The sequence below is a fragment of the Diabrotica virgifera genome, chromosome 1, assembly GCF_917563875.1.
Source record: "Diabrotica virgifera virgifera chromosome 1, PGI_DIABVI_V3a".
NCBI lineage: Eukaryota > Metazoa > Arthropoda > Insecta > Coleoptera > Chrysomelidae > Diabrotica > Diabrotica virgifera.
The window spans coordinates 23,915,025-25,025,046 of record NC_065443.1 but is presented as its reverse complement, the minus strand read 5'-3'; the positions used below and the strand labels follow the sequence as shown (position 1 = coordinate 25,025,046).

The 1,110,022-nt window shown below is 32.6% G+C and overlaps 5 protein-coding genes across 9 annotated transcripts; 2 read left to right on the top strand and 3 right to left on the bottom strand.

Moving 5' to 3' along the window:
- Positions 1 to 9,429: 9,429 nt before the first annotated feature.
- LOC114324176 (putative defense protein 1) lies at positions 9,430 to 42,845 on the top strand. 2 transcript variants are annotated; one of them, XM_028271927.1, is made up of 4 exons: positions 9,430 to 9,569; positions 27,682 to 27,991; positions 40,078 to 40,166; positions 42,714 to 42,845. In XM_028271927.1, exons 2-4 carry the CDS (start codon positions 27,683 to 27,685, stop codon positions 42,781 to 42,783), a joined length of 468 nt encoding a protein of 155 aa, XP_028127728.1. In that variant the 5' UTR covers positions 9,430 to 9,569; position 27,682; the 3' UTR covers positions 42,784 to 42,845. The 2 variants fall into 2 exon arrangements, with proteins under 2 accessions (XP_028127728.1, XP_028127729.1); XM_028271928.2 differs by lacking the exon at positions 9,430 to 9,569 and adding an exon at positions 14,292 to 14,368.
- Positions 42,846 to 51,807: 8,962 nt separating this feature from the next.
- On the bottom strand, positions 51,808 to 53,266 carry LOC114324177 (pyridine nucleotide-disulfide oxidoreductase domain-containing protein 1). The gene has a single exon (XM_028271929.2). The coding sequence runs from the start codon at positions 53,264 to 53,266 to the stop codon at positions 51,875 to 51,877; it is 1,392 nt and encodes a 463-aa protein (XP_028127730.1). The 3' UTR covers positions 51,808 to 51,874.
- Positions 53,006 to 53,882, bottom strand: LOC114324178 (28S ribosomal protein S18b, mitochondrial). The gene has a single exon (XM_028271931.2). The coding sequence runs from the start codon at positions 53,819 to 53,821 to the stop codon at positions 53,270 to 53,272; it is 552 nt and encodes a 183-aa protein (XP_028127732.1). The 5' UTR covers positions 53,822 to 53,882; the 3' UTR covers positions 53,006 to 53,269.
- Positions 53,883 to 58,198: 4,316 nt separating this feature from the next.
- Positions 58,199 to 105,424, top strand: LOC114324179 (glycerophosphocholine phosphodiesterase GPCPD1). Of its 2 annotated transcripts, XM_028271933.2 has the most exons (5): positions 58,199 to 58,582; positions 58,653 to 59,129; positions 64,994 to 65,868; positions 75,441 to 75,908; positions 99,751 to 105,424. In XM_028271933.2, exons 2-5 carry the CDS (start codon positions 58,667 to 58,669, stop codon positions 100,120 to 100,122), a joined length of 2,178 nt encoding a protein of 725 aa, XP_028127734.1. In that variant the 5' UTR covers positions 58,199 to 58,582; positions 58,653 to 58,666; the 3' UTR covers positions 100,123 to 105,424. The 2 variants fall into 2 exon arrangements, with proteins under 2 accessions (XP_028127734.1, XP_028127733.1); XM_028271932.2 differs by having other exon boundaries at positions 58,199 to 59,129.
- Positions 105,425 to 153,608: 48,184 nt separating this feature from the next.
- On the bottom strand, positions 153,609 to 893,853 carry LOC114324182 (neural-cadherin-like). 3 transcript variants are annotated; one of them, XM_028271940.2, is made up of 12 exons: positions 893,678 to 893,853; positions 561,808 to 561,951; positions 386,425 to 386,540; positions 343,321 to 343,485; positions 261,188 to 261,325; positions 243,376 to 244,699; positions 221,221 to 223,503; positions 218,961 to 219,150; positions 194,899 to 195,140; positions 173,365 to 173,568; positions 171,480 to 171,641; positions 153,609 to 167,320 (listed from the first exon to the last, which is right to left on the bottom strand). In XM_028271940.2, the coding sequence occupies exons 1-12, from the start codon at positions 893,727 to 893,729 to the stop codon at positions 167,208 to 167,210; spliced, it is 5,133 nt and encodes a 1,710-aa protein (XP_028127741.1). In that variant the 5' UTR covers positions 893,730 to 893,853; the 3' UTR covers positions 153,609 to 167,207. The 3 variants fall into 3 exon arrangements, with proteins under 3 accessions (XP_028127741.1, XP_050511262.1, XP_050511258.1); XM_050655305.1 differs by lacking the exon at positions 194,899 to 195,140 and adding an exon at positions 179,137 to 179,375; XM_050655301.1 differs by lacking the exon at positions 343,321 to 343,485 and adding an exon at positions 337,561 to 337,725.
- Positions 893,854 to 1,110,022: the final 216,169 nt, after the last annotated feature.

The following is a 1,110,022-nucleotide window of genomic DNA, read 5'->3' as shown; positions in this document are numbered from 1 at the left end:
CAAACAATATTGTATTTGTTTTGTTCAGTTCAACTGCATCCAATGTATAATAAAATGTAAATATAAATAGAGAAAACATTGCTTATGGGATTTATTCTTTTCGATAGTGCTACCTTCTTTAAAATCAGAAACAAATAATTCAAAGATGACGTCCCACGGTTTTCCTTTGAATGCCCTATAAATATGCCCTCGGGTTCTTGTATCACATATATCCGGTCTGTTTTGCACTTCAATCAAAAACCGTTCCGAATCGAAATTCATTTTAGGTGCTCACCCTATAAATTCTCGTGGTAAGAAACCAGATCGGACGTAGATCTTCAAAACTATATGGTCGCCAAAAAGGAAGCGAAAGTAGCAGCAGCAAAAGCTAAAGCAGAAGCGTATTCAAACCTATATGATCAACTTGATACCAGGGAAGGCGAAGCAAAGATATATAAAATAGCCAAACAGAGAGCAAAGAAAGCAAGAGATTTTAATCAGATTAGATGTATCCGAGGTGAAAATAATAAAATACTAAGGATGTCAAAAAGAGATGGAGAAATTATTTTGACAGTCTATTAAATGAAGAATTTGACAGACAGCCTGTGGAGTTAACGGAGACAGTAACAGCAATGGTTACCAGAATAACAAACGAGGAAGTGGCTCAAGCGCTTCAAAAAATAAAGAAAGGAAAAGCAGTCGGACCAGATGATATTCCTGGGGAAGTATGGAGAGCATTGGAAGAGACAGGAACAAGTTGGCTAGCAGGTCTATTTAATAGAATTATGGAAGTTGGACAAATGCCAGACGAATGGAGAAGCAGTATATTAGTACCTGTCTACAAAAACAAGGGAGACATACAACAATGCACAAACTACAGGGCTATAAAACTACTTAGCCACTCCATGAAAATATGGGCGAGTGGGCGAAAACAGTGGAGAAAAGCTCTGAAGGAAAAAGGTTTAAAACTTAGTAGGACAAAAACAGAGTATTTGGAATGTTCATTTAAAGATGGAGTTACTACAAATAAAATGGTATCTTTGGATGGTGAAATGATTGTGAAAAGTAATAGTTTTAAGTACCTAGGATCGGTATTACAGAGTAATGGAGAAATATATGGAGATGCATGCAGTAGAATTAGGGCTGGATGGATGAAGTGGAAAGAAGCGAGTGGTGTTTTATGTGACAGAAAAATTCCAATGAAGCTGAAGGGAAAATTCTATAAAACAGCCATAAGACCGGCTATGATGCACGGAACTGAATGTTGGGCAGTGAAAAAGAAAGAGGAACAACGAATGCATGTGGCGGAAATGAGAATGCTTAGATGGATGAGTGGAGTGATAAAGAAGGATAAAATTAGAAATGAGTATATTAGGGGAAGTCTAGCTGTGGCACGTCGAGACGTTAATCATCCAATACGAAGAATAGCTGAAGTGCAGATTCCTGGAAGGAGTAGGAGAGGAAGACCAAAGTAGACCTGGGGGGAGACGATAAGGCAGGACATGTTGGTAAAGGGGATTAAAATTGATATGACCCAAGATAGAATTGTGTGGAGAAATGCAATTAGGGAAGCCGACCCCGCATAGGGATAAGGCAAAGAGAATGATGATGATGACCCTATAAATTCTCGTAAACATCTGCTGCAGCTACAAAAGTGTTCCGTTTGAATGGCGTTTGCCACTAGTGGACGCCACTAGCAGTGAGGCTCGGCGACTGTGGCTGGCCACAGTCGCTCGTCTGGGGTGCGACGTCCACTTCACATAAGAACCCACGGTCAATCATCGGAAGCTGCTTTGTGGATCCACAGAGTAGCGCTGCAGAGTGGCTCGTCTGGTTTGGGCCTAGAGTGGCGGCCAAAGGCAACAAGCTAAGTCGTGGAAGACCACCTACCAGATGGATGGACGACATTAAAAGAATAGCGACAAACTGGATTGCAGCTGTGCAGTACAGAGAAGAGTGGAGACATCTTGAGGAGGCCTATGTCCGACAATGGACAAATTTAGCAGTGTGATGATGATGATGGCCAAACTTAAAAGTCTTTAGTCGTTTAGTAAGTTCAAAAAAAAATGAATAAAGAACCAAATTCTAAGGTGATATGACTGAAATTATACCAAATTTTATTAAAAAAAGTTATAGTGGGTGTTCGAATTTCTATATCACTTAGTAATCTGAAAGAAGAGTTAATTTCTATTGTTATTCTCACATTGAGAATTGTATATTAAATAAAAATAGGTACATAATTTTCACCTTGATGTGTAAGGATATTTTTTAAACGCTGGTATATACTTAAATTATATCTGCTTACTTTTACCATTGAGTAACAAATCATTTAATTACTGGTAGGTAATGTTAGAAACTGATCTTCCTGTAATTTATCTACAGAGGCTATACAATGTTCTAGGTTAATAATAATTAATTCACTTTTATGCATTTAGATTTAAGTACATAAATTGTAAAATACAGTAAGTATAAAAGTACAAAACCAGTGTGGACCTATGGTATCCAACTTTGGGGGAGAGCCAGTCAAACAAACATAGAAATACTGCACAGATTCCAGAACAAAGTCCTTAGAACAATGCTGAATGCCCCTTGGTACGTGCCAAACTATGTGATAGAGCAAGACCTCAATGTACCATCCATAAAAACAGTAATAACAGAATATACAGAATATACAGTTTGCGACGGCCAGATGCGTACGAAAATTTCTGGGAGATACACCTGCATTCCAAGTCACCTAGGGCTCGATAACACGGAAAGAGTCCCACCAGAGCTCAATCCTTTTGATACCGTAGGTATCTGGGATGAGTCAATTTTCCCCTTAGAGGGAGTGTGAGCCGTATGGCTAAATCTGGACAGAATATTACAAAAAATATACCAAGAGACTAGAATCTCATCCAAATGAGTTAGCCAGCAACCTCATTGATGACCATAATGATGTACGACGCCTGAAGAGATTCAAAGTAGTGGACCTAGCAAGAAGATTCGAATAATCTGTGATAATTAAACTTATTTTAACTTGTTTTAATTATAGTATAATATGTAAAGAGGGTGATCACTGGATCTCCCTCTACAGGTCAAATTTTTAATTTTTGTCAAATAATTTACCTATTGTTCTCAGTTAAGGACAGATTGTAAATAGAACATTTAAAAAAAAATCGTAATATGACTGTTGATGGAATAGACATTGAGCAGAATGCGTCGTATAAATACTTCTTCTTCTTCCTCTTGATAAGAAATTCGGCTTGTTCATTGGCGGATTGATACCTCTGAGGAATGTTGTCACTTGACACTCTATCTTTTGCGCGATCGTCCGATACTTCTTTAGCCGATTGGTGATTTATCTCTTGCCATTTTGACAACACGGGTTTCCCCCATTCTGCTGATGTGGTTATTTCATTTATATTTAATATTTGGTGTCCGTTCGATTAATTATACATTATATGTTACAGTTTCTTCCATGCATCAGACCTGTTATGACCTATGGCACTGAATCAAGAGAAGACACCAATAAAACCAAAAGCATGCTACGAACAGCCGAAATGTAGACACTAAGAGCAATATCAGGGAAGACAAGAAGAGATGGAATACGAAACAACATCATCAGGGAACAATATGGCGTGCAAGATGTAGTAAGATGGGGTCGACAAAGACGAAGAGAATGGTTCGGTCATGTAAAAAGAATGAAGGAGCACAGACTACCAAGAATTGTGCTAGAAGGAAAACCAGCAGGCAAGCGTCCACCTGGGAGGCCACCAAAAAGATGGAGAGACAGCTGGCAATCTACCTCTCAAGAAATATTTCAACGCCGGAATTAACAGATCGACAGATCTACAACAAGTATAAGAAGAAGATGTTTCTTCCAATGTCTCGAAACACACACTAAGAATTTTGAACGCACGATGGTTGAAATCTACATAGTGGCTCGAGGAATCATATGGAATCTTTCTCCCTTCACCGAACGTTTCAAGCGGTGAATGTAGAAAGATTCCATATGATTGCTCGAGCCACTATGTAAATTTCAACCATCGCACGGTCAAAATTCTTAGTGTGTGAAACAAGCGAATAATCTCTTCACCCCTCTTTCGATCTCACGATCTCTCAGCGTATTTCTTGTAATTCTTCTCAGTACTCTCATCTCTGCGTTTCCAGTAGTCTTGTGTTGTGGCTATATCGGGTCTTGTTCCTGATGCTTATGTCATTATTCTATGTACCTACTAACAGGTGGGATAAAAAGTTCGTAGGCTAACACATATGTAGATTGCACTACTAGTATTAAATCCATATGATTTTTAGTCAGCCCTAAACTTGAAAAGATGCGTATATAAATTTGACAGATGTCGAACTATTAGTTTATGAGATATAGTGAAGCAACTAGTGTTAGTTTAAAAAAAATTGATTAAAACAAATTTCGTGTCTGCATTTTGAGTGAAACAACTTGTGTTAGTTTAAAAAAAATTGATTAAAACAAATCTCGTTAATTTTGTGTCTTGATTTTTGGCGAAAAAAAAAACTGTTGAAGCCAAAGCTTGGCTTGATAAACGTTATACAGACTCTGCACCAGGAAAATCAACCATTGAGAAATGGTTTGCTAAGCTTAAAGAAGGCTAAATGAGCACCGCGGACAATGCATGCAGTTGACGCCCCAAAGAGGCTGTTACCGACGAAAACATCAAAAAAATCCACAAAATAATTTTGGACGATCATGAAGTAAAGTTGCTCGAGATAGCTGAGACTCTAAAGATATCAACGGAACATGTTGGATATATTGTGCATGAATATTTGGGTTTGCGAAAGCTGTGTGCAAAGAGGGTGCCGCGAGAGCTCACAATCTTCAAGAACACAACGACTTGATGATTCTGAGAAGTGTTTGACTCTTCAACGGTAATAAAATCGAATTTTTGCATCGATATATTATAATGGATGAAACATGGCGCCATCATTTCACACCTGAGTCCAATAGACAGTCTGCTGAGTGGTGGTCTGCACGTGATGAACCGACTCCAAAGCGTGGAAAGACGCAATAATCGGCTGGCAAGGTTATGGCATCAGTATTTTGGGATGCGCATGGTATAATATTCATCGACTATCTTTAAAAGGGAAAAACCATTAACAGCGACTATTACATTGCGTTATTGGAGCGTTTGAAGGAAGAAATATCGAAGATCTTGTAAAAACCTACAAAATTTTTTTACCAAACTTTCTAAAATAAGAAATAAAAAAGTTACCGTTAAAAAATCAATATATTTTTTTGAAAAAACAAAGCAATCCAATTGGAAGCATAATAATGTAAGTTAGCGGTGTTTTTAGTCATTGGCCTTATTCATTCTTCTTTATTTATGTACTATTACTAGATTCTAGAAGTTTGAGTGGCTTAAAATGATTAGTTTTTATAAAACGAGAGTTAAAAGCGAATAACGAATTTTTGTAGTTTAGTAAAAAATGCCATTTTTTTCAGAATAGAAAGATTAGCATCAGAGATACGAAAAAATGTTTAAATATGAAATTGTAGGCTATTTAATTCCCAAAAACTTCGTTTGAAACAATTCCTACTGCAAAAATTGAGTGAATCGTAAATGAGTATAATTGGTAAAACATTCATTTTTTCGATATAAAACTAACACTTCCCCTAGCGAATAAATGAAAACCATTAATTTTATCAAAAAAATGTATAGAACATTTTTTGCTTAGAATGAACGTTTTTATCAAGTTTTGTAGCCAAAATCTAATAAAAAATTTGCACCCGAGATGGGGTGGCAACCACCCCCATGGTAAAAGCGCCTTTCGGCATCATATAGATTTTGATCCTTGGACTATCCATACCACAGAATAATTAACCATACAGGTTAGTTATTCTGTGTCCATACTTATTCTCAAATTTTCAAGTAAATCGATTCATTCTGTAAAAATTGCGAGGTGAAAAGCTTCGGTTCCTGGGCTACATAGAACTTGTGGAAAGATATGTGTATTTGGTCCGCGAAATAAGATTACCTAACGCGAGACAACCAAACATGTGAGCTACTCAGAAGACTAAGTTTAGGTCAGGTTGAATTCTAAAAAGAAGAGACACGTCTAAAACAAATGTCCCTATCCATTCAAAACAAAAGATTTCAACCAGTGCGTTCTACAAGTCCTACACGTACGGAGCAGAAACCTTAAGGTACTTAAGCTTCAGAACAACTTAAGGTACTATTACACTTTAGAAGACCAAAAATAAGCATTTTTTCAACATTTTTTTCTCAGAACCTTTATTAAAAATGAATATAAAACTTTTTACATATTAATATCTAACCCTTAGAGAATACAAAAAATATATCTTTTTCATTTATGCATTTGCACTAATATTGTAAAGGGCGCCAAAGTCGAGGCCTCGAAAAAAAGTAGTTCCGATGGCGGACAGTTAATCTCAGGATTGGGATATTTGAAACAAAAAAATTGTACTGTATTTGAAAAAGGAAGGTTTCATACGTGACAATTTACTACAATTAGTGAAAAATTCTACAAAAAAAAAAAAGATTTTACGGAAATTTGAAAAATTTTTCTGAAAAAATCGCCAGTTTTTCTTCAGTTTTTCATGGTTAAAAAATATTTATTTTTTATTTTTTGGTCAAATTGTGGTAGATTGTCACGTAAGAAACCTGCTTCCTCTTTCAAATGCAGTACGATTTTTTTGTTTCAGATATCCCAATCCTGAGATTAACTGTTCGCCATCATTTTTCGAGGCCTCGACTTTTGCGCCCCCTACAATATTAGTGTACGTGCATAAATCAAAAAAGATATATTTTTTGTACTCTCTAAGAGTTAGGTATTAATATGTAAAAAGTTCTATGTTAATTTTTATTAAAGGTTCTGAGAAAAAAATTCTTGAAAAAAATGACTATTTTTGGTCTTCTAAAGTGTACTATTACCTTAACTCTGATAAAAACACCAGCGGAAAAATTGAGAAGGGCACAACCTAAAATGGAGAGATCAATGCTTGGAAAAAGCTTGAGAAACATACTAAGAAGCGAGGAAGTTCGTAGAACCAGAGTGGAGACATTATCGAACGAATTTTCTTTTTTTTGTCATTTATTTTCCATCCAATCCTGAATTTAGGTCTCTCTCAGTTACTTCCATCTTTCTCTATTTTGCATCAGTCTCGGCTCTTATGTCATCTACCCATCTCTTATGAGGTGTTCCCATGCTTCTGGTTGTCCCCCTTGGTCTCCATTTTAGGATTCTCTGTGTCCAACAGTTATCATCATATCTGGCTATTACAAGGGCATTGAATCCATTGCAATCTTCCCGTTTCTTGAAGAGGTTTCAAAAAGCCTAAACTAACATTTTCACATCCAAGAAAGACTAAATTAATCAAGGTCTTGATCGACTATAACGTGCAGCTTTATTTGATGTATATGTTATAGTCAAAGCCCGAATTTCAGGCACTCCTAGGTTTGACTAGGCAATCCTCAGGTCTGACTGACGGCCTTAGTCAAAGCCCGAAATAAATTACAGTTTCGGCCTTTGACTAGTCAAACCTAGGAGAGACTAAGTTGGTCAGGCAAAGGTCGAAATTGAATTTTATGAAATCGGGGTTTGACTAGTCAAACCCCGATCAGCTATTAAAGTGTCGTAATTTGTTAGATTAGATTTAATAAAACGTAATTTTTTGATTTTGATGTTTATTATTTTTGTATTGTCGTAATTAAAATACTAAAATTAGTGTTTATTCTCACATGTTGAGGTATTATGGTGTTTAGAGTTGCACAATTCGTTAGACCTTTTATACTTACATAATTTTGAAGAGCATTTCTTATTGCAGTAGCATTTTATAAAGTCTTGTCCTCCAAATCTAGAATCTTCTGTACCAATTTCTCTTAGAGACAGCTTAACGTTTGGAACATCTTCGAAATTAAGAAAATTCTCTTTGCACTCTCTGATTTGATTTCTTAAAAAAGGTGTGTTTATTGATCCGTATTTCGTACCAACTCTATATAAACCGTCAATTATTTTATCTTGTATGATACTCAAAATATTTGGAGCATCTCCTTTGGCTCTGTCAAAGCTGGGGATAGGTATTGTTACAGTTTTTCCGATTAAATTGGAGGAAATTTTTTTTTACTTCATTTTTTCATAACATTAGCCTGGGCATGAAGACCTTCAATAGCTTTTCCTTTATTTATTTTTATCTTTTCTGTCTGTGCACAACGCATGTATGTAACTTTTCTTTCAAAAACTTCATAGTATGCACCAAGTGTGCTGTCAGGGCACACAACTTGTACCACCTGATTTTAAATTATGCACGTGTGTGCGTCGGAGCTCTCTTTTTGGCAAATACAACAAACCACATCTGAAGAAGTAATCTGAATTGTTTGACAATTTTCTTCCTCTCCTAGTGACGACGGTCCTGGGGCTTCGTCAGTATTATGGTGATCCTTAGTTTTTCTCCGATTGCAATATCTTCTTTCACAGTTGACGATGACATTCCCATTCCATGTGTTTGCGCTAAACACACTTTTTTCAAGAAATCAAATAAGAGAATGCAAAGATAATTTTCATAATTTCCAACATGTTCCAGAGGTTAAGCGGTCTCTAATGCTGGCCACTCACTTACGGATATCGAAGAGACCATGGCATGCAGGCCAGGACTGAAGGCCTTTATTTGAGTAGTTAAGTTAATGAACTGCAGTTGAGACGCCACACACATGCAGTTTTGTGATCGAGCGTGCCAACGCCTTTACAAAAACTGCGTGTATGTGGTGATTTTGGCTTCAATTAACCGCCTGTCAGTCGCTCGGCCTCTTCGATATCTGTAAGTGAGTGGCCAGCATAAGAGAAATTAGTACAAAAGATTCTAAAATTGGAGGAAAAGGCTTTATAAAATGCTACTGCAATAAGAAATGCTCTTCAAAATTATGTAAGTGTAAAAGGTCTAACGTATTGTGCAACTCTAAATGCCATAATGCCTCAAAATGTGAGAATAAACACTATTTTTAGTATTTTAATTACGACAATACACAAATAATAAACATTAAAATTGATAAATCACGTTTTATTAAACCTAATCTAACAAATTACGACATTTTAATAGCTGATCGGGGTTTGACTAGTCAAACCCCAATTTCATAAAATTAAATTTCGACCTTTGCCTGACCAACTTGGTCTCTCCTAGGTTTGACTAGTCAAAGGTCGAAACTGTAAATTTATTTCGGGCTTTGACTAAGACCGTCAGTCAGACCTGAGGATTGCCTAGTCAAACTAGGAGTGCCTGAATTTCGGGCTTTGACTATAACATATAGATTGTATTAACGCCCTTTCTGAATATATCTACACATCATGCATGCTGTAATTAATGGCAATTGCAAGTAAATTGTTAGATCTAGAAAGTCTCAATAAATGTTGTTGATCCGTTGGTCGGAATAATAAACATTTCTCGTTTTCAGTATAATCGCTACTCATTATTAAAACGATATTATTAAGAAATACGTTAATAAGTCCTTCAAACGAATATCCCTACCAAAAACGAATGAAAGTAAAATAACTTATCTGGGACATCAATTCTTCATTCAGTATCAAAGACGTTGGTGCTAAAACAATTCGGTTGAAAATAACAGGTAGGTTTATATTAAATGTGTATTACATTTTTTTATATTATCCACAATTAATTATATATTTTTAAAATATAATTGGTTGCTTAGATAAGTTTTTGCACCAAGTTTTACTAAAAATTATAAAATATTAGAATTGTTTAAAAGCCACACAATATTTCGACGCTTTTTCTTTTTTTCAGCGGCAAATGAAAATATTTTAGAAAATAACAACATTCTCCTTTTACCTAAAACACTAATTTTATTTTTATTAAATAAAATACACTTAATGTTTCATTGATTTTGCATAAATGCACTTCCTTCCATTGATTTTTCTGAGTTCTTTGTGAGTTTTCATCTACGTCCATCTCTTTTTTGGTCTATCTGTTCTTCCTTTTTGTATTAAATGCCGCGAGAGTACCATTTTCGTCATTCTTTACTCTCCCATTCTTTTAAAGTGTCCTTAAAAGGGCGTAGGCGCAAAATTTCGCGCCAATGTGTTTTAAATGCATTCATTTTTTTCGAATCCTGAGAAAACTAATAATAGTCCGCTCTTTAACGGTAAAATATTGCAAAACCTCTAAATTTTAAAGAACCGCTTGGATTGACATGAAATTTGACATACACATAGCTAACAAGTCAAACAAAAAAAGTGATATTGTGCCGATATGTGCTTTTGCCCTGGAGGTGGTGTTCACCCCCTCTTGGGGGTGAAAAAATATTCGTCCAAAGAAAGTCAGGAAATGGATAAACTGGATAATTTTAAGTAACTTTTGTTTTATAGAGTTTTTTCACTGAGTCAATACTTTTCGAGTTATTTGGCAGTGAATATGTTCATTTTTGCAACAAAATATCCACGCATTTAGACAGTTTTTCGCAAATAACTCAAATAGTAAGTATTTTGTCGAAAAAACATTCTTAGAAAAAATATAGCCTGTAAAAAATTTTAAAAAATGGTGTATACATCAGGTCTCTACACCTAGTAGAAGCAGAGTTATAGCTAATGAAAAATAGGTTCATATTCGTCAAATTCCAAATGGAATACTTTAACGTGAAATAACCAAAAATGAAGCACATTTCGGGGAAACTCATTACAACTTATTTAAAGTGTTTAAAAAAAGCTTCATTTTTGTTTTATAAAAAAAATTCTTGCATCAAAATTAAACAAGTTACGCTCAAAATAAAGTTAGTCCCTTTTGGTTTTGGTAAAAAAATCGAGAAAATCACCCCCTAATTAGTATCTTAAATGAACTTAATCGTTACGACTTCACAAGTTTCTTGACTCGTGTATATATTGTTTATATGATCTGTAAGTTTCATCGGTTCAAAGTCCTTATTATTGAAAGAGTTGTAGTTAAAAGGGGTTGAACGAGTCACTGATCACGAATGTATGCAAATTTAGAAACACCAAATCTTAATAAATTTTTGTCTAACAGAAACACAAAAAAATACATGATATTCAGAAAAGCAAGTCAGACTTTTTTTGTTTTTCGAGATTTTTGGTATCTCTAACAATTTTTAAGTTATTTTGAAAAAAAAAGCATATTTTTCAAAATTTAAATTTTTAAAAATTTTACTTTGAAACCAATTTTTTAAAATAAAAAGCACTTTGAATAGATGAAACTTACAGATCATATAAACACAACATAAGTATAATAATTTGTGGAGCGGTAACGAATAATTTCATTTAAGTTGCTAATTAGGGGTTGGTCTTCCCGATTTTTTTTTGCAAAAACAAAAGGGACCAACTTTATATTGAGCGTAACTTGCTTAAATTTAATGCTAGAAACTTTTTATAAAAACAGAAATAAATATTTTTTAAATCACTTTAAAAAAGTTATAAACGGTTTTCCCCAAAAAGTGCTTAATTTTTTGGATATTCCACGTCGAAATATTCTATTTGAAATTTGGTGAATATGAATCTATTTTTCATTGTCTATAACTCTGGTTCTACAAGATCCAGAGACCTAACGCGTACACCATTTTTTTAACTTTCTTATAAGCTATATTTTTGCTAAGAACGTTTTTTTTTTCGAAAAAATACATACTTTTTGAGTTATTTGCGAAAAACCGTCTAAAAATGTGGTTATTTTGTTGAAAAATGAACATATTCACTCGCAAATAACTCGAAAAGTGTTGACTTGGCGAAAAAGCTCTATAGAACAAAAGTTACTGAAAATTAGTCAGTTTACCCATTTCCGGACTTATTTTGGACATATATTTTTTCACCCACAAGAGGGGGTGAAAGTCACCCCCAGGGCAAAAGCACACATCGGCACAATATCACTTTTTTTCTTTGAGATGTAAGCTATACGCATGCCAAATTTGATGTCAATCCAAGCGGTTCTTTAAAATTTAGAGCAAAAACCGTGAAAGAATGGACTATAAGTATTTTTGAAAAATTTAAACGCAGAATGAAAGATTGCATTATTACCGAGGGTCGAAAGTCCCTAAAAACTTCTCTAAAGTTTATTTTAATAAGTTACAAAGGTGAAAAAAAGAAAGAAAATATAGTGTGATTTTTAATTTCAAATATCTCATTTAAAAGAAACTTTCTGGTTATTCTAAGGGACTTTCGGCCCTCGGTAAAAATGTAATCTTTCATTTTGCGTTTAAATTTTTCAAAAATACTTATTAGTTTTCTCAGGATTCGAAAGAAATTAACACATTTAAAACACATTGGAGTAAAATTTTCCGCCTACGCTCTTAATATCGTATGCTCTGTGCTTTGATTACTGTCATTATTTTTAGCTCTTTACATAATTCTTCAAATTCTTTATTATTTATTCTCTATTTTTACACATCCGTATGTCGCTCTTTGAATTTTCCTCTTCCATCTTTCTAAATGGTCTATTTTTGATTTCTTAAGCACCCATATTTCGCATGCATATGTAGTTGGAGGTCTGATAATAGTTTTGTAAATTCTAATTTTTGTTTTTCTTAAGACTTATTTGAATGCCATTATCATACTTTTTGTTATTTACTTTCTACATCTACGTGAAGTAGATTATCTTCTCGTTCATTCTCGTTCTATTATCAAAAACGGTTCTCGTTTAAAATCAAGATGGTGGCTAACGCAACGGCGGAATTCAGTCGAGATTTTAAATTTATACTAATATTGACCCTCCCTAAAGATTAGAAAAATAAAATTTGGGGCAGCTCCTAATGCAAGGTCAAATGCTATCCCGACTGGGCTATTATCATGACAGGTATTTTGTCTTTTCCCTATTTATTATAAACCCTAATGTTTTTGCCCATTTTATTATACAATTCATTAACCTTTTCAGTTCTTTGTTATTTGTCGTTAATAGTGTTAGATCGACTGCGAATGCTATATATTAATGGTCAATTTTAAATATTGTTTTCTGCATATTTATTTTGCCTTTTCTAATTATTCTGTCGTAGGCCTGCTTAAAGTGGTTAAATCTGAACATATCCTATTGTTTTATCTTCGTAGCACATATTCTTAGTTTCATTTAGGTAAAATCTTTAATCTGTCGTCGACTTATTGTTTCTAAAGCCTGCTTGATATTCGCTCAATATTATTTCCGTATATTCATTTAGCTTTTTCCTTAAGCTTTGTGTCAAGATTTTGTAAACTACTTCTAGCAAAGTAATGCCTTTATATCGGGTATATCGTTGCTATGACCCACTCTCTTGATATTTTTTTGTTAGCCATAATATGCTTTTTATCAGTCTTCTCTTTATCATTTCAGCCAATATTTCTCTTACTTATTTCTGGACTTTTATTGTTTTTAGTCCCTTTATGTCATTTTTATTTCTTTCTCTGTAGATATTTCCATTACTATGTGGCCATTTTCAATTTTTGGATTTATTCCAGTTCTGCCTCGTGTTTGTCTAACAGTTGTGTAAAAGAAGTTTACACCAATTTCTCATTATTGTACGTGGTCCATTTCATAATATCTATAGTATAGGTTATTTTTCGGATATCTTCTTTTTTCATTTTTCTTATTTCCCGATAAAAGGATCTTATTTCCTTTATTTGGAATTTTTCTTCAATCTCTTTGAGCTTATTCTCGTTGTGTTTTCTTTTTTGTTTCTGCATGTGCTCTTCATAATTTACCTCAATTCTCTGTATTCTTGTCTGCTGTCACTATTATTTGTAGATTTTTATTTCTAATTTTCTAATTGATTCTGCTACTTTTTGCATTCCTCATTATACCATTGCTTTGTTTCATGTTATATATTAGTTCTGATTACGGTTACTTTATTCGTGGTTAAATTGCTTCTTCTGTACTTTCATAACATCATCAGTGGTAGGTACATGGACATTTGCAAACAGTTGGTTTTACAATTCGGCTTAAAACCTTTAGTTTACACTTATAATGAAACTTAAAAAATAATGACATAATGTCATATCATAAAAGATAAAAATGCTAAAAATTCTGCTAGCTACAATTTTAAAATAAACTAATAAGCGAATACTAAGTATATCTATGCATAAGAATATCTACTTAAAAAAATTTAATAGTTCTGAGGTGTTAATTAATGTAGCAGAACAAAAATTAACTTGTGCACAGAAATACTCAAAAAATTTCCTCTAATGTGTTAATTAATTTACCAGACGTACAAACAAAAATGTGTTTGTCAAGAATATAGACTTGTCAATAAAAAAAATGAATATCGATAAATTAAATATTATTAGACGTGTGAGAAAATGAGGGGATGTGTAAATATTTAAACCATCGGACTATATAAATTATTGCAAAAAATTATATTGTGATATTAGCATTGTTATGCAAAAAGTTTCCATGCAAAATCCTCGAAAATAGTGTCTAAAAGCTTTGTTGTGTATTTATTTAAAAGTAAGTGCTCTTTTTTAAGTACATCTGTAGTGCCTAGTTTGTTTTCTATGAAACATTAAAAGTTGGTTTATTGATATTTTTGGTGTAAATATATGTATTATTTATAGGAGACCTCCAATTGCGAAATCCTCCTTGTTCTTCCTGTTGTTTATTTATAGTATCTTTTTCCTAAATTCTAGAATAAATTCTCTTACCATTGGTATTACAGTTTGTCAAATGTAGGAAAGAGTTCTGTAGAAAATCTCACAATCGCCACAACGCCGCATGGTGATTGTAAGATTTTCAAACTCTCCTACGTTTGACAAACTATACCACTATGCCTTTTTGTGGATAGGCGAAATATAAGACTATCTCCATTCTTGTTGAACATCCTCCTAGTTTAGGCATCTTTCGAAATGATTTTGGAGCATGTCGAGTAATTTTACTGAGCAAAACCGTACTAGCTCTGGATTTTTTTCTCCTGGATCTAAATAGTTCCGCAGTTTTGTTTCTTTTATAGCTCTTTCTACCTGTTTCAAGCATAAATTCAGCCTTCACCTGTTGAATATTCTGCTCATTCTCCAGAAATTTTTCTCGCGTTTTTGTCAATAATTTAGTAAAGTATTCCCTCCACTGTTTGTCAAATGTGCTACTTAAAAGTATTTACTTTTGCTTTTATCATTCGTCCGTATGCCTTTCCAGGTCTTCCTGGGTTTGACAATTTGACAGATATGCTACTTATAAGTACTGTGTGTTTATCATTCATCCGTATGCTTTTTCATTCGTCTTCCAGGTTTCAGAGCTTTAGTACTTCCAATATGATTATCTATATACTTAGTTACATTTATTTTACTAAGCACTGTTCTCCATACTATTAAACTGTTTATCTTTTTATCCACTTTAGCATTAAGGTATCTTCTTTCAATTATCAGCTCGTGGGTATTTGGGATTTTGTGCTTGGCTACTATTGATGTATCGCCTGCATAAAGCTAATCATTGTGCTTCATGTTCAGGAGCATCGCCTATATGTTATACAGTAGAGGAGACAGAACAGCTCCCTGTGGTACTGTTGCCTCCGGAATTCTGACTTTCGGTTTGCGAGGTACTAGGAGGGTAGCTCTGTCATGGCTTTGTTCATCATCATTATCATCACGTAGCGCTGCAACCCTGGGTGGGTCCTAGCTGACTGTACAACTTTCTTCCAATTTGTTCGGTCTTCCATCAACCTAGGGTCAAATGGGATGTTCATTTTTCGGAGATCTGCTTGGATGTTATCTCTCCATCGTTTTCTGGGACGTCCGAGTGGTCTTTTGCCTGTAGGAATCTCTTCCCATACCAGTCTTACAAGTCTCTCGTTATGAAGTCTGCGCACGTGGCCTGCCCGTCTTAGTTAGTAGAGTTCTGTTAATTCGAAGTTGGTTCTGATCCTATACTGGTTTGTGTTAATGTCGTGGTGAGGTCCGAAATTTTTTTAAAGTATTTTTCGTTCAAAACGTCTGAGCCTTTCTTCGTTTGATTTGGTCATGGTCCACGTTTCGCAACCATATGTTAGTACAGGTCTGACGATGGATTTATAGATTTTGATCTTGGAACTTCTTGTAAGATTTTTTGATTTTACAAGCTTATCCAATGCGAATAGACAGCGATTTCTTCAGTAACATCGTTGTCAGCTGTGATTACGGCCCCCAGATACTTAAAACGTTGTACTCTTTCGAAATTGAAAGTGTTGACAGTCACATTTTGTCCTATCCTGTCTCTTCGTGTCGTATTTCTCCACCATATTTTAGAAATTCTGCTGGTATCTCGTCCGTATCCGGCGCTTTGTGATTTTTCAGCTTATTTAAGGCCTTTCGGGTTTCTTCAAAAGAGGGATTTTCGACGGGCATGGCTGCTGTTATATAGATCTTTTCTTTGTGCTGTTCTTCCTGTATGATGGTTAGAAGGTCCCTGAAATATCCTTTCCATTCTTCTGTTAGTTCTGTATCGTCGATTATCATATTGATTGTCTCTCAGTGTATAGATATAATTGGTTCTATGTCCTCTTTTCTCAGTGGAGATTGCTTTATAGAATTCTGGAGCCTGGTTTGGGTCGGTCTCTCTCCATAGCTTCATATTTTTGTTGTTTATAGTTTATTTTCTTTGTGCGTATCATTTTTCTTGTTTCTTTTCGGCAGTCGTCGTTTTCTTTTTTGCTTTTGTCTGTTTGTAGTTGTATCCATGTCTTCCTTACTGTTGGCATTGTTGTATCTATAGTTTTTCATTTTGTAGATCATTCCTTTCTGCCAAACTCTGTCGAATGCTTTGCTTGGCGTTTACTAAGGCTACTCCAGTATACTGTCTATCGTTGAAGCCCGATGCGTTGTATTCTGTGAATATGAGTACCTGGTGTTCGCTTGGATATTTGTCTCTATATCCGAATTGGCCTTCTGGCAAGACCTTTAATATTTCCGTTTCCTCTTCGATTCTTGCGAGTATCACTCTTTCAGCAATTTTGCTGATTTCTTGCAGTAAGCTTATAGCTTATTAGTCTGTAGTTACGTACAAAAATGTTGTTTGATTCCCTAGCCATTCGTTAAGAAACAATAGATATTTCTTGGAGTTTTAACATGATCTGGATATCAGCAAGCCATCTCATCTCTAAGACCCTTTACCAATCACGTTTTTTAAATTTTACTCCTTTCTTAAAAACTTCGTTACTTCTTAATGATAATGTTTTATGCTTTTCAGAGAAGAAAATTAGAAACACTTTTGAAATTTTTCAATATTTTTGTATCAGTGGTGTCAACTGAGTTCCATAATGTTCAAACGGAGTATAAGAATTTTTAAAATAATGTTTTAATTTTGTTATGTTATGTCATCGAGTTATGTGTTATGTAGACGTTATTAAATATAGGTCTGGATCCCGCGTATGAAAAAAAAGTTGATTAATAGCAAGCTGAAAATTTGTTAATAGTTTAAGGGTGTCTAGTCGGATAACCTTTGATATATGGGAACACTGGAACAGGGGTAGTTTTAATTGTGGAACAGATTAAAAATTTGGAACGGTCAGACCACGAAAACGGCACATTTATTTTGTCCGACAGAATAGACTTAAACTCTCCGAACAGAGATTAACCTCTCATGCAAAAATCAGACTGCTATTTATCACCTGTCATAATCCCTGTCATTTGACATATTCTACATGTTCCACTCATTAAAACGCCCATTTGGTGATAAATAGCAGTCTGATTTTTGCATGAGAGTTTAATCTCTGTTCGGAGAGTTTAAGTCTATTCTGTCGGACAAAATAAATGTGCCGTTTTCGTGGTCTGACCGTTCCAAATTTTTAATCTGTTCCACAATTAAAACTACCCCTGTTCCAGTGTTCCCATATATCAAAGTTTGTCCGACTAGACACCCTTAAGCTATTAACAAATTTTCAGCTTGCTATTAATCAACTTTTTTTTCATACGCGGGATCCAGACCTAATATCAATTAAAGATCATTTATGTATATCGCATAGGATTAGTAATAGCTCCCAGAAAAAAATTATGTAGGTAATTTTTAATGCATTGCGGTGTTAAAAGATAATTTGTTAATGATTGTTGAACTTATTATTTATCTTTTTAGTTGCTTCAAGGATAATTAAATTAATATTTAAATGCTGTCATTAAGATGTGTTAAAAAGAACAAAGAAGTGGAAATAATTAATTTTTCATATTCGGTTCCAGCTAACACGATTGCTATCTTAATTATTTGTAATTAATTATTTTCAAGCAAATAAGCAAATTAATTATAATAATCAACATACATTTTTTCGTTGAAGACATTGAATTATTTCATTGACTATAAATGATAGCAATTAAAACACCGAGTACATTGCTGCTACTGTTTAAATCATCTGGTAATTGAAATAAAAGGTTTAACCTATAAAACAAATCAATTATAGTATAATTCAGTGTTCTTGACATATGACTGCAGTACCAAAGTTCACTCAAGATCCAAATTTCCTGACGTAAATAATAGCATTCGAATATGAAAGCCATTTAACGAAACCTTGGAAGAGCAACGTGGAGTTCGAATTGGGGAAGAAACTATCAACAACATCAGATATGCAGATGACACAGCGATCATACCTGAAAGTATCGTAGATTTCAATTCCTTATAGCCCGATCAAAGAACAATCTGACCCAAAAAAATAAAGCAAGGATGAAAATTTGGGAATATGTAGTTGAAATTGTCTATTATTATATAAGAAAAAGTTTACAATTCTACAAATATTTTACAAAAATGGAGGGGAATACCCCTTCTCGGGGGTGAAAAAATATACATTCAAAAAAAGTCCGGAATTAGATAAAATGACTAATTATAAGCAACTTTTGTTCTATAGAGCTTTTTTACTAAGTCAATACTTTTCGAGTTATTTGCGAGTGAATATATTGATTTTTAACAACAAAAAACATATTTTTCGATGGTTTTTCGCAAGTAACGCAAAAAGTAAGTATTTTATCGAAAAAAATATTCTTAGTAAAAATATAGCTTATAAAAAAGTGAAAAGAATGGTGTACGCATGAAGTCTGTATACCCAGTAGAAGCGGAGTTGTGGCTAATGAAAAGTAGGTTTTTATTCGTCCAATTCCAAATCGAATATTTCAAAGTGAAATAACCAAAAAACGGAGCACTTTCCGGGAAATACTCATTTCAACTTTTTTAAAGTGTTTAAAAAAGGTTTATTTTCGTTTTTTAAAATACCTTCTAACCTTAAAAGTAAGTGAGTTACGCTCAAAATATTGTGGCTCCCCTTTAAATTTTGGTAAAAGAATCGCGAAAATCACCCCCTAATTAGCATCCCAAATAAAATTAATCGTTACCGCTTCACAAGTTACTTTGCTTATGTATTCTTTATAATGATGTATAAGTTTCATTGGTTCAAATTGAAGTATTGTATTCAGTATTGAAAAAAATTGGTTTTCAATTTTTTCTGATTTTGAAAAAAATTCCTTTATTTTATCAAAATAACTTAAAAATTACTAGTAATACCAAAAATCTCAAGGAGTAATAAAATGTACGTTTTGCTTTTCTGATTATTTTGGATTTTTTTGTTTTCCTGGTAGATAAAAATTATTTATGCTAGGACTGTTCAAAATTCGCACACGCTCGTGGTTAGTGACTTGTTCAAGCCATTTTAACTACAGCCTTAAAAAAAGCACTTTGAACCGATAAAACTTACAAATCATATAAAGAATACATAAGAAAAGTAAAGTGTGAAGCGGTAACGATAAAATTTATTTGGGATGCTAATTAGGGGGTGATTTTTTTACCAAAAAAAATAAAAGGTATTAACAATATTTTGAGTGTAACTCACTTACTTTTAATGTTAGAAGTTCTTTTAAAAAACAAAAATAAACCTTTTTTTAAAAAGTTATAATTAGTTTTCTCTGAAAAGTGCTGCGTTTTTTTTTGGTTATTTCACGTCGAAATATTCGATTTGAAATTTGACGAAGAAGAACCTACTCCTCATTAGCTACAACTCTGCTTCTACTGGGTCAACAGACTTCATGCGTACACCATTTTTTCACTTTTTATAAGCTATATTTTCGCTAAGATTACTTTTTTCGATACAATACTTACTTTTTGAGTTATTTGCGGCAAACCGTCCAAAACCATGGTTTTTTTGTTAAAAATGAACATAATCACTCGCAAATAACTCTAAAAGTATTGACTTAGTGAAAAAACTCTATAGAACAAAAGTTGCTTAAAATTAGTTATTTTATCCAATTCCGGACTTATTTTGAATGTATATTTTCACCTCCGAGAAGGGGGCATTTCCCTCCATTTTTATAAAATGGAGTAGATGTAGAATTGTAAACTTTTTCTTATATAATAATAGACAATTTCAACTACCTATTTCCAAATTTTCATCCTTCATTTATTTTTTTGGAGGTTTTCGTAAAGTTTTGTGTTCCTTGATCGGGCTATTATAGATCGAGTCACTAGAGAATGCTCCAATAACGGACTTAGCATAAATACATCAAAGACAAAGTTACTTGTGGTTAGTAAACAAGATGTCAGCCCTATGCAACTAATTCTCAACAATAAACCGATTACAAAAGGTAACCATTTTAACGACCTAGGATGTTGGATAAACGAGACACTAAATCCAGATTTACTCATACATTTAAACTCAGATGGAAATTTCAAGAGGAATATTTATAAAACCTAGATCTATACTTAGCAATTCTCAGATGAATTTTCAACTGAGAATCTAGTTCAAAATGTTATGTGTAGCCTGTATTACTATATGGATATGTAACCTGGATCTTGAAAATTCTGTATATTTATCTGTAGAGTAGGGAGTGTGAGTCAAGTCCCACAGCACTTAGGCCACAATTGACCCATTGTACATCCTCCCAGGGGGTTGTCGTTCTTAGTTCATTATCCATCCTGCCATTTCCAGGAAGGCGGACAAATCACCAGGTGACATCTCCCCTATATCGGCAGGTGTAGGCCAAGGCTCGCCGAACGCATACTCTCGTATTCACGATAACTCCGGACATTCACATAGGACATGATCGACAGTTTCGCCATCTCGTTCACACCTCCTGCATAGAGGTGTGTCTACTAGCCCCAGTGTGTGGAGGTGTTTTCTTAGTTGACAATGGCCAGTTAAAAAACCAACTGTCAAGGGTAGGTTTTTCCTGGTCATTCTCAAGTACTTTTCTGATGCTGACTTCCCAAGGTTCCTTAGTGTTACCTTGGCAAGTCTACATCCTGGCCCTTCTTCCCATCTTTTCACGGTTTGCGTGTGGGAGTGACATTTGATAATTTTCGCAATTGTTGCAGTTGACCAGCCAAAAAGATCACCAGGTCCTAAGAGTCTTAGGCCTGCTGCCTTCCTAGCTAGCTAACCAGCAATGCGGTTGCCTTCATTTCCGTTATGTCCTTTACCCAGTGGCGTGCTGGCCATATAAATGAATCGGTGCAATCACCGAGAGGCTGCGGCCTCTTGAGGCCGGTCAAATAAGATTTTTTCCCAAAAAATTTTAGATGTAACAAGATTTTTTTTTTAATTTCTAATCGATTGATATTAACAATACATTTCAAAAACATTTTGTTTTTTGAATGTCACTGATATCTTTAGAAACAAAGAACATAGACGGTTTTATTCTTTAACTTGTGTTTTAACTGAAACAAAAGTTTGACACCCTGTGTAGGAAGGAAAACGTACAAAAGTGGGTATACATCGAAATTATGTTGTAGTCCCATATTTTGTGAACATTTTATTTTTTTAGTTTCTCTGATATCTATCTTTAATAACAAAGAAACTAGAACGGTTTTACTCTTTAATATGTGTTTTAACTGATGACATGCGATACGTCAGGATATTATGTCTTATCATACACTAACGTGAAATTATTTTCTATATACAGGGTGTCCAGAAACGCTACCGACAAACGAGGACAAGAGATTTCTCAGATAATTTTAAGACAATTTAACCCAATTCATCTAGTCCGAAAATGCTTCCTAAAGGAGCTAGAGCTATTTGAATTGAAGATGGCGTCTGGTAATTAGTTTTTCTTAAATATCTCCAGAACGCTTCTATCTAGAAAAACGAAAATTGGTACAATTATTTATTTTCCAGAGATAAATCGATTCCATCCATTGCAAATTTTTACTACCGGTCATAGGCGTCCGTTTTGGGTAGGGCAAGAGTTATATTATCGCATAACTTTTTTGTTTTTAATTTTTAGGTATTTTTGAATCTGGATTATTAAAATGTAAGGTATTATATTACTAAAAGGAACTCTTACTGTAAGTCGATACAATACACCGTTTTCTAGAAAAATCGATTTGAAAATCTTTCGTTTTTTGAATATCAAAAAAAAAAAATAAAAAAAAAACTATTTAGAAAAACAAAAACTGGTAGGTACATTTATTTATATTCCGGAGATGAATCGATTTCATTAATTGCAAATTTCTAATACCGGTCATATGTATACGTCCGTTTTGGGTAGGGCAACGGTTATTTTATCGCATAACTTTTTTGTCGTTAATTTTTAAGAATTTTTGACACTAGATTATTAAATTATGAGGTATTCTAGTACTAAAAGTTACTCTTGCTCAAAGCTGGTAAAATACACCGTTTTTTTTTTGAAAAATTTTTTCAGTTTTTTTTTCAAATTTAGGAAACAAAAAATTTTCAAATCGATTTTTCTAGAAAACTGTGTGTCCTACCGACTTAAAGCAAGCGTAACTTTTAATACTAGAATATCTCAAAATTTAATAATCCAGTATTAAAAATGCTTAAAAGTTAAAGTCAAAAAAGTTATGCTATAAAATAACCGTTGCCCCACTCAAAACGGACGCCTATGACTGGTACTAGAAATTCTCAATGGATGGAATCGATTTATCTCTGGAAGATAAATACGTGTACCAATTTTCATTTTTCTAACTAGAAGAGTTCTGGAGGTATTTAAGAAAAACTAATTACAAGATGCCATCTTCAAAGAACTCTAGCTCCCTTAGGAAGCATTTTCGGACTAGGTGAATTTGGTTAAATTGTCTTAAAATTATCTGAGGAATCTCCTGTCTTCGTTTGTCGGTAGAGTTTCTGGACACCCTGTATAGTGGGAAAGGAACAAAGTGTTCAAAGAAAGAAAATCTGTGCAATGTACCTCTCGCTATTTAAAGATCCTCTACGTAGACACCAAATCCGTACTCACGCCCCGAAAGTCCACCCCAAAACATCACAGTGTCTCTATTAAACAATCTAGTCTCTCTTTATGTTGCACTGTGCATATCACTCACTTGGTTGACAAATATATCTTAAGGTGTCGACCAGAATTGTTAACGTTATTGTGCCTTTCTGTTTTTAAAGGTTTGTTAGCTGATATTTTTTATTGTTAATTTAGTTTTATTTCAGTTAAAATATGGAATAAAACCGTCCATTTTCTTTGTTTCTAAAGATATCAGAGACATTCAAGAAACAAAATGTTTACAGAACATAAGACTACAATACGATTTCGATGTATATCCACACTTATACCTTGTCCTCCCTAGAGGGTATCTCAAACTTAACATCAGAAAAACATATCTTTTCTTCCACCCGGTGTAAGTTAACAAAAGTTTGAGTAAACCTTTGCCCAACTGAAAAATACCAAAGAAAAATCTAAAATTGTAAAACAAAATAGCGGAATCCGTTAATCTGTTCACGAAAAAATCTACTATGACAATGATCATAATTTTAGGTAATGCATAACTTTTGAAACTATGTGTATTTTATTCAGGAAATTATGGTTTTGCCTTACTCATACAACACTGTCATACATATGATAGTATTTATTATTTGTAAGATTGCTTATTTCTGAATAAAAAATATAGCAAATTTAAAAAAATTTCATTGAATTCAGAGTTTTATGTTTGATTTAAAAATAATGTATATTTTTGTATTTTTGTTTTAAAAATAACGAATAAAAAATCCTGATAATAGAAGGTAAAATGAGGATGGGAGGCCGCTTTTCTATAAAATCACCGGGTCGTTTGAAAAATTCCAGCACGCCACTGCCTTTACCCACCTCAGAATGATGTTGTTACCATCCGAAACTTGGGCTAGTGATTCATGATAATCCATTACTAGCCCTGATATGATACGTAGTCTGTTCAGGGTTAGTAGCGCTTGTCTGCTGTCTGTGCAGAATATTATAGTTTTGCCGGCTATACCTTTCCGGATTAGCTCTTTTGCGGCTGTGGAGATACCAGCCAGTTCAGTCTGAACTCCGCTGGCATTTTTGCCCATACCACATTTTATACTACGGTTCAGTGATCTGAAGTATATTTTCCGTATGTTTTGGAGCCATCGGTGTAGATACAATATGCATTTGCCACGTTTGACTCCCTATGTTGTCTTGTTGACTCCCTATGTTCATGAAGGTTAATATGATAAACAAATTAGAAGCCTTTGAGACGTAGTCATATCGTAGAATGCTCAAAATATCATTGGTTCAACGCATTTCAAACATAGAAGTCTTACAAAGAATAGGCCAAGGCGAAGGTGACTTAATGAAGATGATAAAAAAGAGAAAACTCGAACAGCTGGGGCATATAAGGAGAGGCAGCAGATACGGGATACTGCAGTAGTTAATACTTAAACGAAATATCGACGGAAAAAAAGGAATTGGTAGAAAGAAATATTCATGGCTTCGAAACCTTAGTCAATGGACTGGTTTATCAGTAGATGAATTGTATAAATGCCGAACAAGATCGAGAACGATATCGGTAAATTGTCATGGAAGCTTCCCATGCCTAATATTTGGGCACGATACTCAAAAAAGAAGAAGAAGATGAAAGCCAAATGTAATAGATGTGTACAGAGTTATTTTATCAAATAGCCTTTCATTTCAATGTAATAGGACTTATATTAAAGGCAGAACTTAAAAAAACTATTATCAATTGTGTCCTTACTGCAACTGTTCGCAAAGAAGATAATTGAAAAATATCAGTGTGGCGTCTGCAGGCAAAGGTCTACAACACTCCAAATTTTTTTATATTACGACTAATTTTAGAGAATTGAATGGTGAAATTCATCAACTACTTGCAGATTTCTGCACTGCATTTGTTAGTATAATTTGATATGCTATATCGTAATATGGTATATAGAGTAATGGTAAGCTTTGGAATATCAAAGAAATTGGTAGAACTAGCCATAGAACTAAAAAATTTTAAATACAGAATTTAGACTGAAAGTCCTAATCTGACGGCTTTCTATTGACAAATTCGTTTGATTTGTCTTCTTGATTGAGACAATATCGTAATACACTAAGGGCCGGTTGTTCGAACGTTAATCAAAAATGATCATTATCAAATATTGAATTACTGTCACAACTGTCAATGTCAACTTTGATTTTGTTGCTGAAAACATAATTATTGAGTACAATTATGAAATTAGTTAATCAATTATGTTAATAATTGTTATGTTAATTAATAAACTAATCTCATAATTATAATCAACTATGTTTTCAGCAACCCAACCAAAGTTGACATTGACAGTTGTGACAGTAATTAAATATTTGATAGTGATCATTGTTGATTAGCGTTCGAACAACCGGCCCTAAGGGCCGGTTGCTCGAACGCTAATCAACAATGATCATTATCAAATATTTAATTACTGTCACCAAAACTGTCAATGTCAACTTTGTTTGGGTTGCTGAAAACATAATTAATTACAATTATGAGATTTATTATTAATTATGTTAATAATTATTGTTATATTAATTGATTATAGACTCCACAGACTTTTTAACAACCCAAACAAAGTTGACATTGACAGTAATTAATTATTTGATAATGATCATTGTTGATTAGCGTTCGAACAACCGGCCCTCAGGGCCGGTTGTTCGAACGCTAATCCACAATGATCATTATCAAATATTTAATTACTGTCACCAAACTGTCAATGTCAACTTTGTTTGGGTTGCTGAAAACATAATTAATTACAATTATGAGATTTATTATCAATTATGTTAATAATTATTGTTATATTAATTGATTATAGTCTCAGAATTGTAATCAATTATGTTTTTAGCAACCCAAACAAAGTTGACATTGACAGTTGGTGACAGTAATTAATTATTTGATAATGATCATTGTTGATTAGCGTTCGAACAACCGGCCCTTAGGGCACAACTGTCAATGTCAACTTTGGTTGGGTTGCTGAAAACATAGTTAATTATTATTATGAGATTAGTTAGTCAATTAACATAACAATTATTAACATAATTGATTAACTAATTTCATAATGGTCATCAATAATTATGTTTTCGGCAACCCAACCAAAGTTGACATTGACAATTGTGACAGTAATTAAGTATTTGATAGTGATCAATGTTGATTAGCGTTCGAACAACCGGCCCTAAGGGCCGGTTGTTCGAACGCTAATCAACAATGATCACTATCAAATATTTAATTATTGTCACCAACTGTCAATGTCAACTTTGATTGGGTTGCTGAAAACATAGTTGATTATATTTATGAGATTAGTTAATCAATTAACATAACAATTATTAACATAATTGATTAACTAATTTCATAATTCTAATCAATAATTATGTTTTCAGCAACCCAATCACAGTTGACATTGACAGTTGGTGACAGTAATTAAATATTTGATAATGATCATTTTTTATTAGCGTTCGAACAACCGGCCCTAAGCATCAAAATTAACGCACCACCTTAAAAATGGGACATTTTTGATGTCTTGTATTTCCTAAACCGGTTGTCCGATTTTAGTTATTTTTTTAATATGTTATAGCTTTATTCTTCAAAAATATCGATGTTATAATATTGTTACTAAATAGATAAGTGTAATTGTATACCGGGTGTAACAATGATAGTCTGTTTTTCCTCAAAGTTTGGAACACTTGGGTGTTTCTAAATAAGTGCGACAAACTTTAAGGAGTAATTCTGCATGAAAAAATAATGACCGTTTGCTTTATAAACATATGTCCGCAAATACTTCGGTACCGAAATACGGGATGTTGAATTTTTTCTTAAAAACTGACGATATATTTATTGCTCTAAAACCGGTTGAGATATGCAAATGAAATTTGGTATGCACGATTGGCGTGCATACGGGTAATATGACCGGGTAATATGACCCGTATGCACGCCAATGGTGAATAGAAAATTCTTAATTGTATGTCAAAAAATGCGCAATGACTACCTTTTAAAACCTACTAAATTTTATTTGCATATCTCAACTGGTTTTAGAGCAATAAATAAATCGTCAGTTTGTAAGAAAAAATTCAACATCTCATATCTCGGAAACGAAGCATTTGCGTACATATGTTTATAAAGCAAATGGTCATTATTTTTTCATGCAGAATTAGCCCTTAAAGTTTGTCGCACTTATTTAGAAACACCTTGTATTGATGAATAACATGGCTAGTTGTTAAAGTACCTAACTTTAAGCAAATACATCCCACATAAGCAAATGAATCGAAAAGCAAAATGTTAAGAAAGTCTTAGGCTACAATTGAGTTTTAATTTCAATATTTTATATAAGCTAGAATATTCCACAGGGTGTTCCAAAGTTTGAGGAAAAAACACACTATCATTGTTACCCCCGGTATACAATGACACTTTCTGTTTAGCAATAATATTATTACATCGATATTCTTGAAGAATAAAGCTATAATATACTAAAAAAATCACTCAAATCGGACAACAGGTTTAGGATATAAGAGACATCAAAAATGTCCCATTTTTAAGGTGGTGCGTTAATTTTGATGCTTAGTGTATTTGGCCTTCATTTATTTGTTTAGACTAGAAGAGGTATTTTCATTATGTATTGTTCACAGAATGTTCAAACTACTAGTCCTCCTCTCTGTAGTCTACTACACCCATGCGTACTCCACTGGAGCGCCCGTAGAAGTATGTGATGACATGACACCAAAGCATCCCTATAACCCACAGGCCTCAGAAATCCCATACAAGTTCGGTTTGAGCAAAAATGAAGTAAAAGGAGGAGAACAAGTAGAAATCGCCATCACTGGTACATTTAAAGGATTGTTGTTGGAAGTTAGGGAAGGAGACAAAGCTGTTGGTGAGTGGGTTGTTGCAGCCAACGATCCAGACTTCCAAACTATTGACTGCCACGGCAATAAGCACGTAAGTTCCAAACAAATTATCATCAAATTAATCTAGTATCGTAGGTGAAACAAGTTTTATGTGAGCATTTGAAGCAAAACCCATACTCATGAAGTCTAAAGTTTAATAATGGATGATGATGGAATTATTATTACCTATAACCATTTTTTATGAAAGCTATATGTTAATAACAGGTCTTCCTGCAGCCAGTTGGCTTACTGTACATCTTCCTTCGTGATCCTCATTTCACTCTGCAACTTAAGTTCCTATGACACAGCCAAATTATATGCAGGTGTCACTTGACTGGTGCTGGTGCATGTCTAGTAATTAAATCTCTTGTGGCTCTGAACTGATTCCATCGTTTTCATGGTCTCTCCACTGATAGAGTTCCTATTGGGAAATGATCTGTTCTTCTCTCGCCATCTTTACTACTATATTTGTTGTCATTCGGCTTATGTGATGGTTACATTCTACTCTTCTCTTTCTGTTCTGATGTTTCTGGAATCCAAAACATAAGTATTGGTGGGAAAGAAATAGGACCCGTAGATATAAATACCTGGGACATGAAACTACGATTGGCAGGGATAACCAGACTCATGAACTGAAGAGAACAATCGGTCCTGGGTGGGCAGCATTTGGAAAACTGAGAGAAACTTTTAAAAGTAAGTTGCCGACATGCCTAAAGAGAAAGGTATTTGATCAGTGCGTTCTCCCAGTCTTGACGTAACGGATCAGAAACACTTACCTTAGCTAAAGCCTCGGCTACCAAACTAAGAGTCACGCAGAGAAGAATGGAGCGGTCAATGTTAGGAATAACTCTGCGAGACAAAACCAAAAACGAAGAAATCAGGAGAAGCACAAAGGTGACTGACGTCATCGAAAGGATAGCCAGGTTGAAATGGAGATGGGCAGCACACATAGCCAGAATGACAGATGGGCGATGGACAAAGAGGTTATTGGAATGGAGGCCAAGAGAAGACAAGAGAAACGTCGGTCGACCGCCTACAAGATGGACTGACGACTTAAGAAAGCTAAATAAAACTGGATGAGAGCGGCACAGAATAGACGGTGTTGGAAACGAGGAAAGGAGACCTATGTTCAGCAGTGGACTTTTGAGGCTGGATGATGTACTCTTCCCTTTTATGCCCATTCCTCGATGTTCCCCACTTTCAATCTCCTTCGTATATCTGTCCTTCTAGTTCTGCCCCATAGTGTTTTACCATCGATTTTTCTAAGGGTTTTATCTCCGCTGTTTCTAACATTCGTCTCTTTTTCAGGTCATGTTTCTGCCACTCATGTCATTATTAGTTTGATGACTGTTTTGTAAATAATTCTGCTTTTTATTTCTTCCTCGGTATTTTTATTTCCCCAAATTGTTTCAGTCTGGAATTCTCCTGCTGTCTTGATCTATTAACTGACCCTACAGCTCCAATTTACATTTTAGTAAATTTGCTAGTATAACCATGCATTTTTTTTTGGAAATTAACATATTTAAATTGTTTTGAGGATATACTGTATATTGGTTCATCATACATATTGCATCGTTTGCATAACAGATTATTTTAAATTGTTTTTCTCCGATTTGGACATACACCTTCCCCAAATCTTTTCATATCTGTCTGTCTTTGGCTGCGCTTTTCCAGTTAGTTTCTTCAGCTTTTACAATATCGTCCTTGCATCGCATCTGAGGTCTTCCTCTGCCTCTTCTTCCTGTCCACGGTCTCCAGTTTTGTATTTCAGCATTCCATCTTTTGTCTTCCTGTCTCGCATTGTGGCCCGCAACTCTCCACTTTAACCCTGTTATATGTTCAGTTCCATATTTTACTTTTGTTTTCTCTCTTATCCATTTGTTAGATTTTCTGTCTTGCAGTTTTATTCCCAGCATGGATCTTTCCATTTTTCTCCGAGTTATTTCTATTTTGTTTATGTTGGCCTTTGTTAATGTCAATGTTTCTGAGCCATAAGTCAGAACGGGAAAGAAAGGATGCACTGGTCAAATACACGGGTTTTTATGTATTGTTGTATTTTTGTGCTTTTTAGTATCCATCTTAACTTTCCAAACGCCGTCCACGCCAGTCTGATTCTTCTTTGTACTTCCATTGTTTGTTTCTCTTTACTAGCTTTGATTATTTGACCCAGATGTAGTCGTCAACAATCTCAATATTTACGTTATTTATATTTATACTGTCATTTGTATTTGTCACGATTTTTGTTTTACTTATGTTCATTTTTAATCCTATCTTCTCTGCACTCAAAAAAATTTAGTTCGTAAGATTGATTAACAGTGATTACTGAATAGTATTTCGTTGTCACAACAATTTAATTTGTTGTTTCAACGAACTTTTAGACATTGACGAATGTATTTGGTTATTGTCACAATGATTGAATAATAATTGTGAGAATAACTAGAGTACATTAATCAATAACACTCAATTTATTCAGCCAATAACTTAGTTTCGTATATTTAATAAATACTGTTAATTCTGGCAGAAAGACACGTTCTTGATTTCGTAGATGACAAGCAATTACCTTGGTTTATCATGACAACGTAAAGATTTCATTAAAACAATGTACAAATGTTGTTAATATAGAGTAATATATGATTATTGAATAGATGTAAATTGATTGTTGTGACAACGAATGCATTAATCAATATACTACTGCATTTAATACCCACAATCAATGAGTTCATTGCGGCAATAATCGTAGTTGTTGAGACAATAAATGTTTTGCTTGACCATTTGAAAGTTAATGGCTTTTCCTTATCGTGATACCCCTAGCTTCTCTGTGTTACCGAAGTGCCGAATAATAATTGCATTTCGTTTTCAAGTGTAGTCCGTAGTAGAAGGAAGTTCTTGTGTGTCTATTATCGTGAAATTTCGGTCGAATTCTTTTTAAATGTATTCATTTTTTTCGAATCCTGAGAAAACTAATTATTATTTTTGAAAATTTAAGTGCAAAATAAAATATTACAGTATTATCGAGTGTCTGAAGCCCATGAAAACCTCTATAATGATTATTTTAATAAGTCACAGTGGTGAAAAAGAGAAAATTTAGTATGATATTTAATTTCAAATAGGCATACCATTCAACAAAATCTTTTTGTTTATTCTAAGGGACTTTCTGCCCTCGTTAATAATGTAATATTTTATTCTGCGTTTAAATTTTTCAAAAATACCTACTTATTAGTTTTCTCAGAATTCAAAAAAAATTAATGCGTTTAAAAAGAATTCGATCGAAATTTTGCACCTACGCTCTCAAAAAGGGTTAAAGTGTTATACATTTTTGGAATCACTATTTCAAACGCTTTTAAATAAGCTGTCACATGACGTACTTTCCCATTAAAAAAATTAAAGTTACGCCGCGTCTGTCACCTGAAGAGGGATCGTGTAAAGTTCGAAACATTGATGTTATAATATACTTTGATTATTTTAAAAATCGACCTGACCGAGTGTTTTGCTTATGTGCTAAAAATAAATAAGTTAATAAGGGGTGGGGGAGTGTAACACTTATTCCAGTACCCTGTATAAGTGAAATCATATGAAAAAACACACAGTGTAAACAGAGGCGGCTTTAGCCCATGTAGCGCCCGTGTGCAGTCGATGCCCTGGCGCCCTTTGGTTGAAGCGCAGTCAAAATGGAATAGTCGAATAGGTACCTATAATACCTGTACTGATAGTACATAGAGTATTAGAGGGTATAAGATACGCTTATAATGTAAACAAAAATCCAGATGCAAATAGTGCAATATTAAACTATGTCGGGAGCCAACAGGTATTCACGGCGTCAGAACAACCTACCCAAATCTGTTAAAAATATTTAATTAAAAATGAACTTTTTTATCTATGAGGTATACATAGGTTTGAGTACACGAGTAAATAGTACTTTTAGGAAGGACTTGGTTAGATGAATAAAAAAGAACAACTTTGTGATTATTTAAAAAAATAATAATTTATTAACGAATTATTACAGGACTCACATAGGCACTTACTACAACATATAATTATTATAAAAAAGACGTGCTTTTCGTGCTTCACCTACTTCAATTTTTATTTCATGTTCAATACTTACTAGTGATAAATTTGTCAATCGACTTTGTGACAATGTTGACCTTAGATCTTTTTTAATTATATTCAATTTAGAAAATGATCTTTCACTGTGCGCTACTGTCACTGGCAATGTGAGGTAAATTCTAAGAGCAGTGAACAGAATTCAGTGAGCAGAAGATGCAATTTATTTGTATACAAGTAATCTAAAATGAAGCTGGACCTGTGAATGCAGCATCAATGAAAAACTAGAATCATTCGAGATGTGGGTGTACAGAACAATTCTGTAGATATCGTGGACAGAACACGTCACAAACAAAGAGGTTCTGAGAAAGATGAATTAAAAAAATGGAAATCTTAAATACCATCAAAACAAGAAAATTTGAATATCTCGGACATATTACACGTGGAAAGAGATACAGCTTACTCCAATTGATTATCCACGGAAAGATTCAAGGAAAAAGAAGCAAAAGGAGACGCAGAATATAATGGCTGCGCAACCTGAGAGAATGGTACGGATGTACATCAAATGAACTTCTCAAAGCAGCCGTCTCTAAAATCCGAATGGCTATGATTGTTGCCGATCTCCGTCGCGGAGCTGGTACTTAAAGAAGCAGAATTTAAAATATCCAAAGATGTAGTGTAGTAGAATTATCGATAAAGATTGGTAATAATTTTATTTCATTAAAGAGCTCAAACCTATCTACGTCTGAAGAGCCAACATGACACAATTTATTTTCTAAATTAGAACAATATGCTCTTTTCTAAATCCATCCAGTGTTTTAATTGTCGAAGGAACGAAAAAGTGTCATTATTTTGCTTTTATAGTTCGAAACGTTCGTCAAACTTAGTAATTGAGGTATCTAATAGGTAATAATAAAAGTTTCTGATTCATGTAACAAAGATTCTGTTGAAACAAAGTAAAGGATCCGCCCTTTGGCGCTTGGCGCCCCCAACATCCCGGCGCCCGTGTGCACCGCACACCCTGCACAATAGGTAAAGCCGCCCCTGAGTGTAAAGTCCTTTAGGTTGAGGACAAAAAAGGGGGATTTAAAAAATTATTATTAATCAATTAATATCATACATTGGGCTATTGCATTCAGTAATTATTAATATAAAATACGTTCATAGTAGAAATGAACGAAACTGATTGTAAGAATGAATAGAATTGCTTGTAAGAAAAACCGTATTTATTGTGACAATGAACGGAATTAATTGTAACAATAAACGGAAATAATTGTAGAAATAAACGAAATACGTTTGGAGAAATAACACTGTTATTGACACAACGAATAGTCTTCGTCGGTCAATTAACGACGTTGTTGTTTCAATAAATAGTGTTCGTTGACTCAGTGAACAGAGTTCGTAATATCAATAAATAGTGTTCGTTGACTCAGTGAACAGAGTTCGTAATACCAATAAAGTGATATTATGGTATACATAATGAATGTTCATCCATTCAATAAACGTAATACATTGGCTCAACGAACGAAAATAATGAATTGATGAACATCGTTTTGTTGTCCCAATAAAACCAAGAATTGGACAAATTTTAAGTATTGCGTTTGTTGTCTGAATTAACATTTTTATTGATATTACGTACCTTTTTCGTTGAGTGTGATGCTCGGGCTAGTTGAGTCAGCATTGTGGCTAGTTCTTCTTGGTGGGTTGTAATAAGAACAACATCATCGCAATATCTGAGGTGATTGAGTTTCTTTCCGTTTATATTGATACCCATGTCTTCCCATTCCAGCTCTTTAAAGACGTCTTCCAGAGCTAAGGTGAAGAGTTTTGGGGATATTACATCTCCTTGTCTTACGCCTCTACGGATTGCTATGGGATTAGTTTTGTTTGTTTTATTTTCCCATTCGACTGCCATAGTTGCTGTTTTATATATGTTATTGTACCTGGAGTCTATTCTGCTGTTATTTAGAGCTTTTTCTATCGCCCATATCTCGACACTATCGAACGCTTTTTCATAGTCTACAAAGGCTAAACATAAATCTAGGTTATATTCTTTTGCCTTCTCTATCAATATTTTTATAGTGAGGAGATGATCTATGGTACTAAACCCTTTTCTGAGACCTGCTTGTTCAACTGGCTGATAGTTTATTTGTTATCTCCTTGGACTGCAAAAGTCTCAAACGAACAAGTGTTAAGACGAATTGGACATAACAGAAAGCTTATGAACACAATTAAAATAAGAAAAATATATCATATCTGGGCCACATACTTTAAAACGATAAATAATACTCTCTGCTAATACACGTCATCATGCAAGGAAGAGTAGAGGGGAAAAATGCTTGGGAAAAAAGAAAAAATCCTATCTGAGGAATATCAGAGATTGGACTAAACTCAGTGTTGAACATATATTTCACGTTGCAAAATATAGAGAAACGTTTAAAGAATAAGATCGCCAAAAGATGGCACAAGAATAAGATTTGTTATCGCTTTGGTTGTTAATTATTTAGCTTTAACGTTTACACTATTCAAAAGTATTAACTTGTTTTTATGTTCCTTAAACATATCTTTCATGATTTCATTAATCTTTTGGTCTCATTAACAAAGATAATCTAAAGAATGAAGTATGAGAGCGTTGTGCCATTTGTCATACGACCCCCTAAGGCAATGTATTAATAGATATATCACATCTATTCTCATTAAATTATCATCTTTCATTTACTGCATAATACATGGCTAAATTTAATAAATATAGTACATAAATTAGCATTTTAAAAATATTCCTTTGCATTCGTGATTTTCAAGGTAAACTCTTCGTCTTCAACTTTAATTTAGAAAGTTTTAATCAAATAAAAAAAATCAATTTGACCAAATGCTTAATATTGAAATTGACACAGACAGAACCGTATTCCCCAAATTAAACAAACCTAAAAATATTGACTGAGTCACACACTTATTTCATCCATTTAGGAGTTCGCTATCTATTTGACAAAAATGCTTTTTCTGTCATCCTCTGATAAACTTATTGTTTTCTTATTTATTCTGTGCTAAAAGATTAACGCCCGGTTTCATAATCAACTTAAAGTGAACATTAACTAAAGTTCACTTTAAAGTTGACATTTACCCATATGAATTGCATTGATAAAGGTACCAACTTAAAATTTAAAGTCCACTTTAACTGATTATGAAACCGAGTGTAAATTTTTTTCCTAAATACCAGTTTTTCTTTATTTTAGCATTTTTCTTCTTTTTTATTTATGTGAATTTTTAAGTCAATCTACTATTTAGATGACTTTTAAGTATTTCATTCTCTCATTTTTTCCATGTCCTCCTTTTTGCCCTTTTGCACTATGTTTATTTTCTAGAGCTTTTCTTGGTAATCTGTTGTGGCCCGTATTCAGCAAATAATCAACTCATCGAAGTCCTGACGGTTAAGGAACTCTGAGATGGGTGTGATTGTGTGATGGGGTCAAAATATAAGTGGATCCAAAAGACATCCTGAAACCATTACTTTGACTTTACGATTTATCATTCATCTTATACTTACCAAAAAAATATTCCTCATTTTAACTACAATTATAATAAAAAAAAAATATGAAAAAAATTAAGAAACGCTTTTCTTTAGCAGAAAGAACTGAGAGAACGGTTGAGTGAAGGAATACAGTGAAAACTATGAAAATCATTAGTATCTAGTTTCTTCTTTCACTCCTTGATATAAAACTGGTAGTATTATTTCTTTTATAGTGAATTTAACAAGTTGTTTTCAATTGTTTTATGCTGCTAATTGCACTGCCAGGTAGATTTTGCAATCTCCATAAAATCAACCACATTTCAAAAGCAAATACAAGTACGTTGCTGATATCGCTACTTTATTTTTTGCAAGGTCACTCTTAGGTACCTACTTTTAAAGACAATAATGTTTTAAAGGAAAACAATAAATTATGGTGATTAACTGGTTAGATTATATCTTATGAACTCTATGTCCATATCATGAGGTAACCTAAAAAACCAGTTTTATATAAAAAAATGACAAGCCATTCAACTGAAATGGACGGTATAATTTAGGAATACTAAATAAGTCAAACATTGAAAACTGGTAGTTAGATATGTAAATAAAGATTTTTTAATTATTTCTTGTAATGCTGATTAGTGATTATGCAATTATATTATTTAAATTTTTGAATAGGTAAGCCACAATTTTTCTTTAAAATAGTTTATTTCTTTTCGATTTCCACTTCGGAAATCGTTATAAACAAAATACAAAACATGCTGCTTCATAAACTACTCAGAATATTAAAAAAAAGTAAATGTATAATTTAAATAAACTATTTTTAATGTGAAATAAGCCACAATTTTACCAAAAAAATGATTTTATTAACGTTTCGAAGCCCAAATCGGGTTTCGTTGTCAAAATACAAAATACTACTAAAATAAACAAAAATGTTGTTGCTAAGTAAAAAAATTCTTCTAATAATTTATTTAATTTGACTCATTTATATTGGCAATTCAGACAAATTAAAGACAAACCTATTGTTGACTGCTAATATATATAATACAGTAGCTGCAGGTCTATATATTTCCCTGTTGTGTCACTTATTCTGCTTAAGTATTTCTCGTTACCTCAGGACAGTGCCGGTTTAACCTCACTTCGGGCCCTGGGCACTAAAGATTTAGGAGCCCCCTTCATTGCTATTCGTTGTCAATTTTTTTAACACAAAAACACATGCATTAACCTGCATTAACTATAAACGTTTATTGTAAAACCCATACATTTTTAATAATTTAAAAAAAGATTTTTAAAACAACCGAGAAAAATAGCAAACGTAAAAAATATTCCAAAAAATACATTTAAAAGTATAAAAAAAAAAGGATGTGTGTGTACTTTGTACGCACGTAAGAAGTTATACTTCTATTATATGATTTAAACGAAATTAATATACTTTTTATTTATATTTTATTTAAATATTAAACTAATTTATACTTACTACTTCTCAAACATTTTTATTAAAACAGTGCCAAAAATTAAAATAATAAAAGAATAAAACACACACAAACACATTAAAAATGCCACAAATGATTTCTGAACATTAATTGTCGGAAAATTTTTTAACTAAATACGTATTTTCTGAAAATAAAATTATATAATAAATATACTTACAATCATAAAATGTATAAAAAAAATAAAAAAATAAAAGTTTTTATTGGGATTTGAACCAGCTATCAGCGCGGTTGGTATATTGGGGTTCATTCGCCTTAAACGCTTCGCCACGGAGGCAATGTGTCATTATGTGCGAAGATCGACTAACTAAACGGATTAAGCTTTTGACATTTTTGAATTAAATTAAATTATTTTGATTTTGAATTGAAATGATTTAGAATTGAAAAAATACTACAAAATATAGAGTAAGAAAACAATGTATTAGGTGAACATTGATAGAAATTTTGATGGTAATCAAATTATGTAAATAAAAGTATTACATACTATGTATTTTGGTAGGTTCAAATAGGTAGGTACCTATGATACAATTACAATTATTACGTACCTGTTGCTTTTAAAAACTATTTAAATGTCACTACAATTATAAACTTTTTTGTTTTTGTCCTCACAACAATAAAACTAATATATTATACATTTGTTTACCTTCGTATTGAACAATTATTTATTATTGACAGATCATTTCAACACCCAATCAGAGCCTGTATAACGACTAATACCATACTGTCGGTGTGCGCATGCGCGCAGATCAATATAAATTCACCCTCAATCTCAATCGCGCCTAAAGAAGTATAACTTCAAAAACAGAAAGTTCTACAGAACAACCCACGACAAACAATAAAACATATTCTAAAAAATATATAACACAAAAATTAGGTCACTTTTTTTCTTGGCTAGCATTAGCAAACTACCTTATTCATAATAAGTACATACTATCAAAATTCAGTTGCTTCACTTCTTCATTTTTTATAATAAGATAGTGATAATGCGTCTAGGTATAGGAAAATAATTTGCACGGGTAACAATAAACAGCTTTAACACTTCTCTTTGCCTCCATTGGGTTTTACTCTATAAGAGTTGCTTTCATTTAATTTTCTATAATAAGCTTCGTTTCCAGCTTCATACATTTTTTTACAATTTTCTAAGAAATCGCTCTTTGGTTTAAAAGTTGTCACAGTTCTTATTTATCAGCCTTAAAATCAGACCATATCGAAATCGCACGTATTTCGTAATCTTTTTCTCTATTTAAAAAAATATGGTCCTCGATTATTTAGCGGACTTTAATTTGTTATTAATAAAAGGAAGGGTCCCTACGGGCCCCTGGGCGCCCGCCCCAAGCGCCCAATGGATAAAACGACACTGCCTCAGGAATTAGGTAATGGTTGTCTTGGTTGAACAAAATTTGCTGAATCTTTTCACGGGCGTTCCTTCGGGAATTCAGCATTAGTTTAGGCAATAGTCAATTTTCATCCATTATGTTTATCCTCTTCTTCTTATCTTATTCTTCCTCTATCAAATTTGTAGAGCTAATAAAAAATGAGTCTAGTTAGGACAGTAGTTATCCTCATAGGATATAGACAACAATATGTTCCCGAGATATTCAGGGAGTCGCTATAACGAATGAGAACATACGGGAACTAACGAGAGACCCTCTACGTATCTGACCCTTTTATTCAAGAAACGGTTGACTGTGGAGCAGCCCTACTCCAACAGCTGAGTCAAGCCAGAAAGGAAAAGTTGATCGAAACCCTCGAAAAAATGGGCATGACACATAGTAGCAAAATAACATGGAACTTTTCATAAAGAACATAAACCACCTTGCAAGGTTGCAGCAAACCAAGAACCGATATAAAGACCCAAACACTAAAAGAAGACTGAATCAGGAAACAAACCACCTAGGAACTTCTTTTACACTAAAAACGGTATGAACAGGTTAAAAAATAGGAAAACTGCAGGTGTGGATGATATATGCAGTGAACAAATAAGGTATATTATAAATATATGCCAAGGTGTAAAAATCCTAAAAATGGATCTTGCAACCCTATAACACGTGATGTAAAGCCTACGAAATTCCAAATCCAAAATCATCGCAAAAATCTAAAGTAATAGCCTTTTTTTTGAAAAATGGCTTTGGCAGAGCCAATTAGCCAGACTTGTTTGTGATTGATTGCAGATTCATAGTCATAAATTTCTTATTTCATAACATAAGTACATACTACAATATTATTTTTAGATACATAGGTACATTGTGTTGCTTTTTTTATTTTGTTTTTTTTTTTAATTATTTTACTGTGTTTTTTAATATAGATATATTTTAATTTTTGCTTAACACTTTTTTTTACTTTCTTTTTTTTATTTTTCTTTTCTTTTTTATTTTTGTTTCATTTTTTTTATTTTTTTGTTATTATTATTTTACTATGTGTTTTTTATATATTTTTTTTTTCTTTTTTTTTTATTTTTTTAAAACCACATTAACAAATTATGCCTAGTTAGTAGGTATATATTACATTTACAACTTGTATTTACATAATTTAACATGTTTATAAATGAGATGAAGAATTTCCATATCATAAGTAATAGCCTTATTAAACCCAGAAAAAGAGTCAGATAGTACCAGTAGCTATAGGTCTATTTCCTTGTTGAGTCACTTTTTCAAACTATACGAGGGACATCCTGGCCAAAATAGAAATAAATGCCGACAAGCAATTCATCCCACAAGGAGGATTCAGACCCGGCAAATCTATTGTCTAAAAGATGAAATCAAGCAGCATAAAATATGTGAAAACTATGGGGTTTCCCAGGAAAATCTGTGCAAAAAATTTAATTTTCTTTTTTGAAGAAAATAGCATTATATGCTGCAACGATTTTCTCGCTTATGCCATTTTACGAATCGATAGAAACCTGTGTATTATGATTATTATGTTCTTTCAATTATGTTTTGTATTCTTTTCTTTTTTAATTGATCGAAGAGATCAATGAGGAAACAAAAAAATTGCAGTTATTTCAGTTCTTTAATATTTAGGTCGATTAGTTTTTAATATTCATTTATTTGAATTTAAATAGTGGTATCAAGGTTTATACTAATTATGGATTTTTATTTTCAGAGCGCTATTACCCACAAAAATGCTAGTGACAAGTCTAATGTTAAGTTAGTATGGAAAGCACCCAGCAAAGTAGGAAAATATGTTTTATAGTAAGTATTTTTATTGTTCATTTTAAATATACAATATTCAGATTTTAAAATTTTATACTTTGTGGATCACACAGAAACCATAAACTCTCAACAGCTGGAAGACGTATTATTTGACAAATGGAAAAATATACCTACTTTAACATATTTGAAGGCTTACATAACTCTTTTTTTAAACAAATATGACAACAGAGACAAGACAGTTTTAATAAACTGAACAAAAGCAGAAAATAATTCAAACCGAGAAGAATGATGTGCAGAGATAAGGAGGGTGATAATATATTCTATTGATAGAACAACAAAAAATGCTAAGAAAATGGACAGAACATTTTAAAACAAAGCTTGAGGGAGATAGAAGAGAGGCGAACTCTGATATACCATTAGACCAAGGACCAAGCAGACAACAACAAAAAAAAAAGAGTGCACCAACAATAGCCAAGATTAGAATAGCAGTAGACAAATTCTTCTTCTTACGGTTTTACGGAATTATTTAGGGTAAATGAGTCCCTGCTTGCTACATTTATTACCTTCATTATTATTCTCTTTGCGTATATGCGGGGTCGGCTTTCCTAATTACATTTCTCCATAAGTTTAGATCTTGGCTTATACCAATATCAATCCCCTTTACTGACACGTCCCCTCTAAGCGACTTCTCCGAGGACTTCTCTGGCTTTCCTCATATATATTGGGTGATTAACTTTTCGACGTTGAACATGCCCGAAATATCTCGCTCAACTCTAGACTTCCCTAAAATACTCCCTAAAATACTCATTCTTAATTTTACCCTATTTTTTCACTCCGCACTCATCCATCTAAGCATTATCTATTTCCGCCACACGCGTTCGTTTTTTCTCTTTCTCCTCTTAGGTAACTGCTCAACATTCAGCTCCGTACATTATAGCTGGTATTATGGCAGTTTTATAGAATCTTCCCTTCAGTTTCATTGGAAACCTTCTGCCACACAACACACTACTCGCTTCCTTTCACCACATCCCCTTCATAAGGTGCCATGTCCGTATTCATACTTTGACCCTCATCATGTTTACAATTTTTTGAAACCATTGTCTATCGAATCACACTATTGCATAATATTACGCAGCCATGAAAATTTCAGATATGTTTGGCAGATAACCAAAGCAAACCACTGTTAAGTGTGGAAGAAAAACTAGACACGTGGAAGAAATATGTGGAAGTAACTTTTGCAGATGAAAGGCAGAATACCATTGAAGACACTGAATGCCAAACAGGATCCCCGATTACCATTGAAGAAGTCACGTCAGCCATTAAAACAACTAAAGATACAACAGATAAAGAACAAGGAATAAAATGGATAACAACTGTATTCAACAAAAAATACGTAACTGGAAAAATACCCCAAAGCTGGTTAAAGTCGACCTTCGTAACTTTACCCAAAAAAGTAAATGCCAAAACATGTGAAGACTACAGAACAATTAGCCTAATGAGCCACTTACTCAAAACGTTTCTGAAAGTGATACACGGCAGAATATATAAAAAATGCGAAGAACAGGTATCATGGACGCAGTTTGGATTCCGCGATGCCTTAGGCACCCGAGAGGCTCTATTCGCTGTCCAAGTGCTTATGCAAAGATGCAGGGATGTTAACTGTGACGTGTATATTTGTTTTATCTACTAAAAAAAGGCGTTTGATAGAGTAAAACATGATAAACTCATAAACATCTTAAAAGAGGCGGGAGTAGATGATAGAGACTTGAGAATCATATATAACTTGTATTACAACCAAACTGCCAATATTAAAGTGGATGACCAATTGACAGAGGCAGTCTCCATAGATAGAGGAGTGCCAAGATGAAAATTTCTTTCGGCCAATCCATCTCTTTCCCTCCCCTTTTTCTTGTATTAAAAGGCGCAGTAGATGGTTTTTAGACCTTTTAATTATATCGTCGAAATATTGTGTTTTTCTCTTCTTTACGATGTTTATGAGCAGACCCCCTGAATTTAACATTTTAAGAACGTCTTCACTCATCAGTGAAAGTATGCGAATCCTACGATATTTTTAGGTTCCTTTGATGGCACCACCATTCAAATGCTTCTAATTTATTTAGCATTGTATTTTTTAATGTCCATGTCTCACAATTATATAATAGAATAAATAACACATAACATTGCTGGACTTACTTACGTATAGGCATCGACAGATTTCTGTTACCTACATAAAAAAGGTTTCCGCGTCATAAAAATATTACGTATTTCGATCCTGGATTTTATCTCTTCATCAGAGTGACAATTAACATTTTTAACCAGCTGCCAAGGTATCTAAAATGGTGTAATTATTATATCTGTACATAGTATCTGTTCTCCATTGAGAAAGCAGACCTTGATCTATATTAATCTTTGAAACTGCCATCCACTTTGGCAATGGAGACAGCAAGCGAACAATATTTAGAATGTCGCCACACTTTGACAAGGGCTCAAGGAATGAGAAGGAGGAGAGGTTTAAATATTAAGCTGTTAATTTTGTTGTACCTAACTGCACTTAAATCTTATATTTACTTATCTTATCTTTTTTAGTGCCACCGTTGCAGAAACTGGAGAAAGATTCTGGGCACGAAAACCTACCGAAGTCATTAATGTTTTCTAAACAAAATTGTGTTAAAAATATTTAATTTTTATTAAAAACTATTCAGATGTGATATACTTTAATACTGTGTATTTTATTAAAACCCCTCCTTAGAGATATTTGATATTGTCAATCACGATTTACCGTATTGAAAAGAAGATATAGTTAAGAAAGGCGGTATGTGGAAGACCTTCTTATTTTTCTTCCTGCTTCCTTAATAGGCTTGCGCCTGTTCCATCTTCAGATGCCTCCTCATTAGATATCCATGATGTCAATCCATCTCTTCCTTGGCCTTCCTATACTCCTTCAGCCGTTTGGTGATCTGTCTCGTAATATCTTTACCAGTCTTCTCCCATTCTGCTTATATGGCTATACCATTCTTTTTACTTTATCGTAGTACATACGTAGTATAATAGATAAAGTTATAGGATCGTGCAAAAAATTTTTTCAGATTTCACTTTTTTTCGACGTTTTGAGTCCCCCTGAGTCTAAAAAGCAAATAAAAAAAACATATCGGAAATATGTACGTACGTATGTCGCCACCGCCCAGCAAAAACTACTGGACCGATTTCGATGAAATTCGGTATGAGTAAGTTTAAGAGAATTTTGTCGAGAAACTAAGCTTAAAAAAAACTTCTCAAAGGGGGCCGAAATAGGGGGGTTATTTGGGGCCCATTTTTGCAAATTTTGACCGAAACGAATGAAAATAAATGCAAAGTTAGCTCATAGATAGGTAAATAGAAATACGGAATTTGACATTTCCAAATTCAAAATGGCGGCCAACATGGCCGACCGCCCACCCGATACATTTCCTTACCTATCTAAAAACTTGTTTAAGATAAGTTTAATTTGAAAAAGTTGTTATATAGCCTAAAGATGGGGCTATAAGAAGAATATTATCGTTTTTCAGAAAAAGTTATGGGTTGCCTATATTTAAGGGGTCACAATTTGACATAACTTTGAACTAGATTTTCTCAAAAATGGCTCCAAGGAATTTGTTAATTTTTTGATATATTTTTGATATCCTATCGGTAAATTGAATGACATTAGTCAGATTTTTTAACTTCCCATAGGAGGGGTGTTGAATTTTTTATAAAAACATATTCGAGTGCCCGTAACTTCCTCTGTAATAGAAACTGAAATTTGAAATTTGGCAGACTTATATGGTACTTTATTATCTATTATCACAATAAATTTTAGCCAAAATATGGCTTCCGGTTGAACCGGAAATGAAAAAAAAAAATCTTAATCTTTTAGATCCGTCCTATATATTTTTACATATTTTGAAATAATGCAAAACTACCTTTCCAATGGCATAAAACTCGTTGCTGTAGCTCAAAAACTCGAAAAGTTACAGTAAATACAAATTTTGCTATAATCTTGTGTGTGTCCTCTCTCACGCGATCATAGCAGAGCATCATTATGAGGCAGTCAATGAGGGTATTTGGCTCCGAATTCCATCCTACTACATCGATGTACTTGATATTTTCACAGTAAGTAGGGAATAGCTCAAGAAACAAAATCTACCCTATATACTATGGCGCTTTTATCTTGGGGCGGTTTCCACCTCTTCAAGGGGGTGGAAAATTTGTTGGTCAAAATAACCACGGAAGTGGTTAGAGAACCTATTTCTAAGCAAAAACTAGTCTATACTTATTTTTTGAGAACTCAATACATTTTGAGTTATGCGTAGTTGAAAACTGGCCATTTTCATTGAAAAATGACACCTTTTCGGACGGTTTTTTGTGAATACCTTAAAAACTATGCATCGAACGAAAAACACTATATCAAACATTTTTTAGATTATAAATAACAAAGAGATTCGTTCCTTCGTAAATCTTCTATTTATAGGTCTGGATCCCGCGTATGAAAAAAAAGTTGATTAATAGCAAGCTGAAAATTTGTTATTAGCTTAAGGGTGTCTAGTCGGACAAACATTAATATATGGGAACACTGGAACAGGGGAAGTTTTAACTGTGGAACAGGTTAAAAATTTGGAACGGCCAGAACACGAAAATGGCACATTTATTTTGTCCGACAGAACAGACATAAACTCTCCGAACAGAGATTAAACTCTCATGCAAAAATCAGACTGCTATTTATCACCTGTCATAATTCCTGTCATTTGACATATTCTACATGTTCCACTCATTAAAACGCCAATTTGGTGATAAATAGCAGTCTGATTTTTGCATGAGAGTTTAATCTCTGTTCGGAGAGTTTAAGTCTGTTCTGTCGGACAAAATACATGTGCCGTTTTCGTGGTCTGACCGTTCCAAATTTTTAACCTGTTCCACAGTTAAAACTTCCCCTGTTCCAGTGTTCCCATATATTAATGTTTGTCCGACTAGACACCCTTAAGCTAATAACAAATTTTCAGCTTGCTATTAATCAACTTTTTTTTCATACGCGGGATCCAGACGTATTATAATACTTTCTTTCTTTCTCCTCTTCCTTATACCCTTTCAGGTGTCGGATTTGGGTTTAGTTTAGCTAAATATTGACCCATCTCTTCCATTCTTTTCTGTCTTGTGCTATTAGTTTCTTTTCTTTCAGCGTTTTCTGTTTAATTTTTCCCGCTTCTACTATTTGCTGTATCCAATTTTTTCTTCGGTCTGCCTTTTTTCATTTTTGTAATATTCCTTGTTTCGTGAATTTTCCTTGTTAGTCTACTAGGTTTCATTCTCATCAGATGTCCATACCAGTTTAATTGTCTCTTTATTATTTTATTCATTATTGGTTCCTGTTTATAGTTATCCCTCTTATTACCTCATTTCTTATTCTATATCCCATTTGGTCTTTCCGGCTATAGCTCGTAGATGTCTCATCTCAATTGCATTTATCCTACTATTATGCTTTTTCTGTAAAGTCCAATTTTCGCTCGTATACAGTATCGTCGGTATCACAATCGTATTATATATTTTAATTTTTGTTTCGCGGGACAATTCTTTTTTCCTCAGAACTGGCGCTAGTGCGTAGTACAGTTTGTTTGATTTTTTAGTTCTGTTTGTTATTCCGAGGTCTATTTTCCCATCATTGGTAATTATACTTCCAAGATAATCATATGCGGTAACTATTTCCAGTTGAGTATTTTTGCATTTTATATTTACTTAATTTTCTTCCTTTTCGCCGATGACCATTATTTTACTTTTCTCGATGTTTATTTCCATTTTTAATTTCTCTATTTCTTCTGTCCATATGTTCATAAGTTTTTGCATGTTTGTCACGGAATCTGCTATAAGGACTATGTCATCCGCATACAATAAGGCTTCTATTTTTATTGGCTGTAATCTTTGGTATACTATTGTTGTCTGTATTTGGTTCATTCTTTCTCCAGTATTTCTAGTCAATTCATCCATGACTATTATGAATAGTAGCGGACTAAGACTGTCTTCTTGTTTGATACCTCTTTCCCAATTGAATTCTTCAGATCATTCTCCTGCTATCTGTAGGTACACGTCCTTTTACTATTCTGTATACACTTTCAATTATTTTTATCAGTGTAATTGGTACTTTCATGTTCTGCAAGCATTTCCATATAATTTTTCTTTCTATAGAGTCGAATGCTGCCGTTAGATCTATGAATACCTAGAATGAGCTTTCCCCCCGAATCAATACTTCTTTCTATTATATTTCTAATTATGTAAATGTTATCGTTTGTCTGTCTTTCTGGTCTAAACGCTGATTGTTCTTCTCCCAGTTCTTTTTCTACCTCTTGTCTTAGCCTCTTCTCTACTATTTTCGTGTATACCTATTTTAAAACATACCGATGACAAACATATTGCTCTATAATTTTCGCAGTTGACGTGTTCTCCCTTTTTGTATATTAGCACTATAAGGTTACTTTGCCAGTCTTTTGGGATTTGCTCAGTGGTGTCATGGCAAAATTAGCAGTGCCGGAACGCACTGCTAATTTTTGTTTACAAAACCTAAATTCTCTATTTATTTTTTTTTTCTTTTCTTAACCAGTGTGGGAACGGCGTTCCCGCACCATGACACCACTGGATTTGCTGCTATTTATTATAAGGTTACTTTGCCAGTCTTTTGGGATTTTGCTGCTATTTATAATACAAAAAGAGATATGGTAGGTGAAAAGAGTTTGTTTTTTGGTGCATGCTCAAATTGGTCTATTCAACTTGAAATAACAGAGAAACGGTAGGTTTTAGGTGTATAATGCTACCAACGCCTTTTGTAGTGCTTGAAAAGGCCTTTAAAACGAGCACCGTTAAATGTCGGTTACATTCAAACTAAGCGAGGTATGGTGCAAAAAAAAAAATATATGACTAATGTGTTTTAAGGAAAAATACGTACATACATAATTTTTTTTATTTATTTATTTATTTATTAACGGGATAAACCCAATACATACAAAATACAATAAAGCAGAGCTTTTGTCATAATAATGAAAATATAAAATTTAGATACATGTAAAACTACAACTATTATAAAACACAAACATAAAAAAGAATATAAATTATTTGTAAATGATGAAAACAACTGAATTAACTATAACAGTTAAATCTATTTAATTTTTTAAATTCAAAATTCAAGACGCCCGAGTTCTTGTTTAATAGAGGAAACTGAAGAACCAAACAGATCTATTACATGACTAAACTTGTTTCCATACAGGGCCAATCTACTAATTGGTGCATATTGACCATAATTTGTAGCATGTCGTTGTTCCTTGAATATTTGTGGATTTCGTGTCAATCTAGCAGGTATATTAAAGTATACAAGACTTATCAATTCTTCGGAGTTAATAACACCAGAGATAATTTTGCGAAGACAACAAATATCCAACATGACTCTTCTGCGTTCAAGAGTTTGTAAATTTAATCTCTTTAATATATTATCATAAGTATAATTTCTAACTGTTAAACCCATCTTAAAAGCTGCGAAATGTAAAAATTTGTTTTGAACCTTTTCAATATTTAGGATTTGATATGCATAACTAGGTGACCAGATAATAGAACCATATTCAATAATTGATCTCACGATACTGCAATATAAGATTTTTATTGTGTGAATTGACAAATCTTTTGATGAACGCAATACAAAACCCAACATCTTAAATGCTTTCGAAACAGTATGGTCAATGTGAGAGTAAAATGTTAATTTACAATCAAATATTATACCCAAATCCCGAATTTCGTTCACACGTGTGACAGGAGTATTATTAATAAAATATTGATGGTGAATAGGCGAATGGGATCTAGCAAAAGTTATTAAAAAGCATTTATTAATATTAAGTTCCATATCATTTCTACCACACCACTCATAAAAATCATTTACTTGTGACTGAAGCTGAAAAATGTTATCCTCATTATTGACAGTCTTATATATTTTAACATCATCAGCAAACATTAAAAAGTTAACTTCCTTAAAAATAGAGTGAACATCATTCAAGAACAGATTAAATAGAAGGGGGCCACAGTGGGAACCTTGCGGTACTCCAGATGTAGCTGTAAAAGCATTAGAAAGAAAACATCCTATTTTTACACTTAAACTTCGATTAGTCAGGTAACTTTGCATCCAATCAAAGAGACTTCCAGAAACACCGTATGCTGTAAGTTTTGCAAGTAAGATATTATGATTGACCTTATCGAATGCTTTAGAAAAATAAGTATAGATGGAATCTACTTGTAATTTGTTCTCCAAAGCAATAACAATGTCATTCTGATAAAGAAGTAAATTAGTTACTGTAGATTTACCCTGTACAAAACCGTGTTGTTCATTCACCAGAATACTGCTGAATTCACAAGTAAGCTGCTTAGTAACTAAATAATCTAATAATTTTGGAATTGCTGATATAGTACAAACTGCTCTGTAGTTTTCCACATTTGACTTTGAACCAGATTTAAATATAGGTTTTACGTAACTTCGTTTCCAGCAATCAGGGAAAACCCCTTCTTGCAAAGATTTATTAAAGAGTATACACAATGGCTTAGATATAGTACAAACACGTTGTTTTAATAGATAGTTAGGAATGCCATCAGGGCCAAAATTTAGTTTAGGAGCCAAATTGTGAATACTCTCAAAAATAGTATTTATGTTAAAAGAGAATGAACTCATGTTACCAGCATTTTCAAATTGATATTGTGGGGGGGGGGGGGGTAGTATTATGGTCAGTGAACACTGTAGAAAAAAATTTGGCAAATAAATTCACAGCTTCCTCCCCAGAACTACTTTGATCATCTCCTAAATATAAATGGCAAGGTACATCATAATTTTTTTTGTGACTGTTTATATATTTCCAAAAAGTGCCTGGGTCATTATTAATTCTAAATTCAGAATCTCTAACATAAAATTATAACAATCTTTACTCAGTGTACCTACTACATTCAGATCGTAAGCTATGAAAAATAATAAAATCATCATAATTGTTGAACATCTTATACTTTTTATGATATTTTTTCTTTTCTATTATTAGTCGTTTTAACTCCGGGCTAAACCAAATTGGAAATGTACTTGTCTTACATACTTTTTTAGGAACATAAGAATTTATTGCATGATTGACAATATCGTAAAATTTAGACACAGCGTCTTCAATATTCAAAGCCTTTAGTGAATCCTAATTTATTTCCGACAAGAAAAAGTTCATACCAATATAATCACCGTTTTTAAAATCATAATATGACTCTGCGTACTTTAAAGGATCACTGTTATTTATTATATTAACATCAAATGTTACACAATTGTGGTTAAGGGAGTTAGGAAAAATTAAATCAGCAGCATTTACAACACTCAACTCGTTACAATTAGAAAAGATTAAGTCTAAAATTACATTTCTACTATTGGACACAAAATTATTTTGAAAAAGGTTGTAAAAACTATAGCAATTGACCATATGTAAAGCTGGTGAATTTGGTGGATAGTTCAATAAACTAACTCCTAAATTATCGTTTGTCCACGTAACATTCGGAAGATTAAAGTCACCAGAAATAAAAACCTTAGAGTAGTTATTGTTCATTAATATAAAATCAAGGACATTACAATGATCTTCGTATATTTCATGATCAGACCGTGGTGGTATGTACAGAGAGCCAAAAATAACTTTCTCTGTTCCAATATTAACTAGTACAAAAATTTGTTCAACTTTAGTATGAGGTATATATAATAAGTACATATATTTATGACGTATATATAATAAGTACATATATTTAACCCCGCATCCACCAGAATTTAAATGCATCGTTTTTCTTCTGTAATACCTTTTAATATAGTGTTATTTCTACTTTCAAAAAGTTGGACGGGTTTAAAATGGGTTTTTGAAAAAAATAAGATCAAATTATAGAGCGCATTTTTAAATTTTCTTAAAAATCCATTTTCTCCATGTAATTCGAAAATAAAAATGTTCCACTCACGAGAAGGGGTGGGAACCGAGCCCATGATAAAAGCGCCATAGTATATAGGATAGACTTTGAATTAGAAGATTGGGCTACTCCCAAAATTTCATTAAAATCGATGCAGTAGGATAGAATTCGGAGGTAATATCTTGCTCTTACTCTCGCGCATTGACTGGCGTAATAGAAATAGAATGAAAATGCAAATATTGTAAACTATTAATTTCTCTGAAAAATGAACTAATTTGAAATGAAAGTATGACTAATATTCTATTGATTTATGCAATAATCTATAGTATGTCCCCGAAATATGGCATCGAACATTTTCTCAAATGCAGGAATTAATGATGCGTACAACCATAAAATATTTTCAAATATACAAGGTGTCTCTAAAATATCAAAATAACGAGTAACTTTATGTTTAACTTTGTTATCTAGTACGATAACGATAATAGATCGGTAGGATAAAGTTCTCGGGCGGCCCTTCCGTCCAGCATTTTTTTCTTTTCAGTGCCGTCATTTATGTTCTCAGCTTTGCCTGGGTCTGTGCTACGTTGTCCGTTCCATAAGAATTTCCCTGTAATATCTCGGACTATTTTCATTTCACACGTTTCCGTCAGTCTTTTTGTCCTTGTAGTGTCAGGTCTTGTTTCCGCAGTGTAAGTCATAATCGGCCTGACTACTGTCTGTAAATCTTGGCCTTTGTTTCTGTCCGTAGATGTGTGTTGCGCCAGATAGTGTGTTTATAAGACATCCTGCTATTCTGTTCACTTTGTTTATTTGTTGGGCAACTTCCGTTTCTGTATGTCCATAACTGTGCATTAGTACTTCCAGGTAGCTGATACTTCTTTCTTGCTGGATTATTTTGCTGTCCATTTTCAGCTTGCACCTTATTAGATCTTTAGAGATTATCATACTTTTTGTTTTATTTGATGATATTATCATGTGGAACTTTCTTGCTGTTCAAGAACAGAGAGGAAACATAAGACAGACAAAATAAGAACAGAGGGAATATGAAACAGAATTTAAGTAGAATGCTCAATAACAAAGAGATTGGAAAACAGCCATGCAGTGGCAAAGCATGTATAAAGAATGCTAGAGCACAATTGGCCAAAAATAGGTGACTGAAAGAAAAAAAAGTGCTGAAGAGGACAAAAACGGCGATTTCATAATGGAAAAACGCCAAAGAAAAAGGAATATCATCTGTTTGTATGTGAGTCCATCCCATAAATTAGGGATACGGAATTCGCTCTGCCGAGATTCACTTTGACACATTCGGAATAGGAAACATACATCACAAAAATTCCTACCTCACACTATTAACTGCTCAAATCAACTTAATCTTTCATTAAAAAAAGAAGAATTAATAGAAATAGTGGGAGTGTATACTAATGTCTACAAAATATTTTTATTTTGTACAATAAACAATTTTCTCAAACGACTCGTGTACTTGGCGAATAATCGTCACTTGTGTATACTGTCAATGCTGTGTGAGTGGGTTACTAGTACAATTATTGTACTATTTGTCAAACACTAATAATAATAATGTTAATACTACTATTAATTGACAAAGAATTGTACTAGTAACCCTCCCAAAAGACACAGTAAGTAACGCAAGTAACGATTATTCGACAAATACACTAGTCGTTTGGGCCCAGCTTTACATTTCACCTACAAGATATTGTTAAAGTAAAAAAACAACTAAGAATTCCTATTTATTTTATTAATGCTACTGTACAAAATTAGATTAAAATGCAAAACAGTACCTTTCAATCAAAATAATCTTCAATGTCTATATCAGGATTTAAAATATCATCCCCATAAGGTGACAAATCTATTTGATTTAGTATAAGATTTTCAGCCATTTCCTCCAAGTCTGTATCACCAATTAGAACAGCACCTTGTAATTTATTATCTTCCAAAACGAATTTTATATACTCATGACCTTTTGTCATTCTAATAAGGATTTCGTAGTTTCTTCCCAATTTTTGTCCATTGAATAATCCAAGAAGAATAACCTTATATCCAAATAGTTTTGTTGAATGAGCAAACATTTCAAAACAAAAATCTTGCAAGACCTCTTCCTTGTTTAAGTGTCCAACAATGGATTTGGCTGCATACGACCCCATCTGTCTTGCTTGTGTCCACAGCTTCATTTGAAACCAATGTTTTGCTAGGTCCCAATTGGCACTACAGACATCACCAGCTGCATATATATTTGGAAGATTGGTTTGCATATATTGATTCACTTTTATTTCACCATTTTCTGATAATTCAAGTGAATTAAGTGACTTAAAAGACATTCTTGGAGTTACACCAGTGGCAGAAATAATTAAATCACAATCAAGTTTCTCACCATTGGATAAAGTTACTTCCAAAGCATGTTTAGCGTCTTTCGATCTCTCAACTAGTGTTATTTCAGTTTCGTAATGGACTTTTACAGTAGATGGCATACTTAAACCCCCAGCCCCTTGTATAATAAGATTTTTGTACCAATCAGGACCTAACGCAGCACCAGATTTATGGAAATCTTCTTCTTGGTACCTCATTCTCTTACTAACAGGTTCTTGTTTAACATCATCTTGACTTAAAGAGGGAAGGAAAAACTCGGCTGCACCTGGTTCAACAAAAGTAGCAGAAATGTGACGATCCTTAATTACCCAATGCACCTGCATGTTTTTTATTTTGTAAACCAGTTCAGAAGCAATACCACCATTACCCACAACTATGACATTAGTGGCTTTACTTATTTTTTTCAAAAACGTATCTACGGAATCTGTATCTCTTATACCAAGGATTTCTTCAAACTGTTGAGCTTGTGGTATAAGCTTGGGCTTAGCTCCAGTACACAAACATAAATATTGATACTTAATCATTTTATTTTCTGTAGTTATGATGTATTTCTCACTGTCATGGATTTCAGCAAGAGTATCATGAATAACTTTAATATTTGGATGCTTTGACGAAAATTCAGAAGACGCCATCTCTTGAATATTAAACTCAGTTAATGTTCTTGTAATAGCATGAAGATTAATCACTGTCTTAATTAAGGATGATTCACTAAGAAGTACAATAGATTTTTCTGGTTCGAAGAAAGCTAAAGTCTCTGCGCAACTAACACCAGCTATCCCTCCTCCTACAATAACAAATGTGGCCTCCATTATTTACTTTTCTGAATAATACTCTGAGTAATCGTATTTTCTGAAAGGCACATCAAATGTAAGGAGACCTCTGTCATACGCTCTTGTAATAGCAACTATTAACTGTTGATGTTTCTTCTGACACAATCCAGTTTTACTATAACTTAAAATACTTCCTGTCTGGGGTGAAACAAACTGCTTTAACAGGTCCACATTTTGTTCATGTAATATCAGATATTCATCTCTACAGATTGGACATGGGTTACCTGTGGAAATTTGGCCACCTCTTACGCACGTTTTCCTTGTCTTTCTAGGAGGGAAAAGTCCTTTGTGATTTCTTCTGTATAAAACCCACACTGGTTGCCCTTCGTAGGTTTGTTGGTATGCCGCACTTTTAAGATATCTGATGCTAGTTTCTACTGGAATTTGCTGGGTACGGTCTTTAGTGATTTCTCTGGTCTCTATAACTCGTTGATCTTCCTTTGATTGTTGATAAACGACTGATGTAAATAAATTTCGAGGTAAATTTGATTTCGTTAAACTTAAATTCTGTCGCAAAAAGGGAATAGAAAACATTTTCCAGCTCTAACCTATTTTCCACTTCCTTCCACCATTGAAATTTGACATTAGACAATGACATCACCTGACTTTTCTGACAATGACTTTTAATGACAAATCTACTTTTCGATTCAACTGACAGTTGACACAGAACAAAAGCATTCCAAACTCAGATATTTCGATTTCTACAAGATCGGAATATTGAAATTTAGCAACAGTGAAAGAGGTCCTATTGTCCTATAAAAAATATCTGTGTATGTTGTGTTTGTGTTATTTTGAAATTTTAAATAGGGGTGGTTTAACTATTAAACTATTCCGTCAATGTTGACTGTGAAAATTACTACCATAGTTCATAATATAATGCCAGGACTGATTTCTAAATACTTTGAGAAAAATAATTGTTTTAAATATTTAATATCACCAGTTAATTTTAATTAAAATCGTCAATTGTTTAAATAAGAATAAAGATGAAATTTATTTTAGAGATATAATGTGGTATAATCTTGGGCTTAGCCATAGCCACCTTTACTTAACAAGCCATGAAGTTGAAACTTGGCAACATCTATTGGTAGACCGATTAATTCTGACAGTTCTCATTTGTTTTTAAATAATTTTCACTGTATTTACAGAGAAACTGAAATATTTTACAATATTTCGTGCTCCAAATTATAAAGAACATTAAAAGGTATGTTTTAAGATAATTTTAGTTCAATATAATATATTTTTATATAAACTTGCGTGCATATAGAAATCCGTCCACTTAAAAATTTTGTCATTTTTAATGTCTCATATTTCCTAAACCTGTTGGCAGATTTAAGTGATTTTTATAATATGTTATAGCCTAATTCTTTAACAATGCCGCTGTAATAATATTGTTGGTAAACAGTTAAATTTTTATGGTGTACCGGGCATTTAAAACATACTGAAATTTAAACCCAACTATAGACTCCGGTTTTCTTAACATTCTGTTTTTTTGATTAATTTGCTTATGTTTAACAACTAGATTTGTTCTTTATCAATTCAGGGTGTTTCTAAATAAGTGCGACAAACTTTAAGGGGAAAGGAACAAAATGAAAAATTTTGACGCCTGTATTTTAAAGGTTTTTTTTTTATTTATTTATAGTACTATACAAATGACCTGGCCTCTTGTGACTAATCCAGGTCGTTTCCTGATGGGATTACAGTAGTTTATCTTTACATTATTATTATTTTAAGAATTTTCTATATTTGACTAATTAACAATAGCCCTAATCTACTACTAATTATGAAAACTACAAATTGTAAACAATTCTAATAAATAATTCTAATGAACAAATAATAACAAATAAACAAAAACCAATAAACAAAATATAAATTATTAATTTTTTTTTGAACATATAATTTTTATAAAAGTGCTCCCATTTCTCATTCTCAGATGAGAAATGCCAGCATTCTTCATCTAAAAATAGTCACGAATAATTTTAAGTGCAGGTCTAATCGACTTTATGATATTCTTAATGGTATTTCGGTGAGCCTCAGACCATTGAGTTTTAAAATTTCAGGCTTTTAGTTTATTTTTTTTTGTTTGATTAATAATTTTTTTATTTTTGATTTATTTTATTTTATATTTGATATTAATTTTTAATTTTTTATTATATAAATATTTATTTAATTATTCCAATATTTTATTTTATATTTTTATAGGTAATTTTAATTTTTTTTTGTATAATTTCTTATTTAAATTCAAAGAGGTTGGATATTATTTACTTGATTTCTTCTTCGTCTAATATTATATAATTCTAATTGTTTCTTTGATATTATGTCCGCTAAATTGTTTAATGTATTAAATAATTCTTCATTTTGTATTATATTTTCTATATTTATGCCAAGAAGGTCTCTTCTCATTCTTTGTAGTTCTTGTGTATTTGTTTGTCTTTCGCAAATAAATACTATGTGTTCTGGTGTGCCTATTTCTCCACATTCACAATATTCATTGTCTTTTAAGTTAAATCTATGTAGGTGTGTAGGGTACGGACCGTGCCCTGTAAGAAAATGTATTAATCCTTTTTTTGGGTTAAAATAATTTGGTATATTATTTAAATTTGGAATGAAATTATAGAGACGTCTTGCTTTAGGTGAATTATTCCATTCGTTTTGCCATTTTCTATTTAATATTTCTTCTAATTGTCTTTTTGTTCTGATTTCTATTCCCATTAATTGCATTATTTTTTCATAATTTTCTTTTCTTTGCCAATATCTACATGCACGTTTTTGTGCTTCCAAGTGCATGGGCATTACACCAGTCAAGACTGTTAAAGCTGATGTTGCTGTAGTACTGAAGGCTCCTGTCATTCTAACAAGGAAACCTCTTTGTGCTTTATTCAGTTTTTCAATATTTGTATTATTTGTTAGTCTGTGTGCCCATACACTTGCACCGTACCCTACAATTGAGGCAAGTATCGTACTCAGGTAATTTTAAAGGTAATCATTTTTTTCGAATTCTGAGAAAACTAATAAGTATTTTTGAAAAATTTAAATGCAGAATAAAAGATAACTTTATTACCGAGGGCCAAAAGTCCCTTAGAATGAATAAAAAGTTTTTTTTAATGACATATTTGAAACTAAAAATCACACTAAATTTTCTTAGTTTTTCACCCCTGTAACTTATTAAAATAAACATAGAAGTTTTCAGGGAATTTGAGTCCTTGGTCCTAACGTAATCTTTCACTTTGCGTTTAAATTTTTGAAAAATACTTATTAGTTTTCTTAGGATTCGAAAAAAATGAATCCCGTTTATATTCTTGTTATTGTTTTTTTTTTGTATAATAAACGTTACTTACAAGGAATTACTTTTAATATTATTTTGTACAAACTTCCAATTAATAATATTTTCTTGTTCGACTCAAAAAATACTATAAATTTTACCAGAATTTGTACTTTAAAATCGTAGTTACGAAAGCGGTAGTCCGAAAGTCAGACTACGGACGTCATCAATTGCGACGTTGCCTTTTTCTCTTCATGGCTTGTAAAGTAAAGGTGGCTATGGCTTAGCTCCAGTACGTGTTGGGAGAATCAAGGACGGCGCAATCCAGAAAACGAGGGAGTGAAGAATAAAAGGTTAGTCAAATCATTTGTCGGAATTGAGAAAATTTATTTATATCAAAACCATATTTGTTTATTTGTTTATTGAACAATTTTTTAACGCAGTCATTTCAAATTTGAGAAGTCAATTCAAAAGAAGAAAAGTAAAATTCATTCAATTTAGTATGAGTAAATAAGAAACTAATCAAATAAATATTTTGTCAAAACAAGAAGATATCAGAGTTAAGGCCCCGTCTCACCATCAAATAATTTGATCAAACTTGACAGTTAGTGACACAAAGTGACAGTTAGTGACGTCACATCCTGAGTGTTCATTGTGGATAATAATGAAAATTTTTAATTTTAAATAAAGTACAAACAAGTTAGACAACTCAATACAAAAAATTTGATCAAACTAGACTGATAGTGAGAGCACAGATTTTTAGAATTTCAAAAAAACTGCAATTGTGACGTCACTTTGACGTACTTCCTCAAGTACGTCAAGTTTGCTCAAACTGTTTGATCAAATTATTTGATGGTGAGACGCGGCCTTAAGAGTTTAATTTATTAAGTTAGAGATCGTTGCAACAAAGTTAAATTTTAGTATTTTTTGAATCTTATGTACACGGCTTATTTGATAAAAACAATAGATTACATTTTATGTATGTATATGATTTTGAGTGTTTTCAATTTCCCTGTTTCTACCCTGGAAGAAGTAAGCAACCAGAAATACTAGAAGCCACAGATCACAGGTATTGTATCAAATACAAGATATTACCCCTGAGAATAAAATTGATTGGAAAATTTAATTGGAATTTAGTTATGTTTTTACATAGGCAAGAAATGAAATAATTGAATAATCAATTAAATTGAGAATTTGCTAATTAATCTAAATAAATAGAAAAAGTAGAGCACAACAATACATACTTTTATTTTATAAAATATTTTTAAAGTATTTTGTTTACTAAAGACTGTGTCTATTATCTCAGTGAAATAAATAATATTTTGGGTCAATTTTGGGTTAATTTGATCAAATAAAACTCTTTTTAAAATTATATTCTTTATAATTATCAATAGGCCCTCTATTTGCCAGCTTGACAGTATTGCCACATCTAATGCAACGGATAAAAACGGTCATGGCCTGTCTGTTCATGACCGTAAATTCTACAAAAATTCAATAATATTAATTAGTACTTTATTCTTCAAATCATCATATAAAATAGAATATTCTCATAATTTTTTAACTTCTCTAAATCGTCTCCAAACTATTTCGAACATACTAAATTATCGATATTATTGATTTCGATAATCAATTTCGATTTTTGAAATACCTTCAACGTCAGTGGATTATGCATGTATTACGCAAATTTCTTTTAAATTAGTTCAAAAAATATATAAATAGGGGGCAAATCCTCCAGCTTGATTGGCATTGGCCGTATTTTAATTTTTTAATAGTCAGTGCGTTTTGATTCGTCCCCCTGTCATAGATATTTGTTCGAAGTTCAAAGTGTCAAGTAACGGAAGAGACAGAAAATATTTGTGTTCAATTTAGTAAAATAATAGAGTAAAGAGTAATTATTTTAATTTTATGACGTGTGAACATAAGTATTTCTTTGTTCAAAATTGTGTTGTGATAAATAAGTTCAGTGCAAACCAATTTTACTCATTTCCAGCTCTAGTCATGTCTTATATCCAGTTATCTGCATCTGAACTGAAAGTGTAAGTTATTAGATAGTCAGTATTGTTAAACAATCAAAAGTTTATGCTGTTTTAATTGAAGCTTTATTAGCTAATCAAATCAATATGCAGCGCTGGTTTTTCTTAGAGGATCCAAGTTCTTCCGAAATTCGCAATGGTAAGCCCGAAACCAGAGTTTCAAGTACCTCACTAAAGTCAGCTGAGTACACTCCTAAAAAATGGTTATTCCGTGTCAGAGTACCTGAAGTATTAAGAGGTGATGAACATGTTTGTGTTTGTGGGGACCTGCCAGAGCTGGGCTCTTGGCAGCCCGAAAAATGTGTACCCTTAATAAGGGAAGAAGATTCAGACATTTGGTCTGCGATTATCGAAATACCTGAAAAGAAGAAGGTTGAGTTTCGGTACTGTGTTTGTATACTGGTGGAACTTGGTATACAAGTAATAGTGAGGAGCTGGGAGACAAACCTTCAGGCTAGATCTGTTGATTCCATTTCTGGTAATTCTCCTACGTTAGATGAGGAGCCTCATGAATATGGATGTTACGGTGATTCTGAACATATTGATAGGGGTAAGTTTAAACATAATATTCCTTCTTTCTTAATAATAATCTTCAAAACAATGAGGACTGTTTAATATGAAATCCATTTATCGAGCCATTTATGTACCAGGTTTGCGATCTGTTCATTATGCCTTTTAGGTACAGTGGAACATCGATTATCCGTCAGGGCACCGGACCAAGGGTATGACGGATAATCGAAAAGACGGTTAACAGAACATTAAAAAAAAATAAAAGGTCAGAGTACAACTCTTAAATTTTATTTGTATTTTTTGTTTCACAATATAAGAAGGATTTGTGTATGGGCAATCGAATAAATTTGGTTTAAAATATTCTAAAATCTTTGTTTGTTTTACTGTTGCTTCACATTTTGCAACATCTGAATTTCTTAATCGGAGTAAGATCATGCAATCTCTTTTATTGGTTTCTCCTTGTTGAGAATACCACTCGATGAATTGTTGTATGTGCTATGCAGTTTTTCTAGATTATTTAATCAAATTTAGCTTCTTCAAATCTTTGTCAGTTGCAATAGTATCATCGACATTGCCACCGTCAAATTCCAAGTCTGTATCAGCTTCTGAATCTGTTTCGTCCGCCTCTGTTGCCATTTCATTGATTTCATCATCTGTCAGCATTTGATAGCTGTTTGCATCCACATCACAAATTAACCATTCGTTTGGCTTATCTCAATGCTCAAACAAAATGAATTAATGACTCAATTTTTGCTTATGTAGTCAATCAAACTTATGTACAGACCCTGACGGTTAACAGAGGTGACGGTTAATGGAGAGACGGATAATCGAGGTTCCACTGTATATACATTATTAACAAAATATGTAACTTTCACATGATTTCTTAAATTTTATTTATTATTGCCAATGCAGGTTTATCCTTTGTTTTTTCCTTTCCTTACCAACTTCTCTTTATCTCTTATGGTGCTACAGCCAAGTTAGGCCCCGGCCTCCCTCAGCATCTGCCTCTAAGTATCTCTGTCCCTGGCTGCTCTCCTCCAGTTATAGGGTCAGTCAGGGTAATTGGAAACAGGGGTGATTGGAAACAGTACTCCCTACCTCTAGAAATGAAATATTGCAATAATATCACATACACAGAATTACAATTCCATCTTTGTTTATTGTGTGGTATGTTATTCATTTGTTTACAAACCAAGTGAATGTCCATTCTGTGCAATTTAAATTTGATTGTTTTTAAACATATAAATCGATTTAGAACAGTGCCAATATTTTACAAATTTTATCTCACTGTATTGGGTACGTATAGTGATTATATTTATAATTTATAGCTACTACAAGAATATTTATATTGCCTACAATGTTAATTTGAATGTTATTTACTACAAGAAGTCAGTACAGTAAGTGTTCACAATTACCCCCTTGAATCATGAGCATGGGGTAAATGAAAACACCTGTTAGGGGTAAATGGAAACAATGTGAGGTAAATGGAAATCAATTTTTTATGTTAAGGTTACAGGTCTTGCCATTTTTAAAATGTTGAGGAAGTACATACCGAAGAGAGAACCAACGAAATACTCTTTAAACGATTTAAAAATGAGGTGTCAGATGTTAAAACAAAAAAAATAACATATAGGGAGGCTGCTGCTTACTACAGTATTCCACATTACATTATTTACAACTGCATAAAGGGTAGAAATATACCAACTGATAAGATGGAACTAGTGTGCCTACTGCATGGTCAGTCAAAATTGAACACCACATTGTTACATGTTTGTAAGCCTGAGATTGTTGTTTACTTTTACCCCATTTTTTAGTTTTTTCTTAAAATTTCTGGGGTAAATGGAAACTTTGAATATCTTATTTTTTTGTGACTTTTTCTTTCTAGTTTTTAAGACATTCTACTGTAGACTTATCGTATAATAGCCAAAAGCTTTTATTTTATTATAATATAAAACAGTATATTTTTTAATATATTTTAAATGCTTAGATGTCATGATATTTCAAATAGTGTTTCCAATTACCCTGACTGACCCTACACCCTCAATATCTCTTTAGGATCAGTTCTCACTTCACCTATCCACCTTTTCCTTGGTCTTTTTACTGGATGATATCCCATCATAGTTCCACTAAGCGTTCTACTAGGTGTTCTGTTATTCATTATCCATTCATATAAGCCCAGTGCAATCTTTGTATTTTTGCATAATTTGCCATACAGGGTACTTTGTAATATTAGTTTAACTTGTGATTGAACCTTATTTTCCTTATACCATTGTCGTAAATGGGTTCCAATATCCTCTTTAATTTATTTCTTTCAAAAGTAAGATTTATTGTCTTTTCTGTCATGATCCATGTTTCTATGCCATGTTGCTATTGATTGTATGATGGTTTTATATAGTCGGTTCGCTAAACTCAGACACAACTGGCTAGTGATTTTAGTAAGTAGTTTTGCCAATTTAGTAAAATTGGCAAAAAAAAAAAATTACTAAATAGTTAATAATTACTAAATAGTTAGTAATATTGCCAATTTTGGCAAAATTGGCCCAAAACAAAAAACTTACCTACTAAAATCACTAGCCAGTTATGTCTGAGTTTAGAGAACCAGCTATATATTTTGAACTTTACTTCCCTATGGACATCTTTGAATCCAAACACCTGCGACAGAGAGAAGTATGCTTTGTAAGCAAGCATTATCCTTTTCAGTATTTCCTTCTCCTTACTGCCATCCTCAGTTATCTGTATACCCAGGTATGTGAGCTGTCTTACTACTTCAATGTTAACACATCGTCTGTTGTCAAATTATCACTTTAGTAAGATGTGGCCCATCTGGAAGAAATATCAGTTGAAATTCCGCTGTAGCATACAGCTAACATTAGCTAACAAAACAATTATTTTGTATTCTTTTAGGGCTGTTATTTTCACCTCTAGAGGAAACTAAAATGATTGATTCTCTCTCAAATATTATATTCTCGCACTAAGTTCATAAACAGTATACTCTTTAATTTCATTAAAGAAATCTAAATCTTCTAATACAGGATCCATGTGTTTCAAACATAATAAACACTAAAAAACAGTATTTAGGTTATATTTTTACTTTTGTGATGACCTACAACATATAGCAAACTACAATAAACACAATTTATCTTCCAGATAACTTCTTATTCAGTACTTTATTTAAAAATAAATATTTACCATTTTGTCTGTCAGATAAGTTTATTCGCTACTGAAAAGACACTACTTTTTTATCTGTCAGACAAACCTCCAGATAAATGGTTAACCCAGATAAATGCTTAACGGGAGGGGAAAAGACTGGTCCTTAATCGGTAAACCTATACCTATATAATACCTATAACATATTTGTAGGGTTAGCTTAATTGTTTGATTCCATGTCATAATTCACTACAACACTTACAATAAGTAAAAGTTACTTATAATGTACTAGATTTATATTGAGTCCTTTCCTATAATTATTATTGTGTTGTTTCTCTGATTTTTCTTTTCCATGCTGCATTATATTGTACCAAATGTTTGATCTTGTTCCATTCTAATCTGTCTTGTTTAATTTGCTCATCTCATCTTAATCATGATGAACCAATGTTTTTTTGTCAGTTCCTGACTTCATATACCTTTATGCTAGTGTTTTGTCATTCATTTTATCAATATGACATAGCTGTTGTAGTTGGCAGTCACTTATATTTTGGTAGGGGAGCCCAAGCGGGGATTTTTGCAGTTACTCGAGCGCGTCAGATTATCATATGGGGAGAAACCTGGTACCCTGCAGATGTACCTCTACTATATATTGGCATTTAACACAGGGGAGTTCGTTAAGGGGGGCCCGAAAATAAAAATATATCCTAAAAAAAACTCGAAATTGTCAGATTAAGATAAGGTAAGTTAAGTATATGCAAAAGAGTGTATATTTCAAAAATCTGACGATTTGAGCCGGGCGTAAGGAAATGGGTGAGTCCCAAAGTTTCACAAGAAAAAGGAGAATATTTCGCGAAACAAATGACTGATCGAAAAACTAAAAAATATGTGCTCAATATTTTTTAAAAATCTATCGAATGATACCAAACATGACTACCCACGGAGAGGGGTGGGGGTCAAACTTAATATTTTAAATACGAATCCCACGATATTTCGCGAAATGAACATCAGATCGAAAAACTGTAAAATATACTTATTCAATATTTTTGAAAAATCTATTGAATGACACCAAACACGACCCCCAACGGAGGTGGGGTGGGGGGTTACTTTAAAATCTTAAATAGGAGCCCTAATTTTTTATTGCAGATTTGGATTCCTTACGTAAAAATAACTAACTTTTATTCGAAACATTTTTTCGAATTATGGATAGATGGCGTTATAATCGGAATAAACGATTGTTGGAAATGGAAAATTAAATTAAAAATGACAAGCGCCCACTAAAATGGAAAACTTTACTTAACTTTTTTTGGTTTTAGGACCTACTCTTCACAACCCAATAGGTCCCCATAACGCTCGAGTGACTGCACATTTAGCATACTTTGCTCCCCTACCATTTGTTTCTGTTGGTTCACCTCCAAATTTCCTTTTATTTTCATATATTTTATTATTCTCATATTTTTTTTTTATTGTAAATGGCTTTGGCATAAACCAATTAGCCAGACTTATTTTTTATTTATAAAATATAAAAAGAGCATTTTTTTTTATCCAATATAAATAAATTGATTGTTCAAATTCTCACACCCTAGGATAAATGTTATTTATGTTAGTAAAATTTGTGTGTTTTTGTTTAGTGCATTTTTTATATGTATATTTTTTTATTTTTTTTAATTACATTTTTTTGGTTTTTTTAATGCTTTATTTAAGTACTCTTTTGTTTAGTTTAATTCCTTTTTTTCTTTGTTTTTTTTGTTTTTTTTATTTGTTTATCATTATTTTACTTTTTTAACATATTTGTTTTAAACTTTTTTTTTAATTTTATTTATTTTTTTCTGTTAATTTTTTCGTGAACACACTTACAATAATATTTTGTATCCCAGAATTGCTTCCAATGGTGTTAGTTTTTTACAATTTCATTTTGCAACGCATTAAATGATTATACAAACATTGATATAAGTTAATATTACTTATTACTAAAAATTATACAATTTAGATTGGTTGGCAAACAGAATTTGAGCTTTACCATATCTTCGAAAAATGATTCAATGCTCTTCTTATTTCTTGAACATTCTAGGATTTCATGGTTCATATCACCAACTTCTCCGCATAGACAATATTCTCATATTGGTAATATCTTATGTGGACAGAGTTACGAATGAAGAAGTTTTACGAAAACTCTCAGTAGAAACATTACTGAATAATGAAATCAAGATACGAAAACTACAATACCTTGGCCAAGTGATGAGAGGAACAAAATGCCAGCTTCTGCAGAGAATCATATTATAGTGAAAGATTTTAGGAAAGCGTAGCTTTGGAATGAGATGAATGTCATGGCTCTGTAATCTCAGAGAGTGGTTGAATTGTTTATTTAACCAGCTTTTTTGAGCAGCTGTAAACAGAATACAGATACTCATGATGCTCGCCAACCTTTGAAAGAAGACAACATCTTAAGAAGAAAGATCCACATTCTAGACCATCACAGTTGTTCACTTAACTTCATGGTATCAGTGCCATCCGAACAAACATATCAAGATGGCTAAGATTGCCTGAACTAGACAAACTTATCTGGCAGTGTCATTTAAGAGTTTTTAAACATATTCTTTATTATTAAAATAATTTCTTCCATTTCAAATTTCAATCCCTGTAAAAAATATAATATTCGCCTTGTATACCTGTATTGCTACAGGACAATTATTTCAAATGTTTATACTTATAACAATTTTTATAAATTTCCTATTTATGGGTACTATTTGTCTCTTTCAGGTTGGCTAAGCAAAGAAACTGTCATTCAATTGAAACTGTGCAATAACCCCTTAGTACTCTTTAGGCCGAAATATCAAAATAGGAATATAAATATTAAAGTCACTCCCGTAAACCTAACACGCTCTAACACTGGCTTTGCCAAGACTATGTCCGAAGCTTTAGAAGAATCTTTAAGTGCAGATACTCAGGATTCAGTCGAGGCTCCCAGACACGCTTTCACAGAAGTAGCTAGCTTAAATGCAGAGGATCCTAGTTTTCATCCTCAAAACCAATTCGGCAATGAGTTGATTAAAGATGATATGTTAATTTTCCAATCTACAGTGTTGTTTCCCTCTACTATTGCTTTCTTAATTGATCTCTACATCTACAGCTCTCGTTCTGGAGAGGGAGAGCCACCATACCATGCGGGTTTTAGTTACCTCCTACCTTCAGTATTGCAAGGATCTGAAGGTAATTATGTATTACCAGTGACAAGTACAAAACACCGTCCGTTAGGTGAAATTAGGATAGGATATTTAGTGATTGGTCCGATGCCTAACTTCAAATGTGATATGTTTATTTCTTATGCAAGGCATTGGAAAAAAACCAGATCTGGCCTTGATGTTGGTCATAGAGGCTCTGGTTCTAGTTTTAAAACGAAAGTACAAAATTGCGCAGAGGTTAGAGAAAATACCATAGCTAGTTTGAAGAATGCCATCGAGCATGGAGCTGATTTTGTAGAGTTTGATGTACAGTTGAGTAAAGATTTAGTGCCTATAATTTATCATGATTTTCATGTTTGTATATCCATGAAGAGGAAAAAGGAATTAGCTGAAACTGATATGCTGGAGATACCGTTGAAAGAGCTGACGTTGGATCAGTTGAGGTTGTTAAAGGTTTGTCTTTTTTAATTTTATGATCCTTTAAAGATTTACTTATGAACATAGAAGTTCTGCTTTCAGATTCTGCTTTCAGTTTTATTTTTTTTAAATATCTGCCTATCTCTATTATTATTTGAATATTTAAAAATAAAAGACCAAAATAAAAAAAAATAGAACTATATCATGAGCTATGTTATTTATTCATAAAATTTGACATGATTGATTATTAAATTATTACAATAATATACATATTTGACATGACAAGTGCATTACCTATTATTGCGTCATTTTATTATAATACAGTGATGAGCACGCTAATAGCCGACAAAATAAAGCAAAAGGTGGAAAACATAATACTTTGTGAAATCAAAAAAAGACGAAACTAGTAGAGCTGGGAAATTATCAATAGAGACCTATAAATTTATACTATAGTGATAGGTTCTCACCTTTAGACGTATCGGAGGAGTTTGGCAACTGCCACTGTCACAGTGACAGTGGCAATCTGTGCCAGTTTGACTCCGATACATCTAAAGGTGGGAAACTATGAATATAATGAAAATTTATAGGTTTCTATTGACAATTTCCCACCTCTACAAGTTTCATCTCTTTTTATTTCACAACGTATTATGTTTTCCATCTTTTGCGTCATTTTGCCGGTTATTAGCGCGCTCAGCACTGTATAATCAGCTGGATGATAAAAAAAAATCATGGACTCTTATTTCTTTCCACATTTTATGTTTAAAGCTAAGGTCTTTATCATCATCATCATCATCATCCAGCTTTCTGCGCCCAAAGTTAAACATAAGCCTCCTTTAGTTTCTTTGAGTTCTATCGGTCTTGAGCTATTCTTTTTCTCATGATCATCTTTCAGTGCGTCACAGTTTTTCGATTTCTTTCTAACGCATTAAATTGTATGTGACAGAAAAAAGGCACGTCTGTGATTACAACATTTATTCTAGTTATTCTTTTTACAATATTACAAATATAATCTGTATAATTTAAATACTATACAAATCAAAGAAAATACCATTTTATAAATGCAAGAAACACATTTGATTTGTTTTTATTCCAAATTGAAAATAAAATGTAACAACTGTCAGATTTAACTAAAATGTCATGTTAGAATAAATGTCATAAATGTGTATTATCACGGACTTACCCTTTTTCCTATCATTTATTACGCACTGAAAAATGCTCATGAAAAGGACAATACCTGCAACCAATTCATTCAACCTTAGTAATATTTGTTTACTTTTATACTTTCGTTTATTTGTCCTAATAGATTTTTATATTTTTTTATGGATATCTCTAACTTCATGGTGTTCTTTGCTTTTATTACTTTGCAGTTTTCTCCTCTCTTCCATTAATGCTTGTGTTCGTTATATGATTTCTCTTCGCATTGTATCTTCTGACTTTCCTCTATCAATTCCTGGATCCTCCATCATGACAACATGCACTTTGTCAAGGACTATTTGGCCAAAAATCTGATCACAATCATGGAACAGCCGTATTCACAAGATTTAGCAACCAGCAACTTTTTCCTGTGCCTATAAATCAAATCCTGCTTGAAAGGAACCCGCCACGAGTCATTAGAGGACATAAAATTATTAGTAAAACCAAAATTGGTGCAGCTATATAACAACCTGGGGGAAAATGACCTGCAGCACTGCTTCACACAGTGGGAGGTTCACATGGATCGGTGTAGGGATGCGGAAGGAGATTATATAGAAAGAGAAAATGAAACATTAAAAAAAAATCCTAAATCAGTATGTTACCCCAACAGTGTTGGAGCTTAATTGCCTCGTAGTGCAGGAAGTATGTAGCCTTGATGCTCTCCTTTTTTTTATTGACATGTCTGTTTTCAGATGATCTTCTATTTCGATTCAGGGCCACATTTTAAAAGTCTATTGTCTATGTCTATACCATAATGTGTTAGGGTTTCGATCAGTCTATGTGTTTTGCTCGATCAAACGCTCGTTGTCTCCATCGATAAAGAAAAGAAACACGTTGTTGCGTTGACCTCGCACATGTGTACCAGTATTTAACGGCCAAACTATATCTTTCTTAGCTCATCCCTGTTTGCTTCTTTTTTCCTTTGTCACCTGTCGTCTACTTTTATTTCCCCCCATTCGCTAATTATTAATTATACCGGGTGGTGAATTGGAAAACGGGCCATAGGAAACTCAATGTAAAATTCTAAACTGTTGATTTCCTGCTTCCCTAATTATTTTACATCAAAAGACATTCGAAACTATTTGTAGAGGATTGAAATCTGTATTGAAAACAACTGTTAAAATTGTTCTACGAATTAAACATATTCCAAAATTTTGTAAAAATGTAATACATTTTTCCGTTTTTCAGCCCAAAATTAGGCCACACACAGTGCAATAATGTGTCACAATGAAGTTATTATTTTCACATTTTTGAACTGTCAATGTTTTTATTTTATCATTTATTGTTTAAAAACAATACAGTTGATAATAGGTCTGGATACCGCGTATGAAAAAAAAGTTGATTAATAGCAAGCTGAAAATTTGTTAATAGCTTAAGGGTGTCTAGTCGGATAAACTTTGATATATGGGAACACTGTAACGGGGGCAGTTTTAGTTGTGGAACAGGTTAAAAATTTGGAACGGTCAGAACACAAAAACGGCACATTTATTTTGTCCGACAGAACAGACTTAAACTCTCCGAACAGAGATTAAACTCTCATGCAAAAATCAGACTGCCATTTATCACCTGTCATAATTCCTGTCATTTGACATATTTTTCATTAAAGCCAAGCATCCACAGACCCTCATCGTACGCATCGTACGCAACGGATTTTAGTTTGCCTTACAATTATTGCCGATAATGCGATCCGTACGATGCGGATAAGTGGACGCGGTTACATAAGTATCTTCTTCTTCTTTAAGTACCGTGCCCAAATTTTTAGGCGTGGGTAGCTTCCATAACAATTTGCCGATATCGTTCTCGATCTTGTGCGGCATGTAACAATTGATCTGCTGATAAGCCAGTCCATTGACGAAGGTTTCGGAGCCATGAATATTTCTTTCGACCAATTCCTCTTTTTCCGTCGATCTTTCCATTGAGTATTAACTGCAGCATCCTGTATCTGCTACCTCTCATTATATGCCCCAGATATTCAAGTTTTCTCTTTTTTATCATCTTCATTAAGTCACCTTCGCCTTGACCTACTCTGTTTAAGACTTCTCTGTTTGAAATGCGTTGAACCCAAGATATTCTGAGCATTCTACGATACGACCACATCTCAAAGGCTTCTAATTTGTTCATCATGTTAACCTTCATGATCCAGGTTTCACATCCATATAGTAATACAGGATACACACAACATTTTAGGAACTTGATTCTTAGTTGTAAATTCAGCTGAGAGTTGCTCAGAATAGATCTAAGTTTCATAAATGCTCCTCTTGCAATTTCTATACGAGTTTTAATTTCTTCATCCGGATTTAGTGTCTCGTTTATCCAACATCCTAGGTATTTAAAATGGTTAACTTTTGTTATTGATTCATCACTGACAATTAGTTGCATAGGGCCGACGTCTTGTTTACTAACCACAAGTAACTTTGTATTTGTTGCATTTATGTTAAGTCCGTTATTGGAGCATTCTCTAGTGACTCGATCAATAAGGAATTGAAGATCTTCGATATTTTCAGCCATGATCGCGGTATCGTCTGCATATCTGATGTTGTTAATAGTTTCTCCCCCGATTCGAACTCCACATTGTCCTTCCAAGGCTTCATTAAAAATTATTTCTGAGTATACGTTAAACAAAGTTGGGGATAACACACAACCCTGTCTGACACCTCTTTGAATGCAAATTTGAATGCGTTTCTGTACAAGGCGAATAAGTTTCTGTACAAGGCAAACTAAAATCCATTGCGTACGATGCGGGTCTGTGGACGCTTGTCTTCAAACGCCCATTTGGTGATAAATAGCAGTCTGATTTTTACATGAGAGTTTAATCTCTGTTCGGAGAGTTTAAGTCTGTTCTGTCGGACAAAATACATGTGCCGTTTTCGTGGTCTGACCGTTCCAAATTTTTAACCTGTTCCAAAGTTAAAACTTTCCCTGTTCCAGTGTTCCCATATATCAAAGTTTGTCCGACTAGACACCCTTAAGCTATTAACAAATTTTCAGCTTGCTATTAATCAACTTTTTTTTATACGCGGGATCCAGACCTATAAGATACTCTCAGTTGCGGAGAAAGTATTAATAATAAAGATTTTTTATTCAGTCAATGGTGTGAGCACTGTCAGTTAAATAGTAACGTGTGGCCTAACTTTTACACACATACCTACTGTGGCAAATGAATTATATTTTTCAAAATTTTGGAATGCGTTTAAATCGTAGAACAATTTTAACTTTTGATTTTAATACAGATTTCAATTCTCTACAAATTAATATTCTCTCATGACTTTTGATGTAAACTAATTAGGGAAGCAGGAATTCAACAGTTTAGAATTTTACATTGAGTTTCCTAAGGCCCGTTTTACGATTCACCACCCTGTATATTATTAAAATATTTCCCCATTGTTTCATTCTTTTAAATTTGTTTTGCTACTGTTTAATCTGTTTAAGTTTAATTTGTTTGCCAACAAAATGTGGTATTTATTTCGCCAAAAATATTTGGCCAGCTTGCAAATTCATTGCAGTTTTTTATTGCTGATACCTAGCCCCACACGTGTAGTCTTATTCGTAGTACATCTTTGTTCTAATTTAATTGTTTTTTACATGTAACGTACATTATACTGTCTTTTCCAATATATTTTTTAATATTCTCAAATTATTCTCCCGGTGTATTACATACAAGAACTATTGTACACAATAGATTGCTTAGTTTCTTTGTGGTTTGAATACCTTCCAAACGTCAAAACGGTTTGCCAAAACACTACGTATAATAATGCACTCACAGATATTTAAAAATATAATCTTAATATTTGTACTACAATTTGCATTTTAGATATTTACATAAACTGAATACAAAGTACAATACATTTTACATGTCTAAATTCCATTGGTTTTTATTGTTCCTTTAGCTCTCTCTCTGCTATCATTATTTCTAATATTGCCCTTTTGGGATATTCTCAAGAATCGGCTAAACAAATCCATCTCTGTCACAACTTACTTCTGTTGTTTTTCGTATTTCCCCACGTCTCTGCACCATACGTTAGACTACTTTTGACAAATATTTCATAGATGTTATACTTATCGATAATGACTATGTCCGAACCATCTTAATAGTACGAGATCGCACCGCAGAATCACTACATTCATAAGTTAGTTATTAAAATTACATTTTTATATAAATTTAAGAATAGGAGAATATATTGATAACAGGTTTTCAGTCAAAAAGTGCCCGGAAATAGTTTTAACTAAATTAATAGTAATTCATTTTTGAAAAAAAAATTGTTTAAGACGTAGATGCATGTTTTTCAATCAAATTAAAGCTAATTTTTTCTAATACGATAATTTATTTATTTTATTTATTTATTTATTTACGGGTTTCCCCAATTTCATAAAAAATATACATATATAAACAATAAGTAGAAGTAAAAGTAGTAGTAGTAAAGTCCAGTAAAACAGTAAAAAAAAAACAAAAAATTAAAATTAAATGAAAGTGTGACAGCATAAAACTGTAGTAAGTACATTACAATAAAACTAAATTTAACATACACACAATCCACGTTATGCAGTGACAATACATAATAATAATATAATATAAACCGACATTAATCAACTAACTACAGACAATAAAAAAATAATAAATTACATAATACAAAAGCATTATCCATGGCAAAAATGAACAAATCTACTGAAAATATAATAGGTTTGTTCTAGCAAACAGTCAAACTAGTCAGAAACCGTCAGCAAACAGTTGGTCAGTGAGAGAACATAATACAGTCACCAGTGCTATCCCCTTTACTCGCGCTGGTCGACTATTCGCTGATGGTTTCAAACCGTTTGAAACTGATGCTAGAACAAACCTATTATTAAACATTAAACATAAGTGCTGACCGGAAAAATTGATTTTAGTCGGTTTTTAAATACTCTACTGGAAGAAGAGAATAAATCGATGTCCAAATCATTCAGGCGACTTAAAGTTCTATCTATTGGTGAGTTAAGACCATAGTTTGTTGAATGATGGGGTACATGGAACAAGTTATTATTTCTCAGATCATGGTTTGGAATATTAAAGTTTATTAATTTTAATAAATCAGGGCAATTGATTTCACTAATTAATAGTTTATAAGTAAAAGGTAGATCATTTATAATTCTACGGTCTTTTAAGGAGTGCAAATTGAGATCACTACGGATGATGGTATAGTTGTGGTTGATTTCAATAACATTATATCCCAATCTGCACGCTGCAAATCTTAAAAACTTATTTTTAACTCTCTCGAGACAACATGAACATTATAAAATGGTGACCAGACAATAGAGGAGAATTCTAATAAAGATATAACCAATGATGAGTAAACAGCCTTTATTGTATTAAGGGAAAGATCAGCACAACTACGAAGTATATAACCCAATACCTTTGAAGCCTTTGCTGTCACATAGTTAATGTGATCCACAAACGTTAAGTTTTCATCGAATATTACTCCTAAATCCTTTACTGTTTTAACATAAGAGAGCGCTTTACTGTCGATGACATATGATGATTGATATTTTTTCGCAACTTTGTGGAAGCTAATGAAATGACATTTATTAACGTTTAAAAAGAGTCTGTTTTTGTTATACCACTCAACTAAATTATTGAGATCGTTTTGAAGGAGACTACAATCTTCATGATCTTTGATAGATCTGTACATCTTTAAATCATCAGCAAATAGCAAGTACTTAGAGTGATTAAAACATTCACCTATGTCGTTAATAAATAGATTGAACAGAAGGGGCGAGCAATGAGCACCTTGTGGACCTCCAGATTTTATTTGTATTGCATCTGACATAGATGAACTCAGTTTGACTTTTTGTGTGCGACCTATTAAATAGCTAGCAAACCACTTTAAAAGCTGACCGCTGAAACCATATGCCTTAAGTTTATGTAACAGTAAGTAGTGGTCAATCCTATCAAAGGCTTTTGAAAAGTCTGTATATACACAATCTACCTGACATCTTCTTTCCAGATCTCTGATAATAGATGTTTCATAAGATAGTAAGTTTGTAGTTGTAGATTTCTTGTGCATAAAGCCATGTTGATAATTATTTATTAATTGTGGACAAGTAAAACTAATATGGTTATAAATCAACTTATCAAGTAGTTTAGGAATGGTCGATTGTTTAGAGATATACCTCTGTAATTTTCTATATTTTCTCTTTCGCCAGATTTAAAAATTGGAATTAAATGGCTAGTTTTCCATTTATCAGGAAGAATGCCTAATTTCAATGATAAGTTATATAGAACAAACAATGGTTGAGTTAGACTGTAAGCACAGTTTTTCAAGAAAAAATCGGGAAGTCCATCCGGTCCAGCTGTTACATTATTAGAAAGTTTTGACAAACCGTCATAAATACGAGTATTTGGACTATTAGGAGGAATATACACACCACCAATGATAAAATTAGAATTTGAAACAGAACAAGATATAAATAACTGCTCCACTGAATTGTTTATGTGGCTCATTCTAAAAGCTTTTATTTTTCTATGAATAAGTATCAAAATCCCCCCACCTCTACTTTTAGTACTGGAAATAATAGTATATAATAATATAAGATTGCCTGTGAAAATTACCGTAAATTAGGGTTGCCAGCATGCCAGCTGTTAAAAACGCGAGGTATCAGATTTACAGTGAAAGAAAGCTAGCGCGCAACGCCACTAGTTAGACAAAACGACTGCTTTAACAACTCGCATTCGCTATCAAACATTGTCAACCTTTTATCATTTCTGTGTCAGCTCCTTTTTTCTGTGCTTTAGTCAACACCACATACACATTTAATTTTTGTAATTTCAGGGCGATGTTTTTCTATTTTTATTATGTACTACTCTCTGTTAATTCTGTGTGCCAATGTTCATAGTTCTTTTGCGTAGCCTTTGTCGTTTATAGTGTGATCCGTTCGAAATATAGAGATACTTTTAGGCTTTCTGAAATCTTAATTTTTTTTATAAGTGCCAGGGGGCCGGCCTGACGCCTCAACCTCCTTCATGAAGGATAATGTCATTTTTTTTTCAACGGTTTTTTGTTTAGATTGTTTGGTTTTATGAACTTCGGGAGCAATATCCCACAAATTTCTGTATTTATCCCTAAAAAAGGAATGCCACTTGCGCCGAATTCGTCTTCATCATCCTTATGGTCTTCCTCCGTATCCCTTAACCCTCCGTTAGTCGCATCGGTGTCACACACCGACGACAGAATTATTCATTTGGGATTTATAAAATAACTGGTTGTTTCTATCGCCACTTTCTGTACCTCTTCCTATCAACTAACCTCGTGTTAGTTTACATTCTTACCTACTTGGGTACAGTTGTGCGAGTTTTATAGCTATTTTCGGTGCAAGACTCCGTAGCGACTAACGGTGTGGTTATTACTTTATTGGCATAACTTGCAGTTCAGGTAAAGATTTAGCATCTTATTATTGCATTTTATCGGTAAGTTTTGGTCAAATCTTATTTATATATGTCCTTTGAAACCGAACAAAAACGTTTGTTGGAATTATGGGAAATGGTTCCTAGCGAATATTTTTATATTACAAATAACAATATGTATATTGTTATACTAGGCTTTTTCATTTTATATCTGTTGTTTTTCAATAAAACATTTAGAAAAATATTTTTCAGTCATTCCTATACACAATATAAAATATTTGTATGAATTTTATAGCAATAACTATTTTTTTTTAAATTGTCGGTCTCTGACACCGTAGCGACTCTTGATGCTCCGTTTATCCTAGCGATTAACGGAGGGTTAACAAAGGAAAGGATCCTAATCAGGTGCTGGCTTTCAAGCTTCTCGAATCTACGAAGGGGTTGATTCACTTACACTTATAGGACTGTTCCCGAGAAATTCGTGAGGTTTTTAAGAAGCTCCTACACGTACCTGTTTTACAATATTCCACAAAGAAAAAAGTTTTGCCCGATGTAATGAAATGTATTCGAAATAAAGAAGCCTGTGTTGTTAGACAAAGAAAGACGACGTACAGAAATGTTAATATATTACAGATAATCTGTAACATTATTTCATTCATTCATTCATTGTTATCTGTAATTTCTATCGAAAATTTGTAAAATTCTGTACATTTATTGATCAAAGACACTACTGTCCTTTCGGTCTGTTTTGAGGAGGGAAAAAATACCTTTCCTCTCTTTTTCGTTTAATCGTGCTTCATCACTGTTAACCATTACTTTCTTTTAAGTGTATTATTACTTTTAATGCATTCGCAACATTATTTAATACAGCTTTTGTTCAGATGCTGTTAAGCGAGTCTTTTTTTTGTATGAATATGTTTGAGTTTAATATAACTCTTAGCATTCATGTTTAATTCATTTTGAAGAAAAAATCGTTCTTAACTTGATTTATGAATATATGTAGGTACAAATAAACCAAACCAAATTGTTATATTTCCAGGTTTACCACTTGACAGAAGGTAAATCTAAAAACCAAAGGTTCTTCGACGAGGAACTAGATGATCACCAACCGTTTCCCACCCTTCAACAATGCTTGGAGACTCTGGATAGCCATACTGGTTTCAACATCGAAATCAAATGGACCATGCAACTCAACGACGGATCCTACGAACTCTACCACCCAACTGATCTCAATCTGTACCTGGATACGATACTCGATGTAGTACTTCGATACGGTGGTGACAGGAGGATAATATTTTCCTGTTTCAACCCGGATATCTGCCAAGTGATCAGGCTGAAGCAGAATAAATATCCTGTGATGTTCCTAACCGTCGGGGAAAGCCAGATTCATGCTAAGTATAGAGATCCAAGGTGTTGGTCCATACCGGCTGCAGCACAATATGCGAAGATGATCGAGATTCTGGGTATTAATGTACATACGGAAGACCTGTTGAGAGATTCTAGTCTGGTAAGTTCCTACTTTGTTACAATTTTGATCAGAACATTATTTTTGATATTGGCAACAGGAATAACACTATTTCATAACAGGCTGTCTTTTTACAAGGCAGGTTGTTGGCCTTCCTATTAACTCTCATCCTTTGTCCTGGTTTGGGATCGGCAAGAAACACTGTTTATCTACTCGATCCACCCGACAGTCATTTTAGGCGGAGTTCCAAAAAAGCTAGTCTGAGGGTCAATGAAGAGAAAACCAAATATGTGTACAATAACAGACAAACGAGACGAGATAAAATTGGGAAATGTCAATTTTATTACAATACTGTCAATGATCGGTGGCGCCCAAAATACCGACAGCCAAAATCCCGACAACTAAAAACCCGACAGCCAAAAACCCGACGGCCAAAACACCGACACGCCAGAATCCCGACACGCCAGAATCGCAACAGGCCAAAATCCCGACATGCAACAATCCTCGCATAAGTAAAAAATCCGACCACTACATTTTGAATGTTTATTGTTTTCTTTTCAAATGCAATACCAAATCATATTATACGCTGTGAGCTCGTACGTAGAGGGGATATTTATAAATTCGCGAGCGCCAGTAGTGGCAAGTCTGTAAAGGTTTACCGGAAATTTGACATAAATGTCAAAGTGATTAATTTAAAATTAAAATTAAAAACATTAATTATAAAAAATATTAGTTGGTCAAAGCTGTGGTATATATTTTTACCTTAAATATACTTACGTTTTAAATACTGAATTTACGTTTTTTTAATGTTCCGTAATATGTAATTATAAATTCTTAGCGCCATCTATACGATAATTTTGAAAGTATCCGAAGTAAGAAATTAATATTTCATCAATAGAACGTCAAATTGATTAGCAAAATCTTAAAAAAATCTATTACAACTTAATTACTTTTTAGCGTTGTAAATATTAAGCTATAACAATTAAATAATAAATTTAAAAATTACCGGTGAAAGTTGAATTAGTAATCCGCCAGGAGCGACACCAGCGAAGCTCAGAGCGTATAGAGTATTGAAATTGAAAAATTATTACTTACTAATAAGTACGAGTACTGATTATTATGTATTTTAAAAGAAAAAAATTATTTAAACACTTCATTTTATAATATAAAAGCTATACTTACTTTACTGAAATGAAAGGTTGTAAGTGACATGATAATATCTATTCTACACTGACCGGCACGAAAAACGGGCACCCCAAAAAATGAGTCATTTTTGATGTCTCGTAGCTCCTAAACCTGTTGTCCGATTTAAGTAATTCTTTTAACATTTTATAGCCTTATTCTTTAACAATATCGCTGTAGTAATATTTTTGCTAGACAGGTATTTTCTTGTATACCGGGTGAACCAATCAAACTGGGTTTTTTCCCAATTTTCACAACACCCTGTGGAATATTCTAGCCTTTATAAAATATTGAAATTAAATCCCAACTATAGCCCCAGATTTTCTTAACATTCTGTTTTTTTATTCATTAGCTTATGTTGGATAATAAAAAGTTAGGAACTTTAACAACTATGTAGCCATGTTCTTTATCAATACAGGGTGTTTCTAAATAAGTGCGACAATCTTTAAGGAGTAATTCTGCATAAAAAATAATGACCGTTTGCTTAATAAACCTATGTCCGCAAATGCTTCGTTTCCGATATACGGGATGTTGAATTTATTCTTACAAACTGACGATTTATTTATTGCTCTTGAAGCGGTTGAGATATGCAAATTAAATTTGGTAGGTTTTAAGAGGTGGTTATTGCGCGTTTTTTGACATACAATTAAAAATTGTATATTCACCATTGGCGTGCATGCGGGTAATATGATAGGGTAATATGACCCGTATGCACGCCAATGGTGAATAGAAAATTCTTAATTGTATGTCAAAAAATGCGCAATATCTACCACTTAAAACCTACCAAATTTCATTTGCATATCTCAACCGGTTTTAGAGCAATAAATAAATCGTCAGTTTGTAAGAAAAAATTCAACATCCCGTATCTCGGAAACGAAGCATTTGCGGACATAGGTTTGTCAAGCAAAGGGTCATTATTTTTTCATGTAGAATTACCCCTTAAAGTTTGTCGCACTTATTTAGAAACACCCTGTATTGATAAAGAACATGGCTAGTTGTTAAAGTTCCTAACTTTTTTATTATCCAACACAAACGAATGAATAAAAAAACAGAATGTTAAGAAAACCTAGGGCTATAGTTGGGTTTTAATTTCAATATTTTATAAAGGCTAGAATATTCCACAGGGTGTTGTGAAAATTAAGAAAAAAACCCAGTTTGATTGGTACACTCGGTATACAATGAAAATTTACCTGTCTAGCAACAATATTATTACACCGATATTGCTAAAGAATAAGGCTATAATATATTAAAACAATTGTTTAAATCGGATAACAGCTTAGGAGATACGAGACATCAAAAATGGCCCATTTTTGGGGTGCCCGTTTTTCGTGCCGGTGAGTGTATTTTATGAAAGTAAACTTGAATTCAGGATTTGATTATACATATATTATTGGACTATATATCGACAAAAAAAAATAATTTAATTTATATACCCATGTTAGAAATTTTATTTAGAAAATTAGTTCATATTAAATGGTAAATACTTTTGTTTAATAACAAAAAATAAAAAACAGATGACCATAAACAAAAAACAAGAAATAAATGTAATTATATTTTAAAAAGAAACTTATCAAACCTGTCGGGATTCTGGCCCGTCGGGATTTTGGCCTGTCGGGATTCTGGCGTGTCGGGATTTTGGCCGTCGGGATTGTGGCTGTCGGGATTTTGGCTGTCGGGATTTTGGCTATCGGGATTTTGGGGTAGACCCGTCAATGATGTATACAAGAGATCTGTGACGCCATCACGGACCCTGTGACGTAATTAAAATGGAAAAAAGTGAATGGATCAGTAGGGGTGAGAGTTAGGTCAAATGAAAGGGTTTTTTTATCCCATATTTAACTGTGTACCACAATTAGGGCATTCATTTAAATAACTACGCTAAGTTTTCAATTTAATGTTTATTTTCAACAATAATCAATGATATATCAGGGTACAGACTTGTCTAATTTTAGTTTTTTATTGTCTACATCTGTAGGTTTCTCGTTATAAACGATTGAGTCAAAAAACAAGATAAGGACAGGTAAAAAGATTAGGAAAGGGAGATAAAAATTTCCACAGAGAAAAGCCTGGTAACAAGTTTATTTGCTGTTAAGAGAAACAAACTCTTAGAGACTAGTGTTATTAATAACATGACGGATAATAATATAACCACCGGATTTTTGTTATCAAATATAATATTTTGAACACAAGTATTTAATTGATAAAAAGCGATTTTTCAATCCACGTGTATATTTGTATATACTAACACAAGTGGTTCTAAATTAAGTCAAGATTGTGCCTTTATCTTTTATGTAAAGAGTTTTGTTTTTAATGTTATTTAATTTGTAAATTATATTTATTTAGATGTTCTCATATTTACAATCTACTCAAAAATATATAGAAAAATAAAAGGTTAAAAAAATGGTGGTAATCAAATCGTGCTTACGAGATTACCTGTATTTTGATAAGTGTATCTCTAACCAGATCTTTTGCTGATTTTTCCTTAATTTTGAATTTTGTGTTTGTATGAGATTGACCACAGTTGTTTGTAATGACTGTACTCGATTATTCAACATGATTTTATTTAATAATGTTATGGCTTTTCATTTTCTCAGATAGCCCTACCTCCTTGGCAATGTTAGTTGTAGCCTTGCGATATGCGGGTCTTCTAACAATATGACCAAAAATGGTAACATTGCTCCTGTAGTGAACCTTTTACAAGTTAACATACAACTTTTTTAACTTGCTACACTATACTGATGAGGTTCAATTAGTCCGAAACACGTGTATATAGTTGCCCATATAGTTGTCAGAAATGTATGGAATGATGACCCTTCATCATTTTATATATTTCCATTTAAATTCACATTCACTTTACGAGAATTAGCCAATAATTTTGCTTATAAAGTTATGTTTGTACCATCACAATTAAATTTTTACATAAAAAGATTTGAAATTTCGATTTCCTCTCCGGAAATCGTTTAAAAAAATATTAAAAAATAGTGTTTAAAACGTTGGCTGCCATAATGTTAAAAACAGTGGGTCCCTACTGCCACGAGTCTCCCGTTTCTTGGCTTTTGAGGCAACTACGGTGTGTCACGCGGCTGTTATCAACAACAACATGAGACACAACATTTGTGTCTCAGCGCAGCCGACCGACGTGTTAAAGAGTGTATAACCGTCAAGTTGTTGAGGAGGATATGAACCATCCAAATTATTAAGAAGGTACTGGGAGGGGCAAACTAAGGAAAAGCTGCACAGGTGTTCGACTTATTTTGTTTCGGGATTTATATTTTTTCTTTTACTTTTTAACATAAACAATGTTTAGATGTCGTTGGTCTAAATTTTGCAATTGTATTTTGACTTTACTTGTATTTTAGCTTGGAGATAGGTAGAAACAATTTTAATGGTATAATATAAATCGGTGCAAATTGATACATTATTAAATACGGACATAAAAAGGATGTAATAAACGTTTATTGGATGGAGTGTAATGTATATCACTATTTTAAATAAGGTTTGATGGAATGATTTAAATAATATTATATACATTGTCTCATTGAGTCTCATTGTCCCCTAACGCCTCGTTAACATGGCAATGCCCTGCAATTTTTTTACAGTAAGTATTCTATGTTGTCGGTAAAGTAGGGCACGTAGGCTTATATAGAACCGTGCACATGAGGGTTGTGCTACAAAAAAACGGGCCCAGCTAAGTTCGTTGAACAAATATACTTAGCGAACTTTCCAAGCAAATTTAATAATTATCTGTAACGTGTTAGGTTTGCAGAACCGAAATATTATAAAACCTCTAAGCTTAACATAAAAATTCACAAAGTGAATTTTGCTGCCGATGTAGTTATAAACAGGTGTAAGACTTCTTCTTCTTCAAATGCAAATCCACTAATGGATGTTAGCGATCACATTTTCCATTAACTCTGTTTTTTTTGCAATGCGTATCAGATATTGTATGTCGTTAATCCCTGTCCATTGCCTTATGTTTCGGAGCCAGGACATTTTCTTGCGTCCTATTCCTCTCTTGCCTTCAATTTTACCGTGGATTATAAGTTGAAGGAACTGGTATTTTTCGTTTCGGATGATGTGACCCAAATACGCCGTTTTTCTTTTCTTGATGTTATAGAAAAGCTGGCGTTCTTGGTTGATTCTTTTAAGGACATCTATATTTGTGACTTTCGCCGTTCATGGTATCTTTAGAATACGGCGATAAAGCCATATTTCGAAGGCTTCTAATCTGTTTATATCCCTCGTTTTGAGTGTTCAGCCCTCTATGCCATATAGCAGCACCGATCACACGTAGCATTTAGTGAACCTTAGTCTCAGTGTAAGGTCGAACTCTGAGCAGGTCAGTACCTTCCTGAATTTTACGAAAGCTTGTCTAGCTTGCTCAATGCGACATTTTACTTCCCTGTCCGATGCCCAGTCTTCAAAAAGCCCAGGTTCTACGTTCTACGGTCCCAGGTATTTAAATTTACTCACTCTTTCAATGGACTTAGTATTCAGTGTTATGATGGTGGAGTTTTCAAATGCATCCAAGTTTCTGGAGATGATCATAAATTTGGTCTTTTTGGTGTTAATCTCTAATCCCATTCGCTTACTGTATTCTCCGATTATAGTGACAAGTTGTTGAAGATCTGCTATGTTGTCACAAATTAAGACAGCATCATCAGCATATCGTATGTTGTTGATCAATACTCCATTCACTTTAATTCCCATCTTTGCATCTTCCAAAGACTCTTGAAATATGGCCTCAGAGTAAATGTTAAATAAAAGAGGGGAAAGCACACATCCCTGCCGAACACCCCTTCTTATATGTATGGGTTTAGATGTAGAATTGCCTATTTTTAATTGTGCTGCCTGATACCAGTACAAGTTTTCAATGCATTTTATGTCTTTTTGGTCTATATCAAGCTTCTTGAGGATCTGCATTAACTTTCTTGTGATGTGGGACACGATCAAACGCTTTCTCGTAATCTAAAAAGCACAGGAATACGTCCTTCCTCTGATCGTAACAATTTTGGATCAACACCTGTGTTGCTACTATTGCTTCTCTTGTCCCTAAACCTTGCCTAAACCCAAACTGAGAATCACTGATGTCCCATTCACATTTTTTGTATAATCTTTGATGTAGTATTTTCAAGAATATTTTTAAAGTGTGACTCATCAGGCTAATGAGTCTGTGATCCTCACATCTTTTTGCATTGACTTTTTTGGCTAGGGGAATAAATGTAGAGAGCAACCACTGTTGAGGATAGCAACCAGTTTCATAAATAAAATTAAATATTTTATGTAGTGCTGAAATTTCCCTTTCATCCAGTAGTTTGAGTATTTCTGAAGGGATTTCATCTGGTCCAGGTGCCTTATTGTTTTTTGAATATAATATTGCCTTTTCTATTTCCTCTTTGGTGATTAAAGGTCCAGTCAGCTGGTCATCTGTATAAACTTCACTCATGGGTCTTTCGTCATGAAAGAGCTCCTGGATATAGTTTTCCCATATATGAATTTTCTCTTTTTTACCTAGCACTATCTGGTTATCCTGATTAACTATGGTAGTTGGTCTTCGTTTTCTGTATATTCCAGCAGTCTGCTTAAGCTTTTTATGTAAATTCCGGTCGTCGTGCTGTCGTTGTAAATGTTCTAGATCGATACATTGTTGCTTACGCCATTCATTTTTTGCTATTCTTATCTTTGCTTTTATTTGCCTGTTAATGTTTTTATACATATTGCTGCCATCTGGGTCATTCTTGTGTCGTCGTAGTTCATCCATTAGTAATAGTATTTCTTCTGTCATCCATTTTTGCTTCTTGTTCTTTGGTTTGTACCCCAAGTTGTTTTTCATGATGTTTGTTACAGCACTTGTAATCGTATTCCATGTTGGTGTTAGATCTTCGGTCTAAGATCTTAGATCTTAGGTGTAAGACAGGGTTGTACAATATAGATACTGTCCCCACTGTTGTAATTTATATTCAGATATAATATTTAAAGAAGCGCTGCATAATTTGGAATGGGGCGTGAAAGTTAATGGAATTTTGATAAATACAATCAGATGTGCAGACGATACAGTTATTTTAAGTGATGACATGAGTGGATTACAATGCCTTTTAAATGTCATTGTTTAGTCGTTTGCCACATCAAGATTTCAAAGTTATATGTTCATGGTCATATAATTCAAAGAGTTTTAATTATCTTGGTTGCCTTATTACTGGACAACTAGATCCAGATAAAGAGATAAAATGTAGAATCGAAATAGCCCGCACATTTTAAAAAATGAGGTAATCGTTCTGTAATGATAACTTGCAACTTCAACTTCGAAAGCGCATGATTAAATGTTACATTTGGTCAGTCCTCTTATATGGTGTCGAAGCATGGACATTAAAAATATCCACCATTAATCGTTTGGAGTCATATGCTGACAAATGTAGCAGTCCTTAACCTTCGGATGACCAAGCGGGAGAAATTGTGACCCCAGGGTATGTTTTTCTTTAATAAATTCAAAAGTATTTTCAATTTTTAACTCATTATTTTTTTATTTGACTTTAACATCATTCTAGATATCCTCATATTCTGAAATAAAAAAAATTCCCTATATTTTATGAATAAAAAATATATTCTGAAGTTGATGTTTAGTAAAATACCGTCTATTATGTGTAATTCCAAGTAGTTTTACGCTAATGACGTCGACTTTGCAAAGTAACAAGACACTTACTCAACATACACACTACACATGACACTAATACTCATGTTGTGACTGGCTGAATGACAAAAAGTCCATGCCATAAAATAAACTTCATTTTTTGTTAATTGTCATTTTTGACATTTTTTACCTGGGGTCATTCCCCCCCCCCCCCCCCCTTGGTCATCCGTGTAACAAAAAAAGGTTGGTCATCGGAAGGTTAAGAGAGAAATGCTGCTCGCGAGCTGCTTGATAACATCAAACACTCGAGTTTCGACTCGTAGAGGAGTGGGGACAATTATTCTCAAGTCAATCGGCCAATGGCAAAATCGCCAAGCGTCAAAATGTGAGGTAGATTTTGTACGCACTGTATTTACCATGTACAATGATTATGATTAGTGTGATTTAAATTTAACCAAACTTTAAAACTTAAACCTTTGATCTGTTTTCAAAGTGTGCAAAAATGTTTACTTATTAATATTATTGATAATATTTCCTCCTTATAGTCATAAATCTAACGAGCACCTAGAAAAATGTCTAGTTCACCATGATCAACTTGTTTATATTGAGAGATTTTTGACCTATTAGAAAAATATATACCACTGTTTGCAGTATACTCGTAACTGTTTTGAAGTATGCACTTTGTACTGTGTTTAATTTACAATTAAAATATTAAATCGTTTAGTCATGCAAAATATCGGAAATTATATAAAGTAGTAGTAAGTTTTCAATCAATAACTATTATTAATATTAATCACATAATCAATGTGTTTTTTTTGGTCAACGTTTCGTAATGTAGCAAATCAAACGGAATAATGTTTCAGTTTCATGAAAAAATAGTAAATGTACAATGTATAAGTACGAGCAATCTACCAATGAAATTTCGAGATTGTTGGTATAACGCCTTTATTTAACAATTTTTTTATGATCTTTCATTGTTTTTGTTCAATAAACCTAATGTACACCTGGTTCCAAAAAAAACTGATACGACTCTTGAAGCGTATTTTGTAGAAAATTGAGCAGTGTATTTTTAAGGATAAATACTTAATATTTACATACTGTCAATGTCACTGCCAAATATTAAAATTTGTCAGATAGCTTATTCTGTTCCACGGTTATTATTATTATTAATCTTTATTATTAATACTTTCTCCGCAACTGAGGGTATCTTATCAACTGTATTGTTTTTAAATAATAGATGATAAAATAAAAATATTGACAGTTTAAAAATGTGAACATTATTGCATTGTGTGTAGCCTAAGTTTGGGCTGAAAACTGAAATATATTACATTTTTACAAAATTTTGGAATATGTTTACTTACGTAGACCAATTTTAACAGTTGTTTTCAATACAGATTTCAATCCTCTACAAATAGTTTCTAATGTCTTTTGATGTCAAATAATTAGGGAAGCTGGAATTCAACAGTTTAGAATTTTACATTGAGTTAATGCAAAATTGTGACGCATGTCAAAATTCTCAATGTATTTTAATTGTATTAATTTTTTTCGAATCCTGAGAAAACGAATAAATATTTTTGAAAAATTTAAACTCAGAATGAAAGACTACATTATTACCGAGGGCTGAAAGTCCCTGAAAACTTCTATAATATTTATTTTAATAAGTTACAGGGCTGAATTGAATATTAATTTGTTTTGTTGTATAATCCACGTTTACAATAATTATGTGATCTATTTGATGTAAAAACTATCATTTATATACTCTTTATAAAATACAGGAATTCAAAATAATATAAAAATTTAGACCTTAATAATTAGTACAATTTATGAATTAACATAATATGTAATCAGTTGTTTGTTGTTTGTTTATTTTATTATTTGTCTGTCATAATAAATATAATGTCAGATCAATCAAATACACTGCTCAACATGATCAAATCTTACTAAGAGTCGTATCAGTTTTTTTAGGAACCGGCTGTACACTACTTCAGCATCGCTTCACCGATCCATGCGCATCAACGCACTGTATTGCAGGTAATCTCCCGTGACGCTGATGACTGGCTGCACCGGTTTAATTTTTGGAGACAGGTAGAAGTCGCAGGGTGCTAAATCTTGCAAATAGGGCGGATGCTCCATGCCTGTGACCTCGTTTTTAGTCAAATAGATCTTACAGAATGCGCATTGTCGTGATAAAGCATGAATGATTTATCTATCCACATTTTATAGACTAGCGGGAGATACCCCTAAAATGACCAGGTACTGACCACGGAGAGGTGAATGGCTAATTTTATTCATACTTTATATTTTTGAAGGTGCTGAAAACGAAAATGAGGTTTATTTTGAATTTTATGTGGGGCAAAATTGTCAAAATCGCAATTTTAACCTAAAAATAAAAAAGAAATCACGTTTTCTTGCGTTTACCTCGCTACAACTCTGTTCCCTTTTAATATTTTTTTCTGAAATTTTTACAGTATATATTTCTCACCTTTCTTAAGAAAATTGTACTTACTTCAAGCTTTCAGTCTTATTCTAATAAAAGTTATGAATTTTTTAAAGTGAAAGGTGCAGATTTCTGAATTGCAAAGTTTAATCTCAAAAGTTGAGCGACGAAGTTTGAAATTTAGCTTTTTAATCACGTGTATGTTAAAGTATAGAGTACAAAGAAGTTTTTTGGAAAGTTTTCGATCAAAATGTGTTATAGAACAAAAAATAGTGCAACTTTTATTATCGGCATTAGAAATCCCCAATATAACGGTTATTTTTCGAGATACTGACCATGGGTGGTGAATGGCTAATTTTGGTCTTAGATTATGTTTCTGACGGCACTGAAAACGAAAATGAAATTTATTTTAAATTTTAGGTGGGGGAATATTGTCAAAATCGCAATTTTCGCATAAAAATAGAAAAAAGTGAAATCACGATTTTTTGCGTTTAACTCGCTTCGGGTCGATTTTAATATTTTTTTCTAAGGTTTGTACACTATATGTTGCTACTTTTTTGAAGACAAGGGTATCTGTTTTAAGATTTTAGTCTTATTCTAGTAAAAGTTATGAATTTTTTAAAGTACAAGGTGCAGATTCGTGAATTGCAAAGTTTCATCGCAAAAGTTGAGAGGTAAAATTAAATGCTTATCTTATTAATCACGTTTATGTTAAAACATAGAGTACAAAGAAGTTTCTGGAAAGTTTTAGTTACAAATGTTTATTAGAAAAAAAAATGGCTAACTTTTAATATAGACGTTATACATTCCCAAAATAACACTTATTTTTCGATATACTGACCATGGGAGGTGAATGGCTAATTTTGGTCTTATTTTATGTTTTCGATGGTGCTGACAATGAAAAAGTGGTTTATTTTGAATTTTATGTGAGGAACCATTGTCAAAATCGCAATTTTAACCTAAAAATGAAAAAAAAAAAAGTGAAGTCACGAATTTTTACGTTTAACTCACTACAACTCTGTTTCATTTTAATATTTTTTTCTAAAATTTCTACAGCATATATTTCTCACCTTTGTAAAGACTATGAAAGTAACTGTAGTCTTTCAGTCATTTTTTATAAATGTTATGAATTAAAAAAAAAATAAAAGGTACAGATTCGTGAATTGCAAAGTTAAATCGCAAAAATTAAGTGACAAAATTTAAAATTTATCTATTTGATTTCGTTCATGTTAAACCATAGAGTTCAAAGAAGTTTTATGGGGAGTTTTAGGTCTAGATGTGTTATAGAAAAAATATGGTGCAACTTTTAATTTTAAGAAAAACGTGGTTTTAACTTTTTTTTACTTTTAGAGCAAAATTGCGATTTTGACAATGTTCTCCCACCGAAAATTCAAAATAAACTTGATTTTCGTTTTCAACACCATCAAAAACATAAAGTCCCAAGTAGCACAATAAAAACATTTTAGTTTTATTTCAGGTTTATAAAGGTTTTATTGTGGCAAATAAGAAGATAATATTTTTAAAGTTACCGTGTGAATAAATTTCTTAAAAGCAATTTCAAAAACGTGGTGGGGAGCAGATGTTGAAACATCATTACTTTTCTACAAAGCTTATATACGATCAATCATAGATTATGATTGTGTACTCTATGGCTCTGCATCTGATCGGGTCCTAAGCAGAATCGACGTAACACAAAATACAGTTCTGAGGATTTGTTTAGGTGCTATGAAATCAACTCCAATTAATGCGTTACATGTCGAAGCTTTAGAGATGTCACTGAAATATAGAAGAAAATATCTAAGTAAAAAATTTATTATGAAATTACAACATAAAGATCCTTCCCTTCATATAAAAATAAGCAAATTGAATGAAGCTGATTTGATGAATAAATATTAGAAACACAAGAATTCACCTCCACTTTGTGAAGCTTTTCGCAGTATGTCAAACTTTGATGTTACTTCAAATCCAGACGAAATCTTAGACTTTGAAGATTTTCCTTCTTTATTACATTTGGTAAAAGTAATTAAGCCAAGTTATCATGAAAATGCAGCTATCAGTCATAACATCTTAAGAAGTATCTTGGACGTTTTTTCGGAGTCTATAATTATCTACACAGATGCGTCGAAGTCAACGTTTGGCACTGGATGTGCCTTTTATGTCCCATCAAACAATACAGAAAAAATGTATAAAATAAATAATGCTTTCTCAATATTCAGCGCTGAAGCAATTGCAATTTATGAAGCTTTATTATATTTTATGAATACAGAAAATAAGTCTACAGTAATTGTTTCTGACTCACTTTCCGTACTGACAGCTATTCAGACAATAATATTTCCAAGTCATAATTTAAACAACTATATCTTCCAAATTAAAAAAATACTTATGAAATCTATAAAAAACGAAGAGAAGTGCATTTCCTATGGGTTAAAGCACACATAGGTATCACTTGTAATGAACATGTTGATTTATTAGCAAAAAAAGCCATCACACATGGATCGTTAACTGGACATAAACCTTCTAACAGATATATTATGTGCAATTGTTAAAAATGAAGTTAACGAACAATGGAGACGAACATGGAACGAATCTAGCAAACATAGTTCCTCTCAATATGCGATGATTCAACCTAAAGTGCCTACTGAGTACTGGTTTAAAAATTATTCCGTTCCCCGCAGATATATAACTTCCATTATTAGAATAAAATTTGGGCACGCCTGTTATCCTTTTCATTTGGCGAAAATTAACATTTTATCTTCAAATCTATGTCTAGACTGTCAAAAAGAGGGAGACTTAAATCATATATTTTTTGAGTGCTCAAAGTATACTCAACAATCTAATAAACTAATTGAAAATTTATTAAAATAAAATATATTTTCACCTTATAATTTATGTTACCTACTTTCTCTAAACAGGAAAAAATATATGACTGTATAATGGAATTTATTTGTAAAAGTAAAATCAACCTTTAAGCATTATCCACAAATGATTATTCACCTTTGTTTTATCCCATATGTATTTACCTCCTATCCGCGACCTAATCTAGTTATGTCTAAACGAAATGTCTTAAAAGGTCCCTAGACGAGAAGAAGCAAGTGATCCTGTCTTATTCCTACCTTAACTCCTCAATACAATAATTGTAATATTAACAACCACCTTTACGGTAACGTTTCCTTGTCTTTCTTATTTTTGTCTATAATATGTTTTTGTTATAATAACCAAAATAATTATGATACACTGATCAAACTTTGAAATCTTATAAAGGTAAGATGCCTATTTAATATTTTGTCGACAAAATATAAATTTTTAATTTTTTTGAATAATTTTTAAATGTTAACAAAAAATAGTTATAAACAATTTAACGTTTCTCAGAAAGTTTTTACTACAGTCTAATTTTAAAAAATAGGTAAAATGCGTATTTCAAAGATCTTGAAAACGAATGCTTTAAAACTTTTTTGCAACCATTTGCAAAAAAGTTATGAAACAGCAAAGTAAATATATGATTACTACGTTGTTTATATATTTTTTAATTCTTTCAAAGCGTAAAAGTGAGTTTAAAGTACAAGCTAATTACTTACAAAAAATATCGATTATTAGTTATATTTTATTATGGTTATATTTTAATTAAAGATTATAAATATTGTTTTTGTAATTTACACGTGCGAAAGTAGACTAATACAGTACCGTAGCTAAAATTTTCAGTCGAAGCAACGACCGCCGCGCGACGTATAGTAGTTAATAAATAAAATTATGTATGTATTATAACCCGTCCACATACACAACTCGCGCGAGTTTAAAGCGTGTCAGTCGCTTCGAGTGAACATTTTAGCTCCGGCTCTGTATCAAGCCTACTTTCGCGCTAAAAATTACAAAAAAAAACATTTTTTATCTTTGATTAAAATATAACCATTGAACTAATGTTTGATATTTTTTGAGAGTAATTAGTTTGTACCATAAACTCACTTTTAAGCTTTGAAACAATTAAAACAAATTATAAACAACGGAGTAATCGTATGTTTACTTTGCTGTTTCATAACTTTTTTGCAAATGGTTGGAAAATTTTTTTAAAGCATTCATTTTTAAGACCTTTGAAATACGCATTTTAAGTATTTTTTAAAATTATAATATAATAAACAATTTCTGAGAAATGCTAATTTGTTTATAACTATTTTTTTAAACATTTAAAGATTATGCAAAAAATGAAAAATTTATAAAACAAAGTAAAGAAGAAGCAAAATAAAGAAATTGAGAATGTTTATACATTTTTGAAAAATTGATATTTTGTTTTACATGGATATCGACCGCGACCTCCACCTCCACCTCGACCCACTTGTTCTGTTCTTACCCTAAGGGAATGATTTGAATGCAGTACTGTAGAATTATTTAGAGCGGCAGTCAACAGGGTCCGAATCCGAATAGCCACGATGATTTCCAACCTTCATTACAAGATAGAACTTGAAGAAGGAAACAAGCCCTACATACTAACTTTTCAAATACTAATTATTTCTAGTTTCTCTAAAACGTCTAATTAGAAATCTCTCAAAAAATCACTGTAGAATATTTTACTGTTTGTGTTTAATGTGCCTTCTCTCCATTTAGTCGCAACGTATTTTAACGCTATTTCTTTACCATTAAAGGCCATTTATCTATCATATAAATATGTACTGTGTTAAAATAATTATCCATTAGTGTTTTGGGTTTTCTATGAAAAATTAAACTTAATGGTCTGATAAGATCCATGTGTTCCAAGTACAAAAACATTTAACGATACGGTTTTAAAGTCATTAAATAACAAGGTCAATGATATCAACACAGCATGGCGTTTGTTTCACTTTTATGTCTCACTTTGATCTTTTTACACTAAAAAACGAATTATTGTTATCAAATTTATAACACGGAATTTATAAATAATTTTTATTATTATTTAATAATAAAACCTATTTAGTAAAATTACCCATAAGACACTAATTTAAAAATAATATCATAGACATTATGAAGAAACATAACAATGTTTTAAAAAGTGTGGATGTTCAAGTACTCATAATATTGCTAACTTAGCTGTAGAAAATCTGAAAACGAAAGTTTCTGCCATGCTCCAGGAAGAAAAATCTTTCCTGAAAAAATTCGAGAACTGCCATCAAATGAATGAGGAAACTGGAAAAAAATGTTTTCTTGAGAATGATTTTGATGAAATCGATATTCAATCTAGAGCTTTTACCAATCCAAGACAAGAATGTATTATTAGTTGAAATATTAGACAATATACAGGGTGTCCCGAAAAGATTGGTCATAAATTAAATCATAGATTCTGGGGTCAAAAATATGTTGATTGAACCTAACTTACCTTAGTACAATTGTGCACATAAAAAATGTTATAGCCCTTTAAAGTTACAAAATGAAAATCAATTTTTTCCAATATTTCGAAAACTATTAGATATTTTGTATTGAAAATAAGCATGTGGCATTCTTATAGCAGGAACATCTTAACAAAAAATTATAGTGAAACTTGTGCACCTCATAAAAAATTTATGGGGTTTTGTTCCCTTAAACCCCTCCCAAACTTTTGTGTAAGTTCCAATTAAATTATTATTGTGGTACCAATAGTTAGACACAATATTTTTAAAACTTTTTGCCTCTTAGGCTTTTTTCGATAAACCAGTTTTTATCGAGATGCGGCTTCTTTTTTAATATGTTTACATAAAAATGTATGGGGGTTCGTTCCTGTAAACCCCCAAATGTTTGTGTACGTTCCAATTAAACTTTTATTGCGGTACCATTAGTTAAACACAGTGTTTTTAAAACTTTTTTGCCTCTTAGTATATTTTCATATTATAAAAATGTAAATTATAGATTTTTCATATTATTACCAGGTCTCTATAATCGTACCTACTTAATCATATACAAATAGGTGGTGGATTTACCAAATATTCAAAATATCTCTATAAAAACTGGCTTTTCGAGAAAGTATTGAGAGGCAAAAAGGTTTTAAAAACACCGTGTTTAGTCCTGTCGCCAGGGGGGGTACAACGGCCTCCTTAATTCAGATGGACTTACCCAAGTTTTTTTTATATATTTTGACCCGTAGAATACGAATTTTTTGGGTAACAGTTGATCCGGATGTCGATAAGATTGTTATAGACAAAGAACTTGAGGAATTACATAACAGCGATTTCTCGCAAAACAAAACATCTTTTGGTATTTTTGGGTCATTTTAAGCAAAAAATATTCCTACAAGTTTTTTCGTAGAATGCATAGTTTTCGAGATAACCGCGGTTGAACTTTCAAAAAATCGAAAAATTGCAATTTTTGAACCGGAATAACTTTGACTAAAAAATAAAGTAGCAATTCTGCTTACCGCATTTGAAAGTCGGTTTTGATTATTTACATTGCTAAAAATTAATTTTTTTATTGTTAAACAAAGCTATAAACACATAGTGTTTCCCGTGCCTAATACATGCGTTTTAACGCATGCTACGTAGAAATTGCATCGCTTGCACTTGTAGCTACTCTACCTACTCGTTCGATTTTAAATGAGAAATCATTGAAAACATCACTCACGCACTAGGTGTTTATAGCTTTGTTTAACGATAAAATAATAAATTTTTAGCAATGCAAATAATCAAAACCGATATATTTTGACTTAAACTTTCAAATGCGGTAAGCAGAATTGCTACTTTATTTTTTAATCAAAAGTTATTCGGGTTCAAAAATTGCAACTTTTCGATTTTTTGAAAGTTCAACCGCGGTTATCTCGAAAACTATGCATCCTACGAAAAAACTTGTCAGAGCATTTTTTGCCTAGAATGACCCATAAAATACAAAAAGATGTTTTGTTTTGCGAGAAATCACTGTTTTGTAATTCCTCAAGTTCTTTGTCTATAACAATCTTATCGACATCCGGATCAACTGTTACCCAAAAAATTCGTATTCTGCGGGTCAAAATATATAAAAAAAACTTGGGTAAATCCATCTGAATTAAGGAGGCCGTTGTACCCCCCCTGGCGACAGGACTAGTTTAACTAATAATACTTTAACAATAATTTAATACGAACATACACAAAAGTTTAGGGGGTTTTTCGATATATTGGAAAAAATTGATTTTCATTTTGTAACTTCAAGGGGCTATAACTTTTTTTATGTGCACATTTGTACTAAGGTAAGTTAGGTTCAATCAACATATTTTTGACCCCAGTATCTGTGGTATAATTTATGACCAATCTTTTCGGGACACCCTGTATAAAAGAACCGGAAATATGAACCTTTGGTGGAAACAGGAAGGAGATTTATCCCTATTAAAGCCAAGTCTAGCCAATCAAAGACTTCCTGAAATTTATGTGCCTTGTGACCAATATTTTCCAAAGATGGCCAAATAGCACCAGAAAAAAGAAGTAGATTAAAAAGTTAACAAATTAGCCAAATTTTATTTCTTACTGGAAATTTATTACCTTTGTATTGCATTTATTGTTATTTTTTGTTTAAACATTATATGCCCTTTTTATTGTTATACAGGTTGTGTCATAAGTAGCAGGATGATCGAATATTTCGCGAAATGAACATCTGATCGAAAAACTGAAAAATACAAAAGATTTTTCAAAAATCTATTGAATGACACTAAACACGACTCCACACTCCCCCCTGGAGGTGGAGTGAGTGTAACTTTAAAATCTTAAATAGGAACCCCCATGTGCATAAGGAATCCAAAGATTTGGATTCCTTATGCACAAAAATCTTCTTCTTCAGATGCAAATCCACTAATGGATGTTAACGATCACATTTTCCATTAACTTTTATGGAACTGGTATTTTTCGTTTCGCATGATGTGACCCAAATACGCCGTTTTCCTTTTCTTGATGGTTTCGAAAAGTTGGCATTCTTGGTCGATTCTCTTAAGGACATCTACATTTGTGACTTTCGCCGTCCATGGTATCTTTAGGATACCTCTACGCCATATAGCAGCATCGACGATACTGCAGTAGACCGTAAAACGAACTTAAGGTTCCGCGGAACGGAATAGGAATAGCCGAACTGAACCGACTACGCACAAGTCCTGTAGACGGTTCAGTTCGACTATTCCTATTCCGTTCCGCGGAACCTTAAATTCGTTTTACGGCTACTGCTAGCGTAAATTTGTCGCCCGTGGAGCCTTAGCCTTAGTAAACCTAAGTCTCAGTTGAAAATAGAACTTTGAGCAGGTCAGTAGCTTCCTGAATTTTACGAAAGCTTGTCCAGCTTGCTCAATGCGACATTTTACTTTCCTGTCAGATGCCCAGTCTTCAAAACGCCACGTTTTCACACAAAAATACGTAACTTTTATTCGAGACATTTTTTCGAATTGTTGATAAATGGCGCTATAATTGGAAAAAACTATTTATGATTATACCTTAAGGGGATGGGTACGTATTTTCGGCTGCAATGCTATTCAAATGGGGATTCATTTTTTTCGAATCCAGAGAAAACTAATAAGTATTTTTGAAAAATTTAAACGCAGAATGAAAAATTACGTTCTTACCGAGGGCCGAAAGTCCCTGAAAACTTCTATTATGTTTTTAATAAATTACAGGGGTGAAAAACTAAGAGAAAATGTAGTGTGATTTTTAATTTCAAATATCTCATTCAAAAGAAACTTTTTATTTATTCTAAGGGACTTTCGGCCCTCGATAATAATTTAGTCTTTCATTCTGCGTTTACATTTTTTAAAAATATTTATTAGTTTTTTCAGGATTTGAAAACAATGGACACCATGTCCGTAGTGATATTTTCCAAATCGAACATTCGCTATCTTTGTCATACAACGCACTGAGTCAAATAGAATATGATGACAAGACAGTGACAGTTTCAAATATTTGACATGGCATCGGGAATATTTTGAGTTGTTGATTAAATAATATTGATAGTGTATTTGATAAATAATTGATTTATGACGTGAACTTATAATATATAATAGTTATTTATGTACCAAGTAAGTAAAGAGTATTTACTGACGTGGTGCATACAAAATTTTATCGCCAATCATAAAAAACATTAACACTTACTTAACACTTACTTAATTATATCCTTCTAATGAAAAAAGAGTGTGTGTACTTAGTCCTTATAATAGTCTATGTCAATAACCATTAATATTAAACAAAAAAGTTTTCCTTACGGGGGATTCGAACCAAGTACTTACACGTCCGTAGCTAGGTACACATACCGCTAGCCTACGCAACCACTTGCTAGACCCGGCCGATAATAGGTATAAAAAGAACAAATAGGCAAGTAAAAAATGTAAAAAAAAATAATTGACATCAAATGAAAAGACATTATACATAAATCATGGTAGATTCAAGGATATGAAAAAGAACTTTACGTACAATATAATGTATAATAGTAATTTTATTTTTGTTGAATTACCTTCATCATTAAAAATAATCGTTATCAGGTGCATTTAATAAGAAATTTAGCACTTCTTCTTGCGGCAGGGTTTTTGATTTTTTGGGAATGTAATTCCTTCCTTTTTGTTTCAAAAAAGCTGTAAGTTTTTTATAATTGCTTATATCTATGTCTTTATTTGTGGTCAAAGTTGCCTTTAACATTGAATAATAGGACCACATAGTCGATGGAGCATATTCTTTAGGCAATTCAGAGAAATATGCTAGTAAAACACTTTCACTATAATTTGTAATACAATTTTTTTCACGCCATGCTTCAAATATGTCATATTGCCTATTGTATTTTTCGATGGATTTTGCTGGGAGAAGCTCTGAAACTGCCTCTAACGATTTCTTGCGTATTTCAGGTGGCGTTCATGTAATTTCTTCCATTTACAGAGCAGCACTACTGTACTATAATTTGATATTCGTTTTAACACTTTTATTACAATAAATACAATTTTCAATTTAAATTTTTTAAATATGACAGTGATGACAGGTGACTTCTGCATGCCGCTTTCGATTTTTAATCGATAGATAGTTATCAATATTAAATAATTACTAAATTGGTAAAATTTTGATTAATTTTATATGAATATAATTGCAAAATACTACAGAATTTCACTTTTTGGCATAAATTTAATTAATAATAACGTAAATTGTGTACAATATTTTCAATAATTAAAGTAAATAAATTTTAAGTTCACTCAAATAAATAATCGATTACTGCCATCCACCACTTACATTCAATCTCGGTTAATTTGATTAATCGCGGCAGGTAAAGTAAAATTCTTCTTTCAGTACAATAAAGTGTTACTTTACTGCCGCTAATGGCGGCAAATGAGTACAATAATGAATGATTTTAGTGACGGTTGGCGATAAAAGTTATTTATTGTTTATTATTTATGGAAGATCCAAGCAGATAATGCATCAGAATATATTCTGTGATCCAAGTATTTTTTTGTTAAAGATGTTAAAAATTGTAAACGTTCCATAGTAACAATATATTATTAAAAAATCACTTTAACACTTTTCCTCTTTTCTCGATTGAGTATTCGTTTTTGTTGTACATATAAATTATTACAATTACTGAATACATAGTTAGTGAAAAAATTATCACATTTATTAACTGAATTAATAATTTGCAATTATACAAATAACAATTATCCAAGAACATTCAAAAGCCATTTCTTTAAAGTTAATGATGGCATTGTCAAGTAGAATGACATTCTAGTAATGTTTACATATCCATACCAGTGTGAATTTTACTACACGTAATTTGCCGTGTAAAGACAGAAAAAGTAGGGATAGCCGTAAAATATTTGAGAATTATGTACCGATGGCCTTAAGGTAAATTATAGAAACGTCTAAGATCTCAAGTAATACACTTCCAAATGAAAAACCAAAACACATATTTAATATTTTTTTAAAAATCTATCAAATGGCCCCAAACACGACTCCACACTTTCACTCTTTAGAAGTAAGCGGGAGACAGCTTTGTAATTTTAAATGGACAACCACATTTTTCATTTGTTGATTAGGATTCTACGTCAAAAAGTGAGCAAGTGTTATTATCCGATTTTTTTTTTGATTCGTGATAGATGACGATGTAATCACAGAAAACCTATATACACTCTGGACCAAAATTAACCGGCCACCTTAAAAATGGGCTATTTTTGATGTCTTATATCTCCTAAACCTGTTTTCCGATTTAAGTGATTTTTTAATATGTTATAGCCTTATTCCTTGACAATATCGTTATAATAATATTGTTGCTATACAGGTAAATTTTCATTGTATACCGGGTTGTACGAATCAAACTGTGTTTTTTTCTTAAAGTTTGCATCACCCTGTGGAATATTCTAGCATTTGTAGAAAACTGAAATTAAAACCTAACTATAGCCTCATGCTTTCTCAACATTTTGTTGTTTGATTGATTCGCTTCTGTTGGATAATAAAAAAGTTAGGTGCTTTAACAATTAGACATGTTGTTTATCAATACAGGGTGTTTTTAAAAATATTTGGCAAAGTTTAAGGGGTAATTCTGCATAAAAAAATAATGATAGTTTGCTTTATAAACTTAGGTCCGCAAATGCTTAGTTTCCAAAATAGGGGGTGTTGAAATTTTTCTGACAAACTGACGATTTATTTATTGCTTTAAAACCGGTTGAGATATGCAAATGCAATTTGGTGGGTTTTATGACGCAGTTATTGCATATTTTTTGACATACAATTTAGAATTTAATATTCACCATTGGCGCGCATACGGGTAATATGAGCCATCATATTACCCGTATGCGCGCCAATGGTGAATATGAAATGCTTAATTGTATGCCAAAAAAATGTGCAATAACTACGTATTAAAACTCACTAAATTTCATGGGCATGTCTCAACCGGTTTTAAAGTAATAAATAAATCATCAGTTTATCAGAAAAATTTCAACACCCCCTATCTCGGAAACAAAGCATTTTCGGATATAAGTTTATAAAGCAAACTGTCATTATTTTTTCATGCAGAATTACCCCTTAAAGTTTGTCGCACTTATTTAAAAACACCGTGTATTGATGAAGAACATGTCTAGTTGTTGAAGTAACTAACTTTTTTATTATCCAACATAACCGAATCAATCAAACAATAAAATGTTGAGAAAGCATGAGGCTATAGTTAGGTTTTAATTTCAGTATTCTACAAATGCTAGAATATTCCACAGGGTGATGGAAACTTTAAGAAAAAAACACAGTTTGATTCGTACACCCGGTATACAATCAAAATGTATGTGTTTAGCAACAATATTATTATAACGATATTGTCAAGGAATAAGGCTATAACATATTAAAAAAATCACTTAAATCGGACAACAGGTTTAGGAGATATAAGACATCAAAAATAACCCATTTTTAAGGTGGTCGGTTAATTTTGGTCCAGAGTGTAGATCCGAAGTCTGCAAACTAATGTTTAAGTTATGGAATACATACATTTTAAGAATGTTTTGTAGAACAAGAATCTGCAATAAAAAATTAGGGTTCTTATTCCACGCGTTTTTCAGTATTTCAGTATACGGCTTTGTTTGCAGAAAAAATAAATGGACTCAGGCTAAACAAACTTGGCATATGTGTAGGATTCGTTAAAGACAATCGTAATAAAAGTCCGTATGAGTCTTAACAGTTCAATAAAATAGACAAATAAATTATAGATACTATTAAGTTGACGAAATGTATTTGGAAATAATTGCGTCTAATGAATATTATAACCGGCTTGTCATAATACCCGTCTTAAAGCGTCTCCAAGTTGCGTCTTTTTCGATTATCCCAAATAACACGTCCGTCGAGGTCCTGATGTTAAAATTGACTACCTATCGAACCCCCACGCTAAATAAAAATCTTACAGATAATCTCCCTCTTCTCATGGTTTAATTCGCTTTCCTCTGAGAACTAACCTATTAAGATTCAAAGGGCTCTAATGTTATTTTTATGTCTTAAGGGCGATTCAAAATAAACACAATCATCTCACCGCCACCCGTCGATTGGTTCCACCCATCTGTCCCTGTGGGCGTCGACGGACGCTCGTTTCGTGTTCGTAATAATAATCAAGAAAAATTATATTGGGACCGTGCAAGTTCGGAAAAACGACACCTGGTTTCATAGCTCGGCAACTTTTTTCGCACTTTTAATTATATTGGCCAATCATATTGGTCCTGGTTGCTGGATAATTATCAAGGCCGTAGCCCAAAAAAAATTATAAGAAAAAGCAAGATTTAGGTTATGTTATTAAAAGGTAAACAATTGTATGTACTAAATAAAATTAGTTATTAAAATTCGGTACTGCAAGCAAAATACAATTAATTAAATATACTTTTATATAATAATTGCATATCATATCAATATTGTGAGCAACATATAATTTTTCTTCTTCAATGACAGTAGGTATGAAATATACGTCAATTTGACAATTTCAATTGACAATATGAATTATTTAAGAAAGTTGCAAGATTTCTCCGCTATTCGCGCACGATCGTTTCTCGTATCCCTTCCAAGAACTTGCAAACCGCGAATACAGGAGACTTAAAAATATAAGATAAAATATTTACACTTCTACACTGTATTTCAGTACCTATACGGCTTTGTTTGCAGACAAAATAAATGGATTCAGGCTAAACAAACTTGGCATATGCCTACTTATTTTATTTTATTTGACATGCAATACAATAATAGTCTAACATTATATTATTTTAGGTTAAACATGGTGCTGGCCTTATACTCTTCTGTTGGGGCGACCAAAACGCAGACCCTGCCACCATCAAGTTCCTCAAACAGCTCGGCCTTCACGGAGTCATCTACGATAAAATCCACGAGTACAACAACACGGACAAAAAGGAAAGCATCTTCATGGTGGAAGCGAGAGAGTCGCAAAAAGAACTAATTCGTCTTGCTGCTGCAACGTCAGAAGCGCCGCAAAGTCCACCCCCACAAGCCATCATCAAAGAACCTGTACTGGATTTCCATATGGTGAAAGGACAGTTGGGCGATAAGATATCGACGGCCACTTCTCTGGAGTCTCTAGAGAGTCGTCTTTCTGAACAAGACGAGATCAAAAAGTTGGGTTAGGCTACAAGAAGAAACAAATACCCAAAACAAAAAAAATTAAATGCAAATATGTCAATGAAAAGGAAAAATCTAGCTAATATTAAACGTTGAATTTGATGAATTAAGTTTACTTACAAAATTTTATCATTGCATTTCAAGTTGGATTACCAGAACAAACGTACTAAACTCAAGGTAATGAGCTTTAATGTATTTTGATTAATTCAACTACTTTTATTCTATAGTCCGTCCCACCTTGACTTTAGAGTATAGGGAACATAGGCAATGCAGTCCTTATGAGAGTTTTTAGAGCGGTGATGCCGATTTTATCAAAAAGAATTTGTAATTGAACATTAGAGAGATTAAATTAAAACTGTTTTAGGCTGTGAAAAACAATCTAAAATTTTAGGATTCATATGCGTAATAATAATAGTAAATCAAATAAACTTAAAGGCATACGAATCCTGAAATTATAGATTGTCTTTCTAAAACAGTTTTAATTTAATCTCGTAATGTTCAATTACAAATTCTTTTTGATAAAATCGGCATCACCGCGCTAAAAATGCGGTGTTGTTCCCTATACCACACTATACTGTAAAGTTAAGGTGGGACGGACTATAGTATACTCGGTTTATTTATATTTGGGATTGATCATTAAGTTAGCGTATGCTATATCGTCGGCTCTATGTTGTATGATACCATTATATGTCATATCTCTGCTGACGATATGATCCTCCAAAAAATATCTGTTCTTCTTTTTTCGGTGCCCAACGTGCTGTCAAAATGAAGTCAATATGGCGGCTGGGCGGCAAACATAAATGGTAGTCTGTTCTTAATGTGCTGTAGATCATTTTAGTTACGTTTCTTTGTAATTTTATTTTGTACAAGGATTAATTTAACATTTTCACTGGAAGCATTAATTTCAAAAGATAATATGCCTCATTCCTGTTGTGTATTGAAAAAGTTCAGTTTTATTGGTTACCCTCAATTCTACATTTTAAGTTTCCTCTTCTTTTTGTGTAGACATGACTCTGTTTTCCAATGTGCCTCCAGTAAGTTGTTATTCCATCGTTTTCGTGGTCTTCCCACTGATCGTCTTCCTATTGGGGAACCGTCTCTCGTCGTCCTTACTACTCTATACATTTTAAGCATAACACTAAACTAAATAAGTTATCATCCGAGAGACAAAAACAATGGTTAAATGTTATAAAATGTCCTATATAAATGCTAAATAACTAACTGTGTCCATGTTACTTACGCTTGGAATCTTGCTCCACCGTAGGTTAAATCAGACTCATTGCAGGAAAATGAATCTATATTATTTATTTTGCCAATCTTTTGCTTGTAACCAGCAACATGCATATTGTCTACCAACAACTTATTCAGGTTTACTTATTCACTGCTTAGAACTAAATCAAGTCGTTCAAGTACTTTCACAACTAAGAACTACATAAAATCAACAACAAAATGTTCGGAAAAAACAACTAAAAAACTATTAAAGGTAAAAAACTTAAAAAACACAATGTGGTACAAATATAAACAAGCACAATGTTTGACAGTTTGGCTCTCAGCGGTATCATAAACGTCAAAGTCTTGGAAAACCCTATTAGGTCCGGCTAACGTTAACAATTAATTAGCCAGTCGGTCCTAGTCTTCAGCTAATCAGAATAGTTGTTCGACACTGCGTATTCTTCTTATTCTTCTATGAAAAATGCTAATAAAAATGTTTAATGTGTGATCAAACATCAAACTAGTTAACCTGTAAACTAAAAGAAAAGAAAAGATGGTTCAGATTCGATTACAGTACAGAGCCTCTACTATGTGCTTATACGTATTTCGGAATAACCGTTTCCGGGTAATTATCCTTTCATCCTTTCCGGGTAATTATCAAAATAATTACCAAAGATGCTACTAGCACCGTCTATGAATCAAAAGTCTAATAAGTCAGGAAATAAAATTCGAAATTATTTATCCTTTCAGCTTTTTAAGTTGGAAAAATAAAGCATAACAGTATGTCGAGTATTTCGCCACTCTGTTATGCTTTATTTTTCCAACTTAAAAAGCTCAGAGGATAAATAATGTCGAATTTTATTTCCTGGCTTATTAGACTTTTGATTCATAGATGGTGCTAGTAGCATCTTTGGTAATTATTTTGATAATTACCCGGAAAAGATGAAAGGATTTGATTTCAGTTCAGTGCCTCTACCCAGGTGCTCCGATGAGGAAACGATTATTCCGAAATACGTGTAAGCACATAGTAGAGGCTCTGTACTGTAGTTGTATCTGAACCATCTTTTCTTTTCTTTTGGTTTATACTTTATTCACCTTTGGTGGATATTAAAGGAAATAGTTCGCTAAAATTATTATCACGGTGAATGACAGGACGTGAAATGCAATTTAGATTTCCCTTGTCGAGTATTTCGCCACTCTGCTATGCATTATTTTTCCAACTTAAAAAGCTCAGATGATACATAATTTCGAATTTTATTTCCTGACTTATAAGACTTTTAGTTAATCTGTCTTCGTCGCATCTTTTTGCCCGTTGCTTCATCGGAATTGCTATGAAAACATAGTTAAGCCATTCCTCACGTATTTCATTAATAGTATACACGTCATTAAAAAGCTTAACCCATTCGCTGCCGATTAAAGAGGATGGAACTCTGTTAGGAACCGTTTTGTAGAACGGCACCTAACTGAAGCAACCGTATCACTCGCTGGCGCGTGAACGGTACCTGACTGAAGTAACCACATCACGCGAATGGGTTAACAAGAGCATTAATGTGATCCTTTTGTCATTTTTAAGAGTTCAGCTGACATGTTGTCTGGTCCAGTTGCTTTTTTGGTTTTGGATGATCTTATTGCATGAACCTTAGACAAGGAAAGAGAGAGGACGAGTAATCCTATGACCAAAAGTGAAGCCAAACCGCCACCAGAGATTTTAATCAGCGACGTATCTTTGGGGTATTGTGATGGATCGAGTATTTAAAATGATAAAATGAAATGTATTTAAAATGAAAAATTTGTGTACGGTAAATGTTTATTAAGTTGCTCATATTAAAATTTTTAAAAATAATACGTACAGTCACAATCACTGAATAGTTTGCACCCTTTAATATCCAGTGGCCAATTTTTTGAATTTTTACCTCGTTTAAACGCACCTTCTACATCAAAGTGACGTTACCAGTGGCGGACCCAGAATAGGTTGATTAAAATTAAAAAATCAAAATCAAATAAATCTATTTTACAAAATTTAACAAAACGGAAAGTATAGAAACGGCATTTTTTTTTAAATAAAATTGAGTTTGGCAATTACTTTTGGTTTTGCGCGTGATATAAACGGCATTTTGGACGCTTTTAATAGCTTCTTATTTTATCTAACAATAAAAAACTGAAAACGTTTGTTTTCTATACTTCCACAAAATTTATTATATCTAAGTGACTACAGCTGTTTCGGCGGAGTGCCTTTCGGCGGAGTGCTTCTTATTTTATTTTTCAATACGCACTAAAATTTTTTACAAGCAATTTGACATTTAGTAAATCCGTACGACACTGCGATTTTACAGTATTACAATATAAAAATAAAGGTGTAAACTATTCAGTGATTGTGACTGTACATATGTTTTTATTACGAATTTTAGATGAGGATAAATTTGAAATACATCCTAAGAGGATCTATAATTTCTGATATTCGTTGTGTACTAAAATAAATTCTAACATTCAAATATTTTAAAATTTTAGATTCTATTACAAAGTAGATATATGATTTATTGATCACGTTAAAAAACATGGTCTTTAAGATTTATAATGCAACTGAATGCATTCAAAGACAATTTTATTTTTTGTAATTGAACAATTTTAGTTGTATTTAAAGAAGTTTCATATAATTTTATAAAATTGTTTTGAAACTCGACAAAATTTCTATTAACCTTGTCACCATATGGATCCACGAGGGTGAATTTTTACATTGCCTGGCGCATGCGCACACCGACGGTATAGTATTAGTTGCTACATATTTTAGGTTATGTATCGCAAATAAGGTGTGCGCGAAAAGAATAAATATATTATTAGTGTTTTTAGTAAATATATTTATTATAATTTTTATGTCTGTGGATCTGTCTTCCTCCTTATTATTGAAAATGTCTATTTTCAATTAATGTATCTGTCACCGTGATTGTAATTCTGTCCGAGAAATGATCGACTAAATACAAAAGCGGTGGTAGCTGATCGGTAGTGCATTCGTCTAGGGATCGAGAGGTCCCCTGTTCGAATCCTGACAAAGTCATATCCTTTTTTTTTAATATTTGGTATTCTTTTTGTTCTTTCTAAAATTAGTTTAATATTTAAATACAATACAAAAAGAACTGTTAGTAGATAGGTATATTGATTTCGTTGAAATCATAATATGAAGTTAGGGTATATTATAATAGAAGTATAACTTCTTACGTGCGTAGAAAGTACACACACATTCTTTTTTTATGACATTTTAACCCTCAACGAACACCCACCACTGGCAACCCATTGTTATATTTGATGTGACCGCCATGTTTTTGGTGGCAAACAAACTCCAAACTGGCTTCACTTTTTGAACGTCTATTAAATGAGTGTTACCCGTCCTCTCTCTTTCCTTGTCTAAGGCATGAACAATGAAGGAATTAGCGAATGAAAATTGTTTGCGCATCTTATGGTTGCGACGTCTAGTCTACTCTCCAAATCTCGCACCACCTATCGACAAGTTTTAGGTGATTTTTAGCTTGCCTTTGTGTTTAATAATGAAACATTAATAATTATCGCTTATAAGAAATTACACTGATGCTTAGAATCCCCAATAGTAATAGTCAAAGCCAGCCGCTGCTTGCTTATGCTTATATAATCAGAACGAACTGTAAGTCAGTTCGTTGAGTATTTTGGAGGTGGAGAGACTTCTGGACTTTGTAGGACTTCTGGAGAATACTAGAGAAGACTCTAGGAGAGACTTCTGGACTCTCTGATGCACAGGGCCGCAATTAGGGGTATGCGACTCACAACAATATTATAGCGAATTAATTTCGTAGATCACAGCCGAGTTTTATCGAAAGTTACATGCGGCAAGCAGAAACTTGTCAATATGAAGAATCAGTGTTGCAAAATATTTAGACATTTTCAACGTGTGTCAATATAACATACAGTCGACGATATAATTGACTTTTTCCCACACATCGACGTTTTATAATATCTAAATTTTTTCTTGTACATTTAAAGTATTTTAGAAATATTTAAAGAGTTATAATGTTGTTCAAGATATTTATACAAAGCAAACAGTGATATTAATTAAAGATTATTGAGGGAGTATTAACTTTTATTACAAATTCTATTCTATCTATTCTCTTTTCATTCATGAAAAGTATAGAGTTATATATGGGGTATTTGGTAACGAATGGGCCATAGCTTAACCTTAGATTTCCCGAGCTCTAAATAGGTCGATTTAAGTTAACTTACTTTAGTACGAAAGTTGATTATGAGCGCGTGAAAGACGTATGTGGCGCCCTCTGGGTAATACATACTTTTTGGTGGCGAATTTAGATTTATTGTCCCAAAAAACGCCCGCTTACCATATTTTGTGTTGTTATCCTATGCCTGTCATGAAATATTCAAAAATAAATAAAATAAAAGTTTAACTTTGACACCCTGTATATTTCGGTTATCAACTTTCGTACTAAAGTAAGTTAGCTAAATCGACCTATTTTAGCCTCAGGAATCTAATAAGGTATGGCCAATTCGTTACCAAATACCCTGTATAAATAGGTACATTACAGGACGAGAAAATAGTTTCCTGATAATATATTTTATGCTTTTAGTATTTTATGCATTTCCTGGTATTACATAGTTTATTAATGTAGGTATTTAAACTCTAAAGAGTGTGAAGAATAGATGAGAAATGATAAGATGCGAAGAGGACACATGAATAAGAAGATATAGAGTGTAGTCCATTTGAGCGTGGAAAAAGTTCAGATCCATACATAGGCGTCATTTCACGAATTTCATTGGAGTGGCAAAACCTACCGGGGAGTTTGGGGGAAAATTTTTGTAAATTTTGATGCAAAATAGAAGGGTTTAATGCAATTTATACACTATTTTTTTTATAACTATACACACTAGCTGTACACATCCTGATTTTAGATTTTTTTTTACAATATCTGCCCCAATCTTGTGTATCAACCTAGGATTCTACTGGATACAGGTCTACTATATCTTTTAAATTCAATACAATAATTCAAATCTTTTATTTACAATAGTATTTTAGTAAGATAAGAGTAACAATGTGTGTTTTAGAGGTGATGGATTCAAATCTAACTTAAATGAAGTCTCCTTTTCCGGATACTGAATACATCAATGACACTTTCAATATCGACTGGGATTTTCCTTTTAATGGCTAAAAGCCCCAATGCAGACATTTTTTCCTGGCCGCTAACGTTTCTGGTGTAGGTTTTTAATCTTCTCAAGCATGAAAAGGTCCTTTCACACCCAGCCGAGTTTAGTGGTATCGTGAAAAATAGCCTGAATATTTCAAACGTCATGGGCAAGACATTTTTTACAGCCTTGTCCACAAAAACTAACGATTTTTCTTCAACTGTTTTGTTTCTCATTTCTTTCATGTTATGAAAAATTTCCATTTCGCAGAAAAGTAACTCCTCATCCAAAGAGTAGTATTTTGAAACAAACTTGATGCTTTCCTCCACTACTTCATGTCTTCCCAACAATTGGCTCAGTTGGTTAAGTACATCCACATTGTTTTCCTGCAGCCTATTTTCAATTTCCTGTTCCAAAGTGTCAAGGAGTGGGGAAAAAAACGGTAGCTTTTAGGTGCTCTTTATCTGTTTCAAATGGAGCTTTAGAGCCTCCGCCAAGTTTAGCTGGGATTTTTCCTCTCCTTGGGAGCTCCGCTGGACGAAACCCACATCCCTCAGTACTCAGCACCACAGCAAAAATCCTGAAACTTTGATTTTTATACATAATCTATATATATATAAAATTCTCTTTCGCAGGCTTTGTTGCCAAACTCCTCCGAAACCACTTGACCGATTTTCATGAAATTTGGCAGGTACACTCGACCGGACAGGGAGTAGGTTGTTATCTATATTTCATAGCCGTACGTTATAAGGGGGCTTTGCCCCCCCTAAAATTTTTTTTTACTTTTCGACAAACCGATTTTTCTTAATTGTATATGATTCAGAAGCAAAAGATACATACAATCCTAAATTTTCACTTTTCTGTCTTTAACCGTTATTTTTTTAAAAAAATTTCGTGGTTTAACATCTATATATATAAAATTCTAATTCGCAGGTTTTGTTACCGTACTCCTCCGAAACCGCTTGACCGATTTTCATGAAATTTCGCAGGTGGACTCGACCGGACAGGGAGTAGGTTGTTATCTATATTTCATAGCCGTACGTTATAAGGGGGCTTTGCCCCCCTATTTTTTTTTTATTTTTCGACAAACCGAGTTTTCTTAATTGTATATGATTCAGAAGCGAAAGATACATACAATCCTAAATTTTCACTTTTCTATCTTTAACCGTTATTTTTTTTTAAAATTTCGTGGTTTAACATCTATATATATATATATATATATATATATATATATATATATATATATATATATATATATATATATATATATATATTGATACATGTATCCATGTAACTTCCAAAGTAGATACTCGTAATACGTTGTCACTTCATATATACCGTTATGACTTCCGATTTCGGAAGTCACAACGTTTTGCCTAAATTTTTACGAATTTGGCTACTAGATGGTATTAGAAGGCTTATATCAAAAATTTCACTAGAAGTCACATCGTATCTAATATACTCATAAGATCAGATTTTAGTACGAAAGTATATCATCAGCGCTAGTGTCGCTCCCGTACGAGAATACACGTGATATACACAACGCGTAGGGACTTCCGTATACCACACCGCTCGTTGTGACTTCCGTTATTTGGCAACGCTGTGTAAACGTTCCCAGACGCCAGACATTTCATTGTTATAGATTTGCGGTCGTAGTATTTTGTGCAGCTGATATTTAAATATGAGTAATAGCAGATCTGCTTTACTTTCATAGTTAGCGTTAAATTAAATATATTATCTCTATAATTAGTATATTATACATGTACAAAATTCAAAGTGTCCATTAAATAATATAAATTATTTTTTAATAACCTTATTAAAAAATAAATTTAGGTAAATATTTTCATTTCACGAAATTGCCGAAAATCGCGTATAGGTATTTTGGACCTAGGCTGAAAAGTCAATTTTAGTGATTGTTACTTCGGAAGTAAGTAAAACACACAAAAAAATAGAAACAATGAATTAAAAGTGATAAATAGCTCTAATAAAGTAATAAATTCTAGTAATAATATGAAATACAGTAAACTCTCTCTTAACAGACACCTCCCTTTGCCGGGCACCTCCTCTATATGGACGGTTTTTCAAACAAAAATAATTCGGCGATATATGAACCTGTACCCTTCAACTGACAACTGACACTCAACACCGAAAGTTGACAGTAAAAATGATGTGTAAATGCGGATCTTCTTCTTCTTCTTATGCCGTCTTCTAACCAAGGTTGGCGATCACCTTTTTAAACGCTTCTCTGTCTTTTGCAAAGTGAAATGTCTGTTCAACACTGAGGTTAGTCCAATCTCTAATATTCCTCAGCCAAGATTTCTTCTTTCTTCCCAAACCTTTTTCCCCGCTACTCTTCCTTGCACGATGACGTGTAGCAGAGAGTATTTATAGTTACGAAGTATGTGGCCCAGATACGATGTTTTTCTTATTTTAATTGTGTTCATAAACTTCCTGCCATGTCCAATTCTTCTTAACACTTCTTCGTTTGAGACTTTTGCAGTCCAAGGAATTTTCAGAATACGCCTATAGAGCCACATCTCGAATGCCTCCATTTTTTTTACGGATTGTGCTTTTAGAGTCCAAGCTTCTACCCCATATAGTAGTTGCGACCAAACATAACATTCGACGAACCTCAATCTAATGTCCATACTCAATTTCTTATTTGTAAACATTAACTTGAATTTTATAAATCCTTTTTGAGCTATTTCTATTCTCACCTTTATTTCCTCATCTTGATCTAATTGTGAGTTTATAATTGCTCCTAGGTATTTATACCTCTCGATTCTTTCTATCGGTTTACCTCCAATGTCAGATGTATGTTGTCAACAGGGTTTTTTGAGATCACCATTAATGTGGTTTTATTTATATTCATTGTTAGTCCCATCTTTTTGCTTTCTCTGTTAATGATATATAGGAGAATTTGTAAATTGTCTATATTCTCTGCCATGATTGCGGTATCGTCTGCAAATCTTATGTTATTAATGATGCTCCCTCCAATCCTTACACCTTCAATTCTTTCCCATAGTGCCTCCTGAAATATTACTTGGGAGTACACATTGAATAATTGTGGCGACAGTACCCATCCGTGCACGACAGCACGTATCCGCAAATGTGGATAGTAAATATAAAATGAAGAACTTTTTCCAAATATTTTACGATATAAAACTACATTTTTTATTATGTATTAAGCTTAATATTCCTTGTTGGCCTAGGAATAAAACGTTTACATTTCTGATTACATTTTATTTTAGTCTTATAAATTTTATATAATTACAATTCAGTCCATTTATACAATCTTTCACCACCTACTTCCCTCTCCTTCAGTTCAATGCTAGTTGTTTCCATCTCTCAATGTTACTTTTCTTCAGGTCTTCGTACACACTGTCCTCCCATCTTTCTCTTGGCCTGCCTTTCCTTCTCTTTTGTTATGGTCTACGTAAGAGTACCATTTTGGCATTCTTTTACTTCTCATTCTTTCGATTTGCCCCAAATATTATTCTCTGTGCTTTGATCGTCATCGTTATCGTTGGCTCTTTATACAGTTCTTCCAGTTCTTTATTGGTTCTTCTCCTCCACTGATCTATTTTCGCACCTCCATATTATATTGCTCTTAGCATTTTTCTCTGCAATCTTTCTAAAAGGTCTGTTTCTGACTTTTCAGCACCCATGTTTCGCATGCTTTGCGTATGATACTGTAGGTCATTTTTTATCGTTTCAAATTGATACATAGCCCGATCAAAGAACAATCTGACCCAAAAAAAATAAAGGAAGGATGAAAATTTGGGAATAGGTAGTTGAAATTGTCTATTATTATATAAGAAAAAGTTAACTACTCTACACACCCTCCATTTTACAAGAATGGAGGGGAATACCCCTTCTCGGAGGTGAAAAATATAGAGTTATTTGCGAGTGAATATATTCGTTTTTAACAATAAAAAACATGTTTTAGACGGTTTTTCGCAAATAACTCAAAAAGTAAGTATTTTATCGAGGAAGATATTCTTAGTAAAAATATATCTTATAAATAGTGAAAAGAATGGAGTACGCATGAAATCTGTATACCCAGTAGAAGCGGAGTTGTAACTAATGAAAAGTAAGTTCTTATTCGTCCAATTCCAAATCGAATATTTTAAAGTGAAATAACCAAAAAACGGAGAACTTTCCGGGGAAAACTTATTAAAATTTTTTTTAAAGTGTTTAAAAACAGGTTTATTTTTGTTTTTTTTTTAACTTCTAACATTAAAAGTAAGTGAGTTACGCTCAAAATATTTTTGCTCCCTTTTATATTTTGGTAAAAACAATCGCGAAAATCACCCCCTAATTAGCATCCCAAATAAAATGAATCGTTACTGCTTCACAAGGTATTTTGTTTATATATACACCATATCTATATACCATATATACGGCAGACACCCCAACTGAACCCAGATCGTTGCTAAGTCTATACGCAGATGATACAGCGATAGCTTTTAGCAGTACCCACCCAGATTTTGCAACAAGACATCTACAAAGAGCTCTTGACGAACTACAAGAATGGTGTGTGCAGTGGAAAATAGCTGTCAATCCTGACAAAACACAGGCCGTTATGTACCAAAAAAGAAGAGGCAGACCAAATGAGGTACTATCCCTATTTGATACCCAAATTGAATGGTCAAATCAAGCCAAATACCTAGGCGTAATGTTGGACAAAAGGCTGACCTTTACAGAACACGTAAAACAAACGGTCAACAAAGCTAAAGCCCTTAGGAGTCAACTGTCATCGCTAATAGGTCGAAAGAGTAAACTGAGATTTAAGACAAAGATTAGGATGGCAAATTGTATAATTTTGCCAACTCTAACATACGCCTCAGCCGCATGGGGGCACACATGTAAAACCAATAAGAAAAAAATACAAACCATCCAAAACCACATGATCAGGGAAGCTCTGAATATACCTACATATGTCCCATTAAGATATGTATTTGGACATACGCAACAAAAGAAAGTCCTGAGAATGATAGACGAAAGAGCACATGAAATATTTAACAATATCAGACACCATCCTAGCAGATTATTAAGAGAATTGACTAACTACGACGAAAACCAAAGAACGGTACATAGACGGCCTAGACAGCAGTTAGCTGGATATAGAGGAAACCCTTAAGAATGAAAAATTGAGATAACCACAGAATATCGAAACACAAATGTCGCCCTTCAGGCACTAAGTACCCTTCAGGTAGGTCAAATGGACCATAGCCGCGGAATGTGAGCATCAAGGTCACGTACCGACAGACGTGGGCTTGATGGCCACACCTTTCGGGCGCTCAGCCGTCGAGGAGAACAAAATTTATTTTGCCAATTCGCCGGCTGAGTGACCGAGCACACACGGTCTGGACAGCAAGACACCGATTTAGATTGGTGCCTTGATGTCCGGAACACATTTTTTTAGGACTCAAGTCCAAAGTAAAGTAAAAAATTAACTTAGTCATTAATAGGGAGAAAAGCTCTTCTAGCTACCCCTAAAACCAGGTGGCTTAACCACATGAAGTAATACAAAGGGTGTCCCATTACCCAGGGCATCCAAAGTAACATTAAGATCAACGCCTCCCCATTCGGTATGTCCTTCGATGGGGAGGGGTGGAGGTATAGCTTGGGGGTCAGATAGGTACCACTCCATTACGGGGTGTGACCGGTTTGATCTTCGGACATGTGGGTTCCACTTTTCCATTGGAACACACATGTTCCCCGGGGCTGGGGTTGATACGAGCATGTGTGTGTGTGTGTGAGGTATTTTGTTTATGTATTCTTTATAATGATCTATAAGTTTTATTGGTTCAAACTGTTCAATTTTGAAAAAAATTGGTTTTAAAATAAAAAAAAATTTCTGATTTTGAAAAAAATTCCTTTTTTTTCAAAATAACTGAAAAATTATTAGTAATACCAAAAACCTCAAACAGTAATAAAATGTACGTTTTGAGTTCTGATTATTTTGGATTTTTTGTTTTCCTGGTAGACAAAAATTGGTTATGCTAAGACTGTTCAAAATTTGCATACACTCGTGATTAGTGACTTGTTCAAGCCATTTTAACTAAAGCCATTTCAAAAAGAAGCACTTTGAACCGATGAAACTTACAGATCATATAAAGAATACATAAGAAAAGTAAAGTGTGAAGCGGTAACGATTAAATTTATTTGAGATGCTAATTAGGGGGTGATTTTCGCGATTTTTATACCAAAAAATAAAAAGGGTTGAGCCCTTTTATTTGCGTAACAATATTTTCAGAGTAACTCACTTACTTTTAACGTTAAAAGTTCTTTTAAAAAACAAAAATAAACCTTTTTTTTAAACACTTTAAAAAAGTTGTAATTAATTTTCCCTGAAAAGTGCTCCGTTTTTTGGTTATTTCACGTCGAAACATTTGATTTGAAATTTGACGAAGAAGGACCTACTCCTCATCTCATTAGCTACAACTCTGCTTCTACTGGTTCAACAGACTTCATATGTACACCATTTGTTTCACTTTTTTATAAGCTATATTTTTGCTAAGAATACATTTTTCGATAAAATACTTACTTTTTGAGTTACTTGCGAAGAACCGTTCATAAGCATAAAAATGAACATATTCACTTGCAAATAACTCGAAAAGTATTGACTTAGTGAAAAAACTCTATAGAACAAAAGGTGCTTAAAATTAGTTATTTTATCCAATTCCGGACTAATTTTGAATGTATATTTACAACCCCAAGAAGGGTGTATTCCCCTCCATTTTTGTAAAATGGAGGAGATGTAGAATTGTAAACATTTTCTTATATAATAATAGATAATTTCAACTACCTATTCCCAAATTTTCATCCTTTATTTATTTTTTGGAGGTTTTCGATAAGTTTTGTATTCCTTGATCGGGCTAACAGATCTTTACACGAGTGATATTTGATATTAGGTATGAATACTGTTTACGCTATATTAATTATGTAATACAAATCTGTTCACATCTTTTAACTGTTAGCAACGCAAGCAAAATTTTAATGTGTATGTCGATCCATGAAAGAATTGCTGACCCCATTATTACTCTGATAATAAATACCTTGATAAATTTTTGTGTTTTGACTGAAATATGAATCTTAACTTAATTGTCGAATGAAGATATTTGGGTTCAATAGACGTCATTGTATTAATTTGTAGGTCTTAGCGTTTTGGTTAAAATTTCGTAAATTATTTTCGGATTAAATTTCACAATAAATTTTGTGCATGATCTGAGCCATCAACGTGGTCGAAACGTTAATGAAATAATTTTTTTTAGTAAAATTGTGGCTTATTTCTCATTAAAAATAATTAATTATATCATATTTATTTTTCCCTTAAACGGACACCTGCCTTAAACGGACAGATTATGCGGATCAACTACTGTCCATCCAAGGGAGAGTTCACTCTATAATAGAATAATTGTATCTAATTATTAAAAGTTTTTTGCTTTAAACGTGTGCAGAAATACATCATATTAACAGAGCTCGGAAAATAAGCACTTAAAAATTCTAAAAATGTTTTAAACAAATTATTACAGTTGCTATTTTTGTGCCGTAAAAAAATTTTTGGATCACTGTTACTGTTAAAAAAAACTGACACTGACACTGACACTGACTTTGGATCACTGACAAACTCCCTGACCGTTTTTTGCAATTATAGGATTTGCAACATTTTGTTTTTTATTTGTTACTAAGCTCGATTTTCTTGGCCGGAGTGTATCTACCTTTATATTGTTCATTTTATTATTCAATATTATATTATTAAATTTAAAATGTCGTTAGTAAACTCCAACTCCAACAATAACCTGGAGCTAAAATAAAATCACTAAAAATATTTGTTAAAATTACTATTACCTAGCATCATTTTATTCATTATATTCATTTATTCTTCTTCTTCATCTTTTTGTGTAGACATAACTCTGTCTGTTTTTCAATGTGACTCCAGTAAGTTGTCATTCCATCGTTTTCGTGGTCTTCCCACTGATCGCCTTGCTATTGGGGAACCGTCTCTCGCCGTCCTTACTACTCTGTTTATTGTCATTCGGCTTTTGTGGTCATTCCACCATTCTACTCTTCTGTTTTTCACCCAGTTATTAATGTTGTCCACCTTGCATCTCTGTCGTATACGTATATCTGCACTTCTGGCTCTATCACATAGTGTCTTACCATCGATTTTTCGAAGTGTTTTCATCTCTGCTGTTACTAGCATTCTTTTTGTCCTTTCTGTATCAGGTTGTGTTTCTGTCGCGTATGTCATTATTAGTCTGAGGACTCTTTTGTAAATTCTGCCTTCCATTTCTTTTCCGATATTTTTATTTCTCCATATTGTGTCATTCAGGCAGCCTGCGGCTCTGTTTACTTTATTCACCTGAGCTTGTACTTCGGTTTCGAGCTTTCCGTAGATAGAGCTAGATAGTGTGATGCCTAGATATTTAAATTCTATGACTTGTGCTATTATCTGACCGTCCAGCTCTAATTTACAACTAGATTTGTTGTTATAACCATGCATTTAGTCTTTTTTGGGGAAATCAACATGTTAAATTTTCTAGCGGTTATATTAAATTGGTGCAGCATACGTTGTAAATCATCTTCACTTTGAGAGATTAGTATTGCGTCGTCTGCATAGCAGATTATTTTAAGTTGTTTTTCTCCCATTTGGTATCTTTTTTTGTTCTTACTTTTTTTTATTATTTCATCCATGATCAGGTTGAACAATAGAGAACAAGACAGGGAGTCTCCCTGTCTTATCCCATTGCCAGCTTCAATTGGGTCAGTTAGTTCTTTATCTACTTTTACTCTGATCGTGTTGTTCTGATAGATATTTTCGATCGTTTTAATTATTCCTAGAGGTTTTCCTCTTGCGTAAAATAAATGGATAACGTCTTTACTTTTTGACTCTGTCAAATTCCTTTTTAAAATCGACGAAACATAAGTATGCCGGTTTGTTGTATTCTACTGATTTCTCTTGAATCTGCCTCATTATAAATATAGCGTCGGTACATGATCTTCCCGACCTAAAACCTTGTTGTTCTTCTGCTAATCTTATAATTGTATTCAGTGTGTTTGTTATCACTTAGTGTTGTGTTTAATAAATTAATTCCTCTGTAATTCTCCGGGGGTCCGAATTACAGACTCATATTCATTCACAGAATTATGTTCATTAATAGTTGTAATTGACTAATGCATAGTTTTAATTATTGTAACAATTATTATTACAGTTAAACTATATAATATTAATGATATTTTATATATAGAATTAAGCCGTTTAACCAATTAACCAATTAAGCCAATTAACCAATTTCGATTTCCAATGCGAAAATGACATGTAATGAGAAATCAAGAACGTTACCGACTTCTCCAACGGATTTTTCAAGGGAAGGTAAGTGGTAAAAGAGGACGTGGTAAAAGTGGTAAACTTTACGAACGTGGTATAACATGACTACCACTGAACTGTCCCGCGCTGCGGTAAACAAAGTCAAGATAGCCATGATGATCGCCAACATCCGGAACGGGTAGGCACTTTAAAAAGAAGACATTCTTATTGGAACGCTAGATACCAATGAATTCAACTGCCAAGTGTGAGACTCTAAGATAACAGATCACGCTCAAACTACGAGGTAAATTTGGCAGAAGAGACGTTGTGACTTCCAAAAACATGACAACATCGCTGGAAGTGACAACGCGACTTGAACTACCCTATTTACAGAAGCCACAACGTATTATGTCCGCTTCCGTATATACCTATATATATACAACATTTATTATGATAAATCCTTTCCCCTCAATATGTAGATCTATCGTAGCACCCCCCCTCTTATCAAATATACAATTTTTAAAAAATAATCCCAAGTAGAAAAGGTGGAAGCCAGACAGCCTCTTCTGTATACCGGAAGTCACAACTTAACGTGCATCAATATATATATATATATATATATATATATATATATATATATATATATATATATATATATATATATATATATATAATTCTAATTCGCAGGCTTTGTTACCGTACTCCTCCGAAACCGCTTGACCGATTTTCATGAAATTTGGCAGGTGGAATCCTTGCTTAATTGCGAAAAAAACGGTGTATAAATCGTCTCTCTAGCTCAATTAGTTTCCGAGATAGCAAAACGAGGCCCTAGGACAATACGAGAGCACGAGAGACGACACTAAGCACACGAGAAGAACAAGCGAAAATTGTACTAAAATCAGTGAAAATATGAAGTTTTAACTTTACGATTACTATTTTTAATGTACCAAAAAATATTTCAAAATTTTGCCGAAGGACCATATCTCTGGTATAATAATCAAAATTTTGGCGGAGGCGCATATCTGGCATATCTGGTCAATGACCAACAACACCAACAGATAAATAGAGTATTTACGTCTGATTCATTCCTGCGTTTAGCATTCAAGTATGAGCCAAATATTGAATATTATACTCATTCAAAAGTAACAATTGGTGCTATGGATAAAGAATGCCCGCATTGCCCTCAAATTTGAAAATGAGCCAGCCGGAATGTGTTGCGCATCAGGAAAGGTGAAACTTCCTGAAATTGAAACACCGCCTGAACCATTAAACGGTATACTAACTGGTACAGATCCGGATTCTAATCTGTTCCTGAAGACAATTCGAACATTTAAATCATGTTTCCAAATGTCATCAACGCCATGGAGTTGGATAGAATTCTTTTTTGTGGTTCTAGCGACATCTATTGGCTTTTTTGAACTTTTTGAAGTTATACTTCTTTAGGCGCGATTTGGAGTGAATTTTTATTTTACTGGGCGCATGCGCACACCGACAGTATGGTATTAGTCGTTATACAGGCTCTGATTGGGTGTTAAAATGATCTGTCAATAATTGTTCAATATGGAGGTTATCGGTAAACAAAAATGTTGTATATTATAATAGTTTTTATTGTCGTGAGGACAGAAATAAAATCAAATTTACAATTGTAGTGACTTTCTAAATAGTTTTGAAAAGCCACAGATACGTAATTCTAAATGTTTCAGTTGTATTGCAATAAAAACTTATCTTCATACCTATTTGGAAAATCTAAAAAAAAATAATGTACTTACCTATTAGTAGGCAATGCTTTAATTTACATAATCTGATTACGAACAAACTTTCTACAAATCTTCATCTAATATATCGTTTTCTCACTCTATATTTTGTTGTATTTTAATATTTTAATTCGACAAAAATCAAACTAATAATTTATAAATAAACATATAAATAAACACAATGTCAAAAAGTTTATGGTGTAAACGTTCAGTTGGTGTACATTTCCACATGACATATACTTTGTCGCTTTGACTTTCGAGCGGCGGGATCGACGGGAAGCGGGTTCGAGCCCCAATGCAAGTTATTATTTTTTTATTGTTTTATACATTTTATGATTGTAAGTATATTATTATATAATTTTTTCCAGGAAATACGTATTTAATTAAAATTTTTGGCAACAATTATTGTTCAGAAATCATTTCTTTGTGGCATTTTTCAATGTGTTTGTGTGTGTTTTATTCTTTTATTTTTTTAATTTTTGGAAAGTAGTAAGTATTAAAATTAGTTTAATATTTTAATTAAATATAAATAAACTATTTAAAGTATATTGATTTCGTTACAATCATATAATAAAAGTATAACTTCTTACGTGCGTAAAAAGTACACTCTTTCTTTTTTTACCTTGCTATGCATACGTACCATAAATATTAATCAGATGGCGCAAAAAATCTCATTTTTGCTTATTCTGGGACTTAGGCACTTTTCATATGAGGCCGAAAATATTGTCATCGATACAGCTCAGTTGCCACAATTATCTCAAAATAATACAATGTATGTATTTACGTATCTAAATATATATTATATTGTATGTTCCCTATGTCCAGCTGAACGATTTACGTACTGTATACGTGGAATATCATATAATTTGTCATATTAAATGTATCTTTATTATGTACCTACAAACTTTGCATTATTATGAATGAATATTTGGACATATAATTTTCTTTTTTTTTTCGAGCAATTTGTATTTCAATCAATTTTTATGTCGAACAATTCATTTTCGAGTGGTTAATTTTGAGTAATTGATCTCTAGCAATTGCGTTCAAGCAATTGATCTAGAATCAAAATATGACACATTATCTAATTCTGACACACTATCTAAGGTGCAACGAAGTTCACCGGGTCATCTAGTTTATTTATAAAATTTAGTTTTATGGGTCAATCTTTGGGGTGGCAAAATAGGAGGGTACAAATATTTGGTGTGGCAGCTGTCACCTCCGAATTACGCCTATGGATCCATAGTCCATTATAATAATCCCTTTCAAGGGGTGTCAGGTGTGAAGGTGATCTAGTTTATATACAGAATGTAGTGAGAATGCCGTTTCTTTTAATTTTCTCGTGGACGTTAGAGACATTGGTTCGGCCATTTTTTAATTTAATGCACCATTGACGCACTCCACCTTCAGTGATCATATTGTTCCCATAAACAGCACAAATTCGCGATAAATTTCAATTGGTTTGTTGTTTTTAGCCAACAGGAACCGTATTACAGATCGCACCTCACAACTGGCGGGGTTTTTAAACAACAGTTGTTTTAAAATAACGAGAAGAAAAAACAACTTCGCGCTAGCTCCGCACCTAGCGGCTACAGATCAAAACCTAACGAAATTTCTAGATAGCCTGCGTATAACAATAAAATTAAATAAAAAAATAATGCATATAACGTTAACAATCTAGGAATGACCTAATCATTATTCTTATCAGGGTAGAGATTTTCAAAAAAAAATGTTAATGTCAATATCATATTTAAATTCATATGGGATTATAGTAGTTGCTAGGCCAAGTTTTAGAATGTAATATAATTAAAACTTGTGGTGTAAGTGTTACCTAAAAGGAGATTATATACGTGGAAATCTCCAACAGATACCCCCAATAATATCGTAAGAAACCAAATTGACTACATAACCATCAGTGAGCGTTACAGAAATGCAGTAAAGTCTGTAAAAACCTATCCTGGCGCCGATGTGCCATCTGATCACAATCTATTTTTAGCCGAAATAAAATTAAAACTTAAACGGATAAAACAACAACGATCCTCTAACAAACTGGATACCGATTTTATTAGAAACAACAGTCAGGGGATTTCAAACAATTTAGAGAGCAATTTTGAGAATAGCGAACAACAAGAATCCATCGAGGATCATTGGAACCAAATCAAAACGATTATAAGCAACTCAACTCCAAACTTCAAAGAGAAAAATCAAAAGAAGCAACAGTGGATGAACGACGAGATTTTGAATTTGATGGAAAAAGACGCAAATTTAAGAATCAAAACATCGAAATGTATAAACGCATTAATAAAGAGATAAGGACTAATATACGAGCGGCAAAAGAAACATACTTTGAAAAAAAATGTTTAGAAATTGAAGAGTTGCAGAGAAAACATGATTCATTTAATATGTGTAAAAAAATAAAAGAACTCACCGGTCAGAACAAAAAACATGCAAATAACATCGTTGATAGAGACGGAAAACTGATTATCACTGATTTGGATAAAATAGACAGATGGAAAGAATACATTGAGGAACTGTTTAATGATGAAAGGCCCGAGCTTGAAATTAACGAAGTAGTTACAGGACCTGACATAACTATGGACGAAATTGAACAAGCAATAAGATTAGCAAAGACCAGAAAAGCGACGGGACCAGACGAAATACCGAATGAAATAATAAAGCTCTTCGAAAATTCTGGTAAAAGATCTCTCCTTCATCTTTTTAATAAAGTTTATCAAACTGCCTATATACCAACGGATTGGCTGCTGTCGACTTTTGTGACGATACCTAAAAAAGCAAACGCGAAAAGATGTAGTGACTACCGAACCATTAGCTTGATGAGTCATGTTTTAAAGATATTTCTACGAATTTTGCACTCTAGGATGTACCAAAAAATAGAAGAACAGCTTGGTGATACACAGTTTGGATTCCGCAATAACCTTGGGACCAGCGAAGCACTGTTTAGTATTCAGGTTATGGTACAGAGATGCAGAGATGTCGGACATCCGGTTTATATGTGTTTCATTGATTTTGAGAAGGCCTTTGATCGGGTAAAACATACGGAAATGATTGCTATTCTTCAGAAAGCATTATCAAAAATCTTTACTGGCATCAACGTGCAAACATCAGGATTGGCTGGGACACGTCTGAAGAACTTCAAATACGAAGAGGAGTAAGGCAGGGCTGCATTTTGTCCCCACTAATATTTAACATCTATTCTGAGTTTGTTTTCAATAAAGCAGTGGATAATGCTCAATGTGGTATCAAAATGAATGGCGTCAATATTAATAATTTGAGATATGCGGATGACACGGTGTTAATTGCGAGCAATTATGAAGAACTTCAACATCTGATTAATAGGATTACCACAACGTGTGATGAATATGGACTCAAGCTAAACACCGCAAAGACCAAGGTGATGGTTGTCAGTAAGACGCCAATACAACCGGAAGTAGTAACAGCTTATGGTGAACAATTAGAGAGAACTAACAGTATCACCTACCTTGGTTGTAATAAAAATCAGAACTGGGACATGAGCAAAGAAATTAGAATACGTGTAGAGAAGGCCAGAGCTGCATTCTTTAAGATAAAGAAACTTTTATGTGGAAACAACATTACTTTGAATCTTAAAATTAGATTAGTGAGATGTTATGTGTTCTTTACTCTTTTGTACGGTGTCGAAGGTTGGACTTTAACAGATACTCTTCTCAAGAAATTGGAAGCCTTTGAAATTTGGGTATACCGAAGAATCCTACGAATAAGTTGGGTGGATAGAGTTCGTAACGAAGTTGTTTTGCACCGGATGGGAAAAGTCACAGAAGTCGTCAGAACAGTTAAAAATCGAAAACTTGAATATTTTGGCCATGTTATGCGACACCCAGAGAGATATAATATACTCCATTTAATAATACAAGGCAAGGTAGACGGAAGAAGAGGGCCAGGTCGAAGAAGAACGTCATGGCTTAAAAACCTGAGAGAATGGTATAACAGATCCTCTGCATCCCTTTTCCGAGCTGCCGTTAACAAAATTGCTATAGCCAATTTGATAGCCAACGTTCGATAATCGAGCACGGCACATGAAGAAGAAGAAGGTGTAAGTGTAAAACACGAAATAGGCTTTTATCTAAGTGAAGGTCAAGTGTTTTCAAAGATGAAAGACTTCAAAGGTTCAAAGTAAACAACAAAAGATAAATTTGAAGCGCTAACTAAAGGGTAGTAAGTACGTATATTGTATCTAAAACTAAGTAAAAAAGTATTTTAGTTTTGGTTTGTTTGAATTATTGAAGAAACCAAGACAAATATGTACGGAATTGTTTGCTTCAAAATTTTAAACATGTTTTGACCATGTTTTTCTCTTAATCAGAATGTAAATATTTTTATCATGTAATGAAATTTATTGTTGAGGGATCTTCTTCTTCTTCACGTGCCATATCAGAATTATCCGACGTTGCGAAGGCTTCTCGATCTTCTGCAATATGGAATAATTGTCCTGCATTTGATATCTGAGTCCATTCACGAATGTTTTTTAACCAAGAAACCTGTTTTCTTCCTACACCTCTACGGCCCTCTATTTTGCCTTTATGGATTAGTTGTAATATTTTATATCGACTTCCCCTCATAATATGTCCCAGATAAGTCATTTTTTGATGTTTAACAGTCTTTATCAGTTCTCTATCTTTGTTGATCCTCCTTAGTACTTCTTCATTAGTTTTCCTTGTTGTCCAATGTATCTTCAGCATTCGTCTATGAATCCACATTTCCAGTGCTTCAATTCTGTTCATGATCGATACTTTTAGCGTCCACACTTCTGCACTATACAAAAGTAGGGACGAAACATAGCACTTAACCATTCTTTTTCTTAGTTCTAAACTAAGATGATTATTGCAAAGAAATGACTTCATTTTCGTAAAAGTAGTTTTAGTCATTGCTATTCTACGTTTTATTTCTGGATTGTCTGGATCTAGTTGGTCCGTCATCACAGTTCCCAAATATGTCATTTTGTGAACTTTCTCTACTTGGACTCCGTTTAATTGAAGCTTTGCATCGGGATGTGGGACACGACTAAACACTAATACCCTTACTAATAAAACACTCGTATTCTAAGGTTATTCCGTATTTATATCTAGAATAGTTATCCTAGGTATAAGGTAGATATAATACGAAAATAATTTGTTACCAATAAACTCTGTATAAGTTAGTTATAAGTATTCCCACTTTATTCCGAAATAATAGTTTGGCAACGGCGCAATCTTCTACACAATTGCATAAAACAACGATATATTCGGTGAAATATGTCAATTTTGACTTTTATCTATAACTGACAAGCCAAATTCCGTCATTTTTCGTACTTTGTATTTTCTGCTATATTTTAATAAATCGTTATTTCGTATGTTGTATGTTTAGTTTGAGTATTTTATAAAATGGCTTCAAATAAAAGAGAACGTTGCATTATGGAAAAGTGAAGAAAAAGTAAACAAATTGATTTATTTTACTTATAAATGCAATGTAAATATGTTAATTTCAGCATATTGTGAAGAATATTGTGAGAGATGTTCTACATATTATAGAAAATAAAGACCTTATTTTTCTTGTATATTGGAGGATAAGCCTCCGTTTGTTTGCAATAAGTGAATCACCTACTATTTTTTCTAAAAACCGTACATCATCTTTAGGAAACCGGAATTTTATTCTGCATTCTTTGAAAAGAAATTTATGCTTTCTTTGAAAGTTTTCCTTTTTCGTGTATTTTACATCATGTTAATTAAATTATCAACTTCCTCATTAGCCGCAATACCTCTTAAACACATTTTTTTATTATATGTCTACTCAAAAGACAAATCAAAAAATAATAAATTTTTGTCTGTGATGACTTTGACATTCGTAAAATAGGTTATACCAGACTTAAACAAGGGTGTGGGTCGGTATAAACTTGGACTAAATTCTTATACCAAGTATAATCTATACCGAAGTTATTCCATGTTTATTGGTAGTGATTTTGCCTATACTTGATTTATTCTCAGTATAACTTTTATACTTGGTTTATTAGTAACAGTGTTAAAATTTGCTACTTGCTATACTTGCTACTACTTTGTACTAATACTTCTACCATACAGGGTAGCGAGAAAGTATGGAAACACGGTGATTTCTCGGAAACCGGTCGAACGATTTTTATAATAAATTTTGGTGGGTAGGGGTGTCCTAATGCGGCCGATATTATATTGTTTTAATTACATTGTTGTCAAATCTTCCGTTTTTCTGGAAATCTAATGAACTTTCTTAATTTAAATGGAACACCCTGTATATTTTTTGCGTTTTGAAGTCCTTAAGAAATACTGATTAATTTTCATGTCATGTTCTCTATACCTAAATGTCATAATTTCTGAGTTATTGCTACATTTATTAAAAAAAAATTAACAATTTATAAAAATCATTAAAAAGGGTTCAAGGCAGGTTTTGTTTATATTCGATTCAGAGTTGGACTACCATCTCCATATAGCAACTATTTCAGCATCCTTATGCATCATCAGTGAAGATTATGCAGTCACAACTCTGAAGGGAATATAAACATTCTGCCTCTTTTAAGGCAAAACATCGCGATGCAATGAACCCACCTTTTGAGACGCAAATCAGCGACATCTCTCGTATTACGAGGAAAACAACGAAAAGCCCCAGATACAAAGTTTACTACTTTTTAAACAATTAGAATAATTGAAATAAAAATATAATAAACAATATTTTAAATCTAAGACTTTTCGTTAATAAACTGCTTTCTGGCCGCATCCCATATCTCCGGATTTTACAATATATAATCACGTAGAGACGACGAAAATAGGAGAAAGCAAATAGAGGACACTTAGGCCACGCATTTACCTTCTCTTCGTCTAGGAAAAGGACCGAAAGACAGTTTCTAAATACTCAAAAACTGAGTAAAATGAAAAAGATTAAAAAGGGTTCAAGGCAGGTTTTGTTTATATTCGATTCATTTTACTCAGTTTTTGAGTATTTAGAAACTGTCTTTCGGTCCTTTTCCTAGACGAAGAGAAGGTAAATACGTGGCCTAAGTGTCCTCTATTTGCTTTCTCCTATTTTCGTCGTCTCTACGTGATTATATATTGTAAAATCCGGAGATATGGGATGCAGCCAGAAAGCAGTTTATTAACGAAAAGTCTTAGATTTAAAATATTGTTTATTATATTTTTATTTCAATTATTCTAATTGTTTAAAAAGTAGTAAACTTTGTATCTGGGGCTTTTCGTTGTTTTTCTCGTAATACGAGAGATGTCGCTGATTTGCGTCTCAAAAGGTGGGTTCATTGCATCGCGATGTTTTGCCTTAAAAGAGGCAGAATGTTTATATTCCCTTCAGAGTTGTGACTGCATAATCTTCACTGATGATGCATAAGGATGCTGAAATAGTTGCTATATGGAGATGGTAGTCCAACTCTGAATCGAATATAAACAAAACCTGCCTTGAACCCTTTTTAATCTTTTTCATTTTACTCAGTTTTTGAGTATTTAGAAACTGTCTTTCGGTCCTTTTCCTAGACGAAGAGAAGGTAAATGCGTGGCCTAAGTGTCCTCTATTTGCTTTCTCCTATTTTCGTCGTCTCTACGTGATTATATATTGTAAAATCCGGAGATATGGGATGCAGCCAGAAAGCAGTTTATTAACGAAAAGTCTTAGATTTAAAATATTGTTTATTATATTTTTATTTCAATTATTCTAATTGTTTAAAAAGTAGTAAACTTTGTATCTGGGGCTTTTCGTTGTTTTCCTCGTTATAAAAATCAATTTTTTCGGCCCAGGTAGTCATTATTTTAGGTTCTATGGATCATTGGGAACAAAAAAGGTCTTTTGTAATTTTCCTCAGAAGTTATTCGTTTCCGAGTTACACACAATTTAAAACTGAAAAAAATCGAAAAATGACGATTTTCAAGGTTCAAAAACACAAGTAAAAAAAAGAATGTGTGTTTACTTTGTACGCCCGTAAGAAGTTATACTTCTATTATATGATTTCAACGAAATAAGTATACTTTCAACAGGTTATTTGTATTTAAAGATTAAACTAATTTTTATTTACTACTTTCCAAAAATGTTTTACTAAAATAATAGTAAAAATAAAAAAAAGTTAGGTAACACACGGAATTGAACCAGGGCCTCTCGATCTCCGGTCGAACACGCTACCACCGAGCCAAACTCCCTTTGCTTTGACAGCTTACAATAATTCTCATACACACTGACCAATTCAATAGACCAAGTTTAGTAAGGTATAAATACTTTAAAATTTAAAGTAAATATACTTACTATTATTATAAAATATTTGCGCTGATACATACATAATTTGAAAGATTAGCAACGCACTACATACCTTCTATCTGCGCATGCGCCAGGCAAGTATAACATTTCACCCTCGATCGTAAAGAAGTAAATCATTTTTAAAATTACGAAGTACCTAAATTCAAGCTTAAACCTTTTTCTATCAGATCTCTATAAGAATTTTTGGCATATTTTATTCTAAAATATTCTAAAATATATAAAGCTCATATGAGAGGACGGGCTATCGGGCTGTATTAACAACTAAAAAATAATGTTTTAGAATGAAATAAGGCCAAATCACTTATCGTCTCTGATAAAATAAGATTTGAATTCGAATTTAGGCACATCATAGTTTCAAAAATAATATTTTTTCCTTATGTTTTTTTACCCAGAAAATCGTCATTTTTCGATTTCTTTCAGTTTGAAATTGTTTATAACTCGGAAACGATTAACTTTTGAGGAAAATTACAAAAGTCCTTTTTGTTCCCAATGACCCAAATAACCCAAAATAATATCTACCCGGTCCAAAAATTAATTTGTATAATTTGTTAAAATTTTTTTTTAATAAATGTAGCAATAACTCCGATATTATGGCATTTAGGTATAGGGAACATCAGATGAAAAACAATCAGTATTTCTTAAGTACTTCAAAACGCAAAAAATATACAGGGTGTTCCATTTAAAATAAGAAAGTGCATTATATTTCCAGAAAAACGGAAGATTTGACAACAGTGTAATTACCACTATAAAATCAGCCGGTTTCCGAGAAATTACCGTGTTTTCATACTTTCTCGCTACCCTGTATAATTAGTCATGATGTGAATAAGTCAAATTCGAGCTCAATGGTACCTAGAGCATGAAACATTGGAGATTTTAAACGTCCATGTTTAATTTCACATTTTGAATCTATGTTACTATGACGGATCAATTGTAAAGGGTTTTTACCCACATATTTTTTATTTTGGTGGTTAGCATGTTAAATTCACGTAAACACTGATGATGATCGGTCATCCGAACGTCAAAACTAGTTCTATTCTGTGATGTAGCCCTTTTTAGGGATTTTAACAAATATACCTTTTATAAAGGATTTTATCGTTTTTTACTAAAAATTTGGTTTGGTTTGAGTTTATTTTAATGCCCATTTCCTCTCCTATCTCGTGAATACGATCAAGCAGGATTTGGAGACCTTCAATATTATCTGAATTACTGTATCGTCTGCATATCTAATCACATTAGTAGTTCCCCGTTGATTTTTATTCCATATGGCTGTCTCTCAAGTGTCTTTTTAAATAACTGGTCCGAGTAAACATTAAATAATGTTGGCGACAAAATGCAACCTTGTCTGACTCCTCGTTGTATGAAGATTTCATCGGTGTAATTATCTCAAATTTTTACGATAGCAGTTTGATAATGACACGAATATCCTTGTCTTCTATTCCGATATTTTTCAGTATTTGCATTAATTTTACATGCTGTACTTAACGAATGCCTTTTGGAAGTCCACGAAACATGCAAATACATATTTTCTTTGGTCACTGCATTTTTGTAATAGGATGTTAAGCGCAAAAAGTGACTCCCTGGTTCCCATAGCATTTTTAAAACCAAATTGGGTATCTTCGAGATCTTCGCATTTGCGTCTAATTCTGTTATGAAGTATTCTTAGGAAAATCTTTAGAGTGTGGCTCATTAGGCTAATTAATAGGTCTGGATCCTGCGTATAAAAAAAAGTTAATTAATAGCAAGCTGAAAATTTGTTAATAGCTTAAGGGTGTGTAGTCGGACAAACTTTGATATATGGGAACACTGGAACAGGGGAAGTTTTAATTGAGGAACAGGTTCAAAATTTGGAACGGTCAGACCACGAAAACGGCACATGTATTTTGTCCGACAGAACAGACTTAAACTCTCCGAACAGAGATTAAACTCTCATGCAAAAATCAGACTGCTATTTATCACCAAATGGGCGTTTTAATGAGTGGAACATGTAGAATATGTCAAATGACAGGAATTATGACAGGTGATAAATAGCAGTCTGATTTTTGCATGAGAGTTTAATCTCTGTTCGGAGAGTTTAAGTCTATTCTGTCAGACAAAATAAATGTGCCGTTTTCGTGGTCTGACCGTTCCAAATTTTTAACCTGTTCCACAATTAAAACTGCCCCTGTTTTCCAGTGTCCCCATATATCAAAGTTTTTCCGACTAGACACTGTTAAACTATTAACAAATTTTCAGCTTGCTTTAATCAACTTTTTTTCATACGCGGGATCCAGACCTATAATCGATATTTCTATAATTCGAGCATTTTCTCGCATTGTGTTTTTAGGTATTGCGACAAAGATGGATTTGAGCAAACCGGTGGGAATCACTCCGGTGTTATATATTGAATTAAAAAGTCTTACTACTACTTTTATGTTATCATCCTCTATTAGTTTTAGCAACTCAGTTGGTGTATCATCTGGACCACAAGCATTTCTAATTTTAGCAGTATTTATAGCGTGTTCTACCCAGGGCCGTGCCGTGCTATGATGCGGTGAGGCAGCCGCATCAGGCGGCATCACAAGGGGGGCGGCATAATCAGTAAAATCTAATATAATTAGATAATTAGATAATTATAGATGATTCAACATTATCGGAGAGAAGTTTTGAAAAGAATTAGACTTTTGGCCTCACAATGTTTAACTTTTCGTGGAACAACTGATCATTTGTTTCTACCTAATAATGGAAACTTTTTAAAGTTAGTACAATTGCTCTCTGAGTTTGATCCAGTAATGGAAGAACATATTAGGATAGTTCAAAGAGAGTCTGATACATGGTTTCGGACTTATTTAAGCAACAGTAGGCAAGATGAATTGATAAGTTTAATGGGTAATATTATCTTAAACAAAATTGTCGAAATAACAAAAATCGCCAAATATTTTTCGATAATCGCCGATTGTACCCCAGACGTAAGTCATATTGAACAGCTCGCATTGACGATAAGAGTTGTCGCTTTTAATTCTTGTCAGAACAAATACCTATAATATCGAAGGATTTTTTATTGTTTTTTTTTTAAGCTAGTGATTCAACAGTGAAGGTTTAACGGAACTTATTTTGACAAATTGGGAAAAGTTAGGTCTTGAGTTAGAATGGCTTAGAGGACAAGGCTATGATAACGGGACCGACATGACAGGAATAAGAAAGGGTGTGCAAAATAGAATACCTACTTGAAAAATATCCGAGGCGCTTTAGGTGCCCTGCGCTTGCCACTCTTTAAAATTAGTCATAATTGACGCAGCGTCTTCTTCTATAGAAACAACAACTTTTTTGTATTATACAAGAACTGTAGGTGCACTTTTTTTCTGGTTCTACAAAGCGTTGGGAAGTTCTGAAAAAACATGTTTCAAACTAACTCTAAAACCGTTGAGTGTTACTAGATGGTCAAGTCGAATAGATGCAGTGAAATCTTTAAGATTGAAATTTTGTAAAATATAATTATTATTATTAATATTCGAAACAATAGAAGATATCAACAAAGATCCAGAAACTAAAGTCAAAGCACAAGGATTAGCAAAAACTACTTATTAAAAATTATAAATTTATATGCGGTGTTGTTTTTTGGCATTTAGCTATTTCATATAAATTCAGTCTCGAAGATGCTATAACATGTAACTATAAATTTGTCAAATTGTGTAAAAATGTTGCCAGAAACTACAGAAAAACTGAAAAGTTACAGACAATCTGGCTAAGACCAAATGAAAATTGTTGTCAATGGAATTGCAGAAAATCTTGATATAAATTCCGAATTTCCAGCTGAAATGAAATTCGCGCCAGAAGAAAAAATCGCAAAGTTGATTACGAAAAATCTGTGGATGAGTTCTTAGCGGAGGAAGATAAATTTAAAATAAATAATGTTTCATCTATATTTTAGATATTGCCATTAATTCTTTGAATGGCCGATTTTCGCTTCTAGAAACTCATAATAAAAATTTTAAATTTTTATATGATATTTTTAATGGAGGAAAATAGATGATAAAACACTAGAAAAATATTGTATGAATCTTCATTCGATACTTTCAATAGAAAAAGAATAAGAATCATACACTCAAAAAAATTTAGTTGGTAATATTGATTAACAGTGATTACTGAATAGTATTTCGTTGTCACAACAATTTAATTTGTTGTTTCAACGAACTTTTAGACATTGACGAATGTATTTGGTTATTGTCATAATGATTGAATAATAATTGTGAGAATAACTAGAGTACATTAATCAATAACACTCAATTTATTCAGCCAATAACTTAGTTTCGTATATTTAATAAATACTGTTAATTCTGGCATCAACTCACGTTCTTGATTTCGTAGATGACAAGCAGTTACCTTGGTTTATCGTGACAACTTACAGATTTCATTAAAACAATGTACAAATGTTGTTAATATAGAGTAATATATGATTATTGAATAGATGTAAATTGATTGTTGTGACAACGAATGCATTAATCAATCTACTACTGCATTTAATACCCACAAACAATGCGTTCATTGTGACAATAATCGTAGTTGTTGAGACAATAAATGTTTTGCTTGACCATTTGAAAGTTAATTGCTTTTCCTTATCGTGATACCCCTAGCTTCTCTGTGTTACCGAAGTGCCGAATAATAATTGCATTTCGTTTTCAAGTGTAGTCCGTAGTAGAAGGAAGTTTTTGTGTGTCTATTATCGTGAAATTTCGGTTGAATTCTTTTTAAATGTATTCATTTTTTTTCGAATCCTGAAAAAAACTAATTATTATTTTTGAAAATTTAAATGCACAATAAAATATTACAGTATTATCGAGGGTCTGAAGTCCCTGAGAACCTCTATAATAATTATTTTAATAAGTCACAGGGGTGAAAAAGAGAAAATTTAGTATGATTTTTAATTTCAAATAGGCATACCATTCAACAGAAACTTTTTGTTTATTCTAAGGGACTTTCTGCCCTCGGTAATAATGTAATATTTTATTCTGCGTTTAAATTTTTCAAAAATACTTAGGTAATAGTTTTCTCAGAATTTAAAAAAAAATGAATGCGTTTAAAAAGACTTCGATCGAAATTTTGTACCTGCGCTCTCAAAAAGGATTAAAGTGTTATACATTTTTGGAATCACTATTTCAAACGCTTTTAAATAAGCTGTCACATGACGTACTTTCCCATTAAAAAAATCAAAGTTACGCCGCGCCTGTCACCTGAAGAGGGATCGTGTAAAGTTCGAAACGTTGATGTTATAATATACTTTCATTATTTTAAAAATCGACCTGTCCGAGTGTTTTGCTTATGTGCTAAAAATAAATAAGTTAATAAGGGGGTGGGGGGAGTGTAACACTTATTCCGGTACACTGTATAAGTGAAATCATATGAAAAATCACACAGTGTAAAGTCCTTTAGGTTAAGGACAAAAAAGGGAGATTTAAAAAATTATTATTAATTAATATCATACATTGGGCTATTGCCTTCAGTAATTATTAATATAAAATACGTTCATAGTAGGAACGAACGAAACTGACTGTAAGAATAAATAGAATTGCTTGTAAGAAAAACCGTATTTATTGTGGGAATGAACGGAATTAATTGTAACAATAAACGGAAATAATTGTAGAAATAAACGAAATACGTTAGGAGAAATAACACTGTTATTGACACAACGAATAGTCTTTGTCGGTAAATTAACGACGTTGTTGTTTCAATAAATAGTGTTCGTTGACTCAGTGAACTGAATTCGTAATATCAATAAATAGTGTTCGTTGACTCAGTGAACAGAGTTCGTAATACCAATAAAGTGATATTATGGTATACATAATGAATGTTCATCCATTCAATAAACGTAATACATTGGCTCAACGAACGAAAATAATGAATTGATGAACATCGTTTTGTTGTCCCAATAAAACCAAGAATTGGACAAATTTTAAGTACTTATTGCGTTTGTTGTCTGAATTAACATTTTTATTGATATTACGTACCTTTTTCGTTGAGTGTATATAGAGTCAAATGATATTATAGAAAAATTGCGTGATATATCTCTAATGATACCATACTCCATGAAAACTTTTTTTAAGGTTTGGAGATTTTGAACTGTTTGTGCCAAAATAACCTAATTTCTTTATACCCAAATATAGTTGTACCACTAAGAATTTTATTAACACTCCCTGTCTCGGTAGCTAGTGGGTAAAGAAGTTTTTCAAAGTTAAAAATTATTAAAAACTATTTACTAAAGTCCATAAGACAAACAAAACAAAAAAATATAGCACTCATTTCAATAGAGTCCTCACTAGCTGCTACTTTAACCAATGTGATTGACAAGTTTGCCAAAATTAAAGTCAGTAAAGAAGGGCAAAATTGTAATTTTTGTAAATGTTATTTAATGTTAATACATATTTCATTTAATTTAAAGTAGGTTTGTCTTTAAAATAAAAGTTGTCCTTCATTTTGTGTAGGTTCATTTAATAAAAATTAAAGTTAGTTTCAATCATACTTAAGGGGCGGCATTTAGAAGACTTGCATCATATTGAAAAGATCTACCGCACGGCTCTGGTTCTACCTCGCGTGTAGAGGGATACAGCTGATTAATTAGTCCCAACCACACAAATGCACATACAGTATCTTTAATCCTTCGCGTTAAGAATCCTAACTCGATCTTTTAATCCAATCCCAACCACACATAAATCAGGCAATCACATTTACATACTAGTGAAATGCTGCGGCAGAAAAAATAATGAACATATCCATTAAAAAAAGCACTTTTTTGCCAGAATCTTTGACAACCCTCTGTACATAACTAGTACTACAAAAATTACCGTTGGGTAATTTAAAATAATAAAATACCAGGATTGGAATGTCGGAATTTAAATGGAGTTTAATAATCGTTGCGTATTTCATTAGAGGTTTAGAAATTATATTAACTTTTTAAATGATAAAATAAAGCATAGTGTTCTTTCTAGTATGGTTTAGGAAGAGACATTTAAAATGTGGGTGGCTACTGTTATTTTTGAAATATTGTTATTCTGTTACGCTGATTCGAAATTGGACATTGATTACTCAGAATCACTCACAAATCAATCATCTCTAAATAAATGCTTGGCAGTTCATCTCAGCGCTAAATTTTATAAAAGCATAATTTTCATATATGAAAATGCATTCAGGTTTTTTGAGTTAAGACAATCTATGTGGAAAGAATTACTGGATCACCAAAAACATACTTATATGATAATATCATCGAAAAAAGACATTTTGTTTTCTAAAAACCAGCTCAAATCTTTTAAAAGTGTAGTTGTAGAATTTACAGTATTAAAAGAATTAAGAAAAACTATTTTAAACATTAAGCGGTTTCTTTTTGTGGACGAAAGAACGTCTGTTTTCGTCTTCTCTACCGAAGCGGTCAAACACCCTAAAAAAATTGCAGATAAAGTATTTCAGCTACTTTTAGAAGAGTGGATCAAATATACTATAGTGCTGTTAGTAGATGAAGAACAATTAAGTAGCTTTAGAATTTATTCTTATTCCTTTTTCTTCGACTCTTTATTATTGAAGTATTCGTGTGAAAATGGAAAAACTTCAAATAGGGCAATCGTCCTGTACGATGGAGTATCTGCTGCAATTAAAGAGAGGTACACTATCCAAACAAGGTTCCAGCCAATACCGCCATTCATAATAACGGACAATAACACTGTAAATCCTGATAATCCTGGAATGGAAATGCTTCTTATGAATACTTTAGCTGAACAATTAAACCTTAAAATCAATCATACCTCAATCAGCCATTCATCGGTCATCTCTACGAATAAACTTGTTAACATAGGCAACGTTTATCCAAACGGTACAGCAACCAGAGAATTTAAGGAACTCTCTGACAAAAAAATTGATATAATCTTTGGTAGTTTTTTTCAAACTTATGAAAGAATGTTGTACTTTTCTTCTAGCAATTCCTTTTTCCAACACCAGTTAGTGTGGTGCGTTCCTAGAAAAGTGGATCAGCAAAGCTTTCCAAAAATACAAATAGAAGTATTGGTGCTTTTCTTATTATGCTTTCTAATATTAATATTGTTGATATGGTTGGTAAATCGTCGAGAGAAGCATAGTAGAAAATATCAAAACTTTTTACACTACATAATTTATTCTTCGGTGTCCATTTTTTTCGCCGTATCTATCACAAAACAACCAAAAACTGCTTTTTTAAGATATTTGATAGCATTACTAATTATTTTTTCTCTTCTTTGCAATAACATTTTCACCAGCAGCATCACCAGTTTTTTGATATCCAAAAAATCGAAATTGAAATACGACACAATGAAAAAAATCTATGACCATAATTTAACAACTTATTTCACCTTAAACAAATTTGATGATATTGATGGCGTTCCAAAGGCACTCATTGAGCAAAGAAGAATAATGTGTCGTGATTATGTCAGTTGTTTCAAGCATGTAGCTCAAGGAGATTCAGCTTTTTTAACTCTAAAAATTTTTACCCAATATTTCGCTCCCAGAATAGATCTCTCCGCTATTTATTGTTTTGACTTTTTAAATAGCATACCCATTGGGCTGGTAACAAGGAAGGAGTTTTTATTTTCGGAAAAGTTCAACAAAAAAATTCAAGAGATTGTATCTGCTGGTTTGATACAAAAATGGACGAGAGATCTTACTACAGCAACAAATTGGACATTGGCATGTAAAGAACGACGGTTGTCAATTGGAGAGTTTAAATACCTATTTCAGATGACTCTTTGTGGATACTTACTTTCATTCTTAGTATTTTTGTATGAGGTTGGATTATTTTCAAAATTATTGAAATACATTCTGCGTAGTAACTCTAAAAGGAGCTTATTCTAATAAAAAAATTGATTCTTCTTAATTTCCAGGACTTGTCCATGGTAGGATATCTTGTCGGCTACCGTATTCGCTATCGTGACTTTATTGACAGCAGCTCTCAATAATGATGTAGTCGATTTTCCTTACCCTTGCCTTAAATTTTTCAGCATATGTTCTTCTACCAGAACCACGTTTATCTTTGATACTTTCCTGATAGTCTAGTCGGGTTAGGGTTAGACGAATAATATGCCTAACCTTGCATGCCGAGCTGCCCCAAATTTTATTTTTCTAATCTTAAGGGGGGGGGGAGGGGTAAATAGTAGTGTAAATTTAAAATCTCGACTGAATTCCACCGTTGCGTTAGCCGCTATCTTGATGTTAAACGAGAACTGTTTTTGCTCAATATCTCCGCCATTTTCAGCTTTTCGACAAAAAGTGTAAGAACTAAAATTGTTAAAAATGCGATTTTTTATAATTTCGTTTATTATATTTTTTCCGTGCGGTCGATATTTTCCAAGTTATGGGGGAAAATAGTGACAGTTAGAGTATCGTTATTGAATTATCTCGTTTATTATTAGTTTTACGACAAAAATGTACCAATATAAAAATAGAGAGAATTAATTTAAATAGTAGTATTTTGTATTTTGACAACGAAACCCGATTTGGGCTTCGAAACGTTAATAATATTATTTTTTCAACTTAATTGTGGCTTATTTCCCATCTAAATAGTTAATCATAAAAATGCCACAAGGAAATAGCTTCAGAACAACAGAGATAATTAAATTTTACACAATTTTGATATCTTTCATTTTTTTTGCCAAAATCAATATTTAAGGTAGTAGGTCTGGATCCCGCGTATGAAAAAAAAGGTGATTAATAGCAAGCTGAAAATTTTTTAATAGCTCAAGGGTGTCTAGTCGGACAAACTTTAATGTATGGGAGCACTGGAACAGGGGAAGTTTTAATTGTGGAACATGTTAAAAATTTGGAACATCAGACTACGAAAACGTCCCATATATTTTCTCGGACAGAACTTCCAATTAATTTGTTACACTTTTATTAAACTGTCCTGCAAAAATCAGACTGCTATTTATCACCAACTGGGCATTTTAATGAGTGGAACGCTTAGAACATGTCAAATGACAGGAATTATGACAGGTGACAAATAGCAGTCTGATTTTTGCATGAAAGTTTAATGAAAGGGTAACAAATCAATTGGAAGTTCTGTCCGACAAAATACATGGGCCGTTTTCGTGGTCTGACGTTCCAAATTTTTAACCTGTTCCACAATTAAAACTTCCCCTGTTCCAGTGTTCCCATACATTAAAGTTTGTCCGACTAGACACCCTTAAGCTATTAACAAGTTTTTAGCTTGCTATTAATAAACTTTTTTTTCATACGCGGGAAACAGACCTATAGTACGTCTGCGGTAAAGGCTCGAGCGTAAGACCTGATTGATTTTATAGCAATTGTTTTTGTTCAATATCTACGCAATTTTCAGCTTTTGAAAAAAAAATTAGGTGGAATAGAACTATTTTTGGTCCCAGAAAATGTGATTTAATTTATGACCTGCCTGTTTGTTACACCCTGTATATTCTGGTAGCAACCAATTTAATTTTTGGTTACTTAGTTACGGTAAAATAATTCGATACATCAGCTAAATTGCAGTCCAACATTCCAGCTGATAAAATACAGAACATATCCATTTAAAAAGTACCCTGGGGATTAAATAATAAAATACTAGGATTGGAATGTTGGAATGTAAATGGAGTTAATAATCTTTTATGAATTTAATTAGAGCTTTATAAATTCTATTAATTTTTTAATTGATAAAACAAAGCTTAGTGTTCTTTCTAATATGATTTAGGAAGAGATACGTAAAATGTTGGTGGCTACTGTTATTTTTGAAATATTGATATTCCGTTACGCTGATTCGAAATGGGACATTGATTACTCAGAATCACTCACGAATCAATCACCGCTAAATAAATGCTTGGCATTTATTCTCAGGCATGAATTTTATGAAAGCCTAACTTTCGTATATGCAAAGGAGTTCAGGTTTTTTCAATTAATACAAACACTGGGCTATCAAAACCACACTTATGTGATCATATCATCGAACAAAAGAATCTTGTTTTATACAGACCAGCTCAAAGCTTTTAAAACTGTAGTTATAGAATTTACAGTATTAAAGGAATTGAGAAAAACTATTTCAAACACCAAGCGGTTTCTTTACTGGAATATAAGACCTAAGGTTTTCGTCTTCTCTACCGAAGCGGTTAAAGACCCCCAAAAAATTGCTGATAAAATATTTCAGCTATTTGTAGAAGAGGGTTTCATAAAAATTCGAGTGCTGTTACTAGATGAAAAACATTTAAGTCGGTTTAAAGTTTACTATTATACGTTTATTAAAGCCGATGCCTTTCCCAATTACCAAGTGAAGTATTCTTGTGAAAACGGCAAAATTTCAAAACCTCGTTACGAGTACGATGAAATATCTGAAACAATGAAAAAGGAGTTCACAATCCAAACAAAGTTCGAGCCAATACCACCATTTATAATAATGGAAAATAACACTGTAAATCCTGGTAATCCTGGAATGGAAATGCTTCTTGTGAACACTTTAGCTGAACAATTAAACCTTAAAATAAATCATACTGCAATCAGCCACCCATCGGTCATCTCTGCGAACACAGATATTGACACAGGCGACGTTTTTCCAAACGGAACAGTAACTGGAGAATTTAAGGAACTCTATGACAAAAAAATTCATATAATCTTTGGCAGTTTTTTTCAAACTTATGAAAGAATGTTGTATTTATCTCCTAGCTATTCTTTTTACCAACACCAGTTAGTGTGGTGCGTTCCTAGAAAAGAAGATCAGCAAAGCTTTCCAGAAATACAAACAGAAGTATTGGTGCTTTTTTTGTTATGTTTTTTAATATTAATATTGTTGATATGGTTGGTAAATCGTCGACAGAAACATAGTAGAGAGTATCGAGACTTTTTACACTACATAATTTATTCTTCGGTGTCCATTTTTTTCGCCGTATCTATCACAAAGCAACCAAAAACTGTTTTTTTAAGATATTTGATAGCATTACTAATTATTTTTTCTCTTCTTTGTAATAACATTTTCACCAGCAGCATCACCAGTTTTTTGATAACCAAAAAGTCGAAATTGAAATACGACACCATGAAAAAAATCTATGACCATAATTTAACAACTTATTTCACATTTAACAAATTCTTTACACAAAATGAAGTTGATGGCGTTCCAAAAGCACTTATTGAGCAAAGAAGAATAATGTGTCATGATTATGTCAGTTGTTTCAAGCATGTAGCTCAAGGAGATTCGGCCTTTTTTACTTTTAAAATTTTTACCCAATATTTCGCTTCCAGAATAGATATCTCCGCTATTTATTGTTTTGACTTTCTAAATAGCGTACCCATCGGCCTCGTAATGAGTAAGGAGTTTGTATTTTTGGAAAAGTTCAACGAAAAAATTCAAGAGATTGTAGCTGCTGGTTTGATACAAAAATGGACGAGAGATCTTACTACAGCAACAAATTGGACATTGTCATCTAAAGAACGGCGCTTGTCAATTGGAGAGTTTAAATACCTATTTCAGATGGCTCTTTGTGGCTACTTGCTTTCTTTCTTAGTATTTTTGTATGAGATTGGATTATTTTCAAAATTATTAAAATACATTCTGCGCATTAACTCTAAAAGGAGCTCAAACGAGATATGACTTTTCTAATAAAAAATTGATTCTTCTTCATTTTCATGACCGTTGTCGATAGTTGGATATGTTGTTGGCTACCATATTCGCTATCGTCATTTTTTAACAGTAACTCTGAATAATTTTGTGTAGTAGATATTCCCTACCATTGCCTTAGGTTTTTCTGCACAAATGTTCTTCTACATGGAACACATTTACCTTAGTTCTTCGCAGATGCAAAGGTTCCTATTTTTAAAGGTGTCTCATAATGTGACCTAAGTATTCTAGCTTGCGTCTCTTTATTATATTGACCAGTTGTGTATTTTGGTTCAGCCGTCTAAGGTCTATTTCATTTCTAACTCTGTCGGCCCAGCTTCTTCTTAGTAATCATCTGTATACCCACAAATCAAAAGATTTCAAGCGTTTAAGCATGGTCTCACGTAGAGTCCACACTTCTACTTCATACCTAGGACTAAAAAGATACAGCAATATGTCATTGAATCGCTATGGTCAAGATCTTAAAAACATGACTCATCAGACTTATTGTCTGCAGGGTCATAAATTCTGTTAAAAAGACTGTAGGTACGGTGTTTTAATTTCATTTTTTCCCAAAAATGTTAGTATTATAGCACTTATATCATGGGGGCCAAGTGCTTTTCCATCTTTTTCCGTTTTGTGTTCCCCATGTAACTCAGTTTCTGCTAGATACGGACTTAATATAGCAATCGATGTACAGTTTTCTACTCTTCCATCTTCAAATAATTCAGAAATGTAGTTTTTCCGTTTTTTTAACTATTCAATGATATTTTTAATAGTCTATTTCTGTTTTTTTCTTCGTAACTTTGGGATTATTATTGTTTCCGTGTGTTTAACATCTTGTGCAGATGAAATGCATCGTGTTTCTTTTCATATTGTTCAAATTCATTACATTCTTTACTATGAAATTGTGTTTTCGTATGTCTTATCTTCTGCCTGATTATTACGTGGATCATCTTATATTAGTTTTTATCTTATTTCTGACATCTCTTCTATTCTCTTCTCTTGGTCCATGAGTCTCAGTATTTTTTCTGTCATCCACTCTTATTTTCTTCTTGATTTTCTGTACTACTGTACTTAATCTTATTTCTTAAACGGTCTTTAATATATATATTTTTTTTATTAGAAATAACCCGCATCAACCACAAAAGGTTATTAGCGGTGGTACAATGGTACATATTAATTTGATACAAAATATAAACTATTTTACAAAGTTTTTTTTTACAGAGTTTTTACAAAGTTGATTTTAATTTATGGTTGTTCTGAAACGTAGTACTCATATTTGGTTATATAATTTAGTTTCATGGTAGTCCAGTCCAGCTTGTCTTTGCAGATGATATAATGGACAGTCTATAACAATGTGACCTACAGTTATATTGGCGTCACAGGCGTAGCACATTTATTGATTTTTTTTAATTGAGGTATTCTTGGGAAACATCTGTATCTTCGGAGTTATCACCTTCAGTTTTATCTAGATTTAGTTGACGACGCATTTTCTTCCTTATTCGTGTAATTCTAGATTTAATGCGTCTGTCTTCGAGTTTGGGGTAGATTTCTGTTACATTGTCAATAGTCCTGTTATGTTTTTCGTGTATTCTTGTGTGATACTTAATGGATTGGGAGAACCGTGTGCATCATCCAGAAAGCTGACTATCTCTGTATAGTTTAATCCAAACAGGGTTGAAGCTTTATCAATAAATTCCTTTGCTGGTTGGATAAGTGATTCAGTAGAAACTGTTTCTCCAGTTTTTGTATCATATTTAGTGATTCTTGGCTTTTTTGTTGATCTTGCTTTAGGTTTTGTAAAATCTATTTCTGTGTTTTCTACCGGTGGTGTATCAAGTGGAGACGATATTTCAGAATGAGAACGTTTCGGTATAGTAATTTCTGTAGGGAGTTCTTGGGAGTCCATTACTTCACCAGTGTTTTCTGTTTGATTCTGGACAGAGTGATTTTTGTCTTCAAGCTGTTGCATTACAGGAAGAAATAGAGTCTTGGTCAGTTTGGGATGTAGGTATGGACGGGTTTGACTGGATGGCCATATAGGTACATGTTGAGGCGATATGACCAGATTGATGACAGAGATAGCAAGTGAGTCCATCAGAAAGAAAGATTCGGTAAGATGTATTATCGAAGTCAATGAGAATTGATTCAGGAATAACAAGATTGTCGGCAGGTGTATAGTACACCTGCCTACGAAAGCTTAATACGTGACTATATTGAGGATCTTGAATTCCCGCTCTTAAGAAAGACATCGGTGAAAGAAGATGAAAGCCCTTCTCGGCAAGATATTTTTCGAGAATGTGATGAGGAATAGACGGACAGACACTAGACAGCAGTAACCTTTTAGCAGGAGTGACTAGTCTTCTTGCTATGATAACATTATCTCCTATTTTTATACCTCCGTAGTCTGTTATAAAAGTGTCAACAACTTCTTTGCTGGAAAGATAGATGCAGATTCTGCCGTTAGAAATTCGTGATGAAAAAAGTACATTTTTGGGTTGTACTGGTGATCCTATTGCTGTAACGTAGTCTTCTAATTTTAGTGTGTCTACTGCTGGGATAATAACGGCTTGTAGTTTCGAAGGGAATGTAGCTGCTTTCTGTTGGGTAATTGTAGAGTAAGATGGTGTTTGTTGATCGGGTAACATTGGAGGACCCCTGTAGTCAGAAGTACCAGCCATCGGATAAAATTGTTAAATACTTTTTATTTTAATTTTCTTATTTCGTTTCATTATATTGTAATTGGGTCAGTACGACTCTGCCAATTACAAAGTATTTAACTTATCGAAGATAAGCCAAAAAACAAGTTTTTGTTAAACACCTTTGACTTTACAAAACTGTATGACTGGATTGAAATTCTATAAGATTTTGATGAAACCGTAAATATATTGATAAAAGTACTTACGGCAATCAAATCACAACTAATAACTAAACTACTGGTTATGTTTCTTATAATTAATTTAAAGATTTACTATGGTAAAGCGATGAAAATCTTCGAGACTAAATTTAGGTGTACTTAATCAACTAGGTTCAGGACCGCACTCCCTCTTTAATATATCTTTAGTTCTCGTCCAGTTTTCTTCATTACTTTCCTCTTTGCTTGATGCCAAATTTATTTTCTGTTATGCCAAATTGTAGATATAATAATGGCTGATAGTAGTGCACGAAAAAAGCTGTTCATTTCATAGAATAATATAGTCCGTCTAGAAAGTATCCGGAATTTTATATTTTTCCTAATTTTAATAGATTTCCTTTTTGTAACATTTTAAGACAAAAGTAATGCATCAAGTAAGTTGTGACGATAGTAGGTTATGGACAAAATCGCATGACAACACCATCTGCCAAATATTGTTGTTTGTAAACAGACTTAAGATTTGTGAAATAATAATGTCGCAAGTAAAAAAAAAGAAAAGTGGTGGAATATTTGTATAGAAAGCGGGCCGGAAACGTTAAAAAATTAGTGCAATTGACTGAACTCGGAGAAAGTGCAGTGTATGAGACAATAAAGAGGATAAAAAATGGCATAGATATAAGACATAGACCAGTTTCGGGTAGACCGCGTAAGATTCGCGAAAACAATTTAAATGCTTTAGTGGCGTTAGGACGACAAAATCCGCATCTAGGGTTTCGAAAATTAGCGAATAGATTTGGAAATAAACGAAGAATAAAAGTGTGCCCAGAAACTGTCCGCATGTCACTGAAAATGCAAAGCTACATATCAAGGAATAAAAAAAATCCCTACAATGACACCTCTGCAAAGGCAACGAAGAATAGATTTTTGTCAACGTTTTCGAGAAGATAATTTTAATAATATCTTTATATCTGATGAAAGTTGTTTCCAGCTTGGTGCAAATGATCTAAAAGTCCTATCAAGAGAAAATGTTACCGTTCAAATTTCCAAATTTCCCACTAAAATAATGGTTTCGGGAGCAATATCTCAGCGTGGTTCTACACCTCTCTGTATAGTTAATGGTACTGTTGATAATGCGAAATATTGTAACATCCTAAATGGTTTTCTTCTTGAAACGGCTCATGTTTTATATCCAGAGGGGTGGCCTTTTCAGTAAGGTAATGCAAGATGCCTTACTTCTGCTTATACTCAAGCTTGGATGCAGGAACACGAATTGGCAACAGTTCCGTGGCAGCAGCATCTCCAGATCTTAGCCCCATTGAAAACATATGGGGACTGATGAAGATTGAAGTGAACGAGCAGCGCCACGAGACAAAGAAGGTTTGATTCGGTCAGTTTTACAGGCCTGGAACACCATTACCGAAAATTATGGCCTTGACCTAGTTTCGGGTGTACCTGGACGTTTAGTTAAGTGTTTAGATTTAAATGGAGGTTGTATAAGTAAATGAGATGAATTATTTGTTGAAACTTTATGTTTCAAGTGATAGAAATAAATACTGTAAAATTATAATTCTGTTTTCTTTTTTCCGGATACTTTCTAGACGGACTGTACTATGTACCTCCTAATGTAATGATTTATTAATTTTTGTTCTATTTAATTCTATACCAATAAAGATGAAAATATAAGTTATAAACAGTACATTAATACACTGACACATAAGTTTTTGTTACTCAAGTCACATTTAGTAAATTTCTATAGGGAGCCTCATTTCCAATTCTGCGGAGGGGCCCCCCAATATGGGCATTGCCACCAGTATATAGGGTGTAACAAAAAGGCACATCATAAATTAAATCATTTATTCTGTGACCAAACATATTTCTTTTGAACCTAACTTACCTACCATAGTATAAATGTGCACAAAAAAGTTACAGTCCTGTAAAGTTACAAAATGAAAATATATTTTTCCAATGAGAGATTTTTCCAACTATGAGAGATTTTGTATTGAAAATGTACATGCAGCATTCTAATGGCAGGAACATCTTAAAAAAAATAACAGTGAAATTCGTGCATACCATAAAAATTTTATGTGGGTTTTGTTCCCTCGATCCCTCCCAAATGTTTGTGTATTTTCGAATTAAATTATTATCAGTAGTAATTGCACAAGAGCTCTGAAATTATTGAATTTTTCCCGAGTGACACTTTGACTGTTTTAATTTCACGAACCGAAGGCGAGTGAAATTATGTCAAAAGTGTCACGAGAGCAAAAATTCTATATTCGACTATACTTAACGACGGGAGATTATCAAAAATTATCGATTTAATTCAGATTTATGTAGCTTTCTATTGGTCAGAATCTCCTATGAATGAAATAATCATGGTAATATATTATGTTTCATATCATACCATGGCTGGTTTGGGATTAAGCGATTATTCGTGCGTCTCAAACAGTTGTTGCTTTAAAATTTAATTCCACGTCACTTGATCATCATCATTTGGCAATACAGTGGAACCTCGATAAGTTGGATTAATCGGGACAACGGCCCATCCGGGTTAGCCAGAGAATATGGTAAAAATTGATAAAATACGGTACACTTACAGATAAATTCCATTATAATTGCAAAAACATTAAATACATATATGCACAGTACATCTAAATTACGTACAGTTGTATACCGTATTGTTTATTTCTTGGTAAAAAACTTGGTCAAAGTGAAAAAATGTTTGTTTTGTCTGATCAAAATCTGTCCGGGTTAGCCGGACTTCCGGCTTATCGGAGGCCGACTTATCGGGGTTACACTGTACAACTCTATGTGAGTCTTGGCCGCGTTTACTAATTCCCTCCATTGTTGTAGATCCTGAGCAGCTATTTCCCATTGCTGTACTCCCATTTTGCGTAGATCTCTGGCGACTGCATCCTTCTATCTCTTTCTTGGGCGACCAACTGACCTTTTACCATCGGGCCTTTCCCAAAATGTGGCGTTCAGAAGTCTTTCGTCACTCGATCTTAGCACGTGTCCCGCCCATCTTATTCGGTTTGCTTTAATGTAGCGTATTATGTTTTCATCTTCATAATATGCTGTCTGTAGTTATTCAATATCTTTTTTGTGAGTGTTAATGTTTTCATAAGTGAGTACAGGCAACATACACTGGTCAAATATTTTCCTTTTCAGGCATATGGGTGTCCGATTTAAATGCATTGGTTACCCCTTCCTAACCGAATGTCATGTCCCAAGTACTTATAAGGTGCAGTCTGCTCAATATCCATTCCATCAACAACAATATTACAATTTAGCACAAGATTAGTCATTATTTGCGTCTTGTTGATGTTAGTCTTTAGTCCGACCTCTAAGGAAGCGTCATATATCTGAGTGAAGAATAGTTATTATATGCGAGTAGAATTCTATCCTTTGTTTACGACAGTCAAATAAATGTAACTCAATTCTTATCAATACTCATAGGTCCATCAAATTTTACTCCTTTTCATCTTGTCTTGAGTGAACTGTCTTAATCTTTCCTACTAGCCTCCCTTGGCTAACTCTTGTTTCTTCCGACCCCGAATGGCCATTAGGTTTCCGGGTCACTATTATTATATTTCCTTCTACGAGTACTACACACTCTAAATAGGGCTTTTCATTCACAGTCATTTGTTTCGAGCTTCTGTCATGTGTCACATAATTTTAATATATCTACGTCACACGTTATTGCTATATACCAATGATACAAACCAAAGACATATGGCGTAGATATATTAATATTATGTGACACATGACAGAAGCTCGAAACAAATGACAATCGATGAAAAGCCCTATAGGAAGGCATCGGGAAACCACCAGAGATATGTCAACAATAGATCAGGCTAGGGATATGCCACTCAATGCATCGGGGTGTAACGCCAATATCAAGTACAGTGGTCTAGCTATCTTTGTCTGTCGTGCGAGTTTGAGCGTATCTACCAAGAGGTGGGAGTAATGGAACGACAGTGACACAGAGGCGGCAGCCATCATATGCTAGAGAGAGAAAGCTAAGCACCGGTAGAGAGAGATAGATAGACCACCGACCAGAACTGCTCCGCGTTACGCTATTTTTCGGACCTGCCCTAATCTATTGTGTTATTATATCTATGGAAACCACCCACCTATACTTTGTTTCACGTTAAGAACTGAACATTGCGATTATGGAGATCAGTGTTGCCAAACGTTTCGGGCACGGATGATGGCTACTCGACTGCCGATATACCATTGTAATCAGTACGGCGTGGCATCAGCGCGCTTTTAAAAGTCCATAAGAAATTCATTGGCCTATCTAAGCAATGTTCTATTCTTAACGTGAAACGCTGTATAGAGCCTAATTTTTACAAGAAACAATCATGGAAATGGCTGATAAATACGAAGGCCTCAAGTAGGGGCGCTCCTTAAATGGAGCAGAAGTGCAAGGAATCTCCCGATCAGTAAAAGCATGAATACATTTTCTGAAGAAAGACGAATAGGTATATGGAATGTAAGAAGCATGTGTGAAACAGGAAAAGTTCACATCATAAAACAAATGAATCGACTCAATATAAGTATCATTGGAATAAGTGCAAAGTTATACTTAGTCTAGAATCTAGAAAAGTAATTATCACATTGTATACTATTTAGGATAAGACTGTTTAAGACACAAAAATATTGTAGCAATAATTGTGACGAAAGAAACAGATAAAGGTGTCAAAAACGTCTTCCCATTATCAAACAGAACGGTAATGTTGCAAATACAAACAACAATAAATGTGAATAGGTATACTACAAGCATAGGCAAACACACGACTATGAAGAATTAGAAAATCAAAAATTCTATCAAGATTTAGAAAAGGTATAAGTATCTACAAATAAGCACGAGTTCAATATTATAATGGGAGATTTTAATGCGAAGATTAGAGAAGGAGAACAGGAAGATGTCATAGCAAAACATGGTCTGGTAATACGAAATAAAAGATGAGATATGTTGGGATCTTTTTGTATTCGCTCCGTGCATGACTGACGCGACACATAGCGTAGTCGCCTGAAATTTTTGGCGAACACAATTTGACGTTAAACATATGATACACATATCACATATTTGACGTTAATGTAATATTTATTTACCATTTTTGATAAAAGTTATTACACAAACAATAAGTTCGAGTGTCAAATAAACGTCAAAAAGTCAAAAATAATATTTTAAGGGTTTTTCTTCACTTTTTCGTTATAGTTTAGTTGTCGGTGTTAACATTAATTAAGTGTACATCGAAAGCAATTACGCAGTGTAAATTATTAGTACCAGATTTTAACATTAGCTGGGTCTATTGAACTATTCATTTTGTGGTGTATGTGTAACACAAAATGGAAATATATGACCATAGGAATATACCACCAGATCGGGGAAGGAAAGTCAGTCGGGCGCTGGCATAGTTTCGTGTATCGCACCACGGTAACGCACGGAGCGAATAGAAAAGCAACACACACAATTTTCAAACTTCCCACGGGTTTTTAAACTAAATAGACTGAGTCTACTCCGAGCTACCTTTGTAAAAATGAAACTTGCAGGCACGATCTTAATATTAACCTTCGCGTTCAAATGACATATTGCTATATAGGGGAGTGCATATAGATTTTCATTTCGGAAAAAATCAAACAAGATAGAACTTTTTGTAATTTTATTAAGAAATGTTTAATAGACAACATATCAAAAAGTTCTACTCAAGAAGAGGGTGCTTCATTTTTTATTAAACAAATGAACTGCAAAAATAGATGTTTTTTAAATATCTCCGAAAATATAAATTTTAGAAAAAAAAACTGACGTGACCATTGAAACATTCAGAAAATTTTACAAAAAAACCTTGTATAAAGATTTTTCTAAAATTAAATCTGTAGCTTCTATAATTTTTTATTTATAACGCTAAAGTCACCCTTCTCACAAACATTGGCGCACTGTAAACTAGCGTACGGCGAAGTGCACGGTTGAGTTATTTTAATGTAATTCTTTATCTAATCGATTCAATGAAATTTTACAAATTGAACATCAAAGAAGAATAATTAAGCTATCTTTATTCTAAAAGTTATTCTTTATAAAATACTCTGCATCTTATATAATCTAAGATTCAACCATCAAATATAAAATTTTATTAATTTTATACGAGGTATGTCAAAAAATATGAATTTAACTCAAGAGTAAAGTACCTTTATATTTCACAATATCGAAATTTGTTATAAAGAAAAGTTGTTTAGAATCAAAAAATAAGTTTCAGTGTTCAACTACATCCTACTAATTAAAATATTGTGAATAATAAAGGAACTTGACTCTTAAGAAAAACTCATATTTTTTACATACCTCGTATAAAACTGAAAAAGTTTTATGAAGAATAACTTTTTTTCGTAAAATTGATAATAAAATAGTTATAAAATAATTGTAATAAAATGATGGGTATCCGTAATTTGAGAAAAAATTGAAATTTTTTTTTGATTAGAATAATGTATTAAAACATAGTTTTTAATTTCAAACAACTTTAGCTTTTTTTGATATTCTGGAATAAAAAGGTACTTTACTCTTTAAAGAAATTCATATTTTTGACATAACTCGTATAAAATTGATAAAATTTGATATCTGATGGTTGAGTTTTAGATTTTTGACTATCCAGAGCATTTTATTAAGAATAACTTTTTTTCGTAAAATTGATCATAAAAAAGTTTTCCATGTGGTTCCTAGCTTCGCAAACATACTGTATAAGAGCTTCTGTATAAGAATTTTCAAATTGTAATGTCATATTCGGATTCCGCATAACCAAAAACAAAATTGAAACATATTTGATCAAAGTAAAATGATGAATTTAACGATATTTTTAAAATTATTTATACAAAACAATTGTTATTGTTTAAACAATTAATAAACAATTAGCGACCAAATCTGCGAGTAGAACTTTTTACTTTAACATCTATGTAAACTAATGTAACTTGTATGTAAAACATTGTACGTAAACTAACAAAAAAAGTTTTAGAAAAATATAAGCTTGTTTTCGTTCTAATTGCACTCCCCTAATATCTTTCCAGTCCTACTATGTGGAGTGGAAGCGTGTACTCTAAGTAAGACTATGCTTAAACATGTGGGTAGACACATGATTACTAAGAATAAGCTGGGTCGGCAGAGTTAGAAAAGAGAAGGTCCTTAAGCGGCTGAACCAAACAACACAACTGGTTAATATAATAAAGAGAGGCAAACTGGAATAAGTCGGTTACATTATGAGACACCCTGAAAAATATAACTTTTTCAGATGATCATTCAGGAAAAGATCCGACGTAAACGTGGAAGAATGCACCTACTAGAAGAAATGTGGACTGAAAAACCTAAGTCAATGGTACGGAACATCGACTACATATTATTATTCAAAGCATATTGCTTTCAATAAAGTCGCGATAGCGAATATGGTAGCCAACATGATATCTAACGATCATGAAACTATAAGATGAATCAATTTTTATTAAAAAAGGTCCTTTGAGCTGCTTTTAGAGTTGAGAATGTATTTAAATAATTTTGAAAATAATCCAATCTCATACAAAAATACTAAGAAAGAAAACAAGTATCCACAAAGAGCCATCTGAAAGAGGTATTTAAACTCTCCAATTGACAAGCGCCGTTCTTTAGATACCAATGTCCAATTTGTTACTGTAGTAAGATCTCTCATCCATTTTTGTATCAAACCAGCAGCTACAATCTCTTGAATTTTTTCGTTGAACTTTTCCAAAAATACAAACTCCTTCCTTGTTATCAGACCAATGGGTATGCTATTTAAAAAGTCAAAACAATAAATAGAGGATGTATCTATTCTGGGAGCGAAATATTCGGTAAAAATTTTAAAAGTAAAAAAGGCGGAATCTCCTTGAGCTACATGCTTGAAACAACTGACATAATCACGACACATTATTCTTCTTTGCTCAATGAGTGCCTTTGGAACGCCATCAATTTCATCTTGTGTAAAAAAATTGTTTAATGTGAAAAAAGTTGTTAAATTATGGTCATAGATTTTTTTCATGGTGTCGTATTTCAATTTCGATTTTTTGGTTATCAAAAAACTGGTGATGCTGCTGGTGAAAATGTTATTACAAAGAAGAGAAAAAATAATTAGTAATGCTATCAAATATCTTAAAAAAGCAGTTTTCGGTTGTTTTGTGATAGATACGGCGAAAAAAATCGACACCGAAGAATAAATTATGTAATGTAAAAAGTTTCGATATTTTCTACTATGCTTCTGTCGACGATTTACCAACCAGATCAACAATATTAATATTAAAAAACATAATAAGAAAAGCACCAATATTTCTATTTGTATTTTTGGAAAGCTTTGCTGATTCTCTTTTCTAGGAACGCACCACACTAACTGGTGTTGGTAAAAAGAATAACTAGAAGAAAAGTATAACATTCTTTCATAAGTTTGAAAAAAACTGCCAAAGATTATATCAATTTTTTTGTCATAAAGTTCCTTAAATCCTCCAGTTGCTGTCCCATTTAGAAAAACGTTGCCACGCCCAGGTGAATTCGTAGAGGTTACCAATGGATGGCTGATTGCAGCATGATTGATTTTAAGTTTGAATTGTTCAGCTAAAGTATTCATAAGAAGCATTTCCATTCCAGGATTATCAGGATTTACAGTGTTATTTTCCATTATTATAAATGGCGGTATCGGCTGGAACCTTGTTTGGATCGTGTACCTCTCTCTAATTGCAGCAGATACTCCATCGTACAGAAGGATTGTCGTATTTGAAGTTTTGCCATTTTCACACGAATACTCCATTGAAGAAGAGTCATTGGGTCTAAAAAAGGAATAGCAATAAAGTCTAAAACTATTTAAATGTTCTTCATCTATTAACAGCACTCTAGTATATCTGATCCCTACTTCTAGAAATAGCTGAAATATTTTATCAGCAATTTTTTTTGGGTGTTTGACGGCTTCGGTAGAGAAAACTAAAACATACTGTCGTCTTTCGTTCCCAAAAAGAAACCGCTTGATGTTTAAAACAGTTTTTCTTAATTCTTTTAATACTGTAAATTCTATAACTAGAAATTTAAAATCTTTAAGCTGGTTGTTAAAAAACAAAATTTCTTTGTTCGATGATACGATCATGTAAGTATGTTTTTGATGATCCAGTAATTCTTTCCACATAGATTGTCTTAATTCAAAAAACCTGAAAGCATTTTCATATATGAAAGTTATGCTTTTATAAAATTTAGCGCCGAGATGAAATGCCAAGCATTTATTTAGAGATGATTGATTCGTGAGTGATTCTGAGTAATCAATGTATAGTTTCGAATCAGCGTAACAGACTAACAATACTTCAAAAATAACAGCAACCACGAACATTTTAGATATCTCTTCCTAAACCATACTAGAAAGAACACTATGCTTTATTTTATCATTTAAAAAGCTAATATAATATAAGCTTTTAAAAGCTTTTAAAGCTCTAATGAAATACATAACGATTAGATCCATTTACATTCCAACATTCCAATCCAGGTATTTTATTATTAAATTACCCAACGGTAATTTTTGTCGTATACCCTATTCCACGAACATACGCCTGTTTTGGATTACTTTGACAACGAATATTTTACTGTGCAAAATAAGAAGAACGAAAGTAAATTGCAAATTACATTGTTGTTTATTGGAATAATTATTACCGCCATTTACTTTCGTACTTCTTATGTTGCACAGTAAAATATTCGTTGTCGAAGTAATCCAAAACAGGCGTATGTTTGTGAAATGGCCCATATTCGTTATTTACACAGGGTTAACAAAAATTCTGGCAACAAAATGCGTTTTTAATGGATAAGTTCATTATTTTATATGCTGGATTATTGGACTGCATTTTAGATGATCTACGGGGTTCTTCTTCTTCTTCGTCTAGCCTTTCACGTCCACATCTGAACATAAGCCCCTTCAAGTCTTCCTTTCCATTGTTTTTTATTGTACGCTACTTGTAGCCAATTTTTCCCGGCAGTTCGTTTCAGATCATCTGTCCATCTCATAGGAGGTCTGCCTCTGGGTCTTTTGTGTTGGTATGGTCTCCAGGTTTGGAATGTTCTGTGCCATCTGTTTAGATCGCTCCTAGCTACATGTCCAGCGTATTCCCATTTCAATTTTAATGATTTGTACCAAATCGGTGACTTTGGTTTTCTGTCTTATCCATGTATTTGTTTTCCTGTCCTTATGTGATATGCCTAGCATTGCTCATTCCATCGCGTGTTGAGTGACTCTGAGTATATTCATATTCTTTTTTATGATTGTCCATGTTTGTGCCCCATATGTTAATATCGGAATAATGCATGCATCAAAAACTTTAGATCTAAGATGTAGCTGAATTTGTTGATTTCTGAGTATACAGTCGAGTCCCTGAATCTTTACCCGTACGTCATCATTTATTAAAGCATACGAAATAAGTCGATGATACGTCGGAAATTGAAATTTACTAAACGCAACAGCAACTGTCACTTGCTGTTGCGTTTAGTAAATTTCAATTTCCGACTTATCATCGACTTATTTCGTATGCTTTAAATGATGACGCACGGGTAAAGATTCAGGGACTCAACTGTATGTATAGTAACTGATTATAGACACGTGTCTATAATCAATGGTATAGTTCAGTTTGCCGAATGCTGCCCATACTAACTTTCTTCTTCTTTTTATTTCTTCCGTTTGGATTTCCCTATTTAGTATTATTTTTTGTCCTAAGTATATATATTCTTCAACTTTTTCTATAAGTACCCTTTCAGACTAAGACACTGGTGTCTGACACCGGTGTCCGCTACGGGTGCGGGTGTTCAATTGCAGCTAAGCATTGTTGAGCCACTAAAAACAGCCAGACACTCAAAGTAGCTCGTCTGTAGTCATTCATTTAAAACAATGCTTTGCTGCCGGTGGCAGCCACCGGTGCCAGCCACCGGTGTCAGACACCAGTGTCTTAGTCTGAAAGGGTACTTATAGTCTCTTATAGCGCGGTGGCGCCCAAAACACCGACACACCAGAATCCCGACATGTCAGAATCCCGACAGGCCAAAATCCCGACATGCAACAATCCTAGCATAAGTAAAAATTCCGACCACTACATTTTGAATATTTATTGTTTCCTTTTCAAATGCAATACCAAATCATATTACAGAGTATTGAAATTGAAAAATTATTACTTACTAATAAGTACGGGTACTAATTATTATGTCTTTTAAAAGAAAAAATTATTTAAACACTTCATTTTATAATATACGAGCTATACTTACTGAAATGGAAGGTTGTAAGTGACATGATAATATCTATTATATTAAAGTAAACTTGAATTCAGGATTTGATTATACATATATTATTGGACTATATATTGGCAAAAAAATTATTTAATTCCTTTTATTTAGAAAATTAGTTCTTATTAAATGGTAAATACTATTGTTTAGTAGGCAACAAAAAATAAAAAACAGATGGCCATAAACAAAAAACAAGAAATAAATGTAATTATATGTTAAAAAGAAACTTATCAAACCTGTCGGGATTCTGGCCTGTCGGGATTTTGGCCTGTCGGGATTTTGGCCTGTCGGGATTCTGGCGTGTCGGGATTTTGGTCGTCGGGATTGTGGCTGTCGGGATTTTGGCTGTCGGGATTTTGGGGTAGACCCTTTATAATGTAATATAAAAATAAAAACAGCGTTTACTTTACTATAGAATTTTATTTCAATAAAATTTTAAATTATAATTTTCATGTACAAAAAAAGACAAAACATTTCTACAAAGTTATTGACACAAACTAATATTTAAGTAAATTATTTAAAAATCACTCAAGTCAAAACTAACCACTGTATGGATATCAAGCAAATAGTTGCTTTAATGTGCTTTTCAGAACAATATTCCAAAAAATTGTTTAGTTCTGGTTAAAAAACTTAATTGTTTTTCAAAGGTCTTAAAAAGAAATGCACATTAAAGTTACTTAGTGGAGTACTAACTCATGACGTCATATGAGGTGATTTTTTTACAAAGAAGCTACTAATAATTACGCAGAGAAACTCAAAAGTCCTATTTCATTTCCACTTCACGTTTAAATAGTAACCATAGTAACGTATTTACTTCAAAGATTCCTAATAATTTTTAGCTAATACAAACAAAATACCTGTTGTTTCCGAGATGTTTTTGAGACGGGTCTGAAGTTAGCTATAGAAATCACAAATTCACTTATTATAGGGCTCATAGAGTTATATATTAGCATAGAGAGAGTGTCATTCAGAGCGAAGTGACGACACCATCTTTTTTATTTGGATTAGTGCTGTTTCACTCTTACGCATAGTAAAGCTGCTACAGTTGTCCTCCTCTTCCGCGCCTATATTCACACTGAATGTAATCATAGATTTTCGATACAATGTGTTAGAAAGAGATGCAGCAAACCAGTCCATGAGATCTTGTCGTCAGGAAGCGCGGAAGGTAGGCTCCCTCTATGTTAATATATACCTCTATGATAGGGCTCTATTCATCGTACACATGACATATGACGTACCATAATATGCGCCATACGTCATGGTATACCTATACCAATTATTATTCAGTGATGAGTGCGATAATAACCAGCAAAAAATGCAAAAGACGGAAAACATAATATGTTGTGATATAAAAAAATGAAACTAGTAGAGGTGGGAAATTATCAATGGAAACCTATAAATTTACAATATATCGAGTTTTCCACCTTTAGACATATCGGAGCCAAACTGTCACAGGATAATTTTATAAAATTTTATAAAATTCTCCTGTCACAGTGGCTATTGCCAAACTCCTTCGATACGTCTAAAGGTGGAAAACTATCAATACATATAATGGAAATTTATGGGTTTCTATTGATAATTTACAACCTCTACTAGTTTCCTCTCTTTATTTCACAACATTTTGCGTCTTTTACGTTATTTTGCCGGTTTTTAGCGTACTCATCACTGTATATACCAAAGACGTATCACGTATAATATATTGGGTCTATTGAATAAAAAGAAGTCTTTGCTTTTATTTCCTCGTATTTAAGTATTTACTTAATTGTAATTGAACAAAGCATTAAAGAAATGACTTCATTCAATTAGTATTAAGTAAATACTTAAATACTTGTAAGTAAAAGCAAATACTTCTTTTTATTCAATAGACCCAATGTACGTTACATGTTAAGTTGAAGATAAACATGGCGGCGACGAATAGTGCTATTAACAGCTGGAACTAGATTCTAACTGATTTCGATACATTTCTCATTTCGGCTAAAAAAGACACAGCGAGGAAGATACAAATACTTTTTATCACTGCAGAAGCCCATATTAAGGATCTTCTACACAACATTTAAGAATAAGTTGAAATTAAATATGTTATAGACTTTTACGTGTTATTAGAAGTTTCTTTGAAGAGTTTCGAAGCTTCACTATTAGTTCGACGTCAGATTTAGTATCCTTTACCGATACAATAATGACGAATGAATTATGGACAAATGATCACGAATTTTAGGTAATACAGTGCGATTTCATAAGAATATTAAGTATACATTTCAAATAATACACAAGTGCAAACACATATTATAATTGGTACACAGCATTCAGAATTTATTACATATATAGGTTATAATTGGCACTGACTCTCTTTGCATTCATACGATCGCTTTCTCCCGTGAACTATATATACATAACTACAACATAAAGGTTTTTCTAGTGAGCATTAATAAATTATTACAAAATGTCCGATAATAAAACTTATGGCAACATTGTATATAATACGAGTGCTATATAAAAACGATGTGAAGTCGATGCTCTATATACAGTTAAAACACACTCTTCCATTCAATATACCGGCTACAAGGGATTTAAAAACGCACAGTATAGTATTTCTTTAGTATTCATTTGTATTTCCTATCTTCTATCTGTCATTTGTCTCTTCTATATCATATATTCTTCTTATAATATTTTGTTGGGCCGATTTTAGCAACTTTCAGTCTTAGTTCTTTTTAAAATTGCTTTGATAGTTGGAAAATATTTAATTTCACGTAAGTATGACAAAACGGATCTATGTAATTTTGAGTGGTTGTATATTTTAAGTTTGTAAGAGAACAAACCAACATGTGAATCAGCACCGAAGAATTTTTGATACAAATCATTGTTAGGTTTAACAAAAAATAATGTTAAAAGGTTAGTTTAGGTTAGGTTTACTCATAGACATTTCATTACCTACCTAGACTGCACTCTGCATTCAAAAACTGTTTCCCATGTGCGACAGAGAAAAAAGATTGCGAGTCGTCCTTGCGTCTCATTCTAATGAGCAGGATTTATCGACCACGTGACATCCCCACAGTCGACCTTCAACAACTTGTCACTATAATCGGAGAATACAGTAAGCGAATGGGATCAGATATCAATACCAAAAAGACCAAATTCATGATCATCTCGAGAAACTTGGATGCACTTGAAAACTCCACCATAACACTGAATATCAAGTCCATTGAAAGAGTGAGTAAATTTAAATACCTGGGAATTTAGCTTTTTGAAGACTGGGTATCGAACAGGGAAGTAGAATGTCGCATTGAGCAAGCTCGACCAGCTTTCGTAAAATTCAGCAAGGTACTGACCTGTTCAGAGTTTGATCTTCAACTGAGACTAAATTTACTAAGTACTACGTATGGTCGGTGCTGCTATATGTAGGTGTTCTTAAAAAAGAATCAACCAAGAACGCCAACTTTTCGAAACCATCAAGAAAAAGAAAACGACGTATCTAGGCCACATCATACGAAATGAAAAACCAGTTCCTTCAACTTATAATCGGGAGTAAAATTGAATTCAATAGAGGACTGGGACGCAAGAAAATGTCCTGGCTCCGAAACATAAAGCAATGGACATGAATTAACGACATACAATATCTGATACATGTGGCGACACGCTTTAATTACTATTTTTGCTAATTTTAATTTTTAATAACTTTTATCAAAACGAAATAATATGGGTCATATAAAATTCACATTTAATATACAAACCAGATGTTAAGAAGGGCACGGTTTTACGAAACGAAATGTATCCCTAACCATATGTTTTTGGTGTGTTCAGTTTAACAAATATACCCCATAAATTAATTACCTTATCAGACCTTATGCCAATAACTCACTTTGGAGATGCATTTGAAGACGTTTCTTAAAACTGCAGAAATGTTTCAACTTTTAAACGCCAGATCTAAATAATTTATCGCCTTTCTGGTCAGATGGTAGAAACACGAACATATTAGCGTTTGTGAATTTTTTCAGCTACGGCAATCGATTCACAACCTCCCAGCGGGCGTCGGGATAGGTCAACAACACACCCTTACGAGATATAAGCAAAACACGTCTTTTTACCGATTAAAATAAATATATTATTGACAGTTTGTTGTGTTTACATTTATTTTAATTTCAGTTAATCGTTCCCAAACCATTCGGAACATACATATTGCAAGAAACAGAGAGTTAATGGAAAATGTGATTGCTAACATCCATTAATGGACTTTAATCTGAAGAAGAAGTGGCATTCCATGTAGGGATTGTTTGGTAGCCAGAAGATCACTTTGTCGATAAACCCCGCTCATTAGAAAGAGATACAAGGACTGCTCGCATCTTTTTTCTCTGTCGCACATGGGGACTGGGATTATACTGCAGCACGCAGTCTAGGTATGATATGTCTATGGGTTAACCATTTTCGTTAACCTAAAAATACAAACCTGACGTCACCCCATGATGGACTTTACACATTATTATATCTTTCAGTTTCTGTCTACTTTTTTCTGTATGTAAGACCACGGTTTGAATGTGATCTAGAGATGACCAAATCTTTGTCTAATATGTTTTGGTAGTCTATCTCGTTGTCTTTTTTAGTCTACTCTTCTATATTTTCCCAATTTTGACAATCTATTGCGATAAATTCAAACAATCTGTACCATCATCCTATTGCACTGTTTTATAATTCTTATTTAGTTGTCTCTAGTAGGTTTTCGTCTGTGGATCTAAAAATGTTCATCTTACACATATGTTTAACACTCTTTTGAACTGATTCGTCAGTTGTATCCTTGCTTAAGCTTCAAGTCTTAGATTTGCCTTTATGTATATCAGTTCTCTCTTGTTTCCCGTATGATGTTGCTGCTTTTTTTACGTATCTACTTGACTTACGGTTTCTTTTTCGCTTTCATCGTGGTGTTGAAATGCATCAAGTTGCCCATTTAATTTCCTAAATCTCTTGTAGCCAACCGCACACATAACTTCCGCAGATAAATCTATTCTAAACCTGTAATTTGACCTAAAGTTTAGTGACTGTCCCGCAAACATTTGCAGGAATACTGGCTCTTAACAGAGGACAAGAGTATTCATATCTTAGGTAATTTCAATACAGTCCCACAATGTTCCACTTATATAAACACAAGACATTACAGTATTAAAATGCTTTCGTATTCTAAAGAGAGCTTTAAAATATGTTTATATTTTAAATTTAGTAATTTCGTTTGCCTAGAATCAACTTATCCATACCTAGAGGTCTTTCCTGTCTTTAGTTTTCAGAAATATTTCTTTATCAAACTCTCCTACATTTGGGTATGAAACAGCATATATGAGGTGGCATTAATATATTTAAAATATCTCAAATACTTACTGTATTAATTGACAAAGTTCTGGCTAAATCATATAAAAAAAGGAGAAGAAAATTTCGTTAATAAAGTGACAAAACGCTTTAAAAACTCAAAATTGTATGATTATTTGTATAATTAGTAAAATGTTAAAAAAAATAAGAAACTTCGAAACGTTAATAAAATCATTTTTTTTGGTAAAATTATGGCTTATTTCCCATTAAAAATAGTTAATTGCAAAAATGCCACAAGAAAATAGCTTCAGAACAACAGTAAAATGTTTATATTAAAAATAAAGATATACTCATATTATGTTTCAAAATAACATAAATACTGATCAAGCAATTACTTACATAAAACCTGTCTGTATATTAAAACTAACATAAACAAAATGAAAATCTATAACAACATAGAATGGACAGTAAAATAACTGCAGATGAAAAGCAACTACAAGAAATGGAGGAATTTAGTATTGTGTGCCTATTTTTGTAAAATGAATGATTACTTACAGCCAGGTTCAGACATAAGTTTTCGAGATTTTTTAAAGGAAAACCCATTTTCCATATATACCCATATATTCACCCAAATATATCGCTTTTCATACGCCAATAAAAAAATTAAATACGGCGCGCCACTTACAACAACTAATGGTAACAAACTTAAAACGAAATATTCTAACTACTGATTGTTCACATTTTTTACATTCTTTTAGTCGAATTTCGTAAATTTATTTAGAAAAAATATTTAAACATATCGCGTTAGAATAAGAGCCTACAGATACCGTATAAATTCACAAAAAATTGTCGAAAAAATATTTTTTTAGGTAATGTTAGGTTAGGAATTTTGACAAATGTATTAATTAATACATTTCCAAAATAATAAGTCATATTATAGAAGCCTCTACACACCTCTTAATACGTTTGTCTAAGCTGTTAGAGAAAATTACTACAAAAATATTGACATTAAAATTAAATATTCAACTTCTCATGGAATAAACCAATGCCAGAAAATGATAACTACTTAAATATTGTAGAGATATTCACCAGGACAAAGACAGACACTTCATTATAGAACATTCACCAAACATTTACAGCAGACCTAATAAGTAAAGACAGGAAAACAGTCAAAGCCCTAGTAGGTTTGTTAACAGGGTACTGTAAGCTAAATGGGCCGTTAAAGATGATGGGGTTGGCAGGTGATGACCTATGCAGATTCTGTCACCTAAAAGAAAAACAATAGAGGACATTTTGTGTCAGTGCGACAGTCTGACAAATGTGCGGTTCTTTACATTAGGCGAATAAAAGCTTACTTGAAAAACCTTCCCAGAACAGCTCGATTTAAGATGGGAAACACATTCTTTTAGAGTCGTTTGCTACGCTGACGATGCTGTCCTTATCGCCGATTCGGAAGACAATCTCCAAGGGCTACTGCCCTTAGTATTAAATGCATTTAATACTAAAGCCAAAGAACTAAATATGCTCATCAACATCGAGAAGACTAAGTGATTAGTAATTTTCAAAGAACCGATAAGATGCAAATTAGAAATTGACTTCAAAACTGTGGAACAAGTGAATCACTTTAAATATCTTGGTGCGGAAATAGCTATGTAAATCTCTCAAAGGAGGTCAGAGAATAAACAATGAAAGCAGCCAGAATCTCGGGATGCCTGAAAGAAATCGTATGGAAGAACAAATATCTAAATACTGAAAGCAAAGTCAAAATATATAAAACAACAATAAGACCTATTATAACATATGGGACAGAAACAAGACCAGACACAAAAAGAACGTTACAAATGATGAGAACAGTTGAAATGAGAACACTAAGAATTATACAAGGCAAAACTCTACGTGACAGAATAAGAAGTGAAGACGCCAGACAAAACTATGGAATACAGGACATAGGAAGGCGGTTCAGAGAGAGAGAGAGAGAGAGACGAAGATATTGGAACAAACATATAATGATAATGGATGACAGCAGACGCGTTAAAAGCACAAAAATGAATAACCCAGTAGGTAAAAGACCACAGGGTAGACCACCAAAACGATGGCGAGAATGCTGAACCTCATCGTCCGGGGAAGACTTGATGGCAATGAACAGGTAGTAGCATAGTAGCATGATCGATCATGCTAGAAAGAAGAAGAATAAAAGCCACCGGTAAAAAGCTACATGGAGGGTTTAGTCTCGAAGCTATTAGACGTTTTAAAAAGTGTCAGGCTAGAGAATGTAATCTAGGATTAGAAGACCATAATAAATCTGAAAAGGTCTCAGTAGAATAGGTCCAAAGAATCTAAGATACATTTAGATAACCTACAATAAAAGCTTTAAAGCTGAAGCTTAATTGGTGCAGGAAATGCACAATATGCAAAGAAAAATCTCATCCAATGCAGAAAACTGACTTGTTAGCCAGTCACAGCATGACCAAGGACAAACACGATTAGCATAGGTACACTAACAGAAGCATGTTAACATCCAGGAGTGGAGGTTAGAGGCTCCTTAAAGAAGATAAGTTTCTAAAAAAACAAGTTTAATATATTAGAGACATTAAAATCCCATTTAAAACATTATTCTGTACAATTATGACCTCTATAGCAGTTACAAAAGGAATTAAAAGATACAAAAAGTAAATCTTATTGAAAGTAAGCTCATGAAAGAGAAGGAACCTATTTACTAATAACTTCTTTGTCTCTTACTACTTAGTAATAAATTAAACTTTTAAGCAAGATCATCAGTTCTACTAGACTACAATCTTAAACAGTGCAATCAAAAATAATCCTTCTGTATGATACACTTAACTCGTATTATATATACCAACATATTTATTCTTTAAATATTTTTTCAAATAATTAAGTTAAACCTTGTTTATTTTAAGTCGGTTGTGACGTCATTACTTACAAAGAAGCAATGTTGCCAAGTTTTTCAAGAAAAAAATTTGGCAACACTGTGCCAAAACTTTTTTGTGACGTCATCACCTATTGATAAAATAAAACAGGGTATAAAGGAAGAATACAGGCAAACTCGTACCGTGGAGTTGTATTAAAGTCCTATTAACTTCGTGCCGTAGGTAGGTAGGTACAATAAAACTCATGCAACTTTTCTGCATCAACCTTGCAAAGTTCTGCATAAACGGGACGATAGAAATATCAATTTCTGAGGGGACAATCAACATTGAGACGTGGCAGTGGGGAAAGAATAATTTTTGGTGTGGTATCCATTGAGATTTTTCCAATCAACACCCCAACGTACTATCAGTCAATATAAATATTATTAAGATTAACAACATTTCACTACTTAACATCTACATAATCAAAGTCTATAATCTCAATCGAAACAATATCGATAAAAAGATGAATGGTTTTTATCGCCTGTACAGTAAGTCAACTAAAATCGTTTTTAGAAGGTACATCCACAAAAATTGTTCTTATACATTCATACGCAGTTTGAGAAATACAATGTAACCTTTAGTTACTTTCAGTTTATTTTCTTCAGTTCAATTGTTAATTTTAATCAAAGGTGACACATTAAGTTGTTTTTTGCAAATTTTTAAATATTTCAATATTTTTCAATATTGACTGCCTTCACATGTGAGTCTATTTCAATGTAGGTAAAAGAAATACGTAAATAAAATACTTGCCAACAATCAATCTATTCTACCTAGGACGACGGTTTCGCATGCTACAATTCGCTATTAGACAAGGCGAAAACGGCGGGTTTGTTGGGAAAAATATTCCCATGAGATTTTTTTTGCATAATTACATTCGTGAGACATCCCAGAATAAGGTTCAAGAAGTCGCCCACGTGAAAAGTGGGCCAAATTTTTTTTTTCAATTTGTTTTTAATCAAATTGCAAAAATCAATATTTTTGGCCAGGACAATTCTTTTGTAGGTTTTTTGGACCATTCTGGATAAAAAAGGTCTCTTATAATTTTTCTCTAAAGTTGATCGTTTTCGAGTTATAAGCAATTTAAAATTGAAAAAAACGAAAAATGGCGATTTTCAAGGCTTAATAACTCGGTTAAAAGTTATTATTTAATTAAATTTCTTCGAGATCTTGTAGGGGGGGCATTAAACTTTGATTTAGTCACTTTCTGACTTTCATAATAATAACTTTTAACCGAGTTATTAAGCCTTGAAAATCGCCATTTTTCGTTATTTTCAATTTTAAATTGCTTATAACTCGAAAACGATCAACTTTAGAGAAAAATTATAAGAGACCTTTTTTATCCAGAATGGTCCAAAAAACCTACAAAAAATTGTCCGGGCCAAAAATATTGATTTTTGCAATTTGATTAAAAAAAATTGTTAAAAAAATTTTTGGCCCACTTTTCGCGTGGGCGACTTCTTCAACCTTATTCTGGGATGTCTCACGAATGTAATTATACAAAAAAATCTCATGGGAATATTTTCCCAACGAACCCGCCGTTTTCGCCTTGTCTATATGCGTCTGCAGATCTCCGAGAAGGTAACTAAATGCTAAAATTATAAATTGCCAATGTTAGGGTACTGTGTCCTACAGGTAAAATTAAAGTGAACAGAGGAGTTCAACAGGGGGCATCAACTCCTCTAAACTTTTTACAGCTGTCATTGAATACGCAATGAAATTATTAGGTAGCCTGGGATCATAGAGGCATTAATATTGATGGCGGAAGATTGACCCACCTTAGATTCGCAGATGACATCGTTCTGATCACGGATAACATCGGCGAGGTAAAGCATATGCTTGAAGAAATGGCATTACCTGTATCAGCAGTAGGTTTCCGAATAAACGTAAGCAAAACTCAAATAATGACAAGTTTAGTGCTTGCACAAAATATCAGAATAGATGACGCCGACATAACAGAAACACATGTGTATAAATATCTTGGACATAAGATACAAATTGGAAACAACCACCAAACGCACGAGATACAGCGCAGAATAAGTTTGAGCAGAATAGGTGCGTATTGTCGGTGATAACATACGGAGCAGAGACCTTAACATTAACGCAAATGTCAGTAGAAAATCTAAGAGTGGCCCAGAGGGCCATGGAGAGAGCCATGCTAGGAGTCACAAGGAGGGACAGGATACTAAATAATGCCATCAGACAAAGAACAAAAATCAAAGACGTAGTAGAACATGTAGCAAAAAAGAAATGGAGATGGGCATGTCATGTGGTAAGAACACCGACCGACAGATGCACTAGAAGATTATTGGAATGGCGACCATGGATACACAAACGAAGCAAATGTCGACCATTAACGCGCTGGAGTGGCGATATAAAGAGAACTGCCGAGAACTGGATGATGATAGTTCAAGAAAGGGAGACGTGGAGAAACTAGAGGAGGCCTATGTTCAGCAGTGGACGATAACGGCTAGATGATGATGAGGGTACTTTCAAGTACATAAATATAAATTATGCCAATATTATGTCTGCACAGTTTTTAAGTTATACAATTTTAAGATTATATGAATGTTACTTACATACCGATACAAGGAATGCTGTTATATTTAAGGTCGCGGCATGTTATCCTCCAGCACGTAGCGTATCCTCCGAAAAACCTGATTTTACAAAGAGGTGTCTGATACGATACGCTCCGGACAGTATGAATTGTTCATATTTAAAACCATTAAAATCAATACTTTTCGGAAACTGCTTTATGTGGAACATACTTAAAGTTCCGTGGTAGCTGGCTGGTGTTTGATGGTCATCGGATTTACTGCACTTAGAATTTTCTATATTCCTATGTTCATAATCATGTTACATTCCTATATTTGTCTAAGGGCAGTAAAGCCGATATCCATCAAACACCAACTAACCATTTAACGGAATTTTAGTTTTCTTGTTTCGTTGTTGAATATAACAACATTCCTTATATCGCCATGTAAGTAACATTTATATAAAATTGTGGAACGTAAAACTGTGCACAATATATTGTGCGTAGTTTATATTTTTGTACCTGACAATACCTGCACATTGGCAATTTATAATTTTAGCATTTAGTTATAGTCCGTCCGCTATAACTTTTCCCATGCGGTACGATTCATTTTCAATCAAATTAAGTCAAAACAGAAAGTGAAACGTACGCCGATGTGTGTAGTATATAGTATACAAAATGTATATACACATCGACGTTCGTTTCAATTTATGTTTTGGCTTAATTTGATTGAAAATGAATCGTACCGCATGGGAAAAGTTATAGCGGATGGACTATACTTTCCCAGAGAGTTGAAAATGCATAGAAAATTGTGGTGTGCGAAACTGGTCGTCCTAGGTAGAATATATTGATTGTAAGTCCTTTATTTAGTTCTTTTACTTAATATATTAATCTTTAATATATTTTCACAGACACAAAGTGTTTATTAAATAGAAATACTACTAAATACAATCCTTTTTGTTTAAAAATGCATATCTATATAAGTTAAAACTAGTAACAAACGTAATAGTTGGCGTATGAATGCAAGATATTCTCTTTGAAGTGAATTAAATGACCTACAGGAATCCATGGCAATTACTTTGAAAATTTAGTGTAAATTACGGTTCACCGATAAACGCCAATTACCATACACCGCATTGGGCTAAATTTTCCAATAGGTGTAAATAATTTTAGTGAAATTGATCCTATGAATTCAATGTATCATGTGTTATTTGCCTTTTGACCATTTTGCTTAAATTGCACCTGTGGTTTTATCGTAATTGGATGAACGGACTCTACAATTTACAGCCCATCGTTAAGTCCTCAATTAAGGTTAGGTACGTACTTAACCACTAATAAAGAAATATTACAGTTGTTATAGGTTATCAAACAACATCAATAATTTAAGTACATATTTTTTTTTCTATTTATACCCATTGACATGAACTCAAATTTGCAAAAAAATCATAAATTTCCCAAAAATTGGACGGTATTCAGTAAGTAGAAAGAAAAAACAAGTCCCTGCTACAGAACTTTGAATGCTTAAATGGATGGCATAATGAATATGAATAGAGAAGGATTCGTAATAGAAAAAGTCGTTTTGTATCAGTTAGCTGGAACAAATTTATGAAAGAGATTGATATCATCCCAGTGAAATCATTATTAAAGTGAAAGCATTAAGCATTATTAAAACCATTTGAAAATATTCAACATAATGGACTACATACACATCAAGATCATTGTATCTCCAGTTAGTTCATCACAAAAGAAAAAGTTGCTAATGAAATACATCTGCCAGAAACAGACGAAGCAAGAGACTCTGACGAACTGAAAGACGAAATACTGGTATGAGGCAATTGTCCTAACAAAAGTCTACAAACTGAAATAGGGAAAGGCGAATGACCTCATTTGTACATCAAGTATATTCAATACCGTACGATAAGCTCAAATAGTCACGCCCTGAAGACATTTTTATGCAAAATTTAAGGACCTAGGAGCGAGAAATTAGCAATATAAAATCTGGTTTTAGAAATGGTCCATCCGTTATTTGGCATTCAAATAATTTACTGATATATTGGGATCTTATGGTCCTTCTCAGAGGCACTTTTCAGTACGTCACAAGTGACCGAGAAAAAGGTAAGTCCGTGATAATATACATTTATAACATTTATTCTAACATGACATTTAAGTTAAATGTGACAGTTGTCAGAATCGTAATCAGCCAAATATGAAAAGGGTATTGCAGTATAACCCTTTTATTTGCAATTTGGTATAAAAACAAATCAATTGTGTTTATTGCAATTATAAAATTGTATTTTCTTTGATTTGTATAGTCTTATAAATTCTACAAATTATAGTCGTATATATAATTCGTAAATCATCTTTTGTTCGATTATAGCGCCATCTATCTACAACTAGAATAAATGTTATAAATGACTGTGATCACGGACGTACCTTTTTTTCTGTTACTTCCAACTTAGTGCGTTAAAAAGAAATCGAAAAACTGTGACGCAATGAAAGATGCCTCTGAGAAAGAGTATACCATGATCCATGTATGTGCTCAACTGACTTTGAAAATTAACAATTGATAATTGACTGAAATAGAAATGATTGATATATTTCATCAAATGTACTAAAATGTATATTGGTTAAAAATGCTAAAAATTGTTTTTACTGAATATGATTTCATGAGCTTCGTTGTCTCCATATTTTTTTATAATGAGATATATTAATGTAAGAGTGTCATTAACAGCGTTACACTAACAATATAAACCATCAAACACCTTTTTTGTCGATATTTGTCTCAAGCAAATACGTAGAAGAGGAGATAGATCTGCAAACAATATGCATTAGGCCTTATATTTTTTATAATTTTAAAGAAGTAGCTTTACAAATCTGTTAACGAGGATCTCTACTGCGTATCTCATGGAATTGAAGACAGAGGAAGACATTTCGCTGGATTGACGATGTTGAAGAAGATTAGAGGAAGCTGGGAGTTAGAAGACTACAAACAGAGATTGCGGCTCAATCTGTTTGATGATGTTGCGATCGCTTTTCTTCACCTTAAACAATCTATTATTTTACGTACAACTAGAACGTAAATTTCACATAATTTTTTATATGAAGTTATTTACTTGCGCGAATAATTCTATTCCACGATTATACAAATCACGTAAAAAACACCACACACATCTTATAAAAAATGTAATGCCACTCAAATGAAATTAAATTTACATAAATAGATTCGTCTAGAAATTAAAATAATTTCATATTGTTGCGTCAATTCTGAACTTCGGTTAATAACGGCGTAAATTGTAATCAAAGTTTACGGAAATCACATTTTTGAAGTTCATAAAACGGTCATATTTATAAATATTATTAGTCTTGTCACTATTGAAAACAGCTTAATCAAAATTCAGAGTTGGCGCAATGATATGAAATGACTGTGATTTCGAGACGAATCTGGTCACACAAATTTTATTTCATTTGAGTGTCGTTACATTTTCCATAAAATGTGTGCGATGCCCTTTGCCTTTGAGTGGAAAACTCGGACAGTATTAAATAATTCATTTGGTAACTCACATTTACTTAATGTACGTAACAAAAATTTACAATTATGCGATAAAATTTGATAAATCTCCTTTTCTAAGGTACTTGCCGCAAAAGCTCTATCAGTAATAAATCGAACATACAAACAACTTGGAAAAGATCTCAATGGCGTTTATGCAGACCTTCGTATACAAGGGTGCATCATAAATTGTCTAGAATTATTTAAATAGCAGTACAACTGCAAAAAAACAGTCTTATTGAACACGCGTGGAGGCCGCGTGAAAGCATTTTGAGATGGAGGAATGTTTATTTTTGTTCACTTTTAGTTTTAACATTTATTCTTCTTCCTGTTCAGTCTCTTCTCCTGGGCCGTACATGTTTGCTAGTTTATCGAATCGAGGTCCCCAGGCGCCCAGGTATTCGTATTCTTGAACTTCGTCGTCTGTGCCTGAAAATCAATAAATTTTATTAATTTTTGGATAAAGATTCATGAACTGTTGGTCAAATATATGAACAAGGTAGAGATTTTTGTCTGCAAGTGCATAGAAAGGGTGATACATCATTTGGAGGAACGTTTTCTCTTTAATTCAATTAATTAGGGAACTTGCATAAATTTTTAAATTCGAAAAAAATGTTATAAATCACAACACAACATAATTTAAAACATGTATCAAAGATAAAAAAGTTTTGTTTGTCTTTCGTTTGGCCCCTAAAGACGATTAAAAATTCAAATTAAAACAGGTGGTCCAAAACGCTTCGTGACGTCACTTGGTTTTACATTTACATTTTTCCAATAAAGTAAACAGAATTTTAAATTAGACGTTATAAACGTCAGTAGAAAATACATTTATGTGATGTTACAAGTGTTTTTGATCGTTTGAACTATTCATAGAAAAATTCGTACTTTTACAAAATGGTTTTATTTTCAATAGTAAACCTTCGTTCCTTTCCTTCGAAAACAGTATAAAACTACAATTTTAACAAACTGGTATATATTATTACAATGACATACGATAAATGTCATTAGAATATAAATATTTTTGACTTATTCCACGACGATGAGCTTGCCAAATACCCAAGTAGGTGGAGGCCAATAAACTAAAGAAGGAGAAGAAGAATATACCTAAATATAAGGTTGTGTCTAGGTATACGTTACCGTGTACGCAAATAAAAAAGTTAGAGTGTCAGTGATTTCTTATTTTTTATTTGTTTAGTGTTTGTTTTTAAATTAACTACGGGGTGTGGACAATTATTTAGTTCTTTTAATGAGTTTAAGAACATTTTAAAACAGTACGAAAAAGATAAGAGACTATAAATTAATATATATTTTTTTTAGTTATAAATGAAATAGTATGTAAGTATTACCGTAAAAGATTAAAATAAAAAGAAGACCTAAAGCTTTCACAATAATAATTAACTTGTTCTGAAGCTATTTTCCTTGTGGCATTTTTGTAATCAACTATTCTAAATGGGAACTAAGCCACAATTTAACCAAAAAATGATTTTATTAACGTTTCGACGTCTAAATCGGACGTCGTCGTCAAAATACAAAATATTAAATTAAACAAAAATGGTGTTGCTTAGTAAAAATTTTTTCTAATAATTTATTTAATCTGACTAATTTTTGTATTTTGACAATGACATCCGATTTGGACGTCGAAACGTTAATAAAATCATTTTTTTAGTTAAATTGTGGCTTATTTCCCATTTAGAATAGTTGATTATAATAATTAACTTACGTATAAAAATTATTTTAACAGTATTTTTTACGTGTTATGTCAACTAAATACATCTATTTATTTTGCTAACAATATATACTTTAATATATACATTGATTTATTACAATTAAGTTTGAAACATCTGAATAATTCTGCTTCCCTTCCTTTAACAAATATTTTTCTATCAAACACACGCTAAACATATCAAAATAGCATGTACCAAAATATACAGTCACTGCGCACGCTAAATAATAACGTCACTGGCTTGATGAAGTTTAATTCGCGTGTACATGCCTAACTTTTTTATTTGCGTACACGTTAGCGTGTACCTAGACACAGCGAAATATAACCATAATAATAACTAATGTAAAACTATGTGACGTCACGGGTCGTTTGAACTATTTTATACCGCTGAAGACTTTAAATACGTATTTCTAAGTTATTACGAGTTTTTGAACCGTGAAATTTTGGAAATCTCATTTTTAAACAAAACTGAACATTATTATGTAATAAAAAAAATTGTGCAAGTTCCCTATTATACATTACCAGAGAACGGCAGTTCTCGCCAGTGGCGCATACCCACACCCCCCTATACGCGACACTATATGTATATACACGAAATTTTTGATTTTCTAAATCTGACTGAATTGAAAATTGGGCCAACTTCCATCTTAAAGTTCAGGAAAAGACTCACCCATTCATATGTCAACCATTCATTTTGGTCCAAGTGTGTGGATTTTACGGATCTTCCTATTTAGGGTCTGTTTTCGTTCTCGTCCACAAAACTCCCAAAAACTTAAAAAATTGAAGTCCGACCTTTGCGGCTTCTAATAGTACTGATCATTACCTTTCCAACGCATGTCTAATTTTGAAAATCGGTTATACCATTCAAAAGTTACCGAGCTCAGAAATATGGCATCTATTCCCTATGGGAAAAACGGTTTCTCAAGCTCAATAATTCCTGTAATAGCTTTAGTTATCATACTTATTAGATCCATCAGATACTACTGATCAATACGTTTCAAACTCATGTTAATTGATCAAAATCGGTTAAGCCGCTTAGAAGTTATTAAGCTACAAAAGTATAATCCAATTAACGATTATTCCCGAAATGGTTTATGTAGTTGTAGCGGTATGACGCTAAATTTGATCTGGCAACGGGCAATCCGAGTTCATTTACCGGCCATCTCAATATTTTTTTTCAATCTATTTCGAAGAGAAAAATTCTAGTGTACATTCGATGGACACTCGATCATTTGGGCGATAATGCAATAAAGGTGACAACATACAATATTCCAGCTACAAAAGATCTGATATGAATATTACGTGGCGCAAAACAAAATTCTAGTTTTATTTTAAAAGAGTTTTCCATCATATTTGCTAAATTTGAAGTAAACAAAAGAGTTTCAAAATTCAAACTGTATCAAAGTTACTCTTTTGTGGAGCGCTTACTTCAAATTTAGCAAATATTATGGAAAATTCTTTTAAAATAAAACTAGAATTTTGTTTTGCATCAAAATGAAAATACATTTTCGCGCCACGTAATATTCATATCAGATCTTTTGTAGCTGGAATATTGTATGCGCCACTCATTTTTACGGCGTTTAGCGGTTTATTATTCTTGTATAAACTACACGTAATAGGATAATTAACTTCCTTTGAAATCAAAACCATGTTTTTCAGCACCCCTAAATGAGGAAACAGTGGAGCAAATATGGTGGAACTTTAAGGACATATTGAATGTAAATCTGCAACAACTGCAATCGAAACCATTGGGATGAAAAAAAAAAGAAAACAAAAAATGGATAACCCCAGACACATTACAACTAATAGCAAAATGAAAAAAAAAATAAAGAAGAAATGCTATAAAAGGAAGCAACCGAAGAAGGAAAAGCGCTTGAAAGAAAATACAAAGAAGAAATATAGCTGTTAAAAGCAAGCAAGAAGATATAAAAGAAAGTACGTAAATTATTACTTAAAACGTCAGAAAGAGCTAGGAAAGAAAACGACCTGAGAACACCGTAAACCATCATACGGAATATGACGGGGAAAATAATAAAAAGTAGTAAACAACTCAAGTAAATAATACAAAGATAGAAATAAGACTTAGAAGAAATATACTACGAAGAAATATAAACATACAAAAAATGGCAACGTATCTGGTGACAAAGTGAAAACCTCCTGATAGATTTAATAAAGACCGACACAAACGAGTCAGTAGAAATGTTACACAAACTGTTTAACAATATATGAGCCAACAATGAGCAACAAAAGGAATGGAACGAAAATATAATCTACTAATTATCTTGGAACAAGCTAGTGATGACAAAGAAATATACTTATAATGTTTATTGACTTCAAAAAAGCCTATAAATAATATAAGCAATAAAGACCGACACAAACGAGTCAGTAGAAATGTTACACAAACTGTTTAACAATATATGAGCCAACAATGAGCAACAAAAGGAATGGAACGAAGATATAATCTACGAATTATCTTGGAACAAGCTAATGATGACAAAGAAATATACTTATAATGTTTATTGACTTCAAAAAAGCCTTCGATAGTATAAACGGAAAACAAATGTGGAAGATTCTGGAGCTATATGTCTAACGATGAAATACATCAACCTAATCAAATTATTCTACAAGGGATACAGAGCTTTTGCCGTTTCGATTTCTGAAGAGGAAACCTCACTTCAGAAATCGAAACTTCAAATAAACTTTATTTAAAATAAAATTGTGCTTCTATCCAACAAAAATAGTAAATTGCATTAAGATGCTATAAGAAAATAACTTCAGAACAATATTTAATAAGTAGTTATCTGCTATTCACTGAAGAATAATAAATAACTTCCCATCGACATTTAGTATGTGGTAATCACTTACCTGAAGCCAAAGAACTCAATGATCCAGCCGTGCTGCCACCTCCTTCATAAGCATAATTCCTCAAGTCGTCGAAAGGTGGAGCATTAGGATCGCTATCAGCTCGTTTCTTGTGTTCCTCGATGAAGACTCCTACGTTAGGCTCTTGACCAACGCCCATGATAACTGCAATGCAAAATATAGAAGTATTAAGTTAAATAAATACAGAAACAAATTGTCACGGATATTATCATAAGTTATGTGTCTTATGGCTTATTCATGAAGGGGCGCAAGGGAATAAACGAGCAGATCTATTAACAAAACAAGGCTTGAAAGAAACTTTTGTAGGCCCAGGTTCAGAAGTGGCTGATAAGGAATCATCATCAAAGGAAATGCCACTCAAGTGCAAATGCAGACTAAATAATCAAGAATATTGATAAAAAACTGTCGAACAATTTTTGATGAACCTCAATAAACAAGACATCAAAACGGTCACTGAAATGGTTACTGGACATTGCCGTTTAAGAAACCACCTATACAAACTAGGTAAGGTGAATAAACCATGGTATAGAAAATGCGAAATGGAAGAATATACTCCTATACACATCCTACGCCATTGCAATGTGCTAAGTGATGCGAGGTAGGAATTTACTGGTCAACTGAGGTTTGAACCAGATGAGATCCTAAAACTAGTTTAAGGAAAAAAATGATGGGAGTATTCCAAAACAATGTATGGAATCGCAGCCCCTTAAATGTAGAAAGCGAGGAAGACCAAAAGCCAGTTGGACGGCCTGCATCCACAAAGCGATAAACGCAGGACACCTCAGTGACGACTTGTGGCAGAATAGGAAGATATGGTTTTCATGTACAAAGATAAATGGAAAACCAACACAGTTTTATACCAGTATAAAGTGGAGTCAGATAAGGCGACTCGTTAAGCCCACTGCTGTTTAATATAATAATGGACGAAATAATAGAAGCAGTATGTATGTGTGTTTAGATGTATGACCTTGATTTTTGAACCAATTGGCCAGTAGAAGCAGTACGTAAAGGTAATGGTTACAGTATGGGGAACAAAGAAATCCAAATATTATTTTATGCAGACGACGCCGCATTAATCGCCGAGACAGAAGACGATCTCCAAAGATTAACACACATCTTCAATACAACAGCCAAGAAATACAATGTGATAATACCAGCAGAAAAAACCAAATGTATGACAACATTTAAATACACAATACGATGTAAAATCGAAATTGATGGGAAAATAATAAAGCAGGAAGCAAGGTTTAGATATCTGGGAATATATATATCCAGTTACGGAAAAGTTGAAGAGGAAGTACGACAACGAAGCTTAAAAGTGAGTAAAGCGGCGGGGTCTCTTAATGACACAATCTGGAAGAACAAACACCTAAGACAAGACACAAAAGCAAGAATCTATAAAGCAGTAATATACCTATATTGACATACACGGCGGAGACAAGACCTGACACATCTAAAACGAGACAACTTCTAGAAACAACAAAGATGAAAATATTTCGACGAATATCAGGGAAAAGTCTGTTGGATATAGAAAGAAGCGAAAACATAAGAAGATCATGCAATGTAGAAGACATAAATGGATGGGTAACAAAACGGAAACAGGAGTGGAAGGAACACATTAGTAGAATTTCAGTGGATAGGATAGTACGAATAGCACGAGATAAGTCACCAAATGGACGGAGAAGTATTGGCAGACCAAGAAAAATTTAATATATAATAATAATAATTTTAACAATATAGGAGGCTAATATTGAAGAAGAAACAGGCTTTAAAGCCTACATACAAGAAGGAAGAAGAAGAAGGTTTTTATGGATCGGACATCGTCGGTCGACATTTTAAACTGATTATACATTATGCTCATACTTACATCCGATTTTTGGTGGTCCTAAATCAGGTAGAGGTCCTCCGATTGGAATTTGTAGAGGAGTAATATCGAAGGCAGTCATATCATCTTCACCGCCTCCTTCATCGTCGTAGTTAATAATGTTTTCCCTGACATCATCATCGGGGCCGGGGTATTTGATGTGAGCTTCTCTTCGTCTGTTGTACACGACGAATACGAGCACTAAGACTGGAACATTAGAAAACAAGTTAATATCGGTTAGGTGAGATTTGGTGCGAATATAAGTATTATTAGAAATGTTTAAGGTTTTTGAAATACAATTGAATCTAACGGTTATCAAAACAATAATAATTAATGTAGTAATGAAACACAGACTTACTCACAATCATTTAATAATACTTTGACGACCGGTTTCGATCTCTACACTATTCAGATCATCTTCAGGTCGGCGTTACAAGTAGTTAAATGTGTTTCATTACTACATTTAATATGGACTCACATATGCAACCCATTCAATATTTGAATAATATTAAAGTTACTAATATGGTAACTGTAAAAAGTTCTTGCAATTTTTTATTTGCTAGTTTGTTCTTTTTTTCTTAAAAAGTCATTTAATTCTTGATTGAATGCGTTGTTAGCACTTTATGTGGCATCCATATATTTCAAGAAATCATTCGATACAATGGAAACATGGACATTAACAAAGTTGCTAAAAAGAAGGCGAATAGACGGTCGATATATTGAGATCATTCAGGTTGAAATAACAAGAGGCTTTAGACAATAATAATAATAATATCGTATGGCATTTTTGCCAGGGAGATCCTTTCGGATAGTTCCAGCGCCAATTACATCTTTAACCCTGTTTCAAGTAACTAGTGTCGATGTACACTAGCCCAGGGAGACCGACGGCTTAACGTACTCTCCGAGGCACGGTGAGACGGCTCGTGTCATTATTGGAAATGAAAATGGTTTGTCTTTGGCAGGGATCGAACCCACGTCTACTGGCGTATGAGGCCAGCGTTTATGCCGGTACCCACGGCCGCTCACACAAAGAGCTTTAGACAAAGAAACGTATTACCCTACAGTTAGGCCTGTCAAAAAGTGGCAAAATTAAGGAGTGCTTGCCAAAAAACTCTATATGATAAAACTGAGATTTGTCAAAACTGAACAAGTCAAAAGGAAAGTAGTAGATTTGAGCTGGGTACCGAAAAAAAGCAAAAAGAAAACATTTTTTTAGTGGCATGGACTTTATGTCATTCAGCCAGTCACAATATGAGGTACTTAGTGTCATGTGTAGTGTGTGTGTTGAGTAAGTGTCTTGTTACTTTGCAAAGTCGACGTCCAAAAAGAAAACATAGAAAGTACAAGAGCAACATATAGACAGGACATAACAAAAGCTGGCGGAATACATTCGATAATTGGATGAGCAATTGCATGATTAGAGCATGACAACTGGAAAGATCTTAGGAAGGCATATATATTTTCAGAAATGAAGCATTGACAACCTGGAAAATAATCTTTCACGTGGAGCATCTATGACGGTTAGTAAATGACCAAAAAGTTATAAATTCTCAGGTCTCTCCTTTGGTGTACTCGATAGAGATTCAGGTAACAGCCTCTTTATTTTTCAGTTGCTTTTCAGTTCAATACTAATTGATGAAGATCATTTACCACGAAACTTATCCTAGTATGACTGAATCTTAAATTTTGTTAACATATATGGCAGAAATTCAGCTCTTTTATTAATATATGTCCATAATTTTTATTAAGTTTGGTAGATTTTGTAAATTTATATTAAAAACCCTAAACATTCTGATAATATTATTGTAAATAACTACAGTTATTTTGTACATGAACTAATAGGTGTGAACATGAACATCCAATCTATGAATCAGTGCTGTGAACAGTATAGTAAAAGTGAAGACCAGTTTTATAAGTATAAAAGCTTAACTGACAGGTTGTCACTTTTACCGAGGAATAGTTAAAACTATGTATATCTTTAAAATTTGTGCGTTTTGTAATATTCACTTCTATTTTTACATGCAATTTAACAGTTATCAAAATTAAAATCATTTGAAATTTTTCAACTTGTAAGTATACAAAATAACAGCATTTATCATAATTCAATTATTTGTAAATAACTTTCAAATGAATTTATTTTTAGAGTTTGATATACCTATATTAAATTTATTTTATATTTTTCATCTAATATACAAGTGTTATATAATAGTTTACAGAGAAAAACCAGAAAGCTATACACTAGCATATTATGTCAAATTGTATGATGTGGTAAGAGTACATATTAAATTTTTTATATATTGTTACGCCAGCCCTCATGCTACGCCCCTGTTCGAAAATTTCGGCTTTCGAGCGAGATGTACCTACAGCTGTCAAGACACTTCCACTGAAGAATGAAGCGGCTGTATATAAGAGAAATTAAAATTTAAGTAAGTATAAAATATAAATTTGCACGGTTAAATAAATAAATGTACTGCAAATAAATTATGAGATACGAGTGCTAAGTTGAAACTCATAGTACATTCTTTCACGGTTTTTGCTGTAAATTTTAAAGAACCGTTTGGATTGACATGAAATTTGGCATACGCATAGTTATGTCAAAGAAAAAAGTGATATGGTGCCGATGTGTGCGTTTGCTCTGGGGGTAAGTTTCACCCCATCTCGGGGGTGAAAAAATATATGTCCAAGATAAGTCCCGAAATGGATAAACTGACTAATTTTAAGTAACTTTTGTTCTATAGAGTTTTTTCACCAAATCAATACTTTTCGAGTTATTTGCAAGGGAATATGTTCATTTTTCAACAAAATAACCACTTTATTAGACGGTTTTCGCAAATAACTCAAAACGTAAGCATTCTGTCGAAAAAAATATTCTTAGCCAAACTATAGCCTATAAAAAAGTGAAAAAAACGGTGTATATATTAAGTCTATATACCTAGTAAAAGCAGAGTTATAGCTAATGAAAAATAGGTTCATATTGGAAAAATTCCAAATAGAATAATTCAATGTGAAATATCCAAATAATGAAGCATTCTTGGGAAAAACACATTACAACTTTTTTAAAGTGTATAAAAAAAGCTTTATTTCTGTTTTTATAAAAAAAATTTCTAGCATCAAATGTAAGCAAGTTACGCTCAAAATAAAGTTGGTCCCTTTTGTTTTGGCAAAAAAAATCAGGAAGATCACCCCCCAATTAGCAACTTAAAAGAAATTAATCGTTACCGCTTCAGAAGTTACTTTACTTATGTTGTGTTTATAATATGATCTGTAAGTTTCATCGATTCAAAGTGCTTATTTTTGAAAACATTTGGTTTTAAACTAAAATTTTTAAAAATTTTAATTTTGAAAAAAATGCTTTTTTTCAAAATAACTTAAAAATTGTTAGACATAACAAAAATCTTAACAATAAAAAAAATTCCGAATATTTTGTATTTTTTTGTTTTTCTGTAAGATAAAAATTTGTTAACATTCGACGTTTCTAAATTTGCATACACTCGTGATAAGTGACTCGTTCAAGCCCTTTTAACTACAGCTCTTTCAAAAATAAGGACTTTGAACCGATGAAACTTACAGATCATTTATGATCAATACATACTCGAGTAAAAAACTTGTGAAGTGGTAACAATTAATTTCATTTGAAATGCTAATTAGGGGGTGATTTTCCCGATTTCTTACCAAAAAAAAGGACCAACTTTATTTTGAGCGTAACTTGTTTACTTTTGATACAAAATTTTTTTTTTTAAACAAAAATAAGGATTATTTAAATACTTTAAAAAAATTAAAATGAGTTTTCCCCAAAAAAGTGCTTCGTTTCTTGGTTATGGTAGGTTAAAATATTCGATTTGGAATTTGACGAATATGAACCTATTTTTCATTAGCTATAAGCTAGCTATAAGCTATATTTCATCTGCTTCTACTAGGTATAGTGACCTAATATGTACACAATGCTTTTCACATTTTTACGTGCTATATTTTTAATAAGATTTTTTTTTCGACCAAATACTTACTTTTTAAGTTATTTGCGAAAAACCGCCTGAAAACGTGGTTATTTTGTAGAAAAATTAACATATTCTCTCGCAAATAACTCGAAAAGTACTAACTTGGCGAAAAACCTTTACAGAACAAAAGTTGCTTAGAATTATGTCATTTTGTCCATTTCCGGACTTATTTCGAACATATATTTTTCACCCCCAAAAGGGGGTGAAACTCACCCCTAGGACAAAAGCACACATCGGCACAATATCACTTTTTTTCTTTGACTTGTTAGCTATGTGTGTATGCCACATTTCACGTCTATCCAAGCGGTTCTTTAAAATTTATAGGTTTTGCAATAATTTGCCTTTAAAGATCGTATTATCAAGTGTGATTCCAAGAATGCACTTCTACATTCGATTAAAAAAGAGAATTAAAGAAATAGAGTAAACCGGAGTCCAGTTCAGTAAAGATTGGTTGTTTATTCTCCCTTGGCTATTTAACATTGCAAAGAACCCACCAGCGACCGGATCTTTCGAATGAATCAGTTTTTAAATAAGTTTTTTTAATTTTTTAACAATCCGAAAAAGCTTTTTACCTAAAAAAAACTACACCAGATAAAAAAACTAAAACTTACTAATATTCGGATAAAAACAAATTATTATGTAGTGTGAATTATTGACATATGCTTAATATAAAACTTTCTGTAATATTTAAGGTATTAGCTTAAAACTGTAGGTCAAACTTTTAAGATGTTTAATATTTCATTTCCTATTTTTATTTATTTTTGATTTTTTTATGATTTATTATTTGCTCTTATTTATAAAATAAGAGCAACAGAGATGAAATTCCTAAGGAGAAGCTGCAGAGTAACAAGGAGAGATAGAATAAATAACATAGAGATTAAGAGAAGAATGGGAGTGAACTCAGACATAATAGACTACATCGAACAGAAGAGATTAACCTGGTACGGACATGTCAGAAGAGCAGACCAAAATCGGTGGAGAAACCGAATAACAGAGTGGAGCCCGATAGGAAAAAGGGAGAGAGGCAGACCCCGAAGATACTTGAGATCAAGTAGACGAAGCAATGGAGAGAAGAAATCTACAGGAAGGGGACTGGCAAGACAGAAAGAGCTGGAGAGAAAGGTTGAGTGAAAACTGTGGAAATCCTTAGTAAATATATAATATTTCATTTCAAAATCATTTAGAAAATTTTAGGCAAATTAGTATTTTTAATTTTAATTAAGCCCAACAGCGCCAAGAAAGCATAACAATACATGGAGAACAAATTAAAAAATTTGCAAAATATAAATGAGCGATCACTCTGTAAATCACGGTGTCGAGTCCTGGACTGTCAATAAAATCGATCTAAATCGCCTTTCGAAATGTCGTGATATAGAAGAATTTTAAAAGTTACCTGGGTGGAGAAGATTCGAAACTCCACAATACTAGAACGTCTCAGCAAGACTACTGAGATCATAAAAAGCATCAAGCAGAGAAAGCTGGAGTATTTCGGACATGTAATGAGAGGTCCCAAGATCACTCTGTGATCGAAAAATTAGCGAAGAACTGAAAGGTAAGCTATAAAAGAGTGTGGAAAGGCCTGCGCTGACATACGATGATGAAATGTGCCTGTAAAGAGAGCCCAAGAAAAGAAGATGGAGGTAACTGAAACTAAACTAAAGTATCAAGATTTTTAAAATGAATTTCGGTTCAAAATGAAATATCAAGATAATATATCTAATAACGAATTATAACAAACATCTTAATAGTTTTTCGTTCTCTTTAATAAGTAAAGACTTACCTAGTAGTACTAACAAGCACACGATTACGGCTAAAATAAAATCGGTCGACGGCATTATAGCCCCAGCAGACGCCAATTCTAACTCGCAATGCCCTCCCGTGTATCCCGATGGGCACAGACATTCGTATCTTAAAGGTGGGTCATAGTCTCTACAGATACCACCGTTTACACATGGTAGCCACATGCATTCGTTTTCATTGATACAGGTACTTTCATGGAACTTGTAACCTTGCGGGCATCTAAATTAGGTGACATATAAACGTGATTAAAAGCTAGGTACTTACTCAACAGTCGAAGATTAGTCTCCCTTGCTTTGGCACTGAATCGTTTTTGTCAAATTCGATGTGATATAATCGTGCTTGAGGATACAGGAAGCTTTATACGTAAAGAATTAAATTATGACATTTTATATTATTAGCATGACTTCTAGGAAGTTATACGAACTTTTTGTTAGTGGCCAAAATTGAATAAAATAAATAAAAATAAAAGTTTTTTATATAATGAAAGAAAGAGTCAGAACAATCAATATTTAGTCCAGAAAGCTACTGCGTATCCGCTAGGAAAAATATTCCGATTCGCATTTTTTGCACAATGTTACTCAAAAAGGACCCCTTTCAATAAATTTGCATGTTGCCAGGATAGTCCTGTCGCCAGGGGGGTACAACGGCCTCCTTAATTCAGATGGACTTACCCAAGTTTTTTTTATATATTTTGACCCGTAAAATACGAATTTTTTGGGTAACAGTTGATCCGGATGTCGATAAGATTGTTATAGACAAAGAACTTGAGGAATTACATAACAGTGATTTCTCGCAAAACAAAACATCTTTTTGTATTATTTGGGTCATTCTAGGCAAAAAATGCTCTGAAGTTTTTTCGTAGGATGCATAATTTTCGAGATAACCGCGGTTGAACTTTCAAAAAATCGAAAAATTTCAATTTTTGAACCCGAATTTGATTAAAAAATAAAGTAGCGATTCTGCTTAACGCATTTGAAAGTTTAAGTCAAATTATATCGGTTTTGATTATTTGCATTGCTAAAAATTTATTATTTTATTGGTAAACAAAGCTATAAACACCTAGTGCGTGAGTGATGTTTTCAATGATTTCTCATTTAAAATCGAACGAGTAGGTAGAGTAGCTACAAGTGCAAGCGAGGCAATTTCTACGTAGCATGCGTTAAAACGCATGTATAAGCACGGGAAACACTACATGTTTATAGCTTTATTTAGCAATAAAAAAATTAATTTTTAGCAATGCAAATAATCAAAACCGATATAATTTGACTTAAACTTTCAAATGCGGTAAGCAGAATTGCTACTTTATTTTTTAATCAAAAGTTATTCGGGTTCAAAAATTGCAATTTTTCGATTTTTTGAAAGTTCAACCGCGGTTATCTCGAAAACTATGCATTCTACAAAAAAACTTGTAGGAATATTTTTTGCTTAAAATGACCCAAAAAATACAAAAAGATGTTTTGTTTTGCGAGAAATCGCTGTTATGTAATTCCTCAAGTTCTTTGTCTATAACAATCTTATCGACATCCGGATCAACTGTTACCCAAAAAATTCGTATTCTACGGGTCAAAATATACAAAAAAAACGTGGGTAAGTCCATCTGAATTAAGGAGGCCGTTGTACCCCCCCTGGCGACAGGACTAGGACCAAAAGTGGATCAAACATTTTTTAATCGTTTTTTTTCCTAAAATTATTTTTTTTGCATGGAACAAAGTTTTTTTAGGTTTTTTGGATCATTCCAAACAGAAAAGGTCTTTAGTGACTTTTCTCTAAAGTTGATAGTTTTTGACATATTAGCGATTAAAAATTGAAAAATTGCGAAATCGGCCATTTTTAACCCTCAAAAACTATGTGGAAAACTGAAAACTTGAATGTTGCCAAGGTAGATAGATATTCTTTAAACATCGATTGATGAAATCCCGAAGAGTTTTTTGCAATACAATTAATATTCGAAACTACTTTGTTTTTTAATTGCTAATCAAGCGTGCGCCACACTATGTTCCACCGTTGCATGTGTATACAGTATGGTGCAAATGAAAGGAATAAATTCGTTATTTCGTAAACCGTCGACTTTAAGGAAAAATCCCGAAACAGGTCGATTTTTATTTTTAAGTTATGATATTGTGGCATATATGGTATACTAGTGACGTGCTCCATCTGGGCGTGATGACGTAATCGATGATTTTTTTAAATGAGAATAGGGGTCGTGTGCTAGCTCATTTGAAAGGTTCTTCAATTTTCTATTCGGTAATATAAACATTTACATAATTAATTATACGGGATGTCCAAAAAAAGTTTTTAATTAAATTATATGAAAAAAAAGAAGAACGTATGTAATTTATTTAATTCAAAATACATTTTACTGTTACCCGAAAACTAAAAAATGTTTATTTCACAAATAAACATTGCTTTTCGATTAAATTCACTGTTCAAGCCAGTTTCCGCCAGCCACCTGCCTCTTGAACGTTTGAACATTTAATTTATAATTTATAATTATTAAGCGAAAAGCAATGTTTATTTGTGAAATAAACTTTGTTTTCTGATTTGTGAAAGCAGTAAATTGTATTTTGAATTAAATAAATTACACACATTCTTCAAATAATTTAATTTAATAAATATTTTTTGGACACCCTGTATAAATAATTATGTAAATGTTTATATTTCTGAATAGAGAATTGAAGAACCGTTCAAATGAGCTAGCACACGACCCCTGTTCTCATTGAAAAAATCATCGATAACGTCATCACGCCCAGATGGATGACGTCACTAGTATACTATATATGCCACAATATCATAACTTAAAAATAAAAATCGACCTGTTTCGGGATTTTTCCTTAAAGTCGCCGGTTTACGAAATAACGAATTTATTCCTTTCATTTGCACCATACTGTATACACATGCAACGATGGAAAATAGTGTCGCGCACGCTTGATTAGCAATTAAAAAACAAAGGGAGTTTTGAATATTGCATTGCAAAAAACTCTTCGGGATTTAATCAATCAATGTTTAAAGAATAAACCTACCTTGGCAACATTCAAATTTTCAGTTTTTCACATAGTTTTTGAGGGTTAAAAATGGCCGATTTCGCAATTTTTCAATTTTTAATCGCTTATATTTTAAAAACTATTAACTTTAGAGAAAAGTCACTAAAGACCTTTTCTGTTTGGAATGATCCAAAGAATCTAAAAAAAACTTTAGTTCCATGCAAAAAAATAATTTTAGGAAAAAAACATAAAAAAACGTTTAAAAATTTTTTGACCCACTTTTGTTCCTGGCAACATGCAAATTTGTTAAAAGGGTCCTTTTTGAGTAAGATTGTGCAAAAAATCCGAATAGGAATATTTTTCCTAGCGGATGCGCAGTGGCTTTCTGCACTAATTCATTTTGATTCGTTGTAGACCACTCAATCCAGTTAAATAAAAGGTTTGGACATGTCGCATTTTAAAAACTGAAAAAAATAGAGGAAAAAACGACAAAATAGGAAGGAGTCGGGAGCAATTAGAGGGAGACACGATAAAATTGGAGGGAGCCATAAAAAATTGGAGAGAGCCAGAAAAATAGTTGGTAGTCAGAAATAATCGGAGAAGTCAGAAAACATTAAAGGGAGTCAAAAACTGGAGGGTGTCAAAAAATTGGAAAGAGTCAGAAAAAATTGAAAGGAGATACGTTAAAATAGGAGTAGGTCAGAAAAAATTAGAACGTCAGAATTTTGATCAGGATGTACGGCATAATTGGAATTTTGGTACCGTTTCTAGACATACAGGTCTCCTAATTAGTAGAAACCACCAGGAAAAAAAAACTGGCGAAGTAGCCCAGAACATTCGCCAAAATTTAAAGCAGACCTAATAAGCAAAGACAGGAAAACAGACTAAGCCATAGTAGGCCTGTTAACAAGGAACAGTAAGCTGAATAGGCAGGTGAAGCTAATGGGATTGGCAGATGATGACTTTTGCAGACTCTGCCACCTAGAGGAAGAAACAGCTGAGCCCATTCTGCACATTGAGCATCAGTGCGACATCCTGGCAAATTTATGGTTCTTTATATTAGGCAAAGAAAAGCCACCGGAAAATAGCTACATGGAAGGTTCAGTCTTAGAGCTATTAGACCTTTTCAAAAGGCTCAGGTTAGAAAATGTAATCCAGGATAAGAATATCACAATAGATCTAACAAGGTTGCATTTAAATAGACGAAAAGCTACCTCATGGAATCTATCTATCTATTAGAGTATTTTACGGAGAAGTACGATGGTTTTGAATTTTTTGTATATTTATAGTGTAGGAAACAAAGGTTGAACCTTGCAAAATGGACACAAGTCCGGTTTTATTTTTTTTCTGGTATATCAAGGGGTGCTTATTATAAGACTAACTTTTTCTGAAAAAATTTCGCCCCGGAACCTCCCTTTTCACCCCTTTAAAGGGGGTAATTTGTGGTTTTTGCGGAACGTAGCCCTTCCTGTAACTTTTACAAAAAAATTCTTTTATAGAAATATGAAGAGGACTATATTTTCTACGATTTATTTCCAACACCATCTCTCTATCATCCACCGTTTAGCGGGGGTGGTGCCCTAAAGTTGACAAGTTTTTAAAAAAGATGTTTTTAAAAAAAATATATTTTTCCCTAACTATAACGGAAATTAAGAAGAAATCCTGCGGCAATTATTCACAAATAATTGACTGATTTTTTGGTATAGGTTTTACTTAAGGATAATTGCCCTTTTTTTAATTACAGGGTGTTACATTTTAAAAAACCTCTTTTTATACCATCTGAACCGTTTATGCTAGAGTAAAAAGGCTTTCAGCGATTACCCATGTACTGGTGCTATTTACAAATTTGTATAATGCACCCCCATTTTTCCCCGGAACCACCCCAAAAAAAAGAAGAATTAATAAATAAATTGATTTTCTTGGAATCCTTCACACACAATGCCCTTTATTAATATGCTTCATACATCATTTTGTGGACGTTATTATTACCCATGCATGGACACCAAAAGCAATTTCCTAGTGCAACCCCTTAAGCAAAAAAAAATAAATAAAATGGGGGGTTGAAAATTTTTTTTGTTTTTTGCTTTTTGATCCATATGGGCATATGCTTCATCAATAGTGCTTTTCAAAAATATATATGGTTATTGCAACATCTCTGCGAAAACCACCCCTATCCTTGAAAATGTACTGCAGAAACTACCCCTATCCCTTGGCGAGCATGTTTTTACGATTTTCTCATTACCTATGTATTATTTTTAAACAAAACTTATACAAGGTTAAAGACCACTATTTACTCTAAAAATTATGTCCTATTCATTTTTTCGTATAAGCAACGGTTACGGCACAGTGGCGCCGTAAACCTCATATATGCTTTGGCGGGCTCCAGTTTTTGTTTTTTTTTCGTCATCTGTTCGTTTTATTGATAAAGTACTTATGCAAAATAAAACAACACAGTGTAACCTACAAATTATGACTTATGCACATTTTACATTCTTTGCTCCCCAAAGCCACAGTGGTGGCCCAAAATAAATTTTTGCATATTTTCGCCACCTACATGCATTTTATTGCATTAATGCTACCTTAACAGCACAATATTTACCCTTAGGTGGTCGCTACGCAGTGGCGGATCCAGGGAGGGGTGATGGGGGTGAACACCTCCCCCCCCTCTCAAACCAAGTCATATTATATTCAAAGATTATAAAAATATTCATTTATTTTTATAGAAATTTAACCAATTGGCACCCCCCTCTTAACGATGCTGGATCCGCTACTGTCGCTAAAGTATAAAAAGTCATTCTTATAAAAATAATATTAATATTATATAAGTATTTCTATAAAAAACAATGAATATTTTTATAATCTTCAAATATAATATCACTTGGTTTGAGAGGGGTGGGGGTGATCGCCCCCATCACCCCTCCCTGGATCCGCCACTGCTTAGCGACCACTTAGGGGTGAATAATGTGCTATTAAGGTAGCATTAACGCAATAAAATGCGTGTAGGTGGCGAAAATATGGAAAAATTTATTTTGGGCCACCACTGTAGCTTTGGGGAGCAAAGAATGTAAAATGTGCATAGGTCATGATTTGTAGGTTACACTGTGTTGTTTTATTTTACATAAGTACTTTATCAATAAAACAAACAGATGACGAAAAAATAAACAAAAACTGGAGCCCGTCAAAGCATATATGAGGTTTACGGCGCCACTGTGCCGTAACGGTTGCTTAAACGAAAAAAATGAATAGGACCTAATTTTTAGAGTAAATAGTGGTCTTTAACCTTGTATAAGTTTTGTTTAAAAAAAATGAATAGGTAATGAGAAAATCGTAAAAACATGCTGGATAAGGTATAGGGGTAGTTTCTGCAGTATATTTTCAAGGATAGGGGCGGTTTGCGCAGGGATGTTGCAATAACCATATATATTTTTGAAAAGCACTATTGATGAAGCATATGCCCATATGGATCAAAAAGCAAAAAACAAAAAAAAAATTTTAACCCCCCATTTTATTTATTGTTTTTGGCTACAAGGGTTGCACTAGGAAATCGCGTTTGGTGTCCATGCATGGGTAATAATAACTTGCACAAAATGATATATGAAGCATATTAATGAAGGGCATTGTGTGTGAAGGATTCCAAGAAAATCACTTTATTTATTAATTCTTCTTCTTTTTTGGGTGGTTCCGGGGAAAAATGGGGGTGCATTATACAAATTTGTAAATAACACCAGTACATGGGTAATCGCTGAAAGTCTTTTTACTCTAGCATAAACGGTTCAGATGGTATAAAAAGGGGTTTTTTAAAATGTAACACCCTGTAATTAAGAAAAGGGCAATTATCCTTAAGTGAAACCTATACGAAAAAATCAATCATATATTTGTGAATAATCTCCGTAGCATTTCTTTTTAATTTCCGTTACAGTTAGCGAAAAATATATTTTTTCTAAAAACATCTTTTTTAAAAACTTGTCAACTTTGGGGCGCCACCCTTGCTAAACGGTGGATGATAGAGAGATGCTGTCGGAAATAAATCGTAGAAAATATAGTCCTCTTCATATTTCTATAAAAGAAATTTTTTGTAAAAGGTACAGGAAGGGCTACGTTCTGCAAAAACCATAAATTACCCCCTTTAAAGGGGTGAAAAGGGGGGTTCCGGGGCGAAATTTTTTCAGAAAAAGTTAGTCTGATAATAAGCACCCCTTGATATGCCAGAAAAAAAATAAAACCGGACTTGTGTCCATTTTGCAAGGTTCAACCTCTGTTTCCTACACTATTATAGGTTTAAGTGATTGTCATACTGACTCTGAACAAGATTTAAATAATTTTCCTTCACATAAAGGTATAACAAATTAAACAAAACCTCAATTTAATACTTTTTTAAAAACTTCCTGTATATGTGTGTACTTTTAATGACGCATACAAGATGCCTTTAGCTATAACGTTAACAAGCAGTTGGATGTTTGCATGACGTAAACAATTTGACGTAACAAATCGTACATATGTACAAGTTTTAAACTTCGTTAACACTGTAACCTTTTACCAATGACATAATTATACGTCATTGCCTTTTACATCACTTACATCAACTTACGTCACGAAAACATTTTTAAAACTAAAATACGTGCAAATTAACCTAGATGTGGTACATTTAAGGTACATATCAGTGCTAAGCAAATGATGGTATTTGAGTTACTTTTCTTTTGGCTGAAATTACATAAATCTGATACTGATTGTATCAGATGGTATTGATATAAAAATACTGTTGAATCCCGTCAACAGACTTTATTTCAAAACGAGGTTGTCAGATATATTTTCTAAAATTCCTAAGCTTACTATGAAAATGTTCTCTTTACTTCAGTACTAAGATGCTACTCAATGGCACTCTTAAAAAATTCCGACGGAGCGTGCTTTGCATGGTAGACAAATATAGCAGAAAAGATAAAAACTGAAGACGGAAATCAATGCAACGTGAAATAGCGAAATTTCTCTCAAAATTTGTTATTTATAATCCTTAAGCTAATACCGAACCCTAATTTATGGTCTCTGTGGAGTGGTGCATTTTTCCCGTGAATTGTTGGTAAAATCACATGGTTCAAACGGAGCAACGATCAATGCCGTGGCAGTTTTACTATGTAGTGGTCTAACCACGTTGTGTTAAGATTATTATTGTATGAGTTAACCAACTTAATAAAATATCTACTGCCCACACTGGTGAAGTACCGCCCTTATTCTAGATCCAACCGATGTTATCAAAAAATAAATATTTATTACTTGTACAGTAACAATTTGGGTTGCAACGTTCTCTTTCCTTTGCACTATTATATTTTTTCTATCTCTCTTTTCAGACGATAAATTGGTAAATTGTTTATGCGCGCCTCAACACGCGTCGTTGGTCCAAACCTTTAGAAAGATACAACCAGGGTCGGCACTAGGATTTTGAGCGCCTCGGTAAAACAAAATTTAGCGCCCTTTCATACGAGAATATACAAAGGGCGTAGCAGGGTAAGATGATGAAAAGTGCCCCCAACTCGATTCGAATTCCATATAGGTCACCGTTTAGCATATGTAGTGAAATTCACTTTCTGAAATTTTTAGCCCCTAGGTGGTCATGTGACCCACCTAGAGCCTAATTAGGGTTTTTATGTTTTTATTTTTTATCTCAGCCGCATCGAGAACTAGCGAAAAACTTTGAATAAAGAAGTTGTAAGATTTAAAAAGTTATGTCCGAAAAACATTTTTTTTTAATTTTTTGGCGGGAAATTTAAATTTTAGAACGATTTTAAAATTTTAAATGAGAATAAAAAATAACTAAGACATTCGTTTTCACGAAAAAAATATATAACGTGTATTTTCGCATAATGTTTCGCCCTGAATTTTTTAAAATTTTTAAAATTGGCGAAACGCACCTTTAAAAATAAAAAGCGCATTTTTTCGTTTTTTTTTTTCGTTTTTTGATACAATTTTATACATATTTTTCAAAGAAGGTAACACCGTCACCAGAATAGGTAAAATACTTAAAAAGTAATTGGGGTTTGCTTAATAAACATTTTTTGTAACGCCATCCATTTTCAAGATACAGGGCGTTGAAGAAAACAAAATTTTACACATTTTTTACGATTTTGCCGAAAGTAGTCGCAACATTGTTATAAAGCTTGGTGGGTTTTAAGAGGTAGTTATTGTGCATGTTTTGACATACAATTAAGGATTTGATATTCATCATTGGCGCGCCTAGGGGTAATGGTCTGAACTTTTCAAAGAAAAAAAGATAATACCTCACTGATATATTTCAAATTAACAATCATTTTTGAATTCCTCGTTCAATTTGCGATAAAAAACTATCTTCTCATTTTTTCATACGACGCGCCGTTTTGCTGTAAAAAATAAAATATCTTAACGCTTCCAAAGTATTCGAATTAGTTTTTATACTTCTTAATGGATGTACGAGTTTATGTAGATGTAGAAACTGCTAGAAGTTCGAATACTTTGTAAGGGTTAAGATGTTTTATTTTTTGAATAAAAACGGCGCGTCGTATGAAAAAATAGGAAGATAGATTTTTTGTCACAAATTGAACGAAGAATTTAAAAACGATTGGTAATTTGAAATATGTCAGTGGCGTACTATCTTTTGTCCTTAAAAAGTTCAGACCATTACCCATATGCGCGCCAATAACAAATATAAAATTCTTAATTGTATGTCAAAGAATGCACAACAACTACCTCTTAAATTTTGCCAAACTTTATTACAATGTTGCCAGTAGTTTCGGCAAAATCGTAAAAAATGTGTAAAATTTTGTTTTCTTCAACGCCCTGTATCTTGAAAATGGATGGCACTACCAAAATTTTTTATAAAACAAACCCCAATTATTTTTCAGTTTTTTACCTATTCTAGTGACGGTGTTACCTATTTTGGAAAATATGTATAAAATTGTATCAAAAAGCGAAAAAAAAAAACCGATAAAATGCGGTTTTTTATTTTTAAAGGTGCGTTTCACCAATTTTAAAAAATTGAAAAAATTCAGGGTAAAATAATATGCAAAAATACACGTTATATATTTTTTTCGTGAAAACGAATGTCTTAGTTATTTTTTTATACTCATTTAAAATTTTAAAATCGTTCTAAAACTTAAATTTCCCGCCAAAAAATTAAAAAAAAAAATTTTAGACATAACTTTTTAAACCTTAGAACTTTTTTATTTAAAGTTTTTCGCTGGTTCTCGATGCGGCTGAGATAAAAAATAAAAACCTAAAAACCCTAATTAGGCTCTAGGTGGGTCACATGACCACCTAGGGGGCTAAAAATTTCAGAAAGTGAATTTCACTACATATCCTAAACGGTGACCTATATGGAATTCGAATCGAGTTGGGGGCAGTTTTCATCATCTTACCCGGCTAGGCCCTTTATTGCAAATTAAAAAAAAAATAGTAAAAATAGCAAAAAATCAAAATTACACATTAAAGAACTGTGCAAAAATTCAGTTTTAATTTCAGTTTCGCATAAGGGGTTTAAAAGATAAAGTCACATTGTCAGCTAAAATTTTCCAACGTCCTAAGTAAGCAGAAAAAAATGTGTACCAACGTACAATACCAAAAAAAGATGTTGATTCATGTGCAAGATGACTAAATTGAGGAACTGGAATCTATATGGCATACAAAAATCAAGAAGATATTCTTTACATATACGAGCTTGAACACCTTTATTTTCTTTTTTCATGTTAGAGCCGTTGTCATATCCTTGGCCTCTACAATCATCTAAGATCAATTAAAAGCTATTCATTAATTATTGTTTTATTATCTTATATAACGAGTGGCCTGTTGATTCTTCAATTTCTTGGTAGCTAAGAAAATGCTCCTTGATTTTTGAATCGCTGCCATTAATGTCTATAAAACTATAATACTCAACAATATCTACAAAGTAGTCAGTTCCAGATTTTATTCAGGTTGTTGGTTGTCCAGATTTGAGGTTCAGGCTCTTTTTTCGAAACCAGATGAGCCTGAAGCCTGCGCTGTTGGTGACAGAGGCAAAGGGGCGTGAAGGGAGGTATGAGCTAGTTAAAATTGAATCCTTTCATTAATTGTTTATTGCAAATTACTCATAACGGTTGAAAATCGAGTCGATTGAAATAAATAAAAGTATTTGCATTGAAATCGTTAACTTGCATTTTGTTTACATCATGTCGAATCAAAACAAGCATACATATGTAATCGCCTGTAAACACTATGACAGAAATGTTCGAAAACAAATATTGAAAATCAGTAAAATTAAATTAAACGTATGCCGGACGCGTTGATTGTAAATATAGCTTGTGATTATTTGTCTGTACGATATAATTTTAATTGGTCTGTACAATATAATTTTAATTGGTATACTCAATTACACAAGCTATAAAAACAAACATCAAAAATATGACGTAAAACTTGCCACCTATTCATTTTTTACATTTCTCTACTATCCTAAACATTGAGTTTTTGCAGGTGCCCTTTTAAGCACAAAAGTAAAAAAAGATTATTGTTATTCAAAAATGAATAACCATTTTCAGTTTCGTTGAAAAACGAAAACACAGCCGAACCATATTCTAGTCCAATCAGAGAGTGCTGCAAGAACCCCTACCGGTTTCGAAACTTATTAGTCTCTCATCAGGAGGCACTTATGCTGCTCTCCCTGATCCAACCAACCTGATCCATGATCCAACCAACACTTATTATTGTTATTATAAATTGTCTGATCCATTTATTAAGTCTAATTGCAAGGTAGCTTCGTTCATCATCTTTCTCTTCTTCTTAACCTTCTATCGTCCATTTATGGACATAGGCTTCTTCCAACTCCTTCCACCGGTCTCTATCATGAGCAACATATTTCCATCATTTTCTTAGCATAGCGTTTATCCCTATGCGGGGTTGGCTTCCCTAATTACATTTCTCCATAATAGTAGGGGAGGAAAATATGCTAAATTTGCAGTTACTCGAGCGTTATGGGGACCTATTGGGTTGTGAAGATTAGGTTCTAAAATTAAAAAAAGTTAAGTAGAGTTTTCCATTTAAGTGAGGACTTTCCATTTTTTAATTTAATCCGAAATAATTTCCATAATTCAAAAAAATGTCTTAATAAAATTTACTTATTTTTACGTAAAAAATCCAAATCTGCAATAAAAAAAAATAAAAAATAGGGGCTCCCATTTATGATTTTAAAGTAACCCCCCACCCCACTTCCGTGTGGGGTCGTGTTGGGTGTCATTCGATAGATTTTTGAAAAATATTGAGCACGTATTTTTTAGTTTTTCGATCTGTCATTCATTTCGCGAAATATTCGCTTTTTTCTTGTGAAACTTTGTGACTCACCCATTTCCTTACGCCCCGCTCAAACCGTCAGATTTTTGAAATATACACTGTTCTGCATGTACTTAACTTGCCTTATCTTAACCTGACGGTTTCGAGCTTTTCTAAGGATATATTTTTTTTGGGCCCCCCTTAACGAGCTCCCCTGTATTAAGATCCAATATATGATAGGGATGCACGTATGGTTGCAGCTCAAGGCAACTGTTCAGAGAAGCTGTCTCGAAGGTCAAAATAGCCATGATGCTTGCCAACCTTCGTCGCGGAAATGGCACTTAGAGAAGAAGATATGGTAAGGGTACATTTAAAGGGTACAAGGTTTATCCCTATGGGATAATCTGACGCGCTCGAGTAACTGCAAAAATCCCCGCTTGGGCTCCCCTACCATGATAATGCGTTTATATCTAGGGGCATACCATCACTTTCTTTCAGATATTTCCTGTCTAAGTATCTCCCACAGGTTGATTAGCATCTCAACGTTGGACATACTCTAATCGTCTTAACTCACGCTTGCTCATTTTAGCATCCATTGGTGTCACCTCTAGACCACCGTAATATATCTATTCTTAATTTTATCATTTTTTCACTCGAATCACTCATCCAAGAATTTTTATTTCGTAGCAAGCTTGAGTTGTTTCTCTTTCTTTTTAACTGCCAACAATTTTGACCGTAATTAACCTAGGCAAAAAGTTTTTTTTTTTAAATTCGTGTAAAAACACCAGTTTTCCAAATCCCACTGTAATTTTAGCATACAGTCAATTTTAACAAAGTTATTCAAATTGTTTATAAGTCAAAAATGACTCTATGTTAGTAAAACGTTTTCGGAGTGATAAAAATGACTTTTTAATAATTTTTTTAAATAATATGACAATTCTTCTTTCATGTGGTTTCCACAGAATTGCTATATTATTATCATTTTCTGAACAATAACATTGCGAAAAAAAGCTCTTTGGGATAAACAAATTGAATAAAATTTCAACTAATTGACGAATTGTCTTACAATATTTTGTGCATTATACGGACTGTTTGATTCAACTTTTCGTGCAATATGAAAGTCTTAAATTCATTTTCGAAAAAGTTGTAGCAATTTTTTTATTTTAGAAATTTTAGTCTTATTTTGCAATTTTCGAAGTAACAAATGATCGGATCAAAATTCAAAAACTGCCATTTTAAACCTTGTCTCATCTGCTAAAAGAAAAATACTATAAATACGATATTTAATTACCCTACTTTTACCTGTAGCGATTTAAACGAAAAAACTGCCATTTTTGACCCTTATTTGTTAATAACTAAATTTCTCGTCCGAACTGTGATGGGAATTTTTGTATTTATAATGAATTAGGTATATACACTGGGGTGCAAAATTAACAGGACACCTTAAAAATGGATAATTTTTGGTATCTCGAATTTTTTAAACCTGTTGTCCGATTTAAGTGATTTTTTATTATGTTATAGTCTTTTTCTTTAACAATATAGCTGTAATAATATTAATGCTAAACAGGTAAATTTTCATTGTATACCGGATGTATTAATGTAACTGTGTTTTTTGCTCAAACTTCGCATCAACCTGTGGAATATTCTAGCATTTATAAAATACTCAAATTAAAATCCAACTATAGCCTCATGTTTTCATAACATTCTGTTTGTTGATTCATGCGCTTATGTTGGACCGTAAAAAAGTTAGGTACTTTAACAAATAGCCATGTTTTTCATCAATACAGGGTGTTTTTCAAAAAGTATGGCAAACTTCAAGGGGTAATTCTGCATGAAAAAATCATGACAGTTTGCTTTATAAACCTGTGTCCGCAAATGCTTCGTTTCTGAGATAGAGGGTGTTGAAATTTCTCTTACAAACTGAAGATTTATTTATTGCTTTAAAACCGGTTGAGATATGCAAATGAAATTTGGTGGGTTTTAAGACTTAGTTATTGTACATTTTTTGGCATACAAGCAGGAATTTACTATTCACCAATGGCGCGCATTCGGGTAATATGACGGCTCATATTACCCGTATGGGCGCCAATGGTGAATATTAATTTCTTACTTGTATGTCAAAAAATGTACAATAACTACGTCTTAAAACCCTCCAAATTTCATTTGCATATCTCAACCGGTTTTAAAGCAATAAATAAATCTTCAGTTTGTAAGACAAATTTCAACACCCTCTATCTCAGAAACGAAGCATTTGCGGACATACAGTTTATAAGGCAAACTGTCATTATTTTTTCATGCAGAATTACCCCTAAAAGTTTGCCATACTTATTTAAAAACACCCTGTATTGATGAAAAACATGGCTAGTTATTAAAGCACCTAACGTTTTTATGGTCTAATGTAAGCGAATGAATCAAAAAACAAAATGTTGAGAAAACATGAAGCTATAGTTGGATTTTAATTTCAGTATTTTATAAATACTAGAATATTCCACAGGGTGATGCGAACTTTGAGAAAAAAACACAGTTTGATTGGTACACCCGGTATACAATGAAAATTTAACTGTTTAGCAACAATACTCTTACAACGATATTGTTAAAGAATAAGGCTATAATATATTAAAAATCACTTAAATCGGACAACAGGTTCAAGAAATTCGAGACATCAAAAATGACCCATTTTTAAGATGTCCGGTTAATTTTGCACCCCAGTGTAGTACCCAAAAAGCCCATTTGCAACTTGGCTGCTCAAGTGTCCCGAACATGGTATATTTTTGCCTTATTTCCCTGGCGTAAAATGAGAAGTAACAATGTAAGTCTGCTTTATAGATTTTGAGACGGCATTTGATAGGGTCCAACATTATAATATAATGTTTGAGTATCTAGAGATAGATAGATGCGGGAACAATATGCCTGTTGCGTAAAAATGATGATGAACTTTTGGAAAAACGGCAGCACATGATTCGGCAACATATTTTTTGAGAGACTTAAACTCATTACAAAAACCTAATTTGTAACTGTCTTGTTCCTTGTATTTTTTGCTGTTTACATGACTCTATAACCGCTGTTTTGAAAATGTGTCATTTAATTATTACAAAAACTTATTCTGGAGATGTGGTGTTTGTTCTTCGTCGATATCTTATAACCTAGGTGAATTATAAGAGGTTTACATATTGTCATTGATGTTTTGTTTCAGTCGCTCTATCGTTTCTTTATACTTGAATTTTACTTACAATTTGTTATTTCAATAATTGTAATAATGATAATCATACTGCTAAAATTGAGCTTTGAATAAACAAATTATACATCAGTAAAGAGTATATTATAATTATTTATGCAACATATAAAGACAATTGAAGCAAACGTCTAAATATTGAATCATATTTTATACAAATATCTATGAGAATATTCATCCCATGAAGGTGTAAAAGTACCAATTAAAAAAAAACAACTCAAATACCATTCATTTGTTAGTAATTGCATAGAGCGGATATTGCGCTCACTTAATATGATGAGCAGGCAGACCAAGATCGCCGCCAGCGCCCCCATGCTGAGTTTAAGAGTTTGACCTTCTTGGATCAATTCGCAATTCTCGCCCCAGAATCCGTCCGGACAATTACAACGGTACCGGAACCTCGGTTCCAGGTTGATGCAAGTACCGCCGTTCAAACAAGGTAAATCGAGGCATTCGTCTTTATCCATGCAGTCTTTGCCATCGGACGACATTACGCGTCCCTCGCCACAACTACATCAATTGTGAAATTTTAAAATACTTATACTTTAACATTCAAAATTGGAAAACAATTTATAAAATACGCTACAAATTTGAGTGGCGAGATGGAGCAATTTGAAATTTTGATTTTACGCATCACTAAAAGTAGAATTTTTGTTACACCATTTTTAAGCTATCTTAAAAGGTATTTACCGTGAAAATATCAGGTTTCATTGGACATATTTTAAAATAAATGGTAGTTGTGTATGTAAAGATTGTGTTGCTTGTATTTTTTTAGAGGTATATAAACTTCGGTTGGCTAGATCACACCGCTCATTAACATACAGATCCTACTGTGAAAAAACCAAAAGAAGGTAGGTGCGCAACATCTTTTTAAGGAAACTTAGCTATAGTAAATCGGTTACCAAACCCACAGTACTAAGATCAACAGCGCAGGAGATACTCTTCTCAACGGCGGCATACGCATACCTAGTATGGAACAGATCTGCTCAGTCCACGAAAGTAAGTGGCAGTCTGAACGAAACTAGTATACTCTTTACTGGCTGTATAAGACCAACCCCTCTGGATCAACTGTATAAAGCTTCAGGCCTTTCCGATTCTGACTCCCGTATAATGGTCCAAGAATTCACCGAAAGATCCAAACAAACCTTTGACAACCGCTATCTCCTTTTTGTCACAAACCGTATCCTGTATACAGGGTGTCCAGAAACTCTACCGACAAACGAAGACGGGAGATTCCTCAGATAATTTTAAGACAATTTAACCAAATTTGCCTAGTCCGAAAATGCTTCCTAAGGGAGCTAGAGCTCTTTGAAGATGGCGTCTTCTAATTAGTTTTTCTTAAATACCCCCAGAAAGCTTCTAGTTAGAAAAACGAAAATTGGTACACATATTTATCTTCCAGAGATAAATCGATTCCATCTATTGTGAATTTCTAGTACCAGTCATAGGTGCCCGTTTTGGGTGGGGCAACGGCTGTTTCATCGCGTAACTTTTTGATCTTTAACTTTTAAGCATTTTTTATACTGGATTATTAAATTGTGAGGTATACTAGTACTAAAAGGAACTCTTGCTTTAAGTCGGTAGGACACACCGTTTTCTAGAAAAATCGATTTGAAAATTTTTCGTTTCTTGAATTTGAAAAAAAGATTGAAAAAAATTTCAAAAAAAAGGCTGTATTTTACCAACTTAAAGCAAGAGTAACTTTTAGTACTAGAACACCTCATAATTTAATAATCTAGTGTGAAAAATTCTTAAGAATTAAAGACAAAAAATTATGCGATAAAATAACCGTTGACCTACCCAAAACGGACGCGTATGACCGGTACTAGAAATTTGCAATTATAGAATTCGAGTCATCTCTGGAATATAAGTAAACGTACCAGTTTTCGTTTTTCTAAATAGTTTTTTTTTGAAATTTTTTTTTGATGTTCAAAAAAACAAAAAATTTTCAAATGGATTTTTCTAGAAAACGGTGTATCCTATCGACTTAAAGTGAGAGTACCTTTTAGTACTATGATTCCTTACATTTTAATAATCCAGACTTAAAAATGCTTAAAAATTAAACACAAAAAAGTTATGCGATAACATAACTGTTGCCCTACCCAAAACGGACGCCTATGGCCGGTACTAAAAATTTGCAATAGATGGAATCGTTTTATCTCTAAAAGATAAATAAGTGTAACAATTTTCGTTTTTCTAACTAGAAGCGTTCTGGAGATATTTAAGAAAAACTAATTACCAGACGCCATCTTCAAATAGCTCTAGCTCCTTTAGGAAGCATTTTCGGACAAGATGAATTGGGTTAAATTGTCTTAAAATTATCTGAGGAATCTCCTGTCTTCGTTTGTCGGTAGAGTTTCTGGACACCCTGTATACACCGTTATTAGGCGTCAACGCCCTTCGGTAGGGATCTATGGAGGAGTATCACCAAGCCGCAAGCCCTTATCTCTTGCCGTACCGCTTCTCCATAGGCCAATCAGACGCCAGTTATTCCAAACCAAGTTGAGTTTGAGTTTTATAGTATTGAGTTTTATACTACCGACGTTGGCCTTTTATTAATTTCATGACCTGGCTGAGGCTCGAACCGTCGATAGCAAATCCACTAAACTTGTCGATCGACTGCGCCTCTTCCAACTGAGCCGTCGTGATCGACACAAAACCGTATCCTGCCAGACTTAAATCAAGAAAACGTTTGCTTAGCGCCTTGCTAGACGAACCACTAGCCAGTTATCCACTAACAGAAACTCCACAAGGGGGGATTGCAAGCTAGTGGTCGATATGACGTATGCTAAACCGTTTAAGAACCGGCGTAGCAGCACTGACCAAGTCACCCCTTATTAAATAGGATCTACTGAATGGGAATGACGACAAGTGTGACTGCGGAGCAATAAAGAACGTGGAACAGCTACTAGCCTGCCCAAACTGCCCGCTATCGATGACTTATGGATGGGCAACCAACTAGCATTGGGCACAGCCCAATACTGGGCTCGGAAACTATAGTTTTGCGGATACGAAAAAGAAAACTTCTAAAAAGAGTTTGACAGCTGTCACGTGATTTATATTTAGCTGGATTGACAGAACAGCGCCTGAACAACGCTTTTAAGTTGTTGCCATTTCGAAAATTATAGTCCACAAATTCGTATATCAGAGCAATTAATTCGATTAACGATAGAACTTCATATCGACTTTATCGATAGACTAACTTTACTCTGAAGGATAATACGAATCCACAGAGAATCCAGAAGAAGTTAGTGCTGCTGTAGACCTGAATGCTGAAGGTAGACCTGAATGAGGTCTATCCCCCATCGGGCACAAGAATTGGAGCTGTGTTCACCCACTTTATAGAAGATGCTGCGAGAAGATCTAGTATTGTGTGCTTAGAAATCCTACTCTTTCAAGAATTGAAGCCATACGATCGCTGAGCAAGGCTTAGATTCTGTGAATGGACCTAAAATGAGATTGCTGTCGGTCCTGATGGTAAATAAGACCTGGCCTGCCAATAAACCAAACCGCCATATTTGTAGTTAAAATAGTCCCCAAGACGATTTGAAAGAATTGTTAAGACACCGTTACATCCAGAAAAATTACTGTTCGGTGTACTTTATGGGCTGATGGAATCTTTGGTCTTAGACAAGGCGAGAACGGCGGGTTCTTTGGAGAAAATATTCCCATGAGATTTTTTTGCATAATCACATTCGTGAGACATTCCAGAAGTCGCCCACGCCAAAAGTGGTCCAAATTTTTTTTAACAATTTTTTTTAATCAAATTGCAAAAATCAATATTTTTGGCCGGAACAATTTTTTAGGTTTTTTGGACCATTCTGGATAAAAAAGGTCTCTTATAATTTTTCTCTGCAGTTTTCGAGTTAAAAGCAATTTAAAATTAAAAAAAAAAACGAAAAATGGTGATTTTCAAAGCTTAATAACTCGGTTAAAAGTTTTTACTATGAAAGTCAGAAAGTAACTAAATCAAAGTTTAAAGCCCCCCCTACAAGATCTTGAAGAAATTTTTGTCATTATTTGATTACTAATCTGTTATTTTTAAATAAAAATAATGAGCGCCAAGCACGTATTATGCGGCCGTCCATGATGAGTGCGAAAGAGATGCCATTCAGGCAGTCCAATGGAGCATCTCACTCGCACTTACATTTACAGCCGCGTCAATACGATCTTACCACTCATTATTAATAATTAAAAATAACAGCTTAGTAATAAATTAATGACACAAATTTCTTCAGGATCATAAAGGGGGGGGGGCTTTAAATTTGATTTAGTCACTTTTTGACTTTCATAATAATAATTTTTAACCGAGTTATCAAGTCTTAAAAATGGCCATTTTCGCGTTTTTCAAATTTTAAAATTGCTTATAACTCGAACACGACCAACTTTAGAGAAAAATTATAACAGACCTTTTCTGTCCGGAATGGTCCGAAAAATCTAAAAAAAAATTCTCCGGGCCGAAAATATTGATTTTTGTAATTTGATTAAAAAAAATTGTTAAAAAAATTGGACCACTTTTCACGTGGGCGACTTCTTGATTGAACCTTATTCTGGGTTGTCTCACGAATGTGATTATGCAAAAGAATCTCGTGGGAATATTTTTTCCAACGAACCCGCCGTTTTCGGCTTGTCTATCTTTACTTTTTCCAAAACGACTGGCCAGAACGTAATAATCAATGGCTATCGCTATAGATCTGTGATCACTTACTAGTTCGTTTCCAAATTAAGTAAAATGTCCCACAGGTTGTAATATAATCGACACGGGCAGCTCTGCTAGCAAATCCTATTCTTAGCTCCTCGTTATTGCTGGTTGGGTAACTCTAACGAAAACCGGTGAAAGATGACTTACTTGCGCCATTAAACAACAAAACCGTCGACTAACGGAGCACATCCTAACAGAAAAGCCTTTTAAATAAAAGCTTGCCTGCCTTGGAAAATACGATGACTAATAAACCCAACAGGTGGATGGGGATATTGTTTCATCATCACCAAATGGTTTGAATTATTTTGGAAAAAATAATAAACAATATATTGGTGTACTCCAACCCAAACTGTTATTGTATAAACACAATATGGGAGGAGTTGGTAAGCTTAATTTTTTGCTTAGTGTATATAGATAATACGTTTGCTCTAGAAAATGGACTCTCCGCCTGAGTATACACCCCATTGACATGGAACTGGTTAATTCATGGTTACAAAATAAAACATAAGATGAATGTCTCGAAATACCTAAACTGCATACTCGATCTCTGGAAATTTTGACAAACTATTGCAGAATATTTGATCCAGCATAGAGAACCATCAAAACGAGGACGCCCCTCAAACGAAAATGGAGAATCCGTCCACGGAGACTAGGTATGATATGATGGATATATGAATTTGCCTATTTTTGATAACAATAAATATGGTCCAAGAGCTGTGAGACATTTTTGAGTAGGTATTTTAGGCAACCTGAAAATTTTTCAGGTGACTCTTCCATGATAGCCTAATACAAAAATGCCGGTCTGGCTGGAGGGTAGCGGTTATTTTCCCCAAAAATCCCCCCTAAAGTTTAAAAAAAGGGTAAAAATTTTTATTACAAAAAACATCATTGACGTGACTTTAAAGTAAATTTAAATATTCAAATATAAAGAAAATAAACAGGCCAGGCGATTTGAGGGCGATTTTAACTCTGCAAGATACTTGCATGGGCGCCCCAGGATTATTTTCAGGGGATGCATCTGAACTTTAGAAAATTTCATCTGAATCTGTATATACTATTAACGAGTATAAAATATACAACTATACATGCAAAGCTATGTACATTCCTTCCGGACAGGGAAGTACAATGATTATTTTGACAGGGTATTTTTTAATATTAAAAATAAATATTCTAAAAAAACAAGTTTTTTTTTGGTGAAATTTTCCAGCTGCCATGTGATCAAACAAATTACGCGTACATATAAATGAAAAGCGCTATAGGTAAGCAGCAGTGTGAGACAGAGCGTATACCGATATCTGTTTGCGTCCTCTGTTGTACCTGAGCGAGTCCGTTCGCTCGAGAAAAATCACGTGACCTGGCGATCCCATGTTGTTGTGCCTCGAAACGTTAGAGTTATTATTATATATTATAGTTTTTTAAGTAACTTTTTCTTAATTAAAGGAAAATAATACGTACTATGCAATAGATTTTGCAAATATGATAGAAAAAAACAGATTTATTATTATAAATATATAGGTAGAAAAGTGTAAAAGTATAAACTAAATTAATTCTGTGTCCGAATCTTGTACTTCTTCTTTAAACTCCTCATTTGAGCTTAAATATTCACTGTCTTCTTCTTCGTCAGACTCCCCTCGAGACTCAGATTCCTCTTCTACATGATCTGTAAATAGTTGTAATATGGGTTTAGAATTAATTAAAAATTAATTAGCAATAATTTAATTGAATTACTACGTATTCCCTGTCCTTTTATACGGAGTCGAAGCCTGGACAATCACGGGCGCATCTGAAGAAAGACTTGCCATTGTTGAGATGTGCTGTTATTGAATAATGTAAAAAATATCATGAACACAACACGTAACAAACACGGAAACATTAAGAAAGATGAAAAAGGCAAAAGAAATACTCAACACTATAAAGGAAAGAAAAATGAGCCAAAATAAATATTCATTCTCTTCTTCTTCGTCAGACTCCCCTCGAGACTCAGATTCCTCTTCTACCTGATCTGTAAATAGTTGTAAATATGTATTTAGAATTAATTAAAAATTAATTAGTGATTAATTAATTGAGTTGCTACGTATTCTTACTTATATAACTAATACTTAATACTTTTACTTATATATAAATTATATCACGTTTTTATTTCTTAGTATGTGACCAAAGTAACTCATTTTTCTTTCCTTCATAGTGTTGAGTATTTGTTTTGCCTTTTTTATCTCTCGTAAGAGGGGGGGGGGTATGGTTTGAAATATTTAATTTTTTTTATTATTTCAGATAAAAGTGCATACTTTCAACAATGGTCTCTGAAATTTTCAAAATAATCGGAGTAAAATTACCAGAGACACAGGGTGTTGAATATCCCTACCTTCGACTCGCGTTGCCGCGGCTTCGCGCCAACACGCTTGAGCGTAGTGAGAAACGTTAAACAAGTGTTCGCCTTCTCTTTTGTAGATTACTCCGCAATTCAAAAAACATATTCCAATGTTCATCACTTTACGATTTGGCAGACAAATCGGAAGATGAAGATGCAGTTGTCAAAACTTAAAACGCATTTTTCTCAAAACTGCTTTTTCAAATGCGGTGGACATTGTAACTGAAAAACTACTTGACCGATCTACCTGAAATTTTGCATAGATTTTCTTTAGACATTTCGTGAGGTAACAACGTCGAGATATTTTTCGTTTTGTGCTTATTTTTTGTTCAACAATATTAAATCTGTTTGTTTCCACAAAATTTTTATCAAAAATTTAGTATTTTTGACTTCTGAGTATAAAAATACTCGACGTTGTTACCTTGTGAAACTCATAAGCTAATTAATAAATATTTTTGAATTTTTTGTTTCGTATGATCCAGTGATGAGTTCTGATGTCCACCGCAAAATTAATTTTTTTTTAGCTGCCTGCCAAAATTTGTCGCCAATGGCTTATTTTTCAATATTTTGGATTGAATTTTTTCTTAAATATTCTTTGAATTGTACTTAATATGTTTATTTAATTTAAAAATAAAATAATTCTACCATAGCTTCGAAAAAAATCACAAAAATGTGCTTGGTATGTTGATTTCAAATCATACCCCCCCCTCCTTAATGTTTCCGTGTTTGTTACGTGTTGCGTCCATGATATTTTTTACATTATTCGATAACACCACATCTCAACAATGGCAAGTCTATCTTCAGATGCGACCGTGATTGTCCAGGCTTCGAATCCGTACAAAAGGACAGAGAATACGTAGCAACTCAACTAATTAATCAGTAATTAATTTTTAATTAATTCTAAATACATATTACAACTATTTACAGATCACGAAAAAGAGGAATCTGAGTCTCGAGGGGAGTCTGACGAAGAAGAAGACAGTGAATATTTAAGCTCAGATGAGGAGTTTGAAGAAGAAGTACAAGATTTGGACACAGAATTAATTTAGTTTATACTTTTATACTTTTCTACCTATATCTTTATAATAATAAATCTGTCTTTTTCTATCATATTTGCAAAATCTATTGTATAGTACGTATTATTTTCCTTTAATTAAGAAAAAGTTACTTAAAAAACTATAATATATAATAATTACTATGACGTTTCGAGGCACAACAACATGGGATCGCCAGGTCACGTGATTTTTCTCGAGCGAACGGACTCCCCCAGGTACAACAGAGGACGCAAACAGCTATCGGTATACGCTCTTTCTCACACTCCTGTTTACCTATAGCGCTTTTCATTTATATGCACGCGTAATTTGTTCGATCACATGGCAGTTGGAAAATTTCACCAAAAAAAACCTGTCTTTTTAGAATATTTATTTTTAATATAAAAAAATACCTTGTCAAAATAATAATTGTACTTCCCTGTCCGGAAGGAATGTACATAACTTTGCATGTATAGCTGTATATTTTATACTCGTTAATAGTATGTACAGATTCAGATGAAATCTTCTGAAGTGCAGATGCATCCCCTGAAAATAATCCTGGGGCGCCCATGCAAGTAACTTGCAGAGTTAAAATCGCCCTCAAATCGCCTGGCCTGTTTATTTTCTTTATATTTGAATATTTAAATTTACTTTAAAGTCACGTCAATGATATTTTTTGTAATAACAATTTTTACCCTTTTTTAACTTTGGGGGGGATTTTTGGGGAAAATAACCGCTACCCTCCAGCCAGACCGGCATTTTTGTATTAGGCTATCATGTAAGAGTCACCTGAAAAATTTTCAGGTTGCCTAAAATACCTACTCAAAAATGTCTCACAGCTCTTAGACGCAAAATGGAAAAATGCTCAAAAAAATGTAAGCTACATCTTTAAATGTTTAAGAAAAGGAACTGTTTTCGGCTTTCATAATCTTTTTGTGACAATCAATATATTTCAGTTTTTAACCTTATTCCTACCGTTTTACTGTGACTAACTAACTTTGTCCTTGTAGAAGGACCTTCAATCAATAGAACAGAAGTGGTGTTTAGGCAATACGTAAAGTATCCTTAACAATAGTAACCTATACTTATTGTACGGTTATAGAGTATATTCCCATAGGTAAGCTGGTTAAGAGTAGATAACGATTTTTCATATGTAATTTAAAGTATTATCTGCATAAATGGCACAAAGAATATTTGCTACGAGAGGTATATGGTTCAAAATGCATACAGTATCACGACTAATAAGTTATGTTCACATACATGTAGAGTACTTACAGTTTTATTCCTTGATGACGTGTCACATCAGAGCTCTGATTGAATTCCATAATCCATTTGGTTCATTTGTAAGGCACTCACTAATACGCTAAATAAATCATCGTCGATAATACTGAGCAGATTGAATTATCTGAGCGGTATAAAACGATAGCAAAAAAAGCCGGTAAAATGCGGCCTTTTTACGAATAGCGGGAGCGTCGATAGATTAGAGATGATTCTCGTTAGGAAGCTTTTGACGATCTGCCCCGGCGAGGGGTTCAAATGCGAGTCTCAACAATAACCTGGAGTTTCCAGAAAGGTTACATAAATACTACTTGAATTTTAAGTAATCAGTAGTACAGGGGCGTAACTAATTATTTTAGTGAGCCGTGTATAATATATTTATTGTACATATTGCCGGGGGCGACAGGCGAGAGAGATGGCCTATATCACCTCGAAGAGAGGGGATTGGCAAAGATGTGCACAACGATAAGAAATGTTTGAAGAAATTAGAGTTTATATACACAAGGGGTAACAACGATAAAATGGAGGAAAACGATAAGTTTTCCCCCTAGGGATAGATTTTAATCTTCCAGGGGAATCACAGCGATTTTCGTAATACCACGAAGAAAATCACCGTGAGTAGTGTGAATCTTGACAGTACGAACTAGACCATCCTTACCAGGCAATACATCTATTACCCTGGCAGTTGGCCATAAGAGTGGAGGAGTACCATCCTCCTTCAACAGAACCAAATCCCCGATCTTGACAGGGTCAGTAGGGTCGGTCCATTTATTTCTTTGCTGCAGGAGGCAAAGATAGTCTTTTTTCCACAATTTCCAAAATTGCTGTTGAATTTTACTAATACGCTGAAAAAGATTCAACCTATTTTCAGGTATCTCTGAAACACTTGGTTCAGGGGGCGCGGTTAAACTTCTTTGAACTAAGAAGTGAGCTGGAGATAGGAAAGCGAAGTCATTGGCGTCAGACGACATCCTAGTGATGGGTCTCGAATTTAGAATAGCCTCGATTTGGCATAATACTGTGTTAAACACTTCAAAGGTGAAGTGGGAATTTCCTATAATTCGATAGAGGTGATACTTCACACTCTTTATTCCTACCTCATGGAGGCCGAATTGATGGGGGTTGCGGGGAACACCCATCTTGAAAGTTATGGAGTTTTGAGTACAGAATTCCTTAATCTGTTCCGAATTATTTTGATTTAAGAAAAAATCATAGAATTCGCGCATTTCATTTTTTGCCCCATGGAAATTTGTGGCATTGTCGCTCCAAATAATACTGGGCGTGGATCTTCTGGCAATAAACCTTTTCAGAGTAAGAATATAGGCTTCTGCGCTTAATCCTGTGACGAGTTCGATATGAACACATTTAGTGCTCATGCAAATGAAATAGGCTACGTATGCTTTGTAAAGCGGTGCCTTCCTCAAATGTGAGGACTTAATTAAGAAGAACCCCCCATAGTCCACTGAGACGACTTGGAAGGGTCTAGTGGGGAGTACACGATCGGGATGCATATCTGCCATCTGTTGAACAGAATTGGGTGTCATGAATCGGAAACAGTTTACACACTTACGAATTAAGCGTTTAATCTGTCTTAATCCGTCAATTGGCCAGTACTTCATTTTGACATACGAAAGTACTGTTTGCGCGCCTGAATGTAATAACTTATGATGAGCTTGAGTCAAGATTAGTTCTACAACTCGACATTTAGAAGGAAGTAGAATGGGGTGTTTTTGATTATACGATATGGGGGCGTGTCGGAGACGTCCTCCCACACGAATCAGCCCATCATTATGTTGTAGGAAGGGGTTGAGTTTACGAATGGCTTTATTGGTCACGAGTTTAGCATTTTTCAATTCAAGAATCTCTTTTTTAAAGTAGATACTTTGGATATACCTGATGATCGCGTGATCAGCGATCTCCATTTCGGGTGGCGTCAATATATCCGTATCTCGTGGAGAGTTATTTATTTTCTTTTTAATATTACTGATGAATCTAAAAAGATAAGCGACAATTCTTTGAATTTTACGAAAAGAAGAAGATTTAGCGAATAGATTTTCAAAGGTGTCGTTGAGTTCGTGATTTGTTGCTATGTTTGAGACAACTAACTTCCTTAATTCAGGAAGATCATCCTGAAAATGAGGAATTTGATGAAGAGAAAAATCGATGGGATTGTCTCTAATAAAGCTAGGTCCGCATAACCAGTCTTCGGTGGTCTGGGGATTATCAAAGACATTTATCCCTCTGGAAGCGGGGTCAGCGATGTTTTCGTGACTTCTGACGAAATGGAAATCACAAGGAAAGGTTTCCAACAAGGAATTGACCTTTTGAATTCTGTTTTGTACAAAAATGTTCCAAATGTGTTTTTTAGAAAGTATCCAAGACAAGGCAATTGTAGAGTCAGCAAAGAGATGAGATGAAGATATACTCAAATTTTTCTTGAAGATGTGAAAAAGTCTATGAGCCAGAGTGACTCCCAACACTATTCCACAAAGTTCCAATTTGGGGATGGTGAGTTTATTTTTTAGCGGAGAAATTTTGTTTTTAGAAGCGATAAGCCGCGACGATACAGAAAAGTCTGAGTATGTCGCTTTGAGATACACACAAGTGCTGTATATTTTTTCCGATGCGTCGGTGAAAATAATTAATTGAACATCAACAACTTTCTTTTGTAAAAGTAAGCATCGAGGTACCTTGACCTCTTCTATAGTTTTGAATGTCGATAAGAGGTTTTGCCAATTTTTCATAATGATGGGTGAGTCAATGGGTTGATCCCAGTCCAATTTCTGGGACCATATTTCCTGTATCAAGAGCTTAGCGTTCACAAGGACAGGGGATAACCATCCTAGCGGGTCATACAAAGTAGCAATGTAGGAGAGAATAGTACGTTTAGTAACAACATTAGCCAATTTGAAGATAGGAGTTTTAAACGAAAAGTGGTCGCGTTCTGAATCCCAGAATATGCCTAAGACTTTATCAGATCCCGTGAAGTTAAGACTGACTTCAGAGACGGGATTTAAATTGTGTTGAGACAGAAATTCTGAAGAACTGCAGTTCCACTTGTGGAGGAGGAAACCATGGGTTTCTAGCAAAGAAGTTAATTGTTCGAAAAGACAACTTAATTCATGAAGACTGTCAGCACCGCTGATCAGGTCATCCATATAGATAGATTCTTGCAGAACACTAGTAGCAAGTTCGTGGGTATGTTTGTTGTTGTCAGCGATGTGCTTGATAACTCTTTGAGCGATAAATGGGCTACTTGGGAGCCCGAAGGGTAATCTTTGAAATTGATAGCACCGTAAAGGCTGCTGAATATTGTCCCTAAAGAGAAAATTTAACAGAAATGTTTCAGTGGGACAAATGGCGATTTGTAGGAACATAGCCTTGATGTCGCCTACTAGTGCGAATTTAAACTGACGAAACTTAGCGAGAATGTCAAAAAGTTCATGTTGGACGACATAACCTTTGTCTATGACGTCACTGAGGGAGATTCCCGTAGACGATTTATTGTTTGGATCGAAAACTATACGAGTGGAAGTAGTAGAGTTGGATTTGAAAACGGGAAAGTGAGGGAGAAAGTAATTAGGTTTACCTGAGTCATTTAGCATTTTTAACGGCACTTGAATTATTTGTCCGTTATTGAGATATTCCGATATAATGTCCTGATATTTTTCCAATAAATCAGGGTTGAGTTGAAAACGTTTCTCGAGACTGAGAAAACGTCTTTTTGCCGAGAGAAACGAATTTCCCATGTCTATATCTTCGATAGGGAGTTTGAGATTGAGTGTGGACTCATATCGTCCATTGGGGAGAACATTAACATGTTTTACAAAATTAATTTCAGCGGGGTGATCATTAATGAGATCGGTGTTCTGAGGAGCGGCTTCTTCCAGCTCCCAGAATTTTTGTAAATGATCGGATAGTTCCTCGTTGGACACTACCGGCTCATTTACGGCGGAAGGAGTGTTATGAGAACAACAAGTAACGAGAGAGTTTGAATAAAATTCCAAAGCCTTTTTAGTATTTTTCGACTTAAGAGCAAAGTCTGGAACTGACCCTGATATCGTGTACCCGAGTAGAGTGCGTTGAAGAACGGGAAGACCTTTTCCCAAACGAATTATTTCAGGTTGAATGATATCGTTATACAGGTCTGCACCGAGCAGGATACCAATTGGGGATGTTACATGGAACATCGGATCACCTAATGGTATCTCTGAGGGTATGTTTAGTTTGCTCGCCGAAATAGAAATTTGAGGAAGCGGATTTGTTATCTTTGGGAGTACAGAGCACGAGATGTCAAAAGGAACGTCGTTAGCGACAGCGAAAATTGTTGTATCTACAATAGATTGAGACGAGGATGAGGTGGAGTTAATTCCATTGATCCGTAATTTTCCATCTCTAGTGGTGAGTGACAGTTCCTTTACGAGGTCAGCACTAATAAATGAAACCTGTGAGGCCGAGTCTAAAAGTGCCTTTGCGAAGACCCTCTTGCCGCTAGGAGCGACAAGATAGACCTGGAGTGTGCTTAATAACACCAAATGATTATCAAGCGAGGCTGCAGATAGAGCCATTGAATGTGGAGTCGAATTTTGAAGATTAACTTCCGTTTCAGGAGCTCTAACATGTGAGGGCCCCTGTTGTGAATTACCCTGTGTATGGGAGTTATTTGAGATAGCGGTTTTATTATGATTATTTGAGTTGTGTTGGCCAACAGCCGCGGAAGGGTTACTATGACCCGTTTTGTCGAAATGGAGCAACGTGTGATGACGAGATTTACAAACTATGCAAGAGAATTTGGATTTACACTGATCGAGCATGTGAGACCCAAGACAATTAATACAAAATTTATTTTGTTTGACAAAACTAAAACGTTCTTTAGAATTCAACTGCTTGAACTGAGGACAAGAGTAGATCGAGTGAGAGTCGTTGCAATAGGAACATTTCTTAGGACCTAAGCGAGGCGAAAGGTTACTGGTAGAAGTGTCTGAGGCTAGGTGTAAAGAGTGTCTGGAAGTAGTAGTCGATTTTGGTTTTGATTGAGATTGAATATTCTCAAGATGAACAACGCGTGTCTCGATTTCCCCTAGAAAATGGACAAAATCAGGGGTAGCTTGGCTACCACCGGATTGGAACTCAAGAGCCCTAATGGTAGGTGCGTCGAGTTTCTGAGTAGCGATATGTATGAGAAGTAAATGCAAGAGATCTGAAGGGGGCCTATTCAAGTTCAATAGGGCCTTGAAATTATTTGACATGACCGTATGAAAATTTCTTAATTGTGAGTGATTTGCGTTTCCAGAAATAGGAGGCGCATCAAGAATTTGAGAGATGAGAGTTTTGATAAGCGATTTAGAGTTGGCGTACCTTTGTGTCAGGTTATCCCGGGCTATTTTGTAATTGTCACCTGTGAGTGGGATATGCTCGAGAAGCGTCAAAGGCTCGGAAGTTAGAAAACTTTTGAGGTAAATGAGTTTTTCCAGATCACTTAATGTAGTATCAGATCCTATTATTGTATCAAAGGTCTCAATGAATGAATTGTATTCAGTAACTAAGCCACTAAATGGTTTTAACTGAATACGAGGGAGGTTTACTGTTCGTTGCCTAGCCATAGACTGTGAGGTTAGAGAAGAATTAGGGTCAAATTGGAGGGAGGGGGTAGCAGTCACATTAGAACTTTCAATGACCTCTAACCTTTCTTCCAATAGAGAAATTGTATCCAAATATTTATCAAAAACCACAGAGGAATCAGTAGAGGGGGTAGGTTCCTCGGGGATCGTCTCCAGCACATTTTGAGCATCGCGGAAAAGTCCGTAAGAATGTTTGAGTTGTGAAATTATTTCACGAATTTTATATTTGTTTAGAGAATTAAGAGTTGTGGGAACCGAATCAGCCAACTTGGTTATATCAAGTTTTGCGGTGAGCCTCTGTCGGTTATATTTTGATCGGTCAGCCATGTTGCGAGAATGTGAGATTAGATAGATTATTTGCAAATGTCTAAACCTATAAATCGATGCGAAAATGAGAGAATATGTACAATATATTATATATTACACGTTTAATAGTGTGAGATTGGCTTAATAGTATCACCCTGTATGAGCGCAGATTAGTATATGAAATGCAAAACTATAAAATTTCAAAATATATGCAATTTTCCAAAATGGGTATTTTTCAGCAAGTGTGAGACACCCTTAACAAGTATTTAAATTAATTAAATTGAAGGAAAAAACAATTATTTATTTTCTATAGTTTTCTAGAAGTGTAAAATGAGCTTAAGCGAAGCTAAATGTAGCAAAAACTTACAATTTATGCAAGAAAACAAAATTATTTTTAATAATTTTTGTAACCTGTGAACCAGGCTTAATCGGATTCAAAATTATAAATTTAATTTAAATCAAAAGGTTGAACAAACAATGTTAAAATTATAACACCCGTACTATCAGCCAAGAAATGAGTACACTTTTTGTATACTATAAACAGAAAAATATATTTACGAAAATAAAATAATGTAATATATGCAAATATTTTTTCATACAAACAAAACGACTCCTTTATTTGAACAAAGCAAGTAGTTTCTGAAATTGCACGTGTAGACCGGGCTTAACAACCTACCAGCTATTGTAGAGACGTGCTGGGTTAAATACTGAGAATTTGAGTGCAGAAAGAGAGGAATATTTTATTTTTGTGCCGGGGCGGCGTGGCTTGGAAATTTCCAAATGCAACAGAAAGACACTATAAATGAAAAACCGTTATTCTCAGAATAGAGATTATCAAAATATGCAAATACGAAGGACCTTGAGGATTTAATTAATAAATAATTAATATGATACGGCTCGATGGAACAGAAATGTTTAGGCAATACGTAAAGTATCCTTAACAATAGTAACCTATACTTATTGTACGGTTATAGAGTATATTCCCATAGGTAAGCTGGTTAAGAGTAGATAACGATTTTTCATATGTAATTTAAAGTATTATCTGCATAAATGGCACAAAGAATATTTGCTACGAGAGGTATATGGTTCAAAATGCATACAGTATCACGACTAATAAGTTATGTTCACATACATGTAGAGTACTTACAGTTTTATTCCTTGATGACGTGTCACATCAGAGCTCTGATTGAATTCCATAATCCATTTGGTTCATTTGTAAGGCACTCACTAATACGCTAAATAAATCATCGTCGATAATACTGAGCAGATTGAATTATCTGAGCGGTATAAAACGATAGCAAAAAAAGCCGGTAAAATGCGGCCTTTTTACGAATAGCGGGAGCGTCGATAGATTAGAGATGATTCTCGTTAGGAAGCTTTTGACGATCTGCCCCGGCGAGGGGTTCAAATGCGAGTCTCAACAATAACCTGGAGTTTCCAGAAAGGTTACATAAATACTACTTGAATTTTAAGTAATCAGTAGTACAGGGGCGTAACTAATTATTTTAGTGAGCCGTGTATAATATATTTATTGTACAAGTGGCTATAGCCAAATCCTACTTTTAAAAAAATCTTTTCAAAATAATAATAGATAAAAACTGGCAAGTTTCAGATTTTTATTTGTACTATTTCTTGGAGTGTGACTGAAAGGGTTAAAATGCTCTTGATTTTTAATTAAAATCATTTCTGAAGCGTTAAAATTCTTTGAAAACTTCTTTGTCAACGATATTAATTAAAATAACCAACAAATTTTTCTTTTCACAATCTATTTGAATTATATTTTTACTTAAAACCAATGATATTTCCACAGTAAATGCTTTTTAATTGATCAGTAAAAAATAATCCGAAATATTATAATAGTTTAACGTTTCCCGAATAATAGTATAAAACAGATCCTAATATTACAAGTTTTTATTTATTTCTCTTTGCATTGTAATAAATATAATCCTTACATTAACCAATACTATTATTTAAATGTAAATAATTTGGTATAAACTAGGTCAGCTAGACAACACACAGTTTGGATTTAGAGGTTGAATGCGAACAAGAGAGGCATTTTGCACAATGATGTACTATCACAAAAATGCAGGCAATATAATAAAAAGGTATTCATGTGCTATATAGATTTCCAGAAAGCGTTTGACAGAGTCCAACATGGTAAACTCATACATGCATTGAAACACATACACCTAGATCCCAATGATATAATAATCAAAAATCGATATAGTCCTGTCGCCAGTGGGGGTACAACGGCCTCCTAAATTCAGATCGACTTACCCAAGTTTTTTTTATGTATTTTGACCCGTAGAACATGAATTTTTTGGGTAACAGTTGATTCGGATGTCGATAAGATTGTTATAAACAAAGAACTTGAGGAATCACATAACGGCCATTTTTCGCAAAACAAAACATTTTTTTGTATTTCTGTAGGCGCGCATACAGAAATTTCTACGTAGATTACGTACATTAATACGCATGCATTGGGCACGGGAAACACTATGTGTTTATAGCTGTGTTTAACAATAAAAAAATTAATTTTTAGCAATGTAAATAATCAAAACCGATAGAATTTGACTTGATCTCTCAAATGCAGAAAGCGGAATTGCTATTTTATTTTTTAATCAAAAGTTATTCGGGTTCAAAAATTGCACTTTTTCGATTTTTTGAAAGTTCAACCGCGTTTATCTCGAAAACTATGCATCCTACGAAAAAACTTGTAAGACCATTTGTTGGTAAAACAACTGTTTTACCAACTGTTGTTTTGTAAACAACAAGCTGTTATGTAATTCCTCAAGTTCTTTGTTTATAACAATCTTATAGACATCCGGATCAACTGTTGCCTAAAAAATTCGTATTCTACGGGTCAAAATACATAAAAAAACTTGGGTAAGTCCATCTGAATTAAGGAGGCCGTTGTACCCCCCTGGCGACAGGACTAATACTACAATCAAACAGCGTTCGTACAAGTGGAAGATAGAGAGAGACAAACCAAGTGGAAATTCAAAGAGGAGTCAGACAGGGATGCGTGCTGTCGCCACAATTATTTAATGTGTACTCCCAACTAATATTTCAGGAGGCATTATGGGAAAGAGCTGAAGGTATAAGGATTGGAGGGAGCATCGTTAATAACATAAGATTTGCAGATGGTACCGCAATCATGGCAGAGAATACAACGATTTATAAATTCTTCTAGAAATCATTAAAGAGAAAGCAAAAGATGTCACTATCAACAAATATAGATAAAACCAAATACATAGTGATTTCGATAACCCCTGTTGACAATATACATCTGATATTGAAGGGTAAACTGTTAGAGTCGCGAAATACGTATATCTCAGAGCAATTATAAACTCACAGTTAGATCAAGATGCGGAGATAATGGTCCGAATAGAAATCGCTCTAAAAAGATTTACAAAATACAAGTGAATATTTACAAATAAGAAATTGAGTATGGCTATCAGATTGAGGTTCGTCGAATGTTATGTTTACTCGCAGCTTCTGTATGGGGTAGAAGCTTGGACTCTGAAAGCCCAATCCCTAAAAAATTGGAGACATTCGTAATGTGGCTATACAGGCGTATTCTGAAAATTTCTTGGACTGCAAAAGTCTTCAACGAAGAGGTGTTAAGACGAATTGGACATGTCAGAAAGCTTATAAACACAATTAAAACAAGAAAAACGTCGTATTTGGGACATATATTTCGAAACGATAAGTACTATATGCTAAACGTCACCATGCAAGAAAGAGTAGAGGAAAGAAAAGGCTTAGTAAGAAAGAAGAAATCTTGGCTGAGGAATATCAGAGATTGGACTAACCTCAATGTTGAACAGATATTTCACGCTGCAAAAAATAGGGAAGAGTTTAAAGCAGTGATCGCCAAGCTTCGTTAGAAGACGTCAAAATAAGAAAGAAGAAGGCCAGTCGATCTAGGATGTTCTAGAAAACCACACATGGAGAAAAATATACAAAGTAACGATCACAAGCACAATATAACGTTAATATGTAAGTTGTATTAACAAGCCGTATAGAAAAGATCTGAATAATGTATATAAGTAATAATAATAATAATAATATAAGGTAGACACATATACAAACGAACACGTACACCATGCTCAGTTAGCAAATCTCCTACAGCCGCATCACAATCAACTCATCATATTATAGTGAGATTTGGGCTGGCACTTCTGTGCTTCCTAATTCTAAGGAGTGAAACCATCACGTAAAGAATATACAAGAGTGTTGGAGAATTTTCTGGGATTATAGCATTAGAACGGTGCCTTAAAACAGTAAAAATACTTCGAGATAATACCACAAATCCCCCTCAACAAACAGAGAACGAGCAGACTAGGTCCGAGAACAACGTCACAAAAGTATTCAAGATGGCAATATTCCATGTAAGCTTAAATCATCTTGATAGTCAACTGGATCAGGCTCAAGCAGCCCAGATCCTAATAGACCAATTCACTGCAATTTAATAAAACGACATTTAGCGTAGACTCCCTGTGTCTAGTTAATCTTGATATTTATACCAAAAATTCATGAAGCAAACTTTGTAATATTTGAATACGTTTTATCAATTTAATTTGCGTATTGTTAGTAAACTACGTTTTGTTAGATACACACCAAAAACCCAATAACTACCAAAAACTGCATCGCGAAAAATTCAACAAAATAATACAAACAAAATAAATCAGTGCCTTCGCAAAATGAAACTCACGTTGTGTTGGTACTAAACTATTCGGCCCTGTTTAAAAAGTGTTTAAAGTAAAATAAAGATGAAATAAATATCAAACGAGGTATAGTTATGTACCAAAAACAAATAAATAGTTAAAGGGTAACAATTAAATATAATTAATTAGATTAAAAATGAATGCACCATTGGCTTATATTCTGTAACTACATATACCACAATTGAAACAAAATAACTGATATTGATTGAGTCCGGTCTATGCATCATTTGAACCAGACATTATCATTATTAGTTGGTAATTAGTAATTAAAAAATAATAAATTTATTGAAAATTTCGATGTATCATTACAGGGTACCCCGTCAAAATAGCCCCGCCGAAAAAGCTCCGACAAAATAGCCCCGACATAATATCCCGCACACAATGCAGTCCGACAAAATAGCCTGCAGACAAAATAGCCGCGAAACAATAGCTCGCCCACAAAATAGTCCCGACAAAAAAGCCCCCTTCAGAACTTATCATTAAATAATCCCTTAAAAATACATTTTTTCGGAAATGGTAATTATCCTCTATTCAGATGTTTATCTTAACTACATTAAATAAAAATGGTTTTTTCAAAGAACTCGAACCCTGTGTCTTCTGTTAGGAAAAACCAGGAAAAAAAATAAAGTCGTCCCAGGAAGGCAACTCATAAATATTGGCAATATCATTTTAAAGTCTTCTACTTTAAAATGTATAATATATTGTCTGAATTGCCCATAGGAATGAGTCAGATTAAATTAAATTATTAGAAGAATTTTTTTACTAAGCAACAACATTTTTGTTTAATTTATTTATATTTCGTATTTTGACAACGACGTCCGAAGTGGAAGTCGAAACGTTAATAAAATCATTTTTTTAAGTTAAATTGTGGCTTATTTCCCAATTAGAATAGTGATTTAAAATAAATGGTACTCTGTTAAAAGGTAAAACTTTTTATTGGGGGTGTTTTCGGCGGGGGTGTTTTCGCCGGGGCTGTTTTCGCCGGGGCTGTTTTAGCCGGGGCTGTCTTGACCGGGGCTATTTTGTGTGTGATCTATTTTGTCGGGGCTATTTTGGTTATGGGCTATTTTGTCGAGGCTATTTTGTATCCGGGCTATTTTGACGGGGCTGTTTTGATGGGGGTATTTTGACGGGTCACGATCATTACAGTTACAGTTATAACAATAATTGAATTATAGAGTCAAGAAAGGGCAAGTATCACTCGTTTCAATAATGTGTGTTGCCACCAAGGTTCTGGATGATACTCGTTATTCGATTTAGCATAGAAATGATCATGTTTTGGATGTCCCTTTGGAAAAAATTGGCCCATTTCTCAATGAGAGCAATTCAAAGCTCGTCACATATTGTTGGAGCAGGTATACAACGTCTTACATACCTTTTGATAAAGCTACATATATAATCAATAGGATAAGGGTCAGGACTTTGACCAGACCAGTCAATTTTTGAAATCATCTTCAAGATACTGTATTACAATTCTTGCCATATGTTGTCTCGCATTAGCAGCAAATCATTGCCAAAAAATCCAGCATGGTACACATGATGTTGTAGAATCTCCGTTATGTAACTCTGTGTTGTTAATGCTCCCCTCTCAATCAAGACGAGATTCGTGTGTGCCTCAAAGGAAATCCTTGTCAAACACCACCACATCCCTGAACCACCACCAAAGGCAACCCGGTGTAAAACCCATACCAGGTCGCTGTTGATGAAATCTGGTATCAAGAAATTGTAGGTAAGTTCTCCCTCAGTTGAACGACTAACATTCGATTGTCTTGCTACATCCATTTGACTTGCCCTTTGTACTTGGCAACTTTCTCGTTCTATTTGTAAAAGACATTTTGACATATAATTTTGGCCCATATTCTTGAAGTTAACAATATTAATTAATTATTTCAATTATTAATTAAGTAAATTATTAAAATTATTAAGAAATAAGGTGGCAGATAATTATGAAAGAAAACAATTGTACGCATTATATAACAATAAAACACTGAATACGTTTGTTTTCTATACTTCCACAAAATTTATTATTTACAACTATGTGACTACAGCTGTTTCGGCAGAGTGCCTTTATCAAGTGATATATGGTTTGCCTTTGGGTTTGTCTTTTTAAAGTCTTTAACTGAAGAGGTTGAGGAGTGGGGAGCTGTTTGTCTCGAGTTGGTCATTCAGTATTATATGTGTATTTTTCAATTTATTAATTTCCATAGATTCTAATAAAGATAGCTTAAGGCCTTTATTTTGAATATGCGGAACTTGAAGCTGTTCATTAAAGGAATGATTATGATCTAGAAGGTAAAGTGCGTATGTAGAAGTGTCTGTTTTTTCATTGTTGAAAGCCCGTTTGGGTTCTGTTATCCGTTTGTCAAAGGTTCTGCCAGTTTGACCGATGTAAGTTTTCGGACAGTCACCACAAGTTAGTTTGTAAACACCACTCTGTAGTTGTTTTCTCTTTCGGCTCTGATTGTTCTTAATATACATATTTGCTTAAGTTGTTGTTAGTTCTGAAAGCTGGTGTTATTCCTTTCTTTTTTATGTATCTGGCTATTTTTATTGTTATCTTGCCAGTATACGTGATAGAGCAGAATGTACTGTGCTCTTTCTGTGGTGGTGGATAGACTAATTTCAGGGCTTTCTTATGGAGTTTTTGGTTTAAAATTTTGTTAATTGTTTGTTCGTTATAGCCATTGCTTACTGCTATTTGTTTAATGATGTTCAGTTCTATCTCGAAGTTAATTTTTGACATGAGAATTTCCTTCAGTCTATGTATCATGCTATGGTAGGCTGCTAATTTGTGTTGTGTAGGATGGGATGATGAATTGTGTATAGTTGTGTCAGTATGGGTAGGTTTATGATAGACGGAGAACTCATGTTTGTTGTGTAGTCTGGTAATTGTTACGTCTAGAAAGTTTATGGACTTATTTTGTTCTGTTTCTATTGTAAACTCAATATTACTATGAAGTGAATTAATGTATGATAGAAATTGGACAAGTTGCCTGTTAGTTCCTGTAAAGCATACTAGTATATCATCCACGTATCTCCAACTATATAAGAACTGTTTTTGTTTACGGGATGTTTTCCAATCATACATTTCTTGAATACCAATTTCTATCATACATTAATTCACTTCATAGTAATATTGAGTTTACAATAGAAACAGAACAGAATAAGTCCATAAACTTTCTAGACGTAACAATTACCAGACTACACAACAAACATGAGTTCTCCGTCTATCATAAACCTACCCATACTGACACAACTATACACAATTCATCATCCCATCCTACACAACACAAATTAGCAGCCTACCATAGCATGATACATAGACTGACAGAAATTCCCATGCCAAAAAATAACTTCGAGATAGAACTGAACATCATTAAACAAATAGCAGTAAACAATGGCTATAACGAACAAACAATTAACAAAATTTTAAAACAAAAACTCCATAAGAAAGCCCTGAAATTAGTCTATCCACCACCACAGAAAGAACCCAGTACATTCTGCTCTATCACGTATACTGGCAAGATAACAATAAAAATAGCCAGATACATAAAAAAGAAAGGAATAACACCAGCTTTCAGAACTAACAACAACTTAAGCAAATACATTAAGAACAATAAGAACCGAAAGAGAAAACAACTACAGAGTGGTGTTTACAAACTAACTTGTGGGGACTGTCCGAAAACTTACATCGGTCAAACTGGCAGAACCTTTGACAAACGGATAGCAGAACACAAACGGGCTTTCAACAATAGAAAAACAGACACTTCTACATACGTACTTCACCTTCTACATCATAACCATTCTTTTAATGAACAGTTTCAAATTCTGCATATTCAAAATAAAGACCTTAAGCTATCTTTATTAGAATCTATGGAAATTAATAAATTGAAAAATAAGATATAATTCATATATTCAGATATAACTCTGAATGACCAACTCGAGACAAACAGCTCCCCACTCCTCAACCTCTTCAGTTAAAGACTTTAAAAAGGCAAACCCATAGTAATCTAAATCACTTGAGAAAGGCACTCTGCTGAAACAGCTGTAGTCACATAGTTGTAATAAATTTTGTGGAAGTATAGAAAACAAACGTTTTCAGTGTTTTATTGTTATATAAAATGAACTTCCATCAAGTAACGGTCGAATCCATCAATTAATTGTATGCATTAATTAAATCATTTGCACAAAAACATTTTTTATTACCGGTGCATTAATTTTTAATTTAAAACATTTAAAAATAGAACCTAGACTAGTTTAAAATATAGTTAAAGTCTTTTGAAAAGGTACTTACGTGCATTCATAATCATTCCACAGATCAACACACTCGAACGGATCAGGACAGATGACATTTGCACAGGGTTTGTTGGATGGACAATCCTTTTCTAAATTTCTAGCCATAGTCGCCTGCCCCCACTGTGTTCCGTTCATAGCTGGTGGAAGGGGTAGGTGTTTGCCTTCCAAGCGAATGTCATCCAAACAACCTGGACAATAAAATTATTTATCAATTTAAAAATGATCGTTATACAAGCCAAAAAATACAACATCTTAAAAGTAAAAGATCTACTATGCAAACAAGGAATTGGAATTCGTAAATACTAGGTTTTTACCCAATTTGACCGGAAGTATAACCGGAAGTTGATACTTGAACTCTGCATGTAACTTTGCGTCGATTAATATATGATTCCACTCATTTTGAATGAGTTATTTTTGCCAAACGTCCGGTCATTTTGACGTGAACCGGATCAAAGCCGGAACAAAATTTTCGAGTTTAACTTTAATTTGCGTCAATTGATAAATCACACCTTGACATTTATTGTTACAATCTTTTAAACGGAAGTGATGTTAAAACCAGAAGTACTTATATATTTGTTTTTGTCTCACTAAGGCGCGACGAATAATATATCGCTCGTACTATTTCGCCAACTTTAAAATGGTACTTCTGGTTGCCGCTCTGGAATAGGAAGTCAAGGTCAAATTTCTTACCTTTAATAGTATCTTTGGATTATGAACTTTCATTCGACACCTCATTTATCATTGTATCTATTCTAATAAAAGAGGAGTTGTGTTTACGTACGGACATATGGACGGACAGATACGCATTAATAATACAGTGAAGACGTTTGAGTTGGAATAAATTCTATTTCTCGAGAATGGGCGACTGAGATAAATCCCGAAACAGGTCGATTTTTATTTTTTAATTATTTTTTGGCATATATATCATACTAGTGACGTCATCCATCTGGGCGTGATCACGTAATCGATGATTTTTTTAATGAGAATAGGGGTCGTGTGATAGCTCATATGAAAGGTTATTCAATGCTCCATTAACTAATATAAACATTAACATAATTATTTACACAGGGTGCCCATTTTTTTTAATTAAATTAATTGAGACAAAAAGAAGAATGCACACATTTTATTTAATCGAAATACATTTTACTGCTGTCCGAAAACAGGAAAAATGTTTATTTGATAAATCAAAAATATTGCTTTCGCTTAAATTCAATTTTAGCTGCCACCCACCTGCCTCTTAGCAGTTTGAACATTTAATTTAAGCAAAAAGCAATGTTTTTTTTTTCAAATTAACATTTTTTTCTGTTTTCTGACAGTAGTAAAATGTATTTTGCATTAAATAAATTTCATACAATTTTAAACCTGTATAAATATTTATGTTAATGTATATATTAGTGAATAGAGAATTGAATAACCTTTCGAATGCGCTATCACACTACCCCTATTCTCATTTAAAAAAATCATCGATTACGACATCGCTCCCAGATGGATGACGTCACAAGTATGATATATATGCCAAAAAATTATAATTTAAAAATAAAAATCGACCTGTTTCAAGATTTATCTCCAGAGTCTCCTATTCTTGAGAAAATAAATTTATTCCGACTCAAACGTCCTCACTGTATACTGTGGAAATTAAAAATAGTCTTTTGTTTTACGTTTTATCCTTATTATTAAGCCTCAAAATTACTCCTGGAGGTAGAAAAAGTTAAATATCATATCTAAAACTGAACAAAATACTTTGGGTCTATATTCCACTATCAATACCAATCTCCCCCAAATTGCTTCTCCCTGTACGGTATTTTTTTCGTGAAATTAATTTTTGGAACTCATAATATAATACGTCTTTTTTCATTACATGTACCTCGAAAATTACTTTTTTTATCAAAAAAGGCCCACATATGATGTACCTAAAAGATGGATTGTGAAGTTTACTGTTGATTGATGATCAAATGTTATATGATATTTTGTAAACTCTCTATATAGAAAAAAAAACACTTTTGTAAATGGTGGAATACTATACAAAAAAGTAGATAATATGGTTAAAAATTAACCAAAATAAAAGATACTAGCAGGAGAGAAAGAAACAGACACAGAGGAAATTCAAAAGAATAAATATTTGATTAGAAGACATTTTTACGAAAAATGCAGATTTTGTTATTACAAAAGTAAATCATATTTACATTTCATAAACATGCAATTTTTTTAACTTCTTTGAAAAATTTGTTATATTGTAACTAAAGTATAACAAAACGTACCTTTCTGATAATCCGCATAAACCTCGAAAGTCCGGACGCCAGTGTATTCTGCTTTTCCTCCAGCATACACTCCTTCTTGTTTATCCACGAGCAACCACTGGTGCCCAATGAAGTTGAATGTTTCGTTGTATCGTCTACCTTCTCCACCATCCAGTTCTAACGTAGCAGCTGAACCATATCTGCTTACTCTTGCCACGTGCCACTGACCATCATCCACCGGAACGGCACTAAGCCAAATATCTCGTTCTTCGGTTCTGAGGGAGTTTAAGTTATATCTGAAGTAGAGTCTTGCATCTTTTATTTCTAGTATCGCATATTCACGATTGTGCTGATCGGATATTCTGAATAGCTCACCGTGTTCTTCTCTTGTTCTAAATCTCAGTTGCATTTGCGTTGAAAAACGATCTGGTTCAAAACTAAGAGCGTACTTAACGTATGACTGAGGCTTGAAAGAAGTTGGCGTTGTTTTTGAAGTACATGATGGTCCAGTAAATCCTGGATGACAGTGACATTTAGCTTCGTTGAAACTTCCCACACATGTACCGTGCTCCCAACATCTAGCTGTATTTTCCGATCTACCACACACTTCTTCTGTTTGAGGACAACCAGGTACACTATGTCTGGAAAGACCAGGATGGGCCAGATCATATAATTTGGAGTTGTGGAAGAGATTTCGAATGCAACCGTCAAAAGATTTGCCTACAGGCATATATTGCCAGTGGTAGTGAGTTGGATCGAACTGTTCTACATACAAACCTCCAAGCTGTAGAGGAGCATTGACGTTTAGATATTCATTGAATGGAGGAATTGTGCCTTGAGCTTGACAGCTACTGTCGTCGAACTCGGGTGGACTTCCATCTTCCATTTCAGCAATATCAGCTGATTTACAATAATCAACAACCATTCTTACGTTTTCTGTATCCCAGAATACGTCTAATCTATGCCATTCGCCATCATCTAACGTCTTTTTGGTTTTAACTCTAAGTTCTAGCGTTCCTGAACCAAAATCTAGAAGTAAACGTGGATATCCTCTTTCTAGTTCAACAGCTATATAATCTGATACCATGATTTCGTCTTTTTCAGGTGGTACAATGGGTCCATTATAAAGCAGTAATCCATCCGGTTTGCGGGTAATAAACTCAAAGTGAAGATGTGACGTGTCGCACATTTCTAGAGCTGGATACCATGCCCAACCGTTACCTCTGAAACTTCTTGAAGTTTGTTGACATCTTGGTCCGTTATATCCCGCTGGACAAGAACAAGACAACGAATAACGGGTCTCAATACATCTTCCACCATTATAACAAGGAGTATTTCGGCAATTTTCTTCTTTACTGAAGTTTCTAGCGCCGCAGGTACATTCAGCTAAAACGTCAACTCTAACCCCTACTAAAGCAGTTTTATTAGCATTCACCATGTACGGTAAGGCACTTATGTCTAAAGTGTTGGTACAAGATCCTTCACACATCTGATTTTCATACAAACACTCGTCAATTCCAACCATGGTTATGTTAATACCAACAGCTCTTTCGATTTCTTCTCTATGCATTAAGACTATGCCATTAAGTCTAACTGGCTTATAGTAAGGTGAGCCATGAGCCGAGAATCTCACGTCTGTTACTGGAGGATGTTTTCTTCGTAATTGGACACTGAACACATCCACGTTTTCTCGGTTTATGTTCAAAAGATCAGCTATTTTATCTCTGAACTTCTCAGCCATACTTTTCGATAAACTTTGAGAGTGATAATCCCATATTCTGATAAATTCTTCGTCTGTTATATCTGCTATTCGAACCGATCCAGAGTTAACTACTGCTTCATGAGGAATTTCTTTAACAGTGACCGTTACATTGGCTGCTACATCTGTCTGCGTATGTTTACGATCGTAAACTTTGAATCGTAAGTAGTATATGCCGTCTCGAGTTCCAGACTTCATGGAAATCATACCAGTATCTTCATTTAGTTTGAATCGTGGATGTTCTGGTCCTTCCCAGTAGAACTTTTTATCTGGCAGATCCCAGTCGTCTAAATCATAGACATAAACTCTTCCAATCTCTGTTTCGGGAGCCTGACCTTGATAGTTATATACAAATATTTCTTTGGAGCCTGGTTGCATTTTGTTGTCGTTGACATCACCAATGACTACAGTTAAGGTACTGGTGCCGGTCATCGCAGGATTGCCATGGTCTTTAATAACAATCGGAATGTAGTATTCTTTCTGTTGTTCTCTGTCGAATGATCGAAGAGACGTAATGATAGCCATACCGTCACCATTTGCGCCCTCTGAAAAAGAGGAGAGCATTAATATGTTGAATTGTAATGTTGAATAGAAAATATTATTATATATTAAAAAATTGTACTTATAAAACTTATAAAAAAACAGATTAGGTGCTGTAAATGGGTATAATTTAAAAATTGTGTAGCGAATGTTGAGATAGGTATTTACGGTATGCGGCAAAATAAACAGTACTGAAATTTGTATGCCTCAAAGTTGTATGTGTCAGGAGCCGAAACGTACTGAATGGTTTCCGAACGTCGATATAACGTATGTGAATGTCGTGATAATGTTAGGTGCTTCAGAATGGCTCTCAGTTTTGCAGAAAATTTTTTTATGGTGGAGTACTATTTTCCGTGAAACGGAAAAGGTCACGAGAACGGTTCAAGCTTAAAATCAACAATTTCAACGGTTTCAGCAGGACGGAACAACCTGTCACACTGCCAGGAAGTCTCTTCGAATACTGCGCGATCATTTTGAGAGTTGCCACTCACCAGAACTAACGCCACCAGATACGTACATATTATGGGGAATGCTGAAGTAGTCAGACAGATACATCGCATGCCATTTCGGAATTGTGGACTAGAATTAAAGGTTTTTTCGCGACAGAGTTTGCCTGATCTAGAAATTTGCCTTGGGAGGGGAAATTTGCATTATGGGAGAACTTCCAATGAAAACCAACCAAAAAGACATAAAAAAGATAAACTCAGATTACATAAAAGACAAATAATAACTTATAAGCGTTAAGTTCTCTTAATTCTCCTAACTAGCGTGATTATTGGGTTAAATTTTGTCTTTCTGTGGTTTCGGCTTCATGTCAGCTAGTATATTTTTATGTTTGAACAATTTTTTTCTTTAATTTTGGACCTTGTTAGGAAGGAAATTTCCCAATTTTCCCTCCCCGTAGATCCGCCACTGGCCAGAAGGCATCTTTAACATCTGTTTTATCGTGAATGTGCGTCGTCGTGAATAATGTTTGCAAGGCTATATCATGTATATTAGATATATAAATAGTCATAAACATTTCAATATTCATTTCAGTACCTACTGTTTATTTTGCAGCATACTGTACTTTTAAAACGCAGTTATTAAATTTTTTGACAAAGCATATGGGAACAATAAGGTTAGTATAGCCTCCATGATACAACTGATAAAAATACTTAGCCTACTGAAGCCTACTAATACACTTAGCTGCGGGCAAGGGAATGATCATAGGCTCAAATTTTTTCCAACGAATGGTCAAACAACCAACCACATAGATGCTAATAGACATAGGCGTAACCAGGATGATCCTAAGCGGGGGTTAAAACTACCTGAAAGGGGGGGTTAAAACTACCTGAAAGGGGGGGTTAAAACTACTGGAAGGCCTCTGAGGGCTATGGTGTTAAGCGTATAGAGCTCAAAGTACACATCCCAATGGGGGGGGGTTATAACCCCCAAAACCCCCCACTGGTTCTGCCTATGCTAATAGACAGTAGAACGGCAACAAATGTAAACGTAAAGGCAGACAAAATATGCAGAAGAAAGAAGAGAAGATACCAAAACGACCCAGTACTAAAAATAAAGGAAGATTTCAGTCAGGGTGATACTAGAGGAGGATATAAATTCCTGAACAACTCAGATAGGATAAACCAAGCACTAATCATTTTACAAAAAATATTGAAGAACAAATTATCATTGATGATGCAGTAATAAAAGCAGGCTGGAAAATCTATTTCGAGAGTCTCTTAACAGACTAACTACAAACAAACAAACAAACAAATACAGCCCATGCAGTAATGAATTTAGAGATAGAAGATTCGAACCAGAGTAATAAATATATTTATATCTAGTAACGGTCATTGCAGTGAATAGTAAAAAAGATAAAAAATACTGGCAAATCTTGCAAAAAGGAAAAAAAATAGCAAGGCGATCTATTTGTGGCAAGGGTATTAGAAAACTCTGAGTTTTTAGAGCAACAACTCCCAAATCCACGTAGGAAGCTACAGCTACCTGAGGAAAGGAATTTTAAACATATAAAACGTTTAAAACAAATAGTAAGGTTACTGCGAGCGAATATTAAAGAAGTTAATAATTATTTTCATATTTAGCAATACAGAAAAAACAATTTCTTGTCACCCTTTCTGTATTTTAATATTTTTATATTTTAATATTTTATATTTTAATATAATATTTTAATATTTTTCTATATTTTAAATACCCTTTCTGTATTTAGTCATAATATTTTTATGGTAATCCAATATCTTGTGCTATATTTGATCCGTATAAATACAGTATGTCCCTGTAAGTTGTATCCATATGGAAAACTTTTTTATTATTAATTTTACGAAAAAAAGTTATTCTTTATAAAAAGCTCTGCATGGTCCAAAACCTAAGATTTAACCATCAAATATAAATTTTTTTTGAATATTATACGAGGTATGTCAAAAAGTTTGAATTTCACTCAAGAGTAAAGTAGCTTTATTTTTCACAATATTGAAAATTGCTATTATGAAAAGTGGTGTGGAATTAAAAACTGTATTCTAGTATGCAATTACATCCTTCTAATTGAAAAATTTTTTATTTGAAAAATTATGGATAACTACAGTTATTTTAATTCAGATAACTCTTTTATTATTAATTTTACGAAAAAAAGTGATTCTTAATAAAAAGGTATGCATGGTCTAAAATCTAAAATACAATCATCTTATGTCAAATTTTATCAATTTTATACGAGGTATGTCAAAAAATATGAATTTCGCTCAAGAGTAAAATACTTATATTTTTCACAATATCGAAAATTGTTATTATGAAAAGTTATTTAGAATTAAAAACTATGTTTTAGTATGTAATTACATCCTTCTAATTGAAATATTCTGAACTATAAAGGTACTTTACTTTTGATTTAAATTTATCTTTTTTGACATACCTCGTATAAAATTGATAAAATTTGATATAAGATGGTTGTATTTTAAGTTTTAGACCATCCAGAACTTTTTATTAAGAATCACTTTTTTTCGTAAAATTAATAATAAAAGAGTTATCGGAATTGAAATAACTGAAAAAATAATGAGTTATCCATAATTTTTCAAATTTTTTTTTTTTTTCAATTAGAAGGATGTAATTGCATATTAGAATATAGTTTTTAATTCCAAACAACTTTTCATAATAGCAATTTCCAATATTACGAAAAATAAAGCTACTTTAACCTTGAGTGAAATTCAAACTTTTTGACATACCTCGTATAATATTTAAAAAAATTGATATTTGTTGGTTAAATCGTAGGTTTTGGACCATGCAGAGCTTTTTATAAAGAATAACTTTTTTTCGTAAAATTAATAATAAAAAAGTTTTCCATATGGATACAACTTACAGGGACATACTGTATAACTGATTTATCTCCATCTGCAAACGCTACTCGCAAAAACAAAACCTTATACCTTAAAGATAAACGAGTATTTGATACCGAGACGTCTTATTCATAAATTGCTAATCCATGTAGTTTTCGCCGAAGAACTTTTCTGAGTGTTTGCCAACTTTATAAACACTTTCAAGGAGACCAAAAATATGTTTCCTTCCAAAAGTCGCAAACATCATCAGGGGACTCCAACACACGTGTTAAAGTAGTACATAAGTACGCTGACAACAAACAAACATTGACACCATTATATATCGTTTTAGAGAAATGAAACGCGGGGTGAAAAATATTGGCAAACATCGAAAGGGGTCGTTTGATTTACTTTTCTTTTCCTTTGTAATTCTTGTTTTTCTATTGACGATCGTTGTGTGCATTTAGGAAAAATGTTTACAGCGAACTTCCTCGCATTTTGTGCCAACTCACTGTGTTCAAGGACTCTTTTGGAAGAAATATGGATATAAAATTGTTGTTTTTTTTAAAGGAGTATCTATTTTATTGAAACAAACACTAACAGATAGTTCAGAAAAATAAGGAAAACAACATCATGTTGGTGACACAACCCCCTCCAGGCCGAAACGAAATTTTTTGAGTAGTATGGACATTATAATAATAACCTATATATTTCCTGCAGCCGATTTTGATGATATACATAGTTCTAAACAAATGAAGATCAAGAAACGGTAAATTTTCGCTTTTTTCGTCTATTACCAAAAAGTTAAGCATTTTAAACAAATTTGAGAGCAAGAAACTCATAAATCGTATAAAAAAAACTTCAATATGGCGTTCGCTGAATATGTCTATCCTTATTGGTTGGTTAAAAAATTGCAAAATAAATCATAAATTTTGAGTTTTTATAAATATTCATAACTTATGTAAAAATTAACTTAGAACCTTCTTATTACACGGAATCATATTACACGAAATCATACCTTAAATTTCAAAGCAATTGGTCAAATAGTTTAAAAGTTATTTAATTTGTTTATCCCAAATTAATCTTTTTACAACACTATAAGTCAGAAAATGATGAAGTTACAGTAATACTTTGGATAGTTTATGAGAGAAGAAGATTAACACTATTAATTTAATTAAAAAAAATTAAAAAAAACAAAAAATAATTCTAAATATTGCAAAATTATTTTGCAAGAACATGTGAAAAAAAAAAGGGGGAGGCTAACTTCGTCCCTAATTGTGCTAGGGCAATTGTTTTTCTTCCTAAACGTGTATAACAATTCAGTCTTTCTAAATATGAAAAAATAGTTTTTCTACGGGTAACGGTTAAAAAGTTATTCTAATTGTTTATAAGTAAGCAAAAAATCGACATGATCTTGCAAAATAATTTTACAGTGTTTAAAATTACTTTTTGTCATTTTTTTTAAATTAAGTTAATAGTATAAATGTTCTTCTTTCATAAACTGTCCGAAGTATTACTGTAACCTCATAATTTTTTGACTTATAGTGTTGCGAAAAAATGAATTTGGGATAAACAAATTAAATAACTTTTAAACTATTTGACCGATTGCTTTAAAATTTAAAATATAATTTAAGCACAAGAAGTGTATAATATTAGAAATAATGCCAGAGACAGTTATTATAGTTCTTTATTAATTGTTGAACAACCATGATGCCACACAAGAATGAGTAGACAAGCGAGTGACATAAGGCAGTGACTAATCATCCGCCGGACGGTATACAGTATCGGATATGTTCCGAATACCAACATTATAATACATCTCCCCTTTTAAATTACAAAGGTCTTTAACATTAGGAGTAAAATAAAACTGGTTTTAATTCACACTGGTTTTACTTCCTTGTTTACATTATCTTTTAAAGGTTGAGCAAACGGTGTGGGAGACAGGATGTTTTGCTCTGGGGATCTATTTATTATAGGTAACGTCTTGGGTGGATTGTTATCAGAAGAAATATCATCTCTTTCAAATTCTTCATTCAAAATGGGGTTCTCCACCCTGAATGTATTGGGTGATGGTCGAAGATCCACACGATTTCTTCTAACAACATTCCCCTCTTTATTTTCTACCAAGAATGACCTAGGTGAATCATGCTTTGCTACAACCCTGCCTGGTTCCCAACATTTCTTTACATGGTTATAAACCGTAATATTATTATCAATATCTAACTCTTTTAAGTCTCTCACATGTTGATTATAATAATCTAAATTCTTTCTTTGCTTAGCGATCAATTTCTCTTTAATATTTTCACATAAACTTGGACGTAGCAACACATTGGAAACCGGCAATTTTGTTTTGCAAACACGGCTCATAAGGCTGCGATGGAGAGTAGTCCATATACTTAAGTGGTGTGTTTCTATACTGAAGTAACGCAATATGTATGTCAGTGCCATCATTAAGGCACTTTTTTATCATATTCTTTGCAATGGATACCGCTTTTTCCGCTAATCCATTGGCACGTGGATAATTTGGACTTCTTGTCACAATGATAAAATTCCATTCCTGACCAAAGCTTCGAAAACAAGAGCTATTAACTCTATTTACATTATTCTTTTCAACTATGACAAGAGGGTTTAACCATTTAGTGGGCTTATCAACTTTCGAAATGACACCTTGATCTTCTAATTCTATTAATTTTGATCTAACTCTAGCATATAAAACTCTAGGAACCCTCCTTACACGTTGAACCACTGGTACAACATTTTCTTTTAAAGTTATATGATGTTGACCTGGAAACTTGCCCAACTTTCCATCAAAAACAGTTGGATAAGCCTTAATAACATCATTAAACGTTTTAAAATTAGCACCCTTATTTTCATAAACCTGTGTACTATTAATTCTTTTAATTAAATTCAAGGTTACACAAGCTTCCAGGCCTAACAGAGGTATCTGATCATTGGCTTTTACAACTTCAAATGTCAAAACATGACCTACATTATTTTTATTATAACAGTTTAATGCAACTTTACCAAGAGATCTAGTTTTAAAATCAATACTACCATATGAAACTAGAGTCACTTTTGACTTAAGCAAACAAGCATCTGGGCACACCCGATTCAGTACATTTAATGGCATTACGCTTACCTCAGCACCAGTGTCTAGTTTGAACTTGATTTTCCGCTCATTTACCTGGAGCTCCTCTGTCCACATGCGGTTGCTGCCCTCATGAACCGCCCCAACATGCCTGCCTAATGAGCTTACATAAAACTCTTCACCTTCGCTGTCAGTCTGTTCATGTTCTTCGACATGATGTACCCTTCGTTTGGACCCACTTGCCTCGTCCGATCCAAGTTTTCCCTTACTTTTGCAAACATTAGCAAAATGATGTCTCCCTTGGCACTTGGCACACGTTTTGTTATACGCCGGACACTTTCTTGGAGGGTGAGAGTACCCGCAAAACCTGCATGATTCTCTGTTACCTGAGCTGTTACTGCTACCACTACCACTATCTGCTTGCTTAGATGGTTTGCGGTCAATCTTCTTAACCACATTCAACTGTACTACCTCCTGCATCTCTTTTGATAAATTTTTGCTGGTTTCTGAAGCACGACAAATGTTTATTGCTTTTTGTAGAGTTAGAGACGTTTCTCTAAGCAATCGTTCTTGGGTGCCCTTTTCAAAAATGCCCATGACTATCCTGTCTCTTAACATGTTATCTTGATCCAGGTACTCTGTGGTTTTTATGGCTTTACGAAGTTCCGTCACGAATGAGTCAAAAGACTGACCCTCTTTCTGCACAACACTATTGAACAAGAATCTTTCAAATATTACATTTTTCTTGGGTGCACAATATGCATCAAACTTGTCCTTTAATTTTTCAAGAGTCAAATCACCTTCAATGGTAAATGTATTGTACAACTCCAATCCATCATCTCCTACAAGACTTAAATAACAAGCAACTTTCTTTTTCTCAGTTTTCTCGGCTAATCCAGAAGCCTCCAAATAAATTTCAAATTTCTGCCAGAATTTTTTCCAGTTGGCCGAAACATTGCCATCCAAGCTTAGAGGCTCAGGTGGTCTAAAAACAAGATTTTCCATTTTCTTCTTAATTGGTCACTTTACCTTTAATCACATGAACACCTGACACCATGTATAATATTAGAAATAATGCCAGAGACAGTTATTATAGTTCTTTATTAATTGTTGAACAACCATGATGCCACACAAGAATGAGTAGACAAGCGAGTGACATAAGGCAGTGACTTTACATCCGCCGGACGGTATACAGTATCGGATATGTTCCGAATACCAACATTATAATACAAGAAGTTAGTATCAGCATTCCGTGTAATAAGAAGATTCTAACTTAATTTTTACATATAATCTCAAAATTAATGACTTATTTTGCAATTTTCTAGGCAACAAATAAGGATAGACATATTCAGCGAACGCCATGTTGAAGTTTTTTTATATGATTTATGAGTTTCTTATTCTAAAATTTGTTTAGAATGCTTCACTTTTTAGTAATAGACCAAAAAAGCTTCATTTGTGAATATCATCAAAATCGGCTGCAGGAAACATATATGTTATTAATATAGATGTTCATACTACTCAAAAAATTTGGTTTCGGCCTGAAGGGGGTGTGTCACGAGAAAAATCTTATTTCTCTGGACTAAAATAAATACAAATTACGAAGTGATTTTAAGCATGGCTATAGATACTAACTTTGCTTGCTGCTATTGGAAATAGTGCGGTTGTCGATGTATTGAACCACTTTGTCAAGTTTTGAAGCCAAGATATTCTAACATCAAACTTAATCAACATAATATCACGTTGATAGTAATATATCAGAAAATATTGAAGACGAGCTCCATATATGGTCCTGCAGGGACAGTGTGACAAACGAATGGAGGAGCAGATACAACCATGAATTAGAGACTTTTTTTTATTTTGATTTATAATATATAGATACTCACACTGATATCAATAACCATAATTTAAGATGTTTCAACATTTACGAGATTGTTTATTATGAATTTATCTAGACAAAAGATACGCCTACTAAGTTTGTTTTTTTACTTAACATCTTTCTCAAGAATATTAGTTACTCAAAAAATAGTCCCACTAACTTAGAGCGCTATATTTGGAAAACATCATTAATAAAAGAAAGTATGACCGTCAAGTGCAATTAACAAATTAAACAATATCGTTTGACCTACATATTAAAACGTCAGACTAATCAGAAATTCAATTAATTTTATGGTCGTCAAGTTCACGGAAGCCCCTAAAACCTATTTAAACTTCAAGAAAACTTTGGTTAAAGGTAAAAAGTTCCAGCAAGAGGTTTAAGTAAAGTAGACAATGGCACATTAACTGGTAATTATTCTGTCTAGTGAATATTAACAAGAACTTCTTAGGCTTCTCTAATTGAGATTCAGGAAATTAAGTTCTTTCGGTATTAATGTAATTATTATTATTATTTGTAAAAGAAGAGATACTGATCCTTGCCAGTAGCATAGATAAATTACAACAGGCGATGGGAAGGGTTAATTTAGTTAGTGAGGAATACGGCCTGAGCTTCAACTTCAAGCAGACAAAATGGATGCTGATAAGCAAAAAGCGACAACCTGCTTGACAGTTACGGATAAACAACATACTAGTTGAATATGTAGAATCTTATGTATACCTTGGTACTATTGTAAATGCAAAATTGGAACAGGCCACAGAAATTACTGCGAGAATAGAACGAGCTAGAGCAGCATTTGATGAAAGGAAGAAGCACTTCATAAGCAAGGACTTGTCTCTTCCCCTAAAACTGCGTCTAGTTAAATATTACATTTTTCCGATCTTACTATATGGTGTGGAGGCCTGGACGCTGACAGAGACGCTCACGAACAAACTAGAAGCATTCGAAATGTGGGTGTACCGACCAGTGGCGGCTCGTGGCTTTAAGGACAGGGTCGGCAAGGTTTTGTCTCCTCAGATAGGTATGCCATATAATTAAAAGGCTTCAATTTCATAAAAGATTTTTGGTTTTTGTATTTTTTTTATTTTTTTTAAATCTTTTTTTTTTGTTTTTTTTGTTTTTTCCTATAAATTTAGAACCTAAACCTGTTTATAAATTAACTTTAAAATTTATTATTGTTTTGGAGAGGTTTTAAAAGTTTTTTTCTATTGACATTTGAGACAAGTTTGATATTGTCTCTTGTTTCATGGTGTTTCGACAATACGTTTTGACTCTTTTGAGACAAGAGAAATCCCGTTCATTTGAGGCAGAATTTGCCCACATTTGAGCACAATAATTTATTAATTTCGGGAACAGTTTGTTATACCTAATGAATTGCAGTATATAAAATTAAACATATTTTGTAATTTATTCCACCTTCCGAAAATATTTAGATCAGCATATAAAACTGTTAATCAATTTTCTTATTTTATTTGATTAAAGAATGATGGATAATTTTTAATGAACTTGTCTAATAGATATTTTGAAAATTCTTTGAAAATAATAAATGAGTTATCCTTCCACTCAAAAAGGTCCGGAACATTGTTTAAATAATCAAAATGTCAAAAAATGAAGAAAGACTTCGATTTTTTTCTTCGTTTTTTGATTTTAACTTTCAAAGTATTCACTTCTGAGAAAAGTTACACTGACATAATAGTTGCGTAATTAAATTTCCTACAATATAGGATTGGTTAAAAATTTTAAAAAGTGTCATCCTTGTTGCAAAACAGCAATAATTGCGAAAAAAACATAAAAAATAAGTCTTCGCATTTTACGTTTTTCAACCATTTATGCTACACCTACCACCTTCATATTTTAACCAGAAAACCTTTATGATATAATAAAACAATACTGTAAATTTCATTAAGATCGATTCAATACATTTTGCAAAATAAATTTTGCAATCCAGTTTTTGCAAAAAAAATTAATTTTTTCAAAATGTTGCAGTACTGACAATAAAGCAGATAGCAAGTTGAATTTTTTTTACATATAGAAGAAAGGTACAGTATTTTTCTATACTTAAAAATAAATTCAACTTGCTGTCTGCTTTATTTTCAGTTATGCAACATTTTGAAAAAATGAATTTTTTTGCGAAAGCTGGATTGTAAAATCTATTGAACCGATCTTAACGAAATTCACAGTATTGTTTTATTATATGATATAGTTTTTCTGGGTCAAATTATGAAGGTCCTCAGTGTAGCATAAACGGTTGAAAAACGTAAAATGCGAATACTTGTTTTTTATGATTTTTTCGCAATTATTGCTATTTTGCAACAAGGGTGACAATTTTTAAAATTTTTAACTAATCCTATATTGTAGGAAATTTAATTACGCAACTTTTATGTCAGTGCAACTTGTTTAAAGTTATAATCACAAAATGAAAAAAAAATTGAATTTTTCCTTCATTTTTTGATATTTTGATTATTTAAACGTTTCGGACCTTTTTGAGTGGGAGGATAACTCAAATATTATTATATGAGTTATTTTGAAGCAATTTCTGCAAACAAATATGTCACCTCTCAACGTCCAAATTAATGTTACTAATATTTTTACAGATGCGCCTGGTCTATAGGTATGTGACTTGTTGCCGTTTGCAGATCACCGCTCGGCAGATTGTTGATCTGCCGTACTTGCCATTCAAATAAATACGGGGAATGTATAATTGGTTGCCTATCGGCTAATATTCCATAGCTTCTTAGTACAAGCAAATGGTCAATCTGGGGACGGCTTGCCGAAGCGGGCTTTGAATTCACACAATCGCAATCGGGTGTATGGCTAGGATCATTAATTTGAAAAGTCTGTTACGCACAGCGCACAGGGATCACTTAACGTATCGGATCGATCGAATTCTTTTAAAAAACAATGAATAAAATATAGTCTGCATTATCTCACAGATATTTTTTTTATTTCACAGAAACGAATATCATCAACTCTGATTAACTTATACATATATTTAAAAAATCTATAATGTGTCCATAAATGTGTGGGTCGGCACTGCCGACCCTGACCAGCCGCCACTGGTACCGACGCATTATTTCTATATCCTTTACCGAACATGTCACCAATATAGAGGTAATCTACAGAATCGGAAAAGAGAAAGAAATCCTGAGAACAATTAAACAAAGAAAATTTGAACATCTAGGCCACATATTGAGACACGATAAGTACCGTCTACCGCAATTGATTATCCAGGGATAAATAGACAGTAATCGAAGGCCTGGTAGGAGAAGACACTCGTGGCTCCAAAGTTTGTGGAAGTGGTTCGGGATCACATCGATCAAACCATTCAGAAGTGCCGTAAGCAAGATCAGAATTGCCATGTTAATAGCTCTAATAAAAGGTTCACAACGGACAGAGCACTTGAAGAAGAAGAAGAAGAAGAAGAAGAAGAAGAAGAAGAAGAAGAAGAGTCCGACAGATGCAGCAGAAAATAATGAGTCACAAAACTATTAAGAACAGTTTTGTGAATAAGTTGAATTTTTGACCATGAGTACTATAAAGCTCGCACTATAAAGCTCGTAAGTTCTTTAATACTGTTATTATTCTCTCTACTATTATACTTAAAACCAACAAACTCCACCAGCAGTGCTGTTTGATAGACCGAGTAGCTTAACAGTACCTACTGTTTCTTCGAATCGATATGTGGAACGTGAAATCAATAATCACAAACTAACAAGAAATAACCAAAAGAACTTTGAGTAACATATTGATATCAGAATCTATACCTACCCTTCAAGAGACAAAGCAAAAGGAAAAAGGTCAAGTTATGTAAGAAAACTACTTACTAGATAAGAAACACAGAAATAGATGATTAGATTATAGTCCAGAAAGCCACTGCGCATCCGCTAGGAAAAATATTCTAATTCGGATTTTTTGCACAATCTTACTCAAAAAGGACTCCTTTTAACAAATTTGCATGTTGCCAGGACCAAAAGGTGGTCAAAAATTTTTTAAACGTTTTTTTTTTTGTTTTTTTCCTAAAATTATTTTTTTTGCATGGAAAAAAGTTTTTTTTAGGTTTTTTGGATCATTACACACAGAAAAGATCTTTAGTAACTTTTCTCTAAAAATGATAGTTTTTGACATATAAGCGATTAAAAGTTGAAAAATTGCGAAGTCGGCCATTTTTAACCCTCAAAAACTATGTGAAAACCTGAAAATTTGAATGTTGCCAAGATAGGTAGATATTCTTTAAACATCGATTGATGAAATCCCGAAGAGTTTTTTGCAATACAATATTCAAAACTCCTTTGTTTTTTAATTGCTAATCAAGCGTGCGCGACACTATTTTCCACCGACAGTATGTTGCAAATGAAAGGAATAAATTCGTTATTTCGTAAACTGGCGACTTTAAGGAAAAATCCCGAAACAGGTCGATTTTTATTTTTAAGTTATGATATTGTGGCATATATGGTATACTAGTGACGTCATCCGTCTGGGCGTGATGACGTAATCGATGATTTTTTTAAATGAGAATAGGGGTCGTGTGGTAGCTAATTTGAAAGGTTTTTCAATTCTCTATTCAGTAATGTAACCATTTACATAATTATTTATACAGGGTGTCCTTCTACTTCTTTTTTTGTCAAATAATTTAATTTAATAAAATTTTTTTGGACACCCTGTATAAATAATTATGTAAATGTTGATATTACTGAATATAGAATTGAAGAACCTTTCAAATGAACTAGCACATGACCCCTATTCTCATTGAAAAAAATCATCGATTACGTCATCAAGTCCAGATGGATGACGTCACTAGTATACCATATATGCCACAATATCATAACTTAAAAATAAAAATCGACCTGTTTCGGGATTTTTTCTTAAGTCGCCGGTTTACGAAATAACGAATTTATTCCTTTCATTTGCACCATACTGTCGGTGGAAAATAGTGTCGCGCACACTTGATTAGCAATTAAAAAACAAAGGAGTTTTGAATACTGTATTGCAAGAAACTCTTCGGGATTTCATCAATCGATGTTTAAAGAATATCTATCTACCTTGGCAACATTCAAAGTTTCAGTTTTTCACATAGTTTTTGAGGGTTAAAAATGTCCGATTTCGCAATTTTTCAATTTTTAATCGCTTATATGTCAAAAACTATCATTTTTAGAGAAAAGTCACTAAAGTACTTTTCTGTTTGGAATGACCCAAAAAACCTAAAAAAACTTTTCTCCATGTAAAAAAAATAATTTTAGGATAAAAACAAAAAAAAAACGTTTAAAAAATTTTTGACCACCTTTTGGTCCTGGCAACATGCAAATTTGTTAAAAAGGAGTCCTTTTTGAGTAAGATTGTGCAAAAAATCCGAATTAGAATATTTTTCCTAGCGGATGCGCAGTGGCTTTCTGGACTATTCGGATGTGAGAAGCATTACAAGTTTATTAGCCTAATAAAATAAAAAATAAATCAAAATGTAATTCCGTACAGGTTGGAACAAATTGTATATCAAAGTTTAGGTGAATACAAAAGATATTTTTAAAAAAGTACCCAAATGATATAAGGGATCATTGTCTAAATAATTAAAAAGGGGTCATTTTTGCACAATATTTACTTTTTTAACTGCTGAGATAATTTACATTTCAATGAAGGCATTTAGGATTTTTTGTTGTCATGCTGAAGGATAAATCTTTCACCTAAAACTTACTAAATTCAATTTGACCCCCTATTTATTTAAATAATTATATATAAAATTTAAAAATCAAATTTACAAAATATTATTTTTTGCGTTTTAAATAATCACTATAAATTATTTTATTTAATAGGGAAGGCTGCGCAATGTTACCAGTATTAAGTAAAAAAAAAATGGTTAAAAAATATTTAATAATTTATGAGATATTTAATTTGTTTAGTAAATGTTACTATATTTTCAATTGCAAAAACGCGGTTGTTGACAAAAGAATATAAATCTGAGTGAGGTCTCATTACTTTTATTTTTATGTATATTTTCGATAAATATATTGATAAATTCAATTTTCAATTTAACTCCCCTCTAAAATGACATTTAAAAATTGTTCTTTGTTTTTTTTTCTAATAACGTCGCGGAGATTAAACATTTTGAAATGCCGTTTCGATAATCGGGTTCCTGGGAATTTTTCACTAATTAACAAATTTTTTTGTCGTTTTTTCTTCTTCTTTTTTTTCCTTATAGTAAAAAATATAGTTTTGCTTATAAAGGTTGTTTCATTAAGAATGTCCAATCTTTGAGTCAAATTATAGACCTCAAAATATTAAGATTTAGCTAAAATCACTCAAATAAAATATGGCTCCTTATTGAGTTACAGAGTGTTTTATTTAAAAATTAAAAAAATATTTTTGCACAGTATTTTAAAACTATTCGACGTATCCTTTCCATACTTGGTAGAAAGTATAATACCATACACGCTATGAAATTATGTTAAATACACGTTTCCGGCAATTACCAGAGGCGTACGACAGGGGACAGTACATGGTTGAATCTTCCCAAATTCTACGACACTGGTGAAATTGCCATTTTAGCACAATTTTTACATTTTTCAATACTATCTATGTAAATAACATCCTCTTTACTCGAATTAGTCATTAGTTTTCGAGATATTTGAAGTTAAACATGTAACTGCACAGTTATTTTGATTAATGTATTTTGCCGCTTAATTTTTAGTTTCAAATTTCTCGAAAACTAATGATTTTATCGTTAAGAATGAATAATAATATACTCTTCAGTCTAAATGATAAAATCATTAATTTTCGAGATATCTGAAATTAAAAATTAAGCAGCACAAAACATTAATCAAAATAACTGTGCCGTTACAAGTTCAACTTAAAATATCTCGAAAACTAATGACTTTATCGTTACGAGTGAAAAATATGTTATTTATATAGAGACTATTGAAGAATCTAAGAATTCCGCTAAAATGGCAATTTCGCCAATAACGTAGAATTTGGGAAGGGTCAACCCTTTGCTGTCCGCTTTCGTACGCCTGTGGTAATAGCTGGAAACGTGTAGTTAACGTATTTACATAGGGTGTACAGTGCCTACACTTTCTACCAAGTATGAAAAGGAAACGTCGAATAGTATTAAAATACTGAGCAAAAATATTTTTTAAATTTTTAAATAAAACACCCTGTAACTCAATAAGGAGCCAATAACTGATTTTCGCTAAATACTGATATCATTGCGCAACTTCTCCTATAAAACAAAATAATTTATAGTACTTATTTAAAACGCAAATAATATTTTTTTGCAAATTGATTTTTAAATTTTGTATATAATAATTTAAATAAATAGGGAGTCAAATTAAATTTAGTAAGTCTTAGGTGAAAGATTTATCATTCAGCTTTGCAGAAAAAAATCCTAAAGACCTTCATTAAAATGTAAATTACCTCAGAATTTAAAATAGTAAATATTGTGCAAAAATAATCCCTTTTTAATTATTTAAATAATGATTCCCTTATATGATTTGGATACTTTCTTGACAATATCTTTTGTACCAACCTAAACTTTGATATAAAATTTGTTTCAACCTGTACGAATTTACATTTTGATTTACATGTAGTGTAATCTTATTTTACTAGACTATATACGAATATTACGAGTAGACTAGCTATAATCTAAAGAGATACCTATATGAAGAGGAGTACGATAAGGATGTGTACTATCCCTATTAACAGAACCGAAACATATCGAAAGGATGTATGGATTGACTATCTAAGGAAGTTATATATATACAGTGGAATAACAAATGACATTGCAACCACAAACACCAAAAATTATTATAAACGAAGTACGTGTACAAAAAACTCTTGAAAACTAAAGAACAGAAAAGCTGTAGGTAATATACAAATAATCACCCTGTACAAATCGGCATATTTTCCAAGCCTGGAGAATATCATTGACTACATTTTTTCTGAATAACTTTTTGGATATTTGTACTATAATGGAATTATCGCTCTAAAATTCACCATGTACTTGTCATACATTTTGCTTTATATTAACAGTAACAGTGTAAATATTTACCACTCACACTATAACAGAAATTGCTTAGATAAACAACTTTGTTGCAAGTGTAGCATGACAAAATAAACATCATGCCAAGTCGGTGATTTTAAAACAATATAACAATGTTACAAACTGCGACAAATCCCAAGTCTTGGCAAAGATATTCCCAATAAAAGTTAGCATAAAATTTAAAGTCTTTTATTGACGACTCCTGTTGAATAAACTTGCCAACTCCGTTTCATTGGACAAACATGCACTGAATAAATTCTTAATTTGCTCTGATCTACTATGCTTAAAGAGCCTCACTGTGTGAAGGACTTTACAGTTTAGTATCGGTAAAACTCAATAAACTTACTTTGATCTTGCTCGACTTTAAAAGATGCTCTCACGATGTCGCATGGGGTCAAGCATGAACTGGAGTTTTAGATATGATGATCATGGTAGTAGGTATTGTTGTATATAATTTGAATTCGTTATGATTCACGTTATAGACGGAGAGGCAGCGCTGAAAAATCTATTTGAATTTACGAAAGCTAGATTTTTCAAAGTTGATTACTGTGAGAGTGTAGAGAAACATACTGCGGTCGGTCAAGCGAAACGTAGAACAGGGGTTACTGAGAGGGTATCAAAGTTGCTTTCCTACGAAGGTAATTATTTCCATTTACTAAGGCTGAAAATCAGTACACACATTCTAAATTAAATATAAATAAAAGTTATTATAGTCGGTCAGCTGTATGACGGGACAGAGCCGGTCGGTCAGCCCCAATAGTCGATTAAGGAAATGAAGCATTTTGGCTCGCAATTTTTTCGTCCAGCATGGATTTACTTGAAATTTTCACAGAAGGTAGGGAATAGACCAAGGATCATTTTCTATATCATGCCGCTATCATACGCTAAAACCTTGGGGGTGGTTGCCACCCCATCTCGGGGGTGGGAATTTTTTGTTACATTTTAACCATGTAATTCGATGGAAAAAGTGATTCTAAGAAAAAAATGTTTTTTACATTTTCTTCGTAAAACTAATATTTTTCGAGTTATTCGCGCTTGAAAATAACAGTTTTTCGACGAAAAAATTGACTTTTTTAGAGGGTTTTTTGAGAATTCCTCGAAAAATGTGCATTTAATCAAAAAAACTGTAGAAATCAAAAATTGTATCGTTTAGTAACACACACCAAATTGTTTTCCAATAATATCTTTAAGACCAATACAAACCGAGATACGGCATGTTAAAGATTAGCTTTTTTCGTCAAATTCATAATTTGAAATATTCAAAGCCAAATAATGCGAAAAATTTGCATTTTTCGAGTAAAAATTTAAATAATCTTTTTTCAAGTATATAATTAGACCTTTCAAAAAAAAAATAATAAAAAGTCTCTAGCATGAAAATTAAGCGACATATAATCAAAGAAATGTCGGTACCTGCTTTTGTCTACGAAAAAATCAGTGAATACAACCCCCTAACCACCTTCCCAATTCAAAATTGGTCCTCACCTTTCTGTAGTTCCTTTTATATTTATATTATCAATACACTCAAGGAGTTTGACCTATATAAAATGCCTAATTTTGGAAAAATATTATATCTCACTGTGTACTGATTTTCAGCCTTAGTAAATGGAAATAATTACCTTCGTAGGAAAGCAACTTTGATACCCTCTCAGTAACCCCTCTTCTACGTTTCACTTGACCGACCGCAGTATGTTTTTCTACACACTCACAGTAATCAACTGTGAAAAATCTAGCTTTAGTAAATTCAAATAGATTTTTCAGCGCTGCCTCTTGATCTATTAGTCAGTAGCATGGTATTTTTAATGCAAAAACGTGAAAAAATCTAAGGTTTATTTTGATTATTTTTTGAGCTTTTTGTGGTGAGAATCAAATGGCTCATCGGATCGTGGCGTAGGAGGGCTCGTTATAAAAGGGAGGGGATGGTGAAATGCAAGAACATAGAAAAGTTAAACATGGAGGCAGTGATAAACGGGCACTATTTTGTATCTCCGCTATTATTGGTCTGATTACTACGTTTGAGGCGTTCAATGAAAGGGGAAAGGATTAGAATACGTAGAGACAAAAAAAAAACAATCACAATGGCATTGCCAAAAGGGGACTATATCGTTCCTTCGTTGTTATTGTTACAATTTTTACGTACAAGACGTTAATCAAAGGAGGAGGGAGTAGCTAATATGCAGAGACAAAAAAACACAACTACGTTGCCAAAAGGGCACTAGTATCATAAAAAAACAAACATGACAACATTGCTACAACAAATATGGTATTATGTACATTTCCCTTATAGCCTATCGTATGGAAGATGCAATAATAATGTAGAAAAAATTATACCACGCTTCCTTAGAGGTCGCACTAGAGATTAACATGAAAGATGCAAATAATGACTAATCTAGTGCTAAATCGTAATACTGTGGTTGATGGACGGGATATTGAGGTACTCAATGTAGGTTTCGTGGGAGGATAAAGGATTACTTTATTTGGAAGGATTTCCTTGAGTTGTCCCTGTTTAGGATTTTGTCCTCTTCAGGGTATGCGTTGAATTTTGTTAGTATGGCAGAAAAAGCAAACAGTCCGAGAAAACACTGGGGCAAGGTGTGGTGGGCCTGAGTGTTGCCAGACGGTGGTGGTTCAGCCGACTATCAGAGATCAGAGAAGAAAGTTTGATATAATTGGTGTTGGTTTCATTGACAAATGTGTGTACTGTCCGTGCTTTGCCCTCGACCAAGCTCCTTAGAAACCATTGTACAATGGACAGGCAAGCCTGCATTCTGCGTCGGCGGTCAGGAGGTGGTCTTAGACATTGCATGGACAGTGAATGTTCAAGTGGTAGAAAATAGTTGCGGCTATTTTCTTAGGGCGAACAGGTATAATTGTGCAATGAAGTTGAGAAACCGCAGAAAACCAACTTCTCCCTGTTCAGGGTAGGGAAGAGGAGTTGGAAGAGCAGGGTACGGTAGGCTAGCGGGGTAGCCTCAAGGATTTCTTCGTATTCTGCTGGGAGTTCGTCAATGCATGTTTGCATTAGAGCGGACGGTGGGGAATCTTTTACCGTTTGGGCTTTCGGTGGCAGAATACGTGGCCGAGAGAAGAACAGGAACATTTTAGAGGTTGTAAATATTGAGCAGACTGCATCTTATAAGTACTTGAAACATGAGATTTGGTTGAGCACAGATAACCAGACAAGTGAGCTCGTACGTCGCATAGGATTAGCCTGGGCAGCGTTTGGTAAATTACACTATTTATTAAACTATGTATTAATCGCGTCACTTAAGTGAAATTGGGCAGAAAACGTCGCCATATTATCAGACAACCGATGAAAAAAACGTATTGTCGAGTGGAGGCTACGATAAGAAGCACTACGGAGCAGAGGACGCTCACCAACCAGATGGACTGACGAACTGGATGCACGCCGCACAAGACAGAGCCAGGTGAAGAGAGCTGAGGGAGACCTATGTCCAGCAGTGGACGCACAGAGGTTGATAATGTTGAATTAGTTCATTTTATGATTATGTTTTATAAAAATACCCTAGGTTTTAACGGCCTGTTGTACGTATAAAATAAAATAATATAAAAACCCAATAAACTTACTTTGATCTTGCTCGACTTTAAAAGATGCTCTCACGATGTCGCTCGCACTGGGGTCAAGCCTGAACTGGAAAGGAGGGCCGTTGCTCTTAGATCTGTCGTCATCGTCGGTAGCCAACAACTCCACGACTTTTCTGGGAGGAACATGTTCAGGAACAACTGGCCGGTAATCCTTAAGGAAGGTCGGGGCGTTGTCGTTAATATCCTGGACGATGACGGTCAAAGTTGCAGTGGCTGTCTTTGGAGGAATTCCGTCGTCAATGGCGAGAATTTTAACTTGATGTCTCGGAGTGTCTTCTCTGTCTAGAGATCGTTGTATGCTCACTGTACCTTCCTGATTGATGGAAAATTGCCGTTTTCTGTCGGAACTTCTGTCAATAGCGTACGAAACTTTACTCTTTCCACCCTGATCGGGATCGGTAGCTTTAAACGTTTCGAGACTTTTACCAACTTCAGCGTTTTCAAAGACAGATACTTCGATGTTCGGTCGTTCAAACTGGGGTTTGTTATCGTTAATATCTCTCAGTCTTACCACGACCCATGAATAAGCTACGTGGTATTTATCGTTGTCGTTGTCCTCTCCTTTGTCGTTCACCTGTATTCTAAATCTAAATCCATTGCTTTGTAACAGATCCTCGTAGTCTAAAGGTTGCACGATTTTTAGAGAGCCTGTACCGTCATTGTTGCGCACCATTGTAAATTTGTCCGCACCGTAGCCACTGTTCTCAATCACCTTATATTGGAATTTATTGGTTTCATCTTCGTCGTGCACGGTTACTGTAAGAATGGGCATTTCCGGAAGTGTCGCGCCATCTGTTTCATCTACTTCCGTGAACCACTCATCCTTCGTAAATTGTGGCGGCATATCGTTGATATCTTTTACGCGTATAGACGCCGTTCCCGTCCCTTTCAGCCCCCCGCCGTCCATCGCTACCACTTGTATCGAATAATCGGGAGTCCTTTCGCGATCGAGACAACAGACTGCGGTTTTTATAACGCCCGTTTCCGATTCAATTTCGAATATTGGAGAGCCCGTCTCTTCTTCTATCACGTTCTTTTCGATGGAGTACACCAGGCGGGCATTTGTGCCTTCCGAGGGGTCGTCGTAGTCGACAGCCGTCATTGTCATTACTACCATTCCTGCCGTTCCGTTTTCGGTTACGTTTCCGAAATAAACTCCTTGCGGGAATATGGGCGCGTTGTCGTTGATATCTTTTAGATTAACTTGGACGTCGGCGTAACCCACGAGCCCTTCTCCTCCTTCGTCCTGAGCAAACACGGTGAACCGCCATTGAGGTCTGCCGTTCGGTTGGTCCCGGTCCAGGGGCTGCAATTAAACAAAATTATGATTAATATATTTATAAAATGGTAATCATACTATCAATTTACTTAATAACCTTTGGGTTAAGGTATATAAAATGCTTATACGGAATGAAATAAAGTGATGAGGGCGCTAATAACCAGCAAAATAACCCAAAAGATGGAAAATAGATAAAGTTATGAGATAAACAGAAATGAAACTAGTGGAGGTGGGAAATTTAGCGATAAGAACCTATAAATGTACATTCTTTTTATTGTTTCCCACCTTTAGACGTATCGGACGAGTTTGGCAACTGCCACTGTGACTGTGACAGTAACAGTTTTAGTTAACGTACTCCTCTGATACGTCTAAACATGCGAAACGATAAATAGAATGTAAATTTATATGTTTTTATCGTTAAATTTTCCACCTCCACTGGTTTCATTTCAACAACCAATACAATGTAAATTTATAGGTTTTTATCGCTAAATTTCACACCTCCACTAGTTTCATCTCTTTTTATCTCACAACTTAATATGTTTTCCATCTTTTGCGTTATTTTGCCGGTTATTGGCGCGCTCATCACTGCATAATTTAACTGTCTTCCAGAATACGGCATACAGTGATAAGCACGCTAATAACAGGCAAAATAACACAAAAGATGGAAAATATATTAAGTTGTGAGATAAAAAGAAATGAAACTAGTGAAGGTGGGAAATTTAGCAATAAAAACCTATAAATTTGAATTCTTTTTATTGTTTCCCACTTTTAGACGCATCAGGAGTATGTCAACTAAAACTGTCACTGTCACAATGGTAGTTGCCAAACTCGTCCGATGCGTGTAAAGATGGGAAGCAATAAATAACGTAAATTTATAGGTTTTTATCGCTAAATTTCCCACCCACCTCCATTAGTTTCATTTCTTTTTATCTCACAACATAATATATGTTTTCCATCTTTTGCGTTATTTTGCCGGTTATTAGCGTTCTCATCCCTGTATGATATAGATCAGCGGTTCTCAATCTTTTTGTGTCATGTACCACCAAATACTTTTTATTATTTTTGGTACCACCTAACTGAAATACATATCTAACCAGGTAATCTAATTAACTATAATAGTGGTGCTGATTTTGGCTGTTTTTGCGTTTTGTGTACCACCTCAAAAAATGAAATGTACCACCAGTGGTACATGTACCACAGATTGAGAACCGCTGATATAGATTATGCAGTTTAATATAAAAATATTATTCAATGTTACATGTATGGCAAATTCAGCTAAATTAATACAACACTCTATGTGATTATATAATAATAATAATATAGAGTTTATTTATAGCAAAACAAAATTTTACAATACAAAAAATATATAAAATATAAATAAACCCAGTGTCTCACAGAAGTTGTGAGCCACATGGACTACAACTTATACGTGAGGTTTGGATTTTTTTTTGTTCTTTTTAACACTGTTTTTTTATATATAAAATTACAAATTGCAACACTTTTTACAACAATTTTAAAACTTTAAAATGCAAATATGGAAACTTTTGACAAATTAAAATTAAAATTAGTGGAAAAAAAGAATTATTTATTTATATAACATTTCAGTTCCTTACTTTTTTTACTTTTACTTTTTACAACATACAACAATTACAAATTTCAACAATTTTACAACTTTAAAATAGAAATATGGAAACTTTTGACAGATTAAAACTAGCAAAACACAAAATTATTTATCTACCATTTCAGTTCATTACTACCTATTCATTAATTCATGTAATGTATGTCTGTTACCATGGATCCACTTTTTTTAACTCTTTTTTAAATTCTTTATAATTGTGTTTTACTTTAATGGTAAAAGGTAGATTATTGAAAATTTTTGGTCCCAAAAAATCAACGCAACGTTGGCCGATTGTTTTTTCTTTTTTTGGTACTAATGTCGTTAAATTTCTATTTCTGGTTACATTATCACATTGTAAATTGTATTAATGGTAGGGGAGCACAAGCGGGGATTTTTGCAGTTACTCGAGCGCGTCAGATTATAACATGCAGAGAAACCTTGTACCCTGTAAATAAACCTCTACCATATATTGGCTCTTAATACAGGGGAATTCGTTAAGGGGGGTCCACAAAGAAATCGATCCTTAGAAAAACTCAAAATCTTCAGATTAAGATAAGGTACGTTAAGTACATGCACAAGAGTGTATATTTAAAAAAATCTGACGATTTGAACTGGTCGTAAGGAAATGGACAAGTCACAAAGTTTCACACAAAAAAAGCGAATATTTCGCGAAATGAACGTCAGACGTTAGATCGAAAAGCTAAAAAATACGTGTTCAATTTTTTTCAAAAATCTATCGAATGATACCAAACACAACCCCCCATGGAGGTAAATTTTAAATAAGAACCCCGCGATATTTCGCGAAATGAACATAAGGTCGAAAAACTGCAACATATTCAATATTTTTGAAAAATCTATCGAATAGCACTAAACATGGCTCTCCACGGAGGTGGGGTGGGGGTTAGTCCCCAATTTTTATTACATTTTTGGATTCTCTACGTAAATGGATAGATGGCGCTATAATCGGAAAACACAATTGTTGAAAATGGAGAATTAAATTTAAAATTGGAATTCTCTTCACCCAATAGGTCCTATAACGGTCGAGTAACTGCAAATTTAGCATACTTTCCTCCCCTACTATAATGACAGTATCTTGTCTAAGTATATTGTATGTGTTATTAATAAGTTGTACATAACCAAGACATACTTGCTTCTATTGTTAAAGCTTACAAATTAGGAAATATTTAAATATTTAAAAATGAACGGAAATAGGTATAGGAAACCCTAATAGTGATTGTAAGCTAAGTAAATTTTCCACATGATAGACACGATAAGTTTCATTTAAAATAAGTACGTTATTACAGGATGAATTTCTTAATAGAACAATCTAATATTTTGACCACCTTGTACAACATTTTGCTACAATAAACATCTATTTAAATAATATGCTGAGTAGTCTATTATTAAGATCCAAGAAAAAAATTGTTATCGATCCTTAGATTCGTAGATATTTTTTTTTCTAAATTATTACATTTCTATAAAAATCGAAGTAAATCAAAACACCCTGTATTTAGGTATAACACCCCTTATAAAAGCATATGTAGCTTATTTTTTAAGGGAAATTCAAAAATATCATCAGATATAGTGTGTTCCACAAGAAAAATATAACTTTGATATACCATTGTGTTTTCTAGCACCCTGTATAATTCACATTATTTTTAGATTGTAATGTTAATCGTTCTGTATCTTTCTGTGAAGAATTTTTTTTAAATCTTATGTCGTTATGAAAAAGATGAACCACCCTGTATATAATATATCAATTGTAGCTTTTTCAAGGAAAAGGAATAACTAACAATGGAGTTGATTTATAAATATCACAATAATGCTCTTTTAAAAAATATTTGGTATATGCTTATATTTCCTTTATCCTTTTATGTATTCTCGGTAATGGATTGGGAAAAAGCAAATCAATAAAATGTACTAATGCCGCACATTATTTTAATGTAAGTCTGCCGTAAATCCCATAATGCTCTTTAACTGAGTGGGAATAAAAAATGTAAAAATCCACATGATACATTCGTTTACTGTTGCCGTTGGCTGTTCAGAATACTACTAATGATATTTTGATATTCATCACATTACATGGCAAATTAGGCCAAAGTAATAAGACAAAAATATACCCTGTTCGTGACACTTCAGCAGCCAGGGTACTGAAGCGTTTTTTCGACAGGTAATACCTATAGGAACAAATTATAACTATTTCCTGCGTAGGATCTGGCGGCCATTTTTATTTATAAACAATTAACTCTCACAAATGGCATTTTCTCCTTTTTTTTTTATCAAATCAACGGAAAACAGTGAAACTTATGATTTTTTTAGTACAAATATCTTCGAGATTATGAAAAAAGCTTTAAAATGACGTATTACCAATTTTGATATACTCATTTATTGTTAATATAATTGCGAAAAAAGGTCGGAATTGAAAAAAATATTTTCTCAATAACTGTTGTAAAACTTAGTGTACAGCTTTGAAATTTTTGTCAAACGAGGGTTCTTTGGTGCTTAATATGTGATAAAAATTTTAAAGCGATTCATTCAATTGTTTAAATTTTATTCAAATTGTTTATCCCAGAGAGCATTTTTTTTGCAATAACATAAGTCAGAAAAAAATGACCTTAGAACCATTCCACAGGTGCCAAACGAAAGAGCATGAGCTTCATTTTCAACATGGTTTAAAAAAGTGGATAAAAAATGCATTTATTAGTAATACATAATTATGCAAAAGTATCGTCAATTTTTCTTTTTAAACTTTTTGAATAACTTTAAAAAAAATTTACTTTTTTACCCTGTTTTAAGTGCACAACTACCAAGTAATGTTATCTATATCATAATTGATAAAAAATTGTAATAAATATGTATAATTTCTTATATAACAAAATAAAAAGTTTATAAGGAAAGATTTACGATACGTTTGCATAATTATTTATTACTAATAAATGCATTTTTATTCACTTTTTTTAAACCAAGTTGAAAATATAGCTCATGCTCTTTTATTTGACACCTTTGGAATAGTTCTAACGTCATTTTCTTCTGACTTATGTTCTTGCAAAAAAATGCTCTCTGGGATAAACAATTTGAATAAAATTTAAACGATTGAATGAATCGCTTTGAAATTTGTATCACATATTGACAAAAATTTTAAAGCTGTACACTAATATTTACAACAGTTGTTGCGAAAATAATTTATTTTGTAATTCCGACCTTTTTTCGCAATTATATTAACAATAAATGAGTATATCAAACTTTGTAATACGTCAATTTAAAGCTTTTTCCATAATCTTGAAGATATTTGTACTAAAAAAACCATAAGTTTCCCTGTTGTCCATTGATTTGAAAAAAAAGTGAAAACTGCCTTTTTTTGACACTTAATTGTTTATAAATAAAAATGGCCGCCAGATCCTACGCAGGAAATAGTTACAATTTGCTCTTATAGGTATTACCTGCCGAAAAAACGTTTCAGTACCCTGGCTGTTCAAGTGTCATGGAAAAAACCTGGACTAAATATGTAAGTATTTACTTTATATATGGGAAATTTCAATATTTCAATGCATATAGTATAAAGATCAATTTTTAAAAACTATGTGTGTATGCCAATATTCAAATGGTAGGGGAGCCCAAGCGGGGATTTTTGCAGTTACTCGAGCGCGTCAGATTTTTACATGGGGAGAAACCTTGTACCCTGAAAATGTACCTCTACCATTGGCTCTTAATGCAGGAAAGTTCGTTAATGGGGGGCCGAAAAAAAATCTATCCTTAGAAAGACTCGAAATCGTCAGATTAAGATAAGGTAAGTTAAGTACATGCAAAACAGTGTATATTTCAAAAATCTGACGATTTGAGTGGGGCGTAAGACAATGGGTGAGTCCCAATTTCGCGAAATGAATGACAGATCGAAAAACTAAAAAATAAGTGCTCATTATTTTTCAAACATCTATCGAATGATACCAAACACGACTTCCCACGGAGAGGGGTGGGGGTGAATTTAAAATTTTAACCTTTAACTACCCGCGCATCAAGTTATAACATAACTACACGCGTGGCGTACTTTGTACGCCACAAGAAAATACTCTTAAAAACAGCGGATTTGTTTAATTCTTTTTGAAAAAATACACTTAGTTGTTTGTTATAAACCTTATTCGGCATCAGTGAATACTTGGAGTTCCTTTTCAGTAAACCAATTGGGATTTATAACTGAAATCATGGAATAACCATTCCATGATAAATAAAATTACTAATAAAAAATTTTTTTAAATGTGATTTTTTACAGGAGAAAAAGTATTGTTTACAAAGAAAAATATATTTTTTGTCATAATGACTAAAAAAGAATTAAAATATGTACTTATATTACGACTTACAGTAATATAATCCTGAGGTATATTGTCCACCACCGGAAACAACAAATAATAAAATGTAAATTACGATCTTTCCAGAACGCCGATTATAACGAAACTAAAACCAAATTGTAAAGCACATTCCAGTGATAGGTTAGAAAAATAAGCAAGGTCAAAAATTAAATTTTTAAATATATTTCCAGTAGAATTCTTATATCTGGCGTACAAAGTACGCCAGCGCGTGTAGTTAAAGGTTAAATAAGAATCCCGCGATATTTCGCGAAATGAACATCAGATCGAAAAACTGAAAAAACACTTATTCAATGTTTTTGAAAAATTTATCGAATTGCACCAAACACGACCCCCACGAAGGTGGTGTGGGGGGGGAGGGTTACTTAAAATATTAAATGGGAGCCCCCATTTTTTATTGCAGATTTGGATTTCTTACGTAAAAATAAGTAACTTTTATTCGAGACATTTTTTCGAATTATGGATAGATGGCGCTATAATCTGAAAAAACGATTGTTGGAAATGGGAAATTAAATTAAAAATGGAAAGTCCATACTAAAATGGAAAACTTTACTTAACTTTTTTTGGTTTTAGGACCTACTCTTCACAACGTAATAGGTCCCCATAACGCTCGAGTGACAGCTCATTTAGCACACTTTGCTCCCCTACCAAAAGGAAAATTAACTTTTAATAAAACCCTTAAAAAATAGAGATACAATTAAGCGGGCGCACCGTTTATTTCTTTTGAGCGGGCGCTTGTACATTTTATGCCTTCTTATAATGTTTCCTTTAAACAAATGTTAGGGTATTTTTACAAGGATATCAAAAATTATGGTTTACGTTATTTTAAACTATAATTTTTTATTTTTGTCTACAGGCAAACCAAAGAACACTTTAAGGGCATAGGCGCCAAATGTCGCTTGTCAAAATGTTCCATGTGTTTTAAAGGTTTTCATTTTTTTCGAATCCTGAGAAAACTAATAAGTATTTTTGAAAAATTTAAATGCTGAATGAAATATTACATTATTACTGAGGGCTGAAGTACCTGAAAACTTCTATAATGTTTATTTATTAAGCTACATGGGTAAAAAAAGAGAAAATTTAATGTGACTTTTAATTTCAAATATCTCATTCGAAAGAAACTTTCTGGTTATTTTAAGGGACTTTCGGCCCTCGGTAACAATGCAATCTTTCATTTCGCGTTTAAATTTTTCAAAAATACTTATTAGTTTTCTTAGGATTCGAAAGAAATGAATACATTTAAAACACATTGAACATTTTGACAGGCGACATTTTGCGCCTGTGCCCTTAAAAGTGTAATACTTTAGAAGGATTTGACTATTGGTCAGAATCAACATTCTCATCCTTACTATTAAAAACCACCTTAATGACAGAATGATTCCTGCATATAAATAACTGACAAGGGCAACACTTCATTGAAGCTGAGGATTTCTTCTTCGTCATTACATATTTCCAGCACACACCGTGCTTTAGAATGTTTCTATTTGGTTGCTCTTCGGTAGGTTAAAACTACCGACCATAAGTCATCTTGAGGAAAGCACTTAGATATCATCATCAACCCGTACGCGTCCACTGCTGGACATAGGTCTCCCTCAGCTCTTTCCATTCATCTCTATTTTGTGCGGCTTGCATCCAGTTACCGACAACATGTTTCAAATCATCGGCCCATCTGGTTAGTGGGCGTCCTCTGCTCCGTAGTGCTTCTTCTCGCGGCCTCCACTCGACTATACGTTTTGTCCATCGGTTGTCTGGCAATCTGGCGACGTGTCCTGCCCAATTCCACTTAAGCGACGCGATTTTTTCGACAGCGTCTGTTGTTTTTGTTCTACGGCGTATTTCTTCGTTTGGGATTCGGTCTCTCAGGGAGACACCCAACATCTGGCGCTCCATAGCCCTCTGAGTTACGCGAATCTTGTTCACTACCTTTTTTGTTAGTGTTAATGTTTCGGCTCCATAAGTGAGTACAGGCAACACACATTGGTCAAAGATTTTCCTTTTGAGGCATATGGGCAAGTCCGATTTAAATACATAGTTAAGTTTACCAAACGCTGCCCAGGCTAATCCTATGCGACGTGGGAGTTCGCACGTCTGGTTATCTCGTCCCAACCGAATTTCATGTCCTAAGTACTTATAAGATGCAGTCTGCTCAATATCCATTCCATCAACAACAATATTACGATTTAGCACTTAGATATATCTTGAGGTAAATGTCTGAAGGTCGATATGAAGATGCTCTTCTATTACGCCAGTCAATGGGAGCAAGAATAGGATATTACCTCCAAATTCTATCCTACTGCATGGCTTTTAATGAAATTTTTGGAATAACCTCTACTTATCTGCTAATTCAAAGTCTACCCTATGCCGATGTGTGCTTTTATTTATTATTTTTTATTTATTATTACATGCTCAAATTGGTGTATTCAACTTAAAATAACAGGGAAACGGTCGATTTTATGTGTATAATGCTACCAATAGTTTTTGTAGTGCTTGAAAAGACCTCTAAAATGAGCAATATTAAAGGTAAATTACATTCAAACTAAGCGGGGTATCTTGCAAACAAAATTGATAACTAATATTTTTTAAGAAAAAATGAGAAGTAATTTTAACCCCCATCCACCAGGATGTAAATGCATCATTTTCCGTCTACAATACCTTTTAATATAGTGTTATTTCTATGTTCAAAAAGTTGGACGAGTTTAAAATGAATGGTTTTTGAAAAAAATAAGATCAAATTATAGAGCGCAGGGGTATCTTGCAAACAAAATTGATAACTAATATTTTTTAAGAAAAAATGAGAAGTAATTTTAACCCCCATCCACCAGGATGTAAATGCATCATTTTCCGTCTACAATACCTTTTAATATAGTGTTATTTCTATGTTCAAAAAGTTGGACGAGTTTAAAATGAATGGTTTTTGAAAAAAATAAGATCAAATTATAGAGCGCATTTTTAAATTTTGTTAAAAATCTTCCTTTTTCTCCATGTAACTTGAAAATGATAACGGATACAGTATTGAAAAATAAAAACAAAATTGTTATCTAAAAACTCTACATTTTTGTATCATATCTTTTTTTCGTATCTTTATCATTTTCGAGTTACATGGAGAAAAAGGAAGATTTTTAAGGAAATTTAAAAATGTGCTCTATAATTCGATCTTACTTTTTTCAAAAATCCTTCATTTTAAACCAGTCCAACTTTTTAAACATAGAAATAACACTATGATAAAAAGTATTTTAGAAGGAAAACGATGTATTTAAATTCTGATGGATGAGCGGTTAAATATACTTCTCATTTCTTCTTAAAATAAATTAGTCATCATTTTTTTGCAGCATATTTCGCTCAGTTTAAATGTAATCGACATTTAATAATGCTCATTTTAAAGGCCTTTTCAAGCACTACCAAAGCTATTAGCACCATTATACACCGAAAATCAACCGTTTCTCTCTTATTTCAATTTTAATACACCGATTTGAGCATGCACCAAAAAACAAACTCTTCTCACCTACCATACCCCTTTTTGTATTATAACTAGAAGATTTATGAAGGAATGAATCTCTTTTTTTTATAAGCTACAAAAATATTGTATATATATTTTTTTGTTAGATGCATAGTTTTTAAGTTATTCGGAAAAATCCATCCGAAAGGGTATCATTTTTCAACGAAAATGGTCAATTTTCAACCACGAATAACTCAAAAAGTGTTGAGTTTTCAAAAAATAATTATGGAACAGTTTTTGCCTAGAATTAAACTCTCTAGCCTCTTCCGTGGCTATTTAATTCAAAAAAAATTGCACCCCCGAGAAGGGGTGAGAACCACCCCCAAGATAAAAGCACACATCGGCATGGGGTAGACTTTGTTTCTTGAGCTATTCCCTAATTACTGTGAAAATATCAAGTAAATAGATGTAGTAGGATGGAATTCGGAGCCAAATACCCTCATTGACTGCCCTTTATTAGGCTTAATGCCAAATTTTTCAGAAAAACTCTTCGATCTTTATGAGTCTCGCTGGACAGGCTAATTTTTATAAAATTTGAGCATTTATGCAGCCAATATTTATCAGACTTGTAGGAAATTACACACGGCCATCTCGTTGTTATTCTAGAGGACTTTTCTCCTTCAACTTGAAAATATCGATCGCACAAAAAAATTGTAAAAAAGAAATTGTAAGAAATCGCATTTGCAACAATTGAAAACAAAAAATTGAATTTTTTGTATTGCTAACTTTTAAGTACAAATACTCAAAGAAAATACGAAAACTATACTTCACAACGGTGTTAAAACGGATAAACTTTTATCCCGTAACTTTTTACATCGAATGTTTTAGATCCAGCATTTTAAAGTAGCTAAAAGATAAAGTTTATATATGGAATACTTTCTATAACTCACTCCGAGACTTTTAAACTTAAAATCGCCATTTTAAAGTTAAAGGTTAGAGCTTTAACGACTGTCATCTTCAATTTAAAAAGTAAGCATTTGGAGAATTAAAAACCATATTTGCAGGCAGTATCAAATCATTTATAACGGTCTATTTATTTGCTCGGAATCCGCAAAGACGGTGGTTTAGAGCTTAGAGCTAAGGCTTCGGTAGCTATAATTTGCTCCTTAATACCACATAATTTACTGCCAGCAAATAAGGGACATGCAAAGAACTTACGGTGGTTTAAATTGGATACACTTAGTTGAGTTTTCATATTTGAAGTTGTTTATTACAAATGTAGAATAAAAAAAGGTTGTTTTGGATATAGTCCAGGGCGCATCTGTTTTGAGATGGACGTTGAGAGGTGACTCAAATTTTTTTGCAGAAATTGCTTGAAAATAACTCAAATAATAATATTTGAGTTATCCTCCCACTCAAAATGGTCCAGAACATTGTTTAAATAATCAAAATGTCAAAATATAACGGAGAAATTCGTTTCTTTTATTGGTTTTTTGATTATAACTTTAAAACTATTCATTTCTGAGAGAAGTTGTACTAACACAAAAGTTGCGTAATTAAATTTCCTACAATATAGAATTGGTTAAAAATTTAAAAAATAGTCACCCTTGTTGCAAAATAGCAATAATTGCGAAAAAACCCATACAAAACCAAGTATGCGAATTTTACGTTTTTCAACCATTTATGCTACACTTAGGACCTTCATATTTTACCCAGAATAACTTTATGATATAGTAAAACAACACTGTAAATTTCATTAAGATCGGTTTAATAGATTTCGCAAAATAAATTTTGCAATCCAGCTTTCGCAAAAAATTCATTTTTTTAAAATGTTGCAGTACTGAAAATAAAGCAGATAGCAAGTTGATCCTTTTTTGCTTATAGAAGTGTACTGTACCTTTCATTTGCAATTTGCAAAATTAAAATCGATTAATTATCACGGCGTCAGGAAATTTTTTAAATAAACATAAATTTTTGGTGCTACGCGCAGGACAGCGGTGTTCAATTCACACAAGTTGATTTCCACCAAAATTTCTTCCAATCTTTATCTAATATATTATTTTCTTACTCTATATTTTGTTGTATTTTAATATTTTAATTCCACAAAAATCAAACTAATTTTATTATTGTTTGTGAAATATTGTTTAAACAATTGCTTATGTTTAAAAATAATACATTTTTATTCTCTAAGTTAAAATATATGAACAAAGAAAGTTTTTGCTAAAAAAAGAGTTATTTCAAAGGATAGAGTATGTGTTTTTATTTTGCAATAAACAAATTTATTTATTTATATCGAAATGTAATAAAAATTAAAATGTATCAATCATTATCAAAGGTCATTGGAATGCCCAATCAGAGCAAACTATCCGCTCTCCTGAGCGTAGCACCAATAATTAATGTTTATTTAAAAAAATTCCTGACGCCGTGGTAGTTAATCGATTTTGATTGCAAAATGTTTTTTGCAAAATCTATTAAACCGATCTTAATGAAATTTACAGTATTGTTTTAATGTATCATACAGTTTTTCTGGGTGAAATATGAAGGTCCTAAGTGTAGCATAAATGGTTAAAAAACGTAAAATGGGAATGCTTGTTTTTGTATGGTTTTGTCGCAATTATTGCCATTTTGCAACAAGGGTGACTATTTTTTAAATTTCTAACCAATTCTATATTGTAGGAAATTTAATTACGCAACTTTTATATCCGTCCAACTTTTCTCGGAAATGAACACTTTTAACGTTATAATCAAAAAACGAAGAAAAAATCGAATTTTTCCTTCATTTTTTGACATTTTGATTATTTAAACAATGTTGTTCTGAAGCTATTTTTTGTTTACCTGGTTTTCCCTCGTGATTTACTATGAGATCTCTAACGCGAGAATTTTAATGTCACCGTTGCATGTGGTTGTCTTTTTAAAGACAGATCACATGCTATGATTTTTTTGTGACGGATATTCTTGAATTGGGGTTGATTTCATGTAATCGAATGAACTATCTTTCAGTAAAGTCGTCCCAGGAACGCAACTCATAAATATTGGCAATATCATTTTAAAGTCTTCTACTTTAAAATGTATCTATCATATGTATCTGAATTGCCGATATAAATGAGTCAAATTAAATAAATTATTAGAAGAATTTTTTTACTAAGCAACAACATTTTTGTTTATGTTAATAGTATTTTGTATTTTGACAACGGCACCCGATTTGGGCGTCGAAACGTTAATAAAAATAATTTTTTAATAATATTGTGGCTTATTTCCCATTATAAACAGTTAAAAATATTTAAACAATGTTCCGGACCTTTTTGAGAGGGAGGATAACTTAAATATTATTATTTGAGTTATTTTCAAGCAATTTCTGCAAGCAAAGGACATCGCACACATCTTATGGAAAATATAATGTCACTCAAATTCAATAAAATTTATACCAATAGATTCGTTTTAAATTAACGATCAAATCTTATCATTGCGCCAACTCTCTATTTTCAAAAATAAGAGCAGAAATTGATATAAATAAATCTGAAATCAAATGGGTAGGTACATAAGTTAGAGAGAGAAAAAATATTTTAAAATACCCAGATTTTCGGTACTCCATAAATCAGCGGATTAGTTTCACTAATCCGCTTAGGCCCAGCGGGATTTAAGCTGTTATGAATAGCACTCAGAGCAATAATGATTGTAAACTAACATTTTATGGACTCCAAAAATGTGATTTCGATAAACTTTAATTGCAATTTGCGCCGTAATTAATCATAATTAAGAGTTGGCGCAATGATAAGAATTGATCGTTATATTAAAGCGAATCTAATCGTATAAATTTTATTGAATTTGAGTGACATTATATTTTCCATAAGATGTGTGCGATGTCCTTTGAGTCACCTCTCAACGTCCAAATGTACTAATATTTTTGCAGATGCGCCCTGGTCTAATATGGAACAAAATAATTCAAACAAGATCTAAAAATACCCCACGTTATCGAAAGTATTTATCTCGACCTCCTGATTTATTCGATGTGTTTGCTGGAAAAATGCATAGTTTTTTAAGTACTCTTGGTTAAAATTCCACTTTTGGGAGTTGGGACAGTTCTGTTTTGAAGTAATTCACTAGTGGTATTTGACTTTTCTAATTAGTACACTGAGAATTAAACGGATTGGATGACACAGGAAATTATGGTTCTAATGGATATACAACGAGAATATAAAAATAGGTACAATAGAAAACACTATACAGTCAACCAACTGATGAAAAGAAAAATTAAACAAGGAAAACCTTTTACCACACTCAAGTGAAAATATATAATAATTATGCATGTTCAAAAAAGGAGACAAAGAAGCAGTGGTGTGCGGTGACTTTTTAGAAAGGGGAAGCGATTCAATAAGGATATAAAAATATTTTCTTAAGGGTCGAGGGTCGAGCAACTTTCCACCTGATAACACTCTGATGCGCAGGGGCTCTCTATCAGCAAAGTACTTAATTATGTGAGACGTCCTGCGTACAAGGACTCACACACTAAATCCGTGACGCGTGAATGCGTGAGGCACTCTATTCCCGCTATTTCTAGTGACTAGTGACCTATCATTGATCTGTATTGCTAGCTCGGGCCTTGAGTCCTCGCGCCGGGCTTGGTTTTCTAAAGAAGAATCATATTTAAAAAAAAATATACTCCGAGGCATTTTCCACAACACACAACTTTCACTAAAATGACACTTATTTATACTCGAGGTCTATTCTCCTATCAACTTCTGATAATTGTTGAATGCAGTATTTTTTAATGGATAATAGGCCTAACTTTTAAAGTCTGTCTTCGCTTGTTGAATTTCTTTTAAACTCTTAATTTGAAACTTTTAATGCATCTTAATACTGCAAAACTTCGTTCAACTGATGCACTTGTGGCTGGGATAGTTAGTAGTACTAATTCACACAACTTGACCACTTCACACAGCGACTTGTTTAAACCAGTAGTTATAAAAAAATCCCAGATTTCTGGGTATTTCTTTATCATTCATGTCAGTTGTTTCATAAATGATACTTAACTGAGAATGCAAAGCTGGGATATCAAAAAATTTTCATTATTTAATCGTAATGACATAAATTCCTCTGTGGGAAATTTTGATGAATTATAATTAGAAATATTAAGATTATATATAATTCTACTAATTTTAAATCGTTAAAATTTTGAAAGCTAGAATTCATTTGTTGTAGAATATTCTCAAAAGGTCTCTTTGTTTCCTCTGTTTTCTCTGTCTCTCTGTCTCCGAAATTATCAATCTTCATTATTTTTCTTTCATGTTCAAACCCCATATGTTCAGTTTTATCCCAAATATTTTTAAACTGCTCTCGTTTTTTTAATTATCGTATTAATAAAGTCATCAATTTGTCTTATACAAAATGCAATACCATTTGATTTCTGTAAAATGTCAAATAAAAGATCAGTAAAAGGAAATATCTCTGCAAAAAATTTAAATCGAAATATTCTTTAAGCGAATGTATGTAATACATACTAAGCACCCCTTAGCAGCAGTAACAGTCGGAGCATCTCACTTTCGGGAAGGCGATACGACGAGCGCTTCCATGGCATACCAAAATTCGCGCGTCTAGTGGCTGCGGTCATTGAACCCTGACCAATTTTAAAAGGGACAACTGCATGACAAGCGGCGATTTTGAGATGCGCTTCTGCCAGGAGTGGACCAAATAGTTGAATTGTGTGCATATTGAGTTCGTTCGTACGCGATTAATTTTTAATATTTTTCAATGCCTATTGGCTAGGTAATATGTAGATTATTTGGATTAGGGAAAAAATTTTATTATTAAATATTAATTAATAATATATTTTCTTATATCGACGAATAAATAGGGAAGCGGCGCTTCCCCCGCTTCCATGGACCGCATGCCTCTGCAAAGTAGACTCCAACAATTAACTTCTTCAAGTGCCATCTCCACGACGAACGTCGGCAATCATCATAACTATTTGGACTTTAGAGTCGGTTTCTCTGAAAAGTTCATTTGATCTAAATCCGTACCATTCTCTCTCAGGTTACGCAGCCATGATATCCTACGTGTCCCTAAGCTTATTTTTCCTTAAATCTTTTCCTGCATAATGAGTTGAAGCAAGTTGTATCTCTCTCTACGTGTCACATGTCAGGGACATAGGGGTATGTCCACATGTAATAAGTACCTATGTATATAGGGGGTTGTCCAACAACTAGGCGCATCAATCTACTGAACACTGCACTCAAGCTTACTACAAAAGACAAAAAACAGACACCATGTTTGTAATTGGACATATCATAGAAAAGGTCATTGAATATACATTAGGTTCCCTTGTGTCTCGTAGAGTGGCGCTTAATGTACCTATAATAAACCGGCATATTTATGCTTTGTAGACTTAACAATTGTTTTTGATTTCATCTAAGTTGGAGATGTCTTACATCTATTATACAGGGTGTCTAGAAACTCTCCCAACAAACGAAGACTGGAGATTCCTCAGATAATTTTAAGACAACTTAACCAATTCATCTAGTCCGAAAATGCTTTCAAATGGAGCTATAGCTCTTTGGAGATGGCTTCTTGTACTTGGTTTTTTTCATACCTCCAGAATACTTCTATTTTGAAAGACGAAAACTGGTACGCCTATTTATCTTCCAGAAATAAATCGATTCCACCAATTGCGAATTTTTATTACGGGTCATAGGCGTCCGTTTTGAGTAGGACAATGGTTATTTTATCGCATAACTTTTTTATCTTTAACTTATCAACATTTTTGAGACTGGATTATTAAATTGTGAGCTAATCTAGTACTAAAAGGTACTCTTGCTTTAAGTCGGTAGAATACACCGTTTTCTAGAAAAATCGGTTTGAAAAGTTTTCGTTTTTAATTTTTCGATAAAAACTATTCATTTCCTTTATTCATTTCCTTTAAAAACTATTTGTCTATGTACAATTATGTGTATGTATTCAGGTTAAAAAAATCAAAGACGTTATTATTGTCCTTCATTTTTTGGATTCCTTATCAAGAAAGTTAAGTTGATCATACTAGCTTGGGAATGTGAAATATATACCACAAAAAATAATAAAAAAATTTTGACATTAATCAGCTTACTTACCTTTAATACGAATATTTCCCCAGTGGTCCTGTTGATGTCGAATTTGCTGTTAGCAGGATTATCGGGATCGATTCCTTGGCCTGTCAGGAAATATACAATATTCTGAGGTCTGTCCTTATCTCCGTCAGTAGCAGTTACCTGAAGAATAAAAAAATTAAGTAAGATTTGGTGCGGATGACATAAAGCAGGTCTGTATATACTGGGTAATAAAATGTATTAAAATAGTTATTAATACATTTATTATTAAAGTTTTATAATAGCACTCATTAAAAAAATAAAAAAATTGCATATCATAAATTCAAAACAGTTTAAGAATTATAAAAAAGCTTATTGTATTTCCAAATCTCTTATTAATCGTAATAAAATCAAAATACAGATGCAATATTCGTCATAAAGTAAATTAGTGAGAAATCACTAGAGCATAATAGGCCAGCACTTCTATGTATCTCTGATTTGCTCGAAGAAAGCATGTGACAGAATAAGACTCAAAGATGTAATCTATCTTCTGCATAATAGAGAGGTTCCCCTAGATATCGTAAAAACTATTGAAAACATTTTTTACCAAAACAACAGAATGGAAGTCAGAATAAATAGATGGAAAACTTACAGAAGTCATAGACATAGGCAGCGGAGCAAGGCAGGAGGACTCATGGAGCCCTGATATCAAATCATCAATTTCATCATGGATGAAATCATCAAAAGCGTTAACAAAGGAAGAAGATACAGAATGGAAAACATAATGAAAGTAAAAATACTCTGTTACGCAGACGACGATGATATTGATTGATTGATAGCCCAAGATGAAGATAGCCTGAAAAGATTAGTAAACATATTGAACATAAGAGAAAAAAACTAAAAACAATAGTAATCAACTATTCTAAATGGGAAATAAGCCACAATTTAACAAAAAAATGATTTTATTAACGTTTCGACGTCCAAATCGGAAAATGCCACAAGGAAAAAGCTTCAGAACAACATTGAAATAGTAATCAGCAAAGAACCATTCAAATTTACAATAGCAATTAATGGTAAAAGTATTGAACAAATAATGGAAATAAAACACCTTGGAATTGCAATGTCCAGCTATGGAGGCCTGGACAAGGAAGTGAGAAATCAAGTACAAAGAGCAAATGTGGTCTCGTGTGGTCAAAATCGCAAAAGATAAATCACCCATCTGTAGAAAAAGTATCGGCTAACGACACAAAAATATGGAGCGACAACCATCCATAGAGATCTCATTCCGCCAATAAACAAGCAGAATTGCTTATGAAAAGGAAAAGGAAAAAGTAGAAAATCAAAGGAAAGGAAGAACAAACAAGGGTAGGATACTCGCTTAAATGGAGAAGACGAACAACATAATTAATCAGTTTTTATTCTTATCATTACTGAACATCTGTCAACGGCTAGCGTGCTCACGAACGTTTAAGCATATTTTTTAAATTTTGCGGTTATGTTGGCTGATATATTTCTAGTGGCATTAGAAAATCTAATCCTATATTCTCGCTATATTAAACCACCATATATACAGATCCTTTTACTGTAGAGGTATAGATAAACATGTAACTTATACATCAAATATGAAAGAATAACCACTAAAAGCACAACTAGGTACACAAAGCAGTATTCTACTTATCATGCAAAAGCTGTTACCTACTTTCCAAGAAAGTTCACTTTGTAGTTACCTAAAGTTAAAAAGTTATAAAAGAGTTTCAGGCGTGGTTTGAGTCAACGCGAACCGCACTGTTGGAGTTTATTTGTTAGTATAACATACAGATAAGTAATAAAAGTAGCAGGAAAGAGGGCAAATGTGGAGCTAATTGTCTGGAACATGGAACTGTAAACGATACTGTAATGACAGTGCGATGTTGTAAATTTTAACTTTAAGGCGAATCTAATGGACTATTTTAAACGCGGAAGATTTTGTGAATTGTTGTTTCACAACATAGCGAATTTTTAACGTGAATTAACTATAATTTAAGTTGAAAATACTTTTATTTTGATGTTCCATTTTCTATTTCGGAAATATTTTTTAATAGAATTTTTTTTTATTTGGGGGTATGAGTGACGATGAGATAGGTAAAGGTAGGATAATTATTTTAGATAATGATTTTGTAGGTGAGGGAGAGCAGCTATTGATAGAAGAATCAGCTAGAGAGATTGTAAACTGGATTGAATGAATTACTTGATGTAGAGTAGGGTTGGCAACCATCTAAGTCTCTGTGTTCCGATTTTGTGTGTTATTTTGAAATCAAAGAAAAGGAAAAACAACATCTTTATTAGCTCCTGGTTTGTTCTTCTTCATGATTCCCCGTTATAGCATTCTTTATACCACCTAACACTTTTCTCAAGATTTTCCTCTCTCAAATCTATAGCTTTTTTCTTCCTGATTCATTGTACAATTTTACATGCTAACAACACCGTTGGTCTCATAATTGTTTCATAACTTAGAAGCTTGGCTACACTGGACACGTTTTCTGTCTTTAACAGTGCGTTTAATGATACTACTGCTTTGATACCTTTCGACAACCGTTTATCTATTTCTGTCTCTTCGTCTTCTCTATTTGTAAGTGTTACTTCAAGGTACTCACATTCTGTTATTCTTCTTAAATTTATACTCTCATTTGTACGTCGAATGATCTATTTATTTTATTCTGCATTTCCCCTCTCATTTTTAAAAATGCTCAGGCGTTTTTTCATATTATTATAAGTTGCGCTATCTTTAGCTGCAGTATACTCCTCCTACTTTTAATATTTGTGTTGGCATTTCTACTTTCTCCCGCACTTTTAATATTTTATAGGTCTCTTATTACTTCTATTACCTCCTTCTATGTCGGTTATTGTGTTTGTTGTTCTGTTTCTTGTGTTGTATTTCTGTTTCTGTTTAGCCTTTATTGTTACAAATTCCTCTAAATACTTACCCATCTGTTTAATTTTTCTGTCTTGCCTCCTAGTCATATACCATTTTTATTTCTGAAAAACATTATGCGTTTATTTTGTGTCAACTACTTTTTGGATATAATTGTCTTCTAGTATTTGTAGTCGTACTTGTTTTTGCAGTAATTTTCTCTTCTTATTCCTGCATAATCATTCTTCTGCGCTAGGATCCTTTTTCAGTCCTTATCAAACCAGTGTTCTCTTTTTTCTCTTTCTGTTTTCCCAATGGTAAGCTCTGCGCAGCTCGTATCATGGCCGTTTGTATTAGGTTCCATTCTTCCTCTATGTTCTTCGTCGTGATTCTTCCAAATATTTTATTTATTTCTTCCTCTTTTCCGTTTGCTGCCTCTTTTTCTTGGAGCTGCTCTACTTGGTATTTTTGCCGTTGCTTTCTTTTTCTTGTTGTTTAAGAATTTTTTGCTTAAGTTTGATTATTGTCAATATATTCCAATATATTTGTCATATGTTTCTGTGTAACTTCCACAATCAGTCACGGATTTATTGTGTTTTACTGTAATGAGAACATGATGTATTTGGTTTCTCGTTTTCCCATCAGGATAGATCCAGGTATCACGAGATATATGAATAGATTCTGAGAGACAGAAGCGGTTCATTGGCTTCGCAGTGAACGTTTTGAGTTTTGTGTGCTTCTTCCAAATGTCCCTGCATATCTCTTTGTTTTAGTCTTGATCTGTAAATATATGTAATACGCCCGATACTTTCCAATTACTGAACTTTTAAGGTAAAAAAGATCAAGGCAGGTTTTGTTTATATTTGATTCAGAGTTGGACCACCATCTCCATATAGCTATTTCAGTATCCTTATGCCTCATCGGTGAAGCTCAGAAGTCTCAACTCTGAAGGAAATACAAACAATTCTGCCAATTTAAGGCAAACCATCGCAATGCAATGAACCCACCTCTGAGACGCAATTCAGCGACATCTCTCGTATTACGAGGAAAACAACGAAAAGCCCCAGATGCAAAGTTTACTACCTTTTAAACAATTAGAATAATTGAAATAAAAATATAATAAACAATATTTTAAATCCAAGACTTTTCGCTAATAAACTGCTTTCTGGCTGCATCCCATATCTCCGGATTTTACAATATATAATCACAAGAGACTTTTAACTTTGAACTTTTAACTTATTGATTTCATTGACATTATCCTCTCCTGCTTGGTATTACCTTTTTTTATTGTCTAGAGTCTCACAAGCAGATCTTTTAATACATGTTATAAAATATTTTATTCATCATTTATATCTTGTTTCGAAATTTGGCTTAGTTGTATTTTATACTCGTAAAAAACACCAAGAATCTGTTTACCAAAACTAAAAACAAAAGCTGTTACCAAAAACAATTTCTATGACTGCAAACATCTTTTAGGTCACAACAATATTTGAAAATATAGATTGAAGTGTAAAATTGGAAAAAGCAATATACATATTGACAATACGCGTTTTTGATAGTGAAAATATTCTAAAGGACTCTTTATCTACTAAATGTTTTGCCTGTCAATCAAGTTTGAAGTTATTTTAACAACTGTCAGGAAAAGTGAATTTAATTTAGTGGTAGTGGTAGTACAAATACAACCTGTATTTGTATGCAATTTTAACCTGGGACGAAGTTTGATTATGTTTCCATTCAAGGTGAGTGAGGTGCCATGAACAGTTAAGTAAACTTTTTATGGTAGACAACTGGTTTAAAACAGTTCGCAGAGCGGATATGAAATAGCTATTTCTATAACAAGGGAGGAAAGTGCTACTTTTCCTCCCGAGAATGAAGTTTACTCCCGAGAATGAGTAATCATTCAAGGGAGGAAAAGGCACTTTACTCCCATGTTATACATATGGTTTTTCCACCTTCCTCAAATAACAAGTCATTTTTTCATTTTCACTTAATTTATTTATGTAACTAACCAACAAAATTTATTAGAACTAAAACTAACAAGTACGTACAATATAACTGTCAACTGTCAAATATAAGTCAAATTAATAATGTAAACATTGTTAAATCAAAATAACAATTTACTGTTTTTTACCATTCTGCAAAATATAGAGTGTTTTATAAATAAACGTTAAAATGTATAGAAACTTACGTAATAGAAAATATATATTGTACAGGGCGTCAATAAGTTACATTTCATGAATGAAATACCATGACGTCACTTTTACTTTTCCTCCCTACAATCAGGTCCGGAAAAGTATACTTTCGGTAGAGGTAGGTGGAAAAATAAGTTTATAATTCGAAAACTCACTGTACTTATAGACTAGGGGGATCTGTGAAAAACAACTATATTACTCTGGGCTAATTAGCAAAATTCATGGAAAAGTTATTTACCAGCAATTTTATTGCTGGAATCGAATTATATGATCCTATATATTAATAATATAGGTATGCAAACTCCGCAGATAGTGTGCTATTTTTTTTATAAACAAAATGGCGCCGACAAATCGTATTTTTTTCAATTATAGCTCTATAACTCCGAAGATTATAACTTTACAACCAAAACACCTTAATAAAATTCACCGCAATTAAATTCTGCATAGAGATATGTTTTTCACGATTTCCTCCGACGAAAATTTTCCTCGGAAAATGCGGGTTTTCCTAACAAAAACTCTAATTTTCAAATAAAGTTTTAGGTAAGTAATTATTAATCAATAATTAAATAACTTAGTAACATCAAAGCTTTCTTGGTATAGATTGTAATTCCAGAAGCCGGTGAAAATTAAACGAATATTTTAGCAACAATTCAATTGTTAATTAACAAATTACGATCCCAATAATAACCAAAATAATCATGATACATTGATCAAACTTATAAAGAGTATAAAGATGAGATGCTTATTTAATATTTTATCGACAAAATATAAATTTTTCTTTTTTTTGCATAATCTTTAAATTTTGAAAAAAAAATAGTTATAATACGCTGATCTAATTAGTAAAGTACAAAGAAAGGTTATTTACCAGCAATTTTATTGCTGGAATCGAATTATAAGATCCTGTATATTATTAATATAGGTATGCAAAGTCCGCATATAGTGTGCTACTTTTTTTATAAACAAAATGGCGCCGACAAATCGTATTTTTTTCAATTATTGCTCTATAACTCCGAAGATTTTAACTTTACACCAAAAACACTCAAATAAAAATTCACCCCAATTTAATTCTGCATAGAGTCATGTTTTTCCCGATTTGCTCCGACGAAAATTTTCCTCGGAAAATGTGGGTTTTCCCAACAAAATCTCGAATATTCAAATAAATTTTTTGGGCCAGTAATTATTTATCAATAATTATATAGCTTGGTGAAATAAAAGCTTTCTTGTTATAGATTATAAATTCAGAAGCCGGTGAAAATGAAACGAATATTTTAGCAACAATTCAATTGTTAATTAACAATTTACAGTCGCAATAACAACCAAAATAATCATGAGACATTGATCAAACTTAGAGAGATTATAAAGGTGTGATGACTATTTAATATTTTGTCGACAAAATATAAATTTTTTATTTTTTTGCATAATCTTTAAATGTTTAAAAAAAATTGTTATAAACAAATTAACATTTCTCAGAAATTGTTTATTAAATTCTAATTTAAAAAAATACTTAAAATGCGTATTTCATAGGTCTTGAAAATGAATGCTTTAAAAAAATTTTCCAATCATTTGCAAAAAAGTTATGAAACAGCAAAGTAAATATACCAAATCTCCGTTGTTTATAATTTGTTTTAATTGTTTCAAAGCTTAAAAGTTAGTCTATGGTACAACCTAATTACTCACAAAGAATGTCGAAAATTAGTGCAATGGTTATATTTTAATCAAAGATTAAAAATACTTTTTTTTGTAATTTTTAGCGCAAACGTAGGCCTGATACAGAGTCGGAGCTAAAATGTTCACTCGAAGCGACTGACACGCAGCATGCATTATTTATTAAAAGTGTACATCACGCGGCCGGCCGTCGCTCCGAGTGAAAATTTTAGCTACAGTACTGTGTTACTCTACTTTCGCGCGTGTAAATTACAAAAAAATATATTTATAATCTTTAATTAAAATGTAACTATTAAACTGATAATCGATATTTTTTGTAAATAATTAGCTTGTACTTTAAACTCACTTCTACGCTTTGAAAGAATTAAAAAAAATTAAAAACACAGTAGTAATCGTATGTTTACTTTGCTGTTTCATAACTTTTTTACAAATGGTTGCAAAAAAGTTTTAAAGCATTTATTTTAAAGATATTTAAAATGCGCATTTTAGCTATTTTTTAAAATTATAATATAATAAAAACTTTCTGAGAAACGTTAATTTGTTTATAACTATTTTTTTAAAAACATTTAGGGATTATGCAAAAAAATAAAAAATTCATATTTTGTCGACAAAATATTAAATAGGCATCTCATCTTTATAAGATTTCAAAGCTTGATCAGTGTATCATAATTATTTTGGTTATTATTGCGACAGTAAATTATTAATTAACAATTGAATTGTTGCTAAAATATTCGTTTAATTTTCATCAGCTTCTGTAGCTATAATCTAAACCAAAAAGGCTTTTAAGTCACCAAATTATTTAATTATTGGTAGATAATTACTTACCTAAAACTTTATTTGAAAATTAAAGATTTTGTTGGGAAAACCCGCATTTTCCGAAGAAAATTTTCGTCGGAGCAGATCGGGAGAAACGAGTCTCTATGCATAATTTAATCACGGTCAATTTTTATTTTAGTGTTTTTGTTGTAAAGTTAAAATCTTTGGAGTTATAGAGCAATAATTGAAAAAAACACGATTTTCGTGCGCCATTTTGTTTATAAAAAAAGTACCACACTATCTGAGGACTTTGCATACCTATATTATTAATATATAGGATCTTATAATTCGATTCCAACAATAAAATTGCTGGTAAATAACTTTTCCCAAAAATGGCCTATTCTCCGATAATCAGCCCAGACTATATTTGAATGTGATATGTTTATATACTTTCGTTGCAAATGCCGATAAACTTTGACCTATCGTGTCTCAGGAAGATTTCAAGACAACCTAGAGGACGACTTAAAATTTATTGGAGCTAGAGCATGGAGATGAGTTGCCAGAGACAGGGATGAATGGAGGATTGCTCTGAAGAAGACTTTGGCTCATAGCGAGCTGTGATTTCAACGATAATGATGATTTCAAGAATTGGTACTTGTAATTCAATTTAAAAAAAAGCATCTTACTGAGTCTTTGCCAACGCCGTTTTCTGAATTTAATTTAAACTAATAGCTATCGAGATATTTTAATTGTTTATTTTTATTCCAAAAAATTGTTTACAATTTTAAAAATTGCGGAGGCCGTCCAAATAATCGAAATTTAATTCTTTAAAGTGCGTTGGATAGATGGTGCGTCTTTTATCTGAAAGAAAAATGGCAAAACTTCTATAAGGTTTGTATAAGGACAGATTACTTGAAAAATATTGAATAAGAAGATATTTGTTTTCCCACCTATTTTTGTATTTATTGTCATTTTTCATTAAGGGTTATAAATTTAATCATTTTTAACCAGTCGTATCTTACGAGAAAATTCAATTGTCTCTATTCATTTCATTACGACTCTGCTCCGAAATCAATCGTTTTGGCTATAAGCAAGGAAAGTAGAAAAATACGATGCTTTTTAATCATTTTTAAATATTTTAACTTTTTTGAATTGACAGCACCCTGAGAAAGACGTACAAAGCAACCAAAGATGCAATAAATAGCCGAAAACGATATGAGCTCTGTATTTTGGGACTCATAAGGAATTTTTTTTATTTACCATTTGAAACGTAGAGAAACAATCAACAGCGACTATTATATTGGTTTATTGCAGCGTTTGACCCAAATCGCAAAGAAAATTCCTCATTTTTGGAAGAACAAATTGTTGTTTCATTAAGACAATGCATAGTCTCACAATTTAATAAAAACGATGAAAAAAATGCAATAATTGGGCTTTTAATCGCTTCCGCACCCACCCTATAGTCCAGATCTGACCACCATAAAGTGCTTTTTCGATGTTAAATCAAACTAAGGGGGATAATAAATATGTTAAATCTAACTAATTACAGTGTGTTTGGGATATAAAAAGTTTTTTAAAACTTCGTGAAAAATTTTTATTTGTGAAGATAAAATTACAAAACCAAAGAGGGTTAGGTATATGAATTTTTCGCATATATTTTGAGGTTATGTGAAAAAGGTGTAAATACAAAAGATTTGCCATTAATACAGTTTTGCAATTAAACTTTTTCACACAGGACTTATAGACGAGAGGCAGGCACCCCAAAATGACCAGGTAGGTACTGACCACGGAGCGGTGAATGGCCAATTTCAGCCATTCTCTCCAAACCAGGAGAGGTTTATTTTGAATTTTATGTGGGGGAACATTGTCAAAATTGCAATTTTACCCTAAAAATAAAAATAGGAAATCAAGTTTTTTTTTACGTTTAACTCATTAGAACTCTGTTCCATTTTAATATTTTTTTATTTTTTTAATATTATATTTAATATTATATTATATAATTTTTAATATTTTTTTAATATTTTTTAAAGCCGATGTTAAAAGTTTCTTTTCTTTTCTATAAAACATTTTGATCTAAAACTTTCCAGAAAACTTCTTTGTACTCTACGTTTTAACAGAAATATAATTATAAATCTAAATTTAAAATTTTGTCAGTCACCTTTTGTGATTAAACTTTGCAATTCACGAGTCTGCACCTTTTACTTGAAAAAACTCATAACTTTTATTATAATACAAGACTAAATTTGAAACAGGTACCATTGTCTTTATAAGGGTGGGCAACATATACTGTACAATGTTTAGAAAAAAATATTAAAATTGAGCAGATTTGTAGCGAGCTAAACGCAAAAAACGTGGTTTAATTATTTTATTTTTAAGGTAAAATTGCGATTTTGACAATATTCTCCCACCTAAAATTTAAAATAAATTTCACTTTCGTTTTCAACACCGTCAAAAACATAATATAAAACCAAAATAAGCCATTCACCACCCATGGTCAGTATCTCGAAAAATGAGCATTATTTTGGGGATTTATAATGTCGATATTAAAAGTTGCACTATTTTTTTTGCAATAAAATATTTTGATCTAAAACTTTCCAGAAAACTTCGTTGTACTCCATGTTTTAATATAAACGTGATTAAAAAGCTAAATTTCAAATTTTGTCACTCAACTTTTGCGATTAAACTTTGCAATTCAGGAATCTGCACCTTTTACTCTAAAAAAAATTCATAACTTTTATTATAATAAGACTAAATTTGAAACAGGTACCATTGTCTTTAGAAAAGTGAGTAACATGTATGTACTGTACAATGTTTAGAAAAGAATATTAAAATGGAGCAGAGTTGTAGCGAGCTAAACGCAAAAAACTTGATTTAATTTTTTTATTCTTAGGGTAAAATTGCGATTTGGACAATGTTCCCCCACATAAAATTCAAAATAAACCAAATTTTCGTTTTCATCACCATCAAAAACATACAGTATGACTAAAATTGGCCATTCACCTCTCCGTGGTCAGTATCTCGAGAAATAAGCGTTTTTTTGGGGTGTGCCGCTCGTCTATTATAGTCTTGCCGGAAATCGTGATAAATGATTTTTTATACCCACTTACTTAAAAACTCACCCCCTTTCACTTCCCGACCTCAGTTTGTCGGTAAATTATTTTTCTTTTAATTTCTTCCTTTCCAATGGTTTCTATCATGTTACTAGTTTTTTTGGTCACAAAAATGAAAAATTTTATGATCTGGTATATTATTGATAAACGAAAATGGCGATTTAAAGGAAAATTTAAGCTATAAATTACAAAAATCTCACGATAAACACCGATTTGTAAAACCGACAGGCGGTAACCAATAGATCATCAAAAATAAATGTATATAGTGAACAGTATTGTGTTTAGTGTATTAAAGTAATTTTTTAAAGTCACTTTGTCAATGTGTTTCATATCCTAAGATACGGGCAAGGAGAATGATAAATGGCCGTAACGTCTAATGTCATAATAGATTGAAAGCATACACGAACAATAATAACAGACGGCGCACCACTTTGTTCTCAAATTAATGTTCTGAAAGATCTAAGCATTATAAGCGAACAAGACCGTATTGTGTACCGTATTGTTCTATTGTGAAATTGCACTTAACTCTTTCGAGTAATAGGGCGCGATGTACAACAAACTTGACAAAAATAAATACAAACAGAATGTTTGATTAACCGCCGATGTTATACAGGAGGCGTCTATGTTAAATACCACATTTCAAACTTGTTTGTGTTCTTGCTTGAGTGTAGAGCTTTATTTCTTGAGGGTGAAACAGATGGAATAAAGGTAAACGGAGTTCCCATTAACAACATTAGATTTGCGGATGACACTGTAATCTTGCCGAAAATATTGAAGATCTTTAGAGACTGGTAAACAGAACAGCCATGTATAGCCAAGAATACGGTCTAACAATGAACATCAAGAAGACAAAATTTATGAAAATATCTAAAACGCAAAGAAATAACGAGAAACTCCTTATAAACGCAACCAATGTCGAACGAATAGACAATGCATATCTTGGAACAATAATCAACTCCACAAATGACTACTTCGAGGCAATTAAAATTAGAATAGAAAAGGCTAACGCGAATTTTAACAAAATGTGAAAAGTGCTCTGCACAAGAGATCTGAAATTATAGTCTAAGAGCTAGAGCCGAATAACCATCGTCATAAGTAATATGGAGTTTGGCATGTGAAATGTGTCTATTGGATATTGATATTTATCACCCCTTTCAGGCTGACACCTCAGTGGATACAGAGAGTAGCAATAAGTGATGAAAGGGGAAAGTTAGTGCAGTCATTAAAGGTTTTCACCTCCTATTTTGTTAAACCTCCATAGGTTTGCATGAAAATTGGTGACTAGTTAGAACATACCTCAAGAAACAAAACTGATTTGTGCCAACTTCCAATTTTACCCTGGGGGTGAATACCACCCCTTCTCGGGGGTGGTGAATACCACCTCTTCTCGGGGTTACAAATTTTACGTAAAATTTGTTATATCATGTTATTAAAATAAATCAATACTTTTTGAGTTATTAAAAATCAAAGATTTGAATTTTTCGTGAAAATATGCATGGTGTGAAACGGTTTTTCATAAATAACTCAAAAACCACCGTCTCAATCTGAGCTGTACCAACATCTTTTACGAGCACGATGTATTGCAAATATTTGGTTGAACGCCTATAAAAAAGCGTATATATAAGTATATAATTGCACATTAAAACATAATTTTTAATTCTAAACAACTTTTCATAATAGCAATTTTCCATATTAGGAATTTAAATACATAAATAAACAAAGTTTTCGTTATAATATTGTTCGCATTTTTAGCTTGTTATATTTGAATTGTAATAAAACAAACTTGATAATTTAATTAATAAATTATAATCCTCATTTCATTCCCGAAATTCCTTTGAAAATTATTCTGTTAACTAATTTCAAACTAAATATATAAATAGCGTATGTCTTAGTTTTCACATTTTCCTAAAAAAATCGAAAGGGTTCTCGTATTTTCATCATCACTTGCTTTGAGGTTATCAACTTCATCTGGAGCTCACTTGACAGGTATTCTTGAGTACTTTGACAAGTGTTTAGTAAGTATATTTTATAAAATGCATCGTTTTCCCGTTATTTAAGCTTGAATACTTAGATTTGAGTGCTATCCGAAAAAAAGAATGTGTGTGTACTTTTTACGCACGTAAGAAGATATTCTTCTATTATATAATAGGTAATTTAAACGAAGTAAATATACTTAAAAGGTTATTTGTATTTTATTTAAAAATCAAACTTTCTTATCTAACACTTTCAAAAAATTTTTATTAAAACAACCAAAAATAAAAAAAAATATGAATCGCCCAGGAATTGAACTCGCAACCTTCCAATCTCAGTGCTAACGCATTTCCCACTACTCCAGCGAAGCCCTAGAAATACACATGTAAGTTTCGGATATAATTACACAACACGGCGACATATAGTGTAAAAATGTTATGCTTACATAATATTTTATTATTTTACTACAGCGAAACACAAATCCAAAAACACAAGAATTTTAATAAATAGTACATTTCCTAAAACCATTAATATATTCTTTTAATGACTTATTTGCACGGTTACAGATACATACATACCTATCTTGAAAGATTAGCAATGAACTACATACTGTCAGAACTACATACTGTCAGTGTGCGCAGGCGCGCGGATCATGTACAATTTTACCCTCAATCGATTCGCCGCTAAAGAAGAATATCTTCAAAAAATATATATTCAATCAACTATACCTAACTCACTTTTAATTAATTCTAAAAGGTCTTTCACGTAAAGAATCTATTCGATTTTTTATTATCTTCAATTTTGGTAATCATAACTATTTTAAATAAAATTAACATGAAGTAAAACTCCCTAGTGTAGTTGGTATATTTAATAAAAATTCTAAAAAATTTTAAAAATCCAAACGGATTACGTTCAAAACGTTTTCGGACTTATCAGTCCATCATCAGTGAACCTAAAAGTAAATAATCTCACTTAGTAAAATTGAAAAGGGTGAAATTTTGAATGTTAAAAATTGAAAAGTGTGGTTACGATTACTTACTCTCTGTCCTTGCTAAATAGCCACAATGCCAAACACTGGTCAAGATGTATGTTCTAACTACATGGTAAAATTTGTTAAACAATTTGGCTTACATTGGATGCCAACGGATTAGTACTAGGTACATGATGCTCTACTCCATTAATTAAGAGATTTTTTATTATAAATAGGTCTACATTGAACTACGTTTAGTCTGTCAATGATTTAGAAGGAAGTTGAAATACTTCAAATGTCAGTAAAATTGACATCCAGGAAAGGGAATTTTTAAGGTATTAACCAAGGTCAAGATCCAATGTGGTTACGGAAATTTAAGTTTAAGATTGTGTTGGAATTTTAATTTTTAATATTAGAATTTAAATTTACTATTTTTTAAAAAATATTACAACCATTACTATAAACTTGACTACTAAATTAAATTTGATCGAAATTATTGTCATAATAAAATATGGTAATGAAAAAAAAATGTAAGATTGAATTATTGGTTAATGAAAGTTAAAAATTTTTGTATATAGCCTTGGGGGTGAACTATTTCAACTTCCTTCTAAATCATTGACAGACTAAACGTAGTTCAATGTTGACCTATTCATAATAAAAAATCTCTTAATTAATCGAGTAGAGCATCATGTACCTAGTACTAATCCGTTGGCATCCAATGTAAGCCAAATTGTTTAACAAATTTTACCATGTAGTTAGAACATACATCTTGACCAGTGTTTGGCATTGTGGCTATTTAGCAAGGACAGAGAGTAAGTAATCGTAACCACACTTTTCAATTTTTAACATTCAAAATTTCACCCTTTTCAATTTTACTAAGTGAGATTACTTACTTTTAGGTTCACTGATGATGGACTGATAAGTCCGAAAACGTTTTGAACGTAATCCGTTTGGATTTTTAAAAATTTTTAGAATTTTTATTAAATATACCAACTACACTAGGGAGTTTTACTTCATGTTAATTTTATTTAACTAGATGGTATACTGCCAACCTTTTATTTTTCATAACTATTTTGTTAAAACCTACAGTTTTTGAATTATTTATAAAAAACCGCTTTACACAATGCATTTGTTTCACGAAAAATTTAAATCTTTGATCTTTAATAACTCAAAAATTATTGATTTATTTTAATAACTTGATATAATATGCTTAGAATTTGTCCCTCTATCGATTAGTGGTTTTTTTTTGTCCCCGAGAAGGGGTGGCATCCACCCTCAGGGTAAAAGCGCAAGTTGGCACCAAATCAGTTTTGTTTCTTGAGGTATTCTCTAACTAGTCACCAATTTTCATGTAAATCGATGGAGGTTTAACAAAATAGGAGGTGAAAACCTTTAATGACTGCATTAACTTTCCCCTTTCATCCCTTACTGCTACTTCCTGTATCCACTGAGGTGTCAGCCTGAAAGAGGTCATAATTATCAATATACAATAGACACATTTCATATGCCAAACTCTATATTACTTATGACGATGATTTTTCGGCTCTAGCTCTCCGTCTATTAGAGCTACGAGTAAGGTTGGCTAGAATAGTATGGTATAGTTAGACCCAAACCCAGACATCCAAAGTGAAAGTTATCCTCCAACACCAAATTGTTCTATATGGTCCACATAATGTTCAGAAAAAAGTCACACCATTTTGAGCGTCGGGTTTGGGGGCGAGAGGGGGGAGAAAACTGCAAATTCGTAGTTTTTTACGTTTTTCGTCAATATTTCTAAAACTAAGCGGTTTAGCATGAACAACCTTCTACACAAAATTGTTCTACATTAAATTTGAAATAAAAAAGGCCCTATGCATAACCCTTCTAAAATCAACGGTTCCAAAGTTACGGAGGTAGTATAGTATAATTGGTCCAAAAAAGGCCTAACCCAGACATCCAAAGTAAAAGTTTTCCTTCAACACCAAATTGTTCTATATGGTCCACATATTTTTTAGTAAAAAGTTACACCATTTTGAGCGTCCGGTTTGGGGGGGAGATGGGGGAGAAGTCGGTAAATTAGTAGTTTTTTTACGTTTTTCGTCAATATTTCTAAAACTATGCTTTAGCGTAAGGAATGTTCTATAGAAGAATGTTCTACATAAAATTTAAAATAAAAAAGGTTCTATACATAATTGTTATAAAATCAACGGTTCCAGAGTTACGGAGGGTGAAAAGTGGAGGTTTTCGATACTTTTTATATATACCGATTTCTCCCCCCTCTCCCCCCAAACCCGACGCTAAAAATGGTGTAACTTTTTTCTGAACATTATGTGGACCATATAGAACAATTTGGTGTTAGAGGATAACTTTCACTTTGGATGTCTGGGTTTTTGGTATAGTTATATCATAAATATTGTCCAAAAATATAAAAAGTATCGAAAACCTCGACTTTTCACCCTCCATAACTCTGGAACCGTTAATTTTATAACAATTATGTATAGAACATTTTTTGTTTTAAAGTTCATGTAGAACATTTTTGTATATAACATTGTTTACGCTAAAGCATAGTTTTAGAAATAATGACGAAAAACGTAAAAACAAAACTACTAATTTACCGGCTTCTCTTCCATCTTCCTCTCAAACCGGACGCTCAAAATGGTGTAACTTTTTACTGAACAATATGTGGACCATATAGAACATTTTGGTGTTGGAGGAAAACTTTTACTTTGGATGTTTGGGTTAGGCCTTTTTTGGAGCAGTTATACTATACTACCTCCGTAATTTTGGAACCATTCATTTTAGAAAGATTATGCATAGGGCCTTTTTTATTTCAAATTTAATGTAGAACAATTTTGTATAGTGGGTTGTTCATGCTAAACCGCATAGTTTTAGAAATATTGGCGAAAAACTTAAAAAAACTACGAATTTACCGATTTCTCCCCCTCTCCCCCCAAACCCGACGCTCAAAATGGTGTGACTTTTTTCTGGACATTGTGTGGACCATATAGAACAATTTGGTGTTGAGGGATAACTTTCACTTTGGATGTCTGGGTTATGCCATCTTTTGGATCAACTATACTATACTAGAAGCTACGTTTTCTCGACTTTGTGGCATCAATGAAAAAACTGGAATCATTCGAGTTGTGGTTCATAACAAGGAGGTTCTGAGAAAGATGAATAAATAAATGGAAGTATTAAATACCAGAAAATTGGAATATCACGGACATAATACACGTGGAGAGAGATACAAAGAGATACAACTTGCTCCAACTTATTATGCAGAGAAAGATTCAAGGAAAAAGAAACATAGGGAGACGCAGAATATCGTGACTGCGGAACCTGAGAGAATGGTACGGATGTACACCAAATGAACTTTTCAGAGCAGTCGTTTCTAAAGTCCGAATAGCTATGATGATTGCCGACCTCCGTCGCAGAGATGGTGCTTGAAGAAGAAGATTTGCCAATAAAGTTTTTCTTAATCAAAGATGAGAGCAATGATAAAGATGATGAGTGAATAAATTGAACAAATGCTAAGCAAAAATACGTCACAAAAATTACTCAAATATTAATAAACAGTCAATCTAGATAGTTAAAAACATTCTACATTCCAAATTTTATCAATGGAGACTCCTAGTATTTTCATAAAACAGTATTTTCGTAAAAAACCAAAAAATCAATAATGGAGTCGAATGTAAGCTGCATAATTCTAATAACCAAAAGATGTAGGCTAATTACGATATCATGGCATTAAATATCCACACGAATTGTCCATAAATCCATGAAGTTCTCGTAATTACGGAAAATTTCAACTCCTAATCAAATCGGCAGCCATTCGTTACACAAAAATAATAATCGGTATGTGACAGCAGAACCAATTGGGAAAAATAATAATTAGTATGTGACACCAGAACCAATTAGGGGAATAAAAACAAAATTTATGGTCTCAACATTTTGATTGGAAAAGGTATATCTGTCGCGTACTCTCATTTTCGTTATAGACCAGTCATATCAAAATATTTTTGCGATATCTAATTGGAAAGAGGTAGACTTTTATTTTAATCCATAATTCCAAATTGTTTATAAATTTCAAGTACCTACTCTATATTGCCTTTTGAATGAAATCATTCATTCTCACCAACCTAGTTCATAGGACACCTTCTTTGTTACCTTCACCTTCTTTCTCGCTCTGACGCTTGACGGCCATCATCTCTGTCGGTCATATGAGTAATTCCCGTCCAGCGTGTTAGCAGGGTTCAGCATCTCTTGCTTTAGACCTAGTAATTGGCTTCAGATAGGGATTTAGTTTCGAGGTGTATTACAAAGTCCCCTTGCCCAGGGATATCGTTGAAGATCACAACGATGATGATGATGAAGGTGAAGAATATATTATTCGGTATTCCGAATGTAACGGAAGTGGCAACCATGATTCTAGGGATGGTATAGGTAGAAACAACCTGTTAAACAGCTTCCCTATTAGAATATTGCACGTAAGACTGAAACAGAAGGCAAAGGGACTGATATGCGGAAAGCAACTAGCAAACTAACGCATTGTATTCCTCAGAACATCCGTCAGCAGATTTTTGTTGTCATGTTAGAAGAACCAAAACAAATGTTGTTCTGAAGCTATTTCCTTGTGGCATTTTTATGATTAATTATTTATATGGGAAATAAGCCACAATTAAAATGAAAAAAAATAATTTTATTAACGTTTCGACGCCCAAATCGGGTGCCGTTGTCAAAATACAAAATATTACTAAAATAAACTAAAGTGTTGTTGCTAAGCAAAAAAATTCTTCTAATAATTTATTTAATCTCACTCATTTATATTGGCAATTCAGAAAGAGTTTATAAATTTACAATTCTTTTTAAAGACATATCACATGCTATAATTTTTTATGACGGATATTCTTGAGTTGGGGTTAATTTCATGTAATCGAATGAACTATCTTTCAGTAAGTCGTCCCAGGAACGCAACTCATAAATATTGGCAATATCATTTTAAAGTCTTCTACTTTAAAATGTATAATATATGTCTGAATTGCCAATATAAATGAGTGAGATTAAATAAATTATTAGAAGAATTTTTTTGCTTAGCAACAACACTTTAGTTTATTTTAGTAATATTTTGTATTTTGACAACGGCACCCGATTTGGGCGTCGAAACGTTAATAAAATTATTTTTTTTCATTTTAATTGTGGCTTATTTCCCATATAAATAATTAACCAAAACAAAGGCCGATAGTCCAGGAAATAGTCATTGGATGCAAAAAATCTCCCTGGTTTAGCTTTGGTGGGAAAAGCTTATTTTCAGCAGAAAAACTACAAAATCTAATTCAGGCAATGAACAGAATTAACATCGATATTTTTGGCATAAGCGAATTGCGATGGGAAGTCACAGGATGAAAGGAATAATCGGTACTAGTGGAAAAACCCTCGACTCTTCATGCGGTGATAGCACATATCCTAACTTAGTAGTTCCTATGTTTGTATTTTATTATGTTGTATGTTCAATTTGCAATTTATATTAATTTTCCAATATACTGGTTTTCTTTTTTGCTTTACTTTATTAACTTAATTAATACAAATACAATACAAATACAAAAAGTTTATTTTGCCAAAAAAAACAGAATATTACAATATACAACAGAGAATATACAAAACGTTTTTAGACAAAAAAGGATCTTCTCACGATTATAAAACCGATTACAAAAAGTCCACCACAAAGGTAGACCTTTGCGAAAAGACCCCAATGAGAAGTAATATTTAATATAAGACAAAAGAAAAAATTAATAAACTAAACCAAAACTGAACTGTGTTGAAGGAGAAGGGCATTAACAAATCAAATACGATAATATTTATAATATAACTTCTAGACCCAACGAAAAAGTGCCAAGGACGAGAAGCCGGACAGTGTGCAGATTCTCGACAGCTGGATAGATGGTAGAAAAATAGTTGTTAATAATTTAATTTAGTTAAGTTGTTCTTGTAATAACATGTTTCTTATATACTTTCTAAATTTAACCAGAGACAAGTTTTTTGTTCTTTTTGACAGCCCGTTCCACATTTTGACAGCTAGATAAGAAAATGATTTTTGGAAAGCCGCAGTTCTATGACGCGGAAGAAGAAATGTTCCAGTGTTCCGTGTAGTATGTATTCTAGACAAATCTGAAAATTTTTCATTTAAATATGGAGGTTTCCCAGTCTTAACAATTTTGTATATAAAATTATACATATGTTGCCTCCTTCGATAAACCATTTTGAGGATGCTATGTTGATTAAGGTAAGGTGTTATATGGCGATTATACGGAATTCTATATGAAAATCTTACACAACTATTTTGGATTTTTTGGATTGACTTTTTAAGTAATCAAGATATAGAGTCGCCGTAAACAACGTCACCATAATCAAACAGGGACAAGACAAGAGTATTGCAAAGATAATATTTTTGTTTAGATGTTAAGTATTTTTTTATTTTATATAAATTTTTTAATCTGAGATATCCTGCAGTTAACTTTTTCTTTACATGTTTTTGGAAAGAAAGTTCATTATCAAAGATAATACCCAAATTTTTTGCATGTTTTACAATGGGGATTGGATTGTTATTAATGTTAATTTGTAATGTATTTTCGATAAGCTCTCTGGCATTTTTATTTTTATTTATAATTATTATTTGCGATTTGGATGCATTTAATTGTAAATTGTGATTTTCTGCATATGAAGATATACATTTAAGGTCCGCATTTAATTTATTTTGAGTGTCTATTATAGTGTGTCTATTTATAGGTATTTTTAACTGGGAGTCATCAGAAAACTGCTTAAATTTGCAGAATTTAATGCAGTTTTTCATGTCAGCAACATAAATGGAAAATAACAGAGGTGAAATTACCGAACCTTGTGGGACGCCATTTTTAACTAATTTAAATTCTGACTTATCAACACTTGAGTCTTTTTTAACAAGAACACAACTAAATCTATTCGTCAGTAGGTTTTGCATGAGATTGACTGCACTGTTGGAAAAGCCAAAGTAATGAAGTTTGGCCAACAGCATCTCGTGACCAATAGTATCAAATGCTTTACTAAAATCCAAAAGGGTCATGCAAGTACTATTTTGTTTTTCTTCATTTTCTCTGATGTCATTCAAAATGCTGACAAGTGTTGTAGTGGTACTAAAATTTTTCCGGAAACCCGACTGGCAATCAGGTATTATTTTGTTAATTTCAACAAATGACTCAATTTGATTATATAAGTGCTTTTCAAAAATTTTAGATAAGACAGGAAGTATACTTATTGGTCTCAGATCTTTCAGCTCCTTTGGTTCAGGTATTTTAGGTAATGGTTTAATTATAGCTTTTTTCCAGCCAGATGGATAGAATGAATTCAAAATACACGAATTAATTATATTCAATAATGCATCTGCACAAAAAGGGTAGCATAATTTTATATCTTTTATTGTTAACCCATCATCACCAGCTGCATTAGACGATATTTTGGAGACGATTTTATTTAAATTTTCCCTGTCCAATAGTGTAAAATTAAACTCGTCAGTGTTGTCTGTAAGCCTGTTGCTTTTATAAAATTCTATCAAATCTGTAGAAACTGTGTTGTTTTTGTTATCGATTTCTGAAAAAAAGTTGTGTGTATTTGTCGCATTGTTAAGATTATCTGGTATATAGAATTGATTTTCGTTATAAGTAAGATTGAGTTTTTTTGCTGTTTTCCAAAATTCCCTCCCTTTACTCTGTCCAAATGTATTAAAAAATGTGATTTTTTCCCGTATTATAGCATGTTTGGTAAAATTCCTCAATTGTCTGTAGTACTGTAGAGACCCTTCCGTTTTTGTTCTCATATATTTTTTATGTGCTTTATCTCTAAGCTTAATCAACTGCTTTATGTTGGTAGTTATCCATGGCAAATAAGGTTTTTCGGAAATTTTCCTGGTTTTCACTGGAGCATGCTTATTTAAAATTTTATTTATGTGAGACGTGAAAATCTCCACTTTTTCTTCAATACTATCAGTCACGAAAAGCTGCTGCCAATCGAGCATTCTTCCTTCTTCCATTAATAAATCATAAATGATGTTACTGTAGTCTCGGTATGTTACAGTTTTTTTGTGGCAGGTTATTTTAGGTAGATTCAGTATTGTATAGACCAGGTTATGATCCGTCACACATTGAGATATTGCCAATGATCCTGATTTTATGCATTGTATGTTTTGACTAGTAATAATTATATCGATTAAACTAGATGTGTTATTTGTAAAATTAAACCTCGTGGGCTCTTTAATATGTTGATCAAATTGTAAAGTTTGTAACAAGTTTTTTAGTCTGTTTGGATATGTTGTATTACTTAAAAAGTTGATATTTAAATCGCCGACAATAATAATGTTGTTATGTGCAACGGTTACATAACCCAGTAAATCCTCAAACTGGTCTAGAAAAACAGATTCGCTTACAGAAGGTGGCCTGTAAATATTAATAAGTATATAGTTTATATTTTTTACAGTGAATTCTATGGCAATGTGTTCAAAAAAGGGAAAGTTTAAATCAATCAAAGAAAATTTTATATTATTTTTAATATAAAGTGCAACGCCACCCCCTCTTGCTAATCTGTCCTTTCTTACAAACCTATATCCCGGAAGTCTGTAGGTGAAACTTGGCATGTCGGAGTTTAGCCAAGTCTCAGTCAACCCCAACATGTCAATGTCCAATTCCATCATATAGTTTGTAAACTCGTCAAAACCAGTATTTAAAGATCGTACATTTAAATGGCCTACTGAAAAATTACTCAAATTGCTTATTAAAAACTCGTCGTTATTATTTTCCAACTGTCGAGTGCCCAAATAATTAGCCATATCCCATAATAGCTCCTCTCCCCAATGTAGGTCAAATTACCTCTTCCCAGATTACACAGTTCAGTTTTGCCCAAAAGATTATTTAAAAAAGTTTTAATAACTAAAAAAAGTGCCCTAACTAAATATTTCATATTTTTCAATTTTATCTCACAACCCGCCTATTTAACTTTATCTAAGTAGTTACTAATGTCCCGGAAAAAAAGAAAGAAAAAAAATATATACAAAAAAGAAAATCTACTAATAGATAATAACATTTTTTAAAGAGTTTCTGTTTGTTTTGTTATTGTTTACAATTTTACAAAGTAAGTATGCGTATACATATACATAAATTTTTCGACTTTTTGAATAAGATGGAACGATAAGCCTACCCATTATTATATTATTATAATGTAAGTTTGCTACTAGGCTATTAATATTAGTTAACGAAAAGTTTTGATATTTTTTGATATCGATTCGGAAGAAAAAAAATAATAAAAAATGAAGACATGAATAATAAACAGTATAGAAAAGAGCCAGTTTTTAAATGTTAGAAAGGTACCTAGTCTTATAATGTAATAAGTTTATTATTAAATATTGTATTATTATAGACAAATATCACTTATCTACACAAACAATCAACATAAAACACAGCATACAAGGTTACCTTCAGCAAAGAAGAGATGTAAATAACTTTAATCCATACCATAATTCGGTGTTTTATTAATTCATAGCATAGTGGTTAGTTTCCATGATAAATTTTTTCCAATTCGGGCTCACTGTGAATTCGAAAAACTTTGTTAATTTTATTTTTCACGAAAACATTGCCGTTAAGCACCCACGCACTATTTTTTGAGAAAAGCTGTATGGCCTTCCTAAACAAACTAAGACGTAATTTTGTTAAATCTTCTTTGATTTACACTCCCGAATTTTTGAGATTTTTTCGGTTTCTCAAAATCGACTCTCTCACTTGGCACGTCGTAAACCTGACTAAAATTCCGCTTGGCAAATTGTTATCATTTTGGTTTTTATTAGGTATACGATGGCATTTTAATAGTTCACTTTTTTCCACGTTTATTTTCAATTTATTTTTAAACAGGCTTAAAACTTTTGCTTCAAGGTTTTCTTCATTTTCACTATTTAGACCGAAGATTCTGATGTTTTGATTTCTCGATGTTTGTTCATGGTCGTCAGACATTTTCAGGAGTCGTTTGTTTTCTTCAACCAATGTGTTTACTTGGGATTGAAGGGCATCAATTGCCGCCGACTGCTGATTAAGCCTTTCCTCCAGCTTGCTCGCTACAATTCCTGCTACTTTTTCAGCGATTTCTTGCAAGTATTTATCATTAAAAATACTTATTATGGCACCTTTGATTTCGCGCATGTCTGTCGTTGATATTACCATAATGGCGACTGAACCACTTTAGATTTTGTAATATTCACCAAATTTTGCAAACAAATAATAGCGAATCTCACTGAAAATGTATTGTAAACACAAAACAATAGTTTATACTACACTTTATACTAACTTTTGTAATTAAAAACTGTATGCAATTAACTATATCGGGAAAAATTTGAAGAGCGGTTGCAAAACTACAACGTACTACTCGTGCGCCATCTACCCCCCCCGCCATCTACCCCCCCCTTAATTGTTTTTTATATTGACGATTTATCTAATTTGAGAAAATTATATTTGTTATTTTTATTTATTTTTTGACTCAGTGTTTAGCTTTGTCCATAAAATTGTATAATTTTCAGTGACAATAAAGCATATTTTTTCTATGACTACAGACATGAGCGTCTCTGTGAAAAACTTTGTTCCGATCTCCGAAAGAACAGCTAGACAAGCCTTAAAGGTGACTAAGAATTACGAAACGAAATTAACATCGTATTAGGAGATTTTAACGCAAAAGTTGGAGAAGGAACCATAGATCGCGTAGTGGGAAAATTTGGTCGTAGTAGGAGAAAAGATAGAGGGGATAGATTGATAAAGTACTGCCAAGACAAAGAAATAGTCATAACGAATGCTGGGTATAAGTTACCACCCAGACAGATTTACACATTAAGGTAGTCCTTTTCGAGTCATCAGTGTAGAGACACATGCGGTTAAAAATGGATGTACTTGTTCAAACAGTAATATTATGTCGCCTTCGAAGAAGGAGAATGAGGCAACGAGGTAAACTAGTTTTGGTTCATCACGTAAATACTAGATCTGTCTTTGGGTCATTCAGTCATATGTATTCAGTCACAAGCACAAAATTCGCTTTGCGCATTATATACAAATGGACATGCTCCGTTGAGTACCTTTAGGACAGAAGGTACGACTCTACGATTCCACTTCCGGGCTTCAACGGTGAAACTACTCCGAATTCCGAACCTTTCGTGATTTTTGACGGTACCGTCCCATGTGCATCGCGAATTCCATTAAAAAGGAGCGGTGATGAATTAAGTAGTCACCCTTGTGTCTGCAAGTTTACCAAATCCTAAAGAACACCAATTTTAAGGTAAGCGAGTTTGCGTATAGCTTGTGGAACCATATTATTTTAAAATCAATTTATTTCTCAAGTTAGTTTTCATATTTTCTGCAGTTTTCATACAGAGCATATATTTACTTTTTTATTCTCTCAACTAATATCAGTTTTTAAATATCTATTCACCAATTTCAACATCCAATGTTAAATATAAACACCGTGCAGTGACTGAACAAGACTGATGTAAAAATTTCGACGGGTGAAATCATGAAGAGTTTTGACTCGACGCGACTCGACTCGACTGGATGTGATTGGTAGGGATGGCGGTTTTTGACAAAACACCGGTTTTCGGTTATACCGTTTTTTTTGCTTACGGTTTAACCTGTCAGTGATAACCGGCCAAAAAAACCGGTTTTTCCAAAAACCGGTTTTTGGTTTTTTTAATCCAATAGGTTACAATTACAATGCACTTTAGTTTGCGATACCTACTCCACTCGACTCGATACTCGATATCAATATGATCAAAATTAGTACTATCGAAAGAATATCAATATCAATATAAATAAAACAAAACTGTTAATAAAACCATTTTATTCTATTAATTATTATAGTTATTTATTATTTTAATATTATTATGTATTTATTGATTACTATTAAATATAATATACCGTAAGACTAATATATACATATTGCAATAATATACAATTTAACCCAACTATTTCAACTTATAAAATTTCCCAGACTCAAATGGGATTAAAAAAAAAATAATATCAACATAAATATTTTACTTAAAAATAAATTGGATATTGCAACTTATCTTTTATTTTTATTACTAGGGAGCGGATTTATATGCTATCAATTTTGATGAAATATGCGCATATATATGCGATAAAAAATTACGAAATATGCGCCAGATATGCACAAAAATTCAAAAAATGTGCATTTCGAGAAACCACAAATTTTCTGTTTTATTCTATTCTAGGGGGTTCTTTTATAAGGGGAGCAGCAATCTTATTAATCATCTTTCAAATAAAATCATTTTTTTATATATGCAATTTATTCACATATTTTACAAAAACTGCTACCAATAGTTATCTATTTAAAATAAAACAACAATATCACTATAAATATATCTTCGATTATAATTCACTACAATGTGTTTTTCCAAATTCTTTACGAGGAAACATATTGATCAGATAAAATATTTTTATAACTTGTTAATTTCCGTTAGAAAATCATAAAACTATGGTTAAATTGTAAATTCTCTTAACAATAGAGGATTTAAAAGAATCACCAGAATTATAGGTACCTACTAAATATAATAAAAGTTAGTAAAATTCGGATTTCCGGGTAAACCATCCTTCATCACTTTAACGTCCTACAATCATTTTATAACGGCGTACTATAAGCACTATAAGTACTTTGTGTAAAGATCGGGTATTTTCTTCTTCTTCTTCTTCTTGTATAGACATGAATCTGTCTGTTATTTCAATGTGCCTCTAGTAAGTTGTCGTTCCATCGTTTTCGTGGTCTTCCCACTGATCGTCTTCCTATTGGGGAGCCGTCTCTCGCTGTCCTGACTACCCTATTTGTTGTCATTCGGCTTATGTGGTAATTCCATTCTATTCTTCTGTTTCTTACCCAGTTATTAATGTTATCCATCTTGCATCTCCGTCGTATATCTGTACTTCTAGCTCTGTCCCATAGAGTCTTACCATCGATTTTTCGAAGGGTTTTCATCTCCGCTGTTTCGAGCAATCTTTTTGTCCTCTCTGTGTCGAGTCGTGTTTCTGCCGCGTATGTCATTATTGGTCTGATGACTGTTTTGTAAATTCTGCCTTTCATTTCTTTTCAGTTATTTTTATTTCTCCATATTGTGTCATTCAGGCAACCTGCGGCTCTGTTTGCTCTATTCACTTGATCTTCCACTTCTGTTTCGAGCCTTCCGTAGCTAGATAGTGTGATGCCTAGATATTTAAACTCCATCACTTGTTCTATTATCTGACCTTCAAGCTCCAATTTACATCTTATTGGATCTGCTGTTATAACCATGCATTTTGTCTTTTTTGAGGAAATTAACATGTTAAATTTTCTGGCGATTATGTTGAATTGGTGCAGCATACGTTGTAAATCATCTTCACTTTGAGAGATTAGTATTGCATCGTCCTTTGTACTGCTTGCTACTACTTGCAAAGTACTTTGTGTAAAGATCGGGTATTTTCTAAGAAAAAATGAAAGGCAGTGAATGAGCCGTCTCTCTTCAGGTAGTTTTCGAATTGATAGATACGACAGCCTGTGCGGGGAAATATTTTGTGTCGAATTAAACAATTTAAAAATTTTTTTGGACTTAAATGTTTTTAAATAGGCACAAAATATGCATGTTTCTTTAAAAATATGCAAAATTGAGTAAAGTTCTCAAATCTGCGAAATATGCATGCAATATGCATTTAGCATAAAATCCGCTCCCTATTTATTACCATCAAAAAAAATTTATCATGTATTTCTTTTAACGAGTTTGTATATTTGTATATTAGGTACATTTTAACTCATTTAATAATTTCTGTATGAGTGTATCGTTTTTAAAACGTAGGGAAATTCTTAGAGATTCGTATTCGTAATCGGTAATTCGATATTCATACTTAGTCACAACATTATTTTTGGTAATCAGAAAAAGTCATTCACCCACTTTCAATGTCAAGAGTCAAGTGTGAAAGATAGATGATGTTTGCGTCTACTTCAACCAGATCACTTCTTACGTAAATATTATGATTACAAATACCTTTTCAACGAAATATTATAATAAAACTTAATTGTTTCTGGCTGATGCGTCTACTTCAACCAGATCACTTCTTACGTAAATATTATGATTACAAATACCTTTTCAACGAAATATTATAATAAAACTTAATTGTTTCTGGCTGATGTGAGTTTGCACTTTCAGTTTGCTTCTGTATTTATAAAATAAAATTTGAATTATGATTTTGTTTGGAATAATTACTTGAGAATAATAATTATGATTGGGATTCAAAATAATACCTAACCTAATCCTAATCACCGTAAAAACCTAATAACCGTTTTTACTTTAAAAAGAAAAAACCGGTTATAACTGGGACAAAAAACAACCGGTAAAACCGGTTATTGCGAAGTAAAAAAACCGGTTTTAGGCTAAAACCGCTAGATTTTTCCCATCCCTAGTGATTGGTTAAGTGTGAAAGTAAAGAGAAGCATTTACTTTATTTTCGTATTCACAGCTGGACGAATCTTGGAACGTCTGACTGGAAAGGACGTGACTGGACTGGACTCACTTGGTGCGAAATGAGCCTTAGTCGCAAATACTAAATTAAGACTCGCTACAACCAAAATAAAGAACCAGAAGTCATCATTAAACATTAGAAAACTTTTTAAAAAAGTAAGAACACTGCATATTTAGGGCATATATTGCGAGGAGAACGATACACGCAAAAGGAAAGATAGAGGACAAGAGAGGTCTAGGACGTAAAAAATGTCCATGGCTACGTAATATTCGCAAATGGATAGAAATCCACAGTAATGAATTGCTTCCGTAATGCTGCTAAAAATAGAGAAATTTAATCCTGACAAGATAATGTACGGTGGACGTCTCCATGCCTCCAAGAATTTTCCCCTTTTAGTTTTCTGAACAAATTCTTGTCATCTTTTTAACATTTTTCTTCTCTTTCAGAAATGCTTCCGCTTTACTAATTAGGTATTTTTTTTGTGAACCGTAACGATCCTTTACCAAAGGTTAATTGAGAATACTTGTAAGGTTTTTCTATACATCCTGCTGTAACTGGATTAATTCTAATCTCCGTAGATTTATAATCAGAGCTAAATTTAATTGGTATGCACGTACATGATGTCGTTTAATGCGTATTCGATTGAACAATCAACGATGCTGATGACGCTATTGAGTGTGCAATTTACATCCTTATACCATTTTCGTTTGGAATTTTGGTTTCCGCTTCTTTGTGTTTTGCTCGATTTTGAATTTATGCACTCTACGGGGACATTATAATACATAGCTGTCACTATCGTGAATAAGAAACGGATAATGGTATTCAGTTGATTTATATTCTTCGTTTGTGGTAAACAAATTTTCCATTATTGATTGGACAGGAACGTTCAAAAAAGCATAATGAATTTTAAATACAACGACAAGCAGTAATGGAAACAAAATTTAAATGATATCTGATACGTCTCATTTTAATATATAAAATTCGTAACAATTTTTGTAGAAATGTTTAAATCGTATTACTTTGGTCTTATGTATTTATGGTGATTTTTCGCCTTTTAACTACGAATTCCTTGGACCGACCATAGAACAAATAATTCAATTTTAAGAGAGCTAAAAGTTAGCCAACGACTCTCCAGTAAAGTCCACCTCCAACAATTAAAATACTTTGGACATGTTACGAGAGCAAACACAGAAAACATGGAAAGATCATTCATTATACAATAGACCAGTAAGGATCTGTTTTTAGGTGGATGTGAGAGGTGGCATTCAGATTTTTGCGGATAAAGTTAGGTGATAACTTCGTTAATAATAATTGATTTATGCTCCTTCTCAAATATGCCCGGAACAATAATAAAAAAAATAAAATATTTAAAAATTTCAAAAAATTTCGTTTTTTTTTTCTATTTTTTTGCTTATAACTTTAAAACTATTCATTTTAGAACAAAGTGCTATAGGAATAAAACAAAGATAATTACATTTTCTATCAGATGCGATTGGTTAAAAATGTCTTAATTTATCAACCTTGCTTTAAATAGCAATAAATATAAAATAAGGGGGCAAAACAAGCCTGTCTTTATTCAATGATTTTCCATCACTTAGGTTACATTTGGAACCTTCCTAATTCGCTTAGAGAATTTTTGTAATGTGCTAAAACTGTACACCAAATTTCATTAAAATTGACTTACTAGATTTTGCATAATAATATTGCAATCTAAACTTTTTTTAAAAAATTAAAATTTTTTAAAATCTTGCACAACAAAAGCTAGAACATACAAAGATTTGTCAATTTTTTTTACATATATAGAAGTACTCCACCTATCTAATGCACTTTACAGAATTGAAATCGGGTTATTTAAGCAGCCTCAGCAATGTTTTAAATTTATAAATATTTTTTTGGCTTATAAACAAATTAGTGCTGTGGCCAGGAGGGAGTGCTACGGGCTCCTTTATTTAGATGGACTTACCCAAGTTTTTTTTTATGTATTTTGACCCGTAGAACACGAATTTTTTGGGTAACAGTTGATCCGGATGTTGATAAGATTGTTATAAACAAACAACTTGAGGAATTACATAAAATCGATTTTTCGCAAAATAAAACATTTTTTCGTATTTCTTGGGTAATTCTAAGCAAAAAATGTTCTTACAAGTTTTTTCGTAGGATGCATAGTTTTCGAGGTAAACGTGGTGGAACTTTCAAAAAATCGAGAAATTGCAATTTTTGAACGCGAATAACGTTTGATTAAAAAATAAAATAGCAATTCTGCTGACAGCATTTGAAAGTATAAGTCAAATTATACCGGTTTTAATTATTTGCATTGCTAAAAATTAATTTTTTTATTGTTAAACAAAGCTATTTGTTTATTAGCCAAAAAATTGTTTATAAATTCAAAACATTGCTGGGGCCCCTTAAATATTCCGATTTTAATTCTGTAAAGTGTATTAGATAGGTAGAACACCTCTTTATATGTAAAAAAATTAGCCAACTTCTAAATGGTCTACTTTTTGTTCAGAAAGATTTTAAAAAATTTGAACTTTTTTAAAAACATTGAGATTGCAAATTTATTATGCAAAATTTATTAGGTCGATTTTAATGAAATTAGGTACACGATTTAAGTATGTTACAAGGAATTTCCTAAGTGAATTACTAAGGTTCTAAGTGCCACCAAAGTGGTTAAAAAATGTTGAATAACAACAGACTTATTTTGCCCCCTTATTTTGTATTTATTGCTATATTGCAGAAAAGGTAATATCTTAAGACATTTGTTGCCAGTCGTATATCATACAAAATTCAATTATCATTATTTTATTTCTCTACGACTTTGTTCCAAAACGAATCGTTTTAAAGTTATAAGCAAAGAAAGCAGAAAAAAATCGACGTTTTTCGAAATTTTTAAATATTTTAATTTTTTTATTACTGTTGCGGGCATATTTGAGAAGGAGCATAAGTCAATTATTATTACTGAAGGTGTCACCTAACTTTATCTGCAAAAATCCGAATGCCACCTCTCATATCCAAAAATAGACGTTTTTTCGCAGATCCTTACTGGTCTACAAGGAAAGGTGGAAGGCCGAAGATCACGAGGAAGATCCCCAACAAGATGGATCGATCAAATTACGGGAATATGCAAAAGACCTATGGATGAGTTAAAAGAAATGACCAGAGACAGAGATCTTTGGATACAGACAATACACGACATCACGTCGACCACTACACTCCCTCCGGGGGGCAGGATTGAAGAGAGAGAACTCGTCAACGAGCTAACACGTTATCAAAAGACGTTTCTTCTTCTTCTTCTTCTTCTTCTCGTAGCACTATAACCCAGTGTGGGTCTTGGCTGACTGCACAACTCGGTTCCATCTCGAAAGGTGATTCGTGATAGTTGTATCAACAGACGTTTGAACATTGATAATAATTTACCGATTGTAACATCAGATAGTCCAGTCGGGTTAGACGAATAACAGGCCTAAAACCTTGCATTAGGAGCTGCCCCAAATTTTATTTTTTAGTCTTAAGGGGGGGTCAATAGTAGTGTAAATTTAAAATCTCGACTGAATTCCGCCATTGCGTCAGCCGCCATCTTGATTTTAAACGAGAACCGTTTTGGCTCAATATCTCCGCCATTTTCAACTTTTCGACAAAAAGTATAACAAGCAAAATTGTTGAAAATATAATTTTCTATCATTTCTATTTATGCAATTTTTTCGTGCCATCGATATTTTTCGAGTTATAGTGGAAAATAGTGACAGTTATATATAAATAGAGCATAATTATTGAATTATCTTTATTTCTGATTAATTATTTATATGGGAAATAAGCCACAATTAAAATGAAAAAAATAATTTTATTAACGTTTCGACGCCCAAATCGGGTGCCGTTGTCAAAATACAAAATATTACTAAAATAAACTAAAGTGTTGTTGCTAAGCAAAAAAAATTCTTCTAATAATTTATTTAATCTCACTCATTTATATTGGCAATTCAGACATATATTATACATTTTAAAGTAGAAGACTTTAAAATGATATTGCCAATATTTATGAGTTGCGTTCCTGGGACGACTTACTGAAAGATAGTTCATTCGATTACATGAAATTAACCCCAACTCAAGAATATCCGTCATAAAAAATTATAGCATGTGATATGTCTTTAAAAAGACAACCAAATGCAACGACAGTAAAATTCTCGCGTTAGAGACTTCATAGTAAATCACAAGGGAAAACCAGGAGAAACCCTGTGATACTATCCCGACATCGTAAGTATTTGGTCTTACATTAATTTACTCTCAAAAAATAATACCAAATTCTGACTTGTAACATGTTTAAATTATAAATATTATTAATAATACTAGATATATAAGTAATACTAAAATATGTACTAGCTTGATATTATTGACTTACTAATCTTGGTATTTTCTTTTTATTGACTTCCTCTTTCAGTATGGGTAACCACATCCTACTGCATTCTACCGAGGAATTTGCGACACAATTGGTTTCATTTAGCATAATTAGAGCCGCTTCTTTGATTTTTCTCTTTTTACTATCTGATTCTTTCAGGACTATACTTGAATCTCTCCACTGAACTCTATGTTCATTATCCCATGCGTGTTGACATATTTGAGATCTCTCAAATTCTCTATTTTTAATATAAGATTGATGTTCACTTATTCTAACGTCTAATGGTCTTGATGTCTCACCTAAATAAAATTGTTCGCATTCACAAGGTATTTTATAAATGCAATTTTTTGTTCTTTCTTGATCATTGTTAGGTTTAGTTTTAGATAGAATAGATCTCAATGTGTTTGTTGTTTTGAATGTTGTTGAAATGTTGAATTTATTTCCTATTGTTTTAAGTTTCTCGGATAGTCCTTTTATATATGGTATTGATATTTTCCTCGTATTATTTCTGGTGAATGTTGTAGGATCCCGTTCTAAGTTGTTCTGTTCCATTCGATCCAATCTTGACAATTCCTTATTTATAAACGATAAAGGATAATCATTTTTTAATAAAACAGATGTTAACAATTGTTTTTCTGCTAAAAAGGAATTTTCGTTAGAACAAGTAATTTTGGCTCTATCATATAAGGATTTAATGATTCCCTTTTTAACGTTGATGTTGTGATTTGACTTGTAATTGAGATATCTGTTGGTGTGTGTTGGTTTTCTATACACTTGAGTCTCATATCCAATATCCTTCTTTGAGATCAAAACATCGAGGAAGGGTAGGCTGTTATTGTATTCCTTTTCCATTGTAAATTTTATTGTCTCTTCTTGATCGTTTATAATATTCAGGAATGTATCCAACAATTCTGATCCATGAGGCCATATTGAAAACACATCATCTACATATCTCCACCATACTGTGGGTTTTAAATTTTGTTTAGAAATAATATTAGTTTCGAAATCCTCCATAAATATATTAGCCAATAATGGAGATAAAGAAGAGCCCATTGCTAGACCAAAATTTTGTTTATAGAATTCATTGTTTAGTTGAAAATAGGTATTATGGTTACATAATGTCAATAACTCCATTATAGCTGATACATTTAGTCTTGTCCTAGTTGCCAATGTATTATCATTCTCTAATTTCGTTTTGATTATGTTTAAAGTTTTATCTAATGGTACATTTGTAAATAAACTGTTTATGTCAAAACTTACTAAAATATTATTTGGATTAAATTCAATAGTTGATAATTTGTTTAAAAAATGTTTTGTATTTTTTATAAAAGTGTCATCATTATTAGCAAATGGTTTTAGAATGTTTAATAAGAATTTTGATAGTTCACTACAAGGAGAATTGATGGTACTACAAATGGGTCTAAGTGGTATGTTCGCTTTATGAATTTTCGGCACTCCATAAAAATGTGGTGTCTTACTGTAGTGAGGTGTCATTAATTTTCTTTGATAGTATGTTAGATCATTTTTAAATTTGAATAAAGCTCTATATATTTTGTTTTCCAGTGTCTTCGTTAGATCCTTCGTTAATTTGCTATAAGGTCCATTTGTAATTAGATCTGTAATTTTGTCCTCATATTGTATTTTATTCATTATTACAGTTGCATTGCCTTTATCCGCTGGTAGGATTGTTATGGAGTCATCATTTCTTAAAGTTTTTAAAGCCTTCATTTCCTCTTTGCTGATGTTCTGTTCAATTTGATTAGACTTTTCCAATTCAAGTTTACATAGTACCCTATATTGTTCTTTTTCATGAGTTGGTAGACACTGGGATATTTTCTCCACTGAGCTGATTATATCTAATTTTGGAATAGATGAATGAGTAACAGCATAGTTTAAACCTTTTGACAATACCAAATTTTCCGTTGCATTTAAATGTCTATTTGATAGATTGACAACTGTCGTTAATATGTCATTATTTCTATTTAGGTTATCAAAAGTATGTAAACTATTTTGTTCTAAAAGATTATTAAATTTATTTAAATGTATATTTCTTTGTTTCTGATATGAATTTTCATAAATTATGTGTAAACTAAAAATAATTCTATCAAAATCAGAATTTGATATCATTCCGAAAAGTAAATCTTCAATACTTACGATGTCTTGTTCGATAAAAAATAAATTTGACCTGTGAAATTGCAACCTTTCCCGGATCATCGACAAACTGGCTCTATGTAGAATATTTTGGAGTCTTCTGCTTGAGTATGCTGGCCGTAACCTCAAGCCCTTTGGTATTATGTTGTTATTTCTACATCTTCTTAAAAATTTTATTGAATTTTGACAATGTGCCAGTTTCTCGTAGAAGGTTTCCAATTTCCTAAAATTTTGACACACGATAGGCCCATACCGGTTTCTTAATGTTGTTCTGAAGCTATTTCCTTGTGGCATTTTTATGATTAATTATTTATATGGGAAATAAGCCACAATTAAAATGAAAAAAATAATTTTATTAACGTTTCGACGCCCAAATCGGGTGCCGTTGTCAAAATACAAAATATTACTAAAATAAACTAAAGTGTTGTTGCTAAGCAAAAAAAAATTCTTCTAATAATTTATTTAATCTCACTCATTTATATTGGCAATTCAGACATATATTATACATTTTAAAGTAGAAGACTTTAAAATGATATTGCCAATATTTATGAGTTGCGTTCCTGGGACGACTTACTGAAAGATAGTTCATTCGATTACATGAAATTAACCCCAACTCAAGAATATCCGTCATAAAAAATTATAGCATGTGATATGTCTTTAAAAAGACAACCAAATGCAACGACAGTAAAATTCTCGCGTTAGAGACTTCATAGTAAATCACAAGGGAAAACCAGGAAAAACCCTGTGATACTATCCCGACATCGTAAGTATTTGGTCTTACATTAATTTACTCTCAAAAAATAATACCAAATTCTGACTTGTAACATGTTTAAATTATAAATATTATTAATAATACTAGATATATAAGTAATACTAAAATATGTACTAGCTTGATATTATTGACTTACTAATCTTGGTATTTTCTTTTTATTGACTTCCTCTTTCAGTATGGGTAACCACATCCTACTGCATTCTACCGAGGAATTTGCGACACAATTGGTTTCATTTAGCATAATTAGAGCCGCTTCTTTGATTTTTCTCTTTTTACTATCTGATTCTTTCAGGACTATACTTGAATCTCTCCTCTGAACTCTATGTTCATTATCCCATGCGTGTTGACATATTTGAGATCTCTCAAATTCTCTATTTTTAATATAAGATTGATGTTCACTTATTCTAACGTCTAATGGTCTTGATGTCTCACCTAAATAAAATTGTTCGCATTCACAAGGTATTTTATAAATGCAATTTTTTGTTCTTTCTTGATCATTGTTAGGTTTAGTTTTAGATAGAATAGATCTCAATGTGTTTGTTGTTTTGAATGTTGTTGAAATGTTGAATTTATTTCCTATTGTTTTAAGTTTCTCGGATAGTCCTTTTATATATGGTATTGATATTTTCCTCGTATTATTTCTGGTGAATGTTGTAGGATCCCGTTCTAAGTTGTTCTGTTCCATTCGATCCAATCTTGACAATTCCTTATTTATAAACGATAAAGGATAATCATTTTTTAATAAAACAGATGTTAACAATTGTTTTTCTGCTAAAAAGGAATTTTCGTTAGAACAAGTAATTTTGGCTCTATCATATAAGGATTTAATGATTCCCTTTAATTTTAAGAATTAAATAATTTATTAATTATTTAATAATAAATAATTAATCATAAAAATGCCACAAGGAAATAGCTTCAGAACAATATCTTTATTTCGACAGTTTATTGTTTTTTCTTTTATCTTTAGTTTATTGTTAGTTTTACGACAAAAATGTTCCTATACAAAAATAGAGAGAATTGAATTCTACACAATTTTAGTTTCTTTCATTTTTTTGCTTAAGTTAATATTTAAGGTAGTATGTATGCGATAATGGCGCGAGCGTAAGACCTGATTGATTTTGTAGCAATTGTTTTTGTTCAATATCTACGCCATTTTCAACTTGAATTGTTCCAAATAATATGATTTCCTACAATTTCTTTTTAACAATTTTTTCATGCGGTTGATATTTTCCGAGTAAAGTGGGAAAATAGTAAAATGTGGTGGGGGGAGCATAATTACTGAATTGAATTTTTTTCCGAGCTGCCCCAAATTTTATAATTCTATCCTTTAGGGGAGATCAATAGTAGTGTAAATTTAAAATCTCGACTGAATTCCTCGGTTGCATTAGCCGCCATATTGATTTTAAAGGAGAACCGTTGTTGCTTAATATCTCCGCCATTTTCAACTTTTCGACAAAAACGGTACGAACTAAAATTATTGGAAACGCAATTTCCTACAATTTCTTTTCCACAATTTTTTTATGCGATCAATATTCTCCGAGTTAAGGAGGAAAATAGTGGAAGCGGAGGGGAAGCATAATTATTGAATTGTCTCATTTATTATTAACTTTAGGACATAATTGTACATAAAGAAAAATAAAGAGAATTATATTCTAAGAGAATATACAATTTTTAAAACTTCCAATGAAACACCAACCAAACTAAGTACATAAAAGACATAAATAATAACTTATATGCAATAAGTTCACTTAATTTTAACTAGCGGGTTTTATTGGTTGAATTTGTCTGTCGATAATTAAGTTTCATGCCAGCTAACATATTTTAATATTTCAACAATTTTTTTTTAAATTTTGGACCCCATTGGGGGAATTTTCCCATTCCCCCCTCTTAGACCCGCCACTGGTTCTCTCGAAAAATTGTAGTAAATCGTAATTACAACAATTTCAGTTCTTACATTTTTTGTGGAAAAGTTGAAAATGGGGAAGATATTGAACAAAAACAATTGCTTTAAAATGAATCGGGTCTTACGCTCGCGCCTTTACCGCATACGTACTACCTTAAATCTAGAGTGCTATGTATTAAGAGTATAAGTCAAAAATGAAAATTTTTTATTAGGACTTTTCAAAGTCTTTTTTGCCACTGATGAAATAACGATTACAACTAAATATGAAAATGGTGACTAAATATGATTAATAAATTAGTAATTAACTATTTTACTTTCTACTTTGATAATACCTTATTAATTATTTAATTCAAAATATAGAAGAATCCCGAAAAATCTTTTTTATGACTTATACTCTTAGTACATAGCACGTTAGAAATATTGATTTTATCAAAAAAATGAACGAAATCAAAATTGTACAAAATTTACTTCTCTTAATTTTTGTATGGGTTAAAATTTGTTGTAAAAGTAATAATAAACGAGATAATTCAATAAATCAATAATTATGCTTTAACTGTCACTGTTTTCCCCATAACTCGGAAAATATGGACAGCACGAAAAAAATTATAATAAACGAAATTATAGAAAATCGTATTTTCAACAATTTCAGTTTGTATATTTTTTGTCTAAAATTTGAAAATGGCGGAGATATTGAGCAAAAACGGTTCTCGTTTAAAATCAAGATGGCGGCTAACGCAACGGTCAAATTCAGTCGAGATTTTAAATTTATACTACTATTGACCCCCCCTAAAGATTAGAAAAATAAAATTTGGGGCAGCTCCTAATGCAAGGTCGAATGGTATCCCGACTGGGCTAAGAAATAAGATGAAAACTGGAAACGCATCTGGTCCCGATAACATTCACAGTAAAATTGTAAAGCTCTGAAGATTAAAACTTAAAATTCTTTAAATCTAACAACGCTAAAAATGTTAGACTTTCGATTGATAAGTGTCATGTCCCACAATATTTGGTTTCAGGAACGCTTAAAGTACGTCTAACAAAATGTTACGTATACAGTGTACTATACTATGGAGTGGAGTCATGGACGTTAAATCTAGAGACAATGAGACGACTTAACGCCTTTGAAATGTGGACCTATAGAAGAATTATGAGGGTTTCCTGGGTAGATAGAGTTACAAACAATGAAGTACTGAGAAGAATAGGTAAAGAGAAGGAAGTTGAACTTACAATTAAAGAAAAGAAGCTACAGTATCTCGGACATGTGATGCGGGGCGAGAAGTATGGTATCCTATAGATAGATGGCAGAAGAAGCATCGGAAGAAGACGAATTTCATGGTTGAAGAACCTGAGAGAATGGTTTCGATGCAGCTCAAAACAACTATTTAGAGCTACTGCCTCAAAAATTAAAATAGCTATGATGATTGCCAACCTCCGTAGCGGAGATGGCACCTGAAGAAGAAGAATAATTTTTTACAATACACCATTTTAAAGTAAAGAAAATAAGCTTTCTTTTTTATTGTACACTGTATATACCTAAATATACAATAAAAAAAGTTTTAATGAGAAATTAAAAAATAATCGTAAAATATATCAAAAATCATTAAAAGTATAAAAATTTGAAAAACTATGCCTTGCTTAAAAATAGTCATACAGCTTTCTACAATAGAACATTTTAAAGGTATTTGACTTTTCTTCCTATTATATGTGACATTGCATATACCTAAAGCTGCGTAGAAAAAAGTTACCGAACAATGTTTGCAAAGTAACGAGGAAAATGCAGAGATATGTAAAGAAAATAGATCAGGCTAGTCATATGCCACTCAATGCATCGGGGTGTAACGCCGATATCAAGTACGGTGGTCTAGCTATCTTAGTCTGTCGTGCGAGTGTGAGCGTATCTACCAAGAGGTGGGAATAACGGAACGACAGTGACACACAGGCGGCGGCCATCATATGCTAGAGAGAGAAAGCTAAGCGCCGGTAGAGAGAGATAGATAGACCACCGACCAGAACTGTTCCGCGTTACGCTATTTTTCGAACTGGCCTAATCTATTCTGTTATATCTATGGGAAAATGTCCCAAAATCGCTGTCAGTGTCGACATTTGAAAAATCATATCTTAGAAAATATAAATCACACGGACTTCTGCCAAACGTCATTTATTCAAAAAGTTATGGGGCAAAAAATAAAATTGCTATCTATCGTGTTTTTTTTTTGTTTTTCTTTTGAATATATTGTTATAAAAAATACTTTTTACTTTAAAGCCTGATAGTTTGATAGCAAATATAACCTGGAAAAATTTTCCTATAGACGTGTTTGCACCAAAAGTGCATATAACTCACCGTAATTCGCCCTGTGCCTAGGGACTAATTCACCCCTTTCTCAAAAACGCACCCCTTTAAATGGTAGCACTCCGCGGTTTTTTCATATCTAGAGGTCCATTGAAAATATAAAACAATAAAACCCCGTTAACGTTGTAGTTCCTTTCTAAAATACATAATCAATAGACTAATATGGATATACCGTTCTTTCTTATTTTACTGTTTTGCGTATTGATCCAAACTTATAAATAATTTAATTTATAATATTTATAATATAAAAATTGCTACGTAGTGACATTATTTATTGGTGTATTTTCAATATAATATTCACCAATAGACTTAATTAATTGCGTTAAAACTTTCTTTTGCTACGAATTCATTATTATCTGGCTTCTTCCTTAATTTTTAATCTTGTAGTTGTTTTTTTGCTCTAAGTACGCTGGGAGAAATTTGTAAAGCACTTCGTTGAACTGCAGTAATTTTTAGTTTCATTTCCTGTCTTTGTAGGGTTTATTATAATGAGGCTTTTACTCTGATGCCACCTAGAGAAATAGTCTATTTGAGAACAGCTTTGCTATCAATTATCACATCAAAGCAAACTAGAACAACTTCTATGACTTCTTAACTATTTCCTTATATCCTGTATTTTATCATATTATATTATACTACAGATACATAAAAGAGGTACTAAGATATCGTGCGAATACATAAAACCTCCAATATGCGGCTAGGTATAAGGCAAAACAAGAAAAAGGTTTTTTTATTTACATAAAGCCGCATTAACCATGGAAGGTTATTAGCGGATTTTGAACAATGACAATATTTAATTATTACATTTTATAAAATAAATTTATACCCCTTTAAGATAGTTAATTGTACTGTATAAATTATAATTTAAAATATTCTTCAGCTGACTTGGTTCTTCAGAAAAAAGTTATTTTTATCTTACTTCTGACTTTCTCTTTAGATAAAGAAACTAAAGCTAGATATTGATAAATATTTTCAGCAGAAATGGAGGATGATACTTTACGGATAATGGTAGATAGATAAGAAAGAAGAAAATAAAAGAGGAAATATAAACATTATAAAACCTAAAACCTGGATAAAATACTTCAATAATTTTGTAAAATGACAACGATATATACACCGAAAGATAAGACCTGAGTAACATAGATTATTACAAAGTTATTTCAAAAAATAATAATATATGGTGCTATACTAGAGGAATGGAGGACAAGCCTAGATAATAATACCAACACACAGAAAAATACTGAAAACTGATACACACAATTACAAACGAATAACACTGATCCAATCTAAATCAAAATTGTTAACAAAAATCTTGCCACAGAACTTTATTAGATAAGGCATATCGGAAAAACAACAATAATTTAAAATTAATAATCTTCATATTACGGCAACTAGTACAGAAGTCCGTAGGGTTCAAAACTCCTTTTTCTGTGCTTTTGTAAATCTCACAGAGAGAGTGAGCTGAAGCTTTGATCGAGTTCAACTGAAAGGTTCATTGTGTCTGCCATGTGATTGATCTGGAGATTTATATGAGTTGGTTGGCCTTCTCCATCGCTGAATAGGAGTTTATGTCCAATGAATCAGTCCAGTATGGATTGCTATATGTCCAACTGTGTACTGAAAACCCTGTTACTCATTTTCAGGATTGTTTATGTCATTCTAAATATGGATCAATGTTTTGTGTGAGCAGGGTTGCCTCATGAAGGGTGTTACTCTTTACTGCACATTACGCTCTTGATCCGTCATATAATGAGGCTCCACTTGGAAAAGCTATATATGCATCAACTACCTTGTGAGTTCGCCAAGACCAGTGTTTAGTCAATGGTTACAAAAGTACTATCTCTCCAAACTCTCTTTTTTCAAAAACCAGAAGTCGTCTCCTCATATAGGCCAATTAGCCTGCTCCCAATGTTATCCAAAGTTTTCGAAAAGCTCTACGCCAGTAGGCTCGAAATAATAATAAATTCAAAAAAATTGATTCCAGATCATCAGTTTGGATTTCGAAAAAAGCACGGAACAATTGAGCAGGTGCACAGATTAGCTAACCAAATCTACAGGGATCTGAACGGTAAAAGATATTGCTCAGCAGCCTTCTTGGATATAGCACAGGCATTTGACAAAGTATGGCATAGCGGCTTACAATTTAAATTGAAAGAACTCTTACCCTATCCCCACTATCTACTATTACAATCCTAGCTTTCAGACAGACATTTCTTCGTGAAACAAGGGAATGAACTTACTGCATTACATCCAATATATTCTGGCGTTCCTCAAGGCAGCGTCTTGGGACCTATATTGTTTCTCCTTTATACAGCTGATTTGCCAAGAACAAGAACCACCACTGTAGCAACATTCGCTGATGACACAGCGGTCTTGGCATCCCACACCAATCCGGCCTCAGCCTCAAAGAACCTTCAGACAAACCTTGATAAAATCCAAAAGTGGCTAAAAAGATGGCGTATCAGAGTTAATGAAACTAAATCTACACAAGTGACATTCACTTTACGCAGAGAAACATGTCCACCAGTAAAAATCAAATACTGCTACCTCTCACAAGCTGACGATGCTAAATATCTTGGCATGCATTTGGACCGACGGATGACTTGGAAGAAACATATATTCACCAAAAGAAAACAGCTAGGCCTTAAATTTAGCAAAATGTATTGGCTGATAGGACGCAAATCTAAATTATCATTGGACAACAAAATACTGTTGTATAAGGCCATTCTCAAACCTGTATGGACATATGGTATACAACTTTGGGGAACCGCCAGTAATTCCAACATTGACATCCTTCAAAGATTCCAAAACAAAGTGTTGCGAACCATCGTCGATGCACCTTTCTACATCCCCAACAGGGTCATTCTACACGACGTCAAGTTGGAATCCATCAAGGAAGTGATCTACCAGTTCAGTGTTCGTTACAGTGAAAGAGTGTCAGTGCATCCTAACGTGTTGTCCAACCGCCTAAACGTGCCCGATGTCAACGAAGTGCGTAGACTTGGACGCCTGCTGCCTGCCGACCTGTCTACAGGACTCAGATAAGTTTTAGCTTTTAAGGACATATATACATCAATAAGTACTTTCATTGTCAAAAAAAACTAAATTTAAATTTAGCTAGTTCTTTAAAGGAGATCACTCACTGGAGTGATACTCTACATGTCAATCTCACATTTGTCAAAGCAAACGCTTATTGCCCTTCCGGCAGATTGCAGAATCCAATAGGGGTTATAAAAAAAAACTTTCTTGGCATATAAATTATTCTTTTCCATATTTGCAAGATATTGCCAAGCAGTTTGTCGCTGACAGTAATTATTATATTGGTAGACTTTTATTATATAAACCCACATACACACATCACATCCTCTAATATTTTCATCATGAATATCAACAAAAATAGATATTGAAAAGCGGCGTTTTCATGGATGTTTTTCTATTATTTTTCATATACGCGAGAATTTTTAAATAAAGGATTTTTGGCAATAAAAGTTCTATTATTTTCTAGAATCCAATTAAAAACATAAATCTGCACAATTCCAAATTTATTTCTATGAAGGCATCTGGTATTGACAGAAAAACTGATCCCCATTTTATATTTATTTATGAATTTTGATTTAAAAATTGCATTTTTGTTTCAAAGATAAACGGTTTAGTATTATTAAGCTTAATTGTTTACAATTAAATACAGTATGATGCAAGTGTATGGAATAAATTCATTATTTCAGAAACAGACGAGTTTTAAAAACAATCGGAAAACATGTCAATTTTAATTTTTGAATTAGAATTGCTATATATGTGTTGGACATTACGTCATCAGTGTTATGTAATTAAGTAATCGACCATTTTTTGAAATACAGACCAAGGTCACGCGATACCTTATTTAAAAGGTCTCCTAATCGTTTTTGCAACGATGTAATTATTTAAATACTTATTTCTGCAGGGTTAACCAAGCGTATGTAGTTCAGTAAGATACAAGATAATAAAGAACAGACTTGAACTAGCAACGGCAATAAAATTAAGAGCCAATATGGTTTCAGATCTAAGAGGTCCGTGTTTATAATCTATTTTGTGTCCGAAAGTTACAGCTTCCAATACAGATGTTCATTATCGCTACAAGCAAGTGGTTGGAGATAGGCCCAAGCTGACTCAATTCTTCCTATGTCGTCTGCATAGTATTTTTTATTTATCAGATAACTGTTTGTAGTTCTTCAATGTTGAACGGTGTGAAAGTTTTTCTGCTCATGAATACTATATTCTGATGTTAAATAATATAAATTTGTTTTATTTTTGTTGTTCAACTTATGATTTATGTTTGTCTGCTTTAATCCAGGGATTTTACAGCATTTTAGCCAGGCTGGCCATGTTATTATAGAATAGGTGTTTATTGTACTTGCCTGGTACACCTCAATCAGGTTTACTGTTAAATCGGTTAGTTTTGATACGAACTAAGCTTTAAAGTTTGTATCTATATGACACTGTCTTTAGAATGTTGACAAATTTTTCGTATCTTTTTAGTTGCTCACCTTTTTGTCTAAAGATCAAAGACCAAAGACCAAAAAGTCCGGGTAGAAGGCAGTTCAACGATTCATGCTATTAAGTAGACTAATTTTTAGTCTGATTCATAATTTTTTCTATTTGATTTGTCTTAAGTTTTATACCTAGGAACAGGAGATGTACGTCTATATCATATTCATGTTACTTCGACAATTTGCCTTAAGAGGCCACATCAACGCGTCATCAATATTACTTCAGTAGATAGTAGCACACCCTTTTTCGAAAGTTGTGCGAAACTTTGACAACAATGCGTCGGCAGTATTTGACACTAACTAATATGAAGGCTCAATATTGTGACAATATAGTCATAGACGCGCTAAGAGTATATAATAGAAAACAATTTTATTAAAAGTAAATAAATATTGCTGCACGTCATCATGCAAGAAGAGTAGAGGGAAAAAAGGCTTCGGAAGAAAGAAGAAATCTTCGCTGAGGAATATAAGAGATTGGACTAACCTTAGGTTGAACAGATATTTCACGTTGCAAAAGACAGAGAAGCGTTTAAAAAAAGTGATCGCCAACCTTCCGAAAACCTTCCACCAACCGAAAAAAGCGTATATTTTGGTTTGTTATTTAATATTAAAATACAAATTTTAAACTAATGATGATATTTCTAGAATAAAAAATCCTACAACTTTATATACTCGCATTAGAATTCGAAATATTTTTGCGTGAAATATACTTACCTACAAAACTCACAATTAATAATAATCTATTTTTTTTCAAATATCTACTCGAAGAACAGGAGTTACCGATGTAATTTCCCGAATTGCAACACTGAAATGGAACTGGGCCGAACACGTCGCCCGAATCAGTGATGAAAGGTGGACGAAGAGATTACTTAAGTGGAGGCCGAGATTAGACAAAAGGAGTAAAGGAAGACCCTCTACTCGTTGGACTGACGATCTCAAGAAATTGTCAAGAAATTGGATGAAAAGTGCTCAAAATAGAGCGCATTGGACAAAAATGAGGGAGGCCTATATCCAGCAGTGGACGCAAAGGGCTGGGTGATGATGATGATGATTTTTTCAAATAATCCGACAACTTAGTTCTATTCCACAAAAATATAATAAATTAATTATAAACAAACACTACTTCCCTATGGATCAACACTAACGAATTCCATTATCTTAGAAAATAATACACAACTGCACTGAACAGATATCGATATAGATAACAGAACAGATGAGAGAAGCGCGCTATTACACTTAGAAAACCGACGCAGGTTTGTCAAAATGACAGTGACTATTTCTCTATTTAATTGCCTAATCAGTTATTAGTTATATTTTTGATTTCTTGTTATAGATAAGCAATTTTGGTATTTCCAATGTGAGACAAAATCTAGGCATGGGAAAAAAAGTTTATTTGAAGAAAGTGTATTTTTTGTTCTTCTTAATGGCGGTACAGGCTCGTTTTTGTAATATTCTATTTAATAATTATAGAGTAATATCCACATACTATCATATTTCTCAAATTGGGCTCTGTGTCGCCATTCTTTAATATTTTATGAATATTTGTGCCACATATCTCAACAAAATATTCAAAATGAAAGTTGCAATCTTGGAACGCGTTTTGCGTTTTGATGAAGCCCTGATGTAGCCTCTTAATTCGATCGTTGTATTTGCATTTAGGATAAACGAAACTATTTATTGTAGTAACGATTCGGCATGTAGTAATATTGGAACAATGCATATACTTTTTTCTAAGTCCTCAAACAAGTAATTGGAAGATTAGTTGCGTTTGTTGTAAATAGTATTCGAAACGCTCTCAAAAGCTGCACTTTATGGTCATCATTGTAATGAAATTCCCATAAGCATTAAAGTTGTCTCTGATAAACTTGCCTTTGGGTCATTAACTATTGCAGGTCGAGTTTCTAATTGCGATCTAAGTTAATATGAACCTGCACTGCAACTTATTGTACTGATGAGTTGTAAGTTATTATCGTAAATTTCAATCTAAAGGTATTTTTGGGTATACAGATGTATTTGCCTGTTAGAGTAAAGAGAAATAGCTAGTCAGTATTACAATTGCGTTTCGAATATTGGCGATCATTCTGGCTATAATTATTTTATTAACATTTATAAAACAGAGATTTGTTAAAGTTGGCAAGCCTGATTAAGATGGCATTAAAATGGTTGGTTTGTCTATCAGCACTTCAAAGTCATGTTCGTAAAATGGAAAGGTTTTTCTTACCGAGAACTACACTAGTTCACAACACCAATTGTAAAAGTATCAACAGACCGACTGTACAATTAAGGGATTATGTAAATATGCGAAATTATTAAAATAATTCCAGAGTTGTGTGGACTGTATTATGTGGGTGTGGTTCAAAGGAATTGAGAGAGGTAATTATGGTATACACACAATATCTAAATTAACTTTTTAAAAAGCTTACCAATATCACTGGTATTTCACTCGCGGTATTCAGACAAGCAGGTTTCGGTTATTGCATAGCAGCTCTTCATTAGCAGTGATGTTTCGTCTGCCTGTCTTTTGCGGGTACGCGTATACACGTCACTGTTTGCGTTGTATACTATTTCACAAGGAGAGAAAACGTCTGTTTATTACGAGAATTTTGTGTCCGTTGACCGAACAGATGATAGAAGATAGCGTTGCCTCTGGAGGTTAACAGTCAAGAGAGCGAGTCTTTCGCTTGCAGCGTTTCAGAAAATGTCTGTACATACTTGGATAGGGATGAAACTAGGTAGGTACTACGAATTATTATTCAGGGTTGGATTCAGCAATAGTTTATCGAGTGGCACCACGAAAAATATAATGTAATATTTTCTTATGTGAAAAATTGAATACTGAGGGTGAGGATGTCAAACTGCAGAGTCAATAGAGTCAAGCAGGACTTAGCTGTAAATGGCGGTTGTAACTGGGAAGAAATGCTAGATCATCTATCAAGCACGGGATGTGTATCATACCCTAATGCCTGGTTACGCCAACAGATCTTAAAAGCATAGAGTTCTTCGAATTCCGAGAAAACTAATAAATATTTTTGAATTTAAACGCAGAATGAAAGATTAAGTTATTACCGATAACCGAAAGTCCCTAAAAACTTATACAATGTTTATTTTAATAAGTTACAGGGGTGAAAAAAAAGAGAAAATTTAGTGTGACTTTTAACTTCAAATATCTTATTCAAAAGAAACTTTTTGGGTATTCTAAGGGACTCTTGGCCCTCGGTAATAATGGAATCTTTCATTCTGCGTTTAAATTTTTCAAAAATATTTATTAGTTTTCTCAGTATTCGAAAAAAATTAATACATTGAAATCACATTGAACATTTTGACAGGTGCTACATTTTGACAGGCTGACATTTGCGCCTATACCCTTAAGCTTAAGACGTTACGAAACATACGCGTTGCACCATTGAGTCTTAGATCAATTTTCAGCTTGCCATAATGGATGGCCACGTGGATTGCCTCTTAAAGTTCGTCTCAGTTAAGACGTGCTTAGATAAGAATCGAAAATTATGGTGCAACGTAAGTGGGACTTAAATCGGCCCTATTTATATGAAGCTTAAGATTTGTTGGTGCAACCAGGCATTATATCCCCATATATTTGGACGTTTGTAGTTATCAGAAATCTACTTGATTAGTTTCAATTCATTCCTTGGGAAACAAAGTAAATAGTTTTGGAACAAAAAAGGTTCTTCAGATTTTATTTTTTATTTTTATACAGTGCTAGTCAAAAGTCCGTACCCCCCTCTTATCTTTTGAACTGTTATACCTATAATAGTGAAATTTAGAGGGAGGAAATAAACGGACGTATGCTTCTTAACTAGTCATGGCAGGTGACGTAATAGTGACAGATGATGTTACAGAGCCACTGTGACCGATAATTTTAAATAGGACCTTATGGCAAGTGATACCTCGTTTGAAAGGTATTCAAAATACCTATTAAGTCATACTAATTTTTTGGGTTTAAGTTGATTTTGATTTTGGTGAATAAATCAAATAAATATAATATTGTAGTTTCGCATTTAATTAATAAAAATTCAAATGTCCGCCTATGGGTCTTTTTGTCAAAAAGTTGACGTTTTTCAATTCTCTAGTAGTTTTTATGTCAACGTTAACCTTTTTGACAAGTAATCATAGGAGGAATTTTTAATTTTTATTAAATAAATGCGAAACTACAATTTTATATTTATTTCATTTATTTTTCAACATTAGCTTAAACTCAAACAAAATTAGTATGACTGAATAGGTATTTTCAATAGCTTTCAAACGAGGTATCACTTGCCATAAGGTCTCATTTAAAATTATCTGTCACAGTGCCGCTGTAAAGTCATCTGTCACTATTACGTCACCTGCCATGACTAGTTAAGAAGCTTACGTCCGTTTAGTTCCTCCCTCTAAATTTCCCTATTATAGGTATAACCATTCAAAAGATACGAGGGAGGGGGGTAAGGACTTTTGACTAGCACTGTATATACAGCGGAAGACTAAGATGTTTTAATTTCTAAATTAAGCCCTATTTCCAAAATGTGTACCAGATATTTATAATGCTAAGAAATAAAACGGCTGAAAATTAAAAAAATGTGTGCGTCTTAGACATGCTTAAGAGAAATGTAAAAACTCATTTCTTATTTAATTCATAAAACGTTTTCCAATTTAGGGAAGGCTTAATGGGAAATTCAAGGAAAATTGTTTTGGCTGGTAAATATTTTATTATATGTTCTTTGTACTCTTTCGTATACCATAATTAAAAACGGTTTGGAAAAAAATTCATCTTCCTTGCTTGGTTCATTTTGAGAAGCTTGTAAGCATTATATATAATAATTATTAAGTTTACTGTTTGATAGCACGTTTTAAAGGGCTCTTTATAAATTTCAAAAATTATTCTAAACAACGTTTTTGTTCTGAATGTTCGATATTGAAATAATTTTAGTCAAAGTAATTTCTTTACAGTAGATGATTTTTTACTTTTGTATTCCGTGGTTTTAATATACCTACAGGGGGCCAAAGAAAACAGTCCCCCTCGATATTTGTTAGTAGTTATTAGATTTTAAGGAAACAACGAAACATTTTTGTTCTAAGGGGTACACATTTTTACGATACATACATCTGTCATTTGTCTTTCACTTAACCAACCCTTTACTGAAGTTATACTTCTTTACGATCGAGAGTGAAATTTTATAATGCCGGGCGCATGCGCACACAGCGGTTGTATTTCGTTGCTAATCTTTCGAGATATGTATGTATCAGCGCTATCAGCGCAAATAAGTCATATTATATCATATAAAAGGATATATTAGTGTTCTTAGTAAATGTATTATTTATTATAATTTTTGTGTCTTTTTAATATCAATTTTGTATCTATTTTAATATCTTCAAAAATTATATAATAATATACTTACAATCATAAAATCTATAAAAAAAATAAAAAAATAATAACTTGCTTGGGGCTTGAACCCACTTCACGTCTACCGCGCCGTACGAAAGTTGACGCCATTTCAAACTGCACCAAACTCTCGTATACGTCATATGGGAATATACACAAACTAAAGGTTTACACCATAAATTTATATGAATTTAATAAAATTATTAGTTTGATTTTTGTCGAAATAAAATACAACAAAATATAGAGTAAGAAAACGATATATGAGATAAAGATTTGTAGAAAGTTTGTTCGTAATCAGATTATGTAAATTAAAGCATTGCCTACTAATAGGTAACTACATTATTTTGTTTACATTTTCCAAATAGATAGGTATTGAAAATATTAGGTATTTCCAACTGAAACATTTAGAATTACCTACCTGCGGCTTTTCAAAACTATTTAAAAAGTCACTATAATTATAAATTTGATTTTATTTCTGTCCACACATCAATAAAAACTAATATTACACAATATTTTTGTTTACCGATAACCTCCATATTGAACAATTATTGACAGATCATTTCAAAATTTCAACACCCAATCAGAGTCCGTATAACAACTAATACCATACTGTCGGTGTGCACATGCGCGCGGATCAATCAAATTTTACCCTCAATCGATTCGCCGCTAAAGAAGAATATCTTCAAATATCTTCAAAACTCATTTGATTTGTTTTTATTCCAAATTGAAAATAAAATGTGACAACTGTCAGATTTAACTAAAATGTCATGTTAGAATAAATGTCATAAATGTGTATTATCACGGACTTACCCTTTTTCCTATCATTTGTTACGCACTGAAAAATGATCATGAAAAGGACAATAACGATCCTTCGCGATTTTTTTTTCGATATTTGCACCGTCTTTGCAAAAAAAACTGTCGATTCATTTGAAGTACAACACCTATTAGAAAAGTAACGTAACGTCTATGGTTTGCTAACATGTAATTTTTCCTGTCACGTCACATTTACTTTTGATGTGCCAGAAAAAATGAAATATTTGCAAACCATAGGCGTTAGGTTTCATTTTTAAGAGGTGTTGTACCTCAAATGAATTAACAGTTTTTTTTCAAAGACGGTGCAAATATCAAAAATAACTTGGGACGGTCGTTATGTCTGAATACTTCATCTAAATGCCATTCTATGTAATTCTAATGATGTGCCGGACATGGTTTATTCTCTATTTAAAAATAAGGGGTTGGGGAAGTATAAGGGAGTGGGTTGACAATTGACAGATGTAGGTATAGTAAAAATGTGTCCCCCTTAGAACAAAAATCGACCTGTTTCTTCATTTCCTTAAAATCTAATAACTACTGCCAAATATCGAGGTGGATTGTTTTCTTTGGCCCACCCTCTATATACTGTATTGACGATGTCAAACGAGAGAGGCGACATCATCTTCTTCATGTACCATGTCCTTTCAGAACGTTGGTTACCATCATAGCTATCCTAATTTTATTCACTGCCACCCTAAATAGCATGCTTGTATCAACACCATACCAATCTCGCAAGTTCTTCAACCATGAGGTTCTTCTTCGTCCTGGACCGCGTTTGCCTGCTATTTTTCGTTGCATAATATTTTGTAGCAACCTATATTTGGGACCTCTCGTTACATATCCGAAATACTCCAGCTTTCTCTGCTTGATGCTTTTTATGATCTCAGTAGTCTTGCTAAGACGTTCTAGTATTGTGGAGTTTCGAATCTTCTCCACCCAGAAAACTTTTAAAATTCTTCTATAGCACCACATTTCGAAAGCCTCAAGGCGATTTAGATCGATTTTATGCACAGTCCAGGACTCGACACCATAAAGTAAGACTGAGAACACGTAGCAGCGAAGTAGGCGGATCCTCAATGCCAATTTTAGGTCTCTGTTACATAACACCTTGGACATCCTTCTAAAAGCGGCTCTAGCCTGCTCTATCCTAGATCTAATTCTATCTAGATCTATCCTAGATCTAATAAAGAGGCGACATGGTGCGGTCAAAATTTGAATTGGAGAACGTAGGGAAACAACACATTTGGAATTTAATTAAATAGTTATAAATATTGTTAAAAATATAAGATGAACCATAATAGGGTACCACAATATGTAAACACCGATCAAAATACATATACAGGATAAACCCAAACATTTAACGCCTAACCTTTTAGGTGTTGTAAATATCTACAAGACGAAATGAAATGTGAATCTTTATTTTCCATTATAAAACCCATTTAAAATTCATGAAAGATAATAATACAAAGATTGCTTCACTCAGCGGCAGATCATGAAATTGGGAGGGGGGGAGTACTTTGAAAAATCCATCAAAATACATAATAAAAAACTCAAACTACATAAAGGATATAAATAATAACTACTTATATGCCTTAAGTCCCCTTAATTTTCCTAACTAGCTAATATTATTATACACTCACCGGCACAAAAAACGGGCACCCCAAAAAATCGGTCATTTTTAATGTCTTGTATTTCCTAAACCTGATGTCCGATTTAAGTAACTTTTTTAATATGTTATAGCCTTATTCTTTTTCAATATCGCTGTAATAATATTGTTGCTAGAAAGGTACATTGGCATTGTATACAGGGTGTACGAATCAAACTGTGTTTTTTTCTCAAACTTTGGAACACCTTGTGGAATGTTCTAGCTTTTATAAAATACTGAAATTAAAACCCAACTATAGCCTCAGGTTTTCTTAACATTCTGTTTTTTGATTCATTCGCTTATGTTGGATAATAAAAAAAGTTAGGCACTTTAACAACTACCCCTGTTTTTCGTCAATACAGGGTGTTTTTAAATAAGTATGGAAAACTTTAAGGGGTAATTCTGCATGATAAAATACTGACAGTTTGCTTTATAAACGTATGCCCGCAAATGCTTCGTTTTCGAGATAGGGGGTGTTGAAATTGTTCTTACAAACTGAAGATTTATTTATTGCTCTAAAACGGTTTGTGATATACAAAGGGAATTTGGTAGATTTTAAGAGGAAGTTATTGCGCATTTTTTGGCATACAATTCAGAATTTTATATTCAGCATTGGCGTGCGTACGGGATATATCTAAAATATTTATACCCGTATGCACGCCAATGATAAATATAAAATTCTTAATTGTATGCCAAAAAATGCGCAATAACTACCTCTTAAAATCTACCAATTTCATTTGCATATCACAAACCGTTTTAGAGCAATAAATAAATCATCAGTTTGTAAGAACAATTTCAACACCCCCTATCTCGGAAACGAAGCATTTGCGGGCATACGTTTATAAAGCAAACTGTCATTATTTTATCATGCAAAATTACGACTTAAAGTTTGCAGTACTTATTTAAAAACACCATGTATTGACGAAAAACAGGGGTAGTTGTTAAAGTGCCTAACTTTTTATTATCCAACATAAGCGAATAAATAAAAAAACAGAACGTTAAGAAAACCTGAGGCTATAGTTGGGTTTTAATTTAAGTATTTTATAAAAGCTAGAACATTCCACAGGGTGTTCCAAAGTTTTGAGAAAAAAACAGTTTGATTCGTACACCCTGTATACAATTACAATGTACCTGTCTAGCAACAATATTATTACAGCGATATTGTTAAATAATAAGGCTATAACATATTAGAAAAATTACTTAAATCAAATCGGATATCAGGTTTAGGAAATACAAGTCATTAAAAATGGCCCATTTTTTAGGGTGCCCGTTTTTGTGCCAGTGAGTGTATATATTTTTTAACTAACTATTTATTAACTAACTAATATATTTTTGTTTCAACAATTTTTCTTCTTTAATTTTGTACCTTATGGGAGGAGGGAGATGGTGAAGATCCTCCGGCAGTTTGGTTCGTTTTCTTGCATTCTCGATCATCTGGGCGTCTGTCAAAGCGTCCACTAGGTTCGTTTATATCGCGGGTGGAAAAAAAATTAAGGTATGCATTTACAATGGTAGGAAATGAGAGAAACATATTTAAAACGACATTGCAATATTAGCTACCTGAGATACTTTCTCAAAAATTTAATATTGGGAACAATCGGGACGTTACCAATCTTATATACAAACAAGTGCGTGTATTTTGTAAAATTACTCACCAATCTACGAAGATGAAAATCAGAGAGATCGAAAAAAGCGTCTGTTCAATAAGAGAGGCGTAATAAGAAAGAGATGATTACGGACCAATTAGATCCAGATATATAAATGAAACGTAGAATAGCAATGACTAAAACTACTTTTATGAAAATAAAGTCATTTCTTTGCAATAATCATCTCAGTTTAGAACTAAGACAAACAATGGTTAAGTGCTATGTTTGGTCCGTACTTTTGTATAGTGCAGAAGTGTGGACGCTAAAAGTATCGATCATGAACTGAATTGAAGCATTGGAAATGTGGATTCATAGACGGATGATGAAGATACCTTGGACAGCAAGAAAAACTAATGAAGAAGTACTAAGGAGGGCTAACAAAGATAGAGAACTGCCAAAGACTGTTAAACATGTCTTATCTGGGACATATAGTGAGGGGAAGTCGATATAAAATATTACACCTGATCCTTAAAGGCAAAATAGAGGGCCGTATAGGTGTAGGAAGAAAACAGGTTTCTTGGTTAAAAAACATTCGTGAATGGACTGAACGTGAAACTGCAGAAGATCGAGAAGCCTTCGCAATGGTGATCGCCAATGTCGGATAATTCTGATATGGCACGTGAAGAAGAAGAATAAGAGAAATATTTTTCGTTTACATTATCTAAGAAATGTCTGTGTTTTTCGAGGGAGGGGGTGAAATCAGTAGTAGGAATTATTAATAAGGATTGGCTTATAGTCTGAGAGATAGAAGCGGATTTTGTGCGTGATAAGTAATATGAAAAAACTATACGGGGATGTGTTGAATTAGTTGTGTACATGACTTTCCCCAACGGCCGGAAACCAGAGTGGGGGACGAGGGTAGTTATAAGGGGTCAAAATCGCGGCTTTTTTATTATTTTTGTGACGCTCATGATTGAGATAGTGCACCAAAATTTGGGAGTAAGTAGGTCATGACGTAACTAAGTAAAATCTCTAGGGGCGGAACGTTGCGTGGCCGACAAAGGAGTGGGGCAGGGGTGAATTTAAAAATATAAGGGGTTTTTTGCGACGTTCGTGATGGAGATGTAGTGCACCAAAATTTGGAAATAAGTATAACATAACATAACTAAGTAAAATCCCTAGAGCCGGAAACCAGAGTGGGGGACGAGGGTAGTTATAATGGGTCAAAGTCGCGGATTTTATTATATTTTTTTGTGACGCTCATGATCGAGATAGTGCACCAAAATTTGGTAACAAGTAGGTTATATAGCAATATTTGGTAATAAGTAGTATAATTATAAGGGATTTTTTGTGACGTTCGAGATCGAGATAGTGAACCAAAATTTGGGAGTAAGTAGATAATGACATAACTAAGCAAAATATCCAGGGGCGGAAACCAGAGTTGGGGATGAGGGTACTGTTAAGGGGTCAAAGTCGCAGTTTGTATTATTTTTTTTGTGGCGCAGCACAACATTTATCCCCCACGCAGCGTTCCGCCCCTGGAGATTTTACTTAGTAATGTCATGATCTACTTATTAATAAAATTTTGATGCACTATCTCGATCACGAACAGCAAGAAAACCCCTTATATTTTTATACTCAACCCTGCCTACCAACCCTTTGTACCTCAAGCAGCGTTCCGCCCCTGGAGATTTTACTTAGTTACGTCATGACCTACTTACTCCCAAATTTTGGTGAACTATCTCTATCATGAGCGTCACAAAAAAAATAATAAAAACTGCGACTTTTACCCCTTATAACTTCCCTCGTCCCCCACTCTGGTTTCCGCCTCTAGGAATTTTACGTCATGTCATGGTCTACTTATTCCCAAATTTTGGTGCATATCTCAATCACGAACGTCCCAAAAAACCCCTTATATTTTTTATATTCACCCCTGCAACACCCCTTTGTCAGCCAAGCAGCGTTCCACCCCTGGATATTTTACTTAGTTACGTCATGACCTGCTTATTCCCAAAGTTTGGTGCACTATCTCACTCATGAGCGTCACAAAAATAAAAAAAAACCGCGACTTTGACCCCTTATAACTACCCTCGTCCCCCACTCTGGTTTCCGGCTCTGGGGATTTAATTTGGTTATGTCATGGTTTACTCATTTCCAAATTTTGGTGCACTAACTCAATGACGAACGTCGCAAAAAACCCTTTATATTTTTTATATTCACCCCTACCCCCACCCCTTTGTTAGCAACGCAGCGATCCGCTCCTAGAGATTTTACTTAGTTACGTCATGACCTACTTATTCCCAAATTTTGGTGCACTATCTCGATCATGGGCGTCACAAAAAAAAATAATAAAAACCGCGACTTTGACCCCTTATAACTACCCTCGGCCCCAACTCTGGTTTCCGGCCGTTGGTGAAAATCATGTACACAACTAATTCAACATATCCCCGTATAGTTTTTCCATATTACTTATCACGAACAAAATCAGCTCCCAGCTCTTAGACTATTAGGTCATAATTTGAAATTGGGAATGGTAATTATAGGAATGGTGCAGTGAAAAATATAATATTTTTCTTATGTGAAATATTAAACATGCTTCATTTCTTCTCTTGTAATCTTCATACACTTGTTGCATCTTATTTGACTTGTATTTTTAAATATTGTATGATGTAAATCAAATACATAATTTTTAAAATAGTCAACATAAATGCTTAATAAATTTGTAATAGTTCTCAAACAGTTCCAAAATTAGTTTGTTACTTTAAATAGTTCTAAACATATTTAGCAATGTCCACAACTACAAACTGTCCCAGTGTTTGTCCATTCTAATACTAATTGCCGTTTCGTGACTAATCAGCATCCTAAACAACAACTACTACGATTCGATTTCTGGACCAAAACGAAAACTAAGACTAGAGAAACCCTTGGAAAATTGCGGTCACTTACCTAGAACAATCCCTTCTGTTGGGATAGACGGCAAGTCGGTCTTGGTTTACTAATAATCCCTTGAAGGATTAATGATATATGTCTGAGGCGAATAGCAGCGGGTATATAAGGTACAAGTAGAAGGGTTAATGCGTTAAGAGCAACAAATGGACTAAGCAATACAGATTATTCTAGTGTAATGTGAAAAGCTTACGTAGCTTTTACAAGCTCGTTGGAGGGTAAAATCGAAAAACATCGATTTACCTAGAATCTGTACGCCATAGAAAAAAAGAAACGTAGCTAGCTGGGATAATTTTCAACAAAAATGTTTATTAGCACTTTTTGTGTATAATGAACCGCTCTCTAATAGTACATTATTTCACGGTTTTCGCTGTAAATCTTAAAGAACCGCTTGGATTGAGATGAAATTTGGCATACGCATAACTAACATGTCAAAGAAAAAAAAGTGATATGGTGCCGATGTGTGCTTTTGCCCTGGGGGGAGTTTCACCCCATCTCGGGGGTGAAAATATATGTCCAAGATAAGTCCCGAAATGGATAAACTGACTAATTTTAAGCAACTTTTGTTCTATAGAGTTTTTTCACCAAATCAATACTTTTCGAGTTATTTGCAAGTGAATATGTTCATTTTTTAACAAAATAACCACCTTTCTAGACGGTTTTTCGCAAATAACTCAAAACGTAAGCATTTTGTCGAAAACAATATTCTTAGCAAAACTATAGCCTATCAAAAAGTGAAAAAAACGGTGTATATATTAGGTCTCTATACCTAGCAAAAGTAGACTTATAGCTAATGAAAACTTAGTAGACTTATAGCTAATGATTCGAAAAATTCCAAATAGAATATTTCAATGTGAAATATCCAAATAATGAAGCATTCTTGGGGAAAAATCATTTCAACTTTTTTAAAGTGTTTAAAAAAAGCTTTATTTCTGTTTTTATAAAAAATTTCAAGCGTCAAATGTAAGCAAGTTACGCTCAGAATAAAGTTGGTCCCTTTTGTTTTGGCAAAAAAAAATCAGGAAGATCACCCTCCAATTAGCAACTTAAATGAAATTAATCGTTACCGCTTTACAAGTTATTTTATTTATGTTGTGTTTATATGATCTGTGAGTTTCATCGATTCAAAGTGCTTATTTATGAAAAAAATTGGTTTTAAAGTAAAATTTTTAAAAATTTTAATTTTGAAAAAAATGCTTTTTTTTTAAATACCTTAAAAATTGTTAGAGATACCAAAAATTTTAATCAATAAAAAAAGGTCGGCTTTACTTTTCTGAATATTTTTTATTCTTTTGTTTTTCTGTAAAATAATTGGTTAAGATTCGGTGTTTCTAAATTTGCATACACTCGTGATAAGTGAGTTGTTCAAGCCCTTTTAACTACAGCTGTTTCAAAAATAAGCACTTTGAACCGATGAAACTTACAAATCATATGATCAATACATACGCGAGTAAAAAGCTTGTGAAGTGGTAACAATTAAGTTCAGTTGATATGCTAATTAGGGGGTGCTTTTCTCGATTTATTACCAAAAAAAGGGACCAACCAAAAGTTTGCTTTAAAAATAAAAATAAGCATTTTTTAAACATTTACAAAAGTTAAAATGAGTTTTCCCCAAATAAGTGCTTCGTTTTTTGGTTATGGCACGTTAAAATATTCGATTTGGAATTTGACGAATATGAACCTATTTTTCATTAGCTATAACTCTGCTTCTACTAGGTATAGTGACCTAATATATACACCATGTTTTTCATTTTTTACGTGCTATATTTTTGATAAGAATTTTTTTCGACCAACTAGTTACTTTTTGAGTCATTTGCGAAAAACCGCCTGAAAGCGTGGTTATTTTTGTAGAAAAATTAACATATTCACTCGCAAATGACTCGAAAAGTATTAACTTGGTGAAAAAACTTTATAGAACAAAAGTTGCTTAGAATTAGTCATTTTATCTATTTCTGGACTTATTTCGAACATATATTTTTCACCCGAAAAAGGGGGTGAAACTCACCCCTAGGGCAAAAGCACACATTGGCACAATATCACTTTTTTTCTTTGACTTGTTAACTATGTGTATGCCAAATTTCATGTCATTTCAATCGGTTCTTTAAAATTTAGAAGTTTTGCAATATTTTACCTTAAAGAACGTACTATAAGAAACAACTCCTATAGCAATCGGGGTTTTTAAAGTCGGTTAAGAGCATGAAATAATTTTTTTATTGGTACCCCATTTTGCTTATTTAAAATATGCCTCAGCGTGTTTAAATTCAACTTTCAAAAACGCGCGTGTTTTAAAGTTACCATGGCAACATCAACAGTTTTCAATTATGATCTGACCTGACAGGAGTACATAACTTGTAACGTCAAATAAATAAAATATGAATAAAATATTACCAACAAATGTTTCCAGAACTTTATTCAATTATTTGAAAATCTTAATCTTTTAAATTAACATGAAAAGTACAGTTGGTATTGTTTGAAATATGAGAAAATGCTGTTCAATTTAATATTACTGACATTCTCCGAGTCAATGAGGTTGTACTTCCATCAATGGCACTCCCAATAATGTTTGAAATATTCGAAATTAATTTCGTTCAATTCAAGCTTTCTGCTTAACCCAGGTATAAACATACCAAAAGGCACCGCCAGTGGTTTTCCTGGCGGTGCCTTTTGATATGTTTATACCTGGGTTAAGCAGAAAGCTTGAATTGAGTCGAAATTCATTTCGCTTATTCCCCGTTAGAGGGCGTTCTATCCATACTGCGATATAAATTATTTTAATTTATATCGACAATCTACGGTCGGAATGGTAAAAATCTGTCTTCCTTAGAGCCTCCTTGACAACAGGTAGACCTAGAAATAGTACTATCGGGGGATGGAGGAAGACAGATTTTAATCAAAACGAAACCGTAGATTTTCTTAGTTTGTTAATGCCATACTCTGCATAGAGTACAAAGACTCGTTTCATATGGGCTCTCTGAACCGCAAAGTGGAATGTTTTCCTGGCGGTGCTTTTTGGTATGTTTATACCTGGGTTAAGCAGAAAGCTTGAATTGAGTCGAAATTCATTTCGCTTATTCCCCGTTAGAGGGCGTTCTATCCATACTGCGATATAAATTATTTTAATTTATATCGACAATCTACGGTCGGAATGGTAAAAATCTGTCTTCCTTAGAGCCTCCTTGACAACAGGTAGACCTAGAAATAGTACTATCGGGGGATGGAGGAAGACAGATTTTAATCAAAACGAAACCGTAGATTTTCTTAGTTTGAAATATTCTTCTTATTGGTATTACTCTCTTCAACGTAACCAGTCGCCACAGCTGCCGATTTCCATCCTACTTCGTTGTGTTTGCTCTACTGTCATGCATTGTTGTATAGTCGCCATAATTGTATAGTCGAAACGCATATCCCGTGTATATCTCAAGATCGTCCAATTTAAGATAACGTGAAATGTGCAAGGGAATGATCCAAATGTATAAATACCAACTACTTGATTGGTACACTTCCCTGTATGATACCAAGAAAACTCCATCTCTACTTACATTTTTGGGGCGCAATAATAAATGCTTCTTAACCAAACGCACATAATAAATTGCATCGCTATCAACAATTGTAAGACGCCAAGCTATCACAACTTTAGGTGGTCGGATAGTAATAAGCAATACGCTTCCTTCCTCCTTGATGTCATGAAAGCGTAAATCGCACAATTTACATTTTCTGTAAGAGCCAAAAATACCGCTAATGGCTGCAACCTTCAAAAATAAATACGTAATGTCCGGTCCATCTGTGAAAATCTTCCGCAAATCCTCTTCCTTGAACTGAATCGACCCCTTTGTTTATCCTCAACATAATTTGCAATTTCGAATGGATAGCCCATATAGTCGGCGGCTTGTACTGTTCCGACATTTTCTGAAGGTAAGCAAGCACAACTCGTTCAACTGTATATATTACCTTTTTCTCTTCCATCCATTTATGAACTTGTCGTTCGCGATTCTGCTTTACTATTTTAGTATCATTCTTAGGACTCCTTTTTAAGCAGTATGCAATCAGTAATAATTAACCTTATATGACAGATTGCAAATTAAATTTTGTTTTTCTCATTTCCATAACAACGAAAGGTATATTGATGTATATCACAAATTCAACCATTTTACATTTTAAATTCTTTATGTATTTCAACGCATCACTAAATTTTAATTTTTTTTTCATATATTTCTTTGTACAACGTACTTATGAAGATATGTAAATATTTTAGAAAAAAAAATACAAACAAGTTTGTTGAAGCTATTGATATACACTTTGACTTGACCAAATTTACTTCACAATAATTAAAAAATGCTTTTTGTTTGTTGTGTGAGTGTCATAATTAACAGAGACATCCACGAAACGTCACAGTGCCGTTGATTACAATAAAACAAAAAAATCCATCACACTTTCATCCACGTTTACATACAAAACTTTCGTACACAATACAAAGAGCCGACTCATGCTCCCTTGTTGAAATAATTTTAATTATAAATTAATTTCCAACAGCTTTGGCCGTCATTGTGTTGTTATCCTTTTCATTTTGCCTGAAAACTTCGATCATAAATAAAAGAACATAGACGGGCATATTCACCAAAATTCTGAACTTGTAGTGGACCTTGTGCGGCCTGGTCACTTTTTGTTTTGAATATATTATGCCGACCCCAGAAAGAACAATTAAAATTTGAGTCTATAATAATTCTATCTTGCTTCTATAATATCGATGATTACTATGGAAAAGTTTGTTCTAAATTGGTTAGAGAGGAGTGCCTGAAAACTTTGTGATTTGTGGGCATATCAATAAAGCACCGTTTTTGCATATTTGGATGGGAATATATTCAAAGAAATCAAAACTAAGATTATTTTCTGATTTTGTATTCACGATGAAAATAGTTAGAGTATGTATGTTTATCGCAAACAAATCAAGGGTTCAACAATATGATAATAATTATGGACTATACGCTCTGAGCTTCGCTGGTGTCGCTCCTAGCGGATTACTAATGCAACTTTCACCGGTAATTTTTAAATTTATTATTTAATTGTTATCGCTTAATATTTACAACGCAAAAAAGTAATTAAATTGTAATCGATTTTTTAAAGATTTTACTAATCATTTTAACGTTATATTAATGAAATATTAATTTGTTCGTGTAGATGGCGCTTAGATTAATTTATAATTACATATTACGAGATATTAAAAAAACTTAAATTTAGTATTTAAAACGTAAGTATATTTAAGGTAAAAATATTCACCACAGCTTTGACCAACTAATATTATTTCCTATTAATGTTTTTAATTTCAATGTTTTAAATTAATCACTTTGACAGTTATGTCAAATTTCCAGTAAAATCTTACAGACTTGTCACTACTGGCACTCGCGAATTTTTAATTATCCCCTCTACCTACGAGCTCATAGCGTATAACTAAAAACTTGAACAAACCACCAGAAAAATAATCTGTATCTAAGAAATGAAGTTATTGAACAAAATAACTAAGTAATGAAATGTCCACAATACATTTTTTGATATTGACAAAGCATATTTTCTGTTAAGAAAGTGTCCCGAAAAGATGCGGTGGACAATAAATTATAATAAAATAGGTAACATTTGTGGGACAATAATTTTTGTAGCTTTCCGGGTATAACTCCGCGTTAAAAATATTTGAGAAAACCCATTGTTTTGACGTAGTACGGTGAATTCACGTTTTCTTTTAATTTCCATGTTATTTTGTATTTCTCTCCTTTCGATGGCACTTCCATGTTCTTGGAGTCTAACATTGATTCTTTGATTGAGTATTCATTTTGCAGTTGATTTATCTCTTTCATCGTTTTTTTCGTTAGCTAGATTTAGTTCTTACATTTCTCTTCGATACTTTTTTGTTCTTTTTTGAGCTCTCTCAGTTCTTCAGTTAGTATATTCATTGTTTCCGCCTGTTTTTTTTTCTATTGGCTGCCTTCTTTAATGAGAAAGCTTTATGCCTCTGATGTTTTTTTTTTGGCTTGGACTTTAGTCATTCAGCCAGACTCAATCAAAAGTAAATGTATTAAAGATATTGCCAATTAGTGAAACATGGTTATTATAATAATATTACAATTTTTTTTCTTCTTATTTACCTACTTATTCCAGCTAATGTACACAATATGTTAATAAATATTATAAATATATTATACTATGGTTTGTTCAACAGTAAATGGTTGAGTTCAATTAGTGCGGTCGTAAATATTATTAAATTTATCTGACCTGGCCCATTGTTAAGACCCACCCGGAGCGATAAGCAAACGAGGTAGACAGAGTTGGTCTTTTGACAATTAACACTGACTAGACGGTACTCCCATAATAAAGCCTGAAATAAATTTTACCTGAAACCGGGCCTTTTATACTATTATCGGTTAATCCAGAATGTTTATAGTGGTAACTAATTGAACTCAACCATTTACTGTTAAACATACCATACTTAATGTTTATCAAGAACACATAGTGTATAAATTTTACAAATAAAAATATTAATGTTAATATTAAAATAAATGCATTCTTTTTTGTATTTTTTTTAAATTTTCTTTTTGTTTTGTATTTTGTTTTTTTTTCTTTTGTCACTACGATAAGATGTCAACCCGGTTCAACCCCTCGGAGGTTTAAATCCTTTTAGTAATTTTTTTTCTTAAATTTTTTTTTTATTTTTTTTTTGTTTTTTTTGTTATTAGATTATTTTAGATAGTAGATTTTTTTAATTTAATCATTTTTTATTTTTTTTGTTTCATTTTTTTATTATTTTTTTTTAAATTAATTTTTAATATTTTTTAAACATATTTTACAAATACCTAGAACTAATTACAATAATATTTTACTATCCGACAAGAAAGATACCAAAGAGTCAAAAATTTTCTTTTTATTCAGTGACAGAATAAAGAGAATATTTACAGGGAGTGGGATGTTCTGGTCTATAATTCTTTTAATTAGGTGATTGGTTAGGTGTTTATACTTCTTGTATTTAAAAAATATGTGGTTCCAGTCACTTTTAACCTCACATTCTTGACAAATATTTGAATCTAATATGTTTATTTTAAATAAATGTGCACGATAACATGCATGTCCAAATCTAATTCTTCTACTGATGGTGGATATGTATTTGCGAGGGAGGGAAAATTCTTATACCAAGGTTTTTCCGAAATAATCGGTTGTATCAAACTGTATTGTGTTGTTGATATGTTACAGTACCATTCCCAGTGTGTTTTCCAGTTCTTCATCTGTTCAGTTCTTAAACAAGCAAAAGCATGTAGAATGCAGAATAACTAAGATCAGTAACTGAAAAATTCACAACATACAAACAAGAATAAAAGAGGGACTATTATGCGTCTATGAAATTGGAAAACCAAGGCGAAGGGTAGGAAGGAATGGAAGCTGATTCTGGAACATGCCAAGACGTAGGTCTTGGCATGGCTTGTAGAGCCAATGATGATGATTATTCGCACCTATGATTCGCAAATAAAAAAGACAAATTATAGAAAATTAAAAACAGATTAGCCGAGGAAATAGACAGTGTACATCGTCAACGTCATATTCACATATAGTTTTATTATTTTATTATCTCAACTCCGTTATACAATAGCTACAACTGGAGTTTCAGTTAGTGAAAATAGCACTCTTAAATCATATTATTTACGCCACCTAACTATTCAATATTCTGGAAGACCTTTTCAATTGAATTTCCACTGAAATAAATAGCACACCCCAACTAACAGAAAAATAATGACTTTTCCGTTAAATAACCCCAAATTTCCTTCTTCCGAGAGTTAAAACCGAAAACCGAAAGTTTCTAAAGCTCTGTCACAATTCGTCGACAGTCACGAAAAGAATGAAAAATGACTTGGGGTTAAAAGTTGCTTTCCGTAGAAAATATCTCTCGTGCATACTAAAACATGGATTTAATTTAATTTACGAGGACATTTATCAATCACAGGGTAGATTGCATTTTCCACGTGGCTTTTAAAAAGAAAGAGATTCGCATTCCTTGCGAGTGTCGTGGGTCCAAATTCCTGTTTCGTTCAATTCCATTCGAGATCGTCTTTGGATGCAGTGTGGAGTCTCACGTTACGTTACGCTGTTGTGAAAAGCTAACAAATGGTTGTGCTTAATTTGGGTCAAAACGTATAACAGCAATAAATATAACTATGAAATAAATTTTTTATTTCTTATTTTTGACAGTTTTATTATAAATGTAGTCTCTCGACAAGAAATTTATTTTAACAATTTCAAGAAAAAGATATATAGGCCATCTTTTATCATATTTATACTGACTGCACCACAATAAATCAAATTATATGGATTTAAAACAACGAGAAATCTATAGAACAGAAGCGCTAAATATTTCTTACGCTGAAAAGCAAAATTCCGTAACAACCTGAATCCGTTCAATTTACAACGTAAACAAACTAATATTAATAAAAACAATAATAAATGATAGAAAAATATATGGTTTCGTTTTGATTTAAATCTGTCTCCTGTCATCCCCCGATAGCTATTTCTAGATCTACTCGTTGTCAAGGAGGCTATGCAAGAAGACAAATTTACATTAAAACTTCCGGTCTTCTCGGTATTAAATTAAACTATTTATACCGTAGTAAGGTTAGAACGCCCTCTAACGGGGAATAAGTGAAATGAATGTCGACACGATTCAAGTTCTCTGTTAACCCAGATACGAAAATAATCCCAAATAAGTTTTTAGTATGTTACAGCCTTGTTAATTAAGAAATCGACGTAATATTATTATTGCTAGACAGGTAAATGTCATTTTATACCGGGTGTAACAATCATAGGGTGTTTTTTTTCTTAAACGTACCTAACTTTTTTATTATCCAACATAAGCAAATGAGTCAAAAATGAAAATGTTCATAAAGCCTAAGCCTACAATTGAATTTTAATTTAAATATTTTTTATATGCTAGAATACTCCACAGGGTGTTCCGAACTTAAAAAAAAACACAGTATGATTGTTACACCCGGTATAAAATGACCTTTACCTGTATAGCAAGAATAATATTACATCGATTTTCTTAAATAATAAGGCTATAACATACTAAAAAAATCACTCAAATCTGACAACAGGTTTAGGAAATTCCACGTGTACAATTATTTAGCCAGTGAGTCGATTATTTTGCTCTCAAGTGTAGTTTTCATATGGTTTAGACATATTGTGTTAAACGTAAGGTGTCCAAACATATTGTGTTTAAAAATAATTTGCATTCTCTAATATTTTTATTTATATTTATGGAAAATAATATCCCTAAGTATATACGGTTCGTCGACTTAATTAACAAAAATGTCTCCAAACACTTCCTCCTCAAAATTAATATTTGAAATAGCATATACCATCCCGTATTATCAAGATTCCTCGTATATTAAAATCAGAGGCAATTTATGACCCTACTCAAATATTTTCCGTTTCATCAATCTTCTTGACAAAAAATTAGCGCAATCAGATTTCAGATTTCCGGATTCGCCAATTTTAACAGGGATTCTTTAATATAAATAGCGCGACCGACGTGAATACGGAGTCCGAGATTTCATTTTCTGATTATCTGAATTCTCTCTGGATATCGTTGTAAAATTTGGAAAAATTTACTAGCGAGTAAATTTCTCATAGGACACAAAAGTTAAATTTAGTAAAGTTTAGGTACAAAAAAGTTTTATTAGGATAATTATTATATTACTGCAGAATTGTAAATATTTTACCTTAATTTTTAAGACCCCTGTATATATTTTTTCTCTTAATTATTATTACGAGCACGAAAAAGAGTCTCACACATACGGACCTAAGTAGGCCCAGATGGGTGGAACGGATTGGGATTACTAACGGTAGCCGGCGCGCACTAATTTTAACTTTGAATCTGTAAGTAAAAAATAACAGTAGAGCCCTTGAAACAAATTTTAATGGGTTAGTTCAAACGAAAGCGAATTAAACCATGAGAAGAAGGAGATTAACTCTGGAAAAGAATTTGTTTAGCGTAGGGGACGAGAGTCAGTCGATTTTCAGATCAGAACCGCGACAGTCGTGTTATTGGGGATAAGACGTAAAAAAACGCCTTAAGACGAATATTATCACAAGCCGGTTATAATATTGATTAGACGCAATTATTTCTAAATATATTTCTTTTTGTAAGAACAAGGACACGTAAATTTTGGTCGCAATTACACAAACACTTTTACATTTCGTCAATTTAATAGTATCTATAATTTAGTTATCTATTTTATTAATTAAAACTGTTAAACACCACAAGAACTTTTATTACGATTGTCTTTAAAGAGTCCTACATTACCGTCCAATTGGAGGACGTCAGAGCAGAGGTCGATCCAGAAAAATGTGGAAAATGGATGTAGGCGATGATTTGACGACTTTGGGCGACAGGTTCTCGTATCCCGAAGACAACCTTATACGCATCGTGCAAGGGCGATTTTACAACTATGGGCCGTCAGAAATAGTCGAGGTATTGCTCGAATGCTACAAAATGGGTTGGTAGAAGTTATGGCTACAAGAGTAAATACTCAGAATAGGGAACTTGCACATTTTTTTTATTACATAATAATGTTCAGTTTTGTTTAAAAATTTCCAAAATTTAACGCTTCAAAAACTCATAATAACTTAGAAGTACAAATTTAAAGTCATATGTATTTTAAAATAGTTCAAACGACCCGTGACGTCACATAGTTTTATTATATAGTTATGTTTATGGTTATATTTAGGTATATTCCTCTTCTCCTTCTTTAATTTATTGGCCTCCACCTACTTGGGTATTTGGCCAGCTCGCATCATCGCGGAATAAGGGAAAAATATTTATATTCTAATGACATTTATCATTTATCGTATGTCATTGTAATAATATATACCAGTTTGTTGAGATTGGAGCTTAATACAGTTTTTGAAGGAAAGAAAAGACGGTTTACTATGGAAAATAAAACCATTTTGTAAAAGTACAAGTTTTCTATGAATAGATCAAACGATTAAAAACACTTGTGACGTCACATAACTCTATTTTCAACTGACGTTTATAATGTCTCATTTAAAATTGTATACAAATTTGTTTACTTTGTTGGTGCAGAATGTAAACATATAACTGGATGACGTCACGACGCGTTTTGGGGTGGCTGGTATAATTTGAATTTTTAGTCGTCTTTAGGGGCCAAACGAAAGACAAACAAAACTTTTTTATCTTTGATACATGTTTTAAATTATGTTCTGTTGTGATTTATTACATTTTTTCGAATTAAAATTTTATGCAAGTTCCCTATTGGCTTCATGAACATGGGTTAAATGCAAGAAGGCCAGCTAGAGTACCTCTTTTGACCCCTGCACATCGTAGAGCCAGACGCTTGTTTGCAGAAGAGCACATGGATTGGACTACGGCACAATGGAGTAACGTGATGAGTTCAGATTTCTTCTAAGTCATGTTGATGGACCTGTTAGGTTCTGGAGAAGACCAGGCGAGCGCTTTTTGTATGCCACAATCTAAGAAATAGTCCATTATTTCACGGTTTTTGCTCTAAATTTTAAAGAACCGCTTGGATTGACATGAAATTTGGCATACGTATAGCTTACGTGTCAAAGAAAAAAAGTGATATTGTGCCAATGTGTGCTTTTGCCCTGGGGGTGGTTTTCACCTCCTCTTGGGGGTGAAAAAATATATGTCCAAAATTAGTCCGGAAATGGGCAATTTGACTAATTTTAAGTAACTTTTGTTCTATAGAGCTTTTTCGCCAAGTCAACACTTTTCGAGTTATTGGCGAGTGAATATGTTCATTTTTCAACAAAATAACCACATTTTTAGACGGTTTTTCGCAAATAACTCAAAAAATAAGTATTTTGTCGAAAAAAACATTCTTAGCAAAAATATAGCCTATAAAAATGTAAAAAAAAATGCTATACGCGTTAGGTCTCTGGATCTCGTAGAACCAGAGTTATAGCCAATGAAAACTAGATTCATATTCACCAAATTTCAAATAGAATATTTCGACGTGAAATATCCACAAAATGAAGCACTTTTTGGGGAAAACCTATTATAACTTTTTTAAATTGTTCAAAAAAAAGATTTATTTCTCTTTTTACAAAAAGTTTCTAGCATTAAATTTAAGCAAGTTACGCTCAAAATAAAATTGGTCCCTTTTGTTTTTGCAAAAAAAAATCGGGAAGACCACCCCCTAATTAGCAACTTAAATGACATTAATCGTTACCGCTCCACAAATTATTTTACTTATGTTGTGTTTATATGATCTGTAAGTTTTATCGATTTAAAGTGCTTATTTTTGAAAAAAATTGGTTTCAAAGTAAAATTTTTAAAAGTTTAAATTTTGAAAAATATGCTTTTTTTCAAAATAACTTAAAAATGGTTAGAGATACCAAAAATCTCGAAACACAAAAAAGTCAAATTTGCTTTTCTGAATATTTTTTCTCTTAGACAAAAATTGATTAAGATTTGGTGTTTCTAAATTTGCATACATTCGTGATCAGTGACTCGTTCAACCCCTTTTAACTATAGCCCTTTTAAAAATAAGGACTTTGAACCGATGAAACTTACAGATCATATAAACAATATATACACGAGTCAAGAAACTTGTGAAGTCGTAACCATTAAGTTCATTTAAGATACTAATTAGGGGGTGAATTTCTCGATTTTTTTTTCAAAACCAAAAGGGACTAACTTTATTTTGAGCGTAACTTGTTTAATTTTGATGCTAGAAATTTTTTTTATAAAACAAAAATGAAGCTTTTTTTAAACACTTTAAATCAGTTGTAATGAGTTTTCCCCGAAATGTGCTTCATTTTTTATTATTTCACGTTAAAGTATCCCATTTTGAATTTGACGAATATGAACCTATTTTTCATTAGCTATAACGCTGCTTCTACTAGGTGTAGAGACGTGATATATACACCATTTTTTAAATTTTTTACAGGCTATATTTTTGATAAGAATGTTTTTCGACAAAATACTTACTATTTGAGTTATCTGCGAAAAACCGTCTAAAAGCGTGGTTATTTTGTTGAAAAAATGAACATATTCACCGCCAAATAACTCGAAAAGTATTGACTTAGTGAAAACACTCTATAGAACAAAAGTTACTTAAAATTAGCCAGGTTATCCATTTCCTGACTCTCTTTGGATAAATATTTTTTCACCCCCAAGAGGGGGTGAAAACCACCCCCAGGGCAAAAGCACATATCGGCACAATATCATTTTTTTTCTTTGACTTGTTAGCTATGTGTATGCCAAATTTCATGTCAATCCAAGCGGTTCTTTAAAATTTAGAGGTTTTGCAATATTTTACCGTTAAAGAACGGACTAAAACCCAGACTTTTGGCAGAGGTTCATATTATGGTTTGGGATGGGATACCTTTAAATGGCTGCTCTGACCTAGTAGTTATTTGGCGAGAGGCGATGACGGCAAAGCGGTACATTAACGAAATTCTTTAACCACATGTTGTCCTATTTGCTGAAAATATGGATCCAGAATTTATTATTCAGAAAGATAATGCGAGACTGCACGTGGACAGAATAGTGCAAAATTATTTGACTACCCACAATTTTCAGGTTATGGAGTAGCCAGCGAGGAGTCCAGATTTAAATCCCATTGAACACATTTGGGATTCACTCGGGAAGCGCTTGAAGGATCGTCAGCCACTAAGAAACCTACAAGCCGAGGAAGTTCTCGTGGAAGAATGGGAACAACTAATAGTCTAAGAGCTAGTGAACCTTTTGACTAACGGTCGTCCTGTAAGGCTAGAAATTTGTAGAGTGATAATTCATAGCACAGCAAAGCTAAAAACCATGACCTGGCAGGCCTCAGCGGTGCACGTGTATCTACCAGGTGAATCGAAAAGTGCAAATTTAGGGGGTAAAATAAACTTTCTCCTGTAAGGTTTAAATTTAAGTATGTGTTTGAGTAAGTCATTTAAAAGAAATGTGTAAAATGACAGGCGATTCTGAAGAGCATAAGACCTTGCCAGGCGAGGGGAAAGATTAGGGGTTTTTCCTAAATTTATTTTTTTTGCATCGAACAAATTTTTTTTAAGTTTTTTGAATCATTCCAAACAGAAAAGGTCTTTGGTGATTTTTCTCTTAAGTTAATAGTTTTTGTTATATAAGCGATTGAAAATTTTGAAAATTGCGAAATCGACCATTTTTAACCCCAAATCGGATATTTATCTAAAAATCTCAAAGTTGCCAAGGTAGGTAGATATTCTTTAAACATTGATTGATGAAATCCCAAAGAGTTTTTTGCAATACAATATCGGAAACCCCTTTGTTTTTTAATTGCTAATCAAGCGGACGCTTCACTGTAGTATAAGTGAGGACGTTTGAGTTGGCATAAATTCATTATCTCGAGAATTGGCAAATTTCAAGAGCAATCTTCAGACAGGTCGATTTTTATTTTTAAATTAGGACTTTTTGGCATATATATAATACTAGTGACGTCATCCATCTGAGCGTGATGACGTAATCGATGATTTTTTTAAATGAGAGTAGGGGTTGTGTGATAGCTCATTTGAAAGGTTATTTAATTCTCTATTCACTAATATAAACAATAACATAATTATTTATACAGGGTGTACAAAAAATTTTTTTTTATTAAATTAACTTTGATTAAATTTGACAAATAGAAGAAAAATTTTTTTTGTACACCCTGTATAAATAATTATGTTAATGTTTATATTACTGAATAGAGAATTAAATAACCTTTCGAATGAGCTATCACACAACCCCTACTCTTATTTAAAAAAAAAATCGATTACGTCATCACGCCCAGATGGATGACGTCACTAGTATTATATATATACCAAAAAGTCCTAATTCAAAAATAAAAATCGACCTGTCTGAGGATTTCTCTTCAAATTTGCCCATTCTCGAGATAATGAATTTATGCAAGCTCAAACGTCCTCAATTATACTACAGTGTAGCGCCCGCTTGATTAGCAATTAAAAAAACAAAGCGGTTTTCGATATTTTATTGAAAAAACTCTTCGGGATTTCATCAATCAATGTTTAAGGAATATCTGCGTACCTTGCCAATATTGAAATTTTTAGATAAATGTCCGATTTGGGTTAAAAATGGCCGATTTCGCAATTTTCAAAATTTTCAATCGCTTATATTAACAAAAACTATTAACTTAAGAGAAAAATAACTAAGGACCTTTTCTGTTTGGAATGATTCAAAAAGCCTAAAAAAAATTTGTTCGATGCAAAAAGAATAATTTTAGGAAAAACCACTAATCTTTCCCCTCGCCTGGCAAGGTCTTATGCTCTTCAGAATCGCCTGTCATTGTACACATTTCTTCTAAATGACTTACTCAAACACATACTTAAATTTAAACCTTACAGGAGAAAGTTTATTTTACCCCCTAAATTTGCACTTTTCGATTCACCTGGTAGATACACGTGCACCACTGAGGCCTGCCAGGTCATGGTTTTTAGCTTTGGTGTGCTATGAATTATCACTCTACAAATTTTTAGCCTTACAGGACGACCGTTAGTCAAAAGGTTCACTAGCTCTTAGACTATAAATTAAGAAACTATTCGAAATGTGATTGAAAGCATGCCTGGTTGTTGTGTAGAAGCTCGGCGAGTTACATGAGCCCACACATTCGTTTTGTTTTAACATCATTTTTAGTAACTCTGTTATTAAAAAAAAAGAATGTGTGTGTACTTTGTACGCACTTAAGAAGTTATACTTCTATTATATAATTTCAACGAAATAAATATACTTAACAGGTTATTTGTATTTTATTTAAATACTAAACTAACTTTCTTACCTACCACTTTTAAATTTTTTTTATTAAAACGATACCAAAAATTAAAAAAAAAGAATATGAATCGTCCGGGATTTGAACCCGGGACCTCTCGATCTCTGGTCCAATGCTCTACCAACCAAGCTATCAAGCCCCTTGTAAGTGACGTCTCGGATATAATTATACATCACGGTGACAAATAGATCAAGTGAAGTATAAAAATGTTATAATAGATATTTTATTATCTTACTCCCGAGGAAGACAAATCCAAAGACACAAAAATTATAATAAATATATTTACTAAAAACACTAATATTATATCCTTTTAATAACTCATTTGCGCTGACAGCGCTGATACATACATATTCTTGAAAGATTAGCAACGAACTACATACTGTCTGTGTGCGCATGCGCCCGGGATTATAAAATTTCACTCTCGATCGTAAAGAAGTATAACTTCAAAAATAAATCGAATTTTTCACATTTATCACTTTTTATTTTTGAAGTTATACTTCTTTACGGGCGTAATGACGGTGAAATTTTATATGGTAAAACCTAGCGACCGGGCGCATGCGCATTATAACTTTGTTCTGATTGGATGTTCAAATGACATGACAAAAATTATCCAATATGGCAGCTGTGGGACTGTGGTTTGGTTATAATGTATGCTTGTTGCGTTTTAAAATTTGTAGGAAGAGAAACAACAAACAAAAAGTTAGTTAATGGTTATACTGCCTTTTTAAATAGTTTTCATATTATATTTTTGGACTTATTTACATAGAAGAGATGATTGTTGCATGCCAATGTGAAAGCTCATCAAACTGTGACTAGTATGAGTGCCGCAGATCTCGCTTATTCAAAGCTAAAGAATCTTTCACTGGTAAGTGTTTTATAAATAGTTGATCAAATTTTGTTATGATATTTGAACATAGCCACTTTGCACGACGCAAGTGATTGCGAAATTTATTAGTCGTTATACGGGCTCCGATACCTACCTTGAACCTACCAAAATACATATAGTATGTAATACTTTTTATACATAATTTGATTACCATCAAAATTTCTATCGATATTCACCTAATATATTGTTTTCTTACTCTATGTTTTGTTGTATTTTTTCAATTCTAAATCATTTCAATTCAAAATCAAAATAATTTGATTTACATAAGTTAAAAATGTCAAAAGTTTAATCCGTTTAGTTAGTCGATCTTCGCACATAATGACAAGCTGTCTCTGTGGCGAAGTTTTAATGCGAGTGAATCCCAATACAACGCAAATACCAGCCGCGTGGTAAGTTGGTTCGAATCCCAATAGAAACTTTTATTTTTTATTTTTTTTTATACATTTTATGATTGTAAGTATATTTATTATATAATTTTATTTTCAGAAAATACGTATTTAGTTAAAAAATTTTCCGTCAATTAATGTTCAGAAATCATTTGTGGCATTTTTAATGTGTTTGTGTGTGTTTTATTTTTTTATTATTTTAATTTTTGGTACTGTTTTAATAAAAATGTTTGAGAAGTAGTAAGTATAAATTAATTTAATATTTAAACAAAATATAAATAAAAAGTATATTAATTTCGTTTATAATCATATAATCATATAATAGAAGTATAACTTCTTACGTGCGTACAAAGTACACACACATTCTTTTTTTTTCGTAAGAAAATTTACAGTTCAGTAACAAAAACTTATAGCGAACTGTTATATTTATAGCGAAAAACCTTAGATGTAATTAAGTGAAAATATGATAATCATAAAAATAATTAATTCAGAACTACGACCATCTTTACAAGTGGCTCCTTTTTCGTTTTGATCAGTGTATATAGAGTGAGGACGTGGAAAAAATTCATTATCTCGAGAAGGGGCCAATTTGGAGAGATATCCTGAGACAGGTCGATTTTTATTTTTAAATTATGACTTTGTGGCATATATCTCATACTAGTGACGTCATCCATCTGAGCGTGATGACGTAGTCAATGATTTTTTTAAATGGGATTTGGGGTCGTGTGATAGCTCATTTAAAAGGGTATTTATTTCTCTATTTAGTAACATAAACGTATATAAACATAATTATTTATACGGGGTGTCCAAAAATTTTTTTTTGAATTAAATTAATTGAGACAAACGAAGAATGTAGGCATGTAATTCATTTATTTCAAAATGCATTTGAGTGCTGTAAGAAAACAGAAAGAAATGTTTATTTGACAAATAAACATTGTTTTTCGCTGGAACTCAATGTTAAGACTGCCACCTACCTGTCTCTTAGCAGTTTAAACATTGAATTTAAGCGAAAATCAATGTTTATTTGTGATATAAACATTATTACCTATTTTTCTGACAGCAGTAAAATGAATTTTGAATTAAATAAGTTGCTTACATTCTTCTTTTTGTGTAAATTAATTTAATAAAAAATTTTTTTTTGCACATCCTGTATAAATAATGTATTGAAAACGTTTCTCAGAATAATTCATCAAAGAACATATAGAAGAATTGAGGAAAGAATCTCAAGTACTCAATTCGGTTTTCGCTGTGGCCTTGGAACGCGTGATGCACTATTCGCAACTCAAGTTTTAATTCAAAGATGCAGAGATGTAAATCATGACGTTTTCATGTGCGCGATTGATTTTGAAAAGGCCTTTGATAAAGTTCGCCATGAAAAAATGCTACATATTCTCAAAACTACCGGTCTGGACGGTAGGGACATTAGAATAATCGCAAATTTGTATTGGGGCCAGGCTGCATGTATTAGGGTTGCGAATCAGTGCTCTGAAGAAGTAAAAATCAAGCGCGGAGTTCGACAAGGCTGTATATTGTCACCAATGTTGTTTAATCTTTACGCTGAAACAATCTTAAATGAAGTGTTGGAAAACGCAAAAGAGGGAATACTCATTAATGGTATGCTTATGAACAATATCAGATACGCAGATGACACCTTGTTGCTGACTGGATCAATTGAACATCTTCAAGCGTTATTGAACCGAATGGTGGCATTCTGCGCGATATATGGACTCAAACTCAACGCAAGAAAAACAAAGTTTATGGTTATTAGTAAACAGGCAGCCGTAAATAATAATAACTATAACGTAACAATCGGTAATGACTCAATTGAACGAGTAAGTAATCTTGTATATCTGGGTACTCATATTAATGAAAGCTGGAACCCTAGTACAGAAATAAAAAGTAGAATTGCCAAAGCAAGAACAAGTCTTATGAAATTTAAGAAAATCCTGTGCAGTCATGATCTAAATTTGGAACTTCGCATAAGAATGGTCCGATGTTATATATTCCCAGTATTACTTTACGGGGTCGAAGCATGGACACTGACAGAATCGCTTTTAAAAAACCTAGAAGCATTTGAAATGTGGGTCTACCGCCGTATTCTAAAGATCAGTTGGGTAGAAAGAGTCACAAACGGAAGGGTTTTGCAACGTTTGAATAAAAGTTGCGAAGTAGTGAACACGGTTAAAAGGCGCAAATTGGAATACTTTGGTCATATAATGCGTCACCCAGAAAAATATGACATACTTCACCTTGTCATGCAAGGTAAAATAATGGGAAAAAGAAGTGTGGGCCGCCGTACAACTTCTTGGCTTAAAAACCTACGCCAATGGTTTGGGAAAACTAGCACTGAACTATTTCGTGCGGCTGTAAATAAGACAATGATTGTTAATATGCTGGGCAACATGAGAGCCAACGATCGACAAGCGGTCTCGGCACCTTAAGAAGAAGAAGAAGAAGAAGTATAAATAATTATGTTAATGTTTATATTACTGAATAGAGAATTAAATTTCCTTTCAAATGAGCTATCACACGACCCCTACTCTCATTTAAAAAAATCATCGATTACATCATCACGTCCAGTTGGATGACGTCACTAGTATGATATGTATGCCAAAAAGTCACAATTTAAAATTAAAAATCGACCTGTCTCAGGATTTCTCTCCAAATTCACCCAGTCTCGAAATAATGAATTTATTCCAACTCAAACGTCCTCACTGTATATCTTAGTAATATACAACTTTAACATTTAACCCTTAACCTATAAATAGTGACTTAAAAAAATATATAACAAACCTGGATTAATCTTAGTGGATACTCTCCCGGAGACTCCTCTTCTATCACCCTCTGATACACCGAGCAATTGAAAATCGGTGGCAAATCGTTGGTGTCTCGTATGTAAATCACTACAGTCGTGTAATTTTCATTTAAACTATCAGAAGCTACCAAAGTGAGCTCGTACTACGTTACAGCATGCAGCAAAAACACATAAAAAGAAACAAAAACACAAAATAAACAAAAAAAAAACAAAATAAAAAACGATTTAAATACAATAGTCTAGTAGCCAGGGGATTAAGTATGCACTTTTATGTCTCCTCGTTACCTTGTTTTTTATGTTTTTTATGGTTTTTGGTGCGTAGAATCGATTTTTCGAGGGTACCGCGCTCGATTATCCTTCAGATAATTGGTTAATAATTATTTTAATTGTTTAAATGGTTGTGTCTTTTATACTATTAGAGATATTTAATTTTACCAAAATGAAAATTGTTCCTTTTGAATAAATGAACAAAATAGCATTTGGTAGTCTTTGATCCGATTGTAAGAACCGGAGTTATAACAAATTCCGCAAAAAACAATTACAAAATAGGCATTCGATGGGGCCTTTCCAAGTATAATTCAGCGAATGTACGTGCGATTACCTTTCAAAATCTCTGAAGCTATTTTTTTGTGGGATTTTTGTAATTAACTATTTTTAATGGGAAATAAGCAACAATTTTACTAAAAAAATGATTTTATTAACGTCTCGACGTCCAAATCGGATGCCGTTGTCAAAAGACAAAAAATATTAATGATTAATATTAATATTTTTTGTATTTTGACAACGGCATCCGATTTGGACGTCGAAACATCATTAAAATAATTTTTTAGTAAATTGTGGTTTATTTACCATTAAAAATAGTTAATTTCAAAAGCTCCTCATTTTAATCGTTTTTGTTGCATCTTTAGAAATAAACATTCTTCTGAAGCTGTTTTTTTTTTGCGGCATCTTATGCAATTTACTATTGTATTGAGAAATGAGCCACAATATAAGTTAAAAATGAAATTTATTGATGTTTCAAAATACTAATGGATTAAACAAATTTTGTTTATCTTAGTAAAAAAATCTTCTAATAATTTAATTTAATCTGACTCATTTAAATCGGCAACTCAGACACATATTATTCCTTTAAAAGTAGACACCCTTAAAATAATATTGCCAATATTAATGAGTTGCGTTCCTGGGACGACTTTATTGAAAGATAGTTCATTGGATTATATGAAATCAACTTAATACTCATCTTAAGAATATCCGTCACAAAAAAATCATAGCAAATGATTTGTCTTTAAAAAGACAACCACATGCAATGGCGACAGTAAAATTCTCGTGTTAGTAATTCCATAGTAAATCACGAGAAAAAACCAGGAAAAAAACCTCATGATACAATCCCGGCATGGTTAGTATTTGGTCTTATATTCAGTTTACTCTCAAAATTAACACCAACTCTGATTTTATGTACCTATATGTTAGTAAAAGTTCCATATCTTGGTCAAAAATTGGTATAAAACCATTTACTAAAGCTTAAAATGTTCGTTTTAAGTTGTTCTATAACTTACATTATCCAGATTTTCAAAGCTTATAGGATAATTTTGTTTAAGTCTCATATAAACCAATTAATTCGCAACTTATTAGTGAAATTTTTCATGCTTAATTGTTATAACTTTTTTATTAATAAAGATAAAGTACTTTGGCACGTTCAAGTAATTTTAAAATTTTTTAAAGCGTCAACAATAATTATGTAAAATGAGGGGGTTTTGAAAGTAAATTGCACATCTGAAGGCTGAGTTATGTATACGTCGAAATACTCCGTGGAATGCCTATTTTGCAATTGTTTTTCACGAAATTTGTTATAACTCCAGTTCAAACAATGGGATCAAAAGTTTACCAAACGCCATTATGTTCATTTTTTCAAAGAACAATTTTCGTTTTAGTAAAATTAAATATCTCTTTTAGGGGATAAAATCATTTAAAAAATTAAAGTGTTAACAACAAATTAATTGACGGGTTTTTAGACTGGTTTCATCGAACAATCGAATCTACGCACCTAAAAAACATAAGAAACGTCAAGGTACCGTGGGAACATAAAAGTGGTCCACCACTGAAGTGGACACACAACCCCCTATGGCTCGTAGACTACATACGAAACAAAACATATTCAAATTGAATAAAAGCTGCAATAAACTAGAAATATCACTAGTAATACGTGATTTTTATTCAACGAGCTTCTTTAGGTATTTTTTTTCTATAGGAAATAAATTCCCGATAATGGAAAACCAAGTTTTCCATTCTTTATTTATGTACGTCTGTCAAATTTGTATATTTTATGGCTTGGAGCGAACATAGTGAACGACGGTTTCAGTGCTTTTGGGGTTATGAATAATGTTATATTTTACTTCAAATGTTAAAAGTTAAATTTATATTCTGTGCCCCGAAAATCATGTTTGGGAGATTTGATTATAATATATATAATTTATGTTGATTCTGGTTTTAATCGGGACAGTCTAGATTTGTTAATTTGATTACATATTGTATATTGGATATTTTATTGTTATAAATTCAAATATGATATAAATAATTGAAAAACAAATCAATAAATGGACAAATAAATAGTTTTGATCGAGAAATGGGGGACAATAATTTATTGAACAGTCAAATTTGTTTCAGATAATTTAATGGATTTAGTGGAAAATTTTACTAAAATTTGTGTTTAATAAAATTAACTTTTCATAGGGAAAACAATTAGACAAAGAACTAGGTGGAGTATTATAGATCGGGGCCGAAACCTTTACTTCTTAATGAAAAATTTATAATAAAAATTAAAGGAAAAGTGCGTTACGGTAAATCTGAAGTCGGGAAGTTAAAGGGATGAGTTTTTAAAGGTGAAAAGCAGTTTATCACGATTTAGGGCAAATCATTTTACCATAATTTGCATTTAGAAACACCATGGAAGAAAACTGGTAATGGTTTTTCCTTGATTCTACCCCAGTAGGTACACCGCCCTTTTTGAAAAATGATTACAAAAGTCTTAAACATGGTTTTAACTGCTTTGTTTGAGCGAGTCTACCACTTTCCGAAAATTTTCTACCACCTGTAACTCTAGAGCGGCTATGTTGTGTTATTTGAAAACTATAACTTTTAATTTTAATCAAAAGATTTAGTGCTGTCGCCAGGGGGGGTACAACGGCCTCCTTTATTCAGATGGACTTACCCAAGTTTTTTTTATGTATTTTGACCCGTAGAACACGAATTTTTTGGGTAACAGTTGATCCGGATGTCGATACGATTATTATAAACAAAGAACTTAAGGAATTACGTAACAGCGACTTCTCGCAAAACAAAACATTTTCTTGTATTTTTTGGGTCATTCCGGTCAAACGCGGTTGAACTTAAAAAAAAATCGAAAAATTGCAATTTTTGAACCAGAATAACTTTTGATTAGAAAAGAAAATAGCCATTCTGCTTACCGTATTTGAAAGTTCAAGTCAAATTATATCGGTTTTGATTATTTGCGTTGCAAAAATATTTTTTTTTATTGTTAAACAAAGCTATAATCACATAGTGCTTCCCGTGGACAATATATGCGTTTTAATGGATGCTACGTAGAAATTGCCTCGCTTGCATTTGTACCTACTCTACCTACTCGTTCAATTTTAAATGGAACATTATTGAAAACATCACTCAAACATTATGTGTTTATAGCTTTGTTGAACAATAAAAAAATAAATTTTTAGTAGTAGAATGATATAATTGATCCAAATAATGGCATAACCCAGACATCCAAAGTGAAAGTTATCCTTCAACGCCAAATTGTTCTATATTGTCCACATAATGTTCAGAAAAAAGTCACACCATTTTGAGCGTCGGCTTTGGGGGGTGGGGGAGAAATCGGCAAATTCGTAGTTTTTTAGGTTTTTCGTCAATATTTCTAAAACTATGCTTTAGCGTAAACAATGGTCTATACAAAAATGTTCTACATAAAATTCAAAACAAAAAAGGTCCTATACATAATTGTTATAAAATCAACGGTTCCAGAGTTACGGAGGGTGAAAAGTGGAGGTTTTCGATACTTTTTATATTATCTGGGCAATTGATGATGATTTTGGGTGATGAGGTTGACGTTTCTTTAAGGTCTTATCACTAACATATCATCGGCCACTGAAATAGCAAATTTTATTTACAAAACACAATCCTGTTAAAGAAAATTTCTATAAATTGCCCAAAGAATATAAAAAGTCTCGAAAACCTCCACTTTTTACCTTCCGTAACTCTGGAACCGTTGATTTTATAACAATTATGTATAGGACCTTTTTTGTTTTAAATTTCACGTAGAACATTTTTGTATCGAACATTGTTTTTGCTAAAGCATAGTTTTAGAAATATTGACGAAAAACCTAAAAAAACTACTAATTTACCGACTTTTCCCACATCTCCCCCCAAACCGGACATTTTTTTTTCTGAACATTATGTGGACCATATAGAACAATTTGGTGTTGGAGGATAACTTTCACTTTGGATGTCTGGGTTTGGGTCTAGTTATACCATAATATAATGCACATAATTAAAACCGATATAATTTGACTTGAACTTTCAAATGCGACAAGCAGAATTGCTATTTTTTTTAATCAAAAGTTATTCGGGTTCAAAAATTGCAATTTTTCGATTTTTTAAATTTTAACCGCGTTTATCTCAAAAACAATGCATCACACGAAAAAACTTTTTAGAACATTGTTTGGTTAGAATGACCCAAAAAATACAAAAAATGTTTTGTTTTGCGAGAAATTGCTGTTATGTAATTCCCCAAGTTCTTTGTTTATAACAATCTTATCGACATCCGGATCAACTGTTACCCAAAAAATTCGTGTTCTAGGGGTCAAAATACATAAAAAAACTTGGGTAAGTCCATCCGAATGAAGGATGCCGTTGTACCCCCCCTGGCGACAGGACTAATTATACGTCAAAATAAAATAAATTATTTTTGTCGGAGAAAAAAAGAGTGAGCGATCGTCGATCCGACACCCGCAATATATCACTCTAGCGAGGTACAGTTTTGTTATTACAAAACTCTTAATTTTTAACTGAAAGTACTTATAATTAATTACAAAAGATTGTCAATCTCTTGTCCGACAAATCTACAGCCTCGTTTCTTTAGTCCGACTACGTAAATAAATAATCTAGATAATTCTGGCAGGTTGTTTCCCATTACAAAAGTCATAATTTAAATTTTCGTAACTTTCAAATAAAACATGTTTATGAAAAAAGTATGTGTCTGACAAAAAAAAATGACGCAAACTTATAAAAAACGAAGTTTTTTATTTTTCCTTATTTTTGAATTCGGTACCATTGCACGCGCACCTGCACTTTGAAAATTTTCAGCAAATGGTAGACTCGCTCAAACGTAGCAGTTAAAACCATTTTTAAGAATTTTCTAATCATTTTCAAAAAGGCGCTGTACTGGGGACTAAATAGATGAAGATACTGGAACGATTTGTTCATTACAATTCATACCAATTCTACCTATATTTTCAGCACTGTAAATCACGTAAACTACATAAATATCACACCAGCGTAGTCATATTAACGTCTATTTACCCAAAATAATAAATCTTTTAATAAAACCTAAAGAAGCTCTTTGCATGCGAAACATATACTCGCCAGGCTATACGACAAAAAAAAAACACAAAAAAGACGAAGAAACAACATAAAACACAACAACAGCAAAAGTATGATATAAAACTCGCCCTCAAGACGCTTTTGGGCAGGTTTCTGTCGTCTTCTTCGGTTATTTGCGTTCGGTACGTGGGTCTCTCAAACACAGGAGGATTGTCGTTTACGTCTTTGACGTGTATTACGACAGTAGTGTAATTTTCCTTCAGATTGTCCGAAGCTGCCAAGCGAAGCTCGTACTGTGAAGGAAACGATAACATTTTATGAGTGTAGTTAAGGGGTGTGAATAAATTAAAAAGGTTGCTAAAATTGTGAAAATTCTTAACTTTTGCTTTACTTATATTTTTTTAAAATGTACGGTTGTCTCAGAAAGTTTTCACAAAAAGTTTCTTACTTAAAATACACTATAACAATAACGACTTTAATTATATCGAAATTTAACAATAAGTATTTAATAAAGCGGAAATATTAATAAAAATATTAATAAAAAAGAATGTGTGTGTACTTTGTACGCACGTAAGAAGTTATTCTTGTATTATATAATTTCAATGAAGTAAATATACTTAACAAGTTATTTGTATTTCATTTAAATATTAAACTAACTTTCTTATCTACCACTTTCAAAAGTAGTTTTTTATTAAAACAACCAAAAATTAAAAAAGAATATGAATCGTCCAGGATTGGAACCCGCGACCTTCCGTGTGCTTCCTTTCTCTGACCCACCGCTCTACCAACTACGCCACGGAGCTTCTTTTAAGTGACACGTAACTTTCGGATATAATTAACAACACGGTGACAAATAGACATATAAAAATGTTATACCTACATAATATTTTATTATCTTACTACAGAGAAAGACAAATCCAAAAATTGTAATTGATAATACATTTACTAAAAACACTAATATATTCTTTTAATGACTTATTTGCGCTGATACACAATATAAATACATACCTATCTTGAAAGATTAGCAACTAAACGCCATACTGTCTGTGTGCGCATGCGCGCAGATTCATGAAATTTTACTCTCAATCGCGCCAAAAGAAGAATAACTTCAAAAAGAAAATACATTTATAATACTTTTCTTTCTACAGTGAAACATAGGTAAAATGAATGTATATAAGGTACAATTGGGTATGTGGAAAATTGGGCCAAGTGGAACCAATGCTTATTTTGTTAGACTCAAATTTTGTAAAATGGCTGTACCTACTGATTTTTAGCCTATTTATAATCTTTACATGCTCTGCCATAGATGGGACCGCTAGCCATTTATTTACGTTCTGAATTTGAGAGCGGACGGATTTTTAACGATTGTCTTTCGGTTCAGTTAACAGGTGTTTGAATAATTGCCATTCCTCCTCATTTTATGGCTTTATCTCTCATTATTCTTCTGACTGAGCTGTTCTGATTCTGCTGTATCTACGGTATTATAAATCCTTCCTGGGATTCTCCTAATTCCTTCATTTGGGATGTGATCAAGTCTGGATATCCGTCACGTTCTCCTTATTTTTTGTCCATTTCTACTACTTCCATTTCATTTGCCAACATTCAGATTCAAAATTGATTCTACAACCGACTTGTAGATAGTTCGTAAACTAAGTTTAGGAGACCAAAGTAACGAGTTGTTTACAACAAGACAAGGAGATGTTTGTAATACATTTCGGTCCTGTTGTATTTTCTGCTGGATGTCCCGTTTCTTTGTTCCTTCCTTCGCTATCACTCTCCTTAGGTATTTAAATTCTTAGCATTTTTTTATATCTCTAATCGAGAGTTGTGGTTCTCTTTCTTCGTCCTTCATTCTAGGATATTCCGTTTTGTGTATGTCGATTATTAGTTCCCAATTATCGTATTCTTCGGTCAGCTTCCGAATCATATAATCTATGTCTTCCTCATTGTTTGCGATAATCACTTGATCGTCTGCGAAGAAAAGATTTATGTTCTTGTCTCCAAGTTCTCCATTTCTGTGCATTTTCTCCTTCTTCTTCTTATGCCACTCCTATCCGAAGTTGGAAATCGTAAAGGCTATCCTAACCTTGTTTACAGCTGACCTAAAAAGTTCATTAGTGGTGCAGCCAAACCACTCTCTCAAATTCCGCAACCATTACATTCTTCTACGACCTGGATTGCGTTTTCCTTCTATTTTTCCTTGCATTATATTATGAAGTAATGCGTATTTACGTCCTCTCATCAGGTGACCCAGATATTCGAGTTCTCTTCGTTTTATCGTTAACAAAATTTCTGTGTCTTTCCCTATCCTTCGTAATAATTCAAGGTTTGTGACTCTTTCAACCCAACTTATCTTCAGCATTCGATGGTAGCACTACATCTCGAAACTTTCAATATTTTTTATGTTGTTTTGTTTGAGAGTCCAGGCCTCTACACCGTATAAAAGCGTGTTAAATATGTAGCCTCTTAGCATTCTTAATCTTAGAGGGGTATATATTATATCTCTGTTGCAGAAGAATTTTCTCATCTTTATAAAGGTGGCCATGGCAATTTCGATACGTCTTTTTATTTCATTGTTTTGGTCTCCAGTTTCGTTTATTAAACTTCTCAAGTATTTGTAACTTGATACTTTTTTAATCTGAATGCCGTTTATACTAATATGTGCTGGTTGTGTCATATTTTTACTGAAGACCATATACTTGGTTTTTTTGATATTGATGTTTATATTTCTTGCATATATTTATACATTATATTGTATACATATTTATACATTTATACATTACATTGTTTATATTTCTTTGCCATATTTCTTGCAAGCAATAGTTATGTTTGTAAGTAATCGTTGTAATTCTTCTACTGTTCTTGCAACTAGTACAGTGTCGTCCGCGTATCGAATATTATTTACAACCTCTCTTCCTGGCAGATGCTTTCACTATATACATTAAATAGCAGTGGCGACAAAATGCATCCCTGTCGTACTCCTCTACGTATTTCAGAGATCAGATTAGTCATATATTTAGTTTTAGAAAAGTTCATTTTCTGGCCTATTTTCCAACAGATAGCATCTAACTCATTTAGCATTTCCTTTACTTCTCCTAGGTCATCAGGTATAAGGACTATGTCATCGGCAAAACGAAGATGATTTAACTTTTCTCCGTCTATTGTGATCCCTTTATTGTCCCCGTTGAGCATCTTAAAGGCATATTCCGGAACAGTTATGAATAGTTTTGGCGAGAGTGTGTCGCCTTGTCTTACGCCGCGTTCTATGCTTATTTGTTTGGTTTTATCATGTAACTTAACACTCATTGTTACCTCTTTATAAATACTATAGATGAGTGTACTGTAACGATAGTCAATGCGGCATTCATTTAGAGCTTCTAAAATGCTATCCAGCTCTATCGTGTCAAAGGCTTTATGAAAATCCACGAATGCTAGGACAAGGGGCTTATTATATTCTATTGACTTTTCAATTAGTAACTTTACTGCCTGCAGATGGTCGTTTGTTCCAAAGTTTGATCGAAATCCAGCTTGTTCTTTTGGCTGATAAAAATCTAGCTTCTTTTCTAGTCTTGATGTCACACTTTTGTAAAGAGTTTGTATAAATGGTTTAGCAGGCTTATGCAAAAGTATTGTTACTGCGTTTTTCCATTTTTCAGGTATCGACTTTTGATGAAGGCATAAGTTAAAGAGATTTTTTATTTTACCTATAAGAATGTGGCCTCCGTTTTTAATGGCCTCTATTACGACTCCATCTTCGCCTGGTGATTTTCCATTTTTCATTTTTCTCAGTGCTTGATGGATTTCACTAGTGGTTATCTCTGGTAGTATTTCGGAGCCTTGGTTTATTATTTTCTTTGAAACCGCTTCCCTCAGATTATTTTGATTTAGCCTTTGGCTCCTATATATTTCCGAATAAAATTCTTCTACGATATTTAGTAAATCTTCTCTGTTTGATGTTATTTCGCCCTTTTTATTTTTTAATTTATGTATTTCGCATTTTCCATTGTTCAATTTCCTTCGTAAAACTTTCAAACTTTTGTTTTCTTCTATGGTTTTCTGGATGCCTTGAGTTTTAAACTTCCTTAGATCTTTTCTTATTTCCTTTGACACTTTCTTGTTGATGTCTGTTAACGCACTTTTTTCAGTGTTTTCGCTTCCTCTCATTGTACTTCGAGTTTTGATTAGTTCTCTAGTTTCTGGGCTTATTTTTTCATCTCTCTTCTTTTTTGGGCAGTTTTTTTTTGTTGACTTTCTTCAATGGCTCTAATTATGTTTTCATTTAAGTTATTTATACTTTCGTCTGAAGTTATATTTCTTTCAAAAGCAGCGTTTATATGGTGTTGGTATTTATCAATATTTAATGGGGGCGTCCAGCCTTTGCAAAGTTCTCTTTTTTATCAAACGATTTCGTTCTTTTTTAAAGTCTATTTTTATTGTGGCCCTTACCATTCGATGGTCACTTCCTGTAGTAAATTTATTTAGGACGCTCACGTCTGTGATAATCTGTTTTTTGTCACTGATAATGTAATCTATTTCATTTCTTATTTTACCATCAGAATTTTTTTTATTATAATACAAAATAATAATAAAAATGTAAATGATGAATAAATTCTAACATATTATTTTAACACATTTTGAAGATTACTAAAATCATTTTAAACAAAATTTAAAAAAGAATTAAGTTTTTTTAAACTTTATAAAGAAGTTGAATGTCATATACATAGTAATAATGCGCTATAAGAAGTATTCACTTCTGTCGGCACCCCCAAAGTGCCACGCTCTTTTTTATTTTGTTAATTCTTTTTTATCCCGATATTGTAAACACAAAGAAAACATAAACTGAATATATTTTCAACAAGCCTCATTGATTTTCCCGTGCTTTTTTCAAGACACTTCCAGTTACTATTGATTAAAAACGATAAAGGAACATACTTGAGATTGAGTCTCGAACGTAGCGCGAAGCTCGAAATTTAATAAATGATCCTGATTAAATTTATAATAAATTGTTCCCAAATTTCTGCTGTTCGTGCAAATATCCTATTTTACCAAATTATTCGGCTTGATGGGATTACATTATGAAAACCTCACGACGAACGACAAAGAATTTGTACGCCAGTGTCGTTAATACATTTAATAACGTTTTATGGCTGAGTATAATGAGAGACTCGATTAAAATTATTTATGAATATTTACTTAAATGGATCATTTTGGTAACTGTATTTCACAAAATGGATAGGATCAATTATGAACTAGTAATTAATATGAATAACAGATATGATGGATTATTATTTGGAAAGTCTTTATTTATTTATTTGATCTACGAACTACATTGCTCTCAAATACGGTCTAACATAGAGCACAGTAAAATTATAGTAAACAAAATACACTGCGCGTGAGAGAAAACGGGCACCTCAAAAAGGGTTATTCTTGATGTTTCGAGTTTCCTAAACCTTTTGTAAGATTTAAGTGATTTTTGTAATAACATACTAGATCCATATTCTTTAGTTATATCGCTGTAATAATATTGTTGCTAGACAGGTAAATTGTTGTTGCATAACGGGTGTACCAATCAAATTGTGCTTTTTTCTTAATGTTCACAACACCCTGTGGAATATTTTAGCGTTTATAAAATACTCAAATTAAAACGCAACTGTAGCCTCAGATTTTCTTAGCATTGTATTTTTTGATTCATTCGCTTATGTTGAACAATAAAAAAGTTAGGGACTTTAACAACTAGCCATGTTCTTTATCAATACAGGGTGTTTTTAAATAAGTGCGACAAACTTTAAGTGGTAATTCTGCATGAAAAAAAATTGACCGTTTGCCTTATAAACATATGTCCGCAAAGGCTTCGTTTCCGAGATACGGGATGTTTTATTTATTGCTCTAAAACAGGTTGAGATGCAAATGAAATTTGGTAGGTTTTAAGAGGTAATTATTGCGCATTTTTTGACATACAGTTAAGAATTTCATATTCATCATTGGCATGCATACGGCACATATTACCCGGTCACATTTTCCGTATGTACGCCATAATAGTAAATATAAAATTTTTAATTGTATGTCAAAAAATGCGCAATAACTATTTGATTTAAATATCTCAACCGGTTTTAGAGCAATAAATAAATTGTCAGTTTGTAAGAAAAAATTCAACATCCCGTATCTCGGGAACAAAGCATTTGCGGACACATCTTTATAAAGCAAATGGTTAATATTTTTTCATGCAGAATTACCCCTTAAAGTTTGTCGCACTTATTTAAAAACACCCTGTATTAACACTACTTGTTAAAGTCCCTAACTTTTTTTACCCCTTAAAGTTTGTCGCACTTATGTAAAAACACCCTGTATTAACACTACTTGTTAAAGTCCCTAACTTTTTTATTATCCAACATAAACTAATGATCAAAAAACAGAATATTATGAAAACCTGAGGCTATAGTTGGGTTTTAATTTTAACATTAAGAAAAAAGCACAGTTTACAACAATATGTAACAATATATAACCAAAGAAATAAATCAAAAATAAATCAAAAATTAAGGCCATGGAAATGAACTACTGGAGACGATGTTGCCGGGTCACTAGACTTGATAGGGTGAGAAACGAAGATATTAGGAGAAAAATGGAAATCGATCTAGATATAATAGACACAATCGAAGCCAAAAGACTCAACTAGTATGGACACCTTCAGAGAATGCCTGAAAGTAGATGGCCAAAAAAAAAATAGAAAAATGGACTCCACCCACAAGAAGAAAATGAGGTAGACCAAGACGATCCTGGAGAGAAGATGTCGAAGATGCAATGACCGCCAGAGATCTAAAAACTGAAGATTTCTTCGACAGAAAACGCTGGAAATTAGGATGCGAGAAGCGGCGTCAGCTGTAGAAGACTCGCTTATTACATACATAGCAACAATATTATTACAGCGATAATGTTAAAAAATAAGAGTACAACATATTAAAAAGTCATTTAAATCGGACAAAAAGTTTAGAAAATTCGTGACATCAAAAATGACCCATTTTTGAGATGCTCGTTTTCTCTGACACGCAGTGTATATTCAAATAGATGTTGGTTGATACAAACGTGGATTGAAACAATAAAACTATATTTTATATTGTTGCTTTCTGCACATACAATGAACTCTACTATAACACGTGAGCATACCAGAAAGGGAGGTCTGACGTTCAGCTTGGAACCCGCTGGTTCCTCCCCTTCGACTTAAGTATGCATATTACTATATACAAAGAAAATAAGCAAGTACAGCGGAACCCCGATACGTCGGTCCCCGATAACCCGGAAGTCCGGCTAACCCGGACCGATTTTCATCAGACAAACATTTCAACAATAATAAAGTATGTAATATAATATTTGAGAGATAGTGGGTATTTGTGTAATTGAAACTATACGATAATAAAAATGACGTTAATTGACTCGGATTATCGGAAACAAGAGGCACCTGTTATTCCTTTATTTATTTCAAACTGTCTTGGCATTGTTCAAAAAAGACTAACAGACTATTTAAAAAATTCTTTTTTAAACAATGGTCTTAGTCTCCACTGTTCTTAAATAACATAACATCGTTCCAATTGTGACCGTATTGTGTGTAGTACAATGTATTTAATTATAACGGAGTTTATCTGTAAGTATACCGTATTTTATTAATTTTTACCATATTCTCCGGCTAACCCGGATTTTCGATAACCCGGATCGGCCGTGGTCTCGAGTAATCCGAGTTATCGAGGTTCCACTATAGTCTATATGTAAGTTGTATTTAAAGCAAGTGAAACAGAGCAGAATATCATATTATATATAAACATTTAATCCTAAATCATTAAAACCTACAAAATTGCATGTCGCATATTTAATGCAATAATGGTATATTATATAATCCAATTAGTTGGCCTCGCTAAAACAGACATAATGTGTTATTGACCCTGACGTGGGTCAACTGCAACTGTGTTAAGATACATAATGAATTAAAAAGTACAATCCCACTTTTTTTAGGAAAAGTGAACATAATATAAAAGCAGTTAAACTAAAGTATTGGAAATTTAATACTACAATTTTTCTTGCCTTGGCTCTGATAAGCTGCTTTTTAAATACGTATTCACAAATTCTCCCATTCTCTCCACAATAATGATTAAACATCGAATATCACCAGCTGTTTTATAATAGGTCCGAAATTGGGATTACGTGCATATTTTGTTACGATAAATTTTTTAAGTATAATTGAAAAGCAAGTACAACTGCAAATACTTTTACCCTAGTAAAACTTTTTAAAGAATATTTAAGTTTATTCTGATAAAGATCTTATGGGACGTGGCTTGCGCTTGTATGTTTTATATAAATATATCATTTATCGCGATATAGACCAGGGCGCATCTGTAAAAATATTAGTACATTTGGACGTTGAGAGGTGACTCAAATTTTTTTGCAGAAATTGCTTGAAAATACCTCAAATAACAATATTTGAGTTATCCTCCCTCTCAAAAAGGTCCTTAACATTGTTTAAATAATCAAAATGTCAAAAAATGAAGGAAAAATTCGATTTTTTTTCTTTGTTTTTTGATTATAACTTTAAAAGTATTCATTTCCGAGAAAAGTTGTACAGACATAAAAGTTGCGTAAATAAATTTCCTACAATATAGAATTGGTTATAAATTTAAAAAATAGTCACCCTTGTTGCAAAATAGCGAAATTGCGAAAAAACCATACAAAAACAAGTATTCGCATTTTACGTTTTTCAACTATTTATGCTACACTTAGGACCTTCATATTTCATCCAGAAAAACCTTATGATACAGTAAAACAATACTGTAAATTTCATTAAGATGGGTTCAATAGATTTTGCAAAATAAATTTTGCAATCCAGCTTTTGCAAAAAAAATTCATTTTTTCAAAATGTTACAGGACTGAAAATAAAGCAGATAGCAAGTTATTTTTGCGTATAGAAGGGTACTGTACCTTTCATTTGCAATTTGCAAAATTAAAATCGATTAACTACCACGGCGTCAGGAATTTTTTTAAATAAACATTAGTTATTTAAGGAAATTTAATTACGCAACTTTTATGTCAGTACAACTTTTCTCGGAAATGAATACTTTTAAAGTTATAATCAAAAAATGAAGAAAAAAATCGAATTTTTCCTTCATTTTTTGACATTTTGATTATTTAAACAATGTTCCGGACCATTTTGAGAGGGAGAATAACTATTGTTACGGGTTAAAAGTCGCTAAGCAACTAGAAACGATTCTTATAAATAAGATTGTCATAATTTTTGCTTTATTGTCACAAGTACTGGCCTAAACAATTATAAAAATCACGCTTCTATATTGTCTTGAACATTAGCTGCTATCAAGCCATTTTTAAGTCCGAAATCATATAGAAAATCAGGCATGAAGTAGGCTTTAGGTATACATTGCTACCTGTCTAGTAAGGGTCATCTCTTTGTCTTTACCTGTCTAGTGTCATATCTTGCTCACTTTTGATTTACACTTCATGAGGACAAGTTAGTATTGTCCTATGAAACTCCTTGAGGATATTTAATCAGAAGTAATCCAGATAACTAATTAAGAAATATTCAATTTGATGAAGTTGACGATTGTCTTGCTCAGCAAGGATTTAAAATATCTGGATATTTAGGTCCTCAAGACCTTTCTTTTTGGCCACACGCTATCTTTAAGGTAAGCTTTGTTTTTTTAACACCTGATTCGTGGTCTAAAGGGAAACCTTTAGTAATTTTAATTTATACCTTTTGCTCTGATTGCATGCTGATGTATCTATTCATTTCAGGCCAACAATTTTTCTTTCTCTCCAATTCATTTTGATGTTGTGAGTTTTTTTGAAACAACACCCTTGTCCAGGGTCGATATTTATATAACCTGTATATCTGTGAAGTATCCAAGTATATAAATGCAGTACGACATCATCCACGTGTATAACATCGACGAAAAAAACATAAGGTAGGATCAAACCAATACTTCTCTTAAAAGAACGTTGTTTTGCCTGTCTAAGCCACCACACCATACAGCAGTCTGACAAATATCTCGGTTTTGTATTTTTTTCTTGTAAATAGTACCTAAATATAATATTACATAGTTTTAAGAATTATAATATGGGTGTACGCTGAAAAGAATATTCTTAGAGGCAAATATAAACTTTAGTTGAGCTTTTTACCTTTTCCTTTTGGTTTTTTTATATGTTCAATTAAGATTAATATGAATTTTTTTAGTTTTGGTTAATAAGAATAAATAGTTTGTGAATTCTCCGATTTTTTTGATTTCTTATTATTATTTTTTTTGTTTGGTAGAAAATAAAACTAGTTATTTACCTTCGCATACCTTCAATAAAAACCGGTAACATCGGCGAAGAGTAACACTATATTATTATTTGAGTTATTTTCAAGCAATTTCTGCAAAAAAAATTGAGTCACCTCTCAACGTCCATCTCAAAACAAATGCGCCCTGGACTGATACACAAACGTAAAGTAAGAATTAAGTTTGACCTAAATAAGTAAAATATCTAAAATCATGCTTTAAGCGATGTTTAACTTCTCTTTAATCTAATTCATTTGCATATTACTGTCTTCCAGGTATAATAAGTTGCGGACCCTCACATTCCGAACCTTCAACAGAATTTGATTAAACGAACCTTTGTAACATATGGATGAATAATCTTCCTTTCTAATATATTGGGTAGTACAAAAGGCCTAACAGTGCTTACTTCGATGCTGTAAATGTTAATCTGCCGCCAAGATCTGAGGGAATTTGATAATACGTATTTCGATATTGATTCTGGAAATCAGTAAACTAAAATATTAATTAGAAGTCGACGTCTGTAGTACTTAGTTAGAACAAAAGAGGTTTTAATTTAGACTAAATAACCTTGTTGATTAAATAAGAAATTTCTCCGAAACTCGTCTAGAATTTTGACTCTTACGATATTTGTTTCGTAAACAGAGATAATCCGATGGCATTGTAAAGATACAATTATTTTTTGTAAATACATTTAACGGTTTAACTCTGAACTGTTTTAATTAATATTCGTAACAAAAGAAAAGAAGTCAAAAGGCAAAAAATAGTGAACTGGAAAGTTGCTTAAGCACCATACAAGAAAATAAAACCAAATAAATCAGTCGGGCCAGATGATATCCTTGCAGGAGTGTGAAGAAACATGAACAAATTGGCTAATTTTGCCTAATTATTATAAATTATGAGAGTGACAAAGAGATTTCACTAGCCAGTGAAATCGCTGTGAATAAAACATCATCAGACGTAAAATGAAAATGAACAACCCGTATACAATAGCTACATAGAATAATTGGTAGCATTAGTAGAGTTAGAATAGCTTCTTGGTATTTATCATTAGCTTTGTCTTCGTTACGTTTTAATTGAGTCCATATTGTTGATTGTACTACGTGATTTTATTTATAAGGGCTTGTAAGTCTTCTAGATTGTCAGCAAATACTATGGTGTCATCTGCATATCTGATGTTGTTTAGCTCGTACCCGTTTAATAGAATACCTTTTTCAGTTCCCTGTAAACCTTAGATAAATATTCTTTCAGAGTAGAGAAAAGATTAGAGGAGACAAAATACAGCCTTTCCTCACCCCATGCATGATTTTTACACATTGGATGTGTTCACCTTCAACTCTGAAATTTGCGGTTTGATTCCAATAAAGGTTTCTATTTATTTTCAGATCTTGGTTGTTAATTCTTGCTTCTTTTAATATTTGCATTATCTTGGCATGCTGAACTTGATCAAACACATCCTGGTTATCAACCAGACATGCGCCTAGTGCTACAATAACTCCTTTCTGGTACCAACGGAATTTATCAAGCCGAATTGGCGGGGGGAAATTTGACTTTTACACAGCTTGTAAATTGTCGTGGATTCTCTTTAGGAACAATTCTAGCAGATGACTGATGAGGCTTATCGTACGGTATTCTTCACATTTTTGACTCCTGGTTTTTTGGTAGTGCAATAGATCAGACTTCAGCTGTCCTGTTGGTATATCTCCAGTTATATATATTTAGACCAGGGCGCATCTGTAAAAATATTAGTACATTTGGATGTTGAGAGGTGACTTATATTTTTTTGCAGAAATTGCTTGGAAATAACTCATACAATAATATTTGAGTTATCCTCCCACTCAAAAAGGTCCGGAACATTGTTTAAATAATCAAAATGTCGGAAATAACAAAATTAAGGAAAAATTCGATTTTTTTAATCGTTTTTTGATTATAGCTTTAAAAGTATTCATTTCCGAGAAAAGTTGCACTGGCATAAAAGTTGCATAATTAAATTTCCTACAAGACAGGATTGGTTATAAATTTTAAAAGTTGTCACCCTTCATTCATTTTTTTCAAAATGTTACAGGACTGAAAATAAAGCAGACAGCAAGTTGAATTTTGTTTTGCGTATAGAAGAATACAGTATCTTTCATTTGCAATTTGCAAAATTAAAATCGGTGAACTACCACAGCGTCAGGAATTTTTTTATATAAACAATAATTTTTGGTGCTGCGCACATATCAGCTGATACGTTTGCTCTGACTGGGCATTCCAATGACCTTTGATAATGATAATTTTAATTTTTGGTACATTTAGATATAAATAAATAGATTTTTTTATTGCAAAATAAAAATACATACTCTGCCTTATATTTAAACAATATTTCACAAACAATAATCAAATAAGTTTGATTTTTGTGGAATTAAAATATTAAAATACAACAAAATGTAGAGCAAGAAAATAATATATTAGATAAAGATTGGAAGACATTTTGGTGGAACTTGTGTGAATCGAACATCGCTGTCCTGCGCGTAGCACCAAAAATTAATTTTTAACCGATTTTAATTTTACAAATTGCAAATAAAAGGTATTGTGTTCTACTATACGCAAAACAAAATTCAACTACATAAAAGTGTAGCATAAATGGTAGAAAAAATTTTAAACACAATTTTTAAACTTTTTAGCTAATCCAATGTTATAGGAAATTGATTGACGAAACTTTTATGTCTGTACAATTTTTCTCGGAAATGAATACTTTTAAAGTTATAATCAAAAAACGAATAAAAAAATCGAATTTTTCCTTAATTTTTTGACATTTTGATTATTTAAACAATGTTCCGGACCTTTTTGAGTGGGAGGATAACTCAATTATTATTATATGAGTTCATTCCAAGCAATTTCTGTAAAAAAATATGAGTCACCTATCAACGTCCATCTCAAAACAGATGCGCCCTGGACTAATTGTTGAGTCAGAATCTCTGTCATTAGTGCTATTAATTCGTTGTCCATTAGTAGTCGAGGAAATGAAGCATTTTGGCTCGCAATTTTTTCGTCCAGCATGGATTTACTTGAAATTTACGCAGAAGGTAGGGAATAATCCAAGGATAATTTTCTATATCATGCCGCTGTACGCTAAAACCTTGGGGGTGGTTGCCATCCCATCTCGGGGGCGGGAATTTTTTATTACATTTTAGCTATGTAAGTCGATGTAAAAAGTAATTCTAAGAAAAAAATGTTTTTTACATTTTTTTCGTAAAACTAATATTTTTCGAGTTATTCGCGCTTGAAAGTAACAGTTTTTCGATGAAAAAAATCGACTTTTTTAGAGGGTTTTTTGAGAATACCTCGAAAAATATGCACTTAATCAAAAAAACTGTAAATCTTTAAGACCAATACAAACCGAGATACAGCATGTTAAAATTAACTGTATTCGTCAAATGCATAATTTGAAATATTCAAAGCCAAATAACGGAAAAACTTTGCATTTTTGGAGGAAAACTTAAATAATCTTTTTTCAGGTATACAGTTAGGCCTTTCAAAAAATAATAATAAAAAGTTTCTATTCTGAAAATTAAGTGACTTATGATCAAAAAAAGGTCAATACCTGCTTTTCTCTGTGAAAAAATCTGTGAAAACAACCCCCTAACTACCCTGTTAATTAAAAATTATTCTTCACCTTTCCTTAATTCCTTTTATATTTGTATTATCAATACACCCAAGAAGCTTGACCTATTTAAAAGGCCTAATTTTAGAAAAAATTGGAGTTTAAAGAAAAATTAAATTTTTTGCAATTTCCCATTTTTCCCATTTACTCCAAAATACCTATCTCCGAAAATACTGGAGATACGAAAATAATGATGGACTACTAAATTGTATTTTTTTTAATAACTAAAATTCCCTTGTACATAGATTCTCATGACAGTGAATAATTAGCGAGATATAGCTGTTTAAAACCTCTATTTACCAGCAACCACCCCCTTATTCGAGCCATTTAAACCCACCCTAATTAAAAACTAAGGGATCCTACGGAATTTAGTGGTCTTATAACTCATCAAAAATCCTACAGTCATTTTTGAAAAAACTTTTTATCGGCAAAAATGAAGGAGCTATGTTTATAAAACGATTTTTTTTTCGAAAAATTCGAATAGTTCGCTTATGGATAATTTTCAATGTATGTATAATACCACAGAACCGGTTCGTATACTGGAAGATGACTAAAAAACTATTTGTATTTGTATTTGTATATATTTGTAAATTCGTATTTTTGTGTAAATAAATGTTTTTGTAATTCTTTAATTCAACCTTTTTTCTGTATAGATCTATTAAAATATCTACTTATAAAAACTGTAATGTTATTAAGGGTGGTTTTTAAGGGTTGAAATATTATGATATTATATCCTAAAGTATAAAACAATCATTTTAACCAATCAAAACCAAATTTTACCCATATTAAAGTTTACAATGTTTTTATATAATTTTTGACAATAAGGGGTAGTTTACACCCCTAAAAATATTCAACGCCCTTGAGCATAATATAGAACAGAAAGTACAGGGTCAGATGATCCTAATCCCAAATTTTTATGTAAATCGATGCGAGCCGAAATTATTCTTTTAGGATAAGTAAATTTTTTATATACAGCTCCAACAAGGGTGGTTTTAAGGATTGAAATATTATGATAGTATATCTTAAAGCATAAAACAATCATTATGTAACTAATAAGAACCAAATGATTACAATATTAAAGTTTAAAATATTATTTTATAATTTTTTACAATTAGGGGTAGTTTTCACCCTTAAAAAACCAAAAGCGTACAACGGCTCAATATAGAAAATGAACTAGAGGGTGTAATGAGCTTAATCACAAATGTTTGTACAAATCGATGCTGGACGAAAAAATTGCGAGGTTTTGCCATTTTTTCAGCTTCATTTCCTCGACTATAGTTTGAGTTGATCTGCTTGTATATTATCGAACCAGCTGTTTTGCCATACTTTGCCATTTAACGCTATTAACCCTTTCGTTCACGAACTAAATTTCTTTAAGATAAATTTCAGAAATTTGAAATATAGCAAAAATGATTTTTTTGCGAATATTTGATATTAGATTTACATTTTCATAATGCACATTTTGGCCACTAGAAGATGTACTATATTTCAAAAAATTAAATATTTTGTTCAAAAGCTGTTAAATGACAGCACAAGTATTCATTAAACGGAATAGGATGTCCATGATCGGGGCAATGTATTACAAGGGTAAAACACATGAATAGTTTACACCAAGAAAGTGTTAAAAACCTATATAAACGTAGACTGGAAGAAAAACTAATTGAAACGGAAGATAATACCAGAAATGTGAATCAGTCATACGAAAACATCAAAGAATGTATACACGCCGCCGCCTTAGAAGCACTAGGGCGATATGAAAAAACCATACATCGAAAACCGTATTGGTGGGATCAAGATATTTCGCAGGAAATAACAAAGAAAAGAGAATTGTATCAAAAATATCTGAACACAAAAAACGTGGAAGACAGAATACATTATAAAAGAATGCAAGCGAGGGTCAGAAGAAAAATATGTCAGAAGAAAAACGAATCTTGGACAAAAAAGTGTACCATGCTAAATACATACATAGGTGGAAGCCAAAGTTCAGAAAGTTGGAAACTATTAAAGAATTTAAGAAACGACAGAAAGAAAGACATTATTCAGTCTACATCACCACAAACTTGGGAAGGATACGTTGAAGATTTACTAACAGAGACAAGAGAGCCCTTCAAACAGATACAATCCAACGGTATACAAGGCGTCAGGTTGATAGGATCACCAATCAGAGTAAATGAGAGAGAAGTCGAAACCATATGCAAACAGTTGAAGAATGGCAAATCACCTGGCCCAGGAAATATAGCTCCGGAACTCATCAAATATGGACCTAAAGTTCTAACTAAGCGGCTAAGACAACTTTTCCAGCAATGCTTGAATAACCATGAAATACCTGAAGAATGGAAAGAATCACATCTGAGCACTATCCACAAAAAGGGAGATAAATCAAAACCTGAAAACTATAGAGGAATTGCAGTCACTAGTAGTATCAGCAGAATATATGGAAAACTTATTAAAAATCGAATAGAAGAAGAATACCAAAATATGGAAGCCGAAGAACAGGCTGGTTTTCGCGCAGGTCGATCTACAATAGATCATGTTTTCTCCATTACTCAGATAATTGAAAAGAAAGTTGCTCGTGGCCAAGAAATCCATCTGATGTTTGTAGACATTAGAAAAGCGTATGATAGTGTCCCACTGGTTAAATTATGGGAGGCACTGGAGAAAACAAATGTAAATATAGAATTGGTTGAAGCCGTAAAAACGTTGTACTACCAACAAACAACAAGAATTAAAACGGGAAATCTCATATCACCTGGATTCACAGTAACTAAAGGACTAAGGCAAGGATTCTGTATCTCACCAACACTATTCAAAATATACCTCGAAGCAGCACTCAACAAATGGAAAAAAATATGTACGAATATGGGCATACCACTAACGGACTCAACTTTGTACACGCTGTGCTTTGCGGATGACCAGGTGATCATCGCACAGGATTCTGAAGATCTTAGTTACATGATGCGAAAACTATTAGAAGAGTTTACAGAGTGGGGTCTAGAAGTGAATATGGAAAAAACTGAATACATGAATATCGGAGGAGACCAACATAGCCTCCAAGTAGAGGAAAACCAAGAAATAAAATTATGTGAAGACTACAAATACCTGGGAGTAAAGATCACTCAAGACGGAAAATTAGATGCAGCTATTAAGGAACGAAATATACAGGGAAGGAAAGGCATATCCTTACTGAACAGCGTACTGTGGGATAAAAATATTTCTAAGGAAAATAAAAAAAGAATATATAACACTATAATAAAAAGCATCACAACATATGGATGCGAAGTTTGGCCCCTCAAAGACAGAACAGAGAAAATGCTTAGAGCAACAGAAATGGACTTCTGGCGCCGTTCGGCGGGAATATCTAGACGCGACAGAATAACAAACGAGAGAGTCCGAGAAATCATGGGAGTTACACATACTATTGTTGACGACATCAGGACGAAACAACTCAGCTGGTACGGACACGTAAGGAGAATGCCGGAGAATAGAATACCAAGACAAATCCTCGAATGGCAACCAAGAGGAAGGCGCAGACCAGGAAGGCCTAGAAGAAGTTGGAGAGAAGGAGTTGATAGAGAAATCAGGGACAGAGAACTCGAGGACGATCTATGGAATGACAGAACGAGATGGAGATTGGAAATCGGAAGACGTCGAAGAACGTTGTAAACCGATATTATATATATAAACACATGGAGCTACATACAAAAAATTATAGAATAGTTGTTCTCAATTGAGGACACGATGAATGAAAGGGTTAAAATATACATCTAATTCAATATCAATTTTATATTTATAACAAATATGAAAACATACAATAATTTTAAGAGAATGGTAAATATCTAAGAGAATGGTAAAGGATCAAACAATTCCTACCCTCAATACATAAAAACTGTTTACCAATGTGCCTCGTTTGTCTCGCATACCATCTACAAATATATCCTGTTGAGTTATCCTTAATTCTAGCGAACTTCTCGTAACACAATTTATTTACAAAGTTGAGATAATCCTCGAATAACGGAACATCCTTATTTCCTTTGTTTTGCTCCTTTGTTATTGATATAATTGTTATTCGGTGCTTTTTGAAAGTGTGACGTCATCGATAGGGTTGCGAACTTCTTTTGCAGCATTAATTTGTTCATTTGTTAAGAGAAGTGAGGCCATTTGTGTCCGCCTCTAAGCTCCCAACGGCATTCCGGTTTAGATTTATGTTAGTTTGGGACATTGGCGCCTGCGGCAATATAATGGGGTATTTTAAATATATAATTTAACAAACGACAAACCATATTTTACTGTCTTGTCATTAATGTTACCAAACAATTTGGAATGTGTGTACGGGTAAAGAAATTTCCACAACAGTAGCACGTTGAACTTTGTATATGAGTATGGTCTTAAATATACAGGGTGTAAAAAATACAGGTCATAAATAAATCACATATTCTGGGACCAAAAATAGTTCGAATGAACCTAACCTACTTAGTACAAATATGCACACAAAAACAGTTACAGCCCTTTGAAGTTACAAAATGAAAATCGATTTTTTCCGATATATCGAAAACTATTAGAGATTTTTTAATGAAAATGAACATGTGGCATTCTCATGGCATGAACATCCTAAAAAGAAATTATATTGAAATTTGTGCAGCACATAAAAATTTTATGGGGGTTTTGTTCCCTTAAACCCCCCAAACTTTTATGTGCGTCCCAATTAAATTGTTTTTGTAGTACCATTATTTAAACACAATTTTTTTAAAACTTTTTTGCCTCTTAGTACTTTTTCGATAAACCAGTTTTAATCGAGATGCGGCTTCCTTTTTAATATGTTTACATAAAATTTTTATGGAGGTTTTGTGCCTTTAAACCCTCCAAATGCTTGTGTACGTTCCAATTAAACTATTATTGCTGTACCATTAGTTAAACACAGTGTTTTTAAAAAATTTTTGCCTCTTAGTATTTTTCACATAAGGCACCTTTTATCGAGATGTGGCTTTTTTTTAAAATGGTTCAAAGTATACCTCAAACTGTAATTTATAAATAAATTTTCATATTACATTATTACACAGTCTTTAAAATCGTACTTAACAGTACACAAATATGTGGTGGATTTGACAAAATATTCAAAATATCTCAAAAAAACTAACTTTTCGAAAAAGTACTAAGAGGCAAAAAAGTTTTAAAAACATTGTGTTTAACTAATTGTGCCACAATGATAATTTAATTAGAACGTACACAAAAGTTTGGCGGGGGGGTTTAAGGGAACAAAACCCCCATAAAATTTTTATGGGGTACACAAATTTCACTATAATTTTTTATTCAGATGTTCCTTTCATAAGAATGTCACATGTCCGTTTTCAATAAGAAACCTCAAACAGTGTTCGATCTATTGAAAAAAAATCGAATTTTATTTTGTAACGTCAAAGGGCTGTAACTTCTTTTAGGTGCAAATTTGTACTAAGGTAAGTTAGGTTCAATCGAACTATTTTTGGTCCCAGAATATGTGATTCAATTTACGACCTTTATTTTTGTTACTCCCTGTATAAAAACAAATATTCAAACTACTGGATAAAATTTAAGCACGAAAATATTTGGCTATTTTAGATTAATAGGATGATTTGCGAAGTAGATACGTTAACTTGTGCTTCTTTTCTGAAAATCTTCTAATAATATAAACCAACAAATAATAGGACAACGTCAAATATTTAAAAAAGAAACTTCTCGTGGACTTCCAAAAAACCATTTAATAGTTTAAATAACCAAGTAAACAACAATATTCTGTGGATATACAAAACTAAATTAAAATTTTAACAAAAAATACATAAGGGATACAAAAACAAAGGAAGTTCTTCTACTCTCTTCAATATAAACGGAGGCAACATAAGTCAGAAATGGAAAGAAAAATATAACAAGGAAATATACCTTGATAAAAAAAATCTATAATTCTCTCGTATTATCATCATCATAATCATCATTTTCTTTGCACTTCTCCCTATGTAGGGCCACTTTCGCCTGTTACATTTCTCCATAAGTTTCTATTGGAAGCATTTGAGATGTGGCTATATTGGAAAATACTTAAAATCCCGTCGATTGACCGGGTCACAAATCAAATGAGGAGGTCCTCAGAAGAATGAAGAAAACCCAAGAGTTACTGACCATTGACCATCATGCAATGACAAGTATTTGGAGAGCAAGGTTCAGGAAGAAGAAGAACATATGGTTAAAGAATCAGAAGAAAATGTTGGTTCAATACAACAACTGTGCAGGTTTTCCGCGCTGCTGCAGATAGGATACAAATTGCCATGAAGAAGGAGAAGATAAGTTTTTATCTTGTGTCGTACCAATATCATCCTTCTTTAACGATATATTCTACTTATACGCTCCTCAGGTCTTCTTTGATCTTCCTCTTCCATTCCTCCTATGAATCCACAGATCAGCATTTGTTCGTATTGGGTGATAAAACTTCTCAAAATTGAATATGAGTTAAACTGCCTTAACATATGCACTCTCATTTTAGCATCAATTATACCCCTATTGTACTAGGTTAGGTTAGGTTATTAAAACTTCTTTATTTCATATTTACATTTCCTAAGAAAAACCTACAAAATCACTCAGAATCTTTATGAGTATATTTCAGTTAATTCACTATTTTTAAATAACTGTAACTGTTTTAGAAGTTCTAAATGGGAAATATTTTAGAAGTATTTTTAGAATGGGTGATAATTACTTTTTATGAAGTATTCATTGATTTTTTATGAAGTATATTTTAACCACCCTGTAGCTAGAAATATACTTCTATGTACTTCATAAAAACGTATGATCACTAATTTCGTACTTTTTTACATTTCTGGCCCATTTATCGTAAAGTTCCATGTATAAATTAAATTTATTGTCAACATGTACCAAACAGAAAGGTACAAGCCACCAACTTACATAATTTGGGGGAGCGCCAAAATGCTATTCTCGCCATAATTCACAACATGTGCCTTTTGTAGTTAGTTTTTGTATCTCTAAAATTCTGTATATAATTAACGTTAGTGTCGTACTCAAAATATCAGGAATTTGCACACCGAGGCTTGAAATTTAACATAGTTCTATCAGTAAGAATGATGAATAGTGGCTTAGAATGTTCTTTAAAATTAGATTATAGATTCTGCGTTTTGTTCGCCGCTTTGCTTTTTAGATAGTATTTTATACTACATGTTTAGATACTGTTTGTTTGGGCATACTACATATCAAACGAGTAAGGTCGTACTACATATCAAACTAGAAAAGCGTCATTTTTCTAGGCCTGTTCAGAGGTCAAGTGTGAATCAGTCTGATGAGCTCTGGAACAGGTCTTAATCGGGTTTTGTACCTGTCCTGAACAGGTCTTGAACCTGTCTAGAACAGGTCCCATATGTCACGATCAGACGAGCTGATCCGCCTCCACCAGAAAAAGCGACAAGAATTACCAGAATTACCAGATTTTGCATGGTTAACTACGCCGTTCTGTTGCTGTACCTTTAGTAAAATGGATATCGTAGCTTCTACACGTGGCGTGTATAGTATTTTTACTACAAAAGCAAGATTACGTAGGTCAAAATTTCTGACGTAAAAGCACTGTCAAAACATTAGAATGTGACTTTTGATCATGGCCACGTTAATGTCATTACTTGTCAGATATTTTTCTTTGATTTTGTTTACTATAAAAATAATATCTATAATTCTTTATTCTAATTTATTATAGTATAGTATAGTTGATCCAAAAGATGGCATAACCCAGACATCCAAAGTGAAAGTTATCCTTCAACACCAAATTGTTCTATATGGTCCACACAATGTCCAGAAAAAAGTCACACCATTTTGAGCGTCGGATTTGGGGGGGAGAGGGGGGATAAATCGGTAAATTCGTAGTTTTTTAAGTTTTTCACCAATATTTCTAAAACTATGCGGTTTAGCGTGAACAACATTCTATACCAAATTGTTCTACATTAAATTTTAAATAAAAAAGGTCCTATGCATAATCTTTCTAAAATGAATGGTTCCAAAGTTACGGAGGTAGTATAGTATAACTGGTCCAAAAAAAGGCCTAACCCAAACATCCAAAGTAAAAGTTTTCCTCCAACACCAAAATGTTCTATATGGTCCACATATTGTTCAGTAAAAAGTTACACAATTTTGAGCGTCCGGTTTGGGGGGGAGATGGGGGAGAAGTCGGTAAATTAGTAGTTTTTTTTACGTTTTTCGTCAAGATTTCTAAAACTATGCTTTAGCGTAAACAATGTTATATACAAAAATGTTCTACATGAAATTTAAAATAAAAAATGTTCTATACATAATTGTTATAAAATCAACGGTTTCAGAGTTACGGAGGGTGAAAAGTCGAGGATTTCGATACTTTTTATATTTTTTGGGCAATATTTATGATATAACTATACCAAAAACCCAGACTTCCAAAGTGAAAGTTATCCTCCCACACCAAATTGTTCTATATGGTCCACATAATGTTCAGAAGAAAGTCACACCATTTTGAGCGTCGGCTTTGGGGGGGAAATGGGGGAGAATTCGGTAAATATAAAAAGTATCGAAAACCTCCACTTTTCACCCTCCGTAACTCTGGAACCGTTGATTTTATAACAATTATGTATAGAACCTTTTTTGTTTTAAATTTTATGTAGAACATTTTTCTATAGAACATTCCTTACGCTAAAGCATAGTTTCAGAAATATTGACAAATAACGTAAAAAAACTACTAATTTACCGACTTCTCCCCATCTCCCCCCCAAACCGGATGCTCAAAATTGTGTAACTTTTTACTGAACAATATGTGGACAATATAGAACATTTTGGTGTTATAGGAAAACTTTTACTTTGGATGTTTGGGTTAGGACTTTTTTTGGACCAGTTATACTATACTACCTCCGTAACTTTGGAACCGTTCATTTTAGAAGGGTTATGCATAGGGCCTTTTTTTATTTCAAATTTAATGTAGAGCAATTTTGTGTAGAAGGTTGTTCATGCTAAACCGCTTAGTTTTAGACATATTGACGAAAAACTTAAAAAACTACGAATTTGCAGATTTCTCCCCCTCTCCCCCCCAAACCCGACGCTCAAAATGGTGTGACTTTTTTCTGAACATTATGTGGACCATATAGAACAATTTGGTGTTGGAGGATAACTTTCACTTTGGATGTCTGGGTTTGGGTCTAACTATACCATACTATTAATGATGTCAATCGGATTTCATCAATTGCCGAAATATATTAATCATATGCCAAAATATTTGTTAATGTTAACGAAAATAATGATATTCCATAACATCAACTCTAGAATTGAAATTTGTGTAGCACAGCTAAAATACGACACCAACACGGAACTGTCCGATCTTGTATAAGCGTCCACATGGTATTTTAATAAAAAAAAAAACGTAATCGCGATTACATTGAGAATTTTAGAATTATACTCGTATTAATTAAATAACCAAAAACATTTATTATTATCAATAATATAAATTTTTTAAAACAATTATTTAAGTTCAATATTTCAAAAAATAATAATTTTAGTTAAATATTTTAGACATTCGTACACTACTCATACATTCAAACGCAAATGACAGTTCAGTGTTGCGGGTTGGCGTCAATTATGCTGTGAGCTGTGAAATAATCTATTTTAATGATTACACCTACACTACGATAATATTGTTGCTAATTAATATATTTCGGCAAGTAATGAAAACCAATTGACATCATTAATTAGAATAAATAATTATAGATATTATTTTTATAGTAAACAAAAACAAAGAAAAATATCTCTGACAAGTAATGACACAAACGTGGCCATGATGCAAAGTCACCTTCTAATGTTTTGACAGTGCTCATACGTCAAAAATTTTGACCTACGTAATCTTGCTTTTGTAGTAAAAATACTATATCCGACATGTCCAGTTTTCTATGATTCCCTTGCATAAATCAGGCATAAATTTTACCGATAGCTGTGGTTTGTGGCTTATTCGCATATACCTGCGACTTAAGAAAACCTCATAAGAAATAGTTAGCCGAGGTTAAATCGCGGTTATATTACCTCCACGTGAGATGACCATGCCCTCAAATTGATCGTGAAGAATGTCCAATGCGGCATGCGCTGTGTGGTGCATAGTCGCAGCTTATTGAAGCACATATTGTTGATGTCCATATCCTCCAATTCGGGTCACAAGAAGTTCATCGATCTATCATCGACCTATATTCTAAAAAACCTTAATACATTTGTCAGACATCACTTGGCAGGAAGTATTAAGGACATTAACAAGGTATTGTTTCCAGATTACTCAAGTTTTTATCTTTTCAGCGGCTTAGTGCTAGAGTAACTGGAGCTGTTAATATCAATATGACTGATATATGCTATATTTAACTAAAAGTATACATTGGCTTTGAAATGTGGTGGTATAGACAAACACCATAGCAGCTTTCAATAGAGCAGCAGCTTCGTCAGCTGATTGATGCCATCAAATCCAGGAAAATTGCATATTTTGCGGGGAAATAACATATAATGCTGGAAAAACTGTATAATATTCTTCGACTAATTATTATGGGTACATTGGTAAGGACGCTGGGAAATTGGTAGAAAACAAGCCTAGTGGTTAAAAATTATTAGAAAATGGACCAGGATACGTAAAGTCTAACAACTATTTAGATAAGCTCAATATAGAGAAGCGATGTTTTATCGATTTTGAAAAAGCGCTTGACAGAGTACGCCACGATAGGCTAAGAGACATTCTTGAAAGAAAAGACATAGATAATAAAGATCTGCGAGTAATTCTCAACTTATATTGGAATTAAAAACCTAACATCAAAATAGAAAATGAGATAATAAAAGAAATAGGAATACGTAAAGGAGTACGAGAGGGATGCATTTTGTCACCACTGCTGTTTAATGTATATAGTGAAAGCATCTGCCAGGAAGCACTTTTGCAAGCAAGTGAAGGAATCGTAATCAATGGAGAGGTTGTAAATAATATTCGATACGCGGACGACACTGTACTAGTTGCAAGAACAGTAGAAGGATAACAACGATTACTTACAAACATAAATATTGCTTGCAACAATTATATATGGCATAAATATTAATACCAAAAAAAAAACAAGTATATGGTCTTCAGTAAAATCATGACACAACCAGCACATATTAGTATAAACGGCATTTAAATTGAAAAAGTATCAAGTTACAAATACTTGGGAACTTTAATAAACGAAACTGGAGACCAAAACAATGAAATAAAAAGACGTATCGAAATTGCCAGGGCCACCTTCATAAATATGAGAAAATTCTTCTGCAACAGAGATATAAGCATCCCTCTACGATTAAGAATGCTAAGAGGCTACGTATTTAACACGCTATTATACGGTGTAGAGGCCTGGACTCTCAAACAGAACAACATAAAAAATATTGAAAGTTTCGAGATGTGATGCTACCTTCGAATGCTGAAGATAAGTTGGGTTAAAAGAATCACAAACCTTAAAGTGATACGAAGGATAGGAAAAGACCCAGAGATTTTGTTTGCATGTTTGTTTTGTACGCATTACTTCAAAATTTAATATAAGGAAAAATAAAAGGAAAACGGAATCAAGGCCGTAGAAGAATGTCATGGTTGCGGAATTTGAGAGAGTGGTTTGGCTGCACCACTAATGAACTTTTTAGGTCAGCTGTAAATAAGGTCAGGGTAGCCTTGATGATTTCCAATCTCCGACAGGAGTGGCACAAGAAGAAGAGAAGATAGAGAGAAAAACTTGCCGCGTTAATAGCCAAAGTCAAGAAGAACATATTAGTCATGAGAGTACATTCGATAAATGTAAATAGAATAAAGAGGAACATCTAAAGGAAATTCTCAGAAACGAAAATCTGAGTGTTAAAGATATATGAATATTATCAAACTTTTGCTAAAAATTTTTTTTCATTCGTTTTTTCTATTTAGTGTCTACTTATTTATATCTTGTATATGACATCTTCGTATAATCTGTTAATCTTGTCATTCCTTATTCGGTCTCTTAGCGCGTTTCCTGTAAATCTTCTGGGTATCGTCATTTTTGTTCTTTCCAGAATTCTCTTTCTAATTTCACTATTTAGCAATATTGGAGAATATTTTTTCTTAGTATACCTATACTAATAGTTATAAATATAGATGTGTTAGTTTTGTCCGTAATATTCTATTATGCAGCTGTAAGCAAAATATATAATATAATCTACATACATAAAAGTTGCGTAGTGAAACAATTTAAACTTTTATAAGTTTACTAAGTAAACTCTATCACAACAAAAGTTTCCCCCGTCTATGTAGAGAAGGCCGCACGTCTCGCAAAGAGATCAATCACGCAAAAGGAATTGGTGCCATTAGTTTTTCAAATATTTTCTGTTGATACAATCTTGAATGAATGCCATCGTTTGTTTACTCCGAACAATGATAATCGGATTTAAACCGTAACGGAGAACCATTAATCACACGAATCGATCTAATTTAATTATAATTCTAATGGCAATCGTAGCTTTTAAGTGATTACAGCTATACTGGCACCAGGAACAATGTCCAGGAATCGATTGGGAGTGCATGTTAATCAACAAAACACTATAGTAAAGTACAGCATTGTATCATAAATTCTAATTTAGTGAAATAATGTCGAAAGTCAGATTTTATAGTAAACTTTTACAATTTCACTTCTACCGTTATAATAGTATGATAACGTTGATCCAAGAAAGGCATAACCCAGACATTCAAAGTGAAAGTTTTTCTCCAACACCAAATTGTTCTATATGGTCCACATATTGTTCACTAAAAAGTTATACCATTTTGAGCGACGGGTTTGGGGAGGAGGTGGGGGAGAAGTCGGTAAATTAGTAGTTTTTTACGTTTTTCGTAAAACTATGCGTTTAGCGTGAACAATGTTTCATAGAAAAATGTTCTACACTAAATTTTAAACAAAAAAAGGTCCTATACATCAGGGGTCGGCAACCTTTTTCGGATGGCGGACCATGTTCAAACTAAAACCTTTTATGCGGGCCGCATATTCAAATATAGCTTAAATAGTATTTTTCTTCTTCTTCAGCCTGTTTTCAACCACTGCTGGACAAAGGCCTCCACAAGTCCCCCATGAGTTCTCCACTTCTATTAGATTTTATATATTTAATTTCAGAAAGAACTAGAGATTTGACTTTTCATAAAAACTGCTTTTTATTTATTCAACAACTACTTCAACTTTTTTATCAACAACTACCTACTTATTTTTTATATACATTTTAAATAACAACCTAAAGGGTGGTTTATATGAACATTACAAAAACATATTCCAATACTCCCACCTTTTTGTTAAGTTGTTCAACCCATAAACAAACCATTTAAATAAAAAAAATATAACAAATGTCCACTTTATTGCACTCTGATTGTCTATCTCTTACTTGTCCAGTGTCCAAAACATAGTCAGTGGTGGAACGACGAGTTTCTATATCACCTGCATAATTTGCGTCACTGTATCCATGCATGTTAACTTGATTGAATTTGTCATAACAAATGCCATAATTTATTGTGCCTTTTAAGTACCTGATGATTCTTTTGACGGCATTCCATTGTGCTGCATTGTAATTGTTTGTATAACGGCTGACTACTCCCACCGCATGTGCAATGTCAGGTCTTGACACTATGGCTGTTAAGTCAGCACTTACATCTTCTGGTATACTTACAGGATTTGCATTGTGTTGACCAAATCTATCTATTATTTGTTTTGTATACCTTGCTTGACTTAATATTGTACCAGCCTTTAAGTTTCTTGTAATTTCTAGTCCAACTAAATAGTTCCCAACCGTCACAGTCACTTCAAAAGAGTCTTTTAACGCGCACAAAACTGTCTCTATTGCTAACTTTTTCTTAGAAAATAACAAACCGTCATCAACGTAAATGATTAAGATCACTTTAATATTGTCTACATGTCCAGTATAAACACACTGATCAGCTGATGATTTTTGAAAACCGTAGTTAGCCAAGAACGAGTGGAATTTTCGATTCCAACACCGTGGTGATTGTTTTAAACCGTACAACGACTTATCTAACTTGCACACTAGTCCGGGTTCACACTTTAGCTCCTGAGGTGGTGACATAAAAATGTCTTCGTCAAGATGTCCATATAAAAATGCAGTTTGTATATAGAACTGCATGTCTGGCTTCTTAACCATAGTCCATGTTTCATTTTTCACTAGTGCATCAAACTCTTCATTTATGGCAGTTTTACATTTTTCTTTGTCACTACTTGACACTGCTTCTTCATACCTTTGTGGTATATCAATTTCAGTAAAATTTACCTCCAAATCATTTAATCTGGCTGGTAAACGTCTATTTCGTTGTGGTCTCAAGTTGGGTATATTGTCAACATCTTGTAAAACTTCTATTTCATTATTAACATTTATTTGTTCTTCTTGTCTCTCTTCAAGTTCATTTTCTTGTATTTCAAAGATTGTCACATCATCTTCTGTTGCTATCTTGATCACATTGTCCTTTGCACTGTACATTTTCTCATTGAAAAACACATTTCTAGATATCACTATTTTCTGTGTTGTTGGGTTGAATAATCTATAATTTGTAGAGTTTTTGTCATATCCAACAAATATAACCTTCTCACTCTTTGCATCTAGTTTCCTTCTTTTCTGGTCAGGAATATGTACATATGCATCACACCCAAACACCTTCATGTGGTCAAATACAGGTTTCTGCCCTGTCCACTGTTCATAAGCTGTAGAACCTGGTGTCTGTTTGCTTGTAATTCTGTTGCAAATGTAGATGGCAGTATTAACTGCCTCTGCCCATAGTCTCTTATCTACTCCAGATTGGTATAACATACATCGAACCATTTCTACAATTAATCTGTTGTCTCTCTCAGATCTGCCATTTTGCTCTGGAGTGTATGGTGCTGTGGTTTCTGACTCTATACCTTCTTGTTCTAAATACTCTTTGAAAGCATTATTTGTATACTCAGTACCATTATCTGTATGCAGTTTTTCAACAGAATAGCCATACTTTGCCTTAATTTTTCTATTATATACTTTGAAACAATCTAGTACATCTGCTTTATGTCGAATAAAATATGCTACTCTATACCCGGTGTACTCATCTTTGAATGTTACAAAGTAACGTGCTCCTCGTACAGATTCAGTTTGCATAGGTCCACAAACATCACTGAATATTCTTTTTCCAGGAGGTAACTTAGTGTGTGGTCTCTCTTTAAAAGTCTTTTTATGTTGCTTTCCCATCAAACAACCTTCACACACAAAATCTTGTTTCTTTTCTGTAACACCTTTGATTAAGTTCATTTTTACCATTTCTTCTAAATATTTCTTATTAACATGTCCCAGTCTTTCATGCCATATCTTTAAATCATCTACTGAAGTCACACATGCATTATATATTATTGTGCGAAACATCATTTTATATGTGTTGTTTCTATCCTTTATACCAACTGCTGCTAGATTCTCATTTTCATATACTTTGGTTTCATTGTTAATCTTAATTACACTCATACCTTTGTTTGTCAAAACACCTTCTGAAAATAAATTCTTTCTCAACTGTGGGATATATAGCACATCATTTATAGTGGATTTAAACCATTGTCCATTGATTAACTTCTCTATTTTAATAGTTCCCTTATCTTGTACTGGTAGTGTTTGATTATTGCCAAGTGATACTTGTGATGTAAAAGTTCTGTCAATATTAAAAAAATATTCTTCCCTGTAACACATATGTGCTGATGCACCACTGTCCATAATCCAATCATCACTTGTATCCACTTTTTCTAGTTGTTTTTCTTCTATGTTGAATGCACTCTCATTATTAACATTATAATATGCGCTACTCGAAGAACCACCATGCTGATTTTCTGTAGACTTGCCAGCTTGTGCTCTGTCATTCTTTTTGTAACCTTTTCTGTAGTTACTACCTCTGCCTCGATTATGACTTCTATATGACCTGCTACTACTGTTTTCTTGTTCGTTCTTTTTCTCTCTGCAAAATTTGACAATGTGCCCCCGCTTTCTACATCCAAAACATATTACACCCCTTTCTTGACCTTTCTGATCATATTTTACTTTGAATGACATTGTTGCCAGTGCTTGTTCTGTCTCTTCATATGCAGTTAAGTTCATTTCTTCATCTAACAGTCTTGCGGTGAGGTTACCTATAGTTTGTTTAGCACTGTCTACGGACAACCATGCCTGTCTAACATTTCTGTACTTTTGGGGCAATGTACTCAGTATTTTTGTCATAATAGCAATATCACTCACATCATCACCTGCTTCTTTAATTTGCTTAGCAAGATTCTGCACTTTTGCTATGTGTTGAGCGATAGTATCTAGGCTACTCAACTTATATTGATGAAACCGTTCATGCAACATCATTTTATTTGATTCTGATTTCTGCTCATAAATAGACTCAAGGGTCTCCATAATTTCTTTAGCAGTATTACAACTTTCAATTAAAGTAATCTGATTTAAACTCACTGCAGATGTTAAAGTGAACATAGCCTGGGCATCCTTTTTAAACCATGCCTGTAATTCGTCTCCTGCTACTTCTGGTTTGATTAACGAGCCATCAATAACTCCATATATACCTTTGGCCCTTAAGGCACATTTCAGTTGGAACTTCCACTGTTGAAAGTTAACTCCATCAAATTTACTAACTGTGGATATATCTATTTCGTCACCCATTATTTCAGCTTCAAATTTCACGGCGACACACGCCACTCTAGTTCTTTCTTTTTACTGGGACAAACCCTTATCCTCGGACACACCGGAAAAGTCTTTAAATATACTTTCTTGCTTTTCGGACACACCGATACATTTAAACTGAATATACGCAGTAGTTAAGTATGATCTGGGGCCACATAACCTATTAGATTTTATATATTTAATTTAAGAAAGAAATAGAGATTTGACTTTTCATAAAAACTGCTTTTTATTTATTCAACAACTACTTCAACTTTTTTATCAACAACTACCTACTTATTTTTTTATATACATTTTAAATAACAACCTAAAGGGTGGTTTATATGAACATTACAAAAACATATTCCAATAACTTCTCTCTGTTTTGTGCTATTTAGTGCCAGTATCTCTCCATTTTTGCTTTTATGTCGTCTACCAATGGTTTTTGTGGTCTTCCTCTACTACAACTGTGCTCGTATGGTGTCCAATGTATACTGTTTCTCTTTTCCATTTCGTTGTTTTGTAATGCCACGTGTCCTACCCAGTTCCATTTCATTTGTGCAATCCTTCCAATTACATCTTCCACCCTCGTCCTTCTTTACTCGTCCTTATTTTCGTATATAATCTTTCAGTCATCCTCCTAACAAAGCTGGTTCGATGGACCTCTGCGTTGTTCTTAGTCTATATTAATTTTTCATCTGTTTTAATAATAATATTTATTATCTTATGTTTGTCGTTTATTGTGATTATATTTTTATCTGGCGTATCTGTTATCGGTCTTTACTATTTAGAGTTTTTAACACTTTCATACTCTTCTTTTTATCTGTAATATTTTCGATTTGTTTGGTGTTGTTGTCTCTGGTGTTTGTCTTATTATTTTTCTTATTGCCTTATTAAGTTCCTTCTATTCAAGTAAATTTCAGTACATGCAACTTCTTAATCGTCTCAATCGTCTGTTGTGTTTCTGTCTTTAATTTATTATTTTTCATAAGTTTCTTGATTTTTCCTAAAATTATATTAGTGCTTTGGCGGGCCGCGTAAAATGTTGCAAAGGGCCGCATGCGGACCGCGGGCCGCATGTTGCCGACCCCTGCTATACATAATCCTTCTAAAACGAATGGTTCCAAAGTTACGCAGTTAGTTTAGTATAATTGGTCCAAAAAAAGGTCCAAAAAATACCAAATTGTTCAATATGGTCCACATATTGTTCAGTAAAAAGTTACACCATTTTGAGCGTCGGGTTTGGGGGGCGGGGGAAGGAAAAATTCGGTAAATTAGTAGTTTTTTACGTTTTTCGTCAATGTTTCTAAACCAAACCGGTTTATCGTGAACAATATCCTATACAAAAATGTTCTACATTAAATTCTAAACAAAAAGGGACTCATGCATAAATTTTCTAAAATCAACGGTTTCGGAGTTATGGAGGGTGTAAAGTGAAGGTTTTCCATATTTTTTATATTGTTTGGATATTATATTATTATTACTGCGGATACTAATTTTTTAATAAGGTTGTGTTTTCTAAATTAAATTTGCTATTTCAATGGCCGGTGGTATGTTACTGATAAGCCCTTGAAGGAACGTCAACCGCGCCAAGAGGCTTCTACAGGTCTAGGTCATATTAACCTCTGTTACGGGGAAACCCAATCTGAACTTTTTATGGACAATGTCGCATGAATATCTTTCCAACAGTAAAATTTTTGTTTCAAATTTAATGTAGAACATGTTTGTATTTAGGTTCAAAAATATTGACGAAAAACTTAAAAAACTACTAATTTTCCGACTCCTCTGCTCCCCCTCCCCCCAAAACCCGACGCTCAAAATGGTGTAACTTTTTACTGAAATGTAGACCATATAGAACAATTTGGTGTTGGAGGAAAACTTTTATTTTTGATGACGCGGTTAGGCCATATTTTGTACCAATTGTACTATACTACCTCCGTAACTTTGGAACTGTTCGTTTTAGAAGGATTATGCATAGGACCTTTTTTGTTTAGAATTCAATGTAGAACATTTTTCTACAAAACATTGTTCACGCTAAACCGCATAGTTTTAGAAATATTGACGAAAAACGTAAAAAACTACTAATTTACCGACTTCTCCCCACCTCCTCCCCAAACCAGAAGCTCAACATGGTGTAACTTTTTACTGAACAATATGTGGACCATATAGAACAATTTGATGTTGAAGGATAACTTTCATTTTGGATGTCTGGGTTTGGGTCTAGTTAGACCATACTATTAGGTGTCCAGATTGAAAGATCAAGCTTTTGTTTAATTTTCTCTATTCTAATCTGTTGTCATCGATTCATCTTGCTTCCTGTCAAGATTTATCCTTTATTTGTAATATCTCTATGTCCCCGTTCCACTCTTTTAATGTCTGCCCCAATCATGGCACATGGTTCTGTTGTGGCCTATTGGTTTAGCTTTTAACACACTTTTTACTTGCGCGATTTGTTCTCCTTTATTGTGTCCAGCAAGGGTTTTATTTTAAGTCTTGTTTTTTATGTCCTTATTTCTGAGTTTTTCTTTTCACTATCTAGACCAGGGCGCATCTGTAAAAATATTAGTACATTTGGACGTTGAGAGGTGACTCAAATTTTTTTGGAGAAATTGCTTGAAAATGACTCAATTAATAATATTTGAGTTATCCTCCCTCTCAAAAAGGTCCGGAACATTGTTTAAATAATCAAAATGTCAAAAAATGAAGGAAAAATTCGATTTTTTTCTTCGTTTTTTGATTATAACTCTAAGAGTATTCATTTCCGAGAAAAGTTGTATTAACATAAAAGTTGTGTAATTAAATTTTCTACAATATAGAGTTGGTTGAAAATTTAAAAAATAGTCACCCTTGTTGCAAAATAGCAATAATTGGGAAAAAACTATACAAAAACAAGTATTCGCATTTTACGTTTTTCAACCATTTATGCTAAACTTAGGACCTTCAAATTTCACCCTGAAAAACTACATGATACAGTTAAACAATAATGTAAATTTCATTAAGATCGGTTTAATAGATTTTGCAAAATAAATTTTGCAATCCAGCTTTCGCAAAAAAAATTCATTTTTTCAAACTGGTACAGGACTGAAAATAAAGCAGATAGCAAGTTGAAATTTTTTTTGCTTATAGAAGTGTACTGTACCTTTCATTTTCAATTTGCAAAACTAAAATCGATTAACCACCACGGCGTCAGGAATTTTTTTAAAAAAACATTAATTATTGGTGTTGCGCGAGTTATAGTACAACGACCGCTACCATCCAGTATATTCTACCACGTGGAATCAACACGAGGCTACGCCGCGTCGCAGCGTTGAACATTCTGGACCTAATTGCGACGTATTGGACAGCAAGATCAGCAATTATAAAATTATAAAACACCATGTAAAAATCAATATTTTTCAGTCTGATTAAAATCTCTAAATAAAAGTCTAATTTAAATGTTAAAGTAAAGTCTGATTTTAAATTATTGAGTTGTATCTAAAATCTTTGTTTGTCGAAATAAAAGTTTTAATTGTGAAGTTCAGTTTTTTAAAAAAGTGTTTTTCCAAAGAACATTCATAATTCGCGCAGGACACCGGATAGTTTGCTCTGATTGGGCATTCCAATGACCTTTGATAATTATTGATACATTTTAATTTTTATTACATTTCGATATAAATAAATAAATTTGTTTATTGCAAAATAAAAACACATACTCTATCCTTTGAAATAACACTTTTTTAGCAAAAACTTTCTTTGTTCATATATTTTAACTTGAGAATAAATGTTTATTTTTAAACATATGCAGTTGTTTAAACAATATTTCACAAACAATAATAAAATTAGTTTGATTTTTGTGGAATTAAAATATTAAAATACAATAAAATATAGAGTAAGAAAATAATATATTAGATGAAGATTGGAAGAAATTTTGGTGGAAATCAACTTCATGTGAATCGAACACCGCTGTCCTGCGCGTAGCACCAATAATTAATGTTTATTTAAAAAAGTTCCCGACGCCGTGGTAGTTAATCGATTTTAATTTTGCAAATTTCAAATGAAAGGTACAGTACACTTCTATACGTAAAAAAAATTCAACTTGCTATCTGCTTTATTTTCAGTCCTGTAACATTTTGAAAAAATGAATTGTTTTTGCGAAAGGTGGATTGCAAAATTTATTTTGCAAAATCTATTGAACCGATCTTAATGAAATTTACAGTATTGTTTTAATGTATCATAAAGTTTTTCTGGCTAAAATATGAATGTCATAAGTGTAGCATAAATGGTTGAAAAACGTAAAATGCGAACACTTGTTTTTGTATGGTTTTTTTCGCAAATATTGCTATTTTGCAACAAGGGTAACTATTTTTTCAACTTTTAACTAATTCTATATTGTAGGAAATTTAATTACGCAACTTTTATGTCCGTACATCTTTTCTGAGAAATGAATACTTTTAAAGTTATAATCAAAAAACGAAGAAAAAAATCGAATTTTTCCTTCATTTTTTGACATTTTAATTATTTAAACAATGTTCCGGACCTTTTTGAGATGGAGGATAACTCAAATATTATTATTTGAGTTATTTTCAAGCAATTTCTGCAAAAAAATTTGAGTCACCTCTCAACGTCCATCTCAAAACAGATGGGCCCTGGACTAATCGTTGTTATGAGATTTTTCATCTCTGCACCATGTATCCTTCTCTGGTGTCTTCTGCTTAAGATCTAATTTTCTGCTACTTATATCAACGTCCGTATATATTTGTTTGATTAATTTTTTGTTGAATCTGTCACCACTTCAATTAGGTATTCCGTACCTTGTTGTTTATTTGGGTTTATATGACTGCGGACACTAAATCCATTCGCCAATTCTGTACCTTATTTATTTGTTATCTTCATTATCTGTGTCTTCCGATTATTTACATTAGTTGTATTTTGTTAATTTCTCCTATATATTTAACTATTTCTGGACTAACTTCATCGCTCTTGGAAGTTTTCCCAGTCTTTATCGTTTCTATTGCTCCCTCTAGCTTTTCTTTCTGTATAGCTTTTGTTTCCTCAGTGTTTTACGCTAATTATGTTGTATTTATATTTTTTTGTTTTCCCTTGCTTTCCTGTCAACAGATATTCGAAATCCTACCCTCATCTTTCCATTACATCCTTGTCGTCGATTAATATTACGTATTCCGTTTTTGGTCATTATTCATTTTAGTTTTATTTCTTTGTTTCTTAGCCTTTAGATTTTCTTTATTTTTTTTTTCCATTTTTTCACCGAACTTGTCCAATTTTTATTTACCTAATTTTTAACTATTTTTTTAACTTTCATTCTCTTTATTTTGCATATTTCATATTTTTGCAGCATTTTGTCTTGTATGTATTTTTTACCTCTTTATTCCACTGTGGTGTCCGTTTCTGTTTTTTGTTATTTATTGTGGTCCCGCTGTATTTATCATAGCATTTTTAAATTGTCCCCATTCTTCATCTACTATTTCTGTCATTTCTCCTTCTTTGTCCATTTTCTTCTCTAATTCCTACCTTTATCCGATTTTCTTGTTTCTTACCTTAGTTTATGTATTTTAGTTATTTCCTTCGATATCTTCTTCTTGTCGTCTGTGCCTTTTATTTCCATTTTTTTGCTAAAAGTAGTTGCCAATAGGTAGTGTTCACTGCCTATTTCATAGCATCTTCTCACCTTTACGCCTCTTATCCAACTCCTTTCTATTTTTCGCAATCTAGTATTGTCAATAATAGATTGTTCGTTCCTTGAAATAACTTCCCTTGTGATCTTATGTATTTTTGAAGTTATACTTCTTTAGGCGCGATTGGGGGTGAATGTAAATGTGCGCGAATTAATCAAAAATGTTGGTGCTTGGTGTAGATGCGTTATACGTTTGCTCTGATTGGATGTTCAAATAACATGTCAAAAATTATCCGATATGGCGGCTGTCAAGAATGTTTTGTCATTTTTATTGCTATGGTTATGGTTGTTAAGTTGTGTTTTAAAATTTGTGAGAACAGAGACAAAAGTGAGTTAATAGTTGTACTGACTTTTTAAATAGTTTTTATATATATTTTTGGACTTATTAATATGAAAAAAAAAGAATGTATGTGTACTTTGTACGCACGTTAGAAGATATACTTCTATTAAAATTGTGTAGAATATCTGACGTTTTTCTTAGATTTTCTACGATTCCTAGAGGGAAAAGCAATTGCTGGAACGTTAAAGTCCGTCAAAAAATGACGAATTTACATTATTTATCGAGAACTTACCATTTTTATTGATTTTAAAATTTCACAAAAATACAGCAGAAAATCCAAAGGCAAGAGCCCATGAAAAAATAATACTATAAATTTTTTGTCGAGAAACGACGTTTTTTAGAGTTTATACTTTATACGATTCCTCACGAAAAAAGCAATTGCGGGGAGGCTCCAGTTCATAAAAAATAACGTAATAACGTTATTTTTAATTTTTGGTATTATTTTAAGTATAAAAATTAGTTTAATATTTAAATAAAAATACAATTAAAATGTTTAAAATATATTTGTTTCGTTGAAATCATAAAAATAGAAGTATAACTTCTTACGTGCGTACAAAATACACACACTCTTTTTTATGTTGAAAATGTGTATTCATAATTATCCTGATGTTATTATCTAAACATAATTCAAGTACTTAATAGTTTTTCATTATTGTTGTAAAAAATCATAAATACTCTGGAAACTAAATTCAATATACAACCAGAATAACACACTTTCTCTTGCTTTTTCATACAAGGCTTTTAAAATTTTTGTTTTTAAAATATAGTCTTAATCATTTATCTTTATTTGCCATCTATTATGTCCATACCGGTGACCTCTATATCTATCCCACGGCTGTTTTAGTCGATTTTGAGACCATATATTAGTTTCCGCATAATCCTTATCCTTAATGGAACATCATACATAAATGAACACATAATGCTACTCCTGTAATTGAAAATTTAAATCCACGCGATAACTTTATGGTGAATTGAATGAACTTCTTAGCTGGTGCATGGATTTCCTATTACAAACGGAATATCAGCGATGCGCTACAAGCCCCCAACACCCAATGCTTTGATTAAATAGCAATTTAGCTGAGAAAAGCAATTTGCAATTTTAACTTGTTTGTAATAAAACCAGTAAATCGAATTTGAATACAATCTAAACAAATAAGCAACACCCAAGTCTTTTATGGAAATAGGCCAAGCGAGGGAGGCGGTAGATCTTACTTCGCTTCTCTGCGAGCTGCTCTAGTGGACGTAGAGTTCAATCCTTAGCTCCGTGAACAGAAAACTAAAAAGGCTAACGCAGCAGTTTAAAATTCTAAGATGAATCTGCGGCTTAGGCTGGAATAAGCTGGTGTCTGATCGGCCTATGGAGGAGCAGTACGGCGAAGGATAAGTACTTGCCACTAAGTTATACTCCTCCATAGATCCCTATCGGAAAGGAGTAACACCTAATATAAATACCGGTGTATATATAAGTTCTCGATCACAGTGTTTCTATATACATATCATCAATCATTATTATTTAGATTTAAAGCTTCTTAAAAATTATATTATATACCTAGTATTTCGTAGCTGTCAATCAATCAAAATCACAGCATCAATAAGAGACAATCTACAGTAATCATACAGACAGCCCATTTGCGGGCCAAAAAAAAACAAACTGAAGAAGACATCATATTGTTTAGTGATCAAATTTTTGCTTTTTTTTTACTTTTGGAATAAAATAAAAGTGTAGATATATGTATATCCAGTTCTGTTATTCCGTGAAGGAGCATAGGACATCCATGAAGCTTCTCCATTTCTGATTATGTCTGGGAATGGCTACTATCTCCCTCCAGGTTTTCTTCATGCTTTTGTAGTCATGTTCAATCGTGCTTCTTCATGTTTTGGTCGTTCGTCCTCTGCTTCTTTGTCCTATTGCATTCCATTTTAGTGCTTTGTCCTACTGCATTCCATTTTGAAGCCCCTTTAGCTATTGGCTATTCTTTTAACTGCATCTGTTACTCCAGCTGTTCTTCATCTTATTTCTATGTTTGGTACTTTATCTCTGATGGTAATACCTAACATTGATCTTTCCATAGCGTGTTGTGTTGTGATCTTTCCATAGCGTAACTCTTATTTAATGTTATTGTTTCTTTTGTCAAGTTGGCGTCTCTGAACATTGGTCAAACATCGTCCATTTGAAGGGAAATGTTTGAAAAGGAAGGCCTTAAAACATAGTTTATAGTTTTCTTTAATACCTAGAATTTCTTCTTCTTCTTTTGGTGCCGATTCGTTTCGAATATTGGCGATCATTCTGGCTATAATTATTTTATTAACTGATGCTTTAAATAGATTAGTTGTTGTTGTGGAGAACCATTTCCTCTCGTTCTTTAACCATGATATTCTTCTTCTCCCAGTTCTTCGCTTCCCGAATACTTTGCCTTAAAGGATTACCTTCAGTAATCTACTATTTAATACCGTTTCTCATTATGTGTCCGAGATATTTTAACGTTCTCCTTTTAATAGTATCCATCACCTCTCTTTCTTTCCCCATTCTTCGTAATACGGTCTCGTTGGTTATCTTGGCCGTCCATGGTATCCTTAGGATTCGTCTGTATAGCCATATCTCGAAGGCTTCAAGTTTTAGCTCCATCGCTTCAGTGAGTGTCCAGGATTCAACTCCGTAGTATAATATTGAGAAGATATAACATCGTAGGAGACTTACTTTTATTTTCAGATTAAGGTTGTGGCTTTTAAAGAGTTTGGCTATGTTATTGAATGCACTCCTAGCCTTCTTTATTCTACATTTTATTTCTTGTGAGTGAATTTAAGCTTTATAAAAAAATGGTTGGTTTATCTTCTTTCTTCTTTTTACATTCGATTTTAAATAAAGAAATGTATCATTTATCTTACAATCTTCACATAATCAATGTGAATACAATGTGAGCGTTTTTTCTGCATTATTATTGCAAATATTTACATGAATTACAAAAACACATAAATGTATTTTTTTTATTTAGCTTAAATGCTTCGACAACTAATGCCATTAGAATGATACAATCGATTTCGAAATCAGGTTATATTTAAATGTCAAAATATTCAGGTTTTATTTGTGTAACTTTTGTTAAAAACTTTGGGTTAAAATTTCAACTTGCGAATTGTTTTTATAAAAGTTTAAATCGGGTTTAAACGGAGAGTTACATTAATCAAGCGAAATTAAAATTCTAGCTTTTAAAAATGTTTTTTTCAATACAGCGCGGAACAAATATTTATTTAACTAAAAATTAAATGCAAGCTCAATGTCACTTCGGATGTATATATAATACGATTATTTTGTATGGTGAAATAGAGACATTTTATAAAAAAAATTTCATTTAATAACAGAAGAGATAGTTTTTTAATTAAATAAATGTACACAACAAAACGTGTTTCAAATCAATATTTATTTCTTTTGAAAAAACTTGTTATTGGTGCGAAGAATAATAAGGGCGCTCGCAAACACAGCCACTTGTGGTCGCCACCGGTGGCTGCTACACGCTGTTGAAATACAGTACAAACTGCCCTTGAAGAAGTGAACAGCCTACCAGAACAAAATGTTGACCATTTGATTAAATTAGGAGCGTGCCCACGAAAATTGAAGATTGCATAAGGGCTAGGGTTGGTAACACTGACCTCTAAAAAAAACGTAAATAATAGTTATTTATGATTAGTGTGACCAACACCAATTCAGTCGAATTCGGGACAAGGCTGAAAAAATTACCTGAAATCCGGGACTTTTTAACCAAAAATTCGGGCCATTTTTTAATATGTAAGTATCATCATTTTACTGATTATGTAACATTTTTATACTGACAGTGATATTTTTGAGGTGATTAAGCCACAGTTGGTTCTAATCATAATTACATTTTTGTTAGTTTTTGACGTTTCGACTTCCAATCCGGAAATCGTTCTCAAAAAAAAAATAGAAAATCAAATGAGGTGGATTTTCATGTAAATATCACCTTAGGTTAATATAAAAATGTAATTATCATTATAACCAATTGTGGCTTAATCCCATCAAAAATATAATTGTCAAACATGCCACAAGAAAAGAGCTTCAGAACATTTTTATGTTGAATACCTACTTCTTACTATCATATTTGAATAATTGAATTTGCTTAAAAAGACAAGAAAATCTTTAAAAACCAATCCATTCATATTTTAAATTGACCTCAATCAACTTGTAAAAATCGACACATTCATATTTCAAATTAAATTTTAAAAACATGTTTTTTAAGGTTTCAATGGCAAGTACCGATTTTCCGACTGTCCATATTTTCGGTTGTCCAATTTTTTCGTCCCACCAATTCAATTTGATGTGAATTCTTAAAAGAATAACGTATTTAAAATTTCAAAATACTATTTTACCAAAAAGTTGAAAATTCGGATGGCCCGGAAGCATTGTCCTGGACGCCGGGACACGACTTCGTAATTCGGGCCATGTCCCGGATTTTTCGGGCTAGTTGGTCACACTATTTATGATATAAGTGTTAAAAGTACACGTTTAAGGCACGCATGTGAAAGTTTGCAGAATGAGCGATATCGAGTTCTGCAATTCACATGAGTGCCTTACCCCGCCAGTGGTCGCTATATGAGATTTTCTCTCACGGTTTCAGAAAATTGCACAGAATTTTTTTTCTGAGAAATTATACGCTCTGTAGTTCCTTCTAGTCTCCTAACTATCCTTCCTCGACAATCTAATAGACTCGTCCGCTTAGATAGTGACTCAGTTGACCTAATATCACCCAATTGTTGAGTCAGCGCGCTTCAAGTGAGACATTCTCTCATCAAGCGACCACCTGCGTTACGAACTGTACATATAAATTAATCTTATTTTGGCACTTAAAACCTGAAATAATGTAAAAAATTGTAATTATTGTCATCAATCAATTTTTCCAGAGCATTCTTGTTATATTTGTGTGCTGTGCCGTAAATTATCAAGATACGGAGATTGATTTTTGATTAATATTGGTTTAATTCCGATTATTTCTTTTTATTTTATTATATTATTATCTATATTATGTTATATTATTTTTTTCTTATTATTAGTTAATAAAAAAAGTTTAAAAGCTGTTTTAAAAATTTTATTTTGTAAAAAAAGGTAAAATTTGGATATGTGAGAGAAAATCTCACGCGCGACTACTCGCGTAACAATCTACCTAGCGACCAATGCCGGGTTAAAAATGTACTTTTTAACACGCATATCATACAATATTCTTTCTACAAATGTAATTACAGGACAATATCTACAAAAACTTTTACTTGAACTTGACTGACATTCCATTTTTATATTTTTTTGACATTACATCAAAATTGCCTATACGGTCAATACGAACTGCAGTGCCTTAAATTTTTTTTAAAGCACTAGTGCCTTAAAGTAGCATTTTTAACGCTAGTATGGAGTGCTAAAAATTGCATTTTTAACACGGTTGTAGAAAAATAAAAATAATTTAAACATTTGTTTTACTTTGAAATTTTTTATTTTATTGACTTTAAATTAAATAATTTTAATTTGTTATTTACTGAGTTAATCAAGACTTTTACTGTTCTCTTTATATTTTATATGTTGGTGATTAAATTGCTGCAAGATAAATATTATTTGACTTCCTGTTGTTTTTTAATGTCATATACATATTTTCATGTGAATGGTAAAATGTGCTTCCAGTAGACTTGTCAAATTTGGATCCATCTGTATAAATATATTCGGGCCATCTTTTCAGAATTGCTTGCTTAATAAATATTACATTTATGTTAAATATATTCACATATGAGAGATTAATTTAATAAATTCAGATAAGTTGATAGAGAATATTTTAGGATATTTAGGTAAATATAGCATCAATTTAAGAGCGTAGGCGTTAAATTTCGGACCAATGTTTTTTAAATTCATTCATTTCTTTCGAATCCCAAGGAAACCAATAAGTATTTTCAGAAAATTTAAACGCAACATGAAAGGATTATATTATTACCGAGGCCAGAAAGTCCCTGAAAACTTCTATAATGTTTATTTTAATAAGTTACAGGGGTGAAAAAAAAAGAAAATTTAGTGTGATTTTTAATTTCAAATATGGCATTAAAAAAAACTTTTTGTTTATTTTAAGGGACTTTCTGCCCTCGGTAATATTGTAATCTTTCATTTTGCGTTTAAATTTTTCATAAATATTTATTAGTTTCCTCAGGATTTGGACAAAAAAATGCACTTAAAAAGCATTGGTCCGAAATTTTGCGCCTACGCCCTTAAAAACAAAATTTGTAACTTATTATGTTTATTTGCATTAAATAATATCAATGAAAATATAGTTACCTTCCTTATTTTGCTTAATTAGAAAACTAATCAATTATTTGCAATTTTTCTGAGACAACCTGTACATTGTGTAAAATCTGTACAACCATTGTTAATACAAACAATTGTTAATAATCTTTTCAATGTAAAACTACAATAAGACTCAGATAAACCCCATAAATGTTTATCCCGACCTATAATTTTTCACAGATCATAACTTTTCATCCTGCAACGCAATAACTTAAAAACTTTTCCATTCAGTTTGCACTCACCCTCTTTCTAGTCTCATAATCCAAAGCTCCGGCTACATAAATAGCCCCGGTCATGTTTTTAACTGCAAATGCACCTCCTATGTTACCGCTTGTGATCTCGTATCGAATACGGGAGGCTGAAAAAGAAGAGAAAAGGTGATTTAGCTTTAGAGTTTTCAACAAACAGAGTGATATATTTTATAAAGAGCTACATACACCAGAGAGGATATTTTGTTCAGTTCAAATTTAATTGTATTAGAAGATACATACAGTGCGTCCATAAAGTAACGCATACATTCATTATTTCGTAAACCGGCAACTTTATGGAAAAATCCCGAAACCGGTCGATTTTTATTTTTAAATTACGATTTTTTTGGCATATATATCATACTAGTGACGTCATCCATCTGGGCGTTATGACGTAACTGATGATTTTTTTAAATAAGAATAGCGGTCAAGTGATAGTTCATTTGAAAGGGTATTCAATTTATCTATTCTGTAATATAAACCTTAACATAATTATTTATACAGCGTGTTCAAAAATATTTTTTTTTAATTAAAATAATTGTGAAAAATGAAGAATGTATGCAATTTATTTAATTTAAAATACGTTTTACTGTTGTCAGAAAACAAGAAAAAAATGTTTATTTGACAAATAAATATTGTTTTTCTCTTAAATTCAATGTTAAAGCTGCCACCCACCTGCCTCTTGGCAGTTTGAACACTTCGTTAAAGCGAAAATCAATGTTTATTTGTCAAACAAAATTTTTTTCTATTTTCTGAGAGCAGTAAAATGTATTTAGAAATTAATAAATTACATATATTAATCTTTTTGTGCCAATTAATTTAATTTAAAAAAATTTTTTTGGTCACCCTGTATAAATAATGATGACAATGTTTATATTACTGAATAGAGAATTAAATACCCTTTTAAATTTGCTATCACGTGACCTCTATTCTCATTTTAAAAAATCATCAATTACGTCATCACGCCCAGATGGATGACGTCACTAGTATGATATATATATATTGTTGTGATCTTGATTATTGATATGAGATAATAATTTTATATGTCATTTAATTTAATCAATGCTTTAATAATAATCTAATTAATTTACCAGATCACATATCAATATGTTTTCAATCTCAGGGCTTTTTTATAAAATTAATTACTTACATACGTGGCTTCTAAGTATTTCTTAATGGTTCCTAATCGGGATAGGAAAGAAAAGAGTAGAATAATAACACATATGGGTTACAATTGTAATCAAAATATTGTTTATTTTATTTAAATGGCAATCACTGCTTAATATTTGCTATATCTTATTATTCTTAAACATAACATTTATACATGGGAATCTTATTTCCTTTTGATTTCCAATTGAAAGTTTTTATTAACATTTAACTATTATGATTTATCAGCAACAATTCTATTTAAGTTTGATGAAGCTTTTCTGATATTATTGATTATGTTTCCTCAATTTTAAATGTGGTATTTACTACGAAAAAACCCATACATTCATGTCCAAACAAATGAGACTGACCTTTTTTTTTTTTTTTTTTGGTGCACTGAGAATGTCTTCACATAAGACCCGTTTCCTGCTGTCCTTGGCTGCAATCAAACCTCGTCCTGGCTTCCAGTAATGTTCTCCTCTGAAACTAACTCGTATAGCTCTCGTTTCCTGCTTCTGTTGTGATGCTGTCTTCTACCTTTTTCGAAACTGCAATCAGCTACCGGGAACTCTTGGCTCAAGGAGGTTCTTTTACTCTCAACTTGGCCTACCTCTCGTTCTACGATAGATACTCCACACTCACGGAACTACACCGACTTTCTCACTCCTCGAACACTACCGTCTACTACTCGACTTCACTTCTCGACAGCTCAAAACATTCTGATCTCTATTTGTCATTCATTTCCCTCCTTTCTAAATATCCCTTCCAGATTCACAAATCAAAATTCCACCACCAACTCTCATTCGCAGTATTCCTCAAAACCAATTTTTAAACTTTCTAAATATGCTTAATGGATTTCAAAGAAAATAGTTAATTCCCATTCTAAAAATTACTTTCTACTAATTACAAAATTTAATGATCTATTATCTACTTTCACTAAGTCTTCTTTAGCATCGGCTAATGATTGAACCTTCCGCGAACAACGATAATGACCTATTTTCGATTTCACTTTAGTTTTATTTTAAGCGCATTGTTCCGAGTATCGTTTTAATCACTTCTTAAAATTAAATATAACAATTTGTTGTATACAGGTTGTTCTAAATTTATATGCCCGTGGTTGAGAAAATTAAAAATATTTTATATTAAAGTGACTTTTGTTTATAATTATCAAATTTTAATTTTTATATCAAATAGAAATATAACAAATCCCCGCCTTGTATTCGATAAAATTTATCTGCATTTTTAAATAAATTTTCTCGAGGCAAAACCAACTCCCTGTATATTTCCTTACTTTAATCTACGTCTTATATCCTAACTTACTATCTACTTCATGTAATTCTGTCTTTCATTCGTGATATTTGTATACATCGTGAATATTATAAATTCCTCGGATCTTTTCCGAGTTCCTGTGCCTCAACTCATAACTATTTATCCCATTTTCATTATTCACGATGTACGGGCCTTCGAAAACAGGCATCAACTTTGCGCAAATGCCCCCAGGAAGATTTGATACTCGTAATGCCCTCACGAGTACTTTTTCACCCTTTTGGAAAGTCACTGGTCTTCTTTTTCTATTTTGTTCCTGTCTTTGGATATATTTTTCGTTGCTTCGCCGTAATCTTCTCTGTACGGTTTCAATCACCTGTTGATATTCTTTTGGCTCTTGGTCTTCCCATGGCCTTATCGGCAGTACACCCTTCATGATGTATTCTGGGGTCTCTTTTGTTACTGTGCTCGGAATTGTATTTAGATACCTTTCTATTTCCGCCATTTTCCTGTCCCAGTGGCGATGTTGACCATCTGTTGCAATGCGAAGAAATTTCGTCACTTCCTGTATGAATCGTTCCGAAGGATTACTCTGTGGATGCCTGATGCTGACAAAATTTGTCTCTATTCCTCGTTCTCGAAGTTGTCCCTTGAAACGATCATTTCGGAAATACGTTGCATTGTCCAGTAGAATCTTTTTTGGTGTTCCTACTATGGCTATAAAATTGTCGATTTTTCTTAATATTTCCTCCCCCTTTGTGGTGCGGCAACTATATAATTTTACGTATTTTGAAAACACATCCACCATTACCAGAATATGTTTGTTCCTTTTAGTGGTCATAATTAGATCGCTTAACATATCTATTGCTACAATGTCTAGTTTGTTTCGGGCTTCAATATTTTTGGCAACATTTTCGTTTTTGAAATTCCGACTCTTATATTTTTGACATACATCGCACTTCTGGGTAATTTCCTTTGCAATGCGGTAATCCTGTCGGCTGATGTAATTTTCCCTAAAAACGAGCCAAACTTTTCTGCTACCGATATGCCCATTGTCCTCATGTAATTTCTTTATTATCTTTTCGGCCAATGTCTGTGTCACTAAATATAGTTCCTTTCCGTCTATTCTCTTAAAATATATGTCATTTTCTATTTCCGCTCTTCTTTTCTCTCTTTCCTCTAGGTCTTCTTGGTTTGTCCTTATCTCATTTAACGAATATATCCCTTCTTCTTGTATTAATCTATTTAGTCCCACCTGTAGAGTAATTGTTTCCTTTTTTCCGGTGTCCTCATCCCGTGTTAGAGCGTCGGCTATTATGTTGTCTTTTCCTTTTATATATCGGAACTCAAAATCATACTCCTGTAATAATAGAATGCCTCTATGTATTCTATTATTTACTAATCTATTCTTCATGATATGTAATAAAGCTGCATGGTCTGTTTCGATTGTGAATTTTGCTCCCAATAAGTAAAACCTCAATTTGTTTACGCAATATAGTACACTGGCAAACTCCAATTCTGTAACACTATATTTTCTCTCATGTGTTTTAGTCACTCGCGATATAAAACATATCGGCACTTCTTGGTCGTTTTGTATTTGAGACAGAACTCCTGCAAATTTTTGTATGGACGCATCAGTTCGGAGTATAAAAGGTAAATTGTAAATGGGGTGGTATATTTTCGTTCCTTTTGCGAATTCTCGTTTTAATGTTTCGAAAGCTTCCTCCTGTTCTTCTTTCCAATTCCATTTTATTCCTTTTTTAAGCAACTTTATCAGAGGGATTTCCTTTTGGCTCAAATCGGGAATCAGTTTTTTAAAATAATTAATCGTGCCAAGAAAACCTCTCAATGTTTTCAAATTCGTTGGTCTTGGGAATTCATCTATGAGCTTGACTCTGTCTTCGGATAATCTTACTGTTTTGGTGTCCAATTGAAAACCCAAATAAATGACTTCTTTTTGAAAAAATTGACATTTTTCAATGTTTAATTTCAATCCCGCTGTGTCCAATTCTTCCAGAATTATTTCTATGTGTTTCAGATGACTCTGAGTATCTTGTGAAAAAATTAATAAATCATCGATATAATGAACTATGAAATCTTCGTGGCGATTCAAAATGGTATGTAGAGCTCGGACGAGTGCAGCACAAGCACTCTGCAATCCAAACGGCACTACCTTAAACCGGTAGACAATACCATCAATAGAAAAAGCGGTGTAGTTTCTACACTTTTCAGCTAACGGTATCAACCAAAAACTGTGTTTTAAGTCAATTTTCGAAAATATGTGTGACCCGGTGATTCTTCCAAAAATGGCCTCGATGTTTAGAGGTGATTCATATTGTGATACAGTGTGCTGGTTGATATTCCTGGCATCTAAACATAATCTCAATTCTCCACTGCTTTTCTTTACTATCACAATCGGGTTAACATATGGTGAATCACATCTTTCGATGATTTGATCTTCCAACATTTTATTTATTTCTTCTTTCACCTCTTGTCGATACTTGTATGGAATCGGGTAAGTCTTTGATCGAAAATTTCCCAAGTTTTTCACCTCAAATGAATGTTCGTACTTTTTAGCCACTCTGTTTTCCTCATTGATCAAATTTTCGTAGTTTCGTAACATCAACCGCAATTCTTTTTCTTTCCCTTCTCCACATATCAATTTTCTGTCTTTTTTCTCAGATTCTTCACACATGTTTACCGTGCATTCTGCATCCTCGTTTGCATATACCTCCTCTTCAAATACCACTGTTTCAATCATATTCTTTTCACTTTCATTTTTTAGCTTTATTTCTTCTTCTCCTGAGCCCGTCTCTTCTTTTGAGGAATCCCAGGTTTCCTTTGTTTCTGATACTCTCAAATTTTCTTCTTCTGGGCTCAACTCTTCTTTTGAGGAGCCACAGGTTTCATTTTCTTTTATCTTTTTCTGACCTTTTCTCCTTTTTCTTCTTTGTCCTTGCTTCGCTGCCAAATTCATTTCCACTGTTTGTTCTTTACCTGATTCGTCCGTATTTTGTTTCTCATGTTCCTTGTCCTGTTCTTTTTCTTTTTCTTCTGTTAGTTTCATCGTATTATTTTTAAAATCTATCACTACATGTTTTTCTGCCAATTCGTCCACTCCTACTATCATGTCATGTGACATGTTTGGCATTATTACACATTGTAGTGCATACATTTTCTTGCCCAGTCGTACCATTACTCGTATGCCTTCATTTATAGTTGCCAATGTCCGTTTGTTTGCGCCCACTAAATTTACCCTAGGTATTTTATAAATTAAATTCGTTAAGTTAACTTCTTCTATTAGTTTTCTGTTGACCAATGTTATTTCAGATCCAGTGTCTATCATAATTTTAATTGGTTTCTCGTTGATAAATCCATCCACAAATTTTAAATTAACTCCATTTTTCTTTTCGTTGTTTCCTGCCAATTTAATAAACTCCTTGGGGTGACAAAAGATTCCTGTTTGATTTTTGGTTTTTAGTGAGCGCCGTCGTGAAAAGACGCCGGTTGCTCATCGTTGTTTATATTTTCGTCATAATGTCTCTCTCCGTCATATTCATCTGTCTGGGTATTATTTACTTCTCTTCTATTTTCTCTTGGTCTGTCGGATCTGTTTCGGTTTTCTCGATATCCCTGTTCATTTTGTCTACCATTATTTCTGTTTTCTTGATTTGAGCGTGTGGTGTTTCTATTCTGGTATTCTCGATTTCTGTCCTCATTCCATTGCCTATTTCTTTGTTCATAATTTCCTCTTCCGTTGTCTCTATTTTCGTTTTCCCTTCTGGGATTAAAATCTCGTCTTGTATAGTCCCTCCTATTTTGATTTCTATCTCTGTAATCTTGTGTTTCTCGGGGCCTGTAATCTTCTCGCGACCTTCTTGATTTTCTTTCTCTTAGACGTGATTCTCTTATTTGTAGGAATTGGCATAAACTATCTATGTCTTTGTAATTTTGCAATGTGATATGGTCTTCCAGCGTTTCCTCGAAATGTCTTGCAATCAGTTCGACTAATTGTTCCGATGAGTAATTATATTGTAAATGTTTTGCATTATTGTAAATTTGCAAAGCATATGTCCTTTCTGATACACCCATCCTATCATTGTATCTCCCATTTTGCAATTCCTTGTTAATTTCCAATTGTTGGACTTTTCCCCAGAAATAATTCAAAAATTTTTGTTCAAATTGTTGCCAATTGCCGAATTCTTCTTCTTTACTATCGAACCATAGGCTTGCTTCATATTTGAGATGGTTTCTGATAGTTTCTTTTGCTGTTTCGAAATTTCCGATGTGCTGTATTTTCTTTTTCAGGCTATTTATGAACGGCACTGGGTGTAATCTTCTTACGTCCCCGCCAAACCTTATCTTCACGTCATCTGTGCTATGTATAACCATTTCTCTTCTTTCTCCGACATTTTGTTGAGTATTGATTTCCGCAATCTTTCTTTCCACTTCTTCTATGTCTGCTTGAATAGCGTTTTGCAACTTGTTTTCCAAACTTTCCATTTCTTTTTTCTGGCAATTCGTTATCTCCTTTATTTTGATTTTGATTTCTTTAATCTCTAACTCCTGTTTCTCGCTCTTTTCTGCAATCTCTTCTATTTTTTTAACCATTTCCTTCTTAATACTCTCTATATTTCTGTTGTTTTCTTCTATGGCTTGTTTTGTTTCCTGTTGATTGTCATCCATTTTTTGCTCCACTTTATCCATTTTCTTTGATGTTTCTTCCTGATTTTTATCCATTTTCTTTGATGTTTCTTCCATGGCTTGTTTCGTTTCACGTTGATTTTCATCCAGTTTTTGTTCCATTCTTTGTGACTGGAGTTGCATCATTCGTAATATTTTATCTATTCCTGATAATTCTTGCTGTTCTGATGCCATGATTGTCGTGTCTAAAATGTCTTCTTGGTCTGAATTATTCTCTTGATTTGAATGTTCTTTTTGTTTTTTGTTGTCTTTGCTTTGGCTTCTTGTCACAGACATTTGTTTTCAAGAAGTACTGTCCCCGCCAAATATGAAATTTTACTAGTATGTTACCAAGACGACTTTTTCTCACCCAAATATTATAAATTGTCAATAAATATATCAAATGTAATATCGTAAAAATAAAATATTAAATCAGTTATGTAAAATTTGTACCTAAAGAGATCTAAAATTTTATGTTATCAAATGTAAGTATCTCACTTTTACCACAGGCATATAAATTTTCAAATACCGGCTTTACTCTTTCTATCCTTCAAATTTGCCACTAGAAATACTTTATAATGCCCTCCACGTTGGACGACAGTTGTTGTGATCTTGATTATTGATATGAGATAATAATTTTATATGTCATTTAATTTAATCAATGCTTTAATAATAATCTAATTAATTTACCAGATCACATATCAATATGTTTTCAATCTCAGGGCTTTTTTATAAAATTAATTACTTACATACGTGGCTTCTAAGTATTTCTTAATGGTTCCTAATCGGGATAGGAAAGAAAAGAGTAGAATAATAACACATATGGGTTACAATTGTAATCAAAATATTGTTTATTTTATTTAAATGGCAATCACTGCTTAATATTTGCTATATCTTATTATTCTTAAACATAACATTTATACATGGGAATCTTATTTCCTTTTGATTTCCAATTGAAAGTTTTTATTAACATTTAACTATTATGATTTATCAGCAACAATTCTATTTAAGTTTGATGAAGCTTTTCTGATATTATTGATTATGTTTCCTCAATTTTAAATGTGGTATTTACTACGAAAAAACCCATACATTCATGTCCAAACAAATGAGACTGACCTTTTTTTTTTTTTTTTTGGTGCACTGAGAATGTCTTCACATAAGACCCGTTTCCTGCTGTCCTTGGCTGCAATCAAACCTCGTCCTGGCTTCCAGTAATGTTCTCCTCTGAAACTAACTCGTATAGCTCTCGTTTCCTGCTTCTGTTGTGATGCTGTCTTCTACCTTTTTCGAAACTGCAATCAGCTACCGGGAACTCTTGGCTCAAGGAGGTTCTTTTACTCTCAACTTGGCCTACCTCTCGTTCTACGATAGATACTCCACACTCACGGAACTACACCGACTTTCTCACTCCTCGAACACTACCGTCTACTACTCGACTTCACTTCTCGACAGCTCAAAACATTCTGATCTCTATTTGTCATTCATTTCCCTCCTTTCTAAATATCCCTTCCAGATTCACAAATCAAAATTCCACTACCAACTCTCATTCGCAGTATTCCTCAAAACCAATTTTTAAACTTTCTAAATATGCTTAATGGATTTCAAAGAAAATAGTTAATTCCCATTCTAAAAATTACTTTCTACTAATTACAAAATTTAATGATCTATTATCTACTTTCACTAAGTCTTCTTTAGCATCGGCTAATGATTGAACCTTCCGCGAACAACGATAATGACCTATTTTCGATTTCACTTTAGTTTTATTTTAAGCGCATTGTTCCGAGTATCGTTTTAATCACTTCTTAAAATTAAATATAACAATTTGTTGTATACAGGTTGTTCTAAATTTATATGCCCGTGGTTGAGAAAATTAAAAATATTTTATATTAAAGTGACTTTTGTTTATAATTATCAAATTTTAATTTTTATATCAAATAGAAATATAACAATATATATATATGCCAAAAAACCGTAATCTAAAAATAAAAATCGAGCTGTTTCGGAATTTTTCCATAAAGTCGCCGGTTTAGGAAATAACGAATTTATGGGTTACTTTATGGACGCACTGTATTTATTATAAAACAATAGTTATATTTTTTTTACGTCAAATGCATGTTTAAAAAATGTTACAAAATGGCATATACAGTGATGAGTGCGCTAATAACCGGTAAAATAACGCAAAAGACGGAAATGTGAAATAAAAAGAGATGAAACTAGTATAGGAGGGAAATTATCAATAGAAACATAAACATTTTACATTATATTGATAGCTATAGTTATTGCAGTTTACTCTAAATGGCAAGTCCAGTTGTTTGAACCTCTTTATCCTACGCTGTTCGTGGGAATTGTCTAGGAGGTTAAGTGCGAGCTGGTTATGATGATCCTCCAACTTGGCAATGTATGCAACGCTTCGTTTTTTTTATGACTTCCTGTAGCATATCCATTTTAAGGTCGATGAATAATTCTGTTGTTGATGTACCAAGGTGCATTAGTGATGGTTTTGAGGGTTTTTAATTGAAAGCTTTGGATGATTTCGATGTTAAAGTGACTGGCTATTCCCCATAGTTCCAACCCATAGGTATGTTGGCGTATATATTGCCGTATAAAGCAACAATTTATTTTCCCGAGATAATCTTGATGAACGGCCCATTAACCAATACAAATTTCTGAATTGGAGACCTAATTGCTTTTTCTTGGTTGAGATATGTTTCCTTCATGTGAGACTTCTGTCCAAATGAATATTTTACCCCGTTGACTTATGGTAATTGGTGATTATTTAAAGTTACGGGAGGACAGATTACTCTTCTTGTTGTAAATGTAATATGAATAGATTTTACCTCATTGACTTTAATTTTCCATTCCAAAAACCAATCTTGTATTCTGTCTGGATACGCTTGAAGGAGTATTCTTAGAGTAAGTATGTGAGGCCAGGATTGCAGTATCATTGGCAAATGTTCCTAGCAGCATTTCTTGTGTAGGTGGTCTCTCCTCTAGTGGTTCCTGAAGAGTTGGAGGCATATCTGCGGTAACCAAGAGATACAAGGTAAGTCCCAGCTCGCTACCCTGTGGTACGTCAGCTTTGATAAAATAGAGTTTGGAAGTTAGTAAGTAAGTAAGTAAGTAAGGTATGCTTTATTGTCAAAAAATTTTAACAATTTGTGGACAAAGCTTATACAAAACAAAAAATACAATAAAAAACAAAAAATAGTAAAAAACTACAAACAAAACAAAAACAGAAACAGACACCAAGTAAATGGCGTGAGTTATACTACTTAATATAATTTTACAGTTATTAAGTACACATTAAGTTGCATCTTGCTATTTAATAAAATAACACCTACCTGACAGATATGACTTAAGAAGCATGTAAAAGCTGTGTGGTAATGTCCTTTTTAGCTTGTATAGGAGCTCTTTATGCCACACCTTGTCAAATGTGATTGAAACAAAATTATTGTTGTATTGAAAATTACATATCTAATTAACCATTGGCTATTTTTAAAATTAATAAAATCATTGAGTGTTAACAGTGACACTAGTATTTTCTTTTTTTGTAAATATTCTCCGAAATAATTTGTCACTCATTTTTTGTGACTTTCGCTTTATTCAGCATCAAAACCTACCAACAAATGATGCAAAGTTAAGCCCAAACAATCCCGACTTCATAAGACATTTGAAATCCTGTTAAATCAAATGAAAATCGAGGTAGACCCTGTCAAGGTTACAATCTCTCGTAGACGTTTGGAGTTGCGAGTTGCCAGTTGCTTTTCTATAATACGCCAATTTTGTGCCTGAACTGATTGGACGATCAAAGCCATCAAAGCTAATCCCTTAAGCTTACTATGGATTTGTCAAATGTATGTGTACGTATGCGACAGTGGCGCGGCGTTCCCTTTGAACTTATCGATTTTGATTGATATGCGCTCGTGTTGCAAGTGCATTAGGGAAAACATTGAGAGGTCATTCTGAAGCTATTTCCTTGTGGCATTTTTATAATTACGTATTTTTTATGGGAAATAAGCCACAATTTTACTAAAAAATGATTTTATTAACGTTTCGAAGCCCAAATCAGGTTTCGTTGTCAAAATACAAAATACTACTAAAATAAACAAAAATGTTGTTGCTAAGTAAAAAAATTCTTCTAATAATTTATTTAATCTGACTCATTTATATTGGCAATTCAGACGTATATTATACATTTTAAAGTAGAAGACTTTAAAATGATATCGCTAATATTTATGAGTTGCGTTCCTGGGACGACTTTACTAAAAGATAGTTCATTCGATTACATGAAATCAATCCCAACTCAAGAATATCCGTCGCAAAAAATCATAGCCTGTGATCTGTCTTTAAAAAGACAACCAAATGCAACGATGACAGTAAAATTCTCGCGTTAGAGATTCCATAGTAAATCACGAGGGAAAACCAGGAAAAAACCTCGTGATACTATCCCGACATCGTAAGTATTTGGTCTTACATTTAATCTACCTCCAAAAAGCTAATACCAAATTCTGACTTTAATATGTTTAAATTATAAATAATATTAATATTACATAGATATACAATAAGTAATACTAAAATATAAAATTTGTACTAACTCGATATGTTATTGACTTACTAATCGTGGTATTTTCTTTCTATTGACTTCCTCTTTCAGTATGGGTAACCACATCCTACTGCATTCTACCGAGGAATTTGCGACACAATTGGTTTCATTTAGCATAATTAGAGCCGCTTCTTTGATTTTTCTCTTTTTACTATTTGATTCTTTCAGGACTATACTTGAATCTCTCCACTGAACTGTATGTTCATTATCCCATGCGTGTTGACATATTTGAGATCTATCAAATTCTCTATTTTTAATATAGGGCTGATGTTCACTTATTCTAACGTTTAATGGTCTTGATGTTTCACCTAAATAAAATTGTTCGCTTTCACAAGGTATTCTATAAATGCAATTCTTTGTTCTTTCTTGTTCATTGTTAGGTTTAGTTTTAGATAGAATAGATCTCAATGTGTTTGTTGTTTTGAATGTTGTTGAAATGTTGAATTTATTTCCTATCGTTTTAAGTTTCTCGGATAGTCCTTTTATATATGGTATTGTTATTTTCCTCGTATTATTTCTTGTGAATGTCGTAGGATCCCGTTCTAAGTTGTTCTGTTCCATTCGATCCAATCTTGTCAATTCCTTATTTATAAACGATAAAGGATAATCATTTTTTAATAAAACAGATGTTAACAATTGTTTTTCTTCTAAAAATGAATTTTCGTTAGAACAAGTAATTTTGGCTCTATCATATAAGGATTTAATGATTCCCTTTTTAACGTTGATGTTGTGATTTGATTTGTAATTGAGATATCTGTTGGTGTGTGTTGGTTTTCTATACACTTGAGTCTCATATCCAGTATCCTTCTTTGACACTAAAACATCGAGGAAAGGCAAAGTGTTATTGTATTCCTTTTCCATTGTAAATTTTATTGTCTCTTCTTGATCGTTTATAGTATTCAGGAATGTATCCAACGTTACTAAATTCATTTTTTAGTAAAATTGTGGCTTATTTCCCATAAAAAATACGTAATTGAGAGGTCAGTTAAGGACTTTTTCTAAAGCCGGTAAATATGATGTAATATTGTTTTTCTAAGGTGATGCTCAATATAATTAAAGTTATTGCAATATACCGGGTATTGGGTTATCGGACTGAACAAATAGTCTAAGAGCTAGAGCCGAAAAATCATCGTCATAAGTAATATGGAGTTTGGCATGTGAAATGTGTCTATTGTATATTGATAATTATTACCTCTTTCAGGCTGGCACCTCAGTGGATACAGGAAGTAGCAATAAGGGATGAAAGGGGAAAGTTAGTGTAGTCTTTACAAGGTTTTCACCTCCTATTTTGTTAAACCTCCATCGGTTTGCATGAAAATTGGTACTAGTTAGAGAATACCCCAAGAAATAAAAATGATTTGGTGGCAACTTGCACTTTTACCCTGGGGGTGGATACCACCCCTTCTCGTGGGTGAAAACTATTTTATTAAAAATAACCCCATAAATCGATAGAGGGACAAATTATAAGTAAAATTTGTTATAGGTATCATGTTATTAAAATAAATCATTACTTTTTGAGTTATTAAAGATCAAAGATTTGTCTGTTTAAGAGCACATGCGTGAAGTTACGGATGATAAAAAGAACATAGTAATTAATTGTATGTTAGTAAAATATTATTTTTATAATATTTCGATATTATAAATTTAGCAAAAGTGTATTCGAATATGTCAAATGTACCCAATATTGGACACCCCCAGTTTCTGGACATAGTCAGTTTATATTGATAGAAAAAACTCAATTAAATATCGAAATAATATAAAAATAATATTTTACTAACATACAATTAATTAATATGTTCTTTTTATCATCCGTAACTTCACGCATATGCTCTTAAATAGACAAATCTTTGATCTTTAATAACTCAAAAGTATTGATTTATTTTAATAACATGATATAACAAATTTTACTTGAAATTTGTCCCTCTATCGATTTTTGGGGAATTTTTAATAAAATTGTTTTCACCCGCTGGAAGGGGTGGTATTCACCACCAGGGTAAAAGTGCAAATTAACACCAAATCAGTTTTATTTCTTGAGGTATGCTCTAATTAGTCACCAATTTTCATGCAAATCGATGAAGGTTTGACAAAATAGGAGGTGAAAACCTTTAATTACTGCACTAACTTTCCCCTTCATCCTTTATTGCTACTTCCTGTATCCACTGAGGTGTCAGCCTGAAAGGGGTCATAATTGTTAATATACAATGGAGTTTGTCAGAATTGTCATTTCACAGGAAAAACTCATATTTATTAATTAAATACCATGTGTTCCATTTCATTTTGGTTTCCCAACCACTTTTTGCCTGCAAAGAAAAACATGTTTTATTGTTTACTTTCGGTATTACTACTCACTGTAGTGCATTTGTTGTAAACAAAAAAAACCACAAAATCCTTTTAGTCCGTTCTTTAACGGTAAAATATTGTAAAACCGCTAAATTTTAAAGAACCGCTTGGATTGACATGAATTTTGGCATACACATAGCTAACAAGTCAAAGAAAAAAAGTGATATTGTGCCGATATGTGCTTTTGCCCTGGGGGTGGTTTTCACCCCCTCTTGTGGGTGAAAAAATATTCGTCCAAAGAAAGTTAGGAAATGGATAAACTGGCTAATTTTAAGTAACTTTTCTTCTATAGAGTTTTTTCACTAAGTCAATACTTTTCGAGTTATTTGACAGTGAATATGTTCATTTTTTCAACAAAATAACCACGCTTTTAGACGGTTTTTCGTAAATAACTCAAATAGTAAGTATTTTGTCGAAAAAACATTCGTAGCAAAAATATAGCCTGTAAAAGATTTAAAAAAAAATGGTGTATATATCACGTCTCTATACCTAGTAAAAGCAGAGTTATAGCTAATGAAAAAGAGGTTCATATTCGTCAAATTCCAAATGGAATACTTTAACGTGAAATAACCAAAAATTAAGCACATTTCGGGGAAAATTCATTAAAACTTATTTAAAGTGTTTAAAAAAAGCTTCATTTTTGTTTTATAAAAAAAATTTCTAACATTAAAATTAAACGAGTTACGCTCAAAAAAAAATTAATCCCTTTTGGTTTTGGTAAAAAAATCGAAAAAATCACCCCCTAATTAGTATCTTAAATGAACTTAATCGTTACGACTTCACAAGTTTCTTGACTCGTTTATATATTGTTTACATTATCTGTAAGTTTCATCGGTTCAAAGTCCTTATTATTGAAAGGGCTGTAGTTAAAACGGGTTGAACGAGTCACTGATCACGAATGTATGCAAATTTAGAAACACCAAATCTTAATCAATTTTTGTCTAACAGAAAAACAAAAAAATACATAATATTCAGAAAAGCAAATCTGACTTTTTTGTTTTTCGAGATTTTTGGTATCTCTAACAATTTTTAAGTTATTTTGAAAAAAAGCATATTTTTCAAAATTTTAATTTGAAACCAAATTTTTTCAAAAACAAGCACTTTGACTCGATCAAACTTACAGATCATAAAAACACAACATAAGTAAAACAATTTGTGGAGCGGTAATGATTAATTTCATTTAAGTTGCTAATTAGGGGGTGGTCTTCCAAATTTTTTTTTGCAAAAACAAAAGGAACCAACTTTATGTTGAGCGTAACTTGCTTAAATTTAATGCTAGATACTTTTTGTAAAAACAGAAATAAAGATTTTTTTAAACAGTTTAAAAAAGTTATAATGGGTTTTCCCCAAGAAGTGCTTAATTTTTTAGATATTTCACGTCGAAATATTCTATTTGAAATTTGGTGAATATGAATCTATTTTTCATTGGCTATAACTCTGGTTCTACGAGATCCAGAGACCCAACGCGTACACCATTTTTTTTTACTTTCTTATGTGCTATATTTTTGCTAAGAACGTTTTTCGACAAAATAATTACTTTTTGAGTTATTTACGAAAAACCGCCCAAAAATGTGGTTATTTTGTTGAAAAATGAACATATTCACTCGCAAATAACTCGAAAAGTGTTGACTTGGCGAAAAAGCTCTATAGAACAAAAGTTACTTAAAATTAGTCAGTTTACCCATTTCCGGGCTTATTTTGGACATATATTTTTTCACCCCCGAGATGGGGTGAAAGTCACCCCCAGGGCAAAAGCACACATCACCACATTATCACTTTTTTTCTTTGACATGTAAGCTATACGTATGCCAAATTTCATGTCAAACCAAGCGGTTCTTTAAAATTTAGAGCAAAAACCGTGAAAGAATGGACTATTTATAAAAGGTATGTGTTAAAATCCCTATACATGAATCTAACATGCTAACCACGAAAGTAAAAAATATTTGGGTAAAAACCCTTTACAATTAATCCGTCATAGGAACATAGAAATTAGATGTGAATTTAAACATGGATATTTAAAATATCAAATGTTTCATGCTCTAGGTACCATTGAGCTCAAATTTGACTTTGAATTAAACAATTTTATAATGAAAATTCCACACCTGTAATTTTGAACCAATCAAAATACGTTATTTTGACAGATCACCATGGCAACGGAGGTATTTTATCGGAAATTTTTTGCTCGTGGGGTACCCAACAGCGAATTATAGTGGAAATTTTTTGACGTTTACAATAACAGAACATTTTTGACAGACTGGTTTTTATTTGTTTACATAATTTAGTTTTGATTCATTTTCTATCACTTGTAGTTACTCAAAACTTATGTAAAATTGAAGAATATACTATTTTCTATCTTGAAATGGTATTCCCATGCAACTACAATGAGTAGAAATTACGAATTTGAAAGCCTAAATAATTGCTGACAAAGCTATGGCGCGCTATTAATCTGTTCATGCAGCTTTGGATTTTCAAATGCAAATTTGGTGTGGAATTTTCTTACCGAATACCACGCGAAGTCAAATTAATATCCGGAAATTTTTTTTTGATCATGAATATTTTTAGAAAATTTCCCTCGTCTGCGACTCGGGAAATTTTCAAAATATTCATGATCTCAAAAAAATTTTCGGAAATAATTTGACCTCTAGTGGTATTACTAGTGAAAATTCCACACCTGTAATTTTGAACCAATCAAAATAAGTTATTTTGACAGATCACCATGGCAACGGAGGTATTTTATCGGAAATTTTTTGCTCGTGGGGTACCCAACAGCGAATTATAGTGGACATTTTTTGACGTTTGCAATAACAGAACATTTTTGACAGACTGGTTTTTATTTGTTTACATAATTTAGTTTTGATTCATTTTCTATCACTTGTAGTTACTCAAAACTTATGTAAAATTGAAGAATATACTATTTTCTATCTTGAAATGGTATTCCCATGCAACTACAATGAGTAGAAATTACGAATTTGAAAGCCTAAATAATTGCTGACAAAGCTATGGCGCGCTATTAATCTGTTCATGCAGCTTTGGATTTTCAAATGCAAATTTGGTGTGGAATTTTCTTACCGAATACCACGCGAAGTCAAATTAATATCCGGAAATTTTTTTTTGATCATGAATATTTTTAGAAAATTTCCCTCGTCTGCGACTCGGGAAATTTTCAAAATATTCATGATCTCAAAAAAATTTTCGGAAATAATTTGACCTCTAGTGGTATTACTAGTGAAAATTCCACACCTGTAATTTTGAACCAATCAAAATAAGTTATTTTGACAGATCACCATGGCAACGGAGGTATTTTATCGGAAATTTTTTGCTCGTGGGGTACCCAACAGCGAATTATAGTGGAAATTTTTTGACGTTTACAATAACAGAACATTTTTGACAGACTGGTTTTTATTTGTTTACATAATTTAGTTTTGATTCATTTTCTATCACTTGTACTTACTCAAAACTTATGTAAAATTGAAGAATATACTATTTTCTATCTTGAAATGGTATTCCCATGCAACTACAATGAGTAGAAATTACGAATTTGAAAGCCTAAATAATTGCTGACAAAGCTATGGCGCGCTATTAATCTGTTCATGCAGCTTTGGATTTTCAAATGCAAATTTGGTGTGGAATTTTCTTACCGAATACCACGCGAAGTCAAATTAATATCCGGAAATTTTTTTTTGATCATGAATATTTTTAGAAAATTTCCCTCGTCTGCGACTCGGGAAATTTTCTAAAAATATTCATGATCTCAAAAAAATTTCCGGAAATAATTTGACCTCTAGTGGTATTACTAGTGAAAATTGTTCGCTGAAAAACTCTCTACAAAATTGCTGTAATGTTGTTTTATTGTAAAATGAACTGAAAAAAGTTATAACCTCCAAAAGGAATCTTGTTAAAAAGTTTTTACTTATTTTTGTTTATATCTTTTTTGTTGGTCACTTGACGATAAAAAGTAACAGAAACAAAATTGTAGATAATTTAATTTGCTACATTTTATGAGTAACTAAATTTTCTGTAGAGTTACTAGTTTAGGAGATATAGCGCGAAAGCCCTTTGCACCCCTTTTTCCAAGATGGCAGCAAAAACTTGAACTTAATTGATCCTCCCTACCCATTAAAAAATAAAATTGACTCCTTTAACAAATGCAAGGTATGGCTTAAAAATGTAACATTTTAATGGACTAATATATTCGGTTATGGATGACTTTCAGTAACAACTTTAGCACATGCAACATCAAGCTAATGGTGCGGTAATTGCCGCATTTTCTTGCGTTTTTCTCTACAGGATACTACCTTAGTATAAATGTTCAACATACTCTTTGCTTTGAAATTACAGCCCATTTCTTTTTCTTCGTATGCATATCTATTGGAGGTCTTTATCCTTTCTCTATATGCACGGGGTGACAAACAACGTACATACGAAAATTTAACAATACATAGCGTACAGCGAATAGAAGAAGTACAAGGAGGAAAGAGAAGAAAATACATAAAAGACAAACTAGAATATTAATGGAAAAAAGACATCCAGATATAGCAAAAATAAATAAGCAGATAGAAACTAAAAAGTTCTACCATAAATGTAATAACACAAATTTAAACCGAGAACAAGAATCTCCGAAGGCAGAAAGGAGATATACTGACAGAATAACGAAATATATTAATGAATGAAAATATTTATAGTATAAGAGCTGTGAGACATTTTTGAGTAGGTATTTTAGGCAACCTGAAAATTTTTCAGGTGACTTTTCTATGATAGCCTAATACAAAAATGCCGGTCTGGCTGGAGGGTAGCGGTTATTTTCCCCAAAAATCCCCCCCAAAGTTAAAAAAAGGGCAAAAATTGATATTACAAAAAATACCATTGACGTGACTTTAAAGTAAATTTAAATATTCAAATATAAAGAAAATAAACAGACCAGGCGATTTGAGGGCGATTTTAACTCTGCAAGATACTTGCATGGGCGTCCCAGGATTATTTTCAGGGGATGCATCTGAACTTCACAAGATTTCATCTGAATCTGTACATACTATTAACGAGTATAAAATATACAACTATACATGCATAGCTATGTACACTCCTTCCGGGCAGGGAGGTGCAATTGTTATTTTGACAGGGTATTTTTTAATATTAAAAATAAATATTCTAAAAAAGACAGGTTTTTTTTGGTGAAATTTTCCAACTGCCATGTGATCAAACAAATTACGGGTGCATATAAATGAAAAGCGCTATAGGTAAGCACCAGTGTGAGAAAGAGCGTATACCGATAGCTGTTTGCGTTCTCTGTTCTAACTGAGCGAGTCCGTTCGCTCGAGAAAAATCACGTGACCTAGCGATAACCATGTTGTTGTAACTTTTTCTTAATTAAAGGAAAATAATATGTACTATACAATATAGTGATGAGCAAGCTAATAACCGGCAAAATAGCTCAAAAGGTTGAAAACATAACACATTGCGAAACAAAAACAGTTTCATCTCTTTTTGTTTCGAGATGTATTATGTTTTCCATCTTTTGAGCTGTTTTGCCGGTTATTAGCGCGCTCATCACTGTAGATTTTGCAAATATGATAGAAAAAAAAAAACAAATGTATTATTATAAATATATAGGTAGAAAAGTATTAAACTATAGACTAAATTAATTCTGTGTCTTGTACTTCTTCTTCAAACTCCTCATCTAAGCTTAAATATTCATTCTCTTCTTCTTTGTTAGACTCCCCTCAAGACTCAGATTCGTCTTCTACCTAATCTGTAAATAGTTATAATATGTATTTAGAGTTAATTAAAAGATTATTAGTGATTAATTAATTGAGTTGCTACGTATTCTTTCTTTTAAAACCAATACTTAATACTTTTCCTTATATAACCAATCACATCAGGTTTTTTATTTCTTAGTATATGACCAAAGTAGCTAATTTTTTTCCTTCATAGTGTTGAGTATTTCTTGTCTAATTTTCATCTTTCTTAATGTTTCCGCGTTTGTTACGTGTTGTGTACATTATTTTTTTACATTATTCGATAACACCACATCTCAACAATGGCAAGTCTTTCTTCAGATGCGCCCGTGGTTGTGCAGGCTTCGACTCCGTACAAAATGACAGAGAATACGTAGCAAATCAATTAATTAATCAGTAATTAATTTTTAATAAATTCTAAATGCATATTACAACTATCTACAGTTCATGTAGAAGAAGAATCTGAGTCTCGAGGGGAGTCTGACGAAGAAGAAAATAATGAATATTTAAGCTCAGATGAGGAGTTTGAAGAAGAAGTACAAGATTCGGACACAGAATTTATTTAGTTTATAGTTTTATAATTTTCTACCTATATATTTATAATAATAAATTTGTCATTTCCTATCATATTTGCAAAATCTATTGTATAGTACGTATTATTTTCCTTTAATTAAGGAAAAGTTACTTAAAAAACTATAATATATAACAATTACTCTAACGTTTCGAGGCACAACAACATGGGTATCACCAGGTCACGTGATTTTTCTCGAGCGAACGGACTCACTTCGCTAGAACAGAGGACGCAAACAGCTATCGGTATACGCTCTTTCTCACACTGCTGCTTACCTATAGCGCTTTTCATTTATATGAACCCGTAATTTGTTTGATCACATGGCAGTTGAAAAATTTCACCAAAAAGCTGCCTTTTTTAGAATATTTATTTTTAATATTAAAAAATACCCTGTCAAAATAACAATTGTACCTCCCTGTCCAGAAGGAATATACATAGCTATGCATGTATAGTTGTATATTTTATACTTGTTAATAGTATGTACAGATTCAGATAAAATCTTCTGAAGTTAATATGCATCCCCTGAAAATAATCCTGGGACGCCCATGCAAGTATCTTGCAGAGCTAAAATCGCCCTCAAATCGCCTGGCTTGTTTATTTTCCTAATATTTGAATATTTAAATTTACTTTAAAGTCACGTCAATGATATTTTTTGTAATAACAATTTTTACCCTTTTTTAACTTTGGGGGGGATTTTTGGGGAAAATAACCGCTACCCTCCAGCCAGACCGGCATTTTTGTATTAGGCTATTATGGAAGAGTCACCTGAAAAATTTTCAGCTTGCCTAAAATACCTACTCAAAAATGTCTCACAGCTCTTGGACCATTTAAATACAAGTTTTACCAGGAAAAGCTCTATCTTCGTAAAACCGTAATAATTTAAATAAAACATAAATGTATAAAAAGGTAAATATATACAGTGAGCACGTAAAGGTTGGAATAAATTCTTTTTCTCGAGAATGGACAATTTTGGAAAAAAATCCCGAAACAGGTCGATTTTTATTTTTAAATTAAGACTTTTTGGCGTATATATCATACTAGTGACGTCACCAATTTGGGCGTGATGACGTCATCGATGATTTTTTATATGAGAATAGGGGTCGTGTCACAGCTCATTTGAAAGGTAATTCACTTTTCTATTCAGTAATATAAAGAATAACATAATTATTTCTACAGGGTGTCCAATAAAATGTGTTTTGAATTAAATTTATTGACATAAAAAGAAGAATCTGTGTAATTTATTACTTTCAAAATACATTTTACTGCTATCAGGAAACGGGAAAAAATGTTTATTTGACAAATTAAAAATATTGTTTTTTGCAAATTCAATATTAAAGCAGCCACCCACCTGCCTCTTGACAATTTGAGCATTTAATTTAAGCGAAAAGCAATATTTTTTTTCAAATAAAACATTTTTTCTGTTTTCTGCGAGCAGTAAAATGTATTTTAAATTAAATAAATTACACACATTCTTCTTTTTATATCAATAAATTTAATTCAAAATTTTTTTTTTTCGACACCCTGTATAAATAATTATATTAACGTTTATACTGCTGAATGGAGAATTGGATTAACTTTCAAATGAGCTATCACACGACCTCTATTCTCATTTTAAAAAAATCATCGATGACGTCATCACACCCAAATGGGTGACGTCACTAGTATGATATATATGCCAAAAAGTCGTAATTTAAAAATAAAAATTGACCTGTTTCGGGATTTTTTTCCAAAATCGTCCATTCTCGAGAACATGAATTTATTCCAACCTTTACGTGCTCACTGTATATTCCTTGTGTAAGCTTTATGAGATGAAAAAATGCCACAACGTCAGTCAACTTTAAAGTGTTTACGTATAAATCAAAAACCTTCATATGAAAACCTTTTCATCTGTGTCAAATTAATGGCAAATGAAAAAACTCGCCGGGCCGCTACTTTTTTATTAAAAAATACGGTAAATATGTAATCAATGCTGCACGATCCATGTTTAGTGGTTTGTGATGAATGATTCGCTTGAATAGTGTAATAACATTGATGTATAATTTGAATTTTCCTGCATTTTTTCTTTTCCTGCAAACGCAGACGCAATTATTTCCAACACAGTGATTTCTCTTAAAAACATACATATTAATTCGTACTCTTTCTTACATTAACCCTTCGAGCGCATGCATATTTTTAGCTAATATTACTCTGAAACTATTTTTAAGGCTGTTTTACTGCTCGCAAGAAAACTTGCTGCAATTTCGTGCATGACCAGCTTTCATGCAAGTCTATTGTAATACGCCAGTCAATGGGAGCAAAAATAGGATATTACCTCCGAATTCTATCCTACTGCATGGATTTTAATGAAATTTTGGGCCTAGCCTCTACTTATCTCCAAATTCAAAGTCTACCCTATGCCGATGTGTACTGCATGGATTTTAATGAAATTTTGGGCCTAGCCTCTACTTATCTCCAAATTCAAAGTCTACCCTATGCCGATGTGTGCTTTTATCTTGGGGGTGGTTCCCACCCCTTCTTAGGGGTGGAAAATTTTTTGGTTAAAATTACCACGGAATTCGCTAGAGAACGTAATTCTAAGCAAAAACTGTTCTATAATTTTTTTGAAAACTCAATACTTTTTGAGGTATTCGTGGTTGAAAATTGGCCATTTTCATTGAAACATAATACCATTTCGAACGGTTTTTTGCGAGTACCTTAAAAACTATGCATCTAACTAAAAAAACTATAATTGCCATTTTTTAGGTTATAAAAAACAAAGAGACACTTGCCTTCATAAATCTTCTAGTTATAATATAAAACGAGATATGGCAGTATTATTACGTCTTAGCGTAGTAAAAAAAAACAATTTATAAAAAATAACAAAAAAAAATAATAAAAAATTAACAATATAAAAAAAATGCAACAAAAAATACAAAAAAAAATAAAAATTTACAAATAAAAAAGAACAACCAAAACAGAGTATTATTTAGATAATAATTGTAGATAATAATGTTAGTTTGTTATGTATTTAGAGTTAGAAATAAAGAAAAAATTCCTCTGATTGAAAAATCAAATTTGTTTGTTTTTAAAATAACAAAATGTCTAGCTAATTGGCTCGGCCCAGGCCATCAAATTCACTAAAAAAAAAAGAGATATGGCAGGTGAAAATAGTTTGTTTTTTGGTACATTTTCAAATTGGTGTATTCAACTTGAAATAACGAGAAACAGTCGATTTTAGGTGTATAATGCTACTAATACCTTTTGTAGTGCTTGAAAAGACATTTAAAATGAGCTATATTAAAGGTCCATTATATTAAAACTAAGCGAGATATGCTGCAAACAAAATTTATAACTAATGTATTTTAAGAAAAAATGAGAAGTAATTTTAACCCCCATCCACCAAAATGTAAATGCATGGTTTTAATTCTACAATACCTTTACTATAGTGTTATTTTTATGTTCAGTTATACGGGTTTAAAATGAATGGTTTTCGAAAAAAAAAAAGATCAAATTATAGAGCGCATCTTTAAATTTTCTTAAAAATCTTCCTTTTTCTCCATATAACTTGAAAATGATAAGAGATACAGTAATGAAAAATAAAAAGGAAATTTTTATCTGAAAAAGCCCTTCATTTTTGTGTGGTACCTTTTTTTCGTATCTCTTATCTTTTTCGAGTTACATGCAGGAAAAGGAAGATTTTTAAGAAAATTTAAAAATGCGCTCTATAATTTGATCTTATTTTTTTCAAAACCCAATAATTTTAATCCAGCCCAACTTTTTGAACATAGAAATAACACTATAATAAAAAGTATTGTAGAAGGAAAACGATGTATTAAATTCTGATGGATGAAGAGTTAAATATACTTTTCATTTCTTCTTAAAATACGTTAGTCATTAACTTTTTTGTAGAATATCTCGCTTAGTTTGCATGTAATCGACAATTAGTATTGCTCATTTTAAAGGTCTTTTTAAGAACTACAAAAGTTATTAGTATCATTATACACCTAAATTCGACAGTTTCTGTATTATTTCAAGTTGAATACACCGATTTGAGCCTGCAGCAAAAAAAAACTCTTCTTACCTGCCATATCCCTCTTTGTATTTTAACTAGAAGATTTATGAAGGAACGAATCTCTTTGTTTTTTTATAACCAATAGAAATATTTTATATAGTTTTTTTTGTTAGATGCATAGTTTTTAAGGTATTCGCAAAAATCCGACCGAAAAGGTGTAATTTTTCAATGAAAACAGCCAATTTTCTACCACGAATAACTCAAAAAGTATTGAGTTTTAAAAAAATAATCATAGAATAGTTTTTGCTAAGAATTAGGTTCTCTAGCCTTCTCCGTGGCTATTTTAACCAAAACATTTTTCACCCCCGAGACGGGGTGGGAACCACCCCCAAGATAAAAGCGCACATCGGCATAGGGTAGACTTTCTTTCTTGAGCTATTCCCTACTTACTGTGAAAATATCAAGTAACTCGATATAGTAGGATTTAATTCGGAGCCAAATACCCTCATTGACTGCCCTATAATGTATTTATGTGCGATTTTACAGCTTGCAACTCGGCTTGCAGTTAATGTTGAAATTTTTAACCTTAACCTAACTTATAAAGTTTTCTTTATTTATTTATTACTGTTTATTCAACATTATTTAGTAACTTTCGAAATGCCAAGACTAACAACTCAATTGGAAGTTGTGTCCGACAAAATACATGGAACGTTTTCGTAGTCTGACGTTTCAAATTTTTAGCCTGTTCCACAATTAAAATGTCCCGTGTTCCAGTGTTCCCATACATCAAAGTTTGTCCGACTAGACACCGTTAAGCTATTAACAAATTTTCAGCTTGCTATTAATCAACTCTTTTTGGTACGCGCGATCCAGGTCTAAAAGTTAGATAAACCACGTGGACAATTCGATGTAATATATCATTTCCACCTACCTCTACCAAAAGTATACTTTTCCGGACCTGATTGTAGGGAGCAAAGTTGTACTTTTCCTCCCTAGGGAGGAAAATATTTTTCCTCCCTTGGGAGGAAAAGTAAAAGTGACGTCATGGTATTTCATTCACGAAATATAACTTATTCACGCCCTGTAGTGGAGTCACTGAAGGTGGATATGACCTATTACCTCCGATTTCGTTGAACCTCCATCGATTTGTATGAAAATTGGTGAGTGGTTAGAGGATATCTCAAGGAACAAAGGTGATATGGTGCCAACTTGCGTTTTTTCCCTGGGGGTGGATGCCACCCCTTCTCGGGGGTGAACATTATGTTATTAAAAATAACCTCATAATTCGATAGAGGGACAAATTTCAAGCAAAATTTGTTATATAGAGTTATTAAAATAAATCAAAACTTTTTGAGTTATTAAAGATCAAAGATTTTAATTTTTTTTTGAGAAAAATGCATGTTTTTGACCAATTTTTCATCAATAACTCAAAAATGTAAGTTTTTACAAAATAGTTATTATTATCAAAATTGAAGCTAATAAAAATGAAATAAACCCCTTAACTCAAAAATCTTTTAATGTTAACTAAAAGTGAGTTATAGGCAATTGAATGTATATTTTTTTCGGCGAGTAAAAAACTCTAAGTATGCAAACTGAAATAATGGGAAATTGATGCATTTTTATAACATAAGTTTATTAAACATTTGTCAAAGTACTTCAAAATATCTATTACATGAGCCTCCGAACATGTTGATAGCGTTAAAATTTATGCTCCAAAATTGTTTCAAAATTTATCTTTTAAAAATTTTTCCAAGAAATGTTATTGTTTTTTTTTTAATAACTCCGTTCGTGTTTAAGCTCTCAGGTTCATCTAAAAACTGTTTAAAAGTTAATTCCAACTGCTATTGAAGCCCGTTAAACCTAATCTTTTAAACCCCTTATTTTTTTTAAAAAGAAAAGGTTAAATGACCCCAGTTGCATGCAGCCTTCACATTTATACACGGTGAAATTATAAAAAATTAGGATGTTATGATTAATGTGAGATTACAAATTAATGGACTAATTTGTGACTGAACACCACGTTTGGTTAACTTAATCCCTGAATCTAAAGAAAAACGTAACAATAATTTCGGAACAAAATACTTGTTTGTATATACTAACAGTTATGTTACATTTTACTAATAATATCTAAATTCCACCAATGGAAACTATTGTTTATGAGTGACTATATGATGCCATATTAAAAGTTAAGCTTGTGTTTCATAGTTTCATGTTTCCCGATGCATAAATAACTAAACACGAAAATTTCACCGGAAATGACATCTATGCTCAGAATAAATCAACGTAGCATCATAACAACAGGGATTCAATGTTATACTATATCAACATTACTTAACGAATATGTATATGGAGATTATATGCATAGGAAACTTCGTCAGAATGTCACAAGCTAAAATTCTTATTAAGAAGCTCACGATGAATTTGAAATATTGGATTGTACACTTTATTATAAGACTTGTATCAATTCCGACATATTTATGAAGTCAGCAACTAATAGAATATAAATTAAAGAAGCAGGAATACAGCATTCTAATATAGCGACTAGGAAAAATAACGTTGGAAATAATGGTCTACATATACAGTGCGCTGGAATAAGTGTTACACTCCCCCCTTATTAACTTATTTATTTATAGTCCATTCTTTCACGGTTTTTGCTCTAAATTTTAAAGAACCGCTTGGATTGACATGAAATTTGGATACGTATAGCTTACATGTCAAAGAAAAAAAGTGATATTGTGCCTATGTGTGCTTTTGCCCTGGGGGTGAGTTTCACCCCCTTTTGTGGTGAAAAAATATATGTCCAAAATAAGTCTGGAAATGGGTAAACTGACTAATTTTAAGTAACTTTTGTTCTATAGAGCTTTTTCGCCAGGTCAACACTTTTCGAGTTATTTGCGAGTGAATATGTTAATTTTTCAACAAAATAACCACATTTTTAGACGGTTTTTCGCAAATAACTCAAAAAGTAAGTATTTTGTCGAAAAAACGTTCTTAGCAAAAATATAGCCTATAAAAAGTTAAAAAAAATGGTGTACGCGTTAGGTCTCTGGATCTCGTAGAACGAAAGTTATAGCCAATGAAAAATAGATTCATATTCACCAAATTTCAAATAGAATATTTCGACGTGAAATATCCAAAAAATTAAGCACTTTTTGGGGAAAACCCATTATAACTTTTTTAAAGTGTAAAAAAAGCTTTATTTATGTTTTTACAAAAAGTTTCTAGCATTAAATTTAAGCAAGTTACGCTCAAAATAAAGTTGGTCCCTTTTGTTTTTGCAAAAAAAAATCGGAAAAACCACCCCCTAATTAGCAACTTAAACGAAATTAATCGTTACCGCTCCACAAATTATTTTACTTATGTTGTGTTTATATGATATGTAAGTTTCATCGATTCAAAGTGCTTATTTTTGAAAAAATTTGGTTTCAAAATAAAATTTTTTTAAAATTTAAATTTTGAAAAATATGCTTTTTTTCAAAATAACTTAAAAATTGTTAGAGATACCAAAAATCCCGAAAAACAAAAAAAGTCAGATTTGCTTTTTTGAATATCATGTATTTTTTTGTTTTTCTGTCAGACAAAAATTGATTAAGATTTGGTGTTTCTAAATTTGCATACATTCGTGATCAGTGACTCGTTCAACCCCTTTTAACTACAGCCCTTTCAATAATAAGGACTTTGAATCGATGAAACTTACAGATCATATAAACAATATATACACGAGTCAAGAAACTTGTGAAGTCGTAACGAATAAGTTTATTTAAGATACTAATTAGGAGGTGATTTTCTCGATTTTTTTACCAAAACCAAAAGGGACTAACTTTATTTTGAGCGTAACTTGTTTAATTTTCATGCTAGAAATTTTTTTTATACAACAAAAATGAAGCTTTTTTTTAAACACTTTAAATAAGTTGTAATAAGTTTTCCCCGAAATGTGCTCCATTTTTGGTTATTTCACGTTAAAGTATTCCATTTGGAATTTGACGAATATGAACCTATTTTTCATTAGCTATAAATCTGCTTCTACTAGGTGTAGAGACATGATATATACACCATTTTTTTAAAATTTTTACAGGCTATATTTTTGCTAAGAATGTTTTTTCGACAAAATACTTACTATTTGAGTTATTTGCGAAAAACCGTCTAAAAGCGTGGTTATTTTGTTGAAAAAATGAACATATTCACTGCCAAATAACTCGAAAAGTATTGACTTAGTGAAAAAACTCTATAGAACAAAAGTTACTTAAAATTAGCCAGTTTATCCTTTTCCTGACTTTCTTTGGACGAATATTTTTTCACCCCCAAGAGGGGGTGAAAATCACCCCCAGGGCAAAAGCACATATCGGCACAATATCACTTTTTTTCTTTGACTTATTAGCTATGTGTATGCCAAATTTCATGTCAATCCAAGCGGTTCTTTAAAATTTAGAGGTTTTGCAATATTTTACCGTTAAAGAACGGACTATTATAGCACATAAGCAAAACGCTCGTACAGGTTGATTTTTAAAATAATTATAATATATTGTAGAATCGATGTTTCGAACTTTAAGCGATCCCTCTTCAGGTGACAGGCATAACTTTGATTTTTTTATTAAAAAGCTTTTGACATACTGATTCCAAAAATATATAATACTTTAATGCTTTTTGCGAGCGTAGGTGCAAAATTTCGGTCGAACTGGCATAATTTTTACCACTTGATTTATTGCTCTCAATAAAATCTTTATACATTTCAATCATTTATAGACTCATTGAACCTTAACAAAAAATTTCAATTTTGAAAGTCTCTAAAAGGCTTACCAAAATCAAAATTAATTCAGACATTTCTTTGTAGTGTTTTTTGCAAGGGCCTTATTGGATTCGTACAAAATCCCTGTGGATATTTTCCAGTATTTTCACTTATTTTTTTCACTCCAGCAATCTTTTCTCGAGTGATTTTATTTTCAACGAGACGATGCCTTTAACATTCAATTTGTCGTTCTTTTATTTTTCCCGACACATAAAAGTTTGTGCCCAGTGAAAGGATATCAGCCGCCGATGTTGTCGCTCCTAGATTTCCTAGCAAAAAACTTGCCCTGATATCTTTACAAATGGAAAATAGTGGAAACGAAAAGATACCAAATATATCAACTGAAAATTACCCTTTGATCTTTCTAAAAACTTTGTATCTAATTTCCTTGTTATTCTTTTTTTAAATATATTATGTACTGAGAAAAATAATATGAAATTTAAAAAAATACTAGGAAATAGGTATTTTCCTAACTAGTCCGGAAAGAGATACTTTCACACACGAACGACGCGATATCGGAGTTCGGGCAAGCAGTCGAGTACGGGGAAGACACTTTCCGCATGAGTTGGAAACAATATTTTTTCTAGAGCCGTACGTTTGGAAAAAAAGCCACAAAAAATAGAGTTTTATCAATTTTTATTTAGAAGTGAAAATACACAAATGAATTCTTTGACAAGGTTGTCAAAACCAAACTTTCAATATAATGGGTTACCACGACGACGATATTGGTTTCCATGACGACGATTCAAAACTATTGTAATTGTCTACTGATCTGACTTTTAAATATTGTGTCAAAATAATTTGATTTCATCGAATTATCAGTAGTAATTGCACAAGAGCTCTGAAATTCTATATTAATTTCAGAGGTCGAGTGCAATTTGTTGCGATTATTTTATGAATAAAACTGTTCAAAACCAAAATTTTATTGTAATTTATTTATGTAAGTACCATTAAACACAGTTTTTATAAATATTTGACGATTGAAAGTCATCACTTTTATAATTTTTAAAACATTAATTGTCATTAATGTCACTGAATGTATTTTTTCGTAGCAACGAAGGGCATCTGACGTAATATACTTAACGACGGGAGATTATCAAAAATTATCGATTTAATTCAGATTTCTGTAGCTTTCTATTGGTCAGAATCTCCTATGAATGAAATAATCTCGCTAATTTCATTAAAACATGAACACAATAAGATAAATTTGAAATAAATTAGTAAATAATATCTAAATATTAGTTTATTACCTGCATTATATATATATTATAATGCCATATTACAAGGTATTTTACTTTCCCGCACGCCGTGCGGGAAAATTTACTTTCACTCACGCCGTGCGGGAAAGTGCAACTTTCGGAAACGAAATACGTGCGTGAAAGTAGCTCTTTTAGCACGGCCGTAGAAAAATATTATACTTGCTAATATTATTTCCTTTGACTTTTATAATATGCCTAAGATTTGGATTTTTTAATGCATTTCACAAAATATGGTTTTCGTAAAAATAAAAACAAAATTAATACCAAGTATGGCGTCCATCCTGATTTATTACGGCTCTATCTGTAGTACATATGTAGACAAAATGTGATTGTCGATATCCTGCTGAGAAACGACGTATATACACTCACCGGCACAAAATTCCGCCATCCAAAATTTTTGTTTAAGTTTGACAATCTATAACTTTATTATTTGTACTCCGATTTTCAAGATTCTTGCATCAGTTCGTAGGTACATGTATTGATGTCGTTTGTTATCATTCCGGTAACAAAATTTGTTTGCTTAGATGGCATTATACGGGGGTGAATGGAAGCGTTGTTTTTTCCCATAATTTAAAAAAAATCTGTGGAAAAATTGGAGGGCTGATTTTGTTTCATACTCCTTTTGTATTATCCTGAAGGTATTACTATGGTTTTGTTTTTTTAATCATCTAAATATCTCTTTTCTTGTAAGATCTGTAATAAAAACACTGCTTTGAAGGTTTATTTAATAAAAAATATCAAACGCAAGAAAATTGACAAAATAAAACAAAATTAACAACAAACAAAAACAATTCAATAGCGGGTAAATACGTCCACCTCTTGCAGCAACGACTGCTCGCAATCTGTTTTGCATCGAATAAAGATGTGTTATCTTTGCCTGGGGAATAGCCCGATATTCCTCTACCAGGGCTCTAACGGTATCAAATTTTCTGGAGGTCTAAGATGACAACAAATAACTTTTTCTAATTCATCCCATAAATGCTCAATATTATGATTGAGACCTGGGCTACATTCGGGCCATTCTAATATTATCAATCCGACCTCTATTTTATGAGTCAATCAGTGTTTTTATTTACAAAAAATGGTACAGCTCTTACAGGAAAAGATATATTCGGATAATTCTGAAAACAAAATTTTAGTGATGCCTCCCGGATAATATGACAGGACTATGAAACCAAATCAGCTATTCCATTTTTTCACATAATTTTTTAAAATTAGGAGAAAATACAACGGTTTCATTCACCCCTGTATAAAGCCATACAAGCAAAATTTTTTTGTTACCGGAACAATACCAAATGATACCAATGCACGTACCTACAAACTCGTGCAAGAATCTTGAATATCGGAGCACAAATAATAAAGTTATAAATTGTCAAACTTAATAGACAAGTAGAACTTAAGAGACAACTTAAGAGACAACTTAAGAGACAACTTAAGAGACAACTTAAGAGACAAGTAGAATACTTACTGCAGTATAAAATATATTTTTCCTCTCCTGTTAAAAACTTTGTCAAATATTGGTTATCACTTTTGCCGTTAGGTGTTACTCATAAAAATGTATGTCGATAGTTACATCAACTCTTCGTTTTTGTTTACTTCAAGTAACTTTTAAATATTTATATTTTATCGCCAACCGTTACTAAAGTCATTCATTATTGTACTCATTTGACGCCATTTGCGGCAGTAAAGTAACACTTTATTGTACTGAAAGAAGAATTTTACTTTACCTGCCGCGAATAATCAAATTAACCGAGATTAACTGTAAGTGATCGATGGCAGTAATCGAATGGCGAGTATTTGAGTGAACTTAAAATTTATTTACTTTAATTATTAAAAATATTATACACAATTGGCGATATTATCAATTAAATTTATGTCAAAAAGGAAAATTCTGTAGTATTTTGTAATTATATTCATATAAAATAAATTAAAACTTTACCGATTTAGTAATTATTCAATATTGATAACTATCGATTAAAAATCGAAAGCGGCCATCTTACAAAAGTTATAGGTCATCACTATCATAAAATTATTATGACGTCTAAAATTTAAAAAATTCTTTAATTGTAAATTGTAAGTAAGTTTTAAAACCAATATCAAATTGTTGGCGATAAAATTTTGTATGCACCACGTCAGTAAAGACTCTTTATCGAACTCGTCTGTTATTCGCCTCGCTCTGCTCATAATATCACACTCGTTCCATAAAGAGTAACTTTACTGACTTGGTACATAATTAAATATTATGTCTCTTCTATTCCATTAGCAGAAGTTTTTCAGAAAATTGTCAAAATACATACTTCGCCCTTTCATTGAAATATTTGTGTTCTTTGCCTAACTTGGAACCTCTTATGAATATTTATAACGGTAATCTATTTTAAAACTACAAACAACATTCTTTCAACACTTTGAAAACTTTTATAATCACTAAAATTTCTCGCGTTAACGCGCCACCTATTTTAATCAAAAGTCAAAAAACTAAACCCAACTCAAAACTTATTTTCCTTCTTTCTTTATAGCTGTATAAAAAAGGGGATAACTATGTTGTGATAGGGATGGGGAAGAATAAATTAAGTACTTTTGGTCCGACATGCAAATAAAGTAAAATTGTCAGATATAATATTTTACAAGTGTTGTTCCCGCCTGACGGTCGTCCGAGCAAGGAATAAAAAGGAAGATTTGTTGAATGGGAGAAGTAATGGCGTAGCATTTTAGAAAATTTATAAAATCGTTGAGAATGATTTTACTGGAAGTTAAGTGAAGTTATATGGGATTTAAGAAGTGGCTTGTAGATAAAATGTAATATGAGGACATCGATTTTAATAAAATATCGGAATAAAAATAATGATAAAATATATTTATTTGATCTAACAATAAAACACTAAAAACGTTTGTTTTCTATACTTCCACAAAATTTATTATAACTATGTGACTACAGCTGTTTCGGCAGAGTGCCTTTCTCAAGTGATTTAGTTTACTATGGGTTTGCCTTTTTAAAGTCTTTAACTGAAGAGGTTTAGGAGTGGGGAGCTGTTTGTCTTGAGTAGGTCATTCAGAATTATATCTGTATTTTTTAATGTATTAATTTCCATAGATTCTAATAAAGATAAAAATCAATAACTTAAAAAATACAGATATAATTCTGAATGACCAACTCGAGACAAACAGCTCCCCACTCCTCAACCTCTTCAGTTAAAGACTTTAAAAAGGCAAACCCATAGTAAACTAAATCACTTAAGAAAGGCACTCTGCCGAAACAGCTGTAGTCACATAGTTATAATACATTTTGAAACGTTTTCAGTGTTTTATTGTTAGATAAAATGAACTTCCATCAAGTAACGGTCTAATCCAGCAATTATATTTATTTGACATATAAGCCTGGTACTGGGTATTTTATAGTGTATATTATCACTATTTATTATTAATTCTTTCTTGTATATTTATTGGCCCTGTAGAATACAATATTATGCAACAGAACAAAAATAATGAAAGAAGATAACCAATGAAAAAATAAAAACTACAAAAAATATGTTGAAAAACAAATGCAAGGGACGACTAAACAATATATAAAATAGTCAGAAATCAAGTTAAACAAGAAGTAAAAAATACGGAAAAGCAATTTTGGAAAGGTTTTGAATATAAGTCGAATGAAAAATATGCAAATAATCAGAAACTGTTCCATAAAGCATTTATATTAAGAAATAATAGAGGAAAGGGATGCAGAGAATAGATAATAGATAATAGTAATTTAATAAATAACAACAGCCCATTAATATGGTTAGAGAAACTAAGGGAAATCTAAAAAAAAGGTTTCGAGAACTGGTAAATGAAATAATTACATTAAGAGAAATACCCACTGTATTGGAAAACGATATAATAGTGTAGGAAACAAAGGTTGAACCTTGCAAAATGGACACAAGTCCGGTTTTATTTTTTTTCTGGTATATCAAGGGGTGCTTATTATAAGACTAACTTTTTCTGAAAAAATTTCGCCCCGGAACCTCCCTTTTCACCCCTTTAAAGGGGGTAATTTGTGGTTTTTGCGGAACGTAGCCTTTCCTGTACCTTTTACAAAAAATTTCTTTTATAGAAATATGAAGAGGACTATACTTTCTACGATTTATTTCCGACAGCATCTCTCTATCATCCACCGTTTAGCGGGGGTGGCGCCCTAAAGTTGACAAATTTTTAAAAAAGATGTTTTTAAAAAATATATATTTTTCCCTAACTGTAACGGAAATTAAGAAGAAATCCTGCGGCAATTATTCAAAAATAATTGACTGATTTTTTGGTATAGGCTTTACTTAAGAGTAATTGCCTTTTTTTAATTACAGGATGTTACATTTTAAAAAACCTCTTTTTATACCATTGGAACCGTTTATGCTAGAGTAAAAAGACTTTCAGCGATTACCCATGTATTGGTGCTATTTACAAATTTGTATAATGCACCCCCATTTTTTCCCCGGAACCACCCCAAAAAAAAGAAGAATTAATAAATAAATTGATTTTCTTGGAATCCTTCACACACAATGCCCTTTATTAATATGCTTCATATACCATTTTGTGCACGTTATTATTACCCATGCATGGACACCAAAAGCGATTTCCTAGTGCAACCCCTGTAGCAAAAAAAAATAAATAAATTGGGGGGTTGAAATATTTTTTTTTGTTTTTTGCTTTTTGAGTCATATAGGCATATGCTTCATCAATAGTGCTTTTTAAAAATATATATTGTTATTGCAACATCTCTGCGGAAACCACCCCTATCCTTGAAAATATACTGCAGAAACTACCCCTATCCCTTGGCGAGCATGTTTTTACGATTTTCTCATTACCTATGTATTCTTTTTAAACAAAACTTATACAAGGTTAAAGACCACTATTTACTCTAAAAATTATGTCCTATTCATTTTTTTGTATAAGCAACCGTTACGGCACAGTGGCGCCGTAAACCTGATATATGCTTTGGCGGGCTCCAGCTTTTGTTTTTTTTTTTCGTCATCTGTTCGTTTTATTGATAAAGTACTTATGTAAAATAAAACAACACAGTGTAACCTACAAATTATGACTTATGCACATTTTACATTCTTTGCTCCTCAAAGCCACAGTGGTGGCCCAAAATAAATTTTTGCATATTTTCGCCACCTACACGCATTTTATTGCATTAATGCTACCTTAATAGCACAATATTTACCCTTAGGTGGTCGCTAAGCAGTGGCGGATCCAGGGAGGGGTGATGGGGGTGATCACCTCCCCCCTCTTAAACCAAGTGATATTATATTCAAAGATTATAAAAATATTCATTTATTTTTATAGAAATTTAACCAATTGGTACCCCCTCTTAACGATGCTGGATCCACCACTGTCGCTAAAGCATAAAAAGTCATTCTTATAAAAATAATATTAATATAAGTATTTCTATAAAAATAAATGAATATTTTTATAATCTTCAAATATAATATCACTTGGTTTGAGAGGGGTGGGGGTGATCGCCCCCATCACCCCTCCCTGGATCCGCCACTGCTTAGCGACCACTTAGGGGTGAATATTGTGCTATTAAGGTATATAAGGTGCATTAACGCAATAAAATGCGTGTAGGTGGCGAAAATATGAAAAAATTTATTTTGGGCCACCACTGTGGCTTTGGGGAGCGAAGAATGTAAAATGTGCATAGGGCATAATTTGTAGGTTACACTGTGTTGTTTTATTTTACATAAGTACTTTATCAATAAAACGAGCAGATGACGAAAAGAAAAACAAAAACTGGAGCCCGCCAAAGCATATATGAGGTTTACGGCGCCACTGTGCCGTAACGGTTGCTTAAACGAAAAAAATGAATAGGACCTAATTTTTAGAGTAAATAGTGGTCTTTAACCTTGTATAAGTTTTGTTTAAAAAAAATGAATAGGTAATGAGAAAATCGTAAAAACATGCCCGCCAAGGTATAGGGGTAGTTTCTGCAGTATATTTTCAAGGATAGGGGTGGTTTCCGCAGGGATGTTGCAATAACCATACATATTTTTGAAAAGCACTATTGATGAAGCATATGCCCATATGGATCAGAAAGCAAAAATCAAAAAAAAATTTCAACCCCCCATTTTATTTATTTTTGTTTGGTTACAGGGGTTGCACTAGAAAATCGATTTTAGTGTCCATGCATGGGTAATAATAACCTGCACAAAATGATATATGAAGCATATTAATGAAGGGCATTGTGTGTGAAGGATTCCAAGAAAATCACTTTATTTATTAATTCTTCTTTTTTTTTGGGGTGGTTTCGGGGAAAAATTGGGATGCATTATACAAATTTGTAAATAACACCAGTACATGGGTAATCGCTGAAAGTCTTTTTACTCTAGCATAAACGGTTCAGATGGTATAAAAAGGGGTTTTTTAAAATGTAACACCCTGTAATTAAAAAAAGGGCAATTACCTTTAAGTGAAACCTATACCAAAAGATCAATCATCTATTTGTGAATAATTTCCGCAGAATTTCTTTTTAATTTCCGTTACAGTTAGGGAAAATTATATTTTTTTTTAAAACATCTTTTTTAAAAACTTGTCAACTTTGGGGCGCCACCCTTGCTAAACGGTGGATGATAGAGAGATGCTGTCAGAAATTAATCGTAGAAATATAGTCCTCTTCATATTTCTATAAAAGAAATTTTTTGTTAAAGGTACAGGAAGGGCTACGTTCCGCAAAAACCACAAATTACCCCCTTTAAAGGGGTGAAAAGGGGGGTTCCGGGGCGAAATTTTTTCAGAAAAAGTTAATCTTATAATAAGCACCCCTTGATATGCCAGAAAAAAAATAAAACTGGACTTGTGTCCATTTTGCAAGGTTCAACCTCTGTTTCCTACACTATAATAGTACCATTGTTTAAGAAGTAAGTAGCAAGGAATTGCAAAAACTATAGAAGGATTTCAGTGATAAGCATTCCTGCCACAGTATTTAATAGGAAAATTGTGTGTTATTAGTGTAAGTAATAATTATACCTTAAAATCTGGGCACTGTTGACAAATCATTCGTTTAAAAGTATATTTTACTGGACGTTATTGCAGATCTATATCTAATTTGGATTATTCTTTAAAATGCAACTTTGTGACAATTCAAGAAAACAAAGTTTCATTGTTATGTTCTTGTTAATATTTGGTTACTAATGTTCATTGAATACATTAGGTTAGAGTGGTTCCCAACCTTTTATGTCTGGCGACCCACCTTCTGATGGGTTTTCATACTCGCGACCCATCCCTCACCCACGGGCTGGCGGCATTGCCAGACTGTGCACGGTCATTGCACGCTACTCAGCTACTGTAAGCGCGACTCCGCGACCCACCTGAAATTCACTCGCGACCCACTAGTGGATCGTGACCCACCGGTTGGGAAACGCTGGGTTAGAGTAAAGACGAAATTGCTATAACTGCCCCGCTTACTTTTTTTACAACATATTTGATATTATTTTTTCATCAGAGCTTCATCTTTAGTTCTAAAATAAAACAGTAGTTACTTGCGAATATTTTTATTTTAAAAAATTCTGAAAAAAAATTATATGAAAATTTAAATAAATAATAAAAACATGATATGTATAAAAATTTAATGTAAAATGAAAGAGATTTATGAAAATTACATTTGTAATACCTGCAATTACTATTTAACAATTAAATTCTACATCTAACAGAAATTTCTCTTACCTCCTTTCTGGTTAAAGAACTTGGTTTTGCCGAGATATTTTCAAGTGCTTTAATTTTCACTTAATTACTTAAAGTTTGTCTGTTAAAAACATCTTCAGGTATTTTATCCTGATTGTGATTTAAACAAGATTCTATCACTGTCCCATTTAGTTTTAATAAATGCTTTACATTTAAGATATGGATATTTAGAAATATGTCGGTTGAAGGTTATTAAATATATATTTATTTCTATATAGTTATTTTTATGGATAAAAGTATTATTTGGCAACAATGTTTAAATTTCGGAAAAATAAAATTCTTTTTCTACAACCGTGTTAAAAATGCAATTTTTAGCACTCCATACGAGCGTTAAAAATGCTACTTTAAGGCACTAGTGCTTTAAAAAAATTTTAAGGCACTGCAGTTCGTATTGACCGTATATGCAATTTTGATGTAATATCAAAAAAATATAAAATTGGAATGTCAGTCAAGTTCAAGTAAAATTTTTTGTAGATATTGTCCTGTAATTACGTTTGTAGAAAAAATATTGTATGATATGCGTGTTAAAAAGTACATTTTTAAGGCACTCATGTGAATTGCAGAACTCGCTTTCGCTCATTCTGCAAACTTTCACATGCGTGCCTTAAACGTGTACTTTTAACACTTATATCATAAACAACTATTAATCATGCTTTATTGTAAAATCGATCGGGAGTGAATTCAAATAGTGTCGGGAGTGAACTCGACTAATAAAATAATTACCTGCTCAAGACTGGAGTGAACACAAAGGTGCCCGATTATTTACTAGTATAAAAACTGAAAAAACACTGCAAATCCCTGTTTCACAAAGTTTCTACGCCGTTGACCATTCAAAAATTACCATAAATTCTGAACTTAAAAAAGAAGAACATTAAGTTTCTTATCGCTTACTCCAGTTTTGAACACCGTATTGACATAACGTCATAGAACGATTTATTACATTAAGTTTCCAATCGATTACACAAGTGGAAACAATAAAAAAGTTGTTATCGTGCTCCCAACGACGACTTTTATTACAAAAGAAACATAGATAAAAACAAAAGGACAAAGAAATGAAAAAGTTGACCAACTACACTGGACCACAAATTGATTTTTGAGATGTATATAAAATATATCCGAAGTCATATTTATGATTTAGGATTTTAGGAGAACGTTGTAAAATATCGTTTTTAAACGAGGAAGTCTACAAAACAGTATACATAAAATATCGAAAAGGCAAGGGGTTATGGGGGTAAAGATGCCAAGTAATAAATGATTGGGCCAGAAAAGGAATCGCTAGGTAAATATATTATTATGTAGGTACTGTATGTATTTTTTTATCATTTTATTAGGTGCAAATTTACAATCTACTCTAATTACAACACAGAGTATTTAGCAAATAATAGCAAACAGTCTTGAATCCTGGCACGCTTCGGGTACCATCCATCGATGGTTCTCCAATACACCTAATCAGTTAGGTGTTGTTAAGTTGTTGTTAGTTCTGAAAGCTGGTGTTATTCCTTTCTTTTTTATGTATCTGGCTATTTTTGTTGTTATCTTGCCAATATATGTGATAGAGCAGAAGGTACTGGGTTCTTTCTGAATCCACCAAAAACATAGTAGTAGTAAGAACGGCGAGAGATGGTACTTGGTACCTTACCTCAATAGGAAGACGATCAGTGGGAAGAAAACGATGGAATGGCACAAATGACACATTTAAAAAACAGACACAGTCATGTCTACACAAAAAGAAGAAGAAGGAAAAGAAGTTCTGAATTCAATTTATTAGTAAAATAATTATCAAAAATGTTGTAGTAGCTCCTGTTAATGCCACTGTTTCATTTCCGTCCGGTCACCCTGTATAAAAGGTACATTCTAATTATTAAAATAATTTAAAGGAGGACATTACCCATCTACAATAAGAAAAATGAAGGCATTTTCACTCTAAAATATATTAGTATTCAGCACCAAAATAAGCCAATAAATCTAACAAATACTCTCGAATGAAACACTCAAGAAAAGCTGGCGCTTAATATTAACCTGTTCCTCTTTTAGTATTTGTTCGTCACTTACATTTTAGTTTCATTTTAGCTTTAAGATTATTTTATTTCTCTGCGAATATAAGGCACTAGCTCGCAAACAAAATAAACGATGAGACTTTTGCTGCACTAAGACAGCAGAAACGGCGTACAGTAAATAATAAAAAAAATCTTTGTGAAAATACCAGATGACGCTTGATTATTTTCTTGACAAGTTTAAAAAAGATTACTTAAAAAAAAGAAGTTTAGAGCAGAACTGGATAATTTAATGTTTCTTAAAAGCCAACTAACGTGGAACGACTAACTAGTAATGCAAATTTATTTAAAAATATGTGGAAACTAAGTTACCGATTAATAATACCATAACTATGGTATTCTTAGTTTTATTTGCTTGAAAAACCAACAGAATAATTAGAGAAATATATAATAATTACTTCACTTAAGAGGAAACAGTAGCGATCAACACGTAGCAAAAACGCGTTCCAAGATTGCGGCTGTAATTTTGAATATTTTTTCGAGATATTTGACACACGTATTCGTAATATAATAAAGAATGGTGGTACAGAGCCCAATTTGAAAAATATATTAATATGTGGAAATTACTCTGTAATTAAATGCAATATTAAAAAAACGAGCTTGTACCGCAATTAAGAAGAACAAAAAAATACACTTTCCTCAAATAAAGTTTTTTATCCGATGCCTAGATTTTGTGTCATTTTGGAACTACTAAAATTTTTTATTTCATTAGTAGTTATTATTATCTCCTGCAATCCATCATCATATTTATCTCTATAAGCATTTACCAAAAGTGTTATTGGGAAAATATGTAATCTTAGCATATGAAGCAGCTTTTGGTATAAGTCTATTGTCTAATTGCTGGTGAAGGAACTTGTATTTTTTGCTAAGGATGCTATGGATTGCCTCTAAAACCCATATCAGATTTGTGACGAAGCGAGATTCATTTGCTTCAATCGCACTTAAATTAGACCTTTTTCCTTCTAAGGCAGGCATAAGAACCTTGAATCCTTGATTTTTGGGTAGGGTATCACATCCCTAAAACCTCTGTCCACGGTGCAAACATCACCCTCCTTCACGATACCAGTGATGATCCAGTTGTTATACCAACTGGATCATCCATTACTTTTCTCATAATAGTTGTGTCGTTTTTGGTAATTATTTTTACATTTTTGACGACGTAAATATGTCCCATCCAAAACCAAAGCAAGTTCATCAGAAAAGCTTTTTTACATAAACTGAAGTGTGGTTGATTATTAAATAATCCATTTAATACATAGCATTCTAGAGATATTACACAAGTATTGGTTATATTATGTCTATTTAAATTACGAACCAGCCTTACAACTAAAGGTAGAAAGGCTTAGGACTAAGTAAGTAAGTATGTAAGTAAATTACGAACTGGATCATCAAATAATCTTATTTCATCTGTTTTCCTATCAAAAAATGAAATAAAAGTTTCAGATTTTTGTGAATCGGCTATTAACTCATTTGAAAAAATGTTTTACCAAAATATTTTGGTGTAAAAAGTATTAAAAGAGTCACGTATAAATTAGATTATGCGCTTAAAATATGGGAGAAAATATCAAAAAGAACTTTTGTTGTATTTTAAGCATGTTTTGATTTAAAAACGGCAAACCTGACCATGTCAGTCGAAATAACAAACAAAATATCGAAAATCGTTATTTATTGATATGCAGTTTATGTGCTCAAAATATAGGGAGGAGAGACACCAGAAAAGTGTTTTTTTATTTTTCGAATTGTGAATACACGAAAATATAATTATTTCGAAATTTTCCAAAAATTACTTACATACCTAACCTAATTTTTTTTGAAAAATTCAAAAAATTTTATTTCAATTTTAATCCATGAAATCTGAAAAAATCAGGATGCTTTTGGGCATAACAATGTATGTTCAAAATTCTTTCAGATTTTTTAAAGCAAATGCTCGCTCAGTAAACGCTAAAATTATGAGGGGGGGCACTAAAAATGGATTTTTTTCGAATTTTGAGGAATTTGCGGCGAGAAAATGGCAAATCTACCTTCGCCATTCAAAAGAGCGGACGAAAATAAACTAAAAAAAAATTATTTCGCAGCTAGCCAAAAATTATCTACATAACCTAAAAATTCTTTGAAAAATTCAAAAACTTTTCCTGAGCTCAATTTTGATCCAAAAAATTTTAAAAAAATTATTGTTTTTGAGCATAACAATGTATATTCACAAATTTTTTCACAGTTTTTAAAGCAAAGGTTGGGTAAAAAAATGTCCACCTCGAAAATAGCTAATATATTTATTGAGAGTTGTTGGAAATGGATTAAACTTAAGGATCTTAAGCTTAATAAACACAGCATCTTGTAAAATATTAATATAAACAATTTACAAACCTTACAACAAAATTACAATGTACATAAAAATTAACATACCAGTAAAAGCCAGTAATTCAAATTTGTCGATTTTCTCCACATTCTTCCTTTCAGCCTCTTCATTGGCAGATAATTATGTCGATTATGTAATTATACGTCTATAATTATATGGATTATGTTCCTACCAACGAGAAATTATATAGAAACCTTTAGTAACAAGTTTTACCAAGGGTGTACTTTTTATGCCCACCCATATTTAACTCAAGCTATTACTTTTATTTTCAAAAATATCGGTAGAAACAATGTAACATTGGATAAAAGGGTGTCTCTTTAACAATAAATAATTTTTGGAAAATTTTTAAACACGTAATAAATATGTTACAAGGGAATACGCATTAGGTGGACATTTTTTACCCACCCTTGGGCGTATATAATTATTTCGAAATTTGCCAAAATACCTAACCTAATTTTTTTTTGAGAATTTCAAAAATTTTTATCTCAATTTTAATCCAAGAAATCTGAAAAAATCAGGATGCTTTTGGGCATAACAATGTATGTTCAAAATTTTTTTCAGATTTTTTAAAGCAAATGATCGCTCAGTAAACGCTAAAATTATGAGGGAGGGGGGCACTAAAAATGGGTTTTTTCGAATTTTGAGGAATTTCCGACGAGAAAATGGCAAATCTACCTTCGCCATTCAAAAGAGTGCACAAAAATAAACTAAAAAAAAAATTATTTCGCAGCTATCCAAAAATTATCTACATAACCTAAAAATTCTTTGAAAAATTCAAAAATTTTTCCTGAGCTCAATTTTGATCCAAAAAATTAACAAAAAATTATTGTTTTTGAGCATAATAATGTATATTCACAAATTTTTTCACAGTTTTTAAAGCAAAGGTTTGCTCAAAAAATTTTTTTTTCAAAAAACACATTTTTTGCGATAGGGGACACCTGGGGCCACATAGGGAGCTAAAATTTTGGTTAGGGGGTTTTTAGGTATGTCCATTCAATTGTCCTATCGAGCCGAGTGCAGATTTTACCATCCCGCTATAGCCTTTCTATTAGGTAGTTAAAACCACCTTTTGAGTGTTTCCTAACCAGGGATGTCCTAGGTAAGTTTTCGGTGGTAAAAACATCTTTTGAATACAATCTACTAGGGATTTCTTGGGAATTTGTTCGGGAAAGTAAATCGGTAGGTTTTGCATAATATTATAAATGTACATGCTTAATTATTGATCAAGCAACGCTCATTGTCATAGTTACAAATTTCCTTAACACCAAAACGTTAAACCACCCTGTTGGGATATTTTTATATACCTAAATCCTTACGAGAAACGATATAAAGTAAGATATTTTAACGTAGAAATAAATCTTAAATACAAACGAGAATTCTTTATTTGTAAAGATTGTAAGTAGCAGACGATAAAACTGGTCACATTAACCACAAAAAGCGGTATAAATAAAAAAGGAAGGAAAAATAAACCACAAATCCACCAACCTGATGTGGCTTTCAGCGATACGGGAGTACACAATCAGAACTGGGGACCTCCAAGTCACAAAGAGCAAAAAAGCATTCGTGAATAATGCATGCATTCAACAGGGCAAGGATTCAAAAGGATAAACTGGAACGAGCTGATATCTTGTAAATAAGGCTCTATGAGTGGATATGAAAGAAATATTGCTTTTGGCCAAAGCTTGCTTTGAGACGTTTTCACAGGATGATTTTAAATTGGCCGTTCAAAATCCGAGACATTCGGATATTCCCGATACATGGTTGTTAGGCAGAAAAATGTATTTGCGAAAGTTGTCAACGGACAAAACAACTTTAAAATTGCCAATAAGATTATACGGAGTGGAGCTACAATTATTTTGAAAATTGCGTATACGATAAATATTTATGAATGTGTATTACTATAATTATAATATGAACCATATGAACAGGGACGGCCTCATTCCGAGAGGCTCACACTCACTCTAAGGGGAAAATTCATTCATCCCAGATATCTATGGCAGAGAGTGTGGAAGACCTTCAAACACTCTTGAACGCTGTAAACGACGAATGTATTGCAAAGGGCTTAACAAGCAACGCAAAGAAAAAATATGGATGGTGGTCGGAAAAATTAATATCGAAGACTAAGTACTAAAATTAGATAACAAAAACCTTGAAAAGGAGGGAACACTTGAAGTGTGGAGTATTGAAGTGCTACGTCTGGTCCGTTTTGCTCTATAGATGTGAAACTTAAGTTTCCAATATTTTCAAAGTTTCCAATGTTTCCTTGTCCAATTGGACAACAAAAATTAAGAATCTCAGCAAATTAGAAGCGTTCGGGTTATGGAGTTACCGTCAAATGCGCAGTATCAAGTGGACAGCAAACATATTCAACTAGTGCTGGCGACCATGGACAAAGGGCTAGAATTGATCAAAGTCATAAAAATGAGAAAGGTTCAATACTTCGGTCATATAATCAGAGGACCTAAATATCGCTTACTCTGGTTGATCATTCAGGGCAAGATCGAAGGAAAACGCTAGGTTGGAAGAAAACGACTGTTCTGGCTACGTAATATTAGACAATGGACAGGTCGAACGCTCGAGGAATTGTTTCATATTGCTGCCGACTAAGAAACATTTCTTCAGCTAATTAATACGACTGGATGGCAAAAAATGACTGGATGAACCAAGAAATTCTAGACCTGATGGAAGTTCGATAAAAATACAAAAATAGAAATCAAATACCGTAAAATTAACAAACTCATAAAAAGAAAAATTAAACAGGCCAATAAATCCTGGCTCGAGAATTCATGTAAAGAAATAGAAGACCTCCAAAAAAGCATGACAATTTCAACCTCCACAAGAAACTTAAATATACCTCCGGAATTAGAAAACAGAAAAATGCTCACGTACTTAAAACAGCGGACGGAAAAATTTGTGATCACGAACAACAGTGCAAAAAATGGGAGAGACATATCAGTGACCTTTTTGACAATGCTTCTCGAGAAAATGCTCCAAATACTACCTGCGACAACCAATTAGACAGATGTCCCAGTATACTGAAGTCGGAAGTCATAAAAGCAATACAACAAGCCAAAAACAATAAAGCACCTGGACCAGATCAAACCCCTGTTGAGCTACTTAAACTTTTAGATGAGGAAAACATTACCTACTTGACTACTTTCTTCAACAAAATCTACAACGAAGGAAAAATACCAGATGATTGGTTGGAGTCACTGTTTATAACATTACCAAAGAAAAGCAGGCCCACCAAATGTAGCGATTTTAGACTAATCAGTTTAATGAGTCACACACTTAAGATAATCTTACGTATTATACAAAACCGAGTATTCCTTCTGTGCGAAACTAGAATGGGTAATAAGCAATTTGGATTTAGAAATGGTCAAGGAACTAGAGAAGCACTATTTTGTATGCGCGTTCTCTTACAAAAAAGTTGTGAATTCCGAAAGAACGTTTATGTTTGTTTTATCGACTTCGACAAGGCATTCGGCCGAGTACAACATGATACACTTTTCGATTGCCTGCGGGCAGCAGGACTTGACCACTACGATATAAGACTGCTGAAATACTTATATTACAATCAAGTAGCCTCTATTTAAATTGGACATAGTCGTACTGAAAAACTACCGATAAAACGTGGAGTACGACAAGGTTGTGTTTTATTACCCACCCTTTTTAATCTGTACTCTGAAGAAATCTTTAGGGAGGCTTTGAATGACAGACAAGAGGGAGTAAGGCTAGGCGTAGAAGTAATCAACAATATTAGATACGCTGATGATACAGCCATTCTTGCTGAAAATTTATTTACAAGATCTTCAGACACTACTAAATCTAGTCAGTGAAGCAAGTTATCGGAGAGGCCTTAAAATCAACATTTCAAAAACAAAGTGGATGGTAGTTGGAAAGATTAATGTAGATCAGGGTCAGCTTTCTCTTGATGGAGAGGAGTTACAACGGGTGAATCATTTCAAGTACCTTGGCAGCTGGTTAAATGCAAATTGTGACTCTGATGAAGAGATAATAACTAGGATCGAAATATCACGGAAGGATTTTATGACCTGGAAACCAGTTTTATGTAACAAAAACCTGTCGATGAATATTCGAAAGAAGGTCCTGAAATGTTATGTATGGTCTATCTTATTGTATGGTTGCGAGACATGGACGTTAAAAACCACAATGCTAAACAAAATCGAAGCATTCGAATTGTGGTGCTATCGACGAATCCTAAAGATATCGTGGGTTTCGCACACTTCCAGTGAAGATGTTCTTTAAGTGATGAATTCAGAACGTCTGCTCATAAGCATCATAAAGAGGAGAAAAACAGAATACTTCGGCCATATAGTTCGAGGACCTAAATACCATCTGCTTCGCCTTATAATACAAGGAAAAGTCGAGCGAAAGAGATGGATTGGTCGAAAGAAACTTTCATGGCTGCGTAATAATAGACAATGGTGTGGCTGCACAGTAGAAGAATTATTTCGCGCAGCAGCCGATAGAGAGAGGTGTCACGAAATTGTAAACATGATGACGGCCAACGTCTGAATACAGACACGGCACCTAAAGAAGAAGAAGATTAATTCGACGATAGCCAACACATGAAATCAATCAGGGTACACAAAGAAGAAGAAAATTGGTGTTAAAAGGTCTCTCTCATGGAAAGGATAAATGGACTCTCTCATGGAATATGTACCAACTGAAGAACTAATCAAGTCCGAAAGAATCAGGCAGGTGATAGCCTGAGTTTAAGTGGTTCACACTACCTATAAGGAGAAACTCACTCATCCCAGATACCTACTGTATTAAATAGATTGAGCTCTGACGGAACTCTTTCATGGAACATAGACTAACTAAAGGTTTAAACGAGTCTGCAGGCATTAGGCTGGGGGAGAGCCTCAGTCTGAGTGGCTCACATTTACCCTAAGGTGGCAATTCACTCACCCTGATAAACTATTTCATGGAACATGGTCTGATTAAAAAATTAACGAGTCGGCAGGAACCAGGCAGGGGATAGCCTCAGTCCGAGCCTATTTAACATGATTATGGACATGATAAAAGAAAGCGCAAATGAAACCAACATTGGCTACAAAATGGAAAACCGACGTTTGAGTATCTTCTGCTATACAGATGATGCTATAATCATAGCAGACAATGAAGATAACCTAGATTTAATATAACAACACACAAGTTAAATATCCTAAATACTCCACGAGAGGACCCAGTCAATGGTCATAATTAAGAGCTCCATTAGATGTAAGCTAATAATTAACGAATACAATAAAGGAAGTCATTACGATAGATATATTTCAGAGGAAGTGAAAAGCAAGTCAACAAGGTAGCTAAAATATCGGGGGACACTTGGTATCTCATAAAGATAATGGACGAATCAGTAGGTATATGACCGTACAGAGCAAAATCTGGATATATATAAAGAATGTGTAGGCTCAGTAGGTACTAACACACGCAGTGGAAACTAGAGCTTAAACGTCGCTCACAAAAATATTTTTTTTTACAGATTTTTAGGATTTTTTTTACAGATAGAATACATAAATGGGATAAATGAAGAGATACTGGAGCCCAAAATGTGGCGGGATGGACACGATCACTATGTCAAAAATGGAGAGATCATGTTGACAGAATGGACCCATGATGAATCACGAAATGAACAAAACACATAAAACCAATACAAAAAGACTAACGATAAAAGATCCCTAAAGATGTATGACAGCTGGGCATGAACATCACAAAGTCTGCGATGATATAATAAACAGAACCACGCCCTATAAGAAGAAAAAGAAGAAGTAGAGGTTCTATATTATTCCGGTCTATTTTTATGACTTCTTGTTTTTATAATCGGTCAAAATTTGTACCAATCAGACTAAAAAGTGCATTGTTTATTCTCTAAATTTAAATTGAAACTACGACTTCAAACGAAGTTTTCACAAAATTTCAAATTCAGGCATATTATGAACCATATTGTGAGTTAGCTGCTAATCAAAATCGATTAGTTCAGCTTGTACCTCCATCAGGAGAACAGCAACAAGTGGAAAACGACATAAATAGATAGCTTTTGCATTTACCGTCCAATGCTAATACATTTTAATTATATATAAAATAACTGAAGCACACAGCAAACCGCCTTGTTGGTCATTCCGAGCTTCAAATTATGGATTATCCTCATATACGCCAAAAACTTTAAGTACATAATATTATAATTAATCATGTTGAGTAACCGCTGTCAACCTAATTCCACATACACCAAACGCCATTAGAAAGTATGAATAATTAAAATGAAAGTTCCTGGATTAATGAAACTTTTAATATCGTCCTGGTTCACTACTGAAAGTTTTAGACATGATTGCATTAAACTCTTATATCTATTAGATGGAACTCAATCTAACTTTAAAAGTTGGCACATATTCTTTGGCATTTATAATGGATTAATGATCGGATCTGGCAGATATATCTAGTGGAAATATATTGAAAAATTAGACTTTTCTTCGAAATTACAAGATTTATGTAGAAATATTTGGAGTATTGCAGGACGGAAATATCAGAGTAGTATTTTTTCCTTCCACCCTGAACAAGGTTTTATTTTTTCTCACAAAAATTTCAAAAGAGAAACACTTTGCATTTCGTCTTGTTTAAGTAGAATAAACATAATCCAAATGTTTGTTTAACTTGACAAGTATCGCTAAGTGGAAATTACAAATCGGGCCAATAAAATTTTTACAGGCGGGGATGAAATTCACACGAGAAGATTTAAGCGATATTAATCAGGAAATAAAAGAAATGATACGAGAAAAGAATAGAGCCAGAAGAACAATGAGTCGGTAAGTCAAACAACAATTAATAGAACATAGATGCCAAAAGTGGGACAAATACATACAAGAAATGGAGTAAGGGGCCAAACCAGAAAAGAAATATGGATGCTCCAAAGAACTTTAGAAAACGATAGATAACCCATTCTCCCACTACATGGAGAAAACGGAATCGTCTAATCTATATAAGAGAAAGTCGACGTGATGAGGACTCGTGAGAGAGGGACACTGAATTATATCCAATACGAAGACATATATTTTACCGAAGAATTCGAAGAAACAGAACTAAAACACGAGAAGAACAAGAAATAATAAATCACACATCACCCAGAGAAATAAGAGAACTGATCAGAAAAAGTTCACCAAAGAAAGCACCTTATCCAGACGAAATAACTAACAGCAATTGTATACTTGTATATAATAAACATAAACGCAATACTTGCTCTTCCCAAACCGATGAAAGGAAAGCCATGTAATCATGATATCGAAGTTAGGAAAGAATTACCTATTTCCACAAAATTACAGGCTGATTAGCTCAACTCCAATAATCAGCAAAATAGAACGAGTCATCCATACCAGACTCTAATCACAGACAAACAGGCTAGGATTACAACATTCCAGCGAAATACTATGACAAGATACAAGATACAAAATTCAACGATAAGTAATATTTACGAGCAGCTTTCTTGGATATAAGCAAAGCCTTCGACAGAGTATGGCATAAACGATTGACATATAAAAATAGGAGATTATGGATACAGCAGGGCCATGACGAAACCTAACTCCTCGCACCTAAGCGACCAGAGGTTCAAGCTTGAGTTCAAGTTGAGTAACCGCTGTCAACCGAATTCCACATACACCAAACGCCATTAGAAAGTATGAATAATTAAATTTAACAAATTGAAGAGTCTCAGATGCAGAATCCACCAAAAATGGTAAATAGTTATTTAAATCTTTTCCTTTTCGTTTTCTATATTCGTCGTCTGCGGTCTTATTAATTGAAAAAGTCGCAGATTAAGGATGTACCAGAAAGAACTTTCAACACGAATAGTCTCTAGATTTAAATAACTATTTACCATTTTTGGTGGATTCTGCATCTGAGACTCTTCAATTTGTTAAGAGATGTCGCTGTATCGCGTCCTAATGGGGATTTTGAATTAATTATCTTTCAGATTCCCTTTAAATTGATGGTCCGGCTGTTTTTCGATTCAGAGGAGTGCACGCTAACGAACGCTGCTGATGACGCCTGCAATGGTAGAAATAGCGTGCCCAGCGGGTGTGCATCCCTCTGAATCGAAAACAAGCAAAACCATCATTTATTATATTATTAATTAAATTTAAAGTTCCGGGATTGATGAAACTTTTAATATCGTCCTGGTTCACTGCTAAAACTTTTAAACATGATTGCATTAAACTCTATCTTTAACCCTTAACTACAGAGATCCGGTATTTTTTACCGGCGGGCACTCCCAAAATGTGGATTTCATGGTAACCTCACGACTTACAAGTTCATGTGTCTCTGTACCTCTCGGGTAGTTTGTATAACAATGCTAGTCAAAACGTGTAGTGTGTATTGTCAATATTTTCTTTTCTAGCACACATCAAAAATCTTAACCGGTAAAAATTACCGGATGTCTGTGTTAAGTAAGTATTTTTATATGAGTACTATATTTGTAAATCTGAAATGTTTATATTATTTTTTTATGTTTTTAGGAAAAAAGTAAAGAAATGGACTGCGGAAGTCATCCTGGACCTTAAATGAAGGTTAAATTTGACCATAAAAATTTTGAGGCCACTTTGCAAAAATGGAATTGCCATTTAATTCTGTGATAATTTTACCCCTTGCAGATTTTTTCTCATGGATGTAAAAAATTTTGTAAATACTATTTTATGTTTCCTTTGTGATTCTATGTTACGTTTATTTGATAAAAAAAGTCTAAATTTTTGTTCATAGCATTTATGACCGTTTGTTTCAATAGACCAAAAATGTTACCAAAATTCTGGTTTAATAGATTATTCTTCAAAAATCTTGTATTATATTATTAAAATCACTCATTTTACCATTTTTTCCCATATCTAGAGACTCCAGAAAAACTCATAATGCAATTTTTTTTGTTTTTTATTATTAACTTTATATTTTGACTCTATTTTATAATGACCGGTAAAAAATACCGGGGATCTGTAATTACGTGCTAATATTGGGATGTCTGTAGTTAAGGGTTAAAAGTTAGCACATATTCTTTGGCATCTCTGTGAAGAAGAAGATACAGATACTTACAAACTCTTAATCATATAAAAAATATTTTTTTGGTTGAAATTTTCGTAACTGTTACAGTATTTCTTGTATGTTATATTCTGTTAACACCAGAAACACTATACTTGATGAATGGCTACCACATACTCCAATTTAACCATTAAAATAGTCTGTACTTAAATCAAATGGAATCCAAAACTCTATTATGCCCTTTGCTAATCATAACAAGGTTTGTGCACCGCATGAATAATTAATCGGTTGGCAAAATTGTACTACGATAATCAATACTGATTACATTCTAATGAATGGATTCGATGAAGTGATTAAACTAATACCTAATACTTGTGTCCGCGTCTGTCGTAAAATGAATGACCAAATGAGGCCTGCTAATACAATTACCCCAATATAGGACAATCGCAATCTTTAATTAGAATAATAATTTTAATTACAGAGTTAACTAAATTTTATTGAATTTTGGTGTTTCACTAATTAGAATTATACACAAGGACTATTTATAAATTATAGAGAGTAGACATGAATTATATAACTTCAACTAATTTTTACTTCAACCAATTTATCAAGTTTGTCATAATGACGTACCTATCCGGTAACGCAAATTATCTATGCAACCTTTTCCGTCCACTGGACATAGGTCTCTCCATTTTTCGCCTTTCCACGGTTCTGTACGTCTTGTTGCCATTTCTTGGACATTCGTTTAATCTTAATTGGACATCCGTTGTCCTCTGCTGCGTTTGTCTTCTCTTGGACGCCAGACAATTAGGTTTCTGGTCCATCTTCAGTCTCTTAGTCTCACTACGTGACCTACCTAATTCAATTTCAGCTTGGCTATATGTTCAACGACATCAGTGATAGCTGTTCTTTTCCTTAGGTCTGGGTTCCTTATTTTGTCTTTTTTTGTCACGCCGAAAATCGATCTTTTCATGCGCCTTTGTGCCACTTACATTTTTAGTGCTGTTGTTTTTGTGAGCTGAGAGTTTCTGCTCCATATGTGATAACAGAAAGAACGCATTGGTCGAATGTTTTCCGTTTGATAGCTATCGGGATGTTTGGATCCAAGGAAAAATCTCGGGAAACAGAAATGTGGGACCTAGGAGGATTTCCTGGTTGCGAAATTTAAGGGAGTGGTATGAGTGCAGTTCAATACAGTTGTTTAGAGCTGCAGCCAACACAGTTAAGATTGCTGTGATGGTAGCCAACCTCCGATAGGAGACGGTACTGCAAGAAGAAGAAGAAGGGATGTTGGTCTTAAAAAAGTCTCTTTAGTGAACCATACGCCGCCCAAGCAAGTGTAATTCGTCGTTGAAATTCACAGGTCTGATTATCCTTGCGTATTTTGATTTCATGACCAAGATATAATATAATATCCCTACTAATTCTGTATATTATATACAGAATATAAACATATTTTAATTGATACCCATTATAGACCAAGGCGCATCTGAAAAAATATTAGTACATTTGGACGTTGAGAGGTGACTCAAATTTTTTTGCAGAAATTGCTTGAAAATAACTCAAATAACAATATTTGAGTTATCCTCCCTCTCAAAAAGGTCCGGAACATTGTTTAAATAATCAAAATGTCAAAAAATGAAGGAAAAATTCGATTTTTTTCTTCGTTTTTTGATTATAACTTTAAAAGTATTTATTTCCAAGAAAAGTTGCACTGACATAAAAGTTGCGTAATTATATTTACTACAATATAGAATTAATTAAAAATTTAAAAAATAGTCACCCTTGTTGCAAAATAGCAATAATAGCGAAAAAACCATATAAAAACAAGTATTCGCATTTTACATTTTCCAACCATTTATGCTACACTTAGGACCTTCATATTTCAACCAGAAAAACTTTATAGTACAGTAAAACAATACTGTGAATTTCATTAAGATCGGTTTAATAGATTTTGCAAAATAAATTTTGCAATCCTGCTTTCGCAAAAAAATCATTTTTTCAAAATGTTACAAGACTGAAAAGAAAGCAGATAGCAAGTTGAATTTTTTTTGCTTATAGAAGTGTACTGTACCTTTGATTTGCAATTTGCAAAACTAAAATCGATTAATCACCACGGCGTCAGGAATTTTTTTAAATAAACATTAATTATTGGTGCTACGCGCAGGACAGCGGATAGTTTGCTCTGATTGGGCATTCCAATGACCTTTGATAATGATTGATACATTTTAATTTTTATTACATTTCGATATAAATAAATAAATTTGTTTATTGCAAAATAAAAACACATACTCTATCCTTCGAAATAAAACTTTTTTTTAGCAAAAATTTTCTTTGATCATATATTTTAACTTAGAGAATAAAAGTTTATTATTTTTAAACATATGCAATTGTTTAAATAATATTTCACAAACAATAATAAAATTAGTTTGATTTTTGTAGAATTAAAATATTAAAATACAACAAAATATAGAGTAAGAAAATAATATATTAGATAAGGATTCGAAGAAATTTTGGTGGAAATCAACTTGTGTGAATCAAACACCGCTGTCCTGCGCGTAGCACCAAAAATTAATGTTTATTTAAAAAATTTCCTGACGCCGTGGTAATTTATCGATTTTAATTTTGCAAATTGCAAATGAAAGGTACAGTACACTTCTATAAGCAAAAAAAAAATGAACTTGCTATCTGCTTTATTTTCAGTCCTGCAACATTAAAAAAAAATGAATTTTTTTTGCGAAAGCTGGATTGCAAAATTTATTTTGCAAAATCTATTAAACCGATCTTAATGAAATTGAGAGTGTTGTTTTACTATATCATAAAGTTTTTCTGGGTAAAATATGAAGGTCCTAAGTGTAGCATAAATGGTTGAAAAACGTAAATTGCAAATACTTGTTTTTGTATGTTTTTTTTTTTCGCAATTATTGCTATTTTCCAACAAGGGTGACTATTTTTTAAATATTTATCCAATTCTATATTGTAGGAAATTATTTACGCAACTTTTATGTCAGTACAACTTTTCTCAGAAATCAATAGTTTTAAAGTTATAATCAAAAAACCAATAAAAAAATCGAATTTTTCCTTTATATTTTGACATTTTGATTATTTAAACAATGTTCTGGACCATTTTGAGTGGGAGGATAACTCAAATATTATTATTTGAGTTATTTTCAAGTAATTTCTGCAAAAAAATTGAGTCACCTCTCAACGTCCATCTCAAAACAGATGCGCCCTGGACTATTAAGCAAGCACGTTTCTCTATCGGTCTCTAACAAATTTTATATGTAATTCCAAAACTTTTTGCTTGATTTATACAGATAAGTAATCTAAAAAGTAACTATAATTTAAACAAAGTCAAGACTAAAGTTTGGTATACACGACAACGATGTATTGTAGTGCTGTGCTTTGCACATTAATGCACTTATGCACTTTGAACCTGATTCATTATTTGTTCAATTATTTCTTCACCACAACATGTTATGGTTCATTCCACCAACATACGTCTGTTTTGGATTATCGCGACAACGAATATTTCAGTGTGCAACATAAGAAGTACGAAAGTAAATGGCTCTAATAATTATTCCAATAAATAGCAATGTAATTTGCAATTTATTTTCGTTCTTCATATTTTGCATAATAAAATATTCGTTGTCGAAATAATCCAAAACAGACGTATATTCTTGGAATAGGGTATATCAATTGATTTTGACTGGTGCTACTAATGTATGTTGCTCGGGAAGATGCTGTGGATAGGTGTTGTATAAGAGTCTTATCTCCTGATGCGATTTTAAACCTTAATAATTCCCGTCATTGTTAAGTCCAGCATCTTCGTCCAGAAGCAGAAGACTATCATCACGATGGCCTCTTAGAGGAATATTTTGTCGACTTAAGAACACTATAGACTCTACTATTAGTCGTAGTCTTTCTCTATTTTCTTGTACCTATTTAGACCAGATAAGTAACCAGATAGACCTCTGAGAGTCTATCTAAGTTAATTACTGACTTTTGCGCACCCTTGTGTTATTATGTTTTCTCATGGGTTTGTATGGCTCCGTCTTTGACCATGAGTTGGCGAAATATGTTAAAGGTTTCGTTACAAGACTTTGGGCTCCCATCTCTTTATTGTGACCATATTTTTCATTAGAAAAATAAAACGCAATACTTGATAAACAATCCCTTTTGACTGTGCGAAAGTACCAACCAACTCCTTTGTTCTAAGTGATGGTGGCCCAAGTAATGCTTGATTTCTTTTCTATTCTTTGTGTGTACATAATATGGAAATTGATACGATTTTGATGGCTCTAAAGGTCGTTCTAACAATTGACACTTTGTAAAATTATCAACATTTTGATTTGCAAAACATCGTATGTCCTCTTGAAGCTTTCGTTACTGCTTTTGTTCAATTTTATTCCAGACAACATATTTATCTCCCGTTTTATAGATATATAGTCCGTCTGCTATAACTTTTCCCATGCGGTACGATCCATTTTCAATCAAATTAAGTCAAAACAGAAAGTGAAACCGCATGGGAAAAGTTATAGCGGACGGACTATATAATATGTGTTTTAAAATAAAAACATTTGAACTGCAAATATTTAAATTAATTTTTTTTTAATTCTCGGAGGGGCTGCCGATATTTCTTCTGTAACAAAGTCTTGTTATTTAATAGCCACATTTGGTATACACCGAACAGAACAAACATGCATTATATCGTATGCAGTATCCTACAACGACCGGACCTTAGCGATGTGAGGATAGAATTCATGCCCCCGTCCAAACATTGCTGTTGGATTTGTTTTGTGTACTTATAGCGGCACAGATCAAAGAAGCTGGTGGCCTTTGACGCCAAAGCCGACAGTCAACGTTGATAAATTGAGGTTGGTGAGGTATAAAGTCAGACGACTCTGCAGCTCCCTCCATATCTGTATTATTTATCTACTATAATAAAGTATTTTACACATTGGTGTATAACTTTGTATAAACATATTATTCCATTTTTCGTGTATTGGCCACTATTAATTTACTTAACATGAGGAAGATAATTCATTTAATATTGAAATCGTAAAGCTCAAAAGGACTCTTTTTGGGCTTGATTGAAGATAATTTCGATATTTCTAAAAAATCTTTTTACGCCAGTCAATGAGAGCCTACTGCATGGATTTTAATGAAGTTTTGAGAATATTCTCTACTTATCTCCTAATTCAAAGTCTACTTTATAGACTATGCCGATTTTATCTTATCCTGTGGGTGATACCCATCCCTTCTCGGGGGTGGAACATTTATTGGTCAAAATAACCACGGAAGTGGCTGGAGAACTGCTAGAGAACTGGCTAATTCTAAGCAAAAACTGTTGTATATATTTTTGAAAACTCAATATTTTTCAGTTATTTGTGGTTGAAAATTTGCCATTTTCATTGAAAAATTACAGCTTTTCGGACGGTTTGCGAATACCTTAAGAGGCTACAGTAGCGATCAACAGGTAGCAACAAACGCGTTCCAAGATTGCGGCTCTAATTTTGAATATTTTGTCGAGATATTTGGCACACATATTCGTAATATAATAAAGAATGGCGGTACAGAGCCCAATTTCAGAAATATGTTAGTACGTGGAAATTACTCTATAACTAAATAAAATATTGAAAAAAGAAGCCTGTACCGCCATTAAGAAGAAAAAAAAAACTTTCTTCAATAAAACTTTTTTATCCCATGCCTAGATTTAGTGTAATCTTGGAACTACTAAAATTTTTTATTTCTAACAAGAAATCGAACATATTATAATATAACTAAATAACTAATTAGGCAACATAGATAAATTATCACTGTCATTTTGACAAACCTGCGTCAGATTTTCTCTAATCTGTTCTGTCATCTTTATCGATTTCTGTTCAGTGCAGTGGTATGTTAATTTAAGAATTCGTTATTGTTGTTTTATAGGAAAGTAGTGTTTATTGATAGTTAATTTATTATATATTTGATGTTGTATAAGTTGTTGGCCTCTTTGAAAGAATAGATTGTTGTTAATTGTGCGTTTTAGTTATATGTAGGTAGGTAAGTATATTTTACGTAAAAATATTTCGAATTCTAAAGCGAGTATATAAAGTTTTAGGAGGATTTTTTATTCTAAAAATATTATCAATAGTTTAACAAAATGGAAAAAGTAAATCAAACGAAAAATAAAGTGAAACCTTCCAAGAAAAAGTCCATTACAACCGTGCCAAAATTATGCGAAAATCGAAATTTGTTTCGCTTCACAACAAAAAATGATTATTTATTATTGTTTTATTATTAGATATTTCATGCAAATACATTTCTAAATACCTATCTTAACATAAAATTTTCACCTATTTTGGTTTATTTTTATAAATATCTATTTATTAATAATAAAATCGTTTTCTATTACTTCCATTTAGCGCGACTATGATATTGTCAAAATATTAATCTTAGATAATGTCAAAGATTACCACTGTTGCCAAAGTTTATGATACTATCTCCCGAAGTTATATTTTGTTGCTACCTGTTGATCGCTACTGTTCACTCTTAACAAAAAAAAAAAAAACCATATGCAACATTTTTGTAGCTTATGAAAAATTAAAGATTCATTTCTTCATAAAACTTCTAGTTACTTATAATACAAAAAGAGATATTGTAGGTGAAAAGAAATTTTTTGATTTGATTTTTTGGTGCATGTTCAAATCGGTGTATTCAACTAAAAAAATACTCAAGAATAACAGAGATATGGTGGATTTTAGGGTTATAATGCTACGAATACTTTCTGTAGTGCTTGAAAAGACCTTTAAAACGAGCACTGTTAAATGTCTATTACATTTAAGCTAAGCGAGGCATGGTGCAAAAAAATTGACGATTAATTTGTTTTAAGAAAAAATGCAAAGTATATTTTTTTAACTCCTTATCCACTAGAATTTAAATGCATCCTTTTACTTCTACAATACCTTTTATTATAGTGTTATTTCTATGTTAAAAAAGTTAAAGGGGTTTAAAGTGCGTGGTTTTTGAAAAAAATAAGATCAAAATTATAGAGCGCATTCTTCAATTTTCTTAAAAATCTTCCTTTCCCCCAATAACTCTGAAACAATAAGAATTACAGTAATGAAAAATAAAAACCCTACATTTTTGTACTGTACCTTTTTTTCCTATCTCATGTCATTTTCGAGTTACATGAAAAAGAAGATTTTTAAGAAAATTTAAAAATGCGCTCTATAATTTGATTTATTTTTTCAAAAACCATTTATTTTAAACCCATCCAAACTTTTAAACATAGAAATAACGCTATAATAAAAGGTACTGTAGAAGGAAAGCGATGCATTAAATTTCTGGTGGATGAGGGGTTAAAATATACTTCTCATTTTTTCTTAAAATACATTAGTCATCAAATTTTTTGCACCATATCTCGCTTGGTTTGAATGTAATCCACATTTAACAGTACTCATTTTAAAGGTCTTTTCAAGCACCACAAAAGATATTGGTAGCATTGTACACCGATTTGAGCGTGCACCAAAAAATTTCTTTTCACCTATCATATCTCTTTGTGTATTATAACTGGAAGATTTATGAAAAAACTAATCTCTTAATTTTTTCATAAGCTACAAAAATGTTTTTAGCTATTTTCGTTAGATGCATAGATTTTAAGGTATTTGCAAAAAACCGTCTGAAAAGGTGTCATTTTTCAATTAAAATGGCAAATTTTCAACCACGACTAACTACAAAAGTATTGAGCATTCAAAAAAATAATTTAGAACAGTTTTTGCTTAGAACTAGGTTCTCTAGCCATTTCCGTGGTTAGTTAGACCGAAAAATTTTTCACCCCCGAGAAGGGATGGCAACCACCCCCGAGATAAAAACTACCCCTATTATGTAGGGTAGACGTTATTACGTTTATATTGTTTATATTCATTTCATATTTATTTTACTACTATTTATTTTGCCGCATACGGTATTTAAGAGACGAACTCGTATTCGTATGTCGGAAATAAATTATTAAACATTTTTCCTTGAATGTTAAATATATAAATACCTTAATACTCCATTAAATGTGAAAGACGTTTTCAGGAAATTGAACTAAACGGTTAACTTTTAGTGGTAGAATCGTGAAATTACGAAAAGCATCGTGAAATTGGTCGTAAAGAGCAGCAAACTCTGAAGATGTTTATTACATAAAACCCTCAATAAAATGATGGTCTCTTTTAATACTTAGAATTTCCACTCTGGTAAATTTACAAAATTTTCTGCTTAAACTGTCACTTGTGAAGTTTATGATTTTAAGTAGAAAATTAAGATGCGTAATAAGATGATTTAGGTAATAGGGGCGATTAAGGGCAGCTCAGTTAGGGATTTAAAAGAAAATGGACAAATTTATATACGTTAAAAGAGTATTGTCAATTCATCTAAAAAAAACTATTTATTATGAAAATCCACGAGGACAGAATTTTCCTGTAGTTGACTGTATACCATGAATCACAAAATTTTTTATTGAAAATCCTTTATACCTTATAAAAGTCCTCCTCTGAATCCAAACTGGGTGTCAGTTATATCTTCTTCTATTTTTTTTTATAGTCTTTCATGTATTATTTTGAGGAATATCTTAAGTGTACGACGGCTTATTGAGAAAATGTTTAAGGAAAAACGTCAAAACGATATAATTATAAAATGTAATTTTCATAATGACCAATAATTGTGACATAATCCTATAGAAACATAATATTTAACTTAAATATGCCGCAAGAAAATAGTTTCAGCACATTTTAAAGTTTGTAATTATTAATGTTTAAAAGTAATCCATGTCTAGCTTGATTTTAAGCCGTCTAGGAAAGATTATCGCACTAAATTTAAATTTTAAACAAGTAATAGTCAATTTGAATCCATATTCATGTCGATTAGTGATGCAGCTTATGAATTTCACTACCTCTAACTTCTCTCATTTAACGTACTTTTAATCTGCTTAATCTACATAAATCTGTTCTATTATCAATAAATTAGTCGTTAGTTTAGGATTTTATTTTCAAAACCACCTGAATAGTATAGGCATTTTTCAAGAAAACTGTGCAATTGGCAGTTAAAATTCTTTTATAGTCTGGTTTTGCCAAATTCGCTTTTTCTTCGCCGTAGTTCGTTATATGCAGCACTAATATGCAATCCGGTTCCGAGGCTTCAGATCGTTTCTGAGAATAGTATTCGTTTATAGTGCAGCCGATATGTGAAACAATTGTGCATTTAATGATAGAAGTATATAATATGGATCACACATACTACACATAAAAAGGTTCAAATTTAGATATGTAGTCCAAGTAATGAAGCTTAAAATAGGACAAAACCTCGAAATTTTTACAGAATGGATTGATTTGCTTGAAAATTTGAGAATAAGTAGTGGATAGTCCAAGGATCAACATCTATATCAGGCCGAAATGCGCTTTTACCATGAAGTGGCCTTTGGTCCGAGGGATATACGTTGACCGAAAGCGATATTATCTATAATACCCGTGGTGCCTTCAACATTTAATGTCCGACTAAATTATTTTTATATGCAAAAAATTTGAGGTTGTTATTTGTCAACATGTCAGTATTTAACCGGTTATTTAAATTTAATGCCATAGGGAGTTATTTTCATAATAACGCCCTAGGGTCGTTAACCATACTTAACTGACTTTGAAATCATGTCATTATTGGTCAAATAATATACCAGTCGGTCATTAATGCAATTAACGTACAATAGTAATATGCAAATAACTTTAATGTAGACTCAGCATGTCAGTTTAATGTAAAACTCAGTTCGGATTTAGAAATGCTCACGGAAGCAGAGAAGCATTATTTGCAGTAAATGTGCTAATACAGAGACGTTTAGATGTTAACCAGGACATCTATGTCTGCTTCCTAGATTATAACAAGGCATTCAATACGGTGAAATATAATCCGTTAATAAAACTACTGAGAACAAAGAACACGGGATATAAGAATAACAAATAATCGGTATTATGAACAAGAAGCTGTCATAAGAATAAATAATTTAAACACCAATCAAATAAAAATCAAAAGAGGCGTTAGACAGAGCTGTGTCTTGTCGCCATCACTGTTTAATGCATACTCAGAAGAAATATTCAAAAAAGCATTAGAAGATGAAGTAGCAGGCATAAAAATAAATGGCCTATCCATATGTGAAATTAGATATGCCGATGACACAATACTAATGGCAGAAACTATTACAGATCTACAAAGAATTTTAGATAAGGTTGTTGCAACGAGTCAAGAATTTGGTCTGTCACTAAACATAAATAAACGAAACTCATGGTTATATCAAAGAAAAATATTAGAAACATCAATCTACACGTAAATAATAAAACGATAGAACGAGTTCAGAATTATAACTATTTAGGGACATACATTAGTGAAATAAACGATTATACCAAAGAAATCCGAATTAGAATAGAAAAGGCTAGAAGTGCATTCACTAATATGAAACAAATATTATGTAGTAGAGACCTCAGCCTAAATCTTAGAAAGCGAGTACTAAAATGTTATGTATTTTCTGTTCTTTTGTATGGTGTGGAGACATGGACTCTCAATAAATAATGCCTCAATAGATTGGAAGCATTTGAGATGTGGGCGTATCGAAGAATGCTGAGAATCTCCTGGACAGACAGAATAACCAATGAGGAAGTACTAAGGAGAATACAGAACAGCAGGGAGATACTGGATTCCATCAAAATAAGAAAACTTCAATACTTGGGTCATATAACACGTGGTGACAGAGGACAGGGAAAGATTCAAGGACGGCGCAGCATAGGTAGGAGAAAAATGCCCTGGCTGAGAAATCTCAGAGAATGGTTTTGATGCAGCTCAACTGAACTCTTTCGGGCTGTAGTGTAAAAAGTGAGAATAGAAATGAGGATTGCCAACCTTCGTCACGGAGATGGCACGTAAAGAAGAAAAAAGTAATTTTTTTATGCAATGAGAAAGACGAACAGTAAATTCTTTAACGTAATTTAGTTTAGTGAATGACTATAATGAATTTATTATAAATTCACTTTACCTAACTAAGTAAATAATTTTGGCTAACCCTGTAGAAATAAACATTCGAATAATATATCGTTGCAAAGCCGATTAGGAGAAATAAATAATCGATTACGTCATTACGCCAACACTGATGACGTAATGTCTAACACTTATATAGCAACTGATTGTCATTCAAAAATTAAAGTTGAAGTGTTTAAAGTTTTTTTTCCAAAATCTTCCGTTTCTGAAATAATGAATTTATTCCCAATTTTTTTGTATCATACTGTATATTTAATGCTTTACCTATTTTACTTGGCGTCAATTGTAGCTAAAACTTAATTCATTTATTTTATCTATTAGAACTGAGTGTGAATTAATCTGTTTGAGTATTTATAGTCTAAGAGCTAGTGAACCTTTTGACTAACGGTCGTCCTGTAAGGCTAGAAATTTGTAGAGTGATAATTCATAGCACACCAAAGCTAAAAACCATGACCTGGCAGGCCTCAGCGGTGCACGTGTATCTACCAGGTGAATCGAAAAGTGCAAATTTAGGGGGTAAAATAAACTTTCTCCTGTAAGGTTTAAATTTAAGTATGTGTTTGAGTAAGTCATTTAAAAGAAATGTGTAAAATGACAGGCGATTCTGAAGAGCATAAGACCTTGCCAGGCGAGGGGAAAGATTAGGGGTTTTTCCTAAATTTATTTTTTTTGCATCGAACAAATTTTTTTTAAGTTTTTTGAATCATTCCAAACAGAAAAGGTCTTTGGTGATTTTTCTCTTAAGTTAATAGTTTTTGTTATATAAGCGATTGAAAATTTTGAAAATTGCGAAATCGACCATTTTTAACCCCAAATCGGATATTTATCTAAAAATCTCAAAGTTGCCAAGGTAGGTTGATATTCTTTAAACATTGATTGATGAAATCCCAAAGAGTTTTTTGCAATACAATATCGAAAACCCCTTTGTTTTTTAATTGCTAATCAAGCGGACGCTTCACTGTAGTATAAGTGAGGACGTTTGAGTTGGCATAAATTCATTATCTCGAGAATTGGCAAATTTCAAGAGCAATCTTCAGACAGGTCGATTTTTATTTTTAAATTAGGACTTTTTGGCATATATATAATACTAGTGACGTCATCCATCTGAGCGTGATGACGTAATCGATGATTTTTTTAAATGATAGTAGGGGTTGTGTGATAGCTCATTTGAAAGGTTATTTAATTCTCTATTCACTAATATAAACAATAACATAATTATTTATACAGGGTGTACAAAAATTTTTTTTTTATTAAATTAACTTTGATTAAATTTGACAAATAGAAGAAAAAATTTTTTTGTACACCCTGTATAAATAATTATGTTAATGTTTATATTACTGAATAGAGAATTAAATAACCTTTCGAATGAGCTATCACACAACCCCTACTCTTATTTAAAAAAATAATCGATTACGTCATCACGCCCAGATGGATGACGTCACTAGTATTATATATATACCAAAAAGTCCTAATTCAAAAATAAAAATCGACGTGTCTGAGGATTTCTCTTCAAATTTGCCCATTCTCGAGATAATGAATTTATGCAAGCTCAAACGTCCTCAATTATACTACAGTGTAGCGCCCGCTTGATTAGCAATTAAAAAAACAAAGCGGTTTTCGATATTTTATTGAAAAAACTCTTCGGGATTTCATCAATCAATGTTTAAGGAATATCTGCGTACCTTGCCAATATTGAAATTTTTAGATAAATGTCCGATTTGGGTTAAAAATGGCCGATTTCGCAATTTTCAAAATTTTCAATCGCTTATATTAACAAAAACTATTAACTTAAGAGAAAAATAACTAAGGACCTTTTCTGTTTGGAATGATTCAAAAAGCTTAAAAAAAATTTGTTCCATGCAAAAAGAATAATTTTAGGAAAAACCCCTAATCTTTCCCCTCGCCTGGCAAGGTCTTATGCTCTTCAGAATCGCCTGTCATTGTACACATTTCTTCTAAATGACTTACTCAAACACATACTTAAATTTAAACCTTACAGGAGAAAGTTTATTTTACCCCCTAAATTTGCACTTTTCGATTCACCTGGTAGATACACGTGCACCACTGAGGCCTGCCAGGTCATGGTTTTTAGCTTTGGTGTGCTATGAATTATCACTCTACAAATCTTTAGCCTTACAGGACGACCGTTAGTCAAAAGGTTCACTAGCTCTTAGACTATTATTAATTGTTTATTTAATCAATTCCCGTATTTCGTCAAATTATATATCTACCATTTTTTTAATTAGTAGTAATAGTAAAAGTAATTAGTTAAATTATTAGTATTAAATAATAATATTTTAACCAAGTCTTCTGGAAAATGTAATGGATGTATCCTAATTTTCATAACTTTAAGATATAGTTTAAAACATTGGTCCATATATCTCCACCAAATTAGAACAAAACGAATAGTTTTAACTTAAATTTATATGTGACAAAATTTTAATTTGAAAATTATTTATGGCTAGCTAAAACTGCTTAAAACTTTGCAGTCTTCGGTTATATTGTACTAGCTATAAACTTTAAGACAGCTCCTTTAAATTTTTTATCACTGCGAACTAGCGAATCTTAAAGTTTTGATTGCGAATACCAAAGAAACTATTAGAGCTTAGTGCTAGCGTAGATTTAAGTAGTGTTTAATTTGAAAAGTTATTCCGTGGTAAATTGTGATTAGACTTGGTAATTGGAGTTCTCGTATGTTAACGTTTCCCCAAAGTTTTACATTTTTATTAGAGTTTTTTACATTCTGACGTTAATGCTTTAGTTGGAGGACAAATCGCTAGTGCCTACGAAGAGTAGAACTGAAAAAACGAGGCGAAGAGAATAATTTTTCAATAAATGTGACTTAATACTATTTGTAATTATGTCAGGACAATCTGTAACCCATAATAAAGCGTCAACGAAAATAGTATATTACTTTATGAGGCGGAGAACCATGACTTTTCTTGACGCACCCGATATTACGCGCCGAACGAAGTGAGGCGCGTAATAGAGGGCAAGTCAAGAAAAGTCGCTTCTTTGCCGAATAAAGTATACTATTTTTTCTTCAAACGTAGCAATTTTCAACCATAAATAGTACAATTCATACGCTATTTTTACTCGAAATTAACTGTGATAACTATCAAAGTCGTCTAGATGTTAGAAATTAAAATAATTAAGTCGTCGGTGGGATTTGCGTCTCCCTGGTTACAGTTGTTTGACAGTTGTTTGCAATTATTAAAGACAGCTTATTGTTGTTGCAACCGCAAGCGCAAATTTAGTGCGAAAATGGAAAACCTAAACGAAATTGAGTCCGCGGCTAATGATGCAGTAGCACGTTTGGGGCCCTCCAAGTCCGGAATAAAGTATCGGTTAGCGTACAAGCACTTCCAAGAGTGGTGCGATACAAGAGGAGTACGGCAAGTTACCGAAGACGTTTTACTGGCATATTTTAATATAATGGAAAATGAAAATAAATGGAAATCTTCTACAATGTGGTCACGATACTCTATGATAAAATCCGAGTTAGTTATTAGAAAAAATGTGGATATAAGCAAATTTTTAAAGTTACGTGCCTTTCTGAAAAAGACAAGCGAAGGATATACTGCAAAGAAGTCTAAAGTTTTCACTAAAGACGAGTTTGATAAATTTTTGTTTGAAGCACCAGATAAGTTGTATTTAGGATTAAAGGTAAAAAAAATTATATTGCAAAGCATGTAGTATACTCTACTAAATTATAAAAATATTTCAGATTGTTTTGTTAATTGGGGTTACCGGCGCCTGTCGATGCGACGAAATGGTAAAAATGAAGACTGTGGACATTGAGGATAAAGAAAATGTAATAATTATCAAAATTCCAGACAGTAAAACACGACAAATTAGATCTTTTACGATAATTGGTCAAAACTACATTAAACTGTATAAAAAGTATGCATCACTGCGGCCTGAAAATTTCACAGAAAACCGATTTTTTATCAAGTACCAAAATGGAAAGTGTTACCGAAGCGTCATGGGAATACATTCGATCAGCGCAGTAGCCCAAAAAGTAGCTAGTTATTTAAATTTAAACGATGCAAGCGCATACACGGGTTACTCTTTACGACGAACTTCAGCAACACTTTTAATTGATGGAGGCGGAAATCTAGAATGCCTCAAAGGACATGGGGGCTGGAAATCAAGCACGGTTGCCGAAGGATATATAGACGATTCAATAAAAAATAAGAACGATAATGCTCAAAAAATTTTAAACCCTCATGATTCGCCAACATCGGGAATGATTGCTGAAAGTTGTGATCGACCATCAGTATCATCAACAATTACCAATGCGTATCAAGAGTCGGGAACATTTTTGCACGGTTTCAATTTTGAAAATGCCTCATTAACTAATTCTACTTTTAATATTACTATAAATAAAAATGATGTTTAATTGTTGTTAATGACATTTGTATTGTTGCTTTGTGACATATTGCCATGACAACATTTTTCCCTCCGCCGTAAAGAAATTGGAAAAAAACTGCTGCCGGCGAAGACATCAAACTTTGACAGGATCAAGTTAGATAAGTAATGTCATCATTATTTGACGTTTGAACAAAATAGTTATTTTCCTAACAAGTGCAGAAAGTCTTTTCCGCACGCGACTGCAGTTTGCCGAATGACGCGAAGCGGGAGTTCGGCAAGCAGTCGAGTACGGAAAAGAGACTTTCTGCAAGAGTTAGGAACAATATTTTTGCTAAGAGTCTTTAAAAAATTACCAAATCTTAATTAAATAATTTAATTAATATGAAAATATATACACAAATTCATTCTTTGACAAGGTTGTCAAAACCAAACTTTCAATATAATTAGTTAGCATGACGACGATCTTGGTTTCCATGACGATGATTCAAAACGACTGTTATTGTCTACCGATTTGACTTTCTCGAATATTATGTCAAAATAATTTTATTTCACCGAATTGTCGCGTTAATTTCATTAAAACAGGAACACAATAAGATATATTTGAAATAAATTAGTAAATAATATCTAAATATTAGTTTATTGCATGTATTATAATTACTTTAAGGCCATATTAACATATCTAAATTAACACGCGCGCGGAAAAGTAAAAACCGCCTGCGGAAAAGTAACACGCGTGCGGAAAAGTGAAACTTTCTAAACTAAAATGCGTGCGCGAAAGTAGACATTTTTGTACGCTCGTAGAAAAAATAATTAAAATAAAATAGTTTCTGTTAGCGTGTCTATTAAAACTATTATTGGAATTAAAGATCCGGTGGAGTTCGAGTCGAGAAGCCGAGGTGTTAGCACGTGTGGCAAAGACAGCGGCGATATAATATAAATTTCGTATTCCGGAAAATATCACGTATTTTGATATCGGAAAGAAAAACGAGAAATCGATTGTTTACAAACTTAAATAAATTGAACTAGTTAAAAAATTTATTTAAAAATAAATTGAACTAGTTAAAAAATTTATTTAGGGAATAGTGTAATATAAAAATAGTATTATTATAGTACAGTGAATAAATATTATTATTAAGTATAGTATAAATAGTATTAAGTATAGTGAATAACAAAATTAAGAAGAAAGGACTAGGTACATCCAACTCCAACCACCACACATCAAGTAAGCAATCCAACGATGCCATAATTTTCGCTTCATTTTATGTAGTGTGTGCTTATACAGATTAAATATTATTTCATTATTTTGTTTTATGTTAAATAAATATGATAAGTTAGTTTTACGTTCATTTAATTGGTCAGTAAAGGGCTATACTATACCGTTATGGGACCACAAATTGGGATTTGGTGAAATCGCTCATAAGAATTAATATTGGCTCCTCCATCAAAATATAAGGTCAATTCTGCTCATTTTTGGCGCTTTTTGTGCTGGAAATAGAACGGCTCGTCGAATCGTGACGTATTGGAAAGGGGGAGACCAAGAAGTAAGTAATGACGGGCTTGAGGTTACAGGATGGATCGACAAAGAGGCCTTAAGTTAAGAGCGGCCAAACTGTTCAACGTACAGGAATCATGACGTATAGAGATCGTTTGAAAGATGGTAGCTCAAGAACTAAATAATGTAGGGTTTTGAGAATAAAGAATGTATTGCCAAAAAGACTTAAAGTTAATAACTACCAAACGGCTTAACGTGAGGTGTCACAAGATATAGAACAAATAGAATACGGGTTGAAAAAAAAGACATCCTCATGCATTCGAGGCTTTAAGTAAGATAGTCAGACATTCGAAATTTCATTGTTAATTTTACTTACGCCTGAGTGATTGAGCTAGGCGAAGCGATAACCATACGGTTACATAGTTACTTTTAGTTTTATTATTCTACATTAACTCCCCAACTACGTGTGGTAACTCTATCGTAACAACACTTCTAAAAACGAGCGAGGAAAAAAAATCGGCAATAGTCATTTGAGCCCTCCGGGCTCTCATGTCTATTGCCAGGCAACAAGTTTTCGAAAAATTGTCGCATTATTGTCAATAATTTATTCTCACTCTCTTGTGATATTAATGTTGGTAATTTATCATCACAGAAAAACTTCTAGAAATATTCTGGAAATCATTTTACAAAAATTAAAGTTATATACTGATTGTACGAATATTGGACAATATGCAACGTATCGAATTGTTGACACGTTGATATATTGTCTCACGTCGTCAAAAATTAGATTAAATTGTACTGTGCTGAATGAATCTCTAGTATTACTCTGGGCTAATTAGCAAAATTCATGGAAAAGTTATTTAGCAGCAATTTTATTGCTGGAATCGAATTATAAGATCCTATATATTAATAATATAGGTATGCAAAGTCCGCAGATAATGTGCTACTTTTTTTATAAACAAAATTTTTTTCAACTATTGCTCAACTCCGAAGATTTTAACTTTACAACAAAAACACCCAAATAAAAATTCACCGCAATTAAATTCTGCATAGAGATATGTTTTTCACGATTTGCTCCGACGAAAATTTTCCTCGGAAAATGCGGGTTTTCCTAACAAAAACTATAATTTTCAAATAAAGTTTTAGGTAAGTAATTATTAATCAATAATTAAATAACTTAGTGACATCAAAGATTTCTTGGTATAGATTGTAATTCCAGAAGCTGGTGAAAATTAAACGAATGTTTTAGCAACAATTCAATTGTTAATTAACAATTTACGATCGCAATAATAACCAAAATAATCATGATACGTTGATCAAACTTATAAAGATTATAAAAATGAGATGCTTGTTTAACAGTGCCGGTTTAACCTAACTTCGGGCCCTGGGCACTAGATATTTACGGGCCCCCTTAATTGCTATTCGTTGTCAGTTCTTTTAACACGAAAACACATGTATTAACTATAAATGTTTATTGTAAAATGTATGGGTACATACAATATTTTTTTAAAACAAAGAAAAATAGCAAACGTCAAAAATATTCCAAAAAATACATTCAAAAATATAAAAAAAAAACAGAAAGTTCCACAAAACAACACATGACAAACAAAAAATATACCTATTCTAAAAAATACATAAGACAAAAATTAGTTCACTCATTTTTCTTGACTACGCATTAGCAATCTGTCATACTAGCAAAATTCATTTGCTCCAGGTCTTCATTTTCTATAATACAATATTTATAGGCGTCTAGATTTTCATGACCCAAATTTGGCGTTACATATATTTTTATTCTTTTTAAAGCCGAAAAAGACCACTCGCCTAATGCATTAGAAGTTGGTATCGTCAAATAAACTTGCAGTAAAGGTACAATATTGGGAAATGTTGCCTTTACTTGATGGATGGCATCTAATTTTTCAAATGTTTATTCAACTTTTGGCATAACGTTATAGAATGGGTAATTTCATTATGCAACTTCTCTTTGGTTTTATTAACATATTTTATCTATTTTACGCATGAAGTATTAATTGACGTCTTGACTGCTAGCTTCTTAATCTAGCGTAGAAAATATCTAACAGCTGATTTAACATCTTTGTAGCATATAACATTAAATACCTACCTACTTCAATTCTGTATCTTTCTTGTCCCTTTAAAATTGTTTCACTTTCACCTGCTTCATCGAAAAATGTTTTTCTCTTCTTTGTTCTTTGAAGGTCAGTTGTGTAGAATATGTTTGAGATATCCTCGTCTTCACAAAAAAATATTTTTGGGTCTAGTTCAATTTCGCTTAACATATTTCTTACGGCGCACATGGATTAGCTCCCAACCCCTATAAAACCACTTTTATTGTACACGAGTTGGCTCCGAAACTCATACCCGAAAGTTAAGTTATGACCGAAGGGTTAGGTCTTCCTACCTGAACCCGGGAGCGAATCCATGTGCAGCCATTTCTTACATCTCCAACAAATCTCAAAGTAGATGTCACTAATTCTACTCTAATTGACACGTTTAAGTCCACAGTTTCTTCACGTTCACGTTTTGCTTGTTGCATTAACTCGTTCCAAAGTTTTTGCCCAAATCAATGTCAATAGATATGTCTCAAAGATATCCATTTTATTCTGCAGTGTCTCGGCTTTATTTTTAACTGCTGATTTTTTGTCTCTATTATTGCTTAACTGGAAAAATAGGTTTGATGGATCCCTAGTTTTTAAGTAAAGCATTTAAAGCGTCAAAAGTTTCTACAAATTTTGTTTTCATCACTTTCAAGAATTCATTGCAAAGGGGGTGAGACAGATAGCTAACTGAACCTTTTCATTTATTCGCATTCCGTTGTAAATGCTCAGCTAAGAAGTCAAATTTAGCCTAGTACACAAGACAACTTAAGTAATTTCCTCAAACGACGACTCGTTAAATCTTCATTGGATCAACGGAAAGCTAGTCCTTGAGAAGTAAGTAATCTAGTAGTGACAACTCTTCTTATGACGTTTATCCAATAGTCAGCTTCGCGTTCTACTTGTTCTTTCAAGCCAGCGTCTATAACTAAAATGAATGATGATATTGTTATTAATGTGACCATAGAGTTCAGATGAAATTTACTTTTTCCGTGAGATTCATCACTTCTTCGTAGAGCAAACTATTCAAATGTTTCCAGTGGGTCCATCCAAAATCAGTTAACTATTTTTTTCAATTGAAAATGATTTCCACGAGTAAGTACCAATAAACAGATTTAACACTTGCGTCGTATATTAGCCAATCTATCTTTTCTCTGCCTCCATTGGGTTTTCCTCTATAAACGTTGGTTTCATTTCATCTTTTATAATAAGCTTTGTCTCCATCCTGATAAATTTTTTACAACTTTCTAAGGAATCACTTTTTGAGTCATCAGTCATCAGTATTAAAATCAGACTATTTCGAAATCGTAGGTATTTCGTCGTATTTTCCTCTATTTCGGAAAATATGTAGATTATTTAGCGGACTTTACTTTTTTATTAATAAAAGGAACGGGTCCCTACGGGCCCCTCCGTGGCCCGGGCCCCTGGGCGGCCGCCCCAAGCGCCCAGTGCACAAACCGGCATTGTTGTTTAATATTTTATCGACAAAATATAAATTTTTCTTTTTTTTGCATAATCTTTAAATTTTGAAAAAAAAAATAGTTATAATACGTTGGTCTAATTAGTAAAGTACAAAGAAAGGTTATTTACCAGCAATTTTATTGCTTTAATCGAATTATCAGATCCTATATATTATTAATATACACCGAGAGAACAATTTCTTTTCTCCTAAAACACCGATTTCTTTGAGCAATATTTCTTAAAAGTTAACATATCCTATTAACTTAAACATACCGGTTCACATATGAAGAAACGAGTTTTTTAAACACAACTCAATAATTTCTTACAGATAATTTCTTCAATACTAAGAAATGCATTAATTGTTACATTTAATTTTCTTATCCTAAAGTTTTTATTTCTTAAATTGAAAACTACAAATATTTTGTAGTATAAGAAATATAATGTTAAGTTAATCCATATTTATATTTGTGAAAAAGAAATTTTCTTGCAGTCAAATAAATATTTTAAACCACAAGAAATAATTCTTCAGAAATACCCTCTGTAGTAACTGTGGTTATAAAATAAAAATTTTGTCATTAATGCCGAAATGTTACTTGCAAAGAGATTTTCTTCCACAAAAGAATTGCGCAGATTAACTATTTATGATTTAGTCGTCAGTGTTTGTCAAGATGGCGTGATATGTTCATGTTCATATAGATGAATTTTTGATTTATTGGTGTTCTTTACAAATTAACGGATATTTTGAAGGTACGTACATATATAGGTATTAAATAAAAGTAAATTGAATAATTTAAGATGTAATAATAATATTGTTGCGTATCCGAATGGTTAAAAAAGAAACATAATAGTATCTTTATATGTTTTTTAGGTGTAATGATGGACGACTCTGAAATAAAGGAGCTTATTATTCTAACTGGGAAATATGCCACAATTTAAAGCTGGGACAGAATGATATAATATATAGCTTCAGAACAATATTAAGAAAGGAGTTATTAACCAACTGCGGGGCCTTCCAAAAATGGTAGAACTTCATACATGTAAGTACCTTTTTAAAAATGTGTATACTTATGTATCATAATGTATCAAATGTGTATAATGTGTTTCTTGAATGTATCGTCTTCTATAAAAATATACAATACAACGCTATATTAAACATGGCGGGTGCAACGCTAAGGATGTTTTCTTTTAATTTATTTGAGATAAAGAAATCAGTTAGTCTAAAAGAAATATATGTTTAGGGTTAAGAAATGTTATTGCCGAAAACCGTGAATTAGTTAATATGTATTAAATGACTTAGAGGTAAACTAATAATACTTTACCGTAATAAAATTTCTTAATGATTAGGTATGCTGTCTCTTTTAGATTATAAAAATTAAGAAAATTACATATTATTATGTCTGCTTCAATGTTTTACATTGTTTGCATTTTCCCTCTTGTTTTAGCTAAACAATGTTTATTGTGTGACTTAATATTATACAGATAAATAATTAATACTTCATTAACAAAAAGAAAAAAATAAACAAAGACGTGCAGGTTAAATAATGCCATGTTTGAACTAAATATGATTGATTATTATTAGTATTAATAGTTCTTATGTGGGGCCGTGTATTTGTCTTTTTTTATTTCCTAAATTTGTTAAAATAAATATCTATGTCTTTATAAAAAAAAATTATTAAAGTAAGTTTACTCTTTCTATATAACGATTTTGTTTTAGTGAATTGCTGATATACAAAGTGCTATTAATAAAAGAATGAAAATTTGAAGAAGTTGGATTTGCCTCTCCATCCTTTTATTGTTGTGTAGAAGCCAGTGGTTTAAGAGTGGAGAAAATATTTGTATGTAATAATAACGTTTTATATCTTGTTTTATTAATAAGTAATGATTTTACCTTCACACAATGATTTCTTTTGCCGTATGTAATATCACTTTATTTTCAAGAAATATTAACTTAACTCTAAATATACGTTTATCTCTGCGAAATATATTTCTTAACAATAAATACATTAATTATTAATAGTAAAATAATAATATTCCTTACTAAGAAATATTATTGCTCAGAAAGAATAGTTTTGTTATGTGTAGAAAATATATTTTTATGACTAATAAAATTAATTAACATTAAGTCTAATTTCTTTCTGATAAATGGGTTTGAAGTTTGCCAGAAAGTGATAGTTCAATCATGTTTAAGATATATTTCTTTGGCTATAGTAGAATTTATTTGAAATATTTTAGAAAATTATATCTTACATACAAAGATATATTTCTTAGGCAATATGCCAAGTCGATCTTTCTTAAATATTAATAAACTTTCTTTATGTCGAGAATTTTTTTCTCTCGGTGTAGGTATGCAAAGTCCACAGATAGTGTGCTACTTTTTTTATAAACAAAATGGCGCCGACAAATCGTATTTTTTTCAATTATTGCTCTATAACTCCGACGATTTTAACTTTACACCAAAAATACTCAAATAAAAATTCACCCCAATTTAATTCTACATAGAGGCATGTTTTTCCCGATTTGCTCCGACGAAAATTTTCCTCGGAAAATGTGGTTTTTCCCAACAAAATCTCGAATTTTCAAATAAATTTTTTGGGCCAGTAATTGTTTATCAATAATTATATAGCTTAGTGAAATAAAAGCTTTCTTGGTATAGATTATAAATTCAGAAGCCAGTTAAAATGAAACGAATATTTTAGCAACAATTCAATTGTTAATTAACAATTTACAGTCGCAATAACAACCAAAATAATCACGAGACATTTATCAAACTTAGAAAGATTATAAAGGTGTGATGTCTATTTAATATTTTGTCGACAAAATATAAATTTTTCATTTTTTTGCATAATCTTTAAATGTTTAAAAAAAATTGTTATAAACAAATTAACATTTCTTAGAAATTGTTTACTATATTCTAATTTTAAAAAATACTTAAAATGCGTATTTCATAGGTCTTGAAAATGAATACTTTAAAAAATCTTTCCAACCATTTGCAAAAAAGTTAGGAAACAGCAAAATAAATATACGATATCTCCATTGTTTATAATTTGTTTTAATTGTTTCAAAGCTTAAAAGTGAGTCTATGGTACAATCTAATTACTCACAAATAATGTCAAAAATTAGTGCAATGGTTATATTTTAATCAAAGATTAAAAATACTTTTTTTTTTGTAATTTTTAGCGCGAAAGTAGGCTTGATACAGAGCCGCAGATAAAATGTTCACTCGGAGCGACTGACACGCTTAAACTCGCACGAGTTGTGTATGTGGGCGGGTAGCTACGGTACTGTATTATTCTACTTTCGCGCGTGTAAATTACAAAAAAATATATTTATAATCTTTAATTAAAATATAACCATTAAGCTGATAATCGATATGGTTTTATAAATAATTAGCTTGTACTTTAAACTCATTTCTACGCTTTAAAAGAATTAAAAAAAATTATTAACACCGTAGTAATCGTATGGTTAATTTGCTGTTTCATAACTTTTTTGCAAATGGTTGCAAAAAAGTTTTAAAGCATTCATTTTCAAGATATTTGAAATGCGCATTTTAGCTATTTTTTAAAATTATAATATAATAAAAACTTTCTGAGAAACGTTAATTTGTTTATAACTATTTTTTTTAAACATTTAAAGATTATGCAAAAAAATAAAAAATTTATATTTTTTCGACAAAATATGTTAAATAGGCATCTCATCTTTATAAGATTTCAAAGTTTGATCAGTGTATCATAATTATTTTGGTTATTATTGCGACCGTAAATTATTAATTAACAATTGAATTGTTGCTAAAATATTCGTTTAATTTTCACCAGCTTCTGGAACTATAATCTAAACCAAGAAGGCTTTTAAGTCACCAAATTATTTAATTATTGCTAAATAATTACTTATCTAAAACTTTATTTGAAAATAAAAGATTTTGTTGGGAAAACCCGCATTTTCCGAGGAAAATTTTCGTCGGAGCAGATCGGCAAAAACACGTCTCTATGCAGAATTTAATCACGGTGAATTTTTATTTGAGTGTTTTTGTTGTAAAATTAAATTCTTCGGAGTTCTAGAGCAATAATTGAAAAAAACACGATTTTCGGGCGCCATTTTGTTTATAAAAAAGTAGCACACTATCTGAGGACTTTGCATACATATATTATTAATATATAGGATCTTCTAATTCGATTCCAGCAATAAAATTGCTGGTAAATAACTTTTCCCAAAAATGGCCTATTCTCCGATAATCAGCCCAAACTATATACCTAATATATTCCCAGTTCGTTTCCTATTCCTTGTTTCACCGTAGTTTTCTAATTTTTTAGTTCAGTGGGACGTCCTCCATCTATTTTGTGTAAATTTTGATACAAAAACTAAGTAAATAAAGCTTTAAATTTGCAAAAAAATATAACTCAATTACTTACTTCAATTACTATTACACATCTTCTTCTTCTTTTAGTGCCTATTCGTTTCGAATACTGGCGATCATTCTGGCTATAATTATCTTACTAACTGATGCTTTAAATAGATAGTTGTTGTTGTGGAGAACCATTTCCTCAGGTTCTTTAACCATGATATTTTTCTTCTCCCAATTCCTCGCTTTCCGAATACTTTACCTTGAAGGATTACCTTCAGTAATCTGTATTTGGTGCCGTTTCTCATTATGTGTCCGAGATATTCTAACTTTCTCCTTTTAATGGTATACATCACGTCTCTTTCTTTGCCCACTCTTCGTAATACGGTCTCGTTGGTTACCTTGTCCGTCCATGATATCCTTAGGATTCGCCTGTATGGCCACATCTCGAAGGCTTCAAGTTTTTTCTCCATTGTTCACTTAGTGTCCAGGATTCAACTCCGTAATACAATATTGAGAAGATATAACATCGTAGTAGCCTTACTTTTATCTCCAGATTAAGGTTGTGGCTTTTAAAGAGTTTGGCCATGTTATTGAATGCACTCCTACTAGCCTTCTCTATTCTACATTTTATTTCCTGTGAGTGATCCCATTGTTCATTTACTATTGTTCCAAGATAGTTATACTGTTTTACTCGGTCCACTGGAGTATTATTGATAAGTAGTTGGGCGTCTCTAATTTTATTTTTGCTGATGATCATAAATTTAGTTTTTGTTATATTTACTTGAAGTCCAAATCTTTCACATACTTCATTTACTTTGTTTATTAGTTGCTGTAAACTGTTCAAACTGTCTGCAAAAATAACGGTGTCGTCTGCATAGCGGATGTTGCTTAGGCGTTCTCCATTTAGAAGTATTCCATGTTCGCAATTTTCCAGAGCTTCACTAAATATTTCCTCTGAATATAGATTAAATAATATAGGTGACGGTATACAACCTTGTCTAACGCCTCGCAGAATCTGGATCGCTTCAGTCAGTTCTTCTCCAAGATTCGTTCTTATTGTGGCTGATTGGTTCCAGTATAAATTTTGTATTATACGCCGATCTTTATAATCCATTTGGACTTTTGTTAGAACATCCATCATTTTTCGGTGTTGAACTGTATCAAATGCTTTTTGGTAGTCCACAAAGCAGGTGTAAATATCGCAAGTCATAACTCTGCATCTTTGAAATAATACCTGTAGACTAAACAGTGCATCTCGTGTACCTACGCCTTTCATGTATCCAAACTGTGTGTCTTGTATTCTCTCTTTGCATAGCTTGTATATTCTACGATGTATAATTTTAAGAAAAAGTTTTAATGTATGGCTCATTAGATTTATTAGCCTATATTCTCCGCACTTTTTTGCCCCCTGTTTCTTCGGTAAGGTAATAAATTCTGAAACTAGCCAATCTTTTGGGATATTGCCTGTGTCATAGATATTACTGAAGATTTTACATAGTATTCTTAAAGATTCATCATCAAGCAGTTTAAGAAATTCAGATTGTACTCTGTCTAGTCCTGGAGCTCTACCTTCTTTTAGTGATATTATGGCTGTTCTTATTTCTGCCACTAGTATAGGTGGTCCTGTTTCCGTATGTATTGGGGACTGGTTCTCCCTCTCATCAAAAAATAAATTTCGTATGTAATTTTTCCAGGTATCATTGATACTCTCTTTGTCCACGATTATCTCTCCATTGTCATTAACAAGTTTACTTATTCTTCTGTTTTTACATTTACCTGTAATTTCATAACCTCACCTAACCTAATAAATATCAAACAAATCTTGTTAATTTTTATCTTTCCAATTACTCATTCCCGTACTCAAACTCCAACTCTCTCGTCATTAAACATCTTGCCTTTTCATGCAATGAATCTGCTTACCGAACTAAATATCGCCAACGAGGAGAATGGCTTAAACCGTACGATTAGGTCGTGAGATTAAAAGCCTGAATCCACTTGCCCCGTTTTCGTTTCTTCAACTCTTGCCGTCAACGGTTTTCATAAGTAAATGGTTTAAGTTGGAAAGCTGTTGACAACTCTTTGTGTAAAGTGGTTATTTGAGAATCCAAGTAGTAAGTTTTAAGTTCATTAATGTTTAAAACAAAGGCGAGGAAACTTTGTGACATGCTGTTGTAATAAGCACGTCGTTTAATTTTTTTTGGGGAGTTTCCTACTTATGAAAAGATGTAATCGATTAGATATGTCTTTAGTTTTATTGCATGTAGAACTATAGTATTGCCACAGGAATTATTACTGTATTTTTGTATGCTATGAGTTATGAATCTTCTTCTTATTCTTTGAGTGTGACGTCCCTGCAAATGTCGGCGACTGCTTGATTTATAACATTGTTTGTTGTTGTTGTTGTGTCAAATCTGTAAAATCTTCCAAATTTATCAACCAGGACAGTTTATTCCTTCCTATGCATTTGTTGCCTTCGATTTTGCTGTCAAGAAATAGGTGAAGAAGTATGTATATAACTTTATTTTTTGTAAAAGGTTTTCAAGAAATAATTTTAGACGTGCTAATAAAATTACTCTCATACCAACTTAATAGCTGCTTTGACCAACTTAACGTTATGGCTTCTGTTTGCAAATATTCACACTAGTCACTTCAAAAAGCCACAAAAATGCGGTTAGGATTATTTTACTCTACACAACTCCTTTAAAGAATATACCGAAAAATATCCCGTTAGGCAAGTAAAGTTTCATCTATTTCGACCACACAGAAAACAATAAGTAACGGTATTTTTCTTATTTAAATATTTTCCTATAAAAACGCATACATTTTCAATTATAATTTGTTCCGATGTACAGGGTGTAACAAAAATACAGGTCATAAATTAAACCACATATTCTGGGACCAAAAATAGTTCGAATGAACCTAACTTACCTTAGTACAAATATGCACACAAAAGAAGTTACAGCCCTTTGAAGTTACAAAATGAAAATCGATTTTTTTTAATATATCGAAAACTATTAGAGGTTTTTTGTTGAAAATGGACATGTAGCATTCTTATGGAAAGAAAATCTTGAAGAAAAATTATAGTGAAATTTGTGCACCCCATAAAAATTTTATGGGGGTGTTGTTCCCTTAAACCCCGTTTGTGTCCGTTCCAAATAAATGATTATTGTGGTGCCATTAGTTAAATTCAATATTTTTAAAACTTTTTTGCCTCTTAGTATTTTTTCGATAAGGCAGTTTTTATCGAGTTGCGGCTTCTTTTTTAATATGTTAACATAAAAATTTTATGAGGGTTTTGTTCCTTTAAACCCCCCAAATGTTTGTGTACGTTCCAATTAAACTATTACTGAGGTACCATTAGTTAAACACAGTGTTTTTAAAACTTTTTTGCCTTATTGTATTTTTTTTGATATAGCATCTTTTATCGAGATGTTGCTTCTTTTTTAATATGGTTCAAAGTATACTTAAAAATGTAAATCATAAATAAATTTTCATATTATTGCCAAGTCTCCATAACCGTACTTTACCATATACAAATATGTGGTGGATTTGACAAATATTTAAATATCTCGATAAAAACTGACTTTTGAAAAAAGTACTAAGAGACAAAAAAGTTTTTAAAAACTTGTGTTTAACTAATGGCTCTACAATAATAATTAAATTGGAACGTACACAAAAGTTTGGGGGGGTTTAAAGGAACCAAACCCCCATAAAATTGTTATGGGGTGACCAAATTATAATTTTTTCTTAAAATACTACTGCCATAAGAATACCACATGTCCATTTTCAATAAAAAATATCTAATAGTTTTCGATATATTGGAAAAAATCGATTTTCATTTTGAAACTTCAAAGGGCTGTAACTTTTTTTCCGTGCACATTTGTACTAAGGTAAGTTAGGTTCAATTGAACTATTTTTGGTCCCAGAATATGCGATTAAATTTATGACCTGTATTTTTGTTACACCCTGTACATTAAGGGAGCTCACAAGCCAAAGCAATATCCCTACATCGCATAACATACATTGCGGAAAGATACGCACTGAGTGTCACATCTGGGTTTCGGTGAACGAAATTCCACCGAAAATTCACCGAAAACCAGATGTGACACTCAGTGCGTATCTTTTTGCAATGCATGCCACATGCGATGTAGGATATTGCTTCGGTATGCCGCTCGCTAAGATAATGGTACGGGTTTGATTTTGATTATTTGTGGTATTTATTGTACTTATTGTTTTATATATTTTATTTGGTATTTTCTCATCTGATTAGGGTCTCATGGGGAATTCAGGCTTCCCCTAATTCAGGTGTCATTTTTAGCCCGTTGTGAATCCCAATTTGTCCCAAGTTCAAGTTCATCCCTTCTTAATTTAAGTTTCTCCCCATTCATTCCATTATCCTCATATCGAGGACCCTCGAAATAATAGTTTGGAGCCCCCATTTGTGTCTCAGTTTGGACAGATAGGACAGTTAGGATAGGGCCCCCTTTTATCCATTAAATCTGATCAACATATTGAAATATTATGAGTACATTGTTCTCATATTTTAAGAAAATTCAAATAATGTTCCTTTTTAGCTAGAAAGTTTATATAAAATCCAAGAGAGTGAATTGAGTTACGAGATAGGGTTTAATATTTAAGATCTGATGGTTATACACTGCAGTGCAAAAAAATCGATCCACTAAAAATTTGGTCATTTTTGATGTTACAAATTTCCTAAACCTGTTGTCCGATTTAAGTGATTTTTTACCACGTTATAGCCTTATTCATTGACAATATCTCTGTAATAATATTGTTGCTAGCCAGTCAAGCTATCAGTGTATACCGGGTGTACGAATCAAACTGTGTTTTTTTTCTCAAAGTTCGCATCACCCTGTGGACTCTTCTGGCATTTATAAAATACTGAAATTAAAACTCATAGCCTCAGGTTTTCTTAACATTTTTTCTTTCGATTCATTCGCTTATGTTGGATAATAAAAAAATTAGGTACTTTAACAACTGGCCATGTTCGTCATCAGTACAGGGTGTTTTTTAAATATTTGCACAAAACTTTAAGGGGTTTATTGTACATGAGAAAATAATGACAATTTGCTTTATAATCATATGTCCACAAACGCTTCGTTTCCGAGATACGGGATGTTCAATGTTTTTTTTACAAAACTGATGATTTACTTATTGCTTTAAAACCAGTTGAGATGTGCAAATCAAATTTGGTGGGTTTTAAGACGTAGTTATTGCACATTTTTTGACATACAATTAAGAATTTAATATTCACCAGTGGTGCAAACGGGTATTATGACCGATAATATTGAATGAATGAACTTTATTCAAAAAAAAATTACAGCTTTGTATACATATATAAATAAAATATTTGAATAAAGTAGTACATATACCGATAAGTGTCTACACACTTGTTTCGGTTACATAATAATATAAATAGGTATAATTTATAATCTATAAAACTATGTATAAAAATTTGAAATTAAAATAATATAGATTATTTAATTCGAGGGAAATGTAAATTCAACAATATGTACAATATAAAATTTATAAAAATCAATTTAAGTTAAAAATATTAATGTCTAATAATATAATAATAGGTAACAAAAACATTTAAATCTAACAATTCAATCTACCAATGGATCATTATAATATATCAAAGTAGTTGTGTATAATTGATCTGTCTGTATTCAAAAGAAATATTTTCAATTGGTGTTTAAAACTATATAAATTAACAATGTACCTAATATAGTCCGGAATAGTATTATATAGTTTGGGAGCCATGTAGGTATACGATTTTTGTGTACTAGTTTTATTCATAAGAGGAACAATAAAATGGTCTCTTTGACGAGTATTATATTGGTGTGTTGGTAGTGCATCTAAACTTTTATTTGAATAATACCTGATGCCAGAACACAGATAGTATAACTGCCTTACATCCAAAATTTTCATTTCAGTATATAGACTATCAGATGCATACACTGTACTTCTGGACAAGATTAATTTAAGAAATTTTCTTTACATAATTTCTAGGGAGGTGATATGTGTTTTATAAGTTGAACCCCATACTAAAATTCCATATCGCAGATGAGTTTCAACCAATGCAAAATATAAAGTTTTCAAGTGATTGGTAGGTACCAGTTGTTTTAGTTTTCTAAATTTGTACAGTATTACTCTTAATTTATTTATTAAATACTTTATATGTAGATCCCATTTCATGTGGGGGTCTATAATAATCCCTAAATATTTCATTTTCTTTTCAGGTGCAATGGACATTGATTGTGTAATACATAAGTGGTTAAATTGAGGAGCACCCGAAGAATAGCAACTAAATGGTAGATAATTGGTTTTACTTAGGTTGACTGTTAATAATTTATAGTACAACCATTTTTTAATTTTTAGAAAGTCAATTTCAGCTGTATGTTTTAGTTCTTCCCAATTGGTAGCATTATAGAATATTACGGTGTCATCTGCAAAGCCGATAATGCTTCCAGTAGATTCCAATGAAAATAAACCATTTATATATATATTAAACAGGATAGGACCAAGTATTGAACCTTGTGGAACTCCATAATCAATAATACGTGGATTACTCTCTACATCGCTTATTTTTACAGTTTGTTGTCTGTTAGTTAGATAACTATCAAACAGTTTTAGTGATTTATTTCGTATACCAATATCTTCCATAGCTTGCAAAAGTAAATGATGACTAACTGTGTCAAAAGCTTTTGATAGATCTATAAATATGCACAAACACGGCTTACTTTCATTAAGAGATTTATTTATTTTTGAGGTTAGTGAAAGAATGGCGTCTTGTGTGGATGTATTTTCCCTAAAACCAAATTGTTTTTCTGAAAGTATTTTGTACTTTCCTAGGTAAGATACTAATCTAGTTTTGATTACATTTTCAAATATTTTTGAAATGTGGGTAATGAGAGATATAGGTCGATAGTTATTCATATCAGTCGAGTTTCCTTTTTTATATACTGGAGTCACAATAGCATGCTTAAAAGCTGAAGGATAAATAGAACTGTCCACACATTTATTCAGTATGTATGTCAAAGGTTCAGTGATATAATCAGAAATACTTTTAATTGTTTCTGCTTTTATATTGTCAATACCGACTGCTTTACCATTTTTTAATCCGAATATTATATTTTTTATTTCATCACTTGTAATCGGTGCAAATACAAAAGAATTAGAGACAGTATGTCTGTTAGAAATGTATTCATGATCTTGATGTATTTTAGTTGCCAGTTTTTTACCGATTTCACTAAAATGTTTATTGAATTCATTAGTAATATCCAACTTTTCGCTTAATAATTTGTTTGTGTTTGCTTGCTTTATACTGTCAATTCCTTCATCTCGTTTTTTCGTCTTGGTAATTTGTTGTACCACTTTCCATAGACTTTGACAGTTGCCTTCGTTGCTCTCAATTTGCTGTTGGTAATATCGAAATTTTGCTTTTTGTATTAGCGAAGTTAATTTATTTCTAACCCGTACGCACGCCAATGGTGAAAATAAAATTCTTAATTGTATGTCAAAAAATGTGGAATAACTACGTTTCAAAACCCACCGAATTTGATCTGCATATCTCAACTGGTTTTAAAGCAATAAATAAATCATCAGTTTGTAAAAAAAATTTAACATCCCGTATCTCGGAAACGAAGCGTTTGCAGACATATAATTATAAAACAAGTTGTCATTATTTTCTCATGTAAAATTACCCCTTAAAGTTTGTCGCACTTATTTAGACACACCCTGTACTGATGACGAACATGGCCAGTTGTTAAAGTACCTAACTTTTTTATTATCCAACATAAGCGAATGAATCGAAAGACAAAATGGTAGGAAAAGCTGAAGCTATAGTTGGGTTTTAATTTCAGTATTTTATAAATGCCAGAATAGTCCACAGGGTAATGCGAACTTTGAGAAAAAAACACAGTTTGATTCGTACACCCGGTATACAATGACAGTTTAACTGTCTAGCAACAATATTATTACATCGATATTGTCAATGGATAAGGCTATAACGTGGTAAAAAATCACTTAAATCGGACAACAGGTTTAGGAAATTCAAAACATCCAAAATTACCAAATTTTTAGTGGATCGATTTTTTGCACCGCAGTGTATATTATTATAGTACACATTTTATTATTCACTAATAAATATCTAATGTTAATTCATATTTTGTGCAGTCTTTATACTATTTTAAACATGTTTAAATTGAAATGGATAACCTAAACATTAATTAAAAAAGGTTACGTTTTCAATTTAATAGCACATAAAATAATACCAAAAATATTACTCTACATCCCACCAGATTAAAAACATTGGAACCATTCTCTGGTCACACCTCCGAGGCTTCTAAAAATGCAAGACTTAACGGATGATGAGAAAAGGAAGTCGAGGGAATTTTACAATTTTTAATTCATTTTATAGATTTAATTTACGAGACAGACAGTAATATAAGAATAATCGATAAAAAACAAAACAAAATTAAAAACTACAAACTAAGACAACCTTAAAAGAATATTTAAACCAAAAAAACCAAAAAATAGTAAAATGCAATTTACATCTTCACCATTTCTTGTAAAATAGTAACACTAATATTCGTCTATCTACTAAGAAAATCGACATATTTGTTATTATTGACCCAACATAATTCAGCATCTTTTGTGAACATTGCAGTCATTATGTATACGCCTTTATTTTAAATTATAATAAATTTAATTCCTTTCTATATAAACCCGTGTCAACAACTTTAAACTTAAATCATTTACTCGTTGAAATTGTCGACAACAAGTAGCGTAGAAGAAATGAAAATGGCGTAGCTAAATTTAAGCCTTTAATCCCTCTTGCTAATCGCAAGGTCTAAGTTATTCGCCGCTTTTGCCATATTTAGTTCTTCGAGTAGATTTATTAGAGAAGGGGAGCAATTTGGAGATTTTTGGGTAAAAGTTGGAGTTCGGCAATCGATAATCAGTAAGTATAATGTGAAAAAGGGTAGGCTCTTATTATAACCTGCTTGTACTTTCGAGTTTTTGGGGATAAATGTCTCAATTGTATTCAATTTTATTTTCAGTAGTAATAACCCAAGGACATTGATAATTGTTCGAAAAAATTTTATAACAGATTTTGAAAGCTTGTTGCTTGGAAACAGACCGACGCCGTAGGCGGAGGTCTGTTGCCTGTAAGCAACAAGCTTGAGAAAGTTGTTAAAAAATTTTTGAGCATTTATCAATGTTCTAGGGTTATTCGGATAGAAAATTTTTTGCTGGTTATGAAAAAAAAAATACAGAGCAGAAACAATTTATTTAAATGTGCAATTAACAAAGAAACAATTAGAAAAATTTAATGAAGATCCAGACATGTTAGTTTCTATAACTGATGAAGATGTATTTCCACTTACTGTTAATAATTTTATTATGATGTTCTTATACAAATATGTTCTTTCCATACAAAATTTTTACTGTAAACAGTATTCTTTGGTATATTTGATTCGATAATTTCATTAATATTCTCATCAGTATTACAACCAAATCGTGACATTTTGAAATATTGAATATTTGAAATGTCAAAATCGAAATGAAACGAAATGTAGGTATCCATAGCTACATGATTGAGTGAAAACAGCCCATGGGATCTGTTTTCAGTATAATGTTGGTTTTATTGGTTGTATTCAATCAGATGACCACAAATTAATTGATTTCATTGGATTTCTAATTGAGCAAAAAATTTTCAGTAGTAATAACCCAAGGACATTGATAATTGTTCGAAAAAATTTTATAACAAATTTCGAAAGCTTGTTGCTTGGAAACAGACCGACGCCGTAGGCGGAGGTCTGTTGCCTGTAAGCAACAAGCTTGAGAAAGTTGTTAAAAAATTTTTGAGCATTTATCAATGTTCGAGGGTTATTCGGATAGAAAATTTTTTGCTGGTTATGAAAAAAAAAAAAATACAGAGCAGAAACAATTTATTTAAATGTGCAATTAACAAAGGAACAATTAGAAAAATTTAATGAAGATCCAGACATGTTAGTTTCTATAACTGATGAAGATGTATTTCCACTACGCATGCTGTTAATAATTTTATTATGATGTTCTTATACAAATATGTTCTTTCCATACAAATTTTTTACTGTAAACAGTATTCTTTGGTATATTTGATTCGATAATTTCATTAATATTCTCATCAGTATTACAACCAAATCGTGACATTTTGAAATATTGAATATTTGAAATGTCAAAATCGAAATGAAACGAAATGTAGGTATCCATAGCTACATGATTGAGTGAAAACAGCCCATGGGATCTGTTTTCAGTATAATGTTGGTTTTATTGGTTGTATTCAATCAGATGACCACAAATTAATTGATTTCATTGGATTTCTAATTGAGCAAAAAATTTTCAGGTTAAGTAACATGGAAGAGAATTGTATAATATGGTGATGAAGAACATACTTTTATAAGACATTTTTTAAATCAGTTCTAGTCATTATGGAAATACTCATCCACCATTAAAATTTAGAATCAAAATCATTTAAAGAAAACCCCGAAAAAATAATACGGAGCATTTAACTGCACAATACAAAAATAAATCTATTCTGAGCATCTTCATGCTAATCTGGCACTAGACCCCCTTTTCATTTATTCGGGCTTGGAACCGGCAATAGTTCTGTCGTGTTAGTCGATTCACCCAAAAACATTGCAGCCATTCACTCAAAAAGGAAATACTGTAATGATATGCCTTCAGCAAATCGACAGCTGAGAACCGCACGCGTTCTGATACCTGCGCAACCCCAGTCATTTCCACTTCTACTCCGAGGCATCCAAGTAAAGCAGCCAAGAGCGTATTTAAAAAGAGAACAGAAGGAGAATAATCACTTTCAGTAAGTAAGTTTCAAGTCTAGTGCCGACCACTAGACTAGTAACACGCGTGCGAGCGGAGCGGAGCAGAGAAGCAGCGAAGAGAAGCCAACGAGTAGTGGGGATTGTTCGGCTGGGGACTTATTAGTCCTACTTCGAATGTAAGCGAGGTAACAGTTGAGCGTTTTCACTCTCCGAGGCGAGAAGACGACGAGGAGCCAACGGTGGAAGAGGTTGTACGACTAGCAGGAATTTTCATTCCATCACGAATGTAAGCGTGATAGCGAAATCGTGCACTTCTAAGCCTTAGGCAAGAAGGAGAGGCAAAGGCCGATCGACTGGATGTGGTGAAACTTAGGGAATTTGATTTTATTGGATTCTCTGAGACGCCACAGCTAGAGATCGGTTAGCAGAAGAAGCAAAGCGGGCTCGACGGGAGCCCGCTACGGGATTTTTACTGTGCCTCCGTAAGGGTAGACACTGCAAGGTGTAGTTCTATGGAATCTACATCGGGCAGCCCCGGCCCCTAGGTCAGTAAAAACGAGAACATCAAGAGGATCCCGTACCCAGTTCTGTCTGGGTACGTGAACAACCGCGATAGGGGTAGGGAAACCAACCCTGAAGCCGAGCTGGCGTCGGGCCAGTCGGCGGAAAAAAAGGTTCGCCAAGATTAGGGATTCTCCCCCCCAGACGATTGATCGAGCTAAGTCTCGATCACCCCCCCCCTATGGCCACTCCGCCAACACATGAAGATCCACGCAAAGTGGATCTTAGACTTTTTCAGGAACAACAAACCGATGAAAGCAAAGAGGAAACCGAAGAAGATACCGAGATGAAATCCAAAGAATACTCAATAGAGGATTGGGAAAGAAAAGCTACGAAGATGACAAGCGCGGCAGACAAAATCATCCTAAAGTCAACCGAGATGCTACTAGAAAAGGAAAAAGAAAACAGAAAGCGATTAACAGAAGACCTGAGTAGGATGAAAGACCTGCACACGAAGCAATTGAAGGAAAAGGACGAAGAAATAGCCCGACAAAAGACCGAAAGAGCGGAACTACAAGAATCAATGATGAAGATGAAGAGCCAGATGAACGAACTGACCAAAGAGCTACGAGAAGCCCAGAAAAACCTGATGCTAGAACGCCAACAACAGGCAAAGCCCAAACCGAAGGTAAAAAACCCAGCGACCGATAAGCCACCGCCGATTAAAAAACCAAGGGCAAAAGAAGACTTCCCACCACTGACACGACGATTAAGCACAGATAGTGAGACGCCAGCCTTGGGTCGATCTGACGATTCGGAGACAGAGGACATGATAACAAACGAAGATACCACCGTGCTGCCCGAACAACAGGCAACACCTCACAGACAGCCGCCTGTAATTAAATTACAGAGCGTGAATGAGACAGGGGCTATCCTCACCATAGCCCAAAGACTAAAAGTCTATACGACTAACAAAATCTCCAGGAGCGGTAAAGAAACACTCATCCAGACGAAAAACCTAGAAGATTACAAGAAAATGGTGAGGGTAATAGAAGAATACGCAAAGGCACACAAGGACAAATGGCTACAATGGGTAGCCTTCCCAGTAGACGAGGATAAAAAACCCAAAGTGGTTTTAAAAGGATTGCCCTCAAATACCACCGAGGAGGAAATCCAAGAAGAGATGGAAGCAAGACACCAAATAGTCTGCCAAGCAGCCAAGAATATGACCACAAGAGTCGGTCCCAAAAGGCAGTTACCGATGTTCGTACTGACTCTGAATCGTGAGGACGTAGAAAAGGCTAAGCTGATCACCAATCTGAGGCACATGAAGATAGAGGTAGAAGACCTAAGAAAAGCGACAGAGCCAACGCAGTGCTTCAACTGCCAAGGCTTCCACCATGCGCAGAACGCGTGTCACAAACACCCCAAATGCGTGAAATGCGGAGAAGACCACCACACGAAGACCTGTAAAAGACCCAGGGAAACAAAGGCAACCTGCGCAAACTGCAAAGGAAGCCACCCCGCAAGCTACAGAGGATGCCCAAGAAGTCCAACCTGGTATAGACCACCACAACAGAGGCCACAACAACAGATCTACAGACGACAACAGGCAAACGGAGTCTCCTATGCCAAAGTCACGCAGGGCGAAAACCAACAAGCCACCACAGCGATCCTCCCAGACGAAGAATACCTGGTCAAACTAGTCACCAACATAGTGACCAAGGTAGTCCAGGAAACCATCCAAGAAACCAGACAGATGATCAGGTAAAAAACCACAATACAATTAAAAAAATCATAAAAAAGGCGTAAGCCACCAAAAAAATCACACAAAATAAAAAAAACCAACATAAAATTAGAGCGTCAAGCCATTGGACGGAGCCCATTAGGACTCGGTACAATGGCTTGGAGCCCAAGCAAGCAATTTTAGTTCCCGCGGATAAGTAAATAAGAGGATAAAAGGCTTAGAGCGCTTAACGCTGGCCTAGTTTTGCATTCGATTAGGGTACCACATTGGAATCCTATTACCCAGGGTTCCATTGTGAAGAGCATTTGGCTGATAGTTGTGCCCCTATCGCGCATAAGCGTGCTATAGGGGGGAAAGGGATGGCCTGGGGCATTGGAGCGAGGTGGGGTGATCCCTGTATTTATACTCGGGCCAAAACACCTCGCCCCAATGAATTGTTACACCCGAATGTCCTTTTTTTTCGAAAGGGTGAACATCTCCCATGGGTCGGGTTGAATCAAATTGCTTGAATAATCACTTTCGTGGCCATCAAACTCTAGACTCCCTGGCTAACCAGGGCAGTGAACAGGTAGGCCAATCTGAGTGGTGGAACTCTATAGTGAGGCGATCCTCCGCTCGTAATTGAACAGGCTCCGTGGATTACATCGGAGATGTAAGGATGTCTGTATAGTTATTGCTATTTTGATTGTGGGAGTGTTTGTGCTTACACTGGAGTGAAGTGTAAGAAGGTGCGACTTTGTGCGTAATTGCTTATTGTATTACATTAATTGAATTTTCTTTTAATAGTAATAAATACAATTTAATTTTTCAACGTGGTATGAAGTAAACACTTCTGTTGTATATAGGTATATGAATTCATATACCTACATACAACAGAAGTGTTTACTTCATACCACGTTGTTTTACCGAAGGTATACAGCCAACTACAGGGCTTACCCTTTTTAAAGTTTTAATTTTATTTTTCTAGTGCAGACAACCACCAAGAGAGCTTTATCCAAAACGGGGCGATGAAAGAATTATATTTTATTTTGTTATTTTTAATTTTAAACTGTATAAGTATCCTTAATATATTTATTTTATTCTAACCTGTGTTTTACTGAGTCTGTTGTCCTGAAAGAACTACCTGTCATAATACGGCGCTTTATAAGAGGTCAAAGAACGGAGGTAAAGGAATTAATAGTAAAAAAACATATATATTAGAGAAATACGGAAAAAATATATCCTGTTGGTGACACAACGCCCTCCAGGCCGAAGCCAAATTTTTTGGGTAGTATGGACATCTATAATAATAACCTACATGTTTCCTGCAGCTGATTTTGATGATATACATACTTATAAACAAATTAAGATAAAAAAACGGTAAATTTTCACCTTTTCCGTCTATTACCAAAAGTTGAGCATTTTAAAAAAAATTGAGAGTAAGAGACTCATAAATTGTTTAAATATGGCGTTCGCTGTATATGTCGATCCTTATTGTTTACTCAGAAAATTGCCAAATAAATAATAAATTTTGAGTTTTTATAAATATTTATAACTAATGTAAAATTTAACTTAGAACCTTCTTAATACATGGAATGTTGAGACTTATGGTGCTTAAATTATAACCTAAGTTTTAAATCAATTAGTCAAATAGTTTAAAAGTTATTTAATTTGTTTATCCCAAATTAATTTTTTTTGCAACACTATAAGTCAGAAAATGATGAAGTTACAGTAATACTTTGGATAGTTTATGGAAGAAGAAGATTTACACTATTAATTTAATTAAAAAAATGACAAAAATAAATCTATCTATTGCAAAATTATTTTGCAAGGAAATGTGTATTAAAAAAAAGGGGGCTAACTCCCTAATTGTCCTAGGACAATTGTTTTTCTTTCTAAAGGTGTATAAAAATTCAGTCTTTCTAAATATGAAAACATAATTTTTCTACGGGTAACGGGTAAAAAGTGATTCTAATTGTTTATAAGTAAGTAAAAAATCGACATGTTTTTGCAAAATAATTTTACATTGTTTAAAATTGCTTTTTGTCATTTTTTAAATTAAGTTAATAGTATAAAATTGTTCTTCTTTCATAAACTGTCCGAAGTGTTACTGCAACCTCATAATTTTCTGACTAATCGTGTTGCAAAAAAAATGAATTTGGCATAAACAAATTAAATAACTTTTTAATTATTTGACCTAATCTAATTTATTTATTTTATTTATAAAGACATAAAAAATATATACAAAAAAATATATAAAAAAATAATAGACAAAAAATATAATAATTAAAAAAATATAATAAAAAATATGTAGATAAAAATGAATGACGAACTTGGACAGTTCATAGTAAAAAGCTTTCGAATTAAGTAGAGGGCCGAAGAAGAACGTTGCAATTTTTGCTATGGAACTCTGAGAACATTATTTAGAAAAAAAAAATACAAAAAAATATATTGTAAAAAATTATTAAAAAAAAAATACAAAAATATTTATTTATCAGTAGAATTGTTTATTAGAGATTAATATTAGTATTAGTTTTAGAATAAGATACGAAATAATGACTAATAAAATAAAAAATAGTAAAATTGGCGAATGGATTCAGTGTCCGCAGTCATATAAACCCAAATAAACAACAGTGACTATTTGACCAATTGCTTTGAAATTTAAAATATAATTTAAGCACCAAAAGTTTCAGCATTCCGTGTAATAAGAAGGTTCCAACTTACTTTTTACATAAGTTATGAACATTTATAAAATCTCAAAATTTATGACTTATTTTGCAATTTTCTAAGCATCAAATAAGGAGAGACATATTCAGCGAACGCCATATTAAAGCTTTTAATATGATTTATGAGTTTCTTACTCTCAAATTTGTTTAAAGTGCTTAACTTTTTAGTAATAGACGAAAAAATCGAAAATTTACCGTTTTTTGATCTTCATTTGTTTATAACTATGTATATCATCAAAATCGGCTACAGGAAACACATAGGTTATTAAATAGCCGTCCATATAACTCAAAAAATTTTTTGGCCTGGAGGGGATGTGTCACGAGAAAAAGCTTATTTTTTTGGACTAATAAAAGAATACTTTGATTGACTATGTAAAAAAGCTCTATGCAGAGTAAGAAGAAATGATGTTATAACCGGAAAGTTCAGCTTCAGTTCAACTTTTTTTATTATTTTGGCATCAAACTTAATTGGCAGACTTTAGTATTTTCTTTATATTTTCAAAAATAGCTAACTTCAAATTTCATAAAGTGATAAACAACTTCCTAGACCAGCGGTTCTCAACCTTTTTGAGTGATGTACCACCTACAGTTATTTTTATTATTTTTGGTACCACCTATATTTTTAAATTGTATTATCAATACTTACTAAGTACTACTATTTTAATTTTTTCTGTGTTTTGTGTACCACCGCCAATAATGATATGTACCACCAGTGGTACAGGTACCACAGATTGAGAACCTCTGTCCTAGACAGTTTAATATCTATTACCTATGTAAAAATAGTTCCTCAGCTCATAAAATTAACTTTATAAAGTATTCAAATTTACTGTAGCAATAAAATTAAAGCCCGATATGAGCAGATATCCACTAGAAGTTCATATTGTAGTCATCCATTAACAAAATTGCCGGGATATGTCGTAAACAGCGTAGAAGAATCTTGGTGAAGTTATGTATAGCTGTACTTACATGCAGAAATGATATAAGATTAATAGACGTTTGAAGTCAGCCTATCTGCTGTTATTCCGGACAAGAATTATATGTTCAGCTAGGTATGGAAAGAGTTATTGCTGGAACACATTGAGTTATCTGTACAATTTTGTTTTTGAGACATAACTTTATTTGTCGCAAAACGACAGAACGATGAATAGTGCCTAAATATGTGTTACCAACTTTAGCATTAGATCATATGTATAAACATATACAGTGTGTCAATTTGCAAAGGTGTCACCCTCTATAATTTGGTCCCTACATAAAATTTACAAATATGCAAAAAAACTGCAAAATTTATTTGTGAGAGGGACATTTTGTACATTAGTTTTTAACTCCATAACATCAACCCTCTAGCGGGGGAGGACACCATCCCCAAAGTCTTTAATGGAAAGAGGGATTGAGTGATACCTCATTTTAAAGGTCGTTCGACCCACCTTTTCAAAATTATCACATACATTATATTTCTTTTCAAACTTTTGGAAATATCAAGTGAAACTTTACAGATGTTAAGTATCTAGTTCCGAACTCTAAATTTTTTTTAGAGTATTGGACTATTTGGATTATAAAAATTCAAGTAAAACCGTAAAGATATTAAGTATCTAGTTCAGAACTCCAAAATTTTTTTGAGTATTGTATCCAAGATTTTTCCAAAAGTACTGAAAAGAAATATATTGTAGGTATGTGGTATTTTTGAAAAGGTAGTTGAACAAACTTTAAAATGAGGTATCACTTAACCCCCTTTCCATTAAATATTTTGGGGCATGTGTCCGCCCCCGCTAGAGGGTTGATGTAATGTAGTTGAAAACTAATCTACAAAATGTCCCCCTCACAAGTAAAGTGTTTTTGCATATTTTTAGATTTTCTATAGGGACCAAATTATATAGGGTGGCACTTGTAAAAACAAAAAATCAGGTACTGATCGAGGCAATTAAATTGGCGTGTCTTTACTGATTTTATTCCATTTCTAACCTCCGTTTTAACCTCTTTGGTAGCTTGACTAAGGTGTTGCTCATTACCATATTTGTTCTTTTATACAAAATTGCAATACTCCGTCTCCTTTGGGTTTTCCCACCCAATCGAATATTTCCATTTCATAACTTACTTCACCAATTTTGGCCATGGTAGTCATCATTACTGTGATTTCACGGTCTTTAGCTTCAATAATTTTAATACATTTTGTAGTTGTTAAAATGTCTAGATTTCTGTCTCACATTTGTCAACGGTGGGAGCTGTATTAAGTTGGTTTGCCAGTAGTGGTTCACTTAAGTTGAATCATGAATATTATATCCTTTAGGACTCTTTAAAAAACATAAAGCAAGTAAGTTTTACTAAGGTTATTTGTTAAGATTTTTACATTCCGGATTGGCAGACGGTGAATCGGTCTGCTTCCTTCAGCATTCCCCATATGTACGCATCAGGTGGCGTTAGGGCTGGTGAATGGCGATCTCCTAAAATGATCGAGAGAGATAAAAGTAATATTCGCAGAGTCTCACTGGCGGTGTGACAGGTTGCAGATGCACACTGCACAGTCCTGCTGAAACTATTGTTCGTGTGAAGCTTGAACCGTTTTCGTTACCTTTTCCGTATGACCGAAAATAGTGCTCCACGATAAAATTTTTTCTGAAAAACTGAGAAGCATCCTGAAGCACGTAACATTAACATGACATTCACATAATATGTTCGGAAATTCGGAGACCACTCAGTACATTTGAGTTTGAGTAATTTGAGACATACGCATTTCAATACTGTTTATTTTTCCGCATATCGTACTGGCTTTAAAACATTATAGAGAATGCAGCAAAAAATGGTATAATATTGAATTCAGTATGAAATTAAAATAGTTAATGATTTTAGGACTCATTTTTTTTGTGCCTAAGTATTTCCAAAGTTCATGAAGTTTTGAAACATCCCTAGTTGTGAATATAAAGTTACGATTCAAAATTAAAGGTATCTGTAATCCATTCTAACTGTTCTATGTATATAAATTATCTGCTGGGTTGGGATTAAGTATGGAACCAAGCAAATATCTTTGAAACGAAAGAACAATATTTATGAAACTTTACATGTAAGTACAGTGATGCAAAAGGCATCTGATGCCATATTTTTTGTTACTACTCCACTTCCGGTTTCACCGGAAATACCCTTAGCTTATTTTCTTTAAATAGGACACCCTGTATATTTTTGTAGATTTTAAAAGAACTTGTTATTTTTAATTCATACATACCAAATTTGGAACAAAAAATTTGTTAAAAAGTGTCTGTAAAATTTTTTTTTCTATTATTTACAACGTAGAAATTCAACGTAGTAGGAAATAAACGAGTACCATCTATACTATACTGTAGACTAAAATTGTTGTTTACATGCACTGCATGAATTATTTGAATTTAGTTTAGTAGGTATCTGTTAGATACTGAACTAATTGACAGTAATAAGTTGTATTAAAAATGGTTCATTTAAGTGAAAAAGATCGTATTGAAATATTAATGATAATCGGTTATGGTGAATTTTCATTTTTTGGAGGTGAATTTTCCAAATCGGTGGATTGGACGTAGAGGATTCATAGAGTGGCCGCTCGTTGTCCGGACCTCAACCCGTTAGATTTTTTTCTTTGGGGTTATCAAGCATCACGTATTTACGTTAGGCGATCATTATGCTTGCAGGATTTGAGATAAAGAATAATTGATGAATGTGAACTAATACGTGGAGAAATCTTGCAAAGAGTGACCCAGAAATTTATTTATAGGCTTGCACGTTATCAGGACGTGAACTGCGGGCATTTTCCAGATGTAAAATGATTTTTTTATTTTTATTATCATTGGTCTAACGTAAATAAATTAACCTATTTTTTACCTGTAAAGAGATTTATTTCTTGTTTAATTAGTTTTTTTTTTCCAAATTTGGTATGTATGAATTAAAAATATCAAGTTCTTTTAAAATCTGCAAAAATATACAGGGTGTCCCATTCAAAGTAAATAAGGTAAGGGTATTTCCGGTGAAACCGGAAGTGGAGTAGTAACAAAAAATATGGCATCAGATGCCTTTTGCATCACTGTACTTGCATGCAAAGTTTCATAAATATTGTTCTTTTCGTTTCAAAGATATTTGCTTGGTTCAATACTTTATCCTAACTCTGTATGTATCCAGTAAATACAGAGTTGGGATAAAGTATGGAACCAAGCAAATATCTTTGAAACGAAAAGAACAATATTTATGAAACTTTGCATGCAAGTACAGTGACGAAAAAGGTATCTGATGCCATATTTTTGGTTACTACTCCACTTCCGGTTTCACCGGAAATACCCTTAACTTATTTACTTTAAATGGGACACCCTGTATATTTTTGCAGATTTTAAAAGAACTTGCTATTTTTAATTCATACATACCAAGTTTGGAAAAAAAACTATTAAAACAAGAAATAAATCTCTTTACAGTTAAAAAATAGGTTAATTTATTTACGTTAGACCAATGATAATAAAAATAAAAAAAATAATTTCAAATGTTGAAAATGTTTGCTGTTCACCTCGTGGCAACGTGCAAGCCTATAAATAAATTCGTGAGTCACTTTTTGCAAGATTTCTCCACGTATAAGTTCACATTCATCAATTATTATTCTTTGTCTTAAATCCTGCAAGCATGTTGGTCGCTTAACGTTAACACGTAATTTTAGATAACCCAAAGAAAAAATCTAACGGGTTGAGGTCCGGAGAACGAGCGGGCCACTCTATGAATCCTATACGTCCAATCCATGGATTTGGAAAATTCACTTCCAAAAATGAATCCACTTAAATGAACCATTTTTAATATAACTTATTTCTGTCAATTAGTTCAGTAACAGTTTTACCTACTATACTAAATTCAAATAAGTCATGCAGTGCATGTAAACAAAAATTTTAGTCTACAGTATAGATGGTACTCGTTTATTTCCTATTACGTTGTATTAATACAAAAAATTATCTACAGACACTTTTTAACAAATTTTCTCTACCGTATGTATGAATTAAAAATAACAAGTTCTTTTAAAATCCGCAAAAATATATAGGGTGTCACATTTAAATTAAATAAGTAAGGGGTATTTCCGGCGAAACCGAAAGTGGAATAGTAACAAAAAATATGGCAACAGATGCTTTTTGCGTCACTGTACTTGCATGCAAAGTTTCATAAATATTGTTCTTTTCGTTTTAAAGATATTTGCTTGGTTCCATACTTTATCCCAACCCAGTATAAATATTACATACGAATGCGAGTAGAAAAATTGTACAATTGTGTGCTGTATAAACTACATAATTTTTTACGGGTTTGGTTAGCTAACATGTCGTTTCATGTTTTCAATGTTAAAAACGCAAATACGCCGGTTTAATGAGCATCATTTTACTGCTTCAAAGCCATAATTTTGTGTGTCTATTACTCACTATAGTTTTCGACTAAAAAAAAAAGAAATGGTCGTCATTACTATTTTCATTAACAAACGCATACATACAATTTTGATGTTAGTTGAAAATGCAGACAAAACTGCTTGTACTTTTTTTAATATCACACTGATATTATATTTCAGTGGAAAAATAGCATTGTTTATCTTTTTGATCGAAATTTTTGCTGTTTTTAAAACACATTTTCATTAACGAACGCTGATGATTTTCAAATAATACCTACACTAACTCATTTAAAAAGAGTACATGAACCAATAAGCTTAATTTAGACAATATGTAATAGAGGCCTGGATCCTGCGTACCCAAAAAAAGTTGATTAATAGCAAGCTGAAAATTTGTTAATAGCTTAATGGTGACTAGTCGGACAAACTTTGATGCACGGGAACATTGGAACAGGGGAAGTTTGAATTGTGGAACAGGTTAAAAATTTGGAACGTCAGACTACGAAAACGTCTCATGTATTTTGTCGGACAGAACTTCCAATTGATCTGTTACCCCTTCAGACTACTATTTGCAATCATATTTGTCGGACAAACATTTTTTCATATATTATATAAAGTTTGATATTGAATAAACTTAAAAACAACCTGCTAGATTTCACAATGTAACGGAAGATGAGAACAGAAGAAGAGAATTAATTTAACTGTAAGTAACAACTTTGAAGGTATAATTTTTCATACAATTTTTTTCTCTCTTGGCCAGCAGAAACATAATTCTAATAAATTTTAACTAAGACTAAATAAGGTAAGTGTAAACAAAGGTATACAGAGAAAACCAAACTACCGAAATAAGCAGACGAGTAAGAATGGGATGGGCTGCATTGGGGAAACCCGCATACATACTGAAGGACAAAAATATACCACAAAACCTTCGAACCAAAGTGTTCGATTCTTGTATCATTCCCGTTCTCACTTACGGAGCTCAAAACTGGACATTCACAAAAATGAACTTGGACAAGATTAGAAAAACTCAAAGAGCCATGGAACGATAGATGCTTGGTATTTCACTCATACATCGGAACAGTAAGGGATACCGTGGAAAAAGCAGCTAAATTAAAATAGAAATGGGCTGGACACAACGAACGTCTTGAAAATGGTAGATAAAGCAAAGAAGTTGGAAAATGGCGACCGTACGAAGTGCAGAGACCAAGAGGAAGACCTTAAATGCGCTGGAGCGATGACTTTAAAAGAGTCACAGGATCAATGTGGAAACACCTTAAACACAACAGGGATGAATGGCGAGAAATGGAAGAGGCCTTTATTCGACAATTCGAATAGAAAAAAAGGCTATAAAATAAGGTAAGTGTGGTTGTTCTTAATTTTGAACATTTTAGGAAAATACTTAACCTATTTGTTCCATAATTTTTTATTATTTGGCTATTAGACCAGGGCGAAACTGTGAAAAAACGTCTATTTTTAACGGAACATTAATAAAAAAAATTAAAATATTTAAAATTTTCGAAAAGCATCAATTTTTTTCTACTTTCTTTTCTTATAACTTTAAAACGATTCACTTTGGAAGAAAGTCATAGCAAAATAAAATAAAGATAATTTAATTTTGGACAATATACGTCTGGTTAAAAATGTCTTTAATGATTGCCTTTTCTGCAAAATAGCAATAAATACAAAATAAGGGGGCAAAATAAGCCTGTTTTTATTCAATGTTTTTAACCCTTTTGGTTGCAGTTAGAACCTTCGTAATTGACTTAGAAAATTGTTATAACATACTTAAATCGTCCACCAAATTTCATTAAAATCGACCTGACAGATTTTGCATAATAATTTTACAATAGAAATTTTTTTAAAAAAGTTAGTTTTTTAAAAACTTTCTGAACAAAAAGTAGATTATTTAGAAGTTTGTTAATTTTTTTACATATAAAGAGGATCTCTACGTATCTAATAAACTTAACTAACAGAATTAAAATCGGATTATTTATGCGGACTCAGCACTGTTCCAAAGTTATAAACAATTCTTTAGCTTATAAACAAATTAGCCCCGTCGCCAGGGAGGGGGGTATACAATGGCCTCCTCTATTCAGATGGACTTACCCAACTTTATTTTTACTTACCCAAGTTACTTTTTACCTTCCTGTTTTAGGACAACAGTAAAATGTATTTCGAATTAAATAAATTATATACATTCTTCTTTTTGTCTCAATAAATTTAATTAAAAAATGTTTTTTGCGCACCCTGTATAAATAATTATGTTAATGTTTATATTAGTGAATAGAGTGAATAGAGAATTGAATCACCTTTTAAATGAGCTATCACGCAACCCCTATTCTCATTTAAAAAAATTATCGATTACGTCATCACAGCCAGATGGATGACGTCATTAGTATGATATATATGCCAAAAATTATAATTTAAAAATAAAAATCGACCTGTTTCGGGATTTATCTCCAGAGCCGTCCGTTCTCGAGAAAATGAATTTATTCTAACTCAAACGTCCTCACTGCATTTGTTTATAAGCCAAAAAATTGCTTATAACTTTAAAACAGTGCGGAGGCCGCTTAAATAATCCGATTTTAATTCTGTAAAGTGTATTTAATAGATGGAGAACCTATTTATATGTAAAAAAATTAGCAGACTCCTTAAGGGTCTACTTTTTCTTCAGACAGTTTTTAAAAAATTTTAACTTTTTAAAAAAATTTAGATTGCAAAATTATTATTCGGTCGATTTTAATGAAATTTCGTGAACGGTTTAAGTATGAAGTAAGAATTTTCTAAACGAAAAACAAAGGTTCTAAGTGCAACCAAAGTGGTTGAAAACATTGAATAAAAACAGGCTTTTTTGCCCCCTTATTTTGTATTTATTGCTATTTTGCAGAAATGATAATAATTTAAGACATTTTAAACCAGTATTCAATTATCTTTATTTTATTTCCCTACGACTTTGTTCCAAAATGAATCGTTTTAAAATTATAAGCAATGAAAGTAGAAAAAAATCGATGTTTTTCGAAATTTTTAAATATTTTAATTTTTTTATTAATGTTCCGGGCATATTTGAGAAGGACCATAAATAAATTATTATTATTGAAGTTGTCACCTAACTTTATCTGCAAAAATCCGAATGCCACCTCTCACATCCACCTCAAAACAAATCTGTCCTGGTCTATATGTATGTATTTTCGTTATTATATCTTATTATTTAGTTAAAGATGTATTTTGCTTTTTGGAAAATTGTTTCTTCGTTTTATTTATTTCGTATTTGTGTTTGAGCTCTAGTAGCTATCATCTTACAGTTTTTTTCTTTAATTTAATTTTTGTCCTGTCTATTTGTTAATAAAATTATTCACAAACAAATCCCAACATCTTTTCCGATTCTGAGCAATGCGGCCTCGTTTATTTTGTGTGTTTCAAACACAGAGCTTAAATAATTTGTAAGATTCAAGATCTTCGTTATTAGCTCTAGAAAACACACGTAAACATTTATATAAAAATAGCCTTGTCGTAAAAATTTTAGAAAACCAACTAAAGCTACTGGGAAAACAGACTTCTGTAACTTTCGTCTGGGTAAAAGGACATATTGGTATTTCCGGTAACATAAAAGCAGATTTTTTTGCTAAAGAGGCAATCTTAAAAGGATCGGAAATAACTTGGCTAGATAGAAGCGATCTAACAGCTACTCGCAAGAAAAGTTTGAAACAAAATTGGGATATTGAATGGCACGCTTTCTGCAATCGAAGCAACAATCTCTACACCAAAATTCATCCTAGTTTACCTACTGAGCCTTTTGCTATCAGAAGTTATCCCAATAGAAATATATATGCCATGTTTATTAGATGTCTCTTTAATCATGCCACTGTCAAGTCATACCTCTATAGATTTAACCTATCCGAATCAGATCTTTGCGATTGCAATGGATATGTTGACGATATTAATCATTGGTTGTTTGGATGCAAACATAATGATGTTGCAATTAAGTTTTTGATGAACAATCTGGTTCAAGAAGAAATACCTTTCCCACAAAATAATGCTTCTCTTTTATATTTGTCTCGTAGAAATTCTAAAATTAAACAAATCATCTGGGAGTTTTTAAAAAGGACTAAGAGGAAAATTTAACTTGCACTGAATGAGTCCGGTTGAATGTGTTTAGCAATAATTATTGTTTTTTTATGTTTATCCTTATTATGTAATATTGTCTCCCTGTGAAAGTTCATTAAGTAGATTTTGCAGGGAGGTAATAAGAATAGAATTGTATAAAAGTTTATATTGAAAAAATTAAAAAAAAAGTATACAAAAAAATATGTATACAAAAAAAATGTATAAAAAAAATTAAATCTTATTAAAAAAAAATAAATAAATAAATAAATAAAAAAAAAATAAATAAATAAATAAATAAATAAAAAAAAGTATAATAAATTATAAAAAAAATAAAAAAGAGAAAAAAAAAATTAAAAACACAAAGAGGGTGTAAACCTCCGCGGGGTTGATCCGGGTTGAAGCCTTATCGCTGTGTAAAAAAAAACATATATTTATTAGCATGTAGTATTAGTATTTAGTATTAGCATGTAGTTTTTTTTGTCGATTTAATTATTTGTAAATTAATTTAAGTTGGTTAGGGCCATGAATGAGGAGTATACCTACTGGTCAATTAAATGTTTCCACTTCTACATATGTATGTATGTATGTGCGTGTATAAGTATTATATGTGCGCACATGTACCTAATGTATTATGTAATGCAATGTATTATATTTGGAATATTGTAGCAAACAGTAATTTATTATGTATCGTGGCTGAATGGATCAAGTAATGCAAAGCCAATAAGAAAGCAAAAAAAAATAATTTGTACGTCAATATGACAATATAAAGCCAATCAGATACATTGTTTGCCTTTTCATAAAATCCTGATGTATTTGAATCAATTCTATAAATATATATTATTGCAAAATTAACTTTTTTAGTAAAACTTTTTAATAACACAACATAAATGTAATTTAGAAACAAGCAAAAAAAGTTTTTTTGCGTTTAAATTCAAATGGATTCGGGTTATGCTATCCCCATTTTATTGTACAGATTCATCATTGAATAATATGCATATTGTATGTTTGGTTTATTAATAATATTTTAACAATTCCGTTATTGCAAATATTTTGTTATTCCCTAGTTGTTTCGTTGTGTCATGTAGGTTTAATAATAAAATAATATCACGATACTGACCAACCGAGTTGAATATTATTTTGTGACTGGAATATTAATGCAGGTACTCTTATCTATTCAATTTATGATTAGTTCTTATTTTCAAAGCCCGACAGGAGCAACAATCAACGAACGGATGGAATGGGCAAGAAGTGAATTTAATGCGGCCAGGATGAGAGAGTATAGTCAGGGAAAGATAGAAGATAATCGCCATTTTTCGTAAACAAAAAATTGATAGTGGCAGTCAGGTTTGCCAGCTTGGGGTATTTTCCCATAATTTTGGAAAGCGTCGAGAGGAATTTTTCTAAGCAGAAATGGTTGGGGGGTCAATTATGAGAGATTTTAAGGGGTCATGGTAAATTAAATTTGCGTATATACATAGAACTGTATATTATACTCTCATATAATCGAAGACGATAGGGCCTATGAATTATTTCCAGGGCCTTCTGTTGATAAGTACAGTGGAACCCCGATAAGTCGGCCCCCGATAACTCGGAAGTCCGGCTAACCCGGTCCGACTGATTTTTATCAGACAAACATTTCAACAATAAAAATGTATGTAATATAATATTTGAGAGATAATGTGTGTTTGTGTAATTTGAACTATACGATAGTACAAATGACTCACTGCACACGGCACCGGCGGCAGAGCGACGGACGATCATTGTCTGGGATTATCGAAAACAACAGGCACCTGTTTGTACTATTTCTTTATTTATTTCAAATCGTTTTAGCATTGTTTAAAAAAGACTAAAAGACTATTTAAAAAAAGAATGTGTGTGTAATTTGTACGCACGTAAGAAGTTATGCTTTTATTATATGATTTCAACGAAATAAATATACGTTAAACAGTTTATTTATATTTTATTCAAATGTTAAACTAATTTTAATACTCACTACTTTCCAAAAAATTTTATTAAAACAATACCAAAAATTAAAAAAATAAAAGAATAAAACACACGCAAACACATTGAAAAATTAAACAAAGAAATGATTTCTGAACAATAATTGTTGACAAAAATTTTAACTAAATACGTATTTTCTGAAAAAAAAATATAATAAATATACTTAAAATCATAAAATGTAGATATAAAAAAATTGGGAATTGAACATGCGTCTATAAGGTTGTTAGATTTTGAATTCACCGCACGCAGAACTTAGCTAGCGAGATATTTGAATGATGTGGGAAGATTTAGCAACTAAATGTTTTAAACTTTTTTGACAGTTGCTTATTCTCTTAGTTCAATTAAATAAGTTTGATTCTTGCGGAATTAAAATATTAAAATACAACAAAAAATAAACTAAAAAAGCAATTTATTAGATATGAAGATTGGTAGAAATTGTATTGGTAATCAAATTATGTAAATCAAAGCATTACCTACTAGCTATTGTAGGTACCTACATTTTCCAAATAGGTATGAAGGTCCTAATCTTTTATTACAATACTGAAACATTTCAAATTACGTACCTGTTGCTTTTAAAAACTATTTAAAAAGTCACTAGTATTATAAACTTGCTTTTTGTGTCTATCTTCACAACAATAAAAACTAATATACTACATACAATTTGTTTACCCATCAGTTGACGTATTAATAAAATAACCGACATATTGAACACTTGTTGACAAGTCATTGTAATTACCCGATCAGAGGACGTATAACGTTTAAGCTGCGCCGGAGACCAAGATTTTGATGATTTCGCGCACATATAAAGTTACTCCCAACGTGCCTAAAGAAGTATAACTTCAAAAAATATTTTTTAAACAATGGTCTTAGTTTTCACTGTTCTTTAAATAACATAACATCGTTCCGATTGTGACTGTATTGTGTGTAGTACAGTCTTGTATTATTGTTCGCTTCCGTTTGCTTACGTTTGTGTTTTTTGTGTGTTTGCGTGTTTTTAGTAATTTAGATGTGTAGGTGCTGTGCATTCATATATTTCATGTTATTTAAATTATAACGGAATTTATCTGTAATTACATATACCATCATCATCATCATCATTTGGCTCTACAACTCTATGTAAGTCTTGGCCGCGTTTACTATTTCCCTCCATTGTTGTCGGTCCTGAGCAGCTATTTCCCATTGCTGTACTCCCATTTTGCGTAGATCGCTGGCTACTGCGTCCTTCCATCTCTTTCTTGGGCGACCAACTGACCTTTTTCCATCGGGCCTTTCCCAGAATGTGGCGTTTAGAAGTCTTTCGTCACTTGATCTTAGTACGTGACCCGCCCATCGTATTCTGTTGGATTTAATGTAGCGTACTATGTTTTCATCTCCGTATATTGTCTGGAGTTCATCATTGTGTCTTCTTCTCCATTCTCCTGTTGTCTCTTCTCTGCAAGGCCCATAGATAGTCCGCAGTATCTTTCTTTCAAGTACCAGTAATTACATATACCGTATTTTATTAATTTGTACCATATTCTCTGGCTAACCCGCATTTTCGATAACCCGGATCGGCCGCGGTCCCGATTAATCCGAGTTATCGAGGTTCCACTGTAGTATAATTTTGGTTTATTGTTCTCTACATTTCGTTCTCTACATACAAAAATTTAAATTGAAGGGGTTTGAGCTTCAATTTGATGGAATTTCAGTTTCTAAGTGGGGATTTATAAAATCACATCTGGCAACTCTGGTGGTAGTTGTAGCAAATTTTCCCTGGCATGCACTGTCTTTCTCTAGGACCTCTCACTTGTATGTTGGCCGCAATCTCGCTTCACTGTTTAAATGCGACGGGGCCATTCCATCCGTATTGACAGTTCGTTGGTAACAATACAGTTCTACAAGTAGATACTTAACAAAATAAGATTTTCAGAAATTATTCTGCTAACAACAAAAGAGAATGTAAAACATGACTTTTTAAGCCTATGAAAATAAAATTAGTAATAAAGTCATCTTTGCCTTTGCCGTTGTATCAAAATATTTTACAATATTTTTAACAAAACTGGATCAGTATTTAAACACTCTTATTATAAAAACTGCAGATAATATCTAACAAAAATCCAAATATCCGGAGTGTTTTTCATTAATATATTACAAACAAGCTTGTCAGATAAATCCGATGAATTTGAATCCATTTAATGAAAACAATGTTAAACTTGTACCTAAATCAAAATAAATGGATTTTACAAAAACCGACCTAGCATTATTTTATTTGTTATGCAAAATAAATGTGATTTAAAGCCGGCAAAAAACTCTATTGTTATATGTCCAGATGCAAACGTATTCAGGTTATATTTTTGTATTGAAATTTCCGTACTTCCGCAGCTAAAACAGTTGCCACAATTTATAAAACAACAATTCGAAGTTTTATTTCCGCAGAAATAAAACCTCTAATGATACCAAATTTATGGTTACGTCTTCGTGGTTTCCATTACTTGCAACTTAAGCAAATGCTGAATAAAAGAAGACACGGGGAGGCCTAAAATTTGCACCTCATTACCTGTCTATTCAGCGTTGCAAAATTCCAACGAAAACTTGGTCCCGATATAGAGGAGTAAAACTAATACAAAAAGAAATCGCTGTAAAATGAAATCAAGACACGTCTTAGATTTCAGTTCATTCAGAGAGCGTCATAAACGTCCTTACTACTTTCACTCTTAGTAGAGATCTTCAGAGGGTGTATATAGGGTGAGGCAGATAAAGGGACTATTAGAAATATCTCTAGAACTAAAGGTAAGAGAATCATGAAAATTGGAATACAAGGGTTTTGAGCTGTGAACTATTTAGTGAAAATATTTTGGTCTCTTTGCTACTTCCGGTTATACCGGAAGTTAACTGTAACTTCGTTTTTTTTTTTTAAATAGGACACCCTTTATATTTTTACATTTTTAGATTCTCCTCAATGTCTTCTTTCTTAAAATATTAGGTTTTGTAATATTATACGGAGTAGTTTAAAAGATACAGCCTTACACCTAAAGATATAGAGGCTTAGGAGTAAGTAAGTTTAATAGATAATGACGGTTTTTTATAAACTTCACACCATGTAGAATTGTACTGATTTGATATCAAAAACTCCATTTTTGTTCAAGTGATTTTTAATAGAGTCTACTATTATTAAAAATTATTAGTATAGTGAAATGTTTAATTTGAGTATACAGGGTTGGTCGATACTCAGAATGAGTATTTTCTAAGTTTTCTTAAATAGAACACCCTGTATTTTAGTATTGTAATGACATGATATTTTATTGTACTTTTTCATTTCTTAAACATTCCCTATACCTAACTGCTTTAATTTTTGAGTTATTCGTGATTCTTTAAGCCAAACATTAATTACAACAAAAATTACGTGAAATTTTATTAGGTTGTTCGTGAAATTATTCAATCATGAATAATTTTTTGAAAATAAATACATGTTAATCTAGAATGATCCTTAATTTATTAATATTTGATGAGATATCAAAATGCCTACGTTGTTAAGATTGTTTGAGCATAAAATATTAATAAAAACATACCGTATTCTACCTAGTTGGCTATGACTTTGACACTAAACTTGCTTAAAAATTAGACATTATACTATTTTTATAGTTCCAGTTGCTTTGTTACCATTACTAATATAATTTTTGCTAATGGGGAACTGATTAGTATGGTTTTTCTTCTAGGGAGTATAACAAAAATGTACTACTAGCAATAAGAATTTATCATATGCAATTCCTTGATAGACAAAAACCAAGAAGAGAAACCTTTCAAAGTTTACTAGAATAGTTTCAACGTACTAAACACTTAGATTACGAGAACGTTCGTACTAATATGCAGATTCTCAGTGACTCTAACGATTATATTTAATCCATTTTAATCATTTACAATAGCTTTTGCTCGATCAGATTTCTCGTAATCTAAGTGTCCAGTCCGTTGAAACCGCTCTAGTAAATTTTGAAAAGTTTCTCTTTTTGGTTGTCATCTATCTCTCATGGAATTGCTGATGATACATTCTTATTTCTAGTAGCACATTTTTGTTATACTCTTCTAGAACAAAAAAAAAACATCTTAATCAGTTCCCCATTAGAAAAATTCGTATTAGTAATGGTAACAAAGTAACTGAAACTACAAAAATAGTAGAATGTTCAAGCAAAGTAAATGTTTAAACATATTTAGTGTCGAAGTCATAGCCAACTATATAGAATATTGTATGTTTTTTTAATATTGATCGCAACAATTTGCCAATTTTGGCAAAATTGGCAAAAAACAAAAAAAATTACCGACTAAAATCACTAGCCAGTTGTGTCTGAGTTTAGCGAACCGACTATATCTGACATGGAATAAACTGGAATTCGACGATACTAGAGGTCAACCTCCAGTGCCTGGCGAAACGCCAGACTCTCGACCTGTTCAAAATCTCCATCGGGAATCCATGATATGGGTGGCGAAATCTTAGATTCAGCCTCACCAAAGGCTAGATCTCCACTGCTCTTAATAATACATTCACCCGGCAATTTGATTTAATTTCGCTCTCAGCGAGTATTCAATAAACAAACACTTTAATTTTGCTAGCGACGGCTTTCAATACAAATAACAGTTGGGTTCCTGTTTATTCCAATCGAAGAGACACTAAGTATTTTTCGCCGAAATTTAAGATGGAATAAAAATTTTTATAACAAACAAACATTAATAATAATTTAGAATAACAAACTAGCGTTAGAGTAAGTACTTATACAGTGATGAGCGCCCTAATAACCGGCAAAATAAACATATAACATTGTGAAATAAAAAGAGATGAGACTAGTAGAGGTAGAAATTATCGATACAAACGTATAAATGAACAATAACACTAAATTACATACCTAGTTTCCCACCTTTAGACGTCTGTGGCAGGTGTATTTTATAAAATTCTTCTGTCATAGTGACAGTTGTCATACTGCTCCGATACGTCTAAAGGTGGGAAACTATGTAATGTAATGTCAATTTATACGTTTATATCGATAATTTCCACCTCTACTAGTAAGTATAATATCTCTTTACTGCACAATGTATTATGTTTCCCATCTTTTGCGTTATTTTGCCGGTTATTAACGCGCTCATCACTGTATATTATGTATAGCGCATACTCGTATTAAAGCCTTATTCACAGAATCGAAAAAAAAATAAGTAAATTAAAACTAATAGGATTTTTGGATCGTTACAAGAGTAAAACAATATTTAGAAAAAAGCTCTCTGAATAAACCACTTTGATACGATTGTTTATATACCAACAAACAGGCACTGGCTTTGGAACAAAATTACAAAATGTAGTTCAATCCTCTTTTTCTTACAATCCGAAGTACAGCAAACTGAATTTAAAATTAGCGTTAATCCTTCAACGAAATCCTCCTCTTTTCTGCTACTCTTTTAAAACATGCAACACGAAAAAAAAAAAAACTGATAAAAATGCAGTTGAGGGCTTCGTATTTTCCAGTGGCATAATAACCACTTTATACAAGGAGTGAATCATTAGCTAAGATTTGAAATACAAAATGTAAAGCATGTTATCTTGATTAAAGGGATAACAAGTCTGTTCAACACGACGAGAAACATTGAAGTTTTAATGAAGCACTAGTAAATTTTTTTTACAGTATTTTATTATTCATGTTTCGCTTAATGCCATGAAGTAGAAAATGTGAAATATTGCTTGGGGCCAGAAAAACGTAGGATTCCTACAACGGTGAGGTGAAAAGAATGAATTTTAATAAAGTTCATTTCAATTGTTGAAATGAAGCTTCTAATCTTAGGTTTGGCATTGAGGGGCAACTGAAAAAAAAAACTGTATATACAAAATTGACATTTGATTTTGTTTTGGATTGTATTTCAGTAAAAGCAACAGATTGGATAATTTTCTTTGATTTCCTTACATACAAAAAAGGATATAACTTGCGTTTTCCCTTATACACGGGTAACCATTAGTCATCTGGCGTTCTCGAAAATGACGCATGACCGAGTTCCACCGCTCTCTTCCGCGTTCAGCATGTTGTGTTATCCGTATGCTAGTCGACCTCGAAAAGAACGAAAACAGTTTTTGTTAAAACTGTTTCACTTTTAACATCGCCACTACGAAGCGAGATTATCCTAAACCAGCATTTTCTTGGATGGATCGGTAGACGTGGAAACGGACCGTCGCCGCTAAGGTCGCCAGACATTACTCATAGGGATTTCTCAATCTGGGGCAGTCTTAAGGACAGAGTTGTTGTGTGAAGAACTAAAATGTCTAGGATATCAAACATTTGATAACAATTGAGTTAGATATCATCAATGAATGTCGCGCGATGTAGGTAGAAACGACATTTTAAGTATATTGAGATGAATGGTGCACATTTTGAATACTTATTGTAAATACATAATTATTTTTTGCAAATTTGCCAACTGACATATTGCTCGCTCCTGTATATCTGTATGATTCATTGTAAAATCTACTACCGATTAAATACACACGATGAAGCTTTGAAAATATTTTTAAACCACTCTCGAAAAAATATGCCTAAAATGTAACCACTTGAAAAAAAATAGAAACCACTTCAATCAATGATCTACTGAAATCATTGTGTACCCTGCATAGCAACGGGAAAATAAAACCCTTCGCCCAAAAAAAAACTTGAGTGCAACCCGTTTTTGTGCAAAAGCAACTATTTATAGTATGTCGTGTGGAAGTTTATCAAAGGTTGTTAAACGGATTCACTAGTGATTTAATGGAATTAAACTGTCTACTCCAAACTTTCATAATTGGCGCATCATTGCTTTGAAGCAGTTTAGATGGCCAATCGATATGCTTTAAATTCGAATGAATATGCCTCTAAAATATCAAAAGAATATTGACAGGGTTGTATGCGGTTAGAACAATTCACAGTGTTTGTAAAATGATATTGGTAAGTTATTCTGAAGCGATTTTCTCGTGACACTTTAACATTATTTATAAATATATTTTACAATATACACTGTGTTTCAACGAAAATTTGACCATCCAAAAAACTCAGAAACCAAGAGTTTCTTTAAAGTTTAAAAAAACATGTCAATTTATACTGGGAAGGGGACGAATTTTCATGCAAAATTAATGCCCTTAAATGTAACTTCCTACTGCCATGCATCAACCCCCAGTTTTTTTTTAAATCGCAAGTGCGGTCGAGTGGCACATCATTTAAAAGATATTTTTTTCTACACGACACTCCATTTTTTATAAGTTACGTAATAAGATAATTTTGGATTTAACTAATTTATTGGTTGAATATAAAGTTTGAGGATAAAGAGACTTGGTGGTGGTCAAACGAAGTACAAGGAAAAATAAAAGAGAAGAGCAAATTACATAAAAAGTGGCAAGAAACCAGATTCGACACAGATCTTCAAAACTATATGGTGGCGAAAAAGGAAGCGAAAGTAACAGTAGCAAAAGCCAAGGCAGAAGCGTATTCAAACCTATACGATCAACTTGATACCAGGGAAGGCGAAACGAAGATATATAAAATAGCCAAACAGAGAGCAAAGAAAGCAAAAGATTTTAATCAGATTAGATGTATCCGAGATGAAAATAATAAAATACTAGTTCACGAAAGAGATGTCAAAAAGAGATGAATAAAGTAATTTGACAGCTTATTAAATGAAGAATTTGACAGACAGCCTGTAGAGTCAACGGAGATAGTAGCAGCAATGGCCACCAAAATAACCAACGATGAAGTGGCTCAAGCGCTTCAAAAAATAAAGAAAGGAAAAGCTGTAGGACCAGATGATACTCCTGGGGAAGTATGGAGAGCATTGGGAGAGACAGGAACAAGGTGGCTAGCAGGTCTATTTAATAGAATTATGGAAGTTGGACAAATGCCAGACGAATGGAGAAGCAGTATACTGGTATCTGTTTACAAAAACAAGGGAGATATACAACAATGTACAAACTACAGGGCTATAAAACTGCTTAACCACACCATAAAAATATGGGAAAGAGTAATTGATAGACGGATACGTGAAGAGAGCGAAATATCCGAGAATCAATTTGGCTTTATGCAGGGTAGATCAACAACAGATGCACTTTTCATTATAAGGCAGTTGATGGAAAAATACAGGAGTAAAGAAACAAACGCTCATATGGTATTCATTGATCCTGAAAAAGCATATGATAGAGTTCCTCGGAAGATTCTGTGGTGGGCACTCAATAAGAAAGGAGTCTCTGGTGAATATGTAAAGATTGTGAGGGATATGTATGAGGAAGTAACGACTAGTGTTAGAACAGGTGTGGGAGAGACTGATAAATATTATGTCAAAGTAGGATTGCACCAAGGCTCTGTGCTTAGTCCGTATTTATTCTCATTAGTTTTGGACCAGATAACAGCGAAACTACAGGGTAACATTCCATGCTGCTTAATTTATGATGATGATGTCGTGTTAGTAGGAAATAGTGAAAGAGACTTAGAACAAAAACTGGAACAGTGGAGACAAGCTCTGGAGGAAAAAGGTTTAAAACTTAGTAGGACAAAAACAGAGTATTTGAAATGTTCATTTAAAGATGGAGCTACTACAAATCAAATGGTATCTTTGGATGGTGAAAAGATTGTGAAAAGCAATAGTTTTAAGTACCTAGGATCGGTATTTCAGAGTAATGGAGAAATAGATGCATGCAGTTGAATTAGGGCTGGATGGATGAAGTGGAAAGAAGCGAGTGGTGTGTTGTGTGACAGAAAAATTCCAATGAAGCTGAAGGGAAAATTCTATAAAACAGCCATAAGACCGGCTATGATGTACGGAACTGAATGTTGGGCAGTGAAAAAAAGAGGAACAACGAAAGCATGTGGCGGAAATGAGAATGCTTAGATGGACGAGTGGAGTGACAAAGAAAGATAAAATTAGAAATGAGTATATTAGGGGAAGTCTAGGTGTGGCACCAATTGATGCCAAAATAAGAGATCATAGGTTAAGATGGTTTGGTCATGTTCAACGTCGAGACGTTAATCACCCAATACGAAGAATAGCTAAAGTGCAGATTCCTGGAAGGAGTAGGAGAGGAAGACCAAAGAAGACCTGGAGGGAGACGATAAGGCAGGACATTTTGTTAAAGGGATTAACATTGATATGACCCAAGATAGAATTGTGTGGAAAATGCAATTAGGAAAGCCCACCCCGCATAGGGATAAGGCAAAGAGAATGACGGTGATCCAATCTCAAGTATATAATATTGAGGTATTTGCAAATATACGAAGAGGCTTTGAGAATAGACTGTAATATTGTATGGAAGGTCAGAGGAGGTTATATGAAACATTTAATTAGTTAACTTGATGATATTTTATGTTCTTTAACTAGTGAAATCCAAAATTAGTTTCAAAGTTATTCCGCAAACTAAAAAAATAGAGTGTCGTGTAGAGAAAACAAAATAGAGGGCATAATAAACTCGCGTCCGTTGACGTATCTTTCGGATAAACTTACTGAGTTAATCACGTTGATGCCAGGTTTGTTTTCACATAAAAAGTCAGTTACCGGTAATGCGGTCCCAGAGAGGGGGCTTCAAGAGAACATTTGTCAGCTCCAGGTTGAGGAAGAACCATGTGAAAAAAGTGCGGAAGTCATATAAAGCAGAGTTCTTGATCTAAATGGAAAATATTCTATTTTTCTATCTTGTATTACTCTTTCTTTATTTTTATTTCTTTCGCTATTTTTATCTTTTTCGTTTTAGCCATTAACGGTTATTAAGATAGAAACATAATTTTAAAATAAACGGTAAATTACATTCAATACATTTTTCCCCAATCTCATCATTTTATTGGAACGGGCTTGTTTGTTTGTCCTTCCCGTTTAAAAGTGCTATGCACACGTAAAATGCTTATTATCAATTAATGTTCCAATGTTCCAATAAGTTACGAATCTATTACCATCCTTTAAAAACAAGAAAACAAAGATTTTTCACTTGCTAGACTGTTTATCTTGCGAGAATCTAATGGCATTAAATAAAGATAATAACAATAATATTTTTGTTCTGTTACCGAGACAGCGCAAGTAAAAAGTAGTAAACGATGTTTGCATCGCCATAGGCAATAAAAACTACTAATACCAAAACAAAAATCAGACCATTTAAAAATTCTATTTTAATAGTGGTAATTAATTTTATTTAATTAATGCGTCGGAGACATTTACCAGGTATTTGCCAGGTACACATTAAATAATTGATTTTGCGATTGTGAAAGTCCTGTGCCCTTATTTAATTAATTAAGTTTATATTTGAAATTACTTCGCTGGAAATAATATTTACCGTGTTCCGACTATTCCGAGATAGCAGCTGCTTTTTATTTAGACCGGCAGTAATAGCAGAACTAGGAGAACTGTGTGATATATTTCTGTACAATTTCTATTTCCTTTACATAGTTTCTGCCAGTTTAATCTTATTTTTCTTGTTCTTTCGTAGATTTTGTGATTTTTCTTTAATTGATTGATACTGGACGAGAGCAAACAAGAAAGTACCTTCTAACTAAATATCATACAAGCAAAACGAAATATACAGGGTGCATAAGAAAATAAAGTCCTGTTACTATATTATTTGCTCTATTTTACAACTCTATGTTTAGTTGTAGATATATTTTAAGTTGCAATTTACATAGAGATGGAAAAATAGTTACAGTATTTTTTCCCTAGAACCGTCTTATCTACATTAGTCGTACTTAGTCACTTGAACTTATTTTACATATTAAAAAAAAGTCTTCAGTCCATGAGGTTCTATAAAGTTGTACAGTAGACACCTCACCCAGCTTTGTAGCAAGGCATGTTATCTTAGGGTGGCATGTGCATACAGAACCCTATCAACCGAGGCTGTGGGAGTCATTACCGGGTTTGTTCATATACATGTATTAGTGAAAGAAAGTTAAAGAATATACGAGATAATATTTAAAAATATAGCATGGAAACGTTTGAAATAAGAAAATAATATGCTGACATTGCACCCGCCTTTTAATCTGGTGAGAGAAATGGGATGAGATGTGGGTAGGAGATGAAGGGAGATGGTACAGTGAAGAAAGTCAATTCCGAATCTGAGAACATGGCTGGACTGCGGGCACTGGCGTTTGAATTACTGACACACAAGCTCCCAGGACCTAGAAGTTTTGGACCCAAATACTTTCACGACGAAATCTCTCTCTCTCTCTCTCTCTCTCTCTCTCTATTTAGTCCTTATCCCCTGGAGTAGTGTAGTGGTCATCGTGATGTCGTGTATTATCTTTTACTGTATCTAACTTTTACTGTAAAGCAATTTTAATGCAAAATAGGCCTGTCAATGCAAATTCGTAAAAAGTCCTGAAATGTAATGTTGTCTATCCTAGTATATGGTTGTGAGACATAGAAATGAGACATGAAAGAACTCGAATTGTGATGCTATTGACAGATCCTAAAAATATTGTGGGTTTCACACAGTTCCAATGAATGTTTTTAAAATGATGAATTCAGAAGATCCGCTCATTAACATAATAAAGAGGAGAAAAACAGGATACTTTCGCCATATAAAAAGAGCACCTAAAATCAACCATTTCGCCTTATAATAGGTACAAGGAAAAGTAGAGGGAAAGAGATGGAAAAGAAACTTTCACGGCTGGGTAATTTTTTTTTATTTGTTTTTAAATACAATCTGTTACATCACAAAAAAAAGTAACACTAAACATTTTTGTTGAACGAACAAATGTGAGAGGACTTTTAGTCCAATGACTATCAACTCCTAGTAGGTTTGTTACTAATAACTACATCAAGTCACTTATTTTCACTTGAAACCTTAAAACACTTTAAAACACTTATGTTCTAAATGGCAACTCAAGAGGAGTTCTAATTTTCAGTCAATTTATTTGTGTAGAGTTGTCCAATAAATTCACTTCTAATTCGTTGAAATATTTATCACTGCATTTGATGATCATCTGCTTCACTGTCTCGATCTTTAAGTCCCTGTAAATGTCTGCATTTGGAATGAACCACGGTGCATTTTTGATAGCACGAAGAACCTTGGATTGAAACCGCTCCAATATTGCTAGGTTCCTGTCTGCTGCAGTTCCCTACAGTTCAATCCCGTATATCCAGATGGGCCGCATGATTGCTTTATACACTAATATTTTGTTAGATAGAGATAAGGTGGATTTTCGGCCGAGTAACCAGTAGTGTTTTTTGTATTTTATTCCTAATTGCTTCCTCTTCGTCCAGATGTGTGTTCTCCATGTTAGCCCCTTGTCAAGGTGTAATCCGAGATTTTTCACAGTATCATTTTTAGGAATATTCTTGTTATGCATTAGGATATTCGGTGGTCCTTTGTGACATTTAGTGAATACTACGTTAACTGATTTTGCTTCGTTGATCTTTATCTTCCATTTCTTAGCCCATATTTCAACTAAATGTATGTTTTGTTGCAATATTTCAGCTATGTGTATGGAATCTGGGTTTTTTTACCAGAATTGCAGTGTAACCTGCGAATTTTGCGATTGTAGAATCTTCTCCAGTTGGGAAATCAGCTGTAAAGATCGTGTAGAGAATTGGTCCCAAGACGCTGCCTTGCGGGACTCCAGCATTTATGTTGTGAATTTCAGACACACTTTCTTCGTATCTTGTGTAAAATAGCCTTTCTTCAAGATATGATTTTAGTATTGTATATAGCGGCTGAGAGATTTCTTTCTTCAGTTTGAATAACAATCCTGGATGCCAGACCTTGTCAAATGTTTGACTTACATCCAGGAAAATGGCATTGCAATAGCTCTTTTCCTGGAAGGCTGATTGTATCTTTTCTACCACCCTATGCACTTGTTCAGTTGTGCCGTGGTTTTGGCGAAAACAGAGCTGATGATTTGGTATAATATTGTTTGTCTGTATACCAATAATTAGTCTACTTGCAATGATTTTCTTTGCAACTTTGGACATAATTGGTAATAAGCTAATGGGTCGGTAGGATGTAATCTCATGTGGAGGTTTTCCTGGTTTTGGAATCGTTATGATTTCTGCTAACTTCCATTGTGCAGGAAAGTAGTCTGTTCTTAGTATAGAGTTAATGATCTGTGTTAAACTTACTATTTCTTTTTTAGGTAGGTTATTTAATATGTTGGCCGTTATCAGATCATGTGAAGGTGACTTCTTTTTATTCAGGTTTTTTATTAGACCTTTTACTTCATTAGGAATTGCCCATTTGGCTGAGTAATATTAGACAATTGTGTGGTTTCACTCTAGAAAAATTATTTCGCTTAGTAGACAATAGAGGAAGGTTTCACAAAATTGTATACATGGTTATGGCTAACGTCTGAATACAGACACGGAACTTAAAGAAGAAGCTAGCCCTATTGCATAGTCCTGTAAGTCTCGTGATCTTCGGCATTCGTTCTATACGAAATAATAGACACTAAATTATCACAATCTGTGACAGGGGATGGATGAACGAGAGGAACCTATTTGAGAAACAGCTGGAAGTAAACTCCAATCAATCACGGAAATAGTAGAGCGTTAGTAGTACTAACACAGTGGTACCGGTGGAAAGCAGTTCAGTGATATGTAAAAAGACTTGAAAGTGAAAAGCATAGGATAAAAGGTTGCGGAAAAAAATGATAAAGTTGACACGAAGAGAAAAGGGGAGAAGAATTAAGAAGTCCACAGTGAAAAAAGTGCGAGAATGTGTGAGAATCTTGCATTAATTAGAAGGTAGACAGATAGTCAACCACCATGGTAATGTATGACTGGGGAAAGTGTTTTTTTTAGCAGGTAGGTCTGTAGTACTTGCGGCGATGATGTTAAACATTTTTAAAACCCGCCTCATCATAATCATATATTTCCAAGTGGAGCAAAGGGAACCATGTGGTGTTTCAAGTAGCATGAGGAATTATGGTGAGGTTGCTAGTCCCACGCATTAACCCGCCTCACGAAAGCCACAAACAAACTCTAGGTCTCGTTTTCGTAAACGTTTTGTTTATCGCAGCCATACATTTTATTTTCTTGGTATTAATTTCGAGGGATCACTGGTACCCCGTCAAAATAGCCCCGTCAAAAAATCTTCGACAAAATAGCCCCGACATAATATCCCGCTCACAAAATAGCTCCGACAAAATAGCCTGCAGACAAAATCGCCGCGGAATAATAGCCCGCCGACAAAATAGCCCCGACAAAATAGCCCCGACAAAATAGCCCCGAAAAAAAAGCTCCCTTCAGAATTCATCATGAAATAATTCCTTAAAAATACATTTTTTCGGAAATGGTAATTATCCTCTATTCAGATGTTTATCTTAACCACATTAAATAAAAATTGTCTTTTCAGAGAACTTGAGTCCTGTCTTTCCTGCCTCTTGGAAGTTTGAACAATAAAGTTAAGCAAAAATCAATGTTAATTTATGATATAAACATTTTTTTCTGTTTTCGGGCAACAGTAAAATGCATTTTAAATTAAATAAATTAAATACATTCTTCCTTTTTGTCAAATAATTTAAATTAAAAAAAAGTTTTTGGACACCTTGTATAAATAATTATGTAATTGTTTATAAGACGCTGTTTTAGCCGGGGCTATTTTAGCCGAGGCTGTTTTGACCGGGGCTATTTTGTGTGCGGGCTATTTTGTCGGGGCTATTTTGTGTGCGGGCTATTTTGTCGAGGCTATTTTGTGTTGAGGCTATTTTGACGGGGCTTTTTTGACGGGGCTGTTTTGACCGGGCTATTTTGACGGGTCACGGGATCACTTACTTTATGTTATCCTTCCTTATGCAAATTTGTCTATACCCTGTTTTTAAACTAGGAGGAGCAATTTAAATTTTCCGCGCCGTAATGCTTGTTTGTAATTGGTATAACATCAGGTAAGTTTACTCCACTGTTATGTAATTATTTTGACACTATTGACATTTACGAAATTTTTACATTATTTGCATTTCATAGGTTAATTAAAACGTCTTTATACAGTGCGTCCATAAAGTAACGCATAAATTCATTATTTCGTTAACCGGCGACTTTAAGGAAAAATCCAGAAACAGGTCGATTTTTATTTTTAATTTCTGATTTTCTGGCATATATATCATACTAGTGACGTCATCCATCTGGGCGTGATGACGTAATCGATGATTTTTTTTTAAATAAGAATAGGGGTCATGTGATAGCTCATTTGAAAGGGTATTCCATTCTCTATTCACTAATGTAAACATTAACATAATTATTTATACAGGGTGTTCAAATTGAGACAAAAGAAGAATGTACCTATGTAATTTATTTTATTTAAAATGCGTTTTACTACTGTCAGAAAACAGAAAAAAAATTATTTGACAAATAAACATTGATTTTCGCTTAAACGAAATGTTCAAACTGGCAAGAGGTAGGTGGGTGGCAGCTTTCACATTGAATTTAAGCGAAAAACAATATTTATTTGTCAAATAAACATTTTTTCCTGTTTTCTGACAACATTAAAACGTATTTTGAATTAGATAAATTAGATACATTCTTCTTTTTGTCTCAATTATTTTAATTAAAAAAATGTTTTTTCTGAACACCTTGTATAAATAATTATGTTAATGTTTATATTAGGGAATAGAGAATTGAATATCCTTTCAAATGAGCTATCACATGACCCCTATTCTCATTTAAAAAAATAATCGATTACGTCATCACACCCAGATGGATGACGTCACTAGTATAATATATATGCCAAAAAATCGGAAATTAAAAATAAAAATCGACCGGTTTCGGGATTTTTCTTTAAAGTCGCCGGTTTACGAAATAATGAATTTATGCGTTACTTTATGGGCGCACTGTATACTAGGCTTGGTCTTTGTAACTATGTCACTATATCCGCAAATTTTGTAATCCATTTTAAAAATAGTTCTATGCTTCCTAGGCACCTGAAATTTTCATAATATTTCAGAACTAGCTAACAATGCAATATTTAACTGCTATTATATGATAAACTACCTATTTTAAAAATGTGACAACTGCAATGACATTTAAATTCCATTTTAAAGTACGTTACTAGATCGATATGTGGTAGAGCATTAGACTGCAGATCGACAGGTCCCGAGTTCGAAGCCGGCTGTACGTATATTTTTTTAATTTTTTTAATAAATAATTAAAAGTTAATATAAGTACTAAAAACTCATATTATAAAAGTTAATTACATATTATATGTAAATATTATATATGCCATTTTAAATATTTCTTAGATTTATATGAGTTTATAATTTTATATTGGATCTTATAAATAATAATGAAAACGTTTTATAGCGATACGCTCTAATCTATTTTTGCTAATTTTATTTTCTTAATTTTTGATAACTTTTCTCAAAACGAAACGGCATTGGTCACTTAAAATCCACATGTGATATACAAACCATATGCCGTTGATTTCGAGAAACGAATGTTATCCCTAAACAGATTGTGTAAGATTAATGTTTCTTTCAAGGAAACACTAATAGATTGCGATATCCCCAGAGTGCCACACTCGTTATGTCAATTTCTTGAAATACAGCCTTTAAAAGGCAGATGCAGAAATTATGGCCCTTTCTGGTCATTATCTCAAAACTGCAAAACCAGTTGACATAATAAGTGGTGGTCCGGAGGACAGTCTCTACACAGCAGGCAAAAGATGCAGACAAACCCTCGGCCCGGTAACAATCAACCCTCTTTCGAGATATAAGCAAACACACCGCTTGTTCACCCAAAATAAATAAATATATTACTGTTCGTCGTTACACTTATTTTTATTATTTTTAATTAATTCCGTTAACACACCCAACGGAATAGTTTTATTATGAAAAGTTCTTCTTTATAAAAGTATAATTATTAAGTTATATGCGAGATTTTTTGTTTTCTGCGTTATTCCTTTTATTTTTAGACTTTTAGTCTACTTTTATATAAAAAAACAGTTGTTTTTAAAACTCTTTAGCGACGTATTAGTATACTATTTATGGATTACCGTCGAAGACCGACATGATCAACCAAAATAGAAGATATATTTGGTGATTTTTCTAATGACATTATTGGGTGTGAATCTGTCGTTTGAGGTTACTCCTTCTGGTTTAAAAACAGGGTATAGTTATTTTTTAATTCTATAACAAACCGTGTAAGCTTTTTAAATAGTAATAAAAAATTGTCTATTTGTTTTTTGGCACAAAGTAACTGCTGACTGGACTTTATTGCAGTGGATTCTGCATCCGCAAGATCGGTCCAATAAAATTCACAACTGCGTCATACTTTAAACTTTTCCGCAATGATTGATAAGTGTTTAAAATTTAAATTATGACAACCTACATGACATATCTTTAGTGAAAACACACCATAAAACACATTGTAAAACGACTAATTTTGAAACCGAAAAATGTCGAGCTATAATAAATTTTTTGCTCCTGTCAAAGATAAAATTTGAATTTTATCAATGGCATGCTGGGCAGTGACGTTTTGCAGATTTTATTAAATATTTTAACATTGAGATTGCACACACTGTGTCACAAGTTGGATACAACTGCAATGCAGTACTCGTTTTTGGTTTATGGTTCTACATAGTAATGCATTTTTGATGACGTGGTGTAGCGTAAAATAATTGTGTTTTGATTGTTTTTTAATCTGACGTTGATTAGTAAATAAAGGAAAACAGTTTTATTACTATCTGAATTTAGTGAAAGCATGACGAGTATTTGAGTTTTTGGCTGTTTTGTAACTCAGTTTTTTAATAAGTAGTTTATCAAAATTTTAAAACGTAGTTTACATTACACTCAAAAACATCGAAATCATCCATAGAAAGTCTATCCACGTAAAATGTTTTGACACATATTACGAAAATCAAAGTAAATGCGCCTATCCAATTAAAAGCTTTGAAATTCACAAAAAAGACAGGCCAGGTGCCAAGCGCACACAGGATTACAATCGAAGAAGTCGGATGTTTTGTATAAAAAAAAAGATCCAAAGACGATAAAGATGTAAAGACCTGACAATTTTTTTACAAAATTTTTGGACTAATTTAATACTTTTTGTGTTTGTTGCAAGTGCAAATGTTAATTTTTCAACAAAAAAAAAACAAAAGACTAAGTTTTCACTCTAATGGCATATAAAACAACATAATGCTATTCTACATCCCACCAGAATAAAAACAATGGGAACCTTCTCTGGTTACACCTCCGAGGCTTCTACAATTTGCAAGCCATACGGATGCTGAGACAAAGGAAGATGAGGGAATTCTACAATTTACAATTCACGTCCCATCTGCTCAGCGTGGTAAAGTTCCAACGAGAATGGTTCCCTTCATACTCCACACAGAGTAAATGTAAATAAAAAATGAATAACCATTTTCAATTTCGTTGCAAAACGAAAACACAGCCGAACCATATTCCAGTCCAATCAGAGAGTGCTGCAAGCACCCCTACCGGTTTCGAAACTTATTAGTCTCTCATCAGGAGGCACATATGCTGCTCTCCCTGATCCAACCAAAACAAACCCCAGCGTGCAGTCCCGGATTGCAACGAACGAAATGGCATAGATGCCCTAGCGGCAACTGCTAGCAAAAGACTAAGTTTTCACTCTAATGGCATATAAAACAGCATAATGCTATTCTACATCCCACCAGAATGAAGACAATGGGAACCTTCTCTGGTTACACCTCCGAGGCTTCTACAATTTGCAAGCCATACGGATGTAAGGTGTATCGGAGGTGTAACCAGAGAAGGTTCCCATTGTTTTCATTCTGGTGGGATGTAGTAGCATTATGTTGTTTTATATGCCATTAGAGTGAAAACTTAGTCTTTTGCTAGCAGTTGCCGCTAGGGCATCTATGCCATTTCGTTCGTTGCAATCCGGGACTGCACGCTGGGGTTTGTTTTGGTTGGATCAGGGAGAGCAGCATATGTGCCTCCTGATGAGAGACTAATAAGTTTCGAAACCGGTAGGGGTGCTTGCAGCACTCTCTGATTGGACTGGAATATGGTTCGGCTGTGTTTTCGTTTTGCAACGAAATTGAAAATGGTTATTCATTTTTGAAAAAAAAACAATTTAAGACGATTTTTCGCAAATAACCCAAAAATTAAGTATTTTACCAAAATTTATTCTTAGCAAAAATGAATCTTATATAAAAATGAAAAAAACGTGGTGTATGTATGAAGTCTGTAGACCCAGTAAAGGTACAGATGCAGCTCCTGAAAAGTAGGTTCTTGTTCGTCAAATTCCAAATTGAATATGTCAACGTGAAATAACCAAAAAATCAAGCACTTTTCAGGGAAAACCCATCAAAACCTTTCTAAAGTATTTAAAAATAAAAAAAAAAATTGTATAAAAGTTTCTAGCATCAAACCTAAGCAAGTTATGTTCGATTTTTTTTACATTAAACCAAATTTTTTTTAAATAATTACTTTGAACCGGTGAAACTGACAGATCATATTCTTCTTCTTAAAGTGCCGTCTCCTCAATGGAGGTTTGCTACTACAATTGCAAACTCTTCTCTGTCTTCAGCTGTTCTTATTTGCTGTTCAAAATTTAGCCCTGTCCATTGTCGAATGTTTCTGAGTCACGACAGTCTTTTCCTTCATAGTCCTCTCTTTTCCTCGATCTTTCCTTTCACTATAAGTTGAGCATATGTATTAGTACTTATTATTTCTCAGTATGTGGCCTAGTTAAGATGTTTTTCTAACTTTTACTGTGTTAAAAATATCTCTTTCTTTGCCTATTCTATGCAGCACTTCTTCGCACAGAAGCAGCAGAGATCATATAAACAATGCACAAGTAAAGTAAATTGTAAAACTGTAACGGTTAATTTCATTTGGGATTTTGGGATGCTAATTAGGGAGCGATTGTTACGATTTTTTTACAAAAAAATTATCAACTTTATTTTTATCGTAAGTTGCTTAGTTTTGCTGCTAGAAACTTCATAAAAAAACAAAAATAAAGATTTTTTAAACACTTTAAAAACGAGTTTTTCCCGAAAATTGCTTTATTTTTTGGGTATATCGCGTTAAAATATTCGATTTGTAATTTTACCAAAAAGAACCTACTTTTCAGTAGCTATAACTCGGTTTCTACTGGATGTACAGACTTCATATTACACCATTTTTTTTCATATTTATGTAAGCTACATTTTTACTAGATAATAATAAATTTTTATTAAAATACTTAATTTTGGTTATTTGCAAAAAATCGTCTAAAAATTTGTTTTTTGTTGTTGAAAAATAAACATTTCCACTCGCAAATAACTCAAAAAGTATTAGCTTAGTAAAGAAACTCGGAAATAAAAGTTGCTTACCACATAGTAATTGATCCACGTTGATCCTTTTCCCATCATTTCACTTGGTAAATTGCATAAAGTGGTAAGTAGTTTAAAAAATAAAGCAACTGGTGACGATATTCTGACAGTGTCACTGTTGAAAGGAATATTTTCAGTGGTTGGTTACCCATTGTTAAACATAGTTAATACCTGCTTGCAAGCAGGAGTTCTGCCGTCAGTATTAAAATGTAGTACCATAGTACCTGTACCAAAAATAAGTAAACCACAGGCGTTTGAAGATTTTAGGCCGATTAATTTACTTCCGATAATCGAAAAAATCATTGAATTATTAATTTATGATCACTTATTTAACTATTTAAATGAATATAATTTGCTGTTTGTAAATCAATCTGGTTTTAGATGTAGGCACTCTACTGAAACTGCATGCCAGTTAGTATGTAACACATGGAAGAAAGATATAGATGACGGTAAAATAGTAATTAGTGTCTTTGTAGATTTAAAAAGGGCTTTTGAAACAATAGACAGGCAGATGTTATTAACGAAATGCAAAAATTATGGAATAACTGGAGTTGTGTTCAAATGGCTAGAAAATTATCTAAACGGTAGATGTCAAAAAACTAAAGTAAATAATAATATTTCAGACGAAATAGGTACTATATATGGAGTTCCCCAAGGAAGCGTTCTTGGACCATTATTATTTGTTTTATATATAAATGATCTACATCTCTATCTTAAAAATTCATTTGTAAATCTGTTTGCAGATGATACATTAATTTTTGTCTCTGGACAAGATTTTAATAATTTAGTTCAAACAATAAATGATGAATTAGATATTCTTAATAATTGGTTGATGGCAAATAAATTGAAACTAAATGCTCAAAAAACTAATTGTATGATTTTGGGTACTAAGATAAATTGTTCTAAATTTAATCAAGGAAATTTTAGTATTAAAATAGGTGAAGATATAATAAGTTATGTAGATGAAATTAAATATCTTGGAATTTTATTTGATCCACAGTTAAATTTTACCAAACATATAAATTTTCTGTGTAAAAAAATTGGTAAAAAAATCAATTATTTCTCTAGAATATCTAAAGGGCTTTCCCGATGGTCTAGGAAGGTTGTGTATAATACAATAATATTTCCGCATTTTAATTATTGTATGTCACTGTTTATTTCATGTTCAAATGAACAGGTATATCGTTTGCAGTTGCTTCAAAATAAAGCTATGAGAATTGTCCTTGGATGTAGCAAGTATACCTCTATAAACTTTATGCTGGAAACATTAAATTTTTTAGATGTTAATCAGCTTATTACTGAGTCATGTTTGGTGTTAATATTTAAAATTATTAACAAGCAAGCTCCTCAATACTTCAATAATTATGTAATTAAAAGATAACTTTTGTTAGGTCAGTATAATTTAAGATTCGATAATTATCATATTGAAAGGTTCAATACAAGTGCCATGAAAAAAACTCTTTTTGTTGAAGGACTAAGAATATATAACAGTCTACCATCTAGCATAAAAGATTCACCAAATGTTAAAGTCTTTAAAAGTAGGTTAAAAAAATTGTATTTTAAGAATTAGTTGATTTTTCGTTTTTAAGTTATATTTGTTTAAATATATGTAAATGTTTATTTGTAATGTAATAGCTAAAAAGCTAAATAAATCCTATTTCAAATCCTATTATTATTATTATTACATAGTGAGTAGGTATATCCATTTCCGGACTTATTTTCAACGTATGTTTTTCATCCCGGGGACGTGGTGGCTTTCAAGTAAAAGCAACCCTGGGCTCAACTCCAAAAATAAAGTAGAGGGTAAGAGGAGCCGAAATCCAAATTTTCAAGCAAATCCGTTGTGACAAGGAAAATTACGCTCCAAACTGGCCTATTATATTTATTTATCGTTTTATAATGTTTCTCGAGCTTGTTGAGCTAGCTAAAATTAACATTAATCTTATCAAAGTGCATTGTAATTGGAGGCACTAATGTAATATGAAATATTTATCATATAATTAGAGACTGATTGGTGTGTCTAGATATGATTCATTAGTTGATGATAGCAGACCATATATATCCTTCGTAACAAGCGAGACAAGCTCCTATAAATTATGCAACCGAATCGATATTATATTTGCATGCGGTCTTTTTACTTTTAATAATAATAGTCTCCCGTTTTATACCGCATGCAGCTTTGGGAGTATAGCAGGGTATTCTGCTATATCTAGGGCCTACGGTATACAAGGAAGGTAACAGGGCCAGTGCTACGCTTAACCGCCTATTATTACCCCTGGTTTTACTCAAGGTACTCATTTTTATTCAGGCTGAGTCGACCTGGGGCCTATAGACATTTTAAAAATGTCTAGTTGTTCTTGCCGGCGGTAGGATTTGAACTCCGGACCACCGGCATGCGAGGAAAGCACACTACCACCTGCGCTACGCCGGCCTCATAAACCATCATCTTTTTACTTTTACTCTTTTGAAATTGAATGCTACTTAAAAGCGAACTTCTTCTTCCTCTTTATAAGCAGCTTCCTCCTTGTTCATTGGTGGATTGATACCTCTATGGAAGGTTGCCACTTCATGTTTTGCGCGGTCGTCCGATACTTCTTCTAACGATTAATGATTTATCTCTTACTATTTTAACCAAACGTGCCACTCCCATTCTGTTTATTAGCCCAATAAATGACCGTTTTGGAGTGTAATTTCCAGGGGCAACTCCGAATTGCATGAAAATTTGGATTTAGGTTCAACTTACCCTCCACTTCAAAGTTGAATTTGTGCCGTTGGTTGCTTTTACTTGGGGGGTGACATTTACCCCTTCTCGGGGGGTGAAAAACGCGTGTTTAAAATAAGGCCGGAAATAAGTCAATACTTCTCGAGTTATTCGCGATTTAAAATGTTGATTTTTCGACAAAAAAACTACGTTTTCAGACCGTTTTTCGCAAATAACTCAAAAAGTAAATATTTTATCGAAAAAAATATTTATAGCAAAAGTGTAGCCTATAAAAAAAGTCTACAAATTGAGTAGAAGCAAAGTTGTAGCTCATGAAAAATACGTTCTTATTCGTCTAATTCCAAATCAAATAATTCAACGCGAAATCACCGAAGAAAGAAGCGTTTTTCGGGAAAATTTTATTAACATTTTTAAAGTATTGAAAAAAAGCTTAATATTTGTTTTTTACAAAAGTTTAGAGCATCAAAAATAAACGAGTTACACTGAAAAAAAAAGTTGGCCCCTTTTTTTGGTAAAAAAATCGTGAAAACCTCCCTCTATTTAGCACCCTAAATGAAATTAATCGTTTGGCTTTACCATCTATTTTAACTGTATGTATATTGTTTATATGATCTGTAAGTCATATCTTATATATAATATTAAAAACATTTGGTTTTATAGTAAAAAAAAAATTTTCTACATTTTTGAAAAATTTCATTTTTTCAAAATAACTTAAAAAGTATTAGTGATAAGAAAAATCTTAAAGAATAAAAAATGTAGGTTTTGCTATTATAAATAAGCTAGTTTCATTTTGTTTCTCCGTAATACAAAAATTTGTTAAGATATGGCTGTTCAAAATTTGCATACACTCGTGATTAGTGTTATCATATAAAAAATAGATAGGTAAGTAAATTTTTTGTAAAGCGGTAGCGATTAATTTCATTTGGGGAGCTAAACACGGCTAGATTTTCATGATTCTTTACAAAAAAAAAGAGGGCCAACTTTATTTTGAGCGTAACTCGCTTATTTTTAATGCTAAAACTTTTGTTAACAATTAAAACAAAGCTTTTTATAAACACTTTAAAAAAGTTTAAATGGGTTTTTCCCGAAAAGTGCTTAATTTTTCGGTGATTTCACCGTGAAATGTTCGGTTTGGAATTAGACGAATAAGAACGTATTATTCATGAGCTACAACTTTGTTTTTATTTGATTGATCGCATTGACTGACACCATTTTTTTGAATTTTTTATAAGCTACACTTTTGCTAAGGACATTTTTTTCGATAAAATATTTACTTTTTGAGTTATTTGCGAAAAACCGTCTGAAAACGTAGTTTTTTTGTCGAAAAATCAACATTTTCAATGGCAAATAACTCAAAAATTATTGACTTACGTAAAAAACTTTTATTTCCGGCCTTATTTTAAACACGCGTTTTTCACCCCCCGAGAAGGGGTAAATGTCACCCCCCAAGTAAAAGCAACCAACGGCACAATTTCAACTTTGAAGTGGAGGGTAAGTAGAACCTAAATCCAAATTTTCATGCAATTCGGAGTTGCCCCTGAAAATTACACGGTATCGCCGAATTTCCCGTTCATTTACTGGGCTATATGTGGTTATTACATTCTTTTTTCTATATAGTGTCCATTCGTTTATACACTGTACGTTACATTGTCTTCTAATGTCTTCACTCATCTTTCGATCTCTCAGCGTATTTCCTGTATTTCTTCTCAGTACTCTCATAGGTCTGGATCCCGCGTATGAAAAAAAAGTTGATTAATAGCAAGCTGAAAATTTGTTAATAGCTTAAGGGTGTCTAGTCGAATAAACTTTGATATATGGGAACACTGAAACAGGGGCAGTTTTAATTGTGGAACAGGTTAAAAATTTGGAACGGTCACAGCACGAAAACGGCACATTTATTTTGTCCGACAGAACAGACTTAAACTCTCCGAACAGAGATTAAACTCTCATGAAAAAATCAGACTGCTATTTATTACCTGTCATAATTCCTGTCATTTGACATATTCTACATGTTCCACTCATTAAAACGCCCATTTGGTGGTAAATAACAGTCTGATTTTTGCATGAGAGTTTAATCTCTGTTCGAAGAGTTTAAGGCTGTTCTGTCGGACAAAATAAATGTGCCGTTTTCGCGCTGTGACCGTTCCAAATTTTTAACCTGTTCCACAATTAAAACTGCCCCTGTTCCAGTGTTCACACATATCAAAGTTTATTCGACTAGACAGCCTTAAGCTATTAACAAATTTTCAGCTTGCTATTAATCAACTTTTTTTTCATACGCGGGATCCAGACCTATCATCTCTGGCGTTTCCAGTAGTCTTTGTGTTGTGGCTGTATCGGGTCTTGTTTCTGATGCATGTCATTATTGGTCTTACACTGGCTTTATACATTCTTGACTATACCTCAGTGTTAATATGTCGGTTTCGCCATATAGTGTTATTAAGACATCCTACCAGTCTATTTGCTTTTTGCACTTGATGTTTCACTTCTTTGTCCAGGTTTCAGTAGTTTGACAATGTAATTCCAAGGTATTTTATTTCCATTACTTGTTCAATAGCAATACCATAATTGTCTATTTTACATCTGATTGCATCTTACTGATTACTATTATTTTAGTTTTGCTAGAAGTTATCATATTGAATGTTTTTGCTCTCATGTTAAATTTGTGGACTAATCATTGCGGACCATCTTCATCTTGGGTTATCAATATTGCATCGTCTGCGTAACAGAGTATTTTTACTTCTTTGGTTCTTATTCTGTATCCTCTTTCTTTGTTGATGCTTTTGATAATTTCCTCCATGGTTAAATTGAACAGCATAAGACTCAATGAGTCTCCCTGTCTTATTCCGCTATCTATCTCTATAGGTTCTGAAGTTGTCCAACTATTGTGACTGCCATTTTGTTGTTTTGGTAGACGTGTTCAGTAGATTTTATGATATCTAAGGGCACTTCCCTATTATAAAGAAGATGGATTATATCTTTGAGTCTTACTATATCAAATGCTTTGTTCAAGGCAATCAAACATAGACATGCTGGTCTATTATACTCTAGTGATTTCTAAGTAAGTTGTTTTATGACGAATATTGCTTCTGTACACGATCTTCCAGTACGACAACTCCGTTGTTCATCTGCTAAACTTATCCTCTGATTCAGTATTTCTTAAAGAATTTTAGTTGTTTGTATTTTATGATTTTATTAATTAATGTTCTTAATTGTTCTGTCATTGCTGCACCACAATATTTCAGTAATTCGTTTGGCATTCCTTCTTCACTTGCAGCTTTTCTGTTCTTTAGCTTTTCAAGTGTTTTTAGAAATTCCTGTGTACTTATACAGTAAACACATACAGTATACATAAAACACTTAAATAAAATATTCCTCCTGACCGAGATACAAAGTGTTTTATTACAAATATCCTAAAATAATTTTGACCCATTGTTTTAACATCTTCCAATATTTTTTGTTCAAACTTGGCAAACGGTTTACACTTGTTAGAATACTTTAACTAGTGTTAAAAGATAGTTTTCCGCTGTTTTCTTTGTTACTTTTTACATAAATATCATACTTTTGTCTCAATGCGATAGTGAGTAGTTTTCAAGTTATTTGCGTTTAAAGGTAATGGATTCAATACGATTATGTATTTTTTCTACAACCGTGTTAAAAATGCAATTTTTAGCACTCCATACGAGCGTTAAAAAGGCTACTTTAAGGCACTAGTGCTTTAAAAAAATTTTAAGGCACTGCAGTTCGTATTGACCGTATATGCAATTTTGATGTAATGTCAAAAAAATATAAAATTGGAATGTCATCAAGTTCAAGTAAAAGTTTTTGTAGATATTGTCCTGTAATTACGTTTGTAGAAAAAATATTGTATGATATGCGTGTTAAAAAGTACATTTTAAGGCACTCATGTGAATTGCAGAACTCGTTTTCGCTCATTCTGCAAACTTTCACATGCGTGCCTTAAACGTGTACTTTTAACACTTATACCATAAATAACTATTAAACATTAAATCAGATTATGTGTTTAAAATTACACTTTTATAAAAAAGAACTTTTTATAATAAAACGTTTTTATTATTTATAAGACCCAATATAAAATTATTAATTATGGGATATATCAGATTTTTATTAACATCCTAAGTGCTCTTAAATTTGTTGCAAACACACGCTAAACACAGTTACTCGAAATAACATAGTGTAGTTTACCTCCGAGGTCCAGATTATAATTCCAAAAATCACACTAGTATAAAAAAGTACTTTTTATAATAACACGGTTGTTTAAAATAATAATTAACTTATAAAATATGAATTTTCAATAAACTAACTTTAAATTATGTACTAAAAAAATTAAAAAAAGGGAAACGACAGGCAGGTTTCGAACTCAGGACTTCTTGATCTCCGGTCTAACGCTCTACCACCGAGCTACCATGTCTCGATGTCTTAACTTACGTTAAAATGGAATTCAAACGTCATAGCATTAGTCACATTTTTAAAATAGTTTGAAATTAAAAAAAAATCCATTTATCTATACAATAGCAGGTAATGATCTTTCAACTAATTACGGGATATATGTTATATCAGATTTTTAATAACATCATAAGTGCTCTTAACTTTGTTGTAAACACAGGCTAAACACAGTTACTCGAAATAACATAGTGTAGTTTACCTCCGAGGTCCAGATTATAATTTCAAAAATTACACTGGTATAAAAAAAGTACTTTTTATAATACCACGGTTGTTTAAAATGGCATATATAATAATTAACTTATAAAATATGAATTTTAAGTATATTAACTTTTAATTATGTATTAAAATAATTAAAAAAAGTACGCGACAGGCAGGTTTTGAACTCAGGACCTCTGGATCTCCGGTCTAACGCTCTACCACTGAGCTACCATCTCTCGATGTCTTAACTTACGTTAAAATGGAATTCAAATGTCATAGCATTAGTCACATTTTTAAAATAGTTTGAAATTAAAAAAAATCGATTTATCCATATATTAGCAGTTAAATATTGCATTGTTAGTCAGCTCTGAGCTATTCTGAAAATTTCAAGTACCTAGTTAGCCTAGAACTATTTTTAAAATGGATTACAAAATTTGCGGAGTCTGTAAAAACGTTTTAAAATACACATAATCTTATTGACTCCATTACCTTTAAACGCAAATAACTTAAAAACTACTCACTCTATCGCATTGAAACAAGAGGATGATATTTACGTAAAATATAACAAAGAATCAAGAAACATGCTGAAATGATTATTACGACAATGGCGTAGATTGTGAGGGGGAAAAATTATGTATATATCCCTACAGCACGCCTCTGGTAACAGCGGAAAACTATCTTTTAACTAGTTAAAGTATTCTAACATGTGTAAACCGTTTGTCAAGTTTGAACAAAAAATATTGGAAGGTGTTAAAACAATAGATTAAAATCATCTTAGGATATTTTTAATAAAACACTGTATCTCGGTAAGGAGGAATATTTTATTTAAGTGTTTTAGGTTAAATCCTTGTATTTTGTGCTAAGGTTTCTCCGATTACCATATGGACAATTACTAATCAAACACCCTGTATAATAACATCTTTATTTGTGGTAATTTCTGGTAGGTATTTCCGGTTCTATCGTCATTTGTTCAACCTATAAATTATTGCGGTATAAATTGTGCAACCGGATCAATATCATATTTGCATGCGATCTTTTTACTTTTACTGTTTTGGAGATTGGATTCTAGTTAGGAGCGAACTGGGTCAGAAAACAAATCAAGAAAACTCCGTTATGGCTCTGTTAGAGTTGTTTTAGTAGAGAGAATGCACTAGTAGGGTAAATGCGTACAACGCAATCAACCAATTAGTGAATCAGTTTACCTTTCGTGAACGGTGATACGTGATATAGAACTTTAATTAAAAAAAAAGTACAAAAATTGTATATTGTGCAGTGAGTAAAGGATGGTTTTTTAAAGAAGCAGTTCGCTCAATATCCCCTCGATCAACAACAATATTACAAGATTAGTCATTATTTGCGTCTTACTCATGTTTATCTTTATTCCAACCCCTAAGAAAGCGTGATACAATTCCTTCAACATTGTTGCATCATCCACATGATGGCCTATAAGGATAATGTCATCTGCGAATCTCAATGTAATTTAATGACAGAGCTTCTCTCCATTTATGTTGATACCATATTCATAGGCACCCATACCCTTGGGAAGGGGAGGGTTTTTCGGGTGCTTTAAACTATATACAGTCGAACCCGCTTATTAGAATAGCCTTCGTGCCAAGCAAAAATATTCTTATAAGCGGGATATTCTAATAACCGATCATTGGCGGATGGTGAAATAAATGTACCTACCAAATATACGTTATAATAGTACATACTATGTCAATATGTATATGCATATGGTTTTAGGTCTATTTATATCAATAAAAATTTATAATTTATTTACAAAAATCATTACGAAACGATTAGACAATATATAAGGATCCCGCGTATGAAAAAAGTTGATTAATAGAAAGCTGAAAATTTGTTAATAGCTTAAGGGTGTCTAGTCGGACAAACTTTGATATATGGGAACACTGGAACAGGGGAAGTTTTAATTGTGGAACAGGTTAAAAATTTGGAACGGTCAGACCACAAAAACGGCACATGTATTTTTCCTACAGAACAGACTTAAACTCTCCGAACAGAGATTGAACTCTCATGCAAAAATCAGACTGCTATTTATCACCAAATGGGCGTTTTAATGAGTGGAACATGTAGAACATGTCAAATGACAGGAATTACGACAGGTGATAAATAGCAGTCTGAGTTTTGCATGAGAGTTTAATCTCTGTTCGGAGAGTTTAAGTCTGTTCTGTCGGACAAAATAAATGTGCCGTTTTCGTGGTCTGACCATTCCAAACCTGTTCTACAATTAAAACTGCCCCTGTTCCAGTGTTACCATATATCAAAGTTTATCCGACTAGACACCCTTAACCTATTAACAAATTTTCAGCTTGCTATTAGTCAACTTTTTTTTCATACGCGGGATCCAGACCTAATAAATTGGAATTGGGTTTTAGAAAAGACCCCCAAACAAACAATCAACTATTGGTAATAAATATTCTTATAGAAAAATGCTGTTTCTAAAAACATCCAAGTGTGTGGCAATGTACCTATAGAAATTTGTAGACAAATGAAATTATTTTATGACCTTGTCGGCATACGATTGAATTTTCTGTGGGAGAGAAGCGTTTACTCATCATAACACAGTAATAAAGTGTTTATTAGGTAGGTACCTGAGAAACCGTAATAATATACAAAACGACAAACCATTAGATAAGGCAAATTTAAAATTTCTAGGAAATTGTACATAAAAAGTTATTTGTTGACTTGAAACATTTATTCGAAAAAGCGGTATTAGGTTACTAAACCATATTACAATAAACGGATAAATTTATTAAAGGGTAAATGGAAACGTTTTGGGACCTCGAATTTATATTACATAAACCGGGATATTCCTATAACCGGTACTCTAATAAGCGGGCTCGACTGTATTATCATCCAAACTATACAAAATATAATGTGCAACTTCTTCACGTCTGCCTCCCTCCTGAAAATTTTTATATGGGCGCCCATGACAATATTCTTTCAGATCTGTTTTTAACACGTGTGTTCTAATTGAGTCGTGAATAATTTTGTTAAGACGGTGTCTCATTGCCGTACTTCTCGCTGTATACAGAATTTATTATTATTGATTAAAATAAATAATATCAAAATAAAATTTAGTAGAGTTTCAGTCTAGTTATTTAATAGCAACATTTAATTTAATTTAAGTAAATAGTATATATATATTTCTATTTTAAAGTTGGATAGAAACTCCTTGATTTGTTTTAACTTCTTCTGTTTTATTACTCCAAAGCCGAGGGGCTTTATTTCTCACTTTATTACCCGTCCTAGGTGAAATATATGTGAGCCACATAGTCCTATAATTTTCTAAGATAAATTAAGGCGTCTTCTCTTAATTGTACACTTCGTTTGCAGTTGGTGTTTTAACGTTCCTAACATAAAAATAATAAAAATATACACCGAGATAATTCTAGAATTTCAAGTATATTCGCGTAAGATAGATTACCTTCGGGGATAGTTGTTATTCTCAAGGTATGTTTTTATTTAAAGTATTTTCTAGACAGACTATCCGAAAATGCTTATTAAAAAGAGAGCCACAATATGAAATTTTATAATTCATTTGTATCGAGTTGGCATATAAAACCATATACAAAATTGCTTCATAATGGAGTTAGAACTGTTTAAACTGGCCCCTAGCAACGGTTTAATTCATCCAATTATCTTTAGCACTGCAACTAGCAAGAGCTTTACATTTATTTGAGGAAATTTAGCATATTATATGACGTGAATACAAGTAATATTAGGTTTTATAAGCCTTAGTGCTTAGAATAAAGGTAAGAATAAAAATTAAAAGGCCTGAGTATCATTCGGAACACACTGTCTTATATTCTAAAAAATATATCATACCCCCAATACTTAAAAAACAAGAGTCTTCAATCAATGTACACCCCCTTAGACTTGAACATTTAGAAACGAAAATGTGGAAAAAAATAGCAAAGACAGAAATAGCTATGGAAAGACAAATGCTGAACAATTAAACTAACTGAGCCGTAACAAAACAAGAGTGAGAGATGTCTCAACTAATAATTTATAACTAAAAGTTAATAATACCTGCTTTTTAATGTCAGAGTTCTAAAAAATGTAATATAATTTCAAAATTAAAGTCATAAAATTGTCTGGCCGAAAAATTAAAGTGAATCCAACTTATTTTTTTGTGCTCTTTTCAAATATGGAAACAGGTTTTCAAAATTTGAATATACAGGGTGTTGTTTTAAGGTCACAATTGCTTTATAATTTTTTGTTAATCCGGACCTGGATTTTTCTTATGGTTAGTATGTCGGTCGTTTGGGTTTTGAATAAGGCATATGTGAAATATACAGGGTGGTTCTAAACTTATGGCTTAGGAAAGAAATAAGCAAAATCGATAAAACACCCTGTAACTCGGTTATAAAAGTCGGCAGGGCAAAAAATGTCGTATATCTAGAACTGGATTGGGTTTAAGTATTTCCGGTTCCCAATGAAACACCCTGTATGAAGCAGTTAATAAATAAGATCACAGAAGTAAGTCAGTGATAGGGATTTTTAATAAACATTAAGAAAACAAAATGTATGATGATCTCATTTTTATTTCGTTATTCTTCTATTCTTCCCACTCTTCTTCTGATACGTATTGTATTTTAAAATTTTCGTTGGTATATTTTTACAGATTTCAATATTTTACAGGATGCAGACTTCCTTGTTCTTCTTCCACTCTTTAACCAAGACCAAGAAGTGCACGGAAGTGTGGACTTTTATTTCAAAATTGTTCGTAACACTCAAGTGTTTCACTTACAATTCCTTGTTTGCGATCTTGAATTTCTGAACCGGTCCTGAGCAGCTTTGGCATCAGCAGACAATCGGACAATATAATCAAGAAACGAAAGAGCTATTTATTAAAGTGAAAAATAGAGAAAACGTGAAAAGATGGGCCGAGGATTTTATCGCTCGATGAAAAATATGAGATGAATTTACTTCCTTTTCAATTCAGTTGCAAAGCCAGATAACAAAAGTAATAAAATAAAGGAAAAAAATATATTGACATGCATTTATTTGGTCATAAATGTTCAGCTATTTTTTATTACGAGTTTTTAGTAGAGGCCAAGATTAATTTAAAAGATAATCTTAACACTTAAGTTGATTATAAATAAATATCAAATGAGACGTCTAAAAGCCAAGGGGTATAAGTGCAATTTTGGTCAAGTTGGAGATAATTACAGTAATAGATAGTCAATACCCATTTTAATGTTGTGGACAAAGGATACAAGAGAATTTAAAACCAGTAGTGACATCTATGGATATTTCATTTATATCCTGAAAATAGTTTGTTTATCATTTAGCAGCCATTGGATATGAGTACGCTTATATCCCTTGGCCTCCAAACAAGTGTTAGTTATATCGTTTGGCAACCAACTCGTTAATACTTGTTAGTAATTGTCTAGTAATTCTAAACTAAATCTATTGTCTATACCTATCTAGTAATTTCAATAATTAAATTTTTGCGAAGTTAGCTACATTTTAGACGTGGCTAGAAATTACTGAACAACCAAGCATACTTGTTCATAACCAATATTAAGAGTAAAATAACATAAATAACAAAAATCTTACGTTGACTAATAATATAATATATAAAGATCATCCTGATACATTGTTTTTCAAGAACAGTATAGGAACTGAATCTCTTTTCGAAAATTTGATCATGAAACCGAATCGTCGATGAAAACCTCAAATATTACAAAATAATCTACCACGTGAAACTAGAAAGCCATTATTAAAACAGGCAGCATATTATCTTATGGAATTAGTGCAGTTTGTGCCTCCCATCCATCGCAACTTCTACAGAAATTTTCCCTACCAACAACGGAAAAGACAAGAAATCCCAGATCAAGGTACTCAAGATAATATTCAGGAAGAACCCGACGAACCAGATAACTGCTTTGAAAGCGATGATGACTAGTTAAGTTTATTTCTAGTGTGTTTCCTACTTTCTATATTTTATATGGCAATTGTTCACTTTTTTTTACAAAAATTCGGTGTTTCTTAATTAAATTGTATTTAAAAGAATAAAGGTAAAAGTACAATCCAAGTATTTAATTAAAAGACAATGGATATAAGTGCTGTTTCTTATTCTAAAATATCTCATAAAATGATAAGGTTTTTTCAATATGATATAAATATACTATTACACAAAAGTTTTTTAAAGTTAAAAAGATCAGCCAATCACTAACTATTTTGAAAAACGAGCGGTAGAATTTAGAAAAGGTGTTAAACTTCAAACTTGATTTTCTCAAAAGTACCAAAAATGCACTTGTATCCATTGGCTTCTACATGCCTTAAATAAACTTTGTGAAAGATATTATACATATACCAAGATTTTGTCGGATGTTTCGATTCTGAAGAACAAAAATTTGAAATTTTTATATGCTTGACTTCAAATAATTGTCTTCTTCTTATACTTGTTGTAGATCTGTCGATCTGTTAATTCTGACGTTGAAGTGTTTCTTGAGAGGTAGGCTGCCAGCTATCTCTCCATCTTTTTGGTGGTCTCTGCGGTGAACGCCTGCCAGATAATTTTCCTTCTAGCGCAATTCTTGGTAATCGTCTGTGCTCCTTCATTCCTTTTACATGACTGAACCATTCTCTTTGTCTTTACTTTGCCTACCCCATCTTATTACATCTTGCACGCCACATTGTTTCCTGATGTTGTTGTTTCGTATTTCATCCCTTCTTGTCTTCCCTGCTATTGCTCTTATTGTTTTCATTTCGTCTGTTCGTAGCACGATTTTGGTTTTATTGGTGTCTTCTCTTGATTCAATACCATAGGTCATAACAGGTCTGATGTAAGTTTTATAAATGCTAACTTTGCTGTCCATTCTCATATTATGTGAGTTATTCCAGACCACATCTCTCAAACATCCGGACATGACTGCGGAATTATTTATTTGCCCTCTTAGGTTGCTGGTTGTGTCATGATAACTTGATAAATCTACACCTAGATATTTGAACTGATTTAGCTGTTCTATGGGTTTCCCCTCTACCACGAGCTTGCAACTAATTGGATCTTTCGCAGTGGTAATGCATTTTGTTTTTTGCATGGATATGTTCATGTTGAGTCGTCGACATGCTTGGTAGAATCGATAAAGTTGTCTTTGTAGGTCATCCTTATCCTCTGTAGCCAGGGCTGCATCATCCGCATGGCACACCATACTGATTCTATTGTGACCGAGTCTGTATCCTAGTTGTAGCAATTACACATCTTCTATTATTTCATCCATTAGCATATTGAATAGAAATGAGCTGAGACTCTCTCCCTGCCTGATTCCCCTAGGTGTTGGTATGTTGGCCGTAGTAGTGTCGTTTGTTTTAATTTTTGTTGTGTTGTTATTGTTCATTTGTTTTATGATTTTTACAATGTTTGCCGGTATCTTTTTTTGTTTCATTTCCTGTAATTATATTGCTAAGTCCTGACTCTGTCAAATGCTTTTGTTAGGTATATGAAGCAGATATACGCGGGACTGTTATATTTTATCGACTTCTATTTCACTTGTTTCAGTGACAAATATTGCGTTCATCGTCGACCTGTCTTTTCTGAATCCTTGCCGTTCTTCTCTGTTCTTTATCTGTGATTCCAATTTATCCTTGAGTATGCCTGAGAATAGCCTCATTGTCGTATTTAAGAGAGTTAATAATAACTAATAATAATAGTGTATTAATATATAACAGTGTACTGTGACATAATGGAATATACCTGCGCATAATATAGAAAACTACTCAAAAGCAAAACATAATGAAAAAATTGCCCGAACGGTTTACAGAAATGTCGTGAATTATTTTAACACAATGACGTTGACCTAAAAAAACTTCAGAAGTTGTAATAAACCTGTAGTGAAATCAAAATGCAAATGTTAAACGGGAAAATGATTTATCGAACTACTGGATAGCTTTACAATGGAAACTGCATTAAAGCTCCGTATCCTGTCGGCTATTGTTCAATGTCCCCTCGGAAAAGATCTTTACAGAAGCGTTATAGGATGCAGAACACATTATTTGTTTAACATCACCGGACGCTGAACATTTACGTTGACATACATGAAAGAAGTTTTTTGAACAGGAGATCCTAATACACAAACAATTTGTACAATGTTTTTTAGTTCCAGTAAGATAAATAAATTTAACAAAAAAGTATAAAGGAGGTGAAATTCGAAGCTTCTTAACCCGGGAGCAGTCGCGCTCACTTCAGTTACGTCGTTAGTCGCGCGTAGAGAAAAAAATCTCACAATACAAATTAAAATACGAATTTAAAACAAATTTCTATTTTATAATATTTTTAGGTACTTGTTATGTTAACAAAATATCTATTTCTAACAATTTTAAAGCTAATTGGTTCTCACCAAAGCCATAAATTCCACAAAAAAAAAGTAAAAAAATTTCCACGCATTACTGCGATCCTGCTTGAGGCACAAACGAGTGGAAAGCAATGTTGCAAAATTTTTCATCAAGTTATCACGGAAAAGGATAAAATGTGAGATTTTTTCTCACGGCGCGACTGTTCCCGGGTTAAGGGAACTCAAGAAAATAACTACCCAACACAAAGCGAAAATAAACGAAAAAGCCAAAAAAAAGTTAACTTAGATTGTGGCTTACTTCCCAATAAAATAGAAACTTGCATAAGATGCCATAAAGAAATGGCTTCAGAATAAATAAATATAACAAAAAAGTACAAAGAAGGCGAAATTCGAAGCTTTGAGAAAACTCAAGAAAATAACTACCCTACACAAAGTAAAAAATAAACAAAAAACCAAAAAGGCATCGAAGAAAAGTAAATTCTATATATGAAAAGTATAAACACGCATTCTCCAGAAGGCATACTAGACCAGTAAGGATCTGTTTTTAGGTGGATGTGAGAGGTGGCATGCAGATCTTTGCGGATAAAGTTAGGTGATAACTTCGTTAATAATAATTGATTTATGCTCCTTCGTATAGTCGTATAGGAATAAAACAAAGATAATTAAATTTTCTATTAGATACGATTGGTTAAAAATGTCTTAATTTATCACCCTTGCTGCAAAATAGCAATAAATATAAAATAAGGGGGCAAAACAAGCCTGTCCTTATTCAATGATTTTCCATCACTTAGGTTACATTTAGAACCTTCCTAATTCGCTTAGAAAATTTTTGTAATGTGCTAAAACCATACACCAAATTTCATTAAAATTGACTTACTAAATTTTGAATAATAATTTTGCAATCTAAACTTTTTTAAAAAATTAAAATTTTTTAAAACCTTGCACAACAAAAACTAGAACATACAAAGATTTGTCAATTTTTTTCAATATATTAAGCACTCCACCTATCTAATGCACTTTACAGAATTGAAATCGGATTGTTTAAGCAGCCTCAGCAATGTTTTAAAGTTATAAACAATTTTGTGGCTTATAAACAAATTAGTCCTGTGGCCAGGAGGGGGTGCTACGGGCTCCTTTATTTAGATGGACTTACCCAAGATTTTTATGTATTTTTTGACCCGTAGAACACGATTTTTTTGGGTAACAGTTGATCCGGATGTCGATAAGATTGTTATAAACAAAGAACTTGAGGAATTACATAACATCGATTTTTCGCAAAATAAAACAGTTTTTTGTATTTCTTGGGTAATTCTAAGCAGAAAATGTTCTTATAAGGTTTTTCGTAGGATTCATAGTTTTCGAGATAAACGCAGTGGAACTTTCAAAAATTCGAAAAATTGCAATTTTTGAACGCGAATAACTTTTGATTAAAAAATAAAATAGCAATTCTGCTGACAGCATTTGAAAGTTTAAGTCACGTTATACCGGTTTTAATTATTTGACTTGCTAAAAATAAATTTTTTTATTAAACAAAGCTATTTGTTTATAAGCCAAAAAATTGTTTATAAGTTTAAAACATTGCTGAGGCCCCTTAAATAATCCGATTTTAATTCTGTAAAGTGTATTAGATAGGTAGAGCACCTCTTTATACAGTGCGGTGGAATAAGTGTTGCCCCCCCTGTTAACTTGTTTATTTTAAGAATATAAGCAAAACGCTCGGATAGGTCGATTTTTAAACTAATTATAGTATATCATAGCATCAATGTTTCGAACCTTACGCGATCCCTCTTCAGGTGGCAGGCATAACTTTGATTTTTTTAAATGGTAAAGTACATCATGTGACACCTCATTTAACAGCTTTTAAAATACTGATTTCAAAAATGTATAATACTTTAATTCTTTTTGAAATCGCAGGCCCAAAATTTCGGTCGAACTCTTTTTAAACGCATTTATTTTTTTCGAATTCTGAGAAAACTAATAAGTATTTTTGAAAAATTTAAACGCAGAATGAAAGATTAGATTATTACCGAGGGCTGACAGTCCCTTAGAATAAAAAAAGTTTCTTTTGAATGATATATTTGAAATTAAAAATCACACTGAATTTTCTCTTTTTCCACCACTGTGACTTATTAAAATAAACATTATATGAGTTCTCAGGGACTTTGGACCATCGAGAATACTGTAATATTTTATTCTGCGTTTAAATTTTTAAAAAATATTTATTAGTTTTTTCAGGATTCGAAAACAATGATTGCATTTAGAAAGAATTCGACGGAAATTTTGCGCCTACGCTCTCAAACAGGATTAAAGTATTATACATTTTTGAACTCAGTATTTTAAGGGCTTTTAAATGAGATGTCATATGATGTACTTTCCCATTTGAAAAAATCAAAGTTATGGCTGTCACCTGAAGAGGGATCGCGTAAAGTTCGAAACGTTGATGCTATAATATACTATGGTTAGTTTAAAAATCGACCTGTCCGAGCGTTTTGCTTATATTCTTAAAATAAACAAGTTAACAGGGGGGGGGGCAACACTTATTCCACCGCACTGTATGTAAAAAAATTAGACAACTTCTAAATGGTCTACTTTTTGTTCAGAAAGATTTTAAAAAATTTGAACTTTTTTAAAAACATTTAGATTGCAAATTTATTATGCAAAATCTGTTAGGTCGATTTTAATGAAATTTGGTACACGGTTTAAGTATGTTACAAAGAATTTCCTAAGCGAATTACTAAGGTTCTAAGTGCCACCAAAGTGGTTAAAAACATTGAATAACAACAGGCGTATTTTGCCCCCTTATTATGTATTTATTGCTATATTGCAGAAAAGGTAATACGTTAAGACATTTTTGACTAGTCGTATATCATACAAAATTCAATTAACTTTATTTTATTTCTCTACGACTTTGTTCCAAAACGAATCGTTTTAAAGTTATAAGTAAAGAAAGCAGAAAAAAATCGACGTTTTTCGAAATTTTTAAATATTTTAATTTTTTTATTAATGTTCCGGGCATATTTGAGAAGGAGCATAAGTCAATTATTATTACTGAAGGTGTCACCTAACTTTATCTGCAAAAATCCGAATGCAACCTTTCACATAAAAAAATAGACGTTTTTTCACAGATCCTTACTGGTCTATACAGACTGAAGTACAAAGAGAAAAAAATGAAATAAAACGAAGATGGGAAAAAAAAAAGAAAGAATGAGAAGGATTGTGTGCACAAATCACTTATTGTTTATTTTTATTTATTTATATATATTTTCTTTTCTCTTTCAGCGCCTTTTGTATTATCACTTTTATATATAGTGTTTCAATTTGAAAAGGTACCACCGTTTATAATTTGGTCTCTATAAAAAATCTAAAAATATGCAAAAACACGTCTTTATTTAATAGGGGGACATTTTGTAGACTAATTTATCAATTACACTACATCAACCATCCAGAGGGGCGGACACAACCATTAAAATCTTTAATGGAAAGGGAGGTTGAGTCATTTTAAAGGTCGTTCAACCACCTTTTCAAAAAAACCACATACATTATATTTCTTTTCAGAACTTTTGGATCAAGTGTAACCGTACATATAGTAAGTATCGAGTTGAAAACTTCAAAAAGTAGAGGTTACCACCCAATTATTCTTAAGATTTTCAAACACGTACATGGCAAAGTCAATCCGCGGTAGTTACATGATCTCCTTTTTTGTATATGGTAGATACTATTAGTGACCCTTTCCAATATTTCGGAAAATCCGGGATTTTTCGTAATTTAGTCATTCTTGTAGTAATATTTTTGTTCTCCATTTATTCCCACGTTTTTTATATAATTTCTGCCGTAATTCTATCCACTCCAGGTGCTTTTCCATACTGATATGTTTTTATTGCTTCTTCTAGTTCTTCGTCTTTTGTTGAATTTTCTTCCAATATGTGTTCACATGATCATCACCATTCCTCAACCTCTCGCATCCATTGTTGGATGTAAGTCTCCTCCAAATTCTTGCCTTGTTCTCTAGCTTGTGCCTTCTGTATCAAATTTCCCACTGTTTTCTTAAGTCATCTATCCATCTTTTTGGTGGTCTACCTCGGTATCTTTTATCTTCTCTAGGTTTCCATTCTATGGGTCTTTTTTTGCCCCGTGGTCTTACAACCCTTCGTGGGTTTTAGCCGACTCTACAACATGCCTCCACTGTTCTTTGTCTTGAGCAACTTCCATCTAGTTCTCCACACCCATAGTATATAGGTCTTCTGCTATATTGTCTCGCCACCGGAGTCGAGGGCATCCACGTGGTCTTCTTCCAGTTGGGACTTCCCACCAGTTTTACTGTTCTTTGGTCAGAATGTCTTCTAATGCCCATTTAAGTCTACTGGACTATATTTTGGGTCTTTTAGTCCAGCTGTTATCACTTACACATTCTACATGTCCAGCCCACCTCCATTTAGCTTGTGCAATTTTTTTTATGACATCTGTCACTGCTTCGGTCCTCTTTCACTACCCTATTTGGCACCATATCTCTTCTTGTTATTCCCAGCATTGCTCTTTCCGGTTTTGTTTGGGTTATTCTCAATTTATTTGCAGAACGTTTAGTCAAAGTTCTGGTTTCGGTACCATATGTTATTACCGGCACTATGCATTGGTTGTAAATTTTTTCTTCAAGCAAATCGGTAGCATTTCTTTTAGAATATGTCGCATCTTGTCAAATGCTGCCCATCCCAAGCCTATATGACGCTGGATCTCTAGATCTCTTGATTTTCTTTCCTGTTCTAATGTAAGCTATTCACACAGATTCCAACATGTGTTATCTTCCGATGTACTATTTTGTTCTTCATTAATGTCGCCTTGGTTTATATCCGTTAATAGTTCTTTCAAAGTGTTGTTTCCTTATTTTAACTATTTCTTTTGTTTCTGCTATCTCTCCACTTTTATCGTTAATACTGTATATTTCATGTTTTTTGTGGTCTTATTGTATTTAGGGTTTTGTAAAATAGATTTTCGTTACCTATCTTTGCTGCTGTTACTAATATTTTACCTTTTTTCTTTCTTTTTTACAGTTATATCGTAATTGTCAATAATCAACGATAATATTAAATATAATAAACCAGAACATCTACCCACTAATAATGATGACGCGGTTTATTTGACAACATTCCTTCAAATACCTCCTTTATTCAAACAAAAATCGAGCTTGAATATTAAACATTCCCTAATATCTTATGGTAAACGCTTTACGGCAGAGCTTGCGGGAATTAAAAAAAGAATTCGCAAGGCCTTTGACGCCGAAATTTTAGCGGGGACTCTCCTGCCAAAATCTGCTCATATATCTTAAGCTAAATCGCCCATGTAATTACCTTGGAACTTGAACTTCGTGTAATGGCGAGATACATGTCTCAAGCACCTATCAAGTGCGCTTTGATATATACGGGACTTTATCATCTGAAGTAGACCGTTCCAGATTGTATTTCATCCTGCTGGTGGTCACAGATTCAAGATTTAAGCGTTTCTATTATATGATAATACACCTAATAAAGTATCTCATAATATACTGCAATATGATATGTAATTTATGGGTCTTGTCTTTTTACTTTAATGGAGAAATATGGAGCTCATTAGTTGTTAGACTATAGTATATTCGTTTTATAATCTCATACATAAATAAAAACCACTATCTAAATAAGAGTCAAAGATTCAATAAAGATAATAAAAATGAATTTGTATCTGATTCTAATTATAACAAAAAATGATACTAAGCTCAGTCCTATCAATAATATATACCGCTACTAGAAGTTCTAGTAGCCAGTGTAGTATAGAAAGATAATAAATCTCGGAAACTATATTTGGGTGAGATGTATTTAATTTTTTTTATGAGCGATGATGCTCTCGTAATTAAGTAAGAAATACTGCATCTTTTTTATTGTTTTACCCAATTTGTAGGTATATATATATACATATTTATACTGGGTGTCCTGGAAAGATTGGTCATAAAATATAACACAGATTCTGGGGTCAAAAACAGGTTGATTGAACCTCACTTACCCATATACAATAGTGCACATAAAAAAGTTACAGCCCTTTGAAGTTACAAAATGAAAATCGATTTTTTTTCATATATCGAAAATTCTTAGAGATTTTTTATGGAAAATGGACACGTGGCATTCTTATGGTAGAACCATCTTAAAACAAAATTATAGTGAAATTAGTCCACCCCATAAAAATTTTATGGGGGTATTGTTTCCTTAAACCCCCCTCCCAAACTTTTGTGTACGTTCTAATTAAATTATTATCGTGGCACCATTAGTTAAACACAATGTTTTTAAACTTTTTTGTCTCTTAGTACTTTTTCGATAAGCCAGTGTTTATCGAGATATTTTGAATATATATGTCGAATCCATCACATAATTGTATATAAATCCACAAGGAAGAAATTCTTCCACAAGGAAAAAATTAAGTTGCCTGTCACCTCTAATAACATAATTACCTAATTAATTAACCCACTTACCACCTGTGGGAGTCATATGTTGCCCTAAAGCCACATCCATAGAAATTTTATCAATCCTTTGGATTTTAGGATGTTTATATTTATATAAGACTGTTAGTCTATTTGTAAAAGGTTTCAACCTTTGTATTTTTGGGTGTCTCACCATGCGCTTGTAACACTGATGATGCTCTTGTTATAGAGCGAAAACGTTTCGTTTATATGTTTGTAGCCCAATATGGGCTTTTTAAACTAATATACCTTTTACCAGTACAAAAATTTTTTATTAAATTTTTATTAAACTATATTTGTATACAGTTAAGTACGATTGTAGATATGTAGCTGTTAATAATCTAAAAATTTATTTATAATTTACATTTTTAGGTATGTTTTGAAAAAAAAGCCACAGTCGATAAAATGTGACTTATCAAAAAAAAAAAGACTACGATCCAAAAAGGTTTTAAAAACACTGTGTTTAACTAATGGTACCACAATAATAGTTTAATTGGAACGAACACGAACATTTGGGGGGTTTACAGGAACAAAACCCTGATAAAAATTTTATGTAAATATATTAAAAAAGAAGCCGCATCTCGATAAAAACTGGCTTATCGAAAAAATGCTAAGAGACAAAAAAGATTTAAAAACGTTGTGTTTAACTAATGGTATCACAATGATGAATTAATTGGAACGTAGACAAAAGTTTGGGAGGGTTTAAGGAAACAAAACCCCCATAAAATTTTTATGGAGTTGACAAATGTCACTACAATTTTGTTTTAAGATGGTCCTGCCATGTGAATTATTCGTGTCCATTTTCAATAAAAAAATCTCTAATAGTTTTCGATATATTGAAGAAAATCGATTTTCATTTTGTAACTTCAAAGGGCTGCAACTTTTTGTATGAGCACATTTGTATTAAGGTAAGTTAGGTTCAATCGAACTATTTTGACTTCAGTATGTGTGGTATAATTTATGATCAATCTTTTAGGGATACCCTGTATATTGTATTAAATAATAATAAGTTCTCATACCTTTAGCTAGTAATAAAAAGAGTTAGTTCAGAATAACTTTGTAAGCGTAATTCCTCAGACAATCTTTCTTTCTCTTGTGCAGCAAATAAACAATTCTAATAAATTTAATTTAAGACCAAAAGGTAAGTGTGATGGTTTCTTGTCATTCGGTTATATAATATATGTATTGTGGCTTCAAGTTTTATTTGTCACTCGAAGAAAAGAAAAAGTGTCTTTCCTGTTCTTTTTAATTTGGTTCAATTTTTGTCAGTTTTCTTTCGGTAAGTATAACTAATTTTCTTTATTCTTTCTGATATCATTAGCCCCTTTATTTCGACATCTGCAGACCCACGTCCCAACCTTTTGTTTTTTTTTAGTTCAATAACTACACATTTTTGTCAAGTTCCATTAAAGCCTACGTAACAATAAACCATTCCCAATTTTTATAGCAAAACGTGTCCAAGCCCTCGAAATATTACCATAAACAATTCATGCACATTTGAACGTAGTGAATCGAAACCGAGGTAAAAATGTATTTGTGCAAACGTGCCTAGAATGTGCCGAGAATTACACTACAACCTCCGGGACACGATAAGCACATAAAATAGGAGAAAGGTTATGAAGTTGGTATTTTATATCTTTTATTACATTATTACGGTTAATAAAAGTTGTTTTTATGGACGATATTTGGACCCCTGGAGCTTTAGTTTATCTCGCTGTAATTTATCCTCAACCTGTAAAAGTACCATGTAGGGTTTTTCTTTGGACGAGGATGGGAGGATCAGTTGTTTATACATTATTTTAGAAATGAAAAGCACAGAGTGCTGCTGTGTGATTTATCAGGATATTTCAGATAATTTATGTGTTGTTTGGGGATGACTTGATTTATGTAGTTCTTGGATTTTAAGGGAAAATTACTGGTAAAAGTGTAGTATTATAAAGATGAGATTATTTTATAATTGGAGATCATTTAAACGAACAACAGATTGTAGAAAAATCCAGAGAATTCAACATTGCAACATATCTGTGTTTCATAGATTATAGTCAAGCTTTCGACCTAGTCAACCGGAGTAAAATCTGGCTGGTTTTGTCTGAAGTGGGAGTCCCGAGTCATCTGATACTGGTAGTTAAAAGCCTATACAATAATGGTAGGGGAGCCCAAGCGGAGATTTTTGCAGTTAATCGAGCGCGTCAGATTATCATATGGGGAGAAACCTGGTATGGTTCAAGTGGAAATCGGTGGGACTGTGCATTTTATCAATGAAATAAGATATGTCTCAGACACTCCAGAAGCCGGTAACGATAAAATGTTTTAACATCGCATTAATAATTGTAAATTAGTCGACGGATATTAGTACAGTGAAAATAATAAGACGAGAACGGGACGATAATGATTATAAAGAATAAATTTTAAAGTTTTTTCTACTTTAATGACAAAAAATCAAGCTCATTAGCAGAAACCAATTCAAAATTATTTTGCACATCATATGTGAAACATTATTTGGTTGAAAAATCTCATTTTTGTTGGGACAAAAATATATTAATTTGTCTGGACTAAATTACAGTTCTGTTTATCTTGTTACTATCAACATTCACACAGTGTTGCCAAACTGAATTTTGTTATTTTGGGTGTAAATTTTTTCCACGGATCTCCGAGGGTACAATACCCTGCAGATGTACATCTACCATATATTGGCTCTTAACACAGGGGAGTTCGTTCAGGGGGGCCCGAAAAAAAATCTATCCTGAAAAATACTCGAAACTGTCAGATTAAGATAAGGTAAGTTAAGTACCTGCAAAAGAGAGTATATTTCAAAAATCTGACGATTTGAGCGGGGCGTACGGAAATGGGCGAGTCAAAAATTTCACAAAAAAAGCGAATATTTCGCGAAATGAACGTCAGATCGAAAAACTAAAAACTAGGTGTTCAATATTCTTCAAAAATCTGTTGAAAGATACCAAACATGACTCCCTACGGAGAGGGGTGGGGGGTAAATTTAAAATTTTAAATACAAATCCCGCGATATTTCGCAAAATAAACATCAGATCTAAAAATTGCAAAATACACTTATTCAATATTTTTGAAAAATCTATCGAATGGTACCAAACACGACACCCATGGAGGTGGGGTGGAGGCTTACTTTAAAATCTTAAATGGGAGCCCCCATTTTTTATTGCAGATTTGGATTCTTTGCGTAAAAATAAGCAACATTTGTTCGAAACATTTTTTCGAATTCTGGGTAGATGGCGCTATAATCGGAAAAACCTTTGTTGGAGATGGAAAATTAAATTAAAAAATGAAAAGTCCCCACTAAAATGAAAAATTTTACTTAACTTTTTTGGTTTTAGGACCTAATAATCATAACCCAATAGGCCCCCAAAGCGCTCGAGTGACTGAATATTTAGCATACTTTGCTCACCTACCATAACACTTACGTCAGAGTTAGAGTAAATAGGGAACTAACAGAACGTTTCAGGGCCACCCAAAGCATGAAGCAAGGCTACATACTAAGCCTAGTCCTATTCAACATACATGTAAAAGATGGTGAATGGATAATGCAGAAATCTATTGAGGACTGGAACGGCGAGAAGATTTGCAACTTAAAATATATGTAGATGATACAACCATACTCGTTAGTTCCGAGGTTGAACTGATTCACATGCCAAAACGGATTGAAGAAGTAAACTTGACAATGGGTCTTGAAATAAACAGACAAAAGGAGAATCATGATACATGATAGACCTAACAACAATCAAAATTGACTAACAATGATAAACAATATCGCCGTTGAAGATAAATTTGTGTATCTGGGTTTTTTAGTAACTAACAAGTAACAAGGGAGTCTGTGCTGACGAAATAAAATAATAAATGTTTTTTATTACCGTGAAATTAATCTAAAAGGAGTGTCGTGACTTACTTTGTAATAAACGTAGAAAAATAGGAAAATCACGAAAGAGCTGTATGTACTTTGCACGAAGGAGTATAGATTAAATGTTTGCATTATTCAAAATATAATTAGTCATGATAAAACTACTTTATATTATCACACAATTTAACTCAGGCAATAAATTAAACAAATACATTAAGAGGCTACAGTAGCGATCAACAGGTAGCAACAAACGCGGTCCAAGATTGCGGCTGTAGTTTTGAATATTTTATCGAGATATTTGGCTCACATATTCGTATTATAATAAAAAATGGCGGTACAAAGCCCAATTTTAGAAATATATTAGTATGTGGAAATTACTCTGTAGTTAAGTACAATATTAAAAAAACGAGCCTGTACCGCCATTAAGAAGAACAAAAAAATACACTTTTTCCAAATAAACTTTTTTATCCCATGCCTAGATTTTGTGTCATTTTGGACCTACTAAAATTTTTTATTTCTAACAAGAAATCGAACATATTATAACTAATAATTAATTAGGCAACATAGAGAAACTGTCATTTTGGCAAACCTGCGTCAGATTTTATCTGTTCTGTTATCTTTATCGATATCTGTTCAGTGCAGTAGTGTATTATTTTAAGAATTCGTTATTGTTGTTTCACAGGAAAATAGTGTTTATTTATAGTTAATTTATTATATTTTTGTGTAATAGAACTAAGTTGTTGGCCTATTTGAAAAAATAGACTATTGTTAATTGTGAGTTTTAGTTATATGTAAGTAGGTAAGTATATGTTACGAAAAAATATTTCGAATTTTAATGCGAGTATAATATAAAGTTACGAGTGCCTTTGGTGCTCTATTAACTAAATAAAAATAAAAATATTGTTTCGCTTCACAACGAAATGATTATTTATTATTATTATTCCGTGCAAATACTTATGTAATCATAAGATTTTCACCCATTTTGGTTTATTTTTATAAATATTTATTTACTAATAACAAAATTGTTTTCTATTACTTCCATTTACCACGCCTATGAGTTAATGTCACATTCAAGTTATGTCAAACAATCCCGAAGCACTGTTGCCAAAGTTTCGCAGACCTAACGAAAAAAGGTATGATACTATCTCCCGAAGTTATATTGATGACGCGCTACTGTTCTTCTTCTTGCAGTACCGTCCCCTATTGGAGGTTGGCTACCATCACAGCAGTCTTCACTTTGTTGGCTGCAGCTCTGAACAACTGTATTGAACTGTACCCATACCACTCCCTTAAATTTCGCAACCAGGAAATCCTCCTACGTCCCACATTGCTCTTTCCCGAGATTTTTCCTTGGATTATGAGTCTTAGCAGATAGTACTTTTCTCCTCTCATTATGTGGCCTAGATATTCCAGTTTTTTCGTTTGTATGGTTTTTATGACTTCGCATTCCTTCCCCATCTTCAGCAAAATATCTTGATTTGTTACTCTTTCTGTCCATGGTATTTTCCACATTCTCCTGTAACACCACATCCCGAATGCCTCAATGTTTTTGATGTTTATCTTTTTCAGCGTCCAAGCTTCCATGTCATACAGTAGAACGGAGAAAACATAGCACCTTAACATTCTCGTTCTTAAGTTTATATTTATTTCCCGGCTGTATAGGAACTTTTTCATTTTGACAAACGATTGTCTCGCTATCTCTATTCGCCTCTTGATTTCTCTTGTCTGGTCATTAGTATCAGTGAAGCAAACCCCTAAATATTTGTAGGACGTAACTCTTTCAACTGGCTGATTATTTATGGTTAAATTCACATTGGCGCATAGCTTCTTTGTTACAATCATGAATTTACTCTTTTTGATGTTCAGTTTTAGACCATACTTATTGGTATGAGTGTTTATGTTTTCCATCAAATACTGTAAATTTGATAGGTTATCTGTTACTCTTAGCGTGTCATCAGGGTATTGTATATTGTTAATTAACTCTCCGTTAATGTTCATACCAATGCGTTATTCAGCGTTACTGTATGCTCTTAATATTTTTTAAAGTATTGATTTAATGACACCAGTCGTAGAGTTCGTCAAACTTAACCCCAATGTTTACATGACAAATTTATGCTATTTCTGTTTTAGTTTCTTTCAAAAAAATTGTTTGTGTTTTAAGAAGCAAAAATGTAGGTCATTTATTGTATGATAGGAATATAATACAACACGAGGAAAAATGTTATTCACAATAGGTGGAGAAAAAGGGCAAATGTCAAAATGATGATACAAATAAAAGTTTTAAAACTACAAACTACGACCAAGAATAGATGCGTTATTTACAAAAATATTATTGTGTTGAAAAATTCTTCTAGTAAATAATAGTAACGTATATCACTCGTTATAGCAATTTGTAGTGACATCTGTAAAAAGCCATTGGTGTTGTAGTCGCTTAAAGTTAGAAATTTGACTTATAACACCATACCCTTTCAGTAAATTGTCCTGCAATAAAAGAGAAGTGGTCAAAGTATATATTGTACATTTCCCTACTTACTACAGCGTTCTTATCGAACATCCTATCGCGGGGAATAAAGCCGGATTGAGAAAAAATAGATGGAGAGCTACAAAGTGCCATCTACTTTGATAGCCGTAAACGAAACATGATCTGATAAAACTGCTTTCTGTCTTTTTAGCTGTATGATATTAGCGAAAGTGTAGAATTTCGGCGAAATCTTTGCTTGAAGTGGGAAATATAAAGAGCCATTCTTCTGTCGTTTATTTGTTAATTTGGATTAGTCTCGAGTCTCTGACGACGCAGGGATATGCTAAATAAACGTTATAAGACTCTATTGATATTGATTCATATACAGAAGGTTTGACGAATTATGCTCGTGCGCTATATATTTAACTTTTAAATGCATAATATATCATAAATTTTATTCAGCATTGTAAGTTAACATCTAAATTTGAGAATTACCAACTAAATGGATGAAATTTCGGTATAAGCTATGGATTATCTATATAATTAGAATCGGTATTAACTTATGTGGATGCTGTGAATGAAGGTGCATATCGAATAATAATGTTCCTCCTTAATTGCAGCATGGGAAATGATTAAGGCCATAATTAAAGTTCTGGACAATAGTCCTTTGTGAATACGTAGTTTATTAACACACTTAAATCCATATATAGATCATTCTCAGGTAAGTTTAATCGTAAGTTTGATAGAGGAAAATGATATTACTCCACTCAATAAGTTTTGGACATAAATATTAATAATGTATCAATGTTTCAGAAAAATTTGACGATATTCCTCAACACAGTCTTCTTTTTCTGATACTGAATAAAAATTCTCAAACAACTCGTTGATTACTTTACAAATCGATTTACCTGGGACCTCACAATTATCCTATTTTCTGCCAACATTTTTTCATTTTAGCCAAGTTTTTTTTCTTTGTAATATTCTCATGAAATCTTTAAGAATCGCAGTTATGTTCATAGTTATATTTTAAGGAACTTATATTTGGATTTCATTGATCTCAACATTAGCCTTCTAATTAATATCAGCAATCTGTTATCTGATTCTGACAAATGTATAAAGTTTATAAACGATTTTAAGTTAAACATTTAAACATCTTTATAATAAAATTCTATGGCAAAAATATTCTTTGTCTCATGTCATATCTTTCATCACACACATACAACAATCAGTGGCCACTGATCAGTCCAAATTCTAGCATATTCAGATGATGTGGACATTATAAGAAGAACCAGGGCGAGAAACACGGATATCCTAACAAAGCTGGTAGCAGCAGTAGATCGAATGTGATAACATGAAATAAAAATATATCCAAATTCATATCCTCTACCACAAATGTAAGAGCTGGAATTGTTATCGCATATTTAATTGTCAATGACCAAGCAGAGCTTGCCATATACACGGTGTCTACTGCATATCTTATGTTGTTAATAGATCTTCGAGGGGCATCGGGTAATCCCAATAATAACACATGGGAAGTAAAAAAGGCGAATTATAATTGCAAGTACTCTATGCAAATTGCAAATAGCGTAATCATGATCTATCAAAGTACTTAGCTAACAAACTTCTAACTTAAAAAACTCGTATAAGACTGTATAGAACATTGATAGCTCATATTCTCACATAAAGATCAGAGGCATGGACTCTAATTAAAACATACGGATCCTCTCTGTTGATTTTTGAAAGAAACGTACTACACAAGATACTCGGAGCGGTCTGTGAAAACGGAGGCATATATATCAAAAATTTAAGTAAAACCCTTTATAAAAGGTATATAATTTATTAAAATTCTCTAAAAAGGGCTACATCACATATGCAAAACTAGTTCTCAATCTGATTACAGATCATTATCAGTGCTTAACCTAAAATAAATATAACCTAATAAGTTAAAGCAAAATTTAAAATGTTTACTAAGGTTGAAAAAAAGGTCTAGGTTATACCCACAGGATGCTAACATGCTAAGCCTCCAAAATTGAAAATATTTGGGTAAAAACCCTTTTAAGTCATACAGTCATGGATGTTTTAAATATCACATGATTAGGCCCCGGGCACCATTTGACCCTCACTTGAGTTGAATTCGTTTAAAGGTTCTGCTACCTCACATTTTGAACGGTCTATTGCAACTAATTATAGTAACGGAAATCTTAACAGATGTCAAGACTAAACTGTCAGTGCAACAGGAAGTACCAATGTGTACTTATTTGTTATAGAGCCGACAATATAAGATTTATTAAAGTTAAACAATGCTTAGTATGTTAGTATCCTGTGAGTACAACCTAAACCCTTTTTTCAGCCTTAGTCAACATTTTAAATTTTGCTTTAACTTATTAGGTTGTCCTTATTTTAGGTTCAGTGATGTAGCCCTTTTTAGTCATTTTAATAAATTATATACCTTTTATAAAGGATTTTACTTAAATTTTTTGTGGTATATGGTATACAGACAGCTACAGTTGAGTCCGCGAGTTTTTACCCATGCGTCATCATTTAAAGCATACGAAATAAGTAGGAAATTTACTGAACGCAACGGCAAATGGATATTATTCCGATCACGGGTTATTATAAAATTTGATGTTATCAAATAAATAGAATGTCAAATTTAAGTTTTGCTTTAAAATTTTGGTGCATAATTACAGCTAAATTTGAAGTAGCTTAATAAATTCTTTTATTATCATTGATTAATAAATACATAAACAATTTATAAAAAAATTCAATAATATATTTTCTTTTCGTTATTTTATTCACTTTGGCGGAACCTTAAACACAAGCATTCAACTGTGTCAACAATGAGGTTAGCTTTGTACGTCGTCAAAATTTATCTTAAAATAACATAAACTTATCACAAAATTTCTAACTCCAATATAAAATTAGTTGTGAAAACAACTGTTTGTATACTATAAAAAACTTCAAAATGCAAAAACTCGACAAAATAACAGCAAAAAATTCAACAAACTGACAGCCACAAAAGTAAACAAACTAAAACGTCAGAAATTGTACTTAGAATATGTGAAGACATCCCCAATCGTCTTTCTTTGTACCTATCTCTTTTCAATACACTGAGTCTTAATCGTTCATAAAAATAACATGTGTTTTTTACTTAAATAACAGGCGGCAGCTGGTTTCTCATTAATTTCATGCGTGCAAGAGAATAATGCTAAATAAAAAGTATGTGTTTTATCTCACCAGTTATTAATGACGAACGGGTAAAGACTCGCGGACTCAACTGTACAGTGTAGCTATGTACATACTTTTCCTTGCGGTGCGTAGATAAACCTTTTAACTTCAGAAGATCTACAATAGACAAGGCGAAAACGGCGGGTTCATTGGAGAAAATATTCCCATGAGATTTTTTTGCATAATCACATTCGTGAGACATTCCAGAATAAGATTCAAGAAGCCGACCATGCGAAAAGTGGTCCAAATTCTTTTTAACAATTTTTTTTAATCAAATTGCAAAAATTAATATTTTTGGCCGGAACAATTTTTTTTTAGGTTTTTTTTTGGATCATTCTGGATAAAAAAGGTCTCTTACAATTTTTCTGTAAAGTTAATCGTTTTCGAGGTAAAAGCATTTTAAAATTGAAAAAAATGAAAAATGGCGATTTTCAAGGCTTAATAACTTGGTTAAAAGTTATTACTATGAAAGTCAGAAAGTAACTAAATCAAAGTTTAAAGCCCCCCCCCTACAAGATCCTGAAGAAATTTTTGTCATTATTATTTGAGTACTAAGCTGTTATTTTTAAGTAAAAATAATGAGCGCCATGCACGTATTAGGCGGCCGTCCATGATGAGTGCGAAAGAGATGCTATTCAGGCAGTCCAATGGCGCATCTCACTCACACTCACATTTACAGCCGCGTCAATACGATCTTACCACTCATTATTAATAATTAAAAATAACAGCTTAGTAATAAATGAATGACACAAATTTCTTCAGGATCATAAGAATCATTTTTAACCGAGTTTAAGTCTTAAAAATGGCCATTTTCGCGTTTTTCAAATTTTAAATTGCTTATAACTCGAACACGATCAACTTTAGAGAAAAATTATAAGAGACCTGTTCTGTCAGGAATGGTCCGAAAAATTAAAAAAAAATTCTGGCCCAAAACATTGATTTTTGCAATTTGATTAAAAAAAATTGGTAAAAAAAATTGGACTACTTTTCGCATGGGCGACTTCTTGAACCTTATTCTGTGGTATCTCACGAATGTGATTATACAAAAAATCTCATGGAAATATTTTTTCCAACGAACCCGCCGTTTTCGCCTTCTCTATAAGTATAAATCTTAATTCATACATCAATTCTGTTTAATTGAGTAAACTATGCAAATTTCACTTAAATGCAATGTCCTACATACAACATTCTGTAGCTAAAGGATTCTTGATGACGACAGATACATTGTAATAGGAGTAATGGAGTCTTTTGTTGGCTCGTATTAATGTTAATTAAAGTACAATACTCTGTATGAACCCAAGCTTTGGAAACCTACGTTGGCCGAGACATGGTGGATTAATGGAGATGTAAAACGATATTCTCTAAAATCAATATTCGTCCCGGAGGCAATTTTGTTGTGGAAGTAGCTTCTGAATTTCTGAAAGAGTGATCAAATTACGTGGCTCATATACATATTTAGTATGCTTATAAGAAGATAACTGAACACTCTATAGAGGTGATTGAATTTGTATCTTGATAAAAAGAGTTCAGGGGAAACTGTAAGAGCATTATGATAGATGTGAAAAGTTTTCAGACAGCATATAAAAACAAATATTTTCCTTTGGTAATAGATTTGGTACATTCCATGTCAAATGACTCAGGCAAAAAATTTTGGATCTCCGACTTGTCTGAAAATTGGTATATAGCTTCTGCGGGACGTAAAAATAAGATATTTAAGGTCAAATAATCTTCTTCTTCTTTTTTTCTCAAAATGTTATTTTATGCGATTTTACAGCGATTTGGTGTTTATTTAAACAAATTTGCATTTTCTGTCGTAAAGTATCAATGAAAAACATAATATTTTAATCGAAAGGACTCAAAAATGTCATTATATGGCATTATAACAAGTTATTTTGAATTAAAACAAGTGTTTGATCAAATTTTATAGTGTAAAAACGTTAAAATACCGTTTTTTACATTTTCCTCTATTCCCAAAATACATCATCATCGATTTGGCTGAAAATTTGCCCACAGATAGCCAAAAGATAGGACTTTAAGTGGTTAGAAGGATGTGAACTATATTACAATACCAAAAAAGTTACATGCAGTAATATCAGACTAAAAAGTATATATTAGTCCAGTCGGGATAGCATTTGACCTTGAATGCCGAGCTGCCCAAAATTTTATTTTTCTGATCTTTAGGGGAGTCAATACTAGCCTAAATTTAAAATCACGAATGAATTCCTCCGTTACGTTAGCCGCCATCTTGATTTTAAAGGAGAACCTGTTTTGCTCAATATCTCCGCCATTTTTAACTTTTCGACAAAAATGATAGGAACTAAAATTGTTCCAAATAAATCATATTTACAATTATTACAATTTATTTTTAACAATTTTTGTCGTGTGGTCGATATTTTCGAGTTAATTGTACTTACAGTAGACGCCTATATTTTTGACTATAATATTGCATGTAACTTTTTTGGTATTGTAATATAATTCAAATCCTTCTCACCACTTAAAGTCCTATGTTTTGTCTATCTGTGGACAAATTTTCAGCCAAATCGATTATGATATATTTTGGGAATGGAGAAAAATGTAAAAAACGGTATTTTAACGTATTCTACACTATAAAATTTGATCAAAAGCTTGTTTTGAATCAAAGTAACTTGTTATAATGCCATATAATGACATTTTTGAGTCCCTTCTGTTAAAATATTATGTTTCACATTGATACTTTACGATAGAAAATGCAAATTTGTATAAATAAACACCAAATCACTGTAAAATCGCATAAAATAACATTTTGAGAAAAAAAGAGGAAGAAGATTTTTTGACCTTAAATATCTTATTTTTACGTCCCGCAGAAGCTATATACCAATTTTCAGACAAATCGGAGGTCCAAATTTTTTTGTTGCTCCAAAATTGAGTGATTTGAAATGGAATGACCCATTTACTGTTTTTTTAAATACTCTATTCCAAGATTATCATATCTGCATGCTTTCTTTTATTACCAAAAAAGCTTCCGATAGCGGACAATTATGGGTGACAAAGTACTGAAAGCCACTATAACCAGTGTATATACAGGGTGTCCAGAAACTCTACCGACAAACGAAGACATGAGATTCCTTAGATAATTTTAAGACAATTTATCCCAATTCACCAAGTCCGAAAATGCTTCCAAGGGGAGCTAGAGCTCTTTAAAGATGGTGTCTTGGAATTAGTTTTTTTTTAATACCTCCATTTAGAAAAACGAAAATTTTTCGAACTGCAGCTCTTCGTTTATTTGGAATTCCTGAAAAAACTCGTTTTATTCATGTAAATTTTTTTTACATTAATCAGAAAGTAGACATTTGATCGAACAAAAGGCGTGCCAACTTTTTTTAAGCTGTATTATTATTATTTTGACGTGATAGTTTTTTACTGAAAGTTAATATTTTAAATAAAAAAAGTTCCACTGTATTTAGTTTGACAAAAGCTTTCACCAACTTTCGTGAAAAAAATTTTTTTGCGGAAGATAAAAATAAAAAACAAAAACTTGAGATTTGAATGTTCCGCATACATTTTGAGATTATGGGAAAATAGTGTAAATACTAAAGTTGGAGTCGTAGTTTTGCTGAAAATTGTGATAAACCCTTTTTTATTCTTACAAACTCATCCCCTTCCACTTCCCGGCCTTCAGCCTCGAATAGACACCCTTGTATAAAGAATATATCATTCTGGTAGATTCATAAGCTTAATAAAATGATTAAGAACATATTAGGTTTCGTTTGAGGTAATAAAACTAATATGATCTATGATACCTATTATAAATGATGAGAGTACCGTATATCTGAAAAATATTTTTCATTCTCCGATATCCGATATTAAAAATTCTGTAAATGTGCTATCATATTACCAGGTGCGGAGTGAGCTCAGCGATTTTTAAACGACATATTCTGTTGTTGACTATTATGTTTATATAGAAGTAAGCCACAATTTATTGTAACAGAAACTAGATTTTATAACTGTTGTTTGACGTTTCCGTTTTCACTACGGAAGTCGCCTTCAAAAGAGATTATATCAAAAAAATATAAAAAACTCTAACATGAAGTAAAAACCACTTCTATTTCTTAAAAATTTTTAAAAATCCCAATGGATTGAAAACATGTGTCCAATTCAGAATGTTTTCGGACCTATCAGTCCATCATCAGTAAATTCAAATACTTGCTAAATAGCCCCAGAACCAAACAATGGTTGAAATTATAATTCAATCTACATTATGTTGTAGTAATATTGAACAGGCTAAACGCCGATGTTAAAAGATGCAACCTCCGGGAACATGGTGAAACTCTACCAAGAAACTCAACTTGGTAGTTAACGTTGGTCTAAGATGGTTGATTTAGTTTCTTGGTAGAGTTTCACCATGTTCCCGGAGGTTATATCTTTTAGAGGAAATAAAAAATGTATATCAAAGTGTGTAAATAATTTATTTCTTTAGCTGAGCGCTTTCGACATAAACGTCATCATCGGAGCTAATGGTCAATTGTTAAAAAAAGTACCGCTACAAAATTGAGGTGTTAACATTTGCATCTTGTGAAAATAAATTTTGGTTGGATATGCTATGTCCTCCGTACAACCCCAAACAGTAAAAACAGAAAAAAGGCCACATTACACGTTACACAAACACAAAAAAAAAATTTTTTCATGGTATAGGTATCACCCATCCATTGTTGGCCTAGTAGAAACAGCTGACTCAGTAGACTAGGCCAACAATGGATGGGTGACACCTATACCATGAAAAAAAATTTTTTTGTGTTTGTGTAACGTGTAATGTGGCCGTTTTTCTGTTTTTACTGTTTGGGGTTGTACGGAGGACATAGCATATCCAACCAAAATTTATTTTCACAAGATGCAAATGTTAACACCTCAATTTTGTAGCGGTACTTTTTTTAACAATTGACCATTAGCTCCGATGATGACGTTTATGTCGAAAGCGCTCAGCTAAAGAAATAAATTATTTACACACTTTGATATACTACATTTTTTATTTCCTCTATTCATTCAAGTGTGTACAAACTTATCAGTCTTTCAACTATTTTTTATATCTTTTAACATCGGCGTTTAGCGTGTTCAATATTACTACAACATAATGTAGATTGAATTATAGTTTCAACCATTGTTTGGTTCTGGGACTATTTAGCAAGTATTTGGATTCACTGATGATGGACTGATAGGTAAGAAAACGTTCCAAATTTGACACATTTTTTCAATCCCTTGGGATTTTTTAAAAATTTTAATAAATACACCAATTACACAGAAATGGTTTTTACTTAATGTTAGAGTTTTTTAACTATATGGTATACAGCCAACCTAGGGAACTACCCTTTTTAGAAAAAATATAAATAATTTTGTTTGGCACTGACTGGTGACTTAAGTTTATAGCCAACTTTTAGTTAAAAATTCTGAGGGTCTTGTTATTCACATTAAGATAATATCAAATTTCAATTATTGTGTGTTTGTGTATTATGCGTTTATAAACGTATTATGTGGTTATGTAAAATATGTCTGTGTATTGTATGTTATGTATGTGTTTCGTATAATTGTATGTGGACGACGTGCACACGAAAGGCAGCCTTTTGATTAAGTCGTTAATGTTGGTATATTCTTGTTGCTGACGTCTTCCTTAAGTATTGGCAACCAGAGTCTAGCTACATTAGGTTGATGGATATGTTGCAAATTTCTTCATTAAGTAGGATGAGAGCTGCTTCTTTAATTTTTCTCTTTTTCATGTTTCTTTCTTTCATAATAATTATTAATGCGCCTTTTTATTGTACACTGTATTCACTGTACCAGATATGTTTTTATATCTGTAATTTGTCGAAATCTCTGTTTTTAATGTACATTTTATGCTCATTTATCCTGACACTTAGTTGCCTTAAGGTTTCTCCCATATAAAGCTTGTTGCATCCGCAGGGAATTTTATATATAAAGACAGTTCACACCTTTTTACCTGCTCTGTCTGTTATTAAGTTTCGTTTTGGACATAATAGTTGTACTAATTTCCTATCCTAACCCCAAACGGTAATCTCTCGCAGTCTGACTAATAATTCCCCTGTTATTCGGCGTGTGTATATTTATTAGGTTGATATGTGTTGGTTTACATTTTCACTTTCATTTTTATGTCAACTTTGTATGTATGATATAATATTATGTTTACCGGTTGCTCAGCGGAATTCACTGTGTCACCAGAATGCGCGTATCCCAGATTCGTGGTACACATCGATCGATTTAACATTCTTTATAAATAATATAGTAATTAGGTATTTCGTCTTATTTAAAACGATTTTAGAATTATTTGATTATTGAGATAAGATACGGTAACTACACCTTTACTTACTATATTATTGTCATCTTTAAATTCCTTCTTGTGAGTGATTCTATTGTGCTGTTTTGTTGTTGTTTATAAATAACAAAGGGTAGTCATGTTTTAGGAAGGATGTTGTAGTTGATTGCCACTTACTGTTCCATAGTTCCCCTATTGTTGAAACTACTGTGTCAACAAATGTATCTGATTTTATATAATGGCATGATATACAAAATTTATAGTACCGGCTAAAGAACTCTGCCTTGTGGGCGTTTATTGGCATGCGCTCAGATTACTCACTTCCCCTTTTAACTCTAAACGACCAAGTATAAATTTATAATAAATGAACAGACTCAGACGAAGCCAACTTAAAAAAAAGATAATTAAATTGCCTAACAACGACTTCTACCTAGAAACCTAGCAACCCCTTTACCTAAGCAACGAAGTAAAATTATGTAGCAGCAGTCTATTTTCAATTTAAATAATGTCAAAACATTCTACTTTGAACTAGTGTGTAGTTTTTAAAAGTAAAGTTACATGTACTAAACTAGATATAATATCCATTTCAAAACTTACTTTAGAAGTTCATTATGTCAAAACTTAGATTACACGAAAGTTGACTACTACTTGCTCCAAGTTTTAAAATCACATTCTAGACAATTCTAGCTATTTACATTATTTGCTTTGTTTGTCAGAACAAAAGAATAAGATATTCTTCTGTAAAATTGCAGGTTTCTAAAACAGCGAAATAATTTTTCAGGAAAGGCTCAACAGTGTACTTTTTAAGATAAAGCTTAACCCTTTGAGGATTAAGTTTTAATTTGGGAACAGATTTTTTCTTGTTAACACAAAGGCCTTTGTTGTACGTAGCATCATTAATCCGATACTTTTCCCAATTACCAAACATTTTTATCTCCCTTACTTTTTCGATTTAGTTACTAAATGTATAATATTAGAATAGCTGTGAAATATATCGAAGTTTAAGAATAAGTTTTTTAAATCATTCAGAAAATATCGTCGTTTAAATAAAAGAGCAATACAAAAATGAGAAAATGAGCAAAAAATACTTTTTGTTTTGTTTTACTATTTTTGTTCTAAAAATAGTTGGCCCTTAACTTTTATATAGAATTAATATTCGCTTTACTCTGTGTTATTCAATTTTAATTTTTATTCATTTTAGTTATTTAATCTATTCTTAGTTAGTCTTCGTGTAACCCGTATTCAAACCCCGTAGCTTAACCAGAGACATAAATTACATATTTTCCACCTACCTCTACCGAAAGTATACTTTTCCGGACCTGATTGTAGGGAGCAAAGTTGTACTTTTCCTCCCTAGGGAGGAAAATATTTTTCCTCCCTAGGGAGGAAAAGTAAAAGTGACGTCATTCATGAAATATAACTTATTGACGCCCTGTACAATATCTATTTTCTATTACGTAAGTATCTATACATTTAACGTTTATTTATAAAACAGAATTATTTTGCAGAATGGTAAAAAACAGTAAATTGTTATTTTGATTTAACAATGTTTACATTAATAATTTGACTTATATTTGACAGTTGACAGTTATATTGTACCTACTTGCTAGTTTTAGTTCTAATAAATTTTGTTGGTTAGTTACATAAATAAATTAAGTAAAAATAAAAAAATGACTTGTTATTTGAGGAAGGTGGAAAAACCATATGTATAACATGGGAGTAAAGTGCCTTTTCCTCCCTTGAATGATTACTGCCCTCCGCTACGCGTCGGGCAGTAAACTTCATTCTCGGGAGGAAAAGTAGCACTTTCCTCCCTTGTTATACAAATAGCTATTACATATAACACCAGCGGCAAAGTTTTTTTATATTCTTAGTCTATTTAGTATATAATCATATATCTTAGTCTATTTTAAGTGGAGTTCATAGTTCAATTAAATTTCATTTAGTTAATAAATAAATTTCATTCATTTAATTCATGCCATCTGCTATTTTCTTTGTAAAAAAAGTTATTGTTCTATAATTTCACGGTAAGGAAATGTTGAAAATGTATGCTGTCAACTACAACTACTTTACCCACTGCTGACATAATGCAGATGAAAGCAATTTACAAGTTTTTGAAAGGAGAATCGTTAGACGAATATTTGGTACATATTTATGTATTATTTGGTGGTAAATCCTAACAAAAACCTGCCCGTTCACCATTTTTTAGCGATTCAATATAACAGTTTTATTTCGGCGCATCCACTTCAATAAAAATTTATGTTGTAGGTACGTTGTATTTAAACTACAACTACTTTACCCACTGCTGACATAATGCAGATGAAAGCAATTAACAAGTTTTTGAAAGGAGAATCGTTAGACGAATATTTGGTGGTACATATTTATGTATTATTTGGTGGTAAATCCTAACAAAAACCTGCCCGTTCACCATTTTTTAGCGATTCAATATAACAGTTTTATTTCGGCGCATCCACTTCAATAAAAATTTATGTTGTAGGTACGTTGTATTTGATGCAAATTTGCTCGTGTGCGCTGAACTTTTTGTTGATGTGGACTGCTACATCAGCAGTTACAGTTTTCTATGCGCTGCATAGAAAAACGTAAACATATTTTCGTGACGAACAACGCACTCTATCCGTCGTACTGTCGGTTTTTCAGTCGACTTCAAAGAAATTTGAGCCGCACAGTAATGTTAGTGTAGACTTGATTATTCACTTACTGCTCAGTAGATTCGGCGGTACAACACACGAACTAAATATTTACGTCGTAAAACCACACATTTGAATTTGCGCCCAAAATATTTCTTCTGTAGTTTAAAATACAACACATACACAAATTTTTATTAATGTGGATCCGCCTTTAGATGGTGACCAAAATAAAAAAGTCCAAAAATGGTAAACGAGAACTGGAAGAAATGAACAAATACCAGTTTTAATGAGATAATAATAAAGAAGGAGCACATACACTTAGGATATACAGTAGGTATACCGAAAATCCACACTAGCGTATCTACATGCTGATTCGCATCAACATCCTGCACAATTAGATTCAGTAAACAATACCCAAGCAAAGATTACAAGATATGAATGATTGGCAGATGAAGGCCTAGAATGCTCAAAGAAGAATTATTACAAAATTTCATGTGGGGATTGTGGAAAATCTTACATCGGCCAGACCGATAGAAGGATCCATGTTAGACGAAAGAACATCGAACTGTGCGTCAAGATCAACTATTTAAGTAACCGTGAGAATCAGTTTATTTCAAGCACTAGCAAGAAGCGTTACTGCCTGAGTTGACAATGGCAAGTGCGACCTTGTCGAAACTTAATCAAAACAATGGTTTTTTTCAAAACTAAAATTCTACAACATTATTTATGTGTAGGGATCCTACACAAAATGCTTAGGATCAGAGCTTTACATAACTCTGTATATACATATTAACTATCTATACCGTCGTAAATCACTATTCTATTCCTACTGAAATTTATCACAGCCCTTTTAATCTATACAAACTACGATTATTAATAGAAGCTTTTAGTTGTTGCGAGTTCTGGTTTGAAAACAACCTTGTAAATGTGTATAATACATTAATCTTAACGATTAAACATACATTACTCTCTTGCTCTTAGAATCTGATGTTTCACCAGTTATCAATACATGTATTAAAAGTACGTTTTCAAATTAAAAGAAGGGTAGCTATTAAATAATCAGTTAGGACATTTATACTTGATTTCAGAAAATCTTATATATCTACTAATAAAAAATAACCCAAAAAACCGAATCGATCTGTCTGAATTTTACCTACAAACATTATTCACTGTCGCCTTGTCCAATACCAAGAAACTATGTTATCAAAGTAATCCAAAAGTGTATTCTACGGAAACTCTTATGAGTGCCATGGACTTCAGATACCTCGAATGGAGCAATTTTAAGAACATAGGTAAAATTAATGTTACAAGGATAGATACAGATCCCCAAGGTACAAGATTCGTGACTGAGATACTTTGGAGACTAGCGTAACACGTAGCCACAACATCCAAAAGAGCCAAAAACGGCACTCTACAAATAGTTTGAAGAATACAGACAACCACTAATATGCGGCCAAGCCATGGGATACGAACAAGAAGAAAAATCTATCTGTATGCATATTTTCTAGTTGTAACTTAGCAATTAATACTGCATACGTTTCTGAAATAAAATTTAATGAGAAGCTTCTGGAAAAGCTTCACCCTGCAAGAAAAATGGCGGATATCCTTGACTTGCATAGGTGTGTGTATCAAAATATGGATGTTCTGTTAGTTGAGACACGTCTCGTTTTTTTCAATAAAATAGTTTGACCATTTTTTAAGAGGACATACAGTTGGATACGTTTAGTGCAACAAGAGTGCATAACGCGTCCAGAAGAACAAAACATCCACAAAAAATACCACAAAATTTGGCAACTAATGGACATAAATGAAAATCATGAACTATCTAAAATACTGCAGTAAATGTTTGGCCTGTAAGTTAACGCCACAACTTCAAGCCATTCAAGTTTATAATAGAGAAATAAAAACCGATATAGAAAACATTGTAGAAACCCGAAAAAAAATGCTGCTCAGATTTATACAAAGATACTTCAAAGGATGGATCAGTCCCAGAATGTAACAAATATGCAACTAAAGAAGCAATACTGAAATAATGATTTTCCGAGCAGAACTAGAGATAGACGCATCGAGCGCATCTGTAAAAATATTGGTACATTTGGATGTTGAGAGGTGACTCATATTTTTTTTGCAGAAATTGCTTGAAAATAACTCATGTAATAATATTTGAGTTATCCTCCCACTCAAATAGGCCCGGAACATTGTTTAAATAATCAAAATGTCAAAAAATTAAGGAAAAATTCGATTTTTTTCTCCGTTTTTTGATTATAACTTTAAAACTATTCATTTCCGAGCAAAGTCGCACTTACGTAAAAGTTGCGTAATTAAATTTTCTACAACATAGGATTAGTCTATAATTTTAAAAATTATCATCCTTGTGGCAAAATAGCAATAATTGCGAAAAAACCATACGAAAACAAGTATCCGCATTTTACGTTTTTCAACCATTTATGCTAAAGATAGGACCTTCATATTTCACCCAGAAAAACTATATGATATAATAAGACCACACCGTAAATTTAATTAAGATCGGTTGAATATATTTTGCAAAATAAATTTTGCAATCGAGCTTTGCAATCCAGGGCAGACCAAATAAAGACTTCGATGGAAAAATCCTTAGGCAGGCCAGGCCGCACATCAAAGAAACATAAAACGTAAATTACGTTTCATGGAAATAAAACACTGCTAAACAAATATACGTCCGGCCATTTATGAAACTCTCCGAAAATCACACTCGTTTCATTGGTAGGCGGACTTTGAGATTTGTTTAGCAGTGTTTTATTTTCATAAAACATGTTTCACGTTTCATGTTTCATGTTTTTCGTTTCATGTTCCTTTGGTGTGCGGCTTGCCTTAGAAACACGTTGTTCATTACATCTTACATCAAAGACAAATACAATATGCCCCAAAATAAAGTATACCGAACTGAAAGCTATTGATCACAGTTGTCATAGAGAGATTGAAGTATTCGCGATTGAAACGGAATATAGAGGGCAGGTCGAATGCAGGAAAATGGCCGATATAAATGGTATAAACAAACATTCAATTAAGGAATAGAACAATACTGGTTTGATTTAAAATATTTTAATGTGCTGATAATGCTGAAATTTACTAAAAATTTTTAAAAAGTGACCAAATTCCATTCAAATCAACAATTTTCTGGTTTGTTTATACCACTTATAGTGGTTCAAATTTATTCCACCAGAGGTCAGATACTTTGTTTTTCATCGCGAATTTTGTATAAGTCAAAACAATGTTTGACGTCTGCTCACAAAAGTGGTGTAACAACTATATTGATGATGGTTTAGGGTGCTCAAGAAAAATCATCTATTGTTGAGACCTATTTTCGCTCATACGGAGTAGGGTGAAATGATGGGCTTAGTTTAAAATTTGTTTCCACTAGGTTTGAATAACGTTTCAACAAACGATCTCCTACAAAGCGCTGCATATTGCTGCTTGTGATGAAATTTAGACGTACTGGTTCCATACTTATCCAACAAAAAGGAAGATCTGGAAGGTGGACAACCTCTAGGGACAACAACTCTAAGGGAAGAATTCTTGATAAAATCTTGGCTTCTCCTGAGAAAAGTCAACGGCGAATTTCAAAAGAGCTTGCTTTAAGTAAGTCGACTGTTCACTGAGCTGCAAAGGAGTTGGGAGCTTTTTCTTATCGCATTCAAGTGGTTAATAAACTAAGGGTGGCTGATAAATGCGAAAGAGTTGAATACTGCGGGAGAACATTGAGTTTGGTTTACGATAACGAAAGCTTTCTCATGAATATTTGGTTCTCAAGTGAAAGCCATATAACATTGAGTGGATACATTAATAAACAAACAACACGATTTTTGGGATTTGGAAAGCCACAAGAGTTTATTGAGAGACCTCATTATAGTGAAAAAGCGACAGTGTGGTGCGCCATATCAAGTCATGGAATAATTGGTCCATATTTTTTAAAGAAAAATGGAAGACGTGTAACTGTTAATCAGCAGCGATACAAAGAACTCATTGTAACACCTTTTTACCAATATCTTCGCCGGTTTTGCCGTGCTAGAAATTTACCATTCCGCTCACAGTGGTTTCAACAAGACGGGGCCACAGCGCATACTGCGGTAGAAACTTTAGCTTTGCTACGACGCTACTTCCCAGGGCGTCTTATATCAAGAGCAAGTGATTACCCTTATCCATCTAATTCACCCGATCTTTCACCACCTGATGCGTATTTGTGGGGGATTCTTAAAGAAAATATTTACAGGGATCCAATTCCGCATGATCTTAACACATTGAAAGATAACATTCGTCGAGTTATAAATGAAATTTTCAAGTGATGTTTGTAAGGCAATGATTAACAATCTTCAAGAGCGATATGAAAAATGTATTGTAATCCAAGGAAGACATACTTAACACATAATCTCTACTTACAAGTAATGTTAGCACTCTAGAGACATAAATTATAAATTATTTAATTGTTCAATTATATATTTCATTTTCGGTATACTTTATTTTGGGGCATCTGTATATATTCAGAACGAGTAAGTCTGAACGAAATGATGGAATAAAGACGAAAAATACAGAACATTATAGAATCTGTGAAATAGAAAACTGTGAATCAGATGACAGTTTGACTTCCACATGCTCCTCTAGGAAACTGGAGTATGCTAGATGTGGCAAGCACATAATACAGGCAATTGGAATACTTTTAGGGCCAGTTATTCAATCAATAGTTAACTCATGGATTAAGTAAACCATGAATAAATTTAATTCGAAGATTATTTCTAATCAAGTTGTTCAATGCAGGTTAACTTTCGGATTTATTAAACTCAAATACTAAAGCAGTGACAATGTTGCCAGTTATTAATTAACAGCTTGGAACAAATTTTATCATGAAAATTGTACCGAAAAATGTGTTCTGTGGTATAAACGACGGTGTTCATGACTTTTGACGCAGTGACGCCCGCATGTCAGTGATTATTTTCGTGTTTGAAATTTAAATTTCAAAAAATGGAATAAAATAATAAAAGAAAGAGATCTGCGAGCTTTACGGCTGATGGAGAAGAAATATTAATATCTTTTGTTAAAAAATATAAACATATTCTCGAGAATAAGAAAATGATGCAAATGTTACAAATTCCGAGAAAATGAAAAACTGGAAAATAATAGCCCAATAGGCCAAACTAGTTTGTCCTGAAATCGGGTTTGGACGGTAACATTATATTTTTAATGAACTATTATAAAAAGCTTATATACCTATTTATAGGATGAGTTACCCTGTCTCTTATACGATCAACAATCATAAAAACTGTTTCCTTTGGTAAACGGAATCTATTCAAAAACTCCTTATCTGAACACACTGAAACTCTGAAAAACGTAGAGGAAAACATTATATTAACAACAGCTAAGAACTCTTCGTCATCTGTGATATCTCCATCTTCAAAATCAAAGACACCATTATTAGATAGCAATAGCCATAATTATTATATGTAGACACGAAATTATAATAGGTTATTTTAAATCTTATCTACGATTTAAAAGTAGCAATAACAACAGAATATAATTATAGTGCAATAAGGGCAATAACTATGGTTGTTTTAATCTGGAATTTTCTTGACAATATTTAATTTAAAACCAGAAAATAAGGTTACAAATCTCTAGTTAACACCGTTAATCCTTCGTTTTTGGGCGATTAAGATAATCTCTGGTTAACACTTGGTTAAGTGTTAAATATTACGTTTAATTGAAGATTATTTTTAATCTGAAGATAATATCCAACTGAACAACCGGGCCTAAAAGGAGCATATACGCTGTGAGTTCGTACGTAGAGGGGATATTTACAAATTCGCGAGCGCCAGTAGTGACAAGTCTGTAAACCTTTACCGGAAATTTGACATAAATGTCAAAGTGATTAATTTAAAATTAAAATTAAAAACATTAATTATAAAAAATATTAGTTGGTCAAAGCTGTGGTATATATTTTTACCTTAAATATACTTACGTTTTAAATACCGAATTTAAGTTTTTTTAATGTTCCATAATATATAATTATAAATTAATCTACTAATCATAGCGCCATCTACACGATAATTGTGAAAGTATCCGAAGTAAAAAATTCATATTTTATCAATAGAACGTCAAAATGATTAGCAGGAGAATTACTTCAGAATTATCATAACAGGAGAATTACTTCAGAAGCTACCGAGAAAAGCAGTGGTGTTATTAACAGTAATATACAACAGCATACTACGTCTTCGCTATTTTCCAATACAATGGAAATTAGCTCAAGTTACTATGATTCCGAAACCTGGTAAACCCGCAACACAAGCAAATTCATATCTCCCGATAAGCCTACTCCCAATAATGTCGAAAGTATTAGAACGGCTACTATTACATAAAATCGAGCAAGTTGTCCCCATAAACGAAATTATACCACAATACCAATTCGGATTTAGACGTGAACACTCAACCATACAACAATGCCACAGAATAGCAAATATAATTAAAACAACTCTTGAAGAAAAAAAGTTTTGCGCTGGAGTGTTTCTCGATATACAACAGGCATTTGATAGGGTATGGCATCAAGGTCTCCTCTATAAACTAAAATTACACATGACAGACCAACTATACTTTATTCTAAAATCGTATCTGACTGACCGATATTTCCAAGTCAAAATTGAAGACAACTTCTCAAATTACCACATCATCCAATCTGGCGTACCACAGGGTAGCGTTCTCGGCCCATTTCTCTATCTGATATTTACAGCCGACGTTCCAACCAGAAATGATACCTTATTAGCTACTTTTGCCGATGATACGGGAATCTTAGCAGTGGATGTCGACCCTAATGTAGCATCACAAAAAGTTCAAAATCATTTAGACCAATTACAAAACTGGCTCAAGCGATGGAAAATAAATGTTAATGCCAGCAAATCAGTACAGATTACTTTTACGACCAGAAAATTTACATGTCCTCAAGTTTCTATAAATAATACTCCGATTCCCATCAAGCCAGTTGTCAAATACTTGGGATTGCATCTGGATGAAAAACTCATATGGAAAACGCACATTAAAATTAAACGTAAACAATTAAATCTTAAACTAAAAAATATGAACTGGCTATTTAACAAGAAGTCTCAGTTATCTCTTGAAAATAAACTGCTTCTGTACAAAGCTATACTTATACCAGTTTGGTCTTACGGAATAGAACTATGGGGCTGCAGTAAACCTTCAAATACGAAGATACTTCAAACATTCCAATCCAAAATTCTCCATATGATAAGTAAAGCTCCATGGTATGTATCCAATCAGACACTCCACAATGATCTGGACATCCCACTAATCAAAGACTTAATAAAAAATCGTTCAATAAAATATCAAAATCGCACCACTGACCACACCAACGACTTGATAAATAATTTATTCACCAACTACTTGCTGAAAGAAGACTAAAGAGAATATGGCCAGAAGACCTACCACAATAAAGAATAATACTTAGAGAACCGTCACTGGATGGTACCTAATTCACGTTAATTTACATTCAGACTATTTACTTATTACTTTGTGTTTAGAGTAGATTGTAAAAATTCAGTATATCAAAAAAAAATGATTAGCAAAATCTGAAAAAAAATCGATTACAATTTAGTTACTTTTTTGCGTTGTAAATATGAAGCGATAACAATTAAATAATAAATTTAAAAATTACCGGTGAAAGTTGAATTAGTAGTCCGCTAGGAGCGACACCAGCGAAGCTCAGAGCGTATAGCCAGCTGTCTTTAAGCGAGAATGTCATTCTTAATTATTATGATCGTGATAGTGAAGATGACAAAAATCATATTAATACTTGATATCTAATTTGATATTCTAAGAGGCTCAAAATTGATATTCCGGGGATGAGTGAAATAAGATGGCCAGGTAATGGTAAGTGCGAGAAGGAGGATGCAACAATATTTTTTTCAGGCAGCAGAGAAGAAGATGTCAACCATAGGCATGGAGTAGCGGTTCTAGTAAATAATAAAATCAGAAAACATATAAAAAATTTTATTCCATATTCAGAACGCTACATGTTGATCCAGATAAGTGCGCACCCTCTAGACATAAATATAATTCAGGTTTATGCTCCCACATCTGAGAGTACTGATGAAGAAATTGAAGAGTTTTACGAACAATTAGACGAAATCATAAAAAACCTAAAGAAACAAGACATAACCATGGTAATGGGAGATTTTAACTCCAAAATAGGAAAAGGCGAAGTCAGTGATGTAGTTGGCAAGTATGGGTTGGGAACAAGAAATGAACGAGGTGATCGACTAATACAGTTTTGCCAGGAGAAAAACTTAATTATCACTAATACTTGGTTTAAGTTACCATTAAGAAGATTGTACACTTGGAGGTCACCACAGGACAAGTCTGGGTACATCGTTAGAAATCAGATAGACTTTATAACAATCAACAAACGATTCCGTAACGCAATAATATCAGCCAAAACATATCCTGGAGCTGATATAAACTCTGACCATAATCCTCTTGTAGCCCAATTACGAGTCAGACTAAAAACCTTAATCCAGAAACAGAATAACAAAAGATTAGATATGGATCAACTTAGAAATCCCGAGATAAAAGTCAAGCTTACAAATAGCATTAATAGTAATGTTGCTTTAACAACAAATACGGATGATATTGAAAGAGACTGGATCAACTTAAGGGACGCTATATGCAACGGTGCGAAAGAAGTAATTGGTGACTACGAGCGGAAGAAGAAGAACGAATGGATGACAGATGAAATATTACACCTCATGGACAGAAGGAGGGAAAATAAGAATAATCCCGAACAATATAAAGAACTGGATAGAACTGTCAGCAGAAAGATAAAAGAATCCAAAGAGAAATGGTTACAAGAAAAATGTCAAGAGATAGAAGAGCTAGAACGAAGACACGATAGTTTTAACATGCATAAAAAAATTAAGGAGTTTTCTTATACTTACAAGAAAAAACAGTTTGGTAAGTTAATAGACGAGAACAACAAACTTATTGTAGATAAAGAAGAACAGTTACAGACTTGGGCAATTTACATAAAAGATTTGTTTACGGATTATCGTCATATTTCTACGAACTCTCTTGATCTGAATGGACCAAAAATATTGAAAAGTGAGGTGATAAAAGCTATAGATTAAACGAAAGATGGGAAAGCAACAGGATGCGATGAAATACCAGCCGAATTTTTAAAAGTTTTTAACGAGAACAACATGAATGTAGTATTGAAACTGTTCAATAAGATATACGATACCTACTGGTCAAATTCCATCGGACTGGCTGAAATCTACATTTGTGCCCCTTCCCAAGAAATCCAATTCTAAGACGTGTAGCGAATATCGCCTTATAAGTTTAATGAGTCATACCCTTAAAGTATTCTTGCGTATTATCCATTCCAGAATACGAGCAAAATTAGAACACAGCATAAGTAAAACACAGTTCGGTTTTAGATGCGGTTTTGGAACTCGAGAGCCCCTATTTGCAATACAAGTCTTGATTCAAAAATGCCTGGATCAACAGAAAGATGTTTACGCCTGTTTTATCGACTATGAGAAAGCATTTGATACTATCAAACATGACAAACTCATAGAACTATTACATCTTTCAGGACTTGACACTAAGGACATCCAGATTATAAAAAATCTATATTGGAATCAAACAGCCCACATAAAGAATGGACATATGGTGAGTGAAAACATAACCATTTCTAGAGGGGTTAGACAGGGCTGTATTCTTTCGCCACTGCTTTTCAACGTGTACACGGAACAAATATTTCTAGAGGCACTAGAAGAGTACAATGAGGGCATCAAGATTAATGGCGTACCAATAAGTAATTTTCGATATGCAGATGATACTGTTATACTAGCCGATAACATCGAAGATTTACAGATGATGCTAAATAGAGTAAATACAACTGGCAACCAATTTGGACTGAAGATCAATAGAAAGAAAACTAAATTTATGGTGATCAGTAAAAAGAACATTCAACATATCGACCTGAATATTGAAGCCGAACGTATTGAAAGAGTACACCGATTTAAATATCTGGGATATACAGTAAATGATAAGTGGGACCCAGACGTAGAGATTAGGATCCGAATTGAAATAGCAAGATCCAAATTCATAAAAATGAGAAAGCTCTTAAGCAACCGCAACCTAAGCGTTAACCTCCGATGGCGCGCCACAAAATGCTATGTACTCTCTACGCTACTTTACGGAGTAGAAGGGTGGACGTTAACAGCAGCAACTATAAAGAAGTTAGCGGCTCTAGAAATGTGGCTGTATCGACGCATACTGAGAATTCCTTGGACAGACAGAGTGACCAACACAGAGGTATTGAGACGAATGGGTAAAGAGTTGGAATTGTTAACAACTGTTAAAAGGAGGAAAGCGTCATACCTGGGCCATGTGTTCCGTAATGATAAGTACAGTCTGCTACAGCTTATCGTCGAAGGCAAGATTGAAGGTAGAAGAGGTTTGGGCAGGAAGATGAAATCCTGACTGAGAAAATTGAGAGAATGGTTTCAAATACCAGAAGCTGCGAACATAATACATGCGGCACAAAACAGAGAAACCTATCGTTTGATGGTCGCCAACCTTCGGTAGAAGACGGCACATAAAGAAGAAGATATCTAATTAGTGTTTCATTATAAATAACAAATAATGTTAAATTTAAAAAAATTCACAGTTATTGTAAAATCCTCGTCAGCCCGTATTAATCCGGTTCTGTTTTAATATGAAGCCGACCTGGTGTATGTGCTGATGCTAGACACGTCGAAGGCAAAATTAAATAATATAAAAATTCTACTTACATTCATCGTGATCTTTGGCGGTGACAGTAAGTACGGTATGTTGGATATCCTCATTTTCGTCGACTTCCGCCTCGTATAGGGCCTTATCGAAATAAGGAGGATTGTCATTCTTATCAGCGATTCCAATGCGAATAAATTTGGTCACTGAAAAAGAAAAAATATGATCAGTACAGAATATCGAATAGCAAAATCAGCGATGGCAGAGATTTATGTAAAATAGGATATAGTCCTGTCGCCAGGGGGGGTACAATGGTCTCCCTTATTTAGATGGACTTACCCAAGTTTTTTTATGTATTTTGACCCGTAGAACACGAATTTTGTGGGTAACAGTTTATCTGGATGTCGATAAGATTGTTATAAACAAAGAACTCGAGGAATTACATAACAGCGATTTTTCGCAAAACAAAACAATTTTTTGTATTTTTTGGGTTATTCTAAGCAAAACAAGTTCTTCCAAGTTTCTTCGTAGGATGCATAGTTTCCGAGATAAACGCGGTTAAACTTTCAAAAAATCGAAAAATTGCAATTTTTGAACCCGAATAACTTTTGATTGAAAAATAAAATAGCAATTCTGCTTACCACCTTTAAAAGTTCAAATCAAATTATACCGGTTTTGATTATTTGCATTGCTAAAAATTAAATTAATTTTTTTATTGTCAAACAAAGCTATAAACAAATAGTGTTTCCCGTGCCCAATGAATGCGTTTTAAATGCATGCTACGTAGAAATAGCGTGTTTGTAGGCTCGCCTACTCGTTTGATTTTAATTGAGAAAGGCATTGAAATCATCACTCAAGCACTATGTGTTTATAGCGTTGTTTAACAATAAAAAAAAATAATTTTTAGCAATGCAAATAATCAAAACCGATAGAATTTGACTTAAACTTTCAAGACTGCGGTAAGCAGAATTACTATTTTATTTTCTAATCAAAGGATATTCGGATTAAAAAATTGCAATTTTTTTATTTTTTTGAAAGTTTAACTGCGTTGTTTATCTCGAAAACTATGCATCCTACGAAAAAACTTGTAATAACATTTTTGCTTAGAATGACCCGAAAAATGCAAAAAAAGTTTTGTTTTGCAAAAAATCGCTGTTATGTAATTCCTCAAGTTCTTTGTTTATAACACTCTTATCGACATCCGAATCAACTGTTGGTCAAAATACATAAAAAAGACTTGGTTAAGTCCATCTGAATAAAGGAGGCAGTTGTACCCCCACTGAAGATAGGACTAATAAGTTTGTTTACGTTTTGATGTAATTTTATGATCCTGCAAATTTAATTTAATTTTTCAATGTTGAATACACTTTTGTCACGAGTACCAACTTGCTGAGGAAGTACCAATCGTGAACACTGAATAAAAAAAGACCAATTTGGACAATGTCAATATGAAAATAGTTCAAAAGAGTTAGTAAAAGTTGGTATATAGGGGAAGGCTATGTAATCGAAATCGCTTAAAAAAAATGAATTTTTTTGAATCTTTTACTTCTATGTTCTAATTAATATTACACCCAAGTAAAGGGTGGACAAAATAGTGATAATTACATTAAAACAATTATTTAAATAAAAACTTTACGTGTAATTTGGATTCTCGCATAAATTGGTTTGGTTTGTCCTGTAATTTGGTTTTACTGATTTTTTTTTATAAAATTTTATTATCTATTATAAGAAAAAACACCAGATATACATAATAAAATTTTAATGATTCATTATTTATATTAATTACAAAAGCACTTAGTTTTTACAGTTAACGCAGTAATAATAGTTAACATCAACATCAGCTATGCACAAGCACAAGCTTCATGTACCAATTCCTTACATATTATTATGTCACATCTAATCCAATCTTTCTCGTAGTTTTCTCCATGAAAAATTCAACGTTTCTTTGACAGTATTACATTTGTAGTTTTTTTCTTTTGTTTAAATTGTATGTATATATTGATCCTTTTTCGCAATTTACCAATTATCTTTTTAAAAAACGACCCTTAAAAAAGACGGGAATGAAAGGCTTAAATTTGTTGACCTTTAATATTACTATAATGTTTAAAAAACGTATTTTTCGAGTGACACTTTCATCATTATATTATATGTATACTTATTTAAAAAATAATAACTTTAACGTGAAAATTCTTTGAATAAATTTCACCGAATCTTGTTACCTACTTAAAAAAACATTATAAAGATGGTTAAACCAGTTAACTAATTCCGTCGAAGTACAATCCCCGGGGACGGTTTTATCCTTTGGCAATCGTTAAAGCCTAAACTTTCAAAATTAAATTAGTCACTGTCTCAGGTGGGCGCTATAAAGTTGTTTAATACATTTAAAATCAATAGTTAGATGGCGTCAGTTTGCATATCAGGAAGTAGCTGGATTTTGTAGTAATACCACTATCAATCATGTAGTTGTCTCCAAAACAGGATGTAGTCGAGGAGATATGAATGATGTATGGTAATATTCAAGCATTATTTTTATGAACTGTTCATTCAACTCATAATATGTATGCGATAATCATGTAATTTTGTGGTCTCTATTCAGTGCTATTGTGTAATAAACGCCGTCATGATTTTGATATTTATGATAGCTATCATTAATCTAGAATCTCAGTTTAGCATGGAGGGTCGTACTGAAAATATAGCACAAGGATAAATTCATATACTTGCCTATGGTAGGTAAAGTATCAGATCTAATGCACCAATAAGGATATAGTCTTTTCTATTAAAACGCTGCAAATGATTCTGAATAGGCACATAAGAGACGAATTGCTAAAAGGTAATACTAAGGCTTATCTTAGAGAGAGTAGAACAAAGATATAGACTTTTGAAGGGGCATAGATATTCAAGGGACATTTCATAATGTTAAACAACCTGCAGTAAAATGCGAATAGATAAGGATATCCCTTGGGAAAAGGATAGTAATATTCACTGTGGGTAAACCAACCATTAAAACAAGAGTAGGTGTAGGCTGTCCTTGGTAGATGACCTTCTCAAAAATCTGCCCACAAAAGCCTTTCACTGTCTAGAATACGCTGACGACATTTAAATCTTTGTGAAGAACAAACCTGTCCAGATAGTGTTTAAGAGAATACAAGCACCCCTAAATATAGTTGATAACTGATATAAACAAGAGAAACTGATATCCAATGCTCAAATAACAAAAATCGTTAACTGCACAAAAAAGACAGCATTACCACAGGTGCTGGAAGGAACAGGAATATATTTTGATCAGAAGCTTTTATGGAATATTTACATATTGAACACCACACAGAAAGCTCATATGTCCTTGAGCAGATGTCGCAGAATGTATGGTAATAATTGGGGTCTCAGCCCCAAAATTATCCCATAGTTTGATCCCAAACACAAAGGTTATTAGAATAATGATAACCTATGGGTCTGTAACATGGTGACAGGGGCGGCCCGTCAAGGTAGGCAAGGTAGGCGCCGCCTACCCTCTTCAAATGTAGTACAATAATATAAATTATTAATATAAATTACTTATTTCAAAATTGTAATTTATAAATTTTGACACAATACCTACAATAAAATAGCAAAAATTATCCAAATTATTTTTAAAAATATCCAAAAAATTTTCTCCGTAGTTATAATTATTGTACGCTCCTTGTAGTATCAGTAGTACTGTATAGATTCTATATTCTCCTTGGTCAGGCACTCGGGAACGTAGCCTGAAATAGAACGACGCCAACACCGAATTGACGTGCGATCTCTCTCTGTTTACGCGAACTAAAGGCCTGCTGCAGGTCTGCTGCTAGCGACCGTATTCCACGATTTTGAAAGGGCGGATAGGCACAGAGTCTTATAGCCGGACCTAAAAAATTTTATCAGTTGCTTCTCTTGTGTCTTGTGAAACTGTTTTAAATAATTGTTTTTTGATTTTGGCCGTTATTAGTAGGTTAAGTATTGAATAAAACTAGGTAGGACAATTTAAATTTGTTTATGAAAACTGAATAATAAACAGGTAAATTTGAGATCGGTCTATTGAAGGGCATTTTAATTTTATATTAATTTAGTAATAATTCACTAAAGACAAATAAATCTGTGAATAGTTATTTGTCAGTCGTCCATTATATTTTTATTGTGTTTCAATACAATTTGGATAATTTAAAGTTAAACTGACGAATTGTGTTATTAGATTATATAGATAATTAAAAATTTAAAGCGAGGTTAATTGTTAACTTATCAATTTATTCGAAAAGTAAATTATTATTTGATACATAAATAGAATAAGTAATATTTGACGTTGTTGAAACGTAGGTGTGTTAGTTTTATTGGTGGAAAAACTTTAGTCATCGAATATGAATATTTTAAACGATGTAATATGCAGTTTGATCGAGACGCCTTTTTCAAGGCGCCAAAATCAAGAAAGATCAGAAATTATTTCAATGGGCCGGCCTTTACCAAATTTAACAATTTTATCCACAGATAAGACAAAAGACAATCGAACATTTTCGAGATCGTTTAAAACAATATGGTATGAAAATCATAAATGGCTAAGCGGAAGTTATTTTAAAAATTCACTTTTCTGTTGGCCTTGTCTGTTGCTCTCAAATTTGAAGCAGAATGTTTTGGTGAGTCAGGGATATTCAGATTTGAAAAATTTATCAGCTAGTGTAAAAAAACATGAATCTTCGAAAGAACATTTAAACAATTGCTTAGGTTTAAAACGGTTAGAAAAAAATAAACAAACTATTGACAGTGCTTTAGCTGGACATATTTCTCTATCTAATAAGATATATAATGAAGAAGTTGAAAAAGATTGAAGAAGTTGAAGAAATTGATGTTACAATTCTGTTAGCAAAACAAGAACTTGTATTTCGCGGTCGTGATGAGAGCCATAATTTTTCAGCATGGGTAATTTTAAAGAAATTTTTAATTTAGTAGTTAAACGCGATCAGGAAATCCAGGATCATGTTAAAAAATAGAAGGGGTGTTCACGGGTTTGTCAAAAACAATACAAAATGATTTAACACTAGAAAGTCGGACTTAGCTTACCTACCTAGAAAGCCGGAAGGGATCATTTTGGCCCCACGTTCTTTAATCAATTAAAAATCAGTTTAAAGAAATTAAATATACTCTCTAGACGATATAATCTGATTTTATTTTTTACTTTTATTGTTTAACACATTCGCTGCCTATCAAAAACCTTCGGAACACCATACAGTTTGCAGTTTTTGATATTTGCCAAACATTGCCTTGTTACAGCCGCGGCAATGATTGGAAGTATGATTTCCTTTACAAAATATTTTCAACTGATATTTTTGTCGTTTTTGGATAGTAACAGTGATAGTTGTTGGTAGACCTGGTGTTGCTAGGCGTAGTTCCAGATTTCGGGAGGCAAGGTATAAGGCCCATAATTCTTCACACAGCCGAAGAATAAACTTACAAAAACTGAGTCTACTTCCAGTTATTTCTTTATAAATAATCCATGCATTTATTGCTTCCAAGTCAAGAGTATAATAAAACACGTACATAGGCCATCGTTTTGAAGTTACTTTTGTAGTCAAAAGACGCGTCATTTGGTCCTCTACACCCACAATTGTATCTTTGTGTTCACTTGTGTTCACCAACAATTTTATCTTTATTACGTAGATGATCAGTACCAGTATAAGGTTAACCATTTACAATAAACATACATAATTATAATTTTACCCATCCGACAGGAATTTGAAAGAAAGGCTCGTCGAATTTCCCAGAAAACGATAATAACTTACACAGGGCCAATTTGGCTCCTTTAGACTTCTATGGTAGATTTGTTAGAAAAACCATTTAATAAATTTAGTAAACAATATTTTTTTGTGCTAAATAAGTCTTTGTATCAAAATATTAAGAGTCATAAAATATGAAATTATTATTGCCTCAAATAAAAAACTACAATAACTTCAAATCGCAACAGGGGCCAAATTGGCCCCTCCGACTTTCTAGTGTTAATAGATTGCCTTGCCGATTACGTAAAAAATGAAATTTCAACAGAAATTAATGAAAGTCAATTTTTTTCTATACTAGAGGACGATACTACTGATATAACCGAAAAATCACAGTGTACTTTAACAATCCGTTTTGTTAACAAAGTTAGTCAGGTAACAGAAAGATTTTTAGGGTTTTTTGATGTTAGCGAGAATAGATCTGCAGACGCTCTATATAGTTTAATTTCAAATGTGCTTGAGCCATATGATTACAAAAATAAATTAATTGCTCAATTTTACGATGGTGCAAGTGTAATGGCTAGCTCTTTAAACGGATTACAATCAAAAATTAAAGTAGATGCTCCAAAACAATTTTTACACATTGTTGCGCTCATAGATTACATTTAGTATTGCAAGACGGCTCAAAATGTATTACAAATTGTAGGATATTTTTTGTCGCCTACCCGTCGCCTACCCGAAGTATATGTGTAGCCTACCCGCATACTGAGGTCACGAGCCGCCACTGCATGGTGGACAAAGATGCAGTAAGTGGAAGCAATAAGACTACTAGGTAATACACAAAGGCTAGCAACCTGTGTATTACAGGGGTCACAAAAACTACTAGAGCGACGCTCGACGTAGACAGATCTGCTGAAGCCACCACCACTTCATATCTAAACAGGGCGAAGCCAAATCGGTGTACGCATATCCAGCAACTCATAAGCCAGGCGCATAATGCTGACAATAGAAACCTAATCGAGAAGTACAAAGCAGATATTGTAATGGGAAAACCCAGTGATCCAACAGCTATGAGATATCTTTGACAGTAAATTCAAAATTAATAGATCAGGCAGGGGAGACTGGAAGGAATGTGCACCCATAAACTACTTGGTACACTGATGGCTGAAAAACGTCGGAGGGTTTCAATGGAGCCTGTCAATGGTAGCCTATTGTAACCAGTGTATGGTAGCGGTAGTAGTAAAAAATACTGTAAATATTTGATTGATCTGGTGAAGCTAAAAACTGGACTGTACAACAGAGACTAACGTGACAAAATTCTTACCGCCCTTTACACATGGAGAGAACATCTGAAGAAGAAGAAATGGTGTAAAAGTATGTACTTTTTTCTATTCTATGTTTGTTTTAACTACATTGTTATATTTTTTTAGCTTTTGACACACCTAATGCCTTCTGATACTTAGCAATTTATCATTTTTAAGATCTGTTGTGAAGTTACCATTCATTTTAAATTATTTATTATTATTTTAGTTCCGCTCCAATTTGTTTCAAAACCTTGGTTTTTCTTTATTCTTAATTTTTTAGTCTCCATTTAAAGGACTGAAACAACTTTGTTTTTGATACTTAATAATTAATAAATTACTGAATAGTTTGTGTTTAAACTTGTTACTTTATAGTTGGAAACTACTTGCCAATTCTGTCGACCGTTATGATGTACATATGTTAATTTTCCGAATATCTTGGTAATATAAGGCTGCATATCTCATCAAATATTAACTGGTAAACTTTGGTAGTGCACTCTTGTGTGAGTAAGCTTATTGTTAATGGGGTTTTAATCTTTAGGGTAAATATGAATCAATGGAAATTAGTGCCAGCATCACACCAGAGTATAAAGTAAATAAAATTAAGAGGAAGATTTGTTGTAAATGTACGATATGCGTTACAAGAAATTTAAAAATATATTTTTAAAGTTGGGAAGACATTATTTAACTTAATTTTCTCTTCCTCTACTCTGTTCGCGGTCACTTTTTTTAAACATTTCTCGTTTGCAATGTGGAAAATCTGTGATAAACTCAGGTTAGCTCAATCTCCGATATACGATATCTCGTATAACATTAAGAATGGATATGTTAGGGAATACACGTAAGCTGTCTTATAACTCAATAACCACCAATGGGGATTGGTACTCAGAAATCAAGCGTAGACTAGCCAATGCTCGAACCTCAAGAACTAAATTAATTAAAATATGGAAAGATCGATCAAATACAAGGAATACTGAGGTTAGTCAATACCCTTATTTTTCCCATTGCTGCATATGAAGTTGAAACATGGAAAAATAGTCAAGGGAAATAAGATCGAAGCCTTCGAAACGTATATTCTGTCATATGGCCAGTACGAGGACCATGGAACTGTTGGTAGAAGCAGAACAGTTAGAACACTGAAGGCCAATGAAGTATCTGGTGGAAAAATATCTACATGAAGCCTTATATCTGGTACAGGATCGCAGTCTATAGAAACAGCAAGCTAACAATACTTAGAATGTCAGCACGTCCTACCTGACAAGAGCTCAAGGAATGAGAAGGAAAGTATATTAGAGGAATTCTAGGGGTGGCACCAATTGAAATCGAAATGATAGGGCATCTGTAAACGTTCAACGGCGATACGTTATCCATCCAATACGAAGGATAACTAATCTACGAGTTCTTGGACGAGTGGGAAGGGAAGACCAAAGGCAGACTAACTGACAGGACATGTCAGTCAAGGTGATTGATGTTGGTATGATACGACCCTGTATATGAATAAAGGCAAAGATAATGATAATGATGAATGTGTTTACTAAATATTGTAATAAATATTGGTATTTGAGTCTATATTCACATTGGTAATGGTGATAATAATTACACTTTTATAAAAGAGAACTTTTTATAATAAAACCTTTTTATTATCTCTAGGAAAGAATATAAAATAATTTAACGATAAACGATTTAACGATAAAATGCTTAAAATTCCAAAAATTACACTCTAATAAAAATAGTTATTTATGAAACAGTTCGTGAAGTATGCTTTTTGCGAACGCACGCGATATTTAGAGCACGAGCGACAACGAAGCGAGTGCTTAAACATCGCGTAAGTTCGCAAAAAGTACTTCACGCACAGTTTCATACAATATTTTATCTACGATAAACAAATATAAAAACTGTAATTCAAACTGGAATTCATTTCTATTCTACAATAAAATACATTGTTACTTCACGCACACTTTAAACTCTTCACGCACTGCTATCTATAACGACAGTTTTCACAAACTAAAGACATAGAGTAGATAAAGTGCTTTTTATTATATCACGGTTTTGTTATTGTACATGTACATATATAGGACACAACATGTTTGGAACATAATAATTAACTTATAAAATATGAATTTTTAGTAGGTGTATTAACTGTTATTTATAATTATGAATCCAAAAATTACACTAGTATAAAATAGTATTTTTTATAATACCACGGTTGTTTAAAATGGTATATATATAATTTTAAGTGTATAAACTTTTAATTATTTATTAAAACAATAAAAAAAGATACGCAACAGCCGGGTTCCAACTCGATCTGCAGTCTAATGCCACTGCGGCACCATCAATTTGTAGATATCGATTTATTAACGTACTTTAAAATATCATTGCATAAGTTATATTTTTAAAATAGTTTGAAATTTAAAAAAATCGATTTATCCATACAGTGTGATTGGTCAGTGGGGTAAAGCTTTGTAGATCCGTTATAAGTAATAGATGGTAATAAAAGTTAATAACAAAAATTGTAGCCAACTTTGATTACAGATTGATAATCAGTAATCGTAAATTGTAAGTTTTAGACAATTGGCGGGTGTATATGAAAAGGGATATAAGTCAAAAAATGCGAAAAATGAGCTAAGTACATCATACGTTCCAAAAATGGATATTGCACTTAGAGAAAAAGAGATATAAGTCATTCTACACATATTTACGCGCGATTTGGTATGTGTAAAATGATATAATTGACTAAAAATGAGATTTTTAAAGTAATACGGGCTTATGTAGACTTATATGTGAAATATATGAAATATTTTGTGACTAGAGGTATATGTTCACATATGATCAAAAGCGTTCGAATCTTTTTCTGATTTGCGTTTGGGTTAATAAAGTCAGATAGTGTAAGGGATATTTTGCCAGATGCATCTGACCACGAGGATAACTAACAGAGGGTATTTAACAATAATAAATTACTAGTAATAATTAGATATATTTTGTTTGTACCTAGGTTTTAATAAAAAATCTTTGTGAAAAGAGGTATATGTTCTATTTTTTTTAATATTCGATATATTCCATATTTACTACAAAAAATGTGTTCTTGCGACATAATGAAGTCATACACCGAAGATAATACACATTTTATTAAAAAATAATAATGTATTACATTTACGTCACAAAAATCACAAAAACTTGTTTTCCCAAAATTATACTTTTTTGACTTATATCCCCTTTTCACATACGCCCGCCAATTATTCAGCCATGGCTTACTTAAAATTTGGAAAGATTTAGATAATTTTGCTCTGAAAAATGAAAATATCGCGAAAACTAATAAATTTACGCATAGGGAATGTTATACAAAAATTATAGTATGGTAATGGTACTTTTCGATAATGATATAAAATACAGAGTGTTCTATTTAAAATTACTGAGAAAATAATGTACTTGCGTTTTGACTCACCCTGTATTCAATATAAAGAAAATTAGCAAAACAAACATTTATGAAAATTTTGACAATAAATAAAAAATATGACGTCAATAAACCATTGACCTTGTGCTTGCTTTTATTTATACAGGTAGTTAAACTTGTTAATATTTTCATATAAAATTGGTTATAACTTTGTAAATACCCCGTACAACATACCAAACCTTTATATTTTTGTAATCAAAAACTTACGAAGATTTCGAATATATAATAAAATACAGGGTGTTGTATTTGAAAAAACATAAGTTTGGTCTGCCACTATGTTATCGAACACCCTGTAACATTCTAACTAATTTTGTAATATGCAGCTCAAAGTTCGCTGCAATTTTTGTTATTAAGTTTTATCGCTATACATTACTATAACGGATCTACGGAGCTTCACCCCACTATATAATTAATCACCCTGTATAATAGCAGTTCAATATTGCATTGTTAGCTAGTTCTAAGCTATCCTGAAAATTTAAGGTGTCTAGGTAGCCTAGAACTATTTTTAAAATTGATTACAAAATTTGCGGAGTCCGTGACACCAACCAAGCCAAGTATATAAAAAGGTTTTAAAAAATAAACAATTATTATTAAGCTTGACTGCTTAGTTTTAATATAGTTTTCAGTATCTGAACTTTTTTAGCTTTTTCATATCCAGAAGACTTTTCTTAAAAATATAATCTGGAATTACAGCAAAATTCGAAAAATGCTATTTTTGTTGAGTTGTGTACAATTTTTTTATAATTTCAGATTACACCAAAAATTTATCTGATATAATACCTATATTATTATAATTATATTAAAACAAAATTTTTTTATATAATTTAAATTACAAATGATTTCTACAAAAGCTTCCGAATATTTTAAATTAGTCAGTACATGTGAATTAAATAAATTTCAGCATAGTGGGTCAGCTAAATATTTTGCAATAACTTTGTTATAAATAGGTAAACAAATGAATTTTAGTTAATTAGTTACGTATATCACAGTAGCGTGACAGTGCATTTAGTTCAGGATGATAATTATTTTAATTAGTATTATAGGCTAGAGCTCTGCCTCTCAAACACGTAACAATTTTTATCTAATTATTATTCGATTGATATTAAAATTAATAGAATTTTAATTTAAACAAACTAAGAATGTTTATACAATTTTAATTTAATATAAAAAGAATATACAGAGAAGAGAGAAAATACGTTTTTCACGGGATCATCTGAATTGGACGTTGGAACAATGGGGATCTATTCCGTTCTCAGATGAGATCAGAATATGTCTCTATGATAGCCATCGAAGAAAGAAACTATACCGAAGACGAGGAGAGCGATTTACCCGTGTTGAGCTGCCCCCCCACTTGCAAAAATTAAAAAACAAATAGGCCTGATTTATGAGCTATTTATGAGCTCTCATATTCCGCAAACTAAAAATTTTGAGCTCGTTCCACTGAGCAGGAATTTAATACCCTGAGTCAGCCCCCCCCCACTACTTAAAAATAGGAATATTGAATCGGTTTTTGCGGCAGAATTACCAGCTATTTATGAGCTCTTGAAATTATATAGTTTCGATTTTTGAGCTCAACCCCTTCACCCCCAAACAACCCTTTAATTGATTTAACTTAAGAGAAAGATGCTGAGAAAACTTAAAATATATCGTATTGCGGATATAATTCATATAGCTTATATACTCTAAGAATAAACTATTAAATCAAGAGCATTTCGATTATTGAGCTACAACCCCTTCGCAAGAAAACCACCCTATCTTCCCGGCTTAAGAGAAAGTTGTACTTAAAATGCATTAAACTAATTATTTGGCGACTACATATCATTTAATAATTTATAAGCTTCCAAATTAAGCGCATTTAGATCAGTAGATTGCAATTTATTTTGTATAGTGCAGTAACTGAAGGTAAAAATCAACGATTACCTTCAATTTCGGTGAACCTTCATCGATTTTCACGAAAATTGGTCAGTAGTTAGAGGATACGTCAAGAAACAAAGGTGACATGGTACCACCTTGCGCCTTTACCCTGAGGGTGGATACCGCCCCTTCTCGGGGGTGAAAATTATTTTATAAAAAATAAATGCACAAATCAATAAAAGAACAAATTAAAAGCAAAATTTATTATATAAAGTTAATAAAATAAGTCAATACTTTTTAAGTTATTAAAGATCAAAGATTTTAATTATTTGTGAAAAAAATGCATGTTTTGAAAAGGTTTTTTGTAAATCACTGAAAAACTTTAAGTTTTTACAAAAAAGTTAATAGTAGTTTAATTCGTGTAGCTTATATTCTAAGAATAAACTCTTAAATCACGCGTCTTTCGATTATAGAGCTACAACCCCTTCGCAAGAAAACGACCCCATATTCCCGGCTTAAGAGATAGTTGTTCTTAAAATAATTTAAATTAATTATTTGGCGACTACATATCGTTTACTAATTTATGAGCTTGCAAAATATACGCATCTCAATTATTGAATTGCCATTTTCTTTCTATAGTGCAATCACTGAAGGTAAAAATCAACTAGTACCTTCGATTTCGGTAAATCTCCATTTATTTTCACGAATTGACAATAACAACTTGGGGTTTTAGCCTGGGGTATATGTCACCACAAATCGAGAGAGGGACAAATTGTAAGCAAAATTTGTTATATAATGTGATTAAAATAAATCAATACTTTTTGAGTTATTAAAGATCAAATATTTTAATTTTTGGAAAGAAAATGCATGCTTTAGAGCGATTTTTCATAAATGACTCAAAAACTGTAAGTTTTTACAAAAAAGTTTTCATCACTAAAATTGAAGCTAATAAAAAATATAATAAATTGCTTACTTGAAAAACCCTTTAATGTTAATTTAAAGTAAGTTATTGGTAATTAAATGTATATTTTTTTCCGCGACTGTTAAAATCTAAGGGTTCAAGCTTAAATAACGGGAAAGAGATGCATTTTATAACACTTAGGTACTAAATACTTGTCAAAGTACTTAGAAATACCTATGAAAAATAAGATGCAGACAAAGTTGATAGTATCAAAATCCGCTCACCAATTTTCGTGAAAATGAATTGAGATTTACCGAAATCGAAGGTACTAGTTGATTTTTACCTTCAGTGACTGCACTATAGAAAGAAAATGGCAATTCAATAATTGAGATGCGTATATTTTGCAAGCTCATAAATTATTAAACGATATGTAGTCGCCAAATAATTAATTTAAATTATTTTAAGAACAACTCTTAAGCCGGGAATATGGGGTCGTTTTCTTGCGAAGGGGTTGTAGCTCTATAATCGAAAGACGCGTGATTTAAGAGTTCATTCTTAGAATATAAGCTATACGAATTAAACTACTATTAACTTTTTTGTAAAAACTTAAAGTTTTTCAGTGATTTACAAAAAACCTTTTCAAAACATGCATTTTTTTCACAAATAATTAAAATCTTTGATCTTTAATAACTTAAAAAGTATTGACTTATTTTATTAACTTTATATAATAAATTTTGCTTTTAATTTGTTCTTTTATTGATTTGTGCATTTATTTTTTATAAAATAATTTTCACCCCCGAGAAGGGGCGGTATCCACCCTCAGGGTAAAGGCGCAAGGTGGTACCATGTCACCTTTGTTTCTTGACGTATCCTCTAACCACTGACCAATTTTCGTGAAAATCGATGAAGGTTCACCGAAATTGAAGGTAATCGTTGATTTTTACCTTCAGTGACTGCACTACACAAAATAAATTGCAATTTACTGATCTAAATGCGCGTAATTTGGAAGCTTATAAATTATTAAATGATATGTAGTCGCCAAATAATTAGTTTAACGCATTTTAAATACAACTTTCTCTTAAGCCGGGAAGATAGGGTGGTTTTCTGGCGAAGGGGTTGTAGCTCAATAATCGAAATGCTCTTGATTTAATAGTTTATTCTTAGAGTATATAAGCTATAGGAATTATATTCGCAATACGATATATTAAGTTTTCTCAGCATCTTTCTCTTAAGTTAAATCAATTAAAGGGTTGTTTGGGGGTGAAGAGGATGAGCTCAAAAATCGAAACTATATAATTTCAAGAGCTCATAAATAGCTCGTAATTCTGCCGCAAAAACCGATTCAATATTCCTATTTTTAAGTCCCCCCACTAGGGTATTAAATTCCTGCTCAGTGGAACGAGCTCAAAATTTTTAGTTTGCGGAATATGAGAGCTCATAAATAGCTCATAAATCAGGGCTATTTGTTTTTTAATTTTTGCAAGTGGGGGGGGGGCAGCTCAACACGGGTGAGCGATTTACAGAATGCTGCATTTAAGAGAGTAGTCCTTATGAAAGTGGTTTCTACATGATCTGGGGTGCCATTTCTATGGGGGCACAAATCGACCTTGTTTTCATTCGTAGGGGTAATAGTCTTCACGAGCGAATAGATTTAACGGGTGCTAGATACATCAAGGAGATTTTAGAAATGTATGTGGTACCTTATGTCGACTACATTGGGGATGAATTTATTCTTATGCACAAATTATACAAGATTATAGTACCGAGTCGGTTTTCAGGTCATGGAATGGCCAGCGTGCAGTTCAGATCTCAATACCATAGAACATTTATGGGATGAGCTAAAACAAAGAATTAATACCCCAAACTCCACCTTAGAGCTTGCTGTCTCAGTAAAAGAAGAGTGGCTTAACATCCCACAAGAAACAATAGTGAACTTGATTAGATCTATGACTAATCGTATGAGAGAAGTTATTCATTCAATAGGAGGTCATACCCATTATTAAAACAATAATTGTGAAGTTTTTAATTGTCAAATTTTTTTTTTGTGTTAGCAATGAAAAAAGATAATCTGCTTGATTATCCTTCCGATGACCAACCTTTTTTTGTTACACGGATGGCCAAGGGGGGGGGGAGGGGAAATGACCCCAGGTCAAAAATGTCAAAAATGTCAAAAATGACAACAAAAAATGAAGTTTTTTCTTTTTTTTTTTCATGGACTTTATGTCATTCATCCACCCACAACATGAGTATTAGTGTCATGTGTAGTGTGTATGTTGAGTAAGTGTCTTGTTACTTTGCAAAGTCGACGTCATTAGCGTAAAACTACTTGGAATTACACATAATAGACGGTATTTTACTAAACATCAACTTCAGAATATATTTTTTATTCGTAAAATATAGGGAATTTTTTTTATTTCAAAATATGAGGATATCTAGAATGATATTAAAGTCAAATAAAAAATAATGAGTTAAAAATTAAAAATACTTTTTTGAATTTATTAAAGAAAAACATACGGGGTCACAATTTCCCCCGCTTAGTCATCCGAAGGTTAAAATTAATTTTACAATATTAAACATAAGAAGTCGAAATAACAATACTTAGTTCTCCGTTTTATACAGTTTTCGTGGCTTTGGGATTATAGCAGGGTAGTCTGCTATATCTAGGACCTACGGTATACAAGGAAGGTAGCAGGGCGGGCCAGTGCTACCCCTGGTTTTACCTAAGGTACACATTTTATTCAGGCTGAGTCGACCTGGGGCCTATAGACATTTTAAGAATGTCTAGTTGTTCTTGAACCCCGGCCTACCAGCACGCGAGTCAAGCATACTACCGCCTGAGCTACGCCGGCCCAAGAAGTCGAAATAAATTTTCATAAAATGTACACTCATATTAGAGCAAATTATCTTTAAGTGGTTGATGCTGTTACCAATAAAATAAAAAATAAATTATCTTTAAACTATATCCCTTTTTTCTTCCGAGTTTTTGAAAAGAATATAGTTCAAGTTAAAAGTTTCAAGTGGGCCGATTTATATGCACGTTAGTTTATATTCATGGTGTAATAATTAATATCAAGATGAATTATTCTCTCTATTATTAATATTATATTTCAACGTCACTACACTATTTTGAATATTTTAGCATACATTTTGTTAATAATCCTAGCCATTACTTACGTCAGGAAAGTGATTTTTGACAACACCAAGTGAATATTTATGCCATTATCATTTAAAATAACAAAGCCAGCACTTCCTTCCCACCGTTTTGGATTCCGTGTTTCCGTTTTGGGGCATTAACACCGCTTTCTTTATTTAGTATTTTCGCAACAATTCATCACATTGCTGTCAAAATAAACAGGACTGTCAGTTGGCGTTGTAAAAGCTCTTTTATCCACCGTAGACAATTTTCCGTGTCGACCAGGAAGAAACGGAAATTTCTTGTTGATTCAATCAAGCTTTTCAATAAAAGAATCTTATTTTATGATAAGAATGAACGTGAATTTAGTTTCTGTATTTTATTTTAAAATGATTGATGAAAATGACTTAGTTTTTCTTGATGAGTTAAATTCCGTTTCAAGTACACAAAAACGATTTATTATGGCGAAAAAGAACCTAGATATTTATTTTATAGTAGACAGAAGAATTGAAAAATTTATCTTTTCTAGCAAATAGTAGGCAATCTTTGGTAAAACTATTTACAACATACAGTGTGTTCATTATCAGTTAAATTGTAGCGCAGATAGTAACGGTGAAATCAGATCCAGAATAGAGCAGGAGAGGGCAGCTTTTAGAAGGATTTCCAAAGTACCAATTATGTAACAGAGACCTTAAATTGGCACTGAGGATCTACCTACTTCGCTGCTACATGTTCTTGGTCTTAATTTATGGTGTCGAGTCTTGGACTGTGAATAAAATCAATCTAGATCGACTTGAGGCTTTCGAAATGTAGAAGAATTTTAAAAGTTTCTTGGGTGGAGAAGATTCAAAACTCCATAATACAAGAGCGTCTCAGCAATACCATTAACATTATAAAAAGCATCAAAAAGAGAAAGCTGGAGTATTCCGGACATGTAATGAGAGGTCCCAATCATAAGTTGCTACAAAATATTGTGCAAGGGAAAAAATCAGACAACTTTATGGTTGAAGAACTTGACAACTCACAATCTCTCGCAGACAATGACAACACAGTTACTGAATTTGAACCAGACATACTTTTTCAGAGGTTGAATTTTTTCTGAAAATACTTAAGTTTAGCAAAGCAGCAGGCTATGATTTCGTTATTGCTGATGCTTTAAAGCGTCTTCCGGTACTATGTGGAATAAAAATATTACATCGATTGTCTAATGAAATTTTGCACACATAGTCCAGAGAAATAAGGTTTTTGTCGGGACACTTGAGCAGCCAGATTGCAAATGGGTTTTTTGGGTACTATATACCTAATACATTCTACATACAAAAATGCCCGTCACAGTTCGGACGAGAATTTTAGTTATTAACAAATAAGAGTCAAAAATGGCAGTTTTTTCGTTTAAATTCCTACAGGTAAAAATAGGATAATTAAATATCTTATTTATAGTATTCTTTTTTTTAGTAGATGAGCCAATGTTTAAAATGGCAGTTTTTTAATTTTGGTCCGATCATTTGTTGCTTCGAAAATTGCAAAATAAAACTAAAATTTCGAAAATAAAAAATTTGCTATAAATTTCGCGAAAGTGACCTTACGACTTTTATATTTCACAAAAAGTTGAGTCAAAGAGTCCATATACTGTACAAAAATTTTTAAGAAGATTCGTCAATTAGTTTAAATTTTATTCAATTTGTTTTTCCCAAAGAGCTTTTTTTTGTAATGTTATTGTTCAGAAAATAATAATTATATAGAAATTCTGTGAAAACTACATGAAAGAACAATAGTCTTGTTTTTAAATTATTGAAGAAAATCATTAAAAAGTAATTTTTGTCACTAAGAAAACATTTTACTAAGGTAGTGTCATTTTTGGCTTGTAAACAATTTGAATAGCTTTGTTAATATTGACTGTAAAATAAATTTACCTTTAAATTTCAAAAGCTGGTATTCTTACACAGATTAAAAAAAAAAACTTTTCGCCTAGATTAATTACGGTCAAAGTTAGCCACTTTTATTATTTAATTCACAGTTACTTCAATATACATAAAATTCTCCTGTAACAGTGTTAGTTACCATACTACCCCGAAACGGCTTGGCCGATATTTATGAAATTTTACAAGTATATCCTATGGGACTGAGAATAGGTTTTAATCGATTTTTCATACCCATAAGTTATAAGGGGGATTGCCCCCCTGACATTTTTTTAATTTTTTTGGACAAAATTGTCTATCTTAATTTTATATGATGTAGAATTAAAAAATACATACAACCCTTAATTTACACTTTTCCATCACCAATCCTTATTTGTTAATAGCCATCTATATATTTACATCTATAAAATTCTCCTGTCACAGTGTTAGTTGTCATACTCCTCCGAGACCGCTTGACCGATTTTTATGAAATTATATATGTATATTCGGTAGGTCTTAGAATCGGTCGTAATCTATTTTTCATATCCCTGAGTGATAAGGGGAAGTCCCCCTAACATTTTGAAATTTTAGGTGGGGATTTACGTACATAACGTACTCTACAAAACTACGAGTACATACAATTTAAAAAAATTATGATCAAAATCCATCAACAAACTCTGAAGATATTATCGCAGCATATGTTTGAAGAATCAGTTTCATTTTTTGAGTGCACGGATTTTAATAATTCATTTCCACCGACCACAAATCGATTTCGTTAGAACGTTATTTTTAAAGCTTTATTAACAACTCTGTTTAAGTTTAAAGTTTACTCAAACTTTTACACATAAATTATATACCTTCAAATTCGAAATAACGCTAGTTGGGTTGCTTAATTGTTATAAACAAAGTAGTTGTCAATTAAATAATAAAAGTGGCTAACTTTGACTGTAATTAACCTAGGCAAAAAGTGTTTTTTTGAAAATTCGTATAATAATACCAGCTTTTCAAATTCCAAAGTAGTTTGAATCTACTGTCAATATTAACAAAGTTATTCAAATTGTTTATGAACTAAAAATGACCTTACTTTAGTAAAATGTTTTCGGAATGATAAAAATGACATTTTAAAATTTTTTTTAAAATACTTTGAAAATATGACTTTTCTTCTTTCATGTGGTGAAGAGGCTTAAGCCTAAACGGGGTATAAACGACGAGTTTTCACTTCACTTTCATGTGGTTTTTACAGAATTGCTATATCATTACTATTTTCTGAACAATAATATTGCGAAAAAAAGCTCATTGGGATAAACAAATTGAATAAAATTTAAACTAATTGACGAATCGTCTTGAAATTTTTTGTACATTATATGGACTGTTTGTCTCAACTTTTCATGCAATATGAAAGTCGTAAGGTCATTTTCGCAAAAGTTATAGCAATTTTTTTATTTTCGAAATTTTATTCTTATTTTGAAATTTCTGAAGCAACAAATGACCGAACCGAAATTCAAAAACTGCCATTTTAAACCTTAGCTCATCTACTAAAGGAATAACAGTATAAATAAGACATTTAATTACCCTACTTTTACCAGTACCGATTTAAACGAAAAAACTCTCATTTTTGACACTTATTTGTTAATAACTAAATTTCTCGTCCGAACTGTGACGGGCATTTTTGTATGTATAATGTATTAGGTATGTAGTACCCAAAAAACCCATTTGCAACCTGGCTGCTCAAGTGTCCCGAACATGGTATAGTTTTGCCTTATTTCTCTGGAGTAACACACGTCTGGCCTTAAGATTGTTGAAATACCATAATTAAACTTCTACATAAAAATGTCCAACAAAAAATTATTCTACCAACTATAGGCTTCACATTTTTTCTTTGAGCAGTATTCGTTTTTCCGATTGGTAGGTTGCTAACCTTGCCAATCAACCCTCCACATTTTCTCCGGCCTTGGGATCGGCTGTGGTAACCGCAAAGCTACTCGATCCACCTCGCAATTACCCCAGGCAGTGTAATTGATAACATTAATAACTGGGTAAGAAACAAAAGAATAGAATGGAATGACCACATAAGCCGAAGGACAACAAATTGTAGCAGATGGATTTCTACTACAATGTTTTATAAAAAATATCCATTAATTTTAATCGTATCCCAAGAAAATTATTTATTTTTCTAATATATTTGGTGAGTTAATATATCATTAAAAATTCTAAGCCGTCCCTGCTTATGAGTAATACCTTTTGTTTCAGCAACATAGTAAAATCATAGGGAATTTCCTGTTTACTTGTATAAACATTTATTGTTCTGGAAGGATCCGTTGAAAAATCCCAGTATATTTCCCTTAAGTTTTGAGCGCTAAAAACCCTATGATATTATTGGTCTGAATTTTGAAAGATCCTTGAGTTGTAGTTGACGATTGGTCAATAGTTTTGGTCGAAAGATCGAGAAAAAATGCATCCGTTGGACGCGAGAGAGACGTGACGATGCAAGGCTGTTCTAAAAGTACGGTAGTTCCAAAAACATGTTCGAAGATTAAACATTTTTTGTGTGGAACTCAACTAACAGACTCACAAAGAAACGCACTTTGCCGGCTTTATGGTAAAAGAAGTGAAGGACTGGCAGTTTGTCCAGTAAATGTCAAGGAATATTATTACAATAGTTTCACAACATTTTACATGGATATATTCTTGTGAAACACTATTATTGTTATGCAGTTTGGTTTGCCGGCGGTAAAAAGAGAAAGTGCGTGGTTTCCTGGTTTCCTGTTTTTATGATGTTATGGTAACATTCCTGTATTGAAGTACCCCGATTATCCTGTATTGAAGTACCCCGATTATATTTGATTTGGTATCAATTTTATCCCGTGTCCTGTTTGGTTGAAAATTGAATGTCTTCCCTCCCAGCCCCGCTTAGAATGGAAAATTTTGGATAAGTTTTTGACGTGTGACATGGATTTTTGTTTTAAGGTATGGATAATGTTTATTTTAAATAATTCATAAGTGGATATTAATTTGGTAAAGGTTTTACATATTTAAATAATTTGTTTTCAACATGGATTCTTGGAAAGTTTTATGTAAAGTAAATTTAATGGCAGTGACTTTTGACAGCCATAAGTCAAATTTTTGTTTTGGTACACTGCTAAAAATAAATAAGGTTAAGAATTGTAAAACCATGTATTTGTTTTTATTATTCATTTCTTGTTTGAGAATATGTTTATTCTCATAATAAAAGGTATAAAAGTTTAAATAAACATTATAAAATGTACACATTTTTATTTATGTAACCTCTTTCTTTAAAAAAATTATTAACAGATAGCTAATACAAGCGAATTAAGTTTTAGAATAGAAGAAAATGTAATGGCATAGAAGCCAATAAAGGTAAATGATAGCCCAGTATAACCCCAACGAGGAATCTACGATGAATGTCCCCCCAGTTGGTTTCCAGTAAGTACTCGATATGAGAATTTGAGGATTTTTTCAAACGGCGTCCCAATTTGTTTAAATAGTAGGAAAGTCCTCAAGTCTGTGTAAGTATCCTTTGCTTATTTGGTTATGTAGTTAGTCTTCTTTAAACCCTCCTACCCCTCCCAACGAATCTACGACCCGCCACCGCACAAAAAATGAGCTGTCGTTCGCATGAAGGTTTGCGTGTCTGTTCCTTCTACTAGCCCCATTTCGACCCCCCAGTATCTTAGTAGATAGTCTTTCCTTGTCCCCATATGAGCAGACATTTTAAACGCAACAAAATAGAGTAGTTAGGACAGCGAGAGACGGTTCCCCAATGGGAAGACGATCAATGGGAAGACCACGAAAACGATGGAACGACAACTTACTAATAGCCGATCAGGGAACACAAAATTTTACGAAAACCTCCAAAAAAATAAAGGAAGGATGAAAATTTGGGAATAGGTAGTTGAAATTGTCTATTATTATATAAGAAAAAGTTTACAATTCTACATTCCCTCCATTTTACAAAAATTGGGAAATACGGGGTGAAAAATATTTTCTCGGGAGTGAAAAAATATACGTTCAAAACATGCCCGGAATTGGATAAAATGACTAATTCTAAGCATAGTTTGTTCTATAGAGTTTTTTCACTAAGTCAATACTCTTCGTGTTATTTGCGAGTTTTTTAACTAAGAAAAACATGTGTTTGGACAGTTTTTCGCAGATAACTCAAAAAGTAAGTATTCTAGCAAAAAAATATTAAGTAAAAATATAGCTTAAAAAATATTTAAAAAAATGGTGTACCCGTGAGGTCTGCAGACTCAATATAAGCAGAGTTGTAGGTAATGACAACAGAACAATTTTCGGGGAAAATTCAGTACAACTTTTTGAAAGTGTTTAAGAAAAGGTTTATTTTTGTTTTTCAAAAAAAACTTCCAACATTAAAAATACGTGAGTTACGCTCATAATATTGTAGGTACCTTTTATTTTTTGGTACAAAAATCGCAAAAATCACCCCCTAATTAGCTTCCCAAATAAAATTAATCGTTTACCACTTCAAAAGTTACTTTACTTATGTATTGTTTATATTACTTATAAGTGTCATTGGTTCAAAGTGCTCATTTTTGAAAAAAAAAATGGGTTTAAAATAAAACATTTTTTTTATTTTGAAAAAAAAAATGGAATTGTTCATGGAATTAACTTAAAAATTATTAGTAATAAAAAAAATCTTAAAGAGTAATAAAATGTACGTTTTACTTTTCTGAATATTTTTGCTTTTTTGTTTTCTTGTTAGACCAAAATTGGTTATGCTATGACTGTTCAAAATTTGTCTAAACTCATAATTAGTTACTCGTTCAAGCCATTTTAACTACAGCTTTTTCAAAAATAAGCACTTTGAACGGATGAAACTTACAGATCATATATCTCATACTTAAGCAAAGTAACTTGTGAAGTGGTAATAATAAAATTTATTTGTGATGCTAATTAGAAGGTGATTTTCGCGATTTTTTTTTACCAAAAAATAAAAGGAACCAAAAATATTTTTAGCGTAATTTACTTACTTTTAATGTTACAAGTTCTTTTAGAAAACAGAAATAAACCGTTTTTTAAACACTGTAAAATTGTATCCGAATCATTTTGTAACTTGTTACCTTTGACCTGAAGATGCTCTACAAATTTTAAAGAGCGAAACCGGTCGTCGGAAGTTATAATAAAGTTTGAGAGTAAGTCTGACTTTTACTTCATTTAAAATGAACTCTCACATGCAACCCATTCAAGATTTTCACTTTAAAAATGTTGAAATGAATTTTTTCCGAAAAGTGCTCCATTTTTGGGTAATTTCACATTGAAATATTCGGTTTGGAATTTGATGAAGAAGAACCTACTTTTCATTAGCTACAACTCTGCTTCTACTGGGTCTACAGACCTCAAGCAGACAACATTTTTATCAGTTTTTTATAAGCTATATTTTTGATAAGAACATTTTTTTCGCTGAAATACATACTTTTTGAGTTATCTCCGAAAAACCGTCCAAAAACATGTTTTTTTCTGTTAAAAATGAACACATTCACTTGCAAAAAACTCGAAAAGTATTGACTTAGGGAAAAAACTCTATAGAACAAAGGTTGCTTAGAATTAGTCGTTTTATCCAATGCCGGACTTATTTTGAATGTATATTTTTTACCTTCGAGAGGGGGGTATTCCCCTCCATTTTTGTAAAATGGAGGGGATGTAGAATTGTAAATTTTTTCTTATATAATAATAGACAATTTCAACTACCTATTCCCAAATTTTCATCCTTCCTTTATTTTTTTTGGGGTCAGATTGTTCTTTGAACGACCTATAAAGGCACATCGAAAAAACAGACAGTCATGTTTATACAAAAAGAAGAAGAAGAAGAAGAAGAACTATAGGCTAGTAGCGCTAATATCACCCACCAGTAAGGTGATCCTCTACATCCGGAATATGGTCTAGAAAACTTAAGTTGGAAAATAACAACTAAGAAGGCGGGACTTGTGAAGGGCAGAGGTACAAGAAAGCAAATTTTTAGTGTAAGAAACATCATAGAAATAGCCCGAGAATATCAGATCCGGGTATTTGTATGTTTTGTTGATTACAGAAAGGCCTTTGATCATGTTAGATAAGACAAAATATGGAACATATTGACGACAATGGGTCTACCCAAACTCTTGACTTATCTTATTAGCAAACTGGGTTGGTGGTGTAAGGAAGGCCTCAGAGTCAAACCCAATACGGCAGATCTCCAGAGCTATTGGTTCATATCAGAAAAAACTTCTCTACAACCAGTACACTGAGGCAGTATATGAAACAGATGACCGTGACCAATGGAAGAATAATATTATTCAAACTATCCGAGCAGCTGAAGCTCAATGATGAATCGCGATACATGTCATCTGCCAAGATGTTAGTGACTATGATGATGAGAATGACGATTGAGTCTTCATAGATACACGAAACAACACAATAAAATAAGAAAGTTACAATATCTAGGACACGCAAGGGGGGACAACAATATGAAATGTTAATACTGATAATGCAGGGAAAGATAAGAGAAGAAATAAGTATAAGATCAAGAAGAGTTTCACGGTTGAAGAATTTAAGAGACTGGTCTAAATGTAGTTTTATAGAACTCTTCAGGGCAGAGATAATTAGAGTAAAAATAGTGATCATGATATCCAACCTTAGTACAGAGAAAATCCCAGATGACTGGAAGAAAAACATAGTTCTACCAATCTACAAAAGAGGACAACATAATGAGTGCGAGAATTATAGAGCAAAATGCTTGTCATCGGTCGCCTTCAACGTATACACTAGAATTATAGAGAAGCGTCTAAGATCAGTGATACAGAAAGAATTGGAAGACGAACAGGCTGCATTCAGATCAAACCGTCAAACAAACGATAACGTCTACATTATAAGGAATATAATAGAGAGACAATGCCGTAAAGGGGATGAACTATTTCTCATGTTCGTTGATCTGAAGACGGCATTTGATACGATAAACAGAGAAATAATGTGGAAAATATTGGAAAGCTATAATATACCAAAAAAGATGATAAAAGTCATAAAATCTATATATATGGAAGTAGAAGGCCAAGTACAAATAAATGGAGAAAAATAAGGCACTTTTAAATGGGATAAGGGAATTAAGCAAGGAGATGGACTAAGCCCCCTTTTGTTAATAATAGTTATGGATACTTTAATCAAAAATACCAAATATCAAACAAGAAACCTTCAATACATAGTAGGATATAAAAACTTAAATGCAATAAAGATCAACTCCTTTCTATACGCTGATGATATAGTTTTAATCACAGACACAGTATAGAAAATGCAGAAACTAATAGATATTTGGCAAAAAGAGATACACAAATTAAAAATGGAAATGAATCTCAACAAAACAAAACTTATGATAATAAATGAAGATGAGAAAAGAGAAAGGAATACTAATATAATAGTAAGGTAACAAGTAATAGAACACGTATCTACTTTTGAATATTTGGGAAATAGCAGATGATAAGAAAACGGACTTGGCAATAAGTAATAAACTGAAGAAGGCAACTAACGTGTATTAATAATACAATTTTTGGAAAGTAAGAAATAAACAACAAAACTGAACTCAGAGTATATAACAGCATAGTAAATCCGATAATGACATATGGGGCGGAAACATGGATTGTGCAAAAGAAACATGAAACAATGATAAACGCGACCGAGATGAAATATATGAGAAGAATAGTCGGAGTTACGAAGTTTGATAGATTCAGAAATGAAGATATCAGAAGAGAGCTGGAACAAGAACCGATAATAAGGAAGATCGAAGACAAACAATTAAGCTGGTGGTGATTGACTGGTTTGGACACATACAACGAATGGAGCAAAAAAGACTTACAAAGAAGGTACATGAAACCAAAATGGGAAACAAAAGAAAAAAGGGAAGGCCGATGAAAACATGGATGGACCAGATCCAGGATATAGGTGAAAGGAGACACATGAGTATGAGGGATATGAAGAACCTGGCCACCAATAGAAGCGATTGGAAGAAATGGATAAAAGGCGGAACCCGACATCCGACGCCCTGAAGGGTACTAAGGATTATGAGAAAGAAGAAGAAGAAGATATCTAACCTTCGATTGGGAGACGGCACTTAAGCAAGACGAAGAACTTCTAGAGGAGTTGATGTCTAATTTAAAATAAGGAATTTCTTTTTGAAAGGACATCGCACACATCTTATGGAAAATATAATGTCACTCAAATTCAATAAAATTTATATGAATATATTCGTTTCAATTTAACGATCAATTCTTATCATTGCGCCAACTCTTAATTTTCAATAATAAGAGCAGAAATTGATATAAATCAATCTGAAATCAAATGGGTAGGTACATAAGTTAGAGAGAGAAAAAATATTTTAAAATACCCAAATTATAGTTAGTTCATAAATCTTCTCGAGCTCTTAAGCATCTTATTATAATAGTTTCACTAATCCGCTTAGGCCCAGCGGGGTTTAAGCTGTTTTGAATAGCACCCAGAGCAATAGTGATTACAACTGACACGTTTATAGACTCCAAAAATGTGATTTCGATAAACTTTAATTGCAATTTGCGCCGTAATTAATCATAATTAAGAGTTGGCGTAATGATAAGAATTGACAGTTAATTTAAAACGAATCTATTCGTATAAATTTTATTGAATTTGAGTGACATTATATTTTCCATAAGATGTGTGCGATGTCCTTTTACTTACAGGCACACCTATAGGTGCCTACCATGTATACTGATAAATTCTGTATATTAGAAGAATGTACTTTGTATTGTTTAATTAAATGGTTTGCACATGTTAATTATCCTTGCTCAATTATTTCTGAGGTCCTTTTTTCTTTCATTTCAATAATATAAGGATGAAATTAAATAATAGGAGCCAATTAATTTATAAACAAAGACATCAAAAGCTCAAAAGCATATCAATAAGGTAGAATTTTTAGGAAGAATTACCAAGGAAGAACATTAATAGGAACTTCCAGCGATGCAAGACATTACTTACACGCCGGCCGGGAAAAGAAACTTAATTAAAGAAGTCGGTAATTTCAGGGACCCCTAAATGTTTTACACGAGCAATTAAAACTAAAGGAGCATTAAAACGAGCCGGGCTTTTGTTGTAAGTTGTTTCCGAGCAACACGGAAATTTCCATATATTTAGGTCTGCTTGTTATTTCGTGTTGTTTAATAACTAAATTTTAGCGTTCACGCGAGTCTTCCTTACTCTTATTTAAATATGCAACTCGTTATTTTAAATTCAGCGAATTTTAATGAGGCCAACTTGCACAAACGTGAACCTAATCGAGTTTGGGATCAGTTCAATTTATGTTGTCGAGTAGTTATCGTTTGTAAGTTAAAAGATAAAGAAACAACTTCACAAAGAAGCTCAGCTACAATTAAGTTAAAGAAGAATGAACTGGAAAAGTTTTTATATTCACCAGTTAATGAACGCAAACAGATATTTTATGAAATTAAAAGTTTTCTCTAAAAAGGGATAGTTCCCTGGGTTGGTTGTATACCATGTAGTTAAATAAACTCTAATATCGAAGTAAAACAACTTCTAAGTAGTAGGTATAATTTAATAAAATGCTAAAAAATCTCAATGGATTGCATGAAATATGTTCAGAACGAACATTTTCGGACCTATCAGTCCATCATCAGTGAACTCATTTACTTGCTAACTAGCCCCAGAACCAAACGATGGTTATAATTAGACTTAGGCAAATATGCAAATTGCATATTTTCCATATACAGTGGAACCCCGATAACTCGGATTAATCGGGACCGCAGCCGATCCGGGTTATCGAAAATCCGGGTTAGCCGGAGAATATGGTAAAAATTAATAAAATACGGTACACTTACAGATAAACTCCGTTAGAATTGAAATATCATCAAATATATGTATATAAATATGCACTCTAAAAATACCTACACATCTAAATTACTAAAAACACGCAAACACAAACGTAAGCAAACGGAAGCGAACAATACTAGACTTGTACTACACACAATACAGTCACCACAATCTAAACGATGTTATGTTATTTAAGAACAGTGAAACTAAAGACCATTGTTTAAGAATTTTTTAAATAGTCTTCTGTTTGAAATAAATAAAGGAATACTACAGACAGATACTTGTTGTTTCTGCCGGCGTGTGCCATGAGTCATTTTTACTATCGTATAGTTCAAATTACACACATGCACATTATCTCTCAAATATTATATTACGTACATTTTTATTGTTGAAATGTTTATCTGATAATGAACTACATATTTTGATGGGAAATAAGCCACAATTAAATTGAAAAATAATGTTATTAACGTTTCGACGCCCAAATCGGGTGTCGTCAAAATACTGAAAATCAAAACGTTTATCTGATGAAAATCGGTCCGGGTTAGCCGGACTTCCAGGTTATCGGGGGCCGACTTATCGAGGTTCCACTGTAATGCCTAAAAAATGCAAAAATTTCCAATTTTGCATATTTTTATATAAATGTGCATAAAGTGCATATAATTTTAAATTTTGGTTGTAACTATACATATATTTTTATATTACTGTAACAAGTAGCTTGGAAATCTCAATATTTAATTTTGTTGATTTTGTTTTATAATCTCTTAGTACATATTCAAATTTTGGGTTCCTGAATGTAGTAACTAATAAAAGAGCGGCTTATTATATGTACACAGATTTGTCACGTTTTGGTTACAAAGGTTTCAAAATCAGCCAGTTTATATCTTTAGGTAAAAATTTTTATTTTGACGGCCCATTTCGCTTTTGTTGTAAAATAAGCCGTGAACACGTGTCTTTGTAATTGTGAATAATTATTGTGCTTTGAAAATGCCGCAAATAGACAGTTCAGTGTCGTGGTGTCATTCATAAAATCAAACTATAGTTTGTTCAGAAAACTATTACTCAATTAGAATCCTCCAAATAATTATCATTGTTAGACAGTACATTTAAAAAAAAAAAAAGAATTTGAATCATTGTTTCAAAACATTAAAAGTAATACATATTGGATAGGGAATTTTTCACAAATTTAAAGCAACCATGGAACAAAAACAGTGGTTATTACCAGATTCATTCTCAAGTGGTTCAAGTACTAGCTGGGACATCTTTCGAAGCACTTAATTTAGAACTAACTATTATCGTAAATTTGAACAATGCCCCAATTACATCAGTTAATATCGAAAGAAGTTTTTCTATGTAATCAGATAGAAGCCATAAGTATTAGAAAATTTTGAACAGCATTTGATAATTATTTATTGTTACGACAATTCAAAATAATATCAATTATTTATTTGTTAAAATATTACTTAATTTAAATATTTAATTAATTAGCTTAGTTAATAAAAGTTACATGTTAATTAATACACCATGTGGGAATATCGTAAATATGTTTGCAAATAAAAAAATATTGTAAATATTTTTTTCAATTACATGTATATTTTCTATATAAACGTGCATATTTTTGGGTAAAATACTGCATATTTATTCGCATATCTCATACCTTTTTATTTGCATATTTGCCTAAGTCTAGTGATAATTATAATTCAATCTACATTCTAAAGTATTCAAATTGAAATGGCAAGTAGGTAGACTTGGCAGACGTTCGTGGCCAACATGGTTCTTTAACCCGGCACCTGCCACGTGGCTTTGCAAGGCGCCGACTGCCACGTGGGCTGCTCACAGCCCCCTTAAAACTTTCCTGTGATCTACTTGTTTAAAAAACAAAATAATGTGTTCAGTAACACAAGAATATAAAAAAACATGTTTTATTAACTTATTAGCCACTAATATGTTATAAAAGTTAAGAAATAAAATGAAAAGGGTGTTATAAGCAAATAAGCAAGTACCAAGCCATAATAAATGAAGTCAAGTAAAATATCTAAAAAAATTAAGATTTAGTGAGTATAGAGTCTATATTAATCAGTTATTTCAATACAAAATGTAAATTTGACATGTTTATCAAAAATACAAAAAAAAATTAAAACTTAAAGTGCCAGATGATGACATCCCAATTCGATTTTAGAGCTATAAGTTCAGAATGACACTAAATAACCACTTCAACACTAACACATCTATGCTATATAATATTATAGAAAGCTACTATGACGCACAGCTCCGTTACCAAACTTGAAATACCAAATATTTGATAAAAATGTGTTATGGGGTGCTGGTAGCACCCCACGTGGCAGGTGCCGGGTTAAAGTTTCCGTATAGGGTTTCATCATGTTCCCGGAGGTTATCCACTAGTATTGGCCTTATCGACTTAAATTTCCTTCAAAAGTTACAGCATCGAAAGACAGATTAAAGAAAGAAAAAGACTCATTTTCGAAAAGAAACTTACTTATTTTCAGAATGAAAAAGAAACTAACCATTTTAAAACTGATATACAAAATAAAATTATTTCATACATTCAGAAGAAACAACGGAATGCATATTACAGCTTTGAATAAAATATATTTTAATCACGAGAGTTAAATTAGAGGTAAACCTCAAAAACGATCTAATTTAGATTACAAAATTTAATTGAGGCTCAAACCATTCGTTATAATTATAAACTAATCTAAATCCTAACATACACTAAATGTTTAAAACTGGTTAGGAAACCAACTTATCGCCCTTCATGAAAACCTAATCAATCAGTGTTAACGAGTATGTATATTGATTCCAATCTACACATATAAATATTCCGTGTTTTTCAAATTTCAATAATATTGGTACGTGTTCAAAGATTTTAACACGTTGACGGACACTGTGTCAAATACAGTGCGCTGGAATAAGTGTTATCCTCCCTTATTAACTTATTTATTTTTAGCACATATGCAAAATACTCGGACAGGTCGATTTTTAAAATATTCATAGTATATTACATTATCAATGTTTCGAACTTTACGTGACAGGCATAACTTTGATTTTTTTAAATGCGAAAGTACATCATGTCACACCCTATTTAAAAGCTTTTGAAATACTGATTTCAAAAATGTATAATACTTTAATCCTTTTTGAGAGCGTAGGCGCAAAATTTACGTCGAATTATTTAAAAAGTGCATTAATTTTTTTCGAATCCTGAGAAAACTAATAAATATTTTTAAAAAAATTAAGCGCAGAATGAAAGATTATACTATTACCAAAGGCTGAGAGTCCCTCAGAATAAACAAATAGTTTCTATTGAATGATATATTTGAAATTAAAAACCAGACTAAATTTCCTCTTTTTTTACCCCTGCGACTTATTAAAATAAACATTATAGAAATTCTCAGGGACTTTCGACCCTCGATAATACTGTAATATTTCATTCAGCGTTTAAATTGTTCAAAAATACTTATTAAGTTTCTCAGGATTCGAAAAAAAATAATGCATTTTAAACGAATTCGATCGAAATTTTGCGCTTACGCTCTCAAAAAGGATTAAAGTATTATACATTTTTGAAATGAAATAAGTATTTCAAAAGCTTTTAAATGAGGTGTCACATGATGTACTTTCCCATTTAAAAAAATCAAAGTTATGCCTGTCACCTGAAGAGGTATCGCGTAAAGTTCGAAAATTTGATGCTATAATATACTCAAAATATTCCCGATGCCATGTCAAATATTTAAAATTGTCACTGTCTTGTCACCATATTCTATTCGACTCAGTGCGTTGTAAGACAAAGCTAGCGAATTTTCGATGTGGAAAATATCACCAAGTACATGGTGTCCATTTTTTTCGAATCCTGAAAAAACTTACAAATATTTTTAAGAAATTAAACGCAGAAGGAAAGACTAAATTACTATCGAGGGCCGAAAGTCCCTTAGAATAAATAAAAAGGTTCTTTTGAATGAGATATTTAAAATTAAAATTCACACTGCATTTTCTTTTAGTTTTACACCCCTGTAACTTATTAAAATAAACATTGTAGAAGTTTTCAGGGACTTTCGGCCCTCGTTAAGAACGTTATCTTTCATTCTGCGTTTAAATTTTTCAAAAATACTTATTAGTTTTCTCAGGATTCGAAACAACTGAATCCCATTTAAATAGAACTGAAGCCGAAAGTTCGTACCCATCCCCTTAATGCCAGATTGTCCAGCCGCTCAGAGTAAACTTACGTTGTTACTTTTTTCGATCCGAGTCAGATTCCGAAGACAATTCCAAACTACCTAACTTGCTACTACTAGTCTAGGCGCCAAATAGAGGTCACCGTGTCATTTTCAATTCTGATGGACAAACTCAACAGTTTCTTATGGATTTTGGGCTGCTGATTACGAATTTTGAGGGGGTATTTCGATCCGAGTGGTCAAAACATTGTTATAAACAATTTAATTGTTTATAAATTGTTTATAAGGCTCTGGCTCATAAACTAAAAGATATAAAAAAAATGTTTCAAATAAAATTTGTTCCCTAATAAAAAACGAGGAAACAACCGTTTACTAAACTTAAATCTGACAATTAGAACTCAAGATATTGTAAAATTAGTGCACAATGCAAATTGCAAATTGCAAAATAAGTATTTTTTCGAAGGTTTACCGATCGTAACTCGGCTTCTACGCATGCAAATGAGCCTTATAAGGTGTGCTTTTAAAGTTTAATTAAGAGGCTTCCAAACAAAGTTTGTTAAATTATTTGATCTTCATTTGTTTTAAAGTTATACCCGTTTGAAGTTATAATTTTCTTTAAAAAATTGTACATTAATTTGTTTATAAAGGTTTCAAGCAAACTTGAGCTATAAACATTTATACTTTAATTAACAATAATGATAAAACAACTCAAAAGGAACAATTTGAGCTTGGAAAATGTTCGTAAGTTTATTTTTGGCTAAGATGTCGATATTTTTTTGGCGCGCTATGAGGCGCAAGATTGGCTCACAGTCAAGTAAGTATGTATTCTTCGACGCTTTATCGATCGTAACTCGGCTGCTACGCATGAAAATGAGCCAATATGTGATATCCATATAAAAATGGATCGAGTTCTTTTGCAGCATCATCATTGCATATAAAACGAGCATTTATGATGTGGCGGCATACACACAGTTGACGGGACTTGATGATGCTGCAAAAGGACTAGATCCACTTTATATGGATATCATATAGATAATTAGACTCTGAAGCCTAAAAAGTTTTAGTTTTACTGCCTATAAGAACAGACTTGTACCACCATGTAACTGTTAACATTTCGCTAAGAACTTATGCAGATGTAAAAGAGCTGATATTCCCTGTATATCTCTATGCAGATTTGCAGATGCATGAAAAAAATGTTTGTAAAAATAGTATTAATAAATAATATCAACTTACTTTTTAGTTATACTTCTGAAATATTAGTTTTTAATGTTTTTTTCTCATGTAGTGCAAAAAATAGAAGACAATGTAAAGAGAATGAAAGGTGATACGAGGTACAGTATGATAATTTAATTATAAGAATTATATGATAAAACTTTATTAGGATCTTCAAAAATGAAAAATGAAGATAACGTATGTATACATAGAAATTATAATTTGCATCGAGAAGTTAGCGCGTGAACCTTTACGCGGTGAGCCGATATTGCGCCTCATAGCGCGCGCCATTGAAATATCGACATCTTGGCCAAAAATGAACTTAGTAACATCTTTGTAACCTCAAATTGTTCCTTTTGAGTTTTTCTATCATTATTGTTCATTAAAGTATAAATGTTTATAGCTCAAATTTGCTTGAAACCCTTATAAACAAATGAATGTACAATATTTTTAAGAAAATTGTTACTTCAAACGGGTATAACTTTAAAACAAATGAAGATCAAGTAATTTAATAAACTTTGTTTGGAAGCCTGTTAATTAAAGCTTTAAAACGACATCTTCTAAGACTTATTTGCATGCGTAGAAGCCAAGTTACGATCGATAAAGCTTCGAAAAATACTTATTTTGCAATTTGCAGTTTACATTGTGCACTAATTTTACAATATCTTGAGTTCTAATTGTTAGATATAAGTTTAGTAACCGGTTTTTTCTTCGTTTTTTATTAAGGAACAAATTTTATTGGAAACATTTTTTTATCTCTTTTAGTTTATGAGCCAGAGCCTTATAGACAATTTATAAACAATTAAATTGTTTATAACAATTTTTTGACCACTCGGATCGAAATCCCCCCTCGAAATTCGTAATCAGCAGCCAAAAATCCATAAGAAACCGTTGAGTTTGTCCATCAGAATTGAACATGACACGGTGACCCCTCTGGCGCCTAGACTATACTGCCTGACTATTGAATTTAATTTTTATATGAGATGTCCCTCAAGGTCGTCTTTAGTAGTTCTTGCACGGACATCTCTATATATCCCGGATTTATACTCAGCCATTGCAACTGCTGCTGCCGCTGCCGGAAATATTGCCCGAAATACGATATCGACGCGAGTGGGGTGTTCTCATCAGTTCCTCGCCAATGTCCTCACAACTCATTTACCGAACGACTCTCAAGAAGAGAATGTGCCGCCGGCAAAGCGAGAGAGAGTGTAGTTGAATCTGAATACTCACTCGCGCTCACGCTGCCAGTCCTTTGACTTCCATCTCGAAAACCGACTTTTTGGGGAGCGCCATGCAATGGCAGTAGCATGAGTAGCAGCAGCGCGAGTGAGCTTTTTACACATTCACACTGTCCACTTCCCTGCCCAATTCCCTGCCCAGCAGGACTGAGTGTAAATGCGGTATATAGTATAAAGTTCCGCTTGAAACAGTACAGTGACAGTAATTACCTAGGTTTTGACTAAGGCATAGCCTTGTTTTCCCACCGTATACACCAACTTAAACTTTTTCATAGGTTTTTGAGCCATCTGTATACCAACATTGATCTGCCATTATGAGATTTGTTTTAGCCGACTCCTATTCATGCCTTTCTCAAAAGAGGACGGTAAACGGCCTCTCGAACTTATGGATATTTCAAACTTACAATGGAACTTACCATTTCAAACTCTAAGAAATTTTTAATTCTTCTTTTAGTTTTTAAACTTCAGCTGTGAAGTTTCAAATCCCTTTATCCTTTTGCTCTATTTCCTGACGTCTTGTATGTCTTCTATATGCTTCTACCTTCGCGTCATTCTCCATCCATATAAGTAATGAAAAGAGGTCAAGTATGACATCCATGGAGGCGGTTGGGGTAGCTGACATCGTTCCTGTTATGATTAAAGTCTGTGCAGTGTGGAAATACGTTACAAATTTTGTTTTATATTGTGTTATTTATGACTGACCATTATCTTCTTCTTATTCTTATGCAATCCACTGGTGATCACGTTTGACCATTTCTCTCTATCCCTTGCAGTGTGTTTTAGGTCTCCTATGTTTATTAGCCCAGTACATTGTTTGACATTACGGAGCCATGGAATTTTCTTCCTGCCCATCTCTTCTCATCTTCCTGTGATATTTCCTTTAATTAAGGTTTGCAGAAATTGATATCTTTCGTTTCTAATTACGTGCCCCAGGTATGGCGTTTTTCTCTATTTAATTGTGCATAGCAGTTGTAGTTCTGTACCTATTCTTCTCAGGATTTCTTAGTTTGTTATCGTGCGGTCCAGGGAACTTTAAGGATTCGTCGATAAATCCACATCTCAAATGCCTCTAGTTTATTCATTGTGTATGTTTTTAAAGTCCATCCTTCCATGCCTTAAAAGAGCACCGACGAATATAGTATTTCGTGAATCTTAGTCTTAGGTGATCATTAAAATTGGAATGGGAATACGCTGGACATGTAGCTAGGAGCGATCTAAACAAATGGAACAGAACAATTCTAACCTGCAGACCATACCAACACAAAAGACCCAGAAACAGACCTCCTATGAGATGGACAGATGATCTGAAACGAACTGCCGGGAAAAATTGGCTACAAGTAGCGTACAACAAAAAACAATGGAAAGGAAGGCTTGAAGAGGCTTATGTTCAGATGTGGACGTAAATGGCTAGACGAAGAAGAAGAAGAAGAAGAAGAAGAAGAAGAAGAAGAAGAAGAAGAAGAAGAAGAAGAAGAAGAAGAAGAAGTCTAAGGTTTAGGTCAGTCAGAGCTCGTAAAGACATTTCTGAATTTTATGAATGCGCTTCTGGACTTTTCTATCCGACATTTAATTTTCATATTCGACATCCAGTCTTCACATATAGTCCATGTGGTGAGACCGCTCCCATCTGAAAAACATTTCTAATTCGGTTCCGGATTTAACGCTACCTGTGTCTGGTCGTTCTGATTCAGTTTCTTTGCGGATTCAAATTCAAAAATGTCCCCTTTAAACAAATCTGAAGGGTGCCGGACGGAATTTTTGGGCAGAAATTGTTTAAACAATTTTTTTAAACAAATACATAACATCACCTTTTATTGCTCCAAAAATATATTTTTAGGTTTTTTGGGTCATTCTAAACAAGAAAGGTATCTCGTGATTTTTCTCAAATATTGACAGTTTTCGAGTTATAGGCGATTTGAAATCTAAAAAATGCGAAAATACGCATTTTCGAGGCTTAAAAACTCATATTTAAATTAGTATTTTTTAGGGTGCCAATAACTTGGATTAAAGTTTAAATATTCCTTTTCAAGATTCCGAAGAGTGATCGGGTCTAACTTCAATTTAGACCGTAGTTTTTTACTTTGATAATTATGCATGTCCATCCGATTTTTTTGCCGGTGCGGCGCGCTCTATTTCAAAAATCTCCTATTTTTGGCCGAAAAATATTTTTTCTAGATTACTTGGGACATTCTAAATAAAATAAGTGTCTTGACATTTTTCTCAAAAGTTACTAGTTTTAAAGTTATAAGCGATTTAAAATGCGAAAATGTGTTTTTTTGTCATTTTTCGGATTTTAAATCGCTTATAACTTTAAAAATATTAACTTTTGAGAAAACTGCCAAGAAACTTTTTTTATTTAGAATGTCCCAAAAATCTAGAAAAAATATTTTTCGGAGGAAAATTAAAGATTTTCGAAAATAGTGCGCGCCGCACCGGTAAAAAAACCGGATGGATACGCATAATTAACAATTAAAAAACTACGGTCTAAACTGAAGTTAGACCCGATCACTCTTCGGAATCTTGAAAAGGAATGTTTAAACTTTAATCCAAGTTATTGGCACCCTTAAAAATACTAATTTAAATATGAGTTTTTAAGGCTTGAAAATGCGTATTTTCACATTTTTTAGATTTTAAATCGCCTATAACTCGAAAACTGTCAATTTCTGAGAAAAATCACAAGACACCTTTCTTGTTTAGAATGACCCAAAAACCTAAAAATATATTTTTTGGAGCAATACAAGCTGATCTCATGTATTTGTTTAAAAAAATTGTTTAAACAATTTCTGCCCAAAAATTCCGTCCGGCACCATTCAGATTTGTTTAAAGTGGACATTTTTGAATATGAATCCGCAGAGAAACCGAATTAGAAATGTTTTTCAGACGGGAGCGGTCTCACCACATGGACTAATAGCCAGGTTACGAGGTACTTAAATTTTCTTACGCATTTTGATGTTGATATAATTGACGGCTGATTATAAGGAACTTGGTCTTTTTATGTTGATGACAAGCCCACGTTCTTTCTATGTTCTCCAATTTTATTAAAAAATTTGGAGGTCTTCTATATTGTCTGCTATTAAGCCATTCGCATGTCGTATATTATTGACCCAGGTACCATTTACTTTGATGCCGCTTTCGCATTCCTCAAGAGCTTCCTGAAAGATACATTCTGAATATAAACTGAACAGTATTGGAGAGAGAATGCATCTCTGTCTTAGACTTTTGAGTATGTGAATATATTGTAAAACAAAATTACGAAGAATAAAAATATTCACTTCAATAATTGTTGAACAGGATTTATTCTAATTTGACAAAGTCTTGTCTTTTTCAAATAAAATGCAATTAAAAATTTAAAAATAATATCTTATCAATCAAATTAATATGGAACTAGATAACATTAGTAACACGAAAATGAAAAAAACTAGTAACGAAAAAAGAAAGCACGAAAAATAAAAAGTTATTTTGTCCAAAAGGACGACCAATAGAACAACGAGATTAAAAATATATGTAAAGGATGCGTGTAAGGAAATCCGTTTAATAAAATACGTAAAAACTTGGAATTAGAATTAAAAACTCAGTCTTGTTTTGGCCTCATTTCACAGAACTTCCAACATTTTTCATGGAAATGCTTCAGCTCTCTTTTTGTTTTGGTTTCCAATTACTTAAAAATCCTAGCACAACCTTCGCCGAATGAAATGCTAATTTCAAACGGAACAGAGATTTTATTTAGCAAATCTTAATCTTTTTTAAAGCGTTTTTTGACGAGAATTTAAAAAGTGAGCAGGTGAAACCTCTCGTCCTTTGGTTATAAAACACTGCGTAAAATGTTAAGTTGGGGAGTTTCTTGTAATTAAAATTCAAAATGGAGATATACGTTTCCTTCGTTATATTTACTACAAATCAGAACAACCTAATATGTAAAATAAATATTAACCTGAATATCTAATGACATGAAGACATATACTACATACATAAAACATATTGTTAACTTAACTAACTGATTCTTATAGATTTTTACATAGTGAATCCAAATCTATTTAATTTTTTGTGTCACTCATCTTCAGTCGCAAAAACTGACAACCGTTTAAAAATTATTACCGTATAATTAGGCCAGTGGTCGCATATCGCACAGTATGTTGATTAGAACAAGCTAGGTGGACAAAATTATTTTTTATCACATTTACATTTGTGGCGAGAAATAAATTATTTAATGTGGTTCTGAAGCTATTTCCTTGTGGCATTTTTAGGATTAACTATTTAGATGGGAAATAAGCCACAATTAAATTGAAAAAATAATTTTATTAACGTTTCGACGCCCAAATCGTGTTCCGTTGTCAAAATACAAAATACTACTAAATTAAACAAAAATGTTGCCAAGTAAAAAAATTCTTCTAATAATTTATTTAATCTTACTCATTCATATTGGCAATTCCGACGTATATTATACATTTTAAAGCAGAAGACTTTAAAATGATATCGCCAATATTTATGGGTTTTTTATCCTTTTCTATCTTTTAATAAAGTAGTCCCAGGAACGCAACTCATAAACATTGGCGATATCATTTTAAAGTATTTTACTTTAAAATGTATAATATACGTCTGAATTGCCAATATAAATGAGTCAGATTAAATAAATTATTAGAAGAATTTTTTTACTTAGCAACAATATTTTTGTTTAATTTAGTAGCACATATTTTGTATTTTGACAACGGCACCCGATTTGGGCGTCGAAACGTTAATATCATTTTTAAAGTTTTTTTTATATTTAATACATTATAAATACAAATAGGTACATATTATTCATATAAATATTCGTGGGATTGTGAAGCAAACTTGACGGAGGTCAAGACTCTACTGTGAGAGTTATGATTAACTTTAAAACCTCTGGATATAATTGACCAGCCTTCTTTTTTAAAATCACTCTGGCTATGGATCAGCCGATCAGATGTTATTATCAACATTGAAAGTAAACCTATAGTCGAGTCAATACGTGAACAATTTCTGGTGTTTTGTTCGCGGAACCTGCCGCAATCTTTGTTCCTTGCTTCTTGAACTTCTGAAAGCTGCCCAATTAGAACTAATTCCAATTAGATTTCTTCCGTGCTATGTACGAGTATAAGTATTTAATGTATAATGGCTGGAATATAGTACCATGAATATTGGCTTATATTAGGTTCTCTGGATTCGAGACAGAAGTTTTCAAATTCCTAAAAAAATGTTGTGCTCGAGTGTGCAAGTTACAGTAAGTATTATTATTAATGGTAAAGGTGTAGTTATTACATATAGCAAATTAAACCCGGGTACAAAAGGGTAAATGTTTCATGAAACTATTCCGAAGACATAAAAAATATAGTGTACATTGTACGTTCGATGATCACAAAAAAAATAGATTGAAAAAAAAAATGGGATGGTAGGTTTAGCGACGTAACCACTAGACGATTTCGGCGACAATAGTTTAGTGGTTTATAACGCTTAACGTGTAATCGAGAAACATTATATTTATAATTAATTATTTATATGGGAAATAAGCCACAATTAAAATGAAAAAAATAATTTTATTAACGTTTCGACGCCCAAATCGGGTGCCGTTGTCAAAATACAAAATATTACTAAAATAAACAAAAGTGTTGTTGCTAAGCAAAAAAATTCTTCTAATAATTTATTTAATCTCACTCATTTATATTGGCAATTCAGACATATATTATACATTTTAAAGTAGAAGACTTTAAAATGATATTGCCAATATTTATGAGTTGCGTTCCTGGGACGACTTACTGAAAGATAGTTCATTCGATTACATGAAACCAACCCCAACTCAAGAATATCCGTCACAAAAAATTATAGCATGTGATCTGTCTTTAAAAAGACAACCAAATGCAACGACAGTAAAATTCTCGCGTTAGAGACCTCATAGTAAATCACAAGGGAAAACCAGGAAAAAACCTTGTGATACTATCCCGACATCGTAAGTATTTGGTCTTACATTAATTTACTCTCAAAAAATAATACCAAATTCTGACTTGTAACATGTTTAAATTATAAATAATATTAATAATACTAGATATATAAGTAATACTAAAATATAAAATATGTACTAGCTCGATATTATTGACTCACTAATCTTGGTATTTTCTTTCTATTGACTTCCTCTTTCAGTATGGGTAACCACATCCTACTGCATTCTACCGAGGAATTTGCGACACAATTGGTTTCATTTAGCATAATTAGAGCCGCTTCTTTGATTTTTCTCTTTTTACTATCTGATTCTTTCAGGACTATACTTGAATCTCTCCACTGAACTCTATGTTCATTATCCCATGCGTGTTGACATATTTGAGATCTCTCAAATTCTCTATTTTTAATATAAGATTGATGTTCACTTACTCTAACGTCTAATGGTCTTGATGTCTCACCTAAATAAAATTGTTCGCATTCACAAGGTATTTTATAAATGCAATTCTTTGTTCTTTCTTGATCATTGTTAGGTTTAGTTTTAGATAGAATAGATCTCAATGTGTTTGTTGTTTTGAATGTTGTTGAAATGTTGAATTTATTTCCTATTGTTTTAAGTTTCTCGGATAGTCCTTTTATATATGGTATTGATATTTTCCTCGTATTATTTCTGGTGAATGTTGTAGGATCCCGTTCTAAGTTGTTCTGTTCCATTCGATCCAATCTTGACAATTCCTTATTTATAAACGATAAAGGATAATCATTTTTTAATAAAACAGATGTTAACAATTGTTTTTCTGCTAAAAAGGAATTTTCGTTAGAACAAGTAATTTTGGCTCTATCATATAAGGATTTAATGATTCCCTTTTAACGTTGATGTTGTGATTTGACTTGTAATTGTATATAATTATATTTATACATTTCATGTAAGTTCATACATTTAATGTATAAAAACCTTTGAAAAACTCCTGATACAACAATAAAAAACTGCTAAACGCGATAAAAATGAGTGGCGCACGTAATATTCCAGCTATAAAAGGGCTGATATGAAAATTACGTGGCGCAAATAAGTATCTTCGTTTTGATGTAAAATAAAATTCTAGTTTTATTTTGATTTTTCCATATCGTTGATTGGGAAGAATAGTATGATATTTCAAAAACATTAAGTTTACAGAAAAGACAATTAAAGATTGAGATGGGTTACGAGATCGGATTACTTAAGCAATACAATATTAAATATCCTTTTCATCAGAATAATTAAAACTTACAGTATTAACTGACAATATGGGTATTACATCCAATCCATATACCACCCCCAACTCATATTTTTCATCCCCATTTTGAGTTATAATACTTTTCTTTATAAAAATTTTGTACTATTTCACAATTATAAGGTTATTAGGGACAATAACACGGAACAGTTTAGATGTTTTATTAGAGTTTAAACAACAATTAATGAAAAAATCGCAGTTATAGTACAATACCAATATAAAAAAACAAAAAATTTGGGCTCCCATTAAAAAAAAATGAAAGTTTCTACAAGTTTCCGTTTCTACAAGCGTAAAAATCCCTATAGTATTGTGGCATAACCGCTACATTCTTTTTTCTTTTCACAAAGAGAGAGCAGGCCAGCTTTCTTTTTTTCACTTATTCCCACTTTCTTCTTGTAAGCTTGTTTTAGAGTAACGTCACGTGCTGATGGAAGTCGTCGTTTGCTTTGAAGAACGTTTATGGTTTTAAATTCCTGTTCTTTGTACGACATTTTATATAGCTTGTGACTAGGATTTTCTTTGGTAACTTTTAAAACGCATATTCCTGAGAGAGGGACTGACCCATCTTCTTCCGTCTTAAAAGAATCCTTTATGCCCATATCACTTGATAGTTGTTTTAGATCAAAAAAATTCTTATGACCCATTTCATGTACGTTGAATGGATTTCCATGCTTCTTTGCTTGTCTAACCAATGTTACATATTTATCTGGTACGTAAAAGTTCTATAACACTATATGTTCTATAAATTGAACGTCCTAATAACAGAATGAACGTGGTCTCCCTCGTTCTGAGTACGACCACTAATTAAAAATTTATGGGTGATGGACCTAATATTTTCCAGAATAGAAACTCCATAGATGTATAAAGCAAATACGAAGCGGTTCTTATTTTGTCCGAAGAAGTTGTCAGTATAAAATACAACATCTATCATTTCACTATTTTTGTCGTTCACAGACTTCAAATAATTCCAAACGCACGAACCCACTTCATTTGCACCTCTGTGAGCAAGACCTTCGTGCCACATAAAGCACATTTCGTCCTTACTTTTAAGCTCGTACAATGTTAAATTATACATACTTAGTTTTGATACATAATAAAAAGAAGACGAGTCCCCTTGTGGACATGGCAATGCTGCCTGCATATCATAAACAGCGTCAATTTTATCCGGAGAATTTTTATCCATGCCCTTCTCTTTTCTTGCCAGTTCTTTGTCTTCAATATGGTTATTGTACTGTTCCTGAAGTTCTTGTTTTTCTACCTCGGAGGCATTAATAAAACCCTGGCAAAAATCACACTTATCTTTTTTTTTGGAATAAAAAAAGATAAATTAAACTCTCCTTTGAATATATTGGAGTATATCGAGTAGTTTACGTTAGGTTTCCCGAGTTCTTTACAACGCTGCTCATAATCTCTGTGCAGGTCGGCAATAGTTTTTCCTCCTTCAATGTATTCTTTCTTTGATTGAGATCGGCAGTAGTGGCTCTCCATTCAAGGAATAGATCGAATATGACTACGCACTTCTTCTTTCAACTCCTCAGGAACACTATGTTTTTCATGTCTACCTCGATTATCTGCCTGTATTATTCCATTTACTTCACTATTTTGTTTGCGTAAAATGGTCTCAATTACTTGAGAGTTAATGCAAAGAGTTGCCATAAAGAAGGATTTGCAAACACGAATTTTTTCTCCTGCGTATGTGAAAAAAATGCGTTATTAAGTATCTAGTAAGAAAAAAATATTTTAAGGAATAGAATGATAAAACGAAATAATTTCTTGGATTTGAATGAAATTATGTTGAAGACAATGTTAACTAAAAATATCACGTTATACTTAGCGCAAAATTATATTCAAAACTATGTTAACTCAAAATGAAATAAAAATAAAATGCTCACAGGTGTACTTATTTTATTCAAGAGTATCATATTATTTGTAATCATCATACTGACCAAAATTATAATAAAAATAAATGCTTACCTGTTAAAGAAGAGTATGATATTTTGAAATGTAATTCTCTTGCTCCAAAAATATTCACTAATAAGATGCAAGCAGTGTTAATATTTTGACTTATAGTAGTATTGATTAAATAAAAATGACCTAAGCTTAGCACGAACTGTAGACAACTGAGTTACCCGAGTCTTCTCCACACCGGTTGTGTGGAAGTGGAGATGCCATACTTGGTCACAGAGCTCTCTAGTGCTTGTCGTTTAAACTGCACTTACAATACTTTTCTCCATAATAGATCCATTCATTCTTAGTAGTTTGTTGATATAAACTAAAAATGAACCATTTTTGACTTATCATACTATTCTTCCCAATCAACGATATTATTTGCTAAATTTTATGACGAAACAGAACCACAAAAGAGTTTATTTCATAAATCTTGCTAGTCCTGTCGCCAGGGGGGGTACAACGGCCTCGTTAATTCAGATGGACTTACCCAAATTTTTTTTATGTATTTTGACCCGTAGAACACGAATTTTTTGGGTAACAGTTGATCCGGATGTCGATAAGATTGTTATAGACCAAGAACTTGAGGAATCAAATAACAGCGATTTTTGGCAAAACAAAACAATATTTTGTATTTTTTGGGTCATTTTAAGCAAAAAATATTTCTACAAGTTTTTTAGTAGGATGCACAGTTTTCGAGATAAACGCGGTTGAACTTTCAAAAAATCGAAAAACTGCAATTTTTAAACCCGAATAACTTTTGATTAAAAAATAAAATAGCAATTCTGCTTAGCGCCTTTGAAAGTTCAAGTCAAATTATGTCGGTTTTGATTATTTGCATTGCTAAAAATTTATTGTGTTATTGCTAAACAAAGCTACAAACAACTAGTGCGTGAGTGATGTTCTATGATTTCTCATTTAAAATCGAACGAGTAGGTAGAATAGGTACTAGTGCAATCAAGACTATTTCTACGTTACATGCGTTAAAACGCATGTAAAAGCACGGGAAACCCTACGTGTTTATAGCTTTGTTAAACAATAAAAAAATAAATTTTTACCAATGCAAATAATCAAAACCGATATAATTTGACTTAAACTTTCAAATGCGGTAAGCAGACTTGCTATTTTATTTTTTAATCAAAAGTTATTCGGGTTCAAAAATTGCAATTTTTCGATTTTTTTAAAGTTCAACCGCGTTTATCTCGAAAACTGTGCATCCTACGAAAAAACTTGTAGAAATATTTTTTACTTAAAATGGCCCAAAAAATACAAAATATTGTTTTGTTTTGCCAAAAATCGCTGTTATTTGATTCCTCAAGTTCTTGGTCTATAACAATCTTATCGACATCCGGATCAACTGTTACCCAAAAAATTCGTGTTCTACGGGTCAAAATACATAAAAAAAACTTGAGTAAGTCCATCTGAATTAACGAGGCCGTTGTACCCCCCCTGGCGACAGGACTATGCAGTTTACGGCGTTTTACTTCAAATTTAGAAAATGTTATGGGAAAATCCTTCAAAATAAAACTAGAATTTTATTTTCCAGCAAAGTGATAATACGACACAAAATTTGTGCTACATAATATTTGTATCAGTCCCTTCGTAGCTAGAATTTTGTGTACGCCACTCGTTTTTAACACGTTTTGCAGTTTCTTTATTCTTGTACGTTTTATGCACATGCATCACATAAGCAGCTTTACTTAAGTTCGTCCCCACACATACATAAATGCGTTCAAACTCCACTTTTTATAACACATTTCAACATGTGTAGAATAAAAAAGTTTAATAAAATATCTGACTTATTTATACGTTTTATTTTATTCAGCATTATATCATTACTCTTCTTCTTGTCACAAATGTAAGGCGCCCAGGCTTAAATTTCGTTAACAAAAAGGCTGAGCTCTAAAACAAAACAAATACGGATATGCTTAAGTGATTACAGTAAAATGTTTGTCATTCCGGGCTGGAAATAGGAATACGTAGAGATATCTTGTAATTTGTGGGGCGAATTCTGAGGTGAATATGGAAATAAGATAAGCATATATTAACCATAAATTTAACGAAAAAACTGTAGCAAAATATATTTTAATTTTATTGATTTTTTTTGTATCAGGCACAAAATATTGTTTGTATGCATAATTCTCCGTTAAAATAAATAAAACGGGAAAAGAGGCTTTAAACTGATAGCAAAGTGAAAAAAGTGTGGGTTTGAGAGACTCAGAAAGTTTCTCAATGACAGAAATCGTGCCATACGATCGCCATATATTTTCCAATACGACAATCGCCATATATTTTCCAAAACATATTAAGGCAATAGCAAGTTTTTGCTAGAAGATACACTTATAGAAGATTGTTTTTATTGTTTTTTTTTTTCGTTTGACTGCATTTTCTGCTGCTGGTAACCTATTACTTACTGGCACAAATAGTTCGTTACCTGTTTTATGTATATCACATGTTAATTTCAATTTAATCTTGATACAAAACAAACATGTTTATTATACAGTTCGCCATATCTGCACGGAATGTTTCTTGTTTTATCAGAAAAGAAAATCTATGTTAACGTGTAAAGTGCACAGCTCACTGCACGAAAATTAGTGATTTATCAAGTAAATATCCAGTTTACCGGTTGGGTAAACACGTAAGAAATCAATGAAAATGTTTAGCTGACCTGAAAATGCATATCACCTATATGTTTAAAACATTTTGAACAAATTTTTGTGTATAAAGGGCACATGGTATATGTCTACTATAAAAATTAATATACAAGCTCTCTAATGTTGTTGGACTACATAGCGAATATTTGAAAGCTTTTGAATAATTGAATTTCTTCATGGGTTACATTCGTATGAGAGTCCGGTAAAAGAAATTATGAGAGCTATTTTTAAAATTTTATTTTAAATATTCAGTTAGGAAAATCCGCTAGTAACTTGGAACACCTAGTTCTGGAATAATGTCTTTATAGCTGGAAATATGGTACGGCTATTAAAGAATTTAGAAGAAATAGTTTCTTCAGAGGATTTAAACGAAATCTAAGGAGGGCGAGCTACAAACCATCAATATCAATGTATTGAAAAGTCACCATGCAAAAGTCAAGCCTGAATATCTTCAACAGACACCTAGATGATAACAAATCTTTGCCTTTACCCATAATATAGCTTCCAGAAAATTTATTTTACACTGTGTCATTTTGTCTGGTATCTGTTATTTGTATAATTATATATGAATTGTTATAGCATTGCAAGATTGCTGGATACGTCATTATTTTTTTGACGAAATGCCCCTGAAGATGCTCAGAGAACGAAAGTACTAAGGTAATATTTATTAAAGAGCTGTGCTCTTTATTAAATCTATTACTTAATTGATTATTGCAAATAGGAAATGCTTAAATAATAAACATTTGACAGTCAGAAAATAATATTAGATAGCACTCATTACATATGCGGATTTTAGAAAGCATAGATTTCTATGAAAATTAAAAAGTTTTAATATTACTTTAACACTGTCATTGGGATTCATATTTCAATTAGTGCTTAAAAAAATGAGTCACTAATGCGATTACTTAAAATTTCAACCCAATGATTGAATGTACAAAATGCTTTAAGAAATACAAAAATGTCATTTCTCCTCCTTTATTTTGTTTTTATTACTTCTTTGTTCTATATAATTTAAAATACGCAGTCTGTTCCAGTCGTACGCAATCATCTTTTTACATGCGTATTTGGTCTTGACATAATCCTTTAAGAAATCATTTGGATGGTTACTCGGCCATTTTCGTTTTCTTTAGACTCGCTTAATTCATTGTATAACTTTTAGTTGTATATAAGATAAAGCTTGACATGTAGATAAATATACAAAGTAAATGAAATGGAAATTTCACTGCGATGAGGTTATCAGTTAAGGAGAAATAAAAAAATGAAAATAGTATTTCAATCAATCTTTTAATAGAAAATGTATCACAGTATTTCTGCATTAAATCTAAAGAAATATTTATTACAATGGTGTTCGTTGTTAAAAACTTCAAAAGTAATGTATACACAATAAGAAATGTATACAAACGAACATGTAGTGACTATAAAACAACATCGGCCAAAGTGGCAGAACCTTTAACAAACGCATAGCAAAACACAAAAGGGCTTTCAATAATAGAAAAACAAATTCTAAGTACGCATTTCACCCTCTAGATCGTAATCATTTTTTTAATGTACATTATCAAATTCTTCATAATCAAAATAAAATCCTTGGGAATGCCTATTAGAATCTATGGACATTAAAAAATACAGATATAATTCTGAATGACCAACTTTTGACAATCACCTCCCTCCTTATCAAATTATTCAGTAAGGGACTAAAGTGCAGAAACACAGTAAAATAACATGACTTGAGAAAGATACTCTGCCGAAACAGCGATAGTGACATTAATTTATAATAAATTTTGTAGAAGTATTGAAACAAAAGTGTTCAGTGTTTTATTATTACCGAGAACTAGGTGTGGAATTATGTATTAATATTAAAAAAACAAAACTACAGGACATACAGTCAGGGCAGAGTAGGACAGAAGATGAATTTGAAATAAAATATGGGAAAATTATCGAATTGTAGAACCCACTTTTAGTATTATTTAAGAGTAAAGAATGATATACATATATTGCTAAGATACTTAATATCTGTATGTTTATTCATGGAGTTTTGTTCTCTTAGGATTTGACACATTTCCAGGAAAAATCGCGTATTGAAATCATTTTCAGTGTCTAGAGATTTAATGTTATTAAAATCAATTTGATGAATAAGATAAATAAAATGCTTGCTGAGGGCGCAAGAGTAATTGTTACGTCTAGTATCACTTCGGTGGATAATCGTACGGCCTTTGAGCGTTTTTTTTTGTTTTCTAAATTTTTTTTTTAATATTTTGTACCATAGTGGATTTGTACCATTCAAAAATACCTGGATCAACAGAAAGATGTTTACGCCTGTTTTATCGACTATGAGAAAGCATTTGATACTATCAAACATGACAAACTCATAGAACTATTACATCTTTCAGGACTTGACACTAAGGACATCCAGATTATAAAAAATCTATATTGGAATCAAACAGCCCACATAAAGAATGGACATATGTTGAGTGAAAACATAACCATTTCTAGAGGGGTTAGACAGGGCTGTATTCTTTCGCCACTGCTTTTCAACGTGTACACGGAACAAATATTTCTAGAGGCACTAGAAGAGTACAATGAGGGCATCAAGATTAATGGCGTACCAATAAGTAATTTTCGATATGCAGATGATACTGTTATACTAGCCGATAACATCGAAGATTTACAGATGATGCTAAATAGAGTAAATACAACTGGCAACCAATTTGGACTGAAGATCAATAGAAAGAAAACTAAATTTATGGTGATCAGTAAAAAGAACATTCAACATATCGACCTGAATATTGAAGCCGAACGTATTGAAAGAGTACACCGATTTAAATATCTGGGATATACAGTAAATGATAAGTGGGACCCAGACGTAGAGATTAGGATCCGAATTGAAATAGCAAGATCCAAATTCATAAAAATGAGAAAGCTCTTAAGCAACCGCAACCTAAGCGTTAACCTCCGATGGCGCGCCACAAAATGCTATGTACTCTCTACGCTACTTTACGGAGTAGAAGGGTGGACGTTAACAGCAGCAACTATATACAAGTTAGCGGCTCTAGAAATGTGGCTGTATCGACGCATACTGAGAATTCCTTGGACAGACAGAGTGACCAACACAGAGGTATTGAGACGAATGGGTAAAGAGTTGGAATTGTTAACAACTGTTAAAAGGAGGAAAGCGTCATACCTGGGCCATGTGTTCCGTAATGATAAGTACAGTCTGCTACAGCTTATCGTCGAAGGCAAGATTGAAGGTAGAAGAGGTTTGGGCAGGAAGAAGAAATCCTGGCTGAGAAACTTGAGAGAATGGTTTCAAATACCAGAAGCTGCGAACATAATACATGCGGCACAAAACAGAGAAACCTATCGTTTGATGGTCGCCAACCTTCGGTAGAAGACGGCACATAAAGAAGAAGAACCATAGTGGAAATATCGACCAAAATCTCACTAAAAACGCTCCATTATATTGTTAACAATAATTATTAATGATGCGAAATATTTGAAATATGTATTTCAAATTTCTTGTAGAGAAAACCAGGAACTTTTTCGAGCTTTACATTAAAGTAAACTAAAAAAAAAAAACTGAAGTGGCACTTTTTTGTAAAATATTTTTTATACTACTCTAGATAACCTTAGATAAGCTCCATCACTAAAACAGGAATTTTCTACAAAAAAGAAAAACCGTCTATAACTTTTTCGGAACTTTCGGCGGCAGAATCTAATCGTGCTAATCATTAATCTTGGTTATAAGTGAAGACATTTTTTCCGCCGAAAACTTTTAATTTATTTGAAGTGAGATATGAATCACGGATAAAACGCAATGTTATGTTCTGTGGCTTTAAGCCGAAAGGATATAACATACAATCCAATTTCATATATTTCCGGATCAATATTTTCCATTTAGGGTTTTTTCTTGCAGTCGTAAAAGCACACGAAAAGTGGATTTATGGTTTTGATGTATTAAGATAAATTTGGATTTGGAGCTTAAATGAGACATCAAACATGACGCACTTTTTCTTAAGGCGCAAAATTTCGCCTCCAGTGCTTTTTAAATGCATTACTTTTTTTAGAATCCTGAGAAAACTAATCAATACTTTTGAAATACTTAAACGCACAATAAAAGATTATATCATTATTAGAGTTCGGATTTTTTTTTTATTTAGCTAATGCCTCGACAACTAATGGTCATTGGCATTAAAGGTACGGTAAATTTTTACAGTTAGGTACCTAGTGTCATGTGTAGTGTGTGTGTTGAGTAAGTGTCTTGTTACTTTGCAAAGTCGACGTCATTGTCTTTGCAAAGAGACGCTAATTGTATCCGAACGTCTGTGGTCCCTCCGGTGAGTACCGATCCCACAAGGACAGAAACTATTTTCGTTTATTAATTTATAATAAACGAAAAATTTCTGACCCTGGTGAGATTCGAACCCACGACCTTTCGGATTTTTCGATCCAAAGGTAGGCCCTCTTACCACTGAGCCACGGAGGGGGTAGTTCGGATTTAAAAGCATAAAGAAACGCAAAAAAAGTGCTTAAAAAGCATAACAATTTTACGAAAAAAAAGCATTTTATTATACAAAAAAGCATGAAAATAAGCATATAAATTTTGACAAACCATTTTTTTAAGAAAATATATTGTTATGATCTGCTTCTTATTAATTTTATATTAATTATTATTTATTTGATTAATTATTTTATTGTCGCAAATCATACATAAAAAATGAATAAAAAATCTCAGGGTGCCTTTTTATAATATCAAGAAAATGTCTAAATTATCTTACGTTATACTTATCTTCTCTCGTGGGTTCAGTATCTCTTAGTAGATCCTAATCGGGATAAAATAGGGAAAATAAATAAAGCAAAATATAAAATAAACATACAGAATTGTCTTTTATTTATCAAAATCGATACTCTAAAAATCTATCAAATCTAAAACCTGTGGACACAGAGGTCCGAATGAAATTTCTACCATTTAAATTTATTCTAGTTAAAAAAAAAACAATTTATCGGTTTGCTCCCGATGACTTTGGTACAACAAAATAAACAAAACCAAATTATGTATTCGCAAGATTAGCTATACTTCCTATTTACTTTTTGAAATATTGGAATTTTAATTCCTACGCTTTTTACTCAAAATTTTAGTTTCTGAACATAAAAATATCTTTCATATAACTTGACTGACCTTTTTCTTCACTCACTCTGATGTCTTTTCGTGACCCAAAACAGCTCTCCCTCGTTGACTATGTTAAAAGCTACTCATCAAAGCCCTCTCCGTTCTCCAGCTTCAAAACTATAAGCATACCAGCACCAATTCTCCAACAAGCCGGGCCTCTTTTGACCAGTACTCGATTCAAACAAAACTCCAAAAATTCTCTGCTCTCCTCACAATAATACAGAATCAAAGAGGTATTTCGTCTCAATTTGATCTGTCTCTCATTCCACTTTTCAGCACTATTCTCCACTATCAAACAACCACTGGTACTTGCTAACTATCTATCCACGAAAACGTCGAACTGCTCCTCAGCGATGCCAATAACATAATGCCTTCTTTTTCAAACTCCCTCAATCATTCAAACCACTTTTCCCCTTCCAAATTGCCAAGAATCAGAATCATTTCTCTTTTCCATTCGACAAACAAACAGTCGTTCTTTCTAAATTATTCCGATCATCCTAATTACTTTCGGTGAATTCTACAACATTTTACTTGGGGTGAAACAAAGATATTAAAATTCCAAACTTTCTTTTAAACCATTTTTCTAGAAAATGATAATTACCTCTACCTGTGGATTCTATAGTTCCCGTAATAAACAATCTTTTTCCATTTTAAACCTAAATACATCGTTCTTTTCACTTTAATTATTCACAAAAGTCTTTAATGGTTCATCGGAAAGCTCATTAAAAAAGAAATCCACTTACATCCAAACTAAATTCTAATAAATATTTACAGATCAATATACAGGGTGTATCAAATTTATGTGCCCGCGTTATTTAAAAAAAAATTAATTTAATTTTCATTTTGCCTTTGATTGATAAATTGAAAACACAATAATATACATATAATTATCTCTAGTCTCAGGTTAAGAACTAGTAAAGACATATTATAAATTTAATAATAAAAGAGAATAAACAAAAAAAAAAATAGATAACTGAAACAAAAATGCTTTAACCTAATTTTTATCGACACGCTTTAAAAGCACGTAAAATATATCATTTTTGTTTAAAGCATGAAATAACTAATTACCCATTTAAATGTTCCATCGTAAAGTTTCAGCACCTATCACTCAAAACATTTTTGTATATCTAAAAGCTTCTTTCAACGCCCACATTGGTTATCGGTGCATAATTATACTTTGCCACTACTGCCGGATCCATATTTATACCTTCAACGTGTTCTCAATTTAAAACTGGAAATATTTTCTTCATCTTTTGAAATCCTTCGTTTTTTGTTAATAGATTTTTGAATTTTGTTAATACTATCTGACCAATTTTTCCAAGGATACCTTCCATCTTTTTTTCAAAACTTTTTATTTTTTGGATCGACTCAACAAATGACATTTTCTGTTTCTCCAAATATTTTATTGTTTCACTCACACAACAAAAGTTGCTATTTTTTCGATTTGCTAGCAGTCTCTTCAAATTCCAATACGAAGTTTTTAAAATTTTCGAAATATTCGGCGTAGCATAAAGCTGCATCTAACCACCTACCCCACCGAGTTAATTTCGTTCCGGTGGCAATGGAATGTTAGGGAATTTGTCTCTAAAAAGTTGCACCCTTAAATGAGCTTTATTGAAATTATTTTCCATTTTTTATCAACTCATTAACAAGTGGAAATTGCAGCTGTATAGTCTCAGCAACGCGATTCAGGCCATGTGCTAGATATGTACAGTGAAATAAATTTGGATAAAACAATTTAAGATTTTGTGCCGTTTTGATCATACAGGGTGTCTGCGTAACTTTGCACCATATGGGAAACTTTTTTAATATCAATTTTACGAAAAAAAGTCATTCTTTATAAAGTGCTCTGCATAGTCTAAAACCTAAGATGCAATCATCAGATATCAAATTTTGTCAACAGTATACGAGGTATGTCAAAAAATATTAATTTCGCTCAAGAGCAAACTACCTTTATACTTCAAAATATCAAAAAATTTTATTATGAAAAGTTATTTGTAATTAAAAACCATATTCAAATGTGCAATAACAGCCTTCTACGTGAAAAAAAAATTTCTGAGATTTGCCTAAATTACAGATTCCGAACATCATTTTTATTTATTAGACATGTAATAACTCTTTTATTAATAATTTTAGGAAAAAAACTTATCCTTCATAAAAATCTGTGCATGGTCTAAACCTCAAGATAAAACCATCAGTTTTCCAAGTTTGTTAATTTTATACGAGGTGTGTCAAATAATATGAATTTAGAAAGAATATAGAAAGAATTCTTTCTAAATTCATATTTGATACACCTCGTATAAATTAATTATTTATATGGGAAATAAGCCACAATTAAAATGAAAAAAATAATTTTATTAACGTTTCGACGCCCAAATCGGGTGCCGTTGTCAAAATATGGTGCAGCGTCGAAAATCATTAATAATATTTTGTTGGTGGGCACAGCCTCGGGAAGATAAAAATTTGTTAAAGCGTCATTTACGAATCTTGGAACTGTATTGTTATTTATTGCTTCTAGTTCTTTTGAGCACACTAAATAACCCTTCGTCAAGATTTCTTCGTGAAGTAGCCTATGAAGTAATTAGCGACGTATCTTCCACAAATATACGTAGCCTCGTCCACAGCAAACCATATGTAATTGTTTCCCACTAGTGTTTTTAATTTTTTTCTGGTTTTATTTTAAATGAAATTAACATATTTTTTCGCAGAGTATTTTCATCCGGAATATGTCTCCGATAGTAGGTACTTTTCCAAAAATGATTTAAAACTTTCATTTTCCAATTTATTTAAAGGGAGATCAGAGTCCAAAATTGCACTACATAGATCAAAATTAAATTTCTGTTGTTCGCAAATGCAAAAAATGATAATAGTATATAAAAAAGCACCAAATAAGCACAAAAATTAAAAAAAGGCATAATAATTATAAAAAAGCAAAAAAAGCATAAAAAGGGGTGTCAAAATGACTTATTTTTGCATGTTTTTAAGAAAGTATTCCTGCTTGTAATATTTACCATAAGCATTATGTTTAGAAATCCGGACTCTAATCATTATATTACCGAGGGCCGAAAGTCCCTCAGAATAAACGAAAAGTTTCTTGTGATGAGATATTTAAAATTAAAAATCACACTAAATTTTCTCTATTCTTTTTACCCCTGTACCTATTAAAATAAACGTTATAGAAGTTTTCATAGACTTTAAGCCTTCGGTAATAATGGAATCTTTCATTCTGCGTTTAAATTTTTCAAAATACTTCTTCTTCTTGTGCCGTCTTCTAACGAAGGTTGGGGATCACTTTTTTAAACGCTTCTCTGTCTTTTGCAACGTGAAATATCTGTTCAACACTGAGGTTAGTCCAATCTCTGATATTCCTCAGCCAAGATTATTTTTTTCTTCCCAAGCCTTTTTCTCCTCTACTCTTCCGTGCATTGTAACGTGTAGCAGAGAGTATTTAACGTTTCGAAGTATGTGGTCCAGATGGTACCCCCTCAAAATAGCCCCGTCGAAAAAGCTCCGACAAAATAGCCCCGACATAATATCCCGCACACAAAATAGCTCCGACAAAATAGCCTGCAGACAAAATAGCCGCGAAATAATAGCCCGCCGACAAAATAACCCCGACAAAATAGCCCCGACAAAATAGCCCCGACAAAATAGCCCTGACAAAATAGCCCCAACAAAAAAGCTCCCTTCAGAATTCATGATGAAATAATTCCTTAAAAATACATTTTTTCGGATATGATAATTATACTCTACTTAGATGTTTATCTTAACCACATTAAATAAAAATGGTTTTTCAGAGAACTCGAGTCCTGTCTTCTCTGCCTCTTGGAAGTTTGAACATTTAATTTAAGCGAAAATAAATGTTTATTTATGATATAAACATTTTTTTCTGTGTTCGGGCAACAGCAAAATGCATTTTAAATTAAATAAATTAAATACATTCTTCCTTTTTTTCAAATAATTTAAATTAAAAAAAAGTTTTTGGACACCTTGTATAAATAATTATGTAATTGTTTATATTACTAAATAGAGAACTAAATAACCTTTCAAATGAGCTTAAAAGTAAAAAAGAGGAAACAGTAGCGATCAACAGGTAGCAAAAACGCGTTCCAAGATTGCGGCTGTAATTTTGAACATTTTTTCGAGATATTTGGCACACGTATTCGTAATATAATAAAGAATGGCGGTACAGAGCCCAATTTGAAAAATATATTAATATGTGGAAATTACTCTGTAATTAAATACAATATTAAAAAACGAGCCTGTACCGCCATTAAGAAGATCAAAAAATACACTTTCTTCAAATAAACTTTTTTATCCGATGCCTAGATTTTGTGTCATTTTGGAACTACTAAAATTTTTTATTTCATTAGTAGTTCCAAAATGACACACAATCTAGGCATCGGATAAAAAAGTTTATTTGAAGAAAGTGTATTTTTTTGTTCTTCTTAATGGCGGTACAGGCTCATTTTTTTTAAATTTTATTTAATTACTGAGTAATTTCCACATATGAATATATTTTTCAAATTGGGCTCTGTACCGCCATTCTTTATTATATAACGAATACGTGTGCCAAATATCTCGAAAAAATATTCAAAATTACAGCCGCAATCTTGGAACGCGTTTTCGCTACCTGTTGATTGCTACTGTTTCCTCTTAACGTCCCGCGTTTACGAAATAACGAATTTATTCCTTCCATTTGCACCATACTGTACGTCTGAATTGCTGATATGAATGAGTCAGATTAAATTAAATTATTAGAAGAATTTTTTTACTGAGCAATAACATTTTTGTTTAATTTATTAATATTTTGTATTTTGACAATGACGTCCGAAGTGGAAGTCGAAACGTTAATAAAATAATTTTTTAAAGTAAATTGTGGCTTATTTCCCAACTAGAATAGTAATTTAAAATAAATGGTACTCCGTTAAAAGGTAAAACTTTTTATTGGAGGTGTTTCCTAAGAGGCTCTTTTAGCCGGGGCTGTTTTGACCGGGGCTATTTTGTGTGCGATCTATTTTGTCGGGGCTATTTTGTTTGCGGGCTAATGTGTCGAGGCTATTTTGTGTCCGGGCTATTTTGACGGGGCTTTTTTGACGGGGCTGTTTTGACCGGGCTATTTAGACGGGTCACGGGTCCAGATACGATGATTTCTTATTTTAATAAGTTCATAAGCTTTCTGCCACGTCCAATTCGTTAACACTTCTTCGTTTGAGACTTTTGCAGTCCAAGGAATTTTCAGAATACGCCTATATAGCCACATTTCGAATGCCTCCATTTTTTTACGGTTTGGGCTTTTAGAGCTTTTATCCCACATAGTAGTTGCAACCAAACATAACATTTGACGAACCTCAATCCAAAGGCCATACTCAATTTCATATTTGTAAACATTGACTTGTATTTTATAAATCTAAATATACTCAGTGATAATAGAAGTGTTACACCCAAAAGGAATCATTTCTTGAACTTCATTTTTTGGCAGCACTATGACTATATTTAAAGCATGATATGATAACAATATCATTGTTTTATCTTTTATTCTTCTTCTTTAAGTTCCATCTTCTATCGAAGGTTGGAAATCATCATAGCAATGCGGACCCTGTTGACTGCCGCTCTAAATAGCTCTGCACTACTGCATTCGAACCATTCCCGTAAGTTCTTAAGCCAGGATGTTCTTCGTCTTCCGACATTTCGCTTTCCTCGGATTTTGCCTTGCATAACAAGTTGTAATAATGAGTATTTTTTCCCTCTCATCACATGTCCCAAGTACTCAAGTTTTCGTCTTTTGATAGTTAGTATTATTTCCGGTTGATTTCCTATCCTTCTAGTTACTTCCACGTTCGACATTCTTTGAATCCATGATATTCGTAGGATTCTTCTGTAACACCAAAATTCAAAGGCGGCCAACTTATTCAAATGGACTTGTTTCAACGTCCACGCTTCCAAGCCGTAAAGAAGAGTAGAGAACACGTAACATCGAAGCATCCTTAGACGTAGTTCTAACCTTATATCCCGACAACAAAGAAACTTTTTAAGTTTAATGAATGATGTACGTGCTATTTCAATACGTGTCTTAATTTCTTTGGTTTGGTCTACATTTGATGTTATCCATGTTCCTAAGTATTTGTAGTAATCCACACTCTCAATCACAGTATCTTCAATAGTTAATTGGATGTTTACTTGTGCTGATTTAGTTATGATCATGCATTTAGTTTTCTTTAAATTCATCTTCAGTCCGTACTCATGACAGCGTTCATTAAGGCGTTGCATAACGTTCTGTAAATCATTGTTGTTATCTGTTATTATTACTGTATCGTCTGCAAAACGTAAATTGTTCAAAACTTCTCCATTGATAGATATACCTTCTATTGAATTTGAGAGCGCTTCTTGAAATACCGCTTCACTGTAGACATTGAAAAGTAGGGGAGACAGCACGCAACCCTGACTGACTCCTCTCTGTATTTTGATATCTTGGGCATCCTGGTTGTCAACTCTTACCTTGGCAGTTTGATTCCAATATATATTAGATATAATTTTCATGTCACGACTGTCAATATTTTTGCTTTTTAATATATCTACAAGCTTTTTATGTTGAACTTTATCAAATGCCCTTTCAAAGTCTACAAAACATAAGTACATATCCTGATTCATGTCCATGCATCTCTGGGCCAGCACATTCAAGCCAAACAAAGCATCTCGCGTGCTCATACCATTTCTAAAGCCAAATTGTGTGTCACTGATTTCATATTCGAGAGTTTTAACAATTCTACTGTGTATTATTTTCAAAAATGTTTTAAGTGTGTGACTCATTAAAGATATTGTTCTGTGATCCGAGCAGGTTGTTGCACTTGACTTTTTGGGAATTGCTACAAAGGTCGATTGCAGCCATTGTTTGGGGATTGTGGCAGTCTGATATATTAGATTAAAGAGTTCAACCATTACATCAATACCCTCTTCATCAATCAGTTTTAATAATTCGATGGGCACATCATCTGGTCCAGAAGCTTTACCCTCTTTCGTGTTTTTGATGGCATAGATGACTTCGTCTCTTAATATTGGTGGTCCAGTATCCTCTGTGATTTCTAATGACAGTTCTCCTCTTTCACCATTAAAGAGTTGTTGGATGTAATTGGTCCATTGACACAATCTCTCCTTCACATCAGTAATAATATCCCCTTTATCATTTTTAAGGGTATTCGTTCTTGTGCTTTTTCTAGAACCTGTCATTTCTTTGATTTTTTTGTGTAAATTAAAGCTGTCATACTTTTTATCCAGGTCTTCTATTTCTTTGCATCTGTCGGAGAGCCACCTCTCTTTTGCCTCTCGAATTTTCTTTCTGATGTTTCTCTGAATTTCTTTGTACTTATTCGGGTCTTTTGTTTTATGTTTTCTTCGTTCTTCCATAAGTTCAAGAATTTCTACTGTCATCCAAGATTTTGTTTTTTCTCCAAGTGGTTTGAGGGTTTCTTTTCCAACTGATACTAAGGCATGTTGAATTTTTCCCCATTTATTATAGTTTGTGAAAAAATAAAGTTTCATCTTTAAATGTTTTTCTGAAAAGACCAATTTTTGAAGACCAGTTGGTACAGAAATTTTTAGTTATCATTCCTCAGTCTAATTGTATTCAGTGCAAGAATATGAATGGGGTTCGAAGACATCAAAATTACCACCATTTTAGCGATTTTGGCAGAGGTAGAAATATTGCCTATAGAGATATAGGTTTGTCGTATCTCGAAATTGACCGTCGTGTTAATTCTACGGCAATGAAAGTTATGCGAGTGTGTCGTGTATGGACAAACGAAGGTAGAGAAATACGAAGAAGACCAACTGGTCAACCGAGGCGTACTACAGGGCGTCAAGATAGGCGCTTTAGACTCCTGGCTCTGAGAGACCGTTTTGCTACTACGCGTCAACTCGCTGACCAATGGTTTGGAGAGAAGGGGAAAATTTGTTACTATACGTACCCTATACCGTAGCATTCGAGCCAATAGTATGATAGAATTGATTCAAAAAATGACATAACCCAGACATCCAAAGTGGAAGTTATCCTCCAACACCAAATGGTTCTATATGGTCCATATAATGTTCAGAAAAAAGTCACACCGTTTAGGGGGTGGGGGAGAGGGGGGAAAGGGGGTAGGGAGAAGTCAGTAAATTCGTAGTTTTTTAAGTTTTTGGTCAATATTTCTAAAACTATGAGGTTTAGCATGAACAACCCTCTATACAAAAATATTCTACATTAAATTTGAAATAAAAAAGGCCCTATACATAATCCTTCTAAAACAAATGGTGCCAAAGTTACGGAGGTAATATAGTATAATTGGTCCAAAAAAAGGCCTAACCCAGACATCCAAAGTAAAAGTTTTCCTTCAACACCAAATTGTTCTATGTGGTCCACATATTGTTCAGTAAAAAGTTACACCATTTTGAGCGTCCGGTTTGGGGGGGGGGGGGGAGAGGAGATGGGGGAGAAGTCGGTAAATTAGTAGTTTCTTTACGTTTTTCGTCAATATTTCTAAAACTATGTTTAAGCGTAAACAATGTTCTATACAAAAACGTTCTACATAAAATTTAAAACAAAAATGGTCCTATCCATAATTGTATTAAAATCAACGGCTCCAGAGTTACGGAGGGTGAAATGTGGAGATTTTCGATACTTTTTATATTTTTTAAGCAATTTATGATGATTTTGGGAGGTGAGGTTGACGTTCCTTCAAGGGCTTATCACTAACATACCATCGGTCACTGAAATAGCAAATCCTGTTAAAGAAAATTTCTTTCAATCAGTAAAAATATTATAAATTGCCCAAAAAATATAAAAAGTATCAAAAACCTGCACTTTTCACCCTTCGTAACTCTGGAATCGTTGATTTTATAACAAATATGTATAGGACTTTCTTTGTTTTAAATTTGATGTAGAACATTTTTGTATAGAACATTGTTTACGCTAAAGCATATTTTAAGAAATATTGACGAAAAACATAAAAAAAACTATCAATTTACCGATTTCTCCCCCATCTCCCCCCCAAACCAGACGCTCAAAATGGTGTAACTTTTTACTGAAGAATATCTGGACCATATAGAACAATTTGGTGTTGGAAGAAAACTTTTACTTTTAATGTCTGGGTTAGGCCTTTTTTTTGGACCAATTATACTATACTACCTCCGTAACTTTGGAACCGTTCATTTTAGGATTATGCATAGGACCTTTTTTGTTTCAAATTTAATGTAGAACATTTTTGTATAGAAGGTTGTTCATGCTAAACCGCATAGTTTTAGAAATATTGACGAAAAACTTAAAAACTACGAATTTACCGATTTCTCCCCCCTCTCCCCCCAAACCCGACGCACAAAATGGTGTGACATATAGAACAGTCTGGCGTTGAAGGATAACTTTCACTTTGGATGTCTGGGTTTGGATCTAGTTATACCATACTACTATGGACTGGTTTCATTTCTCCTACGAGTGTTTCCTTTGACTGCGGACCACTGTCATCAACGTTTGAATTGGTGCAGAGAACGGCAGGATTGGGTGGCAGAATGGCATAATGCAGCGATGAATCGCGATTTTGTTTAGGTATGCATGATGGTCCTAAGATGATAAGACGCCGCCGTGGAGAGCGACGAGCTATCGGGTTTGCTGTTGATAAGCATCTACACAGGACACTAAGAATAATGGTTTGGGGGGTTATTGCCTATGGTAGCTGATCACCCCTTTTGTTTATTCGAGGCAGTATGACAAATACGCGTTATGTTGATGACATCTTACAAACCACTTTACTGTCTTATCTAGACGGCCGTCGAAACGCCCGTTTTCAGAAAGACAACGCGCGTCCCCATTGCTCGTCGAACTATGGACTTTCTCCAAGAAGCTGGCGTTCATGTTTTGCCGTGTCTAACCCGTTCACTGGGTTTTAACCCTATCGAAAATGTGTGGGATATGATGGGTAGGCGACTATCCACTTTGCATCATCCTCCACAGACTCTGGCACAGTTAATCCATGAAATTCAAGTTGCTTGGAACGAGGTGCCACAAGCAGATATCGATCATCTCATTTTTGTCAATGGCTAGACGTGTACAGGAGTTTATTCAACTAGGGCACAGTATAAAGAGGGACAGTAGAATCATTCTCCGAAAAATTGTAAGTAAAATCTTTAGTCGCGCATGGCGACCGCGCATTGTTGGCAGTCGCTTTTGCCCCTCTCTCACATTGCTAGTCGTATAGAAACGTACTGGTTTTAACAGGGAAAACCCGCATCCACCACTGGTGAATTACCAATTGAGTACTGCCGGTATTACTTCTTGAGATCAAAGCGCCGACAGAGGAGTGGTTTTACTGTCCCTCTATATACTGTGAGTAGGGGGTCGCCAAACACATTATTAATTTTTTTTATTATATGTCAATAAAAGTCTTGCCAATGTTATCGTTTCATTCTTGATGAAAATGTACCATGTTGCCAAAAAATTAAGTTCCAGAAATGAGTACTACTGGGTGTAACACTTCTAATGTCACTGAGTATATAATATAAATATTACTTTTCTCAAGATTCCAAAAATGAAGACATTTAAAAAGCATTGGAGCCGAAATGCTTCGCCTACCCCTTTAATCGACGAAATTTCAATTGATTTCATCAGACAAACATAAAAGTACAGATATAAAATTTAAAAATCGTAAAATTCACTATATCACAATAATTTACAACATCAAATATCATATACATCACAACTAAATCTAATAAAGATTAGTATCCAATATTATCATAATCATACATCTCCAAGTGGAGCAAAGGGCACCTTGCGGTGTTTCAAGTAGCATGAGGAATGATGGTGAGGTTGCTAGTCCCACGCATCATCTGTTGAGTTCCGTCCAATTTTATTTACTAGTTTTCTCCATTCTCTTCTTTTTTTTTTGCTACCTTTTTTTGCATCGTTCCATGTTAAATTATTTTCTTTAAGTTCTTTCTCCATTGTTCTTTTCCACGTATAAGACGGTCTACCCTTTCTTCTTTTGCCTTAAGCATTATAATGTGGAGCTTGTCTAGCAATATTTGTTGCTGGTTTTCGTAAGGTGTGTCCTATCCACTTCCATTTCCGTTTTTTTATTGTACGTTCTATCCTTTCTTCATTTGTTAGTATCCAGTAAAGATCATTGTAATGTTACAAACGTCACATCTTTGCTATTTTATTTTTAAATAATTATTTTACTTTATTTTCTTTACTATTTTATTAGTAATAATTTTCTTCTATTTGGTTTACCTGTTTTCTTCGTTAAAAACTCGTTGGCGCCCTCTTTTGTTATCCTCTATCTGCTATGTCTCTTTTCATCTAATAATTCAGTCACAATACTAAACGTACTTCATATATCCTTACTCTGTAGATATCTGTCTTAATACGGAACATGCCTGCCACTGTCATTACAGTGACACTTAATCCCCGCTCGCTGACAAACTGAAAATGGTAGGGAAGCCTTATTTCTTAAAAAAGGCATGGAATTTAAATATTAGCTTTATTTATCCGTCAACACTTATTCTCTTGGGGTGAGTAGTGTGTAACATCACTGTACAAAATTTTCTAAGCCATATTTTACATTCTCTCTATTAATATGCTTTTAGTAATCAAATTATTTAATTAGCCCCGTCAGTATTAATTTTATTATATGCCTTTGACAATTGCTACCTTTTAAGATTATTTGGCAAAGGTACACTTTGGATTTTTACATCTTGATATTTGATATGTGTTTCACTCTTCTAGTTTTGGAAAGGAATCAAATCTTTCTACCTTCGGGAGCCTCCAGCATAAAACCCATCGCCGGCGATGTACCACTACAAGGCTGACAACTACAACCAAGATGCATCTCTACTACACTGCAGCGATTAACATCACCAAGACTGTAGGTCGAGAAAAGTCAACAGCTGTGCCAAGTTACCATCGAATCAATACCAAACGCCATAAGTATATTCTAAAAATTGTTAGTTTTTGGCAAGAATTTGAATATATGTTTGTTAATGCATTTAATAAGTCATATTTTTATTATATCTTTATTGAACGATAAACATGATTAGTTAAAGTATTGTCTTGTTTGCTTCCATTCTGAATTTTCGTAGTTCATATTTAAGATTAGGACAAGGCGAACACACACCTTGGGAGACTGAGCTCAGCTAGGGTGAACGATAACTATCTAGGATGATTGGAGTATTATTTTCGAATATTATTTCAATTAGCTGGGGTGGTCTATCGCGTATTTCGTTTCATAATCATAAACATAAGGACACTCTTAACCTTTAACTACCCGCGCATCAAGTTATAACATAACTACACGCGTGGCGTACTTTATATGCCACAAGAAAATACACTTAAAAACAGCGGAATTGTTTATTTTTTTTTAAATACAGTTAGTTGTTTGTTATAAACCTTATTCGGCATCAGTGAATACTTGGGAGTTCCTTCTCAGTAAGCCAATTGGGATTTATAATTGGAATCATGGAATAACCGGATTCCATGGTAAATAATGAAACATGCACTATAATAATGTATAACAAAAAGATTTTAGATATTTAATTCAATCTCGTAACTCAATTCAGTCACTTACATTATTAAATAAACATTCTTAAAGTGAAAGCAACACACTACTTGATTGGGCGTAGAATATAAGAATATGCTACCTACTCATAATAATTTAAATAATCCGACATTAACCGCATCCTGAATAAAAGGGGGCCATCGTGCAAATTGAGATCCAAAAGGAAGCTCCATATAATGATGCAAGTGATCTCCAAATTAGGATAAACTTTGATGCGATGAGCCTCCATATTTGGATAAAGATCGCCTCTAAATTAGTAGGAACTAGCTGAGAGCTTTTGTCTTACAAAGCCATCTTCAGAGCTAGGGTACATAACTAAAGTAGAGTAGAGTAGAGTAGAGTAGAGTAGAGTAGAGTAGAGTAGAGTAGAGTAGAGTAGAGTAGAGTAGAGTAGAGTAGAGTAGAGTAGAGTAGAGTAGAGCAGAGTAGAGTAGAGTAGAGTAGAGCAGAGTGGTGTACTTACCACTACTAAAGAGGGATACCATTTTTATTGGAAACATTTTTTTTAATTATTCTTCCGAAATTAAGAAAGTTGGAGAATGGTCGAAAAAATTTATTTAAAATTGATAAATCATCTAACAAACGTCACATTAGGACTTCACAAAAAACAAATTACAAAGTTTGAGCATTGCACAGGTGCAAACACCCGACCATGTGAGTTGATGTCAGCTGCATGCATTATTAACATACTTCTCTAACCCACCTCGATAGTGAAGAAGCTCTCTGACATCAATATGTATGCCAAATAATGGCACATAGAGTGATTTGTAAGTAATGGCATGTTTGTCAAGTAGTTACTGTTATCGCTCGGTATTTTACGATAAGATTAGCCACATATTGATCTTTCCTTACCATCGAGTAGACACCGGTCTTTGTGTGTTATATACCAAGATTTAAGTGTACTGGAAACAGTTAATTAAGCAAGCCACATTGAAGAGGATATGTAAGCTAATTACGCTCACAACCGCAGATAGAAACAACGTGGAATGAATCAGAACGGAACGGCATTGCTTACAGAATTGCTTATGTTACCAAATGAGCGAACTTTTACTCCACTCGGTATCTCCCTTCATTATTCACATTATTCAGATGAATATTGAGGTGTGAGTCACACAAAGCATGTTCAGAATATTTTTTACATCTAGTTTCTTCTTATATCATGTTGTTTAGTTAAAATAAATTATAATAACTATTAATCATCAACCTCTTTATTTGATCAGCGATCATATTATTATTAATCATTAACCTCTTTATTTGACCGGCGATGAAAATTATCAAAAATTCAGAAAATACACAATAAAAATAAATTTATATACATACACTTAAAAAAGTTTCAAATTCAACCACTTTCATTAATATACATGGGTGTTTTTTTAACATACATGGGTCAAACTGGTAGAACCTTTAATAAACGTAGGTATAGCAGAACACAACTACGCACGCACTTAACCTTCTAGATTCTAGATTCTAGATCATAATCATTCTAGAAATAGATATCTATATTTATAGATTCATAGAATCTATAGAAATTAATAAACCAAAAAATACAGACATTATTGTTAATGACCAACGGGAGAGAAAAAGCTCCCCACTCGTCAACTTATTCAGTTAAAAACTATAAAGTGTAGATTTATAGTACAATCACATCACTTGAAAAAGGCACTCCACCGAAACAGCGGTAGAGACATTAATTTGTAATAAATTTTATGGAACACAAACGTTTTTAGTGTTTATAAAATAGAATTGACAAGGTGTGTCTTTTTATAGAAAAATATTTAAATATATACAGGTACCGTTACTTGGTCTTTTCTGTGTGGTCGCAATAAAGAGGACTTTACTTGACCTAGCAGGATATTTTTCGGTAAATTTTTTAAAAAGGATTATGAGGCTTATTTGAAGGGATCAGTTTGAATATTTGCAAACAAGTCATAACATCAAAACAGCTAGGTGGTGTAAGTAGAATTTTATTAGCACTCCGTAAAATATTTACGAAAATTAAACTTATATAGTGAGTGTTACGAAAATTAGACAAAACGTAACGATCGTCTTTTGACACGTTACACTTTAGACAGATATTATGATTACATAAAACTGAATGATATCAGGCTGTTTTTTTCGATGTTTTATACAATTTTTTTCACAGCTTTTTATCTGTGACTTCAATTTGACCCTTGAGATAATATAATATGATGTGCGTATAAAAAATGATCACCACCCATCGACATAGGTAAAAATTATAACAAAGGGGAATTAATAATTTTGAAAATGATTTTACATCTAAAATATTATCTACGACCGATTTTTTTAGCTAGATAAAAATGTGTAACATTATTTAAATTATAAAATTCCAATTTTTCACCAAAAAATAATAAAATTATACTACTACATTGTTGTTGTACAGACTATATCATAACCATATCATTTTTTTTATATTCTACATATGTTCGTTTATATAAACAAATGGCTTGTATTCTGCTGAATATATGATAAATAATTTATTTTGTGTAAAACACGCAGGTAAAAAAAACATGCATTCTGTCGAGTTTTTTTAGTATTAAAATAATGTTGATGAATGAAGCACGAACAGAAAACAAAAGGCATGGGAATCAATACGTCAAAAAGTTCATAAAATGAAGTCTAAACATAACAATTAAAAAGTTGGTGTTTACTGTTGTATTTAATTAATAATTCGTATTTTAGCAGAAATTAATGAATATAGCAGCTCAAAAAAGTTTACATTTGAATTTAATATATATATTACAACAAAATATACAAGGTTTCCAAAAATGATAATCGCTAATTTTGGAATTAGCACATTTAAAAATCTCCAGTTGGCCAGTCTTCTTCTCAAGGTGCCTTCTCCATTATTGAATGACACTGAATGTTTGCTAGAACTACAGCAAACTGCTCTCTATCTTGAGCTGTTCTTAATATCGAGCGAGTGTCCATGCCTGTCCAGTCTCTTAAATTCTTCAGCCAGGAGTATTTTCTTCTTCCTTTACCTCTTCTTCCTTTCACTTTCCCTTCCATTATGAGTCGTAAATAGTTGTATCTTTCTCCTCTGTAAATATGTCTTAGATGACTGGTCTTTCTATGTTTTACAATATTTAGGAGTTCTCTCTTAGTCCCCATTTTTCTCAGTTTGTTTGGTTGCTGTGGCCTGGATTAAAGAAAGTATTTTAAACACTTTTGTTTTCATATAATACGGCACGTTGCTCTTGAAGATGTCTCATAAAGCACCACATGCGGTCCATGCTAAAGTGAGTCTTCTTTGTTGTTCAGAAGTTTAGATGTCCTTGGAAATTTGGATTTCATGACTCTTGACGCATTGTACCAGATTTGCCACGTATTTATATTAAAACTAACTTGCTTACAGGCCGCATATAACTCTGCAAGCATAGTTCTAGTCTCATTTAAAGTATCTGTTATCAGAACTGTCATCCGCAAATCTTAAGTGGGAGAGCATATTATGCTCTTAATTTCTATGCTTTGCGAAAGTCTATCAAACGCAGGACCAATGGTCGAGATTATATTTATTCTTATTGTAGGGGAGCCCAAGCGGGGATTTTTGCAAGCAAATTGACTTGCAGGATTATTACTTTCGAGTACTTTTGTACATATTTACAGCGGCATAGATCTTTTGATTTACTTTCCCTTTCCCTTTTCCTCGTTCGCCTTCTTTTTGCTCTGACGTTGTATACATATTGTTTGCAAAATTTTTAAAATTTTTTAATGTGTACTTAATAACTATAAAATTGTATTTAAGTAGTATAACTCACGCCATTTATTTGGTGTCTGTTTCTGTTTTTATTTTGTTTGTAGTTTTTATTATTTTTTGTTTTTTATTGTATTTTTTATTTTGTATAAGCTCTGTCCAGAAATTGTAAAAAATTTTTTTGACAATAAAGCATACCTCTTTGCAGTTACTCGAGCGCGTCAGATTATTACATGGGGAGAAACCTTGTACCCTAAAAATGTACCTCTACCATATATTGGCTCTTAATGCAGGGGAGTTTGTTAAGGGGGGCCGAAAAAAAATCTATCCTTAGAAATCGTCAGATTAAGATAAGGTAAGTTAAGTACACGCAAAACAGTGTATATTTCAAAAATCTGACGATTTGAGCAAGGCGCAAGGAAATGGGTGAGTCCCAAAGTTTCACAAGAAAAAAGCGAATATTTCGCGAAAGGAATGACAGATCGAAAAACTAAAAAAATAAGTGCTCAATATTTTTTAAAAATCTAGCGAATGATACCAAACACCACTGCCCCCGGAGAGGGGTGGGGGGTAAATTTAAAATTTTAAATACGAATCCCGCGATATTTCGCGAAATGAACATCCGATCGAAAAACTGAGGTAAACACTTATTCAACATTTTTGAAAAATCTATCGAATGGCACGAAACACGACCCTCCACGGAGGTGCGGTGGGGGATTACTTTAAAATTTTAAATGGTAGCCCCCATTTTTTTATTGCAGATTTGGATTCCTTACGCAAAAATAAGTAACTTCTAACTATTCGAGACATTTTTTCGAATTATGGACAGATGGCGCTATAATCAACAAAAAAAAACGATTATTGGAAATGGAAAATTAAATTAAAAATGGAAAGTCCCTACTAAAATGAAAAACTTTACTTAACGTTTTTTTGGTTTTAGGACCTACTCTTCATAACCCAATACGTCCCCACAACGATCGAGTGACTGCACATTTAGCATACTTTGCTACTTATTATTTAAGATATTTTAAAAATTATAATTGCTTTTGATAAATACATCAGTTTTTACTTTTTAGTTTTTGGTTAGTGAACAGTATCAAAATGTTAAATTTTAACATAATTTTATAAAAATTCACGTTTAAATGTGCAATGAGACAAAATTTCAGAAAAGTTTATAAAATATCTCCGCATTTCTTGGACATTTTTGTCGATGCATTTTGTTATCTACAGAAATGTTTGAACAAAATAGTGTAGATATTCCGAATAGCTATTGGTGATAAATAGCAGTCTGATTTTTGCATGAGAGTTTAATCTCTGTTCGGAGAGTTTAAGTCTGTTCTGTCGGACAAAATAAATGTGCCGTTTTCGTGGTGTGACCGTTCCAAATTTTCAACCTGTTCCACAATTAAAACTGCCCCTGTTCCAGTGTTCCCATATATCTTATCCAACTAGACAACTCCTCTACGCTATTAACAAATTTTCAGCTTTCTATTAAACAACTCTTTTTTCATACGCGGGATCCAGACCTATTAAAAAGGTTTCTTTATTTTTGTTGTTTTGTGTTTCCGTTAATGATGTCCAGAAAACATTTTTAGTCCATCTTGCACTCTTTTTTGTCACAAAATGGGCCAGTTAAAAATAATTTTAAATAAAACTAACAAATTTAGTGTTCATCCCCTACAAATCTCTAAGATTAATAGTTTTTTAAGGTTTTGTTAATATTTTCTTGAGCAAAATGTCAACTGTCAAAATTTTCAATGTACTTTAAAGGTATTCATTTTTTTTCGAATCCTGAGAAAACAAATAATATTTTTGAAAAATTTAAAAGCAGATTTCAATTCAAATCATCATTCAATTATTCATTCAATTCAATTCATCAAATTCAAATTCTCTTCAATAAGTTACAGGGGGTGAAAAGGGAAAATTTAGTGTGATTTTTATTTGCAAATATTTCATCCAAAAGAAACTTTTTGTTTATTCTAAGGGACTTTCGGATCTCGGTAATAACGTAGTCTTTCATTCTGCGTTTCAATTTTTTAAATACACTTATTAGTTTTTTCAGGATTCGAAAGAAATCAATACATTTAAAACACATTAAAAATTTTGACAGGCGACATTTTGCACCTTTTCCCTTAATTATTGCTTTTTGAAAACATCTTTTATGTAAACATGAATTATTTAAAAAGGTTTTGAACCTGTTTTCTTATGAGGTGAAGTTGTGTGAAGTTACATATTATATTTATATGGGCTTAGCCACAATTGATTGCAATGACAATTACGTTCATTTGATAACTAACTGCTCTTTGATGTTTCGATTTCCACTCCTGAAATCTTCCTTCCTTCTGGTTCCTAGTTTTCAGGTTCGTCGGTCGTTTCATTGTTTCGGCCTTCCTCTCTTCCTTCTTTCCCTTGATATCCATTTCAAAATTAGTTTTGGCAGCCTGGCGTCGTCCATTCTTTCTACGTGACCATACCAGATCAGATCACTCTCGATTTTCTAGCTGATCTTCTCCAGAAGTCCATTTCCAATGCAAGCAGACGTCGCTCCAGGGATTTAGTAACTTGCCATGTTTTGCATCCATAGTTTTCAAGGTTCCTTTCCGACATTACCTTCTGGATGCCGGTTAGCCATCATTGTTTCGACCTTCCTCTCTTCCTTCTTTTCCTTGGCATCCATTTCAAAATTAGTTTTGACAGCCTGGCGTCGTCCATTCTTTTTACGTGACCATACCAGATCAGATCACTCTCGATTTTCTAGCTGATCTTTTCCAGAAGTACATTTCCAATGCAAGCACGCGTCGCTACAGGGATTTAGTAACTTGCCATGTTTTGCATCTATAGTTTTCAAGATGGAATTAAAGACGAGATGTTGTCTTTGATTTGATAGTTCTTTTGACCATAGCATCGGGTGTAAGTATCCAATTACCCTTTTTCCTTTCACGATCCTTTGCTCTATCCATGTTTCGGTGCGTTCACTCTTGTTGATTTGTTCTTTGTTCAATAATACCTAATTTAGTTTAATTTCATTTTTAATCTTTAAATAAATAAATATGATTAGTTAATATTTTCTTTTATTTGTTCTTGCCAATCTCATTTTTCAGATTTGTATTTAAGATAAGACCAGTAGCGGCTTGTGGTAATTTAAAAAGGGTGTTCAATTAAGGAATGTAATTATAGAAATGGTGGATAAGAGCCGCGGGCAATTGTGGCAAAGGCAAAATTTTTTTAGGGCCTCGCCCGTTTTTGCCTAAATTTGATATTATTTATTACTATTGTTCCTATATAAATAAAACATAAAATAAATATGACATACGTTTTATTATAGTATGCAAAGATACTAAGATCTAAACCTCCGCGAGGTTGAATCGGGTTTAGGTCTTAGCGCGATAAAAAAAATATACAAAAAAAAAAAAAAAAAAAAAAAACTAAAAAAAAAAATAAAAAATGTAATAAAAAAAATGTTAAAAAATATAATAAAAAAAATAATAAAAAAAACAGAGTAAAAAAAAACAGTAGTACTAATAGTTTTAAATTTAGATACTAAGCATATATTTTGTAAAAGAGAGAATTCAAAACACATTGACTGGCCAGTTGGTTGCTTAAACCAGTGCCAATAAAACATAAACACACACACACACAATACATTAACAAATCAAAGTGAATTTGAAACAAAATTTAAACTTTAATAGTATATTATGCAACGTGCCTTTAATGATGGTCATTATGAAGCGAGTATGAGGGTTACGAAACGAGCCGTATGCGGCGAGTTTCGGATAGAGTACGAGCTTCATAATGATAATTAAATGCAAGTTGTATACACTATTTTTTCTATGATCATTCACAACAAAAAAATATATTCAAATTTATTAATTTTGTATCGCAAACAAATTAAGTAGTTTGATAGTTTGTTTACATATTGAGAACTGTCAAAGCGTATGTATTTGACTCGCCATTGCTCACTGCGCGTGCACCACCTTTATCGCGAATGCCATATCGCGATTCTATTGGTTAAAAATCTGTATCTTAATGAAAATCTGTATCATATTGAAATTCATTATGATACAGGTAGTGACATCATAATTGATATATTATAGTATGAGAATAGAAAAAAATAATATAAAAATGTAATTTTTGTATTCAATTTATTAAATTTATTCATTTTATTTATACAAAAAATCCATTCTTCGATTTTTGTGTTTTACAAAAACATCGATAACACGAGCATTAAGGTATGAAGATAACACCAACAGAAAATATTGTACCAAACTGTGAACCGAAACGCTCTACTGGTCTCTGGGTGCACTGCACAAATCCTCACTGTTTTAGATAGGCGAAATGCTTTTCCACCGATTTTAAGATTTCTCGTTCTAAATACAGGGGTAGGTTAGTACTGTCTGATTCAATTTGAATTCTGCACCAGAGCAAATTCTGCACTTGCCACGTGCATCCAGCGGTGTAGAGAAAATAAATATGATTCATAAATAAAGTTATATTTTAATTATTCTATGAGATTTCAAACATATATTTTAATGATACTATAGTATTACTGAGATTTAAAAAAAAACTTTATTTTAATGAAATTTTATTGGGTGTTCACTGCAAAAGTGAACCAATGGAGAAACCGCCCCTGGATAAAACGTGCTTACTCCTTAGAGACAAAGCTAGTCGAAATCTAAACAATTAGTCTCCAATGATATAGCTAGTGACTCCACTGTACATTGCTTGTTATATCGTTACACAAAATTGGCGTTAGTTTGAGTTTTATTGTTAAACGTGAAAGTCCTCACCCTAAAAACAAAGTTTAATTGTCTTTCAGTGAGAACTATTCGAATTGCTGCTTTCTGCAATATTCATGCAATCATGCAATCAACGACGTTGCCTTTGCCAAACGTTCTAACATATATACGGATAGAATAGTTCTTTTCACTGAAAATAAAAATGACCAGTAATCATTTATTTATGGTTACAATATACAGTCGAACCCGCTTATTAGAATAGCCTTCGTGCCAAGCAAAAATATTCTTCTAAGCGGGATATTCTAATAACCTATCATTGGTGGCTAGGTGAACTAAATGTACCTACCAAATATACGTTATAATAGTACATAGTATGTCAATATGTATATGCATATGGTTTTAGGTCTATTTATATCAATAAAAATTTATAATCTATTTACAAAAATCATTACGAAACGATTAGACAATATATAAGGATCCCGCGTATGAAAAAAGTTGATTAATAGCAAGCTGAAAATTTGTTAATAGCTTAAGGGTGTCTAGTCGGACAAACTTTGATATATGGAAATACTGGAACAGGGGAAGTTTTAATTGTGGAATAGGTTACATGTTTTGAAGGTCAGACTACGAAAACGGCACATGTATTTTTCCGACAGAACAGACTTAAACTCTCCGAACAGAGATTAAACTCTCATGCAAAAATCAGACTGCTATTTATCACCAAATGGGCGGTTTAATGAGTGGAACATGTGTAGAACATGTCAAATGACAGGAATTATGACAGGTGATAAATAGCAGTCTGAGTTTTGCATGAGAGTTTAATCTCTGTTCGCAGAGTTTAAGTCTGTTCTGTCGGACAAAATAAATGTGCCGTTTTCGTGGTCTGACCGTTCCAAATTTTTAACCTGTTCCACAATTAAAACTGCCCCTGTTCCAGTGTTCCCATATATCAAAGTTTATCCAACTAGACACCCTTAAGCTATTAACAAATTTTCAGCTTGCTATTAATCAACTTTTTTTTCATACGCGGGATCCAGACCTAATAAATTGGAATTGGGTTTTAGAAAAGACCTCCAAACAAACAATCAACTATTGGTAATAAATAATCTTATAGAAAAATGCTGTTTTTAAAAACATCCAAGTGTGTGGCAATGTACCTATAGAAATTTGTAGACAAATGAAATTATTTTATGACCTTGTCGGCTGAAAATACGATTGAATTTTCTGTGGGAGAGAAGCGTTTACTCATCATAACACAGTAATAAAGTGTTTATTAGGTAGGTACCTGAGAAACCCTAATAATATACAAAACGACAAACCATTAGATCAGGCAAATTTAAAATTTCTAGGAAATTGTACATAAAAAGTTATTTGTTGACTTGAAAATTTTATTCTAAAAAGCGGTATTAGGTTACTAATGGTAGGGGAGCAAAGTATGCGAAATGTGCAGTCACTCGAGCGCTTTGGAGACCTATTGGGTTGTGAAGAGTAGGTCCTAAAACCAAAACAAGTTAAGTAACGTTTTCCATTTTAGTGGGCGCTTGCCATTTTTTAATTTAATTTTCCATTTCCAACAATCGTTGTTTCCGATTATAACGCCATCTATGCATAATTCGAAAAAATGTTTCGAATAAAAGTTACTTATTTTTTCGTAAGGAATCCAAATCTGCAATAAAACATGGGGGCTCCTATTTAAAATTTTAAAGTAACCCCCCACCCCAACTCCGTGGGATATCGTGTTTGGTGCCAATCGATAGATTTTTTAAAAATATTAAATAAGTGAATTTTAAAGTCAAAAGGCAGATATCGAGCACTGAATTTAATTAAATCTTGCCCAAGTATACTTTCGCTCACAAGAGCATCCTCAGGGGCATCTGAAATAAGTAAAGACAACGCCATTGTAGAAGAGGAAAAAAAGGTTACAGACTTCGACAAAAAATCCAAGGTGATATGATAAAAAATACAAAAACGTTTCTAGACTTACTTCGTCAATAAATAGAAGGTATCCTCGAATGTCATTTAATTATTATAGATCATTTTGGTGGCAAACTTAAATTAACAACTAACTACACACTGAACAAGGGACAAACATATAAATTAAATGGCCAGTAGGTTCTACATTTTAAATATGGGGGCAGAACGAAGAATGAAGCAATGAAGTATTACTTTTTCTTGACGTAAATGATCAAGTGATGGCTGACAGATGACAACTTGGTGAGACTATGATTGTGTAATATGTACAGTCACTACACATTGGGCTGTACATTCAAAAAACTGTAAACGATCAAAGGCCTCAAGCAAGACAAAACAGTATCAGTAGCAAACGGTGAAATGAGAGGTTATTAAAATGTTTTGTTAAAATATTTATTTGTAGTTAAAAGTGAAAGCCAGTTACCACATTCAAACTTGTCAGAGGTGGGCTAAGATGTTGGTTGGCGTCTGTAACTTTTTTTGTAAAAAAAGTCTGTAACCTTTTTTCCTCTTCTACAATGGCGTTTCCTTTACTTATTTCAGATGCCCCTGAGGATGCTCTTGTGAGCGAAAGTATACTTGGGCAAGATTTAATTAAATTCAGTGCTCGATATCTGCCTTTTGACTTTAAAATTCATTTATTCGAGCATTCAACCACTTCCTAATATTAAATAAGTGTATATTACAGTTTTTCGATCTGATGTTCATTTCGCGAAATATCGCGGGATTCGTATTTAAAATATTAAATTTACCCCCCACCCCTCTCGGTGGGAAGTCGTGTTTGGTATCATTCCATAGACTTTTAAAAAATATTGAGCACACATTTTTTAGTTTTTCGATCTGTCATTAATTTTGAGAAATATTCGCTTTTTTCTGGTGAAATTTTGGGACTCCCCTATTTCCTTACGCCCGGCTCAAATGGTCAGATTTTTGAAATATACACTCTTTTGCATGTACTTAACTTACCTTATCTTAATCTGACAATTTCGAGTTTTTTTAAGGATAGCTTCTTTTTCGGGCCCCCCTTAACGAACTCCCCTGTGTTAAGAGCCAATATATGGTAGAGGTACATCTGCAGGGTACCAGGTTTCTCCCCATATGATAATCTGACGCACTCGAGTAACTGCAAAAATCCCCGCTTGGGCTCCCCTACCATATTATAATAAACGGATAAATTTATTAAAGGGTAAATGGAAACGTTTTGGGACCTCGAATTTATATTACAGAAACCGGGATATTCCTATGACCGGTACTCTAATAAGCGGGTTCGACTGTATTTTAATACGTGTTTTCAAGGAGGAAGTTTAAAACGTACGAAAACCGTTTTCATAACACGTAAATTAATTTTCGTGTAAAAACCACTAACAATACATGGTTTCAAGAAGCAGATAGTTGTTATTCTGCTCTCTTTCTAACGAAAACCGTTTCAGCTGGCGTCTAAATAGACTTTTTGTAAATATAAAAAGCAACTAGCAGTGTGCTTTTACAAGATTATTACCAGAAATATTACAACCAGAAATCGATAAAAAATGAAGAGACAACCAAGCAGGATTCAGGACAAACTGTTCTACCTTGGATGATATATTATGTACCCTTAGAATTATCCTCGAACAGGCTACCGAATACCGAAAAAAGATATGCGTCAGCTTTGTGGACTTTAAAAAAGCCTTCGATAGAGTGGACTGTAAAAGTATGTGGAAAATACTAAAAATATAAATATGGAATAACAGAAAAATACGTAAACCTAATCAAAATGTTTTATGAAGACAACCAAGCAAAAATAGAACATAATGGAAGGATAACAGAAGACGTAAAAATAGAAACAGGTGTCAAGCATGGATGCATATTGTCGCCGATGCTATTTGCATTAATTATGGACTGGTTAATGAGGAAAGTGTAAGATGGAAAGAAGGGATTAACATGGAATATGACTAGAAAACCGGAAGATTTAGAATTCGCGGATGATGTATGCCTGCTGACAGAAAATAAACATCAGATGGAGAATCAATTGAAAAACATAACAAACACAGCTAACAGAGTAGGATTAAAATTAAGCATGAAGAAAACGGAAATACTCAAGGTTGAAGAAGAAAATGACAAAATTGAGATAGATGAAGAAGTCCAAGAGGCAGAAAACTGCACATATCTAGGAGCCCTCATACAGAAAAATGGTGGAACAAAAGCAGACGTACAAAATAGAATAATTAAAGCTCAATGGACCTTTAACTCACTATTCAAAATTTGGGAGTTCCAGCGAGATAACAAGAAACACGAAAATTAGAATTTTTTTAACAGCTGTATAAAAAGTGTATTACTATACGGTTCTGAAACATGCAAAAATTATAAACAAGATATAGGTAAGGTACAAAAGTATATAAACAAATCAGTAATAAGAATACTTAGAATATACTGGCCACAGAAAATTACAAACACCGAATTATGGGAGAAAACAAGGCAAGAACCCGTTCTTGAATCTATAATGAGAAGAAAATGGAAATGGATTGAATCTTAGAAAAGATTCAAAGAATGTAAAGAAACAAGGACTTGAGTACAAGCCATTGGGTAAACGAAGAAAGGGGAGGCCAGGCAATACTTGAAAGAGGAGCGTAAGGAGAGAACACGAACCAATAGGACTAAGCTGGGAAGAAGTAAAAAAAACAAAGCTAAAAATAGAAGTGAATGGAAGATATTAACAAATGAAATAGTAAATAAAAGACCCGAAGAAATGCCGGCTAACGCTTAAAGCGACCTTTGCTCCACTTAGGAGATACAGGTCATAAAGACAAGAAAGAGAGAGAGAGAGAGAGAGAGAGAGAGATAGAGAGAGAGAGAGAGACTCCAATGTTATGCATTGCTGTTATATTGTTACACAATTGGAGTCAACGTTAGTTGAAGTTTTATTGTTACAACTGAAAGTACTCACCCTACAAATAAAGCTTAATTGTCTTTCAGTGAGAACTATTCGAATTTCTGCTTTCTGTGATGTTCATGCTTTTTGAAACGTTCTAACGTACCTATACGGATAGAATAGATTTTTTACTGCAGTAAAGCTGTAATAATTTCTTTGTGGTCACAATATATTTTAATATGTGTTTTCAAGGAGGAAGCTGAAAACGTACTAAACCAACAAAAACCGTTTTCATAACACGTAAATTCATTTTCGTGTAAAAACCACTAACAATGCATGGTTTCAAAAAGCAGATCGTTATTCTGCTCTCTTTCTAACGAAAACCGTTAGCTGGCGTCTAAATAGACTTTTTGCAGATATAAAAAGCAACCAGCAGTGTGTTAGACAGAAAATATATGAGGCATTACTTGTCGGGGTGCCGCAAGAATTTTTATATCGAATTTTTTACGGAAAAAACTCACCACGATGTTCTTTTCATCCTTCCACTCGAGCTAATAGCTTGTTTAGTTATTTTTTATTCGGTCGAAATGAAACGCCGGAATCAGGCCAGTCGTAAAAATTTTAAATTACTTCATATATCGACCTAAGCCGTATACTTTCCTTTAAAAAATACTTTCGAACGTATCTATTGTTTTGACTATTAGCAGTAGCAGATATGGATCTGTTATTTAAAAATAGGAACGGCAAAGCTTTAGTAAATAAATCAGTATTATCTACTGTATCTCATATTATGTATATAAGTTTTTAGTTTGTGAAAACTGTCATTATAGATAGCAGTATATAAAGGGTTTAAAGTGTGCGTGAAGTAACAATGTATTTTTAATTGTATTTACTTTTTCGCACTGTTTTTGGCACACTTTCATAAAATCAAATATTTTTATGGTTTGAAAGAAGTTTGAATTTTTAAATGTCAAAGTTATAAAAATTATAGAATATAAAAATGTATTCCAGTGACGAAGAGTGTTTTATCGTAGATAAAATATTGTATGAAACTGTGCGTGAAGTACTTTTTGCGTACTTGCTAACTGTTTCATAATAGTTATTTATGAAACAGTTCGTGAGGTATGCTTTTTGCGAACGCACGCGATATTTAGAGCACGAGCGACAGCGAAACGAGTGCAATACATCGCGTAAGTTCGCAAAAAGTACTTCACGCACAGTTTCATACAATATTTTATCTACGATAAACAAATAAAAAACTGTAACTATTCGTCACTGGAATTAATTTCTATTCTACAATTTATAGAACTTTGACATTTAAAAATTCTAACTCCTTTCAAACCACAAAACTGTTACAACTTTTGTTGTAATTTATTGCTCAAATGTCATCACCATGACAACGCGAGTTAAGGATATTTGATTATAACGACAGAGATAGCTATACAGTGCATGTCTATTCTTAATTCAGATATACTTTCCAGTTTACCTCACATTTGCAGTGTACGTCAACTTAACAAGAAAAGTTAGGTTATGTAGAGATGTTGGTGGTGGACATAAATATACAGCATATTGTTTTATTTTATTTCTTATTGTTTTGTTAATTCTTTTTATTTTTGATTAAAGTTCTGTGTTAAAGGTTTTGACGGAATTTTTATGTTTTATAATGTTAATCAAAATTAATTGATAAACCAATGATATAAATTCAAAATAAAACAAGACATAGGTAAGTAATTTTTTGCACGGCTAGCTTTGATCCCAATAATTGTGGATCGCTCGTTATGAAAGTGCGCGAAAAAGTAAATCCCGTTTAGAATACATTGTTACTTCACGCACACTTTAAATCCTTCACGCACTGCTACTAGTGGAGTCAATGAAGGTTTTCACCTCCGATTTCGTTGAACCTCTATCGATTTTCATGAAAATTGGTAAGTATGTAGAAGATACCTCAAGAAACAAAGGTGACATGGTGCCAACTTGCGCTTTTACCCTGGGGGTGGATGCCACCCCTTCTCGAGGGTGGAAATTATTTTATTAAAAATAATACCACTAATCCATAGAGGGTCAAATTATAAGTAAAATTTGTTATATAAAGTTATTTCAATAAATCAATAGTTTTTGAGTTATTAAAGATCAAAGGTTTTGATTTTTCCTGAAGAAAATCCATGTTTTAAAGCAGTTCTTCATAAATAACTCAAAAACCATAAGTTTCTTCAAAAAAGTTTCTATTACCAAAATCGAAGATAATATAAAAATAAATAAGCTCCTTATTCAAAAAATCCTTTATTACGTATACAAAGTGAGTTATATGCAATTGAATGTATATTTTTTTTCCGTGAGTACTCAAATCTTAGAATTCAAGCTTAAATAACAGGAAAACGATGCACTTTGTTAAATATAGATATTAAACATTTTAATAAAGTACTTAAAGGTAACTATCAAAAAGCTATATAAGAAGTCGATAGCATCAAAATTAAGCTAAGCAAGTTATGATGGAAATAAAAGGACCCTTTCAGAGTTTTTCGGGAAGAATGAAAAATGAAACATACGTCATTTCCACAAAAATTAAAATTTATAGTAACCCATTTAAAACTTCATTCATTTTAACAGGAGTAATAACTTCAACAATTTTGACCGGTTTAGAATGCATATTTTTGAAAAAAAATACGATTAAAAAAAATTAGAATTTTTCAAATTTTCGTGAATTTCATTTTCTTTTGATAATAACTCCAAAAATACTCGATATACTTTAAAAATGGTAGAAAACAAAATTTTAGTTTTAACTTTATTTAAGCTTTTTCTTTTTTTAATATCTTTTTACGACAAAAAATAACCGAGATAGAAACATTTAAATCCTAAATTTTACTACGAGAACCATGTAAACGGGGCTCTTTCACCTTGTATTTAAGAAAAAATAAAGGATTTAGAAAATTATGTTTAATACAGTGTTATATAACTTTTACTTAGCTTTGTAATGGTTTTTGGATAGGTAAATCTCATATTTTAAAATTTAACGGAGTTATTTTAAAAAAACCAATAACATTTTCTTTGAAAAAATTTTATAGCGGAGATTTTGTATGTATACAGGTTGTGGGAAGTCCAATTAGTAGTTTGTTGTAGGAGATACGAAAAAACTTTATTTAGGTGAGATTGAGGCATAGATAATATCAGAATTTAAATACATTTCCAAATATACAGGGCCACCCATATTGACAGGGTGAAACAAAATTATCTTTTGTTTAATGGAACACCCTGTATATTTTTACATTTTTGGATTCTACTCTATGTTTTATTTCTTAAAATATCAGGTTTTGTGATGTTATACCAACTAGTTTAAAAGATAATTACGTTTTTACTTTCAAATTTCATAGCAATATTCACCCCTTGTATAATTGTAGTGATTTGACATCAGAAAATCAATTTATGTTCAAGTGATTTTTAATATAATCTATTATTGTTAAAAATTATTAATCTAGCAAAACGTTTAATTTTAGCTAATACAGGGTTGGTCGAAATGAATGAGTGTTTTCTTAAAGTTTGAGAGTATGAGTTTTCTCAAACGGAGCAGCCTGTAATGCCTGTAATGAGCATTGTAATGAAATGCTATTGTATGACACTTTATTATTTCCCACCCTGCCAGTGAGAACTGAATTTATTTTTGAAATTCCTAACTTTATGTCTTTAATTATTTTAAATATTTTAAACGATTAAAAAACAATCAAATTAAATTGAAATGAATAACCAGTGTATATCTTCCACATTTACTTCATATTTAACGTAGCCTGTACCATAACATTGCACATATTATTATCCCTGTATAGCAACGATATACCATGAATGTGAATTCATACTTGAGAAATGTCCTATATCCAGTCTCACAAAAAAAAAGGGATTCCTCAAACATAATATATATGCAGACAAAATCAGCCAAAGTGATTTGCGATATCTAATTAAAGGCCATACCAAGTTGGTTTTGTTGAATATAGCATGGAATCACGGCGATACTTTAGTGATAAGCGTATTTTTCCTAGTAGCTATAGTATGTTGTTTTATATTATGTATTACCTATATTAAATTAGTTTTAGTATGTTTCGTTTATCTAAAAAAATGTAAAACAAACAAAAATTCTGTTTTTGTTGTAGTTGTTTTTTCGTATAGATATTGTTTTATATTGTAGTAAATTGAATTTAGTTTTAGTATGTTCCGTTTGTTTGTAGAATTATATTTAATTAGATTTGCTTTAACTACTAAAATAATTAAATTTTCAATTATATTTTATGTATTTGTGGAAAAAGAAACCTAGCATTAGCGGCCACATTTCTATAACGGCCAATTGTTTTTTATTTTTAGTGGCCGTTATTGTCAGGTTTTACTGTACCAATAATATTTTATTAAATTATGCAATATTATTTAAATAAAAAATTTATAAACTTGATAAAAGAAAGTTTGCTTAGAATTTACCCCTCTATCTAATTATGGGGTTATTTTTAATAAAATAGTGTTCACCCATGAGAAGGGGTAACATCCACCCCCAGGATCAAAGCGCAAGTTGGTACCTCATCATTTTTGTTTCTTGAGGTATCCTCTAACTGCTTACCAATTTTCATGTAAATTGATGGAGGTTCAACGAAATCAGGGGTGAAAACCTTCAGTGACTGCCTTTTTGGAAATATGAAAGATTAATTTTTTTCGTGATTGTCGATTTGATAATTTTCTGATTTTTGGTTGCTATAAGGTTTAAAAAATTAATAAAAATTATAAATCATGCACATAAATGTAAAAAAAATATTTATTTTACTTAATTAAACGAGATTGCTTGAGCCAGAATGCTGAAATCTGCATTTTTATCATTAAAAAAAAGGTGGATTTCACCCCTAAAATGCAGAAAGCGCAACTTGGTGCCATATCACTTTTGTTTTTTGAGTATCCTCTAACTAATCAACAATTTTCATGAAAATCGATGAAGGTTCAAAGAAATCGTGGGTGAAAACATTCAGTGACTACACTTTCAGAAATATAGAAGAATAAGGTTTTCGTGATTTTCGACTTGTTAATTTTCAGATTTTTGGTTGCTATAAGGTTTAGTCCTGTCGCCAGGGGGGGTACAATGGCCTCCTTAATTCAGATGGACTTACCCAAGTTTTTTTTATATATTTTGACCCGCAGAATACGAATTTTTTGGGTAACAGTTGATCCGGATGTCGATAAGATTGGTATAGACAAAGAACTTGAGGAATTACATAACAGCGATTTATCGCAAAACAAAACATCTTTTTGTATTTTTTGGGTCATTTTAAGCAAAAAATATTCCTACAAGTTTTTTCGTAGAATGCATAGTTTTCGAGATAACCGCGGTTGAACTTACAAAAAATCGAAAAATTGTAAATTTTAAACCCGAATAACTTTTGATTAAAAAATAAAGTGGCAATTCTGCTTACCGCATTTGAAAGTTTAAGTCAAATTATATCGGTTTTGATTATTTGCATTGCTAAAAATTTATTATTTTATTGTTAAACAAAGCTGTAAACTGTAGTAAACACCTAGTATGTGAGTGATGTTTTCTATGATTTCTCATTTAAAATCGAACGAGTAGGTAGAGTAGCTACAAGTGCAAGCGAGGCAATTTCTACGTAGCATGCGTTAAAACGCATGTATTAGGCACGGGAAACCTATGTGTTTATAGATTAGTTTAACAATAAAAAAATTAATTTTTAGCAATGCAAATAATGAAAACCGATATAATTTGACTTAAACTTTCAAATGCGGTAAGCAGAATTGCTACTTTATTTTTTAATCAAAAGTTATTCGGGTTCACAAATTGCAATTTTTCCATTTTTTGAAAGTTCAACCGCGGTTATCTCGAAAACTATGCATTCTACGAAAAAACTTGTAGGAATATTTTTTGCTTAAAATGACCCAAAAAATACAAAAATATGTTTTGTTTTGCGAGAAATCACTGTTATGTAATTCCTCAAGTTCTTTGTCTATAACAATCTTATCGACATCCGGATCAACTGTTACCCAAAAAATTCGTATTCTACGGGTCAAAATATATAAAAAAAACTTGGGTAAGTCCATCTGAATTAAGGAGGCCGTTGTACCCCCCTGGCGACAGGACTAGTTTGAAAAATTAAAAAAAAAATGTAATTCATGCACATAAATATAAAAAAAATATTAATTTTTCTTAATTAAACGAGATTACTTGCGCCATAATGCGGAAATCTGCATTTTTTACAATTTAAAAAGTAGGGGTGTATTACACCCCTAAAATGCAAAAGCGCAAGTTGATGCTATATATCTTTTATTGCTTGAGGTATCCTCTAACTACTTACCGATTTTCATGAAAATCGATGAAGGTTCAACAAAATAGGAAGAGAAAACTTACAGTGACTGCACTTTCAGAAATCTAAAAAATAATTTTTTAAAAAGGGGTGTATTTCACCCCTAAAATGCAAAAAGCGCAAGTTGGCACTATGTCACCTTTGTTCCTTGAGGTATCCTTTAACCACTCACCAATTTTTATGAAAATCGATGGAGGTTCAACGAAATCTGAGGTAATAACTCATATCCACCTTCATTGACTCCACTATACCTATAATGACAGTTTTCACAAAGTAAAAACGTATGCATAAGATGAGATAGAATAGATAAATATTTTATTTTCACAATTTGTATGTCGAATTTATTCTTATTTTCTCTGGTAAATGTCAAAGGTTAACCTCTAGAAAGGGCTAGAGAGAGTATTTAATTTGGTGAGGCAGATGCTAGAGAAGATGGTGATGGATGACCGATGGTCACATAGCAACTATGTGAGAAAACTGCTGTCGATAAAAGAGTAGGAACAGCGGGAGCTAGATGTAGTTCTAGCAGGTATCAGGGAGGCAGAACTTTGTCCACAGAGTTAGCAAGGATCAGAGGTTGACAGCATAAGGGTAAACGTAAACCACTAATATAATGAGAGAGGTGGAAATAATGGCTTCCTCTGCCTAACAGCCTAACAGGTAGTTAGGCAGAGGGGGACATTGTGGTTGGATGAGTGCTAGGGACAAAAGCTGATGTCTGATGGCGAGCAACTGAGAATGGGTCAAAAAAAGAACATCGGGGAGAAGTTATGCTCTAACGACCGATTCCACACCGATGCACTAGTATGAGAGGGGTGAAGTTTAGCTGCTCCCGACTACATCTGAGTTACGGAGGGCAGGGAGGTTCGACTTAAGCCCAAGCTGGTCGACGTTACTCTGAAGAGGTTTTAGCTTAGGAACCCAGCGCTGTCGAAAATGTTTGCCTCCGGCGTCTTTTTGCAAATTCCCCGCCTAATAATAAAAAAAAATAGAAATTATTAAATCGCTCATAGACGTTGTGAAAAGATGTGTATTTGAGCCACAAAATAAGATTAACTTGAGACAATCAAACATGTGAGCTACGCTGAGCTCTCTTACTGAAAAGAGTAAAATTAGGTAGGGATACATGTGGAAAAATGACAGACGTGTTTAAAAAAATGTCCCAATCTATTTAAAAAGGAAAGCTTGCAACCAGTGCATTCTGCCAGGCCGCACATACGGAGCAGAAACCTTACCTCGGCAGAAAATATTAGCGGAAGCATTGAGAAGAACAAAACGTAACATAGGGAGATCCTGGAATAAGCTTGAGAAATATACTAAGAAGTGACCAATTGGACAGCAGCGGCTCAGAACTGTAATAGATGGAAATTATCTGGAGGAGGCATACGTTCAATAATGAACAAATCAAGGCTGATAGGTGAAGATGATGTTTATATATTGATTTAATTTTGTTCTGTGTTCCTTTATCTTCATATCGATTGCGTAGCGAACCACCCGTTTGAATTTTAAAAAATTTAAATGTTTTGGTAAACATACAGTCGGAAAAATGAAAGAATACCCATGAACGATCACATCAATAACAATTATTTTGTATTTGCTTCTTCTTCTTGTGCCACTCCTATCGGAGATTGGAAATCATCAAGGCTACCCTGACTTTGTTTACAGCTGACCTAAAAAGTTCATTAGTGGTGCAGCCAAACCACTCTCTCAAATTCCGCATCCACGACATTCTTCTACGGCCTGGATTCCGTTTTCCTTCTATTTTTCCTTGCATTATATTTTGAAGTAATGCGTATTTATGACCTCTCATCAGGTGACCCAAATACTCGAGTTTTCTTCGTTTTATCGTTAATAATATTTCTGGGTCTCTTCCTATCCTTCGTATTACTTCAAGATTTGTGATTCTTTCAACCCAACTTATCTTCAGCATTCGACGGTAGCACCACATCTCGAAACTTTCAATATTTTTTATGTTGTTCTGTTTGAGAGTCCAGGCCTCTACACCGTATAATAGCGTGTTAAATACGTAGCCACTTAGCATTCTTAATCGTAGAGGGATGCTTATATCTCTGTTGCAGAAGAATTTTCTCATCTTTATGAAGGTGGCCCTGGCAATTTCGATACGTCTTTTTATTTCATTGTTTTGGTCTCCAGTTTCGTTTATTAAAGTATTAAAGTTGTATTTGCTATCTGTTTCTATAACAAACGTTTGTTATTTATAGAAAAGAGTATGTATATAAAAAATAAAAAACATGAGAATAAGAGAAAACGAAGAAGGACTAACGTTGTCAAATTGTTTTAGGTTTAAAGAAAAATGTCTGCATATTTATCACACAAAGAGTTTTACTCACAAAAGGACATGCAACAAATACTATCAACCGTTTTTTTATAAAGCGACAATCAAGAGAAACAATGTACTGTTTGTAATTCGAAGACTGTATGTATGAATGTATATTATTGACTATTTAGATGGGAAATAAGCCACAATTAAATTGAAAAAAATAATTTTATTAACGTTTCGACGCCCAAATCGGGTGTCGTTGTCAAAATACAAAATACTACTTTTTGTATTTTGAGAACGACACCCGATTTGGGCGTCGAAACGTTAATAAAATTATTTTTTTCAATTTAATTGTGGCTTATTTCCCATCTAAATAGTCAATCATAAAAATGCCACAAGGAAATAGCTTCAGAACAACATAAATGTATATTCTTTATTAACATGATGATTCCGTCGTTTTTTAAACATGTCTGTCGAAAATTCGATGGCCTCTTTAAAATATGCTGGTAATTCTCTTTAATTGCCATCTACATAACCTTAGGAAAATTGGAGAATTTTAGGTACCCCTGACGCTTTAATTGTAAATTATGTCCATCAATTAACCAGCAGATTGAGTACTCAGTGTTATTGTTGTGACAAAATAATTAATGTTAATTTCTACAAGGTAATTAACGCACCTCCCTTCCCAAGTTTGTCATTTAAATAATCAATTAATTCCACATCATAGCAAATTTTAATTTCAATTGAATGAATTAATTAATTAATTACTTTGTTTAAATTTTTTTGACATTTTTTTAATATTCATTGCTATATTTTTTAAAATTCTATAGACTCCAGGAACTCCACCTTTCTTCTGTTATGTTCACTTTTTAGGATCTTAGTTTTGTCGAAACTAATATTTCACCAACCGGGATCTTCATCTAACTTTTCGCTATCGCATTATAAAATGCTATACACACTGCATCCAACTGTATGGTATGGAAGCCTGGAAGCTGACAATTAACTCTTTACGATGCCTGGAAAACTTTGAGATGGATATCCCGCCCCATTCTAAAAATCCATGGACTAACCAAGTTAAAAGGGAAGTAAATTTAAAAAGTATGTGACGTAATGGAAAACATATTATCTTGGACATATATTCAGGTACGAGAGATATAACTACCTTCAACGAATAATTGAAGAAAAAATAGAAAAAACGTGGTCATGGTAGACGACAAATGACCTGTATGCGTAACATCAAGGATTGGATAGAAGTAGACCTCCAAACTCTAATAAGGAAAGCATAGCAAAGAGACGATGACTTGCTCAACTCATCGCCAACCTCTATTCTTCTTCTTCTTCTTCTACGGCACTACAGCCCAAATAGAGGCTTCGCCTCCTTTATTTTTTGCCTTCACCCTGGATTGTCTGTGGCTGCTCTTCTCCATACATGGACTCCTAAAAGGGCTTGTGCGTCGCTGTTTTCTGTGTCTTCCCAGCATTTTCTTGGCTTTCCAACCGGTCTATTTCCCTGCATTCTAGCTTTAAGTGCTCTTTTTAGTAGCCTATCCTCTCCCATTCTTATCACATGTCCGGCCCATTGCAATCTTTGTATTCTAATGAAGTCTGACAGGGGTGCTTCCTTATAAAGTTGATAAAGTTCGTTGTTGTATCGACTTCTGAAGATTCCGTCTTCCCTCGCAGTTCCTAGTATTCTCCTCAGTACTTTCCTTTCGAATGTGTCGAGTTTGTTTTTGGTCGAATTGAAGTTTTATAGATTCTCATCTTTGTATTTCGGTGGACACTTTTAGACCGAGATATATGGGAGAAGGCAAAATAAGCTCTGTTTGCCTGCGTTATTATCTTCCGTATTTCTCCGTCTTGTGATCCGTCGGCATATATTTCTACTCCCAGGTATGTAAACTTTCCAACCGTTTTAATGTCATCTTCATGTACAATGTTTTGTGGGACTATATTTCTTCTCGTCTGAGTCATTATTTTTGTTCTTTCTGTGTTAATTTCCAGAACTAGCATTTTTGTTTGTGTTTTTAACTCTGCGTATGTTTCCTGTGCTCATGTTGATGTTCTACTCATAATATTAATATCATCGGCATAAGCGGCCAGTTGAAGCGTTCGGTTGTCAGTAGGTTTCCTCGTCCAGTTTGCATTTGTCTAACCACATACTAAAGTGCCAGGTTTAAACAATGTTGGGGCCAGCCCATCTCCCTGCTTTAATTCCTGCGAAATTTTGAAAAAGTCTGTCCGATGGTTTTGCATTCGTACACATGCCCGAGTTTCATCCATTGTGGCTTTAATGAGTCTTATTAGCTTGTGTGGTATTGCCAATTCAGCCAACATATAGTATAGTTTGTTCCTTTTGACTGAGTCGTATGCCGTTTTGAAGTCTACAAACACGTTGTGAACATCAATATCGTGTTCCCATGATTTGCTCAAGATCGGTTTGACTGCCCGTCTGATACTCTCCAATAATATGTTCTGCTAGTGGTTGGAGCTGCTGGTTTATAATATACGTGAGGACTTTATATGCTGTACATAGTAGAGAGACTCCACGGTAGTTTTTGCACTGGAGTTTGTCTTCTTTTTTATAGATCGGGCATACTATACTTTTTTTCCAGTCGTCGGATATTTCCTCTTCTTGCCATATGTCTTTGATGAGCGCGTGAATGTAACTTGATAGGTGGTCGCCACCTACCTTATACAGTTCTGCTAGTATTTCGTCAACTCCCGGAGCTTTATTGTTTTTCTGGGCCTTCGAGAACTTCCTCTATAGTTGGAGCTTCTACTCCATTACCTGCTTCATTCTCTTCTACGTAGTTCATACCCATTTCATCTTCCATGTTTACTCGTGTTCCAAGTAGGGTCTGAAAATATTGCTTCCAGGTTTCTGTGACTTTCTGTTGGTCACTGATTATTTGCCCACTTTCATCTTTACATAGACTTGTTTGAGGTTTATACCCACTTATCTTTTTAGGTATTTGTGAGCCCCTTTAATTTCGTTGTTTTTGAAATTTTCTTCCATTTTTTCTATTTGTCTATTTTCATAGGCTCTCTTTTTCTTTCTACATATCTTGTCTGCTTTCCGTCTTGCGACTTCAACAAATAATGTTCGTCTTTCCCGTGTTCTTCTTGTTATGTACATTTTGTGTGCCTCATTTCTTTCCTCTATTGCTTGTCTGCACTCGTCATCAAACCATGCTCCTCATCTCTCCTTTTACTTGTTTCCCAGGGTGGACGCTGCTGCTGTCAGCACTGCTGTTTTGATATTACTCCATTTGCCCTCTATGGAGTGCAGTTCTAGCGTCCTTAACTCATTTGCGACTTCTTGTTCGAACTTATCTTTACATTCCTGGATCTTCAGTTTTTTCAGGTCCAGTTTGTTTGTCCTTTGTTGTCTTTCGTTTCTTTCCCTGTTAACTCTGCATTTAAATTTGGTTTGTAGTAAAATATGGTCTAATCCACAGCATGCTCCTCGTCGTGCGCTCGCCAACCTCCATTAGAGAAGACAAAAAAAAACAAATATATAAATTTCTTATACAAGGTAGACGCTTCTCCGATCTCATCATTCAATGTGAGATGTCTTGAAACTGTACTCCATTTCATAACATATTAATTAAAAAGTAAAATATTACAAGGTAATAACTTGAAAACCCTTTTAGCCAGCATATCAAACAAAAAACATAAATTTGGACACATAAATTTCTTTATAATTTACCTTGGAAAAGAACATCTCGCGTCACCTAAACTCATATTTTTTTCGAGCTAATATTCCCCCGACTTCAAAATTCCCGGCTAGCAAATGTGTAATTAACGTCTAAAAACATAAATGAGTGTCCTGAGCAAAGAACGACCCGACATGCCCGACACATCCCCATTCGGATTCGCTCGGAAATGTCAACCTTTCATGGCTGCCTTCTGCTCGCACTTTGACTAATGAAAGGTTCCATTTTGGTGTAATCAAGATAAAATGAATTTTGAGACTGCCTGATATTATGTCGAAACGTTTGTATAGTAAATATTAATGACTTCAGTTTTAGATTTGCCACGAACTTTTTGCAAAACAAGGCAACTTGAACTCTAGAAAGCTCGAGTCATCGATAATGTATTTGTCGGTTCAACCGGTGGCATAAAATAATGATTAATATTCAGAAAGTACTGATTAAATTAAGCCACTAGGCAAAGGTCGTTATGAGCTTTTGTGAGACAATCAGTGGCGTCCTTCAATTTTTTTCATGGGGCGCTTTTTGCAGCAGAAGGATGTGGTGGTGAGGGGGGATTCTAGAATGTAAAAAAATAAATAGGTACTAACCACAAACCTTTTTAAAATGAAACACTCAACTCTTCTGTCTTTATCGGAGATCAACCCTTCCATCACCTTTCGTTGAGGTCCAACTTTTTTTTTCAAAACTGCCAATCTCTCTCTCTCTCCTATAGCGCTACAGCCCAAGTCGGCCTCTCTCAGCACTCGCCTCCAAGTATCTCTGTGCCTGGCTGCTCTACTCCAGTTGTCCATCCTCAATATCTCTTTAGCATCGGTTCTCACTTCGTCTATCCTATTCCTTGGTCTTCCTCCGCGGAAGTCCCACCAAAGTTCCGCTAAGTGTTCTATTACGTGTTGTGTCATTATCCATTCTTATAAGGTGACCTTCCAGCCGCAATCTTTGTATTTGTGCAAAATTTACAGAAACCAACATTAAAATATACAGAGTGATTAGTTAGTGGGGTAAAGCTGAATAAATCCGCTACAGTAATAGATAGCAATAAAAGTTAATATTAAAAAAACCTATACGGAAGTAAAAACTTCAAATTGTATTTTGGTATAAAATAGTTTACTTAAAACTTCTAAAAGTCATCCACATGGATTGCAAAACGTTTGCGTTCTGAACAGAACATCTTCAGTGCCTGGAATGAAGTATTTCCACGTTAGATTAAGACAAAAGGTTAAAATTTTGACTGTTAATGAGAAAAATATGTGGAGAATACTTACATTCCGCAAAGTAGTTGTAACTAGCACACCAATGAAGGTGGTAACTTCATAATATATGGCTTACATTATACCTTATGATAAAATATTGTGACTACAAGCCGATGTTACAAGATTAAAATATGTATGTGCCTAAAGAGCAACATGCTTCCCTGCTCGAAAAAACTAGGTACTTACCATTTGAATTAGCACAGACCAACTGATGTAAAATGAAAAGGAATGACAAAGAGTGACATGACAAGACAAGGTAAAGTCAATTTTTGGTTACGAACTTCACAAAGTGTAGTTTTAATTTTTTTTTGGATTTTAATTAAAATGTAAAGGTAGGTAATAGCTGATTGAAAATATAATTAAAACTGTTTTTTAAAAATATGTTGAGAATCTATTGTAAAGTCTAAATAGCAACTCTCTAATCCAGAAAAAACTTTAGGTTTGTTGGAAATAAGATCGGTATATTTCACGGTTAGAAGCGTGACGTCATCGATTGTAAAATTTAAAGGTGAAAGTTTAATTTGGTATAATAGAATGAGATTTATACTATATGTAAACCATAAATGACCTGAAGTGGAGAGATTGGATGGTAAATAAAGCGGATTTTAATGTAAATGTTATAGATATATGTACTGTTGGTTGTATAACATGGTGAGAAATGTTTAAATTTGGCTGTATACTGTTGTAATGATGATTCTGTCTGTTAAAATTGTAAAGGAAATTGTGGAAAAATTAAAGTTAAAATAACTAAAAGAATACAGATCAAGAGTAGATTACAATATTAAAGAAATAATTGTAAACAATGGAATTAATAAAATAATAATGAATTAGTAACGAAAAGGAAAATAAAATATGTGACAGCAAAATCTAATTATTACACTTTATGTTGTTTAGGATGGAATAAAATCGTTCAAGGAAAAATACCATGAAGGCTTCCAGCCGCAGTGGTTAATGTGTGGGTGAATAATGGAATGATATCTAATAATATAGGATAAATTATGTGTTAGTGTCAATATGTAATGGAGTCAATCTCTCCACTTCAAGTCATTTATGGTTTACATATAGTATAAATCTCATTCTATTAAACCAAATTAAACTTTCACCTTTAAATTTTACAATCGATGACGTCACGCTTCTAACCGTGAAATATACCGATCTTATTTCCAACAAACCTAAAGTTTTTTCTGGATTAGAGAGTTGCTATTTAGACTTTACAATAGATTCTCAACATATTTTAAAAAAACAGTTTTAATTATATTTTCAATCAGCTATTACCTACCTTTACATTTTAATTAAAATCCAAAAAAAAATTAAAACTACACTTTTTGAAGTTCGTAACCAAAAATTGACTTTACCTTGTCTTGTCATGTCACTCTTTGTCATTCCTTTTCATTTTACATCAGTTGGTCTGTGCTAATTCAAATGGCAAGTACCTAGTTATTTCGAGCAGGGAAGCATGTTGCTCTTTAGGCACATACATATTTTAATCTTGTAACATCGGCTTGTAGTCACAATATTTTATCATAAGGTATAATGTAAGCCATATATTATGAAGTTACCACCTTCATTGGTATGCTAGTTACAACTACTTTGCGGAATGTAAGTATTCTCCACATATTTTTCTCATTAACAGTCACAATTTTAACCTTTTGTCTTAATCTAACGTGGAAATACTTCATTCCAGGCACTGAAGATGTTCTGTTCAGAACGAAAACGTTTTGCAATCCATGTGGATGACTTTTAGAAGTTTTAAGTAAACTATTTTATACCAAAATACAATTTGAAATTTTTACTTCTGTATAGGTTTTTTTAAACTATGGTATACAGCCAACTATTGGGATTTTCCCATTGATTTTAATATTAAAAATTGTAGCCAACTTTAAACTTCAATTTTTAAATTAATTACAATGTTACAGACATCGTGGCAGACCAAATTTATGTTTTTTTAAATGGAACACCCTATATTTTACCTTATATTCGAAATCTTCTTAACTTCCCCATTACAAAAATATAAAGGTCTGCTATGTTATACAGGGTATTTACAAAGTTATAGTCAATTTTCAATGAAAATCCTAACAAGTTCAGGTCCCTGTATAAATAAATACAGTGCATCCATAAAGTAACGCATAAATTCATTATTTCGTAAACCGGCGACTTTACCGAAAAATCCCGAAACAGGTCGATTTTTATTTTTAAATTACAATTTTTTGGTATATATATCATACTAGTGACGTCATCCATCTGGGCTTGATGACGTAATCGGTGATTTTTTAAAATGAGAATGGGGGTCATGTGATACCTCATTTAAAAGGGTACTCAATTATCTATTTATTTATATAGACATTAACATAACTGTTTATACAAGGTGTCCAAAAAAATTTTTTAATAAAATTTTAATTGAGACAAAAAGAAGGATGCATGTAATTTATTTAATTCAAAATACGCTTTACTGTTGTCAGAAACAGGAAAAACATGTTTATTTGATAAATAAATATTGCTTTTCGCTTAAATTCAATGTTAAAGCTGCCACCCACCTGCCTCTTGGCAATTTGAACATTTCGTTTAAGAGAAAATCAATGTTTATTTTTTAAATAAAATATTTTCATGTTTTCTGACAGCAGTAAAATGTATTTAGAATTCAACAAATTACACACATTTATCTTTTTGTGTCAATTAATTTAATTAAAAAAAATTTTTTGGACACCCTGTATAAATAATTATGTTAATGTTTATATAAGTGAATAGAGAATTAAATACCCTTTCAAATGAGCTATTACATGACCCCTATTCTCATTTAAAAAATCATTGATTAGGTCATCACGCCCAGATGGATGACGTCACTAGTATAATATATATGCCAAAAAATTGTAATTTAAAAATAAAAATCGACCTGTTTCGGGATTTTTCCTTAAAGTTACCGGTTTACGAAATAATGAAGTTATGCGTTACTTTATGGACGCACTGTATAATCACAACAGCAATGGTTTATTGATTCCGTATTTTTTTATTTATTGTCCAAATTTTTTAAAATGATTGACATTGCTAATTTTCTTTATATCGAATACAGGGTGGGTCCAAACGCAAGTACATTATTTTCTTAGTAATTTTAAATGGAACACCCTATATTTTATATCACTATTGAAAAGTAACATTATCGTACTTTAGTTTGTATACAACATTCCCTGTCTAAATTTATAAGTTATCGAGCTATTTTCATTTTTCAGTGAACCAGTAACGTGGCCACCCAGATCACCAAAATTTAATAAACTGGACTAATTTTTTTGGGGTTGCCTTAAGAATGAAGGTTATAAAATGTCTCCAACAACAAGGGATGAGATGAAAAATAGAATACAAAGTGTATTTGGAAGTGTTAATTTACAAGTGCCTCGTAGTGTAAATAACTCATTCACTCAACTCATTTTGAACACCTTATCTAATTAAATATCGACGGCTGAAAGGCAAAAATGACCAAGCGACATTTGGCTAACTTTACACTAGAGCGGTTTAAAGTTTGAAATTTTGAAAAAAAATTCATAAAACATGATTAAGTGGTTTTATTGTCATAATTCAAACGAACTTTAAATGCAGTTTAGATACTTTATAAACTACCCTTTGTAGACTATGTATTTTTTAAATAGTTTATGAAATAGTGTCGGTTAGTAATATTTTTTGCTAAATCGCAACCAGAAAAAAGTTACCAACCGACTATATTTTTTTGCTTTCAACTAGAAAAAAATACTGAAGGTGACTAAATTTAGACTATAAATTTAGACAGGGAATGTTGTATCCCTGTCTAAATTTATAAGTTATCGAGCTATTTTCATTTTTCAGTGAACCAGTAACGTGGCCACCCATATCACCAAAATTTAATAAACTGGACTAATTTTTTTGGGGTTGCGTTAAGAATGAAGGTTATAAAATGTCTCCAACAACAAGGGATGAGATGAAAAATAGAATACAAAGTGTATTTGGAAGTGTTAATTTACAAGTGCCTCGTAGTGTAAATAACTCATTCACTCAACTCATTTTGAACACCTTATCTAATTAAATATCGACGGCTGAAAGGCAAAAATGACCAAGCGACATTTGGCTAACTTTACACTAGAGCGGTTTAAAGTTTGAAATTTTGAAAAAAAATTCATAAAACATGATTAAGTGGTTTTATTGTCATAATTCAAACGAACTTTAAATGCAGTTTAGATACTTTATAAACTACCCTTTGTAGACTATGTATTTTTTAAATAGTTTATGAAATAGTGTCGGTTAGTAATATTTTTTGCTAAATCGCAACCAGAAAAAAGTTACCAACCGACTATATTTTTTTGCTTTCAACTAGAAAAAAATACTGAAGGTGACTAATTTTTATTATCGGAACTGGTAAAATTGACTAAACCTGATACATTTTTTAATGTATTTTAAGAAATATAACCTATCCGAAAAATTTTCATGTTTTGTAACAGGTAAAATGGTTGAACTAGAAAACTAAAAAATATAATTTACAGTAATTATCATCCTAATAACAGGCCTTACTTTGAATCGTCTCGTCTTTATCCATACGACATGCATGATCAGTGAAATGTATAAATTTCTTATTTGAAATATTTACTGATTTCTTGGCATACTGATAATACAGGGACATATAAGAGGCGGAGGGAGTATAGGAAGAAGAAGAGTGTCATGGTTGAAGAATTTAAGGGACTGGTTTAAATGCAGTTCCATAGAACTCTTCAGAGCAGCTGTAGATAGAGTAAAGATAGTGATGATGATATCCAACCTCCGATTAGGAGACGGCACTTAAAGAAGAAGAAGTTAGTAACACCAAACACTAATTAATATAGTATAAGAAACACTAAAATATTATAAATATGGGTACTTACCGAAGGTAAATCTTTCGTAGATGCCTCTGCTCTTGCCAAAGCTAGGTTTAGGATGTTATGTATTCGTTTTCTACTCTCCATTATATTAATAAAACAATACTGTTGATTCAAAAATAAGTTATAATAGTAATACCCAATAGTAAAAAATGATTTTAGCTATTCCACAATTTCGAAGCACACTGCCGGTATTCTGTTACTAACTACAAATCAAACTATGATTTGGAGCCCTTCTAAACGGTGGTGCAGGTTAAGTGCAATAATGATAAACTTTCTTTTAAAATTTCCTTTTTTATATCTAAGCAACATTTTATATCTAAGCAACAAAAACATAAAACAACGGCAGGTAAATTATTACCAAGCGACAACTTCGACCTATTTTCGGTAGAAAGAAGGAACTATTGATCTTTTTTAAGAAAGTTACATCTCGATATAATTAACTAAACAAAAATGGTATTCAATTAATGTGCGAAAAAAGTAATAAATGACACAAACAAAATTTTTGGGTAGGGTAAAATTTCTTAAGCATTTTAAAAACTTTAGATATTGTTTGTAAAAAATCACTACGCGCCCAAACATTTAAAATACAATCTAATAAAAACTTACTAACTGTAAATGATTAAACTGGAAGAGGTACCAAATGAAAGTTGTTCTGAAATTTACAAAATTCTAGTCGCTTGGTCGCCGAAAATTGTTAAAAATGTCAATTATTTTAAGTAACCAAGCGACAAAAAATTCATCGTAGCCGCACGAGGATACAACCAATCGACGCAGAAAAATGTTCGCCCAAATGGGCGTTTGGTAACTTTTGCCTTTCAACCGTCGATATATAAAATATTTTACTAAAAGTAGCTTTTAATTTTTTCAAAAATGTTGTACTTTGTGTTCATGTTTTTTGTGTAAATGTTTTACTGATAAATCATTTTTCGTTCCTTATTTGTTACATTGTTACATTTAGGTACATATGTACAAAAGTAGTTTTTAATTGTTTTCAGAAAATGTTGTATTTTGTGTTTGTGTTTTTTTTGTAAAATTTATAACTAATAAATTATTTTTCTTTCTTTATTTGTTACATTTACATACAAAAGTAGTTTTTAATTGTTTCAAAAATGTTGTATGTTGTGGTTGTGTTTTTTTTGTAAAATTTATTACTAATAAATTATTCTTCTTCCTTTATTTGCTACATTGTTAATCTGATAATCAGTAATCTTAAATTATTAGTTTTAAAAAATTCAGTCATGGCTTACTTAAAATTTGGAAATATTTAGACCCCTAATTAATAATTTGCTTTGAAAAATTAAAATAAATCGAAAACTAGTATATTTAGACATAGGGAATATTACACAAAGATTTAAGTACGGTAACGGTACTTTTCGATAGTGACATAAAATACAGGGTGTTCCATTTAAAATTACTGAGAAAATAATATACTTGCGTTTTGACTCACCCTGTATTTGATATACAGACAATTAGCAATATCAACCATTCTTAAAAATTATCACAATCACCAAAAAAAGATGTCACCAATAGACCATTGCTATTGTGCTTATTTTTATTTATACAGTGAGCTGAATTTGTTACGATTTTCATAGAAAATTGGTTATAACTTTGTAAATACCCTTTATAACATAACAGACTTTTATATTTTTGTAATGGGGAAGTTAAGATTTCGAATATAATAGAAAATATAGGGTGTTCCATTTAAAAAAACATAAGTTTGGTCTGCTACGATGTTATCGAACACCCTGTAACAGTCTAATTAATTCTAGAATGTGAAGCTCAAAGTTGCCTACAATTTTTGTTATTAACTTTTATTGCTATCTATTACTATAGCGATGATATATTACTATATGACTTTCAATAGTGATATAAAATATAGGGTGTTCCATTTAAAATTACTAAGAAAATAATGTACTTGCGTTGGGACCCACCCTGTATTCGATATAAAGAAAATTAGCCATGTCGATCATTTTTAAAAATTTTGACAATAAATAAAAAAATATGGAATCAATAAACCATTGCTGTTGTGATTATATTTATTTATATAGGGACCTGAACTTGTTACGATTTTCATTGAAAATTGACTATAACTTTGTAAATACCCTGTATAAGAACAGACCTTTATATTTTTGTAATGGGGAAGTTAAGAAGATTTCGAATATAAGGTAAAATATAGGGTGTTCCATTTAAAAAAACATAAGTTTGGTCTGCCACGATGTTATCGAACACCCTGTAACAGTCTAATTAATTTTAGAATGTGAAGCTCAAAGTTGCCTACAATCCAGGACGCCGGCTCTATTTTCAAATAAAGTTCATTATCTCTCTAGTCGGAGAATTTCATCGAGCTTGCGGTGGTTTACGTTCACCACATGATAGATAATCACGTGTTTCAACGTTGTTGTTCTGTACGGACAATTAAAAAAAGGGGAATCTTTTAAAATGGAATTACTGTTATAATAAGGATGAAACAATCTTACCAGGCTCTCGTACATAAGTTTTGGATCAAGGTGCTTACCTGCAACAAAAGTAACATATTAGATATCTTTAATATTATTTGATTCGAAATCATTTTTAATCTCCACCCCAATCCCCAAGAGTAACACTATCGTAACCAGGATGAAAAACAGTGAATGGTGCAAAGTGTTACCTTAGCGATGTCAAAGTATAATATAGAGGTTCCCTTTTATACTGTGGCGATGTTACGATGTAACCTGTCAAAATGACAGTTGTTGATATTTTGTCTAATCTTCGCTTATCTTATTAAACTGTTTAAAAAACAGTTAGTCCAGAAAGCCACTGCGCATCCGCTAGGAAAAATATTCTAATTCGGATTTTTTGCACAATCTTACTCAAAAAGGACTCCTTTTAACAAATTTGCATGTTGCCAGGACCAAAAGGTGGTCAAAAATTTTTTAAACGTTTTTTTTTTTGTTTTTTTCCTAAAATTATTATTTTTGCATGGAAAAAAGTTTTTTTTAGGTTTTTTGGATCATTCCAAACAGAAAAGGTCTTTAGTGACTTTTCTCTAAAAATGATAGTTTTTGACATATAAGCGATTAAAAATTGAAAAATGGCGAAATCGGCCATTTTTAACCCTCAAAAACTATGTGAAAAACTGGAAATTTTAATGTTGCCAAGGTAGATAGATATTCTTTAAACATCGATTGATGAAATCCCGAAGAGTTTTTTGCAATACAATATTCAAAACTCCTTTGTTTTTTAATTGCTAATCAAGCGTGCGCGACACTATTTTCCACCGACAGTATGGTGCAAATGAAAGGAATAAATTCGTTATTTCGTAAACTGGTGACTTTAAGGAAAAATCCCGAAACCGGTCGATTTTTATTTTTAAGTTATGATATTGTGGCATATATGGTATACTAGTGACGTCATACGTCTGGGGGTCATGACGTAATCGATGATTTTTTTAAATGAGAATAGGAGTCGTGTGGTAGCTCATTTGAAAGGTTCTTCAATTCTCTAGTCAGTAATGTAAACATTTCCATAATTATTTATACAGGGTGTCCTTCTACTTCTTTTTTTGTCAAATAATTTAATTTAATAAAAGTTTTTTGGACACCCTGTATAAATATTTATGTAAATGTTTATATTACTGAATAGAGAATTGAAGAAACTTTCAAATGAACTAGCACACGACCCCTATTCTCATTTAAAAAAATCATCGATTACGTCATTAAGTCCAGATGGATGACGTCACTAGTATACCATAAATGCCACAATATCATAACTTAAAAATAAAAATCGACCTGTTTCGGTATTTTTTCTTAAAGTCGCCGGTTTACGAAATAACGAATTTATTCCTTTCATTTGCACCATACTGTCGGTGGAAAATAGTGTCGCGCACACTTGATTAGCAATTAAAAAACAAAGGAGTTTTGAATATTGTATTGCAAAAAACTCTTCGGGATTTCATCAATCGTGGTTTAAAGAATATCTACCTACCTTGGCAACATTCAAATTTTCAGTTTTTCACATAGTTTTTGAGGGTTAAAAATGGCCGATTTCGCAATTTTTCAATTTTTAATCGCTTATATGTCAAAAACTATCATTTTTAGAGAAAAGTCACTAAAGATCTTTTCTGTTTGGAATGATCCAAAAAACCTAAAAAAACTTTTTTCCATGTAAAAAAAATAATTTTAGGATAAAAACAAAAAAAAAATGTTTAAAAAATTTTTGACCACTTTTGGTCCTGGCAACATGCAAATTTGTTAAAAGGAGTCCTTTTTGAGTAAGATTGTGCAAAAAATCCGAATTAGAATATTTTTTCTAGCGAATGCGCAGTGGCTTTCTGGACTAAATATATGTTTTTAATTTCTGTAAATATTTTCTTACGAGTTTATTATCGACCACCCACTTATCTAGTTTGACTTACAGATAGGTTCATCAGTACTTACTGTAAGACCTGTAATAAACCTTTTTATAAATCTACCGCTTTGGTGTTTTCATATAATTCAGCGATATAACTACTCACTCTGCTGTTTTGACTAAAGTTGCCGGTGGTTTTTTGTTTGCAAATATTGTAAATAATTAATATATAGGGTGAGGCAGATAACTGGCCTATTAGAAATATCTCGAGAACTAAAGGCAACAGAATCATGAAAATTGGAATAAAGGGGTTTTGAAGGATGATCTATTAAATGAAAATATTTTCATCTCTTTGCAACTTCCGGCTATACCGGAAGTTGCTTATAACTTCGTTTTTTTTTAAATGGGACACCCTGTATATTTTTACATTTTTGGATTCTCTTCGATGTCTTCTTTCTTAAAATATAAGGTTTCGTAATATTATACAGGGTATTTTAAAAGATAATTACGTTTTTTTTTTATTAATTTCGTAGCAATATTCACACCCTGTAGAATTGTAGTAGTTTGACATCTAAAACTCTACTTACGTTCAAATGATTTTTAATATACTCTACTATTGTTAAGAATCATTAGTATAGCTAAATTTTTAATTTTAGTATACAGGGTTGGTCGAAACTCGGAATGAGTATTTTCTGAGTTTTCTTAAATGGAACACCCTATATTTTTGTATTGTAGTGAAATGATATTTTATAGTACTTTTTTATTTCTTAAGCATTCCCTATACCTAACTGCTTTAATTTGTGAGTTATTGGTAATTCAAGCTAAACATTAATTGCAACAAAAATACGTAAAATTTTATTAGGTTGGCCGTCAAAATACTCAATCTCAGATAATTTTTTAGAAATAAATACATATTAATCCAGACTGGTCCTTAAAATTACCAATAATGGTTTAGCTATCGAAATCCCTACTTAATTAAGATTGTTGGTGCGATTAACAATTAAGCACAAATTAAAGCAGTTAGGTATAGGGAATGCTTAAGAAATAAAAAAGTACCATAAAATTTCATTTCATTACAATACTAAAATACAGGGTGTTCCATTTAAGAAAACTCAGAAAATACTCATTCCGAGTTTCGACCAACCCTGTATACTAAAATTAAAAATTTAGCTATACTAATGATTCTTAACAATAGTAGAGTATATTAAAGATCATTTTAACGTAAGTAGAGTTTTAGATGTCAAGGGTGTTAATTTTGCTACGAAATTAATAAAAAACGTAATTATCTTTTAAAATACCCTGTATAATATTACAAAACCTCATATTTTAAGAAAGAAGACATCGAAGAGAATCCAAAAATGTAAAAATATACAGGGTGTCCCATTTAAAAAAACGAAGGTATAAGCAACTTCCGGTATAACCGGAAGTTGCAAAGAGATGAAAATATTTTTATTTAATAGATCATCCTTCAAAATCCCTTTATTCCAATTTTCATGATTCTGTTGCCTTTAGTTCTCGAGATATTTCTAATAGGCCCTTTATGTGCCTCACCCTGTATACACACCGGTATATTAGGCGTCAACGTCCTTCCGGTAGGGATCTATGGGGGGTATCATATTTAGAATTTTATACCGACGCGTTAGACTTTTTTGTTTTTCCGATGACCTGGCTGGGCTTGAACTCACACACCTCACGTCGAAGTGAAGTGCGGATCAGCCGCTAGTCGCACTAAGCTATCCGATCAACATATTGTAAATAATGCCTCAAATAAAGTGCCGAAAATATGCTATTCGTTGCGTAAATTTTAATTCCCTTTTTAAAACCTGTCCTGCTTAAAAATATTTTCGGAGACTGTTCGGACCACACAGGAAATTAACGGTATCTGTCTATTAACGTTTAAGATAAAACGTTTAAGAGTTGTTCTAAATTTCTAGGCCAAAACAACCATCACTCACAAATACCACTACGTGTATATACATAGATATAAGCTGAGGATATACCGCCTACCAAACACATATTTTTTATACTTTGAGTCCCCAACATTTGACAGCACTACATAATAAATAAATACCTTTCCCCCTCAACCATTCAAAACGAAGGGCAACTTATCACAGCCGGTGGCGTTCATTTCTCCCTTTTCAGTAAAATATCTTGAAATAGAAGGAAATCCGCACTAAATTTCCACGAAATCCGGTGTCATTTGAAGTAACAACAAACAAAAGCTACGTGAGTCGGAGATATATCTGAAGGAGCTGATACAGCACAAAACTGAAAACACTTTTAAAAGTATTTGTGCCAAGCTTTTCTTCGATAAAATATTTTGTTTACAGGGATTGAAGTGGAAAAGTTTTTGCAAAGATACTGAGCTTTTATTACTGTTGGTTTACTATTGTGGACTAAAAGATACAAGATGTAGACTCAAGGCACAATAGACTCTTCTTTTAGATTCTACTATTTAAGTTATAGGCTCTTATAGTGCCTAAAATGATTAGAAAATTTCACCTATACCGGTTCCTAGCCTATTACACTAATATACAGTAATTTTTTATTTGATAAAATTTCTGATATACAGTGTGAGGCAAATAAAGGGCCTATTAGAAATATCTCGAGAACTAAAGGCATCAGAATAATAAAAATTTGAATTAAGGGGTTTTGAAGAGTCATCTGTTTAATGAAAATATTTTCCGCTATTAATTTGCTACTTCCAGTTATACCGGAAGTTGCTTATAACTTCGTTTTTTAAAATGGGACACCCTATATATTTTTATACTTTTGGATTCTCTTCGATGTCTTCTTTCTTAAAATATGATTTTTTGTAATGTTATACAGGGTATTTTAAAAGATAATTACGTTCACATATTCACACCCTGTAAAATTGTAGTAGTTTGACGTCTAAAACTCTACTTACGTTCAAATGATTCTTAGTATGGTCTACTATTGTTAAGAATCATTAGTATAGCTAAATTTTAAATTTTAGTATACTGGGTTCGTCAAAACTCGGAATGAGTATTTTCTGAGTTTTCTTAAATGGAACACCCTGTATTTTAGTATTGTAATGAAATGATATTTTATGGTACTTTTTTATTTTTTAAGCATTCCCTATACCTAACTGCTTCAATTTGTGTTTAATTGTTAATCGCACCAACAATCTTAAATACGTAGGTATTTTGATAGCTAAACCATTATTGGTAATTTTAAGGATCAGTCTGGATTAATATGTATTTATTTCTAAAAAATTATTTGTGATTGAATATTTTCACGGCCAACCTAATAAAATTTTACGTATTTTTTGTTGAAATTAATGTTTAGCTTGAATCACCAATAACTCACAAATTAAAGCAGTTAGGTATAGGGAATGCCGAAGAAATAAAAAAGTACCATGAAATATTATTTCATTACAATACTAAAATACTAAAATAATAGGGTGTTCCATCTAAGAAAAATCAGAAAATATCTATTCCGAGTTTCGACTAACCCTGTATACTAAAATTTCAAAATTAGCTATACTAATGATTCTTAACAATAGTAGACTCTATTAAAAATCACTTTAATGTCAAACTATTACAATTCCACAGGGTGTGAATGTCGTGTGTGTGTGTGAAAAAATGGCTTGGATGCGGGTCCGTTAGCCACAGATTTTTATTTTATTTTTACCTCAATTTATTAGTTTTGTTATATTCCCACCTATCTGACTCAAATGACTATATTTGTTTCTTTTAAGTAGTTTATGAGTAATTTAAATATTTCCATTTTATGACAACTTAGTAGATATTCTATACTAATTGGAAAATGAACTTGTGTTTGTCGTAAATTGTAATAAAATTGATTTATATATCTCTCGTTAATTTTGCATTCAAAGAAAATATGGTTCAAATCTCTAATCGAAACATTATCACAAAAACAGACTGATGAATTAACTATTCCTAATTTGTGCAGATGTGCATCATATTTTCCGTGTCGAGTTTTTAATCTGACGATAGTAGAAATATCTTGCTTTGGCAGGTTATACTTAAATACGTATTCAGGTGGCGGAGGAAGTTCTTGATGTAAAGAAAAATATAAATTTTTTGATATGCTTGAAATATTTTTCCATTGTTTTTTCCATATTTTATTTATTCTATCTTTGACGTCATTTATTGCATCTGTCGATAAGATCTGAGTTAGGAACTCACCATTTTTTATTGCATCTTTGGCCAACTCATCCACTTTCTCATTACCCAGTATACCGGCATGCCCTTTTGCCCATATAAATACTACTTCCACTTTAGACAAATTATTTTTTATATTACATAAAATTTTTGATTTGTATGAATTAAAATCAGTGTTTTGAATTGCATATATTGCAGATCTGGAGTCTGTTATTATCACAGCTTTTTCAATATTATTCTCTTTGATCCATTCTATAGCTTTTTCGATGGCTATAATCTCAGCTGTAAAAATACTACTAATACTAGATAATTTATAATTATTATGTTGATGGGTATTTTGCTACGAAATTAATAAAAAACGTAAATATCTCTTAAAATACCCTGCATAATATTACAAAACCTCATATTTTAAGAAAAAAGATATTAAGGAGAATCTAAAAATGTAAAAATATACAAGGTGTCCCATTTAAAAAAAAACGAAGTTGTAAGCAACTTCGGGTATAACCGGAAGCTAAAAAGAGATGAAAATATTTTCATTTAACAGATCATCTTTTAAAACCCCTTTATTCCGATTTCCATGATTCTGTTGCCTTTAGTTCTCGAGATATTTCTAATTGGCCAGTTATCTGCCTCACCCTATATAGTCACCTGCTCCAACTTCGTATATATTTAGTTTTGTTTGCTCACTTATTATTTCTTTATAACTTTATAACTTTAATAAAAACTTTTATAAGCTTTCGTATATATAACTTTCTGGTTAGAAATACAAATACTCAACACAGTTCTATCAAACTTACAAGAGACTAAACTGCAAATAAAACTTTATAGTGTGTTCTCTTTTTTTGCGCCGAATATTGAGGTTAACAATACGAACAATAACAACTCCCGTTGGAAATCTTTAACAGTTGCCTCAAGAAGCATGACTGCATTATTTTGCATAACTTAATCTCCCTTTAGAATGGAAGTAAACTTGTATCCAACAAGGCATCAAGCTATATTTTAGTGGTTTTAACAGCACTTCTCATAATTTGCGAGTTTCGCAGTTGTAGATGCGGAAATTTATTTGAAACTATTAACTTTGAGAAGTAGGTTTACAATTCGTTGGTACTTCATAGTTACTTCTTCAGTTTGAAAGTTACGATGAATATAATGTATACAAATTAAGACAGAAGCAAAATGAATAATCTGTTAATTAAAAGATGAAGTAAACATTTTAGACCTGGATCCCGCGTAAGAAAGAAAAGTTGATTAATAGCAAGCTGAAAATTTGTTAATAGCTTAACGGTGTCTAGTCGGACAAACATTAATGCACGGGAACACTGGAACAGAGGAAGTTTTAACGGTGGAGCATGATAAACGTGTCGTCCTGACAAGTTTATGATGGTGAAAAATAGCAAGTTGTTTTTAAGTTTATTCGATAGCCAACGTTATGTAATATATGAGAAAATGTTTGTCCGACAAAAATGTTGGGCATTTTAACGAGTCCGACGCGTAGAACATGTCACATCACAGGAATTATGTTGGTGATGAATAGCAGTTTGATTTTTGCATGAGAGTTTAATGAAAGGTTAAAAAAGCAATTGGAAGTTCTGTCCGACAAAATTAATGGGAAGTTTTCGTAGTCGGACATTCTAAACAGGTAAGACATAGACAAAAATGCTGGTGATAAATAGCTTTCCGACAAAGACGAAATTTAATTAATTAAATTATTCCTTACCAAGAATGACTGTTGTCGGAAAAAAATAAGGGGTAGATTTTGTAGTCGGACAATTTAAAAAAATAATTTTTGAAATTTCAATAAGGTGTGATTATTCTATGTCAAAAGTACCTGCAATCAATTACAATTGATATCTTTCGATTTATCTCAACATCATTTAGATACCTCACTGTAATACATTTATAGTAGATCAGGCAAAGTATATTATGGATTGAGTGGTCTAGCTATCTTTGTCTGCCACATGCTCATGTGGATTTTCATCTCATCACTAACTGAAAAGTTAAGTTCATCATCGGCCCCCTCGTCAAATTGAATTTCTCTTTCTTATTTCTTTATATGTTTTATTTGGGCACAATTTTTTGGCTTCTTTGCGGTAAAGTAATTTGAAAGAGCTTCAAATTCTTTAATGACAGAACTTAGATCCATAATGTTTATATATACAAATATTTTTTGTACAGTATTTTTGCCGCCCTCTCATAATGTGCCGCCCTAGGCAACTGCCTATATTGCGTAATGGATAAAGTGGCCCTGATAATAGGTAAACCCTTTACATTTCTACAACTTTTCGGTCATGTAAAAATACGGTTTATACGGTAAACTATAACTTTAATAAATTTATTAGTCCTAATTTCCCAACAGCCCAACCGATCAACCGTAAGGATCCAAACGTTGAGCACCTGCAAATTCTTTAAATGTTTAATACATATTCTCCGACCGGACGCCATTAAAGCGGAAAACTTCCTGGATTTAGATTAAGTTTTCGAAGTTTCATAATTAAAATTTGAGCTTAAAATGTTCTTACAATTTCATTAATAAATTATTTACAAATTTGTTTGTAAACCTGTCGTAACTTTGTTTCCAACAAAAATTTTAATTGAACTTCAAATTGTGGTCTTTTTATAATCAGAAAATAATGTTGTCATTAAAGTTTAATGAAAACTTTAACAAAATGTGTGTTAAGGCTTTAAGGATGTGGAAAATATTTTAAAATTTACAGGTTATTTTCATAATGCAAAAATATGAGAATAAAAGAGTAACTTCAACGAAGCCTGATTCTCTATATAACCACACGTTGAATGTTCTCAAGTGACCTACCCGTAGGGGAGCAAAGTATGCTAAATTTGCAGTCACTCAAGGGTTATTGGGACCTATTGGGTTGTGATTATTAGGTCCTAAAACCAAAAAAGTTAAGTAAAATTTTCCATTTTAGTGGGCGCTTTCCATGTTTTAATTTAATTTTCCATTTCCAACAATCGCTTTTTCCGATTATAGCGCCATCTGTCCATAATTAAGATTTTAAAGTAACCCCCCACCCCACCTCTGTTAAGGGTCGTATTTGGTACCATTCGATAGATTTTTAAAAACATTTTGAAAGTGTATTTTGCGGTTTTTCGATCTGATGTTCATTTTGCGAAATATCGCGGGGCTTGTATTTAAAATTTTAAATTTACCCCCACCCCTCTCCGTGGAGGTCATGTCTAGTACCATTCGATAGATTTTTGAAAAATATTGAAAACGTATTTTTTAGTTTTTCGCTATGACGTTCATTTCGCGAAATATTTGCTTTTCTTTGTGAAACTTTTTGATTCACCCATTCCCTTACGCCCCGCTCAAATCGTCAGATTTTTGAAATATACACTCTTTTGCATGTACTTAACTTACCTTATCTTAATCTGACAACTTCGAGTATTTTTTAAGTATATATTTTTTTTTCGGGCCCCCTTAACGAACTTCCCTGTGTAAAGAGTCAATATATGGTAGAGGTACATCTGCAGGGTACCAGGTTTCTCCCCATATGATAATCTGACGCGCTCGAGTAACTGCAAAAATCCCCGCTTGGGCTCCCCTACCATACACAGTTACCGACCAATAAGATACCGTACAAGAATTGACAAATTAACCTATCAATTCTGCAAGCGAAAAAGTCAGGTAATTTCCGGAAAAATACTGTATTCATTACATATAAATTACATATTCCAATGCTCAGAAAAATTAAAAATACAACAAAACACAACCTAGAACTACATCTTTATTATTAATTATTTTTAATTATTATTATTATATAAAAAAATTCTTACACAAACACAAGATACCACTCAGTTATTTCCACTTCATTCCTCTCACCTAAATTCTACTACATTCAAACCGATACTATGCACTTAAAACTATTACTGTTCAAAATCAGTCCACCATTCAAAGTTATCAATTTATTTATAACATCTTTAAATCAACATTTCAAGTAGGTACTCTGTTTTTGTTCTTCTAAGTTTTTAAACATACTTTCAAATAGCTTGTCTCCAATATTCCAGTACTAAATAGTTAATAATTAGTAAATAGTTAGTAATTTTGCCAATTTTGGTAAAATTGGCCAAAAACAAAAAAATTACCTACTAAAATCACTAGCCAGTTGTGTCCGAGTTTAGGGAACCGACTATAGTAGAGTTTTCTGCAACTCATGACTCTAAAACTAATTTAATGTTATTAACTTATTTATTGTACGCCATTAATGTTGCAGTTTATGATTTAAACGTTTTTTAGTTCATTTTAATACTGTATAACTTGTTCCAAGGTAAAAACATAAAACAGTAATTTATAGAGTTAGTGGAAATTTCGCAGGATAGAAAGTTTGCAGCATATTGCTACTAACTTTAAATTAAATAACATTTTACAAGCAGTTAAGCTTAATTTTACTGGTCTATATTGAATTATTTATTATTGCTTAGAAATATTACATTATATCGTAATACTTCCAAGCTGCAAAAGACTAATAGTCCATTCATTAACGGTAAAATATTGCAAAACCTTTAAATTTTAAAGAACCGCTTGGATTGACATGAAATTTGGCATACACACAGCTAACAAGTCAAAGAAAAAAAGTGTTATTGTGCCGATATGTGCTTTTGCCCTGGGGGTGGTTTTCACCCCCTCTTGGAGGTTAAAAAATATTCGTCCAAACAAAGTCAGGAAATGGATAAACTGGCTAATTTAAAGTAACTTTTGTTCTATAGAGTTTTTTCACTAAGTCAATACTTTTCGAGTTATTTGGCAGTGAATATGTTCATTTTTTCAACAAAATAACCACGCTTTTAGACGGTTTTTCGAAAATAACTCAAATTGTAAGTATTTTGTCGAAAAAGCATTCTTAGCAAAATATAGCCTATAAAAAATTTAAAAAATAGTGAACATATCACGTTTTTTTATTTAGTAGAAGCAGAGTTATAGCTAATGAAATATAGGTTCATATTCGTCAAATTCCAAGTGGAATACTTTAACGTGAAATAACCAAAAATGAAGCACATTTCGGGGAAAACTCATTTAAAGTGTTTAAAAAAAGCTTCATTTTTGTTTTAGAAAAAAATTTCTAGCATCAAAATTAAAGTTACGCTCAAAATAAAGTTAGTCCCTTTTGGTTTTGGTAAAAAAATCTAGAAAATCACCCCCTAATTAGTATCTTAAATGAACTTAATCGTAACGACTTCACAAGTTTCTTGACTCGTGTATATATTGTTTATATGATCTGTAAGTTTCATCGGTTCAAAGTCCTTATTATTGAAACGGCTGTAGTTAAAAGGGGTTGAACGAGTCACTGATCACGAATGTGTGCAAATTTAGAAACACCAAATCTTGATCAATTTTTGTCTAACAGAAAAACAAAAAAATACCTGAAATTCAGAAAAGCAAATCTGACTTTTTTTGTATTTCGAGACTTTTGGTATCTCTAACAATTTTTAAGTTATTTTGAAAAAAAGCATATTTTTCAAAGTTTAAGTTTTTAAAAATTTTACTTTGAAACCAAATTTTTTCAAAAATAAACACTTTGAATCGATGAAACTTACAGATCGTATAAACACAATATAAGTAAAATAATTTATGGAGCGGCAACGATTAATTTCATTTAAGTTGCTAATTAGGGGGTGGTCTTCCCGATTTTTTTTTGCAAAAACAAAAGAAACCAACTTTATTTTGAGCGTAACTTGCTTAAATTTAATGCTAGAAACTTTTCGTAAAAACAGAAATAAAGCTTTTTTTAAACACTTTAAAAAAGTTAAAATGGGTTTTCCCCAAAAAGTGCTTAATTTTTTGGATATTTCACGTCGAAATATTCTATTTGAAATTTGGTGAATATGAATCTATATTTCATTGGCTATAACTCTGGTTCTACGAGATACAGAGACCTAACGTGTACATCATTTTTTTTACTTTTTTATAGGCTATATTTTTGCTAAGAACGGGTTTTTCGACAAAATACTTACTTTTTGAGTTATTTGCGAAAAACCGTCTAAAAATGTGGTTATTTTGTTGAAAAATGAACATATTCACTCGCAAATAACTCGAAAAGTGTTGACTTGGCGAAAAAGCTCTATAGAACAAAAGTTACTTAAAATTAGTCAGTTTACCCATTTCCGGAGTTGTTTTGGACATATATTTTTTCACCCCCAAGAGGGGGTGAAAGTCACCCCCAAGAGGGGGTGAAAGTCACCCCCAGGGCAAAAGCACACGTCGGCACAATATCACTTTTTTTCTTTGACATGTAAGCTACGCTTATGCCAAATTTCATGTCAATCCAAGCGGTTCTTTAAAATTTAGAGCAAAAACCGTGAAAGAATGGACTATAATTTGTGATGCTAAAATGAACCTTTTGAATTCAATGATGAAGTTTCCTTAAGCTGCCATGATACGTGTCTGCCTTAATTGATGCCATATTAAAGATGATAAATAATTTACTCAGATTAACTAAATCTTATGTTAGTAGGTATACTTTCTTCTTCTTCTCGTTGTCCTTATGCCCTATAAGAGCGTCGGACTTTGGTATCACCTATCCATCTTTTACCCATTTCTTCCACGCCTTCCGGTCTCCTGCCATTTCCTTCATCTGTTGCACTGTTTTCCCTCTATTTGTCCCGATTTCCTCGATTTGTTCCATCCACCCCTTTCTAGGTCTGCCCCTTCTTCTTTTCCCCTGTCTTTTGGCATCTGTCACCTTCTTTACTAGCCTGTTCTCGTTCATCCTAGTTATATGTCCAAACCAATTCAGTTTTCTTTTTTCAATTTTTTTCTCTATTGGTTCCTGACTTAGCACGTTTCTGATGTTTTCGCTCCTTTCTCTATCCATCTTCGTCTTTCCAGCTATTTTTCTCAACTGCTTCATTTCTGCTGCATTTATGGCACTTTCATGTCTTTTATTTGTGACCCATGTCTCGCTTGCATATAGAAGAGTTGGTACTGTGATTGTATTATATACATGCATTTTTGTTTCCTGGCTGATTTCCCTTTTTCCCAGTATCGTATTATTAATCGCATAGTATATTTTCGTAGCTTTCTTTGTCCTATTTGCAATTTCTAGGTCTAGCTTTCCGTCATTCGATATTATCGTGCCCAGGTACGTAGGTATACTTTAAAAATCTAAATATTCATGATCAGTTTATCACTTCCTCAATGATTGGAGCTGTAAAATATCACGCAGCAACATCGAACGGGCCCATCTTCGGCATCGTGTGGCAAAAGAATGGACCTGGGTCTAAATTTGTAGCTCATCCCGCCACAACAACGACTAAAACAGTGTATTTACATCTCGCGACACGCCGTAATTTACATCCCCGTCTGGCCATACTTTTCTTCTTAGCCTTCTATCGTCCACGTTTGGACATAGGCCTCTCCCAACTCCTTCCATCGGTCTCTATCCTGAGCAACATATTTCCAATTCGTTCCGGCTACTCTTTTAATATCATCAACCCATCTCATCTGTGGTCTTCCTCTCGGTCGTTTACTTTGGTAAGGTCTCCAATGTTGTATCGTGGCATTCCAACGTTGGTCTTTTTGTCTAACAGTGTGGTCTGCAAAGCTCCATTTAAGTTTGGCAACTTTTGTTGTTATGTCCTCGACTTTTGTTTTTGATCTTACCCAGTCGCTCCTCTTTTTATCTGACAGTCGTATACCTAACATTGCTCTTTCCATAGCTCTTTCTGTTGTAGCTAGTTTATTCATATTTGCCTTGGTTAGGGTCCAGGTTTGACACCCATATGTCATGATAGGAAGGATGCAGTGGTTGAACACTTTGGTCCTCAAATATTGAGGTATTTTGCGGTTCTTAAGTATCCAACCAAGTTTTCCAAATCCTGCCCATGCTAGTCTTGCTCTCCTATTAATTTCCGCACTTTGGTTTTCTTTGTCAAGTTTCAGGATTTGGCCTAGGTAGATATATTCCTGGACTTTTTCTATCTCACTGCCATTTATAGTTATGCGTCTGGGGTCATCTGTGTTTGTCATTATTTTTGTTTTCTTCATGTTCATTTTTAGACCGACGTATTGGGAGCTGCCTGCGAGTTCCTCTATCATAATTTGCAGTTCCTCGAATGAGCTCGCTATAATCACAATGTCGTCAGCGAATCTGAGGTGATTTAGCTTCTTGCCATTAACGTTAATGCCATAGGTTGACCAATTTGTCGTTTTGAAGACGTCTTCTAGTGCTAGGTTGAAAAGCTTTGGCGATATTACGTCTCCTTGTCTCACGCCTCTCTTAATAGGGATGGGATTTGTATTTTCGTCTAGTTGTACTATCATAGTTGCATTTTCATATATATTATGTATTAGTTGTCTATATCTCGAATCTATTCTACAATTATTAATAGCTTGTTCTATGGCCCACATCTCGATACTATCAAACGCCTTTTCATAGTCTACGAAGGCAAGAAATACGGGTAGTTGGTATTCATTTGCCTTCTCTATCAATGTTCTCATTGTCAGCAGATGGTCTGATGTACTATATCCTTTGCGCAATCTAGCCTGTTCCACTGGTTGGTAATTGTCCATTTTGTAGGTCAACCGGTTGCTAATAATTCTCATGAATAGTTTGTATACTTGACTGAGCAACGATATCGGTCTATAATTCTGTAGGTCACATTTGTCCCCTTTTTTGTGTAAAAGTATTACTAGACTTTCGCTCCAGTCTTTAGGGATCTTGCTATTATGGAGACATTTATTAAATAGCTCTGTTAGTATAGGGATTGTTACTGTCTTGCTTGTTTTCAAGAGCTCGTCAATTATACCGTCCTGTCCTGGAGCTTTATTATTTTTTAGTTCTTTTAAAGCTCTTTCTATTTCGAATCCCTTTATATTTGGTAGTACTTCTGATCCCACGTTTTTTATTTTTCTTTTGACGTTCTCCTTTGTTGATTCATTAGGCTGGCTTTGCGAGCTGTACAAGCTTTTGTAGAAGTCTTCGACTATTTTTGTTATTTTATATTTGTCCTTCTCTTCCTTACTATTGGCGTCTTTAATTTTAATGATTTTTTGAACACCCAATGCGGGTCTTAGACATTTTAAGCCTCTGTTGTTTTCAATGACTCGCTCTATTAAGTTCTCGTTCCATTTTTGTAAGTCGCGTTTTAGTTCTTTTCTAATTGTTTTATTAAGTTCTATGTATTCTTGAGTATGGCGTTTGTTTTGCGTTAGTAGTTGTCGTCTTTCCGTCATTAGTTGTTTAGTTTCGTTGCTTATTTTGTCTTCTTTAGTACTTGTTTTCTTTGCGACCTGTAGTCCGGCTTCGAGAAGGTTCTTATTGATGTTTTTGTTAATTTCGTCAATTTCATCTTGATTATGTGAAGGATCATATTTGAACTTATCCGCTAAGACCTCTCGGAATTGCTCTTCATTTGTTTTTACTTTAAAGGCATCTATTCGCGTTGTTTTTTTAAATATACCACACCATTTTTTAAATATCGCCATACTTTTAACTGAAGCTATTGCCGCTTCATTTTACTGCTCTTACTGCTCTTACACCGCCTTCATTTATCGCTTGTCTGGCCGTAGCCTAAGCCTAAACGAGAAGTTACAGCAAACCTTTGTCCAACAGTGTAAATATCAAAGAAAATATCTAAAATCATAAAAAAATTAGAGGAATAATCCTTTAAAATCCGTTAATGCGAAAATCAACTATCAAAATGAACCTAATTTTTTGTGGTGCATAACTTTTGCGGTTAAGTGTATATTGTTTTTTGAATCTACCCCTTCATTCAAATTCTACACATTCATGACCAGTCTGTCATCACTTCATCACAAGAATATCTAACACAATCTGTCAATGCCGATTTAACTCTCATTACAAAATTTCATGTGCATCGCCATGTCGCATACGTCAAGATAGAAATATGAACCATATTTTGATGCAGCTATTATTGATTTATGACCTAATAACCTTACATAGCACATCACCAAATAGCAGATATATGTGTTTGCTAATACTCGTAACTTTACTAAATGTTGATCTATGTCCGAACATAAAATCAAAATGAAAAACTCAACTTGATTTACGGGACAATAAGTGGGTAATTCTTTATTTTTATGGAGTGATCTTATATATTTTAAACACTTACGATTTCGAGTGACAATATTTGGTGTGAATGTGTCTTCTGAGTTAATCCTCATAGTTTAAATCTTTTTTATAAATTATTTATCATTATTGTAGAGCTACAGAAATTACACTTATTATTTTATCTATTATTAGCACAATTAATAAATACTTACGCCATTTGTTCACCATTTTTGATCAAACTTGTTATACAAACAATGACAATAACATAGAAGGAAGGAAGTGTTCTTTTTATAAAAAATCCACGAGGAAAAAAAGGTTTTTCTTGTAGTTCCACTTGTTAGTACCACTTGTTAAAATCCCTATACAAGGGCTATATCAAAAACAAAACTAGTTTTCAATCGGTTTACCGATCATCATCAGTGTTTCCTTGAAACTAACATGCTAACCACCAAAGCAAAAAATATTTGGGTATAAACCCTTTATAATTAATCCGTCATAGGTTCGGTAGATATGGTCGGTAGATATATGATTTCGTCAGCTCCTGCTTTCCTGTAGGATAAAAAAACTACGGCTATTGATACCTGCAACTCCATAGATCAAAATCAAATAGAAGCTGATATTAAAAGTAGTGGGGGAAACACACGATATTAGTTTATGTTATGGATTCTTCTGTTTTAGTTTTAGTATTGTTTCAGATAAAACACACGTTAAAGAAAAATAAAGAAAATCTATTTTCTTTATTTTTAATATGCAGGGTGTTTCATTGGGAAAGTAACATACGTTAACTGCAGAAAGAGGACACTTAGGCGGTCTCAAAAATACCATACTTAATGGGTCTTACTCCATTAATAACAAAGATACTGAGTGTTTTATCTATTTTGCCATTTTCTTAATTGGTTCATAACTTTTTAACCACACTGTATATTTATTTTATATTTGGCACGCAAATATCGTTTGAGGTGTACAATAAATTATATTATTTACAATTGTAAAAAATCCAGGTCCAGATTAAAAAAAATTGGAAAAATATTCCAACCCAAAAACAACACCCTGTACATTACATTTTTTTAAAATGGATTTTTCAGTTGAAAAGAGGATAAAAAACTAAATTTGATGGTATACTTTGAATTTTTGGCAAAATGATTTTTCTGGTCAAATTTTGAATTTAAATTCTGAAATTATATGAATTTTGAGAGCTCTAAGTAGAAATAAATTGAAATACAGCTTAAAACCTGTCAACCGCACTGTATATTCATTTTATATTTAACACGCGAACGTTCTTTTAGGTGTCCAATCAATTAATTTATTTGCAAATAAAAAAATCCAGGTCCGGATTAAAAAATATTGTATAAATGTTCCGACCCAAAAAAACACCCTGTATATTAAATTTTTTTAAAACGGATTTTGAATTTGAAAAGAGGCTGAAAAACTAAATTTAATGGTATACTTTAAATTTTCGGCAAAATAATTTTTCTGGTAAAATTTTGAATTAGAATTCTGAAATTATGTGAATTGCGAAGCTCAAAGTAAAAAAAATTAAAATATGATTTAATTTTAATTAATACCATTATTTAATCTAAATTGGTAAAATATTAACATTTTGACACATAACAATAATTTTTGATGGTGGTAATTTTGAATAAGTACTTTAGTTTTGAATAGTTATGCTGCACATTTTCTCTGTTTTGTTATAATTTTTAGACACTTTGTTGATTAAAGTGATGTATTCTTTATTGACTCATCATCATCATCATTCTCTTTGCCTTATCCCTATGCGGGGTCGGCTTCCCTAATTGCATTTCTCCACACAATTCTATCTTGGGCCATATCAATGTTAATCCCCTTTACCAACATGTCCTGCCTTATCGTCTCCCCCCAGCTCTTCTTCGGTCTTCCTCTCCTACTCCTTCCAGGAATCTGCACTTCAGCTATTCTTCGTATTGGGTGGTTAACGTCTCGACGTTGAACATGACCAAACCATCTTAACCTATGCTCTCTCATTTTGGCATCAATTGGTGCCACACCTAGACTTCCCCTAATATACTCATTTCTAATTTTATCCTTCTTTGTCACTCCACTCATCCATCTAAGCATTCTCATTTCCGCCACATGCATTCGCTGTTCCTCTTTCTTTTTCACTGCCCAACATTCAGTTCCGTACATCATAGCTGGTCTTATGGCTGTTTTATAGAATTTTCCCTTCAGCTTCATTGGAATTTTTCTGAATTGGATGTATTCTTTATTGACTCTTTATTTTTTATTCATTATTTAAAGATGAATATTCGCCATAAACTATTTGTCACAGATAATAAAAAAACACTGAAATGTTTTAACATTTTACCAATTTAGATTAAATAATGGTATTAATTAAAATTAAGTCGCATTTTAATTTTTTCTATTTAGAGCTCTCGCAATTGACATAATTTCAGAATTCAAATTCAAATTCAAAATTTGACCAGAAAAATCATTTTGCCGAAAATTCAAAGTGTACCACTAAATTTAGTTTTTCATCCTCTTTTTAACTAAAAAATCCATTTTAAAAAAATTTAATGTACAGGGTGTTGTTTTTGGGTCGGAATATTTTTCTAATATTTTTTAATCCGGGCTTGGATTTTTTACATTTGTAAATAAATTAATTTATTGTACACCTTAAAAGATATTTGCGTGCCAAATATAAAATAAATATACGGTGTGGTTAAAAAGTTTTGAACCAAATAAAAAAATTGCAAAATAGATAAAACACCCAGTATCTCTGTTATTAATGGAGTAAGACCCATTAAGTATGGTATTTTTGAGACCGCCCAAGTGTCCTCTTTCTACAGTTAACGTATGTTACTTTCCCAATGAAACACCCTGTATAAGGGAAATTAAAAATACAAATTGTTCACAAAACATAAGAATACAACATATGATTTCGATGATATCCACCGTTGTACAAACCTCTCTATAAAGTCTCTCAAACTTAACCAGATAGAGTATTTCCGTTTGCGTGTTCATTTCACGACAGCGCGGTTTTGATATGGACACGGAAGCGACAAGACATAACTTCTTCCCAACAGTGTATGAAAATACAAAAGACAAGATCTAAGATAATAAAAAAATAGCAGAATCCATTAATCCGTTCATGAGAAGATCAAAACGTGCAAAACATTTGGGGTGTTTTGTGTATTTATATCATGTTTAGAAAAGCAGATTAACATAATATTTAGTGAGTTAATATAAGCAAATGCATCATCTTTAATAAATATGTGGTATCAATTAAGGCAGACACTTTTCCTGATAGCTTAAGAAAACTTCATCATTGAATTCAAAAGGTTCAGTTCAGCATCACAAATTAGTCTTGTTTTGAGAAGTATTACGAAGTATTACTGTAATATAGTATTTTTACTACAAAAACGTTATTACGTAGGTCAAAATTTTTGACGTAAGAGAACTGTCAAAACATTAGAATGTGACTTTTCATTATTGCTATGACGTAAGAGAACTGTCAAAACATTAGAATGTGACTTTTCATTATTGCTATGTTTATAAACATAGCAATAATGAAAAGTCACATTCTAATGTTTTGACAGTTCTCTTACGTCAAAAATTTTGACCTACGTAATAACGTTTTTGTAGTAAAAATACTATATATCTTAATAATGAATAATTCAGTATAGACCAGTAAAATTTAGATTCACTTTAATTTAACTCAAAGTAGCAATATGCTGCAAAACTTTCTAGCCTACGAAATTTTAACTACTACTATAAATTACTGTTTTATTGGTTTACCTTGGATCAAGTTATAAAGTAATCAAATGAACTAAAAAGTTTTAAATCATAAAAGCAACATTAGTTACGTATTTTTTATGGGAAATAAGCCACAATTTTACTAAAAAATGAATTTATTAACGTTTCGAAGCCCAAATCGGGTTTCGTTGTCAAAATACAAAATACTATTAAAATAAAACAAACATGTTGTTGCTAAGTAAAAAAATTCTTCTAATAATTTATTTAATCTGACTCATTTATATTGGCAATTCAGACGTATATTATACATTTTAAAGTAGAAGACTTTAAAATGATATCGCCAATATTTATGAGTTGCGTTCCTGGGACAACTTTACTAAAAGATAGTTCATTCGATTACATGAAATCAATCCCAACTCAAGAATATCCGTCGCAAAAAAATCATAGCATGTGATCTGTCTTTAAAAAGACAACCAAATGCAACGATGACAGTAAAATTCTCGCGTTAGAGATTTAGTAAATCACGAGGGAAAACCAGGAAAAAACCTCGTGATACTATCCCGACATCGTAAGTATTTGGTCTTACATTTAATTTACCTTCAAAAAACTAATACCAAATTCTGACTTTAATATGTTTAAATTATAAATATTATTAATATTACATAGATATACAATAAGTAATACTAAAATATAAAATTTGTACTAACTCGATATATTATTGACTTACTAATCGTGGTATTTTCTTTCTATTGACTTCCTCTTTCGGTCTGGGTAACCACATCCTACTGCATTCTACCGAGGAATTTGCGACACAATTGAATACGTAATATTAATATTATTTATAATATAAACATATTAAAGTCAGAATTTGGTAATAGTTTTTTGAAGGTAGATTAAATGTAAGACCAAATACTTACGATGTCGGGATAGTATCACGAGGTTTTTTCCTGGTTTTCCCTCGTAATTTACTATGGAATCTCTAACGCGAGAATTTTACTGTCATCGTTGCATTTGGTTGTCTTTTTAAAGACAGATCACACGCTATGATTTTTTTGCGACGGATATTCTTGAGTTGGGATTGATTTCATGTAATCGAATGAACTATCTTTTAGTAAAGTCGTCCCAGGAACGCAACTCATAAATATTGGCGATATCATTTTAAAGTCTTCTACTTTAAAATGTATAATATACGTCTGAATTGCCAATATAAATGAGTCAGATTAAATAAATTATTAGAAGAATTTTTTTACTTAGCAACAACATGTTTGTTTTATTTTAACAGTATTTTGTATTTTGACAACGAAACCCGATTTGGGCTTCGAAACGTTAATAAATTCATTTTTTAGTAAAATTGTGGCTTATTTCCCATAAAAAATACGTAATTATAAAAATGCCACAAGGAAATAGCTTCAGAACAACAGCAACATTAGTGGCGTACAAGAAGTATATAAGATAGATGATAGCAAAATAAGAAAATATACGGTTTCGTTTTGATTAAAATCTGTCTTCCTCCATCCCCCGATAGCACTATTTCTAGGTCTACCTGTTGTCAAGGAGGCTCTAAGGAAGACAGATTTTTACCATTCCGACCGTAGATTGTGGATATAAATTAAAATAATTTATATCGCAGTATGGATAGAACGCCCTCTAACGGGGAATAAGCGAAATGAATTTCGACTCAATTCAAGCTTTCTGCTTAACCCAGGTATAATACAACAAAAGGCACCGCCAGGAAAACATTCCACTTTGCGGTTCAGAGAGCCCATATGAAACGAGTCTTTGTACTCTATGCAGAATATGGCATTAACAAAATAAGAAAATCTACGGTTTCGTTTTGATTAAAAGCTTTTGATTACGCAGAAAGCTTGAATTTAGTCGAAATTCATTTCGCTTATTCCCCGTTAGAGGGCGTTCTATCCATACTGAATTTATATCGACAATCTACGGTCGGAATGGTAAAAATCTGTCTTCCTTAGAGCCTCCTTGACAACAGGTAGACCTAGAAATGGTGCTATCGGGGATGGAGAAAGACAGATTTTAATCAAAACGAAACCGTAGATTTTCTTATTTTGTTAATGCCATACTCTGCATAGAGTACAAAGACTCGTTTCATATGGGCTCTCTGAACCGCAAAGTGGAATGTTTTCCTGGCCACAGAATAACTAACCATACAGAAGCGAAACTGACTGTCGTTTCCATTGATTGTGTGGGAACCGAAATATTTGACCTTGAGCCCTAGTTACAGAATGGAACTTGATGTTCTAAGGAATAGACCAATTCAAATGATGTGATATTTTTGACAAGTAGTTATTAATTAATTTTGAAATATAAAATTTAACTATAAAATATAAATAAACTATAAAATAAAACATATATAAATATAAAATTTAACTAAAAACAACTGTCACTGTCAGTCTAAAAGTGAGGTTATACCAGTTACGTTGACACATGAGCATGAAAATTATGTTACCATTTTGGGCCTGAGTTTCGCTTCTGTATGGTTAGTTATTCTGTGTCCTGGCGGTGCCTTTTGGTATATTATACCTGGGTTAAGCAGAAAGCTTGAATTGAGTCGAAATTCATTTTCATTTATAGATGGTAGCCTTCGGTGACGAACACAAGAGAGGCCGAAACTTCTCTTACAGTGTCTAAGCATAATTTGTCTTACAGAAAGTAGGCAGAGATGATACTAGGTACTAAAAACTAATATTCAGGATTGGCTTAGGAATTATTTAAAATTAAGGATTGTAATTATGTAAGCGTAAATTGTAAAACGAATAATAGGGAACTTGCATAAATTTTTAAATTCGAAAAAAATGTTATAAATCACAACAGAACATAATTTAAAACATGTATCAAAGATAAAAAAAGTTTTGTTTGTCTTTCGTTTGGCCCCTAAAGACGATTAAAAATTCAAATTGAAACAGGTGGTCCAAAACGCTTAGTGACGTCATATAGTTGTGCATGTATATTCTGCACCAACAAAGTAAACAAAATTGTATATAATTTTAAATTAGACATTATAAACGTCAGTAGAAAATACAGTTATGTAACGTCACAAGCGTTTTTGATCGTTTGAACTATTTTACATTGGCTAAGGGTTCTTCTAAACCAAGGCCAAAAAACAGAAAAAATATATAGATTTTAAATTATCTTCTAAGTTATTATGAGGTTTTATCGCGTGAAAGTTTGGAAATATTATTTTTAAAGGAAACTGAATAATATTACGTAATAAAAAAATGTGTAAGTTCCCTCATAGGTTTGGCATTCGTTTTGACACTGACACTAAGTTTTATAAATATATTTGATAATTTCTATTTCTGATATATTTGAGTGTTTTTAAGATATATTTTTTAAAATGACCGAAGAGGGTTTTTGTAAAGGGCAGTCTGATAACTTACCTATAGTTGATATGTGTATGGTGGCTACATATTTTCAAAAAAGTGAAAATTTTTCCGTCGGAGAAGTTCGGGGAGTTAAAGCAGATAAGTAAGTACATATATTATGTATATTATACTCCCATTATACCTACTAATTTTATACTGTGATTTTATTCTGATTATTATTCTCATAAGTATTTAACGATAAAACTTAGTAGGTACACACTTCCTATTAAGTATAGTGGCAATATTATAAAACACAAAAATATGAAAAAATATACTTGTTTTATTTAACACTATTAAGCAGACAACAGACTACTTACGATAAAATGATCTTGACATACATGAAGACCTTGTGTATTATCTGAAATATATTTTTTCGACATGAAAATAACCACTTTAAACGGCGTTTTTTATCCCTTGGTAATCTAATAAATATTTTATTGGGGTTTTGAATGCTTGTACTTGTACAGAATGGCACTAAACAATACTTATAAAGTTTTTCTTTATTTTCCATATTAATCTTTCTCTTTTTTCCTTCAAAAACTGTAAACTCCAATCCCAACAAACTGGTATATTTTTTATATTATTACACTGACATACGATAAAAAAATGTCATTACAATATAAATATTTTCCCATATTTCGCGACGATGCTGTGGCCAAATACCCAAGTAGGTGGAGGCCAATAAACTAAAGAAGAAGAAGAAGAATATACTTACATATAACCCTCCCACATCACTGATATAACCATATAAAAAACTAATGTAAAACTATGTGACGTCACGGGCCGTCTGAACTACTTTAAAATAAAGAAGACTTTAAATTTGTATTTCTAAGTTATTATGAGTTTTTGAAGCGGGAAATTTTGGAAATCTCATTTTTATACAAAACTGAACATTATTATGTAATAAAAAAAAATGTGCAAGTTCCCCATTGATTACATTCACATCACATGATATGTTCGTTTACGTAGTCGATTATCAACCACTACTCTTCAATCTTTATCAAATACTTTTTCCCTATTTAACCTCAATTTAAAGCCGTATAAAGATATAATCCAGACCTACAAATATTTCTAAATCGATTTAAAGCACATTTCCTGGAATTATTCGTTATTACATACACCATTTACGTTTCTACAAGCAATCAATATGCGAAAATCTTTCCTGTCATATATGGAGCGCTTCGAATATATTTTGGCGGTGATCGTAAAGAGAAGAGTTAAGTGCTATATAACTGTACTAGACGTTACCTGGTTTTCCAGAAAGCCATATTGATTACACACTTTGCTGTATCTGATATTCCATGCATGGAAAACTTATCCTTGCGTAAAGTAAATAGCAATTGATCGATATTTTTAAACGTATTAAAAATTGTGGCTTTTATGAATTATTGAAAACGTTGTAAAGAAAGCTTCTCGTCATGTGAAAAGGTTTATTTCTCTTATTAATAAAAGTGAACATTCCAAATATCCTATGGCAGTGCAATTAGAATGAAAACATGCATTGTTTCGGAAAATTCAAACAATTATATTTTTCTAAAACTTTTTTGTTAGTTTACATACATGTTAAAGTAAAAAGTTCTACTCGCGGATTTGGCCGCTAAGTGTTTATTAATTGTTTAAACAATAACAATTGTTTTGTATTAATGATTTTAAAAATATCGTTAAATTCATAATTTTACTTTGATCAAATATGTTTCTATTTTGTTTTTGATTATACTGAATCCGAATATGGTATTGCAATTTAAAAATTATTATACAGAAGCTCTTATACAGTATGTCTGCGTAGCTAGGAACCACATGGAAAACTTTTTTATTATCAATTTTACGGAAAAAAGTAATTCTTCATAAAATGCTCTGGATAGTCAAAAATCTAAAACTCAACAATCAGATATCAAATTCTATCAATTTTATACGGGTTATGTCAAAAATTTGAATTTCGTTAAAGAGTAAAGTAACTTTACATTTTAGAATATCAAAAAATGCTATAATGAAAAGTTGTTTGAAATTAAAAACTATGTTTAAATATACAATTTCATTATTCTAACCGAAAAATGTTTTTCAATTTTTTCTCAAATTACAGATTCTCATCATAATTTTATTACAATTATCATAACTATTTTATTATCACTTTTACGAAAGAAGTTATTCTTTATAAAATGCACTCCCTGGTCTAAAATCTAAGATACAACCATCAGATATTAAACTTTTTTAATTTTATACGAGGTATGTAAAAAATATGAATTTTTTTTAAGAGTTAAGTGCCTTTATTATTCACAATATTTTAATTAGAAGGATGTAATTGAACACTAAAACAAATTTTTTAATTCCAAACAACTTTTCTTAATAACAATTTTCGATATTGTGAAATTTAACGATACTTTACTCTTGAGTGAAATTCATATTTTTTGACATACCTTAAATTCATTAAATTTATTATTTGATGATTGCGTCTTAGATTATATACGATGCAGCGTATTTTATAAGGAATAACTTTTTTTCGTAAAACTGATAATAAAAATGATAATGAATAGGTTCCAAGTTACCCAGACATACTGTATAAGAGCTAAAAAAATTTTTTTTTGCTGAACATTTATTATTGTTAAAGTTTATTATTAAATGTATTTTAGGTAACTTTTACAGAAAAAAGTTTTGATCACTTTATATAAAGATTTTTTTAGCTGGTAATTTTCGGTTTTTGTATTACATTTTTGTTCTTTTTCTTCATTTTCTCAGATAGAAATAGTTTATTTCATCTCTAAAGCAAAAAAGATTACCTCCTAAGCTTTAAAAAAGCACTTATAAAACTGTAATAGATCTGTTCAGACTTGAGTAATACCGTCTTAAATTGGTGGTAATTCTATAAAACTACGAAGATTTCAAAAATTACATTTTTTGAGACGTCATATCATTTGAATTAAATTTTTGAGATTTTTTTTGAATGAAACATCATTTAGTAAGATGCTTGAAAGGTAAGTTGTGCAAAATTGAGGGTTTTATAAGAAAAATTGTGTTAGTTACACATTTTTAAATCATTTTTAAAAAAAATTCATGTAAGGCTCACTTTCCGCCCACATCGTACTTATGTCCATACATTTTATTTCTTTTTATTATAACCATAATATAGCTTAATTATTCTTCTTTCATGTTCAATTTGTAAAATTTTATTTGATCCATTAGTTAAAGAATTACATTAAAATAACTCAACCGTGCACTTCGCCGTACGCTAGTTTACAGTGCGCCAATGTTTGTGAGAAGGGTGACTGCGTTATACATAAAAAATTATAGAAGATACAGATTTAATTTTAGAAAATTCTTTATATAAGGTTTTTTCTTTGTAAAATTTTCTGAATTTTTCAATGGTCAAGTCAGTTTTGTTCTAAAATTTATATTTTCGGAATTATTTAAAAAAACATTAAACTTCGTAGTTCATTTGTTTAATAAAAATGAAGCACCCACTTCTCGAGTAGAACTTTTTGATATGTTGTTTATTAAACATTTCTTAATGAAATTACAAAAAGTTCTATCTTGTTTGATTTTTTTCGAAGTGAAAATATATATGCACTCCCCTACTAATACAAAACACCAAAAAGTATAAAATAAAAGCTTTTTTTGCCATTGTCATTGTCACTTCCAGATCGGAAATAAAATTTTAAAATCAATATTTTTAATCGAGTCTATTCGAAGCCATTAATAAACTCTTCGTTACTTGAAATGTTCAAGAAATAAAGTAAAGAAATAATTTCAAATACGTTTAAACTTTTTTGATGATCTTATGAACTGTCAGAATTGTTTATTCTTCCTTAGAATCAAAGGTAGGGATAGTTTAATTTATTTCTTGTATTTTTTCAATACCACAAAAATCTATAATTATAAGACCTTTAGTTTCTTCTTATACAGCTCCTTCGTATTAAATTTCAAATAAACTGTTAAAAATGATTTTAGAATCAGTTTTATTTTTAGTAGTAATTGCACGAGAGCTCTAAAATTACCGATTTGTTTCCCGAATGACACTTTAACAGTCTTAATTTCACGACCCGAAGGGGAGTGAAATTATGTCAAAGTGGCTTTTTAAATCATTTTAACTAATATTTTATTGATATCTTCACCTTAATATTTACTAAACGTGTTTCTTGGTGTTCTGTGTGACACGTTGTTAAACATTAATTGCCATTAATTGCCACACGAAGGACATCTGACGTAATAGGGTTTTTCATTCACAGTCATTTGTTTCGAGCTTCTGTCATATGTCGTATAATCCGTGTATATTAATATTATACACAGATTATACAACATATGACAGAAGCTCGAAACAAATGACAATCGAAGAAAAGCCATATGCTTGACGACGGGATATTATCAAAAATTATCACTTTAATTTTTATTTCTGTAGCTTTCTATTGATCAGAATCCCCTATGAATGAAATAATCAGTAGTAATTACAAGAGAGCTCTAGAATTATCGATTTATATCCAGTAAAAAACTTTTTAAACATAATATTACAAATAAAATCAGTACATTATTTAAAATTCTACATTTTCTTTAAATTTGCATAAATCAGGACTACTTTCAATTTAATAATCAAATATATATAAATGCCAGTGCAGGACTTATCATGGACGGTCCTTTAAGCACATTACTGTCAATATTTTTTATGACAAACAAACACTTGCTTTTAAACACTCCATATTCAAACGATTCAAAAGTTTTTTATATTGGTGGAAATAAGTTGACGACATACTGGTATGCCTTTCAGGAACTAACAGACGACTTAACCAATTCTTATTAGCTTATATTAGTTCACTCCACAGCCACATTAAAGTTACAATACAGAAACAGAACAGAATCAATCCATACATTTTCTAGATTAAAAAATTATCAGACTTAAAAACAAACATTTAATGTTTGTTGTAATGTAAGAACTAATTTAGTTCTCTGTACTTCATAAACCTACCCATACCGACACAATCTATCCTTACTCAAATCGATGGAAATCAATTAATAAAAAAAGAATGTGTGTGTGTACTTTGTACTCACGTAAGGAATTATACTTTTATTATATGATTTCAACGAAATAAATATATTTTAAACAGTTTATTTTTATTTTATTTAAGTACTAAACTAATTTTAATATTTACTACTTTCCAAAAATTTTTCTTAAAATAATACCAAAAATTAAAAAAAGTAAGGCAAGCCGAGGTGTTCTCAAGCGGTCACCCATCCAAACAGTAACCGCACTCAATACTTCTTCTTCTTCACTTAGGTTATCGGGCGACAACTGGTTAATGTGTTAGTAGCTAGGAGCTGGGAAAAAAATTCAATCTTAACACTTTTCACACCACGGCTAAAGAAGTATAACTTCAAAAAGATATAATTCTGAATGATCGGCTTGAGACAAACAGCTCCCCCTCCTTACCTTATTCAGTTAAAGATTATAAAGAGTACATAGTACAAACACATCAGTACTTGAGAAAGGCACTCTGCCGAAAAAGCCGTAGTGACATTAATTTGTAATAAATTTTGTAGAAATATTGAAGTTTTCAAACAATAATAATTTTAGCTAATATTTACTTATTAAACCATTTATTATATTTGTCCACATCCTCAATAAACTTCTGTTCTAGGTTCTGCAAGTATAAAATTTTTTAATTCTAAAAACCAATACTGCAACTAACTGCGAAGATGCTCCAAAACTTTTTCAAGGAATAAACTTCGCGGGTAAATCTAATTTAAAGGACGTGCCAAACCAAAGTTTTGATGTTACGTAAAAGTTGGAGTACAATGACACAGTTTATCTCTGCTTGAAGAAACTTGCAGTGCTTCTCTGAAGTTCGGTATTTTCCCACGAACTGTGACAACGTTATAGCAGGGAGAGATAATAGTTTATGATGGCTGAAAAATGGATTCCAGCAACTAATCAAGAGCTAATCGATTCAGCTAGTTCGTTGTATTCAGCTATCAAATTCAGTGAGCATCGGAAATACCGATGAATGCTTTATGAGTTTAAATAAAAGAGACTTGTATCAATTGCTGAAAGATTTAGCAATTAATGCTTGTTGAGTTTTTGAAGTTAAAATGGTAGAGAAATTTATCTACTTGGCAGTATTTTGAGAAACAAAGGAGGAACGAAGGAGGACGTAAAACGGAGAGTAGGAATAGCTCAAAACGCGTTTCAAATGCTAAGGAAAATGTGGTCTTCACGTCAGATGACAAGTAAAACCAAGATACGGTTATTCAACAGCAACGTGAAGACTGTGCTACTATACGGAGCAGAAATTATAAACTCAAAAAAAGGTATCGAACAGATGCAGGTATTCATAAATAAATGCTTAAGGAAGATTCTTAACATTTGCTGGGTACACCGCATATCAAACCAAGAGTTATGGACAAGAACCAACTAGGAATCTATATCTAAGACTATTCAAAACGAAATGTACTTAGATGAGTCAAACACTAAGGAGAACTGACACATACATAGCGAGGTAAGCCCTAGAATCTAGAATATATATTGGGATTCGGTCGCTCAGGGAGACACCCAACATCTGGCGCTCCATAGTCCTCTGAGTTTTGCGAATCTTGTTCACTACCTTTTTTGTGAGTGTTAATGTTTCCGCTCCATAAGTGAGTACAGGCAATACACACTGGTCAAAAATTTTCCTTTTCAGGCATATGGGTAAGTCCGATTTAAATACATAGCTCAGTTTACCAAACGCTGCCCAGGCTAATCCTATGCGACGTGGGAGCTCACACGTCTGGTTATCTCTTCCCAACCGAATTTCATGTCCTAAGTACTTACAAGATGCAGTCTGCTCAATATCCATTCCATCAACAACAATATTATGATTTAGCACCAGATTAGTCATTATTTGCGTCAAGTTGATATTAATCTTTATTCCGATCTCTAAGGAAGCGTGATATAACTTGTTCAACATTATTATTGCATCATTCATACGATCGGCTTCGATCGACTGAGCTTCTCTCCATTTATATTGATACCATATTCGTTAAGATCTGCCTTCTTAAAAGTGTGTTCTAAAAGGGTTGTGAACAGCTTTGGTGAGATGGTGTCTCCTTGCCGTACTCCTCGCTGCATACATAATTTATTAGTTTGTTGATCAGAGAGTCTTACGCTAGCCGTTGCATTGTGGTAGATAATATATTTTATCATGTTAGTGTAGCGATGGTCTATTCGGCATTCTGTCAATGCTTTTAACATTTAGATAATTGATGATTTAGATGATTTTTAACAAATAGATATACTTTTGCACAATTACTATTGACGGGAATTTTTCTTATTATTTAGAAGCATTTTGCAATCTGTTGAGTATCAGCAACAAACAAAAGTAATAACATTGACTAAGGAGAAGAAGGATTTTACCCACTGGTAAAATCAAAGCACATTTTTTATATAATTTGTATTATACAGTTGAATAGGAAATAATTATACATGTCATAACTACTAACTAATTAATTACTTCACTAGTTTACTCTAAACTTGAGTATTGGTAACTCAAAAATAGTAAAATAGTGCTTTCCACTTAAAGGTAGAATAACTGGGTGAACTTGCTGCCATACTAATAACGAAAGAATACATTGGACTGAAATACTGGACTCATATTTTATATTATGAGCAGCGAGTCCGACGCTCTCATCGGGCATAAGGACAACGAGAAGAAGAAGAGCAGCGAGCAACAGAAGCTGAAAATTGCTGACAGTAATGTATAAAATGCTCAACTTGGAACCATGGACTAGTTAATATAAAAAGTACAGTTTTTTAAAAAAAAAAATAGAAATAATATAGTACATACTTATATACTATACAGGGTGTCCCAGACTAATTTAGCCAGGCTATATCTCTTAAACGAATAGAGATTTCGAATGGGATAAAAACTTATCTATTCCATTTGTAACACACTGTAATATGGCGTACAAAAAATCACCCCCTAAATATTCATCCCTTAGTTACAACCCCTAACTTTAATTTTTTTAATAGCACTCTGTACATTTTTTTATAGTTTTGGATGTCTTCTTTAATGGTCTATTCAACACATTTTTTAAAAATAAAATCGGTTTGTAAATAATCAAGAAAATATCAGTTTATTTTTGTTAATTATGTGTCCCAGACTAATTTATCCAGGCTATATTTCTGAAACGAATAAACATTTTCGAATAGGACAAAAACTGATCTATTCCATTTGTAATACACTTTAATATGGTGTAGAAAAAAATCATCCCCTACATATTTATCTCTTAGTTACAGGTTGCTATTAAAAAAATTAAAGTTAGGGGTTGTAACTAAGGGATGAATATTTAGGGGACGATTTTTTTCTACGCCATATTAAAGTGTATTATGTAATAGATTAGTTTTTGTCCCATTCGAAAATCTTTATTCGTTTAAGAAATGTAGCCTGGATAAATTATCTGGGACACATAATTATCAAAAATAAACTGATATTTCTCTTGATTACTTACTAACCGCTTTTATTTTTAAAAAATGTGTTGAATAGACGATCGAAGACCACATCCAAAACTATAAAAAAATGTACAGGGTGCTATTAAAAAAATTAAAGTTAGGGGTTGTAACTAAGGGATGGATATTTAGGGGATGATTTTTTACACGCCATATTACAGTGTATTATAAATGGAATAGATCAGTTCTTGTCCCATTCGAAAATCTCTATTCGTTTAAGAGATATAGCCTGGCTAATTTAGTCTGGGACACCCTGTATAATAGAATAGAAGTATGTAAAAAATATAAAAGAACATACAATTGTTTAATATAAGGATGAAGAATAAACAGAACTTACTGTTATAAAATATAAAAGAACATACATTTGTTTAATATAAGCATGAAGAATAAACAGAACTTACATCACTGTTATGATGGTTTTCTCAACTTTGATTGAACTAACTTATACAAGAATTACAAAAAAAGAGTTTTTATGTATGTATACACCGTTCTTAGGCGTCAACGCCCTTCGGTAGGGATCTATGGAGGAGTATCACCAAGCCGGAAGCCCTTATCCCTTCCCGTACCGCTCCTCCATAGGCCGATCAGACGCCAGTTTATTCCAGACCAAGCCGTAGACTCTATTGAGTTTTATACTACGGCGTTGGCCTTTTATAAATTTCATGACCTAGCTGAGGCTCGAACCAGCGACCGCAAATCGCAAATCCACTAAACTTGTCGATCGACTGAGCCCCAGCTAACTGGACCGTCAAGACCGACAAAAGAGTTTTTATACTTTTTTTAAAATTTTTTAGTCTACTTTTGTTTTAAATATTTGTTAAAAATTTTTGAAGTTATACTTCTTTATGATCGAGAGAGGAATTTTATAATGCCGGGCGCATGCGCACACAGACAGTATGCATTTCGTTGCTAATCTTTCAAGATATGTATGTATCAGCGCTGTCAGTGCAAATAAGTCATATTATATCATATAAAAGGATATATTAGTGTTCTTAGTAAATGTATTATTTATTATAATTTTTGTGTCTTTAGATTTGTCTTCCTCGGGAATAAGATATTTTATAATAATAGTAAGTATATTTAAAGTATTTTTGTATACATCACTTGGTCTATTAAATTTGTCAGTATGTATGAGAAATCTTGTAACCTGTCAAAGCAAAAGGAATATAGCTCAGTGATAGAGCGTGTGACCGGAGATCAAGAGGTCCCGGGTTCAAATCCCGGACGATTCATATTTTTTTTATATTTTTGGTATCGTTTTAATAAAATTTGTTTAAAAGTGGTAGGTAAAGAAAGTTAGTTTAATATTTAAATAAAATACAAATAACCTGTTAAGTATATTAATTTCGTTGAAATCATAATAATAGAAGTATAACTTCTTACGTGCGTACAAATTACACATACATTCTTTTTTTATTGACTTCTTCATAGTTTATATTAAATTATTTATTGATGCAAATTTTTTCATAAAACAATAATACTTATTGTTTTATGTAGCTTCGTAAAGACACACCTATTCCTTAAATGCTCTCTTAACATTTATTGGCCAATTCGTTTTCTATTTCTTTACTATACACTTTATGAAGCTATTATTGTAAGCCTCGCTCCAATCTCTTTTTTCGAAAAACTAAGATGGGCTGCCAAGCAATCTGTCCATTAATGACCACTTTTTGTTCCTTGCCTGCATATTTATGACCATCATTTCGTTAGAAACGATGTGTTTTTTTCTGAATCCAAGACCTTCGACAATGGATGGATCCTCGCAAATAGGTAAATCGATATTAGGTTTCTAACGAGGCATATGCCAAGAGGAAAGAAAAATATTTTATCAATTTCAACTTAATAGGCTAGGGGTTCACCCTTAAAAAGACGCTTAGAAAAGGAATATCCCGACTAAATTTTTTGTGCATTTTTACTAGGCCAAGAAGTAGTAGACCAATATAGAAATGAACACGTTAGAACATCTAATCTATTCATTACAAGAACTGTATGTAACTAATACTGTTAACGTAAGAGTTAATAATGTAGATTCGAAAAAAACTTCAAAATTAAAATCTGGAGTTCGACATCATGCGTCAAGTTTTTGAGGAATGGCACGCTGGAACAACTATTGGAGGTAGAAAAATAAAAAACCTACGTTATGCTGATGACACTGTTATATTGGCGTCTTTACCAGAAGAACTGTAACAAATTAGGAATAGGCTAGGCACGGTGAGTAGAGTAGAGTGAGAGATAAGAAACATGGCAGGTTACGAAGTGGTCAGACAATTGAATTACTTATGCTCCGTTATTATTAACCGTGGAGGATGCGAAGACGAGATCCGTGGACGCATCACAATGGCCAAACCAGCAATAATCAAACTCACAAAAATATGGAAGGATACTGACATTACGAAAAACACAAAATTACGCCTAGTTTGAGAATTATATTTCCTATCGCCACCTACGCTTAAGAAACTTGGACGATCAAAAAAACAGATTCAAAGTGGGGTCTACCCCAGTCTAGTGGGGACAGTTGAAATGTGGGTCTACCGTTAAATGTTCACATCGCACAAATAATTAAATTCTAGCAGAACTTAACATAAAAACTAGACTCACTATAAGTATGAAGGAACCAAAATGTATTGAGATATTTTGGACATATTATAATTAGAAGAAGAGAAGGCACGGAACGAATGATAGTTGAAGGCAACGTAGCGGCAAACAAATTACATGACGCCACTATGTACATCCCGACGAAAGACAAAGATAGAGGAGAAGGACTACACTAAACCTTTGTAGTGTTTTAAACGTCAGACCCTTATTAATTTATATTTAAATAATTATTTTATTCCAATTATTATCGAATTTATTAATTTCTTAACTTTTTGCTGTTTTACTATTTTTTCTTCAAAAAATAGTTGGCGTCCTTTTCTTTATAAATAAATAGCAAGGAAGCTTTGAAACAATGATTGATGTCTCTAATACGGAATTTAATATTCTAGTTTTAAGATTAAAAAAATAATTTCTGTTTCCTCTTTCCGAAGGGGTTCCTGATCTACATTGTAGACCACCAGATCTACAAATACACAACCACCACGTGAAACTTAAGAACTAGACTGTAGATGTCTTCAAGATCACAACGGCTTGAAGACATTCAAGTGGTCAACATTAGAGGCCTTCTCATATCAACTGAAGCCAACAACATCAATCTTTATCTCTCACAGGAGCAAGCGATCCATCGATGCCTTAAGTATCACTTTATTGTCAAGCTATAGGAAGGGTTTGCTGGTACATATTAAAATATCATTTCATTATTCTGTTTTATGCTAAATAAATATCATCAGAGAGTTTTATCTTTTATTTGTCCTATTCTAATACTTACTGTTCACTTTTTGGGTTACGGTAAGACGAACTTGCATCTAGATGACTGAGCTAGGCAAAGCGTTAACAGTGGGCTCCCATAGTTAGTTGAAATTTTATTGTTCTACATTAGATCCCCAACTTTTTGCAGTAGTTATATCGTTACAGATTGGCGCCCAACATGGGGTACTGCACTACGTGGCACACCAACAAGGAAAGAAAAATTAGCTACTTTGGTCACGTACTAGGAAATGAAAAATATGAGTTGAAAGTGGAAGGACAGAGAGGACCGCGAAGACGACGCACGTCCCGGTTGAAAAATTTAAAGCAGTGGATTGGAAAAACAACAATATAACTCTTCTGAACCACTGCAAACAGAGTTAAAGGGGCCCTCATGATCGCCAATGTCCTTAAAGGATGAGGCACATGAAGAAGAAGATAATATGTGACTTAACTTGAAGTAAAACACTCCCTGGTGTAGTTGGTATATTATTTTAATAAAAAATTAAAATTTTTAAAAAATCCAAACGGATTACGTTCAAAACGTTTTTGGACTTATCAGTCCATCATCAGTGAACTCCAGGTCCCTGCAAAATAGCCACAATGCAAGGACAGGGAGTTCACTGATGATGGACTAATAAGTCCTAAAACGTTTTGAACGTAATCCTTTTGGATTCTTTCAAAATTTTAATATTTTATTAAAATATTATACCAACTGCACCAGGGAGTATTTTATTTCACGTTCAGTCATTTAACTAGATGGTATACAGCCAAATTTCGGAAATTATCCCGTTTTATTTAAAATAATCTGTATTTTGATTAAGATTTGTCTCAGCACATTTTTAGATCTACGGATTTTCACTAGTAATACCACTAGAGGTCAAATTATTTCCGGAAATTTTTTTGAGATCATGAATATTTTGAAAATTTCCCGAGTCGCAGACGAGGGAAATTTTCTAAAAATATTCATGATCAAAAAAAATTTCCGGATATTAATTTGACTTCGCGTGGTATTCGGTAAAAAAATTCCACACCAAATTTGCATTTGAAAATCCAAAGCTGCATGAACAAATTAATAGCGCGCCATAGCTTTGTCAGCAATTATTTAGGCTTTCAAATTCGTAATTTCTACTCATTGTAGTTGCATGGGAATACCATTTCAAGATAGAAAATAGTATATTCTTCAATTTTACATAATAGGTCTGGATCCCGCGTATGAAAAAAAAGTTGATTAATAGCAAGCTGAAAATTTGTTATTAGATTAAGGGTGTCTAGTCGGATAAACTTTCATATATGGGAACACTGTAACAGGGGCAGTTTTAATTGTGGAACAGGTTAAAAATTTGGAACGGTCAAACCATGAAAACGGCACATTTATTTTGTCCGACAGAACAGACTTAAGCTCTCCGAACAGAGATTAAACTCTCATGCAAAAATCAGACTGCTATTTATCACCTGTCATAATTTCTGTCATTTGACATATTCTACATGTTCCACTCATTAAGACGCCCATTTGGTGATAAATAGCAGTCTGATTTTTGCATGAGAGTTTAATCTCTGCTCAGAGAGTTTAAGTCTGTTCTGTCGGACAAAATACATGTGCCGTTTTCGTGGTTTGACCGTTCCAAATTTTTAACCTGTTCCACAATTAAAACTTCCCCTGTTTCAGTGTTCCCATATATCAAAGTTTGTCCGACTAGACACCCTTAAGCTATTAACAAATTTTCAGCTTGCTATTAATCAACTTTTTTTTCATACGCGGAATCCAGACCTATAAGTTTTGAGTAACTACAAGTGATAGAAAATTATTTTTTGGCGTTTTTAAAACTAAACTACGCAAAATTGAAAGTACTGAATGGGAAAAAGGTAAATAAATTAGTGTCTAAATATTATATATATTTTATTAGACATAGAAACTTAATTGAAAACATTCAAAGTCCTGCATTTTCGCCATTAAGAAGAAAGGAGGTGTCCGAAGAATATAGAAAACATCTTAGCTTTGTAACTAAAATGAATCAAAACTAAATTATGTAAACAAATAAAAACCAGTCTGTCAAAAATGTTCTGTTATTGTAAACGTCAAAAAATTTCCACTATAATTCGCTGTTGGGTATCCCACGAGCAAAAAATTTCCGATAAAATACCTCCGTTGCCATGGTGATCTGTCAAAATAACGTATTTTGATTGGTTCAAAATTACAGGTGTGGAATTTTCTCTAAAACTCTATGATTTTGTGGAAAAGTTATTGTATCGTCTAATTAAAATTACATTTTTTGAAATTTGCTTTTACTGGTTTTTGTTTATATTAACTTTGTCAATATTTGTGACGTTTAAATATAGGTTGTGAACATAAAACTGTTGATATATTTTGCTTTTATTTATAATTAATTTTACTCAATCGCCACAAAAACATATTATTTACCCATTATTTAACCACCTGCTACGTTTAGAGCTAATAAATTTAATCTGTTATTATTGTTAATGTGATTTACATTTAAATAATTTATACATATAAAAGTATAACTAGGTCCCTTTGGTATTAAATGCTAAATTACCGCATTAATAAGCCCAGTGAATTTGGAGAGACCACGCAGCAGAATTATGGCTTTTATTAATTTCAATTATTTTCACAAAAAGCTCTGATAATAAATTACGCACCGTCAGACAACAAAAATAAAGGTCAAAATTATCATCAGCCCGCATTTTTTCTACACAACTTCCACCTGATGAAATTTTATATCTTTCGTTTTCCAGCAATTATATTGACATGATGGTAATTCGATTTTTTATGATATATATCTTTGAATTAATCTAAACGATTTAATTGTGTTTTAAGCAGTTCTTTATTGAAATATTGATCCGGAATTAATAGAGATGGATAATTATTGCAGTATATTCCACGAATTTGTGACTATTTTGGATTATCGCTGTACACTCGACAGCGAACGGTCTACTGTATTGTAAAACATAAAAAATAGGAAAGTAAATTGCTCTAGTAATCAAAATATGAGCCAAATAATGTCTAAATTGAATAAAATCATACATTTATAATCTTTTTTTTTTCAGTATTAAGGCCATCGGTACATAATTCGCAAATATTTTACGGCTATCCCTACTTTTTCTGTCTTTACTCGGCAAATTACGTGTAGTAAAATTCAGACTGGTATGGATATGTAAACATTACTAGAATGTCATTCTACTTTGACAATGTCATCATTAACTTTAAAGAGATGGCTTTTGAATGTGCTTGGATAACTGTTATTTGTATAATTGCAAATTATTAATTCAGTTAATAAATGTGATAATTTTTCCACTAACTATGTATTCAGTCATTGTAATAATTTATATGTACAACAAAAACTAATACTCAATCTAGAAAAGAGGAAAAGTGTTAAAGTGATTTTTTAATAATATATTGTTACTATGGAACGCTTACAATTTTGAACATCTATAACAAAAAAATACTTGGATCACAGAATATATCCTGATGGATTCTCTGCTTGGATCTTCCATAAATATTAAACAATAAATAACGTTTTATTAACTTCACGTCTTAAATCAATTATTTATTTATCAAATACACGCTGAATATTATTCAATCAACAACTTAAAATATTCCCGATACCATGTCAAATATTTAAAACTGTCACTGTGTCTTGTCATCATATTCTATTTGACTCAGTGCGTTGTACGACAAAGATAGCGAATGTTCGATTTGGAAAATATCACCACGGACATGGTGTCCATTTTTTTCGAATCCTGAAAAAACTAACAAATATTTTTAAAAAATTTAAACGCAGAATGAAAGACTAGATTACTATCGAGGGCCGAAAGTCCCTTAAAATAAATAAAAAGTTTCTTTTGAATGAGATATTTGAAATTAAAAATCACACTACATTTTCTCTTAGTTTTTCACCCCTGTAATTTATTAAAATAAACATTATAGAAGTTTTCAGGGACTTTTGGCCCTCGGTAAGAACGTAATCTTTCATTCTGCGTTTAAATTTTTCAAAAATACTTATTAGTTTTCTCAGGATTCGAAAAAAAAATGATTCGCCATTTGAATGGCATTGCAGCCGAAAATACGTACCCATCCTCTTAATGAGAAGTTATTTACAGTAAAGCCTTTTGATATAATTCATGCGCACTGCATATTTTACTCGAAAATTGTTTGCCTAGCTGGTTTCCCTTTTTTGTTCAACATTAAACACGATTCCATGTTAACAATGTTATGAAAAGTTATGAAAAATGTAGATTTTATTGTAGATTTTTTATTAACTAAAATCTAATGTGGTTCAAGTCAGTGACCTCTGAGAGATTGACATAAACATCGATATTTATGGATATTTATGGAATCCCATCAAGTAATATTTAACACGTTGACGGACAGTGCGTCAAATGTATAAGCAAGTGTTGTGACACTATTTTATATTTTGCAAAGTGAAAATTGTTGAATTTTTTGAGTTGATTTTTTTAACATCTTTTGTAAATATGTGGACGACGACCATGGACATCGTGTCACATTTAATATGCATCTGTAAATGTAATATGACATTTTTGTCAGAACTTGATATTTTGAAAATGACTATGGACGTTGTGTCACATTACATCAATGGAAATTAGACGTCTATAAACGTTCTGTCCGTCAACGTGTTAATTTGCTAACTCATTTAAGTGATGAAAATCCAATGAAGGCTGTTTGCGACCAGTTTAATCCGTACATACATGTGTGTGATGCATTGTGTATTAGTCAGACTAAACTCAAGACAGTTTTGAAACATTTCATGTCTGCAACGTCTCGTCTTCAAATTCCGCGACGGAGGTCGGCAATCATCATAGCTATTCGGACTTTACGGACGGCTGCTCTGAAAAGTTCATTTGATGTACATCTGTACCTTTCCCCTAGGTTGCGCATCCATAATATCCTACGTCCTCCCTGTGCTTCATTTTCCTTGAACCCATCCCTTCATAATCAGTGGGATCGGCAAGTTATATCACTCTCCATGTCTGGGATATTCCAATTTTATTGTTTTGGTTCTATTTAAGATTTCCATTTTTTATTCATCTTTCTGAGACGTGTGACGTCTTTGTTTGTAACTGATGTGTTCTCTCCACAATATTTTCAGACTTCTTCTACACTTCCACAACTCGATTGATTCCATTTTTTTCATTCATGTCGCATTCAAGGTCCAATCCTCCATTTCATAAAACAAAATCGCTCCAAACACTCTTTGCTCCAACTTCAAATCTCTTGTACAGAGCACCATTCTCATTTTGTTAACAACTTGTCTATCCTTTTCTCTTCTGATTTTGATTTCCTGCAAGTAATCATTTGTGGAGTTGATCGTTGTTACAAGATATGTATATTGGTCTACTCGTTCTATATTGGTTCCGTTTATGAATACATTACACCCTATGGGTAGAAGGGAATTAGATTATTTAAATGAACAAATAAAACTTTAAGAAGCAGAGTACAAAATTAAGATTAAAAAGTGGTGCAAAAATAAAGAAATGAGGAAGTGGATCAAGAGAAGCAAGACTGAATGGAATCAATACATGAATACATTGACTGAGATTAGAGTAACAAGATTATAGCGAGAGAAAAATCTTCTTATGGAATACGATGTTCGAGAAGATCCAGAAAACGATGGTCAGACAAACTTTGAAATCGAGGAATAACCCGAAAGATGAACAAACATTTAATCTTATAGAGTAATGTAAGAAAAAAAAACTTAAATTTAAACATTAAAACATTTTTTAGATACAGTTTTATATTTATAATAAATTTCCCAAAGAATGAAAATTAAAATTATTTTTTCAGCATATTTATTTTCAATAAAAATCATTTAGTACATAATTTGTATACTGAAATAATAAAATCCCAGGCACACCTAATCTATTAAAGCTTTCAACGAATCCAATAATTAAACATATTCGTTATCTTAAGTGCAGGGCGGAATAAATTATTTAATTAATTAAAACTTACACAATCCAATTTGCATAGTTTTAGTAAGTTCTATTAGAAATATTTTCTAAAAATGTCAGTTCTACCCGTTTCTAGGGTTATCATTTAAATTTTGGGTCGGCAATCTAAACAGGAGATGAAAAGTTTGTATGGGTTTTTACCCAAAACTATAAACATCTGACCTTATGTTGGACAAGAAATAAATTAATATTAATTTTCGTTGTGGTAATACAAGTGGTCTACGCAAACAATTTTTTTTAAGTGAAAACTTCTTTAGGAATCTTGTGCGATTTTTGGATCACTTTGGAAAGCATTGAATTCGCGACCGTCATCGCGACCGTCATTGAGACCGTTATCGCTTATGCTATATATTATGTGTATGTTCATATAAATTTTGCAGAGGTAGTTAAATTTAAAATAAATGGAAAACCTATTTTAGGATGGGGAAATAGCATTGAATTCGCGACCGTCATCGCGACCGTTAACTTTAGGGACGTTGTGCAATTTTTGGATAGGGGAAAAAGCATTGAATTCGCGACCGTCATCGCGACCGCCATTGCGACCGTCATCGCTTATACTATATATTATGTGTATGTATTTATAAATTGTATAGAAGTATTTAAATTTAAAATAAGTGTAAAACCTATTTTAGAATGGGAAAAAAGGATTTATTTCGTGACCGTCATCGCTTCGACAAAATAAATTGTGTACGTATATTACTATAATATACGTAAAATAATACTAATATTATTGAAGTGAAAACTTCTTTAGGGACGTTGTGCACTTTTCAGACAGGGAAAAAGTATTGAATTAGCGATCGTCATCGCTTCGGCGAAATAAATTTTTGAAATGAAAGCTTTTTTAGGGACGTTGTGCACTTTTTAGATGGGGAAAAAGTATAAATTAGCGACCGTCAAGGCACCGACAAACTGCGACTGTAACACTGCGATGAATGACGTCACAAAAAACTGTACCACGCAAAATAATAGCAGTGCTTTTCAAGGATACGTTAGAAGCCACCGCTTGCTGAGTTTACACATTTCATTGACTCAGTGAAGAACATTGAATTATTCACCGTAATCTGACGTCATTCATCACAGTGTTACGGTCGCAGTTTGTCGGTGCCGCTTTCGGAAAAACCAAGGCTTTAGAGTTGACTATTCCTAGTTCGAGTCAACTCAGACTAAAACGAGCAGTAAGAGTTGATTAGAAAAATTTAACTCAACTTTTACTAGTTGAAGTATACTCTTCCTTACCTTTTGTAGTATAGTTGGAACAATCTATATAAAATATGTTTTGAGTTTTAAATACCTCTATCAAAATATAATATAGGGTATTAGCCCGATACGAAGACACTGACTTTTGACCGTGAATTATAAACAAGATGTATTCATATATTATGTCGGGTATAAAAATGCAGTGTAGGTGAATTTAGTATTAGAGTTATTATTAGATACTTGAGATGTACAAATGTAGTGGTATAGGTAATGTGATGTTATTGTAAACAATTATGGTTGAATCACCGTTTGTTCGATGTAAATATAATGTTAGTGGAACAACAGAGTTTTAATTAATTTGGACCCAAAAGGCAGTATACATACTTATTTATGACACCTTGTTAGTAAAAGTAGATCGCGGGAAAAATAGAATTAACTCTTACTAGTTTTGAGTTGACTATTACTGGATCGATTCCGTAAATGAAGAATCTTGTGTGTTTTTTTATGAGTACGCATCTCTTTGCTTGACTGTTTCAACTACTTATCACGATTTGAACATACCTAGTAACATTTTATTTCTAGAATCGGTAGTTTGTGCTTATGGTGTAAAACTCTTAATAAATTATATTAGAAAAATATTATATTTTTGCTAGTTTCAATCTAGTTTTACTAGGAAATGTTGAATAAAAATCTTAATTTTATATTTAAAATCAACTTTTACTAAAACCAGCCGTTTGAGTTGACTCAAACTAGGAATGGTCAACTCCAACTGGATAATCAACTTAAACTGTAACGTATATAAGACGACAATGGCATAAAAATGGCGTCTCAATTAACAACGTACGGTATGCAGATGACACCGCTCTTCAATAACTTCTAAACCAGGTAATTCAGGATCCATCGAGTCTCAATAAATATTATCAAAACGAAGATAATGGTTATTGGAAAGATAAATACTCCATCACTATACCTAAGAATATACCATACCTACGTTTAGTTTTCTATTAGAGATTCAAGAAAAGACTAAAATCGGCAACATTGGTTAGAATAATGAGTTGCAATGTCACTGTAGAATCGACGAATAACTGAATAAATCCGCGCGACTCGGGTGTGGGAAGCGGGGAAGCAGTGTTGCCATGCATTGAGTGTACTCCAATCTTTGATATAAAAGTAAACACAGGGTATGAACACGGAGACATTTTAAAGAGGTTTATGATTAACATCGGACTTAAAACCGGCAATGTAATTGTATTCTGACTTTATCTATAATTCTGCTCATCATCAACAAAGGTTGTGATGTAATTAAAGAGATCTGTTTAATAGGAGAAGCAATGGAGCCACAAAAGGAATAAATTAAAAGTTAGATTAGGTACTGAAATTATACCACTAAAACTTTGTATGTCAATTTGCTTCATGAGACGTATAAAGAGATAGAGTGGAATAATTTAAGAAGAGTACAATTCATCATAATTATCTATGACATGTTTATACCGTTGTGCATCAAAAGTTTTAATGGTAAATGATTATATCATTATTATATGTAAGATAAGTTTCTTTATTGCTGCTTTAAGTATTAATAATGTTAATACGTAATTTATTATGAAGTGAAGCGTCTTCTCCGCAATTGCTTTTCTCGTGAGAAATTGTATAAATTGTAAAAAACGTCGTTTTTCGACAAAAAATTTATACTGTACTGTTTTTATGGGCTTTCGACTTTCTGCTGTATTTCCGTAAAATTTAAAAATCATTAAAAATGGTAAATTCTCGATAAATAATGTTAATCCGTCATTTTTTGACGAACTGGAGCGTCCCAGCAATTGCTTTTCCCTTGAAGAATCGCAGAAAATCAAAAAAAAAAACGTCAAATTTTCTACACAATTTTAAATAAAAGTATACAAACATTCTTTTTTTCTTTATTTTTAAGCCCAAAAATATACATAAAAGCTACTTAAAAAGTTAGTACAACTATAAACGCACTTTTCTATCTGTTCTCACAAGTTTTAAAACACAAATTAACAACCATAACCATAATAATATAAGTGACAATACACTCTTTAACCACAGCCACCATATTGAATAATTTTTGACATGCCATTTGAATGTATAGCTAATGTATAATGTATCTGCGCGTAGCACCAACAATTTTGATGAATTCGCGCACATTTATTTTCACTCCTAATCGCCCCTAAAGAAGTATAACAAAACAAAAGAAATAGTCACCTCTATTTTGAAGATGAAACTGATACGCTATGACTATGAAGCCTACACTCATATTGTTTATAAATACAATGTCTATAAATTATAATAATAACCATAGTACGGGATCCGAACAGGAGGTCGAAATGTACCCATCTGCTTGACGGATGGAACATTTTCAACGAAAACTTTTCGATTATAAATTCGCAAAAGTGTGTGTGTGTAATTGCGTTGCCGCTCCTGTAATACTCAGATCAGATTTATCGATGGATTCTTATGTAGTTTTTCCTTCTGAATCTAAATCTGAAAACGGCATTTCGATATCTCTAACCGTCTTCGAGATAATCGACCTCAAAGTTTAAAATGTGACTTCACAATCCATTTATTTTCTGCCGACACACTACACCTCAATTGAAATCGTTGATAAATAAGTAGGCTGGTTTTTTAATCTCGATTTGTTAAGAAAAGCATAGGATATTTACATTTGAGTTTGACACTTCGTGAATGTCAAACTAAATTTTAAATTAAGTATTAATAAAATATCAATGACATTTGATAGTGAATTTAATTATTATATAAAATAAATAAGATGTTCAAAAATACAATTTGAGTATATTTTAAAAACAATAATTTATTAACAGCTTTAAAAAGGTTTATACGAGTATACGGCCTCCCCTTTAATGATAAATGGACTGTTCCATTCATTATGAAATGAAAATTGTTATTATAGTCGGTTCGCTAAAGTCGACACAACTGGCTAGTGATTTTAGTAGGTAATTTTTTTGGTTTTTGCCAATTTTGCCAATTTTGCCAATTTTGCAAAAATTGGCAAGATTACTAATTATTTAGTACTTATTAACTATTTAGTCATTATTTTTTTTTGCCAAATTGGCAAAATTATTGACTAAAATCCCTAGCAGTTGTGTCTGAGTTTAGCGAATCGACTATATGAAATAATATTGATTGGAATAAAAAATTATGGTCTGATAGGTGAAATTACATCCTTCTAATGGAAAAAATATTTGAAGATTTTTCTCAAATTATGGATACCAACAACATTTTCATTTATAACTCTTTTATTTTTAATTTGACGAAGAAAAGTTATTCTTCATAAAAAGCTCTTCATGCTCTAAGATTTATGATGCAACCATCATATATAAAATTTTATTAATTTTATACGAGGTATATAAAAAATATGAATTTCGATCAAGAGTAAAGTGCCTTTATAGTTCATAACATTTAAATTAGAATGATATAATTGCACATTAAAACATAATTATTAATTCTAAGCAACTTTTCATAATAGCAATTTTCCATATTATGAATTAAAATACGTAAATAAACAACAATGGATGACTGATGAAATCCTGGAATTGATGGAGCAGAGAAGAAAACTGAAAGATAACAAAACAGAATACAAAGAAAAACAGAAACTAATTAAACAAAAGATAAAGGTAGCTAAAGAAAAATGGATGGAGGATAAATGCAATGAATTAGAAAAGATATACCCGAAGAACTGGAGACTTTAGATGAAGGTGAAGGACCAGAAATACTGAAATCAGAAATACTACATGCTATAAAATTGGCAAAAAACAAGAAAGCCGTTGGTCCCGACAACATACGTAGACAAAAACATTTTATTAGCTCATGAGTTTCTAGAGGTAACGCTGTCAAGTTTATTTTAGTTTTAATGATCTTTGACTTTTTAGTATTACTCAAAAGTCAAAACAACGAAATTTTTTGCAAAAAAAGTGAAAATCAACATATTTATTATTGTCAACAAAAATCAACATTAAAATCAACAAAATATAAGCATAAAACAAACAATATCTCGACAGTGTTACCTCAAAGAATGTCTAAAAAAAATATGTACCGGGTGTCCCAATAAGAATGGCTCTCGGCCATATCTCAGGAACGGTTTATAGTAGAGCTTTGAAATAAAAAATTTTATAACAAAAGTTGCCTCGGGAAAAGCCTGGAAATTATTTTCATAATTATGGGTCCACCGCTAGAGGGCGTAATTGAATATCAAAAATAAAAAAATCTAAATTTTACAAAATTTTCCTAATGAAGGGGCACTGGAAATCCGATTATTATATTCTTCATCAAATTCTGCGCATATTTGATTTAACAAGTTTAACTCTACCTTTGCAAATAAGAGGTGGGGGTGAGTGGGAACCTTGTTATGAAAAAATAGCTGTAAGTCCGGTTCTGCTAAATCAAATTTTGAAAACTGGGTCTTGTTGAAGACAGATCTTTTTCTTCAATGTAAGCGTGATAATTTTGAACCATCCTAATAAGTAATAAGCCAGCTGGGAGGCGTTATTTAATTTTTTTCAGAAATCTAGTTTTCTTTGGAAAATATTAAATACAAGTATGCATTTTTAGTCATACTTTATAAAATTAGATTAAATTAGCAATAGAATAGCGAAAACCGCATGTCGATACCTTTTGTCTATCTCAAGATATCTCGAGAAACGTGTAAATTTTATACATAACTGTTACTATCACCGGTAAACTAAGTTAATGAAAAGTAGTGTGCTGTGGAAAAAAACAAAATAACATTTTCCAGATGTCAACGTATAAAAATATAATTAATTAAAACAACAATATAAAGAGAAACAATACTATTAAAATTAAATATAACACAGAACAAAAAGAACTACTTAGTGACGACCTAAATATTCAAATTGTTGCCCATCATACACTACTCTAGAATACATTATCCAGAGAATACTAAACGCCATTCAAAGCATATCGAGAGCAGAAATTGAGACTGCTGTTCAATCTACTCTTGAAAGAGTAAATGTTTGCAACGAAAACGATGGGCAAAAATTTGAACGTTTATGTCATCACTAAATAGTTGTTTTTATTTCTTTGTAATAGGGCTTTTCAACGCTTCTCATTTGTTTCGAGCCTCTGTCATATGCCGTATAATCCGTGTATAATATTAATATACGAGATATGAACGAGGCTCGAAACAAATGAGAAGCGTTGAAAAGACCTAATATACGTTGACAGCTGGAAAATGTTTCTTTGTTGTTTCCATAGCACACTACTTTTAATGAATTATTTCGTTTACCGGTGACAGTAACAGTTATGTTTTTAAATTTACACGTTTTGTAAGATATCTCGAAATAGAAAAAAGGTATTAACATGCGGTTTTCGCTATTATGTTGCTAATTTTGTCTAATTTTGTAATATGGTATTAAAAATGCATGTTTGTATTTAATATTTTCCAAGGAACACTAGATTTCTGAAAAAAATTAAATAACGCCTTATAGCTGGCATACTACTCAGTAAGTTGGTTCGAAATCATAACTTTTACATTGACGAAAAAGATCTGTCTTCAACAAGACCAAGTTTGCAAAATTTTATTACGCAGAACCGGACTCACAGCCAGTTTTTCATAACAAGGTTCCCACTCACCCCCACCTCTTATTTCCAAAGGTAGACCTAAACTTGTCAAATCAAATATGCGTAGAATTTTATGAAGAATACGACGATCGGATTTCCAGTGCCCCTTCATTAGGAAAATTTTGTAAAATTTAGATTTTTTAATTTTTGATATTCAATTACGCCCTCTAGCGGTGGTCCCACAATTATGAAAATAATTTCCAGGCTTTTCCTGAGGCAACTTTTGTTATAAATTTTTTTATTTCAAAGCTCTACTATAAACGGTTCCTGAGATATGGCCGAGAGCCATTCTTATTGGGACACCCGGTACAAAATTCCAGGTGAGTTTGTCCAGTAGTTTTTGAGTTACAATGTCTACAGGCTTTGAAAAAAGCAGTTTAAAAAAAAACCCTTTTAAAGTATTGTCAAGTTTTATTTTCAATTTTTTTTGTCTGTCAAATCGTAAGGTGATGCACACCGGAATATGTTTTTGAAGCGCGGGGTAATTTACAAAAGAAAATGAAAACGCTGTTGACTGTTTCTCACTGCGCTCAAGCGCGTTGACGCGAAGATGCTGCAAAGCGAGTCAAAGGTAGGGAGAGAGTGTTGAATATCTCTATCTTCGACTCGCTTTGCAGCAGGTTTGCATCAGCACGTTTGAACGTAATGAACAACGGCCAACAGCTGTTCTAATTTTCTTTTGTAAATTACTCCGCGATTCAAAAAGATATTCCGGTGTGCACCATTTTACGATTCGACAGACAAAAAAGAAATTGAAAATAAAAGTTGACGATACTTTAAACGCTTTTTCCTCAAAACTGCTTTTTTCAAAGGCTGTAGACATTGTAGACATTGCCGGGAAACCGACAATGAAATTGATTCTCACTGACTACAATTATGCCGCCCACTTTTAATGTTTACATGTCTATAAATATAATAATATCGCATATATGTAGCTTATTGAATGTGGAAAGCCGGCCGTATTGCCATTTTAAGTCCCTATATCTAATCAAAATGTAAACGTAGTCTATCATAGCTAGTATCATGGCCATTTTATAGAATTTTTTCGTTTAGTTTCATTGGAATCTTCCTTTCGGATGTTTGGGTGATGTCCTGTCGCATATCACCCGCTTCTTTTTACTTCATTTATTCCACTATAGTTCCACTATATGCATTTCCATACATTTCCCCATTACTCTATAGTAACCACCCTAGGTTCTAAAAACTATTACTTTTCACAATCATTTTTCAATCTAAAGTCATCATTTTATTTGTAGTGGACCATCTTCAACATTAGTGCGGCAGATTCGTGCAATATATTATAAGAATTGCACATTTAATGATACAAGCGTATAATTTGGTCCACATATACTGCACAAATAAAGGTTCAAATTTAGATATGAGGCCATCTCAGATTTTGCCTTTTACAAAAATGGCGGTCATTCAAAATGGGCGACTATACATATATGACTAATAGCACGATATCTTTTGAATGAAAAGTCCGCTTTCAACCAAATTTGGTACGTAGGTTCGTTTTGTGATTTACAAGATCGATGCCATAAACTGGAAGAATCGTTTTACCAGAAGTTTTGTTTTTCCTGGTTTTTTATGTAAAACTATTTTATATTATGTAAATAATTTATTTTCAATTTTTTCACCCTGTATATATTAATTTTTCAAAATGGTACCACTGAAAAGAGCGTAAGAATATGTTTTAGGAAATATTTTGAACTTTGTAATTATGTTAATTATAATTACCATTTAATAAATGCATAACGTATCTTCACATGTACCTACCTATATGTGGCAGATTCGTGCAAATATTATAAGAATTATTGTACATTTAATGGTAGAGTCATATAATTTGGAAAACATATACTACACATATAAAAGTTCAAATTTAGATATGAGGCCATCTGAGATTTTGCCTTTTACAAAAATGGCGAGCATTCAAAATGGCGGCTAAACATATGTGACTAATAGCACGATAACTTTTGAACGAAAAGTCCGATTTTAGCCAAATTTGGTATCAAGTTTCTTTTTTTGATGAATAAGATCGAGGTCTTGAACCGGAAGAATCGGTTTACCAGAAGTTGTGTTTTTACTGTTTTTTATGTAAAAATATGTTGTTGTTTTTTTCAATTCTTTCACCCTGTATATATTAATTTTTCAAAAAGGTAATACCGCCATTGAAAATAGTGTAAAAATATTTTTTAGGAAAGATTTTGAACTTTTTAGTTATGTTAATTACCATTTAATAAATGCATAACGTATCTTCACATGTACCTATGTGCGGTAGATTCATTTTGAATGCCTGCCATTTTTGTAAAAGACGAAATCTGAGATGGCCTCATACCTAAATTTGAATCTTTGTATGTGTAGTGTGTGTGGTCCAAATTATATGCTTTTACCATTAAGGGTCGATTTCTCATACCTGCGTTAATCTATGGTCCAGTTGAACCAGGTTCACCCGTGATCTGTGGTTTTGTTTGAAATGCATTTCTCATTGCGCGTTCATGTCAGCGCTCGTTCTACAGCTTTCGAGAAATGCCAATAGATGGCAAAAGGTAAAAAACTGTCGCCATTTTGAACTACCATTTTTATGCTGTTTTTGAATAAAGTTAAATTTAAGTATTTATAGTCAAATAGTCATTTTAATAATTATAAGTAAATATTATAAAAACAAAAATAATGTTATCGTTTATCGTTAGGCTTAATATAATAAAATAGGATATACTTATATTATGACAGCGTTTCGTGTTAATACAACGCATGCGTAGTCCATGGAATCATCTGAACTGAGTTCTGAAATCTTTGAACGGCCGAATTCCACCGTTCAAGCATCGTTCAAGTTTAAACTGCCATCGGTTGAACGTGAATTGAGAAAGACGATTTTGACTTTAAACTGACGTTTACTAGCAGTTCAGGTTAAACTGGAGTTGAACTCGATATGAGAAATTGGCCCTAAATGTACAATAATTCTTATATTATTTGCACGAATGCGCCGCACATAGGTTCATAGGTACATGTTAAGATACGTTATTCATTTATTAATTGGTAATTAATATAACTAAAGAGTTCAAAATATTTCCTAGAAAATATTTTTACGCTCTTTTTAACGTCGGTATCAACTTTTTGAAAAATTAATATATACAGGGTGAAAGAATTGGTAAAAAAACAACATGTTTTTACATAAAAATCAGGAAAAACACAACTTCTGGTAAATCGATTCTTCCGGTTCAAGACCTTGATCTAACACATCAAAATAAGAATCTATATAACAAATTTGGTTGAAATCGGACTTTTCGTTCAAAAGTTATCGTGCTATAAGTCACATATGTATAGTCGCCATTTTGCATGCCCGCCATTTTTGTAAAAGGTAAAATCTGAGATGGCCTTATATCTAAATTTGAACCTTGATGTGTGTAGTATATGTGGTCCAAATTATATGCTTCTACCATTAAATGCACAATAATTATTATAATGTTTGCACGAATTTGCCACACATAGGTACTTGTGATGATACGTTATGCATTTATTAAATGATAATTAACATAACTAAAAAGTTCAAAATATTTTCTACAAAATATTTTTACGCTCTTTTCAATTGCGGTATTACCTTTTTGAAAAATTAATATATACAGAGGGAAAAAATTGAAAAAAAAAAACATATTTTACATAAACAACCAGTAAAAACACAACTTATGGTAAACCGATTCTTCCGGTTCACCATATCCCTCTTGTAAATCAAAAAGAAAACCTATTTACCAAATTTGGTTGAAATGGGACTTTTGGTTCAAAAGTTATGGTACTATTAAACACATAAGTATAGCCGCCATTTTGAACGCCCGCCATTTTTGTAAAAGACAAAATCTGAGATGGCCTCATATCTGAATTTGAACCTTTACATGTGTAGTATATGTGGTGCAAATTATATGCTTGTATAATTAAATGTGCAGTTGTTTCACGTATCGGCCGCACTACATGTTCAAATAAATATTCCAAAACTCTATTTTTAATCTACTATACTAAAATCTCAATAAAGATGCACTAGAAATAAACAAACCGAGAGACGTTAAATGTTACGAGGAGCACTACCGAATCATGATTTACAATGTATAAACTTTGTAAATCATGGTTTGGGATTTACAGTAGTGTATATGTTACAGTTCAAGTTGATTCTCAGTTAAAGAGTTGACTTCTCCTAGTTCGAGTCAACTCCAACTGAACCGAGCAGTAAAAGTTGATTTGAAAAATTTAAATCAACTTTTACTAGTTGAAGTTGACTCTTCCTAACTCTTGTTAGTAAAAGTAGATTATACAATTTATACGAGTATAATCTCACGTGCATTTTTGATGAGTGTGCGTTTCTTTGTTTTGACCGTTTCAACTACTTATTGTCCAGGCTGTAACGCCGCCCCCGTTAGGTAAATTATTCTGATTCGATTTTTTTGCACAAACTTACTCAAACAAATACATCCGTATAACAAATACACAATATCAGGCGCTACCGCGGTCGAAAAATGGTTTAACCAATTTTTGTTAACCAAATTCACAAAAATAATTTTTATCTACTCTACCTCATAATATTATGTATAAGTTTTTATTGTGTGAAAATTGTAAATATAGATAGCAGTACAGGAAGGATTTAAAGTTTGCCTAAAGTAATAATGTATTTTAAATGGGATTTACTTTTTCGCACTGTTTTTTAGCACACTTTTATATTATAATCAGATATCCTTAACTTTCGCCTTGTCATGGTGATGACATGTGAACGATAAATTACAAAAAAAGTTTTGACAGTTTTGTGGTTTGACAGAAGTTTGAATTTTTAAATGTGAAAGTTCTAAAAAATTGTAAAATAGGAATGAATTCCAGTGACGAAGAGTTGCAGTTTTTTTATTTGTTTTGTGGTAGATAAAATATTGTATGAAACTGTGCGTGAAGTACTTTTTGCGCACTTGGGCGATGTATAGCACTCGGCCCGCTCGTGCTCTAAACATCGCGTGCGTGCGCAAAAAGCATACTTCACGAACTGTTTTATAAATAACTAAGTATTTCACTCCGGACAATTTTTTAGATTATTTTGGTCATTCGGAGCAAAAAAGGTCCCTTGGGATTTTTCTCTAAAATTGATAGTTTCAAGTTATACGCGATTTAAAATTTGAAAAATGCGAAATGACCATTTTCAAAACTATCATTATGAAAGTCAGAAAGTCACCTAATCAAAGTTTAAAGCGCCACCTACAATATCCTGAAGAAATTTTTGTCATTATTTTATTACTAAGCTGTTATTTTTAATTATCAACAATGGGCGCTAAAAGCGTATTGAGGCGGCCGTCAATGTGACTGCGAGTAAGATCCTCCATTTCGACCGTCCAACCGTGCATCTCAGTCGCACTCACATTGACAGCCGCCTCAATACGTTCCTAGCGCTCATTGTTAATAATTAAAAATAACAGCTTAGTAATACAATAATGACAAATATTTCTTCATTAAAATTTGATTTGGTGACTTTCTGACTTTCATAATAATTTTTAACTGAGTTATTAAGCCTTGAAAATGGTCATTTTCACATTTTTCAAATTTTAAATCGCGTACAACTCGAGAATCGAGAACAATAAATTTTACAGAAAAATCACAAAAGACCTCTTTTGCTCCGAATGACCCAAATTAATTATGTAAAAAAATGTCCAAAGTGAATTCTTTTTGTGAATTTGTTTAAAAAAAATTGTTTAAAAAATTTTTCGATTACGGTACCACCTGACACCCTGTGGATTCGTTATAAGAAATTCTTTTTGAGTAAGTTTGTGCAAAAAAATCGAACTGGAATAATTTTCCTAACGGGGGCGACGATACAGTCTGGACTATAAATATCACGATTTGAACATAATATACAGTAACATTTAATTTCTAGAATCGGTTGTTTGTGTGAATCAACTTTTACTAAATGGCACTGGGAAGAGTATACTTTAACTAGTTGGAGTCTACTTTTACTAGTAAATGTTGAATAATAGTAGATTATACCACGAGTCAATAATGATGGCTATTATTCCCGAGGAATATTTCGGGATATATCCGAGGAATATTGGATCCGAGGGAATGAGAGCCATTATTGCGAGTAGTATACTCTACTTTATCTACGACAAATTAATTAATTTAAGATTTTTAATGAACAACTTTATTTGTTAAAAACATTAAAATTAGTAATAGTACAATTAATAAACTGAATTGGTTGAGAATCATCATTAACTTTAGTAGAGTTTTTAATACAAATATTTGGGATCTCGATTGCTGTACAACAAGAAGATGGTACATTACTGTTTATCTCTTTAGCGATAGTATCTGCTGTAGTTGCCTTGTTTCTCATAGACTGATCAATGTGTCCTTCAGCTACCTGTGTTGACTTCCAGCCCCCATGACGCTTTAATCCAGTTAAATCGCCTCCTCCATCAATATACAGAGTGGCAGATGATCTGCGATAACAATGGCCGGTATAACTTTGAGGATTTGGCAAGTTTAAATATTTGGCAATCTGCCTACCAATATCTGCAAATTTGTTCTTTCCTATACGTTGTATTGTACATTTAGATTTTTGATAATTTAGAAAGAATGAATTTATTTTCACATGTGACGGACGGAGATCGATGTATTTCTTCACAATATTGTAAAACGTACTGTTTATGGTAAATTTTCGTACAATTTTGGTTTTAGCCTTGGGGATTGTTATTAATAAATCTGTTTGGAGATCCTTCACGTCTTGTATATTCATTTGATAAAGTTCGTTTGAGCGGCATGCACCCATAATTCCAATGATCAATATTACCTGAAGCAAATAAGCATATGAGTTTTTGAATAAATCAAATTAAATATGTATATTTACCTTATGTAAAAGATAAATTTCATCAGGAGCTTTGTCAATTAATTTCCTAATTTGCTCTGGGGTTAGAGTGGAAGACTTTTTTGCTTGAAATCCTTCCGATTTTCTCTTTAGAAACGCTCTTAGTTTGCCGTATTTTTCCAGATCAACGTCATGGTTTATTCTCAACATAGATTTAATCATTGAATAGAATGACCATAATGAAGACGGTTTATATTTTGCACTTAATTCAGCGAAATAGGCCAGCAGAACATTTTCGGAAAATGATTTCGCGTTGTTTCGAACACGCCATTCGTTAAAGGTTGCGTACGTTTTATTATAAATGGATTTCGATGTTTCAGGTATTAAGGTAGATGCTGTTGCTGTAGCTAGTTCTACAATTTCTGGTGGTGTACAATTAAAAGATTCTTCATTTTCGTCCATCTCAACACAAACTGTCAAATATACTATTCGTTTGACAGTGACACTTTTTGAGGTTGATTATTTTGTTTCAGTGGTGAATTTTGTGATTGTTGTGCCAGAGGGATTAATAGCTATTCATCCCGCATTATTAATCCCTAAGGGATTATTATATGGCATTATATTGCAAACACCACAAGTATAATACATATATTATGTATCAGTCGTAGATAAAAATCTTCATTTTATATCTATAATCAACTTTTACTAAAACCAGCCGTTTGAGTCGACTCGAACTAGGAAAAGTTAACTCCAACTGGATAATCAACTTGAACTGTAACATATATACATTGTAAATTGTGATTAAGGAGTGCCCCTCGTAACATTCAACGTGTCTTGGTTTGTTTGTTTCTATTGCATCTTTATTGTGATTGTAGTATACTATTATCATATCTAGTATTATTGGTGTAATGAATCTAAAATTGTAAGTAGAAATTTAAGTTGGGAAGTCTACCTAAGAACGATACAGACAAAGAAAATGATAAATTTCAATTAATTTTAAAACGGATATAGTGAATAAAACGTCATTATATCTTAACGTATAAAGGCAACCGTCTGGTATTTAACCACTTAAAAATAAATCTAAACTTTAATAATTTTAAAGTTTTATGACGATGTGGTTCGTTAGAGTAAGAGGCACTTCGAATATTCCGCAAAGGAGATATCCTTTATATTCGGTTATTCCGGGATCTTTTCAATTATCCAACGTCTTTTATTACTTCCAGCAGGAGAGAAGGATGTAGCAATAAAAAATATTTTAAACTAAACTTTGATGTAATTAATTATATGCACGCTCTTATTATTTAGATTTTTTGCCAGGCAGTTTCCTTATAACATGACGGGGTTTTGTATTGGTTAAAGTATTTTATTAAAATTCAGCATATAAAGTGAAGTTAAGTGTAACTAAATAATATATTGATCTATTTTTAAACCACTGCTGACAAATATAATCGAAATAAAGTACAGAGATATACAGTCGGAAAAATGAATGATTACCCATGAACGATCACATCAATCACTTATTTTGTATTTGCTGTCTTTCTGTATAACAATCGTGTGTTATTGATAGAAAAAGACAGCAAATACAAAATAAGTGATTAGACAGCAAATACAAAATAAGTGATTGATGTGATCGTTATCACATATCACTGTATGACATCAATCACTTATTTTGTATTTGCTGTCTTTTTCTATAGCAAACGTTTGTTATTGATAGAAAAAGACAGCAAATACAAAATAAGTGATTGATGTGATCGTTATCACATATCACTGTATGACATCAATCACTTATTTTGTATTTGCTGTCTTTTTCTATAACAAACGTTTGTTATTGATAGAAAAAGACAGCAAATACAAAATAAGTGATTGATGTGATCGTTCATGGGCAATCTTTTATTTTTCTGACTGTAGAAGCAGAAGAGCAGGCAGAATTTAGAGCCGGAAGAGCCCACCAAGAGAAAAGATAATCACTAGGAAACAAGAGACCATACACCCATATACTACAGGTCGGACCTTAAAAAATTATATGATGTAGTCCAGATAAGAACTACCTACAGGGTGGGCAAAAGAAAACAGTCCACCTCGATATTTGGCAGTAGTTATGAGATCTTAAGGAAATGCCCAAACAGGTCGATTTGTATTTCTATATTGCAATTTTTTGGCATATATTTCATACTACACGTCATACATCTCTGAGCGTGATGACGTAATCGATGATTTTTTTAAATAGGAATAGGGGTCGTGTGGTAGCTCATTTGAAAGGGTGTTCAATTCTCTATGCAGTAATAAAAACAATAATATCATTATTTATACAGGGTGAACAATAAAATAATTTTTTAATTAAATTAATTGACGTAAAAAGAAGAATGTATGTAATTTATTTAACTCAAAATGCACTGTACTACTTGCAGAAAATGTAAAAGAGAATGTTTATTTCACAAATAAACATTTATTTTCGCTTAAATTAAATCACAAACAGAGTTCCACCTACCTCTTGGCAGTTTGAACATTTAATTTAAACGAAAAGCAATGTTTATTTGTCAAATAAACATTTTTTTCTATTTTTTGACAGCAATAGAATGTATTTTGTGTTAAATACATTACATACATTCTTCTTTTTGCGTCAATTAATTTAATTAAAACAATATTGTTTTTATTCTGTACTCAGAAATTCTTGTCAGTTTGGCAACGTCGCTTTAAAATCGGACAAGATTTAGATGTAATTACCGGTTCTATTGTTAATACTTCACTAATTATCAGTTAACCTTGTTTATTTGTTTTTAACTCACTCAAATGTTTTTTAATGTTTTACGGCCAATCCTTATCACTGTCATTGACATATTATTATAATTATACACTTTGTCTAATTTCACTAAATTATTTCTCGTTGTAACTCTCGAATTTACGGGATAATCACGGACGAAAAATAACAAAGTATTTTACCATACACTACCACGTTGCCAATCCTCCCAATTCACCCGACACCTTAAGGTAAATGGGTTAAGGATTATATATACAACAATATATTTTTTACCACCCTGTATAAATAATGAAATTAACGTTTATATTACTGAATAGATAATTAAACACCTTTTCAAATGAGCTACCAGACATTTAAAAAAATCATCGATTACATCATCAATCCCAGATGGATGACGTCACTAGTATGAAATATATATGAAAAAATTGTAATTTAAAAATAAAAATCTACCTGTTTCGTCATTTCCTTAAAATCCAATAACTACTGCCAAATATCGAGGTGGACCCTTTTCTTTGGCCCACCCTGTATAACCCAAATGAAATCCAATGTTTTTTAGTTAAAAATTCGTTGTTTTATCGGTTAAATTTGTGCATTTCACTATATTTTAGATTAATTGAACTATTTTTAAGTTATCACCTTTGCAGAGGCGGGCGTCAATAAATGTGCGAATTTCCATTGTCAACCGAGCGGTATATACGTGATTCATGCCATTGATCTACATTCAAGATTTTATTACGGGCTCTGGCACTTCCCGTTTAAACCATGAAATATCAACCATATACGATATATATGGAGCTGACTGAACCGTTATCGCAAAACGACATACACAAAACTCAAACATAACACGAAAATTTATGGAATGGAAAAGACATGCGGAAAATGAACATTGTCGCCTTATAGGATTTTTTTTGTAAATTGGCTAACGCCAGAAGCCTATCAACAAAAATCATTTTTTCAAGATCCGCAGCTAGTGAGCCATTTTGCATACTGACATTGAATTAGATCATTAAGGAAATGTCTTGAGAGATTTTACTGGAGAAGGTGCTTTATTACGTGGAAAAAATTTTCATCTTTTTTTATGGGGCTCCATTGGCGCACTGCCTTATATGTATTCATACACAATTTTACTGTAAAGTTAGTTTATCTTCACGTTTTGATTTTGAGTTCGAAAATGGTTGTCACAAAACAAAAAAAAATTATTAAATTAAACGAATTTTGTTTTTGTTTGAAGAACATGTCTAGTTGTTAAAGTACCTAACTTTTTTATTATCCAACATAAACAAATGAATTAAAAAACATAATGTTAAGAAAACCTAAGGCGCTATAGTTGGGTTTTAATTTTAGTATTTTATGAATGCTATAATATTTCACAGGGTGATGCGAACTTTGAGAAAAAAACACAATTTGATTAGTACACCCGGTATACAATCAAAATTTACCTTTTTAGCAACAATATTATTACAATAGTATTGTTAAAGAATCAGGCTATACCATGTTCAAAAAATCACTTAAATCGGCCAACAGGTTTAGAAAATATGAGACATCAAAAATGACCAAATTTTATGTTGTAAGTTTATGTTGATTTTCACCCTGTTGTTACAAAAAATTTCGTTTTATTCACTTCCGAGTGATACCAAGAACTCAAAAATCGTTAAAAATAAAAAACTCGATAGCTTTACCTTGAAAAACTCATAAGTCCTCAAATAATAATAAATGTGCTTTAAATATTGATTTCAAACCATGCGCTCCTTAAGAAAACCCATAAGAAAAATCATAGCTCGTAATCAGTGTTTAAAAGGATAATAAAGGTAATTCAGTAATCACAGTAAAATTCTCCTCCTTGTGTTCCCATAGTACATGATGAGGAAACACTTAGGAAAAAACCTCATGATACTATCCTATCACGGTAGGTGTTTGGTCTTATATTAAATTTACTCTCCTAACATCAAACTCTGATTTAACGTAGATACGATGTGAATTGAACCAGAGGACGTTTTGGGGTCCGGTCAGTAATTCTACGGCGAGCATAGAAATAAAGATAAACCATTCATAAATATTTGCAATTGATCATTCCTTGTAGTAGTCCACATGGACACGGGTATGGCTTATTACTTTCTAACGTATCTTATTGGGCAATACTGAAATGTAATTGGTCAAATTGTTTGGAAGTGCTTACACTTAAATCATATCGTTATCTGACCAAAATTCCTTCTCATGTTTCAAAGGCGGCAAGCAATATAAACTCAATAGAAACAGTGTCGTCGTCATAGCCTTACATTTATTTATTTTATTTGTATAATAAAATTGTTGTCTCATTTCTTTAGTCCTTAAATTAATAAGCACATTAAAAATTTCATTTTTATTATATACTTTTGATCATCAATTTTAAATTTTAATAACTGTAATATATGTTTATATGGGATGTCCCATATATTATACAAGTATAATCGTATAATCGATTGAATATCGTAATTAATGGAATTTTGTTATAGCAATCATCACAGTGACCAATAAGAATTTTTTGACTATAATGGTCACCTTCAGTTGGGCTGAACACATTTTATTAGTTTGCTATAATATAAGAGGTCATTTGTAACCCGCAAATTATTTTAGATTTGCTTTGTTCATACTATTTCAACCCTTAGTTGTTATATTTAACCGCTGTGTCTAGGTACACGCTAACGTGTACGCAAATAAAAAAGTTAGGTACACGCGAATTAAACTTCATCAAGCCAGTGACGTCATTATTTAGCGTGCGCAGTGACTGTATATTTTGGTACCTACACGCTATTTTGATATGTTTAGTGTTTATTTGATAGAAAAATATTTGTTATTAAAAGGAAGGGAAGCAGAACTATTCAGATGTTTCAAACTTAATAATTGTAATAAATCAATGTATGTACCTATATATAAAAGTATATTTTTAGGTTAGCAAAATAAATATCTATTTAGTTGACATGACATGTACAAAATATTGTTAAAATAATTTTTATACGCAAATTAATTATTATAATCAAAAATTCTAAATGGGAAATAAGTCACAATTTAACTAAAAAAATTATTTTATTAACGTTTTGACCTCCAAATCCGATGTCGTTGTCAAAATACAAATATTAGTAAGATTAAATAAACTCGTAAAAGAAATTTTTTACTAAGCAACAATATCTTTGTTTAATTTATTAATATTTTGTATTTTGACAACGACATCCGATTTGGACGTCAAGAAGTTAATAAAATCATTTTTTAGTTAAATTATGCCTTATTTCCCATTTAGAATAGTTGATTACAAAAATGTCACAAGGAAATAGCTTCAGAACAAGTTAATTATTATTATGAAAGCTTTAGGTCTTCCTTTTATTTTAATTTTCGACGGTAATACTATTTCACTTATAACTACAAAAATATATATTAATTTATAGTCTCTTATCTTTTTACACTGTTTTAAAATTTTGTTAAACTCATTAAAAGAACTAAATAATTGTCCACACTCCATAGTTAATTTAAAAACAAACACTAAACAAATAAAACAAAAAATCTCTTTGCTAATTAATATTAAAGTGTAAACACAACGCGATTAAACACATTCTAACACTCTGACTCTCTGATACATACTCGCGGTATATTCTTACCAGAGCATACACGCGGCTCAAGTTAGCGTGTACGCAAAAAACCAGTAACAGTGCACGCTAAATAGTGACGTCACTGACTTGATGACGTTTCGCGTGTACTTTACTTTTTTATTTGCGTACACGTTAGCGTGTACCTAGACACAGCGATATTTAACAAGGCGAATCAACAGTACCACTCTGACTCTGAGATTATGTACAAAAAATTTTTCTAAAGTTGACCCAAACCCCTTTTTTCAGTGAGTCATAGATTATCGAATTCTCCCTAATGCATTACAGTCGGAAGTGACAGAAAAAACAACGTTCCTAGGTGATTATTATGCATTGAACTTAGACAATTATGTATTCGTTGACGAGTATTTACATATTAAAAAATTACTTAAAAAATGTAAAATTGGTTGGCGATTACACTACTCTAAATAGATAGCTAATCAATGATGCGAATAAAGATAATTTGACACAAAAGTAATGGATCATGTTAGCATTTTCGCAACATAGGCTGATTTGTGTAGGCTCATTTCTTTAGTTCTCAAATTATTAAGCATGGTAAGTTGCATTTGTATTATGTATTTTTAATCATCTTTGGTGTCAATTTCATAAAGAAATGTGAATAATTAACAATATTATTACTGTTTACCAAATTTTAGGCCATAATTTAAAATAAAAAATTACTCATTAATTTGTATTGCGCCACCTATGTTTTACAAAAGACGCCGACACTCGGTGTCGAATTTTGTTTTTATACTTGTCCAACTGACATCGTATAAAGCTTATGTTATTTTAACACAATGCGTGCCACGTCGCTCATTTTTGATATACCTACACGTATGACTAACTCTCATGGCCGTGGATATCAGTGGCTCCTGAGAGTAGTGTCCCGATTAAAGCGTGGCCCGCAATGTGTTAAAATATAAAGAAAGTATTCTCGATATGCTGTTTACTTACTAATGTTTACCTTTAACCATGTATACCTTGTAACAACACTGAAGATGGAATCTTCATTCCGAATGCGTTGTGTGATGTAGCCCGAAAAGGTTCTTTTAAATAAATATACATTGAGTAAAGAATTCTTTGATACAATTTTTTGACATTCAACGAAAACTTTTCGTTTATAAATTCGCAAAGTCTGTGTGTTATTGCGTTGCCACTCTCGCAATACTTAGAGCAGATTTATTGATGGATGCTTATGTAGTTTTGTCTTCTAAATCCAAATCTGAAAACGGCATTTCGATATCTCTAACCGTCTTCGAGATAATCGACCTCAAAGTCTAAAATGTGACGTCACAATCCTTTTATTTTCTGCCGACACACTAAACGTCAGCTGAAATCGTTGCTAGTAAGTAGGCTAGTTTTTTAATCTAAATTTGTTAAGCAAAGCATAGGTTATTTACATTTGAGTTTGACACTTAGTGAATGTCAAACTAAATTTTAAATTAAGTATTAATAAAATATCAATGACATTTGGTAGTGAATTTAATTATTATATAAAATAAATAAAATGTTCAATAATATAATTTGAGTATATTTTAAAAGCAATAATTTATTAATAATTTTAAAAAGGTTTATACGAGTATACGGCCTCCCCTCTAATGGGAGTACCTAATGATAAATGGACTGTTCCATTTGTTATGAAATTAAAATTGTTATTATAGTCGGTTCGCTAAACTCAGACACAACTGGCTAGTGATTTTAGTAAGTATTTTTTTTGTTTTTTGCCAATTTTGCCAAAATTGGCAAAATTACTAATTATTTAGTAATTATTAACTATTTAGTAATTCTTTTTTTTTTGTCAAATTGGCAAATTTACTAACTAAAATCACTAGCCAGTTGTGTCTGAGTTTAACGAATCGACTATATGAAATAATATTGTTTGGAATAAAAAATGATGATCTGATATGTGCAATTACATCCTTCTAATGGAAAAAAATCTTTGAAGATTTTTCTCAAATTATGGATACCAGCAACATTTTCATTTATAACTATTTTATTTTTAATTTGACGAAGAAAAGTTATTCTTCATAAAAAGCTCTTCATGGTCTAAGATTTGTGATGCAACCATCATATATCAAATTTTATTAATTTTATACAAGGTATATAAAAAATATGAATTTAGATCAAGAGTAAAGTATCTTTATAGTTCACAATATTTAAATTAGAATGAAATTGCATATTAAAACATAATTTTTAATTCTCTAAACAACTTTTCATAATAGCAATTTTTCATATTATGAATTAAAATACGCGAATAAACAAAGTTTTCGTTATGGTAATGCTCGTATTTTCAACTTGTTATGGTATACAGCCGAGTACAGGAAAATCAATTCCTTGCGAATTGTTTAGTTTCATGTACTTTTAAATGGGAAAACGACAAATGAAAAACGACCACAAAAAGACATTTTTGGAAGTGTTAATCATTACAATTTTTCAAAGAAGATAAAATTATAACTTCATAATTTTAAAATAGTTATTTATGAAATAGTTCGTGAAGTATGCTTTTTGCGAACGAACGCGATATTTAGAGCACGAGCGACAAGGAGCGAGTGCTATACATCGCGTAAGTTCGCAAAAAGGACTTCACGCACAGTTTCATACAATATTTTATCTACGATAAACAAATAAAATAACTGTAACTCTTCGTCACTGGAATTCATTTCTATTCTACAATTTATAGAACTTTGACATTTAAAAATTCTAACTTCTTTCAAACCACAAAACTGTCAAAACTTTTGTTGTAATTTATTGCTCAAATGTCATCACCATGACAACGCCAGTTAAGGATATTTGTCTATTCTAAGTATATTCTTAATTCAGATATACTTTCCAGTTTACCAGTTTACCGCACATTTGCAGTGTACGTCAACTTAACAAGAAAAGTTAGGTTATGTAGAGATATTGGTGGTGGACATAAATATACAGCATATTGTTTTATTTTATTTATTATTGTCTTGTTAACTCTTTTTATTTTTGATTAAAGTTCTGTGTTAAAGGTTTTGACTGAATTTTTATGTTTTATAATGTTAATCAAAATTAATTGATAAACCAATGATATAAATTTAGATTAAAACAAGGCATACATAGGTAAGTAATTTTTTACACGGCTGTGTGCGAAGAAGTAAACCCCATTTAAAATACATTGTTAATTCACGCACACTTTAAATCCTTCACGCACTGCTACCTATAATGACAGTTTTCACAAACTAAAAGCGTATGCATAATATGAGATAGAGTAGATAAACTGATTTATAGATTAAAGACATTTCTTTTTCATTACTTCGTAACGAGATCGGAAAATCCCATCGCACAAAGTATAACATATAAACCGGTGAGTTAAAGTTATAAAACTTTTCTTGTTACTTTTCCAGACACAATTGTAGCTGATTGATCGATTTCTAATACATGTCGTAAACTTTAGGGACCACAAGAAAAGATTAGGTTGATAAGAACTTAGTAGAAACTCAAACAAACAAGAGTTAATGACTTTACAAGAAAATGCTTATTCTTTCTGAACGTAATAATGTGAAAAATGGCTAAAAAATCATAGCGTTTTTCTATGTAGTATAAATAGTATTTGAGTACACTAAAATATTGTGAGAGACTAGATTTCTTAGGGTACACGACAATTAGACCGAAAGCAGTAGACCGAACTTATTGGACCGAAAAGCACTTTACCGAAACCTCACTAGACCGAACAGCATTAGACCGAAATGGTAGGTACATAAATTAAAATAGATTGCAGTAAATTATGCTAAGATTTTGTATACCTGTCTTTTTGTTTATTGTATTTTTTTGTATTATTTTATATATAGACTGTGTAAATTGTTACTCTGTACAGTCTGATATGAAATAATTTTCATCCGTTAAACAAATTAGTGAAAGTAAAAACAAATTAAACTTGCCAGTTCTTTGTGATGCCAGTCCTAAGCCTGGATAAAGGGTGAAGGGAGGGTGATGTTACCCTTGCTCAGATTACAATCTTGTTTGAGCACCCTGTATTATGTACCTAATGCTTTTCGGTGTCCTACTTTTCGGTCTCCTACTGTTCGGTCGAGTGAGGTTTCGGTAAAGTGCTTTTCGGTCTAATGAGTTCGGTCTACTACTTTCGGTCTAATGATTTCGGCCTCTTTACAGTAAACCATTTCTTAGTTAGTAAAGAAAACAACTTGAGGGTCAATTTGGCGTTTCATCAATTATTCATTCTTATGGAGTAGAAACTCGTTTAGTAGGTAAGCATCTTGCAATATCTCTCTAAGCATCAGGGCGATAATTGTCCTTCCATGGACAACGGGTGACTTCAAATGGTAATAATCAGATCATATTCAGGAATAGTCAACACTGGCATTGTTGACTTACGGTGCAGAAACGTTGACTATGATAAGGAGAACAGTGCAAAAGATCCGTGTGTTTCAAAGGGCGATGTATCGTGCTATGTTGGGCGTTTCACAACGAGACAAGATCCCAAACCTCCAGCTACGACCAATATCAGGAGTGGCTGATGCAATAGAGAGGGTAGCAACACAGAAATGGAACTGGGCAGGTCACGTAGCTCGAATGACAGATAATAGTTGGACAAAGCGGATATAGTCCAGAAACCGAAGCTTTTCACCTCGCAATTTTTAAAGAATGGATCGATTTGCTTAAAAATTTGAGAATAAGTAGTGGATAGTCCAAGAATAATAATCTTTATGATGCCGACAGGCGCTTTGACCATGGGGGTGGTTACCACCCCATCTCGGGGGTGGAAATTTTTTTTTTCAAACCAAATTCTTGGGAATTAAATAACCTAAAATTTCACATTTAAACATTTTTTTGTATCTCTGATGCTAATCTTTCTATTCTGAAGAAAATGGCATTTTTTACCAAACTACAAAAATTCCTTACCCGCTTTTAACTCCAGTTTTTAAAAACTAATATGCTTCCAATTGGATATGTCCTTTTTTTTCAAAAAAAAAATATATTGATTTTTTAACCATAACCTTTTCATTTTTTGTCTTAGAAAGTTTGGTAAAAAAGGTAGGTTTTTACAAGAACTATAAGCACATTAATATTAAATCTTTTTAAAATCTTCAGTCGCAAAAAGAGGTGACTTTGAAAGGGTTGTAAAAGGTGGTTTTGGCATGTTATTACAAGTTTTAATTGTCAATATCTCACTGAATTATTGCCATAGAAAAAATTTTTGCAAATCAGGTTCTTGGAAATTAAATAAGCTACAATTTCATATTTAAACATTTTTTCGAATCGCTGACGCTAACCTTTCTATTCTGAAGAAAAGCCACCATTTTTTCCAAACTACACAATTTGGTTATTCGCTTTTAACTCCATTTCTTAAAAAAACTAATCACTCTAAGCCGGTCAAATTTCTAGAACCTATTAATAATACATAACTAAAAAAGTCCAAATAAGGTCAATGACTAATTTTAATTAGGATGGTGATTAGGGGGTTGCTTCCGATGACATTTTCGCTGAAAAAAATAGGGACTGGCATTCTTTTCATTTTAAGTCACTTAATTTTTGAGCTAGATACTCTTTTTATTTGTGGAGATAGATATTTTTAAATACTTTAAATTAGTTTGAACAAGTTATCCTCAAAAAATGCATAGTTTTTCCGTCTTTTGACTTTGAAACTACAATATATTTAGCATTTGACGAAGAAGAGCTAACATATAATAAAGTATAGCTCGATTACTATTAATTGGTCTTAAAGAAAATAAAAAAAAAGGTTTTGTTTATTTTTTCAAACGGTACATTTTTGTTAAGTAAAGTTGTTTTAATAAAATGAAAACTTTTGGAGTTATTAGCAGAAAACTTATTAAAAACATTGATTTTTTCGATATAAAACTAACACTTTCGATTGCGAATAAATCGAAAACTATTAAGTTTATCAAAAAAATGTATAGAACGTTTTTTGCTTAGAATGAATGTTTTTACCAACTTTTTTTGTCAAAATATAATAAAAAATTTTCACCCACGAGATGGGGTGGCAACCACCCCCATGGTGAAAGCGCCTTTCGGGATCATATAGATTTTGATCATTGGACTATCCACTACTTATTCTCAAATTTTCAAGTAAATCGATCCATTCGGTAAAAATTGCGAGGTATTGAACTATTTTAAGCTTCATTACTTGAACTAATACTGGAATGGAGGCCAAGAGATGATGCCTATAATACCGAAGTAGAGGTCGTCCACCAACAAATTGGACTGATGATCTAAAAAGTTGTCATAGGAATTGGATGCAAGAGGCATAAGATCAAAATAGATGGAAAATTATGAGGAGATCTATGTCCAGCGGTGGACAAACGAAGATTGAATGATGAATCACGAAAAAAACTCAAGCCTCGTTGCTCAGTCGAGAGCTCTATTATTAGGGTGCTGTGAATATGTCGGATCAAAAAATAACAGATGGGTAACAGGTAGATAACAATTAGATAACAGTCAGACAAAGAAAACACGAAATACTGATATCTAGGATTTGCAGAATTATAACGTGTCAAGAACTCTTGACCTGAGACTTATATAGGACTATAAATCTAAAAAAAACATCAGATTAAAAAAATAAGCAGCACTGCTAAAATTGACAGCTTTACTTATACAAAAATAATAGAACAAAACAGAATATTACAAGAATGGAGATTAAGCATTCTAATACCTCTCTTCAAAAAGAACGACAAATCGGACCCGAATAATTACAGAGAAATTAACTCATTAATTAGAAATTAATACTTCTGTCGCATAAGCAGTCGCGCGTAGAGAAAAAAATCTCACAATACAAATTTAGAACCTATTTTAAAATATTTTTATTTACTTGTAATGTTAAAAATATCTATTTCTAACAATTTTAAAGCTAATTGATTCTCGCCAAAGCCATAAACTCCAAAAAAAAAATAAAAAAAATTCCCACGCATTACTACAATCTTCCTCGAGGCACTTACGAGTGGAAAGTTATGTTGCAAAATGTTTCATTAAGCTATCATGGAAAAGGATAAAATGTTAGATTTTTTCTAACAGCGCGACTGCTCTCGGGCTAAAATTAACAACCAAAGTAATAACAAACACTGATTGAAATTGTAACATTAGCAAAATAGCTAGCTCATTTCTAATGAGGCAAGTTCAAGAGAAATCATTAGAATAAAACAAACTGGCGTATTTATGTTTCGTGGACCTTAAGAAGGCATTTGACAGAGACAAATTAAAGGATGTTATACATTTGTTGTACTCAAGAAAGTTACTGTTCTGAAGCTATTTCCTTGTGGCATTTTTATAATCAACTATTTTCAATGGGCAATAAGCCACAATTTTACCAAAAAAATGATTTTATTCATTAAATCATTTTAAATCAATAATTAAATCATTAAAAATAATTTTTTTGGTAAAATTTTGGCTTATTTCCCATTGAAAATAGTTGATCAAGAAAGGTACCTCTAGGAATAGTAGTTAAAATTGGATGTAGCCGGTCAGAGTCCTTTTTATATATAATATACCTTTTATAAAAGATTTTTATTTAATTTTTTATAATTTATGGTATACAGCCGAATGCGACTGCAGGAAATTATTTTTCCTTGTGAATTTTATTTCAAATAAAGCCAATTTCAATTACCCACCGTCGTTTTTTCTTTGTACTCAAAATATGTAATATTGCCATTATCATAGTTTTCTTTTTAGAATTTATTTCTACATTACAGGGCTTTAGGCCAATATAAAGGACAATACTTTTGCTGTCACATATATCTATCTGGATTAATTCAATACAAATTTTATGTACTTTTAATCCTGCAAACCCGGTGAGTTAATTAAAATAGTTGTTTGCAGTATTCCAAAAGTCATTAAATGCGGCAGTTGGAACGTGAATTAAATTTAATGCAACTTATAAAGTAAAGAGAAAGATGTAACGATGTGAACTTGGAAAATTGCATTTGTAATTGGCCAGTAAAATTAACTTTGTTTTTGGTTTGCAATTTAAATACGGTCACTGTGACATAAAACATGAAACGTTCCATGCAGTGTGTAAAAGAAACTGGGGTTTTCATATCTCCTGTTTGTGTGTAATAACTTTTTTTGCTGGTATTTATTTTGTAGTTTTTTGGATCTAGGTTATAAAGTCTGCGTTATTTTGAAGTTATGAAATATGGCAAAACCGAATATACATTTAACGTTTTATTTACAGGCGTACGTGGATAAGCTAAAAAAAGAACTAACTAGGATCAAATCATGTGTCCTTGGTCTCACTGAAATGTGTTATATAACCGCAGCTACACTCTTTTTTTTAAGTACGCATTTGGAATATTATTTTTCGAATATGAATTGTATCTATCAAATCTGTAATAAATAGAAACCAATCCCCGATTTGAGCTCCTTTCATAGTTTACGGTCGATATATCTGCTGACGTAAATTTATAGTTGTGTTCGAAAATTTGCTTCGATAAGTGCGAAAATATATTTAAGATAAGTTTTTGCATATAACTGAATTATGGTTAGATATTGATATAATTGAATTAAATATATACCTATACATAATTCATTTTATGATCACGTATGTATTTATTTTTACGTAATATTTTTTTATATTACGAGTAGATTATGTGTAATTTTTATTGAACCAAAAAGCTTTGTTTCAGTTTGGAAGATTGTGGTCCAAAGCCTTTCATTTGTTAATTTTTATGAAATTTAAGCAGTAATTATTATGGATAATCATTTATTTTGATTTTATCAAGCACCGCAATATATTAAGCTATTAGAGTATTGAATTAATATCTTTTTTAAAAGTCATTATCTTTTCTGAGTGAGTTGACGTATATTATTGATGACCTTATTTTTTATATACATGTTTTCTTCTTCTTATTTTTGTACAGACGTTTATAGATTCGAGTAAGTTGTCGTTCCATCGTTTTCGTGGTCTTCATGATCGTCTTACCAATGAGGAACCGTATCTCGCGGTCCGTACGATCTCTTTGTTGTAATTCGGCTTATGTGGTATTTCATTCTGCTCTTCTATTTCTTACCAAAGTACTAATGTTATCCACCTTGCATCTCCGTCGTATATGTACTTACTTATAGCTCTGTCTCATAATGTCCTTCCATCGATTTCTCGAAGGGATTTTCATCTCTGCTTGTTCTAGCAATCTTTTTGTCTTCTCTGCATCAGGTCGTCTTTCACGTATATCATTATTGGTCTGATGACTATTTTCTAAATTTTGTCTTTCATTCCTTTTCCGGTATTTTTGTTTCTCCATATTATGTCATTAAGACAACATGCGGCTTTGTTTGCTTTATAAACTTTTTGCTAATCTACTTGAAACAAATAACTTTAAATCCCCTCTCTGGCTCAGTGGTAAGAGAGCTTACTTTTGGATCAACAGGCTGTGAGTTCGAATTGCAGCTGAGCAGGAAATTTTTCTTTATTAAAAATTAATATATGAATGTAATTTCTATCCTTGTGTGATCCTTTCTATCTATGTTTCTATCCTATCTTGTTCGAATACAATTAACGTCTCTTTGTAAAGGTAATGAAGTCGACTTTACTAAGTAACCACACATTTATTAAACACATACATTACACATTACACTGTAATCTGATTGCGAAATTAACTGTACCATGCCAATGGCCTAGGTTGTCGAAAAAATTACTGAAAATAATTATTATTGAAAAACCATGCTTAATACTTTCATTACTTTTGGTGTAGCAAATATATTATATGCAAATAAATAAAATATGTAAATGTGTCGATAAACACAAACTTTAATAATGGGCATTATATCAAAAATGTAAATATTATTTGTGACAATCTATTTTGGGCTCGGAACAACGCAAACCTTAAAATAAATGGAATAATCTAACTTTTACATAACTGAGTGGGGAGGATACTTTCTGGGTCCAGATCACAACGACACGACTGAGCTTTGGTCCTAACAAGTTTATCCTTTTGTTTACAATGTTTCTCCGCTTCATAGCTGAATTCACGAGGCTCTTTCCAAGCGAGAAAAAGTTTTACCCCTAAACACTAAATCTGTTTTATGACATTTATATTTTAATATAAAAAAATGAAAAAAGTTGTCAAACACACCCGAATAAAATATATTTTGTTTGTTTTGCAACATATATTTTTGGTATATAAAACAAACATTGATACAAAATATTTCAAATGTGTTGTCATGTTACTGTATAGTCTAAGAGCTAGTGAACCCTCCGACTAACGGTCGTCCTGTAAGGTTAGAAATTTTTCTAGTGATACTGCCATAGCACACCAAGGCTAAAAACCATGACCTGGCAGGCATCAGCGGTGCACGTGTATCTACCAGGTGAATCGAAAAGTGCAAATTTAGGGGGTAAAATAAACTTTCTCCTGTAAGGTTTAAATTTAAGTATATATTTGAGTAAGCCATTTAGAAGAAATCTGTACAATGACAGGCAATTCTGAAGAGCACAAAACCTTGCCAGGCGAGGGGAAAGATTAGGGGTTTTTCCTAAAATTATTTTTTTTGCATCGAACAAATTTTTTTTAAGTTTTTTGAATCATTCCAAACAGAAAAGGTATTTAGTGATTTTTCTCTTAAGTTAATAGTTTTTGTTATATAAGCGATTGAAAATTTTGAAAATTGCGAAATCGGCCATTTTTAACACTAAATCGGACATTTATCTAAAAATTTCAAAGTTAACAAGGTAGGTAAATATTCTTTAAACATTGATTGATGAAATCCCATCGAGTTTTTTGCAATACGATATCAGAAACCTCTTTGTTTTTTAATTGCTTATAAATCGGGCGCGACACTGTAGTATCAGTGAGGACGTTTGAGTTGTCATAAATTCATTATCTCGAGAATGGGCAAATTTCAAGAGAAATCCTCAGACAGGTCCATTCTTATTTTTAAATTAGGACTTTTGGTATATATATAATAATAGTGACGTCATCCATCTGAGCGTGATGACGTAATCGATGATTTTTTTAAATGAGAGTAGGGGTTGTGTGATAGCTCATTTGAAAGGTTATTTAATTCTCTATTCAGTAATATAAACATTAACATAATTATTTATACAGCGCGTACAAAAAAAATTTTTATTAAATTAACTTTGATTAAATTTGAAAATTAGAAGAATTTTTTTTTTGTACACATTGTATAAATAATTATGTTTATGTTTATATTACTGAATAGAGAATTAAATAGCCTTTCAAATGAGCTATCACACAACCCTTATTCTTATTTAAAAAAATCATCGATTACGTCATCACGCCCAGATGGATGACGTCACTAATCTTAAATATATGCCAAAAAGTCCTAATTGAAAAATAAAAATCGACCTGTCTGAGGATTTCTCTTGAAATTTGCCCATTCTCGAGCTAATGAATTTATGCAAACTCAAACGTCCTCACTTATACTACAGTGTCGCGCCCGCTTGATTAGCAATTAAAAAAACAAAGGGGTTTTCGATATTTTATTGCAAAAAACTCTTCGGGATTTCATTAATCAATGTTTAAAGAATATCTACGTACCTTGGCAACATTGAAATTTTTAGATAAATGTCCGATTTAGGGTTAAAAATGGCCGATTTCTCAATTTTCAAAATTTTCAATCGTTTATATAACAAAAACTATTAACTTAAGAGAAAAATCACTAAAGACCTTTTTTGTTTGGAATGATTCAATAAATCTAAAAAAAATTTGTTCGATGCAAAAAGAAGAATTTTAGGAAAAACCCCTAATTTTTCCCCTCGCCTGGCAAGGTCTTATGCTCTTCAGAATCGCCTGTCATTGTACATATTTCTTCTAAATGACTTACTCAAACACATACTTAAACTTAAACCTTACAGGAGAAAGTTTATTTTACCCCCTAAATTTGCACTTTTCGATTCACCTGGTAGATACACGTGCACCACTGAGGCCTGCCAGGTCGTGGTTTTTAGCCTTGGTGTGCTATGAATTATCACTAGACAAATTTCTAGCCTTACAGGACGACCGTTAGTAGGAGGGTTCACTAGCTCTTAGACTAGTAAGTTATCTTCCTTAAAACCAAGAAAACTTTTTTCACAGTTCTGTATACTTTTTAATCTTTATTAGTGCCTCACTAAAGAAGATGTAACAAAAAGGCAGGTCATCTCTATAGAAACTGGTGTATCGAAAAAGTACTGACGCAAAAAAAGTTTTAAAAACGTTGTGTTTAACGGTACTACAATAATAATTATATGGAACGTACACGAACATTTGGAGTTAACAAAACCCCCATAAAATTTTTATGGAGTGCACAAATTTCACTGTTATTTTGTTTTATGATACGATGCCATAAGAATGCCATATGTCCATTTTCAATAAAAAAATCTAATAGTTTTCGATAAATTGCAAAAATCGATTTTCATTTTGTAAATTCAAAGGGCTGTTACTTGTTTATGTGCACATTTTTATACTAAGGTAAATTAGGTTCAATCCAACTATTTTGGGTCGCAGAATATGTGATTTAATTTATGACTTGTCTGTTTGTTTTACCCTGTATAATCTATATTATTAACGAGTACAAAAACAGTTAGTCTAGGAGATAAATTTAAATTCTGCTCATTTCGTACTTCTTTGGTCCCATCTATACTTACATATTTTTCGTTAGAAAGGATAGGCTGTTTCTAATGTTAACAAATACTTTTTTCAAATCTCTCAATGGCATATTTGCAATTTCACAGATTCAGCTTCTATTTTCTGCTGTGGGTTAAATATAATGAGTCAACAAGTGTCATTATTCTAACATTCCAGGATGCTGCCTTGATTTGCCAATACAGATTGTATCGTTCTAGTTTAAAAATTTCATCCTGTTTGCGATATATTTTAAATTCGTTTGGTCAAACTAACGTCAGAACGTGTATGTATCGATCTGTAAATTGGTGCCGAAATTTGTAATTATTACTGTAAATACTAGTTATCAAAATTAGTTTTCGCTCAAATAGTGACTAATAACAATTGTGTTACGTGTTAATCATCAAGAATAAGCTGTAACTTCGGTCAGTAAGAGAGTAAGATATGTTTTACTTAATAATCTTCCAACTTAAACACATTCAGTGTCAAACTGCCAATAGCTTTTCACTGTTGCCATTCCGTCCCAACGGACGCCAACGGTTAGGCAACAGTTATTGCAGTGATGTATCCAAGGTTATCACTGATTTCCAGACATCCAAAGCGTTAATATAAACAAATTCAAGTTAAAAATCAAAAATGAATAACCATTTTCAAATGAATAACCATTAGTCTTTTAAATTCAAGTTACTTTTGACTACATGAGTAACAATTTAAATCAATGTTCCCCACTGTTAGCAGCACCATGTCTGGATCCAATCCTTCCAGTAATATTACTAGTTCATATTCAACTGCGAGGTACTATGACTAAACAACGTCCGAAGTATCCCAAGAAGACCGAAGCAATTTTATAATTAGTTGTACGTCTCTATAGTATCCAAAGATTGTATATCCAATTTTTTTTCTTCATAATTTTTACCTAATGTTATTTAAGATTTAGAAATTAACTGTTATAATATTTAGTTTTAAGTCGTTATTGTAATTAGTTATTGTATAACCAATATTGTTTGTGTCAATGGCCATTGCTGCCGAGACACATAAATTTAAATAAAAAAAAAATTCGTTTGTCCCATCACTTGCTACAACCCTACAATGCTATTGTTCTGTCCGGAGAATTGGAAAAGAAATGTGGATATGCCGCTTATGACCAAAAAATATACTAGGAGTGTCGAACATCGAATTTTGAAATATCCTGTGCGCGTAACCCTATATTATTTAATGTGCATTTTTGTAAATTACTCTGATTTTAACACTAACTACAGATGGCTGTAGACATATATGCTTCTTTTCATGAGCATTTTTCAGTGCGTCACAAATGATAGAAAAAAAGGTAAGTCCGTGATAATATACATTTTAGTGTCATGACATTTTAGTTAAATCTGACAGTTGTCAAATTCTGTTTGCAATTTGGCATAAAAACAAATCAATTGTGTTAATTGCATTTATAAAATGGGATTTTCTTTGATTTGTATAGTCTTTTAAATTGTTCAGATTATAATCGTAGATATATTATATAATTCGCAAATTATTTTATTTTCGATTATAGCGCCATCTATTGACAACTAGAATAAATGTTATAAATGTCACCGACGAAATGTAACCACCGACGTGCGTTTTTTTCTGTCACATACAATGTAATGCGTTAGAAAGAAATCGAAAAACTGTGACGCACTGAAAGATCCTCATGAGAAAAAGCATACTGCTGTTTTATTGATTTCCAAAACGAATTTGATGGTATTAATGAGTACTAAATAAACATAAAAATAAAAACTCACTGAAGCTGAGCTACCTTGTATACATATTTATATTACTAATATACATACAAAAGTAGCACCCCTTGTGCGTGAATTAATATTAAGCATTTAATATTAATCAAACTTCTAAAATACATTGGCTTGGACGGCAGACACGTTCTCATAATTGCAAATAATATGTATTGCAATCAAACATCAGTTTTAGTAGATGGTTTGAAATCACAGGCTCTTACTATTAAAATAGGAGTACGGCAGGGATGCCACTTGTCGCCCCTGCTTTTCTACGTTTACTTCGAAAGAATCTTCAGAAATGCACTTTCTGAAAAACAAGAAGGAATAATTGTGAACGGTGAAGTCATCAATAATAATTTGCGAATGCGGACGACACAGTACTCCTAGCTTCTACTTAAGAAGATCTGCAAACATTATTTGATAGTGTCGTTGAGAGTTGTAAGGAAGTAAGTCTGGATCTGAACATACGAAAAACCAAAATACTCGTAATAAGTAAACAACAGAATATAAAACTGTCTATATATGTAAATAAAAAAATATGAAAAAAAAGTTTTTAGGAAACGCTTTTCTTTAGTTCCGGGTGACTAAAATTATAAATATTAAAAAATCAACTAAAAAGCAAAAAATAAAAAAAATTGAAAAAATCCAAGACATTCGTCAAAGAAAAGCGTGGGGCGTCTTCATCGAATAAACGGTTTTCGCCCCACGCTTTTCTTTAACGAATGTGTTGGATTTTTTAAATTTTTTTTATTTTTTGCTTTTTAGTTGATTTTTTAATATTTATAATTTTAGTCACCCGGAACTAAAGAAAGGCGTTTCTCTTTCTTTATCGTATCTTTTTTTTCATATTTTTTTATTTTTTACTTTTTAGTCTTACACTTTTCAAGCATTAAAATATATCGTCATGTTTATTAAAATATGTATATAAAACATATGATATACAAACATAAAAAGTAGTCGGAATCGGCAAAAAATTTGACACTTCGTTGTTTATTTGTGAAGCATAACGTAAACAATTAACGTAAAAAGTGAAATTATGTATAGTTCATATCATTAGCTACAATCCGTAAAAATTTCAAATTTCTAGATTGTAAAAACAAGAGAATTTAAGCATTTTCCATTAAAATCGTTTTTTTTTAAACAATTATTAAACATAAACAAATTTTTTTTATTGACTATTCGTGTATTGTTCCCGCGAATGCATATGTCTGCAAATTTTCATTCATTTGCATTGATGAAAAGGCAGGCAAATTGACCTCTAAAGATTTGACGCAAACTATTGAACTACAGAAAAGCGTTTAAAAAAAGAAGAATGTGTGTAACTTATTAAATTTAAATTAAAATACATTTTACTGCTGTCATAAACCTGACAAAAATGTTTATATCACAAATATTAATTGCCTTTCGCTTAAATTGAATGTTAAATCTTCCAAGAGGCAGGTGGCTGGCGGGAGCTGGCTTGAATATTTAATTTAATCGAAAAGCAATGTTTATTTCTGTAATACACATTTTTTTCTGTTTACGGGCAACTGTAAAATGTATTCTGAGTTAAATAAATTACATACATTCTTCTTTTTGTCAAATAATTTAATAAAAAAATTATTTTTGGACACCCTGTACAAATAATTATATAAATTTTTACATTAGTGAATAAAGAATTGAACTGCCTTTCAAATGAGCTATCGCATGTCCCCTATTCTCATTTAAAAAAATCGTCGATTACGTCATCGCGCCCAGATGGATGACGTCACTAGTATGACATATAGGTATGCCAAAATATCGTAATTTCAAAATAAAAATCGACCTCTTTCGAGATTTTTCTTTAAAGTCACCTTTTTACGAAATAACGAATTTATTCCTTTCATTTGCATCGTACTGTATAAACAAACATATGAGTGTTCAAAATTTAAAACTTTATTGTTTATTTATGACGCATAACGTAAAATATTGACGTAAAAAGTGAAATTATGTATAGGTTATATCATTAGCTACAATCCGTAAAAGTTTCTTTACATTGTAAAAAACAAGAGAATTTAGGCATTTTTCCATTAAAATCGTTTTTTTTATTTAAACAATTAATAAACATAAACAAAAATTTTTTGTTGTCTATTCGTGTATTGTTCCCGCGAATGCATATGTCTGCAAATTTTCATTCATTTGAATGGAAGAAAAGTAGTCAAATTAACATCCAAAGATTTGACGCAATCTATTGAACTAAATAAAAGCGTTTAAAAATCATCGATAACGTCATCGCGCCCAGAAGGATGACGTCACTAGTATGACATATATGCCAAAATATCGTAATTTAAAAATAAAATCGACCTCTTTCAGGATTTTTCCTTAACCCTGGATTGCTACACTTATTTTCTAAACTCAATCTGCTACATCGAGGTACAGTGGTACCCCAAATAAAATCGACCTAGAATATTTATATATGTATGTTTTAAGAACTTATGACAAAAACAATCTTAAGATAACATGCTAAGAATTTATTTTGTATACAAAAATATTTTATTATATTATTATTCACAAGTTTTCATATTTTCTACACCCACTACTGCAAATTGGTGTAACTTACAAACAAGGTTGGGGTACAAGTGTACCCCAGGTAGCATTCCAGGGTTCAAGTCGCCTTTTTACGAAATAACGAATTTATTCCTTTCACTTGCATCGTACTGTATAAACAAATATATGAGTGTTCAAAATTTAAAACTTTATTGTTTATTTATGACGCATAACGTAAACAATTAACGTAAAAAGTGAAATTATGTATAGGTTATATCATTAGCTACCATCCGTAAAAGTTTCAAGTTTCTACATTGTAAAAAACAAGAGAATTTAGGTCTTTTCCAATAAATATATCTGCAAATTTTCATTCATTTGCATAGAAGAAAAGGTACCTAGTCAAATTAACATCCAAAGATTTGACGCAATCTATTGAACTAAATAAAAGCGTTTAAAAAAGAATGTGTGTGTACTTCGTACGCACGTAAGAAGTTATACTTCTATTATATGATTTCAACGAAATAAATATACTTTCAACAGGTTATTTGTATTTAAAGATTAAACTAATTTTTACTTACTACTTTCCAAAAATTTTTACTAAAACAATACTAAAAATAAAAAAAAAGTTAGATAACACACGGAATTGAACCAGGGACCTCTCGATCTCCGGTCGAACGCGCTACCGCCGCGCCGAGCCAAACTCCCTTTGCTTTGACAGATTACAAGATTTCTCATACATACTGACAAATTCAATAGACCAAGTAAAAAATACTTTAAAATTTAAAGTAAATATACTATTATTATAAAATATTTTATTCCCGAGGAAGACAAATCCAAAGACACAAAAGTTATAATAAATATATTTACTAAAAACACTAATATCTGTACCTCAGAGCTAAAGTGTATTTACTCACAAAATTGACATTTTACAGGAGAGCAGTTCAAAAGAAATATAAACAGTAAATTTTAAATACAATTTTTATTTCTTTTTCTTCAAATATGTGATAAACACTATTGGATAAGTATAAATAATACCATATATTACTGTATTTGTTATTTTTATACCTCTTTAATTTTTTGAAAAAACGTGGAGTTAATACTGTTTGGCATGAAAACCATTACCATGTTCGGGAGTTAATATAATGTTAAGTTGACACACGTGAATAAATAATCTGGAGATAATACGATACATGAAACACAATTTAGTCAAGAACACTTCTTTTTTTAAATTAAATGAAATAAAGAATATCTATTAAACAAAATGAGTAAACAAAACTAACGAAAAACGAAACCCAAAGGATCATGAGTGTTGTTCACTTACAATTATTATTTTGGAAAAATTTTATAAATCCTCATCTACTTTATCGGAGTGGGATAAGTTTTTATAAAAATTATGAAATTCCTTTGGGTTATCATGATTCACAGGCAGAGCCGCAGGAAACTCAACACGCCTAGGATTTCTGTTAAAATCAACAGATTGGAATGTTTCCGAACTAAAATTAGTTTTGAAAAAAGTAATCCCAAATTATCGCTACATACATACTTCCTAGTGGACAACATCTGACATACGAAAGACTGTATTCTGCTGAGTTTGTTCCTTATAATAAAAGGTGAACAGTTAAAACAGTTGTTGTTTTAAAGAGTCTTAAAATCCTTGAAGTCATTTAGTTACTTTAATTTATTTTCTACAGGATACTGAATACCAGTAGCAAGCCGCGGTTTTACATCGTTCCATGGAGTTAATACTTTTATTTTGCTGGGTATTAAGTGTAAACGACTGTTTAGCTCGGAGCTACGGAGAGACTTAATACACTTTAACGTTGCCTATCTTCGGAACCACATTAAAAAGGATTTTATATCGTATCGCATATGAAAGATGTGAAGTGTGTTATGTAGAAAGTGAAATAATACAATTTTTCAAAAAATGGAGTTAATACAGTTTAGCTCTGAGGTACAGATATATTCTTTTAATGACTTATTTGCGCTGATACATATATAATTTGAAAGATTAGCAACGAACTACATACTGTCTGTCTGCGCATGCGCCAGACAAGTATAAAATTTCACCCTCGATCGTAAAGAAGTATAACTTCAATAATACCAAACTTGAGCAGGTTGATGAAATTGTTTACTTTGGATATCAATTCAATTGTAACGCAGATACTCACGACGAAATTAGATCTAGAATAGAGCAGGCCAGAGCCGCTTTTAGAAGGATGTCCAATTGTCCAAGGTATTAAGTAACAGAAACCTAAAATTGGCGTTAAGGATCCGCCTACCTAGTTGCTACGTATTCTCTGTCTTACTTTATGGTGTCGAGTCCTGGACCGTGAATAAAATCGATTTAAATCACCTCCAGGCTTTCGAAATGTTGTGCTATAGAAGCATTTCAAAAGTTTCTTGGGTGGAGAAGATTGCACATTCCACAATACTGTGTAACGAGGTCGTTGCGTTGTTGCTCTAGGTAACTAAATCAGTCGAAGAAAAGGGTTCGCTTTTTAAGACATTTTTATTTGGAATCAATACATACAAAAGATAAGATAATTAGCCTTAATTACTCGTTAATTTCGTTAATAAAATATATTTATAATCTACGCATCGAGTTTTCTATTCGGGCCGATATGACGATATTTTGTACATGAATGAACGATCTTGACGATCGCGTGAAATAGGAATTGCTTTTATTCATACGACATGAATGTATAAGGAAAGGGAAGAAAGGAAATCTCGCTCAGCTCGCCAGATGAAAAGACATATTAGGGATATACGATCACCGCTCGTATGAGGATAGGTAAAAGGATAGGTAAGAGGAAATCTGTCGGATTCGTTCAGCTCGCCAAAACGACAGCGGAAAATACTACCTACATAAACTCACCTCTTATACCTCGCTGTTGTTTATTATTCTTCGATGAACGCTCCAAGAATAATAATCAACTAGGCTTTTCGATCCGACTTTTATATCGTCCAAGACGGTACAAAAACACGTTTTACTTAATTCATTGGCGTACTCTAGACGATAAAATTATATTATCGTCACAACTGGAACGTCTCAGCATGGCTACTGAGATTACCTATAAAAAGCAACAATAAGAGAAAGTTGGAGTATTTCGGACATGTAATGAGAGGTCCCAAATATAGGTTGCTACAAAATATTATGCAAGGGAAAATAGCAGGCAAACGCAGTCCAAAGAAGAACTTCATGGTTGAAGAACTTGCGAGATTGGTGTGGGGTTAATACAAGCATGGTATTTAAGGTGACAGTGAATAAAATTAAGATAGCTATGATGGTAACCAACGTTCTGAAAGAACATGGTATATCAAGAAGAACAGTTGCACAGATATGTTGAACCAGGTTCTAAGGCTCTTTAATCAAGATGTCCTTCTTCTTTCTAAACCTTGCCTTCCAAATATTTGTAGGGTGGCTTGTAGGAGAACATATCTTTCCTCTTGCTCAGATCTTTTCAGCTAAAGCCTGGATGTTGTCTACAACACCATGACCAAGTATATTAACTTCAGGGGTGATTTACCTTAAAAGGCAGGCTTGTTTGATTTTTGATTCAGAGTTGGGACTGCATAGCTACACTGATAAAGCATAAGATGCAGAAATAGCTATCTGTAGATGGTGGTCCAACTCTGAATCAAATTAAAACAAAACTGCCTTTCCCTCTTATGGTAACTTCAATTTACAACACATTATCTCAATAACTGAGCTGTTATACACTCTATAGATACAATTTGTCGTAATAATAGTTTCGAAAACGATTTCCGAAATGGAAACCGAAACGTTAAATTTTTTTAGGTACAAATGTAATTGTCATTACAAAAAGCTGTCTAATATCATATAAACACAATATTTAACCTACACATGCCACAAAATAGATTCTAAACCTTATGAATAAATACTTGCTTTATGTGCCTGCCTCAAATTTCAGAAAATACCATTCTTTATTCAGCTTTTTTTATTTTAATAAAAGAAGGATTCTTTCTGGCTTTTCTTGCCATTTCAACAATCTGTACATTTTGATTCAACCCAATTCTTAACCTCGTATTTCCATAAAAGTTTTATATAACCCTTTTAGCATTTTATTTTGTTGAGTTAAACCGGTTAAGAACTCTGATTATATTTTAGAAAATTTTGAAACTCAAAATAATATTCTACTTTATTATTCGTGATTAAAATCACGTCGTGGCCTCAGGCGTCAGTTGCGTGGGCCCTTCTTTTCATGAATTTTAATATACGGGATTATATCGTACTTCATTCAGGTGCGTAGTGGCTTTCTTTTGTTACCTAACACGTTGAATAGTATGTTAATTAAAGTCAATATTGTATAATACGAATCTTATTTTCGCCACTTTTAAACTTATTATGAAGCGCTCGTAAAATTTGTATTTAAATTTTTCGAGGTTTATGTTAAGCTGTTCTTTAGATGACGTGTTCCGTGTTCCTATACTTATTGTTTGTACCGGGTGTCCCAATAAGAATGGCTCTCGGCCATATCTCAGGAACCGTTTATAGTACAGCTTTGAGAAAAAAATATTTATAACAGAAGTTGCCTCAGGAAAAGCCTGGAAATTATTTTCATAATTGTCGGTTCACCGCTAGAGGGCGTAAGTGAATACTGCCGTGCTAAGCCCAAAGGCGGTAACTAACATTTGAAAAAATGGTGGCAAAATCGATTTCAAAATTGAATGCTACAATTTTGGCCCGTTAGGGATTTATGGACTAGCTAATAGATTTAATGCACGGATATATTACTTACTTACTTACTTACTAGCCAACGCGCACCCTTGGCATGTTAGCCATTTGGCGGCGCGCTGACCAGTATAGACGAGCCGTTTCTCGTAGGCGATCTTCATCCTCCTCGGGTGGGTCTGTTTTCAGGGCTGGGCACTCTGGGAGGTGAGCAGCATCCATCTGGGGCTGATTACATAGTGGACAGTTGTGATTTTCACGGACGCCGATGCGATGTAGATGGGAGGCCAGGTAGTCATGCCCCGTAGTTGTTCTGAACGCGGCTACACTGATGGGTCTCGGCAAGTTGTGAGGGATTGGTGACTCTATTAGGTGGGCCCAAGATTTTCCAGCACCGGCTTGTATTTGCTGGTCTTTTATCTTCGCTTTGATTCCTCTTTTAATGGTGGACTTTGCTGATGTGTACGATTGGGAGCTAGGGGGCTGTGGAAGAGTAGTGGCTTCTTTTGCAAGTTCATCCGCCGCTTCATTCCCTTCAACACCGACATGACTAGGGATCCATTGTAAAGTAATCAGCCACCCTTTTTCCAGCAAGTTCGATAGTTGGACGCGGCAAGATATTGTTTGGGCACAGTCGGTATATCGATTTGTCGACAGGGCGAGGATTGCGGCTTGGCAGTCGATGAAGAAGGCAACTTTTTGGGGGTGTTGGAGATTCTCGAGACTTTTAGCGGCTTCGTGTATAGCAGCAATTTCGCCATCATAGTTGGTGAGAGGGGCACCCACAGCTATGGAGCCTTTGGAGAACGTTGAGACATATCCTGCTCCTGTTCTTCCCGAGTCCGGCATCGAGGAGCCATCGCAGTAGATGTGGAGCCACTCATGCGCTGGGTAATTGGTGTGTATCGTCTCTAGGGCGGCTTTCCTTAGGACAATGTCTGACGATAAGTGCTTCGGGTCGTTATGGTTTTCAAGACGCAATTCTGTGTTTGGTAGACAGCGGGCGAGTGTAGTTTGCGCTGGGAAGGGGGCGGATTTCGAAAGGTCAATGTGGTATTTTTCCATGATTTGATTTGCTACTGTAAGCGGAGTGGTTTGTGTTTTAAGACGTGAGGCTGCTTGTCTATATTCGTCCCATTTTTGTGGAAGTATTCGTTTTTGCCTTTCCCAGAAGGTTAACGCGTGTTGCTCTCTGCGGCATTGTATTGGTTCAATACCGGTCTGGGCTTCCATTGATGTAATCGGTGTTGATTTTGGAGCACCGGTGATGACCCGAAGGGCAGTGTTCTGGGCGACTTCAAGCTTGGAGGTGGTGTTTGTACTCGCAGTTATTGTAGCTTCACTCCCATATTCTAGTATCGGCCGGACATAGGTTTTGTATGTTGCTACCAAGACATCTTGCGTGGCGCCCCATTTTGTTACTGTGAGACGTTTGAGCAGTCGACATCTCTTTGTGGCTTTCTCTGCAATGTCGTCGATTTGAGGTTTCCACGTCATTTTCTTATCTATGTACACCCCCAGGTATTTTGTTACATCCTCTCTTTCTAGGTCGACTCCTTTGTATGTCAGCTTGACAGCAGTCTGCTTTGTTGAAAGGGTAAGTACTTGATATACGGTTTTGGTTGTACTGACAGTTAGGCAGTTTTTATCCGCCCATTTTTCTAGATTTTTGAGAGCCTGGTTCATTACTCCCTCGAGCGCTTTCAGACTGCTACTTGATGCCCATATTAGGAGGTCATCGGCATACAGGAGGGCATCAACACCAGGTGTCTTTCTAATCATTGCGAGCACATCGTTTATCCTTAGGTTGAACAATTGACAGCTGATGACAGCTCCTTGTGGCAGCCCTTGTCTTTGTAGTCTGAATTTGGAACAATGGTTGTGAAATTTGACTCTCTGATACCTTTCACCGAGAAAAGATTTTATCCAATTGAACAGTTTACCGTCAATTCCAGACTTCGCTATCTTGTGTAACAGCAAACCTCTCCATACTGTGTCGTATGCAGCTTTGAGGTCTACTAGCACTGCAACTGTTGACATCTTACGGTGGAAAGCATCCTTGACTTTTTGAGCAAACTCGACTACATGGTCCATGGTGTTCCTGTGTTTCCTGAAGCCAGCTTGTGCGTCGTCAATCAGTTCAAGATGGGTTATGGCTCGGTTCAGTCTGTCCAGAACCATTTTTTCGGCTACTTTGCATAAGGAGCTTGTGAGGGATATTGGCCAGTAGCTATCAGTCAGGCTCGGGTCTTTTTGTTTCTTTAGGGTGGGTATGACCTCGCTCTTCCTCCATTGACTTGGGACTCTTGAATTCCATGTTAGGTTAATCAAGCTCAGAATGGTGTTTTTGGCTGCGGCTCCCAGATATTTAAGCATTTCCGGGTACAACTCGTCAATCCCTGCTGCCTTTTTCGTTTTTGTTTCAGAGAGAGCCGCTTCCAGCTCCGATATCGAGAAATCTTCTGTACAGATGTCCTTTATACTTTTGCTCATCCGCCGGGGAGGGGGATAGCGCAACAGTCTTGCTTTCTCCCTCTTATTTATCTTAATATTACTCACTTTTGTGTAGTGTTTACAGAGTTCGTTTGCTATATCGGCATGTGTGGTGAGTTCTCTAGCCATACCTCTCATTGGCATTTGCTGTTGCTTGTTTCCATCATTGTTTAGCGTAGTAACGAACCTGTGCGCTTTGATGCCGTCTTGTGCACGGATATATGCCCCCGTTTATTAAGGGAACCATTAATTATATTTTAAAACAAAGTTTTATATAAAAAGAGGTAGATACCGCTAAAACGTTTTATCAAAACTTACTATAATACTAAGCCTATTAGCGGTATGTGGTTTACAGTTGTGATTGATATGAAATAAAAAGCTTTTCTGTGTCTTAAAGTTTATTAAATTGAAAATTAAAGTACTATTAAATGTTATTATTTTGTTGAGCCACGATATGACAACAACAAATTGACAATATTTAGTTGTCGTTATATCTGTTTCCTTTCAAGAGTCAATAAAAACATATTGGTTCATTAATAATAAAGTTCCATTTGTGATTCAATATAGACAATTTAATTAAATAGACAACCGAACAACATACCTTGTGTCTGGTACATACCAAAAAACCTATTTAATATTACAATGGTATTTTATAAAATCTTTTATAGTGTGTCTAATAATTTGGGCGAAACTGTACTTATATTAGGAAAAAACAGAATCCCTTCAGATTGTTATAGATGTTTAAACAACTGCTGATGTTAAGCGTTTTAAAGAATTCTTCAACTGTAAATGTGATTGTAAACCATACTTTTCACATTCTATTCTCAGCTATTATATTTTTAGCGACAAAGGTTCGCTATTTTACGACTTTTATAATAGCCGACACCTACCCTAATAATATTATGCATTGTTATATTATTGGGTATTTCACAATATCATATTGGGTATTAAAATACCATTACTTAATGTAATTAGGGCAAATTTTAAGATTTTATTAGTTGTATTGTACAAACTAGTTATATGTTATGATTAAAATATGATCACATTGTCTTTTACCTATTTATAATAGCATTGTATAACTAGACTACTATTAGATATTGTCTAGTTAAGCAATAATAATAGCTTGTATTTAAACAAAAAAAATGCAATCAATGGGACTGCTAATCCCATGTACGACCAACAAAGGGTTAATTACAGAAAACTTTAAGTATGAAACAGACCTTGCGCCTGTACAGGCTGAACATAATTTTTTTTCACCTCTTGTAATTACTTTACAATAAATTTACCTCTTTCTATAATATTGTCTTCAGTGGTTTCACCTCGTGTTTCACAACTCTTACTCGACTCTACTTGATTTTCTAAAAAAACAAAATATTTGAAGTCTCTTTTTCTAAAAATTCTTGTGGGCAGCGTGTGGATATATTATTAAAAATGTCTTCTTGTTCTATATGTTCTTCTTGTTCCAAATGTTCTTCTTGTTTTTTGTTTTCTTTGCTTTTGCTTCTGGTTGTTATCGACATGTATTTAAAATTTATCCCCGCCTAATATGAAATCTGAAAATACCTTGTATGCTGTCGAGACGAAAATTTTTCTCTCCCCAAATATAATCAATTTATCCCACAAATTTTTAAATATTTCAAAATTCAAATCAATCAAAAATAAAATAAATATGTAAAAACTGTACCTAGATAAAAAAATTAAGTCAAACAAATATTTCAAAAATTTTAAATATATCAACTTTTTCCGACGGGCAAATAAATTTTCCTTCACCTGTTTTTTCGTTTCCTATTCCCTTCAAATTCACAACCAGAGATACTTTAATGTCCTACGTTGGCTCGCCATGTTGTTATGATCTGCTTCTTATTAATTTTATATTAATTATTATTTATTTGATTAATTATTTAATTGTCGCAAATCATACATAAAAAATGAATAAAAAATCTCAGGGTGCCTTTTTATAATATTAAAAAATGTCTAAATTATCTTACGTTATACTTATCTTCTCTCGTGGTTTCAGTATCTCTTAGTTGATCCTAATCGGGATAAAATAGGGAAAAGAAATAAAGCAAAATATAAAATAAACATACAGAATTGTCTTTTATTTATCAAAATCGATACTCTAAAAATCTATCAAATCTAAAACCTGTGGACACAGATGTCCGAATTAAATTTCTACCATTTAAATTTATTCTAGTTAAAAAAAAACATTTTATCGGTTTGTTCCCGATGACTTTGGTACAACAAAATAAACAAAACCAAATTATGTATTCGCAAGATTAGCTATACTCCCTATTTACTTTCTGAAATATTGGAATTTTAATTCCTACGCTTTTTACTCAAAATTTTAGTTTCCGAACATAAAAATATCTTTCACATAAGTTGACTGACCTTTTGCTTCACTTACTCTGATGTCTTCTCGTGACCCAAAACAGCTCTCCCTCGTTGACTATGTTAAAGGCTACTCATCAAAGCCCTCTCCGTTCTCCAGCTTCAAAACTATCAGCATACCAGCACCAATTCTCCAACGATCCAAAGCCTCTTTTGACCAGTACTCGATTCACACAAACTCCAAAAATTCTCTGCTCTCCTTCTCATAATAATACAGAATCAAAGAGGTATTTCGTCTCAATTTGATCTGTCTCTCGTTCCACTTTTCAGCACTATCCTCCACTATCAAAAAGCCACTGGTACTTGCTAACTATCCACGAAAACGTCGAACTGCTCCTCAGCGATGCCAATAACATAATGCCTTCCTTTTCAAACTCACTCAATCATTCAAACCACTTTTCCCCTTCCAAATTGCCAAGAATCAGAAGCATTTCTCTTTTCCATTCGATAAACAAACAGTCATTCTTTCAAAATTATTCCGACCATCTTAATTACTTTCGGGGAAACTCTACAACATTTACTCGGGGTGAAACAAAGATATTAAAATTCCAAACTTTCTTTTAAACCATTTTTCTAGAAAATGATAATTATCTCTTCCTGTGGATTCTATAGTTCCCGTAATAAACAATCTTTTTCCATTTTAAACCTAAATACATCGTTCTTTTCACTTTAATTATTCACAAAAGTCTTTAATGGTTCATCGGAAAGCTCATTAAAAAAAAGAAATCCACTTACATCCAAACTAAATTCTAGTAAATATTTACAGATTAATATACAGGGTGGGGTGTATCAAATTTATGTGCCCGCGTTATTTAAAAAAAAATTTAATTTAATTTTCATTTTGCCTTTGATTGATAAATTGAAAACACAATAATACTTATTAAAGTTCTTTGAATTTATTTTGATAATACGTTTTTCGAAGAAATGGTATGCTAATTTTGGGAGTCAATATAAGAAAATTAATATTTAACCCATGGTTTTATCTCCATTCTTCCTTCGTATTATTTTGAGACATTGATAAATCTAAGCCAACTTTATATATTATGCTAAAACTTTTTCAATGTATTTTTAAAAATACATCTTTTATATCACGCCTTGGAGAAATATGATTATGTTTTCGGATTTTTGATTAAATTTATTTGTAAAGTTCTCCATAGATCATCGTACACCGTTACTTGTTTAGTACGTTTTAACAAAAAGGTTGATCCAATGTAAAAAAGCTGAATTTTCTTTTAGAGATTTAAACTTTTATAGGTAATATGCTAAAAAAAAAAAAAATGCTAGGAAAATTTATATCCTAGTCTCATTAAGATTTATGCAGAAAGCTCTGCATGTCGTGTAGGCCTACGGCTTTAAGTTTTATTAAAATTAAAATTAAATTTATTATATGCAACATTTTCTACCTATATTATATTTTTATGATATAGGTTTACTATTACATATTTTAATATACAGTCTAAAAGGATTGGTGGATTCGACCGTTACTTGATGGAAGTTTTGTAAGATACATTAGATAGGTACAGCGCCTTTTTATACAAAAATCATAGTTATTTTTATGTGTCATAATTATTGTGGTTATTATAGCGACCGTAAATTTTTAATTAACAATTCAATTGTTGCTAAACTGTTCATTCAATTTACATCGACTTCTGGAATTATAATCTATACGAAAAGAGCTTTTGTGTTACCAAGTTATTTAAATATTGATAAACAATTACTTATCTAAAATTTTAGTTGAAAATTAAAGATTTTGTTGGAAAAACTCGCATTTTCCGGGGAAAATTTTTGTCGAAGTAAATCGGGAAAAACACGTATCCATGCAGAATTTAATTACGGTGAATTTTTATTTGGGTGTTTTTGGTGTAAAGTTAAAATCTTTGGAGTTATAGAGCAAAAATTGAAAAAAAACACGATTTTCGGCTGCCATTTTGTTTATAAAAAAAGTAGCACACATTTGATTCCAGCAATAAAATTGCTGGTAAACAACTTTTCCCAAAAACGGCCTATTTTCCGATAATATGGCCAGACTATTACCCATATGAAACGCTATCATTCTGTATTCTAATAAATGCAGAGTATGGTATAAAACAAAAATGAAAATAATCGTGTTTCGTGGTCTACCCTTTATCAAAGAGGCTTCGCAGGAAGAGTGATTTGAATGAGAACGCACCGAGAAGATTATATAAATATTCAAATATTTATACCAAGGGCTAAAAGAAAAACTGCAAAACGTGACGTCTGTCAAATTACAGGTAGCAACAAAAGAGCTGAAGAGGAAGAGAACAAAAACCAATAATATCAAGGTCTACTGAAACTGAAAGACCACATCCAAAACAATACGCTGTTATAACAATATACTTTATTTCACGTTAAAAATAGAACATTGCGAAGATAGCCTCATGCATTTCTTATGAACGATAGAAGCGCGCAGATGCCACGCCGTACTGATTAAAATGAATCGTATATATCGTCAGTCGAGTAGCCGCCCGTGCCCGAGAGGTTTGTCAACACTGAGCTCCATAAGCGTAACGTTCTATTCTTAACGTGAAATAAAGTATAGGAGATTTAAATGTTAACTTGGGAAACGAAAAAGCTCGATATCTTTGCCAAAGTACCTTTGGCGAAATATTCAAGGTAAATAATGGTAAATAAAGGTATGGTTCTTGAAGAGAAAACACTTTCTGCTTATTTTTACCGTCCAAGTAAACTAGAGCATAATGACCACAACCTATTGCGTGCAGTGTCGTGGGCATTATTGTACTGAATGTGTCACATCACAGAAATATACTTTTCTATCATGTTCTATTTTATCTGCTTCTTCTTGTAGTGCCTATCCGGTTCGGATGTTGGCGACCGTCATGGCAATCTGTACTTTGCACACTGCTGCTCTAAAAAGATTTGTGGTTGTTGTGTTGAACCACGTACGTAGATTCTTTAGCCAGGAAATCCTTCACCTTTCTGGTCCTCGTATTCCTTCCACTTTTCCTTACAATATTAATTGCAAGAGTCCATATATTTAGCTGTTCCTCATGATGTTACCGGGATATTCTATTTTATATTCAAATAATATTTAGTTAAAGTATTCTTGGTTTTGCAATAAAAATAAACGTTTAAATAATGATTTTTATATTGGTAAAATTTACGACGGTGGTGTAGTAGTGACGTATATTAAAACCCTTAGTATTGCAGGATTAAATACCGTCTATGTATGTATCAACAAACGAGGTTAGTATTCCAGGGTTAATGATGTTAATTTGCTACACCACTGAGAATTTTATTCCTTACAACCTCTTACAAAACAAGTTAAACGGAGCAATCTAATTTTTGCAAAAACCCTTTTCAAAAAGTTTTAAAGTGAAAGTCCACTTTAATGGAGTTAATTTGTCAGCTCGTGATCTGCAACCCATCCCATTTAAATGGAAATTGAGTGTGGAAGAAGAATCAAAAAGAAGGGATCAAGTTTCGGGATCAGCTCTCAAACCGGTTTTTAAAGTCACGCAATTTTGTTGTGCCGTTCTTGATGATAGAGGTAGAGAGACTTGACATTATTTCGGTGGAGATAAAGTGAGTAGTGAAGATAATACACAAGTTATCGGCTCTAAAGTTTTAGTTGTATTATATGGTATTATAGGGGGCGTACGGGAAACACAGAGGATTAGTGCGTAAAGAGAATCTAAATAAGCTTGTGATGGCTTATTAACATAGAACTAATGTAAAGATTAACTACTTTGTCGATAAGATTAGATAGCAATATATGTATAACGAAACAACTAAATTTGCACTGTAGTTTATTGTAGAATTTTTGATACCATTATAAATAAGCATGCTATTATAATCTCCTTGTGATAATATATGCGCTCATGGACAAAAATATGGAATATTTTGAAATTATCATGTGAAGAGAAATTTTTTGTGTAATTCTTAGCCCTCCCAGTGCCATAGGAATAGAATTTCTTTTCTGAATGCGATGTTTTAAAGTGTCATATACATGCTCATCTGATTTAAATCTGATATGGGCTATACGGTGGCCAATTAATCTTTTAAATTGAATATCATCAAGGTAAGTATTAACTATTCTACCGAGATGAAGACCTGCGTCATGGTGCATTAAAACTATTTGTTATCCAATATTGCTGGAAAATGACAAAACTAGGCTGTCATTCGCCTAACCACCTCCGCAAGGTCGGTATGTCCCTTACAAACAAAGGCGTTTCATAGAACTATGTCGCCACTACCAAAACTACGCTCTGTATGATATTACAGCTAGCATACCGTTCGGAACTCTTCTGTAAAGGAGGTTTTGTCAATCTCGCTTTCATATGGCAAACGGTATGCCAGAGGATGTCTGATATTACATACCGTCTATAAGATAGGTACATCAGTATCTATTCAGCCAAAGATTTAAAATCCTGATAGACTGTAGGTCGGCATTTGGACAGTTTAAGAGTGATGGAACTGGGGACATAAGAAGATACAATACTTGTATTTACTTTCAGTCTCCGGAACGTCAACAACTTTAAATTATGTATTTCCAATGGTTGGCCACATAGCCGGCCCTGTAATTTGCTGAAATTAGGTCTTCTTCTAAGCAGGTCTCTCTTATCTCTATGCATGAGAGTAGATGGTGACTATTTTGAGCCGCGCCACAGTCGCAGGTATCGTCCTCCTGGTATCACCACTTTTTCAAGTTACTAGAACAACGTGAAATGCCGGTTCTTAGCCTATTTAGTGCTTTTCATGTCGGATACGGTAAATTGTGTCCAGCAGTTATTTCCTTTAAGCGGGCAAATGTGTTGTTGTAGCTGATGCTTGCTATAGGTTTTCAGAAAGCTTTTCAGAGATCTGAGTCTACTTGGCTGAGTCTGGTGGCCATACAAGGATCTTCGGTCCATCTCGTGCTTCTTTCGTTCTACCTCTATCTCCCCCTATCTTCTGATAGGTGGTGGAGCAATACCAACTATGGAGTAGACCTCTTAGAAAGGTGTCGGTTTCAGACAACCCTATGTTATACAAACATCAGGTTTCCTGAAGCATTTAGAGTTAAGAGCAACCATTTAGGGCTACGTCGACGTTTTTTTGCGTGAGCAGAGTTTACCCACACTGATGTTCCAAAATCTGCGGCCCAAAAACATAAAACTAAGGCAGCCATGCGGAGAGTGTGTGGTTGTGCTCCCCATTTCTCACATGAGCAGTGAGATAGGTTTTTTAACAAATTCATTATGATTAAACAGATAAGGTCATTGAAAAGCGAGTGTTCATACCATTTAATGGAGCGTTGTATACCTTACAAGAGTAGCATGCGCATGCGGGACTATGTTTGCCATAGCCTGGAGGGCCTTCATTGGATGTAGTCCATTATATGTGTGGGCAATGGATATAAAACAGCTATATGAGAGAAGAGATCTTACCATCGGAGAGAGATGGAAAGGGAAAGAACAATTGAAGCGCTGATTGTATAAAGGGTATAAGTCCACAAAACTTAGTTTTGAGAAAAACAAAAAAAACTATTCAGTTTAGAAACTTGATGATCTATCAAATACTGTTCTACAGATCAAATGTAGAACGAGACTAGTAGAGTGATATGTGATACAGCAAACTTGGCTTTGAAAATGATTAACGTCAAAAAGTCGTTTTTAAAGGCTGGGACTTGACTCCTTTATACAATCAATGAATAAAAGACGAACTAGTGCTGCTTCTCTACAGTTAAATTATTAATTTGTTTATAAAAAAAGGTTTATTATTACAAACAAGACCTAAAATACATCGTAAGACTAACTAACGTAAGGTAACCGAAGTAATAAAATAAATTACAAAGTGCCACAAACGATGGTGACGCCACAAGAATTACTGTATAAAGGTAATCAGTCCCGGACTAGTTCCCTTTATACGCTCAACAAAAATTTTATCGTGCGATATTTCGCGTACGGTAAGAGATACAAATTTTCTTTATAGACTCATCAATCCGTCGACGTTGGTTTAACAAAATGTATATCTCACTTTAATTTCGTACAAAAGTGGACTTATTCCCTTTATACAATAAGCGATTCAATTGAAAGATGGCAAGAAGAATTGCGCAACACGGAGGATGCGGTACAGTGAACAAAGGTGCTGATACCGAACCTAAAAAAATTGGTTGGACTGGATCACAGGGGACCAGATTATTTTCTAACGCAGGTGTTCACAGACCACGTGTGTTTTGGGGCCTACCTCTCTAGGTACGGAAAGCCTGACACTGTAACTCATACAATATTGGAATTCAACAGACGGATAGTACAAAGGAACAGAATAGAAGGAGAGATACGTGTGAATTTTGTGACAGTAAGAAAAATGAGTGAAACTAAAGCAGGTTAGATTAGTGTACACAACTACACTTTTTCTCCAGACAATCCATTTGCTTTTCTTTTCGATATTTTTAGGTTGCATGTCTTGACATTTCATCTTCATTTACTGTAGTACCTTATTAGTTTCTCAATTTTTGAAATATTTCATTTCATAACCAGTGTATCAATTTTCCACGGTAATAGAAAACATTTCATTACTTTTAACATGTCGACAAAACTTCTTTCAACTATAAACTAGTTTAGGAAGGCAAATTGTGTATTTTAAAATTATATTTGAAAAGGGAAATATATTTTTCTTTCCGTTTCTTTCCGGAATATTCGGAGAAAAGCTTATTATATATGATAATTTAAGATTAACTTTCCTATTTTCTAAAGAATGAAATTTTAGCCAATAAATCTGATTCGCTCTATAAGGAAAAATTCTATTTAAGACTTTATATCTTTAGAAAAAATTTATAGTCAGTATTGACGCGTATTTCGCAAGATTTTATAGTTGTTATGAAAAAATCGTAAAATAAGTCGTAATCCTCATCTTGTTAAAAGAAGTTTCACGTTGCTTATTAAGTTTTTATAGGAGCTCAGAAGTTTTAAAATTGGATACACACATAAAATATTTTTTTTCTGGAGAGTCTTAAAACTTTATTTGCATAGCTAAGTAGATTTTGGTAATTTTTTGATAGTAACGTATGTCGTTAAAGTTTGGAAAAAACAAACAAACTAAATAAACAACAAACAAAATAATTTATTAGGGAGAAGCATTTAAGTTAAGGCCATCGGAATATAATTCGCAAATATTTTACGGCTATCCCTACTTTTTCTGTCTTTACACGGCAAATTAAGTGTAGTAAAATTCACACTGGTATGGATATGTAAACATTACTAGAATGTCATTCTACTTGACAATGTCATGATTAACTCTAAAGAGATGGCTTTTGAATGTTCTTGGATAACTGTTATTTGTATAATTGTAAATTATTAATTCAGTTAATAAATGTAATAATTTTTTCACTAACTATGTATTCAGTGATTGTAATAATTTATATGTACAACAAAAACTAATACTCAATCGAGCAAAGAGGAAAAGTAGTAAAGTTATTTTTTAATAATATATTGTTACTATGGAACGCTTACAATTTTGAACATCTTTAACAACAAAATACTTAGATCACAGAATATATTATCCTGATGTATTATCTTCCACAAATAATACACAATAAATAACTTTTTATTAAGTTTACGTCCTAAATCAATTATTTATCAAATACACTATATGTATATCAATATTATTTAATCAACAACTCAAAATATTCACGATGCCATGTCAAATATTTAAAATTGTCACTGATTGTCACTGTCTGACTGACAATATGCTGACAATATTCTATTCGCCTGAGTGCGTTGTAAGACAAAGATAGATTTGGAAAATATTACCACGGACATTGTGTTCATTTTTTTCGAATCCTGAAAAAACCAATATTTTTAAAAAATTTAAACGCATAATGAAAGACTAAATTATTACCGAGGGCAGAAAGTCCCTTAGAATAAATAAAAAGTTTATTTTGAATGAGATATTTGAAATTAAAAATCACATTAAATTTTCTCTTAGTTTTTCACCCCTGTAACTTATTAAAATAAACATTATAGAAGTTTTCAGGGACTTTTGGCTCTCGCTAATAACGTAATCTTTCATTCTGCCTTTAAATTTTTCAAAAATACTTATTAGTTTTTTCAGGATTCGAAAAAATGAATCTCCATTTGAATAGAATTGAAGCCGAAAATATGCTTATATCAGCATATTTATTGTAAGCAGGATGGGTACTAGTCCATTCTTTCACGGTTGTTACTCAAGATTTTATGGAGCCACTTCGATTTACATGAAATTTTAAATATGAATAGAAATTTAATTTATAGCAAAATATGGTATACAAATACTTTCTCTGAAGTTAATATTGCTTAAGTTATTCAAGCTTTAAGTTTCTGATTTGATTTAAATAATGCATGGTTTATTTGAATTGACTTGCAATCTATAAAATAGCATCATCAAATAGCATAAGAGAAGTATGAGAAAAGAAGAATTCGACAGGGAGATAGCCTATTGTGCTTTCTGTTGCAAAAGTAGCAAAACCCAAAGATCTAACGGTTGGAACATATTTATAATTTCGAAGAAGTAAGGGAGTTCATACACCTATGTTCTCAAATCAACCAAAGTAATACAGTAACTGCAGAAATTAATAGACATATTATAATCTAGGAAATAGAGCCTAACTATGGAATAAAGAAACTTTACTTGTTTAACTTGGATTAACTATGGAATACAGAAACTTTAAGGACCAGGTGAAAGAGGCCAAGACCACCATGGGTTATAGAGCCAATGGTGATGATGAATATAAAAGAAAAGTTTTTAAAAAGATCTTAGAATGATTTGAAAAGTATTTATTGAGTGCTTTAAAATGAGCTGAGATATAAGCAATTTGGATAAAAAACATCCGAGTTATAAAAAAAAAACGATTATTTTAAAACAAAACAAAAATTAAACTAATGATGTTTCCACAAAAATAAAAATTATCCTTATCCCACGTACAATTATTTTTATTCCTGTATTAGGAGGGAAATAAGCTACAATTAAAGTGAAAAAATAATTTTATTAATAACGTTTCGAAGCCCAAATAGGGTTTCGTTGTCAAAATATGAAATACTAATAAGTACAGTAATAAATAAATATAATAAATAAATACTAATAAATACAAAATACAGTATTTTGTATTTTGACAACGAAACCCGATTTGGGCTTCGAAACGTTAATAAAATTATTTTTTCAATTTAATTGTGGCTTAGTTCCCAACTAAATAGTTAATCATAAAAATGCCACAAGGAAAAAGCTTCAGAACAGCATTAAGAAACCTGTATTAGGAGGAAGTGATCACCGATAATTAAGAGCCAGAGTAACAATAAGCCCACAAAAAGAAAAAATAACACCATACAACTCACAAAAACTTACAAATATGTAAGCAAACACATACAATGTGTTTTGACCTTAAATGCTTATGTAGCAGAGATTTTAACGCCGACAATGGTTACACATTCGTCCATGGAGCGTCAAATGCTGGGCGTGAGCTTTTGAGACCACATAAAAAGCCAACAAATCAGGCAAAGATCACGCGTTCAAGGCATCATCGAAAAAATCACGATGCTAAAGTGGCACAGAGCAGGGTACTTAGCGAGACCACAAGATGTATGGTAGACAAGATGAATCATGAAATGGAGGTCCAGAATCTATAGAAAGAAGTTAAGAACGACCACCGATAATGATCCGACGGTGTGAAAAAGTATCAGCAACATGACTACAAGCGGTCAAGTGTAGAAAACATTGGGAGATAATTAGGAAGGCCTATAACTAACAGTGGGCCCGCTTGGCTGAATGATGATGATAACATTTACAGACAAATTTTGGTACAGGAAAATAGAGAATTTACCATTCCAACAAAGCTTATTGCCATAACAAAAGGAACACTCAAAGAAATGACGTAACACATTCCGCTGTATTCTGTTTGCATTATAAAAATTATCATAGAGAAGATTTAACATTAGAGGGACAATCATAACAAAACGTGAACAAATTTGCTCTTAACTGTTAATCAGATAGCTAAGAAGTATTTTCCCTTAACGACAAACAGAAAAGTAGATTATGTTAAAAAATACACGTTTACCTACTGAGGAATTAAAATTTCAGTATTTTGAGCTATCCGTTGTTGAAAAAAAGTTCTACAATTTTGTTAAAGTAAATAAAATATAGTAAAATGCGTGACTTTGTTTACAAAATTTAAATTAAATCACGAAGTACAAAAACTCGAAGAAGTCTACTTCTTCTAGTTTTTGCAATTCGTTACCTCAAGACCACATTTGCGAAATTTGGATATTTCTCTTTATGTTTTTAAATCAAATGTTGGATAATAAGACATTTTCAGAAGTTATTAAATCAGTTAAATAACAAAATATTTATAGGAAATTTAAATTAAACGACCAGAGTAAAAAACTGATGGAAGAAGAACAATACCTCCAGATTTAATTCAAATAAAACCCTTTTGACAGTATCCCTCTCATAAAATCTTGCAATTTCATGAAATGCCAAAAAACCGAATATCAGATGGAAACCATTACGACGTATCTTGATACTTGAAATGTTTGTTGATAAATTGTTCGGCCGTCGCAGTGTGCTTTGTCTTAATGGAAACTCAACCCTCGGAGGATTCGTCTTTCGTCGCTTTTTTTCGCAAAAGGGTACATTTCCATAACACCCTCTGTTACCTCAATGCCCTTAGAATCGAAATTGATCATAAATTATAAATCAGTTGTCCAAAACAATGAAAGTCTCGCGTTTTACGTGAAGTAGAGAAGAAGTGGTAGCAATTTAACGTGTATGTGCATAGAAAGTGCCTTGCTACGACTCAATGAGATAGAAAATCGATGTTTTTGTAAATAGTAAACATTTTCAGAACTGCAAGCACGCTAAAAGTACTTGTTTCGTCTAATACGCCAGTCAATGGGAGCAAGAATAGGATATTACCTCCGAATTCTATCCTACTGCATGGATTTTAATGAAATTTTGGGCCTAGCCTCTACTTAACTCTTAATTCAAAGTCTACTCTATCCCTACCATTTCTCGGGGGTGGAAAATTTTTTGGTTAAAATAGCCACGGAGTTAACTAGAGAACACAATTCTAAGCAAAATGTATGTTCTGCAATTTTTTTTTGAAAACTCAATACTTTTTGAGCTATTCGTGATTGAAATTTTTCATTTTCATTGAAACATATCACCTTTGCGAGCGGTTTTTACGAATACTTTAAAAACTATGCATCTAACGAGAAAAACTATATAAAACATTTTTGTATCTTATAAAAAAAAACAAAGAGATTCGTTCCTTCACAAATCTTCTAGTTATAATACAAAAAGAGATATGGTAAGTGAAAGAGTTTGTTTTTTTTTGTGCATGCTCAAATCAGTGTATTCAACTTGAAATAACAGAGAAACAGTCAATTTTAGGTATATAATACGACCAATACCTTTTGTAGTGTTTGAAAAAATCTTTAAAATGAGCAATATTGAAGGTCGATTATATCCAAACTAAGCGAGATATGTTGCAAAGAAACTTGATGACTAATGTATTTTAAGAAAAAATGAAGTATATTTAACACATCCACCAGAATTTAAATTCATGGTTTTCCTTCTACACTACCTTTAACTATAGTGTTGTTTCTATGTTCTAAAAGTTGGACGGGTTTAAAATGAATGGTTTTTGAAAAAAATTAAGATCAAATTATAGAGCGTATTTTTAAATTTTCTTAAAATTCTTCCTCTTTCTCCGAGTAACTTGAAAATGATAAGAGATATAGTAATGAAAAATAAAAAAGCAATTTTATCTAGGAAAACCCTATATTCTTATACTATACTTGTTTTCGTATCACTTTAGAGTTACATGAAAAAAAAAAAGAAGATTTTTCAGAAATTTTAAAAATGCGCTGTATAATTTGATCTTATTTTTTTTTCAAAAACCGTTCATTTTAAACCCATCCAATTTTTTAAACATAGAAATAATACTATAATAAAAAGTATTGTAGAAGTAAAACGACGCATTTAAATTCTGATGGATGAGGGGTTAAAGTTACTTCTCATTTTTTCTTAAAATACATTAGTCACCAATTTTTCTTTGTAGCATCTCGCTTAGCTTGAATATAATCGACATTTAATATTGCTCATTTTAAAGGCCTTTTCAAGCACTACAAAAGGTATTGATAGCATTATACACCTAAAATCGATCGTTTCTCTGGTATTTCAAGTTGAATACACCGATTTGAGCATGCACCAACAAAACAAACTCTTCTCACTTACCATATCTCTTTTTGTATTACAACTAGAAGAGTTATGAAAGAACAAATCTCTTTGTTTTTTTATAAGCTACAAAAATGTTTTATATAGTTTTTCTCGTTAGATGCATAGTTTTTAAGGTACAGTCGAACCCGCTTATTGGAATAGCCGTCATGCCAAGAAAAAGTATTCCTATAACAGGGATATTCTAATAACCGATCATAAAAGCCTAGTAAAAACGTTTTGGGATCTCAAATTTCTATTCCTTAAATCGGGATATTCCTTTAACCGGTATTCTAATAAGCGGGTTCGACTGTATTTGCAAAAAACCGTCCGAAAAGGTGTCATTTTTTAATGAAAACGGAGAATTTTCAACCACGAATATCTCAAAAAGTATTTTTCAAAAAAGAAATTATAGAACAGGTTTTGCTTAGAATTAGGTTCTCTAGTCACTTCCATGGTTATTTTAACCAAAAAAACTTTCCACCCCAAGAAGGGGTGGGAACCACCCCCAAGATAAAAGCGCATATCGGCATAGGGTAGACTATGTTTCTTGGGTAAAAATCTATACCTATATAGGGTACCTATTGTAAAAATATCAAGTAAATCGATGTAGTAGGATGGAATTCGGAGCCAAATACTCCCATTGACTGCCCTATAAGCTGTTATTTGTTTTATTAAGTCTGTCTTATGCACAAAAAAGGATTCATTCATACGCGAATGTAATTAGCCTACTTATGGAAAGTGATTATAAAGTTTTACGTATCGAACTATCAAGAATTGGGGTGGAAATTTTATGAGTGGAAGACAGGAGATAAGCAGCGACCAGGTGCATTTAGTAATGCATCAATGGACAGGAATGTGGCATGTGAAGAAGACTTGATTAGAGAAAATCGTCAAATTTTAATTATACTAACTTCTGTATCGTTCAAGGACTGGGTACACACAAACTAGGTTAGAGAAACGTTTCTACGCATTTAGTTTCTTACTTTTTATAAAAAAAAAACCAAAAAAGCTTGCGTATGGGTTTATTTGTGCAACATTTCGCGGGATATAGGCAAAATGGTAATGACTTTTCTTGCGCCAATAATTCCTTGCGACGAATCTAGGTGCCTATCTATCTATCTATCTATCTATCTTGCTACCCAGATAAGCTCTCACGTGGTGTCATTCTTGACACCACGTGGTCGGCCTCATGTTGCCAAAGTTGTGAAATAAAATCTACAACGAAAGAGATGGAGGATATTAGAGTATCCATCCTATAGCCCCGATTTATTTCCCTATAATTTTCATATCTTTGGACCCTTAAAAAAGTCGCTAAAAGGTAATCCTTTTCAATCAGACGAAGAAGCACAAAATACTGTAGAGAATTCTTCAACCAACAGCCACAAGAATTTGGTGAAAGAATGGGACATGTACCCTCATTGTAGTGGTACTTAATTATTTATAGAAATATTTATCATTAATTTTTTTCTGGACCAAAGAATGAGTTTCAATTACACATGATTCAATCTTCGGTTGTCTACTGCTGGACATAGATCTCCCTCATAATTTTCCATCTGTTTCGATATTGTGTCTCTTGCATCCAATTCCTGTGACAACGTTTTAGATTATCAGTCCAATGTCTTAGTCGACGACATCTACTTCGGTAGGAATCATCTCTTGGTCTCAATTAAAGTGTCCGTTTTGTCCATCTGTTATCTGTCATTCGAGCCACGTGACCTACCCAGTTCCATCTCAGTGTTGCTATATGCTCTCTACTGCATCAGCCACTCCTGATCTTTGTCGTAGCTGGCAGTTTCGAACTTTGGCTCGTAGTGAAACGCCCAAAATAGCTCCATCGCCCTTTGGACCTTGAATGTGGCATCAATAAAAAAGCTAGAATCATTCGAGCTGTGGGTGTACAGCAAAAATCTGAAAATTCTGAAAATATCGTGGACAGAACACGTCACAAATAAAGAGTTTCTGAGAAAAATGAATAAAGAAATGGAAATCTTAAAGACCATCAAAACAAGCAAATTAGATCCCAGACATATTACACGTGGAGTGGGATACAACTTGTTCCAATTGATTATGCAGGGAAATATTCAAGGAAAAAGAAGCATAGGGAGACGCAGAAAATCGTGGCTGCGCAACCTGAGAGAATGGTACGGATGTACATTAAATGAATTTTTCCGAGCAGTCGTCTCTAAAGTCCGAATAGCTATGATGATTGCCAACCTCCGTTGCAGAGATTGCACTTAAAGAAGAAGATCGCCCTTTGAGACACATGGATATTTTGCACTGTTCTCCTTGTTATGGTCAACTTTGACGCTCGTATGTCAACACTGGCAAAACACACTGATTAAAGATTTTTCTTTTAACCTTTGGATGACCAAGGGGGTAAATTTTGACCCCAATGTATGTTTTTATTTAATAAATTCAAAAATATTTTTAATTTTAATTTCATTATTTTTTTATTTAACTTTAATATCATTCTAGATACTCTCATATTTTGTAATAAAAAAAATTCTCTATATTTTACGAAAAAAATTTTTTTTTCTTAATTTGGGTCAAAGACGAACTCCCTTGGCCTTCCATGTTCCAATTTTATATTAAGTAAATACCGTCTATTACGTGGAATTGTTTGTAAGAAACATTCCAATATTGAAAAAAAGGTGTTTCTTAAACCTGTGGCGACGTAAATAGTGTATATTTCAAAATTTATTTAATTCTATGTTCAGAATGATGATTACTGTTTTTGTTCAGTTGTAATTAAAAATATGTTTTCCTAATGTTAATTTATCAATTATTGATACAATAGTAACATTAAAATTACGAACACATTATTTTATTTCTTAAAACATCTTATTTCTTTCCTCAATTGTCATTTTTGGCTTGGCAAGTCAGCCAAGACCCCTTGTTCTACTGCTACGAGAACCAGATGAAGATGGTTACATAATTAGATGAAAAAAATTTACAAATAAATTTAAAAAATCCTTTGGCGTTTTTATAAGAACTTAATATTTTGAGCGTTAGTCACTTTGGCGCCCAACGCTTTCTGATACATAATAAATAATATTAATTATTTACATGTCATTTATAGTTTCGTACATACCCATATACGTATGCAATTAATCGTTTGATATCAAACGTACTAAAGTAGCTCATAATTAACTGCGATATTTAACCTGAGGTCATACGCAGCGACCATGCAAATAATTTCGCAATATCGATTAACGGGTGACTGGTTTCAATAACCAACCTATATTCATTGCAGTAACTCATAATGTTAACGATTACTGTTTGACCCACGATTGGTTTACCGTGAGTATACTTTGCTATAAAATATTACTTTAGCAAATTAAAATAATATGCGACTACACTTTTCGATAGAACTCTTTATTGATTACTATACATGTTTACAGATCTAATTTTCGTTCGCTACTGAATACTACTAAAATTACAAAACGGCTCTCAACCAGAAATCCCCTGGTGATGGGGAAAAACAAACAATGTCTATATCTGTCCTACAAAATTTCACTTTGGAAAAAACGTAATTAACTTATCGTCATCACTGTCCTTCTCAGAAGCTGACAATATTGCTTCACTCGCATAACTTTCCAAATACCTACTTTTTAAAGAGGATTATGATAAATGTTACCCAGAAATATGGGTAAGAATGAATGTATTTTAATCTTTTAAGAGAATTCTGGAAAATAATTTACCCAAACTTTAAGAATGGTCTGATATGAATTTACATCGTAAAATAAAATCGAGAAAACTAAAATTAACTAAACTATAAGGAGACGGAACAATTACTAACTCCAAAACTGTTTTGAATATTGATTCATGTTACCGTAAATATTCATACCAGCTCTTAGACTAAAATTAAAATACTCTGCGTGTCAGAGAAAACGGGAGGCACACAAAATTGGTCATTTTTGATGTCTTGAATTTCCTAAACCTGTTGTCCGATTTAAGTGATTTTTTTAATATGTTATAGCCCTATTTTTTAACAATATCGCTGTAATAGTATTGTTGCTAGACAGGTAAATTGTCATTGTACATCGGGTGTATATACCAATTAAACTGTGATTTTTTCTCAAAGTTCGCGACACCCTGTGGAATATTCTAGCATTTATAAAATACTGAAATTAAAACCCAAATATAGCCTCAGGTTTTCTTAACATTATATGTTTTGATTCATTTGCTTATGTTGGATACTAAAAAAGATATGTACTTTAACAACTAGCCATGTTCTTCGTCAATACAGAATTGTTTAAAATAAGTGCGACAAACTGAAAGGGGCAATTCTGCATAAAAAATAATGGTCATTTGCTTGATAAACATATGTCCGCAAATGCTTCGTTTCCGAAATACGGAATGTTGAATTATTTCTTACAAACTGATGATTTATTTATTGCTCTAAAACCGGTTGAGATATGCAAATGAAATTGATAGGTTTTAAGAGGTAGTCATTGCGCATTTTTTTACATTCATCTAAGAATTTTATATTCACCATTGGTGTGCATACGGTACAATAATACAATAAAAATGTGCAATAACTATCTCTTAAAACCTATAAAAGTTTATTTGCATATCTCAACCGGTTTTAGGGCAATAAATAAATCGTCAGTTTGTAAGAAAAAATCCAACATCCCGTGTCTCGGAAATAAAGCATTTGGGGACATATGTCTATAAAGCAAACGGTCACTATTTTTTTATGCAGAATTACCCCTTAAAGTTTGACGCACTTATTTAGAAATTCCCCGTATTGATGAAGAACGTGGCTAGTTGTTAAAGCACCAAAATTTTTTTATTATCCAACATAAGCGAACGAATAAAAAAACAGTATGTTAAGAAAACCTGAGGCTATAGTTGGGTTTTAATTTCCGGTATTTTATAAATGCTAGAAATTTCCACAGGGTGCCGCGAGCTTTGAGAAAAAAAAACAGTTTGATTGGTCCACTCGGTTTACAATGAAAATTTACCTGTTTAGCAACAATATTATTACAGCGATATTGTTAAAGAATAAGGCTATAAAAAATTTAAAAATCACTTAAATCGGACAACAGGTTTAGGATATTTGAGACATCAAAAATGACAAATTTTGTGGGCCGCCTGTTTTCTCTGACCCGCAGTGTATATTTTTTATTTCATTTTTGAGTTAATTAAGTGCATGTCAATATACATAATGTATTATCTGCTTAAAAAGAAAGGGTTGAAAAGTGCACTACTTAGAGTTGAAAAAATGTGAAAAAATCATCGATTTCACGTAAGAATCTTAGAGATTTTTGAAGGTTTAAAAATGTATATAAGGGAGAGCTGATGAAAATTCCTTGAAGCCGTGCAGCTGATTTTGCTGTGTTTCTTGTAAACAATCATAAAAATCGAAAAAATTGTTTTTGCCTATAAAACGTTTCTTATACATTCTAGAGAAAAATTGTTCAAAGTTTTAACTAAGATTCTTGCAAAAAACCCTTATTTTTGCAGTAATTTATAAATGTTAATAACTTATGTTTTTGAATCATGACATATAATATATCCACTAGAAATTATGGCAATTAAATAGTAATTAAAGTGTACTAAGTCTCAACTGGAGCGGCCAATAGTTTGTAAGTTATTCAATTTGTTCATTTAGGAGAGCCATTATTTAAACAACTAGACTAGCCCGAATACTGACTCTAGAGATATTTAGCTGAATCCAATAGATCCTTTGGGGCTTGAATTTTAAGATGTATTAACAAAATTTGAACATTTTATCAAAAAAACCATTTGAAAAAGAGAAAATCGACGGGGTGGTTCAAACCGGAGGCCTGGCGAGTTTGTCATTAATTTTATTTTGATTAAGTTTTGCAATATCAGTAATTATTTCATTCATAGGAGATTCTGACCAATAGAAAGCTATAGAAATCTAAATTAAACTGATAATTTTTGATAATTTCCTGTCGTCAAGTATATTACGTCAGATGCCCTTCGTTGCTAAGAAAAAATACATTCAGTGACATTAATGACAATTAATGTTTTAAAAATTATAAAAGTGATGACTCTCAACCGTCAAATATTTATAACAACTGTGTGTTTAATTGTACTAATTTGTACTTACATAAATAAAGTACAATAAAATTTTGGTTTTGAACAGTTTTATTCATGAAATAATCGCAACAAATTGCACTCGATCTCTAAAATTAATATAGAATGTTTGCACTCGTGACACTTTTACATAATTAAAAATAAAACTGTCAAAGTGTCACTCGGGAAAAATTCAATAATTTTAGAGCTCTTGTGCAATTACTACTGATAACTATGTATGACTGGTAAATTCAATAAAGAGAATACAAAGCAAGTGAACATTCTGCGAGGTGTTCGACAGGAATGTATATTGTCACCTCTCATATTCAACATATACTCAAGAAATTTTTCAAGAATCCCTAGGAAACACGGAAACAGGAGTACTGTTATGATAATCGAGTAAACAATTTAAAATATGCAGGTTGTCGAATACATGTCTACGGGGAAGATAGGTTTAAAATTACCAAGAAACAAAACTACATGCCTTAAACCTCAGGGTAGACATTTCAAAACGTCAACTGCAATCAACACGTTCAAGTTGGCGCGAATATAAAGGTAAAAACAGCCAAAGACTTGTTACAAATATCAACAAAAAACTCTTTACAGTTTTGTGATAAGAATTGTAAAAAGGTAAACAAATAAAGCTAATGTAATAAACTATCTACAGTCTACAGCATATAAAGTCCTCACGTATATCATAAACCAGCGGGTCCAACAACTAGCAGAAAATATTATTGGAGAATATCAGACGGGCTGCAGACGAAGAATATCGACAATGGATCAAATATTTACAGTCAAATAGATCTTGAGCAAATCATGGGAACACGACATTGATGTCCACAACGTGTTTGTAGACTTCAAACGGGCATACGACTCAGTCAAAAGGAACAAACTCTACAATATATTAGCTGAATTGGCAATACCACACAACCTAATTAGACTCATTAAAGGCACAATGGATGAAACTGAGGCATGTGTACGAATACAAAACCACCGGACAGACTTTTTCAAAATTTCGCAGTGACTAAAGCAGGGAGATGGGCTGGCCCAACTTTGTTTAACCTGGCACTGGAGTATGCGGTTAGGCAAATGCAAACTGGACGAGTAAACCAACTGACCAACCGAACGGTTCAACTGGCCGCTTATGCCGATGATATTAATGTTATGAGTAAAACATCAAGAGGAGCACAGGAAACATACGCAGAGTTAAAAATGCAAACAAAAAGGCTAGGTCTGGAAGTTAACACAGAAAAAACAAAAATAATGATACAGACGAGAATAAATATAGTCACACAAAACATTATACACCAAGATGACATTGAAACGGTTGGAAAGTTTACATACCTGGGAGTAGAACTATATGCCGACGTATCAGAAGATGGAGAAACACGACAGAGAATAACGCAGGCAAACAGAGCTTATTTTGCCCTCTCCCATATATTTCGGTCTAAAAATATCCACCGAAATACAAAGATGAGAATCTATAAAACCTTAATTCGACCAATAGCATGCTATGACAGTGAAGCATGAGTCCTGAAAGAAACATCCAAAAACAAACTCGACACATTCGAAAGGAAAGTACTGAGGAGAGTACTAGGACCTGTGAGGGAAAACGGAATCTTCAGAAGTCGATACAACAACGAGCTTGATCAACTTTATAAGGAATCGTCCCTGTCAGACTTCATTAGAATACAAAGATTGCAATGGGCCGGACATGTGATAAGAATGGGAGAGGATAGGTTACCAAAAAGAGCACTGAATGCTAGAATGCAGAGAAAGAGACCGGTTGGAAAGCTAAGAAAGCGCTGGGAAGACACAGTAAACAGCGATGCACAAGCCCTTTTAGGAGTCCGTGTATGGAGAAGAGCAGCCACAGACAAGCAAGGGTGGAGGCATAAAATAAAGGAGGCCAAGGCTCAATTTGGGCTGTAGTGCCGTAGAAGAAGAAGAAGAAACAAATAAAGCTGAGGCCCTCAGAGCAACAGTGGCCTAACCCACATCTCACAATTTGACAAAAACGCATTTATTACATTAAAGTTATCCCTTATTTAAGTATTTTCAGATGAACAATGGCTCAAACAACCATTGCTTGAGCTACTCTGCATCTGAAAACGCTTAAATAAGGGATAACTTTAATGTAATAAAAGCGTTTTGGTAAAATTGTGAGATGTGGGTTAGGCCACTGTTGCTTTGAGCGCCTCAGCTGGAAAAGAAAAACAGCAAATTAAATGTGAACCATAAATTAAATTTAGAAAATTAAAAATAAAATATAGATACTAAAAATAAGTATTTAATAAATAACTCGATAAGACTCCATAGATAACCAGCAGATAATTTTCCTTTTATCAATCGTTTGATTAATATTTTTTAGAATGGATACTCACCAACTTAAAATATCTTTCTCTGACTAAAGCGTGATAACTTACCTGAAAAAGAGAAAAAAATATTAAAATACTATTCAAAACTCGAAAGAAACAGAAAAATAAAAAAAGTTAAGAAAAATATGATTTCCTTTTTGTCTTTTTAGTGTGCTTATGTAACATACATAATAGGTAGTTTTTACTAGTGACACCCTCTGGAAGAAATTTATATCACCTTTTAGATAAATAACTATTTCTTCTTCTTCATGTGCCATCATCGCTACGGAGGTTGGCAATCATCAAAGCTATTTTAATTTTTGAGGCAGTAGCTCTAAGTAGTTGTTTTGAGCTGCATCCAAACCATTCTCTCAGGTTCTTCAGCCATGAAATTCGTCTTCTTCCGATGCTTCTTCTGCCATCTATCTTTCCTTGCATTATGAGTCACAGAATGCCATACTTCTCGCCCCGCATCACACGTCCGAGATACTGTAGTTTTATTTATTTATTTGTAAGTTTAACTTCCTTGTCTTTACCTATTCTTCTCAGTACTTCGTTGTCCGTAACTCTATCTACCCAGGAAACCCTCATAATTCTTCTATAGGTCCACATTTCACAGGCGTTAAGTCGTCTCATCAAATAACTACTGCTAAGTGATAAATCACTGTAATCATTTTTCTTCTCGTGGTCATTTAGTGGAGGTTAGTGGCAAATCTGTTCCTGTCCAATGCGGCTCTAAACAAAGACGTTGAATCAAGGCCGGTCCAGTCTCTAATATTTTTAAGCCATGATATCTGGCGCCTACCGGGACTCCGCTTTTCATAAATCTTCCCCTGGATGAACAGTTGCGCGAGGCGGTACTTTTCGTTTTTCATTATGTGTCCTAGGTAGCTAACTTTTGTAACTTTGATGTTCTTTAGCAGCTCCCTATCAGTACCTATTCTCCTCAGGACATTTTCATTGGTGGTTGAGGATGTCCAGGGTATTTTCAAAATCTTTCTATAAAGCCAGAGTTCAAAGGCTTCTAACTTGTTCATCAACGTTATGTTGAGCGTCTAGGTCTCTGTTCCTTACTATAGTATTGACCATAAATAGCAATGAAAATTACTGCAATCATCATTTGAGTATATTTAAGATCATCATCATGGCATCTGCACTCCTAGCGGAGTGATTGCCGCCCTCCTTGGGCTCTTCCGATTCGTTTGTCGCGGTGAATCAATCCGCATTAACATTTTGGTTTTACAATTGGTTGTGTGATTTGGCATCTTCTGCAATTTTCCTCCATTCGTTCCTGTTTTTGCTTCTGGTTACCCATTCTCTGACTCCCATCTTCTTAAGGTCCTACACTATCTGGTTCTCCCATCTAGTTTTGGGTCTTCCTCGTGGTCTGCCTGATACAGGTCTCCATTTGGAAATTTTCTTGATAACGGCTTCTGGATATTTAAGATATCGATCTTTTTTATCAGTATGCCGTGCCTAAGCGTCTTCCATGAGGATTTCTTTGATCTTCCTCTCCTACTATCAAAAAGTGGCTTTAATATTTCTCTTGAAAAGACAGAAGTTATAATAGATCGCTAGAAAGACTGTGGGAGTGGGCTCCCGTCGACGTCGGTATGAAGAAAATGACGGTCAACAAGGATTTGAAATAATGAAGTCCACGAAGCAATGGCATCGAGGGAATTAGGTCAAAATTACCGGATTGACAGATATCGCTGGCACAAAGGAAGCGAGAAATGGCTGTAACAGACTCACTGTGTATGTATGTAAGTATGTAAAATCGGATAGAATACAGATTTTCAACGAAAACATTTCGTTTATAAATTCGCAAAAGTCTGTGTGTTATTGCGTTGCCACTCCTGCAATACACAGTTTAGATTTATCGATGGATTCTTATGTAGTTTTTTCTTCTGAATCCAAATCTGAAAACGGAATTTAGATATTTCTAACGTCCAGCTGAAATCGTTGCTATAGGGCTTTTCATTCACAGTCATTTGTTTCGAGCTTCTGTCATGTGTCACATAATTTTAATATATCTACGTCATACGTTATTGCTATATACCAATGATACAAACCAAAGACGTATGGCGTAGTTATATTAATATTATGTGACACATGACAGAAGCTCGAAACAAATGACAATCGATGAAAAGCCCTATTAAGGAGGCTAGTTTTTAATTTCGATTTGTTAAGCAAAGCATAGGTTATTTACATTTGAGATTGACACTTCGTGAATGTCAAACTAAATTTTAAATTAAGTATTAATAAAACATCAATGACATTAATTTGATAGTGAATTTAATTATTATATAAAATAAATAAGATGTTCAAAAATACAATTTGAGTATATTTTAAAAGCAATAATTTATTAACAGCTTTAAAAAGGTTTATACGATTATAAGGCCTCCCCTTTATGATAAATGGACTGCTCCATTTGCTACGAAATTAAAATAGAGTCTGTTCGATAAACTCGACACAACTGGCTAGTGATTTTAGTAGGTAATTTTTTTGTTTTTTTGCGAATTTTGCCAAAATTGGCAAAATTACTAATTACTTAGTAATTATTAACTAATTAGTAATCATTTCTTTTGCCAAATTGGCAAAATTATTGACTAAACTCACTAGCCAGTTATGTCTGAGTTTGGCGAACCGACAGTACATGAAATAATATTGTTTGGTATAAAACATTATGGTCTGATATGTGCAATTACATCCTTCTAACGGAAAAAAGATTTGAAGATTTTTCTCAAATTATGGATACATTTTCATTTACATTACAACATTTTCATTTATAACTCTTATTTTTAATTTGACGAAGAAAAGTTATTCGTCATAAAAAGCTCTTCATGTTCTAAGATTTATGATGCAACCATCATATATAAAATTTTATTAATTTTATACGAGTTATATAGAAAATATGAATTTCGATCAAGAGTAAACTACCTTTATAGTTCATAACATTTAAATTAGAATGATATAATTGCACATTAAAACATAATTATTAATTCTAAACTACTTTTCATAATAGCAATTTTCCATATTATGAATTAAAATACGTAAATAAACAAAGTTTTCGTTATGATAATGACGGCATATGATAATGGCATTTTCAGCTTGTTTGTATTGATCCCGACTAACTAATAAATTTTAAAATTTGCTTTTATATTTTGCTCTATAAAAATTCAATACTAGTTTCGTATTTTTTGTCCTACTACGAACTACTTTCTTCAAAGCATAAAACTTTACGACCGGTACACAAAACCATTACCCCTAGAACAGTGAAGTTATTTAAGCAGTAATTCTGAAATTTTCATTCGGGATGCATTGTGCAAGAAATTTCTTTTAATTATCAAATGAAACTACTCGAGCGTTATCGCAACAATTTTGCCGACAAAGGATCATGAAAGAATATTATTTTCGAAACGTCCAAAAAGGATAACTGGAAAATTAATTTTTGCTGCACCGTTTCCTTTAACAGCTGCAGCGGGGATTTCTCCTGTTTTAGCCCAAATCGACTGTTTTATTGTTACTTTAGTTTCATTCGGGGGATAGTTTGTTATATTCAATTTCAACTTTATGCTAGTGTAAAGTGCTTTAAATTCTCCGTTTCCTTTGAGTATATATTTTAATTTTAATAGCAATTTAAACCGTTCCAGGAAATTTTAGCCTTTGTGAAACGCGGATTGGGTAAATCTAACATAAAGCAGCTCTTTTTAAAGAGTTGTAGTCAAATCAATTAGATATGTTACAACGGGTGGCAAGGACAAAGTGGAAACATAATGTTTCCACTTAACAGATAGAGATCAAAATCATATTTTGCCCTTGTTTTCCCTGCAACATTCTGCATTTACGTCAACAATGAAGTGCTATACCGAACAATGAACTCGACTGTTTTCTGTGTTGCCTACCTCAGAAAAACAAAAAGCAGCAATTCAAATTAAAAAAAAAATAGCAAAAAATTGTAAAATAGTAAAAAATTGTAAAATAGTAATTTCAAAACGTCAAACCTTTGTCCGATATCCGATATAATGTTCATAAGATTGATAAATAGTTATATAAGCTAAATCGGGATAGTTCTCGAGAAATATCGGAAGAATACGAATATTTTGACCAAAGAACTTAAGAAAATGATATGGTATACCTCCGTAGCGGAGATGGTATTTGAAGAAGAAAAAGAATAATACATTTCAATATGTATAGAAACCACACCATTTTAAGACTGATTATAAATGTTATAATCACTAATTAATAAAAAAATAAACAAAAATAAAAATGTATATCATTTTTATTCAGTTGCAATGCGAAGGCAAAATAATCTTATTTTTCACTCAGAATACGGAACGCAGTCCAGCACTCTGGATCGACGATTTTCGACTCTTATTGGAGTCTTATCGGAGAGACGTAGGCCTGCTGCTCCATACGCATTGCAACTGAATAAAAATAGTATACACTTTTATTTTTGTATTAGTATTACTTCTATAGAATAACTAGGTCCATTTTCCGTTGGAACTTTACCAAGATGCAGACGGGGGTTGTGAATTGCATAGTGTAGAATTCCTTCCTTTTTGTTTTCACTGCAGCATTCATTTGGCTTGCATATTGTAGAAGCCTTGGATGTGTCACCAGGGAAATGGACCAATAAGTTTTCAATTTAAAAATATTTTAGTAAGATTTTTAATATTTTTCAATATTATTAATGTCGCTATTAGGATTGAAAACTTTACCTTTCAATTGCCAGATGACGCTAGTCACCTAATTCGTTCACGTCAGTGTGTGGGGGATGAACTCTCGTTGTTGGTCACTTAGAGTATGGACAAGCAGGCCTACGTCTCTCCGATGAGACTCCAATAAGAGTCGAAAATCGTCGATTCAGAGTGCTGGACTGCGCTCCGTATTCTGAGTGAAAAATGAGATTGTTTTGCCTTAGCATTGCAACTGAATAAAAATGATATACATTTTTATTTTTATGTTAGTATTACTCCTATAGAGTAACTAGGTCTATTTTACGTTGGAACTTTACCAAGCTGCAGACGGGGTTGTGAATTGCATAGTGCAGAATTCCTTCCCTTTTGTCTTCACTGCAGCATTCATTTGACTTGCATATTGTAGAAGCCTTGGAGGTGTCACCAGGGAAATGGACCAATAAGTTTTCAATTTAAAAATCTTTTAGTAATATTTTTAATATTTTTCAATATTATTAATGTCGCTATTATAGGCTATTGATTATGTACTATAGAAAGGAACTACAACGTTAACGGGGTTTTATTATTTCATATGGTCAATGAATCTCTATATATGAAAAAACCGCGGAGTGCTACGATTTAAAGGGGTGCGTTTTTGAGAAATGGGTGAATTAGTCCCTGGGCACAGGTTACATTAGGGTGAGTTCTATGCACTTTTGGTACAAACACGTCTACATAAAAATTGGTCCTGGCTAAATTTCCTATCTAAATATAACTTTTTAAAGTCAAAGATACTTTTTTTTACAAAAATATATTCAAAAGAAAAAGCACAAAGAAACCCAAAAGAAATAAATTTTGTTTTTTGTCCCATAACTTTTGTCCACGGGAATATAGGTATAGATATTGCTTCACAGAAAAAAAACTTACATATTTTCCCTTTAAAATGTTGTTTGGTAGAGGTCATTAGGATTTACAGTTTTCGAAATATTATTTTTCAAACTTCGCCACTCACCGCAATTTTGAGCAATTTTCCTTGTTATTTCGCAAATATTGTTCTGTAACTTTTTTCTACGTAACTTTAGGCATATGCAATGGTACATGTAAGAGGAATAGAAATCAATGACCTTTAAAATGTTCTACTGTATAATGTTGTACGACTTCTTTTAAAGAGGTTATCTTTTTCAAGATTTTATACTTTTAACGAGTTTTTATATTTTTTACGATTATTTTTTTAATTTCCCATTATAACTTTTTTTCTACATTTAGGTATATATTATATAATAAAAAAGAAAGCTTATTCTGTTTACTTTAAAATGGTGTATTATAAAAAATTCTAGGATTATTTTTGAATAAGATATGCTTTTTCAAAATGTAATAAGTACTTGCAACGATTTTTGATTTTAGGATTATTTTTTAAATTTCTCATTATAACTTTTTTATGTGATTGTGTGTTATGATTGAATCTTATTTTTTATAGGTAATACTTTGGATCCACTTGACTCGGCCGGGCAAACTTTAAAATATGGATTAATTGTAATATTTACTGTCGAAGCTCCTGCAACACAAGCTTTGCTTGAAAAAATAGCATGTAAATGTACCAAAGGATGTACAAATAACTGCGGTTGTAGGAAGGGAGGATTTAGTTGTTCAATATTCTGCAAAGGGTGCATGTGCATGGGTACTAATTGTGGGAACTCTAAGATAACTGAGGTGTCAGAGGAAGATATTGAAGCTAATGCTAACGAAGAGATGGACTTTGATTTTGAAAATTTTTTAAATGTCAACGTTTAAATAATTTTAACTAAAGTGATGTTTTCTAAGACTAATGTTTATGTAATTTTTGTAAAAGAAATAATTTTAAATAATACAGGTAAAAAAATATCAAAGAATCACACGGTTTCCATTATTTAAATATAAATGATACACCATTTTACATATAATTGATACACACAGAACATAAGCCCTCTTTATTGAGCAATATATAGTATATTCATGTACAAGAAAAAAAGTTATAATGAGAAATTTAACAAATAATCCTAAAAGCAAAAATCTTTGCAAGTACTTATTACATTTTGAAAAATAATATCTTATTAAAAAATAATCCTAGAATTTTTTGTAATACACCATTTTAAAGTAAACAAAATAAGCTTTTTTATTATATAATATAATATATACCTAAATGTAGAAGAAAAAAGTTATCATGAGAAATTTCAAAAATAATCGTAAAATATGAAAAAAATAATATTTTTTTATATTAGGTATTATATAATATATAATATAATATTATATTTTATATACTATATCTATATAATATAATATTATATAATATATAATATATTTATTAATAATATTATTTTATTTTTATATTATATTATAAAAAATCGTTAAAAGTATAAAATCTTGAAAAACCATAATCTCTTAAAAAAAAGTCGTGTAACGTTATACAGTAGACCATTTTAAAGGTAATTGATTTCTATTCCTATTACGTGTACCATTACTTATACCTAAAGTTACGTAGAAAATAGTTACAGAACAATATTTGCGAAATAACAAGGAAAATAAACAACATTTTAAAGAAGACATATGCAGGTTTTTTTTCTGTAAAGCAATGTACATACCTATATCCTCGTGGACAAAAGTTATGGGACAAAAAACAAAATTTCTTTCTTTTGGGTTTCTTTGTGTTTTTTCTTTTGAATATATTTTTGTAAAAAAAAGTATCATTGACTTTAAATAGTGATATTTAGATCGGAAATTTAACCAGGAACAATTTTTATGTAGATATGTTTGCACCAAAAATGCATAGAACTCACCCTAATGTAACCTGTGCCCAGGGACTAATTCACCCATTTCTCAAAAACGCACCCCTTTAAATGGTAGCACTCCGCGGTTTTTTCATATACAGATGTCCATTGACCATTTGAAATAATAAAACCCCGTTAACGTTGTAGTTCCTTTTAGTTATCTTATTTTGAATATAATCAATAGCCTATTAGGATTGAAAACTTTACCTTTTAAAAAAATAAACATTTCGTTGTAAAATGAAACAACAGCCGACTTATATTTCACTTCGTTCAGAGAGCACTATAAGCACCCTAACCGGTTTATGCCTTACTACGTTATCATCAGAGAGTGCATATATGATTATCTCTGAACGAACTAAAAACTGGACTGCTAGTATCGATTAACAACGAAATAACATGATGATACGGATGTCGTGGCGACATCTGCTTAAAACAAGCGAAAGTTTTACTTTTAGTATAAATAAAATTTTATCCAAAAATAAATCTTTGGAGCCAAAGCCAAAATCCAAAAATAATACTGGATCAAGTTTTCTGGTAACACCTGATTTCTAAAATTTGCAAACCAAAGAATTTCTGCAGCACAGAAGGCTGAGGGAGATCTAAAAATTCCATCTCACCTTCGCCTATCCCACGCGGTAAAATTCCAACGAAAAATGGTCCCGCGTACTCAGTTAGGAGTAAAACTAATATAAATAAATTACTATTTCGTTGTAAAACTAAACAAGAGCCGTCTTATATTTCAGTTCATTCTGATAATCATATGTGCACTCTTTGATGTTAAATTTTTTTTTCATCTTTAAAGAGGGGGTGGTCTGGAATCTTCAAAAGACATCTCAGTCCGTCCAGAACGCCGCCTGCCTGACTTCCGAAAGCGGAATGGCCGCTGCAAGGTCGACATCGCTTCCGAAGCACTTTACCTTCATTTATCCACAGACTGTAAGCAAGGATGCCCTTCCTTTTCCCCGTTTTCCCCTTTTTTGGTACCAAAATTGGGTTTTTATTTGTATGTTTTTTTTATTAGAGCTTCTTTACCACTGTCTGTCTCATACAATCTAACTTACCTATTCGCCTCTCATCAAAACTTATTCCCTCTACCTTCTACTTACAATATATTTCCCTCTCACCCCTATCGTTGGTACAGCTGTTTTTCCTCCTCTTCTTTCTTCTTGATCACTACACGGATATAGTTGTGTATACTAGTCCAACCAGATTTATTTTCAGTCATTCCCTCAATCATTTCTCGCACTGTCACAAAGTTCACACCTGTCTCTCTTTCCATTCTGTTCCTTTCTATTATCCATTTGTTGCACTCTAGCATCGTATGTGTAACGGTGTCCGGGTGTCCGCAGTATAGATATTCATCAGTGTCAGCCTTTCCAATCCTAGAGAGGTAGGCTCAAAAACACCCGTGTCCTGTCAGCACCTGCCTCAGGAAATAATCCAGTAGTCTGTGACCACAGTCCATCCAATATTTCAAGTTAGGTAGCAGAATCTTTGTCCCATGTGTCACATGTTCCGTGTTGTTCCATTCTTCCTGCCATCTTATCTTTCAATTGACCTTTCTCTTTTCTGTCTTCTCTCGGCCATAATGAGCTCAAGGTCTCTTCTCTCATATAGTTCTTTTCTTTCTACTACCAACACATGCAGAGGACCACATCCAGTGATAGCCCACAAGGCTGCGGCTGACACAGTCCTGTACGCGCATGTCACTCGCAGCAGACTTGTTATACCCCTCGTGCAATGAGCCCCCTGTAGGCCTGTATCTCCACCGCCTCACTCCAGACTGGTGCCGCGTAGAGGACGATCGACTGCACAACACCGTGAAAGGCCCTCCTCTTTTCGGATTTGGGTCCTCCAATGTTGGGCATCACCCTCTCCAACGCAGACGCACTGTTTTCAGCCTCCCGGGTCACCACCCGCACGTGCTCTTCCCACTTTCCATTCTGGTGCAACGTTACTCTCAGGTACTTTACGTGTTTCTTGGGTATTAGACACGCCCCTGCACATTGTAGTTCCACACTTTGACTGTTCCTTTTCCCCTTCAGAATGATGGCTTCGGTCTTCTCCGCCACGAGCCTTAGTCCGTGCTCTGTCATCCATTTCTTCACGACGCCGCCTGCGTTCCGTACGCGGTATTTAAGATCCGGCTCGTCCCGCGCCACTACCAGCACAGCGAGATCATTTGCGAACGCGAAAGGAGTCGTACCCTCTCCATATTCACAGTTTATAATCCCGTCATATGCCAGGTTCCATAGCGTCGGGCCCAAGACAGATCCCTGGGGAACACCTGCCGTCACATCCACAATCGTGCCTTTCTCCACCATAATTCTTCTCTCAGACAGATATTCCGTTACCGCGTTCATCAGGTATCCAGGACATTCTCTCTTCTCCATTGCCTTCATTACCTCGTTCCACTGCAGCGTATTGAATGCATTCCTAACATCGAACAACAACAGGGCCGCCCAACGGTGTTCATCCCCTCTATTGCGCAATGCGTCGAATACACTCACGATTGCGTCAATCGTGCTTCTCCCTTTACAAAAACCAAATTGCCTCGGGGATAAGCCTCCCGACTTCCCAATCATGCTATCGATACGTCCCCGTAGCATTCTTTCATACAGCTTACCGACGCAAGGAAGAAGGCAGATGGGTCGATACTTTTCCCCAGCTTTGGGAAGCAGTACCAACTTCGATGTCCTCCAAGGCTCAAGAAAGGTCTGTGCTTCCAGCAGTGCATTCATGTGCTCCAGAAGCCACGCGGGCTCCGCCCGTCCCAGACACCTCACCGCCTCAGGTGATATCTGATCCAGATCGGGGGACCTGCGCGTCTTGAGTGCGCCCAACGCCCAACGCCTCTGATGATAACCTAGTAAGGTTTGAAACAGGTTAAGGTGATTGCGGTGCTCTCTGAACGACCTGATATATAAGACGGCTCTTGTTTCGTTTTACAACGAAAGGATTATTTATTTTTATTAGTTTTACTCCTAACTGAGTATGCAGGACCATTTTTCATTGGAATTTTATCGCGCTGGACAGGTGAGAAGTGAGATGCAACTTTTAGATCTTCCTCCTTCTTTGCTCCATCAATTCGTTGGTTTGTAAATTTTAGAAACCATGAAGGTTTTACCAGAAAACTTATTTTATTCCAAAAAAAATTGTCCATCATTTATTTGATTCCCAATAAAATCTTATTTTTGATATTATTTTAGTTTCTCAACTATTTTATAACTTATTTACTATTAATAATTTACATTTTTGTATATATCAACATTTTAAATGACTTTTCAATGTTCGTCTAAACATCTAGTCGTTAAGCTTTGTACATTATCTTAAAGTTTAAACATTTACAGTTTTATTTATTTATCCTTTAAAGTCAATGCTTAAAGTGCTCGCGGACTGTTGACAAATACCCGGAATTACCAAAGTACCAAAGTTTGAAAGTTTGTAATAGATTCAATTAACTTAAAAAGTTCTATTAACTTAAAACTCAAATATGCGGGAAGTAACTACACTACTTCGTAAACGACTTTAATGCAGTTTCGTTTAATCCACATAAAATATCATGTTGCTATATCGGGCAAACTTTACAAAAGCCATCATTAATCGCATTGCCAGTTATTTGTAAGCTCAACAATTTTGTTTTGATAATAGCAACTTGATAATAGAGTTAGTTGAAATGAATTTTTAGGAGTTGTGATGAAATTGGGAAAAATTTTGAAAAATGAGTAGCATTCACTTAAAAAAAAATTAGTTCGTAATATTGATTAACAGTGATTATTGAATAATATTTCGTTGTAAGAACAATTTATTTTTTTGTTTCAACGAACTTTTAGACATTGATCAATGTATTTGGTTATTATCACAATGATTGAATAATAATTATGAAAATAACTAGAGTACATTAATCAGTAGCACTCAATTTATTCGTACAATAAGTTAGTTTCATATTAATAAATAATGGTAATTCTGACAGCAAAGCACTTTCTTGATTTCGTAGATGATAAGCAATTACCTTGGTTTATCGTGACAATGTACATATTTCGTTAAAACAATGTACAAATGTTGTTAATATAGAGTAATATTTGATTATTCCATAGATGTAAACTGGTTGTTGTGACAACGAATGCATTAATCAATCTACTACTGCGTTGAATAACCACAATCAATGCGTTCATGGTAACAATAAACGAAGTTGTTGAAACAATAAATGTTTTGCTTGACCATTTGAAATGTAACGGCTTTTCCTTATCATTGTTTGTTAAACAATGCTGTTACCTCTGCCGAAGTGCCGAATAATTTCATTTCATTTCCAAGTGTAGTCCGTACTGGAAGGAAGTTTTCGTGTGTCCAATATCGTATTCATTTTTTTCGAATCCTGAAAAAACTAATTAGTATTTTTGAAAAATTTAAATAATATAAATAAATTTAAATAAAACATTACAGTATTATCGAGGGTCTGAAGTCTCTGAGAACTTCTACCATGATTATTTTAATAAGTCACAGAGATGAAAAAAAATTTAGTATGATTTTTAATTTCAAATATACCATTCAAAAGAAACTTTTTGTTTATTCTAAGGGACTTTCAGCCCTCGGCAATAATGTAATCTTTTATTCTGCGTTTAAATTTTTCAAAAATACTTATTAGTTTTCTCAGGATTAAAAAAAAAGTTAATGCGTTTAAAAAGAATTCGATCGAAATTTTGCACCTGCGCTCTCCAAAAGACACAAAGTGTTATGCATTTTTGAAATCACTATTTCAATCGCTCTTAAATGAGCTATCACATAATGTACTTTCCTATTTAAAAAAACCAAAGTTGTGGCTGTCACCTGAAGAGGGATCGCGTAAAGTTCGAAACATTGATGTTATAATATACTTTGATTATTTTAAAAATCGATCTGTCCGAGCGTTTTGCTTATGTGCTAAAAATAAATAAGTTAATAAGGGGGCAACACTTTTCCAGCGCACTGTGTAAGTGAAATCATATGACAAATCACACAGTGTAAAGTAACCATTAGGTTTGGGTGACCAGTAATTATCAATATAAAATACGTTCATATTAGGAATGAACGAAACTGATTGCAGGGATGAATAGAATTGCTTGTAAGAATAACTGTATTTATTGTGGGGATGAACGGAATTAATTGTAAGAATAAACGGAAATAATTGTAGAAATAAACAAAATACGTTAGGAGAAATAACACTGTTATTGACACAACGAATAGTCTTCGTCGGTCAATTAACGACGTTGTTGTTTCAATGAATAGTGTTCGTTGGCTCAGTGAACAGTGTTCGTAATATTAATAAATGGATGTTCATCCATTCAATAAACGTAATACATTGGATCAACTCACGAAAATAATAATTAATGAACTTCGCTTTGTTGTTCCAATAAAACCAAGAATTGGACAAATTTTAAGTATTGCTTTTGTTGTCTGAATTAACATTTTTATTAATATTATGTACCTTTTTCGTTGAGTGTTTGTATTAATATATTTGATTTCAGACGAAAGAAGGCACATCAAATAAAATGCAAATATTTTACGAATAATAAAAGCTAACAAGCTAATCAGCTACTTACTTAACAAGAATAATATCTTATAATACCAGTAACCCAGTAAATGAACGGGGAATACGGCGATACCGTGTAATTTCCAGGGGCAACTCCGAGTTGCATGAAAATTTGGATTTAGTTTTTACTTACCCTTCACTTCAAAATTGAATTTGTGCCGTTGGTTGCTTTTACTTGGAGGGTGACAGTCACCCCTCCTGGGGGGTGAACACATATTGACTGATTATAAGCAACTTTCGTTCTATAGAGTTTTTTTATGCAGGTAAGTCAATACTTTTCTAGTTATTTGCGATTGAAAATGTTTATTTTTCGACAAAAAACCACGTTTTCAAATGGTTTTCCGCAGATAACTCAAAAAGTAAATATTTTGTCGAAAAAAATATTATTAGCAAAAGTGTAGCTTATGAAAAAACTAAAAACATGGTCTATCAGTAAAGTCTATAATCCTAGTAAACGTAAAGTTGTAGCTCATGAAAATACGTTCTTATTAGCACAGAAAAATTAGCACTTTTCGGGAGAAATTAATTTAATTTTTTTTTTACAAAATTGCTTTAGGTGTTTACAAAAAGCTTTATTGTAATTGTTTTTAAAAGTTTCTAGCATTAAAATAAGCCAATTACGCTCAAAATAAAGTTAGCCCCCTTTTTGGTAAAAAAAAATCATGAAAAGCTCCCCGTGTTTAGCTCCCCAAATGAAATTAATCGTTATCGCTTTACAAACAATTTACTTTACTTCTCTATTTTTATATGATCTGTCACCGGTTTAAAGTGCTTATTTTTGAAAGGGTTATACTTTAAAGGGCTTGAACGAGTCACTATACATAAGTGTATGCAAACTTTGAATAGCCACATCTTAACCAATTTTTGTCTTACGAAAAAACAGTATGAAACTAGCATATTTATAAGAGCAAAACTTACATATTTGTACTTTTTGAGACTTTTCGTATCACTAATACTTTTTAAGTTATTTTGAAAAAAGGAAATTTTTCCAAAATTTTTAGAAAAATTTTTTTTACAACAAGGTTTTTTCAAAAATAAGCACTTCAAACCGGACAACTTACAGATCATATAAAAAATATACATACATTTAAAGTAAATGGTAAAGCGGTAACGATTAATTTTATTTAGGGTGCTAAATAGAGAGTAAATTTGGTCCCAAATTGATCACCCTGTCTAGATAAATGCTTATATTATAAAGACAAATTCACGTGATATTGCCTATGTCATCTAAAGTTCTTTGTGTTAATACCCGCCGTCCACTTTACTTTGAAGTGCACTTACCATCTACGTATGTGAGGCACTTTGATAAACCCTAAAACACAATTTTGTTAGGAGAAGCAAGGGCAATTTGGGTACGTTAGTTCCCAGTAATGATAAAATTGTGATGGGTCTAGTTACATGCAAAAATAGAATGTAAACACTTCAAAATATTGAATTAAGGCCATCGGTACAGTTATATTCAAAAAAAAAGGGTACAAGTATTAGAAAGGGAAGTTAACGTCATCCTATTTGTGTACAACCGGCTGGGATTTTTGGAGGTTATCAAATGTCATAAGTGATCAAAAATGCAACTCATAGACGTCAAAGACGTTTAATTTGATAGAAGGTTTAACGTTACGTACAATAAAAAATTAATATGCCTCGTCATTTAAGTGAGATTGAAAAGGCTCAAATAATTACGAAAATGGAAGAAGGATGGTCAATTCGTGCGCTAGCAAATTTCTATAATAGAAATTTGAAAACAATCTTCAGAATTAAGCAACGATGGGTCCAACAACAATCATTAAAAAGAAAAGTTGGTTCAAGGCGTTCCAAAGTATCCACTCCTCAACAAGATGCTGTTTTAGTTCAATTCTTAAGAGATAATCCATTTGCGACGTCGAAGGATTCAAGGAATCATACGGGATTTCCTGGTGCCCAACCTACTGTAAGCAGAAGGATCAATGAATCTGAATTAAAAAACCGACCAGCTGCTAAAAAACCATTAGTAACTGTTGAACATCGGCAAGCAAGAGTAATATTTGCACTAAACTATATTTACCGCAACCCACAATTTTGGAACAACGTCATTTTTACTGATGAAAATACTTTTCAGTCGACCTATAACGGTCAAATCCGTGTTTATCGTCCAGCCAATACTAGGTTTGAAGAACGATATATTCATTCTCATAATAAATCTGGACGTTTTTCTGTAAATGTATGGGGTTGGATTAGTATACATGGACCTGGTGTTTGTTGGCGATTAGAGGGAAGATTTACTGCCGACAATTACATTAACGTTTTGGAACACGTAATGCTCCCTTCTATTGAGCAATTGTATCCTAATAATACTTTTATATATCAACAAGATAATTGTTCAGTCCACACTGCCCATGCCGTAAGGAATTGGTTTCAAACGCAAAACCTGGAAGTAATGCCATGGCCTGCGCACAGTCCAGATATAAATCCAATTGAAAACATTTGGGGCATAATTGTTAAAAAAATATATAAAAGAAATTTTATGCCACAAAATTCAGATCAATTGTGGGATACAATCTTAGAGTGCTGGGAAGATCTTGATCCAAATATGATATCTAATATAATTCAAAGTATGCCAAATAGACTAAATAACGTTATAGACGCAGACGGTTCTATCACCAAATACTAAATTCTATTTGTAACAGTCATTAAAATTATTCTTTATATAATTGTTGAATAAATGGTTTCGTCTAATTAATGCTCAACGCCAATGATTTATATTTTTAATAACCTGTGACATTTGATAACCTCCAAAAATCCCAGCCGGTTTTACACAAATAGGATGACGTTAACTTCTCTTTCTAATACTTGTACCCTTTTTTTTTGAATATAACTGTACATAATTCGCAAATATTTTACGGCTATCCCTACTTTTATGTCTTTACACGGCAAATTACCTGTAGTAAAATTCACACGCATGGATATGTAAACATTACTAAAATGTCATTCGACTTGACAATGTCATCATTAACTTTAAAGAGATGGCTTTTGAATGCTCTTGGATAAGTGTTATTTGTATATTTGTAAATTATTAATTCAGTTAATAAATGTGATAATTTTTTCACTAACTATGTATTCAGTGATTGTAATAATTTATATGTTCAACAAAAACTAATACTCAATCGAGAAAAGAGGAAAAGTGTTAAAGTGATTTTTTAATAATACATTGTTACTATGGAACGCTTACAATTTTGAACATCTTTAACAAAAAAATACTTGGATCACAGAATATATCCCAATGTATTCTCTGCTTGGATCTTCCACAAATAATAAACAATAAATAACTTTTTATTAAGTTTACGTCTTAAATCAATTATTTATTAAATACACCATCAATATTATTTAATTAACAACTCAAAATATTTCCGTTGATGCAAAAACTTTGAAACATGCTGCCACTTATATAGCCCTACACTATCTTATCTCATAAATGAATCATTTACATGTGGAATATTTCCAGATATAAAGGAATCGAAATTAATCCCTATTTTTAAAAATAAAGGATCTGCAACCGATATTGCAAACTATAGGCTGACTTGTGTGTCAAGTCAGTTCTCTAAAATATTTGAAGCAGCCTATGCAAATAGATTAACAGATTATTTAGAACATTTTAAAATCCTTCCTGTTATTCAAAACCGGTTTAGAAAAAAGAAATCTACAAATACTGCTATTTCTGACTGTCTTTAATTTATCTATAAAGCATTAAATGATAAATTAAATGTATTGGGTCTTTTTATGACCTTAGTCGTGCATTTGATACGGTTGATCGTGAACTCTTATTACAAAAATTGCAGGGTATTGGAGTATGTGGTATACCGTACAATTGGGCCCTATCTTATCTAAGTAATAGAACACAAGTAGTCACAGTGGATAACGTAACGTCGAGGCCACTTCAATGTACAATGGGCTTACCTCAAGGCTCAATACTGGGGCCTTTATTTTTCATTATATTTGTAAGTGACCTAAACACGTTTTGTTCAATGTCAGATAAAATTGTTCAGTATGCTGATGATACCAATATTCTCTCACTATGCTGATATACCAATATGTCTCACAGTGAACCCATACAACTGGTAAAAAATACCAATTTTGCGTCTGCTGAATTTAGCACATAGTGTAAAAATAATAGACTCGAGCTCAACGTAACAAAAACACATTTTATGTATTTCTTACCAAAAAACCTAACTCCAAATTCCGACTTTTATTTACATGTGGATGGCAAATCAGTAGAAAATTATATTACAACGAAATTTTTGGGGGTAACCCTTGATCATACACTTACATGGGAAACTAACGTGAATCATGTATCAGCAAAGTTAAGTACATGTAGCTATATAATGCGTAATTTAAGAGAAACTATCTCATTTGATATATTGCGAATTATTTACTTTAGTTTAGTCCAGGCTGTACTTCAGTATGGCTTAATATTTTGGGCTTGCTCATCTCATTTTGAACGGGCATTTATAGCTCAAAAGAAAGTTTTAAGAAGTATGTATGGCGTTCCATTTTCGGAGAGTTGCAAGCCACTATTTAATAAGTCTAATATTTTAACACTACCTAGCCTTTTAATTTTCCAATTAATATTGCACATTGAGGAAAACAAGCTTAAGTTTGACAGAAATTAGGACATTCACTCACATGATACTAGAGGTAAATCAAATTTTCGACAACCTTTCTCTAGATTAGGTGTATCCCAACATGCACTTGAATATATTGGAATAAAACGTTACAATAAAATAGTCAATATATTAGCTCTCAATAATTCTTCACATAAAGGTTTTCGCCAAACTGTGTATTCATTTTAAATGGACAACACATTCTACAGTATTGATGGATTTTTAAATTTTTAACATTTTTGCAACAATTCTAAATTTTTATTTGTAACTTTTATTTCTTATTTATTTTATTGTAATCACTGTTTTATTTTAATCATATGTACTTTTACTATACAGAGAGAGTCTGTAAAGTGGAATAAATTCAATATCTCAAATACTAACTGTTTTTTTGGAAAATGCTCAGACCCGTCGATTAGTATTTCAAATTGTCCTTTTTGACATTCAATAAAAATGTATACAGGGTGTCCCAATTTAGAGATATGACGTCATCGTCGATTTTCTTAAATGGCAACACTATCATTTTGATAGCTATTTTGATAGGGTTTGTAAAGTTATACATAACTGCAAAATATCAAATTTTTATTCTCTACCATTTACAAGATAATAGAAAATAACAAAGTTATATCTGTAATTTGGAATATATTTAATAATTAAAATACTAACTGTTTTTTTGAAAAATGCTCAGACCCGTCGATTAGTATATCAAATTGTCCTTTTTGACATATAATAATAATGTATACAGGGTGTCCCAATTTAGAGATATGACGTCATCGTTGATTTTCTTAAATGGCAACACTATCATTTTGATAGCTATTTTGATAGCGTGTGTAAAGTTATACACATCTGAAAAATTTCAAAATTTTATTCCCTACCATTTACAAGATAATAAAAAATAACAAAGTTATGAAGAACAAGAAGTAATCAAATAATAATTGAATTTATTTATTTCAATTAAGCAAATGCTCATAACGTTGCCCATTGACAATTTGACAATAATTGAGGGCAACATTATGAGTTTTTGCTTAATTTATTGAAATAATTAAATTCAATTATTAGTTGATTACTTCTTTTTTATAACTTTGTTATTTTTTATTATCATCTAAATGGTAGAGAATACAAATTTGAAATTTTGCAGTTGTGTATAACTTTACACACCCTATCAAAATAGCTATCAAAATGACAGTGTTGCTATTTAAGAAAATCAACGATGACGTCATATCTCTAAATTGGGACACCCTGTATACATTATTATTATATGTCAAAAAGGACAATTTGATATACTAATCGACGGGTCTGAGCATTTTTCAAAAAAACAGTTAGTATTTTAATTATTGAATATATTCCAAATTACAGATATAACTTTGTTATTTTCTATTATCTTGTAAATGGTAGAGAATAAAAATTTGATATTTTGCAGTTATGTATAACTTTACAAACCCTATCAAATTAGCTATCAAAATGACAGTGTTGCCATTTAAGAAAATCGACGATGACGTCATATTTCTAAATTGGGACACCCTGTATACATTATTATTGAATGTCAAAAAGGACAATTTGAAATACTAATCGACGGGTCTGAGCATTTTCCAAAAAAACAATTAGTATTTGAGATATTGAATTAATTCCACTTTACAGACTCTCTCTGTATATTGTACTCTATTGTACTAAAACTTTGACTAGTCCGATAAGATTTATACATTTTTTGTCAGAATTGTGTAAACTTTGTGGATGAATAAATTCTATCTATCTATGCCATGTCAAATATTTAAAACTGTCACTGTCTTGTCATCATATTCTATTTGAGTGCGTTGTATGACAAAGATAGCGAATGATCGATTTGGAAAATATCACCACGGACATGGTGTCTATTTTTTTCGAATCCTGAAAAAAATAATAAATATATTTAAAAAATTTAAACGCAGAATGAAAGACTAAATTATTATCGGGGGCCGAAAGTCCCTTAGAAGGAATAAAAAGTTTCTTTTGAATGAGATATTTGAAATTAAATATCACACTACATTTTCTCTTAGTTTTTCACCCCTCTACTTTATTAAAATAAACATTATAGAAGTTTTCAGGAACTTCCGGCCCTCTGCATCTATAAAATACCTTTTAAAGGCAACAATTTCTACGTGGGAGAAAGTACAAGATTATTGTGTCCCGGTAAACGAGCATTAAACTTACACCAAGAACAAAGACTTCCAGAAATCCCAGATATGCAAAATGCATGGGACAAGGAGCACAATGGACAGATGCATCGATAATCATGAAAGAATCAGACATGAAAAAGAGAAAAATTAAAGAAAAGAAACAGCCTTAATCCTCCTTAACGAAGTAAAATGTATAGCAAACCCATCAGCAGAATGCAGCGTACTCTGATTGCCCATATGTATTAAGCAAACAACACGAACATACCAACAATAACAGAATAAAGGAAGCTGAAGAATAAAATCACAACAATCTCGTATATATGGTGTATTCCACGAATATACGACTGTTTTGGATTATCGCGACAACGAATATTTTAGTGTGCAACATAAGAAGTACGAAAGTCTTTTGCTCTAATAATTACTCCAATAAACAACAATATAATTTGAACAAAACTTATTTGGAGATAATCCAAAACAGTCGTATATTTGTGGAATGTGGTATACAATACATATGCAATACACAATACACGAACACTAATAACACAATTTAAAAATTATATACAATCACATCTGTGATATTGATTTCATAAACAAATTAACACAAAATAACACATTCAAGTACTTTTTCAACCACATACTAGCTCTGGCCTGTGAGATCTAGGCCAAATATGTCAATTTTTTGAGAAGACATACATATCCTAATAAATCTAGATACAATCTTTACAGAATAAAAAAAATCTTTTTAAAAACGATTTCCGAAGTGAAAATCGAAACATCACACATTTGTTAATTAAAAATATAATTTTCATTAGACCAGTAATTGTAACTCAATACCATATAAACATAATAAGGTAATTTTGATTAAAATTTAAGACGTTTTAAATAAGACATTTTGATTTCTACCTACGAAATCGTTCACAAATTTTTAATAATATTATTTCCGAGAAGGAAATTGAAACGTCAAAGATAACGCTGTTATAGTAATTGAAATTATGATTTATACCCATTAAATATAAGTATTATTATTCACTCTTTTCTCACTGAATATATTATGCTAAAAATACAAACACTTCAAAGCCTTTTTAAATTAGATAAAGCTCATGGATTTGAATTATAAAACAAAATAACAAAGTTTTTTCCACATACATAGTGGTAAATCCTCCCTTTTAGAAAAAAAAAAGATAAAAATAAAAGCAATTCAGTCGCTCTAATTGAATAATACTAATAACAGTTTTAGTGTGGAATAAATTTGACTAAAATTGTATGAAAGTCTGCTGAATTTAGCACATAGTGTAAAAATAATAGACTCGAGCTCAACGTAACAAAAACACATTTTATGTATTTCTTACCAAAAAACCTAACTCCAAATTCCGACTTTTATTTACATGTGGATGGCAAATCAGTAGAAAATTATATTACAACGAAATTTTTGGGGGTAACCCTTGATCATACACTTACATGGGAAACTAACGTGAATCATGTATCAGCAAAGTTAAGTACATGTAGCTATATAATGCGTAATTTAAGAGAAACTATCTCATTTGATATATTGCGAATTATTTACTTTAGTTTAGTCCAGGCTGTACTTCAGTATGGCTTAATATTTTGGGCTTGCTCATCTCATTTTGAACGGGCATTTATAGCTCAAAAGAAAGTTTTAAGAAGTATGTATGGCGTTCCATTTTCGGATAGTTGCAAGCCACTATTTAATAAGTCTAATATTTTAACACTACCTAGCCTTTTAATTTTCCAATTAATATTGCACATTGAGGAAAACAAGCTTAAGTTTGACAGAAATTAGGACATTCACTCACATGATACTAGAGGTAAATCAAATTTTCGACAACCTTTCTCTAGATTAGGTGTATCCCAACATGCACTTGAATATATTGGAATAAAACGTTACAATAAAATAGTCAATATATTAGCTCTCAATAATTCTTCACATAAAGGTTTTCGCCAAACTGTGTATTCATTTTAAATGGACAACACATTCTACAGTATTGATGGATTTTTAAATTTTTAACATTTTTGCAACAATTCTAAATTTTTATTTGTAACTTTTATTTCTTATTTATTTTATTGTAATCACTGTTTTATTTTAATCATATGTACTTTTACTATACAGAGAGAGTCTGTAAAGTGGAATAAATTCAATATCTCAAATACTAACTGTTTTTTTGGAAAATGCTCAGACCCGTCGATTAGTATTTCAAATTGTCCTTTTTGACATTCAATAAAAATGTATACAGGGTGTCCCAATTTAGAGATATGACGTCATCGTCGATTTTCTTAAATGGCAACACTGTCATTTTGATAGCTAATTTGATAGGGTTTGTAAAGTTATACATAACTGCAAAATATCAAATTTTTATTCTCTACCATTTACAAGATAATAGAAAATAACAAAGTTATATCTGTAATTTGGAATATATTTAATAATTAAAATACTAACTGTTTTTTTGAAAAATGCTCAGACCCGTCGATTAGTATATCAAATTGTCCTTTTTGACATATAATAATAATGTATACAGGGTGTCCCAATTTAGAGATATGACGTCATCGTTGATTTTCTTAAATGGCAACACTATCATTTTGATAGCTATTTTGATAGCGTGTGTAAAGTTATACACATCTGAAAAATTTCAAAATTTTATTCCCTACCATTTACAAGATAATAAAAAATAACAAAGTTATGAAGAACAAGAAGTAATCAAATAATAATTGAATTTATTTATTTCAATTAAGCAAATGCTCATAACGTTGCCCATTGACAATTTGACAATAATTGAGGGCAACATTATGAGTTTTTGCTTAATTTATTGAAATAATTAAATTCAATTATTAGTTGATTACTTCTTTTTTATAACTTTGTTATTTTTTATTATCATCTAAATGGTAGAGAATACAAATTTGAAATTTTGCAGTTGTGTATAACTTTACACACCCTATCAAAATAGCTATTAAAATGACAGTGTTGCTATTTAAGAAAATCAACGATGACGTCATATCTCTAAATTGGGACACCCTGTATACATTATTATTATATGTCAAAAAGGACAATTTGATATACTAATCGACGGGTCTGAGCATTTTTCAAAAAAACAGTTAGTATTTTAATTATTGAATATATTCCAAATTACAGATATAACTTTGTTATTTTCTATTATCTTGTAAATGGTAGAGAATAAAAATTTGATATTTTGCAGTTATGTATAACTTTACAAACCCTATCAAATTAGCTATCAAAATGACAGTGTTGCCATTTAAGAAAATCGACGATGACGTCATATTTCTAAATTGGGACACCCTGTATACATTATTATTGAATGTCAAAAAGGACAATTTGAAATACTAATCGACGGGTCTGAGCATTTTCCAAAAAAACAATTAGTATTTGAGATATTGAATTAATTCCACTTTACAGACTCTCTCTGTATATTGTACTCTATTGTACTAAAACTTTGACTAGTCCGATAAGATTTATACATTTTTTGTCAGAATTGTGTAAACTTTGTGGATGAATAAATTCTATCTATCTATGCCATGTCAAATATTTAAAACTGTCACTGTCTTGTCATCATATTCTATTTGAGTGCGTTGTATGACAAAGATAGCGAATGATCGATTTGGAAAATATCACCACGGACATGGTGTCTATTTTTTTCGAATCCTGAAAAAAATAATAAATATATTTAAAAAATTTAAACGCAGAATGAAAGACTAAATTATTATCGGGGGCCGAAAGTCCCTTAGAAGGAATAAAAAGTTTCTTTTGAATGAGATATTTGAAATTAAATATCACACTACATTTTCTCTTAGTTTTTCACCCCTCTACTTTATTAAAATAAACATTATAGAAGTTTTCAGGAACTTTCGGCCCTCTGCATCTATAAAATACCTTTTAAAGGCAACAATTTCTACGTGGGAGAAAGTACAAGATTATTGTGTCAGGGTAAACGAGCATTAAACTTACACCAAGAACAAAGACTTCCAGAAATCCCAGATATGCAAAATGCATGGGACAAGGAGCACAATGGACAGATGCATCGATAATCATGAAAGAATCAGACATGAAAAAGAGAAAAATTAAAGAAAAGAAACAGCCTTAATCCTCCTTAACGAAGTAAAATGTATAGCAAACCCATCAGCAGAATGCAGCGTACTCTGATTGCCCATATGTATTAAGCAAACAACACGAACATACCAACAATAACAGAATAAAGGAAGCTGAAGAATAAAATCACAACAATCTCGTATATATGGTGTATTCCACGAATATACGACTGTTTTGGATTATCGCGACAACGAATATTTTAGTGTGCAACATAAGAAGTACGAAAGTCTTTTGCTCTAATAATTACTCCAATAAACAACAATATAATTTGAACAAAACTTATTTGGAGATAATCCAAAACAGTCGTATATTTGTGGAATGTGGTATACAATACATATGCAATACACAATACACGAACACTAATAACACAATTTAAAAATTATATACAATCACATCTGTGATATTGATTTCATAAACAAATTAACACAAAATAACACATTCAAGTACTTTTTCAACCACATACTAGCTCTGGCCTGTGAGATCTAGGCCAAATATGTCAATTTTTTGAGAAGACATACATATCCTAATAAATCTAGATACAATCTTTACAGAATAAAAAAAATCTTTTTAAAAACGATTTCCGAAGTGAAAATCGAAACATCACACATTTGTTAATTAAAAATATAATTTTCATTAGACCAGTAATTGTAACTCAATACCATATAAACATAATAAGGTAATTTTGATTAAAATTTAATACGTTTTAAATAAGACATTTTGATTTCTACCTACGAAATCGTTCACAAATTTTTAATAATATTATTTCCGAGAAGGAAATTGAAACGTCAAAGATAACGCTGTTATAGTAATTGAAATTATGATTTATACCCATTAAATATAAGTATTATTATTCACTCTTTTCTCACTGAATATATTATGCTAAAAATACAAACACTTCAAAGCCTTTTTAAATTAGATAAAGCTCATGGATTTGAATTATAAAACAAAATAACAAAGTTTTTTCCACATACATAGTGGTAAATCCTCCCTTTTAGAAAAAAAAAAGATAAAAATAAAAGCAATTCAGTCGCTCTAATTGAATAATACTAATAACAGTTTTAGTGTGGAATAAATTTGACTAAAATTGTACGAAAGGGGCTTACAATTTGTTAGCATATGTTTTATTTTATAATATACATACATATAACTAAATTACAACAGTACTAAAAAACACTAATTTCTTTGAAATAAGTATTCCAGAAATTTATAGTAAAAAAATAACTAGGGAAAAACAAGAGGTATATAATAAATATTAATTAAATAAGATAAGCTAGCTTCATCCTCTTCTAGTTAGTTACCTTCTATTTGTTATAAACACATCGTTACATGTTTGTTATTCTTGTAATATTTTAAGATTTGGTTTATTTCAATTCAATTATTATTTTACGTATGATAAATGGATTAACTAACAATATAATTAAGCTACTGAGTCGATTCCTAAGATTAAAATAACTAAATGTAACGGTATACTCAAGTAGAGCTTATTCTACCAACTTTCTTGTCTGGAATCTGATGGGAAGTATATAGGACGAACATCGCAGCGGTTAAAACAAAGAATAACGTAGCATAAAAGTAATTGCAAAACAGAGAAAAATTATTATGAAGTAGCTCACCATGCCACCACAACAAGCCACACATTTAATTTATAAGATGTCACTCTTGGATGTAGAAATCAACTATAAAAAAAGATTATTTCTCGACATGTACCATATCAACAAAACAAAAAGTAAATTAATTATAAGACAAACACCTGCAAGTTAAGCGACATAATGTATTTTAATGTTTTAAAATTCTGAAAAACTGAAAATATCTACCACCTGGTTCGATAATAAAACTCGTTGGCCCTAATGGCACGTGAAAAATATTGAAATTATGTATCTTTCTTATACTTCCACCATTGATTTCATTTCAATAGATAAACACATATTCTAAGAATATTCCATCAAAACATAATAATACCTATTGATGTATAGTGCCGCTTGGTTCACTCACTCTGAAAGGCGGCCATTTTACTGGTCGTAAATTCAATCTTACATCTGGGCAATATTAATTTAAAATTTCAGGATGGTTCTCGAATAATTATGACCTGTACGCTCTCTTTCCTCTATCCGATCTATAAGCGTCGTGCACAGCATCAATTTGGTCTCCGGTTCATTTTGTGTTGCTGTATTTAAAGCCACGCCCGTTTTATTATCTATGCCAGTTTATATGGTTTTTAATCCAGAATATTCTATCCTCGGTGTTATTTAATATATACATACTCTGAACATATATTATCTTAACGTTAGAGAAATACGTTAAGGCGTATTAGTTCACGAAAGGGATGTCAAAAAGAGATGGAGAAAGTACTTTGACAGCTTATTAAATGAATACTCTGACAGACAGCCTGTAGAGTCAACGGAGACAGTAGCAGCAATGATCACCAAAATAACACACGAGGAAGTGGCTCAAGTGCTTCAAAAAAATAAAGAAAAGAAAAGCGGTAGGACCAGATGATATTCCTGGGTTAGTATGGAGAGCATTGGGGGAGACAGGAACAAGGTGGTAGCAGGTCTATTTAATAGAATTATGGAAGTTGGACAAATGCCAGACGAATGGAGAAGCAGTATACTGGTACCTGTTTACAAAAACAAGAGAGATATACAACAATGTACAAACTACAGGACTATAAAACTGCTTAGCCACACCATGAAAATATGGGAAAGAGTAATTGATAGACAGATACGTGAAGATACTGAAATATCCGAGAATCAATTTAGCTTTATGCAGGGCAGATCAACAACAGATGCAATTTTCATTATAAGGCAGTTGATGGAAAAATACAGGAGTAAAGAAACAAACGCTCATATGCATATGATAGAGAGCATATGATAGAGTTCCTTGAGAGACTCTGTGGTGGGCAGTCAATAAGAAAGGAGTCCCTGGTGAATATGTAAAGATTGTGAGGGATATGTATGAGGGAGTAACGACTAGTGTTAGGACATGTGTGGGAGAGACTGATAAATTTCATGTGAAAGTGGGATTGCACCAAGGCTCTGTGCTTAGTCCGTATTTATTCTCATTAGTTTTGGACCAAATAACAGCGAAACTACAGGGTAACATTCCATGGTGCTTAATGTATGCTGATGATATGTTAGTAGGAAATAGTGAAAGAGACTTAGAACAAAAACTGGAACAGTGGAGGCAAGCTCTGGAGGAAAAAGGTTTAAAACTTAGTAGGACAAAAACAGAGTATTTGGAATGTTTATTTAAAGATGGAGTTACTACAAATAAAATGGTATCTTTGGATGGTGAACTAATTGTAAAAACCAATAGTTTTAAGTACCTGGGATCGGTATTACAGGATAATGGAGACATATATGGAGATGCATGCAGTAGAATTAGGGCTGGATGGATGAAGTGGAAAGAAGCGAGTGGTGTGTTGTGTAACAGAAAAATTTCAATGAAGCTGAAGGGAAAATTCTATAAAACAGCCATAAGACCGGCTATGATGTACGGAACTGAATGTTGGGCAGTGAAGAAGAAAGAGGAACAACGAATGCATGTGGCGGAAATGAGAATGCTTAGATGGATGGGTGTAGTGACAAAGAAGGATATAATTAGAAATGAGTATATTAGGGGAAGTCTAGGTGTGGCACCAATTGATGCCAAAATGAGAGAGCATAGGTTAAGATGGTTTGGTCACGTTCAACGTCGAGACGTTAATCACCCAATATGAAGAATAGCTGAAGTGCACATTCCTGGAAGGAGTAGGAGAGGAAGACCAAAGAAGACCTGGGGGGAGACGATAAGGCAGGACATGTTGGTAAAGGGGATTGACATTGATATGACCCAAGATAGAATTGTGTGGAGAAATGCAATTAGGGAAGCCGATCCCGCATAGGGATAAGGCAAAGAGAATAATGATGAGTCAACGGAGTCCGTTTAAACACCATTAGATATATCTCCGAAGCAATAGTTTTTGCAGATGGCCTAGATGGTTTACAAAGAATAATGTCGCGCTTATCAGATATAAGTAGAGAATATGGACTTGATCTCGATCCGAAAAAAACAAAGTACATGGTAGTCAGTAAGAGCAAAATATTAAACGCGCGGCTTCTGGTTAACCAACAATCAATTGACAGGGTGGACAGCTATATATACCTTGGTACCAACATGACAGCCAATGAGACCACCCTAGTGAAATAAAACAACACATAGGGAAAGCAAGGTTAGATTCATAATGATGAAGGCTCTTTTAGAGAAGTCACGATTTACCACTTGGTACCAAAATCTCTATCGTCAGATGCTATGTATTTTCTACGTTATTATATGGAGTAGAGGCTTGGACACTTTCCAAAGCTTCTTAAGAAAAGTCGAGGCATTCGAGACGTGGTGTTACAGACGCATTTTAAGAATTTCATGGGTGGATCGTTTGACTAATGTTGAGGTCCTACGTAGAATGGGCAAGGAACGCGCAAACTAGAATATCTTGGCCATGTTATGAGAAATGAACAGAGATATGACTTCAGAGTTGAGAAATACAGAGATATGTTGCAACTCATTCTTAAGGGTAAGGTATTTGGAAACATAGGACCAGATAGAAGAAGAATATCTTGGCTTCAATACTTGAGAAAATGTTTCAATAGGTCTACAACTGGACTATTCCGAAAAGCTGCAATCAAAGTTCGGATAACCGTGCTGATCGCCAACATCCAGAATGGATATGTACCGTAAGAAAAAGAAGAATCCAAAATAATTTTATTTTAAGAAAAATGGATTTCTCTGGGATATCAGGTATATTTATTATATTAATTTATTGTTGTCCGTTTTTTTGAGGTTCTGTACTTTAGCGAGATGAAAAAAAGACAAAAAGCAATATTATCACGTCCATCACAAGAACGTAGACAAGTGTTAAACAATAAACAATCAATATCTCCAAATAAGAAAAAGAGACACGGTATAGCTGTCGACAAAATGAAAAAAATATTGGTTTATTCTGTCAAGTGCTAATATTCGCTTTCTGAATATAACCGCTATAACGAGTTCGACGACCACTATAACACACATCAGTCAAGACAATGTGATTTATCTCAGAGCAAAATCAATGGCCATTTCAACGACCCAGAAAGAAAATTGAGGAATACGTTTTATCTTACACAATACATAGATATTCCAAATGTGTTTTTTTTTCTTGAAACCAAAAGTGAACTCTTTTGTTTGGTTAAATCAAATTTTTGTTGGCAAGAAATTTTCAAAACGATGATTTTTGGGCCTGTGCCAGATATGCCAGCTGTAGGAGTTACGTCCATCAAGTTAGCAGAACAAAGTCAGCAGAACACAGTTATTTTTATACCATAATTAAGTGTAAATTAAATGCAAATTTAATGTTCCAAGAAAAAATTTATTGCTCTTCTTCTTTAAAAGTTATCGCATATTCTGCTAACTTGATAATCAAGCTAGCAGAACACTAGTTCAAAAATTGATAAATCATTTATAATTGAATGCCAAAGTATTATCTGAACTAAATGCAAATTTAATATTCCAAGAAAAAATGTATTGCTCTTCTTATTTAAAAGTTATCGCATATTCTGCAAACTTGATAACCAAACTAGCAGAACATGCGATAACTTTTAAAGAAGAAGAGCAATCAATTTTTTCATTGAACATTAAATTTGCATTTAATTCAGAGAATACTTCGGCATTCAATTATAAATGATTTATCAAATGTTTGAACTACTGTTCTGATAACTTGATTATCAAGTTAGCAGAACATGCGATAACTTTTAAAGCAGAAGAGCAATACATTTTTTTTTCGCACATTAAATTTGTATTCAGTTATAAATGATTTACCAATTTTTGAACTACTGTTCTGCTATCTTGATTATCAAGTTAGCAGAACATGCGATAACTTTTAAAAGAAAAGAGCAATAAATTTTTTCTTGGTACATTAAATTTGCATTTAATTTACACTTAATTATGGTATAATAATAATTGTGCTCTGCTGACTTTGTTCTGCTAACTTGATGGACGTGTAGGAGTTACTACTACAAATACAATTTTAACTTCAGACAGTGAAAGGATTGTGAAAAGTAATACTTTTAAGTACGTATTCGAAATTCTCACAAAAATAGCCATGAAATATTTATACGTTAAAAATATTATATTTATCCTTGTGTTCTCACAAGTTTTTGGGGTAGGTATACCCAGTCATTAATTTCAGAGACGTACAACGACTCTTTTATTGTGAATGGATTAAATCGTAACGGTACAATACATGGGAAACTCCAGCATTTACTGATGTCAGACACAAGCTCTCATAGTATCTTATCTATCGTGAGAGACTTGAAAGTTTATAGATCTCGGCAAACTTTCACACGCGTGCCTTAAAATTGTACTTTTAACACTTATATCATAAATAACTATTAAATTGAAAACTTATTGGTCCATTTCCCAGGTTACACCTCCAAGGCTTCTACAATTTGCAAGCCAGATGGATGCTGCAGTGAAAACAAAGGGAAGGAATTCTTAACGTTGCAATTCACAAACCCCGTCTTCAGCTTGGTAAAGTTCCAACGGAAAATGGACCTAGTTACTCTATAGGAGTAATACTAATATAAAATAAAAATGTACACCATTTTTATTCAGTTGCAATGCGAAGGCAGTTAGACTATATTCTAAGTAAATCTAAACGGGAACTGGTGTATGTTATCAAAAGACTGATAGTGTGTAAATAAATTTATTAAATCAGCTAAGTACTTTCAGCATATTAATGCCATCATCAGAGCTATCCTATAAAAAGACTAAGTTGAAAAATCTTATTCATAAAAAATTATAAAGTGAAACTTACGTCTTATAGGTGTAAAAACCTCAAAAGAAGAGAAAACTTCGAACAAACACATTCTTTAGTTTAAAATAAACCCAGGGATATAACCACTGGTTAGGGTAAAAACCCTTAAATGTTTAAAAAATCACATTCAATGTGTTTTTTTATAAAATGGCTACCATTCTTACAAACAGCTGTTACTGACAATATTCAAAAACGACAGGCTGCTGACGGAAACAATAGTTCCTAGCGACATCTGTGTTATTAAAATTATTTAAAATTTTTGAAAATGACTAAGTTCAATGTTCAAATGACTAAGTAAAAATGACTAAGACTTCAAAAATTAAAAAAAAAAAAAATTAAAAAAAAAAAAAATTTAAATAATTTTAATAACACAGATGTCGCTAGGAACTATTGTTTCCGTCAGCAGCCTGTCGTTTTTGAATATTGTCAGTAACAGCTGTTTGTAAGAATGGTAGCCATTTTATAAAAAACACATTGAATGTGATTTTTTAAACATTTAAGGGTTTTTACCCTAATCAGTGGTTATATCCCTGGGTTTATTTTAAACTAAAGAATGTGTTTGTTCGAAGTTTTCTCTTCTTTTGAGGTTTTTACACCTATAAGACGTAAGTTTCACTTTATAATTTTTTATGAATAAGATTTTTCAACTTAGTCTTTTTATAGGATAGCTCTGATGATGGCATTAATATGCTGAAAGTACTTAGCTGATTTAATAAATTTATTTACACACTATCAGTCTTTTGAAAACATACACCAGTTCCCGTTTAGATTTATATAGAAGTGTGTACAAGTCAAACAGTCTTTTTCTATATATTCTAAGTGAAAAATAAGATTGTTTTGCTTTCGCATTGCAACTGAATAAAAATAGTATACATTTTTATTTTATATTAGTATTACTCCTATAGAGTAACTAGGTCCATTTTCCGTTGGAACTTTACCAAGCTGCAGACGGGAGTTGTGAATTGCAACGTTTAGAATTCCTTCCCTTTGTCTTCACTACAGCATCCATCTGGCTTGCAAATTGTAGAAGCATTGGAGGTATCACCAGGGAAATGGACCTATAAGTTTTCGATTTAAAAATCTTTTAGTAATATTTACAATATTTTTCAATATTATTAATGTTGCTATCAGGATTGAAAACTTTACCTTTCAAACTAAATATTAACATAACAAATTTTTTTATAAAATCTAAATAACAAATAAATAATAAAATTCATTAATTCAATTTCACAAATATTATTGTAATATAAGGTATCTTTATAATTTCTTTATATCCGGGAGTTGTTGTCAGAGACATGTTAACAATAGACCAGGCTAGTTATATGCCACTCAATGCATCGGGTTGTAACGTCAATATCAAGTACGGTGGTCCAGCTATCTTTGTCTGCCGTACGAGTGTGAGCGTATCTACCAAGAGGTGGGAGTAATGGAACGACACAGACACAGAGGCGGCGGCCATTCTATGCTAGAGAGAGAAAGCTAAGCGCCGGTAGAGAGATAGATAGACCACCGACCCGAACTGCTCCGCGTTACGCTATTTTTCTGAACTGGCCTAATCTACTAGTTATTATATCTATGGTTATTGTCCCAGACAAACAGCGTTTCCATTTTGACGTGTCGTCCTAGGCTTTTATAAGATTCTTTTTTAAGTGCCATCTCCGCGGCGGAGGTCGGAAATCATCATAGCTATTCGTATTTTAGAGACGGCTGCTCTAAAAAGTTCATTTGATGTACATCCGTACCACTATCTCAGGTTGCGCAGCCACGATATTCTGCGTCTCCCTATGCTTCTCTTTCCTTGAATCTTTCCCTGCATAATCAATTAGAGCAAGCTGTATCTCTCTCCACGTGTAATATGTCCGAGATATTCCTATTTTCTTGTTTTGATGGTATTTAGGATTTCCATTTCTTTATAAGATTAGATTATTGTTAATTTTAAACACCATTTTTCAAAATAAGAATTTCTTAAAAAATGACAGTTACCTGTCTAGCAACAATATCACTACAACGATTTTCTTAAATAATTAGGCTATAACATACTAAAATATCACTCAAATTGGACGTTTAGGAAGGGCGGCAAGAGGTTAGGAAATTCGAGACATCTAACATGTCCCATTTTTAAAGTGTTCCGTTAATTTTTTAAGCGAAATTTTGTCTAATTGACGAAGGTAACAAAAAATAATGTTTGTAATACTTGTTCAACGGTACATAACAAAGGTTTCCGAAGACCCATATAATTATTATTCATTCTCGGTAATAACAATTTTACAGAAGCGTTTCCAATATAATTTCATTTGATCTGACAACACCAACATCACAGTTTTCTCTTACCGTCAACTAGCTTCTGTCTCTATCTATTACGAGTACTTGAGAAATTGATTGTGAAATGAAGTGTCGCATTGGATATTACTCTAGGAAACGTAATGTTACGATTACGAGGTATTCGGTAGCTACAACTATGATAATATTTTGTCCACAAACCACTCTGATAGTATGTTTGAGAGATAAAACTAAACTATCCAGAATTTTTGTACGAAAATAACAAAAGAAGAATTGTTATATCATTTTTTAGCAGCAGTAGCTGTGGTAGTGTGAGTACGTTCATAAGTTAATTAATAATTAAAAGCACATTTTTATAATAATTTCAAGAACAGGAAAATACATTGATGACAGGTTACCAGTCAAAAAGTGCCCGCAAATGGTTCTAATTAAGTTAATAGTAATTCATTTTTGAAACAAAATTTCTTTTATGATATAAGTGCATGTTTTTTTATATAAAACTAAAGCTAATTTCTCCTAATACGATGATATAAGGTTTCCTGTGAAAAAATTTCCGCAAATTACGGTTGCTAGCTGTTAAAAATGCGAAGTATCAATTATAAAGTGATAGAAAGCTAGCGCGCAATGCCACGGGTTTGACAAGATGACTACTGCAACAACTCGCATTCGCTATTCAACATTGTCAACATTGTTAAACCAATGGCGTTGTGCGCTAGCGTTCTTTCACTGGCATCCCTAATTGCCGACCAATTTTTCACAGGCAACCTTATATCATTGTATGTATTAGAAAAAAAATTGCTTTAGTTTTTGATACAAAACCATGCATCTACGTAATGGATGATTTGCTTTTCAACATTTAATTACTATTAATAGAATTAAACTTAGTTGCGGCTACTTTTTGAGGGCAACCTTGTTATCAATATTTTCTTAAATTTATATAAAAATGTGATTTTAATTATTGTATTCCTTCCAGTAATTTATAGCGATTTTCGCCTTCCGGTTCCCAGTTTTCAGCTTCGTCGGCCGTTCCATTCGCCAGGGAGAAGATTTCTTTCCAACTTCTGAAAGCCGCCTAGCCAGGATTGTTTCGGCCTTTCTCTCTTCCTTCTTTCCCTTGGCGTCCATTTTAAAATTTGCTTTGGCAGCCTGTCGTCGTCCATTTTTTCTACTTGACCACACCAGATCAACCAGATTTAAATTAACTAACTTATGAACGTAATGATTCTTTAGTGGGATCTAAGGCTGCTTACAGACGAACCACTTTTTGAAGTCGAAGTCGGCAGCAACAAGGCGCTGCCTTGTCGCTAGTATCGGCACGGCATATGGTGTGGTTCTGATCGACTTCGTTCTGTAGTTAACCTCAGCGACAAAATGTAGTCTGTACAAGCAGATTAATTATTATGAATTCGAACGAAGAAACATTGCTTTTGTTGCTCCTTCCAAAGTGCAGACAAAGAAGGAAACGACGTAAATAATTATGGGTGCATCGTATTGTCAAAAACCGTTTAAAGTTTGGAAAGTTTCGTACATTGCATAACAAACTACGGAATTACGCTGAGAAGGTTTTTTTTTATTTTATACTGGCTTTGGCTTAGCCAATTAGCCAGACTATTTGTTTTTTTATGGTATTACAATAATAATTTTTATTTTAATATCTAAGCCTACTTATAATCTAAATTTACAGGGTGTTATAATATATTAATGGATACATTTTTCAATTTTGTGTGATATGTTTGCAATTTTTAATTTTATTATCTAAGCCTATTTAAAATTTAAATTTACAGGACGTTACATATTCGTAAGGACATTTTAACGTCTACTTATTTTTTGGAAAAATAATTTCGTTTAAATTGACAGGTAAAGGACAATTTAGATCAATTAACTTTTCATACATTACTTTAATATTTTGTCTGTACTGTCCACACTCCAATATGAGATGCTGTAGATCTCCAATTCTACCACAGGCGCAATATGGGTTATCACTGATACCTATGCTGTGTTTGTATGCTGGGGTTAGTGCGTGATTTGATCTCATTCTGTTTATTGTTTTTATAAATAACCTATTCGATTCATATTTAAACCATCTCTCATTGGGAATTAGTGGTTGGCAATTTTTAAAATTTATTCCCGTTGTACTTTGGTTATATACACGTTGCCAATTTTGTTTGCAATTGTTTTTACTGATAATATCTATATCGGTTGCTGGTAGAAGTATGTTGTTTATGTTTCGATTGGTTAAAGCTGCAGATTAAGCTAATTTGTCGACTTCTTCATTTCCCAATATTCCAGAATGTCCTCTAACCCAACAAATAATAATTGAACTGCCCGAGGAAGTAATATCATAATATAGACTCTTAATTTCTATCTCAATATGGTTTAGATTTTTTGTCGATTGGATAGAAGTGAGTTTGTCCAAAATGCTTCTACAATCGGTGAAAATATTATAACTGTCCATACCAACAGAGGCTATATATTTTAAGGCAAGTATTAAAGCTGATAATTCGGCAGTATATATTGAAGCTAGGCAATCGGCATGATTCTTTATATTCAGAATTCCAGTGATATATTGCACATCCGGTTTTATTTTGAATTTTGGAGCCGTCGCGGTAAAAATATATTGAAACAGGCCACCTGTCGTTAATAATTTTGTTGAAAATTCCACACCTGTAATTTTGAACCAATCAAAATACGTTATTTTGACAGATCACCATGGCAACGGAGGTATTTTATCGGAAATTTTTTGCTCGTGGGGTACCCAACAGCGAATTATAGTGGAAATTTTTTGACGTTTACAATAACAGAACATTTTTGACAGACTGGTTTTTATTTGTTTACATAATTTAAAATAAAACGCCAAAAAATAATTTTCTATCACTTGTAGTTACTCAGAACTTATGTAAAATTGAAGAATATACTATTTTCTATCTTGAAATGGTATTCCCATGCAACTACAATGAGTAGAAATTACGAATTTGAAAGCCTAAATAATTGCTGTCAAAGCTATGGCGCGCTATTAATCTGTTCATGCAGCTTTGGATTTTCAAATGCAAATTTGGTGTGGAATTTTCTTACCGAATACCACGCGAAGTCAAATTAATATCCGGAAATTTTTTTTTGATCATGAATATTTTTAGAAAATTTCCCTCGTCATGATCTCAAAAAAATTTCCGGAAATAATTTGACCTCTAGTGGTAATACTAGTGAAAATTCCACACCTGTAATTTTGAACCAATCAAAATACGTTATTTTGACAGATCACCATGGCAACGGAGGTATTTTATCGGAAATTTTTTGCTCGTGGGGTACCCAACAGCGAATTATAGTGGAAATTTTTTGACGTTTACAATAACAGAACATTTTTGACAGACTGGTTTTTATTTGTTTACATAATTTAGTTTTGATTCATTTTCTATCACTTGTAGTTACTCAAAACTTATGTAAAATTGAAGAATATACTATTTTCTATCTTGAAATGGTATTCCCATGCAACTACAATGAGTAGAAATTACGAATTTGAAAGCCTAAATAATTGCTGACAAAGCTATGGCGCGCTATTAATCTGTTCATGCAGCTTTGGATTTTCAAATGCAAATTTGGTGTGGAATTTTCTTACCGAATACCACGCGAAGTCAAATTAATATCCGGAAATTTTTTTTTGATCATGAATATTTTTAGAAAATTTCCCTCGTCATGATCTCAAAAAAATTTCCGGAAATAATTTGACCTCTAGTGGTAATACTAGTGAAAATTCCACACCTGTAATTTTGAACCAATCAAAATACGTTATTTTGACAGATCACCATGGCAACGGAGGTATTTTATCGGAAATTTTTTGCTCGTGGGGTACCCAACAGCGAATTATAGTGGAAATTTTTTGACGTTTACAATAACAGAACATTTTTGACAGACTGGTTTTTATTTGTTTACATAATTTAGTTTTGATTCATTTTCTATCACTTGTAGTTACTCAAAACTTATGTAAAATTGAAGAATATACTATTTTCTATCTTGAAATGGTATTCCCATGCAACTACAATGAGTAGAAATTACGAATTTGAAAGCCTAAATAATTGCTGACAAAGCTATGGCGCGCTATTAATCTGTTCATGCAGCTTTGGATTTTCAAATGCAAATTTGGTGTGGAATTTTCTTACCGAATACCACGCGAAGTCAAATTAATATCCGGAAATTTTTTTTTGATCATGAATATTTTTAGAAAATTTCCCACGTCTGCGACTCGGGAAATTTTCAAAATATTCATGATCTCAAAAAAATTTCCGGAAATAATTTGACCTCTAGTGGTATTACTAGTGATAATACTGCCTGGAAGGTTTGAATCCATGTAATACGTTTATATTACCTTGGAAAAGAGAGTTTCGGAGGTTATTGTAAATTGGAGGTATTTTATTTTGTAAATTTGGTCTTCATACATTGTCAATTTCCTGTAGCTTTCAACATATATGGGGGTTTATTTAGTACACCAATATTTGTGGCTTAAATCTAATATATTCAAGTTACGAATAGTTCTTAAGTAGCTGACGTTTTTTGAGATAGCTCTAGCTACAAACCTATCTGTACAAAACTGTCTGCGTAGAGTAAGTGGTGGTTCCTTAGCTTCAATTTCAATAATAGTAATACGAGTAGATTTTAAGTAACCAAGACAGAGTCTCAAACATTTATTCCTTTGGATTTCAACTTTATTAAGATATCCTGTTGACGCAGACACATATAAATGACAACTATAGTCGAAAATTGGTCGAATCATTGAGCGATAGAATAGCAGTGCAATATTCGAGTCAGCTCCCCAACTGGTTCTAAAAAAGCTCTAAGGGTATTCATAGAATTTTCTGATTTCTTTTTAATAAAATGAATTTGATCCTTCCTTAACAATTTACGATCCAAGCTGAGAAGGTTTTCCAGTATTTTATAATATCTGTTACTATATGAATCATTTTTTAATCCCAAATCGCAGGTTCAACCTGAACTGCAGCAATGAACGTGGCTGGGTCGAACGGCTCCATTTTTGTCAACACTGCTTTCAAAATCAACAAACACCCTTGTACTTTTTGTCGCTGCTAGCGGCTCCGGCGTTTCAAAGTAGTTTCGTGTGAAAAGAGAATCGCCACAATTATTGAGAAGTCAGCCGACGGTAGGGACGACAACAGACGACAGTAGTTGTAGTGCAGTCGAGAAAAGGCCCATGTGAAAAGGAAATGCGTTTTGCATTGTTGTCAAATTACGATTTCAAATAGCCACAGACAAACGCTCGACTGTTTGCTGCCGACTTCGACTTCAAAAAGTGGTTTGTCTGTAAGCGGCCTTAGACAATGGGAAATCCTTTAACTTCTCGTGAACATTTGGGCAACTGTTACAGAAATCGATAAAGCAACTGAAATTCTACCTTATTTTATTAAAAAAAAAACAATTATTTATAACGTTTACAAAAATTTATGGATCTAATTATCCAGTAAATGCGAGGTGAATACTTAAATAAATTATATCCATTGTTAGCGCCATTTTAATTACGTGTCAGTGTTTACGTACAGATTATATAGAGCTCAGATTTATGGCAAATGGGTTTAAGGGATGATAAAAGTATAATATTCTTTATTAGTCCAGGCTGTATGCTCACCCCCGGTAGGTAAATTATTCCAATTCGTTTTATGCATAAACTTACTCAAAAAGAAGACCTTATATCAAATCCACAGGGTGCCAGGAGGTACCGTCAGGAGTGGCCGGAGGTCATTTTAAACAAAATAAAAAAAGAATGTATGTATACTTTTTATGTGGAAAGCCACGGGATGACTACCACATTAAAGATCCATAAGGATATCCCCAGGACACCACAATGGCTGAAAACCCAAAACAAACGGCCCTCAGTCCCGGCCAACCCTTAAATGGGGAGAGGGTGCTAAGAATCCCCCGGTCAGCTAATAATGTCCCAAAAGTGAAAAAGATCGGTACGTGGAACATTCGAAGCATGTATCAAGCAGGCAAGGCAGCAAATATTATTCAAGAAATGACTCGCCTAAACATAGATATTTTAGGATGCAGTGAAGTTCGATGGCCAAATTCTGGCATACAAATTATAGGTGAACACCATATCTATTATTTGGGAGATGACACAACAAGAAACAGAAATGGCGTAGCGATGATAGTAAAAAGGGAAATGACCAAAGCAGTAATAGGATTTACGCCCATATCAGATAGAGTTATGCTATTGAAGATTAATTCAAGTCCCTCTAATATAAATATCATTCAGGTCTACGCACCGACATCCGAATCAACCGAAGAAGAAATAGAAAATTTCTAACAGACTCTAGAAAACTCTCTAAAGCCGACAAAAAAACATGAGATAACTATCATCATGGGCGATTTCAACGCCAAAATAGGACAAGGTACAGTCGAGAATGTTGTGGGGTCATATGGTCTTGGCACAAGAAACGAAAGAGGAGAAAGACTGATACAATTCTGCCAAGAGACGGATATGGTTGTAATGAACACATTCTTTAAATTACATCCAAGAAGGCTTTATACATGGAAAGCACCCGGTGATACCCCAGGGAAAATCATAAGAAACCAAATTGATTTTATTAACATAAGCAAAAGGTTTAGAAATTCTGTCACCTCAACAAAAACATATCCAGGCGCCGATGTCTTCTCAGATCATAGTCTGTTAGTTGCAAATATCAACATACGATTCAAAATAATTCAAAAGAAAGTAAGACCCAAGATAGATATAAAACTACTGAAAGAAAATAGCATCCAGGAATAAGTAAAAACAGAGATTAATAAGAATTTTGCGAAAATAGTTGAAGACGCTCCTAGTGGCGTAGAAGAACAATGGAACGAAATGAAGACATCTATCAACACACTTTCGCATAAATATCTTAAATCAAAAAGAGAAAAGAAGCAAGAATAGATGACAGATAAAATATTGCAGATGATGGAAGAGCGAAGGAAATTAAAAGGTAGAAATGACAATGAATAAAAAAAGTTGCATAAGAGTATACTAAGAGAAATAAAAGGGGCAAAAGAAGCATGGCTGATGGAAAAATGTACAGAAATTGAAACACTACAACGCAAACATGACGATTTCCATATGCACAAAAAGATTAAAGAAGTACAGAACATCAGAAAACAACGCAATATAGGCATAGTCGTAGACGTCGAAGGTCAAATTTTATGCTGCACGAAGTCCGTATGAAATAGACAATCCCTATGGCCCAGAAATAACAAACGAAGAAGTAACTATGGCCATTAAGCGGATTAAAGATGGGAAATCACCAGGACCTGATGAGGTGTATGGTGAAATTTTAAAGCTATTAGAGGCACAACAAATTACAGCTCTTACGAAGTTATTCAACAACATATACGAGACTGGTTACTTACCAAAAGACTGGCTACTATCAATATTCATTCCACTTCCCAAAAAAGCCAACGCTAGAAAATGTGAAGAACATAGATTAATTAGTTTGATGAGCCATGTACTTAAAGTACTCCTTACTATCATTCACTCGCGCATATACACCAAACTAGAAGAACAGTTGAGTGAAGTTCAATTTGGATTCAGATCAGGACTCGGAACCAGGGAAGCACTTTTCAGCTTGCAAGTTCTAATACAGAGAGCCAGGGATGTCAATTGCGATGTGTATGCATGTTTCATAGATTTCGAGAAGGCATTTGATAAAGTTCCACATGGAAAACTAATCGATATCCTAAAAATATCAGGACTCGATGGTAAGGATATAAGACTCGTTTCAAACTTATATCTCCAACAAAAAGCAACAGTTCAATTCGAAAATGAACTGTCCGAAATCTTCACGGTTGAAAAAGGAGTCAGACAGGGTTGCATACTGTCACCAACATTATTTAACATATACTCTGAAAACATCTTTAGAGAGGCCTTGGACGAATCAGAAGATGGTATTGCAGTAAATGGACAACTTATAAATAATATTAGATATGCAGACGATACAGTATTGCTGGCGAATAGTGCGCAGGGGCTCCAAAGGATCATGGATAATGTTGTAGAAGCATGTAACAAATACGGCCTAAAACTAAACTGTAAGAAGACAAAAATAATGATCATTAGTAAAAACACCAACATAAACGCCCAAACTACAGTAAACAATACACCTCTAGAGAGAGTACAGAAAATATGCTACCTGGGCTGCAACATTAAGGATACTTGGGATCATAGCTACGAAATACAAACTCATATTGAAAAAGCCAGAAGCTCTTTTAACAGTCTTAAGAAAATTCTCTGCAACTTGTCTTTAAGTATCAATATACGCATAAGAATTCTTAGATGTTACGTCTTTAGTGTCCTCCTATACGGAGTTGAAAGCTGGAGCCTGACAGAAGATGCCATAAAACGGTTAGAGGCGTTTGAAATGTGGTGCTACCGACGTATGTTGAGGGTCTCATATATACACCACACAACTAATATAACTATTCTCCAGAGGCTAGGAAAAGACAAAGAAATAATTAACACCGTAAAGAACAGAAAATTGGCTTACTTCGGCCACATTATGCGTAATGAAAAATACCGACTGCTGCAGTTGATTTTACAAGGCAAGATTGAGGGCAGGAGAGGCCCTGGACGTAGACGTATATCCTGGCTGGCCAATCTTAGGAAGTGGACTGGTCTAACGTCAAATGATCTATTTCGAGCTGCCGTAAATAGAATAAGATGGGTCAATGTGGTCGCCAACATCTCTAGAAGATAGGCACTTTTAGAAGAAGATGTATACTTTGTACGCACGCAAGAAGTTATACGTCTATTATATAATTTCAACGAAATAAATATACTAAACAGTTTACTTGTATATTATTTAAATATTAAACTAATTTTAATACTTACCTACCACTTTCAATTTTTTTTTATTAAAACAATACCAAAAAAAAAGAATATGAATCGTCCGGATTGGAACCCAGGACCTCTCGATCTGTGGTAGAATGCTCTACCAACGAAGCTATCATCGCTCTGTTTACGTGACATCTCGGACATGATTACAAATCACTATGACAAATAGATCAAGTGAAGTATAAAATAGAAATGTTTTAATAATACTTATTATCTTACTCCCGAGGAAGACAAATCCAAAGACACAAAAATTATAATAAATATATTTACTAAAAACACTAATATATTCTTTTCACACCTTATTTGCGCGGATACATACTATTGTGTTTCAATTTATCAATCAAAGATAGAATAAAAATTTTAATTTTTCTTAATATAACTCGGGCACATAAATTCGATACACCCTGTATATTGATTTGTAACTATTTATTATAAGTAGTTTTTAAGAAGTGATTTATCGTTAGTAAGTTTTTCCCTGAAAAATAGAACAAATTATGGGAGAAAGTGATGAATAGACAATAATTGTTCAGGGTATTTGGACTTAAAACGGTGTTTTGTTATGCACGAAGCCAATAGCCATAGTAATTAGTTCTTAGGAAATTAAGGTAAAGAAAGTTTGGAATTTTAAATATGTTTGTTTAATGATAGGAATATTTAGATAATTTCCGGAAATTCATAAGTTTTGGTAGGAATATTTTTGAGAGAATGACTGTTTGTTTTCAAATCAAAAAAGGAAGGTGGGGAGATAAATGTTTCTGATTGGCTAGGCACTTTGGAATGGGGAAAGTTTTGTTTGAATGTAAGATAGTTTTGGAAAGAGGAACTCATTATGTTATTGGCATCGCTGAAGAGCAGTCAACGTTTTCGTGGATAGTTAGATAGCAAGTACCAGTGGGTGTTTTGATAGTGGAGAATAGAGCTGAAAAGTGGAACGAGAGACAGATCAAATTGAGGCGAAATACCTCTTTGATTCTGTATTATTGTGAGAAGGAGAGGAGAGAATTTTTGGAGATTGTGTTTTGTTGGAGAATTGGTGCTGGTATGCTAATAGATTTGAAGCTTGAGAACGGAGAGGGCTTTGATGGGTAGCCTAACATAGTCAACGAGGGAGAGCTGTTTTGGGCCAAGAGAAGACATCAGAGTGAGTGAAGCAAAAGGTCAGTCAATTTATGTGAAAGATATTTTTATGTTCGGAAACTAAAATTTTGAGTAAAAGCATATGAATTAAGATTCCAATATTTCAAAAAGTAAATAGGAAGTATAGGTAATTTGCGAATACCTAAATTTGTTTGTTTAGCTTGTTTTATCAAAGTCATCGGGAACAAACCGATAAATTGTTTTTTTAACTAGAATAAATTTAAGTGGTAAAAATTTCATTCGGACAGCTGTGTCCACAGGTTAATTAATTGGAGTAATCAAATAAAGATTAAGTGATATTAAAGTAATAAAAAGTAGATCATAACAATACATAACTTGAAAGATTAGCAACGAACTCCATTCTGTCTGTGTGCGCAAGAGTCCAGAATAATAAAAATTCACACCTAAAGAAGTTTAACTTCAAAAATCCATTTTTTCACTTTGGATATGTTTATAGATTCTTTGGGCCATTATGAACAAGAAAGGTTTCTTGTAATTTTTCTCTAAAATTGATTATGGTCGAGTTATACGCGATTTAAAATTTGAAAATAGCGAAAACCATTTTCAAGGCTTAATAATTCGGTTAAAAATTATTATTATTAAAGTCACAAAGCGACCAAATCAAATTTTAAAGCCCACCTCCAAGATCCTGAAGAAATTTTTGTCATTATTTTATTACTCAGCAGTTATTTTTAATTATTAACAATGAGCGTTAAGCCCGTATTAGGCGGCCGTAAATGGCGAGTATGAAAGAGATGTACCATTCTGGCCATCCAATGGAGCAACTCACTCGCACTCACATTGGCGATTGTCTAATACGCCCTTAGCGTTGTTAATAATTTAGTTGTTAATAATAATGTTAGCATTGTTAATAATTGAAAATAACAGCTTATACTAAATTTACAATTAAGGTGCAGTAGAAATAAACAAACCAAGACACGCTAAATGCTACTCGGAGCACTCCCAAATCATAATTTACAATGTGTAAACTTTGGAAATCATGATTTGGGATTTACAATGTATAAACATTGTAAATTGTGATTCAGGAGTGCTCCTAGTAGCATTTAACGATTCTTGGTTTGTTTATTTCTACTGCATCTTGATTGTAAATTTAGTATAGTAATAAAATAATGACAAAAATTTCTCCAGGATCTTGTACGGGGCTTTAAATTTTGATTTGGTGTTACGGGTTAAAAGTCGCTAAGCAACTAGAAACGATTTTTATAAATCAGAATGTCATAAATTTTGGTTTATTGTCACAAGTACTGGCCTAAATAATTATACAAGTCAAGCTTCTATATTGTCTTGAATATTAGCTGCTTCCAAGCCATTCTTAAGTCCGAAATCATATAGAAATCAGGCATGAAGTAGGCTTTAGGTATAAAATTTCTACCTGTCTAGTAAGTGTCATCTCTTTGTCTTTACCTATCTAGTGTTATATCTTGTTCACTTTTGATTTACACTTCATGAGGACAAGTTAGTGTTGTCCTATGAAACTCCTTGAGGATATTTAATCAGAAGTAATCCAGATAACTAATTAACAAATATTCAATTTTATGAAGTTGAAGATTGTCTTGCTCAGCAAGGATTTAAAATATCTGGATATTTAGGTCCTCAAGACCTTTCTTTTTGGCCACACGCTATCTTTAAGGTAAGCTTTGTTTTTTTAACACCTGATTCGTGGTCTAAAGGGAAACCTTTAGTAATTTTAATTTATACCTTCTGCTCTTCTTGCATGCTGATGTATCTATTCATTTCAGGCCAACAATTTTTCTTTCTCTCCAACTCATTTTGATGTGAGTTTTTTTTGAAACACCCTTGTCCAGGGTCGATATATACATATATAACCTGTATAACTGTGAAGTATCCAAGTATATAAATGCCGTACGACATCGTCCACGTGTATAAAAAAAGACATAAGGTAGGATCAAACCAATTATTTTCTTAAAAGAACGTTGTTTTTGCCTGTCTAAGCCACCACACCATACAGCAGTCTGACAAATATCTTGGTTTTGTTTTTTTTTCTTGTAAATAGTAGCTAAATATAATATTACAGAGTTTTAAGAATTTTAATATGGATGTACGCTGAAAAGAATATTCTTAGAAGCAAGCATAAACTTTATTTAAGCTTTTTACCTCTTTCTTTTGTTTTTTTTATATTTTCAATTAAGATTAATATGAATTTTATAGTTTTGGTTATAAGAATAAATAGTTTGTGATTCTCCGATTTTTTTTTGATTTCATATTATTATTTTTTGTTTGTTAGAAAATAAAAGCAGTTATTTACCTTCACATACCTTATAGAAAAACTGGTAACATCGGCGAAGAGTAACATTGGTTACTTTGTGACTTTTATAATAATAATTTTTAACCTTGAAAATAGCCATTTTCGCGTTCTTCCAATTTTTAATTGCATAAAACTCGACAACAATCAATTTTATATAAAAATCAAGAGAGACCTTTTTTGCCCAGAACGACCCAAAGAAAAAAAAATGTGTCCAAAGTAAAAAATTGATTTTTGAATTTGTTTAAAAAAATTGTTTTCCAACCGCGGTACCTCCTGACACCCTGTGTATTTGTTATAAGGACCTCTTTTTGAGTAAGTTTGTGCAAAAAAAAAACAAATCAGAGTAATTTACCTAACAGGAGCGATCATACAGCCTGGACTAAATACGCATACGATAGGGGATTAAGAAGACAGAAGAGAACGAAAAGTAAAAAATTAGTGGTATTATTTAAAAATTATTAGTACGTTTATAAAAATGTTGCCATAAACAATACTTATCACCTTTTCAGGGCCGTCGAGAGAAATGTGCCGAGGCTCCGGCAAAAAAAAAACAAAAAACGTTACGTTATGTACAGCATAGAGATTTAACATAATATCGAAAAAAAAAACGGCAAAAATTGGAAAAACAGGTTTTTTTCCGTTTTTTTCTCGACCATTGAAAAAATTGGAAAAAATGGGAAAATTTAATTATTTTTAACCAAAACTTTAATCGTAGAAAGCACATTATTTAACCAAAGCGCTCAGTTATATACACTCATCGGCAGAGAAAACGGGCACCCCAAAAAATGGGTAATTTTTAATGTCTTGTATTTCCTAAACCTGATGTCCGATTTAAGTAATTTTTTTAATATGTTATAGCCTTATTCTTTATCAATATCGCTGTAATAATATTGTTGCTAGACAGGTACATTGTCATTGTATACAGGGTGTACGAATCAAACTGTGTTTTTTCTCAAACTTTGGAACACCCTGTGGAATGTTCTAGCTTTTATAAAATACTGAAATTATAACCAAACTATAGCCTCAGGTTTTCTTAACATTCTGTTTTTTGATTCATTCGCTTATGTTGGATAATAAAAAAGTTAAGCACTTTAACAACTACCCCTGTTTTTCGTTAATACAGGGTGTTTTTAAATAAGTACGGCAAACTTTAAGGGGTAATTCTGCATGATAAAATAATGACAGTTTGCTTTATAAACGTATGCCCGCAAATGCTTCGTTTCCGAGATAGGGGGTGTTGAAATTGTTCTTACAAACTGACGATTTATTTATTTCTCTAAAACGGTTTGTGATATGCAAATGAAATTTGGTAGATTTTAAGAGGTAGTTATTGCGCATTTTTGGCATACAATTAAGAATTTTATATTCACCATTGGCGTGCATACGGGTATATATTTTAGATATATCCCGTATGCACGCCAATGGTGAATATAAAATTCTCACTTGTATGACAAAAAATGCGCAATAACTAGCTCTTAAAATCTACCAAATTTCATTTGCATATCACAAACCGTTTTAGAGCAATAAATAAATCGTCAGTTTGTAAGAACAATTTCAACACCCCTATCTCAGAAACGAAGTATTTGCGGGCATAAGTTTATAAAGCAAACTGTCATTATTTTATCATGCAGAATTACCCCTTAAAGCTTGCCGTACTTATTGAAAAACACCCTGTATTGACGAAAAACAGGGGTAGTTGTTAAAGGGCCTAACTTTTTTATTATCCAACATAAGCGAATAAATAAAAAACAGAATGTAAAGAAAATCTGTGGCTATAGTTGGGTTTTAATTTTAGTATTTTATAAAAGCTAGAACATTCCACAGGGTGTTCCAAAGTTTGAGAAAAAAAACACAGTTTGATTCGTACACCCTGTATACAATAACAATGTACCTGTCTAGCAACAATATTATTACAGCGATATTGATAAAGAATAAGGCTATAACATATTAAAAAAATTACTTAAATCGGACATTAGGTTTAGGAAATACAAGACATTAAAAATGACCCATTTTTTGGGGTGCCCGTTTTCTCTGCCGGTGAGTGTATTTTCATCTCAGTCTGAATCTTCAGACCAAGCATCTGATTCAGACTCGATCTCCTCCTCATCATACTGGATGGATAAAATAACATGATTTTTGTCAGTCTCTTCTAAAAGTTGATCTGGTCTCGCATCATAAATGAATATCTGTTTTTCGTTTATAACCAAATTTAAATAAATAGCAACAACTTCGGAGTTTTATTCTGTGATAATTATATTTATTTTGCTTGTATGTATGAGGCAGTGTAAAGACCAGTTTCTTTCTGAAGAGGCGAAAGATGGAGATCCATTTAAAATTCGGGAGGCAATTGGCATAAGTGGCTGCGATGTACACAAACCTTGCCACCATATAAGGATGAGTACTGTTCGCACTATCCCATAAAGAATTTCGATCACAAGAATCCAGTTCTTGTTCTAAATTGGACCATATTTGCCACCACCTTCCCTACATTGGGTTTATTGAATGAGCCATTTCAGAAATATAAGCTTATAGCTTCCATTAGTTGGTCTTCATTCAATTGTTCTTCTTTAAAGCGAGCACCAAGAAGATAGCGTTCTAGAACAAAATTTGTAGCGTTCTATAACATATTTTAGCAAGCTTTCGATAAGAGAACTAGGCTGTTGAACTTGTTGGAGAATATTTATGTAATATAGTCGGTTCGCTAAACTCAGACACAACTGGCTAGTGATTTTAGTAGGTAATTTTTTTGTTTTTGGCCAATTTTACCAAAATTGGCAAAATTACTAACTATTTAGTAATTATTAACTATTTATTAATTATTTTTTTGCCAATTTTACGAAATTTGCAAAATTACTTACTAAAATCACTAGCCAGTTGTGTCTGAGTTTAGTGAACCGACTGTATTGTGTCTTTTATACACTGTCTACTTATAATAGACGAAAGGCACTTCTGACACTATAGATATATCCGATTCTACTAAATTTATCGATGTTGATACGTTATGCAGGATTTGTTTAGTAGGTATGTATTGTTATGATCTACTTTTTATTTCTTTAATATCACTTAATCTTTGTTTGATTACTCCAATCAATTATTTAATCACTTATCCAATTGTCGCAAATCATACAAAAAAATTAATAAAAAATATAAAAAATCTCAGGTTGCTTTTTATAATACAAAAAAATATCTAAATTATCTTAAGTTATACTTATCGTCTCTCTTGGTTTCAGTATCTCTTATTTGGTTCTAATCGGGAAAAAATATTAGGAAAAAAAATTAAATAGAAATATAAAATAAGCATACAGAATTTTATTATCAAAATCAATACTCTAAAAATCGATCAAATTTAAAACCTGTGGACACAGCTGTCCGAATGAAATTTTTACCACTTAAATTTATTCTAGTTAAAAAAACAATTTATCGGTTTGTTTCCGATGACTTTGATAAAACAAGCTAAACAAACAAATTTAGGTATTCGCAAATTACCTATACTTCCTATTTACTTTTTGAAATATTGGAATCTTAATTCATATGCTTTTACTCAAAATTTTAGTTTCCGAACATAAAAATATCTTTCACATAAATTGACTGACCTTTTGCTTCATTCACTCTGATGTCTTCTCTTGACCCAAAACAGCTCTCCCTCGTTGATTATGTTAGGCTACCCATCAAAACCCTCTCCGTTCTCAAGCTTCAAATCTATCAGCATACCAGCACCAATTCTCCAACAAAACACAAACTCCAAAAAATTCTCTCCTCTCCTTCTCACAATAATACAGTCTCAATCTGATCTGTCTCTCGTTCCACTTTTCAGCTCTATTCTCCACTATCAAAACACCCACTGGTACTTGCTATCTAACTATCCACGAAAACGTTAACTGCTCTTCAGCGATTCCAATAACATAATCCGTTCCTCTTTCCAAAACTATCTCACATTCAAACAAAACTTTCCCCATTCCAAAGTGCCTAGCCAATCAGAAACATTTATCTCCCCACCTTCCTCTCTTTACATTCGAAAACAAAACAGTCATTCTTTCAAAAATATTCCCACTCAACTTATGACTTTTCGGAAATTATAATTATATAAATATTCCTATCATTAAACAAACATATTTAAAATTCCAAACTTTCTTTACCTCAATTTCCTAAGAACTAATTACTGTGGCATGCATAACAAAACACCGTTATAATCTCCAAATACCCTGAACAATTTTATGGTCTATTCATATCACTTTCTTTCCTAATGTTTTATTTTTCAGGGAAAAACTTACTAACGATAAATCACTTCTTAAAAACTACTTATAATAAATAGTTACAAATCAATGTACAGGGTGGATCAAATTTATGTGCCCGCGTTATATTAAAAAAAATTTAAAATTTTATTTTATCTTTGATTGATAGATTGATCCACAATAGTATATTGAAACAAATATAAATTTTTTCGTATTTTTCCTTTTTTCCTGTTTTTTTTTTCCTGAAAAGACAGGTTTTTTCCTGCACCCAATTTTTTCGGAAATTTTAAATCTCTAGTACAGCATATAAAATATTGAAACTAAGGACCCGTTCTCATGACAAACGTTTAACGCGCGTTTTGACAACGCGCGATTACAACTACATACATTTTACTTGAGACCGTTTACATGCTAACGTGCGTTTTAAGTCATTAAAATATACCAACTATCAACTATACCAAATGGTAAATGCCAAAAAATCATAATTTAAAAATAAATATCGACTTGTTTCGGGATTTTTCCTTAAAGTCGCCGGTTTACGAAATAATGAATTTATTTCATTTGGCTTTGTCACAGTGCATGGACAATAATGACTCTGTGAAAAAATTAAGTATCCTAAAATTCTAGGTTAAGGTCTTTCAGTTAAGGTCCCAGTTAACAAATTGATTTAGAGAGCTCATAAAAAAAGAGAAAACAGGAAGAGTGTGCCCCAAAACCTGCTTCATATATTTACCAAATTTAAACCTCAAAAAAAAATTTAACAACTTTGTCCTCGTGTACAGTAATTGTAACAAATTTACAGCAAAATTACGCCATTCGTCAACAAAATAAAGCAATCCAGTTTTCCAGCTTACAACATTACCTTTTCCGTCTGTTTCGAATAGGCAGTTGTGTAGCAAACGGTGTCATTTTTTATTTTTTGCTTATTTAACACGCTCCTATAAAATAAAATGTATACTTTCACCGGTGAAATAATTCAGTTAGAGGTTTCTGTGTATACCCTACCGTATAAATCTTTGTTGTGGAGCGACATAAATTTGGTCCTTTTTTATGAAAATTTCAACGGGAAGATTCATGAAGACACAATTGGGATGTTTGTATTTCACGGGAGAAAGGCCAAAGAGCGCGGTATCAAACTACGCAATACATATATTATAGTCGGCCTATACATTGAACCATATCTGGATTATTTATAGACTTTCGAAATACCTATAGTATCACTACATTTATTTTTAAATATTTACAGATAAACAATTGATGGATTCGACCGTTACTTAATGGAAATTTATTTTATCTAACAAAAACACTGAAAACTTTTGTGTTACAGCTTGGTAACATATCGATAATAAAAATTCCTTGCTTATTATGATCTCAATATATATTTTTATATGACCAGAAACACATTGCTTCTGGTCATCACTGTCAAATTAATACTATATTTCCGTTGACTGTCGTTGAAATCTCTGTGACTTGGAAAGTTTTACACTAGGCAAACAATTAATCCCTTTTCTGAGATAGTTTTTCTTTCTCACACATTTTCAGTCTTTCCGTACTGATACCGCTCGGATTAGAATATTATTGGATTTCAGATTCCCCGAATCTCTAAAACCGACCGAACTAAGATGATTCAATAAAATTGTGTTTTGACTAGGAAAGTTTTGGGGTAGTTCTGATTTCTTCCATTATATATGTATTTTGTGCTGCTGAATCCGAACATGAGGTTTGCGGACAAAATTTCTTGCAGGAACATTGAAAAAATCGCGAAAAAAGCGAAAAATTTTAGCTTTTTTCCGCTTTTTTCCTCAAAGCTCGAAAACTATTAACTTTTAGTAAACAGTCTGTAAAATATATATAGAAATTAAAGTACTTAAAATTATCTACAAATATCACTATTTACTTTTTTTTTCAGACGAACCGTTCGGTCTAAAGTACAAGTTGAAAATTGCCAATTTTTAACGGTCTCGGCAAAACCCACTTTTTACATTCCAAAACTTTATTTTTGATTAGAATGCTGTAATTTGATAAATTTCTTCTAGTTTTCTGTACAAATAATAAATGTTAGTTCATAGCTATGGTATGTCTCTTGTGACAGCTTCCATGAGTCCATTCCGTCCTAAGAGGCCGGGAATGTCTCTGCTTTTCCCTTAGAGCCACAGAAGATTAGGCACAGATGGAGGCACAGTTTAAGTTGGTGTGAACATTTCCTTCGGATCTGTTATCTTGATGCCTGATAAACCTTGAGGTTTTGTCCTTTTAAATTGAATTAGTTGAACAGCTCCCTGACTTTCGTAAACCTCAGGCGCGGGTTTTTTATCCAAGGAATGTATTGCTTAGGAGCTACTGCATGTTTTGGTGCAATACAAGAAATGCCTCATATGACGTGAAAAGTGTGGTATTCGTCGATTGTATGTACGTTAAAATCACCGTTATCGTATACCTGCTGTGTAAAGCACGGCAGGTCAATTTTCTGCGGATCGCCTGCTAATGCTGACACTTCCAGGAGAACAGCTTCTGTTTAGGATGAACAAAACCCCAAAGAGGAAACTACATCAACCTATTTTCTTGAGCCGTACTTTTTGTAGAGAAAACGGCCAACCCTGCAAGGAATAGTGAGACCAACTATCTGGGCCTTACTGCCGCTACAAGACTTTGAGCAAGCGCGTTGCTTATCTGGAAGTGTCAGCAATCGCAGGCGAAAATTAACCAGCCGTGCTTTACATAACAGGTGTACGAAAACGCTGATTTTAACCCTTTCTATGCCAGGCCTTAATTTGCATGTTGGTCCCTCAATCCCAAAGAGTTTTCATGCTTAGAGTCCCATTGCCTTATATATACGTCGCATATAAATAAACAACTAATAAATGACCAAAACATGTTTTTTAATGAGTTTTTTTTAACCAACTTAAACGTTTTCTTTTCAAAAGTACTTATCAGAGAGCAAAACCAACTTGAAAAAATGTAACTAACTTAAAAAAAATAATGTATTGTAAATTAACGTTAAAAGTTTTCTTTTGCGTGGTACTCTTCAAAACGTGACACTACGCAAAGGCCGACTCCGCATCTTGCACACATGTATCTCGATTCGCTTCTTTTTTTTTCTGGTCTTTTCTGTGGCTACAAACGCTTCACCTTCTAGCAGCTACCTATGAGCGTTGCCACCAGTGCTACAATATAGCATATATCTAAAATATGTGAACAAATATATACACCAATGGGTCCGCATGACATGTCTTAGGTGCTAATATTTTGAGGCTTTGGGAACAATAATCTAACATTTTCGGACATATTTCTACGGCATTGGGACACCAATGAGTTTAAAATTTTATAAGCAACGCATATTTTCGGCTTTGGTAAATTGAGACCTTAACACCTTGAACGTATATATACAGCGGCTGGGAATAAATACCCACTTTTTCAAAAACATATATATGCAGCGTTGGGACAGAATGGGTTAACGTAAATACAAGCGACGGATACCACACCTTTTACGTCATGCATGACATTTCTTGTATTGCACCAAAACATGCAATAGCTCCTAACCAATCCATTCCTCGGCTAAAAACTAAACCCGCACCTGAGGTTTATGGAAGTAAGAGAGCTGTTCATCTATGTAATACATTTTGAAAGGACAAAACCTCAAGGTTTATCAGAAATCAAGATCCGAAGGGAATGTTCACACCAACTGAAACTGTGACTCCATCTGTGCCTGTGCCTGATCTTCTGTGGCTCTAAGGTAAAAGCAGATACATTCTCGTTATTTTAGGATGGAATGGATTCATGGAATCTGTGAGAAGAGACATACCATATTCATATATAGAAAACTAGGAGAAATTTATCAAATGACAGCTTTCTAATAAAAACTAAAGTTTTGGAATGTAAAAAGTGGGTTTTGCCGAGAGCGTTAAAAATTGCCAATTTTCAACTTGCACTTTAGACCGAACGGTTTGTCTGAAAAAAAAAGTAAATAGTGATATTTGTAGATAATTTTAAGTACTTTAATTTACTAAATAGTACTATTTACTAAAAGTTAATAGTTTTCGAGATTTGAGCAAAAAAGCGGAAAAAAGCTGAAATTTCTCGATTTTCTCGCGATTTTTTCAATGTTCCGGCAAGAAATTTTGTCCGCAAACCTCATATTCGGATTCAGCAGCCCAAAATCCATATATAATAAAAGAAATCAGAACTACCCCAAAACTTTCCCACTAGGTAGTTCATAGAGTACAAATTGACTGAATCAAGAGTTTTGTTTACTCTAAAATTTAAATTATAGACGCACAAATGTTAACTACTGATCTCCCCTCGTTGTAAAAGTCTAAAGAAAGCCAAATTGTTGTTTCTTAGTCAGTTAAGTTAGTTAGTAAATTACCAGCCAGTTACCGAGTTGATCAGACTCGTTTAGCACAACTCAGAATGTAGTCCCTCGAGTGTCAAGCAATCTTAATTCACGTTTCATAATTCTCATTATAAACATTTATTACACGGTTGTCTCGCGACTTTTTGATTTCTCTTTATTATAACGTATACGCTTGACTCTCATAATCGTTTCACTTTACTTGCAAAGTTCGCAGTACATGGCAAAAAAATGTATGTATGCTTTGTATTAACCTCAGTTATGGTTAATATTGTACAGTAATAATTATAAATAGTGTTTGTGTTACAAAATAAAATAATTTCTTCACCGTTTATTATTTATGTATTTACAGCTTGCTTCGACTCGACAAAGATAATCAGAGTCTTCATAATCAACCACTAAAGAAGCTGGTTCTCGTCTTGTGTAAAGAACAAGAGACCACCACCAAGTCAATTTACCAACTTGGTGAGGCATTCTAAACATTTTGTTTTTCAATGTTTCCACAAAATTTATTATGAGTTAATGCATTACATCTGCTTCGGCAGAGTGCCTTTCTCAGGTATTTCTGTTTGCCTCAAGCTGTTTGTCCCAGAATTATATCTGCATTGTTTTATTCATTCATTTCCATAGATTCTAATAAACATAGTTTAAGGCCTTTGTTTTGAATATGAAGAATTTGAAACAGTTCATTAAAAGAACGATTATGAATCTCTAGAAGGTGAAGTGCGTATGTAGAATCTGTTTTTCCGCCAGTTTGACCGATCAAATTTTTGGACAGTCACCACATGACAATTTGTATACTTACGCCTCTCTTAGTCCAGGGCGCATCTGTTTTGAGATGGACGTTGAGAGGTGACTCAAATTTTTTTGCAGAAATTGCTTGAAAATAAATCAGATAATAATATTTGAGTTATCCTCCCACTCAAAATGGTCCGGAACATTGTTTAAATAATGAAAATGTCAAAATATGAAGGAAAAATTCGATTTTTTATTGGTTTTTTGATTATAACTTTAAAACTATTTATTTCCGAGAAAAGTTGTACTGACATAAAAGTTGCGTAATTAAATTTCCTACCTTATAGAATTAGTTAAAAATTTAAAAAATAGTCACCCTTGTTGCAAAATAGCAATAATTGCGAAAAAAACCATACAAAACAAGTATTCGCATTTTACGTTTTTCAACCATTTATGCTAAATTTAGGACCTTTATATTTTACCCAGAAAAACTATATGATATAGTAAAAGAACACTGTAAATTTCATTAGGATCGGTTCAATCAATTTTGCAAAATAAATTTTGCAATCCAGTTTTCGCAAAAAAAATCATTTTTTTTTAATGTCGCAGGACTGAAAATAAAGCAGAGAGCAAGTTGAATTTTTTTTTGCTTATAGAAGTGTACTGTGCCTTTCAATTTGCAAAATTAAAATCGATTAATTACCACGGCGCCAGGAAATTTTTTAAATAAACATTAATTTTTGGTGCTACGCGCAGGACAGTGGTGGTCGATTCACATAAGTTGATTTCCACCAAAATTTCTTTCAATCTTTATCTAATATATTATTTTCCTACTCTATATTTTGTTGTATTTTAATATTTTAATTCCACAAAAATCAAACTAATTTTATTATTGATTGTGAAATATTGTTTAAACAATTGCATATATTTAAAAATAATAAACTTTTATTCTCTAAGTTAAAATATACATATGAACAAAGAAAAAAAGTGTTAGTTCAAAGGATAGAGTATGTGTTTTTATTTTGCAATAAACAAATTCATTTATTTATATCGAAATGCAATAAAAATTAAAATGTATCAATTATTATCAAAGGTCATTGGAATGCCCAATCAGAGCAAACTATCCGCTGTCCTGCGCGTAGCACCGATAATTAATGTTTATTTAAAAAAATCCTGACGCCGTTGTAGTTAATCGATTTTAATTTTGCAAATGGCAGATGAAAGGTACAGTACAATTCTATATGAAAAAAAAATTTAACTTGATATGTGCTTTATTTTCAGTCCTGCAACATTTTGAAAAAATGAATTTTTTTTGCGAAAGCTGGATTGCAAAATTTATTTTGCAAAATCTTTTGAACCGATCTTAATGAAATTTACAGTATTGTTTTACTGTATCATATAGTTTTTCATCGTGAAATATGAAGGTCCTAAATGTAGCATAAATGGTTGAAAAACGTAAAATGCAAATACTTGTGTTTGTATGGTTTTTTCGCAATTATTGCAATTTTGCAACAAGGGTGACTATTTTTTAAATTTGCAACCAATTCTACATTGTAGGAAATTTAGTTATTCAACTTTTATGTTGATACAACTTTTCTTGTAAATGAAAACTTTTATAGTTATAATCAAAAAACGAAAAAAAAATCGAATTTTTCTTTCATTTTTTGACATTTTGATTATTTATACAATATTCCGGACCTTTTTGAGAGGGAGGATAACTCAAATATTATTATTTAAGATATTTTCAAGCAATTTCTGCAAAAAATTTGAGTCACCTCTCAACGTCCAAATGTACTAATATTTTTACAGATGCGCCCTGGTCTATCTGTAATTGCTTTCTCTTTTGGCTCTTATTGCTATTAATCTATTTGCTTGTTGTGTATTCTAAAAGCTGGTGTGATTCCTTTCTTTTTTATGTGTTTGGCCATTTTTGGTGACATCTTGTCTGTGCATAATAGAGCAGAAAGCAATGGGTTTTTTATATGGTGGTGGGAAAACTAATTTATCTTATGCAGTTTTTGATAAAAGTGTCGAAAACAAAAGTTTTCAGTGCTTTATTATTATATACAAATATTTTACACATAATTGACATTACCTATATAAAGTCTAATTTAAATGTATGTTAAAGGATGGATGTCAAAGAGGAGGACCCACAATATGTGTTCAATCTGTTTATCTCTTAATTTTTCACAGTGACCTAATACATTAGTGGCTTATATGAGCTTAAAATGGGCTTTCAGGAAATTTTATCTTCTGCCTACTTTGATCCTTTGTTCTACAACGACGTAATTTAATAGGGTTGAATAATCATGAAAATCTGGTACTTGTTAAGTCAAATTAATAAGCTTGCATAACAAGAAATTGTGAAGGGGGCTCAAATGTAATTTGATTTACAACTTCTACAATGTGCAAATCAATTACGTCGGTCGTTTACTAATAAGAAAATTAAAACGATATCGGTTTACAGCATTATCTGATTTAAAAAATCAGCTAATAAATAAAACCTTCCCAGAATTTTTCAGAATAATTCCTTTCCTTTTTTTGAGAACGATTTCCGAAGTGGAAATTGAAACATAAATCATTACAGTTAACTCGGGAGTAGTGGCGCCGTTAGAAAAATCTAACATTTTATCCTTTTCCGTGATAACTTGATGAAAAATTTTGCAACATAATTTTCCACTCGTAAGTGCCTCGAGGAAGATTGTAGTAATAAGTAGGTATTTTTTAATTTTCTTATGGAATTTATGGCTTTGGCGATAACCAAATAGCTTTAAAATTGTTAGAAATAAATGTTTTTAAAATAACAAATAAATAAAAATAAATAAATAAACAAAAATATAAATATTATAAATAAAAATTTGTTTTAAATTGGTATTGTTAGATTTAATCTAACGCGCGACTGCTTACGTGACAGAAAAGGCGCGACTGTTCCGTTGTTAATTAAAAATGTAATTTTCATTACATCAATTGAATTGTAACTTAATTCAACACAAACATAATACTTAAATTAGCAATGCCACCAGAAAACAGTTTCAGAATCTTGCTTGTATTTATAATTTATAATTTTTTAAATTTATTTATTATATTTATAATTTTTTTGACAGAAAAAGTCAAAACAAAGGTAAACAACGACGCCGCAACAAGCCACGGTAGTAGATTTCTTTTTAACTATGAGTCACCCTCTTCGTTTGATTGTTGGACTATAATACATTAACACATAATCTATCTCTCTCTCTCTCTCTCTCTCTCTCTCTCTCTCTCTCTCTCTCTCTCTCTTGTCGTTTCCCCATTACTGAGGATCGTGATTTCTTCCAATAATCCTAACAATGTTTCTCCATTGGTCTCTATATCTTCAGCTGCTCTAAGAGCTTCGCAGAATGAGTTTTCAGCTGAATGCTTTATTTGGTCAGACCATCTAGTTGGTGATCGTCCTCTTGATCTTCTCCCCGGAACGTTTCCAGAAACAATTAATCTCTCCAAACTGTCGTCACCTCTGCGAACCACGTGACCAAAGAATTGCAGAATTCGTTGCAGACATATTGTGGACAGCCTTTTTTTAATATTGAGTTGGTTTAGAATGGAAACGTTTGTCCTATGAGCTATCCAAGGTATGCGTAGCATTCTTCTCCAGCACCACATCTCAAAAGCATCAATTTTTTTGGCGCTCGCATGCGCGAAGAGTCCAAGTCTCTGCTCCGTTTAGAAATATTGAGAATACAAGGGCATTCACCAGTCTTATCTTGATATTCTGAGAGATAGATCTGCCTTCTGCTTCACAGTTACCATCGTTAGTTATACTAGACCCGAGATAGACAAATGTGTTTACTATCTGGTATTCCTGTAACATGTTGTGTGTGTGTGTGTGTGTGTGTGTGTGTGTGTGTGTGTGTGTGTGTGTGTGTGTGTGTGTGTGTGTGTGTGTGTGTGTGTGTGTGTGTGTGTGTGTGTGTGTGTGTGTGTGTGTGTGTGTGTGTGTGTGTGTGTGTGTGTGTGTGTGTGAAAAAATGGCTTGGATGCGGGTCCGTTACCCACAGATTTTTATTTTATTTTTACCTCAATTTATTAGTTTTGTTATATTCCCACCTATCTGACTCAAATGACTATATTTGTTTCTTTCAAGTAGTTTATGAGTAATTTAAATATTTCCATTTTATGACAACTTAGTAGATATTCTATACTAATTGGAAAATGAACTTGTGTTTGTCGTAAATTGTAATACAATTGATTTATATATCTCTCGTTAATTTTGCATTCAAAGAAAATATGGTTCAAATCTCTAATCGAAACATTATAACAAAAACAGACTGATGAATTAACTATTCCTAATTTGTGCAGATGTGCCTCATATTTTCCGTGTCGAGTTTTTAATCTGACGATAGTAGAAATATCTTGCTTTGGCAGGTTATACTTAAATATGTATTCAGGTGGCGGAGGAAGTTCTTGATGTAAAGAAAAATATAAATTTTTTGATATGCTTGAAATATTTTTCCATTGTTTTTTCCATATTTTATTTATTCTATCTTTGACGTCATTTATTACATCAACTCTTCGCAGAAGATCAACCATTTCTTGATCATTTGCTGCTATAATTGTAGTGTCATCAGCAAATCTTAAATTGGAGATTTTCCTACCAGCTACTGTTACTCCACCGGCCCATCCTTCTAAAACCATCCTCATGACATGTTCACCATGTATGTTAAATAAGTCAGGTGACAACACGCATCCTTGTCTAACACCTCTCTCGGTTTTGAATTAGTTGAGAACTTCTGATCTAGTCGTACTGTCGCTATATTAGACTGGTACAGATTTTTAATAAGTGTCACCAGGTTCATTGGTGCGCCCATTTCTATTAAAATTGACCACAGATTTATCTACCTTACACCATCAAATTCTTTTTGGTAGTCAACGAAGGATATAATCATAGGTACTTGAAATTCTCTACATTTTTCAATGAGTTGTCTCAGGTTCAAGATTTGTTCCCTTGTACCTTTACCCTTTACAAACCCCGCTTGTTCCTGGGGTATTTGGTAATGTAGATAGGTTTTTAATCTGTTTTTGATAATATGCAACAAGATTTTACTAGCATGTGTTATTAGTGACAGTGTGCGGTAGTTTTCACATCTGGCAGTAGTTCATTTTTGGTGTAGTGGGATATAAATTGAGGTACACCAATTAGATGGCCATTTTCCTGAATTCCAAAAAGCGACACAGAGAGAATGGATGATATGTAATCCTTTGTCACCTAGTAACTGTAGTATTTCACATGGTATTGAATCAATGCCTGGGGATTTATTTCTCTTTAGTGACTTAATTGCATCTTTGACTTCAGCGAGTAAGACAGTAGGTTCTCTAGGGTAGTCAGAAGGCCACTGATTTTCTGCTGATACCTCATTATTTTTATATAGCTCGCCACAGTAGTTTCGCCACGTTTCCAATATTTCACCAGTATCGGTCTTTAAATTACCTTCCTTATCTATTACAGACCACGTTTGAGGTTTAAATTCTCTGGTAACAAGTTTGATCTTTTGGAATAAGTAGCTCGGTTAACTCAATCGTTAAAAAGAAGTATTTTTGTAAAAGGGTATTGGCATCAAATGTAAGACACAAATAGCATTCTCTTACAAGTAAAAGCCATTCAAAACTATACATGGACTTCAAATTAGGTGATCGAAAGAAAATGTTTTATTCAAGACGAAGTGCTACATAAGGTAAAGTTCAAAGAACCATTTAAAGAATTGTCTGTATCGCCAAATTAAAAACAACAGCTTTCAAAGTAATTAATTTCTTCACACAGACACTATTGTCCATACATTTTGTTAACTGTAACTGAAAGAAGTATCCTGACTCATAATAACATTTAAGGTTGTTGTGAATTTTTTGAAAATACAAATAAAAATGTGATTTTGAATTTGTTATTGACGACGTTCCCAATAATATGTAACATAAAGGGAAACAGAATTTTAAGAAATTTTAATAAATCTTATTGAGGAGGTAAACGCAAAATCTTGGTCCAATGCTATTTAACTGCTTTTTTTCGGATCCTGAGAAAACTAATAAGTAGTTTTAAAAAATTTAAACGCAGAATAAAAGATTTTATTAGTACCGGTTGCCGAAAGTCTTTAAGAGTAAACAAAAATGTTTCTTTTGAACGAAATATTTGAAATTAAAAATCACACTAAATTTTCTCTTAGTTTTTCACTCCTGTAACTTATTAAAATAAACATTATAGAAGTTTTCAGGGACTTTCTGCCCTCGGCAATAATGTAGTCTCTCATTCTGCGTTTAAATTTTTCAAAAATACTTATTAGTTTTCTCAGGTGTCGAAAAAAATTAATGCATTTAAATATCATTGGACCAAGATTTTGCGCCTACTCTCTAAAACTCCAATAGTCAATGCCGAATGTGATATTGGTAAAAAAATTAATAAACAAGTAGACTTGCCAGCAAATCTAATGAGTAGATTTGCTAACAAGTCGTAACGAAAGTCGCGACCACTAAATGTCATTTACCAACAAAATTCATCTAGTTCACTCAAAATGGGAAATAACAACTTACCGTCAAGATCAATAGACAAGAACTAATTTAGCAAATACTAAATTAAAAACCAAAAGAAAATAAAAAAATATGAAAAAAATATTTTTAAGAAACGCTTGTCTTTAGTTCCGAGTGACTAAAAGTAAACATATTACAAAAAAAATCAACCAAAAAGCAAAAAACAAAAAAAAATTGAAAAAATCTAACACATTGGTCAAAAAAAACATGGCGCGTCTTCATCGAATAAACGGTTTTCGCACCACGTTTTTCTTTAACGAATGTGTTAGATTTTATCAATTCTTTTTATTTTTTGCTTTTTAGTTAATTTTTTTATAATATGTTCAATTTTAGTCACTCGTAACTAAAGAAAAGCGTTTCTTAAAAACATTTTCTTCACATTTTTTTATTTTTTACTTTTTAGTCTTACACTTTTCAAACATTAAAATATATCATGATGTTTACTAAAATATATATATAAAACATATCGCACCTTGAAAACCATAGGGCAGTAACTGCAAAAATCATAATATTGAGTTATGAGCATTTTAAGTTTTTGTAAAGTTAATTTTATTTACTGTAATTCCAAAAATTAAGCTGCAAACCTGGTGTTTGGCACAATTGTCTTTAATTTTGCATATTTTTATATGAATTAAGAAGTACGTAAAATTTCCCCCAGGAAATAGGTATTTTAGCACATACGGCCATATGGTTTTAAAAAATATATCAATTTTCGCACATGATACAGTAAAAATTCATATAAAATAATAGTTTTTTTTATTGATTGTACTTATTTATTACAAATTTTTAGTGTTAACACTTGCATATTATAATCTGTCTGTTCAGTTTCTATTGTTGCATTGGTCACGTGTAAATCTGCATAAAACCTATGATAGTGCTCTTGAATAACATTAGCCTTACATAGTGAGAGTCTACATCTTGTTTTTTTAAAATTGCATATTCCTGGTGGATGCGAATATGCTTTACTTAGTTCCATATTAGCCACCATCCCTCGTTGTCTTTGCCTTATATTAATGGTTCTGAACTCTGTATCCTTGAAGCTTGCCTTAACCTGAAACTTATTTTTAAGTGTCTTCTCCACCTAGCTCATCTTATGTCATTCCAGACGACCTGATTTCCTTCTTCGTCAATTTTATAATTGTTCCCCATTTCCTTACATCGTTTTTTAAAATCCAATATATCCTATGTACTCATTTCATTAATTTTATAAAGTTCACCTGTTTTTTTTTGCTGTTTGAGCTACTGTGAACCATTGTGAAGGCACGTAAATTGGTCATATTTTAAAGCCTTTTTTTGTTTCTCAATCAAAGAATGCGCGTTATCTACCGTATTTTGGGAGTGACACGTTATCAAAAATTTGTGGGTAATTTTAGGTATGTTCAATTTCTGTACTGCAGATTGATAAAGATAGACAATATACTTGTTCTTATTTTGCCCAACAACGCTATTTCATTTGAATCACAATTAGCTATTCGCTCGAACCAAAGACAGAAGTGCCCTGCAGTTGTGATCAAGTAGAAAATTGTGAAATTAAATGTTGATAATCTCCTTTTGTAATAAAATAAAGAGACTTCACCTGAAGGCGTCGGTAGTAATGATTGTAAATCAAAACAAGCAGTGATGCAAGTGTTTGATTTTGCAGATTTTAAGTCATTTATTGCTCTTTCCTATTAAGTTCCACTTCTTGACTGTGAGTATTATAGGCTGTTTCTAATGTCGATTTATCTAGTTAATTTCTGTAACTTTCTCACAGCAAGCAAAAGTATTTTTGGGCTTAAAGAAGTCTATATTAAATTCCGTGTGAAATATGGTCATCATCGTAGTATAATTTTCGAACACCGAAACTTTTTTTTTGCAAAATTTTATATAATCGCGATGAATATCAGCAAGAGTTTTGTCATCGCTGACGAATTATGTGGTAGTTTGTTTCCTTATGTAGTGAAATTCTACTCTAGGAATGAACTCGATGTAAATCATTATGTATTGTTTCACGACCTTGTTGATTCTTTTTCCATTCTTATGAGTTCTTCGCTTTTCTTTTGGGATTGGGATAAACCCATCTGTAGTACGACGTTGTATATCAATTTGTTATAGTCTTGTCGCTTATTTCCAGTGTTGCAATGAAATCTCTATGCAGTACTATGTTTTGTTGCATTCAAAGGATGTTTCCTTAGTAGATCTTGCTTCCATTTTACGAGCGTGGGTCACATTTTGCACATATTGCCATATAGATCTGAGGTTTTGTTCCAATTTTAGAACCGTAGAGCATCAACTACTGCAGATAATGCCTGATGGTATAAAAAGAAGAATCGATTTTTGACAAAAGCCATAGGGATGTATCTTTCTGGTGCCGAACTTAAAATTTTTTGCAGATGCTGCTATATGGCATTAAAAAATAGATTTTTTTCCTATTAGACTGCATTCAAAGGTCATTTCATGAAAAAATTGCAGATATTGCCATATGGTTTTCAAGGTGCGATATGATGTACAAACATAAAAAGTAGTCTTTAGTTGTAGACTAAGTTGTAGACTTTACTAGTAGTTGTAGACTTTATTGTTTATTTATGAAGCATAACGTAAACAATTAACGTAAAAAGTGAAATTAGGTATAGCTCATATAATTAGCTACAATCTGTAAAAGTTTCAAGTTTCTTCATTGTAAAAAACAAGAGAATTTAAGCATTTTCCGATAAAATCGTTTTTTTATTTAAAGAATTAATAAACATAATTTTTCTTATTGACTATTCGTGTGTTGTTCTCGCAAATGCATATGTCTGCAAATTTTCATTCATTTGCATTGAAGAAAAGTCAGTCAAATTAACGTCTAAAGATTTGATGCAAACTATTGAAGTAAAGAAAAGCGTTTAAAAATGCCAAAAATCCTGGAGAATTGGCAAAATTTTGTTAAGGCTGTTCGTTTCTCTAAAACAGCTCCAAAGAACTTTCATATTATCTCTATTACAAATATAGATAAACGATTCACATCTTCCTATTAGGATTTTTCTACAAGACCTCTTTCTATATTATGTAGTATTTGTTATTTTAAATATTTATTTTAATGTTTGTTCCCTGACATACGACAAATTACTACGTTATTATTTTGTTTACTTTTTGCAGTGACGTGACTCGGAATTACTTTCAAACACAATCTCTGGACGATCGTTGGTATTTTACAATTTAGCTTAGAAGTGAAATTCCATGTTATTTGTATGAAAAGTAAAATCAGGATATATTATAGCTATTTTCTTTGAATGTAGTAAGGTCGCTTGGTAGCACTTTTAAAAATACGTGAGTTTCTTGGCCATTTATTCATTAAATTGAAAACATTGGACTCTACCGTTACACTTTAATGATCACAGCGAAACAAAACCGTTATTTAGTCGACGTTATTGTTCCTGCGATAGTTGATAATAGACAATAATAGACAATAATTGATTGTCTTTTGACCATCTCTTTTAAACAGTTGACGGCTAGTTGAGACTGTTGGTATCAACCGGTCAAAGGAACTACATTTATGAAGTTTTCTTATTCAACCATTCAGCCATGACAAAATTATTAATAGTTTATTGTTAAAATGGATGCTTAAACTGTCTCTATAAATTCCTTAATCTTGGTCAAGCAGTGCCATATAAATGTTTGATAATCCCCAGCGTTTTAACTCTCTAAAATGTTTAATTTACTATTCTAACCGGGAAATAAGCGACAATTCTGTGGTTCCAAGGAAAAGGAGCATGAGTCACATTTTTTCTTGAAATTGTCAAAAGAGTTTAACGAAAATTATTTTAAATTTTCTATTTGGTAAAAGGCCACATGTCTGAAAAATGTAATGTGCGTGTTTTGTGTTTTATTGGCACTGGTTTTCACAACCAACTGGCCAGTCAATTTCATAATTATTTTTTGGACTATAACTTATCACTAACTCAGGAGAGTAATGTGTAGTGTGTATGTGTTGAGTAAGTGTCTTGTTACTTTGCAAAGTCGACGTCATTGTCTTTGCAAAGAGACGCTAATTGTATCCGAACGTCTGCGGTCCCTCCGGTGAGTACCGATCTCACAAGAACAGAAACTATTTTCATTTATTAATTTAAAATAAACGAAAAATCCCTGACCCTGGTGAGAGTCAAACTCACGACCATTCGGACCTTTCGATCTAAAGGTAGGCGCTCTTACCACTGAGCCACGGAGGACGTTAAAAAATGTAATGCATTTCTTCATTAGTGCCATTCAAAAATTAGGCATGAGTCAATATTTTGTCTACACCGATAAAGAAAAGGGGCTTGACTTAAATTACGCCCATTAAATGGCACGCAGCGCAGGATTTTAGTTTTGGAATAAGGCATCTTGTCGACTTAGTTCTGGAATGCGCTACGGAACGGCTCAGAACTCACAGGCGCTTCTTACGGTTAACGTTGTTTAAAGTGTTTTTATGTGTTTGTTGAAGTTATACTTCTTTACCGGCGATATGAGGGTGAATTTTTGTATGTTAAAACCTATGATCCCGGCGCATGCGCATTATAACTTTGTTCTGATTGGATGTTCAAATGACATGTCAACAATTATTCAATATGGCGGCTGTGGTACAGCTGTAGTTAGATTATTTATGGTTGTTGCGTTTTAAAATTTGTGTGAAAAGAAACAACAAACAAAAGTTAGTTAATAGTTATACCGCCTTTTTAAATAGTTTTCATATACCTATATTTTTGGACTTTTGGACTATTTTGGACAAGGAAAACTCATTCTAATTTGGTAAGTAGTTTTTATTATAATCATATTGTAATTATACATTTGGATTAGGTTGAAATACAGTAGAGCGTCGATTATCCGAACTAATTGGGGGACATAGGTGTTCGGAAAACCGATTTGTTCGGATAATCGAACTACAATATATTGATACATATTTATAGTTATACATATTTATCAACAAGTGAATAAAAGCCATATTTATATACCTACATATTTATTTATATCTTGATAATGACCACTAGCAACTAAACAAAAAAGTGTAGTCTTTGAAACAACATAATTATTTTTGGATACAATATTGAAGAAAATTGAAGATATTTTAAGCGTCAATTACTAACGCTTGCTCGGTATTCGAGTGCGGGACGCGGGAGTCGATAGTTCGAATAAGCGGTCGTTCGGTTGATCGACGTTCGGATAATCGACGCTCTACTGTACATTTATTTTCTCAAGAATTGGGATTTTAGAGAGAAATCCCAAATTAGGTCCGATTTTTATTTTTAAATTATGATTTTTTGGCGTAGATTTATTTATCTAGTAGGTATGTAATGCTTTGATTTACATACTTAATTTGATTACCAACAAAAGTTCTACCAATCTTCATCTAATATATTGTTTTCTTACTGTTTTTTATATTTTAATATTTTCTTCCACAAAATTTAAACTACATATTTTAATTATATTCAAAACAACTGTCAAACAGTAAAACATTCAGTTACCCTATTTTTCCACATGACAAATAATGTGGAATTGGACGAGTGAGTCTAGGCTTCGATTACGAATCAAAGCGTCCCGAAATTCACGGATTCGATTCCCGATGCAAGTTTTTATTTTTTTATTCATTTTTATGATTGTAAGTATATTTGTTACATAATTTTTTTTTTTTCAGAAAATGCGTATTTAAAATTTTTGCCAACAATTATTATCGTTCAGAAATCATTTTTTCTTTGTGGCATTTTTCAATGTGTTTGTGTGCGTTTTATTCTTTTATTTTTTTAAATTTTTGGTATTGTCTTAAAAATCACATAATATGTAGTAGAAGTATAACTTCTTACGTGCGTACAAAGTACACACACATTCTTTATTTTGTACCTTTATGTAAATAATTATTAAATCGAAAGTTACATTTTCTACAAAACGAACCGAGACTATTTTCGGGACAATTTTGTTCACTTTTGAAACGATTTTTTTTTATTTTTGGAACGGCTTTGAGTATGTACGTAGGCAGCCTTAACAATAATATCAACAAGTATTTTTAGTATTACAGCGTTTGTTATTTAAGATTCAAAAGTGTTTTCGCTGCTCCATTTCAAAAAATGGAAACATGGAAGTCAGTACTTTCATTTTTAAAGATCTTCCCAGTCTTCGTTTTACAATGCTTTCTTTGACATGGCTTCGTCGACTTCATTCTTCCATGATCTTCTCGGTCGTCCTCTTCTTCTTGTTCCTCTTGGGCTCCATTGTGCAATCTTGTTAATTAATTTACTTTCTACTCTATATACGTGGCCGTGCAATGTTTCTCAGCATTTTCAGCTACAGGGCATTTTTTCCACTTTCATTCTTCTACTTATCTCTTCACTTGATATTCTGCCTATTTTGGTAAGAACTACAGCATCTTGTTCAGAATGATCCATTTCGGTCGCCAGAAATAAAGAAATAAAAGAACGACTAAGTTTTCAATCTAATAGCACATAAAATAACATCAAAAATATTACTCTACATCCCACCACATTGAAAACAGTGGGATCCTTCTCTGGTTACACCTCCGAGGCTTCTTAAATTTGCAAGCCATAACGGATGCTGAGACTAAAGAAGATGAGGGAATTTTACAATTTTATAATTGAAAATGGTTATTTATTTTTGAAATAAAAAACATTTGGAAAGAAAAATGGAGAAAACATGATATCACCAAGAACAACAGACAAATTAAAAAAAAAACACTTATCATCATCATCCAGCCTTCTGCATCCAAAGTTGAACATAGGCCTCCCTTAATTTTTTCCAATTTGGTCGATCTTGGGCTTTCTGCAACCAATTTCCAGCAATCCTTTTGACGTCGTCTGTCCATCGTGTAGGTGGTCTACCTCTACTTATTCTGTCTTCTCTTGGTCTACACACTGTAATTTTTTGGGTCCACCTCCCGTCCTTCATTCTGGCTACATGGCCCGCCCAATTCCACTTCAGCCATGCTACTCGCTCTATGACATCTGTGACGCCCGTCACAGACACTTTAGAACTTCTAAGTGTCAAAAACACTTAGAGTCTACTAACTAAAACCAGGAAAATATTTTTTTCTTCTTCTAGTCATAATATATTGTTTTAGAATTGTTTTTTTTTGTAAAGAAATTAAAAAAAAAATTAAATTTGTATCAACGACCATGAAATCATAGTTTTTCACCAAAATTGTTTAGAATTTAATTTTGCTATTAAGGCTATGGGTACATAATTCGCAAATATTTTACGTGTATCCCTACTTTTTCTGTCTCTACACGGCAAATTACGTGTAGTAAAATTCACACTGGTATGGATATGTAAACATTACTAGAATGTCATTCTAGTTGAAAATGTCATCATTAATTTAAAGAGATGGGTTTTGAATGTTCTTGGATAACTGTTATTTTTATAATTGGAAATTATTAATTCAGTTAATAAATGTGATAATTTTTTCACTAACTATGTATTCAGTGATTGTAATAATTTATTTGTACAACAAAGAGTAATACTCAATCGAGTAAATAGGAAAAGTGTTAAAGTGATTTTTTAATAATATATTGTTATGGAACGCTTACAATTTTGAACATCGTTAACAACAAAATACTTGGATCACAGAATATATTATCCTGATGTATTCTCTGCTTGGATCTTCCACAAATAATACACAATAAATAACTTTTTATTAAGTTCACGTCTTAAATCAATTATTTATCAAATACACTATATTTCAATAATATTTAATCCATAGCTCAACATATTCCCGATGCAATGTCAAATATTTAAAATTGTCACTGATTGTCAGTGTCTGACTGACAATATATGTTGACAATATTATATTCGGCTGAGTGTGTTGTAAGACAAAGATAGATTTGGAAAATATTACCACGGCATTGTGTTTATTTTTTTCGAATCCTGAAAAAACCAATAAATATTTTTGAAAAATTTAAACGCAGAATGAAAGACTAAATTATTACCGAGGGCCGAAAGTCCCTTAGAACAAATAAAAAGTTTATTTTGAATGATATATTTGAAATTAAATATCACAACTAAGTTTTCTCTTAGTTTTTCACCCTTGTAACTTATTAAAATAAACATTATAGAAGTTCTCAGGGACTTTCGGCCCTCGCTAATAACGTGATCTTTCATTCTGCGTTTAAATTTTTCAAAAATACTTATTAGTTTTCTCAGGAATCGAAAAAAATGAATCCCCATTTGAATAGCATTGCAGCCGAAAATACGTACCGATCCTCTTAAGCAAGTGTTTCGGGAAAAAGTGAAACGACTAATAAGTGATTCGACGAAATGCACGGGACATGAAACAAACAATTCGGTGATTAGAGAGTTGGACATCGTTGACGAAAACAAAGACGGCTTTAATCTCTTTTCCGGGAAGGTATTTTATTGTGGTAAACAAACTGTATTCGTTTTTAGTTGTAAAAGTAGAAAGTAGTAAAGAACTAATTATGATATTCTTTGAAATTTGACAAATTGTAAAACTTGTTGGAAGAGTATTTGGTTTCTTAAGAAATAAATGGTTTGAGAGAGGTTGTTGTTTATTTAATGGAAAATATCAGGAGAAGGGATAATGAATGTGAGAGTATGGATTTGAGAGAAAAATAAAGACACTGTGTAATTGACATCGGAAGACAGCAGTCCAATTTTTTTTAAGTGTAGAATCAGTGTAGAGTGGTGTGATCGGCCTTTGCGAGCAGAATTAAGTTGAAACCAAATCGTCGACCGGTTGAAGAGTTAATTTTCCTGGTCCGAGGGAGATTCCTTTGTTTTGTCTAGAACGAGTAGCTGATTATTATCCGTTTGTGCACAAGATATTCGAGCAAGTCCTGTGTGTTTTTCTTGGAAGCAGTTTGGACGAGAGGGACTTTTTCGCAACATCCAGAGAGTACGTGTTGGGAGAATCAAGGACGGCGCAATCCAGAAAACGAGGGATTGAAGAATAAAAGGTTAGTCAAATCATTTGTCGGAATTGAGAAAATTTATTTATATCAAAACCATATTTGTTTATTTGTTTATTGAACAATTTTTTTAACGCAGTTAGTCATTTCAAATTTGAGAAATCAATTCAAAAGAAGAAAAGTAAAATTCATTCAATTTAGTATGAGTACATAAGAAATTAATCAAATAAATATTTTGTCAAAACAAGGAGATATCAGAGTTAGAGTTTAATTTATTAAGTTAGAGATTGTTGCAACAAAGTTAAATTTTAGTATTTTTGAATCTTATGTACACGGCTTATTTGATCAAAACAATAGATTACATTTATATGATTTTGAGTGTTTTCAATTTCCCTGTTTCTACCCTGGAAGAAGTAAGCAACCAGAAATACTAGAAGCCATAGATCACAGGTATTGTATCAAATACAAGATTAGCCCTGAGAATAAAATTGATTGGAACATTTAATTGGAATTTAGTTGTGTTTTTACATAGGCAAGAAATAAAATAATTGAATAATCAATTAAATTAAGAATTTGCTAATTAATCTAAATAAATAGAAAAAGTAGAGCATAACAATATGTAGTCCAAATATATTTATATATTTTGTTTGATAGTTGTGGTAAGTCTAGTTGTTATGTGTGTTAAGTTATTTTATTATTGAATTATTTGGGCGATGTGCGCTCCGTAACATGAGAAACATTCTTCGGTGGACATACATTTCACATGTCATTGTACGCTTCGAATTGACTTTTTTCATGGTCCATGTTTCTGAAGCGTAAGTGGCGTAAAGGAATATTAATGCTCGAACAAGGTTTTTAATAACAACAGATAAAAATCATAAAAAATAAAATGGACAACAAAAAAAAATGAGAAAAATCAAAAATATTTTAGCAGTTATAACAGAAAACTTAAACGAACTAGTATCCCATCATCATCATTCTCTTTGCCTTATCCCTATGCGGGGTCGGCTTCCCTAATTGCCTTTCTCCACACAATTCTATCTTGGGTCATATCAATGTTAATTCCCTTTACCAACATGTCCTGCCTTATCGTCTCCCCCCAGGTCTTCTTTGGTCTTCCTCTCCTACTCGTTCCAGGAATCTGCACTTCAGCTACTCTTCGTATTGGATGATTAACGTCTCGACGTTGAACATGACCAAACCATCTTAACCTATGCTCTCTCATTTTGGCATCAATTGGTGCCACACCTAGACTTCCCCTAATATACTCATTTCTAATTTTATCCTTCTTTGTCACTCCACTCATCCATCTAAGCATTCTCATTTCCGCCACATGCATTCGTTGTTCCTCTTTCTTTTTCACTGCCCAACATTCAGTTCCGTATATCATAGCCGGTCTTATGGCTGTTTTATAGAATTTTCCCTTCAGCTTCATTGGAATTTTTCTGTCACACAACACACCACTCGCTTCTTTCCACTTCATCCATCCAGCCCTAATTCTACTGCATGCATCTCCATCTATTTCTCCATCACTCTGTAATACCGATCCTAGGTACTTAAAATTATTGCTTTTCACAATCATTTCACCATCCAAAGATACCATTTTATTTGTAGTAGCTCCATCTTTAAATGAACATTCCAAATACTCTGTTTTTGTCCTACTAAGTTTTAAACCTTTTTCCTCCAGAGCTTGCCTCCACTGTTCCAGTTTTTGTTCCAAGTCTCTTTCACTATTTCCTACTAACACGACATCATCAGCATACATTAAGCACCATGGAATGTTGCCCTGTAGTTTCGCTGTTATCTGGTCCAAAACTAATGAGAATAAATACGGACTAAGCACAGAGCCTTGGTGCAACATTACTTTCATATGAAATTTATCAGTCTCTCCCACACCTGTCCTAACACTAGTCGTTACTCCCTCATACATATCCTTCACAATCTTTACATATTCACCAGGGACTCCTTTCTTATTGAGTGCCCACCACAGAATCTTTCGAGGAACTCTATCATATGCTTTCTCAAGATCAATGAATACCATATGAGCATTTGTTTCTTTACTCCTGTATTTTTCCATCAGCTGCCTTATAATGAAAATTGCATCTGTTGTTGATCTACCCTGCATAAAGCCAAATTGATTCTCGGATATTTCGGTCTCTTCACGTATCCGTCTATCAATTACTCTTTCCCATATTTTCATGGTGTGGCTAAGCAGTTTTATAGCCCTGTAGTTTGTACATTGTTGTATATCTCCCTTGTTTTTGTAAACAGGTACCAGTATACTGCTTCTCCATTCGTCTGGCATTTGTCCAACTTCCATAATTCTATTAAATAGACCTGCTAGACACCTTGTTCCTGTCTCTCCCAATGCTCTCCATACTTCCCCAGGAATATCATCTGGTCCTACCGCTTTTCCTTTCTTTATTTTTTGAAGCGCTTGAGCCACTTACTCGTTGGTTATTTTGGTGACCATTGCTGCTACTGTCTATGTTGACTCTACAGGCTGTCTGTCAAATTCTTCATTTAATAAGCTGTCAAAGTACTTTCTCCATCTCTTTTTGACATCCCTTTCGTGAACTAGTATTTTATTATTTTCATCTCGCATACATCTAATCTGATTAAAATCTTCTGCTTTCTTTGCTCTCTGTTTGGCTATTTTATATATCTTCGTTTCGCCTTCAATGGTATCAAGTTGATCGTATCCCATATTGCTGCATAAAATGGATCCTCCAATAAAATCCTTTTTACAGATATGTACTTACAGCATATTATGTGACATATCAGCAGTGAACTGTATTTAAATTGCTCTCTTACACTTTGATTTAAAGTTCCCAGAAGTTAGTTTACACAAGAAAAATAGGACTCGTCGTAGAGTCCCGAGAATGTTCCGAACAATCCTATAAATCTAATTGCCCGTATGCTCTTTCAATAAAACTCTTATTTAACCATTTTTTAAATTGCGAGCGCGATTCGCTTTTGCTATTCTAGGCCACTAAGGCAGTAACTCTTGCAGGAGAGCTCGTTAACTAGCTTCATCAATCTTTCAATCTCTCAAATTCTTTTTGTGCAATGAACCCCAAACGATTAGATGTGACAGATACTTCTCCGTGGCTTTTCGGAGCTTTTATTTTAAGCTCATTTAGCGATGCCTTCCCTTAGGAAAAAAATAAAAGAGTTTTGATGCGTTGAAAGTTGGCCTTTTGGTGCAATACGAAATAGGTCAAAAGCGTAAAACAATTTGCCATTGATAGAAGAGAGTACAAGGACTCGGATTAAAATAAATGCATCCGACTTTAAAATGTAAAATAAAGTTAAATGCTCGGGGACATACAATGGTATACAGGGTGATTGATTAGTAGGGTAAAGCTCAATAGCTCCGCTATAGTAATAGATAGCAATAAAAGTTAAAAACACAAATTTTAGCCACCTTTGAGATACACATTACAAAATTAGCTAGAATGTTACAGGGTGTTCGATAACACAGTGGCAGACCAAACTTATGTTTTTTTAAATGAAACACCCTATATTTTATTTTAAATTCGAAATCCTGTTAACTTATCCATCACAAAAATATAAAGGTTTGTTATGTTATACAGGGTATTTACAAAGTTATAACCAATTTTATATGAAAATCGTAACAAGTTCAACTCCCTGTATAAATAAAAATAAGCAAAACAACAATAGTTTATTAATGCCATATTTTTTAGCGTATTGTCAAAATTTTCAAGAATGGCCGATATTGCTAATTTTCTTTATATCAAATACAGGGTGAGTCAAAACGCAAGTACATTATTTTCTCAGTAATTTTAAATGGAACACCCTGTATTTTATATCACTATTGAAAAGTACCATTACCGTACATCAATTTTTAGATAACATTTCCTATGTCTAAATTTATTAGTTTTCGAGATATTTTCATTTTTCAATGGACCAGTAGCGGGGCCACCCAAATCATCCGAATTTAATAAACTGGACTGATTTTTTTGGGGTTACGTTATTAATGAAGTTTATAAAATACCACCAACAACAAGGAATGAGATGAAAAATAGAATACAAAGTGTATTTCGACGTGTTAATTTACAAATGCTCCGTAGAGTAAGTAGCTCATTCAATGATCGTTTTTAGGCGTACATAAATGTGTTCGGAGATAATTTTGAACACCTTATGTAATTAAATATTAAAAATATTTTATTTAAAGTAGCTTCTAATATTTTCAAACATGTTTTTTTGCAAAATGTATTACTGATAAATTATGTTTCGTTCTTTATTTGTTACATTGTTATATTTACATACAAAAGTAGTGTTTAATTGTCTTCACAAAATATTGTATTTTGTGTTTGTGTTTTTTTTGTAAAATTTATTACTAATTTTCTTTGTTTATTTGTTGTATGTACATAAAAAGATAGTTTTTAATTGTTTCAAAAATGTTGCATGTAGTGGTTGTGTTTTTGTTTGTAAAATGTATTACTAATAAATTATTATTTTTATTTCTTTATTTGCTACAGTGTTACATTGATTACCGGATTGATAATCGGTAATCTTCAATTGTGAATTCAGTCATGGCTTACTTAAAATTTAGATAAATTTAAACACCTAAAACAATTTGCTCTGAAAAATGAAAATATCTCGAAAACTAATAAATTTGGGCATAGGGAATGTTATATGACTCACCCTGTATTTGATATAAAGAAAATTAGCAATATCAATAATTCTTAAAAATTTTGACAATAAATAAAAAAATATGGCATTAATAAACCATTGCTGTTGTGCTTATTTTTATTTATATCGGGAGTTGAACTTGTTACGATTTTCATACAAAATTGGTTATAACTTTGTAAATACCCTGTATAACATTACAAACCTTTATATTTTTGTGATGGATAAGTTAACAGGATTTTGAATATAAAATAAAATATAGGGTGTTCCATTTAAAAAAAAACATAAGTTAGGTCTGCCACTGTGCTATTGAACACCCTGTAATATTCTAACTAATTTTGTAATATGAAGCTCAAAGGTGGCTAAAATTTTTGTTATCAACTTTTATTGCTATCTGTTACTATAGCGGAGCTATTAAGCTTTACCCTACTAATCAATCACCCTGTATTGTATCATGATTATGGAATGGTCCTTATTTCTCACAGCTAGGGGATTTTATTTATTTTTAAGAGTACTGCAAATAACGATGAAATTAATTATTGAATATGAGGCTAGCAACCTGCTATGATACAAAACAAACATCATAAAGCCTCAGATATAGGATAGAAACATTTGAAGATTATCTATGTATCTATTGCTAAAGTCATAATACAGAGTGAATACAAAAAAACTTGGTAAGGGAAATTTTGTTTGGTTGATAAAATGATGTAAACGCAGACCTGGTCAGCGCAAAAGTCATCTTATTCCTCAACTTTTCCTTTTTCAGGGATCGTTGTTCTTTATTTAAACATTTCTCTCCTTCCTCTGCCCTGAAATCCTTCCATGCGCGCGCATACTGGTTATATTACCCGTATAGACGCCATTGGTGGATATCAAATTCTTAATTGTATGTCAAAAATACGCAATAACTACCTCTTAAAACTCACCAAATTTTATTTGCATATCTCAACCGATATTAAAGCCATAAATAAATCGTCAGTTTGTAAGAACGATTTCAACACCCCGTATCTCGGAAACTAAACATTGGCGGACATAAGTTTATAGATCAAACTGTCATTTATTTTTTATCCATAATTATTCCCCTTTAAAGTTTGTCACACACTCTGTATTAATGAAAACATACGGCTAGTTGTTAAAGTATCTAACTTTTTTTATTATCCAACATAAGCGATTGAACCGAAAAAAAGAATGTTAAGAAAAGCTGAGGCTGTAGTTGGGTTTTAATTTCAGTATTTTATACATGCTACAATATTCCACAGGTTGTAATAACTTTGATAATAAAACACAATTTGATTGGTACACCCGGTATACAATGACCATTTACTTGTCTAGCAACAATACTATTACAGCGATATTTTTAAAGATTAAAGCTATAACATATTAAAAAAAATCACTTAAATCGAACAAGAGGTTTAGGAAATTCGAGACATCAAAAATGACAAATTTTTGAGGTGGTGCGTTAATTTCTGGGAGTAGTGTATTTCCTTGTATTGAAAATCTTAGCATTTCACATAGCTGTCGCTTCAGTACGTGTCCCAAATACTTTCTTATTTTTATTGTGTTTATGATATATCGTATTCGTTGTTCATTTTTCGCAATATTTTCGTGTTCATTTGGTTGTGTCCATGCTATTCTAACCATCCTTCTGCAACACCACATTTCAAATGATTGTGGCTTAATTATGTGTTCTTGCTTCATGTGCTTCAGTGTCCACCTGTCCAGTTCATATTGTAGTACCGAAAACACGTAACATCTGGTGCTCTTACTCTCAGTTTTTTATTAATTAGTTTAGATGAATTTATAAAATATATAGTAATATATAGATGAAATATTATAACCATAAAAATTACGTAAATTTATTTTTCACAAAAAAGTAGCTGTTAAAAAAATGTTTCAATAATTTTATTGATCATTGTAATAAAATTATAGAAACGCAAAATTCGGAAACATTCATAAAATGGATCTATGTAATCTTTAACGAAAAATTAAATCTAAAAATGGTACAAACGTGGTAACTTGGTAGTAAAAAACTTTAAGCTTTAAAGCCAGCACAAAATAGAGATTAATCTGCGATTTTGTCAGACAAAATACCAAATAAAATTTTAGAGAGGTAAAACCCTGCGGATTATCAAAAATATAGTGCCATATATAGCACTGCTTTGCCAAGATTAGGGAATTTATAGATTATAGATACAGTTTTATTTAGATAAGCTCATTTTAAATAATAAAATGCTTCTATAAACTATTACAAAAACCAAATTATTTTAAATTATTTTTAAGCAAAATCAGATTTAAGAGCGTAGGCGCAAATATTTTACTGATATCACTACTTTTTTTTTCTTTACACGGCAAATTACGTGTAATAAATTCTCAATGGTATGGAGATTAGTTCACAATGACATTGTCATCATTAACTTGGAGATGGCTTTTGAATGTTGTTAGATAACCGTTACTTGTTTAATCGTTTAAACTAATAATTCAGTTAATTAATATGATTATTTTTTCACTAACTATGTATTCAGTAATTACAATAATTTATATACTATACAATAAACACTAGTACTCGAGAAAAGAGAAAAAATTAGTTTTTTAATAATATATTGTTTCTATGGAACGGTTAGATAAATTTTGAGAATATATTTAACAACAAAATACTTGGATCACAGAATATATCCTGGTGTATTCTCTGCGTAGATCTTCCATAAATAATAAACAGTCAAAAACATTTTATTAATTTCATGTCTTAAATCAATTCTTTATGAAATACATCATCAATATCATTTAATAAACAACTCAAAAAATTTTTGAAGCCAGTTTTGAAGCACTTTGCAGACAAAAACGTTAAACTTGGAGGTGTTATTTTTACTAGCAGTTGCAGCTCTTTTCATACAGCAATAGGGCATTTTCCGATCCCTCAAGCAAAAATTTTAAGTATGTTACCCTCATCCATTTTAACAAAATTGCTAATCAAATATTTAGTAGTCATGTTTTTGTCACTGTCTTGTCACCATTTTCTGTTCTACTAAGTGCAATATATGACAAAGATAGCGAATGTTTGCTTTGGAAAATATCACCACGGATATGGCGATAATTTTTTTAGAATCCTGGAAAAACTAATAAATATTTTTGCAAAATTTAAACGCAGAATGAAAGAATACATTATTACCGAGGGTAGAAAGTCCGTCAGAATAAACAAAAGACTTCTTTTGAAATAAGATATTTGAAATTAAAAATAACAGTAAGTTTTCTCTTCTTTTTCATCCCTGTAATCTGCAACTTATTAAAATAAACACTATTGAAGTTTTTAAGGACTTTTTACCCTCAGTAAAAACGAAATCGTTCATTCTGAATTTCAATTTTTCCAAAACACGTATTAGTTTTCTCAGGATTCGAAACAGATGAATGCACTTAAATATAATTGGAGTAGAAATTTTGCGTCTATCCCCTTAACAACGCATAATAAATTCAGGCAATATTGCAATGCATATTTTTTGCTCTGTAACCTTACAAGCGTCTTGGCGTAAATTAATGATGGAAGGAGCCCAAGGGTCACTAGGCTGAAACTGACGTGAAGATAACAAAAGCGAAGTAGCAAAAAATGATGTTCGTTTCTTTCCATGTTACTTTGACCGGAAGTAGTTAAAAATGTATTGCGTTTTAAAATAATTCTCTATATCGTCCCTGCCATTTCCAACTATCGAATGTGAAAAGTGGTATTTTTCAGGAGAGCAAAATAACTCTTTTTTAGAGACTATTAAATCAGCTCATTGACAAATAGGAATTTTTTTATATTTTTCGTATGTAATGTTTAATCCTTGTTAGATTGATAACAAATTTGAACTGCTTATCATTTTTTTCCAAAAAATCACATTCGTTACTTTGCTTCTTGTATTAATCAAAGATTTGTTTCTGTCCGATGATTCAAAGGAGTGAATGTATAATAGCGAATAACTGTATAATCAAATATTGAAAATCCGTTAAAATGAAATCATCAACTTCCTCACAAGAATTTCTTGGAAGCGATACTGAAACAAAATTCGCACAAATTTTAAACACATGCATTTTATTTTTCTCAGCAGTTTAGCATTTTCAGCATGCATGTTGATTAAATTACAGCACAAACTAAGGAATGTGACACATTCGACATTTAGCGTTGTACAAACATACCTTTAGTTATATTTATACAAAACAAAAGTATCGAATATAACCATTTTCGTCAGTTTGCAGTCAACCAAATGAAAAATTTTTTTATATTCGATGGTTTAAACAACCTATTTCCCGCGCTCCTAATCAAGCTAAAATTATGAGAATTTGCCACAAGATGTATCACGTATATTGCGAGAGCAAGGTATCGAATCTGAAAAACTCGATTTTTCACATTCGATAGTTACAAACGGTAGGGACGATATATCAAAAAATATTCTAGTTTATAAAAATTTATTAAAACATAAAAATGTAAGCAATGTAGATCTCGTATCGCAATGTATTCGGTATTCTGTTTATTTACTAATAGACTAAGAGCCGCTATAGGTGAAATTTCTTAATAATTTTAGGCACGACGGGACCCTATAACTTAAATAGTAGAACCTAAAAGAAAACGTTTGAGCACTGTGCCGTCACTTTTCAGTGGCACATGCGTCTACAGTGGCGCATCAAACTTTCCACTTATGGACGGGATATATAAATTAAAAAATACCCTCCCTCATTACCAGAATTTAATTTTTTTCATTTTTTTAAGTTCTATGTGATTAAGACATAAGATTCATCGTAATTTTAACCCACCACCCCCTTCTCCCTGCCCCCACCATCAAAAACTTTATTTTTCGATTTTATTTTTTTTTGGTGGGATGCAATCAATTTTAAAATTTCAAAAAATTCACAAGCATAGTTAATTCGTTTATAAAACACGTATATTTTTTATAGACCTGTAGGTTGAGTCTACATAACCTCAAAAAATTTTTAAAAAAGTTTTTGGAAAAAAGTATATAACTTTTTTTGGGGGATAGGTGTAGATCTAATTTTTTCTTAGTCTTGTGTATTTTATCAAACACTATATTCCTAATTTTTTTCAGATTTTTCTGTAACGCTAGTCACCTTCAAAAATCCAAAAAACTGTTTTTTATGGGGGTTTTGGGGGGTTTGAACGTGTTTTTCTGATTTTTAAATATTCTAAAGGACTCAGTTACTTCAAGTTACATATAACCTATAAAAATAAAATTGATTTGATATATTATGAAGTCTATAAAATAGGGAAAATCCCCCAAAACCCCCCCAAAAAAAAACAGTTTTTCGTATTTTTGAAGGTGGGGAGGCTTACGGAAAAATCTGAAAAAAATTAAAAATATAGTGTTTGATAAAATACACAAAACTAAGAAAAAATTAGACCTGCAGCTATTCCTCAAAAAAAGTTATACGCTTTTTTGAAAAAAAAATTTCTTTTAATTTTTTGAGGTTATGTACACTCTACCTATGGGTCTATAAAAAATAGGCATGTTTTATAAAAGCCTCAGCTATGCGTGTGAATTTTTTGAAATTTTAAAATTGATTGCATCCCACCAAAAAAAAAATAAAAACGAAAAATTAAGTTTTTAACGGTGGGGGCAGGGGGAAGGGGGTGGTGGGTTAAAATTACGCTGAATCCTATGTGTCAATGACATAGAACTTAAAAAAATAAAAAAAATTAATTCTGTGAGTAAGGGAGGGTAACTTCTAATTTATTTATCCCGTCCATACGTGGAAAGTTTGATGCGCCACTGTCGACGCATGTGCCACTGAAAAGTGACGGCATAGTGTTCAAACGTTTTCTTTTAGGTTCTACTATTTAAGTTATAGGGTCCCATCGTGCCTAAAATGATTAAGAAATTTCACCTATAGCGGCTCTTAGTCTATAAATCTGTCAAATCACTGAGTCGCCGTCGCTGGATATAATATTTCTATCAACAAAATTTAAGCATTCAGAACAACCAAAGGCAACCTGAAGACGTACAAAAATAATAGTTTATCTTTCACTGTATTAAATCCTAAATTTAAAAGATCTTCTGAACAGTTCAAACCGACTCAAGAGCGTAATAGACTTCCTAAAGAATACAAAATGGTTTAACATAATTTAATTTACATAATATTGTTAGTTTTAAGTTGTTTTTCTTTATGCTTAAGTTTCTGTAATGTAAATATTCATAGCTTTGTACTTTTGTAAACCTTTGTTCCGGTGTAAGTGACAGGTCCAATCAACCTGACTAGACAAAGATGTCGAGACAGGTTGATTCAAAATAAAAAAAATCCTAAATTATCACTAAATCATCATCATCATCATCATCATTTGGCTCTACAACTCTATGTGAGTCTTGGCCGCGTTTACTATTTCCCTCCATTGTTGTCGGTCCTGAGCAGCTATTTCCCATTGCTGTACTCCCATTTTGCGTAGATCGCTGGCTACTGCGTCCTTCCATCTCTTTCTTGGGCGACCAACTGACCTTTTTCCATCGGGCCTTTCCCAGAATGTGGCGTTTAGAAGTCTTTCGTCACTTGATCTTAGTACGTGACCCGCCCATCGTATTCTGTTTGATTTAATGTAGCGTACTATGTTTTCATCTCCGTATATTGTCTGGAGTTCATCATTGTGTCTTCTTCTCCATTCTCCTGTTGTCTCTTCTCTGCAAGGCCCATAGATAGTTCGCAGTATCTTTCTTTCAAGTACCAGTAATTTTGTTGTTTCTCGCTGATTCAGAGTCCCGGTTTCGCTTCCGTACGTTATTGTGGGACGAATTATTGTCTTATATACTCTTATTTTTGCTGGTCTTGAGAGTATTTTTGATTTAAGTAGGGTCCTTAACGAGTAATATGCCCTGTTTCCTGCAATAATCCTGGCTGCCACGTCCTTTTCATAGTTATTTTCAGATGTTATGATCGCTCCCAAGTACTTAAATTCTTTGACGACTTCAAAATTGTATTCATTAATTGTTACATTTTGTCTAACCCTTGGTCTTGGGTTCTTCGTAACCACCATGTACTTGGTCTTGTCCTCGTTGACCTTAAGACCAACTTCCTTGGCTCCGTTCTCGAATAGGGTGAAAACTTCTTTTGCATCTCTGGTGGATTGTGCAATTGTGTCCACGTCACCCGCAAAGGCTAATAGTATTTTTGATCCTTGGGCGGCAAATCCGTTTGTCAGTTGTGGCTGAGCTTTCCTTACTGCATGTTCCAGTGCGAAGTTAAACAGCAGGGGGGCGAGAGGATCTCCTTGTCTAAGTCCTGTGTCAATGAGGAATTCCTCCGACGTGTTGCTGCCAACTCTGATTCGTGCGGAAGCGTTCTCCGTGCTCACCTTTGCTAATCGTACCAGTTTTCCAGGTACTCCCATTTCTACCATTGTCTCCCACAATGCTTCTCTGCTAACAGAATCGTAAGCTTGTTTGAAGTCCACGAAGATTTGGTGTACATCGCGGTTGAATTCCCAGTTTTTTTCCAACGCCTGGCGTAGGACGAAGATCTGGTCTATAGTCGACCTTCCCGGTCTGAATCCGCTTTGGTAGTCGCCTATTATTTCCTCTGCGTATGGAGTTAATCTTCTAAACAGTATTATGGATATAATCTTGTATGTTGTATTAATTAACGATATTCCTCTATAGTTCCGACATATTTGTTTGTCTCCCTTCTTGTGAATAGGTATTATATGGCTTTCATGCCAGTGTTTCGGTATTTCTTCTCTTTCCCAGACTTCTCTTATAAGATGATATATCTCAAGATGTAGTTTGTGTCCCCCTTTTTTTAGTAGTTCCGCCTGTATGCCGTCTGGGCCTGGGGCTTTATGGTTTTTTAGGGACGAAATTGCGGACTTTACTTCAGCTAGTGTGGGCCCTGGTATTTCAGGTTCGGCTAACTGGTACTGTCTTTGTTGCCCTGTCGTTGTGGGGTTTTCTGTATTTAAGAGTTGCTCAAAATACTTTCTCCATTGGCGGCTTATCTCTTCGTCGTCAGTGAGCAATTGTCCTGCATCGTCTTTTATAAATCTTGGGCTGTTGATCGTGTTGCCCGTCATTGTTTTTATGTCCCTATAAAACTGTCTAGACTGACCGGTTCTATGTTCCTCCTCGAGTTGCTGTATTCGTGCTTCTAGGTACTGTTTCTTTTTTCTTCTCAAAAGTCTTCTCGTTTGAGTCCTTACTCTGTTGTAGTCTTCCACTATGATACTCTTCGTATCACTAAATCCAACTCTTATTAATAATTTCTACTATTGACTCTATCCTACTCCTTTAGAAAGTCGAACCCGCTTATTAGAATAGCCTTCGTGCCAAGCAAAAGTATTCCTATAACCTGGATATTCTAATAACCGATCATTTTTTACTGGTTTAAACGTTTCGGGACCTCAAATTTCTATTTTTTAAACCGGGATATTCCTTTAACCGGTATTCTAGTAAGCGGGTTCGACTGTACATAAATTTTAAACTGCGAACCACAGGACTGTTTTGACTGACGACTAGAACAGATGCTCTGTTCTATCCTCTGATCTAAGACTTCTTCTGTTGAAGCGAGAAAACACTAGTAGCACGTGCTAAAATACCGTGAGAGTCTCTGATATCACCACTCATATTGAATATATGCTTTTTTCGCTCTCTTTGACCTATTTGTTCCCGTATAGAATGGCACGATGGAAAAACTTATCATCGAGGGCAAAGTTGAAGAAAAAAGGCCGAGGGGAAAAAGACTGAGGGAAAGGCCGAGGCCTCCAATGACTTGGAGATTTACTATAAGAGATAATAACTGCTAGTGAAAAAAATAGAATAGAATAGAAAAAATAGACTATACAAAAAGTTAGAACAAGACATTGGACAAATTCAGTTCGGATTTAGAAATGCTCAAGGAACCAGAGAAGCATTATTTGCAGTAAATGTGCGAATACAGAGATGTTTAGATGTAAACCAGGGCATCAATGTTTGCTTCCTAGATTATAACAAGGCATTCGATACGGTGAAACATAATCTGTTAATAAAACTACTGACAACAAAGAACATAGACACACAGGATATAAGAATAATATATAATCTGTATTATGAACAAGAAGCTGTCATAAGAATAAATAATTTAAACAGCAATAAAATAAAAATCAAAAGGGCTGCGTTAGAAAGGCAAAAGGCGTTAGACAGGGCTGCGTCTTGTCGCCATCACTGTTTAATGCATACTCAGAAGAAATATTAAATGGCCTACCCATATGTGAAATTAGATACGCCGATTACACAATACTATAGTTTGTTTTTAATCCAAGAGGAGTGATTCAAATTTACCGCGCTGTAATGCTTGTTTGTAATTGGTCCAACCTCGGGCAAGTTTACTCCACTGTTATCAAATTTTGACACTAATGACATTTATCAAGTTTTGACACTTTTGGCATTTCATAGGTTAATTCAGTTATATCGGCGATTTTTTGTGTTTTCTGTGTTATTTCTTTAATTATTAGATTTTTAGTTTGATTTGATATAAAAGCAGTTGTTTTTAGACCTCTTCAGCGACGTATTAATATAATATAATATTTATGGATTACCGTTGAGGGCCGACATGATCTAGTGACTTTCTTGGGTGTGAATCTGTCTTTTTAGTTTACTCCTCCTGGTTAAAGAATAAACGATAGTAGCAGAAACTATTACAGATCTACAAAGCATTTTAGATAAGGTGGTTGCAACGAGTGAAGAATTTGGTGTCACTACACATAAAGAAATCGAAATTCATGGTTATCAAAGAATAGTATACTTATTGTACAACAAGAGAGAAAAAAAGACATATTTCTCACGAGCGCAGAAATTTGTTGGCCGCAAATCAAGCGAGGGAGAAATATGTCGTTTTCTCACGTGTTGTACACTGTACTTTTTCTATGGATGCGTTTTTGTCAAGAGTTCAAACTTTAAAATTAAATAATTTAGGTGCTTTTATGTAGATTATATGCCAAATATATATGTAGATTTTATGCCATTATATTATTCACATATGTAGGTATTTAATATTCTTAATATTTATATACTTTTATTTATTTAAAATTATAGTTACCAGTTATATTTGAACAGTTTTGAAAGGTAATTCCTGGTAAGTTTTGATTTGACACATTTCATTTGACAAAAATATTTGTGTTTGTATTGTGCATGTTACCATGGAAACCGCGATTCTACGTATGGATCCCGTGGAACAGAAATAAAGCTTTTTTTAAACACTTTAAAAAAGTTGTAATGTGTTTTCCCCGAGAAGGCTTCATTATTTGGATATTTCACATTTAATTATTCTATTTGGGATTTTTTTAATATGAACCTATTTTTCATTAGCTGTAACTCTACTTTTGCTAGGTATAGAGACCTAATATATACACCATTTTTTTCACTTTTTTATAGGCTATAGTTTTGCTAAGAATATTCTTTCGACAAAATGCTTACGTTTTGAGTTATTTGCGAAAAACCGTCCAAAAACGTGGTTATTTTGTTGAAAAATAAACATATTAACTTGCAAATAACTCGAAAAGTATTGATTTGGTGAAAAAATTCTATAGAACAAAAGTTGCATAAAATTAGTCAGTTTATCCATTTCGGGACTTATCTTGGACATGTATTTTTTCACCCCCGAGATGGGGTTAAACTCACCCCCAGGGCAAAAGCACACATCGACACCATATCACTTTTTTTCTTTGACATGTTAGCTATGCGTATTTATGCCAAATTTCATGTCAATCCAAGCGGTTCTTTAAAATTTACAGCAAAAATCGTGAAAGAATGTACTATAAAGACAACTTCATTATTCTATTTTCTATATTACGTTTAATTACCTCTCCCACTTAATTTTAAACCACACCTAAAATGCAGCCCTAATAACTATAAAATTGTTAATTGTACAATTTATCCTTGCCAAATTTTTTATTATACAGTTTTCATTGAGATAAAACGTACCTAGACATGAGAAAGAGCCAGTAGAAGCTCTAACTATAAAATTGATATCTTAAGGGCCGGTTGTTCGAACGCCAATCAAGAAGTTGATTATAATTAAGTCCCCTTAACAACCATCAAATAACAAAATCCGTTGAGTGTAATCAATTATGTTAATTATCATTTTGATAATTAAAATAATTGATTGACTAATTAATTATTAATTATTAATTAACATAACAATTATTAACATAATTGATTAATTAATCAATTAATCTCATAATTGTAATTAATTATGTTTTCAGCAACCCAATAAAAGTTGACATTGACAGTTATATAAATATTTGATAATGATCAGTTCATTCCATTTTTGATTAGCGTTCGAACAGGCCCTAAGTGTCGTTTTATACACGACTAGATTTAATAATCTATTTCCTTAGATTGTAATTACACTGAAGTAAAGAAAACAGCAACAGTTAATTATGTTTATCCTAATTCTGCATAGTAAACTATTAGTATAGTAAACACATGGATGGGATGCACGTTGAAACATTGAAGCGGTGAAATACAAACTGATAAACAACGCGTATGGTTATTGAGTTGAAAATATGGTTATTCCAAGTAATTTAGTTATATTGCTGATTTAAAAATAATAACTATGATGCTAATAAAAAATGCATTAAAGCTTTGTTGTTGTAAAACCGACCATTGCTCCTAGCTTTCGTAGACTTTTGCAAAGCATTCGATATGATAAAAATAAACAGCGTTGGTAATGAGAGCTTTGGAGGACAATCGTATAGATTATTGGAACTCCAAACTGATCGCGAACATATAGAATAATGCAACCATAACCGTAAGACTCTTAGACAAAGATACAAAATGTATAAAAATCAATAGAGGAATTAGACAAGGACATGTGTTAGCTCCCAAACTCTACGGCAAGTCTGGAGTATGCTTTCAAACTATTGGAATGGGACGCCAAAAGACTCAATGTCGACGGTGAAATGCTCTCACACCTACGATCCGCAGATGAAATAGATCTGATAAAGGATAACTTAAATGAGATTGAAACTATGCTTAGTAGATTAGATACTGTCCGTAAAGAAGTTGGTTGGAACATAAATTTTAGAAAAGTACATGACCAATCTGGTACCAAGCAAAAATCCAAAAGTGGACTGCAATGAAATCGCATTAGGCCACAAATATAAATACTTAGGTCATGAAATCCTAAATGCCACGGGCAATAAAACTGCTGAAGTGCAAATAATAATCATGTATCTATAAGATATCTTCAAGAGCTTCTTCTTCTTCTTTTACTTCTTGGAGATCTTTTGATCTATTTAATTCTGAAGCTGCCTCTGGTTAATTTCCTGGGAGGTGGATTGCCAACTATCCCTCCATCTTTTAGGTGGTCTTCCGGGGGGTCTTGAACCGGGCGGGTTGTTTTCTAGGGAAATTATTGGGAGTCTATTCTCATCCATTCGTCTTACATGATTGTACCACATCCTGTTGCGCTGCCTTCCCCATCTTACAATATCTTGAATTTTGCATTGCTCTCTAATGTCAGTATTTCTTACTCTGTATCTTCTTGTTTTCCCCACTATTGTTCTTAGGGTTTTCATTTCGGCAACTCTTAGCATCTGTTTCGTTTTGTTGGTGTATTCGCGCCCTTCTATGCCATATGTCATGATCGGTCGTATGCAAGTCTTGTAGATTCTAATTTTACTATCTGTGCGCATATACGGATTTGACCAGACTATCTCCCGCAGACATCCTGACAATGCAGATGCTTTGTTGATCTGACTCCTCAGGTCCTTTACTGGGTCGTGAGTGCTTAATATATCTATGCCCAGATATCTGAATTTCATCACCTGTTCTATGGGGTTGTTCTCAACCACTAACTTACATCTGAGTGGATCTTTTGCTATTGTCATACTCAAGTCATCTTGCTATTGTCAGTATTGTCATCTTCAAGAGCAACAAGCAAAATTATTTTAAAAAGAAGATACTCAACTAATGTGTGCGTTAGTCATAATTTATTGCGCCGAAATACTTTCCTTAACCCAGGATACCACAACCAAACTCAGAATGGGCCATACGAGAAAGTATGGTCGTTACTTGGATTGACTTTCAATGATCGGGTTAGAAACAAGGAAATAAGAAGAAAGACAGGTGTCACACATGTCATAGAACACATGGCTAAAGTGGAACTGGGCGGGCCATATGATGAGAATCAATGATGAGCGGTGGACCCAAAAAATCTCAGTGTGGAGACCCTGAGTAGACAGAAGAAGCAGAGGTAGATCACTTACAAGATGAAGAGACGACGTTAAAAGATACGCTACGAATTGGCTGCAAGAATATTAAGACCAACAGAACTGGAGGAAATTAAGGTAGGCCTACGTTGAACTTTGGATGCGAATGGCTGAATGATAAAGCCACGGAACCAAAAGTAGTCGAAATCTAATACCCAAGTAGCACAATAAAAACATTTTAGTTTTATTTAAGGTTTATAAAGGTTTTATTGTGGTAAATAAGAAAATAATGGTTTTAAAGTTACCTTGTAAATATACTGCCAGAACTTTAAAACAGTTGACCATTTGTCACTAGTTTTAAAGTATATATGATAAGGGTATAAATAAGACTAATTAATTTTAATAGATAATTTGTCTTATTGTAGTCTTAAGATGGTTTATTTTCAGTTCACTTTAAAACTAATCAGTTTTAAGAAGAACTTCCGGACTGTTTGGTTTCATTAGATTCTAGTTAGTTACATTTTAGTTTTATTCCAGTTTCAAAGATTCTTCTAATATGATTAATAAAACCTATTATTAAAACTACTTGATCTCAAGAATATTGTCAGTAAAACACATGCCTTAAAACTATTTTTAAGTTGTCTTGTTGATTTCTTAAAAGCAATTAGTAGGCTATATTAAAATAAAATGCTCTTACTGAATCAATTTGGTTATCGTAAAGACTAAACTATGCTTCTTGTTAGAAACAATAAAAATAAACTCATCCCCTCTTCTTTTATGTCCAAAATCGTCGGCCATTTGTTTAAGAGCGAAATAGTGGTGCTCGCCTCGATTTTAGGTCAGATTCACATTAAAACCGAGTGGCATTATTTACAACAGCATTAAAACTAAATGGTTTTAATTCCAAGGCAACCTTGCTTTTATGTAGGATATATGCTCTTGGAAAGGTATAAAATAAAACCAATTGATCTTAATAATTCTCTGTCGATAGACCAAATAGTTTAGTTAGCATCGTAAAGATATAAATCCGATTTATTTTAACACTAAAACATTAAAATTGTAGATAAAATTATTTTTATTTTAAATTATTATTTTTCTGATTTAAATTTTTTTATTATTTTTACTTTGTAATCGCCAAAAGTCAGAAATTTTAGGACGCGTGAGTTATTTAGACCTATGTTTGTTAACATTATCAATAAAGTTGGGTGCGCAAGAGTTTTTCTACCTTGACAGTCCGAAATAACCAAGTACTTTTTATTATTTTATAGTTACAAATACCTATCTACCTATCATAACGCATGTAAAATTTGTTAGCCTATATGAAGTATATGGGTTTAAAGAATCATTTAATATGGTAAATTGTCTTTAAAAGTCTCCATTTAAGAAACCTTTTTAAGTTTGCTATAAAACTGCCCGCACTTAAAATGTCTTTTAACATGGTTTTAAAAGCACCTTCAAAGCAGCTTTAAAACCAGTTGCTTAAGGAAACAAAGTTTTAAGAAGGTTTTTATTTTTGGCTTTATTGACCTCTTTCAGAGTGGGCCCTTTTATGCTAAAAGCGGTTTTATTGCAACCGTAAGGTTTACTTAAAAACCAAATGGTTTTAATTTTAGTTTTATTCTAGTTTTAAAGCATCCTTAAAAGACCTCATAAACCCGTTCGGTGACCGTTGGGTAATAATTACCCAATTACCCGTTGGGTAATAATCAGACATGCTAAAAAATTACATTTTTTCTCAGAATTCTTCGATATTTTATTACACAAATGTGTCATTGTTGGTTTCAAAAATGAGTTTGAGAAATAAAAATTTGTGCAAATATCCAATTTAAAGGATTTCATACAAATTCGCCATTTATTACTCAAAATCAAATAAAAAGCATGTTATAAAACTCAAAATAACTGTCGTAGGAAAGAACTCTATATAATGTCAGAATCACGGTTAGATTAAACGTTTCCAATCCAGATCGATGGCAGTATTGCTAGGGACGTATGGACTGCTTTGTTTGCAAAGAATAAAGTTAAAGGCATCCTCTAACAATATGAAAATTGGTTTCACAAACAGAAACGGAAAACTATCCGATATGGGTCAGTTATCAAAAGATTTACTGAACAAAAGTAAAATAGCCATGTACTGAAACGTGCACTAGATGTTCGGAAAATGCATTAGGCTGATTATACATTAGTGCTGATGATGATGACAACGTTATTTTGTTTTTTACGTTATAAACAATAAAAACGATCTTAATGTATTGATTTTTACAGTATTTTAATTTAGTAACGAATTTTAACACTATTTTATTTAGTTTTTTTTTTTTTTATTTACAATTTGCTTCAACCACAAGGGTTATTAGCAATGAACTGTATTTACATCAAATTACAAAATTTAGGTATATTAAATTTGGTTAATGAGTCCTATAGTACGTAAAAAATTAAGAGTCTTACATGAATTACTTTCACTTAAACAATCTTTAATTGTAGTTGGTAACTGTTGATGTTGCCGTTCTATAACGTAGAGGGGACAGTCTATTATTATATGTTGCACTGTTAGTTCACTATCACACACATAACACATCGGAGGGGCTTCCTTCTTTAATAAAAAGTCGTGGGTGATCTTCGTATGACCAAGTCGCAATCTGGACATGAGCACTTGGTCTCTTCTCTTTGTAGGATGTGTCGACGGTGATATACTTTGTTTGATTGTTCTTAATGTAGAGTTTGATTCGTTCCAATTTGTTTGCCATTTTGTCATGATCTTGTTTTTAAAATATTGCTTTAGATCAGTATGAACGCAAGTAGTTATGATGTCTGTTAAGGGATTCTCACTCGCATTTTTTGCTAATGTGTCAGCTTTATCATTTCCACTTATCTCGCAATGTGATGGTACCCAGAGGAACTGAACTAATCTTTGATTTTGTTGGCATATCAAGAGTTCCGCCTTAATTAAGAGGAGGATAGGATGTTTGGGGTATACCCGCCTCAAGGCCGTTAATGCACTTAGGGAATCGCTAATGATTATTGAGAATTTGATGTCATGTGTGTTAACAAACTTTAATGACTGGAGGATAGCAAAGAGTTCAGCTGAGAATATGGAGGTTTGGGGAGGGAGCTGGTAGGAACTGTTATAGTTATCTGTTGTGAAAGCCGCTCCTACTCCATTTGCAGATCTGGATGCATCGGTATAAATATGGATGTGATCATTAAAACCATTTAATATCTCTAATAATCTCTGATTGAAGATTTTTGCTGGTGTGTCACCTTTCTTGAATGCAGATAGGTTTGTATTACAAGCAGGGAGAGCAATTGTCCATGGTAATATGTGTTGGCTGACTTTAAAAGTATTGTAAGTGTGTGGAATTATTGTGTCTAAGCTCTGTAACGTTGCTCTCACTCGATGATAAAACGGAGGATCCAATCTTTTCCCACAATTAAATGTCGATGGAAATCTATCTGTAAATGTGTTTTTATAAACAGGTACATGTGGGTTAGTTGATACTCTTAAGGCATACATGAGGCTAAGGTATTCTCTCCTGAGTTGAAGGGATGGTTCGCCTGATTCAACATACATACACTCAACTGAGCTTGTGTAGTGTGCTCCCAGTGCAATTCTAATTGCTGAATTATGAACTGTGTCTAGCACTTTCAATAGTGAACCTTTGGCTGAGTTGTAGGCAACAGCAGCATAATCTAGTTTTGAACGAATTAGGGTTTTGTATACAGTCATAAGAGTTTGGAAATCGGCACCCCATTGTTTATGAGAGATACTTTTCATTAAGTTAAGGCCGTTTTGAACTGACAGACGGAGAGAGTGGATGTGGTCTTGCCAAGATAGTCGGCTATCCAGTTTTACTCCCAAGAAGTTGATCGATTCTGAATACTTTATTGGTAAATTTTTTAGGAAGAGTTTCGGTGGATTTACTTGTTTCTTTGGAGTTTTACTGAAGATCATTGCTTTCGTTTTAGTGGGTGAAAATTCTAGGCCAGTAGTATTCGACCAATTCTCTAGTTTGTAAATGGCTTGCTGTATATGGGTCGTCATTGTTGATATATTTTTACCACGACAGAATATAACAAGATCATCAGCAAATAGACGGGCTTTGACTAATGGGCTAAGTGACTTAGCGATGTCATTGATGGCAATAAGGAAAAGTGCAACACTAAGAGTAGACCCTTGAGGAATACCGTTTAATTGGATTTTAGAGTCTGAAAGAAAGTTGTCTATTCGAACCTTGAAGTTTCGCCTATATAAAAAATTATTAATAAACTTGATAATATTTCCTTTAATCGACCAACTTGACAGGATTCTTATGATATCTGATCTCCAGATTGTATCATATGCACGCGTTATATCAAAAAATACAGCCAGACATTCTTGACCACATCCAAATGACTCATGAATTACAGATTCAATATCCACTATGTTGTCTAATGTAGATCTGGACTTTCTAAATCCACTTTGTATAGGGCTAAGTAGCTGTCGATCTTCTAGGTACCACATTAGTCGGTTGCTTGCCATTTTTTCAAGTACTTTGCACATATTAGATGTTAGGGAGATTGGTCGGTAAGACTCTGGGTCCGATTTATTCTTGCCCTGTTTAAGAACTGGTACAATAATGGAATCGTACCAATCAATGGGGAAAACATTATTTGTCCAAATGAAATTATAAAGATCCAAAAGATATTGTTTTCCTTCCGTTGGCATAGCTTTTAAAAATGTCGTAGGGATGTTGTCAGGCCCTGGGCTAGTGTCTTTAACTTTGTTTAAAGTTTCTAACAGTTCATCCATCGTAAATATGGCATTTAGAGGTAAATTATTGTGGTCATCAAGATTTATACATGCATTATTAAATTTATTTTTATGGGCTAGGAAACTTGTAGATAGATTTTCGTCACTGCTATGTTGTTGGTATACGTTTGCTAGTACGGAGGCTATTTCTTGCTTAGTTGAATAAATATAAATATGGTTATGATGTTCTAGGTAATGAATGGTGTTAAATGATTTTTTCCCGTACATTCTGCTTATCATTTGCCAAACCTCAGAAGTCGGGGTAGATGAATTTAAAGATGATACATAATTTTTCCAGGCTTCTCTCTTACTCTTCTTTAAGGTGTATCTACAATACGCCCTTAATCTTTTGAATTCTAGCTGGTTATTTAAAGTTGGGTGCCTTCTTAATTTATAAAACGCCTTTTTTGACTCTTTAATTGCTGCTTCGCAGTGGGAATTCCACCACGGGACTGGAGCACGTTTTTTTGGAAATTTTGAATAACCTATGGACTCGTGAGCTATTGACGTTAAAAACTGTACGAGATGGAGTACTTTGGAGTTAATATCAATGTCTGTATCAAAGGGCTGAACCAACTGAGAAATTTTTTGTGAAATTAAAGAGGAATATAGAGACCAATCTGCATTTTTCAGACACCATTTATTGGATGGAATTGATGAGGAGATATGGTTATTGTTCGTAATTAGGATAGGAAAATGATCGCTTCCATGCAAATGGGATGTCACATCCCACGACAGAGTTGGTTGTAAGACAGGGTCACAGAGGGATAAATCTATTGGGGATCCATTGCCGGTGGAAATATTGAACCTTGTGATTCTTCCATCGTTAAGATATTCATATTAGAATCTGTAACAATTTGTTCGATTTTACGTCCCAAGGAATCTGTTTTTTTACCTCCCCAAAGTATATTGTGGGCATTAAAATCGCCTAATATAATACGCGGTTCTGGAATTTGATTGAAGAGTTCAGGTATTTCTTTTATGGACGGGTCTAAGTTCGGAGGAAAATAAATATTACATATATTGACTTTGTGGGGGCCTTTTATAGATACTGCTGTTGCCTCCAACTCAGTTCTTAAACGTATTACTTCGGTATTAAATGAGTTATGGACATATATTACTACTCCCCCACTAGCATGGCTAGCAGTTATTCTGTTCTTATAGTACGGAGTATAGTTTCTTAAATTATGACAGTTATCTTCTTTGAAGTGGGTTTCTTGTAGGCATATTACAGATGGTTTAAACTTAGCTATAATTAATTTAAGTTCTTCTAAATGGGTGTAATACCCATTTAGGTTCCATTGCAGTATACAGTTGAATGTTGTATTAAATTTCAGCAGAGGCGTCGCTGCTGTATTCACTGTGATCAGTAGAGAAAGCGGATAATAATAGCTGTTTATTAATCTTAGTTTTTAATCTTGTACAGCGACTTTTCAGATACTTGGGAGTTAATGCTGGATGGATTTTAGTTAAAAAATTGAGTAGTCCTTCGATATCTTCTGTATACGTTTTTGCAATGCTGAGAGGATCTGCAGAGCCGTATGCATTTTCAAAGAAATCAATTAGTTCTTCCTGGGTTAAATATCCGTTGTCAGAATTATCTTGGAAAAAAGAACTAGTGCATTTAATAAGATCTTCTGCTAAAGTCTTATTATCTTCAGGAATAGTTTTTGCTTTCTTAGATTTACGCAGAGGTTCTTTAAATGGGTTCTGGTCTACTGATGTTGAAGGAGACGTTATTTCTGACACCGCTCGTTTAGACGATTGAGTGTCAGAGGGTGTAGGAGGTTGATTTTGGCTGTGATTATTCATTTCAACATTATCTGGCTGGATAGGTGTTTGAATGGGATTTGAATCAAATAGAGAAGTATTGGTTGTTTCTTTTGATTGTGGACTGGTGGATTGTTGCGAAGATTGTGAAGGATGGATAGTTGGCTGAGCATCTGTTATGATAGGGTGGCAATTTTGGATATAATTTGGTTGAGCAGTAGGTGATGAATTTTCGATAGATGTTTGAGTGTTTGTATTTTTTTTGCACTGAGAGGCTAGATGACCTTGTTCTTTACAAATGTAACAAGACTGTTTTTCAAGTGAAAAATAAATTCGATAATTGATTTGTTCATAGTTAATTAATATAGACTCAGGATTTTTAGGAGAAATGTAAGTATAGCGTCGGAAACTCAAGATATGCTTAAATAAAGAGTTAGTTGTACCTATTCTTAGAAAATCCAATGGAGTTATTTGATGAATTGCAAAATTTTGTAGTTGAGTCTCTATAATACTGTGAGGTATTGATGGGGGGACATTAGAAATTATCAGTTTTTCGCTTGGTGTGACTAACTTCCTGGCTTGGATACGTTCCTGATTGATTACTATTGTTCCATTATCTGTTCTTAAAAATTCGGTGACTGTTTCTTCAGTAGTAAAATATACGCAAATACGATCATTTACAATCCTGGAAATGGCGAGAATTTTATTGGGATCGACTTTAGTTGCTATGGCATTTAAATAATCTTCAATTTTTGTATTTGGAAGTGAATTGAATAAAATGGCTTGGTTTTTGCTTGCGAATTTTTTGTTAGGTTGAGTCAGAGCGGTTGAATATAATTTTGATTGATTGGATGGATTAATGACATCTTGAGAATTTTGAAGTTCAGAAGATCTCTCCTCTGAAATTTCCTGCATATTGGGCCTATGTTGCCTGATTACGGCCCTTGTGCTTGGACAGGTTCATTAGTAATTAAGCTACTTAATTACCTCGTTACTGGTATTTATAACCGTTGTTTACTGTTTGTTGATTAAAAAATAGTAATAAAGATGATCTAACTTACAGTTTGATCCCAAAATCGGATTAAGCACTATATAATACACTATTATACCAACTTTGATAATTTTCTAACAAGTAAAACCACCTTAATTTTGATAAAAACTAAAAGCTAATCGGAAACACTGTTTACTAGTTAAGAAACCAGTTTCGAAATCCTTATTTAGTTTTTGATTTAATTTATTTACAATTATTTTAATTGATTTATACTCAACAATATTTACACCAAATCATCTTCTTCTTCTTCTTCCTGCTTGTATGTAGGCTTTAAAGCCTGTTTCTTCTTCAATATTAGCCTCCTAAATTGTTTAAGTTATCGTACCATCTTTTTCTTGATCTGCCAATACTTCTTCGTCCATTTGGTGACTTATCTCGTGCTATTCGTACTATCCTATCCTCTGGCATTCTACTAATGTGTTCGTTCCACTCCTGTTTCGGTTTTGTCACCCTTCCATTTATGTGTTCATTAATCATGATTTATATAAAGCATTTATTAAAATATAAATTCTCGACTTAACAAAATCGTACAGACATTATAGATTTACGTTACAAACAAAATTTCCCCTATTTACAGGTACGTTTACGATTCTGCTGCGAAACTTCTCTACGTAAGTTTAGGTAACGGTTCTCGTTTCTCGCCCTTCTGTCGAACAATCTGGAATACTCTATAGACTACGCCGTGTACCTCGATCATTAGATCTTAGTAGTAGCTACGGGCCAGGGCTGGTCAAGTAAATACACGTGCATTTGGCTATCGTAACATTAGTATTATACAGGGTGGTTCATCTTATTCGCCTCGGTGTCTGTACGGAAAACCACTTCAACATTTTAAAAAAATTCTTTACAGAAATATACTGGGCCATTAATACTACAATCTAAAAATAATGTGAATTATACAGGGTGCTCCAAAAAAGAGTGGTATATCAAAGTTATATTTTTCTTGTGGAATGCCCCATATCTGATGATATTATTGAATTGACCTTAAAAAATAAACTATACTTTCATAAGGGTTCCCTATACCTAAATACAGGGTGTTTTGATTTATTTCGATTTTTATAAAAATGTAAGGTTTTAGAAAAAAATAAATGTCTACGAATCTAAGAATCAGTAACAAATTCTTTCTTGGATCTTAATAAAAGACTATTTAGCATACTTAAACAGATGCTTATTGCAACAAAGTTTCTTACAGGGTGGTCAAAATATGAGATTGTTCTATTAACAAATTCAAGCAGTAATCACTTACTTATTTTAAATAGAACACCCTGTATCTTACTAGTCTATCGTGTAGAAAATTTACTTAGCTTTCAATTTGTATTAGGGTTTCCTATACCTAACTTTTTACAGGATGGTCATAATATTAGATTGTTCTATTAACAAATTCAAGCTGTAATAACTTACTTATTTTAAATAGAACACCCTGTATCTTACTAGCCTATCGCGTAGAAAATTTATTTAGCTTTCAATTCTTATTAGGATTTCCTATACCTATCTCCCTTCATTTTTTAAATATTTAAAGATTTCCTAATTTGCAAGCTTTAAAAATTAGAATTAAGTACCTATGTCGTGGTTATGTACAACACATCACCAACACCGGCAATATAGTTAGACAAGATACTGTCATTAATAAAACATTCATTGTTATCATGTAATAACACAGAGTGTTGTATTATTTTAGTTGATTTTGGCCTACATGTGACATTGAATAATATGTTTATATTAAACTGCATACCCTACATTAGATGCCGTATTCGGGAAGATATTTAAATTATATTTCATTCCGTATAAGTATTCTCCATATCTTAAACCGACGGTTATTAAGTAAATTTAAGAACACCACTTTTTGTTTGAATCTTTGAATCGAAATTACAAACAACTAAATGCAATGGCTACTATGACGAAAACGAGCCTATTGTACAAAAATATGTAAAAATGAGTATTTACAGAATAACATGGGAATTTATATTTACAGAATAACATGTGTATTGAGAATGTTTACATGGAATTGAAGAGATTTTAAATATCTTCCATTATAACGAATAGAATATCGAGTATGTCATTTAAAATAAGAACACTCTGTGTGATTAAATGATAAAAATGTGAATTTTATTAACGAAAGTAACTTGACAAAAATATTTAAGTATATTGCCGGTGTTGGTGATGTGTTGTACATAACCACGACAGAGGTAATTAATTCTAATTTTTAAAGCTTACAAATTAAGAAATTTTTAAGTATTTGAAAAATGAAGGAAGATCGGTATAGGAAACCCTAATAAGAATTGGAAGCTAAGTAAATTTCCTACGCGATAGACTAGTAAGATACAGGGTGTTCCATTTAAAATAAGTAAGTTATTACAGCTTGAATTTGTTAATAGAACAATCTTATATTTTGATCACCCTGTAAGAAATTTCGTTGCAGTAAGCATCTGTTTAAGTATTTTAAATAGTCTCTTATTAAGATCCAAGAAAGAATTTGTTACTGATTCTTAGATTCGTAGATATTTATTTTTTTCTAAAACCTTACATTTTAATAAAAATAGAAATAAATCAAAACACCATGTATTTAGGTATAGGGAACCCTTATGAAAGTATAGCTTATTTTTTAAGGTCAATTCAGTAATGTCATAAGATATAAGGCATTCCATAAGAAAAAATATAACTTTGATATACCACTCTTTTTTGGAGAACCCTGTATAATTCACATTATTTTAAGATTGTAGTATTAAATGCCCTGTATATTCCTATGAAGATTTTTTTTTAAATATCAAGTGGTTTTCCGTACAGAGACCGAGGCGAATAAGATGAACCACCCTGTATATTATCATTATCAATATATACTAGTCTCAATAAATTTGAATAAATCCGTAACAATCAGAAACAAAACGAAGTATGTACTTTACTCGCATAAGTGAATTGTATTAAGGAGGGGGTATGGTTTTAAATCAACATATCAAGCACTAGTCCTGTCGCCAGGGGGGGTACAACGGCCTCCTGTATTCAGATGGACTTACCCAAGTTTTTATTATGTATTTTGGCCCGTAGAACACGAATTTTTTGGGTAACAGTTGATCCGGATGTCGATAAGATTGTTATAAACAAAGAAGTTGAGGAATTACATAACAGCTATTTCTCGCAAAACAAAACATGTTTTTGTATTTTTTGGGCCATTCTAACCAAAAAATGTTCCTACAAGTTTTTTCGTAGGATGCATAGTTTTCGAGATAAACGCGGTTGAACTTTCAAAAAATCGAAAAATTGCAATTTTTGAACCCGAATAACTTTTGATTAAAAAATAAAATAGCAATTCTGCTTACCGCATTTGAAAGTTCAAGGCAAATTCTATCGGTTTCGAATATATACATTGCTAAAAACTTATGTGTTCATTGCTAAAGAAAGCTATAAACACATAGTGTTTCCCGTGCCTAATACATGCGTTTACATGCATGCTACGTAGAAATAGCCTCGCTTGCACTTGTACCTACTCTACCTACTCGTTCGATTTTAAATGAGAAATCATTGAAAACATCACTCTAGCACTAGGTGTTTATACTTTTGTTTAACAATAAAATAATAACTTTTTAGCAATGCAAATAACTAAAACCGATATACTTTGACTTGAACTTTCAAATGCGGTAAGCAGAATTGCTATTTTATTTTTTAATGAAAAGTTGTTCGGGTACAAAAATTGCAATTTTTCGATTTTTTGAAAGTTCCACCGCGTTTATCTCGAAAACTATGCATCCTACGAAAAAATTTGTAGGAACACTTTTTGGTTAGAATGGCCCAAAAAATACAAAAACATGTTTTGTTTTGCGAGAAATCGCTGTTATGTAATTCCTCAACTTCTTTGTTTATAACAATCTTATCGACATCCGGATCAACTGTTACCCAAAAAATTCGTGTTCTACGGGTCAAAATACATAAAAAAAAACTTGGGTAAGTCCATCTGAATACAGGAGGCCGTTGTACTCCCCCTGGCGACAGGACTACACATTTTTGTGAATTTTTTTCGAAGCTATGGTATAATTATTTTATTTTTAAATTAAATAAGCATTTTAAGTACAATTCAAAGAATATGTTAGAAAAAAATTCAATCCAAAATATTGAAAAATAATCCATTGGTGACAAATTTTGACAGGCAGCTCACAAAAAAATGGATTTTGCGGTGGACATCAGAACTCGACACTCGATCATACGAAATAAAAAATTCAAAAAGATTTTATTAGCTTATGAGTTTCACGAGGTCACAACGTCGAGTTTTTTTATTTTTAGTGATTTTTGAATTTCTGGTATCGCTCAGAAATCAAAAAAATTAAATTTTTGGTAAAAATTTTGTGAAAATCAACAGATTTATTATTGTTGAACAAAAAATATGCAAAAAAAGAAAAATATCTCGACGTTGTTACCTCATGAAATGTCTAAAGAAAATCTGTGCAAAATATGAGGTAGATCGGCCTAGTAGTTTTTCAGTTACAATGTCCACCGCATTTGAAAAAGCAGTTTTTAGAAAAATGCGTTTAAAGTTTTGACAACTGCATCTTCATCTTCTTATTTGTCTGCCAAATCGTAAAGTGATTCACATTGGAATATGTTTTTTGAATCGAGGAATAATCTACAAAAGAGAAGGCGAACAGTTGTTTAACGTTTCTCACTACGCTCAAGCGTGCTGGCGCGAAGTGGCGGCAAAGCGAGTCGAAGGTAGGGATATTCAACACCCTGTATCTCTGGTAATTTTACTCAGATTATTTTGAAATTTTCAGAGTGTATTCTTGAAAGTATGCACTTTTATTTGAAATAATAAAAAAAATTAAATATTTCAAACCATACCCCCCCCCCTTAATAACGACATCATGAACATGTGCCTACTATTCACTTTTTTATTTATATTATGTTGTATTTATTAAAACATGTCAGTAATCAAAGTTTATATACATACTTGATGTTGACAAACTTAAACGGCTTACCTGTAACAAAAAACAATATTATTAGTAACAGAATGTTCATCTGCGTACATTATTTAAACTAAATTTAATTTAAACAGTTAACACGAAACTAGAAGTATATATTTTCAGTATCAACAAAAATTATGACGATATGGATCGTATACCCTATTCCACGAACATACGCCTGTTTTGGATTACTTCGACAACGAATATTTTACTGTGCAAAATAAGAAGAACGAAAGTAAATTGCAAATTACATTGTTGTTTATTGGAATAATTATTAGCGCCATTTACTTTTGTACTTCTTATGTTGCACAGGAAAATATTCGTTCGTGGAATGGCCCATACAACAAATCTGGTTTTCTGAAAATTTGGGCAGATTACCACCAGGGCCTGCTTTCTACCAATTCCTCTGCGTCCTTCGATTTTACCCATCATAATAAGTTGAAGAATATTATACTGGTCTCCCCTTACTACGTGTCCAAAATAGTCCATCAAATATAGTCTTTCTATATTTTATGTTATCAAGCAGCTCGCGGGCAGCATTTGCTCTCTTAAGGACTGCCACATTTATTGTCAGCATAGCCGTCCATGGTATTTTCAGTATACGTCTGTGTAGCCACATTTCAAAGGCCTCCAAACAATTAATGGTGGATATTTTTAATGTTCATGCTTCGACACCATACAAGAGGACTGACCAAATGTAACATTTAATCATGCGCTTTCGAAGTTGAAGTTGCAAGTTATCATTACAGAAGAATGACCTCATTTTTAAAAATGTCGTGCGGGCATCTCTATTCTATATTTTATCTCTTTATCTGGATCTAGTTGTTCGGTAATATGGCAACCAAGATATTTAAAACTGGGTACTCTTTGAATTATATGACCGTCAACATATAACCGTGAATATTGATGGGCCACACTGCTAAATTTATGTTTAGGCCAAACTCTCTTCCCACTGTGTCAATGGCATTTAAAAGATGTTTTAATCCATTCATATCATCACTTAAAATAACTGTATCGTCTGCATATCTGATTGTATTTATCAGAATTCCATTAACTTTCACATCCCATTCCAAATTATGCAGCGCTTCCTTAAATATTCTATCTGAATATAAATTGAATCACAGTGGGGACAGTATACAACCCTGTCTGACACCTCTTTGTATTTTGCATATTTCTGTTGATTTTCCATTTATGCAAGCTGTCGCTGTTTGACGCCAGTATAATTTTTCTATGATTCGTACACCTTGACTATCAACTCCTTTATCCTTTAATATTTTAATTAATTTGTGATGTTGTACTCGATCAAAGGCCTTCTCATAGTCAACAAATACAGCAAAGACGTCTTTCCTTTGATCTCGTCATTTCTGCAATAATACATTTAGTGCAAAGAGTGCGTCCCGGGTTCCCAGTCCATTTCTGAAGCCAAATTGTGTTTCGTCCTGGTCTTCTTCACATATTCTCTGATTCTACTGTGGATGATACCTAGAAGATTTTCAAAGTGTGGCTCATAAGGCTTATCATTCTATCTTCGCTACAGTTTTTCGAACGTTGTTTTTTGGTAGGGTTATGAGTTCGGACTTTAACCAATCTTCAGGGATATCATCAGTCGAATAAACATCATTGAAAAGTTTGACTAGTTTGACGATAAAAGTCACAAGATAAAAACAAAATGTCATAAAAAAATACTCAATTATTATACTCCAAATGGCCAGAGATAGAGATACCTCTCATAGATATTATCAAGGAAGACCTGTAACAATGAGGTCATGACACCCTTGTGAAAAATCTACTGAGTAACTACTGAAATCAACTCACAAAAGCATAGAACTAAAGGCAAAGAAAATGATTATGTTTTCCAGTTTGCGTATCGTAAACAAAAAAGTATTACTCATATGCTCTCTGTATTATACCACCTATTTTACATTTACTTTGTCTCCTTTATAGTGCATATAGTGATAATGCATATAATGTTTTGCAAACTCCACGAATTTCTCATATATCGATGAATTTTTAACACAACGCCCTCCAATATTCAAATAGTTCTGTCGATCCATATTTCATGAGCTTACCTGGGGTATATGGAGATGCCAGAAATTTTTGTTTTTGTAGGTCTCCGCAAAGTTTTTCTTTTTAGCATTGAAAGTCCAATACGTGCCCCATTTTTAAATATTTTTATTTTTCTGCTTCTCATTTGATGCCTTTATTATTCAAATGTATATAGACATGATGTGAGTCTTATTTATTTGTACAGCACTTTTCTAGTGCACACAGTTCTTTAAGAGGAGGTGAATCATTCTCGGATATATTGTTTCACCCTGTGTTAATACTTATTATTGTCGCATATTCAGATCCCGTAGTGTGGCGGCTTGGCCGTATTGTGCTACAATATTGAATACATAGAGAAGTTGACGGTGACAAAATTATTTAAACTCTCTATCATTAACATACACTGCACAACAGAAGAACATAACATAGAAATAAAAGGAGGGTTCTACGAACAGCTGACATAGACAGCTGCGGAGAAATGATATCAAGATCATAATGCTAGATATGAATGCGCAACTAGACAAAGAACTTATTTTTGGAACCATCGGTAAATACTCACTCCATCGAAACACCAATGAAATTGGAGAATTACTAATTAACTTAGTCGAAGCTGAAAAATACTGATCATCAGACAACACCCTAGTATACATCCTGGATCATGTCTTATCAGACAAAAGGGCCGCAACAATATACAAGATGTGAATACCCGAAGACGAACAAATTTATATCAAATATTGCATCGGTTTACATCCCCAAACATATAACATCTCCAAAAATAAATCCAATTAATGTGCGTCCCACCTTGACTTTACAGTATAGGTTCTTATGACCAACAGTGATGCCAAATTTTATCAGAAACAGGTTTTAAGCAAACATTTTTTTCTATAGCATAACTATTAATAACTTAGGTATTCATATTTTTGAAGTTATACTTCTTTACGATCGAGGGCGAAATTTTATACTTGCCTGGCGCATGCGCAGACAGACAGTATGTAGTTCGTTGCTAATCTGTTAAATTATTTATGTATCAGCGCTAATAAGTCATTAATGCCTGGTTGCACCAACAGATCTTAGGCTTAAGCCGAGAATATCATAAGAATTAATGTAATATAATTACAATAAAATATAATAGGAATATCATAATATATTAATAGATATACTTAATAACAAGGTAAGAATACAAAATTATGGTGCAACGTAAGTGATACTTCCGGTGGTGTTAACTATAAGCAGAGCTTAGCTAAGCTGGAGCTTAAGATCTGTTGGTGCAACCAGGCATAAAAGAATATATTAGTGTTTTTAGTAAATGTATTATTTATTATAATTTTTGTGTCTTTGGATTTGTCTTTCTCGGGAATAAAATATTTTATAATAATAGTAAGTATATTTACTTTAAATTTTAAGGTATTTTTTCACTTGGTCTATTGAATTTGTCAGTATGTATGAGAAATCTTGTAAGCTGTCAAAGCAAAGAGAGTTTGGCTCGGCGGTAACGCGTTCGACCGGAGATTGGGAGGTCCCTGGTTCAATTCCGTGTGTTATCTAACTTTTTTTTTTAATTTTTAGTGTTGTTTTAGTAAAAATTTTTGGAAAGTAGTAAGTAAAAATTAGTTTAATCTTTAAATACAAATAACCTGTTGAAAGTATATTTATTTCGTTGAAATCAGATAATAGAAGTATAACTTCTTACGTGCGTACAAAGTACACACACATTCTTTTTTTTTCGAAAAATACCTTTATGTGAACAAAATTAAAATAAAATTTGTATAAAATATTTATATAATAATGTATTTAAGCGCATAAATTTGTCAAACCTTAATAAATACGTAGGTACCTATAGAAATAATTAAAATACATTTAAACTATATATTTTAGCTTCTTTATACAGGGTGTCCCGAAAAGAATGGTCATAAATTATACCACACATTCTGGGGTCAAAAATAGTTCGATTGAACCTAACTTACCTTAGTACAAATGTGCTCACAAAAAAAGTTACAGCCCTTTGAAGTTACAAAATGAAAATCGATTTTTTTCAATATGTCGAAAACTATTAGAGATTTTTTATTGAAAATGGACATGTATAATTCTTATGTCAGGAACATCTTAAAACAAAATTATAGTAAAATTTGTCCACCCCATAAAAAATTTATGGGGATTTTGTTCCCTTAAACCCCCCCAAACTTTTGTGTACGTTCCAATTAATTCATTATTGTGGTACCATTAGTTAAACACAACGTTTTTAAAACTTTTTTGCCTCTTAGTATTTTTTCGATAAGCCAGTTTTTATTGAGATGCGGCTTCTTTTTCAATATATTTACGTAAAAATTTTATGGGGGTTTTGTTCCTTTAAACCCCCCTAATGTTTGTGTACGTTCCAATTAAACTATTATTGTGGTACCATTAGTTAAACACAGTGTTTTTAAAACTTTTGTCTCTTAGTCTTTTGTTCATAAGTCACCTTTTATCGAGCTGTAGCTTCTTTTTCAAAATATACCTAAAAATGTAAATTATAAATAAATTTTCAGATTATTAACAGGTCTCTATAACCGCACTTAACCATATACAAATATGTGGTGGATTCGACAAATATTCAAAATATCTCGATAAAAACTGGCTTATCGAAAAAGTACTAAGAGGCAAAAAAGTTTTAAAAATAATGTGTTTAACTAATAGTGCCACAATAATAATTTAATTGGAACGTACACAAAAGTTTGGGGGGGTTTAAGGGAACAAAACCCCCATAAAATTTGTATGGGGTGCACAAATTTTACTTAATTTTTTTTTTAAGATATTGCTGTCGTAAAAACGCCACATGTCAATTTTCAATAAAAAATCTCTGAGAGTTTTCGATATATGAAAAAAAATAGATTTTCATTTTGTAACTTCAAAGGGCTGTAACTTTTTTTGTGTGTACTATTGTATATAGGTAAGTGAGGTTCAATCAACCTATTTTTGACCCCAAAATCTGTGGTATAATTTATGACCAATCTTTTCGGGACACCCTGTATAATCCCGTCTTCCTCACTTTCACTGCCACTGTCGTAGGGTGTAAACACATTAAAATGACATTAATTTCATCTTGGAAATCAGCCATTAAGAATAACAATAAACTGCAATTAGGATCAAAATTTTCCAAATAAGCAATGAGTTACTCAATACACTGTTATCAGTAGATAATAATTTTAAGCTTATTTAATATTCTTTGTTATAATTTAATTTAGGTGAACTGACCATCAACAATTATACTTTATTTATTCTCAACTGTAGGGCCTGGTAGGACAATATAAAACTTTACTTAAACTTGACTGACAATCTATTTTATATTTTTCTTGACATTACTTCAGAACTGTCTATACTGTCAATACATAAATTAACAACCATAGAACAACATCCACCTTTAAGGTTGAATATTCTAACATTCTTAACCAAAAAAGTTATTACGCATATCGATTATAAAATTGCTGATTGCTTTTTGAAAATGACTATCACTTAAAAAAAAAACAATGAAAAATATTGTTTCACTTGATCGTAACGGGTTAGTTTTAATTTAACATTTTTAGGGACCTACATTTTTAGGACCTTGGTAATGTCCGATTGACAACTCTTTTGAAGAAAATCGGCATCGCCGCGCTAAAAACTCCCATGAGGATTGTATTGCCGTATGTTCGTGTACTGTAAAGTCACTGTGAGACAGACATTAGTAAAAGCAACATGGACTCATCGCGTCGGCAGCAACGGTCAGAATGCAAAATGAACTCAGAGAACTTTCAATAGTCAAAGATTAATAGAACAGATTGAATATAGGATGCACTAATCTTCCAAGCAGCTAAACAAATAAATCAATATAGATTGCCGTCGATGCCGATGACATCAGTATTAAGTTTCACAGAACGAAAAAGGAGGCAGAAATATATTCACAATTAAAACCGCGGCAAAGAAACCGAATTAGAAATAAATATTCAAAACGACAAAAATAAAACAACAGCAAGAGCTAGGGGAAACATAGGCACAGTTGCATTTGAGGACGTTATTGAAATAGTAGAAAGTTTGAAGACCTGAATTCATATATCTGTAAGCACGAAAGGGACAGAAGAACTATAAATTCCAAGAAGAAGTGAAAAAAGCTTATTTTTCACTCTCCCATTTGCTTCACTCCAAAAACACACACTGGAGATGGAAAATTAGGATCTCCAAAACTATTAGAAGACCAACATTATGTTATGAATGCGAGACATATTTTCTAAGAAGGAAAAACATATTTATATACGTGCGAAATTTATTTGTATTTTTTTTGTTTAGCTTTTGCCAATAAGGAAAGGGCCCCGCAACACTCCTTATGGAAAAGTGGTCCCGGTCAAATTTAACGAAACTTTGGTCAATAATAGTTCTCAGTCAGTAGATTAAAATAGTCCATGGCACCTAGGTTTGAAAAACTATTATTCTCGAGCTACAGCCTTCTGAAGTTCTTGAATTCAGGTACTCGGTTTACGTTAAGTCCACTAATTCACGGTCAGGTGAATGAAACTGTCTATTATTGAAAGACAGTAGACTCTTTTCTTCATGCATATTTGCATCTTACATATGAATTCGTGGTCAAAAATACATGCATCGTATTTTAGTTCTCAGAAAACCTCCGAAAAGTCCTCAGAAAACTGAAGAAGTGCAATAGAAAATGTGCTGCTGGAGTGACATATGAATAATTATCATGTTTTCATGAATTCTTCACACTTATCCAATACCAGCATAGCTGCAGTTCCGCCGCTGCAGTTATCTTCAGAAAACTAATGAACAGTGATGAATCTAGGGGCGACTAGGGAAATTCCCTCGTAACACGGTCCAGAATAAAAGAAAAATTGTTGAAACAAAAATTCAACCCAATTAATTCGACAGTTAGGAAAATTAAGGGAACTTATTGCATATATTATTACCTACTATGTGTTTATATTTTTTATTATGTCTTTTGTTTGGTGCATTGCATATACTACACTAGTAGCTCTTGAAGATGTAACGTAGTCTCTGCCTATTGCAAGTGAGTATAATATGAGTATGAGTATTATACCTAATTATTTAAATAAAGAGACGAAATGACAAAGCATATTAAATTTCATTTTTGTTTGCTTGAAAAACTACAGAGAGTAAAGTCTATTATCATTATAAATATGAATATTATAGTTCTAAAAGTAACCCCATAGCATTATTCTCCACAATATTTTGTATTAAAAAGTTCATAATCATTTGCTCGATCTAACCTATGGTGGACCTCGGCCTTCTCTAGAATCAGCTTCCATTCCTTTCTATCCTTCGCCTTTCATTTTCCAATTTCGTACTCTTAACACCATTAACTCGCCTTCCACCTGATCCTTGAATCATGCTCTGGGTCTGTCTATTTTCCTTACTTCATCCGGTCTTTAATTATAAATGTGTTTAGATGGCTCCATCTTGCTCATTCTCTCTAAGTGGCCTAACCACCGTAGCCTGCTTATTTTGATGGGCCTACCAATACTACATCGATGCATTAGTGAAAACGTGAAAAATCTTGTGCGGCTCTAGCAGCACTTATTATGGTTGTTCCTCAGTTTTCTAAAGGTGCTTCATTAGCAGTGGCGGATCTAGACATGTTCCCTTGGGGGAAGGGGACTTCGAATGCACCAACCAAAAGATATATAAAAAAGATAAATCCAAATTACATAAAATACATAGGTAATAACATGTGCAATAAGTTCCCTTAATTTTTCTAACTGTCTAGTTAACTGGGTTGAATTTGTCTGTGTGTAGTAAGTTTCGTGTCGGTTAATATAATTTTTATTTCAACAATTTTTTCTTTTATTCTGGACCGTGTTACGGGGGAATTTCCCTATCCCTTCCAATAGATCTGCCACTGTTCAGTAATTTTCTAAAGATAAATTGGAACTACAGCTATGCTGGTATTGGACAAGTGTGAAGCATTCATGAAAACATGATAATTCTTATGTCACTCCAGCAGCACATTTTATATAGCACTTCTTCAGTTTTCTGAGGACTTTTCGGAGGTTTTCTGAAGATCAAAATTCGTTGTATCTATTTTTGACCACGGATTCATATGCAACATGCAAATATGCATGAAGACAATAAGTCTCTCTTCTTTTAAAAATAGATAATTTCTTTCGCTTGGCCGTGAACTAGTGCACTTCAACGTAAACTGAGTACCTGAATTCAAGAACTTCGGAAGGCTGTAGCTCGAGAATAATAGTTTTTCAGACCTAGGTGTCATGGACTTTTTTAATCTACTCACTGAAAACTATGATCAATGAGACCAAAGTTTCGATAAATTTGACCGGGACCACTTTTCTCATAAGGAGTGTTGCGGGGTCCTTTATCTTTTTGTTTCGTGTAACTGTCATATTATATTAAAAAAAAAAATAAAAAAAAAGAAAAGATGAATTATGAACAAGAAACACCTCTAAATTTAATGTTAGTCTATTTTACTCTACTACTGTAATATTTCACTTAAATTTCAATTAAAACTGATTATACTACAAATTAACTTGAAGCTTCATTTGAAAAGCTATTTTAATGAAGGTACGATCTTGAAGTTTAATCTAAAGGGAGTCTTCATTATTATTGCATTCAGCAACTAACAATGGATTTTCAATGAAACATAGCAGTTGGTCTTATAGTCCTGTCCCCAGGGGGGGTACAACGGCCTTTTTAATTTAGATGGACTTACCCAAGTGTTTTTTATGTATTTTGGCCCGTAGAACACGAATTTTTTGGGTAACAGTTGATCCGGATGTCGATAAGATTGTTATAAACAAAGAAGTTGAGGAATTACATAACAGCGATTTCTCGCAAAACAAAAAACGTTTTTGTATTTTTTGGGTCATTCTAACCAAAAATTGTTAATACAAGTTTTTTCGTAGGATGCATATTTTCGAGATAAACGCGGTTGAACTTTCAAAAAATCGAAAAATTGCAATTTTTGAACCCAAATAACTTTTGAATAAAAAATAAAATAGCAATTCTGCTTACCGCCTTTAAAAGTTTGAGTAAAATTATATCGGTTTTGAATATTTGCACTGCTAAAAATTTATTTTTTGATTGTTAAAAAAAGCTATAAACACATAGTGTTTCCCGTCCCTAATACATGCGTTTTAATCATGCTACGTAGAAATAGCCCCGCTTGCACTTTTACCTCTTCTACCTACTCGTTCGATTTTAAATGAGAAATCATTGAAAACATCACTCAAGCACTAGGTGTTTATAGCTTTTTTTAACAATAAAATAATAAATTTTTAGCAATACAAATAATTAAAACCGGTATAATTTGACTTGAACTTTCAAATGCGGTAAGCAGAATTGGTATTTTATTTTTTAATCAAAAGTTATTCGGGTTCAAAAATTGCAATTTTTCGATTTTTTGAAAGTTCAACCGCGTTTATTTCGAAAACTATGCATCCTACGAAAAAATTTGTAGGAACATTTTTTGGTTAGAATGGCCCAAAAAATACAAAAAAATGTTTTGTTTTGCGAGAAATCGCTGTTATGTGATTCCTCAACTTCTTGGTTTATAACAATCTTATCGACATGCGGATCAACTGTTACCCAAAAAATTCGTGTTCTACAGGTGTACATAAAAAAAAACTTAAGTAAGTCCATCTGAATACAGGAGGCCGTTGTACCCCCCCTGGCGACGGGACTATTAAAATATTCAGATATAATAAACATTTCTTATCTTAGTGCCCATCCGTTATCGAATAATGACAAGTATTCTAGCGGTTATGATTTTATTCGTAGCGGCTCTTATATTCCAGGCTGGATCCGCTTTGCTAAGAGTCTGTTTTTTTGGTAGAATCACTTCAGGATATACCTGGTATCAATAATTACGATATTATGTAGGTACCAGTCACAACCTTATGCTTTATTTAACAAAATTTGAAAAAATAAATAATTTTTTGCTTTTTGCACATATTTTTAGCTTATTACTCGAGGGATATTATTCCTGCAAAAAAAGTTATAAAAGGTAAAAGTTTTCATTTTTTAATTATACATAATATTTGACTGCCTAAAAATTAAAAATTTAATGTTTACTGCTAAAAAAAAAGGAAAATAATTGGGAAAAAGGGAGCAAAAGTATGTTTTTCCTTTAAATTTTTTCGACACCTTCAACATAATATAAAGCCTCACATTTGGCCTAGACAAACATACTGAAACGTGGGCTAACTATGGTTAGGATCGGTTTAATAGCTTTTGCTAATAATTTAATAATAGCTTTAATAATTTAATAATAGTTTAATAGGTTTAATAGTTTTTCAATCTAGGTCCCAAAAAATGCTAATTTACGAAATAATGGTGGATCTACAATTAGTCCGTTCTTTAACGGTAAAATATTGCAAAACCTATAAATTTTAAAGAACCGCTTGGATTCACATGAAATTTGACCTACACATGGCTAACAAGTCAAAGAAAAAAGTGATATTGTGTCGATATGTGCTTTTGCCCCGTTCTTATAGCTTTTGTTCTATAGAGTTTTTTCACTAAGTCAATACCTTTCGAGTTATTTGCCAGTGAATATGTTCATTTTTTCAACAAATTAAGCACACTTTTAGACGGTTTTTTGCAAATAACTCAAATATTACGTATTTTATCGAAAAAACATTCATAGCAAAAATATAGCCTGTAAAAGATTTTAAAAAATGGTGTATATATCACGTTTCTACACCTAGTAGAAGCAGAGTTATAGCTAATTAAAAATGGGTTCATATTCGTCAAATTCCAAATGGAATATTTTAACGTGAAATAACCAAAAATGAAGCACATTTCGGGGAAAACTCATTACAACTTATTTAAAGTGTTTAAAAAATCATTTCATTTTTGTTTTATAAAAAAAATTTCTAGCATCAAAAGTAAACAAGCTACGCTCAAAATCAAGTTAGTCCCTTTTTCTTTTTGGTAAAAAAATCAGGAAAATCACCCCCTAATTAGTATCTCAAATGAACTTAATCGTTACGACTTCACAATTTTCTTGACCCGTGTATGTACTGTTTATATGATCTGTAAATTTCATCGGTTCAAAGTCCTTATTTTTGAAAGGGCTGTAGTTAAAAGGGGTTCAACGAGTCACTTATCACGAATGTATGCAAATTTAGAAACACCAAATCTCAATAAATTTTTGTCTAACAGAAAAGCAAAAAAATACATGATATTCAGAAAAGAAATGCTGACTTTTTTTGTTTTTTGAGATTTTTGGTATCTCTAACAATTTTTAAGTTATTTTGAAAAAAAGTATATTTTTCAAAATTAAAATTTTTAAAAATTAATAATTTGTGGAGCGGTAACGATTAATTTCATTTAAGTTGCTAATTAGGGGGTGGTCTTCCCGATTTTTTTTGCCAAAACAAAAGCGACCAACTTTATTTTGAGCATAACTTGCTTAAATTTAATGCTAGAAACTTTTTATAAAAACAAAAATAAAGCTTTTTTTTAAACACTTTAAAAAAGTTATAATGAGTTTTCCCCAAAAAGTGCTCAATTTTTTTGATATTTCACTTCGAAGTATTCTATTTGAAATTTGGTGAATATGAATCTATTTTTCATTGGCTATAACTCTGGTTTTACGAGGTCCAGAGACCTAACGCGTACACCATTTTTTTAAATTTTTTACAGGCTTTATTTTTGCTAGGAACATTTTTTTCGACAAAATACTTACTTTTTGAGTTATTTGCGAAAAACTGTCTAAAAATGTAGTTATTTTGTTGAAAAATGAACATATTCACTCGCAAATAACTCGAACAGTGTTGACTTGGCGAAAAAGCTCTATAGAACAAAAGTTACTTAAAATTAGTCAGTTTATCCATTTCCGGACTTACTTTAGACTTATATTTTTTCACCCCCAAGAGGGGTTGAAAGTCACCCCCAGGGCAAAAGCACACATCAACACAATATCACTTTTTTTCTTTGACATGTAAGCTATGCGTGTGCCAAATTTAATGTCAATCCAAGCGGTTCTTTAAAATTTAGAGCAAAAACCGTGAAAGAATGGACTAAATAGACACCCTACTACTTTTTGCTCGGTGCATCGCCTACACCAAAAATTTATTTTTTCTACGGCCGTGCTAAAAGAGCCATTTTCACGCACGCATTTCGTTTCCAAAAGTTGCACTTTTCCGCACGGCGTGCGTGAAAGTAAATTTTCTCGCACAGCGTGCGGAAAAGTAAAATACCTTGTAATATGGCATTATAATACAGGGTGTAACAAAAATACAGGTCATAAATTTAATCGCATATGCTGGGACCAAAAATAGTTCGATTTAACCTAACTTACCTTAGTACAGATGTGCACGGAAAAAAAGTTACAGCCCGTTGAAGTTACAAAATGAAAATCGATTTTTTCCAATATATCGAAAACTATAAGATATTTTTTATTGAAAATGGGCATGTGGTATTCTTATGGCAGTAGTATTTTAAGAAAAAATTATAATGAAATTTGGACACCCCATAAAAATTTTATGGAGGTTTGGTTCCTTTAAACCCCCCCAAACTTTTGTGTACGTTCCAATTTAATTATTATTGTAGAGCCATTACTTAAACACAAGTTTTTAAAAACTTTTTTGTCTCTTAGTACTTTTTTCAAAAGTCAGTTTTTATCGAGATATTTGAATGTTTGTCAAATCCACCACATATTTGTATATGGTAAAGTACGGTTATGGAGACTTGGTAATAATATGAAAATTTATTTATGATTTACATTTTTAAGTATATTTGAACCATATTAAAAAAGAAGCCACATCTCGATAAAAGATGCTTTATCAAAAAAATACAAAGAGGCAAAAAAGTTTTAAAAACACTGTGTTTAACTGATGGTACCACAGTAATAGTTTAATTGGAACGTACACAAACATTTGGATGGTTTAAAGGAACAAAACCCTCATAAAATTTTTATGTAAACATATTAAAAAAGAAGCCGCAACTCGATAAAAACTGCCTTATCGAAAAAATACTAAGAGATAAAAAAGTTTTAAAAATATTAAATTTAACTAATGGCACCACAATAATAATTTATTTGGAACGGACACAAAAGTTTGGGGGGGTTTAAGGGAACAAAACCCCCATAAAATTTTTATGGGGTGCACAAATTTCACTATAATTTTTCTTTAAGATGTTCTTTTCATAAGAATGCTACATGTCCATTTTCAACAAAAAACCTCTAATAGTTTTCGATATATTCAAAAAAATCGATTTTCATTTTGTAACTTCAAAGGGCTGTAACTTCTTTTGTGTGCATATTTGTACTAAAGTAAGTTAGGTTCATTCGAATATTTTTGGTCCCAGAATATGTGGTTTAATTTATGACCTGTATTTTTGTTACACCCTGTATAATATAATACATGCAATACACTAATATTTAGATCTTATTTACAAATTTTTTTTCTCTGATTCTGGCCTTGGTTTAGAACTAGCCTTTAGCCACGTAATTGTATAACTTATCACTAACTCAGGTGTAATGTGTAGTGTGTGTGTTGAGTAAGTGTCTTGTTACTTTGCAAAGTCGACGTCATTGTCTTTGAAAAGACACGCTAGTTGTATCCGAACGTCTGCGGTCCTTCCGATGAGTACCGATCCCACAAGGATAGAAACTATTTCCATTTATTAATTTATAATAAATGAAAAAATTCCTGACCCTAGTGGGATTCGAACTCACTACCATTCGCAACTTTCGATCCAAAGGTTAGGCGCTCTTACCACTGAGCCACAGAGGGGGTTATTTACTAATTTATTTCAAATTTATTTTATTGTGTTCATGTTTTAATGAAATTAGGCGATATAGTATGGTATAGTTAGACCCAAACCCAGACATCCAAAGTGAAAGTTATCGTCCAACACCAAATTGTTCTATATGGTCCACATAATGTTCAGAAAAAAGTCACACCATTTTCAGCGTCGGGTTTGGGGGAGAGAGGGGGAGAAATCTGCAAATTCGTAGTTTTTTACGTTTTTCGTCAATATTTCTAAAATTAAGCGGTTTAGCATGAACAACCTTCTACATAAAATTGTTCTACATTAAATTTGAAATAAAAAAGGCCCTATGCATAACCCTTCTACAATGAACGGTTCCAAAGTTACGGAGGTAGTATAGTATAATTGGTCCAAAAAAAAGGCCTAACCCAGACATTAAAAGTAAAAGTTTTCCTTCAACACCAAATTGTTCTGTATGGTCCACATATTGTTCAGTGAAAAGTTACACCATTTTGAGCGTCTGGTTTGGGGGGGATATGGGGGAGAAGTCGGTAAATTAGTAGTTTTTTTAAGTTTTTCGTCAATATTTCTAAAACTATGCTTTAGCGTAAGGAATGTTCTATAGAAAAATATTCTACATAAAATTTAAAACAAAAAAGGTTCTATACATAATTGTTAAAAAATCAACGGTTCCAGAGTTACGGAGGGTGAAAAGTGGAGGTTTTTGATACTTTTTATATTTACCGATTTCTCCCCCTCTCCCCCCAAACTCGACGCTCAAAATGGTGTGACTTTTTTATGAACATTATGTGGACCATATAGAACAATTTGGTGGTGGAGGATAACTTTCACTTTGGATGTCTGGGTTTTTGGTATAGTTAAATATTGCCCAAAAAATATAAAAAGTATCGAAAACCTCGACTTTTCACCCTCCGTAACTCTGGAACCGTTTGACTTTATAACAATTATGTATAGAACATTTTTTGTTTTAAATTTCATGTAGAAAATTCTTTTATACAACATTGTCTACGCTAAAGTATAGTTCTAGAAATATTGACGAAAAACGTAAAAAACTACTAATTTACCGGCTTCTCTCCCATCTCCCTCCCAAACCGGACGCTCAAAATTGTGTAACTTTTTACTGAACAATATGTGGACCATATAGAACATTTTGGTGTTGGAGGAAAACTTTTACTTTGGATGTTTGGGTTAGGCCTTTTTTTGGACCAGTTATACTATTCTACCTCCGTAACTTTGGAACCATTCACTTTAGAAAGATTATGCATAGAGCCTTTTTTATTTAAAATTTAATGTAGAAAAATTTTGTATGGAGGGTTGTTCACGCTAAATCGCATAGTTTTAGAAATATTGGCGAAAAACTTAAAAACTACTAATTTACCGATTTCTCCCCCCTCTCCCCCCCCCCAAACCCGACGCTCAAATTGGTGTGACTTTTTTCTGGACATTGTGTGGACCATATAGAACAATTCGGTGTTGAAGGATAACTTTCACTTTGGATGTCTGGGTTATGCCATCTTTTGGATCAACTATACTATACTAATAATTCGATGATATAAAATTATTTTGACATAATATTTAAAGTTGTTCTGAAGCTATTTCCTTGTGGCATTTTTTTTTTTAATAATAAATAAATAATATTTAAAAGTCAGATCAGTAGAAAATTACAATGGTTTTGAATCGTCGTCATGGAAACCAATATCGTCGTCGTGGTAACCCATTATATTGAAAGTTTGGTTTTGACAACCTTGCCAAAGAATTATTTTGTGTATTTTCACTTCTAAATAAAAATTGATATAACTCTATTTTTTGTGGCTTTTTTCCAAACGTAAAAACTATAGAAAAAATATTGTTCCCAACTCATGGGGAAAGTGTCTTCCCCGCACTCGACTGCTTGCCCGAACTCCGCTATCGCGTCGTTCGGGTCAACGGCAGTCTCGTGCGTGAAAGTATCACTTTCCGCACTAGTTAGGAAAATAACTATTTTTTAATTCCCTAGGCTCTTTTAGTTCAGAATTCATCGCCAATTTCCATTAAAGATGGCACCTACAGAAAAAAAGTAGGCCAAAGCAATTGGAATTACTACAAAATAAAAATATTACAGAGTAGATACAGATGTAATTAAGTTTAAATTGAATATTGAGAAAATTGAAATTCTAGTATGCTTGGAGTTCCAGCATTTAATGGTCATTTAAATTAAATTTTGTAGACAAGAGCACGGTATTTAAATCAATAATTTAACCTCGCCTGGACTAGTGTGCATCCATTCTGTATCTCCACAACAATTCAAACTTCTCAATTACATAAACTTCAAAATTACGCTGATTTCTAGAATTATGCTGATTATTTCATTCATAGGAGATTCTGACCAATAGAAAGCTACATAAATCTGAATTAAATCGATAATTTTTGATAATCTCCCGTCGTTAAGTATATTACGTCAGATGCCCTTCGTTGCTACGAAAAAATACATTCAGTGACATTAATGACAATTAATGTTTTAAAAATTATAAAAGTGATGACTTTCAATCGTCAAATATTTATAAAAACTGTGTGTTTAATGGTACTTACATAAATAAATTACAATAAAATTTTGGTTTTGAACAGTTTTATTCATGAAATAATCGCAACAAATTGCACTCGACCTCTGAAATTAATATAGAATTTTTGCTCTCGTGACACTTTGACATAATTTCACTCGCCTTCGGCTCGTGAAATTAAAACTGTCAAAGTGTCACTCGGGAAAAATTCAATAATTTCAGAGCTCTTGTGCAATTACTACTGATAATATTTACGATAAAGTTTTTACAGTGGTTTTCAGTTTAGCAGATATTGTTTTACTTATAACCGATTTTCGTATTTGAAGTGATAAATAATTTAGGCGTCACGTATATTATACAATTTATTATAATTTATAATTTCGGAATTGCCAAATTATCAAACTAGAAATAGGACTTATATTTAAATTCATAGGACAAATTAATAAATCTTAATAGGTAAGTTCTTTGATTTTTAAAGGCGTTATTCTCTTTAATATATTACCAGAATATCGAAAGAGTTGAGCAACATACATATCTGGGCACGAATTTAAATAGCCAATGGGACCACTCGACAGAAATTAAACACCGAATAAAAAAAGCGAAAGCAGCATACGTTAGAATGAGACCTGTTTCAACAGTCGAGACATATCATTAAAAACAAAATACCGTCTGTTGAAATGCTACATATTAACAGTTCTGCTCTACGGAATGGAAGCGTGGACACTAACTGTTGCATCTATGAATCGGCTCGAAGCTTCCGAAATGTGGTGTTATAGCTGCATCATGCGCATATCCTGGGTTGACCGAATTACTAATGTGGAAGTCCTGCGTAGAATGGGAAAAGAGTGTGAAATTCTCATAACCATCAAAACAAAAAAATTAGAATATCTAGGACATGTAATGAGAAATCAAGAACGTTACGGCCTTTTCCAAATGATTCTCCAAGGGAAGGTAAATGGTAAAATAGGACCGGGAGGAAGACGCATTTCCTGCCTTCAAAATTTACGAAAGTGGTATAACACGACTACCACTGAACTGTTCCGCGCTGCGGTAAACAAAGTTAAGGTAGCCATGATGATCGCCAACATCCGGAACGGATAAGCACTTTAAGAAGAAGAAGAATATATTGCCAAATGAAATCGAAGCAAGCGCATCAATCTTAAACTTTTTTCTAAAAAAAGTGACGGAATATACTAAAGGCCTTAAGGTCAAATAGAAAAACTAAATCACACTATAATAAAAACGTACGAATATTACTGAGTAAACACCTGAAAAACCTAGAAAGGATGACCCAAGAAAATACAATAGAAAATAGAAGACTAAACGAAAGAACATTTGAACTAATAGAGATAATTTCAAATAAAAATTAGACCAAACCAGGGACAAAGAATTCAACCAGAGGAAAACGTGCGAAATCAACGAAACCAGAAACAATTGGAGATCCAGAAAATCTCGAAAAAAGTCATTAAACAATAACCAAAGGCGACGATTTTCAAAGAGTAACCTACTCGTACAAAAGACACAAAAAGGGTAACAAACAAGCAGAAAAACAAATCCAAAGTCTACATGCGCAGGCGAAATATCAGCAGCCACAAAGGGAAAATCTCTTAAAAAGTAGACCACGGCTTCACTAGAGAAGAAGAAAACAAAAAAAGAATTAAAAAAATAAGAAAATCTACGGTTTCGTTTTGATTAAAATCTGTCTTCGTCCATCCCCCGATAGTACTATTTCTAGGTCTACCTGTTGTCAAGGAGGCTCTAAGGAAGACAGATTTTTACCATTCCGACCGTAGATTGTCGATATAAATTAAAATAATTTACATCGCAGTATGGATAGAACGCCCTCTAACGGGGAATAAGCGAAATGAATTTCGACTCAATTCAAGCTTTCTGCTTAACCCAGGTATAACATACCAAAAGGCACCGCCAGGAAAACATTCCACTTTGCGGTTCAGAGAGCCCATATTATAATCAAAACGAAACCGTAGATTTTCTTATTTTGTTAATGCCATACTCTGCATAGAGTACAAAGACTCGTTTCATATGGGCTCTCTGAACCGCAAAGTGGAATGTTTTCCTGGCGGTGCCTTTTGGTATGTTATACCTGGGTTAAGCAGAAAGCTTGAATTGAGTCGAAACTCATTTCGCTTATTCCCCGTTAGAGGGCGTTCTATCCATACTGCGATATAAATTATTTTAATTTATATCGACAATCTACGGTCGGAATGGTAAAAATCTGTCTTCCTTAGAGCCTCCTTGACAACAGGTAGACCTAGAAATAGTACTATCGGGGGATGGAGGAAGACAGATTTTAATCAAAACGAAACCGTAGATTTTCTTATTTTGTTAATATCATACTCTGCATAGAGTACAAAGACTCGTTTCATATGGGCTCTCTGAACCGCAAAGTGGAATGTTTTCCTGGCGGTGCCTTTTAGTATGTTATACCTGGGTTAAGCAGAAAGCTTGAATTGAGTCGAAAAAAAAAAAAGAATTCCCTCTCTACTAAGCAAGAACAGGGAAGTCGGGGTAGAAGTAACAAGGTAAACTGACAAATTAATCGAAATACAACCAATCAAGAAAAAAGATGATAAAAAATAAAAACCAAACAAAGAATGAAACTAAAGTACCTGTATTTAAATTACCGGTTAATGAGACAGGTGCTATAAAGCCAATAGCAGAAGAACAGAAAATCTATACAATAAACACAATATTAAGAAGCGGCAGCACATGCCTTATTCAAACAAGAACTGCAATAGATTATCGCAAAGTGACTCATATTATGGAAGAATATAATAAGAAAAAAACTTCAATGGATTGCCTTTCCATTGACCAAGCACGTAAACCTAAGGTGGTCATTATCACATCAACGTTTGACACAGGTAGCTTAGGAATTGATCAGCAAGTACAATGTTGACCCAATTAGCATCACGAACACGAAATCAGAAAAGGAAGGCAAAAAATCGCTTCCCATGCACATAATGGCAGTGGACAAAGAAGACCTACATAAGTTAAAACATATCACTAACATGACATACACGAATGTGGTCGTAATGGACCTTAGAAAAAACGATGACCCTGCGCAGTGCGCAACTGCCAGGGTTTCCACTGCGCAAAAATACCTTCGACAAGGGCTCAAAATGTGTGAAATGTGCAGAAGCACATTGAATAATTTATTTTTATAATTATATCCTACGTGTCGTTTTTATTATCAAATTAATTGTAAATTTTCATAAACTAAAAATAAATAAAAATTTTTCATAAATAAAAGTTTTGAAATTATTATATTTTTGTTTTTATATTTGCAATATATTTTTTCTGCGAGCGTGCAAAAATGTCCACTTTCGCGCACGCATTTTAGTTTAGAAAGTTTCACTTTTCCGCACGCGTGTTACTTTTCCGCACGCGTGTTACTTTTCCGCACGTGGTTTTTACTTTTCCGCACGCGTGTTAATTTAGATATGTTAATATGGTCTTAAAGTAATTATAATACATGCAATAAGCTAATATTTAGATATTATTTACTAATTTATTTCAAATATATCTTATTGTGTTCCTGTTTTAATGAAATTAACGCGACGATTCGATGAAATAAAATTATTTTGACATAATATTCGAAAGTCAAATCGGTAGACAATAACAGTCGTTTTGAATCATCGTCATGGAAACCAAGATCGTCGTCATGCTAACTAATTATATTGAAAGTTTGGTTTTGACAACCTTGTCAAAGAATTAATTTGTGTATGTATTTTCATATTAATTAAATTAATTGATTAAGATTTGGTAATTTTTTAAAGACTCTTAGAAAAAATATTGTTCCTAACTCTTGCAGAAAGCCTCTTTTCCGCACTCGACTGCTTGCCGAACTCCCGCTTCGCGTCGTTCGACAAACTGCAGTCGCGTGCGGAAAAGAATGACTTTCTGCACTTGTTAGGAAAATAACTATTTAAGTTAATAACGTGATGTAATATTTGAATAATATTCTTATTAAGAAATAAATTATTTATTTATTATTATAATGTATAACACTACTGTACCACTATGCAGCTATATAGCACTATGAGGAGTCAAACAAGGTTGCATTTTGTCCCCAACATTGTACAATATTTACTGGAACCAATTGTTTAAAAAGGCACTTGCAATATTCATCTCAGTTTAGAAGTAAGACAAAGAATGGTTAATTTATATATTTGGTCTGTAGTTTTAATGGTGCAGAAGTATAGACACTAAAAAATATCAAGCATGAACATAATTAAAGCATTGTAAATGTGGATTCATAGACGGATGCTTAAGATAGCTTGGAAAGCAAGAAAAACAATGAGGAAGTACTAAAGAGGAAAATGTCTTATCTGTGATATATAGAGAAGGGAAATCGATGTAGAATACCACATTTTAGTTCCTTAAAGACAAAATAAAAGGCCGTAGAAGCGTAGAATGAAGTTAATTGGTTAAAAATTGGGCTCAGATATCAAATACAGGACAAGTATTCCATGTAAGAACACTACCTATCTAAATGTTTGAAATAAAAAAACAGGAATTTTGATTTTTTTTTATTGTAAATCTATCCACAGAGAACGGCAGTTCTCACCAGTGGCGCACAACACCCCTACATGCGACACTATATATACACGAAATTTTCGATTTTCTAAACCTGACTGAATTGAAAATTGGGCCAAATCCCATCTTAAAGTTTAGGAAAAGACTCGTCCATTCATATATCAACCATCAATTTTGGTCCAAGGGTGTGGATTTTACGGCCCTTCCCATTTAAAGCCTGTTTTTCGTTCTCGTCCCTAGAACTCCCAAAAATTTCAAAAATTTAGGCCTGACCTTTGCGGCTTCTGATAGCAAAGATAATTACCTTTCCAAAGCATGTTTAATTTTGAAAATCTGTTATACCATTCAAAAGTTATCGAGCTCAGAAATATGACTCAATTTTTATTTAAAAAATGGAAAATGTTTGTGGATATGTATGTATGTATGTATGTATGTATGTGTGTGGAAAAGTTAAACCGATCTGAATTTTCTTTTCTGTGTTTCAAGAGGGTGTGAGGGCCGATTCAGAACCGGTCTAATTTTTGACTTCTGACTACCCTTAAGCCAGCTAGAGGACTAGGTAGATACAAAATAGCATATTTTTGGGCATATATATCTTAGGTTCAAGGAAAGACAGGAAAACCGCAAATACACCAAATCAATAGGGTTAAGTTAAGCTTTCAAATGGCACTCAAGCAATTAAGCTGAGACATATACACTGCTCACCATAGCCAAAAAACTGAAAAATTAAACTTTGAAAATTTTGGTTTTTCGACAATTACTCAAAATTTCAACCTACGAATTGCGCCAATAACTGAGCGTTTGTAGAAGGACTCAGGACGCGTCTAACGGTGTATACGTCATATCTGGGAAAATTCGAATTTTTAAGTTATAGGCTTCAAAAGTATGATCAAATCTATTTTTTATGGAAAAAACGGTTTTTCAAGCTCAATAATTCCTGTAATACGTTCAGTTATTATACTCGATCTTGGATGCATCAGATACTACTTGTCAATACGTTTCAAATTCATGTTTAGTGATCATCATCAGGTAAGCCGTTCAGAAGTTATAGAGCTCCAAATGTATAATTAGTCCCAGAACTGAAATTTTTCACTTCGCAATTTTTACAGAATGGATAGATTTGCTTGAAAATTTGACAATAAGTAGTGGATAGTCCAAGGATCAAAATCTATATGATGCTGAAAGACGCTTTTACCATGGGGTGGTTGCCACCTCATCTCGAGGGTGGAAATATTTTATTATATTTTGACCGCAAATGCTGGTAAAAACATTAATTATAAGCAAAAAATGTTCATTATACATTTTTTTGATAATATTAATAGTTTTCGATTTAGTGGTTATCGAAGCTGTTAGTTTTATATCGAAAAAATTACCAGAGAACGGCAGTTCTCGCCAGTGGCGCAGAAATACACCCCCTACACGCGACACTATTATATACACGAAATTCAAAGTCCAACCTTTGCGGTTTCTAATAGAACTGATCATTACCTTTCCAACGCATGTCTAATTTTGAAAATCGGTTATACCATTCAAAAGTTATAGAGCTTAGAAATGTGACTCAATTTTTATTTAAAAAAAGGGAAAATGTTTGTGGATATGTATGTATGTGTGTTTGAAAGTTTCAACATTTCAACCTACGAATTGCGCCAAAAGTATTCAAGACGAATCTAACGGTGTATACCTTATATTCGGGAAAATTAGAATTTTTTAGGTTATAGGCTTCATCAGTATGATAAAATCTATTTCCTGTGGGAAAAACGGTTTTCTCAAGCTCAATAATTCCTGTAATAGCTTCAGTTATCATACTTGACCTTAGATCCATCAGATACTACTGGTCAATACGTTTCAGACTCATGTTTACTGATCAAAATCCGTTAAGCCGTTTAGAAGTTATTAAGCTTCAAAAGTATAATTCAATTAACGATTATTCCCGAAATGGTTTATGTAGTTGTAGTGGTTACGACGCTAAATTTGATCTGGCAACGGGCAATCCGACTTCATTTACCGGCCATCTCAATATTTTTGTTTCAATCTATTTTCGAATAGAAAAAAATCTAGTGTACATTCGATGGATACTAGATCATTTGGGATATAATGCAACAAAGATGACCATTTATAAAGCTTGACGTGTAATAGGGGAACATTGCATTCAACTTCATACATTTAATTTATAAATAACTTTGAAAAACTCCTGATACAAGAATAAAAAACCGCTAAACGCCGTAAAAATGAGTGGCGCATAAAATATTCCAGCTAAAAAAGATCTGATATGAATATTACGTGGCGCGAAAATGGATTTTCATTTGATGCAAAACAAAATTCTAGTTTTATTTTAAAAGATTTTTCCATAATATTTGCTAAATTTGTAGTAAACGCGCCACAAAAGAGTTTAAAAATTCAAACTGTATCAAAGTTACTCTTTTGTGGCGCGTTTACTTCAAATTTAGCAAATATTATGGAAAAATCTTTTAAAATAAAACTAGAATTTTGTTTTGCATCAAATGAAAATCCATTTTCGCGCCACGTAATATTCATATCAGATCTTTTTTAGCTGGAATATTTTATGCGCCACTCATTTTTACGGCGTTTAGCGGTTTTTTATTCTTGTATGTTATTATACCAGAGTTGTGTAGCCAGATTATAAATGACAAAAAAATGACAAATTTGTCAGAAAAATTTAAAACTTTTCATTAGAATTTTAAAATATTTCATTATTGTAATTATAACTGCTATAGGCATTAATATTTGACCTAAACCCCTGTAGGGACCCACAGGAAACTATTTCCGTATGGTGTCTATAGTTCCTTTCCAAAATTTGACTTTTCTAGTAAAACAAAATTTTTTGGTGTGTTTCTTTAGTTGATATGAAAATAAGAAAAATCTAGATAGCTAACAACGATATTACCGTATATTATCCTCATTTTGTTCACAAGAAGCAGTCGACCCAACAAAATAAGATCCAATTAATTCTCATTAGAGCTCCACAAGAGCGTAGAATTACAAAAAATTACCTAAGTAAGTGCTGTTGGTTAATACCCAAAAGACCTTTAAAGGATCAACCATCACACCATCATCATTCACAATATATCCTCATGTACTTCAAGTATATACATTTGATTATTTGTCATTGCAAAGCTATTTGTTACTATATTATCTCATTTCTTGTAGCAGTTGTGTAACCAAAATTCGAAAACAGTTAAACATTATAAATTGCAAATATTAAAATATCAAAAATTTGTCAGAAATGCAATTTTAAAGCTTAATGTAAATTTTAAAATACTTTCATGTTAATTATAACTGCTATCAGCATTATTATTTGGCCTCTATCCCCTGTATTGACCTGCAAGAAACTATTTGCGTACGAGGGTGTCTTTTGTTCCTTTCCAAAATTTGACCTTTATGGGAAATTAAAATCTTATAAAATGTTCCTTTATTTGATACGAGAATAAAAAGTTCTAGAGAGCTAACAACCATATTATCATCAAGTATATATCCTCATTTTGTTCACATGAAGCAGTTGACCCAATGAAATTAGCTCCAATTTATTCTCATTAAGAGCTCAGAATCCTAAGTAAGTGCTATTGGTTAATACCCAAAAGACCTTTAGAGGGTCAACCATCACACCATCATTATTCACATTATATCCTCATGTACTTCAAGTATATAAATTTGATTATTTGTCTTGCAAAGCCATTTGTTACTATATTATCTCATTTCTTGTAGCAGTTGTGTAACCAAAATACGAAAAAAATTAAACATTATAAATTGTCACAAATTTGTCAGAAATGCAATTCTAAAGCTTAATGTAAATTTTAAAATACTTATCATGTTAATTATAACTGCTATAAGCATTAATATTTGGCCTCTATCCCCTGTAATGACCTGCAAGAGACTATTTCCGTACGGGGGTGTCTTTGGTTCCTTTCCAAAATTTGACCTTTATGGGAAATTAAAATCTTATAAAATGTTCCTTTATTTGATACGAAAACAAAAAGTTCTAGAGAGCTACAACGATATTATCATCAAGTATTTATATATCCTCATTTTGTTCACATGAAGCAGTTGACCCAATGAAATTAGCTCCAATTTATCCTCATTAAGAGCTCAGAATTAAAAAGAATTACCTAAGTAAGTGCTGTTGGTTAATACCCAAAAGACCTTTAGAGGGTCAACCATCACACCATCATCATTCACATTATATCCTCATGTACTTCAGGCACACACACACGCGTGCACAGAGCGAGAACAGGCCAGGATGAGAGCGCGATCGTATAGAGCGGTATCTGAAACGGCCGGTGTCAAGCGGATGGCGGAGAAGCACCGAAAACGCGCTACGGTAACTGGCTGTGAGCGAAAGAGCCTCTAGATCACGGCAAGCCTGCGCAAGATATTACTTTTCGGTATTTCTAAAATATCTTGTGCCAGAATTAGGTAACGAAAATTAATAATTTTATTACCAGATTAATTGGAAAACGGACGTTAAATGAAAAGAAAAAATTCTTGTATGAAAAAAATAGTAGTATAGTTAAGATGTTCAAAGTAGTGTTTAGTTCAAATTATATTTTTTGCGCTGGTTATCCGGGCAAAACGATTGGCACGATTTGAGAGGGAATCTTTCAGTGTTTTTGAATGAAAATGCTCTCAAAAAATGTTTACCATAAGAAGATTGAATGTAATAGCCCGGGAGGTAGTGTCAAATTTGACCGGAGCATTTTAGCATGGCTGTTTTCTATTTATTTAGTTAGGTGTTCTAAAGCTTATTAATAAATGATGTGTCAGCTGGCCCATATCCGGGGATTATAGACAAGAGAAGGTAAAATGTGAAATTTGATGGAAAAACGCTACAACTTATATGTCAAATATTTATCTCCGTGACTTACGTGTATAATGGCCTAGAATACCTAGCTACTGGCTTTCACCCAGGGGACTCGGGTTCAATTCCTGGCGTTGGCGATTTTTTTTGTTTTTAAAATTGACATTTTGATTTGAAAATTAATTATTTTTTGCTAATACCACGTTTTTATTATTTATACGACACAATATAAAAAAAGTCTGTAGGTATGTCTTTTATAGAATCGTAAACTATGCATTTGATCATAGATATTATGATTGACCTTAATAAGCAAAGTTGTTATACATGAACCCCTGAAGCTTTCTTGATCAAATGCATAGTTTACGATTCTATAAGGGACATACAGACAAACATTCATTTTTATATATTATTAGTTCAGAGAAATAAGGAAAAAAATATCCTGTTGGTGACACAACCCCCTCCAGGCCGAAACCAAATTTTTTGAGTAATATGGACATCTATGTTAATAACCTATATGTTTCCTGCAGCCAATTTTGATGATATACATAGCTATAAACAAATGAAGATCAAAAAATGGTAAATTTTTGCTTTTTTCGTCTATAACCAAAAATTTGAGAGTGAGAAACTCATAAATAATATAAAAAACTTCAATATGACGTTCGCTGAATATGCCTATCCTTATTAGTTGCTTAGAAAATTGCAAAATAAATCATAAGTTTTGAGTTTCTATAAATATTCATAACTTATGTAAAAATTAACTTAGAACGTTCTTATTACACGGAATGCTGAGACTTCTGGTGCCCTAATCATACCCCAAATTTCAAAGAAATTGGTCACATAGTTTAAAAGGTATTTAATTTGTTTATCCCAAATTATTTTTTTTTGCAACGCTATAAGTCAGAAAATGATGAAGTTACACTAATACTTTGGATAGTTTATGAAAGAAGAAGATTTGTACTATTAATTTAATTAAAACAAAATGACAAAAAATAATTTTAAATACTGCAAAATTATTTTGCGAAATCATGTAAATTTAAAAAAAAGGGGGGGCTAACTTCGTCCCTAATTGTCCTAGGACAATTGTTTTTCTTTCTAAATGTGTATAAAAATTCAGTCTTTCCAAATATGAAATAATAATTTTTCTACGGGTAACGGTTCAAAAGTTATGTTAATTGTTTATAAGTGAGCAAAAAATAGACGTGTTTTGCAAAATAATTTTACACTGTTTAAAATTACTTTTTGTCATTTTGTTTAATTAAGTCATTATAGTCTGGGCTGATTACCGGAGAATAGGCCATTTTTGGGAAAAGTTATTTACCAGCAGTTTTATTGCTGGAATCGAATTATAAGATCCTATATATTAATAATATAGGTATGCAAAGTCCTCAGATAGTGTGCTACTTTTTTTATAAACAAAATGGCGCACGAAAATCGTGTTTTTTCCAATTATTGCTCTATAACTCCGAAGATTTAACTTTACAACAAAAATACCCAAATAAAAATTCACCGCGATTAAATTCTGCATAGAGACGTGTTTTTCCCGATCTCCTCCGATGAAAATGTTCCTCGGAAAATGCGGGTTTTCCCAACAAAATTTTTAATTTTCAAATAAAGTTTTAGATAAGTAATTATCTACCAATATTTAAATAATTTGGTGACTTTAAAGCCTTTTTGGTTTAGATTATAGTTCCAGAAGCTGATGAAAATTAAACTAATATTTTAGCAACAATTCAATTGTTAATTAATAATTTACGGTCGCAATAATAACCAAAATAATTATGATACACTGATCAAGCTTTGAAATCTTATAAAGATGAGATGTCTATTTAATATTTTGTCGACAAAATATGAATTTTTTATTTTTTTGCATAATCTTTAAATGTTTTAAAAAAAATAGTTATAAACAAATTAACGTTTCTCAGAAAGTTTTTATTATATCATAATTTTAAAAAATAGCTAAAATGCGCACTTTAAATATCTTTAAAATGAATGCTTTAAAACTTTTTTGCAACCATTTGTAAAAAAGTTATGAAACAGCAAAGTTAACATACGATTACTACTGCGTTTATATATTTTTTTAATTCTTTCAAAGCGTAGAAGTGAGTTTAAAGTACAAGCTAATTATTTACAAAAAATATCGATTCTCAGTTTAATGGTTATATATTAATTAAAGATTATAAATATATTTTTTTGTAATTTACACGCGCGGAAGTAGAGTAACACAGTACTGTAGCTAAAATTTTCACTCTGAGCGACGACCAGCCGCGTGATGTACACTTTTAATAAATAATGCATGCTGCGTGTCAGTCGCTTCGAGTGAACATTTTAGCTCCGACTCTGTATCAGGCCTACGTTTGCGCTAAAAATTACAAAAAAAAAGTATTTTTAATCTTTGATTAAAATATAACCATTGCACTAATTTTTGACATTCTTTGTGAGTAATTAGGTTGTACCATAGACTCACTTTTAAGCTTTGAAACAATTAAAATAAATTATAAACAACGGAGATTTCGTATATTTACTTTGCTGCTTCATAACTTTTTTGCAAATGGTTGGAAAATTTTATTAAAGCATTCATTTTCAAGACCTATGAAATACGCATTTTAAGTATTTTTTTAAATTAGAATATAATAAACAATTTCTGAGAAATGTTATTTTTGTTTATAACAATTTTTTTTAAACATTTAAAGATTATGCAAAAAAATTAAAAATTTATATTTTGTCGACAAAATATTAAATAGGCATCACACCTTTATAATCTTTCTAAGTTTGATCAATGTCTCATGATTATTTTGGTTGTTATTGAGACTGTAAATTTTTAATTAACAATTGAATTGTTGCTAAAATATTCGTTTCATTTTTACCGGCTTCTGAATTTATAATCTATAACAAGAAAGCTTTTATTTCACCAAGTTATATAATTATTGATAAATAATTACTGGCCCAAAAAATTTATTTGAAAATTCGAGATGTTGTTGGGAAAACCCACATTTTCCGAGGAAAATTTTCATCGGAACAAATCGGGAAAACATGCCTCTATGCAGAATTAAATTGGGATGAATTTTTATTTGAGTGTTTAGGTGTAAAGTTAAAATCTTCGGAGTTATAGAGCAATAATTGAAAAAAATACGATTTGTCGGCGCCATTTTGTTTATAAAAAAAGTAGCACACTATATGCGGACTTTGCATACCTATATTAATAATATATAGGATCTTATAATTCGATTCCAGCAATAAAATTGCTAGTAAATAACCTTTCTTTGTACTTTACTAATTAGACCAGCGTATTATAACTATTTTTTTTCAAAATTTAAAGATTATGCAAAAAAAAGAAAAAATTATATATTGTCGATAAAATATTAAATAAGCATCTCATCTTTATAATCTTTATAAGTTTGATCAATGTATCATGATTATTTTGGTTATTATTGCGATCGTAATTTGTTAATTAACAATTGAATTGTTGCTAAAATATTCGTTTAATTTTCACCGGCTTCTGGAATTACAATCTATACCAAGAAAGCTTTAATGTCACTAAGTTATTTAATTATTGATTAGTAATTACTTACCTAAAACTTTATTTGAAAATTAGAGTTTTTGTTAGGAAAACCCGCATTTTCCGAGGAAAATTTTCGTCTGAGCAAATCGTGGAAAACTTATCTCTATGCAGAATTTAATTGCGGTGAATTTTTATTAAGGTGTTTTAGTTGTAAAGTTAAAATCTTCGGAGTTATAGAGCAATAATTGAAAAAAATACGATTTTTCGGCGCCATTTTGTTTATTAAAAAAGTAGCACACTATCTGCGAACTTTGCATATAGTTCGAGAAATTTATATTGTGAAACAGCTTTAAGGTCGGCAAAATTTGGTATTCTTTGTCAAAGATGTTTTAAGAGGCGGTTCGTTTGATGACATCTGTTTTTCACACCCACATAATCGGTCCCCTCAGACATTTACAAGTTTTACAAAACTTTTAGTTCAGTAGTATGTCTTACTGGAGTATAGGTGTGTGATTTAAAGCTCGATAATGGAGTGTAAAATGTTGTTTAATTTAAGATTAATTAATTAATTAATAATTAATTTTAGCACATACGATATGTCCTGCTTTAACGGTATATCTAAGTAAAAATAAATATTTTTAATTACATATTTAATCACCAGAAAAAACAACCAGCCTCCGAACTATATTAAAGGGGAACTAACAGTACTTACAAAAATCTGACCCGTTTCACTGTATTGGTTACTTAAACTATACCTCTATTATTAATATATAGGATCTTATAATTCGATTCCAGCAACAAAATTGCTGGTAAATAACTTTTCCATGAATTTTGCTAATTAGCCCAGAGTATATAATGTCCTTCTTCCATAAACTGTCAGAAGTCTTGCTGTAACCTAATAATTTTCTGACTTATATTGTTGCAAAAAAAAATGAATTTGGGATAAACAAATTAAATAACTTTTAAACTATTTGACAAATTGCTTTAAAATTTAAAATATAATTTAAGCACCAGAAGTATCAGCAATTCGTGTAATAAGAAGGTTATAAGTTAATTTTTACATAAGTTATGAATATTTATCAAAATTTATGATTTATTTTGCAATTTTCTAAGCAACCAATAAGGATAGAGATATTCAGAAAACGCAATATTGGAATTTTTTAGACGATTTATGAGTTTCTTACTCTCAAATTTGTTTAAAATGCTTAGTTTTGGTTAGAGACGAAAAAAGCGAAAATTTACCGTTTTTTGATCTTTATTTGTTTATAACTATGTATATCATCAAAATCGGCTGAAGGTAACATAAAGGTTATTAATATAGATAGATGTCCATACTACTTAAAAAAATTGGTTTCGGCCTGGAGGGGGTTGTGTCACGAGGAAAATCTTATTTGTCTGGACTATATAGAGAACAGGGACATATTTAGATGGCATGCAAGTTAAAAAATGAGGGGTTGGTGATAGAAAAGTGAAAAATTAGGGTTGCATATATCTTTTGGTTCTACATCATACAAAATTAAGAAAAAACAGTTTGTCAAAAAAAATAAAAAATAATCTCGGGGTAGACATTTCTGGAATAAAAAAGTAGATTCGTACTTACTCGGGAAGCTTTAGGGGTTCATGTACAACAACTTTGCTTATTAAGGTCAATCATAATAAATATGATCAAATGCATAGTTTACGTTTACAATTCTACAAAAGACATACAGAATTTTTTATATTGTGTCGAATAAATAATAAAAACGTAGTATTATCAAAAAATAATCATTTTTCAAATCAAAATGTCAATTTTAAAAACAAAAAATCTCCAACCCCAGTCTCCTGCGTGAAAGCCAGTAGCTAGGTATTCTAGTCCGTTATACACGTGAGTCTCGGAGATAAATATTTGACATACAAGTTGTAGCTTTTTTTCAACAAATTTCACATTTTACCTTTTCTTGACTAAAATCCTCGGATTTGGGCCAGCTGATACATCATTTATTAATAAGCTTTAGAACACCTAACTAAATAAAAAGAAAACAGCCATGCTAAAATGCTCCGGTCAAATTTGACACTATCTCCTGGGCTATAAGCGTTAAAATAAAAATAAACAAATGTTGAATGGGTTGCATATGTGACATCATTTTAAATGAAGTAAACCAGACAATGTTCTAACTCTGGCTTTCTTTAATTGTAGCATTTAATCACTTGTAACGCCGCCCTGAAGATGATCTGTATGTAGAGATCGAAACCGGTCGTCGAAGTTAATTAAATGATTGTGAGTAAGTCTGTGTTTCTTTACTTCATATAAAAATAAACATTTATAACTAATTGATGGATTCGACCGTTACTTGATGGAAGTTCATTTTATCTCACAATAAAACACTGAAAACTTTTTTTCTATACTTCCACAAAATTTATTATTTACAACTATGTGACTACAGCTGTTTCGGCAGAGTGCCTTTCTCAAGTGATATAATTTACAATGTGTTTGCCTTTTTAAGTCTCTAACTGAAGAGGTTGAGGAGTGGGGAGCTGTTTGTCTCGAGTTGGTCATTCAGAATTATATCTGTATTTTTCAGTTTATTAATTTCCATAGAATCTATGGAAATTGGATTTTGAGAATCCAATTGAGAATTGGGTTTTTTAGAATCTATGGAAGTTTGAAAGTTTCGCTTAAGATCTTTCATCTGACACCTGAAGAATGGTTCTAATATTCTGTTTTTCTGACTTATGTTATTGCAAAAAAAGCTCTCTTGGATAATCAATTTGAATAAAATTTAAACAAATAAATTAATCGCTTTAAAATTATTGTCATATATTACGCACCAATGAACCCTCATTTGACAAAACTTTCAAAGCTGTGCACTAATTTTTGCAACAGTTATTTCAAAATTAATTTTTTTGCAGTTTAGACCTTTTTCCTCATTTATATATTAACAATAAGTATATCAACCTTTGTAACACGTCATTTTAAAGGATTTTCCATGCTCTCGAAGATGCTTGTACTAAAGTAACCACAAGGTCCACTGTTTTCCGTTGATTTGAAAAAAAAAGGAAAAAATGCCGTTTTTTTGACATTAAATTGTTTATTAATAAAAATGGCCGCCAGGTCCTACGCAGGAAATAGTTACAATTTGTTCTCATAGGTATTACCTGTCGAAAACACGCTTCAGTACCCTGGCTGTTCGAGTGTCACGAACAGGGTATATTTTTGGCTTATTACCCTGGCCTAATACGGTCTCTATTGGATGTGGAACGCAGTGTCTATCTGCTATGAGTGACTGCAAATGTTGAAAGCAGCGTCTTTAGTTATTTTCTAGCATTGCAACGTACGGCTGGTACAGGTTTTAACCTAGTGAAATGAGTAAAACAAGTAGTAAAAAGAACAAGACGAGTTGCTTATCAACAAGATGAAATATCGCACTTGACTGGTAACGAAAACGATCGGAATATTGTTATCGGCGATCGACAAACACTGACCCCACCTACGGCATTTAATTGTGACCACAGCTGACTATTGGACTCTTGGACTTGGACTTTTCGCGCATGCGAGCGCCAAAAAATTGATGCCTTTGAGGTGTGGTGCTGGAGAAGAATGCTGCGCATACTTTGAAGAGCTCATAGGACAAACGTTTCCATTCTAAACCAACTCAATATTAAAAAAAGGCTGTCCACAATATGTCTGCAACGAATTCTGAAATTCTTTGGTCACGTGGTTAGCAGAGGTGACGACAGTTTGGAGAGATTAATTGTTTCTGGAAACGTTCCGGGGAGAAGATCAAGAAGACGATCACCAACTAGATGGTCTGAATAAATAAAGCATTCAGCTGGAAACTCATTATGCGAAACTCTTAGAGCAGTTGAAGACAGGGACCAATGGAGAAACATTGTTAGGAATATTGGAAGAAATCACGATCCTCAGTAAAGGGGAAACGACAGGAGAGGGAGACAGCTGATTCTGGACGTGACCAACGGTGTTGATTCACTACGTGAAATTGTCAGTGACTGAGAAAGGCTGTATGCAACGTCTTGCTTGACGTTGACTGTACGTATCCTACGGCATTTAGTCGATAGTCTCCAATACACGCTGTACGTAGCCTAGGGCGTCTATTGGATTATTTATTTATTTATTTATCGTATGGCTTAGATACAACAAGAACACATAATTTAAAAAAAAAGTATATAAAACACTACATGAAGTATCACAAACGAACATCTAATGTATTAATATACTGTAAAACATTTTCGGTCGCATTCAGGAACTCATCGAAAACTCCAGGGTATCGCCTTCGGGGGCATTCCTCAATAATGTGGCGGATGGTCTGCCGTTGCGCACCACAATCACACTCAGGAGTAAGGGCCTTTCCCCATCTATGCAAGCTGTCAGCACATCTACCGGTCCCTGTCCTTATTCTGTTCAGCGCCGTCCATGTATTGCGGGGCAGTTCAAAGCCTGGCGGTTTCTGATCGATACAGGCCATTTGGTGTGATTCCTGTGGTGAGTCGCTCTCCCATTGTCTTCTCCAAGCGTTGGTGAGGTCGAAATGTTCCTGATGTAGGGAGGTGGCCCTTAACAATGGGGGATATCTGGAGCGCAGTCTTTTCATTTCGATATCAAGCTTATCATGGTGGATGGGTAGTTGATGGTTAGCCTCGATTTTTCGATATTCTCTGAGAAGAGAATGACTTCTTCTTAGTTTAGGCGGTGGAATGTGACTCAGAATGGGAAGCCAATAGTTCGGTGTTGGTCGAATTGTACCTGAGATCATTCGCATTGTCTGGTTTAATTGGGTGTCAATGATCTTCGTGTGTTTGCTATTGAGCCATACCGGCGAAGCATATTCAGCCGCCGAGTATACGAGTCCGAGAGCGGATGATCTGAGTACGGAGGCTGAGGACCCCCATGTGGTGCCACATAGCTTTTGGATTATATTATTTCGCGTCTTCAGTTTTTCTGCCGTTTTTTGTAGGTGTTCCTTAAAACTTAAGGTTCTGTCAAGAGTCACTCCAAGATATTTTGGTGTTGAGTTATGAGCGAGTAGTCTGTTTTCAAAGTGAACGGAGAGTTTTTTGTTGGCTTGGGCATTATTAAGATGGAAACAGCACACTTCAGTTTTCGTTGCATTGGGCCGTAGCCTCCATTTGCGAAAATATTCACCCATAACAGCAAGGTCATCCGTCAGTATTGTCTCTGTAACATTCATGTTATTATGTCTTGCTGCAATGGATACCATCGGCTAAGTTAGTGGTCACTTCAATTCACCCCGTAATTTAAATATGTTTTAGAATTACTCTTGGTAAAGTTTATAAAAACATATATGGTATTTACTGTAGCTTTAATTTAATATTTTACTTGAAATGTTTAAACACAATTAAATGCTGCAATATACACAAATTAGTAGCATGATTTCATTTAATAACAAAACTCATCAAAGCTTAATTTCAATCAGAACTGAAATTATCAAACTTTTTGGATTATTAATTTAAAATACAATACAATAAATTCCATCTACAATAATGAGTTAGAATTATTACAACAACTTCATTGAACATCGGAAATATACACTCACCGGCACAAAATTCCGCCACCCAAAATTTTTGATTAAGTTTGAAAATCTTATTAACTTATTATTTGTACTCTAACTTGTACTCTGTATTTGTCTTAAAACTTTATTATTTGTACTCCGATTTTCAAGATTTTTACATGAGTTTGTAGGTATGGTATGTTAAACAGTAAATGGTTAAATTCAATTAGTTACCACTATAAACAGCCCGGATTAACCGATAATAGTATAAAAGGTCCGGTTTCAGGTAAAATTTATTTTAGGATTTATTATGGGAGTACTGTCTAGTCAGTGTTAATTGCAAAAGACCAACTCTGTCTACCTCGGTGGCTTATCGCTCCGGGTGGGTCTTAACAATGGGCAAGGTCAGATAAATTTAATAATATTTACGACCGCAATAATTGAACTCAAACCATTTACTGTCGAACAAACCATACATACTATTGATGTCGTTTGCTATTATTCCGGTAACAAAAAATTTTTGCTTAGATGACATTATACGGAGATGAATGGAAGCATTGTTTTTTCTCCTAACTAAATTCTGTGGAAAAATTGGAGGGCTGATTTTGTTTCATACTCCTTTTGTATTATCCTTGAGGTATCACTAAGGTTTTGTTTTTTGAATTATCCGAATATCTCTTTTCTTGTAGGAGCTGTACTTAAAAACACTGCTTTGAAGGTTTATTTAATTAAAAATATCAAACGCACTAAAATTAACAAAACCAAACAAAATTAACAACAAAACAAAACAATTCAATAGCGGGTATGTCCACCTCTTGTAGCAATACAATAACAACTTCTCGCAATCTGTTTAACATAAAGATGTGTTTTCTTTGCCTGGGGAATAGTCCGATATTCCTCTACCAGAGCCATAACTGTACCAAATTTTCTGGAGGCCTAGGATGACGGCAAATAGCCTTTTTTTATTCATCCCATAAATGCTCAGTAGGATTGAGATCTGGGCTGCATGCGGGCCATTCTAATCTTATCAACCCAACCTCTATTTTATGAGTCAATCATTATTTTTATTTACAAAAAATGGTACAGCTCTTACAAAAAAAATATTCGGATAATTCAAAAAACAAAATATTGGTGATCCCTCCGGGATAATATGACAGGACTATGAAACAAAATCAGCTATTCTTTTTCTCATGATCATCTTTCAGTGCGTCACAGTTTTTCGATTTCTCTCTAACACATTAAATTGTATGTGACAGAAAAAAAGGCACGTCTTTGAATACTTTGGTAATTATTCTAGTTCGGTGATTATTCTAGTTGTCGATAGATGGCGCCATAACCAAAAAAGAATTATTAATTAAATAAAATAATAATATTATCAATATAATCTGTACAATTTATAAGACTATACAAATGAAAGAAAATACCATTTTATAAATGCAATAGACACAATTGATTTGGTTTTATTCCAAATTGAAAATAAAATTTGACAACTGTTAGATTTAACAAAAATGTCACGTTAGAATAAATGTCATAAATGTGTATTATCACGGACTTACCTTTTTTTCTATAATTTGTGACGCACTGAAAAATGTTCATGAAAAGGAGAATATTCCATTTTTCCAGAGAATTTTTTTAAATTAGGAGAAAATACAACGCTTCCTTTCACCCCTTATAATGCCATGCAAGCAATTTTTTTTATTACCGGAATAATACCAAAAAATATTAATACATGTACCTACAAACTGGTACAAGAATCTTGAAAATCGGAGCACAAATAATAAAATTATAAATTGTCAAACTTAATCAAAAATTTTGGGTGGCGGAATTTTGTGCCGGTATGTGTATTAATAGTGTAATTATTTTCGTTAAACAAAAGGTATGAAGGAAGATAATTGCATTCAGTAAATGTTTACCGTTGGATGCAAAATTAGACACCCGCCGGCGCCGTTTGACTAGATGTGCCACTCTAGAGTTCTTTAGCGACGTTGTGCACTTTTGGGACGCGGAAAAAGCATTGAATTCGCGACCGTCATCGCTACAGCGAGATTTTAGTAATTTAAATACTATAGGTAGAATGCGTATAAGTTCGAACGAAGTTATAATGGTTGGACGAGAGTGTGTACCCGAAGGAGCTTGCGAAGCAAGCGCATGAGATGCTATTCCTACTCCAATCATGATAACTGATTAGTGTTTAAAGTATTTTTGAAGTGAAAAAGCATTGAATTCCCGACCGTCATCGCTACGGTGAGATATGAGTAATTTATATACTATAGGTTGAATTGCATATAAATTCGCACGAAGTTATAATGGTTGGAGGAGGGATAGAGTGTGTACCGGAGGAGCTTGTGAAACAAGCGCATAAGAGGTCACTGTCCCTACTCACCATTATTATATCTGATTAGTGTTTAAAGTATTTTTGAAATGATAACTTTTTCAGCGACGTTGTGCACTTTTTGGTTGGGGAAAAAGCATTGAATTCGCGATCCTCATCGCTACGGCGAGATATCAGTCATTTATATACTTAAGTTATAATGGTTGGAAGAGGTATAGAGTGCGTATCGGAGGAGCTTGCGAAGCAAGCGCAAGAAGGGCCACATTGTCCCTACTCCAATCATTATAAGTGATTGGTGTTTAAAGTATTTTTGAAGGAAAAGCTTCTTTAACGATTTTGTGCAGTTTCTGGAGGGGAAAAAGCACTAAGCGACCGTCATCGCTTCGCCGAAGTAAATTCTGTATGTTTATGTATTATGCGTATGTATATATAAATAGTATAAGACGCACCGAATGCGTATATAATATAGGTATAGCAGTTCTCTTTGTATGGGGAAAAGCATTGATCTCGCGATCGTCATCGACACGGCGAGATATTAGTAATTTATATACTATAGGTTGAATTGCGTGGTTGAATTGAAGTTTGACCGAAGTTATAATGGTTGGAGGAGGGATATAATATAAGGTGTAACCGAAGCCGCTTGCTTTGAAAGAAGTTTTCACTTCTGCCGGCACTCCCCCAAGTGCTTAATTTTTATTTTGTCTACCTAACCGACCCTAATAGAAAAGGCCAAACCGGCAAACAGGTGTGTGTTCTCAAAAAAATTGATAGTGTGGAAAAATTTTTTTTATTAAAATTAGCTAAGTACTTTCAGCACATCACGTGCCATCATCAGAGCTTCGTCCTATAAGGTAGGATATCTTGTGTAAAAACCATTTACAATTACAATTAATAAAATCACATCTATTTTTTTTTATTTTTAAAAAGACAATGTGGCTGCGCTACACCATTGTAAGTTCAAGTGAACAGCTGTGGACTGTCATTCACTACAATGATAAAAAAGAGTACATGATTTAATTGAAAAATGAATAAATAAATAAAATGATAAAACAATTTTTTTGAGAACCTGCTTGCCGGTTTAACCTACTTAGAAATGTGCACAAGTCGTACAGTTTTTTTTCAATTCCTAATAGAAAGCCTCGAAGAACTTGTTAATAGATAATTGTTCTTTTGTTATTCTTTGAATGTTCGGGAAGTATTTATGTTAGTATAAATAAGAAGCGATTTTACATTAAAGGACAGTCTAATAAATCCGAGATCAGGTATTGTTTTCGGAAAAAGCTGGTTTTTCCAACAAAATCTTTAATTTTCAACTAAACTTTTAGATAAGTAATTGTTAATTAATAATTAAATAACTTGGACTATTTAAGCGGCCTCAGGAATATTTTAAAATTATAAACAATTTTTTGCCTTATAAACAAATAGAATATCTCGGGAAATATTAAACTAAATTAAATTGTGAAAACGGTATTCGAAAACAGCGGCAGGACGCTTCTTTTAAAAGAAAAAACATTTAATTATGACGAGGGGTTCCTGAGCTACAACTGATCAAATTTGACCGGAATTTACGGCAAATATATAAACAATAGGATCATAATTTTCAAACCATCACCTTTTCATTTTTGTCCTCTTTCTCCTCACCAATTTTCATATTTTTAAAATACTCATAACACATATTATTATAATAAAATCTATCGATAATACGTGTGAAAATTGCCAAAAATAGCAAAATTCCAATCAAAAATTAAGTTGGAGAAAATGTAACCCTCAAAGTTCAAAATCGGTATACGTTAGAAAAATGCATTTTCTCGGCTTACCATGGAGCAATTTCCTTCATTCTTCTTTTGTTCCCTAATAACTCGAGTAGAGCCATCGAACTAACGGATTACTAAATATCAAACTTGCTTTTGTTTTGTTATAATATATTAATTTATTTATAAGAACAGAAAACTACATATTTTTTTCAGTTGTAGGCTTTTTTTAGATAAACTTACTACAAGTGTACCTTTTAAAGTTAAAAACATAAATATTCTCATTTGGAAGCTGTATAATTATTTAAACAATTTTTATTTAAACAAATTAAAATTTTGTGTTATAATAAATAAATTAATTTATTATAACAAAACAAAAGCAAGTTTGACATTTAATAATACGTTAGTTCGATGGCTCTACTCGAGTTACTTGGGAACAAAAAAAAATGAAGGAAATTGCTCCATGAGAAGCCGAGAAAATGAATTTTTTAACGTATACCGATTTTGAACTTTGAGGGTTACATTTTCTCCAACCTAATTTTTGATTGGATTTTTGCTATTTTTGGCAATTTTCACACGTATTATCGATAGTTTTTATTATAATAATATATGTTATGAGTATTTTAAGGATATGAAAATTGGTGTGAAGAAAGAGGATAAAAATAAAAAGGTGATGGTTTAAATATGATGATCCTATTGTTTATATCTTTGCCGTAAATGCCGGTCAACTGTGACCGGTTATATCTCAAGAACTGCTCATTATAATTAAACGTTTTTTCTTTTAAAAGAAGCGTCCTGCCGCTGTTGTTCGAATACCGTTTTTACAATTTAATTTAGTTTAATATTTCTCGAGATATTCCATTTGTTTATAAGCCAAAAAATTCTTTATAATTTTAAAATATTCCTAAGGCCGCTTAAACAGTCCAATTTCAATTATGTAAAGTATATTAGATAGGTATAGTGTCTTTTTATGAAAAAATCATAGTTATTCTTATCAATCATAATTATTGTTGTTATTATAGCGACCGTAAATTTTTAATTAACAATTCAATTTTTGCTAAAATCTTCATTCAATTTCCATCGGCTTCTGAAATTATAATCTATACGAAAAGGGCTTTTACATTACCAAGCTATTAAATTATTGATTAACAATTACTTATCTAAAAGTTTAGTTGAAAATTACAGATTTTGTTGGAAAAACCCGCTTTTTCCGGGGAAAGTTTTCGTCGAAGTAAATCGGTAAAAGTAAAAAACATGTCTGTATGCAGAATTTAATTTCGGTGAATTTTTATTTGAGTGTTTTTGGTGTAAAGTTAAAAATCTTTGGAGTTATAGAGCAAAAATTGAAAAAAACACAATTTTCGGGCGCCATTTTGTTTATAAAAAAAGTAGCACACTATCTGCGGACTCTGCATACCTATATTATTAATATATAAAATCATAAGATACGATTCCAGCAATAAAATTGCTGGTAAACAACTTTTCCCAAAAATGGCCTATTCTCCGATAATCAGCCCAGACTAATAGGCAATAACCCCCCAAACCATTATTCTTACTGTGCTGTGTAGATGCTTATCAACAGAAAACCCGATATCTCTTCGCTCTCCACGGCGGCGTCTTATCATCTTACGGCCATCATGCATACCTAAACAAAATCGTGATTCATCGCTGCATTATGCCATTCTGCCATCCAATGCTGCCGTTCTCTGCACCAATTCAAACGTTGATGACAGAGGTCCGCAGTCAAAGGAAACACTCGTCGTAGGCGAAATGAAACCAGCCCATAGTAGTATGGTATAACTAGATCCAAACCCAGACATCCAAATTGAAAGTTATCCTCCAACACCAAATTGTTCTATATGCTCCACATAATGATCAGAAAAATGTCACACCATTTTGAGTGTCGGGTTTGGGGGGAGAGGGGGGAGAAATCGGCAAATTCGTAGTTTTTAAGTTTTTCGTCTATATTTCTAAAACTATGCGGTTTAGCATGAACAACCTTCTATACAAAAATGTTCTACATTAAATTTGGTCCACAAAAAAGGTCCTATTAATAATCCTTCCAAAATGAACGGTGTTCTACAAAAAAGGTCCTATTAATAATCCTTCCAAAATGAACGGTTCCAAAGTTACGGCGGTAGTATAGTATAATTGGTCCAAAAAAAGGCCTAACCCAGACATTAAAAGTAAAAGTTTTCCTCCAACACCAAATTGTTCTATATGGTCCAGATATTGTTCAGTAAAAAGTTACACTATTTAGAGCGTCCGGTTTGGGGGGGAGATGGGGGAGAAATCGGTAAATTAGTAGTTTTTTTGTTTTCCGTCAATATTTCTAAAAATGTGCTTTAGCGTAAACAATGTTCTATACAAAAATATTCTACATCAAATTCAAAATAAAAAAGGTCCTATACATAATTGTCATAAAATCAACGATTCCAGAGTTACGGAGGGTGAAAAGTGGAGGTTTTCGATACTTTTTATATTTTGTGGGCAATTTATAATATCTTTACTGATTGAAAGAAATTTTCTTTGACAGGATTTGCTATTTCAGTGGCCGATGGTATGTTAGTGATAAGCCATTGAAGAAACGTCAACCTCACCACCCAAAATCATCATCAATTGCCCAAAAAATATAAAAAGTATCGAAAATCTCCACATTTCACCCTCCGTAACTCTGGAATCGTTGATTTTATAACAATTATGGATAGGACCATTTTTGTTTTAAATTTTATGTACAACGTTTTTGTATAGAACATTGTTTACGCTAAAGCATAGTTTTAGAAATATTGACGAAAAATGTAAAAACAACTATTAATTTACCGACTTTTCCCCCATCTCTTTTGTAACTTTTTACTGAACACTATGTGGACCATATAGAACAATTTAGTATTGAAGGAAAACTTTTACTTTGAATGTCTGGGTTAGGCCTTTTTTTGGACCAATTATACTATACTACCTCCGTAACTTTTGAACTGTTCATTTTAGAAGGGCTATACATAGGACATTTTTTATTTCAAATTTAATGCAAAACATTTTTGTATAGAAGGTTGTTCATGCTAATGGTAGGGGAGCAAAGTATGCTACATTTGCAGTCACTCGAGCGTTATGGGGACCTATTGGGTTGTGATTATTAGGTCCTAAAATCAAAAAAAGTTAAGTAAAATTTTCCATTTTAGTGGGCGCTTTCCATTTTTTAATTTAATTTTTCATTTCCAACAATTGTTTTTTCCGATTATAGCGCCATCTATCCATAATTCGAAAAAATGTCTCAAATAAAAGTTGCTTATTTTTTACGTAAAGAATCCAAATCTGCAATAAAAATTTGGGGGTCGCATTTAAGATTTTAAAGTAATCCCTTACTCCGCCTCCGTGGGGGGTCGTGTTTGGTACCATTCGATAGATTTTCAAAAACATTTTGAAAGTATATTTTGCAGTTTTTCGATCTGATGTTCATTTAGCGAAATATCGCGGGGTTTGTATTTAAAATTTTAAATTTACCACCCACCCCTCTCCGTAGGGGGTCATGTTTAATACCATTCGATAGATTTTTGAAAAATAATAAAGACGTATTTTTTAGTTTTTCGATCTGACGTTCATTTCGCGAAATATTCGCTTTTTTTTTGTGAAACTTTTTGACTCACCCATTTCCTTACGCCCCGCTCAAATCGTCAGATTTTTTAAATATACACTCTTTTGCATGTACTTAACTTACCTTATCTTAATCTGACAATTTGGAGTATTTTTAAGGATAGATTTTTTTTTCGGGCCCCCCTTAACGAACTTCTCTGTGTTAAGAGCCAATATATGGTAGAGGTACATCTGCAGGGTACCAGGTTTCTCCCCAGATGATAATCTGACGCGCTCGAGTAACTGCAAAATCCTGGGCTCCCCTACCATAAACCGCATAGTTTTAGAAATATTGACCAAAAACGTAAAAAAACTAAGAATTTACCGATTTCTCCCCACTCTCCCCCCCCCCCAACCCGACGCTCAAAATGGTGTGACTTTTTTCTGAACATTATCTGGACCATATAGAACAATTTGGTGTTGGAGGATAACTTTCACTTTGGATGTCTGGGTTTGGGTCTAGTTATACCATACTAATAGTATAGAAAAATATAACTAATTCAAACAGATGAAATAGAGAATGTGGAAAAATCCTATTTCATCTGTTTGATTTCGTACGAGTGGTCGTTAAACCATTAACCTTGGATCTTTTGATCACTGAGTGTGTTTCAAAGATATATATCTTATGTTTTTAAACATATAACTAATTGTTCATAAATTAAACTAATAGATGTAATTTCTGAATCGTGGTTGAAATTTTGAAAATATCAAAGCATCTTGTAATCCGCTTTAATTGGAATCAGAATGAAATGCGACAATTTGAGAGCTTAATGTAATATTTATGAGCCTTAATAAAACCTGCTGCTAGGTTTGTATAATTTATTGCACTGTTACCGTAAATATCCCTCTATAGTATGCAGCTGCTAAGCAAATTTATATTATTTGTTGTGTGTAATGCATATGTAATAACATAGATATAGGGTAATTTGTAAATGGTACATAAATCAAAGGTTTCAAAATAGGTATAGGAATGTTTATTTTTGCTGTTTGGTTAATCTATGACAACACGGGAACACAGTTTTTTAACCCGGAATGTTTTTAAATTATATTTAAAGAATATGAATATCATATTAGTTATCACGTTAGTTGCAATGCGGGGACTAATAGATTGGATAATAATTTAATCTTTGGTCAGAGATAGCAGCAACTTATGCATTCTCTGATGAGCCTCTAATAACAGGCGAAATCGTGGATTAGAGTGCTGGTTGCGCTCTCTGAACTAAGTAAAAATTAAGACATTTTTGGTTTCGCATTGCAACTGAATAAAAATGATATAAAAAAGACTAAGTTTTCAATCCAATGGAATATAAAACAACATAATGTTATTCCACATCCCACCAGACTGATAACAATGGGAACCTTCTCTGGTTACACCTCCGAGGCTTCTACAATTTGCAAGCCATAATAGTCCAGTCGGGTTAGACGAATAACAGGCCTAACCTTGCATTAGGAGCTGCCCCAAATTTTATTTTTCTAATCTTTAGGGAGGGTCAATATTAGTATAAATTTAAAATCTCGACGGAATTCCACCGTTGCGTTAGCCACCATCTTGATTTTAAACGAGAACCGTTTTTGCTCAATATCTCCGCCATTTTAAATTTTTTGACAAAAAGTGTAGAAACTGAAATTGTTGAAAATGCGATTTTCTATAATATCATTAATTATAATTTTTTTTGTGCGGTCGATATTTTCCGAGTTATGAGGGGAAATAGTGAGAGTTGGAGCATAATTATTGAATTATCTCGTTTATTATTAGTTTTACAACAAATATGTACCTATACAAAAATGAAGAGAATTAAATTCTACACCATTTTCATCTCTTTCATTTTTTTTGCTAAAATTAATATTTAGGTAGTACGTATGCGGTAATGGCGCGAGCGTAAGACCGGATTAATTTTATAGCAATTATTTTTGTTCAATATCTACGCCATTTTCAACTAAAATTGTTCAAAATAAAATTTCCTACCATTTCTTTTTAACAATTTTTTTCATGCGGTTGATATTTTCCGAGTTACATGGGAAAATGGTAAAAAGTGGTGGGGGAAGCATAATTATTGAATTGAATTTTGTTTCCGAGCTGCCCCAAATTTTATAATTCTATCCTTTAGCAGAGATCAATAGTAGTGTAAATTTAAAATCTCGACTGAATTCGGCGGTTGCACTAGCCGCCATATTGATTTTAAATGAGAACTATTGTTGCTTAATATCTCCGCCATTTTCAACTTTTCAACCTAAATGGTGGGAAAGAAAATTGTTGGAAATGCAATTTCCTACAATTTCTTTGGCACAATTTTTTTATACGATCAATATTCTCCGAGTTAAGGGGGAAAATAATGGAAGCGGAGGGGAAGCATAATTAATTAATTGTCTCATTTATTATTAACTTTACGACATAATTGTACATAAACAAAAATAAAGAGAATTATATTTTATACAATTTTTGAAACTTCCAATGAAACATCAACCAAACTAAGTATATAAAAGACATAAAAAGACATTATATGCATTAAGTTCACTTAATTTTATTAACTAGCGGGTTTGATTGGTTGAATTTGTCTGTCGATATTTAAAGTTTTATGTCAGCTAATATATCGTGATGTTTCAACAATTTTTTTTAAATTTTGGACCCTCTTGGGGGGAATTTTCCCATTTACCCCCTTGTAGACCCGCCACTGGTTCTCTCGAAAAATTGTAGTAAATCGTAATTGCAACAATTTCAGTTCTTACACTTTTTGTCGAAAAGTTGAAAATGGCGGAGATATTGAACAAAAACAATTGCTACAAAATCAATCAGGTCTTACGCTCGCACCTTTACCACATACGTACTACCTTAAATATTGATTTTATCAAAAAAATGTACGGCATCAAAATTATACAAAATTTAGTTCTCTTCATTTTTGTATAGGTATATATTTGTTGTAAAACTAATAATAAACGGGATAATTCAATAATTATGCTACAACTGTCACTATTTTCCCCTCATAACTCGGAAAATATCGACCGCACGAAAAAAATTATAATAAATGATATTATAGAAAATCGCATTTTCAACAATTTCAGTTTCTACACTTTTTGTCAAAAAATTGAAAATGGTGGAGATATTGAGCAAAAACGGTTCTCGTTTAAAATCAAGATGGCGGCTAACGCAACGGCGGAATTCAGTCGAGATTTTAAATTTGTACTAATATTGACCCTCCCTAAAGATTAGAAAAATAAAATTTGGGGCAGCTCCTAATGCAAGGTTAAATGCTATCCCGACTGGGCTATAACGGATGCTGAGACTAAGAAAGATGAGGGAATTTTACAATTTATAAATCACGTCTCATCTGCTCAGCGCGGTAAAGATCCAACGGGAATGGTTCCCTTCGTACTCCAATGAGAGTAAACATGTAAACCAAAAATGAATAACCATTTTCAAATTCGTTACAAATCGAAAATACAGCCGCATCATATTCTAGTCCAATCAGAGAATGCAGCAAGTACCTCTACCGGTTTCGCAACTTATTAGTCTCTCATCAGGAGGCACATATGCTGCTCTCTCTGATCCAACCAAAACAAACCCCGGCGTGCAGTCACGGATTGCAACGAACGAAATGGCATAGATGCCCTAGCGGCAACTGCTAGCAAAAGACTAAGTTTTCAATCCAATGGAATATAAAACAACATAATGTTATTCCACATCCCACCAGAATGAAAACAATGGGAACCTTCTCTGATTACACCTCCGAGGCTTCTACAATTTGCAAGCCATAACGGATGCTGAGACTAAGGAAGATGAGGGAATTTTACAATTTATAATTCACGTCTCATCTGCTCAGCGCGGTAAAGTTCCAACGAGAATGGTTCCCTTCGTACTCCAATCAGAGTAAACATGTAAACCAAAAATGAAATGGTTATTCATTAACACGTCTAACTTCACGCGCAACTTTGATACGAATTGTAAAAAAAATATACATTGAAATCCAGATTCCATGATTTCTGGAGCATTATAAAGTGAGTACAAATACATACATATTTGTTTTTTTGTAATTACACCTTCAATTTACCGTGCACTTCTCGTAGACTGTTACCGATAAGGTAGAGTTGTTGTTAATTTTGGGCCGCGCCCGTTTATTAACGCCGCTTAAATTTGTTGTGTAAATGTCTACGTATTAAGACAGATAGTGCATCCTGTCTTTAGGCTACGGCTCCACGGGCGGGAAATTGACGCTAGCAGTAGCAGTAAAATGAACTTAAGGTTCCGCGGAACGGAATGGGAATAGCCGAACTGAACCGACTACGCACAAGTCTTGTACTCGGTACAGTTCGGCTATCCCTATTCCGTTCCGCGGAAGCTTAAGTTCATTTTACTGCTACTGCTAGCGTCAATTTCCCGCCCGTGGAGCCTTAGCCTTAGTCGTGTGCTCAGTATGAATCCGCGGTTGTGTTTTATACAAGGCAATTAATGCTCAGATTCTCAGAATCGAAATTACTGATGAACATCCTGCGAATTAGTGCTTACTCATGCGAGTCTCTTCTCCTAATTTTAGGGAAACGTGGGCGGAGTTTATTAACTAATTATAAGAAATCGTCATAAATTGTTCACAATACGAAATTTATGATTTATATTTGTAATCCGGGGATTTGCATCGTAGGGATGCTGTATTTTTAAATTTTTTCCAGATTTTGAAATATAATTATTTTCTTTAATTATTTAAGTATTCAAAAAACAATGTAATGCTCTTTGCTTTTTCTTTGTTCTCTTATTATTAAGTAATAGATATTATATTATTGTATTGCCTGTGAAAAGATAGTGTGTACCTACTCAGGATATTTTTGTTACATAATGAACCAAATTGACCACTGCACAAGCATTCTGCTTCAAGTGGTATTTTTGTGTTTATTTATAGGGAATTATAATGATTTTAATGTATTACCATTGTATGTGTTGTATCTTTTCTCTGAATAAACATTATTTATTTATATTTATATAATATATTTACATTTAATGAACTGTATAATGTATTTGTAGTATTTTTGTGTGAATTCTTGTATGTTATTGTCAGATTTTACTTAATATTGGATATTCTAATGATTATTATGTTATGTCAAAATAACGTTCAAAGTAGTTGAAATACACATTTCAAATTTATCTGTAAATTTTCGTAATTTAAGGGGGAGGGGTTACTCTAAAAAAGCTAGATAAATCGGCTGACAAAAAATCTCGTTGAGAGAACCCGTATTTGCAAACTTAACACCGAAAGACTTAGCGGAGCCAAATATGAGTGTACCTCTAAACTCATGTTAGATTAAAATATTGACATCCAAGAAACACGTATACTCTCTGAGATTGGCTGGTGTCGCTCCTAGCGGATTAGTAATGCAACTTTCACCGGTAACTTTTAAATTTATTATTTAATTGTTATCGCTTAATATTTACAACGCAAAAAAGTAATTAAATTGTAAGCGATTTTTTTAAGATTTTGCTAATCATTTTGACGTTCTATATAGTCCTGTCGCCAGGGGGGGTACAACGGCCTCCTGTATTCAGATGGACTTACCCAAGTTTTTTTTATGTATTTTGACCCGTAGAACACGAATTTTTTGGGTAACAGTTGATCCGGATGTCGATAAGATTGTTATAAACAAAGAAGTTGAGGAATTACATAACGGCGATTTCTCGCAAAACAAAACATGTTTTTGTATTTTTTGGGCCATTCTAACCAAAAAGTGTTCCTACAAATTTTTTCGTAGGATGCATAGTTTTCGAGATAAACGCGATGGAACTTTCAAAAAATCGAAAAATTGCAATTTTTGTACCCGAATAACTTTTGATTAAAAAATAAAATAGAAATTCTGCTTACCGCATTTGAAAGTTCAAGTCAAAGTATATCGGTTTTAGTTATTTGCATTGCTAAAAATTTATTATTTTATTGTTAAACAAAAGTATAAACACCTAGTGCTGGAGTGATGTTTTCAATGATTTCTCATTTAAAATCGAACGAGTAGATAGAGTAGGTACAAGTGCAAGCGAGACTATTTCTACGTAGCATGTATGTAAACGCATGTATTAGGCACGGGAAACACTATGTGTTTATAGCTTTTTTTAGCAATAAACACATAAATTTTTAGCAATGTATATATTCGAAACCGATAGAATTTGACTTGAACTTTCAAATGCGGTAAGCAGAATTGCTATTTTATTTTTTGATCAAAAGTTATTCGGGTTCAAAAATTGCAATTTTTCGATTTTTTGAAAGTTCAACCGCGTTTATCTCGAAAACTATGCATCCTACGAAAAAACTTGTAGGAACATTTTTTGGTTAGAATGGCCCAAAAAATACAAAAACAGGTTTTGTTTTGCGAGAAATCGCTGTTATGTAATTCCTCAACTTCTTTGTTTATAACAATCTTATCGACATCCAGATCAACTGTTACCCAAAAAATTCGTGTTCTACGGGCCAAAATACATAATAAAAACTTGGGTAAGTCCATCTGAATACAGGAGGCCGTTGTACCCCTCCTGGCGACAGGACTAATATTCATGAAATATTAATTTCTTACTTCGGGTACTTTCACAATTATCGTGTAGATGGCGCCAAGATTAATAGATTTATTTATAATAACATATTACGGAACATTAAAAAAACTTAAATTCAGTATTTAAAACGTAAGTATATTTAAGGTAAAATAATATACCTACCACAGCTTTGACCAACTAATATTTTTTATAATTAATGTTTTTATTTTTAATTTTAAATTAATCACTTTGACATTTATGTCAAATTTCCAGTAAACGTTTACAGACTTGTCACTACTGGCTCTCTTCTTCTTCTTCAGGTGCCATCTCCACTACGGAGGTTGGCAATCATCATACCTATTTTAATTTTTGAGGCAGTAGCTCGAAATAGTTGTTTTGAGCTGCATCCAAACCATTCTCTGAGGTTCTTCAGCCATGAAATTCATCTTCTGCCGATGCTCCGTCTGCCATCTATCTTTCCCTGCATTATGAGTCGCAGGATGCCATACTTCTGGCCCCGCATCACATGTCCGAGATACTGTAGTTTTATTTCTTTAATTGTAAGTTCAACTTCCTTCTCTTTACCTATTCTTCTCAGTACTTCATTGTTCGTAACTCTATCTACCCAGGCGCTCACTGGCGCTCGCGAATTTTTAAATATCCCCTCTACGTACGAGCTCACAGCGTATAGAGAACGAGAATCAGCAATGATCTTCGGTCAGAGGCAAAATAGCAGGATATGATCTGTAGGGGCAGCCCCACCAAAAACAGTATAGAGAACTACCAGCTACTTCAAACCAATATGTGGAGACATACATACAAGTTGTCACTAAAGTAGATAGCAGAATCATCGTTAATATATACAACAAAATCATGACCACCAATTAGGTACATTGGATACAATGTCAAAAAGCTCTTTCATATCAGCAGCTTGGAATACCGAAACCAATCAGGATTTATTCTTTGGCAATGAAGTCGCCAACAATCACCCCACTGCAGTTTCAAGGCAAGTTCTAAATAACTGCCCACACAGCCAGCACTGCCGCATAATTCTTTTGAAGTAGGTTAGAAAATCCCAATTATTTACTCCACCCCTAGACCAAGATAGAACTTCAAAAAGTCTAACTGGGTCAAGTTTACTGTTGAACTGGAGAGCATTGGTAGATGGATTCCACGTAAGAGTTCTGATTATCATATACTTACCATCGTCATTACAACAAATGACAAAAAAAATGTATCACGTGGGTATAGAAAGGAATACATACCGGATGGAATTGCAACCTCGAGCAACTCTCCAATTCCAAGAGTGGGGTGATCCTGAGATTGTGAATGAGATTCTTAATAAGTTAGTCGTTCGGAGTCTGTTTAAAAAATGAAAGACCAAAAATTAAAGAACATCACACAGTAATTAAAAAAGAACATAGAAATCTTCGCCTAATAATTGAAACCCACACTGAGCACTCTAAACTCTTTGAAATACAGAACATAAGTAAATTGAACGATATCAAATCTGGAAAGGCACCAGGATTTAATGAAATCCACGCAGCTTTCCTAAAACCTTATGGGAGACTCACAGGAATGTGGCTAAGTAAATTGTATCCTACTATGCTCACAAAGGGATGTGTGATAAGGTTAAAAAAAGAATGTGTGTGTACTTTGTAAGCACGTAAGAAGTTATACTTCTATTATATTTCTTAGAAATAAATTTACTTTAAACAGTTTGTTTTAATTTTTTTTAAACACCAAACTAATTTTGTGCTTACCGCTTTCAAAAAAATAAAAAAAAGTATAGGATTGCACTGGATTCGAACTCAGGATCTTTCGATCTCTGGCCGAATGCTATACCAAATATGCTACGAGGACTGTGTCTGTATCGGTTCGAACGTACCTAATGACAATTCACGGTAACAAACAGACAAGGTGATGTATGCTTCTTTTCATGAGCATTTTTCAGTGCGTCACAAATGATAGAAAAAAAGGTAAGTCCGTGATAATACACATTTATGACATTTATTTTAACATGACATTTTAGTTAAATCTGACAGCTGTCACATTTTATTTGCAATTTGGCATAAAAACAAATCAATTGAGTTTATTGCATTTATAAAATGGTATTTTCTTTGATTTGTATAGTCTTATAAATTTTACAGATTATATTCGTAGATATATTATATAATTAGTAAATAATTCCTTTTCGATTATAGCGCCATCTATTGACAACTAGAATAAATGTTATAAATGTCACCGACTAAATGTTATCACCGACGTGCGTTTTTTTCTGTCACATACAATTTAATGTGTTAGAAGGAAATCGAAAAACTGTGACGCACTGAAAGATCCTCATGAGAAAAAGCATATAATAAATATAGAATAAAATGTTTTAATAATACTCATCTTACTCCTCAGGAAGATAAATCGAAAGACACAACAATTATAATAAATATATTTACTAAAAACACTAATATATTCTTTTCAGACCTTTTCTTGCACTGATATATTTATACATAACTAGAAAGATTTAGCAACTAAACGCCATACTGTCTGTGTGCGCATGCGCGCAGTATTATGAAATTTTACTCTCAATCGCGCCTAAAGCAGTATAACTTCAAAAAGCAAAAGAAATTGCACTGCTTAATAGTCGGAAAGATAGAAGCGAATTTTGTGCGTGATAAGTAATATGGAAAAACTATACGGGGATATGTTGAATTAGTTGTGTACATGACTTTCACCAACGACCGGAAACCAGAGTTGGGGCCGAGGGTACTTATAAGGGGTCAAAGTCGCGGATTTTATTATTTTTTTTTATGACGCTCATGATCGAGATAGTGCACCAAAATTTGGGAATAAATAGGTTATGACGTAACTAAGTAAAATCTCTAGGGGCGGAACGCTGCTTGGCCGACAAAGGGGTGGGGGTAGGGGTGAATATAAAAAATATAAAGGGTTTTTGCGACGTTCGTGATTGAGATAGTGGACCAAAATTTGAAAATAAGTAGACCATGACATTACTAATTAAAATCCCCAGAGCCGGAAACCAGAGTTCGGGATGAGGGTAGTTATAAGGGGTCAAAGTCGCCGTTTTTATTATTTTTTTGTGACGCTCATGATCGAGAGAGTGCACCAAAATTTGGGAATAAGTAGGGCATAACGTAATAAGTAAAATCTCCAGGGGCGGCACGCTGCGTGGCCGACAAAGGGGTGGGGCAGGGGTGAATACAAAAAATATATAGACCATGACTTAGCTAAGTAAAATCCCCAGAGCCGGAAACCAGAGTTGGAGATGAGGGTAGTTTTAAGGGGTCAAAGTCGCAGTGTGTATTATTTTTTTTGTGACCCGGCACAACATTTGTCCCCCACGCAGCGTTCCGCCCCTGGAGATTTTACTTAGTAATGTCATGATCTACTTATTCCCAAATTTTGGTGCACTATCTCGATCACGAACGGCAAAAAAATCCCCATATATTTTTATACTCACCCTTGCCTACCACCTCTTTGTACCCCAAGCAGCGTTCCGCCCCTGAAGATTTTACTTAGTTACGTCATAACCTACTTACTCCCAAATTTTGGTGCACTATCTCCATCATGAGCGCCACAAAAAAATAATAAAAACCGCGACTTTTACCCCTTATAACTACTCTCGTCCGACACTCTGGTTTCTGCCTCTGGGGATATTACTTACTTATGTCATGGTCTACTTAGTCCCAAATTTTGGTGCACTATCTCAATCACGAACGTCGCAAAAAAACCCTTACATTTTTTTGAATTCACCCCTGCCCCACCCCTTTGTCGGCCACGCAGCGTTCCACTCCTGGAGATTTTACTTAGATACGTCATGACCTACTTATTCCCAAATTTTGGTGCGCTATCTCGATCATAAGCGTCACAAAAAAATAATAAAAAACGGAATTTTCACCCCTTATCTTCCTTTCTTCCGGAATTTCCTTCCCCACTCTGTTTTCCGGTTCTGGGGATTTTAATTACTTATATCATGGACTACTTATACCCAAATTTTGGTGCACTATCTCAATCACGAACGTCGCAAAAAACCCCTTATATTTTTTATATTCACCCCTACCTCACCCCTTTGTCGGCCTCACAGCGTTGAACCCCTAGAGATTTTACTTAGGTACGTCATGACCTACTTATTCCCAAATTTTGGTGCACTATCTCGATCATGAGCGTCATAAAAAAAACAATAAAAACCGCGACTTTGACCCCTTATAACTACCCTCGTCCCCCGCTCTGGTTTCCGCCCGTGTGGGAAAGTCATGCACACGACTAATTTAACAAATCCCCGTATAGTTTTTCCATATTACTTATCACGCACAAAATCCGCTCCCAGCTCTTAGACTATAAACCCAACAAGCTCAGAATCGTGGTGGAATGCTACCACCAGATTACGCTGTTGAGCACTTGTAACAAACTATTTGAGAGCCTACCGGTGAACAGACTCAGCTCCGTAATTCTGGAGAGCGTACCAAGAGAACAGGCTGGGTTCCATCCCCATCGAAGCTGCACAGATTAAGTCCTCACTAATATGTAATACACGCTGGTTTTCAACGATGTTTAAAAACTACCGAAGCTAACAATGATCTAACTACTGCTTACGACACGGTATGGATAACTACAGTAAATACGTTGAGAGACCAAAACAGGAGTAAAAAACATCAGAAGGAAACGTATATCCCCTGAACTCTTTTTTTTTTAATACCGATAAAATTTTATTTGGCTATAGTCTGGGCAGATTATCGGAGAATAGGCCATTTTTGGGAAAAATTATTTACCAGCAATTTTATTGCTGGAGTCGAATCATGATTGTATATATTAATAATATAAGTATCCAAAGTCCGCAGATAGTGTACTACTTTTTTTTTAAACAAAGTGGCGTCCGAAAAACGTGTTTTTTTTTTAATTTTTGCTCTATAACTCCAAACATTTCAACTTTACACCAAAAACACCCAAATAAAAATTCACCGTAATTAAATTCTGCATAGAGACGTGTTTTTCCCGATTTACTTCGACAAAAATTTTTCCCGGAAAATGCGGATTTTTCCAACAAAATCTTTAATTTTCAACTAAAATTTTAGATAAGTAATTGTTTATCAATAATTAAATACCTTGGTAATATAAAAGCTCTTTTCGTATAGATTATAATTCCAGAAGTCGACGGTTTAATAAACGGTTTAGCAACAATTGAATTGTTAATTAAAAATCTACGGTCGCTATAATAACCACAATAATTAAGATACATAAGAATGACTATGATATTTGTATAAAAAACACTGTACCTATCTAATGTACTTTATAGAATTGAAATTGGACTATTTAAGCGGCCTCAGCAATATTTTAAAATTATAAACAATTTTTTGGCTTATAAACAAATAGAATATTTTGGGAAATATTAAATTACTTTAAATAGTGAAAACGGTATTGGAAAAAAAAAAGACAGGACGCTTCTTTCAAAAGAAAAAACGTTTAATTGTGTCGAGTGGTTCCTGAGATACAACCGGTCAAAGTTGACCGGAATTTACGGCCAAGATATAAATAATAGGATCATAATTTTCGAACCATCACCTTTTATTTCGGTCCTCTTTCTCCAATTTTTATGTCTTTAAAATACTCATAACATATATTATTATAATATAAACTATCGATATTACGAGTGATTGTAAAAAATAGCAAAATTCCAATCAAAAATTAGGTTGGAGAAAATGTAATCTCCAAGTTCAAAATCGGTAAACATTAAAAAAATGCATTTTCTCGGCTTCCCACGGAGCAATTTTCTTCATTATTTTTTTGTTCACGAGTAACTCGAGTAGAGCCATCTAACTAACACATTATTAAATGTCAAAGTTGCATTGGTTTTGTTATAATAAATTCATTTATTTATTATAACAAAAAGTTTTAATTTGTAAATAAAGATCGTTTAAATAATTATACAGCTTTCAAATGAGAATATTTATGTTTTTAACGTTAAGAGGTACACTTAAAAAAGGTAAAAAAGTCTACAACTTGAGACAAAGGAACAAAAAAAGAGTGAAGAAAATTGCTCCATGGGAAGCCGAGAAACTGCATTATACGTATATTTGGTATAAAAGGTTGATCATGCTAAACCGCATAATTTTAGAAATATTGACGAAAAAACTAAAATACTACGAATTTACCGATTTCTCCCTCCTCCCCCCACACCTGATGCTCAAAATGGTGCGACTTTTTTCCGAACATTATGTGGACCATATAGAACAATTTGGTGTTGGAGGATAACCTTCACTTTGGATGTCTGGGTTTGGGTCTAGTTATAAGATACTATCTGCGGACTTTGCATACCTATATTATTAATATATACAATCAAAAGATTCGATTCCAGCAAAAAATTGCTGGTAAATAGCTTTTCCTTGTATTTTGCTAATTAGCCCAGAGTACTTGCTTTATTAAATACGATATTGTGCTTTATTAAATACGATACCGCTTTCATGAGAATTGTAATAGATTTTTTTATAAATTTAAATTGTCTAATATTGTCTGTTTTAATAAAAACTAAAATTAAAATTTAATAAAACCTCCTGCTAAATTAAGTTTTATCCCGATGTTTCGATCAATATGAATTATAATTTAAATACCACTACATGCACCAAGCATGTAGAGCATATATTTCATTTAAAGTTTTTTTGCTTTGTTTTCTATTTAAACTTAATTTAAGCATAATTTGAGCATTTATATAAAACATGCAAATTTCTTCGTTCTAATAAAGTCCTCTGTTTGCGTGTTTTTTGCACATTTGAATATAAAATTGGTACAATTATGTCCTACAGTAGATAGTATTTTCCCATGCAAAATGTTTTAATAAACTAAATGGAAGGTCCAAATGTTAAGCGCGAAATATACAGAATGATTCGGTTGACCAACTCAGAAAAAATTAAATAAAAAAAAACAATTAAAGTCATGGATGGTCCGAATTGTACAAAAACCCGGGATACGCCTATTCTGTAATATGGAGATTTCAAATTTTATGTTTGCAATGTTGCCATATTTACCATCCAGTATTCAAAAAGAGTAAAGGCCAGTAGAAGAGTAAAATTTATATTTTGAGCTGTACCATGTATTCTCTGTGTGCAAGTAGCTGGAGGGAATACAAGAAACGATCGTGTGAATATTGAAGAAAATGTGATTTCGCAAATGCTGTGTTATAATCTGTAAAAATAGAAAAAATAATAAATTCCAAGTTCTATTCGTTTCCAAGAGAAAAGTGAATTTATATCGCAATAAAGCAGAAGTAAGTCACATATCCCCAATTCTACAATGTCGGTAAAGTCAGCAGCACCATTTTATAAGACCAAATTCCGACTAAGACTATAATTTATTGCTAATTTATTACCGAAAGCAAAAATTTATTGCTGTAGCCGTTTCCGAGAAATAGTGGTTGCTGCTAGCTTTACGGTAAAGCTAGCAGCACCCACCCTATATCTCGACAATGAAAAGGAGTACAGGGACCACTTTAACGGCATATTTTATTGCTAATTAATTGCTCTTGATTGGTATATTAAGCAATCCCGAAAAACTACCCCAGCATCACCTAGCGCAAAACTCACCCCCGAAAAAATGATGAAAATTGAAAATTCAACCCAAGGAATTAATGACTAATTTATTGCTAATTTATCACAGAAAGAAAAAATTTATTGCTGTAACCGTTTCCGAGAAACAGTGGGTGCTGCTAGCTTTACGGTAAAGCTAGCAGCACCCACCCTATATCTCGACAATGAAAAGGAGTACAGGGCCCACTTTAACGGCATATTTTATTGCTAATTAATTGCTCGTGATTGATATATTAACCAATCCCGAAAAACTACCCCAGAATCCCCTAGCGCAAAACTTACCCCCGAAAAAATTATGAAAATTGAAAATTCAACCCCAAGGAATTAATTGCTAATTTATTGCTAATTTATTACGAAAAGAAAAAAATTATTGCTGTAGCCGTTTCTGAGAAACAGTGAGTGCTGCTAGCTTTACGGTAAAGCTAGCAGCACCCAACCTATATCTCTGCAATAAAAACGAGTACGGGGCCCATTTTAACGTCATATTTTATTGCTAATTAATTGCTCTTGATTGGTGTATTAAGCAATCCCGAGAAACTACCCCATTATTCCCTAGGGCTATAATTACCCCGAAAGAATGATGGGACTAGAAAATTCAACCCCAAGGAAGTAATTGCTAATTTATTACGGAAAGAAAAAATGTATTGCTGTATCCGTTTCCAAGAAGCAATAGTTATGCTAACTTTACGGTAAATTTAACAATCATAGGCATATCTAATATTATAGGGCCCGTCTTAGTGGCATATATTATTGGTAAAAGTACCCTATTAATCCTCACCCTAGCGAAAAACTCACTTCAAAAATCGAAATATCGGTCAAAAACTACAAAGCCTAAAAAGTGAAATGCGAGGTGTTTACTGTGAAGCTAGCTTTACTGTAAAGCTAGCAGCACCCACTGTTTCTCGGAAACGGCTACAGCAATAATTTTTTTCTTTTCGTAATAAATTAGCAATAAATTAGTAATTAATTCCTTGGGGTTGAATTTTCGATTTTCATAATTTTTTCAGAAGTGTAAAAGTGAAATGCGAGGTGTTTACTGTGAAGCTAGCTTTACCGTAAAGCTAGCAGTACCCGCTGCTTCTCGGAAACGGCTACAGCAATAAATTTTTTATTTTCGTAATAAATTAGCAATAAATTAGTAATTAATTCCTTGGGGTTGAATTTTCGATTTTCATCATTTTTTCGGTGGTGAGTTTTGCGCTAGGGGATGATGGGGTAGGTTTTCGGGATTGGTTAATATATCAATCAAGAGCAATTAATTAGCAATAAAATATACCGTTAAAATGAGCCCTGTACTTCTTTTCATTGTCGAGATATAGGGTGGGTGCTGCTAGATTTACCGTAAAGCTAGCAGCACCCACTGTTTCTCCGAAACGCCTACAGCAATAATTTTTTTCTTTTGGTAATAAATTAGCAATAAATTAGCAATAAATTATAGTCTTAGTCGGAATTCGGTCTTATGAAATGGTGCTGCTAACTTTACCGACATAATTCTACAGCCTTAGGGCCGGTTGTTCGAACGCTCATCAAAAATGGAATCCACTGATCATTATCAAATATTTAATTACAATTATATTTCATTAAGCGTACTTTTGAAAGATGTCACATTTTGAGGTTATGTTGACTGATTTATTTTATTATTTTGGCTTTGATCTAAAATAAACCATAATTAAACTCTTTCTGATGTTAATTTCTTGTTTTTACCTACAAATCAATAATAATAATAAGCAATTTTTAAGAATTTAATAGCTGCGGCTATATTTTAATTACTACTTTACATACAATCAATGAATGATTAGTGTATTACATTTATTTTTGATGGCTCGGTTTGATTCCCATCAGTATTTTGACACTTTTTCTTACACCAATAACGAAAATACATAGAATGTAGAAAAGTACTCAAAAAAGGTCTGTCCAGAGTATTTCTAAAAGTCTATCTAAAAGCTATGTGAGAGTCTATTTAGAGAGGTTGTTCTAAGGGCCAGCAACCCACATATTTGGTAGTACTGCGTTGTCGTGATGTAAAATCAAGTAAAATTTCAAACAACACATAATATTATCTAAAAAATATAACATAATGATAACTTTACACCTTTGAAAGGGTTTTCACCCAGATTTCACCAAAATTTCAAAAATTGAAAAACTTATACTAATGACAATTCACATATTTGTGATTAAAAAACATTATTAATATAATATCACTCTCCTAACATCTATTATTCTAAATATTCCTTAAGAAATGAAAAAATGCGATTAATTAATATTATACTATTTTTTTTTCTACTTTCAGAACGGCATTGTGCTGAAGTTTAATAATCAATTCAGCTTCACTGTTGCGATTCCAAAACTCTTTATCTTTTCCACTATTAAAAGATCTTTCAACTTTCATTCTTATGGTAATGAAGATCTAATAAATCTTTCAGATTTTTCTTTATTTTATCGCTTTCCAATTTCACTGCAATTAAATTTGATAGCTTAAGACAGATAATAGACAGACAACTTTTCAGCAAGGTTTCTGTCCTAAAAAATCATCACAAAGACGAAAAATGTGGAAGGATTAAAAATTTAATCCTCGATTTACATTGCAAATTAGATTTGTAGGAGGGATTAAATATCTAATAATGATTTTGTGAATCTCATTTCTGTACTTCAGAAAAAACAATTTGTAGGTGGGTTGTAAACCCTTAAGTATTAAACGCAAAATCTAACATACATAATTAAAGTTTTGTATACAGTGATGAGTGGAATATTGGCCGGAAAATTACGTAAAAGACGGAAAAAATATTAAGTTGGGAGAAAAAAAGATATGAAACTAGTAGAGATGGGAAATTTAGCGATAATAACCTATAAATATACATTGTATTGGTTGTTTTTCACCTTTAAACGTGTCGAACGAGTTTGTGGTGACTGTGACACCGGTAGTTGCCAAAAAACCAAGATAATGTAAATTTATAGGCTACTATCGCTAAATTCTCCACCTCTTTCATCTCTTTTAATCTCACAACTTAGTATGTTTCCCATCTTTTGCGTTATTTTGCCGGTTATTAGCATGCTCATCACTGTATAATGTTTAATGTATATATAATGTACTAGGAACCGGTAAAATAACGCAAAAAACGACAAACATTATATTTGTGAAATAAAAAATAAGAGTGATATTAATACAACCCATAAACATTTTATGGGGGTTTTGTTCTCTTAAACGCCTCCCCCAAATGTTTGTGTACGTTCCAATTAAATTACTATTGTGGTACCATTAGTTAAATAAAATAATTTTAAAACTTTTTTGCACTTGATGTATTTTTTCGATTAGCCAGTTTTTATCGAGATGCGGCTACTTTTTTAACATGTTTCAAAATTTGAGAATAAATAACAAAATGTAAATTATAAATTAATTTTCATATCATACCAGGTCTCTATAATTTTACTTAACTATGTACCGGGTGTCCCAATAGGAATGGCCCTCGGAAAATTTTTCTTTTTTGTTTTTTCCATAGCACACTACTTTCCTTAACTTCGTTTACTGGTGACATTAACAGTTGCTTAAAATTTACACTTTTCTTAAGATATCTCGAGATAGAAAAAATATATCAACATGCGGTTTTCGATATTCTGTTGCTAATTTGATCTAATTTTGTAATACAGGATTAAAAATGCATACTTGTATTTAATATTCTCCAAAGAAAACTAGATTTCCAAAAATAATTAAATACCGCCTAGTAGCTGGCATATTACTTATTAGGCTATTTCGAAAAAAAGACTCTTACATTGACGAAGAAGAGCTGTTTTGAACAAGACCAAGTATCTAAAATTCGATTTAGCAGAACCGGACTTACAGCCATTTATTTATAAGAAAGTTCCCACTCACCCCTACCTCTTATTTGCAAAGGTAGACTTAAACTTGTGAAATCAAATATGCGCAGAATTTTATGAAGAATATGGTGATTGGATTTCCAGTGCCCTTTCATTAGGTAAATTTTGTAAAATTTAGATTTTTTAATTTTTGATATTCAATTACGCCCTCTAGCGGTGGACCTAGAATTATGAAAATAATTTCCAGGCTATTTCCGAGGAAACTTTTGTTTTTGTAAATTTTTTTCTCAAAGCTGTACTATAACGGTTCCTGAGATTGGCCGCGAGTCATTCTTATTGGAACACCCAATACAAACATGCGGTGGATTTTACAAATGTTCAAAATATCTCGATAAAAAATGGCATATCGAAAAAGTACTAGGAGGCAAAAAAGTTTTAAAAATATTGTAAAATATGTGTAATCAAACTATAATAGTAATTTAATTGAAACATAAACAAACATTTGAAGGGGTTTAAGGAAACATAAATTTCCCCATAAACTTTTTATGGGGTGCACAAATTTCACTGATTTTTTAAGATGTTCCTGCCTTAAGAAAGCCAGATATCCATTAACAATATAAAACTAGTTTTCGATATATTGGAAAAAAATCGATTCCTATTTTGTAACTTCAAAGGACTGTAACTTTTTTTATATGTACATCAGTAATATGGTAAGTTAGGTTCAATGTAACTATTTTTGGTCCCAGAATATATGTGATTTAACTTACGACCTACCTTATTGTTACACCCTGTATAATGTATGCTATATAGAAAATAATAAATATTAATTATATATTAATTATAAACAATAATTAATTAACAAATTTAAATAAAATAATTGGATCTAAAATGTTCTATAAACGGTAATTTACAATTATTGTGTATGATCCAAAATTGCTATTATTAATTGAACTATTAAAATAGAGAACTTTACGAAATTACATTCAAAAATAGTATTTTATTATGCCATCGCGTTTAAACATTATAAACATATATTTCGACAAAGGTAAATTACAGAGGTTTAATAAGTATAATAGTATGGTGGTATTTTACATTTTGGGCAGATATTTACCACTTTCCATTCATACTGAATAAAGCACATTATAGATTGAACAATTAACAATGTAAACAAAACGAAAAATCGGTAAAGAAGATTTATTATTTTATCCATTAACATAAAATATATTTATTACATATATGTACAGGGTGAGCTGTTAGTGTAAGAATAATCAATATTGCATTATGTTGCAGAATATCTAAAAAAGTTAAAAAAATATTTTCCAGGCTTAAGAAAGATATCGAATTCTACAGAGCTATTAATAACTACGTGGCAATGCAAACTTACATTTTTTTTTATTTACATTAACGTGCTCGGCAACTATGGCCACTCGCACGGGACGATTACAAACAAGATTACAAGAGGTATAATTAAAGAGCATTAACAAGTTATGTCATAAAAAAAAATTAAAGTTTATGATACAATGATATTTTTTTCTAAACTGAAAAACTCTGTCTAACTGGTTGGTATCACTTAGAATGTCACAGAGCTGCGGTTTGAGTTTGAGCTGTTGTCTTACTACACTGAACTGATGACATTCGGTAATAATGTGGTTCACGGTAAGTTGACACTGGCATGTTAGACAGATAGGCCGGATATCTGATGAGATCAGGAAGCCGCGAGTAAGATTGGTGTGGCCTATACGGATTCTTCTTATAATTCTAAGGTCTTGTCTAGAGAGTCCTGTGGGACCAGTGTAAAGTGGCTTATATGTTGCAATTTTTGAAATACGAAACACTGTATATTGTCTTATGTTAAGATTCCTCTCATAATTCCGTCTCTCACAATATATTTATGCAAATATGAGTATGAAATATTCACGAAGTGAATAATTATTCCTATTACATAATACGATAAACAATATATTCTTGTTTTATAAACATATAGCATGCAGGGTGAACCACAAAATAAAATTACAATTTTCTGATATTTTTTAAATGTAGAACTCTATTGTTTTACCTATTTTTTTCAAAAATATTTCATTTAAGGTACTCTCTAATTTTTATGAAACAATTCCTAAACCTAAACTCATTACTTTTTTTTTAAATATTTTTAATTTCCTTCAAATTTCTGGAATACTTTCAATTTTTGTAAGTAGAAATAGTTTAGTCTTGTGTAGTCATATAACAAAATTATTTTTATAAAATCCATGAGGAAAAAATTTTTCCTGTAGTTGGCTGTATACCATTTATTATAAAAAACCATAAAATCCTTTATAAAAGGTATATTTGTTAAAATCCCTATACAGGGCTACATCAAAGACATAACTAGTTTTCAATCGGTTGACCGAGCAACATCAGTTAGGTCTGGATCCCGCGTATGAAAAAAAAGTTGATTAAAAGCAAGCTCAAAATTTGTTAATAGCTTAAGGGTGTCTAGTCGGATAAACTTTGATATATGGGAACACTGTAACAGGGGCAGTTTTAATTGTGGAACAGGTTAAAAATTTGGAACGGCCAGACCACGAAAACGGCACATTTATTTTGTCCGACAGAACAGATTTAAACTCTCCGAACAGAGATTAAACTCTCATGCAAAAATCAGACTGCTATTTATCACCTGTCATAATTCCTGTCATTTCACATATTCTACATGTTCCACTCATTAAAACGCTCATTTGGTGATAAATAGTAGTCTGATTTCTGCATGAGAGTTTAATCTCTGTTCGGAGAGTTTAAGTCTGTTCTGTCGGACAAAATACATGTGCCGTTTTCGTGGTCTGACCTTTCCAAATTTTTAACCTGTTCCACAATTAAAACTTCCCCTGTTCCAGTATTCCCATATATCAAAGTTTGTCCGACTAGACAACGTTAAGCTATTAACAAATTTTCAGCTTGCTATTAATCAACTTTTTTTTCATACGCGGGATCCAGACCTAAGTGTTTTAGTCTGGGCTGATTATCGGAGAATAGGCCATTTTTGGGAAAAGTCATTTACCAGCAATTTTATTGCTGAAATCGAAGCTTTTGATTATATATATTAATAATATAGGTATGCAAAGTCCGCAGATAATGTGCTACTTTTTTATAAACAAAATGGCGCCCGAAAATCGTGTTTTTTTCAATTGTTGCTCTATAACTCCGAAGATTTTAACTTTACAACAAAAACACTCAAATAAAAATTCACCGCAATTAAATTATCCTCGGAAAATCCGGGTTTTCCCAACAAAATCTTTTATTTTCAAATAAAGATTTAGAAAAGTAATTATCTACCAATAATTAAATAATTTGGTGACTTAAAAGCCTCCTTGGTTTGAATTATAGTTCCAGAAGCTGGTGAAAATTGAACGAATATTTTAGCAACAATTCAATTGTTAATTAATAATTTACGGTCGCAATAATAACCAAAATAATTATTATACACTGATCAAACTTTGAAATCTTATAAAGATGAGATGCCTTTTTAAAATTTTGTCGACAAAATATAAATTTTTTATTTTTTTGCATAATCTTTAAATGTTTAAAAAAAAAATAGTTATAAACAAATTAACGTTTATCAGAAAGTTTTTATTATATTCTAATTTTAAAATATAGTTAAAATGCGTATTTCAACTATCTTGAAAATGAATGTTTTAAAACTTTTTTACAACCATTTGCAAAAAAGTTATGAAACAGCAAAGTAAACATACGATTACTGCGTTGTTTATAATTATTTTTAATTCTTTTAAGTGTAAAAGTGAGTTTAAAGTACAAGCTAATTGCTTACAAAAAATAATGATTATTATTTTAATGGTTATATTTTAATTAAAGATTATAAATATTTTTTTTTGTAATTTACACGCGCAAAAGTTGACTAATACAGTACCGTAGCTATGTATTATGTATTATACCCGTCCACATACACAACTCGCGCGAGTTTAAAGCGTGTCAGTCGCTTCGAGTGAACATCTCCGGCTCTGTATCAAGCCTAATTTCGCGCTAAAAATTACAAAAAAAAGTAATTTAATCTTTGATTAAAATAGAACCATTGAACTAATATGCGATATTTTTTGTGAGTAATTAGATTGTACCACAGACTTACTTTTAAGCTTCAAAACAATTAAAACAAATTATAAACAACGGCACAATCGTATATTTATTTTGCTGTTTCATAACTTTTTTCCAAATGGTTGGAAAATTTTTTTGAAGCATTCGTTTTCAAGACCTTTGAAATACACATTTTAAGTATTTTCTAAAATTAGAATATAATAAACAATTTCTGAGAAATGTTAATTTGTTTATAACTATTTTTTCTAACATTTAAAGATTATGCAAAAAAATAAAAAATTTATATTTTGTCGACAAAATATTAAATAGGCATCACATCTTTATAATCTTTCTAAGTTGATCAATGTCTCATGATTATTTTGGTTTTTATTGCGACTGTAATTTGTTAATTAACAATTGAATTGTTGCTAAAATATTCATTTAATTTTCACCGACTTCTGCAGTTATAATCTACACCAAGAAAGCTTTTATTTCACCAAGTTATTTAGTTATTGATAAATAATTACTTGCCCAAAAACTTTATTTGGAAATTCGAGATTTTGTTGGGAAAACCCACATTTTCCAAGGAAAATTTTCGTCAGAGCAAATCGGGAAAAACATGCCTATATGTAGAATTAAATTGGGGTAAATTTTTATTTGAGTGTTTTTGGTGTAAAGTTAAAATCTTCGGAGTTATAGACCAATAATTGAAAAAAACACGATTTGGGGGCGCCATTTTGTTAATAAAAAAAGTAGCACACTATCTGCGGACTTTGCATACCTATATTATTAATATATATAGGATCACAATATTCGATTCCAGCAATGAAATTGCTGGTAAATAACCTTTCTTTGTACTTTACTAATTAGACCAGCGTATTATAACTATTTTTCTTTCAAAATTTAATAATTATGCAAAAAAACAAAAAATTTATATTTTGTCGATAAAATATTAAATAAGCATCTCATGTTTATAATCTTTATAAGTTTGATCAATGTATCATGATTATTTTGGTTATTATTGCGATCGTAAATTTTTAATTAACAATTGAATTGTTGCTAAAATATTCGTTTAATTTTAACCGGCTTCTGGAATTACAATCTATTCCAAGAAAGCTTTGATGTCACTAAGTTATTTAATTATTGATTAATATTTACTTACCTAAAACTTTATTTGAAATTTAGAGTTTTTGTTGGGAAAACCTGCATTTTCCGAGGAAAATTTTCGTCGGAGCAAATCGGGAAAAGCATATCTCTATGCAGAATTTAATTGCGGTGAATTTTTATTGGGGTATTTTTGTTGTAATGTTAAATTCTTTGGAGTTATAGAGCAAATTATTAAAAAAAAATACGATTTGTCGGCGCCATTTTGTTTATAAAAAAAGTAGCACACTATCTGCGGACTTTGCATACCTATATTATTAATATATAGGATCTTATAATTCGATTCCAGTAATAAAATTGCTGGTAAATAACTTTTCCATGAATTTTGCTAATTAGCCCAGAGTATTGCCTAAAATTTGTATAACCTGATAAAATAATGCAAAGTATTTAAAATTTGACTACGATTTTAAAAGTTATAAGTTACACTCACGTGAATCTAACATTCTAACCACCAAAGTAAAAAATATTTGGGTAAAAACCCCTTACAATTAATCCGTCATATGAACATAGAAATAAAATGTGAAATTAAATATGGATGTTTAAAATATCCAATGTTTCATGCTCTAGGTACCATTGAGCTCGAATTTGGCTTGTTCACATCATGACTTTATGGTAGCAAGTTGCTCTGATAGCGGAAATTCTGAAGGATGACATGACAAAAATGACAGTTCCACAGGAAGTTAAAATTTCCCTGTTAGTTTTGTGAAATTTATTGTAAAGCTTGTTAAATTACGAACAATAAAAACAGTCATTCCCACTGTGGTAAATAATCTGTTAAAATGAAAATAAACTTGATGTAATAGTTAGAATGTTTGCAATGAAAGTGATAGGCAAACCACATTACACGTTAGATCGAAAACTTGAGAAACGTTATTAAGCCCTCTTGTGTGAACACCTAGAGTTTAGAAAAGCAATTTTATGTTGATTTTAAGTTATCGATTTTATTCGAATGGTTGAAAGTTGTTAGAGTAAGTGTAAGTTCAATAAAAGATCACAATGGGGGTGACAGAGGTGCAAAATTGTCTCATAATCTGGAAGGGATGCATAAGGCAAGCTCAGACTCAAGTGACTAATTCCCAAGGGCCCTGCAGGCTACTCAGAACTTATCAGGCTTATGCAGGGTTATCAAATCGTCATTTGACATAATTAACCATAAGGGAGAGGGTGAAATGTAAGAGGTTTATGAGATTATAATAAAAATTTATAATGAAAAATTATTTTTATTCAATAAATATCATCATCATCATTGGTACTACAACACATGATGGGTCTTGGCCTGTTCCAGAATCAGCTTCCATTCCTTCCTATCCTTCGCCTTGGTATTCCAATTTCGCACTTCTAAAACAGCCTAACCGTTCTTCATCACTTTTTGTTATCGTCCACGTTTCTGATGCGTAAGTGAGGGCTTGATTAGAGTTCTGTTTATCAATATTTTTATTCTTTTTGTGACTATGTTTGATGTTAAAAGTTTCCTCAATTCATATTACGCTCTATTTGCTAGATATACACGTCTGCTAATTTCTGCAGTTACTGTATTTGTACTGTACTTTGGTTTGTTCAATAAATAACTAATACAAAATATAAACCATAATAATATGCAACAAATGTAACAATTAATGAGATATTAAGGAAATAAGACGAATCATGGATTGGAGTCCCAGAAACTATGAAAGAAGCTGAGGACGATCACCGACTAGATGGACCGACGCCGACGACATAAAAATAGTAGGGGAAAACTGGCTACAAGCGGCCCAGTGTTAGTGTAGAGAACACTCACAAGAACTGAGAGAGGCCTTTGCCCAGAAGTGGACGCGATTGGCTGATTGATGAAATAAATAAGTCTAAGGTAAATCTGTAAAATGTCATTCTCCAATATCTACGAAAGTTTGTAACCGATATTCAATATTCTTTTTTCTACAAACGTGTTAAAAATGCAATTTTTATATAGGAATTTTATATATAATGCATAGGAACCATAAAAATGTCACTTTTAAAGTGCTGGGTGCTTTAAAATTTTTAAGACACTGCAGTTAAAAGTGAAATGTTAAATTTTGAAAGCAAACGTCAAAATATTTATATTCCATTTATTAACCCGCCGTTACACGCGTCTTCTATTGTGACGTGGTTGCACGCGTATGAGCGTCGCCCTCACCTACATAAATTCGACTTATTTCGAGGAGAAATGAATGTCAACATGTATAAATATAAAATGGGTTGTACTCACATATTATAGAAAGTCTCGTAAACCATTTTTTAATTAATTTCACAAAACAAAAGTAAAAATAATATAGATCAAAAGCAAGTTTTCTTAATTTTCAATTTCAGCAAGCCACTGAAGAAATTAACGTTCTTTACGCGAATTCATTTTACTAAAAATACAAATTAAAATTAACAACTGTTCTGAAGCTATTTCTTTGTGGAATTTTTGTAATTAACTATTAATATTTTGTATTTTGATAACGACGTCCGAGGTGGAACTCGAAACGTCAATAGAATCAATTTTTCAAGTTAAATTGCGGCTTATTTCCCAATTAGAATAGGTAAATTTAAAAATGGGTTCTTAACCAGTGGCGCACCTAGAATTTTCCTCTGGGGGGAGGGGGGGTTTGCTTGGGCACCGAAAGTTTTTTGTATTATTTTTGAAAGACAAGTTACATTTTCCTACCTTCTTTTATATATATTTCTATATGCTCTTGGTGGGATTTTAACGCCCCAACCCCCCTCGCTTTGCCGCTGTTCCTAACCTAATCCAAACAATAATATTTTAATTAAACCTACCTAAATATTAAATAAAAACCTAAAAGTTTCTTTGAGATAACAGAAACGTGATTTCACCGTGATTGCACGCGCAGTGAGGAATTCCCTCACTTGAAGAGGGATGTCTCTTCTTTCAACTATCACACAGCACACTGACCGCCTGAAATATTCTATAACTTTTTTATACCCTCTCATGAACCATGCCAAAGGCATTCCTGGGTGCTTAAGGTTATCGTACTAGTTTACACAATTTCATTGGTTATAAACAAATATGGTGAGGGATTCCCTCATAGCGCGTGTAATGGCGGGTTAAGAATAATATTACTTACTTACTTACTTAATCCAGAACTCGTCTACCTTTCGGTGTGAGTTGAACAATAATATTAATAGTACAATTTGCGCAATTTGAAAAATGAATTTATTGCACTGTGTATTAAATATACGTGTTATAACTACATTTTTAAATGTCTATTAAGCCAGATCATCCATTTCATAAGTCCATATTTGGAATAGTTTCATACTTTTTTGCTAATTTTTGGCCAATTTATTACCACAAAAACAAATTTTTTGCTCCACCCCTAACCGAGAAACAATGGTTGATGTAGCTTAATATTATGTCACATCATCGATAGCCATATCTCGCGAACCTAAAGAGCTAGAAAATCGTACGACGCGGCATATTTTTTTGCTAATTTATTGCTGTCGATCTGAATATGCAACATACCCCAAAACCACCCCTGCTTCCCTTACAGCTAAACAACACCCCCAAAAAACAACGAAAAATCTTGAAAAATGATTTTTGTGATATAGTTGACGGTTGATATTTAATTGCTAATTTTTTGCTGTCATTAGCCGTAAAAAACAAATTTTTTGCTCCACCCCTAACCGAGAAACAATGGTTGATGTAGCTTAATATTATGTCACATCATCGATAGCCATATCTTACGAACCAAAAGAGCTAGAAAATTGTACGACGCGACGCTGCATATCGTTTTGCGAATTTATTGCTGTCGATCTGCATAGGCAACATACCCCAAAACGTCCCCTGCTACCCTTACATCTGAAGAGCACTTTTAATAAATAATTAAAAATCCTAAATTTTTGCCGTCTTAAATCGTTTGCATTTTTCGTGTCTGTAAACTTCGTTTTTCTTGGATCAAAATACGGCTGTTAGGGGTGAAGCAAAAAATTTGTTTTTTACTGCTAATGACAGCAAAAAATTAGCAATTAAATATCAACCGTCAACTATATCACAAAAATCATTTTTCAAGATTTTTCGTTGTTTTTGGGGGGTGTTGTTTAGCTGTAAGGGAAGCAGGGGTGGTTTTGGGGTATGTTGCATAAACAGATGGACAGCAATAAATTAGCAAAAAAATATGCCGCGTCGTACGATTTTCTAGCTCTTTAGGTTCGCGAGATATGGCTATCGATGATGTGACATAATATTAAGCTACATCAACCATTGTTTCTCGGTTAGGGGTGGAGCAAAAAATTTGTTTTTTACGGCTAATGACAGCAAAAAATTAGCAATTAAATATCAACCGTCAACTATATCACAAAAATCATTTTTCAAGATTTTTCGTTGTTTTTTGGGGGTGTTGTTTAGCTATAAGGGAAGCAGGTGTGGTTTTGGGGTATGTTGCATATGCAGATCGACAGCAATAAATTAGCAAAAAAATATGCCGCGTCGTACGATTTTCTAGCTCTTTAGGTTCGCGAGATATGGCTATCGATGATGTGACATAATATTAAGCTACATCAACCATTGTTTCTCGGTTAGGGGTGGAGCAAAAAATTTGTTTTTGTGGTAATAAATTAGCAAAAAATTAGCAAAAAAATATGAAACTATTCCAAATATGGACTTATGAAATGGATAATCTGGCTTAATAGACATCATTTTTAAGGCACTCATGTGCCTTACAATACCTTCACATGCGTGCCTTAAAATTGTACTTTTAACACTTATATCGTAAATAACTATTCTATTTATCGGTAGCACCAGGTTATTTATATTCGATTTGTTTATTATTTTATATTTATGAAAGTTATACTTCTTTAGGCGCGATTAGGAGTAAATGTAAATGTACGCGAATTTATCAAAAATTGTTAGTGCTACACGCAGATACGTTATACGTTTGCTCTGATTGGGCATTCCGATGACATGTTAAAAATTATTCAATGGCGGCTGTGGTTAAAGAATGTGCTGTCATTTTTATTCTTTATATTTATGGTTGTGAAGTTGTGTTTTAAAAGTTATGAAAACAGAGACAAAAGTGAGTTTATAATTGTTCTGACTTTTTATATAGTTTTTATATACAGTATGTCCCTGTAAGTTTTATCCATATGGAAAAATTTTTCTTATTAATTTTACGAAAAAATTTTATTCTTTATATGGTCCAAAACCTAAGATTTAACCATCAAATATCAAATTTTTTGAATATTATACGAGGTATGTCAAAAAGTTTGAATTTCACTCAAGAGTAAAGTAGTTTTATTTTTCACAATATTGAAAATTGCTATTATGAAAAGTTGTTTGGAATTAAAAAATGTATTCTAGTATGCAATTACATCCTTCTAATTGAAAATTTTTTTTTGAAAAATTATGGATAACTAATAGGTCTGGATCCCGCGTATGAAAAAAAAAATTGATTAATAGCAAGCTGAAAATTTGTTAATAGCTTAAGGGTGTCTAGTCGGACAAACTTTGATATATGGGAACACTGGAACAGGGGAAGTTTTAATTGTGGAACAGGTTAAAAATTTGGAACGGTCAGATCACGAAAACGGCACATGTATTTTGTCCGACAGAACAGACTTAAACTCTCCGAACAGAGATTAAACTCTCATGCAAAAATCAGACTGCTATTTATCACCAAATGGGCGTTTTAATGAGTGGAACATGTAGAATATGTCAAATGACAGGAATTATGACAGGTGATAAATAGCAGTCTGATTTTTGCATGAGAGTTTAATCTCTGTTTGGAGAGTTTAAGTCTGTTCTGTCGGACAAAATAAATGTGCCGTTTTCGTGGTTTGACCGTTCCAAATTTTTAACCTGTTCCACAATTAAAACTGCCCCTATTCCAGTGTTCCCATATATCAAAGTTTGTCCGACTAGACACCCTTAAGCTATTAACAAATTTTCAGCTTGCTATTAATCAACTTTTTTTTCATACGCGGGATCCAGACCTATAACATTATTTTCAGTTATTTTAATTCAGATAACTCTTTTATTATTAATTTTACGAAAAAAAGTGATTCTTAATAAAAAGTTCTGCATGGTCTAAAATCTAAAATACATCCATCTTTTGTCAAATTTTATCAATTTTATACGAGGTATGTCGAAAAATATGAATTTCGCTCAAGAGTAAAATACGTTTATTTTCACAATATCGAAAATTGTTATTATGAAAAGTTATTTATAATTAAAAACTATGTTTCAGTATGTAATTACATCCTTATAATTGAAATATTCTGAACTATAAAGGTACTTTACTTTTGATCTAAATTTATCTTTTTTGACATACCTCGTATAAAATTTGATATAAGGTGGTTGTATTTTAAGTTTTAGACCATCCAGAACTTTTTATTAAGAATCACTTTTCTTCGTGAAATTAATAATAAAAGAGTTATCAGAAAAATAACTGAAAAAATAATGATAGTTATCCATAATTTCCCAAAAAAAATTTTTTTCAATTAGAAGGATGTAATTGCATATTAGAATATAGTTTTTAATTCCAAACAACTTTTCATAATAGCAATTTCCAATATTACGGAAAATAAAGCATCTTTACTCTTGAGTGAAATTCAGACTTTTTGACATACCTCGTATAATATTCAAAAAATTTGATATTTGATGGTTAAATCTTAGGTTTTGGACCATGCAGAGCTTTTTATAAAGAATAACTTTTTTAGTAAAATTAATAATAAAAAAGTTTTCCATATGGATACAACTTACAGGGACATACTGTATATTTTTGGGCTTAATATTTGTAATAATATAGAAAAAAAGAGAGTGTATGTATTTTGTACACACGTAAGAAGTTATACTTCTATTATTATGATTTCGATGAAACAAATATATTTTAAACATTTTAATTATATTTTTATTTAAATATTAAACTAATTTTAATACTTAAAATAATAAAATGAGTAAAAAATAATTTCGACCACGTCAAAGTAATCTGTTAACCGAGATACACTAGTACCAAGCGGCACCGCTAGGAGAACACTCCAATAATGCGTCGCAGAATACTTATATGAAACGTGGTCATTTTGTACTCTAAAACCGAGTAAGGTATGACAAAAGAAAATAATCGTTTCGTTTTGACTCAATTCGGGTCTCTTGCCATCCTCTGACATCTGATGTTTCGGAATCTATTCCTTGTCAAAGAGGCTTTACAAGAAGACTTAAAATAATACCAAAAATTAAAATACGGTTAATACGTCATTCTTTATGAACTGGAGCCTCCTCGCAATGGCTTTTTTCTTGAGGAATTGTAGAAAATCTAAACAACGTCAGATTTTCTGCACAAATGTTTAATTTTAATAGAAGTATAACTTCTTACATTCGTACGAAGTACACACTTTCTTTTTTCAGTTTATTCTTTTACAATATCATTTTAAATTTCATAATACCAGTGTACATAAAAGCACAATCAAAGGTTTCTAACTTCATAAACCTATTATATCCACTTAGATTAAACAACAGGACCAACACTAAATCCACAATAAGCCAGCGAAATTATGTTTATCAAATGCCAACATAAGCTAACATTTACGAAACAATTAATAACAATCAGGCTGATGAAAATCTCGTGGGAAAGCCCATTTTAGATCTCCGGAAATCGATTCCGTAAATAATCCCACGGCAACAACGGGAATTACCAACCGCATAGGTCAAGAATATGTACCAGGCTTAAGGTATTTGATTGTTATTCAAAGGTATTTAAAGTTATGTAACTTAAAAATTAAATGTGAAAAACAAATTTGAAAAATATAATATTTTCATATTGTTGTGCATTATAAATACTTAGTCCACAGTACATCGTCCTTTTTGGAAGATGATTACAAAACTTTAAAAAGGGGGTAAACCCTGTAGTTGGCTGTATACCTTTAATATAACAACGTGGAATGAAGTAAACACTTCTGTTGTATATAGGCATATGGATTTATTAAAAAATCCTTAAAATTTATCCACGAAGGAGTGAAAGTACAAAACGTTTTCGGTCAGACTGACCATCATCAGTGTACACGTCCAGTGTACAAGTAATTGTAACTAGCCACTTCAATAGGTATAAAAACCTCTAAAATACGTTATTGTTACATTCTATATTAAAAACTGGTCGACATTAAGTCGATGTCTTAAGATTTTAAGATCACATGTGAATGTATTTCATCCTTGCTCGAAAATTACACAAGGTAACTTGTGTTCAGGTGAGAGGTTACGAACCAACTGGTTACGAACCAGTTGGTTCGTAACCTCTCAGCTGAACACAAGTACATACCTTGTGCAATTTTCGAGCAAGGATGAAATACATCCGCGTGTGATCTTTAAATCTTAAGACATCGACTTAATGTCGACCACTTTTTAATATAGAATGTAACAATATTGTATTTTAGAGGTTTTTATACCTATTGAAGTGGCTAGTTACAATTACTTGTATACTGGACGTTTACACTGATGATGGTCAGTCTGACCGAAAACGTTTTGTACTTCCACTCCTTCGTGGATAAATTTTACGGATTTTTTAATAAATTCATATGCCTACATACAACGGAAGTGTTTACTTCATTCCACGTTGTGATGATTACAAAAGTCTTAAAAATTTTCTTAACTACTTCGTTTGAGCGCGTCTATCACTCTCTGAAAAATTTCAGAGTGCAGGTTGGACGCGATTCCGAGTCCCGCGTCATTAACATATTTACGTTGTCGGACTAACGAAACGCGGCTGTAAATCTGTCGAACAAGAGATCGACATTCTTTATTAATTAAATATAAGTAAACCGGGCAGTATCGTCGCCCCCGCTAGCGAAATTATTCCGATTCGATTTTTTTGCACAAACTTACTCAAAAAGAGGTCCTTATAACATATCCACAGGGTGCCGGCCGGTGCCGTGGTCGAAAAATTGTTTAAACAATTTTTTTTAAACAAATTCACAAAAATAATTTTTTCATTTCGAACAAATTTTTTTTAGATAAATTGGCTTATTCTGAGCAAAAACGGTCTTTTGTCATTTTTTTTTAAATTGATTGTTGTCGAGTTATATGCGATTAAAAATTTGAAAAATGCGAAAATGGCCATTTTCAAGGCTTAATAACTCGATTAAAAATTATTATTATGGAATTCAAAAAGTCACCAAATCAAGGTTCAAATCTCTTCTTCAAGGTCCTGAAGAGATTTTTGTCATTATTTTATTAGAAAGCTGTAATTTTTAATTATTAACAATTAGCGCTATAGTCCAGGATATATCGTTGCCCCCGTTAGTGAAATTATTGCGATTCCATTTTTTTGCAGAAACTTACTCAAAACGAGGTCCTAATAACATATCCACAGGGTGCCGGGAGGTGCCGTGCGCGAATAATTGTTTAAACAAGTTTTTTTAAACAAATTCACAAAAATATTTTTTTTATTGCAAACGATTTTTTTTAGATAATTTGGGTTATTCTGAGCAAAAAAGGTCTCTTGTGATTTTTCTCTAAAATTGATTGTTGTCGAGTTATATGGCCATTTTCGCATTTTTCAAATAATAAATCGCGTATAATTCGACAACAATCAATTTTAGAAAAAAATCACAAGAGACATTTTTTGCTCAGAATGTCCCAAATTATCTAAAAAAATTTGTTCGAAGTGAAAAAATTATTTTTGTGAATTTGTTTAAAAAAATTGTTTAAACAATTTTTCGACCACGTCACCGCCCGGCACCCTGTGGATATGTTATAAGGACCTCGTTTTGAGTAAGTTTCTGCAAAAAATGGAATCGGAATAATTTCACTAACGGAGGCGACGATACAACCTGGACTATAGCGCTAATTGTTAATAATTAAAAATAACAGCTTTCTAATAAAATAATGACAAAAATCTCTTCAGGACCTTGAAGAAAGGATTTGAACCTTGATTTGGTGACTTTTTGAATTTCATAATAATAATGTTTAATCGAGTTATTAAGCCTTGAAAATGGCCATTTTCGCATTTTTCAAGTTTTTAATCGCATATAACTCGACACCAATCAATTTTAGGAAAAAAATGACAAGAGACCTTTTTTGCTCAGAATAAGCCAATTTATCTAAAAAAATTTTGGCCGAAATGAAAAAATTATTTTTGTGAATTTGTTTAAAAAAATTGTTTAAACAATTTTTCGAGCACGGCACCGCCCGGCACCCTGTGGATATGTTATAAGGACCTCTTTTTGAGTAAGTTTGTGCAAAAAAATCGAATCGGAATAATTTCGCTAGCGGGGGCGACGATACTGTCCGGTCTAAAGTATTATATTTAATAATATAAGTATTTACTTTAAATTTAAAATTAGGAGTTTTGTAATAAAAAAACTACCGCGCTATAGAGACACCTTGTCGATCTCTTGTCCGACAAATTTACAGCCGCGTTTCATTAGTCCGACAACGTAAAACAACGCGTCCAACCTGCAATCTGAGATTTTTCAGAACGTGGTAGACTTACTCAAACGAAGCAGTTAAGACCATTTTTAAGACTTTTGTAATCATCTTCCAAAAAGGACGATGTACCGTGGACTAATAGAGTATGTTGTTCGAAAATCGAGAGCATACAACAGAGAAATGCACGTAATATTCATAGATTTTAAAAGCACTTTTGATGCAATTAACCGGACGAAAGTCATAGAAGAGCTAGAGTATCTTGACTAAAAGTGAGCCTAAAGAATACACAGCAAATATCAGTTTCAACGGAACAGCTTCTAAGGAGATGAAAGTAAACAAAGGAGTGAAATAAGGCGACTCTATCTCCCCGACATTGTTTAACCTTCCGATGACAAACCTTTTTTTGTTACACGGATGACCAAGGGGGGGAAAATGACCCCAGGTCAAAAATGATAAATAACAAAAAAATTAAGTTTTTCTTTGCGTTGACTTTATGTCATTCAGCCAGTCACAACATGAGTATTAGTGTCATGTGTAGTGGGTATGTTGAGTAAGTGTCTTGTTACTTTGCAAAGTCAACGTCATTAGCGTAAAACTACTTGGAATTATACATAATAGACGGTATTTTACTAAACATCAACTTCAGAATATATTGTTTATTCGTAAAATATACGGAATTGTTTTTATTTCAAAATACGAGGATATCTAGAATGATAGTAAAGTCAAATAAAAAAATAATGAGTTAAAAATTGAAAATACTTTTGAATTTATTAAAGAAAAACATACGGTGGGGTCACAATTTCCCCCGCTTGGTCATTCGAAGGTTAACCTGATATTGGAAGCAATAATAGGAAGGACAAACTTTGCAAACAAAACCATTATTACAGATCAACTTTAGTAATAGCATAATCAGATGATCCAGTCATCATAGCGAAATTCAAGAAGAGAATTCAACATTATGCGAAATTGAAGAAAAATTAAAGGGAGAAAGTGAAGGGATGGGAATGCTAATCCGGGACAACTTTTTGTACATATGACCGATGATAAGTTTTGCAGATGATCAAGTAGTAACGGCTCAAGATGAAGAAGATCTGTCCTATGTGCTCTGTTGTAAAAACAACTTATTTTATTTCATTCTAAATATATTCAACTATTATATTTTAAAAACTTATATAAGAATTTGTAAATGCATGTGTTTGCGTTCGAAAACTAGTTTTAGTTCCCCTAATATGAACCTTTATTTTTTAAGACTAGATTTTCTGCCTCCATATCTCCCCGCGTGAACCCTTGATAGTTTATAATCACGGCAGTCTTACAATGACCTCTCTGAGGTGAAGTCAAGTGTGTTTTTTTCGTGCTTCTGGTGCAAATTTACGTGTTTTTTTTATGTTATTCTTTGTGTTATTCGCATAATATTACCTTGTTTTCATTCAACTTTTTTTGTGTTTACACCCCCGAAGCACTATAAATATAATTAATGTTTGTATAAATCTCTTTGTATTTAGAATTGTGATAAGTCGTCCATGTTAGAATCAGCCCATATTTCAGTACAGTACACTTATTAAATAAATTATCAGTAGTAATTGAATAAGAGCTCTGAAATTATTGAATTTTTCCCGAGTGACACTTTGACAGTTTTAATTTCACGAGCCGAAGGCGAGTGAAATTATGTCAAAGTGTTACGAGAGCAAAAATTCTATATTAATTTCAGAGGTCGAGTGCAATTTGTTGCGATTATTTCATGAATAAAACTGTTAAAAACCAAAATTTTATTGTAATTTATATATGTAAGTACCATTAAACACACAGTTTTTATAAATATTTGACGATTGAAAGTCATCACTTTTATAATTTTTAAAACATTAATTGTCATTAATGTCACTGAATGTATTTTTTCGTAGCAACGAAGGGCATCTAACGTAATATACTTAACGACGGGAGATTATCAAAAATTATCGATTTAATTCAGATTTCTGTAGCTTTCTATTGGTCAGAATCTCCTATGAATGAAATAATCGAAGGAATTCTATTTAATTGTGTTATAATTGCTCCAGTGGCATAGTGCTCCTTAATAAATATTTTGGAGCAATTGGCTCCCACCATGCTCCGAGAATTAAAAGAGGAATACCTACACAAAAATTGGACTGGAAATAAACCTATAAAAAACCGAATACTTAACAACAGAACAAGAACGCCCAATAAATGACCGTTTTGGAGTGTAATTTCCAGGGGCAACTCCGAATTGCATGAAAATTTGGATTTAGGTTCTACTTACCCTCCACTTCAAAGATGAATTTGTGCTGTTGGTTGCTTTTACTTGGGGGGTGACATTTACCCCTTCTCGGCGGGTGAAAAACGCGTGTTTAAAATAAGGCCGGAAATGGATAAATTGACTTATTCTAAGCACCTTTTGTTTTATAAAAATTTTTATGTAAGTCAATACTTTTCGAGTTATTCGCGATTTAGAATGTTGATTTTTCGACAAAAAAACTACGTTTTTAGACCGTTTTTCCCAAATAACTCAAAAAGTAAATATTTTATCCAAAAAAATATTTTGGCAAAAGTGTAGCCTATAAAAAAACGAAAAAAAATGGTGTACCAGTAAAGTCTACAAATTGAGGAGAAGCAAAGTTGTAGCTCATGAAAAATACGTTCTTATTCGTCTAATTCCAAATCGAATAATTCAACGCGAAATCACCGAAGAAAGAAGCGTTTTTCGGGAAAACCTTATTAACATTTTTAAAGTATCGAAGAAAAGCTTACCATTTATTTTTTACAAAAGTTTACAGCATCAAAAATAAACGAGTTACACTGAAAAAAAGTTGGCCCTTTTTTTTGGTAAAAAAAATCGTGAAAACCTCCCTCTATTTAGCACCCTAAATGAAATTAATCATTTGGCTTTACCATATATTTTAACTGTATGTGTATTGTTTATATGATCTGTAAGTTTGATTGGTTTGAAGTGCTTATTTTTAAAAACATTTGGTTTTATAGTAAAAAAAAATTTTCTTAAAATTTTTGAAAAATTTCATTTTTTCAAAATAACTTAAAAAATATTAGTGATAAGAAAAATCTTAAAGAGTAAAAAAATGTAGGTTTTGCTATTATAAATATGTTAATTTCATTTTGTTTCTCCGTAAGACAAAAATTGGTTAAGATATGGCTGTTCAAAATTTGCATACACTCGTGATTAGTGACCCATTCAAGCTTTCTCAATTATAACCGTTTCAAAAATAAACACTTTAAACCGGTGTGACTGACATATCATATAAAAAATAGATAGGTAAGTAAATTGTTTGTAAAGCGGTAGCGATTAATTTAATTTGGGGAGCTAAACACGGCGAGATTTTCATGATTTTTTACAAAAAAAAAGAGGCCCAACTTTATTTTGAGCGTAACTCGCTTATTTTTAATGCTAAAACTTCTGTTAACAATTAAAACTACGCTTTTATAAACACTTTAAAAAAGTTTAAATGGGCTTTTCCCGAAAAGTGGTTAATTTTTCGGTGATTTTACCTTGAAATATTCGATTTGGAATTAGACGAATAAGAACGTATTTTTCATGAGCTACAACTTTGTTTTTATTTGATTGATAGACTTTACTGATACAGCATTTTTTTGGGTTTTTTATAAGCTATACTTTTGCTAAGTATATTTTTTTCGATAAAATATTTATTTTTTGAGTTATTTGCGAAAAACCGTCTGAAAACGTAGTTTTTTTGTCGAAAAATCAACATATTCAATGGCAAATAACTCGAAAAGTATTGACTTACGTAAAAAACTCTATAGAACAAAAGTTGCTTAAAATCAGTCAATTTATTGATTTCCGGTCTTATCTTGGACGCATGTTTTTTCACCCCCGAGAAGGGGTGACTGTCACCCCTCAAGTAAAAGCAACCAACACGGTACAATTTCAACTTTGAAGTGGACGGTAAGTAGAACCTAAATCCAAATTTTCATGCAACTCGGAGTTGCCCTTGAAAATTACACGGTATCGCCGAATTTCCCGTTCATTTACTGGGCTACAGAGAGAAACTTGAAAATGGACGATGATAGGGAAATTAACACTGAAAAATTCAAATACTTAGAATTCATACTCTCAAAGAATGGAACCACCGAGCAAGATATAACCAGCAGATTAGCACAGACAAAAACATGACGTATTAAACTAATGAACGGGATACTGTAGGATAGACAGATTACCAGAAATATAAAGAAGAGAATATATAACACCTTGGTACGTAGTGTAATAACCTATGGAGCAGTGAATTCGGTAATAAACAAACGAAACAGATCCAAAATTACAACAACTGCCGAAGAAGCTGCAGAGTGACAAGAATATATCGCATTAGAAATGAGGAAATAAAACGAAGAATGGCACTAGAACAAGACATCCTCAGCTACATTGAAGAAAAAGTCCAAGGTACCTAAGAAGAAGAATAAATGTCTTACACTGTATATGCTACTATATGAGATTGTACAGTCACAGATATATGCCGTCTTTGTGCATGTTTTACTTTAACACTTGTGTTAGCGTCGCTTTTCTCACCTCTGTAACAAGTCCTTTTGTCATCCTTTGTATTTCACTTCCTCTCATACAGATTAGTAATATTGCGGCCAAGCTTGACTCTGTCACTTAGATTTAAGATAGTTAAAACGCATTAGAAGATTTATCAGGAGTTAAATCTTAAGTTCAAACAATCTTAGGAGTGCTAAGAGGCTGGTGTGATTATTTCTTGAAAATTAGCATTCCTCTTGAGTAATTAAACTATGTTGAATTATTTGGATTAACTTTTGTAGGAGCAACGTCAATTTGGTTGCTTTACTCTCTTTTGTTTTCTGCTCTACATACTTTGGAAACACCTATTCACAAGCTGATGTCTCGCGGGAAGCCGTTATTGTTCCAGATACAGTTCGTAAGTTTAAAAATATAAGAAGTTATGAGTTAGAATAAAAAATGTACTCACAGATTTTGCTTTTTTACCTAATAAAACTATTACTAAACAGTGGGTGCAGTGGCAGGATAAAAATATGGATTATTTTTACTCTGAAATTAATAGTTTATCAAGATTTCTTTATTTATATTACTTATAAAATATTTATATTACAATATAACGTATTATATTTATAAGACTTTATTTAGACAACTTAAAACAGTGTATTTACTTTAGATTAAAATTATTGAAAAATAATTATTATGACAATGATAAAAGGGTTCACTAATAATAAATCTATTATTACATTCTCAATAAAATACGGGTAATATGACCTGTATGCGCGCCAATGGGGAATATAAAATTCTTAATTGAATGTCAAAAAATGCGTAATACCTATCTCTTAAAACTTACCAAATTTCATTAGCATATCTCAAACTGTTTTAGAGCAACAAATAAATCGTCAGTTTGCAAGAAAAAATTCACATCCCGTATCTCGGAAATGAAGCATTTGCGGACATATGTTTATAAAGTAGACGGTCATTATTTTTTCATGCAGAATTACCCTTTACAGATTGTTGCTCTTATTTAGAAACACCCTGCATTGATGAAGAACATGGCTAGTTGTCAAAGTACCTAACTTTTTTATTATCCAACATAAGCGAATAAATTAAAAAATAGAATATTAAGAAAACCTGAGGCTATAGTTGGGTTTTAGTTTCAGTATTATTTTATAAATGCTAGAATATTCCACAGGGTGTGATGAACTTTGACAAATAAACACAGTTTGATTCATACACCCGACATACAATGACAATTTACGTGTCTAGCAACAATATTGTTATTAAAATACTATTATTAAGTTCGAGACTTCAAAAATGAATAATTTTATGGGTGAACCGTTTTCTCTGACACGCAGTGTTTATCATAATTATTTATTTTGAACTAAATCTAGTGTAGCTTTACTATAAACATGGATCAAAAATCAAATCAATTTTGCATATTAGTCCATATTGCAAAAAAATTATTAACAGAACAACGTGATTAGTTGATAATTTATTAGGTTGTCATGATGTGGAAAATACGTTTAAATATTTGTGATAGTTTACAAACGTTTATTAAATTTTGCATTCAGTATTAAATTTTGCATTTACTATTAAATTTTGCATTGATTGTAATTACTATCTGGTTATAAATATTTATTTAAGTACAAATAATCATATACAGGGTGGTGAATTGAAAAACGGGCCATAGGAAACTCAATGTAAAATTCGAAACTGTTGAATTCCTGCTTTCCTAATTATTCTATATCAAAAGACATGAGAAACTATTTGTAGAGGATTGAAATCTTTATTGAAAACAATTCTTAAAATTGTTCTACGAACTAAACACATTCCAAAATTTTGTAAAATATAATAAATTGTATCAGTAATATAAAAGTATTTGCCAAATTTAGGCCACACAGTGCAAGAATGTGTATAAGGTTGCTTTCGGTCACAATGTAATTATTATGTTAACAATATTTTGAACTGTCAGTATTTTTATTTTATCGTTTTTATTGTTTAAAAAACAATAAAGTCGAAAAGATGTCCTCAGTTGAAGAGAAAGTAGTAATAATAAAGATGTTTTATTCAGTCAATAGTTTGCGCACTGTCCGAAATAGTAACGTGTGGCCTTACTTTTATGCACTTACTTAGGTATGGAAAATGTATTCTATTTTTTTAAATTTTGGACTCTGTTTAAATCGTAGAACAATTTTAACTTTTGTTTTTAATACAGATTTTAATCCTCTACAAATAGTTTCTCATGACTTTTAATGTAAAATAATTAGGGAAGCAGGAATTCAACAATTTAGAATTTTACATTGAGTTTCCTATGGCCCGTTTTCCAATTCACCACCCGGTATATTATAAACCGTATACTGAGTTGTTTAATAAAAAATAAATACCACATTTGGCAAGTTTTTTTAATGGCATAGATATAATTTATTCAGCCAATCTCAATCAGATTATAGTGTAATGTGTAGTATGTGTGTGTATTGTAGTGTGTAGTAAATGTCCTGTTGTCACAATATAAGACAAAAAGAATAACGATGGAACAAAATTCTTATAAATTGGAGACCGCGGGAATATAAACCAAGCAGAGGAAGGCCCAAATGAGATGGACAGAGATATCAAGAAGCATCTGGGCTCTAGGTGGGCTCTAGGTAGTGACAGACAGAGAAGAATGGAAAAAAAATTGGGGAGGCCTATGTCCAAAGATGGACCGAATAAGGCTAATTAGATAGATATGCTTTTCTCATGAGGATATTTCAGTGCGTCACAGTTTTTCGATTTCTTTCTAACGCGTTAAATTGCATGTGACAGAAAAAAACGCACGTCGGTGATTACATTTCGTCGGTGACATTTATAACATTTATTCTAGTTGTCAATAGATGGCGCTATAATCGAAATAAAAATTATTTTCGAATTATATAATATGTCATCTACGAATATAATCTGTACAATTTATAAGACTATACAAATCAAAGAAAATACCATTTTATAAATGCAATAAACAGAATTGATTTGTTTTTATGCCACATTGCAAATAAAATTTGACAACTGTCAGATTTAACTAAAATGTCATGTCACTAAAATGTATATTATCACGGACTTACCTTTTTTCTATCATTTGTGACGCACTGAAGAATGCTCATGAAAAGAAGCATATAACCGTTTTAATACTGCAGGAGCAGGCATTATTTGAGAGCAGGTTGCGACCCCCATGGATGTGAGGTGGGGGGTTACTTTAAAATCTTCGGGAGCCCCCACTCGGGGATCGTTTTTATTGCAGATTTGGATTCCTTACGTAAAAATAAGTAACTTTTATTCGAGACATTTTTTAGAATCATGGATAGATGGGGCTATAATCGGAAAAAACGATTTTTGGAAATGGAAAATTTAATTAAAAAATGGAAAGTCCCCACTAAAATGAAAAACTTAACTAACTTTTTTTGGTTTTAGGACCTAATCTTTACAACCCAATAGGTCCCCATAACGCTTTAGTAACTGCAAATTTAGTATCCAATGATCCACTACTATCACATTTCAAATACACGTTACAAACCAATTAGGTATACAATTACTCGATATTATTATAACATATACAATGTTGACCCAATTAAATATTAAATAATATTGTATACTGTTTAATAATAAATAATTATTCTAATAAAATATAAAAATCATTAGTTGTTCCATATACTATTATAATCACTGATCGATGTGTATAGGTTCACGCAGAAGGTTTGCATTCCACAATTCTAACTATCTGAGCTATGTTCTCGGCTACTGAAACCCATATTTATGTGGTGTTAAAATGATATATGAGTATTTTACTACTCCTATCTGCACAGGGTGAAGCTACGAGGTTGACTAGTAATAGATAAAACAGGAATATACCTGATAAAACTGCTAACTGACTTCATCGCTGTAGGTAATGAGAAGTCAATCATTCTCCAATGTGGAATATTTAACCAGACTGGTGCAGTATTTGGCTAAGAATTATACCAAACTTATCAACTCTTTTTTAAATAAATCATTTTATATGTTGTTGAAATCGAAGATTTGTAGAGTGAGAGCTCTGACAGCTCTCAGCACAGCTCTCTAGAACAACATGATTATGGTCATCTGGACGTTTTGTGTTCAACACTGCATATTTTGCAGCTACAGCAGTATACGAACAGCAGCTCGATCTAGATCAAACTGATGCCAACATTTCTGTAACAGATTTTAAAACTTTCTTACCATCAGGCACCATTAATGTAGTTACTAACGAAATGAAGCAATCATCACAATTATATTTATATTTATAACAATGGGTCCTTAGAAACAATAATAGATAGGTAAGCTAGAATGCAGTTTTTAAAAATTCTTTCTTAATAATTATTATTATTGTCTTTGTTTGGCGTATTTAAATCACCATCTCTCCTGGAAAATACTCCTTTAAATTATCATGTATGGATACCCCATCCATATCAAAATCTTTTTTAGAAAATCTTTTTTCATCAGGTGTAGTTTTAACTAATACACTCTATAAAGAACAGTTGATATTCAATAAATTATAAAAATAAATATCTACACATAAACAAAATTAGAAGCGACAAAATAAAACAGCAACAAGGAAATCAACGAAAACGGGAAACGAAAAAAATAAGAACAGCAGCAGAGGAAATTTTAAACAAAAGTAAACTACAAATGTGACAATGGCAAAGAAACTTGTCTTTTTACTTTATCGTACTACATACGTAGTATAGTATAATGGATAAAGTTATAGGATCGTGCAAAAAAAATTTTTCAGATTTCACTTTTTTTCGACGTTTTGAGTCCCCCTGAGTTTAAAAAGCAAATAAAAAAACATGTCGGAAGTATGTACGTACGTATGTAGCCACCGCCCAGCAAAAACTACCGGACCGATTTCGATGAAATTCGGTATGAGTAGGTTTAAGAAAATTTTGTCGAGAAACTAAGCTTTAAAAAAAACCTCTCAAAGGGGGGCCGAAATAGGGGGGTTATTTAGGGCCCATTTTTGCAAATTTTGACCGAAACGAATGAAATTTAACTCAAAGTTAGCTCATAAATAGGTAAATAGAAATACGGAATTTGAATTTCCAAATTCAAAATGGCGGCTAACATGGCCGACCGCCCAACCGACACATTTCCCTACCTATCTAAAAACTTGTTTAAGATAAGTTTAATTTGAAAAAGTCGTTATATAGTCTAAAGATAAGGCTATAAGAAGAATATTATCATTTTTAAGAAAAAGTTATGGGTTGCCTATATTTAAGGGGTCAAAATTTGACATAACTTTAAACCAGATTTTCTCAAAAATGGCTCCAAGGAATTTGTTTATCTTTTGATATATTTTTAATATCGTAACGGGAAATTGAATGACATTAGTCAGATTTCTTAAGTCCCCATAAGAGGGGAGTTATGGATTTTCTATTAAAAAATATTTGAGTGCCTGTAACTTCCTTTGTAATAGAAACTAAAATTTGAAATTTTGCACACATATATGGCACTTCATTATCTATTATCACAATAAATTTTACCCAAAAAGTGTCTTCCGGTTGAACCGGAAATGAAAAAAAATCTTGATTTTTTCAAATACACCCTATATATTTCTACACATTTTGAAATAATGCAAAATTACCTTTCCAATGACATAAAACTCGTTGCTGTTGCTCAAAAACTCGAAAAGTTACAGTAAATAGAAATTTTACTATAATCTTCTGTGTCCTCTCTCACGCGATCATAGCAGAGCATTATTATAGGGCAGTCAATGAGGGTATTTGGCTCCGAATTCCATCCTACTACATCGATGTACTTGATATTTTCACAGTAAGTAGGGAATAGCTTAAGAAACAAAATCTACCCTATATACTATGGCGCTTTTTATCTTGGGGCGGTTCCCACCCTTTCAAGGGGGTGGAAAATTTGTTGGTCAAAATAAGCACGGAAGTCGCTAGAGAACCTATTTCTAAGCAAAAACTTGTCTATACTTTTTTTTGAGAACTCAATACCTTTTGAATTATGCGTAGTTGAAAATTGGCCATTTTCATTGAAAAATGATACCTCTTCGGACGGTTTTTTGTGAATACCTTAAAAACTATGCATCGAACTAAAAACACTCTATAAAACATTTTTTAGATTATAAATAACAAAGAGATTCGTTCCTTCGTAAATGTTCTATTTATAATACAAAAAGGGATATGGTAGGTGAAAAGAGTTTGTTTTTTGGTGCATGCTCAAATTGGTGTATTCAACTTGAAATAACAGAGGAACGGTAGGTTTTAGGTGTATAATGCCACCAACGTCTTTTGTAGTGTTTGAAAAGGCCTTTAAAACGAGCACCATTAAATGCCGGTTACATTCAAACTAAGCGAGATATGGTGCAAAAAATATATGAGTAATGTACTTTAAGGAAAAATGAAAAGTACATACATTTAACCCCTCATCCACCAGAATTTAAATGCATTATTTTTCTTCTGCAGTACCTTTTAATATACATAGATAGTGTTATTTCTACTTTCAAAAAGTTGAACGGGTTTAAAATAAATGGTTTTTGTAAAAAATGTGATCAAATTATAGAATGCATTTTTAAATTTTCTTAAAAATCTTCCTTTTTCTCCATGTAATTCGAAAATAAAAATGTTCCACCCCCGAGAAGTGGTGGGAACCGCCCCCACGATAAAAGCGCCATAGTATATAGGATAGACTTTGAATCAGGAGATTGGGCTACTCCCAAAATTTTATTAAAATCCCTGCAGTAGGATAGAATTCGGAGGTAATATCTTGTTCTTAATCTCGCGCATTCTTAATCTCGTGCATGTAGGAATTAATGATGCGTAGAACCATAAAATATTTTCAAGTACACAAGGTGTTTCTAAAATATCAAAATAACGAGTAATTTTGCTATTTTTATAGAATGCCAGTATCTAGTACGATAACGATAATAGATCGGTACGATAATAGATCGGTACGATAAAGTTCTCGGGCGGCCCTTCCGTCCAGCGTTTTTGAGAAAACTACGAGAAAAGATTGGTGTGGAACATGTAAAGGCTGGATACGTGAAGCTTGTGATATAACTGATGTTAACTATTATTATTGCGATTACTGTCTTTTTTTAACGCAAATTCAAAAGTTTTTTATATTGATAAAATTTTAAATAAATTAATAATAATAATAGTCTCCCGTTTTATACTGCTTTCAGGGCTTTGGGATTATAGCAGGGTAGTCTGCTATATCTAGGGCCTACGGTATACTAGGAAGGTAATACGGCCAGTGCTACGCTTCAACCGCCTCTTATTACCCCTGGTTTTACCCAAGGTACTCATTTTATTCAGGCTGAGTCGACCTGGGGCCTATAGACACTTTTGAAAATGTCTAGTTGTTCTTGCCGGCGCTAGGATTTGAACCCCGGCCTACCAGCACGCGAGTCAAGCACACTACCGCTTGAGCTACGCCGGCCTAAAATAAATTAATAAAAAAAAAATTCACGACAAACCAAACCAAATTACACACGAGAAGTAGAAGAGGCAAAAATCATTAATATCTTGTTATGGAAACCGTCCAATAATATCATAATTTCTTTTTAAGGGGCCCAAATTACACAGCTTTCCCCTGCATATTTTGAACATATTTTCAAATACTTTTTGTGATTATAAATTCACACATAACGGTTATATACAGCTATAAAATTAAATTACCTATCCGAAACATTACCATTTTAAAATCACCGGCTGTCATTAAATTCGTTCAAAATAAAGCCCCTCATCAAGGTATAAATGTTGAGTAACATTCGAAAACGTTCAATTAAAAAACGCGTTGTTAATAGAAGCTGTTTTGTGATGAATCTCATTTTGAATATATTTGTAATTTCGACATAACGAAGACGGGAGACTGAGTTCTTTTTTGCTTGATAAAGCAATAAAGGAACCTTTTCGAGCAAATTTTGCAATCAATGAACATGTTTAATTGATATATTATATTAGAGACTTAAAGAAAATCTTTCTTTAGTATATTATTTAACCCTGCTGTCCTGTTCGGGTCTATTTGACCCAAAAAATAATTTATTTCTTATTTTACAAAATATTACGCGGCGTAGCGATTTGGTGTTTGGTGACTTTATTACCTAATATGAGGTCTTTCAATTGCATATGAGATAAACATTCTACTTCCTGATTTTTTTGATTAAAATGAAATTGTTACCTAGAGTACGTTCGGGTCAATGTGACCCGCGTACTTAAATCGTTAAAAATTACCTGTGTATGTGTGTTTAGTTGGCAGTATTCTATATTAGCAGTACCTGTGTGTTTGTCAGCCGGATACGTCTCTAAATAAAAACAGGTTTCTGCAAGCTAAAACTTGTAAAATAAACTGTAGTATAGCTGGACGATATTGCAAACCAAATTATAAATATGACCAACATGGACAGACAGCATGTATTTGGAACCAACTGGAAAGGTATGAATAAAGTTGGTTTCCAAGCATACATTGGTCTTTTATTTTTAGCTCGAGTTTATAAGTCCCATGGTGAATCAACTAAAAGTTTATGGAATGAAGAAACGGGTCATACTATATTTAGATCAACAATGTCGCTTGATATATTTACAAAAAGTTTACAAGTAATAGGTTTTGATAACAAAACTACTAGACAGGATAGAAGACGTTTTGATAAACTTGCGGCAATACGTGAAATTTATGAAATATGGGTAGAAAATGTAAAAAGAACTTTTAACCCTGATGAAAATGTTACCGTCGATAAACAACTAGTTGCCTTTAGAGGCCGTTCTCCCTTCAAATGGTACATTCCAGCAAGCCAGAGAAATATGGCACAAAACTTTAGGGTTTATATAATTATGAACAGTAAAACTTCTTACGCTCTAAAATTGCAGATCTATACAGAAATGCGTGTGATGTGTGACTTGAATAGTGATTTGGAATGCCACAATATTTCGTGTATAATAACTTTTTTACATCGTAAAATTTAGGAAAATTTCTTCTAAAACAAAGTAGATACAATGCCAGGGATTATAAGTAAAATAAACCGGAGCTTTCAGCAAAAATCGCGAATAAAGAAGTTCGTAGCTCGTCTTTTATGCTTCATGCAAGATTTGACACTATTCCCAAAAATAATAAAAATGTTTTTCTTTTGAGCACTTTCATCAAATGAAAAAGTCCCAAATTATTTTAGATTACAATTCTAATAAGGGAGCAGTGGATACTCTACATTAGCTTGTTGGCACGTATACATGTGAGAAAAGATAAATCGCTCGCCAATGATTGTTTTTTATAATCTACTGGACATTTCTGCCTACAACGCGTTCGTGTTATGGGCATCAATAAATATCCAATGGAATACCAATCAATTGGGAAAACGGCGAATTTTTCTTGAGGAATTCGGAAAAAAATAATGAAACCAGTCATCATTTCCAGAAAAAATATACCAATAACTAAAGGCTCTTACGAACTGGCAAAAAGGACACGAGCAGGAACAAGTAGACAATATGGAAATGCTAGTGAACCGTCTATCAAATCTAACTCCGCCTGCTAAACGAACACGCTGTAAACTTGCCGTAAAAACGATAACAAGACAAATTATTATGTTGGATTATATCACAAACATATTTGTAAAATCCATTCTTTTTATTAATGTCCCAGTTGTAAACTGAATTAAATTTTTGTAGATATTTTTTACTAGGCTTTTTTGAAAGAAAGAATGCATTTTGTTTTTGTTAATAAGGTTAATTTACATTAACAACATAATTTTTGTTTAATTAACCATAATTTCTTGTTAATAAAGTTTTATTTATCACCATTAGCTTATTTTATTTCGATTAAGGAGCTTAAACCATAGTTGGGTCATATTGACCCGAACAGTACATTTGTGTAGTTGACTCGAACGGGACAGCAGGGTTAAAAAGAAAAAAGAAACTGAAAGAGTTATAATATGAATTTACATATAGGAGTGAAATATTTTTCTTAAATACACTTATTTAAGAATGGAATAAGGTCACTGTCTTAATGTTGTTCTGAAGCTATTTCCTTGTGGCATTTTTTTAATCAACTATTTCTAATAGGAATAAGCCACAATTTTACCAAAAAAAAATGATTTTATTAACGTTTCGAAGCCCAAATCGGGTTTCGTTGTCAAAATACAAAATACTACTAGAATAAACAAAAATGTTGTTGCTAAGTAAAAAAATTCTTCTAATAATTTATTTAATCTGACTCATTTATATTGGCAATTCAGACGTATATTATACATTTTAAAGTAGAAGACTTTAAAATGATATCGCCAATATTTATGAGTTGCGTTCCTGGGACGACTTTACTAAAAGATAGTTCATTCGATTACATGAAATCAATCCCAACTCAAGAATATCCGTCGCAAAAAAATCATAGCATGTGATCTGTCTTTAAAAAGACAACCAAATGCAACGATGACGGTAAAATTATCGCGTTAGAGATTCCATCTAGTCTGTCTTAAGCTACATAAACTCTGCGATCGAGTAGTTCACAGACGCTCTAAAATATCAGTTTACACAAATATGAATAATATATAGGCCCGGATCCAGCGAACAAAAAAAGTTGATTAATAACAAGCTGAAAATTTGTTAACAGCTTAACGGTGTCTAGTCGGACAAACTTTGATGTATAAGAACACTGGAACAGTATGAGAACAGTACATACAATCGCTGAGGAATTGATCTTACCTGCAGCGATTCATATGGTAACAGTGATGATTGGAGAATCGGCAGCTAAAGAAATAAAAAATGAAACTCTTACAAACGATACGATTAGTCGCCATATTCACGACATGGCAGAAGATATCAATGACCAAATTCTGGGGAAACTTTCAGGTTTATTTGCCATTCAACTAGACGAGGCGACTGATAGTAATGATGATGCACAATTGGTATGTTGTGTAAGAAACAAATATATGTGAGGATTTGATATTTTGCAGAAAAATATGTGAAAGTTGTAAAGCTACTGATTTATTCAAGATTTTAAACTCATATATGACTGAAAATAATATCTTATTATAATATATAATTGGGATAACTTTGTAGGTGTGTGTACGGATGGTGTCCGAGCGATGTTTGGACAGTATGGAGGACTACAAGCTCTCATCAAAACCAAGGCTCCAAGTGTAAAATGGACACATTGTGTCATACATAGAAAGGCCTTAGCAGCAAAGAACATTACATCTGAATTAAGTGTTGTGATGGATATTATTTTTATTTTTGTGTCTATGTTTTGATTTCTTTCTTAATTTCTAATCAAAGTTATAAATGTTCAAATAGTGTTTTTGTTACAACTATAACCTGTTACTAGACTAGTACTAAGAATTATTGGGGGTTGGGTTGAGAAGCGTCGCAAAAAAATAGCAAAGTCCCAAGGGCGTCACAGTACGAATAAGTTTGGAAAGCCCTGCATTAATCCACGATCTCGCATTTTTAGTTCCTTTGACAATGTTACTGATTGCTTAACCTACGAAATCTATTGTTAGAAAATACTTGGAAAAAAATCCTCTCATACAGATTTAACAAAATATTATATTCAAAGTTACCTTGTTTAATTAATGGACATAGGCTTCAGCCAAAAATAACAAACCGGAAATAAAGAAAAGGACTCAGGACATTATAAGACGTTATGACACTATTTGTGGATGGGAATTACCAAACTTTTGGCATCCAAAGAGAAATGTCTCCTAAGTGGAAAACAACTTTTAATGTTACGCCCTGTTTTCATGATTTCGAGGAAATAAAATTCACTTCTTTTTATTCAAACTTTTGTAACGACTTGGGGGAGGTTGTTTTTCGACTGTTTCTTTGTATTCTTGTTTTAGGAATGAAAAGCGGACGAAATATATAATTGCGCGGTTTTTCTACTGTTTTACTTTTAAAACCGGTGGTTTAATGAACAGTGGACCATCTGCTGCTTAGAAATTTATTGTAGGAGGGCAATATATTATTATTTATTATCTTCTTCATCAAGTCAGTCTTTGCGGTGTAAAAAACGTAAAAACGAAGACAGAAAACTTTATTTCGGGTTTCATTTTATAATATTTTATAAGCACCAATTTATTTTCAAGCATATATCTTGTATTTTTGTATCTATTTGTATTTCTAGCTAAACTTTATTTGGTATTAACAGGAAGCAATATATCACTATTAAATGGTGATGTCTAACTAGTCATCATCATTCTCTTTGCCTTATCCCTATGCGGGGTCGGCTTTCCTAATTGCATTTCTCCACACAATTCTATCTTGGGTCATATCAATGTTAATCCCCTTTACCAACATACCCTGCATTATCGTCTCCCACCAGGTCTTCTTTGGTCTTCCTCTCCTACTTCTTCCAGGAATCTGCACTTCAGCTATTCTTCGTATTGGGTGATTAACTATCTTAACATATGCTCACATTTTGGCATCAATTGGTGCCACACCTAGACTTCCACTAATATACTCATTTCTAATTTTATCCTTCTTTGTCACTCTACTCATCCATCTAAACATTCTCATTTCCGCCTCATGCATTCGTTTTTCCTCGTTGTTTTTCACTGCCCAACATTCAGTTCCGTATATCATAGCCGGTCTTATGGCTGTTTTATAGAATTTTCCCTTCAGCTTCACTGGCATTTTTCTGTCACACAACACACCACTCCCTTCTTTCCACTTCATCCATCCAGCCCTAATTCTACTGCATGCATCTCCATTTATTTCTTAATTTTTCTGTAATACCGATCATAGGTACTTAAAACTATTGCTTTTCACAATCATTTCACCATTTAAAGATACCATTTTATTTGTAGTAACTCCATCTTTAAATGAACATTCCAAATACTATGTTTTTGTCCTACTACGTTTTAAACCTTTTTCCTCCAGAGCTTGTCTCCACTGTTCCAGTTTTTGGTCTTTTTCACTATTTCCTATTAACACTACATCATCAGCAAACATTAGGCACCACGGAATACTACCCTGTAGTTTCGCTGTTATCTGGTCCAATACTAATGAGAATAAATAAGGACTAAGCACCGAGCCTTGGTGCAATATTACTTTCACTTGAAATTTATCCGTCTCTTCCACACCTATCCTAACACTAGTCGTTACTACCTCATACATATCTCTCACAATCTTTACATATTGGCCAGGGACTCCTTTCTTATTGAGTGCCACCACAGAGTTTCTCGAGGAACTCTATCGTATGCTTTCTCAAGATCATATATGAGCGTTGGTCTCTTTATGGCTGTATTTTTCCATCAGTTGCCTTACAATGAAAATTGCATCTGTTCCTGCCTGATCTGCCCTGCATAAAGCCAAATTGATTATCGAATATTTCGGTTTCTTCACGTATCCGTATATCAATTACCCTCTCCCATATTTTCATGGTGTGGCTAAGTAGTTTTATAGCCCTGTAGTTTGTACATTGTTGTATGTCTCCCTTGTTTTTGTAGACAGGTACTAATATACTGCTTCTCCATACGTCTGGCATTTGTCCAACTTCCATAATTCTATTAAATAGACCTGCTAGCCAACTTATTGCTGTTTCTCCCAAGGCTCTCCATACTTCCCCAGAAATATCATCTGGTCCGACTGCTTTTCCTTTCTTTATTTTTTAAAGCGCTTGGGCCACTTCCTCGTTTGTTATTCTGGTAACCTCCTTCCTGGTTTGTTATTCTGGTTAGACCTGATGTCTAACTAGTATTTTATATAAATTAGGACAGTTTATTATATAAATTAGGTTGCAAACGAATGGAGACGAAGACACAACGAGTTGGAGTCTTTATTCTTTTTCTTCTTCGTGTGACTTGTCCGTTCCAAACGTTGGAAATTCACATGGCTATTATGACTTTGTTTACGGCAGGTCTGAGTAGTTCGGCAGATGGCAATCCGAACCATTGCCGCAATTTTTGGAACCAAGTCGATGGCTTAACTTGCACAGCGGCTAACTCCGTTTTTTAAAACTTTACAGGAACACAAAAAAACTTCTTAAAATCACAGAATTGGTATACTGGGTAACTCCTCAATTCACATAGTAAATAGTTACGTTAAAAATGGACAACTCCATCATCAACATATTATGTTATAACTAGGATATTTCTCACAAAAAGTTACATATAATATTTCATTAAAACTACTTACCGCCACTCTTATACACTGTATCGTTATCAAATCAGCATTATTTTATATGTTAATTCACAGTTTTCTAAAAAAAGACCGCGCACTTAAAACGTGGCACTTTGTTACTCAGCGTCAAGTACAAATATACTGGCGGTTGACTTTGGAGTTAGCCACGTTTCGGTGTTATGCTAGTGTTAGCAGTTGACCGTTTTACGTGTTCGCAGTTTTCTCCGTAATTTTAAAAACTAGGCTTCTTAAAATCACAGAATTGGTATACTGGGTAACTCCTCAATTCACATAGTAAATAGTTACGTTAAAAATGGACAACTCCATCATCAACATATTATGTTATAACTAGGATATTTCTCACAAAAAGTTACATATAATATTTCATTAAAAATACTTACCGCCACTCTTATACACTGTATCGTTATCAAATCAGCATTATTTTATCTGTTAATTCACAGTTTTCTAAAAAAGACCGCGCACTTAAAACGTGGCACTTTGTTACTCAGCGTCAAGTACAAATAAACTGGCGGTTGACTTTGGAGTTAGCCACGTTTCGGTGTTATGCTAGTGTTAGCAGTTGACCGTTTTACGTGTTCGCCGCTTTCTCCGTAATTTTAAAAACTAGGGAGATATTTTATTGAACATAATGTGAGAGACAACTAGACGCAGTCAACAACGCCAAAACCTGTATTTCGGTAAAAAATGGAGTTAGCCGATTTGCAAGTTAAGCCATCAAAGTGTCTCCTCCTCCCCGAAGTCCTTCTGCTGTCTATTTTCCCTTGGATGATTAGCTGTAGTACTCTATATTTATTGTGTATTATAACGTGACCCAAGTATTCCAACATTATTTTCTTTATAGTTATTCCTACCTCTCTCTCTTGACCTATCCGGGTAGTACCTCCTTGTTGGTCATGTGCTCCGTCCAGGATATACGTCGGTAAGCCCACATTTCGAAGGCCTCTACTTTTTTTATTAATGTTGCGGTCATTGTTCACGCCTCCATTCCATATAACAAAACCGGGAATACATAAAATTTCAGAAGTCGGATTTTAGAGGTAGGGTGAGGCTGTTAGAGGTGAAAATTTGCTTCATGCTAGTAAACGACGCTCTTGCTTTTTCTATTCTTATACGTATTTCTTATACCTAATTAGAAATGAAAGATACCAGTTTCTGCAAACCTTAATTGAAGGAAAGATCGAAGGAAAAAGAGGAGTGGGCAGGAAGAAAATGTCATGGCTCCGTAATGTCAAACAATGGACAGGACTAAAAAACATAGGAGACCTAATACATACTGCAAGGGATAGAGAAAAATGGTCAAACGTGATCGCGAACATCCATTAGTGGATTGCATAAGAAGAAGAAGAATACGTATTTCCTTCGCTTGATTCCAACTTGAATTAAACGTTGTTCCTAAGTAGATGTACGAATCCACGGGTTCAATTTTTTGATGGTCTAATATCAGTTGTCTTGGTCTTTGTTTTGCGTACTAACATCCATTTGGTTTTTGTGTTGTTTAGTTTGAGTCCGTATTGTGCACTTGTTGTTTGTATCTTACCTATTAGGCAACTCAGTTCTTTCATGCTACTTGCTAGAATCACAGTGTCAGCAGCATACTTTATATTATTAATTATTTCTCCATTTATCTTTATTCTTTCTGTGCTTTCCTCCAGCGCTGTCTTAAATACTTCTTCTGTCTCTCTTCGGAATGTCTCTCTTCAGATGGAAGAAGATCTGTATGACGGCCTAGAAAAAGGTGGAAAGATGCAGTCAGAGGAGACCTGGAGATGGGAGTGAGATAATGGGAAATAATGGCACCTAACCGACAAACATGGAAGGCAATATGAACTGGTGTGAGTTTTTATTGAATCTCACCCCAACAGTGGCGAAAAGGGTTTAATTATTACCTTTTGCCTAATTGGACATAGGTGAATATTTTAGGACCACAAGCATATGTCCCAAAGCATAGAGTCCTTTGATATTAACAAACTAGTGAACTTTTAGGGCGACTGTTTCTGAGAATTTATTTGGTCCGGTTTTATAGTTACTCATAACCACGATATGAAGGATTGTGCAAACGAGAAATAAAAGTGTTAAGCGAACAAAACCTTTATTAACAACAACGAGTTTAACAAATATGCGGAATTAAAATAAATTGTCTTAATAGCAAAAAAAAGAGTATTTAACCTAATTATTGAGGAAAGCGTAAATGAGAAATCCCACGACGAGGTTGAAGGGCGAGTTGATGCGAGCTTTAAATGTTTAAAAATTTAGACATCGGCAAAGAGAGATAATAATATATATAATAGTGAGAACTACAGAGAGCACATTACAACCCCACAGTACTCTAAAATAAGTAATATTTACTTTGTGATAAGATGGGTCAGACCCATGGGTTGGACATCCTATCCTCAAGAATATTGATTACACCGCGCCAGTGGGGCCGTTAAAAATATTAGTAAGTTGGTTATTGCACACAATGATAAAAATTAAAACACCAACGTGGTTAGACCACACAGTTACGACGACACTGATGGTTTCCCTCGGTTGCCCAGTTGAAGGGTTTCTGAAGTGTGTTACTGTACCGCCAACCCATGTCACTCCACACTCACCATAAATAACCATAAATAAGGGATTTGTATTTGTTTTAGGATCGTAAATCACAAAAATTTTGAGAGAAATTTCTCTATTTCAAGTTGCGTTTAATCTATTTCACGTTGGGTTTAATCCCGTCTTCAGTTTTTATCTTTTTCTGTAACATTTTTATATATATCTTCACGGCGAAAAGAGGAATACACGCGAACACCTCGCCTTAGAGAGGCTGGCGAGAGACTTCTTAAATTCTATCTAAATCACTGCATTAATATCTTAGTTTACACTTTTCTGCCTGAAAAAGGGCCACACACATGTTATTCTTCTTCGGCAAAGCGACATGCATTTTACCCCGAGGACGATAAATAGTAAACATATTATGTCCGTTATCTTTTGTACCTACATAACACAAGCTTTTGAGAGAACTAAAATATATTTTCCACTAACATACAGACTGTCCCAAAAATGTTAAAGAGAGATTTACATAAATGCGATTTAATTTAACTGTTGTTTTCACAACATGAACTATAAGGACAAAGCTAAATATCAAAGTTGTTCTTTCAGGATAAAAATAACGAAATAAAATTTTCCTTATAAAACATGATCAGTATCTCTGCAACAGAACACAGATATTGTCATATGGTACGAAAAACATATGGTAACCATCCACTAAATCTCTATAAACTGCACAGAGTTCCATAATTCTGAAGTGGACTCATGAATAAGACTCATTAGCATTGGAACATAATGCTTAAACATAAAATATAGAGGGAATTATATCATATGCTGACTCTGAAAAGTGCATAATAAAAGAAAAATCTCATAAAAAAAAATAAAATAGAGACAATAGTACATTGTTTACCGGGTAGGAAAAGCTTAACATTCCTGGACGACTGTGAAGATTGCTAAGTCGAGGCGCAAGCCGAGACTTAGCAACACAGAGTCCAGGAATGTGGCTTTTCCTACGAGGTAAACATACTATTTTTCCGCAAATCGTTTAAAATTCGACAGATATTGATTGATTTAAAAAAAACGCGATAATTTTATTCCCAAATAAATGGTGCTTTGAAATTCCTAATAAAATTACTTGGGTTACTATGGAAACGTATTGAGGTTGAATTGTCAAACTTGACGCTTATAAATTTAATTGCTGGTGTTCTCGAAAGTAAAATGATAAGTGATGATGAAATTTCCATTCCTGGGACTCCTCCAGAGCTGGTTGAGGCAGTGAATACTGCTTCATTAGAATTATTGCCAAAGAAATCAAGAGAAAAGTACGAAAATGCATACAGACGTTTTATGGATTATCGCATGAGTAAAAATACGAGTTTAGATTTGTGTTTTCTATCATTTATGTAGAACACTAACAACTGTACGGAAATATCATTTCCTTACAGTAAGGAAATGACATTTCCTTACAGTAAGGAAGTCCTGACTTTTTCTTCAAGAAATTTTGACAGGAATGTCAAAATTTCCTGGCGATTTGCGGAAAAAGCATATTAATGCGTAATACCTTCTATATTTTATATACAGTCTGTTGCAACGAAAATTTGACTTCATCAGAAACTCAGAAACCAAGAGCTTCTTCAAAATTTAAAAGAACACGTCAATTTTTAATGGAAGGAGGACGAATTTTCATGCAAAATTCATGCCCTCAAATGTAACCCCCTCTGCCCCGCATCGACCACTACTTTTTTTTAAATAGCAAGTGTGGTCGAGTGGCACATCATTTGAAAGGTATTATTTTTCTCTAAACGACGCTCTATTTTTTTTTAATTTACGTAATAAGTTTCAAGGTAATTTTGGACTTTAATAAATAATAATAAATTTTTTATAAATTCTTCTTCTTTCTTCTCAACGTTCCTATCAATTCCCCTTGACGTTGGCGATTAACATGGCGAAACTGTCTCTGTCTCGAGCTATTCTAAATAGGTGTTCTGCTTTCTTTATTCCTGTGCAGTCCCGGATATTCTTCAACCAAGAGGCCTGCTTTCTACCAATTCCTCTGCGTCCTTCGATTTTACCCATTATAACAAGTTGAAGAATATTATACCGGTCTCCCCTTACTATGTGTCCAAAATAGATAGCCATCTTTCTATATTTGATGTTATCAAGCAGCTCGCGGGTAGCATTTGCTCTCTTAAGGACTACCACATTTGTCAGCATAGCCGTCCACGGTATTTTCAGTACACGTCTGTGCAGCCACATTTCAAAGGCCTCCAAATGGTTAATGGTGGATATTTTTAATGTCCATGCTTCGACAGCATACAAGAGGACTGACCAAATGTAGCATTTAATTATGCGCTTTCGAAGTTGAAGTTGCAAGGTATCATTACAGAAGAATGACCTCATTTTTAAAAATGTCGTGCGGGCTATCTCGATTCTACATTTTATCTCTTTATCTGGATCTAGTTGTCCAGTAATATGGCAACCAAGATATTTAAAACTGGGTACTCTTTGAATTATATGACCATCAACATATAACCGTGAATCTTGATGGGCCAAACGGCTAAATACCATGTATTTTGTTTTTGAACAGTTTATATTTAGGCCAAACTCTCTTCCCGCTGTGTCAATGGCATTTAAAAGGTGTTGTAATTCATTCATATCATCACTTAAAATAACTGTATCGTCTGCATATCTGATTGTATTTATCAGAATTCCATTAACTTTCACACCCCATTCCAAATAATGCACAGTATACAACCCTGTCTGACGCCTCTTTGTATTTTGCATATTTCTGTTGATTCTCCATTTATGCAAGCTGTCGCTGTTTGACGCCAGTATAATTTTTCTATGATTCGTACATCTTGACTATCAACTCCTTTATCCTTTAATATTTTAATTAATTTGTGATGTTGTACTCGATCAAAAGCCTTCTCATAGTCAATAAATACAGCAAAGACGTCTTTCCTTTGATCTCGGCATTTCTGCAATAACACATTTAGTGCAAAGAGTGCGTCCCGGGTTCCCAGTCCATTTCTGAAGCCAAATTGTGTTTGATTTCACATTTATCTCTGTTTCTACTGTGGATGATACGTAGAAATATTTTCAAAGTGTGGCTCATAAGGCTTATCATTCTATAATCGCTACAGTTTTTCGGACGTTGTTTTTTTGGTAGGGTTATGAATTCGGACTTTACCAATCTTCAGGGATATCACCAGTCGAATAAACATCATTGAATAGTTTGACTAGTATTCCAATGTTTTCCTCATTTATAAGCTTCAACATTTCTGTAGGTATGTTGTCGTGACCAACGACTTTCTTGTTTTTTTGCCAATTTTATAGCATGTAGTATTTCTGATTTTAGTATTTCTGGTCCTTCACCTTCATCTAAAGTCTCCAGTTCTTCGGGTCTATCATCATTATACAGTTCAATTATAAATTAGTTAAATCCAAAATATCTGTAAGGTTATTCCGCAAATTAAAAAAAATAGAGGGTCCTGTAGAGAAAACAAATACCTTTCAAATGATGCGCCACTCGACTACACTTGCTATTAAAAACAAACTGGGGGGCGAATTTTGCATGAAAATTCGTCCCCCCCCCTCAATAAAAATTGACATGTTTTTTATAAATTGAAAAAACTCTTGGTTTCTGAGTTACTGGGGTGGGGGTCAAATTTTCGTTGAAACACTCTGTATAAGAGTGACTAAAGGGCCAAAAATCTCTTTGTCTTTAGTTGAAAATAAAACACTCTTTATCTTCACTCAGCCTATTTTTTATATAAACAATAACAACTTTATTGTATTGTTACAAAAGTAAAAGGGCTTACGGTTTTATTTTCGTATACATTTTATATACTTCAATGTTAAACATTTAAGAGAAGGCAAGCACAGAGATTGAAATCCACTCTAGCTTAACAAAACTGCTTAACAAAACAAGAATATCCCGCTAAATAAATACTGGCCTCCGAAATTGCATTTTTGCTGGCGGCAGTTTGTTAAATATGAAAGTGTTCCAACAATAGGAAGGAAGTTATTTTAAAGTTTATTATTATTTCAATAAAACTTCATAATGAACTATTTACATATTATTTCTTCTGTAAGTTTGGGTTAAACTAAGTAAATAAACAGAAAAACGAGTATTTTTAATATTCACAAAGTACATTATACTAATGTCTGTTGTCATTAATGTCTGTTGTCTGCTTAATAGTCTTTTTTAATAAATCAAGTGTATTTTGAACAAAAATAAAATTTATTTTTTGGTATATTTAGTAGATGTACATTACAGATTGAATTATATTTACTTCTACAATATTGTCCTGGAACTATTTTTACTAAAAAATTAAAATAAACTAATCATAATAATAAAGATTTATGTAATATTATTTTAAGAATTATGTGGAAAAGAGTATAACCGTCAAGATATTTTGTTTCAAATTGTCTCAATTTTTTTTTCATTTGTTACAAGGTAAATTGACCCCCTTGAAATCTACAAATTTATAGTTTGAAAAGTTTGCTCGCACATTGAATACTTTTGAATCTAAGCTTATTGCTCTCATGGATCGAGCGTTATGGAATTAATAGGAAAAATAGTATAAACTGAACAATGAGGTTTAACGAGAAAAATCGAAAACTCCGATAACAGGCCTATACGTTATTTATTATTCAATAGCAGTTTGTGAACCCATCTATGCCAACAAAGATATTAAAATCAGAACAGATCATTGTTCTGTAGGAGCAATATTATACGCTTAGTCATATTACAACGTAAAACAAACAACAGGCTTGTTTGACCCTGTCGTTATAACGTAACCAGAAGTTATGAAAAATGAGCAATCCTGTTAACATATATACATCAATCACCTCTAAATTTGTGAATCGAAATGTGTTGTGTGGTATATAAAACAGCGATGAATACCTTCATTTTATACGGGATGCTACTATGGGGTCTATTTGATCTTTTGTTTTTATAAAATTAATGATGCTGCATTTGTTTGTTGAAATCGTTAACGTTTTATTCAAATGCATCGGAGTTAATAAAAACCGTCAAATATATGTATCCCCAATTATTTTTTGTAACTAGTATCGTTGTTGTGGACGAATAAATATACCGTTTGATATTCGTTAAATTCAGTATATACGTCCTATCAAGACTATTATACCTATATTATTATTTTATTCTCGTAAGTGATGGCAAAACGGTTCATAAGAATAAAATAATAGCCTTATTCTAGAAAAATGGCTAAGTCTCTGTTAAACTTCGCAAGAGGTATCGCTGTCAAAAGGACATCGTTGCTGAAGCTGAAAATTTACTCTAAGACAGACAAATTGTCAATTACCTACCTCTTAAAGACTTGCAAGGCTTGAAGAATGTAAGGTCCTGTTAGTAAGACAGTAAGCCAATAACATAAGTTGCCTGTGCTGGACATCGAAATAAAAAACAAAACTAAACCAAAATATCAGAGAGGGCTACAAAAATAAAGTGGTGGGTGCTAAAAGATAGGAGAGAAGGTCTATTCAGGGAAAGAGTATTAGAAAAAATGTTTTAGAATATGAAAGGAAGCCCTAATACAATTTGGAAAAAAATGGCCATTGTTATTAGAGAGACTGCTATTGCAATACTGGGAAAACGTCAGGAAAGAAGTTTAAGAATAAAGAGACTTGTGGTCGTCAAAACGAAATACAAGAAAAAATAAGACAGAAGGAAAAATTAAATAAAAAGTGTCAAGAATATAGGTCCGACATCGATCTTCAAAACTATATGGTAGCCAAAAGAAAACGAAAGTAGCAGTATCAAGAGCTAAAGCAGAAGCGTATACAAATCTATACGATCAACTTGATACCAGGGAAGGCGAAACAAAGATAAATATATAAAATAGCCAAAGAGAGAGCAAAGAAAGCATAAGATTTTAATCAGATTATATGTATCGGGGATGAAAATAATAAGATACTAATTCACGAAAAGGACGTTAAAAAGAGATGGAAAAAGTAAATACTTTTACAGTTTATTAAATGAAGAATTTTACAGAAAACCAGTTGATTTAAGAAAGACAGTAACAGGAATGGTCAGAGCAAAATAACAAACGAGGAATCGGCTTAATTACTTTAAAAAATAAAGAAAGGAAAAGCAGTTGGACCAGATGATATTCATGGGGAAGTATGTAGAGCATTAGGAGACACAGGGACAATGCCAGATGAATGGAGAATCCGCCAATGGAATTGGTATCTGCTTGCAAAACCAAGAAAGATATACGACAATGTACAAACTATAAAACTGCTTGGTCACACCATAAAAATCTGTGTGAGAGAGAGAGAGAGAAGAGAGAGAGAGAGAGAGAGAGAGAGAGAGAGAGAGAGAGAGAGAGAGAGAGAGAGAGAGAGAGAGAGAGAGAGAGAGAGAGAGAGAGAGAGAGAGAGAGAGAGAGAGAGTAACTGATATACGGATACGTGGAGAAACCGAAATTTCCGATAATCAATTTAGCTTTATGCAGGGCAGATCAACAACAGGTGCAATTTTCATTACAAGGCCATTGATGAAAAAATACAGGAATAAAGAAACAAACGCTCATATGGTATTTGGCATGGTTCTGATTAATATTCGTTCTATAAGAAATAAAACTGATGAATTATTTTTGTTTCTGGAGGAATTAGGATTTCCTCCGATAGTTGCGGTTACAGAGCACTGGCTTGAAGTTAACGAGCCTTTTTTTGTAGAAAAATATACCACAATTGCCAGGTATGATCGTCCAAGTTCGGCTCATGGAGGCACCCTGATTCTCTCTAGAAATAATGATTTTTCTCTGGTAACAAAATATGACTTTTTGTTAAGTGAATCCTTCTTTGAGTTTTCCTTAGTTTATAATAAAAATCTTAATCTTTACATTATTTGCATTTATAGATCACCTGATTCTACCGTGGAACTATTTTTTTCAGAACCTGCTAAATTTGTTAGATGACCTGCCTCATAAAAGCAGAAAAATTCTATGCGGTGATTTTAACATTAATTATGCTGCTGCTAGTGCTACCCAAGTGTCCCTGGCAAACATATTTGAATCGTATGGTCTCTCAATGCACGTTGATTCTCCTACAAGGATAACAAAAACTACATCTACCATAATCGATTATATTGTCTCAAATTTCTCACCCCTTGATGTCTGCTCTACAGTTATTAATGCGGGACTATCTGATCATGAAGCAGTGTATACGAAGTTTAACATCTTCAGCAAACCCTCCTCAAAAACCCGACGTTTAGGTAGGATTTTTTCCGCCCGGAATTTTCGTAAATTCCAAAATTTATGCTTAACTTCTGAGTGGCAATTTCCTTCTATAGACGTGGACTATAATTTCAGTGTTTTTCTAGATAAGCTTCTCCACATCTTCAATAAGGCATTTCCTTTAATTCCTATTAAGCCAAAACATCGGAAACCTTGGGTTACGAAAGGTATTCGCATATCAGCTAAGAATATGCGTTCACTACTATACATCAAGAAATTTACTACCAATGTTGCTGTCACTGAATATATCATGAAGTACAGGACAACATATCTAAAACTTGTCAGGTCAGCTAAAAAAGCCTATTATCAAAATCGTCTGAGAAGCTCTAAAAGTGTTGCAAAAGAGACTTGGTCTATAATAAACGATCTTCGAAATAAAACTCACACAGCTCAATCATTTTCCCTTCCAAATCCTGAAAGTCTAAACGACTACTTCGTTAATGTGAGTAAAAATATAACATCAACAATTTTGCCGCAACAAGATCCTATTTCCTATCTTCCTAATTCAAGACAGGTCTCGAATTCATTCTTTTTACGACCAGTCGATAACTCTGAACTTATCCAAACAATCAATTGTATCAAAAGCAAATCATCCTGTAGTACTGATGGACTATCTATAAAAATTTTCTCTAATCTCACAGAAAATGTGTTGGAAATCCTCCTCTCACTAATTAATGATTCTTTCGAAAAAGGTAAATTTCCAGAGTGCCTAAAGACAGCCATTATTATTCCTCTTCATAAGGGTGGCGAAAAATCTGATGCCTGCAACTATAGACCTATTGCCTTACTACCGGTACTCTCCAAAATTATTGAGAGACTCATTAAAACTCGACTTATGTCCTTTATCGTTGATAACAACATTTTATCACAAAATCAGTTCGGCTTTTTAACAAATAAATGTACCACTGATGCCATGTTTTCTGTACTACATGAGGTTTACCAAGCACTAAACAATAATCTTTATACTGCCACTGTTTTCTGCGACTATGCCAAAGCTTTTGATTGTGTAAATCACGACATCTTGATTACAAAACTAAATTTCTATGGAATTCGAGGTATTTCTTTGAATTGGTTCCAATCCTACTTGAATAATCGGAAACAACTAGTTAGAGCAAATGATACTGACTCTAGTCTCAAAAACATCGTCTGTGGAGTACCACAAGGTTCAGTATTGGGTCCTATACTGTTCCTTATCTTTATAAATGACATTACTAATTTAAAAATCAATGGGAAAATTTTTCTTTTTGCTGATGATACCAGTATCACTTGGAGCAACTCAACTATTGCATCTCTTCATGAAACTATAACTTCGGATCTACTGACGATAAAGACCTGGTCTGACTCTAATTTACTCTCTTTTAACGTAAATAAAACAGTAGCATTATCCTATAAAGGAGCTCTTCAACCTTTGCCACTTCATAACAGCCAGATCAGTACCGTTGATTCTGTAAAATTTCTTGGTATTTTTTTAGACAGCAACCTCAAATGGTCCCTTCATATCGATTCGTTAAGTAGGAAACTCGCCTCAGCTTGCTATGCAATACGATCTGTCTCTAGGGAACTCAATTTAGCATCTTCTAAAATAACATATTTTTCGTTGTTCGAGTCTCATCTTCGATATGGTCTTCCTTTTTGGGGTTCTAGTACAGCTGCTCAATTTGATGTCATTTTTAGATTGCAAAAAAGAGCAATAAGATATTTGTTTGGCCTCAGAAGATCTACACATTGCAGAAGTTACTTCAGAGATCACGAAATTTTAACACTTCCATCTTTATATATTCTAGAAACGGTTTGTTTAATTCGTAAACACCTTCATGTCTTTCCATCTAGACCCAATCATCTTTACTCCACCAGAAATTCAATCTTTGATATTTATTTACCGATTCCATCCACTGAGTTAGTAAAGAAATCTATATTATATTCCGCAAAGAAACTGTACAATCATCTTCCGTTACAACTTAAATCTGCAACATCTTTCCCTAAGTTCCGAAAAATGACAAAAGCCTATCTATCCAAAAGACCATATTATTCAATAGAAGAATTTCTTAATGAATAACTAAGAAAATTGGGTTCCATGCGCAGTAGCATAAACTTGTCAGTTCCTTATGTTGTACCTATTTTATTTTATTTGTTGTATGTTCAATTTGCAATTTATATATGTTTTGCAATAAATTGTTTTTGTCTTGGCTTTTATATCTTATACTGTACATTGTTGACGATTTATCTAATTTTAGTAAATTGTAGTTGTTATTTGTTATTTATATTATGTTTTTCTTTTGATTGTATGTAAGCTTTGTCCATAAAATTGTAAAAATTTTCAGTGGCAATAAAGCATATTTCTATTCTATTCTATTCTATGTATTCATTGATCTCGAGAAAGCATATGATAGAGTTCCGCGAGAGATTCTGTGGTCGGCACTCGATAAGAAAGGAGTCTCTGGTGAATATGTAAAGATTGTGAGAGATGTGTATGAAAGAGTAATGACTAGTAAGTGTTAGGACAGGTGTGGGAGAGACTGATAAATTTCATGTGAAAGTAGGACTGCACCAAAGTTCGGTGCCTAGTCCATATTTACTCTAATTAGTTTTGGAGCAGATAACGGCGAAGCTACAGGGTAACATTCTCTGGTGCTTAATGTATGCCGATAATGTAGCCTTGATGCATGGTGATGATCGGAACTAAATGTTCGGCAGTTAAAAAGAATGAGGAACAACGAATGCATGTGGTGAAAATGAGAATGCTTAGGTGGATGAGTGGAGTGACAAAGAAGGATAAAATTAGAAATGAGTATATTAAGGGAAGTCTAGGTGTGGCACCAATTGATGCCAAAATGAGAGAGCATAGGTTAAGATGGTTTGGTCATGTTCAACGTCGAGAAGTTAATCAACCAATACGAAAAATTTCTGAGGTGCGGGTTCCTGGAAGGAGCAGGAGAGGAAGACTAAAGAAGACCTGGGAGAGACGCTTAAGCAAGACATGTCGGTGAAGGGGATTGATGTTGATATGACCCAAGATGGAAATATATGGAGAAATGCAATTAGGGAAGCCGTCCACAGCTTCCAAAATATTCTACTGTTATCAACATATCCGCCCAGTCTATTACTAGCGGTTAGAAAAATATCTCCCAAATTCCACTTACAAGATTCTTTACTTCTGGAATAACTATTGCTACTTCGTAGATTATACACTGTTATATATCAAGCCAGGAAGATATACAATAATTTTTAAAACGTAAATTCGCCCATAGGATCATCGAAACCGCGAATTTATGATTTTAACATAGAATCAACAGCTCTTGCAGAGTTTATTTTCTGTCAACAGTTATAAACCTTCACTTGAAATAAATAGAGCCGTATTTTATTTGCCTTTCATTTCGTCGTGAAATTATGAGTACATATACTAAAGCAAAAGATACATCAAACGCCCTTAAAGAAGTGATGAATTTTACATCAAGAACATCAGTGTCGTATACGACAAGATATTTGAAATGCAAGTAAGTTAACATGTTAGAAAATACGGCCTACATTTTAAATAAAAAGGGGGATAGACTATGTAAATACATTAATAATATAATATACTTCACACAGAGTATAGTTTCATATATTTTTGTTTTGAAACGGTTGTCGATACCTCACAATGGCCAGGTGGGTAATATTTAAACTCACAAGAATATGGAACCACATTGATATTACGAAAACACAAAATTACTAGAAGAACGTAACATAAAAACTAGACTTACCACAACTATCAACCAAAATAAACTATGATAATTTTGGACATATAACTAGAAGAAGAAAAGGCATGGAAAGAATGATAGTTTAAGGAAAGATACCTAGAAAAAGATTCAGAGGAAGATCTCCAGCATTATGGTCGGATCAAATAATAAAAAATATCAAACACATTACTTGTTTACTCATTCTCCGAAGCCAAACAACTAGCACAAAAGAGAGATAATTTGACAGAAATAGGCAAGTGAACTGCAGGATGTCACTACATCCTAACGAAGAAGAAAAGATAAAGAAGGAGGAAAATAAAGGGAAGAAATTAAAAACTATATCAAATTAAAATATCTTGTCCACAGAAAAGTAGTTCTCAAGAATGTAATAAATTTTATAGTAATTCTAACAATCTGTTAGACAAACTCTCTTTAATTAACAATAAAACACTTATTTCTTACCAGATACTGTATAGCAATATGAATCCGTAGGTTACTCACCTGAAACAAAAATAAAAAAAAATTGAAACAAAATACTCTTTAGAGGATGGGTACGTATTTTCGGCTGCAATGCTATTCAAATAGGGATTAATTTTTTTCGAATCTTGAGAAAACTAATAAGTATTTTTGAAAAATTTAAACGCAGAATGAAAGATTACGTTATTAGCGAGGGCCGAAAGTCCCTGAAAACTTCTATAATGTTTACTTTAATAAGTTACAGGGGTGAAAAACTAAGAGAAAATTAAGTGTTATTTTTAATTTCAAATATCTCATTCAAAATAAACTTTTTATTTAATCTAAGGGACTTTCCGCTCTCGGTAATAATTTAGTCCTTCATTCTGCGTTTAGATTTTTCAAAAATATTTATTGGTTTTTTCAGGATTCGAAAAAAATGAACACAATGTCTGTGGTAATATTTTCCAAATCTATCTTTATCATACAACGCACTCAGTCGAATAGAATATTGTCAGCACATTGTCAGTCAGACACTGACAATCAGTGACAATTTTAAATATTTGACATGAATCGGGAATATTTTGAGTTGTTGATTAAATAATATTGATATATAGTGTATTTGATAAATAATTGATTTAAGACGTGAACTTTATAAAAAGTTATTTATTGTGTGTTATTTATGGAAGATATAAGCAGAGAATACATCAAGATATATTCTGTGATCCAAGTATTTTGTTGATAAAGATGTTCAAAATTGTAAGCGCTCCATAGTAACAATATATTATTAAAAAATCACTTTAACACTTTTCCTCTTTTCTCGATCGAGTATTAGTTTTTGTTGTAGGTACATATAAATTATTACAATCACTGATTACATAGTTAGTGAAAAAATTATCACATTTATTAACTGAATTAATAATTTGCAATTATACAAAAAATAACAGTTATCCAAGAACATTCAAAAGCCATCTTTTTAAGTTAGTTATGACATTGTCAAGTAGAATGACATTCTAGTAATATTTACATATCCATACCAGTGTGAATTTTACTACACGTAATTTGTCATGTAAAGACAAAGAAGGTAGGGATAGCCGTAAAATATTTGCGAATTATGTACCCATGGCCTTAATTATTCCTAAATAAATTTACATTGTTTAGTGCGGCAATGTACGATAATATCTCATTTTGATACCGAATATCCAGAAGAGTTATTTATAAAAAATATAGGCAATCATATTCTCCAGGTTTGAATAATATACCGAATTCTACATAGTAAATATTCTTTAGTACTACATAGTATAGCGCGTGTGGTATTATTTACCACAAATCGCCAATAGTAGCAAAAACAATCTGACATTTTGGCAATAATACATTTTTGTAATATATTTCTACCCCCCAATTTGTATTTCGATTTTAATATATTTCTTGTAACAATTTGTAAAAGCTGGATTTAGATAATCCTTAAAGAGGGTAAGACAGACAGCATCATGGCACCCAACCCTTATCAACTTGAAACTATTATGAACATTCTTTTCTTAGTAGAGAAAATAATATTACCCTTATTGTATATATATTTTTATGTACTTCAAAATGAAAATATTAAAAGTAGTACACAATTTTTTAAGGGATTTTCTGCAATACTACAAACAAAATTCAATTACATATTAATACTATTTTTTTGTTTTTTTAATTTCTTTTACTGGAAGACCGTCAAATATTGGGTGAAAGCAAAACCAAAACCGTGAATAGCTTGAATCAAATGGATATTTAATGTGCACCCCAACGCGCTGGCGAGTGAGCTGCCACAGCGGTTATACCGCTGTAGTCTGCAGTGATATCAGCGGTTCAGCAGTCAGCGGTTATACCTCTTGATCCCTTTAGGACAGCCCATGGTGTGGTCTGAATCGAAATGTACTTAAACAGATGGTGGTGGTCTCTCAAATGAAATTAACTGTACTGTATTTACTTACCTTCGTTCTTACACTAACATGATAAAATATATCTACCACAATGCAACGGCTAGCGTAAGACTCTCTGATCAACAAACTAATAAATTCTGTATGCAGCGCAAATACAAGACGCAAATAATGACTAATCTGGTGCTAAATGGTAATATTGTTGTTAATGGAATTGATATTGAGCAGACTGCATCTTAGTACTTGGGACATGAAATTCGGTTGAGAAGAGATAACCAGGCATGCGAGCTCCCACGTCGCATAGGATTAGCCTGGGCAGCGTTTGGTAAACTGAGCTATGTATTTAAATCGGACTTACCCATATGCCTGAAAAGGACAATCTTTGACCAGTGTGTGTTGCCTGTACTCACTTATGGGGCGGAAACATTAGCACTCACAAAAAAGGTAGTGAAGAAGATTCGCATAACTCAGAGGGCTATGGAGCGCCAGATGTTGGGAGTCTGCCTAAGGGGCCGAATCCCAAACGAAGAAATACGTCGTAGAACAAAAACAACGGACGCCGTCGGAAGAATCGCGTCGCTCAAGTCGAATTGGGCAGGACACGTCGCCATATTGTCAGACAACCGATGGACAAAACGTATTGTCGAGTGGAGGCTACGAGAAGAAGCACTACGGAGCAGAGGACGACCACCAACCAGATGGACTGACAGTCTGAAGCGTATTGTCGGCAACTGGATGCAAGCCGCACAAAACAGAGATGATGAAAAGAGCTGAGGGAGACCTATCTTCAGCAGTGGACGAGTACGGGTTGATAATGATGTTCTTTCTCTCGAATTGAGTACTAGGAATAAAAATTCGTTTGGCCTTTACCTAGATAAATTTATGTGTTATGAAATGCACATTTTAGATTTTCCACGTCGATTCATTTATCGCCCTATGAGGTACAGGTGAAGATTAGAATTTGTTTCCGACTTTGAAATCTCTCGGTTTTATATTTTTAAATATTTTATATTTCTCGTTACTTTTGATACATGTCGCTATTGCATCCATTGCAAATTATTACTTAATAATTTGTCTACATGACAGTTAGATTTTTTTTGGATTCAGAGTACACCACGGGCTACTCTGAAGAGATCAAGAGGTCGAAATGTACATAAACAGATGGTGGTACTCTAAAACAAAATTAAATCTTAACTGTCTTTATTTTGAATTGTTACTAAATTTTTTGTGATAGGTACAGGGTGTTATTAAATAAGTATGAAAAATATTAAGGGCTAATTCTACATGAAAAATTAATACCAGTTTGCTCTATAAATATATGTCCGCAAATGCTAAGTTTCGGAAATACGGGGTGCTGAAATTTTTATTTCAAAATTCATTTATTGCTCTAATAGCCTAATAAAATAAAAAAAGTCAAAATGTAAATTCGTACAGGTTAAAACAAATTTTATATCAAAGTTTAGATGGGTACAAAAGATATTTTCAAGAAAGTATCCAAATTATACAAGGGATCATTGTTTAAATAATTAAAAAGTGGTCATTTTTGCAAAAAAAAAATACTTTTTTAACTGCTGGGGTAGTCCACTTATCGATGATGGTCTATGGGATTTTTTTCTGCAAAGTTGAAAAGAAAATCTTTCACATAAGACTTACTAAATTAAATTTGGCCCCCTATTTATTTAAATAATTGTATATAAATCTTTAAAAACAAATTTGCAAAAAAATATTTTTAGCGTTTTAAATAAGCACTATAAAATATCTTTTTTTACAGACTAAGTTGCACTATGCTACCAGTATTAAGCAAAAAAAAATTGGTCAAAAAATATTTAATATTTTTTGAGATATTGAATTTGTTTATTAAATGTTACTATATTTTCAATTGCAAAAACGCGGTTGTTGCCAAAGAAATATTCACTTGCTTAAGATCTCATTATTTTTATTTCTATGTATATTTTTGATAAATGTATTGATAAATTCAAATTTCAATTAAACTCCCCCCTAAAATGGCATTTGAAAATTATTCAAATTTGTTTATAATTTGTTTTTTTAATAACGTCGCGGGGATTAAGTATTTTGAAATGCCGTTTCGATAATTGGGTTTCTGGGAATTTTTTACTAATTAACAAAATTTTTTTGTCGTTTTTTCTTCTTCTTTTTTTCTTGGAGTTATATTACTACGGGCCCTTTTAGGGTTAAATTTTATTAAGAATGTCGAATCTCTGAGTTGTAGATTCTAGACCTACAAATATTAAGATTTAACTAAAATCTCTTAAATAAAATGTGGCTACTTACTGAGTTACAGGGTGTTTTATTTAAAAATTTAAAAATTATTTTTACCAAGTACTTTAAAACTATTTGACGTATCCTTATCATACTTGGCAGAAAGTGTAGCTATTATACACCCTACTAAATTGTGATTAATAAACGTTTCTAGCTAGTGCCAGAGGCGTACGACAGGGGATAGTGAATGATTGACCCTTCCCAAATTCTACGCCACTGAGTGAATAACTATTTTAGCGAAATTTTTCGATTCTCCAATACTTTGTATGTAAATAACTTTATTGGTATCGATAAAGTCATCAGTTTGAGAGATATTGGAAGTTTAAAATTAATGAATGAATAAATCAAAATAACTATGCCGTTTCATTTTTAACGTCCAATATCTCGAAAACTAATGACTTAATCGTTACCAGTAAAGAGTATATTATTTACATAGAAAGTATTAGAGAAACGAAAAATTTCGCTAAAATAGTAATTCCCTCAGTGGCGTAGAATTAAAGAAGGGTCAACCATTACCTATCCCCTGTCGTACGCCTCTGGTAGCAGCTAGAAACTTTTGTTTATCACAATTTAGTAGACTGTATAGTACTCACACTTTCTGTCAAGTATGATAAGGGTATGTCAAATAGTTTGAAAGTACTTGGTAAAAATAATTTTTAAATTTTTAAATAAAACACCCTGTAACTCAGTAAGTAGCCACATTTTATTTAAGTGATTTTAGATCAATCTTAATATTTTTAGGTCTAGAATCTACAACTTAGAGATTCGACATTCTTAATGAAACTTAACCCTAAATGGGCCCGTAGTAATATAACTCCAAGAAAAAAAAAAGAAGAGGAAAGAAAGACAAAAAAATTTGTTAATTAGTGAAAAATTCCCAGGAATCCAATTATCGAAACGGTATTTGTAAATGTTTAATCCCCGCCACGTTATTAAAAAAACAAGTTATAAACAAATTTGAATAATTTTCAAATGCCATTTTAGGGGGAAGTTTAATTGAAATTTGAATTTATCAATACATTTATCGAACATATACAAAAGAATAAAAATAATAAGATTTAATACAGGTGAATACTTCTTTGGCAACAACCGCGTTTTTGCAATTGAAAATAGAGTAACATTTAATAAACAAATTCAATATCTCAAAAAATATTAAATATTTTTGGACCATTTTTTTTTTGAATAATACTGATAACATAACGCAACTTCTCCTGTAAAACAAGATATTTTATAGTGCTTATTTAAAACGCTAAAAATAATTTTTTGCAAATTTGTTTTTAAAGTTTTATGTGTAATTATTTAAATAAATAGGGGGTCAAATTTAATTTTGTAAGTATTATGTGAAAAATTTACCCTTCAACTTTGCAGAAAACAATCCTATACACCTTCATTAGTAATTGAATGACCTCAGCAGTTAAAAAAGTAAGGTTTTTGCAAAAATGACCCCTTTTTAATTATTTAAACAATGATCCCCTTGTATGATTTTGATACTTTCTTGAAAATATCTTTTGTACCCACCTAAACTTTGATATAAAATTTGTTTCAACCTGTACGAATTTACATTTTGATTTACATGTAGTGTAATTTTATTTTACTAGACCATAAGATCAGTTGAGCTATGAAAATGAAATTTACTGAGTTTTAGGAGGTAAATATTACGAATTTTTTGACATACAATTTAGAATTTTGTATGCATCATTGGCGCGCTTACTGGCAATGGTCTGAATTTTTTAAGGAAAAGAATAGTACGCCACTGAGATATTTGGAATTAATTTTTTTTTAAATTCCACGTCTAATTTATGATAAAAAACCTTTCTTGTCTTTTTTTCATATGATGCACCGTTTTTATGCAGAAAAATAAAACATCTTGGCGCGTATTTTTCATTTCTTAATACATCATCAAGAACTATCCAATATAATAATACTAAACTAGAACAATAACAGAAAATATTACTAATAAGATTTCAACTAGGTGCAAAGCTGCAAGAAATGTTTAAAATGATCTCCTTTACAGATAACAGAAGAATTTTATATTCATCATTGGCGCGCGTACGGGTAATGGTCTGAATCATTTTTGAATTCCTCGTTCAATTTACGACAAAAAATCTTTCTTTCCTTTTTTTCATACGAGGCGCCGTTTTTATACAAAAAAATAAAACATCTTAACGCTTACCAAGTATTTGAGTTAGTTTCCATATGCATAGAAAATTAGTTCAAATACTTTGTAAACGTTAAGATGTTTAATTTTTTTGCATAAAAACGGCGCCGCATATGAAAAAAAGGCAAGAAAGATTTTTGTCGTCAATTGAACGAGGAATTCAAAAATGATTTTCAGTTTGACATATCTCAGTGGCGTACTATTTTTTTCTTCAAAAATTCAGACCATTACCCGTACGCGGGCTAATGATGAATATAAAATTCTTCTGTTACCTGTAAAGGAGATCATTTTAAACATTTCTTGCAGCTTTGCACCTAGTTAAAATGGTATTAGTAATATTTTCTGTTATTGTTCTAGTTTAGTATTATTATATTGGATAGTTCTTGATGATCTATTAAGAAATCAAAAATATGCGCCAAGATGTTTTATTTTTCTGCATAAAAACGGTGCATCATATGAAAAAAAGGCAAGAAAGGTTTTTTATTATAAATTAGACGTGGAATTTAAAAATAATTTCTAATTCGAAATATCTCAGTGGCGTACTATTTGTTTCTTTAAAATAATTCAAACCATTGCCCGTAGGCGCACCAATGATGAATACAAAATTCTTAATTGTATGTCATAAAATTCATAATAACCACCTCTTAAAACTCACCAAATTTCATTTTCATAGCTCAACTGGTCTTAGAGCAATAAATAAATTGGCAGTTTGAAATAAAAATTTCAACACCCCGTATCTCCGAAACTAAGCATTTGCGGACATATGTTTATAGAGAAAACTGGCATTAATTTTTCATGTAGAATTAGCCCTTAAAATTTTTCATACTTATTTACTAACACCCTGTATATGGGTATGCAGACAACTACAGAAAATTAGCTTATCCTTTTGAAATCGTATTTTCGTTTTACTTTTCATTTTTTTTGTTAATGTAAAATATTGCAAAGGCCCGTTAGAGCAGATTTTATGTTAATCACACAGGAAATCTTCTTTGTTCCAGCTAAACATACACTTTTCTTTAAAAATATCTTTTTCCACCTTTTGCTGCTACTTGTATTTGACTTTTTCTTAGTATTGAAAAGCAGTCGACTTTTACAGAATCGTTAAGAGTTTTAAATAACCGGTTTCCAATATCAAAAGGAATTTCTAGTATCAAACGCGTAATCGTAATAGCCGAACAAATCTTCTAAATGCTTATGTCGAAAGCTATTTCTCGATTCTAAAAAGGAAATTGTCGGACGTTTTCCTCTTACTAACATTTTCCTAAGGGATAACTACAAATGAAATTACCAGGGCTGATGTTCCTTGAAGAAAATTAGACATCACTGCAGTCATAACTTAGGAAAGAAAAAATATAATTAGGTATTTCTTTGTTTTTTGTCATAAAATGTAATACTATAAAACTTCCATACTACTACTACATAAGTAAACTAAAAGTTTACTTATGTTGTAGATATAGTTTTTGCATTTGAGATGTAGTAATCAGTTTTGACTTCCGGAAAATGGTTTTTTTTTGTATTTCTTAATTAAAAATTAATAATTGTGCATTATGAATCTTAATTATTAATTATGAATTATTAATTAATACTAGGGAAAAAACTCGGAAAAAAATTCTAGTCACAAGTATGAGGGTTGGATCGACGTGCTAGCAACTCGTTATTCGGAAAACGCTCTAAATATGCTAAAAATTTCGATAATTCTTCTCGGAATATGGATGAAAACGACGAAACGGAACCTGACTTTGAAAAAGACTACATGGAACGTACAATATAACAGAAATAAACAAAAGGAAGTGTTAACAAAATTTGAAAAAAGGGGAAATAGTGATATAAATCTGTGTTATGAAGGAAACGAGAAAAAAAGTTAAAGATAACGAAAAAATCAGTAACTACAAGCAAAAAAGTGTACCAAAGAGTAATAGAGCCAAACGAGGGGTAACTGTACTCATTAAAAGTAAATTCGTAAAATACGTAAAAATCTCACAAGAAGTTTATGGGTAAATTATCATGTCTATCACGGCACAAACTGACGAAAAATGGCCATAATATAGTTATCATAGGTTATTCCTCTATTATTTTGTTTACAAACTTGTTGGTCTCCATTTTCCACCTTTTTTCCTTCCTTCGGCTTCATTTTATAAGTCTCATGTTAATTTCTTCTTTCCCAGGAGCTTTTTTTAGTTTTGATAGTCTGTATGTATTACTTCTTCTTACACTATTCCGATATTATTGGCACTATTTTTAGTTCGATACTTAATTCTTCTGCTTCTTCGTCTTCCTCGGTCATTTGTTCTCCAGTATATTCCTCTGTCAATATCTTTTTTATTTATACATTTTTTAATACTTTTATAAATCATTTTCGTGTTTGTGTTTGTTCTTTCATGTCCTATTAATTGCATTTTTTCATCTACTCCTCTTCTTGTATTTTGTCTTATAATTTTCTTAGCGTTCCTTCTTAATTGTTCATAATTTTGTTTGTCTTCTTCTATATCTGTTCGTATAACCAATTAATTCGTGCTTGTACCTTTTTCTGGTATTTATTTACATTCTTGGTTATACCATTTGTTTTTTTATCCTGATGTTTACCTACCTGGATGTTTTCAGCTAATACTAGTAATTTTTTGATTGACCTTCATTTCTTATGTTACATAGCCCACTTTATATTTCACTCTAATCTGTACTATTACTTTCTCTTTATATTTCTATCTAACTTCTTCTTACATCCATTTTATACTTTTTTGTTGGGTCCATATTTCCAACATTTTCCCTGGTACGAACACTGTCCTTATGTTCCATGTGCTCATTTTCAACTCTTTATTTTTTTGGTTTTTCACTTTCGTCTTTTATTTCTATTTCCTTGTTACTTTCCTTTTTTAAATATTTCTTTTTCGTAATAACTTCATAATTATTTGCCAAATTAGTACCTATTGTCTCGTATGCCTACTCGTAAGCTGCTACTCTTTAAGACCGTTCAAGAATCGTTCAGGTGATTCATGTTCTTATTCCATTTTCTCTCTATTTTACTTTCTTCTTCGTGACATTCTAAAACAAAGCTCTCCGAATCATAAAAAACTCTTCATGTCATATTACAAACAATAGAATAAAAAATAATCTTCAAATTCCATCTATAAGAGCTGAAGGCAAAAAGTCATGCGCATCCGGGGGAAGCAGAAAAAGAAATAAATCAACTAGGACAAAACCAGTAGTAAAAGTACAAAAAAAACTAAGTACTTTTTCCTAATTGTGCACGAAAAACAATCCATAAACTTCCAAAATATATAATAAAACAATTGAGATAATAAACAAATTTTACTGTTTTTCATTTCGCGCTCTCCGATATCACTATCGATTTTATATGCAAAGAGAAAATACATTTAAGAATTTCATCACGTTTCTCATTTAAAGAATATGAGTAATAGAACAGAAACTAAATTACATCGAAAGATATACAAAAAGTAAAAAATACCCTTAGCCTTCACGTTGGAAATGAAAGAAATTCTAATATTCCAATATCGGCCACATGCTCGAACTAACGATGTGACGCTATGCAGGATTCTGTAATCTGGGACAGGACGTGTCTCCAGCTCCTGGATTTAGTGTTAGCTGAGGTGAATCAATGTTGGCCTGGCGCAGGAATCTCTGGAATAGCAGATGTGGCGCCAGCTCGGCAGAAAACCATAAAACTTTCCGTCTGCCTGGAAAATCGAACGGCAGTTTGCGAGTTGTCCGAGAGAGGGCGCTAATGGTTGTCAACTGACCCATTTTTGAAATATTAATAAAACGAAAAAAATACAGTAGGTATCTAGTAAATAGAATGTAGTGTTTTTATTGGAAACAAACCACTTTTTTACACTAAAATATGTTTATTTTGACATTTCGATTTCCTGTTCGGTACTCAAAACATCAAAATAAACATATAAATTAAAATTGCTCGTAAAGATATTATTATACCTATTATTTCCAGTAAAAATGGTAAATTGTATGAGAATGCTACAAGATAATAGCTTCATAAGAATATTAAAAATATTTTTTTGTTACATAATGTGTTGTCACTTCTCAGCTAAGCTAGAAAATTAAATAATAGATAAAATAGAAGACCATACAATAACAACAAAATATATAAATAATAATAAAATAAAAATTCCATTTTTATTCAGTTGCAATGCGAAGGCAAAACAATCTTATTTTTGACTTAGAATACGGAGCGCAGTCCAGCACTCTTAATCGACGATTTTCGACTCTTGTTGGAGTCTTATCGGAAAGAACGTAGGCCTGCTGCTCCATACTCTAAGTAACCAACACCGAGAGTTTATCCCCCACACCGCAACTGATGTCAATGGACTAGGTGACTAGCGTCATCTGGCAATTGAAAGATGAAGTAGTTTTCAATCCTAATAGCAATATTAATAATATTTAAAAATATTACTAAAAGATTTTTAAATTGAAAACTTATTAGTCCATTTTCTTGTTAACACCTCTAAGGCTTCTAAAATTTGCAAGCCAGATGGATGCTGAAGCGACTAATGATCTTAAGAATACAATAAAATAACTGGATAATTATTACAGATTGAATAAATCAACCAGCCAATTGAATGTTGACCAACTATTCAATTATGAACCAATAGCAAACGAATAAATAGTATGTCTGTTTTATCTAAAAATGTACTCATTTACACTGAAACATGCCTTGCTTTAGTTGGATGCTCACTGTGCGGCAAAAAATTGTGAAATAATAAGTCTCAAAAAACAACAACAAAATTGATACAAAAACATTTAACAAAATTATATTAGAAGAAGAACAACAAGGTTATAGGCCGGGAAAATCATGCAGCGACGCTATATTTATAATGACGCAAGTTCAAAAGAAATCATTAGAATACAAAAAAATCGACATCTTTGTGTTTCGTGTATTTTAAGACACCATTTGACAGGGTTAAATTAAACGACGTTATTTATTTATTGTACGCAAGAGAGTTACCTCTAGGAATAATTAAAGCGATCATATTAATTTACCATAACAACACAAAAAAGTAACAGAAAAATAAAAAAACCAACTGACCCAATTGAAGCTGGCAATAGAATAAGACAGGGGAGTCCTATATTGTTCATTGATCCAAATATTGCTCCAGATATTGCTCCAAAATAAATCGTTTTAAAATATAAGCAAGGAAAGTAAAAAATATGACGTTTATGGCGTTCTTGCACGTCAACTTTTTGTTTGAAACAGTTAGAATGTCACCTCTCACATACACCTCAAAATATCAGCCCTGGTCTAGGGGCACAATCATAGTAGTTCCATGTATGAAATCGCAAATCGAATTTATTTTGGAAAATAAATAATTTAATTCTATTATACTTTTAAAGTACCTCTTTCATATATCGAGTAGAAGTAAAAGGATAAAAAATCCTACAAATGTATTTACGAAAGATCGTAGAAATTTTTGTCAAACATTTTCATAAACAATAAAGGACAACATCGCAAGCAAACTCAGAGACATACATAATTCATTCATTTGAAAAAGGACATTATGTTATTCAAAAACATTTCTGGATTTAGGTAACATAAAGGGTGAGTGGGGAGGACACCCCAAAACTTTAAGACTGTATAATATACGTAATAATAATTTAAAAAAAAAACGCATATGGTGTTATTCGATTTTCATTTGTTTTCGAGATACGGGGTGTTAAAATGTTTGACCGATGTTATTGCTCTAAAACCGGTTGAGCGTCACAAAGAAATCATAGCATGTGATCTGTCTTAAAAGACAACCACATGCAATGGTGACAGTAAAATTTTCTCGTGTTAGAGATTCCGTAGTGAATATTTTTGAGGTGAATTATGAAAAGTGCAACCCAAGTTCTTGAAAACCATTGAATAATAAAAAAATATGAAAAAATTATTTTTAAGAAACGCTTTTCTTAAGTTGACTAAAATTAAACATAAAAAAATCAACTAAAAAGCAAATAAAAAAAATTGAAAAAATATAACACATTCGTCAAAGAAAAGCGTGGCGCGTCTTCATCGAATAAACGGTTTTCGCCCCACGCTTTTCTTTAACGAATATGTTAGATTTTTCATTTTTTTTTTATTTTTTGCTTTTTAGTTGATTTTTTATAATATTTTTAAGAAAAGCGTTTCTTAAAAATATTTTTTTTCATATTTTTTTATCCTTTACTTTTTAGTCTTACACTTTTCAAACATTAAAATATATCGTCATGTTTATTAAAATATGTATAAAACATATAATGTACAAACATGAAAAGTAGTCGGAATCGGCAAAAAATTTGAAATTTTATTGTTTATTTATAAAGCATAACGTATACAATTAACGTAACAAGTGAAATTATGTATAGTTCATATAACTAGCTACAATCTGTAAAAGTTTCAAGTTTCTTCATTGTAAAAAACAAGAGAATTTAAGCATTTTCCGTTAAAATGTTTTTTTATTTAAACAATAATTAAACAAAAAATTTTATTATTGACTATTCATGTATTGTTTGTCATGTATGTTTGTCATGTATGTTTGTATGTCATGACTATGTGAAGAAAAGGCATTCAAATTAACGTCGAAAGATTTGACCCAAACGATTGAACTAAAGAAAAGCGTTTAATTAATTAATACGACAAAACGAATTCTAATGTTAATTGTAGCACAAAACTTCTCTACCGGTGTTTTTTCCAAGACTACGATAAAATCACGAATTTTTTGAATTCGAGTTTTGGTTGAAGTTTTGTTTCGTATCGTATTGAAATTTGACACGAATAAACGCCGATTTATATATAAAAAAAATATATGAGCGTTCAAAATTTGAAAGGTTATTGTTTATTTATGAAGCATAACGTAAATAATTAACGTAAAAAGTGAAATTATGTATAGTTCATATCATTAGCTACAATCCGTAAAAGTTTCAAGTTTCTACATTGTTAAAAACAAGAGAATTTAAGCATTTTCCATTAAAATCGTTTTTTTTTATTTAAAAAATTAATAAACATAAAAATTTTTTATTGACTATTCTTGTATTGTTTTCGCGAATGCATATGTCTGCAAATTTTCATTCATTTGCATTGAAGAAAAGTCAGTCAAATTAACGTCTAAATATTTGATGCAAACTGTTGAAGTAAAGAAAAGCGTTTAAAAACAGGCTTCTTTTTTTCCTTTTTTTTTTTCTATTTACCGCTATTTTGCAGCAAGTATAATAGGCCTGGATTCCACGTATCAAAAAACAGTTTATTAATAGCAAGCTAAAAATGTGTTAATAGCTTAACGGTGTCTAGTCGGACAAACTTTGATGCATGAGAACACTGGAACAGGGGAAGTTTTAATTGTGAAACGTGATTTTCATTGTGGAACGTGTTATCCTGACGAGTTTATGTTTGTGAAAACTAGCAGGTTGTTTTTAGGTTTATTTAATAGAAAATGTTATGTATTATATAAAATAAAAGGTTTGTTTGACAAATATGTTGTACACTTTAATAAGTACGACACGTAGAACATGTCAAACGACAGAGAATATGTTGATGATAAATAGCATTCTGATTTTTGCATGAGAGTTAAATGAAAGGGTAACAAATAAAATGGAAGTTCTGTTCGATAAAATACATGGGATGTTTTCGTTGTCAAGCGTTCGAAATTTGTAACCTGTTCCACAAATAAAACTTCCTCTGTTCCAGTGTTCCCGTACATCAAATCTTGTCCGACTAGACACCGTTAAGCTACTAACTTTAGCACCGTTAAGCTTAAAGTTTCAGCTTGATATTAATGATTTTTTTTTGGTACGCGGGATCCAAGCCTATGATAATTAAAACATATTTAATCAGTCGTATCTTGTCGAAAATTCAATTATCGTTATTTTATTTTGTCACGACTCTGCTCCAAAATAAATCATTTTAAATTATAAGCAAGGAAAGTAGAAAAAATTACCGTTTTTTACCTCAAAATATATTAGTCCTAGTCTACAAGTATAGGCACAAGCAAATAATTTGATTCTATTATACTTTTAAAGCACCTCTTTCATATATCGAGGAGAAGTAAAAGGAAAAAAATCCTACAAATGTATGTATGAAAGATCGTTGAAATGTTTATCAAACGTTTTCATAAACAATAAAAGAAAACATCAGTGAGACATACATAATTCATTCTTTTGAAACAGCTCTATAGCATTTTGTTATTCGAAAACATTTCTGGATTTAGGTAATATATACGTTTCAATTTATCGCAAACCGCCGATTTGATAAAAACCGGCTCTTTGTCAAAGAAAGATACGATTCAATAAGAGCTAGTGCCTAGTGTGTCAATTCCCACATAGGTATCTCTTTCGGAAGAAAGGGTAAATCTTTTAAGTTTCCTTTTCAGGTAAACTAAATAAAATGGGACATTTTTTTTCTGGTACAAAGGGGGAAATTCTATGATATGTCTTTTGAGACTTTTACCTTTGGTTGCTTTCTAAATGGAAACTACTTAAGAAGTTGGTTTTTACTAAATTTTCGTATTTTTCTATTCATGATGACAGTTCTTATCGTAGTAGAGTAGATGCTTTACTGTCCTTATCAGCCAAACCCTTTTCTCAAATTACAGATCTATGGAGTTTTACGGGTCTGATTATTTGTTTCTTTTTCAGAGGATTATAACTTATAACCTTATCATAATTTAGCCCAAATATGAAACTGAAACCCTCTTTTGCCCAAGAGAAGAAATCCTCAACCCATGATAATTTCCTTCTACCATCTTATTGTTTTACGGCCCAATTAAGCAAAAAGCATATTTAAAATAATTTCCGCCCTCCCCCCGCCCCATCCACATATGCTGCCCAAAGATACATTTTATAAATGTATATTGCAAATCAATAAGAAAGTGTTAGTGCCTAAAACTTGTGAATATAATTAAACTTAAATAAGTTATCAATATTCTTCTTCTTCAAATGCAAATCCACTAATGGGTGTTGGCGATCACATTTTCCATTAACTCTCTGTTTCTTGCAATGTGTATCAGAGATTGTATGTCGTTAATCCCTGTCCATTGCCTTATGTTTCGAAGCCAGGACATTTTCTTGCGTCCTATTCCTCTCTTGCCTTCAATTTTACCCTGGATTATAAGTTGAAGGAACTGGTATTTTTCGTTTCGCATGATGTGACCCAAATACGCCGTTTTTCTTTTCTTGATGTTTTCGAAAAGCTGACGTTCTTGGTTGATTCTTTTAAAGGCATCCACATTTGTGACTTTCGCCGTCCATGGTATCTTTAGGATACGGCGATAAAGCCACATTTCGAAGGCTTCTAATCTGTTTATATCCCTCGTTTTGAGTGTCCAGCCCTCTATGCCATATAACAGCACCGACCACACGTAGCATTTAGTAAACCTTAGTCTCAGTGTAAGGTCGAACTCTGAGCAGGTCAGTACCTTCTTAAATTTTACGAAAGCTTTTCGAGCTTGCTCAATGCGACATTTTACTTCCCTGTCCGATGCCCAGTCTTCAAAAAGCCACGTTCCTAGGTATTTGAATTTGCTCACTCTCTCAATGGACTTAGTATTCAGTGTTATGGTGGAGTTTTCAAATGCATCCAAGTTTCTGGAGATTGTTTTGTTTTTAAAATTTACATTTTGATTTGAAAGATTATTTTTTGATAATACCACGTTTTTATTATATAAATTTAATAAAATTAAGTAGAAACAGTTTGTCAAAAAAAAAAAAATAAAAAAGAATGTCGGCAACCCCTCTTTTTAGGCAACCCCCTTTTCACTTAGATTGGTCGTACCAACTCAGGAACTCAGGGGTTTATGTACAACAAATTTTCTTATTAAGGTCAATCATAATATGATTAAATCCATAGTTTACGATTCTATAAAAGACATACAAACTTTTTTATATTGTCTCGAATAAATAATAAAAACGTGGTTTTATAAAAATAATTATTTTTGAAATCAGAATGTCAATTTTAAAAACAAAAAGATTTTCAGGGCCAGGAATCAAACCCGAGTCGCTTGGGTGAAAGCTAGGAACTAAGTATTCTAGGCCATTAATAGATGTAAGCCATGGAGATAAATATTTGACATATCATAAGTGTAGCGTTTTTCCATCAAGTTTCATATTTTAACGTTCTTGCCTAAAATCCCCGGTTTTGGGCCAGCTGACATATCATTTGTTAATAAGCTTTGGAACTTCTAAGTAAATAAAAAGAAAACAGCCATGCTAAATTCTCCGGTCAAATTTAACACTACCTCTCGGGCTATAAGCTATATAAAAAAAGTAAGTATAAAATAACAATAAAAAAAGATACATTTTTGGCTTAAATAAAATTGTCTCACATTTTATTTCGAGGTGATTTGTTAATATTTATGACAAAAATATTCTTTGGCCAACTCTATTTTATCGTATCCCTTATAGTTCAGAGAAATAAGGAAAAAAAAATATCGTGTTGGTGACACATCCCCCTCCAGGCTGAAACCAAATTTTTCGAGTCATATGGTCATCTATAATAATAACCTATATGTTTCCTGCAGCCGATTTTGATGATATACATAGTCATAAACAAATGAAGATCAAAAAACGGTAAATTTTCGCTTTTTTCGTCTCTTACTAAAAAATTGGGCATTTTAAACAAATTTGAGAGTAATAAACTCATAAACCGTATAAAAAACTTCAATATGGCGTTCGCTGAATATGTCTATCCTTATTGGTTACTTAGAAAATTGCCAAATAAATCATAAATTTTGAGTTTTTATAAATATTCATAACTTATGTAAAAATTAACTTAGAACCTTCTTATTACATGGAATGCTGAGACTTATGGTGCTTAAATTACACCCTAAATTCCAAAGCAATTGGTCAAATAGTTTAAAAGTTATTTAATTTGTTTATCCAAAATTAATTTTTTTTGCAACACTGTAAGTCAGAAAATGATGAAGTTACAGTAATATTTTGGATAGTTTATGAAAGAAGAAAATTTACAGTATTAATTTAATTTAAAAAAAATGACAAAAAATAATTATAGATATTGCAAAATAATTTTGTCCCTAAATGTCCTAGAACAGTTGTTTTTCTTTCTAAATGTGTATAAAAATTCAGTCTTTCTAAATATGAAAAAATAATTTTTCTACGGGTAACGGTTAAAAAGTTATTCTAATTGTTTATAAGTAAGCAAAAAATGGACATGTTTTTGCAAAATAATTTTACACTGTTTAAAATTATTTTTTGTCATTTATTTTTAATTAAGGTAATAGTATAAATGTTCTTCTTTCATAAACTGTCCGAAGTATTATTGTAACCTCATAATTTTCTGACTTATAGTGTTGCAAAAAAAATGAATTTGGGAAAAATAAATTAAATAACTTTTAAACTATTTGACCAATTGCTTTGAAATTTAAAATATAATTTAAGTACAAGAAGTCTCGGCATTCCGCGTAATAAGAAGATTTTTACCTAAGTTACGAATATTTATAAAAACTCAATATTTATGATTTATTTTGCAATTTTCTAAGCAACCAATAAGGTTGGACATATTCAGCGAATGCCATATTGAAGTTTTTTATACGATTTATGAGTTTCTTACTCTCAAATTTGTTTAAAGTGCTTAACTTTTTGGTAATAGACGAAAAAAGCGATAATTTACCGTTTTTCGATCTTCATTTGTTTATAACTATGTATATCATCAAAATCGGCTGCAGGAAACATATAGGTTAATAATATAGATGTCCATACTACTCAAAAAATTTGGTTTCGGCCTGGAGGGGGATGTGTCACGAGAAAAACCTTATTTCTCTGGACTATTAACAAATATTAAATATCTGTATTTTTTCATTTTCCTAAATCTTAATAATTCAAAGATTAGAACAAATACGGCATAGGAGAAACCATAATCTATATTTGCTGAAAATATTTGCAAAATGGTTGAATGAGGTAAAAGCTGTAACAGAAAGGAAAATTTGGAAATTTGTACGTTTTCCGTCCGGAAAAAGGCGTGACGATCAAATATTTGCTTTCTATATAGCGTATAACTTGAAAGTACGTGAGTGGATGTAAAGAAAAATATTTTATTTCGAGATTACGGCAAGGAATTATTGAAAGAGTAAGTAACTTTTCGTGTAGGCGCAGAAAAGTGAGGATTCGCTAATACGAAAATACGATTTAGTATTTTCTATATGGTGATATAAAATTCATTCAAAAATTAAATCTCGACGTATTAGAGTACCTATTTGTCGATTATGTGCTTAAAAAGGCTTACATAGCGAGAAATAGTAAATAAATGTGTCTTTTTTATGTTCGTTAACTGTGTACGATAACTTGTACACATGTGAGAGTATGAATATACTTTCAGAGGGTGTGGACTGTAATTAGGATTGTTAGGTTCAGGTGGATATATAAAATATAGGGTTTTATACACACAATATTCATATGTATAATAAAGTCTTACCAAGTTGTGAAACCTTGTCCGGAACACTGAAGCCGGTCACATATGGGATTACTGTTTCCGTACCACGTGCATCGCGTTTTGACTGTTGCGAAATCGTGTATGGAGTCACTCCCGAATTACTGTTCGTGCATGTATTGCTATTGTTCGTATCAGCCCAAAAGAAAGGCTGGACCGTCAAGAGATGAGCGGTACCGACTTGATACGTCGAAAGATCGTGGCGAAGAGATTGCACCCTCACGTGTAAGTGGTACTTGTTGACCGTCGAATGGCTGATGAGAGAGAGGAAGATTTCTTCTGTCCCGAATCCAAAATTGTGTGTCTGTAGGGGTAAGGGTAAAATTAGGAGGGATGAAATTGTACTATTGAATAGGGCTGGCTTGAGATTTATTTAAATTATGGGTTGTAATAAGAGATTAATGCCTGGTTGCACCAACAGATCTTAAGTTCCAGATTAGCTAAGCTCTACTTATAAATAGGCCCTCCTTGAGTATCACTTACGTTGCACCATAATTTTAGATTCTTACCTTATTATCAATTATATCTATTATTATATTATGGTATTCTTATTGTAATATATTATAATTATATTATATTAATTCTTATGATATTCTCGACTTAAGCTTAAGATCTGTTGGTGCACGCGGGCATTAATGCAGTAAAAAATATTAGAATATTTTTTGCATGTGAAAATTGAACAAATTGCACTGCTAAAAAAATTGAGTAATTTTTAATAATATTAATATATGAGCATTATAGGCCTGGCAGGCCTATGTTTTGATGTACTATGCTCTTCCACTCTAGCTTATCGTTAGCTTTCCTTTTTCAGTTGGTTATGTTAAGTCCTGTCATGTCTTCTTTGACCTCATTGCTCCATCTTGACTTCTGTCTTCCCCTTGCCCTTAGGCCGATAAAATAGCGAACAATGGGACAATCTACAATATAGATTCATCACCTGCCCGCTTGTCTAGATAAAATTCCAAGAGAATTCTGCATTCTAAATAAACTCTAACATGAAGTAAAACCACTTCTATGTAATAGGTATAATTTACTAACATCTTAAAAAATCAAAATGAATTGAATAAAATATGTTCATTCAGAACGTTTTCGAACCTATCAGTCCATCATCAGTGAACCTGACAAATAATAAGTAAACCCACTATTAATATTGAAAAGATGGTTGAAATTTTGGAAGTTAAAAAATTGTTGTTATGATTACTTACTCATATATACTTGCTAACTAGCCCTAGAACCAAACAATGGTTGTAAATATAATTTAATCTACCTTATAGTATTGTAAAAATAAAAAGGCTAAACGCCGATGTTAATAGAAAACCTCTGGGAACATGGTGAAACTCTAAACGAGAACCTTGCCATCTTGGGCCAACGATGTCTGCAGTGTCAAAAGTTTGAGAGGAACTACTTGAAGTGACAGTGACAGTAAAGGAAAAAGGTACTCGATTTTCAAAAGTTTTAACAAAAGGTCATGATCCAAAACAATGATATGATAAAGATTTTAATATCTGAAAATGACTATCATTTAAATCTATTATTTTAAAAAAAGTTTTACAAAATTTAGAATTTAAAATTATTTATATTTAACTGTTGACTACAAATTAACTATACAATTAAACTGATCAAATTAAATAAAAAAAGAAGAATGTGAACTGATTAGTAATAATGATAACTATAAATCAGATGGTGATGAGAGAGAAGGAAAAAAAAATAAATTTTGAATTGGTATACTATTATGCAGAAAGATTAAAATGTAGGCAAACTTTATGCGAACATTGTATTCGTGGTTGTATATGTTGAAGGGAAATTTTTATTTAAATGTGAATGAAAATTGTTAAAATAATAAATTGGAGTTAAGATAGAGTCTTATAGTAGGAGATGTGTATGATTAAAATGATTGCACTTATTATGAAACATTTTTAACAGTTGAGAAAAATTCTTGTGACAAAGTGGTAGGTAGATATGTAAAATTAAAGAGAAAGAATTGTAAGATTATAGGTGAGCCCAGTTGATACAAAAATAAAATTAAAATTAAATTAATGTTGAAAACAGGTGTAATGAATAAAATAAAATTAATAAAATCAAAATAATTAAGAGGAAGGATATTGATATAATTTAATTGTAATAATGACTGAGTTTAAATAATGTGAGAACTGAACTTAAGTGATGAAATGCTAAGTGAAGAGGTAAAAACTATGGAAAGACAGCTTTAGATTTAATTCGGGGCGATTCGGGGGCCACCGAAAAACTGTCTTTCCATATTTTATTGAAGTTATACTTCTTAAGGCACGATGGTGAATTTTTACATTCCCGGCGCATGCGTACACGGACAGTATGGTATTAGTCGCTACATCTTTATGTAGCGCAAATAAGGTGTGCGTGAAAAGAATATATTATTATTATTTTTAGTAAATATGTTTATTATATTTTTTGTGACTTTGGATTTGTCTTCCTCGGGAATAAGATATTTTATAATAATAGTAAGTATATTTAAGTATCTTTGTATACTTCACTTGGTCTATTAAATTTGTCAGTATGTATGAGAAATCTTGTAACCTGTCAAAGCAAAGGGAGTATAGCTCAGTGGTAGAGCGTGTGACCGGAGATCGAGAGGTCCCTGGTTCAAATCCGTGTGTTTTCTATTTTCTTCTATTTTTGGTATTGTTCTAATAAAAATTTTTGGAAAGGAGTAAGTAAAAATTAGTTTATTCTTTAAATAAAATACAAATAACATATCATATAAAAAATCATAATAATAAAATACACATAGACCAAGGCATTTAGGAAAAAATAAATGATTTTTAGGGAAATAGTGAAACAGTAAAAGTTTTCAATAGAAAAATGGGTGGAAATGCATAATTACAGTGTAAAATGCATCCAAAAGTACATAAACTTTCATCCATGATTAAATCTTATTCCGCCTATATCTATATATTCTTTAAGTTGTCCATCTATTCTGACTTCCATTTTGTTGTTATGGTAGATTTTTTCAATAGTTTTTATGATATCTAAGGGAAATCCTCTAGTATACAGAAGATGGATTACATCTGTGAGTCTTAACTCTACTCTGTCAAATGCTTTCTTCAAGCCAATCAGACGTAGAAATGCTGGTCTATTATACTCTAGTGATTTCTAAGTAATTTGCTTTATGACGAATATTGCATCGTTACACGATCTTCCAGTACGAAAACCCTGTTGTTCATCTGCTAAAATTATCCTCTGATTCATTAGGTCTTGTAAAAATTTAGTTGTAAGTTTTAGGGTAGTATTTAACAAGTTGATGCCTCTGTAGTTTTCTGGCTGTTTCTATCTCCTTTTTGAATAGTAGAATTAGTTCGCTTGTTCTATGTTCTTCAGAATGCGATGCCACAAGAAAACAGTGTCAGAATTTTAAAGTTCTTCACGATTCTTCAAAGTAAAATAAAACGTAATTCATCAGAGTAAGTAATAGCCATTACATGCGAGTACATAGTATACTTTTCTACGACCTTTTTTATTTTAATTAGTAAAAAATACAGAGAGAGTCTGTAAAGTGGAATAAATTCAATATCTCAAATACTAATTGTTTTTTTGGAAAATGCTCAGACCCGTCGATTAGTATTTCAAATTGTCCTTTTTGACATTCAATAATAATGTATACAGGGTGTCCCAATTTAGAGATATGACGTCATCGTCGATTTTCTTAAATGGCAACACTGTCATTTTGATAGCTAATTTGATAGGGTTTGTAAAGTTATACATAACTGCAAAATATCAAATTTTTATTCTCTACCATTTACAAGATAATAGAAAATAACAAAGTTATATCTGTAATTTGGAATATATTCAATAATTAAAATACTAACTGTTTTTTTAAAAAATGCTCAGACCCGTCGATTAGTATATCAAATTGTCCTTTTTGACATATAATAATAATGTATACAGGGTGTCCCAATTTAGAGATATGACGTTATCGTTGATTTTCTTAAATGGCAACACTGTCATTTTGATAGCTATTTTGATAGGGTGTGTAAAGTTATACACAACTGCAAAATTTCAAATTTGTATTCTCTACCATTTAGATGATAATAAAAAATAACAAAGTTATGAAAAAGAAGTAATCAACTAATAATTGAATTTAATTATTTCAATAAATTAAGCAAAAACTCATAATGTTGCCCTCAATTATTGTCAAATTGTCAATTTGATATACTAATCGACGGGTCTGAGCATTTTTCAAAAAAACAGTTAGTATTTTAATTATTGAATATATTCCAAATTACAGATATAACTTTGTTATTTTCTATTATCTTGTAAAAATGGTAGAGAATAAAAATTTGATATTTTGCAGTTATGTATAACTTTACAAACCCTATCAAATTAGCTATCAAAATGACAGTGTTGCCATTTAAGAAAATCGACGATGACGACATATCTCTAAATTGGGACACCCTGTATACATTATTATTATATGTCAAAAAGGACAATTTGATATACTAATCGACGGGTCTGAGCATTTTTCAAAAAAACAGTTAGTATTTTAATTATTGAATATATTCCAAATTACAGATATAACTTTGTTATTTTCTATTATCTTGTAAAAATGGTAGAGAATAAAAATTTGATATTTTGCAGTTATGTATAACTTTACAAACCCTATCAAATTAGCTATCAAAATGACAGTGTTGCCATTTAAGAAAATCGACGATGACGACATATCTCTAAATTGGGACACCCTGTATACATTATTATTGAATGTCAAAAAGGACAATTTGAAATACTAATCGACGGGTCTGAGCATTTTCCAAAAAAACAATTAGTATTTGAGATATTGAATTTATTCCACTTTACAGACTCTCTCTGTATAAATATCAACTATTTGAGATTAAAATTATAATTTACAAAAGTACCTAAATGCTGCTCACCAATAGAACGTGGCTAAATAATTCGTTGCCTACTATTTTTTACCAAATTCTGTATTATGTATTGTAAAAATACAACAAGAAAGAGACAATTCAAGTTCTATTCGTTTCCGAAAAATTATAAGCACAAATTTGTACATACTGTCAATGCATTTAATAAATAGGAAATGAACATATTTAACGCAATATAACTTTATAGAATAAACACATAGACCAGGGCGCATCTGTAAAAATATTAGTACATTTGGACGTTGAGAGGTGACTCAAATTTTTTTGCAGAAATTGCTTGAAAATAAATCAAATAATAATATTTGAGTTATCCTCCCTCTCAAAAAGGTCCGGAACATTGTTTAAATAATCAAAATGTAAAAAAATTAAGGAAAAATTCGATTTTTTTATTGTTTTTTTGATTATAACTTTAAAAGTATTCATTTTCGAGAAAAGTTGTACTGATATAAAAGTTGCGTAATTAAATTTCCTACAATACAGAATTGGTTAAAAATTTAAAAAATAGTCACCCTTGTTTCAAAATAGCAATAATTGTGAAAAAAACATACAAAAACAAGTATTCGTATCTTACGTTTTCCAACCATTTATGCTACACTTAGGACCTTCATATTTCACCGTGAAAAACTTTATGATACAGTAAAATAATACAGTAAATTTCATTAAGATCGGTTCAATAGATTTTGCAAAATAAATTTTGCAATCCAGCTTTCGTAAAAAAAAATTATTTTTTCAAAATGTTACAGGACTGAAAATAAAGCAGAGAGGAAGTTGAAAATTTTTTTGCGTATAGAAATGTACTGTACCTTTCATTCGCAATTTTGCAAAATTAAAATCGATTAACACCACGGCGTCAGGAATTTTTTAAATAAACATTAATTATTGGTGCTACGCGCAGGACAGCGGATAGTTTGCTCTGATTGGGCATTCCAATGACCTTTGATAATGATTGATACATTTTAATTTTTATTACATTTCGATATAAATAAATAAATTTGTTTATTGCAAAATAAAAACACATACTCTATCCTTTGAAATAACACTTTTATTAGCCAAAACTTTCTTTGTTCATATATTTTAACTTAAATAATAAAAGTTTATTATTTTTAAACATATGCAATTGTTTAAACAATATTTCACAAACAATAATAAAATTAGTTTGATTTTTGTGGAATTAAAATATTAAAATACAACAAAATATAGAGCAAGAAAATAATATATTAGATAAAGATTGGAAAAAATTTTGGTGGAAATCAATTTGTGTGAATCGAACACCGCTGTCCTGCGCGTAGCACCAAAAATTATTGTTTATTTCAAAAATTTTCTGACGCCGTGGTAGTTAATCGATTTTAATTTTGAAAATTGCAAATGAAAGGAGCAGTACACTTCTATAAGCAAAAAAAAAAATTCAACTTATCTGCTTTATTTTCAGTCCTGTAACATTTTGAAAAAATGAATTTTTTTGCGAAAGCTGTATTGCAAAATTTATTTTGCAAAATCTATTAAACCGATCTTAAAGAAATTTACAGTACTGTTTTACTGTATCATAAAGTTTTTCTGGGTGAAATATGAAGGTCCTAAGTGTAGCATAAATGGTTGAAATACGTAAAATGCGAATACTCGTTTTTGTATGGTTTTTTCGCAATTATTGCTATTTTGCAACTAGGGTGAATATTTTTTAAAATTTTAACCAATTCTATATAAGAGGAAATTTAAATACGCAACTTTTATGTCAGTACAACTTTTCTCGGAAATGAATACTTTTAAAGTTATAATCAAAAAACAAAGAAAAAATTGAATTTTTCCTTCAATTTTTGACATTTTGATTATTTAAACAATGTTCCGGACCTTTTTGAGAGGGAGGATAACTCAAATATTATTATTTGATTTGTTTTCAAGCAATTTCTGCAAAAAAATTTGAGTCACCTCTCAACGTCCATCTCAAAACAGATGCGCCCTGGACTAACAATATTAGTTATAAATCCCAATTAACACAAACAAAATACGATAATGTTACTGTCACTAAAAATGAATAAAAGTCAAATTTTTAGTAAACTAGATATAAACCTAAAAAATATACTGACCCGTTGTTACAGTTAAAATTCTTTTAAAAATTGTTCGATGTTAATAGTTGATATACCGAAGTTACAATAATTATTGTATTGAATAAACAAGTTTAAGTAATTTTATTTGCAGTTTATATACGATTAAGATTAAAAGTGGCATGCACCACTGTGACCTAACTTCAGCCCGTGAGTAATTACTCGTTATTAATGAACTATTACTCACGGGCACAATAATGGGTGCTATCATCTATTAAAAAATAGTGAATCATGAGCCTGTTATTAAACGGTCGTAGAAAATAGTTATTTATGAAACAGTTCGTGAAGTATGCTTTTTGCGAACGCACGCGATGTTTAGAGCACGAGCGACAACGGAGCGAGTGCTATACATCGCGTAAGTTCGCAAAAAGTACTTCACGCACAGTTTCATACAATATTTTATCTATGATGAACACATAAAAAAACTGTAACTCTTGGTCACTGGAATTTATTTCTATTCTACAATTTTTAGAACTTTGACATTTAAAAATTCTAACTTCTTTCAAACCACAAAACTGTCAAAACTTTTGTCGTAATTTATTGCTCATCACCATGACAACGCGAATGTTAAGAATATTTTGATTATATGAAAGTGTGTCAAAAACAGTGCGAAAAATTAAGTCCCATTTAAAATACATTGTTACTTCACGCACACTTTAAACAGTTCACGCACTGCTATCTATAATGACAGTTTTCACAAACTAGAAACATATACATAATATGACATAGAGTAGATACAATAATTTTTAAACGATACTTTTATTGATATAATCTTTTAGTTTTACTGTTTAGTTAATAATTGTTGCATTTAGGGTTGATTTAGCCACTGTCTATCAGAGACGTTCTATTAAATTCTGTTAGAAAGGCAGTAAGTATATAAAAGACAATAGATCAACGTAAAGTGCAGTGAGCGATTGTTTTAGAGAAAATTAAAGCGCATGAGGGAAACCCAACATCAACTAATTACAAAATGTAATAAAAGGTAATGCAACAATGTATCATTGTGTTTGGTTTTTGTACGTTAGACCCAATTAAGTTGAGTTCATATTTTTTACATCAGCTTACACTTTATACTTTATTTATTACCATAAAAAAATTACAGCGTGTGTTGTCTAAGTATATTATTATTATGTATTATACAGAATACATAATACTTATATAATGAGACAGAGCCGTCAAAATAAATTTATAACCAAAGATAGGATGGAGTGTGAAAAAGGAAAGCACCAGGTGAAAGATGACCAGTGTTAAGAGTACGAAATTGGAGAAGCAACTTAGCAGCAACATTAGCAACAACATTAGGAAAGAATTGAAGCTGATTCTAGAACAGGCCAAGACACACCAGAGGTTACAGAGCCAATGATGATGACAATTATACAGAATACAAACAACATTAATAAGAAATCAATTTAAATTGCCTTTCAATGTATGATAGTGATATACAGTATTTTTAGTAGATTCTTCAAGCAAATATCCAAAATGTTGGCAACATCATTGTTAACAAAGTTAAACCAATTGTCACTAAAGATCATCAGCTAGATGTTGTTTACAAAATAAATTGTAAAGACTACAAATCGACAAATATTGGGCAAACACACCAATATCAATTAGACGAAGAGCTGGAGCCGAAAAATCATCGTTTTAAGTAATATGGAGTTTTTCATCTGAAATGTGTCCATTGTATATTGACAATTATGACTTCTTTTAGGCTGACACCTCAGTGGATACAGGAAGTAGCAATAAGGGATGAAAGGGGAAAGTTAGTGTAGTCAATAAAGGATTTCACCTCCTATTTTGTTAAACTTTCATCGATTTGCATGAAAATTGGTAACTAGCTAGAGCATAACTTAAGAAACAAAACTAATTTGGTGCCAACTTGCACATTTACCCTGGTGATGGATACCACCCCTTCCCGGGAGTGAAAACTATTTTATTAAAAATAACCCCACAAATCAATACAATTAAATTAAAATAAATCAATACTTTTTGAGTTATTAAGATCAAAGATTTGTCTATTTAAGAGCACATGCGTGAAGATACGGATGATAAAAAGAAAATATTAATTAATTGTATGTTAGTAAAATATTATTTTTATATTATTTCGATATTTAGTTAAATTTTTTCTATCAATATAAACTGAATATGTCCAGAAATTGGGGGTGTCCAATGGGGGTACATTTGATATATTTGAATACATTTTTTGCTAAATTTGTAATATCGAAATATTATAAAAATAATATTTTACTAACATACAATTAATTCATATTTTCTTTTTATCATCCGTAACTTCACGCATGTGCTCTTAATAGAGAAATTTTTGTTCTTTAATAACTCAAAAAGTATTGATTTATTTTAATATCATGATATAACAAATTTTACTTAAAATTTGTCCCTCTATCGATTTGTGGGGTTATTCTGGATAATACATATAGTGGATATAGTGGATACGTTAGTTTTCACCCCCGAGAAGGGATGGTATTCACCCCCAGGGTAAAAGTGCAAGTTGGCACCAAATCAGTTTTATTTCTTGAGGTATGCTCTAGCTAGTTACCAATTTTCATGCAAATCGATGGAGGTTTAACTAAATAGGAAGTGAAATCCTTTATTGACTACACTAACTTCCCCTTTCATCCCTTATTGCTACTTCCTGTATTCACTCAGGTGTCAGCCTGAAAGAGGTAATAATTATCAATATACAATGGGCACATTTCACATGCCAAACTCCATATTACTTATGACGATGATTTTTCGGCTCTAGCTCTTAGACTATATATAGAAGGCGGTTGGACCCAATCATAGTGTAAAAACCAAGAAATCAAAGACTACGTTATATAGAAAATACCCATTTATTTTATTTTGAAAATATACAAACTTTGGAAAAAGAACGGAACTATAATAAAATATGATTATATTGGAGATGATTCATATGGAAAAAGATAAAAATTTTATTAATAATAAGACCGATATAGAAGATCTATTCAATGTATAACACAAGTTGATAAATTGAGCTGCCGTAAATATATCGTACGCAGATATTTGAAATACGGCCTTGAACCAGTCGTAATTTGAAATGTGTGCCATATGGTGTTAGTGTAGAATGCCACGTTTTGCATTTCCTCGCAAACAAACAAACAGTGTATAATATCAATTTTTACCTTGGCAGCTTGATCCCAATATTTATAGGTTAGATATAATTTTCATATTACGGCTGTCAGCATTTTTTTGCTTTTTAATAAATCTACAAGCTTTTTATGTTGAACCCTATCACATGCCTTTTGTAAGTCTACAAAACATAAATACATGTCCTGATTTATATCCACGTATCTCTGGACAAGCACATTTAGGCCGAACTCTTAGCGAACATTTAGCATCTCTTGTTCTGCTCATACCATTTTTAAAGCCAACTTGTGTGTCACTAATTTTATATTTAAGAGTTTTAACAATTCTGTTGTATATTATTTTCAAAAATGTTCTGCGTGAAAAAATGTGGGTGACTCATTAAAGCTACCGTTTTGTGATCTGAGTAAATTGTTGCACTTGCCTTTTTTCGGAAATTGTTACAAAGGTCGATGGAAGCCATTGTCTGGTGATGATGGCATTCTGATATATTAAATTAAAGAGTTCAACCATTACATCAATAACATCTTCATTAATGAGTTTTAAAAATTCGATGGGCACATCTCCTGGGTCATTAGCTTTCCCGCTCATATGTTTTTGATGGCTCATATATTCCCTGTGGTTTCTGATTGTCATAAATAAATATGTTGGTGGTTAGGTGCAGTGTCTTTTAGTCCTTAATTAATTATTTGGGTATAGAAGGCACTATAGTTGATGATATTGAGAGAAAACAGCTTATATGGTATGGGCATGTGAGCCGAATTGGTGACGAAAGATTGCCTAAAATAACTATGATGTAGAGTTAGAAAGAAGGAAGACCACCGCAGAGCTGGAATCTGGGAGTTAGGAAAGCGATTAGCGCTCGAAATCTAAATGAAGACCTAACTCAGGACAGAATACAGTGGCGTTTGGGAGTCGGACAACGTCGTAAAACGTTATGAATCTGAATATAATTATTTGGTATAATAAATACTACTCCATTTGACTACCTTATCCTTTATTTATCTGGTCTTCAAACTATTAAACTAAATTGAATACAAACAACAACACTGTATCAACCTGCACCAAGGCATGTTGAAATATTACTTACAGTAAATATAATAAATAAATTATTATATATCACAGGAGTGTATTCTTTTATATGCAATAAACTCTTGCTTAATCACGCACTGCTCCGGTCAATGTCACTCGAGTTCATATTTACTTGATTATTGATATTGAGTTGAGGATTACACATATGATATACTGAGTGTTATAATATTATACTACATGATGACAGTTCTTCCCTTTCCATCATTAAATAATTGTTAAATGTTATTCGTCCACTGACACAATCTCTCCTTTATATCTGTAGTATTTTATTATTTTTAAGGTCAGTTTATAGTAATATTTTATCATTTTTCAAGATATTCATTTTTGTGCTTTTCTAGCCAGAAAATATAATATTTACATTGTAGATATATAATGTATAGTCGTAAGCAAAAAAGTGTAATAATTTATCCATAAATTTTGCAGGAATACGTACCGCGTAAAAATTATCCTGCAGCTCATCGTGATAAACATTTGGGTAATAAACAAACAGTGGTGTATAATTAAACTCCCTCTATTTTAGAACATCGTCCCTGGGGGCTAGTGGTTTTAAAGAAATTAAACATGCTGGTCGCATGTATGTTACAACAATGTTTAAAATTCAGGTCACATGAAAGCTATTTAATCTTACAAAAGGGAGTGTGAACTGTGAAGTGTAAACGGCGGAGTGAAAAAGAGAGAGGAGAGAATTTCTTTTGTTTTCTGATTTACACTTGGAACATAATACAGCTGCAATGAGGGATTATTTGTATTTTCAATTCTTGGGCTTACAAATATATATTATTGTATTATTTCTAAAACATTAGTTGTACTCTTACCATAAATACTTTTAATATGCCATAAATAATAAAAAGTAAAACTGCAAAAGAGATTACAGATGTCTTCTTCTTAACGTGCCCTATCAAGTCCCCTTGACGTTGGCGATTAACATGGCGAAACTGTCTCTGTCTCGAGCTATTCTAAATAGTTGTTCTGCTTTCTTTATTCCTGTCCACTCTCGGATATTCTTCAACCAAGAGGCCTGCTTTCTACCAATTCCTCTGCGTCCTTCGATTTTACCCATCATAATAAGTTGAAGAATATTATACCGGTCTCCCCTTACTATATTTCTTACTTTCTATATTTGATGTTGTCAAGCAACTCGCGGCAACATTTGCTCCCTTAAGGACTGCCACATTTGTCATCATAGCTGTCCATGGTATTTTCAGTGTACGTCTGTGCAGCCACATTTGAAAGGCCTCCAAACGATTAATGGTGGATATTTTTAATGTCCATGCTTCGACACTATACAAGAGGACTGACCAAATGTAACATCTAATCATGCGCTTTCGAAGTTGAAGTTCCAAGTTTTCATTACAGAAGAATTACCTCATTTTTAAAAATGTCTCTCTCGATTCTACAGTTTACCTCTTTATCTGGATCTAGTTGTTCAGTAATATGGCAACCAAGATATTTAAAACGGGGTACTCTTTGAATTATATGACCATCAACATATAACCGTGAATCTTGATGGGATAAACGGCTAAATACCATGTATTTTGTTTTTGAACAGTTTATGTTTAGGCCAAACTCTCTTCCCACTGTGCCAATGGCATTTAAAAGGTGGTTGTAATCCATTCATATCATTACTTGAAATAACTATATCGTCTGCATATCTGATTGTATTTATCAGAATTCCATTAACTTTCACACCCCATTGCAAATTATGCAGCGCTTCCTTAAATATTTTATCTGAATATAAATTAAATAACAGTGGGGACATTATACAACCCTGTCTGACACCTCTTTGTATTTTGCATATTTCTGTTGATTTTCCATTTATGCAAGCTGTCGCTGTTTGACGCCAGTATAATTTTTCTATGATTCGTACATCTTGACTATCAACTCCTTTATCCTTTAATATTTTAATTAATTTGTGATGTTGTACTCGATCAAAGGCCTTCTCACAGTCAATAAATACAGCAAAGACGTCTTTCCTTTGATCTCGGTATTTCTGCAATAATACATTTAGTGCAAAGAGTGCGTCCCGGGTTCCCAGTCCATTTCTGAAGCCAAATTGTGTTTCATCCTGATCTTCTTCACATTTATCTTTGATTCTACTGTAGATGATACGTACAGTTGAGTTCGCGAATATTTACCAGTGCGTCATCATTTAAAGCATACGAAATAATTCGATGAAAAGTCGGAAATTGAAATTTACTAAACGCAATAGCAAGTCGCTTACTGTCACTTGCTGTTGCGTTTAGTAAATTTCAATTTCCGACTTATCATCGACTTATTTCGTATGCTTTGAATGATGACGCACGGGTAAAGATTCGCGGACTCAACTGTAGAAAGATTTTCAAAGTGTGGTTCATAAGGCTTATCATTCTATAATCGCTACAGTTTTTCGGACGTTGTTTTTTTGGTAGGGTTATGAATTCGGACTTTAACCAATCTTCAGGGATATCACCAGTCGAATAAACATCATTGAAAAGTTTGACTAGTATTCCAATGTTTTCCTCATTTATGAGCTTTAACATTTCTGTAGTTATGTTGTCAGGAATATCGGCTTTCTTATTTATTGCCAATTTTATAGCATGTAATATTTCTTATTTTAGTATTTCTCGTCCTTCACCTTCATCTAAAGTTTCCAGTTCTTTGGGTCTATCATTTACACAGTTCGAGTACGAGTTTTAATTGCTTCATCCGGATTTAGTGTCTCGTTTATCCAACATTCTAGGTATTTAAAATAGTTAATTTTTGTTATTGGTTCATTACTGACAATTAGTTGCATAGGGCCGACGTCTTGTTTACTAACCAGAAGTAACTTTGTCTTTGTTGTATTTATGCTAAGTCCGTTATTGTAGCATTCTCCAATTGACGCAATATACGGCGCAATCTTTCAATGTGATCTACAGACGATCAATATATTGTACAATATGAAATATTGTGCAATATATTGACAAAAATATTGAGCATCTAGGGGCTTTGGTATACGTGGCTCGTTGAATTAAAAAAATGTGCATCACAGATACCAGCCTAATTAAAATTCTTATTTTAAAAGTCGTGACCACATTGTAACATTAAAAATATTAAACTCTTAAACTTGTTTATATTCGCTAGCTTGGTTATTAAATATTTTTATTAAACTCCAAGTAGTAAAGGAATTTTCTTAATAAAAATATCGCATATAAAGACAAAGCAAGGGGAATTCCTAATGCTTCTGGTTATTTCCCAGTAGAGCAGTTAATTTTATACTTAGTTTGTCTACTCAGCAACTTCTGCAGAATCCAATAATCGTTTTAAATTACTTCTTCCTTATAACTTTCTAAAATGATATAACTCATAGGATTTTTTAATATAAGAAACATCTTAACAAATTGCGAGAAGGATATATATTGCTCTAATATCTTATTTGTTCAATAATACGAACATCTAGATGGAAAAATGCATTTTATGTTTTGTGCATTATAAGCATGACATTTTTAAGCTAGAGTGACAAGATATATAGATATATATATATATGATTTATATATAGATATATATACCCTATAGCCGCGTTTCTTTTATTATTGCAATGATATGAAGAGTATCAAAATAATGGAAAATGGAATTTTTTAAAATTAATCCCTTAAAAGATAATCGGTCCGTATAGAAGGGACTTTGATCTGCAAAGAGAACAATCATGTTCTAGTTTTAGTTGGTTTTTGCGCGATTCGATTATTTCCGATACTAAATAAATAGAAATAGAGTATAGTCGTCATAACTCACTACGGCTTTAAAGTAGAACTTAAGATAACCGTTTTAGTTGGGAAGCAGGTTGTTAATACAGTGCAATCAGACAATATAATTAAGTTAAGCATTTAAGTACACCATAATGGCAAAGCAGTACGTACAGACCAAATCCCAGTGGAAAGCTTCAAATGGATAAATAATGAAACCTGAGACATTACAGTAGACTTGTTTAACACAATCTACAAAACAGGACAGATACCGAAACAGTGGGTGCCTACTCTCCACAACGCTAAAGAATGAAGTAAATACCCAAAAATATCATTGATAAATCATATTCTTCATCAAGAGTAGGCAATAGTCGCTTTGGATTCGAAATGGACTAGGAACCAGAGAGACGTTATTTCCTTTTAATTTGACATATATGTGAAGACGCATAGATGTGAATGTGAATGTGCATGTTTGTTACGTTGATTTTCAAAAGGCATTTGACAAAGTAAGACATGAAAAATTTGTCCAAATTCTAAAGACAAAAAACATAGACAAAAGGAACTTAAGGATAATAACAAATCTTTAAAGGGCCTAAATTGTAATAGATAACGAACGCAATTCAGAAGTTGATATCAAAAGAGGAGTCAGGCAGGGATGGATTATGTCTCCATTACTATTAATTTAATGTATAATATAGTGAATCAATTTTTGCAGAAGCATTACTATCTGAAATCGAAGAAAAATAATAATTAAGAGAAGAACTTTAAACAAAATAAGATAACAGATGATACATAGAGACTTCCACATAGGGATATAGGGATAAAAGCAAAAAATTGTTTATGTTGGTAATATTATGGAAAATTTTAAAAATATTAAGGATTTATCTCTTAGCAAATATGACAAGTTATTTTAAAACAGTTTTAATTTATATGAAAAAAATTCATTATTTTTTTTTGTAATCTACTCGTTATGAATTAAAACATGAGCAGTTGTCTATTTTTTATTCCCCACTGTATATGTCACATCTGGTTGTTATTTTTAGATATTTTAAAGCAAATTTTATAAAAGAAAATAAATTCCTTTATTAATTTTATTTATATCTCCAACTCTTTGCGCCTAATAGCGAAGTGCTTTGATTATCTACTTCATTTTCGCAACATTCAAAGGAAAAAGCAAACGAAGCAAATTCATATATTTTATTACATACTTTTACATAGGATTTCTATGTTTTCAGATTTTGAGATGCAAATGTTTGAAACCTTTTTGTTTTTACAGGAAATGAACGGGAAAAACAGTCAAAATTAAAAGTGCTCTGTTTATTTTTGATTTTTTGCCGCTTTGATTTCTTTGTTTTCGTATTTAGTTGTAAAGATCTTTAACTTTTGGTTAAGTTTATTTTCCTGTAGCATTTTATTTTTAATAAATACTTGTAGGTTCTGAGAATTAAGCACAATTACAAGAATGCAAAAAATTAAAACAACGATGCCAGTAACATCTAGTGCTTGTGTAGGAAATATAAAATTAACTAGTTAATTATAAGTGCAGTCAATGAGGGTATATGGCTCCGAATTCCATTCTACTGCATCGAGTTACTTGATATTTTTACAGTAAGTAGGGAATAGCTCAAGAAACAAAGTCTACCCTATATACTATGGCCCTTTTATCTGGGGGCGGTTCCTACCCCTTCAAGGGGGCGGAAAATTTTTGGGTCAAAATGATCACCGCACTGACTAGAGAACCTAATTCTAAGCAAAAACTGTTCTATAATTTTTTGTTTGAAAACTCAAAACTTTTTGAGTTATTCGTGGTTAAAAATTGGCCATTTTCATTGAAAAATGACACTTTCTCGGAAGGTTTTTTGCGAATACCTTAAAAACCATGCATCTATTAAAAAAAAAACTATAGAAAACATTTTTGTAGCTTATAAAAAACAAAGAGACTCGTTCCTTCATAAATATTCTATTAATAATACTAAAAGAAATATTGTAGGTGAAAAGCGTTTGATTTTTGGTGCATGCTCGAATCGGTGTATTCAACTTGAAATAACAGAGAAACGGTCGATTTTAGGTGTATAATGCTACCAATAACTTTTGTAGTGCCTGAAAAGACTTTTAAAATGAGCAATGTTAAATGCCGATTACATTCAAACTAAGCGAGATATGCTGCAAAAAGAAATTGATGACTAATGTATTTTAAGAAAAAATGAGAAGTATATTTAACATCTCATGCACCAGAATTTAAATGCATCGTTTTCCGAAAACAGAACAGAGAAAGCCTAATTAATGCAGTGGAGAAGAAGAAGAAAACCATAAATTCTAATTTTAACTATCCCCAGGTACATTGCACCGTTGTATATCTCACGAAATAGTCCAACTAAAAAACAAATATGGCTAAACTAAACTTTATTAACATCTCCTCATATACTAGCCAAAACAACTCAGAAACTGTATCAGCGTTTGCGGTAGTTAAACCCACAAATTGTGACAATATACACAAGGATTTTACTCTAACATTAACTGTCGTAATGAAACTAAACCTTGATACGAATTACATAATGGTATGTACAATAAGCCCCAAGCTCCTTGCCTTAAACCGAACAGCCAGGTAGAGGTACAGGGTTATTACTTTCGGCTTACGTTGTCGACCCAACTTATTGGTATTATCAGCAATGTGGGTCAATTCCTACAGGAAATAAAATTGCTTGAATGCAGACGTAAAAATAACAAGTTGCCATTTGTTCATCAATGAACATTTTTACAAGTGTTCTGTCTCCTTATGGTAGGGGAGCCCAAGCGGGGATTGTTGTAGTTACTCGAGCGCGTCAGATTACCATATGGGGAGAAATCTGGTACCCTGCAGAAGTACCTCTAGCATAATAATATATTGGCTCTTAACACAGGGAAGTTCGTTAAGGGGGCCCGAAAAAAAATCTATCCTTAGAAATACCCGAAATTGGCAGATTAAGATAAGATAAGTTAAGTACATGCAAAAGTAGTCCAGGGTAATAAGGTTTTTTCATGACACTTTAACAGCCAGGGTACTGAAGCGTTTTTTCGACAGGTAATACCTGTAAGAATAAATTGTAACTATTTCCTGCTTAGGATCTGGCGGCCATTTTTATTTATAAACAATTTAGTGTCAAAAAACGATCTTTTTTCCTTTTTTTTTTGCAAATTAATGGAAAACAGTATGACTTATGGTTTTCTTAGTACAAACATCTTCGAGAGAATGGAAAAAGCTTTAAAATGGCATATTACAAAGTTTAATACACTCATTTATTGTTAATAAAATTGCAAAAAAAATCGAAATTTCAAACAAAAAATAGTTTCGCATTAACTATTGTAAGAATAAGTACAGAACTTTGGAATTTTTGTCAAACGAAGGTTCTTTGGTGCTTAATATGTGACAAAAATTTGAAAGCGATTCATTTAATTGTTTATTATTTTATTCAAATTGTTTATCCCAGAGAGCTTTTCTTTGCAATAACATAAGTCAGAAAAAAATAATGTTAGAACCATTCTACATGTGTCAAATGAAAGAGCATGAGCTAAGCTTTCAAATTGGTTTAAAAAAGCGCATAAAAAATCTATTTATTAGTAATAAATAATTATGCAAAAGTATGTTAAATTCTTCCTTATAAACTTTTTATTTTTTTATATAATAAATTATATATATTTATTACAATTTTTTATCAGTTATCATATAAATAACATTACTTGGTAGTTATGCACCTAAAAACGGAAAAATAGATTTTTTGAAAAAAGTTATTCAAAAAGTTTAAAGGATTCAAAAAAACAAAAATTGACGATACTTTTGCCCAATTATTTATTACTAATAAATGTATTTTTTATTTACTTTTTTTAAACCACTTTGAAAGTTTAGCATAAAGCATAAAGCTCTTTTATTTGAGACTTTTAGAATGGTTCTAACATTATTATTTTCTGACTTTTGGGATAAACAATTTGAATAAAATTTAAACAATTAAATGAATCGCTTTGAAATTTTTGTCACATATTAAGCCCCAAAGAACCCTCATTTGACAAAAATTTTAAAGATCTATACTTATTTTTACAATAGTTATTGCGAAATTAATTTTTTTGAAATTTCGACTTTTTTCGCAATTATATTAACAATAGATGAGTGTATTAAACTATGTAATACGCCATTTTAAAGCTTTTTCCATTCTCTAGAAGATGTTTGTACTAAGAAAACCATAGTTCTGACTGTTTTTCAATAATCTGAAAAAAAAAGAGGGAAAAAGGCCGTTTTTTCACACTAAATTGTTTATAAATAAAAATGGCGCCAGATCATCCGCAGGAAATAGTTACAATTTGTTCTTATAGGTATTACCTGTCGAAAAAACGCTTCAGTACCCTGGCTGTTGAAGTGTCACGAACAGGGTATATTTTTTTCTTATTACCCTGGCCTAAAGAGTGTATATTTCAAAAATCTGACGATTTGAGCGGGATGTAAGGAAATGGGAGAGTCAAAAAGTTTCACAAAAAAAGCGAATATTTCGTGAAATGAATCTCTCAGATCGAAAAACTAAAAAATACGACTTTAATATTCTCCAAAATCCTATCGAATGGTACTAAACATCACCCCCACGGAGAGAGGATGGAGGTGGGGGTGGGGGTAAATTTAAAATTTTAAATACAAACCCCGCGATATTCCGCAAAATAAACAACAGATCGAAAAACTGCAAAATATACTTTTTTGCACGATTGATCATTTTTGACTGTTTACCGTGACAGATTTTACGTCAGTAGGTGACACTTACTAGCAACTCGACGGAAAGTAATCCAACTCGACGGTAAGTAATCCAACTCGACGGTAAGTACTCCAACTCGACGGTAAGTAATTCACTTACCGTCGAGTTAAAAAATCTCTTAATTTTAATTTATTTTTTGAAAGAATAAAGAAAACTAACGAATTATTTATTAATATTGAAACTTATGGTACAATTTGTTAAATTATTTAATGAAATCCCACTTGTTTGGGCTGTGGTTTCACTTCTAACAGAAACTCCTGCAAAATCGCGTACATTAGTAGTATCCAACATTTTTTCTCTTCAAATACGCGATCAAAGTTGAAAACTTGGAAATATCAATGCCATCATAAAGAAAAACGGTGGATTTAATCATTGAATATTCTGCCCAGAGGCTTCCAGGAGCTTTCAACTGCATATAAGCATGTCGAACGTTAAGGGTAACCGATCTCAGACAATAATTGGAGTCGTCGCTCCGCTCCTCCTCCAAACAATTGTCTTCGATCGGTATAAAACCCCTACCGTTCTCCATACTTAATATACTATTAAAGTGTTTTTGAAAAATCTATCGAATGGTACCAAACACGAAACCCCACGGAGGTGTGGTGGGGGGTTACTTTAAAATCTTAAACGGGACCTATATTTTTATTGCAGATTTGAATTCTTTACGTAAAAATAAGCAACTTTTATTCGAGACATTTTTTCGAATTATGGATAAATGGCGCTATAATCGGAAAAAACGATTGTTGAAAATGGAAAATTTAATTAAAAAGTGGAAAGTCCCACTAAAATGGAAACTTTTACTTAACTTTTTTTGGTTTTAGGACCTAATAATCACAACCCAATAGGTCCCTATAACGCTCGAGTGACTGCAAATTTAGCATACTTTGCTCCCCTACCATTATAGTTTAATAATTTTGTTGTTCGATTTTATTTTTTTGGAGATCAAGCATCCTAATACTAATACATACCTCTCTTCAAAAAACGAGAAAAATCGGACCCAGAGAATTACAGAGGAATTAATTTATTAAACACAACACTAAAATTAACGATCAAAGTGATAATAAACAAATTGAATAAAATTATAACATTAGCAGAAGAACCACGAGGTTTTAGGTCGGGAAGATCATGCACCGACGTTATATTTTATAATGAGGCAGGTTCAAGAGAAATCATTAGAATGCAACAAACCGGCATACTTAGACTTTAGTTTCGTAGACTTTAAGAAAGCATTTAACAGGGTGAAATTAAAGGACGTTATCGATTTATTGCACACAAGGGAGGTACCTCTACAAATAATTAAAACGATCGAAAATATCTACCAGAACAACACAATAAAAGTAAAAGTGGGTGAAGACGATCATGCACCTATATTTATAATATATGCGCTATATTTATAATGAGACAAGTTCAAGAGAAATCTTTAGAATACAACATACCAGCATATTTATGTTTCGTGCACCTTAAGAAAGCATTTAACAGGGTGAAATTTAACGACGTTATCCAATTATTGTACGCAAGGGAGGTTCCTCTACAGATAATTAAAAAGATCGAAAATATCTACCAGAACAGCACAATAAAAATAAAAGTAGATCAAGAACCTACTGACTTAATGGGATATAATGGAAGCTGACAATGGGATAAGACAGGGAGACTTCTTGAGGTATCTATTGTTTAACTTGATCATCGATGAAATAATAAAAAAGGTAAGATCTAAAAAAGGATGCCAAATGGGAGAAAAACAACTTGAAATAATTTGCTATGACGACTAGTAAATTTAACAGGTTTATTTCCCAAAAAAGACTAAATGTAACAGCAAATCTAAAAAGATGTAAATTGGAGCTGGAGGATCAGATAATAGAACAAGTGATAAGGTTTAAATATCTAGGCATCACACTATCTAGCTACGGAAAGCTCGAAACAAAAGTGGAAGATAAAGTGAATAAAGCAAACAGAGCCGCAGGTTGCCTGTAAGAAACAACATGGAGAAATAAAAATTTCGGAAATGAAGTGAAAGGTAGAATTTACAAAACAGTCAACAGACCAATAATGACATATGCAGCAGAAACACGACCTAATACAGAAAGAAAAAAAAGAATGCTAGAAACAGCAGAGATAAAAATCCTTCGAAAAATCGATGGTTAAGCAGGAGATGTTGTGTGAGACAGCAGGAACCGACTCGGTTCCTGTTATCTCACACAACAAGCACGTACACTATGAAGTTTAGAGCAAATATGAAGACATTATTGTAAATTTTTAATTTATAAATATCACTTAGTGTCGCTTTTAATTAAGGCCAAAAGGCTCAAATTTTGTAATACAAAGGTTATGTGACAAATTTCTGTGGCTAGTTTCAACTAAGATCCGGAGTTTAACCTGATGATGGTCTGATAAGACCGAAAACGTTTGTGACGTACTTTTACTGCAACTTGGATCTTTTTAAGAAAAATTTTTTAATAAAAATTTATGTACCATCTACAAAGGAAGTCTTTTTACTTCTAGGTAATGGGAATATAAATGACGACATAATATAGGTATACAATTTGTTGCCGATAACCAGCTTCTGGCAGCAAAGGAATGAATTATCTCAGTTATCTGTTTAAAACACTACATGAAGAATGCAGACTGACAATGAACTTAAAGAAATGTAAGTATCTGACCTTAGAAAAAATACAGCAGAAGATCTGAACGAATGTACAGATAATAGGAATAAATAAAGTAACATATCTGGAGGTGCTGTTCCCAAAGGAGGGAAATAATGATCAAACAACCAAAAAAGAATTTACAAAACAATGTTTACAACAGCAAAACTATGGGACAATAGTAAAGAAAATAGTAAAAACAACATTCCTGAGATGGATTTTCTAACAATGAGTTATAACTTATGAGTTACAGTTACTTAACAAGAATTGTTAGTCTTCAAAAGTTGTAATGCTCAATTTGTTAACGGATTGAGCATAACAAAGATATCCTAGACAAAGTCCAAAAATAATGGGTGAATACAACACTCTTTGACTGTTACCTGGCCTATTATAACCGCCAATATATTGGTATTATACTGCTTTCGACTTCTGACAGTTATTTGAAATAAGGATTTAAATTTTTACCAAATAGTTTCTAGTGAAAAACTGGTGAAAAAATATAGCAATTCAATTATTTTGTCCTTGATTGTACTATATATACATACAGGGTGTCCCGAAAAGAATGGTCATAAATTATACCACAGATTCTGGGGTCAAAACTAGGTTGATTGAACCTCACTTACCTATATACAATAGTGCACACAAAAAAAGTTACAGCCCTTTGAAGTTACAAAATGAAAATCGATTTTTTTTCATATATCGAAAACTCTTAGAGATTTTTTATTGAAAATGGACATGTGGCATTCTCATGGTAGCAGCATCTTAAAAAAAAATTAAAGTGAAATTTGTGCACCCCATAAAAATTTTATGGGGGTTTTGTTCCCTTAAACCCCCCCAAACTTTTTTGTACGTTCCAATTAAATTATTATTGTGGCACCATTAGTTAAACACAATATTTTTAAAACTTTCTTGCCTCTTGTACTTTTTCGATAAGCCCAGCGTTTATCGAGATATTTTGAATATTTGTCGAATCCACCACATATTTGTATATGGTTAAGTGCGGTTATAGAGACATGTTAATAATCTGAAAATTTACTTATAATTTACATTTTTAGGTATATTTTGAAAAAGAAGCCACATCTCGATAAAAGGTGACTTATCAAAAAAAGACTAAGGGGCAAAATAGTTTAAAAAATACTGTGTTTAACTAATGGTACCACAATAATAGTTTAATTAGAACGTACACAAACATTTGGGGGGTTTAAAGGAACAAAACCCCCACGAAATTTTTATGCAAACATATTACAAAAGAAGCCGCATCTCGATAAAAACTGGCTTATCGACAAAATACTAAGAGGTAAAAAAGTTTTAAAAACGTTGTGTTTAACTAATGGTAACAAAATAATGAATTAATTGGAACGTACACAAAAGTTTGGGGGGGTTTAAGGGAACAAAACCCCCATAAAATTTTTATGGGGTGGAAAAATTTCACTATAATTTTGTTTTAAGATGTTCCTGCCATAAAAATGATGCATGTCCATTTTCAACAAAAAATATCTAATAGTTTCCGATACATTGAAAAAAATCGATTTTCATTTTGTAACTTCAAAGGGCTGTAACTTTTTTTATGAGCACATTTGTACTAAGGTAAGTTAGGTTCAATCGAACTATTTTTGACCCCAGAATGTGTGGTATAATTTATGACCAATCTTTTCGGGACACCCTGTATATCGGTAGTATTTTTATCGCAGTTTTAAATGGTACATAAATATACAGATCCGATTGAAATTCAGGCCTTCGCATCACCAACTTATCTCCCACTAATTATATAAACTTCAGTAGCAATTATTTCCGATTCGTTGACCACATAGGTGTTTCTGTTTTGTCAAAGGAAATAGAATGTGAAACTCTATTAGAATTTGTACCCCTTAAAACCTCAAATTGCAATTACGTACGGGGTGTAGTCGCGCTAAATTTTACCCAACAGTGAAACGTTTAAATTAAAATACATGAACCTGAAGGGCATACGTGTATACCGGGTTAGAAATAGTTTGGAAGCTACCTACGTCTTTCGATTTCAAACATTCTCTCAATGTTCTATTAACCTTTAACTACACGTGCTGGCGTATTCTGTACGCCAGATATAAGAATTCTACTCCAAATATATTTAAAAATTTAATTTTTGACCTTGTTTATCTCTCTAACCTATCACTGGAATGTGCTTTACAATTTGGTTTTAGTTTCGTTATGATCGGCGTTCTGGGAAGATCGTAATTTACAGTTCATTATTTGTTGTTTCCGGTGGTCGACAATATGCAACGATTATATTAATATAAGTAGTAATATAAGTACATATTTCAATTGCTTTTTAGTCATTATGGCACAAAATATATTTTTCTTTATCAACAATACTTTTTCTCCTGTAAAAAATCACATTTCAAAAAAATTTTTATTAGTAATTTTATTTATCATGGAATCCAGTTATTCCATGATTCCAGTTATAAATCTCAATTGGCTTACTGAGAAGGAACTCCAAGTATTCACTGATGCCGAATAAGGTTTATAACAAACAACTAAATGTATTTAAAAAAAAAAAAACAAATCCGCTGTTTTTAAGTGTATTTTCTTGTGGCGTATAAAGTACGCCACGCGTGTAGGTATATTATAACTTGATGCGCGGGTAGTTAAAGGTTAAACATGATAGATGAGAGAAATAACAATAAAAGATACAGTTTAAAATAGGGAGATAAAAGTTAAACATATTTTTAAACTTATTTCATCTTACAAAATTCATTTTACTACAGACAAATTAATGGTGCCCCAATGTGCCTCCCATTCTCTGCAGTAATTGCCAATCTCTTTGTGGTAGACCCGTAACCTATAAACATTAATGCTCTATCGCACATGTTGGTTACAGCTTAACGATACATTCGTCATTTAGCCCCACGGCAGGAATGCTTTGATGTCCCTTTAAAAACCCATCTAAATATACCTACATCCGAGCATTAAGTTCACGATGGACATTGAAACTGATTCATACCTACCGTTTCTCGGCGTCCTCATAAATAAGAATCAATCCCAAGGTTTTCAATTCTCTGTTTACCGAAAACCCACCCATACCAACCGCTACTTGCATGCCAACTCTCATCACCTATATTCACAAATTAATTCAGTCATTAACACCCATGTCATGTTTCCAGATCAATATACCAATGCGATGATGCAACTAGATCCACTAGTCAGATGTACCAAAAAATAGAAGAACAACTTGGTCATGGTTTAGGAACCTGAGAGAATGGTTTAACAGATTATCTGCATCCCTTTTCTGAGCTGCTGTCAAGAAAATTACCATAGCCGATTTGATACACTCGATTATCGAGCACAGCACATAAAAAAGAAGAAGAAGTAGATCTTTCTACTCTTGTCGGTCACACAAGCTCTCTTGTCTAAAAATTGGCCCTCATCAAAAAATGGTTACCGCGAAAATCACATCAAGAGGATCATCCACAAGATTGAGTCTCCCGCTCCACTTCCACAAAAAGAACAAAGAAAATCTCAAAGAATATAAAAGAATACATACCATCGTCAGAAGAAAGATAAGAAAAGCAGAAGAGAAACAAAAAACAGAACAATGTCAAGAAATAGAGGAGTATCAGAGTCGATATGACAATTTCAATGTCCATCGAAAGGTGAAGGAAATAGTTGTAAAGTTCCGAAAACGCAGCAGCGGAAAAATAACAGATGATGAAGGCAATCTTGCCATAACCAAAGAAGATACCGAAGAAGGCACCGGAACTTGATGAAATACCTGCAGAACTGCTAAAGCTATTAGGTGGAGCACAAATAAAAATAATAACTGAAATATATAATGACATATACAAGGCAGGAAAAATACCAGCAGAGTGGCTCAAATCTGAGTTTGTACCGTTGCCCAAAAAACCAGGAGCAAAAGTTTGTGAAGACTATAGGACCATAAGCCTAATGAGCCATCTTCTCAAGCTGTTTTTAAAAGTCATCCATAATAGAATTTACCGAAAATGCGAAGAACAAATTGCGTCCAATCAGTTTGGATTTGTGAACGCCGTTGGTACGAGGGAGTATTTATTTAGTGTGCAGGTGTTATTTCAGAAATGTAGAGATGTCAGCTGTGATGTTTTTGCATGCCTGATTGACTACAAAAAGGCTTTCGATAGAGTTCGACATGAACAAATGATGGAAGTGCTGAAGAGGACAGGAATTGACGGAAGAGACCTGAAAATAATAGCTTACCTGTATTGGAATCAATCAGCAGTGATCCGAATAGATGGAGAATATAAAGATCAGGTCAAAATCTTAAGGGGAGTGAGACAGGGATGCTTAATTTCAGCGCTGATATTCAATCTGTACTCAGAGCACATTTTTGAAGAGGCTCTAAAAGATATTGATGAAGGCATCTCAATAAATGGAGTCAAGCTCAGTAACCTGCGATATGCAGATGATAGAATAGAGTTTTCCAATACCATAGAAGGGCTGCAAAACTTAGTGAATAAAATAACTGAAACCAGTAGAACAGGACATGGACTAGATATAAACACCAGCAAAACCAAGCTAATGATCATCAGCAAGCAAAACATAACTGGAGTAAATCTGTATGTGAACCAAATGAGAATTGAACGTGTCTCACAATACAACTATTTGGGCACTATAATCAATGAGTCGTGGGACAATACTCAAGAGATTAAATGTCGCATCGGAAAGGTAAAGAGTGCATTCTTGACTATGAGCTCTGTGTTCAAGAGCCATGACATCACTATAAAAACAAAAATAAGGCTCCTTAAATGTTATGTGTACTTAGTGCTTTTATACGGAGTAGAAACGTGGACCATGAAGGGAACGTGGAATTTTATCGAAACTTCAAGCTTTTAAGCTACGGTTGTACAGAAGGATCCTGAAGATACCATGGACAGACAAAGTCACCAATGAAGAAGTACTACGGAGGATGAACACAACCGCAGATTTAGTCAACATCGTGAAGGGCCGTAAGCTGCAGTACTCAGGGCATATAATGAGAAATCAAGGCAGATACGAGCTACTCCAGTGTATTTTACAAAGTAAAATTGAAGGAAAAAGGGCCCCAGGACGAAGAAGAATATCCTGGCTTGCTAACCTGAGAACATGGTATAGAAAGACCTTAACACAACTATTCCGTATAGCAACTAACAAAGTCATCATAGCCAGAATGATCGCCAACGTTCGGAACGGACAGGCACCCTAAGAAGAAGAAGATCAAAGAGGTCATTGCCAAAATCGACGACAAAATCTTCAAATTAAGGGGAATACACACAATATTTTGCCCAATCAAAAACTTTCATCTCTTGTCCGATCAATCAAAGACAACATCCCAAATAAAAAAAACTGAGTTTGATTCGGCCCTGTATAATAATTCAGCATATTATCCAAGCGTGAATTTTCTTTACATATTCTGTACCATAATGGAATTATCTACCAGTCGCACCAGTTTAAGTCGCACTAAAAATTCACCTTGTATATTAATTAAGGATATGATCTAAAGTACTAAGCTATGGACAGATATATAATAAGAAATAAAGGCAAATAATATAATAGGGTTATCGTTTTTGTGACAACTGCTCTGTTACTATTGGCAATTTAACCTCTCTTTTCACACTTAAGTTTGAAGTTTCCATTTATTGAAAATGTTTACTCCTTTAATACGATTCAAAATTAAAAGCTTTCCTAGTAGAGCCACATAAATCTTTCCACCTTATTAAGATCAACTATAAATACTTCCTCGCGTATTTTGTGATAGTATCTCCCAAAAACTTTATTAATTTAGAAAAAACTAAGTTAGAGATTTACAACAACTGTGCACTTCAAATTCAATAACTGTACTCCAAAAACTCCAAGAACTATCGCCTTTGAGTTATTTATTTGTTTCGGTCGAAATCGATTTGAATTTAAATTGGACTCTATTCATTCTAAAGTTTGGAATTTATCACCAAAGCGGATTTTAAAAGGCGTTCCAGCTTGTATCATAAAAACATACCAACCGAGTAAAAGTTTGGGAACACAAATGTGAGCTAAGAACCTGATATAAACAAGAAGAGAAGGATAATCAGTGTTGTAGATGCTGAGATTTTACTTAATTTTTTGAATTAATAAAATCTTAATTGATGTCCTTTGTCTACAAACATGATGACAAATATAAAATATGCAAAAATGTGACAAATATATAACAAACATCTAAATTTTTTAATGGCAGGACTAGGTGTCAATCAGCCAATTACAACATGAACACCGTAAAGTCTGTAACGTTACAAACGTCACATCTTTGATATTTTGTTTTTAAATAATTATTTTACCTTATTTTCTTTAATATTTCATTAATAATTATCTTCTTCTATTTGGTTTACCCATTTTCCCCTTTAATAAAAATCGGTTGGCGTCCATTCTATAATAGGCAACCCTATTTACATTGTATCTTCTCTCGTGTTCCATGTTCGTTATTTCAAATTTCGGTCCAAGGTTCGTTGTCATGTCATTTTAATGACAGTGACAACCCCTATATCTCATTCTCAAAATGGAGGTGGAAATGTTTTAAAAAGCAGAGTAGCTCCAAAATTAAATCATTTTTATTCCATCAAATCATCTCTTGGGGTAAGAATAATATCTTACAGTAATTATATTTCTCCGTCTAACAGTTTTTCTAATGTTTTTTTTTATCTAACCTTTAAATGTTCAACAATGTGTTTGATTTCTATATTTCTTTTCATCTATTAATATGCACGTTTAGTTATCAAAATTTTAACTATTCTCCTCATCTTAATTCTATGTAATTTAACCTTGCCAATTACTATTTCTGAATACTATTTGGCAAAGGTACAATTTGGTTTTCTTCTTGATTGTTGATATGTGTTCTACTGTTACAGTTTTTTGGAAAGAGATCAACCTTTCCCTCTTCGGGAACCTAAGCCTCACATCACCGGTGATGCACACTTGAAGGCAAAGACAATGACATCCAGACTGCACAACCACCACCTCTAGCTGCAGGGGCCTTGCGCCGAAGATCCGCCCAGGCCTACGAGAAGTCTACAACAGCAGTACCATACGACATCAAGAAGATACCATCAGCTACCAAAAGCCATAAGTATAATCCAGAATTGTTAGTTTTTGGCAAGAATTTAAATACATTTGTTAATGCAATTTACTAAGTCATTTTATTTATTATATCTTTATGAACAATAAACATGATTAGTTAAAAACTATGTTTTGTTTGCTTCCATTCCAATTTTCAGAGTTCATTCTAAGGTTAGGACAAGACGAACACACACCTGAGTGACTGAGCTAAGCTAAGGGTGTGACGATGGCTATCTTGGTTAGTTGAGGTAATATTTTCGAATATTATTTCAATTAGCTGGGTAGTCAATCGCCTTAACTCGTTACAAGTCCATAAATAATCAATAATGAAGACGAGTTCAGTTGAGATGTAATTTAAGTACTGAAATTAAAATAACGTACTAAGCTGAGGTAAGTTAATTATAGCTTTTTTTCAACATCATAGGTGTATTCCAAAAACAATCCACATAAAATAATCCAACAATAACAATAATATAAGAGTGATAAACCAGACGGTGAGGTCCTCAAAGTTCCATGGCAAAGCTTTTTTTCTTAAATATATCATTTCTGGGCTGTAAATTAAAGCTTGACTTTAAAGCCTTAAATCTTCCACCTTTATCCTTCGTAAGGATTTGGTGACATTGTAGTCGGCGCATGGTTGCTATTGCTATCCATTCTTCTTTCCTGGGCGTAGTGTGCTGCCTCAGAGAGAGAGAGAGAGAGAGAAACAGGTGGTGCTCTCCATTCAGTAATCCATTCTTCTTTCTCCTGGACGTGGTGTGATGCCTCAGAGAGGAGAGAGAGAGAGAGAGAGAGAGAGAGAGAGAGAGAGAGAGAGAGAGAGAGAGAGAGAGAGAGAGAGAGAGAGAGAGAGAGAGAGAGAGAGAGAGAGAGAGAGAGTGTAACAGGTGGTGCTCTCCATTTAGTCTAACCAGTCCAACCTTACTCGGTTATATCGTCTATTTTGCCTTCAACCACTAATCTCTCCATACCTTCATTTCTTCTGGCTAAGAGTCCAAAATGCCTCAATATCTTTTGATTGATGATTGCAGTCTTTCCTATGCAGTTGAGACGTGGACCCTTGCAGGACCGTGTAGTTGAGACGTGAAAACATCAATTATTGTAAATAAATTGGAGGCATTTGAAATGGGGATCTACCGAATAATTCTCAAAATTTCATGGACATCGCATACCTCACACGAAGAAGTCCTGCATATAGAATAGACGAGGAACGAGGAGATATTATTATTCCAATCCGCTACTGTATTCGTAATGCCTTTTACACATAAAGGCCTTAAGAAGAAAATTCTTCATTCGCATATATTATTTACTCAAGTCTAAGAATTTTCATTTTGCGTTATGATTAGGGATTTTCGTGAACCCTCTTTCATACATAAAAGAAGAGAAAAGCTGCTTTCAATAAAAAATGTATAAAATCTTGTTTCGCAAGTCGTGTTTGTTAAAAACCTAATATATTTTTCACATGCTTCATATACTTTGGCATTTCTTAAGAAGCCTAGACAGGGATGTTTTATATGAATGAGACTATAAAGCATTGTTGGTGAAAAACTGGATTTCATTTTTTAACAGAACAAATACGATATGTTAGTTTTAAGAAAATCAAAGCTTTTCTTACGTTAGACTAACAATAAACAATTTTATTATGGTAGGGAAGACCAACCGGGGATTTTGCAGTTACTCAAGCGCGTCAGATTATCACATGGGGAGAAACCTTGTACCCTGTAAATGTACCTCTACCATATACTGGCTCTTAATTCAGGGGAGTTCGTTAAGGGGGACCCGAAAAAAAATTGTTGGAAATGGAAAATCAAATTACAAAATGGAAAGTCCCCCACTTTATGGAAAACCTTACTTAACTTTTTTTTGGTTTTAGGACCTACTCTCTATAACCCAATTGGTCCCCTTAACGCTCAAGTAACTTCAAATTTAGCCCACTTTCGTCCTCTACTTTGAATATCTGATACTTTACCACGTTACTATTAATTAATACTTTCTTCAATTATTATAAGATACCTTACACTGTTTCTGTTTTTTAGTGCTATTTTTTTTAGGCCAGTAACGGGAGAAATATTTTTCATTAATAACTAATTTGCACACAAAATTTAAGTTGTATTTCCAATATTAATATCACAAGAGAGTAAGAATAAATTGACAATAATACGACAATGTTTCGAAAACTTGTTCCTGGCAATAGAGTGACTATTGCCAATTGGAAACAAGTTTAAGAAAGAAAATTGGAGTATTATTTATTCTTACTATGTTGTGATATTCGACAGATTATTTTTTATTACTTACGTATAAAATTCAAGTCTTTGTATAAAAACATTTGTATAAAAACAGTGACATTGATCCCAATTAATGTGATACACATTTTTCAACTTGTCAAAGTGAACAGTCAAAGTGGACAGTCAAAGTGAACAGTCAAAATGAACAGTTTAGCAAATATTTAGACAATAAAACAAGAAGATATTAACAAAATATTATTTAAAATTATTTATAAATACAATTTTATTCATGAAATAATCTTACCGAAGTAAACTCAACCGCTTAAAATTGCCGATTTGTGTCCTCTTCGTGACAATTTGACATTAAATGCAGAACTAAAAGTTTATTATAGATATTTTCTTAAATGTGACAGTTGTCAAAACTAGGAAACTGGTTGCAATTAAACAGAAATAATCTACTTAAAAAAGTGGGTTCAAAGGAGTAGTGATGCGCAATATAAAGTGTTGCTTCCTGATAACACTTCTAGCCATTCCTACTCAATTCCTATCCTCACCCCAAGAAGTGTGACTTAATCACACGGGTGGACCCTGGAAAACCTGAGCAACCCTACCGAGGATTGGGTAACCAACCCCAGTGGAAAGTTGGGTCAGGGCCGACGAGGAAGGGAGAAATGGACCTCCGAAAAGAGGGGTTGGGCATAGGGCTAAAAACCCTATCCTTGAAAACACACACGTTACGAATGTTCAAGGAAAGAAAACCGGACTGATCAAACGACGACGACTGCGCAGTGTGTAAGACACCAGTAGGGAGAAGGTCAAAGGGAAGACCCAACAGATTACATACATGGAACAAGTGGAACAAGATCTGAAAACACTTAAGATTACCAACTGGAAAAACAAAACAAGTAACAGAACAGAATGGCGGAATATCCTAGAACAAGCCAGTATAGTGGTAACTGGAACTTCATCTAATATAACTGGTATTTACTGTCACCCTGGGCGCTAAGGGTGGTAATACATCAGGTTCTTTTCAATGTTAAGTAGTTAAGGGAGAATGAAACATCTTACTTCGACGAACACCAAGTTTATTCTGATCTTTTAATTATATTATTTTCAATAATCAAAGTGTGTTATTGTTACAAATACACGGGTGCTTATTCAACGCCCGCGGCTCAAGGATTCGACACTCAATATTTAAATAAACAATCAAGGTAAATGTTAGTCGATATTACACAATCTTGACCCAGTTCAATATAATACAATAGCTAAATAGTTAATCTAAATTTTTGTTACTAGTTAAATAGAAGTTCAGTTTCTTCACGCGAATAGTCACTTTTACGTCACAAAAATAATCTCTATTTCTTTAATTGAAATACAGTCTTACATGACCTCATTCGAATAAAATAAGTATATCTATATTATAGAAATGTAAAGTTATTTTATATATTCTACTAATAATTATGTTACTTGAAGCCATACAAACTATTCTTCTTAAATAGTACTTTTTACTGTAGGTACTGCAACTTTTTGTACTGTAGGTACAAATTCTCTTCAATTCTATTTTTCCATATCTTTTGACATTAATCTTCTTCAAATTATCCTTAATACTTGTCTTTCTTCTAAGATAACTTTCTAAGTCTTAATTTTCCATATTCTTTTGTCTTTTTCTCAAATGGGATTTTCTTTTCCTTTAATATAACTCCGTTACTTCAGTGTATTTATATAACTTGTTTTGTTTTTATTTTTCTTCTTATATCAGTTCATCATAATTTCTTAACTGACTTTCTTTTCGTCACAAATCATTGTATAAAAATAATTCACTCTCTCACGAGGAAATTCGTTTACTCAATAAAAATTCCATATGCCATTATGGTAGTAGTTGTGGGCACTATCATGAGGACGAATTTTATTAGTCCTATGTACGTAATTTTATGTCTTTTCCATAGTCATTTTAAATTATTCTTTTTAGGATATGTTTCTTTGTCTTGTCATATTTATCATAAGTAAAAATCTTTGCATTTACGTGCATTTCTCAACAAAAATTTCCATTGATTGAGACATTTCCGTCTCTAATATAAGTCCTTTATGCTGGATTTTCCAATTTCTGTCCAACATCTTAAAATATTTTCTTTTGTCTTTCCTTATAAACATAATATATTGATCGAATACTAATGTTATATTTTTCAGGCTAATTTTATTTATCATAATAACTTTCTTCGTAAAAATTTGTCGCTTTAGCGAATTCCTATGTAGTTCATTCGTTTCAATTTTCAATGTCAAACACATTATACTCGAAGTCCTTAGTTTAAAAATAGTAAATACTGTTATAAACAAAATAACTTCCTTATGCAAAAAGTGCAGAAAAAGCAGAAATACATAAATCAAAATAAACTTATTTACGTACTGGTATGGTTAAAAATAATTACCTATATTATTTCTTACGATATAATATATAAGAATTGTTATATTTCTATTAAAATAAAACTATCGATTAAAATTATCTATATATTATATATAATTCTCAAAAAAAAATCTTCTAAATTAGTGAAATACTTCTAAAACTTAATAATATACGAAAAAAATTTTACCTAATTTAATTATATTTAAGTGAAAATTAATAATTCTAGTTTTTCTTAAATGATTATATTTATATTATATTAATAAAAAAAATTCATATCTGTGAGACTGTATATGCAATTTAAAAAATAGCTTAAAAGTTACTCACGATTACACATCTGTTCACTAGGTATTGTCCATTCCTTTCCATTTTTGTCCTCTTGACGTTTGGGCGTGGCCCCATGTCTCCATACCTTCGTCCATGTCGACGTCTACCATTTGGACTCCCTTATCGTTGGCCCCTCCAGCTCCATATAGTCCGTCCCATTCGATCTATCGATACCAATTAGTATGAGGATTGGTACTTTACCCCAAATTCCCTTCGTTTCTTCCAGTTTTTTGCCATCTTTGTTCCTGTTTTCTACTGCCTCAGAAGTCCTAGTTTGTCTCTCAAAAGGTCGCCATATGGTGGTAACTGGAACGCCATCTAATATAACTGGTATTTACTGTCACCCTGGGAGCTAAGGGTGGTAGGTAATACATCAGGTTCTTTTCAATGTTAAGTAGTTAAGGGAGAATGAAACATCTTACCTCGACGAACACCAAGTTTATTCTGATCTTTTAATTATATTATTTTCAATAATCAAAGTGTGTTATTGTTACAAATACACGGGTGCTTATTCAGCGCCCGTGGCTCAAGGATTCGACACTCAATATTTAAATAAACAATCAAGGTAAATGTTAGTCGATATTACACAATCTTGACCCAGTTCAATATTGGATATTATTTCATATAATTCACCTTCTGATACTGATAAAAATCTTAATCTCATAATCTTATTCCAGGACACCAGGACTCAAAGAGGGTTGTCGAGCTACTGATGAATAATAATAATAATACTACACGACACCTACGCATGTTCCGCGCTTAGCTATTCATTTGGCATTGTTAAGTGGATAAAAACAGACACAGAAAATCTTCAGCGGTAAGTAAGAGCGCACCTCACAAAGGCATAAAAATACCATCCCAAAAGTGCAGTAGAAAGAACGACATTACCACGGAATTTAGGAGGAAGAGGACTTACGGATATAGGTGAATTAGAAAAAAAAATTGTTAACTTAAGAACTTATTTTCAGACGAAGACGTAAACCTCTACACGGGCGGCATCCCAATGAGGTCAGCGAAGACTATGTCGACAATACAGCGTCGAACTATTGGTCGACATCAGGAAGGATGTTCCCTGAAACGGAGGGATCATTACTGGCCATTCAGGATCAGGTTATCTTCTTCTTATGGTGCCTATCCGTTACGGATGTTGGACACTAACATGGCTATTCTGACTTTGTTGACTGCTGCCCTGAAAAGTCCGGTAGTGGTTAAGTTAAACCATTTTTGCAAGTTATGCAGCCAGGATATTCTTCTTCGTCCTGGACCTCTTTTCCCATGCACTTTACCTTGAAGTATGGTCCGAAGTAGGTCATATCGTTATTCATTACGCATTACATGGCCCAGGTATTCCAGTGTGCGACGTTTTATGGTTACGACTAGTTCGCGCTCTTTACCCATTCTATGTAGAACTTCTTCGTTGGTAACTCTGTCTATCCAGGAAATCCTCAAAATGCGTCTATAGCACCACATCTCAAATGCTTCGAGTCTCTTCAGTGATGCTTCAGTTAAGGTCCATGACTCCACGCCATATAAAAGAACGGAGAATACGTAGCACTTTAGTAAACGAATTTTTATTTCCAATTTTATATCGTGGCTGTAAAAGATTTTTTTCATTTTGACGAAGGCTGATCTTGCCTTCTCGATCCTTATCTTAATTTCCGTCGATTGGTCCCACTGTTCATTTAAGTTTGCACCCAAATAACAAAAGTTGGTGATTTGTGTTATAGGTTGTTGGTTAACTAGTAATTGACCAGGTGGTATCCTATTTTTGCTTATAACCATGTATTTGGTTTTTTTGATGTTAAAATCAAGCCCAAACCTGCTACTTACTTCTGCCACCCTGGAGACAAGTGTCTGCAGACCTTCAAGACTGTCTGCAAAAATGACAGTATCATCAGCGTATCTTATGTTGTTCAATCGTTCTCCGTTTATAAGTATTCCCTCGTCTATTTCCGTTAGCGCTAGGTTCATAATGTGCTCTGAATATGTATTGACAATAATGGGGACAATATACATCACTGTCGCACACCTCTTTTTATCTTTATGTCGTCTGTTAACTGATCCCCTACTCTAACAGCTGCAGTTTGTTCGTAATAGATATTGTTTATTATACGAAGATCTCTGCTGTCTAGACCAATTGAATTTAATATTTTCATTTTCTTTATACTAACAGGTTATACCAACCTGAAATTACCTGAAATATATCGTCAAAGACTCTCAGGTTCAAAACAACAGATGCTGATATGGATGTCAAGCCCAAGAAACCATATAACATATTACCGGAGGCTGCCAGGCATTTGCTGCAACTGAATACAAGGAACGGCATAACTCAGTTGGAAAGGTCCTTCATCAAGAGATAGCTATCAAACTGGGACTTCTCCAAACGGCCCATCTCCCATATTATCAATACGTTCCTGAGAGTATGCTTGAGGATGGCAACTACAAGCTATACTGGGACCGCACTGTGCTCGCAGACCAAACAGTGGCACATAATAGACCAGATCTCGTACTAGTTAATAAATTAACAAGACAAACAACACTAATTGATGTGGCGATACCTAACAACAATAACCTACGTAGCAAATTTACTAAAAAGATAGCCAAGTACAGAGATCTGGAAATTCAAATACGGAGACAATGGAGAATGCAAAGTACCCAGACAATACCGATTATTATGTCAACTACTGGAGTTATTCCGAAGACCCTCCTCGAAAGGATTAAATAGCTGGGTCTGAATGAACATCTTTATAAGACCATGCAGAAAGCTGTACTACTCGCGACGGCCAGAAGTGTACGAAAATTTTTGGGAGATACACCTGCATACCAAATCACCTAGGGCTCGATAACATGGAAAGAGTCCCACCAGAGCTCAATCCTTTAGATACCTTAGGTATCTGGGATAAATCAATTTTCCCCTTAGAGGGAGTGTGAGCCGTATGGCTAAATCTGTATACTACACGATTGAAAGTTAAACAATTAAAAAATAATCGGTGGGAAATATTTTTCAATTATAAGGAATTAATGTTTTACAGCAGTCTTACATTAAAAAATGATATTTTATTTTCTTTGTGGAACTCATGTTATAAATAAAGTCCGTCCGCTATAACTTTTCCCATGCGGTACGATTCATTTTCAATCAAATTAAGTCAAAACATAAATAGTCGAGGAAATGAAGCATTTTGGCTCGCAATTTTTTCGTCCAGCATGGATTTACTTGAAATTTTCACAAAAGGGAGGGAATAGTCCAAGGATCATTTTCTATATCATGCCGCTGTACGCTAAAACCTTGGGGGTGGTTGCCACCCCATCTCGGGGGCGGGAATTTTTTATTACATTTTAACTATGTAAATCGATGTAAAAAGTAATTCTAAGAAAAAAATCTTTTTTACATTTTTTTCGTAAAACTAATATTTTTCGAGTTATTCGCACTTGAAAGTAACAGTTTTTCGATGAAAGAATCGACTTTTTTAGAGGGTTTTTTGAGAATACCTCGAAAAATATGCATTAATCAAAAAATCTGTAAATATCAAAATTGTACCTTTTAGTAGTGTAAACCAAATTCTTTTTCTGTAATATCTTTAAGATCAATACAAACGTAGATACGGCATTTTAAATGTTAGCTTTTTTCGTCAAATGCGTAGTTTGAAATATTCAAATTAAAATAACGGAAAATCTTTGTATTTTTCGAGGAAAACTTAAATAATCTTTTTTCAAGTATACAGTTAGGCCTCTCAAAAATTAATAATAAAAAGTTTTTAGCCTGAAAATTAGGCGACTTATGATCAAAAAAAGGTCGGTACCTGCTTTTCTCTATGAAAAAATCAGTGAAAACAACCCCCTAACTACCCTCCTAATTAAAAACTAGTCTTCATCTTTCTGTAATTCCTTTTATTATTTGTATTTTCAATACACTCAAGATGTTTGACCCATTTAAAAGGCCTAATTTTAAAAAAATTGGAGTTTAAAGTCAAAAAATATTTTTTTTTAATTTCCCATTTTTCACCTTGTACTTCAAAATATCTCCGAAAATACTGGAGATACGAAAAAAATAATAGACTACTAAATTGCAGATTTTTTAATAACTAAAATTCCCTTGTGCCTATATTTTCATTACAGTGAACAGTTAGCGAGATATAGCTGTTTAAAACCTCTATTTACGAGCAAACACCCCCTTATTCGAGCCCTTTAAACCCACCCTAATTAAAAACTAAGGGATATTACAGAATTTAGTTTACACAGTCCTATAACTCTTCAAAAATCCTACAGTCATTTTTGAATAAACTTTTTGTCGCCAAAAATGAAGGAGATATGTTTATAAAACGAATTTTTTTTTCGAAAAATTCAGATAGTCCGCTTATGGATAATTTTCAATGTATGTATAATACCACAGAACCGGTTCGTATACTGGAAGATGACTAAAAACTATTTGTATTTGTATTTGTACATATTTGTAAATTCGTATTTTTGTGTAAATAAATGTTTTTGTAATTCGTTAATTCTACTTTTTTCCTGTATAGATCTATTAAAATATCTACTTATAAAAACTGTAATGTTATTAAGGGTGGTTTCTCAGGGTTGAAATATTATGATATTATATCCTAAAGTATAAAACAACCATTATTTAACCAATCAAAACCAAATTTTACCCATATTAAAGTTTACAATGTTTTTATATAATTTTTGACAATAAGGGGTAGTTTAAACCCCTAAAAATAATCAACGTCCTTAAGCATGATATATAATATAAAGTACAGGGTGAGATGATCCTAATCCCAAATTTTTATGTAAATCGATGCAAGCCGAAATTATTCATTTAGGATAAGTAAATTTTTTATATATAGCTCCAACAAGGGTTGTTTTAAGGGTTGAAATATTATGATAGTATATCTTAAAGCATATAACAATAATTATGTAACTAATAAGAACCAAATATTGACAATATTAAAGTTTAAAATGATATTTTATAATTTTTTACAATTAGGGGTAGTTTTCACCCTTAAAAAGCCAAAAGCGTATATCGGCTCAATATAGAAAATGAACTAGAGGGTGAAATGAGAATAATCCCAAATTTTTGTACAAATCGATGCTGGACGACAAAAATTGCGAGGTTTTGCCATTTTTTCAGCTTCATTTCCTCGACTAAAATTGAAACGAACGCGAACGTTGATGTGTATATACATTTTGTATACTGTATACTATATACTACACACATCCACGTACGTTTCACTTTTTGTTTTGACTTAATTTGATTGAAAATGAATCGTACCGCATGGGAAAAGTTATAGCGGACGGATTATACGTAGGTATTTCCAATAATAAACAATGTACTACAAATGTTATTCAATGTACAACAATGTACAAACAATGTAACTACAGAGTTGTAAATCATGATTCATAAGTGCTCCTCGTAACATTCAACGTGTCTTGGTTTGTTTATTTCTAGTGCATATTTATTGTGATTTTAGTATACAGTAATACAGTGCCCGATATCTGCTTTTTATTTCTCGAAAATTCATATATTCGAGCATTCAACCATATCTTATTTTAAAGAGAGATTATTTAATGCTCTAAATATTTCAATTTTGTCATTTAGCTAAAGTTATTTACAACTTTGTTTAATTACTGTTCATCTCCTTGATATTATTATACGAACTGCACTAAAAAGTTTTAAAGTGAGTTATATTAGATCATCGACTGCCATCTTATTTAGTTTCGTCTATTTATTAGACGCTCAAGTTACTAAGTACATTTTCTAAGGAAACTTTGTATATGCAGCAGCTTATGCAAACTTAAAGAAAGTGCATATATAGAGAATTTTGGAGCAGGTTTAATTTTAAATAAATATTAATTAAAATAAGTTTTCGGTATTTATGCAATGTTTAGACAGCTAAAAATTTAAACTTTTAATGAATACATTTAGTATAAACACAGTAATGAGGAAATACTATTAACGATACAATAATACAAGAAATAAAAGAAAAAGCTAAAGAGTTGGGCATGTCAGGCTATATTTGCTTTATTGATCTGACGAAGACGATTGGTAGGGTTTGCCTGGGAGACATTTTAAATATACTAATAGAAAATAAAACACCGACCAGCATAACAAAAGATAGACCATAAACCAATAGACCAGTAAGGATCTGTGAAAAAACGTCTATTTTTGGATGTGAAAGGTGGCATTCGGATTTTTGCAGATAAAGTTAGGTGACACCTTCAGTAATAATAATTGACTTATGCTCCTTCTCGAATATGCCCGTAACATTAATAAAAAAATTAAACTGTTTAAAAATTTCGAAAAACGTCGATTTTTTTCTGCTTTCTTTGCTTATAACTTTAAAACGATTCGTTTTAGAACAAAGTTGTAGAGAAATAAAATAAAGATAATTGAATTTTGTATGATATACGACTGGTCAAAAATGTCTTAACGTATTATCTTTTCTGCAATATAGCAATAAATACAAAATAAGGGGGCAAAATACGCCTGTTGTTATTAAATGTTTTTAACCACTTTGGTGGCACTTAAAACCTTAGTAATTCGCTTAGGAAATTCTTTCTAACATATTTAAACCGTGTACCAAATTTCATCAAAATCGATTTAATAGATTTTGCATAATAAATTTGCAATCTAAATGTTTTTAAAAAAGTTCAAATTTTTTAAAATCTTTCTGAATAAAAAGTAGACCATTTAGAAGTTGTCTAATTTTTTACATATAAAGAGGTGCTCTACCTATCTAATACACTTTACAGAATTAAAATCGGATTATTTAAGGGGCCCTTATTATTATTATTATTATTATTAATAATAAAAACATTAATTTTTAGCAATGCAAATAATTAAAACCGGTATAATTTGACTTAATCTTTCTAATACTGTCAGCAAAATTGCTGTTTTATTTTTTAATCAAAAGTTATTCGCGTTCAAAAATTGCAATTTTTCGAATTTTTGAAAGTTCCACTGCGTTTATCTCGAAAACTATGCATCCTACAAAAAAACTTGTAAGAACATTTTTTGCTTAGAATTCTCAAGAAATACAAAAAAAATGTTTTATTTTGCGAAAAATCGATGTTATGTAATTCCTCAAGTTCCTTGTATATAACAATCTTATCGACATCCGGATCAACTGTTACCCAAAAAAATCGTGTTCTACGGGTCAAAAAATACATAAAAATCTTGGGTAAGTCCATCTAAATAAAGAAGCCCGTAGCACCCCCTCCTGGCCACAGGACTAATTTGTTTATAAGCCAAAAAATTGTTTACAATTTTAAAACATTGCTGAGGCTGCTTAAACAATCCGATTTCAATTCTGTAAAGTGCATTAGATAGGTGAAGTGCTTCTTTATATGTAAAAAATTGACAAATCTTTGTATCTTCTAGTTTTTGTTTAATAAATTTAATTTTTTGAAAAAAGTTTAGATTGCAAAATTATTATTCAAAATCTAGTAAGTCAATTTTAATGAAATTTAGTGTACGGTTTTAGCACATTACAAAAATGTTCTAAGCGAATTAGGAAGGTTTCAAGTGTAACCTAAGTGATGGAAAATCATTAAATAAGGACAGGCTTGTTTTGCCCCCTTATGTTATATTTATTGCTATTTTGCAGCAAGGGTGATAAATTAAGACATTTTTAACCAATCGCATCTGATTGAAAATTTAATTATCTTTGTTTTATTCCTGTACGACTTTGTTCCAAAATGAATCGTTTTAAAGTTATAAGCAAGAAAAATAGAAAAAAACGAAATTTTTTGAAATTTTTAAATATTTTATTTTTTTTTATTAATGTTCCGGGGATATTTGAGAAGGAGCATAAATCAATTATTATTAACGAAGTTATCACCTAACTTTATCTGCAAAAATCTGAATGCCACCTCTCACATCCACCTAAAAACAGATCCTTACTGGTCTACAAATAATAACAACGTAACCACAATTAGAGCAGGAAACGAATTCAATGAAAATATTCCAACACCTGGAGGAATTAGACAAGGCGACAGTTTAAGCCCCCTCTTGTTTAACCTACTCATGGGCAAAATTATAAACAAAGTACCTAACATCTCTTAATCTCATATATATAATGGTATGGAACAAAATAATTGGTATGGTGTGTTACGCAGATGATGCACCAATTATTGCCGAATCAGAAGATGATCTTGAGAGACAGCTCTTTCAGTTCTTTTAAATAAGCTGCCAACTAAATATGAACATTACTACCAACAAAACTAAATGTATGGTAATAGCAGAATATCCGCTCAGATGTAAGTTAGTGGTTGAGAACAACCCCATAGAACAGGTGTTGCAATTCAGATATCTGGGTATTGATATATCAAGCACCCACAACTCAGTAAAAGACCTGAGGAGTCAGATTGACAAAGCATCTGCGTTGTCAGAATGTCTACGGGAGATAGTCTGGTCAAATCCGTATAGGAAAAATATAGTAAAATTAGAATCTACAAGACTTTGCATACGACCGATCATGACATATTACGGCACAGAGGTGCGTAAAGACACCAACAAAACGAAACAGCAGATGCTAAGGGTAGCTAAATGAAAACCCTAAGAACAATAGTGGGGAAAACAAGAAAAGACAGGGTGAGAAATACAAACATTAGAGAGCAATGTAAAACTCAAGATATTGTAAGATGGGGAAAGCAGCGGTCTAATAAGGGTCTATGTGAGCTCCTTTTATCGTGAAGTATTTCTCTGAGGCCTGTTTATGTTCTTTTTTTGCTCTTTAGAGCAATCTTTTTGAATACTAAACATATTATGTAACTTTTCACCAATACAAATCTAGAATAAATAGAGTTCAGTGGAGAGATTCAAGTATAGTCCTGAAAGAAACAGATAGTAAAAAAAGAAAAATTAAAGAAGCGGCTTTAATTATGCTAAATGAAACCAACGGTATCGCAAATTCCTCGGTAGAATGCAGTAGGATATGGTTATCAATACTAAACAAGGAAGTCAATAGAAAGAAAATACCAGGATTAGTAAGTAAATAACATATCGAGTTAGTACATATTTTATATTTTAGTATTGTTTATATATCTATGTATTATTAATATTATTTATAATTTATTATAACATAATACATATTAAGGTCAGAATTTGGTATTAGTTTTGAGAGTAAACTAAAGTAAGAACTAATACGATGTCGGGATAGTACCACGAGTTTTTTCCTGGATTTTCCTCGTGATTTAGGTATGGAATCTCTAGCGCCAGAATTTTACTGTCACCATTGCATATGGTTGTCTTTTTAAAGACAGATCACATGTTATGATTTTTTTGTGACGGATATTCTTAAGTTGGGGTTGGTTTCATGTAATCGAATGAACTATCTTTCAGTAAAGGCGTCCAAGGAACGCAACTCATAAATATTGGCAATATCATTTTAAAGTCTTCTACTTTAAAATGTATAATATATGTATGAATTGCCGATATAAATGAGTCAGATTAAATAAATTATTAGAAGAATTATTTTACTAAGCAATACCATTTTTGTTTAATTCATTAATATTTTTTGTATGTTGACAACGACACCCGATTTTGGCGTCGAAACGTTAATAAAATAATTTTTTTAGTAAAATTGTGTCTTATTTCCCATCAAAACTAGTTAATTAGAATAAATACATTATGCATCTCAAAATACATAAAAACTTCTCTTTTCTCTATTTTACTTATATTCCAGCTACAAAGTTTCTTGCTAAACCACGTTTATTAAAGTTTAAAATAATTAACTTTCTGACTTGCTGTTTTAAAGATGGTGCATCTTTTTTAATTACCATTTAGTCGTTTTGCTGTAAACTGCAACTTCCCAGCGCATTATTTGTAGTTCCGTGGTCGAACGATTTTCTCTTAGAACTTCTTAACTTTACTATAAGCGAGCAATGCAAAAAAAGCAGGATATTATATTTATTTATTTTGCATTTTGTGGTGTTTGGGTTTTGGTGGTGTGTCTGCAGTTGCACAAGAATTTCAAAATTAGTGCAATAAATCCTTAAGTAATAAATGTACGTTTTGTTCTCTATTTATGTACCGGGTGTCCCAATAAGAATGGCTCTCGGCCATATCTCAGGAACCGTTTATAGTACAGCTTTGAGAAAATAATATGTATAACAAAAGTCGCCTCGGGAAAAGCCTGGAAATTATTTTCATAATTGTAGGTCCACTGCTAGAGGGCGTAATTGAAAATCAAAAATTGAAAAATCAAAATTTTACAAAATTTACCTAATGAAAGGGCAGTGGAAATCAAATCATCGTATTCTTCATAAAATTCTGCGCATATTTAATTTTACAAGTTTAGGTCTACCTTTGCAAATAAGAGGTGGGGGTGAGTGGGAAACTTCTTTTGAAAAAATGGCCAGTTCTGCTTAATCGAATTTTGCATATTTGGTCTTGTTGAAAACAGCTCTTTTTCGTCAATGTAAGTGTCGTATTTTCGAAATAGACTAATAAGTAGTATGCAAGCTAGGAGGCGTTATTTAATTGTTTTCAGAAATCTAGTTTTCTTTGGAAAATATTAAATATAAGTATGTATTTTTAATCCTGTATTACAAAATTAGACCAAATTAACAACATAATACCTCAAACCTCATGTCGATACCTTTTTTCTATTTCGAGATATATTAAGAAATTTATAAATTTTAAACATAACTGTTACTGTCACCGCTAAACGAGGTTAAGGAAAATTAGTGTGCTATGGAAAAAGCAAATAAACAGTTTCCAGCTGTAAACGTATACAGGGTGTCCAGAAACTCTACCGACAAACGAAGACAGGAGATTCCTCAGATTTTAAGACAATTTAACCCAATTCACCTAGTCCGAAAATGCTTCTTAAGGGAGCTAGAGCTCTTTGAAGATGGCGTCATGAAATTAGTTTTTCTTAAATACCTCCAGAACGCTTCTATTTAGAAAAACGAAAATCGGTATGCATATTTACTTTTCAGAGATGAATCGATTCCATCCATTGCAAATTTCTAGTACCAGTCATAGGCGTCCGTTTTGGGTAGAGCAACGGGTATTTTATCGCATAACTCTTTTTTTCCTTAACTTTTATGCATTTTTGACACCGGATTATTAAATTGTGAGGTATTCTAGTACTAAAAGGTACTCTTGCTTTAAGTCGGTAGGACACACCGTTTTCTAGAAAAATCGATTTGAAAGTTTTTGGTTATTGGAATTTGAAATAAAATTTAAAGAACTTTTCAACAAAAAACGAAGTATTTTACCAACATAAAGTAAGAGTAACTTTTAGTACTCGAATACCTCATAATTTAATAATCTAGTGTCAAAAATGCTCAAAAATTCAAGACAAAAAAGTTATGCTATAAAATAACTGTTGACCTACCCAAAACGGACGCCTCTGACCAGTACTAGAAATTCGCAATTAATGAAATCGATTTATCTCTGGAATATAAATAAATGTACCAGTTTTCGTCTTTCTAAACAGTTTTTATTTTGGAATTTTTTTTTATTTAAAAAGCGAAAAATTTTCAAATCGATTTTTCTAGAAAACTGTGTGTCCTACCGATTTAAAACAAGAGTACCTTTTAGTACTAGAATACTTCACAATTTCATAACCAGTGTCAGAAATATATAAAAGTTATAGATAAAAAAGTTATGCGATAAAATAACCGTTGCCTACCCAAAACGGACGCCTATGATCGGTACTAGAAATTTGCAATGGATGGATTAGATTTATATCTTGTAGATAAATACGCGTACCAATTTTTGTTTTTCTAAATAGAAGCGTTCAGTAGGTAGTTAAGAAAAACTAATTACAAGACGGCATCTTCAAAGAGCTCTAGCTCCCTTAGGAAGCATTTTCGGACTAAGTGAATTGGGTTAAATTATCTTAAAATTATCTGAAGAATCTCCTGTCTTCGTTTGTCGGTAGAGTTTCTGGACACCCTGTATAATTAATTAAAACAACAATAAGACAAACAACACTATAAAATATAACAAAGAAATAAAAGCAACTACTTACTTAGTCTTAGTGACTGCCTAAATGTTCAAATTGTTGCCCATCATTTTCGATGCAAGCATTTACTCTATCAAAAGTAGATTGAATAACAACAGATTAAACTGTTTTAGACTTTAATTTATGGGGACTGATTAAAGACCTTATTTTTGCCACTAGGCCCACTACTCGAGAAAACATGATCTAGAATCTAGAACGAAACGCCATTCAAAGCATTGCGAAAGCATAAATTGAGACTGCTGTTCAATCTACTCTATAAAGAGTAAATGCTTGCATCGAAAATGATGGGCAACAATTTGAACATTTAGGTCGTTACTAAGTAAGTAGTTGCTTGTATTTCTTTGTTATATTTTATAGTGTTGTTTGTTTTATTGTTGTTTTAATTAATTATATACGTTTACATGTGGAAAATGTTCCTTTGTTTTTTCCATAGCACACTACTTTTCCTTACTTCGTTTACCAGTGACATTAACAGTTGTTTAAAATTTACACTTTTCTTAAGATATCTCGAGATAGAAAAAAGGTATCGACATGCGGTTTTCGGTATTATGTTGCTAATTTGGTCTAATTTTGTAATACAGGATTAAAAATGCATACTTGTATTTAATATTTTCCAAAGAAAACTAGATTTCTAAAAAATTATTAAATAACGCCTCCTAGCTTGCATATTACTTATTATGCTATTTCGAAAATAAGACACTTACATTGACGAAAAAGACCTGTTTTTAACAAGACCGAGTATGCAAAATTCGCTTTAGCAGAACCAGACTTACAGCCATTTTTTCATAAGAAGGTTCCCACTCACCCCCACCTCTTATTTCCAAAGGTAGACTTAAACTTGTGAAATCAAATATGCGCAGAATTTTATGAAGAATACGATGATTGGATTTCCAGTGTCCTTTCATTAGGTAAATTTTGTAAAATTTTGATTTTTTAATTTTTGATATTTAATTACTCCCTCTAGCGGTGGACTTACAATTATGAAAATAATTTCAAGGCTTTTTCAGAGGCAACTTTTGTTATAAATATTTTTTTCTTAAAGCTGTACTATAAACGGGTCCTGAGATATGGCCGAGAGCCATTCTTATTGAGACACCCGGTACAATCATTGGGGCCGACCGACCGGCTCTGTCCCGTCATACAGCTGACCGACTATAATAATTTTTATTTATATTCAATTTAGAATGTGCGTACTGATTTTCAGCCTTAGTAAATGGAATTAATTGCCTTCGTAGGAAAGCAACTTAGATACCCTCTCAGTAACCCCTGTTCTACGTTTGGCTTGACCGACCACAGTATATTTCTCTACACAATCACAGGAATCAACTGTGAAACATTTAGCTTTAGTAAATTCAAAGAGATTTTTCTGCACTGCCTCTCCGTCTAAGAGTGGTTCGTCTGTTTTAAACCTTCTGTTTTTATTTGAACGAATAGAGACATTTTCCCCATAAATAGAAAAGTTTTTCTACTGAATGTATGCATTTCCCCCTAAAGGACTTTGGAGTAAAATCGCAACATGATTTATTAAGATCAATTACATGCCTTAAAGACATTTAAAATTAGTAATTACTCCCTAAGGAATATGTTTAAGTAATCTTCGAATGCAGGAATACGAACAGATAAAATGCAGCCTTGCGGTAAATTGTTTTAAGGCAATAGCTATTATAGCTATAGATAGAATATTTGTATTTTACACCAGACGTTAAGGTCTTCCTTGTTTAGTGCAAGAGACGTTAACTGCCTCATTTTATCCAAACTGCCAGTTTGAGTTTGAGCAAGTGAGCAGTGTAAATGACTATTTTCAGTTAAAATTTATTATTAGATAATAAGCGAGTGATAAAAACCGTTGTTTTTATTGTTTTCTAAAAGCTCGTTTATTTCTTAATGGGATACTAACATCTTGAAAAATAATGGAGCAGGCAGAGACTGAGTCTCAGGCCTCAGGAAGTGTTTTGTAATAATATATGACCCGGTTTTTGTCTTCTGATAATTTCATACAATTGAGATTTTTACATTGAATATACAAAAGGTAATAAATGCTCTAATAGTTTGTAAATTTTTTTATTGTGAAAAATTTGTGTCGAAATTTTCTATCCATAATTTATGGATTCGACCGTTACTTGATGGAAGTTCATTTTATCTAACAATAAAACACTGAAAACGTTTGTTTTCTATACTTCCACAAAATTTATTATAACTAAGTGACTACAGCTGTTTCGGCAGAGGGTCTTTCTCAAGTGATATAGTTTACAATGTGTTTGCCTTTTTAAGTCTTCAACTGAAGAAGTTGAGGAGTGGGGAGCTGTTTGTCTCGAGTTGGTCATTCAGAATTATATCTGTATTTTTCAGTTTATTAATTTCCATAGATTCTAAAAAAGATAGCTTAAGGCCTTTATTTTGAATATGCAGAATTTGAAACTCTTCATTGAAAGAATGATTATGATCTAGAAGGTGAAGTGCGTATGTAGAAGTGTCTGTTTTTCTATTGTTGAATGCCCTATTGTGTTCTGCTATCCGTTTGTCAAAAGTTCTGCCAGTTTGACCGATGTACGTTTTCGGACAGTCACCACAAGTTAGTTTGTACACACCACTCTGTAGTTGCTTTCTCTTTCGGCTTTTATTGTTCTTAATATATTTGCTTAAGTTATTGTTAGTTCTGAAAGCTGGTGTTATTCCTTTCTTTTTTATGTATCTGGCTATTTTTGTTGTTATCTTGCCAGTATATATGATAGAGCATAAGGTACTGGGTACTTTCTGCGTTGAAACGAGTGTATCCACCACCACAGAAAGAACCCAGTACCTTCTGCTGTCTCACATATACTGGGAAGATAACAACAAAAATAGCCAGATACATAAAAAAGAAAGGAATAACACCAGCTTTCAGAACTAACAATAACTTAAGCAAATATATTAAGAACAATAAAAGCCGAAAGAGAAAGGGCATTCAACAATAGAAAAACAGACACTTCTACATACGCACTTCACCTTCTAGATCATAATCATTCTTTCAATGAAGAGTTTCAAATTCTGCATATTCAAAATAAAGGCCTTAAGCTATCTTTTTTAGAATCTATGGAAATTAATAAACTGAAAAATACAGATATAATTCTGAATGACCAACTCGAGACAAACAGCTCCCCACTCCTCAACCTCTTCAGTTGAAGACTTAAAAAGGCAAACACATTGTAAACTATATCACTTGAGAAAGGCCCCCTGCCGAAACAGCTGTAGTCACTTAGTTATAAAAAATTTTGTGGAAGTATAGAAAACAAACGTTTTCAGTGTTTTATTGTTAGATATCCATAATTTTTTGTAATATTCAGAATTCATATAGGTAATATTAGGGGAGCCTTGGGTGCTAAATTTGCAGTTACTAGAGCGTCATGGAGACGTATTGGGTTGTGAAGACTAGGTCCTAAAACAAAACAAAAAACTAAGTTAAGTTTTTTGAAAGACTAACGAAGATTTTCGATTTTAAATTTAACTTTTCATTTCAAAAATTGCTTTTTCCGATTATAGCGAAAAGTCCGACTTCAACCAAATATGGTATATGAGTTCTCTTTTTGATGTATAAGATCGAGCTCCTAAACCGGAAGAATATGTTTACCAGAAGTTTTGTTTTTCCTGATTTTTTATGTAAAAATATGTTGTGTTTTTTTCAATTCTTTCACCCTGTATATATTAATTTTTCAAAAAGGTAATATCGACATTGAAAAGAGCGTAAAAATATTTTTTAGGAAATATTTTGAACTTTTTAGTTAAGTTAATTACCATGTAATAAATGCATAACTTATCTTCACATGTACCTATGTGCGACATATTCGTGTAAATATGATAAGAATTATTGTGCATTTAATGGTAGAAGCATATAATTTGGACCACATTTACTACACATACAAAGGTTCAAATTTAGATATGAGGCCATCTCAGATTTTGTCTTTTACAAAAATGTCGGGCATTCAAAATAGCGACTATACATATGTGACTAATAGCACGATAACTTTTGAACGAAAAGTCTGATTTCAACAAAATTTGGTATATAGGTTCTTTTTTTATGTATAAGATCGAGCTCTTGAACCGGAAGAATCGGTTTACCAGAAGTTGTATTTTTTCCTGATTTTTTATGTAAAGATATGTTGTTTACTTTTTCAATTCTCTCACCCTGTATAATGTATTAATTTTTCAAAAATATAATACCAGCGTTAAAAGGAGCGTAGAAATTATTTTTGAGGAAATATTTTGAACTCTTTAGTTATATTAATTATCATTTAATAAATGCATAACCTATCTACACATGTAGGTACCTATGTACGGCAGATTAGTGCAAATAATAATATAAGAATTATTGTGCATTTAGTGGTAGAAGCATATAACTTGGACCACACATACTACACATACAAAGATTCAAATTAAAATATAAGGCCATTTTAGATTTTGTCTTTTACAAAAATGGCGGGTATTCAAAATGAATCTGCCGCCCATAGGTACTTGTGAATATACGTTATGCATTTATTAAATGGTAATTAACATAACTAAAAATTTCAGCATATTTCCTAAAAAATATTTTTACACTCTTTTCAATGGTGGTATTACCTGTTTGAAAAATTAATATATACAGGGTGAAAGAATTGAAAAAGGAACAACATATTTTTAAATAAAAAAACTGTAAAAACACAATTTCTGCTAAACCAATTCTTCCGGTTCAAGACGTTGATCTTACTCATCGAAAAAAGAACCTTGATACCAAATTTGGCTGAAATCGGACTTTTCGTTCAAAAGTTATCGTGCTATTAGGCATATATGTATAGTCGCCATTTTGAATGGCCGCCATTTTTGTAAAAGGAACAAAAACTGAGTTGGCCTTACGTCTAAATTTGAACCTTTATATGTGTAGTATATCAAGTATATGTGGTCCAAATTATATGCTTCTACCATTAAATGCACAATAATTCTTATAATATTTGCACGAATCTGCCGCACATCGATACATGTGAAGATACGTTATGCATTTATTAAATGGTAATTAACATAACTTATAAGTTTAAAATATTTATTAAAAAAATATCTTTACGCCCTTTTCAACGACGGTGTTAAAACTTTTTGAAAAATTATTACATACAGAGGGAAAGAATTGAAAAAAAAACAACATTTTTTACGTAAAAACCAGGAAAAACACAACTTTTGGTAAACTGGTTCTTCTGGTTCAAGACCTCGATCTTATACATCAAAAATAGAACCTATATACCAAATTTGGTTGAAATCTGACGTCTCGTTCAAAAGTTATCGTATTAGTCACATATCGCACCCTCAGTGCAAGACTGCAGTAACTCAAAATTTTATGAACATGAAGTAATCATGGAATTCGATTGTAAACATGCATAATATCTATCCCCTGTAAAACTTTTAGTAACTTTCAAATGATTAATGGGCTAAATATTACAACAACAACAGTTTAACTATTTTGCGTTTTTGATTATAAGTCCCGTGCAAAACTGTTGTAACTCTAATGTGACAGAGTTACAACAGTTTTGCACGAAACATTGCAACGGATTCGATAACAAGTAATAACAAGCATTGAAAAAAGTAAGATATTTGTTATTTTAATATCTATATCTGTGGTGTTTAATTTTAATATGCAGCGCGTCTACGTAATCCATTAACGGCTGAGACAATAAACAAAGGTTTTCGAGACCAATCTATTCATGTAAATTTTATGTCCTTTGTGTGATATTATATTTATTTTCCATAAGATGTGTGCAATGTAGTTTGACCATTTATTTGTTAGATTGGATTAAAACCACATAAATTAAGACTAATTATTTACGACCAAAAAGTATTTTTTGTCATGAAAGGAAAAACAGTTATCTTAAAACTGAGAGGTCAAAAATATCTATTCTCAGAAAACTTGCCAAAGAACAGTCAAAAATTCAAATGGCCAAAAAGAAAGATTTGGTATACTTATGCCATTCGGGTATGATACCAGAAGCCCACCATAGTTTTTATAAAAATATTTTGGCACAAGATGATGTACGAGAAGAGGACAACAACTACGGTAAACCCTGTCAGCAACGGCCACTAAAAATGAAAGAACTATTGGCCGATATAGAAAGGTGGCCGGTATTGCCAGTTTTTGTAGTCTAGATATACATAATTGGTTTTTGGAATTTTTAAACTGGCCGTTAGTACAGGTGGCCGGTAACACAGGTTTTACTGTAAAAGTAAATGTGTCTACACTTTTTACAATTTTCTCCGTGCAAAACTGTTGTAACTTTGAAATTCTAATACTAAATGTGTAGTGATTAACAATTTTTTTCGTGCAAAAGTGTTGTAACTTTGAAATTCCTAATTTTTTTGCAATAATATTATTTTTTATTTAAATTTCTATTTTTGGTTAATGTAATATAGGCTGAAAAGCATGCAAAATCATAATTAAATGTTAATTTTTCTTAAAACTTGTGTCTTATTTTACCGATATTAGCACGAAAATAAACAAAATCGTCTTTATCTCGAAACTTACTTATTTTGACTTACTGTAGTCTTGCACTGAGGGTGCGATATGTATAGTCGCCATTTTGAATTCCCGCCATTTTTGTAAAAGGCAAAATGTTAGATGGCCTCATGTCTAAATTTGAACCTTTGTATGTGTAGTACATGTGGTCCAGATTATATACTTCTATCGTTAAATGCACAATTGTTTCACATATCGGCTGCACTAATAGATTTTTGAAAAATATTGAAAACGTATTTTTCAGTTTTTCGATCTGATGTTCATTTCACGAAATATTCGCTTTTTTTTGTGAACTTTGTGACTCACCCATTTCCTTGCCCCGCTCAAGTCGTAAGAATTTTGAATATAAACTGTTATTCATGTATTTAACTTACCTTGTGTTAATCTGACGTTTTCGAGTTTTTCTAATGATAGAATTTTTTTAAATGACTGTCCCCAACGCACGCCCTTGTATTAAGGGATATATTTACAGCGCTCGAGCAACTTATGAAGGGGGTAAGCCGAAAATCTTAGTCCAGTACTATTTAAATGCATTCAGTTTTTTTTCGAATCCTGAGAAAACTAATAAATATTTTTGAAAAATTTAATCGCAGACTGAAAGCTTACGTTATTACCGTGGACCGAAAGTGCCTTAGAATAAACAACAAGCTTCTTTTGAATGAAATATTTGAAATTAAAAATCACACTAAAATTTATCTTTGTTTTCAGGAACTTTTGGCCCTCGGCAATAATGTAATCTTTCAGTCTGCATTCTGCAATTAAATTTTTCAAAAATACTTAGTTTTTTTAGTATTCTAAAAAAATTAATGCATTTAAATAACACTGGACCAAAATTTGATTTGTGATAAAAAAGTCAAGAAAAAAATGGATACAGAAAGATAGAATACCTTGGAGACAAACAGGGGAGTCCTATATCCAGCAGTGAATTGAGAGAGACTGGTGATGATGATGGACCAAGATTTTGCGCCTACCCCCTTAGTGAGTGATAAGTTGTCGAATGAATAATAAAAAGAGATATAGTTCATTGCGCATGAATCAATTCATTTTAAACTGAATAAAAACTTTTTCCCCTGTTTTTTTTGGTTAGAAAAAAGTTTTTAAGGAATTTAAGGGTAGAAAAGTAAGTGACCCTCAGTGGCTATACAATTCTTCACCACAAAGCTGCGTTGTCACCTTGTGACGAAGAACATTATGAAGATAATGTAGCGACTTTTTCCTGGTCTATATCCATCTACAGTCCACCTACAGTATAATATTTTGTTGGCATATTTTAGATTTCTCATTGTGGATTCTATTGTAAATATTTTTATTATAACACACAAACTATTCTAGGTATATTTGTCCTGTTTTTGGAAAAAACAAAGGTTATTTTAAAGGTACATACATTTTCTAGACAGAATGTATACTACTTGTTACGTTTATGTTGCCAGCATCATATATTACAGTGGCAAATATTTCAAATAGAGAACTCACGAGGCTTCATTGTTTCTGCCTTTTGTGTCTTCGAGTTTACGTTGCAATAAATTGCAGAAAATCCTCGCCATGAAGGGATTTTTCTATTTTACGTTAAAAATGTTTAAAGCAGCCGACATTTGTAGTGTTGCAACATCCAGTGTGGATATTTTTCTCTTTTATTAAACACATCCTCAAGCAGAGTAAGTAATTTTTAAGAAAAATACAAAAATGCATTTAACAAAATATAACAGAATAAGAAAAAATGACTGTATTTGTATGAGTTAATACCAATTATAACAAAAACAATAATAAAAAAAAAAGAAAAAAAGGAACAAAAATAAAAAAGAATAGAAAAAAAAAGGAGTAAAAAAAAGTGTTTCGCATAAATTAAAATATATATTAAAAAAACACAGTAAAATAATTAAAAAAAAAAAAACAAAATAAAAAAAAAGCTACACAATGTACCAATGTATCTATAAAAATAAAATTGTAGAATGTACTTATGTTATAAGAAATTTATGACTATGAATCTCCAATCAATCAGAAACAAGTCTGGCTAATTGGCTCTGCCAAAGCCATTTTTCAAAAAAAAAAACAAAAACAATCAACTCAAGCAGTAGTATTCTTTTTCTCATGATCATCTTTCAGTGCGTCACAGTTTTTCGATTTCTCTCTAACGCATTAAATTGTATGTGACAGAAAAAAAGGCACGTCTGGGAATACTTCGGTAATTATTCTAGTTCGGTGATTATTCTAGTTGTCGATAGATGGCGCCATAATCAAAAAAGAATTATTTATTAAATAAAATAATAATATTATCAATATAATCTGTACAATTTATAAGACTATACAAATGAAAGAAAATACCATTTTATAAATGCAATAGACACAATTGATTTGGTTTTATTCCAAATTGAAAATAAAATTTGACAACTGTCAGATTTAACTAAAATGTCACGTTAGAATAAATGTCATAAATGTGTATTATCACGGACTTACCTTTTTTTCTATAATTTGTGACGCACTGAAAAATGTTCATGAAAAGGAGAATACAATCAATAACATATGTAGCAGAACAATCAGGCAACAGAAAGAAACACCCGCAGACTGGAAGTTGTGTGTACTGTATCCTCTACACAAGATGGAGACCTGAGCCCTGATTCTATTTCAAATTTCGACTCAAAACAAGTCGCAATCAATATGGCGACGTTGAAATGCGACTGTGCGAGCCTTGTGGATTTTAGTTGAACTAACGAAATGATGTCATAAAATAGCGACTTATCGAAATTAATAGCGACTCCAAAAAAGTGGTTGATATTATAATTTCGAGTCGAAATTATTGTGACACGGACATGAATGAATGGCCGAATTGGAGCGAGGTTAGGTTTAGTTTAGGAGATGTGTTTTGTTTGTTTCTTGCAAGGAAAACTAAAGCAAAAGGTATTAACCTTCGGATGACCAAGCGGGGGAAATTGTGACCCCAGCGTATGTTTTTCTTTAATAAATTTAAAAGTATTTTCAATTTTTAACTCATTATTTTTTATTTGACTTTAATATCATTCTAGATATTCTCATATTTTACTAATAAAAAATATATTATCAAGTTGATGTTTAGTAAAATACCGTCTATTATGTGTAATTCCAAGTAGTTTTACGCTAGTGACGTCGACTTTGCAAAGTAACAAGACACTTACTCAATATACATACTACACATGACACTAATACTCATGTTGTGACTGGCTGAATGACATAAAGTACATGCCATAAAAAAAAAGATTAAAAAAAAACTCATTTTTTTGTTAATTGTCATTTTTGACGTGGGGTCATTTCCCCTCCTCTTGGTCATCCGTGTAAAAAAAAAAGGTTGGTCATCGGAAGGTAAATATGGCTGGGTTTTATGGAAATTTGCTGTTTTTGGAGGAATTAGATAGAATAGTATTAAATTAGAAATATAATAATTGAGAATGTTCAAAACGTAAATTATTAACTCAAACTCAATGAAAGATGTAAGGTAATAATCTGGTAAAATTAGTATAAAACAAGGAAAATTATGTACGCGCTATTTTATTGCTGGACATGCTGGAATCAAATCTTAAGATTTCATATATTAGTAAGTAATATAGCTATGGAAAGTCCGCAGAAAGTGTGCTATTTGGTTTATAAACAAATTAGCGCTCCGAAATATTTTTTTCAATTATTGCTCTGTAACTCAGAAGATTTTAACGTTAAACCAAAAATACTCACATAAAAATTCACAGTAATTTAATTCGGCACATAGATATTTTTTTTTCGATTTCCTTCGGCGGAAATTTTCCTCAAAAAATTCGGGTTTTCCAAACAAAATCTTTAATTTTCGACTAAAATTTTAGGGAAGTAATTATTTATCAATAATTAAATAACTTGGTGACATAAATCTTTTTTGTTATGAGTGTCTTGAAGATATGAAAATTTGTATGTACAAAGAGGACCGGAATAAAAAGGTAACGGTTCAAAAATTGAAATCCTGTTGTCTATAACTCTGTCGCAAATGCCGGTCAAATTTGACCGGCTATACCTGGAACCACTCAATTCGATTTTTTTTTCTTCGAAGAAGAAGCCGGGCCCTTTTTAACAGCGTTAACTCAATTTAATTTAATATGATATTTTCTGAGGGGTTCCATTTGTTTATAAGCCAAAAAATTGTTTCTTTATAAAATTCCTGAGACTGCTCAAATAGTCCAATTTCAATTCTGTAAAGTACGTTGAGTAGGTATATGTAGTGCTTTTTTATACGAAAATCATAGTTATTTTGGTGTATTATAATCTTTCTGGTTATTATTTCGACCGAAATTTTTTAATTAACATTTTAATTATTGCTAAACTATTGGTTACTACTATAAAAAATCTTTCATATCAGCAATTTATTTAATTATTAATAAATAATTACTTTCCTAAAATTTTAATTGAAAATTGCCGATTTTTTGGGAAAACTCGAATTTTCCGAGTAAAATTTTTGTTGAAGGAAATCGGAAAAAAATAACTTTGTGCAGAACTAAATTGCGGTGAATTTTTATTTGAGTGTTTTGGTTTAAAGGAAAAATATGAGTTACAGAGCACTAATTGAAAAAATAAAGAAGATTTAGGAGTGCTAATTTGTTTATAAATAAAATAAGTCACTTTCTGCGGACTTGTCATACCCCATATTACTAATATGCAATCTTAAGATTCGATTTTAGCAATCAAATAGCTGGTAAATAACTTTTCCCAAAATGACATTTTTTTTCGATAATTTTCCCAGACTATCAACAAACGTTGCGGTGATTGCATAGCCATCCAATAAACAGGAGGACCAACCCAAATTCTGAGCAGTGTCAAAATGATAACGTTAATATCCCCAGTTGGAACTAATATCGAAATGAATAAGAATCGCTATAAATTGCGACTGTCATGGCGGACTCGAAATTAAATTGCGACATCGAATTGAATTAAAATCAGGCCCCTGATGGTGTGCACTAAATATAGGACATCTCTCAACTCAATATGGCATATAAAGTGTTGTCCAACGTATTGTACAAAAGACTTCTGCCCTACGCCGAAGAAATAGTAGGAGGATATCAGTGCGGTTTCCGCCCTAATAAATCAACAACGAACCAGATATTTACAGTGAGACAGATCCTTGAAAAAACCCTAGAGTTCGGCATCGACACCCATCACATATTCGTGGACTTTAAAACCGCATACGACTCAGGTAATAGAGGTACACTTCTACTTGCTATGTGATAATTTGAAATACCGCTTTATCTTGCCCAATTAACTGAACTTACACTCACAGGAGCAGAGAGCGTGGTAAAATACAAAACGATTTTTCAAAAATGGACTAAGACGGGGGATGGACTATCGTGTCTCTTATTTAACCTGGTATTGGAAAAAATAATTCGAGAGTCCCAGATTAATATGAATGGTACTATCTTTAACAAATCAGTACAAATTGTCGGATAAGCAGATGAAATAGACATCATAGTAAGTCTACAGAATCTCTGATTGAAGCATTTTGGTCGTTAAGAGCATCTACACAGAGAATGGTACTAAATATAAACGTTCAAAACACGAAATATATGTGTTGCACTAGGTCAAGCAACCCGACACCTAGAAGAATAATAATTGACGACCTAGAACTGGAAGGAGTCTACACTTTCATATATTTAGTTTTGATTCTAACTAAATAATTAGCTGTGGCTTAAGAAGACATATGGCCTTAAAATTACCTAGAAAAATTAAATTGACTGTCTACAAAACACTGATAAGACCAGGGCTAACATATGGTCCAGAAATTTGGTCACTTATACAAAATGACCAAGAACTGCACAAACGTTTTGTACGAAAAATCAATCACTTGATTTTTTCATAATTATCTTAAAAATCAGAGTTAGGCTATGGAAAATGATATCAAAACAATTGTCAATTAATGTCAAATATATTTTGTGATATTATAAAGCCTATTGTCGTTTATCGGGATAAAGTCATTGATAGGAATGGGTGAAGGTGAAGTTATGTATGAGAACATTTGTTCAATCATCAATAGATTTTTTAATTCTCGAAAATTAATTCGAAAATCGCGAATATGTTTCAATTGTCACAGAATAGTGTAAGAAATATTGTTAGGAGATACCAAAACCTCGGGTTTTGTCATCACAAAACCTATAAATGTAGGAAAGAGTAAAATAAGCAAAGCAGATAGAAGGGGATTAAGACGCATTATAGTGAAAAACTGACGTGCAACTTATCTAGATTTAAGTAGTAAACTGGTAGTATAGTATAGTTGATCAAAAAGATGACATAACCCAGACATCCAAAGTGAAAGTTATCCTTCAACACCAAATTGTTCTATATGGTCCACACAATGTCCAGAAAAAAGTCACACCATTTTGAGCGTCGAGTTTGGGGGGAGAGGGGGAGAAATCGGTAAATTCGTAGTTTTTTAAGTTTTTCTCCAATATTTCTAAAACTATGCGGTTTAGCATGAACAACCTTCTATACAAAATTGTTCTACATTAAATTTGAAATAAAAAAGGCCCTATGCATAATTTTTCTAAAATGAATGGTTCCAAAGTTACGGAGGTTGTATAGTATAACTGGTCCAAAAAAAGGCCTAACCAAAACATCAAAAGTAAAAGTTTTCCTCCAACACCAAAATGTTCTATATGGTCCACATATTATTGTTCAGTAAAAAGTTACACCATTTTGTACGTCCGGTTTGGGAGGGAGATGGGAGAGAAGCCGGTAAATTAGTAGTTTTTTTATGTTTTTCGTCAATATTTCTAAAACTATGCTTTATCGTAAACAATGTTATATACAAAAATGTTCTACATGAAATTTAAAACAAAATATGTTCTATACATAATTGTTATAAAATCAACGGTTCCAGAGTTACAGAGGGTGAAATGTCGAAGTTTTCGATACTTTTTATATTTTTTGGGCAATATTTATGATATAACTATACCAAAAACCCAGACATCCAAAGTGAAAGTTATCCTCCAACACCAAATTGTTCTATATGGTCCACATAATGTTCAGAAAAAAGTCACACCATTTTGAGCGTCGGGTTTAGGGGGGAGAGGGGAGAGGAATCGGTAAATATAAAAAGTATCGAAAACCTCCACTTTTCACCCTCCGTAACTCTGGAACCGTTGATTTTATAACAATTATATATAGAACCTTTTTTATTTTAAATTTTATGTAGAATATTTTCCTATAGAACATTTCTTACGCTAAAGCATAGTTTTAGAAATATTGACGAAAAACTTTAAAAAAAATTCTAATTTACCGACTTCTCCCCCATCTCCCCCCCAAACAGGACGCTCAAAATTGTGTAACTTTTTACTGAACAATATATGGACCATATAGAACAATTTGGTGTTGAAGGAAAACTTTTACTTTGGATGTCTGGGTTAAGCCTTTTTTTGGACCAATTATACTATACTACCTCCGTAACTTTGGAACCGTTCATTTTAGAAGGGTTATGCATAGGGCCTTTTTTATTTCAAATTGAATGTAAAACAATTTTGTGTAGAGGGTTGTTCATGCTAAACCGCTTAGTTTTAGAAATATTGACGAAAAACGTAAAAAACTACGAATTTCCAGATTTCTCCCCCCTCCCCCCCTTAAACCCGACGCTCAAAATGGTGTGACTTTTTTCTGAACATTATGTGGACCATATAGAACAATTTGGTGTTGGAGGATAACTTTCACTTTGGATGTCTGGGTTTGGGTCTAACTATACCATACTATGGTTGAAACACACAATTCTAGATCGACATGTCACTGAGAAGTCGACAAATTAAGATTTTCTACTTACAAAGTGATTGATAAAGTTAAAAAAATGAATACGAATTCTTTGTGAAAATTTTAATTTTATCTCAGACTAACTAAAATCCAGTCTTAACATTACAACACAAGAAAAATAAGTTAAAATGGTCAAAAGAGCATTGACGTTGGACAAATTCACTAAGGGATAGAATACAATGGAGTGATGAATCCATATTTGAAGTTTGTGTTGGAGTCGAGTTAGATACAGTAGGAGTGGAGTTATACGCAGGGAAAGTAAAGCTTTTCAGCTTAATGTTTTAACAGAAAAGTCAAATTTCCTACGTTTATCATGGTCTGGGGAAGCATGTCATCGAATAGTTTGTAAAAATTGCATTTTATTGGAATAATTAAATTTAAAATATTATTTGAAGGTTTTAAGTAATTTGTTACCGATTGTAAAGTCGGAACAAAGTCTTTTCAATAAGTTTAAATTAGCGAAAGATTTTGTCTTCCAACGAGATGGCGTAGGTTGCCATACCTCAAAAAAGAGTTTAAACTGGATTGGTGACCACGGTATACTACTTCTGGAATACGTTTCTAACAGTCCCGACTTGTCCCCGAGAAAAACCTTTGCGCCTCTTTTTTACGCGAAATAAAAAAAATTGAGGAAACATCCTGCTAGATCCGTCAAAGAATTGAAGCAAAACTTGCAAAAAATGTGGAATCCATTTACACCAGAGTGTTGTCAGAAATTTATAAAAACTATGCCTCGAAGAATTTTGAAACTAATTAAAAATAAAAAAGATGACACTTAGTTGTAAACTTCCACATTTGTTTTGTAAAAATTAGATATTTTTTGCGTTTTTTTTTTAATTTATTATTATTCTGTTTAATTAATCGTTCTTATTAATTTAAAACATATTTTGTATACTTCTGGAAATCCAAAAATTATCGATGAATTAAAACTTTAAAAGTTTAGGTATGCTGGACTTTTGTTTTTGTTCTATAACATTGGATTTTCTTTTAAATCTATATTGGGCCAACTGATAAGGGAAGGGGCTTGTATACCGTTCGTACAAAATCAGTATTTAACTCTAGTCTGTGAATTTCCCTTCTTATACGGTAATGTGCTTTAACCGATATTTCAGGACATTAAAAAAACAAATGTATTCGTGGTGTAATACTTCTTCTCTCCTGTCTGCTACTCCAACAAGAAGTTTTCAGCTGAAAACATTCTTTAAATTCCAAATTTAAACACCAACTTACTGACTTGCACATAGTTATAAATGTAGAAATATGCAGTTCATTTTAGTTTCGAAACTGTTGAGAATATGGGCTTGTTGATGAGATATAGAATGTTTCAATTTAAAGTTTTCGGCAGGAATGGGCTTTGGTGAGTTTGTTACTGAGCAAACATTGAATAATTTAATGTTCCAGATGAAATTTGGGATAATGGAGTCCGCTGTTTCTTCGCATACCTTGTTAATTAGACTGCAGTTTATTAACTGTGCATTTTACTTTAATCTTGTTTTTAAATAATAGTTCTTATAATACTGCAAAAGCTAAATCGCTCCATTTATAGAAGAACGTCATAACTCAAAAATCAACACTGTGTCAATATCGTGCTTTATTGTTTTTTTTAATTAATTATATTAATTTAACTTTGCAAACAAATTAAATGCTTTTATTATGGTTTGATGACACAAAGTACGATAGTTAACTGGTAGTAGAGACTTTTTCTTGGATTGACAAACTTTTGAATGATAACTACTTTTGTATTTCTTCTTTAAAAACATATAGCATTTTTTATTATTTTGTTAAAACTTTTTCTGTTGGTAATGTTATGTAAATGTTGTGATGATATTGCACATAAAAATAGGTTACATTATCAACTACTTTTATACATTATCTATAAAATATAATTTTTTGAGTTACGCCTTCTTCTATAAATGGAGCGAAATATTATTTTTTACAGCGGCAGCTGGTGATTATTAACAAATAGCTGAAATGTGTTGACAAAGGATAATTAAGTACAAAGGAATCAGAGATTTCACATAAAAATCTTATATAATATACAGATTTTTCAAGGTTTTAAAAGGTAGGTATATGAAGGGTAGCTGATGAAAAATGAGCTGGGTAGCTGATTTTGCTTTGTTTTTTAACAAAACTTAAAAAATTGAAAAAATATTTTTTGCCTATAACACGTTTCTTGTACATTTTAGAGAAAAATGGCTCAAATAAAAGTCCTTGAATTTTGAGAGTGTTCTTGAATTTGAAGTTAAAATACATAAAAATTTAATTGAAGACCCCCATTTTTTTGGGGGGTTTGAAAGTGTTTCTCCCACTTTTGAATGTCCCAAAAGACTGAGTTAATTTAATTATAAGCTATAAAAAACCTTCATGTGATTTATTTTGAAGTGAAAATGGGAAAATATTCCAAAATCTCCAAAAAAAAACAGTTTTTCGGATTTTTGAAAATGGCGCACCTTACGAAAAAAACTAAAAAAAATAAGAATTTAGTTTTTGATAAAATACACAAAATGTAAAAACATAGACCTATATCTTTCTCCAAAAAGAAGTTATACATAAGCATTAAACAATATATATATATATATATATATATATATATATATATATATATATATATATATATATATATATATATATATATATATATATATATATAAATGTATTAGGTTATCTAAACAATGCACCCGAGCCTCAAATATGCGTATGAATTTTTTTAAATTTTTAAATTAATTGTATCCCATCTAAAAAAAATAACTAATAAATGACGATTTTGGTGTTGGGGAAGGAGGGGAGTGGAGGGTTAAAATTAGGCTAGGGATTATTTTTAATCACATATAAAGTAAAATGAATGTATTTTAATTTCTATAAAATTGGGAAAATCCCCAAAAACCCCCTAAAAACCAAAATTCAGGATTTTAAAGATGGATCAGCATACGGAAAAATCTGAAAAAATTTAGGAATATAGTTTTTTAAAAATACACGATATACAAAAAATAGACCTGCAGCCATCTCAAAAAATATATTTTTTATTTTCAAGCTCATTTTTCAACAAATAACGCGTTTTGAGTCATGTACACTCAACCTACAGATCTAAAAAAATACAATATAAAAATTCACAGACATAGACTCAACAATGTCTGTGATTTTTTTAACTTTTAAATTAATTGCATCCCACCTAAAAAATAAAAACAAAAAATGACGTTTATGGTAGGGTAGCGAGAGGTGAAGGGAGAAGGGTTAAAATTCAGCTAAACCTTATTTTCTAATCAGATAAAACGTAAAAAATGAAAAAGTTATTACAAATCTTTATAACCCAAAAAGTAAGTCCTTCTTAAAACTGTTTTTTAATAACAAATTTAATAAAATGTCAAAGTGTTTTTATTTATAGCTTAAAAATTTTTGTCTCACATATTCGATTGCAATTTACAAAATACCTCTAAAATGACTCTTTTGGCAAATAGGGTTTCTTCAATAATTTTCTCTGGAAAAAAATTTACACTTATAAAAAATTTTTATCTACCATAATTTTGAGTAGTAATAGTACCTATATGACGTTATGTAGAAACAAAGTTATTACCAATTATAAATTACTGAAAAAAAAAGGGATTTTGCATATATCTGTCAATTGTTTATATCTTTTAATTGGAGACAAAATTAAAAAACTTCTTTTGATCTAGACCTTTTATTTAAACTATTTTTCTCAAAAATCTATAACAAATGTTTTATAGGCCAAAAATATTTTTTTCACTTTTTTGGATTTAAAAAATATAAAGCAAAATCTGATGTATATCTTCACTGATTTTTCATCAGCTATCCCTCATATCTCTTTTAGAACCTTCAGACATCTGTATAACAATGTTTCAGCTTTTTTTATTAATTGGCTGGTGTAAATTAACAACAATTATTTTCAGTTAATTGTTTCATGAATTGGAATTGAAAATGAAATAAATAATTTCAAAATGATTGCCACAATATTTTTAGATAGAGCGTACGCACAAAGAATAAAACGTGTACACACATGCATATATTAATTACTTTGTAGTGAATAATTTTTAATACCAAACTATCAAATAGCATTTTGCATAATACAGATAAATGGATAGAGATAAATCTATGCATGCATTTGATATTAAATGTTTGTCCTATGACATAAATATAACAACTGTAAATGAAACGCAGTATTGATTTGTATACTATAATTATTTTAGAATATGCAACATTATATTATTTTTTCAACGATTAGATTCATATGCAATGAAACTCATCAAAAAGGTTTTTCAATTATTTTTATAATCGAATTTTAATAATATTTATTAATGTGGACAACATACTGTTTAAATTGAAATATTTATTCGGTAATGTACAAACGAAAATACAGATGAAAATAAAATACAAACGCCATCTCTGTTAAGAGAGGAGGCAGACAAGGAGACGTAATATCGCCATAGCTTTTCAACCTAGTCCTAGAAGACGTCTTCAAAACTAGAAATTGGTCAACATATGGCATTAACTTTTGCAGTCATGGCAGTAAAGATAAAACTAGTCCAGGAATATATCTACCTAGGTCAAATTTTTAAACTTGACTAAAAGAACCAAAGTCGGAAATCACTGGAAGAGCAAGACTGTCATGGGCAGGATTTGGTAAACTTCATGGTAAAATGTTGGGTTGAGAAATGCCGAATCTGGTGTTTAATAGAAATATTGCTATTGATTGAAGGAATATTAAGCAGATTACATCTTATAAGTAGGTACATAAGGACATAAAATTAGGTTGGGCAGAGATAGCCAAACCTGTGAGCTCTCACGTAGCATAGAATTAACCTGTAGCGTTTAGTAAACGAGCAGCGATTGGTGAATTAAATTACGTATTTAAATCGGACTTACCCATGGGCTTTAACAGAAAAATCGTTGACCAGTAGGTGTTATCTGTACTCACTTATGAATCTTATGAAGGGAGATCATTACTCAAAACAACATTCGCGTGACTCAGAGTATATCTCTAAGTAACCGAATCCCAAATGAATACGTTTTATACGTTTTGACGAAGAAAACGATAAAATGGAATTGGACAGGACAGGTCGCCAGATAGATTCTTTAAGTTATTCACCTATTCTGATTTTAATCCTATTGTTTTGATAGACGTTTTCAGTTGTTTTTAAATCATCTAGATGAATTGGGAATAAAGTTGTACGGACTTTAAATTTGTAACACCTTAGAATGGCTTAGAACAAAGAAGAGTCAATGCTAATATTTAACTTATTTTTAAACCTTTTAACTATTTAAAATACCTTCTGCATAAAACGTTCAGATACATATTAAATGAAAGTATACTCACGGCAGGACCAATTATTTACTGACTATAATTAATTATAGCTGACTCACCTGCAACAAAAGAACAATGTGTAATTGTATTGCTAAAGGAAATATATGTGTAAAATGTACAAAGGAAATGAAATTTTCATTAAGATTAATTGTTTTAAAACTAGGACATGCATATAGTATATTAAGTATGGAGAACGGTAAGGGTTTTATACCGATCGAAGACAATTGTTTTTGTCAATTATTGTCTGAGATCGGTTACCCTTAACATTCGACATGCTTATAACGTTTTTTGCACGATTGATACCATTATAAATTATAAAATTAAATATTTTCGTCATATTGACTAGTTTCATTCATTTTATCAAGATAGATACTTTGGTTTTTAGGTAGTAACTAGGGTGCATAACAACAATGGAGAATTGAGTTTTTATTTAGTTGTCAATAATTTTAAGTACAATTTTGATTATTATAAATTAAAATATGAGCGAAAGTGAATTTGAAGAAATTGAACGGGCTTGGGAAGAAGGGTGTTCCGCAATTATTCTAATACTAGTAATACTACTAATGTATGCGATTCTGCAGGAGTTTCTGTTAGAAGTGAAACCACAGCCCAAACAAGTGGGATTTCATTAAATAATTTAACAAATTGTACCATAAGTTTCAATATTAATAAATAATTCGTTAGTTTTCTTTATTCTTTCAAAAAATAAATTAAAATTAATAGATTTTTAAACTCGACGTTAAGTGAATTACTTACGTGAGTACTTACCGTGGAGTTGGATTACTTACCGTCAAGTTGCTAGTAAATGTCACCTACTGACGTAAAATCTGTCACGGTAAACAGTCAAAAATGATCAATCGTGCAAAAAATTATATAAAGCATTATTATATAAAAATGTTTTTAACTCCGTATACACCGGAGGGACCGCAGACGTTCGGAAACAATTAGCGTCTCTTTGCAAAGACAATGACGTCGACTTTGCAAAGTAACAAGACACTTACTCAACACACACACTACACATTACTCCCCTGACTTAGTGATAAGTTATACAATTACGTGGCTAAAGGTTCTAGTTCTAAACCAAAGCCAGAATCAGAGAAAAAAAAATCCGTATACTTTTATACTAACTCGTAAACTACTACTGTTCCGTCTTCTTATAATTTAATTATATTATTAATTTGTAAAGTCATTGGGTAAATTCTAGTTACCAGAAAATCACGAATAAATACTCATTAGTTTCAAATATTTCTGGTGAAATTTGACCATGGTAATCTTTATAAACTTTACACTTTACCGTTATGGTCGAAATAAGCTCTTTATTGTTAGTAAGTAGTTTCCGTTGCTTATTTAACTGCTTTTGAAGAAAGCATTACTACCTTTTTGAATCTAAATACGATCTATATAATAAATTATACCAGAAATAACACAACCCAACAATAATAAATTGTCAAAATTGTAATCAAAAAGTTAATCAAATTTTATGTAAGAATATGCAAGTAAATTTTTCAGTTATCACTGCAAATACTACAAATGGAGTAGAGACTGTAAACTACATCTTCTTTTTGGATATTAAACTTTGTGGAATTGCGATTTTACACCTTTCGGAAAGTAAAGATTTTAATGTCTTGAATATAACTGATTTAACAAAGGGTTCTTTATGATCAAATGGAGATTTAAAGTGATTTTAGGTCCGTAAAAATCCAATAAAAATTTTAGTGAATCTATCGGAAGCGATGGCAATAATCGACTTTTTGATTAAATGTTTCGATAAAATTGATGTATATATATATATATATATATATATATATATATATATATATATATATATATATATATATATATATATATATATATATATATATATATATATATATATATATATGTTGCCTGCATGCAGGGCTTCGGCAAAAGCTTTGCCAATGCTAGATTTTACATACCAAATAAATGGTGTAAGATCACATCGTTAAATCCTCCGTATATCAATGGGTACCAATAGAATAGACTAGTTTCGCGATGCCTCGCTCGTCAGTATTCGGCTAGGTACGAATTGATACACCGCCGGTTCAATGATGTGTCTTAATATTTCGCACCTCAGGTGCCGAGCTACAAAAGTGCCATCTACTCTGATGACCAAGAAGTAGAAACACGACTCGAAAAGAGAAGTTTTCCACAATCTTTTGAGCTGTATTAAAAGTTGCCTGCATGCAGGGCTTCGGCAAAAGCTTTGCCAATGCTAGATTTTACATACCAAATAAATGGTGTAAGATCACATCGTTAAATCTATTGGTACCCTATTGGAAACTAGTCTATTCTATTGGTACCCATTGATATACGGAGGATTTAACGATGTGATCTTACACCATTTATTTGGTAGGTAAAATCTAGCATTGGCAAAGCTTTTGCCGAAGCCCTGCATGCAGGCAACTTTTAATACAGCTCAAAAGATTGTGGAAAACTTCTCTTTTCGAGTCGTGTTTCTACTTCTTGGTCATCAGAGTAGATGGCACTTTTGTAGCTCGGCACCTGAGGTGCGAAATATTAAGACACATCATTGAACCGTCGGTGTATCAATTCGTACCTAGCCGAATACTGACGAGCGAGGCATCGCGAAACTAGTCTATTCTATTGGTACCCATTGATATACGGAGGATTTAACAATGTGATCTTACACCATTTATTTGGTATGTAAAATCTAGCATTGGCAAAGCTTTTGCCGAAGCCCTGCATGCAGGCAACTTTTAATACAGCTCAAAAGATTGTGGAAAACTTCTCTTTTCGAGTCGTGTTTCTACTTCTTGGTCATCAGAGTAGATGGCACTTTTGTAGCTCGGCACCTGAGGTGCGAAATATTAAGACACATCATTGAACCGTCGGTGTATCAATTCGTACCTAGCCGAATACTGACGAGCGAGGCATCGCGAAACTAGTCTATTCTATTGGTACCCATTGATATACGGAGGATTTAACGATGTGATCTTACACCATTTATTTGGTATGTAAAATCTAGCATTGGCAAAGCTTTTGCCGAAGCCCTGCATGCAGGCAACTTTTAATACAGCTCAAAAGATTGTGGAAAACTTCTCTTTTCGAGTCGTGTTTCTACTTCTTGGTCATCAGAGTAGATGGCACTTTTGTAGCTCGGCACCTGAGGTGCGAAATATTAAGACACATCATTGAACCGTCGGTGTATCAATTCGTACCTAGCCGAATACTGACGAGCGAGGCATCGCGAAACTAGTCTATTCTATTGGTACCCATTGATATACGGAGGATTTAACGATGTGATCTTACACCATTTATTTGGTATTAAAAAAATATATATATATATATATATATATATATATATATATATATATATATATATATATATATATATATATATATATAAAGCAGTTAGGTAATATTGACTGACACTATGTAAAATCTTGTTAATTTTGAGGTTGCAGTCATAAATTTCAGGATATATATCAATTTTATATATATATATATATATATATATATATATATATATATATATATATATATATAAAGCACTTAATCCTATTTGTTTACTATTTGTTACCATATTGATATTTAAATGGGGATTTGAATCAAGTTAAAAAAGTAAAAACACTATACTTTATTACGATATTACTATGACACCTATTATTATTATGACAACGTCGGAACAAAAATCAAAATAAAATATTTTTGGTGAACCTACCGGTCTGTTTGACGTAGCTCAACAGCAAGTAATTGTGTAAGGACGTCGTCACAAATACTCTTATTTATAAATAAATATTATTTTTTAAGTTAACCATAAATATTTCTCCTTATATTCCCAATAACACAAGTTTATTAGTATAGCTCACAAAAAGGACGAAAAATATCGAAGTCTTCATCAATACGTCCAAATCACAACAAAATTATCCTACATAGTCAGTATGGGATCCACATTCTTAATTTTACCCCTTACATATTCACTCAAATGGCTCAAATACATTTATCTCTGTTACATCGAGTTTTCTTTTGTTGTTTTCCGATTTTCCCCATGTCTAATAGACTACAGTTGATTAAAAATTTATGGCTGTAAAATATTGTTTTCACCCAATTAACATTAAACAAATGGTGAAAACCTTGAATTATCCAGTTGTGTCTGCTTGAGCGTCTGTGTCAGTTTTTAGAACAGACAGAATGACAAGTGATGTGTCGAATGAGAGCTTATAGTCTAAAGATAAGTTTGGTCTCGGACCAAAAGAAAGAAGATAAATATGGTCTTGGACTTCCTGTTTTAGAGTTGCAAGGGGAAATACTGTCTTTAAGTCGTCGAAATGGTATAAGCGATATATTACTCGACGCGCCTTACCAAGACAAGAACAAACACATACTTTCAGTTTTTATATCACTTTTATATCACGTATATATAGTATATTGAGGCTGCTGACCTAAATATACCATGCGTTAAGCTAATTTGTTTCTCACTAACGAATTATGATTCTTCCAAATATCTATTGGCGGTTAAGTGGTTAGATTAGCGGGTATTGTGCATGTACATGTATTTGTAATTCTGGAAAATTTAGCTAAAATTCTTGTACTACGTTCCTTAGTTTGTCAATATTCTCACCATATATTATTTCACCATCAGATACCACTGTAGCCCTTTTTGAGTGTTGATATTCCTTAAAACATCCCCATCCTTCTTTATCGAGTGCCTGTTTTCTCCATCCTTTAACTTTCTTTCAGTCTATCTTAAGTCCTCATTCACATCATCCACATATCTAAGATGATGCCGATGCCTTTATTGACATTTTAGATTAATTATTTTAGCAGCGCTACTTCCATCCAACGGTATCCTGTGGCCCACTCATATCAGTTAGATTATTTTGATGGTTTAGCGACTGCCGCAACTATTAGCTGCTATCCATAGAGTTAGGTTTCCTTCTACAGAGACCCTATTTTTTAATTCCGTCCTTTTTTTTCAACTTAGCAGTACCTCCTCATCAAGCGCTATCACTGCCGATATTCTTATTATGTTACGTGTGTATTAACCACAAGTTTCGTGTGTATTCTGGGTAGCGGGTTGATCACCTTTTATTTTCCCAGTAGAACATCTTATATCTACTTCAGGAATGCCGTGAACCGTGAACCTACCTCTTAAATAATAATTATCTCCCAAGCTCCTGGTACCTGGGAGAAATTATGTCCTAGACCCATTATTTTACCTAACTACGTTTAAACTAACGAATTTAAAATGAGGGTAGTACAAGTCTATGCACCTATATCCCAAAGTGAAGACAAAAAATTTTTTAGTCATTTTGAAAAAGTGTTAAAATATGTTAAAAAACATAAAATAATTATTATAATGGGTGATTTCAATAGTAAAGGTAGCAAAAGTAAATAAGAAGATTAGATTGGAGAACATGAACAAGAAAAAGAAATGGTAATAACAAACACATTATACAAGATTAAATAGGTACTCATTTAGAATCTGCTGTAAAATGGCCTATGAGGTTGTACAAAAAAAACGCAATTGTAGATGCTGTAAAAAAGAATACTAACGAATATTGTAGATGTTGGTAACAAAGATTTACATAGAAACATTTAAGTCGAATCTATCTCTAAATGCAATTAAGAAATTCGCGAGACGTGAAGAGACCCTTCACAAAGATCCTAATCTTGAAGTGCTCAGTTCAAAGAAGTGCTGAAAACTCAAAGGGATTAAAGAGCTGTGTAGTTTAGCCACAACAAAGAAGTGAGCACTCCACGTAAAAAAAACTAGGATGACTATAGGTAACATTTAGACAAAAATTTCTTTTTAGAAATATTTATGAGAAAAATGCTCATTATCGTTTTGTAGATTACATGATTTCCCATTATTCATTGAAAAACACTATAAAATAATAAAATTAAATAACTAAAATAAAGTAAAAAACTCTTTTAATGAAAATATAATTTGGCCTTATATTGTAAAAATTTATTTTATGTTAAATTAAAAAACAATTAAAAATAAATCTTTATTTCCTTAAAAGATATGCCATTTTCTTGTATCTACAAAAAAACCCAACGATAGCTCTATTTTTTAACTTTAGTCATTTATGCACCATTACAGTTCGTCGTAGCTCGCAACGACTAGCTACTATAAAAAATAATATAACGCTGGAAATAAAACAAAAGAGAGAACTGACGTACCTATTAAGCCGAACCGAGTATACGGTTGTAACTTGTAACACTGAATTTAATAATTCGTAAAGATATATGGCTACGCAGTTCATTATCTTCGAGGATTACAACAAGTAATATTTTTAAATTGTTGATTCCCGGATTCGCTGATATTTTTTGTCTTTTTAAGGAAAATGTTTTATGTTATGGCTTAAGGGAAAATAAAAAAAGTTGGAGAACCAGTAAATAAGAATGTATTTTTATATAGATCGAGTTTATTTTCATAGAGTTGAAAAAAAGCTTTCTATTGCTTGTATGTATTTATGACAGTGTATGTCGTAGGAACACGATTTGTCAGACTTTGTGTTGAAATCGACCACAGAACTGTACCAGGTCATTTCGAACTAATTAGATCATAGCAGTTAGGGTTATCAGAATTCAAACTCAAACTCAAAGGCCAACAAACGTATGTTTCCCACTAAAGTGGTAAGCGTACAACAGTCCCATCTACTTTGACAGCTATGATCGAAAACAATTTGTTAAATGTCGTTTTCTGTTCCTTGTGCTACACAAAATTTGCAAATATCTACGTTTTAAAGAAAAGCTTTTTATCGCTTGTAGTTATATATTTATGACAGTATATATTATGTCGGTTTCGTAGGAGCACGATTTGTCAGTCTATGTGTTTAATTGGTAAACAGGTAATTAATAATAACGCCATTTCGATCTCATTGTATCTCATCAGTTACGGATATCTGAATACAACCTCAAACCTAAAGGGTTTCTATAAAATGTAAATATTTGCACATTTCATGTAAAACAAGGAGCAAAGAACCATAATTAATAAATTGTTGCGTTTATAGCCGTCAAAGTAGATGGTATCTTTGTACGCTTACTCCTTGGGTGGGAAACATTCAACAGACTTTTATTGGGCTTTGGGATTCAGTTTCCGGAAGATCCTGTGTAGACGCCGTATTTATACTGAGACAAATCACAGAAAATGCCATTGCAATTGGGTACAATAAACCAGCATATCTATGTTTTATAGACCTGACAAAGGCTTTCGATTGCATCAAAGTCGAAGACGTCTTACATTTACTGTATAGAAGCAACATACCAAAACATGTACTTTCATAATAGAATACAGGCAAAGATAAATGGAAAACTAACGTAGTTAATACCAGTACTAAGAGGAGTCAGACAAGGTGACTCGTACACTCACAGCTCTTTAATACAATAATGGACGAAATACTAGAATCAGTACGTAAAGGTCATGGTTACAGAATGTGGAACAAGGAAATCCAAATACATATTATTTTATGCAGACGACGCCGCATTAATCGCCGAGACAGCAGACTATCTCCAAAGATTAACACACATCTTCAATACAACAGCCAAGAAATACAATATGATAATATCAGCAGAAAAAATCAAATGTATGACAACATCTAAATACCCACTACGATGTAAAATCGTAATTGATGGGAAAATAATAAAGCAGGAAGCAAGGTTTAGATATCTGGGAATCGATATAACCAGTTACGGAGATGTTGAAGAGAAAGTACGACAACAAAGCTTAAAACCAAGTAAAGCGACGGGATCTCTTAATGACACAATCTGGAAGAACAAACACATAAGACAAGACACACAAGCAAGAATCTATAAACCAGTAATTAGACCTATATTCACATACACGGCGGAGACAAAACCTGACACATCTAAAACGAGACGACTACTAGAAACAGCAGAGATGAAAATACTCCGAGGAATATCCTGGAAAAGCCTGTTGGATAGGGAGAGAAGCGAAAACATACGAACATCATGCAACGTAGAAAACATAAATGGATGGGTGACAAAACGGAAACAGGAGTGGAACGCATTAGTAGAATAGCAGAGGATAGGATAGTACGAATAGCACGAGATAAGTCACCAAATGGACGAAGAAGTATTGGCAGACCAAGAAAAAGATGGTGCGATAACTTAAATAATTTAGGATTCAAATATTGAAGAAGAAACAGGCTTTAAAGCCTACAAACAAGAAGGAAGAAGAAGAATGGTTTCAGTTTGTATTCTCATATCCGTACCTGATCTAATGGGATCACAATGACGTCATAGTACGGTTCTATTTCTGTCATAAAGACTGATAGTTCTTCTTTTAATATACAGATGTAGAGGTAATATCTAATTTTCATATCAATATTTAGTGCCATTATTCTTGTGCATTCCATTTCACTTCTACTTTATGTAATATTTTAGCTATTTCGGTGTTCCGAAAGTTTCGGAGTTCCAAGATAGTCTTGGCTTTTCTCTCTTTGTTTTTTTCTTCACGTGTCGTCTCTAATGCAGAGTGCTTTTCTTATTAAGATATAAATGTCTAGGCCTGTCCAATCCTTGACATTACGCAGAGAGGTTATTCATCGTCTGCCAAGACCATGCTTTTCTTCTGTTTTTCCTTCCGTTATTAGATAAAGGAAGTTAAGATCCCTCATGTCTCAGTTTATCTCAAAGATAATATGTTTTTCATTTTTTAAAAATTTCTACAAGTTCATGATCTCTACTTATACGCCTTAAAATTTCTTCATTTCTAACATAGTCAATCTATGGAATTTTTAGAATATCCATATCTCAATGAGCTAATTATTAGCTTCCAGGCTTCCATATCATTTATCTGGTGTTTCTGGCCTGTTCTGTTCTATATTTGACTTGTTGTTCTGAGCCAAAGTTCTTACATAACCAGTATCTTACTTTGTTGATTTGGGATACCTTCTTGTGTCTCATCCAAAGCTCGTAAAAATCTCCTCTGACTACACGTTGAATAATAATGACCAGAGTATACAATCTGGTCTAACTTCGCTTTGGATTTTTATGATCCGAGTGTACCTCATCTTCGTTCTGATAAATGTATTTTGGTTCCAATAGAGTTCACGTATTATTTATATCATTGGGATCGATGTTTTTCTTTGTAATCATTCTATTAGTTTTTCGTGATTGACTGTATCAAAGCCTTTTCAAATATACATCTTTCTGTTGACGACACATTGTTTTGAATTTTGGCACTACACACCCAGAACTGACATCTCTTCATTCTATCTCTTGAGCTAGTATACATTCTTCTTCTAAAGGTCACTTCAATAATTCACCCCGTAATTTGAATTTGTTTTAGAATTTCTCTTTTTTAACTACGTGCATAGAAATCGGCCCACTTAAAAATTTGGTCATTTTTGATGTCTCATATTTCCTAAACCTGGTGGCCGATTTAAGTGATTTTCTGAACATGTTATAGCCTGATTCTTTAATAATACCACTGTAATAGCATTGTTGCTAAACAGATAAACTTTCATTCAGGTGTACCAATCAAACTGTGTTTTTTTCTCAATGTTCGCATCACCCTGTGGAATATTCTAGGTCTGGATCCCGCTTATGAAAAAAAAGTTGATTAATAGCAAGCTGAAATTTTGTTAATAGCTTAAGGGTGTCTAGTCAGACAAACTTTGATATATGGGAACACTGGAACAGGGGAAGTTTTAATTGTGGAACAGGTTAAAAATTTGGAAAGGTCAGACCACGAAAACGGCACATGTATTTTGTCCGACAGAACAGACTTAAACTCTCCGAACAGAGATTAAACTCTCATGCAAAAATCAGACTGCTATTTATCACCACTGGGAGCAACTAAAACATTGCATACTAGAACCTTGTAAAGATATACTAAAGACTTCCACAAGGAGAAAAGAGGAATGGATGGATGACGAGATACTGTATATGATGGAACAACGGAGACAATATAAGAACAAAAACGACAATAAATACAGGGAGATTAACCACGAGATAAGGAAGATGACAAAGCAGGCAAAAGAAAAACACTTTGAAGAGAAATGCAAAGAGATCGAGGATCTCCAAAAAAGATACGATCTATTTAACCTACATAAGAAAGTCAAAGAAATGGCTGGACTAAGAAAGCAAAATCTAACTGGTGCACTTCTGGATAGACACGGGGTCGCTACAACAGAGACCGATGAGAAAGTACAACGTTGGGCAGAATACATCGCTGAACTGTTCGATGATGAAAGAGGGTACCTGGAACACATAGAACTTACTTCAGGAGAAATAGGTCCATATATTACAACGGAAGAAATAATACATGCCTTAAAAACAATGAAGAACAGAAAAAGCCCAGGACCTGACATGCTTCCTATCGACCTTTTAAAAATTATAGATGAGCAGCATATTGATGTTTTAGTGGTACTCTTGAACAAAATTTATAGCTCAGGCACATTACCCAAAGAATGGTTGACGTCGATCTTTATTTGCCTCCCTAAAAAGAAAAACGCAAGAGAATGCGGCGACTACCGCACCATTAGTTTGATGTCCCATGTGCTAAAGTTGCTACTGAAAGTTATCCATAACCGAATATATCATAAACTAGACATAGACATTAATGATACGCAATTTGGGTTTCGCAAAGGCCTGGGAACTCGTGAAGCTCTTTTTTCACTTAACGTACTTATACAAAGGTGCCTGGACGTCAATCAAGATATATATGCTTGTTTTATTGACTATAATAAAGCATTCGACAAAGTACGACATGAACAATTAATGCATGTCCTGGAATCAAAGAAGCTGGACTACAATGACCTCAGGATTATATCGAATTTATACTATAAGCAACGAGCAAAAGTACGTGTTAATCACGTGTATCAGCTGTCAGAGGAAATTGAAATCAGACGTGGAGTGAGACAGGGATGCGTGTTGTCGCCGGTTCTTTTAATGCCTACTCGGAAGAGATCTTGAAAAAAGCTCTTGAGGGTGAAACAGCTGGAATAAAGGTAAATGGAGTTCCCATTAACAACATTAGATATGCGGATGACACTGTCATCTTAGCTGAAAATATTGGGGATCTTCAGAGGCTGGTGACCAGAATAGCAGAGTTTGGAGAAGAATACGGGCTAACAATGAATGTCAAGAAGACAAAGTTTATGAGAATATCGAAAACTCAAAGAAATAACGAAAATCTCGTCATAAACGGATCCAATATCGAACGAGTCGATCAATATGCATACCTTAGAACAATGATCAACTCCACAGGAGATTACTCACAGGAAATCAAAATCATGATAGAAAAGGCTACAGCAAATTTTAACAAAATGAGGAAAGTGCTCTGCACAAGAGATTTGAAGTTGGAGCTAAGAGTTAGGTTGGCTAGGTGCTACGTTTTCTCGACTCTGTTTTATGGAATGGAAGCTTGGACCTTGAATGCTGCATCAATGAAAAAACTAGAATCATTCGAGCTGTGGGTGTACAGAAGAATTCTGAAAATATCGTGGACAGAACACGTTACAAACAAAGAGGTTCTGAGAAGGATGAATAAAGAAATGGAAATCCTAAATACCATCAAAACAAGAAAAGTGGAATATATCGGACATATTACACGAGGAGAGAGATACAGCTTGCTCCAATTGATTATGCAGGGAAAGATTCAAGGAAAGAGAAGCATAGGGAGACGCAGAATATCGTGGCTGCGCAACCTGAGAGAGTGGTACGGATGTACATCAAATGAACTTTTCAGGGCAGCCATCTCTAAAATACGAATAGCTATGATGATTGCCGACCTCCGCCGCGGAGATGGCACTTAAAGAAGAAGAAGATTTATCACCAAATGGGCGTTTTACTGAGTGGAACATGTAGAATATGTCAAATGTCAGGAATTATGACAGGTGATAAATAGCAGTGTGATTTTTGCATGGTAGTTTAATCTCTGTTCGGAGAGTTTAAGTCTATTCTGTCGGGCAAAATAAATGTGCCGTTTTCGTGGTCTGACCGTTCCAAATTTTTAACCTGTTCCACAATTAAAACTGCCCCTGTTACAGTGTTCCCATATATCAAAGTTTATCCGACTAGACACCCTTAAGCTATTAACAAATTTTCAGCTTGCTATTAATCAACTTTTTTTCATACACGGGATCCAGACCCATTCTGGCATTTAGCGTCAGGTTTTCTTAACATTCTGTTTTTTGATTCATTCGTTTATGTTGGATAATAAAAAAGTTAGGTACTTTAACAACTAGACATGTTCTTCATCAATACACGTCTAAATAAGTGTGACAAACTTTAAGGGGTAATTCTGCATAAAAAATAATGACAGTTGGCTTTATAAACGTATGTCCGCAAATGTTTCGTTTCCGAGATACGGAATGTTGAATTTTTTCTTACAAACTGACGACTTATTTTATTGCTTTAAAACCAGTTGAGATATGCCAATGAAATTTGGTGGGTTTTAAGGCGTAGTTATTGCACTTTTTTGATATACAATTAAAAATTTAATATTCACCATTAGCGCGCATGCGTGTAATATGACCGATCATATTACCCGTATGCACGCTAATGGTGAATATAAAATTCTTAATTTTACGTCAAAAAATCCGCAATAACTATCTCTTAAAACCTACCAAATTTCATTTGTAAATCTCAACTGGTTTTAAAGCAATAAATAAATCGTCAGTTTGTAAGAAAAAATTCAACATCCCGTATCTCGGAAACGAAACATTTGCGGACATAAGTTTGTAAAACCAACTGTCATTATTTTTTCATGCAGAATTACCCCTTAGAGTTAGTCGCACTTATTTAGAAACACCGTGTGTTGATGAAGAACATGTCTAGTTGTTAAAGTACCTAACTTTTTTATTATCCAACATAAACGAATGAATTAAAAAACAGAATGTTAAGAAAACCTGGGGCTATAGTTGGGTTTTAATTTCAGTATTTTATAAATGCTAGAATATTCCACAGGGTGGTGCGAACTTTGAGAAAGAAACACAGTTTGATTGGTACACCCGGTATACAATGAAAGTTTACCTGTTTAGCAACAAGATTATTACAGTGGTATTGTTAAAGAATAAGGCGATAAGATGTTAAAAAAATTACTTAAATTGGCCAACAGGTTTAGGAAATATGAGACATCAGAAATGACCAAATTTTTAAGTGGGCCGATTTCTATGCACGTAAGTTTATTTTCGGTTGTAGTGCAGTTTTTGTCCTTCAAAGATTATTAAAAGTAACTAAAATGAACAATTTTCCTACGGCGCGGCGTGACGTTCTACGCAGTCTACAACGTCTATTGGAGACCACAGCCCTAGATTGGCAAGTCACGATATACGTCTACGTCCAGGGCCTCTCATACCTTGTACGAATAATGTGGCAGAAGTAAGTTTACATTACTATTGAAATTAAAACACATAGACAAAAAATCAATATCTATACAATAAATATCAACTGAAAAACTGCTTAGAAAAGTAACTACACCGTAAAATAAAAAAACCAAATAATTCCCATTCCAAAGGTAATAAACATCTCTAACCTAGCAAAACTCTACTAAAGATCTTTCTTTGCGTTTCTCCTAATGACCTTCTAAGTAATGCTCAAAGCTCCCACTATATAAATTTTGACCACAAAACGTTAAAGAACCATAAAAACTCTTCGAAATAAAGATACAGATTCAGAGAATATCCGGGCAGAATTTATTTCCGTGATTTCAAGTCTATTTTCGCGAACCGTTAATGAAAATCCGAAGGAAAATCTTCCATGGAACTCTTTTCTAAACCGAAACTTAAATTTCTTTTTATCGAGATGTCTGTGAAAACCTTGTGATTATAATTTCGTTTTTGAGTATTAAGAAATGAATTACAGTTATTTGAGGGTTTATCCCTTTGCATATTTTATTATTGCTTCCATAGAAAAGGCATGAATATTCAACTGGAAGATTTGAAAATAAAGTAGCAGCAGTGAATAAATTTTTCACTTTTGAGGTTAGAGATTTAGCGGAGTTATGTGAATTGTTAAACGAGAGAAGCAGATTTGCAAGCAGTAAATAACAAATAAAAAGAAATTCTTTGAAAGACTTTTAAAGAGGATCGTCAGTGCTGTTATCATTTTTATCGTAGAGGTTTACAATAAAAAACCGCTAAACGCCGTAAAAATGAGTGGCGAACACAATATTCCAGCTACAAAAGAGCTGATACGAATATTACGTGGCGAAAAATGTATTATTATTTTGATAGAAAATAAAATTATATTGTTCCATAATATTGTTCCAAAATATTTGCTAAATTTGAAGTAAATCGCTCCACGAAAGTGTAACTTTGATAGAGTTTGCATTTTGAATCTTTTTTGTAACCCGTTTTACTTCAAATATTGGCAAATATTATGGAAATATCTTTCAAAATAAAACTAAAATTTTATTTTCCATTAAGGTACATTGTCTTTCCCTCTTTTCGGCGGCCTTCCAACGGGTCTTCTGCTATACGGCTTGTTGTTTTTACAGATGTTCGCTAATCTATCTGGTTCCATTCGGTTTACATGTTCGTTTCAGTTTTTCTTTCTTGTTTTTATCCACCTATTAATATTTTGAATTTTGCGTCGTTCTCGTATACTTCTGTTGCTTTGTGTGTCTCTTAATGATATGCCCGCTATTGATCTTAATACTTTCTTTTCGATATTGTTGATTTGTTGTTTCGTCTTTCTTGTATCGGTCCTTGTCTCCGCTGCATATTTTAGGATAGGTCTTAGTGTTGTCTTGTATACTTTTATTTTGCTTTCCGTGGTCAGATATTTGTTTCTCCATATGGTTTCTCGGAGGCAACTACTTACTCTTGCCGCTTTTGTTGCTTGTGTTGTGGTCTCTGTTCTTATACTCCTGTCACTAGTGATCTCTACTCCTAGGTAATTGAATTTCATTACTTGTTCTACAATTTTGCCGTCTATTTCTAACTTGCATCTACACGGCTCTTTACTTATCACTATACATTTAGTTTTTTCTACTGATATTCTCAGATGAATAATAAGTTTATTTGCTGCGATATTGAAAGGTGGAGCTGCTTTTGTAGATCATCCTCGTTATCAGCAATTAGTACTGCATCATCGGCGTAGCATAATATCGTGATTTTATGCGCTCCCATGTGGTATCCATGTCGTTTTCTTACTTCGTGAATTATTTGATTCATCACTATACAGGTGAGTCATAACTATAGGGACATAGACTAAGGACAGGCTATTTGGACCAAAATATGGCTATTGGGCCAAATATGCCTTAATAAAATGTTGCTGAGAAAAAAGGTACAGGATGTTAAAGTGAATTTTTGTTTTTCGTTTTTTGCTAATAGTTTCCCTGTATATTTATAAATTGCTATCAAAATTGGCACAGAGGCATAATCTTAGACAAGAAATAGTATTTTATCTACAATTTTACGTTTTGTCATAGAGGGCGCCACGTGGATCATTCCTGATGATCAAATTGAGTAAAAACTTTTTCTGATGAAACTTTTTAGTAATGTTTATTAGAAAATATGACGTAAACATTGACTAAAAAGAGACTACGTCTGAGTCTTTCATTATTTGATATCATTACATGCCATGCCCATCTTATACAATTTGCCTTGATATATCGTAATATATTTTCGATTCCATAGAGTAGGTGGCCTTCCTGGTTAGGTCTTCGCACATTTTCCTTCATTCGCCTCTGTTCTGTGCTTTATGTTTCCAGTTGATTCCTCCTATCTTTCTAATATCATCTCCTCATCTCATCTGGGCTCGTACTCTTGCCCTCTCTCCTGTCCATGGTCTCCGTTGTTGTATCGTGGTATTCCACCTATTGTCCATTTGTCTAGCGTATTATCTGCGCAACTCCATTTTAGCCTAACTATAATATTATGTTGTCCTGTGCCTTTGGCTTTTGTTTAATTTCTTATCCAGTTGTTTCGCTTTTTGTCTTTTAATTTTACTCCTAACATTGCTCTCTCCACGGCGCCTTGTATCTTCATTATTTTATCCATATTCGCTTTGTTCAAGGTCCAAACTTTATTATAGGGAGACTTATAGTTTTATACGCCTCTATTTTAGCTGTTTATGAGAGCGATGTGTCCCTGTCCCTAGCGAGTAACACGCTCTATTTCCTATTCCATGACATGATTCCAGCTGGTAAATCTTTTTCATAACTATTTTCTCTATATCACTGCTCACAAAAGAACCTGAGGAAATGGTTCTCCACAACAACAACTAATCTATTTAAAGCATCAGTTAATAAAATAATTATAGCCAGAATGATCGCCAATATTCGAAACGAATAGGCACTAAAAGAAGAAGAAGTGCCCACAAGTCTTTAAATTCTTTGAAAACTTCTAAATTTTATAAATTTATCGTAATGCTTTGTTGTCTAATTATTTGTCTTAAATTTAATCATAGAATTTAGAAACCTTTTATTTTTAATATATTGTTTCCAAAATTGATTAGAAAATAGAAATATTATTATTTTCCTTCTCTGAAATATAATTTATAGCCCCATAACGTTTTTCGTAGTTAAAACAGAGATGTAAATTACTATTATACAACTTTTGTTGTTAAGCAAACTTAAAACAATAAAACGGCGAAGTTTGTTCGCTCGCCGGAAAACAAAGTTTGTTCATTTACACGCCTTAATAGGAAAGACAAATAAAAGAATGAGCATAGCGGAAAACAATATTTGTGGGGTTTAGAGTCATGTATACGAATTGGAAACGGAAAAGTTGAAAAATAACAAAACAAAATGATGTTGAAGTTATTTTTCATTGACCCAAGTTGATACTATTTTATTAAATTTGTGGTGAAACATTGTGCATCGCAGTTTATAAGTGTGATAACTTCGGGTAACAAATTCAGTCGAAGACATTTATTAAAAAACCAAACATTCAAAAGATATAGTTATTTTTCTACGGCCGTGCTAAAAGAGCAACTTTCACGCACGCATTTCTTTTCCGAAAGTTGCACTTACCCGCACGGCGTGCGTGAAAGTAAATTTTCCCGCACGCCGTGCGGGAAAGTAAAATATGGCATTATAATATATTATAATACATGCAGTAAACTAATATTTTTTAGATTAATAAATTAATAAATTTATCTTATTGTGTTCATGTTTTAATGAAATTAGCGCGATAAATCGATGAAATAAAATTATTTTGACATAATATTTAAAAGTCAGATCAGTAGACAATTACAATGGTTTTGAATCATCGTCATGGAAACCAATATCGTCGTCATGGTAACCCATTATATTGAAAGTTTGGTTTTGACAACCTTGTCAAAGAATTAATTTGTGTATTTTCACTTCTAAATAAAAATTTATATAGCTGTATTTTTTGTGGCTTTTTTCCAAACGTACGGCCCTAGAAAAAATATTGTTCCTAACTCATGCGGAAAGTGTCTTCCCCGCACTCGACTGCTTGCCCGAACTCCGATATCGCGTCGTTCGGGCCAACGGCAGTCTCGTGCGTGAAAGTATCACTTTCCGCACTAGTTAGAAAATAGTTATTTTCCTAACTGGGAAAGTGCGGAAAGTGATATAGTACATTCTTTAAAGGTAAAATATTGCAAAACCTCTAGATTTTAAAGAACCACTTGGATTGGCATGAACTTTGGCATACACATAGCCAACAAGTCAAAGAAAAAAGTGATATTGTGCCGATGTGTGCTTTTGCCCTAGCGGTGAATTTCACCCCAAATAAGTCCGGAAATGGAGAAAATTACTAATTCTAAGCAACTTTTGTTCTATAAAGCTTTTTCACCAAGTTAATACTTTTCGAGTTATTTGCGAGTCCATAATGTTAATTTTTCTACAAAATAACCACGTTTTCAGACCGTTTTTCGCAAATAACTCAAAAAGTAAGTATTTGGTCGAAAAAAAAATTCTTATCAAATATATAGCACGTAAAAAAGTAAACACCATGGGGTATATATTAGGTCACTATACCTAGTAGAAGCAGAGTTATAGCTAATGAAAAATAGGTTCATATTCGTCAAATTGCAAATCGAATATTTTAACGTGCCATAACCAAAAAACGAAATACTTTTTTGGAAAAAACTCATTTTAACTTTATTATAGTGTTTAAAAAAATGCTTATTTTTGTTTTTAAAAAAAAATTTTTAGCATCAAAAGTGAACAAGTTTCGCTCAAAATTAAGTTGTTTCCTTTTTTTGGTAGGAAATCGGGAAAATCACCCCCTAATTAGCATTTCAAATGAACTTAATTGTTACCACTTCACAAGTTTTTTACTCGCGTAGTATTGGTCATATGATCTGTAAGTTTCATCGGTTTAAAGTTCTTATTTTTGAAAGATCTGTAGTTAAAAGGTCTTGAACGAGTCACCCATTACGAGTGTAAGCAAATTTAGAAACACCGAATCTTAACCAATTTTTGTCTTTCAGAAAAACAAAAAATACAAAATATTCAGAAAAGTAAAGCCGACTTTTATATTGTTTAAGATTGTTGGTATCTCTAACAACTTTTAAGTTATTTTGAAAAAAACATTTTTTTCAAAATTAAAATTATTAAAAATTTTATTTTAAAACAAATTTTTTTCAAAAATAAGCACTTTGAATCGATGAAATTTACAGATCATATAAACACAACATAAGTAAAGTAACTTGTGAAGCGGTAACGATTAACTTCATTTAATTGCTAATTGGGGGGTGATCTTCCTGATTTTTTTTGCCAAAACAAAAGGGACCAACTTTACTTTGAGCGTAACTTGCTTACATTTGATGCTAGAAATTTTTTTTATAAAAACAGAAATAAAGCTTTTTTTAAACACTTTAAAAAAGTTGTAGTGTGTTTTCCCCAAGAATGCTTCGTTATTTGGATATTTCACATTGAATTATTCTATTTGGAATTTTTCGAATATGAACCTATTTTTGATTAGCTATAACTCTGCTTTTGCTCAGTATAGAGACCTAATACATACACCGTTTTTTTTTTCACTTTTTTATAGGCTATAGTTTTGTTAAGAATATTTTTTTCGGCAAAATGCTTAGGTTTTGAGTTATTTGCGAAAAACCGTCTAAAAACGTGGTTATTTTGTTGAAAAATGAACATATTCACTTGCAAATAACTCGAAAAGTATTTACTTGGTGAAAAAACTCTATAGAACAAAAGTTGCTTAAAATTAGTCAGTTTATCCATTTCGGGATTTATCTTGGACATATATTTTTTCACCCCCGAGATGCGATGAAACTCACCCCCAGGGCAAAATCACACATCGGCACCATATCACTTTTTTTCTTTGACATGTTAGCTATGCGTATGCCAAATTTCATGTCAATCCAAGTGGTTCTTTAAAATATACAGCAAAAACCGTGAAAGAATGCTTTTTTAATATTTTCACGCACGAAACTGTTTGTGCACCCCATAAAAACTTTATGGGGGTTTTGTTCTCTTAAACCTCCCCAAACTTTTTTGTACGTTTCAATATATTATTATTTTTCCACCATTAATTAAACATACTGTTTTAAAACATTTTTCCTGTAGTACTTTTTTGAAAAGTCAGTTTTTATCGAGTTATTTTGAATATTTGACAAATCCACCACGTATGTGTATATGGTTAAGTACGATTATAGAGATCTAGTAATAATATGAAATTTTTTTTATAATTTATATATTTATGCATATGTATTTTGAACCATATTAAACAAGAATCCTCATCTAGATAAAAGTGCCTTAACGAAATATTACTGAGAGGCAGAAAAGTTTCATAAACACTGTGTTTAACTAATAGTACCGCAATAATAGTTTAATTGGAACGTACACAACCATTTGGGGGGTTTAAAGGAACGAAACCACCATAAAATTTGGATGTAAATATAATAAAAAAGAAGCCGCATCTCGATAAAAACTGGCTTATCGAAAAAATACTAAGAGGTAAAAAAAGTTTTAAAAACATTGTGTTGAAATACTGGTACCACAACAATAATTTAATTGGAACGTACACAAAAGTTTGGGGGGGTTTAAGGGAACAAAACCCCATAAAATTTTTATGGGGTGTAAAAATTTCACTGTTGTTTTTTTTTAAGATGCTCCTGCCATAAGAATGCCTCATGTTCATTTTCAATAAAAAATATCTAATAAGAGTTTTCGATATATGAAAAAAAAAATCGATTTGCATTTTGTAACTTCAAAGGGCTATAACTTTTTGTGTGTGCACTATTGTATATAGGTAAGTGAGGTTCAGTCAACCTATTTTTGACTCCAAAATCTGTGATACAATTTACGCCCAATTTTTTTGGGACATCCTGTATAATAACATAACGCGTTCACACTTTAACGTTTAAATAATTCACAACCCATCTGCTCAGCGTGGTAAAAGTTTCAACAAGAAAGATTCCTTAGTACTCAACAAAAGAGTAAATGAATTAAAATGTATAAACATTTTCACTTTCTTTGTAAGACGAACATGCAGCAGCTGCATAATACTCTGGTGAAATCGGAGAGTGCAGGAAGAGTCTATACCGGTTTCGGAGGTTTTTTCCTCCTCATTAGTAGTCCCATATCCTCTTCTCTCCGATTTCCCCAGGCATCATACTTTGGGCCTTTCCGAATTGCAAAGAACGAAATGTCACGGATGTATTAGAGCCATCTACCGAAAAGTCGTTTTCTGTGCTACTTCGATTGAAGACTTACTTTGTTTTTCGGTAGATGGCTCAAGTACATCCGTGACATTTCGTTCTTTGCAATTCGGAAAGGCCCAAAGTATGATGCCTGGGGAAATCGGAGAGAAGAGGATATGGGACTACTGATGAGGAGAAAAAAACCTCCAAAACCGGTATAAGCTCTTCCTACACTACTCCGATTTAACCAGAGTATTATGCAGCTGCTGCATTTTCGTGTTGCAAAGAAATTGAAAATGTTTATACATTTTAAAGTTCTTGTTTTTACAACAGCACATTTAACCAAATTTAGAAACGAAAATTATCAGGCAATTCAAATTGCTATCTTAAACTTTAAGGAACAACTTTATGACAAGTAACATTTAAGGATAGATACTGCAGGAATGAACTCTTCATATATACGCATTTCGAAATAATTCGTTTTTATCAAAATTTCCTCCCGCTAAAATAACTTCACGTCGCTTCCTTAGGTCCCTATGCGGAGGGCGTATAAATTGAAAAGAATTTTGGGAGAAGTCTCGTAAGTTTTTTATTATGGCATTTCCAGGGTTTGCGGATATCTTGTGTTCTAAATTATACCGCACAATGTGTGTCATACGAGGAATGAAGCGGAAAACAAATTTTTGGGCTCAACTTGCTCTAGCGGGTGCTGATTTTATAAATTTCGTGTAATTTCGTATCTAATCTACCTAGTGTTGCAAAATTCTCGATATGGAAAATTTTCTGAGAATGAACCGCATGACGCACTTAAGAATATCGTTGAAGATGAAAAATAGGGTTTTAAAAATGATGATCTTATATACAAAATTATGAGACGAAACAACAGTGTTCTTTGTATAAAAAAAATACAAAAACAACAGAAAACACAAAACTTCTTTGATAAAAAAATTAAATTTTCTTCTTATTGTCCTTTTCATGATCATTTTTCAGTGCGTAACAAGTGATAGGAAAAAGGGTAAGTCCGTGATAATACACATTTATGACATTTATTCTAACATGACATTTTAGTTAAATCTGACAGTTGTCACATTTTATTTTCAATTTGAAATAAAAACAAATCAAATGTGTTCTTGCATTTATAAAATCGTATTTTCTTTGATTTGTATAGTCTTATAAATTATACAGATTATATTTGTAATATTATGATCTAATTAAAAAAAAAATATTTTTTTATTATGGCGCCATGTATCGACAACTAGAATAACTAGAAGAAATGTTATAAAAATGTCACCGACGAAATGTAATCACCGACGTGCCTTTTTTTCTTTCACATACAATTTAATGCGTTAGAAAGAAATCGAAAAAATGTGACGCACTGAAAGATGATCATGAGAAATACTGTAACAGCAAATAATCGATGTGGTATGATAAAAGATGAGACGTCAGATTCAGAATCTATTTCTATCATTAGCTCATCCTAGTCATCTACAATCTGCATTTCAATGTACTGATGAGTTGTGGGATTTTGTTTTTCACGAGTGGCCAGCTTAGTCATTGATTAGTCTACGTCTAACAATTTTAAATTGTGAGCAATAAAAGTTACCTTTTGAGCCAGTTCAGCAGTGAGCCGGTTTCTTTTAGAGGAGTTGATACAAAAACCATAAGTGCTAAAACTTCTTTCAGTCGCTGCACTGCATGAAGGCATGCTTAATATATCAACTACTATTTAAGTTAATTTTGTTCCGAAACATGTACCTTTTCACCATATGATTAAGTCTAGTTTTTCAATTGATTTTACAATGTATGGTTTTCCAAAAAATCCCTCCTTAGACCGATAAAGTGCCAAATCTGCCATTATTTCAGCCGACTCATCACCATATTTTAAAGTTGCTAAATTATCTACAAACTCAGTTTCCCCAACTTATTCTTCTCTGCTTAAATGAACACCATTCTAAATATTTGCACGTTAATATTGCACCAAAACAAAAAATATTGACACTGTAAACACCCTTGCTAGTGGTTCATGGGATTGGCAAAAACAATATACCTACATATTTTTTAAATTATAATAATTTAACCCGTATCTAGTTTTTATTTTTGTTTCGGTTTTTGAAAATACAGAAAATTTTTGCCGAGAATATTCTCAAGAGAATATTTTGGCCAAGAATATTCTCGAGAATATTCTCGTTCTCGAGAATATTCCTTAAAGAATATTCTCTTCTAACATTACTAAATCTACCGGAGATTTGGTTTAGAAAACTAACGGGACATAAACAATAATGATAACAAAGAGAGATATCATATTTGTATATTAAGTTGTAACCTTAAAAAGTCACATGTTTGTTATTTTTATTTAAATAATTATTTTATTTCAATTTCTGTTTATTTTATTTATTTCTGAACTTTCTATTTAATTTTACTATTTTTATTCCAAAGATAGTTGGCGCTCGACTTTTCTATCAACTAAATATTTGATTTAATCTTTATTGTAGACTTTAATTTCCGTTCGTTTCGACTTGATACCCCATTTTATTATGTGCCATGGATATAATATAAAATGTTTATGTTCTACTTCAAGCAACAAAAAATTATAGTCAGTTACAGCTCTTATTTTCTGTTATGTCAAGTTTCATTTTAATGCAGAAGTAGGAAATCTATTTAGCTAATGCTTTGTTCATAAACTCTTTTATATTATTCAAGATTCTCTTTTGTAAGTATTTTATTTTGTACTTGTAGTCGATAATTTACATACTTTTAGTATTTCTGGTCCTTCGTCTTCACCTAGTGTCTCTTGTTCTTCTGGTCTGACGTCATTAAATAGCTCATTGATGTATGTATGCCAAATTGTCCTTTCTTCTCCAGATATCATTATTTCCCTTTTGAATCTACAATTGTATGAGAATGTTTCTTATGATAGAGGCCGCTAGTTCTTTGCTTTTCTTAACGTATTGAATATGTGATGTTTGTATTCTAATTCTTCCCTTTCAATGCATTTGTATTTGGTATTATATAAATATCATACTTTCTTTCTTTCTTTCTTTCTCCCCTTCCTTTTACCCTATCAGTGTATCGAATTTTGGCTCGTTACTTTAATTTCCATTCTCCCATCTCTTCGATTCATTTCTGTTTTCTGCCATTATTTTCAATTCCTCGAGTGATTTTTCTTTAACTTTTCCCACCTCTACTATTTGCTGTATCCATTTTTTCTTGGTCTGCCTCGTTATTTTTACGATGTTCTTTGTTTTGTAGACTTTTCTTGCAATTCTGTTGGGTTGCATCCTCATCAAATGCCCATAAGAGTTCATTTGTCTCTTTGTTAGTTTATTCATTAGGGTATATGTTCTTGGTTGGCCATTCTCCCAATAGTTGCCTAATCTATCACATTTGGTCTTTCCAACTATCCTCCGTAAATGTCTCATCTCCATTGCATTTATCCTGCTCGTATGTTCTTCCAGATATGTCCAGTTTTCGATTGCACAGAGCACAGACGGTATCACTTTTGTGTTATATATTTTTATTTTGGTCTCTATTGTAAGTTCTCTTTTTCCCTTTGTTCTGTTTGAATTGTGTATTCTAATTCTTCCATTTCAATGCAATTGTGGCATTAGGTAATATCATAAAAATACTTAAAAATCATAAAGAATATTAGAAGTTCCGAAATACTATGTTTAATTATATGTCAAACAAATTGCAATAGATATTTGTTTTCATCTGAAAACTAGAGAGCAAATTCATATGAAATTCGTATGGTATTTCATAAAACTTTATGTTAACCTTGCACCATCAGCAGTATTCACATAACACACTTACTCAATAATGCGGTAATGTCTCATATATTATTGTTGATATAAAAGGAGGACATACGAGATTCATCACATTTAATAATAGACTTGATAACAGTAATATGTGTTCCGGGACATCCCCATGAGGGTGTCGAGTATATCGCAGTAGGAGATTAATCATTAATTAAGTGCTAACTGTTACATAATTATTATAACTCTCCATACCGGCTACCCAAGCTAAGGGCAACCCACAGCACCACCATACATTATTTATCCTCCTTTCACTTTTTTTCGCGATCTTTATTTTTTGTTTTAGATTTCTGCTTTTTCTATATTCCTGCCTGTTGTTTTTCTGTTGTCTTCTCTGCTTTATAAATCACCCAACTATTTACTAACAACATTCAAACTTTATCAAAACAATAAAGATCGAAACAATGAAATTTAGTTTCAGCTATTACTATTTCGCTAGTGAAATGAACAAAGTGTCTATTATAAAGAGATATATCATACTCAAGTTTCAACAACAAAAAATAGACTGCAGCAGATTGCGAATCAATATTCCAATTGTAGGCCAGAATATTACGGAAACAAAACCCAAAAATTCGTAATTGCTTTTTAGTGGAATCATTTTTGTCGTCTATATTCCAATATTATCGTTTGATAGTTTCTTTATTTGAATCTGATAATTTTTTTAGTATGGTAATACAGTGCCTTAAAACTCTATCTATCTTACTTTTTTTTTAACTTCCACAAAGCATTTGACAAAATCAAAACAGTCGCTATCTTAAAATCACTTATCAGAATGAAGAATAGTCCACAGGCATGCGAATATAATTCGAAATATAATATACGAAAATGATCGAAGATCTTAATATAAAAAACGATCGAACCGAAACAGAGTTAGAACACAGTATCCTACTATCTTTTCCGTTATAGGATTGGCCTATTAAACCGACCAATATTTTACTCTGCCTCTGTTAACAAAACCCCTATTTTGTCATAATTTTCAATAAAACCTTTTTGTACGGACTAACAAAAACGATTCACATCAAAATTTCAACTAGTTGCGCAAATGAATACCTATGCCAGATTTTTTCATGTTCTACCGTTATTAGTCTAAGAGCTAGTGAACCTTTTGACTAACGGTCGTCCTGTAAGGCTAGAAATTTGTAGAGTGATAATTCATAGCACACCAAAGCTAAAAACCATGACCTGGCAGGCCTCAGCGGTGCACGTGTATCTACCAGGTGAATCGAAAAGTGCAAATTTAGGGGGTAAAATAAACTTTCTCCTGTAAGGTTTAAATTTAAGTATGTGTTTGAGTAAGTTATTTAAAAGAAATGTGTAAAATGACAGGCGATTCTGAAGAGCATAAGACCTTGCCAGGCGAGGGGAAAGATTAGGGGTTTTTCCTAAATTTATTTTTTTTGCATCGAACAAATTTTTTTTAAGTTTTTTGAATCATTCCAAACAGAAAAGGTCTTTGGTGATTTTTCTCTTAAGTTAATAGTGTTTGTTATATAAGCGATTGAAAATTTTGAAAATTGCGAAATCGACCATTTTTAACCCCAAATCGGATATTTATCTAAAAATCTCAAAGTTGCCAAGGTAGGTAGATATTCTTTAAACATTGATTGATGAAATCCCAAAGAGTTTTTTGCAATACAATATCGGAAACCCCTTTGTTTTTTAATTGCTAATCAAGCGGACGCTTCACTGTAGTATAAGTGAGGACGTTTGAGTTGGCATAAATTCATTATCTCGAGAATTGGCAAATTTCAAGAGCAATCTTCAGACAGGTCGATTTTTATTTTTAAATTAGGACTTTTTGGCATATATATAATACTAGTGACGTCATCCATCTGAGCGTGATGACGTAATCGATGATTTTTTTAAATGAGAGTAGGGGTTGTGTGATAGCTCATTTGAAAGGTTATTTAATTCTCTATTCACTAATATAAACAATAACATAATTATTTATACAGGGTGTACAAAAAACTTTTTTTTATTAAATTAACTTTGATTAAATTTGACAAATAGAAGAAAAAATTTTTTTTGTACACCCTGTATAAATAATTATGTTAATGTTTATATTACTGAATAGAGAATTATAACCTTTCAAATGAGCTATCACACAACACCTACACTTATTTAAAAAAATAATCGATTACGTCATCACGCCCAGATGGATGACGTCACTAGTATTATATATATACCAAAAAGTCCTAATTCAAAAATAAAAATCGACCTGTCTGAGGATTTCTCTTCAAATTTGCCCATTCTCGAGATAATGAATTTATGCAAGCTCAAACGTCCTCAATTATACTACAGTGTAGCGCCCGCTTGATTAGCAATTAAAAAAACAAAGCGGTTTTCGTTATTTTATTGCAAAAAACTCTTCGGGATTTCATCAATCAATGTTTAAGGAATATCTGCGTACCTTGCCAATATTGAAATTTTTAGATAAATGTCCGATTTGGGTTAAAAATGGCCGATTTCGCAATTTTCAAAATTTTCAATCGCTTATATAACAAAAACTATTAACTTAAGAGAAAAATAACTAAGGACCTTTTCTGTTTGGAATGATTCAAAAAGCCTAAAAAAAATTTGTTCGATGCAAAAAGAATAATTTTAATAAAAACCCCTAATCTTTCCCCTCGCCTGGCAAGGTCTTATGCTCTTCAGAATCGCCTGTCATTGTACACATTTCTTCTAAATGACTTACTCAAACACATACTTAAATTTAAACCTTACAGGAGAAAGTTTATTTTACCCCCTAAATTTGCACTTTTCGATTCACCTGGTAGATACACGTGCACCGCTGAGGCCTGCCAGGTCATGGTTTTTAGCTTTGGTGTGCTATGAATTATCACTCTACAAATTTTTAGCCTTACAGGACGACCGTTAGTCAAAAGGTTCACTAGCTCTTAGACTATATATATTTGTGATAGAGTGTATTGCAAAATTATGTTTTGTATCCTAGTAAAGTGTAGCAACGAGTGAATTAATTAATAGAGTTTTTATCTTTTTCGTTAACTGGGTTAAGTTGTTAGATAAAAAACGGTATAAATGGTAAAAACAAAAGACTTTATGAACTTTAATCGGAATATTGAAATACAAGTCCATCTCACGTACATTGCTTTGAATTGGTACTTTGATAATTATTTAAAATAATAATAATTAATATTTTTTGTATTTTGACAACGACACCTAATTTGGGCGTCGAAACGTTAATAAAATCATTTTTTTTTGTAAAAGTGTGGCTTATTTCCCATCAAAACTAGTTAGGTAATTTGATTTGAGCAATTAATGAATTTATGCAGCTTTAGTAATGAGTCGGTACTTCTAAAGTATTTCTTATTATCTTGGTCTGTCCATGGTAATTTTGTTTTGTAAATTGTCTGTCTAAAGTACATGGTGGTTACGAAGAACCCGAGACCAAGGGTTAGACAAAACGTAACAATTAATGAATACAATTTTGAAGTCGTCAAAGACCTAGGAGCGATCATAACATCTGAAAATAAATATGAAAAGGACGTGGCAGCCAGGATTATTGCAGGAAACAGGGCATATTACTCATTAAGGACCCTACTTAAATCAAAAATACTCTCAAGACCAGTAAAAATAAGAGTATATAAGACAATAATTCGTCCCACAATAACGCATGGAAGAGAAACATGGACTCTGAATCAGCGGGAAACGACAAAATTACTGGTACTTGAAAGAAAGATACTACGGACTATCTATGGGCCTTGCATAGAAAAGACAACAGGAGAATGGAGAAGAAGACACAATGATGAATTCCAGACAATATATCGAGATGAAAACATAGTACGCTACATTAAAGCAAATGGAATATGATGGGCGGATCACGTGCTAAGATCAAGTGACGAAAGACTTCTGAACGCCACATTCTGGGAAAGGCCGAATGGAAAAAGCTCAGTTGGTCGCCCAAGAAAGAGATGGAAGGACGCAGTAGCCAGTGATCTACGCAAAATGGGAGTACATCAATAGGAAATAGCTGCTCAGGACCGACAACAATGGAGGGAAATAGTTAACGCGGCCAAGACTCACATAGAGTTGTAGAGCCAAATGATGATGATGAACTGTCTGGCCTCTTCTTAATCTTACAAACTAGATCATAAGTTTTCTTTCTATTTTAATAATTCAAGAACAGGCTGCAAAGACGGTCCTGTTAGGCAAACGATGAGATTCGTTAATCTCGGTTCCGTGATGAACTCGAAATTTCTACTAAATTACCAACAGAAAAATGGTTAAGTTTACAAACTTAACTTTACAAGTGTCTGAGCTGAACGGCAACAGTTGGGAACTAATTTTTTGAAGGGGTAAGATCTTTCCATTATAACTGTATACAGAGTAGACCGAAAATCTGGAAAAGCTTAATTATTCCTGTAATGGATGGCTCGAATTATACAAAAACCAGGATATACGTATTTTACAATATCGTGATTTGAAATTTGATGTTTGTACGTTGCCAGATTTAACATTTTTATCATTAGTCACTTTGGTTTTATACAATACAAATAAAACAACCTGTATATAGTATATCAATCGCTTTTAAAACGTCTTGCGACGTTGTCCGATGCCTAATTTCCATGACACTCTATCATCCCATTGGCCCTCTCTAAGATCTCTTGCGCTCATCGCCTTCGTTATTCCCTCTCTCCAAGATTTCTTGGGTCTTCCTCTCTTTCTGCGGTTTAGTGGTACCCATTGCATAATTATTTTAGGGAGTCTTGAGTTATCCATCCTCTGGACGTGTCCGTACCATATCAGCTGTTTTCTTTCTATATCTGTTGTTAGAGAGCCGTCAACCCCCATTCGCTGTCTTATCTCATCATTACGTATTCTCTCTCTGCGTGACACTCCTACTGATCTTCTAAAAGCGTCCATTTCTACTGCCTCCAGTTTTCTTCTGTTGTTTTCGGTTATCCGCCAAGTTTCTGCTCCGTACAATAGACTGCTTTTAATAAGAGATTCGTAGATATTGTGTTTTCTTCTTTTTCCTATTTCATGACTCCATAGTATGCTGTTTAGACAACCTATTGTTTTTCTGGATTGTGTTATTCTTCTCTTTATTTCTTCATCATCTTTCCCCGTTGTGTCAAAAACGATTCCTAGATATGTGTAATGGTCGCAGGGCATGATGATTTCATTATTTTCTAATGTGATGTTCGATAGTTCGGTACCTATTGGCAGGTATTTTGTTTTTTCTGTATTAATTTCTAATCCCCACTTTCTATATTCTTCTTGTAATTTCCTTGCCATGTACTCTAGATCATCTTTATCGTTTGCTATAACAACCTGGTCATCAGCAAACTGCAATGTATATAAGCAAATCTCTCCAAGGTCTACGCCCATGCCTCTGCATTTTCGTTTCCACTCTTTCAATGCTTTTGTAACATATATTTTAAATAAGGTCGGTGATACCCAACACCCCTGACGTAGACCTTTATTAACCAGGAAGCTTTGCGATAATCTGTTTCCAGTTTTTATTTGTGATGTTGACCCTTCATACAAATTTCTTAAGGCTTTTATTAAGGTGACACTAATATTCGTCTGTCGTAACACGTTCCAGAGTTTGTTTACAGGAACTGTATCGTACGCCTTCTGCAAGTCAATAAACATGAGGTGGGTTTCTTGATTTGTGCTTAGTGTTTTTTTCTATTAGTTGTTTGAGGCAAAAGATATTATCAGTACAGCTTCTTCCTGTTCGAAAACCGGATTGTTCTTCTTCCTCTTGGTCTTTGTACTCCTTTTCAATGCAGTCTCTAATTATTCGTCCATACAAACGGCTGAATGTACTAGTCACTGATATCCCTCTATAGTTTTCACATTTAAGCTTATCTCCTTTCTTATGGATCGACGAAATATAAGCAATTTTCCACTCGTCTGGTAAAGGTACTATATAGTACCTTTACTAAATTCTCCACTTCAATATCAAGTCAACCGTCATAAAAGTTGTACCTAATAATTATTTTCCAGAGGCTAAGGAAAGACAAGATATAGAAATTGTTAACAGAAAGAACAGAAAACTGGCTTACTTCGGCCACATTATGCATATTAATGAATACCGACTTCTATACTTAATTCTACAAGACAAGATTAAGGCCAAGAGAGGCCTGGTCGTAAACGTGTATCCTAGCTGGCCTATCTTAGGAAGTGGACTGGTCTAACTTTAACTGATCTATAAATAAAATAAATTCTAATTTTCAAGTATCCCTAATACAAATATTCTTTAGGATTCAAATCGCACCACAAACGAGGAGAACCGTTTAATACTACCTAATCTGCCAATCCACCATCAGGAAAACTTGAGCTTCCCTTGCTGAAAGCACAGTATAAAGAGGGACAGTAGAACCACTCTCCGAAAAATTGGAAGTAAAATCTGTAGTCGCGCATGGCGACCGCGCAATGTTGGCAGTCGCTTTTGCCCCACTCTCGCGTTGCTATTCGCATAGAAACGTAACACTTTTAACAGGGAAAACCCGCATCCACCACTGGTGAATTACCAATTGCGGACTGCCGGTATTACTTCCTCAGATCAAAGCGCCGACAGAAAAGTGATTTTACTGTGAAACCCCTATATACTGTGCTGAAAGCATATCTCATTAAAATTTGCTCCAAACTTGTTTTTCAAAGTAGCTACAATTTCATTTCCACAGAGTAGAATTTCGTAATTGTCGCTTATTAAATTTTCTTCTTTAAAAAATGGCCCAATTAACTGAGTGCCCACTATACTATGCCATAGAGCTAGTTGTTGTAGTCTGGGAGTATGGTTTTCACGTATCCAATGTGGTGTCACGTAGCTCCTCATCATTAAAACACAACTTAATGCGCTCTTTTTCATTAAAAACCATCTTTATTGAAGAAATAAAGTCAATAAAATTAATTTCCAACATAAATTGTGGCTCATCTCCCAATTAATATAGTAAATTTATTGTAGAAGTTTTACAAACATAGAAAACAACAAACAGTCAACTTCAGTTATTAATACGATTTATTTTACAAATTTTTTCAATAAACATCAAGCTATAGTTTTATGAATTATATCAAACTCACATCATTCTATATTTTAACTGAACTACTTTTTTTTTAAGTTTTTAAGTTTTATTTATTTAAAATTTTCGTGACTATATAATGGGTCTACACCAAAATCCCGACAGCCACAATCCCGATGGCCAAAATCTCGACAGGCCAGAATCCCGACAAATCAAAAATCCCGCCAGATTTTCAAAACTATAATACATAGTACCTATATACCTATTTTTGTTACGTTATTGTTTTGTTGTTTTCTTTATTTTACCATTTAATATGAACTAATTTTCTAAATAGATTTCTACCATAGGTACAATATACATATAATCAAATGCTAAATTCAAGTTTACTTTCATAATACATATAATAGATATTATCAAGTCACTTACAATCATCCATTTCAGTAAGTATAGCTTTTGCATTATAAAATGAAGTGTTTAATAATTTTCTCTATTAAAATACACAATAATTAGTACCCGTACTTATTAGTAAGTAAGTAATTAATTTTTCAATTTTCATACTCTATATATGATTTGATACTGCATTTGAAAAGGAAACAATAAATATTCAAAATGTAGTAATCGGGATTTTTACTTATGCGAGGATTGTGGCATGTCGGGTTTTTGACGCGTCGGGATTCTGGCGTGACGGGATGCTGACCTGCCGGAATTTTGGCCGTCGGGATTTTGGCTGTCGGGAATTTGGGTGCCATAGATATAAAATAGGTACCACGTGTTACTTATGGTTGAACTCGTATTGAAGTGATGATTCCAATAATAATATAATATACAGGGTGTTGTACTTAAAAAAACCAAAGTAACAAATATAATATCAGAGAAATGCTAAAACTGACACCACTTTAAGTATCAAATTTGTAATCTCCATATTGCAGGCGTATCCCGGTTTTTGTTTAATTCGAACATTCCATTTAAGAGATAAGTATAGGCGTATTCAGACTTTTGGTCCACTCTGTACAAACAAAACTACATTTTTTTCTTCTTTAATTGCCGTCTCCCAATGGGAGGTTGGATATCATCATTACTATCTTTACGCTATTTACTGCTGCTCTGAAAAGCTCTATGGAACTGCATTTAAACCAGTCCCTTAAATTCTTCAATCAAGATACTTTACCTCTTTCTATACTCCCTCATCCTCTTACCTTTCCCTGTATTATCAGTCGTAGCAGTTCATATCGCTGTCCCCTCATTGCGTAACCCAGATATTGTAACTTTCTTATTTTTATTGTGTGTATTATTTCGTATTCTTTGCCCATTTCGCGCAATGCTTCCTTGTTAGTTATCTTTATGCTATTCCATGTGTCCATGCTATTCTAAGCATCCTCCCGTAACACCACATTTCAAAGGACTGCAGCATATTTATGTGCAGCTTTGAAGTCCATATTGCACTATCAAACACACGTAGCAAATCTCTCACTCTCAAGTTCACTCTTTTATTTTTTTTTTATTTAGCGTATGGACTTTCTTAGTACGATAAATACACAAATATAATATACAGAGAGAGTCTGTAATTTGGAATAAATAAAATATCTCAAATACTAAATGTTTTTTTGAAAAATGCTCAGACCCGTCGATTAGTATTTCAAATTGTCCTTTTTGACATACAATAATAATGTATACAGGGTGTCCCAATTTAGAGATATGACGTCATCGTTGATTTTCTTAAATGGCAACACTGTCATTTTGATAGCTATTTTGATAGGGTGTATACAGTTATACACAACTGCAAAATTTCAAATTTTTATTCCCTACCATTTACAAGATAATAGAAAATATCGAAAGTTATGTCTGTAATTTGGCATAATTCAATAATTAAAATACTAATTGTTTTTTTGAAAAATGCTCAGACACGTCGATTAGTATTTCAAATTGTCATTTTTGACATACAATAATAATGTATACAGGGTATCCCAATTTAGAGATATGACGTCATCGTTGATTTCCTTAAATGGCAACACTGTCATATTGACAGCTATTTTGATAGGGTGTATACAGTTATACACAACTGCAAAATTTCAAATTTTTATTCCCTACCATTTACAAGATAATAAAAAATAACAAAGTTATGAAAAACAAGTAATCAAATAATAATTGAATTTAATTATTTCAATTAAGCAAATACTCATAATGTTGCCCTCAATTATTGTCAAATTGTCAATGGGCAACTTTATGAGCATTTGCTTATTTGAAATAATTAAATTCAATTATTATTTGATTAGGGGTACTTGTTTTTCATAACTTTGTTCTTTTTTATTATCTTGTAAATGGTAGGGAATAAAAATTTGAAATTTTGCAGTTGTGTATAACTTTACACACCCTATCAAAATAGCTATCAAAATGATAGTGTTGCCATTTAAGAAAATCAACGATGACGTCATATCTCGAAATTGGAACATCCTGTATACATTATTACTGTATGTAAAAAATGACAATTTAAAATACTAATCGACGGGTCTGAGTATTTTTCAAAAAAACAATTAATATTTTAATTATTGAATTTATTCCAAATTACAAATATAACTTTGTTATTTTCTATTATCTTGTAAATGGTAGAAAATAAAAATTTGATATTTTGCAGTTGTGTATAACTTTACACACCCTATCGAAATTGCTATCAAAATGACAGTGTTGCCATTTAAGAAAATCAACGATGACGTCATATCTCGAAATTGGGACACCCTGTATACATTATTATTGTATGTCAAAAAGGACAATTTGAAATACTAATCGACGGGTCTGAGCATTTTTCAAAAAAACAATTAGTATTTGAGATATTGAATTTATTCCAAATTACAGACTCTCTCTGTATATTATTCAGACACTAAAACATAATGAATGAATCTAAATATTAATGTCCAATTTACATAGCCATTCAATTGCATCTGGGGAGCATTCCACAAAGTCCTGGAGGTTTCCACGGTAGGCACGATTTAGGCAGTCTGAAACACAATGACTTATGGTCTGTCTAGGCGATCCACAATCGCACCGAGGACTCTCTGCACGACCCCATTTGAACAGAGAATCAGCACATTTACCATGTCCGGTACGTATGCGATTAAGCCTCGCCCAGGTGGGCCGGGGCAGACCCGATCCGATGAAACCCTGGGTTGGGGTGGATATCTGAATATAGTCTGCTGCTATTCTGGGCATCCATCTTGTGGACCATTGCCTTTGTATATCATAGGAATCACCAATTGTTCGGGCAGTTCTGATTGGAGGATTTCTAGACCTCAGTCGCTGGTGCTCTTTTGAGATGTCTGGTATGTCTTGATGGATTGGTAATTGTATGTTGGCTACAATTTTCTGATACTCTCACTAATGCTGCTGTACGGCGTAGATCTGGTGGAGCAATATTGCTCAAAGTAGGCAGCCATCTCACTGGGGTTGATTTTATTGTTGCAGTGATTATTCTCATGGTCTGATTAAGTTGGACATCGATTTTGTTTGTATGTGCACTATTTAACCATACTGGTGCACAATATTCTGCCACTGAAAAAACCAAAGCTAGAGCAGAGGTTCGAAGAGTATCTGGAGAAGCACCCCAAGTTGTTCCAGCAAGTTTTGTTATAGAAAGTTCACTCTCAGTTCTAATCTAAGGTCTTTGTTGCAAAGAATTGTTTTCATTTTAAAAAATGCATTTCTTTTGATTTCTATCCGGGTCCTAATTTCTATTTTGATCATTATTGTCTAAAATCCAGGTTTCTAGGTATTTTTATTTATCAACTGTTTCTATCGGTACGATTCCCAAATATATGTTTATTTATATATCTGTTTCCTTTTTTATTAGCATGTATTTGGTCTTTTGTATTCATTTTTAGTCCGTATTTTTCACAGAGACGGTTTTGTTTTGCACTAATGGTAGTTGTTCAGCAGAGCTGGCCTTCACCACGGTGTTATCTACGTATCTTATGTTGTTAATAGATCTTCCGTTAATTATTATTCCTTCACTTTAAGTTAGTATTGATTCTTCAAAAAATTCTTCACTATACAGGGTGAGGCAAATAAAGGGCCTATTAGAAATATCTCGAGAACTAAAGGCAACAGAATAATGAAAATTTTAATTAAGGGGTTTTGAAGAGTCATCTATTTAATGAAAATATTTTCATCTATTTGCTACTTCCGGTGATACCGGAAGTTGCTTATAACTTCGTTTTTTTAATGGGACACCCTGTATATTTTTAGATTTTTTAATTCTCTTCGATGTCTTCTTTCTTGAAATATGAGGGTTTGTAATGTTATACAGGGTATTTTAAAAGATAATTACGTTTTTTTATTAATTTCGTAGCAACATTCACACCCTGTAGAATTGTAGTAGTTTGACATCTAAAACTCTACTTACGTTCAAATTATTTTTAATATAGTCTACTATTGTTAAGAATCATTAGTATAGCTAAATTTTTAATTTCAGTATACAGGGTTGGTCGAAACTCGGAATGAGTATTTTCTGAGTTTTCTTAAACGGAACACCCTGTATTTTAGTATTGTAATGAAATGATATTTTATGGTGCTTTTTTATTTCTTAAGGATTCCCTATACCTAACTGCTTTAATTTGTGCTTAATTGTTAATCGGACCAACAATCTTAACTACGTTGGTATTTTGATTGCTAAACCATTATTGGTAATTTTAAGGAGCAGTCTGGATTAATATGTATTTATTTCTGAAAAATTATTTATGATTGAATTTTTTCACGGCCAACCTAATAAAATTTTACGTATTTTTTTGCAATTAATGTTTAGCTTGAATCACCAATAACTCACAAATTAAAGCAATTAGGTATAGGGAATACTTATAAAATAAAAAAGTACCATAAAATATCATTACATTACAATACTAAAATACAGGGTGTTCTATTTAAGAAAACTCAGAAAATATTCATTTCGAGTTTCGACCAACCGAAAGTTGCAAAGAGATGAAAATATTTTCATTTAATAGATCATTCTTCAAAACTGCTTCAATCCAATTTTCATGATTCTGTTGCCTTTAGTTCTCGAGATATTTCTAATAGGCCAGTTATCTGCCTCGCCCTATATATATATATATATATATATATATATATATATATATATATATTAATTAGTAATTGAGACATAATAAATCCCTGCCTAACTCCTCTCCCGATTTTAATTTCTGGACTGTGTTCGTTTATTACAATCTATTACCATTTGTGCTCTTTGATTTTAGTAAGTGTAGTCTAGTTTGTTATTATTTGTAAGTCCTTTTCATCTGTTTTTGTCGTTAGAATTTGGACTAATTTTTCATGTCTTACTTCGTCAAATGCTTTTTCAAAATCAACGTAACAAACATTCTATAACAGATAATTAATTTCAATTCGAAAATATAAATCCTCCTTGATTTAATAATAATTTTAATAATATCGTCGGTGATTCTGCAAAACCTCGTATGAGAATTTTTGTTTTCCAGAATTTATTTTTTTGCCCTGGCAGAAACTCCGTTAAAAATACACATGTTAACGTAATGAAAATGTCATTTCGTGACTATGTTAACGTAGTTAGGTTTCTTGATATTGTCATTACGTTAACATGTGTATTTTTTAACGGAGGTTCTGACAATTCAAAAAACTAAATTCTGAAAAAAAATTCTCATATGTTTTGCAGAATCACCGACAATATTCTCTTACAAAGTTACTAATATGTTGTATGTAACTGTGTCAACTGTAACACCACTGACATTTCGAGAGACCCTTTTGAAATTTCATTTTATTATGGTGAATATGAGAGGAGATTGTCACATTATGATGTTGATAAAGCACGAGGAAATAACATGTGTGCTTGATGTTCACCTCCATTTCTGGTAAATGAAACATCAGAATTTTCAGCAAATATATACCATCTACAGACCCGTATCTTTTAATTTAGCTTAATGGACTCGTTTCTACGGGAGCGTTATCTACATGTAAATATAAGAATTTATTTAATGGTACACGAAGCTGAAACGAAGTTTTTGTATAACATTATTTTGATATGCAATTAGTGTTCAGTTGATTTGAAAATTCTAATAGCCTAATAAAATAAAAAAAAGTCAAAATGTAAATTCGTACAGGTTAAAACAAATTTTATATCAAAGTTTAGGTGGGTACAAAAGATATTTTCAAGAAAGTATCCAAATCATACAAGGGGATCATTGTTTAAATAATTAAAAAGGGAAAAAAGTATTAGGGTATTTTGCAAAAAAATACTTTTTTAACTGCTGAGGTAATCCACTTATCGATGAAGGTCTATGGGATTTTTTTCTGCAAAGTTGAAAAGAAAATCTTTCACATAAGACTTACTAAATTAAATTTGGCCCCCTATTTATTTAAATAATTGTATATAAAACTTTAAAAACAAATTTGCAAAAAAATATTTTTAGCGTTTTAAATAAGCACTATAAAATATCTTTTTTTACAGACTAAGTTGCAATATGTTACCAGTATTAAGCAAATAAAAATTGGTCAAAAAATATTTAATATTTTTTGAGATATTGAATTTGTTTATTAAATGTTACTATATTTTCAATTGCAAAAACGCGGTTGTTGCCAAAGAAATATTCACTTGCTTAAGATCTCATTATTTTTATTTTTATGTATATTTTCGATAAATGTATTGATAAATTCAAATTTCAATTAAACTCCCCCCTAAAATGGCATTTGAAAATTATTCAAATTTGTTTATAATTTGTTTTTTTAATAACGTCGCGGGGATTAAGTATTGTAACAAAAACGAGCGTTCGGGTATTTATTTACGACTTTATTATTTATTTATACAAGTTTACTTTACAAACTTTAGCTTAAGACTAAAAACTATTTACAAATATGCCCGTATTTATACCCAGTTGTTATTCTGGAACAATCGACGCCCATCTCTAGCTATCAGCGTGTTCCGCCTACGAGTCGTACGTTCGAGAAGTTCCTCCTCCTTTCCGCCCAGGCCTAGATCATTCGATGACGTCATTCTCGAGGTGTTTACTGTTATACGGCGGTCGGCCAAGATTTCTCTTTTGTTACACTGCTCCCCTCTTAAGATCTGAGCGTCCCGATCAGCAACTCTAGATGAAGGCCCAGGATGGCGGAATCTACACGACTCTCCAGCTCTGCATACACCCTTCAAGAAGAAATAGCAGTCTACTGTCTTTGAAGGGTATGACATCTTCGGGTTCATGCAACACACAGTAATTCGTACGCCAGTTTCTCTGAAGATCACTTCAAGCATGCTTCTCACAATCTTCCAATCCAGATTTTCTACTGCATGGGCTATTTTTGGTATAGCCAAATCTTTGATGTCATAATTATACACGGTTTTCTTCAAATTAGTTAGAGCACGCCATATGTTCTCGTAGCTTGGCGTGTCCGTGTAAGACTTCCTGGTCACCATATACAGCAAAGATTGAGGACCATCTTCCAATCGCAGTACTCTTCCAATTTTAGGGTGCTGATGTCTTAACTCGTCCAGGCGGCCGAACTTTCTATTGAATACGAACGAGATTCCTTTAGTCATCTCGAGGTCTTGGGCAACACAGTGGGCTAGAGAGACGTTTCCTGGAACACCAAACAGATCTTGCTGAACTTCTGTGGTCACGCCGAATCTAGCACTCTTTCTCGCTGCGTAATTTGACATAAATTGATTAAAACTTGGCTGTGCGGCGTCTTTCATCTCCTGTTGGAGGACTCGGGCTTCTTCTGTTTCATTTGAGCCAGCATATGGTGCAAGACGATTTATGTGAATAACTTTTGATTTACCGTTTGGCAACTTCTTAATTCTGTATATTACGTCATTTATTTTCTTCTTAACTTCATACGGACCTTCCCGTTGTCTTTGCAGTTTACGACACAAGCCGCGACGACGTTGTGGATTATAAAGCCAGACAAGATCACCTACTTCGAAGCTTTCATTCTTGCATCGAGAATCATATTGATCTTTCATTCTGTCACTGGCTATCTGGATGTGTTGTCGGGCAAATTCATGAATGTTGTTCATTCGTAACTTAGGCGGTCGACGTATTCTTCGCCTGCAACATGTTCCTCGGAAGGTCTGCAGCCAAACTCTAGGTCGCAGGGCAAACGAACTTCACGACCCAACATCAGGCAGGTTGGTGTTTGACCTGTAGTTTCATTTACGGCCGAGCGGTAGGCCATCAGGAATAAATTAATGTGTTGGTCCCAATCTCGCTGATTTTAAGATACAACTTTGGACAAGTGTTTACCCATCGTTTGGTTCATCCTCTCGACCAACCCATCTGATTGAGGATGCAGGGGTGTTGTTCTGGTCTTATTGACACCAATCAATTTACAAACGTTTTGGAAAAGAGCTGACTCAAAGTTTCGCCCTTGGTCGGAGTGGATCTCCAAGGGAACACCAAATCGACTGAAGAATTCTTTAACAAGTACCTCTGCAACGGTAACAGCTTCTTGATTTGGTAATGCATAGGCCTCGGTCCATTTCGTAAAATAATCCATGGCTACCAGGATGTATTTATTTCCAGCATCAGTTTCTGGAAATGGACCTGCAATGTCGATTGCTACTCTTTCCATAGGACTGCCAACATTATACTGTCTCATGGGTGCTCTCTTTTTACCAACTGGACCATTACCGGATGCACACAGTTCACATTTCTGGCACCATCTTCTTACATCATCTTTACAGTTCACCCAATAGAACCGTTCTCGAACATTTTGCAGAGTCTTCGTAATACCAAAGTGTCCACCTGATGTACCGTCATGCAACTGACGCAATACTTCTGACACTTTACTTTTAGGTACAATCAACTGAAGCTTCGATTCTCTACCATCATCGTTCTCAAAGGTTCTGTACAGAAGATCATCTTTTAGTACCAGGCAATTCCATTGGCTCCAGTAGGCCTTGACTTCTGGACTATATGCACTAATGTTCTACCAACTAGGTCTCTCACCTTGCCGCATCCAATTCAATACTCTTTTTATACATGGATCATCTTCTTGGGCGTGTTGTAACTGTTGGGGCTGCCATTGTTCATTAACTACGGTAGTTCGTCTCACAGGGCAACGCTGTTCCTCTACTTTAAGCCGGTGATTACAACTTTCACCGCATGGCCGTATCGAGGAAGCATCTGTTTGTGAACGAACTCTTCCAGCCCTCTTCACGCGTCTCTTCGGCATCGTGTCACGAATCACCCTCCGTACCATTTCCACCAAACGTTCATCTTTTCTCTTATCGCCTTTTTCCACGGCTATTACTCGATTGTTTCGTGAAACTTGGCTAGCTGCTTCGTGTTCCAAGGCAATAGCAAGTGCTTCACCTAAAACTTTCGGTCTTGCTAGTCGTAAGGCTTTCTGTAGTTCACTCTCTTTCAACCCATTGATGAAGGTATCTACGGCAATTTCTTCTAAAATACTGTCTGGCGCCTCCGGATAAGCCAACCGCACGACACGAGCAACATCTGCTTCAAATTCTTGCAGATTCTCACTTGCTCGTTGACTTTTACTTCGCAGTTGTGCTTTGTATACTTGTTGTAGATGAGCATCTCCATAGCGTTTTTCTAGACGAGTGAACAAGGTCTGGTAACATTTTTCTTGACCCTTCGGAATTGACCTTAAGATATCTGCAGCATCACCTCGTAAAGCAGCAGTCAATGAAACAGCCTTTTCTTGTTCGGTCCAATGATTGGCGGTCGCAATAGCTTCGAATTGTCTAAGGTATATGGACCAAGAGGACTTTCCATCAAATGGTGGTAATTTGAATCTCATATTATGCGACATTTCATCTCTCGGTAGTTCATCTTTCACTACAGGATCTAAACATACTGCATGAACTGACGGTTGCACTTTTGTATCGGTTATCATGCTCTCTAATTCTTTGATCTTCTCTTCTACGGCCAAAACTACTGCATTAACTGAAGGTAGGACTTTCGTATTGGTTACCATAGTCTCTAGTTGTTTGATCTTCTCTTCTAACATTTCTTTACTGTCGTCTACGCTTTTCTGTATCTTATCGAATATTCTAGAAACCTCTTCAAATTTCTCGTCGTTCTGTCTACAAACGTCTTTAATTACTTGAGAAACACTTTCAAATTTCTCGTTGCTCTGTCTACAAACTTCTTTAATTACTTGAGAAGTCTCGTCGATCTTTTGAGAAATGGTTTCGAATTTCTCATTATTCATCTTAGAAGTATCATCGATCGTTTCAGAAACAGTTTTTAATTTCGATAAGATTGCTTGTTCTGCTGACTGGAAGTGGAACGTCTTTGGGTCTTCTCCGTTCTTCGTGAGGACATCCTCGAGTCGTGCTTGTAGGACTATCTTCAGCCCACTGCTGTCCAGATCCCGTTCCTCTAGCTGTTCACGGAGCTGTTTTACTGTAAGTTCTTGTAGCAACATCTTTGGTGGACACACACGTACTTTCCAAAATGTCTTTTAAAAGTCTTTCCGAATACCTAACAATCAACTCACTTTAACTATTCCCGACGAATAAAGTCCAAAAGTCTTTTAAAGTCTTTCCGAATACCGAACAATTAACGCACTCCGGTTATTCCCGACGAATAAAGTTCAAAAGTCTTTTAAAGTCTCTCTGTAATTCACTTATTTATATCGCACTAACTTTACCGAACACCGACACCAACTGTAACAAAAACGAGAGTTCGGGTAATTATTTACGACTTTATTATTTATTTATACAAGTTTACTTTACAAACTTTAGCTTAAGACTAAAAACTATTTACAATTATGCCCGTATTTATACCCAGTTGTTATTTTGGAACAATCGACGCCCATCTCTAGCTATCAGCGTGTTCCGCCTACGAGTCGTACGTTCGAGAAGTTCCTCCTCCTTTCCGCCGAGGCCTAGATCATTCGATGACGTCATTCTCGAGGTGTTTACTGTTATACGGCGGTCGGCCAAGATTTCTCTTTTGTTACAGTATTCTGAAATGCCGTTTCGATAATTCGGTTCCTGCGAATTTTTTACTAATTAACAAAATTTTTTTGTCGTTTTTTCTTCTTCTTTTTTTTCTTGGAGTTATATTACTACGGGCCCTTTTAGGGTGAAATTTTATTAAGAATGTCGAATCTCTGAGTTGTAGATTCTAGACCTAAAAATATTAAGATTTATCTAAAATCTCTTAAATAAAATGTGGCTACTTACTGAGTTACAGGGTGTTTTATTTAAAAATTTAAAAATTATTTTTACCAAGTACTTTAAAACTATTTGACGTATCCTTATCATACTTGGTAGAAAGTGTAGCTATTATACACCCTACTAAATTGTGATTAATAAACGTTTCTAGCTAGTGCCAGAGGCGTACGACAGGGGATATTGAATGATTGACCCTTCCGAAATTCTACGCCACTGAGTGAATAACTATTTTAGCGAAATTTTTCGATTCTCCAATACTTTGTATGTAAATAACTTTATTGGTATCGATAAAGTCATCAGTTTGAGAGATATTGGAAGTTTAAAATTAATGAATGAATGAATCAAAATAATTATGCCGTTTCATTTTTAACGTCCAATATCTCGAAAACTAATGACTTAATCGTTACCAGTAAGGAGTATATTATTTACATAGAAAGTATTAGAGAATCGAAAAATTTCGCTAAAATAGTAATTCCCTCAGTGGCGTAGAATTAAAGAAGGGTTAACCATTACCTATCCCCTGTCGTACGCCTCTGGTAGCAGCTAGAAACTTTTGTTTATCATAATTTAGTAGACTGTATAGTACTCACACTTTCTGCCAAGTATGATAAGGGTACGTCAAATAGTTTGAAAGTACTTGGTAAAATTTTTTTAAATTTTTAAATAAAACACCCTGTAACTCAGTAAGTAGCCACATTTTATTTAAGTGATTTTAGACCAATCTTAATATTTTTAGGTCTAGAATCTACAACTTAGAGATTCGACATTCTTAATGAAACTTAACCCTAAAAGGGCCCGTAGTAATATAACTCCAAGAAAAAAAAAAGAAGAGGAAAGAAAGACAAAAAAATTTGTTAATTAGTGAAAAATTCCCAGCAATCCAATTATCGAAACGGTATTTGAAAATGTTTAATCCCCGCGACGTTATTAAAAAAACAAATTATAAACAAATTTGAATAATTTTCAAATGCCATTTTAGGGGAAAGTTTAATTGAAATTTGAATTTATCAATACATTTATCGAACATATACAAAAGAATAAAAATAATAAGATTTAATACAGGTGAATACTTCTTTGGCAACAAACGCGTTTTTGCAATTGAAAATAGAGTAACATTTAATAAACAAATTCAATATCTCAAAAAATATTAAATATTTTTGGACCAATTTTTTTTTATTAATACTGATAACATAACGCAACTTCTCCTGTAAAATAAGATATTTTATAGTGCTTATTTAAAACGCTAAAAATAATTTTTTGCAAATTTGTTTTTAAAGTTTTATGTGTAATTATTTAAATAAATAGGGGGTCAAATTTAATTTTGTAAGTACTATGTGAAAAATTTACCCTTCAACTTTGCAGAAAACAATCCTATACACCTTCATTAGTAATTGAATGACCTCAGCAGTTAAAAAAAGTAAGTTTTTTTGCAAAAATGACCCCTTTTTAATTATTTAAACAATGATCCCCTTGTATGATTTGGATACTTTCTTGAAAATATCTTTTGTACCCACCTAAACTTTGATATAAAATTTGTTTCAACCTGTACGAATTTACATTTTGATTTACATGTAGTGTAATTTTATGTTACTAGACTATAATACAAAAATCAGAAATATTGCTAAACGAAAAATTTAGTAAAATCCTTAATATAAGTAAGTAAAAATAAAAATATTTAGTATAATAAAATAATAGTTATTTGTGTACCAAGTCAGTAAGGTCACTCTTTATCGAACGACGAGCAGAGGGAGCAAAACGAGCGAGGCGAGAAACATACGAGTTCGATAATGAGTCTTTGCTGACGTGGTGCATACAAAATTTTATCGCCAATCATAAAAACATTAACACTTACTTAACACTTACTTAATTACATCCTTCTAGTGAAAAAAGGAGTGTGTGTACTTTGTACGCACATAAAAAGTTATACTTCTATTATTATGATTTAAACGAAATAAATATATTTTAAACAGTTTAGTTTTATTTTTTTTAAATATTAAACTAATTTTAATAATAAAATAATACCAAAAATTTAAAATAACCATAAAAGTGACGTCATTTTTTATGAACTGTAGCCCTCCCCGCAGTTGCTTTTCCCTTCATGAATCGTAGAAAATCTAAATAAATATATTTACAAACAAATTATCAGTAACTATCTATCACCGTCCTATATATACAGGGTGTTTCATTGGTAAACGGAAATACTTTAATGGTGAATAGAGGTCACCGAGCCGGTTCTAGATATACTACATTTTTTGCCCTACCGACTTTTATAACCAAGTTACAGGGTGTTTTATCGATTTTGCCCATTTCTTTCCTTAGCCATAACTCTAGAACCACCCTGTATATTTTTTTGATATTTGGTACACATATGTCTAATTAAAAACTCAAACGACTGACATACTAACCATAAGAAAAATACAGGTCCGGATTAACAAAAAATTATAAAGTAATTATGACCTTAAAACAACACCCTGTATATTCAAATTTTGAAAATCTTTTTGCATATTTGAAAAGAGCACAAAAAAGTAAGTTTAATGGCTCGCTTCAATTTTTCGGCCAGACAATTTTATGACTTTCATTTTGAAATTATATTGAATTTTTTAAGAACTAACTTTTAGTTATGAGTTATTAAATTTAATGAATAAATACTCATTTTAAAAATAATCAATACTTATTTACCACATTGGAACGACCCAATTACTAATGACAAGAAAAATCCAGGTCCGGATTAACAAAAAAATATAAAGTAATTGTGACCTTGAACAACACCCTGTATAATATTGATAATTTGAAAATTTGTTTGCGCATTTTAAAAGAGCATCAAAAACTGCGTTAAAAGGTGCATGTCAAATTTTTGCGCAGATAATTTAATTACGGCAATTTTGAAATCATATTGATTAATTCTGTCAATATCACAAGAAGCTGACAGAAAAATGAAGAACAATCCCAATGTAGTTAGAAAATCGATTCGAAATCTTTTAAAACGAGCAAGGAAATGCATCGAACAAAATGGCGGACATTTTGAGCAACTGCTCTAGTTCAAATATATTTAATTTTTGTTAAATTGTTCAATTGTTTAAACGATTTTTTTTAGATATAGCTGTTTTTTAGTTCTTTACTAAATCATTAAAATGTCCCAATTCTCGCAATTCTAATTTTTAATGATGTGCATACAGATAAAAATCCAGAGAATCCATGAAGCCAGCGTAGTAAATAAGTATGAAGTATTTTTAAAATAAGTATTGATTTATTAACATTAAATTATTAAAGGTTAATAATACATACTTGGTTTTTAATCTCGGAGTTCTTTAAAATTTCAATATAATTTCAAAATTGATGTAATTAAATCAACGGCGAAAAAATTAAAATGAACCTTTAATCACAGTTTTTTATGCTCTTTTAAAATGCGCAGACAAATTTTCAAAATTTCAATATACAGGGTGTTGGTTCAAGGTCACAATTACTTTATATTTTTTTGTAAATCCGGACCTGGATTTTTCTTGTCATTAGTAATTGGGTCGTTCCAATGTGGTAAATAAGTATTGATTATTTTTAAAATGAGTATTTATCCATTAACTTTAATAATTTATAACCAAAAGTTAATAATACCTGCTTTTTAATGTCATAGTTCTTAAAAAATTCAATATAATTTCAAAATTAAGTCATAAAATTGTCTGGCCGAAAAATTGAAGCGAACCATTAACCTTACTTTTTTGTGCTCTTTTCAAATATGCAAACACATTTTCAAAATTTGAATATACAGGGTGTTGTTTTAAGGTCACAATTACTTTATAATTTTTTGTTAATCCGGACCTGGATTTTTCTTATGGTTAGTATGTCGGTCGTTTGGGTTTTGAATGAGACATAATGTGTACCAAATATCAAAAAAATATACAGGGTGGTTCTAAAGGTATGGCTTAGGAAAGAAATGTGCAAAATCGAGAAAACACCCTGTAACTCGGTTATAAAAGTCGGCAGGGCAAAAAATGTTGTATGTCTAGAACCGGCTTGGTGACCTCTATTCACCGTTAAAGTATTTCCGTTTCCCAATGAAACACCCTGTATAATCGAATTAGCAAAAACACCATACCCTTTATTTGCATTCTACCTTAAAAGATTTAAGATTTTTTTTAATTTTCGACGAAATAAAAATTTCCGATGACAGTAATGACATAATGCTTTTGAATGATGGCCGGTTTCGATGTTTAATCGATAGTTGTTATCAATATTGAATACCTAATTACTAAATCTGTAAAGTTTTGATTTACTTTGTATGAATATAAATGCAAAATACTATAGGGTCTTCACTGTAAATGAAGGTACTAATATTTCACTTTTTGAAATAAATTTAATTGCCGTTAATTTTGTACAATATTTAAATAATTAAAGTAAATAAATTTTAAGTTCACTCAAATAAATAATCGATTACTGCCATCGACCACTTACATTCAATCTCGATTAATCGCGGCAGGTAAAGTAGTATTTTTCTTTCAGTACAATAAAGTGTTACTTTACTGCCGCAAATGAGTACAATAATGAATGACTTTAGTGACGGTTGGCGATAAAATATTTGATTTAACAATCCCTTAAGGGCTACATCACAGTTTGCGTGAAATGAGTATGCACATTTTAAAGAAAGCAAACGCTAAGTTTAAATTTTGACTAAGGTTGAAAAAAATATTATGGTTAAATTTTGACTAAGTTAATAATAAGGTGGTTAGACTCACAGGTTTTTGACATGCTTGAGCCAACAAGATGTATGTAGATGAAAACCCTTTAAATGTTGTACACTAATAGAAAATGATCCTTGGACTATTCTCTACCTTCTGTGAAAATTTCAAGTAAATCCATGCTGGACGAAAAAATTGCGAGCCAAAATGCTTCATTTCCTCGACTATTATATTCACTAATAACCCTGCGCGGTTGATATAGTTTTATGTTTAAATAAAAAGAAATTAGTCATGCTTAAAATGTAGCTATAATGTATAAAATGAATGAACAAAACCATCAGAGCAAAGACGAGTACAATAGAAACATTAATTTACTTTTTAGTTAAAAAAGACGATCATTTGAGTATACGTTTTATCTATTTCAATAAATTATGTAACTATTTTAGAACTAAAAGCCCATACAATAGCCTGTCCGGCCCAGCATCAACTCTACCTTTTAAGCCTCCAGCTTCCTGACCATTAAGATGATTTATAAATGTTGAAGTGTGTCGCCATTTTAAGCTGCTCTTTCTCTTTCGCAAGAAATACTGACGAGGGAAATGCCCGTTTCCCGATTCTTTTTTTCTCTTACTTTGAAATAAAAGGTCCTGGAAATGAAGCAAGAAAGGCCTTTCGGAACAATACACATTATATAAATTTTTCTAATAAATGAATGAGACCCGAATAACTTTTGAACAGAGGACAATGTTTGCGACAATTAAAGAGAGAAGTTAAGTGGATGTTTTGTGTTGCGTGTTTTTTTATGAAAGGGAAGAAGCCTTAAGTATGCTTAATAAAGATAATTGTGTCCCTTTCGAAATTTTATTCACGTTTATTGCAATAAATTTAAAAAATATTAAGAAAAATACAAATGAATTTAATTTATCAAGAAAAAAATTCAATAATGTTGCCTCATTTGGTTTTTTCTCGTTTTAAA

Coding starts and splice junctions, on each gene's coding strand:
- LOC114324176 (XM_028271927.1), top strand. CDS start 27,683: ATGTTCAAACTACTAGTCCTCCTCTCTGTAGTCTACTACACCCATGCG. Junction 27,992..40,077: donor ACTGCCACGGCAATAAGCAC/GTAAGTTCCAAA, acceptor TTTTATTTTCAG/AGCGCTATTACCCACAAAAA. Junction 40,167..42,713: donor GTAGGAAAATATGTTTTATA/GTAAGTATTTTT, acceptor TATCTTTTTTAG/TGCCACCGTTGCAGAAACTG.
- LOC114324177 (XM_028271929.2), bottom strand. CDS start 53,266: ATGGAGGCCACATTTGTTATTGTAGGAGGAGGGATAGCTGGTGTTAGT.
- LOC114324178 (XM_028271931.2), bottom strand. CDS start 53,821: ATGTTTTCTATTCCCTTTTTGCGACAGAATTTAAGTTTAACGAAATCA.
- LOC114324179 (XM_028271933.2), top strand. CDS start 58,667: ATGCAGCGCTGGTTTTTCTTAGAGGATCCAAGTTCTTCCGAAATTCGC. Junction 65,869..75,440: donor ATCAGTTGAGGTTGTTAAAG/GTTTGTCTTTTT, acceptor TTATATTTCCAG/GTTTACCACTTGACAGAAGG. Junction 75,909..99,750: donor TGTTGAGAGATTCTAGTCTG/GTAAGTTCCTAC, acceptor ATATTATTTTAG/GTTAAACATGGTGCTGGCCT.
- LOC114324182 (XM_028271940.2), bottom strand. CDS start 893,729: ATGGTTGACCCTCTAAAGGTCTTTTGGGTATTAACCAACAGCACTTAC. Junction 386,541..561,807: donor CGCCAAAGATCACGATGAAT/GTAAGTAGAATT, acceptor CTTCTTTTTCAG/CCTCCCGTATTCGATACGAG. Junction 173,569..194,898: donor CTGCCTGCTCATCATATTAA/GTGAGCGCAATA, acceptor CTAATGTTCCAG/TCTTAGTGCTCGTATTCGTC.